Source organism: Myotis nattereri (assembly GCF_964212035.1).
Source record: "Myotis nattereri genome assembly, chromosome: 2".
Taxonomy (NCBI): Eukaryota; Metazoa; Chordata; class Mammalia; order Chiroptera; family Vespertilionidae; genus Myotis; species Myotis nattereri.
In genome coordinates this window covers 100,295,703-101,449,135 of record NC_138076.1, presented here as the reverse complement: position 1 = coordinate 101,449,135, position 1,153,433 = coordinate 100,295,703, and the positions used below count along the sequence as shown (strand labels likewise).

The following is a 1,153,433-nucleotide window of genomic DNA, read 5'->3' as shown; positions in this document are numbered from 1 at the left end:
GAATTAACGTTTATACAGCTCAGAACTTGTGTATAAAGCTTTGAAATGAGGAGAATACTGTTTATGTTTACAACTGAGGCTTAATTGGCCATGCGTTTTTTGACTGAAACCGTGTATATGCTGAAGGTTCTAGTATTTACCGCTAAGCAAAATCTCAAAATGTGGTAAAACTCTTAAAATACACAATTATCTTTCAAGGAAATGAATATGAACGTGTAACTAACTGTTGAAATACAAGAAAATAGATTCTAATCACATTTAATGCCGAGTTCAATTACCTAGATTACAGGTAGAAAGCTGTGAAATGACGCGAATTCGGATAATATTAACAAGTACGGCTATTTTAAGTGCCGTTTTCACTAAGATGTGATTTCTCGGTCCAAGAATTTATATATATAGAGCTCATAACTAGTTTATAAAGCTTTTAAATGAGGCGATTACTGTTTATGTTTACAACTGAGGCTTAATTGGCCACACGTGTTTTGACTGAAACCGTGTATATCCTGAAGGTTCTAGTATTTAGTGCTAAGCACAATCTCAAAATGGCGTAAATCTCTTAAAATAAACAATTATCTTTCCAGGAAAATAATATGAACTCTTAACTAACATTTGAAATAGAAGTCAATAGATTCTAACCACATTTAATGCCGAGTTCAATTACTGAGATTACAGGTAGAAAGCTCTGAAATGACTCGAATTCTGGTAATATTAACGAGTCCGGCTATTTTAAGTGGCGTTTTCACTGAAATGTGATTTCAAACATTAAGAATTCCCGTTTATACAGCTCAGAACTAGTGTATAAAGCTTTGAAATGAGGAGAATACTGTTTATGTTTACAACTGAGGCTTAATTGGCCACACGTGTTTTGACTGAAACCGTGTATATCCTGAAGGTTCTAGTATTTAGTGCTAAGCAAACTCTCAAAATGGCGTAAAACTCTTAAAATACACAATTATCTTTCCAGGAAATGAATATCAACGTGTAACTAACTGTTGAAGTACAAGTAAATAGATTCTAACCACATTTAATGCCGAGTTCAATTACCTAGATTACAGGTAGAAAGCTCTGAAATGACGCGAATTCTGATAATATTAACAAGTCTGGCTATTTTAAGTGCCGTTTTCACTAAAATGTGATTTCTCGGTCTAAGAATTTATGTATATAGACCTCATAACTAGTTTATAAAGCTTTTAAATGAGGAGATTACTGTTTATGTTTACAACTGAGGCTTAATTGGCCACGCGTTTTTTGACTGAAACCGGGTATATATCCTGAATGTTCTAGTATTTACTACTAAGCAAACTCTCAAAATGTGGTAAAACTCTTAAAATACACACTTATCTTTCCAAGAAAGGAATATGAACGTTTAACTCACAGTTTAAATACAAGTAAATAGATTCTAACTACATTTAATGCCGAGTATAATTACTGACATTACAGGTAGAGAGCACTGAAATGACGAAAATTCTGATAATATTAACAATTCCGGCTATTTACAGTGGCGGATTCCCTAAAATGTGATTTCAAACATTAAGAGTTCCTGTTTATAGAGCTCACAACTTGAATAGAAAGCTTTGAAATAAGGAGAATACTGTTTATGTTTAAGACTGAGGTTTAATTGGCGTGGTGTCTTTTGACTGAAACAGTTTATATCCTGTAGGTTCTAGTGTATACTTCAAAGGAAAGAGTCAAAATGTGTTAAAACTCTTAAAATAAACAATTATCTTTCCAGGAAAATAATATGAACTATTAACTAACAGTTGAAATAGAAGGAAATAGATTCTAACCACATTTAATGCCGAGTTCAATTACTGAGATTACAGGTAGAAAACTCTGAAATGACTCGAATTCTGGTAATATTAACGAGTCCGGCTATTTTAAGTGGCGTTTTCACTGAAATGTGATTTCAAACATTAAGAATTCCCGTTTATACAGCTCAGAACTAGTGTATAAAGCTATGAAATGAGGAGAATACTGTTTATGTTTACAACTGAGGCTTAATTGGCCATGCGTTTTTTGACTGAAACCGTGTATATGCTGAAGGTTCTAGTATTTACCGCTAAGCAAAATCTCAAAATGTGGTAAAACTCTTAAAATACACAATTATCTTTCAAGGAAATGAATATGAACGTGTAACTAACTGTTGAAATACAAGTAAATAGATTCTAATCACATTTAATGCCGAGTTCAATTACCTAGATTACAGGTAGAAAGCTCTGAAATGACGCGAATTCGGATAATATTAACAAGTCCGGGTATTTTAAGTGGCGTTTTAACTAAAATGCGATTTCAAACATTAAGAATTCCTGTTTATACAGCTCAGAACTAGTGTATAAAGCTTTGAAATGAAGAGAATACTGTTTATGTTTAAAATTGAGACTGTATTGGCATGGCGTCTTTTTTTGAAACAGTTTCTATCCTGAAGGTTCTTGTATATACTTCTAAGGAAACTTCAATAGGTGTTAAAACTCTTAAAATACACAATTATCTTTCCAGGAAATGAATATGAACGTTTAACTCACAGTTTAAATACAAGTAAATAGATTCTAACTACATTTAATGCCGAGTTCATTTACTGACATTACAGGTAGAGAGCACTGAAATGACGAAAATTCTGATAATATTAACAATTCCGGCTATTGAAAGTGGCGGATTCCCTAAAATGTGATTTCAAACATTAAGAGTTCCTGTTTATAGAGCTCACAACTTGTATAGAAAGCTTTGAAATAAGGAGAATACTGTTTATGTTTAAGACTGAGGTTTAATTGGCGTGGTGTCTTTTGACTGAAACAGTTTATATCCTGTAGGTTCTAGTGTATACTTCAAAGGAAAGAGTCAAAATGTGTTAAAACTCTTCAAATAAACAATTATCTTTCCAGGAAAATAATATGAACTATTAACTGACAGTTGAAATAGAAGGAAATAGATTCTAACCACATTTAATGCCGAGTTCAATTACCTAGATTACAGGTAGAAAGCTCTGAAATGACGCGAATTCTGATAATATTAACAAGTCCGGCTATTTTAAGTGGCGTTTTCACTGAAATGTGATTTCAAACATTAAGAATTCCCGTTTATACAGCTCAGAACTAGTGTATAAAGCTTTGAAATGAGGAGAATACTGTTTATGTTTACAACTGAGGCTTAATTGGCCACACGTGTTTTGACTGAAACCATGTATATCCTGAAGGTTCTAGTATTTAGTGGTAAGCAAACTCTCAAAATGGCGTAAAACTCTTAAAATACACAATTATCTTTCCAGGAAATGAATATCAACGTGTAACTAACTGTTGAAGCACAAGTAAATAGATTCTAACCACATTTAATGCCGAGTTCAATTACCTAGATTACAGGTAGAAAGCTCTGAAATGACGCGAATTCTGATAATATTAACAAGTCCGGCTATTTTAAGTGCCGTTTTCACTAAAATGTGATTTCTCGGTCTAAGAATTTATGCATATACCTCATAACTAGTTTATAAAGCTTTTAAATGAGGAGATTACTGTTTATGTTTACAACTGAGGCTTAATTGGCCACGCATTTTTTGACTGAAACCGGCTATATCCTGAATGTTCTAGTATTTACTACTAAGCAAACTCTCAAAATGTGGTAAAACTCTTAAAATACACACTTATCTTTCCAGGAAATGAATATGAACGTTTAACTCACAGTTTAAATACAAGTAAATAGATTCTAACTACATTTAATGCCGAGTATAATTACTGACATTACAGGTAGAGAGCACTGAAATGACGAAAATTCTGATAATATTAACAATTCCGGCTATTGAAAGTGGCGGATTCCCTAAAATGTGATTTCAAACATTAAGAGTTCCTGTTTATAGAGCTCACAACTTGTATAGAAAGCTTTGAAATAAGGAGAATACTGTTTATGTTTAAGACTGAGGTTTAATTGGCGTGGTGTCTTTTGACTGAAACAGTTTATATCCTGTAGGTTCTAGTGTATACTTCAAAGGAAAGAGTCAAAATGTGTTAAAACTCTTCAAATAAACAATTATCTTTCCAGGAAAATAATATGAACTATTAACTAACAGTTGAAATAGAAGTAAATAGATTCTAACCACATTTAATCCCGAGTTCAATTACTGAGATTACAGGTAGAGAGCACTGAAATGACTCGAATTCTGGTAATATTAACGAGTCCGGCTATTTTAAGTGGCGTTTTCACTGAAATGTGATTTCAAACATTAAGAATTCCCGTTTATACAGCTCAGAACTAGTGTATAAAGCTTTGAAATGAGGAGAATACTGTTTATGTTTACAACTGAGGCTTAATTGGCCACACGTGTTTTGACTATAACCATGTATATCCTGAAGGTTCTAGTATTTAGTGGTAAGCAAACTCTCAAAATGGCGTAAAACTCTTAAAATACACACTTAAATTTCCAGGAAATGAATATGAACGTTTAACTCACAGTTTAAATACAAGTAAATAGATTCTAACTACATTTAATGCCGAGTATAATTACTGACATTACAGGTAGAGAGCACTGAAATGACGAAAATTCTGATAATATTAACAATTCCGGCTATTTAAAGTGGCGGATTCCCTAAAATGTGATTTCAAACATTAAGAGTTCCTGTTTATAGAGCTCACAACTTGTATAGAAAGCTTTGAAATAAGGAGAATACTGTTTATGTTTAAGACTGAGGTTTAATTGGCGTGGTGTCTTTTGACTGAAACAGTTTATATCCTGTAGGTTCTAGTGTATACTTCAAAGGAAAGAGTCAAAATGTGTTAAAACTCTTAAAATAAACAATTATCTTTCCAGGAAAATAATATGAACTATTAACTAACATTTGAAATAGAAGTCAATAGATTCTAACCACATTTAATGCCGAGTTCAATTACTGAGATTACAGGTAGAAAGCTCTGAAATGACTCGAATTCTGGTAATATTAACGAGTCCGGCTATTAAGTGGCGTTTTCACTGAAATGTGTTTTCAAACATTAAGAATTCCCGTTTATACAGCTCAGAACTAGTGTATAAAGCTTTGAAATGAGGAGAATACTGTTTATGTTTACAACTGAGGCTTAATTGGCCACACGTGTTTTGACTGAAACCGTGTATATCCTGAAGGTTCTAGTATTTAGTGCTAAGCAAACTCTCAAAATGGCGTAAAACTCTTAAAATACACAATTATCTTTCCAGGAAATGAATATCAACGTGTAACTAACTGTTGAAGTACAAGTAAATAGATTCTAACCACATTTAATGCCGAGTTCAATTACCTAGATTACAGGTAGAAAGCTCTGAAATGACGCGAATTCTGATAATATTAACAAGTCCGGCTATTTTAAGTGCCGTTTTCACTAAAATGTGATTTCTCGGTCTAAGAATTTATGTATATAGACCTCATAACTAGTTTATAAAGCTTTTAAATGAGGAGATTACTGTTTATGTTTACAACTGAGGCTTAATTGGCCACGCGTTTTTTGACTGAAACCGGGTATATATCCTGAATGTTCTAGTATTTACTACTAAGCAAACTCTCAAAATGTGGTAAAACTCTTAAAATACACACTTATCTTTCCAAGAAAGGAATATGAACGTTTAACTCACAGTTTAAATACAAGTAAATAGATTCTAACTACATTTAATGCCGAGTATAATTACTGACATTACAGGTAGAGAGCACTGAAATGACGAAAATTCTGATTATATTAACAATTCCGGCTATTTAAAGTGGCGGATTCCCTAAAATGTGATTTCAAACATTAAGAGTTCCTGTTTATAGAGCTCACAACTTGTACATAAAGCTTTGAAATAAGGAGAATACTGTTTATGTTTACAACTGAGGCTTAATTGGCGTGGTGTCTTTTGACTGAAACAGTTTATATCCTGTAGGTTCTAGTGTATACTTCAAAGGAAAGAGTCAAAATGTGTTAAAACTCTTAAAATAAACAATTATCTTTCCAGGAAAATAATATGAACTATTAACTAACAGTTGAAATAGAAGGAAATAGATTCTAACCACATTTAATGCCGAGTTCAATTACTGAGATTACAGGTAGAAAACTCTGAAATGACTCGAATTCTGGTAATATTAACGAGTCCGGCTATTTTAAGTGGCGTTTTCACTGAAATGTGATTTCAAACATTAAGAATTCCCGTTTATACAGCTCAGAACTAGTGTATAAAGCTATGAAATGAGGAGAATACTGTTTATGTTTACAACTGAGGCTTAATTGGCCATGCGTTTTTTGACTGAAACCGTGTATATGCTGAAGGTTCTAGTATTTACCGCTAAGCAAAATCTCAAAATGGCGTAAAACTCTTAAAATACACAATTATCTTTCCAGGAAATGAATATCAACGTGTAACTAACTGTTGAAGTACAAGTAAATAGATTCTAACCACATTTAATGCCGAGTTCAATTACCTAGATTACAGGTAGAAAGCTCTGAAATGACGCGAATTCTGATAATATTAACAAGTCCGGCTATTTTAAGTGCCGTTTTCACTAAAATGTGATTTCTCGGTCTAAGAATTTATGTATATAGACCTCATAACTAGTTTATAAAGCTTTTAAATGAGGAGATTACTGTTTATGTTTACAAATGAGGCTTAATTGGCCACGCGTTTTTTGACTGAAACGGGCTATTTCCTGAATGTTCTAGTATTTACTACTAAGCAAACTCTCAAAATGTGGTAAAACTCTTAAAATACACACTTATCTTTCCAGGAAATGAATATGAACGTTTAACTCACATTTTAAATACAAGTAAATAGATTCTAACTACATTTAATGCCGAGTATAATTACTGACATTACAGGTAGAGAGCACTGAAATGACGAACATTCTGATAATATTAACAATTCCGGCTATTTAAAGTGGCGGATTCCCTAAAATGTGATTTCAAACATTAAGAGTTCCTGTTTATAGAGCTCACAACTTGTATAGAAAGCTTTGAAATAAGGAGAATACTGTTTATGTTTAAGACTGAGGTATAATTGGCGTGGTGTCTTTTGACTGAAACAGTTTATATCCTGTAGGTTCTAGTGTATACTTCAAAGGAAAGAGTCAAAATGTGTTAAAACTCTTAAAATAAACAATTATCTTTCCAGGAAAATAATATGAACTATTAACTAACATTTGAAATAGAAGTAAATAGATTCTAACCACATTTAATGCCGAGTTCAATTACTGAGATTACAGGTAGAAAGCACTGAAATGACTCGAATTCTGGTAATATTAACGAGTCTGGCTATTTTAAGTGGCGTTTTCACTGAAATGTGATTTCAAACATTAAGAATTAACGTTTATACAGCTCAGAACTTGTGTATAAAGCTTTGAAATGAGGAGAATACTGTTTATGTTTACAACTGAGGCTTAATTGGCCATGCGTTTTTTGACTGAAACCGTGTATATGCTGAAGGTTCTAGTATTTACCGCTAAGCAAAATCTCAAAATGTGGTAAAACTCTTAAAATACACAATTATCTTTCAAGGAAATGAATATGAACGTGTAACTAACTGTTGAAATACAAGAAAATAGATTCTAATCACATTTAATGCCGAGTTCAATTACCTAGATTACAGGTAGAAAGCTGTGAAATGACGCGAATTCGGATAATATTAACAAGTACGGCTATTTTAAGTGCCGTTTTCACTAAGATGTGATTTCTCGGTCCAAGAATTTATATATATAGAGCTCATAACTAGTTTATAAAGCTTTTAAATGAGGCGATTACTGTTTATGTTTACAACTGAGGCTTAATTGGCCACACGTGTTTTGACTGAAACCGTGTATATCCTGAAGGTTCTAGTATTTAGTGCTAAGCACAATCTCAAAATGGCGTAAATCTCTTAAAATAAACAATTATCTTTCCAGGAAAATAATATGAACTCTTAACTAACATTTGAAATAGAAGTCAATAGATTCTAACCACATTTAATGCCGAGTTCAATTACTGAGATTACAGGTAGAAAGCTCTGAAATGACTCGAATTCTGGTAATATTAACGAGTCCGGCTATTTTAAGTGGCGTTTTCACTGAAATGTGATTTCAAACATTAAGAATTCCCGTTTATACAGCTCAGAACTAGTGTATAAAGCTTTGAAATGAGGAGAATACTGTTTATGTTTACAACTGAGGCTTAATTGGCCACACGTGTTTTGACTGAAACCGTGTATATCCTGAAGGTTCTAGTATTTAGTGCTAAGCAAACTCTCAAAATGGCGTAAAACTCTTAAAATACACAATTATCTTTCCAGGAAATGAATATCAACGTGTAACTAACTGTTGAAGTACAAGTAAATAGATTCTAACCACATTTAATGCCGAGTTCAATTACCTAGATTACAGGTAGAAAGCTCTGAAATGACGCGAATTCGGATAATATTAACAAGTCCGGGTATTTTAAGTGGCGTTTTAACTAAAATGCGATTTCAAACATTAAGAATTCCTGTTTATACAGCTCAGAACTAGTGTATAAAGCTTTGAAATGAAGAGAATACTGTTTATGTTTAAAATTGAGACTGTATTGGCATGGCGTCTTTTTTTGAAACAGTTTCTATCCTGAAGGTTCTTGTATATACTTCTAAGGAAACTTCAATAGGTGTTAAAACTCTTAAAATACACAATTATCTTTCCAGGAAATGAATATGAACGTTTAACTCACAGTTTAAATACAAGTAAATAGATTCTAACTACATTTAATGCCGAGTTCATTTACTGACATTACAGGTAGAGAGCACTGAAATGACGAAAATTCTGATAATATTAACAATTCCGGCTATTGAAAGTGGCGGATTCCCTAAAATGTGATTTCAAACATTAAGAGTTCCTGTTTATAGAGCTCACAACTTGTATAGAAAGCTTTGAAATAAGGAGAATACTGTTTATGTTTAAGACTGAGGTTTAATTGGCGTGGTGTCTTTTGACTGAAACAGTTTATATCCTGTAGGTTCTAGTGTATACTTCAAAGGAAAGAGTCAAAATGTGTTAAAACTCTTCAAATAAACAATTATCTTTCCAGGAAAATAATATGAACTATTAACTGACAGTTGAAATAGAAGGAAATAGATTCTAACCACATTTAATGCCGAGTTCAATTACCTAGATTACAGGTAGAAAGCTCTGAAATGACGCGAATTCTGATAATATTAACAAGTCCGGCTATTTTAAGTGGCGTTTTCACTGAAATGTGATTTCAAACATTAAGAATTCCCGTTTATACAGCTCAGAACTAGTGTATAAAGCTTTGAAATGAGGAGAATACTGTTTATGTTTACAACTGAGGCTTAATTGGCCACACGTGTTTTGACTGAAACCATGTATATCCTGAAGGTTCTAGTATTTAGTGGTAAGCAAACTCTCAAAATGGCGTAAAACTCTTAAAATACACAATTATCTTTCCAGGAAATGAATATCAACGTGTAACTAACTGTTGAAGCACAAGTAAATAGATTCTAACCACATTTAATGCCGAGTTCAATTACCTAGATTACAGGTAGAAAGCTCTGAAATGACGCGAATTCTGATAATATTAACAAGTCCGGCTATTTTAAGTGCCGTTTTCACTAAAATGTGATTTCTCGGTCTAAGAATTTATGCATATACCTCATAACTAGTTTATAAAGCTTTTAAATGAGGAGATTACTGTTTATGTTTACAACTGAGGCTTAATTGGCCACGCATTTTTTGACTGAAACCGGCTATATCCTGAATGTTCTAGTATTTACTACTAAGCAAACTCTCAAAATGTGGTAAAACTCTTAAAATACACACTTATCTTTCCAGGAAATGAATATGAACGTTTAACTCACAGTTTAAATACAAGTAAATAGATTCTAACTACATTTAATGCCGAGTATAATTACTGACATTACAGGTAGAGAGCACTGAAATGACGAAAATTCTGATAATATTAACAATTCCGGCTATTGAAAGTGGCGGATTCCCTAAAATGTGATTTCAAACATTAAGAGTTCCTGTTTATAGAGCTCACAACTTGTATAGAAAGCTTTGAAATAAGGAGAATACTGTTTATGTTTAAGACTGAGGTTTAATTGGCGTGGTGTCTTTTGACTGAAACAGTTTATATCCTGTAGGTTCTAGTGTATACTTCAAAGGAAACAGTCAAAATGTGTTAAAACTCTTCAAATAAACAATTATCTTTCCAGGAAAATAATATGAACTATTAACTAACAGTTGAAATAGAAGTAAATAGATTCTAACCACATTTAATCCCGAGTTCAATTACTGAGATTACAGGTAGAGAGCACTGAAATGACTCGAATTCTGGTAATATTAACGAGTCCGGCTATTTTAAGTGGCGTTCTCACTGAAATGTGATTTCAAACATTAAGAATTCCCGTTTATACAGCTCAGAACTAGTGTATAAAGCTTTGAAATGAGGAGAATACTGTTTATGTTTACAACTGAGGCTTAATTGGCCACACGTGTTTTGACTATAACCATGTATATCCTGAAGGTTCTAGTATTTAGTGGTAAGCAAACTCTCAAAATGGCGTAAAACTCTTAAAATACACACTTAAATTTCCAGGAAATGAATATGAACGTTTAACTCACAGTTTAAATACAAGTAAATAGATTCTAACTACATTTAATGCCGAGTATAATTACTGACATTACAGGTAGAGAGCACTGAAATGACGAAAATTCTGATAATATTAACAATTCCGGCTATTTAAAGTGGCGGATTCCCTAAAATGTGATTTCAAACATTAAGAGTTCCTGTTTATAGAGCTCACAACTTGTATAGAAAGCTTTGAAATAAGGAGAATACTGTTTATGTTTAAGACTGAGGTTTAATTGGCGTGGTGTCTTTTGACTGAAACAGTTTATATCCTGTAGGTTCTAGTGTATACTTCAAAGGAAAGAGTCAAAATGTGTTAAAACTCTTCAAATAAACAATTATCTTTCCAGGAAAATAATATGAACTATTAACTAACATTTGAAATAGAAGTCAATAGATTCTAACCACATTTAATGCCGAGTTCAATTACTGAGATTACAGGTAGAAAGCTCTGAAATGACTCGAATTCTGGTAATATTAACGAGTCCGGCTATTAAGTGGCGTTTTCACTGAAATGTGATTTCAAACATTAAGAATTCCCGTTTATACAGCTCAGAACTAGTGTATAAAGCTTTGAAATGAGGAGAATACTGTTTATGTTTACAACTGAGGCTTAATTGGCCACACGTGTTTTGACTGAAACCGTGTATATCCTGAAGGTTCTAGTATTTAGTGCTAAGCAAACTCTCAAAATGGCGTAAAACTCTTAAAATACACAATTATCTTTCCAGGAAATGAATATCAACGTGTAACTAACTGTTGAAGTACAAGTAAATAGATTCTAACCACATTTAATGCCGAGTTCAATTACCTAGATTACAGGTAGAAAGCTCTGAAATGACGCGAATTCTGATAATATTAACAAGTCCGGCTATTTTAAGTGCCGTTTTCACTAAAATGTGATTTCTCGGTCTAAGAATTTATGTATATAGACCTCATAACTAGTTTATAAAGCTTTTAAATTAGGAGATTACTGTTTATGTTTACAACTGAGGCTTAATTGGCCACGCGTTTTTTGACTGAAACCGGGTATATATCCTGAATGTTCTAGTATTTACTACTAAGCAAACTCTCAAAATGTGGTAAAACTCTTAAAATACACACTTATCTTTCCAAGAAAGGAATATGAACGTTTAACTCACAGTTTAAATACAAGTAAATAGATTCTAACTACATTTAATGCCGAGTATAATTACTGACATTACAGGTAGAGAGCACTGAAATGACGAAAATTCTGATTATATTAACAATTCCGGCTATTTAAAGTGGCGGATTCCCTAAAATGTGATTTCAAACATTAAGAGTTCCTGTTTATAGAGCTCACAACTTGAATAGAAAGCTTTGAAATAAGGAGAATACTGTTTATGTTTACAACTGAGGCTTAATTGGCGTGGTGTCTTTTGACTGAAACAGTTTATATCCTGTAGGTTCTAGTGTATACTTCAAAGGAAAGAGTCAAAATGTGTTAAAACTCTTAAAATAAACAATTATCTTTCCAGGAAAATAATATGAACTATTAACTAACAGTTGAAATAGAAGGAAATAGATTCTAACCACATTTAATGCCGAGTTCAATTACTGAGATTACAGGTAGAAAACTCTGAAATGACTCGAATTCTGGTAATATTAACGAGTCCGGCTATTTTAAGTGGCGTTTTCACTGAAATGTGATTTCAAACATTAAGAATTCCCGTTTATACAGCTCAGAACTAGTGTATAAAGCTATGAAATGAGGAGAATACTGTTTATGTTTACAACTGAGGCTTAATTGGCCATGCGTTTTTTGACTGAAACCGTGTATATGCTGAAGGTTCTAGTATTTACCGCTAAGCAAAATCTCAAAATGTGGTAAAACTCTTAAAATACACAATTATCTTTCAAGGAAATGAATATGAACGTGTAACTAACTGTTGAAATACAAGAAAATAGATTCTAATCACATTTAATGCCGAGTTCAATTACCTAGATTACAGGTAGAAAGCTGTGAAATGACGCGAATTCGGATAATATTAACAAGTCCGGCTATTTTAAGTGCCGTTTTCACTAAGATGTGATTTCTCGGTCCAAGAATTTATATATATAGAGCTCATAACTAGTTTATAAAGCTTTTAAATGAGGCGATTACTGTTTATGTTTACAACTGAGGCTTAATTGGCCACACGTGTTTTGACTGAAACCGTGTATATCCTGAAGGTTCTAGTATTTAGTGCTAAGCACAATCTCAAAATGGCGTAAATCTCTTAAAATAAACAATTATCTTTCCAGGAAAATAATATGAACTCTTAACTAACAGTTGAAATAGAAGTAAATAGATTCTAACCACATTTAATGCCGAGTTCAATTACTGAGATTACAGGTGGAAAGCTCTGAAATGACTCGAATTCTGGTAATATTAACGAGTCCGGCTATTTTAAGTGGCGTTTTCACTGAAATGTGATTTCAAACATTAAGAATTAACGTTTATACAGCTCAGAACTAGTGTATAAAGCTTTGAAATGAGGAGAATACTATTTATGTTTACAACTGAGGCTTAATTGGCCACACGTGTTTTGACTGAAACCATGTATATCCTGAAGGTACTAGTATTTAGTGGTAAGCAAACTCTCAAAATGGCGTAAAACTCTTAAAATACACAATTATCTTTCCAGGAAATGAATATCAACGTGTAACTAACTGTTGAAGTACAAGTAAATAGATTCTAACCACATTTAATGCCGAGTTCAATTACCTAGATTACAGGTAGAAAGCTCTGAAATGACGCGAATTCTGATAATATTAACAAGTCCGGCTATTTTAAGTGCCGTTTTCACTAAAATGTGATTTCTCGGTCTAAGAATTTATGTATATAGACCTCATAACTAGTTTATAAAGCTTTTAAATGAGGAGATTACTGTTTATGTTTACAACTGAGGCTTAATTGGCCACGCGTTTTTTGACTGAAACCGGCTATATCCTGAATGTTCTAGTATTTACTACTAAGCAAACTCTCAAAATGTGGTAAAACTCTTAAAATACACACTTATCTTTCCAGGAAATGAATATGAACGTTTAACTCACAGTTTAAATACAAGTAAATAGACTCTAACTACATTTAATGCCGAGTATAATTACTGACATTACAGGTAGAGAGCACTGAAATGATGAAAATTCTGATAATATTAACAATTCCGGCTATTTAAAGTGGCGGATTCCCTAAAATGTGATTTCAAACATTAAGAGTTCCTGTTTATAGAGCTCACAACTTGTATAGAAAGCTTTGAAATAAGGAGAATACTGTTTATGTTTAAGACTGAGGTTTAATTGGCGTGGTGTCTTTTGACTGAAACAGTTTATATCCTGTAGGTTCTAGTGTATACTTCAAAGGAAACAGTCAAAATGTGTTAAAACTCTTCAAATAAACAATTATCTTTCCAGGAAAATAATATGAACTATTAACTAACAGTTGAAATAGAAGTAAATAGATTCTCACCACATTTAATGCCGAGTTCAATTACTGAGATTACAGGTAGAAAACTCTGAAATGACTCGAATTCTGGTAATATTAACGAGTCCGGCTATTTTAAGTGGCGTTTTCACTGAAATGTGATTTCAAACATTAAGAATTCCCGTTTATACAGCTCAGAACTAGTGTATAAAGCTATGAAATGAGGAGAATACTGTTTATGTTTACAACTGAGGCTTAATTGGCCATGCGTTTTTTGACTGAAACCGTGTATATGCTGAAGGTTCTAGTATTTACCGCTAAGCAAAATCTCAAAATGTGGTAAAACTCTTAAAATACACAATTATCTTTCAAGGAAATGAATATGAACGTGTAAATAACTGTTGAAATACAAGTAAATAGATTCTAATCACATTTATTGCCGAGTTCAATTACCTTGATTACAGGTAGAAAGCTGTGAAATGACGCGAATTCGGATAATATTAACAAGTCCGGCTATTTTAAGTGCCGTTTTCACTAAGATGTGATTTCTCGGTCCAAGAATTTATATATATAGAGCTCATAACTAGTTTATAAAGCTTTTAAATGAGGCGATTACTGTTTATGTTTACAACTGAGGCTTAATTGGCCACACGTGTTTTGACTGAAACCGTGTATATCCTGAAGGTTCTAGTATTTAGTGCTAAGCACAATCTGAAAATGGCGTAAATCTCTTAAAATAAACAATTATCTTTCCAGGAAAATAATATGAACTCTTAACTAACAGTTGAAATAGAAGTAAATAGATTCTAACCACATTTAATGCCGAGTTCAATTACTGAGATTACAGGTGGAAAGCTCTGAAATGACTCGAATTCTGGTAATATTAACGAGTCCGGCTATTTTAAGTGGCGTTTTCACTGAAATGTGATTTCAAACATTAAGAATTAACGTTTATACAGCTCAGAACTAGTGTATAAAGCTTTGAAATGAGGAGAATACTGTTTATGTTTACAACTGAGGCTTAATTGGCCACGCGTTTTTTGACTGAAACCGGGTATATATCCTGAATGTTCTAGTATTTACTACTAAGCAAACTCTCAAAATGTGGTAAAACTCTTAAAATACACACTTATCTTTCCAGGAAAGGAATATGAACGTTTAACTCACAGTTTAAATACAAGTAAATAGATTCTAACTACATTTAATGCCTTGTATAATTACTGACATTACAGGTAGAGAGCACTGAAATGACGAAAATTCTGATTATATTAACAATTCCGGCTATTGAAAGTGGCGGATTCCCTAAAATGTGATTTCAAACATTAAGAGTTCCTGTTTATAGAGCTCACAACTTGAATAGAAAGCTTTGAAATGAGGAGAATACTGTTTATGTTTACAACTGAGGCTTAATTGGCCACACGTGTTTTGACTGAAACCGTGTATATCCTGAAGGTTCTAGTATTTAGTGGTAAGCAAACTCTCAAAATGGCGTAAAACTCTTAAAATACACAATTATCTTTCCAGGAAATGAATATCAACGTGTAACTAACTGTTGAAGCACAAGTAAATAGATTCTAACCACTTTTAATGCCGAGTTCAATTACCTAGATTACAGGTAGAAAGCTCTGAAATGACGCGAATTCTGATAATATTAACAAGTCCGGCTATTTTAAGTGCCGTTTTCACTAAAATGTGATTTCTCGGTCAAAGAATTTATGTATATAGACCTCATAACTAGTTTATAAAGCTTTTAAATGAGGAGATTACTGTTTATGTTTACAACTGAGGCTTAATTGGCCACGCGTTTTTTGACTGAAACCGGCTATATCCTGAATGTTCTAGTATTTACTACTAAGCAAACTCTCAAAATGTGGTAAAACTCTTAAAATACACACTTATCTTTCCAGGAAATGAATATGAACGTTTAACTCACAGTTTAAATACAAGTAAATAGATTCTAACTACATTTAATGCCGAGTATAATTACTGACATTACAGGTAGAGAGCACTGAAATGACGAACATTCTGATAATATTAACAATTCCGGCTATTTAAAGTGGCGGATTCCCTAAAATGTGATTTCAAACATTAAGAGTTCCTGTTTATAGAGCTCACAACTTGAATAGAAAGCTTTGAAATAAGGAGAATACTGTTTATGTTTAAGACTGAGGTTTAATTGGCGTGGTGTCTTTTGACTGAAACAGTTTATATCCTGTAGGTTCTAGTGTATACTTCAAAGGAAAGAGTCAAAATGTGTTAAAACTCTTAAAATAAACAATTATCTTTCCAGGAAAATAATATGAACTATTAACTAACATTTGAAATAGAAGTAAATAGATTCTAACCACATTTAATGCCGAGTTCAATTACTGAGATTACAGGTAGAGAGCACTGAAATGACTCGAATTCTGGTAATATTAACGAGTCTGGCTATTTTAAGTGGCGTTTTCACTGAAATGTGATTTCAAACATTAAGAATTAACGTTTATACAGCTCAGGACTTGTGTATAAAGCTTTGAAATGAGGAGAATACTGTTTATGTTTACAACTGAGGCTTAATTGGCCATGCGTTTTTTGACTGAAACCGTGTATATGCTGAAGGTTCTAGTATTTACCGCTAAGCAAAATCTCAAAATGTGGTAAAACTCTTAAAATACACAATTATCTTTCAAGGAAATGAATATGAACGTGTAACTAACTGTTGAAATACAAGAAAATAGATTCTAATCACATTTAATGCCGAGTTCAATTACCTAGATTACAGGTAGAAAGCTGTGAAATGACGCGAATTCGGATAATATTAACAAGTCCAGCTATTTTAAGTGCCGTTTTCACTAAGATGTGATTTCTCGGTCCAAGAATTTATATATATAGAGCTCATAACTAGTTTATAAAGCTTTTAAATGAGGCGATTACTGTTTATGTTTACAACTGAGGCTTAATTGGCCACACGTGTTTTGACTGAAACCGTGTATATCCTGAAGGTTCTAGTATTTAGTGCTAAGCACAATCTCAAAATGGCGTAAATCTCTTAAAATAAACAATTATCTTTCCAGGAAAATAATATGAACTCTTAACTAACAGTTGAAATAGAAGTAAATAGATTCTAACCACATTTAATGCCGAGTTCAATTACTGAGATTACAGGTGGAAAGCTCTGAAATGACTCGAATTCTGGTAATATTAACGAGTCCGGCTATTTTAAGTGGCGTTTTCAATGAAATGTGATTTCAAACATTAAGAATTAACGTTTATACAGCTCAGAACTAGTGTATAAAGCTTTGAAATGAGGAGAATACTATTTATGTTTACAACTGAGGCTTAATTGGCCACACGTGTTTTGACTGAAACCATGTATATCCTGAAGGTACTAGTATTTAGTGGTAAGCAAACTCTCAAAATGGCGTAAAACTCTTAAAATACACAATTATCTTTCCAGGAAATGAATATCAACGTGTAACTAACTGTTGAAGTACAAGTAAATAGATTCTAACCACATTTAATGCCGAGTTCAATTACCTAGATTACAGGTAGAAAGCTCTGAAATGACGCGAATTCTGATAATATTAACAAGTCCGGCTATTTTAAGTGCCGTTTTCACTAAAATGTGATTTCTCGGTCTAAGAATTTATGTATATAGACCTCATAACTAGTTTATAAAGCTTTTAAATGAGGACATTACTGTATATGTTTACAACTGAGGCTTAATTGGCCACGCGTTTTTTGACTGAAACCGGCTATATCCTGAATGTTCTAGTATTTACTACTAAGCAAACTCTCAAAATGTGGTAAAACTCTTAAAATACACACTTATCTTTCCAGGAAATGAATATGAACGTTTAACTCACAGTTTAAATACAAGTAAATAGATTCTAACTACATTTAATGCCGAGTATAATTACTGACATTACAGGTAGAGAGCACTGAAATGACGAACATTCTGATAATATTAACAATTCCGGCTATTTAAAGTGGCGGATTCCCTAAAATGTGATTTCAAACATTAAGAGTTCCTGTTTATAGAGCTCACAACTTGAATAGAAAGCTTTGAAATAAGGAGAATACTGTTTATGTTTAAGACTGAGGTTTAATTGGCGTGGTGTCTTTTGACTGAAACAGTTTATATCCTGTAGGTTCTAGTGTATACTTCAAAGGAAAGAGTCAAAATGTGTTAAAACTCTTAAAATAAACAATTATCTTTCCAGGAAAATAATATGAACTATTAACTAACATTTGAAATAGAAGTAAATAGATTCTAACCACATTTAATGCCGAGTTCAATTACTGAGATTACAGGTAGAGAGCACTGAAATGACTCGAATTCTGGTAATATTAACGAGTCTGGCTATTTTAAGTGGCGTTTTCACTGAAATGTGATTTCAAACATTAAGAATTAACGTTTATACAGCTCAGAACTTGTGTATAAAGCTTTGAAATGAGGAGAATACTGTTTATGTTTACAACTGAGGCTTAATTGGCCATGCGTTTTTTGACTGAAACCGTGTATATGCTGAAGGTTCTAGTATTTACCGCTAAGCAAAATCTCAAAATGTGGTAAAACTCTTAAAATACACAATTATCTTTCAAGGAAATGAATATGAACGTGTAACTAACTGTTGAAATACAAGAAAATAGATTCTAATCACATTTAATGCCGAGTTCAATTACCTAGATTACAGGTAGAAAGCTGTGAAATGACGCGAATTCGGATAATATTAACAAGTCCGGCTATTTTAAGTGCCGTTTTCACTAAGATGTGATTTCTCGGTCCAAGAATTTATATATATAGAGCTCATAACTAGTTTATAAAGCTTTTAAATGAGGCGATTACTGTTTATGTTTACAACTGAGGCTTAATTGGCCACACGTGTTTTGACTGAAACCGTGTATATCCTGAAGGTTCTAGTATTTAGTGCTAAGCACAATCTCAAAATGGCGTAAATCTCTTAAAATAAACAATTATCTTTCCAGGAAAATAATATGAACTCTTAACTAACAGTTGAAATAGAAGTAAATAGATTCTAACCACATTTAATGCCGAGTTCAATTACTGAGATTACAGGTGGAAAGCTCTGAAATGACTCGAATTCTGGTAATATTAACGAGTCCGGCTATTTTAAGTGGCGTTTTCACTGAAATGTGATTTCAAACATTAAGAATTAACGTTTATACAGCTCAGAACTAGTGTATAAAGCTTTGAAATGAGGAGAATACTATTTATGTTTACAACTGAGGCTTAATTGGCCACACGTGTTTTGACTGAAACCATGTATATCCTGAAGGTACTAGTATTTAGTGGTAAGCAAACTCTCAAAATGGCGTAAAACTCTTAAAATACACAATTATCTTTCCAGGAAATGAATATCAACGTGTAACTAACTGTTGAAGTACAAGTAAATAGATTCTAACCACATTTAATGCCGAGTTCAATTACCTAGATTACAGGTAGAAAGCTCTGAAATGACGCGAATTCTGATAATATTAACAAGTCCGGCTATTTTAAGTGCTGTTTTCACTAAAATGTGATTTCTCGGTCTAAGAATTTATGTATATAGACCTCATAACTAGTTTATAAAGCTTTTAAATGAGGAGATTACTGTTTATGTTTACAACTGAGGCTTAATTGGCCACGCGTTTTTTGACTGAAACCGGCTATATCCTGAATGTTCTAGTATTTACTACTAAGCAAACTCTCAAAATGTGGTAAAACTCTTAAAATACACACTTATCTTTCCAGGAAATGAATATGAACGTTTAACTCACAGTTTAAATACAAGTAAATAGACTCTAACTACATTTAATGCCGAGTATAATTACTGACATTACAGGTAGAGAGCACTGAAATGATGAACATTCTGATAATATTAACAATTCCGGCTATTTAAAGTGGCGGATTCCCTAAAATGTGATTTCAAACATTAAGAGTTCCTGTTTATAGAGCTCACAACTTGTATAGAAAGCTTTGAAATAAGGAGAATACTGTTTATGTTTAAGACTGAGGTTTAATTGGCGTGGTGTCTTTTGACTGAAACAGTTTATATCCTGTAGGTTCTAGTGTATACTTCAAAGGAAAGAGTCAAAATGTGTTAAAACTCTTCAAATAAACAATTATCTTTCCAGGAAAATAATATGAACTATTAACTAACATTTGAAATAGAAGTAAATAGATTCTAACCACATTTAATGCCGAGTTCAATTACTGAGATTACAGGTAGAGAGCACTGAAATGACTCGAATTCTGGTAATATTAACGAGTCTGGCTATTTTAAGTGGCGTTTTCACTGAAATGTGATTTCAAACATTAAGAATTAACGTTTATACAGCTCAGAACTTGTGTATAAAGCTTTGAAATGAGGAGAATACTGTTTATGTTTACAACTGAGGCTTAATTGGCCATGCGTTTTTTGACTGAAACCGTGTATATGCTGAAGGTTCTAGTATTTACCGCTAAGCAAAATCTCAAAATGTGGTAAAACTCTTAAAATACACAATTATCTTTCAAGGAAATGAATATGAACGTGTAACTAACTGTTGAAATACAAGAAAATAGATTCTAATCACATTTAATGCCGAGTTCAATTACCTAGATTACAGGTAGAAAGCTGTGAAATGACGCGAATTCGGATAATATTAACAAGTCCGGCTATTTTAAGTGCCGTTTTCACTAAGATGTGATTTCTCGGTCCAAGAATTTATATATATAGAGCTCATAACTAGTTTATAAAGCTTTTAAATGAGGCGATTACTGTTTATGTTTACAACTGAGGCTTAATTGGCCACACGTGTTTTGACTGAAACCGTGTATATCCTGAAGGTTCTAGTATTTAGTGCTAAGCACAATCTCAAAATGGCGTAAATCTCTTAAAATAAACAATTATCTTTCCAGGAAAATAATATGAACTCTTAACTAACAGTTGAAATAGAAGTAAATAGATTCTAACCACATTTAATGCCGAGTTCAATTACTGAGATTACAGGTGGAAAGCTCTGAAATGACTCGAATTCTGGTAATATTAACGAGTCCGGCTATTTTAAGTGGCGTTTTCACTGAAATGTGATTTCAAACATTAAGAATTAACGTTTATACAGCTCAGAACTAGTGTATAAAGCTTTGAAATGAGGAGAATACTATTTATGTTTACAACTGAGGCTTAATTGGCCACACGTGTTTTGACTGAAACCATGTATATCCTGAAGGTACTAGTATTTAGTGGTAAGCAAACTCTCAAAATGGCGTAAAACTCTTAAAATACACAATTATCTTTCCAGGAAATGAATATCAACGTGTAACTAACTGTTGAAGTACAAGTAAATAGATTCTAACCACATTTAATGCCGAGTTCAATTACCTAGATTACAGGTAGAAAGCTCTGAAATGACGCGAATTCTGATAATATTAACAAGTCCGGCTATTTTAAGTGCCGTTTTCACTAAAATGTGATTTCTCGGTCTAAGAATTTATGTATATAGACCTCATAACTAGTTTATAAAGCTTTTAAATGAGGAGATTACTGTTTATGTTTACAACTGAGGCTTAATTGGCCACACGTTTTTTGACTGAAACCGGCTATATCCTGAATGTTCTAGTATTTACTACTAAGCAAACTCTCAAAATGTGGTAAAACTCTTAAAATACACACTTATCTTTCCAGGAAATGAATATGAACGTTTAACTCACAGTTTAAATACAAGTAAATAGACTCTAACTACATTTAATGCCAAGTATAATTACTGACATTACAGGTAGAGAGCACTGAAATGATGAACATTCTGATAATATTAACAATTCCGGCTATTTAAAGTGGCGGATTCCCTAAAATGTGATTTCAAACATTAAGAGTTCCTGTTTATAGAGCTCACAACTTGTATAGAAAGCTTTGAAATAAGGAGAATACTGTTTATGTTTAAGACTGAGGTTTAATTGGCGTGGTGTCTTTTGACTGAAACAGTTTATATCCTGTAGGTTCTAGTGTATACTTCAAAGGAAACAGTCAAAATGTGTTAAAACTCTTCAAATAAACAATTATCTTTCCAGGAAAATAATATGAACTATTAACTAACAGTTGAAATAGAAGTAAATAGATTCTCACCACATTTAATGCCGAGTTCAATTACTGAGATTACAGGTAGAAAACTCTGAAATGACTCGAATTCTGGTAATATTAACGAGTCCGGCTATTTTAAGTGGCGTTTTCACTGAAATGTGATTTCAAACATTAAGAATTCCCGTTTATACAGCTCAGAACTAGTGTATAAAGCTATGAAATGAGGAGAATACTGTTTATGTTTACAACTGAGGCTTAATTGGCCATGCGATTTTTGACTGAAACCGTGTATATGCTGAAGGTTCTAGTATTTACCGCTAAGCAAAATCTCAAAATGTGGTAAAACTCTTAAAATACACAATTATCTTTTCAGGAAATGAATATCAACGTGTAACTAACTGTTGAAGTACAAGTAAATAGATTCTAACCACATTTAATGCCGAGTTCAATTACCTAGATTACAGGTAGAAAGCTCTGAAATGACGCGAATTCTGATAATATTAACAAGTCCGGCTATTTTAAGTGCCGTTTTCACTAAAATGTGATTTCTCGGTCTAAGAATTTATGTATATAGACCTCATAACTAGTTTATAAAGCTTTTAAATGAGGCGATTACTGTTTATGTTTACAACTGAGGCTTAATTGGCCACACGTGTTTTGACTGAAACCGTGTATATCCTGAAGGTTCTAGTATTTAGTGCTAAGCACAATCTCAAAATGGCGTAAATCTCTTAAAATAAACAATTATCTTTCCAGGAAAATAATATGAACTCTTAACTAACAGTTGAAATAGAAGTAAATAGATTCTAACCACATTTAATGCCGAGTTCAATTACTGAGATTACAGGTGGAAAGCTCTGAAATGACTCGAATTCTGGTAATATTAACGAGTCCGGCTATTTTAAGTGGCGTTTTCACTGAAATGTGATTTCAAACATTAAGAATTAACGTTTATACAGCTCAGAACTAGTGTATAAAGCTTTGAAATGAGGAGAATACTATTTATGTTTACAACTGAGGCTTAATTGGCCACACGTGTTTTGACTGAAACCATGTATATCCTGAAGGTACTAGTATTTAGTGGTAAGCAAACTCTCAAAATGGCGTAAAACTCTTAAAATACACAATTATCTTTCCAGGAAATGAATATCAACGTGTAACTAACTGTTGAAGTACAAGTAAATAGATTCTAACCACATTTAATGCCGAGTTCAATTACCTAGATTACAGGTAGAAAGCTCTGAAATGACGCGAATTCTGATAATATTAACAAGTCCGGCTATTTTAAGTGCTGTTTTCACTAAAATGTGATTTCTCGGTCTAAGAATTTATGTATATAGACCTCATAACTAGTTTATAAAGCTTTTAAATGAGGAGATTACTGTTTATGTTTACAACTGAGGCTTAATTGGCCACGCGTTTTTTGACTGAAACCGGCTATATCCTGAATGTTCTAGTATTTACTACTAAGCAAACTCTCAAAATGTGGTAAAACTCTTAAAATACACACTTATCTTTCCAGGAAATGAATATGAACGTTTAACTCACAGTTTAAATACAAGTAAATAGACTCTAACTACATTTAATGCCGAGTATAATTACTGACATTACAGGTAGAGAGCACTGAAATGATGAACATTCTGATAATATTAACAATTCCGGCTATTTAAAGTGGCGGATTCCCTAAAATGTGATTTCAAACATTAAGAGTTCCTGTTTATAGAGCTCACAACTTGTATAGAAAGCTTTGAAATAAGGAGAATACTGTTTATGTTTAAGACTGAGGTTTAATTGGCGTGGTGTCTTTTGACTGAAACAGTTTATATCCTGTAGGTTCTAGTGTATACTTCAAAGGAAAGAGTCAAAATGTGTTAAAACTCTTCAAATAAACAATTATCTTTCCAGGAAAATAATATGAACTATTAACTAACATTTGAAATAGAAGTAAATAGATTCTAACCACATTTAATGCCGAGTTCAATTACTGAGATTACAGGTAGAGAGCACTGAAATGACTCGAATTCTGGTAATATTAACGAGTCTGGCTATTTTAAGTGGCGTTTTCACTGAAATGTGATTTCAAACATTAAGAATTAACGTTTATACAGCTCAGAACTTGTGTATAAAGCTTTGAAATGAGGAGAATACTGTTTATGTTTACAACTGAGGCTTAATTGGCCATGCGTTTTTTGACTGAAACCGTGTATATGCTGAAGGTTCTAGTATTTACCGCTAAGCAAAATCTCAAAATGTGGTAAAACTCTTAAAATACACAATTATCTTTCAAGGAAATGAATATGAACGTGTAACTAACTGTTGAAATACAAGAAAATAGATTCTAATCACATTTAATGCCGAGTTCAATTACCTAGATTACAGGTAGAAAGCTGTGAAATGACGCGAATTCGGATAATATTAACAAGTCCGGCTATTTTAAGTGCCGTTTTCACTAAGATGTGATTTCTCGGTCCAAGAATTTATATATATAGAGCTCATAACTAGTTTATAAAGCTTTTAAATGAGGCGATTACTGTTTATGTTTACAACTGAGGCTTAATTGGCCACACGTGTTTTGACTGAAACCGTGTATATCCTGAAGGTTCTAGTATTTAGTGCTAAGCACAATCTCAAAATGGCGTAAATCTCTTAAAATAAACAATTATCTTTCCAGGAAAATAATATGAACTCTTAACTAACAGTTGAAATAGAAGTAAATAGATTCTAACCACATTTAATGCCGAGTTCAATTACTGAGATTACAGGTGGAAAGCTCTGAAATGACTCGAATTCTGGTAATATTAACGAGTCCGGCTATTTTAAGTGGCGTTTTCACTGAAATGTGATTTCAAACATTAAGAATTAACGTTTATACAGCTCAGAACTAGTGTATAAAGCTTTGAAATGAGGAGAATACTATTTATGTTTACAACTGAGGCTTAATTGGCCACACGTGTTTTGACTGAAACCATGTATATCCTGAAGGTACTAGTATTTAGTGGTAAGCAAACTCTCAAAATGGCGTAAAACTCTTAAAATACACAATTATCTTTCCAGGAAATGAATATCAACGTGTAACTAACTGTTGAAGTACAAGTAAATAGATTCTAACCACATTTAATGCCGAGTTCAATTACCTAGATTACAGGTAGAAAGCTCTGAAATGACGCGAATTCTGATAATATTAACAAGTCCGGCTATTTTAAGTGCCGTTTTCACTAAAATGTGATTTCTCGGTCTAAGAATTTATGTATATAGACCTCATAACTAGTTTATAAAGCTTTTAAATGAGGAGATTACTGTTTATGTTTACAACTGAGGCTTAATTGGCCACACGTTTTTTGACTGAAACCGGCTATATCCTGAATGTTCTAGTATTTACTACTAAGCAAACTCTCAAAATGTGGTAAAACTCTTAAAATACACACTTATCTTTCCAGGAAATGAATATGAACGTTTAACTCACAGTTTAAATACAAGTAAATAGACTCTAACTACATTTAATGCCAAGTATAATTACTGACATTACAGGTAGAGAGCACTGAAATGATGAACATTCTGATAATATTAACAATTCCGGCTATTTAAAGTGGCGGATTCCCTAAAATGTGATTTCAAACATTAAGAGTTCCTGTTTATAGAGCTCACAACTTGTATAGAAAGCTTTGAAATAAGGAGAATACTGTTTATGTTTAAGACTGAGGTTTAATTGGCGTGGTGTCTTTTGACTGAAACAGTTTATATCCTGTAGGTTCTAGTGTATACTTCAAAGGAAACAGTCAAAATGTGTTAAAACTCTTCAAATAAACAATTATCTTTCCAGGAAAATAATATGAACTATTAACTAACAGTTGAAATAGAAGTAAATAGATTCTCACCACATTTAATGCCGAGTTCAATTACTGAGATTACAGGTAGAAAACTCTGAAATGACTCGAATTCTGGTAATATTAACGAGTCCGGCTATTTTAAGTGGCGTTTTCACTGAAATGTGATTTCAAACATTAAGAATTCCCGTTTATACAGCTCAGAACTAGTGTATAAAGCTATGAAATGAGGAGAATACTGTTTATGTTTACAACTGAGGCTTAATTGGCCATGCGATTTTTGACTGAAACCGTGTATATGCTGAAGGTTCTAGTATTTACCGCTAAGCAAAATCTCAAAATGTGGTAAAACTCTTAAAATACACAATTATCTTTTCAGGAAATGAATATCAACGTGTAACTAACTGTTGAAGTACAAGTAAATAGATTCTAACCACATTTAATGCCGAGTTCAATTACCTAGATTACAGGTAGAAAGCTCTGAAATGACGCGAATTCTGATAATATTAACAAGTCCGGCTATTTTAAGTGCCGTTTTCACTAAAATGTGATTTCTCGGTCTAAGAATTTATGTATATAGACCTCATAACTAGTTTATAAAGCTTTTAAATGAGGAGATTACTGTATATGTTTACAACTGAGGCTTAATTGGCCACGCGTTTTTTGACTGAAACCGGCTATATCCTGAATGTTCTAGTATTTACTGCTAAGCAAACTCTCAAAATGTGGTAAAACTCTTAAAATACACACTTATCTTTCCAGGAAATGAATATGAACGTTTAACTCACAGTTTAAATACAAGTAAATAGATTCTAACTACATTTAATGCCGAGTATAATTACTGACATTACAGGTAGAGAGCACTGAAATGACGAAAATTCTGATAATATTAACAATTCCGGCTATTTACAGTGGCGGATTCCCTAAAATGTGATTTCAAACATTAAGAGTTCCTATTTATAGAGCTCACAACTTGAATAGAAAGCTTTGAAATAAGGAGAATACTGTTTATGTTTAAGACTGAGGTTTAATTGGCGTGGTGTCTTTTGACTGAAACAGTTTATATCCTGTAGGTTCTAGTGTATACTTCAAAGGAAAGAGTCAAAATGTGTTAAAACTCTTCAAATAAACAATTATCTTTCCAGGAAAATGATATGAACTATTAACTAACAGTTGAAATAGAAGTAAATAGATTCTCACCACATTTAATGCCGAGTTCAATTACTGAGATTACAGGTAGAAAACTCTGAAATGACTCGAATTCTGGTAATATTAACGAGTCCGGCTATTTTAAGTGGCGTTTTCACTGAAATGTGATTTCAAACATTAAGAATTCCCGTTTATACAGCTCAGAACTAGTGTATAAAGCTATGAAATGAGGAGAATACTGTTTATGTTTACAAATGAGGCTTAATTGGCCATGCGTTTTTTGACTGAAACCGTGTATATGCTGAAGGTTCTAGTATTTACCGCTAAGCAAAATCTCAAAATGTGGTAAAACTCTTAAAATACACAATTATCTTTCAAGGAAATGAATATGAACGTGTAACTAACTGTTGAAATACAAGTAAATAGATTCTAATCACATTTATTGCCGAGTTCAATTACCTTGATTACAGGTAGAAAGCTGTGAAATGACGCGAATTCGGATAATATTAACAAGTACGGCTATTTTAAGTACCGTTTTCACTAAGATGTGATTTCTCGGTCCAAGAATTTATATATATAGAGCTCATAACTAGTTTATAAATCTTTTAAATGAGGCGATTACTGTTTATGTTTACAACTGAGGCTTAATTGGCCACACGTGTTTTGACTGAAACCGTGTATATCCTGAAGGTTCTAGTATTTAGTGCTAAGCACAATCTCAAAATGGCGTAAATCTCTTAAAATAAACAATTATCTTTCCAGGAAAATAATATGAACTCTTAACTAACAGTTGAAATAGAAGTAAATAGATTCTAACCACATTTAATGCCGAGTTCAATTACTGAGATTACAGGTAGAAAGCTCTGAAATGACTCGAATTCTGGTAATATTAACGAGTCCGGCTATTTTAAGTGGCGTTTTCACTGAAATGTGATTTCAAACATTAAGAATTAACGTTTATACAGCTCAGAACTAGTGTATAAAGCTTTGAAATGAGGAGAATACTGTTTATGTTTACAACTGAGGCTTAATTGGCCACGCGTTTTTTGACTGAAACCGGGTATATATCCTGAATGTTCTAGTATTTACTACTAAGCAAACTCTCAAAATGTGGTAAAACTCTTAAAATACACACTTATCTTTCCAGGAAAGGAATATGAACGTTTAACTCACAGTTTAAATACAAGTAAATAGATTCTAACTACATTTAATGCCTTGTATAATTACTGACATTACAGGTAGAGAGCACTGAAATGACGAAAATTCTGATTATATTAACAATTCCGGCTATTGAAAGTGGCGGATTCCCTAAAATGTGATTTCAAACATTAAGAGTTCCTGTTTATAGAGCTCACAACTTGAATAGAAAGCTTTGAAATAAGGAGAATACTGTTTATGTTTAAGACTGAGGTTTAATTGGCGTGGTGTCTTTTGACTGAAACAGTTTATATCCTGTAGGTTCTAGTGTATACTTCAAAGGAAAGAGTCAAAATGTGTTAAAACTCTTCAAATAAACAATTATCTTTCCAGGAAAATAATATGAACTATTAACTAACAGTTGAAATAGAAGGAAATAGATTCTAACCACATTTAATGCCGAGTTCAATTACCTAGATTACAGGTAGAAAGCTCTGAAATGACGCGAATTCTGATAATATTAACAAGTCCGGCTATTTTAAGTGGCGTTTTCACTGAAATGTGATTTCAAACATTAAGAATTCCCGTTTATACAGCTCAGAACTAGTGTATAAAGCTTTGAAATGAGGAGAATACTGTTTATGTTTACAACTGAGGCTTAATTGGCCACACGTGTTTTGACTGAAACCATGTATATCCTGAAGGTTCTAGTATTTAGTGGTAAGCAAACTCTCAAAATGGCGTAAAACTCTTAAAATACACAATTATCTTTCCAGGAAATGAATATCAACGTGTAACTAACTGTTGAAGCACAAGTAAGTAGATTCTAACCACTTTTAATGCCGAGTTCAATTACCTAGATTACAGGTAGAAAGCTCTGAAATGACGCGAATTCTGATAATATTAACAAGTCCGGCTATTTTAAGTGCCGTTTTCACTAAAATGTGATTTCTCGGTCAAAGAATTTATGTATATAGACCTCATAACTAGTTTATAAAGCTTTTAAATGAGGAGATTACTGTTTATGTTTACAAATGAGGCTTAATTGGCCACGCGTTTTTTGACTGAAACCGGCTATTTCCTGAATGTTCTAGTATTTACTACTAAGCAAACTCTCAAAATGTGGTAAAACTCTTAAAATACACACTTATCTTTCCAGGAAATGAATATGAACGTTTAACTCACAGTTTAAATACAAGTAAATAGATTCTAACTACATTTAATGCCGAGTATAATTACTGACATTACAGGTAGAGAGCACTGAAATGACGAACATTCTGATAATATTAACAATTCCGGCTATTTAAAGTGGCGGATTCCCTAAAATGTGATTTCAAACATTAAGAGTTCCTGTTTATAGAGCTCACAACTTGAATAGAAAGCTTTGAAATAAGGAGAATACTGTTTATGTTTAAGACTGAGGTTTAATTGGCGTGGTGTCTTTTGACTGAAACAGTTTATATCCTGTAGGTTCTAGTGTATACTTCAAAGGAAAGAGTCAAAATGTGTTAAAACTCTTAAAATAAACAATTATCTTTCCAGGAAAATAATATGAACTATTAACTAACATTTGAAATAGAAGTAAATAGATTCTAACCACATTTAATGCCGAGTTCAATTACTGAGATTACAGGTAGAGAGCACTGAAATGACTCGAATTCTGGTAATATTAACGAGTCTGGCTATTTTAAGTGGCGTTTTCACTGAAATGTGATTTCAAACATTAAGAATTAACGTTTATACAGCTCAGAACTTGTGTATAAAGCTTTGAAATGAGGAGAATACTGTTTATGTTTACAACTGAGGCTTAATTGGCCATGCGTTTTTTGACTGAAACCGTGTATATGCTGAAGGTTCTAGTATTTACCGCTAAGCAAAATCTCAAAATGTGGTAAAACTCTTAAAATACACAATTATCTTTCAAGGAAATGAATATGAACGTGTAACTAACTGTTGAAATACAAGAAAATAGATTCTAATCACATTTAATGCCGAGTTCAATTACCTAGATTACAGGTAGAAAGCTGTGAAATGACGCGAATTCGGATAATATTAACAAGTCCGGCTATTTTAAGTGCCGTTTTCACTAAGATGTGATTTCTCGGTCCAAGAATTTATATATATAGAGCTCATAACTAGTTTATAAAGCTTTTAAATGAGGCGATTACTGTTTATGTTTACAACTGAGGCTTAATTGGCCACACGTGTTTTGACTGAAACCGTGTATATCCTGAAGGTTCTAGTATTTAGTGCTAAGCACAATCTCAAAATGGCGTAAATCTCTTAAAATAAACAATTATCTTTCCAGGAAAATAATATGAACTCTTAACTAACAGTTGAAATAGAAGTAAATAGATTCTAACCACATTTAATGCCGAGTTCAATTACTGAGATTACAGGTGGAAAGCTCTGAAATGACTCGAATACTGGTAATATTAACGAGTCCGGCTATTTTAAGTGGCGTTTTCACTGAAATGTGATTTCAAACATTAAGAATTAACGTTTATACAGCTCAGAACTAGTGTATAAAGCTTTGAAATGAGGAGAATACTATTTATGTTTACAACTGAGGCTTAATTGGCCACACGTGTTTTGACTGAAACCATGTATATCCTGAAGGTACTAGTATTTAGTGGTAAGCAAACTCTCAAAATGGCGTAAAACTCTTAAAATACACAATTATCTTTCCAGGAAATGAATATCAACGTGTAACTAACTGTTGAAGTACAAGTAAATAGATTCTAACCACATTTAATGCCGAGTTCAATTACCTAGATTACAGGTAGAAAGCTCTGAAATGACGCGAATTCTGATAATATTAACAAGTCCAGCTATTTTAAGTGCCGTTTTCACTAAAATGTGATTTCTCGGTCTAAGAATTTATGTATATAGACCTCATAACTAGTTTATAAAGCTTTTAAATGAGGAGATTACTGTTTATGTTTACAACTGAGGCTTAATTGGCCACGCGTGTTTTGACTGAAACCGTGTATATCCTGAAGGTTCTAGTATTTAGTGCTAAGCAAACTCTCAAAATGGCGTAAAACTCTTAAAATACACACTTATCTTTCCAGGAAATGAATATCAACGTGTAACTAACTGTTGAAATACAAGTAAATAGATTCTAACCACATTTTATGCCAAGTTCAATTACCTAGAGTACAGGTAGAAAGCTCTGAAATGTCGCGAATTCTGATAATATTAACAAGTCTGGCTATTTTAAGTGCCGTTTTCACTAAAAGGTGATTTCTCGGTATAAGAATTTATGTATATAGACCTCATAACTAGTTTATAAAGCTTTTAAATGAGGAGATTACTGTTTATGTTTACAACTGAGGCTTAATTGGCCACGCGTTTTTTGACTGAAACCGGGTATATCCTGAATGTTCTAGTATTTACTGCTAAGCAAACTCTCAAAATGTGGTAAAACTCTTAAAATACACACTTATCTTTCCAGGAAATGAATATGAACGTTTAACTCACAGTTTAAATACAAGTAAATAGATTCTAACTACATTTAATGCCGAGTATAATTACTGACATTATAGGTAGAGAGCATTGAAATGACGAAAATTCTGATAATATTAACAATTCCGGCTATTTACAGTGGCGGATTCCCTAAAATGTGATTTCAAACATTAAGAGTTCCTGTTTATAGAGCTCACAACTTGAATAGAAAGCTTTGAAATAAGGAGAATACTGTTTATGTTTAAGACTGAGGTTTAATTGGCGGGGTGTCTTTTGACTGAAACAGTTTATATCCTGTAGGTTCTAGTGTATACTTCAAAGGAAAGAGTCAAAATGTGTTAAAACTCTTCAAATAAACAATTATCTTTCCAGGAAAATGATATGAACTATTAACTAACAGTTGAAATAGAAGTAAATAGATTCTCACCACATTTAATGCCGAGTTCAATTACTGAGATTACAGGTAGAAAACTCTGAAATGACTCGAATTCTGGTAATATTAACGAGTCCGGCTATTTTAAGTGGCGTTTTCACTGAAATGTGATTTCAAACATTAAGAATTCCCGTTTATACAGCTCAGAACTAGTGTATAAAGCTATGAAATGAGGAGAATACTGTTTATGTTTACAAATGAGGCTTAATTGGCCATGCGTTTTTTGACTGAAACCGTGTATATGCTGAAGGTTCTAGTATTTACCGCTAAGCAAAATCTCAAAATGTGGTAAAACTCTTAAAATACACAATTATCTTTCAAGGAAATGAATATGAACGTGTAACTAACTGTTGAAATACAAGTAAATAGATTCTAATCACATTTATTGCCGAGTTCAATTACCTTGATTACAGGTAGAAAGCTGTGAAATGACGCGAATTCGGATAATATTAACAAGTACGGCTATTTTAAGTACCGTTTTCACTAAGATGTGATTTCTCGGTCCAAGAATTTATATATATAGAGCTCATAACTAGTTTATAAAGCTTTTAAATGAGGCGATTACTGTTTATGTTTACAACTGAGGCTTAATTGGCCACACGTGTTTTGACTGAAACCGTGTATATCCTGAAGGTTCTAGTATTTAGTGCTAAGCACAATCTCAAAATGGCGTAAATCTCTTAAAATAAACAATTATCTTTCCAGGAAAATAATATGAACTCTTAACTAACAGTTGAAATAGAAGTAAATAGATTCTAACCACATTTAATGCCGAGTTCAATTACTGAGATTACAGGTAGAAAGCTCTGAAATGACTCGAATTCTGGTAATATTAACGAGTCCGGCTATTTTAAGTGGCGTTTTCACTGAAATGTGATTTCAAACATTAAGAATTAACGTTTATACAGCTCAGAACTAGTGTATAAAGCTTTGAAATGAGGAGAATACTGTTTATGTTTACAACTGAGGCTTAATTGGCCACGCGTTTTTTGACTGAAACCGGGTATATATCCTGAATGTTCTAGTATTTACTACTAAGCAAACTCTCAAAATGTGGTAAAACTCTTAAAATACACACTTATCTTTCCAGGAAAGGAATATGAACGTTTAACTCACAGTTTAAATACAAGTAAATAGATTCTAACTACATTTAATGCCTTGTATAATTACTGACATTACAGGTAGAGAGCACTGAAATGACGAAAATTCTGATTATATTAACAATTCCGGCTATTGAAAGTGGCGGATTCCCTAAAATGTGATTTCAAACATTAAGAGTTCCTGTTTATAGAGCTCACAACTTGAATAGAAAGCTTTGAAATAAGGAGAATACTGTTTATGTTTAAGACTGAGGTTTAATTGGCGTGGTGTCTTTTGACTGAAACAGTTTATATCCTGTAGGTTCTAGTGTATACTTCAAAGGAAAGAGTCAAAATGTGTTAAAACTCTTCAAATAAACAATTATCTTTCCAGGAAAATAATATGAACTATTAACTAACAGTTGAAATAGAAGGAAATAGATTCTAACCACATTTAATGCCGAGTTCAATTACCTAGATTACAGGTAGAAAGCTCTGAAATGACGCGAATTCTGATAATATTAACAAGTCCGGCTATTTTAAGTGGCGTTTTCACTGAAATGTGATTTCAAACATTAAGAATTCCCGTTTATACAGCTCAGAACTAGTGTATAAAGCTTTGAAATGAGGAGAATACTGTTTATGTTTACAACTGAGGCTTAATTGGCCACACGTGTTTTGACTGAAACCATGTATATCCTGAAGGTTCTAGTATTTAGTGGTAAGCAAACTCTCAAAATGGCGTAAAACTCTTAAAATACACAATTATCTTTCCAGGAAATGAATATCAACGTGTAACTAACTGTTGAAGCACAAGTAAATAGATTCTAACCACTTTTAATGCCGAGTTCAATTACCTAGATTACAGGTAGAAAGCTCTGAAATGACGCGAATTCTGATAATATTAACAAGTCCGGCTATTTTAAGTGCCGTTTTCACTAAAATGTGATTTCTCGGTCAAAGAATTTATGTATATAGACCTCATAACTAGTTTATAAAGCTTTTAAATGAGGAGATTACTGTTTATGTTTACAAATGAGGCTTAATTGGCCACGCGTTTTTTGACTGAAACCGGCTATTTCCTGAATGTTCTAGTATTTACTACTAAGCAAACTCTCAAAATGTGGTTAAACTCTTAAAATACACACTTATCTTTCCAGGAAATGAATATGAACGTTTAACTCACAGTTTAAATACAAGTAAATAGATTCTAACTACATTTAATGCCGAGTATAATTACTGACATTACAGGTAGAGAGCACTGAAATGACGAACATTCTGATAATATTAACAATTCCGGCTATTTAAAGTGTCGGATTCCCTAAAATGTGATTTCAAACATTAAGAGTTCCTGTTTATAGAGCTCACAACTTTAATAGAAAGCTTTGAAATAAGGAGAATACTGTTTATGTTTAAGACTGAGGTTTAATTGGCGTGGTGTCTTTTGACTGAAACAGTTTATATCCTGTAGGTTCTAGTGTATACTTCAAAGGAAAGAGTCAAAATGTGTTAAAACTCTTAAAATAAACAATTATCTTTCCAGGAAAATAATATGAACTATTAACTAACATTTGAAATAGAAGTAAATAGATTCTAACCACATTTAATGCCGAGTTCAATTACTGAGATTACAGGTAGAGAGCACTGAAATGACTCGAATTCTGGTAATATTAACGAGTCTGGCTATTTTAAGTGGCGTTTTCACTGAAATGTGATTTCAAACATTAAGAATTAACGTTTATACAGCTCAGGACTTGTGTATAAAGCTTTGAAATGAGGAGAATACTGTTTATGTTTACAACTGAGGCTTAATTGGCCATGCGTTTTTTGACTGAAACCGTGTATATGCTGAAGGTTCTAGTATTTACCGCTAAGCAAAATCTCAAAATGTGGTAAAACTCTTAAAATACACAATTATCTTTCAAGGAAATGAATATGAACGTGTAACTAACTGTTGAAATACAAGAAAATAGATTCTAATCACATTTAATGCCGAGTTCAATTACCTAGATTACAGGTAGAAAGCTGTGAAATGACGCGAATTCGGATAATATTAACAAGTCCAGCTATTTTAAGTGCCGTTTTCACTAAGATGTGATTTCTCGGTCCAAGAATTTATATATATAGAGCTCATAACTAGTTTATAAAGCTTTTAAATGAGGCGATTACTGTTTATGTTTACAACTGAGGCTTAATTGGCCACACGTGTTTTGACTGAAACCGTGTATATCCTGAAGGTTCTAGTATTTAGTGCTAAGCACAATCTCAAAATGGCGTAAATCTCTTAAAATAAACAATTATCTTTCCAGGAAAATAATATGAACTCTTAACTAACAGTTGAAATAGAAGTAAATAGATTCTAACCACATTTAATGCCGAGTTCAATTACTGAGATTACAGGTGGAAAGCTCTGAAATGACTCGAATTCTGGTAATATTAACGAGTCCGGCTATTTTAAGTGGCGTTTTCACTGAAATGTGATTTCAAACATTAAGAATTAACGTTTATACAGCTCAGAACTAGTGTATAAAGCTTTGAAATGAGGAGAATACTATTTATGTTTACAACTGAGGCTTAATTGGCCACACGTGTTTTGACTGAAACCATGTATATCCTGAAGGTACTAGTATTTAGTGGTAAGCAAACTCTCAAAATGGCGTAAAACTCTTAAAATACACAATTATCTTTCCAGGAAATGAATATCAACGTGTAACTAACTGTTGAAGTACAAGTAAATAGATTCTAACCACATTTAATGCCGAGTTCAATTACCTAGATTACAGGTAGAAAGCTCTGAAATGACGCGAATTCTGATAATATTAACAAGTCCGGCTATTTTAAGTGCCATTTTCACTAAAATGTGATTTCTCGGTCTAAGAATTTATGTATATAGACCTCATAACTAGTTTATAAAGCTTTTAAATGAGGAGATTACTGTTTATGTTTACAACTGAGGCTTAATTGGCCACGCGTTTTTTGACTGAAACCGGCTATATCCTGAATGTTCTAGTATTTACTACTAAGCAAACTCTCAAAATGTGGTAAAACTCTTAAAATACACACTTATCTTTCCAGGAAATGAATATGAACGTTTAACTCACAGTTTAAATACAAGTAAATAGATTCTAACTACATTTAATGCCGAGTATAATTACTGACATTACAGGTAGAGAGCACTGAAATGACGAACATTCTGATAATATTAACAATTCCGGCTATTTAAAGTGGCGGATTCCCTAAAATGTGATTTCAAACATTAAGAGTTCCTGTTTATAGAGCTCACAACTTGAATAGAAAGCTTTGAAATAAGGAGAATACTGTTTATGTTTAAGACTGAGGTTTAATTGGCGTGGTGTCTTTTGACTGAAACAGTTTATATCCTGTAGGTTCTAGTGTATACTTCAAAGGAAAGAGTCAAAATGTGTTAAAACTCTTAAAATAAACAATTATCTTTCCAGGAAAATAATATGAACTATTAACTAACATTTGAAATAGAAGTAAATAGATTCTAACCACATTTAATGCCGAGTTCAATTACTGAGATTACAGGTAGAGAGCACTGAAATGACTCGAATTCTGGTAATATTAACGAGTCTGGCTATTTTAAGTGGCGTTTTCACTGAAATGTGATTTCAAACATTAAGAATTAACGTTTATACAGCTCAGAACTTGTGTATAAAGCTTTGAAATGAGGAGAATACTGTTTATGTTTACAACTGAGGCTTAATTGGCCATGCGTTTTTTGACTGAAACCGTGTATATGCTGAAGGTTCTAGTATTTACCGCTAAGCAAAATCTCAAAATGTGGTAAAACTCTTAAAATACACAATTATCTTTCAAGGAAATGAATATGAACGTGTAACTAACTGTTGAAATACAAGAAAATAGATTCTAATCACATTTAATGCCGAGTTCAATTACCTAGATTACAGGTAGAAAGCTGTGAAATGACGCGAATTCGGATAATATTAACAAGTCCGGCTATTTTAAGTGCCGTTTTCACTAAGATGTGATTTCTCGGTCCAAGAATTTATATATATAGAGCTCATAACTAGTTTATAAAGCTTTTAAATGAGGCGATTACTGTTTATGTTTACAACTGAGGCTTAATTGGCCACACGTGTTTTGACTGAAACCGTGTATATCCTGAAGGTTCTAGTATTTAGTGCTAAGCACAATCTCAAAATGGCGTAAATCTCTTAAAATAAACAATTATCTTTCCAGGAAAATAATATGAACTCTTAACTAACAGTTGAAATAGAAGTAAATAGATTCTAACCACATTTAATGCCGAGTTCAATTACTGAGATTACAGGTGGAAAGCTCTGAAATGACTCGAATTCTGGTAATATTAACGAGTCCGGCTATTTTAAGTGGCGTTTTCACTGAAATGTGATTTCAAACATTAAGAATTAACGTTTATACAGCTCAGAACTAGTGTATAAAGCTTTGAAATGAGGAGAATACTATTTATGTTTACAACTGAGGCTTAATTGGCCACACGTGTTTTGACTGAAACCATGTATATCCTGAAGGTACTAGTATTTAGTGGTAAGCAAACTCTCAAAATGGCGTAAAACTCTTAAAATACACAATTATCTTTCCAGGAAATGAATATCAACGTGTAACTAACTGTTGAAGTACAAGTAAATAGATTCTAACCACATTTAATGCCGAGTTCAATTACCTAGATTACAGGTAGAAAGCTCTGAAATGACGCGAATTCTGATAATATTAACAAGTCCGGCTATTTTAAGTGCCGTTTTCACTAAAATGTGATTTCTCGGTCTAAGAATTTATGTATATAGACCTCATAACTAGTTTATAAAGCTTTTAAATGAGGAGATTACTGTTTATGTTTACAACTGAGGCTTAATTGGCCACGCGTTTTTTGACTGAAACCGGCTATATCCTGAATGTTCTAGTATTTACTACTAAGCAAACTCTCAAAATGTGGTAAAACTCTTAAAATACACACTTATCTTTCCAGGAAATGAATATGAACGTTTAACTCACAGTTTAAATACAAGTAAATAGATTCTAACTACATTTAATGCCGAGTATAATTACTGACATTACAGGTAGAGAGCACTGAAATGACGAACATTCTGATAATATTAACAATTCCGGCTATTTAAAGTGGCGGATTCCCTAAAATGTGATTTCAAACATTAAGAGTTCCTGTTTATAGAGCTCACAACTTGAATAGAAAGCTTTGAAATAAGGAGAATACTGTTTATGTTTAAGACTGAGGTTTAATTGGCGTGGTGTCTTTTGACTGAAACAGTTTATATCCTGTAGGTTCTAGTGTATACTTCAAAGGAAAGAGTCAAAATGTGTTAAAACTCTTAAAATAAACAATTATCTTTCCAGGAAAATAATATGAACTATTAACTAACATTTGAAATAGAAGTAAATAGATTCTAACCACATTTAATGCCGAGTTCAATTACTGAGATTACAGGTAGAGAGCACTGAAATGACTCGAATTCTGGTAATATTAACGAGTCTGGCTATTTTAAGTGGCGTTTTCACTGAAATGTGATTTCAAACATTAAGAATTAACGTTTATACAGCTCAGAACTTGTGTATAAAGCTTTGAAATGAGGAGAATACTGTTTATGTTTACAACTGAGGCTTAATTGGCCATGCGTTTTTTGACTGAAACCGTGTATATGCTGAAGGTTCTAGTATTTACCGCTAAGCAAAATCTCAAAATGTGGTAAAACTCTTAAAATACACAATTATCTTTCAAGGAAATGAATATGAACGTGTAACTAACTGTTGAAATACAAGAAAATAGATTCTAATCACATTTAATGCCGAGTTCAATTACCTAGATTACAGGTAGAAAGCTGTGAAATGACGCGAATTCGGATAATATTAACAAGTCCGGCTATTTTAAGTGCCGTTTTCACTAAGATGTGATTTCTCGGTCCAAGAATTTATATATATAGAGCTCATAACTAGTTTATAAAGCTTTTAAATGAGGCGATTACTGTTTATGTTTACAACTGAGGCTTAATTGGCCACACGTGTTTTGACTGAAACCGTGTATATCCTGAAGGTTCTAGTATTTAGTGCTAAGCACAATCTCAAAATGGCGTAAATCTCTTAAAATAAACAATTATCTTTCCAGGAAAATAATATGAACTCTTAACTAACAGTTGAAATAGAAGTAAATAGATTCTAACCACATTTAATGCCGAGTTCAATTACTGAGATTACAGGTGGAAAGCTCTGAAATGACTCGAATTCTGGTAATATTAACGAGTCCGGCTATTTTAAGTGGCGTTTTCACTGAAATGTGATTTCAAACATTAAGAATTAACGTTTATACAGCTCAGAACTAGTGTATAAAGCTTTGAAATGAGGAGAATACTATTTATGTTTACAACTGAGGCTTAATTGGCCACACGTGTTTTGACTGAAACCATGTATATCCTGAAGGTACTAGTATTTAGTGGTAAGCAAACTCTCAAAATGGCGTAAAACTCTTAAAATACACAATTATCTTTCCAGGAAATGAATATCAACGTGTAACTAACTGTTGAAGTACAAGTAAATAGATTCTAACCACATTTAATGCCGAGTTCAATTACCTAGATTACAGGTAGAAAGCTCTGAAATGACGCGAATTCTGATAATATTAACAAGTCCGGCTATTTTAAGTGCCGTTTTCACTAAAATGTGATTTCTCGGTCTAAGAATTTATGTATATAGACCTCATAACTAGTTTATAAAGCTTTTAAATGAGGAGATTACTGTTTATGTTTACAACTGAGGCTTAATTGGCCACGCGTTTTTTGACTGAAACCGGCTATATCCTGAATGTTCTAGTATTTACTACTAAGCAAACTCTCAAAATGTGGTAAAACTCTTAAAATACACACTTATCTTTCCAGGAAATGAATATGAACGTTTAACTCACAGTTTAAATACAAGTAAATAGATTCTAACTACATTTAATGCCGAGTATAATTACTGACATTACAGGTAGAGAGCACTGAAATGACGAACATTCTGATAATATTAACAATTCCGGCTATTTAAAGTGGCGGATTCCCTAAAATGTGATTTCAAACATTAAGAGTTCCTGTTTATAGAGCTCACAACTTGAATAGAAAGCTTTGAAATAAGGAGAATACTGTTTATGTTTAAGACTGAGGTTTAATTGGCGTGGTGTCTTTTGACTGAAACAGTTTATATCCTGTAGGTTCTAGTGTATACTTCAAAGGAAAGAGTCAAAATGTGTTAAAACTCTTCAAATAAACAATTATCTTTCCAGGAAAATAATATGAACTATTAACTAACATTTGAAATAGAAGTAAATAGATTCTAACCACATTTAATGCCGAGTTCAATTACTGAGATTACAGGTAGAGAGCACTGAAATGACTCGAATTCTGGTAATATTAACGAGTCTGGCTATTTTAAGTGGCGTTTTCACTGAAATGTGATTTCAAACATTAAGAATTAACGTTTATACAGCTCAGAACTTGTGTATAAAGCTTTGAAATGAGGAGAATACTGTTTATGTTTACAACTGAGGCTTAATTGGCCATGCGTTTTTTGACTGAAACCGTGTATATGCTGAAGGTTCTAGTATTTACCGCTAAGCAAAATCTCAAAATGTGGTAAAACTCTTAAAATACACAATTATCTTTCAAGGAAATGAATATGAACGTGTAACTAACTGTTGAAATACAAGAAAATAGATTCTAATCACATTTAATGCCGAGTTCAATTACCTAGATTACAGGTAGAAAGCTGTGAAATGACGCGAATTCGGATAATATTAACAAGTCCGGCTATTTTAAGTGCCGTTTTCACTAAGATGTGATTTCTCGGTCCAAGAATTTATATATATAGAGCTCATAACTAGTTTATAAAGCTTTTAAATGAGGCGATTACTGTTTATGTTTACAACTGAGGCTTAATTGGCCACACGTGTTTTGACTGAAACCGTGTATATCCTGAAGGTTCTAGTATTTAGTGCTAAGCACAATCTCAAAATGGCGTAAATCTCTTAAAATAAACAATTATCTTTCCAGGAAAATAATATGAACTCTTAACTAACAGTTGAAATAGAAGTAAATAGATTCTAACCACATTTAATGCCGAGTTCAATTACTGAGATTACAGGTGGAAAGCTCTGAAATGACTCGAATTCTGGTAATATTAACGAGTCCGGCTATTTTAAGTGGCGTTTTCACTGAAATGTGATTTCAAACATTAAGAATTAACGTTTATACAGCTCAGAACTAGTGTATAAAGCTTTGAAATGAGGAGAATACTATTTATGTTTACAACTGAGGCTTAATTGGCCACACGTGTTTTGACTGAAACCATGTATATCCTGAAGGTACTAGTATTTAGTGGTAAGCAAACTCTCAAAATGGCGTAAAACTCTTAAAATACACAATTATCTTTCCAGGAAATGAATATCAACGTGTAACTAACTGTTGAAGTACAAGTAAATAGATTCTAACCACATTTAATGCCGAGTTCAATTACCTAGATTACAGGTAGAAAGCTCTGAAATGACGCGAATTCTGATAATATTAACAAGTCCGGCTATTTTAAGTGCTGTTTTCACTAAAATGTGATTTCTCGGTCTAAGAATTTATGTATATAGACCTCATAACTAGTTTATAAAGCTTTTAAATGAGGAGATTACTGTTTATGTTTACAACTGAGGCTTAATTGGCCACGCGTTTTTTGACTGAAACCGGCTATATCCTGAATGTTCTAGTATTTACTACTAAGCAAACTCTCAAAATGTGGTAAAACTCTTAAAATACACACTTATCTTTCCAGGAAATGAATATGAACGTTTAACTCACAGTTTAAATACAAGTAAATAGACTCTAACTACATTTAATGCCGAGTATAATTACTGACATTACAGGTAGAGAGCACTGAAATGATGAACATTCTGATAATATTAACAATTCCGGCTATTTAAAGTGGCGGATTCCCTAAAATGTGATTTCAAACATTAAGAGTTCCTGTTTATAGAGCTCACAACTTGTATAGAAAGCTTTGAAATAAGGAGAATACTGTTTATGTTTAAGACTGAGGTTTAATTGGCGTGGTGTCTTTTGACTGAAACAGTTTATATCCTGTAGGTTCTAGTGTATACTTCAAAGGAAAGAGTCAAAATGTGTTAAAACTCTTCAAATAAACAATTATCTTTCCAGGAAAATAATATGAACTATTAACTAACATTTGAAATAGAAGTAAATAGATTCTAACCACATTTAATGCCGAGTTCAATTACTGAGATTACAGGTAGAGAGCACTGAAATGACTCGAATTCTGGTAATATTAACGAGTCTGGCTATTTTAAGTGGCGTTTTCACTGAAATGTGATTTCAAACATTAAGAATTAACGTTTATACAGCTCAGAACTTGTGTATAAAGCTTTGAAATGAGGAGAATACTGTTTATGTTTACAACTGAGGCTTAATTGGCCATGCGTTTTTTGACTGAAACCGTGTATATGCTGAAGGTTCTAGTATTTACCGCTAAGCAAAATCTCAAAATGTGGTAAAACTCTTAAAATACACAATTATCTTTCAAGGAAATGAATATGAACGTGTAACTAACTGTTGAAATACAAGAAAATAGATTCTAATCACATTTAATGCCGAGTTCAATTACCTAGATTACAGGTAGAAAGCTGTGAAATGACGCGAATTCGGATAATATTAACAAGTCCGGCTATTTTAAGTGCCGTTTTCACTAAGATGTGATTTCTCGGTCCAAGAATTTATATATATAGAGCTCATAACTAGTTTATAAAGCTTTTAAATGAGGCGATTACTGTTTATGTTTACAACTGAGGCTTAATTGGCCACACGTGTTTTGACTGAAACCGTGTATATCCTGAAGGTTCTAGTATTTAGTGCTAAGCACAATCTCAAAATGGCGTAAATCTCTTAAAATAAACAATTATCTTTCCAGGAAAATAATATGAACTCTTAACTAACAGTTGAAATAGAAGTAAATAGATTCTAACCACATTTAATGCCGAGTTCAATTACTGAGATTACAGGTGGAAAGCTCTGAAATGACTCGAATTCTGGTAATATTAACGAGTCCGGCTATTTTAAGTGGCGTTTTCACTGAAATGTGATTTCAAACATTAAGAATTAACGTTTATACAGCTCAGAACTAGTGTATAAAGCTTTGAAATGAGGAGAATACTATTTATGTTTACAACTGAGGCTTAATTGGCCACACGTGTTTTGACTGAAACCATGTATATCCTGAAGGTACTAGTATTTAGTGGTAAGCAAACTCTCAAAATGGCGTAAAACTCTTAAAATACACAATTATCTTTCCAGGAAATGAATATCAACGTGTAACTAACTGTTGAAGTACAAGTAAATAGATTCTAACCACATTTAATGCCGAGTTCAATTACCTAGATTACAGGTAGAAAGCTCTGAAATGACGCGAATTCTGATAATATTAACAAGTCCGGCTATTTTAAGTGCTGTTTTCACTAAAATGTGATTTCTCGGTCTAAGAATTTATGTATATAGACCTCATAACTAGTTTATAAAGCTTTTAAATGAGGAGATTACTGTTTATGTTTACAACTGAGGCTTAATTGGCCACGCGTTTTTTGACTGAAACCGGCTATATCCTGAATGTTCTAGTATTTACTACTAAGCAAACTCTCAAAATGTGGTAAAACTCTTAAAATACACACTTATCTTTCCAGGAAATGAATATGAACGTTTAACTCACAGTTTAAATACAAGTAAATAGACTCTAACTACATTTAATGCCGAGTATAATTACTGACATTACAGGTAGAGAGCACTGAAATGATGAACATTCTGATAATATTAACAATTCCGGCTATTTAAAGTGGCGGATTCCCTAAAATGTGATTTCAAACATTAAGAGTTCCTGTTTATAGAGCTCACAACTTGTATAGAAAGCTTTGAAATAAGGAGAATACTGTTTATGTTTAAGACTGAGGTTTAATTGGCGTGGTGTCTTTTGACTGAAACAGTTTATATCCTGTAGGTTCTAGTGTATACTTCAAAGGAAAGAGTCAAAATGTGTTAAAACTCTTCAAATAAACAATTATCTTTCCAGGAAAATAATATGAACTATTAACTAACATTTGAAATAGAAGTAAATAGATTCTAACCACATTTAATGCCGAGTTCAATTACTGAGATTACAGGTAGAGAGCACTGAAATGACTCGAATTCTGGTAATATTAACGAGTCTGGCTATTTTAAGTGGCGTTTTCACTGAAATGTGATTTCAAACATTAAGAATTAACGTTTATACAGCTCAGAACTTGTGTATAAAGCTTTGAAATGAGGAGAATACTGTTTATGTTTACAACTGAGGCTTAATTGGCCATGCGTTTTTTGACTGAAACCGTGTATATGCTGAAGGTTCTAGTATTTACCGCTAAGCAAAATCTCAAAATGTGGTAAAACTCTTAAAATACACAATTATCTTTCAAGGAAATGAATATGAACGTGTAACTAACTGTTGAAATACAAGAAAATAGATTCTAATCACATTTAATGCCGAGTTCAATTACCTAGATTACAGGTAGAAAGCTGTGAAATGACGCGAATTCGGATAATATTAACAAGTCCGGCTATTTTAAGTGCCGTTTTCACTAAGATGTGATTTCTCGGTCCAAGAATTTATATATATAGAGCTCATAACTAGTTTATAAAGCTTTTAAATGAGGCGATTACTGTTTATGTTTACAACTGAGGCTTAATTGGCCACACGTGTTTTGACTGAAACCGTGTATATCCTGAAGGTTCTAGTATTTAGTGCTAAGCACAATCTCAAAATGGCGTAAATCTCTTAAAATAAACAATTATCTTTCCAGGAAAATAATATGAACTCTTAACTAACAGTTGAAATAGAAGTAAATAGATTCTAACCACATTTAATGCCGAGTTCAATTACTGAGATTACAGGTGGAAAGCTCTGAAATGACTCGAATTCTGGTAATATTAACGAGTCCGGCTATTTTAAGTGGCGTTTTCACTGAAATGTGATTTCAAACATTAAGAATTAACGTTTATACAGCTCAGAACTAGTGTATAAAGCTTTGAAATGAGGAGAATACTATTTATGTTTACAACTGAGGCTTAATTGGCCACACGTGTTTTGACTGAAACCATGTATATCCTGAAGGTACTAGTATTTAGTGGTAAGCAAACTCTCAAAATGGCGTAAAACTCTTAAAATACACAATTATCTTTCCAGGAAATGAATATCAACGTGTAACTAACTGTTGAAGTACAAGTAAATAGATTCTAACCACATTTAATGCCGAGTTCAATTACCTAGATTACAGGTAGAAAGCTCTGAAATGACGCGAATTCTGATAATATTAACAAGTCCGGCTATTTTAAGTGCCGTTTTCACTAAAATGTGATTTCTCGGTCTAAGAATTTATGTATATAGACCTCATAACTAGTTTATAAAGCTTTTAAATGAGGAGATTACTGTTTATGTTTACAACTGAGGCTTAATTGGCCACACGTTTTTTGACTGAAACCGGCTATATCCTGAATGTTCTAGTATTTACTACTAAGCAAACTCTCAAAATGTGGTAAAACTCTTAAAATACACACTTATCTTTCCAGGAAATGAATATGAACGTTTAACTCACAGTTTAAATACAAGTAAATAGACTCTAACTACATTTAATGCCAAGTATAATTACTGACATTACAGGTAGAGAGCACTGAAATGATGAACATTCTGATAATATTAACAATTCCGGCTATTTAAAGTGGCGGATTCCCTAAAATGTGATTTCAAACATTAAGAGTTCCTGTTTATAGAGCTCACAACTTGTATAGAAAGCTTTGAAATAAGGAGAATACTGTTTATGTTTAAGACTGAGGTTTAATTGGCGTGGTGTCTTTTGACTGAAACAGTTTATATCCTGTAGGTTCTAGTGTATACTTCAAAGGAAACAGTCAAAATGTGTTAAAACTCTTCAAATAAACAATTATCTTTCCAGGAAAATAATATGAACTATTAACTAACAGTTGAAATAGAAGTAAATAGATTCTCACCACATTTAATGCCGAGTTCAATTACTGAGATTACAGGTAGAAAACTCTGAAATGACTCGAATTCTGGTAATATTAACGAGTCCGGCTATTTTAAGTGGCGTTTTCACTGAAATGTGATTTCAAACATTAAGAATTCCCGTTTATACAGCTCAGAACTAGTGTATAAAGCTATGAAATGAGGAGAATACTGTTTATGTTTACAACTGAGGCTTAATTGGCCATGCGATTTTTGACTGAAACCGTGTATATGCTGAAGGTTCTAGTATTTACCGCTAAGCAAAATCTCAAAATGTGGTAAAACTCTTAAAATACACAATTATCTTTTCAGGAAATGAATATCAACGTGTAACTAACTGTTGAAGTACAAGTAAATAGATTCTAACCACATTTAATGCCGAGTTCAATTACCTAGATTACAGGTAGAAAGCTCTGAAATGACGCGAATTCTGATAATATTAACAAGTCCGGCTATTTTAAGTGCCGTTTTCACTAAAATGTGATTTCTCGGTCTAAGAATTTATGTATATAGACCTCATAACTAGTTTATAAAGCTTTTAAATGAGGAGATTACTGTATATGTTTACAACTGAGGCTTAATTGGCCACGCGTTTTTTGACTGAAACCGGCTATATCCTGAATGTTCTAGTATTTACTGCTAAGCAAACTCTCAAAATGTGGTAAAACTCTTAAAATACACACTTATCTTTCCAGGAAATGAATATGAACGTTTAACTCACAGTTTAAATACAAGTAAATAGATTCTAACTACATTTAATGCCGAGTATAATTACTGACATTACAGGTAGAGAGCACTGAAATGACGAAAATTCTGATAATATTAACAATTCCGGCTATTTACAGTGGCGGATTCCCTAAAATGTGATTTCAAACATTAAGAGTTCCTGTTTATAGAGCTCACAACTTGAATAGAAAGCTTTGAAATAAGGAGAATACTGTTTATGTTTAAGACTGAGGTTTAATTGGCGTGGTGTCTTTTGACTGAAACAGTTTATATCCTGTAGGTTCTAGTGTATACTTCAAAGGAAAGAGTCAAAATGTGTTAAAACTCTTCAAATAAACAATTATCTTTCCAGGAAAATGATATGAACTATTAACTAACAGTTGAAATAGAAGTAAATAGATTCTCACCACATTTAATGCCGAGTTCAATTACTGAGATTACAGGTAGAAAACTCTGAAATGACTCGAATTCTGGTAATATTAACGAGTCCGGCTATTTTAAGTGGCGTTTTCACTGAAATGTGATTTCAAACATTAAGAATTCCCGTTTATACAGCTCAGAACTAGTGTATAAAGCTATGAAATGAGGAGAATACTGTTTATGTTTACAAATGAGGCTTAATTGGCCATGCGTTTTTTGACTGAAACCGTGTATATGCTGAAGGTTCTAGTATTTACCGCTAAGCAAAATCTCAAAATGTGGTAAAACTCTTAAAATACACAATTATCTTTCAAGGAAATGAATATGAACGTGTAACTAACTGTTGAAATACAAGTAAATAGATTCTAATCACATTTATTGCCGAGTTCAATTACCTTGATTACAGGTAGAAAGCTGTGAAATGACGCGAATTCGGATAATATTAACAAGTACGGCTATTTTAAGTACCGTTTTCACTAAGATGTGATTTCTCGGTCCAAGAATTTATATATATAGAGCTCATAACTAGTTTATAAATCTTTTAAATGAGGCGATTACTGTTTATGTTTACAACTGAGGCTTAATTGGCCACACGTGTTTTGACTGAAACCGTGTATATCCTGAAGGTTCTAGTATTTAGTGCTAAGCACAATCTCAAAATGGCGTAAATCTCTTAAAATAAACAATTATCTTTCCAGGAAAATAATATGAACTCTTAACTAACAGTTGAAATAGAAGTAAATAGATTCTAACCACATTTAATGCCGAGTTCAATTACTGAGATTACAGGTAGAAAGCTCTGAAATGACTCGAATTCTGGTAATATTAACGAGTCCGGCTATTTTAAGTGGCGTTTTCACTGAAATGTGATTTCAAACATTAAGAATTAACGTTTATACAGCTCAGAACTAGTGTATAAAGCTTTGAAATGAGGAGAATACTGTTTATGTTTACAACTGAGGCTTAATTGGCCACGCGTTTTTTGACTGAAACCGGGTATATATCCTGAATGTTCTAGTATTTACTACTAAGCAAACTCTCAAAATGTGGTAAAACTCTTAAAATACACACTTATCTTTCCAGGAAAGGAATATGAACGTTTAACTCACAGTTTAAATACAAGTAAATAGATTCTAACTACATTTAATGCCTTGTATAATTACTGACATTACAGGTAGAGAGCACTGAAATGACGAAAATTCTGATTATATTAACAATTCCGGCTATTGAAAGTGGCGGATTCCCTAAAATGTGATTTCAAACATTAAGAGTTCCTGTTTATAGAGCTCACAACTTGAATAGAAAGCTTTGAAATAAGGAGAATACTGTTTATGTTTAAGACTGAGGTTTAATTGGCGTGGTGTCTTTTGACTGAAACAGTTTATATCCTGTAGGTTCTAGTGTATACTTCAAAGGAAAGAGTCAAAATGTGTTAAAACTCTTCAAATAAACAATTATCTTTCCAGGAAAATAATATGAACTATTAACTAACAGTTGAAATAGAAGGAAATAGATTCTAACCACATTTAATGCCGAGTTCAATTACCTAGATTACAGGTAGAAAGCTCTGAAATGACGCGAATTCTGATAATATTAACAAGTCCGGCTATTTTAAGTGGCGTTTTCACTGAAATGTGATTTCAAACATTAAGAATTCCCGTTTATACAGCTCAGAACTAGTGTATAAAGCTTTGAAATGAGGAGAATACTGTTTATGTTTACAACTGAGGCTTAATTGGCCACACGTGTTTTGACTGAAACCATGTATATCCTGAAGGTTCTAGTATTTAGTGGTAAGCAAACTCTCAAAATGGCGTAAAACTCTTAAAATACACAATTATCTTTCCAGGAAATGAATATCAACGTGTAACTAACTGTTGAAGCACAAGTAAGTAGATTCTAACCACTTTTAATGCCGAGTTCAATTACCTAGATTACAGGTAGAAAGCTCTGAAATGACGCGAATTCTGATAATATTAACAAGTCCGGCTATTTTAAGTGCCGTTTTCACTAAAATGTGATTTCTCGGTCAAAGAATTTATGTATATAGACCTCATAACTAGTTTATAAAGCTTTTAAATGAGGAGATTACTGTTTATGTTTACAAATGAGGCTTAATTGGCCACGCGTTTTTTGACTGAAACCGGCTATTTCCTGAATGTTCTAGTATTTACTACTAAGCAAACTCTCAAAATGTGGTAAAACTCTTAAAATACACACTTATCTTTCCAGGAAATGAATATGAACGTTTAACTCACAGTTTAAATACAAGTAAATAGATTCTAACTACATTTAATGCCGAGTATAATTACTGACATTACAGGTAGAGAGCACTGAAATGACGAACATTCTGATAATATTAACAATTCCGGCTATTTACAGTGGCGGATTCCCTAAAATGTGATTTCAAACATTAAGAGTTCCTGTTTATAGAGCTCACAACTTGAATAGAAAGCTTTGAAATAAGGAGAATACTGTTTATGTTTAAGACTGAGGTTTAATTGGCGTGGTGTCTTTTGACTGAAACAGTTTATATCCTGTAGGTTCTAGTGTATACTTCAAAGGAAAGAGTCAAAATGTGTTAAAACTCTTCAAATAAACAATTATCTTTCCAGGAAAATGATATGAACTATTAACTAACAGTTGAAATAGAAGTAAATAGATTCTCACCACATTTAATGCCGAGTTCAATTACTGAGATTACAGGTAGAAAACTCTGAAATGACTCGAATTCTGGTAATATTAACGAGTCCGGCTATTTTAAGTGGCGTTTTCACTGAAATGTGATTTCAAACATTAAGAATTCCCGTTTATACAGCTCAGAACTAGTGTATAAAGCTATGAAATGAGGAGAATACTGTTTATGTTTACAAATGAGGCTTAATTGGCCATGCGTTTTTTGACTGAAACCGTGTATATGCTGAAGGTTCTAGTATTTACCGCTAAGCAAAATCTCAAAATGTGGTAAAACTCTTAAAATACACAATTATCTTTCAAGGAAATGAATATGAACGTGTAACTAACTGTTGAAATACAAGTAAATAGATTCTAATCACATTTATTGCCGAGTTCAATTACCTTGATTACAGGTAGAAAGCTGTGAAATGACGCGAATTCGGATAATATTAACAAGTACGGCTATTTTAAGTACCGTTTTCACTAAGATGTGATTTCTCGGTCCAAGAATTTATATATATAGAGCTCATAACTAGTTTATAAATCTTTTAAATGAGGCGATTACTGTTTATGTTTACAACTGAGGCTTAATTGGCCACACGTGTTTTGACTGAAACCGTGTATATCCTGAAGGTTCTAGTATTTAGTGCTAAGCACAATCTCAAAATGGCGTAAATCTCTTAAAATAAACAATTATCTTTCCAGGAAAATAATATGAACTCTTAACTAACAGTTGAAATAGAAGTAAATAGATTCTAACCACATTTAATGCCGAGTTCAATTACTGAGATTACAGGTAGAAAGCTCTGAAATGACTCGAATTCTGGTAATATTAACGAGTCCGGCTATTTTAAGTGGCGTTTTCACTGAAATGTGATTTCAAACATTAAGAATTAACGTTTATACAGCTCAGAACTAGTGTATAAAGCTTTGAAATGAGGAGAATACTGTTTATGTTTACAACTGAGGCTTAATTGGCCACGCGTTTTTTGACTGAAACCGGGTATATATCCTGAATGTTCTAGTATTTACTACTAAGCAAACTCTCAAAATGTGGTAAAACTCTTAAAATACACACTTATCTTTCCAGGAAAGGAATATGAACGTTTAACTCACAGTTTAAATACAAGTAAATAGATTCTAACTACATTTAATGCCTTGTATAATTACTGACATTACAGGTAGAGAGCACTGAAATGACGAAAATTCTGATTATATTAACAATTCCGGCTATTGAAAGTGGCGGATTCCCTAAAATGTGATTTCAAACATTAAGAGTTCCTGTTTATAGAGCTCACAACTTGAATAGAAAGCTTTGAAATAAGGAGAATACTGTTTATGTTTAAGACTGAGGTTTAATTGGCGTGGTGTCTTTTGACTGAAACAGTTTATATCCTGTAGGTTCTAGTGTATACTTCAAAGGAAAGAGTCAAAATGTGTTAAAACTCTTCAAATAAACAATTATCTTTCCAGGAAAATAATATGAACTATTAACTAACAGTTGAAATAGAAGGAAATAGATTCTAACCACATTTAATGCCGAGTTCAATTACCTAGATTACAGGTAGAAAGCTCTGAAATGACGCGAATTCTGATAATATTAACAAGTCCGGCTATTTTAAGTGGCGTTTTCACTGAAATGTGATTTCAAACATTAAGAATTCCCGTTTATACAGCTCAGAACTAGTGTATAAAGCTTTGAAATGAGGAGAATACTGTTTATGTTTACAACTGAGGCTTAATTGGCCACACGTGTTTTGACTGAAACCATGTATATCCTGAAGGTTCTAGTATTTAGTGGTAAGCAAACTCTCAAAATGGCGTAAAACTCTTAAAATACACAATTATCTTTCCAGGAAATGAATATCAACGTGTAACTAACTGTTGAAGCACAAGTAAGTAGATTCTAACCACTTTTAATGCCGAGTTCAATTACCTAGATTACAGGTAGAAAGCTCTGAAATGACGCGAATTCTGATAATATTAACAAGTCCGGCTATTTTAAGTGCCGTTTTCACTAAAATGTGATTTCTCGGTCAAAGAATTTATGTATATAGACCTCATAACTAGTTTATAAAGCTTTTAAATGAGGAGATTACTGTTTATGTTTACAAATGAGGCTTAATTGGCCACGCGTTTTTTGACTGAAACCGGCTATTTCCTGAATGTTCTAGTATTTACTACTAAGCAAACTCTCAAAATGTGGTAAAACTCTTAAAATACACACTTATCTTTCCAGGAAATGAATATGAACGTTTAACTCACAGTTTAAATACAAGTAAATAGATTCTAACTACATTTAATGCCGAGTATAATTACTGACATTACAGGTAGAGAGCACTGAAATGACGAACATTCTGATAATATTAACAATTCCGGCTATTTAAAGTGGCGGATTCCCTAAAATGTGATTTCAAACATTAAGAGTTCCTGTTTATAGAGCTCACAACTTGAATAGAAAGCTTTGAAATAAGGAGAATACTGTTTATGTTTAAGACTGAGGTTTAATTGGCGTGGTGTCTTTTGACTGAAACAGTTTATATCCTGTAGGTTCTAGTGTATACTTCAAAGGAAAGAGTCAAAATGTGTTAAAACTCTTCAAATAAACAATTATCTTTCCAGGAAAATAATATGAACTATTAACTAACATTTGAAATAGAAGTAAATAGATTCTAACCACATTTAATGCCGAGTTCAATTACTGAGATTACAGGTAGAGAGCACTGAAATGACTCGAATTCTGGTAATATTAACGAGTCTGGCTATTTTAAGTGGCGTTTTCACTGAAATGTGATTTCAAACATTAAGAATTAACGTTTATACAGCTCAGAACTTGTGTATAAAGCTTTGAAATGAGGAGAATACTGTTTATGTTTACAACTGAGGCTTAATTGGCCATGCGTTTTTTGACTGAAACCGTGTATATGCTGAAGGTTCTAGTATTTACCGCTAAGCAAAATCTCAAAATGTGGTAAAACTCTTAAAATACACAATTATCTTTCAAGGAAATGAATATGAACGTGTAACTAACTGTTGAAATACAAGAAAATAGATTCTAATCACATTTAATGCCGAGTTCAATTACCTAGATTACAGGTAGAAAGCTGTGAAATGACGCGAATTCGGATAATATTAACAAGTCCGGCTATTTTAAGTGCCGTTTTCACTAAGATGTGATTTCTCGGTCCAAGAATTTATATATATAGAGCTCATAACTAGTTTATAAAGCTTTTAAATGAGGCGATTACTGTTTATGTTTACAACTGAGGCTTAATTGGCCACACGTGTTTTGACTGAAACCGTGTATATCCTGAAGGTTCTAGTATTTAGTGCTAAGCACAATCTCAAAATGGCGTAAATCTCTTAAAATAAACAATTATCTTTCCAGGAAAATAATATGAACTCTTAACTAACAGTTGAAATAGAAGTAAATAGATTCTAACCACATTTAATGCCGAGTTCAATTACTGAGATTACAGGTGGAAAGCTCTGAAATGACTCGAATACTGGTAATATTAACGAGTCCGGCTATTTTAAGTGGCGTTTTCACTGAAATGTGATTTCAAACATTAAGAATTAACGTTTATACAGCTCAGAACTAGTGTATAAAGCTTTGAAATGAGGAGAATACTATTTATGTTTACAACTGAGGCTTAATTGGCCACACGTGTTTTGACTGAAACCATGTATATCCTGAAGGTACTAGTATTTAGTGGTAAGCAAACTCTCAAAATGGCGTAAAACTCTTAAAATACTCAATTATCTTTCCAGGAAATGAATATCAACGTGTAACTAACTGTTGAAGTACAAGTAAATAGATTCTAACCACATTTAATGCCGAGTTCAATTACCTAGATTACAGGTAGAAAGCTCTGAAATGACGCGAATTCTGATAATATTAACAAGTCCAGCTATTTTAAGTGCCGTTTTCACTAAAATGTGATTTCTCGGTCTAAGAATTTATGTATATAGACCTCATAACTAGTTTATAAAGCTTTTAAATGAGGAGATTACTGTTTATGTTTACAACTGAGGCTTAATTGGCCACGCGTGTTTTGACTGAAACCGTGTATATCCTTAAGGTTCTAGTATTTAGTGCTAAGCAAACTCTCAAAATGGCGTAAAACTCTTAAAATACACACTTATCTTTCCAGGAAATGAATATCAACGTGTAACTAACTGTTGAAATACAAGTAAATAGATTCTAACCACATTTTATGCCAAGTTCAATTACCTAGAGTACAGGTAGAAAGCTCTGAAATGTCGCGAATTCTGATAATATTAACAAGTCTGGCTATTTTAAGTGCCGTTTTCACTAAAAGGTGATTTCTCGGTATAAGAATTTATGTATATAGACCTCATAACTAGTTTATAAAGCTTTTAAATGAGGAGATTACTGTTTATGTTTACAACTGAGGCTTAATTGGCCACGCGTTTTTTGACTGAAACCGGGTATATCCTGAATGTTCTAGTATTTACTGCTAAGCAAACTCTCAAAATGTGGTAAAACTCTTAAAATACACACTTATCTTTCCAGGAAATGAATATGAACGTTTAACTCACAGTTTAAATACAAGTAAATAGATTCTAACTACATTTAATGCCGAGTATAATTACTGACATTATAGGTAGAGAGCATTGAAATGACGAAAATTCTGATAATATTAACAATTCCGGCTATTTACAGTGGCGGATTCCCTAAAATGTGATTTCAAACATTAAGAGTTCCTGTTTATAGAGCTCACAACTTGAATAGAAAGCTTTGAAATAAGGAGAATACTGTTTATGTTTAAGACTGAGGTTTAATTGGCGTGGTGTCTTTTGACTGAAACAGTTTATATCCTGTAGGTTCTAGTGTATACTTCAAAGGAAAGAGTCAAAATGTGTTAAAACTCTTAAAATAAACAATTATCTTTCCAGGAAAATAATATGAACTATTAACTAACATTTGAAATAGAAGTAAATAGATTCTAACCACATTTAATGCCGAGTTCAATTACTGAGATTACAGGTAGAGAGCACTGAAATGACTCGAATTCTGGTAATATTAACGAGTCTGGCTATTTTAAGTGGCGTTTTCACTGAAATGTGATTTCAAACATTAAGAATTAACGTTTATACAGCTCAGAACTTGTGTATAAAGCTTTGAAATGAGGAGAATACTGTTTATGTTTACAACTGAGGCTTAATTGGCCATGCGTTTTTTGACTGAAACCGTGTATATGCTGAAGGTTCTAGTATTTACCGCTAAGCAAAATCTCAAAATGTGGTAAAACTCTTAAAATACACAATTATCTTTCAAGGAAATGAATATGAACGTGTAACTAACTGTTGAAATACAAGAAAATAGATTCTAATCACATTTAATGCCGAGTTCAATTACCTAGATTACAGGTAGAAAGCTGTGAAATGACGCGAATTCGGATAATATTAACAAGTCCGGCTATTTTAAGTGCCGTTTTCACTAAGATGTGATTTCTCGGTCCAAGAATTTATATATATAGAGCTCATAACTAGTTTATAAAGCTTTTAAATGAGGCGATTACTGTTTATGTTTACAACTGAGGCTTAATTGGCCACACGTGTTTTGACTGAAACCGTGTATATCCTGAAGGTTCTAGTATTTAGTGCTAAGCACAATCTCAAAATGGCGTAAATCTCTTAAAATAAACAATTATCTTTCCAGGAAAATAATATGAACTCTTAACTAACAGTTGAAATAGAAGTAAATAGATTCTAACCACATTTAATGCCGAGTTCAATTACTGAGATTACAGGTGGAAAGCTCTGAAATGACTCGAATACTGGTAATATTAACGAGTCCGGCTATTTTAAGTGGCGTTTTCACTGAAATGTGATTTCAAACATTAAGAATTAACGTTTATACAGCTCAGAACTAGTGTATAAAGCTTTGAAATGAGGAGAATACTATTTATGTTTACAACTGAGGCTTAATTGGCCACACGTGTTTTGACTGAAACCATGTATATCCTGAAGGTACTAGTATTTAGTGGTAAGCAAACTCTCAAAATGGCGTAAAACTCTTAAAATACTCAATTATCTTTCCAGGAAATGAATATCAACGTGTAACTAACTGTTGAAGTACAAGTAAATAGATTCTAACCACATTTAATGCCGAGTTCAATTACCTAGATTACAGGTAGAAAGCTCTGAAATGACGCGAATTCTGATAATATTAACAAGTCCAGCTATTTTAAGTGCCGTTTTCACTAAAATGTGATTTCTCGGTCTAAGAATTTATGTATATAGACCTCATAACTAGTTTATAAAGCTTTTAAATGAGGAGATTACTGTTTATGTTTACAACTGAGGCTTAATTGGCCACGCGTGTTTTGACTGAAACCGTGTATATCCTGAAGGTTCTAGTATTTAGTGCTAAGCAAACTCTCAAAATGGCGTAAAACTCTTAAAATACACACTTATCTTTCCAGGAAATGAATATCAACGTGTAACTAACTGTTGAAATACAAGTAAATAGATTCTAACCACATTTTATGCCAAGTTCAATTACCTAGAGTACAGGTAGAAAGCTCTGAAATGTCGCGAATTCTGATAATATTAACAAGTCTGGCTATTTTAAGTGCCGTTTTCACTAAAAGGTGATTTCTCGGTATAAGAATTTATGTATATAGACCTCATAACTAGTTTATAAAGCTTTTAAATGAGGAGATTACTGTTTATGTTTACAACTGAGGCTTAATTGGCCACGCGTTTTTTGACTGAAACCGGGTATATCCTGAATGTTCTAGTATTTACTGCTAAGCAAACTCTCAAAATGTGGTAAAACTCTTAAAATACACACTTATCTTTCCAGGAAATGAATATGAACGTTTAACTCACAGTTTAAATACAAGTAAATAGATTCTAACTACATTTAATGCCGAGTATAATTACTGACATTATAGGTAGAGAGCATTGAAATGACGAAAATTCTGATAATATTAACAATTCCGGCTATTTACAGTGGCGGATTCCCTAAAATGTGATTTCAAACATTAAGAGTTCCTGTTTATAGAGCTCACAACTTGAATAGAAAGCTTTGAAATAAGGAGAATACTGTTTATGTTTAAGACTGAGGTTTAATTGGCGGGGTGTCTTTTGACTGAAACAGTTTATATCCTGTAGGTTCTAGTGTATACTTCAAAGGAAAGAGTCAAAATGTGTTAAAACTCTTCAAATAAACAATTATCTTTCCAGGAAAATGATATGAACTATTAACTAACAGTTGAAATAGAAGTAAATAGATTCTCACCACATTTAATGCCGAGTTCAATTACTGAGATTACAGGTAGAAAACTCTGAAATGACTCGAATTCTGGTAATATTAACGAGTCCGGCTATTTTAAGTGGCGTTTTCACTGAAATGTGATTTCAAACATTAAGAATTCCCGTTTATACAGCTCAGAACTAGTGTATAAAGCTATGAAATGAGGAGAATACTGTTTATGTTTACAAATGAGGCTTAATTGGCCATGCGTTTTTTGACTGAAACCGTGTATATGCTGAAGGTTCTAGTATTTACCGCTAAGCAAAATCTCAAAATGTGGTAAAACTCTTAAAATACACAATTATCTTTCAAGGAAATGAATATGAACGTGTAACTAACTGTTGAAATACAAGTAAATAGATTCTAATCACATTTATTGCCGAGTTCAATTACCTTGATTACAGGTAGAAAGCTGTGAAATGACGCGAATTCGGATAATATTAACAAGTACGGCTATTTTAAGTACCGTTTTCACTAAGATGTGATTTCTCGGTCCAAGAATTTATATATATAGAGCTCATAACTAGTTTATAAAGCTTTTAAATGAGGCGATTACTGTTTATGTTTACAACTGAGGCTTAATTGGCCACACGTGTTTTGACTGAAACCGTGTATATCCTGAAGGTTCTAGTATTTAGTGCTAAGCACAATCTCAAAATGGCGTAAATCTCTTAAAATAAACAATTATCTTTCCAGGAAAATAATATGAACTCTTAACTAACAGTTGAAATAGAAGTAAATAGATTCTAACCACATTTAATGCCGAGTTCAATTACTGAGATTACAGGTAGAAAGCTCTGAAATGACTCGAATTCTGGTAATATTAACGAGTCCGGCTATTTTAAGTGGCGTTTTCACTGAAATGTGATTTCAAACATTAAGAATTAACGTTTATACAGCTCAGAACTAGTGTATAAAGCTTTGAAATGAGGAGAATACTGTTTATGTTTACAACTGAGGCTTAATTGGCCACGCGTTTTTTGACTGAAACCGGGTATATATCCTGAATGTTCTAGTATTTACTACTAAGCAAACTCTCAAAATGTGGTAAAACTCTTAAAATACACACTTATCTTTCCAGGAAAGGAATATGAACGTTTAACTCACAGTTTAAATACAAGTAAATAGATTCTAACTACATTTAATGCCTTGTATAATTACTGACATTACAGGTAGAGAGCACTGAAATGACGAAAATTCTGATTATATTAACAATTCCGGCTATTGAAAGTGGCGGATTCCCTAAAATGCGATTTCAAACATTAAGAGTTCCTGTTTATAGAGCTCACAACTTGAATAGAAAGCTTTGAAATAAGGAGAATACTGTTTATGTTTAAGACTGAGGTTTAATTGGCGTGGTGTCTTTTGACTGAAACAGTTTATATCCTGTAGGTTCTAGTGTATACTTCAAAGGAAAGAGTCAAAATGTGTTAAAACTCTTCAAATAAACAATTATCTTTCCAGGAAAATAATATGAACTATTAACTAACAGTTGAAATAGAAGGAAATAGATTCTAACCACATTTAATGCCGAGTTCAATTACCTAGATTACAGGTAGAAAGCTCTGAAATGACGCGAATTCTGATAATATTAACAAGTCCGGCTATTTTAAGTGGCGTTTTCACTGAAATGTGATTTCAAACATTAAGAATTCCCGTTTATACAGCTCAGAACTAGTGTATAAAGCTTTGAAATGAGGAGAATACTGTTTATGTTTACAACTGAGGCTTAATTGGCCACACGTGTTTTGACTGAAACCATGTATATCCTGAAGGTTCTAGTATTTAGTGGTAAGCAAACTCTCAAAATGGCGTAAAACTCTTAAAATACACAATTATCTTTCCAGGAAATGAATATCAACGTGTAACTAACTGTTGAAGCACAAGTAAATAGATTCTAACCACTTTTAATGCCGAGTTCAATTACCTAGATTACAGGTAGAAAGCTCTGAAATGACGCGAATTCTGATAATATTAACAAGTCCGGCTATTTTAAGTGCCGTTTTCACTAAAATGTGATTTCTCGGTCAAAGAATTTATGTATATAGACCTCATAACTAGTTTATAAAGCTTTTAAATGAGGAGATTACTGTTTATGTTTACAAATGAGGCTTAATTGGCCACGCGTTTTTTGACTGAAACCGGCTATTTCCTGAATGTTCTAGTATTTACTACTAAGCAAACTCTCAAAATGTGGTTAAACTCTTAAAATACACACTTATCTTTCCAGGAAATGAATATGAACGTTTAACTCACAGTTTAAATACAAGTAAATAGATTCTAACTACATTTAATGCCGAGTATAATTACTGACATTACAGGTAGAGAGCACTGAAATGACGAACATTCTGATAATATTAACAATTCCGGCTATTTAAAGTGGCGGATTCCCTAAAATGTGATTTCAAACATTAAGAGTTCCTGTTTATAGAGCTCACAACTTGAATAGAAAGCTTTGAAATAAGGAGAATACTGTTTATGTTTAAGACTGAGGTTTAATTGGCGTGGTGTCTTTTGACTGAAACAGTTTATATCCTGTAGGTTCTAGTGTATACTTCAAAGGAAAGAGTCAAAATGTGTTAAAACTCTTAAAATAAACAATTATCTTTCCAGGAAAATAATATGAACTATTAACTAACATTTGAAATAGAAGTAAATAGATTCTAACCACATTTAATGCCGAGTTCAATTACTGAGATTACAGGTAGAGAGCACTGAAATGACTCGAATTCTGGTAATATTAACGAGTCTGGCTATTTTAAGTGGCGTTTTCACTGAAATGTGATTTCAAACATTAAGAATTAACGTTTATACAGCTCAGAACTTGTGTATAAAGCTTTGAAATGAGGAGAATACTGTTTATGTTTACAACTGAGGCTTAATTGGCCATGCGTTTTTTGACTGAAACCGTGTATATGCTGAAGGTTCTAGTATTTACCGCTAAGCAAAATCTCAAAATGTGGTAAAACTCTTAAAATACACAATTATCTTTCAAGGAAATGAATATGAACGTGTAACTAACTGTTGAAATACAAGAAAATAGATTCTAATCACATTTAATGCCGAGTTCAATTACCTAGATTACAGGTAGAAAGCTGTGAAATGACGCGAATTCGGATAATATTAACAAGTCCGGCTATTTTAAGTGCCGTTTTCACTAAGATGTGATTTCTCGGTCCAAGAATTTATATATATAGAGCTCATAACTAGTTTATAAAGCTTTTAAATGAGGCGATTACTGTTTATGTTTACAACTGAGGCTTAATTGGCCACACGTGTTTTGACTGAAACCGTGTATATCCTGAAGGTTCTAGTATTTAGTGCTAAGCACAATCTCAAAATGGCGTAAATCTCTTAAAATAAACAATTATCTTTCCAGGAAAATAATATGAACTCTTAACTAACAGTTGAAATAGAAGTAAATAGATTCTAACCACATTTAATGCCGAGTTCAATTACTGAGATTACAGGTGGAAAGCTCTGAAATGACTCGAATTCTGGTAATATTAACGAGTCCGGCTATTTTAAGTGGCGTTTTCACTGAAATGTGATTTCAAACATTAAGAATTCCCGTTTATACAGCTTGGAACTAGTGTATAAAGCTATGAAATGAGGAGAATACTGTTTATGTTTACAACTGAGGCTTAATTGGCCATGCGTTTTTTGACTGAAACCATGTATATCCTGAAGGTACTAGTATTTAGTGGTAAGCAAACTCTCAAAATGGCGTAAAACTCTTAAAATACACAATTATCTTTCCAGGAAATGAATATCAACGTGTAACTAACTGTTGAAGTACAAGTAAATAGATTCTAACCACATTTAATGCCGAGTTCAATTACCTAGATTACAGGTAGAAAGCTCTGAAATGACGCGAATTCTGATAATATTAACAAGTCCAGCTATTTTAAGTGCCGTTTTCACTAAAATGTGATTTCTCGGTCTAAGAATTTATGTATATAGACCTCATAACTAGTTTATAAAGCTTTTAAATGAGGAGATTACTGTTTATGTTTACAACTGAGGCTTAATTGGCCACGCGTGTTTTGACTGAAACCGTGTATATCCTGAAGGTTCTAGTATTTAGTGCTAAGCAAACTCTCAAAATGGCGTAAAACTCTTAAAATACACACTTATCTTTCCAGGAAATGAATATCAACGTGTAACTAACTGTTGAAATACAAGTAAATAGATTCTAACCACATTTTATGCCAAGTTCAATTACCTAGAGTACAGGTAGAAAGCTCTGAAATGTCGCGAATTCTGATAATATTAACAAGTCTGGCTATTTTAAGTGCCGTTTTCACTAAAAGGTGATTTCTCGGTATAAGAATTTATGTATATAGACCTCATAACTAGTTTATAAAGCTTTTAAATGAGGAGATTACTGTTTATGTTTACAACTGAGGCTTAATTGGCCACGCGTTTTTTGACTGAAACCGGGTATATCCTGAATGTTCTAGTATTTACTGCTAAGCAAACTCTCAAAATGTGGTAAAACTCTTAAAATACACACTTATCTTTCCAGGAAATGAATATGAACGTTTAACTCACAGTTTAAATACAAGTAAATAGATTCTAACTACATTTAATGCCGAGTATAATTACTGACATTACAGGTAGAGAGCACTGAAATGACGAAAATTCTGATAATATTAACAAGTCCGGCTATTTACAGTGGCGGATTCCCTAAAATGTGATTTCAAACATTAAGAGTTCCTGTTTATAGAGCTCACAACTTGAATAGAAAGCTTTGAAATAAGGAGAATACTGTTTATGTTTAAGACTGAGGTTTAATTGGCGGGGTGTCTTTTGACTGAAACAGTTTATATCCTGTAGGTTCTAGTGTATACTTCAAAGGAAAGAGTCAAAATGTGTTAAAACTCTTCAAATAAACAATTATCTTTCCAGGAAAATGATATGAACTATTAACTAACAGTTGAAATAGAAGTAAATAGATTCTCACCACATTTAATGCCGAGTTCAATTACTGAGATTACAGGTAGAAAACTCTGAAATGACTCGAATTCTGGTAATATTAACGAGTCTGGCTATTTTAAGTGGCGTTTTCACTGAAATGTGATTTCAAACATTAAGAATTAACGTTTATACAGCTCAGAACTTGTGTATAAAGCTTTGAAATGAGGAGAATACTGTTTATGTTTACAACTGAGGCTTAATTGGCCATGCGTTTTTTGACTGAAACCGTGTATATGCTGAAGGTTCTAGTATTTACCGCTAAGCAAAATCTCAAAATGTGGTAAAACTCTTAAAATACACAATTATCTTTCAAGGAAATGAATATGAACGTGTAACTAACTGTTGAAATACAAGAAAATAGATTCTAATCACATTTAATGCCGAGTTCAATTACCTAGATTACAGGTAGAAAGCTGTGAAATGACGCGAATTCGGATAATATTAACAAGTCCGGCTATTTTAAGTGCCGTTTTCACTAAGATGTGATTTCTCGGTCCAAGAATTTATATATATAGAGCTCATAACTAGTTTATAAAGCTTTTAAATGAGGCGATTACTGTTTATGTTTACAACTGAGGCTTAATTGGCCACACGTGTTTTGACTGAAACCGTGTATATCCTGAAGGTTCTAGTATTTAGTGCTAAGCACAATCTCAAAATGGCGTAAATCTCTTAAAATAAACAATTATCTTTCCAGGAAAATAATATGAACTCTTAACTAACAGTTGAAATAGAAGTAAATAGATTCTAACCACATTTAATGCCGAGTTCAATTACTGAGATTACAGGTGGAAAGCTCTGAAATGACTCGAATTCTGGTAATATTAACGAGTCCGGCTATTTTAAGTGGCGTTTTCACTGAAATGTGATTTCAAACATTAAGAATTCCCGTTTATACAGCTTGGAACTAGTGTATAAAGCTATGAAATGAGGAGAATACTGTTTATGTTTACAACTGAGGCTTAATTGGCCATGCGTTTTTTGACTGAAACCATGTATATCCTGAAGGTACTAGTATTTAGTGGTAAGCAAACTCTCAAAATGGCGTAAAACTCTTAAAATACACAATTATCTTTCCAGGAAATGAATATCAACGTGTAACTAACTGTTGAAGTACAAGTAAATAGATTCTAACCACATTTAATGCCGAGTTCAATTACCTAGATTACAGGTAGAAAGCTCTGAAATGACGCGAATTCTGATAATATTAACAAGTCCAGCTATTTTAAGTGCCGTTTTCACTAAAATGTGATTTCTCGGTCTAAGAATTTATGTATATAGACCTCATAACTAGTTTATAAAGCTTTTAAATGAGGAGATTACTGTTTATGTTTACAACTGAGGCTTAATTGGCCACGCGTGTTTTGACTGAAACCGTGTATATCCTGAAGGTTCTAGTATTTAGTGCTAAGCAAACTCTCAAAATGGCGTAAAACTCTTAAAATACACACTTATCTTTCCAGGAAATGAATATCAACGTGTAACTAACTGTTGAAATACAAGTAAATAGATTCTAACCACATTTTATGCCAAGTTCAATTACCTAGAGTACAGGTAGAAAGCTCTGAAATGTCGCGAATTCTGATAATATTAACAAGTCTGGCTATTTTAAGTGCCGTTTTCACTAAAAGGTGATTTCTCGGTATAAGAATTTATGTATATAGACCTCATAACTAGTTTATAAAGCTTTTAAATGAGGAGATTACTGTTTATGTTTACAACTGAGGCTTAATTGGCCACGCGTTTTTTGACTGAAACCGGGTATATCCTGAATGTTCTAGTATTTACTGCTAAGCAAACTCTCAAAATGTGGTAAAACTCTTAAAATACACACTTATCTTTCCAGGAAATGAATATGAACGTTTAACTCACAGTTTAAATACAAGTAAATAGATTCTAACTACATTTAATGCCGAGTATAATTACTGACATTACAGGTAGAGAGCACTGAAATGACGAAAATTCTGATAATATTAACAAGTCCGGCTATTTACAGTGGCGGATTCCCTAAAATGTGATTTCAAACATTAAGAGTTCCTGTTTATAGAGCTCACAACTTGAATAGAAAGCTTTGAAATAAGGAGAATACTGTTTATGTTTAAGACTGAGGTTTAATTGGCGGGGTGTCTTTTGACTGAAACAGTTTATATCCTGTAGGTTCTAGTGTATACTTCAAAGGAAAGAGTCAAAATGTGTTAAAACTCTTCAAATAAACAATTATCTTTCCAGGAAAATGATATGAACTATTAACTAACAGTTGAAATAGAAGTAAATAGATTCTCACCACATTTAATGCCGAGTTCAATTACTGAGATTACAGGTAGAAAACTCTGAAATGACTCGAATTCTGGTAATATTAACGAGTCCGGCTATTTTAAGTGGCGTTTTCACTGAAATGTGATTTCAAACATTAAGAATTCCCGTTTATACAGCTCAGAACTAGTGTATAAAGCTATGAAATGAGGAGAATACTGTTTATGTTTACAAATGAGGCTTAATTGGCCATGCGTTTTTTGACTGAAACCGTGTATATGCTGAAGGTTCTAGTATTTACCGCTAAGCAAAATCTCAAAATGTGGTAAAACTCTTAAAATACACAATTATCTTTCAAGGAAATGAATATGAACGTGTAACTAACTGTTGAAATACAAGTAAATAGATTCTAATCACATTTATTGCCGAGTTCAATTACCTTGATTACAGGTAGAAAGCTGTGAAATGACGCGAATTCGGATAATATTAACAAGTACGGCTATTTTAAGTACCGTTTTCACTAAGATGTGATTTCTCGGTCCAAGAATTTATATATATAGAGCTCATAACTAGTTTATAAAGCTTTTAAATGAGGCGATTACTGTTTATGTTTACAACTGAGGCTTAATTGGCCACACGTGTTTTGACTGAAACCGTGTATATCCTGAAGGTTCTAGTATTTAGTGCTAAGCACAATCTCAAAATGGCGTAAATCTCTTAAAATAAACAATTATCTTTCCAGGAAAATAATATGAACTCTTAACTAACAGTTGAAATAGAAGTAAATAGATTCTAACCACATTTAATGCCGAGTTCAATTACTGAGATTACAGGTAGAAAGCTCTGAAATGACTCGAATTCTGGTAATATTAACGAGTCCGGCTATTTTAAGTGGCGTTTTCACTGAAATGTGATTTCAAACATTAAGAATTAACGTTTATACAGCTCAGAACTAGTGTATAAAGCTTTGAAATGAGGAGAATACTGTTTATGTTTACAACTGAGGCTTAATTGGCCACGCGTTTTTTGACTGAAACCGGGTATATATCCTGAATGTTCTAGTATTTACTACTAAGCAAACTCTCAAAATGTGGTAAAACTCTTAAAATACACACTTATCTTTCCAGGAAAGGAATATGAACGTTTAACTCACAGTTTAAATACAAGTAAATAGATTCTAACTACATTTAATGCCTTGTATAATTACTGACATTACAGGTAGAGAGCACTGAAATGACGAAAATTCTGATTATATTAACAATTCCGGCTATTGAAAGTGGCGGATTCCCTAAAATGTGATTTCAAACATTAAGAGTTCCTGTTTATAGAGCTCACAACTTGAATAGAAAGCTTTGAAATAAGGAGAATACTGTTTATGTTTAAGACTGAGGTTTAATTGGCGTGGTGTCTTTTGACTGAAACAGTTTATATCCTGTAGGTTCTAGTGTATACTTCAAAGGAAAGAGTCAAAATGTGTTAAAACTCTTCAAATAAACAATTATCTTTCCAGGAAAATAATATGAACTATTAACTAACAGTTGAAATAGAAGGAAATAGATTCTAACCACATTTAATGCCGAGTTCAATTACCTAGATTACAGGTAGAAAGCTCTGAAATGACGCGAATTCTGATAATATTAACAAGTCCGGCTATTTTAAGTGGCGTTTTCACTGAAATGTGATTTCAAACATTAAGAATTCCCGTTTATACAGCTCACAACTAGTGTATAAAGCTTTGAAATGAGGAGAATACTGTTTATGTTTACAACTGAGGCTTAATTGGCCACACGTGTTTTGACTGAAACCATGTATATCCTGAAGGTTCTAGTATTTAGTGGTAAGCAAACTCTCAAAATGGCGTAAAACTCTTAAAATACACAATTATCTTTCCAGGAAATGAATATCAACGTGTAACTAACTGTTGAAGCACAAGTAAATAGATTCTAACCACTTTTAATGCCGAGTTCAATTACCTAGATTACAGGTAGAAAGCTCTGAAATGACGCGAATTCTGATAATATTAACAAGTCCGGCTATTTTAAGTGCCGTTTTCACTAAAATGTGATTTCTCGGTCAAAGAATTTATGTATATAGACCTCATAACTAGTTTATAAAGCTTTTAAATGAGGAGATTACTGTTTATGTTTACAAATGAGGCTTAATTGGCCACGCGTTTTTTGACTGAAACCGGCTATTTCCTGAATGTTCTAGTATTTACTACTAAGCAAACTCTCAAAATGTGGTAAAACTCTTAAAATACACACTTATCTTTCCAGGAAATGAATATGAACGTTTAACTCACAGTTTAAATACAAGTAAATAGATTCTAACTACATTTAATGCCGAGTATAATTACTGACATTACAGGTAGAGAGCACTGAAATGACGAACATTCTGATAATATTAACAATTCCGGCTATTTAAAGTGGCGGATTCCCTAAAATGTGATTTCAAACATTAAGAGTTCCTGTTTATAGAGCTCACAACTTGAATAGAAAGCTTTGAAATAAGGAGAATACTGTTTATGTTTAAGACTGAGGTTTAATTGGCGTGGTGTCTTTTGACTGAAACAGTTTATATCCTGTAGGTTCTAGTGTATACTTCAAAGGAAAGAGTCAAAATGTGTTAAAACTCTTAAAATAAACAATTATCTTTCCAGGAAAATAATATGAACTATTAACTAACATTTGAAATAGAAGTAAATAGATTCTAACCACATTTAATGCCGAGTTCAATTACTGAGATTACAGGTAGAGAGCACTGAAATGACTCGAATTCTGGTAATATTAACGAGTCTGGCTATTTTAAGTGGCGTTTTCACTGAAATGTGATTTCAAACATTAAGAATTAACGTTTATACAGCTCAGAACTTGTGTATAAAGCTTTGAAATGAGGAGAATACTGTTTATGTTTACAACTGAGGCTTAATTGGCCATGCGTTTTTTGACTGAAACCGTGTATATGCTGAAGGTTCTAGTATTTACCGCTAAGCAAAATCTCAAAATGTGGTAAAACTCTTAAAATACACAATTATCTTTCAAGGAAATGAATATGAACGTGTAACTAACTGTTGAAATACAAGAAAATAGATTCTAATCACATTTAATGCCGAGTTCAATTACCTAGATTACAGGTAGAAAGCTGTGAAATGACGCGAATTCGGATAATATTAACAAGTCCGGCTATTTTAAGTGCCGTTTTCACTAAGATGTGATTTCTCGGTCCAAGAATTTATATATATAGAGCTCATAACTAGTTTATAAAGCTTTTAAATGAGGCGATTACTGTTTATGTTTACAACTGAGGCTTAATTGGCCACACGTGTTTTGACTGAAACCGTGTATATCCTGAAGGTTCTAGTATTTAGTGCTAAGCACAATCTCAAAATGGCGTAAATCTCTTAAAATAAACAATTATCTTTCCAGGAAAATAATATGAACTCTTAACTAACAGTTGAAATAGAAGTAAATAGATTCTAACCACATTTAATGCCGAGTTCAATTACTGAGATTACAGGTGGAAAGCTCTGAAATGACTCGAATTCTGGTAATATTAACGAGTCCGGCTATTTTAAGTGGCGTTTTCACTGAAATGTGATTTCAAACATTAAGAATTAACGTTTATACAGCTCAGAACTAGTGTATAAAGCTTTGAAATGAGGAGAATACTATTTATGTTTACAACTGAGGCTTAATTGGCCACACGTGTTTTGACTGAAACCATGTATATCCTGAAGGTACTAGTATTTAGTGGTAAGCAAACTCTCAAAATGGCGTAAAACTCTTAAAATACACAATTATCTTTCCAGGAAATGAATATCAACGTGTAACTAACTGTTGAAGTACAAGTAAATAGATTCTAACCACATTTAATGCCGAGTTCAATTACCTAGATTACAGGTAGAAAGCTCTGAAATGACGCGAATTCTGATAATATTAACAAGTCCAGCTATTTTAAGTGCCGTTTTCACTAAAATGTGATTTCTCGGTCTAAGAATTTATGTATATAGACCTCATAACTAGTTTATAAAGCTTTTAAATGAGGAGATTACTGTTTATGTTTACAACTGAGGCTTAATTGGCCACGCGTGTTTTGACTGAAACCGTGTATATCCTGAATGTTCTAGTATTTAGTGCTAAGCAAACTCTCAAAATGGCGTAAAACTCTTAAAATACACACTTATCTTTCCAGGAAATGAATATCAACGTGTAACTAACTGTTGAAATACAAGTAAATAGATTCTAACCACATTTTATGCCAAGTTCAATTACCTAGAGTACAGGTAGAAAGCTCTGAAATGTCGCGAATTCTGATAATATTAACAAGTCTGGCTATTTTAAGTGCCGTTTTCACTAAAAGGTGATTTCTCGGTATAAGAATTTATGTATATAGACCTCATAACTAGTTTATAAAGCTTTTAAATGAGGAGATTACTGTTTATGTTTACAACTGAGGCTTAATTGGCCGCGCGTTTTTTGACTGAAACCGGGTATATCCTGAATGTTCTAGTATTTACTGCTAAGCAAACTCTCAAAATGTGGTAAAACTCTTAAAATACACACTTATCTTTCCAGGAAATGAATATGAACGTTAAACTCACAGTTTAAATACAAGTAAATAGATTCTAACTACATTTAATGCCGAGTATAATTACTGACATTACAGGTAGAGAGCACTGAAATGACGAAAATTCTGATAATATTAACAAGTCCGGCTATTTAAAGTGGCGGATTCCCTAAAATGTGATTTCAAACATTAAGAGTTCCTGTTTATAGAGCTCACAACTTGTATATAAAGCTTTGAAATAAGGAGAATACTGTTTATGTTTAAGACTGAGGTTTAATTGGCGTGGTGTCTTTTGACTGAAACAGTTTATATCCTGAAGGTTCTAGTGTATACTTCAAAGGAAACAGTCAAAATGTGTTAAAACTCTTAAAATAAACAATTATCTTTCCAGGAAATGAATATGGACCTGTAACAAACAGTTGAAACACAACTAAATAGATTCGAACCACTTTTTATGCCGAGTTCAATTAGAGAGATTACAGGTAGAGAGCTCTTAAATGATGAGAACTCTGAAAATATTAACAAGTCCGGGTATTTAAAGTGCCCTTTTCACTAAAATGTGATTTCACGGTCTAAGAATTTATATATATAGAGCTCATAACTAGTTTATAAAGCTTTGAAATGAGGAGATTACTGTTTATGTTTACAACTGAGGCTTAATTGGCCACGCGTGTTTTGACTGAAACCGTGTATATCCTGAAGGTTCTAGTATTTAGTGCTAAGCAAACTCTCAAAATGGCGTAAAACTCTTAAAATACACACTTATCTTTCCAGGAAATGAATATCAACGTGTAACTAACTGTTGAAATACAAGTAAATAGATTCTAACCACATTTAATGCCGAGTTCAATTACCTAGATTACAGGTAGAAAGCTCTGAAATGACGCGAATTCGGATAATATTAACAAGTCCGGCTATTTTAAGTGCCGTTTTCACTAAAAGGTGATTTCTCAGTCTAAGAATTTATGTATATAGACCTCATAACTAGTTTATAAAGCTTTTAAATGAGGAGATTACTGTTTATGTTTACAACTGAGGCTTAATTGGCCACGCGTTTTTTGACTGAAACCGGGTATATCCTGAATGTTCTAGTATTTACTGCTAAGCAAACTCTCAAAATGTGGTAAAACTCTTAAAATACACACTTATCTTTCCAGGAAATGAATATGAACGTTTAACTCACAGTTTAAATACAAGTAAATAGATTCTAACTACATTTAATGCCGAGTTCAATTACTGACATTACAGGTAGAGAGCACTGAAATGACGAAAATTCTGATAATATTAACAAGTCCGGGTATTTAAAGTGGCGGATTCCCTAAAATGTGATTTCAAACATTAAGGGTTCCTGTTTATAGAGCTCACAACTTGTATATAAAGCTTTGAAATAAGGAGAATACTGTTTATGTTTAAGACTGAGGTTTAATTGGCGTGGTGTCTTTTGACTGAAACAGTTTATATCCTGTAGGTTCTAGTGTATACTTCAAAGGAAAGAGTCAAAATGTGTTAAAACTCTTAAAATAAACAATTATCTTTCCAGGAAAATAATATGAACTATTAACTAACAGTTGAAATAGAAGTAAATAGATTCTAACCACATTTAATGCCGAGTTCAATTACTGAGATTACAGGTAGAGAGCTCTGAAATGACTCGAATTCTGGTAATATTAACGAGTCCGGCTATTTTAAGTGGCGTTTTCACTGAAATGTGATTTCAAACATTAAGAATTCCCGTTTATACAGCTCAGAACTAGTGTATAAAGCTTTGAAATGAGGAGAATACTGTTCATGTTTACAACTGAGGCTTAATTGGCCATGCGTTTTTTGACTGAAATCGTGTATATGCTGAAGGTTCTATTATTTACCGCTAAGCAAAATCTCAAAATGTGGTAAAACTCTTAAATTACACAATTATCTTTCTAGGAAATGAATATGAACGTGTAACTAACTGTTGAAATACAAGTAAATAGATTCTAATCACATTTAATGCCGAGTTCAATTACCTAGATTACACTTAGAAAGCTCTGAAATGACGCGAATTCGTATAATATTAACAAGTCCGGCTAATTTAAGTGGCGTTTTAACTAAAATGTTATGTCAAACATTAAGAATTCCTGTTTATAGAGCTTAGAACTTGTGTATGAACCATTTAAATGAGGCAAATACTGTTTATGTTTACAATTGAGACTGTATTGGCATGGCATCTTTTGTTGAAACAGTTTCTGTCCTCAAGATTCTTGTATATACTTCTAAGGAAATTTCAATAGGTGTTAAAACTCTTAAAATACACAATTATCTTTCAAGGAAATGAATATGAACGTTTAACTAACAGTTGAAATACAAGTAAATAGATTCTAACTACATTTAATGCCGAGTTCAATTACTGACATTACAGGTAGAGAGCACTGAAATGACGAAAATTCTGATAATATTAACAGGTCCGGCTATTTACAGTGGCGGATTCCCTAAAATGTGATTTCAAACATTAAGAGTTCCTGTTTATAGAGCTCACAACTTGTATATAAAGCTTTGAAATAAGGAGAATACTGTTTATGTTTACACCTGAGGCTTAATTGGCGTGGCCTCCTTTGACTGAAACAGTTTATATCCTGAAGGTTCTAGTGTATACTTCAAAGGAAACAGTCAAAATGTGTTAAAACTCTTAAAATAAACAATTATCTTTCCAGGAAATGAATATGGACCTGTAACAAACAGTTGAAACACAAGTAAATAGATTCGAACCACTTTTTATGCCGAGTTCAATTAGAGAGATTACAGGTAGAGAGCTCTGAAATGATGAGAATTCTGAAAATATTAACAAGTCCGGGTATTTAAAGTGCCGTTTTCACTAAAATGTGATTTCACGGTCTAAGAATTTATATATAGAGAGCTCATAACTAGTTTATAATTCTTTGAAATGAGGAGATTACTGTTTATGTTTACAACTGAGGCTTAATTGGCCACGCGTGTTTTTACTGAAACCGTGTATATCCTGAAGGTTCTAGTATTTAGTGCTAAGCTAACTCTCAAAATGGCGTAAAACTCTTAAAATACACACTTATCTTTCCAGGAAATGAATATCAACGTGTAACTAACTGTTGAAATACAAGTAAATAGATTCTAACCACATTTAATGCCGAGTTCAATTACCTAGAGTACAGGTAGAAAGCTCTGAAATGTCGCGAATTCTGATAATATTAACAAGTCCGGCTATTTTAAGTGCCGTTTTCACAAAAAGGTGATTTCTCGGTCTAAGAATTTATGTATATAGACCTCATAACTAGTTTATAACGCTTTTAAATGAGGAGATTACTGTTTATGTTTACAACTGAGGCTTAATTGGCCACGCGTTTTTTGACTGAAACCGGGTATATCCTTAATGTTCTAGTATTTACTGCTAAGCAAACTCTCAAAATGTGGTAAAACTCTTAAAACACACTTATCTTTCCAGGAAACGAATATGTACCTGTAACAAACAGTTGAAACACAAGTAAATAGATTCGAACCACTTTTTATGCCGAGTTCAATTAGAGAGATTACAGGCAGAGAGCTCTGAAATGATGAGAATTCTGAAAATATTAACAAGTCCGGGTATTTAAAGTGCCGTTTTCACTAAAGTGTGATTTCAAACATTAAGATTTCTGTTTATAGAGCTCAGAATTTGTGAATAAAGCTTTGAAATGAGGAGAATACTGTTCATGTTTACAACTGAGGCTTAATTGGCCCCACGTTTTTTAGTGAAACCGTGTATATCCTGAAGGTTCTATTATTTACTTCTAAGGAAACTCTCAAAATGTTTTAAAACTCTTAAAATACACAATGATCTTTCCAGGAAACGAATATGAACCTGTAACTAACAGTTGAAATACAAGTAAATAGATTCTAACCACATTTAATGCCGAGTTCCATTACCGAGATTACAGGTAGAAAGCTCTGAAATGACGAAAATTCTGATAATATTAACAAGTCCGGCTACTTTATGTGGCGTTTTCACTAAAATGTGATTTCAAACATTAATAATTTCTGTTTATAGAGCTCAGAACTTGTGTAAAAAGCTTCGAAATTAAGAGACTGCTGTTCATGTTAACAACTGAGGCTTAATTGGCCCCACGTTTTTTGACTGAAACCGTGTATATCCTTAAGGTTCTAGTATTTACTTCTAAGGAAACTCTCAAAATGTGGTAAAACTCTTAAAAAACACAATGATCTTTCCAGGAAACCAATATGAACCTGTAACTAACAGTTGAAATACTAGAAAATAGATTCGAACAACATTTAATTCCGAGTTCAATTACCGAGATTACAGGTAGAAAGCTCAGCAATGACCAAAATTCTGATGATATTATGAAGTCTGGCAATTTTAAGTGGCGTTTTCACTAAAATGTGATTTCAAACCTTAATAATTCCTTTTGATACAGCTCAGAACTTGTGTATAAGGCTTTGAAATGAGGAGAATACTGTTCATGTTTACAACTGAGGCTTAAGTGGCCATGCGTTTTTTGAATGAAAACACGTATATCCTGTAGGTTCTAGTATTTACTTCTAAGGAAACTCTCAAAATGTGGTAAAACTCTTAAAATACAGAATTATCTTTACAGGTAACGAATATGATCCTGTAACTAACAGTTGAAATACAAGTAAATATCTTCTAACCACATTTAATGCCGAGTTCAATTACCGAGATTACAGGTAGAAAGCTCTGAAATGAGGAAAATTCTGATAATATTAACGAGTCCGGCTATTTTATATGGCGTTTTCACTAAAATGTGATTTCAAACATTAAGATTTCTGTTTATAGAGCTCAGAATTTTGAATAAAGCTTTGAAATGAGGAGAATACTGTTCATGTTTACAACTGAGGCTTAATTGGCCCCACTTTTTTTGACTGAAACAGTGTTTATTCTGAAGTTGAATATTTACTTCTAAGGAAACTCTCAAAATGTGGAAAAACTCTTAAAAGACACAATGATCTTTCCAGGAAACGAATATGTACCTGTAACTAAAAGTTGAAATTCATGTGAATAGATTCTAACAACATTTAATGTCGATTTCAATTACCGAGATTACAGGAATAGAGCTCTGAAATGAGGAGAATTTAGATAATATTAAGGTGTCCGGATATTTTATGTGGCGTTTTCACTAAAATGTGATTTCAAACATTAAGATTTCTGTTTATAGAGCTCAGAATTTGTGAATAAAGCTTTGAAATGAGGAGAATACTGTTCATGTTTACAACTGAGGCTTAATTGGCCCCACGTTTTTTAGTGAAACCCTGTATATCCTGAAGGTTCTAGTATTTACTTCTAAGGAAACTCTCAAAATGTGGTACAGCTCTTAAAATACACAATGATCTTTCCAGGAAACGAATATGAACCTGTAACTAACAGTTGAAATACAAGTAAATAGTTTCTAACCACATTTAATGCTGAGTTCAATTACTGAGATTACAGGTAGAAAGCTCTGAAATGACGAGAATTGTAATAATATTAACAAGTCCGGCTATTTTATGTCGCGTTTTCACTAAAATGTGATTTCATAATTTAAGATTTCTGTTAATAGAGCTCAGAATTTGTATATAAAGCTTTGAAATTAGGAGAATACTGTTCATGTTCACAACTGAGGCTTAATTGGCCACGCGTTTTTTGACTGAAATCGTGTATATCCTGTAGGTTCTAGTATTTACTTCTAAGGAAACTCTCAAAATGTGTTAAAACTCTTAAAATACAGAAATATCTTTCCAGGAAAGGAATTTGAACCTGTAACTAACAGTTGAAATACAAGTAAATAGATTCTAACCACATTTAATGCCGAGTTCCATTACCGAGATTACAGGTAGAAAGCTCTGAAATGACGAAAATTCTGCTAATATTAATGAGTCCGGCTATTTTAAGTGACGTTTTCACTAAAATGTGATTTCAAACATTAAGATTTCTGTTTATAGAGCTCAGAATTCGTGTATAAAGCTTTGAAATGAGGAGAATAATGTTCATGTTTACAACTGAGGCTTAATTGGCCACGCGTTTTTTGACTGATACCGTGTATATCCTGTAGGTTCTAGTATTTACTTCTAAGGAAACTCTCAAAATGTGGTAAAACTCTTAAAATACACAATGATCTTTCCAGGAAAAGAATATGTACCTGTAACTAAAAGTTGAAATACATGTAAATAGATTCTAACCACATTTAATGCCGATTTCAATTACCGAGATTACAGGAAGAGAGCTCTGAAATGAGGAGAATTTAGATAATCTTAAGGAGTCCGGATATTTTATGTGGCGTTTTCACTAAAATGTGATTTCAAACACTAAGATTTCTGTTTATAGAGCTCAGAATTTGTGAATAAAGCTTTGAAATGAGGAGAATACTGTTCATGTTTACAACTGAGGCTTAATTGGCCCCACGTTTTTTGACTGAAACCGTGTATATCCTGAAGGTTAGTATTTACTTCTAAGGAAACTCTCAAAATGTGGTAAAACTCTTAAAATACACAATGATCTTTCCAGGAAACGAATATGAACCTGTAACTAACAGTTGAAATACAAGTAAATAGATTCTAACCACATTTAATGCCGAGTTCCATTACCGAGATTACAGGTAGAAAGCTCTGAAATGACGAAAATTCTGATAATATTAACAAGTCCGGCTACTTTATGTGGCGTTTTCACTAAAATGTGATTTCAAACATTAATAATTTCTGTTTATAGAGCTCAGAACTTGTGTAAAAAGCTTCGAAATGAAGAGACTGCTGTTCATGTTTACAACTGAGGCTTAATTGGCCCCACGTTTTTTGACTGAAACCGTGTATATCCTTAAGGTTCTAGTATTTACTTCTAAGGAAACTCTCAAAATGTGGTAAAACTCTTAAAAAACACAATGATCTTTCCAGGAAACGAATATGAACCTGTAACTAACAGTTGAAATACTAGAAAATAGATTCGAACAACATTTAATGCCGAGTTCAATTACCGAGATTACAGGTAGAAAGCTCAGCAATGACCAAAATTCTGATGATATTATGAAGTCTGGCAATTTTAAGTGGCGTTTTCACTAAAATGTGATTTCAAACCTTAATAATTCCTTTTGATACAGCTCAGAACTTGTGTATAAGGCTTTGAAATGAGGAGAATACTGTTCATGTTTACAACTGAGGCTTAAGTGGCCATGCGTTTTTTGACTGAAAACACGTATATCCTGTAGGTTCTAGTATTTATTTCTAAGGAAACTCTCAAAATGTGGTAAAACTCTTAAAATACAGAATTATCTTTACAGGTAACGAATATGATCCTGTAACTAACAGTTGAAATACAAGTAAATATCTTCTAACCACATTTAATGCCGAGTTCAATTACCGAGATTACAGGTAGAAAGCTCTGAAATGAGGAAAATTCTGATAATATTAACGAGTCCGGCTATTTTATGTGGCGTTTTCACTAAAATGTGATTTCATAATTTAAGATTACTGTTAATAGAGCTCAGAATTTGTGTATAAAGCTTTGAAATGAGGAGAATACTGTTCATGTTTACAACTGAGGCTTAATTGGCTCCACTTTTTTTGACTGAAACCGTGTATATTCTGAAGGTTAGTATTTACTTCTAAGGAAACTCTCAAAATGTGGTAAAACTCTTAAAATACACAATGATCTTTCCAGGAAACGAATATGTACCTGTAACTAAAAGTTGAAATACATGTGAATAGATTCTAAAAACATTTAATGTCGATTTCAATTACCGAGATTACAGGAATAGAGCTCTGAAATGAGGAGAATTTAGATAATATTAAGGTGTCCGGATATTTTATGTGGCGTTTTCACTAAAATGTGATTTCAAACATTAAGATTTCTGTTTATAGAGCTCAGAATTTGTGAATAAAGCTTTGAAATGAGGAGAATACTGTTCATGTTTACAACTGAGGCTTAATTGGCCCCACGTTTTTTGGTGAAACCGTGTATATCCTGAAGGTTCTAGTATTTACTTCTATGGAAATGAATATGAACCTGTAAATAGCAGTTGAAATACAAGTAAATAGATTCTAACCACATTTAATGCTGAGTTCAATTACTGAGATTACAGGTAGAAAGCTCTGAAATGACGAGAATTGTAATAATATTAACAAGTCCGGCTGTTCATGTTTACAACTGAGGCTTAATTGGCCCCACGTTTTTTGACTGAAACCGTGTATATCCTGAAGGTTAGTATTTACTTCTAAGGAAACTCTCAAAATGTGGTAAAACTCTTAAAATGCACAATGATCTTTCCAGGAAACGAATATGAACCTGTAACTAACAGTTGAAATACAAGTAAATAGATTCTAACCACATTTAATGCCGAGTTCCATTACCGAGATTACAGGTAGAAAGCTCTGAAATGAAGAAAATTCTGATAATATTAACAAGTCCGGCTACTTTATGTGGCGTTTTCACTAAAATGTGATTTCAAACATTAATAATTTCTGTTTATAGAGCTCAGAACTTGTGTAAAAAGCTTCGAAATGAAGAGACTGCTGTTCATGTTTACAACTGAGGCTTTATTGGCCCCACGTTTTTTGACTGAAACCGTGTATATCCTTAAGGTTCTAGTATTTACTTCTAAGGAAACTCTCAAAATGTGGTAAAACTCTTAAAAAACACAATGATCTTTCCAGGAAACGAATATGAACCTGTAACTAACAGTTGAAATACTAGAAAATAGATTCGAACAACATTTAATGCCGAGTTCAATTACCGAGATTACAGGTAGAAAGCTCAGCAATGACCAAAATTCTGATGATATTATGAAGTCTGGCAATTTTAAGTGGCGTTTTCACTAAAATGTGATTTCAAACCTTAATAATTCCTTTTGATACAGCTCAGAACTTGTGTATAAGGCTTTGAAATGAGGAGAATACTGTTCATGTTTACAACTGAGGCTTAAGTGGCAATGCGTTTTTTGACTGAAACCACGTATATCCTGTAGGTTCTAGTATTTACTTCTAAGGAAACTCTCAAAATGTGGTAAAACTCTTAAAATACAGAATTATCTTTACAGGTAACGAATATGATCCTGTAACTAACAGTTGAAATACAAGTAAATATCTTCTAACCACATTTAATGCCGAGTTCAATTACCGAGATTACAGGTAGAAAGCTCTGAAATGAGGAAAATTCTGATAATATTAACGAGTCCGGCTATTTTAGGTGGCGTTTTCACTAAAATGTGATTTCAAACATTAAGATTTCTGTTTATAGAGCTCAGAATTTTTGAATAAAGCTTTGAAATGAGGAGAATACTGTTCATGTTTACAACTGAGGCTTAATTGGCCCCACTTTTTTTGACTGAAACCGTGTATATTCTGAAGGTTAGTATTTACTTCTAAGGAAACTCTCAAAATGTGGTAAAACTCTTAAAATACACAATGATCTTTCCAGGAAACGAATATGTACCTGTAACTAAAAGTTGAAATACATGTGAATAGATTCTAACAACATTTAATGTCGATTTCAATTACCGAGATTACAAGGATAGAGCTCTGAAATGAGGAGAATTTAGATAATATTAAGGTGTCCGGATATTTTATGTGGCGTTTTCACTAAAATGTGATTTCAAACATTAAGATTTCTGTTTATAGAGCTCAGAATTTGTGAATAAAGCTTTGAAATGAGGAGAATACTGTTCATGTTTACAACTGAGGCTTAATTGGCCCCACGTTTTTTAGTGAAACCCTGTATATCCTGAAGGTTCTAGTATTTACTTCTAAGGAAACTCTCAAAATGTGGTACAGCTCTTAAAATACACAATGATCTTCCCAGGAAACGAATATGAACCTGTAAATAACAGTTGAAATACAAGTAAATAGATTCTAACCACATTTAATGCTGAGTTCAATTACTGAGATTACAGGTAGAAAGCTCTGAAATGACGAGAATTGTAATAATATTAACAAGTCCGGCTATTTTATGTCGCGTTTTCACTAAAATGTGATTTCATAATTTAAGATTTCTGTTAATAGAGCTCAGAATTTGTGTATAAAGCTTTGAAATTAGGAGAATACTGTTTATGTTCACAACTGAGGCTTAATTGGCCACGCGTTTTTTGACTAAAATCGTGTATATCCTGTAGGTTCTAGTATTTACTTCTAAGGAAACTCTCAAAATGTGTTAAAACTCTTAAAATACAGAAATATCTTTCCAGGAAAGGAATTTGAACCTTAACTAACAGTTGAAATACAAGTAAATAGATTCTAACCACATTTAATGCCGAGTTCCATTACCGAGATTATAGGTAGAAAGCTCTGAAATGATGAAAATTCTGCTAATATTAATGAGTCCGGCTATTTTAAGTGACGTTTTCACTAAAATGTGATTTCAAACATTAAGATTTCTGTTTATAGAGCTCAGAATTTGTGTATAAAGCTTTGAAATGAGGAGAATAATGATCATGTTTACAACTGAGGCTTAATTGGCCACGCGTGTTTTGACTGATTCCGTGTATATCCTGTAGGTTCTAGTATTTACTCCTAAAGAAATTCTCAAAATGTGTTAAAACTCTTAAAATACACAATGATCTTTGCAGGAAACGAATATGTACCTGTAACAAAAAGTTGAAATACATGTAAATAGATTCTAACCACATTTAATGCCAATTTCAATTACCGAGATAACAGGAAGAGAGCTCTGAAATGTGGAGAATTTAGATAATCTTAAGGAGTCCGGATATTTAAGTGGCGTTTTCACTAAAATGTGATTTCAAACACTAAGATTTCTGTTTATGGAGCTCAAATTTATGAATAAAGCTTTGAAATGAGGAGAATACTGTTCATGTTTACAACTGAGGCTTAATTGGCCCCACGTTTTTTGACTGAAACCGTGTATATCCTGAAGGTTAGTATTTACTTCTAAGGAAACTCTCAAAATGTGGTAAAACTCTTAAAATACACAATGATCTTTCCAGGAAACGAATATGAACCTGTAACTAACAGGTGAAATACGAGTAAAGAGATTCTAACCACATTTAATGCCGAGTTCCATTACCGAGATTACAGGTAGAAAGCTCTGAAATAACGAAAATTCTGATAATATTAACAAGTCCGGCTACTTTATGTGGCGTTTTCACTAAAATGTGATTTCAAACCTTAATAATTCCTTTTGATACAGCTCAGAACTTGTGTATAAGGCTTTGAAATGAGGAGAATACTGTTCATGTTTACAACTGAGGCTTAAGTGGCCATGCGTTTTTTGACTGAAACCACGAATATCCTGTAGGTTCTAGTATTTACTTCTAAGGAAACTCTCAAAATGTGGTAAAACTCTTAAAATACAGAATTATTTTTACAGGTAACGGATATGATCCTGTAACTAACAGTTGAAATACAAGTAAATATCTTCTAACCACATTTAATGCCGAGTTCAATTACCGAGATTACAGGTAGAAAGCTCTGAAATAAGGAAAATTCTGATAATATTAACGAGTCCGGCTATTTTATGTGGCGTTTTTACTAAAATGTGATTTCATAATTTAAGATTACTGTTAATAGAGCTCAGAATTTGTGTATAAAGCTTTGAAATGAGGAGAATACTGTTCATGTTTACAACTGAGGCTTAATTGGTCCCACTTTTTTTGACTGAAACCGTGTATATTCTGAAGGTTAGTATTTACTTCTAAGGAAACTCTCAAAATGTGGTAAAACTCTTAAAATACAGAATTATCTTTACAGGTAACGAATATGATCCTGTAACTAACAGTTGAAATACAAGTAAATATCTTCTAACCACATTTAATGCCGAGTTCAATTACCGAGATTACAGGTAGAAAGCTCTGAAATGAGGAAAATTCTGATAATATTAACGAGTCCGGCTATTTTATGTGGCGTTTTCACTAAAATGTGATTTCATAATTTAAGATTACTGTTAATAGAGCTCAGAATTTGTGTATAAAGCTTTGAAATGAGGAGAATACTGTTCATGTTTACAACTGAGGCTTAATTGGCTCCACTTTTTTTGACTGAAACCGTGTATATTCTGAAGGTTAGTATTTACTTCTAAGGAAACTCTCAAAATGTGGTAAAACTCTTAAAATACACAATGATCTTTCCAGGAAACGAATATGTACCTGTAACTAAAAGTTGAAATACATGTGAATAGATTCTAACAACATTTAATGTCGATTTCAATTACCGAGATTACAGGAATAGAGCTCTGAAATGAGGAGAATTTAGATAATAGTAAGGTGTCCGGATATTTTATGTGGCGTTTTCACTAAAATGTGATTTCAAACATTAAGATTTCTGTTTATAGAGCTCAGAATTTGTGAATAAAGCTTTGAAATGAGGAGAATACTGTTCATGTTTACAACTGAGGCTTAATTGGCCCCACGTTTTTTGGTGAAACCGTGTATATCCTGAAGGTTCTAGTATTTACTTCTATGGAAACGAATATGAACCTGTAAATAACAGTTGAAATACAAGTAAATAGATTCTAACCACATTTAATGCTGAGTTCAATTACTGAGATTACAGGTAGAAAGCTGTGAAATGACGAGAATTGTAATAATATTAACAAGTCCGGCTGTTCATGTTTACAACTGAGGCTTAATTGGCCCCACGTTTTTTGACTGAAACCGTGTATATCCTGAAGGTTAGTATTTACTTCTAAGGAAACTCTCAAAATGTGGTAAAACTCTTAAAATACACAATGATCTTTCCAGGAAACGAATATGAACCTGTAACTAACAGTTGAAATACAAGTAAATAGATTCTAACCACATTTAATGCAGAGTTCCATTACCGAGATTACAGGTAGAAAGCTCTGAAATGACCAAAATTCTGATGATATTATCAAGTCTGGCAATTTTTAGTGGCGTTTTCACTAAAATGTGATTTCAAACATTAATAATTCCTTTTTATACAGCTCAGAACTTGTGTATAAGGCTTTGAAATGAGGAGAATACTGTTCATGTTTACAACTGAGGCTTAAGTGGCCATGCGTTTTTTGACTGAAACCACGAATATCCTGTAGGTTCAAGTATTTACTTCTAAGGAAACTCTCAAAATGTGGTAAAACTCTTAAAATACAGAATTATCTTTACAGGTAACGAATATGATCCTGTAACTAACAGTTGAAATACAAGTAAATATCTTCTAACCACATTTAATGCCGAGTTCAATTACCGAGATTACAGGTAGAAAGCTCTGAAATGAGCAAAATTCTGATAATATTAACGAGTCCAGCTATTTTATGTGGCGTTTTCACTAAAATGTGATTTCAAACATTAAGATTTCTGTTTATAGAGCTCAGAATTTTTGAATAAAGCTTTGAAATGAGGAAAATACTGTTCATGTTCACAACTGAGGCTTAATTGGCCACTCGTTTTTTTTACTGAAATAGTGTATATCCTGTAGGTTCTAGTATTTACTTCTAAGGAAACTCTCAAAATGTGGTAAAACTCTTAAAATACAGAAATATCTTTCCAGGAAACGAATATGAACCTGTAACTAACAGTTGAAATACAGGTAAATAGATTCTAACCACATTTAATGCTGAGTTCAATTACCGAGATTACAGGTAGAAAGCTCTGAAATGATGAAAATTCTGCTAATATTAACGAGTCCGGCTATTTTAAGTGACGTTTTCACTAAAATGTGATTTCAAACATTAAGATTTCTGTTTATAGAGCTCAGAATTTGTGTATAAAGCTTTGAAATGAGGAGAATACTGTTCATGTTCACAACTGAGGCTTAATTGGCCACGCCTTTTTTGACTGAAACCGTGTATATCCTGTAGATTCTAGTATTTACTATTAAGGAAACTCTCAAAATTGGTAAAACTCTTAAAACACACAATGATCTTTCCAGGAAACGAATATGAACCTGTAACTAACAGTTGAAATACAAGTGAATAGATTCTAACCACATTTAATGCCGAGTTCCATTACCGAGATTACAGTTAGAAAGCTCTGAAATGACCAAAATTCTGATGATATTATCAAGTCTGGCAATTTTTAGTGGCGTTTTCACTAAAATGTGATTTCAAACATTAATAATTCCTTTTTATACAGCTCAGAACTTGTGTATAAGGCTTTGAAATGAGGAGAATACTGTTCATGTTTACAACTGAGGCTTAAGTGGCCATGCGTTTTTTGACTGAAACCACGTACAACCTGTAGGTTCTAGTATTTACTTCTAAGGAAACTCTCAAAATGTGGTAAAACTCTTAAAATACAGAATTATCTTTACAGGTAACGAATATGATCCTGTAACTAACAGTTGAAATACAAGTAAATATCTTCTAACCACATTTAATGCCGAGTTCAATTACCGAGATTACAGGTAGAAAGCTCTGAAATGAGCAAAATTCTGATAATATTAACGAGTCCAGCTATTTTATGTGGCGTTTTCACTAAAATGTGATTTCAAACATTAAGATTTCTGTTTATAGAGCTCAGAATTTGTGAATAAAGCTTTGAAATGAGGAGAATACCGTTCATGTTTACAACTGAGGCTTAATTGGCCCCACGTTTTTTAGTGAAACCGTGTATATCCTGAAGGTTCTAGTATTTACTTCTAAGGAAACTCTCAAAATGTGGTACAGCTCTTAAAATACACAATGATCTTTCCAGGAAACGAATATGAACCTGTAACTAACAGTTGAAATACAAGTAAATAGATTCTAACCACATTTAATGCTGAGTTCAATTACTGAGATTACAGGTAGAAAGCTCTGAAATGACGAGAATTGTAATAATATTAACAAGTCCGGCTATTTTATGTCGCGTTTTCACAAAAATGTGATTTCATAATTTAAGATTTCTGTTAATAGAGCTCAGAATTTGTGTATAAAGCTTTGAAATTAGGAGAATACTGTTCATGTTCACAACTGAGGCTTAATTGGCCACGCGTTTTTTGACTGAAATCGTGTATATCCGGTAGGTTCTAGTATTTACTTCTAAGGAAACTCTCAAAATGTGGTAAAACTCTTAAAATACAGAAATATCTTTCCAGGAAAGGAATTTGAACCTGTAACTAACAGTTGAAATACAAGTAAATAGATTCTAACCACATTTAATGCCGAATTCCATTACCGAGATTACAGGTAGAAAGCTCTGAAATGACGAAAATTCTGCTAATATTAATGAGTCCGGCTATTTTAAGTGACGTTTTCACTAAAATGTGATTTCAAACATTAAGATTTCTGTTTATAGAGCTCAGAATTTGTGTATAAAACTTTGAAATGAGGAGAATAATGTTCATGTTTACAACTGTGGCTTAATTGGCCACGCGTTTTTTGACTGATACCGTGTATATCCTGTAGGTTCTAGTATTTACTTCTAAGGAAACTCTCAAAATGTGGTAAAACTCTTAAAATACACAATGATCTTTCCAGGAAACGAATATGTACCTGTAACTAAAAGTTGAAATACATGTAAATAGATTCTAACCACATTTAATGCCGATTTCAATTACCGAGATTACAGAAAGAGATCTCTGAAATGAGGAGAATTTAGATAATCTTAAGAAGTCCGGATATTTCATGTGGCGTTTTCACTAAAATGTGATTTCAAACACTAAGATTTCTGTTTATAGAGCTCAGAATTTGTGAATAAAGCTTTGAAATGAGGAGAATACTGTTCATGTTTACAACTGAGGCTTAATTGACCGCACGTTTTTTGACTGAAACCGTGAATATCCTGAAGGTTAGTATTTACTTCTAAGGAAACTCTCAAAATGTGGTAAAACTCTTAAAATACACAATGATCTTTCCAGGAAACGAATATGAACCTGTAACTAACAGTTGAAATACAAGTGAATATCTTCTAACCACATTTAATGCCGAGTTCAATTACCGAGATTACAGGTACAAAGCTCTGAAATGAGGAAAATTCTGATAATATTAAAGAGTCCGACTATTTTATGTGGCGTTTTCACTAAAATGTGATTTCAAACATTAAGATTTCTATTTATAGAGCTCAGAATTTGTGTATAAAGCTTTGAAATGAGGAGAATAATGTTCATGTTTACAACTGAGGCTTAATTGGCCACGCGTTTTTTGACTGATACCGTGTATATCCAGTAGGTTCTAGTATTTACTTCTAAGGAAACTCTCAAAATGTGGTAAAACTCTTAAAATACACAATGATCTTTCCAGGAAACGAATATGCACCTGTAACTAAAAGTTGAAATACATGTAAATAGATTCTAACCACATTTAATGCCGATTTCAATTACCGAGATTACAGGAAGAGAGCTCTGAAATGAGGAGAATTTAGATAATCTTAAGGTGTCCGGATATTTTATGTGGCGTTTTCACTAAAATGTGATTTCAAACACTAAGATCTCTGTTTATAGAGTTCAGAATTTGTGAATAAAGCTTTGAAATGAGGAGAATACTGTTCATGTTTACAACTGAGGCTTAATTGGCCCCACGTTTTTTGACTGAAACCGTGTATATCCTGAAGGTTAGTATTTACTTCTAAGGAAACTCTCAAAATGTGGTAAAACTCTTAAAATACACAATGATCTTTCCAGGAAACGAATATGAACCTGTAACTAACAGTTGAAATACAAGTAAATAGATTCTAACCACATTTAATGCCGAGTTCCATTACCGAGATTACAGGTAGAAAGCTCTGAAATGACCAAAATTCTGATGATATTATCAAGTCTGGCAATTTTTAGTGGCGTTTTCACTAAAATGTGATTTCAAACATTAATAATTCCTTTTTATACAGCTCAGAACTTGTGTATAAGGCTTTGAAATGAGGAGAATACTGTTCATGTTTACAACTGAGGCTTAAGTGGCCATGCGTTTTTTGACTGAAACCACGAATATCCTGTAGGTTCAAGTATTTACTTCTAAGGAAACTCTCAAAATGTGGTAAAACTCTTAAAATACAGAATTATCTTTACAGGTAACGAATATGATCCTGTAACTAACAGTTGAAATACAAGTAAATATCTTCTAACCACATTTAATGCCGAGTTCAATTACCGAGATTACAGGTAGAAAGCTCTGAAATGAGCAAAATTCTGATAATATTAACGAGTCCAGCTATTTTATGTGGCGTTTTCACTAAAATGTGATTTCAAACATTAAGATTTCTGTTTATAGAGCTCAGAATTTTTGAATAAAGCTTTGAAATGAGGAAAATACTGTTCATGTTCACAACTGAGGCTTAATTGGCCACTCGTTTTTTTTACTGAAATAGTGTATATCCTGTAGGTTCTAGTATTTACTTCTAAGGAAACTCTCAAAATGTGGTAAAACTCTTAAAATACAGAAATATCTTTCCAGGAAACGAATATGAACCTGTAACTAACAGTTGAAATACAGGTAAATAGATTCTAACCACATTTAATGCTGAGTTCAATTACCGAGATTACAGGTAGAAAGCTCTGAAATGACGAAAGTTCTGCTAATATTAACGAGTCCGGCTATTTTAAGTGACGTTTTCACTAAAATGTGATTTCAAACATTAAGATTTCTGTTTATAGAGCTCAGAATTTGTGTATAAAGCTTTGAAATGAGGAGAATACTGTTCATGTTCACAACTGAGGCTTAATTGGCCACGCCTTTTTTGACTGAAACCGTGTATATCCTGTAGATTCTAGTATTTACTATTAAGGAAACTCTCAAAATTGGTAAAACTCTTAAAACACACAATGATCTTTCCAGGAAACGAATATGAACCTGTAACTAACAGTTGAAATACAAGTGAATAGATTCTAACCACATTTAATGCCGAGTTCCATTACCGAGATTACAGGTAGAAAGCTCTGAAATGACCAAAATTCTGATGATATTATCAAGTCTGGCAATTTTTAGTGGCGTTTTCACTAAAATGTGATTTCAAACATTAATAATTCCTTTTTATACAGCTCAGAACTTGTGTATAAGGCTTTGAAATGAGGAGAATACTGTTCATGTTTACAACTGAGGCTTAAGTGGCCATGCGTTTTTTGACTGAAACCAAGATTATCCTGTAGGTTCAAGTATTTACTTCTAAGGAAACTCTCAAAATGTGGTAAAACTCTTAAAATACAGAATTATCTTTACAGGTAACGAATATGATCCTGTAACTAACAGTTGAAATACAAGTAAATATCTTCTAACCACATTTAATGCCGAGTTCAATTACCGAGATTACAGGTAGAAAGCTCTGAAATGAGCAAAATTCTGATAACATTAACGAGTCCAGCTATTTTATGTGGCGTTTTCACTAAAATGTGATTTCAAACATTAAGATTTCTGTTTATAGAGCTCAGAATTTTTGAATAAAGCTTTGAAATGAGGAAAATACTGTTCATGTTCACAACTGAGGCTTAATTGGCCACGCGTTTTTTGACTGAAATCGTGTATATCCTGTAGGTTCTAGTATTTACTTCTAAGGAAACTCTCAAAAAGTGGTAAAACTCTTAAAATACAGAAATATCTTTCCAGGAAACGAATATGAACCTGTAACTAAGAGTTGAAATACAGGTAAATAGATTATAACCACATTTAATGCTGAGTTCAATTACCGAGATTACAGGTAGAAAGCTCTGAAATGACGAAAATTCTGCTAATATTAACGAGTCCGGCTATTTTAAGTGACGTTTTCACTAAAATGTGATTTCAAACATTAAGATTTCTGTTTATAGAGCTCAGAATTTGTGTATAAAGTTTTGAAATGAGGAGAATACTGTTCATGTTCACAACTGAGGCTTAATTGGCCACGCCTTTTTTGACTGAAACCGTGTATATCCTGTAGATTCTAGTATTTACTTCTAAGGAAACTCTCAAAATTGGTAAAACTCTTAAAATACACAATGATCTTTCCAGGAAACGAATATGAACCTGTAACTAACAGTTGAAATACAAGTAAATAGATTCTAACCACATTTATTGCCGAGTTCCATTACCGAGATTACAGGTAGAAAGCTCTGAAATGACCAAAATTCTGATGATATTATCAAGTCTGGCAATTTTTAGTGGCGTTTTCACTAAATTGTGATTTCAAACATTAATAATTCCTTTTTATACAGCTCAGAACTTGTGTATAAGGCTTTGAAATGAGGAGAATACTGTTCATGTTTACAACTGAGGCTTAAGTGGCCATGCGTTTTTTGACTGAAACCACGTACAACCTGTAGGTTCTAGTATTTACTTCTAAGGAAACTCTCAAAATGTGGTAAAACTCTTAAAATACAGAATTATCTTTACAGGTAACGAATATGATCCTGTAACTAACAGTTGAAATACAAGTAAATATCTTCTAACCACATTTAATGCCGAGTTCAATTACCGAGATTACAGGTAGAAAGCTCTGAAATGAGCAAAATTCTGATAATATTAACGAGTCCAGCTATTTTATGTGGCGTTTTCACTAAAATGTGATTTCAAACATTAAGATTTCTGTTTATAGAGCTCAGAATTTTTGAATAAAGCTTTGAAATGAGGAGAATACTGTTCATGTTCACAACTGAGGCTTAATTGGCCACGCGTTTTTTGACTGAAATCGTGTATATCCTGTAGGTTCTAGTATTTACTTCTAAGGAAACTCTCAAAATGTGGTAAAACTCTTAAAATACACAATGATCTTTCCAGGAAACGAATATGTACCTGTAACTAAAAGTTGAAATACATGTAAATAGATTCTAACCACATTTAATGCCGATTTCAATTACCGAGATTACAGGAAGAGAGGTCAGAAATGAGGAGAATTTAGATAATATTAAGGAGTCAAGATATTTTATGTGGCATTGTCACTAAAATGTGATTTCAAACACTAAGATTTCTGTTTATACAGCTCAGAATTTGTGAATAAAGCTTTGAAATGAGGAGAATACTGTTCATGTTTACAACTGAGGCTTAATTGGCCCCACGTTTTTTGACTGAAACCGTGTATATCCTGAAGGTTAGTATTTACTTCTAAGGAAACTCTCAAAATGTGGTAAAACTCTTAAAATACACAATGATCTTTCCAGGAAACGAATTTGAACCTGTAACTAACAGTTGAAATACAATTAAATATCTTCTAACCACATTTAATGCCGAGTTCCATTACCGAGATTACAGGTAGAAAGCTCTGAAATGACCAAAATTCTGATGATATTATCAAGTCTGGCAATTTTTAGTGGCGTTTTCACTAAAATGTGATTTCAAACATTAATAATTCCTTTTTATACAGCTCAGAACTTGTGTATAAGGCTTTGAAATGAGGAGAATACTGTTCATGTTTACAACTGAGGCTTAAGTGGCCATGCGTTTTTTGACTGAAACCACGAATATCCTGTAGGTTCAAGTATTTACTTCTAAGGAAACTCTCAAAATGTGGTAAAACTCTTAAAATACAGAATTATCTTTACAGGTAACGAATATGATCCTGTAACTAACAGTTGAAATACAAGTAAATATCTTCTAACCACATTTAATGCCGAGTTCAATTACCGAGATTACAGGTAGAAAGCTCTGAAATGAGCAAAATTCTGATAACATTAACGAGTCCAGCTATTTTATGTGGCGTTTTCACTAAAATGTGATTTCAAACATTAAGATTTCTGTTTATAGAGCTCAGAATTTTTGAATAAAGCTTTGAAATGAGGAAAATACTGTTCATGTTCACAACTGAGGCTTAATTGGCCACGCGTTTTTTGACTGAAATCGTGTATATCCTGTAGGTTCTAGTATTTACTTCTAAGGAAACTCTCAAAAAGTGGTAAAACTCTTAAAATACAGAAATATCTTTCCAGGAAACGAATATGAACCTGTAACTAAGAGTTGAAATACAGGTAAATAGATTATAACCACATTTAATGCTGAGTTCAATTACCGAGATTACAGGTAGAAAGCTCTGAAATGACGAAAATTCTGCTAATATTAACGAGTCCGGCTATTTTAAGTGACGTTTTCACTAAAATGTGATTTCAAACATTAAGATTTCTGTTTATAGAGCTCAGAATTTGTGTATAAAGTTTTGAAATGAGGAGAATACTGTTCATGTTCACAACTGAGGCTTAATTGGCCACGCCTTTTTTGACTGAAACCGTGTATATCCTGTAGATTCTAGTATTTACTTCTAAGGAAACTCTCAAAATTGGTAAAACTCTTAAAATACACAATGATCTTTCCAGGAAACGAATATGAACCTGTAACTAACAGTTGAAATACAAGTAAATAGATTCTAACCACATTTATTGCCGAGTTCCATTACCGAGATTACAGGTAGAAAGCTCTGAAATGACCAAAATTCTGATGATATTATCAAGTCTGGCAATTTTTAGTGGCGTTTTCACTAAATTGTGATTTCAAACATTAATAATTCCTTTTTATACAGCTCAGAACTTGTGTATAAGGCTTTGAAATGAGGAGAATACTGTTCATGTTTACAACTGAGGCTTAAGTGGCCATGCGTTTTTTGACTGAAACCACGTACAACCTGTAGGTTCTAGTATTTACTTCTAAGGAAACTCTCAAAATGTGGTAAAACTCTTAAAATACAGAATTATCTTTACAGGTAACGAATATGATCCTGTAACTAACAGTTGAAATACAAGTAAATATCTTCTAACCACATTTAATGCCGAGTTCAATTACCGAGATTACAGGTAGAAAGCTCTGAAATGAGCAAAATTCTGATAATATTAACGAGTCCAGCTATTTTATGTGGCGTTTTCACTAAAATGTGATTTCAAACATTAAGATTTCTGTTTATAGAGCTCAGAATTTTTGAATAAAGCTTTGAAATGAGGAGAATACTGTTCATGTTCACAACTGAGGCTTAATTGGCCACGCGTTTTTTGACTGAAATCGTGTATATCCTGTAGGTTCTAGTATTTACTTCTAAGGAAACTCTCAAAATGTGGTAAAACTCTTAAAATACACAATGATCTTTCCAGGAAACGAATATGTACCTGTAACTAAAAGTTGAAATACATGTAAATAGATTCTAACCACATTTAATGCCGATTTCAATTACCGAGATTACAGGAAGAGAGGTCAGAAATGAGGAGAATTTAGATAATATTAAGGAGTCAAGATATTTTATGTGGCATTGTCACTAAAATGTGATTTCAAACACTAAGATTTCTGTTTATACAGCTCAGAATTTGTGAATAAAGCTTTGAAATGAGGAGAATACTGTTCATGTTTACAACTGAGGCTTAATTGGCCCCACGTTTTTTGACTGAAACCGTGTATATCCTGAAGGTTAGTATTTACTTCTAAGGAAACTCTCAAAATGTGGTAAAACTCTTAAAATACACAATGATCTTTCCAGGAAACGAATTTGAACCTGTAACTAACAGTTGAAATACAATTAAATATCTTCTAACCACATTTAATGCCGAGTTCCATTACCGAGATTACAGGTAGAAAGCTCTGAAATGACCAAAATTCTGATGATATTATCAAGTCTGGCAATTTTTAGTGGCTTTTTCACTAAAATGTGATTTCAAACATTAATAATTCCTTTTTATACAGCTCAGAACTTGTGTATAAGGCTTTGAAATGAGGAGAATACTGTTCATGTTTAAAACTGAGGCTTAAGTGGCCATGCGTTTTTTGACTGAAACCACGAATATCCTGTAGGTTCAAGTATTGATTTCTAAGGAAACTCTCAAAATGTGGTAAAACTCTTAAAATACAGAATTATCTTTCCAGGTAACGAATATGATCCTGTAACTAACAGTTGAAATACAAGTAAATATCTTCTAAACACATTTAATGCCGAGTTCAGTTACTGAGATTACAGGTAGAAAGCTCTGAAATGAGCAAAATTCTGATAATATTAACGAGTCCAGCTATTTTATGTGGCGTTGTCACTAAAATGTGATTTCAAACATTAAGATTTCTGTTTATAGAGCTCAGAATTTTTGAATAAAGCTTTGAAATGAGGAGAATACTGTTCATGTTCGCAACTGAGGCTTAATTGGCCACTCGTTTTTTTTTACTGAAATAGTGTATATCCTGTAGGTTCTAGTATTTACTTCAAAGGAAACTCTCAAAATGTGGTAAAACTCTTAAAATACAGAAATATCTTTCCAGGAAACGAATATGTACCTGTAACTAACAGTTGAAATACAGGTAAATAGATTCTAACCACATTTAATGTTGAGTTCAATTACCGAGATTACAGGTAGAAAGCTCTGAAATGACGAAAATTCTGCTAATATTAACGAGTCCGGCTATTTTAAGTGACGTTTTCACTAAAATGTGATTTCAAACATTAAGATTTCTGTTTATAGAGCTCAGAATTTGTGTATAAACCTTTGAAATTATGAGAATACTGTTCATGTTCACAACTGAGGCTTAATTGGCCATGCGTTTTTTGACTGAAACCGTGTATATCCTGTAGATTCTAGTATTTACTTCTAAGGAAACTCTCAAAATTGGTAAAACTCTTAAAATACACAATGATCTTTCCAGGAAACGAATATGAACCTGTAACTAACAGTTGAAATACAAGTAAATAGATTCTAACCACATTTAATGCCGAGTTCCATTACCGAGATTACAGGTAGAAAGATCTGAAATGACCAAAATTCTGATGATATTATCAAGTCTGGCAATTTTTAGTGGCATTTTCACTAAAATGTGATTTCAAACATTAATAATTCCTTTTTATACAGCTCAGAACTTGTGTATAAGGCTTTGAAATGAGGAGAATACTGTTCATGTTTACAACTGAGGCTTAAGTGGCCATGCGTTTTTTGACTGAAACCACGTATATCCTGTAGGTTCTAGTATGTACTTCTAAGGAAACTCTCAAAATGTGGTAAAACTCTTAATATACACAATGATCTTTCCAGGAAACGAATATGAACCTGTAACTAAAAGTTGAAATACATGTAAATAGATTCTAACCACATTTAATGCCGATTTCAATTACCGAGATTACAGGAAGAGAGCTCTGAAATGAGGAGAATTTAGATAATCTTAAGGAGTCCGGATATTTTATGTGGCGTTGTCACTAAAATGTGATTTCAAACACTAAGATTTCTGTTTATAGAGCTCAGAATTTGTGAATAAAGCTTTGAAATGAGGAGAATACTGTTCATGTTTACAACTGAGGCTTAATTGGCCCCACGTTTTTTGACTGAAACCGTGTATATCCTGAAGGTTAGTATTTACTTCTAAGGAAACTCTCAAAATGTGGTAAAACTCTTAAAATACAGAAATATCTTTCCAGGAAAGGAATTTGAACCTGTAACTAACAGTTGAAATACAAGTAAATAGATTCTAACCACATTTAATGCCGAGTTCCATTACCGAGATTACAGGTAGAAAGCTCTGAAATGACGAAAATTCTGCTAATATTAATGAGTCCGGCTATTTTAAGTGACGTTTTCACTAAAATGTGATTTCAAACATTAAGATTTCTGTTTATAGAGCTCAGAATTTGTGTATAAAGCTTTGAAATGAGGAGAATAATGTTCATGTTTACAACTGAGGCTTAATTGGCCACGCGTTTTTTGTCTGAATTCGTGTATATCCTGTAGGTTCTAGTATTTACTTCTAAGGAAACTCTCAAAATGTGGTAAAACTCTTAAAATACACAATGATCTTTCCAGGAAACGAATATGTACCTGTAACTAAAAGTTGAAATACATGTAAATAGATTCTAACCACATTTAATGCCGATTTCAATTACCGAGATTACAGGAAGAGAGCTCTGAAATGAGGAGAATTTAGATAATCTTAAGGAGTCCGGATATTTCATGTGGCGTTTTCACAAAAATGTGATTTCAAACACTAAGATTTCTGTTTATAGAGCTCAGAATTTGTGAATAAAGCTTTGAAATGAGGAGAATACTGTTCATGTTTACAACTGAGGCTTAATTGGCTCCACGTTTTTTGACTGAAACCGTGAATATGCTGAAGGTTATTTTTACTTCTAAGGAAACTCTCAAAATGTGGTAAAACTCTTAAAATACACAATGATCTTTCCAGGAAACGAATAAGAACCTGTATCTAACAGTTGAAATACAAGTAAATATCTTCTAACCACATTTAATGCCGAGTTCAATTACCGAGATTACAGGTAGAAAGCTCTGAAATGAGGAAAATTCTGATAATATTAATGATTCCGGTTATTTTATGTGGCGTTTTCACTAAAATGTGATTTCAAACATTAAGATTTCTGTTTATAGAGCTCAGAATTTGTGTATTAAGCTTTGAAATGAGGAGAATAATGTTCATGTTTACAACTGAGGCTTAATTGGCCACGCGTTTTTTGACTGATACCGTGTATATCCTGTAGGTTCTAGTATTTACTTCTAAGGAAACTCTCAAAATGTGGTAAAACTCTTAAAATACACAATGATCTTTCCAGGAAACGAATATGTACCTGTAACTAAAAGTTGAAATCCATGTTAATAGATTCTAACCACATTTACTGCCGATTTCAATTACCGAGATTACAGGAAGAGAGCTCTGAAATGAGGAGCATTTAGATAATCTTAAGGAGTCCGGATATTTTATGTGGCGTTTTCACTAAAATGTGATTTCAAACACTAAGATTTCTGTTTATAGAGTTCAGAATTTGTGAATAAAGCTTTGAAATGAGGAGAATACTGTTCATGTTTACAACTGAGGCTTAATTGGCCCCACGTTTTTTGACTGAAACCGTGTATATCCTGAAGGTTAGTATTTACTTCTAAGGAAACTCTCAAAATGTGGTAAAACTCTTAAAATACACAATGATCTTTCCAGGAAACGAATATGAACCTGTAACTAACAGTTGAAATACAAGTAAATAGATTCTAACCACATTTAATGCCGCGTTCCATTACCGAGATTACAGGTAGAAAGCTCTGAAATGACCAAAATTCTGATAATATTAACGAGTCCAGCTATTTTATGTGGCGTTTTCACTAAAATGTGATTTCAAACATTAATAATTCCTTTTTATACAGCTCAGAACTTGTGTATAAGGCTTTGAAATGAGGGGAATACTGTTCATGTTTACAACTGAGGCTTAAGTGGCCATGCGTTTTTTGACTGAAACCACGAATATCCTGTAGGTTCAAGTATTTACTTCTAAGGAAACTCTCAAAATGTGGTAAAACTCTTAAAATACAGAATTATCTTTACAGGTAACGAATATGATCCTGTAACTAACAGTTGAAATACAAGTAAATATCTTCTAACCACATTTAATGCCGAGTTCAATTACCGAGATTACAGGTAGAAAGCTCTGAAATGAGCAAAATTCTGATAATATTAACGAGTCCAGCTATTTTATGTGGCGTTTTCACTAAAATGTGATTTCACACATTAAGATTTCTGTTTATAGAGATCAGAACTTTTGAATAAAGCTTTGAAATGAGGAGAATACTGTTCATGTTCACAACTGAGGCTTAATTGGCCACTCGTTTTTTTTACTGAAATAGTGTATATCCTGTACGTTCTAGTATTTACTTCTAAGGAAACTCTCAAAATGTGGTAAAACTCTTAAAATACAGAAATATCTTTCCAGGAAACGAATATGAACCTGTACCTAACAGTTGAAATACAGGTAAATAGATTCTAACCACATTTAATGCTGAGTTCAATTACCGAGATTACAGGTAGAATGCTCTGAAATGACGAAAATTCTGCTAATATTAACGAGTCCGGCTATTTTAAGTGACGTTTTCACTAAAATGTGATTTCAAACATTAAGATTTCTGTTTATAGAGCTCAGAATTAGTGTATAAAGCGTTGAAATGAGGAGAATACTGTTCATGTTCACAACTGAGGCTTAATTGGCCACGCGTTTTTTGACTGAAACCGTGTATATCCTGTAGATTCTAGTATTTACTTCTAAGGAAACTCTCAAAATTGGTAAAACTCTTAAAATACACAATGATCTTTCCAGGAAACGAATATGAACCTGTAACTAAAAGTTGAAATACAAGTAAATAGATTCTAACCACATTTAATGCCGAGTTCCATTACCGAGATTACAGGAAGAGAGCTCTGAAATGCGGAGAATTTAGATAATATTAAGGAGTCCGGATATTTTATGTGGCGTTTTCACTAAAATGTGATTTCAAACACTAAGATTTCTGTTTATAGAGCTCAGAATTTGTGAATAAAGCTTTGAAATGAGGAGAATACTGTTCATGTTTACAACTGAGGCTTAATTGGCCCCACGTTTTTTGACTGAAACCGTGTATATCCTGAAGGTTAGTATTTACTTCTAAGGAAACTCTCAAAATGTGGTAAAACTCTTAAAATACACAATGATCTTTCCAGGAAACGAATATGAACCTGTAACTAACAGTTGAAATACAAGTAAATACATTCTAACCACATTTAATGCCGAGTTCCATTACCGAGATTACAGGTAGAAAGCTCTGAAATGACCAAAATTCTGATGATATTATCAAGTCTGGCAATTTTTAGTGGCGTTTTCACTAAAATGTGATTTCAAACATTAATAATTCCTTTTTATACAGCTCAGAACTTGTGTATAAGGCTTTGAAATGAGGAGAATACTGTTCATGTTTACAACTGAGGCTTAAGTGGCCATGCGTTTTTTGACTGAAACCACGAATATCCTGTAGGTTCTAGTATTTACTTCTAAGGAAACTCTCAAAATGTGGTAAAACTCTAAAAAATACAGAATTATCTTTACAGGTAACGAATATGATCCTGTAACTAACAGTTGAAATACAAGTAAATATCTTCTAACCACATTTAATGCCGCGTTCAATTACCGAGATTACAGCTAGAAAGCTCTGAAATGAGCAAAATTCTGATAATATTAACGAGTCCGGCTATTTTATGTGGCGTTTTCACTAAAATGTGATTTCAAACATTAAGATTTCTGTTTATAGAGCTCAGAATTTTTGAATAAAGCTTTGAAATGAGGAGAACACTGTTCATGTTAACAACTGAGGCTTATTTGGCCACTCGTTTTTTTACTGAAATAGTGTATATCCTGTAGGTTCTAGTATTTACTTCTAAGGAAACTCTCAAAATGTGGTAAAACTCTTAAAATACAGAAATATCTTTCCAGGAAATGAATATGAACCTGTAACTAACAGTGGAAATACAAGTAAATACATTCTAACCACATTTAATGCTGAGTTCAATTACCGAGATTACAGGTAGAAAGCTCTGAAATGACGAAAATTCTGCTAATATTAACGAGTCCGGCTATTTTAAGTGACGTTTTCACTAAAATGTGATTTCAAACATTAAGATTTCTGTTTATAGAGCTCAGAATTTGTGTATAAAGCTTTGAAATGAGGAGAATACTGTTCATGTTCACAACTGAGGTTTAATTGGCCACGCGTTTTTTGACTGAAACCGTGTATATCCTGTAGATTCTAGTATTTACTTCTAAGGAAACTCTCAAAATTGGTAAAACTCTTAAAATACACAATGATCTTTCCAGGAAACGAATATGAACCTGTAACTAACAGTTGAAATACAAGTAAATAGATTCTAACCACATTTAATGCCGAATTCCGTTACCGAGATTACAGGTAGAAAGCTCTGAAATGACCAAAATTCTGATGATATTATCAAGTCTGGCAATTTTATGTGGCGTTTTCACTAAAATGTGATTTCAAACATTAAGATTTCTGTTTATAGAGCTCAGAATTTGTGAATAAAGCTTTGAAATGAGGAGAATACTGTTCATGTTTACAACTGAGGCTTAATTGGCCCCACGTTTTTTAGTGAAACCGTGTATATCCTGTAGGTTCTAGTATTTACTTCTAAGGAAAATCTCAAAATGTGGTACAGCTCTTAAAATACACAATGATCGTTCCAGGAAACGAATATGAACCTGTAAATAACAGTTGAAATACAAGTAAATAGTTTCTAACCACATTTAATACTGAGTTCAATTACTGAGATTACAGGTAGAAAGCTCTGAAATGACGAGAATTGTAATAATATTAACAAGTCCGGCTATTTTATGTCGCGTTTTCACTAAAATGTGATTTCATAATTTAAGATTTCTGTTAATAGAGCTCAGAATTTGTGTATAAAGCTTTGAAATTAGGAGAATACTGTTCATGTTCACAACTGAGGCTTAATTGGCCATGCGTTTTTTGACTGAAATCGTGTATATCCTGTAGGTTCTAGTTTTTACTTCTAAGGAAACCCTCAAAATGTGGTAAAACTCTTAAAATACAGAAATATCTTTGCAGGAAAGGAATTTGAACCTGTAACTAACAGTTAAAATACAAGTAAATAGATTCTAACCACATTTAATGCAGAGTTCCATTACCGAGATTACAGGTAGAACGCTCTGAAATGACGAAAATTCTGCTAATATTAATGAGTCCGGCTATTTTAAGTGACGTTTTCACTAAAATGTGATTTCAAACATTAAGATTTCTGTTTATAGAGCTCAGAATTTGTGTATAAAGCTTTGAAATGAGGAGAATAATGTTCATGTTTACAACTGAGGCTTAATTGGCCACGCGTTTTTTGACTGATACCGTGTATATCCTGTAGGTTCTAGTACTTACTTCTAAGGAAACTCTCAAAATGTGGTAAAACTCTTAAAATACACAATGATCTTTCCAGGAAACGAATATATACCTGTAACTAAAAGTTGAAATACATGTAAATAGATTCTAACCACATTTAATGCCTATTTCATTTACCGAGATTACAGGAAGAGAGCTCTGAAATGAGGAGAATTTAGATAATCTTAAGGAGTCCGGATATTTTATGTGGCGTTTTCAATAAAATGTGATTTCAAACACTAAGATTTCTGTTTATAGAGCTCAGAATTTGTGAATAAAGCTTTGAAATGAGGAGAATACTGTTCATGTTTACAACTGAGGCTTAATTGGCCCCACGTTTTTTAACTGAAACGGTGTATATCCTGAAGGTTAGTATTTACTTCTAAGGAAACTCTCAAAATGTGGTAAAACTCTTAAAATACACAATGATCTTTCCAGGAAACGAATATGTACCTGTAACTAACAGTTGAAATACAAGTAAATAGATTCTAACCACATTTAATGCCGAGTTCCATTACCGAGATTACAGGTAGAAAGCTCTGAAATGACCAAAATTCTGATAATATTAACGAGTCCAGCTATTTTATGTGGCGTTTTCACTAAAATGTGATTTCAAACATTAAGATTTCTGTTTATAGAGCTCAGAATTTTTGAATAAAGCTTTGAAATGAGGAGAATACTGTTCATGTTCACAACTGAGGCTTAATTGGCCACTCGTTTTTTTTTTACTGAAATAGTGTATATCCTGTAGGTTCTAGTATTTACTTCAAAGGAAACTCTCAAAATGTGGTAAAACTCTTAAAATACAGAAATATCTTTCCAGGAAACGAATATGAACCTGTAACTAACAGTTGAAATACAGGTAAATAGATTCTAACCACATTTAATGTTGAGTTCAATTACCGAGATTACAGGTAGAAAGCTCTGAAATGACGAAAATTCTGCTAATATTAACGAGTCCGGCTATTTTAAGTGACGTTTTCACTAAAATGTGATTTCAAACATTAAGATTTCTGTTTATAGAGATCAGAATTTGTGTATAAAGCTTTGAAATGAGGAGAATACTGTTCATGTTCACAATGAGGCTTAATTGGCCACGCGTTTTTTGACTGAAACCGTGTATATCCTGTAGATTCTAGTATTTACTTCTAAGGAAACTCTCAAAATTGGTAAAACTCTTAAAATACACAATGATCTTTCCAGGAAACGAATATGAACCTGTAACTAACAGTTGAAATACAAGTAAATAGATTCTAACCACATTTAATGCCGAGTTCCATTACCGAGATTACATGTAGAAAGCTCTGAAATGACCAAAATTCTGATGATATTATCAAGTCTGGTAATTTTTAGTGGCGTTTTCACTAAAATGTGATTTCAAACATTAATAATTCCTTTTTATACAGCTCAGAACTTGTGTATAAGGCTTTGAAATGAGGAGAATACTGTTCATGTTTACAACTGAGGCTTAAGTGGCCATGCGTTTTTTGACTGAAACCACGTATATCCTGTAGGTTCTAGTATTTACTTCTAAGGAAACTCTCAAAATGTGGTAAAACTCTTAATATACACAATGATCTTTCCAGGAAACGAATATGTACCTGTAACTAAAAGTTGAAATACATGTAAATAGATTCTAACCACATTTAATGCCGATTTCAATTACCGAGATTACAGGAAGAGAGCTCTGAAATGAGGAGAATTTAGATAATCTTAAGGAGTCCGGATATTTTATGTGGCGTTTTCACTAAAATATGATTTCAAACACTAAGATTTCTGTTTATAGAGCTCAGAATTTGTGAATAAAGCTTTGAAATGAGGAGAATACTGTTCATGTTTACAACTGAGGCTTAATTGGCCCCACGTTTTTTGACTGAAACCGTGTATATCCTGAAGGTTAGTATTTACTTCTAAGGAAACTCTCAAAATGTGGTAAAACTCTTAAAATACAGAAATATCTTTCCAGGAAAGGAATTTGAACCTGTAACTAACAGTTGAAATACAAGTAAATAGATTCTAACCACATTTAATGCCGAGTTCCATTACCGAGATTACAGGTAGAAAGCTCTGAAATGACGAAAATTCTGCTAATATTAATGAGTCCGGCTATTTTAAGTGACGTTTTCACTAAAATGTGATTTCAAACATTAAGATTTCTGTTTATAGAGCTCAGAATTTGTGTATAAAGCTTTGAAATGAGGAGAAAAATGTTCATGTTTACAACTGAGGCTTAATTGGCCACGCGTTTTTTGACTGATACCGTGTATATCCTGTAGGTTCTAGTATTTACTTCTAAGGAAACTCTCAAAATGTGGTAAAACTCTTAAAATACACAACGATCTTTCCAGGAAACGAATATGTACCTGTAACTAAAAGTTGAAATACATGTAAATAGATTCTAACCACATTTAATGCCGATTTCAATTACCGAGATTACAGGAAGAGAGCTCTGAAATGAGGAGAATTTAGATAATATTAAGGAGTCCGGATATTTTATGTGGCGTTTTCACAAAAATGTGATTTCAAACACTAAAATTTCTGTTTATAGAGTTCAGAATTTGTGAATAAAGCTTTGAAATGAGGAGAATACTGTTCATGTTTACAACTGAGGCTTAATTGGCCCCACGTTTTTTGACTGAAACCGTGTATATCCTGAAGGTTAGTATTTACTTCTAAGGAAACTCTCAAAATGTGGTAAAACTCTTAAAATACACAATTATCTTTCCAGGAAACGAATATGAACCTGTAACTAACAGTTGAAATACAAGTAAATAGATTCTAACCACATTTAATGCCGAGTTCCATTACCGAGATTACAGGTAGAAAGCTCTGAAATCACAAAAAATTCTGATGATATTATCAAGTCTGGCAATTTTTAGTGGCGTTTTCACTAAAATGTGATTTCAAACATTAATAATTCCTTTTTATACAGCTCAGAAATTGTGTATAAGGCTTTGAAATGAGGAGAATACTGTTCATGTTTACAACTGAGGCTTAAGTGGCCATGCGTTTTTTGACTGAAGCCACGAATATCCTGTAGGTTCAAGTATTTACTTCTAAGGAAACTCTCAAAATGTGGTAAAACTCTTAAAATACAGAATTATCTTTACAGGTAACGAATATGATCCTGTAGCTAACAGTTGAAATACAAGTAAATATCTTCTAACCACATTTAATGCCGAGTTCAATTACCGAGATTACAGGTAGAAAGCTCTGAAATGATCAAAATTCTGATAATATTAACGAGTCCAGCTATTTTATGTGGCGTTTTCACTAAAATGTGATTTCACACATTAAGATTTCTGTTTATAGAGATCAGAATTTTTGAATAAAGCTTTGAAATGAGGAGAATACTGTTCATGTTCACAACTGAGGCTTAATTGGCCACTCGTTTTTTTTACTGAAATAGTGTATATCCTGTAGGTTCTAGTATTTACTTCTAAGGAAACTCTCAAAATGTGGTAAAACTCTTAAAATACAGAAATATCTTTCCAGGAATCGAATATGAACCTGGAACTAACAGTTGAAATACAGGTAAATAGATTCTAACCACATTTAATGCTGAGTTCAATTACCGAGATTACAGGTAGAATGCTCTGAAATGACGAAAATTCTGCTAATATTAACGAGTCCGGCTATTTTAAGTGACGTTTTCACTAAAATGTGATTTCAAACATTAAGATTTCTGTTTATAGAGCTCAGAATTAGTGTATAAAGCTTTGAAATGAGGAGAATACTGTTCATGTTCACAACTGAGGCTTAATTGGCCACGCGTTTTTTGACTGAAACCGTGTATATCCTGTAGATTCTAGTATTTACTTCTAAGGAAACTCTCAAAATTGGTAAAACTCTTAAAATACACAATGATCTTTCCAGGAAACGAATATGAACCTGTAACTAAAAGTTGAAATACAAGTAAATAGATTCTAACCACATTTAATGCCGATTTCAATTACCGAGATTACAGGAAGAGAGCTCTGAAATGAGGAGAATTTAGATAATATTAAGGAGTCCGGATATTTTATGTGGCGTTTTCACAAAAATGTGATTTCAAACACTAAAATTTCTGTTTATAGAGTTCAGAATTTGTGAATAAAGCTTTGAAATGAGGAGAATACTGTTCATGTTTACAACTGAGGCTTAATTGGCCCCACGTTTTTTGACTGAAACCGTGTATATCCTGAAGGTTAGTATTTACTTCTAAGGAAACTCTCAAAATGTGGTAAAACTCTTAAAATACACAATTATCTTTCCAGGAAACGAATATGAACCTGTAACTAACAGTTGAAATACAAGTAAATAGATTCTAACCACATTTAATGCCGAGTTCCATTACCGAGATTACAGGTAGAAAGCTCTGAAATCACAAAAAATTCTGATGATATTATCAAGTCTGGCAATTTTTAGTGGCGTTTTCACTAAAATGTGATTTCAAACATTAATAATTCCTTTTTATACAGCTCAGAAATTGTGTATAAGGCTTTGAAATGAGGAGAATACTGTTCATGTTTACAACTGAGGCTTAAGTGGCCATGCGTTTTTTGACTGAAGCCACGAATATCCTGTAGGTTCAAGTATTTACTTCTAAGGAAACTCTCAAAATGTGGTAAAACTCTTAAAATACAGAATTATCTTTACAGGTAACGAATATGATCCTGTAGCTAACAGTTGAAATACAAGTAAATATCTTCTAACCACATTTAATGCCGAGTTCAATTACCGAGATTACAGGTAGAAAGCTCTGAAATGATCAAAATTCTGATAATATTAACGAGTCCAGCTATTTTATGTGGCGTTTTCACTAAAATGTGATTTCACACATTAAGATTTCTGTTTATAGAGATCAGAATTTTTGAATAAAGCTTTGAAATGAGGAGAATACTGTTCATGTTCACAACTGAGGCTTAATTGGCCACTCGTTTTTTTTACTGAAATAGTGTATATCCTGTAGGTTCTAGTATTTACTTCTAAGGAAACTCTCAAAATGTGGTAAAACTCTTAAAATACAGAAATATCTTTCCAGGAATCGAATATGAACCTGGAACTAACAGTTGAAATACAGGTAAATAGATTCTAACCACATTTAATGCTGAGTTCAATTACCGAGATTACAGGTAGAATGCTCTGAAATGACGAAAATTCTGCTAATATTAACGAGTCCGGCTATTTTAAGTGACGTTTTCACTAAAATGTGATTTCAAACATTAAGATTTCTGTTTATAGAGCTCAGAATTAGTGTATAAAGCTTTGAAATGAGGAGAATACTGTTCATGTTCACAACTGAGGCTTAATTGGCCACGCGTTTTTTGACTGAAACCGTGTATATCCTGTAGATTCTAGTATTTACTTCTAAGGAAACTCTCAAAATTGGTAAAACTCTTAAAATACACAATGATCTTTCCAGGAAACGAATATGAACCTGTAACTAAAAGTTGAAATACAAGTAAATAGATTCTAACCACATTTAATGCCGAGTTCCATTACCGAGATTACAGGAAGAGAGCTCTGAAATGCGGAGAATTTAGATAATATTAAGGAGTCCGGATATTTTATGTGGCGTTTTCACTAAAATGTGATTTCAAACACTAAGATTTCTGTTTATAGAGCTCAGAATTTGTGAATAAAGCTTTGAAATGAGGAGAATACTGTTCATGTTTACAACTGAGGCTTAATTGGCCCCACGTTTTTTGACTGAAACCGTGTATATCCTGAAGGTTAGTATTTACTTCTAAGGAAACTCTCAAAATGTGGTAAAACTCTTAAAATACACAATGATCTTTCCAGGAAACGAATATGAACCTGTAACTAACAGTTGAAATACAAGTAAATAGATTCTAACCACATTTAATGCCGAGTTCCATTACCGAGATTACAGGTAGAAAGGTCTGAAATGACCAAAATTCTGATGATATTATCAAGTCTGGCAATTTTTAGTGGCGTTTTCACTAAAATGTGATTTCAAACATTAATAATTCCTTTTTATACAGCTCAGAACTTGTGTATAAGGCTTTGAAATGAGGAGAATACTGTTCATGTTTACAACTGAGGCTTAAGTGGCCATGCGTTTTTTGACTGAAACCACGAATATCCTGTAGGTTCTAGTATTTACTTCTAAGGAAACTCTCAAAATGTGGTAAAACTCTTAAAATACAGAATTATCTTTACAGGTAACGAATATGATCCTGTAACTAACAGTTGAAATACAAGTAAATATCTTCTAACCACATTTAATGCCGAGTTCAATTACCGAGATTACAGGTAGAAAGCTCTGAAATGAGCAAAATTCTGATAATATTAACGAGTCCGGCTATTTTATGTGGCGTTTTCACTAAAATGTGATTTCAAACATTAAGATTTCTGTTTATAGAGCTCAGAATTTTTGAATAAAGCTTTGAAATGAGGAGAACACTGTTCATGTTAACAACTGAGGCTTATTTGGCCACTCGTTTTTTTACTGAAATAGTGTATATCCTGTAGGTTCTAGTATTTACTTCTAAGGAAACTCTCAAAATGTGGTAAAACTCTTAAAATACAGAAATATCTTTACAGGAAATGAATATGAACCTGTAACTAACAGTGGAAATACAAGTAAATAGATTCTAACCACATTTAATGCTGAGTTCAATTACCGAGATTACAGGTAGAAAGCTCTGAAATGACGAAAATTCTGCTAATATTAACGAGTCCGGCTATTTTAAGTGACGTTTTCACTAAAATGTGATTTCAAACATTAAGATTTCTGTTTATAGAGCTCAGAATTTGTGTATAAAGCTTTGAAATGAGGAGAATACTGTTCATGTTCACAACTGAGGTTTAATTGGCCACGCGTTTTTTGACTGAAACCGTGTATATCCTGTAGATTCTAGTATTTACTTCTAAGGAAACTCTCAAAATTGGTAAAACTCTTAAAATACACAATGATCTTTCCAGGAAACGAATATGAACCTGTAACTAACAGTTGAAATACAAGTAAATAGATTCTAACCACATTTAATGCCGAATTCCATTACCGAGATTACAGGTAGAAAGCTCTGAAATGACCAAAATTCTGATGATATTATCAAGTCTGGCAATTTTATGTGGCGTTTTCACTAAAATGTGATTTCAAACATTAAGATTTCTGTTTATAGAGCTCAGAATTTGTGAATAAAGCTTTGAAATGAGGAGAATACTGTTCATGTTTACAACTGAGGCTTAATTGGCCCCACGTTTTTTAGTGAAACCGTGTATATCCTGTAGGTTCTAGTATTTACTTCTAAGGAAACTCTCAAAATGTGGTACAGCTCTTAAAATACACAATGATCGTTCCAGGAAACGAATATGAACCTGTAAATAACAGTTGAAATACAAGTAAATAGTTTCTAACCACATTTAATACTGAGTTCAATTACTGAGATTACAGGTAGAAAGCTCTGAAATGATGAGAATTGTAATAATATTAACAAGTCCGGCTATTTTATGTCGCGTTTTCACTAAAATGTGATTTCATAATTTAAGATTTCTGTTAATAGAGCTCAGAATTTGTGTATAAAGCTTTGAAATTAGGAGAATACTGTTCATGTTCACAACTGAGGCTTAATTGGCCACGCGTTTTTTGACTGAAATCGTGTATATCCTGTAGGTTCTAGTTTTTACTTCTAAGGAAACCCTCAAAATGTGGTAAAACTCTTAAAATACAGAAATATCTTTCCAGGAAAGGAATTTGAACCTGTAACTAACAGTTGAAATACAAGTAAATAGATTCTAACCACATTTAATGCAGAGTTCCATTACCGAGATTACAGGTAGAACGCTCTGAAATGACGAAAATTCTGCTAATATTAATGAGTCCGGCTATTTTAAGTGACGTTTTCACTAAAATGTGATTTCAAACATTAAGATTTCTGTTTATAGAGCTCAGAATTTGTGTATAAAGCTTTGAAATGAGGAGAATAATGTTCATGTTTACAACTGAGGCTTAATTGGCCACGCGTTTTTTGACTGATACCGTGTATATCCTGTAGGTTCTAGTATTTACTTCTAAGGAAACTCTCAAAATGTGGTACAACTCTTAAAATACACAATGATCTTTCCAGGAAACGAATATATACCTGTAACTAAAAGTTGAAATACATGTAAATAGATTCTAACCACATTTAATGCCTATTTCATTTACCGAGATTACAGGAAGAGAGCTCTGAAATGAGGAGAATTTAGATAATCTTAAGGAGTCCGGATATTTTATGTGGCGTTTTCAATAAAATGTGATTTCAAACACTAAGATTTCTGTTTATAGAGCTCAGAATTTGTGAATAAAGCTTTGAAATGAGGAGAATACTGTTCATGTTTACAACTGAGCCTTAATTGGCCCCACGTTTTTTAACTGAAACCGTGTATATCCTGAAGGTTAGTATTTACTTCTAAGGAAACTCTCAAAATGTGGTAAAACTCTTAAAATACACAATGATCTTTCCAGGAAACGAATATGTACCTGTAACTAACAGTTGAAATACAAGTAAATAGATTCTAACCACATTTAATGCCGAGTTCCATTACCGAGATTACAGGTAGAAAGCTCTGAAATGACCAAAATTCTGATAATATTAACGAGTCCAGCTATTTTATGTGGCGTTTTCACTAAAATGTGATTTCAAACATTAAGATTTCTGTTTATAGAGCTCAGAATTTTTGAATAAAGCTTTGAAATGAGGAGAATACTGTTCATGTTCACAACTGAGGCTTAATTGGCCACTCGTTTTTTTTTTACTGAAATAGTGTATATCCTGTAGGTTCTAGTATTTACTTCTAAGGAAACTCTCAAAATGTGCTAAAACTCTTAAAATACAGAAATATCTTTCCAGGAAACGAATATGAACCTGGAACTAACAGTTGAAATACAGGTAAATAGATTCTAACCACATTTAATGTTGAGTTCAATTACCGAGATTACAGGTAGAAAGCTCTGAAATGACGAAAATTCTGCTAATATTAACGAGTCCGGCTATTTTAAGTGACGTTTTCACTAAAATGTGATTTCAAACATTAAGATTTCTGTTTATAGAGCTCAGAATTTGTGTATAAAGCTTTGAAATGAGGAGAATACTGTTCATGTTCACAATGAGGCTTAATTGGCCACGCGTTTTTTGACTGAAACCGTGTATATCCTGTAGATTCTAGTATTTACTTCTAAGGAAACTCTCAAAATTGGTAAAACTCTTAAAATACACAATGATCTTTCCAGGAAACGAATATGAACCTGTAACTAACAGTTGAAATACAAGTAAATAGATTCTAACCACATTTAATGCCGAGTTCCATTACCGAGATTACATGTAGAAAGCTCTGAAATGACCAAAATTCTGATGATATTATCAAGTCTGGCAATTTTTAGTGGCGTTTTCACTAAAATGTGATTTCAAACATTAATAATTCCTTTTTATACAGCTCAGAACTTGTGTATAAGGCTTTGAAATGAGGAGAATACTGTTCATGTTTACAACTGAGGCTTAAGTGGCCATGCGTTTTTTGACTGAAACCACGTATATCCTGTAGGTTCTAGTATTTACTTCTAAGGAAACTCTCAAAATGTGGTAAAACTCTTAATATACACAATGATCTTTCCAGGAAACGAATATGTACCTGTAACTAAAAGTTGAAATACATGTAAATAGATTCTAACCACATTTAATGCCGATTTCAATTACCGAGATTACAGGAAGAGAGCTCTGAAATGAGGAGAATTTAGATAATCTTAAGGAGTCCTGATATTTTATGTGGCGTTTTCACTAAAATATGATTTCAAACACTAAGATTTCTGTTTATAGAGCTCAGAATTTGTGAATAAAGCTTTGAAATGCGGAGAATACTGTTCATGTTTACAACTGAGGCTTAATTGGCCCCACGTTTTTTGACTGAAACCGTGTATATCCTGAAGGTTAGTATTTACTTCTAAGGAAACTCTCAAAATGTGGTAAAACTCTTAAAATACAGAAATATCTTTCCAGGAAAGGAATTTGAACCTGTAACTAACAGTTGAAATACAAGTAAATAGATTCTAACCACATTTAATGCCGAGTTCCATTACCGAGATTACAGGTAGAAAGCTCTGAAATGACGAAAATTCTGCTAATATTAATGAGTCCGGCTATTTTAAGTGACGTTTTCACTAAAATGTGATTTCAAACATTAAGATTTCTGTTTATAGAGCTCAGAATTTGTGTATAAAGCTTTGAAATGAGGAGAATAATGTTCATGTTTACAACTGAGGCTTAATTGGCCACGCGTTTTTTGACTGATACCGTGTATATCCTGTAGGTTCTAGTATTTACTTCTAAGGAAACTCTCAAAATGTGGTAAAACTCTTAAAATACACAACGATCTTTCCAGGAAACGAATTTGTACCTGTAACTAAAAGTTGAAATACATGTAAATAGATTCTAACCACATTTAATGCCGATTTCAATTACCGAGATTACAGGAAGAGAGCTCTGAAATGAGGAGAATTTAGATAATATTAAGGAGTCCGGATATTTTATGTGGAGTTTTCACTAAAATGTGATTTCAAACACTAAGATTTCTGTTTATAGAGTTCAGAATTTGTGAATAAAGCTTTGAAATGAGGAGAATACTGTTCATGTTTACAACTGAGGCTTAATTGGCCCCACGTTTTTTGACTGAAACCGTGTATATCCTGAAGGTTAGTATTTACTTCTAAGGAAACTCTCAAAATGTGGTAAAACTCTTAAAATACACAATTATCTTTCCAGGAAACGAATATGAACCTGTAACTAACAGTTGAAATACAAGTAAATAGATTCTAACCACATTTAATGCCGAGTTCCATTACCGAGATTACAGGTAGAAAGCTCTGAAATCACAAAAAATTCTGATGATATTATCAAGTCTGGCAATTGTTAGTGGCGTTTTCACTAAAATGTGATTTCAAACATTAATAATTCCTTTTTGTACAGCTCAGAAGTTGTGTATAAGGCTTTGAAATGAGGAGAATACTGTTAATGTTTACAACTGAGGCTTAAGTGGCCATGCGTTTTTTGACTGAAGCCACGAATATCCTGTAGGTTCAAGTATTTACTTCTAAGGAAACTCTCAAAATGTGGTAAAACTCTTAAAATACAGAATTATCTTTACAGGTAACGAATATGATCCTGTAACTAACAGTTGAAATACAAGTAAATATCTTCTAACCACATTTAATGCCGAGTTCAATTACCGAGATTACAGGTAGAAAGCTCTGAAATGAGCAAAATTCTGATAATATTAACGAGTCCAGCTATTTTATGTGGCGTTTTCACTAAAATGTGATTTCACACATTAAGGTTTCTGTTTATAGAGATCAGAATTTGTGAATAAAGCTTTGAAATGAGGAGAATACTGTTCATGTTTACAACTGAGGCTTAATTGGCCCCACGTTTTTTAACTGAAACCGTGTATATCCTGAAGGTTAGTATTTACTTCTAAGGAAACTCTCAAAATGTGGTAAAACTCTTAAAATACACAATGATCTTTCCAGGAAACGAATATGTACCTGTAACTAACAGTTGAAATACAAGTAAATAGATTCTAACCACATTTAATGCCGAGTTCCATTACCGAGATTACAGGTAGAAAGCTCTGAAATGACCAAAATTCTGATAATATTAACGAGTCCAGCTATTTTAAGTGACGTTTTCACTAAAATGTGATTTCAAACATTAAGATTTCTGTTTATAGAGCTCAGAATTTTTGAATAAAGCTTTGAAATGAGGAGAATACTGTTCATGTTCACAACTGAGGCTTAATTGGCCACTCGTTTTTTTTTTACTGAAATAGTGTATATCCTGTAGGTTCTAGTATTTACTTCAAAGGAAACTCTCAAAAAGTGGTAAAACTCTTAAAATACAGAAATATCTTTCCAGGAAACGAATATGAACCTGGAACTAACAGTTGAAATACAGGTAAATAGATTCTAACCACATTTAATGTTGAGTTCAATTACCGAGATTACAGGTAGAAAGCTCTGAAATGACGAAAATTCTGCTAATATTAACGAGTCCGGCTATTTTAAGTGACGTTTTCACTAAAATGTGATTTCAAACATTAAGATTTCTGTTTATAGAGCTCAGAATTTGTGTATAAAGCTTTGAAATGAGGAGAATACTGTTCATGTTCACAATGAGGCTTAATTGGCCACGCGTTTTTTGACTGAAACCGTGTATATCCTGTAGATTCTAGTATTTACTTCTAAGGAAACTCTCAAAATTGGTAAAACTCTTAAAATACACAATGATCTTTCCAGGAAACGAATATGAACCTGTAACTAACAGTTGAAATACAAGTAAATAGATTCTAACCACATTTAATGCCGAGTTCCATTACCGAGATTACATGTAGAAAGCTCTGAAATGACCAAAATTCTGATGATATTATCAAGTCTGGCAATTTTTAGTGGCGTTTTCACTAAAATGTGATTTCAAACATTAATAATTCCTTTTTATACAGCTCAGAACTTGTGTATAAGGCTTTGAAATGAGGAGAATACTGTTCATGTTTACAACTGAGGCTTAAGTGGCCATGCGTTTTTTGACTGAAACCACGTATATCCTGTAGGTTCTAGTATTTACTTCTAAGGAAACTCTCAAAATGTGGTAAAACTCTTAATATACACAATGATCTTTCCAGGAAACGAATATGTACCTGTAACTAAAAGTTGAAATACATGTAAATAGATTCTAACCACATTTAATGCCGATTTCAATTACCGAGATTACAGGAAGAGAGCTCTGAAATGAGGAGAATTTAGATAATCTTAAGGAGTCCGGATATTTTATGTGGCGTTTTCACTAAAATATGATTTCAAACACTAAGATTTCTGTTTATAGAGCTCAGAATTTGTGAATAAAGCTTTGAAATGAGGAGAATACTGTTCATGTTTACAACTGAGGCTTAATTGGCCCCACGTTTTTTGACTGAAACCGTGTATATCCTGAAGGTTAGTATTTACTTCTAAGGAAACTCTCAAAATGTGGTAAAACTCTTAAAATACAGAAATATCTTTCCAGGAAAGGAATTTGAACCTGTAACTAACAGTTGAAATACAAGTAAATAGATTCTAACCACATTTAATGCCGAGTTCCATTACCGAGATTACAGGTAGAAAGCTCTGAAATGACGAAAATTCTGCTAATATTAATGAGTCCGGCTATTTTAAGTGACGTTTTCACTAAAATGTGATTTCAAACATTAAGATTTCTGTTTATAGAGCTCAGAATTTGTGTATAAAGCTTTGAAATGAGGAGAATAATGTTCATGTTTACAACTGAGGCTTAATTGGCCACGCGTTTTTTGACTGATACCGTGTATATCCTGTAGGTTCTAGTATTTACTTCTAAGGAAACTCTCAAAATGTGGTAAAACTCTTAAAATACACAACGATCTTTCCAGGAAACGAATTTGTACCTGTAACTAAAAGTTGAAATACATGTAAATAGATTCTAACCACATTTAATGCCGATTTCAATTACCGAGATTACAGGAAGAGAGCTCTGAAATGAGGAGAATTTAGATAATATTAAGGAGTCCGGATATTTTATGTGGAGTTTTCACTAAAATGTGATTTCACACACTAAAATTTCTGTTTATAGAGTTCAGAATTTGTGAATAAAGCTTTGAAATGAGGAGAATACTGTTCATGTTTACAACTGAGGCTTAATTGGACCCACGTTTTTTGACTGAAACCGTGTATATCCTGAAGGTTAGTATTTACTTCTAAGGAAACTCTCAAAATGTGGTAAAACTCTTAAAATACACAATTATCTTTCCAGGAAACGAATATGAACCTGTAACTAACAGTTGAAATACAAGTAAATAGATTCTAACCACATTTAATGCCGAGTTCCATTACCGAGATTACAGGTAGAAAGCTCTGAAATCACAAAAAATTCTGATGATATTATCAAGTCTGGCAATTGTTAGTGGCGTTTTCACTAAAATGTGATTTCAAACATTAATAATTCCTTTTTGTACAGCTCAGAAGTTGTGTATAAGGCTTTGAAATGAGGAGAATACTGTTAATGTTTACAACTGAGGCTTAAGTGGCCATGCGTTTTTTGACTGAAGCCACGAATATCCTGTAGGTTCAAGTATTTACTTCTAAGGAAACTCTCAAAATGTGGTAAAACTCTTAAAATACAGAATTATCTTTACAGGTAACGAATATGATCCTGTAACTAACAGTTGAAATACAAGTAAATATCTTCTAACCACATTTAATGCCGAGTTCAATTACCGAGATTACAGGTAGAAAGCTCTGAAATGAGCAAAATTCTGATAATATTAACGAGTCCAGCTATTTTATGTGGCGTTTTCACTAAAATGTGATTTCACACATTAAGGTTTCTGTTTATAGAGATCAGAATTTTTGAATAAAGCTTTGAAATGAGGAGAATACTGTTCATGTTCACAACTGAGGCTTAATTGGCCACTCGTTTTTTTTACTGAAATAGTGTATATCCTGTAGGTTCTAGTATTTACTTCTAAGGAAACTCTCAAAATGTGGTAAAACTCTTAAAATACAGAAATATCTTTCCAGGAAACGAATATGATCCTGTAACTAACAGTTGAAATACAAGTAAATAGATTCTAACCACATTTAATGCCGAGTTCCATTACCGAGATTACAGGAAGAGAGCTCTGAAATGCGGAGAATTTAGATAATATTAAGGAGTCCGGATATTTTATGTGGCGTTTTCACTAAAATGTGATTTCAAACATTAAGATTTCTGTTTATAGAGCTCAGAATTTGTGAATAAAGCTTTGAAATGAGGAGAATACTGTTCATGTTTACAACTGAGGCTTAATTGGCCCCACGTTTTTGACTGAAACCGTGTATATCCTGAAGGTTAGTATTTACTTCTAAGGAAACTCTCAAAATGTGGTAAAACTCTTAAAATACACAATGATCTTTCCAGGAAACGAATATGAACCTGTAACTAACAGTTGAAATACAAGTAAATAGATTCTAACCACATTTAATGCCGAGTTCCATTACCGAGATTACAGGTAGAAAGCTCTGAAATGACCAAAATTCTGATGATATTATCAAGTCTGGCAATTTTTAGTGGCATTTTCACTAAAATGTGATTTCAAACATTAATAATTCCTTTTTATACAGCTCAGAACTTGTGTATAAGGCTTTGAAATGAGGAGAACACTGTTCATGTTTACAACTGAGGCTTAAGTGGCCATGCGTTTTTTGACTGAAACCACGAATATCCTGTAGGTTCTAGTATTTACTTCTAAGAAAACTCTCAAAATGTGGTAAAACTCTTAAAATACAGAATTATCTTTCCAGGTAACGAATATGATCCTGTAACTAACAGTTGAAATACAAGTAAATATCTTCTAACCACATTTAATGCCGAGTTCCATTACCGAGATTACAGGTAGAAAGCTCTGAAATGACGAAAATTCTGCTAATATTAACGAATCCAGCTATTTTAAGTGGCGTTTTCACTAAAATGTGATTTCAAACATTAAGATTTCTGTTTATAGAGCTCAGAATGTTTGAATAAAGCTTTGAAATGAGGAGAACACTGTTCATGTTCACAACTGAGGCTTATTTGGCCACTCGTATTTTTACTGAAATAGTGTATATCCTGTAGGTTCTAGTATTTACTTCTAAGGAAACTCTCAAAATGTGGTAAAACTCTTAAAATAGAGAAATATCTTTCCAGGAAATGAATATGAACCTGTAAATAACAGTGGAAATACAAGTAAATAGATTCTAACCACATTTAATGCTGAGTTCAATTACCGAGATTACAGGTAGAAAGCTCTGAAATGACGAAATTCTGCTAATATTAACGAGTCCGGCTAGTTTAAGTGACGTTTTCACTAAAATGTGATTTCAAACATTAAGATTTCTGTTTATAGAGTTCAGAATTTGTGTATAAAGCTTTGAAATGAGGAGAATACTGTTCATGTTCACAACTGAGGTTTAATTGGCCACGCGTTTTTTGACTGAAACCGTGTATATCCTGTAGATTCCAGTATTTACTTCTAAGGAAACTCTCAAAATTGGTAAAACTCTTAAAATACACAATGATCTTTCCAGGAAACGAATATGAACCTGTAACTAACAGTTGAAATACAAGTAAATAGATTCTAACCACATTTAATGCCGAATTCCATTACCGAGATTACAGGTAGAAAGCTCTGAAATGACCAAAATTCTGATGATATTATCAAGTCTGGCAATTTTATGTGTCGTTTTCACTAAAATGTGATTTCAAACATTAAGATTTCTGTTTATAGAGCTCAGAATTTGTGAATAAAGCTTTGAAATGAGGAGAATACTGTTCATGTTTACAACTGAGGCTTAATTGGCCCCACGTTTTTTAGTGAAACCGTGTATATCCTGTAGGTTCTAGTATTTACTTCTAAGGAAACTCTCAAAATGTGGTACAGCTCTTAAAATACACAATGATCGTTCCAGGAAACGAATATGAACCTGTAAATAACAGTTGAAATACAAGTAAATAGTTTCTAACCACATTTAATACTGAGTTCAATTACTGAGATTACAGGTATAAAAGCTCTGAAATGACGAGAATTGTAATAATATTAACAAGTCCGGCTATTTTATGTCGCGTTTTCACTAAAATGTGATTTCATAATTTAAGATTTCTGTTAATAGAGCTCAGAATTTGTGTATAAAGCTTTGAAATTAGGAGAATACTGTTCATGTTCACAACTGAGGCTTAATTGGCCACGCGTTTTTTGACTGAAATCGTGTATATCCTGTAGGTTCTAGTATTTACTTCTAAGGAAACCCTCAAAATGTGGTAAAACTCTTAAAATACAGAAATATCTTTCCAGGAAAGGAATTTGAACCTGTAACTAACAGTTGAAATACAAGTAAATAGATTCTAACCACATTTAATGCCGAGTTCCATTACCGAGATTACAGGTAGAAAGCTCTGAAATGACGAAAATTCTGCTAATATTAATGAGTCCGGCTATTTTAAGTGACGTTTTCACTAAAATGTGATTTCAAACATTAAGATTTCTGTTTATAGAGCTCAGAATTTGTGTATAAAGCTTTGAAATGAGGAGAATAATGTTCATGTTTACAACTGAGGCTTAATTGGCCATGCGTTTTTTGACTGAAACCACGATTATCCTGTAGGTTCAAGTATTTACTTCTAAGGAAACTCTCAAAATGTGTTAAAACTCTTAAAATACACATTGATCTTTCCAGGAAACGAATATGTACCTGTAACTAAAAGTTGAAATACATGTGAATAGATTCTAACAACATTTAATGTCGATTTCAATTACCGAGATTACAGGAATAGAGCTCTGAAAGGAGGAGAATTTAGATAATATTAAGGTGTCCGGATATTTTATGTGGCGATTTCACTAAAATGTGATTTCAAACATTAAGATTTCTGTTTATAGAGCTCAGAATTTGTGAATAAAGCTATGAAATGAGGAGAATACTGTTCATGTTTACAACTGAGGCTTAATTGGCCCCACGTTTTTTAGTGAAACCGTGTATATCCTGAAGGTTCTAGTATTTACTTCTAAGGAAACTCTCAAAATGTGGTACAGCTCTTAAAATACACAATTATCTTTCCAGGAAACGAATATGAACCTGTAAATAACAGTTGAAATACAAGTAAATAGATTCTAACGACATTTAATGCTGAGTTCAATTACTGAGATTACAGGTAGAAAGCTCTGAAATGACGAGAATTGTAATAATATTAACAAGTCCGGCTATTTTATGACGCGTTTTCACTAAAATGTGATTTCATTATTTAAGATTTCTGTTAATAGAGCTCAGAATTTGTGTATAAAGCTTTGAAATTAGGAGAATACTGTTCATGTTCACAACTGAGGCTTAATTGGCCACGCGTTTTTTGACAGAAATCGTGTATATCCTGTAGGTTCTAGTATTTACTTCTAAGGAAACTCTCAAAATGTGGTAAAACTCTTAAAATACAGAAATATCTTTCCAGGAAACGAATATGAACCTGTAACTAACAGTGGAAATACAGGTAAATAGATTCTAACCACATTTAATGCTGAGTTCAATTACCGAGATTACTGGTAGAAAGCTCTGAAATGAGGAGAATTTAGATAATATTAAGGAGTCCGGATATTTTATGTGGCGTTTTCACTAAAATGTGATTTCAAACACAAAGATTTCTGTTTATAGAGCTCAGAATTTGTGAATAAAGCTTTGAAATGAGGAGAATACTGTTCATGTTTACAACTGAGGCTTAATTGGCCCCACGTTTTTTGACTGAAACCGTGTATATCCTGAAGGTTAGTATTTACTTCTAAGGAAACTCTCAAAATGTGGTAGAACTCTTAAAATACACAATGATCTTTCCAGGAAACGAATATGAACCTGTAACTAACAGTTGAAATACAAGTAAATAGATTCTAACCACATTTAATGCCGAGTTCCATTACCGAGATTACAGGTAGAAAGCTCTGAAATGACCAATATTCTGATGATATTATCAAGTCTGGCAATTTTTAGTGGCGTTTTCACTAAAATGTGATTTTAAACATTAATAATTCCTTTTTATACAGCTCAGAACTTGTGTATAAGGCTTTGAAATGAGGAGAATACTGTTCATGTTTAAAATTGAGGCTTAAGTGGCCATGCGTTTTTTGACTGAAACCACGAATATCCTGTAGGTTCAAGTATTTACTTCTAAGGAAACTCTCAAAATGTGGTAAAACTCTTAAAATACAGAATTATCTTTACAGGTAACGAATATGATCCTTTAACTAACAGTTGAAATACAAGTAAATATCTTCTAACCACATTTAATGCCGAGTTCAATTACCGAGATTACAGGTAGAAAGCTCTGAAATGAGGAGAATTTAGATAATATTAAGGAGTCCGGCTATTTTATGTGGCGTTTTCACTAAAATGTGATTTCAAACACTAAGATTTCTGTTTATAGAGCTCAGAATTTGTGAATAAAGCTTTGAAATGAGGAGAATACTGTTCATGTTTACAACTGAGGCTTAATTGGCCCCACGTTTTTTGACTGAAACCGTGTATATCCTGAAGGTTAGTATTTACTTCTAAGGAAACTCTCAAAATGTGGTAAAACTCTTAAAATACACAATGATCTTTCCAGGAAACGAATATGAACCTGTAACTAACAGTTGAAATACAAGTAAATAGATTCTAACCACATTTAATGCCGAGTTCCATTAACGAGATTACAGGCAGAAAGCTCTGAAATGACCAAAATTCTGATGATATTATCAAGTCTGGCAATTTTTAGTGGCGTTTTCACTAAAATGTGGTTTCAAACATTAATAATTCCTTTTTATACAGCTCAGAACTTGTGTATAAGGCTTTGAAATGAGGAGAATACTGTTCATGTTTACAACTGAGGCTTAAGTGGCCATGCGTTTTTTGACTGAAACCACGAATATCTTGTAGGTTCAAGTATTTACTTCTAAGGAAACTCTCAAAATGTGGTAAAACTCTTAAAATACAGAATTATCTTTACAGGTAACGAATTTGATCCTTTAACTAACAGTTGAAATACAAGTAAATATCTTCTAACCACATTTAATGCCGAGTTCAATTACCGAGATTACAGGTAGAAAGCTCTGAAATGAGGAGAATTTAGATAATATTAAGGAGTCCGGATATTTTATGTGGCGTTTTCACTAAAATGTGATTTCAAACACTAAGATTTCTGTTTATAGAGCTCAGAATTTGTGAATAAAGCTTTGAAATTAGGAGAATACTGTTCATGTTTACAACTGAGGCTTAATTGGCCCCACGTTTTTTGACTGAAACCGTGTATATCCTGAAGGTTAGTATTTACTTCTAAGGAAACTCTCAAAATGTGGTAAAACTCTTAAAATACACAATGATCTTTCCAGGAAACGTATATGAACCTGTAACTAACAGTTGAAATACAAGTAAATAGATTCTAACCACATTTAATGCCGAGTTCCATTACCGAGATTACAGGCAGAAAGCTCTGAAATGACCAAAATTCTGATGATATTATCAAGTCTGGCAATTTTTAGTGGCGTTTTCACTAAAATGTGATTTCAAACATTAATAATTCCTTTTTATACAGCTCAGAACTTGTGTATAAGGCTTTGAAATGAGGAGAATACTGTTCATGTTTACAACTGAGGCTTAAGTGGCCATGCATTTTTTGACTGAAACCACGAATATCCTGTAGGTTCAAGTATTTACTTCTCAGGAAACTCTCAAAATGTGGTAAAACTCTTAAAATACAGAATTATCTTTACCGGTAACGAATAGGATCCTGTAACTAACAGTTGAAATACAAGTAAATATCTTCTAACCACATTTAATGCCGAGTTCAATTACCGAGATTACAGGTAGAAAGCTCTGAAATGAGGAAAATTCTGATAATATTATCGAGTCCGGCTATTTTATGTGGCGTTTTCACTAAAAAGTGATTTCAAACATTAAGATTTCTGTTTATAGAGCTCAGAATTTTTGAATAAAGCTTTGAAATGAGGAGAATACTGTTCATGTTCACAACTGAGGCTTAATTGGCCACGCGTTTTTTGACTGAAATCGTGTATATCCTGTAGATTCTAGTATTTACTTCTAAGGAAACTCTCAAAATTGGTAAAACTCTAAAAATACACAATGATCTTTCCAGGAAACGAATATGAACCTGTAACTAACAGTTGAAATACAAGTAAATAGATTCTAACCACATTTATTGCCGAGTTCCATTACCGAGATTACAGGTAGAAAGCTCTGAAATGATCAAAATTCTGATGATATTATCAAGTCTGGCAATTTTTAGTGGCGTTTTCACTAAAATGTGATTTCAAACATTAGTAATTCCTTTTTATACAGCTCTGAACTTGTGTATAAGGCTTTGAAATGAGGAGAATACTGTTCATGTTTACAACTGAGGCTTAAGTGGCCATGCGTTTTTTGACTGAATCCACGTATATCCTGTAGGTTTTGGTATTTACTTCTAAGGAAACTCTCAAAAATGTGGTAAAACTCTTAAAATACAGAATTATCTTTACCGGTAACGAATATGATCCTGTAACTAATAGTTGAAATACAAGTAAATATCTTCTAACCACATTTAATGCCGAGTTCAATTACCGAGAAACAGGTAGAAAGCTCTGAAATGAGGAAAATTCTGATAATATTAACGAGTCCGGCTATTTTATGTGGCGTTTTCACTAAAATGTGATTTCAAACATTAAGATTTCTGTTTATAGAGGTCAGAATTTTTGAATAAAGCTTTGAAATGAGGAGAATACTGTTCATGTTCACAACTGAGGCTTAATTGCCCACGCGTTTTTTGACTGAAATCGTGTATATCCTGTAGGTTCTAGTATTTACTTCTAAGGAAACCCTCAAAATGTGGTAAAACTCTTAAAATACACAATGATCTTTCCAGGAAACGAATATGTACCTGTAACTAAAAGTTGAAATACATGTAAATAGATTCTAACCACATTTAATGCCGATTTCAATTACCGAGATTACAGGAAGAGAGCTCTGAAATGAGGAGAATTTAGATAATATTAAGGAGTCCGGATATTTTATGTGGCGTTTTCACTAAAATGTGATTTCAAACACTAAGATTTCTGTTTATAAGGCTCAGAAATTGTGAATAAAGCTTTGAAATGAGGAGAATACTGTTCATGTTTACAACTGAGGCTTAATTGGCCCCACGTTTTTTGACTGAAACCGTGTATATCCTGAAGGTTAGTTTTTACTTCTAAGGAAACTCTCAAAATGTGGTAAAACTCTTAAAATACACAATGATCTTTCCAGGAAATGAATATGAACCTGTAACTAACAGTTGAAATACAAGTAAATAGATTCTAACCACATTTAATGCCGAGTTCCATTACCGAGATTACAGGTAGAAAGCTCTGAAATGACCAAAATTCTGATGATATTATCAAGTCTGGCAATTTTTTGTGGCCTTTTCACTAAAATGTGATTTCAAACATTAATAATTCCTTTTTATACAGATCAGAACTTGTGTATAAGGCTTTGAAATGAGGAGAATACTGTTCATGTTTACAACTGAGGATTAAGTGGCCATGCTTTTTTTGACTGAAACCACGAATATCCTTTAGGTTCTAGTATTTACTTCTAAGGAAACTCTCAAAATGTGATAAAACTCTTAAAATACAGAATTATCTTTACAGTAACGAATATGATCCTGTAACTAACAGTTGAAATACAAGTAAATATCCTCTAACCACATTTAATGCCGAGTTCAATTACCGAGATTACAGGTAGAAAGCTCTGAAATGAGGAAAATTCTGATAATATTAATGAGTCCGGCTATTTTATGTGGCGTTTTCACTAAAATGTGATTTCAAACATTAAGATTTCTGTTTATAGAGCTCAGAATTTTGAATAAAGCTTTGAAATTAGGAGAATACTGTTCATGTTTACAACTGAGGCTTAATTGGCCCCACTTTTTTTGACTGAAACCGTGTATATTCTGATGGTTAGTATTTACTTCTAAGGAAACTCTCAAAATGTGGTAAAACTCTTAAAATACACAATGATCTTTCCAGGAAACGAATATATACCTGTAACTAAAAGTTGAAATACATGTGAATAGATTCTAACAACATTTAATGTCGATTTCAATTACCGAGATTACAGGAATAGAGCTCTGAAAGGAGGAGAATTTAGATAATATGAAGGTGTCCGGATATTTTATGTGGCGATTTCACTAAAATGTGATTTCAAACATTAAGATTTCTGTTTATAGAGCTCAGAATTTGTTAATAAAGCTTTGAAATGAGGAGAATACTGTTCATGTTTACAACTGAGGCTTAATTGGCCCCACGTTTTTTAGTGAAACCGTGTATATCCTGAAGGTTCTAGTATTTACTTCTAAGGAAACTCTCAAAATGTAGTACAGCTCTTAAAATACACAATGATCTTTCCAGGAAACGAATATGAACCTGTAAATAACAGTTGAAATCCAAGTAAATAGATTCTAACCACATTTAATGCTGAGTTCAATTACTGAGATTACAGGTAGAAAGCTCTGAAATTACGAGAATTGTAATAATATTAACAAGTCCGGCTATTTTATGACGCGTTTTCACTAAAATGTGATTTCATAATTTAAGATTTCTGTTAATAGAGCTCAGAATTTGTGTATAAAGCTTTGAAATTAGGAGAATACTGTTCATGTTCACAACTGAGGCTTAATTGGCCACGCGTTTTTTGACTGAAACCACGAATATCCTGTAGGTTCTAGTATTTACTTCTAAGGAAACTCTCAAAATGTGGTAAAACTCTTAAAATACAGAAATATCTTTCCAGGAAACGAATATGAACCTGTAACTAACAGTGGAAATACAAGTAAATAGATTCTAACCACATTTAATGCTGAGTTCAATTACCGAGATTACAGGTAGAAAGCTCTGAAATGACGAAAATTCCGCTAATATTAACGAGTCCGGCTATTTTAAGTGACGTTTTCACTAAAATGTGATTTCAAACACTAAGATTTCTGTTTATAGAGCTCAGAATTTGTGAATAAAGCTTTGAAATGAGGAGAATACTGTTCATGTTTACAACTGAGGCTTAATTGGCCCCACGTTTTTTGACTGAAACCGTGTATATCCTGAAGGTTAGTATTTACTTCTAAGGAAACTCTCAAAATGTGGTAAAACTCTTAAAATACACAATGATCTTTCCAGGAAACGAATATGAACCTGTAACTAACAGTTGAAATACAAGTAAATAGATTCTAACCACATTTAATGCCGAGTTCCATTACCGAGATTACAGGTAGAAAGCTCTGAAATGACCAAAATTCTGATGATATTATCAAGTCTGGCAATTTTTAGTGGCGTTTTCACTAAAATGTGATTTCAAACATTAATAATTCCTTTTTATACAGCTCAGAACTTGTGTATAAGGCTTTGAAATGAGGAAAATACTGTTCATGTTTACAACTGAGGCTTAAGTGGCCATGCGTTTTTTGACTGAAACCACGAATATCCTGTAGGTTCAAGTATTTACTTCTAAGGAAACTCTCAAAATGTGGTAAAACTATTAAAATACAGAATTATCTTTACAGGTAACGAATATGATCCTTTAACTAACAGTTGAAATACAAGTAAATATCTTCTAACCACATTTAATGCCGAGTTCAATTACCGAGATTACAGGTAGAAAGCTATGAAATGAGGAGAATTTAGATAATATTAAGGAGTCCGGATATTTTATGTGGCGTTTTCACTAAAATGTGATTTCAAACACTAAGATTTCTGTTTATAGAGCTCAGAATTTGTGAATAAAGCTTTGAAATGAGGAGAATACTGTTCACGTTTACAACTGAAGCTTAATTGGCCCCACGTTTTTTGACTGAAACCGTGTATATCCTGAAGGTTAGTATTTACTTCTAAGGAAACTCTCAAAATGTGGTAAAACTCTTAAAATACAGAATGATCTTTCCAGGAAACGAATATGAACCTGTAACTAACAGTTGAAATATAAGTAAATATCCTCTAACCACATTTAATGCCGAGTTCAATTACCGAGATTACAGGTAGAAAGCTCTGAAATGAGGAAAATTCTGATAATATTAACGAGTCCGGCTATTTTATGTGGCGTTTTCACTAAAATGTGATTTCAAACATTAAGATTTCTGTTTATAGAGCTCAGAATTTTGAATAAAGCTTTGAAATGAGTAGAATACTGTTCATGTTTACAACTGAGGCTTAATTGGCCCCACTTTTTTTGACTGAAACCGTGTATATTCTGAAGGTTAGTATTTACTTCTAAGGAAACTCTCAAAATGTGGTAAAACTCTTAAAATACACAATGATCTTTCCAGGAAACGAATATGTACCTGTAACTAAAAGTTGAAATACATGTGAATAGATTCTAACAACATTTAATGTCGATTTCAATTACCGAGATTACAGGAATAGAGCTCTGAAAGGAGGATAATTTAGATAATATTAAGGTGTCCGGATATTTTATGTGGCGATTTCACTAAAATGTGATTTCAAACATTAAGATTTCTGTTTATAGAGCTCAGAATTTGTTAATAAAGCTTTGAAATGAGGAGAATACTGTTCATGTTTACAACTGAGGCTTAATTGGCCCCACGTTTTTTAGTGAAACCGTGTATATCCTGAAGGTTCTAGTATTTACTTCTAAGGAAACTCTCAAAATGTGGTAAAACTCTTAAAATACACAATGATCTTTCCAGGAAACGAATATGAACCTGTAAATAACAGTTGAAATACAAGTAAATAGATTCTAACCACATTTAATGCTGAGTTCAATTACTGAGATTACAGGTAGAAAGCTCTGAAATGACGAGAATTGTAATAATATTAACAAGTCCGGCTATTTTATGACGCGTTTTCACTAAAATGTGATTTCATAATTTAAGATTTCTGTTAATAGAGCTCAGAATTTGTGTATAAAGCTTTGAAATTAGGAGAATACTGTTCATGTTCACAACTGAGGCTTAATTGGCCACGCGTTTTTTGACTGAAACCACGAATATCCTGTAGGTTCTAGTATTTACTTCTAAGGAAACTCTCAAAATGTGGTAAAACTCTTAAAATACAGAAATATCTTTCCAGGAAACGAATATGAACCTGTAACTAACAGTGGAAATACAAGTAAATAGATTCTAACCACATTTAATGCTGAGTTCAATTACCGAGATTACAGGTAGAAAGCTCTGAAATGACGAAAATTCCGCTAATATTAACGAGTCCGGCTATTTTAAGTGACGTTTTCACTAAAATGTGATTTCAAACACTAAGATTTCTGTTTATAGAGCTCAGAATTTGTGAATAAAGCTTTGAAATGAGGAGAATACTGTTCATGTTTACAACTGAGGCTTAATTGGCCCCACGTTTTTTGACTGAAACCGTGTATATCCTGAAGGTTAGTATTTACTTCTAAGGAAACTCTCAAAATTGGTAAAACTCTTAAAATACACAATGATCTTTCCAGGAAACGAATATGAACCTGTAACTAACAGTTGAAATACAAGTAAATAGATTCTAACCACATTTAATGCCGAGTTCCATTACCGAGATTACAGGTAGAAAGCTCTGAAATGACCAAAATTCTGATGATATTATCAAGTCTGGCAATTTTTAGTGGCGTTTTCACTAAAATGTGATTTCAAACATTAATAATTCCTTTTTATACAGCTCAGAACTTGTGTATAAGGCTTTGAAATGAGGAGAATACTGTTCATGTTTACAACTGAGGATTAAGTGGCCATGCTTTTTTTGACTGAAACCACGAATATCCTTTAGGTTCTAGTATTTACTTCTAAGGAAACTCTCAAAATGTGATAAAACTCTTAAAATACAGAATTATCTTTACAGGTAACGAATATGATCCTGTAACTAACAGTTGAAATACAAGTAAATATCCTCTAACCACATTTAATGCCGAGTTCAATTACCGAGATTACAGGTAGAAAGCTCTGAAATGAGGAAAATTCTGATAATATTAATGAGTCCGGCTATTTTATGTGGCGTTTTCACTAAAATGTGATTTCAAACACTAAGATTTCTGTTTATAGAGCTCAGAATTTGTGAATAAAGCTTTGAAATGAGGAGAATACTGTTCATGTTTACAACTGAGGCTTAATTGGCCCCACGTTTTTTGACTGAAACCGTGTATATCCTGAAGGTTAGTATTTACTTCTAAGGAAACTCTCAAAATGTGGTAAAACTCTTAAAATACACAATGATCTTTCCAGGAAACGAATATGAACCTGTAACTAACAGTTGAAATACAAGTAAATAGATTCTAACCACATTTAATGCCGAGTTCCATTACCGAGATTACAGGTAGAAAGCTCTGAAATGACCAAAATTCTGATGATATTATCAAGTCTGGCAATTTTTAGTGGCGTTTTCACTAAAATGTGATTTCAAACATTAATAATTCCTTTTTATACAGCTCAGAACTTGTGTATAAGGCTTTGAAATGAGGAAAATACTGTTCATGTTTACAACTGAGGCTTAAGTGGCCATGCGTTTTTTGACTGAAACCACGAATATCCTGTAGGTTCAAGTATTTACTTCTAAGGAAACTCTCAAAATGTGGTAAAACTATTAAAATACAGAATTATCTTTACAGGTAACGAATATGATCCTTTAACTAACAGTTGAAATACAAGTAAATATCTTCTAACCACATTTAATGCCGAGTTCAATTACCGAGATTACAGGTAGAAAGCTATGAAATGAGGAGAATTTAGATAATATTAAGGAGTCCGGATATTTTATGTGGCGTTTTCACTAAAATGTGATTTCAAACACTAAGATTTCTGTTTATAGAGCTCAGAATTTGTGAATAAAGCTTTGAAATGAGGAGAATACTGTTCACGTTTACAACTGAAGCTTAATTGGCCCCACGTTTTTTGACTGAAACCGTGTATATCCTGAAGGTTAGTATTTACTTCTAAGGAAACTCTCAAAATGTGGTAAAACTCTTAAAATACAGAATGATCTTTCCAGGAAACGAATATGAACCTGTAACTAACAGTTGAAATATAAGTAAATATCCTCTAACCACATTTAATGCCGAGTTCAATTACCGAGATTACAGGTAGAAAGCTCTGAAATGAGGAAAATTCTGATAATATTAACGAGTCCGGCTATTTTATGTGGCGTTTTCACTAAAATGTGATTTCAAACATTAAGATTTCTGTTTATAGAGCTCAGAATTTTGAATAAAGCTTTGAAATGAGTAGAATACTGTTCATGTTTACAACTGAGGCTTAATTGGCCCCACTTTTTTTGACTGAAACCGTGTATATTCTGAAGGTTAGTATTTACTTCTAAGGAAACTCTCAAAATGTGGTAAAACTCTTAAAATACACAATGATCTTTCCAGGAAACGAATATGTACCTGTAACTAAAAGTTGAAATACATGTGAATAGATTCTAACAACATTTAATGTCGATTTCAATTACCGAGATTACAGGAATAGAGCTCTGAAAGGAGGATAATTTAGATAATATTAAGGTGTCCGGATATTTTATGTGGCGATTTCACTAAAATGTGATTTCAAACATTAAGATTTCTGTTTATAGAGCTCAGAATTTGTTAATAAACCTTTGAAATGAGGAGAATACTGTTCATGTTTACAACTGAGGCTTAATTGGCCCCACGTTTTTTAGTGAAACCGTGTATATCCTGAAGGTTCTAGTATTTACTTCTAAGGAAACTCTCAAAATGTGGTAAAACTCTTAAAATACACAATGATCTTTCCAGGAAACGAATATGAACCTGTAAATAACAGTTGAAATACAAGTAAATAGATTCTAACCACATTTAATGCTGAGTTCAATTACTGAGATTACAGGTAGAAAGCTCTGAAATGACGAGAATTGTAATAATATTAACAAGTCCGGCTATTTTATGACGCGTTTTCACTAAAATGTGATTTCATAATTTAAGATTTCTGTTAATAGAGCTCAGAATTTGTGTATAAAGCTTTGAAATTAGGAGAATACTGTTCATGTTCACAACTGAGGCTTAATTGGCCACGCGTTTTTTGACTGAAACCACGAATATCCTGTAGGTTCTAGTATTTACTTCTAAGGAAACTCTCAAAATGTGGTAAAACTCTTAAAATACAGAAATATCTTTCCAGGAAACGAATATGAACCTGTAACTAACAGTGGAAATACAAGTAAATAGATTCTAACCACATTTAATGCTGAGTTCAATTACCGAGATTACAGGTAGAAAGCTCTGAAATGACGAAAATTCCGCTAATATTAACGAGTCCGGCTATTTTAAGTGACGTTTTCACTAAAATGTGATTTCAAACACTAAGATTTCTGTTTATAGAGCTCAGAATTTGTGAATAAAGCTTTGAAATGAGGAGAATACTGTTCATGTTTACAACTGAGGCTTAATTGGCCCCACGTTTTTTGACTGAAACCGTGTATATCCTGAAGGTTAGTATTTACTTCTAAGGAAACTCTCAAAATTGGTAAAACTCTTAAAATACACAATGATCTTTCCAGGAAACGAATATGAACCTGTAACTAACAGTTGAAATACAAGTAAATAGATTCTAACCACATTTAATGCCGAGTTCCATTACCGAGATTACAGGTAGAAAGCTCTGAAATGACCAAAATTCTGATGATATTATCAAGTCTGGCAATTTTTAGTGGCGTTTTCACTAAAATGTGATTTCAAACATTAATAATTCCTTTTTATACAGCTCAGAACTTGTGTATAAGGCTTTGAAATGAGGAGAATACTGTTCATGTTTACAACTGAGGCTTAAGTGGCCATGCGTTTTTTGACTGAAACCACGAATATCCTGTAGGTTCAAGTATTTACTTCTAAGGAAACTCTCAAAATGTGGTAAAACTCTTAAAATACAGAATTATCTTTACAGGTAACGAATATGATCCTTTAACTAACAGTTGAAATACAAGTAAATATCTTCTAACCACATTTAATTCCGAGTTCAATTACCGAGATTACAGGTAGAAAGCTCTGAAATGAGCAAAATTCTGATAATATTAACGAGTCCAGCTATTTTATGTGGCGTTTTCACTAAAATGTGATTTCAAACATTAAGATTTCTGTTTATAGAGCTCAGAATTTTTGAATAAAGCTGTGAAATGAGGAGAATACTGTTCATGTTCACAACTGAGGCTTAATTGGCCACTCGTTTTTTTTTACTGAAATAGTGTATATCCTGTAGGTTCTAGTATTTACTTCTAAGGAAACTCTCAAAATGTGGTAAAACTCTTAAAATACAGAAATATCTTTCCAGGAAACGAATATGAACCTGTAACTAACAGTTGAAATACAGGTAAATAGATTCTAACCACATTTAATGCTGAGTTCAATTACCGAGATTACAGGTAGAAAGCTCTGAAATGACGAAAATTCTGCTAATATTAACGAGTCCGGCTATTTTAAGTGACGTTTTCACTAAAATGTGATTTCAAACATTAAGATTTCTGTTTATAGAGCTCAGAATTTGTGTATAAAGCTTTGAAATGAGGAGAATACTGTTCATGTTCACAACTGAGGCTTAATTGGCCCCACGTTTTTTGACTGAAACCGTGTATATCCTGTAGATTCTAGTATTTACTTCTAAGGAAACTCTCAAAATGGGTAAAACTCTTAAAATACACAATGATCTTTCCAGGAAATGAATATGAACCTGTAACTAACAGTTGAAATACAAGTAAATAGATTCTAACCACATTTAATGCCGAGTTCCATTACCGAGATTACAGGTAGAAAGCTCTGAAATGACCAAAATTCTGATGATATTATCAAGTCTGGCAATTTTTAGTGGCGTTTTCACTAAAATGTGATTTCAAACATTAATAATTCCTTTTTATACAGCTCAGAACTTGTGTATAAGGCTTTGAAATGAGGAGAATACTGTTCATGTTTACAACTGAGGCTTAAGTGGCCATGCGTTTTTTGACTGAAACCACGATTATCCTGTAGGTTCATGTATTTACTTCTAAGGAAACTCTCAAAATGTGGTAAAACTCTTAAAATACAGAATTATCTTTACAGGTAACGAATATGATCCTGTAACTAACAGTTGAAATACAAGTAAATATCTTCTAACCACATTTAATGCCGAGTTCCATTACCGAGATTACAGGTAGAAAGCTCTGAAATGAGGAAAATTCTGATAATATTAACGTGTCCGGCTATTTTATGTGGCGTTTTCACTAAAATGTGATTTCAATCATTAAGATTTCTGTTTATAGAGTTCAGAATTTTTGAATAAATCTTTGAAATGAGGAGAATACTGTTCATGTTCACAACTGAGGCTTAATTGGCCACGCGTTTTTTGACTGAAATCGTGTATATCCTGTAGGTTCTAGTATTTACTTCTAAGGAAACTCTCAAAATGTGGTAAAACTCTTAAAATACACAATGATCTTTCCAGGAAACGAATATGTACCTGTAACTAAAAGTTGAAATACATGTAAATAGATTCTAACCACATTTAATGCCGATTTCAATTACCGAGATTACAGGAAGAGAGTTCTGAAATGAGGAGAATTTAGATAATATTAAGGAGTCAGGATATTTTATGTGGCGTTGTCACTAAAATGTGATTTCAAACACTAAGATTTCTGTTTATAGAGCTCAGAATTTGTGAATAAAGCTTTGAAATGAGGAGAATACTGTTCATGTTTACAACTGAGGCTTAATTGGCCCCACGTTTTTTGACTGAAACCGTGTATATCCTGAAGGTTAGTATTTACTTCTAAGGAAACTCTCAAAATGTGGTAAAACTCTTAAAATACACAATGATCTTTCCAGGAAACGAATATGAACCTGTAACTAACAGTTGAAATACAAGTAAATAGATTCTAACCACATTTAATGCCGAGTTCCATTACCGAGATTACAGGTAGAAAGCTCTGAAATGACCAAAAATCTGATGATATTATCAAGTCTGGCAATTTTTGTGGCGTTTTCACTAAAATGTGATTTCAAACATTAATAATTCCTTTTTATACAGCTCAGAACTTGTGTATAAGGCTTTGAAATGAGGAGAATACTGTTCATGTTTACAACTGAGGCTTAAGTGGCCATGCGTTTTTTGACTGAAACCACGAATATCCTGTAGATTCAAGTATTTACTTCTAAGGAAACTCTCAAAATGTGGTAAAACTTTTAAAATACAGAATTATCTTTACAGGTAACGAATATAATCCTGTAACTAACAGTTGAAATACAAGTAAATATCTTCTAACCACATTTAATGCCGAGTTCAATTACCGAGATTACAGGTAGAAAGCTCAGAAATGAGCAAAATTCTGATAATATTAACGAGTCCAGCTATTTTATGTGGCGTTTTCACTAAAATGTGATTTCAAACATTAAGATTTCTGTTTATAGAGCTCAGAATTTTTGAATAAAGCTGTGAAATGAGGAGAATACTGTTCATGTTCACGACTGAGGCTTAATTGGCCACTCGTTTTTTTTTACTGAAATAGTGTATATCCTGTAGGTTCTAGTATTTACTTCTAAGGAAACTCTCAAAATGTGGTAAAACTCTTAAAATACAGAAATATCTTTCCAGGAAACGAATATGAACCTGTAACTAACAGTTGAAATACAGGTAAATAGATTCTAACCACATTTAATGCTGAGTTCAATTACCGAGATTACAGGTAGAAAGCTCTGAAATGATGAAAATTCTGCTAATATTAACGAGTCCGGCTATTTTAAGTGACGTTTTCACTAAAATGTGATTTCAAACATTAAGATTTCTGTTTATAGAGCTCAGAATTTGTGTATAAAGCTTTGAAATGAGGAGAATACTGTTCATGTTCACAACTGAGGCTTAATTGGCCACGCGTTTTTTGACTGAAACCGTGTATATCCTGTAGATTCTAGTATTTACTTCTAAGGAAACTCTCAAAATGGGTAAAACTCTTAAAATACACAATGATCTTTCCAGGAAACGAATATGAACCTGTAACTAACAGTTGAAATACAAGTAAATAGATTCTAACCACATTTAATGCCGAGTTCCATTACCGAGATTCCAGGTAGAAAGCTCTGAAATGACCAAAATTCTGATGATATTATCAAGTCTGGCAATTTTTAGTGGCGTTTTCACTAAAATGTGATTTCAAACATTAATAATTCCTTTTTTTACAGCTCAGAACTTGTGTATAAGGCTTTGAAATGAGGAGAATACTGTTCATGTTTACAACTGAGGCTTAAGTGGCCATGCGTTTTTTGACTGAAACCACGATTATCCTGTAGGTTCAAGTATTTACTTCTAAGGAAACTCTCAAAATGTGGTAAAACTCTTAAAATACAGAATTATCTTTACAGGTAACGAATATGATCCTGTAACTAACAGTTGAAATACAAGTAAATATCTTCTAACCACATTTAATGCCGAGTTCAATTACCGAGATTACAGGTAGAAAGCTCTGAAATGAGGAAAATTCTGATAATATTAAGGAGTCCGGCTATTTTATGTGGCGTTTTCACTAAAATGTGATTTCAATCATTAAGATTTCTGTTTATAGAGTTCAGAATTTTTGAATAAAGCTTTGAAATGAGGAGAATACTGTTCATGTTCACAACTGAGGCTTAATTGGCCACGCGTTTTTTGACTGAAATCGTGTATATCCTGTAGGTTCTAGTATTTACTTCTAAGGAAACTCTCAAAATGTGGTAAAACTCTTAAAATACACAATGATCTTTCCAGGAAACGAATATGTACCTGTAACTAAAAGTTGAAATACATGTAAATAGATTCTAACCACATTTAATGCCGATTTCAATTACCGAGATTACAGGAAGAGAGGTCTGAAATGAGGAGAATTTAGATAATATTAAGGAGTCAGGATATTTTATGTGGCGTTGTCACTAAAATGTGATTTCAAACACTAAGATTTCTGTTTATAGAGCTCAGAATTTGTGAATAAAGCTTTGAAATGAGGAGAATACTGTTCATGTTTACAACTGAGGCTTAATTGCCCCCACGTTTTTTGACTGAAACCGTGTATATCCTGAAGGTTAGTATTTACTTCTAAGGAAACTCTCAAAATGTGGTAAAACTCTTAAAATACACAATGATCTTTTCATGAAACGAATATGAACCTGTAACTAACAGTTGAAATACAAGTAAATAGATTCTAACCACATTTAATGCCGAGTTCCATTACCGAGATTACAGGTAGAAAGCTCTGAAATGACCAAAAATCTGATGATATTATCAAGTCTGGCAATTTTTAGTGGCGTTTTCACTAAAATGTGATTTCAAACATTAATAATTCCTTTTTATACAGCTCAGAACTTGTGTATAAGGCTTTGAAATGAGGAGAATACTGTTCATGTTTACCACTGAGGCTTAAGTGGCCATGCGTTTTTTGACTGAAACCACGAATATCCTGTAGGTTCAAGTATTTACTTCTAAGGAAACTCTCAAAATGTGGTAAAACTCTTAAAATACAGAATTATCTTTACAGGTAACGAATATGATCCTGTAACTAACAGTTGAAATACAAGTAAATATCTTCTAACCACATTTAATGCCGAGTTCAATTACCGAGATTACAGGTAGAAAGCTTAGAAATGAGCAAAATTCTGATAATATTAACGAGTCCAGCTATTTTATGTGGCGTTTTCACTAAAATGTGATTTCAAACATTAAGATTTCTGTTTATAGAGCTCAGAATTTTTGAATAAAGCTGTGAAATGAGGAGAATACTGTTCATGTTCACAACTGAGGCTTAATTGGCCACTCGTTTTTTTTTACTGAAATAGTGTATATCCTGTAGGTTCTAGTATTTACTTCTAAGGAAACTCTCAAAATGTGGTAAAACTCTTAAAATACAGAAATATCTTTCCAGGAAACGAATATGAACCTGTAACTAACAGTTGAAATACAGGTAAATAGATTCTAACCACATTTAATGCTGAGTTCAATTACCGAGATTACAGGTAGAAAGCTCTGAAATGATGAAAATTCTGCTAATATTAACGAGTCCGGCTATTTTAAGTGACGTTTTCACTAAAATGTGATTTCAAACATTAAGATTTCTGTTTATAGAGCTCAGAATTTGTGTATAAAGCTTTGAAATGAGGAGAATACTGTTCATGTTCACAACTGAGGCGTAATTGGCCACGCGTTTTTTGACTGAAACCGTGTATATCCTGTAGATTCTAGTATTTAATTCTAAGGAAACTCTCAAAATGGGTAAAACTCTTAAAATACACAATGATCTTTCCAGGAAACGAATATGAACCTGTAACTAACAGTTGAAATACAAGTAAATAGATTCTAACCACATTTAATGCCGAGTTCCATTACCGAGATTACAGGTAGAAAGCTCTGAAATGACCAAAATTCTGATGATATTATCAAGTCTGGCAATTTTTAGTGGCGTTTTCACTAAAATGTGATTTCAAACATTAATAATTCCTTTTTATACAGCTCAGAACTTGTGTATAAGGCTTTGAAATGAGGAGAATACTGTTCATGTTTACAACTGAGGCTTAAGTGGCCATGCGTTTTTTGACTGAAACCACGATTATCCTGTAGGTTCAAGTATTTACTTCTAAGGAAACTCTCAAAATGTGGTAAAACTCTTAAAATACAGAATTATCTTTACCGGTAACGAATATGATGCAGTAACTTACAGTTGAAATACAAGTAAATATCTTCTAACCACATTTAATGCCGAGTTCCATTACTGAGATTACAGGTAGAAAGCTCTGAAATGACTCGAATTCTGGTAATATTAACGAGTCCGGCTATTTTAAGTGGCGTTTTCACTGAAATGTGATTTCAAACATTAAGAATTAACGTTTATACAGCTCAGAACTAGTGTATAAAGCTTTGAAATGAGGAGAATACTGTTTATGTTTACAACTGAGGCTTAATTGGCCACACGTGTTTTGACTGAAACCGTGTATATCCTGAAGGTTCTAGTATTTAGTGCTAAGCAAACTCTCAAAATGGCGTAAAACTCTTAAAATACACAATTATCTTTCCAGGAAATGAATATCAACGTGTAACTAACTGTTGAAGTACAAGTAAATAGATTCTAACCACATTTAATGCCGAGTTCAATTACTGAGATTACAGGTAGAAAACTCTGAAATGACTCGAATTCTGGTAATATTAACGAGTCCGGCTATTTTAAGTGGCGTTTTCACTGAAATGTGATTTCAAACATTAAGAATTCCCGTTTATACAGCTCAGAACTAGTGTATAAAGCTATGAAATGAGGAGAATACTGTTTATGTTTACAACTGAGGCTTAATTGGCCATGCGTTTTTTGACTGAAACCGTGTATATGCTGAAGGTTCTAGTATTTACCGCTAAGCAAAATCTCAAAATGTGGTAAAACTCTTAAAATACACAATTATCTTTCAAGGAAATGAATATGAACGTGTAACTAACTGTTGAAATACAAGTAAATAGATTCTAATCACATTTATTGCCGAGTTCAATTACCTAGATTACAGGTAGAAAGCTCTGAAATGACGCGAATTCTGATAATATTAACAAGTCCGGCTATTTTAAGTGCCGTTTTCACTAAAATGTGATTTCTTGGTCTAAGAATTTATGTATATAGACCTCATAACTAGTTTATAAAGCTTTTAAATGAGGAGATTACTGTTTATGTTTACAACTGAGGGTTAATTGGCCACACGTGTTTTGACTGAAACCGTGTATATCCTGAAGGTTCTAGTATTTAGTGCTAAGCAAAATCTCAAAATGGCGTAAATCTCTTAAAATAAACAATTATCTTTACAGGAAAATAATATGAACTCTTAACTAACAGTTGAAATAGAAGTAAATAGATTCTAACCACATTTAATGCCGAGTTCAATTACTGAGATTACAGGTAGAAAGCTCTGAAATGACTCGAATTCTGGTAATATTAACGAGTCCGGCTATTTTAAGTGGCGTTTTCACTGAAATGTGATTTCAAACATTAAGAATTAACGTTTATACAGCTCAGAACTAGTGTATAAAGCTTTGAAATGAGGAGAATACTGTTTATGTTTACAACTGAGGCTTAATTGGCCACACGTGTTTTGACTGAAACCATGTATATCCTGAAGGTTCTAGTATTTAGTGCTAAGCAAACTCTCAAAATGGCGTAAAACTCTTAAAATACACAATTATCTTTCCAGGAAATGAATATCAACGTGTAACTAACTGTTGAAGTACAAGTAAATAGATTCTAACCACATTTAATGCCGAGTTCAATTACCTAGATTACAGGTAGAAAGCTCTGAAATGACGCGAATTCTGATAATATTAACAAGTCCGGCTATTTTAAGTGCCGTTTTCACTAAAATGTGATTTCTCGGTCTAAGAATTTATGTATATAGACCTCATAACTAGTTTATAAAGCTTTTAAATGAGGAGATTACTGTTTATGTTTACAACTGAGGCTTAATTGGCCACGCGTTTTTTGACTGAAACCGGCTATATCCTGAATGTTCTAGTATTTACTACTAAGCAAACTCTCAAAATGTGGTAAAACTCTTAAAATACACACTTATCTTTCCAGGAAATGAATATGAACGTTTAACTCACAGTTTAAATACAAGTAAATAGATTCTAACTACATTTAATGCCGAGTATAATTACTGACATTACAGGTAGAGAGCACTGAAATGACGAAAATTCTGATAATATTAACAATTCCGGCTATTTACAGTGGCGGATTCCCTAAAATGTGATTTCAGACATTAAGAGTTCCTGTTTATAGAGCTCACAACTTGAATAGAAAGCTTTGAAATAAGGAGAATACTGTTTATGTTTAAGACTGAGGTTTAATTGGCGTGGTGTCTTTTGACTGAAACAGTCTATATCCTGTAGGTTCTAGTGTATACTTCAAAGGAAAGAGTCAAAATGTGTTAAAACTCTTCAAATAAACAATTATCTTTCCAGGAAAATAATATGAACTATTAACTAACAGTTGAAATAGAAGGAAATAGATTCTAACCACATTTAATGCCGAGTTCAATTACTGAGATTACAGGTAGAAAACTCTGAAATGACTCGAATTCTGGTAATATTAACGAGTCCGGCTATTTTAAGTGGCGTTTTCACTGAAATGTGATTTCAAACATTAAGAATTCCCGTTTATACAGCTCAGAACTAGTGTATAAAGCTATGAAATGAGGAGAATACTGTTTATGTTTACAACTGAGGCTTAATTGGCCATGCGTTTTTTGACTGAAACCGTGTATATGCTGAAGGTTCTAGTATTTACCGCTAAGCAAAATCTCAAAATGTGGTAAAACTCTTAAAATACACAATTATCTTTCAAGGAAATGAATATGAACGTGTAACTAACTGTTGAAATACAAGTAAATAGATTCTAATCACATTTATTGCCGAGTTCAATTACCTAGATTACAGGTAGAAAGCTGTGAAATGACGCGAATTCGGATAATATTAACAAGTACGGCTATTTTAAGTGCCGTTTTCACTAAGATGTGATTTCTCGGTCCAAGAATTTATATATATAGAGCTCATAACTAGTTTATAAAGCTTTTAAATGAGGCGATTACTGTTTATGTTTACAACTGAGGTTTAATTGGCCACACGTGTTTTGACTGAAACCGTGTATATCCTGAAGGTTCTAGTATTTAGTGCTTAGCAAAATCTCAAAATGGCGTAAATCTCTTAAAATAAACAATTATCTTTCCAGGAAAATAATATGAACTCTTAACTAACAGTTGAAATAGAAGTAAATAGATTCTAACCACATTTAATGCCGAGTTCAATTACTGAGATTACAGGTAGAAAGCTCTGAAATGACTCGAATTCTGGTAATATTAACGAGTCCGGCTATTTTAAGTGGCGTTTTCACTGAAATGTGCTTTCAAACATTAAGAATTAACGTTTATACAGCTCAGAACTAGTGTATAAAGCTTTGAAATGAGGAGAATACTGTTTATGTTTACAACTGAGGCTTAATTGGCCACACGTGTTTTGACTGAAACCGTGTATATCCTGAAGGTTCTAGTATTTAGTGCTAAGCAAACTCTCAAAATGGCGTAAAACTCTTAAAATACACAATTATCTTTCCAGGAAATGAATATCAACGTGTAACTAACTGTTGAAGTACAAGAAAATAGATTCTAACCACATTTAATGCCGAGTTCAATTACTGAGATTACAGGTAGAAAACTCTGAAATGACTCGAATTCTGGTAATATTAACGAGTCCGGCTATTTTAAGTGGCGTTTTCACTGAAATGTGATTTCAAATATTAAGAATTCCCGTTTATACAGCTCAGAACTAGTGTATAAAGCTATGAAATGAGGAGAATACTGTTTATGTTTACAACTGAGGCTTAATTGGCCATGCGTTTTTTGACTGAAACCGTGTATATGCTGAAGGTTCTAGTATTTACCGCTAAGCAAAATCTCAAAATGTGGTAAAACTCTTAAAATACACAATTATCTTTCAAGGAAATGAATATGAACGTGTAACTAACTGTTGAAATACAAGTAAATAGATTCTAATCACATTTATTGCCGAGTTCAATTACCTAGATTACAGGTAGAAAGCTGTGAAATGACGCGAATTCTGATAATATTAACAAGTCCGGCTATTTTAAGTGCCGTTTTCACTAAGATGTGATTTCTCGGTCCAAGAATTTATATATATAGAGCTCATAACTAGTTTATAAAGCTTTTAAATGAGGCGATTACTGTTTATGTTTACAACTGAGGCTTAATTGGCCACACGTGTTTTGACTGAAACCGTGTATATCCTGAAGGTTCTAGTATTTAATGCTAAGCACAATCTCAAAATGGCGTAAATCTCTTAAAATAAACAATTATCTTTCCAGGAAAATGATATGTACTCTTAACTAACAGTTGAAATAGAAGGAAATAGATTCTAACCACATTTAATGCCGAGTTCAATTACTGAGATTACAGGTAGAAAGCTCTGAAATGACTCGAATTCTGGTAATATTAACGAGTCCGGCTATTTTAAGTGGCGTTTTCACTGAAATGTGATTTCAAACATTAAGAATTCCCGTTTATACAGCTCAGAACTAGTGTATAAAGCTTTGAAATGAGGAGAATACTGTTTATGTTTACAACTGAGGCTTAATTGGCCACACGTGTTTTGACTGAAACCATGTATATCCTGAAGGTTCTAGTATTTAGTGCTAAGCAAACTCTCAAAATGGCGTAAAACTCTTAAAATACACAATTATCTTTCCAGGAAATGAATATCAACGTGTAACTAACTGTTGAAGCACAAGTAAATAGATTCTAACCACATTTAATGCCGAGTTCAATTACCTAGATTACAGGTAGAAAGCTCTGAAATGACGCGAATTCTGATAATATTAACAAGTCCGGCTATTTTAAGTGCCGTTTTCACTAAAATGTGATTTCACGGTCTAAGAATTTATGTATATACCTCATAACTAGTTTATAAAGCTTTTAAATGAGGAGATTACTGTTTATGTTTACAACTGAGGCTTAATTGGCCACGCATTTTTTGACTGAAACCGGCTATATCCTGAATGTTCTAGTATTTACTACTAAGCAAACTCTCAAAATGTGGTAAAACTCTTAAAATACACACTTATCTTTCCAGGAAATGAATATGAACGTTTAACTCACAGTTTAAATACAAGTAAATAGATTCTAACTACATTTAATGCCGAGTATAATTACTGACATTACAGGTAGAGAGCACTGAAATGACGAAAATTCTGATTATATTAACAATTCCGGCTATTGAAAGTGGCGGATTCCCTAAAATGTGATTTCAAACATTAAGAGTTCCTGTTTATAGAGCTCACAACTTGTATAGAAAGCTTTGAAATAAGGAGAATACTGTTTATGTTTAAGACTGAGGTTTAATTGGCGTGGTGTCTTTTGACTGAAACAGTTTATATCCTGTAGGTTCTAGTGTATACTTCAAAGGAAACAGTCAAAATGTGTTAAAACTCTTCAAATAAACAATTATCTTTCCAGGAAAATAATATGAACTATTAACTAACAGTTGAAATAGAAGTAAATAGATTCTCACCACATTTAATGCCGAGTTCAATTACTGAGATTACAGGTAGAGAGCACTGAAATGACTCGAATTCTGGTAATATTAACGAGTCCGGCTATTTTAAGTGGCGTTTTCACTGAAATGTGATTTCAAACATTAAGAATTCCCGTTTATACAGCTCAGAACTAGTGTATAAAGCTTTGAAATGAGGAGAATACTGTTTATGTTTACAACTGAGGCTTAATTGGCCACACGTGTTTTGACTGAAACCATGTATATCCTGAAGGTTCTAGTATTTAGTGCTAAGCAAACTCTCAAAATGGCGTAAAACTCTTAAAATACACAATTATCTTTCCAGGAAATGAATATCAACGTGTAACTAACTGTTGAAGTACAAGTAAATAGATTCTAACCACATTTAAAGCCGAGTTCAATTACCTAGATTACAGGTAGAAAGCTCTGAAATGACGCGAATTCTGATAATATTAACAAGTCCGGCTATTTTAAGTGCCGTTTTCACTAAAATGTGATTTCTCGGTCTAAGAATTTATGTATATAGACCTCATAACTAGTTTATAAAGCTTTTAAATGAGGAGATTACTGTTTATGTTTACAACTGAGGCTTAATTGGCCACGCGTTTTTTGACTGAAACCGGGTATATCCTGAATGTTCTAGTATTTACTACTAAGCAAACTCTCAAAATGTGGTAAAACTCTTAAAATACACACTTATCTTTCCAGGAAATGAATATGAACGTTTAACTCACAGTTTAAATACAAGTAAATAGACTCTAACTACATTTAATGCCAAGTATAATTACTGACATTACAGGTAGAGAGCACTGAAATGACGAAAATTCTGATTATATTAACAATTCCGGCTATTTAAAGTGGCGGATTCCCTAAAATGTGATTTCAAACATTAAGAGTTCCTGTTTATAGAGCTCACAACTTGTATAGAAAGCTTTGAAATAAGGAGAATACTGTTTATGTTTAAGACTGAGGTTTAATTGGCGTGTTGTCTTTTGACTGAAACAGTTTATATCCTGTAGGTTCTAGTGTATACTTCAAAGGAAACAGGCAAAATGTGTTAAAACTCTTCAAATAAACAATTATCTTTCCAGGAAAATAATATGAACTATTAACTAACAGTTGAAATAGAAGTAAATAGATTCTCACCACATTTAATGCCAAGTTCAATTACTGAGATTACAGGTAGAAAACTCTGAAATGACTCGAATTCTGGTAATATTAACGAGTCCGGCTATTTTAAGTGGCGTTTTCACTGAATTGTGATTTCAAACATTAAGAATTCCCGTTTATACAGCTCAGAACTAGTGTATAAAGCTATGAAATGAGGAGAATACTGTTTATGTTTACAACTGAGGCTTAATTGGCCATGCGTTTTTTGACTGAAACCGTGTATATGCTGAAGGTTCTAGTATTTACCGCTAAGCAAAATCTCAAAATGTGGTAAAACTCTTAAAATACACAATTATCTTTCAAGGAAATGAATATGAACGTGTAACTAACTGTTGAAATACAAGTAAATAGATTCTAATCACATTTATTGCCGAGTTCAATTACCTAGATTACAGGTAGAAAGCTGTGAAATGACGCGAATTCGGATAATATTAACAAGTACGGCTATTTTAAGTGCCGTTTTCACTAAGATGTGATTTCTCGGTCCAAGAATTTATATATATAGAGCTCATAACTAGTTTATAAAGCTTTTAAATGAGGCGATTACTGTTTATGTTTACAACTGAGGCTTAATTGGCCACACGTGTTTTGACTGAAACCGTGTATATCCTGAAGGTTCTAGTATTTAGTGCTAAGCACAATCTCAAAATGGCGTAAATCTCTTAAAATAAACAATTATCTTTCCAGGAAAATAATATGAACTCTTAACTAACAGTTGAAATAGAAGTAAATAGATTCTAACCACATTTAATGCCGAGTTCCATTACTGAGATTACAGGTAGAAAGCTTTGAAATGACTCGAATTCTGGTAATATTAACGAGTCCGGCTATTTTAAGTGGCGTTTTCACTGAAATGTGATTTCAAACATTAAGAATTCCCGTTTATACAGCTCAGAACTAGTGTATAAAGCTTTGAAATGAGGAGAATACTGTTTATGTTTACAACTGAGGCTTAATTGGCCACACGTGTTTTGACTGAAACCGTGTATATCCTGAAGGTTCTAGTATTTAGTGCTAAGCAAACTCTCAAAATGGCGTAAAACTCTTAAAATACACAATTATCTTTCCAGGAAATGAATATCAACGTGTAACTAACTGTTGAAGTACAAGTAAATAGATTCTAACCACATTTAATGCCGAGTTCAATTACCTAGATTACAGGTAGAAAGCTCTGAAATGACGCGAATTCTGATAATATTAACAAGTCCGGCTATTTTAAGTGCCGTTTTCACTAAAATGTGATTTCTCGGTCTAAGAATTTATGTATATAGACCTCATAACTAGTTTATAAAGCTTTTAAATGAGGAGATTACTGTTTATGTTTACAACTGAGGCTTAATTGGCCACGCGTTTTTTGACTGAAACCGGGTATATATCCTGAATGTTCTAGTATTTACTACTAAGCAAACTCTCAAAATGTGGTAAAACTCTTAAAATACACACTTATCTTTCCAAGAAAGGAATATGAACGTTTAACTCACAGTTTAAATACAAGTAAATAGATTCTAACTACATTTAATGCCGAGTATAATTACTAACATTACAGGTAGAGAGCACTGAAATGACGAAAATTCTGATTATATTAACAATTCCGGCTATTTAAAGTGGCGGATTCCCTAAAATGTGATTTCAAACATTAAGAGTTCCTGTTTATAGAGCTCACAACTTGTATAGAAAGCTTTGAAATAAGGAGAATACTGTTTATGTTTAAGACTGAGGTTTAATTGGCGTGGTGTCTTTTGACTGAAACAGTTTATATCCTGTAGGTTCTAGTGTATACTTCAAAGGAAACAGTCAAAATGTGTTAAAACTCTTCAAATAAACAATTATCTTTCCAGGAAAATAATATGAACTATTAACTAACAGTTGAAATAGAAGTAAATAGATTCTCACCACATTTAATGCCGAGTTCAATTACTGAGATTACAGGTAGAAAACTCTGAAATGACTCGAATTCTGGTAATATTAACGAGTCCGGCTATTTTAAGTGGCGTTTTCACTGAATTGTGATTTCAAACATTAAGAATTCCCGTTTATACAGCTCAGAACTAATGTATAAAGCTATGAAATGAGGAGAATACTGTTTATGTTTACAACTGAGGCTTAATTGGCCATGCGTTTTTTGACTGAAACCGTGTATATGCTGAAGGTTCTAGTATTTACCGCTAAGCAAAATCTCAAAATGTGGTAAAACTCTTAAAATACACAATTATCTTTCAAGGAAATGAATATGAACGTGTAACTAACTGTTGAAATACAAGTAAATAGATTCTAATCACATTTATTGCCGAGTTCAATTACCTAGATTACAGGTAGAAAGCTGTGAAATGACGCGAATTCGGATAATATTAACAAGTACGGCTATTTTAAGTGCCGTTTTCACTAAGATGTGATTTCTCGGTCCAAGAATTTATATATATAGAGCTCATAACTAGTTTATAAAGCTTTTAAATGAGGCGATTACTGTTTATGTTTACAACTGAGGCTTAATTGGCCACACGTGTTTTGACTGAAACCGTGTATATCCTGAAGGTTCTAGTATTTAGTGCTAAGCACAATCTCAAAATGGCGTAAATCTCTTAAAATAAACAATTATCTTTCCAGGAAAATAATATGAACTCTTAACTAACAGTTGAAATAGAAGTAAATAGATTCTAACCACATTTAATGCCGAGTTCAATTACTGAGATTACAGGTAGAAAGCTCTGAAATGACTCGAATTCTGGTAATATTAACGAGTCCGGCTATTTTAAGTGGCGTTTTCACTGAAATGTGATTTCAAACATTAAGAATTAACGTTTATACAGCTCAGAACTAGTGTATAAAGCTTTGAAATGAGGAGAATACTGTTTATGTTTACAACTGAGGCTTAATTGGCCACACGTGTTTTGACTGAAACCATGTATATCCTGAAGGTTCTAGTATTTAGTGCTAAGCAAACTCTCAAAATGGCGTAAAACTCTTAAAATACACAATTATCTTTCCAGGAAATGAATATCAACGTGTAACTAACTGTTGAAGTACAAGTAAATAGATTCTAACCACATTTAATACCGAGTTCAATTACCTAGATTACAGGTAGAAAGCTCTGAAATGACGCGAATTCTGATAATACTAACAAGTCCGGCTATTTTAAGTGCCGTTTTCACTAAAATGTGATTTCTCGGTCTAAGAATTTATGTATATAGACCTCATAACTAGTTTATAAAGCTTTGAAATGAGGAGAATACTGTTTATGTTTACAACTGAGGCTTAATTGGCCACACGTGTTTTGACTGAAACCATGTATATCCTGAAGGTTCTAGTATTTAGTGCTAAGCAAACTCTCAAAATGGCGTAAAACTCTTAAAATACACAATTATCTTTCCAGGAAATGAATATCAACGTGTAACTAACTGTTGAAGTACAAGTAAATAGATTCTAACCACATTTAATGCCGAGTTCAATTACCTAGATTACAGGTAGAAAGCTCTGAAATGACGCGAATTCTGATAATACTAACAAGTCCGGCTATTTTAAGTGCCGTTTTCACTAAAATGTGATTTCTCGGTCTAAGAATTTATGTATATAGACCTCATAACTAGTTTATACAGCTTTTAAATGAGGAGATTACTGTTTATGTTTACAACTGAGGCTTAATTGGCCACGCGTTTTTTGACTGAAACCGGCTATATCCTGAATGTTCTAGTATTTACTACTAAGCAAACTCTCAAAATGTGGTAAAACTCTTAAAATACACACTTATCTTTCCAGGAAATGAATATGAACGTTTAACTCACAGTTTAAATACAAGTAAATAGATTCTAACTACATTTAATGCCGAGTATAATTACTGACATTACAGGTAGAAAGCACTGAAATGACGAAAATTCTGATAATATTAACAATTCCGGCTATTTACAGTGGCGGATTCCCTAAAATGTGATTTCAGACATTAAGAGTTCCTGTTTATAGAGCTCACAACTTGAATAGAAAGCTTTGAAATAAGGAGAATACTGTTTATGTTTAAGACTGAGGTTTAATTGGCGTGGTGTCTTTTGACTGAAACAGTCTATATCCTGTAGGTTCTAGTGTATACTTCAAAGGAAAGAGTCAAAATGTGTTAAAACTCTTCAAATAAACAATTATCTTTCCAGGAAAATAATATGAACTATTAACTAACAGTTGAAATAGAAGGAAATAGATTCTAACCACATTTAATGCCGAGTTCAATTACTGAGATTACAGGTAGAAAACTCTGAAATGACTCGAATTCTGGTAATATTAACGAGTCCGGCTATTTTAAGTGGCGTTTTCACTGAAATGTGATTTCAAACATTAAGAATTCCCGTTTATACAGCTCAGAACTAGTGTATAAAGCTATGAAATGAGGAGAATACTGTTTATGTTTACAACTGAGGCTTAATTGGCCATGCGTTTTTTGACTGAATCCGTGTATATGCTGAAGGTTCTAGTATTTACCGCTAAGCAAAATCTCAAAATGTGGTAAAACTCTTAAAATACACAATTATCTTTCAAGGAAATGAATATGAACGTGTAACTAACTGTTGAAATACAAGTAAATAGATTCTAATCACATTTATTGCCGAGTTCAATTACCTAGATTACAGGTAGAAAGCTGTGAAATGACGCGAATTCGGATAATATTAACAAGTACGGCTATTTTAAGTACCGTTTTCACTAAGATGTGATTTCTCAGTCCAAGAATTTATATATATAGAGCTCATAACTAGTTTATAAAGCTTTTAAATGAGGCGATTACTGTTTATGTTTACAACTGAGGCTTAATTGGCCACACGTGTTTTGACTGAAACCGTGTATATCCTGAAGGTTCTAGTATTTAGTGCTAAGCAAAATCTCAAAATGGCGTAAATCTCTTAAAATAAACAATTATCTTTCCAGGAAAATAATATGAACTCTTAACTAACAGTTGAAATAGAAGTAAATAGATTCTAACCACATTTAATGCCGAGTTCAATTACTGAGATTACAGGTAGAAAGCTCTGAAATGACTCGAATTCTGGTAATATTAACGAGTCCGGCTATTTTAAGTGGCGTTTTCACTGAAATGTGATTTCAAACATTAAGAATTAACGTTTATACAGCTCAGAACTAGTGTATAAAGCTTTGAAATGAGGAGAATACTGTTTATGTTTACAACTGAGGCTTAATTGGCCACACGTGTTTTGACTGAAACCGTGTATATCCTGAAGGTTCTAGTATTTAGTGCTAAGCAAACTCTCAAAATGGCGTAAAACTCTTAAAATACACAATTATCTTTCCAGAAATGAATATCAACGTGTAACTAACTGTTGAAGTACAAGTAAATAGATTCTAACCACATTTAATGCCGAGTTCAATTACTGAGATTACAGGTAGAAAACTCTGAAATGACTCGAATTCTGGTAATATTAACGAGTCCGGCTATTTTAAGTGGCGTTTTCACTGAAATGTGATTTCAAACATTAAGAATTCCCGTTTATACAGCTCAGAACTAGTGTATAAAGCTAAGAAATGAGGAGAATACTGTTTATGTTTACAACTGAGGCTTAATTGGCCATGCGTTTTTTGACTGAAACCGTGTATATGCTGAAGGTTCTAGTATTTACCGCTAAGCAAAATCTCAAAATGTGGTAAAACTCTTAAAATACACAATTATCTTTCAAGGAAATGAATATGAACGTGTAACTAACTGTTGAAATACAAGTAAATAGATTCTAATCACATTTATTGCCGAGTTCAATTACCTAGATTACAGGTAGAAAGCTGTGAAATGACGCGAATTCGGATAATATTAACAAGTCCGGCTATTTTAAGTGCCGTTTTCACTAAGATGTGATTTCTCGGTCCAAGAATTTATATATATAGAGCTCATAACTAGTTTATAAAGCTTTTAAATGAGGCGATTACTGTTTATGTTTACAACTGAGGCTTAATTGGCCACACGTGTTTTGACTGAAACCGTGTATATCCTGAAGGTTCTAGTATTTAATGCTAAGCACAATCTCAAAATGGCGTAAATCTCTTAAAATAAACAATTATCTTTCCAGGAAAATAATATGAACTCTTAACTAACAGTTGAAATAGAAGGAAATAGATTCTAACCACATTTAATGCCGAGTTCAATTACTGAGATTACAGGTAGAAAGCTCTGAAATGACTCGAATTCTGGTAATATTAACGAGTCCGGCTATTTTAAGTGGCGTTTTCACTGAAATGTGATTTCAAACATTAAGAATTCCCGTTTATACAGCTCAGAACTAGTGTATAAAGCTTTGAAATGAGGAGAATACTGTTTATGTTTACAACTGAGGCTTAATTGGCCACACGTGTTTTGACTGAAACCATGTATATCCTGAAGGTTCTAGTATTTAGTGCTAAGCAAACTCTCAAAATGGCGTAAAACTCTTAAAATACACAATTATCTTTCCAGGAAATGAATATCAACGTGTAACTAACTGTTGAAGAACAAGTAAATAGATTCTAACCACATTTAATGCCGAGTTCAATTACCTAGATTACAGGTAGAAAGCTCTGAAATGACGCGAATTCTGATAATATTAACAAGTCCGGCTATTTTAAGTGCCGTTTTCACTAAAATGTGATTTCTCGGTCTAAGAATTTATGTATATACCTCATAACTAGTTTATAAAGCTTTTAAATGAGGAGATTACTGTTTATGTTTACAACTGAGGCTTAATTGGCCACGCATTTTTTGACTGAAACCGGCTATATCCTGAATGTTCTAGTATTTACTACTAAGCAAACTCTCAAAATGTGGTAAAACTCTTAAAATACACACTTATCTTTCCAGGAAATGAATATGAACGTTTAACTCTCAGTTTAAATACAAGTAAATAGATTCTAACTACATTTAATGCCGAGTATAATTACTGACATTACAGGTAGAGAGCACTGAAATGACGAAAATTCTGATTATATTAACAATTCCGGCTATTGAAAGTGGCGGATTCCCTAAAATGTGATTTCAAACATTAAGAGTTCCTGTTTATAGAGCTCACAACTTGTATAGAAAGCTTTGAAATAAGGAGAATACTGTTTATGTTTAAGACTGAGGTTTAATTGGCGTGGTGTCTTTTGACTGAAACAGTTTATATCCTGTAGGTTCTAGTGTATACTTCAAAGGAAACAGTCAAAATGTGTTAAAACTCTTCAAATAAACAATTATCTTTCCAGGAAAATAATATGAACTATTAACTAACAGTTGAAATAGAAGTAAATAGATTCTCACCACATTTAATGCCGAGTTCAATTACTGAGATTACAGGTAGAAAACTCTGAAATGACTCGAATTCTGGTAATATTAACGAGTCCGGCTATTTTAAGTGGCGTTTTCACTGAATTGTGATTTCAAACATTAAGAATTCCCGTTTATACAGCTCAGAACTAATGTATAAAGCTATGAAATGAGGAGAATACTGTTTATGTTTACAACTGAGGCTTAATTGGCCATGCGTTTTTTGACTGAAACCGTGTATATGCTGAAGGTTCTAGTATTTACCGCTAAGCAAAATCTCAAAATGTGGTAAAACTCTTAAAATACACAATTATCTTTCAAGGAAATGAATATGAACGTGTAACTAACTGTTGAAATACAAGTAAATAGATTCTAATCACATTTATTGCCGAGTTCAATTACCTAGATTACAGGTAGAAAGCTGTGAAATGACGCGAATTCGGATAATATTAACAAGTACGGCTATTTTAAGTGCCGTTTTCACTAAGATGTGATTTCTCGGTCCAAGAATTTATATATATAGAGCTCATAACTAGTTTATAAAGCTTTTAAATGAGGCGATTACTGTTTATGTTTACAACTGAGGCTTAATTGGCCACACGTGTTTTGACTGAAACCGTGTATATCCTGAAGGTTCTAGTATTTAGTGCTAAGCACAATCTCAAAATGGCGTAAATCTCTTAAAATAAACAATTATCTTTCCAGGAAAATAATATGAACTCTTAACTAACAGTTGAAATAGAAGTAAATAGATTCTAACCACATTTAATGCCGAGTTCAATTACTGAGATTACAGGTAGAAAGCTCTGAAATGACTCGAATTCTGGTAATATTAACGAGTCCGGCTATTTTAAGTGGCGTTTTCACTGAAATGTGATTTCAAACATTAAGAATTAACGTTTATACAGCTCAGAACTAGTGTATAAAGCTTTGAAATGAGGAGAATACTGTTTATGTTTACAACTGAGGCTTAATTGGCCACACGTGTTTTGACTGAAACCATGTATATCCTGAAGGTTCTAGTATTTAGTGCTAAGCAAACTCTCAAAATGGCGTAAAACTCTTAAAATACACAATTATCTTTCCAGGAAATGAATATCAACGTGTAACTAACTGTTGAAGTACAAGTAAATAGATTCTAACCACATTTAATACCGAGTTCAATTACCTAGATTACAGGTAGAAAGCTCTGAAATGACGCGAATTCTGATAATACTAACAAGTCCGGCTATTTTAAGTGCCGTTTTCACTAAAATGTGATTTCTCGGTCTAAGAATTTATGTATATAGACCTCATAACTAGTTTATAAAGCTTTGAAATGAGGAGAATACTGTTTATGTTTACAACTGAGGCTTAATTGGCCACACGTGTTTTGACTGAAACCATGTATATCCTGAAGGTTCTAGTATTTAGTGCTAAGCAAACTCTCAAAATGGCGTAAAACTCTTAAAATACACAATTATCTTTCCAGGAAATGAATATCAACGTGTAACTAACTGTTGAAGTACAAGTAAATAGATTCTAACCACATTTAATGCCGAGTTCAATTACCTAGATTACAGGTAGAAAGCTCTGAAATGACGCGAATTCTGATAATACTAACAAGTCCGGCTATTTTAAGTGCCGTTTTCACTAAAATGTGATTTCTCGGTCTAAGAATTTATGTATATAGACCTCATAACTAGTTTATACAGCTTTTAAATGAGGAGATTACTGTTTATGTTTACAACTGAGGCTTAATTGGCCACGCGTTTTTTGACTGAAACCGGCTATATCCTGAATGTTCTAGTATTTACTACTAAGCAAACTCTCAAAATGTGGTAAAACTCTTAAAATACACACTTATCTTTCCAGGAAATGAATATGAACGTTTAACTCACAGTTTAAATACAAGTAAATAGATTCTAACTACATTTAATGCCGAGTATAATTACTGACATTACAGGTAGAAAGCACTGAAATGACGAAAATTCTGATAATATTAACAATTCCGGCTATTTACAGTGGCGGATTCCCTAAAATGTGATTTCAGACATTAAGAGTTCCTGTTTATAGAGCTCACAACTTGAATAGAAAGCTTTGAAATAAGGAGAATACTGTTTATGTTTAAGACTGAGGTTTAATTGGCGTGGTGTCTTTTGACTGAAACAGTCTATATCCTGTAGGTTCTAGTGTATACTTCAAAGGAAAGAGTCAAAATGTGTTAAAACTCTTCAAATAAACAATTATCTTTCCAGGAAAATAATATGAACTATTAACTAACAGTTGAAATAGAAGGAAATAGATTCTAACCACATTTAATGCCGAGTTCAATTACTGAGATTACAGGTAGAAAACTCTGAAATGACTCGAATTCTGGTAATATTAACGAGTCCGGCTATTTTAAGTGGCGTTTTCACTGAAATGTGATTTCAAACATTAAGAATTCCCGTTTATACAGCTCAGAACTAGTGTATAAAGCTATGAAATGAGGAGAATACTGTTTATGTTTACAACTGAGGCTTAATTGGCCATGCGTTTTTTGACTGAATCCGTGTATATGCTGAAGGTTCTAGTATTTACCGCTAAGCAAAATCTCAAAATGTGGTAAAACTCTTAAAATACACAATTATCTTTCAAGGAAATGAATATGAACGTGTAACTAACTGTTGAAATACAAGTAAATAGATTCTAATCACATTTATTGCCGAGTTCAATTACCTAGATTACAGGTAGAAAGCTGTGAAATGACGCGAATTCGGATAATATTAACAAGTACGGCTATTTTAAGTACCGTTTTCACTAAGATGTGATTTCTCAGTCCAAGAATTTATATATATAGAGCTCATAACTAGTTTATAAAGCTTTTAAATGAGGCGATTACTGTTTATGTTTACAACTGAGGCTTAATTGGCCACACGTGTTTTGACTGAAACCGTGTATATCCTGAAGGTTCTAGTATTTAGTGCTAAGCAAAATCTCAAAATGGCGTAAATCTCTTAAAATAAACAATTATCTTTCCAGGAAAATAATATGAACTCTTAACTAACAGTTGAAATAGAAGTAAATAGATTCTAACCACATTTAATGCCGAGTTCAATTACTGAGATTACAGGTAGAAAGCTCTGAAATGACTCGAATTCTGGTAATATTAACGAGTCCGGCTATTTTAAGTGGCGTTTTCACTGAAATGTGATTTCAAACATTAAGAATTAACGTTTATACAGCTCAGAACTAGTGTATAAAGCTTTGAAATGAGGAGAATACTGTTTATGTTTACAACTGAGGCTTAATTGGCCACACGTGTTTTGACTGAAACCGTGTATATCCTGAAGGTTCTAGTATTTAGTGCTAAGCAAACTCTCAAAATGGCGTAAAACTCTTAAAATACACAATTATCTTTCCAGAAATGAATATCAACGTGTAACTAACTGTTGAAGTACAAGTAAATAGATTCTAACCACATTTAATGCCGAGTTCAATTACTGAGATTACAGGTAGAAAACTCTGAAATGACTCGAATTCTGGTAATATTAACGAGTCCGGCTATTTTAAGTGGCGTTTTCACTGAAATGTGATTTCAAACATTAAGAATTCCCGTTTATACAGCTCAGAACTAGTGTATAAAGCTAAGAAATGAGGAGAATACTGTTTATGTTTACAACTGAGGCTTAATTGGCCATGCGTTTTTTGACTGAAACCGTGTATATGCTGAAGGTTCTAGTATTTACCGCTAAGCAAAATCTCAAAATGTGGTAAAACTCTTAAAATACACAATTATCTTTCAAGGAAATGAATATGAACGTGTAACTAACTGTTGAAATACAAGTAAATAGATTCTAATCACATTTATTGCCGAGTTCAATTACCTAGATTACAGGTAGAAAGCTGTGAAATGACGCGAATTCGGATAATATTAACAAGTCCGGCTATTTTAAGTGCCGTTTTCACTAAGATGTGATTTCTCGGTCCAAGAATTTATATATATAGAGCTCATAACTAGTTTATAAAGCTTTTAAATGAGGCGATTACTGTTTATGTTTACAACTGAGGCTTAATTGGCCACACGTGTTTTGACTGAAACCGTGTATATCCTGAAGGTTCTAGTATTTAATGCTAAGCACAATCTCAAAATGGCGTAAATCTCTTAAAATAAACAATTATCTTTCCAGGAAAATAATATGAACTCTTAACTAACAGTTGAAATAGAAGGAAATAGATTCTAACCACATTTAATGCCGAGTTCAATTACTGAGATTACAGGTAGAAAGCTCTGAAATGACTCGAATTCTGGTAATATTAACGAGTCCGGCTATTTTAAGTGGCGTTTTCACTGAAATGTGATTTCAAACATTAAGAATTCCCGTTTATACAGCTCAGAACTAGTGTATAAAGCTTTGAAATGAGGAGAATACTGTTTATGTTTACAACTGAGGCTTAATTGGCCACACGTGTTTTGACTGAAACCATGTATATCCTGAAGGTTCTAGTATTTAGTGCTAAGCAAACTCTCAAAATGGCGTAAAACTCTTAAAATACACAATTATCTTTCCAGGAAATGAATATCAACGTGTAACTAACTGTTGAAGCACAAGTAAATAGATTCTAACCACATTTAATGCCGAGTTCAATTACCTAGATTACAGGTAGAAAGCTCTGAAATGACGCGAATTCTGATAATATTAACAAGTCCGGCTATTTTAAGTGCCGTTTTCACTAAAATGTGATTTCTCGGTCTAAGAATTTATGTATATACCTCATAACTAGTTTATAAAGCTTTTAAATGAGGAGATTACTGTTTATGTTTACAACTGAGGCTTAATTGGCCACGCATTTTTTGACTGAAACCGGCTATATCCTGAATGTTCTAGTATTTACTACTAAGCAAACTCTCAAAATGTGGTAAAACTCTTAAAATACACACTTATCTTTCCAGGAAATGAATATGAACGTTTAACTCTCAGTTTAAATACAAGTAAATAGATTCTAACTACATTTAATGCCGAGTATAATTACTGACATTACAGGTAGAGAGCACTGAAATGACGAAAATTCTGATTATATTAACAATTCCGGCTATTGAAAGTGGCGGATTCCCTAAAATGTGATTTCAAACATTAAGAGTTCCTGTTTATAGAGCTCACAACTTGTATAGAAAGCTTTGAAATAAGGAGAATACTGTTTATGTTTAAGACTGAGGTTTAATTGGCGTGGTGTCTTTTGACTGAAACAGTTTATATCCTGTAGGTTCTAGTGTATACTTCAAAGGAAAGAGTCAAAATGTGTTAAAACTCTTCAAATAAACAATTATCTTTCCAGGAAAATAATATGAACTATTAACTAACAGTTGAAATAGAAGTAAATAGATTCTAACCACATTTAATGCCGAGTTCAATTACTGAGATTACAGGTAGAGAGCACTGAAATGACTCGAATTCTGGTAATATTAACGAGTCCGGCTATTTTAAGTGGCGTTTTCACTGAAATGTGATTTCAAACATTAAGAATTCCCGTTTATACAGCTCAGAACTAGTGTATAAAGCTTTGAAATGAGGAGAATACTGTTTATGTTTACAACTGAGGCTTAATTGGCCACACGTGTTTTGACTGAAACCATGTATATCCTGAAGGTTCTAGTATTTAGTGCTAAGCAAACTCTCAAAATGGCGTAAAACTCTTAAAATACACAATTATCTTTCCAGGAAATGAATATCAACGTGTAACTAACTGTTGAAGTACAAGTAAATAGATTCTAACCACATTTAATGCCGAGTTCAATTACCTAGATTACAGGTAGAAAGCTCTGAAATGACGCGAATTCTGATAATATTAACAAGTCCGGCTATTTTAAGTGCCGTTTTCACTAAAATGTGATTTCTCGGTCTAAGAATTTATGTATATAGACCTCATAACTAGTTTATAAAGCTTTTAAAAGAGGAGATTACTGTTTATGTTTACAACTGAGGCTTAATTGGCCACGCGTTTTTTGACTGAAACCGGCTATATCCTGAATGTTCTAGTATTTACTACTAAGCAAACTCTCAAAATGTGGTAAAACTCTTAAAATACACACTTATCTTTCCAGGAAATGAATATGAACGTTTAACTCACAGTTTAAATACAAGTAAATAGACTCTAACTACATTTAATGCCGAGTATAATTACTGACATTACAGGTAGAGAGCACTGAAATGACGAAAATTCTGATTATATTAACAATTCCGGCTATTTAAAGTGGCGGATTCCCTAAAATGTGATTTCAAACATTAAGAGTTCCTGTTTATAGAGCTCACAACTTGTATAGAAAGCTTTGAAATAAGGAGAATACTGTTTATGTTTAAGACTGAGGTTTAATTGGCGTGGTGTCTTTTGACTGAAACAGTTTATATCCTGTAGGTTCTAGTGTATACTTCAAAGGAAACAGTCAAAATGTGTTAAAACTCTTCAAATAAACAATTATCTTTCCAGGAAAATAATATGAACTATTAAGTAACAGTTGAAATAGAAGTAAATAGATTCTCACCACATTTAATGCCGAGTTCAATTACTGAGATTACAGGTAGAAAACTCTGAAATGACTCGAATTCTGGTAATATTAACGAGTCCGGCTATTTTAAGTGGCGTTTTCACTGAATTGTGATTTCAAACATTAAGAATTCCCGTTTATACAGCTCAGAACTAGTGTATAAAGCTATGAAATGAGGAGAATACTGTTTATGTTTACAACTGAGGCTTAATTGGCCATGCGTTTTTTGACTGAAACCGTGTATATGCTGAAGGTTCTAGTATTTACCGCTAAGCAAAATCTCAAAATGTGGTAAAACTCTTAAAATACACAATTATCTTTCAAGGAAATGAATATGAACGTGTAACTAACTGTTGAAATACAAGTAAATAGATTCTAATCACATTTATTGCCGAGTTCAATTACCTAGATTACAGGTAGAAAGCTGTGAAATGACGCGAATTCGGATAATATTAACAAGTACGGCTATTTTAAGTGCCGTTTTCACTAAGATGTGATTTCTCGGTCCAAGAATTTATATATATAGAGCTCATAACTAGTTTATAAAGCTTTTAAATGAGGCGATTACTGTTTATGTTTACAACTGAGGCTTAATTGGCCACACGTGTTTTGACTGAAACCGTGTATATCCTGAAGGTTCTAGTATTTAGTGCTAAGCACAATCTCAAAATGGCGTAAATCTCTTAAAATAAACAATTATCTTTCCAGGAAAATAATATGAACTCTTAACTAACAGTTGAAATAGAAGTAAATAGATTCTAACCACATTTAATGCCGAGTTCCATTACTGAGATTACAGGTAGAAAGCTCTGAAATGACTCGAATTCTGGTAATATTAACGAGTCCGGCTATTTTAAGTGGCGTTTTCACTGAAATGTGATTTCAAACATTAAGAATTCCCGTTTATACAGCTCAGAACTAGTGTATAAAGCTTTGAAATGAGGAGAATACTGTTTATGTTTACAACTGAGGCTTAATTGGCCACACGTGTTTTGACTGAAACCGTGTATATCCTGAAGGTTCTAGTATTTAGTGCTAAGCAAACTCTCAAAATGGCGTAAAACTCTTAAAATACACAATTATCTTTCCAGGAAATGAATATCAACGTGTAACTAACTGTTGAAGTACAAGTAAATAGATTCTAACCACATTTAATGCCGAGTTCAATTACCTAGATTACAGGTAGAAAGCTCTGAAATGACGCGAATTCTGATAATATTAACAAGTCCGGCTATTTTAAGTGCCGTTTTCACTAAAATGTGATTTCTCGGTATAAGAATTTATGTATATAGACCTCATAACTAGTTTATAAAGCTTTTAAATGAGGAGATTACTGTTTATGTTTACAACTGAGGCTTAATTGGCCACGCGTTTTTTGACTGAAACCGGGTATATATCCTGAATGTTCTAGTATTTACTACTAAGCAAACTCTCAAAATGTGGTAAAACTCTTAAAATACACACTTATCTTTCCAAGAAAGGAATATGAACGTTTAACTCACAGTTTAAATACAAGTAAATAGATTCTAACTACATTTAATGCCGAGTATAATTACTGACATTACAGGTAGAGAGCACTGAAATGACGAAAATTCTGATTATATTAACAATTCCGGCTATTGAAAGTGGCGGATTCCCTAAAATGTGATTTCAAACATTAAGAGTTCCTGTTTATAGAGCTCACAACTTGTATAGAAAGCTTTGAAATAAGGAGAATACTGTTTATGTTTAAGACTGAGGTTTAATTGGGGTGGTGTCTTTTGACTGAAACAGTTTATATCCTGTAGGTTCTAGTGTATACTTCAAAGGAAACAGTCAAAATGTGTTAAAACTCTTCAAATAAACAATTATCTTTCCAGGAAAATAATATGAACTATTAACTAACAGTTGAAATAGAAGTAAATAGATTCTAACCACATTTAATGCCGAGTTCAATTACTGAGATTACAGGTAGAGAGCACTGAAATGACTCGAATTCTGGTAATATTAACGAGTCCGGCTATTTTAAGTGGCGTTTTCACTGAAATGTGATTTCAAACATTAAGAATTCCCGTTTATACAGCTCAGAACTAGTGTATAAAGCTTTGAAATGAGGAGAATACTGTTTATGTTTACAACTGAGGCTTAATTGGCCACACGTGTTTTGACTGAAACCATGTATATCCTGAAGGTTCTAGTATTTAGTGCTAAGCAAACTCTCAAAATGGCGTAAAACTCTTAAAATACACAATTATCTTTCCAGGAAATGAATATCAACGTGTAACTAACTGTTGAAGTACAAGTAAATAGATTCTAACCACATTTAATGCCGAGTTCAATTACCTAGATTACAGGTAGAAAGCTCTGAAATGACGCGAATTCTGATAATATTAACAAGTCCGGCTATTTTAAGTGCCGTTTTCACTAAAATGTGATTTCTCGGTCTAAGAATTTATGTATATAGACCTCATAACTAGTTTATAAAGCTTTTAAATGAGGAGATTACTGTTTATGTTTACAACTGAGGCTTAATTGGCCACGCGTTTTTTGACTGAAACCGGCTATATCCTGAATGTTCTAGTATTTACTACTAAGCAAACTCTCAAAATGTGGTAAAACTCTTAAAATACACACTTATCTTTCCAGGAAATGAATATGAACGTTTAACTCACAGTTTAAATACAAGTAAATAGACTCTAACTACATTTAATGCCGAGTATAATTACTGACATTACAGGTAGAGAGCACTGAAATGACGAAAATTCTGATTATATTAACAATTCCGGCTATTTAAAGTGGCGGATTCCCTAAAATGTGATTTCAAACATTAAGAGTTCCTGTTTATAGAGCTCACAACTTGAATAGAAAGCTTTGAAATAAGGAGAATACTGTTTATGTTTAAGACTGAGGTTTAATTGGCGTGGTGTCTTTTGACTGAAACAGTTTATATCCTGTAGGTTCTAGTGTATACTTCAAAGGAAACAGTCAAAATGTGTTAAAACTCTTCAAATAAACAATTATCTTTCCAGGAAAATAATATGAACTCTTAACTAACAGTTGACATAGAAGTAAATAGATTCTCACCACATTTAATGCCGAGTTCAATTACTGAGATTACAGGTAGAGAGCACTGAAATGACTCGAATTCTGGTAATATTAACGAGTCCGGCTATTTTAAGTGGCGTTTTCACTGAAATGTGATTTCAAACATTAAGAATTCCCGTTTATACAGCTCAGAACTAGTGTATAAAGCTATGAAATGAGGAGAATACTGTTTATGTTTACAACTGAGGCTTAATTGGCCATGCGTTTTTTGACTGAAACCGTGTATATGCTGAAGGTTCTAGTATTTACCGCTAAGCAAAATCTCAAAATGTGGTAAAACTCTTAAAATACACAATTATCTTTCAAGGAAATGAATATGAACGTGTAACTAACTGTTGAAATACAAGTAAATAGATTCTAATCACATTTATTGCCGAGTTCAATTACCTAGATTACAGGTAGAAAGCTGTGAAATGACGCGAATTCGGATAATATTAACAAGTACGGCTATTTTAAGTACCGTTTTCACTAAGATGTGATTTCTCAGTCGAAGAATTTATATATATAGAGCTCATAACTAGTTTATAAAGCTTTTAAATGAGGCGATTACTGTTTATGTTTACAACTGAGGCTTAATTGGCCACACGTGTTTTGACTGAAACCGTGTATATCCTGAAGGTTCTAGTATTTAGTGCTAAGCAAAATCTCAAAATGGCGTAAATCTCTTAAAATAAACAATTATCTTTCCAGGAAAATAATATGAACTCTTAACTAACAGTTGAAATAGAAGTAAATAGATTCTAACCACATTTAATGCTGAGTTCAATTACTGAGATTACAGGTAGAAAGCTCTGAAATGACTCGAATTCTGGTAATATTAACGAGTCCGGCTATTTTAATTGGCGTTTTCACTGAAATGTGATTTCAAACATTAAGAATTAACGTTTATACAGCTCAGAACTAGTGTATAAAGCTTTGAAATGAGGAGAATACTGTTTATGTTTACAACTGAGGCTTAATTGGCCACACGTGTTTTGACTGAAACCGTGTATATCCTAAAGGTTCTAGTATTTAGTGCTAAGCAAACTCTCAAAATGGCGTAAAACTCTTAAAATACACAATTATCTTTCCAGGAAATGAATATCAACGTGTAACTAACTGTTGAAGTACAAGTAAATAGATGCTAACCACATTTAATGCCGAGTTCAATTACTGAGATTACAGGTAGAAAACTCTGAAATGACTCGAATTCTGGTAATATTAACGAGTCCGGCTATTTTAAGTGGCGTTTTCACTGAAATGTGATTTCAAACATTAAGAATTCCCGTTTATACAGCTCAGAACTAGTGTATAAAGCTATGAAATGAGGAGAATACTGTTTATGTTTACAACTGAGGCTTAATTGGCCATGCGTTTTTTGACTGAAACCGTGTATATGCTGAAGGTTCTAGTATTTACCGCTAAGCAAAATCTCAAAATGTGGTAAAACTCTTAAAATACACAATTATCTTTCAAGGAAATGAATATGAACGTGTAACTAACTGTTGAAATACAAGTAAATAGATTCTAATCACATTTATTGCCGAGTTCAATTACCTAGATTACAGGTAGAAAGCTGTGAAATGACGCGAATTCGGATAATATTAACAAGTCCGGCTATTTTAAGTGCCGTTTTCACTAAGATGTGATTTCTCGGTCCAAGAATTTATATATATAGAGCTCATAACTAGTTTATAAAGCTTTTAAATGAGGCGATTACTGTTTATGTTTACAACTGAGGCTTAATTGGCCACACGTGTTTTGACTGAAACCGTGTATATCCTGAAGGTTCTAGTATTTAATGCTAAGCACAATCTCAAAATGGCGTAAATCTCTTAAAATAAACAATTATCTTTCCAGGAAAATAATATGAACTCTTAACTAACAGTTGAAATAGAAGGAAATAGATTCTAACCACATTTAATGCCGAGTTCAATTACTGAGATTACAGGTAGAAAGCTCTGAAATGACTCGAATTCTGGTAATATTAATGAGTCCGGCTATTTTAAGTGGCGTTTTCACTGAAATGTGATTTCAAACATTAAGAATTCCCGTTTATACAGCTCAGAACTAGTGTATAAAGCTTTGAAATGAGGAGAATACTGTTTATGTTTACAACTGAGGCTTAATTGGCCACACGTGTTTTGACTGAAACCATGTATATCCTGAAGGTTCTAGTATTTAGTGGTAAGCAAACTCTCAAAATGGCGTAAAACTCTTAAAATACACAATTATCTTTCCAGGAAATGAATATCAACGTGTAACTAACTGTTGAAGCACAAGTAAATAGATTCTAACCACATTTAATGCCGAGTTCAATTACCTAGATTACAGGTAGAAAGCTCTGAAATGACGCGAATTCTGATAATATTAACAAGTCCGGCTATTTTAAGTGCCGTTTTCACTAAAATGTGATTTCTCGGTCTAAGAATTTATGTATATACCTCATAACTAGTTTATAAAGCTTTTAAATGAGGAGATTACTGTTTATGTTTACAACTGAGGCTTAATTGGCCACGCATTTTTTGACTGAAACCGGCTATATCCTGAATGTTCTAGTATTTACTACTAAGCAAACTCTCAAAATGTGGTAAAACTCTTAAAATACACACTTATCTTTCCAGGAAATGAATATGAACGTTTAACTCACAGTTTAAATACAAGTAAATAGATTCTAACTACATTTAATGCCGAGTATAATTACTGACATTACAGGTAGAGAGCACTGAAATGACGAAAATTCTGATTATATTAACAATTCCGGCTATTGAAAGTGGCGGATTCCCTAAAATGTGATTTCAAACATTAAGAGTTCCTGTTTATAGAGCTCACAACTTGTATAGAAAGCTTTGAAATAAGGAGAATACTGTTTATGTTTAAGACTGAGGTTTAATTGGCGTGGTGTCTTTTGACTGAAACAGTTTATATCCTGTAGGTTCTAGTGTATACTTCAAAGGAAACAGTCAAAATGTGTTAAAACTCTTCAAATAAACAATTATCTTTCCAGGAAAATAATATGAACTATTAACTAACAGTTGAAATAGAAGTAAATAGATTCTAACCACATTTAATGCCGAGTTCAATTACTGAGATTACAGGTAGAGAGCACTGAAATGACTCGAATTCTGGTAATATTAACGAGTCCGGCTATTTTAAGTGGCGTTTTCACTGAAATGTGATTTCAAACATTAAGAATTCCCGTTTATACAGCTCAGAACTAGTGTATAAAGCTTTGAAATGAGGAGAATACTGTTTATGTTTACAACTGAGGCTTAATTGGCCACACGTGTTTTGACTGAAACCATGTATATCCTGAAGGTTCTAGTATTTAGTGCTAAGCAAACTCTCAAAATGGCGTAAAACTCTTAAAATACACAATTATCTTTCCAGGAAATGAATATCAACGTGTAACTAACTGTTGAAGTACAAGTAAATAGATTCTAACCACATTTAATGCCGAGTTCAATTACCTAGATTACAGGTAGAAAGCTCTGAAATGACGCGAATTCTGATAATATTAACAAGTCCGGCTATTTTAAGTGCCGTTTTCACTAAAATGTGATTTCTCGGTCTAAGAATTTATGTATATAGACCTCATAACTAGTTTATAAAGCTTTTAAATGAGGAGATTACTGTTTATGTTTACAACTGAGGCTTAATTGGCCACGCGTTTTTTGACTGAAACCGGGTATATCCTGAATGTTCTAGTATTTACTACTAAGCAAACTCTCAAAATGTGGTAAAACTCTTAAAATACACACTTATCTTTCCAGGAAATGAATATGAACGTTTAACTCACAGTTTAAATACAAGTAAATAGACTCTAACTACATTTAATGCCGAGTATAATTACTGACATTACAGGTAGAGAGCACTGAAATGACGAAAATTCTGATTATATTAACAATTCCGGCTATTTAAAGTGGCGGATTCCCTAAAATGTGATTTCAAACATTAAGAGTTCCTGTTTATAGAGCTCACAACTTGTATAGAAAGCTTTGAAATAAGGAGAATACTGTTTATGTTTAAGACTGAGGTTTAATTGGCGTGGTGTCTTTTGACTGAAACAGTTTATATCCTGTAGGTTCTAGTGTATACTTCAAAGGAAACAGTCAAAATGTGTTAAAACTCTTCAAATAAACAATTATCTTTCCAGGAAAATAATATGAACTATTAACTAACAGTTGAAATAGAAGTAAATAGATTCTCACCACATTTAATGCCGAGTTCAATTACTGAGATTACAGGTAGAAAACTCTGAAATGACTCGAATTCTGGTAATATTAACGAGTCCGGCTATTTTAAGTGGCGTTTTCACTGAATTGTGATTTCAAACATTAAGAATTCCCGTTTATACAGCTCAGAACTAGTGTATAAAGCTATGAAATGAGGAGAATACTGTTTATGTTTACAACTGAGGCTTAATTGGCCATGCGTTTTTTGACTGAAACCGTGTATATGCTGAAGGTTCTAGTATTTACCGCTAAGCAAAATCTCAAAATGTGGTAAAACTCTTAAAATACACAATTATCTTTCAAGGAAATGAATATGAACGTGTAACTAACTGTTGAAATACAAGTAAATAGATTCTAATCACATTTATTGCCGAGTTCAATTACCTAGATTACAGGTAGAAAGCTGTGAAATGACGCGAATTCGGATAATATTAACAAGTACGGCTATTTTAAGTGCCGTTTTCACTAAGATGTGATTTCTCGGTCCAAGAATTTATATATATAGAGCTCATAACTAGTTTATAAAGCTTTTAAATGAGGCGATTACTGTTTATGTTTACAACTGAGGCTTAATTGGCCACACGTGTTTTGACTGAAACCGTGTATATCCTGAAGGTTCTAGTATTTAGTGCTAAGCAAACTCTCAAAATGGCGTAAAACTCTTAAAATACACAATTATCTTTCCAGGAAATGAATATCAACGTGTAACTAACTGTTGAAGTACAAGTAAATAGATTCTAACCACATTTAATGCCGAGTTCAATTACCTAGATTACAGGTAGAAAGCTCTGAAATGACGCGAATTCTGATAATATTAACAAGTCCGGCTATTTTAAGTGCCGTTTTCACTAAAATGTGATTTCTCGGTCTAAGAATTTATGTATATAGACCTCATAACTAGTTTATAAAGCTTTTAAATGAGGAGATTACTGTTTATGTTTACAACTGAGGCTTAATTGGCCACGCGTTTTTTGACTGAAACCGGGTATATATCCTGAATGTTCTAGTATTTACTACTAAGCAAACTCTCAAAATGTGATAAAACTCTTAAAATACACACTTATCTTTCCAAGAAAGGAATATGAACGTTTAACTCACAGTTTAAATACAAGTAAATAGATTCTAACTACATTTAATGCCGAGTATAATTACTGACATTACAGGTAGAGAGCACTGAAATGACGAAAATTCTGATTATATTAACAATTCCGGCTATTGAAAGTGGCGGATTCCCTAAAATGTGATTTCAAACATTAAGAGTTCCTGTTTATAGAGCTCACAACTTGTATAGAAAGCTTTGAAATAAGGAGAATACTGTTTATGTTTAAGACTGAGGTTTAATTGGCGTGGTGTCTTTTGACTGAAACAGTTTATATCCTGTAGGTTCTAGTGTATACTTCAAAGGAAACAGTCAAAATGTGTTAAAACTCTTCAAATAAACAATTATCTTTCCAGGAAAATAATATGAACTATTAACTAACAGTTGAAATAGAAGTAAATAGATTCTAACCACATTTAATGCCGAGTTCAATTACTGAGATTACAGGTAGAGAGCACTGAAATGACTCGAATTCTGGTAATATTAACGAGTCCGGCTATTTTAAGTGGCGTTTTCACTGAAATGTGATTTCAAACATTAAGAATTCCCGTTTATACAGCTCAGAACTAGTGTATAAAGCTTTGAAATGAGGAGAATACTGTTTATGTTTACAACTGAGGCTTAATTGGCCACACGTGTTTTGACTGAAACCATGTATATCCTGAAGGTTCTAGTATTTAGTGCTAAGCAAACTCTCAAAATGGCGTAAAACTCTTAAAATACACAATTATCTTTCCAGGAAATGAATATCAACGTGTAACTAACTGTTGAAGTACAAGTAAATAGATTCTAACCACATTTAATGCCGAGTTCAATTACCTAGATTACAGGTAGAAAGCTCTGAAATGACGCGAATTCTGATAATATTAACAAGTCCGGCTATTTTAAGTGCCGTTTTCACTAAAATGTGATTTCTCGGTCTAAGAATTTATGTATATAGACCTCATAACTAGTTTATAAAGCTTTTAAATGAGGAGATTACTGTTTATGTTTACAACTGAGGCTTAATTGGCCACGCGTTTTTTGACTGAAACCGGCTATATCCTGAATGTTCTAGTATTTACTACTAAGCAAACTCTCAAAATGTGGTAAAACTCTTAAAATACACACTTATCTTTCCAGGAAATGAATATGAACGTTTAACTCACAGTTTAAATACAAGTAAATAGACTCTAACTACATTTAATGCCGAGTATAATTACTGACATTACAGGTAGAGAGCACTGAAATGACGAAAATTCTGATTATATTAACAATTCCGGCTATTTAAAGTGGCGGATTCCCTAAAATGTGATTTCAAACATTAAGAGTTCCTGTTTATAGAGCTCACAACTTGTATAGAAAGCTTTGAAATAAGGAGAATACTGTTTATGTTTAAGACTGAGGTTTAATTGGCGTGGTGTCTTTTGACTGAAACAGTTTATATCCTGTAGGTTCTAGTGTATACTTCAAAGGAAACAGTCAAAATGTGTTAAAACTCTTCAAATAAACAATTATCTTTCCAGGAAAATAATATGAACTCTTAACTAACAGTTGACATAGAAGTAAATAGATTCTCACCACATTTAATGCCGAGTTCAATTACTGAGATTACAGGTAGAGAGCACTGAAATGACTCGAATTCTGGTAATATTAACGAGTCCGGCTATTTTAAGTGGCGTTTTCACTGAAATGTGATTTCAAACATTAAGAATTCCCGTTTATACAGCTCAGAACTAGTGTATAAAGCTATGAAATGAGGAGAATACTGTTTATGTTTACAACTGAGGCTTAATTGGCCATGCGTTTTTTGACTGAAACCGTGTATATGCTGAAGGTTCTAGTATTTACCGCTAAGCAAAATCTCAAAATGTGGTAAAACTCTTAAAATACACAATTATCTTTCAAGGAAATGAATATGAACGTGTAACTAACTGTTGAAATACAAGTAAATAGATTCTAATCACATTTATTGCCGAGTTCAATTACCTAGATTACAGGTAGAAAGCTGTGAAATGACGCGAATTCGGATAATATTAACAAGTACGGCTATTTTAAGTACCGTTTTCACTAAGATGTGATTTCTCAGTCCAAGAATTTATATATATAGAGCTCATAACTAGTTTATAAAGCTTTTAAATGAGGCGATTACTGTTTATGTTTACAACTGAGGCTTAATTGGCCACACGTGTTTTGACTGAAACCGTGTATATCCTGAAGGTTCTAGTATTTAGTGCTAAGCAAAATCTCAAAATGGCGTAAATCTCTTAAAATAAACAATTATCTTTCCAGGAAAATAATATGAACTCTTAACTAACAGTTGAAATAGAAGTAAATAGATTCTAACCACATTTAATGCTGAGTTCAATTACTGAGATTACAGGTAGAAAGCTCTGAAATGACTCGAATTCTGGTAATATTAACGAGTCCGGCTATTTTAAGTGGCGTTTTCACTGAAATGTGATTTCAAACATTAAGAATTAACGTTTATACAGCTCAGAACTAGTGTATAAAGCTTTGAAATGAGGAGAATACTGTTTATGTTTACAACTGAGGCTTAATTGGCCACACGTGTTTTGACTGAAACCGTGTATATCCTGAAGGTTCTAGTATTTAGTGCTAAGCAAACTCTCAAAATGGCGTAAAACTCTTAAAATACACAATTATCTTTCCAGGAAATGAATATCAACGTGTAACTAACTGTTGAAGTACAAGTAAATAGATTCTAACCACATTTAATGCCGAGTTCAATTACTGAGATTACAGGTAGAAAACTCTGAAATGACTCGAATTCTGGTAATATTAACGAGTCCGGCTATTTTAAGTGGCGTTTTCACTGAAATGTGATTTCAAACATTAAGAATTCCCGTTTATACAGCTCAGAACTAGTGTATAAAGCTATGAAATGAGGAGAATACTGTTTATGTTTACAACTGAGGCTTAATTGGCCATGCGTTTTTTGACTGAAACCGTGTATATGCTGAAGGTTCTAGTATTTACCGCTAAGCAAAATCTCAAAATGTGGTAAAACTCTTAAAATACACAATTATCTTTCAAGGAAATGAATATGAACGTGTAACTAACTGTTGAAATACAAGTAAATAGATTCTAATCACATTTATTGCCGAGTTCAATTACCTAGATTACAGGTAGAAAGCTGTGAAATGACGCGAATTCGGATAATATTAACAAGTCCGGCTATTTTAAGTGCCGTTTTCACTAAGATGTGATTTCTCGGTCCAAGAATTTATATATATAGAGCTCATAACTAGTTTATAAAGCTTTTAAATGAGGCGATTACTGTTTATGTTTACAACTGAGGCTTAATTGGCCACACGTGTTTTGACTGAAACCGTGTATATCCTGAAGGTTCTAGTAGTTAGTGCTTAGCAAAATCTCAAAATGGCGTAAATCTCTTAAAATAAACAATTATCTTTCCAGGAAAATAATATGAACTCTTAACTAACAGTTGAAATAGAAGGAAATAGATTCTAACCACATTTAATGCCGAGTTCAATTACTGAGATTACAGGTAGAAAGCTCTGAAATGACTCGAATTCTGGTAATATTAACGAGTCCGGCTATTTTAAGTGGCGTTTTCACTGAAATGTGATTTCAAACATTAAGAATTCCCGTTTATACAGCTCAGAACTAGTGTATAAAGCTTTGAAATGAGGAGAATACTGTTTATGTTTACAACTGAGGCTTAATTGGCCACACGTGTTTTGACTGAAACCATGTATATCCTGAAGGTTCTAGTATTTAGTGCTAAGCAAACTCTCAAAATGGCGTAAAACTCTTAAAATACACAATTATCTTTCCAGGAAATGAATATCAACGTGTAACTAACTGTTGAAGCACAAGTAAATAGATTCTAACCACATTTAATGCCGAGTTCAATTACCTAGATTACAGGTAGAAAGCTCTGAAATGACGCGAATTCTGATAATATTAACAAGTCCGGCTATTTTAAGTGCCGTTTTCACTAAAATGTGATTTCTCGGTCTAAGAATTTATGTATATACCTCATAACTAGTTTATAAAGCTTTTAAATGAGGAGATTACTGTTTATGTTTACAACTGAGGCTTAATTGGCCACGCATTTTTTGACTGAAACCGGCTATATCCTGAATGTTCTAGTATTTACTACTAAGCAAACTCTCAAAATGTGGTAAAACTCTTAAAATACACACTTATCTTTCCAGGAAATGAATATGAACGTTTAACTCACAGTTTAAATACAAGTAAATAGATTCTAACTACATTTAATGCCGAGTATAATTACTGACATTACAGGTAGAGAGCACTGAAATGACGAAAATTCTGATTATATTAACAATTCCGGCTATTGAAAGTGGCGGATTCCCTAAAATGTGATTTCAAACATTAAGAGTTCCTGTTTATAGAGCTCACAACTTGTATAGAAAGCTTTGAAATAAGGAGAATACTGTTTATGTTTAAGACTGAGGTTTAATTGGCGTGGTGTCTTTTGACTGAAACAGTTTATATCCTGTAGGTTCTAGTGTATACTTCAAAGGAAACAGTCAAAATGTGTTAAAACTCTTCAAATAAACAATTATCTTTCCAGGAAAATAATATGAACTATTAACTAACAGTTGAAATAGAAGTAAATAGATTCTAACCACATTTAATGCCGAGTTCAATTACTGAGATTACAGGTAGAGAGCACTGAAATGACTCGAATTCTGGTAATATTAACGAGTCCGGCTATTTTAAGTGGCGTTTTCACTGAAATGTGATTTCAAACATTAAGAATTCCCGTTTATACAGCTCAGAACTAGTGTATAAAGCTTTGAAATGAGGAGAATACTGTTTATGTTTACAACTGAGGCTTAATTGGCCACACGTGTTTTGACTGAAACCATGTATATCCTGAAGGTTCTAGTATTTAGTGCTAAGCAAACTCTCAAAATGGCGTAAAACTCTTAAAATACACAATTATCTTTCCAGGAAATGAATATCAACGTGTAACTAACTGTTGAAGTACAAGTAAATAGATTCTAACCACATTTAATGCCGAGTTCAATTACCTAGATTACAGGTAGAAAGCTCTGAAATGACGCGAATTCTGATAATATTAACAAGTCCGGCTATTTTAAGTGCCGTTTTCACTAAAATGTGATTTCTCGGTCTAAGAATTTATGTATATAGACCTCATAACTAGTTTATAAAGCTTTTAAATGAGGAGATTACTGTTTATGTTTACAACTGAGGCTTAATTGGCCACGCGTTTTTTGACTGAAACCGGGTATATCCTGAATGTTCTAGTATTTACTACTAAGCAAACTCTCAAAATGTGGTAAAACTCTTAAAATACACACTTATCTTTCCAGGAAATGAATATGAACGTTTAACTCACAGTTTAAATACAAGTAAATAGACTCTAACTACATTTAATGCCGAGTATAATTACTGACATTACAGGTAGAGAGCACTGAAATGACGAAAATTCTGATTATATTAACAATTCCGGCTATTTAAAGTGGCGGATTCCCTAAAATGTGATTTCAAACATTAAGAGTTCCTGTTTATAGAGCTCACAACTTGTATAGAAAGCTTTGAAATAAGGAGAATACTGTTTATGTTTAAGACTGAGGTTTAATTGGCGTGGTGTCTTTTGACTGAAACAGTTTATATCCTGTAGGTTCTAGTGTATACTTCAAAGGAAACAGTCAAAATGTGTTAAAACTCTTCAAATAAACAATTATCTTTCCAGGAAAATAATATGAACTATTAACCAGCAGTTGAAATAGAAGTAAATAGATTCTCACCACATTTAATGCCGAGTTCAATTACTGAGATTACAGGTAGAAAACTCTGAAATGACTCGAATTCTGGTAATATTAACGAGTCCGGCTATTTTAAGTGGCGTTTTCACTGAATTGTGATTTCAAACATTAAGAATTCCCGTTTATACAGCTCAGAACTAGTGTATAAAGCTATGAAATGAGGAGAATACTGTTTATGTTTACAACTGAGGCTTAATTGGCCATGCGTTTTTTGACTGAAACCGTGTATATGCTGAAGGTTCTAGTATTTACCGCTAAGCAAAATCTCAAAATGTGGTAAAACTCTTAAAATACACAATTATCTTTCAAGGAAATGAATATGAACGTGTAACTAACTGTTGAAATACAAGTAAATAGATTCTAATCACATTTATTGCCGAGTTCAATTACCTAGATTACAGGTAGAAAGCTGTGAAATGACGCGAATTCGGATAATATTAACAAGTACGTCTATTTTAAGTGCCGTTTTCACTAAGATGTGATTTCTCGGTCCAAGAATTTATATATATAGAGCTCATAACTAGTTTATAAAGCTTTTAAATGAGGCGATTACTGTTTATGTTTACAACTGAGGCTTAATTGGCCACACGTGTTTTGACTGAAACCGTGTATATCCTGAAGGTTCTAGTATTTAGTGCTAAGCAAACTCTCAAAATGGCGTAAAACTCTTAAAATACACAATTATCTTTCCAGGAAATGAATATCAACGTGTAACTAACTGTTGAAGTACAAGTAAATAGATTCTAACCACATTTAATGCCGAGTTCAATTACCTAGATTACAGGTAGAAAGCTCTGAAATGACGCGAATTCTGATAATATTAACAAGTCCGGCTATTTTAAGTGCCGTTTTCACTAAAATGTGATTTCTCGGTCTAAGAATTTATGTATATAGACCTCATAACTAGTTTATAAAGCTTTTAAATTAGGAGATTACTGTTTATGTTTACAACTGAGGCTTAATTGGCCACGCGTTTTTTGACTGAAACCGGGTATATATCCTGAATGTTCTAGTATTTACTACTAAGCAAACTCTCAAAATGTGGTAAAACTCTTAAAATACACACTTATCTTTCCAAGAAAGGAATATGAACGTTTAACTCACAGTTTAAATACAAGTAAATAGATTCTAACTACATTTAATGCCGAGTATAATTACTGACATTACAGGTAGAGAGCACTGAAATGACGAAAATTCTGATTATATTAACAATTCCGGCTATTGAAAGTGGCGGATTCCCTAAAATGTGATTTCAAACATTAAGAGTTCCTGTTTATAGAGCTCACAACTTGTATAGAAAGCTTTGAAATAAGGAGAATACTGTTTATGTTTAAGACTGAGGTTTAATTGGCGTGGTGTCTTTTGACTGAAACAGTTTATATCCTGTAGGTTCTAGTGCATACTTCAAAGGAAACAGTCAAAATGTGTTAAAACTCTTCAAATAAACAATTATCTTTCCAGGAAAATAATATGAACTATTAACTAACAGTTGAAATAGAAGTAAATCTAACCACATTTAATGCCGAGTTCAATTACTGAGATTACAGGTAGAGAGCACTGAAATGACTCGAATTCTGGTAATATTAACGAGTCCGGCTATTTTAAGTGGCGTTTTCACTGAAATGTGATTTCAAACATTAAGAATTCCCGTTTATACAGCTCAGAACTAGTGTATAAAGCTTTGAAATGAGGAGAATACTGTTTATGTTTACAACTGAGGCTTAATTGTCCACACGTGTTTTGACTGAAACCATGTATATCCTGAAGGTTCTAGTATTTAGTGCTAAGCAAACTCTCAAAATGGCGTAAAACTCTTAAAATACACAATTATCTTTCCAGGAAATGAATATCAACGTGTAACTAACTGTTGAAGTACAAGTAAATAGATTCTAACCACATTTAATGCCGAGTTCAATTACCTAGATTACAGGTAGAAAGCTCTGAAATGACGCGAATTCTGATAATATTAACAAGTCCGGCTATTTTAAGTGCCGTTTTCACTAAAATGTGATTTCTCGGTCTAAGAATTTATGTATATAGACCTCATAACTAGTTTATAAAGCTTTTAAATGAGGAGATTACTGTTTATGTTTACAACTGAGGCTTAATTGGCCACGCGTTTTTTGACTGAAACCGGGTATATCCTGAATGTTCTAGTATTTACTACTAAGCAAACTCTCAAAATGTGGTAAAACTCTTAAAATACACACTTATCTTTCCAGGAAATGAATATGAACGTTTAACTCACAGTTTAAATACAAGTAAATAGACTCTAACTACATTTAATGCCGAGTATAATTACTGACATTACAGGTAGAGAGCACTGAAATGACGAAAATTCTGATTATATTAACAATTCCGGCTATTTAAAGTGGCGGATTCCCTAAAATGTGATTTCAAACATTAAGAGTTCCTGTTTATAGAGCTCACAACTTGTATAGAAAGCTTTGAAATAAGGAGAATACTGTTTATGTTTAAGACTGAGGTTTAATTGGCGTGGTGTCTTTTGACTGAAACAGTTTATATCCTGTAGGTTCTAGTGTATACTTCAAAGGAAACAGTCAAAATGTGTTAAAACTCTTCAAATAAACAATTATCTTTCCAGGAAAATAATATGAACTCTTAACTAACAGTTGAAATAGAAGTAAATAGATTCTCACCACATTTAATGCCGAGTTCAATTACTGAGATTACAGGTAGAAAACTCTGAAATGACTCGAATTCTGGTAATATTAACGAGTCCGGCTATTTTAAGTGGCGTTTTCACTGAAATGTGATTTCAAACATTAAGAATTCCCGTTTATACAGCTCAGAACTAGTGTATAAAGCTATGAAATGAGGAGAATACTGTTTATGTTTACAACTGAGGCTTAATTGGCCATGCGTTTTTTGACTGAAACCGTGTATATGCTGAAGGTTCTAGTATTTACCGCTAAGCAAAATCTCAAAATGTGGTAAAACTCTTAAAATACACAATTATCTTTCAAGGAAATGAATATGAACGTGTAACTAACTGTTGAAATACAAGTAAATAGATTCTAATCACATTTATTGCCGAGTTCAATTACCTAGATTACAGGTAGAAAGCTGTGAAATGACGCGAATTCGGATAATATTAACAAGTCCGGCTATTTTAAGTGCCGTTTTCACTAAGATGTGATTTCTCGGTCCAAGAATTTATATATATAGAGCTCATAACTAGTTTATAAAGCTTTTAAATGCGGCGATTACTGTTTATGTTTACAACTGAGGCTGAATTGGCCACACGTGTTTTGACTGAAACCGTGTATATCCTGAAGGTTCTAGTATTTAGTGCTAAGCACAATCTCAAAATGGCGTAAATCTCTTAAAATAAACAATTATCTTTCCAGGAAAATAATATGAACTCTTAACTAACAGTTGAAATAGAAGTAAATAGATTCTAACCACATTTAATGCCGAGTTCAATTACTTAGATTACAGGTAGAAAGCTCTGAAATGACTCGAATTCTGGTAATATTAACGAGTCCGGCTATTTTAAGTGGCGTTTTCACTGAAATGTGATTTCAAACATTAAGAATTAACGTTTATACAGCTCAGAACTAGTGTATAAAGCTTTGAAATGAGGAGAATACTGTTAATGTTTACAACTGAGGCTTAATTGGCCACGCGTTTTTTGACTGAAACCGGGTATATCCTGAATGTTCTAGTATTTACTACTAAGCAAACTCTCAAAATGTGGTAAAACTCTTAAAATACACACTTATCTTTCCAGGAAATGAATATGAACGTTTAACTCACAGTTTAAATACAAGTAAATAGACTCCAACTACATTTAATGCCGAGTATAATTACTGACATTACAGGTAGAGAGCACTGAAATGATGAAAATTCTGATAATATTAACAATTCCGGCTATTTAAAGTGGCGGATTCCCTAAAATGTGATTTCAAACATTAAGAGTTCCTGTTTATAGAGCTCACAACTTGTATAGAAAGCTTTGAAATAAGGAGAATACTGTTTATGTTTAAGACTGAGGTTTAATTGGCGTGGTGTCTTTTGACTGAAACAGTTTATATCCTGTAGGTTCTAGTGTATACTTCAAAGGAAAGAGTCAAAATGTGTTAAAACTCTTCAAATAAACAATTATCTTTCCAGGAAAATAATATGAACTATTAACTAACAGTTGAAATAGAAGTAAATAGATTCTCACCACATTTAATGCCGAGTTCAATTACTGAGATTACAGGTAGAAAACTCTGAAATGACTCGAATTCTGGTAATATTAACGAGTCCGGCTATTTTAAGTGGCGTTTTCACTGAAATGTGATTTCAAACATTAAGAATTCCCGTTTATACAGCTCAGAACTAGTGTATAAAGCTATGAAATGAGGAGAATACTGTTTATGTTTACAACTGAGGCTTAATTGGCCATGCGTTTTTTGACTGAAACCGTGTATATGCTGAAGGTTCTAGTATTTTCCGCTAAGCAAAATCTCAAAATGTGGTAAAACTCTTAAAATACACAATTATCTTTCAAGGAAATGAAAATGAACGTGTAACTAACTGTTGAAATACAAGTAAATAGATTCTAATCACATTTAATGCCGAGTTCAATTACCTAGATTACAGGTAGAAAGCTCTGAAATGACGCGAATTCGGATAATATTAACAAGTCCGGGTATTTTAAGTGGCGTTTTAACTAAAATGCGATTTCAAACATTAAGAATTCCTGTTTATACAGCTCAGAACTAGTGTATAAAGCTTTGAAATGAAGAGAATAGTGTTTATGTTTAAAATTGAGACTGTATTGGCATGGCGTCTTTTTTTGAAACAGTTTCTATCCTGAAGGTTCTTGTATATACTTCTAAGGAAACTTCAATAGGTGTTAAAACTCTTAAAATACACAATTATCTTTCCAGGAAATGAATATGAACGTTTAACTCACAGTTTAAATTCAAGTAAATAGATTCTAACTACATTTAATGCCGAGTTCATTTACTGACATTACAGGTAGAGAGCACTGAAATGACGAAAATTCTGATAATATTAACAAGTCCGGCTATTTTAAGTGGCGTTTTCACTGAAATGTGATTTCAAACATTAAGAATCCCCGTTTATACAGCTCAGAACTAGTGTATAAAGCTTTGAAATGAGGAGAATACTGTTTATGTTTACAACTGAGGCTTAATTGGCCACACGTGTTTTGACTGAAACCATGTATATCCTGAAGGTTCTAGTATTTAGTGCTAAGCAAACTCTCAAAATGGCGTAAAACTCTTAAAATACACAATTATCTTTCCAGGAAATGAATATCAACGTGTAACTAACTGTTGAAGTACAAGTAAATAGATTCTAACCACATTTAATGCCGAGTTCAATTACCTAGATTACAGGTAGAAAGCTCTGAAATGACGCGAATTCTGATAATATTAACAAGTCCGGCTATTTTAAGTGCCGTTTTCACTAAAATGTGATTTCTCGGTCTAAGAATTTATGTATATAGACCTCATAACTAGTTTATAAAGCTTTTAAATGAGGAGATTACTGTTTATGTTTACAACTGAGGCTTAATTGGCCACGCGTTTTTTGACTGAAACCGGGTATATCCTGAATGTTCTAGTATTTACTACTAAGCAAACTCTCAAAATTTGGTAAAACTCTTAAAATACACACTTATCTTTCCAGGAAATGAATATGAACGTTTAACTCACAGTTTAAATACAAGTAAATAGATTCTAACTACATTTAATGCCGAGTATAATTACTGACATTACAGGTAGAGAGCACTGAAATGACGAAAATTCTGATAATATTAACAATTCCGGCTATTTAAAGTGGCGGATTCCCTAAAATGTGATTTCAAACATTAAGAGTTCCTGTTTATAGAGCTCACAACTTGAATAGAAAGCTTTGAAATAAGGAGAATACTGTTTATGTTTAAGACTGAGGTTTAATTGGCGTGGTGTCTTTTGACTGAAACAGTTTATATCCTGTAGGTTCTAGTGTATACTTCAAAGGAAACAGTCAAAATGTGTTAAAACTCTTCAAATAAACAATTATCTTTCCAGGAAAATAATATGAACTATTAACTAACAGTTGATATAGAAGGAAATAGATTCTCACCACATTTAATGCCGAGTTCAATTACTGAGATTACAGGTAGAAAACTCTGAAATGACTCGAATTCTGGTAATATTAACAAGTCCGGCTATTTTAAGTGGCGTTTTCACTGAAATGTGATTTCAAACATTAAGAATTCCCGTTTATACAGCTCAGAACTAGTGTATAAAGCTATGAAATGAGGAGAATACTGTTTATGTTTACAACTGAGGCTTAATTGGCCATGCGTTTTTTGACTGAAACCGTGTATATGCTGAAGGTTCTAGTATTTACCGCTAAGCAAAATCTCAAAATGTGGTAAAACTCTTAAAATACACAATTATCTTTCAAGGAAATGAATATGAACGTGTAACTAACTGTTGAAATACAAGTAAATAGATTCTAATCACATTTATTGCCGAGTTCAATTACCTAGATTACAGGTAGAAAGCTGTGAAATGACGCGAATTCGGATAATATTAACAAGTCCGGCTATTATAAGTGCCGTTTTCACTAAGATGTGATTTCTAGGTCCAAGAATTTATATATATAGAGCTCATAACTAGTTTATAAAGCTTTTAAATGAGGCGATTACTGTTTATGTTTACAACTGAGGCTTAATTGGCCACACGTGTTTTGACTGAAACCGTGTATATCCTGAAGGTTCTAGTATTTAGTGCTAAGCAAAATCTCAAAATGGCGTAAATCTCTTAAAATAAACAATTATCTTTCCAGGAAAATAATATGAACTCTTAACTAACAGTTGAAATAGAAGTAAATAGATTCTAACCACATTTAATGCCGAGTTCAATTACTGAGATTATAGGTAGAAAGCTCTGAAATGACTCGAATTCTGGTAATATTAACGAGTCCGGCTATTTTAAGTGGCGTTTTCACTGAAATGTGATTTCAAACATTAAGAATTCCCGTTTATACAGCTCAGAACTAGTGTATAAAGCTTTGAAATGAGGAGAATACTGTTTATGTTTACAACTGAGGCTTAATTGGCCACACGTGTTTTGACTGAAACCATGTATATCCTGAAGGTTCTAGTATTTAGTGCTAAGCAAACTCAAAATGGCGTAAAACTCTTAAAATACACAATTATCTTTCCAGGAAATGAATATCAACGTGTAACTAACTGTTGAGGCACAAGTAAATAGATTCTAACCACATTTAATGCCGAGTTCAATTACCTAGATTACAGGTAGAAAGCTCTGAAATGACGCGAATTCTGATAATATTAACAAGTCCGGCTATTTTAAGTGCCGTTTTCACTAAAATGTGATTTCTCGGTCTAAGAATTTATGTATATACCTCATAACTAGTTCATAAAGCTTTTAAATGAGGAGATTACTGTTTATGTTTACAACTGAGGATTAATTGGCCACGCATTTTTTGACTGAAACCGGCTATATCCTGAATGTTCTAGTATTTACTACTAAGCAAACTCTCAAAATGTGGTAAAACTCTTAAAATACACACTTATCTTTCCAGGAAATGAATATGAACGTTTAACTCACAGTTTAAATACAAGTAAATAGATTCTAACTACATTTAATGCCGAGTATAATTACTGACATTACAGGTAGAGAGCACTGAAATGACGAAAATTCTTAATATTAACAATTCCGGCTATTGAAAGTGGCGGATTCCCTAAAATGTGATTTCAAACATTAAGAGTTCCTGTTTATAGAGCTCACAACTTGTATAGAAAGCTTTGAAATAAGGAGAATACTGTTTATGTTTAAGACTGAGGTTTAATTGGCGTGGTGTCTTTTGACTGAAACAGTTTATATCCTGTAGGTTCTAGTGTATACTTCAAAGGAAAGTCAAAATGTGTTAAAACTCTTCAAATAAACAATTATCTTTCCAGGAAAATAATATGAACTATTAACTAACAGTTGAAATAGAAGTAAATAGATTCTAACCACATTTAATGCCGAGTTCAATTACTGAGATTACAGGTAGAGAGCACTGAAATGACTCGAATTCTGGTAATATTAACGAGTCCGGCTATTTTAAGTGGCGTTTTCACTGAAATGTGATTTCAAACATTAAGAATTCCCGTTTATACAGCTCAGAACTAGTGTATAAAGCTATGAAATGAGGAGAATACTGTTTATGTTTACAACTGAGGCTTAATTGGCCATGCGTTTTTTGACTGAAACCGTGTATATGCTGAAGGTTCTAGTATTTACCGCTAAGCAAAATCTCAAAATGTGGTAAAACTCTTAAAATACACAATTATCTTTCAAGGAAATGAATATGAACGTGTAACTAACTGTTGAAATACAAGTAAATAGATTCTAATCACATTTATTGCCGAGTTCAATTACCTAGATTACAGGTAGAAAGCTGTGAAATGACGCGAATTCGGATAATATTAACAAGTCCGGGTATTTTAAGTGGCGTTTTAACTAAAATGCGATTTCAAACATTAAGAATTCCTGTTTATACAGCTCAGAACTAGTGTATAAAGCTTTGAAATGAAGAGAATACTGTTTATGTTTAAAATTGAGACTGTATTGGCATGGCGTCTTTTTTTGAAACAGTTTCTATCCTGAAGGTTCTTGTATATACTTCTAAGGAAACTTCAATAGGTGTTAAAACTCTTAAAATACACAATTATCTTTCCAGGAAATGAATATGAACGTTTAACTCACAGTTTAAATACAAGTAAATAGATTCTAACTACATTTAATGCCGAGTTCATTTACTGACATTACAGGTAGAGAGCACTGAAATGACGAAAATTCTGATAATATTAACAAGTCCGGCTATTTTAAGTGGCGTTTTCACTGAAATGTGATTTCAAACATTAAGAATCCCCGTTTATACAGCTCAGAACTAGTGTATAAAGCTTTGAAATGAGGAGAATACTGTTTATGTTTACAACTGAGGCTTAATTGGCCACACGTGTTTTGACTGAAACCATGTATATCCTGAAGGTTCTAGTATTTAGTGCTAAGCAAACTCTCAAAATGGCGTAAAACTCTTAAAATACACAATTATCTTTCCAGGAAATGAATATCAACGTGTAACTAACTGTTGAAGTACAAGTAAATAGATTCTAACCACATTTAATGCCGAGTTCAATTACCTAGATTACAGGTAGAAAGCTCTGAAATGACGCGAATTCTGATAATATTAACAAGTCCGGCTATTTTAAGTGCCGTTTTCACTAAAATGTGATTTCTCGGTCTAAGAATTTATGTATATAGACCTCATAACTAGTTTATAAAGCTTTTAAATGAGGAGATTACTGTTTATGTTTACAACTGAGGCTTAATTGGCCACGCGTTTTTTGACTGAAACCGGGTATATCCTGAATGTTCTAGTATTTACTACTAAGCAAACTCTCAAAATTTGGTAAAACTCTTAAAATACACACTTATCTTTCCAGGAAATGAATATGAACGTTTAACTCACAGTTTAAATACAAGTAAGTAGACTCTAACTACATTTAATGCCGAGTATAATTACTGACATTACAGGTAGAGTGCACTGAAATGACGAAAATTCTGATTATATTAACAATTCCGGCTATTTAAAGTGGCGGATTCCCTAAAATGTGATTTCAAACATTAAGAGTTCCTGTTTATAGAGCTCACAACTTGTATAGAAAGCTTTGAAATAAGGAGAATACTGTTTATGTTTAAGACTGAGGTTTAATTGGCGTGGTGTCTTTTGACTGAAACAGTTTATATCCTGTAGGTTCTAGTGTATACTTCAAAGGAAAGAGTCAAAATGTGTTAAAACTCTTCAAATAAACAATTATCTTTCCAGGAAAATAATATGAACTATTAACTAACAGTTGAAATAGAAGTAAATAGATTCTCACCACATTTAATGCCGAGTTCAATTACTGAGATTACAGGTAGAAAACTCTGAAATGACTCGAATTCTGGTAATATTAACGAGTCCGGCTATTTTAAGTGGCGTTTTCACTGAAATGTGATTTCAAACATTAAGAATTCCCGTTTATACAGCTTGGAACTATTGTATAAAGCTATGAAATGAGGAGAATACTGTTTATGTTTACAACTGAGGCTTAATTGGCCATGCGTTTTTTGACTGAAACCGTGTATATGCTGAAGGTTCTAGTATTTACCGCTAAGCAAAATCTCAAAATGTGGTAAAACTCTTAAAATACACAATTATCTTTCAAGGAAATGAAAATGAACGTGTAACTAACTGTTGAAATACAAGTAAATAGATTCTAATCACATTTACTGCCGAGTTCAATTACCTAGATTACAGGTAGAAAGCTGTGAAATGACGCGAATTCGGATAATATTAACAAGTCCGGCTATTTTAAGTGCCGTTTTCACTAAGATGTGATTTCTCGGTCCAAGAATTTATATATATAGAGCTCATAACTAGTTTATAAAGCTTTTAAATGAGGCGATTACTGTTTATGTTTACAACTGAGGCTTAATTGGCCACACGTGTTTTGATTGAAACCGTGTATATCCTGAAGGTTCTAGTATTTAGTGCTAAGCAAAATCTCAAAATGGCGTAAATCTCTTAAAATAAACAATTATCTTTCCAGGAAAATAATATGAACTCTTAACTAACAGTTGAAATAGAAGTAAATAGATTCTAACCACATTTAATGCCGAGTTCAATTACTGAGATTACAGGTAGAAAGCTCTGAAATGACTCGAATTCTGGTAATATTAACGAGTCCGGCTATTTTAAGTGGCGTTTTCACTGAAATGTGATTTCAAACATTAAGAATTCCCGTTTATACAGCTCAGAACTAGTGTATAAAGCTTTGAAATGAGGAGAATACTGTTTATGTTTACAACTGAGGCTTAATTGGCCACGCGTTTTTTGACTGAAACCGGGTATATCCTGAATGTTCTAGTATTTACTACTAAGCAAACTCTCAAAATGTGGTAAAACTCTTAAAATACACACTTATCTTTCCAGGAAATGAATATGAACGTTTAACTCACAGTTTAAATACAAGTAAATAGACTCTAACTACATTTAATGCCGAGTATAATTACTGACATTACAGGTAGAGAGCACTGAAATGATGAAAATTCTGATTATATTAACAATTCCGGCTATTTAAAGTGGCGGATTCCCTAAAATGTGATTTCAAACATTAAGAGTTCCTGTTTATAGAGCTCACAACTTGTATAGAAAGCTTTGAAATAAGGAGAATACTGTTTATGTTTAAGACTGAGGTTTAATTGGCGTGGTGTCTTTTGACTGAAACAGTTTATATCCTGTAGGTTCTAGTGTATACTTCAAAGGAAACAGTCAAAATGTGTTAAAACTCTTCAAATAAACAATTATCTTTCCAGGAAAATAATATGAACTATTAACTAACAGTTGAAATAGAAGTAAATAGATTCTAACCACATTTAATGCCGAGTTCAATTACTGAGATTACAGGTAGAGAGCACTGAAATGACTCGAATTCTGGTAATATTAACGAGTCCGGCTATTTTAAGTGGCGTTTTCACTGAAATGTGATTTCAAACATTAAGAATTCCCGTTTATACAGCTCAGAACTAGTGTATAAAGCTTTGAAATGAGGAGAATACTGTTTATGTTTACAACTGAGGCTTAATTGGCCACACGTGTTTTGACTGAAACCATGTATATCCTGAAGGTTCTAGTATTTAGTGCTAAGCAAACTCTCAAAATGGCGTAAAACTCTTAAAATACACAATTATCTTTCCAGGAAATGAATATCAACGTGTAACTAACTGTTGAAGTACAAGTAAATAGATTCTAACCACATTTAATGCCGAGTTCAATTACCTAGATTACAGGTAGAAAGCTCTGAAATGACGCGAATTCTGATAATATTAACAAGTCCGGCTATTTTAAGTGCCGTTTTCACTAAAATGTGATTTCTCGGTCTAAGAATTTATGTATATAGACCTCATAACTAGTTTATAAAGCTTTTAAATGAGGAGATTACTGTTTATGTTTACAACTGAGGCTTAATTGGCCACGCGTTTTTTGACTGAAACCGGCTATATCCTGAATGTTCTAGTATTTACTACTAAGCAAACTCTCAAAATGTGGTAAAACTCTTAAAATACACACTTATCTTTCCAGGAAATGAATATGAACGTTTAACTCACAGTTTAAATACAAGTAAATAGACTCTAACTACATTTAATGCCGAGTATAATTACTGACATTACAGGTAGAGAGCACTGAAATGACGAAAATTCTGATTATATTAACAATTCCGGCTATTTAAAGTGGCGGATTCCCTAAAATGTGATTTCAAACATTAAGAGTTCCTGTTTATAGAGCTCACAACTTGTATAGAAAGCTTTGAAATAAGGAGAATACTGTTTATGTTTAAGACTGAGGTTTAATTGGCGTGGTGTCTTTTGACTGAAACAGTTTATATCCTGTAGGTTCTAGTGTATACTTCAAAGGAAACAGTCAAAATGTGTTAAAACTCTTCAAATAAACAATTATCTTTCCAGGAAAATAATATGAACTATTAACTAACAGTTGAAATAGAAGTAAATAGATTCTCACCACATTTAATGCCGAGTTCAATTACTGAGATTACAGGTAGAAAACTCTGAAATGACTCGAATTCTGGTAATATTAACGAGTCCGGCTATTTTAAGTGGCGTTTTCACTGAAATGTGATTTCAAACATTAAGAATTCCCGTTTATACAGCTCAGAACTAGTGTATAAAGCTATGAAATGAGGAGAATACTGTTTATGTTTACAACTGAGGCTTAATTGGCCATGCGTTTTTTGACTGAAACCGTGTATATGCTGAAGGTTCTAGTATTTACCGCTAAGCAAAATCTCAAAATGTGGTAAAACTCTTAAAATACACAATTATCTTTCAAGGAAATGAATATGAACGTGTAACTAACTGTTGAAATACAAGTAAATAGATTCTAATCACATTTATTGCCGAGTTCAATTACCTAGATTACAGGTAGAAAGCTGTGAAATGACGCGAATTCGGATAATATTAACAAGTACGGCTATTTTAAGTGCCGTTTTCACTAAGATGTGATTTCTCGGTCCAAGAATTTATATATATAGAGCTCATAACTAGTTTATAAAGCTTTTAAATGAGGCGATTACTGTTTATGTTTACAACTGAGGCTTAATTGGCCACACGTGTTTTGACTGAAACCGTGTATATCCTGAAGGTTCTAGTATTTAGTGCTAAGCACAATCTCAAAATGGCGTAAATCTCTTAAAATAAACAATTATCTTTCCAGGAAAATAATATGAACTCTTAACTAACAGTTGAAATAGAAGTAAATAGATTCTAACCACATTTAATGCCGAGTTCAATTACTGAGATTACAGGTAGAAAGCTCTGAAATGACTCGAATTCTGGTAATATTAACGAGTCCGGCTATTTTAAGTGGCGTTTTCACTGAAATGTGATTTCAAACATTAAGAATTCCCGTTTATACAGCTCAGAACTAGTGTATAAAGCTTTGAAATGAGGAGAATACTGTTTATGTTTACAACTGAGGCTTAATTGGCCACACGTGTTTTGACTGAAACCGTGTATATCCTGAAGGTTCTAGTATTTAGTGCTAAGCAAACTCTCAAAATGGCGTAAAACTCTTAAAATACAAAATTATCTTTCCAGGAAATGAATATCAACGTGTAACTAACTGTTGAAGTACAAGTAAATAGATTCTAACCACATTTAATGCCGAGTTCAATTACTGAGATTACAGGTAGAAAGCTCTGAAATGACTCGAATTCTGGTAATATTAACGAGTCCGGCTATTTTAAGTGGCGTTTTCACTGAAATGTGATTTCAAACATTAAGAATTCCCGTTTATACAGCTCAGAACTAGTGTATAAAGCTTTGAAATGAGGAGAATACTGTTTATGTTTACAACTGAGGCTTAATTGGCCACGCGTTTTTTGACTGAAACCGGGTATATCCTGAATGTTCTAGTATTTACTACTAAGCAAACTCTCAAAATGTGGTAAAACTCTTAAAATACACACTTATCTTTCCAGGAAATGAATATGAACGTTTAACTCACAGTTTAAATACAAGTAAATAGACTCTAACTACATTTAATGCCGAGTATAATTACTGACATTACAGGTAGAGAGCACTGAAATGATGAAAATTCTGATTATATTAACAATTCCGGCTATTTAAAGTGGCGGATTCCCTAAAATGTGATTTCAAACATTAAGAGTTCCTGTTTATAGAGCTCACAACTTGTATAGAAAGCTTTGAAATAAGGAGAATACTGTTTATGTTTAAGACTGAGGTTTAATTGGCGTGGTGTCTTTTGACTGAAACAGTTTATATCCTGTAGGTTCTAGTGTATACTTCAAAGGAAACAGTCAAAATGTGTTAAAACTCTTCAAATAAACAATTATCTTTCCAGGAAAATAATATGAACTATTAACTAACAGTTGAAATAGAAGTAAATAGATTCTAACCACATTTAATGCCGAGTTCAATTACTGAGATTACAGGTAGAGAGCACTGAAATGACTCGAATTCTGGTAATATTAACGAGTCCGGCTATTTTAAGTGGCGTTTTCACTGAAATGTGATTTCAAACATTAAGAATTCCCGTTTATACAGCTCAGAACTAGTGTATAAAGCTTTGAAATGAGGAGAATACTGTTTATGTTTACAACTGAGGCTTAATTGGCCACACGTGTTTTGACTGAAACCATGTATATCCTGAAGGTTCTAGTATTTAGTGCTAAGCAAACTCTCAAAATGGCGTAAAACTCTTAAAATACACAATTATCTTTCCAGGAAATGAATATCAACGTGTAACTAACTGTTGAAGTACAAGTAAATAGATTCTAACCACATTTAATGCCGAGTTCAATTACCTAGATTACAGGTAGAAAGCTCTGAAATGACGCGAATTCTGATAATATTAACAAGTCCGGCTATTTTAAGTGCCGTTTTCACTAAAATGTGATTTCTCGGTCTAAGAATTTATGTATATAGACCTCATAACTAGTTTATAAAGCTTTTAAATGAGGAGATTACTGTTTATGTTTACAACTGAGGCTTAATTGGCCACGCGTTTTTTGACTGAAACCGGCTATATCCTGAATGTTCTAGTATTTACTACTAAGCAAACTCTCAAAATGTGGTAAAACTCTTAAAATACACACTTATCTTTCCAGGAAATGAATATGAACGTTTAACTCACAGTTTAAATACAAGTAAATAGACTCTAACTACATTTAATGCCGAGTATAATTACTGACATTACAGGTAGAGAGCACTGAAATGACGAAAATTCTGATTATATTAACAATTCCGGCTATTTAAAGTGGCGGATTCCCTAAAATGTGATTTCAAACATTAAGAGTTCCTGTTTATAGAGCTCACAACTTGTATAGAAAGCTTTGAAATAAGGAGAATACTGTTTATGTTTAAGACTGAGGTTTAATTGGCGTGGTGTCTTTTGACTGAAACAGTTTATATCCTGTAGGTTCTAGTGTATACTTCAAAGGAAACAGTCAAAATGTGTTAAAACTCTTCAAATAAACAATTATCTTTCCAGGAAAATAATATGAACTATTAACTAACAGTTGAAATAGAAGTAAATAGATTCTCACCACATTTAATGCCGAGTTCAATTACTGAGATTACAGGTAGAAAACTCTGAAATGACTCGAATTCTGGTAATATTAACGAGTCCGGCTATTTTAAGTGGCGTTTTCACTGAAATGTGATTTCAAACATTAAGAATTCCCGTTTATACAGCTCAGAACTAGTGTATAAAGCTATGAAATGAGGAGAATACTGTTTATGTTTACAACTGAGGCTTAATTGGCCATGCGTTTTTTGACTGAAACCGTGTATATGCTGAAGGTTCTAGTATTTACCGCTAAGCAAAATCTCAAAATGTGGTAAAACTCTTAAAATACACAATTATCTTTCAAGGAAATGAATATGAACGTGTAACTAACTGTTGAAATACAAGTAAATAGATTCTAATCACATTTATTGCCGAGTTCAATTACCTAGATTACAGGTAGAAAGCTGTGAAATGACGCGAATTCGGATAATATTAACAAGTACGGCTATTTTAAGTGCCGTTTTCACTAAGATGTGATTTCTCGGTCCAAGAATTTATATATATAGAGCTCATAACTAGTTTATAAAGCTTTTAAATGAGGCGATTACTGTTTATGTTTACAACTGAGGCTTAATTGGCCACACGTGTTTTGACTGAAACCGTGTATATCCTGAAGGTTCTAGTATTTAGTGCTAAGCACAATCTCAAAATGGCGTAAATCTCTTAAAATAAACAATTATCTTTCCAGGAAAATAATATGAACTCTTAACTAACAGTTGAAATAGAAGTAAATAGATTCTAACCACATTTAATGCCGAGTTCAATTACTGAGATTACAGGTAGAAAGCTCTGAAATGACTCGAATTCTGGTAATATTAACGAGTCCGGCTATTTTAAGTGGCGTTTTCACTGAAATGTGATTTCAAACATTAAGAATTCCCGTTTATACAGCTCAGAACTAGTGTATAAAGCTTTGAAATGAGGAGAATACTGTTTATGTTTACAACTGAGGCTTAATTGGCCACACGTGTTTTGACTGAAACCGTGTATATCCTGAAGGTTCTAGTATTTAGTGCTAAGCAAACTCTCAAAATGGCGTAAAACTCTTAAAATACAAAATTATCTTTCCAGGAAATGAATATCAACGTGTAACTAACTGTTGAAGTACAAGTAAATAGATTCTAACCACATTTAATGCCGAGTTCAATTACCTAGATTACAGGTAGAAAGCTCTGAAATGACGCGAATTCTGATAATATTAACAAGTCCGGCTATTTTAAGTGCCGTTTTCACTAAAATGTGATTTCTCGGTCTAAGAATTTATGTATATAGACCTCATAACTACTTTATAAAGCTTTTAAATGAGGAGATTACTGTTTATGTTTACAACTGAGGCTTAATTGGCCATGCGTTTTTTGACTGAAACCGGGTATATCCTGAATGTTCTAGTATTTACTACTAAGCAAACTCTCAAAATTTGGTAAAACTCTTAAAATACACACTTATCTTTCCAGGAAATGAATATGAACGTTTAACTCACAGTTTAAATACAAGTAAATAGACTCTAACTACATTTAATGCCGAGTATAATTACTGACATTACAGGTAGAGAGCACTGAAATGACGAAAATTCTGATTATATTAACAATTCCGGCTATTTAAAGTGGCGGATTCCCTAAAATGTGATTTAAAACATTAAGAGTTCCTGTTTATAGAGCTCACAACTTGTATAGAAAGCTTTGAAATAAGGAGAATACTGTTTATGTTTAAGACTGAGGTTTAATTGGCGTGGTGTCTTTTGACTGAAACAGTTTATATCCTGTAGGTTCTAGTGTATACTTCAAAGGAAACAGTCAAAATGTGTTAAAACTCTTCAAATAAACAATTATCTTTCCAGGAAAATAATATGAACTCTTAACTAACAGTTGAAATAGAAGTAAATAGATTCTAACCACATTTAATGCCGAGTTCAATTACTGAGATTACAGGTAGAAAACTCTGAAATGACTCGAATTCTGGTAATATTAACGAGTCCGGCTATTTTAAGTGGCATTTTCACTGAAATGTGATTTCAAACATTAAGAATTCCCGTTTATACAGCTCAGAACTAGTGTATAAAGCTTTGAAATGAGGAGAATACTGTTTATGTTTACAACTGAGGCTTAATTGGCCATGCGTTTTTTGACTGAAACCGTGTATATGCTGAAGGTTCTAGTATTTACCGCTAAGCAAAATCTCAAAATGTGGTAAAACTCTTAAAATACACAATTATCTTTCAAGGAAATGAAAATGAACGTGTAACTAACTGTTGAAATACAAGTAAATAGATTCTAATCACATTTAATGCCGAGTTCAATTACCTAGATTACAGGTAGAAAGCTCTGAAATGACGCGAATTCGGATAATATTAACAAGTCCGGGTATTTTAAGTGGCGTTTTAACTAAAATGCGATTTCAAACATTAAGAATTCCTGTTTATACAGCTCAGAACTAGTGTATAAAGCTTTGAAATGAAGAGAATACTGTTTATGTTTAAAATTGAGACTGTATTGGCATGGCGTCTTTTTTTGAAACAGTTTCTATCCTGAAGGTTCTTGTATATACTTCTAAGGAAACTTCAATAGGTGTTAAAACTCTTAAAATACACAATTATCTTTCCAGGAAATGAATATGAACGTTTAACTCACAGTTTAAATACAAGTAAATAGATTCTAACTACATTTAATGCCGAGTTCATTTACTGACATTACAGGTAGAGAGCACTGAAATGACGAAAATTCTGATAATATTAACAAGTCCGGCTATTTTAAGTGGCGTTTTCACTGAAATGTGATTTCAAACATTAAGAATCCCCGTTTATACAGCTCAGAACTAGTGTATAAAGCTTTGAAATGAGGAGAATACTGTTTATGTTTACAACTGAGGCTTAATTGGCCACACGTGTTTTGACTGAAACCATGTATATCCTGAAGGTTCTAGTATTTAGTGCTAAGCAAACTCTCAAAATGGCGTAAAACTCTTAAAATACACAATTATCTTTCCAGGAAATGAATATCAACGTGTAACTAACTGTTGAAGTACAAGTAAATAGATTCTAACCACATTTAATGCCGAGTTCAATTACCTAGATTACAGGTAGAAAGCTCGAAATGACGCGAATTCTGATAATATTAACAAGTCCGGCTATTTTAAGTGCCGTTTTCACTAAAATGTGATTTCTCGGTCTAAGAATTTATGTATATAGACCTCATAACTAGTTTATAAAGCTTTTAAATGAGGAGATTACTGTTTATGTTTACAACTGAGGCTTAATTGGCCACGCGTTTTTTGACTGAAACCGGGTATATCCTGAATGTTCTAGTATTTACTACTAAGCAAACTCTCAAAATTTGGTAAAACTCTTAAAATACACACTTATCTTTCCAGGAAATGAATATGAACGTTTAACTCACAGTTTAAATACAAGTAAGTAGACTCTAACTACATTTAATGCCGAGTATAATTACTGACATTACAGGTAGAGAGCACTGAAATGACGAAAATTCTGATTATATTAACAATTCCGGCTATTTAAAGTGGCGGATTCCCTAAAATGTGATTTCAAACATTAAGAGTTCCTGTTTATAGAGCTCACAACTTGTATAGAAAGCTTTGAAATAAGGAGAATACTGTTTATGTTTAAGACTGAGGTTTAATTGGCGTGGTGTCTTTTGACTGAAACAGTTTATATCCTGTAGGTTCTAGTGTATACTTCAAAGGAAACAGTCAAAATGTGTTAAAACTCTTCAAATAAACAATTATCTTTCCAGGAAAATAATATGAACTATTAACTAACAGTTGAAATAGAAGTAAATAGATTCTCACCACATTTAATGCCGAGTTCAATTACTGAGATTACAGGTAGAAAACTCTGAAATGACTCGAATTCTGGTAATATTAACGAGTCCGGCTATTTTAAGTGGCGTTTTCACTGAAATGTGATTTCAAACATTAAGAATTCCCGTTTATACAGCTTGGAACTAGTGTATAAAGCTATGAAATGAGGAGAATACTGTTTATGTTTACAACTGAGGCTTAATTGGCCATGCGTTTTTTGACTGAAACCGTGTATATGCTGAAGGTTCTAGTATTTACCGCTAAGCAAAATCTCAAAATGTGGTAAAACTCTTAAAATACACAATTATCTTTCAAGGAAATGAAAATGAACGTGTAACTAACTGTTGAAATACAAGTAAATAGATTCTAATCACATTTACTGCCGAGTTCAATTACCTAGATTACAGGTAGAAAGCTGTGAAATGACGCGAATTCGGATAATATTAAAAAGTCCGGCTATTTTAAGTGCCGTTTTCACTAAGATGTGATTTCTCGGTCCAAGAATTGATATATATAGAGCTCATAACTAGTTTATAAAGCTTTTAAATGCGGCGATTACTGTTTATGTTTACAACTGAGGCTTAATTGGCCACACGTGTTTTGACTGAAACCGTGTATATCCTGAAGGTTCTAGTATTTAGTGCTAAGCAAAATCTCAAAATGGCGTAAATCTCTTAAAATAAACAATTATCTTTCCAGGAAAATAATATGAACTCTTAACTAACAGTTGAAACAGAAGTAAATAGATTCTAACCACATTTAATGCCGAGTTCAATTACTTAGATTACAGGTAGAAAGCTCTGAAATGACTCGAATTCTGGTAATATTAACGAGTCCGGCTATTTTAAGTGGCGTTTTCACTGAAATGTGATTTCAAACATTAAGAATTCCCGTTTATACAGCTCAGAACTAGTGTATAAAGCTTTGAAATGAGGAGAATACTGTTTATGTTTACAACTGAGGCTTAATTGGCCACGCGTTTTTTGACTGAAACCGGGTATATCCTGAATGTTCTAGTATTTACTACTAAGCAAACTCTCAAAATGTGGTAAAACTCTTAAAATACACACTTATCTTTCCAGGAAATGAATATGAACGTTTAACTCACAGTTTAAATACAAGTAAATAGACTCTAACTACATTTAATGCCGAGTATAATTACTGACATTACAGGTAGAGAGCACTGAAATGACGAAAATTCTGATTATATTAACAATTCCGGCTATTGAAAGTGGCGGATTCCCTAAAATGTGATTTCAAACATTAAGAGTTCCTGTTTATAGAGCTCACAACTTGTATAGAAAGCTTTGAAATAAGGAGAATACTGTTTATGTTTAAGACTGAGGTTTAATTGGCGTGGTGTCTTTTGACTGAAACAGTTTATATCCTGTAGGTTCTAGTGTATACTTCAAAGGAAACAGTCAAAATGTGTTAAAACTCTTCAAATAAACAATTATCTTTCCAGGAAAATAATATGAACTATTAACTAACAGTTGAAATAGAAGGAAATAGATTCTAACCACATTTAATGCCGAGTTCAATTACTGAGATTACAGGTAGAAAACTCTGAAATGACTCGAATTCTGGTAATATTAACGAGTCCGGCTATTTTAAGTGGCGTTTTCACTGAAATGTGATTTCAAACATTAAGAATTCCCGTTTATACAGCTCAGAACTAGTGTATAAAGCTATGAAATGAGGAGAATACTGTTTATGTTTACAACTGAGGCTTAATTGGCCATGCGTTTTTTGACTGAAACCGTGTATATGCTGAAGGTTCTAGTATTTACCGCTAAGCAAAATCTCAAAATGTGGTAAAACTCTTAAAATACACAATTATCTTTCAAGGAAATGAATATGAACGTGTAACTAACTGTTGAAATACAAGTAAATAGATTCTAATCACATTTATTGCCGAGTTCAATTACCTAGATTACAGGTAGAAAGCTGTGAAAAGACGCGAATTCGGATAATATTAACAAGTACGGCTATTTTAAGTGCCGTTTTCACTAAGATGTGATTTCTCGGTCCAAGAATTTATATATATAGAGCTCATAACTAGTTTATAAAGCTTTTAAATGAGGCGATTACTGTTTATGTTTACAACTGAGGCTTAATTGGCCACACGTGTTTTGACTTAAACCGTGTATATCCTGAAGGTTCTAGTATTTAGTGCTAAGCACAATCTCAAAATGGCGTAAATCTCTTAAAATAAACAATTATCTTTCCAGGAAAATAATATGAACTCTTAACTAACAGTTGAAATAGAAGTAAATAGATTCTAACCACATTTAATGCCGAGTTCAATTACTGAGATTACAGGTAGAAAGCTCTGAAATGACTCGAATTCTGGTAATATTAACGAGTCCGGCTATTTTAAGTGGCGTTTTCACTGAAATGTGATTTCAAACATTAAGAATTCCCGTTTATACAGCTCAGAACTAGTGTATAAAGCTTTGAAATGAGGAGAATACTGTTTATGTTTACAACTGAGGCTTAATTGGCCACACGTGTTTTGACTGAAACCGTGTATATCCTGAAGGTTCTAGTATTTAGTGCTAAGCAAACTCTCAAAATGGCGTAAAACTCTTAAAATACACAATTATCTTTCCAGGAAATGAATATCAACGTGTAACTAACTGTTGAAGTACAAGTAAATAGATTCTAACCACATTTAATGCCGAGTTCAATTACCTAGATTACAGGTAGAAAGCTCTGAAATGACGCGAATTCTGATAATATTAACAAGTCCGGCTATTTTAAGTGCCGTTTTCACTAAAATGTGATTTCTCGGTCTAAGAATTTATGTATATAGACCTCATAACTAGTTTATAAAGCTTTTAAATGAGGAGATTACTGTTTATGTTTACAACTGAGGCTTAATTGGCCACGCGTTTTTTGACTGAAACCGGCTATATCCTGAATGTTCTAGTATTTACTACTAAGCAAACTCTCAAAATGTGGTAAAACTCTTAAAATACACACTTATCTTTCCAGGAAATGAATATGAACGTTTAACTCACAGTTTAAATACAAGTAAATAGACTCTAACTACATTTAATGCCGAGTATAATTACTGACATTACAGGTAGAGAGCACTGAAATGACGAAAATTCTGATTATATTAACAATTCCGGCTATTTAAAGTGGCGGATTCCCTAAAATGTGATTTAAAACATTAAGAGTTCCTGTTTATAGAGCTCACAACTTGTATAGAAAGCTTTGAAATAAGGAGAATACTGTTTATGTTTAAGACTGAGGTTTAATTGGCGTGGTGTCTTTTGACTGAAACAGTTTATATCCTGTAGGTTCTAGTGTATACTTCAAAGGAAACAGTCAAAATGTGTTAAAACTCTTCAAATAAACAATTATCTTTCCAGGAAAATAATATGAACTCTTAACTAACAGTTGAAATAGAAGTAAATAGATTCTCACCACATTTAATGCCGAGTTCAATTACTGAGATTACAGGTAGAAAACTCTGAAATGATTCGAATTCTGGTAATATTAACGAGTCCGGCTATTTTAAGTGGCGTTTTCACAGAAATGTGATTTCAAACATTAAGAATTCCCGTTTATACAGCTTGGAACTAGTGTATAAAGCTATGAAATGAGGAGAATACTGTTTATGTTTACAACTGAGGCTTAATTGGCCATGCGTTTTTTGACTGAAACCGTGTATATGCTGAAGGTTCTAGTATTTACCGCTAAGCAAAATCTCAAAATGTGGTAAAACTCTTAAAATACACAATTATCTTTCAAGGAAATGAAAATGAACATGTAACTAACTGTTGAAATACAAGTAAATAGATTCTAATCACATTTATTGCCGAGTTCAATTACCTAGATTACAGGTAGAAAGCTGTGAAATGACGCGAATTCGGATAATATTAACAAGTACGGCTATTTTAAGTGCCGTTTTCACTAAGATGTGATTTCTCGGTCCAAGAATTTATATATATAGAGCTCATAACTAGTTTATAAAGCTTTTAAATGAGGCGATTACTGTTTATGTTTACAACTGAGGCTTAATTGGCCACATGTGTTTTGATTGAAACCGTGTATATCCTGAAGGTTCTAGTATTTAGTGCTAAGCACAATCTCAAAATGGCGTAAATCTCTTAAAATAAACAATTATCTTTCCAGGAAAATAATATGAACTCTTAACTAACAGTTGAAATAGAAGTAAATAGATTCTAACCACATTTAATGCCGAGTTCAATTACTGAGATTACAGGTAGAAAGCTCTGAAATGACTCGAATTCTGGTAATATTAACGAGTCCGGCTATTTTAAGTGGCGTTTTCACTGAAATGTGATTTCAAACATTAAGAATTCCCGTTTATACAGCTCAGAACTAGTGTATAAAGCTTTGAAATGAGGAGAATACTGTTTATGTTTACAACTGAGGCTTAATTGGCCACACGTGTTTTGACTGAAACCGTGTATATCCTGAAGGTTCTAGTATTTAGTGCTAAGCAAACTCTCAAAATGGCGTAAAACTCTTAAAATACACAATTATCTTTCCAGGAAATGAATATCAACGTGTAAATAACTGTTGAAGTACAAGTAAATAGATTCTAACCACATTTAATGCCGAGTTCAATTACCTAGATTACAGGTAGAAAGCTCTGAAATGACGCGAATTCTGATAATATTAACAAGTCCGGCTATTTTAAGTGCCGTTTTCACTAAAATGTGATTTCTCGGTCTAAGAATTTATGTATATAGACCTCATAACTAGTTTATAAAGCTTTTAAATGAGGAGATTACTGTTAATGTTTACAACTGAGGATTAATTGGCCACGCGTTTTTTGACTGAAACCGGGTATATATCCTGAATGTTCTAGTATTTACTACTAAGCAAACTCTTAAAATGTGGTAAAACTCTTAAAATACACACTTATCTTTCCAAGAAAGGAATATGAACGTTTAACTCACAGTTTAAATACAAGTAAATAGATTCTAACTACATTTAATGCCGAGTATAATTACTGACATTACAGGTAGAGAGCACTGAAATGACGAAAATTCTGATAATATTAACAATTCCGGCTATTTAAAGTGGCGGATTCCCTAAAATGTGATTTCAAACATTAAGAGTTCCTGTTTATAGAGCTCACAACTTGAATAGAAAGCTTTGAAATAAGGAGAATACTGTTTATGTTTAAGACTGAGGTTTAATTGGCGTGGTGTCTTTTGACTGAAACAGTTTATATCCTGTAGGTTCTAGTGTATACTTCAAAGGAAACAGTGAAAATGTGTTAAAACTCTTCAAATAAACAATTATCTTTCCAGGAAAATAATATGAACTATTAACTAACAGTTGAAATAGAAGTAAATAGATTCTCACCACATTTAATGCCGAGTTCAATTACTGAGATTACAGGTAGAAAACTCTGAAATGACTCGAATTCTGGTAATATTAACAAGTCCGGCTATTTTAAGTGGCGTTTTCACTGAAATGTGATTTCAAACATTAAGAATTCCCGTTTATACAGCTCAGAACTAGTGTATAAAGCTATGAAATGAGGAGAATACTGTTTATGTTTACAACTGAGGCTTAATTGGCCATGCGTTTTTTGACTGAAACCGTGTATATGCTGAAGGTTCTAGTATTTACCGCTAAGCAAAATCTCAAAATGTGGTAAAACTCTTAAAATACACAATTATCTTTCAAGGAAATGAAAATGAACGTGTAACTAACTGTTGAAATACAAGTAAATAGATTCTAATCACATTTATTGCCGAGTTCAATTACCTAGATTACAGGTAGAAAGCTGTGAAATGACGCGAATTCGGATAATATTAACAAGTACGGCTATTTTAAGTACCGTTTTCACTAAGATGTGATTTCTCGGTCCAAGAATTTATATATATAGAGCTCATAACTAGTTTATAAAGCTTTTAAATGAGGCGATTACTGTTTATGTTTACAACTGAGGCTTAATTGGCCACACGTGTTTTGATTGAAACCGTGTATATCCTGAAGGTTCTAGTATTTAGTGCTAAGCAAAATCTCAAAATGGCGTAAATCTCTTAAAATAAACAATTATCTTTCCAGGAAAATAATATGAACTCTTAACTAACAGTTGAAATAGAAGTAAATAGATTCTAACCACATTTAATGCCGAGTTCAATTACTGAGATTACAGGTAGAAAGCTCTGAAATGACTCGAATTCTGGTAATATTAACGAGTCCGGCTATTTTAAGTGGCGTTTTCACTGAAATGTGATTTCAAACATTAAGAATTCCCGTTTATACAGCTCAGAACTAGTGTATAAAGCTTTGAAATGAGGAGAATACTGTTTATGTTTACAACTGAGGCTTAATTGGCCACGCGTTTTTTGACTGAAACCGGCTATATCCTGAATGTTCTAGTATTTACTACTAAGCAAACTCTCAAAATGTGGTAAAACTCTTAAAATACACACTTATCTTTCCAGGAAATGAATATGAACGTTTAACTCACAGTTTAAATACAAGTAAATAGACTCTAACTACATTTAATGCCGAGTATAATTACTGACATTACAGGTAGAGAGCACTGAAATGATGAAAATTCTGATAATATTAACAATTCCGGCTATTTAAAGTGGCGGATTCCCTAAAATGTGATTTCAAACATTAAGAGTTCCTGTTTATAGAGCTCACAACTTGTATAGAAAGCTTTGAAATAAGGAGAATACTGTTTATGTTTAAGACTGAGGTTTAATTGGCGTGGTGTCTTTTGACTGAAACAGTTTATATCCTGTAGGTTCTAGTGTATACTTCAAAGGAAACAGTCAAAATGTGTTAAAACTCTTCAAATAAACAATTATCTTTCCAGGAAAATAATATGAACTATTAACTAACAGTTGAAATAGAAGTAAATAGATTCTAACCACATTTAATGCCGAGTTCAATTACTGAGATTACAGGTAGAGAGCACTGAAATGACTCGAATTCTGGTAATATTAACGAGTCCGGCTATTTTAAGTGGCGTTTTCACTGAAATGTGATTTCAAACATTAAGAATTCCCGTTTATACAGCTCAGAACTAGTGTATAAAGCTTTGAAATGAGGAGAATACTGTTTATGTTTACAACTGAGGCTTAATTGGCCACACGTGTTTTGACTGAAACCATGTATATCCTGAAGGTTCTAGTATTTAGTGCTAAGCAAACTCTCAAAATGGCGTAAAACTCTTAAAATACACAATTATCTTTCCAGGAAATGAATATCAACGTGTAACTAACTGTTGAAGTACAAGTAAATAGATTCTAACCACATTTAATGCCGAGTTCAATTACCTAGATTACAGGTAGAAAGCTCTGAAATGACGCGAATTCTGATAATATTAACAAGTCCGGCTATTTTAAGTGCCGTTTTCACTAAAATGTGATTTCTTGGTCTAAGAATTTATGTATATAGACCTCATAACTAGTTTATAAAGCTTTTAAATGAGGAGATTACTGTTTATGTTTACAACTGAGGCTTAATTGGCCACGCGTTTTTTGACTGAAACCGGCTATATCCTGAATGTTCTAGTATTTACTACTAAGCAAACTCTCAAAATGTGGTAAAACTCTTAAAATACACACTTATCTTTCCAGGAAATGAATATGAACGTTTAACTCACAGTTTAAATACAAGTAAATAGACTCTAACTACATTTAATGCCGAGTATAATTACTGACATTACAGGTAGAGAGCACTGAAATGACGAAAATTCTGATTATATTAACAATTCCGGCTATTTAAAGTGGCGGATTCCCTAAAATGTGATTTCAAACATTAAGAGTTCCTGTTTATAGAGCTCACAACTTGTATAGAAAGCTTTGAAATAAGGAGAATACTGTTTATGTTTAAGACTGAGGTTTAATTGGCGTGGTGTCTTTTGACTGAAACAGTTTATATCCTGTAGGTTCTAGTGTATACTTCAAAGGAAACAGTCAAAATGTGTTAAAACTCTTCAAATAAACAATTATCTTTCCAGGAAAATAATATGAACTATTAACTAACAGTTGAAATAGAAGTAAATAGATTCTCACCACATTTAATGCCGAGTTCAATTACTGAGATTACAGGTAGAAAACTCTGAAATGACTCGAATTCTGGTAATATTAACGAGTCCGGCTATTTTAAGTGGCGTTTTCACTGAAATGTGATTTCAAACATTAAGAATTCCCGTTTATACAGCTCAGAACTAGTGTATAAAGCTATGAAATGAGGAGAATACTGTTTATGTTTACAACTGAGGCTTAATTGGCCATGCGTTTTTTGACTGAAACCGTGTATATGCTGAAGGTTCTAGTATTTACCGCTAAGCAAAATCTCAAAATGTGGTTAAACTCTTAAAATACACAATTATCTTTCAAGGAAATGAATATGAACGTGTAACTAACTGTTGAAATACAAGTAAATAGATTCTAATCACATTTATTGCCGAGTTCAATTACCTAGATTACAGGTAGAAAGCTGTGAAATGACGCGAATTCGGATAATATTAACAAGTACGGCTATTTTAAGTGCCGTTTTCACTAAAATGTGATTTCTCGGTCTAAGAATTTATGTATATAGACCTCATAACTAGTTTATAAAGCTTTTAAATGAGGAGATTACTGTTTATGTTTACAACTGAGGCTTAATTGGCCACGCGTTTTTTGACTGAAACCGGGTATATCCTGAATGTTCTAGTATTTACTACTAAGCAAACTCTCAAAATGTGGTAAAACTCTTAAAATACACACTTATCTTTCCAGGAAATGAATATGAACGTTTAACTCACAGTTTAAATACAAGTAAATAGACTCTAACTACATTTAATGCCGAGTATAATTACTGACATTACAGGTAGAGAGCACTGAAATGACGAAAATTCTGATTATATTAACAATTCCGGCTATTTAAAGTGGCGGATTCCCTAAAATGTGATTTCAAACATTAAGAGTTCCTGTTTATAGAGCTCACAACTTGTATAGAAAGCTTTGAAATAAGGAGAATACTGTTTATGTTTAAGACTGAGGTTTAACTGGCGTGGTGTCTTTTGAGTGAAACAGTTTATATCCTGTAGGTTCTAGTGTATACTTCAAAGGAAACAGTCAAAATGTGTTAAAACTCTTCAAATAAACAATTATCTTTCCAGGAAAATAATATGAACTATTAACTAACAGTTGAAATAGAAGTAAATAGATTCTCACCACATTTAATGCCGAGTTCAATTACTGAGATTACAGGTAGAAAACTCTGAAATGACTCGAATTCTGGTAATATTAACGAGTCCGGCTATTTTAAGTGGCGTTTTCACTGAAATGTGATTTCAAACATTAAGAATTCCCGTTTATACAGCTCGGAACTAGTGTATAAAGCTATGAAATGAGGAGAATACTGTTTATGTTTACAACTGAGGCTTAATTGGCCATGCGTTTTTTGACTGAAACCGTGTATATGCTGAAGGTTCTAGTATTTACTGCTAAGCAAAATCTCAAAATGTGGTAAAACTCTTAAAATACACAATTATCTTTCAAGGAAATGAATATGAACGTGTAACTAACTGTTGAAATACAAGTAAATAGATTCTAACCACATTTAATGCCGAGTTCAATTACTGAGATTACAGGTAGAGAGCACTGAAATGACTCGAATTCTGGTAATATTAACGAGTCCGGCTATTTTAAGTGGCGTTTTCACTGAAATATGATTTCAAACATTAAGAATTCCCGTTTATACAGCTCAGAACTAGTGTATAAAGCTATGAAATGAGGAGAATACTGTTTATGTTTACAACTGAGGCTTAATTGGCCATGCGTTTTTTGACTGAAACCGTGTATATGCTGAAGGTTCTAGTATTTACCGCTAAGCAAAATCTCAAAATGTGGTAAAACTCTTAAAATACACAATTATCTTTCAAGGAAATGATTATGAACGTGTAACTAACTGTTGAAATACAAGTAAATAGATTCTAATCACATTTATTGCCGAGTTCAATTACCTTGATTACAGGTAGAAAGCTGTGAAATGACGCGAATTCGGATAATATTAACAAGTCCGGCTATTTTAAGTGCCGTTTTCACTAAGATGTGATTTCTCGGTCCAAGAATTTATATATATAGAGCTCATAACTAGTTTATAAAGCTTTTAAATGCGGCGATTACTGTTTATGTTTACAACTGAGGCTTAATTGGCCACACGTGTTTTGACTGAAACCGTGTATATCCTGAAGGTTCTAGTATTTAGTGCTAAGCACAATCTCAAAATGGCGTAAATCTCTTAAAATAAACAATTATCTTTCCAGGAAAATAATATGAACTCTTAACTAACAGTTGAAATAGAAGTAAATAGATTCTAACCACATTTAATGCCGAGTTCAATTACTTAGATTACAGGTAGAAAGCTCTGAAATGACTCGAATTCTGGTAATATTAACGAGTACGGCTATTTTAAGTGGCGTTTTCACTGAAATGTGATTTCAAACATTAAGAATTAACGTTTATACAGCTCAGAACTAGTGTATAAAGCTTTGAAATGAGGAGAATACTGTTTATGTTTACAACTGAGGCTTAATTGGCCACGCGTTTTTTGACTGAAACCGGGTATATCCTGAATGTTCTAGTATTTACTACTAAGCAAACTCTCAAAATGTGGTAAAACTCTTAAAATACACACTTATCTTTCCAGGAAATGAATATGAACGTTTAACTCACAGTTTAAATACAAGTAAATAGACTCCAACTACATTTAATGCCGAGTATAATTACTGACATTACAGGTAGAGAGCACTGAAATGATGAAAATTCTGATAATATTAACAATTCCGGCTATTTAAAGTGGCGGATTCCCTAAAATGTGATTTCAAACATTAAGAGTTCCTGTTTATAGAGCTCACAACTTGTATAGAAAGCTTTGAAATAAGGAGAATACTGTTTATGTTTAAGACTGAGGTTTAATTGGCGTGGTGTCTTTTGACTGAAACAGTTTATATCCTGTAGGTTCTAGTGTATACTTCAAAGGAAACAGTCAAAATGTGTTAAAACTCTTCAAATAAACAATTATCTTTCCAGGAAAATAATATGAACTATTAACTAACAGTTGAAATAGAAGTAAATAGATTCTCACCACATTTAATGCCGAGTTCAATTACTGAGATTACAGGTAGAAAACTCTGAAATGACTCGAATTCTGGTAATATTAACGAGTCCGGCTATTTTAAGTGGCGTTTCCACTGAAATGTGATTTCAAACATTAAGAATTCCCGTTTATACAGCTCAGAACTAGTGTATAAAGCTATGAAATGAGGAGAATACTGTTTATGTTTACAACTGAGGCTTAATTGGCCATGCGTTTTTTGACTGAAACCGTGTATATGCTGAAGGTTCTAGTATTTAGTGCTAAGCAAACTCTCAAAATGGCGTAAAACTCTTAAAATACACAATTATCTTTCCAGGAAATGAATATCAACGTGTAACTAACTGTTGAAGTACAAGTAAATAGATTCTAACCACATTTAATGCCGAGTTCAATTACCTAGATTACAGGTAGAAAGCTCTGAAATGACGCGAATTCTGATAATATTAACAAGTCCGGCTATTTTAAGTGCCGTTTTCACTAAAATGTGATTTCTCGGTCTAAGAATTTATGTATATAGACCTCATAACTAGTTTATAAAGCTTTTAAATGAGGAGATTACTGTTTATGTTTACAACTGAGGCTTAATTGGCCACGCGTTTTTTGACTGAAACCGGGTATATCCTGAATGTTCTAGTATTTACTACTAAGCAAACTCTCAAAATGTGGTAAAACTCTTAAAATACACACTTATCTTTCCAGGAAATGAATATGAACGTTTAACTCACAGTTTAAATACAAGTAAATAGACTCTAACTACATTTAATGCCGTGTATAATTACTGACATTACAGGTAGAGAGCACTGAAATGACGAAAATTCTGATTATATTAACAATTCCGGCTATTTAAAGTGGCGGATTCCCTAAAATGTGATTTCAAACATTAAGAGTTCCTGTTTATAGAGCTCACAACTTGTATAGAAAGCTTTGAAATAAGGAGAATACTGTTTATGTTTAAGACTGAGGTTTAATTGGCGTGGTGTCTTTTGACTGAAACAGTTTATATCCTGTAGGTTCTAGTGTATACTTCAAAGGAAACAGTCAAAATGTGTTAAAACTCTTCAAATAAACAATTATCTTTCCAGGAAAATAATATGAACTATTAACTAACAGTTGAAATAGAAGTAAATAGATTCTCACCACATTTAATGCCGAGTTCAATTACTGAGATTACAGGTAGAAAACTCTGAAATGACTCGAATTCTGGTAATATTAACGAGTCTGGCTATTTTAAGTGGCGTTTTCACTGAAATGTGATTTCAAACATTAAGAATTCCCGTTTATACAGCTTGGAACTAGTGTATAAAGCTATGAAATGAGGAGAATACTGTTTATGTTTACAACTGAGGCTTAATTGGCCATGCGTTTTTTGACTGAAACCGTGTATATGCTGAAGGTTCTAGTATTTACCACTAAGCAAAATCTCAAAATGTGGTAAAACTCTTAAAATACACAATTATCTTTCAAGGAAATGAAAATGAACGTGTAACTAACTGTTGAAATACAAGTAAATAGATTCTAATCACATTTATTGCCGAGTTCAATTACCTAGATTACAGGTAGAAAGCTGTGAAATGACGCGAATTCGGATAATATTAACAAGTACGGCTATTTTAAGTGCCGTTTTCACTAAGATGTGATTTCTCGGTCCAAGAATTTATATATAGAGAGCTCATAACTAGTTTATAAAGCTTTTAAATGAGGCGATTACTGTTTATGTTTACAACTGAGGCTTAATTGGCCACACGTGTTTTGATTGAAACCGTGTATATCCTGAAGGTTCTAGTATTTAGTGCTAAGCACAATCTCAAAATGGCGTAAATCTCTTAAAATAAACAATTATCTTTCCAGGAAAATAATATGAACTCTTAACTAACAGTTGAAATAGAAGTAAATAGATTCTAACCACATTTAATGCCGAGTTCAATTACTGAGATTACAGGTAGAGAGCACTGAAATGACTCGAATTCTGGTAATATTAACGAGTCCGGCTATTTTAAGTGGCGTTTTCACTGAAATGTGATTTCAAACATTAAGAATTCCCGTTTATACAGCTCGGAACTAGTGTATAAAGCTATGAAATGAGGAGAATACTGTTTATGTTTACAACTGAGGCTTAATTGGCCATGCGTTTTTTGACTGAAACCGTGTATATGCTGAAGGTTCTAGTATTTACCGCTAAGCAAAATCTCAAAATGTGGTAAAACTCTTAAAATACACAATTATCTTTCAAGGAAATGATTATGAACGTGTAACTAACTGTTGAAATACAAGTAAATAGATTCTAATCACATTTATTGCCGAGTTCAATTACCTTGATTACAGGTAGAAAGCTGTGAAATGACGCGAATTCGGATAATATTAACAAGTCCGGCTATTTTAAGTGCCGTTTTCACTAAGATGTGATTTCTAGGTCCAAGAATTAATATATATAGAGCTCATAACTAGTTTATAAAGCTTTTAAATGAGGCGATTACTGTTTATGTTTACAACTGAGGCTTAATTGGCCACACGTGTTTTGACTGAAACCGTGTATATCCTGAAGGTTCTAGTATTTAGTGCCAAGCAAAATCTCAAAATGGCGTAAATCTCTTAAAATAAACAATTATCTTTCCAGGAAAATAATATGAACTCTTAACTAACAGTTGAAATAGAAGTAAATAGATTCTAACCACATTTAATGCCGAGTTCAATTACTGAGATTACAGGTAGAAAGCTCTGAAATGACTCGAATTCTGGTAATATTAACGAGTCCGGCTATTTTAAGTGGCGTTTTCACTGAAATGTGATTTCAAACATTAAGAATTCCCGTTTATACAGCTCAGAACTAGTGTATAAAGCTTTGAAATGAGGAGAATACTGTTTATGTTTACAACTGAGGCTTAATTGGCCACACGTGTTTTGACTGAAACCATGTATATCCTGAAGGTTCTAGTATTTAGTGGTAAGCAAACTCTCAAAATGGCGTAAAACTCTTAAAATACACAATTATCTTTCCAGGAAATGAATATCAACGTGTAACTAACTGTTGAGGCACAAGTAAATAGATTCTAACCACATTTAATGCCGAGTTCAATTACCTAGATTACAGGTAGAAAGCTCTGAAATGACGCGAATTCTGATAATATTAACAAGTCCGGCTATTTTAAGTGCCGTTTTCACTAAAATGTGATTTCTCGGTCTAAGAATTTATGTATATACCTCATAACTAGTTCATAAAGCTTTTAAATGAGGAGATTACTGTTTATGTTTACAACTGAGGCTTAATTGGCCACGCATTTTTTGACTGAAACCGGCTATATCCTGAATGTTCTAGTATTTACTACTAAGCAAACTCTCAAAATGTGGTAAAACTCTTAAAATACACACTTATCTTTCCAGGAAATGAATATGAACGTTTAACTCACAGTTTAAATACAAGTAAATAGATTCTAACTACATTTAATGCCGAGTATAATTACTGACATTACAGGTAGAGAGCACTGAAATGACGAAAATTCTTAATATTAACAATTCCGGCTATTGAAAGTGGCGGATTCCCTAAAATGTGATTTAAAACATTAAGAGTTCCTGTTTATAGAGCTCACAACTTGTATAGAAAGCTTTGAAATAAGGAGAATACTGTTTATGTTTAAGACTGAGGTTTAATTGGCGTGGTGTCTTTTGACTGAAACAGTTTATATCCTGTAGGTTCTAGTGTATACTTCAAAGGAAACAGTCAAAATGTGTTAAAACCCTTCAAATAAACAATTATCTTTCCAGGAAAATAATATGAACTATTAACTAACAGTTGAAATAGAAGTAAATAGATTCTAACCACATTTAATGCCGAGTTCAATTACTGAGATTACAGGTAGAGAGCACTGAAATGACTCGAATTCTGGTAATATTAACGAGTCCGGCTATTTTAAGTGGCGTTTTCACTGAAATGTGATTTCAAACATTAAGAATTCCCGTTTATACAGCTCAGAACTAGTGTATAAAGCTATGAAATGAGGAGAATACTGTTTATGTTTACAACTGAGGCTTAATTGGCCATGCGTTTTTTGACTGAAACCGTGTATATGCTGAAGGTTCTAGTATTTACCGCTAAGCAAAATCTCAAAATGTGGTAAAACTCTTAAAATACACAATTATCTTTCAAGGAAATGAATATGAACGTGTAACTAACTGTTGAAATACAAGTAAATAGATTCTAATCACATTTATTGCCGAGTTCAATTACCTAGATTACAGGTAGAAAGCTGTGAAATGACGCGAATTCGGATAATATTAACAAGTCCGGCTATTTTAAGTGCCGTTTTCACTAAGATGTGATTTCTCGGTCCAAGAATTTATATATATAGAGCTCATAACTAGTTTATAAAGCTTTTAAATGCGGCGATTACTGTTTATGTTTACAACTGAGGCTTAATTGGCCACACGTGTTTTGACTGAAACCGTGTATATCCTGAAGGTTCTAGTATTTAGTGCTAAGCACCATCTCAAAATGGCGTAAATCTCTTAAAATAAACAATTATCTTTCCAGGAAAATAATATGAACTCTTAACTAACAGTTGAAACAGAAGTAAATAGATTCTAACCACATTTAATGCCGAGTTCAATTACTTAGATTACAGGTAGAAAGCTCTGAAATGACTCGAATTCTGGTAATATTAACGAGTCCGGCTATTTTAAGTGGCGTTTTCACTGAAATGTGATTTCAAACATTAAGAATTAACGTTTATACAGCTCAGAACTAGTGTATAAAGCTTTGAAATGAGGAGAATACTGTTTATGTTTACAACTGAGGCTTAATTGGCCACGCGTTTTTTGACTGAAACCGGGTATATCCTGAATGTTCTAGTATTTACTACTAAGCAAACTCTCAAAATGTGGTAAAACTCTTAAAATACACACTTATCTTTCCAGGAAATGAATATGAACGTTTAACTCACAGTTTAAATACAAGTAAATAGACTCTAACTACATTTAATGCCGAGTATAATTACTGACATTACAGGTAGAGAGCACTGAAATGATGAAAATTCTGATAATATTAACAATTCCGGCTATTTAAAGTGGCGGATTCCCTAAAATGTGATTTCAAACATTAAGAGTTCCTGTTTATAGAGCTCACAACTTGTATAGAAAGCTTTGAAATAAGGAGAATACTGTTTATGTTTAAGACTGAGGTTTAATTGGCGTGGTGTCTTTTGACTGAAACAGTTTATATCCTGTAGGTTCTAGTGTATACTTCAAAGGAAACAGTCAAAATGTGTTAAAACTCTTCAAATAAACAATTATCTTTCCAGGAAAATAATATGAACTATTAACTAACAGTTGAAATAGAAGGAAATAGATTCTAACCACATTTAATGCCGAGTTCAATTACTGAGATTACAGGTAGAGAGCACTGAAATGACACGAATTCTGGTAATATTAACGAGTCCGGCTATTTTAAGTGGCGTTTTCACTGAAATGTGATTTCAAACATTAAGAATTCCCGTTTATACAGCTCAGAACTAGTGTATAAAGCTTTGAAATGAGGAGAATACTGTTTATGTTTACAACTGAGGCTTAATTGGCCACACGTGTTTTGACTGAAACCATGTATATCCTGAAGGTTCTAGTATTTAGTGGTAAGCAAACTCTCAAAATGGCGTAAAACTCTTAAAATACACACTTAAATTTCCAGGAAATGAATATGAACGTTTAACTCACAGTTTAAATACAAGTAAATAGATTCTAACTACATTTAATGCCGAGTATAATTACTGACATTACAGGTAGAGAGCACTGAAATGACGTACATTCTGATAATATTAACAATTCCGGCTATTTAAAGTGGCGGATTCCCTAAAATGTGATTTCAAACATTAAGAGTTCCTGTTTATAGAGCTCACAACTTGTATAGAAAGCTTTGAAATAAGGAGAATACTGTTTATGTTTAAGACTGAGGTTTAATTGGCGTGGTGTCTTTTGACTGAAACAGTTTATATCCTGTAGGTTCTAGTGTATACTTCAAAGGAAAGAGTCAAAATGTGTTAAAACTCTTAAAATAAACAATTATCTTTCCAGGAAAATAATATGAACTATTAACTAACATTTGAAATAGAAGTCAATAGATTCTAACCACATTTAATGCCGAGTTCAATTACTGAGATTACAGGTAGAAAGCTCTGAAATGACTCGAATTCTGGTAATATTAACGAGTCCGGCTATTTTAAGTGGCGTTTTCACTGAAATGTGATTTCAAACATTAAGAATTCCCGTTTATACAGCTCAGAACTAGTGTATAAAGCTTTGAAATGAGGAGAATACTGTTTATGTTTACAACTGAGGCTTAATTGGCCACACGTGTTTTGACTGAAACCGTGTATATCCTGAAGGTTCTAGTATTTAGTGCTAAGCAAACTCTCAAAATGGCGTAAAACTCTTAAAATACACAATTATCTTTCCAGGAAATGAATATCAACGTGTAACTAACTGTTGAAGTACAAGTCAATAGATTCTAACCACATTTAATGCCGAGTTCAATTACCTAGATTACAGGTAGAAAGCTCTGAAATGACGGGAATTCTGATAATATTAAGAAGTCCGGCTATTTTAAGTGCCGTTTTCACTAAAATGTGATTTCTCGGTCTAAGAATTTATGTATATAGACCTCATAACTAGTTTATAAAGCTTTTAAATGAGGAGATTACTGTTTATGTTTACAACTGAGGCTTAATTGGCCACGCGTTTTTTGACTGAAACCGGGTATATATCCTGAATGTTCTAGTATTTACTACTAAGCAAACTCTCAAAATGTGGTAAAACTCTTAAAATACACACTTATCTTTCCAAGAAAGGAATATGAACGTTTAACTCACAGTTTAAATACAAGTAAATAGATTCTAACTACATTTAATGCCGAGTATAATTACTGACATTACAGGTAGAGAGCACTGAAATGACGAAAATTCTGATTATATTAACAATTCCGGCTATTTAAAGTGGCGGATTCCCTAAAATGTGATTTCAAACATTAAGAGTTCCTGTTTATAGAGCTCACAACTTGTATAGAAAGCTTTGAAATAAGGAGAATACTGTTTATGTTTACAACTGAGGCTTAATTGGCGTGGTGTCTTTTGACTGAAACAGTTTATATCCTGTAGGTTCTAGTGTATACTTCAAAGGAAAGAGTCAAAATGTGTTAAAACTCTTCAAATAAACAATTATCTTTCCAGGAAAATAATATGAACTATTAACTAACAGTTGAAATAGAAGGAAATAGATTCTAACCACATTTAATGCCGAGTTCAATTACTGAGATTACAGGTAGAAAACTCTGAAATGACTCGAATTCTGGTAATATTAACGAGTCCGGCTATTTTAAGTGGCGTTTTCACTGAAATGTGATTTCAAACATTAAGAATTCCCGTTTATACAGCTCAGAACTAGTGTATAAAGCTATGAAATGAGGAGAATACTGTTTATGTTTACAACTGAGGCTTAATTGGCCATGCGTTTTTTGACTGAAACCGTGTATATGCTGAAGGTTCTAGTATTTACCGCTAAGCAAAATCTCAAAATGGCGTAAAACTCTTAAAATACACAATTATCTTTCCAGGAAATGAATATCAACGTGTAACTAACTGTTGAAGTACAAGTAAATAGATTCTAACCACATTTAATGCCGAGTTCAATTACCTAGATTACAGGTAGAAAGCTCTGAAATGACGCGAATTCTGATAATATTAACAAGTCCGGCTATTTTAAGTGCCGTTTTCACTAAGATGTGATTTCTCGGTCCAAGAATTTATATATATAGAGCTCATAACTAGTTTATAAAGCTTTTAAATGAGGCGATTACTGTTTATGTTTACAAATGAGGCTTAATTGGCCACGCGTTTTTTGACTGAAACGGGCTATTTCCTGAATGTTCTAGTATTTACTACTAAGCAAACTCTCAAAATGTGGTAAAACTCTTAAAATACACACTTATCTTTCCAGGAAATGAATATGAACGTTTAACTCACATTTTAAATACAAGTAAATAGATTCTAACTACATTTAATGCCGAGTATAATTACTGACATTACAGGTAGAGAGCACTGAAATGAGGAACATTCTGATAATATTAACAATTCCGGCTATTTAAAGTGGCGGATTCCCTAAAATGTGATTTCAAACATTAAGAGTTCCTGTTTATAGAGCTCACAACTTGTATAGAAAGCTTTGAAATAAGGAGAATACTATTTATGTTTAAGACTGAGGTTTAATTGGCGTGGTGTCTTTTGACTGAAACAGTTTATATCCTGTAGGTTCTAGTGTATACTTCAAAGGAAAGAGTCAAAATGTGTTAAAACTCTTAAAATAAACAATTATCTTTCCAGGAAAATAATATGAACTATTAACTAACATTTGAAATAGAAGTAAATAGATTCTAACCACATTTAATGCCGAGTTCAATTACTGAGATTACAGGTAGAGAGCACTGAAATGACTCGAATGCTGGTAATATTAACGAGTCTGGCTATTTTAAGTGGCGTTTTCACTGAAATGTGATTTCAAACATTAAGAATTAACGTTTATACAGCTCAGAACTTGTGCATAAAGCTTTGAAATGAGGAGAATACTGTTTATGTTTACAACTGAGGCTTAATTGGCCATGCGTTTTTTGACTGAAACCGTGTATATGCTGAAGGTTCTAGTATTTACCGCTAAGCAAAATCTCAAAATGTGGTAAAACTCTTAAAATACACAATTATCTTTCAAGGAAATGAATATGAACGTGTAACTAACTGTTGAAATACAAGAAAATAGATTCTAATCACATTTAATGCCGAGTTCAATTACCTAGATTACAGGTAGAAAGCTGTGAAATTACGCGAATTCGGATAATATTAACAAGTCCGGCTATTTTAAGTGCCGTTTTCACTAAGATGTGATTTCTCGGTCCAAGAATTTATATATATAGAGCTCATAACTAGTTTATAAAGCTTTTAAATGAGGCGATTACTGTTTATGTTTACAACTGAGGCTTAATTGGCCACACGTGTTTTGACTGAAACCGTGTATATCCTGAAGGTTCTAGTATTTAGTGCTAAGCACAATCTCAAAATGGCGTAAATCTCTTAAAATAAACAATTATCTTTCCAGGAAAATAATATGAACTCTTAACTAACATTTGAAATAGAAGTCAATAGATTCTAACCACATTTAATGCCGAGTTCAATTACTGAGATTACAGGTAGAAAGCTCTGAAATGACTCGAATTCTGGTAATATTAACGAGTCCGGCTATTTTAAGTGGCGTTTTCACTGAAATGTGATTTCAAACATTAAGAATTCCCGTTTATACAGCTCAGAACTAGTGTATAAAGCTTTGAAATGAGGAGAATACTGTTTATGTTTACAACTGAGGCTTAATTGGCCACACGTGTTTTGACTGAAACCGTGTATATCCTGAAGGTTCTAGTATTTAGTGCTAAGCAAACTGTCAAAATGGCGTAAAACTCTTAAAATACACAATTATCTTTCCAGGAAATGAATATCAACGTGTAACTAACTGTTGAAGTACAAGTAAATAGATTCTAACCACATTTAATGCCGAGTTCAATTACCTAGATTACAGGTAGAAAGCTCTGAAATGACGCGAATTCTGATAATATTAACAAGTCCGGCTATTTTAAGTGCCGTTTTCACTAAAATGTGATTTCTCAGTCTAAGAATTTATGTATATAGACCTCATAACTAGTTTATAAAGCTTTTAAATGAGGAGATTACTGTTTATGTTTACAACTGAGGCTTAATTGGCCACGCGTTTTTTGACTGAAACCGGGTATATATCCTGAATGTTCTAGTATTTACTACTAAGCAAACTCTCAAAATGTGGTAAAACTCTTAAAATACACACTTATCTTTCCAAGAAAGGAATATGAACGTTTAACTCACAGTTTAAATACAAGTAAATAGATTCTAACTACATTTAATGCCGAGTATAATTACTGACATTACAGGTAGAGAGCACTGAAATGACGAAAATTCTGATTATATTAACAATTCCGGCTATTTAAAGTGGCGGATTCCCTAAAATGTGATTTCAAACATTAAGAGTTCCTGTTTATAGAGCTCACAACTTGAATAGAAAGCTTTGAAATAAGGAGAATACTGTTTATGTTTAAGACTGAGGTTTAATTGGCGTGGTGTCTTTTGACTGAAACAGTTTATATCCTGTAGGTTCTAGTGTATACTTCAAAGGAAAGAGTCAAAATGTGTTAAAACTCTTAAAATAAACAATTATCTTTCCAGGAAAATAATATGAACTATTAACTAACAGTTGAAATAGAAGGAAATAGATTCTAACCACATTTAATGCCGAGTTCAATTACTGAGATTACAGGTAGAAAACTCTGAAATGACTCGAATTCTGGTAATATTAACGAGTCCGGCTATTTTAAGTGGCGTTTTCACTGAAATGTGATTTCAAACATTAAGAATTCCCGTTTATACAGCTCAGAACTAGTGTATAAAGCTATGAAATGAGGAGAATACTGTTTATGTTTACAACTGAGGCTTAATTGGCCATGCGTTTTTTGACTGAAACCGTGTATATGCTGAAGGTTCTAGTATTTACCGCTAAGCAAAATCTCAAAATGTGGTTAAACTCTTAAAATACACAATTATCTTTCAAGGAAATGAATATGAACGTGTAACTAACTGTTGAAATACAAGTAAATAGATTCTAATCACATTTAATGCCGAGTTCAATTACCTAGATTACAGGTAGAAAGCTCTGAAATGACGCGAATTCGGATAATATTAACAAGTCCGGGTATTTTAAGTGGCGTTTTAACTAAAATGCGATTTCAAACATTAAGAATACCTGTTTATACAGCTCAGAACTAGTGTATAAAGCTTTGAAATGAAGAGAATACTGTTTATGTTTAAAATTGAGACTGTATTGGCATGGCGTCTTTTTTTGAAACAGTTTCTATCCTGAAGGTTCTTGTATATACTTCTAAGGAAACTTCAATAGGTGTTAAAACTCTTAAAATACACAATTATCTTTCCAGGAAATGAATATGAACGTTTAACTCACAGTTTAAATTCAAGTAAATAGATTCTAACTACATTTAATGCCGAGTTCATTTACTGACATTACAGGTAGAGAGCACTGAAATGACGAAAATTCTGATAATATTAACAATTCCGGCTATTGAAAGTGGCGGATTCCCTAAAATGTGATTTCAAACATTAAGAGTTCCTGTTTATAGAGCTCACAACTTGTATAGAAAGCTTTGAAATAAGGAGAATACTGTTTATGTTTAAGACTGAGGTTTAATTGGCGTGGTGTCTTTTGAATGAAACAGTTTATATCCTGTAAGTTCTAGTGTATACTTCAAAGGAAACAGTCAAAATGTGTTAAAACTCTTCAAATAAACAATTATCTTTCCAGGAAAATAATATGAACTATTAACTAACAGTTGAAATAGAAGTAAATAGATTCTAACCACATTTAATGCCGAGTTCAATTACTGAGATTACAGGTAGAGAGCACTGAAATGACTCGAATTCTGGTAATATTAACGAGTCCGGCTATTTTAAGTGGCGTTTTCACTGAAATGTGATTTCAAACATTAAGAATTCCCGTTTATACAGCTCAGAACTAGTGTATAAAGCTATGAAATGAGGAGAATACTGTTTATGTTTACAACTGAGGCTTAATTGGCCATGCGTTTTTTGACTGAAACCGTGTATATGCTGAAGGTTCTAGTATTTACCGCTAAGCAAACTCTCAAAATGGCGTAAAACTCTTAAAATACACAATTATCTTTCCAGGAAATGAATATCAACGTGTAACTAACTGTTGAAGTACAAGTAAATAGATTCTAACCACATTTAATGCCGAGTTCAATTACCTAGATTACAGGTAGAAAGCTCTGAAATGACGCGAATTCTGATAATATTAACAAGTCCGGCTATTTTAAGTGCCGTTTTCACTAAAATGTGATTTCTCGGTCTAAGAATTTATGTATATAGACCTCATAACTAGTTTATAAAGCTTTTAAATGAGGAGATTACTGTTTATGTTTACAAATGAGGCTTAATTGGCCACGCGTTTTTTGACTGAAACGGGCTATTTCCTGAATGTTCTAGTATTTACTACTAAGCAAACTCTCAAAATGTGGTAAAACTCTTAAAATACACACTTATCTTTCCAGGAAATGAATATGAACGTTTAACTCACATTTTAAATACAAGTAAATAGATTCTAACTACATTTAATGCCGAGTATAATTACTGACATTACAGGTAGAGAGCACTGAAATGACGAACATTCTGATAATATTAACAATTCCGGCTATTTAAAGTGGCGGATTCCCTAAAATGTGATTTCAAACATTAAGAGTTCCTGTTTATAGAGCTCACAACTTGTATAGAAAGCTTTGAAATAAGGAGAATACTGTTTATGTTTAAGACTGAGGTTTAATTGGCGTGGTGTCTTTTGACTGAAACAGTTTATATCCTGTAGGTTCTAGTGTATACTTCAAAGGAAAGAGTCAAAATGTGTTAAAACTCTTAAAATAAAAAATTATCTTTCCAGGAAAATAATATGAACTATTAACTAACATTTGAAATAGAAGTAAATAGATTCTAACCACATTTAATGCCGAGTTCAATTACTGAGATTACAGGTAGAGAGCACTGAAATGACTCGAATTCTGGTAATATTAACGAGTCTGGCTATTTTAAGTGGCGTTTTCACTGAAATGTGATTTCAAACATTAAGAATTAACGTTTATACAGCTCAGAACTTGTGTATAAAGCTTTGAAATGAGGAGAATACTGTTTATGTTTACAACTGAGGCTTAATTGGCCATGCGTTTTTTGACTGAAACCGTGTATATGCTGAAGGTTCTAGTATTTACCGCTAAGCAAAATCTCAAAATGTGGTAAAACTCTTAAAATACACAATTATCTTTCAAGGAAATGAATATGAACGTGTAACTACCTGTTGAAATACAAGAAAATAGATTCTAATCACATTTAATGCCGAGTTCAATTACCTAGATTACAGGTAGAAAGCTGTGAAATGACGCTAATTCGGATAATATTAACAAGTACGGCTATTTTAAGTGCCGTTTTCACTAAGATGTGATTTCTCGGTCCAAGAATTTATATATATAGAGCTCATAACTAGTTTATAAAGCTTTTAAATGAGGCGATTACTGTTTATGTTTACAACTGAGGCTTAATTGGCCACACGTGTTTTGACTGAAACCGTGTATATCCTGAAGGTTCTGGTATTTAGTGCTAAGCACAATCTCAAAATGGCGTAAATCTCTTAAAATAAACAATTATCTTTCCAGGAAAATAATATGAACTCTTAACTAACATTTGAAATAGAAGTCAATAGATTCTAACCACATTTAATGCCGAGTTCAATTACTGAGATTACAGGTAGAAAGCTCTGAAATGACTCGAATTCTGGTAATATTAACGAGTCCGGCTATTTTAAGTGGCGTTTTCACTGAAATGTGATTTCAAACATTAAGAATTCCCGTTTATACAGCTCAGAACTAGTGTATAAAGCTTTGAAATGAGGAGAATACTGTTTATGTTTACAACTGAGGCTTAATTGGCCACACGTGTTTTGACTGAAACCATGTATATCCTGAAGGTTCTAGTATTTCGTGGTAAGCAAACTCTCAAAATGGCGTAAAACTCTTAAAATACACAATTATCTTTCCAGGAAATGAATATCAACGTGTAACTAACTGTTGAGGCACAAGTAAATAGATTCTAACCACATTTAATGCCGAGTTCAATTACCTAGATTACAGGTAGAAAGCTCTGAAATGACGCGAATTCTGATAATATTAACAAGTCCGGCTATTTTAAGTGCCGTTTTCACTAAAATGTGATTTCTCGGTCTAAGAATTTATGTATATACCTCATAACTAGTTCATAAAGCTTTTAAATGAGGAGATTACTGTTTATGTTTACAACTGAGGCTTAATTGGCCACGCATTTTTTGACTGAAACCGGCTATATCCTGAATGTTCTAGTATTTACTACTAAGCAAACTCTCAAAATGTGGTAAAACTCTTAAAATACACACTTATCTTTCCAGGAAATGAATATGAACGTTTAACTCACAGTTTAAATACAAGTAAATAGATTCTAACTACATTTAATGCCGAGTATAATTACTGACATTACAGGTAGAGAGCACTGAAATGACGAAAATTCTGATAATATTAACAATTCCGGCTATTGAAAGTGGCGGATTCCCTAAAATGTGATTTCAAACATTAAGAGTTCCTGTTTATAGAGCTCACAACTTGTATAGAAAGCTTTGAAATAAGGAGAATACTGTTTATGTTTAAGACTGAGGTTTAATTGGCGTGGTGTCTTTTGACTGAAACAGTTTATATCCTGTAGGTTCTAGTGTATACTTCAAAGGAAACAGTCAAAATGTGTTAAAACTCTTCAAATAAACAATTATCTTTCCAGGAAAATAATATGAACTCTTAACTAACAGTTGAAATAGAAGTAAATAGATTCTAACCACATTTAATGCCGAGTTCAATTACTGAGATTACAGGTAGAGAGCACTGAAATGACTCGAATTCTGGTAATATTAACGAGTCCGGCTATGTTAAGTGGCGTTTTCACTGAAATGTGATTTCAAACATTAAGAATTCCCGTTTATACAGCTCAGAACTAGTGTATAAAGCTATGAAATGAGGAGAATACTGTTTATGTTTACAACTGAGGCTTAATTGGCCATGCGTTTTTTGACTGAAACCGTGTATATGCTGAAGGTTCTAGTATTTACCGCTAAGCAAAATCTCAAAATGTGGTAAAACTCTTAAAATACACAATTATCTTTCAAGGAAATGAATATGAACGTGTAACTAACTGTTGAAATACAAGTAAATAGATTCTAATCACATTTATTGCCGAGTTCAATTACCTAGATTACAGGTAGAAAGCTGTGAAATGACGCGAATTCGGATAATATTAACAAGTACGGCTATTTTAAGTGCCGTTTTCACTAAGATGTGATTTCTGGGTCCAAGAATTTATATATATAGAGCTCATAACTAGTTTATAAAGCTTTTAAATGAGGCGATTACTGTTTATGTTTACAACTGAGGCTTAATTGGCCACACGTGTTTTGATTGAAACCGTGTATATCCTGAAGGTTCTAGTATTTAGTGCTAAGCACAATCTCAAAATGGCGTAAATCTCTTAAAATAAACAATTATCTTTCCAGGAAAATAATATGAACTCTTAACTAACAGTTGAAATAGAAGTAAATAGATTCTAACCACATTTAATGCCGAGTTCAATTACTGAGATTACAGGTAGAAAGCTCTGAAATGACTCGAATTCTGGTAATATTAACAAGTCCGGCTATTTTAAGTGGCGTTTTCACTGAAATGTGATTTCAAACATTAAGAATTCCCGTTTATACAGCTCAGAACTAGTGTATAAAGCTATGAAATGAGGAGAATACTGTTTATGTTTACAACTGAGGCTTAATTGGCCATGCGTTTTTTGACTGAAACCGTGTATATGCTGAAGGTTCTAGTATTTACCGCTAAGCAAAATCTCAAAATGTGGTAAAACTCTTAAAATACACAATTATCTTTCAAGGAAATGAATATGAACGTGTAACTAACTGTTGAAATACAAGTAAATAGATTCTAATCACATTTATTGCCGAGTTCAATTACCTAGATTACAGGTAGAAAGCTGTGAAATGACGCGAATTCGGATAATATTAACAAGTCCGGCTATTATAAGTGCCGTTTTCACTAAGATGTGATTTCTAGGTCCAAGAATTAATATATATAGAGCTCATAACTAGTTTATAAAGCTTTTAAATGAGGCGATTACTGTTTATGTTTACAACTGAGGCTTAATTGGCCACACGTGTTTTGACTGAAACCGTGTATATCCTGAAGGTTCTAGTATTTAGTGCTAAGAAAAATCTCAAAATGGCGTAAATCTCTTAAAATAAACAATTATCTTTCCAGGAAAATAATATGAACTCTTAACTAACAGTTGAAATAGAAGTAAATAGATTCTAACCACATTTAATGCCGAGTTCAATTACTGAGATTACAGGTAGAAAGCTCTGAAATGACTCGAATTCTGGTAATATTAACGAGTCCGGCTATTTTAAGTGGCGTTTTCACTGAAATGTGATTTCAAACATTAAGAATTCCCGTTTATACAGCTCAGAACTAGTGTATAAAGCTTTGAAATGAGGAGAATACTGTTTATGTTTACAACTGAGGCTTAATTGGCCACACGTGTTTTGACTGAAACCATGTATATCCTGAAGGTTCTAGTATTTAGTGGTAAGCAAACTCTCAAAATGGCGTAAAACTCTTAAAATACACAATTATCTTTCCAGGAAATGAATATCAACGTGTAACTAACTGTTGAGGCACAAGTAAATAGATTCTAACCACATTTAATGCCGAGTTCAATTACCTAGATTACAGGTAGAAAGCTCTGAAATGACGCGAATTCTGATAATATTAACAAGTCCGGCTATTTTAAGTGCCGTTTTCACTAAAATGTGATTTCTCGGTCTAAGAATTTATGTATATACCTCATAACTAGTTCATAAAGCTTTTAAATGAGGAGATTACTGTTTATGTTTACAACTGAGGCTTAATTGGCCACGCATTTTTTGACTGAAACCGGCTATATCCTGAATGTTCTAGTATTTACTACTAAGCAAACTCTCAAAATGTGGTACAACTCTTAAAATACACACTTATCTTTCCAGGAAATGAATATGAACGTTTAACTCACAGTTTAAATACAAGTAAATAGATTCTAACTACATTTAATGCCGAGTATAATTACTGACATTACAGGTAGAGAGCACTGAAATGACGAAAATTCTGATAATATTAACAATTCCGGCTATTGAAAGTGGCGGATTCCCTAAAATGTGATTTAAAACATTAAGAGTTCCTGTTTATAGAGCTCACAACTTGTATAGAAAGCTTTGAAATAAGGAGAATACTGTTTATGTTTAAGACTGAGGTTTAATTGGCGTGGTGTCTTTTGACTGAAACAGTTTATATCCTGTAGGTTCTAGTGTATACTTCAAAGGAAACAGTCAAAATGTGTTAAAACTCTTCAAATAAACAATTATCTTTCCAGGAAAATAATATGAACTCTTAACTAACAGTTGAAATAGAAGTAAATAGATTCTAACCACATTTAATGCCGAGTTCAATTACTGAGATTACAGGTAGAGAGCACTGAAATGACTCGAATTCTGGTAATATTAACGAGTCCGGCTATTTTAAGTGGCGTTTTCACTGAAATGTGATTTCAAACATTAAGAATTCCCGTTTATACAGCTCAGAACTAGTGTATAAAGCTATGAAATGAGGAGAATACTGTTTATGTTTACAACTGAGGCTTAATTGGCCATGCGTTTTTTGACTGAAACCGTGTATATGCTGAAGGTTCTAGTATTTACCGCTAAGCAAAATCTCAAAATGTGGTAAAACTCTTAAAATACACAATTATCTTTCAAGGAAATGAATATGAACGTGTAACTAACTGTTGAAATACAAGTAAATAGATTCTAATCACATTTATTGCCGAGTTCAATTACCTAGATTACAGGTAGAAAGCTGTGAAATGACGCGAATTCGGATAATATTAACAAGTCCGGCTATTTTAAGTGCCGTTTTCACTAAGATGTGATTTCTCGGTCCAAGAATTTATATATATAGAGCTCATAACTAGTTTATAAAGCTTTTAAATGCGGCGATTACTGTTTATGTTTACAACTGAGGCTTAATTGGCCACATGTGTTTTGACTGAAACCGTGTATATCCTGAAGGTTCTAGTATTTAGTGCTAAGCACAATCTCAAAATGGCGTAAATCTCTTAAAATAAACAATTATCTTTCCAGGAAAATAATATGAACTCTTAACTAACAGTTGAAACAGAAGTAAATAGATTCTAACTACATTTAATGCCGAGTTCAATTACTTAGATTACAGGTAGAAAGCTCTGAAATGACTCGAATTCTGGTAATATTAACGAGTCCGGCTATTTTAAGTGGCGTTTTCACTGAAATGTGATTTCAAACATTAAGAATTAACGTTTATACAGCTCAGAACTAGTGTATAAAGCTTTGAAATGAGGAGAATACTGTTTATGTTTACAACTGAGGCTTAATTGGCCACGCGTTTTTTGACTGAAACCGGGTATATCCTGAATGTTCTAGTATTTACTACTAAGCAAACTCTCAAAATGTGGTAAAACTCTTAAAATACACACTTATCTTTCCAGGAAATGAATATGAACGTTTAACTCACAGTTTAAATACAAGTAAATAGACTCTAACTACATTTAATGCCGAGTATAATTACTGACATTACAGGTAGAGAGCACTGAAATGATGAAAATTCTGATAATATTAACAATTCCGGCTATTTAAAGTGGCGGATTCCCTAAAATGTGATTTCAAACATTAAGAGTTCCTGTTTATAGAGCTCACAACTTGTATAGAAAGCTTTGAAATAAGGAGAATACTGTTTATGTTTAAGACTGAGGTTTAATTGGCGTGGTGTCTTTTGACTGAAACAGTTTATATCCTGTAGGTTCTAGTGTATACTTCAAAGGAAACAGTCAAAATGTGTTAAAACTCTTCAAATAAACAATTATCTTTCCAGGAAAATAATATGAACTATTAACTAACAGTTGAAATAGAAGGATATAGATTCTAACCACATTTAATGCCGAGTTCAATTACTGAGATTACAGGTAGAGAGCACTGAAATGACTCGAATTCTGGTAATATTAACGAGTCCGGCTATTTTAAGTGGCGTTTTCACTGAAATGTGATTTCAAACATTAAGAATTCCCGTTTATACAGCTCAGAACTAGTGTATAAAGCTTTGAAATGAGGAGAATACTGTTTATGTTTACAACTGAGGCTTAATTGGCCACACGTGTTTTGACTGAAACCATGTATATCCTGAAGGTTCTAGTATTTAGTGGTAAGCAAACTCTCAAAATGGCGTAAAACTCTTAAAATACACACTTAAATTTCCAGGAAATGAATATGAACGTTTAACTCACAGTTTAAATACAAGTAAATAGATTCTAACTACATTTAATGCCGAGTATAATTACTGACATTACAGGTAGAGAGCACTGAAATGACGTACATTCTGATAATATTAACAATTCCGGCTATTTAAAGTGGCGGATTCCCTAAAATGTGATTTCAAACATTAAGAGTTCCTGTTTATAGAGCTCACAACTTGTATAGAAAGCTTTGAAATAAGGAGAATACTGTTTATGTTTAAGACTGAGGTTTAATTGGCGTGGTGTCTTTTGACTGAAACAGTTTATATCCTGTAGGTTCTAGTGTATACTTCAAAGGAAAGAGTCAAAATGTGTTAAAACTCTTAAAATAAACAATTATCTTTCCAGGAAAATAATATGAACTATTAACTAACATTTGAAATAGAAGTCAATAGATTCTAACCACATTTAATGCCGAGTTCAATTACTGAGATTACAGGTAGAAAGCTCTGAAATGACTCGAATTCTGGTAATATTAACGAGTCCGGCTATTTTAAGTGGCGTTTTCACTGAAATGTGATTTCAAACATTAAGAATTCCCGTTTATACAGCTCAGAACGAGTGTATAAAGCTTTGAAATGAGGAGAATACTGTTTATGTTTACAACTGAGGCTTAATTGGCCACACGTGTTTTGACTGAAACCGTGTATATCCTGAAGGTTCTAGTATTTAGTGCTAAGCAAACTCTCAAAATGGCGTAAAACTCTTAAAATACACAATTATCTTTCCAGGAAATGAATATCAACGTGTAACTAACTGTTGAAGTACAAGTAAATAGATTCTAACCACATTTAATGCCGAGTTCAATTACCTAGATTACAGGTAGAAAGCTCTGAAATGACGCGAATTCTGATAATATTAACAAGTCCGGCTATTTTAAGTGCCGTTTTCACTAAAATGTGATTTCTCGGTCTAAGAATTTATGTATATAGACCTCATAACTAGTTTATAAAGCTTTTAAATGAGGAGATTACTGTTTATGTTTACAACTGAGGCTTAATTGGCCACGCGTTTTTTGACTGAAACCGGGTATATATCCTGAATGTTCTAGTATTTACTACTAAGCAAACTCTCAAAATGTGGTAAAACTCTTAAAATACACACTTATCTTTCCAAGAAAGGAATATGAACGTTTAACTCACAGTTTAAATACAAGTAAATAGATTCTAACTACATTTAATGCCGAGTATAATTACTGACATTACAGGTAGAGAGCACTGAAATGACGAAAATTCTGATTATATTAACAATTCCGGCTATTTAAAGTGGCGGATTCCCTAAAATGTGATTTCAAACATTAAGAGTTCCTGTTTATAGAGCTCACAACTTGTACATAAAGCTTTGAAATAAGGAGAATACTGTTTATGTTTACAACTGAGGCTTAATTGGCGTGGTGTCTTTTGACTGAAACAGTTTATATCCTGTAGGTTCTAGTGTATACTTCAAAGGAAAGAGTCAAAATGTGTTAAAACTCTTAAAATAAACAATTATCTTTCCAGGAAAATAATATGAACTATTAACTAACATTTGAAATAGAAGTAAATAGATTCTAACCACATTTAATGCCGAGTTCAATTACTGAGATTACAGGTAGAGAGCACTGAAATGACTCGAATTCTGGTAATATTAACGAGTCTGGCTATTTTAAGTGGCGTTTTCACTGAAATGTGATTTCAAACATTAAGAATTAACGTTTATACAGCTCAGAACTTGTGTATAAAGCTTTGAAATGAGGAGAATACTGTTTATGTTTACAACTGAGGCTTAATTGGCCATGCGTTTTTTGACTGAAACCGTGTATATGCTGAAGGTTCTAGTATTTACCGCTAAGCAAAATCTCAAAATGTGGTAAAACTCTTAAAATACACAATTATCTTTCAAGGAAATGAATATGAACGTGTAACTAACTGTTGAAATACAAGTAAATAGATTCTAATCACATTTATTGCCGAGTTCAATTACCTAGATTACAGGTAGAAAGCTGTGAAATGACGCGAATTCGGATAATATTAACAAGTCCGGCTATTTTAAGTGCCGTTTTCACTAAGATGTGATTTCTCGGTCCAAGAATTTATATATATAGAGCTCATAACTAGTTTATAAAGCTTTTAAATGCGGCGATTACTGTTTATGTTTACAACTGAGGCTTAATTGGCCACACGTGTTTTGACTGAAACCGTGTATATCCTGAAGGTTCTAGTATTTAGTGCTAAGCACAATCTCAAAATGGCGTAAATCTCTTAAAATAAACAATTATCTTTCCAGGAAAATAATATGAACTCTTAACTAACAGTTGAAATAGAAGTAAATAGATTCTAACCACATTTAATGCCGAGTTCAATTACTGAGATTACAGGTAGAAAGCTCTGAAATGACTCGAATTCTGGTAATATTAACAAGTCCGGCTATTTTAAGTGGCGTTTTCACTGAAATGTGATTTCAAACATTAAGAATTCCCGTTTATACAGCTCAGAACTAGTGTATAAAGCTATGAAATGAGGAGAATACTGTTTATGTTTACAACTGAGGCTTAATTGGCCATGCGTTTTTTGACTGAAACCGTGTATATGCTGAAGGTTCTAGTATTTACCGCTAAGCAAAATCTCAAAATGTGGTAAAACTCTTAAAATACACAATTATCTTTCAAGGAAATGAATATGAACGTGTAACTAACTGTTGAAATACAAGTAAATAGATTCTAATCACATTTATTGCCGAGTTCAATTACCTAGATTACAGGTAGAAAGCTGTGAAATGACGCGAATTCGGATAATATTAACAAGTCCGGCTATTATAAGTGCCGTTTTCACTAAGATGTGATTTCTAGGTCCAAGAATTAATATATATAGAGCTCATAACTAGTTTATAAAGCTTTTAAATGAGGCGATTACTGTTTATGTTTACAACTGAGGCTTAATTGGCCACACGTGTTTTGACTGAAACCGTGTATATCCTGAAGGTTCTAGTATTTAGTGCTAAGCAAAATCTCAAAATGGCGTAAATCTCTTAAAATAAACAATTATCTTTCCAGGAAAATAATATGAACTCTTAACTAACAGTTGAAATAGAAGTAAATAGATTCTAACCACATTTAATGCCGAGTTCAATTACTGAGATTACAGGTAGAAAGCTCTGAAATGACTCGAATTCTGGTAATATTAACGAGTCCGGCTATTTTAAGTGGCGTTTTCACTGAAATGTGATTTCAAACATTAAGAATTCCCGTTTATACAGCTCAGAACTAGTGTATAAAGCTTTGAAATGAGGAGAATACTGTTTATGTTTACAACTGAGGCTTAATTGGCCACACGTGTTTTGACTGAAACCATGTATATCCTGAAGGTTCTAGTATTTAGTGGTAAGCAAACTCTCAAAATGGCGTAAAACTCTTAAAATACACAATTATCTTTCCAGGAAATGAATATCAACGTGTAACTAACTGTTGAGGCACAAGTAAATAGATTCTAACCACATTTAATGCCGAGTTCAATTACCTAGATTACAGGTAGAAAGCTCTGAAATGACGCGAATTCTAATAATATTAACAAGTCCGGCTATTTTAAGTGCCGTTTTCACTAAAATGTGATTTCTCGGTCTAAGAATTTATGTATATACCTCATAACTAGTTCATAAAGCTTTTAAATGAGGAGATTACTGTTTATGTTTACAACTGAGGCTTAATTGGCCACGCATTTTTTGACTGAAACCGGCTATATCCTGAATGTTCTAGTATTTACTACTAAGCAAACTCTCAAAATGTGGTACAACTCTTAAAATACACACTTATCTTTCCAGGAAATGAATATGAACGTTTAACTCACAGTTTAAATACAAGTAAATAGATTCTAACTACATTTAATGCCGAGTATAATTACTGACATTACAGGTAGAGAGCACTGAAATGACGAAAATTCTGATAATATTAACAATTCCGGCTATTGAAAGTGGCGGATTCCCTAAAATGTGATTTAAAACATTAAGAGTTCCTGTTTATAGAGCTCACAACTTGTATAGAAAGCTTTGAAATAAGGAGAATACTGTTTATGTTTAAGACTGAGGTTTAATTGGCGTGGTGTCTTTTGACTGAAACAGTTTATATCCTGTAGGTTCTAGTGTATACTTCAAAGGAAACAGTCAAAATGTGTTAAAACTCTTCAAATAAACAATTATCTTTCCAGGAAAATAATATGAACTATTAACTAACAGTTGAAATAGAAGTAAATAGATTCTAACCACATTTAATGCCGAGTTCAATTACTGAGATTACAGGTAGAGAGCACTGAAATGACTCGAATTCTGGTAATATTAACGAGTCCGGCTATTTTAAGTGGCGTTTTCACTGAAATATGATTTCAAACATTAAGAATTCCCGTTTATACAGCTCAGAACTAGTGTATAAAGCTATGAAATGAGGAGAATACTGTTTATGTTTACAACTGAGGCTTAATTGGCCATGCGTTTTTTGACTGAAACCGTGTATATGCTGAAGGTTCTAGTATTTACCGCTAAGCAAAATCTCAAAATGTGGTAAAACTCTTAAAATACACAATTATCTTTCAAGGAAATGAATATGAACGTGTAACTAACTGTTGAAATACAAGTAAATAGATTCTAATCACATTTATTGCCGAGTTCAATTACCTAGATTACAGGTAGAAAGCTGTGAAATGACGCGAATTCGGATAATATTAACAAGTCCGGCTATTTTAAGTGCCGTTTTCACTAAGATGTGATTTCTCGGTCCAAGAATTTATATATATAGAGCTCATAACTAGTTTATAAAGCTTTTAAATGCGGCGATTACTGTTTATGTTTACAACTGAGGCTTAATTGGCCACACGTGTTTTGACTGAAACCGTGTATATCCTGAAGGTTCTAGTATTTAGTGCTAAGCAAAATCTCAAAATGGCGTAAATCTCTTAAAATAAACAATTATCTTTCCAGGAAAATAATATGAACTCTTAACTAACAGTTGAAACAGAAGTAAATAGATTCTAACCACATTTAATGCCGAGTTCAATTACTTAGATTACAGGTAGAAAGCTCTGAAATGACTCGAATTCTGGTAATATTAACGAGTCCGGCTATTTTAAGTGGCGTTTTCACTGAAATGTGATTTCAAACATTAAGAATTAACGTTTATACAGCTCAGAACTAGTGTATAAAGCTTTGAAATGAGGAGAATACTGTTTATGTTTACAACTGAGGCTTAATTGGCCACGCGTTTTTTGACTGAAACCGGGTATATCCTGAATGTTCTAGTATTTACTACTAAGCAAACTCTCAAAATGTGGTAAAACTCTTAAAATACACACTTATCTTTCCAGGAAATGAATATGAACGTTTAACTCACAGTTTAAATACAAGTAAATAGACTCTAACTACATTTAATGCCGAGTATAATTACTGACATTACAGGTAGAGAGCACTGAAATGATGAAAATTCTGATAATATTAACAATTCCGGCTATTTAAAGTGGCGGATTCCCTAAAATGTGATTTCAAACATTAAGAGTTCCTGTTTATAGAGCTCACAACTTGTATAGAAAGCTTTGAAATAAGGAGAATACTGTTTATGTTTAAGACTGAGGTTTAATTGGCGTGGTGTCTTTTGACTGAAACAGTTTATATCCTGTAGGTTCTAGTGTATACTTCAAAGGAAACAGTCAAAATGTGTTAAAACTCTTCAAATAAACAATTATCTTTCCAGGAAAATAATATGAACTATTAACTAACAGTTGAAATAGAAGGAAATAGATTCTAACCACATTTAATGCCGAGTTCAATTACTGAGATTACAGGTAGAGAGCACTGAAATGACTCGAATTCTGGTAATATTAACGAGTCCGGCTATTTTAAGTGGCGTTTTCACTGAAATGTGATTTCAAACATTAAGAATTCCCGTTTATACAGCTCAGAACTAGTGTATAAAGCTTTGAAATGAGGAGAATACTGTTTATGTTTACAACTGAGGCTTAATTGGCCACACGTGTTTTGACTGAAACCATGTATATCCTGAAGGTTCTAGTATTTAGTGGTAAGCAAACTCTCAAAATGGCGTAAAACTCTTAAAATACACACTTAAATTTCCAGGAAATGAATATGAACGTTTAACTCACAGTTTAAATACAAGTAAATAGATTCTAACTACATTTAATGCCGAGTATAATTACTGACATTACAGGTAGAGAGCACTGAAATGACGTACATTCTGATAATATTAACAATTCCGGCTATTTAAAGTGGCGGATTCCCTAAAATGTGATTTCAAACATTAAGAGTTCCTGTTTATAGAGCTCACAACTTGTATAGAAAGCTTTGAAATAAGGAGAATACTGTTTATGTTTAAGACTGAGGTTTAATTGGCGTGGTGTCTTTTGACTGAAACAGTTTATATCCTGTAGGTTCTAGTGTATACTTCAAAGGAAAGAGTCAAAATGTGTTAAAACTCTTAAAATAAACAATTATCTTTCCAGGAAAATAATATGAACTATTAACTAACATTTGAAATAGAAGTCAATAGATTCTAACCACATTTAATGCCGAGTTCAATTACTGAGATTACAGGTAGAAAGCTCTGAAATGACTCGAATTCTGGTAATATTAACGAGTCCGGCTATTTTAAGTGGCGTTTTCACTGAAATGTGATTTCAAACATTAAGAATTCCCGTTTATACAGCTCAGAACGAGTGTATAAAGCTTTGAAATGAGGAGAATACTGTTTATGTTTACAACTGAGGCTTAATTGGCCACACGTGTTTTGACTGAAACCGTGTATATCCTGAAGGTTCTAGTATTTAGTGCTAAGCAAACTCTCAAAATGGCGTAAAACTCTTAAAATACACAATTATCTTTCCAGGAAATGAATATCAACGTGTAACTAACTGTTGAAGTACAAGTAAATAGATTCTAACCACATTTAATGCCGAGTTCAATTACCTAGATTACAGGTAGAAAGCTCTGAAATGACGCGAATTCTGATAATATTAACAAGTCCGGCTATTTTAAGTGCCGTTTTCACTAAAATGTGATTTCTCGGTCTAAGAATTTATGTATATAGACCTCATAACTAGTTTATAAAGCTTTTAAATGAGGAGATTACTGTTTATGTTTACAACTGAGGCTTAATTGGCCACGCGTTTTTTGACTGAAACCGGGTATATATCCTGAATGTTCTAGTATTTACTACTAAGCAAACTCTCAAAATGTGGTAAAACTCTTAAAATACACACTTATCTTTCCAAGAAAGGAATATGAACGTTTAACTCACAGTTTAAATACAAGTAAATAGATTCTAACTACATTTAATGCCGAGTATAATTACTGACATTACAGGTAGAGAGCACTGAAATGACGAAAATTCTGATTATATTAACAATTCCGGCTATTTAAAGTGGCGGATTCCCTAAAATGTGATTTCAAACATTAAGAGTTCCTGTTTATAGAGCTCACAACTTGTACATAAAGCTTTGAAATAAGGAGAATACTGTTTATGTTTACAACTGAGGCTTAATTGGCGTGGTGTCTTTTGACTGAAACAGTTTATATCCTGTAGGTTCTAGTGTATACTTCAAAGGAAAGAGTCAAAATGTGTTAAAACTCTTAAAATAAACAATTATCTTTCCAGGAAAATAATATGAACTATTAACTAACAGTTGAAATAGAAGGAAATAGATTCTAACCACATTTAATGCCGAGTTCAATTACTGAGATTACAGGTAGAAAACTCTGAAATGACTCGAATTCTGGTAATATTAACGAGTCCGGCTATTTTAAGTGGCGTTTTCACTGAAATGTGATTTCAAACATTAAGAATTCCCGTTTATACAGCTCAGAACGAGTGTATAAAGCTATGAAATGAGGAGAATACTGTTTATGTTTACAACTGAGGCTTAATTGGCCATGCGTTTTTTGACTGAAACCGTGTATATGCTGAAGGTTCTAGTATTTACCGCTAAGCAAAATCTCAAAATGGCGTAAAACTCTTAAAATACACAATTATCTTTCCAGGAAATGAATATCAACGTGTAACTAACTGTTGAAGTACAAGTAAATAGATTCTAACCACATTTAATGCCGAGTTCAATTACCTAGATTACAGGTAGAAAGCTCTGAAATGACGCGAATTCTGATAATATTAACAAGTCCGGCTATTTTAAGTGCCGTTTTCACTAAAATGTGATTTCTCGGTCTAAGAATTTATGTATATAGACCTCATAACTAGTTTATAAAGCTTTTAAATGAGGAGATTACTGTTTATGTTTACAAATGAGGCTTAATTGGCCACGCGTTTTTTGACTGAAACGGGCTATTTCCTGAATGTTCTAGTATTTACTACTAAGCAAACTCTCAAAATGTGGTAAAACTCTTAAAATACACACTTATCTTTCCAGGAAATGAATATGAACGTTTAACTCACATTTTAAATACAAGTAAATAGATTCTAACTACATTTAATGCCGAGTATAATTACTGACATTACAGGTAGAGAGCACTGAAATGACGAACATTCTGATAATATTAACAATTCCGGCTATTTAAAGTGGCGGATTCCCTAAAATGTGATTTCAAACATTAAGAGTTCCTGTTTATAGAGCTCACAACTTGTATAGAAAGCTTTGAAATAAGGAGAATACTGTTTATGTTTAAGACTGAGGTATAATTGGCGTGGTGTCTTTTGACTGAAACAGTTTATATCCTGTAGGTTCTAGTGTATACTTCAAAGGAAAGAGTCAAAATGTGTTAAAACTCTTAAAATAAACAATTATCTTTCCAGGAAAATAATATGAACTATTAACTAACATTTGAAATAGAAGTAAATAGATTCTAACCACATTTAATGCCGAGTTCAATTACTGAGATTACAGGTAGAGAGCACTGAAATGACTCGAATTCTGGTAATATTAACGAGTCTGGCTATTTTAAGTGGCGTTTTCACTGAAATGTGATTTCAAACATTAAGAATTAACGTTTATACAGCTCAGAACTTGTGTATAAAGCTTTGAAATGAGGAGAATACTGTTTATGTTTACAACTGAGGCTTAATTGGCCATGCGTTTTTTGACTGAAACCGTGTATATGCTGAAGGTTCTAGTATTTACCGCTAAGCAAAATCTCAAAATGTGGTAAAACTCTTAAAATACACAATTATCTTTCAAGGAAATGAATATGAACGTGTAACTAACTGTTGAAATACAAGTAAATAGATTCTAATCACATTTATTGCCGAGTTCAATTACCTAGATTACAGGTAGAAAGCTGTGAAATGACGCGAATTCGGATAATATTAACAAGTCCGGCTATTTTAAGTGCCGTTTTCACTAAGATGTGATTTCTCGGTCCAAGAATTTATATATATAGAGCTCATAACTAGTTTATAAAGCTTTTAAATGCGGCGATTACTGTTTATGTTTACAACTGAGGCTTAATTGGCCACACGTGTTTTGACTGAAACCGTGTATATCCTGAAGGTTCTAGTATTTAGTGCTAAGCACAATCTCAAAATGGCGTAAATCTCTTAAAATAAACAATTATCTTTCCAGGAAAATAATATGAACTCTTAACTAACAGTTGAAACAGAAGTAAATAGATTCTAACCACATTTAATGCCGAGTTCAATTACTGAGATTACAGGTAGAAAGCTCTGAAATGACTCGAATTCTGGTAATATTAACGAGTCCGGCTATTTTAAGTGGCGTTTTCACTGAAATGTGATTTCAAACATTAAGAATTAACGTTTATACAGCTCAGAACTAGTGTATAAAGCTTTGAAATGAGGAGAATACTGTTTATGTTTACAACTGAGGCTTAATTGGCCACGCGTTTTTTGACTGAAACCGGCTATATCCTGAATGTTCTAGTATTTACTACTAAGCAAACTCTCAAAATGTGGTAAAACTCTTAAAATACACACTTATCTTTCCAGGAAATGAATATGAACGTTTAACTCACAGTTTAAATACAAGTAAATAGACTCTAACTACATTTAATGCCGAGTATAATTACTGACATTACAGGTAGAGAGCACTGAAATGATGAAAATTCTGATAATATTAACAATTCCGGCTATTGAAAGTGGCGGATTCCCTAAAATGTGATTTCAAACATTAAGAGTTCCTGTTTATAGAGCTCACAACTTGTATAGAAAGCTTTGAAATAAGGAGAATACTGTTTATGTTTAAGACTGAGGTTTAATTGGCGTGGTGTCTTTTGACTGAAACAGTTTATATCCTGTAGGTTCTAGTGTATACTTCAAAGGAAACAGTCAAAATGTGTTAAAACTCTTCAAATAAACAATTATCTTTCCAGGAAAATAATATGAACTATTAACTAACAGTTGAAATAGAAGGAAATAGATTCTAACCACATTTAATGCCGAGTTCAATTACTGAGATTACAGGTAGAGAGCACTGAAATGACTCGAATTCTGGTAATATTAACGAGTCCGGCTATTTTAAGTGGCGTTTTCACTGAAATGTGATTTCAAACATTAAGAATTCCCGTTTATACAGCTCAGAACTAGTGTATAAAGCTTTGAAATGAGGAGAATACTGTTTATGTTTACAACTGAGGCTTAATTGGCCACACGTGTTTTGACTGAAACCATGTATATCCTGAAGGTTCTAGTATTTAGTGGTAAGCAAACTCTCAAAATGGCGTAAAACTCTTAAAATACACACTTAAATTTCCAGGAAATGAATATGAACGTTTAACTCACAGTTTAAATACAAGTAAATAGATTCTAACTACATTTAATGCCGAGTATAATTACTGACATTACAGGTAGAGAGCACTGAAATGACGTACATTCTGATAATATTAACAATTCCGGCTATTTAAAGTGGCGGATTCCCTAAAATGTGATTTCAAACATTAAGAGTTCCTGTTTATAGAGCTCACAACTTGTATAGAAAGCTTTGAAATAAGGAGAATACTGTTTATGTTTAAGACTGAGGTTTAATTGGCGTGGTGTCTTTTGACTGAAACAGTTTATATCCTGTAGGTTCTAGTGTACACTTCAAAGGAAAGAGTCAAAATGTGTTAAAACTCTTAAAATAAACAATTATCTTTCCAGGAAAATAATATGAACTATTAACTAACATTTGAAATAGAAGTCAATAGATTCTAACCACATTTAATGCCGAGTTCAATTACTGAGATTACAGGTAGAAAGCTCTGAAATGACTCGAATTCTGGTAATATTAACGAGTCCGGCTATTTTAAGTGGCGTTTTCACTGAAATGTGATTTCAAACATTAAGAATTCCCGTTTATACAGCTCAGAACGAGTGTATAAAGCTTTGAAATGAGGAGAATACTGTTTATGTTTACAACTGAGGCTTAATTGGCCACACGTGTTTTGACTGAAACCGTGTATATCCTGAAGGTTCTAGTATTTAGTGCTAAGCAAACTCTCAAAATGGCGTAAAACTCTTAAAATACACAATTATCTTTCCAGGAAATGAATATCAACGTGTAACTAACTGTTGAAGTACAAGTAAATAGATTCTAACCACATTTAATGCCGAGTTCAATTACCTAGATTACAGGTAGAAAGCTCTGAAATGACGCGAATTCTGATAATATTAACAAGTCCGGCTATTTTAAGTGCCGTTTTCACTAAAATGTGATTTCTCGGTCTAAGAATTTATGTATATAGACCTCATAACTAGTTTATAAAGCTTTTAAATGAGGAGATTACTGTTTATGTTTACAACTGAGGCTTAATTGGCCACGCGTTTTTTGACTGAAACCGGGTATATATCCTGAATGTTCTAGTATTTACTACTAAGCAAACTCTCAAAATGTGGTAAAACTCTTAAAATACACACTTATCTTTCCAAGAAAGGAATATGAACGTTTAACTCACAGTTTAAATACAAGTAAATAGATTCTAACTACATTTAATGCCGAGTATAATTACTGACATTACAGGTAGAGAGCACTGAAATGACGAAAATTCTGATTATATTAACAATTCCGGCTATTTAAAGTGGCGGATTCCCTAAAATGTGATTTCAAACATTAAGAGTTCCTGTTTATAGAGCTCACAACTTGTACATAAAGCTTTGAAATAAGGAGAATACTGTTTATGTTTACAACTGAGGCTTAATTGGCGTGGTGTCTTTTGACTGAAACAGTTTATATCCTGTAGGTTCTAGTGTATACTTCAAAGGAAAGAGTCAAAATGTGTTAAAACTCTTAAAATAAACAATTATCTTTCCAGGAAAATAATATGAACTATTAACTAACAGTTGAAATAGAAGGAAATAGATTCTAACCACATTTAATGCCGAGTTCAATTACTGAGATTACAGGTAGAAAACTCTGAAATGACTCGAATTCTGGTAATATTAACGAGTCCGGCTATTTTAAGTGGCGTTTTCACTGAAATGTGATTTCAAACATTAAGAATTAACGTTTATACAGCTCAGAACTAGTGTATAAAGCTTTGAAATGAGGAGAATACTGTTTATGTTTACAACTGAGGCTTAATTGGCCACACGTGTTTTGACTGAAACCATGTATATCCTGAAGGTTCTAGTATTTAGTGCTAAGCAAACTCTCAAAATGGCGTAGAACTCTTAAAATACACAATTATCTTTCCAGGAAATGAATATCAACGTGTAACTAACTGTTGAAGTACAAGTAAATAGATTCTAACCACATTTAATGCCGAGTTCAATTACCTAGATTACAGGTAGAAAGCTCTGAAATGACGCGAATTCTGATAATATTAACAAGTCCGGCTATTTTAAGTGCCGTTTTCACTAAAATGTGATTTCTCGGTCTAAGAATTTATGTATATAGACCTCATAACTAGTTTATAAAGCTTTTAAATGAGGAGATTACTGTTTATGTTTACAAATGAGGCTTAATTGGCCACGCGTTTTTTGACTGAAACGGGCTATTTCCTGAATGTTCTAGTATTTACTACTAAGCAAACTCTCAAAATGTGGTAAAACTCTTAAAATACACACTTATCTTTCCAGGAAATGAATATGAACGTTTAACTCACATTTTAAATACAAGTAAATAGATTCTAACTACATTTAATGCCGAGTATAATTACTGACATTACAGGTAGAGAGCACTGAAATGACGAACATTCTGATAATATTAACAATTCCGGCTATTTAAAGTGGCGGATTCCCTAAAATGTGATTTCAAACATTAAGAGTTCCTGTTTATAGAGCTCACAACTTGTATAGAAAGCTTTGAAATAAGGAGAATACTGTTTATGTTTAAGACTGAGGTATAATTGTCGTGGTGTCTTTTGACTGAAACAGTTTATATCCTGTAGGTTCTAGTGTATACTTCAAAGGAAAGAGTCAAAATGTGTTAAAACTCTTAAAATAAACAATTATCTTTCCAGGAAAATAATATGAACTATTAACTAACATTTGAAATAGAAGTAAATAGATTCTAACCACATTTAATGCCGAGTTCAATTACTGAGATTACAGGTAGAGAGCACTGAAATGACTCGAATTCTGGTAATATTAACGAGTCTGGCTATTTTAAGTGGCGTTTTCACTGAAATGTGATTTCAAACATTAAGAATTAACGTTTATACAGCTCAGAACTTGTGTATAAAGCTTTGAAATGAGGAGAATACTGTTTATGTTTACAACTGAGGCTTAATTGGCCATGCGTTTTTTGACTGAAACCGTGTATATGCTGAAGGTTCTAGTATTTACCGCTAAGCAAAATCTCAAAATGTGGTAAAACTCTTAAAATACACAATTATCTTTCAAGGAAATGAATATGAACGTGTAACTAACTGTTGAAATACAAGAAAATAGATTCTAATCACATTTAATGCCGAGTTCAATTACCTAGATTACAGGTAGAAAGCTGTGAAATGACGCGAATTCGGATAATATTAACAAGTACGGCTATTTTAAGTGCCGTTTTCACTAAGATGTGATTTCTCGGTCCAAGAATTTATATATATAGAGCTCATAACTAGTTTATAAAGCTTTTAAATGAGGCGATTACTGTTTATGTTTACAACTGAGGCTTAATTGGCCACACGTGTTTTGACTGAAACCGTGTATATCCTGAAGGTTCTAGTATTTAGTGCTAAGCACAATCTCAAAATGGCGTAAATCTCTTAAAATAAACAATTATCTTTCCAGGAAAATAATATGAACTCTTAACTAACATTTGAAATAGAAGTCAATAGATTCTAACCACATTTAATGCCGAGTTCAATTACTGAGATTACAGGTAGAAAGCTCTGAAATGACTCGAATTCTGGTAATATTAACGAGTCCGGCTATTTTAAGTGGCGTTTTCACTGAAATGTGATTTCAAACATTAAGAATTCCCGTTTATACAGCTCAGAACTAGTGTATAAAGCTTTGAAATGAGGAGAATACTGTTTATGTTTACAACTGAGGCTTAATTGGCCACACGTGTTTTGACTGAAACCGTGTATATCCTGAAGGTTCTAGTATTTAGTGCTAAGCAAACTCTCAAAATGGCGTAAAACTCTTAAAATACACAATTATCTTTCCAGGAAATGAATATCAACGTGTAACTAACTGTTGAAGTACAAGTAAATAGATTCTAACCACATTTAATGCCGAGTTCAATTACCTAGATTACAGGTAGAAAGCTCTGAAATGACGCGAATTCTGATAATATTAACAAGTCCGGCTATTTTAAGTGCCGTTTTCACTAAAATGTGATTTCTCGGTCTAAGAATTTATGTATATAGACCTCATAACTAGTTTATAAAGCTTTTAAATGAGGAGATTACTGTTTATGTTTACAACTGAGGCTTAATTGGCCACGCGTTTTTTGACTGAAACCGGGTATATATCCTGAATGTTCTAGTATTTACTACTAAGCAAACTCTCAAAATGTGGTAAAACTCTTAAAATACACACTTATCTTTCCAAGAAAGGAATATGAACGTTTAACTCACAGTTTAAATACAAGTAAATAGATTCTAACTACATTTAATGCCGAGTATAATTACTGACATTACAGGTAGAGAGCACTGAAATGACGAAAATTCTGATAATATTAACAATTCCGGCTATTTACAGTGGCGGATTCCCTAAAATGTGATTTCAAACATTAAGAGTTCCTGTTTATAGAGCTCACAACTTGAATAGAAAGCTTTGAAATAAGGAGAATACTGTTTATGTTTAAGACTGAGGTTTAATTGGCGTGGTGTCTTTTGACTGAAACAGTTTATATCCTGTAGGTTCTAGTGTATACTTCAAAGGAAAGAGTCAAAATGTGTTAAAACTCTTAAAATAAACAATTATCTTTCCAGGAAAATAATATGAACTATTAACTAACAGTTGAAATAGAAGGAAATAGATTCTAACCACATTTAATGCCGAGTTCAATTACTGAGATTACAGGTAGAAAACTCTGAAATGACTCGAATTCTGGTAATATTAACGAGTCCGGCTATTTTAAGTGGCGTTTTCACTGAAATGTGATTTCAAACATTAAGAATTCCCGTTTATACAGCTCAGAACTAGTGTATAAAGCTATGAAATGAGGAGAATACTGTTTATGTTTACAACTGAGGCTTAATTGGCCATGCGTTTTTTGACTGAAACCGTGTATATGCTGAAGGTTCTAGTATTTACCGCTAAGCAAAATCTCAAAATGTGGTAAAACTCTTAAAATACACAATTATCTTTCAAGGAAATGAATATGAACGTGTAACTAACTGTTGAAATACAAGTAAATAGATTCTAATCACATTTAATGCCGAGTTCAATTACCTAGATTACAGGTAGAAAGCTCTGAAATGACGCGAATTCGGATAATATTAACAAGTCCGGGTATTTTAAGTGGCGTTTTAACTAAAATGCGATTTCAAACATTAAGAATTCCTGTTTATACAGCTCAGAACTAGTGTATAAAGCTTTGAAATGAAGAGAATACTGTTTATGTTTAAAATTGAGACTGTATTGGCATGGCGTCTTTTTTTGAAACAGTTTCTATCCTGAAGGTTCTTGTATATACTTCTAAGGAAACTTCAATAGGTGTTAAAACTCTTAAAATACACAATTATCTTTCCAGGAAATGAATATGAACGTTTAACTCACAGTTTAAATACAAGTAAATAGATTCTAACTACATTTAATGCCGAGTATAATTACTGACATTACAGGTAGAGAGCACTGAAATGACGAAAATTCTGATAATATTAACAATTCCGGCTATTTAAAGTGGCGGATTCCCTAAAATGTGATTTCAAACATTAAGAGTTCCTGTTTATAGAGCTCACAACTTGTATAGAAAGCTTTGAAATAAGGAGAATACTGTTTATGTTTAAGACTGAGGTTTAATTGGCGTGGTGTCTTTTGACTGAAACAGTTTATATCCTGTAGGTTCTAGTGTATACTTCAAAGGAAAGAGTCAAAATGTGTTAAAACTCTTCAAATAAACAATTATCTTTCCAGGAAAATAATATGAACTATTAACTAACATTTGAAATAGAAGTCAATAGATTCTAACCACATTTAATGCCGAGTTCAATTACTGAGATTACAGGTAGAAAGCTCTGAAATGACTCGAATTCTGGTAATATTAACGAGTCCGGCTATTAAGTGGCGTTTTCACTGAAATGTGATTTCAAACATTAAGAATTCCCGTTTATACAGCTCAGAACTAGTGTATAAAGCTTTGAAATGAGGAGAATACTGTTTATGTTTACAACTGAGGCTTAATTGGCCACACGTGTTTTGACTGAAACCGTGTATATCCTGAAGGTTCTAGTATTTAGTGCTAAGCAAACTCTCAAAATGGCGTAAAACTCTTAAAATACACAATTATCTTTCCAGGAAATGAATATCAACGTGTAACTAACTGTTGAAGTACAAGTAAATAGATTCTAACCACATTTAATGCCGAGTTCAATTACCTAGATTACAGGTAGAAAGCTCTGAAATGACGCGAATTCTGATAATATTAACAAGTCCGGCTATTTTAAGTGCCGTTTTCACTAAAATGTGATTTCTCGGTCTAAGAATTTATGTATATAGACCTCATAACTAGTTTATAAAGCTTTTAAATGAGGAGATTACTGTTTATGTTTACAACTGAGGCTTAATTGGCCACGCGTTTTTTGACTGAAACCGGGTATATATCCTGAATGTTCTAGTATTTACTACTAAGCAAACTCTCAAAATGTGGTAAAACTCTTAAAATACACACTTATCTTTCCAAGAAAGGAATATGAACGTTTAACTCACAGTTTAAATACAAGTAAATAGATTCTAACTACATTTAATGCCGAGTATAATTACTGACATTACAGGTAGAGAGCACTGAAATGACGAAAATTCTGATTATATTAACAATTCCGGCTATTTAAAGTGGCGGATTCCCTAAAATGTGATTTCAAACATTAAGAGTTCCTGTTTATAGAGCTCACAACTTGTACATAAAGCTTTGAAATAAGGAGAATACTGTTTATGTTTACAACTGAGGCTTAATTGGCGTGGTGTCTTTTGACTGAAACAGTTTATATCCTGTAGGTTCTAGTGTATACTTCAAAGGAAAGAGTCAAAATGTGTTAAAACTCTTAAAATAAACAATTATCTTTCCAGGAAAATAATATGAACTATTAACTAACAGTTGAAATAGAAGGAAATAGATTCTAACCACATTTAATGCCGAGTTCAATTACTGAGATTACAGGTAGAAAACTCTGAAATGACTCGAATTCTGGTAATATTAACGAGTCCGGCTATTTTAAGTGGAGTTTTCACTGAAATGTGATTTCAAACATTAAGAATTCCCGTTTATACAGCTCAGAACTAGTGTATAAAGCTATGAAATGAGGAGAATACTGTTTATGTTTACAACTGAGGCTTAATTGGCCATGCGTTTTTTGACTGAAACCGTGTATATGCTGAAGGTTCTAGTATTTACCGCTAAGCAAAATCTCAAAATGTGGTAAAACTCTTAAAATACACAATTATCTTTCAAGGAAATGAATATGAACGTGTAACTAACTGTTGAAATACAAGAAAATAGATTCTAATCACATTTAATGCCGAGTTCAATTACCTAGATTACAGGTAGAAAGCTGTGAAATTACGCGAATTCGGATAATATTAACAAGTCCGGCTATTTTAAGTGCCGTTTTCACTAAGATGTGATTTCTCGGCCCAAGAATTTATATATATAGAGCTCATAACTAGTTTATAAAGCTTTTAAATGAGGCGATTACTGTTTATGTTTACAACTGAGGCTTAATTGGCCACACGTGTTTTGACTGAAACCGTGTATATCCTGAAGGTTCTAGTATTTAGTGCTAAGCACAATCTCAAAATGGCGTAAATCTCTTAAAATAAACAATTATCTTTCCAGGAAAATAATATGAACTCTTAACTAACAGTTGAAATAGAAGTAAATAGATTCTAACCACATTTAATGCCGAGTTCAATTACTGAGATTACAGGTGGAAAGCTCTGAAATGACTCGAATTCTGGTAATATTAACGAGTCCGGCTATTTTAAGTGGCGTTTTCACTGAAATGTGATTTCAAACATTAAGAATTAACGTTTATACAGCTCAGAACTAGTGTATAAAGCTTTGAAATGAGGAGAATACTATTTATGTTTACAACTGAGGCTTAATTGGCCACACGTGTTTTGACTGAAACCATGTATATCCTGAAGGTACTAGTATTTAGTGGTAAGCAAACTCTCAAAATGGCGTAAAACTCTTAAAATACACAATTATCTTTCCAGGAAATGAATATCAACGTGTAACTAACTGTTGAAGTACAAGTAAATAGATTCTAACCACATTTAATGCCGAGTTCAATTACCTAGATTACAGGTAGAAAGCTCTGAAATGACGCGAATTCTGATAATATTAACAAGTCCGGCTATTTTAAGTGCCGTTTTCACTAAAATGTGATTTCTCGGTCTAAGAATTTATGTATATAGACCTCATAACTAGTTTATAAAGCTTTTAAATGAGGAGATTACTGTTTATGTTTACAACTGAGGCTTAATTGGCCACGCGTTTTTTGACTGAAACCGGCTATATCCTGAATGTTCTAGTATTTACTACTAAGCAAACTCTCAAAATGTGGTAAAACTCTTAAAATACACACTTATCTTTCCAGGAAATGAATATGAACGTTTAACTCACAGTTTAAATACAAGTAAATAGACTCTAACTACATTTAATGCCGAGTATAATTACTGACATTACAGGTAGAGAGCACTGAAATGATGAAAATTCTGATAATATTAACAATTCCGGCTATTTAAAGTGGCGGATTCCCTAAAATGTGATTTCAAACATTAAGAGTTCCTGTTTATAGAGCTCACAACTTGTATAGAAAGCTTTGAAATAAGGAGAATACTGTTTATGTTTAAGACTGAGGTTTAATTGGCGTGGTGTCTTTTGACTGAAACAGTTTATATCCTGTAGGTTCTAGTGTATACTTCAAAGGAAACAGTCAAAATGTGTTAAAACTCTTCAAATAAACAATTATCTTTCCAGGAAAATAATATGAACTATTAACTAACAGTTGAAATAGAAGTAAATAGATTCTCACCACATTTAATGCCGAGTTCAATTACTGAGATTACAGGTAGAAAACTCTGAAATGACTCGAATTCTGGTAATATTAACGAGTCCGGCTATTTTAAGTGGCGTTTTCACTGAAATGTGATTTCAAACATTAAGAATTCCCGTTTATACAGCTCAGAACTAGTGTATAAAGCTATGAAATGAGGAGAATACTGTTTATGTTTACAACTGAGGCTTAATTGGCCATGCGTTTTTTGACTGAAACCGTGTATATGCTGAAGGTTCTAGTATTTACCGCTAAGCAAAATCTCAAAATGTGGTAAAACTCTTAAAATACACAATTATCTTTCAAGGAAATGAATATGAACGTGTAACTAACTGTTGAAATACAAGTAAATAGATTCTAATCACATTTATTGCCGAGTTCAATTACCTTGATTACAGGTAGAAAGCTGTGAAATGACGCGAATTCGGATAATATTAACAAGTCCGGCTATTTTAAGTGCCGTTTTCACTAAGATGTGATTTCTCGGTCCAAGAATTTATATATATAGAGCTCATAACTAGTTTATAAAGCTTTTAAATGAGGCGATTACTGTTTATGTTTACAACTGAGGCTTAATTGGCCACACGTGTTTTGACTGAAACCGTGTATATCCTGAAGGTTCTAGTATTTAGTGCTAAGCACAATCTCAAAATGGCGTAAATCTCTTAAAATAAACAATTATCTTTCCAGGAAAATAATATGAACTCTTAACTAACAGTTGAAATAGAAGTAAATAGATTCTAACCACATTTAATGCCGAGTTCAATTACTGAGATTACAGGTGGAAAGCTCTGAAATGACTCGAATTCTGGTAATATTAACGAGTCCGGCTATTTTAAGTGGCGTTTTCACTGAAATGTGATTTCAAACATTAAGAATTAACGTTTATACAGCTCAGAACTAGTGTATAAAGCTTTGAAATGAGGAGAATACTGTTTATGTTTACAACTGAGGCTTAATTGGCCACGCGTTTTTTGACTGAAACCGGGTATATATCCTGAATGTTCTAGTATTTACTACTAAGCAAACTCTCAAAATGTGGTAAAACTCTTAAAATACACACTTATCTTTCCAGGAAAGGAATATGAACGTTTAACTCACAGTTTAAATACAAGTAAATAGATTCTAACTACATTTAATGCCTTGTATAATTACTGACATTACAGGTAGAGAGCACTGAAATGACGAAAATTCTGATTATATTAACAATTCCGGCTATTGAAAGTGGCGGATTCCCTAAAATGTGATTTCAAACATTAAGAGTTCCTGTTTATAGAGCTCACAACTTGAATAGAAAGCTTTGAAATGAGGAGAATACTGTTTATGTTTACAACTGAGGCTTAATTGGCCACACGTGTTTTGACTGAAACCGTGTATATCCTGAAGGTTCTAGTATTTAGTGGTAAGCAAACTCTCAAAATGGCGTAAAACTCTTAAAATACACAATTATCTTTCCAGGAAATGAATATCAACGTGTAACTAACTGTTGAAGCACAAGTAAATAGATTCTAACCACTTTTAATGCCGAGTTCAATTACCTAGATTACAGGTAGAAAGCTCTGAAATGACGCGAATTCTGATAATATTAACAAGTCCGGCTATTTTAAGTGCCGTTTTCACTAAAATGTGATTTCTCGGTCAAAGAATTTATGTATATAGACCTCATAACTAGTTTATAAAGCTTTTAAATGAGGAGATTACTGTTTATGTTTACAACTGAGGCTTAATTGGCCACGCGTTTTTTGACTGAAACCGGCTATATCCTGAATGTTCTAGTATTTACTACTAAGCAAACTCTCAAAATGTGGTAAAACTCTTAAAATACACACTTATCTTTCCAGGAAATGAATATGAACGTTTAACTCACAGTTTAAATACAAGTAAATAGATTCTAACTACATTTAATGCCGAGTATAATTACTGACATTACAGGTAGAGAGCACTGAAATGACGAACATTCTGATAATATTAACAATTCCGGCTATTTAAAGTGGCGGATTCCCTAAAATGTGATTTCAAACATTAAGAGTTCCTGTTTATAGAGCTCACAACTTGAATAGAAAGCTTTGAAATAAGGAGAATACTGTTTATGTTTAAGACTGAGGTTTAATTGGCGTGGTGTCTTTTGACTGAAACAGTTTATATCCTGTAGGTTCTAGTGTATACTTCAAAGGAAAGAGTCAAAATGTGTTAAAACTCTTAAAATAAACAATTATCTTTCCAGGAAAATAATATGAACTATTAACTAACATTTGAAATAGAAGTAAATAGATTCTAACCACATTTAATGCCGAGTTCAATTACTGAGATTACAGGTAGAGAGCACTGAAATGACTCGAATTCTGGTAATATTAACGAGTCTGGCTATTTTAAGTGGCGTTTTCACTGAAATGTGATTTCAAACATTAAGAATTAACGTTTATACAGCTCAGGACTTGTGTATAAAGCTTTGAAATGAGGAGAATACTGTTTATGTTTACAACTGAGGCTTAATTGGCCATGCGTTTTTTGACTGAAACCGTGTATATGCTGAAGGTTCTAGTATTTACCGCTAAGCAAAATCTCAAAATGTGGTAAAACTCTTAAAATACACAATTATCTTTCAAGGAAATGAATATGAACGTGTAACTAACTGTTGAAATACAAGAAAATAGATTCTAATCACATTTAATGCCGAGTTCAATTACCTAGATTACAGGTAGAAAGCTGTGAAATGACGCGAATTCGGATAATATTAACAAGTCCAGCTATTTTAAGTGCCGTTTTCACTAAGATGTGATTTCTCGGTCCAAGAATTTATATATATAGAGCTCATAACTAGTTTATAAAGCTTTTAAATGAGGCGAATACTGTTTATGTTTACAACTGAGGCTTAATTGGCCACACGTGTTTTGACTGAAACCGTGTATATCCTGAAGGTTCTAGTATTTAGTGCTAAGCACAATCTCAAAATGGCGTAAATCTCTTAAAATAAACAATTATCTTTCCAGGAAAATAATATGAACTCTTAACTAACAGTTGAAATAGAAGTAAATAGATTCTAACCACATTTAATGCCGAGTTCAATTACTGAGATTACAGGTGGAAAGCTCTGAAATGACTCGAATTCTGGTAATATTAACGAGTCCGGCTATTTTAAGTGGCGTTTTCACTGAAATGTGATTTCAAACATTAAGAATTAACGTTTATACAGCTCAGAACTAGTGTATAAAGCTTTGAAATGAGGAGAATACTATTTATGTTTACAACTGAGGCTTAATTGGCCACACGTGTTTTGACTGAAACCATGTATATCCTGAAGGTACTAGTATTTAGTGGTAAGCAAACTCTCAAAATGGCGTAAAACTCTTAAAATACACAATTATCTTTCCAGGAAATGAATATCAACGTGTAACTAACTGTTGAAGTACAAGTAAATAGATTCTAACCACATTTAATGCCGAGTTCAATTACCTAGATTACAGGTAGAAAGCTCTGAAATGACGCGAATTCTGATAATATTAACAAGTCCGGCTATTTTAAGTGCCGTTTTCACTAAAATGTGATTTCTCGGTCTAAGAATTTATGTATATAGACCTCATAACTAGTTTATAAAGCTTTTAAATGAGGACATTACTGTATATGTTTACAACTGAGGCTTAATTGGCCACGCGTTTTTTGACTGAAACCGGCTATATCCTGAATGTTCTAGTATTTACTACTAAGCAAACTCTCAAAATGTGGTAAAACTCTTAAAATACACACTTATCTTTCCAGGAAATGAATATGAACGTTTAACTCACAGTTTAAATACAAGTAAATAGATTCTAACTACATTTAATGCCGAGTATAATTACTGACATTACAGGTAGAGAGCACTGAAATGACGAACATTCTGATAATATTAACAATTCCGGCTATTTAAAGTGGCGGATTCCCTAAAATGTGATTTCAAACATTAAGAGTTCCTGTTTATAGAGCTCACAACTTGTATAGAAAGCTTTGAAATAAGGAGAATACTGTTTATGTTTAAGACTGAGGTTTAATTGGCGTGGTGTCTTTTGACTGAAACAGTTTATATCCTGTAGGTTCTAGTGTATACTTCAAAGGAAAGAGTCAAAATGTGTTAAAACTCTTCAAATAAACAATTATCTTTCCAGGAAAATAATATGAACTATTAACTAACATTTGAAATAGAAGTAAATAGATTCTAACCACATTTAATGCCGAGTTCAATTACTGAGATTACAGGTAGAGAGCACTGAAATGACTCGAATTCTGGTAATATTAACGAGTCTGGCTATTTTAAGTGGCGTTTTCACTGAAATGTGATTTCAAACATTAAGAATTAACGTTTATACAGCTCAGAACTTGTGTATAAAGCTTTGAAATGAGGAGAATACTGTTTATGTTTACAACTGAGGCTTAATTGGCCATGCGTTTTTTGACTGAAACCGTGTATATGCTGAAGGTTCTAGTATTTACCGCTAAGCAAAATCTCAAAATGTGGTAAAACTCTTAAAATACACAATTATCTTTCAAGGAAATGAATATGAACGTGTAACTAACTGTTGAAATACAAGAAAATAGATTCTAATCACATTTAATGCCGAGTTCAATTACCTAGATTACAGGTAGAAAGCTGTGAAATGACGCGAATTCGGATAATATTAACAAGTCCGGCTATTTTAAGTGCCGTTTTCACTAAGATGTGATTTCTCGGTCCAAGAATTTATATATATAGAGCTCATAACTAGTTTATAAAGCTTTTAAATGAGGCGATTACTGTTTATGTTTACAACTGAGGCTTAATTGGCCACACGTGTTTTGACTGAAACCGTGTATATCCTGAAGGTTCTAGTATTTAGTGCTAAGCACAATCTCAAAATGGCGTAAATCTCTTAAAATAAACAATTATCTTTCCAGGAAAATAATATGAACTCTTAACTAACAGTTGAAATAGAAGTAAATAGATTCTAACCACATTTAATGCCGAGTTCAATTACTGAGATTACAGGTGGAAAGCTCTGAAATGACTCGAATTCTGGTAATATTAACGAGTCCGGCTATTTTAAGTGGCGTTTTCACTGAAATGTGATTTCAAACATTAAGAATTAACGTTTATACAGCTCAGAACTAGTGTATAAAGCTTTGAAATGAGGAGAATACTATTTATGTTTACAACTGAGGCTTAATTGGCCACACGTGTTTTGACTGAAACCATGTATATCCTGAAGGTACTAGTATTTAGTGGTAAGCAAACTCTCAAAATGGCGTAAAACTCTTAAAATACACAATTATCTTTCCAGGAAATGAATATCAACGTGTAACTAACTGTTGAAGTACAAGTAAATAGATTCTAACCACATTTAATGCCGAGTTCAATTACCTAGATTACAGGTAGAAAGCTCTGAAATGACGCGAATTCTGATAATATTAACAAGTCCGGCTATTTTAAGTGCCGTTTTCACTAAAATGTGATTTCTCGGTCTAAGAATTTATGTATATAGACCTCATAACTAGTTTATAAAGCTTTTAAATGAGGAGATTACTGTTTATGTTTACCACTGAGGCTTAATTGGCCACGCGTTTTTTGACTGAAACCGGCTATATCCTGAATGTTCTAGTATTTACTACTAAGCAAACTCTCAAAATGTGGTAAAACTCTTAAAATACACACTTATCTTTCCAGGAAATGAATATGAACGTTTAACTCACAGTTTAAATACAAGTAAATAGATTCTAACTACATTTAATGCCGAGTATAATTACTGACATTACAGGTAGAGAGCACTGAAATGACGAACATTCTGATAATATTAACAATTCCGGCTATTTAAAGTGGCGGATTCCCTAAAATGTGATTTCAAACATTAAGAGTTCCTGTTTATAGAGCTCACAACTTGTATAGAAAGCTTTGAAATAAGGAGAATACTGTTTATGTTTAAGACTGAGGTTTAATTGGCGTGGTGTCTTTTGACTGAAACAGTTTATATCCTGTAGGTTCTAGTGTATACTTCAAAGGAAAGAGTCAAAATGTGTTAAAACTCTTCAAATAAACAATTATCTTTCCAGGAAAATAATATGAACTATTAACTAACATTTGAAATAGAAGTAAATAGATTCTAACCACATTTAATGCCGAGTTCAATTACTGAGATTACAGGTAGAGAGCACTGAAATGACTCGAATTCTGGTAATATTAACGAGTCTGGCTATTTTAAGTGGCGTTTTCACTGAAATGTGATTTCAAACATTAAGAATTAACGTTTATACAGCTCAGAACTAGTGTATAAAGCTTTGAAATGAGGAGAATACTATTTATGTTTACAACTGAGGCTTAATTGGCCACACGTGTTTTGACTGAAACCATGTATATCCTGAAGGTACTAGTATTTAGTGGTAAGCAAACTCTCAAAATGGCGTAAAACTCTTAAAATACACAATTATCTTTCCAGGAAATGAATATCAACGTGTAACTAACTGTTGAAGTACAAGTAAATAGATTCTAACCACATTTAATGCCGAGTTCAATTACCTAGATTACAGGTAGAAAGCTCTGAAATGACGCGAATTCTGATAATATTAACAAGTCCGGCTATTTTAAGTGCCGTTTTCACTAAAATGTGATTTCTCGGTCTAAGAATTTATGTATATAGACCTCATAACTAGTTCATAAAGCTTTTAAATGAGGAGATTACTGTTTATGTTTACAACTGAGGCTTAATTGGCCACACGTTTTTTGACTGAAACCGGCTATATCCTGAATGTTCTAGTATTTACTACTAAGCAAACTCTCAAAATGTGGTAAAACTCTTAAAATACACACTTATCTTTCCAGGAAATGAATATGAACGTTTAACTCACAGTTTAAATACAAGTAAATAGACTCTAACTACATTTAATGCCAAGTATAATTACTGACATTACAGGTAGAGAGCACTGAAATGACGAAAATTCTGATAATATTAACAATTCCGGCTATTTACAGTGGCGGATTCCCTAAAATGTGATTTCAAACATTAAGAGTTCCTGTTTATAGAGCTCACAACTTGAATAGAAAGCTTTGAAATAAGGAGAATACTGTTTATGTTTAAGACTGAGGTTTAATTGGCGTGGTGTCTTTTGACTGAAACAGTTTATATCCTGTAGGTTCTAGTGTATACTTCAAAGGAAAGAGTCAAAATGTGTTAAAACTCTTCAAATAAACAATTATCTTTCCAGGAAAATGATATGAACTATTAACTAACAGTTGAAATAGAAGTAAATAGATTCTCACCACATTTAATGCCGAGTTCAATTACTGAGATTACAGGTAGAAAACTCTGAAATGACTCGAATTCTGGTAATATTAACGAGTCCGGCTATTTTAAGTGGCGTTTTCACTGAAATGTGATTTCAAACATTAAGAATTCCCGTTTATACAGCTCAGAACTAGTGTATAAAGCTATGAAATGAGGAGAATACTGTTTATGTTTACAAATGAGGCTTAATTGGCCATGCGTTTTTTGACTGAAACCGTGTATATGCTGAAGGTTCTAGTATTTACCGCTAAGCAAAATCTCAAAATGTGGTAAAACTCTTAAAATACACAATTATCTTTCAAGGAAATGAATATGAACGTGTAACTAACTGTTGAAATACAAGTAAATAGATTCTAATCACATTTATTGCCGAGTTCAATTACCTTGATTACAGGTAGAAAGCTGTGAAATGACGCGAATTCGGATAATATTAACAAGTACGGCTATTTTAAGTACCGTTTTCACTAAGATGTGATTTCTCGGTCCAAGAATTTATATATATAGAGCTCATAACTAGTTTATAAATCTTTTAAATGAGGCGATTACTGTTTATGTTTACAACTGAGGCTTAATTGGCCACACGTGTTTTGACTGAAACCGTGTATATCCTGAAGGTTCTAGTATTTAGTGCTAAGCACAATCTCAAAATGGCGTAAATCTCTTAAAATAAACAATTATCTTTCCAGGAAAATAATGTGAACTCTTAACTAACAGTTGAAATAGAAGTAAATAGATTCTAACCACATTTAATGCCGAGTTCAATTACTGAGATTACAGGTAGAAAGCTCTGAAATGACTCGAATTCTGGTAATATTAACGAGTCCGGCTATTTTAAGTGGCGTTTTCACTGAAATGTGATTTCAAACATTAAGAATTAACGTTTATACAGCTCAGAACTAGTGTATAAAGCTTTGAAATGAGGAGAATACTGTTTATGTTTACAACTGAGGCTTAATTGGCCACGCGTTTTTTGACTGAAACCGGGTATATATCCTGAATGTTCTAGTATTTACTACTAAGCAAACTCTCAAAATGTGGTAAAACTCTTAAAATACACACTTATCTTTCCAGGAAATGAATATGAACGTTTAACTCACAGTTTAAATACAAGTAAATAGATTCTAACTACATTTAATGCCTTGTATAATTACTGACATTACAGGTAGAGAGCACTGAAATGACGAAAATTCTGATTATATTAACAATTCCGGCTATTGAAAGTGGCGGATTCCCTAAAATGTGATTTCAAACATTAAGAGTTCCTGTTTATAGAGCTCACAACTTGAATAGAAAGCTTTGAAATAAGGAGAATACTGTTTATGTTTAAGACTGAGGTTTAATTGGCGTGGTGTCTTTTGACTGAAACAGTTTATATCCTGTAGGTTCTAGTGTATACTTCAAAGGAAAGAGTCAAAATGTGTTAAAACTCTTCAAATAAACAATTATCTTTCCAGGAAAATAATATGAACTATTAACTAACAGTTGAAATAGAAGGAAATAGATTCTAACCACATTTAATGCCGAGTTCAATTACCTAGATTACAGGTAGAAAGCTCTGAAATGACGCGAATTCTGATAATATTAACAAGTCCGGCTATTTTAAGTGGCGTTTTCACTGAAATGTGATTTCAAACATTAAGAATTCCCGTTTATACAGCTCAGAACTAGTGTATAAAGCTTTGAAATGAGGAGAATACTGTTTATGTTTACAACTGAGGCTTAATTGGCCACACGTGTTTTGACTGAAACCATGTATATCCTGAAGGTTCTAGTATTTAGTGGTAAGCAAACTCTCAAAATGGCGTAAAACTCTTAAAATACACAATTATCTTTCCAGGAAATGAATATCAACGTGTAACTAACTGTTGAAGCACAAGTAAATAGATTCTAACCACTTTTAATGCCGAGTTCAATTACCTAGATTACAGGTAGAAAGCTCTGAAATGACGCGAATTCTGATAATATTAACAAGTCCGGCTATTTTAAGTGCCGTTTTCACTAAAATGTGATTTCTCGGTCAAAGAATTTATGTATATAGACCTCATAACTAGTTTATAAAGCTTTTAAATGAGGAGATTACTGTTTATGTTTACAAATGAGGCTTAATTGGCCACGCGTTTTTTGACTGAAACCGGCTATTTCCTGAATGTTCTAGTATTTACTACTAAGCAAACTCTCAAAATGTGGTAAAACTCTTAAAATACACACTTATCTTTCCAGGAAATGAATATGAACGTTTAACTCACAGTTTAAATACAAGTAAATAGATTCTAACTACATTTAATGCCGAGTATAATTACTGACATTACAGGTAGAGAGCACTGAAATGACGAAAATTCTGATAATATTAACAATTCCGGCTATTGAAAGTGGCGGATTCCCTAAAATGTGATTTCAAACATTAAGAGTTCCTGTTTATAGAGCTCACAACTTGAATAGAAAGCTTTGAAATAAGGAGAATACTGTTTATGTTTAAGACTGAGGTTTAATTGGCGTGGTGTCTTTTGACTGAAACAGTTTATATCCTGTAGGTTCTAGTGTATACTTCAAAGGAAAGAGTCAAAATGTGTTAAAACTCTTAAAATAAACAATTATCTTTCCAGGAAAATAATATGAACTATTAACTAACATTTGAAATAGAAGTAAATAGATTCTAACCACATTTAATGCCGAGTTCAATTACTGAGATTACAGGTAGAGAGCACTGAAATGACTCGAATTCTGGTAATATTAACGAGTCTGGCTATTTTAAGTGGCGTTTTCACTGAAATGTGATTTCAAACATTAAGAATTAACGTTTATACAGCTCAGAACTTGTGTATAAAGCTTTGAAATGAGGAGAATACTGTTTATGTTTACAACTGAGGCTTAATTGGCCATGCGTTTTTTGACTGAAACCGTGTATATGCTGAAGGTTCTAGTATTTACCGCTAAGCAAAATCTCAAAATGTGGTAAAACTCTTAAAATACACAATTATCTTTCAAGGAAATGAATATGAACGTGTAACTAACTGTTGAAATACAAGAAAATAGATTCTAATCACATTTAATGCCGAGTTCAATTACCTAGATTACAGGTAGAAAGCTGTGAAATGACGCGAATTCGGTTAATATTAACAAGTCCGGCTATTTTAAGTGCCGTTTTCACTAAGATGTGATTTCTCGGTCCAAGAATTTATATATATAGAGCTCATAACTAGTTTATAAAGCTTTTAAATGAGGCGATTACTGTTTATGTTTACAACTGAGGCTTAATTGGCCACACGTGTTTTGACTGAAACCGTGTATATCCTGAAGGTTCTAGTATTTAGTGCTAAGCACAATCTCAAAATGGCGTAAATCTCTTAAAATAAACAATTATCTTTCCAGGAAAATAATATGAACTCTTAACTAACAGTTGAAATAGAAGTAAATAGATTCTAACCACATTTAATGCCGAGTTCAATTACTGAGATTACAGGTGGAAAGCTCTGAAATGACTCGAATTCTGGTAATATTAACGAGTCCGGCTATTTTAAGTGGCGTTTTCACTGAAATGTGATTTCAAACATTAAGAATTAACGTTTATACAGCTCAGAACTAGTGTATAAAGCTTTGAAATGAGGAGAATACTATTTATGTTTACAACTGAGGCTTAATTGGCCACACGTGTTTTGACTGAAACCATGTATATCCTGAAGGTACTAGTATTTAGTGGTAAGCAAACTCTCAAAATGGCGTAAAACTCTTAAAATACACAATTATCTTTCCAGGAAATGAATATCAACGTGTAACTAACTGTTGAAGTACAAGTAAATAGATTCTAACCACATTTAATGCCGAGTTCAATTACCTAGATTACAGGTAGAAAGCTCTGAAATGACGCGAATTCTGATAATATTAACAAGTCCAGCTATTTTAAGTGCCGTTTTCACTAAAATGTGATTTCTCGGTCTAAGAATTTATGTATATAGACCTCATAACTAGTTTATAAAGCTTTTAAATGAGGAGATTACTGTTTATGTTTACAACTGAGGCTTAATTGGCCACGCGTGTTTTGACTGAAACCGTGTATATCCTGAAGGTTCTAGTATTTAGTGCTAAGCAAACTCTCAAAATGGCGTAAAACTCTTAAAATACACACTTATCTTTCCAGGAAATGAATATCAACGTGTAACTAACTGTTGAAATACAAGTAAATAGATTCTAACCACATTTTATGCCAAGTTCAATTACCTAGAGTACAGGTAGAAAGCTCTGAAATGTCGCGAATTCTGATAATATTAACAAGTCTGGCTATTTTAAGTGCCGTTTTCACTAAAAGGTGATTTCTCGGTATAAGAATTTATGTATATAGACCTCATAACTAGTTTATAAAGCTTTTAAATGAGGAGATTACTGTTTATGTTTACAACTGAGGCTTAATTGGCCACGCGTTTTTTGACTGAAACCGGGTATATCCTGAATGTTCTAGTATTTACTGCTAAGCAAACTCTCAAAATGTGGTAAAACTCTTAAAATACACACTTATCTTTCCAGGAAATGAATATGAACGTTTAACTCACAGTTTAAATACAAGTAAATAGATTCTAACTACATTTAATGCCGAGTATAATTACTGACATTACAGGTAGAGAGCATTGAAATGACGAAAATTCTGATAATATTAACAAGTCCGGCTATTTACAGTGGCGGATTCCCTAAAATGTGATTTCAAACATTAAGAGTTCCTGTTTATAGAGCTCACAACTTGAATAGAAAGCTTTGAAATAAGGAGAATACTGTTTATGTTTAAGACTGAGGTTTAATTGGCGGGGTGTCTTTTGACTGAAACAGTTTATATCCTGTAGGTTCTAGTGTATACTTCAAAGGAAAGAGTCAAAATGTGTTAAAACTCTTCAAATAAACAATTATCTTTCCAGGAAAATGATATGAACTATTAACTAACAGTTGAAATAGAAGTAAATAGATTCTCACCACATTTAATGCCGAGTTCAATTACTGAGATTACAGGTAGAAAACTCTGAAATGACTCGAATTCTGGTAATATTAACGAGTCCGGCTATTTTAAGTGGCGTTTTCACTGAAATGTGATTTCAAACATTAAGAATTCCCGTTTATACAGCTCAGAACTAGTGTATAAAGCTATGAAATGAGGAGAATACTGTTTATGTTTACAAATGAGGCTTAATTGGCCATGCGTTTTTTGACTGAAACCGTGTATATGCTGAAGGTTCTAGTATTTACCGCTAAGCAAAATCTCAAAATGTGGTAAAACTCTTAAAATACACAATTATCTTTCAAGGAAATGAATATGAACGTGTAACTAACTGTTGAAATACAAGTAAATAGATTCTAATCACATTTATTGCCGAGTTCAATTACCTTGATTACAGGTAGAAAGCTGTGAAATGACGCGAATTCGGATAATATTAACAAGTACGGCTATTTTAAGTACCGTTTTCACTAAGATGTGATTTCTCGGTCCAAGAATTTATATATATAGAGCTCATAACTAGTTTATAAAGCTTTTAAATGAGGCGATTACTGTTTATGTTTACAACTGAGGCTTAATTGGCCACACGTGTTTTGACTGAAACCGTGTATATCCTGAAGGTTCTAGTATTTAGTGCTAAGCACAATCTCAAAATGGCGTAAATCTCTTAAAATAAACAATTATCTTTCCAGGAAAATAATATGAACTCTTAACTAACAGTTGAAATAGAAGTAAATAGATTCTAACCACATTTAATGCCGAGTTCAATTACTGAGATTACAGGTAGAAAGCTCTGAAATGACTCGAATTCTGGTAATATTAACGAGTCCGGCTATTTTAAGTGGCGTTTTCACTGAAATGTGATTTCAAACATTAAGAATTAACGTTTATACAGCTCAGAACTAGTGTATAAAGCTTTGAAATGAGGAGAATACTGTTTATGTTTACAACTGAGGCTTAATTGGCCACGCGTTTTTTGACTGAAACCGGGTATATATCCTGAATGTTCTAGTATTTACTACTAAGCAAACTCTCAAAATGTGGTAAAACTCTTAAAATACACACTTATCTTTCCAGGAAAGGAATATGAACGTTTAACTCACAGTTTAAATACAAGTAAATAGATTCTAACTACATTTAATGCCTTGTATAATTACTGACATTACAGGTAGAGAGCACTGAAATGACGAAAATTCTGATTATATTAACAATTCCGGCTATTGAAAGTGGCGGATTCCCTAAAATGTGATTTCAAACATTAAGAGTTCCTGTTTATAGAGCTCACAACTTGAATAGAAAGCTTTGAAATAAGGAGAATACTGTTTATGTTTAAGACTGAGGTTTAATTGGCGTGGTGTCTTTTGACTGAAACAGTTTATATCCTGTAGGTTCTAGTGTATACTTCAAAGGAAAGAGTCAAAATGTGTTAAAACTCTTCAAATAAACAATTATCTTTCCAGGAAAATAATATGAACTATTAACTAACAGTTGAAATAGAAGGAAATAGATTCTAACCACATTTAATGCCGAGTTCAATTACCTAGATTACAGGTAGAAAGCTCTGAAATGACGCGAATTCTGATAATATTAACAAGTCCGGCTATTTTAAGTGGCGTTTTCACTGAAATGTGATTTCAAACATTAAGAATTCCCGTTTATACAGCTCAGAACTAGTGTATAAAGCTTTGAAATGAGGAGAATACTGTTTATGTTTACAACTGAGGCTTAATTGGCCACACGTGTTTTGACTGAAACCATGTATATCCTGAAGGTTCTAGTATTTAGTGGTAAGCAAACTCTCAAAATGGCGTAAAACTCTTAAAATACACAATTATCTTTCCAGGAAATGAATATCAACGTGTAACTAACTGTTGAAGCACAAGTAAATAGATTCTAACCACTTTTAATGCCGAGTTCAATTACCTAGATTACAGGTAGAAAGCTCTGAAATGACGCGAATTCTGATAATATTAACAAGTCCGGCTATTTTAAGTGCCGTTTTCACTAAAATGTGATTTCTCGGTCAAAGAATTTATGTATATAGACCTCATAAGTAGTTTATAAAGCTTTTAAATGAGGAGATTACTGTTTATGTTTACAAATGAGGCTTAATTGGCCACGCGTTTTTTGACTGAAACCGGCTATTTCCTGAATGTTCTAGTATTTACTACTAAGCAAACTCTCAAAATGTGGTAAAACTCTTAAAATACACACTTATCTTTCCAGGAAATGAATATGAACGTTTAACTCACAGTTTAAATACAAGTAAATAGATTCTAACTACATTTAATGCCGAGTATAATTACTGACATTACAGGTAGAGAGCACTGAAATGACGAACATTCTGATAATATTAACAATTCCGGCTATTTAAAGTGGCGGATTCCCTAAAATGTGATTTCAAACATTAAGAGTTCCTGTTTATAGAGCTCACAACTTGAATAGAAAGCTTTGAAATAAGGAGAATACTGTTTATGTTTAAGACTGAGGTTTAATTGGCGTGGTGTCTTTTGACTGAAACAGTTTATATCCTGTAGGTTCTAGTGTATACTTCAAAGGAAAGAGTCAAAATGTGTTAAAACTCTTAAAATAAACAATTATCTTTCCAGGAAAATAATATGAACTATTAACTAACATTTGAAATAGAAGTAAATAGATTCTAACCACATTTAATGCCGAGTTCAATTACTGAGATTACAGGTAGAGAGCACTGAAATGACTCGAATTCTGGTAATATTAACGAGTCTGGCTATTTTAAGTGGCGTTTTCACTGAAATGTGATTTCAAACATTAAGAATTAACGTTTATACAGCTCAGAACTTGTGTATAAAGCTTTGAAATGAGGAGAATACTGTTTATGTTTACAACTGAGGCTTAATTGGCCATGCGTTTTTTGACTGAAACCGTGTATATGCTGAAGGTTCTAGTATTTACCGCTAAGCAAAATCTCAAAATGTGGTAAAACTCTTAAAATACACAATTATCTTTCAAGGAAATGAATATGAACGTGTAACTAACTGTTGAAATACAAGAAAATAGATTCTAATCACATTTAATGCCGAGTTCAATTACCTAGATTACAGGTAGAAAGCTGTGAAATGACGCGAATTCGGATAATATTAACAAGTCCGGCTATTTTAAGTGCCGTTTTCACTAAGATGTGATTTCTCGGTCCAAGAATTTATATATATAGAGCTCATAACTAGTTTATAAAGCTTTTAAATGAGGCGATTACTGTTTATGTTTACAACTGAGGCTTAATTGGCCACACGTGTTTTGACTGAAACCGTGTATATCCTGAAGGTTCTAGTATTTAGTGCTAAGCACAATCTCAAAATGGCGTAAATCTCTTAAAATAAACAATTATCTTTCCAGGAAAATAATATGAACTCTTAACTAACAGTTGAAATAGAAGTAAATAGATTCTAACCACATTTAATGCCGAGTTCAATTACTGAGATTACAGGTGGAAAGCTCTGAAATGACTCGAATTCTGGTAATATTAACGAGTCCGGCTATTTTAAGTGGCGTTTTCACTGAAATGTGATTTCAAACATTAAGAATTCCCGTTTATACAGCTTGGAACTAGTGTATAAAGCTATGAAATGAGGAGAATACTGTTTATGTTTACAACTGAGGCTTAATTGGCCATGCGTTTTTTGACTGAAACCATGTATATCCTGAAGGTACTAGTATTTAGTGGTAAGCAAACTCTCAAAATGGCGTAAAACTCTTAAAATACACAATTATCTTTCCAGGAAATGAATATCAACGTGTAACTAACTGTTTAAGTACAAGTAAATAGATTCTAACCACATTTAATGCCGAGTTCAATTACCTAGATTACAGGTAGAAAGCTCTGAAATGACGCGAATTCTGATAATATTAACAAGTCCAGCTATTTTAAGTGCCGTTTTCACTAAAATGTGATTTCTCGGTCTAAGAATTTATGTATATAGACCTCATAACTAGTTTATAAAGCTTTTAAATGAGGAGATTACTGTTTATGTTTACAACTGAGGCTTAATTGGCCACGCGTGTTTTGACTGAAACCGTGTATATCCTGAAGGTTCTAGTATTTAGTGCTAAGCAAACTCTCAAAATGGCGTAAAACTCTTAAAATACACACTTATCTTTCCAGGAAATGAATATCAACGTGTAACTAACTGTTGAAATACAAGTAAATAGATTCTAACCACATTTTATGCCAAGTTCAATTACCTAGAGTACAGGTAGAAAGCTCTGAAATGTCGCGAATTCTGATAATATTAACAAGTCTGGCTATTTTAAGTGCCGTTTTCACTAAAAGGTGATTTCTCGGTATAAGAATTTATGTATATAGACCTCATAACTAGTTTATAAAGCTTTTAAATGAGGAGATTACTGTTTATGTTTACAACTGAGGCTTAATTGGCCACGCGTTTTTTGACTGAAACCGGGTATATCCTGAATGTTCTAGTATTTACTGCTAAGCAAACTCTCAAAATGTGGTAAAACTCTTAAAATACACACTTATCTTTCCAGGAAATGAATATGAACGTTTAACTCACAGTTTAAATACAAGTAAATAGATTCTAACTACATTTAATGCCGAGTATAATTACTGACATTACAGGTAGAGAGCACTGAAATGACGAAAATTCTGATAATATTAACAAGTCCGGCTATTTACAGTGGCGGATTCCCTAAAATGTGATTTCAAACATTAAGAGTTCCTGTTTATAGAGCTCACAACTTGAATAGAAAGCTTTGAAATAAGGAGAATACTGTTTATGTTTAAGACTGAGGTTTAATTGGCGGGGTGTCTTTTGACTGAAACAGTTTATATCCTGTAGGTTCTAGTGTATACTTCAAAGGAAAGAGTCAAAATGTGTTAAAACTCTTCAAATAAACAATTATCTTTCCAGGAAAATGATATGAACTATTAACTAACAGTTGAAATAGAAGTAAATAGATTCTCACCACATTTAATGCCGAGTTCAATTACTGAGATTACAGGTAGAAAACTCTGAAATGACTCGAATTCTGGTAATATTAACGAGTCCGGCTATTTTAAGTGGCGTTTTCACTGAAATGTGATTTCAAACATTAAGAATTCCCGTTTATACAGCTCAGAACTAGTGTATAAAGCTATGAAATGAGGAGAATACTGTTTATGTTTACAAATGAGGCTTAATTGGCCATGCGTTTTTTGACTGAAACCGTGTATATGCTGAAGGTTCTAGTATTTACCGCTAAGCAAAATCTCAAAATGTGGTAAAACTCTTAAAATACACAATTATCTTTCAAGGAAATGAATATGAACGTGTAACTAACTGTTGAAATACAAGTAAATAGATTCTAATCACATTTATTGCCGAGTTCAATTACCTTGATTACAGGTAGAAAGCTGTGAAATGACGCGAATTCGGATAATACTAACAAGTACGGCTATTTTAAGTACCGTTTTCACTAAGATGTGATTTCTCGGTCCAAGAATTTATATATATAGAGCTCATAACTAGTTTATAAAGCTTTTAAATGAGGCGATTACTGTTTATGTTTACAACTGAGGCTTAATTGGCCACACGTGTTTTGACTGAAACCGTGTATATCCTGAAGGTTCTAGTATTTAGTGCTAAGCACAATCTCAAAATGGCGTAAATCTCTTAAAATAAACAATTATCTTTCCAGGAAAATAATATGAACTCTTAACTAACAGTTGAAATAGAAGTAAATAGATTCTAACCACATTTAATGCCGAGTTCAATTACTGAGATTACAGGTAGAAAGCTCTGAAATGACTCGAATTCTGGTAATATTAACGAGTCCGGCTATTTTAAGTGGCGTTTTCACTGAAATGTGATTTCAAACATTAAGAATTAACGTTTATACAGCTCAGAACTAGTGTATAAAGCTTTGAAATGAGGAGAATACTGTTTATGTTTACAACTGAGGCTTAATTGGCCACGCGTTTTTTGACTGAAACCGGGTATATATCCTGAATGTTCTAGTATTTACTACTAAGCAAACTCTCAAAATGTGGTAAAACTCTTAAAATACACACTTATCTTTCCAGGAAAGGAATATGAACGTTTAACTCACAGTTTAAATACAAGTAAATAGATTCTAACTACATTTAATGCCTTGTATAATTACTGACATTACAGGTAGAGAGCACTGAAATGACGAAAATTCTGATTATATTAACAATTCCGGCTATTGAAAGTGGCGGATTCCCTAAAATGTGATTTCAAACATTAAGAGTTCCTGTTTATAGAGCTCACAACTTGAATAGAAAGCTTTGAAATAAGGAGAATACTGTTTATGTTTAAGACTGAGGTTTAATTGGCGTGGTGTCTTTTGACTGAAACAGTTTATATCCTGTAGGTTCTAGTGTATACTTCAAAGGAAAGAGTCAAAATGTGTTAAAACTCTTCAAATAAACAATTATCTTTCCAGGAAAATAATATGAACTATTAACTAACAGTTGAAATAGAAGGAAATAGATTCTAACCACATTTAATGCCGAGTTCAATTACCTAGATTACAGGTAGAAAGCTCTGAAATGACGCGAATTCTGATAATATTAACAAGTCCGGCTATTTTAAGTGGCGTTTTCACTGAAATGTGATTTCAAACATTAAGAATTCCCGTTTATACAGCTCAGAACTAGTGTATAAAGCTTTGAAATGAGGAGAATACTGTTTATGTTTACAACTGAGGCTTAATTGGCCACACGTGTTTTGACTGAAACCATGTATATCCTGAAGGTTCTAGTATTTAGTGGTAAGCAAACTCTCAAAATGGCGTAAAACTCTTAAAATACACAATTATCTTTCCAGGAAATGAATATCAACGTGTAACTAACTGTTGAAGCACAAGTAAATAGATTCTAACCACTTTTAATGCCGAGTTCAATTACCTAGATTACAGGTAGAAAGCTCTGAAATGACGCGAATTCTGATAATATTAACAAGTCCGGCTATTTTAAGTGCCGTTTTCACTAAAATGTGATTTCTCGGTCAAAGAATTTATGTATATAGACCTCATAACTAGTTTATAAAGCTTTTAAATGAGGAGATTACTGTTTATGTTTACAAATGAGGCTTAATTGGCCACGCGTTTTTTGACTGAAACCGGCTATTTCCTGAATGTTCTAGTATTTACTACTAAGCAAACTCTCAAAATGTGGTTAAACTCTTAAAATACACACTTATCTTTCCAGGAAATGAATATGAACGTTTAACTCACAGTTTAAATACAAGTAAATAGATTCTAACTACATTTAATGCCGAGTATAATTACTGACATTACAGGTAGAGAGCACTGAAATGACGAAAATTCTGATAATATTAACAAGTCCGGCTATTTACAGTGGCGGATTCCCTAAAATGTGATTTCAAACATTAAGAGTTCCTGTTTATAGAGCTCACAACTTGAATAGAAAGCTTTGAAATAAGGAGAATACTGTTTATGTTTAAGACTGAGGTTTAATTGGCGGGGTGTCTTTTGACTGAAACAGTTTATATCCTGTAGGTTCTAGTGTATACTTCAAAGGAAAGAGTCAAAATGTGTTAAAACTCTTCAAATAAACAATTATCTTTCCAGGAAAATGATATGAACTATTAACTAACAGTTGAAATAGAAGTAAATAGATTCTCACCACATTTAATGCCGAGTTCAATTACTGAGATTACAGGTAGAAAACTCTGAAATGACTCGAATTCTGGTAATATTAACGAGTCTGGCTATTTTAAGTGGCGTTTTCACTGAAATGTGATTTCAAACATTAAGAATTAACGTTTATACAGCTCAGAACTTGTGTATAAAGCTTTGAAATGAGGAGAATACTGTTTATGTTTACAACTGAGGCTTAATTGGCCATGCGTTTTTTGACTGAAACCGTGTATATGCTGAAGGTTCTAGTATTTACCGCTAAGCAAAATCTCAAAATGTGGTAAAACTCTTAAAATACACAATTATCTTTCAAGGAAATGAATATGAACGTGTAACTAACTGTTGAAATACAAGAAAATAGATTCTAATCACATTTAATGCCGAGTTCAATTACCTAGATTACAGGTAGAAAGCTGTGAAATGACGCGAATTCGGATAATATTAACAAGTCCGGCTATTTTAAGTGCCGTTTTCACTAAGATGTGATTTCTCGGTCCAAGAATTTATATATATAGAGCTCATAACTAGTTTATAAAGCTTTTAAATGAGGCGATTACTGTTTATGTTTACAACTGAGGCTTAATTGGCCACACGTGTTTTGACTGAAACCGTGTATATCCTGAAGGTTCTAGTATTTAGTGCTAAGCACAATCTCAAAATGGCGTAAATCTCTTAAAATAAACAATTATCTTTCCAGGAAAATAATATGAACTCTTAACTAACAGTTGAAATAGAAGTAAATAGATTCTAACCACATTTAATGCCGAGTTCAATTACTGAGATTACAGGTGGAAAGCTCTGAAATGACTCGAATTCTGGTAATATTAACGAGTCCGGCTATTTTAAGTGGCGTTTTCACTGAAATGTGATTTCAAACATTAAGAATTAACGTTTATACAGCTCAGAACTAGTGTATAAAGCTTTGAAATGAGGAGAATACTATTTATGTTTACAACTGAGGCTTAATTGGCCACACGTGTTTTGACTGAAACCATGTATATCCTGAAGGTACTAGTATTTAGTGGTAAGCAAACTCTCAAAATGGCGTAAAACTCTTAAAATACACAATTATCTTTCCAGGAAATGAATATCAACGTGTAACTAACTGTTGAAGTACAAGTAAATAGATTCTAACCACATTTAATGCCGAGTTCAATTACCTAGATTACAGGTAGAAAGCTCTGAAATGACGCGAATTCTGATAATATTAACAAGTCCAGCTATTTTAAGTGCCGTTTTCACTAAAATGTGATTTCTCGGTCTAAGAATTTATGTATATAGACCTCATAACTAGTTTATAAAGCTTTTAAATGAGGAGATTACTGTTTATGTTTACAACTGAGGCTTAATTGGCCACGCGTTTTTTGACTGAAACCGGGTATATCCTGAATGTTCTAGTATTTACTGCTAAGCAAACTCTCAAAATGTGGTAAAACTCTTAAAATACACACTTATCTTTCCAGGAAATGAATATGAACGTTAAACTCACAGTTTAAATACAAGTAAATAGATTCTAACTACATTTAATGCCGAGTATAATTACTGACATTACAGGTAGAGAGCACTGAAATGACGAAAATTCTGATAATATTAACAAGTCCGGCTATTTAAAGTGGCGGATTCCCTAAAATGTGATTTCAAACATTAAGAGTTCCTGTTTATAGAGCTCACAACTTGTATATAAAGCTTTGAAATAAGGAGAATACTGTTTATGTTTAAGACTGAGGTTTAATTGGCGTGGTGTCTTTTGACTGAAACAGTTTATATCCTGAAGGTTCTAGTGTATACTTCAAAGGAAACAGTCAAAATGTGTTAAAACTCTTAAAATAAACAATTATCTTTCCAGGAAATGAATATGGACCTGTAACAAACAGTTGAAACACAACTAAATAGATTCGAACCACTTTTTATGCCGAGTTCAATTAGAGAGATTACAGGTAGAGAGCTCTTAAATGATGAGAACTCTGAAAATATTAACAAGTCCGGGTATTTAAAGTGCCCTTTTCACTAAAATGTGATTTCACGGTCTAAGAATTTATATATATAGAGCTCATAACTAGTTTATAAAGCTTTGAAATGAGGAGATTACTGTTTATGTTTACAACTGAGGCTTAATTGGCCACGCGTGTTTTGACTGAAACCGTGTATATCCTGAAGGTTCTAGTATTTAGTGCTAAGCAAACTCTCAAAATGGCGTAAAACTCTTAAAATACACACTTATCTTTCCAGGAAATGAATATCAACGTGTAACTAACTGTTTAAGTACAAGTAAATAGATTCTAACCACATTTAATGCCGAGTTCAATTACCTAGATTACAGGTAGAAAGCTCTGAAATGACGCGAATTCTGATAATATTAACAAGTCCAGCTATTTTAAGTGCCGTTTTCACTAAAATGTGATTTCTCGGTCTAAGAATTTATGTATATAGACCTCATAACTAGTTTATAAAGCTTTTAAATGAGGAGATTACTGTTTATGTTTACAACTGAGGCTTAATTGGCCACGCGTGTTTTGACTGAAACCGTGTATATCCTGAAGGTTCTAGTATTTAGTGCTAAGCAAACTCTCAAAATGGCGTAAAACTCTTAAAATACACACTTATCTTTCCAGGAAATGAATATCAACGTGTAACTAACTGTTGAAATACAAGTAAATAGATTCTAACCACATTTTATGCCAAGTTCAATTACCTAGAGTACAGGTAGAAAGCTCTGAAATGTCGCGAATTCTGATAATATTAACAAGTCTGGCTATTTTAAGTGCCGTTTTCACTAAAAGGTGATTTCTCGGTATAAGAATTTATGTATATAGACCTCATAACTAGTTTATAAAGCTTTTAAATGAGGAGATTACTGTTTATGTTTACAACTGAGGCTTAATTGGCCACGCGTTTTTTGACTGAAACCGGGTATATCCTGAATGTTCTAGTATTTACTGCTAAGCAAACTCTCAAAATGTGGTAAAACTCTTAAAATACACACTTATCTTTCCAGGAAATGAATATGAACGTTTAACTCACAGTTTAAATACAAGTAAATAGATTCTAACTACATTTAATGCCGAGTATAATTACTGACATTACAGGTAGAGAGCACTGAAATGACGAAAATTCTGATAATATTAACAAGTCCGGCTATTTACAGTGGCGGATTCCCTAAAATGTGATTTCAAACATTAAGAGTTCCTGTTTATAGAGCTCACAACTTGAATAGAAAGCTTTGAAATAAGGAGAATACTGTTTATGTTTAAGACTGAGGTTTAATTGGCGGGGTGTCTTTTGACTGAAACAGTTTATATCCTGTAGGTTCTAGTGTATACTTCAAAGGAAAGAGTCAAAATGTGTTAAAACTCTTCAAATAAACAATTATCTTTCCAGGAAAATGATATGAACTATTAACTAACAGTTGAAATAGAAGTAAATAGATTCTCACCACATTTAATGCCGAGTTCAATTACTGAGATTACAGGTAGAAAACTCTGAAATGACTCGAATTCTGGTAATATTAACGAGTCCGGCTATTTTAAGTGGCGTTTTCACTGAAATGTGATTTCAAACATTAAGAATTCCCGTTTATACAGCTCAGAACTAGTGTATAAAGCTATGAAATGAGGAGAATACTGTTTATGTTTACAAATGAGGCTTAATTGGCCATGCGTTTTTTGACTGAAACCGTGTATATGCTGAAGGTTCTAGTATTTACCGCTAAGCAAAATCTCAAAATGTGGTAAAACTCTTAAAATACACAATTATCTTTCAAGGAAATGAATATGAACGTGTAACTAACTGTTGAAATACAAGTAAATAGATTCTAATCACATTTATTGCCGAGTTCAATTACCTTGATTACAGGTAGAAAGCTGTGAAATGACGCGAATTCGGATAATACTAACAAGTACGGCTATTTTAAGTACCGTTTTCACTAAGATGTGATTTCTCGGTCCAAGAATTTATATATATAGAGCTCATAACTAGTTTATAAAGCTTTTAAATGAGGCGATTACTGTTTATGTTTACAACTGAGGCTTAATTGGCCACACGTGTTTTGACTGAAACCGTGTATATCCTGAAGGTTCTAGTATTTAGTGCTAAGCACAATCTCAAAATGGCGTAAATCTCTTAAAATAAACAATTATCTTTCCAGGAAAATAATATGAACTCTTAACTAACAGTTGAAATAGAAGTAAATAGATTCTAACCACATTTAATGCCGAGTTCAATTACTGAGATTACAGGTAGAAAGCTCTGAAATGACTCGAATTCTGGTAATATTAACGAGTCCGGCTATTTTAAGTGGCGTTTTCACTGAAATGTGATTTCAAACATTAAGAATTAACGTTTATACAGCTCAGAACTAGTGTATAAAGCTTTGAAATGAGGAGAATACTGTTTATGTTTACAACTGAGGCTTAATTGGCCACGCGTTTTTTGACTGAAACCGGGTATATATCCTGAATGTTCTAGTATTTACTACTAAGCAAACTCTCAAAATGTGGTAAAACTCTTAAAATACACACTTATCTTTCCAGGAAAGGAATATGAACGTTTAACTCACAGTTTAAATACAAGTAAATAGATTCTAACTACATTTAATGCCTTGTATAATTACTGACATTACAGGTAGAGAGCACTGAAATGACGAAAATTCTGATTATATTAACAATTCCGGCTATTGAAAGTGGCGGATTCCCTAAAATGTGATTTCAAACATTAAGAGTTCCTGTTTATAGAGCTCACAACTTGAATAGAAAGCTTTGAAATAAGGAGAATACTGTTTATGTTTAAGACTGAGGTTTAATTGGCGTGGTGTCTTTTGACTGAAACAGTTTATATCCTGTAGGTTCTAGTGTATACTTCAAAGGAAAGAGTCAAAATGTGTTAAAACTCTTCAAATAAACAATTATCTTTCCAGGAAAATAATATGAACTATTAACTAACAGTTGAAATAGAAGGAAATAGATTCTAACCACATTTAATGCCGAGTTCAATTACCTAGATTACAGGTAGAAAGCTCTGAAATGACGCGAATTCTGATAATATTAACAAGTCCGGCTATTTTAAGTGGCGTTTTCACTGAAATGTGATTTCAAACATTAAGAATTCCCGTTTATACAGCTCAGAACTAGTGTATAAAGCTTTGAAATGAGGAGAATACTGTTTATGTTTACAACTGAGGCTTAATTGGCCACACGTGTTTTGACTGAAACCATGTATATCCTGAAGGTTCTAGTATTTAGTGGTAAGCAAACTCTCAAAATGGCGTAAAACTCTTAAAATACACAATTATCTTTCCAGGAAATGAATATCAACGTGTAACTAACTGTTGAAGCACAAGTAAATAGATTCTAACCACTTTTAATGCCGAGTTCAATTACCTAGATTACAGGTAGAAAGCTCTGAAATGACGCGAATTCTGATAATATTAACAAGTCCGGCTATTTTAAGTGCCGTTTTCACTAAAATGTGATTTCTCGGTCAAAGAATTTATGTATATAGACCTCATAACTAGTTTATAAAGCTTTTAAATGAGGAGATTACTGTTTATGTTTACAAATGAGGCTTAATTGGCCACGCGTTTTTTGACTGAAACCGGCTATTTCCTGAATGTTCTAGTATTTACTACTAAGCAAACTCTCAAAATGTGGTAAAACTCTTAAAATACACACTTATCTTTCCAGGAAATGAATATGAACGTTTAACTCACAGTTTAAATACAAGTAAATAGATTCTAACTACATTTAATGCCGAGTATAATTACTGACATTACAGGTAGAGAGCACTGAAATGACGAAAATTCTGATAATATTAACAAGTCCGGCTATTTACAGTGGCGGATTCCCTAAAATGTGATTTCAAACATTAAGAGTTCCTGTTTATAGAGCTCACAACTTGAATAGAAAGCTTTGAAATAAGGAGAATACTGTTTATGTTTAAGACTGAGGTTTAATTGGCGGGGTGTCTTTTGACTGAAACAGTTTATATCCTGTAGGTTCTAGTGTATACTTCAAAGGAAAGAGTCAAAATGTGTTAAAACTCTTCAAATAAACAATTATCTTTCCAGGAAAATGATATGAACTATTAACTAACAGTTGAAATAGAAGTAAATAGATTCTCACCACATTTAATGCCGAGTTCAATTACTGAGATTACAGGTAGAAAACTCTGAAATGACTCGAATTCTGGTAATATTAACGAGTCTGGCTATTTTAAGTGGCGTTTTCACTGAAATGTGATTTCAAACATTAAGAATTAACGTTTATACAGCTCAGAACTTGTGTATAAAGCTTTGAAATGAGGAGAATACTGTTTATGTTTACAACTGAGGCTTAATTGGCCATGCGTTTTTTGACTGAAACCGTGTATATGCTGAAGGTTCTAGTATTTACCGCTAAGCAAAATCTCAAAATGTGGTAAAACTCTTAAAATACACAATTATCTTTCAAGGAAATGAATATGAACGTGTAACTAACTGTTGAAATACAAGAAAATAGATTCTAATCACATTTAATGCCGAGTTCAATTACCTAGATTACAGGTAGAAAGCTGTGAAATGACGCGAATTCGGATAATATTAACAAGTCCGGCTATTTTAAGTGCCGTTTTCACTAAGATGTGATTTCTCGGTCCAAGAATTTATATATATAGAGCTCATAACTAGTTTATAAAGCTTTTAAATGAGGCGATTACTGTTTATGTTTACAACTGAGGCTTAATTGGCCACACGTGTTTTGACTGAAACCGTGTATATCCTGAAGGTTCTAGTATTTAGTGCTAAGCACAATCTCAAAATGGCGTAAATCTCTTAAAATAAACAATTATCTTTCCAGGAAAATAATATGAACTCTTAACTAACAGTTGAAATAGAAGTAAATAGATTCTAACCACATTTAATGCCGAGTTCAATTACTGAGATTACAGGTGGAAAGCTCTGAAATGACTCGAATTCTGGTAATATTAACGAGTCCGGCTATTTTAAGTGGCGTTTTCACTGAAATGTGATTTCAAACATTAAGAATTAACGTTTATACAGCTCAGAACTAGTGTATAAAGCTTTGAAATGAGGAGAATACTATTTATGTTTACAACTGAGGCTTAATTGGCCACACGTGTTTTGACTGAAACCATGTATATCCTGAAGGTACTAGTATTTAGTGGTAAGCAAACTCTCAAAATGGCGTAAAACTCTTAAAATACACAATTATCTTTCCAGGAAATGAATATCAACGTGTAACTAACTGTTGAAGTACAAGTAAATAGATTCTAACCACATTTAATGCCGAGTTCAATTACCTAGATTACAGGTAGAAAGCTCTGAAATGACGCGAATTCTGATAATATTAACAAGTCCAGCTATTTTAAGTGCCGTTTTCACTAAAATGTGATTTCTCGGTCTAAGAATTTATGTATATAGACCTCATAACTAGTTTATAAAGCTTTTAAATGAGGAGATTACTGTTTATGTTTACAACTGAGGCTTAATTGGCCACGCGTTTTTTGACTGAAACCGGGTATATCCTGAATGTTCTAGTATTTACTGCTAAGCAAACTCTCAAAATGTGGTAAAACTCTTAAAATACACACTTATCTTTCCAGGAAATGAATATGAACGTTTAACTAACAGTTGAAATACAAGTAAATAGATTCTAACTACATTTAATGCCGAGTTCAATTACTGACATTACAGGTAGAGAGCACTGAAATGACGAAAATTCTGATAATATTAACAGGTCCGGCTATTTACAGTGGCGGATTCCCTAAAATGTGATTTCAAACATTAAGAGTTCCTGTTTATAGAGCTCACAACTTGTATATAAAGCTTTGAAATAAGGAGAATACTGTTTATGTTTACACCTGAGGCTTAATTGGCGTGGCCTCCTTTGACTGAAACAGTTTATATCCTGAAGGTTCTAGTGTATACTTCAAAGGAAACAGTCAAAATGTGTTAAAACTCTTAAAATAAACAATTATCTTTCCAGGAAATGAATATGGACCTGTAACAAACAGTTGAAACACAAGTAAATAGATTCGAACCACTTTTTATGCCGAGTTCAATTAGAGAGATTACAGGTAGAGAGCTCTGAAATGATGAGAATTCTGAAAATATTAACAAGTCCGGGTATTTAAAGTGCCGTTTTCACTAAAATGTGATTTCACGGTCTAAGAATTTATATATAGAGAGCTCATAACTAGTTTATAATTCTTTGAAATGAGGAGATTACTGTTTATGTTTACAACTGAGGCTTAATTGGCCACGCGTGTTTTGACTGAAACCGTGTATATCCTGAAGGTTCTAGTATTTAGTGCTAAGCAAACTCTCAAAATGGCGTAAAACTCTTAAAATACACACTTATCTTTCCAGGAAATGAATATCAACGTGTAACTAACTGTTGAAATACAAGTAAATAGATTCTAACCACATTTAATGCCGAGTTCAATTACCTAGAGTACAGGTAGAAAGCTCTGAAATGTCGCGAATTCTGATAATATTAACAAGTCCGGCTATTTTAAGTGCCGTTTTCACAAAAAGGTGATTTCTCGGTCTAAGAATTTATGTATATAGACCTCATAACTAGTTTATAAAGCTTTTAAATGAGGACATTACTGTTTATGTTTACAACTGAGGCTTAATTGGCCACGCGTTTTTTGACTGAAACCGGGTATATCCTTAATGTTCTAGTATTTACTGCTAAGCAAACTCTCAAAATGTGGTAAAACTCTTAAAACACACTTATCTTTCCAGGAAACGAATATGTACCTGTAACAAACAGTTGAAACACAAGTAAATAGATTCGAACCACTTTTTATGCCGAGTTCAATTAGAGAGATTACAGGCAGAGAGCTCTGAAATGATGAGAATTCTGAAAATATTAACAAGTCCGGGTATTTAAAGTGCCGTTTTCACTAAAGTGTGATTTCAAACATTAAGATTTCTGTTTATAGAGCTCAGAATTTGTGAATAAAGCTTTGAAATGAGGAGAATACTGTTCATGTTTACAACTGAGGCTTAATTGGCCCCACGTTTTTTAGTGAAACCGTGTATATCCTGAAGGTTCTATTATTTACTTCTAAGGAAACTCTCAAAATGTTTTAAAACTCTTAAAATACACAATGATCTTTCCAGGAAACGAATATGAACCTGTAACTAACAGTTGAAATACAAGTAAATAGATTCTAACCACATTTAATGCCGAGTTCCATTACCGAGATTACAGGTAGAAAGCTCTGAAATGACGAAAATTCTGATAATATTAACAAGTCCGGCTACTTTATGTGGCGTTTTCACTAAAATGTGATTTCAAACATTAATAATTTCTGTTTATAGAGCTCAGAACTTGTGTAAAAAGCTTCGAAATTAAGAGACTGCTGTTCATGTTAACAACTGAGGCTTAATTGGCCCCACGTTTTTTGACTGAAACCGTGTATATCCTTAAGGTTCTAGTATTTACTTCTAAGGAAACTCTCAAAATGTGGTAAAACTCTTAAAAAACACAATGATCTTTCCAGGAAACCAATATGAACCTGTAACTAACAGTTGAAATACTAGAAAATAGATTCGAACAACATTTAATTCCGAGTTCAATTACCGAGATTACAGGTAGAAAGCTCAGCAATGACCAAAATTCTGATGATATTATGAAGTCTGGCAATTTTAAGTGGCGTTTTCACTAAAATGTGATTTCAAACCTTAATAATTCCTTTTGATACAGCTCAGAACTTGTGTATAAGGCTTTGAAATGAGGAGAATACTGTTCATGTTTACAACTGAGGCTTAAGTGGCCATGCGTTTTTTGAATGAAAACACGTATATCCTGTAGGTTCTAGTATTTACTTCTAAGGAAACTCTCAAAATGTGGTAAAACTCTTAAAATACAGAATTATCTTTACAGGTAACGAATATGATCCTGTAACTAACAGTTGAAATACAAGTAAATATCTTCTAACCACATTTAATGCCGAGTTCAATTACCGAGATTACAGGTAGAAAGCTCTGAAATGAGGAAAATTCTGATAATATTAACGAGTCCGGCTATTTTATATGGCGTTTTCACTAAAATGTGATTTCAAACATTAAGATTTCTGTTTATAGAGCTCAGAATTTTGAATAAAGCTTTGAAATGAGGAGAATACTGTTCATGTTTACAACTGAGGCTTAATTGGCCCCACTTTTTTTGACTGAAACAGTGTTTATTCTGAAGTTGAATATTTACTTCTAAGGAAACTCTCAAAATGTGGAAAAACTCTTAAAAGACACAATGATCTTTCCAGGAAACGAATATGTACCTGTAACTAAAAGTTGAAATTCATGTGAATAGATTCTAACAACATTTAATGTCGATTTCAATTACCGAGATTACAGGAATAGAGCTCTGAAATGAGGAGAATTTAGATAATATTAAGGTGTCCGGATATTTTATGTGGCGTTTTCACTAAAATGTGATTTCAAACATTAAGATTTCTGTTTATAGAGCTCAGAATTTGTGAATAAAGCTTTGAAATGAGGAGAATACTGTTCATGTTTACAACTGAGGCTTAATTGGCCCCACGTTTTTTAGTGAAACCCTGTATATCCTGAAGGTTCTAGTATTTACTTCTAAGGAAACTCTCAAAATGTGGTACAGCTCTTAAAATACACAATGATCTTTCCAGGAAACGAATATGAACCTGTAACTAACAGTTGAAATACAAGTAAATAGTTTCTAACCACATTTAATGCTGAGTTCAATTACTGAGATTACAGGTAGAAAGCTCTGAAATGACGAGAATTGTAATAATATTAACAAGTCCGGCTATTTTATGTCGCGTTTTCACTAAAATGTGATTTCATAATTTAAGATTTCTGTTAATAGAGCTCAGAATTTGTATATAAAGCTTTGAAATTAGGAGAATACTGTTCATGTTCACAACTGAGGCTTAATTGGCCACGCGTTTTTTGACTGAAATCGTGTATATCCTGTAGGTTCTAGTATTTACTTCTAAGGAAACTCTCAAAATGTGTTAAAACTCTTAAAATACAGAAATATCTTTCCAGGAAAGGAATTTGAACCTGTAACTAACAGTTGAAATACAAGTAAATAGATTCTAACCACATTTAATGCCGAGTTCCATTACCGAGATTACAGGTAGAAAGCTCTGAAATGACGAAAATTCTGCTAATATTAATGAGTCCGGCTATTTTAAGTGACGTTTTCACTAAAATGTGATTTCAAACATTAAGATTTCTGTTTATAGAGCTCAGAATTTGTGTATAAAGCTTTGAAATGAGGAGAATAATGTTCATGTTTACAACTGAGGCTTAATTGGCCACGCGTTTTTTGACTGATACCGTGTATATCCTGTAGGTTCTAGTATTTACTTCTAAGGAAACTCTCAAAATGTGGTAAAACTCTTAAAATACACAATGATCTTTCCAGGAAAAGAATATGTACCTGTAACTAAAAGTTGAAATACATGTAAATAGATTCTAACCACATTTAATGCCGATTTCAATTACCGAGATTACAGGAAGAGAGCTCTGAAATGAGGAGAATTTAGATAATCTTAAGGAGTCCGGATATTTTATGTGGCGTTTTCACTAAAATGTGATTTCAAACACTAAGATTTCTGTTTATAGAGCTCAGAATTTGTGAATAAAGCTTTGAAATGAGGAGAATACTGTTCATGTTTACAACTGAGGCTTAATTGGCCCCACGTTTTTTGACTGAAACCGTGTATATCCTGAAGGTTAGTATTTACTTCTAAGGAAACTCTCAAAATGTGGTAAAACTCTTAAAATACACAATGATCTTTCCAGGAAACGAATATGAACCTGTAACTAACAGTTGAAATACAAGTAATTAGATTCTAACCACATTTAATGCCGAGTTCCATTACCGAGATTACAGGTAGAAAGCTCTGAAATGACGAAAATTCTGATAATATTAACAAGTCCGGCTACTTTATGTGGCGTTTTCACTAAAATGTGATTTCAAACATTAATAATTTCTGTTTATAGAGCTCAGAACTTGTGTAAAAAGCTTCGAAATGAAGAGACTGCTGTTCATGTTTACAACTGAGGCTTAATTGGCCCCACGTTTCTTGACTGAAACCGTGTATATTCCTTAAGGTTCTAGTATTTACTTCTAAGGAAACTCTCAAAATGTGGTAAAACTCTTAAAAAACACAATGATCTTTCCAGGAAACGAATATGAACCTGTAACTAACAGTTGAAATACTAGAAAATAGATTCGAACAACATTTAATGCCGAGTTCAATTACCGAGATTACAGGTAGAAAGCTCAGCAATGACCAAAATTCTGATGATATTATGAAGTCTGGCAATTTTAAGTGGCGTTTTCACTAAAATGTGATTTCAAACCTTAATAATTCCTTTTGATACAGCTCAGAACTTGTGTATAAGGCTTTGAAATGAGGAGAATACTGTTCATGTTTACAACTGAGGCTTAAGTGGCCATGCGTTTTTTGACTGAAAACACGTATATCCTGTAGGTTCTAGTATTTATTTCTAAGGAAACTCTCAAAATGTGGTAAAACTCTTAAAATACAGAATTATCTTTACAGGTAACGAATATGATCCTGTAACTAACAGTTGAAATACAAGTAAATATCTTCTAACCACATTTAATGCCGAGTTCAATTACCGAGATTACAGGTAGAAAGCTCTGAAATGAGGAAAATTCTGATAATATTAACGAGTCCGGCTATTTTATGTGGCGTTTTCACTAAAATGTGATTTCATAATTTAAGATTACTGTTAATAGAGCTCAGAATTTGTGTATAAAGCTTTGAAATGAGGAGAATACTGTTCATGTTTACAACTGAGGCTTAATTGGCTCCACTTTTTTTGACTGAAACCGTGTATATTCTGAAGGTTAGTATTTACTTCTAAGGAAACTCTCAAAATGTGGTAAAACTCTTAAAATACACAATGATCTTTCCAGGAAACCAATATGAACCTGTAACTAACAGTTGAAATACTAGAAAATAGATTCGAACAACATTTAATTCCGAGTTCAATTACCGAGATTACAGGTAGAAAGCTCAGCAATGACCAAAATTCTGATGATATTATGAAGTCTGGCAATTTTAAGTGGCGTTTTCACTAAAATGTGATTTCAAACCTTAATAATTCCTTTTGATACAGCTCAGAACTTGTGTATAAGGCTTTGAAATGAGGAGAATACTGTTCATGTTTACAACTGAGGCTTAAGTGGCCATGCGTTTTTTGAATGAAAACACGTATATCCTGTAGGTTCTAGTATTTACTTCTAAGGAAACTCTCAAAATGTGGTAAAACTCTTAAAATACAGAATTATCTTTACAGGTAACGAATATGATCCTGTAACTAACAGTTGAAATACAAGTAAATATCTTCTAACCACATTTAATGCCGAGTTCAATTACCGAGATTACAGGTAGAAAGCTCTGAAATGAGGAAAATTCTGATAATATTAACGAGTCCGGCTATTTTATATGGCGTTTTCACTAAAATGTGATTTCAAACATTAAGATTTCTGTTTATAGAGCTCAGAATTTTGAATAAAGCTTTGAAATGAGGAGAATACTGTTCATGTTTACAACTGAGGCTTAATTGGCCCCACTTTTTTTGACTGAAACAGTGTTTATTCTGAAGTTGAATATTTACTTCTAAGGAAACTCTCAAAATGTGGAAAAACTCTTAAAAGACACAATGATCTTTCCAGGAAACGAATATGTACCTGTAACTAAAAGTTGAAATTCATGTGAATAGATTCTAACAACATTTAATGTCGATTTCAATTACCGAGATTACAGGAATAGAGCTCTGAAATGAGGAGAATTTAGATAATATTAAGGTGTCCGGATATTTTATGTGGCGTTTTCACTAAAATGTGATTTCAAACATTAAGATTTCTGTTTATAGAGCTCAGAATTTGTGAATAAAGCTTTGAAATGAGGAGAATACTGTTCATGTTTACAACTGAGGCTTAATTGGCCCCACGTTTTTTAGTGAAACCCTGTATATCCTGAAGGTTCTAGTATTTACTTCTAAGGAAACTCTCAAAATGTGGTACAGCTCTTAAAATACACAATGATCTTTCCAGGAAACGAATATGAACCTGTAACTAACAGTTGAAATACAAGTAAATAGTTTCTAACCACATTTAATGCTGAGTTCAATTACTGAGATTACAGGTAGAAAGCTCTGAAATGACGAGAATTGTAATAATATTAACAAGTCCGGCTATTTTATGTCGCGTTTTCACTAAAATGTGATTTCATAATTTAAGATTTCTGTTAATAGAGCTCAGAATTTGTATATAAAGCTTTGAAATTAGGAGAATACTGTTCATGTTCACAACTGAGGCTTAATTGGCCACGCGTTTTTTGACTGAAATCGTGTATATCCTGTAGGTTCTAGTATTTACTTCTAAGGAAACTCTCAAAATGTGTTAAAACTCTTAAAATACAGAAATATCTTTCCAGGAAAGGAATTTGAACCTGTAACTAACAGTTGAAATACAAGTAAATAGATTCTAACCACATTTAATGCCGAGTTCCATTACCGAGATTACAGGTAGAAAGCTCTGAAATGACGAAAATTCTGCTAATATTAATGAGTCCGGCTATTTTAAGTGACGTTTTCACTAAAATGTGATTTCAAACATTAAGATTTCTGTTTATAGAGCTCAGAATTTGTGTATAAAGCTTTGAAATGAGGAGAATAATGTTCATGTTTACAACTGAGGCTTAATTGGCCACGCGTTTTTTGACTGATACCGTGTATATCCTGTAGGTTCTAGTATTTACTTCTAAGGAAACTCTCAAAATGTGGTAAAACTCTTAAAATACACAATGATCTTTCCAGGAAAAGAATATGTACCTGTAACTAAAAGTTGAAATACATGTAAATAGATTCTAACCACATTTAATGCCGATTTCAATTACCGAGATTACAGGAAGAGAGCTCTGAAATGAGGAGAATTTAGATAATCTTAAGGAGTCCGGATATTTTATGTGGCGTTTTCACTAAAATGTGATTTCAAACACTAAGATTTCTGTTTATAGAGCTCAGAATTTGTGAATAAAGCTTTGAAATGAGGAGAATACTGTTCATGTTTACAACTGAGGCTTAATTGGCCCCACGTTTTTTGACTGAAACCGTGTATATCCTGAAGGTTAGTATTTACTTCTAAGGAAACTCTCAAAATGTGGTAAAACTCTTAAAATACACAATGATCTTTCCAGGAAACGAATATGAACCTGTAACTAACAGTTGAAATACAAGTAATTAGATTCTAACCACATTTAATGCCGAGTTCCATTACCGAGATTACAGGTAGAAAGCTCTGAAATGACGAAAATTCTGATAATATTAACAAGTCCGGCTACTTTATGTGGCGTTTTCACTAAAATGTGATTTCAAACATTAAGATTTCTGTTTATAGAGCTCAGAATTTGTGTATAAAGCTTTGAAATGAGGAGAATAATGTTCATGTTTACAACTGAGGCTTAATTGGCCACGCGTTTTTTGACTGATACCGTGTATATCCTGTAGGTTCTAGTATTTACTTCTAAGGAAACTCTCAAAATGTGGTAAAACTCTTAAAATACACAATGATCTTTCCAGGAAAAGAATATGTACCTGTAACTAAAAGTTGAAATACATGTAAATAGATTCTAACCACATTTAATGCCGATTTCAATTACCGAGATTACAGGAAGAGAGCTCTGAAATGAGGAGAATTTAGATAATCTTAAGGAGTCCGGATATTTTATGTGGCGTTTTCACTAAAATGTGATTTCAAACACTAAGATTTCTGTTTATAGAGCTCAGAATTTGTGAATAAAGCTTTGAAATGAGGAGAATACTGTTCATGTTTACAACTGAGGCTTAATTGGCCCCACGTTTTTTGACTGAAACCGTGTATATCCTGAAGGTTAGTATTTACTTCTAAGGAAACTCTCAAAATGTGGTAAAACTCTTAAAATACACAATGATCTTTCCAGGAAACGAATATGAACCTGTAACTAACAGTTGAAATACAAGTAATTAGATTCTAACCACATTTAATGCCGAGTTCCATTACCGAGATTACAGGTAGAAAGCTCTGAAATGACGAAAATTCTGATAATATTAACAAGTCCGGCTACTTTATGTGGCGTTTTCACTAAAATGTGATTTCAAACATTAATAATTTCTGTTTATAGAGCTCAGAACTTGTGTAAAAAGCTTCGAAATGAAGAGACTGCTGTTCATGTTTACAACTGAGGCTTAATTGGCCCCACGTTTCTTGACTGAAACCGTGTATATCCTTAAGGTTCTAGTATTTACTTCTAAGGAAACTCTCAAAATGTGGTAAAACTCTTAAAAAACACAATGATCTTTCCAGGAAACGAATATGAACCTGTAACTAACAGTTGAAATACTAGAAAATAGATTCGAACAACATTTAATGCCGAGTTCAATTACCGAGATTACAGGTAGAAAGCTCAGCAATGACCAAAATTCTGATGATATTATGAAGTCTGGCAATTTTAAGTGGCGTTTTCACTAAAATGTGATTTCAAACCTTAATAATTCCTTTTGATACAGCTCAGAACTTGTGTATAAGGCTTTGAAATGAGGAGAATACTGTTCATGTTTACAACTGAGGCTTAAGTGGCCATGCGTTTTTTGACTGAAAACACGTATATCCTGTAGGTTCTAGTATTTATTTCTAAGGAAACTCTCAAAATGTGGTAAAACTCTTAAAATACAGAATTATCTTTACAGGTAACGAATATGATCCTGTAACTAACAGTTGAAATACAAGTAAATATCTTCTAACCACATTTAATGCCGAGTTCAATTACCGAGATTACAGGTAGAAAGCTCTGAAATGAGGAAAATTCTGATAATATTAACGAGTCCGGCTATTTTATGTGGCGTTTTCACTAAAATGTGATTTCATAATTTAAGATTACTGTTAATAGAGCTCAGAATTTGTGTATAAAGCTTTGAAATGAGGAGAATACTGTTCATGTTTACAACTGAGGCTTAATTGGCTCCACTTTTTTTGACTGAAACCGTGTATATTCTGAAGGTTAGTATTTACTTCTAAGGAAACTCTCAAAATGTGGTAAAACTCTTAAAATACACAATGATCTTTCCAGGAAACCAATATGAACCTGTAACTAACAGTTGAAATACTAGAAAATAGATTCGAACAACATTTAATTCCGAGTTCAATTACCGAGATTACAGGTAGAAAGCTCAGCAATGACCAAAATTCTGATGATATTATGAAGTCTGGCAATTTTAAGTGGCGTTTTCACTAAAATGTGATTTCAAACCTTAATAATTCCTTTTGATACAGCTCAGAACTTGTGTATAAGGCTTTGAAATGAGGAGAATACTGTTCATGTTTACAACTGAGGCTTAAGTGGCCATGCGTTTTTTGAATGAAAACACGTATATCCTGTAGGTTCTAGTATTTACTTCTAAGGAAACTCTCAAAATGTGGTAAAACTCTTAAAATACAGAATTATCTTTACAGGTAACGAATATGATCCTGTAACTAACAGTTGAAATACAAGTAAATATCTTCTAACCACATTTAATGCCGAGTTCAATTACCGAGATTACAGGTAGAAAGCTCTGAAATGAGGAAAATTCTGATAATATTAACGAGTCCGGCTATTTTATATGGCGTTTTCACTAAAATGTGATTTCAAACATTAAGATTTCTGTTTATAGAGCTCAGAATTTTGAATAAAGCTTTGAAATGAGGAGAATACTGTTCATGTTTACAACTGAGGCTTAATTGGCCCCACTTTTTTTGACTGAAACAGTGTTTATTCTGAAGTTGAATATTTACTTCTAAGGAAACTCTCAAAATGTGGAAAAACTCTTAAAAGACACAATGATCTTTCCAGGAAACGAATATGTACCTGTAACTAAAAGTTGAAATTCATGTGAATAGATTCTAACAACATTTAATGTCGATTTCAATTACCGAGATTACAGGAATAGAGCTCTGAAATGAGGAGAATTTAGATAATATTAAGGTGTCCGGATATTTTATGTGGCGTTTTCACTAAAATGTGATTTCAAACATTAAGATTTCTGTTTATAGAGCTCAGAATTTGTGAATAAAGCTTTGAAATGAGGAGAATACTGTTCATGTTTACAACTGAGGCTTAATTGGCCCCACGTTTTTTAGTGAAACCCTGTATATCCTGAAGGTTCTAGTATTTACTTCTAAGGAAACTCTCAAAATGTGGTACAGCTCTTAAAATACACAATGATCTTTCCAGGAAACGAATATGAACCTGTAACTAACAGTTGAAATACAAGTAAATAGTTTCTAACCACATTTAATGCTGAGTTCAATTACTGAGATTACAGGTAGAAAGCTCTGAAATGACGAGAATTGTAATAATATTAACAAGTCCGGCTATTTTATGTCGCGTTTTCACTAAAATGTGATTTCAAACACTAAGATTTCTGTTTATAGAGCTCAGAATTTGTATATAAAGCTTTGAAATTAGGAGAATACTGTTCATGTTCACAACTGAGGCTTAATTGGCCACGCGTTTTTTGACTGAAATCGTGTATATCCTGTAGGTTCTAGTATTTACTTCTAAGGAAACTCTCAAAATGTGTTAAAACTCTTAAAATACAGAAATATCTTTCCAGGAATGGAATTTGAACCTGTAACTAACAGTTGAAATACAAGTAAATAGATTCTAACCACATTTAATGCCGAGTTCCATTACCGAGATTACAGGTAGAAAGCTCTGAAATGACGAAAATTCTGCTAATATTAATGAGTCCGGCTATTTTAAGTGACGTTTTCACTAAAATGTGATTTCAAACATTAAGATTTCTGTTTATAGAGCTCAGAATTTGTGTATAAAGCTTTGAAATGAGGAGAATAATGTTCATGTTTACAACTGAGGCTTAATTGGCCACGCGTTTTTTGACTGATACCGTGTATATCCTGTAGGTTCTAGTATTTACTTCTAAGGAAACTCTCAAAATGTGGTAAAACTCTTAAAATACACAATGATCTTTCCAGGAAAAGAATATGTACCTGTAACTAAAAGTTGAAATACATGTAAATAGATTCTAACCACATTTAATGCCGATTTCAATTACCGAGATTACAGGAAGAGAGCTCTGAAATGAGGAGAATTTAGATAATCTTAAGGAGTCCGGATATTTTATGTGGCGTTTTCACTAAAATGTGATTTCAAACACTAAGATTTCTGTTTATAGAGCTCAGAATTTGTGAATAAAGCTTTGAAATGAGGAGAATACTGTTCATGTTTACAACTGAGGCTTAATTGGCCCCACGTTTTTTGACTGAAACCGTGTATATCCTGAAGGTTAGTATTTACTTCTAAGGAAACTCTCAAAATGTGGTAAAACTCTTAAAATACACAATGATCTTTCCAGGAAACGAATATGAACCTGTAACTAACAGTTGAAATACAAGTAATTAGATTCTAACCACATTTAATGCCGAGTTCCATTACCGAGATTACAGGTAGAAAGCTCTGAAATGACGAAAATTCTGATAATATTAACAAGTCCGGCTACTTTATGTGGCGTTTTCACTAAAATGTGATTTCAAACATTAATAATTTCTGTTTATAGAGCTCAGAACTTGTGTAAAAAGCTTCGAAATGAAGAGACTGCTGTTCATGTTTACAATTGAGGCTTAATTGGCCCCACGTTTTTTGACTGAAACCGTGTATATCCTTAAGGTTCTAGTATTTACTTCTAAGGAAACTCTCAAAATGTGGTAAAACTCTTAAAAAACACAATGATCTTTCCAGGAAACGAATATGAACCTGTAACTAACAGTTGAAATACTAGAAAATAGATTCGAACAACATTTAATGCCGAGTTCAATTACCGAGATTACAGGTAGAAAGCTCAGCAATGACCAAAATTCTGATGATATTATGAAGTCTGGCAATTTTAAGTGGCGTTTTCACTAAAATGTGATTTCAAACCTTAATAATTCCTTTTGATACAGCTCAGAACTTGTGTATAAGGCTTTGAAATGAGGAGAATACTGTTCATGTTTACAACTGAGGCTTAAGTGGCCATGCGTTTTTTGACTGAAAACACGTATATCCTGTAGGTTCTAGTATTTATTTCTAAGGAAACTCTCAAAATGTGGTAAAACTCTTAAAATACAGAATTATCTTTACAGGTAACGAATATGATCCTGTAACTAACAGTTGAAATACAAGTAAATATCTTCTAACCACATTTAATGCCGAGTTCAATTACCGAGATTACAGGTAGAAAGCTCTGAAATGAGGAAAATTCTGATAATATTAACGAGTCCGGCTATTTTATGTGGCGTTTTCACTAAAATGTGATTTCATAATTTAAGATTACTGTTAATAGAGCTCAGAATTTGTGTATAAAGCTTTGAAATGAGGAGAATACTGTTCATGTTTACAACTGAGGCTTAATTGGCTCCACTTTTTTTGACTGAAACCGTGTATATTCTGAAGGTTAGTATTTACTTCTAAGGAAACTCTCAAAATGTGGTAAAACTCTTAAAATACACAATGATCTTTCCAGGAAACGAATATGTACCTGTAACTAAAAGTTGAAATACATGTGAATAGATTCTAAAAACATTTAATGTCGATTTCAATTACCGAGATTACAGGAATAGAGCTCTGAAATGAGGAGAATTTAGATAATATTAAGGTGTCCGGATATTTTATGTGGCGTTTTCACTAAAATGTGATTTCAAACATTAAGATTTCTGTTTATAGAGCTCAGAATTTGTGAATAAAGCTTTGAAATGAGGAGAATACTGTTCATGTTTACAACTGAGGCTTAATTGGCCCCACGTTTTTTGGTGAAACCGTGTATATCCTGAAGGTTCTAGTATTTACTTCTATGGAAATGAATATGAACCTGTAAATAGCAGTTGAAATACAAGTAAATAGATTCTAACCACATTTAATGCTGAGTTCAATTACTGAGATTACAGGTAGAAAGCTCTGAAATGACGAGAATTGTAATAATATTAACAAGTCCGGCTGTTCATGTTTACAACTGAGGCTTAATTGGCCCCACGTTTTTTGACTGAAACCGTGTATATCCTGAAGGTTAGTATTTACTTCTAAGGAAACTCTCAAAATGTGATAAAACTCTTAAAATGCACAATGATCTTTCCAGGAAACGAATATGAACCTGTAACTAACAGTTGAAATACAAGTAAATAGATTCTAACCACATTTAATGCCGAGTTCCATTACCGAGATTACAGGTAGAAAGCTCTGAAATGAAAAAATTCTGATAATATTAACAAGTCCGGCTACTTTATGTGGCGTTTTCACTAAAATGTGATTTCAAACATTAATAATTTCTGTTTATAGAGCTCAGAACTTGTGTAAAAAGCTTCGAAATGAAGAGACTGCTGTTCATGTTTACAACTGAGGCTTTATTGGCCCCACGTTTTTTGACTGAAACCGTGTATATCCTTAAGGTTCTAGTATTTACTTCTAAGGAAACTCTCAAAATGTGGTAAAACTCTTAAAAAACACAATGATCTTTCCAGGAAACGAATATGAACCTGTAACTAACAGTTGAAATACTAGAAAATAGATTCGAACAACATTTAATGCCGAGTTCAATTACCGAGATTACAGGTAGAAAGCTCAGCAATGACCAAAATTCTGATGATATTATGAAGTCTGGCAATTTTAAGTGGCGTTTTCACTAAAATGTGATTTCAAACCTTAATAATTCCTTTTGATACAGCTCAGAACTTGTGTATAAGGCTTTGAAATGAGGAGAATACTGTTCATGTTTACAACTGAGGCTTAAGTGGCAATGCGTTTTTTGACTGAAACCACGTATATCCTGTAGGTTCTAGTATTTACTTCTAAGGAAACTCTCAAAATGTGGTAAAACTCTTAAAATACAGAATTATCTTTACAGGTAACGAATATGATCCTGTAACTAACAGTTGAAATACAAGTAAATATCTTCTAACCACATTTAATGCCGAGTTCAATTACCGAGATTACAGGTAGAAAGCTCTGAAATGAGGAAAATTCTGATAATATTAACGAGTCCGGCTATTTTAGGTGGCGTTTTCACTAAAATGTGATTTCAAACATTAAGATTTCTGTTTATAGAGCTCAGAATTTTTGAATAAAGCTTTGAAATGAGGAGAATACTGTTCATGTTTACAACTGAGGCTTAATTGGCCCCACTTTTTTTGACTGAAACCGTGTATATTCTGAAGGTTAGTATTTACTTCTAAGGAAACTCTCAAAATGTGGTAAAACTCTTAAAATACACAATGATCTTTCCAGGAAACGAATATGTACCTGTAACTAAAAGTTGAAATACATGTGAATAGATTCTAACAACATTTAATGTCGATTTCAATTACCGAGATTACAAGGATAGAGCTCTGAAATGAGGAGAATTTAGATAATATTAAGGTGTCCGGATATATTATGTGGCGTTTTCACTAAAATGTGATTTCAAACATTAAGATTTCTGTTTATAGAGCTCAGAATTTGTGAATAAAGCTTTGAAATGAGGAGAATACTGTTCATGTTTACAACTGAGGCTTAATTGGCCCCACGTTTTTTAGTGAAACCCTGTATATCCTGAAGGTTCTAGTATTTACTTCTAAGGAAACTCTCAAAATGTGGTACAGCTCTTAAAATACACAATGATCTTCCCAGGAAACGAATATGAACCTGTAAATAACAGTTGAAATACAAGTAAATAGATTCTAACCACATTTAATGCTGAGTTCAATTACTGAGATTACAGGTAGAAAGCTCTGAAATGACGAGAATTGTAATAATATTAACAAGTCCGGCTATTTTATGTCGCGTTTTCACTAAAATGTGATTTCATAATTTAAGATTTCTGTTAATAGAGCTCAGAATTTGTGTATAAAGCTTTGAAATTAGGAGAATACTGTTTATGTTCACAACTGAGGCTTAATTGGCCACGCGTTTTTTGACTAAAATCGTGTATATCCTGTAGGTTCTAGTATTTACTTCTAAGGAAACTCTCAAAATGTGTTAAAACTCTTAAAATACAGAAATATCTTTCCAGGAAAGGAATTTGAACCTTAACTAACAGTTGAAATACAAGTAAATAGATTCTAACCACATTTAATGCCGAGTTCCATTACCGAGATTATAGGTAGAAAGCTCTGAAATGATGAAAATTCTGCTAATATTAATGAGTCCGGCTATTTTAAGTGACGTTTTCACTAAAATGTGATTTCAAACATTAAGATTTCTGTTTATAGAGCTCAGAATTTGTGTATAAAGCTTTGAAATGAGGAGAATAATGTTCATGTTTACAACTGAGGCTTAATTGGCCACGCGTGTTTTGACTGATTCCGTGTATATCCTGTAGGTTCTAGTATTTACTCCTAAAGAAATTCTCAAAATGTGTTAAAACTCTTAAAATACACAATGATCTTTGCAGGAAACGAATATGTACCTGTAACAAAAAGTTGAAATACATGTAAATAGATTCTAACCACATTTAATGCCAATTTCAATTACCGAGATAACAGGAAGAGAGCTCTGAAATGTGGAGAATTTAGATAATCTTAAGGAGTCCGGATATTTAAGTGGCGTTTTCACTAAAATGTGATTTCAAACACTAAGATTTCTGTATATGGAGCTCAAATTTATGAATAAAGCTTTGAAATGAGGAGAATACTGTTCATGTTTACAACTGAGGCTTAATTGGCCCCACGTTTTTTGACTGAAACCGTGTATATCCTGAAGGTTAGTATTTACTTCTAAGGAAACTCTCAAAATGTGGTAAAACTCTTAAAATACACAATGATCTTTCCAGGAAACGAATATGAACCTGTAACTAACAGGTGAAATACGAGTAAAGAGATTCTAACCACATTTAATGCCGAGTTCCATTACCGAGATTACAGGTAGAAAGCTCTGAAATAACGAAAATTCTGATAATATTAACAAGTCCGGCTACTTTATGTGGCGTTTTCACTAAAATGTGATTTCAAACCTTAATAATTCCTTTTGATACAGCTCAGAACTTGTGTATAAGGCTTTGAAATGAGGAGAATACTGTTCATGTTTACAACTGAGGCTTAAGTGGCCATGCGTTTTTTGACTGAAACCACGAATATCCTGTAGGTTCTAGTATTTACTTCTAAGGAAACTCTCAAAATGTGGTAAAACTCTTAAAATACAGAATTATCTTTACAGGTAACGGATATGATCCTGTAACTAACAGTTGAAATACAAGTAAATATCTTCTAACCACATTTAATGCCGAGTTCAATTACCGAGATTACAGGTAGAAAGCTCTGAAATAAGGAAAATTCTGATAATATTAACGAGTCCGGCTATTTTATGTGGCGTTTTTACTAAAATGTGATTTCATAATTTAAGATTACTGTTAATAGAGCTCAGAATTTGTGTATAAAGCTTTGAAATGAGGAGAATACTGTTCATGTTTACAACTGAGGATTAATTGGTCCCACTTTTTTTGACTGAAACCGTGTATATTCTGAAGGTTAGTATTTACTTCTAAGGAAACTCTCAAAATGTGGTAAAACTCTTAAAATACAGAATTATCTTTACAGGTAACGAATATGATCCTGTAACTAACAGTTGAAATACAAGTAAATATCTTCTAACCACATTTAATGCCGAGTTCAATTACCGAGATTACAGGTAGAAAGCTCTGAAATGAGGAAAATTCTGATAATATTAACGAGTCCGGCTATTTTATGTGGCGTTTTCACTAAAATGTGATTTCATAATTTAAGATTACTGTTAATAGAGCTCAGAATTTGTGTATAAAGCTTTGAAATGAGGAGAATTCTGTTCATGTTTACAACTGAGGCTTAATTGGCTCCACTTTTTTTGACTGAAACCGTGTATATTCTGAAGGTTAGTATTTACTTCTAAGGAAACTCTCAAAATGTGGTAAAACTCTTAAAATACACAATGATCTTTCCAGGAAACGAATATGTACCTGTAACTAAAAGTTGAAATACATGTGAATAGATTCTAACAACATTTAATGTCGATTTCAATTACCGAGATTACAGGAATAGAGCTCTGAAATGAGGAGAATTTAGATAATAGTAAGGTGTCCGGATATTTTATGTGGCGTTTTCACTAAAATGTGATTTCAAACATTAAGATTTCTGTTTATAGAGCTCAGAATTTGTGAATAAAGCTTTGAAATGAGGAGAATACTGTTCATGTTTACAACTGAGGCTTAATTGGCCCCACGTTTTTTGGTGAAACCGTGTATATCCTGAAGGTTCTAGTATTTACTTCTATGGAAACGAATATGAACCTGTAAATAACAGTTGAAATACAAGTAAATAGATTCTAACCACATTTAATGCTGAGTTCAATTACTGAGATTACAGGTAGAAAGCTGTGAAATGACGAGAATTGTAATAATATTAACAAGTCCGGCTGTTCATGTTTACAACTGAGGCTTAATTGGCCCCACGTTTTTTGACTGAAACCGTGTATATCCTGAAGGTTAGTATTTACTTCTAAGGAAACTCTCAAAATGTGGTAAAACTCTTAAAATACACAATGATCTTTCCAGGAAACGAATATGAACCTGTAACTAACAGTTGAAATACAAGTAAATAGATTCTAACCACATTTAATGCAGAGTTCCATTACCGAGATTACAGGTAGAAAGCTCTGAAATGACCAAAATTCTGATGATATTATCAAGTCTGGCAATTTTTAGTGGCGTTTTCACTAAAATGTGATTTCAAACATTAATAATTCCTTTTTATACAGCTCAGAACTTGTGTATAAGGCTTTGAAATGAGGAGAATACTGTTCATGTTTACAACTGAGGCTTAAGTGGCCATGCGTTTTTTGACTGAAACCACGAATATCCTGTAGGTTCAAGTATTTACTTCTAAGGAAACTCTCAAAATGTGGTAAAACTCTTAAAATACAGAATTATCTTTACAGGTAACGAATATGATCCTGTAACTAACAGTTGAAATACAAGTAAATATCTTCTAACCACATTTAATGCCGAGTTCAATTACCGAGATTACAGGTAGAAAGCTCTGAAATGAGCAAAATTCTGATAATATTAACGAGTCCAGCTATTTTATGTGGCGTTTTCACTAAAATGTGATTTCAAACATTAAGATTTCTGTTTATAGAGCTCAGAATTTTTGAATAAAGCTTTGAAATGAGGAAAATACTGTTCATGTTCACAACTGAGGCTTAATTGGCCACTCGTTTTTTTTACTGAAATAGTGTATATCCTGTAGGTTCTAGTATTTACTTCTAAGGAAACTCTCAAAATGTGGTAAAACTCTTAAAATACAGAAATATCTTTCCAGGAAACGAATATGAACCTGTAACTAACAGTTGAAATACAGGTAAATAGATTCTAACCACATTTAATGCTGAGTTCAATTACCGAGATTACAGGTAGAAAGCTCTGAAATGATGAAAATTCTGCTAATATTAACGAGTCCGGCTATTTTAAGTGACGTTTTCACTAAAATGTGATTTCAAACATTAAGATTTCTGTTTATAGAGCTCAGAATTTGTGTATAAAGCTTTGAAATGAGGAGAATACTGTTCATGTTCACAACTGAGGCTTAATTGGCCACGCCTTTTTTGACTGAAACCGTGTATATCCTGTAGATTCTAGTATTTACTATTAAGGAAACTCTCAAAATTGGTAAAACTCTTAAAACACACAATGATCTTTCCAGGAAACGAATATGAACCTGTAACTAACAGTTGAAATACAAGTGAATAGATTCTAACCACATTTAATGCCGAGTTCCATTACCGAGATTACAGTTAGAAAGCTCTGAAATGACCAAAATTCTGATGATATTATCAAGTCTGGCAATTTTTAGTGGCGTTTTCACTAAAATGTGATTTCAAACATTAATAATTCCTTTTTATACAGCTCAGAACTTGTGTATAAGGCTTTGAAATGAGGAGAATACTGTTCATGTTTACAACTGAGGCTTAAGTGGCCATGCGTTTTTTGACTGAAACCACGTACAACCTGTAGGTTCTAGTATTTACTTCTAAGGAAACTCTCAAAATGTGGTAAAACTCTTAAAATACAGAATTATCTTTACAGGTAACGAATATGATCCTGTAACTAACAGTTGAAATACAAGTAAATATCTTCTAACCACATTTAATGCCGAGTTCAATTACCGAGATTACAGGTAGAAAGCTCTGAAATGAGCAAAATTCTGATAATATTAACGAGTCCAGCTATTTTATGTGGCGTTTTCACTAAAATGTGATTTCAAACATTAAGATTTCTGTTTATAGAGCTCAGAATTTGTGAATAAAGCTTTGAAATGAGGAGAATACCGTTCATGTTTACAACTGAGGCTTAATTGGCCCCACGTTTTTTAGTGAAACCGTGTATATCCTGAAGGTTCTAGTATTTACTTCTAAGGAAACTCTCAAAATGTGGTACAGCTCTTAAAATACACAATGATCTTTCCAGGAAACGAATATGAACCTGTAACTAACAGTTGAAATACAAGTAAATAGATTCTAACCACATTTAATGCTGAGTTCAATTACTGAGATTACAGGTAGAAAGCTCTGAAATGACGAGAATTGTAATAATATTAACAAGTCCGGCTATTTTATGTCGCGTTTTCACTAAAATGTGATTTCATAATTTAAGATTTCTGTTAATAGAGCTCAGAATTTGTGTATAAAGCTTTGAAATTAGGAGAATACTGTTCATGTTCACAACTGAGGCTTAATTGGCCACGCGTTTTTTGACTGAAATCGTGTATATCCGGTAGGTTCTAGTATTTACTTCTAAGGAAACTCTCAAAATGTGGTAAAACTCTTAAAATACAGAAATATCTTTCCAGGAAAGGAATTTGAACCTGTAACTAACAGTTGAAATACAAGTAAATAGATTCTAACCACATTTAATGCCGAGTTCCATTACCGAGATTACAGGTAGAAAGCTCTGAAATGACGAAAATTCTGCTAATATTAATGAGTCCGGCTATTTTAAGTGACGTTTTCACTAAAATGTGATTTCAAACATTAAGATTTCTGTTTATAGAGCTCAGAATTTGTGTATAAAACTTTGAAATGAGGAGAATAATGTTCATGTTTACAACTGTGGCTTAATTGGCCAAGCGTTTTTTGACTGATACCGTGTATATCCTGTAGGTTCTAGTATTTACTTCTAAGGAAACTCTCAAAATGTGCTAAAACTCTTAAAATACACAATGATCTTTCCAGGAAACGAATATGTACCTGTAACTAAAAGTTGAAATACATGTAAATAGATTCTAACCACATTTAATGCCGATTTCAATTACCGAGATTACAGAAAGAGATCTCTGAAATGAGGAGAATTTAGATAATCTTAAGAAGTCCGGATATTTCATGTGGCGTTTTCACTAAAATGTGATTTCAAACACTAAGATTTCTGTTTATAGAGCTCAGAATTTGTGAATAAAGCTTTGAAATGAGGAGAATACTGTTCATGTTTACAACTGAGGCTTAATTGACCGCACGTTTTTTGACTGAAACCGTGAATATCCTGAAGGTTAGTATTTACTTCTAAGGAAACTCTCAAAATGTGGTAAAACTCTTAAAATACACAATGATCTTTCCAGGAAACGAATATGAACCTGTAACTAACAGTTGAAATACAAGTGAATATCTTCTTACCACATTTAATGCCGAGTTCAATTACCGAGATTACAGGTACAAAGCTCTGAAATGAGGAAAATTCTGATAATATTAAAGAGTCCGACTATTTTATGTGGCGTTTTCACTAAAATGTGATTTCAAACATTAAGATTTCTATTTATAGAGCTCAGAATTTGTGTATAAAGCTTTGAAATGAGGAGAATAATGTTCATGTTTACAACTGAGGCTTAATTGGCCACGCGTTTTTTGACTGATACCGTGTATATCCAGTAGGTTCTAGTATTTACTTCTAAGGAAACTCTCAAAATGTGGTAAAACTCTTAAAATACACAATGATCTTTCCAGGAAACGAATATGCACCTGTAACTAAAAGTTGAAATACATGTAAATAGATTCTAACCACATTTAATGCCGATTTCAATTACCGAGATTACAGGAAGAGAGCTCTGAAATGAGGAGAATTTAGATAATCTTAAGGTGTCCTGATATTTTATGTGGCGTTTTCACTAAAATGTGATTTCAAACACTAAGATCTCTGTTTATAGAGTTCAGAATTTGTGAATAAAGCTTTGAAATGAGGAGAATACTGTTCATGTTTACAACTGAGGCTTAATTGGCCCCACGTTTTTTGACTGAAACCGTGTATATCCTGAAGGTTAGTATTTACTTCTAAGGAAACTCTCAAAATGTGGTAAAACTCTTAAAATACACAATGATCTTTCCAGGAAACGAATATGAACCTGTAACTAACAGTTGAAATACAAGTAAATAGATTCTAACCACATTTAATGCCGAGTTCCATTACCGAGATTACAGGTAGAAAGCTCTGAAATGACCAAAATTCTGATGATATTATCAAGTCTGGCAATTTTTAGTGGCGTTTTCACTAAAATGTGATTTCAAACATTAATAATTCCTTTTTATACAGCTCAGAACTTGTGTATAAGGCTTTGAAATGAGGAGAATACTGTTCATGTTTACAACTGAGGCTTAAGTGGCCATGCGTTTTTTGACTGAAACCACGAATATCCTGTAGGTTCAAGTATTTACTTCTAAGGAAACTCTCAAAATGTGGTAAAACTCTTAAAATACAGAATTATCTTTACAGGTAACGAATATGATCCTGTAACTAACAGTTGAAATACAAGTAAATATCTTCTAACCACATTTAATGCCGAGTTCAATTACCGAGATTACAGGTAGAAAGCTCTGAAATGAGCAAAATTCTGATAATATTAACGAGTCCAGCTATTTTATGTGGCGTTTTCACTAAAATGTGATTTCAAACATTAAGATTTCTGTTTATAGAGCTCAGAATTTTTGAATAAAGCTTTGAAATGAGGAAAATACTGTTCATGTTCACAACTGAGGCTTAATTGGCCACTCGTTTTTTTTACTGAAATAGTGTATATCCTGTAGGTTCTAGTATTTACTTCTAAGGAAACTCTCAAAATGTGGTAAAACTCTTAAAATACAGAAATATCTTTCCAGGAAACGAATATGAACCTGTAACTAACAGTTGAAATACAGGTAAATAGATTCTAACCACATTTAATGCTGAGTTCAATTACCGAGATTACAGGTAGAAAGCTCTGAAATGACGAAAGTTCTGCTAATATTAACGAGTCCGGCTATTTTAAGTGACGTTTTCACTAAAATGTGATTTCAAACATTAAGATTTCTGTTTATAGAGCTCAGAATTTGTGTATAAAGCTTTGAAATGAGGAGAATACTGTTCATGTTCACAACTGAGGCTTAATTGGCCACGCCTTTTTTGACTGAAACCGTGTATATCCTGTAGATTCTAGTATTTACTATTAAGGAAACTCTCAAAATTGGTAAAACTCTTAAAACACACAATGATCTTTCCAGGAAACGAATATGAACCTGTAACTAACAGTTGAAATACAAGTGAATAGATTCTAACCACATTTAATGCCGAGTTCCATTACCGAGATTACAGGTAGAAAGCTCTGAAATGACCAAAATTCTGATGATATTATCAAGTCTGGCAATTTTTAGTGGCGTTTTCACTAAAATGTGATTTCAAACATTAATAATTCCTTTTTATACAGCTCAGAACTTGTGTATAAGGCTTTGAAATGAGGAGAATACTGTTCATGTTTACAACTGAGGCTTAAGTGGCCATGCGTTTTTTGACTGAAACCAAGATTATCCTGTAGGTTCAAGTATTTACTTCTAAGGAAACTCTCAAAATGTGGTAAAACTCTTAAAATACAGAATTATCTTTACAGGTAACGAATATGATCCTGTAACTAACAGTTGAAATACAAGTAAATATCTTCTAACCACATTTAATGCCGAGTTCAATTACCGAGATTACAGGTAGAAAGCTCTGAAATGAGCAAAATTCTGATAACATTAACGAGTCCAGCTATTTTATGTGGCGTTTTCACTAAAATGTGATTTCAAACATTAAGATTTCTGTTTATAGAGCTCAGAATTTTTGAATAAAGCTTTGAAATGAGGAAAATACTGTTCATGTTCACAACTGAGGCTTAATTGGCCACGAGTTTTTTGACTGAAATCGTGTATATCCTGTAGGTTCTAGTATTTACTTCTAAGGAAACTCTCAAAAAGTGGTAAAACTCTTAAAATACAGAAATATCTTTCCAGGAAACGAATATGAACCTGTAACTAAGAGTTGAAATACAGGTAAATAGATTATAACCACATTTAATGCTGAGTTCAATTACCGAGATTACAGGTAGAAAGCTCTGAAATGACGAAAATTCTGCTAATATTAACGAGTCCGGCTATTTTAAGTGACGTTTTCACTAAAATGTGATTTCAAACATTAAGATTTCTGTTTATAGAGCTCAGAATTTGTGTATAAAGTTTTGAAATGAGGAGAATACTGTTCATGTTCACAACTGAGGCTTAATTGGCCACGCCTTTTTTGACTGAAACCGTGTATATCCTGTAGATTCTAGTATTTACTTCTAAGGAAACTCTCAAAATTGGTAAAACTCTTAAAATACACAATGATCTTTCCAGGAAACGAATATGAACCTGTAACTAACAGTTGAAATACAAGTAAATAGATTCTAACCACATTTATTGCCGAGTTCCATTACCGAGATTACAGGTAGAAAGCTCTGAAATGACCAAAATTCTGATGATATTATCAAGTCTGGCAATTTTTAGTGGCGTTTTCACTAAATTGTGATTTCAAACATTAATAATTCCTTTTTATACAGCTCAGAACTTGTGTATAAGGCTTTGAAATGAGGAGAATACTGTTCATGTTTACAACTGAGGCTTAAGTGGCCATGCGTTTTTTGACTGAAACCACGTACAACCTGTAGGTTCTAGTATTTACTTCTAAGGAAACTCTCAAAATGTGGTAAAACTCTTAAAATACAGAATTATCTTTACAGGTAACGAATATGATCCTGTAACTAACAGTTGAAATACAAGTAAATATCTTCTAACCACATTTAATGCCGAGTTCAATTACCGAGATTACAGGTAGAAAGCTCTGAAATGAGCAAAATTCTGATAATATTAACGAGTCCAGCTATTTTATGTGGCGTTTTCACTAAAATGTGATTTCAAACATTAAGATTTCTGTTTATAGAGCTCAGAATTTTTGAATAAAGCTTTGAAATGAGGAGAATACTGTTCATGTTCACAACTGAGGCTTAATTGGCCACGCGTTTTTTGACTGAAATCGTGTATATCCTGTAGGTTCTAGTATTTACTTCTAAGGAAACTCTCAAAATGTGGTAAAACTCTTAAAATACACAATGATCTTTCCAGGAAACGAATATGTACCTGTAACTAAAAGTTGAAATACATGTAAATAGATTCTAACCACATTTAATGCCGATTTCAATTACCGAGATTACAGGAAGAGAGGTCAGAAATGAGGAGAATTTAGATAATATTAAGGAGTCAAGATATTTTATGTGGCATTGTCACTAAAATGTGATTTCAAACACTAAGATTTCTGTTTATACAGCTCAGAATTTGTAAATAAAGCTTTGAAATGAGGAGAATACTGTTCATGTTTACAACTGAGGCTTAATTGGCCCCACGTTTTTTGACTGAAACCGTGTATATCCTGAAGGTTAGTATTTACTTCTAAGGAAACTCTCAAAATGTGGTAAAACTCTTAAAATACACAATGATCTTTCCAGGAAACGAATTTGAACCTGTAACTAACAGTTGAAATACAATTAAATATCTTCTAACCACATTTAATGCCGAGTTCCATTACCGAGATTACAGGTAGAAAGCTCTGAAATGACCAAAATTCTGATGATATTATCAAGTCTGGCAATTTTTAGTGGCGTTTTCACTAAAATGTGATTTCAAACATTAATAATTCCTTTTTATACAGCTCAGAACTTGTGTATAAGGCTTTGAAATGAGGAGAATACTGTTCATGTTTACAACTGAGGCTTAAGTGGCCATGCGTTTTTTGACTGAAACCACGAATATCCTGTAGGTTCAAGTATTTACTTCTAAGGAAACTCTCAAAATGTGGTAAAACTCTTAAAATACAGAATTATCTTTACAGGTAACGAATATGATCCTGTAACTAACAGTTGAAATACAAGTAAATATCTTCTAACCACATTTAATGCCGAGTTCAATTACCGAGATTACAGGTAGAAAGCTCTGAAATGAGCAAAATTCTGATAACATTAACGAGTCCAGCTATTTTATGTGGCGTTTTCACTAAAATGTGATTTCAAACATTAAGATTTCTGTTTATAGAGCTCAGAATTTTTGAATAAAGCTTTGAAATGAGGAAAATACTGTTCATGTTCACAACTGAGGCTTAATTGGCCACGCGTTTTTTGACTGAAATCGTGTATATCCTGTAGGTTCTAGTATTTACTTCTAAGGAAACTCTCAAAAAGTGGTAAAACTCTTAAAATACAGAAATATCTTTCCAGGAAACGAATATGAACCTGTAACTAAGAGTTGAAATACAGGTAAATAGATTATAACCACATTTAATGCTGAGTTCAATTACCGAGATTACAGGTAGAAAGCTCTGAAATGACGAAAATTCTGCTAATATTAACGAGTCCGGCTATTTTAAGTGACGTTTTCACTAAAATGTGATTTCAAACATTAAGATTTCTGTTTATAGAGCTCAGAATTTGTGTATAAAGTTTTGAAATGAGGAGAATACTGTTCATGTTCACAACTGAGGCTTAATTGGCCACACCTTTTTTGACTGAAACCGTGTATATCCTGTAGATTCTAGTATTTACTTCTAAGGAAACTCTCAAAATTGGTAAAACTCTTAAAATACACAATGATCTTTCCAGGAAACGAATATGAACCTGTAACTAACAGTTGAAATACAAGTAAATAGATTCTAACCACATTTATTGCCGAGTTCCATTACCGAGATTACAGGTAGAAAGCTCTGAAATGACCAAAATTCTGATGATATTATCAAGTCTGGCAATTTTTAGTGGCGTTTTCACTAAATTGTGATTTCAAACATTAATAATTCCTTTTTATACAGCTCAGAACTTGTGTATAAGGCTTTGAAATGAGGAGAATACTGTTCATGTTTACAACTGAGGCTTAAGTGGCCATGCGTTTTTTGACTGAAACCACGTACAACCTGTAGGTTCTAGTATTTACTTCTAAGGAAACTCTCAAAATGTGGTAAAACTCTTAAAATACAGAATTATCTTTACAGGTAACGAATATGATCCTGTAACTAACAGTTGAAATACAAGTAAATATCTTCTAACCACATTTAATGCCGAGTTCAATTACCGAGATTACAGGTAGAAAGCTCTGAAATGAGCAAAATTCTGATAATATTAACGAGTCCAGCTATTTTATGTGGCGTTTTCACTAAAATGTGATTTCAAACATTAAGATTTCTGTTTATAGAGCTCAGAATTTTTGAATAAAGCTTTGAAATGAGGAGAATACTGTTCATGTTCACAACTGAGGCTTAATTGGCCACGCGTTTTTTGACTGAAATCGTGTATATCCTGTAGGTTCTAGTATTTACTTCTAAGGAAACTCTCAAAATGTGGTAAAACTCTTAAAATACACAATGATCTTTCCAGGAAACGAATATGTACCTGTAACTAAAAGTTGAAATACATGTAAATAGATTCTAACCACATTTAATGCCGATTTCAATTACCGAGATTACAGGAAGAGAGGTCAGAAATGAGGAGAATTTAGATAATATTAAGGAGTCAAGATATTTTATGTGGCATTGTCACTAAAATGTGATTTCAAACACTAAGATTTCTGTTTATACAGCTCAGAATTTGTGAATAAAGCTTTGAAATGAGGAGAATACTGTTCATGTTTACAACTGAGGCTTAATTGGCCCCACGTTTTTTGACTGAAACCGTGTATATCCTGAAGGTTAGTATTTACTTCTAAGGAAACTCTCAAAATGTGGTAAAACTCTTAAAATACACAATGATCTTTCCAGGAAACGAATTTGAACCTGTAACTAACAGTTGAAATACAATTAAATATCTTCTAACCACATTTAATGCCGAGTTCCATTACCGAGATTACAGGTAGAAAGCTCTGAAATGACCAAAATTCTGATGATATTATCAAGTCTGGCAATTTTTAGTGGCTTTTTCACTAAAATGTGATTTCAAACATTAATAATTCCTTTTTATACAGCTCAGAACTTGTGTATAAGGCTTTGAAATGAGGAGAATACTGTTCATGTTTAAAACTGAGGCTTAAGTGGCCATGCGTTTTTTGACTGAAACCACGAATATCCTGTAGGTTCAAGTATTGATTTCTAAGGAAACTCTCAAAATGTGGTAAAACTCTTAAAATACAGAATTATCTTTCCAGGTAACGAATATGATCCTGTAACTAACAGTTGAAATACAAGTAAATATCTTCTAAACACATTTAATGCCGAGTTCAGTTACTGAGATTACAGGTAGAAAGCTCTGAAATGAGCAAAATTCTGATAATATTAACGAGTCCAGCTATTTTATGTGGCGTTGTCACTAAAATGTGATTTCAAACATTAAGATTTCTGTTTATAGAGCTCAGAATTTTTGAATAAAGCTTTGAAATGAGGAGAATACTGTTCATGTTCGCAACTGAGGCTTAATTGGCCACTCGTTTTTTTTTACTGAAATAGTGTATATCCTGTAGGTTCTAGTATTTACTTCAAAGGAAACTCTCAAAATGTGGTAAAACTCTTAAAATACAGAAATATCTTTCCAGGAAACGAATATATACCTGTAACTAACAGTTGAAATACAGGTAAATAGATTCTAACCACATTTAATGTTGAGTTCAATTACCGAGATTACAGGTAGAAAGCTCTGAAATGACGAAAATTCTGCTAATATTAACGAGTCCGGCTATTTTAAGTGACGTTTTCACTAAAATGTGATTTCAAACATTAAGATTTCTGTTTATAGAGCTCAGAATTTGTGTATAAAGCTTTGAAATTATGAGAATACTGTTCATGTTCACAACTGAGGCTTAATTGGCCATGCGTTTTTTGACTGAAACCGTGTATATCCTGTAGATTCTAGTATTTACTTCTAAGGAAACTCTCAAAATTGGTAAAACTCTTAAAATACACAATGATCTTTCCAGGAAACGAATATGAACCTGTAACTAACAGTTGAAATACAAGTAAATAGATTCTAACCACATTTAATGCCGAGTTCCATTACCGAGATTACAGGTAGAAAGCTCTGAAATGACCAAAATTCTGATGATATTATCAAGTCTGGCAATTTTTAGTGGCGTTTTCACTAAAATGTGATTTCAAACATTAATAATTCCTTTTTATACAGCTCAGAACTTGTGTATAAGGCTTTGAAATGAGGAGAATACTGTTCATGTTTACAACTGAGGCTTAAGTGGCCATGCGTTTTTTGACTGAAACCACGTATATCCTGTAGGTTCTAGTATGTACTTCTAAGGAAACTCTCAAAATGTGGTAAAACTCTTAATATACACAATGATCTTTCCAGGAAACGAATATGAACCTGTAACTAAAAGTTGAAATACATGTAAATAGATTCTAACCACATTTAATGCCGATTTCAATTACCGAGATTACAGGAAGAGAGCTCTGAAATGAGGAGAATTTAGATAATCTTAAGGAGTCCGGATATTTTATGTGGCGTTTTCACTAAAATGTGATTTCAAACACTAAGATTTCTGTTTATAGAGCTCAGAATTTGTGAATAAAGCTTTGAAATGAGGAGAATACTGTTCATGTTTACAACTGAGGCTTAATTGGCCCCACGTTTTTTGACTGAAACCGTGTATATCCTGAAGGTTAGTATTTACTTCTAAGGAAACTCTCAAAATGTGGTAAAACTCTTAAAATACAGAAATATCTTTCCAGGAAAGGAATTTGAACCTGTAACTAACAGTTGAAATACAAGTAAATAGATTCTAACCACATTTAATGCCGAGTTCCATTACCGAGATTACAGGTAGAAAGCTCTGAAATGACGAAAATTCTGCTAATATTAATGAGTCCGGCTATTTTAAGTGACGTTTTCACTAAAATGTGATTTCAAACATTAAGATTTCTGTTTATAGAGCTCAGAATTTGTGTATAAAGCTTTGAAATGAGGAGAATAATGTTCATGTTTACAACTGAGGCTTAATTGGCCACGCGTTTTTTGTCTGAATTCGTGTATATCCTGTAGGTTCTAGTATTTACTTCTAAGGAAACTCTCAAAATGTGGTAAAACTCTTAAAATACACAATGATCTTTCCAGGAAACGAATATGTACCTGTAACTAAAAGTTGAAATACATGTAAATAGATTCTAACCAGATTTAATGCCGATTTCAATTACCGAGATTACAGGAAGAGAGCTCTGAAATGAGGAGAATTTAGATAATCTTAAGGAGTCCGGATATTTCATGTGGCGTTTTCACAAAAATGTGATTTCAAACACTAAGATTTCTGTTTATAGAGCTCAGAATTTGTGAATAAAGCTTTGAAATGAGGAGAATACTGTTCATGTTTACAACTGAGGCTTAATTGGCTCCACGTTTTTTGACTGAAACCGTGAATATGCTGAAGGTTATTTTTACTTCTAAGGAAACTCTCAAAATGTGGTAAAACTCTTAAAATACACAATGATCTTTCCAGGAAACGAATAAGAACCTGTATCTAACAGTTGAAATACAAGTAAATATCTTCTAACCACATTTAATGCCGAGTTCAATTACCGAGATTACAGGTAGAAAGCTCTGAAATGAGGAAAATTCTGATAATATTAATGATTCCGGTTATTTTATGTGGCGTTTTCACTAAAATGTGATTTCAAACATTAAGATTTCTGTTTATAGAGCTCAGAATTTGTGTATTAAGCTTTGAAATGAGGAGAATAATGTTCATGTTTACAACTGAGGCTTAATTGGCCACGCGTTTTTTGACTGATACCGTGTATATCCTGTAGGTTCTAGTATTTACTTCTAAGGAAACTCTCAAAATGTGGTAAAACTCTTAAAATACACAATGATCTTTCCAGGAAACGAATATGTACCTGTAACTAAAAGTTGAAATCCATGTTAATAGATTCTAACCACATTTACTGCCGATTTCAATTACCGAGATTACAGGAAGAGAGCTCTGAAATGAGGAGCATTTAGATAATCTTAAGGAGTCCGGATATTTTATGTGGCGTTTTCACTAAAATGTGATTTCAAACACTAAGATTTCTGTTTATAGAGTTCAGAATTTGTGAATAAAGCTTTGAAATGAGGAGAATACTGTTCATGTTTACAACTGAGGCTTAATTGGCCCCACGTTTTTTGACTGAAACCGTGTATATCCTGAAGGTTAGTATTTACTTCTAAGGAAACTCTCAAAATGTGGTAAAACTCTTAAAATACACAATGATCTTTCCAGGAAACGAATATGAACCTGTAACTAACAGTTGAAATACAAGTAAATAGATTCTAACCACATGTAATGCCGCGTTCCATTACCGAGATTACAGGTAGAAAGCTCTGAAATGACCAAAATTCTGATAATATTAACGAGTCCAGCTATTTTATGTGGCGTTTTCACTAAAATGTGATTTCAAACATTAATAATTCCTTTTTATACAGCTCAGAACTTGTGTATAAGGCTTTGAAATGAGGGGAATACTGTTCATGTTTACAACTGAGGCTTAAGTGGCCATGCGTTTTTTGACTGAAACCACGAATATCCTGTAGGTTCAAGTATTTACTTCTAAGGAAACTCTCAAAATGTGGTAAAACTCTTAAAATACAGAATTATCTTTACAGGTAACGAATATGATCCTGTAACTAACAGTTGAAATACAAGTAAATATCTTCTAACCACATTTAATGCCGAGTTCAATTACCGAGATTACAGGTAGAAAGCTCTGAAATGAGCAAAATTCTGATAATATTAACGAGTCCAGCTATTTTATGTGGCGTTTTCACTAAAATGTGATTTCACACATTAAGATTTCTGTTTATAGAGATCAGAACTTTTGAATAAAGCTTTGAAATGAGGAGAATACTGTTCATGTTCACAACTGAGGCTTAATTGGCCCCACGTTTTTTGACTGAAACCGTGTATATCCTGAAGGTTAGTATTTACTTCTAAGGAAACTCTCAAAATGTGGTAAAACTCTTAAAATACACAATGATCTTTCCAGGAAACGAATATGAACCTGTAACTAACAGTTGAAATACAAGTAAATACATTCTAACCACATTTAATGCTGAGTTCAATTACCGAGATTACAGGTAGAATGCTCTGAAATGACGAAAATTCTGCTAATATTAACGAGTCCGGCTATTTTAAGTGACGTTTTCACTAAAATGTGATTTCAAACATTAAGATTTCTGTTTATAGAGCTCAGAATTAGTGTATAAAGCGTTGAAATGAGGAGAATACTGTTCATGTTCACAACTGAGGCTTAATTGGCCACGCGTTTTTTGACTGAAACCGTGTATATCCTGTAGATTCTAGTATTTACTTCTAAGGAAACTCTCAAAATTGGTAAAACTCTTAAAATACACAATGATCTTTCCAGGAAACGAATATGAACCTGTAACTAAAAGTTGAAATACAAGTAAATAGATTCTAACCACATTTAATGCCGAGTTCCATTACCGAGATTACAGGAAGAGAGCTCTGAAATGCGGAGAATTTAGATAATATTAAGGAGTCCGGATATTTTATGTGGCGTTTTCACTAAAATGTGATTTCAAACACTAAGATTTCTGTTTATAGAGCTCAGAATTTGTGAATAAAGCTTTGAAATGAGGAGAATACTGTTCATGTTTACAACTGAGGCTTAATTGGCCCCACGTTTTTTGACTGAAACCGTGTATATCCTGAAGGTTAGTATTTACTTCTAAGGAAACTCTCAAAATGTGGTAAAACTCTTAAAATACACAATGATCTTTCCAGGAAACGAATATGAACCTGTAACTAACAGTTGAAATACAAGTAAATACATTCTAACCACATTTAATGCCGAGTTCCATTACCGAGATTACAGGTAGAAAGCTCTGAAATGACCAAAATTCTGATGATATTATCAAGTCTGGCAATTTTTAGTGGCGTTTTCACTAAAATGTGATTTCAAACATTAATAATTCCTTTTTATACAGCTCAGAACTTGTGTATAAGGCTTTGAAATGAGGAGAATACTGTTCATGTTTACAACTGAGGCTTAAGTGGCCATGCGTTTTTTGACTGAAACCACGAATATCCTGTAGGTTCTAGTATTTACTTCTAAGGAAACTCTCAAAATGTGGTAAAACTCTAAAAAATACAGAATTATCTTTACAGGTAACGAATATGATCCTGTAACTAACAGTTGAAATACAAGTAAATATCTTCTAACCACATTTAATGCCGAGTTCAATTACCGAGATTACAGCTAGAAAGCTCTGAAATGAGCAAAATTCTGATAATATTAACGAGTCCGGCTATTTTATGTGGCGTTTTCACTAAAATGTGATTTCAAACATTAAGATTTCTGTTTATAGAGCTCAGAATTTTTGAATAAAGCTTTGAAATGAGGAGAACACTGTTCATGTTAACAACTGAGGCTTATTTGGCCACTCGTTTTTTTACTGAAATAGTGTATATCCTGTAGGTTCTAGTATTTACTTCTAAGGAAACTCTCAAAATGTGGTAAAACTCTTAAAATACAGAAATATCTTTCCAGGAAATGAATATGAACCTGTAACTAACAGTGGAAATACAAGTAAATACATTCTAACCACATTTAATGCTGAGTTCAATTACCGAGATTACAGGTAGAAAGCTCTGAAATGACGAAAATTCTGCTAATATTAACGAGTCCGGCTATTTTAAGTGACGTTTTCACTAAAATGTGATTTCAAACATTAAGATTTCTGTTTATAGAGCTCAGAATTTGTGTATAAAGCTTTGAAATGAGGAGAATACTGTTCATGTTCACAACTGAGGTTTAATTGGCCACGCGTTTTTTGACTGAAACCGTGTATATCCTGTAGATTCTAGTATTTACTTCTAAGGAAACTCTCAAAATTGGTAAAACTCTTAAAATACACAATGATCTTTCCAGGAAACGAATATGAACCTGTAACTAACAGTTGAAATACAAGTAAATAGATTCTAACCACATTTAATGCCGAATTCCATTACCGAGATTACAGGTAGAAAGCTCTGAAATGACCAAAATTCTGATGATATTATCAAGTCTGGCAATTTTATGTGGCGTTTTCACTAAAATGTGATTTCAAACATTAAGATTTCTGTTTATAGAGCTCAGAATTTGTGAATAAAGCTTTGAAATGAGGAGAATACTGTTCATGTTTACAACTGAGGCTTAATTGGCCCCACGTTTTTTAGTGAAACCGTGTATATCCTGTAGGTTCTAGTATTTACTTCTAAGGAAAATCTCAAAATGTGGTACAGCTCTTAAAATACACAATGATCGTTCCAGGAAACGAATATGAACCTGTAAATAACAGTTGAAATACAAGTAAATAGTTTCTAACCACATTTAATACTGAGTTCAATTACTGAGATTACAGGTAGAAAGCTCTGAAATGACGAGAATTGTAATAATATTAACAAGTCCGGCTATTTTATGTCGCGTTTTCACTAAAATGTGATTTCATAATTTAAGATTTCTGTTAATAGAGCTCAGAATTTGTGTATAAAGCTTTGAAATTAGGAGAATACTGTTCATGTTCACAACTGAGGCTTAATTGGCCATGCGTTTTTTGACTGAAATCGTGTATATCCTGTAGGTTCTAGTTTTTACTTCTAAGGAAACCCTCAAAATGTGGTAAAACTCTTAAAATACAGAAATATCTTTGCAGGAAAGGAATTTGAACCTGTAACTAACAGTTAAAATACAAGTAAATAGATTCTAACCACATTTAATGCAGAGTTCCATTACCGAGATTACAGGTAGAACGCTCTGAAATGAAGAAAATTCTGCTAATATTAATGAGTCCGGCTATTTTAAGTGACGTTTTCACTAAAATGTGATTTCAAACATTAAGATTTCTGTTTATAGAGCTCAGAATTTGTGTATAAAGCTTTGAAATGAGGAGAATAATGTTCATGTTTACAACTGAGGCTTAATTGGCCACGCGTTTTTTGACTGATACCGTGTATATCCTGTAGGTTCTAGTATTTACTTCTAAGGAAACTCTCAAAATGTGGTAAAACTCTTAAAATACACAATGATCTTTCCAGGAAACGAATATATACCTGTAACTAAAAGTTGAAATACATGTAAATAGATTCTAACCACATTTAATGCCTATTTCATTTACCGAGATTACAGGAAGAGAGCTCTGAAATGAGGAGAATTTAGATAATCTTAAGGAGTCCGGATATTTTATGTGGCGTTTTCAATAAAATGTGATTTCAAACACTAAGATTTCTGTTTATAGAGCTCAGAATTTGTGAATAAAGCTTTGAAATGAGGAGAATACTGTTCATGTTTACAACTGAGGCTTAATTGGCCCCACGTTTTTTAACTGAAACGGTGTATATCCTGAAGGTTAGTATTTACTTCTAAGGAAACTCTCAAAATGTGGTAAAACTCTTAAAATACACAATGATCTTTCCAGGAAACGAATATGAACCTGTAACTAACAGGTGAAATACAAGTAAATAGATTCTAACCACATTTAATGCCGAGTTCCATTACCGAGATTACAGGTAGAAAGCTCTGAAATGACCAAAATTCTGATGATATTATCAAGTCTGGCAATTTTTAGTGGCGTTTTCACTAAAATGTGATTTCAAACATTAATAATTCCTTTTTATACAGCTCAGAACTTGTGTATAAGGCTTTGAAATGAGGAGAATACTGTTCATGTTTACAACTGAGGCTTAAGTGGCCATGCGTTTTTTGACTGAAACCACGAATATCCTGTAGGTTCAAGTATTTACTTCTAAGGAAACTCTCAAAATGTGGTAAAACTCTTAAAATACAGAATTATCTTTACAGGTAACGAATATGATCCTGTAACTAACAGTTGAAATACAAGTAAATATCTTCTAACCACATTTAATGCCGAGTTCAATTACCGAGATTACAGGTAGAAAGCTCTGAAATGAGCAAAATTCTGATAATATTAACGAGTCCAGCTATTTTATGTGGCGTTTTCACTAAAATGTGATTTCAAACATTAAGATTTCTGTTTATAGAGCTCAGAATTTTTGAATAAAGCTTTGAAATGAGGAAAATACTGTTCATGTTCACAACTGAGGCTTAATTGGCCACTCGTTTTTTTTACTGAAATAGTGTATATCCTGTAGGTTCTAGTATTTACTTCTAAGGAAACTCTCAAAATGTGGTAAAACTCTTAAAATACAGAAATATCTTTCCAGGAAACGAATATGAACCTGTAACTAACAGTTGAAATACAGGTAAATAGATTCTAACCACATTTAATGCTGAGTTCAATTACCGAGATTACAGGTAGAAAGCTCTGAAATGACGAAAGTTCTGCTAATATTAACGAGTCCGGCTATTTTAAGTGACGTTTTCACTAAAATGTGATTTCAAACATTAAGATTTCTGTTTATAGAGCTCAGAATTTGTGTATAAAGCTTTGAAATGAGGAGAATACTGTTCATGTTCACAACTGAGGCTTAATTGGCCACGCCTTTTTTGACTGAAACCGTGTATATCCTGTAGATTCTAGTATTTACTATTAAGGAAACTCTCAAAATTGGTAAAACTCTTAAAACACACAATGATCTTTCCAGGAAACGAATATGAACCTGTAACTAACAGTTGAAATACAAGTGAATAGATTCTAACCACATTTAATGCCGAGTTCCATTACCGAGATTACAGGTAGAAAGCTCTGAAATGACCAAAATTCTGATGATATTATCAAGTCTGGCAATTTTTAGTGGCGTTTTCACTAAAATGTGATTTCAAACATTAATAATTCCTTTTTATACAGCTCAGAACTTGTGTATAAGGCTTTGAAATGAGGAGAATACTGTTCATGTTTACAACTGAGGCTTAAGTGGCCATGCGTTTTTTGACTGAAACCAAGATTATCCTGTAGGTTCAAGTATTTACTTCTAAGGAAACTCTCAAAATGTGGTAAAACTCTTAAAATACAGAATTATCTTTACAGGTAACGAATATGATCCTGTAACTAACAGTTGAAATACAAGTAAATATCTTCTAACCACATTTAATGCCGAGTTCAATTACCGAGATTACAGGTAGAAAGCTCTGAAATGAGCAAAATTCTGATAACATTAACGAGTCCAGCTATTTTATGTGGCGTTTTCACTAAAATGTGATTTCAAACATTAAGATTTCTGTTTATAGAGCTCAGAATTTTTGAATAAAGCTTTGAAATGAGGAAAATACTGTTCATGTTCACAACTGAGGCTTAATTGGCCACGAGTTTTTTGACTGAAATCGTGTATATCCTGTAGGTTCTAGTATTTACTTCTAAGGAAACTCTCAAAAAGTGGTAAAACTCTTAAAATACAGAAATATCTTTCCAGGAAACGAATATGAACCTGTAACTAAGAGTTGAAATACAGGTAAATAGATTATAACCACATTTAATGCTGAGTTCAATTACCGAGATTACAGGTAGAAAGCTCTGAAATGACGAAAATTCTGCTAATATTAACGAGTCCGGCTATTTTAAGTGACGTTTTCACTAAAATGTGATTTCAAACATTAAGATTTCTGTTTATAGAGCTCAGAATTTGTGTATAAAGTTTTGAAATGAGGAGAATACTGTTCATGTTCACAACTGAGGCTTAATTGGCCACGCCTTTTTTGACTGAAACCATGTATATCCTGTAGATTCTAGTATTTACTTCTAAGGAAACTCTCAAAATTGGTAAAACTCTTAAAATACACAATGATCTTTCCAGGAAACGAATATGAACCTGTAACTAACAGTTGAAATACAAGTAAATAGATTCTAACCACATTTATTGCCGAGTTCCATTACCGAGATTACAGGTAGAAAGCTCTGAAATGACCAAAATTCTGATGATATTATCAAGTCTGGCAATTTTTAGTGGCGTTTTCACTAAATTGTGATTTCAAACATTAATAATTCCTTTTTATACAGCTCAGAACTTGTGTATAAGGCTTTGAAATGAGGAGAATACTGTTCATGTTTACAACTGAGGCTTAAGTGGCCATGCGTTTTTTGACTGAAACCACGTACAACCTGTAGGTTCTAGTATTTACTTCTAAGGAAACTCTCAAAATGTGGTAAAACTCTTAAAATACAGAATTATCTTTACAGGTAACGAATATGATCCTGTAACTAACAGTTGAAATACAAGTAAATATCTTCTAACCACATTTAATGCCGAGTTCAATTACCGAGATTACAGGTAGAAAGCTCTGAAATGAGCAAAATTCTGATAATATTAACGAGTCCAGCTATTTTATGTGGCGTTTTCACTAAAATGTGATTTCAAACATTAAGATTTCTGTTTATAGAGCTCAGAATTTTTGAATAAAGCTTTGAAATGAGGAGAATACTGTTCATGTTCACAACTGAGGCTTAATTGGCCACGCGTTTTTTGACTGAAATCGTGTATATCCTGTAGGTTCTAGTATTTACTTCTAAGGAAACTCTCAAAATGTGGTAAAACTCTTAAAATACACAATGATCTTTCCAGGAAACGAATATGTACCTGTAACTAAAAGTTGAAATACATGTAAATAGATTCTAACCACATTTAATGCCGATTTCAATTACCGAGATTACAGGAAGAGAGGTCAGAAATGAGGAGAATTTAGATAATATTAAGGAGTCAAGATATTTTATGTGGCATTGTCACTAAAATGTGATTTCAAACACTAAGATTTCTGTTTATACAGCTCAGAATTTGTAAATAAAGCTTTGAAATGAGGAGAATACTGTTCATGTTTACAACTGAGGCTTAATTGGCCCCACGTTTTTTGACTGAAACCGTGTATATCCTGAAGGTTAGTATTTACTTCTAAGGAAACTCTCAAAATGTGGTAAAACTCTTAAAATACACAATGATCTTTCCAGGAAACGAATTTGAACCTGTAACTAACAGTTGAAATACAATTAAATATCTTCTAACCACATTTAATGCCGAGTTCCATTACCGAGATTACAGGTAGAAAGCTCTGAAATGACCAAAATTCTGATGATATTATCAAGTCTGGCAATTTTTAGTGGCGTTTTCACTAAAATGTGATTTCAAACATTAATAATTCCTTTTTATACAGCTCAGAACTTGTGTATAAGGCTTTGAAATGAGGAGAATACTGTTCATGTTTACAACTGAGGCTTAAGTGGCCATGCGTTTTTTGACTGAAACCACGAATATCCTGTAGGTTCAAGTATTTACTTCTAAGGAAACTCTCAAAATGTGGTAAAACTCTTAAAATACAGAATTATCTTTACAGGTAACGAATATGATCCTGTAACTAACAGTTGAAATACAAGTAAATATCTTCTAACCACATTTAATGCCGAGTTCAATTACCGAGATTACAGGTAGAAAGCTCTGAAATGAGCAAAATTCTGATAACATTAACGAGTCCAGCTATTTTATGTGGCGTTTTCACTAAAATGTGATTTCAAACATTAAGATTTCTGTTTATAGAGCTCAGAATTTTTGAATAAAGCTTTGAAATGAGGAAAATACTGTTCATGTTCACAACTGAGGCTTAATTGGCCACGCGTTTTTTGACTGAAATCGTGTATATCCTGTAGGTTCTAGTATTTACTTCTAAGGAAACTCTCAAAAAGTGGTAAAACTCTTAAAATACAGAAATATCTTTCCAGGAAACGAATATGAACCTGTAACTAAGAGTTGAAATACAGGTAAATAGATTATAACCACATTTAATGCTGAGTTCAATTACCGAGATTACAGGTAGAAAGCTCTGAAATGACGAAAATTCTGCTAATATTAACGAGTCCGGCTATTTTAAGTGACGTTTTCACTAAAATGTGATTTCAAACATTAAGATTTCTGTTTATAGAGCTCAGAATTTGTGTATAAAGTTTTGAAATGAGGAGAATACTGTTCATGTTCACAACTGAGGCTTAATTGGCCACACCTTTTTTGACTGAAACCGTGTATATCCTGTAGATTCTAGTATTTACTTCTAAGGAAACTCTCAAAATTGGTAAAACTCTTAAAATACACAATGATCTTTCCAGGAAACGAATATGAACCTGTAACTAACAGTTGAAATACAAGTAAATAGATTCTAACCACATTTATTGCCGAGTTCCATTACCGAGATTACAGGTAGAAAGCTCTGAAATGACCAAAATTCTGATGATATTATCAAGTCTGGCAATTTTTAGTGGCGTTTTCACTAAATTGTGATTTCAAACATTAATAATTCCTTTTTATACAGCTCAGAACTTGTGTATAAGGCTTTGAAATGAGGAGAATACTGTTCATGTTTACAACTGAGGCTTAAGTGGCCATGCGTTTTTTGACTGAAACCACGTACAACCTGTAGGTTCTAGTATTTACTTCTAAGGAAACTCTCAAAATGTGGTAAAACTCTTAAAATACAGAATTATCTTTACAGGTAACGAATATGATCCTGTAACTAACAGTTGAAATACAAGTAAATATCTTCTAACCACATTTAATGCCGAGTTCAATTACCGAGATTACAGGTAGAAAGCTCTGAAATGAGCAAAATTCTGATAATATTAACGAGTCCAGCTATTTTATGTGGCGTTTTCACTAAAATGTGATTTCAAACATTAAGATTTCTGTTTATAGAGCTCAGAATTTTTGAATAAAGCTTTGAAATGAGGAGAATACTGTTCATGTTCACAACTGAGGCTTAATTGGCCACGCGTTTTTTGACTGAAATCGTGTATATCCTGTAGGTTCTAGTATTTACTTCTAAGGAAACTCTCAAAATGTGGTAAAACTCTTAAAATACACAATGATCTTTCCAGGAAACGAATATGTACCTGTAACTAAAAGTTGAAATACATGTAAATAGATTCTAACCACATTTAATGCCGATTTCAATTACCGAGATTACAGGAAGAGAGGTCAGAAATGAGGAGAATTTAGATAATATTAAGGAGTCAAGATATTTTATGTGGCATTGTCACTAAAATGTGATTTCAAACACTAAGATTTCTGTTTATACAGCTCAGAATTTGTGAATAAAGCTTTGAAATGAGGAGAATACTGTTCATGTTTACAACTGAGGCTTAATTGGCCCCACGTTTTTTGACTGAAACCGTGTATATCCTGAAGGTTAGTATTTACTTCTAAGGAAACTCTCAAAATGTGGTAAAACTCTTAAAATACACAATGATCTTTCCAGGAAACGAATTTGAACCTGTAACTAACAGTTGAAATACAATTAAATATCTTCTAACCACATTTAATGCCGAGTTCCATTACCGAGATTACAGGTAGAAAGCTCTGAAATGACCAAAATTCTGATGATATTATCAAGTCTGGCAATTTTTAGTGGCTTTTTCACTAAAATGTGATTTCAAACATTAATAATTCCTTTTTATACAGCTCAGAACTTGTGTATAAGGCTTTGAAATGAGGAGAATACTGTTCATGTTTAAAACTGAGGCTTAAGTGGCCATGCGTTTTTTGACTGAAACCACGAATATCCTGTAGGTTCAAGTATTGATTTCTAAGGAAACTCTCAAAATGTGGTAAAACTCTTAAAATACAGAATTATCTTTCCAGGTAACGAATATGATCCTGTAACTAACAGTTGAAATACAAGTAAATATCTTCTAAACACATTTAATGCCGAGTTCAGTTACTGAGATTACAGGTAGAAAGCTCTGAAATGAGCAAAATTCTGATAATATTAACGAGTCCAGCTATTTTATGTGGCGTTGTCACTAAAATGTGATTTCAAACATTAAGATTTCTGTTTATAGAGCTCAGAATTTTTGAATAAAGCTTTGAAATGAGGAGAATACTGTTCATGTTCGCAACTGAGGCTTAATTGGCCACTCGTTTTTTTTTACTGAAATAGTGTATATCCTGTAGGTTCTAGTATTTACTTCAAAGGAAACTCTCAAAATGTGGTAAAACTCTTAAAATACAGAAATATCTTTCCAGGAAACGAATATATACCTGTAACTAACAGTTGAAATACAGGTAAATAGATTCTAACCACATTTAATGTTGAGTTCAATTACCGAGATTACAGGTAGAAAGCTCTGAAATGACGAAAATTCTGCTAATATTAACGAGTCCGGCTATTTTAAGTGACGTTTTCACTAAAATGTGATTTCAAACATTAAGATTTCTGTTTATAGAGCTCAGAATTTGTGTATAAAGCTTTGAAATTATGAGAATACTGTTCATGTTCACAACTGAGGCTTAATTGGCCATGCGTTTTTTGACTGAAACCGTGTATATCCTGTAGATTCTAGTATTTACTTCTAAGGAAACTCTCAAAATTGGTAAAACTCTTAAAATACACAATGATCTTTCCAGGAAACGAATATGAACCTGTAACTAACAGTTGAAATACAAGTAAATAGATTCTAACCACATTTAATGCCGAGTTCCATTACCGAGATTACAGGTAGAAAGCTCTGAAATGACCAAAATTCTGATGATATTATCAAGTCTGGCAATTTTTAGTGGCGTTTTCACTAAAATGTGATTTCAAACATTAATAATTCCTTTTTATACAGCTCAGAACTTGTGTATAAGGCTTTGAAATGAGGAGAATACTGTTCATGTTTACAACTGAGGCTTAAGTGGCCATGCGTTTTTTGACTGAAACCACGTATATCCTGTAGGTTCTAGTATGTACTTCTAAGGAAACTCTCAAAATGTGGTAAAACTCTTAATATACACAATGATCTTTCCAGGAAACGAATATGAACCTGTAACTAAAAGTTGAAATACATGTAAATAGATTCTAACCACATTTAATGCCGATTTCAATTACCGAGATTACAGGAAGAGAGCTCTGAAATGAGGAGAATTTAGATAATCTTAAGGAGTCCGGATATTTTATGTGGCGTTTTCACTAAAATGTGATTTCAAACACTAAGATTTCTGTTTATAGAGCTCAGAATTTGTGAATAAAGCTTTGAAATGAGGAGAATACTGTTCATGTTTACAACTGAGGCTTAATTGGCCCCACGTTTTTTGACTGAAACCGTGTATATCCTGAAGGTTAGTATTTACTTCTAAGGAAACTCTCAAAATGTGGTAAAACTCTTAAAATACAGAAATATCTTTCCAGGAAAGGAATTTGAACCTGTAACTAACAGTTGAAATACAAGTAAATAGATTCTAACCACATTTAATGCCGAGTTCCATTACCGAGATTACAGGTAGAAAGCTCTGAAATGACGAAAATTCTGCTAATATTAATGAGTCCGGCTATTTTAAGTGACGTTTTCACTAAAATGTGATTTCAAACATTAAGATTTCTGTTTATAGAGCTCAGAATTTGTGTATAAAGCTTTGAAATGAGGAGAATAATGTTCATGTTTACAACTGAGGCTTAATTGGCCACGCGTTTTTTGTCTGAATTCGTGTATATCCTGTAGGTTCTAGTATTTACTTCTAAGGAAACTCTCAAAATGTGGTAAAACTCTTAAAATACACAATGATCTTTCCAGGAAACGAATATGTACCTGTAACTAAAAGTTGAAATACATGTAAATAGATTCTAACCAGATTTAATGCCGATTTCAATTACCGAGATTACAGGAAGAGAGCTCTGAAATGAGGAGAATTTAGATAATCTTAAGGAGTCCGGATATTTCATGTGGCGTTTTCACAAAAATGTGATTTCAAACACTAAGATTTCTGTTTATAGAGCTCAGAATTTGTGAATAAAGCTTTGAAATGAGGAGAATACTGTTCATGTTTACAACTGAGGCTTAATTGGCTCCACGTTTTTTGACTGAAACCGTGAATATGCTGAAGGTTATTTTTACTTCTAAGGAAACTCTCAAAATGTGGTAAAACTCTTAAAATACACAATGATCTTTCCAGGAAACGAATAAGAACCTGTATCTAACAGTTGAAATACAAGTAAATATCTTCTAACCACATTTAATGCCGAGTTCAATTACCGAGATTACAGGTAGAAAGCTCTGAAATGAGGAAAATTCTGATAATATTAATGATTCCGGTTATTTTATGTGGCGTTTTCACTAAAATGTGATTTCAAACATTAAGATTTCTGTTTATAGAGCTCAGAATTTGTGTATTAAGCTTTGAAATGAGGAGAATAATGTTCATGTTTACAACTGAGGCTTAATTGGCCACGCGTTTTTTGACTGATACCGTGTATATCCTGTAGGTTCTAGTATTTACTTCTAAGGAAACTCTCAAAATGTGGTAAAACTCTTAAAATACACAATGATCTTTCCAGGAAACGAATATGTACCTGTAACTAAAAGTTGAAATCCATGTTAATAGATTCTAACCACATTTACTGCCGATTTCAATTACCGAGATTACAGGAAGAGAGCTCTGAAATGAGGAGCATTTAGATAATCTTAAGGAGTCCGGATATTTTATGTGGCGTTTTCACTAAAATGTGATTTCAAACACTAAGATTTCTGTTTATAGAGTTCAGAATTTGTGAATAAAGCTTTGAAATGAGGAGAATACTGTTCATGTTTACAACTGAGGCTTAATTGGCCCCACGTTTTTTGACTGAAACCGTGTATATCCTGAAGGTTAGTATTTACTTCTAAGGAAACTCTCAAAATGTGGTAAAACTCTTAAAATACACAATGATCTTTCCAGGAAACGAATATGAACCTGTAACTAACAGTTGAAATACAAGTAAATAGATTCTAACCACATGTAATGCCGCGTTCCATTACCGAGATTACAGGTAGAAAGCTCTGAAATGACCAAAATTCTGATAATATTAACGAGTCCAGCTATTTTATGTGGCGTTTTCACTAAAATGTGATTTCAAACATTAATAATTCCTTTTTATACAGCTCAGAACTTGTGTATAAGGCTTTGAAATGAGGGGAATACTGTTCATGTTTACAACTGAGGCTTAAGTGGCCATGCGTTTTTTGACTGAAACCACGAATATCCTGTAGGTTCAAGTATTTACTTCTAAGGAAACTCTCAAAATGTGGTAAAACTCTTAAAATACAGAATTATCTTTACAGGTAACGAATATGATCCTGTAACTAACAGTTGAAATACAAGTAAATATCTTCTAACCACATTTAATGCCGAGTTCAATTACCGAGATTACAGGTAGAAAGCTCTGAAATGAGCAAAATTCTGATAATATTAACGAGTCCAGCTATTTTATGTGGCGTTTTCACTAAAATGTGATTTCACACATTAAGATTTCTGTTTATAGAGATCAGAACTTTTGAATAAAGCTTTGAAATGAGGAGAATACTGTTCATGTTCACAACTGAGGCTTAATTGGCCCCACGTTTTTTGACTGAAACCGTGTATATCCTGAAGGTTAGTATTTACTTCTAAGGAAACTCTCAAAATGTGGTAAAACTCTTAAAATACACAATGATCTTTCCAGGAAACGAATATGAACCTGTAACTAACAGTTGAAATACAAGTAAATACATTCTAACCACATTTAATGCTGAGTTCAATTACCGAGATTACAGGTAGAATGCTCTGAAATGACGAAAATTCTGCTAATATTAACGAGTCCGGCTATTTTAAGTGACGTTTTCACTAAAATGTGATTTCAAACATTAAGATTTCTGTTTATAGAGCTCAGAATTAGTGTATAAAGCGTTGAAATGGGGAGAATACTGTTCATGTTCACAACTGAGGCTTAATTGGCCACGCGTTTTTTGACTGAAACCGTGTATATCCTGTAGATTCTAGTATTTACTTCTAAGGAAACTCTCAAAATTGGTAAAACTCTTAAAATACACAATGATCTTTCCAGGAAACGAATATGAACCTGTAACTAAAAGTTGAAATACAAGTAAATAGATTCTAACCACATTTAATGCCGAGTTCCATTACCGAGATTACAGGAAGAGAGCTCTGAAATGCGGAGAATTTAGATAATATTAAGGAGTCCGGATATTTTATGTGGCGTTTTCACTAAAATGTGATTTCAAACACTAAGATTTCTGTTTATAGAGCTCAGAATTTGTGAATAAAGCTTTGAAATGAGGAGAATACTGTTCATGTTTACAACTGAGGCTTAATTGGCCCCACGTTTTTTGACTGAAACCGTGTATATCCTGAAGGTTAGTATTTACTTCTAAGGAAACTCTCAAAATGTGGTAAAACTCTTAAAATACACAATGATCTTTCCAGGAAACGAATATGAACCTGTAACTAACAGTTGAAATACAAGTAAATACATTCTAACCACATTTAATGCCGAGTTCCATTACCGAGATTACAGGTAGAAAGCTCTGAAATGACCAAAATTCTGATGATATTATCAAGTCTGGCAATTTTTAGTGGCGTTTTCACTAAAATGTGATTTCAAACATTAATAATTCCTTTTTATACAGCTCAGAACTTGTGTATAAGGCTTTGAAATGAGGAGAATACTGTTCATGTTTACAACTGAGGCTTAAGTGGCCATGCGTTTTTTGACTGAAACCACGAATATCCTGTAGGTTCTAGTATTTACTTCTAAGGAAACTCTCAAAATGTGGTAAAACTCTAAAAAATACAGAATTATCTTTACAGGTAACGAATATGATCCTGTAACTAACAGTTGAAATACAAGTAAATATCTTCTAACCACATTTAATGCCGAGTTCAATTACCGAGATTACAGCTAGAAAGCTCTGAAATGAGCAAAATTCTGATAATATTAACGAGTCCGGCTATTTTATGTGGCGTTTTCACTAAAATGTGATTTCAAACATTAAGATTTCTGTTTATAGAGCTCAGAATTTTTGAATAAAGCTTTGAAATGAGGAGAACACTGTTCATGTTAACAACTGAGGCTTATTTGGCCACTCGTTTTTTTACTGAAATAGTGTATATCCTGTAGGTTCTAGTATTTACTTCTAAGGAAACTCTCAAAATGTGGTAAAACTCTTAAAATACAGAAATATCTTTCCAGGAAATGAATATGAACCTGTAACTAACAGTGGAAATACAAGTAAATACATTCTAACCACATTTAATGCTGAGTTCAATTACCGAGATTACAGGTAGAAAGCTCTGAAATGACGAAAATTCTGCTAATATTAACGAGTCCGGCTATTTTAAGTGACGTTTTCACTAAAATGTGATTTCAAACATTAAGATTTCTGTTTATAGAGCTCAGAATTTGTGTATAAAGCTTTGAAATGAGGAGAATACTGTTCATGTTCACAACTGAGGTTTAATTGGCCACGCGTTTTTTGACTGAAACCGTGTATATCCTGTAGATTCTAGTATTTACTTCTAAGGAAACTCTCAAAATTGGTAAAACTCTTAAAATACACAATGATCTTTCCAGGAAACGAATATGAACCTGTAACTAACAGTTGAAATACAAGTAAATAGATTCTAACCACATTTAATGCCGAATTCCATTACCGAGATTACAGGTAGAAAGCTCTGAAATGACCAAAATTCTGATGATATTATCAAGTCTGGCAATTTTATGTGGCGTTTTCACTAAAATGTGATTTCAAACATTAAGATTTCTGTTTATAGAGCTCAGAATTTGTGAATAAAGCTTTGAAATGAGGAGAATACTGTTCATGTTTACAACTGAGGCTTAATTGGCCCCACGTTTTTTAGTGAAACCGTGTATATCCTGTAGGTTCTAGTATTTACTTCTAAGGAAAATCTCAAAATGTGGTACAGCTCTTAAAATACACAATGATCGTTCCAGGAAACGAATATGAACCTGTAAATAACAGTTGAAATACAAGTAAATAGTTTCTAACCACATTTAATACTGAGTTCAATTACTGAGATTACAGGTAGAAAGCTCTGAAATGACGAGAATTGTAATAATATTAACAAGTCCGGCTATTTTATGTCGCGTTTTCACTAAAATGTGATTTCATAATTTAAGATTTCTGTTAATAGAGCTCAGAATTTGTGTATAAAGCTTTGAAATTAGGAGAATACTGTTCATGTTCACAACTGAGGCTTAATTGGCCATGCGTTTTTTGACTGAAATCGTGTATATCCTGTAGGTTCTAGTTTTTACTTCTAAGGAAACCCTCAAAATGTGGTAAAACTCTTAAAATACAGAAATATCTTTGCAGGAAAGGAATTTGAACCTGTAACTAACAGTTAAAATACAAGTAAATAGATTCTAACCACATTTAATGCAGAGTTCCATTACCGAGATTACAGGTAGAACGCTCTGAAATGAAGAAAATTCTGCTAATATTAATGAGTCCGGCTATTTTAAGTGACGTTTTCACTAAAATGTGATTTCAAACATTAAGATTTCTGTTTATAGAGCTCAGAATTTGTGTATAAAGCTTTGAAATGAGGAGAATAATGTTCATGTTTACAACTGAGGCTTAATTGGCCACGCGTTTTTTGACTGATACCGTGTATATCCTGTAGGTTCTAGTATTTACTTCTAAGGAAACTCTCAAAATGTGGTAAAACTCTTAAAATACACAATGATCTTTCCAGGAAACGAATATATACCTGTAACTAAAAGTTGAAATACATGTAAATAGATTCTAACCACATTTAATGCCTATTTCATTTACCGAGATTACAGGAAGAGAGCTCTGAAATGAGGAGAATTTAGATAATCTTAAGGAGTCCGGATATTTTATGTGGCGTTTTCAATAAAATGTGATTTCAAACACTAAGATTTCTGTTTATAGAGCTCAGAATTTGTGAATAAAGCTTTGAAATGAGGAGAATACTGTTCATGTTTACAACTGAGGCTTAATTGGCCCCACGTTTTTTAACTGAAACGGTGTATATCCTGAAGGTTAGTATTTACTTCTAAGGAAACTCTCAAAATGTGGTAAAACTCTTAAAATACACAATGATCTTTCCAGGAAACGAATATGTACCTGTAACTAACAGTTGAAATACAAGTAAATAGATTCTAACCACATTTAATGCCGAGTTCCATTACCGAGATTACAGGTAGAAAGCTCTGAAATGACCAAAATTCTGATAATATTAACGAGTCCAGCTATTTTATGTGGCGTTTTCACTAAAATGTGATTTCAAACATTAAGATTTCTGTTTATAGAGCTCAGAATTTTTGAATAAAGCTTTGAAATGAGGAGAATACTGTTCATGTTCACAACTGAGGCTTAATTGGCCACTCGTTTTTTTTTTACTGAAATAGTGTATATCCTGTAGGTTCTAGTATTTACTTCAAAGGAAACTCTCAAAATGTGGTAAAACTCTTAAAATACAGAAATATCTTTCCAGGAAACGAATATGAACCTGTAACTAACAGTTGAAATACAGGTAAATAGATTCTAACCACATTTAATGTTGAGTTCAATTACCGAGATTACAGGTAGAAAGCTCTGAAATGACGAAAATTCTGCTAATATTAACGAGTCCGGCTATTTTAAGTGACGTTTTCACTAAAATGTGATTTCAAACATTAAGATTTCTGTTTATAGAGCTCAGAATTTGTGTATAAAGCTTTGAAATGAGGAGAATACTGTTCATGTTCACAATGAGGCTTAATTGGCCACGCGTTTTTTGACTGAAACCGTGTATATCCTGTAGATTCTAGTATTTACTTCTAAGGAAACTCTCAAAATTGGTAAAACTCTTAAAATACACAATGATCTTTCCAGGAAACGAATATGAACCTGTAACTAACAGTTGAAATACAAGTAAATAGATTCTAACCACATTTAATGCCGAGTTCCATTACCGAGATTACATGTAGAAAGCTCTGAAATGACCAAAATTCTGATGATATTATCAAGTCTGGCAATTTTTAGTGGCGTTTTCACTAAAATGTGATTTCAAACATTAATAATTCCTTTTTATACAGCTCAGAACTTGTGTATAAGGCTTTGAAATGAGGAGAATACTGTTCATGTTTACAACTGAGGCTTAAGTGGCCATGCGTTTTTTGACTGAAACCACGTATATCCTGTAGGTTCTAGTATTTACTTCTAAGGAAACTCTCAAAATGTGGTAAAACTCTTAATATACACAATGATCTTTCCAGGAAACGAATATGTACCTGTAACTAAAAGTTGAAATACATGTAAATAGATTCTAACCACATTTAATGCCGATTTCAATTACCGAGATTACAGGAAGAGAGCTCTGAAATGAGGAGAATTTAGATAATCTTAAGGAGTCCGGATATTTTATGTGGCGTTTTCACTAAAATATGATTTCAAACACTAAGATTTCTGTTTATAGAGCTCAGAATTTGTGAATAAAGCTTTGAAATGAGGAGAATACTGTTCATGTTTACAACTGAGGCTTAATTGGCCCCACGTTTTTTGACTGAAACCGTGTATATCCTGAAGGTTAGTATTTACTTCTAAGGAAACTCTCAAAATGTGGTAAAACTCTTAAAATACAGAAATATCTTTCCAGGAAAGGAATTTGAACCTGTAACTAACAGTTGAAATACAAGTAAATAGATTCTAACCACATTTAATGCCGAGTTCCATTACCGAGATTACAGGTAGAAAGCTCTGAAATGACGAAAATTCTGCTAATATTAATGAGTCCGGCTATTTTAAGTGACGTTTTCACTAAAATGTGATTTCAAACATTAAGATTTCTGTTTATAGAGCTCAGAATTTGTGTATAAAGCTTTGAAATGAGGAGAAAAATGTTCATGTTTACAACTGAGGCTTAATTGGCCACGCGTTTTTTGACTGATACCGTGTATATCCTGTAGGTTCTAGTATTTACTTCTAAGGAAACTCTCAAAATGTGGTAAAACTCTTAAAATACACAACGATCTTTCCAGGAAACGAATATGTACCTGTAACTAAAAGTTGAAATACATGTAAATAGATTCTAACCACATTTAATGCCGATTTCAATTACCGAGATTACAGGAAGAGAGCTCTGAAATGAGGAGAATTTAGATAATATTAAGGAGTCCGGATATTTTATGTGGCGTTTTCACTAAAATGTGATTTCAAACACTAAAATTTCTGTTTATAGAGTTCAGAATTTGTGAATAAAGCTTTGAAATGAGGAGAATACTGTTCATGTTTACAACTGAGGCTTAATTGGCCCCACGTTTTTTGACTGAAACCGTGTATATCCTGAAGGTTAGTATTTACTTCTAAGGAAACTCTCAAAATGTGGTAAAACTCTTAAAATACACAATTATCTTTCCAGGAAACGAATATGAACCTGTAACTAACAGTTGAAATACAAGTAAATAGATTCTAACCACATTTAATGCCGAGTTCCATTACCGAGATTACAGGTAGAAAGCTCTGAAATCACAAAAAATTCTGATGATATTATCAAGTCTGGCAATTTTTAGTGGCGTTTTCACTAAAATGTGATTTCAAACATTAATAATTCCTTTTTATACAGCTCAGAAATTGTGTATAAGGCTTTGAAATGAGGAGAATACTGTTCATGTTTACAACTGAGGCTTAAGTGGCCATGCGTTTTTTGACTGAAGCCACGAATATCCTGTAGGTTCAAGTATTTACTTCTAAGGAAACTCTCAAAATGTGGTAAAACTCTTAAAATACAGAATTATCTTTACAGGTAACGAATATGATCCTGTAGCTAACAGTTGAAATACAAGTAAATATCTTCTAACCACATTTAATGCCGAGTTCAATTACCGAGATTACAGGTAGAAAGCTCTGAAATGATCAAAATTCTGATAATATTAACGAGTCCAGCTATTTTATGTGGCGTTTTCACTAAAATGTGATTTCACACATTAAGATTTCTGTTTATAGAGATCAGAATTTTTGAATAAAGCTTTGAAATGAGGAGAATACTGTTCATGTTCACAACTGAGGCTTAATTGGCCACTCGTTTTTTTTACTGAAATAGTGTATATCCTGTAGGTTCTAGTATTTACTTCTAAGGAAACTCTCAAAATGTGGTAAAACTCTTAAAATACAGAAATATCTTTCCAGGAATCGAATATGAACCTGGAACTAACAGTTGAAATACAGGTAAATAGATTCTAACCACATTTAATGCTGAGTTCAATTACCGAGATTACAGGTAGAATGCTCTGAAATGACGAAAATTCTGCTAATATTAACGAGTCCGGCTATTTTAAGTGACGTTTTCACTAAAATGTGATTTCAAACATTAAGATTTCTGTTTATAGAGCTCAGAATTAGTGTATAAAGCTTTGAAATGAGGAGAATACTGTTCATGTTCACAACTGAGGCTTAATTGGCCACGCGTTTTTTGACTGAAACCGTGTATATCCTGTAGATTCTAGTATTTACTTCTAAGGAAACTCTCAAAATTGGTAAAACTCTTAAAATACACAATGATCTTTCCAGGAAACGAATATGAACCTGTAACTAAAAGTTGAAATACAAGTAAATAGATTCTAACCACATTTAATGCCGAGTTCCATTACCGAGATTACAGGAAGAGAGCTCTGAAATGCGGAGAATTTAGATAATATTAAGGAGTCCGGATATTTTATGTGGCGTTTTCACTAAAATGTGATTTCAAACACTAAGATTTCTGTTTATAGAGCTCAGAATTTGTGAATAAAGCTTTGAAATGAGGAGAATACTGTTCATGTTTACAACTGAGGCTTAATTGGCCCCACGTTTTTTGACTGAAACCGTGTATATCCTGAAGGTTAGTATTTACTTCTAAGGAAACTCTCAAAATGTGGTAAAACTCTTAAAATACACAATGATCTTTCCAGGAAACGAATATGAACCTGTAACTAACAGTTGAAATACAAGTAAATAGATTCTAACCACATTTAATGCCGAGTTCCATTACCGAGATTACAGGTAGAAAGGTCTGAAATGACCAAAATTCTGATGATATTATCAAGTCTGGCAATTTTTAGTGGCGTTTTCACTAAAATGTGATTTCAAACATTAATAATTCCTTTTTATACAGCTCAGAACTTGTGTATAAGGCTTTGAAATGAGGAGAATACTGTTCATGTTTACAACTGAGGCTTAAGTGGCCATGCGTTTTTTGACTGAAACCACGAATATCCTGTAGGTTCTAGTATTTACTTCTAAGGAAACTCTCAAAATGTGGTAAAACTCTTAAAATACAGAATTATCTTTACAGGTAACGAATATGATCCTGTAACTAACAGTTGAAATACAAGTAAATATCTTCTAACCACATTTAATGCCGAGTTCAATTACCGAGATTACAGGTAGAAAGCTCTGAAATGAGCAAAATTCTGATAATATTAACGAGTCCGGCTATTTTATGTGGCGTTTTCACTAAAATGTGATTTCAAACATTAAGATTTCTGTTTATAGAGCTCAGAATTTTTGAATAAAGCTTTGAAATGAGGAGAACACTGTTCATGTTAACAACTGAGGCTTATTTGGCCACTCGTTTTTTTACTGAAATAGTGTATATCCTGTAGGTTCTAGTATTTACTTCTAAGGAAACTCTCAAAATGTGGTAAAACTCTTAAAATACAGAAATATCTTTACAGGAAATGAATATGAACCTGTAACTAACAGTGGAAATACAAGTAAATAGATTCTAACCACATTTAATGCTGAGTTCAATTACCGAGATTACAGGTAGAAAGCTCTGAAATGACGAAAATTCTGCTAATATTAACGAGTCCGGCTATTTTAAGTGACGTTTTCACTAAAATGTGATTTCAAACATTAAGATTTCTGTTTATAGAGCTCAGAATTTGTGTATAAAGCTTTGAAATGAGGAGAATACTGTTCATGTTCACAACTGAGGTTTAATTGGCCACGCGTTTTTTGACTGAAACCGTGTATATCCTGTAGATTCTAGTATTTACTTCTAAGGAAACTCTCAAAATTGGTAAAACTCTTAAAATACACAATGATCTTTCCAGGAAACGAATATGAACCTGTAACTAACAGTTGAAATACAAGTAAATAGATTCTAACCACATTTAATGCCGAATTCCATTACCGAGATTACAGGTAGAAAGCTCTGAAATGACCAAAATTCTGATGATATTATCAAGTCTGGCAATTTTATGTGGCGTTTTCACTAAAATGTGATTTCAAACATTAAGATTTCTGTTTATAGAGCTCAGAATTTGTGAATAAAGCTTTGAAATGAGGAGAATACTGTTCATGTTTACAACTGAGGCTTAATTGGCCCCACGTTTTTTAGTGAAACCGTGTATATCCTGTAGGTTCTAGTATTTACTTCTAAGGAAACTCTCAAAATGTGGTACAGCTCTTAAAATACACAATGATCGTTCCAGGAAACGAATATGAACCTGTAAATAACAGTTGAAATACAAGTAAATAGTTTCTAACCACATTTAATACTGAGTTCAATTACTGAGATTACAGGTAGAAAGCTCTGAAATGACGAGAATTGTAATAATATTAACAAGTCCGGCTATTTTATGTCGCGTTTTCACTAAAATGTGATTTCATAATTTAAGATTTCTGTTAATAGAGCTCAGAATTTGTGTATAAAGCTTTGAAATTAGGAGAATACTGTTCATGTTCACAACTGAGGCTTAATTGGCCACGCGTTTTTTGACTGAAATCGTGTATATCCTGTAGGTTCTAGTTTTTACTTCTAAGGAAACCCTCAAAATGTGGTAAAACTCTTAAAATACAGAAATATCTTTCCAGGAAAGGAATTTGAACCTGTAACTAACAGTTGAAATACAAGTAAATAGATTCTAACCACATTTAATGCAGAGTTCCATTACCGAGATTACAGGTAGAACGCTCTGAAATGACGAAAATTCTGCTAATATTAATGAGTCCGGCTATTTTAAGTGACGTTTTCACTAAAATGTGATTTCAAACATTAAGATTTCTGTTTATAGAGCTCAGAATTTGTGTATAAAGCTTTGAAATGAGGAGAATAATGTTCATGTTTACAACTGAGGCTTAATTGGCCACGCGTTTTTTGACTGATACCGTGTATATCCTGTAGGTTCTAGTATTTACTTCTAAGGAAACTCTCAAAATGTGGTACAACTCTTAAAATACACAATGATCTTTCCAGGAAACGAATATATACCTGTAACTAAAAGTTGAAATACATGTAAATAGATTCTAACCACATTTAATGCCTATTTCATTTACCGAGATTACAGGAAGAGAGCTCTGAAATGAGGAGAATTTAGATAATCTTAAGGAGTCCGGATATTTTATGTGGCGTTTTCAATAAAATGTGATTTCAAACACTAAGATTTCTGTTTATAGAGCTCAGAATTTGTGAATAAAGCTTTGAAATGAGGAGAATACTGTTCATGTTTACAACTGAGGCTTAATTGGCCCCACGTTTTTTAACTGAAACCGTGTATATCCTGAAGGTTAGTATTTACTTCTAAGGAAACTCTCAAAATGTGGTAAAACTCTTAAAATACACAATTATCTTTCCAGGAAACGAATATGAACCTGTAACTAACAGTTGAAATACAAGTAAATAGATTCTAACCACATTTAATGCCGAGTTCCATTACCGAGATTACAGGTAGAAAGCTCTGAAATCACAAAAAATTCTGATGATATTATCAAGTCTGGCAATTTTTAGTGGCGTTTTCACTAAAATGTGATTTCAAACATTAATAATTCCTTTTTATACAGCTCAGAAATTGTGTATAAGGCTTTGAAATGAGGAGAATACTGTTCATGTTTACAACTGAGGCTTAAGTGGCCATGCGTTTTTTGACTGAAGCCACGAATATCCTGTAGGTTCAAGTATTTACTTCTAAGGAAACTCTCAAAATGTGGTAAAACTCTTAAAATACAGAATTATCTTTACAGGTAACGAATATGATCCTGTAGCTAACAGTTGAAATACAAGTAAATATCTTCTAACCACATTTAATGCCGAGTTCAATTACCGAGATTACAGGTAGAAAGCTCTGAAATGATCAAAATTCTGATAATATTAACGAGTCCAGCTATTTTATGTGGCGTTTTCACTAAAATGTGATTTCACACATTAAGATTTCTGTTTATAGAGATCAGAATTTTTGAATAAAGCTTTGAAATGAGGAGAATACTGTTCATGTTCACAACTGAGGCTTAATTGGCCACTCGTTTTTTTTACTGAAATAGTGTATATCCTGTAGGTTCTAGTATTTACTTCTAAGGAAACTCTCAAAATGTGGTAAAACTCTTAAAATACAGAAATATCTTTCCAGGAATCGAATATGAACCTGGAACTAACAGTTGAAATACAGGTAAATAGATTCTAACCACATTTAATGCTGAGTTCAATTACCGAGATTACAGGTAGAATGCTCTGAAATGACGAAAATTCTGCTAATATTAACGAGTCCGGCTATTTTAAGTGACGTTTTCACTAAAATGTGATTTCAAACATTAAGATTTCTGTTTATAGAGCTCAGAATTAGTGTATAAAGCTTTGAAATGAGGAGAATACTGTTCATGTTCACAACTGAGGCTTAATTGGCCACGCGTTTTTTGACTGAAACCGTGTATATCCTGTAGATTCTAGTATTTACTTCTAAGGAAACTCTCAAAATTGGTAAAACTCTTAAAATACACAATGATCTTTCCAGGAAACGAATATGAACCTGTAACTAAAAGTTGAAATACAAGTAAATAGATTCTAACCACATTTAATGCCGAGTTCCATTACCGAGATTACAGGAAGAGAGCTCTGAAATGCGGAGAATTTAGATAATATTAAGGAGTCCGGATATTTTATGTGGCGTTTTCACTAAAATGTGATTTCAAACACTAAGATTTCTGTTTATAGAGCTCAGAATTTGTGAATAAAGCTTTGAAATGAGGAGAATACTGTTCATGTTTACAACTGAGGCTTAATTGGCCCCACGTTTTTTGACTGAAACCGTGTATATCCTGAAGGTTAGTATTTACTTCTAAGGAAACTCTCAAAATGTGGTAAAACTCTTAAAATACACAATGATCTTTCCAGGAAACGAATATGAACCTGTAACTAACAGTTGAAATACAAGTAAATAGATTCTAACCACATTTAATGCCGAGTTCCATTACCGAGATTACAGGTAGAAAGGTCTGAAATGACCAAAATTCTGATGATATTATCAAGTCTGGCAATTTTTAGTGGCGTTTTCACTAAAATGTGATTTCAAACATTAATAATTCCTTTTTATACAGCTCAGAACTTGTGTATAAGGCTTTGAAATGAGGAGAATACTGTTCATGTTTACAACTGAGGCTTAAGTGGCCATGCGTTTTTTGACTGAAACCACGAATATCCTGTAGGTTCTAGTATTTACTTCTAAGGAAACTCTCAAAATGTGGTAAAACTCTTAAAATACAGAATTATCTTTACAGGTAACGAATATGATCCTGTAACTAACAGTTGAAATACAAGTAAATATCTTCTAACCACATTTAATGCCGAGTTCAATTACCGAGATTACAGGTAGAAAGCTCTGAAATGAGCAAAATTCTGATAATATTAACGAGTCCGGCTATTTTATGTGGCGTTTTCACTAAAATGTGATTTCAAACATTAAGATTTCTGTTTATAGAGCTCAGAATTTTTGAATAAAGCTTTGAAATGAGGAGAACACTGTTCATGTTAACAACTGAGGCTTATTTGGCCACTCGTTTTTTTACTGAAATAGTGTATATCCTGTAGGTTCTAGTATTTACTTCTAAGGAAACTCTCAAAATGTGGTAAAACTCTTAAAATACAGAAATATCTTTACAGGAAATGAATATGAACCTGTAACTAACAGTGGAAATACAAGTAAATAGATTCTAACCACATTTAATGCTGAGTTCAATTACCGAGATTACAGGTAGAAAGCTCTGAAATGACGAAAATTCTGCTAATATTAACGAGTCCGGCTATTTTAAGTGACGTTTTCACTAAAATGTGATTTCAAACATTAAGATTTCTGTTTATAGAGCTCAGAATTTGTGTATAAAGCTTTGAAATGAGGAGAATACTGTTCATGTTCACAACTGAGGTTTAATTGGCCACGCGTTTTTTGACTGAAACCGTGTATATCCTGTAGATTCTAGTATTTACTTCTAAGGAAACTCTCAAAATTGGTAAAACTCTTAAAATACACAATGATCTTTCCAGGAAACGAATATGAACCTGTAACTAACAGTTGAAATACAAGTAAATAGATTCTAACCACATTTAATGCCGAATTCCATTACCGAGATTACAGGTAGAAAGCTCTGAAATGACCAAAATTCTGATGATATTATCAAGTCTGGCAATTTTATGTGGCGTTTTCACTAAAATGTGATTTCAAACATTAAGATTTCTGTTTATAGAGCTCAGAATTTGTGAATAAAGCTTTGAAATGAGGAGAATACTGTTCATGTTTACAACTGAGGCTTAATTGGCCCCACGTTTTTTAGTGAAACCGTGTATATCCTGTAGGTTCTAGTATTTACTTCTAAGGAAACTCTCAAAATGTGGTACAGCTCTTAAAATACACAATGATCGTTCCAGGAAACGAATATGAACCTGTAAATAACAGTTGAAATACAAGTAAATAGTTTCTAACCACATTTAATACTGAGTTCAATTACTGAGATTACAGGTAGAAAGCTCTGAAATGACGAGAATTGTAATAATATTAACAAGTCCGGCTATTTTATGTCGCGTTTTCACTAAAATGTGATTTCATAATTTAAGATTTCTGTTAATAGAGCTCAGAATTTGTGTATAAAGCTTTGAAATTAGGAGAATACTGTTCATGTTCACAACTGAGGCTTAATTGGCCACGCGTTTTTTGACTGAAATCGTGTATATCCTGTAGGTTCTAGTTTTTACTTCTAAGGAAACCCTCAAAATGTGGTAAAACTCTTAAAATACAGAAATATCTTTCCAGGAAAGGAATTTGAACCTGTAACTAACAGTTGAAATACAAGTAAATAGATTCTAACCACATTTAATGCAGAGTTCCATTACCGAGATTACAGGTAGAACGCTCTGAAATGACGAAAATTCTGCTAATATTAATGAGTCCGGCTATTTTAAGTGACGTTTTCACTAAAATGTGATTTCAAACATTAAGATTTCTGTTTATAGAGCTCAGAATTTGTGTATAAAGCTTTGAAATGAGGAGAATAATGTTCATGTTTACAACTGAGGCTTAATTGGCCACGCGTTTTTTGACTGATACCGTGTATATCCTGTAGGTTCTAGTATTTACTTCTAAGGAAACTCTCAAAATGTGGTACAACTCTTAAAATACACAATGATCTTTCCAGGAAACGAATATATACCTGTAACTAAAAGTTGAAATACATGTAAATAGATTCTAACCACATTTAATGCCTATTTCATTTACCGAGATTACAGGAAGAGAGCTCTGAAATGAGGAGAATTTAGATAATCTTAAGGAGTCCGGATATTTTATGTGGCGTTTTCAATAAAATGTGATTTCAAACACTAAGATTTCTGTTTATAGAGCTCAGAATTTGTGAATAAAGCTTTGAAATGAGGAGAATACTGTTCATGTTTACAACTGAGGCTTAATTGGCCCCACGTTTTTTAACTGAAACCGTGTATATCCTGAAGGTTAGTATTTACTTCTAAGGAAACTCTCAAAATGTGGTAAAACTCTTAAAATACACAATGATCTTTCCAGGAAACGAATATGTACCTGTAACTAACAGTTGAAATACAAGTAAATAGATTCTAACCACATTTAATGCCGAGTTCCATTACCGAGATTACAGGTAGAAAGCTCTGAAATGACCAAAATTCTGATAATATTAACGAGTCCAGCTATTTTATGTGGCGTTTTCACTAAAATGTGATTTCAAACATTAAGATTTCTGTTTATAGAGCTCAGAATTTTTGAATAAAGCTTTGAAATGAGGAGAATACTGTTCATGTTCACAACTGAGGCTTAATTGGCCACTCGTTTTTTTTTTACTGAAATAGTGTATATCCTGTAGGTTCTAGTATTTACTTCAAAGGAAACTCTCAAAATGTGGTAAAACTCTTAAAATACAGAAATATCTTTCCAGGAAACGAATATGAACCTGGAACTAACAGTTGAAATACAGGTAAATAGATTCTAACCACATTTAATGTTGAGTTCAATTACCGAGATTACAGGTAGAAAGCTCTGAAATGACGAAAATTCTGCTAATATTAACGAGTCCGGCTATTTTAAGTGACGTTTTCACTAAAATGTGATTTCAAACATTAAGATTTCTGTTTATAGAGCTCAGAATTTGTGTATAAAGCTTTGAAATGAGGAGAATACTGTTCATGTTCACAATGAGGCTTAATTGGCCACGCGTTTTTTGACTGAAACCGTGTATATCCTGTAGATTCTAGTATTTACTTCTAAGGAAACTCTCAAAATTGGTAAAACTCTTAAAATACACAATGATCTTTCCAGGAAACGAATATGAACCTGTAACTAACAGTTGAAATACAAGTAAATAGATTCTAACCACATTTAATGCCGAGTTCCATTACCGAGATTACATGTAGAAAGCTCTGAAATGACCAAAATTCTGATGATATTATCAAGTCTGGCAATTTTTAGTGGCGTTTTCACTAAAATGTGATTTCAAACATTAATAATTCCTTTTTATACAGCTCAGAACTTGTGTATAAGGCTTTGAAATGAGGAGAATACTGTTCATGTTTACAACTGAGGCTTAAGTGGCCATGCGTTTTTTGACTGAAACCACGTATATCCTGTAGGTTCTAGTATTTACTTCTAAGGAAACTCTCAAAATGTGGTAAAACTCTTAATATACACAATGATCTTTCCAGGAAACGAATATGTACCTGTAACTAAAAGTTGAAATACATGTAAATAGATTCTAACCACATTTAATGCCGATTTCAATTACCGAGATTACAGGAAGAGAGCTCTGAAATGAGGAGAATTTAGGTAATCTTAAGGAGTCCGGATATTTTATGTGGCGTTTTCACTAAAATATGATTTCAAACACTAAGATTTCTGTTTATAGAGCTCAGAATTTGTGAATAAAGCTTTGAAATGAGGAGAATACTGTTCATGTTTACAACTGAGGCTTAATTGGCCCCACGTTTTTTGACTGAAACCGTGTATATCCTGAAGGTTAGTATTTACTTCTAAGGAAACTCTCAAAATGTGGTAAAACTCTTAAAATACAGAAATATCTTTCCAGGAAAGGAATTTGAACCTGTAACTAACAGTTGAAATACAAGTAAATAGATTCTAACCACATTTAATGCCGAGTTCCATTACCGAGATTACAGGTAGAAAGCTCTGAAATGACGAAAATTCTGCTAATATTAATGAGTCCGGCTATTTTAAGTGACGTTTTCACTAAAATGTGATTTCAAACATTAAGATTTCTGTTTATAGAGCTCAGAATTTGTGTATAAAGCTTTGAAATGAGGAGAATAATGTTCATGTTTACAACTGAGGCTTAATTGGCCACGCGTTTTTTGACTGATACCGTGTATATCCTGTAGGTTCTAGTATTTACTTCTAAGGAAACTCTCAAAATGTGGTAAAACTCTTAAAATACACAACGATCTTTCCAGGAAACGAATTTGTACCTGTAACTAAAAGTTGAAATACATGTAAATAGATTCTAACCACATTTAATGCCGATTTCAATTACCGAGATTACAGGAAGAGAGCTCTGAAATGAGGAGAATTTAGATAATATTAAGGAGTCCGGATATTTTATGTGGAGTTTTCACTAAAATGTGATTTCACACACTAAAATTTCTGTTTATAGAGTTCAGAATTTGTGAATAAAGCTTTGAAATGAGGAGAATACTGTTCATGTTTACAACTGAGGCTTAATTGGCCCCACGTTTTTTGACTGAAACCGTGTATATCCTGAAGGTTAGTATTTACTTCTAAGGAAACTCTCAAAATGTGGTAAAACTCTTAAAATACACAATTATCTTTCCAGGAAACGAATATGAACCTGTAACTAACAGTTGAAATACAAGTAAATAGATTCTAACCACATTTAATGCCGAGTTCCATTACCGAGATTACAGGTAGAAAGCTCTGAAATCACAAAAAATTCTGATGATATTATCAAGTCTGGCAATTGTTAGTGGCGTTTTCACTAAAATGTGATTTCAAACATTAATAATTCCTTTTTGTACAGCTCAGAAGTTGTGTATAAGGCTTTGAAATGAGGAGAATACTGTTAATGTTTACAACTGAGGCTTAAGTGGCCATGCGTTTTTTGACTGAAGCCACGAATATCCTGTAGGTTCAAGTATTTACTTCTAAGGAAACTCTCAAAATGTGGTAAAACTCTTAAAATACAGAATTATCTTTACAGGTAACGAATATGATCCTGTAACTAAAAGTTGAAATACAAGTAAATATCTTCTAACCACATTTAATGCCGAGTTCAATTACCGAGATTACAGGTAGAAAGCTCTGAAATGAGCAAAATTCTGATAATATTAACGAGTCCAGCTATTTTATGTGGCGTTTTCACTAAAATGTGATTTCACACATTAAGGTTTCTGTTTATAGAGATCAGAATTTTTGAATAAAGCTTTGAAATGAGGAGAATACTGTTCATGTTCACAACTGAGGCTTAATTGGCCACTCGTTTTTTTTACTGAAATAGTGTATATCCTGTAGGTTCTAGTATTTACTTCTAAGGAAACTCTCAAAATGTGGTAAAACTCTTAAAATACAGAAATATCTTTCCAGGAAACGAAAATGAACCTGTAAGTAACAGTTGAAATACAAGTAAATAGATTCTAACCACATTTAATGCCGAGTTCCATTACCGAGATTACAGGAAGAGAGCTCTGAAATGCGGAGAATTTAGATAATATTAAGGAGTCCGGATATTTTATGTGGCGTTTTCACTAAAATGTGATTTCAAACATTAAGATTTCTGTTTATAGAGCTCAGAATTTGTGAATAAAGCTTTGAAATGAGGAGAATACTGTTCATGTTTACAACTGAGGCTTAATTGGCCCCACGTTTTTGACTGAAACCGTGTATATCCTGAAGGTTAGTATTTACTTCTAAGGAAACTCTCAAAATGTGGTAAAACTCTTAAAATACACAATGATCTTTCCAGGAAACGAATATGAACCTGTAACTAACAGTTGAAATACAAGTAAATAGATTCTAACCACATTTAATGCCGAGTTCCATTACCGAGATTACAGGTAGAAAGCTCTGAAATGACCAAAATTCTGATGATATTATCAAGTCTGGCAATTTTTAGTGGCATTTTCACTAAAATGTGATTTCAAACATTAATAATTCCTTTTTATACAGCTCAGAACTTGTGTATAAGGCTTTGAAATGAGGAGAACACTGTTCATGTTTACAACTGAGGCTTAAGTGGCCATGCGTTTTTTGACTGAAACCACGAATATCCTGTAGGTTCTAGTATTTACTTCTAAGAAAACTCTCAAAATGTGGTAAAACTCTTAAAATACAGAATTATCTTTCCAGGTAACGAATATGATCCTGTAACTAACAGTTGAAATACAAGTAAATATCTTCTAACCACATTTAATGCCGAGTTCCATTACCGAGATTACAGGTAGAAAGCTCTGAAATGACGAAAATTCTGCTAATATTAACGAATCCGGCTATTTTAAGTGGCGTTTTCACTAAAATGTGATTTCAAACATTAAGATTTCTGTTTATAGAGCTCAGAATGTTTGAATAAAGCTTTGAAATGAGGAGAACACTGTTCATGTTCACAACTGAGGCTTATTTGGCCACTCGTATTTTTACTGAAATAGTGTATATCCTGTAGGTTCTAGTATTTACTTCTAAGGAAACTCTCAAAATGTGGTAAAACTCTTAAAATAGAGAAATATCTTTCCAGGAAATGAATATGAACCTGTAAATAACAGTGGAAATACAAGTAAATAGATTCTAACCACATTTAATGCTGAGTTCAATTACCGAGATTACAGGTAGAAAGCTCTGAAATGACGAAATTCTGCTAATATTAACGAGTCCGGCTAGTTTAAGTGACGTTTTCACTAAAATGTGATTTCAAACATTAAGATTTCTGTTTATAGAGTTCAGAATTTGTGTATAAAGCTTTGAAATGAGGAGAATACTGTTCATGTTCACAACTGAGGTTTAATTGGCCACGCGTTTTTTGACTGAAACCGTGTATATCCTGTAGATTCTAGTATTTACTTCTAAGGAAACTCTCAAAATTGGTAAAACTCTTAAAATACACAATGATCTTTCCAGGAAACGAATATGAACCTGTAACTAACAGTTGAAATACAAGTAAATAGATTCTAACCACATTTAATGCCGAATTCCATTACCGAGATTACAGGTAGAAAGCTCTGAAATGACCAAAATTCTGATGATATTATCAAGTCTGGCAATTTTATGTGTCGTTTTCACTAAAATGTGATTTCAAACATTAAGATTTCTGTTTATAGAGCTCAGAATTTGTGAATAAAGCTTTGAAATGAGGAGAATACTGTTCATGTTTACAACTGAGGCTTAATTGGCCCCACGTTTTTTAGTGAAACCGTGTATATCCTGTAGGTTCTAGTATTTACTTCTAAGGAAACTCTCAAAATGTGGTACAGCTCTTAAAATACACAATGATCGTTCCAGGAAACGAATATGAACCTGTAAATAACAGTTGAAATACAAGTAAATAGTTTCAAACCACATTTAATACTGAGTTCAATTACTGAGATTACAGGTAGAAAGCTCTGAAATGACGAGAATTGTAATAATATTAACAAGTCCGGCTATTTTATGCCGCGTTTTCACTAAAATGTGATTTCATAATTTAAGATTTCTGTTAATAGAGCTAAGAATTTGTGTATAAAGCTTTGAAATTAGGAGAATACTGTTCATGTTCACAACTGAGGCTTAATTGGCCACGCGTTTTTTGACTGAAATCGTGTATATCCTGTAGGTTCTAGTATTTACTTCTAAGGAAACCCTCAAAATGTGGTAAAACTCTTAAAATACAGAAATATCTTTCCAGGAAAGGAATTTGAACCTGTAACTAACAGTTGAAATACAAGTAAATAGATTCTAACCACATTTAATGCCGAGTTCCATTACCGAGATTACAGGTAGAAAGCTCTGAAATGACGAAAATTCTGCTAATATTAATGAGTCCGGCTATTTTAAGTGACGTTTTCACTAAAATGTGATTTCAAACATTAAGATTTCTGTTTATAGAGCTCAGAATTTGTGTATAAAGCTTTGAAATGAGGAGAATAATGTTCATGTTTACAACTGAGGCTTAATTGGCCACGCGTTTTTTGACTGATACCGTGTATATCCTGTAGGTTCTAGTATTTACTTCTAAGGAAACTCTCAAAATGTGGTAAAACTCTTAAAATACACAATGATCTTTCCAGGAAACGAATATGTACCTGTAACTAAAAGTTGAAATACATGTAAATAGATTCTAACCACATTTAATGCCTATTTCATTTACCGAGATTACAGGAAGAGAGCTCTGAAATGAGGAGAATTTAGATAATCTTAAGGAGTCCGGATATTTTATGTGGCGTTTTCACTAAAATGTGATTTCAAACACTAAGATTTCTGTTTATAGAGCTCAGAATTTGTGAATAAAGCTTTGAAATGAGGAGAATACTGTTCACGTTTACAACTGAGGCTTAATTGGCCCCACGTTTTTTGACTGAAACCGTGTATATCCTGAAGGTTAGTATTTACTTCTAAGGAAACTCTCAAAATGTGGTAAAACTCTTAAAATACACAATGATCTTTCCAGGAAACGAATATGAACCTGTAACTAACAGTTGAAATACAAGTAAATAGATTCTAACCACATTTAATGCCGAGTTCCATTACCGAGATTACAGGTAGAAAGCTCTGAAATGACCAAAATTCTGATGATATTATCCAGTCTGGCAATTTTTAGTGGCCTTTTCACTAAAATGTGATTTCAAACATTAATAATTCCTTTTTATACAGCTCAGAACTTGTGTATAAGGCTTTGAAATGAGGAGAATACTGTTCATGTTTACAACTGAGGATTAAGTGGCCATGCGTTTTTTGACTGAAACCACGAATATCCTTTAGGTTCTACTATTTACTTCTAAGGAAACTCTCAAAATGTGATAAAACTCTTAAATTACAGAATTATCTTTACAGGTAACGAATATGATCCTATAACTAACAGTTGAAATACAAGTAAATATCCTCTAACCACATTTAATGCCGAGTTCAATTACCGAGATTACAGGTAGAAAGCTCTGAAATGAGGAAAATTCTGATAATATTATCGAGTCCGGCTATTTTATGTGGCGTTTTCACTAAAATGTGATTTCAAACATTAAGATTTCTGTTTATAGAGCTCAGAATTTTGAATAAAGCTTTGAAATGAGGAAAATACTGTTCATGTTTACAACTGAGGCTTAATTGGCCCCACTTTTTTTGACTGAAACCGTGTATATTCTGAAGGTTAGTATTTACTTCTAAGGAAACTCTCAAAATGTGGTAAAACTCTTAAAATACACAGTGATCTTTCCAGGAAACGAATATGTACCTGTAACTAAAAGTTGAAATACATGTGAATAGATTCTAACAACATTTAGTGTCAATTTCAATTACCGAGATTACAGGAATAGAGCTCTGAAGTGAGGAGAATTTAGATTATATTAAGGTGTCCGGATATTTTATGTGGCGATTTCACTAAAATGTGATTTCAAACATTTAGATTTCTGTTTATAGAGCTCAGAATTTGTGAATAAAGCTTTGAAATGAGGAGAATACTGTTCATGTTTACAACTGAGGCTTAATTGGCCCCACGTTTTTTAGTGAAACCGTGTATATCCTGAAGGTTCTAGTATTTACTTCTAAGGAAACTCTCAAAATGTGGTACAGCTCTTAAAATACACAATGATCTTTCCAGGAAACGAATATGAACCTGTAAATAACAGTTGAAATACAAGTAAATAGATTCTAACCACATTTAATGCTGAGTTCAATTACTGAGATTACAGGTAGAAAGCTCTGAAATGACGAGAATTGTAATAATATTAACAAGTCCGGCTATTTTATGACGCGTTTTCACTAAAATGTGATTTCATAATTTAAGATTTCTGTTAATAGAGCTCAGAATTTGTGTATAAAGCTTTGAAATTAGGAGAATACTGTTCATGTTCACAACTGAGGCTTAATTGGCCACGCGTTTTTTGACTGAAATCGTGTATATCATGTAGGTTCTAGTATTTACTTCTAAGAAAACTCTCAAAATGTGGTAAAACTCTTAAAATACAGAAATATCTTTCCAGGAAAGAATTTGAACCTGTAACTAACAGTTGAAATACAAGTAAATAGATTCTAACCACATTTAATGCCGAGTTCCATTACCGAGATTACAGGTAGAAAGCTCTGAAATGACGAAAATTCTGCTAATATTAATGAGTCCGGCTATTTTAAGTGACGTTTTCACTAAAATGTGATTTCAAACATTAAGATTTCTGTTTATAGAGGTCAGAATTTGTGTATAAAGCTTTGAAATGAGGAGAATACTGTTCATGTTTACAACTGAGGCTTAATTGGCCCCACGTTTTTTGACTGAAACCGTGTATATCCTGAAGGTTAGTATTTACTTCTAAGGAAACTCTCAAAATGTGGTAAAACTCTTAAAATACACAATGATCTTTCCAGGAAACGAATATGATCCTTTAACTAACAGTTGAAATACAAGTAAATATCTTCTAACCACATTTAATGCCGAGTTCAATTACCGAGATTACAGGTATAAAGCTCTGAAATGAGCAAAATTCTGATAATATTAACGAGTCCAGCTATTTTTGACTGAAACCGTGTATATCCTGAAGGTTAGTATTTACTTCTAAGGAAACTCTCAAAATGTGGTAAAACTCTTAAAATACACAATGATCTTTCCAGGAAACGTATATGAACCTGTAACTAACAGTTGAAATACAAGTAAATAGATTCTAACCACATTTAATGCCGCGTTCCATTACCGAGATTACAGGCAGAAAGCTCTGAAATGACCAAAATTCTGATGATATTATCAAGTCTGGCAATTTTTAGTGGCGTTTTCACTAAAATGTGATTTCAAACATTAATAATTCCTTTTTATACAGCTCAGAACTTGTGTATAAGGCTTTGAAATGAGGAGAATACTGTTCATGTTTACAACTGAGGCTTAAGTGGCCATGCATTTTTTGACTGAAACCACGAATATCCTGTAGGTTCAAGTATTTACTTCTAAGGAAACTCTCAAAATGTGGTAAAACTCTTAAAATACAGAATTATCTTTACCGGTAACGAATATGATCCTGTAACTAACAGTTGAAATACAAGTAAATATCTTCTAACCACATTTAATGCCGAGTTCAATTACCGAGATTACAGGTAGAAAGCTCTGAAATGAGGAAAATTCTGATAATATTAACGAGTCCGGCTATTTTATGTGGCGTTTTCACTAAAAAGTGATTTCAAACATTAAGATTTCTGTTTATAGAGCTCAGAATTTTTGAATAAAGCTTTGAAATGAGGAGAATACTTTTTATGTTCACAACTGAGGCTTAATTGGCCACGCGTTTTTTGACTGAAATCGTGTATATCCTGTAGATTCTAGTATTTACTTCTAAGGAAACTCTCAAAATTGGTAAAACTCTTAAAATACACAATGATCTTTCCAGGAAACGAATATGAACCTGGAACTAACAGTTGAAATACAAGTAAATAGATTCTAACCACATTTATTGCCGAGTTCCATTACCGAGATTACAGGTAGAAAGCTATGAAATGACCAAAATTCTGATGATATTATCAAGTCTGGCAATTTTTAGTGGCGTTTTCACTAAAATGTGATTTCAAACATTAGTAATTCCTTTTTATACAGCTCTGAACTTGTGTATAAGGCTTTGAAATGAGGAGAATACTGTTCATGTTTACAACTGAGGCTTAAGTGGCCATGCGTTTTTTGACTGAAACCACGTATATCCTGTAGGTTTTGGTATTGACTTCTAAGGAAACTCTCAAAATGTGGTAAAACTCTTAAAATACAGAATTATCTTTACCGGTAACGAATATGATCCTGTAACTAATAGTTGAAATACAAGTAAATATCTTCTAACCACATTTAATGCCGAGTTCAATTACCGAGAAACAGGTAGAAAGCTCTGAAATGAGGAAAATTCTGATAATATTAATGAGTCCGGCTATTTTATGTGGCGTTTTCACTAAAATGTGATTTCAAACATTAAGATTTCTGTTTATAGAGCTCAGAATTTTTGAATAAAGCTTTGAAATGAGGAGAATACTGTTCATGTTCACAACTGAGGCTTAATTGCCCACGCGTTTTTTGACTGAAATCGTGTATATCCTGTAGGTTCTAGTATTTACTTCTAAGGAAACTCTCAAAATGTGGTAAAACTCTTAAAATACACAATGATCTTTCCAGGAAACGAATATGTACCTGTAACTAAAAGTTGAAATACATGTAAATAGATTCTAACCACATTTAATGCCGATTTCAATTACCGAGATTACAGGAAGAGAGCTCTGAAATGAGGAGAAATTAGATAATATTAAGGAGTCCGGATATTTTATGTGGCGTTTTCACTAAAATGTGATTTCAAACACTAAGATTTCTGTTTATAGAGCTCAGAAATTGTGAATAAAGCTTTGAAATGAGGAGAATACTGTTCATGTTTACAACTGAGGCTTAATTGGCCCCACGTTTCTTGACTGAAACCGTGTATATCCTGAAGGTTAGTTTTTACTTCTAAGGAAACTCTCAAAATGTGGTAAAACTCTTAAAATACACAATGATCTTTCCAGGAAACGAATATGAACCTGTAACTAACAGTTGAAATACAAGTAAATAGATTCTAACCACATTTAATGCCGAGTTCCATTACCGAGATTACAGGTAGAAAGCTCTGAAATGACCAAAATTCTGATGATATTATCAAGTCTGGCAATTTTTAGTGGCCTTTTCACTAAAATGTGATTTCAAACATTAATAATTCCTTTTTATACAGCTCAGAACTTGTGTATAAGGCCTTGAAATGAGGAGAATTCTGTTCATGTTTACAACTAGGATTAAGTGGCCATGCGTTTTTTGACTGAAACCATGAATATCCTTTAGGTTCTAATATTAACTTCTAAGGAAACTCTCAAAATGTGATAAAACTCTTAAAATACAGAATTATCTTTACAGGTAACGGATATGATCCTGTAACTAACAGTTTAAATACAAGTAAATATCCTCTAACCACATTTAATGCCGAGTTCAATTACCGAGATTACAGGTAGAAAGCTCTGAAATGAGGAAAATTCTGATAATATTAACGAGTCCGGCTATTTTATGTGGCGTTTTCACTAAAATGTGATTTCAAACATTAAGATTTCTGTTTATAGAGCTCAGAATTTTGAGTAAAGCTTTGAAATGAGGAGAATACTGTTCATGTTTACAACTGAGGCTTAATTGGCCCCACTTTTTTTGACTGAATCCGTGTATATTCTGAAGGTTAGTATTTACTTCTAAGGAAACTCTCAAAATGTGGTAAAACTCTTAAAATACACAATGATCTTTCCAAGAAACGAATATGTACCTGTAACTAAAAGTTGAAATACATGTGAATAGATTCTAACAACATTTAATGTCGATTTCAATTACCGAGATTACAGGAATAGAGCTCTGAAAGGAGGAGAATTTAGATAATATTAAGGTGTCCGGATATTTTATGTGGCGATTTCACTAAAATGTGATTTCAAACATTAAGATTTCTGTTTATAGAGCTCAGAATTTGTGAATAAAGCTTTGAAATGAGGAGAATACTGTTCATGTTTACAACTGAGGCTTAATTGGCCCCACGTTTTTTAGTGAAACCGTGTATATCCTGAAGGTTCTAGTATTTACTTCTAAGGAAACTCTCAAAATGTGGTACAGCTCTTAAAATACACAATTATCTTTCCAGGAAACGAATATGAACCTGTAAATAACAGTTGAAATACAAGTAAATAGATTCTAACGACATTTAATGCTGAGTTCAATTACTGAGATTACAGGTAGAAAGCTCTGAAATGACGAGAATTGTAATAATATTAACAAGTCCGGCTATTTTATGACGCGTTTTCACTAAAATGTGATTTCATTATTTAAGATTTCTGTTAATAGAGCTCAGAATTTGTGTATAAAGCTTTGAAATTAGGAGAATACTGTTCATGTTCACAACTGAGGCTTAATTGGCCACGCGTTTTTTGACAGAAATCGTGTATATCCTGTAGGTTCTAGTATTTACTTCTAAGGAAACTCTCAAAATGTGGTAAAACTCTTAAAATACAGAAATATCTTTCCAGGAAACGAATATGAACCTGTAACTAACAGTGGAAATACAGGTAAATAGATTCTAACCACATTTAATGCTGAGTTCAATTACCGAGATTACAGGTAGAAAGCTCTGAAATGAGGAGAATTTAGATAATATTAAGGAGTCCGGATATTTTATGTGGCGTTTTCACTAAAATGTGATTTCAAACACAAAGATTTCTGTTTATAGAGCTCAGAATTTGTGAATAAAGCTTTGAAATGAGGAGAATACTGTTCATGTTTACAACTGAGGCTTAATTGGCCCCACGTTTTTTGACTGAAACCGTGTATATCCTGAAGGTTAGTATTTACTTCTAAGGAAACTCTCAAAATGTGGTAGAACTCTTAAAATACACAATGATCTTTCCAGGAAACGAATATGAACCTGTAACTAACAGTTGAAATACAAGTAAATAGATTCTAACCACATTTAATGCCGAGTTCCATTACCGAGATTACAGGTAGAAAGCTCTGAAATGACCAATATTCTGATGATATTATCAAGTCTGGCAATTTTTAGTGGCGTTTTCACTAAAATGTGATTTTAAACATTAATAATTCCTTTTTATACAGCTCAGAACTTGTGTATAAGGCTTTGAAATGAGGAGAATACTGTTCATGTTTAAAATTGAGGCTTAAGTGGCCATGCGTTTTTTGACTGAAACCACGAATATCCTGTAGGTTCAAGTATTTACTTCTAAGGAAACTCTCAAAATGTGGTAAAACTCTTAAAATACAGAATTATCTTTACAGGTAACGAATATGATCCTTTAACTAACAGTTGAAATACAAGTAAATATCTTCTAACCACATTTAATGCCGAGTTCAATTACCGAGATTACAGGTAGAAAGCTCTGAAATGAGGAGAATTTAGATAATATTAAGGAGTCCGGCTATTTTATGTGGCGTTTTCACTAAAATGTGATTTCAAACACTAAGATTTCTGTTTATAGAGCTCAGAATTTGTGAATAAAGCTTTGAAATGAGGAGAATACTGTTCATGTTTACAACTGAGGCTTAATTGGCCCCACGTTTTTTGACTGAAACCGTGTATATCCTGAAGGTTAGTATTTACTTCTAAGGAAACTCTCAAAATGTGGTAAAACTCTTAAAATACACAATGATCATTCCAGGAAACGAATATGAACCTGTAACTAACAGTTGAAATACAAGTAAATAGATTCTAACCACATTTAATGCCGAGTTCCATTAACGAGATTACAGGCAGAAAGCTCTGAAATGACCAAAATTCTGATGATATTATCAAGTCTGGCAATTTTTAGTGGCGTTTTCAATAAAATGTGGTTTCAAACATTAATAATTCCTTTTTATACAGCTCAGAACTTGTGTATAAGGCTTTGAAATGAGGAGAATACTGTTCATGTTTACAACTGAGGCTTAAGTGGCCATGCGTTTTTTGACTGAAACCACGAATATCTTGTAGGTTCAAGTATTTACTTCTAAGGAAACTCTCAAAATGTGGTAAAACTCTTAAAATACAGAATTATCTTTACAGGTAACGAATTTGATCCTTTAACTAACAGTTGAAATACAAGTAAATATCTTCTAACCACATTTAATGCCGAGTTCAATTACCGAGATTACAGGTAGAAAGCTCTGAAATGAGGAGAATTTAGATAATATTAAGGAGTCCGGATATTTTATGTGGCGTTTTCACTAAAATGTGATTTCAAACACTAAGATTTCTGTTTATAGAGCTCAGAATTTTTGAATAAAGCTTTGAAATGAGGAGAATACTCTTCATGTTCACAACTGAGGCTTAATTGGCCACGCGTTTTTTGACTGAAATCGTGTATATCCTGTAGATTCTAGTATTTACTTCTAAGGAAACTCTCAAAATTGGTAAAACTCTAAAAATACACAATGATCTTTCCAGGAAACGAATATGAACCTGTAACTAACAGTTGAAATACAAGTAAATAGATTCTAACCACATTTATTGCCGAGTTCCATTACCGAGATTACAGGTAGAAAGCTCTGAAATGATCAAAATTCTGATGATATTATCAAGTCTGGCAATTTTTAGTGGCGTTTTCACTAAAATGTGATTTCAAACATTAGTAATTCCTTTTTATACAGCTCTGAACTTGTGTATAAGGCTTTGAAATGAGGAGAATACTGTTCATGTTTACAACTGAGGCTTAAGTGGCCATGCGTTTTTTGACTGAATCCACGTATATCCTGTAGGTTTTGGTATTTACTTCTAAGGAAACTCTCAAAAATGTGGTAAAACTCTTAAAATACAGAATTATCTTTACCGGTAACGAATATGATCCTGTAACTAATAGTTGAAATACAAGTAAATATCTTCTAACCACATTTAATGCCGAGTTCAATTACCGAGAAACAGGTAGAAAGCTCTGAAATGAGGAAAATTCTGATAATATTAACGAGTCCGGCTATTTTATGTGGCGTTTTCACTAAAATGTGATTTCAACCATTATGATTTCTGTTTATAGAGGTCAGAATTTTTGAATAAAGCTTTGAAATGAGGAGAATACTGTTCATGTTCACAACTGAGGCTTAATTGCCCACGCGTTTTTTGACTGAAATCGTGTATATCCTGTAGGTTCTAGTATTTACTTCTAAGGAAACTCTCAAAATGTGGTAAAACTCTTAAAATACACAATGATCTTTCCAGGAAACGAATATGTACCTGTAACTAAAAGTTGAAATACATGTAAATAGATTCTAACCACATTTAATGCCGATTTCAATTACCGAGATTACAGGAAGAGAGCTCTGAAATGAGGAGAATTTAGATAATATTAAGGAGTCCGGATATTTTATGTGGCGTTTTCACTAAAATGTGATTTCAAACACTAAGATTTCTGTTTATAGAGCTCAGAAATTGTGAATAAAGCTTTGAAATGAGGAGAATACTGTTCATGTTTACAACTGAGGCTTAATTGGCCCCACGTTTTTTGACTGAAACCGTGTATATCCTGAAGGTTAGTTTTTACTTCTAAGGAAACTCTCAAAATGTGGTAAAACTCTTAAAATACACAATGATCTTTCCAGGAAACGAATATGAACCTGTAACTAACAGTTGAAATGCAAGTAAATAGATTCTAACCACATTTAATGCCGAGTTCCATTACCGAGATTACAGGTAGAAAGCTCTGAAATGACCAAAATTCTGATGATATTATCAAGTCTGGCAATTTTTAGTGGCCTTTTCACTAAAATGTGATTTCAAACATTAATAATTCCTTTTTATACAGCTCAGAACTTGTGTATAAGGCTTTGAAATGAGGAGAATACTGTTCACGTTTACAACTGAGGCTTAAGTGGCCATGCGTTTTTTGACTGAAACCACGAATATCCTGTAGGTTCAAGTATTTACTTCTAAGGAAACTCTCAAAATGTGGTAAAACTCTTAAAATACAGAATTATCTTTACAGGTAACGAATATGATCCTTTAACTAACAGTTGAAATACAAGTAAATATCTTCTAACCACATTGAATTCCGAGTTCAATTACCGAGATTACAGGTAGAAAGCTCTGAAATGAGCAAAATTCTGATAATATTAACGAGTCCAGCTATTTTATGTGGCGTTTTCACTAAAATGTGATTTCAAACATTAAGATTTCTGTTTATAGAGCTCAGAATTTTTGAATAAAGCTTTGAAATGAGGAGAATACTGTTCATGTTCACAACTGAGGCTTAATTGGCCACTCGTTTTTTTTTTACTGAAATAGTGTATATCCTGTAGGTTCTAGTATTTACTTCTAAGGAAACTCTCAAAATGTGGTAAAACTCTTAAAATACAGAAATATCTTTCCAGGAAACGAATATGAACCTGTAACTAACAGTTGAAATACAGGTAAATAGATTCTAACCACATTTAATGCTGAGTTCAATTACCGAGATTACAGGTAGAAAGCTCTGAAATGACGAAAATTCTGCTAATATTAACGAGTCCGGCTATTTTAAGTGACGTTTTCACTAAAATGTGATTTCAAACATTAAGATTTCTGTTTATAGAGCTCAGAATTTGTGTATAAAGCTTTGAAATGAGGAGAATACTGTTCATATTCACAACTGAGGCTTAATTGGCCCCACGTTTTTTGACTGAAACCGTGTATATCCTGTAGATTCTAGTATTTACTTCTAAGGAAACTCTCAAAATTGGTAAAACTCTTAAAATACACAATGATCTTTCCAGGAAACGAATATGAACCTGTAACTAACAGTTGAAATACAAGTAAATAGATTCTAACCACATTTAATGCCGAGTTCCATTACCGAGATTACAGGTAGAAAGCTCTGAAATGACCAAAATTCTGATGATATTATCAAGTCTGGCAATTTTTAGTGGCGTTTTCACTAAAATGTGATTTCAAACATTAATAATTCCTTTTTATACAGCTCAGAACTTGTGTATAAGGCTTTGAAATGAGGAGAATACTGTTCATGTTCACAACTGAGGCTTAATTGGCCACTCGTTTTTTGACTGAAACCACGATTATCCTCTAGGTTCAAGTATTTACTTCTAAGGAAACTCTCAAAATGTGTTAAAACTCTTAAAATACACAATGATCTTTCCAGGAAACGAATATGTACCTGTAACTAAAAGTTGAAATACATGTAAATAGATTCTAACCACATTTAATGCCTATTTCAATTACCGAGATTACAAGAAGAGAGCTCTGAAATGAGGAGAATTAGGTAATATTAAGGAGTCCGGATATTTTATGTGGCGTTTTCACTAAAATGTGATTTCAAACACTAAGATTTCTGTTTATAGAGCTCAGAATTTGTGAATAAAGCTTTGAAATGAGGAGAATACTGTTCATGTTTACAACTGAGGCTTAATTGGCCCCACGTTTTTTGACTGAAACCGTGTATATCCTGAAGGTTAGTATTTACTTCTAAGGAAACTCTCAAAATGTGGTAAAACTCTTAAAATACACAATGATCTTTCCAGGAAACGAATATGAACCTGTAACTAACAGTTGAAATATAAGTAAATAGATTCTAACCACATTTAATGCCGAGTTCCATTACCGAGATTACAGGCAGAAAGCTCTGAAATGACCAAAATTCTGATGATACTATCAAGTCTGGCAATTTTTAGTGGCGTTTTCACTAAAATGTGATTTCAAACATTAATAATTCCTTTTTATACAGCTCAGAACTTGTGTATAAGGCTTTGAAATGAGGAGAATACTGTTCATGTTTACAACTGAGGCTTAAGTGGCCATGCATTTTTTGACTGAAACCACGAATATCCTGTAGGTTCAAGTATTTACTTCTAAGGAAACTCTCAAAATGTGGTAAAACTCTTAAAATACAGAATTATCTTTACCGGTAACGAATATGATCCTGTAACTAACAGTTGAAATACAAGTAAATATCTTCTAACCACATTTAATGCCGAGTTCAATTACCGAGATTACAGGTAGAAAGCTCTGAAATGAGGAAAATTCTGATAATATTAACGAGTCCGGCTATTTTATGTGGCGTTTTCACTAAAAAGTGATTTCAAACATTAAGATTTCTGTTTATAGAGCTCAGAATTTTTGAATAAAGCTTTGAAATGAGGAGAATACTGTTCATGTTCACAACTGAGGCTTAATTGGCCACGCGTTTTTTGACTGAAATCGTGTATATCCTGTAGATTCTAGTATTTACTTCTAAGGAAACTCTCAGAATTGGTAAAACTCTTAAAATACACAATGATCTTTCCAGGAAACGAATATGAACCTGTAACTAACAGTTGAAATACAAGTAAATAGATTCTAACCACATTTATTGCCGAGTTCCATTACCGAGATTACAGGCAGAAAGCTCTGAAATGACCAAAATTCTGATGATATTATCAAGTCTGGCAATTTTTAGTGGCGTTTTCACTAAAATGTGATTTCAAACATTAGTAATTCCTTTTTATACAGCTCTGAACTTGTGTATAAGGCTTTGAAATGAGGAGAATACTGTTCATGTTTACAACTGAGGCTTAAGTGGCCATGCGTTTTTTGACTGAAACCACGTATATCCTGTAGGTTTTGGTATTTACTTCTAAGGAAACTCTCAAAATGTGGTAAAACTCTTAAAATACAGAATTATCTTTACCGGTAACGAATATGATCCTGTAACTAATAGTTGAAATACAAGTAAATATCTTCTAACCACATTTAATGCCGAGTTCAATTACCGAGAAACAGGTAGAAAGCTCTGAAATGAGGAAAATTCTGATAATATTAACGAGTCCGGCTATTTTATGTGGCGTTTTCACTAAAATGTGATTTCAAACATTAAGATTTCTGTTTATAGAGGTCAGAATTTTTGAATAAAGCTTTGAAATGAGGAGAATACTGTTCATGTTCACAACTGAGGCTTAATTGCCCACGCGTTTTTTGACTGAAATCGTGTATATCCTGTAGGTTCTAGTATTTACTTCTAAGGAAACCCTCAAAATGTGGTAAAACTCTTAAAATACACAATGATCTTTCCAGGAAACGAATATGTACCTGTAACTAAAAGTTGAAATACATGTAAATAGATTCTAACCACATTTAATGCCGATTTCAATTACCGAGATTACAGGAAGAGAGCTCTGAAATGAGGAGAATTTAGATAATATTAAGGAGTCCGGATATTTTATGTGGCGTTTTCACTAAAATGTGATTTCAAACACTAAGATTTCTGTTTATAAGGCTCAGAAATTGTGAATAAAGCTTTGAAATGAGGAGAATACTGTTCATGTTTACAACTGAGGCTTAATTGGCCCCACGTTTTTTGACTGAAACCGTGTATATCCTGAAGGTTAGTTTTTACTTCTAAGGAAACTCTCAAAATGTGGTAAAACTCTTAAAATACACAATGATCTTTCCAGGAAATGAATATGAACCTGTAACTAACAGTTGAAATACAAGTAAATAGATTCTAACCACATTTAATGCCGAGTTCCATTACCGAGATTACAGGTAGAAAGCTCTGAAATGACCAAAATTCTGATGATATTATCAAGTCTGGCAATTTTTTGTGGCCTTTTCACTAAAATGTGATTTCAAACATTAATAATTCCTTTTTATACAGATCAGAACTTGTGTATAAGGCTTTGAAATGAGGAGAATACTGTTCATGTTTACAACTGAGGATTAAGTGGCCATGCTTTTTTTGACTGAAACCACGAATATCCTTTAGGTTCTAGTATTTACTTCTAAGGAAACTCTCAAATTGTGATAAAACTCTTAAAATACAGAATTATCTTTACAGGTAACGAATATGATCCTGTAACTAACAGTTGAAATACAAGTAAATATCCTCTAACCACATTTAATGCCGAGTTCAATTACCGAGATTACAGGTAGAAAGCTCTGAAATGAGGAAAATTCTGATAATATTAATGAGTCCGGCTATTTTATGTGGCGTTTTCACTAAAATGTGATTTCAAACATTAAGATTTCTGTTTATAGAGCTCAGAATTTTGAATAAAGCTTTGAAATTAGGAGAATACTGTTCATGTTTACAACTGAGGCTTAATTGGCCCCACTTTTTTTGACTGAAACCGTGTATATTCTGATGGTTAGTATTTACTTCTAAGGAAACTCTCAAAATGTGGTAAAACTCTTAAAATACACAATGATCTTTCCAGGAAACGAATATATACCTGTAACTAAAAGTTGAAATACATGTGAATAGATTCTAACAACATTTAATGTCGATTTCAATTACCGAGATTACAGGAATAGAGCTCTGAAAGGAGGAGAATTTAGATAATATGAAGGTGTCCGGATATTTTATGTGGCGATTTCACTAAAATGTGATTTCAAACATTAAGATTTCTGTTTATAGAGCTCAGAATTTGTTAATAAAGCTTTGAAATGAGGAGAATACTGTTCATGTTTACAACTGAGGCTTAATTGGCCCCACGTTTTTTAGTGAAACCGTGTATATCCTGAAGGTTCTAGTATTTACTTCTAAGGAAACTCTCAAAATGTAGTACAGCTCTTAAAATACACAATGATCTTTCCAGGAAACGAATATGAACCTGTAAATAACAGTTGAAATACAAGTAAATAGATTCTAACGACATTTAATGCTGAGTTCAATTACTGAGATTACAGGTAGAAAGCTCTGAAATGACGAGAATTGTAATAATATTAACAAGTCCGGCTATTTTATGACGCGTTTTCACTAAAATGTGATTTCATAATTTAAGATTTCTGTTAATAGAGCTCAGAATTTGTGTATAAAGCTTTGAAATTAGGAGAATACTGTTCATGTTCACAACTGAGGCTTAATTGGCCACGCGTTTTTTGACTGAAACCACGAATATCCTGTAGGTTCTAGTATTTACTTCTAAGGAAACTCTCAAAATGTGGTAAAACTCTTAAAATACAGAAATATCTTTCCAGGAAACGAATATGAACCTGTAACTAACAGTGGAAATACAAGTAAATAGATTCTAACCACATTTAATGCTGAGTTCAATTACCGAGATTACAGGTAGAAAGCTCTGAAATGACGAAAATTCCGCTAATATTAACGAGTCCGGCTATTTTAAGTGACGTTTTCACTAAAATGTGATTTCAAACACTAAGATTTCTGTTTATAGAGCTCAGAATTTGTGAATAAAGCTTTGAAATGAGGAGAATACTGTTCATGTTTACAACTGAGGCTTAATTGGCCCCACGTTTTTTGACTGAAACCGTGTATATCCTGAAGGTTAGTATTTACTTCTAAGGAAACTCTCAAAATGTGGTAAAACTCTTAAAATACACAATGATCTTTCCAGGAAACGAATATGAACCTGTAACTAACAGTTGAAATACAAGTAAATAGATTCTAACCACATTTAATGCCGAGTTCCATTACCGAGATTACAGGTAGAAAGCTCTGAAATGACCAAAATTCTGATGATATTATCAAGTCTGGCAATTTTTATTGGCGTTTTCACTAAAATGTGATTTCAAACATTAATAATTCCTTTTTATACAGCTCAGAACTTGTGTATAAGGCTTTGAAATGAGGAAAATACTGTTCATGTTTACAACTGAGGCTTAAGTGGCCATGCGTTTTTTGACTGAAACCACGAATATCCTGTAGTTTCAAGTATTTACTTCTAAGGAAACTCTCAAAATGTGGTAAAACTATTAAAATACAGAATTATCTTTACAGGTAACGAATATGATCCTTTAACTAACAGTTGAAATACAAGTAAATATCTTCTAACCACATTTAATGCCGAGTTCAATTACCGAGATTACAGGTAGAAAGCTATGAAATGAGGAGAATTTAGATAATATTAAGGAGTCCGGATATTTTATGTGGCGTTTTCACTAAAATGTGATTTCAAACACTAAGATTTCTGTTTATAGAGCTCAGAATTTGTGAATAAAGCTTTGAAATGAGGAGAATACTGTTCACGTTTACAACTGAAGCTTAATTGGCCCCACGTTTTTTGACTGAAACCGTGTATATCCTGAAGGTTAGTATTTACTTCTAAGGAAACTCTCAAAATGTGGTAAAACTCTTAAAATACAGAATGATCTTTCCAGGAAACGAATATGAACCTGTAACTAACAGTTGAAATATAAGTAAATATCCTCTAACCACATTTAATGCCGAGTTCAATTACCGAGATTACAGGTAGAAAGCTCTGAAATGAGGAAAATTCTGATAATATTAACGAGTCCGGCTATTTTATGTGGCGTTTTCACTAAAATGTGATTTCAAACATTAAGATTTCTGTTTATAGAGCTCAGAATTTTGAATAAAGCTTTGAAATGAGTAGAATACTGTTCATGTTTACAACTGAGGCTTAATTGGCCCCACTTTTTTTGACTGAAACCGTGTATATTCTGAAGGTTAGTATTTACTTCTAAGGAAACTCTCAAAATGTGGTAAAACTCTTAAAATACACAATGATCTTTCCAGGAAACGAATATGTACCTGTAACTAAAAGTTGAAATACATGTGAATAGATTCTAACAACATTTAATGTCGATTTCAATTACCGAGATTACAGGAATAGAGCTCTGAAAGGAGGATAATTTAGATAATATTAAGGTGTCCGGATATTTTATGTGGCGATTTCACTAAAATGTGATTTCAAACATTAAGATTTCTGTTTATAGAGCTCAGAATTTGTTAATAAAGCTTTGAAATGAGGAGAATACTGTTCATGTTTACAACTGAGGCTTAATTGGCCCCACGTTTTTTAGTGAAACCGTGTATATCCTGAAGGTTCTAGTATTTACTTCTAAGGAAACTCTCAAAATGTGGTAAAACTCTTAAAATACACAATGATCTTTCCAGGAAACGAATATGAACCTGTAAATAACAGTTGAAATACAAGTAAATAGATTCTAACCACATTTAATGCTGAGTTCAATTACTGAGATTACAGGTAGAAAGCTCTGAAATGACGAGAATTGTAATAATATTAACAAGTCCGGCTATTTTATGACGCGTTTTCACTAAAATGTGCTTTCATAATTTAAGATTTCTGTTAATAGAGCTCAGAATTTGTGTATAAAGCTTTGAAATTAGGAGAATACTGTTCATATTCACAACTGAGGCTTAATTGGCCACGCGTTTTTTGACTGAAACCACGAATATCCTGTAGGTTCTAGTATTTACTTCTAAGGAAACTCTCAAAATGTGGTAAAACTCTTAAAATACAGAAATATCTTTCCAGGAAACGAATATGAACCTGTAACTAACAGTGGAAATACAAGTAAATAGATTCTAACCACATTTAATGCTGAGTTCAATTACCGAGATTACAGGTAGAAAGCTCTGAAATGACGAAAATTCCGCTAATATTAACGAGTCCGGCTATTTTAAGTGACGTTTTCACTAAAATGTGATTTCAAACACTAAGATTTCTGTTTATAGAGCTCAGAATTTGTGAATAAAGCTTTGAAATGAGGAGAATACTGTTCATGTTTACAACTGAGGCTTAATTGGCCCCACGTTTTTTGACTGAAACCGTGTATATCCTGAAGGTTAGTATTTACTTCTAAGGAAACTCTCAAAATTGGTAAAACTCTTAAAATACACAATGATCTTTCCAGGAAACGAATATGAACCTGTAACTAACAGTTGAAATACAAGTAAATAGATTCTAACCACATTTAATGCCGAGTTCCATTACCGAGATTACAGGTAGAAAGCTCTGAAATGACCAAAATTCTGATGATATTATCAAGTCTGGCAATTTTTAGTGGCGTTTTCACTAAAATGTGATTTCAAACATTAATAATTCCTTTTTATACAGCTCAGAACTTGTGTATAAGGCTTTGAAATGAGGAGAATACTGTTCATGTTTACAACTGAGGATTAAGTGGCCATGCTTTTTTTGACTGAAACCACGAATATCCTTTAGGTTCTAGTATTTACTTCTAAGGAAACTCTCAAAATGTGATAAAACTCTTAAAATACAGAATTATCTTTACAGGTAACGAATATGATCCTGTAACTAACAGTTGAAATACAAGTAAATATCCTCTAACCACATTTAATGCCGAGTTCAATTACCGAGATTACAGGTAGAAAGCTCTGAAATGAGGAAAATTCTGATAATATTAATGAGTCCGGCTATTTTATGTGGCGTTTTCACTAAAATGTGATTTCAAACATTAAGATTTCTGTTTATAGAGCTCAGAATTTTGAATAAAGCTTTGAAATTAGGAGAATACTGTTCATGTTTACAACTGAGGCTTAATTGGCCCCACTTTTTTTGACTGAAACCGTGTATATTCTGATGGTTAGTATTTACTTCTAAGGAAACTCTCAAAATGTGGTAAAACTCTTAAAATACACAATGATCTTTCCAGGAAACGAATATATACCTGTAACTAAAAGTTGAAATACATGTGAATAGATTCTAACAACATTTAATGTCGATTTCAATTACCGAGATTACAGGAATAGAGCTCTGAAAGGAGGAGAATTTAGATAATATGAAGGTGTCCGGATATTTTATGTGGCGATTTCACTAAAATGTGATTTCAAACATTAAGATTTCTGTTTATAGAGCTCAGAATTTGTTAATAAAGCTTTGAAATGAGGAGAATACTGTTCATGTTTACAACTGAGGCTTAATTGGCCCCACGTTTTTTAGTGAAACCGTGTATATCCTGAAGGTTCTAGTATTTACTTCTAAGGAAACTCTCAAAATGTAGTACAGCTCTTAAAATACACAATGATCTTTCCAGGAAACGAATATGAACCTGTAAATAACAGTTGAAATACAAGTAAATAGATTCTAACCACATTTAATGCTGAGTTCAATTACTGAGATTACAGGTAGAAAGCTCTGAAATGACGAGAATTGTAATAATATTAACAAGTCCGGCTATTTTATGACGCGTTTTCACTAAAATGTGCTTTCATAATTTAAGATTTCTGTTAATAGAGCTCAGAATTTGTGTATAAAGCTTTGAAATTAGGAGAATACTGTTCATGTTCACAACTGAGGCTTAATTGGCCACGCGTTTTTTGACTGAAACCACGAATATCCTGTAGGTTCTAGTATTTACTTCTAAGGAAACTCTCAAAATGTGGTAAAACTCTTAAAATACAGAAATATCTTTCCAGGAAACGAATATGAACCTGTAACTAACAGTGGAAATACAAGTAAATAGATTCTAACCACATTTAATGCTGAGTTCAATTACCGAGATTACAGGTAGAAAGCTCTGAAATGACGAAAATTCCGCTAATATTAACGAGTCCGGCTATTTTAAGTGACGTTTTCACTAAAATGTGATTTCAAACACTAAGATTTCTGTTTATAGAGCTCAGAATTTGTGAATAAAGCTTTGAAATGAGGAGAATACTGTTCATGTTTACAACTGAGGCTTAATTGGCCCCACGTTTTTTGACTGAAACCGTGTATATCCTGAAGGTTAGTATTTACTTCTAAGGAAACTCTCAAAATGTGGTAAAACTCTTAAAATACACAATGATCTTTCCAGGAAACGAATATGAACCTGTAACTAACAGTTGAAATACAAGTAAATAGATTCTAACCACATTTAATGCCGAGTTCCATTACCGAGATTACAGGTAGAAAGCTCTGAAATGACCAAAATTCTGATGATATTATCAAGTCTGGCAATTTTTAGTGGCGTTTTCACTAAAATGTGATTTCAAACATTAATAATTCCTTTTTATACAGCTCAGAACTTGTGTATAAGGCTTTGAAATGAGGAAAATACTGTTCATGTTTACAACTGAGGCTTAAGTGGCCATGCGTTTTTTGACTGAAACCACGAATATCCTGTAGGTTCAAGTATTTACTTCTAAGGAAACTCTCAAAATGTGGTAAAACTATTAAAATACAGAATTATCTTTACAGGTAACGAATATGATCCTTTAACTAACAGTTGAAATACAAGTAAATATCTTCTAACCACATTTAATGCCGAGTTCAATTACCGAGATTACAGGTAGAAAGCTATGAAATGAGGAGAATTTAGATAATATTAAGGAGTCCGGATATTTTATGTGGCGTTTTCACTAAAATGTGATTTCAAACACTAAGATTTCTGTTTATAGAGCTCAGAATTTGTGAATAAAGCTTTGAAATGAGGAGAATACTGTTCACGTTTACAACTGAAGCTTAATTGGCCCCACGTTTTTTGACTGAAACCGTGTATATCCTGAAGGTTAGTATTTACTTCTAAGGAAACTCTCAAAATGTGGTAAAACTCTTAAAATACAGAATGATCTTTCCAGGAAACGAATATGAACCTGTAACTAACAGTTGAAATATAAGTAAATATCCTCTAACCACATTTAATGCCGAGTTCAATTACCGAGATTACAGGTAGAAAGCTCTGAAATGAGGAAAATTCTGATAATATTAACGAGTCCGGCTATTTTATGTGGCGTTTTCACTAAAATGTGATTTCAAACATTAAGATTTCTGTTTATAGAGCTCAGAATTTTGAATAAAGCTTTGAAATGAGTAGAATACTGTTCATGTTTACAACTGAGGCTTAATTGGCCCCACTTTTTTTGACTGAAACCGTGTATATTCTGAAGGTTAGTATTTACTTCTAAGGAAACTCTCAAAATGTGGTAAAACTCTTAAAATACACAATGATCTTTCCAGGAAACGAATATGTACCTGTAACTAAAAGTTGAAATACATGTGAATAGATTCTAACAACATTTAATGTCGATTTCCATTACCGAGATTACAGGAATAGAGCTCTGAAAGGAGGATAATTTAGATAATATTAAGGTGTCCGGATATTTTATGTGGCGATTTCACTAAAATGTGATTTCAAACATTAAGATTTCTGTTTATAGAGCTCAGAATTTGTTAATAAACCTTTGAAATGAGGAGAATACTGTTCATGTTTACAACTGAGGCTTAATTGGCCCCACGTTTTTTAGTGAAACCGTGTATATCCTGAAGGTTCTAGTATTTACTTCTAAGGAAACTCTCAAAATGTGGTAAAACTCTTAAAATACACAATGATCTTTCCAGGAAACGAATATGAACCTGTAAATAACAGTTGAAATACAAGTAAATAGATTCTAACCACATTTAATGCTGAGTTCAATTACTGAGATTACAGGTAGAAAGCTCTGAAATGACGAGAATTGTAATAATATTAACAAGTCCGGCTATTTTATGACGCGTTTTCACTAAAATGTGATTTCATAATTTAAGATTTCTGTTAATAGAGCTCAGAATTTGTGTATAAAGCTTTGAAATTAGGAGAATACTGTTCATGTTCACAACTGAGGCTTAATTGGCCACGCGTTTTTTGACTGAAACCACGAATATCCTGTAGGTTCTAGTATTTACTTCTAAGGAAACTCTCAAAATGTGGTAAAACTCTTAAAATACAGAAATATCTTTCCAGGAAACGAATATGAACCTGTAACTAACAGTGGAAATACAAGTAAATAGATTCTAACCACATTTAATGCTGAGTTCAATTACCGAGATTACAGGTAGAAAGCTCTGAAATGACGAAAATTCCGCTAATATTAACGAGTCCGGCTATTTTAAGTGACGTTTTCACTAAAATGTGATTTCAAACACTAAGATTTCTGTTTATAGAGCTCAGAATTTGTGAATAAAGCTTTGAAATGAGGAGAATACTGTTCATGTTTACAACTGAGGCTTAATTGGCCCCACGTTTTTTGACTGAAACCGTGTATATCCTGAAGGTTAGTATTTACTTCTAAGGAAACTCTCAAAATTGGTAAAACTCTTAAAATACACAATGATCTTTCCAGGAAACGAATATGAACCTGTAACTAACAGTTGAAATACAAGTAAATAGATTCTAACCACATTTAATGCCGAGTTCCATTACCGAGATTACAGGTAGAAAGCTCTGAAATGACCAAAATTCTGATGATATTATCAAGTCTGGCAATTTTTAGTGGCGTTTTCACTAAAATGTGATTTCAAACATTAATAATTCCTTTTTATACAGCTCAGAACTTGTGTATAAGGCTTTGAAATGAGGAGAATACTGTTCATGTTTACAACTGAGGCTTAAGTGGCCATGCGTTTTTTGACTGAAACCACGAATATCCTGTAGGTTCAAGTATTTACTTCTAAGGAAACTCTCAAAATGTGGTAAAACTCTTAAAATACAGAATTATCTTTACAGGTAACGAATATGATCCTTTAACTAACAGTTGAAATACAAGTAAATATCTTCTAACCACATTTAATTCCGAGTTCAATTACCGAGATTACAGGTAGAAAGCTCTGAAATGAGCAAAATTCTGATAATATTAACGAGTCCAGCTATTTTATGTGGCGTTTTCACTAAAATGTGATTTCAAACATTAAGATTTCTGTTTATAGAGCTCAGAATTTTTGAATAAAGCTGTGAAATGAGGAGAATACTGTTCATGTTCACAACTGAGGCTTAATTGGCCACTCGTTTTTTTTTACTGAAATAGTGTATATCCTGTAGGTTCTAGTATTTACTTCTAAGGAAACTCTCAAAATGTGGTAAAACTCTTAAAATACAGAAATATCTTTCCAGGAAACGAATATGAACCTGTAACTAACAGTTGAAATACAGGTAAATAGATTCTAACCACATTTAATGCTGAGTTCAATTACCGAGATTACAGGTAGAAAGCTCTGAAATGACGAAAATTCTGCTAATATTAACGAGTCCGGCTATTTTAAGTGACGTTTTCACTAAAATGTGATTTCAAACATTAAGATTTCTGTTTATAGAGCTCAGAATTTGTGTATAAAGCTTTGAAATGAGGAGAATACTGTTCATGTTCACAACTGAGGCTTAATTGGCCCCACGTTTTTTGACTGAAACCGTGTATATCCTGTAGATTCTAGTATTTACTTCTAAGGAAACTCTCAAAATGGGTAAAACTCTTAAAATACACAATGATCTTTCCAGGAAACGAATATGAACCTGTAACTAACAGTTGAAATACAAGTAAATAGATTCTAACCACATTTAATGCCGAGTTCCATTACCGAGATTACAGGTAGAAAGCTCTGAAATGACCAAAATTCTGATGATATTATCAAGTCTGGCAATTTTTAGTGGCGTTTTCACTAAAATGTGATTTCAAACATTAATAATTCCTTTTTTTACAGCTCAGAACTTGTGTATAAGGCTTTGAAATGAGGAGAATACTGTACATGTTTACAACTGAGGCTTAAGTGGCCATGCGTTTTTTGACTGAAACCACGATTATCCTGTAGGTTCAAGTATTTACTTCTAAGGAAACTCTCAAAATGTGGTAAAACTCTTAAAATACAGAATTATCTTTACAGGTAACGAATATGATCCTGTAACTAACAGTTGAAATACAAGTAAATATCTTCTAACCACATTTAATGCCGAGTTCAATTACCGAGATTACAGGTAGAAAGCTCTGAAATGAGGAAAATTCTGATAATATTAACGAGTCCGGCTATTTTATGTGGCGTTTTCACTAAAATGTGATTTCAATCATTAAGATTTCTGTTTATAGAGTTCAGAATTTTTGAATAAAGCTTTGAAATGAGGAGAATACTGTTCATGTTCACAACTGAGGCTTAATTGGCCACGCGTTTTTTGACTGAAATCGTGTATATCCTGTAGGTTCTAGTATTTACTTCTAAGGAAACTCTCAAAATGTGGTAAAACTCTTAAAATACACAATGATCTTTCCAGGAAACGAATATGTACCTGTAACTAAAAGTTGAAATACATGTAAATAGATTCTAACCACATTTAATGCCGATTTCAATTACCGAGATTACAGGAAGAGAGGTCTGAAATGAGGAGAATTTAGATAATATTAAGGAGTCAGGATATTTTATGTGGCGTTGTCACTAAAATGTGATTTCAAACACTAAGATTTCTGTTTATAGAGCTCAGAATTTGTGAATAAAGCTTTGAAATGAGGAGAATACTGTTCATGTTTACAACTGAGGCTTAATTGCCCCCACGTTTTTTGACTGAAACCGTGTATATCCTGAAGGTTAGTATTTACTTCTAAGGAAACTCTCAAAATGTGGTAAAACTCTTAAAATACACAATGATCTTTCCATGAAACGAATATGAACCTGTAACTAACAGTTGAAATACAAGTAAATAGATTCTAACCACATTTAATGCCGAGTTCCATTACCGAGATTACAGGTAGAAAGCTCTGAAATGACCAAAAATCTGATGATATTATCAAGTCTGGCAATTTTTAGTGGCGTTTTCACTAAAATGTGATTTCAAACATTAATAATTCCTTTTTATACAGCTCAGAACTTGTGTATAAGGCTTTGAAATGAGGAGAATACTGTTCATGTTTACCACTGAGGCTTAAGTGGCCATGCGTTTTTTGACTGAAACCACGAATATCCTGTAGGTTCAAGTATTTACTTCTAAGGAAACTCTCAAAATGTGGTAAAACTCTTAAAATACAGAATTATCTTTACAGGTAACGAATATGATCCTGTAACTAACAGTTGAAATACAAGTAAATATCTTCTAACCACATTTAATGCCGAGTTCAATTACCGAGATTACAGGTAGAAAGCTTAGAAATGAGCAAAATTCTGATAATATTAACGAGTCCAGCTATTTTATGTGGCGTTTTCACTAAAATGTGATTTCAAACATTAAGATTTCTGTTTATAGAGCTCAGAATTTTTGAATAAAGCTGTGAAATGAGGAGAATACTGTTCATGTTCACAACTGAGGCTTAATTGGCCACTCGTTTTTTTTTACTGAAATAGTGTATATCCTGTAGGTTCTAGTATTTACTTCTAAGGAAACTCTCAAAATGTGGTAAAACTCTTAAAATACAGAAATATCTTTCCAGGAAACGAATATGAACCTGTAACTAACAGTTGAAATACAGGTAAATAGATTCTAACCACATTTAATGCTGAGTTCAATTACCGAGATTACAGGTAGAAAGCTCTGAAATGATGAAAATTCTGCTAATATTAACGAGTCCGGCTATTTTAAGTGACGTTTTCACTAAAATGTGATTTCAAACATTAAGATTTCTGTTTATAGAGCTCAGAATTTGTGTATAAAGCTTTGAAATGAGGAGAATACTGTTCATGTTCACAACTGAGGCGTAATTGGCCACGCGTTTTTTGACTGAAACCGTGTATATCCTGTAGATTCTAGTATTCACTTCTAAGGAAACTATCAAAATGGGTAAAACTCTTAAAATACACAATGATCTTTCCAGGAAACGAATATGAACCTGTAACTAACAGTTGAAATACAAGTAAATAGATTCTAACCACATTTAATGCCGAGTTCCATTACCGAGATTACAGGTAGAAAGCTCTGAAATGACCAAAATTCTGATGATATTATCAAGTCTGGCAATTTTTAGTGGCCTTTTCACTAAAATGTGATTTCAAACATTAATAATTCCTTTTTATACAGCTCAGAACTTGTGTATAAGGCTTTGAAATGAGGAGAATACTGTTCATGTTTACAACTGAGGCTTAAGTGGCCATGCGTTTTTTGACTGAAACCACGATTATCCTGTAGGTTCAAGTATTTACTTCTAAGGAAACTCTCAAAATGTGGTAAAACTCTTAAAATACAGAATTATCTTTACCGGTAACGAATATGATGCAGTAACTAACAGTTGAAATACAAGTAAATATCTTCTAACCAAATTTAATGCCGAGTTCCATTACCGAGATTACAGGTAGAAAGCCCTGAAATGAGGAAAATTCTGATAATATTAACGAGTCCGGCTATTTTATGTGGCGTTTTCACTAAAATGTGATTTCAAACATTAAGATTTCTGTTTATAGAGTTCAGAATTTTTGAATAAAGCTTTGAAATGAAGAGAATACTGTTCATGTTCACAACTGAGGCTTAATTGGCCACGCGTTTTTTGACTGAAATCGTGTATATCCTGTAGGTTCTAGTATTTACTTCTAAGGAAACTCTCAAAATGTGGTAAAACTCTTAAAATACACAATGATCTTTCCAGGAAACGAATATGTACCTGTAACTAAAAGTTGAAATACATGTAAATAGAGTCTAACCACATTTAATGCCGATTTCAATTACCGAGATTACAGGAAGAGAGCTCTGAAATGAGGAGAATTTAGATAATATTAAGGAGTCCGGATATTTTATGTGGCGTTTTCACTAAAATGTGATTTCAAACACTAAGATTTCTGTTTATAGAGCTCAGAATTTGTGAATAAAGCTTTGAAATGAGGAGAATACTGTTCATGTTTACAACTGAGGCTTAATTGCCCCCACGTTTTTTGACTGAAACCGTGTATATCTGAAGGTTAGTATTTACTTCTAAGGAAACTCTCAAAATTGGTAAAACTCTTAAAATACACAATGATCTTTCCAGGAAACGAATATGAACCTGTAACTAACACTTGAAATACAAGTAAATAGATTCTTACCACATTTAATGCCGAGTTCCATTACCGAGATTACAGGTAGAAAGCTCTGAAATGACCAAAATTCTGATGATATTATCAAGTCTGGCAATTTTTAGTGACGTTTTCACTAAAATGTGATTTCAAACATTAATAATTCCTTTTTATACAGCTCAGAACTTGTGTATAAGGCTTTGAAATGAGGAGAATACTGTTCATGTTTACAACTGAGGCTTAAGTGGCCATGCGTTTTTTGACTGAAACCACGATTATCCTGTAGGTTCAAGTATTTACTTCTAAGGAAACTCTCAAAATGTGTTAAAACTCTTAAAATACACATTGATCTTTCCAGGAAACGAATATGTACCTGTAACTAAAAGTTGAAATACATGTAAATAGATTCTAACCACATTTAATGCCGATTTCAATTACCGAGATTACAAGAATAGAGCTCTGAAATGAGGAGAATTTAGATAATATTAAGGAGTCCGGATATTTTATGTGGCGTTTTCACTAAAATGTGATTTCAAACACTAAGATTTCTGTTTATAGAGCTCAGAATTTGTGAATAAAGCTTTGAAATGAGGAGAATACTGGACATGTTTACAACTGAGGCTTAATTGGCCCCACGTTTTTTGACTGAAACCGTGTATATCCTGAAGGTTAGTATTTACTTCTAAGGAAACTCTCAAAATGTGGTAAAACTCTTAAAATACACAATGATCTTTCCAGGAAACGAATATGAACCTGTAAGTAACAGTTGAAATACAAGTAAATAGATTCTAACCACATTTAATGCCGAGTTCCATTACCGAGATTACAGGTAGAAAGCTCTGAAATGACCAAAATTCTGATGATATTATCAAGTCTGGCAATTTTTAGTGGCGTTTTCACTAAAATGTGATTTCTAACATTAATAATTCCTTTTTATACAGCTCAGAACTTGTGTATAAGGCTTTGAAATGAGGAGAATACTGTTCATGTTTACAACTGAGGCATAAGTGGCCATGCGTTTTTTGACTGAAACCACAAATATCCTGTAGGTTCAAGTATTTACTTCTAAAGAAACTCTCAAAATGTGGTAAAACTCTTAAAATACACAATGTTCTTTCCAGGAAACGAATATGTACCTGTAACTAAAAGTTGAAATACATGTAAATAGATTCTAACCACATTTAATGCCGAGTTTAATTACCGAGATTACAGGAAGAGAGCTCTGAAATGAGGAGAATTTAGATAATATTAAGGAGTCCGGATATTTTATGTGGCGTTTTCACTAAAATGTGATTTCAAACACTAAGATTTCTGTTTATAGAGCTCAGAATTTGTGAATAAAGCTTTGAAATGAGGAGAATACTGTTCATGTTTACAACTGAGGCTTAATTGGCCCCACGTTTTTTGACTGAAACCGTGTATATCCTGAAGGTTAGTATTTACTTCTAAGGAAACTCTCAAAATGTGGTAAAACTCTTAAAATACACAATGATCTTTCCAGGAAACGAATATGAACCTGTAACTAACAGTTGAAATACAAGTAAATAGATTCTAACCACATTTAATGCCGAGTTCCATTACCGAGATTACAGGCAGAAAGCTCTGAAATGACCAAAATTCTGATGATATTATCAAGTCTGGCAATTTTTAGTGGCGTTTTCACTAAAATGTGATTTCAAACATTAATAATTCCTTTTTATACAGCTCAGAACTTGTGTATAAGGCTTTGAAATGAGGAGAATACTGTTCATGTTTACAACTGAGGCTTAAGTGGCCATGCGTTTTTTGACTGAAACCACGATTATCCTGTAGGTTCAAGTATTTACTTCTAAGGAAACTCTCAAAATGTGTTAAAACTCTTAAAATACACATTGATCTTTCCAGGAAACGAATATGTACCTGTAACTAAAAGTTGAAATACATGTAAATAGATTCTAACCACATTTAATGCCGATTTCAATTACCGAGATTACAAGAATAGAGCTCTGAAATGAGGAGAATTTAGATAATATTAAGGAGTCCGGATATTTTATGTGGCGTTTTCACTAAAATGTGATTTCAAACACTAAGATTTCTGTTTATAGAGCTCAGAATTTGTGAATAAAGCTTTGAAATGAGGAGAATACTGGACATGTTTACAACTGAGGCTTAATTGGCCCCACGTTTTTTGACTGAAACCGTGTATATCCTGAAGGTTAGTATTTACTTCTAAGGAAACTCTCAAAATGTGGTAAAACTCTTAAAATACACAATGATCTTTCCAGGAAACGAATATGAACCTGTAAGTAACAGTTGAAATACAAGTAAATAGATTCTAACCACATTTAATGCCGAGTTCCATTACCGAGATTACAGGTAGAAAGCTCTGAAATGACCAAAATTCTGATGATATTATCAAGTCTGGCAATTTTTAGTGGCGTTTTCACTAAAATGTGATTTCTAACATTAATAATTCCTTTTTATACAGCTCAGAACTTGTGTATAAGGCTTTGAAATGAGGAGAATACTGTTCATGTTTACAACTGAGGCATAAGTGGCCATGCGTTTTTTGACTGAAACCACAAATATCCTGTAGGTTCAAGTATTTACTTCTAAAGAAACTCTCAAAATGTGGTAAAACTCTTAAAATACACAATGTTCTTTCCAGGAAACGAATATGTACCTGTAACTAAAAGTTGAAATACATGTAAATAGATTCTAACCACATTTAATGCCGAGTTTAATTACCGAGATTACAGGAAGAGAGCTCTGAAATGAGGAGAATTTAGATAATATTAAGGAGTCCGGATATTTTATGTGGCGTTTTCACTAAAATGTGATTTCAAACACTAAGATTTCTGTTTATAGAGCTCAGAATTTGTGAATAAAGCTTTGAAATGAGGAGAATACTGTTCATGTTTACAACTGAGGCTTAATTGGCCCCACGTTTTTGACTGAAACCGTGTATATCCTGAAGGTTAGTATTTACTTCTAAGGAAACTCTCAAAATGTGGTAAAACTCTTAAAATACACAATGATCTTTCCAGGAAACAAATATGAACCTGTAACTAACAGTTGAAATACAAGTAAATAGATTCTAACCACATTTAATGCCGAGTTCCATTACCGAGATTACAGGCAGAAAGCTCTGAAATGACCAAAATTCTGATGATATTATCAAGTCTGGCAATTTTTAGTGGCGTTTTCACTAAAATGTGATTTCAAACATTAATAATTCCTTTTTATACAGCTCAGAACTTGTGTATAAGGCTTTGAAATGAGGAGAATACTGTTCATGTTTACAACTGAGGCTTAAGTGGCCATGCATTTTTTGACTGAAACCACGAATATCCTGTAGGTTCAAGTATTTACTTCTAAGGAAACTCTCAAAATGTGGTAAAACTCTTAAAATACAGAATTATCTTTACCAGTTACGAATATGATCCTGTAACTAACAGTTGAAATACAAGTAAATATCTTCTAACCACATTTAATGCCGAGTTCAATTACCGAGATTACAGGTAGAAAGCTCTGAAATGAGGAAAATTCTGATAATATTAATGAGTCCGGCTATTTTATGTGGCGTTTTCACTAAAAAGTGATTTCAAACATTAAGATTTCTGTTTATAGAGCTCAGAATTTTTGAATAAAGCTTTGAAATGAGGAGAATACTGTTCATGTTCACAACTGAGGCTTAATTGGCCACGCGTTTTTTGACTGAAATCGTGTATATCCTGTAGATTCTAGTATTTACTTCTAAGGAAACTTTCAAAATTGGTAAAACTCTTAAAATACACAATGATCTTTCCAGGAAACGAATATGAACCTGTAACTAACAGTTGAAATACATGTAAATAGATTCTGACCATATTTAATGCCGATTTCAATTACCGAGATTACAGGAAGAGAGCTCTGAAATGAGGAGAATTTAGATAATATTAAGGAGTCCGGATATTTTATGTGGCGTTTTCACTAAAATGTGATTTCAAACACTAAGATTTCTGTTTATAGAGCTCAGAAATTGTGAATAAAGCTTTGAAATGAGGAGAATACTGTTCATGTTTACAACTGAGGCTTAATTGGCCCCACGTTTTTTGACTGAAACCGTGTATATCCTGAAGGTTAGTATTTACTTCTAAGGAAACTCTCAAAATGTGGTAAAACTCTTAAAATACACAATGATCTTTCCAGGAAACGAATATGAACCTGTAAGTAACAGTTGAAATACAAGTAAATAGATTCTAACCACATTTAATGCCGAGTTCCATTACCGAGATTACAGGTAGAAAGCTCTGAAATGACCAAAATTCTGATGATATTATCAAGTCTGGCAATTTTTAGTGGCGTTTTCACTAAAATGTGATTTCTAACATTAATAATTCCTTTTTATACAGCTCAGAACTTGTGTATAAGGCTTTGAAATGAGGAGAATACTGTTCATGTTTACAACTGAGGCATAAGTGGCCATGCGTTTTTTGACTGAAACCACAAATATCCTGTAGGTTCAAGTATTTACTTCTAAAGAAACTCTCAAAATGTGGTAAAACTCTTAAAATACACAATGTTCTTTCCAGGAAACGAATATGTACCTGTAACTAAAAGTTGAAATACATGTAAATAGATTCTAACCACATTTAATGCCAAGTTTAATTACCGAGATTACAGGAAGAGAGCTCTGAAATGAGGAGAATTTAGATAATATTAAGGAGTCCGGATATTTTATGTGGCGTTTTCACTAAAATGTGATTTCAAACACTAAGATTTCTGTTTATAGAGCTCAGAATTTGTGAATAAAGCTTTGAAATGAGGAGAATACTGTTCATGTTTACAACTGAGGCTTAATTGGCCCCACGTTTTTGACTGAAACCGTGTATATCCTGAAGGTTAGTATTTACTTCTAAGGAAACTCTCAAAATGTGGTAAAACTCTTAAAATACACAATGATCTTTCCAGGAAACAAATATGAACCTGTAACTAACAGTTGAAATACAAGTAAATAGATTCTAACCACATTTAATGCCGAGTTCCATTACCGAGATTACAGGCAGAAAGCTCTGAAATGACCAAAATTCTGATGATATTATCAAGTCTGGCAATTTTTAGTGGCGTTTTCACTAAAATGTGATTTCAAACATTAATAATTCCTTTTTATACAGCTCAGAACTTGTGTATAAGGCTTTGAAATGAGGAGAATACTGTTCATGTTTACAACTGAGGCTTAAGTGGCCATGCATTTTTTGACTGAAACCACGAATATCCTGTAGGTTCAAGTATTTACTTCTAAGGAAACTCTCAAAATGTGGTAAAACTCTTAAAATACAGAATTATCTTTACCAGTTACGAATATGATCCTGTAACTAACAGTTGAAATACAAGTAAATATCTTCTAACCACATTTAATGCCGAGTTCAATTACCGAGATTACAGGTAGAAAGCTCTGAAATGAGGAAAATTCTGATAATATTAATGAGTCCGGCTATTTTATGTGGCGTTTTCACTAAAAAGTGATTTCAAACATTAAGATTTCTGTTTATAGAGCTCAGAATTTTTGAATAAAGCTTTGAAATGAGGAGAATACTGTTCATGTTCACAACTGAGGCTTAATTGGCCACGCGTTTTTTGACTGAAATCGTGTATATCCTGTAGATTCTAGTATTTACTTCTAAGGAAACTTTCAAAATTGGTAAAACTCTTAAAATACACAATGATCTTTCCAGGAAACGAATATGAACCTGTAACTAACAGTTGAAATACATGTAAATAGATTCTGACCATATTTAATGCCGATTTCAATTACCGAGATTACAGGAAGAGAGCTCTGAAATGAGGAGAATTTAGATAATATTAAGGAGTCCGGATATTTTATGTGGCGTTTTCACTAAAATGTGATTTCAAACACTAAGATTTCTGTTTATAGAGCTCAGAAATTGTGAATAAAGCTTTGAAATGAGGAGAATACTGTTCATGTTTACAACTGAGGCTTAATTGGCCCCACGTTTTTTGACTGAAACCGTGTATATCCTGAAAGTTAGTTTTTACTTCTAAGGACACTCTCAAAATGTGGTAAAACTCTTAAAATACACAATGATCTTTCCAGGAAACGAATATGAACCTGTAACTAACAGTTGAAATACAAGTAAATAGATTCTAACCACATTTAATGCCAAGTTCCATTACCGAGATTACAGGTAGAAAGCTCTGAAATGACCAAAATTCTGATGATATTACCAAGTCTGGCAATTTTTAGTGGCGTTTTCACTAAAATGTGATTTCAAACATTAATAATTCCTTTTTATACAGCTCAGAACTTGTGTATAAGGCTTTGAAATGAGGAGAATACTGTTCATGTTTACAACTGAGGCTTAAGTGGTCATGCGTTTTTTGACTGAAACCACGAATATCCTGTAGGTTCTAGTATTTACTTCTAAGGAAACTCTCAAAATGTGGTAAAACTCTTAAAATACAGAATTATCTTTACAGGTAACGAATATGATCCTGTAACTAACAGTTGAAATACAAGTAAATATCTTCTAACCACATTTAATGCCGAGTTCAATTACCGAGATTACAGGTAGAAAGCTCTGAAGTGAGCAAAATTCTGATAATATTAACGAGTCCGGCAATTTTATGTGGCGTTTTCACTAAAATGTGATTTCAAACATTAAGATTTCTGTTTATAGAGCTCAGAATTTTTGAATAAAGCTTTGAAATGAGGAGAATACTGTTCATGTTCACAACTGAGGCTTAATTGGCCACTCGTTTTTTTACTGAAATAGTGTATATCTGAAGGTTAGTATTTACTTCTAAGGAAACTCTCAAAATTGGTAAAACTCTTAAAATACACAATGATCTTTCCAGGAAACGAATATGAACCTGTAACTAACACTTGAAATACAAGTAAATAGATTCTAACCACATTTAATGCCGAGTTCCATTACCGAGATTACAGGTAGAAAGCTCTGAAATGACCAAAATTCTGATGATATTATCAAGTCTGGCAATTTTTAGTGACGTTTTCACTAAAATGTGATTTCAAACATTAATAATTCCTTTTTATACAGCTCAGAACTTGTGTATAAGGCTTTGAAATGAGGAGAATACTGTTCATGTTTACAACTGAGGCTTAAGTGGCCATGCGTTTTTTGACTGAAAGCACGATTATCCTGTAGGTTCAAGTATTTACTTCTAAGGAAACTCTCAAAATGTGTTAAAACTCTTAAAATACACATTGATCTTTCCAGGAAACGAATATGTACCTGTAACTAAAAGTTGAAATACATGTAAATAGATTCTAACCACATTTAATGCCGATTTCAATTACCGAGATTACAAGAATAGAGCTCTGAAATGAGGAGAATTTAGATAATATTAAGGAGTCCGGATATTTTATGTGGCGTTTTCACTAAAATGTGATTTCAAACACTAAGATTTCTGTTTATAGAGCTCAGAATTTGTGAATAAAGCTTTGAAATGAGGAGAATACTGGACATGTTTACAACTGAGGCTTAATTGGCCCCACGTTTTTTGACTGAAACCGTGTATATCCTGAAGGTTAGTATTTACTTCTAAGGAAACTCTCAAAATGTGGTAAAACTCTTAAAATACACAATGATCTTTCCAGGAAACGAATATGAACCTGTAAGTAACAGTTGAAATACAAGTAAATAGATTCTAACCACATTTAATGCCGAGTTCCATTACCGAGATTACAGGTAGAAAGCTCTGAAATGACCAAAATTCTGATGATATTATCAAGTCTGGCAATTTTTAGTGGCGTTTTCACTAAAATGTGATTTCTAACATTAATAATTCCTTTTTATACAGCTCAGAACTTGTGTATAAGGCTTTGAAATGAGGAGAATACTGTTCATGTTTACAACTGAGGCATAAGTGGCCATGCGTTTTTTGACTGAAACCACAAATATCCTGTAGGTTCAAGTATTTACTTCTAAAGAAACTCTCAAAATGTGGTAAAACTCTTAAAATACAGAATGTTCTTTCCAGGAAAGGAATATGTACCTGTAACTAAAAGTTGAAATACATGTAAATAGATTCTAACCACATTTAATGCCGAGTTTAATTACCGAGATTACAGGAAGAGAGCTCTGAAATGAGGAGAATTTAGATAATATTAAGGAGTCCGGATATTTTATGTGGCGTTTTCACTAAAATGTGATTTCAAACACTAAGATTTCTGTTTATAGAGCTCAGAATTTGTGAATAAAGCTTTGAAATGAGGAGAATACTGTTCATGTTTACAACTGAGGCTTAATTGGCCCCACGTTTTTTGACTGAAACCGTGTATATCCTGAAGGTTAGTATTTACTTCTAAGGAAACTCTCAAAATGTGGTAAAACTCTTAAAATACACAATGATCTTTCCAGGAAACGAATATGAACCTGTAACTAACAGTTGAAATACAAGTAAATAGATTCTAACCACATTTAATGCCGAGTTCCATTACCGAGATTACAGGCAGAAAGCTCTGAAATGACCAAAATTCTGATGATATTATCAAGTCTGGCAATTTTATGTGGCGTTTTCACTAAAATGTGATTTCAAACATTAATAATTCCTTTTTATACAGCTCAGAACTTGTGTATAAGGCTTTGAAATGAGGAGAATACTGTTCATGTTTACAACTGAGGCTTAAGTGGCCATGCGTTTTTTGACTGAAACCACGATTATCCTGTAGGTTCAAGTATTTACTTCTAAGGAAACTCTCAAAATGTGTTAAAACTCTTAAAATACACATTGATCTTTCCAGGAAACGAATATGTACCTGTAACTAAAAGTTGAAATACATGTAAATAGATTCTAACCACATTTAATGCCGATTTCAATTACCGAGATTACAAGAATAGAGCTCTGAAATGAGGAGAATTTAGATAATATTAAGGAGTCCGGATATTTTATGTGGCGTTTTCACTAAAATTTGATTTCAAACACTAAGATTTCTGTTTATAGAGCTCAGAATTTGTGAATAAAGCTTTGAAATGAGGAGAATACTGGACATGTTTACAACTGAGGCTTAATTGGCCCCACGTTTTTTGACTGAAACCGTGTATATCCTGAAGGTTAGTATTTACTTCTAAGGAAACTCTCAAAATGTGGTAAAACTCTTAAAATACACAATGATCTTTCCAGGAAACGAATATGAACCTGTAAGTAACAGTTGAAATACAAGTAAATAGATTCTAACCACATTTAATGCCGAGTTCCATTACCGAGATTACAGGTAGAAAGCTCTGAAATGACCAAAATTCTGATGATATTATCAAGTCTGGCAATTTTTAGTGGCGTTTTCACTAAAATGTGATTTCTAACATTAATAATTCCTTTTTATACAGCTCAGAACTTGTGTATAAGGCTTTGAAATGAGGAGAATACTGTTCATGTTTACAACTGAGGCCTAAGTGGCCATGCGTTTTTTGACTGAAACCACAAATATCCTGTAGGTTCAAGTATTTACTTCTAAAGAAACTCTCAAAATGTGGTAAAACTCTTAAAATACACAATGTTCTTTCCAGGAAACGAATATGTACCTGTAACTAAAAGTTGAAATACATGTAAATAGATTCTAACCACATTTAATGCCGAGTTTAATTACCGAGATTACAGGAAGAGAGCTCTGAAATGAGGAGAATTTAGATAATATTAAGGAGTCCGGATATTTTATGTGGCGTTTTCACTAAAATGTGATTTCAAACACTAAGATTTCTGTTTATAGAGCTCAGAATTTGTGAATAAAGCTTTGAAATGAGGAGAATACTGTTCATGTTTACAACTGAGGCTTAATTGGCCCCACGTTTTTTGACTGAAACCGTGTATATCCTGAAGGTTAGTATTTACTTCTAAGGAAACTCTCAAAATGTGGTAAAACTCTTAAAATACACAATGATCTTTCCAGGAAACGAATATGAACCTGTAACTAACAGTTGAAATACAAGTAAATAGATTCTAACCACATTTAATGCCGAGTTCCATTACCGAGATTACAGGCAGAAAGCTCTGAAATGACCAAAATTCTGATGATATTATCAAGTCTGGCAATTTTTAGTGGCGTTTTCACTAAAATGTGATTTCAAACATTAATAATTCCTTTTTATACAGCTCAGAACTTGTGTATAAGGCTTTGAAATGAGGAGAATACTGTTCATGTTTACAACTGAGGCTTAAGTGGCCATGCATTTTTTGACTGAAACCACGAATATCCTGTAGGTTCAAGTATTTACTTCTAAGGAAACTCTCAAAATGTGGTAAAACTCTTAAAATACAGAATTATCTTTACCAGTAACGAATATGATCCTGTAACTAACAGTTGAAATACAAGTAAATATCTTCTAACCACATTTAATGCCGAGTTCAATTACCGAGATTACAGGTAGAAAGCTCTGAAATGAGGAAAATTCTGATAATATTAATGAGTCCGGCTATTTTATGTGGCGTTTTCACTAAAAAGTGATTTCAAACATTAAGATTTCTGTTTATAGAGCTCAGAATTTTTGAATAAAGCTTTGAAATGAGGAGAATACTGTTCATGTTCACAACTGAGGCTTAATTGGCCACGCGTTTTTTGACTGAAATCGTGTATATCCTGTAGATTCTAGTATTTACTTCTAAGGAAACTTTCAAAATTGGTAAAACTCTTAAAATACACAATGATCTTTCCAGGAAACGAATATGAACCTGTAACTAACAGTTGAAATACATGTAAATAGATTCTGACCATATTTAATGCCGATTTCAATTACCGAGATTACAGGAAGAGAGCTCTGAAATGAGGAGAATTTAGATAATATTAAGGAGTCCGGATATTTTATGTGGCGTTTTCACTAAAATGTGATTTCAAACACTAAGATTTCTGTTTATAGAGCTCAGAAATTGTGAATAAAGCTTTGAAATGAGGAGAATACTGTTCATGTTTACAACTGAGGCTTAATTGGCCCCACGTTTTTTGACTGAAACCGTGTACATCCTGAAGGTTAGTTTTTACTTCTAAGGACACTCTCAAAATGTGGTAAAACTCTTAAAATACACAATGATCTTTCCAGGAAACGAATATGAACCTGTAACTAACAGTTGAAATACAAGTAAATAGATTCTAACCACATTTAATGCCAAGTTCCATTACCGAGATTACAGGTAGAAAGCTCTGAAATGACCAAAATTCTGATGATATTACCAAGTCTGGCAATTTTTAGTGGCGTTTTCACTAAAATGTGATTTCAAACATTAATAATTCCTTTTTATACAGCTCAGAACTTGTGTATAAGGCTTTGAAATGAGGAGAATACTGTTCATGTTTACAACTGAGGCTTAAGTGGTCATGCGTTTTTTGACTGAAACCACGAATATCCTGTAGGTTCTAGTATTTACTTCTAAGGAAACTCTCAAAATGTGGTAAAACTCTTAAAATACAGAATTATCTTTACAGGTAACGAATATGATCCTGTAACTAACAGTTGAAATACAAGTAAATATCTTCTAACCACATTTAATGCCGAGTTCAATTACCGAGATTACAGGTAGAAAGCTCTGAAGTGAGCAAAATTCTGATAATATTAACGAGTCCGGCTATTTTATGTGGCGTTTTCACTAAAATGTGATTTCAAACATTAAGATTTCTGTTTATAGAGCTCAGAATTTTTGAATAAAGCTTTGAAATGAGGAGAATACTGTTCATGTTCACAACTGAGGCTTAATTGGCCACTCGTTTTTTTACTGAAATAGTGTATATCTGAAGGTTAGTATTTACTTCTAAGGAAACTCTCAAAATTGGTAAAACTCTTAAAATACACAATGATCTTTCCAGGAAACGAATATGAACCTGTAACTAACACTTGAAATACAAGTAAATAGATTCTAACCACATTTAATGCCGAGTTCCATTACCGAGATTACAGGTAGAAAGCTCTGAAATGACCAAAATTCTGATGATATTATCAAGTCTGGCAATTTTTAGTGACGTTTTCACTAAAATGTGATTTCAAACATTAATAATTCCTTTTTATACAGCTCAGAACTTGTGTATAAGGCTTTGAAATGAGGAGAATACTGTTCATGTTTACAACTGAGGCTTAAGTGGCCATGCGTTTTTTGACTGAAAGCACGATTATCCTGTAGGTTCAAGTATTTACTTCTAAGGAAACTCTCAAAATGTGTTAAAACTCTTAAAATACACATTGATCTTTCCAGGAAACGAATATGTACCTGTAACTAAAAGTTGAAATACATGTAAATAGATTCTAACCACATTTAATGCCGATTTCAATTACCGAGATTACAAGAATAGAGCTCTGAAATGAGGAGAATTTAGATAATATTAAGGAGTCCGGATATTTTATGTGGCGTTTTCACTAAAATGTGATTTCAAACACTAAGATTTCTGTTTATAGAGCTCAGAATTTGTGAATAAAGCTTTGAAATGAGGAGAATACTGGACATGTTTACAACTGAGGCTTAATTGGCCCCACGTTTTTTGACTGAAACCGTGTATATCCTGAAGGTTAGTATTTACTTCTAAGGAAACTCTCAAAATGTGGTAAAACTCTTAAAATACACAATGATCTTTCCAGGAAACGAATATGAACCTGTAAGTAACAGTTGAAATACAAGTAAATAGATTCTAACCACATTTAATGCCGAGTTCCATTACCGAGATTACAGGTAGAAAGCTCTGAAATGACCAAAATTCTGATGATATTATCAAGTCTGGCAATTTTTAGTGGCGTTTTCACTAAAATGTGATTTCTAACATTAATAATTCCTTTTTATACAGCTCAGAACTTGTGTATAAGGCTTTGAAATGAGGAGAATACTGTTCATGTTTACAACTGAGGCATAAGTGGCCATGCGTTTTTTGACTGAAACCACAAATATCCTGTAGGTTCAAGTATTTACTTCTAAAGAAACTCTCAAAATGTGGTAAAACTCTTAAAATACACAATGTTCTTTCCAGGAAACGAATATGTACCTGTAACTAAAAGTTGAAATACATGTAAATAGATTCTAACCACATTTAATGCCGAGTTTAATTACCGAGATTACAAGAATAGAGCTCTGAAATGAGGAGAATTTAGATAATATTAAGGAGTCCGGATATTTTATGTGGCGTTTTCACTAAAATGTGATTTCAAACACTAAGATTTCTGTTTATAGAGCTCAGAATTTGTGAATAAAGCTTTGAAATGAGGAGAATACTGTTCATGTTTACAACTGAGGCTTAATTGGCCCCACGTTTTTTGACTGAAACCGTGTATATCCTGAAGGTTAGTATTTACTTCTAAGGAAACTCTCAAAATGTGGTAAAACTCTTAAAATACACAATGATCTTTCCAGGAAACGAATATGAACCTGTAACTAACAGTTGAAATACAAGTAAATAGATTCTAACCACATTTAATGCCGAGTTCCATTACCGAGATTACAGGCAGAAAGCTCTGAAATGACCAAAATTCTGATGATATTATCAAGTCTGGCAATTTTATGTGGCGTTTTCACTAAAATGTGATTTCAAACATTAATAATTCCTTTTTATACAGCTCAGAACTTGTGTATAAGGCTTTGAAATGAGGAGAATACTGTTCATGTTTACAACTGAGGCTTAAGTGGCCATGCGTTTTTTGACTGAAACCACGATTATCCTGTAGGTTCAAGTATTTACTTCTAAGGAAACTCTCAAAATGTGTTAAAACTCTTAAAATACACATTGATCTTTCCAGGAAACGAATATGTACCTGTAACTAAAAGTTGAAATACATGTAAATAGATTCTAACCACATTTAATGCCGATTTCAATTACCGAGATTACAAGAATAGAGCTCTGAAATGAGGAGAATTTAGATCATATTAAGGAGTCCGGATATTTTATGTGGCGTTTTCACTAAAATTTGATTTCAAACACTAAGATTTCTGTTTATAGAGCTCAGAATTTGTGAATAAAGCTTTGAAATGAGGAGAATACTGGACATGTTTACAACTGAGGCTTAATTGGCCCCACGTTTTTTGACTGAAACCGTGTATATCCTGAAGGTTAGTATTTACTTCTAAGGAAACTCTCAAAATGTGGTAAAACTCTTAAAATACACAATGATCTTTCCAGGAAACGAATATGAACCTGTAAGTAACAGTTGAAATACAAGTAAATAGATTCTAACCACATTTAATGCCGAGTTCCATTACCGAGATTACAGGTAGAAAGCTCTGAAATGACCAAAATTCTGATGATATTATCAAGTCTGGCAATTTTTAGTGGCGTTTTCACTAAAATGTGATTTCTAACATTAATAATTCCTTTTTATACAGCTCAGAACTTGTGTATAAGGCTTTGAAATGAGGAGAATACTGTTCATGTTTACAACTGAGGCCTAAGTGGCCATGCGTTTTTTGACTGAAACCACAAATATCCTGTAGGTTCAAGTATTTACTTCTAAAGAAACTCTCAAAATGTGGTAAAACTCTTAAAATACACAATGTTCTTTCCAGGAAACGAATATGTACCTGTAACTAAAAGTTGAAATACATGTAAATAGATTCTAACCACATTTAATGCCGAGTTTAATTACCGAGATTACAGGAAGAGAGCTCTGAAATGAGGAGAATTTAGATAATATTAAGGAGTCCGGATATTTTATGTGGCGTTTTCACTAAAATGTGATTTCAAACACTAAGATTTCTGTTTATAGAGCTCAGAATTTGTGAATAAAGCTTTGAAATGAGGAGAATACTGTTCATGTTTACAACTGAGGCTTAATTGGCCCCACGTTTTTTGACTGAAACCGTGTATATCCTGAAGGTTAGTATTTACTTCTAAGGAAACTCTCAAAATGTGGTAAAACTCTTAAAATACACAATGATCTTTCCAGGAAACGAATATGAACCTGTAACTAACAGTTGAAATACAAGTAAATAGATTCTAACCACATTTAATGCCGAGTTCCATTACCGAGATTACAGGCAGAAAGCTCTGAAATGACCAAAATTCTGATGATATTATCAAGTCTGGCAATTTTTAGTGGCGTTTTCACTAAAATGTGATTTCAAACATTAATAATTCCTTTTTATACAGCTCAGAACTTGTGTATAAGGCTTTGAAATGAGGAGAATACTGTTCATGTTTACAACTGAGGCTTAAGTGGCCATGCATTTTTTGACTGAAACCACGAATATCCTGTAGGTTCAAGTATTTACTTCTAAGGAAACTCTCAAAATGTGGTAAAACTCTTAAAATACAGAATTATCTTTACCAGTAACGAATATGATCCTGTAACTAACAGTTGAAATACAAGTAAATATCTTCTAACCACATTTAATGCCGAGTTCAATTACCGAGATTACAGGTAGAAAGCTCTGAAATGAGGAAAATTCTGATAATATTAATGAGTCCGGCTATTTTATGTGGCGTTTTCACTAAAAAGTGATTTCAAACATTAAGATTTCTGTTTATAGAGCTCAGAATTTTTGAATAAAGCTTTGAAATGAGGAGAATACTGTTCATGTTCACAACTGAGGCTTAATTGGCCACGCGTTTTTTGACTGAAATCGTGTATATCCTGTAGATTCTAGTATTTACTTCTAAGGAAACTTTCAAAATTGGTAAAACTCTTAAAATACACAATGATCTTTCCAGGAAACGAATATGAACCTGTAACTAACAGTTGAAATACATGTAAATAGATTCTGACCATATTTAATGCCGATTTCAATTACCGAGATTACAGGAAGAGAGCTCTGAAATGAGGAGAATTTAGATAATATTAAGGAGTCCGGATATTTTATGTGGCGTTTTCACTAAAATGTGATTTCAAACACTAAGATTTCTGTTTATAGAGCTCAGAAATTGTGAATAAAGCTTTGAAATGAGGAGAATACTGTTCATGTTTACAACTGAGGCTTAATTGGCCCCACGTTTTTTGACTGAAACCGTGTACATCCTGAAGGTTAGTTTTTACTTCTAAGGACACTCTCAAAATGTGGTAAAACTCTTAAAATACACAATGATCTTTCCAGGAAACGAATATGAACCTGTAACTAACAGTTGAAATACAAGTAAATAGATTCTAACCACATTTAATGCCAAGTTCCATTACCGAGATTACAGGTAGAAAGCTCTGAAATGACCAAAATTCTGATGATATTACCAAGTCTGGCAATTTTTAGTGGCGTTTTCACTAAAATGTGATTTCAAACATTAATAATTCCTTTTTATACAGCTCAGAACTTGTGTATAAGGCTTTGAAATGAGGAGAATACTGTTCATGTTTACAACTGAGGCTTAAGTGGTCATGCGTTTTTTGACTGAAACCACGAATATCCTGTAGGTTCTAGTATTTACTTCTAAGGAAACTCTCAAAATGTGGTAAAACTCTTAAAATACAGAATTATCTTTACAGGTAACGAATATGATCCTGTAACTAACAGTTGAAATACAAGTAAATATCTTCTAACCACATTTAATGCCGAGTTCAATTACCGAGATTACAGGTAGAAAGCTCTGAAGTGAGCAAAATTCTGATAATATTAACGAGTCCGGCTATTTTATGTGGCGTTTTCACTAAAATGTGATTTCAAACATTAAGATTTCTGTTTATAGAGCTCAGAATTTTTGAATAAAGCTTTGAAATGAGGAGAATACTGTTCATGTTCACAACTGAGGCTTAATTGGCCACTCGTTTTTTTACTGAAATAGTGTATATCTGAAGGTTAGTATTTACTTCTAAGGAAACTCTCAAAATTGGTAAAACTCTTAAAATACACAATGATCTTTCCAGGAAACGAATATGAACCTGTAACTAACACTTGAAATACAAGTAAATAGATTCTAACCACATTTAATGCCGAGTTCCATTACCGAGATTACAGGTAGAAAGCTCTGAAATGACCAAAATTCTGATGATATTATCAAGTCTGGCAATTTTTAGTGACGTTTTCACTAAAATGTGATTTCAAACATTAATAATTCCTTTTTATACAGCTCAGAACTTGTGTATAAGGCTTTGAAATGAGGAGAATACTGTTCATGTTTACAACTGAGGCTTAAGTGGCCATGCGTTTTTTGACTGAAAGCACGATTATCCTGTAGGTTCAAGTATTTACTTCTAAGGAAACTCTCAAAATGTGTTAAAACTCTTAAAATACACATTGATCTTTCCAGGAAACGAATATGTACCTGTAACTAAAAGTTGAAATACATGTAAATAGATTCTAACCACATTTAATGCCGATTTCAATTACCGAGATTACAAGAATAGAGCTCTGAAATGAGGAGAATTTAGATAATATTAAGGAGTCCGGATATTTTATGTGGCGTTTTCACTAAAATGTGATTTCAAACACTAAGATTTCTGTTTATAGAGCTCAGAATTTGTGAATAAAGCTTTGAAATGAGGAGAATACTGGACATGTTTACAACTGAGGCTTAATTGGCCCCACGTTTTTTGACTGAAACCGTGTATATCCTGAAGGTTAGTATTTACTTCTAAGGAAACTCTCAAAATGTGGTAAAACTCTTAAAATACACAATGATCTTTCCAGGAAACGAATATGAACCTGTAAGTAACAGTTGAAATACAAGTAAATAGATTCTAACCACATTTAATGCCGAGTTCCATTACCGAGATTACAGGTAGAAAGCTCTGAAATGACCAAAATTCTGATGATATTATCAAGTCTGGCAATTTTTAGTGGCGTTTTCACTAAAATGTGATTTCTAACATTAATAATTCCTTTTTATACAGCTCAGAACTTGTGTATAAGGCTTTGAAATGAGGAGAATACTGTTCATGTTTACAACTGAGGCATAAGTGGCCATGCGTTTTTTGACTGAAACCACAAATATCCTGTAGGTTCAAGTATTTACTTCTAAAGAAACTCTCAAAATGTGGTAAAACTCTTAAAATACACAATGTTCTTTCCAGGAAACGAATATGTACCTGTAACTAAAAGTTGAAATACATGTAAATAGATTCTAACCACATTTAATGCCGAGTTTAATTACCGAGATTACAAGAATAGAGCTCTGAAATGAGGAGAATTTAGATAATATTAAGGAGTCCGGATATTTTATGTGGCGTTTTCACTAAAATGTGATTTCAAACACTAAGATTTCTGTTTATAGAGCTCAGAATTTGTGAATAAAGCTTTGAAATGAGGAGAATACTGTTCATGTTTACAACTGAGGCTTAATTGGCCCCACGTTTTTTGACTGAAACCGTGTATATCCTGAAGGTTAGTATTTACTTCTAAGGAAACTCTCAAAATGTGGTAAAACTCTTAAAATACACAATGATCTTTCCAGGAAACGAATATGAACCTGTAACTAACAGTTGAAATACAAGTAAATAGATTCTAACCACATTTAATGCCGAGTTCCATTACCGAGATTACAGGCAGAAAGCTCTGAAATGACCAAAATTCTGATGATATTATCAAGTCTGGCAATTTTTAGTGGCGTTTTCACTAAAATGTGATTTCAAACATTAATAATTCCTTTTTATACAGCTCAGAACTTGTGTATAAGGCTTTGAAATGAGGAGAATACTGTTCATGTTTACAACTGAGGCTTAAGTGGCCATGCGTTTTTTGACTGAAACCACGATTATCCTGTAGGTTCAAGTATTTACTTCTAAGGAAACTCTCAAAATGTGTTAAAACTCTTAAAATACACATTGATCTTTCCAGGAAACGAATATGTACCTGTAACTAAAAGTTGAAATACATGTAAATAGATTCTAACCACATTTAATGCCGATTTCAATTACCGAGATTACAAGAATAGAGCTCTGAAATGAGGAGAATTTAGATCATATTAAGGAGTCCGGATATTTTATGTGGCGTTTTCACTAAAATGTGATTTCAAACACTAAGATTTCTGTTTATAGAGCTCAGAATTTGTGAATAAAGCTTTGAAATGAGGAGAATACTGGACATGTTTACAACTGAGGCTTAATTGGCCCCACGTTTTTTGACTGAAACCGTGTATATCCTGAAGGTTAGTATTTACTTCTAAGGAAACTCTCAAAATGTGGTAAAACTCTTAAAATACACAATGATCTTTCCAGGAAACGAATATGAACCTGTAAGTAACAGTTGAAATACAAGTAAATAGATTCTAACCACATTTAATGCCGAGTTCCATTACCGAGATTACAGGTAGAAAGCTCTGAAATGATCAAAATTCTGATGATATTATCAAGTCTGGCAATTTTTAGTGGCGTTTTCACTAAAATGTGATTTCTAACATTAATAATTCCTTTTTATACAGCTCAGAACTTGTGTATAAGGCTTTGAAATGAGGAGAATACTGTTCATGTTTACAACTGAGGCCTAAGTGGCCATGCGTTTTTTGACTGAAACCACAAATATCCTGTAGGTTCAAGTATTTACTTCTAAAGAAACTCTCAAAATGTGGTAAAACTCTTAAAATACACAATGTTCTTTCCAGGAAAGGAATATGTACCTGTAACTAAAAGTTGAAATACATGTAAATAGATTCTAACCACATTTAATGCCGAGTTTAATTACCGAGATTACAGGAAGAGAGCTCTGAAATGAGGAGAATTTAGATAATATTAAGGAGTCCGGATATTTTATGTGGCGTTTTCACTAAAATGTGATTTCAAACACTAAGATTTCTGTTTATAGAGCTCAGAATTTGTGAATAAAGCTTTGAAATGAGGAGAATACTGTTCATGTTTACAACTGAGGCTTAATTGGCCCCACGTTTTTTGACTGAAACCGTGTATATCCTGAAGGTTAGTATTTACTTCTAAGGAAACTCTCAAAATGTGGTAAAACTCTTAAAATACACAATGATCTTTCCAGGAAACGAATATGAACCTGTAACTAACAGTTGAAATACAAGTAAATAGATTCTAACCACATTTAATGCCGAGTTCCATTACCGAGATTACAGGCAGAAAGCTCTGAAATGACCAAAATTCTGATGATATTATCAAGTCTGGCAATTTTTAGTGGCGTTTTCACTAAAATGTGATTTCAAACATTAATAATTCCTTTTTATACAGCTCAGAACTTGTGTATAAGGCTTTGAAATGAGGAGAATACTGTTCATGTTTACAACTGAGGCTTAAGTGGCCATGCATTTTTTGACTGAAACCACGAATATCCTGTAGGTTCAAGTATTTACTTCTAAGGAAACTCTCAAAATGTGGTAAAACTCTTAAAATACAGAATTATCTTTACCAGTAACGAATATGATCCTGTAACTAACAGTTGAAATACAAGTAAATATCTTCTAACCACATTTAATGCCGAGTTCAATTACCGAGATTACAGGTAGAAAGCTCTGAAATGAGGAAAATTCTGATAATATTAATGAGTCCGGCTATTTTATGTGGCGTTTTCACTAAAAAGTGATTTCAAACATTAAGATTTCTGTTTATAGAGCTCAGAATTTTTGAATAAAGCTTTGAAATGAGGAGAATACTGTTCATGTTCACAACTGAGGCTTAATTGGCCACGCGTTTTTTGACTGAAATCGTGTATATCCTGTAGATTCTAGTATTTACTTCTAAGGAAACTTTCAAAATGTGGTAAAACTCTTAAAATACACAATGATCTTTCCAGGAAACGAATATGAACCTGTAACTAACAGTTGAAATACATGTAAATAGATTCTGACCATATTTAATGCCGATTTCAATTACCGAGATTACAGGAAGAGAGCTCTGAAATGAGGAGAATTTAGATAATATTAAGGAGTCCGGATATTTTATGTGGCGTTTTCACTAAAATGTGATTTCAAACACTAAGATTTCTGTTTATAGAGCTCAGAAATTGTGAATAAAGCTTTGAAATGAGGAGAATACTGTTCATGTTTACAACTGAGGCTTAATTGGCCCCACGTTTTTTGACTGAAACCGTGTATATCCTGAAGGTTAGTTTTTACTTCTAAGGACACTCTCAAAATGTGGTAAAACTCTTAAAATACACAATGATCTTTCCAGGAAACGAATATGAACCTGTAACTAACAGTTGAAATACAAGTAAATAGATTCTAACCACATTTAATGCCAAGTTCCATTACCGAGATTACAGGTAGAAAGCTCTGAAATGACCAAAATTCTGATGATATTACCAAGTCTGGCAATTTTTAGTGGCGTTTTCACTAAAATGTGATTTCAAACATTAATAATTCCTTTTTATACAGCTCAGAACTTGTGTATAAGGCTTTGAAATGAGGAGAATACTGTTCATGTTTACAACTGAGGCTTAAGTGGTCATGCGTTTTTTGACTGAAACCACGAATATCCTGTAGGTTCTAGTATTTACTTCTAAGGAAACTCTCAAAATGTGGTAAAACTCTTAAAATACAGAATTATCTTTACAGGTAACGAATATGATCCTGTAACTAACAGTTGAAATACAAGTAAATATCTTCTAACCACATTTAATGCCGAGTTCAATTACCGAGATTACAGGTAGAAAGCTCTGAAGTGAGCAAAATTCTGATAATATTAACGAGTCCGGCTATTTTATGTGGCGTTTTCACTAAAATGTGATTTCAAACATTAAGATTTCTGTTTATAGAGCTCAGAATTTTTGAATAAAGCTTTGAAATGAGGAGAATACTGTTCATGTTCACAACTGAGGCTTAATTGGCCACTCGTTTTTTTACTGAAATAGTGTATATCCTGTAGGTTCTAGTATTTACTTCTAAGGAAACTCTCAAAATGTGGTAAAACTCTTAAAATACAGAATTATCTTTCCAGGAAACGAACATGAACCTGTAACTAACAGTGGAAATACAAGTAAATAGATTCTAACCACATTTAATGCTGAGTTCAATTACCGAGATTACAGGTAGAAAGCTCTGAAATGACGAAAATTCTGCTACTATTAACGAGTCCGGCTATTTTAAGTGAAGTTTTCACTAAAATGTGATTTCAAACATTAAGATTTCTGTTTATAGAGCTCAGAATTTGTGTATAAAGCTTTGAAATGAGGAGAATACAGTTCATGTTCACAACTGAGGCTTAATTGGCCACGCGTTTTTTGACTGAAACCGTGTATATCCTGTAGATTCTAGTATTTACTTCTAAGGAAACTCTCAAAATTGGTAAAACTCTTAAAATACACAATGATCTTTCCAGGAAACGAATATGAACCTGTAACTAACAGTTGAAATACAAGTAAATAGATTCTAACCACATTTAATGCCGAGTTCCATTACCGAGATTACAGGTAGAAAGCTCTGAAATGACCAAAATTCTGATGATATTATCAAGTCTGGCAATTTTTAGTGGCGTTTTCACTAAAATGTGATTTCAAACATTAATAATTCCTTTTTATACAGCTCAGAACTTGTGTATAAGGCTTTGAAATGAGGAGAATACTGTTCATGTTTACAACTGAGGCTTAAGTGGCCATGCGTTTTTTGACTGAAACCACGTATATCCTGTAGGTTCTAGTATTTACTTCTAAGGAAACTCTCAAAATGTGGTAAAACTCTTAAAATACAGAATTATCTTTACCGGTAACGAATATGATCCAGTAACTAACAGTTGAAATACAAGTAAATATCTTCTAACCACATTTAATGCCGAGTTCAATTACCGAGATTACAGGTAGAAAGCTCTGAAATGAGCAAAATTCTGATAATATTAACGAGTCTGGCTATTTTATGTGGCGTTTTCACTAAAATGTGATTTCAAACACTAAGATTTCTGTTTATAGAGCTCAGAATTTGTGAATAAAGCTTTGAAATGAGGAGAATACTGTTCATGTTTACAACTGAGGCTTAATTGGCCCCACGTTTTTTGACTGAAACCGTGTATATCCTGAAGGTTAGTATTTACTTCTAAGGAAACTCTCAAAATGTGGTAAAACTCTTAAAATACACAATGATCTTTCCAGGAAACGAATATGAACCTGTAACTAACAGTTGAAATACAAGTAAATAGATTCTAACCACATTTAATGCCGAGTTCCATTACCGAGATTACAGGCAGAAAGCTCTGAAATGACCAAAATTCTGATGATATTATCAAGTCTGGCAATTTTTAGTGGCGTTTTCACTAAAATGTGATTTCAAACATTAATAATTCCTTTTTATACAGCTCAGAACTTGTGTATAAGGCTTTGAAATGAGGAGAATACTGTTCATGTTTACAACTGAGGCTTAAGTGGCCATGCATTTTTTGACTGAAACCACGAATATCCTGTAGGTTCAAGTATTTACTTCTAAGGAAACTCTCAAAATGTGGTAAAACTCTTAAAATACAGAATTATCTTTACCAGTAACGAATATGATCCTGTAACTAACAGTTGAAATACAAGTAAATATCTTCTAACCACATTTAATGCCGAGTTCAATTACCGAGATTACAGGTAGAAAGCTCTGAAATGAGGAAAATTCTGATAATATTAATGAGTCCGGCTATTTTATGTGGCGTTTTCACTAAAAAGTGATTTCAAACATTAAGATTTCTGTTTATAGAGCTCAGAATTTTTGAATAAAGCTTTGAAATGAGGAGAATACTGTTCATGTTCACAACTGAGGCTTAATTGGCCACGCGTTTTTTGACTGAAATCGTGTATATCCTGTAGATTCTAGTATTTACTTCTAAGGAAACTTTCAAAATGTGGTAAAACTCTTAAAATACACAATGATCTTTCCAGGAAACGAATATGAACCTGTAACTAACAGTTGAAATACATGTAAATAGATTCTGACCATATTTAATGCCGATTTCAATTACCGAGATTACAGGAAGAGAGCTCTGAAATGAGGAGAATTTAGATAATATTAAGGAGTCCGGATATTTTATGTGGCGTTTTCACTAAAATGTGATTTCAAACACTAAGATTTCTGTTTATAGAGCTCAGAAATTGTGAATAAAGCTTTGAAATGAGGAGAATACTGTTCATGTTTACAACTGAGGCTTAATTGGCCCCACGTTTTTTGACTGAAACCGTGTATATCCTGAAGGTTAGTTTTTACTTCTAAGGACACTCTCAAAATGTGGTAAAACTCTTAAAATACACAATGATCTTTCCAGGAAACGAATATGAACCTGTAACTAACAGTTGAAATACAAGTAAATAGATTCTAACCACATTTAATGCCAAGTTCCATTACCGAGATTACAGGTAGAAAGCTCTGAAATGACCAAAATTCTGATGATATTACCAAGTCTGGCAATTTTTAGTGGCGTTTTCACTAAAATGTGATTTCAAACATTAATAATTCCTTTTTATACAGCTCAGAACTTGTGTATAAGGCTTTGAAATGAGGAGAATACTGTTCATGTTTACAACTGAGGCTTAAGTGGCCATGCATTTTTTGACTGAAACCACGAATATCCTGTAGGTTCAAGTATTTACTTCTAAGGAAACTCTCAAAATGTGGTAAAACTCTTAAAATACAGAATTATCTTTACCAGTAACGAATATGATCCTGTAACTAACAGTTGAAATACAAGTAAATATCTTCTAACCACATTTAATGCCGAGTTCAATTACCGAGATTACAGGTAGAAAGCTCTGAAATGAGGAAAATTCTGATAATATTAATGAGTCCGGCTATTTTATGTGGCGTTTTCACTAAAAAGTGACTTCAAACATTAAGATTTCTGTTTATAGAGCTCAGAATTTTTGAATAAAGCTTTGAAATGAGGAGAATACTGTTCATGTTCACAACTGAGGCTTAATTGGCCACGCGTTTTTTGACTGAAATCGTGTATATCCTGTAGATTCTAGTATTTACTTCTAAGGAAACTTTCAAAATGTGGTAAAACTCTTAAAATACACAATGATCTTTCCAGGAAACGAATATGAACCTGTAACTAACAGTTGAAATACATGTAAATAGATTCTGACCATATTTAATGCCGATTTCAATTACCGAGATTACAGGAAGAGAGCTCTGAAATGAGGAGAATTTAGATAATATTAAGGAGTCCGGATATTTTATGTGGCGTTTTCACTAAAATGTGATTTCAAACACTAAGATTTCTGTTTATAGAGCTCAGAAATTGTGAATAAAGCTTTGAAATGAGGAGAATACTGTTCATGTTTACAACTGAGGCTTAATTGGCCCCACGTTTTTTGACTGAAACCGTGTATATCCTGAAGGTTAGTTTTTACTTCTAAGGACACTCTCAAAATGTGGTAAAACTCTTAAAATACACAATGATCTTTCCAGGAAACGAATATGAACCTGTAACTAACAGTTGAAATACAAGTAAATAGATTCTAACCACATTTAATGCCAAGTTCCATTACCGAGATTACAGGTAGAAAGCTCTGAAATGACCAAAATTCTGATGATATTACCAAGTCTGGCAATTTTTAGTGGCGTTTTCACTAAAATGTGATTTCAAACATTAATAATTCCTTTTTATACAGCTCAGAACTTGTGTATAAGGCTTTGAAATGAGGAGAATACTGTTCATGTTTACAACTGAGGCTTAAGTGGTCATGCGTTTTTTGACTGAAACCACGAATATCCTGTAGGTTCTAGTATTTACTTCTAAGGAAACTCTCAAAATGTGGTAAAACTCTTAAAATACAGAATTATCTTTACAGGTAACGAATATGATCCTGTAACTAACAGTTGAAATACAAGTAAATATCTTCTAACCACATTTAATGCCGAGTTCAATTACCGAGATTACAGGTAGAAAGCTCTGAAGTGAGCAAAATTCTGATAATATTAACGAGTCCGGCTATTTTATGTGGCGTTTTCACTAAAATGTGATTTCAAACATTAAGATTTCTGTTTATAGAGCTCAGAATTTTTGAATAAAGCTTTGAAATGAGGAGAATACTGTTCATGTTCACAACTGAGGCTTAATTGGCCACTCGTTTTTTTACTGAAATAGTGTATATCCTGTAGGTTCTAGTATTTACTTCTAAGGAAACTCTCAAAATGTGGTAAAACTCTTAAAATACAGAATTATCTTTCCAGGAAACGAACATGAACCTGTAACTAACAGTGGAAATACAAGTAAATAGATTCTAACCACATTTAATGCTGAGTTCAATTACCGAGATTACAGGTAGAAAGCTCTGAAATGACGAAAATTCTGCTACTATTAACGAGTCCGGCTATTTTAAGTGAAGTTTTCACTAAAATGTGATTTCAAACATTAAGATTTCTGTTTATAGAGCTCAGAATTTGTGTATAAAGCTTTGAAATGAGGAGAATACAGTTCATGTTCACAACTGAGGCTTAATTGGCCACGCGTTTTTTGACTGAAACCGTGTATATCCTGTAGATTCTAGTATTTACTTCTAAGGAAACTCTCAAAATTGGTAAAACTCTTAAAATACACAATGATCTTTCCAGGAAACGAATATGAACCTGTAACTAACAGTTGAAATACAAGTAAATAGATTCTAACCACATTTAATGCCGAGTTCCATTACCGAGATTACAGGTAGAAAGCTCTGAAATGACCAAAATTCTGATGATATTATCAAGTCTGGCAATTTTTAGTGGCGTTTTCACTAAAATGTGATTTCAAACATTAATAATTCCTTTTTATACAGCTCAGAACTTGTGTATAAGGCTTTGAAATGAGGAGAATACTGTTCATGTTTACAACTGAGGCTTAAGTGGCCATGCGTTTTTTGACTGAAACCACGTATATCCTGTAGGTTCTAGTATTTACTTCTAAGGAAACTCTCAAAATGTGGTAAAACTCTTAAAATACAGAATTATCTTTACCGGTAACGAATATGATCCAGTAACTAACAGTTGAAATACAAGTAAATATCTTCTAACCACATTTAATGCCGAGTTCAATTACCGAGATTACAGGTAGAAAGCTTAGAAATGAGCAAAATTCTGATAATATTAACGAGTCTGGCTATTTTATGTGGCGTTTTCACTAAAATGTGATTTCAAACACTAAGATTTCTGTTTATAGAGCTCAGAATTTGTGAATAAAGCTTTGAAATGAGGAGAATACTGGTCATGTTTACAACTGAGGCTTAATTGGCCCCACGTTTTTTGACTGAAACCGTGTATATCCTGAAGGTTAGTATTTACTTCTAAGGAAACTCTCAAAATGTGGTAAAACTCTTAAAATACACAATGATCTTTCCAGGAAACGAAAATGAACCTGTAAGTAACAGTTGAAATACAAGTAAATAGATTCTAACCACATTTAATGCCGAGTTCCATTACCGAGATTACAGGTAGAAAGCTCTGAAATGAGGAAAATTCTGATAATATTAACGAGTCCGGCTATTTTATGTGGCGTTTTCACTAAAATGTGATTTCAATCATTAAGATTTCTGTTTATAGAGTTCAGAATTTTTGAATAAAGCTTTGAAATGAGGAGAATACTGTTCATGTTCACAACTGAGGCTTAATTGGCCACGCGTTTTTTGACTGAAATCGTGTATATCCTGTAGGTTCTAGTATTTACTTCTAAGGAAACTCTCAAAATGTGGTAAAACTCTTAAAATACACAATGATCTTTCCAGGAAACGAATATGTACCTGTAACTAAAAGTTGAAATACATGTAAATAGATTCTAACCACATTTAATGCCGTTTTCAATTACCGAGATTACAGGAAGAGAGGTCTGAAATGAGGAGAATTTAGATAATATTAAGGAGTCAGGATATTTTATGTGGCGTTGTCACTAAAATGTGATTTCAAACACTAAGATTTCTGTTTATAGAGCTCAGAATTTGTGAATAAAGCTTTGAAATGAGGAGAATACTGTTCATGTTTACAACTGAGGCTTAATTGCCCCCACGTTTTTTGACTGAAACCGTGTATATCCTGAAGGTTAGTATTTACTTCTAAGGAAACTCTCAAAATGTGGTAAAACTCTTAAAATACACAATGTTCTTTCCATGAAACGAATATGAACCTGTAACTAACAGTTGAAATACAAGTAAATAGATTCTAACCACATTTAATGCCGAGTTCCATTACCGAGATTACAGGTAGAAAGCTCTGAAATGACCAAAAATCTGATGATATTATCAAGTCTGGCAATTTTTAGTGGCGTTTTCACTAAAATGTGATTTCAAACATTAATAATTCCTTTTTATACAGCTCAGAACTTGTGTATAAGGCTTTGAAATGAGGAGAATACTGTTCATGTTTACCACTGAGGCTTAAGTGGCCATGCGTTTTTTGACTGAAACCACGAATATCCTGTAGGTTCAAGTATTTACTTCTAAGGAAACTCTCAAAATGTGGTAAAACTCTTAAAATACAGAATTATCTTTACAGGTAACGAATATGATCCTGTAACTAACAGTTGAAATACAAGTAAATATCTTCTAACCACATTTAATGCCGAGTTCAATTACCGAGATTACAGGTAGAAAGCTTAGAAATGAGCAAAATTCTGATAATATTAACGAGTCCAGCTATTTTATGTGGCGTTTTCACTAAAATGTGATTTCAAACATTAAGATTTCTGTTTATAGAGCTCAGAATTTTTGAATAAAGCTGTGAAATGAGGAGAATACTGTTCATGTTCACAACTGAGGCTTAATTGGCCACTCGTTTTTTTTTACTGAAATAGTGTATATCCTGTAGGTTCTAGTATTTACTTCTAAGGAAACTCTCAAAATGTGGTAAAACTCTTAAAATACAGAAATATCTTTCCAGGAAACGAATATGAACCTGTAACTAACAGTTGAAATACAGGTAAATAGATTCTAACCACATTTAATGCTGAGTTCAATTACCGAGATTACAGGTAGAAAGCTCTGAAATGATGAAAATTCTGCTAATATTAACGAGTCCGGCTATTTTAAGTGACGTTTTCACTAAAATGTGATTTCAAACATTAAGATTTCTGTTTATAGAGCTCAGAATTTGTGTATAAAGCTTTGAAATGAGGAGAATACTGTTCATGTTCACAACTGAGGCGTAATTGGCCACGCGTTTTTTGACTGAAACCGTGTATATCCTGTAGATTCTAGTATTTACTTCTAAGGAAACTATCAAAATGGGTTAAACTCTTAAAATACACAATGATCTTTCCAGGAAACGAATATGAACCTGTAACTAACAGTTGAAATACAAGTAAATAGATTCTAACCACATTTAATGCCGAGTTCCATTACCGAGATTACAGGTAGAAAGCTCTGAAATGACCAAAATTCTGATGATATTATCAAGTCTGGCAATTTTTAGTGGCGTTTTCACTAAAATGTGATTTCAAACATTAATAATTCCTTTTTATACAGCTCAGAACTTGTGTATAAGGCTTTGAAATGAGGAGAATACTGTTCATGTTTACAACTGAGGCTTAAGTGGCCATGCGTTTTTTGACTGAAACCACGATTATCCTGTAGGTTCAAGTATTTACTTCTAAGGAAACTCTCAAAATGTGGTAAAACTCTTAAAATACAGAATTATCTTTACCGGTAACGAATATGATGCAGTAACTAACAGTTGAAATACAAGTAAATATCTTCTAACCACATTTAATGCCGAGTTCCATTACCGAGATTACAGGTAGAAAGCCCTGAAATGAGGAAAATTCTGATAATATTAACGAGTCCGGCTATTTTATGTGGCGTTTTCACTAAAATGTGATTTCAAACATTAAGATTTCTGTTTATAGAGTTCAGAATTTTTGAATAAAGCTTTGAAATGAAGAGAATACTGTTCATGTTCACAACTGAGGCTTAATTGGCCACGCGTTTTTTGACTGAAATCGTGTATATCCTGTAGGTTCTAGTATTTACTTCTAAGGAAACTCTCAAAATGTGGTAAAACTCTTAAAATACACAATGATCTTTCCAGGAAACGAATATGTACCTGTAACTAAAAGTTGAAATACATGTAAATAGATTCTAACCACATTTAATGCCGATTTCAATTACCGAGATTACAGGAAGAGAGCTCTGAAATGAGGAGAATTTAGATAATATTAAGGAGTCCGGATATTTTATGTGGCGTTTTCACTAAAATGTGATTTCAAACACTAAGATTTCTGTTTATAGAGCTCAGAATTTGTGAATAAAGCTTTGAAATGAGGAGAATACTGTTCATGTTTACAACTGAGGCTTAATTGCCCCCACGTTTTTTGACTGAAACCGTGTATATCTGATGGTTAGTATTTACTTCTAAGGAAACTCTCAAAATTGGTAAAACTCTTAAAATACACAATGATCTTTCCAGGAAACGAATATGAACCTGTAACTAACACTTGAAATACAAGTAAATAGATTCTAACCACATTTAATGCCGAGTTCCATTACCGAGATTACAGGTAGAAAGCTCTGAAATGACCAAAATTCTGATGATATTATCAAGTCTGGCAATTTTTAGTGACGTTTTCACTAAAATGTGATTTCAAACATTAATAATTCCTTTTTATACAGCTCAGAACTTGTGTATAAGGCTTTGAAATGAGGAGAATACTGTTCATGTTTACAACTGAGGCTTAAGTGGCCATGCGTTTTTTGACTGAAACCACGATTATCCTGTAGGTTCAAGTATTTACTTCTAAGGAAACTCTCAAAATGTGTTAAAACTCTTAAAATACACATTGATCTTTCCAGGAAACGAATATGTACCTGTAACTAAAAGTTGAAATACATGTAAATAGATTCTAACCACATTTAATGCCGATTTCAATTACCGAGATTACAAGAATAGAGCTCTGAAATGAGGAGAATTTAGATAATATTAAGGAGTCCGGATATTTTATGTGGCGTTTTCACTAAAATGTGATTTCAAACACTAAGATTTCTGTTTATAGAGCTCAGAATTTGTGAATAAAGCTTTGAAATGAGGAGAATACTGGACATGTTTACAACTGAGGCTTAATTGGCCCCACGTTTTTTGACTGAAACCGTGTATATCCTGAAGGTTAGTATTTACTTCTAAGGAAACTCTCAAAATGTGGTAAAACTCTTAAAATACACAATGATCTTTCCAGGAAACGAATATGAACCTGTAAGTAACAGTTGAAATACAAGTAAATAGATTCTAACCACATTTAATGCCGAGTTCCATTACCGAGATTACAGGTAGAAAGCTCTGAAATGACCAAAATTCTGATGATATTATCAAGTCTGGCAATTTTTAGTGGCGTTTTCACTAAAATGTGATTTCTAACATTAATAATTCCTTTTTATACAGCTCAGAACTTGTGTATAAGGCTTTGAAATGAGGAGAATACTGTTCATGTTTACAACTGAGGCATAAGTGGCCATGCGTTTTTTGACTGAAACCACAAATATCCTGTAGGTTCAAGTATTTACTTCTAAAGAAACTCTCAAAATGTGGTAAAACTCTTAAAATACACAATGTTCTTTCCAGGAAACGAATATGTACCTGTAACTAAAAGTTGAAATACATGTAAATAGATTCTAACCACATTTAATGCCGAGTTTAATTACCGAGATTACAGGAAGAGAGCTCTGAAATGAGGAGAATTTAGATAATATTAAGGAGTCCGGATATTTTATGTGGCGTTTTCACTAAAATGTGATTTCAAACACTAAGATTTCTGTTTATAGAGCTCAGAATTTGTGAATAAAGCTTTGAAATGAGGAGAATACTGTTCATGTTTACAACTGAGGCTTAATTGGCCCCACGTTTTTTGACTGAAACCGTGTATACCCTGAAGGTTAGTATTTACTTCTAAGGAAACTCTCAAAATGTGGTAAAACTCTTAAAATACACAATGATCTTTCCAGGAAACGAATATGAACCTGTAACTAACAGTTGAAATACAAGTAAATAGATTCTAACCACATTTAATGCCGAGTTCCATTACCGAGATTACAGGCAGAAAGCTCTGAAATGACCAAAATTCTGATGATATTATCAAGTCTGGCAATTTTTAGTGGCGTTTTCACTAAAATGTGATTTCAAACATTAATAATTCCTTTTTATACAGCTCAGAACTTGTGTATAAGGCTTTGAAATGAGGAGAATACTGTTCATGTTTACAACTGAGGCTTAAGTGGCCATGCGTTTTTTGACTGAAACCACGATTATCCTGTAGGTTCAAGTATTTACTTCTAAGGAAACTCTCAAAATGTGTTAAAACTCTTAAAATACACATTGATCTTTCCAGGAAACGAATATGTACCTGTAACTAAAAGTTGAAATACATGTAAATAGATTCTAACCACATTTAATGCCGATTTCAATTACCGAGATTACAAGAATAGAGCTCTGAAATGAGGAGAATTTAGATAATATTAAGGAGTCCGGATATTTTATGTGGCGTTTTCACTAAAATGTGATTTCAAACACTAAGATTTCTGTTTATAGAGCTCAGAATTTGTGAATAAAGCTTTGAAATGAGGAGAATACTGGACATGTTTACAACTGAGGCTTAATTGGCCCCACGTTTTTTGACTGAAACCGTGTATATCCTGAAGGTTAGTATTTACTTGTAAGGAAACTCTCAAAATGTGGTAAAACTCTTAAAATACACAATGATCTTTCCAGGAAACGAATATGAACCTGTAAGTAACAGTTGAAATACAAGTAAATAGATTCTAACCACATTTAATGCCGAGTTCCATTACCGAGATTACAGGTAGAAAGCTCTGAAATGACCAAAATTCTGATGATATTATCAAGTCTGGCAATTTTTAGTGGCGTTTTCACTAAAATGTGATTTCTAACATTAATAATTCCTTTTTATACAGCTCAGAACTTGTGTATAAGGCTTTGAAATGAGGAGAATACTGTTCATGTTTACAACTGAGGCATAAGTGGCCATGCGTTTTTTGACTGAAACCACAAATATCCTGTAGGTTCAAGTATTTACTTCTAAAGAAACTCTCAAAATGTGGTAAAACTCTTAAAATACACAATGTTCTTTCCAGGAAACGAATATGTACCTGTAACTAAAAGTTGAAATACATGTAAATAGATTCTAACCACATTTAATGCCGAGTTTAATTACCGAGATTACAGGAAGAGAGCTCTGAAATGAGGAGAATTTAGATAATATTAAGGAGTCCGGATATTTTATGTGGCGTTTTCACTAAAATGTGATTTCAAACACTAAGATTTCTGTTTATAGAGCTCAGAATTTGTGAATAAAGCTTTGAAATGAGGAGAATACTGTTCATGTTTACAACTGAGGCTTAATTGGCCCCACGTTTTTGACTGAAACCGTGTATATCCTGAAGGTTAGTATTTACTTCTAAGGAAACTCTCAAAATGTGGTAAAACTCTTAAAATACACAATGATCTTTCCAGGAAACAAATATGAACCTGTAACTAACAGTTGAAATACAAGTAAATAGATTCTAACCACATTTAATGCCGAGTTCCATTACCGAGATTACAGGCAGAAAGCTCTGAAATGACCAAAATTCTGATGATATTATCAAGTCTGGCAATTTTTAGTGGCGTTTTCACTAAAATGTGATTTCAAACATTAATAATTCCTTTTTATACAGCTCAGAACTTGTGTATAAGGCTTTGAAATGAGGAGAATACTGTTCATGTTTACAACTGAGGCTTAAGTGGCCATGCATTTTTTGACTGAAACCACGAATATCCTGTAGGTTCAAGTATTTACTTCTAAGGAAACTCTCAAAATGTGGTAAAACTCTTAAAATACAGAATTATCTTTACCAGTAACGAATATGATCCTGTAACTAACAGTTGAAATACAAGTAAATATCTTCTAACCACATTTAATGCCGAGTTCAATTACCGAGATTACAGGTAGAAAGCTCTGAAATGAGGAAAATTCTGATAATATTAATGAGTCCGGCTATTTTATGTGGCGTTTTCACTAAAAAGTGATTTCAAACATTAAGATTTCTGTTTATAGAGCTCAGAATTTTTGAATAAAGCTTTGAAATGAGGAGAATACTGTTCATGTTCACAACTGAGGCTTAATTGGCCACGCGTTTTTTGACTGAAATCGTGTATATCCTGTAGATTCTAGTATTTACTTCTAAGGAAACTTTCAAAATTGGTAAAACTCTTAAAATACACAATGATCTTTCCAGGAAACGAATATGAACCTGTAACTAACAGTTGAAATACATGTAAATAGATTATGACCATATTTAATGCCGATTTCAATTACCGAGATTACAGGAAGAGAGCTCTGAAATGAGGAGAATTTAGATAATATTAAGGAGTCCGGATATTTTATGTGGCGTTTTCACTAAAATGTGATTTCAAACACTAAGATTTCTGTTTATAGAGCTCAGAAATTGTGAATAAAGCTTTGAAATGAGGAGAATACTGTTCATGTTTACAACTGAGGCTTAATTGGCCCCACGTTTTTTGACTGAAACCGTGTATATCCTGAAGGTTAGTTTTTACTTCTAAGGACACTCTCAAAATGTGGTAAAACTCTTAAAATACACAATGATCTTTCCAGGAAACGAATATGAACCTGTAACTAACAGTTGAAATACAAGTAAATAGATTCTAACCACATTTAATGCCAAGTTCCATTACCGAGATTACAGGTAGAAAGCTCTGAAATGACCAAAATTCTGATGATATTACCAAGTCTGGCAATTTTTAGTGGCGTTTTCACTAAAATGTGATTTCAAACATTAATAATTCCTTTTTATACAGCTCAGAACTTGTGTATAAGGCTTTGAAATGAGGAGAATACTGTTCATGTTTACAACTGAGGCTTAAGTGGTCATGCGTTTTTTGACTGAAACCACGAATATCCTGTAGGTTCTAGTATTTACTTCTAAGGAAACTCTCAAAATGTGGTAAAACTCTTAAAATACAGAATTATCTTTACAGGTAACGAATATGATCCTGTAACTAACAGTTGAAATACAAGTAAATATCTTCTAACCACATTTAATGCCGAGTTCAATTACCGAGATTACAGGTAGAAAGCTCTGAAGTGAGCAAAATTCTGATAATATTAACGAGTCCGGCTATTTTATGTGGCGTTTTCACTAAAATGTGATTTCAAACATTAAGATTTCTGTTTATAGAGCTCAGAATTTTTGAATAAAGCTTTGAAATGAGGAGAATACTGTTCATGTTCACAACTGAGGCTTAATTGGCCACGCGTTTTTTGACTGAAATCGTGTATATCCTGTAGATTCTAGTATTTACTTCTAAGGAAACTTTCAAAATTGGTAAAACTCTTAAAATACACAATGATCTTTCCAGGAAACGAATATGAACCTGTAACTAACAGTTGAAATACATGTAAATAGATTCTGACCATATTTAATGCCGATTTCAATTACCGAGATTACAGGAAGAGAGCTCTGAAATGAGGAGAATTTAGATAATATTAAGGAGTCCGGATATTTTATGTGGCGTTTTCACTAAAATGTGATTTCAAACACTAAGATTTCTGTTTATAGAGCTCAGAAATTGTGAATAAAGCTTTGAAATGAGGAGAATACTGTTCATGTTTACAACTGAGGCTTAATTGGCCCCACGTTTTTTGACTGAAACCGTGTATATCCTGAAGGTTAGTTTTTACTTCTAAGGACACTCTCAAAATGTGGTAAAACTCTTAAAATACACAATGATCTTTCCAGGAAACGAATATGAACCTGTAACTAACAGTTGAAATACAAGTAAATAGATTCTAACCACATTTAATGCCAAGTTCCATTACCGAGATTACAGGTAGAAAGCTCTGAAATGACCAAAATTCTGATGATATTACCAAGTCTGGCAATTTTTAGTGGCGTTTTCACTAAAATGTGATTTCAAACATTAATAATTCCTTTTTATACAGCTCAGAACTTGTGTATAAGGCTTTGAAATGAGGAGAATACTGTTCATGTTTACAACTGAGGCTTAAGTGGTCATGCGTTTTTTGACTGAAACCACGAATATCCTGTAGGTTCTAGTATTTACTTCTAAGGAAACTCTCAAAATGTGGTAAAACTCTTAAAATACAGAATTATCTTTACAGGTAACGAATATGATCCTGTAACTAACAGTTGAAATACAAGTAAATATCTTCTAACCACATTTAATGCCGAGTTCAATTACCGAGATTACAGGTAGAAAGCTCTGAAGTGAGCAAAATTCTGATAATATTAACGAGTCCGGCTATTTTATGTGGCGTTTTCACTAAAATGTGATTTCAAACATTAAGATTTCTGTTTATAGAGCTCAGAATTTTTGAATAAAGCTTTGAAATGAGGAGAATACTGTTCATGTTCACAACTGAGGCTTAATTGGCCACTCGTTTTTTTACTGAAATAGTGTATATCTGAAGGTTAGTATTTACTTCTAAGGAAACTCTCAAAATTGGTAAAACTCTTAAAATACACAATGATCTTTCCAGGAAACGAATATGAACCTGTAACTAACACTTGAAATACAAGTAAATAGATTCTAACCACATTTAATGCCGAGTTCCATTACCGAGATTACAGGTAGAAAGCTCTGAAATGACCAAAATTCTGATGATATTATCAAGTCTGGCAATTTTTAGTGACGTTTTCACTAAAATGTGATTTCAAACATTAATAATTCCTTTTTATACAGCTCAGAACTTGTGTATAAGGCTTTGAAATGAGGAGAATACTGTTCATGTTTACAACTGAGGCTTAAGTGGCCATGCGTTTTTTGACTGAAACCACGATTATCCTGTAGGTTCAAGTATTTACTTCTAAGGAAACTCTCAAAATGTGTTAAAACTCTTAAAATACACATTGATCTTTCCAGGAAACGAATATGTACCTGTAACTAAAAGTTGAAATACATGTAAATAGATTCTAACCACATTTAATGCCGATTTCAATTACCGAGATTACAAGAAGAGAGCTCTGAAATGAGGAGAATTTAGATCATATTAAGGAGTCCGGATATTTTATGTGGCGTTTTCACTAAAATGTGATTTCAAACACTAAGATTTCTGTTTATAGAGCTCAGAATTTGTGAATAAAGCTTTGAAATGAGGAGAATACTGGACATGTTTACAACTGAGGCTTAATTGGCCCCACGTTTTTTGACTGAAACCGTGTATATCCTGAAGGTTAGTATTTACTTCTAAGGAAACTCTCAAAATGTGGTAAAACTCTTAAAATACACAATGATCTTTCCAGGAAACGAATATGAACCTGTAAGTAACAGTTGAAATACAAGTAAATAGATTCTAACCACATTTAATGCCGAGTTCCATTACCGAGATTACAGGTAGAAAGCTCTGAAATGACCAAAATTCTGATGATATTATCAAGTCTGGCAATTTTTAGTGGCGTTTTCACTAAAATGTGATTTCTAACATTAATAATTCCTTTTTATACAGCTCAGAACTTGTGTATAAGGCTTTGAAATGAGGAGAATACTGTTCATGTTTACAACTGAGGCTTAAGTGGCCATGCGTTTTTTGACTGAAACCACAAATATCCTGTAGGTTCAAGTATTTACTTCTAAAGAAACTCTCAAAATGTGGTAAAACTCTTAAAATACACAATGTTCTTTCCAGGAAAGGAATATGTACCTGTAACTAAAAGTTGAAATACATGTAAATAGATTCTAACCACATTTAATGCCGAGTTTAATTACCGAGATTACAGGAAGAGAGCTCTGAAATGAGGAGAATTTAGATAATATTAAGGAGTCCGGATATTTTATGTGGCGTTTTCACTAAAATGTGATTTCAAACACTAAGATTTCTGTTTATAGAGCTCAGAATTTGTGAATAAAGCTTTGAAATGAGGAGAATACTGTTCATGTTTACAACTGAGGCTTAATTGGCCCCACGTTTTTTGACTGAAACCGTGTATATCCTGAAGGTTAGTATTTACTTCTAAGGAAACTCTCAAAATGTGGTAAAACTCTTAAAATACACAATGATCTTTCCAGGAAACGAATATGAACCTGTAACTAACAGTTGAAATACAAGTAAATAGATTCTAACCACATTTAATGCCGAGTTCCATTACCGAGATTACAGGCAGAAAGCTCTGAAATGACCAAAATTCTGATGATATTATCAAGTCTGGCAATTTTTAGTGGCGTTTTCACTAAAATGTGATTTCAAACATTAATAATTCCTTTTTATACAGCTCAGAACTTGTGTATAAGGCTTTGAAATGAGGAGAATACTGTTCATGTTTACAACTGAGGCTTAAGTGGCCATGCATTTTTTGACTGAAACCACGAATATCCTGTAGGTTCAAGTATTTACTTCTAAGGAAACTCTCAAAATGTGGTAAAACTCTTAAAATACAGAATTATCTTTACCAGTAACGAATATGATCCTGTAACTAACAGTTGAAATACAAGTAAATATCTTCTAACCACATTTAATGCCGAGTTCAATTACCGAGATTACAGGTAGAAAGCTCTGAAATGAGGAAAATTCTGATAATATTAATGAGTCCGGCTATTTTATGTGGCGTTTTCACTAAAAAGTGATTTCAAACATTAAGATTTCTGTTTATAGAGCTCAGAATTTTTGAATAAAGCTTTGAAATGAGGAGAATACTGTTCATGTTCACAACTGAGGCTTAATTGGCCACGCGTTTTTTGACTGAAATCGTGTATATCCTGTAGATTCTAGTATTTACTTCTAAGGAAACTTTCAAAATTGGTAAAACTCTTAAAATACACAATGATCTTTCCAGGAAACGAATATGAACCTGTAACTAACAGTTGAAATACATGTAAATAGATTCTAACCATATTTAATGCCGATTTCAATTACCGAGATTACAGGAAGAGAGCTCTGAAATGAGGAGAATTTAGATAATATTAAGGAGTCCGGATATTTTATGTGGCGTTTTCACTAAAATGTGATTTCAAACACTAAGATTTCTGTTTATAGAGCTCAGAAATTGTGAATAAAGCTTTGAAATGAGGAGAATACTGTTCATGTTTACAACTGAGGCTTAATTGGCCCCACGTTTTTTGACTGAAACCGTGTATATCCTGAAGGTTAGTTTTTACTTCTAAGGACACTCTCATAATGTGGTAAAACTCTTAAAATACACTATGATCTTTCCAGGAAACGAATATGAACCTGTAACTAACAGTTGAAATACAAGTAAATAGATTCTAACCACATTTAATGCCAAGTTCCATTACCGAGATTACAGGTAGAAAGCTCTGAAATGACCAAAATTCTGATGATATTACCAAGTCTGGCAATTTTTAGTGGCGTTTTCACTAAAATGTGATTTCAAACATTAATAATTCCTTTTTATACAGCTCAGAACTTGTGTATAAGGCTTTGAAATGAGGAGAATACTGTTCATGTTTACAACTGAGGCTTAAGTGGTCATGCGTTTTTTGACTGAAACCACGAATATCCTGTAGGTTCTAGTATTTACTTCTAAGGAAACTCTCAAAATGTGGTAAAACTCTTAAAATACAGAATTATCTTTACAGGTAACGAATATGATCCTGTAACTAACAGTTGAAATACAAGTAAATATCTTCTAACCACATTTAATGCCGAGTTCAATTACCGAGATTACAGGTAGAAAGCTCTGAAGTGAGCAAAATTCTGATAATATTAACGAGTCCGGCTATTTTATGTGGCGTTTTCACTAAAATGTGATTTCAAACATTAAGATTTCTGTTTATAGAGCTCAGAATTTTTGAATAAAGCTTTGAAATGAGGAGAATACTGTTCATGTTCACAACTGAGGCTTAATTGGCCACTCGTTTTTTTACTGAAATAGTGTATATCCTGTAGGTTCTAGTATTTACTTCTAAGGAAACTCTCAAAATGTGGTAAAACTCTTAAAATACAGAATTATCTTTCCAGGAAACGAACATGAACCTGTAACTAACAGTGGAAATACAAGTAAATAGATTCTAACCACATTTAATGCTGAGTTCAATTACCGAGATTACAGGTAGAAAGCTCTGAAATGACGAAAATTCTGCTACTATTAACGAGTCCGGCTATTTTAAGTGAAGTTTTCACTAAAATGTGATTTCAAACATTAAGATTTCTGTTTATAGAGCTCAGAATTTGTGTATAAAGCTTTGAAATGAGGAGAATACAGTTCATGTTCACAACTGAGGCTTAATTGGCCACGCGTTTTTTGACTGAAACCGTGTATATCCTGTAGATTCTAGTATTTACTTCTAAGGAAACTCTCAAAATTGGTAAAACTCTTAAAATACACAATGATCTTTCCAGGAAACGAATATGAACCTGTAACTAACAGTTGAAATACAAGTAAATAGATTCTAACCACATTTAATGCCGAGTTCCATTACCGAGATTACAGGTAGAAAGCTCTGAAATGACCAAAATTCTGATGATATTATCAAGTCTGGCAATTTTTAGTGGCGTTTTCACTAAAATGTGATTTCAAACATTAATAATTCCTTTTTATACAGCTCAGAACTTGTGTATAAGGCTTTGAAATGAGGAGAATACTGTTCATGTTTACAACTGAGGCTTAAGTGGCCATGCGTTTTTTGACTGAAACCACGTATATCCTGTAGGTTCTAGTATTTACTTCTAAGGAAACTCTCAAAATGTGGTAAAACTCTTAAAATACAGAATTATCTTTACCGGTAACGAATATGATCCAGTAACTAACAGTTGAAATACAAGTAAATATCTTCTAACCACATTTAATGCCGAGTTCAATTACCGAGATTACAGGTAGAAAGCTCTGAAATGAGCAAAATTCTGATAATATTAACGAGTCTGGCTATTTTATGTGGCGTTTTCACTAAAATGTGATTTCAAACACTAAGATTTCTGTTTATAGAGCTCAGAATTTGTGAATAAAGCTTTGAAATGAGGAGAATACTGGTCATGTTTACAACTGAGGCTTAATTGGCCCCACGTTTTTTGACTGAAACCGTGTATATCCTGAAGGTTAGTATTTACTTCTAAGGAAACTCTCAAAATGTGGTAAAACTCTTAAAATACACAATGATCTTTCCAGGAAACGAAAATGAACCTGTAAGTAACAGTTGAAATACAAGTAAATAGATTCTAACCACATTTAATGCCGAGTTCCATTACCGAGATTACAGGTAGAAAGCTCTGAAATGACCAAAATTCTGATGATATTATCAAGTCTGGCAATTTTTAGTGGCGTTTTCACTAAAATGTGATTTCAAACATTAATAATTCCTTTTTATACAGCTCAGAACTTGTGTATAAGGCTTTGAAATGAGGAGAATACTGTTCATGTTTACAACTGAGGCTTAAGTGGCCATGCGTTTTTTGACTGAAACCACGATTATCCTGTAGGTTCAAGTATTTACTTCTAAGGAAACTCTCAAAATGTGGTAAAACTCTTAAAATACACAATGATCTTTCCAGGAAACGAATATGTACCTGTAACTAAAAGTTGAAATACATGTAAATAGATTCTAACCACATTTAATGCCGATTTCAATTACCGAGATTACAGGAAGAGAGCTCTGAAATGAGGAGAATTTAGATAATATTAAGGAGTCCGGATATTTTATGTGGCCTTTTCACTAAAATGTGATTTCAAACACTAAGATTTCTGTTTATAGAGCTCAGAATTTGTGAATAAAGCTTTGAAATGAGGAGAATACTGTTCATGTTTACAACTGAGGCTTAATTGGCCCCACGTTTTTTGACTGAAACCGTGTATATCCTGAAGGTTAGTATTTACTTCTAAGGAAACTCTCAAAATGTGGTAAAACTCTTAAAATACACAACGATCTTTCCAGGAAACGAATATGAACCTGTAACTAACAGTTGAAATACAAGTAAATAGATTCTAACCACATTTAATGCCGAGTTCCATTACCGAGATTACAGGCAGAAAGCTCTGAAATGACCAAAATTCTGATGATATTATCAAGTCTGGCAATTTTTAGTGGCGTTTTCACTAAAATGTGATTTCAAACATTAATAATTCCTTTTTATACAGATCAGAACTTGTGTATAAGGCTTTGAAATGAGGAGAATACTGTTCATGTTTACAACTGAGGCTTAAGTGGCCATGCATTTTTTGACTGAAACCACGAATATCCTGTAGGTTCAAGTATTTACTTCTAAGGAAACTCTCAAAATGTGGTAAAACTCTTAAAATACAGAATTATCTTTACCAGTAACGAATATGATCCTGTAACTAACAGTTGAAATACAAGTAAATATCTTCTAACCACATTTAATGCTGAGTTCAATTACCGAGATTACAGGTAGAAAGCTCTGAAATGAGGAAAATTCTGATAATATTAACGAGTCCGGCTATTTTAAGTGACGTTTTCACTAAAATGTGATTTCAAACATTAAGATTTCTGTTTATAGAGCTCAGAATTTGTGTATAAAGCTTTGAAATGAGGAGAATACAGTTCATGTTCACAACTGAGGCTTAATTGGCCACGCGTTTTTTGACTGAAACCGTGTATATCCTGTAGATTCTAGTATTTACTTCTAAGGAAACTCTCAAAATTGGTAAAACTCTTAAAATACAGAAATATCTTTCCAGGAAACGAATATGAACCTGTAACTAACAGTTGAAATACAAGTAAATAGATTCTAACCACATTTAATGCCGAGTTCCATTACCGAGATTACAGGTAGAAAGCTCTGAAATGACCAAAATTCTGATGATATTATCAAGTCTGGCAATTTTTAGTGGCGTTTTCACTAAAATGTGTTTTCAAACATTAATAATTCCTTTTTATACAGCTCAGAACTTGTGTATAAGGCTTTGAAATGAGGAGAATACTGTTCATGTTTACAACTGAGGCTTAAGTGGCCATGCGTTTTTTGACTGAAACCACGAATATCCTGTAGGTTCAAGTATTTACTTCTAAGGAAACTCTCAAAATGTGGTAAAACTCTTAAAATACAGAATTATCTTTACCAGTAACGAATATGATCCTGTAACTAACAGTTGAAATACAAGTAAATATCTTCTAACCACATTTAATGCCGAGTTACATTACCGAGATTACAGGTAGAAAGCTCTGAAATGAGGAAAATTCTGATAATATTAACGAGTCCGGCTATTTTATGTGGCGTTTTCACTAAAATGTGAATTCAAACATTAAGATTTCTGTTTATAGAGGTCAGAGTTTTTGAATAAAGCTTTGAAATGAAGAGAATACTGTTCATGTTCACAACTGAGGCTTAATTGGCCACGCGTTTTTTGACTGAAATCGTGTATATCCTGTAGGTTCTAGTATTTACTTCTAAGGAAACTCTCAAAATGTGGTAAAACTCTTAAAATACACAATGATCTTTCCAGGAAACGAATATGTACCTGTAACTAAAAGTTGAAATACATGTAAATAGAGTCTAACCACATTTAATGCCGATTTCAATTACCGAGATTACAGGAAGAGAGCTCTGAAATGAGGAGAATTTAGATAATATTAAGGAGTCCGGATATTTTATGTGGCGTTTTCACTAAAATGTGATTTCAAACACTAAGATTTCTGTTTATAGAGCTCAGAATTTGTGAATAAAGCTTTGAAATGAGGAGAATACTGTTCATGTTTACAACTGAGGCTTAATTGGCCCCACGTTTTTTGACTGAAACCGTGTATATCCTGAAGGTTAGTATTTACTTCTAAGGAAACTCTCAAAATGTGGTAAAACTCTTAAAATACACAATGATCTTTCCAGGAAACGAATATGAACCTGTAACTAACAGTTGAAATACAAGTAAATAGATTCTAACCACATTTAATGCCGAGTTCCATTACCGAGATTACAGGCAGAAAGCTCTGAAATGACCAAAATTCTGATGATATTATCAAGTCTGGCAATTTTTAGTGGCGTTTTCACTAAAATGTGATTTCAAACATTAATAATTCCTTTTTATACAGATCAGAACTTGTGTATAAGGCTTTGAAATGAGGAGAATACTGTTCATGTTTACAACTGAGGCTTAAGTGGCCATGCATTTTTTGACTGAAACCACGAATATCCTGTAGGTTCTAGTATTTACTTCTAAGGAAACTCTCAAAATGTGGTAAAACTCTTAAAATACAGAATTATCTTTACCAGTAACGAATATGATCCTGTAACTAACAGTTGAAATACAAGTAAATATCTTCTAACCACATTTAATGCTGAGTTCAATTACCGAGATTACAGGTAGAAAGCTCTGAAATGAGGAAAATTCTGATAATATTAACGAGTCCGGCTATTTTAAGTGACGTTTTCACTAAAATGTGATTTCAAACATTAAGATTTCTGTTTATAGAGCTCAGAATTTGTGTATAAAGCTTTGAAATGAGGAGAATACAGTTCATGTTCACAACTGAGGCTTAATTGGCCACGCGTTTTTTGACTGAAACCGTGTATATCCTGTAGATTCTAGTATTTACTTCTAAGGAAACTCTCAAAATTGGTAAAACTCTTAAAATACAGAAATATCTTTCCAGGAAACGAATATGAACCTGTAACTAACAGTTGAAATACAAGTAAATAGATTCTAACCACATTTAATGCCGAGTTCCATTACCGAGATTACAGGTAGAAAGCTCTGAAATGACCAAAATTCTGATGATATTATCAAGTCTGGCAATTTTTAGTGGCGTTTTCACTAAAATGTGTTTTCAAACATTAATAATTCCTTTTTATACAGCTCAGAACTTGTGTATAAGGCTTTGAAATGAGGAGAATACTGTTCATGTTTACAACTGAGGCTTAAGTGGCCATGCGTTTTTTGACTGAAACCACGAATATCCTGTAGGTTCAAGTATTTACTTCTAAGGAAACTCTCAAAATGTGGTAAAACTCTTAAAATACAGAATTATCTTTACCAGTAACGAATATGATCCTGTAACTAACAGTTGAAATACAAGTAAATATCTTCTAACCACATTTAATGCCGAGTTACATTACCGAGATTACAGGTAGAAAGCTCTGAAATGAGGAAAATTCTGATAATATTAACGAGTCCGGCTATTTTATGTGGCGTTTTCACTAAAAAGTGAATTCAAACATTAAGATTTCTGTTTATAGAGGTCAGAGTTTTTGAATAAAGCTTTGAAATGAAGAGAATACTGTTCATGTTCACAACTGAGGCTTAATTGGCCACGCGTTTTTTGACTGAAATCGTGTATATCCTGTAGGTTCTAGTATTTACTTCTAAGGAAACTCTCAAAATGTGGTAAAACTCTTAAAATACACAATGATCTTTCCAGGAAACGAATATGTACCTGTAACTAAAAGTTGAAATACATGTAAATAGATTCTAACCACATTTAATGCCGATTTCAATTACCGAGATTACAGGAAGAGAGCTCTGAAATGAGGAGAATTTAGATAATATTAAGGAGTCCGGATATTTTATGTGGCGTTTTCACTAAAATGTGATTTCAAACACTAAGATTTCTGTTTATAGAGCTCAGAATTTGTGAATAAAGCTTTGAAATGAGGAGAATACTGTTCATGTTTACAACTGAGGCTTAATTGCCCCCACGTTTTTTGACTGAAACCGTGTATATCCTGAAGGTTAGTATTTACTTCTAAGGAAACTCTCAAAATTGGTAAAACTCTTAAAATACACAATGATCTTTCCAGGAAACGAATATGAACCTGTAACTAACAGTTGAAATACAAGTAAATAGATTCTAACCACATTTAATGCCGAGTTCCATTACCGAGATTACAGGTAGAAAGCTCTGAAATGACCAAAATTCTGATGATATTATCAAGTCTGGCAATTTTTAGTGGCGTTTTCACTAAAATGTGATTTAAAACATTAATAATTCCTTTTTATACAGCTCAGAACTTGTGTATAAGGCTTTGAAATGAGGAGAATACTGTTCATGTTTACAACTGAGGCTTAAGTGGTCATGCGTTTTTTGACTGAAACCACGAATATCCTGTAGGTTCTAGTATTTACTTCTAAGGAAACTCTCAAAATGTGGTAAAACTCTTAAAATACAGAATTATCTTTACAGGTAACGAATATGATCCTGTAACTAACAGTTGAAATACAAGTAAATATCTTCTAACCACATTTAATGCCGAGTTCAATTACCGAGATTACAGGTAGAAAGCTCTGAAGTGAGCAAAATTCTGATAATATTAACGAGTCCGGCTATTTTATGTGGCGTTTTCACTAAAATGTGATTTCAAACACTAAGATTTCTGTTTATAGAGCTCAGAATTTGTGAATAAAGCTTTGAAATGAGGAGAATACAGTTCATGTTCACAACTGAGGCTTAATTGGCCACGCGTTTTTTGACTGAAACCGTGTATATCCTGTAGATTCTAGTATTTACTTCTAAGGAAACTCTCAAAATTGGTAAAACTCTTAAAATACACAATGATCTTTCCAGGAAACGAATATGAACCTGTAACTAACAGTTGAAATACAAGTAAATAGATTCTAACCACATTTAATGCCGAGTTCCATTACCGAGATTACAGGTAGAAAGCTCTGAAATGACCAAAATTCTGATGATATTATCAAGTCTGGCAATTTTTAGTGGCGTTTTCACTAAAATGTGATTTCAAACATTAATAATTCCTTTTTATACAGCTCAGAACTTGTGTATAAGGCTTTGAAATGAGGAGAATACTGTTCATGTTTACAACTGAGGCTTAAGTGGCCATGCGTTTTTTGACTGAAACCACGTATATCCTGTAGGTTCTAGTATTTACTTCTAAGGAAACTCTCAAAATGTGGTAAAACTCTTAAAATACAGAATTATCTTTACCGGTAACGAATATGATCCAGTAACTAACAGTTGAAATACAAGTAAATATCTTCTAACCACATTTAATGCCGAGTTCAATTACCGAGATTACAGGTAGAAAGCTCTGAAATGAGCAAAATTCTGATAATATTAACGAGTCTGGCTATTTTATGTGGCGTTTTCACTAAAATGTGATTTCAAACACTAAGATTTCTGTTTATAGAGCTCAGAATTTGTGAATAAAGCTTTGAAATGAGGAGAATACTGGTCATGTTTACAACTGAGGCTTAATTGGCCCCACGTTTTTTGACTGAAACCGTGTATATCCTGAAGGTTAGTATTTACTTCTAAGGAAACTCTCAAAATGTGGTAAAACTCTTAAAATACACAATGATCTTTCCAGGAAACGAAAATGAACCTGTAAGTAACAGTTGAAATACAAGTAAATAGATTCTAACCACATTTAATGCCGAGTTCCATTACCGAGATTACAGGTAGAAAGCTCTGAAATGACCAAAATTCTGATGATATTATCAAGTCTGGCAATTTTTAGTGGCGTTTTCACTAAAATGTGATTTCAAACATTAATAATTCCTTTTTATACAGCTCAGAACTTGTGTATAAGGCTTTGAAATGAGGAGAATACTGTTCATGTTTACAACTGAGGCTTAAGTGGCCATGCGTTTTTTGACTGAAACCACGAATATCCTGTAGGTTCAAGTATTTACTTCTAAGGAAACTCTCAAAATGTGGTAAAACTCTTAAAATACACAATGATCTTTCCAGGAAACGAATATGTACCTGTAACTAAAAGTTGAAATACATGTAAATAGATTCTAACCACATTTAATGCCGATTTCAATTACCGAGATTACAGGAAGAGAGCTCTGAAATGAGGAGAATTTAGATAATATTAAGGAGTCCGGATATTTTATGTGGCGTTTTCACTAAAATGTGATTTCAAACACTAAGATTTCTGTTTATAGAGCTCAGAATTTGTGAATAAAGCTTTGAAATGAGGAGAATACTGTTCATGTTTACAACTGAGGCTTAATTGGCCCCACGTTTTTTGACTGAAACCGTGTATATCCTGAAGGTTAGTATTTACTTCTAAGGAAACTCTCAAAATGTGGTAAAACTCTTAAAATACACAATGATCTTTCCAGGAAACGAATATGAACCTGTAACTAACAGTTGAAATACAAGTAAATAGATTCTAACCACATTTAATGCCGAGTTCCATTACCGAGATTACAGGCAGAAAGCTCTGAAATGACCAAAATTCTGATGATATTATCAAGTCTGGCAATTTTTAGTGGCGTTTTCACTAAAATGTGATTTCAAACATTAATAATTCCTTTTTATACAGATCAGAACTTGTGTATAAGGCTTTGAAATGAGGAGAATACTGTTCATGTTTACAACTGAGGCTTAAGTGGCCATGCATTTTTTGACTGAAACCACGAATATCCTGTAGGTTCAAGTATTTACTTCTAAGGAAACTCTCAAAATGTGGTAAAACTCTTAAAATACAGAATTATCTTTACCAGTAACGAATATGATCCTGTAACTAACAGTTGAAATACAAGTAAATATCTTCTAACCACATTTAATGCTGAGTTCAATTACCGAGATTACAGGTAGAAAGCTCTGAAATGAGGAAAATTCTGATAATATTAACGAGTCCGGCTATTTTAAGTGACGTTTTCACTAAAATGTGATTTCAAACATTATGATTTCTGTTTATAGAGCTCAGAATTTGTGTATAAAGCTTTGAAATGAGGAGAATACAGTTCATGTTCACAACTGAGGCTTAATTGGCCACGCGTTTTTTGACTGAAACCGTGTATATCCTGTAGATTCTAGTATTTACTTCTAAGGAAACTCTCAAAATTGGTAAAACTCTTAAAATACAGAAATATCTTTCCAGGAAACGAATATGAACCTGTAACTAACAGTTGAAATACAAGTAAATAGATTCTAACCACATTTAATGCCGAGTTCCATTACCGAGATTACAGGTAGAAAGCTCTGAAATGACCAAAATTCTGATGATATTATCAAGTCTGGCAATTTTTAGTGGCGTTTTCACTAAAATGTGATTTCAAACATTAATAATTCCTTTTTATACAGCTCAGAACTTGTGTATAAGGCTTTGAAATGAGGAGAATACTGTTCATGTTTACAACTGAGGCTTAAGTGGCCATGCGTTTTTTGACTGAAACCACGAATATCCTGTAGGTTCAAGTATTTACTTCTAAGGAAACTCTCAAAATGTGGTAAAACTCTTAAAATACAGAATTATCTTTACCAGTAACGAATATGATCCTGTAACTAACAGTTGAAATACAAGTAAATATCTTCTAACCACATTTAATGCCGAGTTCCATTACCGAGATTACAGGTAGAAAGCTCTGAAATGAGGAAAATTCTGATAATATTAACGAGTCCGGCTATTTTATGTGGCGTTTTCACTAAAATGTGATTTCAAACATTAAGATTTCTGTTTATAGAGGTCAGAATTTTTGAATAAAGCTTTGAAATGAAGAGAATACTGTTCATGTTCACAACTGAGGCTTAATTGGCCACGCGTTTTTTGACTGAAATCGTGTATATCCTGTAGGTTCTAGTATTTACTTCTAAGGAAACTCTCAAAATGTGGTAAACCTCTTAAAATACACAATGATCTTTCCAGGAAACGAATATGTACCTGTAACTAAAAGTTGAAATACATGTAAATAGATTCTAACCACATTTAATGCCAATTTCAATTACCGAGATTACAGGAAGAGAGCTCTGAAATGAGGAGAATTTAGATAATATTAAGGAGTCCGGATATTTTATGTGGCGTTTTCACTAAAATGTGATTTCAAACACTAAGATTTCTGTTTATAGAGCTCAGAATTTGTGAATAAAGCTTTGAAATGAGGAGAATACTGTTCATGTTTACAACTGAGGCTTAATTGCCCCCACGTTTTTTGACTGAAACCGTGTATATCCTGAAGGTTAGTATTTACTTCTAAGGAAACTCTCAAAATTGGTAAAACTCTTAAAATACACAATGATCTTTCCAGGAAACGAATATGAACCTGTAACTAACAGTTGAAATACAAGTAAATAGATTCTAACCACATTTAATGCCGAGTTCCATTACCGAGATTACAGGCAGAAAGCTCTGAAATGACCAAAATTCTGATGATATTATCAAGTCTGGCAATTTTTAGTGGCGTTTTCACTAAAATGTGATTTCAAACATTAATAATTCCTTTTTATACAGATCAGAACTTGTGTATAAGGCTTTGAAATGAGGAGAATACTGTTCATGTTTACAACTGAGGCTTAAGTGGCCATGCATTTTTTGACTGAAACCACGAATATCCTGTAGGTTCAAGTATTTACTTCTAAGGAAACTCTCAAAATGTGGTAAAACTCTTAAAATACAGAATTATCTTTACCAGTAACGAATATGATCCTGTAACTAACAGTTGAAATACAAGTAAATATCTTCTAACCACATTTAATGCTGAGTTCAATTACCGAGATTACAGGTAGAAAGCTCTGAAATGAGGAAAATTCTGATAATATTAATGAGTCCGGCTATTTTAAGTGACGTTTTCACTAAAATGTGATTTCAAACATTATGATTTCTGTTTATAGAGCTCAGAATTTGTGTATAAAGCTTTGAAATGAGGAGAATACAGTTCATGTTCACAACTGAGGCTTAATTGGCCACGCGTTTTTTGACTGAAACCGTGTATATCCTGTAGATTCTAGTATTTACTTCTAAGGAAACTCTCAAAATTGGTAAAACTCTTAAAATACAGAAATATCTTTCCAGGAAACGAATATGAACCTGTAACTAACAGTTGAAATACAAGTAAATAGATTCTAACCACATTTAATGCCGAGTTCCATTACCGAGATTACAGGTAGAAAGCTCTGAAATGACCAAAATTCTGATGATATTATCAAGTCTGGCAATTTTTAGTGGGGTTTTCACTAAAATGTGATTTCAAACATTAATAATTCCTTTTTATACAGCTCAGAACTTGTGTATAAGGCTTTGAAATGAGGAGAATACTGTTCATGTTTACAACTGAGGCTTAAGTGGCCATGCGTTTTTTGACTGAAACCACGAATATCCTGTAGGTTCAAGTATTTACTTCTAAGGAAACTCTCAAAATGTGGTAAAACTCTTAAAATACAGAATTATCTTTACCAGTAACGAATATGATCCTGTAACTAACAGTTGAAATACAAGTAAATATCTTCTAACCACATTTAATGCCGAGTTCCATTACCGAGATTACAGGTAGAAAGCTCTGAAATGAGGAAAATTCTGATAATATTAACGAGTCCGGCTATTTTATGTGGCGTTTTCACTAAAATGTGATTTCAAACATTAAGATTTCTGTTTATAGAGGTCAGAATTTTTGAATAAAGCTTTGAAATGAAGAGAATACTGTTCATGTTCACAACTGAGGCTTAATTGGCCACGCGTTTTTTGACTGAAATCGTGTATATCCTGTAGGTTCTAGTATTTACTTCTAAGGAAACTCTCAAAATGTGGTAAACCTCTTAAAATACACAATGATCTTTCCAGGAAACGAATATGTACCTGTAACTAAAAGTTGAAATACATGTAAATAGATTCTAACCACATTTAATGCCGATTTCAATTACCGAGATTACAGGAAGAGAGCTCTGAAATGAGGAGAATTTAGATAATATTAAGGAGTCCGGATATTTTATGTGGCGTTTTCACTAAAATGTGATTTCAAACACTAAGATTTCTGTTTATAGAGCTCAGAATTTGTGAATAAAGCTTTGAAATGAGGAGAATACTGTTCATGTTTACAACTGAGGCTTAATTGCCCCCACGTTTTTTGACTGAAACCGTGTATATCCTGAAGGTTAGTATATACTTCTAAGGAAACTCTCAAAATTGGTAAAACTCTTAAAATAAACAATGATCTTTCCAGGAAACGAATATGAACCTGTAACTAACAGTTGAAATACAAGTAAATAGATTCTAACCACATTTAATGCCGAGTTCCATTACCGAGATTACAGGTAGAAAGCTCTGAAATGACCAAAATTCTGATGATATTATCAAGTCTGGCAATTTTTAGTGGCGTTTTCACTAAAATGTGATTTAAAACATTAATAATTCCTTTTTATACAGCTCAGAACTTGTGTATAAGGCTTTGAAATGAGGAGAATACTGTTCATGTTTACAACTGAGGCTTAAGTGGCCATGCGTTTTTTGACTGAAACCACGAATATCCTGTAGGTTCTAGTATTTACTTCTAAGGAAACTCTCAAAATGTGGTAAAACTCTTAAAATACAGAATTATCTTTACAGGTAACGAATATGATCCAGTAACTAACAGTTGAAATACAAGTAAATATCTTCTAACCACATTTAATGCCGAGTTCCATTACCGAGATTACAGGTAGAAAGCTCTGAAATGACCAAAATTCTGATGATATTATCAAGTCTGGCAATTTTATGTGGCGTTTTCACTAAAATGTGATTTCAAACATTAAGATTTCTGTTTATAGAGTTCAGAATTTTTGAATAAAGCTTTGAAATGAAGAGAATACTGTTCATGTTCACAACTGAGGCTTAATTGGCCACGCGTTTTTTGACTGAAATCGTGTATATCCTGTAGGTTCTAGTATTTACTTCTAAGGAAACTCTCAAAATGTGGTAAAACTCTTAAAATACACAATGATCTTTCCAGGAAACGAATATGTACCTGTAACTAAAAGTTGAAATACATGTAAATAGATTCTAACCACATTTAATGCCGATTTCAATTACCGAGATTACAGGAAGAGAGCTCTGAAATGAGGAGAATTTAGATAATATTAAGGAGTCCGGATATTTTATGTGGCGTTTTCACTAAAATGTGATTTCAAACACTAAGATTTCTGTTTATAGAGCTCAGAATTTGTGAATAAAGCTTTGAAATGAGGAGAATACTGTTCATGTTTACAACTGAGGCTTAATTGGCCCCACGTTTTTTGACTGAAACCGTGTATATCCTGAAGGTTAGTATTTACTTCTAAGGAAACTCTCAAAATTGGTAAAACTCTTAAAATACACAATGATCTTTCCAGGAAACGAATATGAACCTGTAACTAACAGTTGAAATACAAGTAAATAGATTCTAACCACATTTAATGCCGAGTTCCATTACCGAGATTACAGGTAGAAAGCTCTGAAATGACCAAAATTCTGATGATATTATCAAGTCTGGCAATTTTTAGTGGCGTTTTCACTAAAATGAGATTTCAAACATTAATAATTCCTTTTTATACAGCTCAGAACTTGTGTATAAGGCTTTGAAATGAGGAGAATACTGTTCATGTTTACAACTGAGGCTTAAGTGGCCATGCGTTTTTTGACTGAAACCACGTATATCCTGTAGGTTCTAGTATTTACTTCTAAGGAAACTCTCAAAATGTGGTAAAACTCTTAAAATACAGAATTATCTTTACCGGTAACGAATATGATCCTGTAACTAACAGTTGAAATACAAGTAAATATCTTCTAACCACATTTAATGCCGAGTTCCATTACCGAGATTACAGGTAGAAAGCTCTGAAATGAGGAAAATTCTGATAATATTAACGAGTCCGGCTATTTTATGTGGCGTTTTCACTAAAATGTGATTTCAAACATTAAGATTTCTGTTTATAGAGTTCAGAATTTTTGAATAAAGCTTTGAAATGAGGAGAATACTGTTCATGTTCACAACTGAGGCTTAATTAGCCACGCGTTTTTTGACTGAAATCGTGTATATCCTGTAGGTTCTAGTATTTACTTCTAAGGAAACTCTCAAAATGTGGTAAAACTCTTAAAATACACAATGATCTTTCCAGGAAACGAATATGTACCTGTAACTAAAAGTTGAAATACATGTAAATAGATTCTAACCACATTTAATGCCAATTTCAATTACCGAGATTACAGGAAGAGAGCTCTGAAATGAGGAGAATTTAGATAATATTAAGGAGTCCGGATATTTTATGTGGCGTTTTCACTAAAATGTGATTTCAAACACTAAGATTTCTGTTTATAGAGCTCAGAATTTGTGAATAAAGCTTTGAAATGAGGAGAATACTGTTCATATTTACAACTGAGGCTTAATTGGCCCCACGTTTTTTGACTGAAACCGTGTATATCCTGAAGGTTAGTATTTACTTCTAAGGAAACTCGCAAAATTGGTAAAACTCTTAAAATACAGAATTATCTTTACAGGTAACGAATATGATCCTGTAACTAACAGTTGAAATACAAGTAAATATCTTCTAACCACATTTAATGCCGAGTTCAATTACCGAGATTACAGGTAGAAAGCTCTGAAATGAGCAAAATTCTGATAATATTAACGAGTCCGGCTATTTTATGTGGCGTTTTCACTAAAATGTGATTTCAAACATTAAGATTTCTGTTTATAGAGCTCAGAATTTTTGAATAAAGCTTTGAAATGAGGAGAATACTGTTCATGTTCACAACTGAGGCTTAATTGGGCACTCGTTTTTTTACTGAAATAGTGTATATCCTATAGATTCTAGTATTTACTTCTAAGGAAACTCTCAAAATGTGGTAAAACTCTTAAAATACAAAATTATCTTTCCAGGAAACGAATATGAACCTGTAACTAACAGTTGAAATACAAGTAAATAGATTCTAACCACATTTAATGCTGAGTTCAATTACCGAGATTACAGGTAGAAACCTCTGAAATGACGAAAATTCTGCTACTATTAACGAGTCCGGCTATTTTAAGTGACGTTTTCACTAAAATGTGATTTCAAACATTAAGATTTCTGTTTATAGAGCTCAGAATTTGTGTATAAAGCTTTGAAATGAGGAGAATATAGTTCATGTTCACAACTGAGGCTTAATTGGCCACGCGTTTTTTGCTTGAAACCGTGTATATCCTGTAGATTCTAGTATTTACTTCTAAGGAAACTCTCAAAATGTGGTAAAACTCTTAAAATACAGAATTATCTTTCCAGGAAACGAATATGAACCTGTAACTAACAGTGGAAATACAAGTAAATAGATTCTAACCACATTTAATGCTGAGTTCAATTACCGAGATTACAGGTAGAAAGCTCTGAAATGACCAAAATTCTGATGATATTATCAAGTCTGGCAATTTTTAGTGGCGTTTTCACTAAAATGTGATTTCAAACATTAATAATTCCTTTTTATACAGCTCAGAACTTGTGTATAAGGCTTTGAAATGAGGAGAATACTGTTCATGTTTACAACTGAGGCTTAAGTGGCCATGCGTTTTTTGACTGAAACCACGTATATCCTGTAGGTTCTAATATTTACTTCTAAGGAAACTCTCAAAATGTGGTAAAACTCTTAAAATACAAAATTATCTTTACCGGTAACGAATATGATCCTGTAACTAACAGTTGAAATACAAGTAAATATCTTCTAACCACATTTAATGCCGAGTTCAATTACCGAGATTACAGGTAGAAAGCTCTGAAATGAGGAAAATTCTGATAGTATTAACGAGTCCGGCTATTTTATGTGGCGTTTTCACTAAACTGTGATTTCAAACATTAAGATTTCTGTTTATAGAGTTCAGAATTTTTGAATAAAGCTTTGAAATGAGGAGAATACTGTTCATGTTCACAACTGAGGCTTAATTGGCCACGCGTTTTTTGACTGAAATCGTGTATATCCTGTAGGTTCTAGTATTTACTTCTAAGGAAATTCTCAAAATGTGGTAAAAATCTTAAAATACACAATGATCTTTCCAGGAAACGAATATGAACCTGTAACTAACAGTTGAAATACAAGTAAATAGATTCTAACCACATTTAATGCCGAGTTCCATTACCGAGATTACAGGTAGAAAGCTCTGAAATGACCAAAATTCTGATGATATTATCAAGTCTGGCAATTTTTAGTGGCGTTTTCACTAAAATGTGATTTCAAACATTAATAATTCCTTTTTATACAGCTCAGAACTTGTGTATAAGGCTTTGAAATGAGGAGAATACTGTTCATGTTTACAACTGAGGCTTAAGTGGTCATGCGTTTTTTGACTGAAACCACGAATATCCTGTAGGTTCTAGTATTTACTTCTAAGGAAACTCTCAAAATGTGGTAAAACTCTTAAAATACAGAATTATCTTTACAGGTAACGAATATGATCCAGTAACTAACAGTTGAAATACAAGTAAATATCTTCTAACCACATTTAATGCCGAGTTCCATTACCGAGATTACAGGTAGAAAGCTCTGAAATGACCAAAATTCTGATGATATTATCAAGTCTGGCAATTTTATGTGGCGTTTTCACTAAAATGTGATTTCAAACATTAAGATTTCTGTTTATAGAGTTCAGAATTTTTGAATAAAGCTTTGAAATGAAGAGAATACTGTTCATGTTCACAACTGAGGCTTAATTGGCCACGCGTTTTTTGACTGAAATCGTGTATATCCTGTAGGTTCTAGTATTTACTTCTAAGGAAACTCTCAAAATGTGGTAAAACTCTTAAAATACACAATGATCTTTCCAGGAAACGAATATGTACCTGTAACTAAAAGTTGAAATACATGTAAATAGATTCTAACCACATTTAATGCCGATTTCAATTACCGAGATTACAGGAAGAGAGCTCTGAAATGAGGAGAATTTAGATAATATTAAGGAGTCCGGATATTTTATGTGGCGTTTTCACTAAAATGTGATTTCAAACACTAAGATTTCTGTTTATAGAGCTCAGAATTTGTGAATAAAGCTTTGAAATGAGGAGAATACTGTTCATGTTTACAACTGAGGCTTAATTGGCCCCACGTTTTTTGACTGAAACCGTGTATATCCTGAAGGTTAGTATTTACTTCTAAGGAAACTCTCAAAATTGGTAAAACTCTTAAAATACACAATGATCTTTCCAGGAAACGAATATGAACCTGTAAGTAACAGTTGAAATACAAGTAAATAGATTCTAACCACATTTAATGCCGAGTTCCATTACCGAGATTACAGGTAGAAAGCTCTGAAATGACCAAAATTCTGATGATATTATCAAGTCTGGCAATTTTTAGTGGCGTTTTCACTAAAATGAGATTTCAAACATTAATAATTCCTTTTTATACAGCTCAGAACTTGTGTATAAGGCTTTGAAATGAGGAGAATACTGTTCATGTTTACAACTGAGGCTTAAGTGGCCATGCGTTTTTTGACTGAAACCACGTATATCCTGTAGGTTCTAGTATTTACTTCTAAGGAAACTCTCAAAATGTGGTAAAACTCTTAAAATACAGAATTATCTTTACCGGTAACGAATATGATCCTGTAACTAACAGTTGAAATACAAGTAAATATCTTCTAACCACATTTAATGCCGAGTTCCATTACCGAGATTACAGGTAGAAAGCTCTGAAATGAGGAAAATTCTGATAATATTAACGAGTCCGGCTATTTTATGTGGCGTTTTCACTAAAATGTGATTTCAAACATTAAGATTTCTGTTTATAGAGTTCAGAATTTTTGAATAAAGCTTTGAAATGAGGAGAATACTGTTCATGTTCACAACTGAGGCTTAATTAGCCACGCGTTTTTTGACTGAAATCGTGTATATCCTGTAGGTTCTAGTATTTACTTCTAAGGAAACTCTCAAAATGTGGTAAAACTCTTAAAATACACAATGATCTTTCCAGGAAACGAATATGTACCTGTAACTAAAAGTTGAAATACATGTAAATAGATTCTAACCACATTTAATGCCAATTTCAATTACCGAGATTACAGGAAGAGAGCTCTGAAATGAGGAGAATTTAGATAATATTAAGGAGTCCGGATATTTTATGTGGCGTTTTCACTAAAATGTGATTTCAAACACTAAGATTTCTGTTTATAGAGCTCAGAATTTGTGAATAAAGCTTTGAAATGAGGAGAATACTGTTCATATTTACAACTGAGGCTTAATTGGCCCCACGTTTTTTGACTGAAACCGTGTATATCCTGAAGGTTAGTATTTACTTCTAAGGAAACTCGCAAAATTGGTAAAACTCTTAAAATACAGAATTATCTTTACAGGTAACGAATATGATCCTGTAACTAACAGTTGAAATACAAGTAAATATCTTCTAACCACATTTAATGCCGAGTTCAATTACCGAGATTACAGGTAGAAAGCTCTGAAATGAGCAAAATTCTGATAATATTAACGAGTCCGGCTATTTTATGTGGCGTTTTCACTAAAATGTGATTTCAAACATTAAGATTTCTGTTTATAGAGCTCAGAATTTTTGAATAAAGCTTTGAAATGAGGAGAATACTGTTCATGTTCACAACTGAGGCTTAATTGGGCACTCGTTTTTTTACTGAAATAGTGTATATCCTATAGATTCTAGTATTTACTTCTAAGGAAACTCTCAAAATGTGGTAAAACTCTTAAAATACAAAATTATCTTTCCAGGAAACGAATATGAACCTGTAACTAACAGTTGAAATACAAGTAAATAGATTCTAACCACATTTAATGCTGAGTTCAATTACCGAGATTACAGGTAGAAACCTCTGAAATGACGAAAATTCTGCTACTATTAACGAGTCCGGCTATTTTAAGTGACGTTTTCACTAAAATGTGATTTCAAACATTAAGATTTCTGTTTATAGAGCTCAGAATTTGTGTATAAAGCTTTGAAATGAGGAGAATATAGTTCATGTTCACAACTGAGGCTTAATTGGCCACGCGTTTTTTGCTTGAAACCGTGTATATCCTGTAGATTCTAGTATTTACTTCTAAGGAAACTCTCAAAATGTGGTAAAACTCTTAAAATACAGAATTATCTTTCCAGGAAACGAATATGAACCTGTAACTAACAGTGGAAATACAAGTAAATAGATTCTAACCACATTTAATGCTGAGTTCAATTACCGAGATTACAGGTAGAAAGCTCTGAAATGACCAAAATTCTGATGATATTATCAAGTCTGGCAATTTTTAGTGGCGTTTTCACTAAAATGTGATTTCAAACATTAATAATTCCTTTTTATACAGCTCAGAACTTGTGTATAAGGCTTTGAAATGAGGAGAATACTGTTCATGTTTACAACTGAGGCTTAAGTGGCCATGCGTTTTTTGACTGAAACCACGTATATCCTGTAGGTTCTAATATTTACTTCTAAGGAAACTCTCAAAATGTGGTAAAACTCTTAAAATACAAAATTATCTTTACCGGTAACGAATATGATCCTGTAACTAACAGTTGAAATACAAGTAAATATCTTCTAACCACATTTAATGCCGAGTTCAATTACCGAGATTACAGGTAGAAAGCTCTGAAATGAGGAAAATTCTGATAGTATTAACGAGTCCGGCTATTTTATGTGGCGTTTTCACTAAACTGTGATTTCAAACATTAAGATTTCTGTTTATAGAGTTCAGAATTTTTGAATAAAGCTTTGAAATGAGGAGAATACTGTTCATGTTCACAACTGAGGCTTAATTGGCCACGCGTTTTTTGACTGAAATCGTGTATATCCTGTAGGTTCTAGTATTTACTTCTAAGGAAATTCTCAAAATGTGGTAAAAATCTTAAAATACACAATGATCTTTCCAGGAAACGAATATGAACCTGTAACTAACAGTTGAAATACAAGTAAATAGATTCTAACCACATTTAATGCCGAGTTCCATTACCGAGATTACAGGAAGAAAGCTCTGAAATGACCAAAATTCTGATGATATTATCAAGTCTGGCAATTTTTAGTGGCGTTTTCACTAAAATGTGATTTCAAACATTAATAATTCCTTTTTATACAGCTCAGAACTTGTGTATAAGGCTTTGAAATGAGGAGAATACTGTTCATGTTTACAACTGAGGCTTAAGTGGCCATGCGTTTTTTGACTGAAACCACGAATATCCTGTAGGTTCTAGTATTTACTTCTAAGGAAACTCTCAAAATGTGGTAAAACTCTTAAAATACAGAATTATCTTTACAGGTAACGAATATGATCCTGTAACTAACAGTTGAAATACAAGTAAATATCTTCTAACCACATTTAATGCCGAGTTCAATTACTGAGATGACAGGTAGAAAGCTCTGAAATGAGGAAAATTCTGATAATATTAACGAGTCCGGCTATTTTATGTGGCGTTTTCACTAAAATGTGATTTCAAACATTAAGATTTCTGTTTATAGAGCTCAGAATTTTTGAATAAAGCTTTGAAATGAGGAGAATACTGTTCATGTTCACAACTGAGGCTTAATTGGCCACGCGTTTTTTGACTGAAATCGTGTATATCCTGTAGGTTCTAGTATTTACTTCTAAGGAAACTCTCAAAATGTGGTAAAACTCTTAAAATACAGAAATATCTTTCCAGGAAACGAATATGAACCTGTAACTAACAGTTGAAATACAAGTAAAAAGATTCTAACCACATTTAATGCTGAGTTCAATTACTGAGATTACAGGAAGAGAGCTCTGAAATGAGGAGAATTTAGATAATATTAAGGAGTCCGGATATTTTATGTGGCGTTTTCACTAAAATGTGATTTCAAACACTAAGATTTCTGTTTATATAGCTCAGAATTTGTGAATAAAGCTTTGAAATGAGGAGAATACTGTTCATGTTTACAACTGAGGCTTAATTGGCCCCACGTTTTTTGAATGAAACCGTGTATATCCTGAAGGTTCTAGTATTTACTTCTAAGGAAAGTCTCAAAATGTGGTAAAACTCTTAAAATACACAATGATCTTTCCAGGAAACAAATATGAACCTGTAACTAACAGTTGAAATACAAGTAAATAGATTCTAACCACATTTAATGCCGAGTTCCATTACCGAGATTACAGGTAGAAAGCTCTGAAATGACTAAAATTCTGATAATATTAACAAGTCCGGCTACTTTATGTGGTGTTTTCACTAAAATGTGATTTCAAACATTAATAATTCCTGTTTATACACCTCAGAACTTGTGTAAAAAGCTTCGAAATGAAGAGACTGCTGTTCATGTTTACAACTGAGGCTTAATTGGCCCCACGTTTTTTGACTGAAACCGTGTATATCCTGAAGGTTCTAGTATTTACTTCTAAGGAAACTCTCAAAATGTGGTAAAACTCTTAAAAAACACAATAATCTTTCCAGGAAACGAATATGAACCTGTAACTAACAGTTGAAATACTAGAAAATAGATTCGAAAAACCTTTAATGCCGAGTTCAATACCGAGATTACAGGTAGAAAGCTCTGAAATGAGGAAAATTCTGATAATATTAATGAGTCCGGCTATTTTATGTGGCGTTTTCACTAAAATGTGATTTCAAACATTAAGATTTCTGTTTATAGAGCTCAGAATTTTTGATTAAAGCTTTGAAATGAGGATAATACTGTTCATGTTCACAACTGAGGCTCAATTGGACACGCGTTTTTTGACTGAAATCGTGTATATCCTGTAGGTTCTAGTATTTACTTCTAAGGAAACTCTCAAAATGTGGTAAAACTCTTAAAATACAGAAATATCTTTCCAGGAAACGAATATGAACCTGTAAATAACAGTTGAAATGCAAGCAAATAGATTCTAACCACATTTAATGCTGAGATCAATTACCGAGATTTCAGGTAGAAAGCTCTGAAATGACGAGAATTGTAATAATATTAACAAGTCCGGCTATTTTAAGTGGAGTTTTCTCAAAAATGTGATTTCATAATTTCAGATTCCTGTTAATAGAGCTCAGAATTTGTGTATAAAACTTTGAAATGAGGAGAATACTGTTCATGTTTACAACTGAGGCTAAATTGGCCACGCGTTTTTTGACTGAAATCGTGTATATCCTGAAGGTTAGAATTTACTTCTAAGGAAACTCTCAAAATGTGGTAAAACTCTTAAAATACACAATGATCTTTCCAGGAAACAAATATGAACCTGTAACTAACAGTTGAAATACAAGTAAATAGATTCTAACCACATTTAATGCCGAGTTCCATTACCGAGATTACAGGTAGAAAGCTCTGAAATGACGAAAATTCTGATAATTTTAACAAGTCCGGCTACTTTATGTGGCGTTTTCACTAAAATGTGATTTCAAACATTAATAATTCCTGTTTATACAGCTCATAACTTGTTTATAAGACTTTGAAATGAGGAGAATACTGTTCATGTTTACAACTGAGGCTTAAGTGGCCATGCGTTTTTTGACTGAAACCACGTATATCCTGCAGGTTCTAGTATTTACTTCTAAGGAAACTCTCAAAATGTGGTAAAACTCTTAAAATACAGAAATATCTTTCCAGGAAACGAATATGAACCTGTAACTAACAGTTGAAATACAAGTAAATAGATTCTAACCACATTTAATGCCGAGTTCCATTACTGAGATTACAGGTAGAAAGCTCTGAAATGACGAAAATTCTGCTAATATTAATGAGTCCGGCTATTTTAAGTGACGTTTTCACTAAAATGTGATTTCAAACATTAAGATTTCTGTTTACAGAGCTCAGAATTTGTGTATAAAGCTTTGAAATGAGGAGAATAATGTTCATGTTTACAACTGAGGCTTAATTGGCCTCGCGTTTTTTGACTGATACCGTGTATATTCTAATAGTTAGTATTTACTTCTAAGGAAACTCTCAAAATGTAGTAAAACTCTTAAAATACACAATGATCTTTCCAGGAAACGAATATGTACCTGTAACTAAAAGTTGAAATATATGTGAATAGATTCTAACAACATTTAATGTCGATTTCAATTACCGAGATTACAGGAAGAGAGCTCTGAAATGAGGAGAATTTAGATAATATTAGGGTGTCCGGATATTTTATGTGGCGTTTTCCTAAAATGTGATTTCAAACATTAAGATTTCTGTTTATAGAGCTCAGAATTTGTGAATAAAGCTTTGAAATGAGGAGAATACTGTTCATGTTTACAACTGAGGCTTAAGTGGCCCTCCGTTTTTTGACTGAAACCACGAATATCCTGTAGATTCTAGTATTTACTTCTAAGGAAACTCTCAAAATGTGGTAAAACACTTAAAATACAGAATTATCTTTAAAGGTAACGAATATGATCCTGTAACTAACAGTTGAAATACAAGTAAATATCTTCTAACCACATTTAATGCCGAGTTCAATTACCGAGATTACAGGTAGAAAGCTCTGAAATAAGGAAAATTCTGATAATATTAACGAGTCCGGCTATTTTATGTGGCGTTTTCACTAAAATGTGATTTCAAACATTAAGATTTCTGTTTACAGAGCTCAGAATTTGTGTATAAAGCTTTGAAATGAGGAGAATAATGTTCATGTTTACAACTGAGGCTTAATTGGCCTCGCGTTTTTTTACTGATACCGTGTATATTCTAATAGTTAGTATTTACTTCTTAGGAAACTCTCAAAATGTAGTAAAACTCTTAAAATACACAATGATCTTTCCAGGAAACGAATATGTACCTGTAACTAAAAGTTGAAATATATGTGAATAGATTTTAACAACATTTAATGTCGATTTCAATTACCGAGATTACAGGAAGAGAGCTCTGAAATGAGGAGAATTTAGATAATATTAGGGTGTCCGGATATTTTATGTGGCGTTTTCTAAAATGTGATTTCAAACATTAAGATTTCTGTTTATAGAGCTCAGAATTTGTGAATAAAGCTTTGAAATGAGGAGAATACTGTACATGTTTACAACTGAGGCTTAAGTGGCCCTCCGTTTTTTGACTGAAACCACGAATATCCTGTAGGTTCTAGTATTTACTTCTAAGGAAACTCTCAAAATGTGGTAAAACACTTAAAATACAGAATTATCTTTAAAGGTAACGAATATGATCCTGTAACTAACAGTTGAAATACAAGTAAATATCTTCTAACCACATTTAATGCCGAGTTCAATTACCGAGATTACAGGTAGAAAGCTCTGAAATAAGGAAAATTCTGATAATATTAACGAGTCCGGATATTTTATGTGGCGTTTTCACTAAAATGTGATTTCAAACATTAAGATTTCTGTTTACAGAGCTCAGAATTTGTGTATAAAGCTTTGAAATGAGGAGAATAATGTTCATGTTTACAACTGAGGCTTAATTGTCCTCTCGTTTTTTGACTGATACCGTGTATATTCTAATAGTTAGTATTTACTTCTAAGGAAACTCTCAAAATGTAGTAAAACTCTTAAAATACACAATGATCTTTCCAGGAAACGAATATGTACCTGTAACTAAAAGTTGAAATACATGTGAATAGATTCTAACAACATTTAATGTCGATTTCAATTACCGAGATTACAGGAAGAGAGCTCTGAAATGAGGAGAATTTAGATAATATTAGGGTGTCCGGATATTTTATGTGGCGTTTTCCTAAAATGTGATTTCAAACATTAAGATTTCTGTTTATAGAGCTCAGAATTTGTGAATAAAGCTTGGAAATGAGGAGAATACTGTACATGTTTACAACTGAGGCTTAAGTGGCCCTCCGTTTTTTGACTGAAACCACGAATATCCTGTAGGTTCTAGTATTTACTTCTAAGGAAACTCTCAAAATGTGGTAAAACTCTTAAAATACACAATGATCTTTCCAGGAAACGAATATGAACCTGTAAGTAACAGTTGAAATACAAGTAAATAGATTCTAACCACATTTAATGCCGAGTTCAATTACCGAGATTACAGGTAGAAAGCTCTGAAATGAGGAAAATTCTGATAATATTAACGAGTCCGGCTATTTTATGTGGCGTTTTCACTAAAATGTGATTTCAAACATAAAGATCTCCGTTTATAGAGCTCAGAATTTTTGAATAAAGCTTTGAAATGAGGATAATACTGTTCATGTTTACATCTGAGGCTTAATTGGCCACGCGTTTTTTGACTGAAACCGTGTATATCCTGAAGGTTAGTATTTACTTCTAAGGAAACTCTCAAAATGTGGTAAAACTCTTAAAATACACAATGATCTTTCCAGGAAACGAATATGAACCTGTAACTAACAGTTGAAATACAAGTAAATAGATTCTAACCACATTAAATGCTGAGTTCAATTACTGATATAACAGGTACAAAGCTCTGAAATGTCGAAAATTCTGCTAATATTAAAGAGTCCGGCTATTTTAAGTGATGTTTTCACTAAAATGTGATTTCAAACATTAAGATTTCTGTTTATAGAGCTCAGAATTTTGAATAAAGCTTTGAAATGAGGAGAATACTGTTCATGTTTACACCTGAGGCTTAATTGGCCCCACTTTTTTTGACTGAAACCGTGTATATCCTGAAGGTTAGTATTTACTTCTAAGGAAACTCTCAAAATGTGTTAAAACTCTTAAAATACAAAATGATCTTTCCAGGAAACAAATATGAACCTGTAACTAACAGTTGAAATACAAGTAAATAGATTATAACCACATTTAATGCTGAGTTCAATTACCGAGATTACAGGAAGAGAGCTCTGAAATAAGGAGAATTTACATAATATTAAGGAGTCCGGATATTTTATGTGGCGTTTTCACTAAATTGTGATTTCACACACTAAGATTTCTGTTTATAGAGCTCAGAATTTGTGAATAAAGCTTTGAAATGAGGAGAATACTGTTCATGTTCACAACAGAGGCTTAATGGCCACGCGTTTTTTGACTGAAATCATGTATATCCTGTAGGTTCTTGTATTTACTTCTAAGGAAACTATCAAAATGTGGTAAAACTCTTAAAATACACAATGATCTTTCCAGGAAACGAATATGAACCTGTAACTAACAGTTGAAATACAAGTAAATAGATTCTAACCACATTTAATGCTGAGTTCAATTACAGAGATTACAGGAAGAGAGCTCTGAAATGAAGAGAATTTAGATCATATTAAGGAGTCCGGATATTATATGTGGCGATTTCACTAAAATGTGATTTCAAACACTAAGATTTCTGTTTATAGAGCTCAGAATTTGTGAATAAAGCTTTAAAATGAGGAGAATTCTGTTCATGTTTACAACTGAGGCTTAATTGGCCCCACGTTTTTTGACTGAAACCGTGTATATCCTGAAGGTTCTAGTATTTACTTCTAAGGAAAGTCTCAAAATGTGGTAAAACTCTTAAAATACACAATGATCTTTCCAGGAAACGAATATAAACCTGTAAATAACAGTTGAAATACAAGTAAATAGATTCTAACCACATTTTATGCTGAGTTCAATTACTGAGATTACAGGTAGAAAGCTCTGAAATGACGAGAATTGTAACAATATTAACAAGTCCGGCTATTTTATGTGGCGTTTTCACTAAAATGTGATTTCAAACATTAATATTCCTTTTTATACAGCTCAGAACTTGTGTAAAAAGCTTCGAAATGAAGAGACTGCTGTTCATGTTTACAACTGAGGCTTAATTGGCCCCACGTTTTTTGACTGAAACCGTGTATATCCTGAAGGTTCTAGTATTTACTTCTAAGGAAACTCTCAAAATGTGGTAAAACTCTTAAAATACACAATGATCTTTCCAGGAAACGAATATGTACCTGTAACTAAAAGTTGAAATACATGTGAATAGATTCTAACAACATTTAATGTCGATTTCAATTACCGAGATTACAGGAAGAGAGCTCTGAAATGAGGAGAATTTAGATAATATTAGGGTGTCCGGATATTTTATGTGGCGTTTTCACTAAAAGGTGATTTCAAACATTAAGATTTCTGTTTATAGAGCTCAGAATTTGTGAATAAAGCTTTGAAATGAGGAGAATAATGTTCATGTTTACAACTGAGCCTTAAGTGGCCCTCCGTTTTTTGACTGAAACCACGAATATCCTGTAGGTTCTAGTATTTACTTCTAAGGAAACTCTCAAAATGTGGTAAAACACTTAAAATACAGAATTATCTTTAAAGGTAACGAATATGATCCTGTAACCAACAACTGAAATACAAGTAAATATCTTCTAACCACATTTAATGCCGAGTTCAATTACCGAGATTACAGGTAGAAAGCTCTGAAATGAGGAAAATTCTGATAATATTAACGAGTCCGGCTATTTTATGTGGCGTTTTCACTAAAATGTGATTTCAAACATTAAGATTTCTGTTTATAGAGCTCAGAATTTTTGAATAAAGCTTTGAAATGAGGAGAATACTGTTCATGTTTACAACTGAGGCTTAATTGGCCACGCGTTTTTTGACTGAAACCGTGTATATCCTGAAGGTTAGTATTTACTTCTAAGGAAACTCTCAAAATGTGGTAAAACTCTTAAAATACACAATGATCTTTCCAGGAAACAAATATGAACCTGTAACTAACAGTTGAAATACAAGTAAATAGATTCTAACCACATTTAATGCCGAGTTCCATTACCGAGATTACAGGTAGAAAGCTCTGAAATGACGAAAATTCTGATATTAACAAGTCCGGCTACTTTATGTGGCGTTTTCACTAAAATGTGATTTCAAACATTAATAATTCCTGTTTATACAGCTCAGAACTTGTGTATAAGGCTTTGAAATCAGGACAATACTGTTCATGTTTACAATTGAGGCTTAAGTGGCCTTGCGTTTTGTGACTGAAACCACGTATATCCTGTAGGTTCTAGTATTTACTTCTAAGGAAACTCTCAAAATGTGGTAAAACTCTTAAAATACAGAAATATCTTTCCAGGAAACGAATATGAACCTGTAACTAACAGTTGAAATACAAGTACATAGATTCTAACCACATTTAATGCTGAGTTCAATTACTGAGATAACTGGTACAAAGCTCTGAAATGAGGAAAATTCTGTTAATATTAAAGAGTCCGGGTATTTTAAGTGAAGTTTTCACTAAAATGTGATTTCAAACATTAAGATTTCTGTTTATGGAGCTCAGAATTTTTGAATAAAGCTTTGAAATGAGGAGAATTCTGTTCATGTTTACAACTGAGGCTTAATTGGCCACGCGTTTTTTGACTGAAACTGTGTATATCCTGAAGGTTAGTATTTACTTCTAAGGAAACTCTCAAAATGTGGTTCAACTCTTAAAATACACAATGATCTTTCCAGGAAACGAATATGATCCTGTAAATAACAGTAGAAAAACAAGTAAATAGATTCTAACCACATTTAATGCTGAGTTCAATTACTGAGATTATAGTTAGAAAGCTCTGAAATGACGAGAATTGTAATAATATTAACAAGTCCGGCTATTTTATGTGGTGATTTCACTAAAATGTGATTTCATTATTTAAGATTTCTGTTAATAGAGCTCAGAATTTGTGTATAAAGATTTGAAATTAGAAGAATACTGTACATGTTTACAACTGAGGCTTAATTAGCCACACGTTTTTTGACATAACCCTTGTATATCCTGTAGGTTCTATTATTTATTTCTAAGGAAACTCTCAAAATATGGTAAAACTCTTAAAATACAGAAATATCTTTCCAGGAAACGAATATGAACCTGTAACTAAAAGTTGAAATACAAGTAAATAGATTCTAACCACATTTAATGCCTATTTCAATTACCGAGATTACAGGAAGAGAGCTCTGAAATGAGGAGAATTTAGATAATATTAAGGAGTCAGGATATTTTATGTGGCGTTTTCACTAAAATGTGATTTCAAACAATATTTTCTGTTTATAGAGCTCAGAACTTGTGTAAAAAGCTTCGAAATGAAGAGAATGCTGTTCATGTTTACAACTGAGGCTTAATTGGCCCCACGTTTTTTGACTGAAACCGTGTATATCCTGTAGGTTCTAGTATTTACTTCTAAGGAAACTCTCAAAATGTGGTAAAACTCTTAAAATACACAATTATCTTTCCAGGAAACGAATATGTACCTGTAACTAAAAGTTGAAATACATGTAAATAGATTCTAACCACATTTAATGCCTATTTCAATTACCGAGATTACAGGAAGAGAGCTCTGAAATGAGGAGAATTTAGATAATATTAAGGAGTCAGGATATTTTATGTGGCGTTTTCACTAAAATGTGATTTCAAACACTAAGATTTATGTTTATAGAGCTCAGAATTTGTGAATAAAGCTTTGAAATGAGGAGAATACTGTTCATGTTTACAACTGAGGCTTAATTGGCACCAAGTTTTTTGACTGAAACCGTGTATATCCTGAAGGTTCTAGTATTTACTTCTAACGAAACTCTCAAAATGTGGTAAAACTCTTAAAAAACACAATGATCTTTCCAGGAAACGAATATGAACCTGTAACTAACAGATGAAATACTAGAAAATAGATTCGAACAACATTTAATGCCGAGTTCCATTACCGAGATTACAGGTAGAAAGCCCTGAAATGACCAAAATTCTGATGTTATTATCAAGTCTGGCAATTTTAAGTGGCGTTTTCACTAAAATGTGATTTCAAACATTAATTATTCCTTTTTATACAGCTCAGAACTTGTGTATAAGGCTTTGAAATTAGGAGAATACTGTTCACGTTTAGAACTGAGGCTTAAGTGGCCATGCGTTTTTTGACTGAAACCACGGATATCCTGTAGGTTCTAGTAATTACTTCTAAGGAAACTCTCAAAATGTGGTAAAACTCTTAAAATACAGAATTATCTTTAAAGGTAACGAATATGATCCTGTAACTAACAGTTGAAATACAAGTAAATATTTTCTAACCACATTTAATGCCGAGTTCAATTACCGAGATTACAGGTAGAAAGCTCTGAAATGACGAAAATTCTGATAATATTAACGAGCCCGGCTATTTTATGTGGCGTTTTCACTAAAATGTGATTTCAAACAGTAAGATTTCTGTTTATAGAGCTCAGAATTTTTGAATAAAGCTTTGAAATGCGGAGAATACTGTTTATGTTCACAACTGAGGCTTAATTGGTCACACGTTTTTTGACTGAAACCGTGTATATCCTGTAGGTTCTAGTATTTACTTCTATGGAAATTCTCAAAATGTGGTAAAACTCTTAAAATACAGAAATATCTTTCCAGGAAACGAATATGAACCTGTAACTAACAGTTGAAATACAAGTAAATAGATTCTAACCACATTTATTGCTGAGTTCAATTACTGAGATTACAGGTAGAAAGCTCTGAAATGACGAGAATTGTAATAATATTAACAAGTCCGGCTATTTTATGTGGCGTATTCTCTTAAATGTGATTTCATAATTTAAGATTACTGTTAAAGGAGCACAGAATTTGTGTGTAAAGCTTTGAAATGAGGAGAGTACTGTTCATGTTTACAACTGAGGCTTTATTGGCCACGCGTTTTTTGACTGAAACCGTGTATAACCTGAAGGTTAGTATTTACTTCTAAGGAAACTCTCAAAATGTGGTAAAACTCTTAAAATACACAATTATCTTTCAAAGAAAAGAATATGAACCTGTAACTAACAGTTGACATAAAACTAAATAGATTCTAACCACATTTAATGCCAAGTTCCGTTATCGAGATTACAGGTAGAAAGCTCTGAAATGACGAAAATTCTGATAATATTAACAAGTCCGGCTACTTTCTGTGGCGTTTTCACTAAAATGTGATTTCAAACATTAATAATACCTGTTTATACAGCTCAGAACTTGTGTGAAAAGCTTCGAAATGAAGAGACTGCTGTTCATGTTCACAACTGAGGCTTAATTGGCCCCACGTTTTTTGACTGAAACCGTGTATATCCTGAAGGTTCTAGTATTTACTTCTAAGGAAACTCTCAAAATGTGGTACAACTCTTAAAATACACAATGATCTTTCCAGGAAATGAATATGAACCTGTAAATAACAGTTGAAATACTAGTAAATAGATTCTAACCACATTTAATGCTGAGTTCAATTACTGAGATTACAGGTAGAAAGCTCTGAAATGACGAGAATTGTAATAATATTAACAAGTCCGGCTATTTTATGTGGCGTTTTCACTAAAATGTGATTTCAAACAATAATTTCTGTTTATAGAGCTCAGAACTTGTGTAAAAATCTTCGAAATGAAGAGAATGCTGTTCATGTTTATAACTGAGGCTTAATTGGCCCCACGTTTTTTGACTGAAACCGTGTATATCCAAAGGTTCTAGTATTTACTTCTAAGGAAACTCTCAAAATGTGGTAAAACTCTTAAAATACAGAATTAGTTTTAAAGGTAACGAACATGATCCTGTAACTAACAGTTGATATACAAGTAAATATCTTCTAACCACATTTAATGCCGAGTTCAATTACCGAGATTACAGGTAGAAAGCTCTGAAATGAGGCAAATTCGGAAAATATTAAAGATTCCGGCTATTTTATGTGGCATTTTCACTAAAATGTGATTTCAAACATTAAGATTTCTGATTATAGAGCTCAGAATTTTTGAATAAAGCTTTGAAATGAGGAGAATACTGTTCATGTTCACAACTGAGGCTTAATTGGCCACGCATTTTTTGACTGAAATCGTGTATATCCTGTAGGTTCTAGTATTTACTTCTAAGGAAACTCTCAAAATGTGGTAAAACTCTTAACATACAGAAATATCTTTCCAGGAAACGAATATGAACCTGTAACTAACAGTTGAAATACAAGTAAATAGATTCTAACCACATTTAATGCTGAGTTCAATTACCGAGATTACAGGTAGAAAGTTCTGAAATGACGAAAATTCTGCTAATATTAATGAGTTCGGCTATTTTAAGTCACGTTTTCACTAAAATGTGATTTCAAACACTAAGATTTATGTTTATAGAGCTCAGAATTTGTGCATAAAGCTTTGAAATGAGGAGAATACTGTTCATGTTTACAACTGAGGCTTAATTGGCCCCAAGTTTTTTGACTGAAACCGTGTATATACTGAAGGTTCTAGTATTTACTTCTAAGGAAACTCTCAAAATGTGGTAAAACTCTTGAAATACACAATGATCTTTCCAGGAAACGAATATGAACCTGTAAATAACAGTTGAAATACAAGTAAATAGATTCTAACCACATTTAATGCTGAGTTCAATTACTGAGATTACAGGTAGAAAGCTCTGAAATGACGAAAATTCTGATAATATTAACAAGTCCGGCTACTTTATGTGGCGTTTTCACTAAAATGTGATTTCAAACATTAATAATTCCTGTTTATACAGCTCAGAACTTGTGTAAAAAGCTTCGAAATGAAGAGACTGCTGTTCATGTTTACAACTGAGGCTTAATTGGCCATGCGTTTTTTGACTGAAACCCTGTATATCCTGAAGGTTCTAGTATTTACTTCTAAGGAAACTCTCAAAATGTGGTAAAACTCTTAAAAAACACAATGATCTTTCCAGGAAACGAATATGAACCTGTAACTAACAGTTGAAATACTAGAAAATAGATTCGAACAACATTTAATGCCGAGTTCAATTACCGAGATTACAGGTAGAAAGCTATGAAGTGACCAAAATTCTGATGATATTATCAAGTCTGGCAATTTTAAGTGGCGTTTTCACTAAAATGTGATTTCAAACATTAATAATTCCTTTTTATACAGCTCAGAACTTGTGTATAAGGCTTTGAAATGAGAAGAATACTGTTCATGTTTACAACTGAGGCTTAAGTGGCCATGCGTTTTTTGACTGAAACTACTTATATCCTGTAGGTTCTAGTATTTACTTCTAAGGAAACTCTCAAAATATGGTAAAACTCTTAAAATACAGAATTACCTTTAAAGGTAACGAATATGATCCTGTAACTAACAGTTGAAATACAAGTAAATATCTTCTAACCACATTTAATGCCGAGTTCAATTACCGAGATTACAGGTAGAAAGCTCTGAAATGAGGAAAATTCTGATAATATTAACGAGTCCGGATATTTTATGTGGCGTTTTCACTAAAATGTGATTTCAAACATTAAGAATTCTGTTTATAGAGCTCAGAATTTTGAAGAAAGCTTTGAAATGATTAGAATACTGTTCATGTTTACAACTGAGGCTTAATTGGCTCCACTTTTTTTTACTGAAACCGTGTATATTCTGAAGGTTAGTATTTACTTCTAAGGAAACTCTCAAAATGTGGTAAAACTCTTAAAATACACAATGATCTTTCCAGGAAACGAATATGTACCTGTAACTAAAAGTTGAAATACATGTGAATAGATTCTAACAACATTTAATGTTGATTTCAATTACCGAGATTACATGTAGAAAGCTCTGAAATGAGGAAAATTCGGAAAATATTAAAGAGTCCGGCTATTTTATGTGGCGTTTTCACTAAAATGTGATTTCATAATTTAAGATTTCTGTTTATAGAGCTCAGAGTTTTTGAATAAAGCTTTGAAATGAGGAGAATACTGTTCATGTTCACAACTGAGGCTTAATTGGCCACGCGTTTTTTGACTGAAATCGTGTATATCCTGAAGGTTCTAGTATTTACTTCTAAGGGAACTCTCAAAATGTGGTAAAACTCTTAAAAAACACAATGATCTTTCCAGGAAACGAATATGAACCTGTAACTAACAGTTGAAATACTAGAAAATAGATTCGAACATCATTTAATGCCGCGTTCAATTACCGAGATTACAGGTAGAAAGCTCTGAAGTGACCAAAATTCTGATGATATTATCAAGTCTGGCAATTTTAAGTGGCGTTTTCACTAAAATGTGATTTGAAACATTAATAATTCCTTTTTATACAGCTCAGAACTTGTGTATAAAGCTTTGAAATGAGGAGAAAACTTTTCATGTTTACAACTGAAGCTTAAGAGGCCATGCGTTTTTTGAATGAAACCGTGTATACACTGTAGGTTCTAGTATTTACTTCTAAGGAAACTCTCAAAATGTGGTAAAACTCTTAAATACACAATGATCTTTCCAGGAAACGAATATGTACCTGTAACTAACAGTTGAAATACAAGTAAATAGATTCTAACCACATTTAATGGGGGTTTCAATTACCGAGATTACAGGAAGAAGGCTCCGAAATGAGAATAATTCAAATTATATTAACGAGTCTGGCAATTATAAGTGGCGTTTTCACTAAAATGTGATTTCAAATATTAATAATTCCCTTTTATACAGCTCAGAACGTGTGTATAAAGCTTTGAAATGAGGAGAATACTGTTCATGTTTACAACTGAGGGTTAATTGGCCAAGCGTTTTTTGACTGAAACCGTGTATATTCTGAAGGTTCTAGTATTTACTTCTAAGGAAAATCTCAAAATGTGGTAAAACTCTTAAAATACACAATGATCTTTAAAGGTAACGAATATGAACCTGTAACTAAAAGTTGAAATCCAAGTAATTAGATTCTAACCACATTTAATGCCGAGTTGCATTACCAAGATTACAAGTAGAAAGCTCTGAAATGACGAAAATTCTGATAATATTAACAAGTCCGGCTACTTTATGTGGCGTTTTCACTAAAATGTCATTTCAAACATTAATAATTCCTGTTTATACAGCTCAGAACTTGTGTATAAGGCTTTGAAATGAGGAGAATACTGTTCATGTTTACAACTGAGGCTTAATTGGCCCCACTTTTTTTGACTGAAACCGTGTATATCCTCAAGGATCTAGTATTTGCTTCTAATGAAAGTCTCAAAATGTGGTAAAACTCTTAAAGTACACAATGATCTTTCCATGAAACGAAAATGAACCTGTAACTAACCGTTGAAATACAAGTAAATAGATTCTAACCACATTTAATGGGGGTTTCAATTACCGAGATTACAGGAAGAGAGGTCCGAAATGAGAGGAATTCAGCTAATATTAACGAGTCCGGCAATTTTATGTGAAGTTTTCACTGAAATGTGATTTCAAACATTAATAATTCCCGTTTATACAGCTCAGAACTTGTGTATAATGCTTTGAAATGAGGAGACTACTGCTCTTGTTTACAACTGAGGCTTAATTGGCCCCACGTTTTTTGACTGAATCCGTGTATATTCTGAAGGTTCTAGTATTTACTTCTAAGGAAACTCTCAAAATGTGGTAAAACTCTTAAAATACACAATGATCTTTCCAGGAAACGAATATGAACCTGTAACTAACAGTTGAAATACTAGAAAATAGATTCGAACAACATTTAATTCCGAGTTCAATTACCGAGATTACAGGTAGAAAGCTCTGAAATGACCAAAATTCTGATAATATTATCAAGTCTGGCAATTTTAAGTGGCGTTTTCACTTAAATTTGATTTCAAACATTTATAATTCCCGTTTATACAGCTCAAAACTTGTGTATAATGCTTTGAAATGAGAATACTGTTCATGTTTACAACTGAGGCTTAATTGGCCCCACGTTTTTTGACTGAATCCGTGTATATTCTGAAGGTTCTAGTATTTACTTCTAAGGAAACTCTCAAAATGTGGTAAAACTCTTAAAATACACAATTATCTTTCCAGGAAACAAATATTAACCTGTAAATAACAGTTGAAATACAAGTAAATAGATTCTAACCACATTTAATGCTGAGTTCAATTACTGAGATTACAGGTAGAAAGCTCTGAAATGACGAAAATTCTGATAATATTAACGAGTCCGGCTATTTTATGTGTCGTTTTCACTAAAATGTGATTTCAAACATTAAGATTTCTGTTTATAGATCTCAGAATTTTTGAATAAAGCTTTGAAATGAGGAGAATACTGTTCATGTTCATAGCTGAGGCTTAATTGGCCAAGCGCTTTTTGACTGAAACCGTGTATATCCTGAAGGTTAGTATTTACTTCTAAGGAAACTCTCAAAATGTGGTAAAACTCTTAAAATACACAATGATCTTTCCAGGAAAGGAATATGAACCTGTAACTAACAGTTGAAATACAAGTAAATAGATTATAACCACATTTAATGCCGAGTTCCATTACCGAGATTACAGGTTGAAATCTCTGAAATGATGAAAATTCTGATAATATTAACAAGTCCGGCTACTTTATGTGGCGTTTTCACTAAATTGTGATTTCAAACATTAATAATTCCTGTTTATACAGCTCAGAACTTGTGTAAAAAGCTTCGAAATGAAGAGACTGCTGTTCATGTTTACAACTGAGGCTTAATTGGCCCCACGTTTTTTGACTGAAAACGTGTATATCCTGAAGGTTCTAGTATTTACTTCTAAGGCAACTCTCAAAATGTGGTAAAACTCTTAAAAAACACAATGATCTTTCCAGGAAATGAATATGAACCTTTAACTAACAGTTGAAATCCTAGAAAATAGATTCGAACAACATTTAATGCCGAATTTAATTACCAAGATTACAGGTAGAAATCTCTAAAATGACCAAAATTCTGATAATATTATCAAGTCTGGCAATTTTAAGTGGCGTTTTAACTAAAATGTGATTTTAAACATTAATAATTCCCGTTTATACAGCTCAGAACTTGTGTATAAGGCTTTGAAATGAGGAGAATACTTTTCATGTTTACAACTGAGGCTTAATTGGCCCCACTTTTTTTGACTGAAACCGTGTATATCCTTAAGGATCTAGTATTTGATTCTAATGAAAGTCTCAAAATGTGGTAAAACTCTTAAAATACACAATGATCTTTCCAGGAAACGAATATGAACCTTTAACTAACAGTTGAAATCCTAGAAAATAGATTCGAACAACATTTAATGCCGAATTTAATTACCAAGATTACAGGTGGAAATCTCTAAAATGACCAAAATTCTGATAATATTATCAAGTCTGGCAATTTTAAGTGGCGTTTTAACTAAAATGTGATTTTAAACATTAATAATTCCCGTTTATACAGCTCAGAACTTGTGTATAAAGCTATGAAATTAGGAGAATACTGTTCATGTTTACAACTGAGGTTCAATTGGCCCCACGTTTTTTGACTGAATCCGTGTATATTCTGAAGGTTCTAGTATTTACTTCTAAGGAAACTCTCAAAATGTGGTAAAACTCTTAAAATACACAATGATCTTTCCAGGAAATGAATATGAACCTGTAAATAACAGTTGAAATACAAGTAAATAGATTCTAACCACATTTAATCCTGAGTTCAATTACTGAGATTACAGGTAGAAATCTCTGAAATGACGAAAATTCTGATAATATTAACGAGTCCGGCTATTTTATGTGGCGTTTTCACAAAAATGTGATTTCAAACATTAAGATTTCTTTTTATAGAGCTCAGAATTTTTGAATAAAGCTTTGAAATGAGGAGAATACTGGTCATGTTCACAACTGAGGGTTAATTGTGAAGCGTTTTTTGACTGAAACCGTGTATATCCTGAAGGTTAGTATTTACTTCTAAGGAAACTCTCAAAATGTGGTAAAACTCTTAAAATACAGACTGATCTTTCCAGGAATCGAATATGAACCTGTAACTAACAGTTGAAATACAAGTAAATAGATTCTAACCACATTTAATGATGATTTCAATTACCGAGATTACAGGAAGAGAGCTCTGAAATAAGGAGAATTCAGATAATTTTAATGAATCCAACTATTTTTTGTGGCGTTTTCACTAAAATGTGATTTCAAGCATTAATAATTCCCGTTTAAACAGCTCAGAACTTGTGTATAAAGCTTTGAAATGAGGAGAAGACTGTTCATGTTCACAACTGAGGCTTAATTGGCCAAGCGCTTTTTGACTGAAACCGTGTATAACCTGAAGGTTAGTATTTACTTATAAGGAAACTCTCAAAATGTGGTAAAACTCTTAAAATACACAATGATCTTTCCAGGAAACGAATATGAAACTGTAACTAACAGTTGAAATCCTAGAAAATAGATTCGAACAACATTTAATTCCGAGTTCAATTACCGAGATTACAGGTAGAAAGCTCTGAAATGACCAAAATTCTGATAATATTATCAAGTCGAGCTATTTTATGTGGCGTTTTCACTAAAATGTGATTTCAAACATTAATAATTCCCGTTTATACAGCTCAGAATTCTGTATAATGCTTTCAAATGAGGAGAATACTCTTTATGTTTACAACTGAGGCTTAATTGGCCACGCGTTTTTTGACTGAAACCGTGTATATCCTGAAGGTTCTAGCATTTACTTCTAAGGAAACTCTCAAAATGTGGTAAAACTCTTAAAATACAAAATTATCTTTCCAGGAAACGAATAGGAACCTGTAAATAAGAGTTGAAAGAAAAGTAAATAGATTCTATCCATAATTTAATGCTGAGTTCAATTACTGAGATTACAGATAGAAAGCTCTGAAATGACGAGAATTGTAATAATATGAAAAAGTCCGGCTATTTTATGTGGCGTTTTAAATAAAATGTGATTTCATAATTTAAGATTTCTGTTTATAGAGCTCAGAGCTTGTGTATAAGCTTTGAAATGAGGAGAATACTGTTCATGTTCACAACTGAGGCTTAATTGGCCAAGCGCTTTTTGACTGAAACCGTGTATATCCTGAAGGTTAGTATTTACTTATAAGGAAACTCTCAAAATGTGGTAAAACTCTTAAAATACACACTGATCTTTCCAGGAATCGAATATGAACCTGTAACTAACAGTTGAAATACAAGTAAATAGATTCTAACCACATGTAATGCCGATTTCAATTACCGAGATTACAGGAAGAGAGCTCTGAAATAAGGAGAATTCAGATAATATTAACGAATCCGGGTATTTTTGTGGCGTTTTCACTAAAATGTGATTTCAAGCATTAATAATTCCCGTTTAAACAGCTAAGAACTTGTGTATAAAGCTTTGAAATGAGGAGAATACTGTTCATGTTTACAACTGAGGCTTAATTGGCCCCACGTTTTTTGAATGAAACTGTGTATATCCTGAAGGTTCTAGTATTTACTTCTAAGGAAACTCTCAAAATGTGGTAAAACTCTTAAAATACACAATGATCTTTCCAGGAAACGAATATGAACCTGTAACTAACAGTTGAAATACTAGAAAATAGATTCGAACAAAATTTAATGCCCAGTTTAATTACCGAGATTACAGGTAGAAAGCTCTAAAATGACCAAAATTCTAATAATATTATCAAGTCTGGCAATTGTAAGTGGCGTTTTAACTAAAATGTGATTTCAAACATTAATAATTCCCGTTTATACAGCTCAGAACTTGTGTATAAAGCTATGAAATGAGGAGAATACTATTCATATTTACAACTGAGGCTCAATTGGCACCACGTTTTTTGACTGAATCCGTGTATATTCTGAAGGTTCTAGTATTTACTTCTAAGGAAACTCTCAAAATGTGGTAAAACTCTTAAAATACACAATTATCTTTCCAGGAAATGAATATGAACCTGTAAATAACAGTTGAAATACAAGTAAATAGATTCTAACCACATTTAATGCTGAGTTCAATTACTGAGATTACAGGTAGAAAGCTCTGAAATGACGAAAATTCTGATAATATTAACGAGCCCGGCTATTTTATGTGGCGTTTTCACTAAAATGTGATTTCAAACATTAAGATTTCTGTTTATAGAGCTCAGAATTTTGAGTAAAGCTTTGAAATGAGGAGAATACTGTTCATGTTCACAACTGAGGCTTAATTGGCCAAGCGCTTTTTGACTGAAACCGTGTATATCCTGAAGGTTAGTATTTACTTATAAGGAAACTCTCAAAATGTGGTAAAACTCTTCAAATACACAATGATCTTTCCAGGAAACGAATATGAACCTGTAACTAACAGTTGAAATCCTAGAAAATAGATTCGAACAACATTTAATGCCGAGTTCAATTACCGAGATACATGTAGAAAGCTCTGAAATGACCAAAATTCTGATAATATTATCAAGTCGAGCTATTTTATGTGGCGTTTTCACTAAAATGTGATTTCAAACATTAATAATTCCCGTTTATACAGCTCAGAATTCTGTATAATGCTTTCAAATGAGGAGAATACTCTTTATGTTTACAACTGAGGCTTAATTGGCCACGCGTTTTTTGACTGAAACCGTGTATATCCTGAAGGTTCTAGCATTTACTTCTAAGGAAACTCTCAAAATGTGGTAAAACTCTTAAAATACACGATTATCTTTCCAGGAAATGAATATGAACCTGTAAATAACAGTTGAAATACAAGTAAATAGATTCTATCCACATTTAATGCTGAGTTCAATTACTGAGATTACATGTAGAAAGCTCTGAAATGACGAGAATTGTAATAATATGAACAAGTCCGGCTATTTTATGTGGCGTTTTAAATAAAATGTGATTTCATAATTTAAGATTTCTGTTTATAGAGCTCAGAGCTTGTGTATAAAGCTCTGAAATGAGGAGAATACTGTTCATGTTTACAACTGAGGCTTAATTGGCCGCACGTTTTTTGACTGAAACGGTGTATATCCTGAAAGTTCTAGTATTTACTTCTAAGGAAACTCTCAAAATGTGGTAAAACTCTTAAAATACACAATGATCTTTCCAGGAAACGAATATGAACCTGTAACTAACAGTTGAAATACTAGAAAATAGATTCGAACAACATTTAATGCCAAGTTCAATTACCGAGATTACAGGTAGAAAGCTCTGAAATGAACAAAATTCTGATAATATTATCAAGTCTGGCAATTTTAAGTGGCGTTTTCACTAAAATGTGATTTCAAACATTTATAATTCCCGTTTATACAGCTCAGAACTTGTGTATAATGCTTTGAAATGAGAATACTGTTCATGTTTACAACTGAGGCTTAATTGGCCCCACGTTTTTTGACTGAATCCGTGTATATTCTGAAGGTTCTAGTATTTACTTCTAAGGAAACTCTCAAAATGTGGTAAAACTCTTAAAATACACAATTATCTTTCCAGGAAACAAATATGAACCTGTAAATAACAGTTGAAATACAAGTAAATAGATTCTAACCACATTTAATGCTGAGTTCAATTACTGAGATTACAGGTAGAAAGCTCTGACATGACGAAAATTCTGATAATATTAACGAGTCCGGCTATTTTATGTCGCGTTTTCACTAAAATGTGATTTCAAACATTAAGATTTCTGTTTATAGAGATAAGAATTTTTGAATAAAGCTTTGAAATGAGGAGAATACTGGTCATGTTCACAACTGAGGGTTTATTGTGAAGCGTTTTTTGACTGAAACCGTGTATATGCTGAAGGTTAGAATTTACTTCTAAGGAAACTTTCAAAATGTGGTAAAACTCTTAAAATACAGACTGATCTTTCCACTAATCGAATATGAACCTGTAACTAACAGTTGAAATACAAGTAAATAGATTCTATCCACATTTAATGCCGATTTCAATTACCGAGATTGCAGGAAGAGAGCTCTGAAATAAGGAGAATTCAGATAATATTAATAAATCCGACTATTTTTTGTGGCGTTTTCACTAAAATGTGATTTCAAGCATTAATAATTCCCGTTTAAACAGCTCAGAACTTGTGTATAAAGCTTTGAAATGAGGAGAATACTGTTCATCTTTACAACTGAGGCTTAATTGGCCCCACGTTTTTTGACTGAATCCGTGTATATTCTGAAGTTTCTAGTATTTACTTCTAAGGAAACTCTCAACATGTGGTAAAACTCTTAAAATACACAAATATCTTTCCAGGAAATGAATATGAACCTGTAAATAACAGTTGAAATACAAGTAAATTGATTCTAACCACATTTAATGCTGAGTTCAATTACTGAGATTACAGGTAGAAAGCTCTGAAATGACGAAAATTCTGATAATATTAACGAGCCCGGCTATTTTATGTGGCGTTTTCACTAAAATGTGATTTCAAACAGTAAGATTTCTGTTTATAGATCTCAGAATTTTTCTAATAAAGCTTTGAAATGAGGAGATTACTGTTCATGTTCACAACTGAGGCTTAATTGGCCAAGCGCTTTTTGACTGAAACCGTGTATATCCTGAAGGTTATTATTTACTTATAAGGAAATTCTCAAAATGTGGTAAAACTCTTAAAATACACAATTATCTTTCCAGGAAATGAATATGAACCTGTAAATAAGAGTTGAAATACAAGTAAATAGATTCTAACCACATTTAATCCTGAGTTCAATTACTGAGATTACAGGTAGAAAGCTCTGAAATGACGAAAATTCTGATAATATTAACGAGTCCGGCTATTTTATGTGGCGTTTTCACTAAAATGTGATTTCAAACATTAAGATTTCTGTTTATAGAGCTCAGAATTTTTGGATAAAGCTTTGAAATGAGGACAATACTGTTCATGTTCACAACTGAGGATTAATTGTGAAGCGTTTTTTGACTGAAACCGTGTATATCCTGAAGGTTAGTATTTACTTCTAAGGAAACGCTCAAAATGTGGTAAAACTCTTAAAATACACACTGATCTTTCCAGGAATTGCATATGAACCTGTAACTAATAGTTGAAATACAAGTAAATAGATTCTAACAACATTTAATGCCGAGTTCAATTACCGAGATTACAGGAAGAGAGCTCTGAAATAAGGAGAATTCAGATAATATTAATGAATCCGACTATTTTTTGTGGCGTTTTCACTAAAATGTGATTTCAAGCATTAATAATTCCCGTTTAAACAGCTAAGAACTTGTGTATAAAGCTTTGAAATGAGGAGAATACTGTTCATGTTTACAACTGAGGCTTAATTGGCCCCACGTTTTTTGACTGAAACTGTGTATATCCTGACGGTTCTAGTATTTACTTCTAAGGAAACTCTCAAAATGTGGTAAAACTCTTAAAATACACAATGATCTTTCCAGGAAACGAATATGAACCTGTAACTAACAGTTGAAATACTAGAAAATAGATTCGAACAAAATTTAATGCCCAGTTTAATTACCGAGATTAAAGGTAAAAGCTCTAAAATGACCAAAATTCTAATAATATTATCAAGTCTGGCATTGTAAGTGGCGTTTTAACTAAAATGTGATTTCAAACATTAATAATTCCCGTTTATACAGCTCAGAACTTGTGTATAAAGCTATGAAATGAGGAGAATACTATTCATATTTACAACTGAGGCTCAATTGGCACCACGTTTTTTGACTGAATCCGTGTATATTCTGAAGGTTCTAGTATTTACTTCTAAGGAAACTCTCAAAATGTGGTAAAACTCTTAAAATACACAATTATCTTTCCAGGAAATGAATATGAACCTGTAAATAACAGTTGAAATACAAGTAAATAGATTCTAACCACATTTAATGCTGAGTTCAATTACTGAGATTACAGGTAGAAAGCTCTGAAATGACGAAAATTCTGATAATATTAACGAGCCCGGCTATTTTATGTGGCGTTTTCACTAAAATGTGATTTCAAACATTAAGATTTCTGTTTATAGAGCTCAGAATTTTGAGTAAAGCTTTGAAATGAGGAGAATACTGTTCATGTTCACAACTGAGGCTTAATTGGCCAAGCGCTTTTTGACTGAAACCGTGTATATCCTGAAGGTTAGTATTTACTTATAAGGAAACTCTCAAAATGTGGTAAAACTCTTCAAATACACAATGATCTTTCCAGGAAACGAATATGAACCTGTAACTAACAGTTGAAATCCTAGAAAATAGATTCGAACAACATTTAATGCCGAGTTCAATTACCGAGATACATGTAGAAAGCTCTGAAATGACCAAAATTCTGATAATATTATCAAGTCGAGCTATTTTATGTGGCGTTTTCACTAAAATGTGATTTCAAACATTAATAATTCCCGTTTATACAGCTCAGAATTCTGTATAATGCTTTCAAATGAGGAGAATACTCTTTATGTTTACAACTGAGGCTTAATTGGCCACGCGTTTTTTGACTGAAACCGTGTATATCCTGAAGGTTCTAGCATTTACTTCTAAGGAAACTCTCAAAATGTGGTAAAACTCTTAAAATACACGATTATCTTTCCAGGAAATGAATATGAACCTGTAAATAACAGTTGAAATACAAGTAAATAGATTCTATCCACATTTAATGCTGAGTTCAATTACTGAGATTACATGTAGAAAGCTCTGAAATGACGAGAATTGTAATAATATGAACAAGTCCGGCTATTTTATGTGGCGTTTTAAATAAAATGTGATTTCATAATTTAAGATTTCTGTTTATAGAGCTCAGAGCTTGTGTATAAAGCTCTGAAATGAGGAGAATACTGTTCATGTTTACAACTGAGGCTTAATTGGCCGCACGTTTTTTGACTGAAACGGTGTATATCCTGAAAGTTCTAGTATTTACTTCTAAGGAAACTCTCAAAATGTGGTAAAACTCTTAAAATACACAATGATCTTTCCAGGAAACGAATATGAACCTGTAACTAACAGTTGAAATACTAGAAAATAGATTCGAACAACATTTAATGCCAAGTTCAATTACCGAGATTACAGGTAGAAAGCTCTGAAATGAACATAATTCTGATAATATTATCAAGTCTGGCAATTTTAAGTGGCGTTTTCACTAAAATGTGATTTCAAACATTTATAATTCCCGTTTATACAGCTCAGAACTTGTGTATAATGCTTTGAAAAGAGAATACTGCTCATGTTTACAACTGAGGCTTAATTGGCCCCACGTTTTTTGACTGAATCCGTGTATATTCTGAAGGTTCTAGTATTTACTTCTAAGGAAACTCTCAAAATGTGGTAAAACTCTTAAAATACACAATTATCTTTCCAGGAAACAAATATGAACCTGTAAATAACAGTTGAAATACAAGTAAATAGATTCTAACCACATTTAATGCTGAGTTCAATTACTGAGATTACAGGTAGAAAGCTCTGACATGACGAAAATTCTGATAATATTAACGAGTCCGGCTATTTTATGTCGCGTTTTCACTAAAATGTGATTTCAAACATTAAGATTTCTGTTTATAGAGATAAGAATTTTTGAATAAAGCTTTGAAATGAGGAGAATACTGGTCATGTTCACAACTGAGGGTTTATTGTGAAGCGTTTTTTGACTGAAACCGTGTATATGCTGAAGGTTAGAATTTACTTCTAAGGAAACTTTCAAAATGTGGTAAAACTCTTAAAATACACACTATTCTTTCCAGGAATCGAATATGACCTGTAACTAACAGTTGAAATACAAGTAATTAGATTCTAACCACATTTAATGCCGATTTCAATTACCGAGATTACAGGAAGAGAGCTCTGAAATAAGGAGAATTCAGATAATATTAATGAATCCGACTATTTTTTGTGGCGTTTTCACTAAAATGTGATTTCAAGCATTAATAATTCCCGTTTAAACAGCTCAGAACTTGTGTATAAAGCTTTGAAATGAGGAGAATACTGTTCATCTTTACAACTGAGGCTTAATTGGCCCCACGTTTTTTGACTGAATCCGTGTATATTCTGAAGGTTCTAGTCTTTACTTCTAAGGAAACTCTCAAAATGTGGTAAAACTCTTAAAATACACAAATATCTTTCCAGGAAATGAATATGAACCTGTAAATAACAGTTGAAATACAAGTAAATTGATTCTAACCACATTTAATGCTGAGTTCAATTACTGAGATTACAGGTAGAAAGCTCTGACATGACGAAAATTCTGATAATATTAACGAGTCCGGCTATTTTATGTCGCGTTTTCACTAAAATATGATTTCAAACATTAAGATTTGTGTTTATAGAGATAAGAATTTTTGAATAAAGCTTTGAAATGAGGAGAATACTGGTCATGTTCACAACTGAGGGTTTATTGTGAAGCGTTTTTTGACTGAAACCGTGTATATGCTGAAGGTTAGTATTTACTTCTAAGGAAACTTTCAAAATGTGGTAAAACTCTTAAAATACAGACTGATCTTTCCACTAATCGAATATGAACCTGTAACTAACAGTTGAAATACAAGTAAATAGATTCTAACCACATTTAATGCCGATTTCAATTACCGAGATTACAGGAAGAGAGCTCTGAAATAAGGAGAATTCAGATAATATTAATAAATCCGACTATTTTTTGTGGCGTTTTCACTAAAATGTGATTTCAAGCATTAATAATTCCCGTTTAAACAGCTCAGAACTTGTGTATAAAGCTTTGAAATGAGGAGAATACTGTTCATCTTTACAACTGAGGCTTAATTGGCCCCACGTTTTTTGACTGAATCCGTGTATATTCTGAAGTTTCTAGTATTTACTTCTAAGGAAACTCTCAACATGTGGTAAAACTCTTAAAATACACAAATATCTTTCCAGGAAATGAATATGAACCTGTAAATAACAGTTGAAATACAAGTAAATTGATTCTAACCACATTTAATGCTGAGTTCAATTACTGAGATTACAGGTAGAAAGCTCTGAAATGACGAAAATTCTGATAATATTAACGAGCCCGGCTATTTTATGTGGCGTTTTCACTAAAATGTGATTTCAAACAGTAAGATTTCTGTTTATAGATCTCAGAATTTTTCTAATAAAGCTTTGAAATGAGGAGATTACTGTTCATATTCACAACTGAGGCTTAATTGGCCAAGCGCTTTTTGACTGAAACCGTGTATATCCTGAAGGTTATTATTTACTTATAAGGAAACTCTCAAAATGTGGTAAAACTCTTAAAATACACAATTATCTTTCCAGGAAATGAATATGAACCTGTAAATAAGAGTTGAAATACAAGTAAATAGATTCTAACCACATTTAATCCTGAGTTCAATTACTGAGATTACAGGTAGAAAGCTCTGAAATGACGAAAATTCTGATAATATTAACGAGTCCGGCTATTTTATGTGGCGTTTTCACTAAAATGTGATTTCAAACATTAAATTTTCTGTTTATAGAGCTCAGAATTTTTGGATAAAGCTTTGAAATGAGGAGAATACTGTTCATGTTCACAACTGAGGATTAATTGTGAAGCGTTTTTTGACTGAAACCGTGTATATCCTGAATGTTAGTATTTACTTCTAAGGAAACGCTCAAAATGTGGTAAAACTCTTAAAATACACACTGATCTTTCCAGGAATTGCATATGAACCTGTAACTAACAGTTGAAATACAAGTAAATAGATTCTAACAACATTTAATGCCGAGTTCAATTACCGAGATTACAGGAAGAGAGCTCTGAAATAAGGAGAATTCAGATAATATTAATGAATCCGACTATTTTTTGTGGCGTTTTCACTAAAATGTGATTTCAAGCATGAATAATTCCCGTTTAAACAGCTAAGAACTTGTGTATAAAGCTTTGAAATGAGGAGAATACTGTTCATGTTTACAACTGAGGCTTAATTGGCCCCACGTTTTTTGACTGAAACTGTGTATATCCTGAAGGTTCTAGTATTTACTTCTAAGGAAACTCTCAAAATGTGGTAAAACTCTTAAAATACACAATGATCTTTCCAGGAAACGAATATGAACCTGTAACTAACAGTTGAAATACTAGAAAATAGATTCGAACAAAATTTAATGCCCAGTTTAATTACCGAGATTAAAGGTAAAAGCTCTAAAATGACCAAAATTCTAATAATATTATCAAGTCTGGCATTGTAAGTGGCGTTTTAACTAAAATGTGCTTTCAAACATTAATAATTCCCGTTTATACAGCTCAGAACTTGTGTATAAAGCTATGAAATGAGGAGAATACTATTCATGTTTACAACTGAGGCTCAATTGGCACCATGTTTTTTGACTGAAACCGTGTATATCCTGAAGGTTAGTATTTACTTCTAAGGAAACTCTCAAAATGTGGTAAAACTCTGAAAATACACACTGATCTTTCCAGGAATCGAATATGACCTGTAACTAACAGTTGAAATACAAGTAATTAGATTCTAACCACATTTAATGCCGAGTTCAATTACCGAGATTACAGGAAGACAGCTCTGAAATAAAGAGAATTCAGATAAGATTAATGAATCCGACTATTTTTTGTGGCGTTTTCACTAAAATGTGATTTCAAACATTAAGATTTCTTTTTATAGAGCTCATAATTTTTGAATAAAGCTTTGAAATGAGGAGAATACTGGTCATGTTCACAACTGAGGGTTAATTGTGAAGCGTTTTTTGACTGAAACCCTGTATATGCTGAAGGTTAGTATTTACTTCTAAGGAAACTCTCAAAATGTGGTAAAACTCTTAAAATACAGACTGATCTTTCCAGGAATCGAATATGAACCTGTAACTAACAGTTGAAATACAAGTAAATAGATTCTAACCACATTTAATGCCGATTTCAATTACCGAGATTACAGGAAGAGAGCTCTGAAATAAGGAAAATTCAGATAATATTAATGAATCCGACTATTTTTTGTGGCGTTTTCACTAAAATGTGATTTCAAGCATTAATAATTCCCGTTTAAACAGCTCAGAACTTGTGTATAAAGCTTTCAAATGAGGAGAATACTGTTCATCTTTACAACTGAGGCTTAATTGGCCCCACGTTTTTTGACAGAATCCGTGTATATTCTGAAGGTTCTAGTATTTACTTCTAAGGAAACTCTCAAAATGTGGTAAAACTCTTAAAATACACAAATATCTTTCCAGGCAATGAATATGAACCTGTAAATAACAGTTGAAATACAAGTAAATTGATTCTAACCACATTTAATGCTGAGTTCAATTACTGAGATTACAGGTAGAAAGCTCTGAAATGACGAAAATTCTGATAATATTATCGAGCCCGGCTATTTTATGTGGCGTTTTCACTAAAATGTGATTTCAAACAGTAAGATTTCTGTTTATAGATCTCAGAATTTTTCTAATAAAGCTTTGAAATGAGGAGAATACTGTTCATATTCACAACTGAGGCTTAATTGGCCAAGCGCTTTTTGACTGAAACCGTGTATATCCTGAAGGTTATTATTTACTTATAAGGAAACTCTCAAAATGTGGTAAAACTCTTAAAATACACAATTATCTTTCCAGGAAATGAATATGAACCTGTAAATAAGAGTTGAAATACAAGTAAATAGATTCTAACCACATTTAATCCTGAGTTCAATTACTGAGATTACAGGTAGAAAGCTCTGAAATGACGAAAATTCTGATAATATTAACGAGTCCGGCTATTTTATGTGGCGTTTTCACTAAAATGTGATTTCAAACATTAAATTTTCTGTTTATAGAGCTCAGAATTTTTGGATAAAGCTTTGAAATGAGGAGAATACTGTTCATGTTCACAACTGAGGATTAATTGTGAAGCGTTTTTTGACTGAAACCGTGTATATCCTGAATGTTAGTATTTACTTCTAAGGAAACGCTCAAAATGTGGTAAAACTCTTAAAATACACACTGATCTTTCCAGGAATTGCATATGAACCTGTAACTAACAGTTGAAATACAAGTAAATAGATTCTAACAACATTTAATGCCGAGTTCAATTACCGAGATTACAGGAAGAGAGCTCTGAAATAAGGAGAATTCAGATAATATTAATGAATCCGACTATTTTTTGTGGCGTTTTCACTAAAATGTGATTTCAAGCATGAATAATTCCCGTTTAAACAGCTAAGAACTTGTGTATAAAGCTTTGAAATGAGGAGAATACTGTTCATGTTTACAACTGAGGCTTAATTGGCCACACGTTTTTTGACTGAAACTGTGTATATCCTGAAGGTTCTAGTATTTACTTCTAAGGAAACTCTCAAAATGTGGTAAAACTCTTAAAATACACAATGATCTTTCCAGGAAACGAATATGAACCTGTAACTAACAGTTGAAATACTAGAAAATAGATTCGAACAAAATTTAATGCCCAGTTTAATTACCGAGATTAAAGGTAAAAGCTCTAAAATGACCAAAATTCTAATAATATTATCAAGTCTGGCATTGTAAGTGGCGTTTTAACTAAAATGTGATTTCAAACATTAATAATTCCCGTTTATACAGCTCAGAACTTGTGTATAAAGCTATGAAATGAGGAGAATACTATTCATGTTTACAACTGAGGCTCAATTGGCACCATGTTTTTTGACTGAAACCGTGTATATCCTGAAGGTTAGTATTTACTTCTAAGGAAACTCTCAAAATGTGGTAAAACTCTGAAAATACACACTGATCTTTCCAGGAATCGAATATGACCTGTAACTAACAGTTGAAATACAAGTAATTAGATTCTAACCACATTTAATGCCGAGTTCAATTACCGAGATTACAGGAAGACAGCTCTGAAATAAAGAGAATTCAGATAAGATTAATGAATCCGACTATTTTTTGTGGCGTTTTCACTAAAATGTGATTTCAAACATTAAGATTTCTTTTTATAGAGCTCATAATTTTTGAATAAAGCTTTGAAATGAGGAGAATACTGGTCATGTTCACAACTGAGGGTTAATTGTGAAGCGTTTTTTGACTGAAACCCTGTATATGCTGAAGGTTAGTATTTACTTCTAAGGAAACTCTCAAAATGTGGTAAAACTCTTAAAATACAGACTGATCTTTCCAGGAATCGAATATGAACCTGTAACTAACAGTTGAAATACAAGTAAATAGATTCTAACCACATTTAATGCCGATTTCAATTACCGAGATTACAGGAAGAGAGCTCTGAAATAAGGAAAATTCAGATAATATTAATGAATCCGACTATTTTTTGTGGCGTTTTCACTAAAATGTGATTTCAAGCATTAATAATTCCCGTTTAAACAGCTCAGAACTTGTGTATAAAGCTTTCAAATGAGGAGAATACTGTTCATCTTTACAACTGAGGCTTAATTGGCCCCACGTTTTTTGACAGAATCCGTGTATATTCTGAAGGTTCTAGTATTTACTTCTAAGGAAACTCTCAAAATGTGGTAAAACTCTTAAAATACACAAATATCTTTCCAGGCAATGAATATGAACCTGTAAATAACAGTTGAAATACAAGTAAATTGATTCTAACCACATTTAATGCTGAGTTCAATTACTGAGATTACAGGTAGAAAGCTCTGAAATGACGAAAATTCTGATAATATTATCGAGCCCGGCTATTTTATGTGGCGTTTTCACTAAAATGTGATTTCAAACAGTAAGATTTCTGTTTATAGATCTCAGAATTTTTCTAATAAAGCTTTGAAATGAGGAGAATACTGTTCATATTCACAACTGAGGCTTAATTGGCCAAGCGCTTTTTGACTGAAACCGTGTATATCCTGAAGGTTATTATTTACTTATAAGGAAACTCTCAAAATGTGGTAAAACTCTTAAAATACACAATTATCTTTCCAGGAAATGAATATGAACCTGTAAATAAGAGTTGAAATACAAGTAAATAGATTCTAACCACATTTAATCCTGAGTTCAATTACTGAGATTACAGGTAGAAAGCTCTGAAATGACGAAAATTCTGATAATATTAACGAGTCCGGCTATTTTATGTGGCGTTTTCACTAAAATGTGATTTCAAACATTAAGATTTCTGTTTATAGAGCTCAGAATTTTTGGATAAAGCTTTGAAATGAGGAGAATACTGTTCATGTTCACAAGTGAGGATTAATTGTGAAGCGTTTTTTGACTGAAACCGTGTATATCCTGAAGGTTAGTATTTACTTCTAAGGAAACTCTCAAAATGTGGTAAAACTCTTAAAATACACACTATTCTTTCCAGGAATCAAATTTGACCTGTAACTAACAGTTGAAATACAAGTAATTAGATTCTAACCACATTTAATGCCGATTTCAATTACCGAGATTACAGGAAGAGAGCTCTGAAATAAGGAGAATTCAGATAATATTAATGAATCCGACTATTTTTTGGGGCGTTTTCACTAAAATGTGATTTCAAGCATTAATAATTCCCGTTTAAACAGCTCAGAACTTGTGTATAAAGCTTTGAAATGAGGAGAATACTGTTCATCTTTACAACTGAGGCTTAATTGGCCCCACGTTTTTTGACTGAATCCGTGTATATTCTGAAGGTTCTAGTATTTACTTCTAAGGAAACTCTCAAAATGTGGTAAAACTCTTAAAATACACAAATATCTTTCCAGGAAATGAATATGAACCTGTAAATAACAGTTGAAATACAAGTAAATTGATTCTAACCACATTTAATGCTGAGTTCAATTACTGAGATTACAGGTAGAAAGCTCTGAAATGACGAAAATTCTGATAATATTAACGAGCCCGGCTATTTTATGTGGCGTTTTCACTAAAATGTGATTTCAAACAGTAAGATTTCTGTTTATAGATCTCAGAATTTTTCTAATAAAGCTTTGAAATGAGGAGATTACTGTTCATATTCACAACTGAGGCTTAATTGGCCAAGCGCTTTTTGACTGAAACCGTGTATATCCTGAAGGTTATTATTTACTTATAAGGAAACTCTCAAAATTGTGGTAAAACTCTTAAAATACACAATTATCTTTCCAGGAAATGAATATGAACCTGTAAATAACAGTTGAAATACAAGTAAATAGATTCTAACCACATTTAATCCTGAGTTCAATTACTGAGATTACAGGTAGAAAGCTCTGAAATGACGAAAATTCTGATAATATTAACGAGTCCGGCTATTTTATGTGGCGTTTTCACTAAAATGTGATTTCAAACATTAAGATTTCTGTTTATAGAGCTCAGAATTTTTGGATAAAGCTTTGAAATGAGGAGAATACTGTTCATGTTCACAACTGAGGATTAATTGGCCAAGCGCTTTTTGACTGAAACCGTGTATATCCTGAAGGTTAGTATTTACTTCTAAGGAAACTCTCAAAATGTGGTAAAACTCTTAAAATACACAATGATCTTTCCAGGAAAGGAATATGAACCTGTAACTAACAGTTGAAATACAAGTAATTAGATTCTAACCACATTTAATGCCGAGTTCAATTACCGAGATTACAGGAAGACAGCTCTGAAATAAAGAGAATTCAGATAAGATTAATGAATCCGACTATTTTTTGTGGCGTTTTCACTAAAATGTGATTTCAAACATTAAGATTTCTTTTTATAGAGCTCATAATTTTTGAATAAAGCTTTGAAATGAGGAGAATACTGGTCATGTTCACAACTGAGGGTTAATTGTGAAGCGTTTTTTGACTGAAACCCTGTATATGCTGAAGGTTAGTATTTACTTCTAAGGAAACTCTCAAAATGTGGTAAAACTCTTAAAATACAGACTGATCTTTCCAGGAATCGAATATGAACCTGTAACTAACAGTTGAAATACAAGTAAATAGATTCTAACCACATTTAATGCCGATTTCAATTACCGAGATTACAGGAAGAGAGCTCTGAAATAAGGAAAATTCAGATAATATTAATGAATCCGACTATTTTTTGTGGCGTTTTCACTAAAATGTGATTTCAAGCATTAATAATTCCCGTTTAAACAGCTCAGAACTTGTGTATAAAGCTTTCAAATGAGGAGAATACTGTTCATCTTTACAACTGAGGCTTAATTGGCCCCACGTTTTTTGACAGAATCCGTGTATATTCTGAAGGTTCTAGTATTTACTTCTAAGGAAACTCTCAAAATGTGGTAAAACTCTTAAAATACACAAATATCTTTCCAGGCAATGAATATGAACCTGTAAATAACAGTTGAAATACAAGTAAATTGATTCTAACCACATTTAATGCTGAGTTCAATTACTGAGATTACAGGTAGAAAGCTCTGAAATGACGAAAATTCTGATAATATTAACGAGCCCGGCTATTTTATGTGGCGTTTTCACTAAAATGTGATTTCAAACAGTAAGATTTCTGTTTATAGATCTCAGAATTTTTCTAATAAAGCTTTGAAATGAGGAGAATACTGTTCATATTCACAACTGAGGCTTAATTGGCCAAGCGCTTTTTGACTGAAACCGTGTATATCCTGAAGGTTATTATTTACTTATAAGGAAACTCTCAAAATGTGGTAAAACTCTTAAAATACACAATTATCTTTCCAGGAAATGAATATGAACCTGTAAATAAGAGTTGAAATACAAGTAAATAGATTCTAACCACATTTAATCCTGAGTTCAATTACTGAGATTACAGGTAGAAAGCTCTGAAATGACGAAAATTCTGATAATATTAACGAGTCCGGCTATTTTATGTGGCGTTTTCACTAAAATGTGATTTCAAACATTAAGATTTCTGTTTATAGAGCTCAGAATTTTTGGATAAAGCTTTGAAATGAGGAGAATACTGTTCATGTTCACAAGTGAGGATTAATTGTGAAGCGTTTTTTGACTGAAACCGTGTATATCCTGAAGGTTAGTATTTACTTCTAAGGAAACTCTCAAAATGTGGTAAAACTCTTAAAATACAGACTGATCTTTCCAGGAATCGAATATGAACCTGTAACTAACAGTTGAAATACAAGTAAATAGATTCTAACCACATTTAATGCCGATTTCAATTACCGAGATTACAGGAAGAGAGCTCTGAAATAAGGAAAATTCAGATAATATTAATGAATCCGACTATTTTTTGTGGCGTTTTCACTAAAATGTGATTTCAAGCATTAATAATTCCCGTTTAAACAGCTCAGAACTTGTGTATAAAGCTTTCAAATGAGGAGAATACTGTTCATCTTTACAACTGAGGCTTAATTGGCCCCACGTTTTTTGACAGAATCCGTGTATATTCTGAAGGTTCTAGTATTTACTTCTAAGGAAACTCTCAAAATGTGGTAAAACTCTTAAAATACACAAATATCTTTCCAGGCAATGAATATGAACCTGTAAATAACAGTTGAAATACAAGTAAATTGATTCTAACCACATTTAATGCTGAGTTCAATTACTGAGATTACAGGTAGAAAGCTCTGAAATGACGAAAATTCTGATAATATTAACGAGCCCGGCTATTTTATGTGGCGTTTTCACTAAAATGTGATTTCAAACAGTAAGATTTCTGTTTATAGATCTCAGAATTTTTCTAATAAAGCTTTGAAATGAGGAGAATACTGTTCATATTCACAACTGAGGCTTAATTGGCCAAGCGCTTTTTGACTGAAACCGTGTATATCCTGAAGGTTATTATTTACTTATAAGGAAACTCTCAAAATGTGGTAAAACTCTTAAAATACACAATTATCTTTCCAGGAAATGAATATGAACCTGTAAATAAGAGTTGAAATACAAGTAAATAGATTCTAACCACATTTAATCCTGAGTTCAATTACTGAGATTACAGGTAGAAAGCTCTGAAATGACGAAAATTCTGATAATATTAACGAGTCCGGCTATTTTATGTGGCGTTTTCACTAAAATGTGATTTCAAACATTAAGATTTCTGTTTATAGAGCTCAGAATTTTTGGATAAAGCTTTGAAATGAGGAGAATACTGTTCATGTTCACAAGTGAGGATTAATTGTGAAGCGTTTTTTGACTGAAACCGTGTATATCCTGAAGGTTAGTATTTACTTCTAAGGAAACTCTCAAAATGTGGTAAAACTCTTAAAATACACACTATTCTTTCCAGGAATCAAATTTGACCTGTAACTAACAGTTGAAATACAAGTAATTAGATTCTAACCACATTTAATGCCGATTTCAATTACCGAGATTACAGGAAGAGAGCTCTGAAATAAGGAGAATTCAGATAATATTAATGAATCCGACTATTTTTTGGGGCGTTTTCACTAAAATGTGATTTCAAGCATTAATAATTCCCGTTTAAACAGCTCAGAACTTGTGTATAAAGCTTTGAAATGAGGAGAATACTGTTCATCTTTACAACTGAGGCTTAATTGGCCCCACGTTTTTTGACTGAATCCGTGTATATTCTGAAGGTTCTAGTATTTACTTCTAAGGAAACTCTCAAAATGTGGTAAAACTCTTAAAATACACAAATATCTTTCCAGGAAATGAATATGAACCTGTAAATAACAGTTGAAATACAAGTAAATTGATTCTAACCACATTTAATGCTGAGTTCAATTACTGAGATTACAGGTAGAAAGCTCTGAAATGACGAAAATTCTGATAATATTAACGAGCCCGGCTATTTTATGTGGCGTTTTCACTAAAATGTGATTTCAAACAGTAAGATTTCTGTTTATAGATCTCAGAATTTTTCTAATAAAGCTTTGAAATGAGGAGATTACTGTTCATATTCACAACTGAGGCTTAATTGGCCAAGCACTTTTTGACTGAAACCGTGTATATCCTGAAGGTTATTATTTACTTATAAGGAAACTCTCAAAATTGTGGTAAAACTCTTAAAATACACAATTATCTTTCCAGGAAATGAATATGAACCTGTAAATAACAGTTGAAATACAAGTAAATAGATTCTAACCACATTTAATCCTGAGTTCAATTACTGAGATTACAGGTAGAAAGCTCTGAAATGACGAAAATTCTGATAATATTAACGAGTCCGGCTATTTTATGTGGCGTTTTCACTAAAATGTGATTTCAAACATTAAGATTTCTGTTTATAGAGCTCATAATTTTTGGATAAAGCTTTGAAATGAGGAGAATACTGTTCATGTTCACAACTGAGGATTAATTGGCCAAGCGCTTTTTGACTGAAACCGTGTATATCCTGAAGGTTAGTATTTACTTCTAAGGAAACTCTCAAAATGTGGTAAAACTCTTAAAATACACAATGATCTTTCCAGGAAAGGAATATGAACCTGTAACTAACAGTTGAAATACAAGTAAATAGATTATAACCACATTTAATGCCGAGTTCCATTACCGAGATTACAGGTTGAAAGCTCTGAAATGATGAAAATTCTGATAATATTAACAAGTCCGGCTACTTTATGTGGCGTTTTCACTAAATTGTGATTTCAAACATTAATAATTCCTGTTTATACAGCTCAGAACTTGTGTAAAAAGCTTCGAAATGAAGAGACTGCTGTTCATGTTTACAACTGAGGCTTAATTGGCCCCACGTTTTTTGACTGAAAACGTGTATATCCTGAAGGTTCTAGTATTTACTTCTAAGGCAACTCTCAAAATGTGGTAAAACTCTTAAAAAACACAATGATCTTTCCAGGAAACGAATATGAACCTGTAACTAACAGTTGAAATACTAGAAAATAGATTTGAACATCATTTAATGCCAAGTTCAATTACCGAGATTACAGGTAGAAAGCTCTGAAGTGACCAAAATTCTGATGATATTATCAAGTCTGGCAATTTTAAGTGGCGTTTTCACTAAAATGTGATTTGAAACATTAATAATTCCTTTTTATACAGCTCAGAACTTGTGTATAAAGCTTTGAAATGAGGAGAAAACTTTTCATGTTTACAACTGAGGCTTAAGTGGCCATGCGTTTTTTGAATGAAACCGTGTATACACTGTAGGTTCTAGTATTTACTTCTAAGGAAACTCTCAAAATGTGGTAAAACTCTTAAAATACACAATGATCTTTCCAGGAAACGAATATGTACCTGTAACTAACAGTTGAAATACAAGTAAATAGATTCTAACCACATTTAATGGGGGTTTCAATTACCGAGATTTCAGGAAGAAGGCTCCGAAATGAGAAGAATTCAAATAATATTAACGAGTCTGGCAATTTTAAGTGGCGTTTTCACTAAAATGTGATTTCAAACATTTATAATTCCCGTTTATACAGCTCAGAACTTGTGTATAATGCTTTGAAATGAGAATACTGTTCATGTTTACAACTGAGGCTTAATTGGCCCCACGTTTTTTGACTGAATCCGTGTATATTCTGAAGGTTCTAGTATTTACTTCTAAGGAAACTCTCAAAATGTGGTAAAACTCTTAAAATACACAATTGTCTTTCCAGGAAACAAATATGAACCTGTAAATAACAGTTGAAATACAAGTAAATAGATTCTAACCACATTTAATGCTGAGTTCAATTACTGAGATTACAGGTAGAAAGCTCTGACATGACGAAAATTCTGGTAATATTAACGAGTCCGGCTATTTTATGTCGCGTTTTCACTAAAATGTGATTTCAAACATTAAGATTTCTGTTTATAGAGATAAGAATTTTTGAATAAAGCTTTGAAATGAGGAGAATACTGGTCATGTTCACAACTGAGGGTTTATTGTGAAGCGTTTTTTGACTGAAACCCTGTATATGCTGAAGGTTAGTATTTACTTCTAAGGAAACTCTCAAAATGTGGTAAAACTCTTAAAATACAGACTGATCTTTCCAGGAATCGAATATGAACCTGTAACTAACAGTTGAAATACAAGTAAATAGATTCTAACCACATTTAATGCCGATTTCAATTACCGAGATTACAGGAAGAGAGCTCTGAAATAAGGAAAATTCAGATAATATTAATGAATCCGACTATTTTTTGTGGCGTTTTCACTAAAATGTGATTTCAAGCATTAATAATTCCCGTTTAAACAGCTCAGAACTTGTGTATAAAGCTTTCAAATGAGGAGAATACTGTTCATCTTTACAACTGAGGCTTAATTGGCCCCACGTTTTTTGACAGAATCCGTGTATATTCTGAAGGTTCTAGTATTTACTTCTAAGGAAACTCTCAAAATGTGGTAAAACTCTTAAAATACACAAATATCTTTCCAGGCAATGAATATGAACCTGTAAATAACAGTTGAAATACAAGTAAATTGATTCTAACCACATTTAATGCTGAGTTCAATTACTGAGATTACAGGTAGAAAGCTCTGAAATGACGAAAATTCTGATAATATTAACGAGCCCGGCTATTTTATGTGGCGTTTTCACTAAAATGTGATTTCAAACAGTAAGATTTCTGTTTATAGATCTCAGAATTTTTCTAATAAAGCTTTGAAATGAGGAGAATACTGTTCATATTCACAACTGAGGCTTAATTGGCCAAGCGCTTTTTGACTGAAACCGTGTATATCCTGAAGGTTATTATTTACTTATAAGGAAACTCTCAAAATGTGGTAAAACTCTTAAAATACACAATTATCTTTCCAGGAAATGAATATGAACCTGTAAATAAGAGTTGAAATACAAGTAAATAGATTCTAACCACATTTAATCCTGAGTTCAATTACTGAGATTACAGGTAGAAAGCTCTGAAATGACGAAAATTCTGATAATATTAACGAGTCCGGCTATTTTATGTGGCGTTTTCACTAAAATGTGATTTCAAACATTAAGATTTCTGTTTATAGAGCTCAGAATTTTTGGATAAAGCTTTGAAATGAGGAGAATACTGTTCATGTTCACAAGTGAGGATTAATTGTGAAGCGTTTTTTGACTGAAACCGTGTATATCCTGAAGGTTAGTATTTACTTCTAAGGAAACTCTCAAAATGTGGTAAAACTCTTAAAATACACACTATTCTTTCCAGGAATCAAATTTGACCTGTAACTAACAGTTGAAATACAAGTAATTAGATTCTAACCACATTTAATGCCGATTTCAATTACCGAGATTACAGGAAGAGAGCTCTGAAATAAGGAGAATTCAGATAATATTAATGAATCCGACTATTTTTTGGGGCGTTTTCACTAAAATGTGATTTCAAGCATTAATAATTCCCGTTTAAACAGCTCAGAACTTGTGTATAAAGCTTTGAAATGAGGAGAATACTGTTCATCTTTACAACTGAGGCTTAATTGGCCCCACGTTTTTTGACTGAATCCGTGTATATTCTGAAGGTTCTAGTATTTACTTCTAAGGAAACTCTCAAAATGTGGTAAAACTCTTAAAATACACAAATATCTTTCCAGGAAATGAATATGAACCTGTAAATAACAGTTGAAATACAAGTAAATTGATTCTAACCACATTTAATGCTGAGTTCAATTACTGAGATTACAGGTAGAAAGCTCTGAAATGACGAAAATTCTGATAATATTAACGAGCCCGGCTATTTTATGTGGCGTTTTCACTAAAATGTGATTTCAAACAGTAAGATTTCTGTTTATAGATCTCAGAATTTTTCTAATAAAGCTTTGAAATGAGGAGATTACTGTTCATATTCACAACTGAGGCTTAATTGGCCAAGCGCTTTTTGACTGAAACCGTGTATATCCTGAAGGTTATTATTTACTTATAAGGAAACTCTCAAAATTGTGGTAAAACTCTTAAAATACACAATTATCTTTCCAGGAAATGAATATGAACCTGTAAATAACAGTTGAAATACAAGTAAATAGATTCTAACCACATTTAATCCTGAGTTCAATTACTGAGATTACAGGTAGAAAGCTCTGAAATGACGAAAATTCTGATAATATTAACGAGTCCGGCTATTTTATGTGGCGTTTTCACTAAAATGTGATTTCAAACATTAAGATTTCTGTTTATAGAGCTCAGAATTTTTGGATAAAGCTTTGAAATGAGGAGAATACTGTTCATGTTCACAACTGAGGATTAATTGGCCAAGCGCTTTTTGACTGAAACCGTGTATATCCTGAAGGTTAGTATTTACTTCTAAGGAAACTCTCAAAATGTGGTAAAACTCTTAAAATACACAATGATCTTTCCAGGAAAGGAATATGAACCTGTAACTAACAGTTGAAATACAAGTAAATAGATTCTAACCACATTTAATGCCGAGTTCCATTACCGAGATTACAGGTTGAAAGCTCTGAAATGATGAAAATTCTGATAATATTAACAAGTCCGGCTACTTTATGTGGCGTTTTCACTAAATTGTGATTTCAAACATTAATAATTCCTGTTTATACAGCTCAGAACTTGTGTAAAAAGCTTCGAAATGAAGAGACTGCTGTTCATGTTTACAACTGAGGCTTAATTGGCCCCACGTTTTTTGACTGAAAACGTGTATATCCTGAAGGTTCTAGTATTTACTTCTAAGGCAACTCTCAAAATGTGGTAAAACTCTTAAAAAACACAATGATCTTTCCAGGAAACGAATATGAACCTGTAACTAACAGTTGAAATACTAGAAAATAGATTTGAACATCATTTAATGCCAAGTTCAATTACCGAGATTACAGGTAGAAAGCTCTGAAGTGACCAAAATTCTGATGATATTATCAAGTCTGGCAATTTTAATGGCGTTTTCACTAAAATGTGATTTGAAACATTAATAATTCCTTTTTATACAGCTCAGAACTTGTGTATAAAGCTTTGAAATGAGGAGAAAACTTTTCATGTTTACAACTGAGGCTTAAGTGGCCATGCGTTTTTTGAATGAAACCGTGTATACACTGTAGGTTCTAGTATTTACTTCTAAGGAAACTCTCAAAATGTGGTAAAACTCTTAAAATACACAATGATCTTTCCAGGAAACGAATATGTACCTGTAACTAACAGTTGAAATACAAGTAAATAGATTCTAACCACATTTAATGGGGGTTTCAATTACCGAGATTACAGGAAGAAGGCTCCGAAATGAGAAGAATTCAAATAATATTAACGAGTCTGGCAATTTTAAGTGGCGTTTTCACTAAAATGTGATTTCAAACATTTATAATTCCCGTTTATACAGCTCAGAACTTGTGTATAATGCTTTGAAATGAGAATACTGTTCATGTTTACAACTGAGGCTTAATTGGCCCCACGTTTTTTGACTGAATCCGTGTATATTCTGAAGGTTCTAGTATTTACTTCTAAGGAAACTCTCAAAATGTGGTAAAACTCTTAAAATACACAATTATCTTTCCAGGAAACAAATATGAACCTGTAAATAACAGTTGAAATACAAGTAAATAGATTCTAACCACATTTAATGCTGAGTTCAATTACTGAGATTACAGGTAGAAAGCTCTGACATGACGAAAATTCTGATAATATTAACGAGTCCGGCTATTTTATGTCGCGTTTTCAATAAAATGTGATTTCAAACATTAAGATTTCTGTTTATAGAGATAAGAATTTTTGAATAAAGCTTTGAAATGAGGAGAATAATGGTCATGTTCACAACTGAGGGTTTATTGTGAAGCGTTTTTTGACTGAAACCGTGTATATGCTGAAGGTTAGTATTTACTTCTAAGGAAACTTTCAAAATGTGGTAAAACTCTGAAAATACAGACTGATCTTTCCACTAATCGAATATGAACCTGTAACTAACAGTTGAAATACAAGTAAATAGATTCTAACCACATTTAATGCCGATTTCAATTACCGAGATTACAGGAAGAGAGCTCTGAAATAAGGAGAATTCAGATAATATTAATAAATCCGACTATTTTTTGTGGCGTTTTCACTAAAATGTGATTTCAAGCATTAATAATTCCCGTTTAAACAGCTCAGAACTTGTGTATAAAGCTTTGAAATGAGGAGAATACTGTTCATCTTTACAACTGAGGCTTAATTGGCCCCACGTTTTTTGACTGAATCCGTGTATATTCTGAAGGTTCTAGTATTTACTTCTAAGGAAACTCTCAACATGTGGTAAAACTCTTAAAATACACAAATATCTTTCCAGGAAATGAATATGAACCTGTAAATAACAGTTGAAATACAAGTAAATTGATTCTAACCACATTTAATGCTGAGTTCAATTACTGAGATTACAGGTAGAAAGCTCTGAAATGACGAAAATTCTCATAATATTAACGAGCCCGGCTATTTTATGTGGCGTTTTCACTAAAATGTGATTTCAAACAGTAAGATTTCTGTTTATAGATCTCAGAATTTTTCTAATAAAGCTTTGAAATGAGGAGATTACTGTTCATATTCACAACTGAGGCTTAATTGGCCAAGCGCTTTTTGACTGAAACCGTGTATATCCTGAAGGTTATTATTTACTTATAAGGAAACTCTCAAAATGTGGTAAAACTCTTAAAATACACAATTATCTTTCCAGGAAATGAATATGAACCTGTAAATAAGAGTTGAAATACAAGTAAATAGATTCTAACCACATTTAATCCTGAGTTCAATTACTGAGATTACAGGTAGAAAGCTCTGAAATGACGAAAATTCTGATAATATTAACGAGTCCGGCTATTTTATGTGGCGTTTTCACTAAAATGTGATTTCAAACATTAAGATTTCTGTTTATAGAGCTCAGAATTTTTGGATAAAGCTTTGAAATGAGGAGAATACTGTTCATGTTCACAACTGAGGATTAATTGTGAAGCGTTTTTTGACTGAAACCGTGTATATCCTGAAGGTTAGTATTTACTTCTAAGGAAACGCTCAAAATGTGGTAAAACTCTTAAAATACACACTGATCTTTCCAGGAATTGCATATGAACCTGTAACTAACAGTTGAAATACAAGTAAATAGATTCTAACAACATTTAATGCCGAGTTCAATTACCGAGATTACAGGAAGAGAGCTCTGAAATAAGGAGAATTCAGATAATATTAATGAATCCGACTATTTTTTGTGGCGTTTTCACTAAAATGTGATTTCAAGCATTAATAATTCCCGTTTAAACAGCTAAGAACTTGTGTATAAAGCTTTGAAATGAGGAGAATACTGTTCATGTTTACAACTGAGGCTTAATTGGCCCCACGTTTTTTGACTGAAACTGTGTATATCCTGAAGGTTCTAGTATTTACTTCTAAGGAAACTCTCAAAATGTGGTAAAACTCTTAAAATACACAATGATCTTTCCAGGAAACGAATATGAACCTGTAACTAACAGTTGAAATACTAGAAAATAGATTCGAACAAAATTTAATGCCCAGTTTAATTACCGAGATTAAAGGTAAAAGCTCTAAAATGACCAAAATTCTAATAATATTATCAAGTCTGGCATTGTAAGTGGCGTTTTAACTAAAATGTGATTTCAAACATTAATAATTCCCGTTTATACAGCTCAGAACTTGTGTATAAAGCTATGAAATGAGGAGAATACTATTCATGTTTACAACTGAGGCTCAATTGGCACCATGTTTTTTGACTGAAACCGTGTATATCCTGAAGGTTAGTATTTACTTCTAAGGAAACTCTCAAAATGTGGTAAAACTCTGAAAATACACACTGATCTTTCCAGGAATCGAATATGACCTGTAACTAACAGTTGAAATACAAGTAATTAGATTCTAACCACATTTAATGCCGAGTTCAATTACCGAGATTACAGGAAGAGAGCTCTGAAATAAAGAGAATTCAGATAATATTAATGAATCCGACTATTTTTTGTGGCGTTTTCACTAAAATGTGATTTCAAACATTAAGATTTCTTTTTATAGAGCTCATAATTTTTGAATAAAGCTTTGAAATGAGGAGAATATTGGTCATGTTCACAACTGAGGGTTAATTGTGAAGCGTTTTTTGACTGAAACCGTGTATATCCTGAAGGTTAGTATTTACTTCTAAGGAAACTCTCAAAATGTGGTAAAACTCTTAAAATACAGACTGATCTTTCCACTAATCGAATATGAACCTGTAACTAACAGTTGAAATACAAGTAAATAGATTCTAACCACATTTAATGCCGATTTCAATTACCGAGATTACAGGAAGAGAGCTCTGAAATAAGGAGAATTCAGATAATATTAATAAATCCGACTATTTTTTTGTGGCGTTTTCACTAAAAAGTGATTTCAAGCATTAATAATTCCCGTTTAAACAGCTCAGAACTTGTGTATAAAGCTTTGAAATGACAGAATACTGTTCATCTTTACAACTGAGGCTTAATTGGCCCCACGTTTTTTGACTGAATCCGTGTATATTCTGAAGTTTCTAGTATTTACTTCTAAGGAAACTCTCAACATGTGGTAAAACTCTTAAAATACACAAATATCTTTCCAGGAAATGAATATGAACCTGTAAATAACAGTTGAAATACAAGTAAATTGATTCTAACCACATTTAATGCTGAGTTCAATTACTGAGATTACAGGTAGAAAGCTCTGAAATGTCGAAAATTCTGATAATATTAACGAGCCCGGCTATTTTATGTGGCGTTTTCACTAAAATGTGATTTCAAACAGTAAGATTTCTGTTTATAGATCTCAGAATTTTTCTAATAAAGCTTTGAAATGAGGAGATTACTGTTCATATTCACAACTGAGGCTTAATTGGCCAAGCGCTTTTTGACTGAAACCGTGTATATCCTGAAGGTTATTATTTACTTATAAGGAAACTCTCAAAATGTGGTAAAACTCTTAAAATACACAATTATCTTTCCAGGAAATGAATATGAACCTGTAAATAAGAGTTGAAATACAAGTAAATAGATTCTAACCACATTTAATCCTGAGTTCAATTACTGAGATTACAGGTAGAAAGCTCTGAAATGACGAAAATTCTGATAATATTAACGAGTCCGGCTATTTTATGTGGCGTTTTCACTAAAATGTGATTTCAAACATTAAGATTTCTGTTTATAGAGCTCAGAATTTTTGGATAAAGCTTTGAAATGAGGAGAATACTGTTCATGTTCACAACTGAGGATTAATTGTGAAGCGTTTTTTGACTGAAACCGTGTATATCCTGAAGGTTAGTATTTACTTCTAAGGAAACTCTCAAAATGTGGTAAAACTCTTAAAATACACACTGATCTTTCCAGGAATCGCATATGAACCTGTAACTAACAGTTGAAATACAAGTAAATAGATTCTAACAACATTTAATGCCGATTTCAATTACCGAGATTACAGGAAGAGAGCTCTGAAATAAGGAGAATTCAGATAATATTAATGAATCCGACTATTTTTTGTGGCGTTTTCACTAAAATGTGATTTCAAGCATTAATAATTCCCGTTTAAACAGCTCAGAACTTCTGTATAAAGCTTTCAAATGAGGAGAATACTGTTCATCTTTACAACTGAGGCTTAATTGGCCCCACGTTTTTTGACTGAATCCGTGTATATTCTGAAGGTTCTAGTATTTACTTCTAAGGAAACTCTCAAAATGTGGTAAAACTCTTAAAATACACAAATATCTTTCCAGGCAATGAATATGAACCTGTAAATAACAGTTGAAATACAAGTAAATTGATTCTAACCACATTTAATGCTGAGTTCAATTACTGAGATTACAGGTAGAAAGCTCTGAAATGACGAAAATTCTGATAATATTAACGAGCCCGGCTATTTTATGTGGCGTTTTCACTAAAATATGATTTCAAACAGTAAGATTTCTGTTTATAGATCTCAGAATTTTTCTAATAAAGCTTTGAAATGAGGAGAATACTGTTCATATTCACAACTGAGGCTTAATTGCCCAAGCGCTTTTTGACTGAAACCATGTATATCCTGAAGGTTATTATTTACTTATAAGGAAACTCTCAAAATGTGGTAAAACTCTTAAAATACACAATTATCTTTCCAGGAAATGAATATGAACCTGTAAATAAGAGTTGAAATACAAGTAAATAGATTCTAACCACATTTAATCCTGAGTTCAATTACTGAGATTACAGGTAGAAAGCTCTGAAATGACGAAAATTCTGATAATATTAACGAGTCCGGCTATTTTATGTGGCGTTTTCACTAAACTGTGATTTCAAACATTAAGATTTCTGTTTATAGAGCTCAGAATTTTTGGATAAAGCTTTGAAATGAGGAGAATACTGTTCATGTTCACAACTGAGGATTAATTGTGAAGCGTTTTTTGACTGAAACCGTGTATATCCTGAAGGTTAGTATTTACTTCTAAGGAAACTCTCAAAATGTGGTAAAACTCTTAAAATACACACTGATCTTTCCAGGAATCGCATATGAACCTGTAACTAACAGTTGAAATACAAGTAAATAGATTCTAACAACATTTAATGCCGATTTCAATTACCGAGATTACAGGAAGAGAGCTCTGAAATAAGGAGAATTCAGATAATATTAATGAATCCGACTATTTTTTGTGGCGTTTTCACTAAAATGTGATTTCAAGCATTAATAATTCCCGTTTAAACAGCTCAGAACTTGTGTATAAAACTTTGAAATGAGGAGAATTCTGTTCATCTTTACAACTGAGGCTTAATTGGCCCCACGTTTTTTGACTGAATCCGTGTATATTCTGAAGGTTCTAGTATTTACTTCTAAGGAAACTCTCAAAATGTGGTAAAACTCTTCAAATACACAAATATCTTTCCAGGAAATGAATATGAACCTGTAAATAACAGTTGAAATACAAGTAAATTGATTCTAACCACATTTAATGCTGAGTTCAATTACTGAGATTACAGGTAGAAAGCTCTGAAATGTGGAAAATTCTGATAATATTAACGAGCCCGGCTATTTTATGTGGCGTTTTCACTAAAATGTGATTTCAAACAGTAAGATTTCTGTTTATAGATCTCAGAATTTTTCTAATAAAGCTTTGAAATGAGGAGATTACTGTTCATATTCACAACTGAGGCTTAATTGGCCAAGCGCTTTTTGACTGAAACCGTGTATATCCTGAAGGTTATTATTTACTTATAAGGAAACTCTCAAAATGTGGTAAAACTCTTAAAATACACAATTATCTTTCCAGGAAATGAATATGAACCTGTAAATAAGAGTTGAAATACAAGTAAATAGATTCTAACCACATTTAATCCTGAGTTCAATTACTGAGATTACAGGTAGAAAGCTCTGAAATGACGAAAATTCTGATAATATTAACGAGTCCAGCTATTTTATGTGGCATTTTCACTAAAATGTGATTTCAAACATTAAGATTTCTGTTTATAGAGCTCAGAATTTTTGGATAAAGCTTTGAAATGAGGAGAATACTGTTCATGTTCACAACTGAGGATTAATTGGCCAAGCGCTTTTTGACTGAAACCGTGTATATCCTGAAGGTTAGTATTTACTTCTAAGGAAACTCTCAAAATGTGGTAAAACTCTTAAAATACACAATGATCTTTCCAGGAAAGGAATATGAACCTGTAACTAACAGTTGAAATACAAGTAAATAGATTATAACCACATTTAATGCCGAGTTCCATTACCGAGATTACAGGTTGAAAGCTCTGAAATGATGAAAATTCTGATAATATTAACAAGTCCGGCTACTTTATGTGGCGTTTTCACTAAATTGTGATTTCAAACATTAATAATTCCTGTTTATACAGCTCAGAACTTGTGTAAAAAGCTTCGAAATGAAGAGACTGCTGTTCATGTTTACAACTGAGGCTTAATTGGCCCCACGTTTTTTGACTGAAAACGTGTATATCCTGAAGGTTCTAGTATTTACTTCTAAGGCAACTCTCAAAATGTGGTAAAACTCTTAAAAAACACAATGATCTTTCCAGGAAACGAATATGAACCTGTAACTAACAGTTGAAATACTAGAAAATAGATTCGAACATCATTTAATGCCAAGTTCAATTACCGAGATTACAGGTAGAAAGCTCTGAAGTGACCAAAATTCTGATGATATTATCAAGTCTGGCAATTTTAAGTGGCGTTTTCACTAAAATGTGATTTGAAACATTAATAATTCCTTTTTATACAGCTCAGAACTTGTGTATAAAGCTTTGAAATGAGGAGAAAACTTTTCATGTTTACAACTGAGGCTTAAGTGGCCATGCGTTTTTTGAATGAAACCGTGTATACACTGTAGGTTCTAGTATTTACTTCTAAGGAAACTCTCAAAATGTGGTAAAACTCTTAAAATACACAATGATCTTTCCAGGAAACGAATATGTACCTGTAACTAACAGTTGAAATACAAGTAAATAGATTCTAACCACATTTAATGGGGGTTTCAATTACCGAGATTACAGGAAGAAGGCTCCGAAATGAGAAGAATTCAAATAATATTAACGAGTCTGGCAATTTTAAGTGGCGTTTTCACTAAAATGTGATTTCAAACATTAATAATTCCCTTTTATACAGCTCAGAACGTGTGTATAAAGCTTTGAAATGAGGAGAATACTGTTCATGTTTACAACTGAGGCTTAATTGGCCAAGCGTTTTTTGACTGAAACCGTGTATATTCTGAAGGTTCTAGTATTTACTTCTAAGGAAACTCTCAAAATGTGGTAAAACTCTTAAAATACACAATTATCTTTAAAGGTAACGAATATGAACCTGTAACTAAAAGTTGAAATCCAAGTAATTAGATTCTAACCACATTTAATGCCGAGTTCCATTACCGAGATTACAGGTAGAAAGCTCTGAAATGACGAAAATTCTGATAATATTAACAAGTCCGGCTACTTTATGTGGCGTTTTCACTAAAATATGATTTCAAACATTAATAATTCCTGTTTATACAGCTCAGAACTTGTGTATAAGGCTTTGAAATGAGGAGAATACTGTTCATGTTTACAACTGAGGCTTTATTGGCCCCACTTTTTTTGACTGAAACCGTGTATATCCTCAAGGATCTAGTATTTGCTTCTAATGAAAGTCTCAAAATGTGGTAAAACTCTTAAAATACACAATGATCTTTCCAGGAAACGAATATGAACCTTTAACTAACAGTTGAAATCCTAGAAAATAGATTCGAACAACATTTAATGCCGAATTTAATTACCAAGATTACAGGTAGAAATCTCTAAAATGACCAAAATTCTGATAATATTATCAAGTCTGGCAATTTAAGTGGCGTTTTAACTAAAATGTGATTTTAAACATTAATAATTCCCGTTTATACAGCTCAGAACTTGTGTAAAAAGCTTCGAAATGAGGAGACTGCTGTTCATGTTTCAACTGAGGCTTAATTGGCCCCACGTTTTTTGACTGAAAACGTGTATATCCTGAAGGTTCTAGTATTTACTTCTAAGGCAACTCTCAAAATGTGGTAAAACTCTTAAAAAACACAATGATCTTTCCAGGAAACGAATATGAACCTGTAACTAACAGTTGAAATACTAGAAAATAGATTCGAACATCATTTAATGCCAAGTTCAATTACCGAGATTACAGGTAGAAAGCTCTGAAGTGACCAAAATTCTGATGATATTATCAAGTCTGGCAATTTTAAGTGGCGTTTTCACTAAAATGTGATTTGAAACATTAATAATTCCTTTTTATACAGCTCAGAACTTGTGTATAAAGCTTTGAAATGAGGAGAAAACTTTTCATGTTTACAACTGAGGCTTAAGTGGCCATGCGTTTTTTGAATGAAACCGTGTATACACTGTAGGTTCTAGTATTTACTTCTAAGGAAACTCTCAAAATGTGGTAAAACTCTTAAAATACACAATGATCTTTCCAGGAAACGAATATGTACCTGTAACTAACAGTTGAAATACAAGTAAATAGATTCTAACCACATTTAATGGGGGTTTCAATTACCGAGATTACAGGAAGAAGGCTCCGAAATGAGAAGAATTCAAATAATATTAACGAGTCTGGCAATTTTAAGTGGCGTTTTCACTAAAATGTGATTTCAAACATTAATAATTCCCTTTTATACAGCTCAGAACGTGTGTATAAAGCTTTGAAATGAGGAGAATACTGTTCATGTTTACAACTGAGGCTTAATTGGCCAAGCGTTTTTTGACTGAAACCGTGTATATTCTGAAGGTTCTAGTATTTACTTCTAAGGAAACTCTCAAAATGTGGTAAAACTCTTAAAATACACAATTATCTTTAAAGGTAACGAATATGAACCTGTAACTAAAAGTTGAAATCCAAGTAATTAGATTCTAACCACATTTAATGCCGAGTTCCATTACCGAGATTACAGGTAGAAAGCTCTGAAATGACGAAAATTCTGATAATATTAACAAGTCCAGCTACTTTATGTGGCGTTTTCACTAAAATATGATTTCAAACATTAATAATTCCTGTTTATACAGCTCAGAACTTGTGTATAAGGCTTTGAAATGAGGAGAATACTGTTCATGTTTACAACTGAGGCTTAATTGGCCCCACTTTTTTTGACTGAAACCGTGTATATCCTCAAGGATCTAGTATTTGCTTCTAATGAAAGTCTCAAAATGTGGTAAAACTCTTAAAATACACAATGATCTTTCCAGGAAACGAATATGAACCTTTAACTAACAGTTGAAATCCTAGAAAATAGATTCGAACAACATTTAATGCCGAATTTAATTACCAAGATTACAGGTAGAAATCTCTAAAATGACCAAAATTCTGATAATATTATCAAGTCTGGCAATTTTAAGTGGCGTTTTAACTAAAATGTGATTTTAAACATTAATAATTCCCGTTTATACAGCTCAGAACTTGTGTATAAAGCTTTGAAATGAGGAGAATACTGTTCATGTTTACAACTGAGGTTCAATTGGCCCCACGTTTTTTGACTGAATCCCTGTATATTCTGAAGGTTCTAGTATTTACTTCCAAGGAAACTCTCAAAATGTGGTAAAACTCTTAAAATACACAATGATCTTTCCAGGAAATGAATATGAACCTGTAAATAACAGTTGAAATACAAGTAAATAGATTCTAACCACATTTAATCCTGAGTTCAATTACTGAGATTACAGGTAGAAATCTCTGAAATGACGAAAATTCTGATAATATTAACGAGTCCGGCTATTTTATGTGGCGTTTTCACAAAAATGTGATTTCAAACATTAAGATTTCTTTTTATAGAGCTCAGAATTTTTGAATAAAGCTTTGAAATGAGGAGAATACTGGTCATGTTCACAACTGAGGGTTAATTGTGAAGCGTTTTTTGACTGAAACCGTGTATATCCTGAAGGTTAGTATTTACTTCTAAGGAAACTCTCAAAATGTGGTAAAACTCTTAAAATACAGACTGATCTTTCCAGGAATCGAATATGAACCTGTAACTAACAGTTGAAATACAAGTAAATAGATTCTAACCACATTTAATGCCGATTTCAATTACCGAGATTACAGGAAGAGAGCTCTGAAATAAGGAGAATTCAGATAATTTTAATGAATCCAACTATTTTTTGTGGCGTTTTCACTAAAATGTGATTTCAAGCATTAATAATTCCCATTTAAACAGCTCAGAACTTGTGTATAAAGCTTTGAAATGAGGAGAAGACTGTTCATCTTTACAACTGAGGCTTAATTGGCACCACGTTTTTTGACTGAATCCGTGTATATGCTGAAGTTTCTAGTATTTACTTCTAAGGAAACCTTCAAAATGTGGTAAAACTCTTAAAATACACAATTATCTTTCCAGGAAATGAATATGAACCTGTAAATAACAGTTGAAATACAAGTAAATAGATTCTAACCATATTTAATGCTGAGTTCAATTACTGAGATTACAGGTAGAAAGCTCTGAAATGATGAAAATTCTGATAATATTAACGAGTCCGGATATTTTATGTGGCGTTTTCACTAAAATGTGATTTCAAACATTAATAATTCCCGTTTATACAGCTCAGAATTCTGTATAATGCTTTCAAATGAGGAGAATACTCTTTATGTTTACAACTGAGGCTTAATTGGCCACGCGTTTTTTGACTGATACCGTGTATATCCTGAAGGTTCTAGCATTTACTTCTTAGGAAACTCTCAAAATGTGGTAAAACTCTTAAAATACACGATTATCTTTCCAGGAAATGAATATGAACCTGTAAATAAGAGTTGAAATACAAGTAAATAGATTCTATCCACATTTAATGCTGAGTTCAATTACTGAGATTACATGTAGAAAGCTCTGAAATGACGAGAATTGTAATAATATGAACAAGTCCGGCTATTTTATGTGGCGTTTTAAATAAAATGTGATTTCATAATTTAAGATTTCTGTTTATAGAGCTCAGAGCTGGTGTATAAAGCTTTGAAATGAGCAGAATACTGTTCATGTTTACAACTGAGGCTTAATTGGCCGCACGTTTTTTGACTGAAACGGTGTATATCCTGAAAGTTCTAGTATTTACTTCTAAGGAAACTCTCAAAATGTGGTAAAACTCTTAAAATACACAATGATCTTTCCAGGAAACGAATATGAACCTGTAACTAACAGTTGAAATACTAGAAAATAGATTCGAACAACATTTAATGCCAAGTTCAATTACCGAGATTACAGGTAGAAAGCTCTGAAATGAACAAAATTCTGATAATATAATCAAGTCTGGCAATTTTAAGTGGCGTTTTCACTAAAATGTGATTTCAAACATTTATAATTCCCGTTTATACAGCTCAGAACTTGTGTATAATGCTTTGAAATGAGAATACTGTTCATGTTTACAACTGAGGCTTAATTGGCCCCACGTTTTTTGACTGAATCCGTGTATATTCTGAAGGTTCTAGTATTTACTTCTAAGGAAACTCTCAAAATGTGGTAAAACTCTTAAAATACACAATTATCTTTCCAGGAAACAAATATGAACCTGTAAATAACAGTTGAAATACAAGTAAATAGATTCTAACCACATTTAATGCTGAGTTCAATTACTGAGATTACAGGTAGAAAGCTCTGACATGACGAAAATTCTGATAATATTAACGAGTCCGGCTATTTTATGTGGCGTTTTCACTAAAATGTGATTTCAAACATTAAGATTTCTGTTTATAGAGATCAGAATTTTTGAATAAAGCTTTGAAATGAGGAGTATACTATTCATGTTCACAACTGAGGCTTAATTGGCCAAGCGCTTTTTGACTGAAACGGTGTATATCCTGAAGGTTAGTATTTACTTATAAGGAAACTCTCAAAATGTGGTAAAACTCTTAAAATACACAATGATCTTTCCAGGAAACGAATATGAAACTGTAACTAACAGTTGAAATCCTAGAAAATAGATTCGAACAACATTTAATGCCGAGTTCCATTACCGAGATTACAGGTAGAAAGCTCTGAAATGACCAAAATTCTGATAATATTATCAAGTCGAGCTATTTTATGTGGCGTTTTCACTAAAATGTGATTTCAAACATTAATAATTCCCGTTTATACAGCTCAGAATTCTGTATAATGCTTTCAAATGAGGAGAATACTCTTTATGTTTACAACTGAGGCTTAATTGGCCACGCGTTTTTTGACTGAAACCGTGTATATCCTGAAGGTTCTAGCATTTACTTCTAAGGAAACTCTCAAAATGTGGTAAAACTCTTAAAATACAAAATTATCTTTCCAGGAAACGAATAGGAACCTGTAAATAACAGTTGAAAGAAAAGTAAATAGATTCTATCCATAATTTAATGCTGAGTTCAATTACTGAGATTACAGATAGAAAGCTCTGAAATGACGAGAATTGTAATAATATGAACAAGTCCGGCTATTTTATGTGGCGTTTTAAATAAAATGTGATTTCATAATTTAAGATTTCTGTTTATAGAGCTCACAGCTTGTGTATAAAGCTTTGAAATGAGGAGAATACTGTTCATGTTCACAACTGAGGCTTAATTGGCCAAGCGCTTTTTGACTGAAACCGTGTATATCCTGAAGGTTAGTATTTACTTATAAGGAAACTCTCAAAATGTGGTAAAACTCTTAAAATACACACTGATCTTTCCAGGAATCGAATATGAACCTGTAACTAACAGTTGAAATACAAGTAAATAGATTCTAACCATATGTAATGCCGATTTCAATTACCGAGATTACAGGAAGAGAGCTCTGAAATAAGGAGAATTCAGATAATATTAACGAATCCGGGTATTTTTTGTGGCGTTTTCACTAAAATGTGATTTCATGCATTAATAATTCCCGTTTAAACAGCTAAGAACTTGTGTATAAAGCTTTGAAATGAGGAGAATACTGTTCATGTTTACAACTGAGGCTTAATTGGCCAAGCGCTTTTTGACTGAAACCGTGTATATCCTGAAGGTTATTATTTACTTATAAGGAAACTCTCAAAATGTGGTAAAACTCTTAAAATACACAATTATCTTTCCAGGAAATGAATATGAACCTGTAAATAAGAGTTGAAATACAAGTAAATAGATTCTAACCACATTTAATCCTGAGTTCAATTACTGAGATTACAGGTAGAAAGCTCTGAAATGACGAAAATTCTGATAATATTAACGAGTCCAGCTATTTTATGTGGCGTTTTCACTAAAATGTGATTTCAAACATTAAGATTTCTGTTTATAGAGCTCAGAATTTTTGGATAAAGCTTTGAAATGAGGAGAATACTGTTCATGTTCACAACTGAGGATTAATTGGCCAAGCGCTTTTTGACTGAAACCGTGTATATCCTGAAGGTTAGTATTTACTTCTAAGGAAACTCTCAAAATGTGGTAAAACTCTTAAAATACACAATGATCTTTCCAGGAAAGGAATATGAACCTGTAACTAACAGTTGAAATACAAGTAAATAGATTATAACCACATTTAATGCCGAGTTCCATTACCGAGATTACAGGTTGAAAGCTCTGAAATGATGAAAATTCTGATAATATTAACAAGTCCGGCTACTTTATGTGGCGTTTTCACTAAATTGTGATTTCAAACATTAATAATTCCTGTTTATACAGCTCAGAACTTGTGTAAAAAGCTTCGAAATGAAGAGACTGCTGTTCATGTTTACAACTGAGGCTTAATTGGCCCCACGTTTTTTGACTGAAAACGTGTATATCCTGAAGGTTCTAGTATTTACTTCTAAGGCAACTCTCAAAATGTGGTAAAACTCTTAAAAAACACAATGATCTTTCCAGGAAACGAATATGAACCTGTAACTAACAGTTGAAATACTAGAAAATAGATTCGAACATCATTTAATGCCAAGTTCAATTACCGAGATTACAGGTAGAAAGCTCTGAAGTGACCAAAATTCTGATGATATTATCAAGTCTGGCAATTTTAAGTGGCGTTTTCACTAAAATGTGATTTGAAACATTAATAATTCCTTTTTATACAGCTCAGAACTTGTGTATAAAGCTTTGAAATGAGGAGAAAACTTTTCATGTTTACAACTGAGGCTTAAGTGGCCATGCGTTTTTTGAATGAAACCGTGTATACACTGTAGGTTCTAGTATTTACTTCTAAGGAAACTCTCAAAATGTGGTAAAACTCTTAAAATACACAATGATCTTTCCAGGAAACGAATATGTACCTGTAACTAACAGTTGAAATACAAGTAAATAGATTCTAACCACATTTAATGGGGGTTTCAATTACCGAGATTACAGGAAGAAGGCTCCGAAATGAGAAGAATTCAAATAATATTAACGAGTCTGGCAATTTTAAGTGGCGTTTTCACTAAAATGTGATTTCAAACATTAATAATTCCCTTTTATACAGCTCAGAACGTGTGTATAAAGCTTTGAAATGAGGAGAATACTGTTCATGTTTACAACTGAGGCTTAATTGGCCAAGCGTTTTTTGACTGAAACCGTGTATATTCTGAAGGTTCTAGTATTTACTTCTAAGGAAACTCTCAAAATGTGGTAAAACTCTTAAAATACACAATTATCTTTAAAGGTAACGAATATGAACCTGTAACTAAAAGTTGAAATCCAAGTAATTAGATTCTAACCACATTTAATGCCGAGTTCCATTACCGAGATTACAGGTAGAAAGCTCTGAAATGACGAAAATTCTGATAATATTAACAAGTCCGGCTACTTTATGTGGCGTTTTCACTAAAATATGATTTCAAACATTAATAATTCCTGTTTATACAGCTCAGAACTTGTGTATAAGGCTTTGAAATGAGGAGAATACTGTTCATGTTTACAACTGAGGCTTTATTGGCCCCACTTTTTTTGACTGAAACCGTGTATATCCTCAAGGATCTAGTATTTGCTTCTAATGAAAGTCTCAAAATGTGGTAAAACTCTTAAAATACACAATGATCTTTCCAGGAAACGAATATGAACCTTTAACTAACAGTTGAAATCCTAGAAAATAGATTCGAACAACATTTAATGCCGAATTTAATTACCAAGATTACAGGTAGAAATCTCTAAAATGACCAAAATTCTGATAATATTATCAAGTCTGGCAATTTAAGTGGCGTTTTAACTAAAATGTGATTTTAAACATTAATAATTCCCGTTTATACAGCTCAGAACTTGTGTAAAAAGCTTCGAAATGAGGAGACTGCTGTTCATGTTTCAACTGAGGCTTAATTGGCCCCACGTTTTTTGACTGAAAACGTGTATATCCTGAAGGTTCTAGTATTTACTTCTAAGGCAACTCTCAAAATGTGGTAAAACTCTTAAAAAACACAATGATCTTTCCAGGAAACGAATATGAACCTGTAACTAACAGTTGAAATACTAGAAAATAGATTCGAACATCATTTAATGCCAAGTTCAATTACCGAGATTACAGGTAGAAAGCTCTGAAGTGACCAAAATTCTGATGATATTATCAAGTCTGGCAATTTTAAGTGGCGTTTTCACTAAAATGTGATTTGAAACATTAATAATTCCTTTTTATACAGCTCAGAACTTGTGTATAAAGCTTTGAAATGAGGAGAAAACTTTTCATGTTTACAACTGAGGCTTAAGTGGCCATGCGTTTTTTGAATGAAACCGTGTATACACTGTAGGTTCTAGTATTTACTTCTAAGGAAACTCTCAAAATGTGGTAAAACTCTTAAAATACACAATGATCTTTCCAGGAAACGAATATGTACCTGTAACTAACAGTTGAAATACAAGTAAATAGATTCTAACCACATTTAATGGGGGTTTCAATTACCGAGATTACAGGAAGAAGGCTCCGAAATGAGAAGAATTCAAATAATATTAACGAGTCTGGCAATTTTAAGTGGCGTTTTCACTAAAATGTGATTTCAAACATTAATAATTCCCTTTTATACAGCTCAGAACGTGTGTATAAAGCTTTGAAATGAGGAGAATACTGTTCATGTTTACAACTGAGGCTTAATTGGCCAAGCGTTTTTTGACTGAAACCGTGTATATTCTGAAGGTTCTAGTATTTACTTCTAAGGAAACTCTCAAAATGTGGTAAAACTCTTAAAATACACAATTATCTTTAAAGGTAACGAATATGAACCTGTAACTAAAAGTTGAAATCCAAGTAATTAGATTCTAACCACATTTAATGCCGAGTTCCATTACCGAGATTACAGGTAGAAAGCTCTGAAATGACGAAAATTCTGATAATATTAACAAGTCCAGCTACTTTATGTGGCGTTTTCACTAAAATATGATTTCAAACATTAATAATTCCTGTTTATACAGCTCAGAACTTGTGTATAAGGCTTTGAAATGAGGAGAATACTGTTCATGTTTACAACTGAGGCTTAATTGGCCCCACTTTTTTTGACTGAAACCGTGTATATCCTCAAGGATCTAGTATTTGCTTCTAATGAAAGTCTCAAAATGTGGTAAAACTCTTAAAATACACAATGATCTTTCCAGGAAACGAATATGAACCTTTAACTAACAGTTGAAATCCTAGAAAATAGATTCGAACAACATTTAATGCCGAATTTAATTACCAAGATTACAGGTAGAAATCTCTAAAATGACCAAAATTCTGATAATATTATCAAGTCTGGCAATTTTAAGTGGCGTTTTAACTAAAATGTGATTTTAAACATTAATAATTCCCGTTTATACAGCTCAGAACTTGTGTATAAAGCTTTGAAATGAGGAGAATACTGTTCATGTTTACAACTGAGGTTCAATTGGCCCCACGTTTTTTGACTGAATCCCTGTATATTCTGAAGGTTCTAGTATTTACTTCCAAGGAAACTCTCAAAATGTGGTAAAACTCTTAAAATACACAATGATCTTTCCAGGAAATGAATATGAACCTGTAAATAACAGTTGAAATACAAGTAAATAGATTCTAACCACATTTAATCCTGAGTTCAATTACTGAGATTACAGGTAGAAATCTCTGAAATGACGAAAATTCTGATAATATTAACGAGTCCGGCTATTTTATGTGGCGTTTTCACAAAAATGTGATTTCAAACATTAAGATTTCTTTTTATAGAGCTCAGAATTTTTGAATAAAGCTTTGAAATGAGGAGAATACTGGTCATGTTCACAACTGAGGGTTAATTGTGAAGCGTTTTTTGACTGAAACCGTGTATATCCTGAAGGTTAGTATTTACTTCTAAGGAAACTCTCAAAATGTGGTAAAACTCTTAAAATACAGACTGATCTTTCCAGGAATCGAATATGAACCTGTAACTAACAGTTGAAATACAAGTAAATAGATTCTAACCACATTTAATGCCGATTTCAATTACCGAGATTACAGGAAGAGAGCTCTGAAATAAGGAGAATTCAGATAATTTTAATGAATCCAACTATTTTTTGTGGCGTTTTCACTAAAATGTGATTTCAAGCATTAATAATTCCCATTTAAACAGCTCAGAACTTGTGTATAAAGCTTTGAAATGAGGAGAAGACTGTTCATCTTTACAACTGAGGCTTAATTGGCACCACGTTTTTTGACTGAATCCGTGTATATGCTGAAGTTTCTAGTATTTACTTCTAAGGAAACCTTCAAAATGTGGTAAAACTCTTAAAATACACAATTATCTTTCCAGGAAATGAATATGAACCTGTAAATAACAGTTGAAATACAAGTAAATAGATTCTAACCATATTTAATGCTGAGTTCAATTACTGAGATTACAGGTAGAAAGCTCTGAAATGATGAAAATTCTGATAATATTAACGAGTCCGGATATTTTATGTGGCGTTTTCACTAAAATGTGATTTCAAAAATTAAGATTTCTGTTTATAGAGCTCAGAATTTTTGAATAAAGCTTTGAAATGAGGAGAATACTGTTCATGTTCAAAACTGAGGCTTAATTGGCCAAGCGCTTTTTGACTGAAACCGTGTATATCCTGAAGGTTAGTATTTACTTCTAAGGAAACTCTCAAAATGTGGTAAAACTCTTCAAATACACAATGATCTTTCCAGGAAACGAATATGAACCTGTAACTAACAGTTGAAATCCTAGAAAATAGATTCGAACAACATTTAATGCCGAGTTCAATTACCGAGATTACATGTAGAAAGCTCTGAAATGAACAAAATTCTGATAATATTATCAAGTCGAGCTATTTTATGTGGCGTTTTCACTAAAATGTGATTTCAAACATTAATAATTCCCGTTTATACAGCTCAGAATTCTGTATAATGCTTTCAAATGAGGAGAATACTCTTTATGTTTACAACTGAGGCTTAATTGGCCACGCGTTTTTTGACTGAAACCGTGTATATCCTGAAGGTTCTAGCATTTACTTCTTAGGAAACTCTCAAAATGTGGTAAAACTCTTAAAATACACGATTATCTTTCCAGGAAATGAATATGAACCTGTAAATAAGAGTTGAAATACAAGTAAATAGATTCTATCCACATTTAATGCTGAGTTCAATTACTGAGATTACATGTAGAAAGCTCTGAAATGACGAGAATTGTAATAATATGAACAAGTCCGGCTATTTTATGTGGCGTTTTAAATAAAATGTGATTTCATAATTTAAGATTTCTGTTTATAGAGCTCAGAGCTGGTGTATAAAGCTTTGAAATGAGCAGAATACTGTTCATGTTTACAACTGAGGCTTAATTGGCCGCACGTTTTTTGACTGAAACGGTGTATATCCTGAAAGTTCTAGTATTTACTTCTAAGGAAACTCTCAAAATGTGGTAAAACTCTTAAAATACACAATGATCTTTCCAGGAAACGAATATGAACCTGTAACTAACAGTTGAAATACTAGAAAATAGATTCGAACAACATTTAATGCCAAGTTCAATTACCGAGATTACAGGTAGAAAGCTCTGAAATGAACAAAATTCTGATAATATAATCAAGTCTGGCAATTTTAAGTGGCGTTTTCACTAAAATGTGATTTCAAACATTTATAATTCCCGTTTATACAGCTCAGAACTTGTGTATAATGCTTTGAAATGAGAATACTGTTCATGTTTACAACTGAGGCTTAATTGGCCCCACGTTTTTTGACTGAATCCGTGTATATTCTGAAGGTTCTAGTATTTACTTCTAAGGAAACTCTCAAAATGTGGTAAAACTCTTAAAATACACAATTATCTTTCCAGGAAACAAATATGAACCTGTAAATAACAGTTGAAATACAAGTAAATAGATTCTAACCACATTTAATGCTGAGTTCAATTACTGAGATTACAGGTAGAAAGCTCTGACATGACGAAAATTCTGATAATATTAACGAGTCTGGCTATTTTATGTGGCGTTTTCACTAAAATGTGATTTCAAACATTAAGATTTCTGTTTATAGAGATCAGAATTTTTGAATAAAGCTTTGAAATGAGGAGTATACTATTCATGTTCACAACTGAGGCTTAATTGGCCAAGCGCTTTTTGACTGAAACGGTGTATATCCTGAAGGTTAGTATTTACTTATAAGGAAACTCTCAAAATGTGGTAAAACTCTTAAAATACACAATGATCTTTCCAGGAAACGAATATGAAACTGTAACTAACAGTTGAAATCCTAGAAAATAGATTCGAACAACATTTAATGCCGAGTTCCATTACCGAGATTACAGGTAGAAAGCTCTGAAATGACCAAAATTCTGATAATATTATCAAGTCGAGCTATTTTATGTGGCGTTTTCACTAAAATGTGATTTCAAACATTAATAATTCCCGTTTATACAGCTCAGAATTCTGTATAATGCTTTCAAATGAGGAGAATACTCTTTATGTTTACAACTGAGGCTTAATTGGCCACGCGTTTTTTGACTGAAACCGTGTATATCCTGAAGGTTCTAGCATTTACTTCTAAGGAAACTCTCAAAATGTGGTAAAACTCTTAAAATACAAAATTATCTTTCCAGGAAACGAATAGGAACCTGTAAATAACAGTTGAAAGAAAAGTAAATAGATTCTATCCATAATTTAATGCTGAGTTCAATTACTGAGATTACAGATAGAAAGCTCTGAAATGACGAGAATTGTAATAATATGAACAAGTCCGGCTATTTTATGTGGCGTTTTAAATAAAATGTGATTTCATAATTTAAGATTTCTGTTTATAGAGCTCACAGCTTGTGTATAAAGCTTTGAAATGAGGAGAATACTGTTCATGTTCACAACTGAGGCTTAATTGGCCAAGCGCTTTTTGACTGAAACCGTGTATATCCTGAAGGTTAGTATTTACTTATAAGGAAACTCTCAAAATGTGGTAAAACTCTTAAAATACACACTGATCTTTCCAGGAATCGAATATGAACCTGTAACTAACAGTTGAAATACAAGTAAATAGATTCTAACCACATGTAATGCCGATTTCAATTACCGAGATTACAGGAAGAGAGCTCTGAAATAAGGAGAATTCAGATAATATTAACGAATCCGGGTATTTTTTGTGGCGTTTCCACTAAAATGTGATTTCAAGCATTAATAATTCCCGTTTAAACAGCTAAGAACTTGTGTATAAAGCTTTGAAATGAGGAGAATACTGTTCATGTTTACAACTGAGGCTTAATTGGCCCCACGTTTTATGACTGAAACTGTGTATATCCTGAAGGTTCTAGTATTTACTTCTAAGGAAACTCTCAAAATGTGGTAAAACTCTTAAAATACACAATGATCTTCCAGGAAACGAATATGAACCTGTAACTAACAGTTGAAATACTAGGAAATAGATTCGAACAAAATTTAATGCCCAGTTTAATTACCGAGATTACAGGTAGAAAGCTCTAAAATGACCAAAATTCTAATAATATTATCAAGTCTGGCAATTGTAAGTGGCGTTTTAACTAAAATGTGATTTCAAACATTAATAATTCCCGTTTATACAGCTCAGAACTTGTGTATAAAGCTATGAAATGAGGAGAATACTATTCATGTTTACAACTGAGGCTCAATTGGCACCACGTTTTTTGACTGAATCCGTGTATATTCTGAAGGTTCTAGTATTTACTTCTAAGGAAACTCTCAAAATGTGGTAAAACTCTTAAAATACACAATTATCTTTCCAGGAAATGAATATGAACCTGTAAATAACAGTTGAAATACAAGTAAATAGATTCTAACCACATTTAATCCTGAGTTCAATTACTGAGATTACAGGTAGAAAGCTCTGAAATGACGAAAATTCTGATAATATTAACGAGTCCGGCTATTTTATGTGGCGTTTTCACTAAAATGTGATTTCAAACATTAAGATTTCTGTTTATAGTGCTCAGAATTTTTGAATAAAGCTTTGAAATGAGGAGAATACTGTTCATGATCACAACTGTGGCTTAATTGGCCAAGCGCTTTTTGACTGAAACCGTGTATATCCTGAAGGTTAGTATTTACTTATAAGGAAACTCTCAAAATGTGGTAAAACTCTTCAAATACACAATGATCTTTCCAGGAAACGAATATGAACCTGTAGCTAACAGTTGAAATCCTAGAAAATAGATTCGAACAATATTTAATGCCGAGTTCAATTACCGAGATTACATGTAGAAAGCTCTGAAATGACCAAAATTCTGATAATATTATCAAGTCGAGCTATTTTATGTGGCGTTTTCACTAAAATGTGATTTCAAACATTAATAATTCCCGTTTATACAGCTCAGAATTCTGTATAATGCTTTCAAATGAGGAGAATACTCTTTATGTTTACAACTGAGGCTTAATTGGCCACGCGTTTTTTGACTGAAACCGTGTATATCCTGAAGGTTCTAGCATTTACTTCTAAGGAAACTCTCAAAATGTGGTAAAACTCTTAAAATACAAAATTATCTTTCCAGGAAACGAATAACAACCTGTAAATAACAGTTGAAAAAAAAGTAAATAGATTCTATCCACATTTAATGCAGAGTTCAATTACTGAGATTACAGGTAGAAAGCTCTGAAATGACGAGAATTGTAATAATATGAACAAGTCCGGCTGTTTTATGTGGCGTTTTAAATAAAATGTGATTTCATAATTTAAGATTTCTGTTTATAGAGCTCAGAGCTTGTGTATAAAGCTTTGAAATGAGGAGAATACTGTTCATGTTTACAACTGAGGCTTAATTGGCCGCACGTTTTTTGACTGAAACGGTGTATATCCTGAAAGTTCTAATATTTACTTCTAAGGAAACTCTCAAAATGTGGTAAAACTCTTAAAATACACAATGATCTTTCCAGGAAACGAATATGAACCTGTAACTAACAGTTGAAATACTAGAAAATAGATTCGAACAACATTTAATGCCAAGTTCAATTACCGAGATTACAGGTAGAAAGCTCTGAAATGAACAAAATTCTGATAATATTATCAAGTCTGGCAATTTTAAGTGGCGTTTTCACTAAAATGTGATTTCAAACATTTATAATTCCCGTTTATACAGCTCAGAACTTGTGTATAATGCTTTGAAATGAGAATACTGTTCATGTTTACAACTGAGGCTTAATTGGCCCCAAGTTTTTTGACTGAATCCGTGTATATTCTGAAGGTTCTAGTATTTACTTCTAAGGAAACTCTCAAAATGTGGTAAAACTCTTAAAATACACAATTATCTTTCCAGGAAACAAATATGAACCTGTAAATAACAGTTGAAATACAAGTAAATAGATTCTAACCACATTTAATGCTGAGTTCAATTACTGAGATTACAGGTAGAAAGCTCTGACATGACGAAAATTCTGATAATATTAACGAGTCCGGCTATTTTATGTGGCGTTTTCACTAAAATGTGATTTCAAACATTAAGATTCCTATTTATAGAGATCAGAATTTTTGAATAAAGCTTTGAAATGAGGAGAATACTGTTCATGTTCACAACTGAGGCTTAATTGGCCAAGCGCTTTTTGACTGAAACCGTGTATATCCTGAAGGTTAGTATTTACTTATAAGGAAACTCTCAAAATGTGGTAAAACTCTTAAAATACACAATGATCTTTCCAGGAAACGAATATGAAACTGTAACTAACAGTTGAAATCCTAGAAAATAGATTCGAACAACATTTAATGCCGAGTTCCATTACCGAGATTACAGGTAGAAAGCTCTGAAATGACCAAAATTCTGATAATATTATCAAGTCGAGCTATTTTATGTGGCGTTTTCACTAAAATGTGATTTCAAACATTAATAATTCCCGTTTATACAGCTCAGAATTCTGTATAATGCTTTCAAATGAGGAGAATACTCTTTATGTTTACAACTGAGGCTTAATTGGCCACGCGTTTTTTGACTGAAACCGTGTATATCCTGAAGGTTCTAGCATTTACTTCTAAGGAAACTCTCAAAATGTGGTAAAACTCTTAAAATACAAAATTATCTTTCCAGGAAACGAATAGGAACCTGTAAATAACAGTTGAAAGAAAAGTAAATAGATTCTATCCACATTTAATGCTGAGTTCAATTACTGAGATTACAGGTAGAAAGCTCTGAAATGACGAGAATTGTAATAATATGAACAAGTCCGGCTATTTTATGTGGCGTTTTAAATAAAATGTGATTTCATAATTTAAGATTTCTGTTTATAGAGCTCAGAGCTTGTGTATAAAGCTTTGAAATGAGGAGAATACTGTTCATGTTCACAACTGAGGCTTAATTGGCCAAGCGCTTTTTGACTGAAACCGTGTATATCCTGAAGGTTAGTATTTACTTATAAGGAAACTCTCAAAATGTGGTAAAACTCTTAAAATACACACTGATCTTTCCAGGAATCGAATATGAACCTGTAACTAACAGTTGAAATACAAGTAAATAGATTCTAACCACATGTAATGCCGATTTCAATTACCGAGATTACAGGAAGAGAGCTCTGAAATAAGGAGAATTCAGATAATATTAACGAATCCGGGTATTTTTTGTGGCGTTTCCACTAAAATGTGATTTCAAGCATTAATAATTCCCGTTTAAACAGCTAAGAACTTGTGTATAAAGCTTTGAAATGAGGAGAATACTGTTCATGTTTACAACTGAGGCTTAATTGGCCCCACGTTTTTTGACTGAAACTGTGTATATCCTGAAGGTTCTAGTATTTACTTCTAAGGAAACTCTCAAAATGTGGTAAAACTCTTAAAATACACAATGATCTTTCCAGGAAACGAATATGAACCTGTAACTAACAGTTGAAATACTAGAAAATAGATTCGAACAAAATTTAATGCCCAGTTTAATTACCGAGATTACAGGTAGAAAGCTCTAAAATGACCAAAATTCTAGTAATATTATCAAGTCTGGCAATTGTAAGTGGCGTTTTAACTAAAATGTGATTTCAAACATTAATAATTCCCGTTTATACAGCTCAGAACTTGTGTATAAAGCTATGAAATGAGGAGAATACTATTCATGTTTACAACTGAGGCTCAATTGGCACCACGTTTTTTGACTGAATCCGTGTATATTCTGAAGATTCTAGTATTTACTTCTAAGGAAACACTCAAAATGTGGTAAAACTCTTAAAATACACAGTTATCTTTCCAGGAAATGAATATGAACCTGTAAATAACAGTTGAAATACAAGTAAATAGATTCTAACCACATTTAATCCTGAGTTCAATTACTGAGATTACAGGTAGAAAGCTCTGAAATGACGGAAATTCTGATAATATTAACGAGTCCGGCTATTTTATGTGGCGTTTTCACTAAAATGTGATTTCAAACATTAAGATTTCTGTTTATAGTGCTCAGAATTTTTGAATAAAGCTTTGAAATGAGGAGAATACTGGTCATGTTCACAACTGAGGCTTAATTGTGAAGCGTTTTTTGACTGAAACCGTGTATATCCTGAAGGTTAGTATTTACTTCTAAGGAAACTCTCAAAATGTGGTAAAACTCTGAAAATACACACTGATCTTTCCAGGAATCGAATATGACCTGTAACTAACAGTTGAAATACAAGTAATTAGATTCTAACCACATTTAATGCCGAGTTCAATTACCGAGATTACAGGAAGAGAGCTCTGAAATAAAGAGAATTCAGATAATATTAATGAATCCGACTATTTTTTGTGGCGTTTTCACTAAAATGTAATTGCAAACATTAAGATTTCTTTTTATAGAGCTCATAATTTTTAAATAAAGCTTTGAAATGAGGAGAATACTGGTCATGTTCACAACTGAGGGTTAATTGTGAAGCGTTTTTTGACTGAAACCGTGTATATGCTGAAGGTTAGTATTTACTTCTAAGGAAACTCTCAAAATGTGGTAAAACTCTTAAAATACAGACTGATCTTTCCACTAATCGAATATGAACCTGTAACTAACAGTTGAAATACAAGTAAATAGATTCTAACCACATTTAATGCCGATTTCAATTACCGAGATTACAGGAAGAGAGCTCTGAAATAAGGAGAATTCAGATAATATTAATAAATCCGACTATTTTTTGTGGCGTTTTCACTAAAATGTGATTTCAAGCATTAATAATTCCCGTTTAAACAGCTCAGAACTTGTGTATAAAGCTTTGAAATGAGGAGAATACTGTTCATCTTTACAACTGAGGCTTAATTGGCCCCACGTTTTTTGACTGAATCCGTGTATATTCTGAAGTTTCTAGTATTTACTTCTAAGGAAACTCTCAACATGTGGTAAAACTCTTAAAATACACAAATATCTTTCCAGGAAATGAATATGAACCTGTAAATAACAGTTGAAATACAAGTAAATTAATTCTAACCACATTTAATGCTGAGTTCAATTACTGAGATTACAGGTAGAAAGCTCTGAAATGACGAAAATTCTGATAATATTAACGAGCCCGGCTATTTTATGTGGCGTTTTCACTAAAATGTGATTTCAAACAGTAAGGTTTCTGTTTATAGATCTCAGAATTTTTCTAATAAAGCTTTGAAATGAGGAGAATACTGTTCATATTCACAACTGAGGCTTAATTGGCCAAGCGCTTTTTGACTGAAACTGTGTATATCCTGAAGGTTCTAGTATTTACTTCTAAGGAAACTCTCAAAATGTGGTAAAACTCTTAAAATACACAATGATCTTTCCAGGAAACGAATATGAACCTGTAACTAACAGTTGAAATACTAGAAAATAGATTCGAACAAAATTTAATGCCCAGTTTAATTACCAAGATTAAAGGTAAAAGCTCTAAAATGACCAAAATTCTAATAATATTATCAAGTCTGGCATTGTAAGTGGCGTTTTAACTAAAATGTGATTTCAAACATTAATAATTCCCGTTTATACAGCTCAGAACTTGTGTATAAAGCTATGAAATGAGGAGAATACTATTCATGTTTACAACTGAGGCTCAATTGGCACCACGTTTTTTGACTGAATCCGTGTATATTCAGAAGGTTCTAGTATTTACTTCTAAGGAAACTCTCAAAATGTGGTAAAACTCTGAAAATACACACTGATCTTTCCAGGAATCGAATATGACCTGTAACTAACAGTTGAAATACAAGTAATTAGATTCTAACCACATTTAATGCCGAGTTCAATTACCGAGATTACAGGAAGACAGCTCTGAAATAAAGAGAATTCAGATAATATTAATGAATCCGACTATTTTTTGTGGCGTTTTCACTAAAATGTAATTTCAAACATTAAGATTTCTTTTTATAGAGCTCATAATTTTTGAATAAAGCTTTGAAATGAGGAGAATACTGGTCATGTTCACAACTGAGGGTTAATTGTGAAGCGTTTTTTGACTGAAACCCTGTATATGCTGAAGGTTAGTATTTACTTCTAAGGAAACTCTCAAAATGTGGTAAAACTCTTAAAATACAGACTGATCTTTCCAGGAATCGAATATGAACCTGTAACTAACAGTTGAAATACAAGTAAATAGATTCTAACCACATTTAATGCCGATTTCAATTACCGAGATTACAGGAAGAAAGCTCTGAAATAAGGAGAATTCAGATAATATTAATGAATCCGACTATTTTTTGTGGCGTTTTCACTAAAATGTGATTTCAAGCATTAATAATTCCCGTTTAAACAGCTCAGAACTTGGGTATAAAGCTTTGAAATGAGGAGAATACCGTTCATGTTTACAACTGAGGCTTAATTGGCAACGCGTTTTTTGACTGAAACCGTGTATATCCTGAAGGTTCTAGTATTTACGTCTAAGGAAACTCTCAAAATGTGGTAAAACTCTTAAAATACACCATGATCTTTCCATGAAACGAAAATGAACCTGTAACTAACAGTTGAAATACATGGAAATAGATTCGAACAACATTTAATGCCGAGTTCAATTACCGAGATTACAGGTAGAAAGCTCTGAAATGACCAAAATTCTGATAATATTAACGAGTCCGGCTATTTTACGTGGCGTTTTCACTAAACTGTGATTTCAAACATTAAGATTTCTGTTTATAGAGCTCAGATTTTTTGAATAAAGCTTTGAAATGAAGAGAATACTGGTCATGTTCACAACTGAGGATTAATTGTCAAGCTTTTTTGACTGAAACCGTGTATATCCTGAAGGTTAGTATTTACTTCTAAGGAAACTCGCAAAATCTGGTAAAACTCTTAAAATACACGCTGATCTTTCCAGGAATCGAAAATGAACCTGTAACTAACAGTTGAAATACAAGTAAATAGATTCTAACCACATTTAATGCCGATTTCAATTACCGAGATTACAGGAAGAGAGCTCTGAAATAAGGAGAATTCAGATAATATTAACGAATCCGGCTATTTTTTGTGGCGTTTTCACTAAAATGTGATTTCAAGCATTAATAATTCCCGTTTAAACAGCTCATAACTTGTGTATAAAGCTTTGAAATGACGAGAATACTGTTCATGTTTACAACTGAGGCTTAATTGGCCCCACGTTTTTTGAATGAAACTGTGTATATCCTGAAGGTTCTAGTGTTTACTTCTAAGGAAACTCCCAAAATGTGGTAAAACTCTTAAAATACACAATGATCTTTCCAGGAAACGAATATGAACCTGTAACTAACAGTTGAAATACTAGAAAATAGATTCGAACAACATTTAATGCCGAGTTTAATTACCGAGATTACAGGTAGAAAGTTCTAAAATGACCAAAATTCTGATAATATTATCAAGTCTGGCAATTTAAAGTGGAGTTTTCACTAAACTGTTATTTCAAACATTAATAATTCCCGTTTTTACAGCTCAGATCTTGTGTATAAAGCTTTGAAATGAGGAGAATACTGTTCATGTTTACAACTGAGGCTTAATTGGCCCCACGTTTTTTGATTGAATCCGTGTATATTCTGAAGGTTCTAGTATTTACTTCTAAGGAAACTCTCAAAATGTGGTAAAACTCTTAAAATACACAATTATCTTTCCAGGAAATGAATATGAACCTGTAACTAACAGTTGAAATACAAGTAAATAGATTCTAACCACATTTAAAGCTGAGTTCAATTACTGAGATTACAGGTAGAAAGCTCTGAAATGACGAAAATTCTGATAATATTAACAAGTCCGGCTATTTTATGTGGCGTTTTCACTAAAATGTGATTTCAAACATTAAGATTTCTGTTTATAGAGCTCAGAATTTTTGAATAAAGCTTTGAAATGAGAAGAATACTGGTCATGTTCACAACTGAGGCTTAATTGGCCCCAAGTTTTTTGACTGAAACCGTGTATACCCTGAAGGTTCTAGTATTCACTTCTAAGGAAAGTCTCAAAATGTGGTAAAACTCTTAAAATACACAATGATCTTTCCAGGAATCAAATATGAACCTGTAACTAACAGTTCAAGTACAAGTAAATAGATTGTAACCACATTTAAAGCCGATTTCAATTACCGAGATTACAGGAAGAGAGCTCTGAAATGAGGAGAATTCAGATACTATTAACGAGTCCGGGTATTTTATGGGGCGTTTTCACTAAAATGTGATTTCCAATATTAATAATTCCTGTTTATACAGCTCAGAACTTGCGTATAAAGCTTCGAAATCAGAAGAATACTGTACAAATTTACAACTGAGGCTTAATTGGCAACGCGTTTTTTGACTGAAACCGTGTATATCCTGAAGGTTCTAGTATTTACGTCTAAGGAAACTCTCAAAATGTGGTAAAACTCTTAAAATACACCATGATCTTTCCAGGAAACGAATATGAACCTGTAACTAACAGTTTAAATACAAGTAAATAGAATGGAACCACATTTAATGGCGAGTACAATTACCGAGATTACAGGAAAATAGCTCTGAAATGACGAAAATTCTGATAATATTAACATGTCCGGCTATTTTAAGTGGTGTTTTCACTAAAATGCGATTTCAAACATTAATAATTCCTGTTTATAGAGCTCAGAACTTGGGTATAAAGCTTTGAAATGAGGAGAATACCGTTCATGTTTACAACTGAGGCTTAATTGGCAACGCGTTTTTTGACTGAAACCGTGTATATCCTGAAGGTTCTAGTATTTACGTCTAAGGAAACTCTCAAAATGTGGTAAAACTCTTAAAATACACCATGATCTTTCCATGAAACGAAAATGAACCTGTAACTAACAGTTGAAATACATGGAAATAGATTCGAACAACATTTAATGCCGAGTTCAATTACCGAGATTACAGGTAGAAAGCTCTGAAATGACCAAAATTCTGATAATATTAACGAGTCCGGCTATTTTACGTGGCGTTTTCACTAAACTGTGATTTCAAACATTAAGATTTCTGTTTATAGAGCTCAGAATTTTTGAATAAAGCTTTGAAATGAAGAGAATACTGGTCATGTTCACAACTGAGGATTAATTGTCAAGCTTTTTTGACTGAAACCGTGTATATCCTGAAGGTTAGTATTTACTTCTAAGGAAACTCTCAAAATCTGGTAAAACTCTTAAAATACACGCTGATCTTTCCAGGAATCGAAAATGAACCTGTAACTAACAGTTGAAATACAAGTAAATAGATTCTAACCACATTTAATGCCGATTTCAATTACCGAGATTACAGGAAGAGAGCTCTGAAATAAGGAGAATTCAGATAATATTAACGAATCCGGCTATTTTTTGTGGCGTTTTCACTAAAATGTGATTTCAAGCATTAATAATTCCCGTTTAAACAGCTCAGAACTTGTGTATAAAGCTTTGAAATGACGAGAATACTGTTCATGTTTACAACTGAGGCTTAATTGGCCCCACGTTTTTTGAATGAAACTGTGTATATCCTGAAGGTTCTAGTGTTTACTTCTAAGGAAACTCCCAAAATGTGGTAAAACTCTTAAAATACACAATGATCTTTCCAGGAAACGAATATGAACCTGTAACTAACAGTTGAAATACTAGAAAATAGATTCGAACAACATTTAATGCCGAGTTTAATTACCGAGATTACAGGTAGAAAGTTCTAAAATGACCAAAATTCTGATAATATTATCAAGTCTGGCATTTTAAAGTGGCGTTTTCACTAAACTGTGATTTCAAACATTAATAATTCCCGTTTTTACAGCTCATATCTTGTGTATAAAGCTTTGAAATGAGGAGAATACTGTTCATGTTTACAACTGAGGCTTAATTGGCCCCACGTTTTTTGATTGAATCCGTGTATATTCTGAAGGTTCTAGTATTTACTTCTAAGGAAACTCTCAAAATGTGGTAAAACTCTTAAAATACACAATTATCTTTCCAGGAAATGAATAGGAACCTGTAACTAACAGTTGAAATACAAGTAAATAGATTCTAACCACATTTAAAGCTGAGTTCAATTACTGAGATTACAGGTAGAAAGCTCTGAAATGACGAAAATTCTGATAATATTAACAAGTCCGGCTATTTTATGTGGCGTTTTCACTAAAATGTGATTTCAAACATTAAGATTTCTGTTTATAGAGCTCAGAATTTTTGAATAAAGCTTTGAAATGAGAAGAATACTGGTCATGTTCACAACTGAGGCTTAATTGGCCCCAAGTTTTTTGACTGAAACCGTGTATACCCTGAAGGTTCTAGTATTCACTTCTAAGGAAAGTCTCAAAATGTGGTAAAACTCTTAAAATACACAATGATCTTTCCAGGAAACGAATATGAACCTGTAACTAACAGTTCAAGTACAAGTAAATAGATTGTAACCACATTTAAAGCCGATTTCAATTACCGAGATTACAGGAAGAGAGCTCTGAAATGAGGAGAATTCAGATACTATTAACGAGTCCGGGTATTTTATGGGGCGTTTTCACTAAAATGTGATTTCCAATATTAATAATTCCTGTTTATACAGCTCAGAACTTGCGTATAAAGCTTCGAAATCAGAAGAATACTGTACAAATTTACAACTGAGGCTTAATTGGCAACGCGTTTTTTGACTGAAACCGTGTATATCCTGAAGGTTCTAGTATTTACGTCTAAGGAAACTCTCAAAATGTGGTAAAACTCTTAAAATACACCATGACCTTTCCATGAAACGAAAATGAACCTGTAACTAACAGTTGAAATACATGGAAATAGATTCGAACAACATTTAATGCCGAGTTCAATTACCGAGATTACAGGTAGAAAGCTCTGAAATGACCAAAATTCTGATAATATTAACGAGTCCGGCTATTTTACGTGGCGTTTTCACTAAACTGTGATTTCAAACATTAAGATTTCTGTTTATAGAGCTCAGAATTTTTGAATAAAGCTTTGAAATAAAGAGAATACTGGTCATGTTCACAACTGAGGCTTAATTGTCAAGCTTTTTTGACTGAAACCGTGTATATCCTGAAGGTTAGTATTTACTTCTAAGGAAACTCTCAAAATCTGGTAAAACTCTTAAAATACACGCTGATCTTTCCAGGAATCGAAAATGAACCTGTAACTAACAGTTGAAATACAAGTAAATAGATTCTAACCACATTTAATGCCGATTTCAATTACCGAGATTACAGGAAGAGAGCTCTGAAATAAGGAGAATTCAGATAATATTAACGAATCCGGCTATTTTTTGTTGCGTTTTCACTAAAATGTGATTTCAAGCATTAATAATTCCCGTTTAAACAGCTCAGAACTTGTGTATAAAGCTTTGAAATGACGAGAATACTGTTCATGTTTACAACTGAGGCTTAATTGGCCCCACGTTTTTTGAATGAAACTGTGTATATCCTGAAGGTTCTAGTGTTTACTTCTAAGGAAACTCTCAAAATGTGGTAAAACTCTTAAAATACACAATGATCTTTCCAGGAAACGAATATGAACCTGTAACTAACAGTTGAAATACTAGAAAATAGATTCGAACAACATTTAATGCCGAGTTTAATTACCGAGATTACAGGTAGAAAGTTCTAAAATGACCAAAATTCTGATAATATTATCAAGTCTGGCAATTTAAGTGGCGTTTTCACTAAACTGTGATTTCAAACATTAATAATTCCCGTTTATACAGCTCAGATCTTGTGTATAAAGCTTTGAAATGAGGAGAATACTGTTCATGTTTACAACTGAGGCTTAATTGGCCCCACGTTTTTTGATTGAATCCGTGTATATTCTGAAGGTTCTAGTATTTACTTCTAAGGAAACTCTCAAAATGTGGTAAAACTCTTAAAATACACAATTATCTTTCCAGGAAATGAATATGAACCTGTAACTAACAGTTGAAATACAAGTAAATAGATTCTAACCACATTTAAAGCTGAGTTCAATTACTGAGATTACAGGTAGAAAGCTCTGAAATGACGAAAATTCTGATAATATTAACAAGTCCGGCTATTTTATGTGGCGTTTTCACTAAAATGTGATTTCAAACATTAAGATTTCGGTTTATAGAGCTCAGAATTTTTGAATAAAGCTTTGAAATGAGAAGAATACTGGTCATGTTCACAACTGAGGCTTAATTGGCCCCAAGTTTTTTGACTGAAACCGTGTATACCCTGAAGGTTCTAGTATTCACTTCTAAGGAAAGTCTCAAAATGTGGTAAAACTCTTAACATACACAATGATCTTTCCAGGAAACGAATATGAACCTGTACCTAACAGTTCAAGTACAAGTAAATAGATTGTAACCACATTTAAAGCCGATTTCAATTACCGAGATTACAGGAAGAGAGCTCTGAAATGAGGAGAATTCAGATACTATTAACGAGTCCGGGTATTTTATGGGGCGTTTTCACTAAAATGTGATTTCCAATATTAATAATTCCTGTTTATACAGCTCAGAACTTGCGTATAAAGCTTCGAAATCAGAAGAATACTGTTCAAATTTACAACTGAGGCTTAATTGGCCACGCGTTTTTTGACTGAAACTGTGTTTATCCTGAAGGTTATAGTATTTACTTCTAAGGAAACTCTCAAAATGTGGTAAAACTCTTAAAATACACCATGATATTTCCAGGAAACGAATATGAACCTGTAACTAACAGTTGAACTACAAGAAAATAGATTCGAACAACATTTAATGCCGAGTTCAATTACAGAGATAACAGGTAGAAAGCTCTGAAATGACGAAAGTTCTGATAATATTAACAAGTCCGGCTATTTTATGTGGCGTTTTCACTAAAATGTTATTTCAAACATTAATAATTCCTGTTTATACAGCTCAGAACTTGTGTATAAGACTTTGAAATGAGGAGAATATTATTCATGTTTCCGACTGAGGCTTAATTGCCCCCACGTTTTTCAACTGAAACCATGTATACTCTGAAGGTTCTAGTACAGGGGTTGGCAAACTTTTTGACTCAAGCACCACAATGGGTTCTTAAACAGGACCGGAGGGCCGGAACAAAAGCATGGATTGAGTGTTTGTGTGAACTAATATAAATTCAAAGGAAACATCATTACATAAAAGGGTACGGTCTTTTTTTTTTTTTTAGTTTTATACATTTCAAACATTCCAGATCGGGCCAGCGGGTGGTAGATTGCCCACCCCTGTTATTTACTTCTAAGGAAACTCTCAAAATGTGGTAAAACTCTCAAAATACACAATGATCTTTCCAGGAAACGAATATGTACCTGTAACTAACAGTTGAAATACATGTAAATAGATTCTAACCACATTGAATGCCGATTTCAATTACCGAGATTACAGGAAGAGAGCTCTGAAATGAGGAGAATTCAGATAATATTAAAGATTCTGGCTATTTTATGAGGCATTTTCACTAAAATGTGATTTCAAACATTAAGATTTCTGTTTATAGAGCTCAGAACTTGTGTATAAAGCTTTGAAATGAGGAGAATACTGTATATGTTTAGAACTGAGGCTTAATTGGCCCCACGTTTTTTGACTGAAACCGTGTATATCCTGAATGTTCTAGTATTTACTTCTAAGGAAACTCTCAAAATGTGGTAAAACTCTTAAAATACACAATGATCTTTCCAGGAAACGAATATGAACCTGTAACTAACAGTTTAAATACAAGTAAATAGAATGGAACCACATTTAATGGCGAGTACAATTACCGAGATTACAGGAAAATAGCTCTGAAATGACGAAAATTCTGATAATATTAACGTGTCCGGCTATTTTAAGTGGTGTTTTCACTAAAATGCGATTTCAAACATTAATAATTCCTGTTTATAGAGCTCAGAACTTGGGTATAAAGCTTTGAAATGAGGAGAATACCGTTCATGTTTACAACTGAGGCTTAATTGGCAACGCGTTTTTTGACTGAAACCGTGTATATCCTGAAGGTTCTAGTATTTACGTCTAAGGAAACTCTCAAAATGTGGTAAAACTCTTAAAATACACCATGATCTTTACATGAAACGAAAATGAACCTGTAACTAACAGTTGAAATACATGGAAATAGATTCGAACAACATTTAATGCCGAGTTCAATTACCGAGATTACAGGTAGAAAGCTCTGAAATGACCAAAATTCTGATAATATTAACGAGTCCGGCTATTTTACGTGGCGTTTTCACTAAACTGTGATTTCAAACATTAAGATTTCTGTTTATAGATCTCAGAATTTTTGAATAAAGCTTTGAAATAAAGAGAATACTGGTCATGTTCACAACTGAGGCTTAATTGTCAAGCTTTTTTGACTGAAACCGTGTATATCCTGAAGGTTAGTATTTACTTCTAAGGAAACTCTCAAAATCTGGTAAAACTCTTAAAATACACGCTGATCTTTCCAGGAATCGAAAATGAACCTGTAACTAACAGTTGAAATACAAGTAAATAGATTCTAACCACATTTAATGCCGATTTCAATTACCGAGATTACAGGAAGAGAGCTCTGAAATAAGGAGAATTCAGATAATATTAACGAATCCGGCTATTTTTTGTGGCGTTTTCACTAAAATGTGATTTCAAGCATTAATAATTCCCGTTTAAACAGCTCAGAACTTGTGTATAAAGCTTTGAAATGACGAGAATACTGTTCATGTTTACAACTGAGGCTTAATTGGCCCCACGTTTTTTGAATGAAACTGTGTATATCCTGAAGGTTCTAGTGTTTACTTCTAAGGAAACTCTCAAAATGTGGTAAAACTCTTAAAATACACAATGATCTTTCCAGGAAACGAATATGAACCTGTAACTAACAGTTGAAATATTAGAAAATAGATTCGAACAACATTTAATGCCGAGTTTAATTACCGAGATTACAGGTAGAAAGTTCTAAAATGACCAAATTTCTGATAATATTATCAAGTCTGGCAATTTAAAGTGGCGTTTTCACTAAACTGTGATTTCAAACATTAATAATTCCCGTTTATACAGCTCAGATCTTGTGTATAAAGCTTTGAAATGAGGAGAATACTGTTCATGTTTACAACTGAGGCTTAATTGGCCCCACGTTTTTTGATTGAATCCGTGTATATTCTGAAGGTTCTAGTATTTACTTCTAAGGAAACTCTCAAAATGTGGTAAAACTCTTAAAATACACAATTATCTTTCCAGGAAATGAATATGAACCTGTAACTAACAGTTGAAATACAAGTAAATAGATTCTAACCACATTTAAAGCTGAGTTCAATTACTGAGATTACGGGTAGAAAGCTCTGAAATGACGAAAATTCTGATAATATTAACAAGTCCGGCTATTTTATGTGGCGTTTTCACTAAAATGTGATTTCAAACATTAAGATTTCGGTTTATAGAGCTCAGAATTTTTGAATAAAGCTTTGAAATGAGAAGAATACTGGTCATGTTCACAACTGAGGCTTAATTGGCCCCAAGTTTTTTGACTGAAACCGTGTATACCCTGAAGGTTCTAGTATTCACTTCTAAGGAAAGTCTCAAAATGTGGTAAAACTCTTAACATACACAATGATCTTTCCAGGAAACGAATATGAACCTGTAACTAACAGTTCAAGTACAAGTAAATAGATTGTAACCACATTTAAAGCCGATTTCAATTACCGAGATTACAGGAAGAGAGCTCTGAAATGAGGAGAATTCAGATACTATTAACGAGTCCGGGTATTTTATGGGGCGTTTTCACTAAAATGTGATTTCCAATATTAATAATTCCTGTTTATACAGCTCAGAACTTGCGTATAAAGCTTCGAAATCAGAAGAATACTGTTCAAATTTACAACTGAGGCTTAATTGGCCACGCGTTTTTTGACTGAAACTGTGTTTATCCTGAAGGTTATAGTATTTACTTCTAAGGAAACTCTCAAAATGTGGTAAAACTCTTAAAATACACCATGATCTTTCCAGGAAACAAATATGAACCTGTAACTAACAGTTGAACTACAAGAAAATAGATTCGAACAACATTTAATGCCGAGTTCAATTACAGAGATAACAGGTAGAAAGCTCTGAAATGACGAAAGTTCTGATAATATTAACAAGTCCGGCTATTTTATGTGGCGTTTTCACTAAAATGTTATTTCAAACATTAATAATTCCTGTTTATACAGCTCAGAACTTGTGTATAAGACTTTGAAATGAGGAGAATATTATTCATGTTTCCGACTGAGGCTTAATTGCCCCCACGTTTTTCAACTGAAACCATGTATACTCTGAAGGTTCTAGTACAGGGGTGGGCAAACTTTTTGACTCAAGGACCACAATGGGTTCTTAAACAGGACCGGAGGGCCGGAACAAAAGCATGGATTGAGTGTTTGTGTGAACTAATATAAATTCAAAGGAAACATCATTACATAAAAGGGTACGGTCTTTTTTTTTTTTTTAGTTTTATACATTTCAAACATTCCAGATCCGGCCAGCGGGTGGTAGATTGCCCACCCCTGTTATTTACTTCTAAGGAAACTCTCAAAATGTGGTAAAACTCTCAAAATACACAATGATCTTTCCAGGAAACGAATATGTACCTGTAACTAACAGTTGAAATACATGTAAATAGATTCTAACCACATTGAATGCCGATTTCAATTACCGAGATTACAGGAAGAGAGCTCTGAAATGAGGAGAATTCAGATAATATTAAAGATTCTGGCTATTTTATGAGGCATTTTCACTAAAATGTGATTTCAAACATTAAGATTTCTGTTTATAGAGCTCAGAACTTGTGTATAAAGCTTTGAAATGAGGAGAATACTGTATATGTTTAGAACTGAGGCTTAATTGGCCCCACGTTTTTTGACTGAAACCGTGTATATCCTGAATGTTCTAGTATTTACTTCTAAGGAAACTCTCAAAATGTGGTAAAACTCTTAAAATACACAATGATCTTTCCAGGAAACGAATATGAACCTGTAACTAACAGTTTAAATACAAGTAAATAGAATGGAACCACATTTAATGGCGAGTACAATTACCGAGATTACAGGAAAATAGCTCTGAAATGACGAAAATTCTGATAATATTAACATGTCCGGCTATTTTAAGTGGTGTTTTCACTAAAATGCGATTTCAAACATTAATAATTCCTGTTTATAGAGCTCAGAACTTGGGTATAAAGCTTTGAAATGAGGAGAATACCGTTCATGTTTACAACTGAGGCTTAATTGGCAACGCGTTTTTTGACTGAAACCGTGTATATCCTGAAGGTTCTAGTATTTACGTCTAAGGAAACTCTCAAAATGTGGTAAAACTCTTAAAATACACCATGATCTTTCCATGAAACGAAAATGAACCTGTAACTAACAGTTGAAATACATGGAAATAGATTCGAACAACATTTAATGCCGAGTTCAATTACCGAGATTACAGGTAGAAAGCTCTGAAATGACCAAAATTCTGATAATATTAACGAGTCCGGCTATTTTACGTGGCGTTTTCACTAAACTGTGATTTCAAACATTAAGATTTCTGTTTATAGAGCTCAGAATTTTTGAATAAAGCTTTGAAATAAAGAGAATACTGGTCATGTTCACAACTGAGGCTTAATTGTCAAGCTTTTTTGACTGAAACCGTGTATATCCTGAAGGTTAGTATTTACTTCTAAGGAAACTCTCAAAATCTGGTAAAACTCTTAAAATACACGCTGATCTTTCCAGGAATCGAAAATGAACCTGTAACTAACAGTTGAAATACAAGTAAATAGATTCTAACCACATTTAATGCCGATTTCAATTACCGAGATTACAGGAAGAGAGCTCTGAAATAAGGAGAATTCAGATAATATTAACGAATCCGGCTATTTTTTGTGGCGTTTTCACTAAAATGTGATTTCAAGCATTAATAATTCCCGTTTAAACAGCTCAGAACTTGTGTATAAAGCTTTGAAATGACGAGAATACTGTTCATGTTTACAACTGAGGCTTAATTGGCCCCACGTTTTTTGAATGAAACTGTGTATATCCTGAAGGTTCTAGTGTTTACTTCTAAGGAAACTCTCAAAATGTGGTAAAACTCTTAAAATACACAATGATCTTTCCAGGAAACGAATATGAACCTGTAACTAACAGTTGAAATACTAGAAAATAGATTCGAACAACATTTAATGCCGAGTTTAATTACCGAGATTACAGGTAGAAAGTTCTAAAATGACCAAAATTCTGATAATATTATCAAGTCTGGCAATTTAAAGTGGCGTTTTCACTAAACTGTGATTTCAAACATTAATAATTCCCGTTTATACAGCTCAGATCTTGTGTATAAAGCTTTGAAATGAGGAGAATACTGTTCATGTTTACAACTGAGGCTTAATTGGCCCCACGTTTTTTGATTGAATCCGTGTATATTCTGAAGGTTCTAGTATTTACTTCTAAGGAAACTCTCAAAATGTGGTAAAACTCTTAAAATACACAATTATCTTTCCAGGAAATGAATATGAACCTGTAACTAACAGTTGAAATACAAGTAAATAGATTCTAACCACATTTAAAGCTGAGTTCAATTACTGAGATTACAGGTAGAAAGCTCTGAAATGACGAAAATTCTGATAATATTAACAAGTCCGGCTATTTTATGTGGCGTTTTCACTAAAATGTGATTTCAAACATTAAGATTTCGGTTTATAGAGCTCAGAATTTTTGAATAAAGCTTTGAAATGAGAAGAATACTGGTCATGTTCACAACTGAGGCTTAATTGGCCCCAAGTTTTTTGACTGAAACCGTGTATACCCTGAAGGTTCTAGTATTCACTTCTAAGGAAAGTCTCAAAATGTGGTAAAACTCTTAAAATACACAATGATCTTTCCAGGAAACGAATATGAACCTGTAACTAACAGTTCAAGTACAAGTAAATAGATTGTAACCACATTTAAAGCCGATTTCAATTACCGAGATTACAGGAAGAGAGCTCTGAAATGAGGAGAATTCAGATACTATTAACGAGTCTGGGTATTTTATGGGGCGTTTTCATAAAATGTGATTTCCAATATTAATAATTCCTGTTTATACAGCTCAGAACTTGCGTATAAAGCTTCGAAATCAGAAGAATACTGTTCAAATTTACAACTGAGGCTTAATTGGCCACGCGTTTTTTGACTGAAACTGTGTTTATCCTGAAGGTTATAGTATTTACTTCTAAGGAAACTCTCAAAATGTGGTAAAACTCTTAAAATACACCATGATCTTTCCAGGAAACGAATATGAACCTGTAACTAACAGTTGAACTACAAGAAAATAGATTCGAACAACATTTAATGCCAAGTTCAATTACAGAGATAACAGGTAGAAAGCTCTGAAATGACGAAAGTTCTGATAATATTAACAAGTCCGGCTATTTTATGTGGCGTTTTCACTAAAATGTTATTTCAAACATTAATAATTCCTGTTTATACAGCTCAGAACTTGTGTATAAGACTTTGAAATGAGGAGAATATTATTCATGTTTCCGACTGAGGCTTAATTGCCCCCACGTTTTTCAACTGAAACCATGTATACTCTGAAGGTTCTAGTACAGGGGTGGGCAAACTTTTTGACTCAAGGACCACAATGGGTTCTTAAACAGGACCGGAGGGCCGGAACAAAAGCATGGATTGAGTGTTTGTGTGAACTAATATAAATTCAAAGGAAACATCATTACATAAAAGGGTACGGTCTTTTTTTTTTTTTTAGTTTTATACATTTCAAACATTCCAGATCCGGCCAGCGGGTGGTAGATTGCCCACCCCTGTTATTTACTTCTAAGGAAACTCTCAAAATGTGGTAAAACTCTCAAAATACACAATGATCTTTCCAGGAAACGAATATGTACCTGTAACTAACAGTTGAAATACATGTAAATAGATTCTAACCACATTGAATGCCGATTTCAATTACCGAGATTACAGGAAGAGAGCTCTGAAATGAGGAGAATTCAGATAATATTAAAGATTCTGGCTATTTTATGAGGCATTTTCACTAAAATGTGATTTCAAACATTAAGATTTCTGTTTATAGAGCTCAGAACTTGTGTATAAAGCTTTGAAATGAGGAGAATACTGTATATGTTTAGAACTGAGGCTTAATTGGCCCCACGTTTTTTGACTGAAACCGTGTATATCCTGAATGTTCTAGTATTTACTTCTAAGGAAACTCTCAAAATGTGGTAAAACTCTTAAAATACACAATGATCTTTCCAGGAAACGAATATGAACCTGTAACTAACAGTTTAAATACAAGTAAATAGAATGGAACCACATTTAATGGCGAGTACAATTACCGAGATTACAGGAAAATAGCTCTGAAATGACGAAAATTCTGATAATATTAACATGTCCGGCTATTTTAAGTGGTGTTTTCACTAAAATGCGATTTCAAACATTAATAATTCCTGTTTATAGAGCTCAGAACTTGGGTATAAAGCTTTGAAATGAGGAGAATACCGTTCATGTTTACAACTGAGGCTTAATTGGCAACGCGTTTTTTGACTGAAACCGTGTATATCCTGAAGGTTCTAGTATTTACGTCTAAGGAAACTCTCAAAATGTGGTAAAACTCTTAAAATACACCATGATCTTTCCATGAAACGAAAATGAACCTGTAACTAACAGTTGAAATACATGGAAATAGATTCGAACAACATTTAATGCCGAGTTCAATTACCGAGATTACAGGTAGAAAGCTCTGAAATGACCAAAATTCTGATAATATTAACGAGTCCGGCTATTTTACGTGGCGTTTTCACTAAACTGTGATTTCAAACATTAAGATTTCTGTTTATAGAGCTCAGAATTTTTGAATAAAGCTTTGAAATAAAGAGAATACTGGTCATGTTCACAACTGAGGCTTAATTGTCAAGCTTTTTTGACTGAAACCGTGTATATCCTGAAGGTTAGTATTTACTTCTAAGGAAACTCTCAAAATCTGGTAAAACTCTTAAAATACACGCTGATCTTTCCAGGAATCGAAAATGAACCTGTAACTAACAGTTGAAATACAAGTAAATAGATTCTAACCACATTTAATGCCGATTTCAATTACCGAGATTACAGGAAGAGAGCTCTGAAATAAGGAGAATTCAGATAATATTAACGAATCCGGCTATTTTTTGTGGCGTTTTCACTAAAATGTGATTTCAAGCATTAATAATTCCCGTTTAAACAGCTCAGAACTTGTGTATAAAGCTTTGAAATGACGAGAATACTGTTCATGTTTACAACTGAGGCTTAATTGGCCCCACGTTTTTTGAATGAAACTGTGTATATCCTGAAGGTTCTAGTGTTTACTTCTAAGGAAACTCTCAAAATGTGGTAAAACTCTTAAAATACACAATGATCTTTCCAGGAAACGAATATGAACCTGTAACTAACAGTTGAAATACTAGAAAATAGATTCGAACAACATTTAATGCCGAGTTTAATTACCGAGATTACAGGTAGAAAGTTCTAAAATGACCAAAATTCTGATAATATTATCAAGTCTGGCAATTTAAAGTGGCGTTTTCACTAAACTGTGATTTCAAACATTAATAATTCCCGTTTATACAGCTCAGATCTTGTGTATAAAGCTTTGAAATGAGGAGAATACTGTTCATGTTTACAACTGAGGCTTAATTGGCCCCACGTTTTTTGATTGAATCCGTGTATATTCTGAAGGTTCTAGTATTTACTTCTAAGGAAACTCTCAAAATGTGGTAAAACTCTTAAAATACACAATTATCTTTCCAGGAAATGAATATGAACCTGTAACTAACAGTTGAAATACAAGTAAATAGATTCTAACCACATTTAAAGCTGAGTTCAATTACTGAGATTACAGGTAGAAAGCTCTGAAATGACGAAAATTCTGATAATATTAACAAGTCCGGCTATTTTATGTGGCGTTTTCACTAAAATGTGATTTCAAACATTAAGATTTCGGTTTATAGAGCTCAGAATTTTTGAATAAAGCTTTGAAATGAGAAGAATACTGGTCATGTTCACAACTGAGGCTTAATTGGCCCCAAGTTTTTTGACTGAAACCGTGTATACCCTGAAGGTTCTAGTATTCACTTCTAAGGAAAGTCTCAAAATGTGGTAAAACTCTTAAAATACACAATGATCTTTCCAGGAAACGAATATGTACCTGTAACTAACAGTTCAAGTACAAGTAAATAGATTGTAACCACATTTAAAGCCGATTTCAATTACCGAGATTACAGGAAGAGAGCTCTGAAATGAGGAGAATTCAGATACTATTAACGAGTCCGGGTATTTTATGGGGCGTTTTCACTAAAATGTGATTTCCAATATTAATAATTCCTGTTTATACAGCTCAGAACTTGCGTATAAAGCTTCGAAATCAGAAGAATACTGTTCAAATTTACAACTGAGGCTTAATTGGCCACGCGTTTTTTGACTGAAACTGTGTTTATCCTGAAGGTTATAGTATTTACTTCTAAGGAAACTCTCAAAATGTGGTAAAACTCTTAAAATACACCATGATCTTTCCAGGAAACGAATATGAACCTGTAACTAACAGTTGAACTACAAGAAAATAGATTCGAACAACATTTAATGCCGAGTTCAATTACAGAGATAACAGGTAGAAAGCTCTGAAATGACGAAAGTTCTGATAATATTAACAAGTCCGGCTATTTTATGTGGCGTTTTCACTAAAATGTTATTTCAAACATTAATAATTCCTGTTTATACAGCTCAGAACTTGTGTATAAGACTTTGAAATGAGGAGAATATTATTCATGTTTCCGACTGAGGCTTAATTGCCCCCACGTTTTTCAACTGAAACCATGTATACTCTGAAGGTTCTAGTACAGGGGTGGGCAAACTTTTTGACTCAAGGACCACAATGGGTTCTTAAACAGGACCGGAGGGCCGGAACAAAAGCATGGATTGAGTGTTTGTGTGAACTAATATAAATTCAAAGGAAACATCATTACATAAAAGGGTACGGTCTTTTTTTTTTTTTTAGTTTTATACATTTCAAACATTCCAGATCCGGCCAGCGGGTGGTAGATTGCCCACCCCTGTTATTTACTTCTAAGGAAACTCTCAAAATGTGGTAAAACTCTCAAAATACACAATGATCTTTCCAGGAAACGAATATGTACCTGTAACTAACAGTTGAAATACATGTAAATAGATTCTAACCACATTGAATGCCGATTTCAATTACCGAGATTACAGGAAGAGAGCTCTGAAATGAGGAGAATTCAGATAATATTAAAGATTCTGGCTATTTTATGAGGCATTTTCACTAAAATGTGATTTCAAACATTAAGATTTCTGTTTATAGAGCTCAGAACTTGTGTATAAAGCTTTGAAATGAGGAGAATACTGTATATGTTTAGAACTGAGGCTTAATTGGCCCCACGTTTTTTGACTGAAACCGTGTATATCCTGAATGTTCTAGTATTTACTTCTAAGGAAACTCTCAAAATGTGGTAAAACTCTTAAAATACACAATGATCTTTCCAGGAAACGAATATGAACCTGTAACTAACAGTTTAAATACAAGTAAATAGAATGGAACCACATTTAATGGCGAGTACAATTACCGAGATTACAGGAAAATAGCTCTGAAATGACGAAAATTCTGATAATATTAACATGTCCGGCTATTTTAAGTGGTGTTTTCACTAAAATGCGATTTCAAACATTAATAATTCCTGTTTATAGAGCTCAGAACTTGGGTATAAAGCTTTGAAATGAGGAGAATACCGTTCATGTTTACAACTGAGGCTTAATTGGCAACGCGTTTTTTGACTGAAACCGTGTATATCCTGAAGGTTCTAGTATTTACGTCTAAGGAAACTCTCAAAATGTGGTAAAACTCTTAAAATACACCATGATCTTTCCATGAAACGAAAATGAACCTGTAACTAACAGTTGAAATACATGGAAATAGATTCGAACAACATTTAATGCCGAGTTCAATTACCGAGATTACAGGTAGAAAGCTCTGAAATGACCAAAATTCTGATAATATTAACGAGTCCGGCTATTTTACGTGGCGTTTTCACTAAACTGTGATTTCAAACATTAAGATTTCTGTTTATAGAGCTCAGAATTTTTGAATAAAGCTTTGAAATAAAGAGAATACTGGTCATGTTCACAACTGAGGCTTAATTGTCAAGCTTTTTTGACTGAAACCGTGTATATCCTGAAGGTTAGTATTTACTTCTAAGGAAACTCTCAAAATGTGGTAAAACTCTTAAAATACACGCTGATCTTTCCAGGAATTGAAAATGAACCTGTAACTAACAGTTGAAATACAAGTAAATAGATTCTAACCACATTAAATGCCAATTTCAATTACCGAGATTACAGGAAGAGAGCTCTGAAATAAGGAGAATTTAGATAATATTAACGAATCCGGCTATTTTTTGTGGCGTTTTCACTAAAATGTGATTTCAAGCATTAATAATTCCCGTTTAAACAGCTCAGAACTTGTGTATAAAGCTTTGAAATGACGAGAATACTGTTCATGTTTACAACTGAGGCTTAATTGGCCCCACGTTTTTTGAATGAAACTGTGTATATCCTGAAGGTTCTAGTGTTTACTTCTAAGGAAACTCTCAAAATGTGGTAAAACTCTTAAAATACACAATGATCTTTCCAGGAAACGAATATGAACCTGTAACTAACAGTTGAAATACTAGAAAATAGATTCGAACAACATTTAATGCCGAATTTAATTACCGAGATTACAGGTAGAAAGTTCTAAAATGACCAAAATTCTGATAATATTATCAAGTCTGGCAATTTAAAGTGGCGTTTTCACTAAACTGTGATTTCAAACATTAATAATTCCCGTTTATACAGCTCAGATCTTGTGTATAAAGCTTTGAAATGAGGAGAATACTGTTCATGTTTACAACTGAGGCTTAATTGGCCCCACGTTTTTTGATTGAATCCGTGTATATTCTGAAGGTTCTAGTATTTACTTCTAAGGAAACTCTCAAAATGTGGTAAAACTCTTAAAATACACAATTATCTTTCCAGGAAATGAATATGAACCTGTAACTAACAGTTGAAATACAAGTAAATAGATTCTAACCACATTTAAAGCTGAGTTCAATTACTGAGATTACAGGTAGAAAGCTCTGAAATGACGAAAATTCTGATAATATTAACAAGTCCGGCTATTTTATGTGGCGTTTTCACTAAAATGTGATTTCAAACATTAAGATTTCGGTTTATAGAGCTCAGAATTTTTGAATAAAGCTTTGAAATGAGAAGAATACTGGTCATGTTCACAACTGAGGCTTAATTGGCCCCAAGTTTTTTGACTGAAACCGTGTATACCCTGAAGGTTCTAGTATTCACTTCTAAGGAAAGTCTCAAAATGTGGTAAAACTCTTAACATACACAATGATCTTTCCAGGAAACGAATATGAACCTGTAACTAACAGTTCAAGTACAAGTAAATAGATTGTAACCACATTTAAAGCCGATTTCAATTACCGAGATTACAGGAAGAGAGCTCTGAAATGAGGAGAATTCAGATACTATTAAGGAGTCCGGGTATTTTATGGGGCGTCTTCACTAAAATGTGATTTCCAATATTAATAATTCCTGTTTATACAGCTCAGAACTTGCGTATAAAGCTTCGAAATCAGAAGAATACTGTTCAAATTTACAACTGAGGCTTAATTGGCCACGCGTTTTTTGACTGAAACTGTGTTTATCCTGAAGGTTATAGTATTTACTTCTAAGGAAACTCTCAAAATGTGGTAAAACTCTTAAAATACACCATGATCTTTCCAGGAAACGAATATGAACCTGTAACTAACAGTTGAACTACAAGAAAATAGATTCGAACAACATTTAATGCCGAGTTCAATTACAGAGATAACAGGTAGAAAGCTCTGAAATGACGAAAGTTCTGATAATATTAACAAGTCCGGCTATTTTATGTGGCGTTTTCACTAAAATGTTATTTCAAACATTAATAATTCCTGTTTATACAGCTCAGAACTTGTGTATAAGACTTTGAAATGAGGAGAATATTATTCATGTTTCCGACTGAGGCTTAATTGCCCCCACGTTTTTCAACTGAAACCATGTATACTCTGAAGGTTCTAGTACAGGGGTGGGCAAACTTTTTGACTCAAGGACCACAATGGGTTCTTAAACAGGACCGGAGGGCCGGAACAAAAGCATGGATTGAGTGTTTGTGTGAACTAATATAAATTCAAAGGAAACATCATTACATAAAAGGGTACGGTCTTTTTTTTTTTTTTAGTTTTATACATTTCAAACATTCCAGATCCGGCCAGCGGGTGGTAGATTGCCCACCCCTGTTATTTACTTCTAAGGAAACTCTCAAAATGTGGTAAAACTCTCAAAATACACAATGATCTTTCCAGGAAACGAATATGTACCTGTAACTAACAGTTGAAATACATGTAAATAGATTCTAACCACATTGAATGCCGATTTCAATTACCGAGATTACAGGAAGAGAGCTCTGAAATGAGGAGAATTCAGATAATATTAAAGATTCTGGCTATTTTATGAGGCATTTTCACTAAAATGTGATTTCAAACATTAAGATTTCTGTTTATAGAGCTCAGAACTTGTGTATAAAGCTTTGAAATGAGGAGAATACTGTATATGTTTAGAACTGAGGCTTAATTGGCCCCACGTTTTTTGACTGAAACCGTGTATATCCTGAATGTTCTAGTATTTACTTCTAAGGAAACTCTCAAAATGTGGTAAAACTCTTAAAATACACAATGATCTTTCCAGGAAACGAATATGAACCTGTAACTAACAGTTTAAATACAAGTAAATAGAATGGAACCACATTTAATGGCGAGTACAATTACCGAGATTACAGGAAAATAGCTCTGAAATGACGAAAATTCTGATAATATTAACATGTCCGGCTATTTTAAGTGGTGTTTTCACTAAAATGCGATTTCAAACATTAATAATTCCTGTTTATAGAGCTCAGAACTTGGGTATAAAGCTTTGAAATGAGGAGAATACCGTTCATGTTTACAACTGAGGCTTAATTGGCAACGCGTTTTTTGACTGAAACCGTGTATATCCTGAAGGTTCTAGTATTTACGTCTAAGGAAACTCTCAAAATGTGGTAAAACTCTTAAAATACACCATGATCTTTCCATGAAACGAAAATGAACCTGTAACTAACAGTTGAAATACATGGAAATAGATTCGAACAACATTTAATGCCGAGTTCAATTACCGAGATTACAGGTAGAAAGCTCTGAAATGACCAAAATTCTGATAATATTAACGAGTCCGGCTATTTTACGTGGCGTTTTCACTAAACTGTGATTTCAAACATTAAGATTTCTGTTTGTAGAGCTCAGAATTTTTGAATAAAGCTTTGAAATAAAGAGAATACTGGTCATGTTCACAACTGAGGCTTAATTGTCAAGCTTTTTTGACTGAAACCGTGTATATCCTGAAGGTTAGTATTTACTTCTAAGGAAACTCTCAAAATCTGGTAAAACTCTTAAAATACACGCTGATCTTTCCAGGAATCGAAAATGAACCTGTAACTAACAGTTGAAATACAAGTAAATAGATTCTAACCACATTTAATGCCGATTTCAATTACCGAGATTACAGGAAGAGAGCCCTGAAATAAGGAGAATTCAGATAATATTAACGAATCCGGCTATTTTTTGTGGCGTTTTCACTAAAATGTGATTTCAAGCATTAATAATTCCCGTTTAAACAGCTCAGAACTTGTGTATAAAGCTTTGAAATGACGAGAATACTGTTCATGTTTACAACTGAGGCTTAATTGGCCCCACGTTTTTTGAATGAAACTGTGTATATCCTGAAGGTTCTAGTGTTTACTTCTAAGGAAACTCTCAAAATGTGGTAAAACTCTTAAAATACACAATGATCTTTCCAGGAAACGAATATGAACCTGTAACTAACAGTTGAAATACTAGAAAATAGATTCGAACAACATTTAATGCCGAGTTTAATTACCGAGATTACAGGTAGAAAGTTCTAAAATGACCAAAATTCTGATAATATTATCAAGTCTGGCAATTTAAAGTGGCGTTTTCACTTAACTGTGATTTCAAACATTAATAATTCCCGTTTATACAGCTCAGATCTTGTGTATAAAGCTTTGAAATGAGGAGAATACTGTTCATGTTTACAACTGAGGCTTAATTGGCCCCACGTTTTTTGATTGAATCCGTGTATATTCTGAAGGTTCTAGCATTTACTTCTAAGGAAACTCTCAAAATGTGGTAAAACTCTTAAAATACACAATTATCTTTCCAGGAAATGAATATGAACCTGTAACTAACAGTTGAAATACAAGTAAATAGATTCTAACCACATTTAAAGCTGAGTTCAATTACTGAGATTACAGGTAGAAAGCTCTGAAATGACGAAAATTCTGATAATATTAACAAGTCCGGCTATTTTATGTGGCGTTTTCACTAAAATGTGATTTCAAACATTAAGATTTCGGTTTATAGAGCTCAGAATTTTTGAATAAAGCTTTGAAATGAGAAGAATACTGGTCATGTTCACAACTGAGGCTTAATTGGCCCCAAGTTTTTTGACTGAAACCGTGTATACCCTGAAGGTTCTAGTATTCACTTCTAAGGAAAGTCTCAAAATGTGGTAAAACTCTTAAAATACACAATGATCTTTCCAGGAAACGAATATGAACCTGTAACTAACAGTTCAAGTACAAGTAAATAGATTGTAACCACATTTAAAGCCGATTTCAATTACCGAGATTACAGGAAGAGAGCTCTGAAATGAGGAGAATTCAGATACTATTAACTAGTCCGGGTATTTTATGGGGCGTTTTCACTAAAATGTGATTTCCAATATTAATAATTCCTGTTTATACAGCTCAGAACTTGCGTATAAAGCTTCGAAATCAGAAGAATACTGTTCAAATTTACAACTGAGGCTTAATTGGCCACGCGTTTTTTGACTGAAACTGTGTATATCCTGAAGGTTATAGTATTTACTTCTAAGGAAACTCTCAAAATGTGGTAAAACTCTTAAAATACACCATGATCTTTCCAGGAAACGAATATGAACCTGTAACTAACAGTTGAACTACAAGAAAATAGATTCGAACAACATTTAATGCCGAGTTCAATTACAGAGATAACAGGTAGAAAGCTCTGAAATGACGAAAGTTCTGATAATATTAACAAGTCCGGCTATTTTATGTGGCGTTTTCACTAAAATGTTATTTCAAACATTAATAATTCCTGTTTATACAGCTCAGAACTTGTGTATAAGACTTTGAAATGAGGAGAATATTATTCATGTTTCCGACTGAGGCTTAATTGCCCCCACGTTTTTCAACTGAAACCATGTATACTCTGAAGGTTCTAGTACAGGGGTGGGCAAACTTTTTGACTCAAGGACCACAATGGGTTCTTAAACAGGACCGGAGGGCCGGAACAAAAGCATGGATTGAGTGTTTGTGTGAACTAATATAAATTCAAAGGAAACATCATTACATAAAAGGGTACGGTCTTTTTTTTTTTTTTAGTTTTATACATTTCAAACATTCCAGATCCGGCCAGCGGGTGGTAGCTTGCCCACCCCTGTTATTTACTTCTAAGGAAACTCTCAAAATGTGGTAAAACTCTCAAAATACACAATGATCTTTCCAGGAAATGAATATGTACCTGTAACTAACAGTTGAAATACATGTAAATAGATTCTAACCACATTGAATGCCAATTTCAATTACCGAGATTACAGGAAGAGAGCTCTGAAATGAGGAGAATTCAGATAATATTAAAGATTCTGGCTATTTTATGAGGCATTTTCACTAAAATGTGATTTCAAACATTAAGATTTCTGTTTATAGAGTTCAGAATTTTTGAATAAAGCTTTGAAATAAAGAGAATACTGGTCATGTTCACAACTGAGGCTTAATTGTCAAGCTTTTTTGACTGAAACCGTGTATATCCTGAAGGTTAGTATTTACTTCTAAGGAAACTCTCAAAATGTGGTAAAACTCTTAAAATACACGCTGATCTTTCCAGGAAGAGAAAATGAACCTGTAACTAACAGTTGAAATACAAGTAAATAGATTCTAACCACATTTAATGCCGATTTCAATTACCGAGATTACAGGAAGAGAGCTCTGAAATGAGGAAAATTCAGATAATATTAAAGATTCTGGCTATTTTATGAGGCATTTTCACTAAAATGTGATTTCAAACATTAAGATTTCTGTTTATAGAGCTCAGAACTTGTGTATAAAGCTTTGAAATGAGGAGAATACTGTATATGTTTAGAACTGAGGCTTAATTGGCCCCACGTTTTTTGACTGAAACCGTGTATATCCTGAATGTTCTAGTATTTACTTCTAAGGAAACTCTCAAAATGTGGTAAAACTCTTAAAATACACAATGATCTTTCCAGGAAACGAATATGAACCTGTAACTAACAGTTTAAATACAAGTAAATAGAATGGAACCACATTTAATGGCGAGTACAATTACCGAGATTACAGGAAAATAGCTCTGAAATGACGAAAATTCTGATAATATTAACATGTCCGGCTATTTTAAGTGGTGTTTTCACTAAAATGCGATTTCAAACATTAATAATTCCCGTTTATACAGCTCAGATCTTGTGTATAAAGCTTTGAAATGAGGAGAATACTGTTCATGTTTACAACTGAGGCTTAATTGGCCCCACGTTTTTTGATTGAATCCGTGTATATTCTGAAGGTTCTAGCATTTACTTCTAAGGAAACTCTCAAAATGTGGTAAAACTCTTAAAATACACAATTATCTTTCCAGGAAATGAATATGAACCTGTAACTAACAGTTGAAATACAAGTAAATAGATTCTAACCACATTTAAAGCTGAGTTCAATTACTGAGATTACAGGTAGAAAGCTCTGAAATGACGAAAATTCTGATAATATTAACAAGTCCGGCTATTTTATGTGGCGTTTTCACTAAAATGTGATTTCAAACATTAAGATTTCTGTTTATAGAGCTCAGAATTTTTGAATAAAGCTTTGAAATGAGAAGAATACTGGTCATGTTCACAACTGAGGCTTAATTGGCCCCAAGTTTTTTGACTGAAACCGTGTATACCCTGAAGGTTCTAGTATTCACTTCTAAGGAAAGTCTCAAAATGTGGTAAAACTCTTAAAATACACAATGATCTTTCCAGGAAACGAATATGAACCTGTAACTAACAGTTCAAGTACAAGTAAATAGATTGTAACCACATTTAAAGCCGATTTCAATTACCGAGATTACAGGAAGAGAGCTCTGAAATGAGGAGAATTCAGATACTATTAACGAGTCCGGGTATTTTATGGGGCGTTTTCACTAAAATGTGATTTCCAATATTAATAATTCCTGTTTATACAGCTCAGAACTTGCGTATAAAGCTTCGAAATCAGAAGAATACTGTTCAAATTTACAACTGAGGCTTAATTGGCCACGCGTTTTTTGACTGAAACTGTGTATATCCTGAAGGTTATAGTATTTACTTCTAAGGAAACTCTCAAAATGTGGTAAAACTCTTAAAATACACCATGATCTTTCCAGGAAACGAATATGAACCTGTAACTAACAGTTGAACTACAAGAAAATAGATTCGAACAACATTTAATGCCGAGTTCAATTACAGAGATAACAGGTAGAAAGCTCTGAAATGACGAAAGTTCTGATAATATTAACAAGTCCGGCTATTTTATGTGGCGTTTTCACTAAAATGTTATTTCAAACATTAATAATTCCTGTTTATACAGCTCAGAACTTGTGTATAAGACTTTGAAATGAGGAGAATATTATTCATGTTTCCGACTGAGGCTTAATTGCCCCCACGTTTTTCAACTGAAACCATGTATACTCTGAAGGTTCTAGTACAGGGGTGGGCAAACTTTTTGACTCAAGGACCACAATGGGTTCTTAAACAGGACCGGAGGGCCGGAACAAAAGCATGGATTGAGTGTTTGTGTGAACTAATATAAATTCAAAGGAAACATCATTACATAAAAGGGTACGGTCTTTTTTTTTTTTTTAGTTTTATACATTTCAAACATTCCAGATCCGGCCAGCGGGTGGTAGCTTGCCCACCCCTGTTATTTACTTCTAAGGAAACTCTCAAAATGTGGTAAAACTCTCAAAATACACAATGATCTTTCCAGGAAATGAATATGTACCTGTAACTAACAGTTGAAATACATGTAAATAGATTCTAACCACATTGAATGCCAATTTCAATTACCGAGATTACAGGAAGAGAGCTCTGAAATGAGAAGAATTCAGATAATATTAAAGATTCTGGCTATTTTATGAGGCATTTTCACTAAAATGTGATTTCAAACATTAAGATTTCTGTTTATAGAGCTCAGAATTTGTGTATAAAGCTTTGAAATGAGGAGAATACTGTATATGTTTAGAACTGAGGCTTAATTGGCCCCACGTTTTTTGACTGAAACCGTGTATATCCTGAATGTTCTAGTATTTACTTCTAAGGAAACTCTCAAAATGTGGTAAAACTCTTAAAATACACAATGATCTTTCCAGGAAACGAATATGAACCTGTAACTAACAGTTTAAATACAAGTAAATAGAATGGAACCACATTTAATGGCGAGTACAATTACCGAGATTACAGGAAAATAGCTCAGAAATGACGAAAGTTCTGATAATATTAACATGTCCGGCTATTTTAAGTGGTGTTTTCACTAAAATGCGATTTCAAACATTAATAATTCCTGTTTATAGAGCTCAGAACTTGGGTATAAAGCTTTGAAATGAGGAGAATACCGTTCATGTTTACAACTGAGGCTTAATTGGCAACGCGTTTTTTGACTGAAACCGTGTATATCCTGAAGGTTCTAGTATTTACGTCTAAGGAAACTCTAAAAATGTGGTAAAACTCTTAAAATACACCATGATCTTTCCATGAAACGAAAATGAACCTGTAACTAACAGTTGAAATACATGGAAATAGATTCGAACAACATTTAATGCCGAGTTCAATTACCGAGATTACAGGTAGAAAGCTCTGAAATGACCAAAATTCTGATAATATTAACGAGTCCGGCTATTTTACGTGGCGTTTTCACTAAACTGTGATTTCAAACATTAAGATTTCTGTTTATAGAGCTCAGAATTTTTGAATAAAGCTTTGAAATGAAGAGAATACTGGTCATGTTCACAACTGAGGCTTAATTGTCAAGCTTTTTTGACTGAAACCGTGTATATCCTGAAGGTTAGTATTTACTTCTAAGGAAACTCTCAAAATGTGGTAAAACTCTTAAAATACACGCTGATCTTTCCAGGAATCGAAAATGAACCTGTAACTAACAATTGAAATACAAGTAAATAGATTCTAACCACATTTAATGCCGATTTCAATTACCGAGATTACAGGAAGAGAGCTCTGAAATAAGGAGAATTCAGATAATATTAACGAATCCGGCTATTTTTTGTGGCGTTTTCACTAAAATGTGATTTCAAGCATTAATAATTCCCGTTTAAACAGCTCAGAACTTGTGTATAAAGCTTTGAAATGACGAGAATACTGTTCATGTTTACAACTGAGGCTTAATTGGCCCCACGTTTTTTGATTGAATCCGTGTATATTCTGAAGGTTCTAGTATTTACTTCTAAGGAAACTCTCAAAATGTGGTAAAACTCTTAAAATACACAATTATCTTTCCAGGAAATGAATATGAACCTGTAACTAACAGTTGAAATACAAGTAAATAGATTCTAACCACATTTAAAGCTGAGTTCAATTACTGAGATTACAGGTAGAAAGCTCTGAAATGACGAAAATTCTGATAATATTAACAAGTCCGGCTATTTTATGTGGCGTTTTCACTAAAATGTGATTTCAAACATTAAGATTTCGGTTTATAGAGCTCAGAATTTTTGAATAAAGCTTTGAAATGAGAAGAATACTGGTCATGTTCACAACTGAGGCTTAATTGGCCCCAAGTTTTTTGACTGAAACCGTGTATACCCTGAAGGTTCTAGTATTCACTTCTAAGGAAAGTCTCAAAATGTGGTAAAACTCTTAAAATACACAATGATCTTTCCAGGAAACGAATATGAACCTGTAACTAACAGTTCAAGTACAAGTAAATAGATTGTAACCACATTTAAAGCCGATTTCAATTACCGAGATTACAGGAAGAGAGCTCTGAAATGAGGAGAATTCAGATACTATGAACGAGTCCGGCTATTTTATGGGGCCTTTTCACTAAAATGTGATTTCCAATATTAATAATTCCTGTTTATACAGCTCAGAACTTGCGTATAAAGCTTCGAAATCAGAAGAATACTGTTCAAATTTACAACTGAGGCTTAATTGGCCACGCGTTTTTTGACTGAAACTGTGTATATCCTGAAGGTTATAGTATTTACTTCTAAGGAAACTCTCAAAATGTGGTAAAACTCTTAAAATACACCATGATCTTTCCAGGAAACGAATATGAACCTGTAACTAACAGTTGAACTACAAGAAAATAGATTCGAACAACATTTAATGCCGAGTTCAATTACAGAGATAACAGGTAGAAAGCTCTGAAATGACGAAAGTTCTGATAATATTAACAAGTCCGGCTATTTTATGTGGCGTTTTCACTAAAATGTTATTTCAAACATTAATAATTCCTGTTTATACAGCTCAGAACTTGTGTATAAGACTTTGAAATGAGGAGAATATTATTCATGTTTCCGACTGAGGCTTAATTGCCCCCACGTTTTTCAACTGAAACCATGTATACTCTGAAGGTTCTAGTACAGGGGTGGGCAAACTTTTTGACTCAAGGACCACAATGGGTTCTTAAACAGGACCGGAGGGCCGGAACAAAAGCATGGATTGAGTGTTTGTGTGAACTAATATAAATTCAAAGGAAACATCATTACATAAAAGGGTACGGTCTTTTTTTTTTTTTTAGTTTTATACATTTCAAACATTCCAGATCCGGCCAGCGGGTGGTAGCTTGCCCACCCCTGTTATTTACTTCTAAGGAAACTCTCAAAATGTGGTAAAACTCTCAAAATACACAATGATCTTTCCAGGAAATGAATATGTACCTGTAACTAACAGTTGAAATACATGTAAATAGATTCTAACCACATTGAATGCCAATTTCAATTACCGAGATTACAGGAAGAGAGCTCTGAAATGAGGAGAATTCAGATAATATTAAAGATTCTGGCTATTTTATGAGGCATTTTCACTAAAATGTGATTTCAAACATTAAGATTTCTGTTTATAGAGTTCAGAATTTTTGAATAAAGCTTTGAAATAAAGAGAATACTGGTCATGTTCACAACTGAGGCTTAATTGTCAAGCTTTTTTGACTGAAACCGTGTATATCCTGAAGGTTAGTATTTACTTCTAAGGAAACTCTCAAAATGTGGTAAAACTCTTAAAATACACGCTGATCTTTCCAGGAATCGAAAATGAACCTGTAACTAACAGTTGAAATACAAGTAAATAGATTCTAACCACATTTAATGCCGATTTCAATTACCGAGATTACAGGAAGAGAGCCCTGAAATAAGGAGAATTCAGATAATATTAACGAATCCGGCTATTTTTTGTGGCGTTTTCACTAAAATGTGATTTCAAGCATTAATAATTCCCGTTTAAACAGCTCAGAACTTGTGTATAAAGCTTTGAAATGACGAGAATACTGTTCATGTTTACAACTGAGGCTTAATTGGCCCCACGTTTTTTGAATGAAACTGTGTATATCCTGAAGGTTCTAGTGTTTACTTCTAAGGAAACTCTCAAAATGTGGTAAAACTCTTAAAATACACAATGATCTTTCCAGGAAACGAATATGAACCTGTAACTAACAGTTGAAATACTAGAAAATAGATTCGAACAACATTTAATGCCGAGTTTAATTACCGAGATTACAGGTAGAAAGTTCTAAAATGACCAAAATTCTGATAATATTATCAAGTCTGGCAATTTAAAGTGGCGTTTTCACTTAACTGTGATTTCAAACATTAATAATTCCCGTTTAAACAGCTCAGAACTTGTGTATAAAGCTTTGAAATGACGAGAATACTGTTCATGTTTACAACTGAGGCTTAATTGGCCCCACGTTTTTTGAATGAAACTGTGTATATCCTGAAGGTTCTAGTGTTTACTTCTAAGGAAACTCTCAAAATGTGGTAAAACTCTTAAAATACACAATGATCTTTCCAGGAAACGAATATGAACCTGTAACTAACAGTTTAAATACAAGTAAATAGAATGGAACCACATTTAATGGCGAGTACAATTACCGAGATTACAGGAAAATAGCTCAGAAATGACGAAAGTTCTGATAATATTAACATGTCCGGCTATTTTAAGTGGTGTTTTCACTAAAATGCGATTTCAAACATTAATAATTACTGTTTATAGAGCTCAGAACTTGGGTATAAAGCTTTGAAATGAGGAGAATACCGTTCATGTTTACAACTGAGGCTTAATTGGCAACGCGTTTTTTGACTGAAACCGTGTATATCCTGAAGGTTCTAGTATTTACGTCTAAGGAAACTCTAAAAATGTGGTAAAACTCTTAAAATACACCATGATCTTTCCATGAAACGAAAATGAACCTGTAACTAACAGTTGAAATACATGGAAATAGATTCGAACAACATTTAATGCCGAGTTCAATTACCGAGATTACAGGTAGAAAGCTCTGAAATGACCAAAATTCTGATAATATTAACGAGTCCGGCTATTTTACGTGGCGTTTTCACTAAACTGTGATTTCAAACATTAAGATTTCTGTTTATAGAGCTCAGAATTTTTGAATAAAGCTTTGAAATGAAGAGAATACTGGTCATGTTCACAACTGAGGCTTAATTGTCAAGCTTTTTTGACTGAAACCGTGTATATCCTGAAGGTTAGTATTTACTTCTAAGGAAACTCTCAAAATGTGGTAAAACTCTTAAAATACACGCTGATCTTTCCAGGAATCGAAAATGAACCTGTAACTAACAATTGAAATACAAGTAAATAGATTCTAACCACATTTAATGCCGATTTCAATTACCGAGATTACAGGAAGAGAGCTCTGAAATAAGGAGAATTCAGATAATATTAACGAATCCGGCTATTTTTTGTGGCGTTTTCACTAAAATGTGATTTCAAGCATTAATAATTCCCGTTTAAACAGCTCAGAACTTGTGTATAAAGCTTTGAAATGACGAGAATACTGTTCATGTTTACAACTGAGGCTTAATTGGCCCCACGTTTTTTGATTGAATCCGTGTATATTCTGAAGGTTCTAGTATTTACTTCTAAGGAAACTCTCAAAATGTGGTAAAACTCTTAAAATACACAATTATCTTTCCAGGAAATGAATATGAACCTGTAACTAACAGTTGAAATACAAGTAAATAGATTCTAACCACATTTAAAGCTGAGTTCAATTACTGAGATTACAGGTAGAAAGCTCTGAAATGACGAAAATTCTGATAATATTAACAAGTTCGGCTATTTTATGTGGCGTTTTCAATAAATGTGATTTCAAACATTAAGATTTCGGTTTATAGAGCTCAGAATTTTTGAATAAAGCTTTGAAATGAGAAGAATACTGGTCATGTTCACAACTGAGGCTTAATTGGCCCCAAGTTTTTTGACTGAAACCGTGTATACCCTGAAGGTTCTAGTATTCACTTCTAAGGAAAGTCTCAAAATGTGGTAAAACTCTTAAAATACACAATGATCTTTCCAGGAAACGAATATGAACCTGTAACTAACAGTTCAAGTACAAGTAAATAGATTGTAACCACATTTAAAGCCCATTTCAATTACCGAGATTACAGGAAGAGAGCTCTGAAATGAGGAGAATTCAGATACTATGAACGAGTCCGGCTATTTTATGGGGCCTTTTCACTAAAATGTGATTTCCAATATTAATAATTCCTGTTTATACAGCTCAGAACTTGCGTATAAAGCTTCGAAATCAGAAGAATACTGTTCAAATTTACAACTGAGGCTTAATTGGCCACGCGTTTTTTGACTGAAACTGTGTATATCCTGAAGGTTATAGTATTTACTTCTAAGGAAACTCTCAAAATGTGGTAAAACTCTTAAAATACACCATGATCTTTCCAGGAAACGAATATGAACCTGTAACTAACAGTTGAACTACAAGAAAATAGATTCGAACAACATTTAATGCCGAGTTCAATTACAGAGATAACAGGTAGAAAGCTCTGAAATGACGAAAGTTCTGATAATATTAACAAGTCCGGCTATTTTATGTGGCGTTTTCACTAAAATGTTATTTCAAAAATTAATAATTCCTGTTTATACAGCTCAGAACTTGTGTATAAGACTTTGAAATGAGGAGAATATTATTCATGTTTCCGACTGAGGCTTAATTGCCCCCACGTTTTTCAACTGAAACCATGTATACTCTGAAGGTTCTAGTACAGGGGTGGGCAAACTTTTTGACTCAAGGACCACAATGGGTTCTTAAACAGGACCGGAGGGCCGGAACAAAAGCATGGATTGAGTGTTTGTGTGAACTAATATAAATTCAAAGGAAACATCATTACATAAAAGGGTACGGTCTTTTTTTTTTTTTTAGTTTTATACATTTCAAACATTCCAGATCCGGCCAGCGGGTGGTAGCTTGCCCACCCCTGTTATTTACTTCTAAGGAAACTCTCAAAATGTGGTAAAACTCTCAAAATACACAATGATCTTTCCAGGAAATGAATATGTACCTGTAACTAACAGTTGAAATACATGTAAATAGATTCTAACCACATTGAATGCCAATTTCAATTACCGAGATTACAGGAAGAGAGCTCTGAAATGAGGAGAATTCAGATAATATTAAAGATTCTGGCTATTTTATGAGGCATTTTCACTAAAATGTGATTTCAAACATTAAGATTTCTGTTTATAGAGTTCAGAATTTTTGAATAAAGCTTTGAAATAAAGAGAATACTGGTCATGTTCACAACTGAGGCTTAATTGTCAAGCTTTTTTGACTGAAACCGTGTATATCCTGAAGGTTAGTATTTACTTCTAAGGAAACTCTCAAAATGTGGTAAAACTCTTAAAATACACGCTGATCTTTCCAGGAATCGAAAATGAACCTGTAACTAACAGTTGAAATACAAGTAAATAGATTCTAACCACATTTAATGCCGATTTCAATTACCGAGATTACAGGAAGAGAGCCCTGAAATAAGGAGAATTCAGATAATATTAACGAATCCGGCTATTTTTTGTGGCGTTTTCACTAAAATGTGATTTCAAGCATTAATAATTCCCGTTTAAACAGCTCAGAACTTGTGTATAAAGCTTTGAAATGACGAGAATACTGTTCATGTTTACAACTGAGGCTTAATTGGCCCCACGTTTTTTGAATGAAACTGTGTATATCCTGAAGGTTCTAGTGTTTACTTCTAAGGAAACTCTCAAAATGTGGTAAAACTCTTAAAATACACAATGATCTTTCCAGGAAACGAATATGAACCTGTAACTAACAGTTGAAATACTAGAAAATAGATTCGAACAACATTTAATGCCGAGTTTAATTACCGAGATTACAGGTAGAAAGTTCTAAAATGACCAAAATTCTGATAATATTATCAAGTCTGGCAATTTAAAGTGGCGTTTTCACTAAACTGTGATTTCAAACATTAATAATTCCCGTTTATACAGCTCAGATCTTGTGTATAAAGCTTTGAAATGAGGAGAATACTGTTCATGTTTACAACTGAGGCTTAATTGGCCCCACGTTTTTTGATTGAATCCGTGTATATTCTGAAGGTTCTAGTATTTACTTCTAAGGAAACTCTCAAAATGTGGTAAAACTCTTAAAATACACAATTATCTTTCCAGGAAATGAATATGAACCTGTAACTAACAGTTGAAATACAAGTAAATAGATTCTAACCACATTTAAAGCTGAGTTCAATTACTGAGATTACAGGTAGAAAGCTCTGAAATGACGAAAATTGTGATAATATTAACAAGTCCGGCTATTTTATGTGGCGTTTTCACTAAAATGTGATTTCAAACATTATAGAGCTCAGAATTTTTGAATAAAGCTTTGAAATGAGAAGAATACTGGTCATGTTCACAACTGAGGCTTAATTGGCCCCAAGTTTTTTGACTGAAACCGTGTATACCCTGAAGGTTCTAGTATTCACTTCTAAGGACAGTCTCAAAATGTGGTAAAACTCTTAAAATACACAATGATCTTTCCAGGAAACGAATATGAACCTGTACCTAACAGTTCAAGTACAAGTAAATAGATTGTAACCACATTTAAAGCCGATTTCAATTACCGAGATTACAGGAAGAGAGCTCTGAAATGAGGAGAATTCAGATACTATTAACGAGTCCGGGTATTTTATGGGGCGTTTTCACTAAAATGTGATTTCCAATATTAATAATTCCTGTTTATACAGCTCAGAACTTGCGTATAAAGCTTCGAAATCAGAAGAATACTGTTCAAATTTACAACTGAGGCTTAATTGGTCACGCGTTTTTTGACTGAAATTGTGTATATCCTGAAGGTTATAGTATTTACTTCTAAGGAAACTCTCAAAATGTGGTAAAACTCTTAAAATACACCATGATCTTTCCAGGAAACGAATATGAACCTGTAACTAACAGTTGAACTACAAGAAAATAGATTCGAACAACATTTAATGCCGAGTTCAATTACAGAGATAACAGGTAGAAAGCTCTGAAATGACGAAAGTTCTGATAATATTAACAAGTCCGGCTATTTTATGTGGCGTTTTCACTAAAATGTTATTTCAAACATTAATAATTCCTGTTTATACAGCTCAGAACTTGTGTATAAGACTTTGAAATGAGGAGAATATTATTCATGTTTCCGACTGAGGCTTAATTGCCCCCACGTTTTTCAACTGAAACCATGTATACTCTGAAGGTTCTAGTACAGGGGTGGGCAAACTTTTTGACTCAAGGACCACAATGGGTTCTTAAACAGGACCGGAGGGCCGGAACAAAAGCATGGATTGAGTGTTTGTGTGAACTAATATAAATTCAAAGAAAACATCATTACATAAAAGGGTACGGTCTTTTTTTTTTTTTTAGTTTTATACATTTCAAACATTCCAGATCCGGCCAGCGGGTGGTAGATTGCCCACCCCTGTTATTTACTTCTAAGGAAACTCTCAAAATGTGGTAAAACTCTCAAAATACACAATGATCTTTCCAGGAAACGAATATGTACCTGTAACTAACAGTTGAAATACATGTAAATAGATTCTAACCACATTTAATGCCGATTTCAATTACCGAGATTACAGGAAGAGAGCTCTGAAATGAGGAGAATTCAGATAATATTAAAGATTCTGGCTATTTTATGAGGCATTTTCACTAAAATGTGATTTCAAACATTAAGATTTCTGTTTATAGAGCTCAGAATTTGTGTATAAAGCTTTGAAATGAGGAGAATACTGTATATGTTTAGAACTGAGGCTTAATTGGCCCCACGTTTTTTGACTGAAACCGTGTATATCCTGAATGTTCTAGTATTTACTTCTAAGGAAACTCTCAACATGTGGTAAAACTCTTAAAATACACAATGATCTTTCCAGGAAACGAATATGAACCTGTAACTAACAGTTTAAATACAAGTAAATAGAATGGAACCACATTTAATGGCGAGTACAATTACCGAGATTACAGGAAAATAGCTCTGAAATGACGAAAATTCTGATAATATTAACATGTCCGGCTATTTTAAGTGGTGTTTTCACTAAAATGCGATTTCAAACATTAATAATTACTGTTTATAGAGCTCAGAACTTGGGTATAAAGCTTTGAAATGAGGAGAATACCGTTCATGTTTACAACTGAGGCTTAATTGGCAACGCGTTTTTTGACTGAAACCGTGTATATCCTGAAGGTTCTAGTATTTACATCTAAGGAAACTCTCAAAATGTGGTAAAACTCTTAAAATACACCATGATCTTTCCATGAAACGAAAATGAACCTGTAACTAACAGTTGAAATACATGTAAATAGATTCTAAGCACATTTAATGCCGATTTCAATTACCGAGTTTACAGGAAAAGAGCTCCGAAATGAGGTGAATTCAGATAATATGTACGAGTCCGGCTATTTTTTGTGGCGTTTTCACTAAAATGTGATTTCAAACATTAATAATTCCCGTTTATACAGCTCAGAATTGTGTATAATGCTTTCAAGTGAGGAGAATACGCTTTATGTTTACAACTGAGGCTTAATTGGCCACGCGTTTTTTGACTGAAACCGTGTATATCCTGAAGGTTCTAGCATTTACTTCTAAGGAAACTCTCAAAATGTGGTAAAACTCTTAAAATACACAATGATCTTTCCAGGAAACGAATATGAACCTATCACTAACAGTTGAAATACTAGTAAATAGATTCGAACAACATTTAATGCCGAGTTCAATTACCGAGATTACAGGTAGAAAGCTATGAAATGACGAAAATTCTGATAATATTAACGAGTCCGGCTATTTTATGTGGCGTTTTCACTAAAATGTGATTTCAAACATTAAGATTTCTGTTTATAGTTCTCAGAATTTTTGAATAAAGCTTTGAATTGAGGAGAATACTGTTCATGTTCACAACTGAGGCTTAATTGGCCAAGCACTTTTTGACTGAAACCGTGTATATCCTGAAGGTTAGTGTTTACTTCGAAGGAAAGTCTCAAAATGTGGTAAAACTCTTAAAATACACAATGATCTTTCCAGGAAACGGATATGAACCTGTAACTAACAGTTCAAGTACAAGTAAATAGATTGTAACCACATTTAAAGCCAATTTCAATTACCGAGATTACAGCTAGAAAGCTCTGAAATGAGGACAATTCACATAATATTAACAAGTCCGGCTATTTTAAGTGGTGTTTTCATAAAATGCGATTTCAAACATTAATAATTACTGTTTATAGAGCTCAGAACTTGGGTATAAAGCTTTGAAATGAGGAGAATACCGTTCATGTTTACAACTGAGGCTTCATTGGCCACGCGTTTTTTGACTGAAACCGTGTATGTCCTGAAGGTGCTATTATTTACGTCTAAGGAAACTCTCAAAATGTGGTAAAACTCTTAAAATACACAATTATCTTTTCAGGAAATTAATATGAACCTGTAACTAACAGTTGAAATACAAGTAAATAGATTCTAACCAAATTTAATGCCGAGTTCAATTACCGAGATTACAGGAAGAGAGCTTTGAAATGCGAATTCAGATAATATTAACATGACCGGCTACTTTTTGTGGTGTTTACACTAAAATGTGATTTCAAACATAAAGATTTCTGTTTATACAGCTCAGAACTTGTGTATAAGTCTTTGAAATGAGAAGAATACTGTTCATATTTACAACTGAGCCTCATTTGTCCACGCGTTTTTTGACTGAAAACCTGTGTATCCTGAAGCTTCTAGTATTTACTTATAAGGAAACTCTCAAAATGTGGTAAAACTCTTCAAATACACATTGATCTTTCCAGGAAACGAATATGAACCTGTACCTAACAGTTGAAATACAAGTAAATAGATTTTAACCACATTTAATGGCGTGTTCAATTACCGAGATTACTGGTAGAAAGCTCTGAAATGACGCGAATTCTTATAATATTAACAAGTCCGGATATTTTGAGTGGCATTTTCACTAAAATGTGATTTCAAACATTAAGAGTCCCGATTTATAGAGCTCAGAACTTGTGTATAAAGCTTTCAAATGAGGAGAAACTGTTTATATTTACAACTGAGGCTTAATTGGCCACGCATTTTTTGACTGAAACCGTGTATATCCTGAAGGTCTAGTATTTACTTCTAAGGAAACTCTCAAAATGCAGTAGAACTCTTAAAATACACAATTACCTTTTCAGGAAACGAATATGAACCTGTACCTAACAGTTGAAATACAAGTAAATAGATTCTAACCACATTTAATGGCGAGTTCAGTTACCTAGATTACAGTTAGAAAGCTCTGAAATGAGGACAATTCACATAATATTAACAAGTCCGGCTATTTTAAGTGGCTTTTTCACTAAAATGTGATTTCAAACATTAATAATTCCTGTTTATACACTCAGAGCTTGTGTATAAAGTTTTTAAATGAGGAGAATACGGTTTATGTTTACAACTGAGGCTTAATTGGCCCCACGTTTTTTGACTGAAACCGTGTATATCCTGAAGGTTCTAGTATTTACTTGTAAGGAAACTCTCAAAATGTGGTAAAACTCTTAAAATACACATTGATCTTTCCAGGAAACGAATATGAACCTGTACCTAACAGTTGAAATACAAGTAAATACATTTTAACCACATTTAATGGTGAGTTCAATTACCAAGATTACAGGTAGAAAGCTCTGAAATGACGCGAATTCTTATAATATTAACAAGTCAGGATATTTTGAGTGGCATTTTCACTAAAATGTGATTTCAAACATTAAGAGTCTCGATTTATAGAGCTCAGAACTTGTGTATAAAGCTTTGAAATGAGGAGAAACTGTTTATATTTACAACTAAGGCTTAATTGGCCACGCATTTTTTGACTGATACCGTGTATATCCTGAAGGTCTAGTATTTACTTCTAAGGAAACTCTCAAAATGCAGTAGACCTCTTAAAATACACAATTATCTTTTCAGGAAACGAATATGAACCTGTACCTAACAGTTGAAATACAAGTAAATAGATTCTAACCACATTTAATGCCGAGTTCAATTACCGAGATTACAAGAAGTGGGCTTTGAAATGAGGAGAATTCAGAAAATATTAACAAGTCCGGCTATTTTATGTGGCGTTTTCACTAAAATGTGATTTCAAACATTAAGATTTCTGTTTATAGAGCTCAGAATTTTTGAATAAAGCTTTGAAATGAGGAGAATACTGGTCATGTTCACAACTGAGGCTTAATTGTGAAGTGTTTTTTGACTGAAACCGTGTATATCCTGAATGTTCTAGTATTTACTTCTAAGGAAACTCTCAAAATGTGGTAAAACTCTTAAAATACACCATGATCTTTCCAGGAAACGAATATGAACCTGTAACTAACAGTTTAAATACAAGTAAATAGAATGGAACCACATTTAATGGCGAGTACAATTACCGAGATTACAGGAAAATAGCTCTGAAATCACGAAAATTCTGATAATATGAACATGTCCGGCTATTTTAAGTGGTGTTTTCACTAAAATGCGATTTCAAACATTAATAATTCCTGTTTATAGAGCTCAGAACTTGGGTATAAAGCTTTGAAATGAGGAGAATACCGTTCATGTTTACAACTGAGGCTTAATTGGCAACGCGTTTTTTGACTGAAACCGTGTATATCCTGAAGGTTCTAGTATTTACGTCTAAGGAAACTCTCAAAATGTGGTAAAACTCTTAAAATACACCATGATCTTTCCATGAAACGAAAATGAACCTGTAACTAACAGTTGAAATACATGTAAATAGATTCGAACAACATTTAATGCCGAGTTCAATTACCGAGATTACAGGTAGAAAGCTCTGAAATGACGAAAATTCTGATAATATTAACGAGTCCGGCTATTTTACGTGGCGTTTTCACTAACCTGTGATTTCAAACATTAAGATTTCTGTTTATAGAGCTCAGAATTTTTGAATAAAGCTTTGAAATGAAGAGAATACTGGTCATGTTCACAACTGAGGCTTAATTGTCAAGCTTTTTTGACTGAAACCGTGTATATCCTGAAGGTTAGTATTTACTTCTAAGGAAACTCTCAAAATGTGGTAAAACTCTTAAAATACACGCTGATCTTTCCAGGAATCGAAAATGAACCTGTAACTAACAGTTGAAATACAAGTAAATAGATTCTAACCACATTTAATGCCGATTTCAATTACCGAGATTACAGGAAGAGAGCTCTGAAATAAGGAGAATTCAGATAATATTAACGAATCCGGCTATTTTTTGTGGCGTATTCACTAAAATGTGATTTCAAGCATTAATAATTCCCGTTTAAACAGCTCAGAACTTGTGTATAAAGCTTTGAAATGACGAGAATACTGTTCATGTTTACAACTGAGGCTTAATTGGCCCCACGTTTTTTGAATGAAACTGTGTATATCCTGAAGGTTCTAGTGTTTACTTCTAAGGAAACTCTCAAAATGTGGTAAAACTCTTAAAATACACAATGATCTTTCCAGGAAACGAATATGAACCTGTAACTAACAGTTGAAATACTAGAAAATAGATTCGAACAACATTTAATGCCGAGTTTAATTACCGAGTTTACAGGTAGAAAGTTCTAAAATGACCAAAATTCTGATAATATTATCAAGTCTGGCAATTTAAAGTGGCGTTTTCACTAAACTGTGATTTCAAACATTAATAATTCCCGTTTATACAGCTCAGATCTTGTGTATAAAGCTTTGAAATGAGGAGAATACTGTTCATGTTTACAACTGAGGCTTAATTGGCCCCACGTTTTTTGATTGAATCCGTGTATATTCTGAAGGTTCTAGTATTTACTTCTAAGGAAACTCTCAAAATGTGGTAAAACTCTTAAAATACACAATTATCTTTCCAGGAAATGAATATGAACCTGTAACTAACAGTTCAAGTACAAGTAAATAGATTGTAACCACATTTAAAGCCGATTTCAATTACCGAGATTACAGTAAGAGAGCTCTGAAATGAGGAGAATTCAGATACTATTAACGAGTCCGGGTATTTTATGGGGCGTTTTCACTAAAATGTGATTTCCAATATTAATAATTCCTGTTTATACAGCTCAGAACTTGCGTATAAAGCTTCGAAATCAGAAGAATACTGTTCAAATTTTCAACTGAGGCTTAATTGGCCACGCGTTTTTTGACTGAAACTGTGTATATCCTGAAGGTTCTAGCATTTACTTCTAAGGAAACTCTCAAAATGTGGTAAAACTCTTAAAATACACAATGATCTTTCCAGGAAAGGAATTTGAACCTATCACTAACAGTTGAAATACTAGTAAATAGATTCGAACAACATTTAATGCCGAGTTCAATTACCGAGATAACAGGTAGAAAGCTATGAAATGACGAAAATTCTGATAATATTAACGAGTCCGGCTATTTTATGTGGCGTTTTCACTAAAATGTGATTTCAAACATTAAGATTTCTGTTTATAGTTCTCAGAATTTTTGAATAAAGCTTTGAATTGAGGAGAATACTGTTCATGTTCACAACTGAGGCTTAATTGGCCAAGCGCTTTTTGACTGAAACCGTGTATATCCTGAAGGTTAGTATTTACTTCGAAGGAAAGTCTCAAAATGTGGTAAAACTCTTAAAATACACAATGATCTTTCCAGGAAACGGATATGAACCTCTAACTAACAGTTCAAGTAAAAGTAAATAGATTGTAACCACATTTAAAGCCAATTTCAATTACCGAGATTACAGCTAGAAAGCTCTGAAATGTGGACAATTCACATAATATTAACAAGTCCGGCTATTTAATGCGGCGTTTTCACTAAAATGTGATTTCAAACATTAACAATTCCTGTTTATACAGCTCAGAAGTTGTGTATAAAGCTTTGAAATGAGGAGAATACTGTTCATGTTTACAACTCAGGCTTAATTGGCCACGCGTTTTTTGGCTGAAACAGTGTATATCCTGAAGGTTCTAGTATTTACTTCTAAGGAAACTCTCAAAATGTGGTAAAACTCTTAAAATACACAATTATCTTTCCAGGAAATGAATATGAACCTGTACCTAACAGTTGAAATACAAGTAAATAGATTCTAACCACATTTAAGGCCAAGTTCAATTACCGAGATTACAAGGAGAGTGCTCTGAAATGACGAGAATTCACATCATATTAAAGTTTCCAGCTATTTTATGTGGTGTTTTAACTAAAATGTGATTTCTAACATTAAGATTTCTGTTTATAGAGCTCAGAACTTGTGTATAAAGCTTTGAAATTAGGAGAATACTGTTTATATTTACAACTGAGGGTCAATTGGCCACGCGTTTTTTGTCTGAAACCGTGTATATCCTGAAGGTTCTAGTACTTACTTCTAAGGAAACTCTCAAAATGTCGTAAAACTCTTACAATACACAATGATCTTTCCAGGAAATGAATATGAACCTGTAACTATTAGTTGACATATAACTAAATAGATTCGAATCACATTTTATGACGAGTTCAATTACCGAGATTACAGGTAGAAAGCTCTGAAATGCCGAAAATTCTGAAAATATTAACATGTCCGGCTATTTTAAGTGGTGTTTTCATAAAATGCGATTTCAAACATTAATAATTCCTGTTTATAGAGCTCAGAACTTGGGTATAAAGCTTTGAAATGAGGAGAACACCGTTCATGTTTACAACTGAGGCTTCATTCGCCACGCGTTTTTTGACTGAAACCGTGTATATCCTGAATGTTCTAGTATTTACTTCTAAGGAAACTCTCAAAATGTGGTAAAACTCTTAAAATACACAATTATCTTTCCAGGAAACGAATATGAACCTGGAACTAACAGTTGAAATACAAGTAAATAGATTCTAACCACATTTAATGGCGAGTTCAGTTACCGAGATTACAGGTAGAAAGCTCTGAAATGATGAAATTTCAGATAATATTAACTTGTCTGGCTATGTTAAGTGGTGTTTTCACTAAAATGTGATTTCAAACATTAATAATTCCTGTTTATAGAGCTGAGAACATGGGTATAAAGCTTTGAAATTAGGAGAATACTTTTCATGTTTACAACTGAGGTTTCATTGGCCACGCGTTTTTTGACTGAAACCGTGTATGTCCTGAAGGTGCTAGTATTTACGTCTAAGGAAACTCTCAAAATGTGGTAAAACTCTTAAAATACACAATTATCTTTTCAGGAAATTAATATGAACCTGTAACTAACAGTTGAAATACAAGTAAATAGATTCTAACCAAATTTAATGCCAGGTTCAATTACCGAGATTACAGGAAGAGAGCTTTGAAATGCGAATTCAGATAATATTAACAAGACCGGCTACTTTTTGTGGTGTTTACACTAAAATGTGATTTCAAACATAAAGATTTCTGTTTATACAGCTCAGAACTTGTGTATAAGTCTTTGAAATGAGAAGAATACTGTTCATATTTACAACTGAGGCTCATTTGTCCACGCGTTTTTTGACTGAAAACCTGTGTATCCTGAAGCTTCTAGTATTTACTTATAAGGAAACTCTCAAAATGTGGTAAAACTCTTAAAATACACATTGATCTTTCCAGGAAACGAATATGAACCTGTACCTAACAGTTGAAATACAAGTAAATAGATTTTAACCACATTTAATGGCGAGTTCAATTACCGAGATTACAGGTAGAAAGCTCTGAAATGACGCGAATTCTTATAATATTGACAAGTCCGGATATTTTGAGTGGCATTTTCACTAAAATGTGATTTCAAACATTAAGAGTCCCCATTTATAGAGCTCAGAACTTGTGTATAAAGCTTTCAAATGAGGAGAAACTGTTTATATTTACAACTGAGGCTTAATTGGCCACGCATTTTTTGACTGAAACCGTGTATATCCTGAAGGTCTAGTATTTACTTCTAAGGAAACTCTCAAAATGCAGTAGAACTCTTAAAATACACAATTATCTTTTCAGGAAACGAATATGAACCTGTACCTAACAGTTGAAATACAAGTAAATAGATTCTAACCACATTTAATGGCGAGTTCAGTTACCGAGATTACAGTTAGAAAGCTCTGAAATGAGGACAATTCACATAATATTAACAAGTCCGGCTATTTTAAGTGGCTTTTTCACTAAAATGTGATTTCAAACATTAATAATTCCTGTTTATACACTCAGAGCTTGAGTATAAAGTTTTTAAATGAGGAGAATACGGTTTATGTTTACAACTGAGGCTTAATTGGCCCCACGTTTTTTGACTGAAACCGTGTATATCCTGAAGGTTCTAGTATTTACTTGTAAGGAAACTCTCAAAATGTGGTAAAACTCTTAAAATACACATTGATCTTTCCAGGAAACGAATATGATCCTGTACCTAACAGTTGAAATACAAGTAAATACATTTTAACCACATTTAATGGTGAGTTCAATTACCAAGATTACAGGTAGAAAGCTCTGAAATGACGCGAATTCTTATAATATTAACAAGTCCGGATATTTTGAGTGGCATTTTCACTAAAATGTGATTTCAAACATTAAGAGTCACGATTTATAGAGCTCAGAACTTGTGTATAAAGCTTTCAAATGAGGAAAAACTGTTTATATTTACAACTGAGGCTTAATGGGCCACGCACTTTTTGACTGAAACCGTGTATATCCTGAAGGTCTAGTATTTACTTCTAAGGAAACTCTCAAAATGCAGTAGACCTCTTAAAATACACAATAATCTTTTCAGGAAACGAATATGAACCTGTACCTAACAGTTGAAATACAAGTAAATAGATTCTAACCACATTTAATGCCGAGTTCAATTACCGAGATTACAGGAAAAAAGCTCTGAAATAAGGAGAATTCAGATAATATTAATGAATCCGACTATTTTTTGTGGCGTTTTCACTAAAATGTGATTTCAAGCAGTAATAATTCCCGTTTAAACAGCTCAGAACTTGTGTATAAAGCTTTGAAATGAGAAGAATTCTGTTCATGTTTACAACTGAGGCTTAATTGGCCCCACGTTTTTTGACTAAAACCGTGTATATCCTGAAGGTTCTAGTATTTACTTCTAAGGAAACTCTCAAAATGTGGTAAAACTCTTACAATACAAAATGATCTTTCCAGGAATCGAATATGAACCTGTAACTAACAGTTGAAATACAAGTAAATAGATTCGAACCACATTTAATGCAGAGTTCCGTTACTGAGATTACAGGTAGAAAGCTCTGAAATGACGCAAATTTTGATAATATTAATATGTCTGGCTATTTTAAGTGGTGTTTTCACTAAAATGTGATTTCAAACATTAATAATTCCTGTTTATAGAGCTCAGAACTTGGGTATAAAACTTTGAAATGAGGAGAATACTGTTCATGTTTACAACTGAGGCATAATTGGCCCCACGTTTTTTGACTGAAACCTTGTATATCCTGAAGGTTCTAGTATTTACTCCTAAGGAAAGTCTCAAAATGTGGTAAAACTCTTAAAATACACAAGGATCTTTCCATGAAACAAAAATGAACCTGTAACTAACAGTTGAAATACAAGTAAATAGATTCTAACCACATTTAATGCCGATTTCAATTACCGAGTTTACAGGAAGAGAGCTCCGAAATGAGGAGAATTCAGATAATATTAACGAGTCCGGCTATTTTATGTGGCGTTTTCACTAAAATGTGATTTCAAACATTAATAATTCCTGTTTATACAGCTCATAACTTGTGTATAAAGCTTCGAAATGAAGAGATTGCTGTTCATGTTTACTACTGAGGCTTAATTGGCACCACGTTTTTTGACTGAAACTGGGTATAACCTGAAGCTTCTAGTATTTACTTCTAAGGACACTCTCAAAATGTGATAAAACTCTTAAAATACACAATGATCTTTCCAGGAAACGAAGATGAACCTGTTACTAACAGTTGAAATCCTAGAAAATAGATTCGAACAACATTTAATGCCGAGTTCAATTACCGAGATTACAGGTAGAAATCTCTGAAATGAATAAAATTCTGATAATATTAACGAGTCCGGCTATTTTATGCGGCGTTTTCACTAAAATGTGATTTCGAACATTAAGATTTCTGTTTATAGAGCTTAGAATTTTTGAATAAAGCTTTGAAATGAGGAGAATACTGGTCATGTTCACAACTGAGGCTTAATTGTCAAGCGTTTTTTGACTGAAACCGTGTATATCCTGAAGGTTACTATTTACTTCTAAGGAAACTCTCAAAATGTGGTAAAACTCTTAAAATACACACTGTTCTTTCCAGGAATCGAATTTGAACCTGTAACTAACAGTTGAAATACAAGTAAATAGATTCTAACCACATTTAATGCCGATTTCAATTACCGAGATTACAGGAAGAGAGTTCTGAAATAAGTAGAATTCAGATAATGTTAACGAATCCGGCTATTTTTTGTATCGTTTTCACTAAAATGTGATTTCAAGCATTAATAATTCCCGTTTAAACAGCTCAGAACTTGTGTATAAAGCTTTGAAATGAGGAGAATTCTGTTCATGTTTACAACTGATTCTTAATTGGCCCCACGTTTTTTGACTAAAACCGTGTATATCCTGAAGGTTCTAGTATTTACTTCTAAGGAAACTCTCAAAATGTGGTAAAACTCTTAGAATACAAAATGATCCTTCCAGGAATCAAATATGAACCTGTAACTAACAGTTGAAATACAAGTAAATACAATTCGAACCACATTTAATGCAGAGTTCCATTACTGAGATTACAGGTAGAAAGCTCTGAAATGACGTAAATTTTGATAATATTAATATGTCTGGCTATTTTAAGTGGTGTTTTCACTAAAATGTGATTTCAAACATTAATAATTCCTGTTTATAGAGCTCAGAACTTGGGTATAAAACTTTGAAATGAGGAGAATACTGTTCATGTTTACAACTGAGGCATAATTGGCCCCACGTTTTTTGACTGAAACCTTGTATATCCTGAAGGTTCTAGTATTTACTTCTAAGGAAAGTCTCAAAATGTGGTAAAACTCTTAAAATACACAAGGATCTTTCCATGAAACGAAAATGAACCTGTAACTAACAGTTGAAATACAAGTAAATAGATTCTAACCACATTTAATGCCGAGTTCAATTACCGAGATTACAGGTAGAAAGGTCTGAAATGACGAAAATTCGGATAATATTAACATGTCCGGCTATTTTAAGTGGTGTTTTCAGTAAAATGTGATTTCAAACATTAATAATTCCTGTTTATAGAGCTCAGAACTTGGGAATAAAACTTTGAAATGACTAGAATACTGTTCATGTTTACTACTGAGGCATAATTGGACCCACGTTTTTTGACTGAAACCGTGTATATCCTGAAGGTTCTAGTATTTACTTCTAAGGAAAGTCTCAAAATGTGGTAAAACTCTTACAATACACAATGATCTTTCTGGGAAATGAAAATGAACCTGTAACTAACAGTTGAAATACAAGTAAATGGATTCTAACTACATTTAATGCCGATTTCAATTACCGAGTTGACAGGAAGAGAGCTCCGAAATGAGGAGAATTCAGATAATATTAATGAGTCCGGCTATTTTATGTGGCGTTTTCACTAAAATGTGATTTCAAACATTAATAATTCCTGTTTATACAGCTCAGAACTTTTGTATAAAGCTTCGAAATGAGGAGAATGCTGTTCATGTTTACAACTGAGGCTTAATTGGCACCACGTTTTTTGACTGAAACTGGGTATATCCTGAAGGTTCTAGTATTTACTTCTAAGAAAACTCTCAAAATGTGGTAAAACTCTTAAAATACACAATGATATTTCCAGGAAACGAATATGAACCTGTTACTAACAGTTGAAATCCCAGAATATAGATTCCAACAACATTTAATGCCGAGTTCAATTACCGAGATTACAGGTAGAAAGCTCTGAAATGACCAAAATTCTGATAATATTAACAAGTCCGGCTATTTTATGTGGCGTTTTCACTAAAATGTGATTTCAAACATTAATAATTCCTTTTTATACAGCTCAGAATTGTGTATAATACTTTGAAATGAGGAGAATACTGTTTATGTTTACAACTGAGGCTTAATTGGCAACGCGTTTTTTGACTGAAACCGTGTATATAATGAAGGTTCTAGTGTTTACTCCTAAGCAAACTCTCAAAATGTGGTAAAACTCTTACAATACACAATGATCTTTCCAGGAAATGAATATGAACCTGTAACTATTAGTTGAAATATAAGTAAATAGATTCGAACCACATTTAATGGCGAGTTCAATTACCGAGATTACAGGTAGAAAGCTCTGAAATGACGAAAATTCTGATAATAGTAACATGTCCGGCTATTTTAAGTGGTATTTTTACTACAATGCGATTTCAAACATTAATAATTCTTGTTTATAGAGCTAAGAACTTGGGTATAAAGCTTTAAAATGAGGAGAATACCGTTCATGTTTACAACTGAGGCTTAATTGGCCACGCGTTTTTTGCCTGAAACCGTGTATATCCTGAAGGTTCTAGTATTTACGTCTAAGGAAACTCTCAAAATGTGGTAAAACTCTTAAAATACACCATGATCTTTCCAGGAAAGAATATGAACCTGTAACTAACAGTTGAAATATAAGTAAATAGATTCTAACCACATTTAATGCCGATTTCAATTACCGAGATTACAGGTAGAAAGCTCTGAAATGACGAAAATTCTGATAATATTAACAAGTCCGGCTATTTTATGTGGCGTTTTCACTAAAATGTAATTTCAAATATTAATAATTCCAGTTTATACAGCTCAGAACTTGTGTATAAGGCTTTGAAATGAGGAGAATGCTCTTCATGTTTACAACTGAGGCTTAATTGGCCCCACGTTTTTTGACTGAAACCGTGTATATCATCACGTTTCTAGTATTTACTTTTAAGGAAATTCTCAAAATGTGGTAAAACTCTTAAAATACACAATGGTCTTTCCAGGAAACGAATATGAAACTGTAACTAACAGTTTAAATACAAGTAAATAGAATTGAACCACATTTAATGCCGAGTTCAATTACCGAGATTACAGGAAAATAGCTCTGAAATGAGGAAAATTCTGATAATATTAACAAGTCCGGCTATTTTAAGTGGCTTTTTCACTAAAATGTGATTTCAAACATTAATAATTCCCGTTTATACAGCTCCGAACTTGTGTATAAAGTTTTTAAATGAGGAGAATACTGTTTATGTTTACAACTGAGGCTTAATTGGCCCCACGTTTTTTGACTGAAACCGTGTATATCCTGAAGGTTCTAGTATTTACTTCTAAGGAAACTCTCAAAATGTGGTAAAACTCTTAAAATACACAATGATCTTTCCAGGAAACGAATATGAACCTGTACCTAACAGTTGAAAAAGAAGTAAATAGATTCTAACAACATTTAATACCGAGTTCAATTACTGAGATTACAGGTAGAAAGCTGTGAAATGACGCGAGTTCTTATAATATTAACAAGTCCGGATATTTTGAGTGGCATTTTCACTAAAATGTGATTTCAAGCATTAAGAGTTCCGATTTATAGAGCTCAGAACTTGTGTATAAAGCTTTGAAATGAGGAGAAACTGTTTATATTTACAACTGAGGCTTAATTGGCCACGCTTATTTTGACTGAAACCATGTATATCCTGAAGGTTCTATTATTAACTTCTAAGAAAACTCTAAAAATGTGGTAAAAATCTTAAAATACACAATTATCTTTCCAGGAAATGAATATGAACCTGTAACTGACAGTTGTAATAAAAGTAAATACATTCTAACTACATTGAATGCCGAGTTCAATTACCCAGATTACAGGAATAGAGCTCTGAAATGAGGACAATTCAGATAATATTAACAAGTCCGGCTATTTATTGAGGCGTTTTCACTAAAATGTGATTTTAAACTTTATAATTTCTGTTTATACAGCTCAGAACTTGTGTTTAAAGCTATGAAATGAGGAGAATACTGTTTATGTTTACAACTGAGGCTCAATTGGCCACGCGTTTTTTGACTGAAACCGTGTATATCCTGAAGGTTCTAGTATTTACTTCTAAGGAAACTCTCAAAATGTGATAATACTCTTAAAATACACAATTATCTTACCAGGAAACGAATATGAACCTTTACCAAACAGTTGAAATACCAGTCAATAGATTCTAACCACATTTAATGGGGAGTTTAATTACCGAGATTACAGGTAGAAAGCTCTGAAATGACGCGAATTCTTATAATATTAACAAGTCTGGATATTTTGAGTGGCATTTTTACTAAAATGTGATTTCAAACATTAAGAGTTCCGATTTACAGAGCTCAGAACTTGTGTATAAAGCTTTGAAATGAGGATAAACTGTTTATATTTACAACTGAGGATTAATTGGCCAAGCGTTTTTTGACTGAAACCGTGTATATCCTGAAGGTTCTAGTATTTACTTCTAAGGAAACTCTCAAAATGCAGTAGACCTCTTAAAATACACAATTTTCTTTCCAGGAAACGAATATGAACCTGTACCTAACAGTTGAAATACAAGTAAATAGATTCTAACCACATTTAATGGCGAGGTCAGTTACCGAGATTACAGTTAGAAAGCTCTGAAATGACGCGAATTCTTATAATATTAACAAGTCCGGATATTTTGAGTGGCATTTTCACTAAAATGTGACTTCAAACATTAAGAGTCCTGATTTATAGAGCTCAGAACTTGTGTATAAAGCTTTCAAATGAGGAGAAACTGTTTATATTTAAAACTAAGGCTTAATTGGCCACGGGTTTTTTTGACTGAAACCGTGTTTATCCTGAAGGTTCTAGTATTTACTTATAAGGAAACTCTCAAAATGTGGTAAAAATCTTAAAATACACAATTATCTTTCCAGGAAACGAATATGAACCTGTACCTAACAGTTGAAATACAAGTAAATAGATTCTAACCACATTTAATGGCGAGTTCAATTACCGAGATTACAGGTAGAAAGCTCTGAAATGAGGAGAATTCAGATAATATTAACAGGACCGTCTACTTTATGTGGTGTTTACACTAAAATGTGATTTCAAACATAAAGATTTCTGTTTGTACAGCTCAGAACTTGTGTATAAGTCTTTGAAATGAGAAGAATACTGTTTATATTTACAACTGAGGCTCAATTGGCCACTGGTTTTTTGACTGAAACCGTGTATATCCTGAAGCCTCTAGTATTTACTTATAACGAAACTCTCAAAATGTGGTAAAACTCTTAAAATACACAATTATCTTTCCAGAAAATGAATATGGAGCTGTAACTTACAGTTGAAATCAAAGAAAATAGATTTTAACCACATTTAATACCGAGTTCAACTACCGAGATTACAGGAAGAAAGCTCTGAAATGATGAGTATTGTGATAATATTAACAGGTCGGGGTATTTTAAGTGGCGTTTTCACTAAAATGTGATTTCAAACATTAATAATTTCTGTTTATACACCTCAGAACTTGTGTTTAAAGCTTTCAAATGAGGAGAATACTGTTTATGTTTACAACTGAGGCTTAATTGGCCACGCGTTTTTTGACTGAAACCGTGTATATACTGAAGGTTCTAGTATTTACTTCTAAGGAAACTCTCAAAATGTGGTAAAACTCTTAAAATACACAATTATCTTTCCAGGAAATGCACATGAACCTGTAACTAAGAATACTGTTTATGTTTACAATTTAGGTTGTATTGGAGTGTTGTTTTTTGACTGAAACAGTTTATATCCTGAAGGTTCTAGTATATACTTATAAGGAAACTGACAAAATGTGGAAAAATTATTAAAATACACAATTATATTACCAGGAAATGAATATGAACGTGTAACAAACAGTTGAAATACAAGTAAATAGATTCTAACCACATTTAATGCCGAGTTCAATTAACGAGATTACAAGTAGAAAGCTGCGAAATGACACGAAATCTTATAATATTAATAAATCCGGATATTTTGAGTGGCATTTTCACTAAAATGTGATTTCAAACATTAAGAGTTCCGATTTATAGATCTCAGAACTTCTGTATAAAGCTTTGAAATGAGGAGAAACTGTTTATATTTACAACTGAGGCTTAATTGGCCAAGTGTTCTTTGACTGAAACCGTGTATAACCTTAAGGTTCTAGTATTTACTTCTAAGGAAACCCACAAAATGTGGTAAAACTCTTAAAATACAAAATGATCTTTCCATGAAACGAATATGAACCAGTAACTAACAGTTGAAATACAAGTAAATAGATTCTAACCACATTTAATTCCGAGTTCGATTACGGAGATTACAGGAAGAGAGCTCTGAAATGCCGAGAATTCAGATAATATTAACAAGTCCGGCTATTTTAATTGGCGTTTGCACTAAAATGTGATTTCAAACATTAAGATTTCTGTTTATAGAGCTCAGAACTTGTGTATAAAGCTATGAAATGAGGAGATTACTGTTTATATTTACAACTGAGGCTCAATTGACCACAAGTTTCTTTGACTGAAACCGTGTATATCCTGAAGGTTATAGTATTTACTTCTAAGGAAACTGACAAAATGTGATAAAACTCTTAGAATTCACAATTATCATTCCAGGAAACGAATATGATCCTGTAACTAACAGTTGAAATTCAAGTAAATAGATTCTAACCACATTAAATTCCAAGTTCAATTACCAAGATTACAGGAAAAGAGCTCTGAAATGAGGAGAATTCAGATAATATTAACAAGTCCGGCTGTTTTATGTGGCGTTTTCACTAAAACGTTATTTCAAACATTAAGATTTCTGTTTATAGAGCTCAGAACTTATGTATAAAATTTTGACATGAGGAGAATACTGTTTATATTTACAACTGAGGCTCAATTGGCCAGGCGATTTTTGACTAAAACCGTGTATATACTGAAGAGTCTAGTATTTACTTCTAAGGAAACTCTCAAATGTGGTAAAACTCTTAAAATACACAATTATCTTACCAGAAAACTAATATGAACCTGTAACTATCAGTTGAAATACAAGTATATAGATTCTAACCACATTTAATGCCGACTTCAATTCCCGAGATTACAGGAAGAGAGCTCTAAAATGATGAGAATTCAGATAATATTAAAAAGTCAGGCTATTTTATGTGGCGTTTTCACTAAAATGTGATTTCATACATTAATATTTCCGTTTATACAGCTCAGAACTTGTGTATAAAGCTTTGAAATGAGGACAATACTGTTTATGTTTACAACTGAGGCTCAATAGGCCAAGCGTTTTTTTATCAAAACCGTGTATACCCTGAAGGTTCTAGTATTTACTTCTAAGAAAACACTCAAAATGTGGTAAAACTCTTAAAATACACAATTATCTTTCCAGGAAATGAATATGAACCTGTACCTAACAGTTGAAATACAAGTAAATAGATTCTAACTACATTTAATGGTGAGTTCAATTACGGAGATAACAGAAAGAGAGCTGTGAAATGACACGAATTCAGATAATAGTAACAAGTCTGGGTATTTTATGTGGCATTTTCACTAAAATGTGATTTCAAACATTAAGCGTTCCGATTTATAGAGTTCAGAACTTGTGTATAAAGCTTTGAAATGAGGAGAATACTGTTTATATTTACAACTGAGGCTCAACAGGCCACGAGTTTTTTGACTGAAACCGTGTATATCCTGAAGGTTATAGTATTTACTTCTAAGGAAACTCACAAAATGTGATAAAACTCTTAAAATACACAATTATCTTTCCTAGAAACGAATATGAACCTGTACCTAAGGGTTGAAATACAAGTAAATTGATTCTAACCACATTTAATGGCGAGTTCAATTACCGAGATTACAGGTAGAAAGTTCTGAAATGCCGCGAATTCTGATAATATTAACCAGTCCGGCTATTTTAAGTGGCGTTTGCACTAAATTGGATTTCAGACATTAGGAGTTCCGGTTTATAGAGCTATGAACTTTTGTATAAAGCCTTGAAATGAGGAGAATACTGTTTATATTTACAACTGAGGCTCAATTGACCACAAGTTTTTTTGACTGAAACCGTGTATATCCTGAAGCTTCTAGTATTTACCTCCAAGGAAACCCTCAAAATGTGCTACAACTCTTAAAATACACAATTATCTTTCCAGGAAACGAATATGAACCTGTAACTAACAGTTGAAATATAAGTAAATAGATTCTAACCACATTTAATGGAGAGTTCAATTACCAAGATTACAGGTAGACCGTTCTGAAATGACGCGAATTCTGATAATATTAACCAGTCCGGCTATTTTAAGTGGCGTTTTCACTAAAATGTGATTTCAAACATTAAGACTTCCGGTTTATAGAGCTCAGAACTTCTGTATAAAGCTTTGAAATGAGGAGAATACTGTGTATATTTACAACTGAGGCTCAATTGGCCACCGGTTTTTTGACGGAAACTGTGTATATCCTGAAGGTTCTAGTATTTACTTCTAAGGAAACTCTCAAAATGTGCTAAAACTCTTAAAATACACAATTATCTTTCCAGGAAATGAATATGAACCTGTAACTAACAGTTGAAATACAAGTAAATAGATTCTAACCACATTTAATGCCGAGTTCAATTACCGAGATTACCGGAAGAGAGCTCTAAAATCATGAGAATTCAGATAATATTTACAAGTCCGGCTATTTTAAGTGGACTTTCACTAAAATGTGATTTAAAACATTAAGAGTTCCGGTTTATAGAGCTCAGAACTTGTGTATAAAACTTTGACATGAGGAGAATACTGTTTATATTTACAACTGAGGCTGAATTGGCCTCGCGATTTTAGACTGAAACCGTGTATATACTGAAGGTTCTAGTATTTACTTCTAAGGAAACTCTCAAAATGTGGTAAAACTCTTAAAATACACAATTATCTTTCCAGGAAATGAACATGAACCTGTAACTAAGAATACTGTTTATGTTTACAATTTAGGCTGTATTGGAGTGTTGTTTTTTGACTGAAACAGTTTATATCCTGAAGGTTCTAGTATATACTTCTAAGGAAACTGTCAAAATGTGGAAAAATTATTAAAATACACAATTATATTACCAGGAAATGAATATGAACGTGTAACAAACAGTTGAAATACAAGTAAATAGAATCTAACTACATTTAATGCCGAATTCAATTACAGAGATTACAGGTAGAAAGCTCAGAAATGATTAGAATTCGGATTATAGTAACCACTACGGCTATGTTAGATGGCATTTTCACAAAAATGTGCTTTTGAACATTAAGAATTCCTGCTTATAGAGCTCAGAACTTGTGTACATAGCTTTTAATTGAGGAGAATACTGTTTATGTTGACAATTGAGGCTGAATTGGAGTGGCGTTTTTAGACTGAAACAGTTTATATCCTGAAGGTTCTAGTATATACTTCTAAGGAAACTGTCAAAATGCGGTAAAACTCTTAAAATACACAATTACATTTCCTGGAAATCAATATGAACGTGTAACAAACTGTTGAAATAGAAGTATATAGAATCTTACTACATTTACTGCCGAGTTCAATTACCGAGATTACAGGTAGAAAGCTCTGAAATGACGGGAATTCTGATAATATTAACAAGTCCGACTATTTTGAGTGGCATTTTCACTAAAATGTGCTTTCAAATATTAAGAATTCCTGTTTTTAGAGCTCAGAATTTGTGTATGAAGCATTTAAATGAGTAGAATACTGTTTATTTTGCCAAATGAGGCTGATTTGGCATGTCGATTTTTGACTGAAACAGTTTATATCCTGAAGAATCTATTATATTCTTCTAAGGAAACTGTCAAAATGTGGTAAAACTCAAAAAATACACAATTGTATTCCCAGGAAATGAATATGAACGTGTAACAAACTGTTGAAATACCAGTAAATAGAATCTAACTGCATAAAGACCGAGTTCAATTACCGATATTATAGGTAGAAAGCTCTGAAATGACCAGAATACTGGTAATATTAACAACTCCCTGAATTTTAAGTGGCGTTTTCACAAAAATGTGCTTTCAAACATTAAGAATTTCTTTTTATAGAGCTCAGAACTTGCGTATAAACTCTTAAATGCAGAGAATACTGTATGTTTACAATTGAGGATGAATTGGCGTGGAGTTTTTAGGCTCAAACAGTTTATATCCTGAAGGTTCTAGTATATACTTCCAAGGTTACTGTCAAAATGTGGAAAAACTCTTAAAATACACAATTATATGTCCAGGAAATGAATATGAACGTGTAACAAACAGTTGAAATACAAGTAAATAGAATCTAACTACATTTAGTGCAGAGTTCAAATACCGAGATTACAGGTAGAAAGCTCTGAAATGACGAGAATGCTGATAATAGTAACCACTCCTGCTTTTAGGTGGCGTTTTCACAAAAATGTGCTTTTAAGCATTAAGAATTCCTGTTTATAGAGCTCAGAACTTGTGTATAAAGCTTTTAAATGAGGAGAATACTGTTTATGTTTACAATTGAGGCTTAATTGGCATGCCGATTTTTGACTGAAATAGTTTATATCCTGAAGGATCTAGTATATACTTGTAAGAAAACAGCCAAAATGTGGTAAAACTCTTAAAATACACAATTACATTTCCAGGAAATGAATATGAATGTAAAAAACTGTTGAAATAGAAGTAAATAGAATCTTACTACATTTAATGCTGAGTTCAATTATTGAGAATACAGGTTGAAAGCTCTGAAATGACAAGAATTCTGATACTATTAATAACTCCGGCTATTTTAGGTGGTGTTTTCACAAAAATGTCCCTTAAAACATTAAGAATTCCCGTTTATAGAGCTCAGAATTTGTGTGTATAGCTTTTAAATGAGGAGAATACTGTGTTTTTTTTACAATTGAGGCTGAATTGGAGTGGCGATTTTTGACTGAAACAATTTATATCCTGAAGGATCTACTATATACTTGTAAGAAAACAGCCAAAATGTGGTAAAACTGTTAAAATACACAATTACATTTCCAGGAAATCAATATGAATGTGTATCAAACTATTGAAATACAAGTAAATAGAATCTAACTACATTTATTGCCGAGTTCAATTACCGAGATTACAGGTAGAAATCTCTGAAATGACGGGAATGCTGATAATAGTAAGCACTCCTGCTATTTTAGGTGGCGTTTTCACAAAAATGTGATTTCAAACATTAAGAATTCCTGTTTATAGAGCTCAGAACTTTTGTATGAAGCTTTGAAATGAGGAGAATACTGTATGTTTACAATTGATGCTGAATTGGAGTGGCGATTTTTGACTGAACCAGTTTATACCTGACGGATCTAGTATATACTTCTAAAGAAACTCCCTAAATGTGGTAAAACTCTTAAAATACACAATTATATTTCCTGGAAATGAATATGAACATGTAAAAAACTATTGAAATAGAAGTAAATAGAATGTTACTCCATTTAATGCCCAGTTCATTTACCGAGTTTACAGGTAGAAAGCTCTGAAATGACAATAATTCTGATAATAATAACAATTCCGGCTATTTTAAGTGAAGTTTTCACAAAAATTTGATTTCAAACATTAAGAATTCCTGTTTATAGAGCTCAGAACTTGTGTATAAAGCTTTGAAATCAGGAGAATACTGTTTATATTTACAATTGAGGCTAAATTGGCCTGGCCTTTTTTGACTGAAACAGTTTATATTCTGAAGTAACTAGTATATACTTCTAAGGAAACTGTCAAAATGTGGTAAAACTGTTAAAATACACAATTATATTCCCAGCAGATCCATATGAATGGGTGTGAAACAGTTGAAATAGAAGTAAATAGAATCATACTGCATTTAATTCCGAGTTCATTTACCGAGATTACATGTAGAAAGCTCTGAAATGACGACAATTCTGATAATAATAACAACAACGGCTATTTTAGGTGGCGTTTTCACAAAAATGTGCTTTCAAACTTTAAGAATTCCTGTTTATAGAGCTCAGAACTTGTGTATGAAGCTTTTAAATGAGGAGAATGCTGTATGTTTACAATTGATGCTGAATTGGAGTGGCGATTTTTGACTGAAACAGTTTATATCCTGAAGGATCTAGTATATACTTCTAAGGAAACTGTCAAAATGTGGTAAAACTCTTAAAATACACAATTATATTTCCAGGAAATGAATATGAACGTGTAACAAACAGCTGAAACACAAGTAAATAGAATCTAACTACATTTAATGCCGACCTCAATTACTGAGATTACAGGTAGAAAGCTCTGAAATGACGAGAATTTTGATAATATTAACCACTCGGGCTATTTTAGGTGGCATTTCACAAAAAAAGGGCTTTCAAACATTAAGAATTCCTGTTTATAGAGCTCAGAACTTGTTTATAAAGCTTTAAATGAGGAGAATACTGTTCATGTTTACAATTGAGGCTGAATTGGATTGGCGTTTTTTGACTGAAACAGTTTATATCCTGAAGGTTCTAGGATATACTTCAAAGGAAACTGTCAAAATTTGGTAAATCTTTTAAAATACATAATTATCTTTCCAGGAAATGAATATGATCGTGTAACAAAGAGTTGAAATAGAAGTAAATAGAATCTAACTACATTCAATGCCGAGTTCAATTACCGAGATTACAGGTAGAAAGCTCAGAAATGAGAATTCTGATAATATTAAAAATTCTGGCTATTTTAAGTGACGTTTTCACAAAAATTTGATTTCAAACATTAAGAATTCCTGTTTATAGAGCTCATAACTTGTTTATGAAGCTTTTAAATGAGGAGAATACTGTTTATGTTTACAATTTATTCTAAATTGGCATGGCCTTTTTTGACTGAAACAGTTTATATTCTGAAGGAACTAGTATATACTTCTAAAGAAACTGTCAAAATGTGGTAAAACTCTTAAAATACACAATTATATTCCCGGGAAATGTATATGAATGGGTGCGAAACAGTTGAAATAGAAGTAAATAGAATCATACGTCATTTAATTCTGAGTTCAGTTTCCGGGAATACAGGTAGAGCGGTCTGAAATGACGAGAATTCTCAAAATAGTAACAACTCTGGCTATTTAAGGTGGCATTTTCACAAAAATGTACATTCAAACATTAAGAATTCCTTTTTATAGAGCTCAGAATTTCAGGTCTGGTCCTCTCTGGTTTGGTCCTGGGCACCCTGCAGTGCCACACAGCTACTGACTGCTAGCATGGCAAGGCCTCTTCACCGTCTCCATCTCTGAACTGTCTCTCCTGTCTTTGTGGCTGGAGGAATCTGGTCAGTTTCTCTTGGTATCCCTTGTTTCAGGAATCCACATGGTCTTGGAGTTGTTTTCTGAAAATATACAAACATATTCTTGTTCAAAGTTTAATAAAGAAATTTTTACTTGGAGGATCCTTTTTATATTTGCCCAATTGATTTTCCTTTGGCTTATTTTGGCACCACATATGTTTTTCATGGGTGTCTTGCTGTTCGCATTACAAAGGAAGAAACAAAAATTTTTCTAGATGTAATTTAGTTACAGGATATTTTTCCTTACATGGTATTCTTCCACTATCCTCCTTTTTTGATTTAATTAGGAGGCTTATGGAAAATTTTTTAATGAAGTCTAGATAACTTTAAATTTTTATTTTTTCTGCACAAAAATATGACTGCTTTAGGTTCATAGCATGTTAAGCAATTTTACCATGAAATGAAAATTTTGGTTAATACTCTGAATCATTACTAATTTCAAGTTAGCCAAATTTAATTAATTTGAAAACTTGACAACTATTTTACTGTCAAATTTAATATTCTAACAATAATCTTAATTTACGCTGTAAATATTAATTGAATGGATCATTTTACATCCTTGAGGAGGCCTGAGCATTCCTGTTGTTAGGCTAGATTTAGACATAGGGTCTGTTAGCCAAGCCTCTATTTATCTGGATACTGATTTCAGCTGGACCAAGTCTCTTTTGTTATTTGGTTCCCGATCTGGGCTGGGCATGGGAAGCGCAGCATCCATGGGGGCAGGAGACCTCCCTCAAAAGAGGCGAGTGTTCAAGCCCCTGCACAATTCGGGGGGGGGGGGGTGAGGATCTGTGCCCCACCTCTGTTGAACCCTAATTTTTCTCCTACTGGCCCCCGGCTGTGCCTGTCTTAGGTCGCCCCACCCTGTGGGTTCTTACCCGTCATTGACTACCAGCCATCTCTGGGCCAAGTAGGGTGATGAGAGGTTCAGTTCTGTCTCCTTGGTAGCCTATGTCCCTCTGGCCTCCATGCCCAGCAACTGCCTTTGGATCCCCTCGCCTGCTGGCAGGGCCCCGGCATTGACCATAGGGAACCCAGGTTTCTTCTCCAGAGAGGGCCCAGCTTACACCATTGGGCAAGAGACAGATTCATGGTACCAGATTTTCATGAATCCAGCTTGAACGGAGAGCTCAGACAACAGCTGCAGACAATTGGAATCCTCTTGGCAAAAAAAAAGTCAAGAGAGGTCAGTAAAGAATGCTTAAGTGCCTTCCCAGGAGGGAATAAATCCTTTAGTGTCCTTAAAACATTCAAAGAATTAATTTGTAAGTTTGGGGTAAATGCACAATATACTGTTGTAAAGCATCAAAAATTATTAATAACACTTGTAGAATAATACCATGTAAGAATATTCTTTGTTCTAGGTCATGACAACTTAATTTTAAACTGGCTGTCTCAAGGTTTGGAATGAGGAACCTAGTTAGCAAAAAAAAAAAAAAAAAAAAAAAAAAAGCAATTTACAGAAGCAGAGACAGCATGCTATCCAAATTACAGTTTAGGGTAAACACATTATCTAGAGTCCTTGGGTAACCTCGGTTAAACTTAGGCATGTTATCTAAATTACAGTTTTGGGTTTCCAGAACACTGAGTTGACACGCTAACTGGAGCCCTCTGACCTTGGGATAGCTGTGCTGTCCTTTCCAGGTAAAGGAAAAATGTGCCTTCTAAGACATGAAACTTATAGTTTTTACCTGAATTAATTGTTACAATACTTCACTTTACCATGCCCCAGGTGATCTCTGGGCTGTTGGTTGTCTGGTTTGTCTTCCTCCTGCTGGATTACACTTGGAGAACTTTAACTTAAAAAAGAAAAATCTTTCTCTTTTACACAAGTAACTTGCAGGGTTACTTCTTGGATGTTGACTGATAGTGCCGCAAGGCCATGTATTTCAAGTCAAAGTCATTAAACATTTATGGTGGTTGTATTTATTTTCAGATTTGGTATTTTAACAGCAAATCATTAGATTATCCTATAAATATTAGTGCAAGATATTTCAAAATATTAAAATTTCTCCTTTTTATGAAATTTAAGATAATATTTTTAAATAGCATTCCCTTTTGGCTTATTTGCATATACAGAGGGATCATGGGAAGCCTTCAGTAACTTTTTAGAAGAATTTTACTTTACTAGGATTCAGTTGCTTACAAAGATTAGTAAATTTAGTAACGTTTTATTCTGATACACGAGATGCAAACGCTGCTTCGCCTCCAGCCTAATTTAAAATGCAGCGGTGAGGAGCTTTTGTTAGTTTAAATAAAGACATTGCTACTAATAAATCAATTTTTTCTTTTATTTGGCAGAAATTCCTTATGCAACCAAGCATATTATATTTTAAAATATTGTACTTGGGAAAAACTGTCAAATACATATCTAATTAAAACATTTTCACCAAAACCGGTTTGGCTCAGTGGATAGAGCGTCGGCCTGCGGACTGAAAGGTCCCAGGTTCGATTCCAGTCAAGGGCATGTAACTGGGTTGCGGGCATATCCCCAGTAGATGTGCAGGAGGCAGCTGATCGATGTTTCTCTCTCATCGATGTTTCTAACTCTCTATCTCTCTCCCTTCCTCTCTGTAAAAAATCAATAAAATATATTTAAAAAAAAAACAACCATTTTCAACACTTAAAAACAGTTCTCAACATAATAGGATCTAGTCTTGACCATGGAATCAATTACTCTTAATTTGTTTATGATATATGCATAACTGTGGTTCTACTGAGAATTTAAGATATCTTTTAAAAATGTCTCTATTTACAAACCTTTTAAGAAATACGAGCTCTATTGTCAGCCCTTATAAAGCCAACTGCTCAAAACATTGGTCTATCATACCACTGAAATTATATTAAGACCGTGATTGCTAATTTGTCAAGCATTAAAAAATATCTTCTTAAAAATAGTATTAAATAAATCCGAGAGGCAAGCACACTTTCTGCCCCATCCGCATTTCTGCAGTAAAACTCGCCTTAAAACTCCACCCCTGATATCCCATCCTGCCACAGTGAGCAGACATTCCTTTTGTGATTGGCTAAGTCAGAGGGAGGGGCCTTTGCTGTTTCAAGATGGCTGGTGGCCCCCAGGGGAGTGGCAGGCCATGCGGCCAACATGGCAGCTGCCAAGTCATGCAGCTCAAAGTGGTGGCTGTCTACACTGTTCTTTGACAGAGCAGATTATTTCCTTATTCTCACAATAAACAAGGGAAGAGCAAACCAAAACCCCTAAAAGATAGATGGCCAACATTATATTGCAGTCAAGCAGAAATCTTACTAGCTGTTTATACCCTTTATAATGATCTTAAGAATATCAATCAAATTTAAACTGGTTTTTGTATTAAATTTTCAGTTGAGATCATAAAATTAATCCTCTTTTTTATTTTATTTTTTTTAATTTATTGCTTAAAGTATTACAAAGGGTATTACATATGTGTCCATTATATCCCCCCGCCCTAGACAGTCCCCTAGCCTCCCCTATCCCCCAGTGTCTTATGTCCATTGGTTATGCTTATAAGCATGCATACAAGTCCTTTAGTTGATCTCTTACCCCCCTACCTCCTGACCCCCAACCCTCCCCGGCCTTCCCACTGCAGTTTGACAATCTGTTTAAGGCAGCTCTGCCTCTGTATCTATTATTGTTCAAAAGTTTATAATGGTCTCTATTATCCATGAATGAGTGAGATCATGTGGTATTTTTCCTTCATTGACTGGCTTATTTCACTTAGCATAATGCTCTCCAGTTCCATCCATGACGTTGCAAATGGTAAGAGTTCCTTCCTTTTTAGAGCAGCATAGTATTCCATCGTGTAGATGTACCACAGTTTTCTAATCCATTCATCTACTGATGGGCACTTAGGCTCTTTCCAGATCTTAGCTATGGTGAATTGTGCTGCTATGAACATAGGGGTGCATATATCCTTTCTGATTGGTGTTTCTGGTTTCTTGGGATATATTCCTAGAAGTGGGATCACAGGGTCAAATGGGAGTTCCATTTTCAGTTTTTTAAGGAAACTCCATACTGTCTTCCATAGTGGCTGCACCAGTCTGCATTCCCACCAGCAGTGCACAAGTGTTCCTTTTTCTCCACATCCTCTCCAGCACTTGTCGTTTGTTGATTTGTTGATGATAGCCAGTCTGACAGGTGTGAGATGGTACCTCATTGTTGTTTTGATTTGCATCTCTCGGATGATTAGTGACTTTGAGCATGTTTTCATATGTCTCTTGGCTTTGTGAATGTCCTCTTTTGAAAGGTGTCTATTTAGGTCCTTTGCCCATTTTTTGATTGGATTGTTTATCTTCCTTTTGTTGAGTTGTATGAGTTCCCTATAAATTTTGGAGATTAGGTCCTTATCAGATATGACATTGGCAAATATGTTTTCCCACACAGTGGGTTTTCTCGTTGTTTTGTTGATGGCTTCTTTTGCTGTGCAGAAGCTTTTTATTTTGATGTGTCCTATTTGTTCATTTTCTCTTTAGTTTCAAGTGCCCTAGGAGCTGTATCAGTGAAGAAATTGCTTCGGCATAATTCTGAGATTTTGTTGCCTTTGGATTCTTCTAGATTTTTTATGGTTTCCTGTCGTACATTTAAGTCCTTTATCCATTTTGAGTTTATTTTTGTGTATGGTGTAAGTTGGTGGTCTAGTTTCATTTTCTTGCATATATCTGTCCAATTTTCCCAACACCATTTATTGAAGAGACTATCTTGGCTCCATTGTATGTTCTTGCCTCCTTTGTCAAATATTAATTGAGCATATTGGTTCGGGCCGATTTCTGGGCTCTCTATTCTATTCCATTGATCTATACGTCTGTTCTTGTGCCAGTACCAGTCCTTTGCCCATTTTTTGATTGGATTGTTTATCTTTCTTTTGTTAGGTTTTATTGTTGTGGCAGAATGCACAGGAGAACGATCAGCTAGCAATTTGAGGGAGGAAAGTTTAACCTTTACTTTGCAGATCTGCTAGTCCATGGGAATTCCAGATCCAAAGCCACAACTGAACTCGTGGGGAGGCTCTTACCTATATATCTCCAAAGACAGAGAAACAGCAATCAGACTATTAATCCCCAGAGGGAAAGTACGGGAGGGTGGGGGTAAGGGGAAGAGATCAACCAAGGACTTGTATGCATGCATATAAGCCAAACCAGTGGACATGGACAACAGGGGGATGAGAGCATGAGTTGGGGGTGGGGGGAGGATGGGGGTTAATGAGGGGGAATGAGGACATATTTGTAATTCCTTAACTAATAAAGAATTAAAATATTACAAAAAAAGCCTACAGTATCCAGAGGGAAGGAAATAATAAAGATCAGAGCAGAAATAAATGACATAGAGACCAAAAAAACAATACAAAAGATCAATGAAACCAAGAGCTGGTTCTTTGAAAGGATTAACAAGATTGATGAACCTTTTGCCAGGCTCACCAAGAAACAACGAGAGAGGACCCAAATAAACAAAATCAGAAATGAAAGAGGTGAAGTAACAACTGACCCTACAGTTATACAAAGTATTGTCAAAAAATACTACGAACTACTCTACTCCCACAAACTGGACAACCTCGACAAAATGGACACATTCCTAGAAAAATACAAGCTTCCAAAACTCAACCAGGAAGAATAAAAAAACCTGAATAGGCCAATAACTACTGATGAAATTGAAACAGTAATCAAAAAGCTTCCAGCAAACAAAAGCCCTGGACCAGATGGCTTCACAGGGGAGTTTTACCAAACATTCAAAAAAGAACTAAAGTCAATACTTCTCAGACTATTCCAAAATATTCAAGAGGAAGGCACACTTCCAAGCTCTTTCTATGAAGCCAGCATTACCCTAATCCCAAAACCAGATAAAGACACCACAAAGAAAGAGAATTACAGGCCAATATCCCTGATGAACAGAGATGCTAAAATCCTCAACAAAATTCCAGCAAACTGGATCCAGCATTACATTAGAAAGATCATACACCATGACCAAGCAGGATTTATTCCAGGAATGCAAGGCTGGTACAATATCTGTAAATCAATAAACGTGATATATCACATAAACAAATTGAGAGATAAAAATCACATAATCATATCGATTGATGCAGAAAAGGCATTTGACGAAGTCCAACACCCTTTTCTGATAAAAACGCTCAGCACAGTGGGAATAGAGGGATCATACCTCAACATAATAAAAACCTTATACGACAAACCTACAGCCAACATCAAACTCAATGGGCAAAAACTAAAACCATTTCCCTTAAGGACAGGAACAAGACAGGGATGCCCACTTTGACCACTACTGTTCGACATAGTACTCGAAGTGTTAGACAAGAAGAAGAAATAAAAGGCATCTAAAATGGAAAAGAAGAATTAAACTTGTCATTATTTGCAGATGACATGATATTGTATTTAGAAAACCCTAAAGACTCCATCAAAAAATTATTAGACCTAATAAATGAATTTGGTAATGTAGCAGAATACAAAATTAATGCCAAGAAATCTATGGCATTTTTATATGCCAATAGTGAACTTACAGAAAGAGAAATTTAAAAAAAAAACAAATCCATTTACCATTGCACCAAAAAATTTAAGATACCTAGGAATAAACGTAACTAAGGAGTTAAAAGACCTCTGCCCAGAAAACTATAGGACATTGAAAAAAAGATAGAGGAAGCCTAAAACAGATGGAAGAACATACGCTGTTCATGGATTGGTAGAATCAACATCATCAAAATGACCATACTACCCAAAGCAATCTATATAGTCAATGTACTCCCCATTAAAATACCAACAGCATATTTCACAGATCTAGAAAGAACTCTCCAAAAATTAATCTGGAATTTAAAAAAAAAAAAAAACCTGAATAGCTGCTGCGATCCTGAGAAAGAAAAACAAAGTAGGAGGGATCTCAAATTGTATTACAAAGCCACTGTTCTCAAAACTGCCTGGTACTGTCATAAGAACAGACATATAGACCAATGGAATAGAAAAGAGAACCCAGAAATCTACCCAAACCACTATGCTCAATTAATATTTGACTAAGGAGGCAAGAACATACAATGGAGTCAAGGCAGTCTCTTCCATAAATGGTGCTGGGAAATTTGGTCAGACACATGCAAAAAAATGAAACTAGACCACCAACTTACAACAGTCACAAAAATAAACTCAGAATGGATAAAGGACTTAATCGTAAGACAGGAAACCATAAAAATATTAGAGAAATCCACAGGTAGCAAAATCTCAGATATATGCCGAAGGAATTTCTTCACTGACACAGCCCCTAGGCCTAGCGCAATGGAAACTAAAGGAAAATAAACAAATGGGACTACATCAAAATAAAAAGCTTTTGCACAGCAAAAGAAACCATCAACAAAACAACAAGAAAGCCCACTCCATGGGAGAACATATTTGCCAATGTTATCACCGATAAGGGTTTAATCTCCAACATTTATAGGGAACTCATACAACTTAACAAAAGGAAGATAAACAACCCAATCAAAAAATGGGCAATGGACCTAAATAGATACTTTTCAAAAGAGGACATAAGGAAGGCCAAGAGACATATGAAAAAATGCTCAAAGTCACTAATCATCTGAGAGTTGCAAATCAAAACGATGGTGAGATACCACCTCACACCTGTCAGAATGGCTATCATCAACAAATCAACAAATGACATGCTGGTGAGGATGTGGAAAAAAAGGAACCCTCCTGCACTGCTGGTGGGAATGCAGACTGGTGCAGCCACTGTGGAGAACAGTATGGAGTTTCCTCAAAAAACTACAAATGGAACTCCCATTTGACCCAGTGATCCCACTTCTAGTAATATATCCCAAGAAACCAGAAACACCAATCAGAACGGATGTATTCATCCCTATGTTCATAGCAGCAGAATTTATAATAGCTAAGATTTGGAATCAGCCTAAGTGCCCATCAGCAGATGAGTGGATAAAAGGCTGTGGTGCCTGGATGGTTTGGCTCACTGGATAGAGCTTCAGCCTGGGGACTGAAGGATCCCAGGTTCGATTCTGGTCAAGGGCGTGTACCTTGGTTGCGGGCACACCCCCACTAGGGGATGTGCAGGAGGCGTTTGATCGATGCTTCTCTCTCATTGATGTTTCTAACTCTCTATCCCTCTCCCTTTCTCTCTGTAAAAAAATCAATAAAGTATATTTTTTAAAATGCTGTGGCACATCTACACAATGGAATACTATGCTGTTGTAAAAAGGAAGGAATTCCTACCGTTTGCATCAGCATCGATAGAGCTGGAGAGCATTATGCTAAGTGAAATAAGTCAGTCAGAGAAAGATAAACATCATATGCTCTCACTCATTTGTGGATTTTAATGAACAACATAAACCAATTAACAAAAACAGATGTAGAGACAGAGAAGCATTGATCAGATGCTCAAAATTCAGAGGGAAGATAGGGGAGGGTGGGGATGAGGGGGAGAGATCAACCAAAGGACTTGTATGCATGCATATAAGCATAAGCGATGGATGTGGACAACAGGGGGTGAGGGTGAGGGCAGGATTGGGGGGATGAGGGGACATTGGGAGGATAAGGACACATTTGTAATATCTTAATCAATAAAGGAAAAAAATAAATAAATAAATAAATAAAATAAAGTCACTATATTGTTCTTAGGGGGGAAAAAAAAACACCCAAAAAAGCAAGCAAGCAAACAAAAAAACTATGATATATGTGGATAGGAGTTTAAATTTGTGCCACCTCTTTGGCAACATTCATTAAGCTTTTAAATGTACATCATTTTAATTCCACAATTTCATATCTAGAAATTCCTGGTAAATTCAAGACTTCCCCCTTGTTTAGAGGTAACGTAAGAGCCATAAAGAGAGCCATTGTCTTTTCTTCCCCCTATCAGAACACAATCAGCCTCACCACTATAAGCTGAAACTAATCCCCAAAGAGGCTGTAATGAGAAATTATTGCCCAATTTCCCCTAAAAGGCCACAGGGACTAACCAGTCCCATCACTATTTTCATGCCTGTTTAATTCAGTTGCTGCCAGAAGTCTAAGCTTCTCCTGTCAATCTTCCACCATTTATAGCTGTTGACATCTTCTACTCAGTCTCTCACCCCACTCTCAACCCAGACTCTTCTTCTGGAATTCAGTCATGATCAGCAAAGTCCTTTAAGCCATGCTCCTGTCTGGGCCCACTCCTCCACTCCCATCCTGGGTCTCATCCCCACTTAACTACTCAAGGACATTTCTCTAGCAATTGTCTCCTTTCCTCTTGAATATTGAATAGTCCCTTTATACAGGACAGAGACCATATCACAATAAACTTTAATATCTCCCATTAAAAACAAACAGCTCTTTCCAGTTACCATTTCATTTCTCAATTCTCCTTTAGAGTAAATCTCCTTGGAAGAGTTGTTATATGTTTGCCTTCTTGCTTACCTCCCATTCTCGCTGGCAAGCATTTTTACTGAAATATAGCTAACCTACTGGAAGATGCACAAGTAATAGGTATATAACTCACAATAAATTATCACAAATACCATGTGCCAACACCCAGGTCAAGAAATAGAACACTGTCTATACCCCAGAAACTTTGTTTCCACTTCTACTTACTTCAATGCCTTCTCCCCTAAAATAACTACTATCACTACTTTTAGTACAACACATTATTTTGCTTGTTTTTTAAAAAAATTGCTCTAGAATAATACATATGTATTTTTTGTGCACATTTTCTTTTGCCCAATATTATGTTTGTTAGATATGTTCAAGTTGTGGTGTATAGCAGGGACTAGATCACATAGGGACTAATAGGAACTAAGGATTTTTTTTTTTTCTGAGTAAAATAAGGCCCTTGGAAAATTTTAACAGAGGAAGATATGCTTTTTGCACCAAAAGGCTTATTTTGGCTGCTACCTTGAGAATAAACTCTGGGTTGGAATATGTGGATGAACATGCAGGCAAAGACAATGGCTAGAAAGCTCTTGCAACAATCCAATCACACTATTAAGTTCTCCAGCATTAAAAAGAAAAGGCATTTTAGGTCAATCTCTCAGTAAAGCTAAACAAAGCAATAAATCAAGCTCAGTGTTGGACCTGCAGTAATTAGGCCAACTATCACAATTGAGGCCCAGAAAGTAACAACTTCACAACAAAAATAGCCGTTAGAAGCAAGTATAATTTTAAAAATTTAAATAGAATACTTTATGGCTGAAAATAAATAGAAGCTTCAAAATTTTGAAACTTTGGGTCTTATAAGTACTAGTTCATCAAACAGAAAAAACGTATGCTAGGCTAGAAAACCAAACCAATTTCAGCTTGAAGGGGAAAGATAAAATGGTGATGACTCATCAAAAGTTGGTTGATAGGAAGTGTTAAATTTATGGATTATCTGGATATACATATTGGAGAGAGAGTAACATACTATCCAGCTGTAAGGTTTTGCATTATATTTACTTTTATCCTTGTTTGTTTGTTTTTAAACACATTACAAATATTTTTTTCCTTTATAACAAGTGTTTTTAAATGACTCAGTAAAAACTAAGGTTTACATATAGTTTGATTTCATCTATTTTTTTTTTCTTGGTCCTGAGACTTCTCAACTTTTGAAATGGAAGTATTAACATTTTTACTCAGATCCAAATATTTGGTTTTGTGTTAATTTTCCTAGCACTCTGAGCAGGAAATGAGACTAGATCTTGGTGGACTTAAATCTAGGAATATGATGGACATCTACCTTACATCACACACAAAAATCAATTCAAACCCTAACTGGTTTGGCTCAGTGGATAGAGCATCGGCCTGTGGACTGAAAGGTCCCAGGTTCGATTCCTGTCAAGGGCATGTACCTTGGTTGCGGGCACATCCCCAGTGGGGGGTGTGCAGGAGGCAGCTGATCAATGTTTCTCTCTCATCGATGTTTCTAACTCTCTATCCCTCTCCCTTTCTCTCTATAAAAAATCAATAAAATATATTTTTAAAAAAATCAATTCAAAATGGACTAAGATTTGACCCTAAGACCTGAAACCATAAAAATCCTAGAAGAAAACATAGGAAGTAAGGTCCTTGCAATCAATCTTGGTATTGATTTTTTTTTTAATCTGATACATACAGCAAAGGCCTAAAAAGCAAAAATAAATAAATGGTTCATCAAATTTAAAAGCTTTACACAGCAAAGAAAACCATCAACAAAATAAAAAGGCAACACATGAGAAAACATTTGCAAGCCACATATATGATAAGGGGCTAAAATCCAAAATGTACAAGGAACTGATACAACACAACAGCAAAAAAAAAAAAAACCCACACAAATAACCTAATTAATTATGCTAAGCAAAATAAGCCAGTCAGAGAAAGAAAAGTAATATATGATCTCACTTATATGTGGAATCTAATGAACAAAATAAATGGACAAAATAGATACAGAGACATGGAAGCATGAAAACAGACTGATGAATCTCAGAGGGAAGTGGGGGGTGGATAGGTGGGAAGAAATTAACCAAATAACTTATAATGCATACATGTATAGGCCATGGACACAGACAATAGTGTGGTAGGCCTGGGGGTGGTGGGGTGGAGGGGGTCAATGGGGGATAAAGGGGGGGATATCTGTAATACTCTCAATAATAAAGATAAATTTTCAACAATGGGCAAAGAATATGAATTGATATTTTCCAAAGAAGTCATACAAATGGCTAAGAATTACATGAAAATGGGTTCAATATCACTACTTATCAAGGAAAAGCAAATAAAAACTATAATGAACTTTCACCTCACACCTATTATCCTATATAATAAAGAGGTAATATGCAAATTGACTGTCACACCATAACAAATGGCTGTGCCCACAGTGGAGGCAGGGATCCTGTAACACAAGATGGCTGTGCCCACAGCAGAGGCCGAGTTCCCACAATGAGCCTTAATGAGCAATCAGCAGGGACCTGAGGCTATGTGGTGGTGGGCTGGGGAAGGAGACCTAAGGTTGCACCCCCTACCTGCTAGGGCTTGACAGGGTACCTCAGGCCACACCCTCCCCCATGCTGGTGCCAGGCTGGGGGACCTCAGGCAGCACCCCCTGCCTGGCAGGGCTTGATGAGGGACCTGAGGCCATGCCCCCCACCCAGTGGGGCTTGATGGGGACCTCAAGGCATGCCCCCTGTTCCAGCCCAGGCTGGGGGACCTGAGGCTGTGCCCACCCACCTGGCAGGGTTTGATGGGGGACCTCAAGCAGTGCCCCCCGGCCCAGGCCAGGTGACCTGAGGCTGCACCCCTCACCCAACGGGGCTTGATGGGGCTGGGGCCAGTCGGGTCTGGATATAGCCCAATGGGGGTGGTCTGGGTCTCACACGATTTCGAGGCACACGTGGGTGGGTGGGGACTTGACTCTAGTTCCCATGGCGCACCCCAGACTCTGACAGGAGGAAGATTTTTATATACATTTTACTAATTTTCTTTCATCTCTGACACTTTAATTATAAAGGGCAAATAGCAATATTAAAATATTTCATCTAATTAATTCCCGTTTAATATGCAAGAATTTCATGCACTGGGTCACTAGTAATGGTCATAAAAAAGTAAAGAAATAAAGACTAGTGAGGATGTGGAGAAAAGGGAACCTTTATGCACGCTTGGTGGAAATGTAAAATGGTTCAGCCACAATGGAAAACATCAATAAACATCAATATGGAGGCTCATCAATAAATTCAAAATATAACTAACATATGATTCAACAATTCCACTTTTGGGAATATATCAAAAGAAAGCAAACCATTATCTCAGAGAGATTTCTGCACTCCCAAGTTCATTGCAACTTTATTCACTATGGCCAAGATATAGAAACAACTGAAGTGTCTGTCCACATATGAATGAATTAAAAAAAAGTGATATGTGGCCCTGGCCAGTTTAGCTCAGTGGATAGAGCGTCGGCCTTCAGACTGAAGGGTCCTGGGTTCAGTTCCGATCAAGGGCTTGTACCTTGGTTGTGGGCACATCCCCAGTAGGGAGTGTGCAGGAGGCAGCTGATCAATGTTTCTCTCTCATCGATGTTTCTAACTCTCTATCCCTCTCCCTTCCTCTCTGTAAAAAATCAATAAAAGATATATTTACAAAAGTGATATGTGTAGATATTTAGATATATGTAGGAGTGGATAAAGGTAGGTTTATTGATGACAATAAAGGATTCTGTGCCAAAGTCTGCTTCAGTATAGCAAGTAGACTACAAGAATGTGTTAATAATTAAAGCTGGCAATTTGTCCTGTGCCACTGTAACATTCTTTTGAGTTAATAAAGCTATTGTAATAATCATAACCTGCCTGTCTTTTTCCATAGGAACAACTGTAAACCTGCTTTTGCCCACCCCTGTATATGTGAATTATCCTATCTAATAATAGACAAACATGGTAATTAACCGTACCTCTGACACACTTCCCATTGGCTAATCAGGGCAATATGCAAATTAACTGCCAAGCAAGATGGCGGCTGGCAGCCAGGCAGCTGAAGTGAACAAGAGGCTTGCTTGCTCCAGTGATGGAGGAAGCCAAGGTTCCCTGCCTGCTGCTGCTGGCCTCTGAGCAACTATGTTGCAATTATAGAAGCTAAACAAGCTCAAGAAACCTGCTTTCAGCCAGCTGGGCCTCAGAGCTGGAGTTGCAATAGTGTTTCAATTATAGAAGCCAAACAAACCCAGATACCTGCTTTCAGCAGCCGAGGTCTCAGAGCTGGAGCTGAGCCTCAGAGCTAAGGCTGGCTCTCAGTTCCAGTGACAGCCATAGAAGGTAAATAAATCCCAGAATAAAAAAAAAGAAAAAAAAGGAGAGGTTGGGAGCTACAGTTGCCCGCCAGCCTGAAAACGACCCTCAGCCCCTCACCCAGACTGGCCAGGCACCCCAGTGGGGACCCCCACCCTGAAGGGGGTGTGACCAGCTGCAAACAGCCATCATCCCCTCATCCAGGCTGGCCAGGCACCCAAGCGGGACCCCCACCCTGATCCGGGACACCCTTCAGGGCAAATCAGCCAGCCCCCACCCGTGCACCAGGCCTCTATCCTATATAGTAAAAGGGTAATATGAAAACTGACCCTAATAGCAGATGTCCACCTCTTCCCTGCCCCGCCTGGCTTCTCAGATCACTGATCACCAGTGATAGGAGAACACCCAGATGCAGGGCCAGAGGCCGGGCTGCGTCACTGCCTGGGGAGCATGATCCGGTCCCTGGGGGGCGATGCAGCCAGGCCCAAGAAGGAGACCCAGAAGGAGACCCAGGGGCCTCCCAAGAGGAGAGTCTCCGTGGTCAGAGGGCGCGGTGTCGGGACAGGAATAAAGACGGAAGTGATTCAGATGCCTGGCTGAGGCATTAGACCAGCCAGCAGGGCCTTTCAGCCAGGACTGGGGTGGGGGTGGGGTGAGGGAGGTGAGTAGGAAATAGAGAACTACAACTCCCAGGAGGCTTAGTAGCCGGGGCCTGGGTGCCTGGCCATGAAATCAGATAAGGCCTGTTGTTTTGCAAGCCACTTTAACCTAGAGGATTGCAAGGTTGGAAGTTCTGCACCTGGAGCCAGGGAGAAATGGAGCTGGAGCAGAGAGAGGGGTCCATGGCAGCTGTGGGCTTTGAGGAGTTCTCAGCACCTTCCGGCTGGGAGCTGGCGCTGCCTCCGCTGTTCGGTGGTCACATCCTGGAGAGCGAGCTTGAGACCGAAGTGGAGTTCGTGTCTGGGTGCCTGGGCAGCTCCAACCTCCAGGAACAAAATGAAGAGGAGGAGGCAGCCTGAGGCCGGTGGCGGCAGCACCAACGGGAACTCAATCGCAGGAAGTACCAGGCACTGGTCGTGCTGCAGGGAGATCAAGCAAGTGAAGGAGCGGATCCTGAACATGCTCCATCAGATACAGAGGATAACATGGAGACTCCAGCAGGAGCGGAGGTTCCTCATGAGGGTGCTGTACTCCTACAGCGATGACTACCGGGCCAGCCAGTTCACCATCTTACTGGAGGACGAGGGCAGCCAGGGCACAGACGTCCGTACCCCAGGCAAGGCTGAGAACGAGCCTCCTGAGAAAGAGGGGCTGTACCTGCTCAGGAGGACGCCAGCGCCCACAGAAGCCAGCAGCCCGGCCCCTGGCGAGGGGCCCAGCAGTTGGAAGAGGCGGCGAGTGCCATAGGTAGGGCACCGGGTAGGAGTCCCGCTGACTCCGGAGCTGGCCCCCGTGCAGATAAAGATGGAGGAAGACTTTGGCTTCTAAGCGGTGGAGGCTCTGGACTTAACTTGGGTTTCTCAGGGGCCAGACAAGCTGCTGCCCTATCCCACCCTAGCCAGGTCCCCCTTTGACTAACCCCCCAATAAACGGACCCAATGCTCTCCTCGGCAAAAAAAAAAAAAAAAAAAAAAAGCTTATAGAGGCATGTTTATAGGATCAAATAGTATAAATATAGATGTAACAGGACAATAAAAAGAGAACCGGGCTATGATGATCACCTGAATGCTGCCTCTGTGTCATTCCTTCTTTGCCGACTCCGTCCACACCTTTGGGAACCCCTGGACCTGCTGGGGCAGGACCCCAACATTCCTCTTCTTATAAGGACTTCAGTGAGATGGGTTAAGGGTCCCACTGGAACTGCCTCAATTTAATGTAATCCCCTCTTTAAAGATCTTATCTCCATATATAGGTACATTCTGAGGTTCTGGGGATTAGGATTTTAACATACATTTTGTTGATTACCCAAATCAGCCCTTAACAACCAGCATGTTTCAGAAAGTAGATTCCTACAGGGTTATTTACCAAACATTCAGAAGTATTTTTAAAAGAGCTAAGCCCCTCGCCCACCGTGCGGGCCCCTCCCAGCGAAGAATGAAGGCCTGGGTTCCAGGCGCCGGAGGAAAACTGGTGCCAGCAGCCAGGGGAAGGGGCCCCCAAGGGGTCCCAGATTGCGAGAGGGCACATGCCAGGCTGAGGGACCCCCCCGCCGAATGCACAAATTTTTGTGCACCAGGCCTCTAGTGTATGTGTGTGTGTGTATATATATATATCTACACTAATAAAAGAGAAAAATGGTAATTGGCATACGACGCTACCCTGTTCATTGGCTAATCAGGGCTATATGCAAATTAACTGCCAACTAAGATTGGCAGTTAACTGCCAACAAGATGGCGGCTAATTTGCATATGTAGGCACAATGCAGGGAGGCGAAAGGGAAAGCAGGAAGAAGCCCCCTGCCACTGACAGTGATCGGAAACCCAGGGGGGAGCTAAGAGCTTTTGCCCTGCCCCCCAGCCACGATCAGAGAATCAGGTGCCTTTTCTGCCCTGGCCAGTGATAGCAGGAAGTAGGGGTGGAGCCAGCGATGGGAGCTGGTCAAGGTAGAAGCTGGCAGTCCCAGGAGCTAGGGGTCCCTTGCCTGGGCCTAAAGCGAAGCCCATGATCGCGGGGCTGCTGCAGCTGCGGGTCCCTGCTGCCTGGGCTGGACGCCTCAGCCAGAGGCATCCTGCAGGGGTAGGGGGGGAGCCTGCGTGATCGCGGCGCCCCCCGCTGCCACTGCAGGTCCCTGCTGCCCCGGCCGGACACCTAGGCCAGAGGCGTTAGGCCTGGGCAGGGGCAGAGCCTGCAACCGTGGGGAGCTGGGGGTCCCCTGCCTAGGCCTGACACCTCTGCTGGAGGCCTCAGGCCTGGTCAAGGGGCCGATCCGGTGATTGGTGATCGGAGGGTGATGAGGGTCAACTCCTCTGGCCGAGGCATCAGGCCTGGGTGGGGGCTGGGGTTCCCCTGCCCAGGCCTGATGCCTGGGCCAGAGGCATCAGGCCTGGGTGGGGGGCAGAGCCGGGGATTGGGGAGATATGATGGTCCCCTTACCCAGGCCTGAAGCCTGGGTCAGAGGCGTCAGGCTTGGGCGGGGGGTGGAGCAAGCGATCAGGGGGAGATGGGGGTCCCCTGCCCAGGCATGATTCCTGGGCCACAGGCCTCAGGCTTGGGCGGGGGCCAGAGCCAGTGATCGGGGGGAGATGAGGGTCCCCTGTCAAAGCCTGACACCTCTGGCGGAGGCGTCAGGCCTGGGCAAGGGGCCGATCCTGCGATTGGAGGGTGTTGAGGGTCAATGCCTGAGGGCTCCCAGTATGTGAGAGGGGGCAGGCTGGGCTGAGGGACACTCCCCCACACACACACCCAGTGCACGAATTTCGTGCACCGGGCCCCTAGTATATATATATATATATATATATATATATATATATATATATATACACACACATATATATACACACACATATATATATATATATATATATATATATATATATATATAAATAAATAATTTAAAAAGAAAAAAATTCTGCTCTTTGAAACAGCATCGATGAAACTGGAGGGCAAAGTGAAATAAGCCAGACAGAAATGGACAAATACTGCATGGTATCACATATGTGGAATCTTAAAAAAAAAAATTTACAATCTTATAGAAACAGACTAGAAAAGTGGTGGCCATGGACTGCGGGATGGGGTAAATGGGGAGAGGTTGGTAAGAGGATAAAATCTTTCAGTTATAAGATGAATAAGGTCTGAGGTTATAATGTAGCATTGTTATTATAATTGATTGCACTGTATTGTATAATTAAAATTTGCTAAGAGAGTAGAACTTAGATGTTTAACCAAATTGTCAGACACACCTAAACTGAAGTGCACCATCCATCATTTATTAGTGGGTGACTATGAACAGGTTACCTTACCCCTCTGTGCCTTCGTTTCTTCATCTGTGGAATGAGGAGTTAATAGAACTAGCCTCTCCAGGTTGCGGTGAAAATAAATGAGGATGATTCTGGCACACTAACCATTCCTTATGTTGTAACTGCTGTTATTATTGTTGTCAATGATGATGTCATTGATCCCAAGAGAGACCAGTGGAGACAAATAAGTTTTGTGCCTACAAATCCTACTGGGGAAGCAGCTGCCTCTGCTTCTTTATGGAACTGCTTTGTTAGACTTCCTGCCTTTGGCCCTGATCAATAATTTTGATGATAGCTGCTGCTCCTGTGTGAGGCAAGGCAGGCGAGGGAAATGATAAGAGAGGTGAGTGATCGCTCAAAAAGCAATGGCAGGTCTATAAACCCAGCGCTCCATGGATGTAGGAAATGCTAGCATTAAATTGTCTCTTTTCATCTGAAGTCACTAATAAAATTTTAAGCTTTGCAAAGACAGAGAGGTGTCCTCCATTTCTTCTGAGTCCCAGCACACTGCTGTCCTTAGGAAGCTAAGTCAGCAGCCCTCAATCTTTTTTCTGTGATTCACATAATGACTGCCATTCACATGAGCGTTGACTCTCATGGGGCTGCTTAAGATTCTGTAACATTCCCAACACAGGAGCTAGCTATAATTCCACCCTATTCTCTCTAGAAAGTAAGAGAGAGCTGTATTAATATAGGAATACATTTTAGTTTGTTCCAATTCACATTTCAAAAAAATTATTTGCAAGCTTATATTTATTGTTAGTAATAAGTTAATTTAACACTTGCCACTGATAATTTTCACCATGTAAGCAAGTAACTCTCATGGGTGACATGATTAAACAGAGAATCTGGGAGCTACAAGGAGATAGGATGAAGAGAGCATGGGGATACTTATCTGTGTTTCCCAGCAACTGTTACAGGGTTTTTCTTTTCAGCTTAACCCTCTTGCAGGACCAGAACATCTCTCACCAAAAGGGTTTTGAGGTTTCTTTCTTTCTCCTTAGCAGATCAGAACCTGCATAGAAAATAAGAATTAATTCCTCAGGTGAGAGCAATGTTTCTCAATGGCTGGTGCCAAGATAAAAGGATAATCCTAATATTTTTATGATAACAACTTCTGAAAATAATATTTGGTAAATATTTCCTGCATAATGGGAATATGAAGATGCAGAATAATCATGAAAGAAGGAGGGAGCTTTATCAGGAGAAGATGGCCAAGGGTGTTGGGGGCCAAGTAACCTACTGTGTGAAGACACTGGGTTAAAGAGAGGACTATGGATTAAAGCGGAACAAAAGCTCAAGTCTTGATTACTTGTTCCTCTATCATTCTTCTTTCCTCTTAGTAAGTGACAAATCCATTCCTCACCAACCAGAAAATTCTGTCACCCTTGACTCCTTTCTTTCTCTACATTTGATTGATGAGAAATCCTCTTTGTTCAAGTTTCAGAAAGTAACTAGAACCTGAACACTTCCCCCAGCTCCACTGTACCCATCCTGGTCCATGCCACCAGTATTTTCCAGCTGGATTATTGCAACAGCCTCCTAGCTAGTGTCCCTGCTCCTACCCTTGCCTCTCAATAATCTGTGTTGTGTGTGTGTTTTTCCTCACACAGTAGCCAGAGTGATCTTTTAAATATTTAAATCAGATATCATTCCTTTGCAAACCTGCAATGGCCTTTCATTTCATTCAGTGACAACCAAAGGCTTTATCATCAGTCTGAGACCTTGTTTGACTTTGATTCTTGCAACCTTTCCCATACCATCTCTGGCAAGTCCCTTCCTCACTCTGCTCCAATCTCTGTGATCACCTGGGTGTTCTTAAATAGCCTACCTCAGGGACTTTGCATTTGTAGTTCTTTCTGTATAAGTATTTTCTTCCAGAAATTTGCTTAGTTAACTTATTTCACTCAGGTCACTGCTTAAAGGCTTCATTACCGATGCGGCCGTTCCCTTCTTTATGGGCACCTTGATCATAGGCACCTGCTTCAGCAGTCAATCCCTGTAAGCAAAAGAACAATGCTGAGCTCTGCAAATTGTCTAAAGGTTTTCTTTTTAAGGATCTAAAGCGGAAAGCCTATGTCTTAGATTAGTTAAGGTCAAATTTCTGTTCATCATATCATATTCAGCACATTGTTGCTTTTCCATTATAAACTTCTTATTCACATGTTTTAAAGAATGGTAATTTGGGAAATTTTGGAACTTAAATCCATTTTTTAACATGGGTTATAACTATTGTTTTTCACACTGGCACTTAGTTCACACTCTTCCTTCCAGAGACCCTAACTTAATTAAATTAAAGTACCCAGAGAAGCACAGATGAAGCCAATTGTATTGATGAGAAGGAATATAACAAATTAATAAACTGAATTATGTGGAGTCTAAGATATTCATGAAGGGCTTTTCTCCCCACTTCTTCAAAACATAGGTAGATGTAGATGTAATGTTATGTGGAGTCAGGAAAGTCCTAACTCATTTTGACAAATAAAACCCTCCAAGCTATTTATTTATAAGTCGTTGGGTATTTTGTAGTCACCTAATTCAATCATATGGTGAAAATTATGCCTGGGTGTGAATACTCCATGGAAATCTGCATCCCCATATTGTGTTCACACAGACCTTTGCATCTCAAGGGAGGTGAGCAGCTGCTGTGGAGTCTGATGAGCCCTATTCTGAGTGAAAAGGAGGCCTGAAAAGGCCCTGGTGCATTTGATTGGAGGGAGAGCACGGAGGTGATTTCCATTTGGGGAGCTTGGGGGAAAGTGCAGCACACAGTCATTACAGTGCACCCCATCAGTGGCCAGGTGCCCAGGCTGTTGATTTCTCACCAGCCTGCTCTTGCCTGCCCTGGGGAGACTCTATCATGACCTTTTCCCTTGGCCTGACAGCTGGGTGCCTAGTCCCCTCTCCCGCCACGCCCCCATGCTTCTGCTTTCACTCCTAGGTGGCCAGTGATTAATAATCAGCTCCATCATACACATGAAAGGTGCATGACCGAGGTTTACAAGCAGCTTGTGAGCCAATGCTTGGAAATTCCCTTCTCAGTCTGTTTTGCAACTAGAAACTGAAGCTTTCTAGAAATTAAAGTAATATGTTCAACTCTTTCCCCTGGGACTGCAGAGTGTGTTATATAGTTCAGCAAATCACTGCTTCCAGGAAGTGTTTTCTGTTTCTGTCACCTGGATGTAGTGTTATTCTCTCAGTTTCTTTTGTTTTCCTGAGGGATTCAATGACAGAAGTACAAAAGTAGGGCTGATTATAACCAAACTGGGAGATCTCTACACTAGTTACCACTAACACAATAAATTTCTGGGTCAGTAATTCTCAGCTTCCTCAATTATAAAATAAAGCATTTAAGCTCTGGCATGGTAGCTCAGTTGGTTAGAGCATTTTCTTGAAATGCCAGGATTGCTGCTTCCATCCCAGGTCAGGGCACATATAAGAATAAATTAATGGAAAACTAAGATGGCGGCATAGGTAAAACCTGGGAAATTGCTGCCTCCCACAACAACTTCAAAAACACAATGAAAAGACAAAACGGACATCATCCAAAACTACAGGAAGGCTGGCTGAGTGTAAATTTTACAACTAGAAGAAAAGAGAAAAGCACACTGAGACTCAGAGGAGCTGTGGAAGTAAAGTGCAAAGGTACAGAGTCTCGAGCGCGCGTGGAAAGGGGCTGGTACCTGAGGACGCAGCTGTCTTTTTGAATCAGGAGGGAGTCATAAGCTCCCGACTGCTCTGAACTCTGGTTCCAGGAAGTCTCTGGGGACCCAGGACTCATAAGGGGAGAAACTGGACTGTCTGGCAGCAGGCAGAACTCTGAACTTGAGGGCGGCTTTCCCTCAGAAGTGCTTGCAGCAACTATTGGGACACTGAGACACCCGGCCCCTTAGGGCAGGGCTGAGGATCAGCCATAGCTGCTTGCTCTGCCCTTTGATTCCCTGAAACCCTGCCCCACCCAGGCTGCAGCAGAGGCTTTTGCATATGAATTCCAGGGCCCTTTGCAACCTGAAAATTACCTAACAAATTGCAGCTGGGCCAGACAGACCCAGAACTTCCAAGAGAAGGCCCAAGGCCCCACAGCAGCTTGCATTGCTTCACAGCTGGGCCTCATCAGGGCACCTCCAAACTCCAAAAAAGGAAGGGGAATCTGCAGTTCTCTTCATAGCTCCTGCTGGGTAACCTCAGGCAGAGGCTAAATTAGAACCTCCATAGATCCAATAGCCAGTGTACCCAGTGGTCAGAGGGGGACCATCTGGATTACAACTCCTCAGATCCATAAGGGACACATTCAGGGCGCAGACTCAGTGAGCACCAAAGCCTCACTGAAGCAAGTCCTGCCCCAGAAGGGTGTCTTCAGCACAGAAGTTCTCCCACTGCAGACACAGCTGATTCTCACTGCCAATTGGCCTGGAGGTCAATTCCTCCCAGTGATCCTACAACAATAAAAGCATAACTACAACAAGACTGTGCACAAAGACCACAAGGGGGTGCACCAAGAGTGTCCACCTGAGGTAACTGGGGAGGGTGAGCCACTGGGCCCTTCAGGACACCTAGCACACAAAACCACTCTACCAACACAGAGAAGCATAAAAAATGCGGAGACAAAGGAACAGGTCACAAATGACAGAAATAGAGGAAAGCAAACGACTAGATATAGAGTTCAAAACCACGTTTATAAGGTTTTTCAAGAATTTTATGGAAACCGCCGATAAATTTAGTAAGACCCTGGAGGATATGAAAAAAGACCAACTAGAAATTAAGCATACACTGACTGAAATAAAGAATAATATACAGAGATCCAACAGCAGACAAGAGGATCCCAAGAATCAAGTCAAAGATTTGAAATATAAAGAAAAAAAAATACCCAACCGAAAAAGAAAAAAGAAAAAAGATTCCAAAAATATGAAGATAGTGTAAGGAGCCTCTGGGACAACTTCAAGCGTACCAACATCAGAATTATAGGGGTACCAGAAGAAGAGAGAGTGCAAGATATTGAAAACCTATTTGAAGAAATAATGACAGAAAACTTCCCCTACCTGGTCAAAGAAATAGACTTACAAGTCCAGGAAGCACAGAGAACCCCAAACAAAAGGAACCAAAGAGGACCACACCAAGACACATCATAATTAAAATGCCAAGAGCAAAAGACAAAGAGAGAAACTTAAAAGCAGCAAGAGAAAGAAAGTCAGTTACCTACAAGGGAGTACCCATCCGACTGTCAGCTGATTTCTCAACAGAAACCATGCAGGCCAGAAGAGAGTGGCAAGAAATATTCAAAGTGATGAATAGCAAGAATCTACAACCAAGATTACTTTATCCAGCAAAGCTATCATTCAGAATAGAAGGTCAGATAAAGAGCTTCACAGATAAGGAAAAGCTAAAGGAGTTCATCACCACCAAACGAGCATTATATGAAATGCTCAAAAGTATTCTTTAAGAAGAGGAAGAAGAAAAAGGAACTCTTACCATTTGCCACAGCATGGATGGAACTGGAGAGCAGATAAATACCACATGACCTCACTCATTTGTGGAATACAATGAACAACATAAACTGATGAACAAGGACTGATTCAGAGACGGAGAGGCACTGATTGGACTGTCGGGCCTTGGAGGGAAGGTAGGGGAGGGTGGGGGTAAGAGAGAAAGATCAACCAAAGGACTTATATGCAAGCATATAGGCCTAACCAATGGCACGTACGTCGGGGGTGGAGGGGGTGGGGGGGTGAGGGCATGAGCAGGGGGGTGGGTGGGTAGGGGGCAACTTGGGGATAAGGACACATATGTAATATCCTAATCAATAAAAAATATATTTTAAAAAAAGAATACATTAATGAATGCATAAATAAATGGAACAACAAATAGATGTTTCTGGAGTGAAGATTGGAGGATGGTGGCAGGCTGGTGTGGGGGTGTATGTGCATGTGAGAGAGTGTGTGTATAGACAAGTGTGCATAGGAGTGTGTGAGAGTGTTCTGTGTGGGGACTCGGGCAATGGTTCAGGTTCCCTGCTCCCACTGCAGCCACTGCCCCTGGGGCCCAGTGCTTCTTCCCCAGGTTTTGAGTGCACATCATTGGATCTGCGGAGTCTTCCTGAGGAGGAGATCACTAAGGTCACAGCAACTCAGCACCCAGACTCACCACCACAGCTGCTGCTCTCTGGGCCCAGACAGGCAGTGTGATCCAGCAGAAGTTGTGGTCCCAGAGCTGCTGTGCTGGCCACAGAGGTACAGTTGCCTCCCCAGCCCTGGGCATCACTGGAATTGCAGCCTGGACAGAAAATGAGTAAACTGTGGCTAGGCCACAGAGAGGGGAGCACTGGGAACAGAGGGAAGTGGCCAGAACAGCTCTGGTTGCTGGGATGTGTTGAGAGCACCGAGGCAGGAGTCCCTGATGAGCGCACCACCATCATTCCACCTAGGAAGTTAGCCCCATCTGAATCAGTAGGAAGGAGCCATATAGGGGAGCTCAGGCCTATCAAGGGTGTCTGGCAGGCACGCCCGCCAATGATCATGAGGGACTCTTTACTTTCTAGTGGATTTTTTCATGGAGAGCTGCATGGAGACTGAACAGTGGGGCCTGGGAAGAAGGTCTGACTACTTTGAGAGCAGGGGAGGCCCACTTCCACAACACATAGAATGGCTGCTTTTGCCTTGCCCTGCAGATACCTGAGGCAAGGGAAAAAAGCTATGGACTAGAAAATCAGTGCCCCTGTGGCTGGGTCTGACAGCCTGAGGGATTTGGATATTTGGCCTGGTCAGAACCTGGGAGGCCAGCAGCACTGACAGATTGGAGTGCCAGCGGGTTGATTTGTTTTTATTTTTTAGTGTTTTAATACCCTCTGCTTAAGGTGGCTGTGAGGGGGTGCCAGCAAGCCAAGCAGAGCTGAGGCATTGGAAGGAGAGGAAGTGCCCACCCCCACCCACAAACTACAGGATCTACCCCCAACCTGAGTCTGTTTAAACCATACAGGCAAAGACTAGTATTCCCTCTACAGAGCCAGATTCCCTAGGGAAAGGGAAAGCAGCTCAGAACAGGGACATTCAAGGAATGATACCTGAAGCTGAACCAGAATCTGGGCTACAGAGGCCCTGCTCATGGGATTTCTTTGGACTCTGCCTTGCTGGGCTTCGGTTAGGTTGTCCAGGGACAGGCAGGTACAGTGACACAAGTGACCTACACCAGGGAACCTCCCAGGACTGACATACCAGAGGGCCAGATACAACCTCAGAGCAAAATCCAGCAAATTGCACAAACAGCAGATGCAAAGGTTTTTTCTTTTTTCTTCCTTTTCTTTCTTCTCTTTTTTCTTCCATATCTCAGATTTCTCTCTCTCCTTTTATTCTATTTATTTTTTCTGTTGCTGGCTTTTTTTCTTTTTCCTTTGTTTTCCCCTAATTTTTTTGGTCTCATGTCTTGTAGTATTTTTTCTTCTTTCCTTTCCCCTTTTCAGCCTTTCTTGTTGTTGGTGGTGATTTTGTTGTGGTTTTGTTTAGGTGTGCGTGTGTGGAGGTGTTGTTGTTTTGGTTCAGTCTTGTTTTGTCTTGTTTTGTTCTGCCGGCACCTGAATAAGGGTTGGTATGATGTAGTTAGGGTTGAGACCTAAAGTACAACAAAATCAAGACCTAAAATACAACAAAATGGCCCACGTAACCCACAAATTGACATTATTACCCAGCTCAGAAGATCAAAAAGATTATACCACTAGATCCCACAAGAAGGCCACTTCTTTAAGACTAGGAGGCATAACAGACTTATCCAATACAAAAAAACAAACACAAAGAAACAACAAAAATGGGAAAACAAAGAAAGAGATTCCAAATGAAAGAACAGGAGGAATCTCCAGAAAGCGAGCTAAATGAATTGGAGACAAGCAATTTATCAGAATCAGAGTGTAAAATAATGGTTTTTACAATGCTCAGCAGCATGAATAAGAACATATAAAGGATGAAAGATCAACCAGTCACAAATAAGAATGACATAGCCAAAATAAAGAATACACTGGAAGGAATCAACAATAAGTTAGAAGAAGCCTAGGATCAAATAAGCAAAATAGAAGACAAGGCAGTAAAATTCACTCATTCAGAGCAGAAAAAAAAAAAAATACTTCAAATGCAAGAGGGCAGGTTAAGGGAACTGTGGGACAACATGAAATGGAACAACATCTGTATCATAAAGGGTACCAGAGGGAGGAGAAAGTGAGCAAGGGATAGAGAACCTGTTGGAAGAAATACTAGCATAAAACTTCCCTAACCCGGTGAAGGAAAAAGTCACACAAGTTCAGGAGGCATAGAGAGTCCCAGTCAAGATGACCCCAAAGAGAAGCACAGCAAGCCACATAATTAAAACAGGAGACGTTAAAGAGAAAGAGAGAATCTTAATGGCAGCAAGATAGAGACAGTCAGATACCTAAAGGGAGATCCCATAAGGCGGATAGTTGATTTCTCAATAGAAACACTACAGGCCAGAAGGGACTGGCATGAAGTATTCAAAGCAATGAAAAACAAGGAACTGAAACTAAGACTACTCTATCCAGCAAGACTATCATTCAAAATTGAAGGTGAAATAAGAGCTTCACAGACAAAAAAAAAAAAAAAAAAAAAAAAAAAGGCTGAAGGAGTTTATTACTAACAAACCAGCATTGCAAGAAATGATGTTAAAAAGACTGCTGTAAGAAGAGAGAGAGAGAGAGAGAGAGAGAGAGAGAGAGAGAGAGAGAAGAACATAGGCATAAAGAAGAATAAAATGGCAAAAATTAAGTATCTATCAACAATAATCTTAAATGTAAATGGAGTAAATTCTCCAATGAAAAGACATAGGGTAGCTGAATGGATAAGAAAACATGACCCATATGGTCTTTTTTCTTCTAGTAGTCACTTTTTTTTTTATTTTTAGTGGTAGTGGGGGGGAGGGTGTTGTTTTGTTGGTTTTTTTTTTTTTTTTTTTTTTTAGTCTTTTTGGTTGTGACTGTTATTTTCATTATTGTTTTGTTTTTTAGTGTTGTTTTTGGTTTGGTCTGTTATTGCCTTGTTTTGTGCTGTCAGCAACTGCATAACAGTTGGCATGACATGGTGAAGGGGTTGAGACTCGCAGTCAAAAAGCATAAGGGCTGAGCCCACCCACATATGGGACAACAGCAATCAAGACCCAAATTCAACAGAAGATCCCACATAACCCACACAAGGTATTTCCCAACCCAGAAAATTAAGGAGACTACATGACTGGGTCCCACAACAAGTCCACCCCACCAAGACTGGGAAATACAGTAGTATTAGCCGATGCACAAACACAAGCCAAAGAAACAGCAAAAAACGGGGAAACAAAGAAAAAGGCCCCAAATGAAAGAATAGGAAGAATCTTCATAAAGAGAGCTAAATGAAATTGAGGAAAGCAATTTATGAGATATAGATGTCAAAGTAATGGTTACAAGGATGCCCAAACAACTAAGTGAGAACTACAAGCAACTTAATGAGAACTAGAAGGAACCTGGTAGGTACTACATTGACATGAAAACAGCTACAGAAACCATGAATAAGAACCAATCAGAAATGAAAAATGACAAAACTGACATAAAAATTACCCTAGAGCTCTGGCAGGTGGGGCTCAGTGGTAGAGTGTTTGTCTGCACACTAAAGAGTCAAGGTTTGATTCTCAATTGAGTTGAAGGTTAGATACCCAGCCAAGTGGATCACAACAAATTGATGTGTCTCTTTCACATCAATGTTTCCCCACCCTATCTCTCTTCATCACTCTCTTTCACGCTCTCTGAAAATCAATGGAAAAAAAAATATCCTCAAGTAATGATTAACAAAAAATAAAAATAATACCCGGGCAGGAATTGACAGTAGATTAGAAGAAGCTGAGGATTGAATCTGTGAATTAGAAGACAAGGTAGAAAAAAAATCAATTAGAGCAGCAAAGAGAAAAAAAAAAACTTAAAAAGCATGAGGACAGTATAAAGGAAGTGTGGGACAAAATGAAATGGAGCAATATTCATATTACAGAGGTGGCAGAGAGAAAAGACAGTAAGGGAAAGAGAACCCATTTAAAGAAATATTGACAGAAAACTTCCCTAACCTGATGAAGGAAAAAGTCACACAAGTTCAAGAAGCACAGAGAGTCCTGATATAAATGAAAACAAAGAGAACCACAGCAAGACACATCATAATTAAAATGGGAAACATTAAAGACAAAGAAAGAATTTGAAGGGCAGCAAAAGAGAGTAAGTTACCAACAGGCAGCTCCAATAAAGCTGTCAGCTGATTTCTCAACAGAAAAGCTACAGGCCAGAAGGGAATGGCATGAGTTATTCAAAGTAATGAAAAGTAAGGATCTGAAACCATGTTCAGCAAGGCTATCATTCAAAATAGATGGTGAAATAAAGAGTTTCCCAGGCAAAAAAAAAAAAAAAAAAAGGCTAAAGGAGTTAATCACCACCAAACCAGCACTGCAAGACATTCTAAAGGGACTGTTATAATGAGAAGAAGAAATATATAGAGAAAATAGGTATAGAGAATTAAAATGGTAATAAATAAGCACCTATCAATAACATTAAATATAAAATAGGTTAAAAGCTCCAATTTAAATACATACAGTAGATCAATGGATAAGAAAACATAACCCATATAAGTGCTGTCTAAAAGAGACCCAACTCAGAACAAAATATTCAAAGAGGATGAAAATTAAGGGATGGGAAAAAGATTTCCATGCAAATAGAAATACAAAAAAGAGCAGGGGTTGCAAAACTCATGTCTGAAAACTCATGTCTGACTTCAAAATGAAGGTCATCACAAGAGACAATAAAGGACAATAAATAATACTAAAGGGATCAATCCCACAAAAGGGTATAACCCTGATAAACATATATACACCTAATATTGGAGCAGATAATATGTAAAAAAATCTTCTGGAGGACATTAAGGGAAAGATCAACAGCAATACAATCCAAATAAGGGATTTTAACACCCCACTGGCATCATTGGATAGATCTTCCTCACAAAAAATCATTACAAAAATAGCAATCCTAAGTAACACACTAGAACAGATGGAATTAATTGATATTTACAGAACATTTCAGCTAAAAGCTGCTGAATATATACTCTTCTCAAGTGCACAAGGGACATTCTCAATGATAAGACAACATGTTAGGACACAAACAAATCTCGGTAAGTTAAAGAAGATGGAAATTATATCAAGCATCTTTTTGGATCATAATGGCATAAAATTAGAAATAACTACAATAAAAACACTCATAAGCATTCAAACACATGGAGGCTAAAGAGCATGCCATAAAACAATGAATGGGTTACCAATGAGATCAAAAAAGAAATAAAAAACTTCCTGGAAACAATTGAAAATGAACACATAACAACACAAAAGTTATGGGACACAGTGAAAAGCAGTCTTGACAGGGAAGTTCATAGCACTTACAGGCCTACGTCAAAAAAACAAGAAAATCTTTTTAATAAATTATTCAACCCTACAACTTAAAGAATTAGAAAGACATGGAGAAAAGCCCAGAGTAAGTAGAAGGAAGGAGATAATAATGATCAGAGTGAAAATAAATGACTTAGAGACAAAAATAAAAAACCCATACAAAAAAAATCAAAGAAACCAAGAACTGGTTCTTTGAAAAGATAAAAAAGATTAATGAACCTTTAGCCAGACTCATCAAGAAACAAAGAGAGAGGACCCAAATAAATAAAATAAGAAAAGAAAGGGATGAAGTAACTTCTGACACCACAAAAATACAAAGGGTTGTAAGAAAATACAATAAGTTGGGCAACCTTGGAGAAATGGACAAATTCCTAGAAATGTACAATCTTCCAAAACTCCACCAGGAAGATTCAAAAGTAGACAAAGAGACCAATCATAACTTATGAAATTGAAGTAATAATCAATAAAATCTCAGCAAACAAAAGCCCAGGCCCAGACAGCTTCACAGGCAATTTTTACCAAACATTCACAGAAGAGAGAATACTATCCTCTTCAAACTATTGACAAAATCAAGAGGAGGGAAGACTTCCAAGCAATTTTTACAAGGCCAGAATATTCTCAATTTTAAAACCAGGTAAAGACACTACAAAGGAAGAGAATTACAGGCCAATATTACCTGATGAACATAGTGCTAAAATCCTCAACAAAATATTAGCAAATTGAATTCAGCAATATATTAAAATGATCATACAACATAACCAAGTGGGACTTATTCCAGGGATGCAAGGCTGGTACAATATTCTGAAATCAATTATTGTGATATATCACATAAACAAATTGGAGGAAAAAATTACATGATCATATTAATAGATGCAGCAAAAGCATTCAACAAAATCTAACAATGATTGTTGATAAAATCTCTCAGCAAAGTGGGAATAGAAGGATCATACCTCGACATAATAAAACTACATCCACCATACTCGTGGGCAAAAAATAAAAGCATTTTTCCTAGGAATAGGAACAAGGCAGGGATGTCCACTTTCACCATTCTTATTTCACAGAGTACTACAAGTCCTACCTACATCAATCAAACAAGAAGAAAAAATAAAAGGCATCCAAATTGTAAAGAAAAATGTAAAACTGTCATTATTTGCAGATGACATGATATCTTGCATAGAAAACCCTGAAGACTCCACCACAATAATACTAGGTTTAATAAATGAATTCATGAAAGTAGCAGGACAAAAAATTAATAATCAGAAATCAATGGCATTTTTGTACACCAATAATGAACTTTCCGAAATAGAAATAAGAAAACGATACCATTTACTATTGTAAAAAAATTAAGATACATGGAAATAAACTAAACCTGTAATTGGAAAACAACAAGATGTCAAAAAAAGAGATAAAGGAGGATGTAAACAAGTGGAAGGATATACCTTGTTCATAGATTGTAAGAATTAACATCATTAAAGTGTCTATCCTACTCAAAGCAAGCTATAAATTTAATGCAATCCCTATAAAATTCCAACAGTATATTTCACAGGACAAATACTCCAAAAATTTACATGGAACTAAAAAGACCCCAAATAGCCACAGCAATCTTAGGAAAGAAGAACAAAGTTGGAGGGATCACAATACCGGATATCAAGTTATACTACAAAGTCATTATAATTAAAATAGCCTGGCACTGTCACAGGAACAGGCATACAGATCAATGGAACAGAACAGAGAACCGAGAAGTTGACCCAAGTCATTATGCTCAATTAATATTTGACAAAGGAGGCAAGAACATACAATGGAGTAAAGAAAGTCTCTTATATAGATGGTGTTGTAAAAAATGGACAGGTAAATACAAAAATATGAAACTAGACCACCAACTTACACCATATAAAAGAATAAACTCAAAAAGATAATAGACTTAAATGTAAGCCATGAAACAATAAAAATCCTAGTGGAATATGTAGACAACAAGATCTCAGACATCTCACATAGCAGAATTTCCACTGATACCAAACCTAGGGCAAGAGAAACAAAGGAAAAAAATAAACAAATAAATAAGATTACATTAAAATAGAAAGCTTCTGCACAACAAAAGAAACCCTCAACAAAATGAAAAGGGAGCCCATTGTATTGGAGAGCATATTCACCATGACACATCTGATAAGGGGTTAATTTCCAAAGTATATAAAAAACTCATACAACTCTACAAAAGGAAGAAAAACAATCCAATTGAAAATGGACAGAGACCTAAATAGATACTTCTCCAAAGTGGACATACAGAAGGCCAAGAGACATATGAAAAAATGCTCAAAGCCACTGACCATTAGAGAGATGCAAATTAAAATGACAATGAGGTATCACCTCACACCTGTCAGAATGGCTATCATCAATAAATCAACAAAAGACAACTGTTGGTGAGGATGTGGAGAAAAGGCAACCCTAGTACACTGCTAGTGGGAATGCAGACTGGTGCAGCCACTGTGGAAAACAGTATGGAATTTTCTCAAAAAATGGATCTCCCATTTAACCCAGTGATCTCACATCTAGGAATATATCCCAATAACTCGAAATGCCAATCAGAATGAATATATGCACTCCTATGTACATAGCTGCGCAATTTATAATAGCAAAGATTTGGAGACAGCCCAAGTGCCCATCAGCAGATGAGTGGATTAAAAAGCTGTGATACATTTACACAATGGAATACTATGGAGCAGTAAAATAGAAGAAATTCTTACCATTTACAACAGCATGGATGGACCTGGAGAGTTTTATGCTAGGCAAAATAAGTCAGTCAGAGAAAGACAGGTATCACATGATCTCACTCATATGTGGAATCTAAAAGACAAAATAAACTGATGAATAAAATAGATCCGTAGACTTACTGGTGCAGACTGATGAATTTTAGAGGGAAGGAGGGGATAGGGAGAGAAGAACTGGGAACTTATATGCATACATGCTTAGCCCATGGACACAGACAATAGTGTGGCGAAGACTTGGGAGGGGTGGATGCAGGAGGAGGGGGTCAATGTGAAAGAAAAAAAACAACAACAAAAAAAACCAACAAAATAACCCTCAAAGGGGACATCTGTAATACTTTCAACAATAAAGATAAAATTTTTAAAAATGGGCAGGGGACCTGTATAGACACTTCCCTAAAGAGGATATGAAAATTGACAAGAGACATATGAAAAAATACTCCAAGTCACTAATTATCAGAGAGATGAAAATTAAAACTACAACATGTATCACCTCCCACCTGACAGAATGGCTGCCATCAAAAGTCAATAAACAGCAAGTGCTGGCAATGTTGTGGAGAACAGGGAATGCTGATACATTGCTGGTGGGAATATTGGTGTAGCTTCCTCAAAAATTAAAAGTGGGCCCTGCCGGTGCTGTTCAGTGGTTGAGCATTGACCCATGAAGAAGGAGGTCATGGTTCCATTTCTGGCCAGGGCATATGCCTTGGTTTCCAGCTTGATCCAAAATAGGGGCTGTACAGGAGACAGCTGATGGATGATTCTCTTTCATCATTCATTGATGTTTCTATCTCTCTCCATCTCCCTTTCTCTCTCTGAAATAAATAAAAACATTAAAAACTTACAAATACAACTGCTATTTGACCCAGTGTTCCCACTTATGGGAATATATCTTAGGAATCACAAAACAGCAGTCTGAAAGAATATATGCATCCCTATGTTCATAGCAGTGCTATTTACAATAGCTAAGATCTGCAAATGGCTGGCCCAAGTACGTATCAGTAGATGAGTGGATTAAAAAATGCTGTGGTGAATTTACACATGGAATATCATGTGGCTGTTGAAAAGAAGGATCTCTTGCCCTTTGCAATGGCATGGATGGACCTGGAGACTATTATGCTAAAAGAAATAAGCCTGTCAGAGAAAGACAAATATCACATTATCTCACTTATATGTAGAATGTAATGAACAAAATAAACTGGCAAGCAAAATAGATCTAGAGGCATGGATGCATGGGACAGAGTGACAGATTTTAGAGGGGAGGGGAATGTCTGGGATGGGAAGAGATTAACCAAAGAACTTATATGCATATACTGTAAGCATTGCCCAAAGACACAGACAATAGTGTGGTGAAGGCTTGGGATGCAGTGAGGGCTGGGTAGAGGGGAAATGTTGGGGAGGGGGATATAGAGGCCATCGGTAATAATGTCAACAATAAAAAATAAACTTACTCAAAAAAAGATGTGGTACATTTACACAATGTAATACTATACAGCTATACAAAAGCATGGAGGGACTTAGAGACTATTATGCTAAGTGAAATAAGCCAATCCGAGAAAGACAAATATCACATGGTCTCACTTATATGTGGAATGTAATGAACAAAATAAATTACCAAACAAAATGGGTGTAGAAACACAGAAGCATGGAACAGACTGAGGAATCTCAGAGGGAAGAAGGGAGAAGGGGCAGGCAGAGGTTAACTAAAAAACTCATATGCATATATGCATAACTCATGGACACAGGCAATAGTTCAGTGAAGGCCTGGGGTGGGGCAGGAGCCTGGTAGAGCGGTAATGGGGGGAAAATAGGGAACATCTATAATACTTTCAACAATAAAAATACATTTTTAAAAATAGATGTTTCTCTTTTTCTCTAAAAATCAATTAATAATTTTTTAAAAAATAAAATATAATATAACATCTAAATAAGTTGTTTAAATTTGAGTTGCTTTTTGAACATCCAGCAGACTTCAAAAATTGAGGCAGCTTCAGTCTAAAATGAGTAGTAATTCCATCTGCTATTTCCACAATAGTGATCAATTTTCCCCCACATCAATTTTGGTAAAATTTTTGCCATCTTTTGTCTGTTCGTTTTGATTTATTGAAGTATAATTGACAAATAAAACATTTATTATTTTAAAGAAACTTCTTATTGTTGATAGAATTATAGATATCTCCTCTTTTTGCCCTTTTTACCCCCATTCTTCCAACCCTACTTCTCCCCCCACCCCCACCATATTTCACTATCCTATTGCCCATGTCATGGGCTATGCCTCTAAGTATATAAACTCTTTGGTTTATCTCTTCTCATCCCCCACAACCCCACATCGAGGTATGTCAGTCTGTTCCATGCCTCCATGCTTCAGGTCTTATTTTGTTGGTCTATTCATTCTGCTCATTAGATCCCACAAATAAGTGAGATCATGTTGTATTTGTCTTTCTCAGATTGGCTTATTTCCCCAGGTCCATCCATGCTGTCCCAAAGGGTAAGAGTTCCCTCTTTTTTATAGCTGCATAGTAAATGTTGTGTAAATGTCCCACAGCTTTTTTATCCATTCATCTACTGATGGGCACTTAGGCTGTTTCCAGATCTCAGCTACTGTAAATAACACTGCTATAAACATAGGGGTGCGTATATTCTTCGATTGGTGTTTTGGGGGTTTTTAGGATATATTCCCAGAAGTTGCATCTCTAGGTCAGATGGAAGTTCCATTCTTAATTTTTTCCATACTGTTTTCCACAGTGGCTGCACCAATCTGCATTTCCACCAGCAGTGAACTAGTACTCCCTTTTCTCCACATCCTCACCAGCATTTGTTGTTTGTTGACTTTTTGATGATAGCCATTCTGACAAGTGTGAGATGATATCTCATTGTGTTTTTAATTTGCATTTCTCTAATGATTAGTGACTTTGAGCATTTTTTCATGTCTCTTGGTCATTTATATATCCTCTTTGAAGAAATGTCTATTTAGTTCTTCCCATTTAAAAAATATATTTTTATTGATTTCAGAAAGGAGGGAAGAGGAAGAGAGAGATAGAAACATCAATAATGAGAGAAAAAATCATTGATAGGCTGCCTCCTGCATGTCCCCAACTGGGGATCGGGCTTGCAATCCAGGCATTTGCCCTGACCGGGAATTGAACCAGTGACCTCTTGGTTCATAGGTCGATGCTCAACCACTGACCCATGCAGGCCGGACTGCTTTTTTTTTTTTTTTTTATTGGATTGTTTGTCTTCCTTTTGTTGAGTTGTATGAGTACTTTATATATTTTGGATATTAACAGCAAATATGTTCTCCTATACATTGGGTTCCCTTTTCATTTTGATGGTGATTTCTTTTGCTGTGCAGAAGCTTTATTTTGATGTAGTCCCCTTTGTTTATTTTCTCCTTAGTTTCCTTTGCCCTAGGACAGTGGTTCTCAACCTTGGCTGCACATTAGAATCACCTGGGAATCTTTTTAAAATCCTGATATCTGGGCTTCATCCTCCAGAAATTCTGTTTCTTTGATATGGGTGGGGCCACAACATTAGCAATGAATCTTTTTAAAATCCTGATTTCTGGGCCTCATCCTCCGGAAATTCTGTTTCTTTGTTACTAACGTTGTGGCCCCACCCCACAACAAAGAAACAGAATTTCCGGAGGATGAGGCCCAGAAATCAGGATTTTAAAAAGATTCCCAGGTGATTCTAATGTGCAGCCATGGTTGAGAAACACTGCTCTAGGAGATGTATCTGACAAAATATTAGCAAATCAGATCCAGCAATATATTAAAAAGGTCATATACCACTCAAGTGGGATTTATTCTGGGGATGCAAGGCTGGTTCGATATTCGCAAATCAACAAATGTGATACATGACATAAATAAATTGAAAGATAAAAACCACATGCTCAGAGAAGAAGACTGACAAGCAATGATAGCGAGCATAGCTATAAACAGTGGATGGAGTGCACAAGGAGCCTTGTTCCTGTAGAAGGTTGCTGGCCACTTCAGTCAAGGGATTTCAGCTGTCCTCAAGTCGGGGGTTTGGTTGTCCTTGTTGATCTGGCTAGCGGGCGGCGTATGCCATATACGCCAGGTCCCTTGAAACATATGCTGTGCAGATGTTTCTTCCTTGCAGCGACTGTGTCAAGCAGCAAGGATGGACCGGCTTCTGGCAGGGCGGGGAGACAGATCTCCACAGCTGCAGCGCCCTCGCTGCTACGGACCTTGGGCACACCCTTCCCCTCTCCTGCCTCTCTCCTCCTCTGAACATCAGACGTCCTGAGAGGCTAACACAGGAGTCCAGGTAAAGCCGTTCCCTGCCTGGGGCCTCGTACCATCTGCAGAGGCAGCAGCCTGCTGCTCTGCGAGGGCAGAGACGGTGTCTGTCTCCATCCTGACTGTGCTCCTCGTGCCCAGAGCAGAGCCTGGCATGTATGTGGGCTCAGTGTTGAGTGTGAGGAAAGCACTGCCCGTGGGTCAATGCCAAGGGGACAGCCTTGGGGGCGATCATGACCCAGATGCTGCACCCCACTGTGACCCCTCCACCCGGGATCATCCGGTGACCCCACCACTGTGACCCCTCCACCTGGGATCGTCGCGATGACCCACACCTGGCTCAGCAGTGGATGTCAGAATCTGTGGGGAGACCTGGGCACATTTCTATTTCACCTTCAAATTATGAAGGAACAATTTCTTTAATACAATCAGTTTGATGTCAAAACCTTATTTTTAATTACAAAGGCATTCCAGAAAGCGCTGATTAAAAAACTGGTGCTTATAAGATTAATTTGACTGTAAATGAGCAGATACATTTCTATTAAATGTTGGTAAAAGTTTACATAAATGAAAGAAAAGGAAAGAAAGACCTGGAGCGGCGGGGAGGGGCGGGGGGGGGGGGGGGGGAGGCGGGGAGAGGGCAGCCTCACGCTCTCACTGAGGGCAGCAGCCAGAGGGGCTGTGGTGCAGGAGCCAGGATGTGGGCTGCAGCCTGCCAATGAGGGTGAGAGGGGCTGCAGCTGCCTGAGGCCAGTGTGGGAGGCCCCTCCCCCTCCCAGGGCCCAGGCTCAGCTTGAGGAGAGAGGCCGAGCACTGACATGGGTTTTGATCCAGCTCAAGCCAGCGAGCTTTCTTCCTTCCCTCCCTCTCTGCACTCACGAAGCTCTGTGACCACAGGGCTATTTGTGTGCGCGACCAGGACTGAAAAAGCCACTGGTGGTGTAGACGAAAGGGGCCACATGCTAACCTGACAGCTCAGGGGAGGCCTGCATGGGGGGCTTGCAAACTCAGACCTAAAGTAACCGCAAAGGATGGTCTGAAATAAAACAAACAAACAAACAAATAAAAAACCCCACATGCTCATATCAATAGATGCAGAAAAAGCATTCAACAAAGTCCAGCACAATTTTTTGATAAAAACTCTCAGTAAAGTAGGAAGAGAGGGATCATACTTCAACATAATAAAGGCCATACATGACAAATCTACAGCGAACACCATACTCAATGGGCAAATACTAAAAGCATTTCCCTTAAGAACAGGAAAAAGACAAGAATGTCTGCTTTCACCACTCTTATTCAAGGTTGTACTGGAAGTCCTAGCCACAGCAATCAGACAAGAAGAAGAAATAAAAGGCATCCAAATTGGAAAGGAAGAAGTAAAATTCTCATTATTTGCAGATGACATGATATTGTACATAGAAAACCCTAAATACTCCACCAGGAAATTACTAGAATTAATAAATCAATTTGGCAAAGTAGCAGGATACAAAATCAACATCCAGAAATTGATGACATTTTTATACACCAATAATGAACTCTCAGAAAGAGAAACTAAAAACCAATCCCATTTACCATGGCAACAACAACAAAAAATAAGATACCTGGGAAAAAACTGAACCAAGGAGGAAAAAGACCTGTACTTGGAAAACTATAGGACATTGAAAAAAAGAAATAGAGTAAGATACAAACAAATGGAAATGTATACCATGTTCATGGATTGGAAGAATTACCATCATTAACATGTCTATACTACCCAAAGCAATCTATAGATTCAATGCAATCCCTATTAAAATTCCCCAAATGCACACTTTACAGAGCTAGAACAAACACTCCAGAAATTTATTTGGCACCATAAAAGACCCCAAATAGCTGCAGCAATCTGGAGAAAGAAGAATGAAGTAGGAGAGATCACAATGCCAGATATCAAACTATACTACAAAGCCATTGTAACCAAAACAACCTGGTACTGGCACAAGAACAGGCATATAGACCAATAGATCAGAACAGAGACCCCCAAAATTGCCCCATGGCATTATGGTTAATTAATATTTGACAAAGGAGACAAGAACATACAATGGAGTAAAGACAGCCTCTTCAACAAATGGGATTGCGAAAACTGGACAGACACATGCAAAAAGATGAAACTAGACCACCAACTTACACCATACACAAGAATAAACTCAAGATGGATCAAAAAATTAAATGTAAGGCATCCTATATAATAAAAGGCTAATATGTAAATTGTCCCCTCAACCGGGAGTTCAACCAGGGGTCGGGGCCAGCCGGCCAACCACCTATGGCCCCTCCTCCTGGCTGGCTCCACCCATGATCAACCCCCATCCCAATCCCAACTGCCCATATCCCCTCTCCACAGCCAGCCCAGCCCAATCGGCCCCTATTGGGGAGGGCTGGCCAGACACTACCCATGCACGAATTCATGCACCAGGCCTCTAGTGAAACCATAAATATCTTAGAGGAGAACATAGGCAGTAAAATCTCAGACATCTCCCATAGCAATATGTTTATTGATACATCTCCTAGGGCAAAGGAAACTAAGGAGAAAATAAACAAGTGGGAGTATATCATAATATATTTAAAGTATACAACATGATGATTTGATATATATGTACATTCTGAATGTCTTCCCACAATCAAATGAACACATCACCTAACATACTTACTTCACTTTGTGTGGCAGAGAACACTTTTCTACTATCATAACAAATTTCAGTTATAAAATACAGTGTTTTAAACTATAGTTACCATGTTATATATTTGATCCTCAGATTTATTCTTATTCATCTTAAAACTGAAAGTTTGTTTTCTTTTACCAACCTTTCTCTATTTTCCCCCACCATCTACCCCTGCACAGAGCCTCTACTCTCTGTTTCTAGAGTTTGACCTTTTTTTCTTTTTTTAATTTGATTCCACATGTGATACCATGAAGTATTTGTATTTTTCTGTCTGGTTTATTTCACTTTCTATAATGTCTCCAGCTTTATCCATGTTATTGAGAATGGCAGGACACCCCCCCCCCCCGCCCCACCCCCCGGAAAAAAAAAGGAATAAAATTCTATTATATACCTCTCTTTATTCATTTATCTGCCAACAGACACTTAGGTTGTTTCCATATCTTGGCTAGCACAAATAATACTGTAAATAGCATGGAAGTATAGTTGTTTCTTCAACAGAATAGTTTCATTTCATTTCTATGTATACCCAGAAGTGGGATTGCTGGATCTTATGGTAGTTCTATTTTTTATTTTTGAGGAGCCTCCACACTGTTTTTCATAGTGCCTAAAACAGTTTATATTTTTCACCAACAGTGTACAAGAGTTCCCTTTTCCCCATATCTTTGCCAGCATTTGCTATCTCATTTTAATAACAGATATCTTAACAAATGTGAGGTGATATCTCATTGTGGTGTTGATTTGCTTTTCCATGATGATTAGTGATACTGAGAATCTTTTCATATACCTACTAGGGCCCGGTGCATGAAATTCGTGCACTCGGGCAGGGGGGAGGGGTGTCCCTCAGCCCAGCCTGCACCCTCTCCAATCTGGAACCCCTTGGGGGATGTCCAACTGCTAGTTTAGGCCCAATTGGGTCTAATTCAAGGTTGTACTGGAAGTCCCGATTGGGCCTAAAACAGCAGTTGGACATCCCTCTCATAATCCGGGACTGCTGGCTCCCAACCACTCGTCTGCCTGCCTGCCTGATTTGCCCCTAACCGCTTCTGCCTGCCAGCCTGATCACCCCCTAATCACTCCTCTTCAGGCCTGATTGCCCCCGACTGCCCTCTCCTGCTGCCCTGATTGCCCACAACTACCCTCCCCTGCCAGCCAACTTGTGGTGGCCATTTTTGAGCACATGGGGGAAGCCATCTTGTGTGAGGGTGTGATGTCAATTTGCATGTTAACTCTTTATTAGATGGGATTGGCCACTAATATATTCTTTGGAAAATGTCTATTCAGATTATTTGTCCATTTTAAAAATGGGTTATTTATTTATATTGAGTTGTATGAATTCCTCATATATTTTGGAGATTAACCCTTATCAGCTATGTGGTTTGCAAATATTTTCTCATATTCCATAGGCTACCTTTTCATTTTGTTGATGCTTTCCTTTGCTATACGGAAAAGCATATTAGTTTGACATAGTCCCACTTGAGTTTTTTGGCTTTTTTAAAAAAATATTTATTGTTCAGATTATTACAGTTGTTCCTCTTTTTTCCTCCCATAGCTCCCCTCAACCAGATTCCCACCCCACCCTCTGCTCTTACCCCCTGCCACTGTCCTCATCCATAGGTGTATGATTTTTGTCCAGTCTCTTCCTGCACCCCCCAAAATCCTTTCCCCCCTGAGAATTGTCAGTCCACTCCCTTTCTATGCCCCTGATTCTATTATATTCACCAGTTTATTCTGTTCATCAGATTTTTTATTCACTTGATTTTTAGATTCACTTGTTAATAGATATGTATTTGTTGTTCATAATTTTTATCTTTACCTTTTTCTTCTTCTTCTTCATCTTCTTCTTCTTCTTAAAGAATACCTTTCAGCATTTCATATAATATTGGTTTGGTGGTGATGAACTCTTTTAGCTGTTCTTATCTGTGAAGCTCTTTATCTGACCTTCAATTCCAAATGATAGCTTTGCTGGGTAAAGTAATCTTGGTGGTAGGTTCTTGCTATTCATCACTTTAAATATTTCTTGCCACTCCCTTCTGGCCTGCATAGTTTCTGTTGAGAAAACAGCTGAACAGTCATATGGGTACTCCCTTGTAGGTAACTAACTGTTTTTCTCTTACTGCTTTTAAGATTCTCTCTTTGTCTTTTGCTCTTGGCATTTTAATTATGATGTGTCTTGGTGTGGTCCTCTTAGGATCGCTTTTATTTTGGGTTCTCTGTGCTTCCTGGACTTGTAAGTCAATTTCTTTCACCAGGTAGGGGAGGTTTTCTGTCACTACTTCTTCAAATAGGTTTTCAATATCTTGCTCTCTCTCTTCTTCTGCATCCCCATAATTCAGATGTTGGTATGCTTGAAGTTGTCCCAGAGGCTCCTTACACTATCTCCATATTTTTGGAGTCTTTTTTCTTTTTCCTTTTCTGGTTGGGTGTTTTTTTGCTTCTTCGTATTTCAAATCTTTGACTTGATTCTTGTGATCCTCTAGTCTGCTGTTGGATCTCTGTATATTATTCTTTATTTCAGTCAGTGTATGCTTAATTTCCAGTTGGTCCTTTTTCATATTCTCCAGGGTCTCACTAGATTTATGGAGGGTCTCACTAAATTTATCGACGGTTTCTAGAAAATTCTTGAAAAACCTTATAACCATGGTTTTGAACTCTATATCCAGTAGTTTGCTTTCCTCCGTTTCTGTCATTTGTAACCTGTTTCTTTGTCTCCACATTTTGGCTGCTTCCCTGTGTTGATAGAGTGCCTTTTTGTGCTAGGTGCCCTACAGGGCCCAGTGGCTCAGTTTCCCCAATTACCTGAGGTGGACACTCTTCGTGCACCCCTTTGTAGGCTTTGTGCACAGTCTTGTTGTAGTTAAGCTTTGATTGTTGTTGGTATCACTGGGAGGAATTGACCTCCAGGCCAATTGGCTGTAAGAATCAGCTGTGTGTATGATGGAAGAACTTCTTTTCTGGAGACACCCTTATGGGGCAAGACTTGCTTCTGTGGGGCTTTGGTGCTCACTGAGTCTGCCCCCCGAGTGTGTCCCTTATGGATCTGAGGAGTTGTAATCTGGATGGTCCCACTATGACACTGGATACACTGGCTCTTGGATCTCTAAGGACGTGCTAATTTAGCCTTTGCCTGAGGCTATCCAGGAGGAGCTATGGGGAGATCTGCAGATTCCTGTTCTTTGTTTGGGATTTGGAGGTGCCCAGATGAGGGCCAGTTGTGAAGAAATGCAACCTGCTGTGGGGCCTTGGGCCTTTTTTTGGATGTGCTGGGTCTCTCTGACCCAGCTGCAGTTTGTTAGGTAATTTTAGATTGCAAAGAACCAGGCCATTCATATGCAAAAGCATCTGCATGCAGCTTGGGTGGGGGGGGGGTCTCAGGGAATCAACAGGGTGGAGCAAACAGCTATGGCTGATCCTCCACCCTGCCCTAAGAGGCCCCAGGTCTCAGTGTCCCGCAGTAATCGCTGCAAGCACCTCTGAGAGAAAGCCACCCTTGAGTTCTGCCTGCTGTCAGACAGTCCAGTTTCTCCCAGTATGAGTCTGTGTCCCCAGAGACTCGCCCAGAACTGGAGTTCAGAGCCATCAGGAGCTTGTATTTCCCTCTGGATTGAAAAAGACAACCGCATCCTCAGTTGCCAGCCCTTTCTGAGTGTGCCTCCATACCTCTGCACTTTACTTCCGCACCTCCTCTGAGTCTCAGTGTGCTTTTCTCTTTCCTTCTAGTTGTAGAACTTCCACTCAGCCAGCCTTCCTGTGGTTCTGGATGATGTCCGTTTTATCTTTTAGTTGTATTTTTGAAGTGGTTGTGTGAGGCAGCAATTTCAGGTGTTTAACTATGCTGCCATCTTGGTTTCCCTCCCATAATTTCATTTTTACCTGCCATTGACAGTGGTATGGTAGATTGAATCGAGTTTTTTGCTTTGTTGCCTTTATTTTTGATATAAAAAACATTGCCAAGACTGCTATCAAGGAGCTTACTCCATCTGTTTTCTCCTAGGTGGTTCACAGTTTTGGGTCTTAAGTTTAAGTCTTTAGTGCATTTTGAGTTGATTTTTGCATATCATGTAAGATATGCATCCAGTTTATTTTGCATGTGGACATCCAGTTTTCCCAGCACCATTTGAAGAGACTACCCTTTCATCATAGTATATTCTTGGCATCTTTGTTGAAAATTAATTTATCTTATATGCATGGGTTTATTTCTGGGCTCTTTGTTGTGTCCTATTTAATCTATATATCTGTTTTTATGCTAGTATCATCTTGTTTTGATTATTATTCATGTAATACAGCTTGAGATCAGGAAGTATGATGCCCCCAGCTTTGTTTTTCTTTCTCCAGATTGCTCTGGCAATTCTGGATCTTTTGCATTTCTGTACAAATTTTAAGATTGTCCTATTTCTGTGAAAAATGCCATTTGAATTTTGATAGAGATTACACTGAATCTGCAGATCACTTCATTCATTTATTTATTTTTTATAAATATTTATTGTTGAAAGTATTACATATGTCCCCTTTTTTCTCCACTGCCCTCTCTACCTATCTCCCCCAAACCTTCTCCACACTATTGTCTGTGTCCATGGGATATGCACATATGCACATATGTTCATTGATTGATCTCTCACTCCCTCCACTCTCCCCTGACTTCCCTCCAAGGTTTGACAGTCTGTTTGATGTTTCTGTGTCTCTGGGCCTATTTTTCTTCATCAGTTTATGTTGTTCATTATATTCACATATGAGTGAGATCATGTGATACTTATCTTTCTTGACTGGCTTTTTTCGCTTAGCATACTAGTAATGCTCTCTAGTTCCTTCCAAATTAAAACAACAATAAAGTACCACCTCACATTTGTCAGAATGGCTTCCATTAACAAATCAATAAATGACATGTGAGGTGGTACCTTATTGTTGTTTTAATTTGGATGGTTAGTGAGTTTAAGCATTTTTTTATATGCCTTTTGGCCTTCTGTATGTCCATTTTGGAGAAGTGTCTATTTAGGTCCTTTGCCCATTTTTAAATTGGATTGTTTATCTTTCCTTTGTTAAGTTGTATGAGCTCCCTGTAAATTTTAGAGGTTAACCACTTATCAGATAAATCATTGGCTAATATGTTCTCCCATGTTATTTTGTTTGATGGTTTCTTTTGCTGTACAGAAGCTTGTTATTTTTATGTAGTCCCATTTTTTTTAATTTTCTCATTAGTTTCCATTGTCCTAGGAGATATAGCCATAATGATATTGCTATGAGCGATGTCTGAGATTTTGCTGTCAATGGCTTCTTCTAGAATTTTTATAGTTTCACATATTACATTTAAGTATTTTATCCAATTTGAGTTTATTTTTTATATGGTGTAATTTAGTGGTCTAATTTCAATTTTTTTGCATATATCTGCCCAATTTTCCCAACACCATTTATTAAAGAGATTGTCTTGACTCCATTGTATGCTCTTGCCTCCTTTGTCAAATATTAATGGAGTATAATGGCATGGGTCAATTTATGGGTTCTCTGTTCTGTTCCATTGGTCTATATGCCTATTCTTATGCCAGTACCAGGCTCTTTTGAGTACAGTGGCTTTGTAGTATAATTTGATATCAGGTATTATAATCCCTCCAACTTCGTTCTTCTTTCTCAAGATTGCTGCAGCTATTCGGGGCCTTTTTGATTCCATATACATTTTTTGAATATTTGATCTAGGTCTGTGAAATAAGCCATTGATAATTTGATATGGATTGCATTGAATCTATAGATTGCTTTAGGTAGTATGGCCATTTAAATGATGTTGATTGTACCAACCCATGAACACGGTATATTCTTCCACTTGTGTGTATCTTCCTCTTCCACTATTCTTTTTTTTTTTTTTTTTTAATGTCCTGTAGTGTTACGAGTACAAGTCTGTTACCTCCTTGGTTAAGTTTATTCCTAAGTATCTAAACTTTTTTTCTGCAATGGTTAATGGGGTCGTTTCTTTGGTTTTCCTTTCTGAGAGTTCATTATTGTTGTGTAAAAATGCCATAGATTTCTAGGTATTAATTTTATATTCTGCTATGTTGCTAAATTCATTTATTAAATCTAGTAGTTTTTTGGTGAATTCTTTAGAGTTTTCTTTGTACAGTATCATGTTGTCTGTGAAAGTGACAGTTTTACTTCCTCCTTTCCAATTCAAATACCTGCTATTTCTTCTTATCTGATCACTATGGCTAGCAACCTAGTACTATGTGGAACAGGAGTGGTGAAAATGGACATGTTGTTTTGTTCCTGTTCTTATAGGTTTTAGCTTTTGTCCATTAAGTCTGATGTTGGCTGTAGGTTTGTCATATAAGGCTTTTATTATGTTGAGGTATGATTTCTCTATTCTCACTTTGTTGAAAGTTTTTATCAAAAAATGTTATTTGATTTTGTTGAATGATTTTGCTGCATCTATTGAAATGATCCTGGGGTTTTTATTTTTCAATTTGTTTATGTGATATATCACTTTATTGATTTGTGGATATTGTACCAGCCTTACATGCCTGGAATAAATCCCACTTGGCCATGATGTATGATTTTTCTAATGTATTGTTGGATCTGATTTGCTCGAATGTTGCTGAGAATTATTGCACCCTGTGTTCATCAGGGATATTGGTCTGTAATTCTCTTTCTGTCTAGTATCTTTATCTGGTTTTGGGATTAGGGTAATGCTGGACCCATAGAAAGAGCTTGGAAGTGTTCCTTCTTTCTGAAATTTTTCAAATAGTTTGAGGAAGGTAGGTGTTAGTTCTTTGAATGTTTGATAAAACTCCATTGTGAAGCTGCCCGAACCAAGGCTTTTGTTTGCTGAGAGGTTTTTTTTAATGTTTTTATTATTATTACAGTTTTGATTCCTTGGATAGTTATTGGTCTATTCAGGTTTTATAATTCTTCCTGATTGAGTTTTAGAAGATTGTATTTTTCTAGGAATATGTGCATTTGGTCAAGATTTTCTAATTTATTTGAGTAGAGTTGTTAATAGTATTTTTACGATTCTTTGTATCTCTGTGGGGTCAGTTGTTACTTCTCTATTGTTTGTGTTCTTGTTTATTTGGGTCCTCTCACTTTGTTTCTTGGTGAGTCTTGCAAGAGGTTCATCAATCTTGTTTATCCTATCAAAGAACCAGCTCTTGGATTTATTGATTTTTTGTATTGTTTTTGTTTTTGGTCTCTATGTCATTTATTTCTGCTCTGAGCTTTATTATTTCCTTCCTTCTACTTCTGGGTTTTTATTGTTGCTCCCTTTCTCATTCTTTAAGTTGTAGGGTTAGATAATTTACTACATGTTTTTGTGGTTTTTTGAGGTAAGCCTGTAGTGCTATGAACTTCCCTCTCAGGATTGCTTTCACTGTGGCCCATAGATTTGGGGTTGATGTGCTTTCATTGTTATTTGTTTCCAGGATGTTTTTTTCTTCTTTGGTCTATTTTGTTACCCATTTGTTGTTTAATAGCATGTTATTTAGCCTCCATATGTTTGATTGTTTATGATTGTTTTTATTGTAGTTGATTTCTAATTTCATGCCTTTGTGATCTGAGAAGATGCTTGATATTATTTCTATCTTCTTGAATTTGTAGAGACTTAGCCTATGTCCTAACATGTGGTCTAGCTTTGAAAATGTCCCATGTGCACTTGAGAAGAATGGATATTCTGTACCTCTGGGATGAAATGTTCTGAAGATGTCAATAAGTTCCATCTGACTTAGTGAGTCATTTAAGATTGTTGTTTCCCTGTTGATTTTTTGTCTAGAGGATTTATTTAGTGATCTCAGTGGTGTGTTTAAGTCCCCTACTATGATTGTATTGTTGATCTCTCCCTTGATATCTTCCAGGAGTTTGGGTTTTTTTTAATATATATTTGGGTGCTTCTGCATTGGGTGCATATATGTTTATCAAGGTTATATCCTCTTGTCGCATCGATCCCTTTAATATTATAAAGTGGCCTTCTTTATCTCCTGTTATGGCCTTCACTTTGAGGTCTATTTTGTCCAATATAAGTATTGCTACCCCAGATTTCTTTTTCATTTCCATTTGCATGAAAGATATTTTTCCATCCCTTCACTTTCAGTCTGTGTGAGTCTATTGTTCTGAGGTGGGTCTCTTGTAGATACATATATATGGGTCATGTCTTTTTATCCATTCAGCCATTCAATGTCTTTTAATTGGAGCATTTAGTCCATTTACATTTAAAGTTATTATTGAAAGGTACTTGTTTGTAATCATTTCTATTTTTGTGCCTGTGCTCTTTCTTACCTTTTTCTTTTTTTCTTTTTACAGCATTCCCTTTAGCATTTCTTGCATTCCTGGTTTGGGAGTGATAAACTCCCTTAGCCATTTTTTTGTCTGTGAAGCTCCTGATTTCCCCTTCAATTTTTTAAAAAATATATATTTTATTGATTTTTTACAGAGAGAAAGGGAGAGGGATAGGGAGTTAGAAACATCAATGAGAGAGAAACATCAATCAGCTGACTCCTGCACACTCCCTATTGGGTATGTACCCACAACCAAGGTACATGCCCTTGACTGGAATTGAACCTGGGACCCTCCAGTCCTCAGGCCGATGCTCTATCCACTGAGCCAAACCAGTTAGGGCTCCCCTTCAATTTTGATTGCTAGTCTTGCTAGATAGAGTATTCTTGGATTTAGTCCTTTGCTTTGCAACACTTTGTATACCTCCTTCCATTCCCTTCTAGCTTGATGTGTTTCCGTTGGGAAACCATTTGATAATCTGATGGAGGATCCTTTGTAGATAACTCTGTCTCTCTCTTGCAGCCTTTATGATTCTCTCTTTGTCATGAACATTTGCCATTGTAATTATGACATGTCTTGGTGTGGGTCTTTTGGGATTCTTCTTGCTTGGGACTCTCTGTACTTGTGTCACTTTTTTCTTCCCCATATCTGGGAAGTTTTCTGTCATTATTTCTTCAAATAGATTTTCTAATCCTTGCTGCTCTTTTTGTCCTTCTGGAAGCCCAATTATGCATATCTTACTTCCTTTCATGTTTTCCCAAAGCTCCCTTAGGCTCTCCTCCTGCTTTTAAATTTTTTTCTCCAGTCGCTGTTCAGATTGAGCTTGTTTCTCTACCTTATCTTCTTTTTTTATATTTATCTTATTTTATTTTATTTTTTAATTAAATCTTTATTGTTCAGATTATTACATTTGTTCCTCTTTTTCCCCCCATAACTCCCCTCCTCCCAGTTCTCGCCCCACCCTCTGCCCTCACTCCCCATCCACTGTCCTCATCCATAGGTGCACGATTTTTGTCCAGTCTCTTCCCGCATCTCCCACACCCCTTTCCCCCCCAAGAATAGTCAGTCCATTCCCTTTCTATGTCCCTGATTCTATTATAATCACCAGTTCATTCTGTTCATCAGATTATTTATTCATTTGATTCTTAGATTCACTTGTTGATAGATGCATATTTGTTGTTCATAATTTGTATCTTTACCTTTTTCTTCCTCTTCCTCTTCTTAAAGGAAACCTTTCAGCATTTCATATAATACTGGTTTGGTGGTGATGAACTCCTTTAGCTTTTCCTTATCTGTGAAGCTCTTTATCTGACCTTCAATTCCGAATGATAGCTTTGCTGGATAAAGTAATCTTGGTTGTAGGTTCTTGGCATTCATCACTTCGAATATTTCTTGCCATTCCCTTCTGGCCTGCAAAGTTTCTGTTGAGAAATCAGCTGACAGTCGTATGGGTATTCCCTTGTAGGTAACTGAGTTTCTTTCTCTTGATGCTTTTAAGATTTTCTCTTTGTCTTTTGCTCTTGGCATTTTAATGATGATGTGTCTTGGTGTGGTCCTCTTTGGTTTCCTTTTGTTTGGGGTTCTCTGTGCTTTTTGGACCTGTAAGTCTATTTCTTTCACCAGGTGGGGGAAGTTTTCTGTCATTATTTCTTCAAATAGGTTTTCAATATCTCGCTCTCTCTCATCTTCTGGCACCCCTATAATTCTGATGTTGGTACGCTTGAAGCTGTCCCAGAGGCTCCTTACACTATCTTCGTATCTTCAGATTCTTTTTTCATTTTTCTTTTCTGGTTGGGTGTTTTTTGCTTCTTCACACTTCAATTCTTTGACTTGATTCTTGCGCTCCTCTGGTCTGCTGTTGGGTGTCTGTATAATATTCTTTATTTCAGTCAGTGTATGCTTAATTTCTAGTTGGTTCTTTATCACAACATCGAGGGTCTCATTAGATTTCTTGAGGACCTCACTACATTTATCAGCAGTTTTTAGAAAATTATTGAAAGACTTTAAAAGTGTGGTTTTGAGCTCTATATCTTCTATTTCTGACATCTGGGTCCTGTTTCTTTGTCTCCGCATTTTTTTATGCTTTCTTGGTGCAACCCCTAGTGGTCTTTATGTGCAGTCTTGTTGTAGTTAAGCCTAGATTGTTGTAGGTAATACTGGCGGGGATTTGACCTCCAGGCCAACTGGCTGTGAGAATGAGAATCTCTACCTTATCGTCTAACTCACTAATTTGGTCCTCTGCTTCTTCTAATCTTTTTAAACCTTCCATGGTGTTTTTTATTATAGCTATATCACTTTTCATTTCTTCCTGATTCTTGCATAGGTTGTTGATTTTCTCATCCATCCAGGGAATGAATTGTATAACCATTACTCTGAATTCTTTTTCTGTCCTGTTGCATGCTTCAATTTCACTAATTTCCTTTCTTGGTGACTCCTCATTTTCTTTCCTCTGTGGATTGTTTCATCTCCCCATTCTGACTATCAACAGAAGGTTCAATATCACGTCGCGTGGGCCTGGGCCATGTGCAGTGGGAGCTTCGCACCACTCTATTGTCACTGAAGAGCTCCTACACTAAGATGTGTGGCTGCTGTGGGTTGGTGGGGACCAGGCTCGCCCAGAGTCAGTGTTACCAGTGCTCAGTGTGGCCTCATGTGCGCACCTAGAATCAGGAACCCTGCCTGCACCACACTGAAACAGAGACCTCCCTGGCATGTGTCAAAAATCAGAGCCCCCTACTATGTGCCAGGAGTTAGAGTTCCACAAGAATCCAGTATCTGAGTTTCTGTTGCTTTGAGCAGCCTCACGGTGAGAATCAGGGTCCCTGTGTGCACATGCACCAAGAATTGGAGTCACTGGCTCTTAGTGTGAATGAACTGGGAGTCATGGATCCTAGGCACAAGTGATAAATAAACAGAGTTGAGTCACTGGTGCTTTGTGCTGCCTCCCGCCCGGAGAATTGGCATCCCGGTCAGCTTGGGGGACTGGGTTGCACAGTAGCACTGTTTTGGCAGGAGGTCTGTTCCTGTGCTACAGAAAGCAGACTTCAGTGTGCGCTTGCCCAGAATTGAAGTCAGGTGGCACTGCCACCCTGCATAGGCTTTGGATTTGGTCACCCAATTTGGTCCCCGCGTTGCGGGGAACAGACTCCCAGTGTCAGCGTGCTCCCAGGCTCAAATTCCTGTAGAGGTGAGTCTATCAGTTACTGCAGTGAGGGGGATGGGCTCTGTTACTCACAGAGATCTGCCTCGGGGATGTCTGGATTCTTGGTGTCTGTGGGTCTGCAGCTATGGTTGTAGGTCTCTGTCTCCAGTGGCTGCAGGGTCCTAGTTTGCATCTGAGACCAGACTGGGTGGTGCTGAGGCCAGGATCCTTGTCTCAAGCAGCTCTGTTTCTCAAGATGGCATGGTCTCTGTGCCTGCACTGGCCACCCAGGAGTGTCCGCGTTGGGAGTGGGGCTCTGTCATCTAAGACTGCCCGGTTTGGAGGCCCCTTAGAAGACTTGCAGAATCTAACTGTCCCTAGCTCATACACACACACACCACACATGTCCACACATTCCTCTATCCTAAATGGTTTTTTTCTTAATTTCTCTTTCTGATAGTTATTACTGTATAGTAATGTAACTGTTTTTTTTATATTGATTTTGTATCCTAAAGTTTACTGATTTTTTTTTTTTTTACTTCTAACAGTTTTATGTTGGAGTCTGTAGGTTTTTCTATCATTTCATCTGGAAATAGAGACCATTTTACATCTATTTAGTTACCTTGAACCTTTCCCAAGTGAGCTCCCGCAGGTCATGTGCTTTGTCTTGATTTTCACTCTGGCTGTATCTCCTGTTCTTGGTACTTAATCAGCCCAGGGCCCAGGGAAATAGTGCTTAGGGATGGGGTCTAAACCTTAGCACTATTCTAAACCTTAGCCTTTTCCTCTGTAAAATGGGATTAATACGAATTTTACAAGGAACAAATACTGTAATATATGACAAAGGATTATGTAGACTTTAAAGCATTATAAAATGGTTTTTATTTTTGTTTGTGTGTGTGTATGAGTTGTTAATTTGCTTTAATGTGATGGAGTGTGGTGACTAGGAGCACAACCTTTTAGAGTCAGACTTTTGTTTAAAGCCAGGCTTCACTATTTACTGACTTTGCTACCATGAACAAGTGAGTTTAAGTGCCTTTTACCCAAGATTCATCAAATATAAAATGTAGATAACAATATCTATATTTTAGAATTATTAAAATATTAAGTAAGATCATGTTTGTTAAGCACTTAATGTAGTTTTTGATGTATCATAATAAACAGTGGGGCTTTTCTTATTTTGATGGTTATTTTGCTTTCGTTATAAGAACACTAGAGGCCTGATGCATGAAACTCATGCAAGATTGGTCTTCCTTCCCCTGATTGCTGGCACCAGCTTCCCTCTGGCACCCAGGACCTGGGCTTCCCTTGCAGCCCCAGTTTTGTCTGGAAGGTCATCTGGAAGGATGCCTGGTCCAATTAGCATATTATGCTTTTATTATTATAGACTTGGGGCCCAGTGCATGAATTTGTGCACTTTGAAAGAAACTGTGGGCCGCGAGACTGCGGTGGGCACAGGGGTGAGTCTCGACCCATCCTACGGGCTGCCGTCTGGCCCCTCCCACAGTGGCCTCCAGTCCCCTGTCTGCAGTCAGCCTTGCTCCCGCTGCCACTGCCACTCCCACACACTGACAGCACCAGCCCCGCTCGCACCCGCTGATGGCATGGAGCAATTGGGGACTGGCGCCAGCAGCAGGTGCGAGCAGGACCAGTGCCATCAGCGGGTGCGAGTGGTGGCTGCCAGCCCCAATTTCCCATCAGGAGCAGGGAGAGGTGGAGAAGCCCTGAGGGGCGACTGGGGCTGGCAGCTGCCACTCACACCCACTGATGGAGCCAAGAGATTGGGGCCGGCGCTGGGCACCAGTAGCAAGTGTGAGTGGGGCCAGCACCAGCAGCAGGTGTGAGTGCCAGGTGGGACCGTGGCATGCGGGAACAAAGAATTTTCAGTAACTACCAGAGGCTTGCCTCAATGAGAGCAATCAGCACCCTGCCTTGGTCTGGCACCCCCGCTCACCTGCTCCACCATCTCACCACGGCCGCCATGTTCTGCGCCCTGCTGCCTGCTGCCAAGGCCTGCCATGTTCTGCACGTGCTTCCTGGTGCTTAGTGCATGCCATAGTGACCAGTTGTTTGGTTGTTCGGTTGTTCAGTTGTTGAGCAGTTCAGTCTTTTCTCATATTAGGGATATATATACATCTGATCCAGAGGATGTTGTTGTCCTCAAAAATTGGCTATTTAGACTTTTAATTTATCTGCTTTGTTATTCACATTAGAATTTTTATCTTTAGTAATAAATGGATATAAAATTATCTTACTTTAGTGTTTAGAACTATTTTTAATAGTTTGAAAATTCATAAAAACCTAGAATACCAACTTCTTATATCAGCAGCTGAAAATATTTCATTTGAACATTAATTCTTGAATTCAACCAAGAATTTCCCAGGAAAATCATGGAAGAATCAGTCCCCAGAGACTATTCCAAAGCTTTTCTTGTGGCACAACAGACAAAGTATTTTGAGAAAACTTAAGAGCTTTCGCAGATAAAACAAAAGGCTTCCAAATAGTCTCCTGATATGATTGTCACGGTCATTCAGAGGACTATTTGGGAGATATAGCCCTGCATTAGAGTGGGAACTCCAGGAGATACCATCATGGCTGTGTCTTTTATGTCCACACGTGGCCCTTCTGAAAACAATGCGATTTCTGAACATAGAAAACTATTTCTTCTGTGATAGAAAAGTAACTATAGTTACTTTTGCTCATGCATCCATAATCAGCTGTTAGGTTGCTGGGAACTGGCTGCTCTTGCATCATCTCAACTGGGAAAATCATTCTCTGCAATATGTGGCTTCTTTTATTAGGCAGGGTTGTTTCATGACAGTTCCAGGAAGCTAGAGATCAAGTGGAAGAGTGCACTTACTCTTGAGGTCTTGGTTTCAAAGTGACATGATGCTTCTTCTGCTGCATTCTGTTGGTAAAATAGAAAGGAAATCCTGCTTAGATAGAAGAAAAGAGGAAATAGCTCCACATCTTGATGAGAGTACCTGCAAAATCACATTGCAAAGAGAGAAATAATTGATCACAGCCATTTTTGAAATCCACCATGTATGTTATAACTGGTAAATAAGCTGTAGTAATTTATTTCCCTTCTTACAGTATGTAAGAATTTCTGTTTCCTTACATTCTTGCCAACATCTGAAAAAAACATAGTCAATTTTTAAATCAATCTAATAATAAAAGGTACTGGTATCACATTGAGTTTTAATTTTTATGTCCTTATTGTTGCTGTGGTTTAACATGTTTATACATTTAATAGAAATTTGTATTTCTTCTAAAAATTTCCAGCTTATATCCTGCTAATTTTTAAATAGGAATGTTTGATTTTGGTTGTTTAAAAAGCCCAGCACCCAGCACTAGAACCAGCCTGCCTTGCTTCATAGCTTGGCCTCACCTGAGCACTTCCAAGCCCAATACAAATAGCAGCCATCTGCAGATTACTCGGTAGCTTCTACTGGGTGGCCCCAGGCAGTGGCTGACTGCACCTTCCAGGAGACCCCAGAGCCAGTGCACGCAATGGACAGCTTCAGACCCACCAGATTACAACTCTACACATCCACAAGTGATACACTCAACGGGAACATTCAGTGAGTACCAAAGCCCCACTGAAGCAAGTGCTGTTCCATAGGGCTGTCTCGCTCTCTTTTTTTTTTTAAGTTTACAATCTAGTAAAAAAAAATTAATGCAGTAATGTAAAAGCATACCCAAACCCTACAAACCAACTAGTCTAGTTTTGTTCGTGAGACACTGGAAGAAAATACATTTTTCCTCAGGCCCAACATAAGCCTTTATTTCATAAGCCTTCCCTATATAGAACCGAATATTAAGCTTAATGCAAGTTTTGAAGTTGCTGGGGGAGGAGAGAGAAACCCTCCTACTTTTCTGTAAAAGAATGCTATTTTCTGGCAGACACATAGTACACAGACCTCCAAGAAGCATATTTAAATATTTATTCACAGACCCATTGTGTTAAATATTTATTTATGAACTGTCCAGAGACAGTTTTGGTCTTCCTCAGACTCTTGAAAATTTTAAATGATTCGGACAGCTCTTGTGAAGATCAAGTTTTCAAATTCTTCACCAAGGGCATCCTTAGGTCACTTGTGCTCCCAAGTAGTATTCACGTAGCAGCAGTCTATGCTTCATGCATCCATCTTTCTCCTGCCCAGTCCACGATACTCGTTCGACTTCTGCGGGTTTTGCACCTGGACCCGGCGTCAGGCCCTAAACCTTAACTGGCTCTTCTATGCTGACTGATTCCCCGCGTGACATGGGTGGGCTTACGTGAGGCCATTCCCTTTCACAAAAGCTCTTCGCTTATATTAAAAACTCCCGGTATCCAGTCCATGACAAATAAACTCAAATGCACTCCAACCCATCTCCCCATTTCCCGGCGGGGGGATGCAGAACAAGGTCCGCTTTGGGGCTTCCTGGGGTGCAACGTGGTTGAAGTCAGGTCCAGGCACTGCTGTCCACTAATTGGGGGCCTGGACCCGGCCGGGCCGCTGGGGGCGCGACAGCGGCCTCAGGGACCCAGCTGGACCCTGCTGCGGCCGGCAGAGGCCACGCAGCCACACACACCCCACACACACTGAACCCCCGCCTTGCAGGAGTCGCAGGCGCAGCCTAGCACCACCTAGAGCGCAGAGACCAGAAAGCGGGGTGTCTCTTGCACCGTAGCTCTTCCCCTGTAGTTGTACCTGGTCCTTACAGCCAATTGATCTGGAGGTCAATCCTCCCAGTGACACCAACAGCAATGAAGGCTCAACTATAATAAAATTGTTAACACAGCCTATACAGGGTTGCACCTAGAGTACTCAGATCAGGTGACTGAGGAGGCTGAGCCACTGGTCCCTACAGGACACCTACTACACAAGGCCACTCTACCAATTCCAGGAGACATAGCAGTTCTACCAAATATATAAAAACAAACACAAGGAAGCAGACAAAGAAACATGTCACAGATGAAAGAATGGAAGAAATCTCCAGAAAGAGAAATGAATAAAATGGAAGCAAGCAAAATACTGGATACAGAGTTCAAAACAATGGTTATAAGGTTGCTCAAGTATTTTAATGAGAGCTTCAAAGGACTCAAAGAGAGTCTAGAACAGCCGATCCGGCCCGTTTGAAATGAATAAAACTAAAAAAAAAGACCGTACCCTTTTATGTCATGATGTTTATTTTGAATTTATATTAGTTCACACAAACACTCCATACATGCTTTTGTTCCAGCCCTCCGGTCCAGCTTAAGAACCCATTGTGGCCCTCGAGTCAAAAAGTTTGCCCACCCCTGGTCTAGAACAACACCTAAGTGAAGGAAATAGTGGGGCAACATTTTCAAGAAACTTAAGGAAGTGTGAGCCAAGGATTTTTTTTTCAGCTTGCTGCGATATTCTTCAAGTATCAAGACTATGTATAAAAAACAAGAACAGTTTCTAACATGCAACAACTCAAAGAATACTGTACACACAAGTATTTTCTGAGAGATCTACTAAAGGTGAGCTTATCCAACCAACATATAACTCAGGAAACTTGGCAAAAGATGATGAGGATTTAATATATTCAAGTGTAACGCTGATAGTATAAAAGCAGAGGTGGAGACATTGGTGTGGGGAACCGATATAGGGTTGAGCCTCGGACTGACCTGCTGGCAAAGTCACAAACAAGTCCCAGCTTAGAGGGCTCAGTCCTCTTAGCATAATTAGGCTTGACCTTATAACACTCCCTGGATCTTATCTGGGAGGCTAATGGGCTGAGGGAAGTGCCAGAAGTGTAACTATGGTCAAAATAGGTGAAACTCACAAGAACTGTGTAACTATAGTGACCACTGCCTTGTTTACCTCTGACTATAAAAAAGGTTGGTACAGCCTGAGCACCGGTGGAAGTCCTTCCTCTTGAGTTTGACTTACCCACCTGGACCCCCCAATATTCCCAAATTATCTCTTGTCTTTTCTCTTTCATTTGTGTGCGGCTCCTCTTCCAGATCCTGAACCCTGAACCACATGGGACGTGGAGGGAAACATTTACAACATATTGGTAAAGATTAATAGCAAAAGCAATATGTCCCACAGATTAGAAAGAACGTAGCTGAAAATGAGAAGAAAGAGAAAATAATAAAATCATTGACTTGCTTTCAGTTTGGTATGAAATGGTAACATTTTAAACTGACAGGCAAAACAGTAAAAAGTTAAATAAGGAAAAGGGAGCAATGACAGTATAAATGATAAAAATTTATCATTTTTAATGACAGTATAAATGATAAAATATGGAATACCCACTAGAACAAAAATATAATTCTTCTTAAACACCAAAACAAATATTTTAAAGAACAATAGAGACACACCAACTAAAGAAAATAGCAAAGTAAATATAAAATAATACACATAAAATAATATGACAGATTTGAGATGAAACAAATTAGTTTTATGACTAAATGTGAGTGGGTTTAACTAACCTATTAAAGAAAATCAATTTTCAAATTGGTCCCTAAATCAAAATTCAACTCTGTTACTTACAAAAAAAACATAGCTAAAGCACCTTTGTTTCAAGCCAGAAATATGTGTCAATGAATGTTGTGGGCAGAGAATATTTGTAATTCTATCTTATGGCTATAGTGTTCCCACCTTGCACAGTGCTTGGTACATTGAAAACATTAAAAAATTATTGGATAAATGGATGAATGAATGAAAACTTGGTAGTTTATAAAATACTCATCACCTCAAAATAGCATCAAAGTCAAGGATATAATCTTAGATATAAAAATGTGAATTTTAATTATTACTGGACCTCTAGATATTTACTTACTGTAGAGAACAGATTAATTTCTGTAATTTCCCAAGTACATTGAGAGAGTCATTTGCCATCAACTGTCAACCTGGAGAAAGAGTCTGGGCAGTGAGCTGTTGGAGCTTGCTGTGACCATGTTCCTGTTGAAAGTTTCTATCAACAACTGAGAAGAAGATGTTGATGCAGTGGTAATAATCATCAGACTGACAGGAAGCTGGAGGGATCACTCTTATATAAGGTGACAATGTGTCCAAAAGGATTTCACTCAATAGGTTAGAAGGTTGGATCAAATAACAATACACAATTAAATAAGGAAAATAGAAAGTACTGGACTTAGGTCCCCCAATATAATTAGACAATATGAACAGAATGAGGGACCAGAATGATCAAAACATGTGAAACACTTACAGTAAGTGTCAGTAATTAGGGGCAATTATGAAACAATGTGGAAAATGCCATAAAGAGCATTTACCATATGGAAAGAAATACAAAGGAAAGTTAGAATGATGTTCCTCATAATTGTGGTGGGCACTAAATATGCTTGGTACTCCAACCCAGGAGTACTGCATGCCCATGGATCCAGAGGAGGACTGAAGAGAGATTATGAATGGGATTGAATAAATTTCCCCTCCTAGAGGGAAAACAACAACAACAACAACAGGAAGTCCATCTATTCCTGCTTATGCCCTTTATTCTGTAATTCTCTTTGAATCTAAATGATTAAGCATATTTTCTATGAAGAAGTCAAAGGTACCTGAAAAGAGATACATGATCAACTAAAAATTATTCTTCTTTAGATTAGATTGTCCATCAACTTTGTGTCAGAGAGTGAAGTGCAAAAATTCTCATAAAAATTTTAGCTTAGGGTAGACACATTTGATGGTTTCCATCACTATAGGAAGCAGTGTTCACAACAGAGTTGTCTTCTCTCTGTTATGAAATAATACATTCATTGATTAAAAGACTGCATTTTCATAAAGAGATTAAACTTCACACCAGAATTTGATAATGCTTTATGAGCATATTGCCATAGAATTGAAAAGCTGACTTGAATTTTAAAACATCAGGAAAATTTAAAAATTGTGTCAGGTTCTACATTTATTAACTGTGTGACTATGGGCAAATGAAGTAAGCTTCCTGTGCCTAAGGTCCTTCATTTGTTAGATGAAGATAATAATGCCTACCTTGCATTGTTCTTGTGGGAATAAAATAAGAAAATATATAAAAGTCCCCAGTGCAGCAGAAAGCTAGCACAGTTAATAAGAGCCACTGACAAAACTGTGACCAAGCCAATTGTCATCTTGCAAGATGGAGAGCTGTGGCTGCTTGGAATTGGAGTCCATGGCTTAATAGCATTAGCTTTGCGAAGTTTGAATGACATCTAACTTCGGTTTTCATGAGAAAAGTATGCATTAATTCCAGTCACTTCTTTAATCAATATCCTGTGATGTAAAGGAAGTGACATCAGTTTTTAAAAATTACTTGAATTAAAATTTCCAGGTAATTTTCATTTTAAGTAAGAATCATTATTGAATAGTACTTAGATTTGCTAAAGGCTACCCTGGAAGTATCTTTGGCATTTCTGTAGTTACTAGTGTCAGGTCACTGAATACTATTTTAAAACATCAGCTTATTGTCCTGCCTAAATGATATGATCATGTGCAATGTGCCCATCTACTTAATTATTACTTACCTAATTATTAGGTGTTCTGAAGGGTTAATGATGTCCAACTATCTGAAATCAAACTCAAGGTGTTTCTTTGAATATACTAACTGCATGTCCCAGGTAGAAGAGCTAGGAGAGAGTAAAATATGGTTGAGTTACTTAAAGTGCTTAAAGTACTTAAAGTGATAGAATATCCACAGGGGTTAGAAGATGGAATTTATTTTCTGGGTTAGCATTTGGCAGAAATTGCTTAGCATTTGTCACTGAAATGGTAAACAGAAGCTCTGATTTCTGTTCTCAAGAAAATACACTTGACTCCATACGTTCTCTACTAGTATACTTACCCCTTGGCATTCATTTTGCATCAGAACTTTGCATTTAGTTTATTTGGTAAGTTCATTGTACTCTCATCCCTGGGCTAGTCAATAGTTCAAAAATAAACATTGCAGCACTTGTTAAATATGTAACATTCAGCTCAAGCTGTGTTTATAACAAATGACTATTATTTAGTATTTACATATTACTTTGAAAGTATTTCAGAATAGTTCTTATTCATAATAAGTAGTCAAATACATAGCTGGGCTCAATGGTTAAAAGAAAAATAAAATTCTGATTTTCTATCGAAAGGTGCAAGCTCAGGAAGAGAGAGAAATATTGATGTATTTTTGTATTGAAAAACAAGGCATTGGAACAAATACAAGTCTCAAAAGACATGATCAAAAGTTAATAGATTAACTGGACCAAAATTCAGCCTGCCCCTTGAAGTAGGCTAAGGTTCACAGAAGTCTACCACCTGCTCTCACTCCCTGGACTTTTGTGCAAAAAAAATGGAGAAAGCCTGGTCTCTGAGAACATTTCTGCCTCCAGTAAAGAGCAAAGGCTTGTGTGAGCTCATGGGGCTTTCCAGGTCTGACCACCAGCCATGAGGGATATCAGAGTGAAACCTGTCTCTTTAGTTAGCAAGGGTCTATTGTAACATATTTGGCTCTAAGCAGGGGTCATTTGAATTTCAAGGGTGACTCAAGTCCTGAGGCCCAGTGGAGATGAAGGGTGGGATCCATGGGTAGATCTGCCCCTTCCCTATTAGGGGGATCGAGGGTGACACTACAGTGCATAGGTTAGGAAGGTCTGGGTTGGTCCTCTCAGGAGGTACTGCATGAATGTATCTTGGCTTTCATAATCTTGACAAAGGTGTCAAACTATGAAGTCACATCAGAGCTTGTGTGCGGTGGTGGGAGGAACTGTTTATGACTGAGCCACACCTCACCTCTCAGCCTTGCACTTTGCCTGGCTCAGACCTAGCCCCATCAATGGTCTCTTGGGTCCACCACCTGATCCATTCCTATCTCCAGACAACCACTGCTGGGGACTGGGGAGGTTTAGGGATTTGCTCAAGCCAGATGCACATAGGTAGCTGCGTCCTCAGCGGGTATAGGAAGGGCTCCAGACGCAGCCTTGGCGGGTGCTCCCCTCCAAGAAGGGCGGGGCGCGGGGCGCGCACGCGGAGGAGAAGGAGAGAGCGGGAGGGCCTGTGAGCGCAAGAGCTACATGAAAAGGGAGCGCGCCCGCTGCCACCTCCCTCCTCCGGAGAGAAGCCGTAGTGAGGCTGTGCGAAGCACCGCATTTCAGAGGACCGGCCAAGGCGCATCCCTGCACCATCAGCTGAAGCTCAGACGCCCGCGCTCCCTCAACTGCTGCAAGCTAGCCCGGAGCCCGCCACTGCCCCGCAGCCCGACCGCGCCCAGCCCGGAGAGGACAGCACCAGGAGGCGGCCCTGCTCAAGGCCACAGAGACCCCCGGCAGCGTCTCTCAGCAGACGGGTATGTGGTTTGTTGGCGTTGGGGAAGGGAGCTGCGGGGAGGGCCGCCGCGGGGCTCCTGAGATTGCGGGGAGCTGAGGTCAGGGCGGACGCCTGGCTTGGTCGGCCGCCGCCCGGTCCGCTGTTCCTAGAAAGGCGCTTCCAGTCTTGCAGCCCGGCCCGGTCGGGGCGGTGTGTGCGGGCTGCCCCCAGGCTGCTGGCACCTGCCTCTTTTGTCTGGTGCCACCGGGCTAAAAACGGGGAGTCGGTCGAGAATGCCCTCACCGCCGCCTCAGCTTTCGCTGTGTTGTTAGTGGAGAAGGCGAGACAAGGCGGAGGAGCTGGGCTAGGTGTTTGTCATTGTCATAACTCGCCACGAATGAAGAGCAAGTCTGCGCCTAGAAGGAGTGACCGGGCCAGGCCTCTTATTGTGTGCTCTCCTGCCGCCCCGGGAGGGTGGTGTGTGCTGGAAGATAGAGCGATCTGTGCTGCAGTGTGGGTGTTGCAAGCACATTTGCAGGGCCTCAAGTTCTTTCGGGGACAGTGAGGCTGCTTATATACAAATTAGTACCTGCAGTGCTAAAAGCACGCGGAGAGGAATCGGCAATTTCCTCCTAAGGGGAAGCACAAGCACAGCCCCGCATTGCCCCACAAAATGCATTGCCCATGGACATGGACAATAGGGTGGTGACGGGGGGGGGGGGGGTGAGTAGGGGTTGGGCGGAGGCGGGTAAAGGTGTGTGTGTGTGTGTGGCGGGGGGGGGGGGTAGAATGGGAGACATCTGTAACACTGTCAACAATAAAAAATAATAATTAAAAAAAAGAGGCTGGCCCTAACTGGTTTGGCTCAGTGGATACAACGTCTGCCTGCGGACTCAAGGGTCCCAGGTTCGGTTCCGGTCAGTGGCATGTGCCTTGGTTGCAGGCACATACCCAGTAGGGAGTGTGCAGGAGGCGGCTGATCAATGTTTCTCTCTCATCGATGTTTCTAGCTCTCTATCCCTTCCCTTCCTCTCAGTAAAAAAATCAATAAAATATATATATATATATATATATATTTTTTTTTAAAAAAAGGCTGCATTTGCAAACCAGTTGTGCTAGGAATCCCTGCTGGATTTGGCAAGGAGATGCTGGTAGGAGATGGAGCAGGTGAAAGGTTTCATTCAAACCGGCTCCTTCTCTCCACACCTGTGAATGCATGTCCACATTATGGTGCACACTGCAGACTGTTCCCAGAATACATTTTATGAATGTTCCCAGAATACGTTTTATGAATGTTCCCAAATAAATCACCTTTGAAAGGAAAAGGAAAGTAAGCCAGCGTTTTAACTATGAAATGTCAATGGATGTGGGCTGGGAGGGATTTTAAGAGACGTTATATATAGGAACATTATGAAGGATCCACATGCATCCTGTGATGTTTTCATCCAGGGTGGTGCCTGCATTCTGAAGGTGTGTGTGGCCTCTAATTCTAGCCTGTCCATCCACCTGCATTTTAATCCACTGGCAGGAATATGCCTTGAGACTTCCAGGTGCAGCATCAATTTAGATGTGGTAGTATTTATGACAAATTATGTCTTGGTGTGTGTGTGTGTGTGTGTGTGTGTGTGTGCGCGCGCGCGCGCGCGCGCGCGCGCGCTGGATGAGGGGGAATCTTGGAAACAGAAACTTATGAGCTCATCTAGAGGATGAACACAGGTTCCTCAGAATGGTGAGAAGTCCCACAGAATAATGGAGGATGCTGATTTGTTGGCCTGGAAAAGTTTATAGGAAAATCTGGATAAGATCCATGATCCCCTTCTTCCCCACCCACATCTGTGATCTTTGTGGCTAAGGCAGTGTAGATACTTTCTTGGCACCACAAATGTGTGGCTTAGGCCTTAGCTACCTATGGTCTGCAAACACGTGGCTGTGTGCTTTAGCCAGCTCCCTGTGCAGAAAGTGGGAGTTTGTAGAGGCCCAGGGAATCTTCTTGGTTCAAATATATGACTAAGTCCATGGAGAGCTGAGCCAGCCATGGCAAGGGAAACACACCTATTTTGATGCCTATTGGTACCTGTAATCTTGAAAATGATTTCAGTTTGAGTGTGGCTTTTCTTTGTCACCAACATCAGTACCTACTTTTGGGCAGCCTCAGTGAAGGACAGTAGAAGATTTGTATGGTCTCTGCCCTGATTGAACGTGTAGTTCAGTTTGAGGATATGTGCAAATAAAACAAAATCAACTTTTTTTTTCTATTTATTTACCTTTTTTTTTCATTTGCTGTGGTATTCTTGGCTTTAAAAGCCTGTTCCTTTAAGGAATTCCAGTAATTGCTACAATTTTTGGTCTTTGCAAATTGCGACTTAACAAGAGCCCTTTAAAACTAGAATTGCACTCTCTGGTAGTACATCTGTGCCATCCTTTGCTAGGGTCCTACTTGTTTTTTTTTGGGTTCATATAGATTTGGGGGAAATCTTAGGGTTGGAGGGATGATCACTGGCTTTAAAAAGAAACAAAATATTCAAAAGCCAATCTGACCTTTATGATTTACAAAGTTTGATGAGTTTAGTGAATTGGCATGAGTACTGGCAGTATATCATCTTCCCAACCTCATTTTAGAAAAGAAAGAACGCCTTTTAAAAGCAAATTTATTTTAAAAAGTAGGAGTATTTATGATACCATGGGCAAAATATTGGTTCTGCTATTAAAGTAATAGCTGCCGGAAGGATGGGATAATTGTTTTGTAAGGATATAACTTCAAAATCAATGAAACCAATTCATATCTACCTATATATGCTATAACTTTTCCTGGAAAATACAAATGAAGAGGCATGAGGTAGTTTTCATATTTGGAAGAAAAAATTACAATCCAGATTTATTTATTTATTTTTATTTTTTAAAAATATATTTTATTGATTTTCCACAGAGAGGAAGGGAGAGGGATAGAGAGTTAGAAACATCGATAAGCCGCCTCCTGCACATCTCCTACTGGGATGTGCCCGCAACCAAGGTACATGCCCTTGACTGGAATCGAACCTGGGACCCTTCAGTCCACAGGCTGACGCTCTATCCACTGAGCCAAACCAGTTTTGGCTACACTCCAGATTTAAATCACACTCCACTGCCTCCTCCTCCACCCAGTTGGGGTCAGCAATAGACTAATGAGCAGGTGAAGGAAGACATTAGAGGCCTGCTGATCACTGTCTCCTCTTCAGAGGTCTTCAGCAGTTAAGTAACCTGCCCAAGGTCACAAAGCTAGTTAGGAGTGAGGGCTTAAAAAAGTCCCTACTTTACATGCCTGAAGGATCTAAGATCAGGGGGTCTAGGCCTCTAGGACAAGAGAGTATGGGGCAGCAAGGAATGAGTGTCAGTTTCAGAGTCATTCAGAGAAAACCTGGGTTTAAATCACAATTCCCTCAATTATGACTTTGGGACCCTGGGTATATCCCATATTCACCCTCAGTTACAATATTACCTACCTCATTGGATCATCATGAGATTTAGAAGAGAATATTTAGCATATTACACAACTGATTGCTGAGTAATAGTGTCGGGCACATAGTAGACATTTAATAAATATTACCTTTTCCCACTTCATTTCAGAAGGCACATGCTTTTGACCATAAATTTTTAGCCAATGGATCAGAGGTCATGGAAAGGCCAGGGAGGCTTGGCAGATATTTTGGTTAGTTTGTACTGACCTTGGGAAAGGGGGCATCATCCCTGTGGTGGGATTTCGGGAGCACTCATAGGTTGTTGCCCTAAATTTTCCATTTCCTGTATATTGTATTTCAACATTCCTGAAATTTTGTCTTTAGAACTTCTTTTGTTTGAATTTGGAGGTTTTTTTCCCCCTTTTCTAGATTGACCTGATAAAACATGGATCCCCCAAAGGGGCAACACCAAAAGCCTTTATCAACTAAACCCTTAGCAAGGATGAACTGATTCCAGCGGCTTGCTGATAACAAAGGCTCTACAGAAAGTAAAATGGGGACCATAGAGTGCAAGCATACCTTTCAGAAGGTCATGAGTGGAAATCAGGAGGACTCACCAGGAGCCTTCCTTACCAGAAGGCAGAGATTCTATTCCCACTAGTTCTTTCTTTGACAGAGTCAGGAACAGAAATACAAATACTAATACTTATCACATACTAGTTACTATCTTAAGTGCTTCATGATTAATATTAACTCTGAAGTAGGCACAATTATCATTTCCATACTTGGTTAAGGAAATTGAGGTTTGAAGATGTTGACCAATTTGCATAGCTAGTACCGAGTCAATTCTGGATCCACATCTTGATTGCCTCAAAGACAGAGAGAGCCTGAGTGGAAGGAAAAGCAAAGCCCTATGATCCTTTCTTCTTGTTGTTGTTTTCGTTGATCTTCTCTCCCTAAGACCTCCTTTTTCTTGTTTTTTAATCCAATTTTTCTGAAGCATTAAATGTAAGTAAATGAGTTATGGTGAATTCAGGTTTTAAAATAATTTCTATTGAATATGTGAGTATGTTGGAAAATCTTAAGTTGGTAAAATTTACAGATTGATTCCATTTGCTCTCCATCTGGCCTTCAAGACCATAAACACTAAGTAATGTAGACAATCTGATTATGTAATGCTGCCCACTGTCTTTTTCTCCTGGCCCACCACCTCTCTTTAGCTCAGTGGTTCCCAACCTTTTTTATAGCCATGCCCCATCTAAGCATCTCTAAAATCCTGATGCTCCCCCACTCCCCCGTAACATATAATTGTTATTATTCAAAATGTGAACTCCTATTCACATGGAGGAAGCCTGAAAGCCCATTGGTCTAAAAATCTTCCAAAAACATGGCATCCATGAAAGAGAAAAATAAAAGAACGAAAGAATGGTTGAAGTGCTGAGGAATAAATCACTAAGAAATTGTGAAAAAAAAATAGTAATATGAAACGACATGAAAAAATAGCAAATAAAGTTTCAAAACATAGTAGAGAACTGAAATGCATAAATATGTCACTATATATTTATAAACTGTATATGAGACCCCTAGAACCACAAGAAATGCAAAAAATTCACTGTTAATGACTCATTCTCAAATTGCTCCCCTTAAAAATCAAATTCCCCCCCCCCCTTGTGGGGTGAGTGCCCCAGTTTGGGAACCACTGCTTTAGCTGAATGGTGGTGTAAAAGCTGACTTCCTGCCTGCCATCAGGATTAGCATACTGCCCTGCAGGCAGCCTGGAGCTTCGGAGTCAGGCAAACCTGGGTCAGTGTTCTTGGTTCAAGCATTTCTCATCTGGCTTGCATTGGTAAATTTAGGAGAATTTTTTCCTCTGTTTTGGTTTCTTCATCCGTAGATAGGAATCATAATACTTTGAAAGGTTTGCTGTGACTATTGGCAATAATAGCTGTTCAAAGCCTGATATGTTGTTAGGTGGTCAGTACAGAGTGAAAGATCAGACGGAGGCCTAAAACCAGGACTACAGGCTTTATTAGAGGAGAAGCACCTGCCGGGCTGCCTCACAAGGGGAAGACAGCAGCACGTGCAGCACGTGCAGGGGTGGGCACGCCTTTTGAGGGGCAGAATGGGAAGGGGTGGGGGGCTTAGTGTACTCGGTGCACACTGATTGGTGGCTTACTGCATTGTCCATATAGGACAAGGGCTTAGGGTATTTGGCAGGTGTTAATTGGTGGTCCACTGTATAGTCCATATAAGGTACCTGGTTAGTCACTCAGGTATTTCTGGGCTGCAGGTTACGTCATACCCCGCCCACCAGTTGGGGGAAGGGAGGATCTATCACAGAGGAGCTGTTTCTAATAAAACTAAAGTTGATTAATAAGCTATTCACACTGGGCCTGCCTCTTCTTTTTCTTTGCCGTCTTCTTTCTCTCCCAACTTGATAATTCATTGTTGAGTGTTTCCTTCCACGTCCCGCGTGGAGTAGGGTTCGGTACCTGAAAGAGGAGCCGCACAACAAATGAGAGAAAAAGACACGAGATAATTTTGCAATATTGGAGGTCCAGGGGGGCAAGTCCAACTCAAGGAGAGGGACTTCCACCCATGCTTAGGCTGCTTCAATCTTTTATTGATCCGGAGTAGCCCTTAGGCAGGCGACCCGCCATTAACAGGCAGACTAGCCCATCAGCAAGGATTTACATAATAATAAATGGGGGGGAGTAGTTTCAGCTACCACTGTCTGGACAAACAGAGGTGGTGCCTAGCTCCGAGCTTTGCTAGAGCTTCAAAGGCACCCAGCCTTTGGGGGGGGGGGGTTCCGGAGCGTTCTCTGTCTATGCTTATCAGATAGTGAAGGCAATAAACAGTTTCCCACAATTCACATGAAATATATCATCATTTCTAGCACTGTTTCCACAGCTGCTCTCAAGTTGAGTCTCTCAAATCATGATCTTAAATAACATAAGTATGTGTCTCTGTTTTTGTTGCTGTGCCTCATAGATTCAACGTGAACTGCGTCATGTCCTTTGGCAGAGACATGGAGCTGGAGCACTTTGATGAGCGGGATAAGGCTCAGAGATACAGCAGAGGGTCACGGGTGAACGGGCTGCCCAGTCCCACACATAGTGCCCACTGCAGCTTTTACAGAACCCGCACGCTGCAGACGCTCAGCTCCGAGAAGAAGGCCAAGAAAGTTCGTTTCTATCGAAATGGAGATCGGTACTTTAAAGGGATTGTGTATGCCATCTCCCCAGACCGGTTCCGATCTTTTGATGCCCTGCTGGCTGATTTGACCCGAACTCTGTCGGATAATGTGAATTTGCCCCAGGGAGTGAGAACAATCTACACCATTGATGGGCTCAAGAAGATTTCCAGCCTGGACCAACTGGTGGAAGGTGAGCATTATGAGATAGCTCCCCAGTGACCTTGAAGAACAGTTCTCACATTTCCACATTGCTCGAGCCAGCTCCCACTTGATCTTTAAGAGCAGCATTCTGCCTTGTGGTGCTGATTCTTATTGTTTCACACATTTGTGAGTTCATATTGCTGTACTTACCATAGTGTAAAAAGAAAAGAAAAAAAACCTAATGGTATTAGGTCAGCTAGCTCATGGTAATGAGCTAAGGGAATAAGTGTCTTAATTCTTCAGCATACTATATATTTTTTTCTCACATCTATGGTACATTAATTTTAAGAGTCCATGTTTATATCTTTAATCATATAGCTCATCTTCATTTCAAGATAAAAATTGAGCTCTTGCTATCACATCAGAAAGTGCTTGAACTAAAAATAATGAATTGATCATGAAATTTTAGAGTTGAAAGGAATCTTAAATAGGTACCAAACCCATTAATTTTATCATGGGAGACTGAGGTCCAGAACATTCAAGTGACATGTCTGTTGTTAAATACTAGTTAGTGGTGATGTTGGACCAAAAATTAGTTTTTCTGGCAATTCTTTTCAATATGATGCTTCCTTTTAAGTTTTAAAGGCTTGTTATCTTTCTGTGGTGTTTGAGGATATAAAGGAATTGATCTTTCACGTTTATTTTTTAAGTACAATTTAGGTTAACAGTAATTATCTGTTTAGATGTGAAACTAGGATTCTGGGTCCACTGGTGAGGCTTGGTGTCTTGTGCAAGCAGAGTGTTTCCTATTTTGAGCTACTCACTCCCAGCCTGTTAAAATTTCACCTTAGAAATTTTAAGCAAAGGAAAATGGCTTAGAAAGAAATAACTGGCATTAAATTCAAGCTAAGGTGTAAAACAAGATAGCTGATCCTCTTTGGAGAGTAGGTTTTTCTAAGATTGAGGTCTCAAGGTCCTGGTGAAGTAATACACGGCACAAAAGAATGTGGAAAGGAAGTTTGAAGGTTGGAAGTGCTTGATTTCACCTTTACTCCAGATATATTTGCCCAGGCTCTGTTGTCTTATTGGATCCCAGAGGAATCCCTTGCAAGTACTGATCTCTCTCTCTGGTGCAGATAACAGGAAGCATCTTTTTCATCCTTGCCTACCTCCCTTCCCCGCCTACCTCCCTTCCCCCTCATGCAGTTTTGGATTGCTCTGCCCTGACCCCACACAGGCAAGCCCTCTTGTCCTCCTTTGGAGGCAGAGTTTGTATGTGATTCAAGGATGGGGGCTTCTGTGTCTTTCTCCCATTTTCCTTCCTTTTATCCCTTGGCAGTCATGCCAGTGCAGTCACAGTATGAGTGGACTTGCGAGGGTGTGGAGGAGCCTGGCTCTGGTGTGTTTATTTTGTGGGAATTCATATCTCTTTTTGATAATTTGTCATCCTGCCAAGATGCCTGTAGACTTGGCCTTTTTCTTTCTATTCAGATGTTGGAACTTCCAGTAAATTAAAGGGGAAGAATGAACATGAAATCTTTCTGTATCAGTGTTGTCTTTTTCATGACCTTGGAAAATACAAAGATAAAGAAAGCATTTGATGAGATATTCCAAGGGATATGGATAAAGATCAAATGCAAAGTCAGGTGCATGGCTTGTCACCAGACTATCCCTTTGAGGGCTGATGGTATTGTAGGGAAAATATGCCAAGATCTCAAAGCACATAAGCACATGCTAAGAAAGCCAGGACTGATTTCTCACTCTGTTCTAGAATCACATGTGCAATATCTCTGATGGGAGGGGCACTTCAATCAGACCCTCCCTTTCCCCACCCCCAAGACTCATCTTTTTTGAGAAGTGGCCAGATATTCCCAGGATTCCTATCTATTAAGAAGAGGGTGTGAGAGATGGGAAATGACAACAGTACTTTATACTCAGGGGCCAACAAAGTCATGGCTTGCTTCCCACAACTCTGGCCGTTTTTTAACACAAAAGAATGCCTGCTCTGAGAGACTGCTGTCCTGACTGAAAATAATAATGATAACTCACCATTATTGAGCATGTGTCTTGCATACATGAACATGCTTAATTCTCAGTGATTATAGGAGGTGCTGTTATCACCCTAATGTTAAGATATGAAAAGTGAGGCACAGTGTGATTAAGTGATCTGCTCAAAGTCACACAGCAAGAAATGGTAGGGTTAGAGTTTCAACCCAGGAAAGCTGGTGCCAGAGCTTGAGCTCATAACCACTACTAATAGGATACTGAATGAGGTAGTCATAATGGCTTTTAAATAAAATTTTATTGTATTAGCTTCTTCTTGAAAACAAATGTTTTAAACCTTGACTTCATTTCAGGAATGACAGATACTGTTCTGAGAAACACTTTAATATTTTCATTTGCCTCCAGATATTTTTCTTTCCAATCAATGTGAAGTAACTGCAGATGGAATATTCTGATGTTAAATAAATTTCTTTTGAAAAAAATACCTTTTATCTGATTGAATGGATGCTAACTTTAGTACAGTATGTTCATATATTGGCTGCATTTTCAAACAAATTCAGTTTAAATAATTTTTTTTTCTCTTGTAAAACATTGACAATTAACAGACAGCTGCACTTAGTGTTAAAATAGCTGGAAATTAATTTAGATTTTCCTCTTTACCAATTACATTTTTGCTTAGCCTGTTAAACTGCAAATAGTTACTTCATATTCATCATTAGGTTCATATATCTTACTTTACATACTAATTTTGTGTAAACCTCAATGCATGTTATTAGCTTCTTATTTCCCCTTCCAAATATGATGACGTTTGAGTTTTAAATTAAATCTGTTTAATAGGTGTAGTGACAAATGTATTTAACTTGTAATTTTTCTAAAGTTTATTCTTTCTCACTTATCTCAAACAAAAATTCTGAATTACAATGACACGTGAGGTTCTTTGTCTATAACAGTTTTGTGGTCACTTTTACTGTTTTATTATTATTATACATAGATTATTATGCCTAAATTTGTTTCATTGTATTGAGAGAGCTGTTATTTACCTGAAGTATGCATGTGAGAGTGTGTATATGTGTTTGTATGATTGTATGTGTGTCTATCTATGCATATATGTGTACATATACACATGCACACACATACTCCTAAGAGTAAACAGTGGATGACATTCATAGTTGTTTGCTTTCTAAATGGACTTATATGTTTTAAAAAACATGGTGCTCAATAAGGAAAACTGAATTGCATGCCTATTTCTGCAAGTGATTAACCTTGAAACTTAGCCACATTTCCCCAATATTGCCTTTCTTTCCTCAATTTTGACACTATTTATACTCCACTGTAAGTATGTAAATATTGTGAAGCAAGGCCGTTTGTCTAGTGACTTTGTTTATTGTGTTTTTTGCCATGCAGATTTACAAAATTTTATATAATCATATGTGTTGGAGTTTTTATTTATGGCTTGATTTTTCATGCCTCTTGGGTCCTCTGTATGCTGAGATTAGAAAATTGTTTCCCTCATTTTTTCTAGTGTTTTTATGTTTTCATTTAAAGATTATTTATTAATTGACTGATTTTAGAGAGAGGAAGAGAGAGAGAGAGAGAGATTTGTTGTTCCACTTATTTGTACATCTATTGGTTGATTCTTATATGTGCCTTGACCAAGGATTGAACCCACAACCTCGGCATATCGGGACAATGCTCTAACCAACTGAGCTACCAGACCAGAGCTTTTATGCTTTTATTTTTTAAAAATATTCTAATGGAAGTCATATTAGTAAAACATCTGAGGTAGAGATTTAATTATTTTTTCTAGGCTACCTGCCTCATTTTTTATTTTAATTTTGAAATTAATTTGGAGTAATAGAAGTGTCACAAAGAGAGGAAGTTCCCATATGCCTTTCACCCAGCTTCCCATAATGGAACATCTTACACAACCATGGTATAATTATCAAAATTAAAAATTAACTTTGGAACAATGCTAGTAACTAAACTACAGGCTTTATGTAGCTTTCATCAGTTTTTCCATTATTGCCCTTTTTTTAGGGTTCCAGAATCACACATTGTAAGTAAGACACATGTATCCTTCATCTCCTCCAAGAGTGACAATTATTCAGTCTTTCCTTGTCTTTAATGACTTAAAGTTTTGAAGAGTACTCGTCAGTTACTTTGTAGAATGTCCCTCAATTTGGGTTTATCTGATGACTAAGTTGAAGTTATGAGTTTGTAGCAAGAATTCCACAGAAGTGATGCTGTGACCTTTTCAGTGCATCAATTTCCAGGGTACATGATATTGCTGTGTCTCATTAATGGTAAGATTAACCACGATCAGTTGGTTAGGGTGGTATCTGCCAGTTATCTTCACTCTGAAATTACTATTTTCCCCTTTATAATAGATAAATATTGTGAGGAGAAACTTTGAAGCTATGTAAATATCTTGTTTCCTTCAACTTTTGCCCACTTTGGCATTTATTGGTAGATTTTTGCCTGTAGCAGTTATTATTGTGGTGTTTCAATGTGACTTTCTGATTCCCTCTTTTCTTGGGTCATCTACTAATAATGTCATCAAGTCTCATTATTTTAATCATTCTTTTAAGGCCAATTACTTCCAAATCAGACCTTTCTTCTGCATACTAAACATCTGGATATATTTAACGGGTACTCTAATCCTTAACCCTTTAAAAGTTAACATGATGAATGTGAACTCATTCTTTTCCATTATCTAGGATTTATTCCTCTTCTCGGGTTCTGAATCTCATTAAATGGGGTCACCATCTAACTTAACATCACTCTTGACTTTTCCTTCCATGCCTCCCTCAAATCTAAGCTGTCATCAAATTCTTTTGATTCTGCTTAAGACATTTCTTCAATTTGTTCAATCCTCTCCACCACCATTATTATAGTTTTCAAGTCCTTATTACTATTTTAACAATCTTACTTATATATATATATATATATATATATATATATATATATATATATATATAATTATTATTATTATTATTGATTTCAGAGAGGAAGGGAGAGGGAGAGAGAGAAACATCAGTGATGAATCAGGATCATTGATTGGCGGCCTCCTGCATGCCTCACATTGGGAATTGCAACCCGGGCATATGCCCTGACCATAATCGAACCATGACCTCCTGGTTCATAGGTCAACACTGAACTACTGAGCCATGCTGGTTGGGCAGTGTTACTTTTTTTGAGTGAATAAGTGATACTGTTTTTTTCTACAGTGCCCAATGTAGAAAATTTTGAAAGATGAAAAAAAGTAAAGAAAGAAATAACTCCTCATATTCCTACTATTGGACTCTTGTTGTCTCTCCCCTATTGTATTAGAGTAGGCTCATAAGGTAGTTTTTCTTTTCTTTATAGTATCTGTATTTAACTCTGCTCTTCCATTCCCATTACAGCCTCTCTTAGATCAGGCCCTTTAGGACATACATGTCCCAAACAGCAATCTTCAAACAAGTTTTCCTGCCTATAAACCAAGCCATAGACAAACCACTTTATGGCATATCTTTGCTTCATAATGGCTTTTCTGCTTACATATAAAATAGACAACACCCTCAATTTTTAATGTGCTTCTCAGTGAATCCTCTCCTGCCCGTTCCTCCTATCTTGGCCTTATCTCCTATTACTTGCTAATACACTCTGAACTGAGCTCAGCCTCAGTTGCTCTTTTTCCTTGTTCTTTCCCAGTTTGGAATTCCCTCTCCATAAGGAGGGTGAGATGGGTGCCCTCTGGAGGGTGCATGGCCTCATAGTTAAGTCAGGCTCTGGAGTAAGACCACCTACATTTGATATGATTTCAGTCTTCCAGAATTTGGGGAGACTTTGTTTGTGACCCAATATGTGGTCTATTTTTGAAAATGTCCCATGAGCCCTTGAGAAGAATGTATATTCCGTGGCTTTGGGGTGAAGTGTTCTGAAGATGTAAATTAAGTCCATCTGATCTAGTGAATCATTTAGGATTGCTGTTTCTTTGCTGATTGTTTGTCTAGAGGATTTATCTAGTGATGTCAGTGGTGTATTAAAGTCCCCTACTATGATTGTATTGTTGTCGATCTCTCCTTTGATATCTTCCAGGAGTTTTTAACTGTATTTGGGTGCTCCTGCATTGGGTGCATATATGTTTATCAGGGTTATATACTCTTGTTGTATTGATCCCTTTAGTATTATGAAGTGGCCTTCCTTATCTCTTGTTATGGCCTTCACTTTGAGGTCCATTTTGTCCGATATAAGTATTGCTACCCCAGCTTTTTTTTCATTTCCATTTGCCTGAAAGGTATTTTTCCATCCCTTCACTTTCTGTCTGTGTGAGTCCCTTCTTCTGAGGTGGGTCTCTTGTAGACAGCAAATATATGGGTCATGTTTTTTTATCCATTCAGCCACTCGATGTCTTTTGATTGGACCATTTAGTCTGTTTATGTTTAAAGTTATTATTGAAAGGTACTTGTTTGTAGCCATTTCTTTTTGTGTGTGGCTGTTTTCTTTCTGAGCTTTTTATTTCTTCTTTTTATACCAGTCCCTTTAGCATTTCTTGCATTGCTGGCTTGGTGGTGATAAACTCCCTTAGCCTTTTTTTGTCTGTGAAGCTTCTTATTTCCCCTTCAATTTTGAATGATAGCCTTGCTGGATAGAGTATTCTTGGATTCAGTCCTTTGCTTTGCATCACTTTGTAAATTTCTGTCCATTCTTTTCTGGTCTGATGTGTTTCTGTTGAGAAATCATTTGATAAGCTAATGAGAGGTCCCTTATATGTAACTTTCCATCTCTCTCTTGCAGCCTTTAAGATTCTCTCTTTGTCCTGAACATTTGCCATGGTAATTATGATGTATGTATCTTAGTGTGGGTCTTTTCAGGTTCACCTTGTTTGGGACTGTCTGTGCTTGTGTGATTTTTTTCTTCCCCACCTCTGGGAAGTTTTCTGATATTATTTCTTCCAATAGGTGTTCTAACCCTTGTTCCTCTTTCTGTTGTTTTGGCACCCCTATTATTCGTATGTTGCTTCGTTTCATGTTGTCCCATAGCTCCCTTAGGCTCTCCTCTCTTTTAATTTTTTTCTCCAATTGCTGTTCAGTTTGGGTGTGTTTTGTTTCCCTGTCTTCTAATTCGCTAATTCCGTCCTCCGCTTCTCCTAGTCTACTGTTGTAACTTTCAATGGTGTTTTTTATTGCAGCTATATCACTCTTCATTTCTTCTTGGTTCTTACATAATTTATTGATTTTTTTTCATTTGTTTCTTCTTGCTTCTTGCATAAGTTGTTGATTTTTTCCTCCATCCAGTTTATGCACTCTAAGACCCTTAATCTGAATTCTTTTTCTGTCATGTTGCATGCCTCTGTATCACTTAGCTGCTTTTCTGGCGAGTCTTCCTTTTCTTTCCTTTGGGGGTTTCTTTGTCTACCCATGTTTGATCGTACCGCCATATCTAGATGTTGAGTCTTTCAGTGGCTGCTCCTTGGTGGCAGTGGCTCCTCGGGTGGTTGTGGTAGCAGCTGCTCCTCAGTTGGTAGCAGTTCCTCTGGTAGGTGCTGGTAGTTTCTTTTCTCAGATAATGTATGTCCGTCAGTCCTCACCATAGAGTTGTGTCCTTTCCTCACAGTACAGAATCAAATCCAGGACCCTTCAGTCTGCAGACCGATGCTCTATCCACTGAGCCAAAGCAGCTAGGGTTCTATCCCGCATGAATTCTCTTGTCCCGCGGACCCAAGATGGCGACGTCTACATTTGAATCCTGACTCCACCTTAGCTAGCCTTGTGACCTTGACCATGCTGTCTAACTCTTTGTCTTTCATTTTTCCTAGTGATAAGTGTTGTGTTTATTCTTAGCTCATAGGATTGTGGTGAGGATTAGAATAGGATCTGCTACATGGCAGACATTAAGATAACCTGTTCTACCAATGGCAAAGATCTTCATTCTCATCACCTCAGCCTTGCCTTAATCTTGCTGACCTCTCAAACCCAGAGCTCTTCCATGAGAACATCATCATTTGCTGTCTCTACTTCCTCAACTTCCAATCATACTTCAAGTCCTTGATTAGCACCATTACATTGTAATGTACTTATTTACTTTATATCAAAGTCTCTAGAAGTCAGGGAGCCATTGAAGTCCTCACTGCCTAACATGGTGTTTGAAGCTACTCAATAAATATCATTGGAAGAAAAAGGAAAGCGAGAATAGATGGATAAATTAATGAATGAAAGCAATCTGGCATCACTATCCAATTGGGCCATATGTGGCCCCCTAAAAGCCAGGGCAGTGATCTCTTAGGCATCCTTATCTTCACTTGTTCTTCCTGGAGCATTGAATGCTGATGTCTGGATTTATCCCAGCCACATACTTTCCACCCCTTGATTTCCATGGCTCTAGGCACCTGATTCCTCTCAGTTCCCTTCAGTAGCTCCTCCATCTCAGGCACTCTTTAAAAACTGGAGTTACCCTGGATTTCCTCTTGTCTATCTGGGTGTGGTCTCACTGGGCATTTTCTTTAATCCCTGTAGCTGTGGCTGCCACATTCATCTCCCTCCCAAACTCCAAACCTATATTTCCACTGCTTGCTAGAAATCTCCAGCTGGTTGGCTCCTAGGATCTTCAAATTCAATATGTGCACAACCACATTAATTTCCTTCCTTACCATCTAATCTGAACTTCTTCCCTTTCTTATTTGGTCTATTGTGGTATATGGGAAGTTGGCCAAAATAGAATTTTCAGTGTCATCTTTTCAATGTTGTAGACTCACATTCCCTTGGGCCCCACATCCAGTTAATTGCCAATTCTGGCTCATTCTGTCTACTAAGTACTTCTTTTTTTTTTTTCTTTTTTTTTTTTAAATATATTTTATTGATTTTTTACAGAGAGGAAGGGAGAGAGATAGAGAGCTAGAAACATCGATGAGAGAGAAACATCGATCAGCTGCCTCCTGCACACCTCCCACCAGGGATGTGCCTGCAACCCAGGTACATGCCCTTGTCCGGAATCGAAACTGGGACCCTTCAGTACGCAGGCCGACGCTCTATCCACTGAGCCAAACCGGTTTCGGCTACTAAGTACTTCTTATAGCATCCACTCGTCTCTGTCTCTCGTGCAGGTATATAAAGTTCTCCATCTCTTTGTCTTCCATTGACTTCTGTCTTCCATTGAGTCATTTCTCCACATTGCAGCCAATGTGATCTTTCTAATACATGGTTGTGATGCATATAAATTTGACCTTACTGCCTACTGCCTGTCTGTCTGTCCATGGAATTATTTTTATTTCATTTTTTGAGAAAGATATATTAATATCTCACCATCCCATTATTGTACTGTGCAATAGAACCTATTATTATTATTATTATTATTATTATTATTATTATTTAAATCTGGAATGCTTTCTTTTTTCTTTCCTGCCAATGAAAATCTTATCCTTGCTTCACTTTCCAGGCCAGCATGAATTCTATTTCCCCTTTATTGATTGATCAGTGGGGAGTGGGAAGTGATTTTTTTCTCCATTGAATTAAAATTGCATGGACCACTTATTTAGCAATTATCATTTATTGCTTTGTAGTGGAATCTTTTATATAACACATCTTGCCTCTAAGCTCTTTGAAGACAAACTCATGACTTAGAATTCTTTTCACTTCCCAGAGTGACTAATTTAGGTCTTGTACCTATTATTGAGGATTTAAGAGGTTGTTTTAAATTTTTATGTTTCATGGCCAATGTTGCATATACTTGTTTCAGCTTTGTTATTTATTGTTCTGTTATTTGTTTGGAGAAATTTTTAGCCAAGAAAATGAACATTTTCATGGCTTCCAATACAGTTTACCATGGTGCTTTCCAAAAGGGTTGTTATCAATTTGTAATGTCTCTAATGGTGTTTTATATTTATATTTTTGTCCTTTGTCGTATATCTTAGTACCTTGTATTTTAGTAAACTACATTTGCACATTAACCTATTGTTGTATTATAGGTCCTCAATATGTTTCCCTCTTTTTGTTTTAGTTTCCTTAATTTTTAATTTTATCAGGTTTAAATTTCAAATAATTGAACCTCCCCATTTTTCCTTTTATGTTCTTTTTCTGTTTCTTTGAATGGAGAAGTCAACATTTTCGACAGGTCTGACAAACAGATTTAAATTTTATTTTCTATAATCTTATTTTTATATACTATTCCATTATGAAAGACTTCGAGGAAACAAAGACCCATAAGTGCCTTTGGGAATCTTTTTCCTTGCTTTTAGTAGCACTCTCAAAATCATGTTCTTAAACCATTGCCTTCCAGGTAGATTATGAAATGTTACTGTGTATATCTGATATAGTCTCATAATATATAATACCCAGAAGGCACTTTATGATATTTTATTCTACAGATAGTGTCTTTCATATAATTTAACTCAGTTCAGTTTCAGAGGGTTCAATATATATTTGAGCTTTTCCAGATTTTACTGTAACTCACAATAGTAAACTTTAATTTGCAGAGTTTTCAATGAGAAGTTTTATACAATGGAAAAATAAAATATATTATGGATATCCCTCACTTAAGATACTGTTGAACATGCCACATATAGAACTTAAAGGAATCTAGAGGTGGTAGAAGCCAGCTTTAGTAATGTGAAGCATACTATACAGATTAGGTCATCTTCATTCAGACTGAGGTCAAGTGATAACACAGCTGCAATTTACAAGTCACAACTCTTAGCTATTGAAAACACTCCAGCAATAATAGGAAACAGGGCAATGTTCTGTGGCATCTTGTGAAGGAGCACATTCCTGGTTGACTCACCATAGTCCAGGTCAATCAAGGAGCTGGTACCGTATTAACAGAAATTTTCTTTCCTTTATTTTTTTTCAGTTGGAAATCCTGTAATTTCATAATGGGAGTCTATGGCCAAGTAGAATTACCTTTGCAGATTTTTAAATAATAAACTTTGTTAGGTAGGAAATTTTATTTTCATATTTTGAAGACTAATGATAAATATAATAATTTAAAAAAAGTATATGTGATTTTTAAAAAACAAAACACAGACTCTTCTTTACCTTAAAAATTATCTATTATGCTTACACAGAAAGTATTCCGTTCTCCAAAGTCCTGAAAAATACTTAACCCTTTCCGGGGGTTGCCAGGAATATTATGCTCTGATATTTTAGGAGATGGTATCAGAATACAACTTCATGCTTTATTTCCTCACATTTTGTTGTTGTTGTTAACTGTCATTTCTTTACCTTTGCCTTTGCTTAAAAGCAAATATTAGTTTTCTGTTTTTTGTAAATGCCACAACAATTCAGACAGGTGCTGCTTCTGTAGTTCCTGATATTTGTTGGGATATCTTGGACACACTCGGAGTTTTAAATTTCAATTTGAGAATCAGTTTTAACACAAAGACTTTCACTTGACTAAACTGGAACAAAACTGGCAGTATCATAACCAACTAGCAAGTCATTATGTGTAGTAATTGCCAGCTCCATCTCTAAATAGGTTTTTATACCATTTCATTTAAACTATCTAAGATCTTGCTATATTTTTTGCCCTTATTTAACCTCACCTATCCTATATAATAAAAGGGTAATATGCAAATTGACCCTAACAGCAGAACAACTGGGAATGACTGGTCACTATGACACACACTGACCACCAGGGGGAAGATGCTCAATGCAGGAGATGCCCCCTGGTGGTCAGTGCGCTCCCACAGGGGGAGCTTTGCTCAGCCACAAGCCAGGCTGATGGCTGCCAGCACAGCGGTGGTGGTGGGAGCCTCTCCTGTCTCCTCAGCAGCGCTAGGGATGTCCGACTGCAGCTTAGGCCTGCTTCCCACCAGCAAGTGGACATCCCCCAAGGGCTCCTGGTCTGCCAGAGGGATGTCTGACTGCCAGCTTAGGTGTTCCCCCAGGGAGTGGGCCTCAGCCAGCAGGTGGACATCCCCTGAGGGGTCCCAGACTGCGAGAGGGCACAAGCTGGGCTGAGGGACCACCCCCCACCCCCGAGTGCACAAAGTTTTGTGCACCAGGCCTCTAGTAGTAAATAATCCAAAATTTTTAAAGCAAAATTCGAGCCATAAAATTTCAATGTTTTGGGGCTTCCCCAACACACATCCAAGCAATTATCTGTGACACCAGCTGGATGTCCTACAATTCAACTCAATTCTGACACTTTCTTTTCTGTAATAGCATTAGATACCACAAGTTAAGGGCTCAGTTCTATAAGACTGTCCCTACCCCACCCCACCCCCTCAGATGTCAGTTATAAGTACAAATTGTCATATGTACTTCTAATGGATTGGCCAGTAGTTAGGAGGTCCTATGACCCCCTCCTTTGGTTCTATTAATCTGCTAGAGTGGCTTACAGAACTTAGGGAAATATTTTACATACTGATTTACCAGTTTATTTTAAAAGTATGTAACTCAGGAACAACCAGATGGAAGAGTTTCATAGGGCAAGGTATGGGGAAAGGGCTTGGAGCTTATATGCTCTCTCTGAGCATGATACTCTCACTGCATTTCCACATGTCCACCAAGCAGAAGCTTTTCAAACCCTGTCCTTTGGGTTTTTATGGAGGCCTTAATAAATATTTAATAAAAATGTAATAGATAGGCATGATTGATTAACTCATTGGCCATTGGTGATTAATTCAACCTCTACCTCCTTTTCCCTGTCCCAGGTCAGTGGGGTGGGAATGAAAGTTCCAGTCCTCTAATTGCATGGTTGGTTCCGCTGGCATACAGTCCACATCCTAAGGTGCTTCCAAAAGTCACTTCATTAACAAAAACTCAGGTGTGGTAGAGAGGAGTTTGTTTTGAATATTTAGACACCTTTATTGCTCTTACCACTTAGCAAATTCTAAGAATTTCTCTGTGCCAGAAATGTTATGAAGACCAAATATATGTATTTCTACTTTTAAATCACAATATGAAGGCTATTTTGCTCAAATATATCTTGGGTTAGATAGGTTAACTTTCATTTTGTTGTTGTAGTATGAATTGCACCATAAAATTTTGGGATGGCTTTGAGTACATAAAAAGAAGTATGTAATAATATGTTTTATAATATCAGTTATAAGTTTTTATAAGTAATTATAAGTTTTACTTGTTTTGTTATTTTTCAATGACCATTGATATACATACCTCATGTTAAGAGTTGAATAGAATCTATTGATGATTTTCTATTCAAGAGTATAACATATCTCTTAACTCACGGCCCCAATAAGAAAGAAGTTAAATACTGGATATCCAGAGCTATTGGACCAAATCAAAACTATGTATTCTTCCCATTCAAGTAACTACAATTTGTTAATATACAATTATCAGAGATATTATAACATTTTTAAAAAGCTTTTTTTTTTTACAAAAATCATAATTTAACTGAGTTTAAATAGAGGTAGGGACTATAGGGGCAGGGAGAAGTTCAGAATTATAATTAAACTAGAGGCCTGGTGCGCAAAATTTGTGCACGGGGGCAGGGGGAGAATGTCCCTCAGCCCAGCCTGCACCCTCTCCCATCTGGGACCCCTTGAGGGATGTCTGACTTCCTGTTTAGGCCTGATCCCAGCGGGCCTAAATGGGCAGTTAGACATCCCTCTCACAATCCAGGACTGCTGGCTCCCAACCACTTGCCTGCCTGCCTGCCTGATTGCCCCTAACTGCTTCTGTCTGCCAGCCTGATCACCCCCTAACCACTCCCCTGCCAGCCTGATTGCCCCTAACTGCCCTCTCCTGCTGGCCTTGTCACCCCTAACTGCCCTCCCTTGCCAGCCTGGTTGCCCCCAACTGCCCTCCCCTGCAGGCCCAGTCACCCCGATCTTCCCTCCCTTGCCAGCCTGGTAGCCCCTAACTACCCTCCGCTGCTGGCCCAATTGCCCCTAACTGTCCTCCCCTGCTGGCCTGGTTCCCCCCAACTGCCCTCCCCTGAAGGCCTGTTCACCCCAACTGCCCTCCCATGCAGGGCTGGTCCTTCTCAACTGCCCTCCCCTGTAGGGTTGGTTCCCCCCAACTGCCTTCCCCTGCAGGCCTAGTCCCGTACAACTGTCCTCCCCTGCAGGCCTGGTCCCCCCTAACTGCCTTCTCCTGCTGGCCTGATTGCCCACTGCTGCCCTCCCCTGCTGGCTATCTTGTGTTCACATGGGGGTGGCCATCTTTGACCACATGGGGGTGGCCATCTTGTGTGTTGGAGTGATGGTCAATTTGCATATTACTCTTTTATTAGATAGGATAAATATATCTAACATTTGGGGTTAAATATGTTTTTTTTTTGTATTGTCTAAAGTTTTACATATGTCTCCTTTTCCCCCAATTGACCTCCCTCCCCAGCCATTCCCAACCTGGGCAAACCCCACCACCACAGTGTCTGTGTCCATTGGTTATACTAATATGCATGCATACAAGTCCTTTGGTTGCTCACTAACCACCCCCCTCCCCTGCCATTTGTCTCTGGATCTATAGTTCATCAAATTATGTTGATCATTCTGCAGGGAGAGGGAGGGCAGGAGAATCAGGTTTAAAAGGCAGAGGGATATGCAAGCTGGGCCTGGAAGAGGGAGCAGGAGTTTGAGGATTGCCAGATGTGAATGAAAGAAAAAAGAACCACAAGTAAAAAGGCTGTGTGATCCAAGACATCTATTTCATATAAAGTCTAACCATCAATTCTCTGGGGAGAAGGAAGATGGCGGCGATATAGGCAGACGCGTCCCAGGTCGTCTCCCGGAGCAAATGGAGTAAGCAGCTGAAACTAATAACACCCACCCCAAATTGGCGAAACTACTCAGCTGGTGAGACGGTCTGCAGCTGGGAAGGGCGGAGCTCCCCTGGAAAGGTAAAAAACCAGGGATCTGGGCAGGAAAGTTTGCCAGACCTCTGAGCCCAGAGGGATAGAGGCAGACCGCGCGGCAGACAGCTGCGTCCCTTGGGACAGGCACAGCCTCTGACTGGGGAAAGGAGATCCGCGGGATTCCTGGCGCCGCTGGGGGATTTGAAAGCTGGGTTCTGTGATCACGGAGGACTGAGCCTAAAGGGGGCAGCCTGAAGAGCTGACCAGAGCACACAGTGCCGGTAGTAGAAGAGCTTGTAAGAAAGTCAGCCTTCCCCGTTTCCGCGGCCGGCATTTGCTTATTTATTTTCACTGAATCCTGTTCATAAGTCATCTCGGATACAGACACTCACCTGTGCTGAAGGGAGGGAGAAGGTGCGGACGAGTGGAATCTGGGGAGAGACTGAGGAGAGAGGGGGGGCCGAGAGAGGTGGCAGCGAATTGAGTGCTGAGACACCCCTGGGCCCAGGATCGGGGCAGCCATTCTCTCTGGAGGGTGGGAATCCCCTACCTAGCCCCCAGGCAAGGAGCAGAGCCACACCCAGATTCCACTCTGAATGAGATCAAGGATTAAAATAATCTGATCAGTCCCTGGGAGTTAACAGGATCTGGCCTATAGAGGGATTTTCAATCCCAGCGATAGAGAAGCCATATAGCCTCAGAGGCCAACCCCAGAACACTGCCACCCAGAGGCTGAGCCACAAACTGATTCTTTGCTAAACACAAAATAAGGCAGTCTGAGAAACAAATACGGCCTGCTTTAAAATAAGGACTGTGGTTTACAACACAGAGGAAAAGGGTATCGCAGGGAAATTCAACACTCTCCTGAATACCTGGCAGGACTAAGGTGAGCCAGACTGACGAGTAGAAGAACCGGAAGACCTTCACTACTGCAATTTTTTTTTTTCACCTTTTAACTAAGAAACCAATTTTTTCTTCTTCTTTTTCCATCACCAGATTTTACCCTTTTAATTACTACCTTCTTATTTTTAACCAGTATTATTACTGCTACCATTTTACCATTTTTTAAAGTGCCATTTTATTTTCTCTTTATTTTATTTTGGGATTAGTGTTCTCCATTCTATTTTCATCATTCCTTTAGCAACAATTTTCCCTACCTCAATTTCACCTCTGTGCTAAAACCCTCTCCCTCACTTTTACCCTTTGGTTGTCCTGTTTCTCTTATCCTATTCCTGCTTTAGATTTTCCCTATTCCTTCTGTTTACCTCCTGTCAAAATTTCACCCTACTTATATATCCTATTTACAATCCACTGCTCTAAATCTTTATACACATACCCCTTATCTTTCTTCACTATCCAAATTTTTTTTTCTATTTTTCTTCTTTTATCTTTCTATTGGTTTGTTGCTGTTTGCTTGATTGTTGAGTATATTGTTTTTTTGTTGTTGTTGCTTGTTTTTTTGTGTGTGTCTGTGTGTGTGTGTGTGTGTGTGTGTGTGTGTGTGTTTTAAGACTTGTTGTGAGGCTGTTTTGCTTTTTCTTTTTATTTTTTTCTGCTGGTTTTTCCCCTCCCTCCACCCATCCCCTCCGGTTATTTTTGTGCTTCTGTTTTCCCTTGCCTCTGTTGGTATTATTGGTTGTTTTTAGTTTGCATTCATCTCCAGGGAGATGTTGCTGGAATTTGTTGGGATTAGTGGCGGTTCTATAGGAGTTTTCTCCTCATATTAATAGTCTCTTCCCCTCTTCCACTTCATTCTCTCTTTTGGCTATTTTTTTCTTTTCTTTTCTTTTCTCTCTTTTATTTTCCCTCCTCCTTTTTCCCAATTTCATTTTTGCACTCCTTTTTTTTTTAGTCCCTACTTTTCTTTTCTTTTTTCTCTTTTATCTTTTTCTCTTTTTCCTTCCTTATCCCCTAATTCTCTTAATTCGGGTGGTCACCTTTATTTGGGGTTATCAATATCGTGAATATATTTGTGTTTAGTGCCTGGTACGTGGTGCTTTTTTGTGTTGTATTTTGTGCCTTCAAATCAACGCAGCAGATCCAAGAAACAGCAGCCTCCTGAGCACCACACCCTCTATCTGAGGAACAGCAGCTGTACATGAAACCTCCCCCCACCAGCCAAAAGAGCCACCACAGCTGTGAACAGCACCCACCAGAGGAGCTGCTGACAACTGAGGAGCAGCTACTACCGCAACAGCCCGAAGAGCAACCACAGCCCAAGGAGTCACTGCCACCCAGGGAGCAGCCACTGAATGACTCAACGTCTAGATATGTCAGTGAGATCAAACATGGGTAGACAAAGAAACCCCAAAAGGAAAGAAAAAGAGGACTCGCCAGGAGCAGCTAAATGATACAGAGGCATGCAACATGACAGTAAAAGAATTCAGAATAAGGGTCGTAGAGTGCATAAACCGGACGGAGGAAAAAGTCAACAACTTATGCAAGAAGCTAGAAGAAACAGATGAAAAAGTCAACTACCTATGCAAGAAGCAAGAAGAAACAGATGAAAAAATCAATAACATATGGAAGAAGCTAGAAGAAACAGATGAAAAAATCAACCACTTAAGTAAGACCCAAGAAGAAATGAAGAGTGATATAGCTGCAATAAAAAAAAAAACATTGAAAGTATCAATAGTAGACTAGGAGAAGCGGAGGACCGAATTAGTGAATTCGAAGACAAGGAAGCAAAACACACCCAAACTGTACTGCAATTGGAGAAAAAAATTAAAACACAGGAGGAGATCCTAAGGAAGCTTTGGGACAACATGAAATGAAACAACATATGAATAATAAGGGTGCCAGAACAACAGAAAGATGAACACGGATTGGAAAACCTACTCAAAGAAATAATATCAGAAAACATCCCTGAGGTGGGGAAGAAAAAAGTCACACAAGTACAGAGAGTCCCAAACAAGGTGAACCCGAAAAGACCCACACCAAGACACATCATACTTACCATGGCAAATGTTCAGGACAAAGAGAGAATCTTACAGGCTGCAAGAGAGAGACGGAAAGTTACATAGAAGGGATCTCCCATTAGATTATCAAATGATTTCTCAACAGAAACACATCAAGCCAGAAAAGAATGGACAGAAATTTACAAAGTGATGCAAAGCAAAGGACTGAATCCAAGAATACTTTATCCAGCAAGGTTATCATTCAAAATTGAAGGGGAAATAAGAAGCTTCACAGACAAAAAAAGGCTAAGGGAGTTTATCACCAGCAAGCCGGCAATGCAAGGAATGCTAAAGGGACTGGTGTAAAAAGAAGAACTAAAAAGCACAGAAAGAAAACAGCCACACAAAATAAATAGAAATGGCTACAAACAAGTACCTTTGAATAATAACTTTAAACGTAAATGGACTGAATGGTCCAATCAAAAGACATCGAGTGGCTGTATGGATAAAAAAAACATGACCCATATATTTGCTGTCTACAAGAGACCCACCTCATTAGAAGGAACTCACACAGACTGAAAGTGAAGGGATGGAAAAATATCTTTCAGGCAAATGGAAATGAATAAAAAGCTGGATAACAATACTTATATCGGACAAAATAGACCTCAAAGTGAAGGCCATAACAAGAGATAAGGAAGGCCACTTCATAATACTAAAGGGATCAATACAACAAGAGGATATAACCCTGATAAACGTATATGCACCCAATGCAGGAGCACCCACATACATAAGAAAACTCCTGGAAGATATCAAAGGAGAGACCAACAACAATACAATCATAGTAGGGGACTTTAATACACCACTGACAGCACTGGATAAATCCGCTAGACAAAAACTCAGCAAAGAAACAGCAATCCTAAATGACTCAATAGATCAGATGGACTTAATTGGCATCTTCAGAACACTTCACCCCATAGCCACAAAATGCACGTTCACCTCAGGTGCTCATGGGACATCTTCAAAAATAAACCACATATTGGGTCACAAACAAAGTCTCCCCAAATTCAAGAAGATTAAAATCATAAAAAGCATCTTCTCAGATCACGATGGCATAATATTAGAAATAAACTACAGTAAAAACAACCCCAAATACTCAAACACTTGGAAGCTGAATAGCACGTTATTAAATATTGATGGGGTTAACAATGAGATCAAAGAAGAAATCAAAAACATCCTGCAAACTAATGACAATGAAAACACTACAATCAAAAACCTATGGGAAACAATGAAAGCAGTCCTGAGAGGGAAGTTTACAGCTCTACAGGCCTATTTCAAAAACAAGAAAAAATGGTAGTAAATCATCTAACTCTACAACTCAAAGAATTAGAAAGACAGGAACAAGAAAACCCCAGAGTGAGTAGAAGGAAGGAGATAATAAAGATTAGAGCAGAAATAAATGACATAGAGACCAAAAAAACAAAATACAGAAAATCAATGAAACCAAGAGCTGGTTCTTTGAAAGGATAAACAAAATTGACAAACCTCTAGCCAGACTCACCAAGAAGCAAAGTGAGAGGACCCAAATAAACAAAATCAGAAACGATAAAGGCGAAATAACAACAGACCCCACAGAAATACAAACGATTGTTAAAAGATACTATGGACAGCTCTACTCCAACAAACTAGACAACCTGGAGGAAATGGACAAATTCCTAGAAAAATACAACATTCCAAAACTCAATCAGGAAGAATCCAAAAATCTCAATAGGCCAATAACTATGGAAGAAATTGAAGCAGTCATCAAAAAGCTTCCAGCAAACAAAAGCCCAGGACCAGATGGCTTCACGAGGGAGTTTTACTAAACATTCAAGGAAGAAATAAAACCTATCCTCCTCAGACTACTACAAAAAATCCAAGAGGAAGGAACACTTCCAAGCTCGTTCTATGAAGCCAGCATCACCCTAATACCAAAACCAGGTAAAGAAAACACAATGAAAGAGAATTACAGGCCAATATCCCTCATGAACATAGATGCCAAAATCCTCAACAAAATCTTAGCAAATCGGATCCAGCAGTACATCAGAAAGATCATACACTATGACCAAGTAGGATTTATCCCAGGGATGCAAGGATGGTACAATATGCGAAAATCAATAAATGTTATACATCACATAAACAAATTGAAAGAAAAAACACACATGGTCATATCAATTGATGCAGAAAAAACATTTGACAAATACCAACACCCATTTTTGATAAAAACTCTCATCAAGGCGGGAGTAGAAGGATCATACCTCAACATAATAAAAGCCATATATGACAGGCCCACAGCCAACATCATACTCAATGGACAAAAACTAACACCATTTCCCCTAAGAACAGGAACAAGACAGGGATGCCCACTCTCACCACTCTGTTCAACATAGTACTGGAAGTATTAGCCATCGCAATTAGGCAAGAAGAAGAAATAAAAGGCATCCAAATTGGAAAAGAGGAAGTAAAACTGTCCTTATTTGCAGACGACATGATATTATACATACAAAACCCTAGAGACTCCATCAAAAAGCTACTAGACTTAATACATGAATTTGGCAATGTAGCAGGATACAAAATTAACCCCAAGAAATCTGAGGCATTTCTATACACCAATATTGAACTTTCAGAAAGAGAGATTATAAAAACAATTCCATTCACCATCGCACCAAAAAAATTAAGCTACCTAGGAATAAACTTAACTAAAGAGGTAAAAGACCTCTACTCAGAAAACTACAGGACATTGAAAAAAGAGATAGAGGAAGACATAAACAGATGGAAGAACATACCGTGTTCATGGATTGGTAGAATCAACATCATTAAAATGTCCATACTACCCAAAGCAATCTATAAATTCAATGCACTTCCCATTAAAATACCAACGGCATACTTCACAGATCTAGAACGAACTCTCCAAAAATTCATCTGGAAAAAGAAAAGATCCCAAATAGCTGCAGCTATCCTGAAAAAGAACAAAGTAGGTGGGATCTCAATACCAGATATCAAGATGTACTACAAAGCCACTGTTCTCAAAACTGCTTGGTACTGGCACAAGAACAGGCATATAGATCAATGGAATAGAATAGAGAGCCTAGAAATCGGCCCGAACCAATATGCTGAATTAATATTTGACAAAGGAGGCAAGAACATACAATGGAGCCAAGATAGTCTCTTCAATAAATGGTGTTGGGAAAATTGGACAGATATATGCAAGAAAATGAAACTGGATCACCAACTTACACCATACACAAAAAAAACTCAAAATGGATAAAGGACTTAAATGTACGACAGGAAACCATAAAAATTCTAGAAGAAACCAAATGTAACAAAATCTCAGACATATGCCAAAGCAATTTCTTCACTGATACAGCTCCTAGGGCACTTGAAACTAAAGAAAAAATGAACAAATGGGACTACATCAAAATAAAAAGCTTCTGCACAGCAAAAGAAACCATCAACAAAACAAGGAGAAAAGCCACTGTGTGGGAAAACATGTTTGCCAATATCATATCTGATAAGGGCCTAATCTCCAAAATTTATATGGAACTCATATAACTTAACAAAAGGAAGATAAACAATCCAATCAAAAAATGGGCAAAGGACCTAAATAGACACCTTTCAAAAGAGGACATTCTGAAAGCCAACAGACATATGAAAACATGCTCAAAGTCATCAATCATTCGAGAGATGCAAATCAAAACAACAATGAGGTACCATCTCACACCTGTCAGATTGGCTATCATCAACAAATCAGTAAACGACAAGCGCTGGAGAGGATGTGGAGAAGAAGGAACACTCATGCACTGCTGCTGGGAATGTAGACTGGTGCAGCCACTATGGAAGACAGTATGGAGTTTCCTCAAAAAACTAAAAATGGAACTCCCATTTGACCCTGTGATCCCACTTCTAGGAATATATGCCAAGAAACCAGAAACAATAATCAGAAAGGATATATGCACCCATATGTTTATAGCAGCACAATTCACCATAGCTAGAATCTGGAAAGAGCCTAAGTGCCCATCAGTAGATGAATGGATTAGAAAACTGTGGTACATCTACACGATGGAATACTATGCTGCTGTAAAAAAGAAGGAACTCTTACCATTTGCAAGGGCATGGATGGAACTGGAAAGCATTATGCTAAGTGAAATAAGCCAGTCAATGAAGGAAAAATACCACATGATTTCACTCATTCATGGATAATAGAAACCATTATAAACTTTTGAACAATAATAGATACAGAGGCAGAGCAGCCTCAAACAGATTGTCAAACTGTAGTGGGAAGGCCGGGGAGGGGTGGGGGGCCGGATGGAGGGGTGTAAGAGATCAACCAAAGGACCTGTATGCATGCATATAAGCATAACCAATGGACATAAGACACTGGGGAGTAGGGGAGGCCAGGGGATTGTCAAGGGCTGGGGAAAGAAAGGGACACATATGTAATACCCTTTGTAAGACTGTAAGCAATAAAATAAAATTAAAAAAAAATTATGTTGATCACTAGGGGCCCGGTGCACGAAATTCGTGTACTGGGTGTGTGTGTGGGGGGAGATTGTCCCTCAGCCCAGCCTGCCCCCTCTTACATACTGGGAGCCCTCAGACGTTGACCCCCATCACCCTCCGATCGCCTGATCGGCCCCTTGCCCAGGCCTGACGCCTCCGCCAGAGGTGTCAGGCTTTGACAGGGGACCCTCATCTCCCCCCGATCACTGGCTCTGGCCCCCGCCCAAGCCTGAGGCCTGTGGCCCAGGAATCATGCCTGGGCAGGGGACCCCCATCTCCCCCTGATCGCTTGCTCCACCCCCCGCCCAAGCCTGACGCCTCTGACCCAGGCTTCAGGCCTGGGCAAGGGGACCATCATATCTCCCCAATCCCCGGCTCTGCCCCCACCCAGGCCTGATGCCTCAGCCAGAGGAGTTGACCCTCATCACCCTCCGATCACCAATCACCAGATCGGCCCCTTGACCAGGCCTGAGGCGATCTGGCAGAGGTGTCAGGCCTGGGCAGGGTACCCTCAGCTACCCTCGGTTGTAGGCTCCACCCCTGCCCAGGCCTAACGCCTTTGGCCTAGGCGTCTGGCCCAGGCAGCGGTGACCTGCAATGGCAGCGGGGGGGCGCCGCGATCGTGGGCTTCGCTTTAGGCCCAGGCAAGGGACCCCTAGCTCCTGGGACTGCCAGCTTCTACCTTGACCAGCTCCCATCACTGGCTCCACCCCTACTTCCTGCTATCACTGGCCAGGGCGGCAAAGGCGCCTGATTCTCCGATCATGGCCTTTGCCCTGCCCCCCAGCTCTTAGCTCCCCCCTGGGTTTCAGATCACTGTCAGTGGCAGGGGGCTTCTTCCTGCTTTCCCTTTCGCCTCCCTGCATTGTGCCTACATATGCAAATTAGCCACCATCTTGTTGGCAGTTAACTGCCAATCTTAGTTGGCAGTTAATTTGCATATAGCCCTGATTAGCCAATGAAAATGGTATCGCCGTATGCCAATTACCATTTTTCTCTTTTATTAGTGTAGATTATATCCCACATATGAGTGAGATCATGTGATATTTATCTTTCTCCAACTGGCTTTTTTTTTCTTAGTATAATGCTCTCCAGTTCCATCCATGCTGTTGCAAATAGTAAAAGTTCCTTCTTTTTTATAGTGGCATAGTATTCCATTGTGTCGATGTACCACAGGTTTTTAATCCACTCATCTGCTGATGGGCACTTAGGCTGTTTCCAAATCTTACCTACTACAAATTGTGCTGCTATGAACATAGGGGTTCATATATCCTTCGTGATTGGTGTTTCTGGTTTCTTGGGATATAATCCTAGAAGTGGGATTACTGAATCAAATGGGAGTTCATTTTTAACTTTTTGAGGAAACTCCATACTGTCTTCCACAGTGGCTGCACCAGTCTGCACCAGTCCACCAGCAGTGCAAGAGGGTTCCTTTTTCTTCACATCCTCGCCAGCACTTGTCATTTGTTGATTTGTTGATGATAGCTATTCTGACAGTTGTGAGATGGTATCTCATTTTTGTTTTGATTTGCATATTTGCATCTCTCAGATGATTAGTGACTTTAAGAATGTTTTCACGTGTCTCTGGGCTTTCTGTATGTCCTCTTTCAAAAAGTATCTATTTAGATCCTTTGCCCTTTTTTGTTTGGATCATTTATCTTCCTTTTGTTAAGTTGTATCAGTTCTCTGTAAATTTTGGAGATTAAACCCTTATTGGAAATATCATTGGCAAATATGTTCTTACATGCAGTGGGCTTTCTTGTTGTTTTGTTGATGGTTTCTTTTGCTTGCAGAAGCTTTTTATTTTGATGTAGTCACATTTGTTTATTTTCTCCTTAGTCTCCATTGCCCTAGGAGCTGTGTCTGTAAAGATATTGCTTCGACATATGTCTGCTATTTTGCTGCCTATGGAGTCTTATAGGATTTTTATGGTTTCCCATCTTACATTTAAGTCCTTTAGTCATTTTGAGTTTGTTTTTGTGTATGGTGTAAGTTGGTGATCTAGTTTCATTTTTTTGCATGTCTGACCAAATTTCCCAGCACCATTTATTGAAGAGACTGTCTTGACTCCATTGTATGCTCTTGCCTCCTTTGTCAAATATAAATATGTTTAATGTAAATATATTTGCACTATTAAATGGAAGCTTATTAAAGTAAGGAAACCTATCTTGACTTTTCCTGAATTTCTGAATAATGTAGTAGATTTTAAATGACAAAACTGCATGGTGTGTGATGTTGGGTTTGCAGCTCAGCTCCTTCCTTTCCCTTTAGCTGTCACGTTCCTCCTTGCACAATATCATTCTTTATTGGAGTCTCACACCCTTCTCCAAGGTTTCATTCCAGTCTTTAAATTTGATAAACCAGGGAGAGGTTCCTCAAAGTGACAGAATAAGTTAAGTACAAATTTCATCTCATTGTTCTTACTTGAAACAAACCAGTTTTGCTTTTAAGAATTTTCAGTATGCTTTATCTAAGAAGATGTGAAAAATAAGTGTTTTTTCCTCTTTCAACAAACCCATTCCATATTGTTATTTGAGTACTTTAAAATTCTTCCTTTTTCTAATTATTTTCTTTTTTAAAGTTAAAAAGTTTCCTTTGTTGAGGTGTAAACCACTCCATGCTTTTGTTTTAATTAGTACCTTAACAAATAGTATATAAACTTAACAAATAATTAGACAATTGTGTATCTCTGAATAGCACAGAATTCTGACAGACCAGTTTCACCAAAGTCTTCTCGGGGAATGTTTAAAGTATTGTCACAATAAGGTGGAGCCAAAGTGATTTTACTGGTAACTACGTAGCTAGAAACAATGAACACCTTATAATATAAAACCTGCTTACTGATTTCTAGTAATTTCGTTTTTTAATTTTCCTTTCAGGCTTACTGCAGCCTCAGATGTTTTTCATTTGTGTAGCAATTTTGTATTTGAGATCACTTTGACCTTTACTATCTTATTTGATCTTTATTAAAACCTGGTGAAATAAAAGTGAGCACTGCGATAGCCTTCACTGATAGAAAAATAAACTACTCTCAAGAAGACTAGGGGACTTGCCCACAGTCACATTTGTGGAGAGGCCAAGTATTGAGCCCAGACTTCCAGTTCTCTCTTCCCTCTGTTACATGCACACTGTCTCTCCACAGAGCCTTCAGAAACACACAGTTCTTGCAGTCCCTGAATGTTTTTTTTTTTAAATATGTTTTTATTGAAGAAGGGAGAGAGAGAAAAACATTGATGTGAAAGAAATATTGATTGATTGTCTCCCACATGAGATCTGACCAGGGATGGACACCAAAACTTGGGCATGTGCCCTGACCCAGCATGGAACTAGTGACTTTTTGGTGCATGGGATGATGTTCAACCAACTGAGCCACAAAGATCAGGGAGCCCATGTATATGTTTTTGATATCTGCATAAATAGTGAGAACAGCATAGTTGGGACCAGTCATGATCTGGTAGGTGGATGGAAAGGCAGATTGCTAAATTGGTAATATTTGTACCACTCCATAATGTGTAAACACACATTGGAGTATATTTTATAAACATTTGCAAAGTAAATATCTGATAACCTGTATAACTGTACTTTTCTATTTCTGAAACCCTAGTTCAGTTCTTTTTATGTGAATACTTATCCTGTCTCCTTGGATGCTTGCACTATTAATTTAAACATGGGAAAAGGCTTTAGATAAAAGTAAATGGACTGTGTAGGATTAATCCTAGGTCACTTTACCTGCAATTATGAATGTTTTTTTTTTTCATTTTTAACTACTTTCAGTTACAAAGACATATTAACACAGAAAAAAGCCATTATAAACTCTTTAATTTCAAAATGCTTTGACTAAATTTATGAAATATGTATATTTAAGGTCAATCATTTTATAATTTGTCATTGCTTGGAATGTGTATTAGGTTTTTTTGTGAGTGATCCACATCTACTTAATAGTCTGAGTAATGTTCTCTTTGAATAATTCTCTACTAAGGAGTATTTTTTAATAAAAAATATTTATTTTCTTTTTAGCTTTATCAGGGTATAATTGACAAATAAAATTATAAAATATTTAAATTGCACATTTTAAAAGGATTCCTCCTATTTTATCACTTCACATATTTTATCCTTTTTTTGTGTGAGAACATTTAAGTCCTATTCTCTTAGAATGAACTCTCTTTTATATTACACAGTATTATCAACTATAGTCACCATACCATTAGTTCCTCCATTCTTATTCATCTTATATATTTGTTTTAGATTGAGTTTATGAAGCTGCAGTTTGTAAGTTGACCATTCTCAAAACCTTTTATTTATAAACAGTTGTGAATTGGCTTCCTATTGTGTGTGGATCATTATGCTTGCTCTGTGTAGGTGGGAGAAGAGGGAGAATGATTATTCTGCTTGCTTTTGGAATTCTACTTGATTTTACAAAATGTTTAGCAAACATTCCCATCAAATTTATAAGTTACATAGCTATGTAAAAAACATATTTTTATTGATTTCAGAGAGGAAGGGAGAAGGACAGAGAGTTAGAAACATCAATGGTGAGAGAGAATCATTGATTGTATGCCTTCTACACACTCTATTGGGGATCAAGCCTGCAACCCAGGCGTGTGCCCTTGACCAGAATTGAACCCAGCACCCTTCAGTCTGCAGGCTGAAGCTCTATTCACTGAGCCAAATAGGCTAGGGCAATTACATAGCTATTTTAAGAAGTGGGGTTTTTTTTGTTTTGTTTTTTACCCAATTTTAGATTTTACATTATTTCAGGTGGCAAATATAGGTACCTCTGATTTTGAAGTTTTTTGCAAACATAAATATTTCTAAATTTCAAAGAATACTTCCTATTATGAATAATAATATTTCTATCACCAATCTGAAGATGAAGAAAGGGAGGAATGGTGATGTTTCCCCCTCAGGATACCAGTCTGTTGCTGACAGAGCCAAATTATAAGTAAAAAAATCTTTCTTTTTCACTAACTATTAATCATGCTTGCATTGTTTAAAAAGTCATGAGTAGCCCTAGCCAGTTTGGCTCACTGGATAGAGCGTCAGCCTGAGGACTGAGGGGGTCTCAGGTTCGATTCCGGTCAAGGGCATGTACCTTGGTTGCCAGCACATCCTCAGTAGGGGGTGTGCAGGAGGCAGCTGCTTGATGCTTCTCTCTCATCGATGTTTCTAACTCTCTATCCCTCTCCCTTCCTCTCTGTAAAAAATTAATAAAATATATATTTTAAAAAAAGTCATGAGTAGCTCTCATCCCTAAGTAGAAAAGGAAAAAAAATGAACAACTATGAAAAAGGGAGTGAGTTTACCTTAGAGTAAATTTAAATGTATTTCTCTCTTCCTTAGGAGAGAGTTATGTGTGTGGCTCAATAGAGCCTTTCAAGAAACTGGAGTACACCAAGAACGTGAACCCAAACTGGTCTGTGAATGTCAAAACCACCTCAGCATCCCGGGCAGTGTCATCACTGGCTACTGCCAAAGGGAGCCCTTCAGAGGTGCGGGAGAATAAGGATTTCATTCGGCCCAAACTTGTCACCATCATCAGAAGTGGGGTGAAGCCACGGAAAGCTGTCCGGATTCTGCTGAACAAGAAAACTGCTCATTCCTTTGAGCAGGTTCTCACTGATATAACTGATGCCATCAAGCTGGACTCAGGAGTGGTGAAACGCCTGTACACCCTGGATGGTAAACAGGTAAGAGAAGTATTGTGATATGACCTTGACTGTATAGGCAAGAACCAGGGATGTGAGGAATTTATGTGGGATGTGGTGAAAATCTGAAACATACATTTACTGACGTTTAGAGAGTTGGGTCATTTAATCAACAAATACATAGGTGCTGGTCTCAAACCAGTCCAAGGATAGTGTTAAGACAGGATTAACCATAGGACTAAAGTAAAAATGCCCATTTCTCTAGCTTAAATGATTACTCAGAGATTTCTACTTTTTCAGTTATGAATTGCTTAACATAATGGTGCTTTTTAGCCATCTACTTTCAGTTTTGTCATATAGTAATCTCTTATAGCCTTGAGCATGTCTGAGATTTGGAGATAAGCTCTGACCAATAGAGAAAAGATCTAAATTCTATCTTTGGCCTACATAATATTTTATAAAATTTACTGTATTAGTAATGTTTACTAGTGAGAGATTTATTTAAATTTTATAGATTTTTGAGTGCATATCTAAGGAATAAAGTATTTCCATCTGATGGCATATTTCTAGAACATTATACATCTTGTTTTGAAAACACAATTTGAGAATTAAAATGAAGGGAGTCTTTTCAGCTATGGAATACACATCAGTTGACTTGGATGAGTGGATTTTTTTAATATTTTGTTTTATTGCTTAAAGTATTACAAAGAGTATTACATATGTCTCCTTCCCCCGCCCCCCCCCCCCTTGACATTCCCCCGGCCTCCCCTACACCCCAGTGTCTTGTGTCCATTGGTTATGCTTATACTCATGCATACTAGTCCTTCGGTTGATCTCTTACCCACCCCCTTCAGCCCCCCAACCCTCCCCGGCCTTCCTGCTGTAGTTTGACAGTCTGTTCGATGCTGCTCTGTCTCTGTATCTATTTTTGTTCATCAGTTTATAATGGTCTCTATAATCCATAAATGAGTGAGATCATGTGGTATTTTTCTTTCATTGACTGGCTTATTTCACTTAGCATAATGCTCTTCAGTTCCATCCATGCTGTTGCAAGTGGTAAGAATTCCTTCTTTTTTACAGCAGCATAATATTCCATTTTGTAGATGTACCACAGTTTTCTAATTCATTCATCTGCTGATGGGCACTTAGGCTGTTTCCAGATCTTCGCTATGGTAAATTGTGTTGCTACGAACACAGGGATGCATATATGCTTTCTGATTGGTGTTTCTGGTTTCTTGGGATATATTCCTAGAAGTGGGATCACTGGGTCAAATGGGAGTTCCATTTTTAACGTTTTGAGGAAACTCCATACTGTCTTCCATAGTGGCTGCACCAGTCTGCATTCCTGGGAATGCAGTGCATGAGTGTTCCCTTTTCTCTGCATCCTCTACAGCACTTGTCCTTTGTTGATTTGTTCATTATAGCCATTCTGACAGGTGTAAGATGATACCTCATTGTTGTTTTGATTTGTATCACTCAGATGATTAGTGACTTTGAGCATGTTTTCATATGTCTCTTGGCTTTCTGAATGTCCTCTTTTGAAAAGTGTCTATTTAGGTCCTTTGCCCACTTTTTGATTGGATTGTTTATCTTCCTTTTGTTAAGTTGTATGAGTTCCATATAAATGTTGGTAATTAAACCCTTATCGGTGATAACATTGGCAAATATGTTCTCCCATGCAGTGGGCTTTCTTGTTGTTTTGTTGATGGTTTCTTTTGCTGTGCAGAAGCTTTTTATTTTCATGTAGTCCCATTTGTTTATTTTCTCTTTAGTTTCCAATGCCCTAGGAGCAGTATCATTGAAGAAATTGCTTCGGCATATGTCTGAGATTTTGTTGCCTTTGGATTCCTCTAGTATTTTTATGGTTTCCCGTCTTACATTTAAGTCATTTATCCATTTTGAGTTTATTTTTGTGAATGGTGTAAGTTGATGGTCTAGTTTCATTTTTTTTTGCATGTATCTGTCCAATTTTCCCAACACCATTTATTGAAGAGACTGTCTTGACTCCATTATATGTTCATGCCAGATGAGTGGATATTTTAGTGTGAGGTGGTCAGATGAATTTAAAGAAAGTCTTATGTGGACTTTTGTAAAGGTTTGACAGACCCTGATGGTGTGCTGAATAAAAAAACACTGACATAGGTACAGTGAGATTCACTAGTCTATGAGAGTTTACCAGTATCTTTTTGGTTAAGGTCATAAGTTTAAGGATACTATTTTTGCTTTTTAATGTGGATCTGTCCAAATGATTTTTAAAAATTATTTTGAAGGATAATTTGAATCATTTGTATATAAAGTATTAAAAATAAAAACTAGATGCATATATTAAAAGGTTGATCTTATTAAATAGAATGATATAAGTTCTTGAAGGGTAACACATTCAAACTATGAATAGAAATAGATGCAAATACTAGAAAGAATGTTAGTTGTGAAAGAATTCTTCCCCTAGGTATCCATTCAAATGCTCTAAATTATAAAATTCATTAGGAAAAAAGAAATAACTGCCAGTTATTCATTTATACTCACCAATCTTCTGCTTGTCTCCTAAAACTTCCCCCAAGTTTCTTGTGGATAAGGATTCTGTGGAATGCAACTCCCCAGTTTCTAGTTCTAAGAGGGTAATAGCCTGAATGTCACCAATATATCAGTAATCAAAAAGTCCACTACTGCCTGGTCAGTTAGAGCAACAATAAAATGGTAAGGTTTCGTATTAAACATTTAAGGTTCCCTCTATAATGTGTGACTCAACTATTTTGTAGTTCTGCATTTTTGTGTATTGAATTTTCTCAGAACGGGAGTTTAACTGTTTTCATAAAAAGTAAAATTTACAGCAAAGATTACATATTGATAAATCCTCTCCCTCCCTATTCACTTCAGAATTTTGTAGGTTTCAAATTGCTACACACTGATTTTAAGAGTCAGCTTTAGCTATTTTAGTAAACTCTTACATTAACTGATGATTTGTGTGTTTAAGAATGAGTTTCTAAAATAGATATTTTGATGTTCTTAATAGTTTTATTCTTTTTAGGAATTTATATGTAGTTTATGGCTGGTTTTGCTATGGTTTAATAATCCAATGTAATGGGGGGAAAAAATCAAGGTTTAATGTTAAAATACTAAGATTCAAACTTTGATTCAGCCGCAGATTATTTATGTTTTTAGCAAATGACCCTAATTGAGCCTATTTATACTCATCAGTAAAATACGGCTAAAATGATCACCTCCATTTCATAGGATCCTTGAGGGATCAACTATGATAATACATACAAAAGCAATTTTGAACTATAATAATAATATGATAGCTTTATTGAACATTATTCTATCTTTTAATATGTTTTTATTGATTTTTAGAGAGAGAGGAATGGAGACGGAAAAAGATAAATGATGTGAGAGAAAAACATTCATCGGTTGCCTCCTGTACACACTCTGACCAGGGACTGAACCTGCAACCTGGGCATGTGCCCTGACCTGGAATTGAACTGGCAACCTTGTGGTTCAGGGGATGATGCTCACCCAATTGAGACACACTGGCCAGGGCTTGAGCATTATTCTAAATGCTTTCTATGTGTTAGCATGTCTAATCTTCACAGCTTGATTTTTATCCCTACTTAACAGAACAAGATACTAAGGCACAGAATTTGTAAAAAACAACAACAAAAATACACATGCTAAAAAAAACTAACATGTCTAAGACCACATAGATATAAATGGCAGAGTTGGCATTTGAACCAATCTCTCTTCAGAGCTTGTGCTCATAACCACTGTACATAGCAGATTATATTAAAGAGCCAAACAGAAGTAAAAGTATTAAGAAGACTTTTCAAGTGGATAATGTGTCCAAAAAAATCATCTGAAAGACTTTCTCTATTTTTCTCCTGCAGTCGTTCTACTGACAGTTGTATTCAACTATTATTGTTATTATTTTACATTTATCTTTATTGTTGAAAGTATTACAGATGTTCTCCTTTTTTTCCCATTGTCCTCCCTCAAGCCTTCACCACACTATTGTGTCCATGGGTTATGCATCTCCTATATAATAAAATAAAAACATTCAAATTAACCATCCCTCTGCTATGCTCAAGCCACACCCACCAGCCACGCCCACCAGTCAATTAAGAGTGAGTATGCAAATTAACCCAACTAAGATGGTGGTGGCCATGGAGCTGGAGTGAGCAGGAGGCTTGGGTTGCCCCTGGCGATGGAGGAAGCCAAGCTTCCCGCCTGCCCTGGGCTCTGCTAAAGGCTACAAAGTTTCAATTATAGAAGATAAATAAATCCCAGAAAAAAGAAAAAGAAAATAAAGAGAGGCTGGGAGCTTGGGTCGCCGGGGGGCATGGCCAGCCTGAAAATGGCCATCAGCCCCTCACCAAGACTGGCCAGGCACACCAGCGGGACTTCCCCATCCTGAAGGGGCTGCGGCCAGCCTGAAAACAGCCATCAGCCCCTCACCCAGGCTGGCCAGGCACCCCAGCAGGGATCTTCACCTGAAGCGGGTGTGGCCAGCCTGAAAACAGCCCTCAGCTCCTCACCCAGGCTGGCCACACCCCCATTTGGTGAGGATCCCCACTTGGGGGCTAGGCCAACCTGCAAACAGCCATCAGCCCCTCACCCAGGCTGCCCAGACACCCCAGGGGGGACCCCCCACCCTGATCCGGGACACCCTTCAGGGCAAACCAGCCGGCCCCCATCCGTGCACCAGGCCTCTATCTACACTAATAAAAGAGAAACATGCAAATTGGTGTCACTCTGCTACGCCCACCAGCCAATCGGATGAGTATGCATGTGCAGAGCGAAGCCTGAAGGCTCTGTCTGGACTGAAGACTGAAGACTTAAGAATACTGAAGCCAAGCCTTGCTGTGACTGGACCAAAGGCCTGGGTCCCGGGTGCCGGAGGAAAACCGGTGCTGGCAGCCAGGGGAAGGAAGACTTATTGCGTGAATCTTCATGCAGTGGGATTCTAGTAAACATATAAATTCTTTAGTTAATCTCCCTTCACCCTCCTCCCCCAACCATGCCTTACCTCTGAGATTTCAACTGGTTTTTTATTTTTTTTAGTTGAGCATTCAATTTGCTATTGTGGTGAAGTTTCCTCCATTGTGACATGTTCTCTTTCTGATCATTCGTGTATATGAATATGAAGCAAGAATAGTGGAAGGCTGCAGAGGAATTCGATGATAAAGTGGAAAGAATATAAAACATTTTGCCTGGGTTCCCAGGAGGAACAAAGATGCTTCCTCATGTACCCCAGGAGTCTTTAGAATTGTTTCTGTTCAGAAGAGAAAATCTGCCTCCAGAGCAGTTAGGATTCATTGACATCCATGCAGAAACCAAGGCCTGATAATTCTCTTAGAAAAAACCCAGGGCTTCCTGTGTCATGATGCTCTGCCATAGGAAGGATGATACACGCTGCTGCCACCACCTTACTGTGCCCATTGTGGCATAGGGGTCCATATGCCACAATGGGCATAGGACATCACCTTTAAGATTGCTTGTTCTGTCTCTTTCTTTTTTTTAATAGTGTAACTGAATCCTTGTATCAACTCCATAAATGACATGGGAAATCCAGTGCTCAATAGTTTTTAAAGGCAAACTTTTTTTTTTGGATTGAGAAAATAAAATTGTTTTTTTAAAAATCAATAGCTTCAGTGCTTTGTGTAAATGAGTAGAGAGGAAGCTATGCAAGGTTTTCATATTATCTTCATGCAGCCTATAGATGTATCCATCAGTGATGCTAGGGTTCTTGGCAATGGCACTGTGAGAGCCGTGCCTGCTGGTAATATGTTATGCCGAGATGGCACTGAAGGGTACAGACCCCATGCCATTCTCACTCATTCCTGCTCCATTCAGCCTCTTGGGTTTGTTTTAAGCCCTAATCTAATAGTTAATTACATAGCACTGTTTTGTGTTTTGTGGCTGAGTTAAGGAACCCTTGTATTGGAAATGCTGCACCACTTTAGAAGACATTTTGCAGGGAATTGCAGTTTCTGCAAAGGACCCTGGTGACTCATGAGCGGCCTATTTGTGAGGAAATTCTAATAATTTCAACTCCATTTTCTTATTAGGCCATTGAAGCTTCAATGAAAGGTTGCTGCCCCTTTACCCCCTCCTCACATCCTTCAGGGAACTTCTGCTTACCATGTGATCAGGAACTTTTGCTGGCCTGGTTGGGAGATCAAATAAATACTTGGTGTGTCTTGATTTTAGTGATGTATTGCTTATCTGGGCCTTGACTAAGGGCCCCCAAAGAAGGAAAGAGGTCATTTTCCAGCTGAAGGTTACAATTCCATCCCCTTTCTCCACAGCTGAGGGGAGGCTTTGTAGGGTGTGATAATCATTCCCTCTTGTCACATCCAGGCAATGGATGTTGGGATTGTCTATGGGTCATTCACTCACTCTGCCAGGCAGCTACTCTCAGAGATCATTTGGAGTGTGACTATTTTTTTAAGTGATTAAAATAATCTCAAAAGATATAAGATTTACAGCAAAGATATACCTGCATATCTGCTAACTTCCTTTTTGGGAACAACTAATATGGCTACCTTGAGCTGTTAAGTCCTCTAAATCTGTGATTCCTGAATCCTTGCTTAGAAACATAAAACACAGCAGGTCTTCAAACAACTAGTGCCTAAGTAGGCAACTTATACTGTGAAGATCAAAGAAAAGGCACTTCCCAAAGATTCCCCCTTCTTCACTGAAATATAGTAAGAGTTCAAAATAGTATCGAGCCAGGCTGGCGTGGCTCAGTGGCTAAACATTGACTTGTGAACTAGGAGGTAACGGTTTGATTCCAGGTCAGAGCATATCCCCTGGTTGCGGCTCAATCCCCAGTGTGAGGCGTGCAAGAGGCAGCCGATCAATGATTCTCTCTCATCATTGATGTTTCTCTTGCTCTCTCCTTCTCCCTTCTTCTCTGAAATTAATAAAAATATATTTAAAACATATGTATCAAAATAAAATTGGAATCATATATCAGTATTGATAAACTAGGTTGCTCTTCAAGTGGAAAATGCATGCACATTCTCATCTTATCTACTCATCAACATTGAAGATCTGTACAAAATAACATCATACTTTAGTAGCAGAGGAAAAACTCACTCAAGGCTGATATATTTTTATCTTATAGGCATTTCACATGTCATGAACTTTGTAAAACCCACCACTGCTAACATCCTAGACTGAGCAAACAATCTATTGCCTTCCTAATATGGAAAACACTGGGAATCACTCAGCCAAAGTAAAGATACCCATAAACTGATTTAGCTGGTAAACTGTGAAAACAGGCATCATAGATACTATCTTAGTCCATTCGGGCTGCTATAGCAGATACAACAGACTGGGTGGCATATGTATAACAGAAATTTACTTGTCACAGTTCTGGACTCTAGAAGTGCAATATCAAGGTGCTAGCAGATTTGGCCTGGTGAGAATCCACTTTCTGGTTCATAGAAAGCCACTTTTTTGTAGTATTTTCTCATGGCAGGAAAGGCTAGGGAGCTCTGGGGCATTTTTTTGTAGGGGTACTAATCCTGTTCACTCACATGACCTAATCACCCCTCAAAAGCCCTGTCTCCTATGTTGGGAATTATGTTTCAATATATGAATTTTTGGAGACACAAACATTCAGCCCATAGCAGCTGCCAAGTAAAGGAAGTCCCAGTAGTTTTCAATAAATTAATTTTTTACTATGCCTTCTCTCTATGTTTTGATTATTAAATCCCTTTTCCCTTTTATAAACATAAAGCTCAAAAGATGCTTGTAAATGGGTCATAATTGCACTTATTTATTTTAGGTAGCTAGTATATGAGTTTGGTCATGATGATCAATAGGAATCTATCAATCAGATTTCACAAAATGATCTTTGCTTTTCCTTTGGTTTTTACTACCTAATTCTAATCTGAAGTAAAAATAATTTGGCTCACATTTGAGTTTAGAGAGTTCAGGATATTTCTTCTGCTTACAAGTTAAAACAGTGGTACAAATTACTGCTATAGCTGGTGTTGGCTATGGCAATTAATGAGCATAGAAAATGTGAAAAACAGAGGTTTCCAAATGAAAAGGAAGGAATTTAGGATGTGATATGATTTGGTTGGACTGGAAAAGGAGATTTTCTGTAGCAGTTGGTAGTAGTGGCTATTTTAACAATAAAATAGTTTTAATTAACATTGTTGCTTTAAGTATATTTAAACCCTTTATTCTTGGTATACAGATATTTTTAGTGTTATGATTTGGTATATTATCTATGTTGTTAGTGAATGTGACACCTTTTAGTTTTGTTTGCAGTTGATGTAAAAAAAACACACACACAGTTGATACAAATAATTTAGCTTACATTTTAAAATGCCAAATTAAAAAGTCCTACAAAAGCTTAGAGCATATGTTAAACTATTCTCAAGATTTGCTAGAGCTCTAAATTTATGGAAAATCTTATTTGTTTTCAAAGAAAAAGGAGCTGAAGAATAATTATGATACTTTGCTTAGGGAATTAACGTGTCCAGAATAGAATGTCCCATTTTCTATTACATACCTTTGGTTGATTTTCATGACTTATAAGAAATACCTGTCCTTATGTAGATATTAATTCCCTCAAATTGGGAAGAGTTAAGTCTTTTTCTAACAGTCTGAGCTTCTCTGACAAAGCAATAAATTATGGGCACCTACAGTGATTTATATTTTTAAGGCTCAGATTAGTTTCAGCAAAAGTGAATTTTATGTAAATTGAATTTTAATTTATTTTAAAATGAATTCTACAGTGTCCCACTGTAGAACTGAAGATGTGTTCTCCAAAGCACCCCCACTATATGCTTCAGGCAGTTTGGCCACTTTTATAAGACTGAGGGCTTTGGGATCAACTTCTTGTGGTGACTTCTGCTTTTGCAAAGGCTGAGAGCCCCAATTTGGCCTGTAAGCCTCCTCTTCCCTCAGGGAGCATGTTGGAGTGAGTAAAAGAACTTGAACTTTCAAGCCAGTTGGGCCTGTGCTCAGATTTCAGTCTGAACAATCTAGCTGGATTGAGTTTGTCATTCAGGCCTGGAAACTTAAGTTAGTTCCCCCCTTAACTGATTATTGAAGTTTCAAAATCCTATATATTGACTATGTTTAGATATGCTGTAATTTTAGCATAGATATATGTATAGCATAATGTAGAGGGAAAACACTAGATTTTATAGACTAGGTTCAAACATAGATTTAAGATTGATAGACTTAAGTTGAAGTCTGTCCTCTACCCCTAGCCATAGTGTAGTCCATTCTCCCATTGGGAAGAGTTAATTCTTGGTTACGTCTCAGTTTTCTCATCTGTATAATAAGAATAATGATAATGCCTGCTTTATAAGTTGTCATGATGATTTAATGAAACAATCCATGTGACAAACTCATACATCTCATTGCATCATCACCACAGCTCTGCAAAGCCAGGACCTTGTCATTTCTCAAGACTCAGCTCAAGGGTGGCCTCATCTATGAAATAATTTCTGACTTCCCCATGTGGAATTGACAGTTCCATCTCCTAGGGCTCTGCTAACTGTCCATTGTAGGTAGCTCCATAATTCTTGATTATGCTGCCTGTTGACTATTGGCATGCCTGTCTCTCTAATCAGAATTCATAGGATAAGGCTGGGACAGTGTTCTATTTGCTTCTGTATCTCTAGGACCTGACCTGGTAAATGTTTGTTTAATTGAATGTCTAAATGACTGGATGATTGACTAGTTTTCCATGGGCTACACCTTTAGTACAGTGCTTGCAAAGTACTAACAGGCCCTGGCCATTTAGGAGCTGACTGATCACCCTGGTGGTACTCTCTGCCATGGTATGTGAGGTGCTCATCATAGTATTTCTTTTCTAGCTTAGACTCCTGCTTCATTAATGACTCTAGGATCACTTAAAACACACACACCAAAAACACATCAAACTTTAGAGCATTTTCTTTGTAGAAAGAACTTGTATCCTACAGGGAAACAATAGACAGTCTGTTAGAAAATATTCACCATCTGAGTCAAGAGAATTGCTTTAAATCTTCCTGGCATTGTTTTAGCCATCCTGCTAATTAATATACTCGCTGAATTTAAAAACTGGTGAGAGGTCAATAAGAGATTCGCATGAATAGCGTTTGGCCCAATGATTTGAGATACACAAACCTGCAGTGTCTGGGAGTTTGTGCTGCTAGAGTACAACATATTACAGCAGACTTTTCTGATAAGTTTAAATCCTTGAAATTAAATTAAATGAAAGAGGAAGGTTCAGAAATTAAATGGAACTTAAAAAATCCAATTTTAAATCTGAACCATGTTGTAAACAACATTCCATAGAAAGAAAAGGACAAATGGAAGATTTTGGTTTTAATTAGCTTTTTTCATTGTAAGATTAATACATGATCATTGTAAAGAATTTTGAAGCAAATGAGTAAATATTAAGATAAATTAAATTGATTTATAGTATCATTGACAAGATGGCTCTTGTTAATATTTTCACTTATTTTCTTTGCTTTTTTCTTTATAAATTTATATCTTACTCTGTATACAATTTAATTTCTTGCTTATAATTTCATAAGATACTATGTACATTCATGTGAGAAATGTCTTAAAATTATTAAGCCATCTCCTCTTTAACTTGTTTTATTGCCCAGATTAAGATCCTCGGAAGGTAAGTTGTCCAGTTTGCTTTCCTCTCTAGTAATTATTCTGCATAATTTCTCTTATGTGCTCTTACTTATGGCTGGAGCATGATTTTTGAGATGTTGTTCAATGTAACCAGTTATTGGAAGCTAAACGTATCTCAGAATTTAAAACCCTCTTGGAAAAAAGTATAGACATATTTCAAAAAGTGTCTGATGAAATAAGTCTAGCATTACTCATAAATACTAGGTAACGTAGGCTTTTTTGGTCAAAAAGAGCCTAATTACGATTGCCCATTAGGAGTTTCTCTTTGAGGGAAAAAACACAAGATAATTCTCTTTCCATGCTTAGTCACTTCTGCTTTGTGTTATAACAATTTGTGCACTTATGTAAGACCAAAACATCTTGGAGAAAGAAGACAATACTTTATTGACTTTGATATTCTTTTTAAAATGGAATTTATTGATATGTGTATCTACACTAATAAAAGAGAAAAATGGTAATTGGCGTACGGCGATACCGTTTTCATTGGCTAATCAGGGCTATATGCAAATTAACTGCCAACTAAGATTGGCAGTTAACTGCCAACTAAGATTGGCAGTTAACTGCCAACAAGATAGCGGCTAATTTGCATATGTAGGCACAATGCAGGGAGGCGAAAGGGAAAGTAGGAAGAAGCCCCCTGCCAATGACAGTGATCTGAAACCCAGGGGGGAGCTAAGAGCTGGGGGGCAGGGCAAAGGCGGCCCTGGGGCCGCCTTTGCCCTGCCCCCCCAGCCATGATAGGAGAATCAGGCGCCATTGCCACCCTGGCCAGTGATAGCAGGAAGTAGGGGTGGAGCCAGCGATGGGAGGTGGGCATGGTCAAAGCTGGCAGTCCCAGGAGCTAGGGGTCCCTTGCCTGGGCCTAAAGTGAAGCCCACGATCGCGGCGCCCCCCGCTGCCACTGCAGGTCCCCGCTGCCAGGACCGGATGCCTAGGCCAGAGGCGTTAGGCCTGGGCAGGGGCGGAGCCTGCAACCGTGGGGAGCTGGGGGTCCCCTGCCCAGACCTGACACCTCTGCCGGAGGCCTCAGGCCTGGTCAAGGGGCTGATCCGGTGATTGGTGATCGGAGGGTGATGAGGGTCAACTCCTCTGGCCGAGGCATCAGGCCTGGGTGGGGGGCGGAGCTGGGGATTGGGGGGATATGGGGGTCCCCTTTCCCAGGCCTGAAGCCTGGGTCAGAGGCGTCAGGCTTGGGCGGGGGGTGGAGCAAGCGATCAGAGGGAGATGGGGGTCCCCTGCCCAGGCATGATTCCTGGGCCACAGGCCTCAGGCCTGGGCGGGTGCCAGAGCCAGTGATCGGGGGGAGATGAGGGTCCCCTGTCAAAGCCTGACACCTCTGGCGTAGGTGTCAGGCCTGGGCAAGGGGCCGATCAGGCGATCAGAGGGTGATGGGGGTCAACGCCTGAGGGCTCCCACTATGTGAGAGGGGGCAGGCTGGGCTGAGGGACACTCCCCCCCCCCCACTCCCAGTGCACGAATTTTGTGCACCGGGCCCCTAGTATTTATATAAAACATTTTAAAATATTGAAATATTGAAAACAAAAATGACATTAAAAATGGTAATGTATATCGCAGGTACATGAACGCTTCTCATAGCTATTGCTACTCCTTAATTATCCTGATTTTCCCTCTAGAAAACCTGCTTAACTGATATTTTGCTTTATTTCATGACTTCTGTATTCTTGACTGCCCTTATTAGATGTTTAGTATTTATTAAGTGACATTTATTCATTTAACTTGTGGTTCAGATTCTGATCAGTAGAACCAGAGAATGATAGGGCTAGGAGTGTCCTTTGGATAAATATTTCCAATCTCTCTTTTTCTATATTTGGAATACCATGAACTAAACATACTTTGGCAGGTAGTAAAATAAAATCAATATTTTATTTTTAAAATATCTCATAGGAAGAAAATAATTCAAAGCAAGCATTATCTTTTTTAAAAAGTAGATTTTTATTTTTGATGCTTTTTCAGAGTAATAGTTTGGGAGCTGGTAATTAGTTATACGACAGAAAAAAGTCATAAGATGTTCTACTATATGCTCAGGTATATGCTCTACCCATTTTCTTAAAAACTTTGCTACCAAGAGTAGTTTGAGGGCAGCAGTAGTAATGCCACCAGTGCAATTGTAGAAATACAGACCCTCAAGCCCCCCTAGACCACTAAATTAGAATCTGCATTTTTTTTTTTTTTTTTTAAAGTTTTTTTGTTGTTGTTGTTGTTTTTAATATATTTTATTGATTTTTTACAGAGAGGAAGGGAGAGAGACAGAGAGTTAGAAACATCGATGAGAGAGAAACATCGATAAGCTGCCTCCTGCACATCTCCCACTGGGGAGGTGCCCGCAACCCAGGTACATGCCCTTGACCGGAATCGAACCTGGGACCCTTCAGTCCGCAGGCCGACGCTCTATCCACTGAGCCAAACCGGTTTTGGCTAGAATCTGCATTTTAACAAGATCTTCATGTGATTCATATTTACATTGAAGTTGGGGAATCGCTGTTTAGGTGACTGAACACTGTGAATAGATCATAAAAAATCCAAAGACCTAAAGATGGTAAAGCTGTGGCTGTTACATGGTAGATGGAATTAACATTAATTTTAGCTAATGTAGCAGTTTCAATGTCAATATTAACATCAGATGGTAAGATATGATTGCCGTCAACAATATTCTGGAAAACAGTCAGTTCATTAGTATGAAATGTATGCCCTCTGTAGTCTAACCTCAGTGGGCTGCCTGTAAGAGTGGAGGATGGAGAATTTCCTGCATGGAGAATAAATGAAAGTTAAGATGCAGAGAATGAACTGTGGAAATGCTGACCTGATGAAGAGATTAAGTATATGATTTCCGCAATAGGCTGAACAGATTTAATCTTTTCCTCATGTTCTGGATAGCTTTCATGGGGATGACTGAAAGTAATTTAAACTCTTTTGTGAGTTGATTTGAGATATCCAACACTGTCAGGGAGAGCCCTTATGCAAGAGAAAATTCACAGCATGGAGGAACATAGCATAGTTTTTAATATATCCAGGAAATGGAGGGGTAATTTTGAAAATAATTTCCAGCTAGCATGCCTAGAGATTTAGTGGCAAAGAGTCTTAAATCCTTGGCTGTTGAGAACAATAATGGATAAGGTAAACTGCTGTGAAGTAATCAGAATTGGGGTGGTTTACTTACAGTGCAGCCTAGGAGAATAAGAGACGCAGGAGATGTCGCATATTTAATTCAACAGCAGCTGGCAGTGACTCCACTCCACTTAGGCAGTTGTGGCCTTGCAAACAACCACACAATGCCCAGTGACCCCACCAACAGGGACTTTTTAAATGAGAAGGTCAACTCTATCTCTGAGGTTAAATCTCCAAATTGGGGAGAAATAATAAGTTCTAAAAATAAGTGGGGTTTCTATATGGAGAAGCAATAAAAGGTTCATTTCTGTCATTGGTTGATGCAATGATCCTTGAGAAAATAAAATTACATATTTCTCAGGACTTTTCTGGGATTGGTGTCCTGTGAAAAGATTTGTACAGATATGTTGGCCATTTTGTTTCTTAATAACATCATTGTTTTCTTCTATAGCAAAAATTCCTTTATCTACATTTCATGTCACATTGGTAGATTCAGCCAATGTGTATTTAAAAAAAAACACACAAAAAACACAACCATTTGTTGAACTCTTGTTGTCAGTGGCAACAGTTATTAACCTTATAGGAAAAGAGAAGATCTCAGAAAATCATATGATGATGCCTCTGGGATACTTTTAGGGGAGGAAATCTAATCTCACACATTATTATTATTGTGCAGTGCCCATTGATTATAGTGGTCATAGAAACAAAGGCCTACAAGGTCTGTGAAAGTGAACAGACTATTCTCAGAGTCATCTTTAATTTTGCCAAATTGGTTCAAGTTTCCTCTGGGTTCTACTAAGATAGTCTTGTTTTAACATTTCCAGTGTTTTTAATATTGAGAATGTATATATTCTTGTTATTTGTTAGATTAGTAGACATCTACTGAGCATCAGCTCTGTGCCAGGTGTTGGGTAGTTAGAAGACTTGGACCAGTTCCTCCCAAGGGTCATAAGGGGAATCAAAATCCTTTATGGATTTCCTGAATTCACTAGTAGAGAACTTATATTTTCATGTTCAGATGTCTAGGAGATGATTGAAAAGTTCATTTTATTTATGTCCTTGCATTGTTTGCAGATGTGACTGTCAAAACACTCTTAAGCAATATTACCTTCATATTTTAAATAATTAAAATACATGTTCTATTTTATAGTTTAATTAATAACACTTCAGCACATTTAAAATCAGAGTAATGGTAAAAGCCTACTTTTGTGTACCAAGTTGCTAGTAAACAGCCTTAAATTTGAATTAGTCCCTGTCCTCAAAGTGCATGGCATAATTTAGAAGCTTTGTTGTTTTTTGTTTGTTTGTTTTTATATATTTTCATTGATTTCAGATAGGAAGGAAGAGGGAGAGAGAGATAGAAACATCAATGATGAGAGAGAATCACTGACCGGCTGCCTCTTGCACACCACCTACTAGGAATCAAGCCTGCAATCCGGACATGTGCCCTGACTGGGAACTGAACCATGACCTCCTTTATGGGTTGACATGAAAATACTGAGCCACACTGGCCAGGCTAGAAGCTTTGATAATATTAACTATACTAGCCCTCAAATTTATTAGCCTACACTAGCCCAATGAGGTGTGCTATCTGTCAGATCTGTAAAATTATGATTCATTTTCTTGCATCAGTCAAAGTGAAAGGAAAGTTATTTTCAAGACTTTTCAAGATTATAAAAAGTATGAGAGAGAACCAAGATGGCGGTGTAGGTAAATGCCTGTACTCATCACCTCCAACAACCACATAAAAATTGCAACTAACACACTTAATAACCATCATTCAGAACCACCTGAAAGCTGGCCGAATGGAAGTCCTCCAACTAGAGAAGTAAAGAGGAAAGCACATTGAAACTGGTAGAAGGGGCAGAGGTGCAGAATAGGCTGTATCAGTACCCATTTGTGCTGGTTTTTTTTTTTAATTGGGAGGGAGAACATCCCTGCAGAGGCCTCCTGTGAGGAGCAAGGGGCCCCAGCCCTGCACCAGCCCCCAACCCATGGTTCAGACTTGGGAAGAGAAGTCCCCATAACTATGGGCTATAAAAACCAGTGGAGATGCCGAAACCGGTTTGGCTCAGTGGATAGAGTGTTGGCCTGCAGACTGGAAGGTCCCAGGTTGGATTCCAGTCAAGGGCATGTACCTGGATTGCGGGCACATCCCCAGTAGGAGATGTGCAGGAGGCAGCTGATTGATGTTTCTCTCTCATCCATGTTTCTAACTATCTCTCTCCCTTTCTCTCTGTAAAAAATCAATAAAATATATTTTTTAAAAAAAGAAAAGAAAAAATGAAAACCAATGGAAATTATGGCTCAGTGATACAGAGGCTGCTGGAGACCCAGGTGTTCCTTTTAAAGGGCTAAACTAAACCATGCAGGAACTAAACTTACAAGGTCCTGCTTTCTCTGATCTCTAGTGCCAGGGCGAGGCTCTGGGGGACCCAGACACATATGAGGAGGAATAGGATTGTCTGGAATTGGGGCAGGAAATTGGGGGCAGCTTTCTCCCAGATGGAGGTGCTCACAGGGTTCATTGTTCCTGTGCTGGGACCTCCCTGATGGCAGGGCTGGCTGGCAGGCAGCCATATTTGTTTGCTCCGCCCTGGGGATTCCCTGAGAGCCTTCCCCATCCAATATGCAGCCCCACCCAACCTGTTTGCAGCAGCTTTTGCATATGAATGGCCTATCCTTGCCCAGGCTTTACACTTTGTTAAAATCTCTCAAACAAGCTGGAACTGGGTCATCATGCCCCAAACCTGTCAGTACAAGGTCCAAGACCCTGCACTAGCATGAGCCTGCCTTGCATCACAGTTGGGCCTCGCCTGGGCACCTCCAAGCCCAATACACATAACTCCTGCTGGATGGCCCCAGGCAGTGGCTGACTTTGCACCTCCCTGGAGGCCCTAGAGCCAGTGCACCTGGTGGACAGCACCAGACCATACCAGATTACAATTCTACATATCCACAAGCAACACACTTAAGGGGCAGACTCAGTGAGCATCAAAGCCCCACTAGAGCAAGTACTGCTCCATAGGGGTGTTTCCTTCACAGCAGCTCTCCAAGTGTAGCCACAGCTGGTTCTCACAGCCAATTGACCTTGAGATCAATTCCTCCCAGTGAGCAATCAGGGCTCAACTAGAAGACTACATAGTCCACACAGGGACACACCCAGGGGAGGCTGAGACACTGGACCCTACAGGACAGTTACTACACGAGGCCTCTCTACCAATTCCAGGAGAGAGAGCAGCTCTACCAAATACATAGAAACAAACACAGGAAGCAACCAAAATGAGGAGACTAAGAAACATCACAGATGAAAGAAATGGAAGAAAGCAAAATTTTGGATATAGAGTTCAAAATCATGGTTATACGGTTATTCAAGGATCTTTATGAGACTTTCAAGAATCTTAGTGAGAATTTCAAAGACATGAAAAGGGGCCAGCCAGAAATTAAGCATACACTCACTGAAATAAAGAATAATTTACAGGAATTCAACAGTAGAGTAGAGGAATCTGAGAATAAACTCAACAATGCAGAATATGAGGAAGCAAAACCCACCCAATTAGGAGAGCAAAAAGAAAAAAGAATCCAAAAATATGAGGACAAAGTTAAGGTGTACCAACATTCGCATCATGGGGTGCCAGAAAGAGAAGAGAGAAAGATATTAAAAACCTATTTGAATAAATAATGACAGAAAACTTCCCCTACCTGGTGAAAGAAACAGACAAGTCCAAGAAGCACAGAGAGTCCCAAATAAGAGGAACCCAAAGAGGACCACACAAAGACACATTATAATAACATGCCAAGGGTTAAAGACAATGAGAAAATCTTAAAAGCAGCAAGAGAAAAGCAGTTAGCTATCTACAAGGGAACACCTATATGATTATCAGCTGATTTCTTAACAGAAACTTTTCAGGCCAGAAGGGAGTGGCAGGAAATATTCAAAGTGATGAATAGCAAGGACCTGCAAATAAGATTACTCTACCCAGCAAAGCTCTCATTGAGAATTCAAGGTCAGATTAAGAGCATCACAAACAAGAAAAAGCTAAAGGAGTTTATCACCACCAAACCAGTATTACATGGAATGTTGAAGGGCATTCTTTAAGCAGAAGCACAAGCAGGAGCAGGAGGAGGAGGAGAAGAGGGAGAAATAAAAAATATGAACAATAAAATGGAAACAAATACATATCTATCAACAATTGAATCTAAAAATCAAAATAAACAACTCCAATGAACAAAATAAACTGATGAACAAAATAGAATCAGAGGCATGGAATCATGGAACAGACTGATGAGTCTCAGAGGAAAGTGGTGATGGAGGGCAGGAAAAGACTAACCAAAGATCTTACCTATGGACACAGACAGTAGGGGGATGAAGGCCTGGAGTGGGTTGGGAATCGAGTGGAGGGGCAATGGGGGGGGGGGGAAGTGGAGGCATCTTAAATACTCTTAACAATAAATATTTTTAAAATAAATAGATAAATAATAAATAAATAAGTTAATTAAAAAGTATGGAAGCATGACTTTGGGGATTTTTACCTTATACATACATACATTTTGAGACACAAGAGAATGAAGGGAAGACCAAGAGGAAATTATATGTTTTGATGGTTAGCAACTCTAATAACACTGTTTTCAAGTTGTTAAAATTATTTTTTGGGAGGGAGAAATAATTACCCTATGTATTTAAATTACTGCATATCTCTATGTCTTATGCTTTTCTCATCTGGAACATACTTACTGTAAATGATCCCATTGTAAATGGGTTCTGTTCCTCTGACTTTTCTTATGTCCTATTTGCCTTATAATTTGATTTACCACCAGCTGAGGAAAGTATATCAGACCAGTTAGTTCTGATATGGAGCATCAGCTTTGTGCCAGCAGATGAGCAATAACACATTGTGTAATGAATCAAAAGTTGCAAGATCTTTTCTGTTACAAAAGCTGGAAGCAGTTGGCATGGACATTGCTGAGCAATTGGTTATACAGGAAAATAAAGGACTGGAGTGGTTCCTGGATATAAACTCTGTAGAAAAGAAAAACAAAATCATCTTTTACATTGAGCCCAACCCTGGGATAATAACATCAGCAAGAATGAAACAGCAGCTAGCATGTCTTACCTGCTTATGTACAAGTATCAGATACTGATGAAAGATTTCCCTTTTACCATTTCAACAGTTTTATGCCACAGATACTATTTTCATCTCTATTTACAGATGCAGAAACAAGGGAAAAGTAATTGGCCCACCCAAGTATGTTTGATGAAGGTGGACTGACATTCTTAACCATAATGCCACACTTGATTTTATGCGTTTTGAAAATGATTTGAGTAAAGAAAATTTACTTGCATCTTTTTTAGTAAGAATATTTTGAGTCATTGTGATGTTTTATCTACTTTACCCACTAGAGTTTAAAAATACTTCTGAAATTATCAAATTCTGGTGACTTGTCAATACTAAAGTTTGAGTGGGTTACCAAAAGAGTAGTAAATGTTAAGAAAGCTACTGAAATGTCTTGATTCAATTTCTTTGTTTTTTTTTGCTATTTTGGTTTTTAGTTATAAAATTAATTCATTTAAACTAATTTTAAAAAGATCACCTGATTTTTTAAAATTATCATAACAATTTTCATTCTAGCAGTGGAAAAAGAACATACTTAATGTAACCCTTAACCCAGAAATACAACCATTTTAGAGAAAAGGAATACTCTTGCATTTTAAAACATGTTAGCTTTAAATTTTTTAAAAATATATACTCTTGATTTTTTGCACAGAGGAAGGAAGAGGGATAGAGAGTTAGAAACATCGATGAGAGCGAAACATCGATCAGCTGCCTCTTGCACACCCCCTACTGGTGATGTGCCCACAACCAAAGTATATGCCCTTGACTGGAATCAAACCTGGGACCCTTCAGTCCGCAGGTCGATGCTCTATCCACTGAGCCAAACCGGTTAGAGCTAACCTTAAATTTTTAAATAAATGTTTATAGCTTTAATAAAGTATAGTTTACATACTATAACATTTACTCATTTTAAGTGTCCTATTCAATGATTTCAATAAATGTGCAGAGTTGTGCAGCTATCACCACAACCCAGCATTAAGACACTTTCACTACAAGGTACCTTCATGTCTATTTACAGTCATTCCCCACAACTGCTCTCAGCTTGGCAATAACTGATCTGCTTTTGAATTGCATTAATTATTTTATTTTTTAAATTTATCTTTATTGTTGAAAGTATTACAGAATTGCATTAACTTTTAAGTGTTGCTCACAACTTTCTGTGTACATTTATGGACAAGAGTCTTTTCTATGTCTAAAGTCATATGTATAATTACTAAGTATCTCATTCTTTAACCTTTACTGTGATCGTCATCCTCTCCTGCTCAGTGTGAATATCACTGGGTTTCACTGAAGTTTCATAAGTAATTTAGAGCAGAGAATGTTATGCAGCCAGTTTTAGCGCAGTGAACATATTACTATCTTTGCACTCTTTGCACATATGGTATTTCTGAATTCATTCCAAACTTAGGCAACAAAGAGGAAAAACATTTACTGTTCATGCAGAATGGAATAATAACTGTTGTCCTCTAATGCCCTAGGGCTGCTCATCAGATGCCTGTCACTCCTGCTTTCTCCATGCTCCATTTGGGGACACTTTTTCTTTATAGTCCAAAATATTATTTTTTTAAAATCTTTACTGTTGAAAATATTGCATATTTCCCCCTCTGTACCCCCATTGACCCTTCTAACATGCCCCTGCCCCAGACCCTCACCACCCTATTGTCTGCGCCCTTGGATTATGCATATATGCATACAAGTTCTTTGGTTGATCTCTTCTCTTCCACCCACCAACCCTCCAGTCTATTCCATGCTTCTATGACTCTGGATCTATTTTGTTGATCAATTTAGTTTGCTCATTAGATTTCCATATGAGTGAGATCATGTGAGACCTGTCTTTCTCTGATTGGCTTATTTCTCCTAGCCTAGTACTCTCCATGCTATCTCAAAGGGTAAAAGATTCTTCTTTTTTAAAGCTGCATAGTATTCCATGGTGTAAATGTACCACAGCTTTTTTTTATCCACTCATCTACTGATGAGTACTTGGGCTGTTTCTAGATCTTAGCTATGAACAGAGGGGTACATACATTCTTTCTGATGTGTTTCGGTGTTCTTAGGATATATTCCTAGAATTGGGATCACGGGTCAAATGGCAGTTCCATATGTAATTTTTGAGGAAAATCCATAGTGTTTCCCATAATGGCTGTACCAGTCTGCATTCCCACCAGCAGTGTGCTAGAGTTCCCTTTCTCCACATCTTGCCAGCACTTGTCTTTGTTGGTTTGTTGAAGGTAGCCATTCTGAGAGGTGTGAGGTGATACCTCATTGTCATTTTAATTTGCATCTCCCTGATAATAACTGACTTTGAGCATTTTTTCATGTCTCTTGACCATCTGTATGTCCCCTTTAGAGAACTGTCTATTTATGCCATTTGTCCATTTTTTAATTGGGTTGTTTGTCTTCCTTTTCTTAAGTTGTAGGAGTTCCCTATATTTTTTAGATATTAATGCTTTATCAGTTCTAACATTGTCAAATATGTTCTGCCATAAGTGGGCCCTTTTTCATTTTGTTGATGGTTTCTTTTGCTGTGAAGAAGCTTTTTATTTTGATGTAGTCCCATTTGTTTAGTTTCCTTTACCCTAAGAGATCTATTGGTAAACATATTGTTATGAGAGATGTCTGAGATTTTTCTGCCTACAGTTTCTTCTAGGATTTTTATGGATTCCCTGTCTACATTTAATTCTTTTATTCATTTTGAGTTTATTCTTGTGTATGATGTAAATTGGTGGTCTAGTTTCACTTTTTTTGCATGTGTCTATCCAATTTTCCCAACACCATTTATTGAAGAGACTGTTTTGACTCCTTTTTGATAAATACTAATTGAGTATAATGGCTTGGGTTAATTTCTGAGGACCCTGTTCTGTTCCATTGATGTGTATGTCTGTTCTTATGCCAGTAGCAGACTGTTTTGATTATAGTGGTTTTGTTGATGGTTTCTTTTGCTGTGCAGAAGCTTTTTATTTTGATTTAGTCCCATTTGTTTATTTTCTCCTTAGTTTCCATTGCCCTAGGAGCTGTATCGGTAAAGATATTGCTACAATATATTAGTATGTCTGATATTTTGCTGCCTATGGAGTCTTCTAAGATTTTTATGGTTTCCCATCTTACATTTAAGTCCTTTAACCATTTTGAGTTTATTTTTGTATATAGTGTAAGTTGGTGATCTAGTTTCATTTTTTTTGCAAGTATCTGACCAATTTTCCCAGCACCATCTATTGAAGAGACTGTCTTGACTCCATTGTATGCTCTTGCCTCCTTTGTCAAATATTAATTGAGCATAATGGCTTGGGTCGACTTCTGGGTTCTCTGTTATTTTCCATTGGTCTATATGTCTGTTCTTGTGCTAGTACCAGGCAGTTTTGAGAACAGTGGCTTTGTAATATAGCCTGATATCTGGTATTGTGATCCCTCCAACTTTGTTCCTCTTTCTCAAGATTGGTGTGGCTATTTGGAGTCTTTTTTTTTTTTATTCCAGATGAATTTTTGTAGAGTTTGTTCTAGGTCTGTGAAATATGCCGTTGGTATTTTAATGGATATTGCATTGAATCTATAAATTGCTTTGGGTAGTATGGACATTTTAATGATGTTGATTCTACCAATCCATGAACACGGTATGTTCTTCCATTTGTTTATGTCTTCCTCTATCTCTTTTTTCAATGTCCTGAAGTTTTCCGAGTACATGTCTTTTGCCTCCTTAGTTAAGTTTATTCCTAGGTATCTTAATTTTTTTGGTGCAGTGGTAAACGGGATTGTTTTTTTTTAGTTTCTCTTTCTGTTAGTTCATTATTCTAATATATAAAAAGCCAGGGGCCATCATGACCTAAATGACAGGATGGACAACTGAACAGCAGGCTCCATTGATCAGGGGATGTCTAACGGGGGAACCAGGGTCCCTCAGGCTCTGATGAATCCGTGGCAGCAGCCACTGGTGAGCGGGCAGGCGGAAGGCAGACTGCTTGGTCCTTCCTCCTGGCCCTCAGACTCCAATCAATCAGTGGTGGAGGCAGGGTGGAACTGGGGACTGGCTCCCTTAGTAGTCTTGCAGGTTCAATCTCCAGAGGACAGGCCAGGCACCAATGGACCATCACTGCCGGCACAATCCCGACAGCACTGCAGGCCTCCTGGAACTCAGCCTCAGGCACTGCGGCTGCTTCTTCTCCCTAGACACTCCACAAGGATGAAAGGATACTGCCAGTAGCACCAGGGGTGACCAGCTGTGACGGCTCTCCCCATGTTTCCTCCAGGTCACTTGAGCCAGGCCCCTGCCCTCCTTGGTCCAAAAGAATCGTGAGCACTGCACACAGAAGGAATGTAGTAAAAAAACAAAAACTGATGACCAAGAGAATGCTGCAGTCAATGTCTGGAGTCCAGCTCAGGAGAATGAAGAGAAGGGAGAATTATATAAGTTCGCCGATGCCAAGATATTTCTGAGTCACTGCCTGGCGTGTGACAGTTGTGTGACCGCAGAGGAAGGAGTCCAAGTTTCTCAACAGAACACCAAGGACTTCTTCCATGTTCTGAACCTTAATAAGAAAAGTGATACCTCACAGGACAAGGTGCTGGCAGTGTCCGTGTGTCCTCAATCTCTGCCTTATTTTGCTGTCACTGATGCATCCAGAAGGCTCTGCAGCTTCCTCAAAAGCCTTGAGGCGCACTGTCTTTGATATGAAGATAGCTGCAGACTCAGCATCCTGGAGAGTCAGAAGGAATTTGTGCATCGGTACTGCCAGCACCGTGAGGAAGAGCCCTGGCTACCCATGCTGACCTCCACCTGTCCCGGCTGGGTCCGATATGCAGAGCGCGTGCTGGATCATCCCATCACCCCCCCCCCCCCCGGCAACTTCTGTACAGCCAAGTCTCCCCAGCAGATCATGAGCTCTCTGGTGAAAGATTACTTCACCAGATGGCAGAATCTGTCCCCAGACAAGATTTTCCACATCATTGTGGCCCATGTTATGACAAGAAACTGGAGGCCCTTTGAGAAGATGTTCCCACAGCTTTGCTTGTTCCCAGGGTGCTTACTGTGTGTTAACCTCAGGTGAAATTGTCCAGATAATGGAGCAAAGTGACCTTGCCTCGAACAATGCCGCCCTGGACACTCTGGAGACATGAAGGAAAAGGTGAGGCTCCACAAGGATGCCAGCTCTGACAGGTACCTGGCACACATCTTCAGGCATATGGCCAAGGAGCTGTTCAACAAAGACGTGGGGGTGCTCACCTACTGCACCCTGAGGAACAAAGAATTCCAGGAGGTCACCCTTGAAAGGGACGTAGAGGCTTTGCTACGCTTTAAGTCTGCTTACGGCTTTCAGAACATCCAAAAGTGGTCCTGAAGCTGTAGAGGGGCAAGTTCCCCTGCCACTTCATGGAGGTCCTGGCCTACGCCAGGGATGCCTAAGCTGCAGGGGTCAGGCCCAGGTGAGGACGGGCATACAGACATGACACTGCTGCGGCAGATGGAAGGCATCTACGCTGCCATTCCGGTGTGGCCAGGGGAGACCAGCCCCCATGTGCAGGAGCTGTACCAGGAGTGGCTGGGGGCGACTCCCCCCAGGCCCAGGGACCCTGCACACTTCCTAGCAGGGCCCAGGGCCCAGGGCAACCTGCTAGGACATCAAGTGGTAACAGTCCAGCAGACGTCCGGTTTGCAGGCTGCCTGAGGAGGGATGTCAGACATGTGAAGGAAAGGCTTAGCATCTCTGTCATCACTTTGGTTTTCAGAATTCCCTGCTCCCCATCTGTTGGCTCCCTCCCTCTGAGGGGTGCTGTCAACATCACATGGGTATAACTGGAATATTGTATCTTGAGAGGATTGCCCCAATGTACATATCCTTTTATCTGATGATGAAGATATCCCAAAGAACAAGAATGGAGACAGACTACTGTCCTTTAGACTTAATAAAACCCCAGAAGTGTCCTGTGAAGAGCTGAGATTTGGTTCTGTCCACGCACCTCAGAGAGATTGGATGAGGAAATATCCTGGCTTGGCCCTTACTTTACCCATTTATATTACTCTTGAAGGTGTCTTTGACACAATGTGAATGAACTGCCACTTTTTGGAATAGGGGCTCATATGAAAGTCTGCATTCCCACCTTTTCTTGAAACAGATCTGTGTTCTGCAGCTATGGCCATCGTCGTAAGATCAGGCCCTGTCGCTGGGAATCAGGGGGCACTGGAGTGGAGGTCCACCCCATCCCCCGTGCCCTTTTACATTCAGGGATTGAGCTGAACTCACTTTGGGGGAGGCATGGCAAGGGTGACAGGTGTCACAGATGGAAGGATGGAGAATGGAGAGGCAGGCACCCTGCTCAGTCCCTCCCTGGGTGGGGTCAGGCAGATGAAGGCTGGCCAGCCTGCCCCACAATTTGGTGAGATAGCGTCCTCTGTGTCCACCTCTCACCCAGTGGGCCTGGCAACTCCCCTCAGCTCCGGGCAGCCCTCTGCATTCCATGACAGCATGCTCTGCCCTCACATGCTGCTCTCCCTAAATGAGAAGGAAGAGAGCAGTTGGCCCACAGACAACTACACAGAAAGATAAGGTTCACATCTGGTGAGCACAGTGGCGGTGGCAGGAGCCTCTCATGCCTCTGTGGCAATGCTAAGGAGCAGTGTGCTGAGTGGTAAAAAGCAGCGAGCAGGTGGGCTGTACGGAGCGAGGGTCCCATGGGGAACGGGCCTAAGCCGGCAGGCAGACATCCCCTGAGGGGTCCTGGACTGCGAGAGGATGCAGGCTGGGCTGAGTGAATGAATTTTGTGCACCAGGCCTCTAGTTGGTGTATAAAAAAAGCCATAGATTTCTGGGTGTTAATATTGCTACATTGCCAAATTCATTTATTAAGTCTAATAGTTTATTGGTGGAATCTTTAAGGTTTTCTATGTACAGTATCATGTCATCTGTGAATAATGACAGTTTTATTTCTTCTTTTCCAGTTTGGATGCCTTTTATTTCTTCTTCGTGTCTGATCGCTGTGGCTAGCACTTCCAGTTCTATGTCGAGTAGGAGTGGTGAGAGTGGGCATCCCTGTCTTGTTCCTGCTCTTAGGGGAAATGGTTTTAGTTTTTGCCCATTGAGTATGATGTTGGCTGTAGGTTTGTCATACAGGCCTTTTATTATGTTGAGGTATTCTTCCTCTATTCCCAATTTGCTAAGAGTTTTTATCAAGAAAGGGTTTTGGATTTTGTCAGATGCTTTTTCTTCATCGATTGATATGGTTATGTGATTTTTGTCTCTCAATTTGTGTATGTGATGTATCACATTTATTGATTTGCAGATATTGTACCATCCTTGCATCCCTGGAATAAATCCCACTTGGTCACGGTGTACATCTTTCTAATGTAATGTTGGATCCAATTTGCTAGAATTTTGTTGAGGACTTTACATTCTATGCTCATCAGGGATATTGGCCTGTAGTTCTCTTTCTTTGTAGTGTCCTTGTCTGTGTCTGGTTTTGTTATTAGGGTAATGCTGGCTTCATGGAAAGAGATTGGAAGTGTTCCTTCCTCTTGAATCTCCTGAATTTTTTGGAATAGTCTATGAGGAGTATAGGTTTTAGTGTTTCTCTGAATGTTTGGTAGAACTCCCCTTTAAATCTGTCTGGACAGGGCTTTTGTTTGATGGAAGATTTTTGATTACTGTTTCAGTTTCATCATAGTTATTGGCCTATTCAGGTTTTTTATTTTTTTAGTTTTCCTGATTGAGTTTTGGAAGCTTGTATATTTCTAAGAATATGTCCATTTGTAGGTTGTCCAGTTTGTTGGAGTAGAGTTGTTTGTAGTATTTTTTTTTTTTTTTTTTTTTTACTATCCTTGTATTTCTGTGGGGTCTGTTGTTGCTTCACCTCTTTCATTTCTGATTTTGCTTACTTGGGTCCTCTCTTTTGTTTCTTGGTGAGCCTGGCTAGAGGTTCATCAATCTTGTTTATCCTTTCAAGGAACCAGCTCTTGGTTTTATTGATCTTTTGTATTTTTTTTTTGTCTCTATGTCATTTGTTTCCACTCTGATCTTTATTATTTCCTTCCTTCTGCTTACTCCAGGCTTTTCTTGTTGCTATCTTTCTAATTCTTTAAATTGTAGGGTTAGATAATTTATTACCAGTTATTCTTGTTTTTTTGAGGTAGGCCTGTAGAGCTATGAATTTCCCTCTCAGGACTGCTTTCACTGTGTCCCATAGATTTTGGATTGTTGTGTTTTCATTGTCATTCATTTCCAGGATGTTTTTAATTTCTTCTTTGTTCTCTTTGGTAACCCAATTATTGTTTAATAGCATGCTGTTTAGCCTTCAAGTGTTTGATTTTTTTAATTGCTTTTATTATAGTTGATTTCAAAGTTTATGCCATTGTGATCTGAGAGGATGTTTGATATGATTTCTATCTTCTTGAATTTGAAGAGACTTTTCCTGTATCCCAATATGTGGTTTATCTTTTAAAATGTCCCATGTGCACTTGAGAAGAATGTATATTTTGTAACTTTGGGGTGAAATGTTCTGAAGATGTCTATTAATTCTATCTGATCTAGTGAGTCATTTAGAATTGATGTGCCTTTGCTGGTTTTTTGTTTAGAGGATTTATCCAGTGGTGTCAGTGGGGTATTAAAGTCCCGTACTATGACTGTATTTCTGTTGATCTCTCCCTTGATATCTTCCAGTAGTTCTTTTTATGTATCTGGGTGCTCCTGTATTTGGTGCATATATGTTTACCAGAGTTATATCCTCTTGTTGAATTTCTCCCTTTAGTATTATGAAGTGGCCTTCCTTATCTCTAGTTATGGCCTTCACTTTGAGGTTTATTTTGTCAGATATATGTATTGCTACCCCAGCTTTTTTTTTTTTTTTTTTTCATTTCCATTCACCTGAAAATTTTTTTCCATCCCTTTACTACCAGTCTGTGTGAGTCCTTTGTTCTCAGGTGGGTCTCTTATAGGCAGAAGATATATGGGTCATGTTTTCTTATCCATTCAGCTACCCTATGTCTTTGGATTGGAGCATTCAATCCATTCACGTTTAAGGCTATTATTGGTAGGAACTTGTTTGTCACCATTTTTATTTTTTATGTCTGTGTTCCTTCTTCCCTTCTTATTTCTTCTTTTTACAACAGTCCCCTTAGTGTTTCTTGCATTTGTAGTTTGGTGGTAATAAACTCCCTTTGGCCTTTTTTGTTTATGAAGCTCCTTATTTCACCTTCAATTTTGAATGATATTTTTGCTGGATATAGTATTCTTGGATTCAGTCCCTTGCTTTGCATGACTTTGTATATTTCATTCCATTCCCTTCTGGCCTGATGTGTTTCTGTTGAGAAATCAGTTGATAGTCTAATGGGAGATCTCTTATAGGTAACTTTCTGTCCCTCTCTGGCTGCCTTTAAGATTCTTACTTTGTCATTGGTGTTTGCCAATTTAATTATGATGAGTCTTGGTGTCAGTCTTTTTTGGGTTCATCTTGTTTGAGACTCTGTGTGCTTCTTGAACTCTTGTGAGTTTTTTCTTCCCAATATTAGGAAGTGTTCTGTCATTATTTCTTCAAACAGGTTCTCTATTCCTTGCTCCACTTCCTCTCCTTCTGGAACCCTGTTATGCAGATGTTGTTTCATTTCATGTTGTTCCAAAGCTCCCTTAGGCTCTCCTCCTGTTTTTTAAGTTTTTTGTTTTTTGAGTTGCTGCTCTGCTTGGGTGTTTTTTTCCTACCTTGTCTTCTAGCTCACTGATGTGTACCTCAGCTTCTTCTAGTCTACTGTTGATGCTTTGTATTGTGTTCTTTATTGCAGCTATGTCATTCTTCATTTCTCCTTGGTTCTTCATTTCCTCTTGATTCTTACACATATTGTTGAATTTGTCTTCCATCCTTTTCAGCACCCTTATGGCCATTGCTCTGAATTCTTTCTCTAGCGAATTGCTTGCCGCTATTTTGTTTACTTCCTTTTCTGGTGATCCCTCCTTTTCTCTCATATGGGGGCTGTTTCTTTGTCTTCACATTTTTGCTCCTCTCAGAGTGTCTGGTTATGTGGCTCACTCTCTACCACATTGACCAAAAGGCACAAAATACAACTCAAGAAGACACAACACAGAGGGAACAAATCACAAATATATTAATGACACCAATGACCCCAATAAAGATGACCGTCAGAGAAAAGAGAATTAGGGGAGAGAAAAGAGTGCAAAAATGATATTGAGAAAAGGAAAAAAAAAGTAAGATAGAAAAGAAGAAGAGGAAAAAAGAAGGGGAAAATATATATGGGGAGAAATCTCCACAAAACAAACAAATTAACCACAAAATGCAAACAACAAACACCCAGAAAAAAAGGGAGGAACTGAATCTGAAGAGGCAGAGCTGATTTCCAGAAGGTAAGTTAAAGTAATTTAATGAATGGGGGAATGGCCATGGTTCAGTATAGAGGAGGTAGAAAGAGAATGACTGGATAAGAAGAAAAGTGAAAAACAAAACCATAAAAAATAAAAACTATAAAGTTTTAATAAATATTTTATTAATAAGTAAAAAATAAATAAATGATGAAAAAGGTTCCCCTTTCTTTAACCTATCTATACATATATTCATCTATTTTTGCAAAAGGAGAATAGAGGGAAAATAGGTTTGTGTTTGGTGACTGAAACTATTTAAGTAATTAGGAGAAGAAGAGAGCAAGTGAAGAGATGAAAAACAAAAGTGTAAAAAATTGTCTAGTGAAGAAAGAGAAAAGAGAAGGGTGCATGGACTTGGAGCAGGGGAGAGGAAATTAGATATACAAGTAAGCCAACAGAGACTGCTATAACAGTAACATGTCAGTAAAGCAGATAAAGAAGTTCAATTTTTAACAATGTGTAAAAAGAAAGGAGAGAGAAAAACTAAAGCAGGAATAGGAGAAGAGAAACAGGATGAAAAACGGAGAAGTAAGGAAGAAAAGTTTGGCAAAAAAGAAAAAAAAATGAGATAAAATAAAATAACGATACAAAAAAAAAAAATAGAATGAAGAATACTAATCCCAAAATAATAAAGGTTAAAAGATAAAATTAGCCCTAACCGGTTTGGCTCAGTGGGTAGAGCGTCAACCTGTGGACTGAAAGGTCTCAGGTTCGATTCCGATCAAGGGCATGTACCGTGGTTGCGGGCACATCCCCAGTAGGGAGTGTGCAGGAAGCAGCTGATCGATGTTTCTAACTCTCTATCCCTCTCCCTTCCTCTCTGTAAAAAATCAATAAAATATATTTTAAAAAATTAAAGAAAATTTTTTTTCCCTTTTCTTTAATTAAAATATAAAAAATAAAAAATTGAAGTAGTGAAGTGTCATTCACGACAACTGAGTTTTAATGTCCCGTGGGCACTGGTTTAAAACCCCTCTCTATTGCTTTGTCTGCCACTTCTCAATTTCCTGTTAGGTAGTCAGCACCGTGTTGAAGTTCCCAGCAAACCACCACTCCTCTGTGTCTGTCTCCACAGCCTTGGTTTCAGGCAGGTGGGACCAATATGCCCACTTTGTTTGTCTGCCTGCTTTCAGTTGTATTTACCCAAGCATTTATTTCTGACACAGGCTCTAGGTGGGGGTATTGCTGTATTAGTTTCCGGGACCAAATGGCCCCTCAACCCAGTCCCCGAGGGCACCCTTGGGGTATTCAGATTGTTTCCCTGCAGAGCTTGAGTCTGGGTGCAGCTGTGCTGGTTGCCCTGTGGGTGCTGCTAGGAGGGGTTACCTCTTCAGGAGAAAAATGGCTGTTTAGGTTTGGAGGGACCGGAGTGTCCCAGAGCTGGAGTCCTGGTTGCCTCTCCCTGCTTTGCTCCCCAGCCTCCACAAAATCACCTCCACCTGCATTGCAGCCTCGGTGAGTGATTGTAATTGAAAGATCCTATCTACTGGTTTAGCAAGTAAAAGCAAGGAAAATATAAAGACAGAGCAACTACACCGCTGTGCATCTCTCTTTCCCCTGGCATTGTGTGGCCAGTGGAGAACTTCAGGCTGCCTTTCTGGGCACAATCTCCCATGGCTGTGGACTTACATCTAGAGTCTCCTGCTGCCAGCAGCCCTGTGGACCCCCTTCCACAGTCGAGTGTTATACGTGTCCCCACGGGATGTGGACTTAGTATAGCGCAGTTTCCTTCTGACCCTCTAGTCCCGGTTGTGTGCGTCTCTCTCTCCAGCCCAGTTCCCTGATCCTACTGTTCTCCAGGCATCCTCTGTCCTTTCCAGCCACGGATTGTCTCACCAGCTGGGTTTAATTCACCAATTGTGGGTGGATGTTATTCAATTTACTTGCTTCTTCATCTCCTTCATGAGAAGGCGCAGGACATGTCTGCCTATTTGGCTGCCATTTTGTCTCCCCCCCCAGAACTTTATAGGTGCCCGTGGCCAGGGAGGCTGGAGTCTCGGTGTTTATGGGTTCCCACCTGAGGCAGCAGGTCCCTGGCTGGTGTGGCTATAAGTTCCCGGGTGATGTCCGAGGTCTCCCTTGGTGGAGGTGAGGCTGGGATACCATTCACAGCCGCTCTCCCCTTCAAGATGGCACAGTCTCCTTGGCAGAACCAGCCTCCCCAGGAGAGACTGCAGCAGGAACAAAGACCACTTGGCTAGTGGAGCCTGGTCCGCCAGCCCCCAAAAGTCCTGTGGAATATAACTGTCCCTCACCCACAGACACATATGCCCACATGTCCACATAATCCCCTTTTGCTCCCTCACTCACACTCTCTACCTCACTGCCGTCCTGTTGTCTGCCATCTTGGATTCCTCATCTAGTGCTTCTATATACAGGGAGACAAACCTATGGTCCTTCTCTATACTGCTTCCTTTTATCTTTTCCTTTCTCCTTTTTTTGAGCTTTTTTCCCCCTTAATTTGAGCTTTTGATTTGTGAGAGATAATTTTACATTTCTTCTTATCTAATTTTTTTCACTTATAGGAAATTATATTCCTGACTTTTAATTGTGCTTTCTTCTACAATAGGTATTCTCCAGGATTCTTCATTTTGTCCTGGGCAATACATTTTCAAACTAGTGAAGTGTTTCCCAACTGATGGTTCTGGAATCCATGCATGAGTTCCAGTAATGACATTTTTAAAATATGTTTTAGAAACTACGGTTATATTACAGTTCTGAAGCACTGTTATTATTTATGTCCCTTATTCAATAAGGCTTAATTATCAATCTACACTAATAAAAGATAAACATGCAAATTGACAGAACCTTCACTACACCTTAAGACACGCCCATCAGCCAATCAGAGTGACTGTATGCAAATTATCCCAACCAAGATGGCAGCCAGCAGCCACAGAGCTGGAGCAAGCAGGAGGCTTGGTTGCCCCAGTGATGGAGAAAGCCAAGCTTCCCGCCTGCCAAGGCTGACTCTGAGCTCCACTCAAGGCACCAAAGTTTCAATTATAGAAGATAAATAAACCCCAGATACCTGCTTTCAGTTGGCCGTGGCCACAGAGCTGGAGAGAGCAGAAGGCTTGGGTTGCCCCTGGTGATGGAGGAAGCCAAGCTTCCTGCCAGCCCTGGCCAGCTCTGAGCTCCTCTCAAGGCTACAAAGTTTCAATTATAGAAGGTAAATAAATCCCAGAATTAAAAAAAAAAGAAAGAAAAAAAAGGAGAGGCTGGGAGCTTCTGTTGCTGGGGGGCATGTCCAGCCTTAAAAAGGCCCTCAGCCCCTTACCCAGACTGGCCAGGAACTCCAGTGGAGACCCCCCACCCTAAAGGGGGTGTGGCCAGCCTGAAAACAGCCATCAGCCCCTCACCCAGGCTGGCCAAACCTCCATGGGGTGAGGGTCCACACTGGGGGGGGGGGACTTGACCAGCCTGCAAACAGCCATCAACCCCTCACCCAGGCTGGCCAGGCACCCCAGTGGGGACTCCCACCCTGAAGGGGGTGTGACCAGCCTGAAAACACCCATCAGCCCCTCACCCAGGCTGGCAAAGCACCCCAGCGGGACCCCCAGCCTGATTCGGACACCCTTCAGGGCAAACCAGCTGGCACCTACCTGTGCACCAGGCCTTTATCCTATATAATAAAAAGGTAATATGCAAATTGACCCTAACAGCAGAACAACTGGGAATGACTAGTCACTATGACACACAATGACCACCAGGGGACAGATGCTCAATGCAGGAGCTGTCCCCTGTTGATCAGTGAGCTCCCACATAGGGAACTCTGCTCAGCCACAAGCCAGGTTGATGGCTGCCAGCACAGCGGTGGTGGTGGGAGCCTCTCCCGCCTCCTCAGCAGCACTAAGGATGTCCAACTGGTAAGTGGACATCCCCCGAGGGCTGTCGGGCTGCCAGAGGGATGTCTGACTGCCAGCTTGGGCCCGATCCCCCAGGAAGCAGGCCTAAACCAGTAGGTGGACATCCTCCAAGGTGTCCCAGACTGTAAGAGGTCATAGGCCGGGCTGAGGGACCTCCCCGAGTGCACAAATTTTTGTACACCAGGCCTCTAGTGATGTTAATACTACCTTTCTACCTAAAGCCACTCTTTTCCTTGAATTTTTTTATTTTCAAGATCTCTTGTATTCAGTTCATGCTAATTTTTGTGGCCTGGACTATTGATGAATCTGCATGGAATATTTCGAAGACAGAATTTATAGAATTTAATATTTGATTGGATGTGGGGAAGGAGACAGAAAACTGAAAAAAATGAAAAGTAAAGAAAAGGCATCTCAGATGAATGAGCATATGTGGAACTAGTGCACTATGTGGAAAGTGGTGATATTAAAAAGTAAACAATATAATATAACAACTGCTGACATGTATTCAGTAATTTTCTTTGTGCTAGGAGCTATGTTAAGCACTTCATATGCACTATAAAATTGTATCCTAACACCAGCCTTATATGGTAAGTTCCATATTTTCTCTTTTACAGATAAGGAAATGTAGAGGGATTATATATGTTCATTATAAATGTAAATAATTCAGAAGCCAGAACTCTTACATATTATTGCTTTCTAGTGGGAAACTGAAGCAGGTTTGGAGTTGTACATAGTCAACAGGATTCATACTGCTAAATAATTAAACAAAATACAGACTGACTGTAGAGTATTGGCAAGTAGGAAAGATAGTGGGATGGTGAAAGGACATTCTAGACCAGGGGTGGGCAAACGTTTTGACTGGAGGGCCACAATGGGTTCTTAAACTGGACCGGAGGGCCGGAACAAAAGCATGGATGGAGTGTTTGTGTGAACTAATATAAATTCAAAGTAAACATCATTACATAAAAGGGTACGGTCTTTTTTTTTTTTAGTTTTATTCATTTCAAACGGGCCGGATCCGGCCCGCGGGCCGTAGTTTGCCCACGGCTGTTCTAGACTAAAGGATCAGCATGGAATAGTGACCTTGGGTAAGAAAGCATGTGGATTGGTCTAAAATGACAATAGGTATATATGAGAGGGGTAGTGTCCAGGACATAGGAAATAGAAAGATGGAAAAATATGGAAAAGTAGGTGGAAAATGATGCCAGTGGTAGGGGGAATGGATAGATATTGGTGAGAGTGGAAGGGAGGATACACGTTATTAAGATATAGCAATCTTCTTAATGTCAACTTTGACTACTTTATCATAAGAATCATATCACCCTGGAAGTGGTGGCTACTTTCTTTTTCTCATATATTGACATATATATATATTACACACACACACACACACACACACACACACACACACACACACACACACACCCCTCTGGGGTACTCTGGTTGAAAGAAATTTTCTAGACTAACTTTATAAACATATAGAGAAGCAAACATGTTTTTCTGAAAGTTGGGTTGTCATTTTCTATTTTTATGGCCAAATCTAGATTGAAAGTTGAATGTCAGGCAGTTGTTACATACTAAGACATTATGTGCCAGTGCACTAGGCACTGAGAATACAAACCTGAGTAAAGCATACCTCCTGTCCTGAAACACTCATAGTACAGGACAGGAGACAGAAGATTCAACAAATGATTTCAATGCCATGTGCTAAGTACTGTGACAGCAAAATAAAAAGAGGGACTGGCTACTGGTGTGGGGTGGAGTAGAGCCTGGAAAGTAAAGCCAATAAGATCATTATTGAGCTCTGCTGCTGTTTTGCTAAGTTGCTCACCAGAAATCTGAGCATCATTCTGTCATCTTTCTTTTCCGTGCAATGACCCCTTATCCAGTGAATCCCTCTGTGACTCAACCAATCAGCCTCAGAGTTGCTTTGGGAATCCAGTTCCCCTTCTCTGTGGGTGTGCTCCATATCCTGAACTAGAGCAGACATTCCTCAGCTGGTCCCTTTGTTTTCGTTCTCTTTGCCCTTAAACCCATCCTCCATGCTGCCTCCAGAGGACTCTAAGACACAGAACTAATTAGGTTACCATCCCTCATTTCATCCCAGCATGGCATATAAAACCCTCCAAGATGTGGACCCTTCTCCCTTTTCATTCTCAATTCTTGCCTTCATTTCCCCTAGGGTGTGCCTAAATCCCAGTTCTTCAATGGCTGTTTCTAATCCCAAGTGTCTTTGTGGCTCTATTCTCTCTGCCTGAAATGCCCCCACCCTCACCCCAAGCCGTCTTCTTGAGGACTCTTCTTCCAAGACTTGATTCCCTGGAGTATTTAGACAACTGCCTTGTAAATAGAGGAACAGGCAGCTCATAGGCCCAACATCTCACTCAGTGAGACTTTTTATCCTGAAAACCTTGAATGTCCAGACCTGAAGACAACTATTTTCTTTTTTGTCTTTATTCTTCATCAGACCAATGAATGCTAAATATTTTTCCTTATCATAGCAGTAAACCTACACCTGTATGTCACCCCCTTTTGAAGTAAAGCTTGCCTTATAGTTCATTGTAGGGTATCTCACAGCTTATTAGGTAAAGTGAATTAAATTTTAAAAATAGTAATAGGTTGTCAACATGATGCTCATCTCCACAAAGCACATAGCACATTAGGGATTGTAGTCATTGAAAACACACAATCTGAGTTATGAACACTTGTTAATTCTCTCAAGTTGATGTCAGTAATGATTAGTCATGAGCAGAGTACAAAGCTTTGGCTCCCTCATGCTGCCAAGTGGAGATCAAAGTGTCATCCATCTTTACCACTAGCTATTGTCAGAGTCACTCATATTCCAAACAAAACAAGATTTTGTTTTGTATTTGAAATGTTGAAGAGAAAAAAAATCTAATTGGGCTAGATGTTATTAGAGGCAAGAGTCAGTGCCTCAGAAACAAAAAAGAAGTTAGAAGCATTAAATTTCGAGAACATCCTGTTGTATGTTTCTTTGTACAGGGAAAAGAAAGAAAAAAGCAGGTGTTTTTGCCAGAGAATTGAGGTAGAAAGAGGAAAGTGATGGGAAACTGGAAACAAACAGGAACATTTGAGAAATGGACAAGCTAGTATCCATTCAATGAGGGCATAGGAAACCACATATACAAATTGACTTGGAACAAGATTTTGTTTCCAAAAGTAATTAGAGTTATGTTAACTGCATAAAGCACACCAGGGAACACCTGTGTTTCTATGTAGCTGAAACATTGGCCCATTTCTCTTGGGTCACCCAACTATTTATAATGTAGAGGTTTTCTGGTCAAGCAGGGACAAGTTTACTTATCTATTCATCAATATATGAGATTACACAGAAGAGGAGTATTTTGAAATAGGCCAGAAATTAGACCTATTGAAGATATTAGAAAAATATATTAAAACCTACTCCTGAATCATATTAATGATTCTGGTAAAAGCTATTTTAAACTAATGTCAGACTTTTTAAATTCCAAACTTGCATAAACAAGTAGCACCAATTTGGGTAAGTAGATTGATAATGTTTTTTAATACAAAATGCAGTTTATTTCTTCTACTGGTTATTTATTTATTTATTTTTTAATATTTTTTATTGATTAAGATATTACATATGTGTACCCTCTACCCCCCCACCCCCCCGCTCACCCCCTCACCCCCCCGTTGTCTGTGTCCATTGGTTAGGCCTATATGCTTGCATATAAGTCCTTTGGTTGATCTTTCCCCCTTGCCCCCACCCTCCCCTACCTTCCCTCCAAGGCCCGACAGTCCAATCAAAGCCTCTCCGTCTCTGGATCAGTCCTTGTTCATCAGTTTATGTTGTTCATTATATTCCACAAATAAGTGAGATCTTGTGGTATTTATCCGCTCTCCAGTTCCATCCATGCTGTGGCAAATGGTAAGAGTTCCTTTTTCTTCTTCCTCTTCTTAAAGAATACCTTTCAGCATTTCATATAATGCTGGTTTGGTGGTGATGAACTCCTTTAGCTTTTCCTTATCTGTGAAGCTCTTTATCTGACCTTCTATTCTGAATGATAGCTTTGCTGGATAAAGTAATCTTGGTTGCAGGTTCTTGCTATTCATCTCTTTGAATATTTCTTGCCACTCTCTTCTGGCCTGCATGGTTTCTGTTGAGAAATCAGCTGACAGTCGGATGGGTACTCCCTTGTAGGTAACTGACTGTCTTTCTCTTGCTGCTTTTAAGATTCTCTCTTTATCTTTTGCTCTTGGCATTTTAATTATGATGTGTCTTGGTGTGGTCCTCTTTGGATTCCTTTTGTTTGGGGTTCTCTGCGCTTCCTGGACTTGTAAGTCCATTTCTTTCACCAGGTGGGGGAAGTTTTCTGTCATTATTTCTTCAAAAAGGTTTTCAATATCTTGCCCTCTCTCTCCTTCTGGTACCCCTATAATTCTGATGTTGGTACGCTTGAAGTTGTCCCAGAGGTTCCTTACACTATCTTCATATTTTTTGAATCTCTTTTCTTTTTTCTTTTTCGGTTGGGTATTTTTTGTTTCTTTGTATTTCAAATCTTTGACTTGATTCTTGGGATCCTCTTGTCTGCTGTTGGATCTCTGTAAATTATTCTTTATTTCAGTCAGTGTATGCTTAATTTCTAGTTGGTCCTTTTTCATGTCCTCCATGGTCTCACTATACTCCTTGAGGGATTCATTAAATTTATCGGCGATTTCCATAAAATTCTTGACAAACCTTATAAACGTGGACTTGAACTCTATATCCAGTCGTCTGCCCTCCTCCGTTTCTGCCAATTGTGACCTGTTTCTTCGTCTCCGCATTTTGGCTGCTTCCCTGTGTTGATAGAGTGGCCCTGCGCGCCAGGTGTCCTGTAGGGCCCAGTGGCTCAGCCTCCCCAGTTACCTGGGGTGGACACTCTTGGTGCACTCCTGGTGCCTTGGTTGTTGTAGGATCACTGGGAGGAATTGACCTCCAGGCCAATTGGCTGTGGGAAGCAGCTGTGTCTGAAGTGGGAGAATGGTCCCCCTCTGACCACTGGGTACGGTGGCTCCTGGATCTAAGGAGGTGCTAATTCAGCCCCTGCCTGAGGCCACACAGCCAGAGCCATGAAGAGGCTCAGCTGTGAAGCAATGCAAGCCACTGCGGGGCCTTGGGCCTTCTCTTGAAAGTTCCGGGTCTGCCTGGCTGGGCTGTAGTTAGGTACATTCACATGCAAAAGCCTCTGCTGCAGCCTGGGTGGGGCAGGGTCTCAGGGAGTCAAAAGGGCGGAGGAAGAAGCTATGGCTGATTCTCCGCGCCCGGAGTCGCGCGTCTCAGTGTCCCGGTAACGGCTGCAAGCACCTCTGAGGGAAATCCGCCCTCAAGTTCGCCCGCTGCCGCCTGACAGACCAGCCTCTCCCCGTATGAGTCCTGGGTCCCCAGAGACTTCCCGGAACCGGAGTTCAGAGCAGTCGGGAGCTTGTGATTCAAAAAGACAGCCGCGTCCTCAGGTGCTACCCCCTTTCCGCGGGCGCGAGCCGCCGCCGTACCTCTGCACTCAGCCTCCGCAGCTCCTCTGGCTCTCAGCGTGCTTTTCTTTTCTTCTAGTTGTAGAAATTACACTCAGCCAGCCTTCCTGTTGTTCTGGACGATGTTTGCTCCGTCCTTTGGGGTATTTTTCAATTGTTGTGTGAGGCGACTATTTCCCGGTGTTTATCTATGCCGCCATCTTAGTTTCTCCTCTTCTACTGGTTATTGATATTTTATGTATTTTTAAAAAAGTATTCAGCCTGACCAGTTTGGCTCAGTGGGTAGAGCATCGGCCTGTGGACTGAAGGGTCCTGGGTTCGATTCCAGTCAAGGGCATGTACCTTGGTTGCGTGCGGGCACATCTCTAATAGGGGGTGTGCAGGAGGCAGCTGTTTCTCTCATCAATGTTTCTAACTCTCTATCCTTTTCCCTTCCTCTCTGTAAAAAATCAATAAAATATATATTTTAAAAAGTATTCATAAAAATGTAGAATCCATGGGGACATTTTGAAATAGAGATTAGAGGTGAGAGGGAATAGAATGTGCTGAGGACATGATTGCTCTAGTAAGCTAGGCTAAGACTAATAAGCATTCTCAAGTTATTATAAGCTAAGATTTAAATGGAAATGTACTTGTCATGGGGCTTATTAGCAATAGAATAAAGTTTTGGTGTTGTTTTTTATACATTTTTATTGATTTCAGAGAGGAAGGGAAAGGGAGAGAGAGATAAAAACATCAGTGATGAGAGAGAATAATTAATCGGCTGCCTCCTGCATACCCCACAGTAGGGACCGAGCCTGGAACCCCGGCATATGCCCTTGACCGGAATTGAACTTGGTAACTTCACTCTGCAGGCTGATGCTCTATCCACTGAGCCAAACCAGCTAAGGTATAGAATAAAATTTTTAGGTTTGTCAAGAGCTACAGATCTTTTTTTCTTGCACTAATGTTAAGGTTCTGCTTCCTCAGAATCTCCAGGTGCCTCTGGGAACTCTTGCCTGTCCCTCAGACTCACCTGGCAGGTTCTCCTCCTCTCAGTTCATCTTCTGGGACACAGTCTGCCCTGCCTTCTTGCAGGGCACATTTTGCCATCTTACATTTTGCCTTCCAGTGCTAGTTCTTCTCTAATATGGAAAAGAGTCAGTCCTTTTATTCCCCCCTTCAGGGGGCTGCTCCTAAAATTCGGAGCCAAGTGCCTCAGGCAGTTCCCACTCACCTGCCCACAATGGAGCTGTCCTTCATCTGGTATGCTCATTCCTCCCTGGACGTAGGCCTGAAACCTCAGACCCTCATCTCTAAGTAAAAGGAAGTTTCCTAAAAGCAAACACTGTCGGCAGAGCTGCGCCCCATCTAAAACACCGTTTAGTTACTGTGCAGGGCAGCTCATGCGTCCTAATAATGAATTCCCATTCCTGAGCAGATCATTTACTTTACTTCTCAATAACCACAGGGTCCTTAAAGTGTTTTCCACCATATGTCCGTGATCAGTCTGCAAAGGTGTATTGGTGTCTTTAATTCTGAAGAAATGGGAAAACCATGTGTAACTTCACCATTTTCCCACATCACATTACAAATATATATATTGTTCAGACCCAGCCAAAGCATTCTTTCCACATGGCACCCTGGTACTACCCAAGAACCACCCTAAAATTTTTGCTGAAAACAAGAACCACAGATTTTTGTGTTTTTTCTCACTGGTCTCTGACCACCTTCACTGTCCTCTCCTGGTTTCCCAGGGGAGCTTTGTCATCATCCCAAACGGAGCTGGGAGAAGGGTGTGTTCTCAGCACTATAGGTGTTTCTGGTATTAAGGATCCAGTTTATCCTTGCCTATCCCAAACCAAGACACTCCTATGTTGGAGAAGAGTAAGGAGGAGAGAAGCATCAATTTTGGCCTCCAGAAAGCTTCTCAGTTGGAAAAAGGAATCAATATCCTTAGAGAACCTCCTGTGTGCAGCAGTCCATGCGGCCTTGCCTTCCAGTTACATCTTTACATGTCTGTATTTGTCCTTAGGCTCCAAATGTCTTACAGTCAGAGGATGGTCTTTCTTTCCATGTTTCTGTGCCCACCAATGATTGCCTCTAGAAGATGCTCAGAAATTGGTTATCAACTGAATGCCTAAAACCATCACCAGCTCTGTTAATTGCATCATGGGCTAAGGGATCAGAGTTCCTTTACCAGGGATTATTTTCCTTGTAGGGACACCTTTACTGGAAGATCAATTCCCTGTTTTGTGACAAATTTAGACAGACATGCACATAGTTCCTATCACTCAGAGTGTCTTAAAAGCTGTCAAGGAAACAATTCATTTCCAGCTTGAAGTGGGAGGCATCAAGGTCATCTTCTGTAGACTTCTCTGGGGACTGATAATTTCTCCTCATGTGCTTTATCCCAGGGGATCCAGGTTGTACAGAGTGGACTCAAGAGGGCTGGTGCAAGTAGTATTTTAAGTCACAGGAACAGATCCTGACAATAACTTGGTCTGTTGATGAAACTAATTAAATAATGCTAATAACTGGCAAATAGTGATAGCAGATGGCGAAAGTTACCCTGGCTGCAGAGTTGAATGGGAAAGAAGAAAACAGGGAAGAGGATCTAACTATAGCTGATGAAGGATGATCATTATATATCTCATGTGGATAATAATAGTAATTTTAATTAAAAGTGTTGAACCTGAGTGGCATAAGATTTGGTTTGTGATGAGATTTTTCTTTACCTATTTCTTCACAAAATTAATATATTTTATTCCTTGGTAACTATTTGAGGATAAACAATGTGCACATGAAATAGTCTATGTTGAGTTCTTGTCTGTCTATTCAAAGTTACCAAAACACCACGAAAATAGGACTCCAAAGAAAGAATGAAGGGACATCTTCAGGAGTTAGTGCCGTAGCACTCTTGAGATGCCCATTGTGCTGCCCTCACATGGACCTTTTTGATGCTTCTGTAGCAGCAGCCAACTTACCCTGCTTACTGGCAGATTGTAGCTTTCTTGGTTTACCTCAACTGTAATTTCATTTGGTAACATTTAGGATATTGGTAGTTGCTTCCTCAGTTACAAAGAAGAATGTGCAATAACTTAGGGGCTTGATTTCTGGTTGACAGTTGGTAGGATAAATTATGGCAAACCTGAGCAGTCATGGGTTGAAGCTTTAAAGTTTATTTTTTGAATTTTATCTCTTTGGGGTCAGTTGTACAGATCTGGCTTCTGACCTTTGTTTACCATTAGTAAGTTTCACCTTTACTGAAGCATTTTCAGAATATGTGCAGTATGGTTTTTTTTCATAGTGAAAAAACTCTTTCTATCCATTATATAAATTATGGAAAAAGGTTTAGAAAACACCAAAACAAATTGACAAGAGATGTTACCTCTGAGAAAGAAAATGGGATTGAAGTCTATAAACGGTTCATTTGCTTTATATAGTACTAGAGGCCCAGTGCACAAAAATTTGTGCACTCGAGGGGGTCCCTCAGCCCGGTCTGTGCCCTCTCACAGTCTGGGACCCCTTGGGGGATGACCACCTGCTGGCTTAGGCCTGCTCCCTGGGGAATTGGGCCTAAGCTGGCAGTCAGACATCCCTCTGGCAGCCTGGCAGCCCTCAGGGGATGTCCACTTGCCAGCAAAGAGCAGGCCTAAGCTGCAGTTGGACAACCTTAGCGCTGCTGAGGAGGCGGGAGAGGCTCCCACCACCACCACTGTACTGGCAGCCATCAGCCTGTCTTGTGGCTGAGCAGAGCTCCCCCTGTGGGAGCACACTGAACACCAGGGGGCAGCTCCTGCATTGAGCATCTGCCCCTGGTGGTCAGTATGTGTCATAGTGACCAGTCATTCCTAGTCATTCTGCTGTTAGGGTCAATTTGCATATTACCCTTTTATTATATAGTTGTGCCTGGCCAGCTTGGGTGAGTGGCTGATGGCTATTTGCAGGCTGGTCACAGCCCCTTCAGGGTGGGGGGTCCTGTTGGGATGCCTGGCCAGCCTGGGTGAGGGGCTGTTGGCTGTTTGCAGGCTGGCCACAACCCCCAGCCACCCATGCTCCAGTGGAGGCTGGCTAGAAGCAGGTATCTGGGATCTATTTGTCTTCAATAATTGAAACTTTCTTGCCATGAGTAGAGGCTACAACTGGCTCAGGGCAGTCGGGAAGCTTGGCTTCCACCATAGCCCAGGCAACCAAGCCTCCTGCTTGCTCCAGGTCCGTGGCTGCCGGTCGCCATCTTGGTTGGGTTAATTTGCATATAGTCGCTCTGATTGGCTGATGGGTGTGGCTTAGGGCATAGTGAAGGTATGGTCAATTAGCATCTTTGTCTTTTATTAGTGTAGATTCCTTGTTTTTACAATATAAATGTATTTTTAGTGTAAAGGTAAAATGTAAAAGTGTCCAAAGACAACTTTTAGAGCACATAGGCTTTTGTTTCAAATTTCTCCTCCAGGGGGGAAAAAAAAGAGTCAGTGTTTTTATTTATATAATTGTGAGATAAAAATCATTATTTAAAAATATTGATAAAAATAATACTTTGGGGGACTTTCCAAAATGGCGACCAGCAGGAAGGTAGGGAGGGAGAGAGTGTGAGAGTGCAAGGAAGTATTAGAGGAGAGTGTGGACGTGTGTGGTGTGTGTGTATGAGTTAGAGACAGTTAGATTCTGCAGATCTTCTAAGGGGCTGCTAAACCGGGCAGTCTTAGGTGGCGGAGTCCCGCTCCCTGCGCGGACATTCCTGGATGGCCAGCACAAGCACGGCAACCACGCCATCTTGGGAAACAAAGCTGCTTGAGACTAGGATCCTGGCCTTGGCACCACCCAGTCTGATCTCAGATGCTTACCAGGACCCTGCAGCCACTGGGGACAGAGACCTGTGACCACAGCTACAGACCTGCGGACACCAAAAGTTCAGAAATCCCCGCGGCAAATCTGTGAGTAACAGAGCCCATACCCCCTTCCCACAGGCTTGCTTGCAGAGCCAGAGTAACTAACTGATAGACCCACCCCTTGCCAGGGCCTCAGCGCTCCAGGAACTTTAGCCTGGAAGTGCGCAAGCACCTTGGAACTGATCCCACTTAGGGCCGGGTTCAGGAGTTCTGGGCTGGGAGCAATCGCACGAACCCCAGGAACTGATCCTACATGCACTGCCGGCTTCTGAGCCCTGGGCTGGGAGCAATCGCACGAACACCGGGAATTTGTCCCGCGAATCACAGGGCCAGGGACCCTGATTCTCTGGGCAGGAGGCAGCACCAAGTACCAGTGACTTGACTGTGTTTCTTATCACCTGCGCCTGAGATCCTGATTTCCTGTGCATTCATACTAAGAGCCAGTGACTCCAATTCCTGGTGCAAGGGCACACAGGAAACCCGATTCTCAAGGCAAGGTCGCGCGAAGCAACAGAGACTCTGATACTGGATTCTTGGGGAACTCTGACTCCTGGCGCACGCTAGGGGGCTCCCGTTTTCAACACGCTTCGGGGGGGGGGGTCTCTGTTTCAGCACGGTGTAGGCAGGGTCCCTGATTCTAAGGGCACGTACGAGGCCACATTGAGCGCTGACAACACTGACTCTGAGTGAGCCTGGTTCCCACCAACCCACAACAACCACACATCTTAGTGTCAGAGCTCTTCAGTGACACTAGGGTGGTGGGAGGCTCCCACTGCACACGGCCCAGGCCCACGCAACTCGATGTTTGAACCATCAGGAGATAATCAGAATGAAGAGACGAAACAACACCCAGAGGAAAGACAATGAGGAGTTGCCAAGAAAGGAAATTAATGAAGTTGAAGCATGAAACATGACAGAAAAAGAATTCAGAATAATGGTTGTACAATTCATTCACCGGATGGATGAGAAAATCAACAACCTATACAAGAATCAGAAAGAAATGAAAAGTGATATAGCTACAATCAAACACACCATGGAAAGTTTCAACAGCAGACTAGAAGAAGCAGAGGACCGAATTAGTGAATTAGAAGATAAGGCAGAGAAACAAGCTCAATCTGAACAGCAACTGGAGAAAAGAATTAAAAAGCAGGAGGAGAGCCTAAGGGAGCTTCGGGACAACATGATATGAAGTAACATATGCATAATAGGGCTGCAAGAAGGACGAAGAGCAGCAAGGATGAGAAAATCTATTTGAAGAATTAATGTCAGAAAACTTCCCAGATATGGGGAAGAAAAAAGTTACACAAGTACAGAGAGTCCCAAGCAAGATGAACCCCAAAAGACCCACACCAAGACACGTCATAATAACGATGGCAAATGTACAAGGCAAAGAGAGAACCTTAAAGGCTGCAAGAGAGAAACAGAGAGTTACCTACAAAGGATCCCCCATCAGATTATCAAATGATTTCTCAACAGAAACACATCAGGCCAGAAAAGAATGGACAGAAATTTACAAAGTGATGCAAAGCAAAGGACTGAATCCAAGAATACTCTATCCAACAAGGCTATCATTCAAAATTGAAGGGGAAATAAGAAGCTTCACAGACAAAAAAAGGCTAAGGGAGTTTATCACCACCAAGCCAGCAATGCAAGAAATGCTAAAGGGACCGGTGTAAAAAGAAGAACTAAAAAGCCCAGAAAGAAAACAGCCACAAAAAAAAAAATAGAAATGGCTACAAACAAGTACCTTTCAATAATAACTTTTAATGTAAATGGACTAAATGGTCCAATCAAAAGACATCGAGTGGCTGAATGGATAAAAAAACATGACCCATATATTTGCTGTCTACAAGAGACCCACGTCATTAGAAAGAACTCACACAGACTGAAAGTGAAGGGATGGAAACATATCTTTCAGGCAAATGGAAATGAAAAAAAAGCTGGGGTAGCAATACTTATATCAGACAAAATAGACCTCAAAGTGAAGGCCATAACAAGAGATAATGAAGGCCACTTCATAATACTAAAGGGATCAATACAACAAGAGGATATAACCCTGATAAACATATATGCACCCAATGCAGGAGCACCCACATACATAAGAAAACTCCTGGAAGATATCAAAGGAGAGATCGACAACAATACAATCATAGTAGGGGACTTTAATACACCACTGACATCACTGGATAAATCCGCTAGACAAAAACTCAGCAAAGAAACAGCAATCCTAAATGACTCACTAGATCAGATGGACTTAATTGACATCCTCAGAACACTTCACCCCAAAGCCACAAAATATACGTTCTCCTCAAGTGCTCATGGGACATCTTCAAAAATAGACCACATATTGGGTCACAAACAAAGTCTCCCCAAATTCAAGAAGATTGAAATCATACCAAGCCTCTTCTCAGACCACAAGGCCATAATATTAGAAATAAACTACAATAAAAACAACTCAAAATACTCAAACACTTGGAAGCTGAATAGCACGTTATTAAATATTGATTGGGTTACCAATGAGATCAAAGAAGAAATTAAAAACATCCTGGAAACTAATGACAATGAAAACACAACAATCCAAACCTTTTGGACGCAATGAAAGCAGTCCTGAGAGGGACGTTTATAGCTCTACAGGCCTATCTCAACAAACAAGAAAAAATGGTAGTAAATCATCTAAATTTACAGCTCAAAGAATTAGAAAGAAAGCAACAAGAAAAGCCCAGAGTCAGCAGAAGGAAGGAGATAATAAAGATTAGAGCAGAAATAAATGACATAGAGACCAAAAAAACGATACAGAAAATCAATGAAACAAACAGCTGGTTCTTTGAAAGGATAAACAAGATTGACAAACCTCTAGCCAGGCTCACCAAGAAGCAAAGAGAAAGGACCCAAATCAACAAAATCAGAAATGATAGAGGTGAAATAGCAACAGATCCCATAGAAATACAAATGATTGTTAAAAAATACTATGGACAACTCTACTCCAACAAACTAGACAACCTGGAGGAAATGGACATATTCCTAGAAAAATACAACATTCCAAAACTTAATCAGGAAGAATCTAAAAATCTCAGTAGGCCAATAACTATGGAAGAAATTGAAGCAGTCATCAAAAAGCTTCCAGCAAACAAAAGCCCAGGACCAGACGGCTTCACAGGGGAGTCTTACCAAACATTCAAGGTAGAACTAAAACCTATCCTCCTCAGACTACTACAAAAAATCCAAGAGGAAGGAGCACTTCCAAGCTCATTCTATGAAGCCAGCATCACCCTAATACCAAAACCAGGTAAAGAAAACACAATGAAAGAGAATTACAGGCCAATATCCCTCATGAACATAGATGCCAAAATCCTCAACAAAATCTTAGCAAATCGAATCCAGCAGTACATCAGAAAGATCATACACTACGACCAAGTAGGATTTATCCCAGGGATGCAAGGATGGTACAATATCCGCAAATCAATAAACATGATACATCACATAAACAAATTGAAAGAAAAAAACCACATAGTCATATCAATTGATGCAGAAAAAGCATTTGACAAAATTGAACACCCATTTTTGATAAAAACTCTCAGCAAGGTGGGAATTAAAGGATCATACCTCAACATAATAAAAGCCATATATGACAGGCCCACAGCCAACATCATACTCAATGGACAAAAACTAACACCATTTGCCCTAAGAACAGGAACAAGACAGGGATGCCCACTCTCACCACTCCAGTTTGACATAGTACTGGAAGTATTAGCCATTGCAATTAGACAAGAAGAAGAAATAAAAGGCATCCAAATTGGAAAAGAAGAAGTAAAACTGTCCTTATTTGCAGATGACATGATATTATACTTAAAAAACCCTAAAGACTCCATCAATAAACTATTAGACTTAATAAAAGAATTTGGCAATGTAGCAGGATACAAAATTAATGCCAAGAAATCTATGGCATTTCTATACTCCAATAGTGAATGTGCAGAAAGAGAGACCAGAAAAGCAATCCCTTTTACCATCGCACCAAAAAAATTAAGCTACCTAGGAATAAACTTAACTAAAGAGGTAAAAGACCTCTTTTCAGAAAACTACAGGACGTTGAAAAAAGAGATAGAGGAAGACATAAAGAGATGGAAGAACATACCATGTTCTTGGATTGGTAGAATCAGTATCATTAAAATGTCCCTACTGCCCAAAGCAATCTATAAATTCAACGCACTTCCCATTAAAATACCAATGGCATATTTCACAGACCTAGAACGTACTCTCCAAAAATTCATCTGGAATAAAAAACGACCCCGAATAGCTGCAGCGATCCTGAGAAAGAACAAAGTAGGTAGGATGTTAATACCAGATATTAAGATGTATTACAAAGCCACTGTTCTCAAAACTGCTTGGTACTGGCACAAGAACAGACATATTGATCAATGGAATAGAATAGAGAGCCCAGAAATCAGCCCCAACCAATACGCTCAATTAATATTTGACAAAGGAGGCAAGAACATACAATGGAGCCAAGATAGTCTCTTCAATAAATGGTGTTGGGAAAATTGGACAGATATATGCAAGAAAAGAAACTAGACCACCAACTTACACCATACACAAAAATAAACTCAAAATGTATAAAGGACTTAAATGTATGACAGTAATCCATAAAAATTCTAGAAGTATCCAAAAGCAACAAAATCTCAGACATATGCAGAAGCAATTTCTTCACTGATACAGCTCCTAGGGCACTTGAAACTAAAGAGAAAATGAACAATTGGGACTTCTGCACAGCAAAAGAAACCATCAACAAAACAAGGAGAAAAGCCACTGCGTGGGAAAACATGTTTGCCAATATCATATCTGATAAGGGCCTAATCTCCAAAATTTATATGGAACTCATATAACTTAACAAAAGGAAGATAAACAATCCAATCAAAAAATGGGCAAAGGACCTAAATAGACACCTTTCAAAAGAGGATATTCAGAAAGCCAAGAGACCTTTGAAAACATGCTCAAAGTCACTAATCATCTGAGAGATGCAAATCAAAACAACAATGAGGTACCATCTCACACCTGTCAGACTGGCTATCATCAACAAATCAACAAACGACAAGTGCTGGAGAGGATGTGGAGAAGAAGGAACACTTGTGCACTGCTGGTGGGAATGCAGACTGGTGCAGCCACTATGGAAGACAGTATGGAGTTTCCTCAAAAAACTACAAATGGAACTCCCATTTGACCCTGTAATCCCACTTCTAGGAATATATCCCAAGAAACCAGAAACAACAATCAGAAAGGATATATGCACGCCTATGTTCATAGCAGCACCATTCACCATAGCTAAGATCTTTAAACCGCCTAAGTGACCATCTGTAGATGAATGGATTAGAAAACTGTGGTACATCTACACGATGGAATACTATGCTGCTGTAAAAAAGAAGGAACTGTTACCATTTGCAACAGCATGGATGGAACTGGAGAGAATTATGCTAAGTGAAATAAGCCAGTCAGTGAAGGAAAAATACCACATGATCTCACTCATTCATGGATAATAGAGACCATTATAAACTTATGAACAAAAATAGATACAGAGGCAGAGCTGCCTCGAACAGACTGTCAAACTACAGCAGGAAGGCCGGGGAGGGTGGGAGGGCAAGAGGGGGGTGGGTAAGAGATCAACCAAAGGACTTGTATATAAGCATAACCAATGGACATAAGACACTGGGGAGTAGGGGAGGCCAGGGGATTATCAAGGTCCGGGGTGGGGGGGGGGGGAAGGAGACATATGTGATACTCTTTGTAATACTTTAAGCAATAAAAATAAATAAATAAATAAATAAAAGTAATACTTTGGGAGTTATCAGGCATATTTATAGTATCTACGTTTATCTCAAAGTGGGATCTTAAAGAAAGCATCAGTTATTACTAATTTATCTTTGACAATTGCTTTTTTCAGCAGATACAAATAAATTTGAAGGGTAGTTTTGTTTTCAATGTCGCAAAATGTAAAGGGAGCCCATTGTAGGGGAGAACATATTTGGCAACTGATACAACTGATAAAGGGTTAATATCCAGGATATTTAAAGAACTCATACAACATAACAAAAGGAAGACAAACAATCTAATTAAAAAATGGGCAAAGGATCTAAATAGACACTTCTCCAAAGGGGACATACAGATGCCCAAGAGACATATGAAAAAAATGCTCAAAATCACTGATCATTAGAGAGATGCAAATTAAAATGACAACAAGGTATCACCTCACACCTGTCAGAATGACTACCATCAACAAATCAACAAATGACAAGTGCTGGAAAGGATGTGGAGAAAAGGGAATCTTAGTACACTGACAAATTGTTATCAGAGAAAAGTGTGGATTTCTTTCTTCATTGCTAGTGGGAATGGGGTTCTTGGGGTACTTCTGGAATAAGCATTTCTGGAGGCCCACATGGGAGGATGAGATATGATAGAAAACTTTATGTTTGTGGAATTAACATCTCTTGGTTTCTAAAATCCCATTTCACTTAATCCAGTCCTGGAAATTGTGCAGTTGGGGCTTCAGTAGAGCTGGAAGCAAAGCCAGCATCCAAAATTTCTGTTCCATTGTGGAGCTGGGTCCAGTATATCATTAAGCAAGTTGTGGTCCATTAGTCCATTGTGTAGGATCCACATGGCCATGAGCCATGTGGGCATATGCAGGAGCTTGAGAGCCTTCTAGGCCAGGAGTCAACCAAGTGGAACCAGGAGCTCAAGAGAGCAAGAGCACAAGAAGAACAAACTCCTTTGTTTAGGAGATTAAATATCTCAACTCTTCCTGTGTTCTCAGTGGCCATGCCTACTATGTCCAGAAACCTGTTCCCAGGTGTGACTGAAAAACAAGTACCTTTCCTATGCCTCCCAGACTTTACTGGGCACGCATGTATTCTCTCATGTCTAGTCCTTTCCCTCAGCAATCAGTGGGGAATGGGCCTGTGGCTACCTGGAGAATGTCAAACTACAGCTTCCTGACAAAGCTGCACAAAAGGCATGCCTATACTATTTGGCCTTCCTTTGCTTCTTTCTAGTTATTCATAACTAGGTTAATTACAATGGTATCAAAATGACATGTCCAAGTAATTGCCAAAAGAGTAGTGCTGGAGATAAGATTATCTAGAGGAGGCAGATTGCAAGCCTCTCCACCCTCATTAGCTAATGTTTATCCAGTGCATGCTGTTGATAGGATGCTACAAGTTCTCTTCAAATCACTTTGGACTGATAGTATCCTTGTTCTTTGCTCCCGTTTACTAAAGCAAATGGAATGTTAAAGGAAAGTAAAGTTTTTCTTCATAGAATACCTATATCAATCAGTTTCTCTGCTTAATATCTGTAATCTTTCTACTTAGGTTGAGTAAGTGTTAATTTTCTTGGAAGAAGTGAGAGGTCATATTCAAGCAATAGGTTAATGCAATCCTTTGTAAAAATTGTGAGACGTGTGTGCGCGCGCGCGTGTGTGTGTGTGTGTGTGTGTGTGTGTGTGTGTGTGTGTGTTGGGGTGAGTGGATGAAGTAGAGATGGTGGTTCCCAGTTCTTTCTTCCCAGACACAGGTTAGAATTCTAAAACAATGTAACTTTCCAAGAATTCCATTTTTTAAAAGTGAGTACTTGCCTTTTAATGCCACACTTTTCTGCATATTATTTTTAAATTAGAGTTATTTATATCTGCATTTTAAAGCCACCTATTAGTCCTCTATTCTATTGAACTGTGGTGGTCTTTATAAGTAGCTTTCAGCATTCTTAATTTTTAAAAATGTGACCGACATTTTTTGTTCTTCATTAAATCTTTTTATAGTCTGGCCAAAATTATATCTTCAAAACTCATGTTATTTTTGCAAGCCTTTATGATATTAATGAAGTGTTAGAAAAAGGAATAATTTGAGAGAAAAAATATCCTTGAGACAAATTGAGCTCTTAACTTCGTTATGTTAATAATTATTTAATTATGATACTTTTTCTCTTAAAAGGTGTTTTCATTTTAACCATTTAATTAATGTTACACTAAATTTTATATGCATTGAAATGCTTATTTTCTGGTATATGTGTTGCAAAACTTTTATCAAACACCTAAGTCTGTAATTATTTAAAACAGAGTGACATTTTGCACCAGGTAGATCTTTGTTGAAATGGACTGTCCTGTGCATTGTAGGATGTGTGGTGGAATTCATGACCTCTACCCACTAGACTGTAGTAGAACCACTACTCCACCCCAGTTATGGCAATCAAAAATTTCTCCAGTCATTATCAAATACTCTCTGGGGGAGACAAAATCATCCCTGGTGAAGAAGCATTGATTCAGTCTATTCTTTTTCCTCTAATAACTAAAAGGGACTCCTTAGCTTAGAAAAAAGGGGTGGAAGTAAAAGCCCTGTGTGGGCAAAAATATCTGTGAAAATCTCACTAGAAACCCTGTATTATGGACCAATGTCTGTTAAGTAAAACTCAAAATTAGAAGTCAGGTTAAATATTGAAATAATGCAAGAATCAATAAATTGTTTATTTCTATATTGAATATTTCTGGACCAAGATTGATACAGAGTGAAGTATTATATGGAGTACTATCTGGAAAATACTAGTAGTTAAATTTCAGACCACTATATGAAACTCATATAACAGGCTCAAAATGTTCATGACCTTGATAACAATTTGCTGAGTATTCTATATAATAAAAGGCTAATATGCAAATCGACTGAAGAGTGGAACAACCAGTCAGGGGGTAGCTCCTACATTAAGTGTCTGCGCCCTGGTGGTAAGTGAGCATTATAGTGACTGGTTGTCATCCCCTCAGGGGTCCTGGACTGCGAGAGGGCACAGGTAGGGCTGAGGGAACACCCCACCCCACAGTGCATGAATGTCGTGCACCGGGCCTTCAGTTTATAATAAATATCCTAGACCTACGTCCATTTCACTACATTGTCCAGTTTTTTGGAATTTAGTTGTTCATAGTATTTTTGTACGATCCTTTTTATTTCTGTGCAATCAGTTATTACTTTTCCTCTTTTATTTCTGATTTTGTTTATTTGGGTCCTCTATCTTTGTTTCTTGGTGAGCTTGGTTAGAGGTTCATCAATCTTGTTTATCTTTTCAGAGAACCAGCTTTTGGTTTTATTGATTTTTGTATTATATTTTTGGGTCTCTATGTCATTTATTTTTTCTTTGAGCTTTATTATTTCCTTCCTTCTACTTCCTCTGGTCTTTTTTTGTTCCTCTCTTTCTAATATTTTAAGTTATATGGTTAGGCAACTTATTATAAGTTTTTCTTGTTTATTGAGGCCTGTAGTGCTACGAACTTCCCTCTCAGGATAGCTTTCTCTGTGTCTGATAGAGTTTGGGTTGTTTTGTTTTCATTGTCATTTGTTTCCAGGATGTTTTTTACTTCTTCTTTAATCTCCTTGGTAACCCAATTATTGTTTAATAGCATGCTATTTAGCCTCCATGTGTTTGATTATTTTTGAGTCTTTTTATTGTAGTTGACTCTAATTTCATTATATTATTATCTGAGAAGATGCCCAATATGATTTCAATTTCTTGAATTTGTAGACTTAGCCTATGTCCTAACATGTGTTCTAACTTTGAAAATGTCCCATGTGCACTTGAGAAGAATGTATATTCTGTAGCTTTGTTCTGAAGATGTCAATTAGTTCCATCTGATCTAGTGAGTCATTTAAGATTTCTGTTTCATTGTTGACTTTTTTTCTAGAAGATTTATCCAGTGATGTCAATGGGGTATTAAAGTCTCCTACTATAATTATACTGCTGTAGATCTCTCTCTTGATATTGTCCAGAAGTTTTTGTTGTTTTTATTTTTTCATGTATTTGTAAGCTCCTGTATTGGGTACATATGTGTTTACCAAAGTTATATCCTCTTGTTGTATCGATCCCTTTAGCATTATGAAGTGGCCTACCCTATCTCTTATGATGGCCTTCAGTTTGAGGTCTGTTTTGTCAGATATAAGTATGGCTATCCCAAATTTTTAGTTTCCTTTTGCCTGAAAAATTTTCCCCCCATATTTCCACTTTCAGTCTGTGTGTGTCCTTTGTTCTGAGGTGGGTCTCTTGTAGACAGCATATATATGGGTCATGTTTTCTTATCCATTCAGCCACCCTATGTCTTTTGATTGGAACATTTAATCCATTTACATTTAAGGTTATTACGGACAGGCACTTATTTGTTTTCATTTTTATGCCTGTGTTTCTCCCACTCTTTCTATTTCTTCTTCTTACAACAGTCCCTTTAGGATTTTTTTCTTGCATTGCTGGTTGGATGATAATAAACTCTTTTTTTTTTTCCTAAGAAACTACTGATTTTACCTTTAATTTTGTTTTTTTTAAAATATATTTTATTGATTTATTACAGAGAGGAAGGGAGAGAGATAGAGAGTTAGAAACATCGATGAGAGAGAAACATCGATCAGCTGCCTCCTGCACATCTCCTACTGGGGATGTGCCCGCAACCCAGGTACATGCCCTTGACCAGAATCGAACCTAGGACCTTTCAGTCTGCAAGCCGACGCTCTATCCACTGAGCCAAACCGGTTTCGGCTTTACCTTTAATTTTGAATGATAGTCTTGCTGGATAGAGTAGTCTTGGATTCAGTCCCTTGCTTTTCATAACTTTGTATACTTCATGCCACTCCCTTCTGGCCTGATGTGTTCCTGTTGAGAAATCAGCTGATATTCTAATGAGAAATCCCTTGTAGGTAACTTTCTCTCTCTCTCTCTCTCTCTCTCTCTCTCTCTCTCTCTCTCTCTCTCTCTCTCCTCTCCCTCTCAGCCCTTATAATTTTTCCTTTGTCTTTAACATTTGCCATTTTAATTATTATGTGTCTCAGTGTGGGTATTTTTGGGTTCATCTTGTTTTGGACTCTTTGCATCCTGGACTTGTGTGACATTTTTCTTCCCCAGATTAGGGAAGTTTTCTGTCATTATTTCTTCAGACAGGTTTTCTATTCCTTACTCAGCTTCTTCTCCTTCTGGCACCTTGATTATGGGGATGTTGCTTTGTTTTATATTGTCCCAAATCTCCCTTAAACTTTCCTCCTGCTTTTAATTCCCGCCCCCCCCCCCCCAATTGCTGCTCTGACTGGGTGTTTTTTCTAACCTGTCTTCTAACTCGCTGATTTGGTCTTCAGCTTCTTCTAGTTTACTATTGTAACCTTTCAGTGTGTTCTTTATTGCAGCTATGTCATTCTTCACTTTTTCTTGATTCTTATCCATGTTGGTGAATTTCTCATTCAACTCCTTATAGTTCTCATTGAGTGCTTGTAATTCTCAGTCAGATGTTTGAGTATCTTTATAACCATTGCTTTGAATTCTTTATCTGACAAATTACTTGCCTCATTTCATTTAGTTTCCTTTTAGTTTCATTTAGGAACTAAAGAGAGCCCAAAACAAAATGAACCCAAAAAGACCCACACTGAGACACATAACAATTAAAATGGCAAATGTTAAAGACAAAGGAAAAATCATAAGGGCTGAGAGAGGGAGAAGGGGGGGGCGGGGGAGAAAGTTACCTACAAGGGATCTCCCATTAGAATATCAGCTGATTTCTCAACAGGAACACATCAGGCCAGAAGGGAGTGGCATGAAGTATACAAAGTTATGAAAAGCAAGGGACTGAACCCAATTTCCTTTGGGAATTGTTTCTTTGTCTCCCCAATTTTGCTGTCTCTTTGTATTTGTTTCTATGTAATGTGAGTTGCTGTCTCTTTCTGATTTTGGGCAACCTGATTGAGGACTGAGAGGTTGGCCTCTCAGTCCTCAATCAGGTTGCCCAAAATCAGAAAGTCCAGTCATGGTCCAGTTGTCAAGGACTCTTTATCTCAGGGGCTATGTCTACCTTGAGTCTCATGCCTTTATTGTCTCTGTTATGATTTCCTCATGGATCTGTTCCCTCAGCTGTCAGCTGCAGATGCTTGGGATCAGTGGGAGTGCACATACAGTTCCTCTTTTGTGCAACTCCCTGTCCGATCCCAGAGCCCACTGGCATGCAACTCACTTCGTGCGGGTGGTGTGGTGTGTGAGGTCCTTTTGGCGTGCACTCACTGTCCATGGTCTAGAAGCCTGGGCAGTGTGGCATGAGAGGACCCTCTAGCATGCACTTACCATGTGTGGTCCAAGACCTTTGTGGGGTGGTGTGTGAGGTCCCTCTGGCTTGCTCTCACTGCGCATGGTCTGTGAGCCCACAGGGTGCCATGTGTCTCATGCAAGAGCATACCCAGGGTCCCTTGTAAGTTATGGCTGGTGAGTGGGTTTGGGGTGGTGTCCAAGGCCAGTCTGGGTGTTGGGGTGGCTGTTCTCCTTGCCCCTACTGCTTGTCCCTTCAAGATAGCATTGTGTCTGTGCCAGAGCTGTGCTCAGCCTGGGAAGTGCCTATGGCAGTAGCACTCCATAGGAAGTGTCTATGGAGAGCCTGACCCACCAGTCCCTGAGACCCCTGTGAGATCTCTCTCTCTCTCTCTCTCTCTCTCTCTCTCTCTCTCTCTCACACACACACACACACACACACACACACACACACACATCCACACCACACATCCACACACTCCCCTCTTATTCCTTTACTCATTCACACTCTCTTCCTCATTGCTGTCCTGTTGGCCACCATGTTGGGATCCTGTAGTATATTTTTTAATTGAGAAATTATTGACTCAAAACATTGTCCTAGTTTTAGGTTTACAGCATAATGATTTGATAAATGTATATATTGCAAAATGATTAACACAGTAAGTTTAGTTAACATCATTATCACACATAGTTACAATTTTTTTTCTTGTGAGAACTTTTATGATCTCTCATAATACATAATACAGTGTCATTAACTGTAGTCATCATGCTGTACATTACATCCCCAGGACTTAATTTTATAACTGCAAGTTTTATCTTTTGACTCCCTTCATACCCCTCTCCCCCATTAATGATCTCTTAACTGATTTCTTTTTGTATATCTCTAGACACTGATGGAGCATCCTTTCAATGCTTAGAAGAATTTGTTTAAAATTGTGGCAGTTTTAAACTAATATTCCTGATGGTGTTATTGGTACTGTGTACTCCATTTCTTAAAACTTAGATTGTCTTCACAACTTCTTTTTTCTACTTATCCTGCCTGTTAAATTCCTAAGGCTTTCTAGAGCCTCATGAACAGCTTCTTTTCATTTTTATTATCACTATCAGTGAATTTAGTCTTGAGCTGCTGCATAACCTCTATTTGCACATGCCTGTCATACCCGTTCCTCTATCAAGGACCTATTGCTATTATCTATTGGGGTTACTGGCTGGGACCTAGGTTCTTCTCATTGCTGCAAAGATTTTTAAGGTCAACGAAATTGAAAATAAAGCAAAATGAGATTTATTGAAGATGCACTCCAGTTGAGAGAGACAATGGCCCTGAACTCCTTGGGTTATATGGTTTAAATGAGAGATTTTCTGGGTGGAGACTTTCATTTGCATTCAGGGCTGATTGACAGAAAAGGCTTATATAACTATATTTCTTCTGCACATGCCCTTACCCATAATGCATACAGAAAAACCCATGGGTGTGTGTGTCAAATCCTATATAATAAAAGAGTAACATGCAAATTGACCTAGTGGTGGAATGGCCAGTCACTATGATGTGCATTGACCACCAGGGGGCAGACGCTCAGTGCAGGAGCTGCCCCTTGGTGGTCAGTGCACTCCCACATGGGGAGCACTGCTCAGCCAGAAGCCAGGCTTACGGCTGGCGAGCCCAGCGACGGTGGAAGCCTCTTCCACATCCGCTGCAGTTAGGCAGTAAGGAACAAGGGGTCCTGGACTGCAAGAGGGCACGGGCTGGGCTGAGGGACTTTCCTTCACCCCCATTGCACAAATCTCGTGCACCGGGCCTCTAGTTTTATTATTATTAGTCCAGGACTGTAATGTTAATGTAAGAAACATATAAACCTATAAAGTATTTTTGTGAGTTTACTTGAGCTAAACTGTTGACAATTTCTGGGAAGCAGAATCTCAACAAATTAAGATAATGCTCTGGAGAATGGCAGTTTTTCATCTTGTTTTATAAATTACAGTCAAAGGAGGAGGCATAAGTGGGTTTTATGAAATTCATTGGTAGTATATTAGGGAGGTGGGAGAAAGCAAATCGGGGAGACCTCTAGGATTGGATAAAAAGTAAAAGGATAGCCCTAGCTGGTTTGGCTCAGTGGATAGAGCGTTGGCCTGCAGACTGAAGGGTTCTGGGTTCAATTCCGGTCAAGGACGCATGCTCTATCCCCAGTACATGCAGGAGGCAACCAATCAGCGATTTTCTCTCCTTATTGATGTTTCTATCTCTCTCTCTCCCTCTCCCTTCCTCTCTGAAAATCAATAAAAATATATTTAAAATAATATATAAAAAATAAAAGGATAGATGCTTCTTTTACATAAGTGGGTACAGGATAGTTAACAGTCAACAATTAACACTATAACAATAACAATGAGGGAGTTTGCAGTCTCCACCTTGGTACATTGGTTGTGCCCTGACGGGTCTAGAAAAAGGGAAGTTACAAGTTACCCTGACATTCCAAAGAGTATGTTATCATAGATGCAAAAAGACAATAGGCTCAGTTATGATAGAAGTTGATCTTTGTCAAGGAAGATAGGGGTGTAGGACATGACTACCCACTATAAACTGCTTTTTAATTTAAAGTTATAATTTCAGACCATCCTTTGTGGTTACTTTTGGCCTCTGAGTATGCAAGGCCACCACACAGGCCTTCCCTGATTTAAGTTAGCATGTGGCTCTTTTTTGTCCACACTAATAAGGTCGCTTGAGGTCATGTTGTTTTCCTCTGAGCTTATACCAAGAACTGTCTGGTTCTTGACCTGCCGGCTGGTAGTCTGCTGGCTGCTGGACAATCCATAGAGAGGTGGTCTGAAATTAATGTCAGTCTGACCCCTGTTCAGGACCCCACCCCAACCCCTCATGTTTAACTTCCTACCAAACATTACAACTTCGAGAGTAACATTCTAGGATTTTCTACAACCACCCTCACTTGGCCTCATCTCTAGCCATGTAGCACATAGGCTTTTCTGCTCCAACAAAACTCACAGGCCCTTTATGTCATGTGTTTTGATGACACGTCCTGTTCCTTTATTTAGTTTCTCTCACTGATTGAAGTGCCCCTTTTCTCAAAATTAGTGTTCATGATGCCCTCTATTTTCGTCTTCTCCAAACAGCCTTCTCTTGTGGAGTGGGTCTCATTCTATAGGAAAGATCCCTTCAATTGCCACAGCCAATGATTTAATCAATCATGCCTATGTAAAGATGTCTCAATGAAAATTCCAAAAGACAGGATCCTGATAGCTTCTGGTGGTCAGTGACACAGGGAGACTTGGGAGAGTGATGCCCCTGGAGAGGTAATTGAGCTTCCCATCTTTTTCCACAAACTTCATAATATGCACCTCTTCCATTTCCCTGTTCCTTTTATAACGAAGTGATGATCTAGTAAGTAAAATGCTTCTCTGAGCTCTGTGAGCCACTCTAGCATGTTAATTTAAAATGAGGAGGGGGTCATGGGAACCTCTGATTTGTAGCCAGTCATTCAGAAATATAGGTAACAGCATTATGGTTTCAACTGGTATCTGAAAAACCATGTAGGACTGAACCTTTAATCTGTGGAATCTGATGCTATTACCACCTGGCAGAGAGTGTTAGAATTGGGTTGAATTCTTGGGCACCCTGCTGATGTTTGAGAATTATTTGCTGGTGTGGAGAACACCCCTCCTCGCCCAACCACATATTGGAATTGGGTCCAGGAACCTTATTTAACCACTGTTAATAATAATTTGATAAAATATCATGGTATTCTTGAGATTGAGATGAAAGATTACTGGGAGATTTCTACCTGGTTAAAGAGCTCTAGCCAACAGTTCATTACTTGAAGGGCTTCACCCCAGGCCAAGATCCTGTGAGCATTGTTTAGAGCCACAACTTGGTGTGGGTAGTAAGAAGACATAGGTGGTATGCTTTATTGTGTTAGTCAGGTTGGGCTGCTATAATAAAATACTACTAACTAGGTAGCTTAAATAGTGAGTATTTTCTGAAGGCTGGAAAGTCCAAGATCAAGGATCCAGAAGATTTGGTGTCTGGTAAGAGCCCACTTCCCAATTTGCAAGCAGCTGCCGAGAGAGGGAGAGAGAGAGAGAGAGAGAGAGAGAGAGAGAGAGAGAGAGAGAGAGAGAGAGAGAGAGAAGAGAGAGAGAGAGAGAGAGAGAGAGAGAGAGAGAGAGAGAGAGATCTAGTGTTTCTCCTTTAAGGGGACTTGTCTCATCATGGCAAGTCAACCCTCACGACCTCTTCTAAACCCAGTTATTTCTCAATGGCTTCACCTTCAAATATCATCACATTTGGATTAGGGCTTCAACATATGAATTTTGGGGAGACACATTCAGTCCATAGTATTTATCTTACTAATGTACTGGTTAGTGAGAGAATCAGATGATTATGACACTAAAATGATGTGTCAGAGCTCAAAATTTCATATTAATATTTGTGACATTGCAAGTTCTCCATTTATGTCCCCAATATCAGTTATATAAGTATTGGCTAGGGCAGTAGCTTGCCATGATTAATTAATGGAAAAATAACATAAATTTTGTTAAACAAAATGAACCGATGATGTCTTAGGACATGCTAAGGTAAACACAGACCCAGACTGGGGACACATGCAGGTGTGTGGCCTCAAGTGGGTGACAGGTTCACTGCTTCCTCCAAGTAATCTGTCTGTGTTTGCATTGTCAACTGAATTTGCCCTTCCTTTTCCTTTTTTCTATTGTACTTTGTTCATGCCTTTAGCATAGAAATTTTCTTTCTATCATTTTTCCCATATTTACATGTCTTTTGCTTTAATAGACTTTTAGCTGCCTGTGGACTGTCATTTCATCTCCATTCTTTCCAATGCCAGGAGTGTGGTTGGTGGTTAATGCCTTCTTAGTAGTATTGAATTGTCTCAGTGACTCATTTCCAGGAGAATGTTGGCAAGCCAGTGTGCATCCAAAGAGGGGCAAGCAGATTGCTGAGAATTCTTGAATGTAAATTACATTAAAAGTAGTTCATGATCTGGGATTGTTTAAGCTGGAAAATAATTATATTTATATAATATACATTATAATTTGGGGAACAAAGAGCATGAGATAAAGAAAGGAGATAAAGAAAGCATAGTACTTAAGAATTAATAGGAATGTGACCTTGGGCAAGTCTGGGTGTGTCTGTTTGTAAAATGTGGCAGAACAAAGTGAGTTGAAACACAGTTAGCACTTGGAGAGGTGCTGGTACCAAGCGTTCAGTAAGTGGTACCACTTTCTCTACTTCTCTTCCCAATTTTCCCCCTTTTCTTCTTTATCTCCACTTCTTCCTTCTCTCCAGTTCTCTGTAGAAGTGTTATTATTACTATTTTATAGACAAGAAAGATAAGGTTAGAAGGGTTAAGTGATTTGTTTGAGGTTTTTTTTTTATTTTATGAAGATGTAAAAGAAGGAACAAAAATCTAGATGTTGGTCCATTCTTTCTTGGACAGGATAACCATTTTCAAACACTTTAAAGAGTACAATGTATAAGATGGAGGTATCTTGAAGTATGTTGATTCAGAGGTCAGAGCCAGGACTAATGAGTAGACATTACCCATTTGAAGTATAGAACACAGGTGCAATCTGAACTTCTGTTCATGCAGAAGCTGGGAAAACAGAATGATAGCCCACAGGGCTGGACAGGGGATTTCCCCACTGGGAGAGAGAATTGTACTAAGTGCCTCTAAGTCCCTTCTAAATTTAAACTTCCATTATTCTTGGGTCTTTCTCCTTTCCTAGCATCTGGAATGGCACTGTGCAGATCACAAGGACTCAACAAATCATTAAATTATATGTAATTTCACTACTGATACAAGAACTGGGGTCTTTTTACATTCTGCCAAGGAGAGCCAGGTTTGAAAAGTTGTCTTCTGTTAAAATATTAGTATGCAGAAGAAGAATTCTCAGGACTACATGATCCAAATGGCACATAATAGCAGAGATAGAAACAGAACTCAAGTACAATCAGAGCTTTTTCAAGATGTCAACAAATGACTACTTGCTTTAATTCTCATTGTTTTTGACAATTGAACTATTAGCAATTTTCAGGAACTGGTTTTACTCAATAAGGAAGACTAGGGGAAGTAAAGATGGTGTTGAAAAATAGGGTATATGACAGTTGTGAATGTACCCAAAACTACTACTGTAAATTCTACCTATTCCAAAGAGACAAGAGAAATATGACATCTACTACATTATTAATGTACTGAATTTGTAAACTTATCTCTCTTAGCATTTATTTGCATAAATTGTTAAACATAATTTTCTCTTTGTTAAACATTTTGTTTTTCCATACAACAATTCCTATTCACTCTATATATTCTTAAGAAAAAGAAACTAGTCATGGATTTTTTTTAAAAAAAAATGTGATGAGGATAAGAAATACAAGATATATTGCAAGGATGGGGGTCAATAAAACTACAGGTGCATTTATTAAGTGTCTACATACACTGTGCTATGGCTATTATTCATGCAATATAATTTAATTTTTATTAATTCTGTACACATTATGGATAAGGATTTGAAGTACATTGGTTAAGTAACTCACTCATTGCACTGCAGTAAACAAGTGGTGATCTATCTTAAGAGGCAAACAATAGAAATTTTTCATAGAAATGATTCAGTTACTTGCCTTTATAAAATTATTTGGGAGCTCTAAGTTATAAGATAGTTGGTGGCTTATGAAATGTATTTGATTTCCCAATATAGTCAAAGGAGCTTATATGTAATAACTATTTTTATTGGTTTCATTGTCATTCATATTTTTCCCTCATTCTCTGCTGCCATCTATTTTCTTCTATATGAGAAAACTTTGTTATTCAGGAAGCCATAGTGATAGAGTATAAGGACTAATGGAAATGAAACTGGAAGGTATATCTACTTTTTTTACACAGAAATGAAGTCAATTGCATTCTGCTTATAATCTGGAGGCAGAATTTATATTTTGCAGAGGATTCTAAAATGTCCATCAGCTTCAAGAACAATATATTTAAAAAATTAATTGTTGATGCTATTCCTCATTTGAATCCTAAAAATATATTTGCTACTATTTTTCAGAAAGATGCAGAGGACAGGGGGTGATATGGTATACTTAAAATTAGTTTTTATCTTTAAAAATTTAAAAATAAAATATTTATATAAATTTACTGGCAGGATTTCAGTAGCAATGATGACAACAGAGTTACTTCTGTGTCTAAGATTGCCTTTACAGTTTCTTTGTTTCATAGTTATATAAATTGGGCTTCCTGGTTTCTTTGGAAACCCAATCATCAACACTGGTTGCTAAGGAGCAGCCTTTGCTGCACAAAGCATAGGAACTGCGAGTCTGCTACTGAGTGACTTCATTCTTGGCAGTGACAGGCAGTGGGAATCTAAGCCCTTGTTCAAGTGAAGTCTCTTTCTTGATTTTGACTGAAGGATTCCGATGGATTTTCCTGACCTTTATTATCTAACTACTGCCCTGGTGCACAGATTCGTGCACACTGAAAGGAAATTAATTAGAAGGTGGCCGGCAGGCAGGACTGGGTGAGACCAGCCAGACATGCCCTGGAGCCAACTTCCCGCAGTCCCTTCCTGGCTGGCTGCACCTGGGGCAGCGCTGCAGCTCAAAGGGTGTCTGCAGAGTGAGCATGGTCCCTCTACCAGGTGGCCTTCCCTGGCCAGGCCTGCAGGGATCGGGCCAAAACAGACTCTCTGACATCCCCCGAGGGGTCCTGGATTATGAGAGGGTCGTTCTTGGGTGATGCACCCCAGAATTGGGCCTCCTCCTCCTCTGGTTCCGGGGTGCGTCACCCGAGAACCGCTGCTGCCAAATCACTGCAGCTTGGTAGCTTCTGCATGAGTGTCTGCCCCCTGGTGGTCAGTACACATCATACCTACCGGCTTAGCCTTTTATATATATAGATAGTTACGCTTAGGTATAGGCCCTTATAGGAACTGACAATTTTGTAGTGTTTCAGAGCATCTAAATTCTTATCTGTTATTTCATCAATCACTTGATGTCAATGACTTATTAAACAAAGAGAATCTATCATTGCAATTACAAGATACTAAATAAGCTGTATTATCTTCTTTGTTAAATTTAGCAGTGGACAGTCACAGAAGGATGCAAAAGTGTGGTAGCATGACACTAATGTCAGATTGTGTCTAATCTACATTTGCTAATGTTCCGTTGGAAGTACTAGTGATTATAGCACATGAATTTGTACCACAACGAAATAATCATTAAAAATATAATCCTCAGCCAGCTGGTGTGGTTCAGTGGATTGATAGTTGTCCTGTGCACCAAGAAGTCACTAGTTTGATTCCTGGTTAGGGCATATGCCCAGGTTGTGGGCTCGATCCGCAGGAAGCAGCCAATCAGTGTTTCTCTCACAATGTTTCTCTTTCCCTCTACCTTCCTCTCTCTCTAAAATTCAATGAATATATATATATATATATATATATATATATATATATATATATATTCCTTAAACCAGTGGTTCTCAACCTGTGGTTTGCGACACCTTTGGGGGTCGAATGACCCTTTCACAGGGTTTGCCTAAGACCAGGGGTCCTCAAACTACAGCCTGCAGGCCACATGCAGCCCGCTGAAAACATTTGTTTCTTTACTTCAAAATAAGATATGTGCAGTGTGCATAGGAATTTGTTCATAGTTGTTTTTTTTTAAACTATAGTCCAGCCCTCCAACAGTCTGAGGGACAGTAAACTGGCCCCCTGTTTAAAAAGTTTGAGGACCCCTGCCTAAGACCATCGGAAAACACATATATAATTACATGTTGGTTTTGTGATTAATCATTATGCTTTAATTATGTTCAATTGGTAACAATGAAATTGGGGGTCACCACAACATGAGGAACTATGTTAAAGGGTTGTGGCATTAGGAAGGTTGAGAACCACTGCCTTAAACTGTAACCAAGCTTTTCTGTATTGACAGGCAACAGATATTATATTTCTTATAGAAATACTCTAGAGGCCCGGCGCACAAATATTTGTGCACTCGGGGAGTCTCTCAGCCTGGCCTGTGCCCTCTTGCAGTCTGGGACCCCTTGGGGGATGACCACCTGCTGGTTTAGGCCTGCTCCCTGGGGAATTGGGTCTAAGCTGGTAGTCACACATCACTCTGGCAGCCCGGCAGCCCTCGGAGGATGTCCACTTGCCAGCAGGGAGCAGACCTGAGCTGCAGTCAGACATCCTTAGCGCTGCTGAGGAGGCAGGAGAGGCTCCCACCACCACCGCTGTACTGGCAGCCATCAGCCTAACTTGTGGTTGAGCAGAGCTCTCTGCTGTGAGAGCGACTGACCACCAGGGGGCAGCTCCTGCATTGAGCATCTGCCCCCTGGTGGTCAGTGTGTGTCATAGTGACCAGTCATTTCCAGTCTTTCTGCTGTTAGGGTCAGTTTGGATATTACCCTTTTACTATATAGGATAGAGGCCTGGTGCACAGGTGGGGGCCAGCTAGTTTGTCCTGAAGGGTGATCCTGATCAGGGTGAGGGTCCTGCTGGGGTGCCTGGCCAGCCTGGATGACGGGCTGATGGCTGGTTGCAGCTGGTCACACCCCCTTCTGGGTGGTGGTCCCCACTGGGGTGCCAGGCCAGTCTGGGTGAGGGGCTGAGGGCCGTTTTCAGGCTGGCGGGCAACTGAAGCTCCCAGGCTCTCCTTTTTTTCTGTTGTTTTTTTTTGTTTGTTTGTTTGTTTTTGTTTTGTTTTGTTTTATTCTGGGATTTATTTACCTTCTATAGCTGTCACTGGAGCTGAGAGCTGGCTCCAGCTCTGAGGCTGTGGCTGGCTGAAAGCAGGTATCTGGGTTTGTTTAGCTTCTATAATTGAAACTCTGTTGCCATCACTGGCGCTCTAAGCTCTGAGCCCACTGGCGGCTGAAAGCAGGTTTTTGGGTTTGTTTAGCTTCTATAATTGCAACATTGTTGCATCTGGAGCTCAGAGCTGGGCTGTGGCAGTCAGGGAACTTTGGCTTCCTCAGTCACTGGAGCAAGCAAGCCTCGTGTTCACTTCAGCTGCCTGCCTGGTTGTCGGCTGCCATCTTGGTTGGCAGTTAATTTGCGTATCACCCTGATTAGCCAATGGGAAGGGTAGCAAAGTTACGGTTAATTACCATGTTTGTCTATTATTAGATAGGATTCTTAGTTTAGCTTATACAGATTTTTGACCATTATTTTCTAAGCTGTTTGAGGCATAGTAATTCAGGTACAGATCTGTTTATGTGGTCCACATGACTGTATTTCATGTGTGTGTGTAGCACATGTTTGTCAGTGATGAACAATTCTTTGAGCCAGAGGTAGCAAGGTCCTTATTTTCAATGTAGGTGCTAAGGACAAGTGCAAGTTCCATTTCCATAGCTCAGGAGTGGGCCAACTGGAGTCATTCTCCTCAGCTGTCAGGACTGGGGGGTTAATTTGGGTTATAGAGGGTTGGTGGTTGTAGTGATGGAATTAAATCCTGGCTGAGCACCATTTACCCTTTTTGCTTGGTCTTGGATTATAGCATTTTGTAAAATTATCTTATTATATTAATTACCTATTGGAGATCTTAAAATACAGGCAGTTAATTGTTATAGGTCCAAATAATTGAAACTATTGCTCTTCTTTAAACAGGTTAATTACTCTTTTGAACCTCAGATTTATTATGTATAGAACTGGGTAAATAATATTTCATATGGTTGTTGTAGAACTGAGATAACATATGTGAAATATTAAGTATCTTGGCCATAATAAAACCTTAAAAATAATGTCTGTTTTCCAAAGACAGCAAATCTACAAAGATATAGTAGATTAATGGTTGTCTGGGGCTGGAAGTAAAAGCATAGAGTACTTGTAAACTGTCATGAGGAATCTTTCTGAGGTGATGAAAGTTTTAAAACTGGATTGTGGTGGTATTTGCACATAGGGTTTGTGTGTGTGTGTGTGTGTGTGTGTGTGTGTGTGTGTGTGTGTGTAGTGACTGAAGTCATTGTACACTTAAAATGGGTGAATTTTATGATTAAAAATCATTGAACTGTACATTTAAAATGAGTGAATTTTATATGTAAATTATACCTAAATAAAGCTGTTTAAAGAAGTAGTAGTTACAAGTAATAGCAGACATTTCCTTTTCTCATCAAATTATAGTTGCTTAATTTGAAATTATTTTATTATAATTTAAATGGAGATGGCATGTTCATTAATTTCTGAATGAATTTTAATGTGCAGATGTAAAAATGAATAGGAGCATATTTGTATTTCTCCAAATATGTTAATCCTGTAACAAGAATGATGAATACATTTAAGTTCACCTAATACTTATTAAGTTTTAAAGTAAATCGCCTTGATAGGGCAAAATATTTTCTGATGTGAATACATTAAGAGGTGTGTGTGAGAATGATATCCTCATAGAGTTGGAAATCTTCACTGTTCCATAATTGAAACATTGTTTCTCATGGGCTGTCTTTGATGTACTAGTAATATTTTAGAGGATGCTGTTTAAACCAGGCTAATCCCAGAATACATATAATGATGAGCATGAATTATAATGAAACCTTATTATATGTATATATTATGATACAAGAGAATATAATTACTCTTTGTGAATATCTTATACAATTTCCAATTACATAGGAACCTTGAATTTTAATGACTGTGAGGGTAGAAAAATAATATGTTTTTATAATTAACTTAGACCAAACTCTTTTAAGGAAGTTAGATCTGCAAGTTGTGGAGTATGTCACTGTGATTATGCTTTAGAGACTCATTTTTATCTGACTGTGCTATATCTATTTAGTCAATTCACTCATTTCATTGAGCACCTAGTTTATATGGGCAATTTTCTAGATGTGGGGGGTAGAGCCTTGAAGAAGATAGGAGTTCAGTTTTACATGTGCTAAGTTTGAGATCTCTGTTTGTCACACATATGGAGATGTCTAATAGGCAGTTGATTCAAGCCTAGGGTTAGGAGAGATATCTTGGCTGTATATATAAATTAGAAAGATATTACTATATAGATACTATTTAAAGTCATGAAATTGAATGAGCTAACCAAGGAAATTAGTGTCATTAGAGAAGAGAATTCTAAGAATCAACCTTAATTTTAGAATACTCCTAAATAAAGAGATTAGGGAAAAGGTAAGTCCTTAGAGGGCCCAGGAATGACTGTTTAGATGGGGAAAGTCAGCCATGTGGGGCATCGTGGAAGGCAGGCCCAGGCAGTGACAACTGGCTTGCTGCTCATGGCTAAGGCAAAAAGAGCCTTCAGATCTGACAATTGACGATTGTCCAGCTCAGTGGTGATCTTGATAAGAACAGTTTTGTGGAGCCCTAACCAGTTTGGCTCAGTGGATAGAGCATTGGCCTATAGACTGAAAGGTCCCAGGTTTGATTCCGGTCGGGGGCATGTACCTTGGTTGTGGGGACATCCCCAGTAGGAGGTGTGCAAGAGGCAGCTAATTGATGTTTCTCTCTCATCGATGTTTCTAACTCTCTATCCCTCTCCCTTCCTCTCTGCAAAAAATCAATAATATATATATATTTTTTAAAAAGAACGAGTTTGTGGAAAGATGGGGTTAAAGCCTGATGTAGGTGGTGGCTTCAGGAAAAAATGACAGGAATTAAATTAGAATAAACATAGACAACTCTTTAGGGAAGCAATGGCGATAACAAGGATGTCTTTAATCAGATATTTGAATTTATAAATATTGAGCATTTGGTCTGTATGGACTGATTTAAATTTTACTTTGTGATGCCTACCTTGAAAACACATAATCATTAGTGTTTTTTGAGTTTTTAATTGTAGTTCTTACAATAAAATTTAAGTTATCCTGTTGTATGTGGAATAATTAATGTAAATATTTCCTCACACCAAAAAAACACTATGCCTTGTGCTTCAGACCATGAAATTCATGTCATTTACATTGGAATCTGAGTCTCTGTTCTGCTCCTTCTCAGCTGTGTGAGCTGGGACTAAGGTTTGGTTTCCTCATTTGTAAAATTGAGATGGCAGCAATTCTTACCTTGTAGAGTTATTGTGAGACTTCAATGAAATAACACACTTAAAGTGCTAGGGTAGCACTAACACCTGTATAAACTTCCCAATAAAGCTCAGTTATTGTTATAGTTACTAATTTATATTTTCATACGAAAATCGCATAATGTAATAAAAATAATATGGGGTTTGAAATTGGCGATAGTTGGGTTTCTAGTCAATTCCATCATTCACTATTGGTGCATGGTACTCATCATTGCTGAATTTATTTCTTTACATCTGAAATAATATTAATAATAATAATACATATTCTTAATTTTTTAAATATATTTTATTGATTTTTTACAGAGAGGAAGGGAGAGGGATAGAGAGTTAGAAGCATCGATGAGAGAGAAACATCGATCAGCTGCCTCCTGCACACTCCCCACTGGAGATGTGCCCACAACCAAAGTACATGCCCTTGACCAGAATCAAACCTGGGACCCTTGAGTCCACAGGCCAACGCTCTATACACTGAGCGAAACCAGCCAGGGCAATTCTTAAATTCTTTATTGTTTAAAGTATTACATATGTCTCCTCCCCCACCCCCATTGACCTCTCCATGGCCGTTCCCACCCCCCAGCACATGCCCTCATGCCCCTACTGTCTGTGTCCATGGGTTATGCTTATATGCATGTATACAAGCCCTTTGGTTGGTCTCTTCCCCTCTCTTGTCCTGCCTTCCCTCTGAGGTTAGATTGTCTGTTTGATGCTTCTATGTCTCTGGATCTATTTTTTTTCATCACTTTATGTTGTTCATTATATTCCACAAATGAGTGAGATCATGTGATATTTATCTTTCTCCAACTGGCTTATTTCCTTTAGTATAATGCTCTCCAGATCCATCCATGATGTTGCAAATGGTAAGAGCTTCTTTTTTATAGCAGCGTAGTATTCCACTGTGTAGATGTACAACAGCTTTTTAATCCACTGATCTGCTGATGGACACTTAGGCTGTTTCCCAATCTTAGCTATTACAAATTGTGCTGCTGTGAACATAGGGGTGCATAAGTACTTTCTGGTTGGTGTTGCTGATTTCTTGGGATATAGTCCTAGAAGTAGGACTACTGGGTCAAATGGGAATTCCATTTTTAATTTTCTGAGGAAACTCCATACTGTTTTCCACAGTGGCTAAACTAGCCTGCATTCCCACCAGCAGTGCATGAGGGTTACTTTTCCCATATATCCTCACCAGCACTTGTCGTTTGCTGATTTGTTGATGATAGACTTTCTGACAGGTGTGAGATGGTACCTCATTGTTGTTTTGATTTGCATCTCTCAGATGATCAGTGACTGCGCATGTTTTCATATGACTCTTGGCCTTCTGTATGTCTTCTTTTGAAAAGTGTCTATTTAGGTCCTTTTGCCCATTTTTTGATTGGATTGTTCATCATCCTTTCATTAAGTTGTATGAGTTCCTTATAAATGTTGGAGATTAAACCCTTATTGGAAATAACATTAGGAAATATGTTTTCCCATGCAGTGGACTCTCTTACTGATTTGTTGATGGTTTCTTTTGCTGTGCAGAAGCTTTTTATTTTGATACGGTCCCATTTGTTTATTTTCTCTTTAGTTTCCATTGTCCTAGGAGCTATATCAGTAAAGATATTGCTATGACATATGTCGGCTCTTTTGCTGCCTACGGATTCTTCTAACATGGTTTCCCATCTTATGTTTAAGTCCTTTATCCATTTTAAGTTTATTTTTGTGTATGGTGTAATTTGGTGTCTAGTTTCATTTTTTTGCATGTATCTGTCTAATTTTCCCAAAACTATTTATTGAAGAAACTGTCTTGACTCCATTGTATGCTTTTGTCTCCTTTGTCAAATATTAATTGAGCATAATGTCTTGGGTCGATTTTTGGGTTCTCTATTCTGTTCCATTAGTCTATATGTCTATTCTTGTGCTAGTACCAGGCAGTTTTGAGAACAGTGGCTTTGTAATATAGCCTGATATCTGGTATTGTGATCCCTCCAACTTTGTCCTTCTTCCTCAAGATTGCTGTGGCTATTCGGGGTCTTTTTTTATTCCAGATGAATTTTTGGAGAGTTTGTTCTAGGACTGTGAAATATGCTGTTGGTATTTTAATGGGGATTGCATTGTATCTATAGATTGCTTTGGGTAGCATGGACATTTTAATGATGTTGGTTCTACCAATCCATGAACATGGTATATTCTTCCACTTTTTTATGTTTTCCTCTATGTCTTTTTTTTTGTTCTTCAACATCCTGTAGATTTCCAAGTACAGGTCTTTTACCTCCTTTATTTAAGTTTATTCCTTGGTATATTAATTTTTGGGGGGTTGTAATGGTAAATGGGATTGTGTTTATAGTTTCTCTTTCTGTGAGTTCATTATTGACATATAAAAAAGCCATAGATTTTTTGGTGAATTGTTTCTTTTTAGAAATTAGCTGACATTTTAATAGATACTCCCTTGTAGTTAACTTACTGTCTTTTTCCTGTTGCTTTAAGAATTTCTATTTGACTTTAATGTTTGTAATTTTGATTATGATGTGTATTGGACTGGGTCTCTTTTGGTTTATCTTGATTGGAATTTTTGTGCTTCCTGAACTTGTGTTACTTTTTCCTTTGTAAGCTTAGAGAAGTTTTCTGTCATTATTTCTTTAAACAGTTTTTCTAATCCTTGTTCACTTTCTTCTCCTTCTTTTCCTCCAATGATGCAGATTTTGTTACATTTCATGGTGTCCCCAAATTCTCTTAAACTATCCTCCTGCTTTTTTTTTTATTATTTTTCTTTTTGAAGCTCTAATTTCTTGTTTATGCTATCTTGTCTTCCAACTCACTGATTCGATCTTCTGCCCATTTAGTCTACTTTTTATTCTTTCCAGTGTATTCTTAATGTCAGATATGTTATTCTTCAGTTCCAACTGATTCTTATTTATGGTTTCTATATCTTGTTTTATGCTGTTGTAGTTCCAACTAAGTTTCTTTTAAATTCTCACTGAGTTCCTGGATCATCCTTAAAACCATTACTTTGACTCAGTATCTAATAAATTGCTTGCCTCTCTGTAATTTCCTTTCTGGAGTTCCCTTCTCTTCTTTCATTTGGGGTTTGTTTCTTTGTTTCCCCTTTTTTTCTGTCCCTTTGTATTTTTTTCTATGTATCAGATCAAATTCCTATGCCTCCCAGTCTTTGTGAATTGATCTTATGTAATAAGTGCTTTGTGGGACCCAGTGGTGCATCCTCTTAGATCTTCTGAACTGGGTGTTCTAGGAATGTCCCCACTATGAGGTATTTGGGCTCTCCTGTTGTAATTGGGTCTTGAATATTGTCCATTTTATGGGAGGAATCTCCTCTCAGTGTGGCTGGTTGTGAGACTCTTCATGAACCATGTCATACAAGCTGTTGGGTAGATGCTGACAGAACAAAACAAAACACAATAAACATAACAAGGACCAAAATCATTTACAATACCCCTACAACAACAACAAAAGTAATCACAAAAGAAGAGAGAATTAGGAAGGAGAAAAGGGAACATGAATAGACAAAAAGAAAAAGTAGGGAAAAAAGGGGGGAGAAAAATATGAAAAAGCATAGATGAAAGAAAGAAAATAAGAACTAAAAACTAGGAAAGAAAAGTATCCTATCTAATAAAAGAGAAACATGGTAATTGGCGTGTGACCACTACCCTTCCCATTGGCTAATCAGTGAGATATACAAATTAACTGCCAGCCAAGATGGCGGCCATCAGCCAGGCAGCTTGAAACTAACATGAGGCTTGCTTGCTTCAGTGACGGAGGACTCAAACATTCCCCGACTGCCGCTGCAGGCCACTGAGCTTGCAGTTTAAGAAACATTGTAACAAACATAGAAGCTAAACAAAACCACAGAAACCTGCTTTCAGCGAGCCCGAGATCTCAGAGCTGGAGTTGATACAGAGTTTCGATTATAGAACTGAAACAAACCAGATACCTTCTTTCAGCAGCAGAGGCCTCAGAGCTGGAGCCAGAGCTAAAGCTGGCCCAGAATAAAAAGAAAAAAAAGAGAAAAAGGAGAAGTTGAGAGCTTCAGTCCCAGCCTAAAAACAGCCCTCAGCCCCTCACCCAGACCAGCCAGGCACCCCAGTGGGGATCCCCATCCTGAAGGGTGTGTGACCAGCTGCAAACAGCCATCATCCCCTCACCCAGGCTGGCCAGGCACCCCAGTGGAGACCCCCACCCTGATCCAGGACACCCTTCAGGGCAAACCAGCCGGCCCCCACCCATGCACCAGGCCTCTATGCTATATAGTAAAAGGGTAATATGCCTCCCAGCACCAGGATCAGCTGAGCCGCGAGGCCTCCCGGCACCAGGATCAGTGTGACAGGGGGCAGTGCCCAAACCCCTGACTGCCCTGCGGCTCTGTGTGTGACAGGGGGCAGGGCCACAACCTCCCTATCGGCCCTGCTCTGTTCCTGACAGGGGAAGGTGCCCCAACCCCCTGATTGGCCCTGCTCTGTGCCTGATAGGGGGAACTCTCCAACACCCTGTTTGGCCCTGCTCTGTGCATGACAGGGGGGAGCTCCCCAACCCCCTAATCGACCCTGCTCTGTGCGTGACAGAGTACGGAGCCCCAACCCCACTGATGGACCCTGCTCTGTGCGTGACAGGGGGCAGCGCCCCAACCCCCTGATTGGCCCTGCTCTGTGCATGACAGGGGGTGGCTCCGCAACCTCCCCATCGACCCTGCCTTGAGTGTGACGGGGGCAGTGCCCCAACCCCCCAATCAGCCTTACCCTGAGTGTGACTAAGGGTGGCATCACAACCTCCTGATCCACCCTGCTCTGTGCATGACAGGGGGTGGTGCCCCAACTCCCCAATCGGCCCTGCTCTGAGCCCGACCAGGGGCTGCACCTAGGGATTGGGCCTGCCCTCTGTCACCCGGAGCAGGCCTAAGCCAGCAGGTCGTTATCTCCCAAGGGGTCCCAGACTGCAAGAGGGCACAGGCCGGGCTGAGGGGCCCCCTCTCCCCCACAAGTGCACAAATTTTTGTGCACCGGGCCTCTAGTTATAAAATAATAACAAAATAAGTATGAAAAGTAAAATAGAGAACGAAAGCAAATAGACAAAAGTAAGAAAAAGAAAAATGAAGAGAATGAAGAAGGAAGAAAAAATATGGTAAGAAAAAGGTAGGGAAAATTAGATTTATGAAAGAAAGAAAGAGCTTAAAATAATTACAGATCAATAGAGCAGAAAGATAAAGATGATAAAAATAGAAAGATTTCCAAAATGGAATTGGAGGAAGTAGAAGGAAGCTACACTGACATGTTCCCAGGACTGACCTGGAATTACAACTAAATTTCAGAAAAATAATCCTGAATAATCAACTGAAGTCAAGCTGGAGAAACCCTGATAATCAAGGAAGGAATATGGAGACACAAAGAGACTGCTAGGAAGTGAGGAGGTGTGAAAGGGGGCTAGGAAAATCAGACTTTGGTGCACATCTTTGTCCTTTTCAAAGGCACCCAGCCACAGTGGAAGGAGCCACAAGCTGTGTATTGCTGGTAGCTGCAATCAGAGTACTCAGGGCCAGTCACAAACAGCATCTGCATTGTCCTGCACTAGAAATTGGGAATCATATCAAATCTACCTGTTACATAGACACATGCCCCAAAAGGCAGTCAAAATGGGGAGACAAAAAAACAAGCCCCAAATGAAAGAACAAAAGGATTCTCAAGAAGAAGAGCTAACTGAAATGAAGATAATATATCAGATATAGAGTTCAGAATAATGAATGCAAGGATGCTCAACAACATGAAAAAAAACACAGTAATCATGGAAAAAGTCCGATTGGAAATAAAGAATGGCAGAACACTTTTAAAAAACACATTGGAAGGAACACATGGCAGATTAGGGGAAGCAGAAGCTGAGATTAGGGTCAGTGAATTAGAAGACAGGATAGAGAAAAATCACTCAATCAGAAAACCAAAACAAATAAACAAAAATACAATAAGAAAAGGACAGCTTAAGGGAGCCCTGGGACAAAATGCAATGTATCAACATTTGCATCATAGGAGTACCAGAAGATAATGAAAGTGAGCAAGGGATAGGAATGTGTTTGAAGAAATAATGGCAGAAAACTTCCCTAATCTGGTGAAGTCACACAAGTTCAGGAGGCACAGAGAGTCCCAAGCAAGAAGAACCCAAACAGGCCCTTGCCAAGACACATCATAATTAAAATACCAAAAATTACAGGCAAAGAGAGAATCTTAAAGGCAGCAAGAGAAAAGCAAACTGTTATTTACAAAGGAGCTCCATAAGGCTGTCAGCTGATTTCTCATAAACTTAACAGGCCAGAAGTTAATGGCATGAATTATTCAAAGTAATGAAAAGCAAGGATCTTAATCCAAGATTACTGAGCAAGGCTATCATTCAAAAATAGATTGGGAAATAAAAGAGTTTTCCAAATAAAAATATAGGTAAAGAAGTTTATCACCACAGAATCAGCACTGCAAGAAATGATAAAAGGGTTGCTATAATGAGAAGAAGAAACAGAGAGAAAGAGAAACATAGGCATAAGGAATTTAAATGACAGTAAGTGAGTACCTATCAATAATAACCTTAAATCTAAATGGATGAAATGATCCAAACAAAATACATAGGTTAGTTGAATGGATATGAAAACATGACCCAAATATAGGCTGTCTTTAAGAGACCCACCTCAGAACAAAAGACTCACATAGGATGAGAATGTTTTCCTGAGCTGTAGTTTGTGGATGGGGCCAGTGCCTCTCAGAAAAAAAATGGCTGTTTCGATTTGGGGGTGTGTGACCAAATGCAGGTCTCCCCTCAATGCTTCCTACCTCAGCCTCTCCTTAAGCACCTCGAGAGTCCCAAGCAAGAAGAACCACATCAACCTCGAGTTCACATCACCCTCTCTCCACTGAATCCTCAGGTGAGTAGCTGCAAATGAAAATCCTGTGTGTTCTGTTTTATTGTTTGTTTAAATATAACAACACAACAACCAGAAACCCCACAAAAAACCCTTGGGGCTTTATCTCCAATCAACACCAGACTCCCTGGCAGCCAGAAACCCTACAGCTGAATATTATGTGGGCCTCTGTTCTCTGCTCTGGTGCTCCAGGCTGTGGAGCTCAGCCTCATTTCTGAGCCTCATCTTCTCAGTAAAAAGGACCTCCCACAGCCAGGAAATCCCTCCACACTCTCAGCGGCTTGCTGCCCATGGAAGCTGGACCATCAGCCCCTCCAGTGACTTCACCCTTCCTACCAGGTGTTTTCTGTCCTTCCTTGATATAAGTTTCCTCCTTAGCTGAACCTCAGTTGGTAATTCAGTGTGAATGTTCCTCAATTCAGTTTTATTTCCAGTCTGGCCCTGGGAGGAGATGCAGGAAATTCTGCCTATTCAGCCATCACCTTCTACCTTCTACAAGAGGATTATGTTTTAAAAGAATTTAGATCCCTGAAGCTGTTTTTCTTCATTTTAATACAGTTCAAAATAATATTTTTCCAAGCATTATTTTCTGAACTCTACTTTACAACAAAACTTTGTGCTTGGTTTCTTTCTCCATCAGTGCTCAATTCTGAAAGTACCTCAGCTTCTTCTTCAGACAAATTTGAAAGTAATACTAAGTATCTCATGTGATTATTATGAAGTTTAAATTGCTATGGTGTAATGTGAAAACTGTGTACACTGAAAGGTACTTTAGCCTACCTAAAGTGACAGTATCTTGTTAAATGTTAGGCTCTATTGCTTTTGTCTGACTGCAATATTTGATTGTATTATACTGCCCCAAAGTAATATTATATTATTAAATGTAAGTCAGATAAAGGTTATACTTTTATCTAATTGTTATACGTGGTAATAGTAACATACAATTTATTATTTTTTCTTTTTGCCTGGCTTATCTTTACAATATTCTGGAGTTTTCTGTGCATCGAAACTAGTTTAGTGGTTTTGAAGGACCATGCACTTCATAGTATTCATCACTCACTCTCTTGGATAGAGGGTTTGAAATGCTATGTTTTGAAAATAGTGAAATGAATTATGGATTCCCCCCCCCAACTCTGCATTTTTTAAAAAGCATTCCAGAAAGTTATTGTGGGGAGCACATTTGATTTAAGTTGTGTCTTAGGATCTCTCATAAAATTTTTTTACCTTTCTTTGTTAATTAAGTTAAGTAGTTATTAAATATTGGAGATTTCTGTGTAAAAAAATTGTGAAAATTTTTGAAAAAGACTACATCCTACCAAGATTCAGATGCAGAGAAAGATTAAGACCAGAATAAAAAACAAAACAAAAAACAAAACAAAACTAAGCATGTAATTTTTGGCCCACAAAAACTGTATTATAAGAGTTTTACGTAGAAGTCATTCCAAGCTGAGTTTAAGATTTATTCAGAGAAGCTTATATTCACTGAATACCAAGCAGTTCTTTTTATTGTGGCTTTGTTGAAAGAGTTTAGGATTGATTTATATGACTCCTTATATATAACCTGAGACCAAGACAGTGTAGCCAGCCAAACTGATGTGTAGTGTCAAAAGCATTAGAACTAGGCACAGAGAAACATCTTTCTCCAGTGTGAAACTAGCCAAATGGGTCATCTACTGCCAAAATGATAGGAACAGTATGTTTTTACAGACCTATTAAATTTAGCTGTTTTTATAACCATAAATCTTTTTTTAAAAATATATTTTTAATTGATTTTTGCAGAGAGGAAGGGAGAGGGATAGAGAGCTAGAAACATCGATGAGAGAGAAACATCGATCAGCTGCCTCCTGCACACCCCCCACTGGGGATGTGACCGCAACCAAGGTACCGGAATCGAACCTGGGACCCTTCAGTCGGCAGGCCGATGCTCTATCCACTGAGCCAAACAGGTTAGGGCTATAACCATAAATCTTAAAGAATGACAATATAAAATGCTGGAATTCAAAGATAGTATTGTGGATTTTATATTTTTAAATTTTTTTTATTTTCACCATTGCAATTTGTTTTTGTTATTTCTTAGCATTGAAACACATTCTTTATGATATGCTTGGTTTCTTAATTCAGCAATCTCCTCCCCACAGTTGTTTATTTTTTATTGAATTTATCAGGGAGACATTGGTTCACAAAACCATATAGAATTCAAGTGTACACCTCAATAAAACATAATCTGCACACTGTATCGGGTGCCCATCACCCCAAGCAAAGTCTCTTTTTATCCCTATTTCCTGCCCTTTGCCTACCTCCACCTACCCCTAACCCCTTTCCCTCTGGCTACCATCACACTGTTGTCCTTGCCTATGTGCTATATATATTTGTTATGTGGCTAATCCCTTTACCTTCTTTCATCCAGTCCCCACATACCCCTCCCCTCTGACAGCTGTCAATCTGTTCCATATCTCCATGCTTTGTTTCTATTATGTTTGTCAGTTTATTTCTTTCATTAAATTCACCATCTAAGTGAGATAATATGGTATTTGTCTTTCTCTGACTGGCTTATTTCACTTAGCATAATAATCTCCAGGTCCATCAATGTAGTTGCAAAAGGTAAAATCTTTTTTTTTTTTTTTAATAGCTGCATGGTATTCCATGGTGTAAATGTATGGCAAATTTTTTATCCACTCATCTACTCATGGGCACTTGGGCTGCTTCCAAATCTTGGTTATTGTAAATAATGCTGCAAAGAATATAGGGGTGCATATATTCTTTTGGGTTAATGTTTGGCATTTCTTTAGATGTATTCCTAGAATTGGTTGGAATCACTGGGTAATAAGGCAGTTTCATTTTAATTCTTTGAGGTAACACCATGCTGTTTTCCACAGTGGCTGCACCAACCTGCATTCTAACCAGCAGTGCACAAGGGTTCCTTTTTCTCCACATCCTAACCAGCTCTTGATGTTTGTTGATTTACTGATGGTAGCCATTCTGGCAGGTGTAAGGTAGTACCTTATTTTAGTTTTAATTTGCATCTTTCTGATAATTAGTGGCATTGAACATCCTTTCATATGTCTATTGGCTATTTGTAGGTACTCTTGGAGGTCATTTTTTAAAAAATATGTGTTTATTATTAATTTCAGAGAGAGGAAGGGAAAGGGAGAGAGATAGAAACACTGATGAGAAATAAATATCCATCGGCTGCCTCCTACTGGGGATCAAGCCTGCAAATTGGGCATGTGCCCTGACCAGGAACTGAACTGGCAACCTCCTGCTGCATGGATGATGCTCAACCAAGTGAGCCACACTAGCCGAGCCCTTTGCCCATTTTTAATTGGATTGTTTGTCTTCTGGTGTTGAGTTGTATAAGTACTTTATATATTTGGAAATTAACTCAGCAGATGTATTATTGGCAAATATATTCTCCCATACAGTGGGTTTCCTTTTCATTTTGATGTTGTTGTTTTTTGCTGTGCAGAAGCTTTTTAGTTTGATGTGGTCCCATTTGTTTACCTTTTCCTTTGTTTCTCTTGCCCTAGGCAATGTATTAGTAAAAATTCTGCTGTGTGAGATGTCTGAGATTTTGCTGTATATGTATTCTTCTAGGATTTTTATGGTTTCACAATTTACATTTAAGTCTTTTATCCATTTTGAGTTTATTCTTGCATATGGTGTATACTTTGGTGGTCAAGTTTCATTTTTTTTGCATATACTTGTCCAATTTTCTCAACACTATTTATTGAAAAGACTGTCTTTACATCAATGTATGTCCTTGCCTTCTTTGTCAAATATTAATTGACCACAAATTAGTGGGTTTATTTCTGGGCTCTCTATTCTGTTCCATTGATTGATATGCCTGTTCTTATGCCAATACCGTGCTGTTTTGATTACTATAGACTTATAGTATAATTTGATATCAGTAAGTGTGATACCTCCAACTGTGTTCTTCTTTTTGAAAATTGCTGAGGTTTTTTAGGGTCTTTTGTGGTTCCATATACATTTTTGGAATATATGTTCTACATCTATGAGATATGGTATTGGTAGTTCAATAAGAATTGCGTTGAATCTATAGATTTCTTTGGATAATATGAACATGATATATGTTTCTATTTATTTGTATCTTTCTCAGTTTCTTTCTTCAGTATCTTATAAATTTTTGAGTACAGGTATTTCACCTCCTTGGTTAAATTTATTCATAGGGATTTTGTTTTTTTTTCTGTTGCAATAATAAATGGGATAGTTTTCTTAATTCCTCTTTCTGAAAGTTCATTATTGGTGTATAATATACCACCAATTTTTGAATATTAATTTTGTATCCTGCTACTTTGCAGAATTCATTTATTAGATTTAGTAGATTTTTGATGGAGTCTTTCAGGTTTCCTGTGTACAATATCATGTCATCTGCAAATAATGACAATTTTGCTTCCTCCTTTCCAATTTGTATGCCTTTTATTTTTTCTTCTTTATCTGATTATTGTGGCTAGTATTTTATGTGCTTATTGAATAAGTGTGCTGAAAGCAGATATCCTGTCTTATTCCTGATCTTAAAGGGAAAAAAACAAACAAAAACTTCTCGATTTTGTCAATTGAGTGTAATGTTGACTGTGGGTTTGTTATATATGACCTTTATTATATTGAGAATGCTGATTTTTCTGCATCTATTGATATGATCATGTGATTTTTGTCCTTTATTTTGTTTATACGATATATCATGTTTATTGATTTATGATATTGTACCAACCATGCATCCCCTGAATAAATCACAGTGGATCATGGTGTATAACCTTTGTAATATGTTGCTGGATCTCACTAGCTAATATTTTGTTGAGGATTTTAGCATCTATGTTCATCAGAGATATTGTCTTATAATTTTCTTTCTTTGTGGTTTCTTTGTCTGGTTTTGGAATTAGGATAATATTGGCTTGAGGGCTTGGAAGTCTTCCCTTCTCTTGAATTATTTGGAATCGTTTGAGTAGGATAGGTGTTAGTTCTTTTAATGTTTAGTTAAATTTACTGTGGAGAGGGGCTACAGCCTTTGGAGAGGTTCAAGCCTCGGACTGATGAGAGGGCACGGTCCTTTTGTGGCAAAGCCACATGCAAGTCTCTGCTTTGAGGGCAAAGCCCTCCCAGCACAATTATAGCCAATTGTATGTAAGCTTGACCTATGGTCCGACCTTGTAGTCCTAGGTAGCTGAGGGATGTGAGCTGCAGGAGGTGCAGCAAGTGCTGCCAAAACAAAGCTTGATAGAGTTCAGAGAATTGCAACAACAGGAAAGAAGTAGATTTGAAACTCCCAAGAACATTGTAAACATCTTGACCACTCCCTTGTTTTGCTTTGTGTGATCTGACTATAAAATAAAGATTCAGCTTGCATGCTGTGTCCTCATCCAGGCTCAGTGATCCATCTGGCCCCAACTATATTCTCTTGTTTGTTTTCTTTAATCCTTCACCGCCTCTCCTCAGGTTCACCACTGGCCGTGCTGGACGCTGTTCAATTTACCTCTGTAGCCATCCAGTCCAGGACTGTTGTTTGCTGGGAATTTTTTGCTTAATGCTTCAATTTCATTAATTGTAGTCAGTCTATTCAGGTTTCCTGAATCTTCCTGGTAGAGTTTTGGAAGATTTTATGTTCCTAGGAATTTTTCCATTTCCCCCAGGTTGTCCAAGTATTGTATTTTCTTACAACTCTTGTATTTCTGTGGTGTAAGAAATTACTTCACCTCTTTCATTTATTATGTTATTTATTTGGTTCCTCTATCTTTGCTTCTTAATGAGTCTTGCAAGTGGTTCATCAATCTTATTTATCTTTTCAAAGAACTAGCTCTTGGTTTCATTGACATTTTTATTGGTTTTAGTTTCTATGTCCTTTATTTCTATTATGACCATTATTTCCTTCCTTCTACTTACTCTGGGCTTTGTTTGTTGTTCTTTTTCTAGTTCTTTTAGATGCAGAGTTAGATTGTTTGAGTTTTACTTACTTTTTGAGGTAAGCCTGTAATGCTATTAATTTTCTTCTCAGGACTGGGTTTGCTGTGACCCATAGATCCTGGGTTATTATGTGTTCATTTTCATTTCTCTCCAGGTAATTTTTTATTTCTCCTTTGATCGCATTGTTAACCCAATCATTATTTCATAACATGCTAATTAGCCTCCATGTGTTTGAATGTTTTTGAGTGTTTTTATTGTAATCAACTTCTAGTTTCATGCCATTGTGATCCAAGATGATGCTTGATGTGATTTCAATCCTCTTGAACTTGTAGAGATGTATTTTGTGTCCTAACATGTGGTCTATCTTTGAGAATATTCCATGCACACTTGAGAAAAATGTTTATTCTGCAGCTTTGGGGTAAAATCTTCTGTAAGTGTTAATTCAATCCATCTGATCTAGTGTGTATTTAAGGTCTCCGTTCCTTTGTTGAATTTTTGTCTTGAAGATCTATCCAGTGATGTCAGTGGGATGGTAAAGTCCCAAACTATGACTATATTTCTGTCATTCTCTCTTTTAATGTCTTCCAAGAGCTTTTTAAAAAATATATTTAGGTGCTCCTATATTGGGTGCATATAACTTTATCAGGGTTATATCCTTTTGTTTTATTGTTCCTTTAGTATTATGAAGTGGACATTTTTGTATTTTGTTTTAGCTTTTGCATTGAAGTCTCTTTTGTGAGCTGTAAGTATTGCTACTTCTGCTTTTTTTTTTTTTCAATTCCACTTGCATGGATTATTTATTCCATACCTCCACTTTCATCCTGTGTAAGTTTTTCATTCTGAGGTGGGTCTCTTGAAAACAGCATATATCATGGTTATGGTTTTTTGTTTTTGTTTTTGTTTTTTCCCATTCAATTACTCTATATCCTTTTTATTGGAGCATTTAATTCATTTTATTTGTTATTATTGATAGGTACTTATTTACTGCCATTTTTATTCTTTATGCCTATGTTTCTTTCTCTATATAATTCATATTATAACAGCAGTCCCTTTAACATTTCTTGCAATGCTGGTTTGGTGGTAATATACTCCTTTAGCCTTTTTTTTTTTTTTTTTTTTTTTTTTTTGTCTGGGAAGCTCTTTAATTTACCATCTATTTTGAATGATATCCTTGCTACATAGAGAAGTGTTGCTTTCAGATCCTTACTTTTCATTACTTTTGCCATTCTTTTCTGGCCTGTAGTGTTTCTGCTGAGAAATCAGCTGACAGCCTTAGGGGAGCTCCCTTGAAGTTCACTGACTGTCTCTCTCTTTCAGCTCTTCAGATTCTCTTTGTCCCTTATGGAAGCTACTTGTAAAGTAACTAATTGCTTTCCTATTGCTGCTTATATAACATTTTCTCCTTATCTTTAAGGTTTGTCATTTTAATTATGTTATGTTTTGATGTGGGTATTTTGGGGTTCATTTTGATTGGGACTCTGTTCCTACTGAACTCATGTGACTTTTGCCTTAAACAGGCTAGATTATATTTTAGCCATTATATTTTTAAAAATGTTCTCTCTCTCTCTCTTTCTCTTTCTTAACCTCTTGGTACCTCTATGATGCAGAAGTTGTTATGTTTGATGTTGTCCACAGATCCCTTACACTTTCCTCATTTTTAAAAGTCTCTTATCTTCTCAAGTGGTCAGAGTGACTCAGTTGTTTGAGCATCATTCTGTGCACCAGAAGGTTGCCAGTTCAATTCCAGGTCAGGGCACATACCGAAGGCAAATCATTACGGTTTCTCTTTGAAATAAGTCTCTCTCTCTCTCTCTCTCTCTCTCTCTCTCTCTCTCTCTCTCTCTCTCCTCTCTCTTTCTCTTTCTCTCTCTCTTCCCTTTGGTGATAAATAAATAAATAAATAAATAAATAAATAAATAAATAAATTCTCTTTTCTTTTTGATGCTCTGTTTATGTGCTTACTGCTTTCTTATCCTCTAAATTGCTGTTTCGATCCCCTGGCTAACCTGCTATTGATTTCTTCTAGTCTATTTTTCATTTCAGATATTGTATTCTTCACTTCTGAATAGGTTTTTTATGTGATTTTTAAAAATATTCTTTTAATGCTTGCTATGTCTTTGTTTAAGTTGTCACTGAGATCACCTATTCTTCCCCTAAGGCCCTTGTAAATTCTTATAATCATTGTTTTAAACTCTGCATCTTATATTTTAATTGCTTTCAGTTTATGTAATTCTTTTCCTGGGGATTTCTCTTGTTCTTTCATTTAGGGTATATTTTCTTTGTCTCCCCATTTTCTCTCTGTGTATTAGATAATTCTGCTATGATTTCTAAACTTGTTATGATGGCTTTGTAATGAAAGTGTTTTCTTGAGCTTAATGGCACAGTCTTCCAGATATCTGAGCTCCATGTTCCCAGAATGTTTCTTGTTGGTTAGGTGCATCCTCCAGTTGTAGTTGAGTCTTGAATGATGTTGGACCTTTTGTGGGTGTAATTAACCCATAAGACTGGTTGAGTATAAGGGTAAGCCTTGATCACTGTGTATGAGATGCTGTGCAGGGGCTGCCTGCCAAGGTGGAATTGTTCCCAGCAGAGTCTGGTGCTTGCTGGAATCCTCCTTTGGGTGTGCTGCTTGTGTGGCTAGTGGGTTTGAGCCCTGGTGTGGTCTGAAGCCCACCACCAGTTCTGTTGGTTCTGGGTTTACTAAACCAGGGTTCAGGTATAGGGTGATGTGAAATGTTGTGTGTAACTGGCCTTGGGCTACCTGTCTGGAGCTACCACACTGCTCATTGTGGCTGTGTCTGCTGGGACTGGGTATGTATGTGTGGGGAGGGCACCTGTATATAAGGGTCAATTTCCTCCAGTTTAGAGCTGGGGGGCATATCTGTAAAAGGAATGAGTCTCCCTGAGGTCCACTTCTACCTGTCAGTTACTACACCTCCCGCTTGGTCTTCCTCCAGAGCCTTCCAAAGAAAGACTGTAAAATGGGCCTAAAGCTGGCTATGAACCACAGCTCCTTCCACAGGTTGTGAGCTTGGCAGAGTCAGACAACCAGGGTCATGAGGATAGGGCTAGTGGGTCCTCTAATAGGGGAACTTGTGGTCAGCCACTCCATGAGGGGAACATGTCCCCTATTCCAGAACCAAACCATTCAGTCTCTGCCAGTATCTTCAATTCTAGTTCTCCCAGGAATGGCACACAGCAGGTTCAGGTTGGGTGCAGCCAACCATCCCCTCTTCAGGAGCAAGCTCAGCCACCCCAGGCACAAGGGGAGCAGATGAAAAAGTCTCCTAGCCCTGGCCAGGTTGCTCAGTTGGTTGGAATCTCTCCTGAGCACCAAAATTATTGTGGGTTCGATTCCAAGTCAGGGCACATACCTGGGTAGTGTGTTTGATCTCCATTCAGGGCGTGTACAGGAAGCAACCAATTGATGTTTCTTTCTCACATTGATATTTCTCTCTCTCCCTTCCTCTCTCTCCAAAGTCAATAAAAACATAACCTCAGGTGAGTCTCCCATTCGGTATGATGTCAGCCCAGCCTGCAGGAAGAGGCTAAGAACTTTTTCCCAGTCTCAGACAATAGCCAACAATTAAATAACTATTTAAATTATATTATAAAATGGAAAATATTAACAGTAATAGTAAAGGTCTGAAGTGTTTTATTATTTCCTCTTTGTACCAAATGCTGTATTTATACAAGAAAAAACACAATAAAAAATGTACGTCCCAGATATCACAATAACAACTACATCACTTTTAATTTGAACAGCATTTTATAATTTGCCAAGAGTTACCATATATACTGTGTCAGCTACACCTCAAATAACCTCATGAAGTGTGTTAAACACTTACACTTCTGTAAGACCAGGCCCCTTCTGAAGGTTAGAAAGGTTGGGTCATTTCCACAGTAATGCAAGTGAGTAGGAGAGAGGTCTGAGGTCAGCCTAGGGCTTTCCCACCCAGGTTATAGTTCTTCCCATGAGGGCCTTCTGGTCCAGACTGCACCTGAGATATGAGAGTCCATGGCTATAGCTGCCTTGTTAGTCACTGGAAAAAAAACCCCACTACTTTCCCAGGCTGTAAAATGAGTCTAAAGAACACCACTCAACATGGCCCAAATTTTAAAAGGATGTATCAAATTATCCAGATGAATCTTTGCCTAATTGTCTTAAGTGTTACAGATAGGTTCTTAGAAACTGAAGGGTCTTGAGTCTCCACATCAGTCATTGAAAAGTTGTCTTCCCAAATCATTCTTTTTTTCCTGTTTTCCTTTTACCCTTATATAAGAAGAACAATACAAATTCCACATCATAGAAATGCTAACCAACTTTGCTGAATGCTTAACACATAATACCTGTTTAATCATCACAGCAACCCTAAGATATGTGGTGCTACAAAAGGTGTTGTCACATTTTATAGATGAATAAACATAGAGGTTAAGAAACATAGTAAGTGAATGGTGAAGCTGGGCTCTAAACATAGGCCATTTCTATGGGAAGTCTTAGGCATTACATGACACAAGTTGCTGAGAAATATTTCATTAACTTGTCATCATCTGTGTATTGTGTTTGGCTATTACATACTTACAATTTATCTAAAGTCAACATTTCCAGAGAAAGAATTGAGTGTTTGGAGAACATTTCAGGTGTTGTTAAGGCAGCTGTATGAATCATTAGTACCACTGCCTAATAAGGTTAGGAAATTAAAGAGAAGGTAATGAACTCAAAGTAATGGCATTGCAATCTGTTTTTTTACCTGAGAATATACTTCTGATGACAGGAGATAGGCAGCATTATTATGTAATAAATATGAAGATTTAACAGAATTTTCATGTTTCATTACTTTCATTGTTGTCTTTTTTATATTTTATTGATTTTTTTACAGAGAGGAAGGGAGAAGGATAGAGAATTAGAAACATCGATAAGAGAGAAACATCGATCAGCTGCCTCCTGTACACTCCCTACTGGGTATGTGCCCGTAACCAAGGTACATGCCCTTGACCAGAATCGAACCTGGGACCCTTGAGTCTGCAGGCTAAGGCTCTATCCATTGAACCAAACTGGTTAGGGCTGTTGTTGTTTTTTAAATATGTCTTTATTTATTTTAGAGAGTGAGGGAGAGGGATATGGAGAGAGAAACATTGATTGGCTGCCTCCTGCATGACCCTCAACGGGGATCTAGCCTGCAATTGGGCATGTGCCTTGACCAGGAATTGAACGGGTTGATGCTCAACCACTGAGCCACACTGGCTAGGCACTTTCATTATTTTTGTGCAATAGACTCTATTATTCCTTGTAAAGAGAAAAGATGAAGTTACCCCTTTTTTTCATTGTTTCCTACCTTCTTATAAACTAAAGTTTAGAGGACCTTTGTCTTATCTGCAACTAAGTGGCATTAGTGTTGAGCAAGTTTACAATTAACAATTTGCTGTACATAATCCTTTCTGGCCATTTGTTCTACTGCAATATACTTAATGGTGCTTAAAGCTTTGTAGGTTTTTTAATTACTGGGCACCTCAATTTACTTTATTTGTGAAATCCAGTGGATGCCTGTATCAGTCTTGTACATAGCAGGAACACAGTTCATGGATAGTATTCATCAAATCCTGTAGGACTCTTCCCAATGTCCTCTGACCTTTTCTGTGAGAGCTGTTTTGCATACCTTTATTGCTTTTCATTTTATGTGATTATACAGATTAAATATAGCTGTCAACATGTCAAAACCTACCCTGTAAGTCATGCTTTAAAGTGTAATCATCTGTTTCATGGATTTAGGAAACTATTTGTAGATTTCTTGTAACAGCACCAACTCATCATTTCATTTATTCATGCAGTAATTTATTGCCTGTGGTTTTTTTAAAAAAAATTTTTATTGTTTAAAGTATTACAAATAGTAGTACATATGTCTCCTTTTTTCCCCACTGACCTCCCCCTGGCCTTTCTTACACCTTAGTACATGCCGACCCCCCCCCCCCCCGCAGGGTCTTGTGTCCATTGGTTATGTTTATTATTGCCTGTGTTTTATGTGCCAAGGTGAGCATCAGCAATTGAGCATTTGTTAATGAATAAACCTATAACTTGAAAGTTTAAAAAAATGGTTGAATTCCTAACTAGATTCTCTGAAATATACACAGATATTATTGTCCAATATGTAAACAGTTCTATTCAGCTCTTTTCATGTTTTTTTCCCCAAAAGGGATACCAACTGCCCTCCCTCTTAAAGTGAAAAGGAACAAATTCCCTTATACTGACTTTTCCCCTAATTTCCATCTATCAAAGGGTGGGCACTCTGAAATTTGGACACCTGTACTATTCTTAGGCCTTCTTACCCCTTTCCCCAGTGTCTGATGTCAAACCTTCTTCAAAAACAAGTCTCAGGGCATTGAAGTTGCTGGGAAACAGAGTAACTGAGCATATTTTTCTTTCATATAGTTTGAAATAGTCAGAGTCTAACTATTTATAGTTAGACTATAAATGATTCAGTGATATGACTAAAGTTATTTGAACTTCATTCAAAGAAGATACGAATCCTCTCTGGTTTTTCCTTCCTTTACTCTTTGTAATATCCCTAGGATGTCTGGGTTCATTGAACTTGAGAAGGTGTCATGAGCCTTCCAAGATATCTAGGAGTCAAATCCAAAGGCACTTTGCATTATCCAGATGACATTGGAGGACCTTTCTATTACAAGTTAATAATTTTTATCATTAGCTTAGGTGATGATAATCATGATCATTATCAAAATCACGTTGTTGCCACATGCACGTGGTGCTGTATTGGCTAGAAGAAAAATTAAACAAACATGGGTCCTGTTCTTATGCGGTCACTGGCAACATTGTTAAAAACAAGCAACCAAAGGACATCAGATGTAGACATCAGAAAACAAGTCCATGAAGACCTTGCATGACCTATGGTCATCTGAGGAAATATACTCATTAAATTTTAAGGTAACAATTGAGTGAGTGTTATTGATCTTTTGACATTAAGAGATGTCGTAGTTATCTGAACATATTATGAAATTGGAATATCAAATTTGAATGGTGGTTTGTATCTTCAACATTTATTTAAATAAATCAAGTCTAGTCCCAAAGAAGTTTCCACATTGATTCCTGTCTGTGGTCAGTTCTTTTCTCTGTTGCTTTCTAATCTGCACCATCAGAGTTTGCATTTGCCATTAATTGTTATCCACATCCTCATCCTCATAGTTATTATTTGGATGTCTTTGTGTGTCAGGCAGGCACTTTACATAATTATCTCTAATGTTCACAGAAGCTTTGGTGCAAGTTGTTATTTCCATTTTAAGAATCAACCAACAGGTTTGACTTTGAAAGGGGCATATTAAGTAATAGTTGAGATTCACCTCTCTGGACCCAGCACCCATGTCACTCTCACTCCAGCACAGATTGGACTTCCTCATACTCCCCTGTATTGTTCTCCACTTGTTTTGTGTTTGGTTGTGAACCTTGGTTGTTCCATTGGGAGTTTAAAGATGATCTATTTATTCAGTCATTTAGCAGCAATTTATTGGGCACTGTTTTCAGCATTGTCAACACAGAAATGACCAAAACAGAAAGTCCCTGGCCCCATAGTGGTTGTGCACATTCCAGTGGATACCAGGCAACATGCAGTTAGCCATAGGAAGGCTTGGGCAAGGGCACATGATTAAGGGTTGTCTAAATCTTTTTATATACATCACTGATGAATGAAGTTCAAAAACATTTCTATAGTCTCTGAGCCTCCCAGAATTAAGTTCAGTGTTTCTTAAACATAAAATCACTATATAAATACATGTGGGTAGAAGAACTGGAGTGTTCACTGACAAGAATGACATTTTAAAATGATAGGGAACTCAACTGAAGTGTGATTCACAATCTCGACTGGAACAAAATTGTACCTGACAGAAGCATTCCAAATTTAGATGGAGTTCTCAGAAGGCTGCTTAATTGATGAAAAGTCTGAAAAATAGGACATTTGGGTTGCCAAGGCATTGTGGGGACTTAAATGGTATTTTATGAAAGATGACACATTGGTGGTGAATACTGAAATTTACTATGATTTAGTGTCAGAAAATCTCTGGCTGCTAGAGGCAGATTTTGAATAGATGCTAGGCTACTGTATTAAATATTTTCTCATTTGGAATATTTAATTGTTGGACTCTTTGTAAAGCACTAAACTGAGCCAAATTATATTCATACATTGTCCCTTCACCTAAAAGAGTGTTGTAGTATTTAAATTAGAAACCATTTCTGCCAGTTTTTCCAGATATAATATTATTTTTATTAATCCTACAGATTAATATACCCTACTAGAATTATTTGTGAGTTGCTCTTTAGGTGAAAAGATAGACAGAAGTAAGAGAGAAAAAAAAAGAATCTAAGTAGAAATTTGCAGAGTCAGGACTTGAAAATGTTTTGGTTATAGTTTTAGTGCTCTCCCAGTCATCAAAAGTGAGTCCATGTTTATGGTGTAAACAACTACTATCTAATTTCAGAAAATAGAGTAAGCATTTGTCTTTAGGTGGCTCTTTACTTATAATAAAAAATGTGTAACAGGGTACATCTTTTTTAATGTGTAGGGACTTATTTCAAGGATGGATAATGTATCTGGCTATTGATGAAAAGAAATTTCAGTTTAAGAAATTAAGGAAAGGACTAGTTAGTTTTTCATTGCTTTGAATTTGCTGTTGTTGTGAGCTGATGACCTCAGTTTTAATAATTTTATCCAGCCTCATTGCTTTACTCCCCTCCATCAACACCATAGCCATTACCAGCCCCACACACTTTTTCAAGGTCTTCTGAAAGATTTCTTATCTGAGATCTTGGTTGTGTTATAATCAATCCCATATGCTTCCTCTCCCGTGTGGCCTTGTACAGTTTTCCACTTGTCATTCCTAAGCAAGTGTTGCATTCACCACAACTGACATAATTATTGCCTCCTGCTCTAGACTATGGACCATTTCTGCCAGTTCCTACAGTCACTGCATCCTGGTGTTTGGGAGGACCTAGAATACATGCTATATGTATCTTCCTACCTGCATTCTTGGTTGTCTGAGTTTAGGCTACAGCTACTTAGTTCTTGGTTGACATCTTATTTTTATCAGTTTACTAGAGACCTGGTGCACAAAATTTGTGCACTTGTGGTGGGGGAGGTCCCTCAACCCAGCCTGTTTGGGAGCCCTTGGGGGATGTCCGACTGCCAGCTTAGGCCCACTCCCCACAGTGAGTGGTCTTAAGCCGGCAGTCGGACATCCTTAGCGCTGGCGCGGAGGTGGGAGAGGCTCCCGCCAACGCTGCTGCATTTGCCAGCTGTGAGCGCAGCTCAGGGCTTCTGGCTGAGTGTCACTCCCCTGTGGGAGTGCACTGACCACCAGGGGGCAGCTCCTGTGTTGAGCTTCTGCCCCCTGGTGGTCAGTGCACATCATTGCGACCGGTTGTTCCGCTGTTTGGTCAATTTGCATATTAGCCTTTTATTATATAGGATGTTACTATTTTTTTTTGGGGGGGGGAATGTTTCTTGCAATCTAGTTTTTAAACATATCTTTTAAATTATATGATTATTAACTGTTTGTTATTTTGTTTCATGCACTGAGTGCAAACTTAAGTATAAGTTTGAAGGATATTTAGAAATCTGTGTCAATCAACTTTCTTTGTCTCCCTCTTCTCTCTCCCCACCCTTCACACACACACTACAGTAGCATATAATTAAAAATTAATGATTACATATTTATCAGCCAAGTAAAATATGGAGTGTTCATGTTTGATGAACATCGTATCATCGTGATGTCTATATTTGCATAGTCAAGGAGGGCTCAGTGGTGAATTGTTCTGATTATGAGACTGATAGAACAGGAAAAGTGTACTTTCTGGTCATTATGCCACTGAAAGTAGGAAGATGGTATTTAAAAGGCAAAAAATCAACTATGGCAATGACAGATAAACCTGGCACAGAGTGAATAATAAATGGCTGAATGAATGCTTATTAATCACCAGAAACACATGTTAATGTATATATACTGCATGTGAATTGAATTTTGATATTCTACCTCTAGAGATAATTTTTAAATTTTTAAGTCCTTTTAATTATGGAAAACATTATGTACTATTTGTGGAGTACTTCTTCAGGTCATTCCATGTTCTGAAAATCAGAAGGTCTCAAACAGTACAAGCAATATAGTTTTCCCCATATTCCAACTACATGCAGTCCATCTATTTAACCACTAACAATAGTGAGTGGAGTTAAGGATTTTACTGGTAAACCTGTCAGAACTCCCTTTCATTTCTTCTCCCCTCTTCTGTTGTCCAAGCTCTCTATATTCTAGAGTAAATCCCTCAAATAAAGATGAGTGGGGATCTTTTGTATTTAGATTTGTTGTCCCTGCAGCTGACAGTTGGCAGCTGGCCACTGGGATCTAGTGGAGAAAACAGTTTGCTGGAGGGATGAAGACCTTGATTTTATTTCCCAGCCTACTGTGTTGACTTGTGGACTGCTTTTGGCTTCTTGGAAGAAAGGTATTATTTAATGCCAATTTCTAACATTAAGCTTTCTCTGTGCAATGATAAAGTGTATGCTTCTGTTGCCATGTGTAAGGGAAACAGATGAGAGAGTGGAGCAGTGCTATAAGGAATAGGAAGAAGAGAGGGGTCCCAGTTTTCAATCTTCATATGACTTAAAGGATATTTCTATACACATAACTCCAAGCATACAATGGCATCATCCTGGGGTATAGCCCCTACTTGTATGGTATTTGGTTTCACATTAGCAAGAAGCAGTATGGCCATACCACCATGACGGATTGAGTCTTATGATGGGTTTTGCAAAATGTGATTTTCCATCTAATTTGGATTGATTGTTCCAATACTTCTAAATCCAAAGGGTTATCTTCCTATGAAGCAGAATTCTGGGTGTGGAAAACTTTTTAGAAAAGTAATGGAATCAGTCAAATATTTCCTTTATTTTAATGGTTGCTAATTAAGAAATCTAATAGATTTCCTAATCATTAATAACCTATTCCTGAGAAAAATAAGGGACATTGGACCTCATTCCTGAACTTCTCAGGGAATTCCAGCCCTATATCTTTGATTGACCAAATTAAATTTTGGCCTGGAAGTCTCATTCAACATAAGCAAAATTAAGTGCTCAATCAAGTTCTCTCAGTGGCCTTCCCTATCAATGAAGTCTTTATACTTCTATTCCTCGAGTCCTTGAAACGATTCTTCTTTTGCTCCAAATTTCCACATAAGTATCAAACTCTTGATCTAATTTTATATTTTCCTTAAGTCTTTCCTGAATGTCATAATGCCATTTTAAGCATTTCTCATACTTGTAGCCCTCTAATATCCTCACCTTATTCGCAGCCTGTGTCTAGAATTGATTCACCCTTCCTCAATTAATGCTTCACTCCAGATAAATTTTAGATGTTAACTTCACTTTGCTCAATTTGCCTTCTGATTGTATCACCCTCTCCACCATGAGTTTTGATATTGATCTTTGGTCATCTTCTACTAAAATTCATTTTTCTACTTCTTTTGTTAGTCCTCACCCTAGGGTATTTTTTCCATTGCCTTTTAGAGAGAGAAGGAGGGAATATGGGAGGGAGGGAGAGAGGGAGGGAGTGAGAGAGAGAGAGAGAGAGAGAGAGAGAGAGAGAGAGAGAGAGAGAGAGAAGAGACACGTCGATTGGTTGCCTGCTGCATGTGCCCCTACTGGGGCCAGCGATCAAACCTGCATCTTGCCCTTGACTGGAATAGAACCTGTGACTTTTAGGTGCATGGGTCAGGGCTGTAACCACTGAGAACACTGCCCAGAGCTAAAATTTATTCTTGCTTCTCACCCAATTCTGCCCTTGATTACTCTGGGGAAAATTTCCTCTCTCAGTCTTCCAGGCTGAACTTGTCCTGCCTTAGACATTTATGGTCAGTGTTACAAGGAGTTTGACCCTGTTCACTGAATGGGAACTGGACTCTCTTCCTCTCCACAGAGATACCTCTACCCCATGTGAGTTTGTCTGTTTTCCACTCTTTTTCAAAAGCCTGTTTTAAATTTCATCTATTCCATTTAATTTCTCAGTATCACCAGCCCACAAATTTCTTCTCTCCCTGAATGCTTTCTAGAGCACTTATGAACTGTCCTATTCTCTTGATATTTACTGCTATTGTTTTGGATATGTCTAGGCACAAGAATAAAATAAAGTGATTATATATAGCTTGTCTTATCTCCCCCTACCCCAAATCTGTAAGTATTTGGATGGCAGGAGCCATATTATGCATCTTCACATTCTATACTGCCTTTATCATAGGACTGTACATTTAACAGGCAGATATTTATGACTGGCTAACTCTCTGAACCCTTCTCAAAGCCAAGTGGTCATAGGAAGAAAGATAAGCTCAGCCTGAATGCAGAGCCTTGAAATCCCACTTCCTCTTATTCTTTATTCTGCAAACTACGAGCCCATGCTAGCTTTAGTTCATTCCATGAATTTAATATCCTTAATCTAGTCCTCATCTGAATGCTGCATGGGCTAAAAGTACAAATAATTTTGCACAGGTGCCTTGGAGTGAAGATTTAAATCTCTTTAAAGCAGAAAATATCTCAGCTCATGTTCCCTATCCCAGAGGCTTTACAATGGAATTTGTATTCCTTACTTACCAGTCTTATTGAATAATTGGTGTCTGCCTTAAATATTGTTTATTCCAAATGTGTATTATATACATACATTTAATCATGTAATTGCTAATATTGTCAGGATTTAGAGCTCTTCATCTGGTGGGCAATGGAGAGCTCACATTCTACTTTGGAGCTCCTTTAATCTTGCCTATATCTGCAGTTCTTTTAAAAATCAGTTTTATTGATTTTTTTTTTTTTAGAGAGAGAGAGAGGAAGGAAGAGTGAGAGATAGAAACCTTGACCGGTAGCCTCCTGTACACACCCCAACCAGGGATCAAACCTGCAACCTGGGTGTGTGCCCTTATTGGGAATCGAACTGGCAACCTATTGGTGCGCGGGAGGATGCTCAAACAACTAACCACACTGGCCAAAGCTGTTTGTAAGTTTTTAGAAAAGGAAAGTAGAGATTGTGGTGAAATTACTCATTTGAAAAAATAAGTCCCTTTAAAGGATAGGTAAAGGGGTGGGAAGAGTCGTGTTGCTCTCCGTGTTTCTGATTTATGATACTACAAGACAAGTCAGATGTATTTGGTAAACACATCACTGATTGTAGTTTACAGAGTGGTAATTATGATGATGATCATGATGATGATGTTAATGATGATGATGATGATAAAAGAAAACAAGAAAGAACTACTTTAAAACAATATTAAAATTGTAAATATTTACCATATTTCATCTGTGTATATTTGTCTGTGTGTGTGTGTGTATGCCTTCCCAGGAGTGAGTACATAGAAGTGGGTCTACAGTAGTATATACACACTTATGCACATATTTATTACCTGTTTAACATTTAATTTTAAAAAGTTTATATCTTCTTATATTTTTAATATTTCTTATTTTAAAAATTTCTCCAATAAATAGAACTATTTAAAAATAGAAATAACAGGAGAAAGCTGCCTTAGGGTACTGAGCGATGCCAGACAGTCCCGCTTCTCCCATATGAGTCTGGATCCCTAGAGACTCGCCCAGAACTGGAGCTCAGAGCCTGAGACTCCCTCCCGATTGAAAACAACAACCATGCCCTCAGCCGCCAGCCCACTCCTCAAGCACTCCGCACCTTAGTATTTTACTTCAGCACTGCGCCTCCTCTGAGTTTCATGTCTGGTATGTTGTGCCTTGTGTTGTATTATGTGCCCTTAAATCAACGCAGCAGATCCAAGCAACAGCAGTCTCCTGATCACCACACCTTCTGAGGATCAGCAGCTGTACGTGAAGCCTCTCCCCACCAGCCAGAAGAACCACCAAAGCTGTGAACAGCATCCACCAGAGGAGCTGCTGCCAACTGAGGAGCAGCTGCTACCGCAACCGCCCGAGGAGCAACCACAGCCCAAGGAACCACTGCCACCCAGGGAGCAGACACTGAACGACTCAACATCTAGATCTGTCAGTGAGATCAAACATGGGTAGACAAAGAAACCCCCAAAGGAAAGAAAAGGAGGACTCGCCAGAAAAGCAGCTAAGTGATACAGAGGTATGCAACATGACAGAAAAGGAATTCAGAATAAGGGTCCTAGAGTGCATAAACCGGATGGAGGAAAAAATCAACAACATATACAAGAAGCAAGAATAAACAGATGAAAAAATCAACTACTTATGCAAGAAGCAAGAAGAAACAGATGAAAAAATCAACAACTTAAGTAAGACCCAAGAAGAAATGAAGAGCGATATAGCTGCAATAAAAAACACCATTGAAAGTATCAACAGTAGACTAGGAGAAGCAGAGGACTGAATTAGTGAATTAGAAGACAAGGAAGCAAAACACACCCAAACTGTACTGCAATTGGAGAAAAAAATTAAAAGACAGGAGGAGAGCCTAAGGGAGCTTTGGGACAACATGAAACGAAACAACATACGAATAATAGGAGTGCCAGAACAACAGAAAGAGGAACAAGGATTAGAAAACCTATTCGAAGAAATAATATCAGAAAACTTCCCTGCGGTGGGGAAGAAAAAAGTCACACAAGAACAGAGAGTCCCAAACAAGGTGAACCTGAAAAGACCCACACCAAAACACATCATAATTACCATGGCAAATGTTCAGGACAAAGAGAGAATCTTACAGGCTGCAAGAGAGAGACGGAAAGTTACATACAAGGGATCTTCCATTAGATTATCAAATGATTTCTCAACAGAAACTCATCAAGCCAGAAAAGAATGGATGGCCGAAACCGGTTTGACTCACTGGGTAGAGCATCGGCCTGCAGACTGAAAGGACCCGGGTTCGATTCCGGTCAAGGGCATGTACCTGGGTTGCAGGCACATCCCCAGTGGGGGATGTGCAGAAGGCAGCTGATTGATGATGTTTCTAACTCTCTATCTCTCTTCCTTCCTCTCTGTGAAAAATCAATAAAATATATATATAAGAAAAAAAGAAAAGAAAAGAATGGATGGAAATTTACAAAGTGATGCAAAGCAAAGGACTGAATCCAAAAATACTCTATCCAACCAGGCTATCATTCAGAATTGAAGGGGAAATAAGAAGCTTCACAGACAAATAGAAATAACAGATCTCTTACCTGACCATAATCCTAGTGTGCTTTGGCAAACTATAAAGAGGTTAGAATACCATTAGGTATTATACAGTTGATACGAATGGATAAAATATGACATGGATTTATGACAGTGTGGTGTCTGAATTTGTTATAGCTAATATAAGTGGGAAAATAAATCTAGCACCCAGTATATTGATGTTCTTTAGGAACTCATGAAAAGAACCACTGAGAAAATTATGAGTTGCCCCCCGCCCCCTATTATTCAGTTCCAATGGGATAGAAAAACTTAAAATTTATTGAGAAGAATTAGACACAGTTCACACCTCACTTCATTGAAAGAAAGGGAGTCAGCTGATTAGAAACAACCAGCATAGAACACATAATTTTTTCCTGCTGGTTTCTAATTGGGTCCAGTGGGTGGGACACAACTAAAATTTAAAGATCATAAAAGTAGCAGTGGAGGGTAGAGAAGCAAAGTCCATGATATCTCAATTCTGAAATAAAGTTTCAAAGCCTCCTTGGCTAATGCATCAATTTTAGTACTGTATGTCAGAACCCAAATTATTATTTTTCCATTTATCCTTGAATCCATTTCTGCTAATAACTAGTCTCCTGGCCATACTAGCTCAAAGCATTCCATTCTTCTCCTTTTCTGTGCCTTTCATGTGAACCTAGTGGCCAGTTTTGTGAAATCTGTCTCATCATATTTCATATCTGTATTTCTCAAGCCCTCCCATATTCCCATGGTTCTGGCCCTTGTTACTCCTTACAGAGATAAGGAGCCTCTCACTTGGTCCCCACACATGATATACAGGGAGTATAGTGTGGCAGTAAGAATACTGGGGCTACAATCAGATTTCTGGGTTTATATTCCCACCCCACTACTTGTTAGTAAGGGTGAAACCTCAATAAAACAATTTCTCTTAGTTTTAGTGTCTTCAGCTCTTAAATATACATAAAAATAGAAGTTACCTTATTCGTGTTCAGGTCTTGGCTCATATTTACCTCTTTAGGAAGGTTTCCACTGACTACCCTTTGTAAAATAGCATCCCACCGTGCTGTCACTTTGCTTTGTTTTTCTTAATGACCACCTAACATTTTATCAACTCTTTGGTTGGTTGGTTGTCTCTCTGTATTCCTATCTAGAATGTGAGTTCCACACAGGAATCTTGCTTGTGATTTTGTTCATGGTTGCATCTCAATGACTGAAGATAGTAGGTACTCAATAATTACATATTCAATGAATGAATAAATAAACTAGTACAGTTTATTGTGAGCATTAAGTGATATTCTCTATCAAAGTGCCTGTCCAGAAAGTATATGTTTTCAATCCCCCATTACCATTTTCTTCTCTAATTGATCTCTAGTCACCCCAGATAATTTAATTTTACCAAACATTGCTTTGCTTAAAACAAATCACTGACTTCCTATTGCCCTTTCCCAAGTTGAATGAAAGTTCTCAGCTCCGTGTTTGGCTCTCAATATAATAAAAATCCAGCTATGCTGTGAAGGTTGAGATTTTATCCTACTTACAACCTAACATGTTTGCCTGCTGGCTGAAGACACAAGTCTTCCAGGTCAGAGGCAGGGACATTATTTCTCCCAGCACACTGGAAAGGTAGAATTGCCACCCCAACTCTACTTTTCTATATTTATGTCCCATGAATCTTATACTTATCCCATATCCCACCAGCAGGCAACACATGAAATTTTTCTTTATATCATGTGGTTTCCTTGGTCTGTGCCTCAGTGTATGTTTTTCCTTCTAAGCTCTTCTAGTCTCATCTTTAAGATCCATCTTTTCCCCTAGATATTTGCAGAGCCTACCCATTTCCTTCATTAAGGTCTGATCAGTGCTAAGACCCGTATCAGTTAGGCCTTTCTCTTACCTAAGATAGAAGCTTGTCCCACCCCACAACACTACCCTCTTTATCATTATCACTTATTATCACTCTGTGACATGTATTTACATGTTTATGTTCTACCTTTCACTTTTAGAATCTAAGGTCCTTGAAGGAAAGATTTTTGAATGTTTGGTAGTCTTCTCTAACCTCAGAGCCCCAACTAAGACCTGGCACATAGTAGGTGATAAATAATTATTGGTGATTCTGTGAGTTAGTTTGTATTTCACTTTTTTCATGACTCCTTCCAGGTTTCCTAAGTAGAATGTGATCTCTCTATCTGCTAAACCTTAACTCTACTTTACTTGTTCTCCATTAGACTGATTTTGTTGAGAACAAAGCCTTTCTCGTATTGTCATAGCTTCTTAGGACCTTCCACAGTCTCTTTAATATCGTATAAACTCCATAAATGTACCTCATATTTTCACTATAAGGATAGAGACCAAGTAGGCTGAAATATAGTAATCCTTAGGATGCTGGTTTACGCACCTATGCATCTTGGATAATTGCAGTTCACTTTACCAGAATTTAAAGGAAAAAACTGATGCCATTTGGTAGAAGCTAAGGAAAAAGAGGTTTCAACTAAATAAAATGAAAAACCAATAGAATTTTCCAAAGGTAGGGACTGCCTCAAAGGTGGTAAGAACGCCATCCTCAAAGAGCTCAATCACAGAACTCAAGCCAGGGTAACCTACTTAGCAGAAGGTTTGCAGCAGATTCAAATACAGAACTAAGTTGGGGAGTGTGGTTGTGGTTCAAAGAGGTTCCTTCCACAACTTAGATCCTATGGCTACTCTATGAATATATACCCTGATTTATACCACCATCACATAAACATATGGAGCAGCACATTCTGAACCTGGAGGTACAGTTTCCTTTCCATCCATTGGGCTGGGCTTTTGATTATTTTGTCTTTCAAATCACACAATATTTTTCATATATCTCTTATACTTCTCTCCTTTTATTTTCATACTAGAGGCTCGGTGCACAAAAAATTTGTGCACTGGCAGGGCGGGGGGTGTCCCTCAGCCCCACTTGTGCCCTCTCACATTCTGGGAACCCTCGGGAGATAACGACCTGCTGGCTTAGGCCCACTCCCAGGTGGCAGAGGGCAGACCTAGTCCCTACGTGCAGCCTCTGGCCGGGCTCAGAGCAGGGCCGACTGGGGAGTTGGGGCACCTTCCCCTGTCATGCACAGAGCAGTGTGGATCTGGAGGTTGCGATGCCACCCCCAGTCACTCTCAGGGCAGGGCTGATTGGGGGGTTGGGGTGCCGCCCCCTGTCACACTCAAGGCAGGGTCGATGGGGAGATTGTGGTGCCTGTCATGCACAGAGCAGGGCCGATCAGGGGGTTGGGGCACTGCCCCCTGTCACGCACAGAGCAGGGCACATGAGGGGGGGTTGGGGCTCCGTACCCTGTCACACACAGAGCAGGGCCGATCAGGGGGTTGGGGAGCTACCCCATGTCATGCAGAGTAAGGCCGATAGGGGAGTTGGGGCACCGCCCCCTGTCACACACAGAGCAGGGTAGATCAGGGGGTTGGGGAACTCCCCCTTGTCACACTCAGGGCAGGGCCGATGGGGAGGTTGCGGCTTCACCCTGTCACACACAGACCAGGGCGCATGGGAGGATTAGGGCGCCGCACCCTGACACACACAGAGCAGGGCCAATCAGGGGGTTGGGGCGCCTTCCCCTGTCATACTGCTCCAGGGGCCAGGAGGCCTCACTGCTCCGCTGATCCCAGTGCTGGGAGGCCTCGTGGCTCCGCTTGACACCAGGGCAATGAGGCCCCGCGGCTCCCCTGATCCTGGGGCGTGAGGCCTCGCGGCTCTGCTGATCCCAGTGCTGGGAGGCATATTACCCTTTTACTATATAGGATAGAGGCCTGGTGCATGGGTGGGGGCTGACTGGTTTGCCCTGAACGGTGTCCCGAATCAGGGTGGGGGGCCCGCTTGGGTGCCTGGCCAGCCTGGATGACAGACTGATGGCTGTTTGCAGCTGGTCGCACCCCCTTCAGGGTGAGGGTCCCCACTGGGGTGCCTGGCCAGTCTGGGTGAGGGGCCGAGGACCGTTTTCAGGCTAGTGGGTGACTGAAGCTCCCAATCTCTCCTTTTTTTCTTTTTTTTTTTCTTAATTCTGGGACTTATTTACCTTCTATGGCTGTCACTGGAGCTGAGAGCTGGCTTTAGCTCTGAGGCTCATCTCCAGCTCTGAGACCTCGGCTGCTGAAAGCAAGTATCTGGTTTGTTTGGGTTCTGTAATTGTAACACTGTTGTGGTCCTGCTCGCTCCAGCTCTGACGGCTGAAAGCAGGTTTCTGGGGTTTTTTTAGGTTCTATAATTGCAACATAGTTGCTTAGAGTGCAAGCTCAGAGCCCAGCAGCGGCAGGCGAGGAACCTTGACTTCCTCCTTCACTGGAGCAAGCAAGCCTCCTGTTCACTTCAGCTGCCTGGCTGCCGGCCACCATCTTGGTTGGCAATTAATTTGCATATCGCCCTGATTAGCCAATGGGAAGTTTGTCGGAGGTATGGTTAATTACCATGTTTGTCTATTATTAGATAGGACTAGAGGCCCAATGCACAAAGATTCGTGTAAGAATAGGCCTTCCTTCCCCCAGCTGCTGGCACCGGCTTCCCTCCGACACCCAGAACCTGGGCTGCTTCGCTCCTGCCACTGCCAGGCACCTGGGACCCAGGCTGGTTTGCTCTGGCGCCCTCCAGGCACCTGAGAACAGGGCTTCTTTTCTCTGGCCTCTGCCACCACTCACCAGGACCTGGCTACTTTGCTCCTGCTGCTGTCAGGCACCCAGAACCCAGGCTGTTTTGCTCCAGCCTCTGCTGCCACCCACTGGACTGGGCTGAGGTGATCAATGCCACCTCATGGCGACTGGTTGGTTGGTCATTTTGATCATGATGCCACTTGGCCTTTTATTTTGATGATTTGTTTATATGTTTGACTTTTTAGAAACTGTGTGCTGCTTAAGGGTAAAAACAATGTCTTATTTAACTTCCTGTTCCCGGTATCTTGCCTAGAGTCTCAGTTGGAGGTTATTGGATTTTCATAGAATAAATGAACACATAATCTGAGGTTGGACTTTTCTACATCATTGACACTCAGATTTTGTTTTTCAATCTGGACTTGCTGAGCAACTCAGAAATATTGCTTTTATTTCCCAAATGATATCCCCACTTATTCAAAAACAAATTCATCCTTGCATCTCCGTAGGATGTTGAGGATGTTTTGTTGCTGCTTATAGCAATGCATTTTGAAGAGAACAGTCCTATTGTTAAAGCAAGCAAGGAAGTTAAAAAAAAAGGAAGCATCTGAAAAGACTATGAATGACTGTAGAATATTTAAAAAAACTAAGTAGAAGATCCACTGGCTATCTTTAAAGTGATAGTAATGAGCAAGTGGAATTGAATTCCAAATCACCTAGCAGGCTCAGGCTTCTGAGAGTGTCAACTTTTAATTCTAAGAAGATAATGGAACTTCACTAAAGGTCTTTTATCTCTTGCATAGGATAGGGACTCTTTTTGAACCTTTTGAGGTTCTTCTTTTTTCTTTACACCACCCCCCTGTCCCAGCCTTCCTTCTGAAGTTTGACAGTCTGTTCAATGCTTCTCTGTCTCTGGATCTATTTTTGTTCATCAGTTCATGTTGTTCATTATGTTCCACAAATGAGTAAGATCATGTGACAGTTGTCTTCCTCTGACTGGCTTATTTCACTTAGCATAATGCTCTCCAGTTACATCCATGCTGTTGTGAATGATAAGAGTTCTTTCTTTTTTACAGCAACATAATATTCCATTGTGTAGATGTGCCACAGATTTTTAATCCACTCATCTGCTGATGGGCACTTAGGCTGTTTCCAAACCTTCACTATTGTAAATTGTGCTGCTATGAACATAGGGGTGCATATATCCTTTCTAACTGGTGTTTCTGCTTTCTTGGGATATATTCATAGAAGTGGGATTACTGGGTCAAATGGAAGTTGCATTTTTAATTTTTTGAGTAAACGCCATACTGTTTTCCTCAGTAGCTGCACCAGTCTGCTTTCCCACCAGCAGTGCAAGAGGGTTCCTTTTTCTCCACATCCTCTCCAGCACTTGTCGTTTGTTGATTTGCTGATGATAGCCATTCTGACAGGTGTGAGATGGCACCTCATTGTCATTTTGATTTGCATCTCTCGGATGATTAGTGACTTCAAACATGTTTTCATATGTCTTTTGGCCTTCTGTATGTCCTCTTTCATAAAGTATCTATTTAGGTCCTCTGACCATTTTTGATTGGATTGTTTATCTTCCTTTTGTTAAGTTGTATGAGTTCCCTATTAAATTTGGAGATTAAACCCTTATTGGAGATAACGTTGGCAAATAAGTTCTCCCATGCAGTGGGATTTCTTGTTGTTTTGTTGATGATTTCTTTTGCTGTGCAGAAGCTTTTTATTTTGGGGTAGTCTCATTTGTTTATATTCTCCTTAGTTTCCATTGCCCTAGAAGCTGCACCAGTAAAGATATTGCTATGAGAAATGTCTGCTATTTTGCTACCTATGTTTTCTTCTAATATTTTTATGGTTTCCCATCTTATGTTTAAGTCCTTTATCCATTTTGAGTTTAGTTTTTGTATGGTGTGAGTTGGTGGTCTAGTTCCATTTTTTGCATGTATCTGTCCAATTTTCCCAACATCATTTATTGAAGAGACTGTCTTGACTCCACTTTATGCCCGTGTGAGGTTCTTTTTTTTTATTAATCAGTAAACACAGACTTCTTAATGGCTATTATAATAAGGAAAGTATTGAAATTCAGAAAGTCACTATTGAGTAAAAATTGGGGCATTGTACTTTTCTAGTCTAAGAAGGTGAAGGTGAACAGTGCCCCAGTGTTCATTCTCAATATTTGGTTTTGCACTACTATAAAGCAAGCTAGCTTGCTTCTGTTTAAATTTGGGTAATTTCAGAGGAAAATTCAGTACCATATATTAGATGAGATTCAATGAATGAGTGAACAGAATGAACTGAAGAGATAATTTCAAAAAACTGTCATGATTATTAACAAATTGGTAGTGCACATGAGATTGAGGATGAAGATAAGTAGACTATGACCTAAACTTTGAAGAATCGAGTGAGACAAATGTATATATATGCGGTTAAAGAAAATAACTTCCTTGTTCACACAGGTATAATTTTTTGCTACCTGAAGATATAATTATGGTTGAGTAGTGAGGTGATATGAGTTAGTTACTCAAGTGGGATGCTTGTTGAGGTTTGACAGTTGAGGAATTATTGGTGCTCTCATTCTGATGTGTTGATGTACCATAGATTCTCTGGAGACCTTGATAACCAGACAGACAAAAATGAATCCTTAAAGATTATATTAATGTGAGCTGGAAGGATTAGTGTCTAAGGATGGGATACTATCTTTGCCCTGTTTTCTATATTTCTTAAATATGTATCTATTTTATAATAAACTAGAGGCCTGGTGCATGAAATTCATGCACTGAGGGGGTGTCCCTCAGCCCAGCCTGCACCCTCTTCAATCTGGGAACCCTTGGGGGATGTCTGACTGCTGGTTTAGGCCCGAACACTGTGAGATCGGGCCTAAACCGGCAGTCAGACATTCCTGTCACAATCCAGGACTGCTGGCTCCCAACCGCTTCCCTGCCTGCCTGCCTGATTGCCCCTAACCACTTCTGCCTGCCAGCCTGATCACCCCCTAACCACTCCCCTGCCAACCCAATTGCCCCAAACTGCCCTCCCCTGCCAGCCTGGTCACCCCCAACTGCCCTCCCCTGCAGGCCTGATCCCTCCCAACTGCCCTACCCTTCAGGCCTGGTCCTCCCCAACTGCCCTTCCCTGCTGGTCTGGTTGCCCCTAACGGCCCTCCCCTGCTGGCCAGATCACCCAAAACTGCCCTCCCCAGCCTGCCATCTTGTGGTGGCCATCTTTTGACCACATGGAGGTGGCCATCTTTGACCTCATGGGGGCAGCCATCTTGTGCGAGAGCATGATGGTCACTTTGCATATTATCTCTTTACTAGAGGCCCAATGCACAAAAATTTGTGCACTCAGAGGTAGGGCGTCCCTCAGCCCGGCCTGTGCCTTCTCGCAGTCTGGGACCCCTCCGGGGTGAGCACTTGCTGGCATGGGCCTGCTCCCCAGGGGTTTGGGCCTAAGACGGCAATCAGACATCCGTCTGGCAGCCCGGCAGCCCTCAGGGGATGTCCACTTGCCAGCAGGGAGCAGACCTAAGCTGCAGTCAGACATCCTTAGCGCTGCTGAGGAGGCAAGAGAGGCTCCCACCACCACTGCTGTACTGGCAGCCATCAGCCTGGCTTGTGGCTGAGCAGAGCTTTCCCCTGTGTGAGCACACTGACCACCAGAGGGCAGCTCATGCATTGAGCATCTGCCCCCTGGTGGTCAGTGTGTGTCATAGTGACCAGTCATTCCCAGTCTTTCTGCTGTTAGGGTCAGTTTGCATATTACCCTTTTACTATATAGGATAGAGGCCTGGTGCACGGGTGGGGGCCAGCTGGTTTGCCCTGAAGGATGTCCTGGATCAGGGTGGGGGTCTCACTTGGGTGCCTGACCAGCCTGGATGATGGGTTGATGGCTGTTTGCAGCTGGTCACACCCCCTTCGGCGTAGGGTCCCCACTGGGGTGCCTGGCCAGCCTGGGTTAGGGGCTGAGGGCTGTTTTCAGGCTGGCGGGTGACTGAAGCTCCCAACCTATCCTTTCTTTCTTTCTTTTTTTTTTAATTATGGGATTTATTTACCTTCTATGGCTGTCACTGGAGCTGAGAGCCGGCTTTAGCTCTGAGGCTCAGGACCAGGTCTGAGACCTCGGCTGCTGAAAGCAGTTATCTGGGGTTTGTTTGGCTTCTATAATTGAAACATTGTTGTTGTCCTGCTTGCTCCAGCTCTGAGGCTGTGGGTGGCTGGAAGTAGGTATCTGAGGTTTGTTTAGCTTCTATAATTGAAACATTATTGCTTCTGGAGCTCAGAGCTGGACCACTGCAGGTGGAGAACCTTGACTTCCTCCATCACTGGAGCAAGCAAGCCTCATGTTCACTTCAGCTCCGTGTCTGCCGGCCACCATCTTTGTTGGCAGTTAATTTGCATATCCTGCTGATTAGCCAATGGGAAGCGTAGCAGAGGTATGGATAGGACTAGAAGCCTGGTGCATGAAATTTGTGCACGGGTGGTCCCTAGGCCTGTCTGGCAAACAGTGCTGGCCAGGGCCTACATTCCATTGGCTGCTGGCTTTCAGCCAGGTCCTTTCTTCCCCTGGTTGCTGGCTGGGGCCTTCCTTCAATCCACGCTGCCCCCTGGTCATCAGCACACATTTTAGCAAGTGGTCAAACTCCCAGTCAGTCGAACTCCTGAGGGGACAATTTGCATATTAGCCTTTCCTTGTATAGGATAATATGAGAGGAAACAGGTTGTACTTTCCATTAAACAAATTTAGTGTTTTGGGGGCGTTAGATATGTTTCTGCCTTTGTAGCATCATCCCAGGCTGCCCAAAGTATTCTTGTTTAATGACCTGTGAAAAGTCATGGAGTTCACAGAGGCCAATTCTGGAGGTTTAACTTTTTAGATGTTTTTTTTTATATATATATGATCCCACTGGCACTCCTCCTGTCAGGGCCAGCCTGACAGGGTTGAGCCAGGCTGAGGCAGGGAGGTGGGAATTGAGAAAAGAAAGAAAGACAGGAAAGCGGGGTCAGGAGGACCCCAGTTCTCTTGATGAACTGAAGCGAGTTTATTAGCTATACAATCCTATTTATACACAACACACTGAATAGGAGGTCTGTCAAGAGGAATGTATTCTTTGCTCCTCTTAATCTCTAAGGGAGAGACACAGCAGAAGGACAAGTTCTCAGTACAGCATATCTCAGTAAATAGTTACAGACTTCTTGGTAAGCTATGAAAGGCTGTTCTCATTCTACAAATGTTACTCCCATTCTACTGATAATCGCCATCCACACAAGTCTGGGAAAGCTGTGTGGGTAAGGGTCCCAGCCTTGCTAGCCCCTGCAGGTGCAAGGACCTTGTCAGCTTACATCTGGCCCCCAACATCCTCCCTTTGACTAACTCTTGCCTGGTTCACAGGTTAACTGTCTTCCAGCATCATTGAATCCTCAGGGCCTGACCTGGCTCCTGACAGGCAAGAGACACTCAGTAAATGTAGAATTGAACTGAATTGGATTAATCACAAGGGACAGTGGTCAAGATGGTGAACACCAGTGCAAATCATATCATGTGAAGGAAAACTAAAACCTCATGGATAATGGAGGAAGGGATTAATTTAATCCTTGGATACAGAGGGAAAGCCTATTTAAAAAATAAATGAAACAATGTGGTCTACCCCTCACATGTCAAGACTGCCTGAATGGGTAGATTTTATAGCAGATAAAAGAAATGGCATTGGTATTCTTAAAGGTTTCAAACCAAATTATGATTTTGTTATCTTCTGAGTTTTGTTAGAAGCAACGTTAAAATTAAAATCAATTTTTCCTGATTCTCACTGTTGCTTTTAATTTCTGCTACATTATTGTTGCTGTTCAAGTTCACTAAGAATTTTATATCAGCGAACATCAGATTTGTATGCTATGCCAATGTTGAGACTTCTATTCACTGATGTGCTTATTTAACTAATGTCTGCTTGATGTGCTTATTTAACTAATGTCTGCTCTCAAGTAGCTTTTCAGTATTTTAAGATATTTGAGGTTGACTAAGAAATCCTAATTTTCTCTCCTGAATAGATTTAATTATTTAAAAGTTATTATTAAAGAGTCATCTACTAATGAGCCAAAAGATTCTAATGATAACACCAGATATGTGGTAAATTTTTAATCCTATATAATAGAAGCCCAGTGACCTAACGGTGGAACAACCAGAACAACCAGGTGACCAGTTGCTATGACACGCACTGACCACCAGGGGGTAGACACTCAACACAGGAGCTGCCCCCTGGTGGTCAGTGTGCTCCCACAGTGGGAGTGCTGCTCAGCTGACTGGGATGAGCGGTGGTCCCACAGTGGGAGCAGCCACTCAGAGGGCAGGTCCACAGCCACTTGGCTAACCAGGATGAGCAGCGGTGCTCCCATAGTGGAGCAGCTGCCCAGCTGACTGGGATGAGTGGTGCTCCCAAAGTGGGCCGATCCCTGCAGGACACAACCCCTACCAGTGCACGAATCCCATGCACCGGGCCTCTAGTTAATTATAAAATGAAAGTTTAACAGTGCTGTAAACACAGTACTCAGCAATTATGTATTGGAGTTAGCTTATACCAAGCAGCTTGCTAGAGCTGATTATTAAAACTTCAAGAAATTTCTGTGGCAGTTGTTAAACAGCAGCTTTGAAATTGGCCATAGATTTCATAGTGGGAATATTTACACCGTGGAAATAAGCGGTGGCTACAAATCAACTCCCCAGACTCTTTCCCTGTACCCCCACCCAGAAAGCCAGTTGAAAAATGTTTATCAACTCTCCACTGGATGTAGGTCCTATTTTTATTAAATTATTTTTAAATTGAGCATAATATGTTAGAGCATTTATTTTTTATGTTATGAAAGTTCTACCATTATTGCCACTTTTGCTATCTTTCCATAACCAATTTATTTTTTATTTAATTTTTTAATTTATTGATTAAGGTATTACATATGTGTCCTTATCCCCCTCATCCCCCCCCCCCCACTTATGCCCTCACCCCCTGGTGTCTGTGTCCATTGGTTAGGCTTATATGCATGCATACAAGTTCTTTGGGTGACCTCTACTCCTTACCCCAACTCTCCCCTACCTTCCCCCTGAGATTTGATGGTCTGATCATTGCTTCTCTGTCTTTGGATCTGTTTTTGTTCATCAGTTTATGTTGTTCATTATATTCCATAAATGAGTGAGATCATGCAATATTTATCTTTCTCTGACTAGCTTATTTTGCTTAGCATACCAATTTCTAACCAGTTTCTTAAGGTTAATGATTATACATTAAAAAATACTTTTTATCAACCACAAATATGATTTTAGAGAAAATTAAATAAATTATAAAACTGAATAATTTATCATATTTTTGGGGTGTCAGTTTTAACTTAGGATGACATTGTAAAGAGATGAAATCGGATACACAAAAAAGAATAAAAAGGGGTAATAGATCATTAAGGTAAGAGAGCATGAATTTTCATTTAAGTTTTAAATGTAATTGGCAAAGAATTCTGTGACATCACATGGGACAGCCTGACAACTGGCTGGGTTAGAGAAGTTCGAGCATGAGAAAGTAGAATGATCAGAGAATTGGGAAGTTTATTTTAGAAAATAATATTTTAATGGAAGAGACCTAGCAACAACCAGATTCTCAGAGTGCATTAAATGTCTCCTGAAAGTTTGCTAGATGCTTTCAGATATTCACCTGCTCTTTCAGGTCATTAGGGTTTGGCAGATCTTAGAATGTAATCAGAATATGCTCATGTTTCTTAAGTAACAACACTTGCCTGAAATGGTCAGGCACAATACAAAACAATCTAAAATACTACAGTCTCTTCAACCCAGCATCTTACAATCAGTCCAGACAACAATGGCTTTTTTTTTCTGCAGTGTTTTGTTACATTTTCTTGGGCTTACCATTGTCTTTGGAAAGTGGTGTACAGGAGGATAAGACTGAAAGTGCATAGAAGTTATGAGATAGAGTTTAAAGGAAGAGGGAGGAAGAGGGTAGGTACAGAATGGGGTAAGAGGAGGAGATAGAGTAAATAACTATGAGTAGAAAATTATATATGAAACCTCTCCTGGCCCTCTTCCACTTTCATCCCCACAACCCAACTGAATAGATTTATAAAGCCAGGGCTGTTTCCAGAGCCAAAGGAGGCAGGGAATCAAGTCCTAAGAACTCCGAAGTGATTGTCTGTAAGTGCTATGATTCCTGGCTTACAAATGCTGAAAAGTAAGTCATAAACTTGAACACCATGAGTGCTCTTGAGCATTATAGACAAGGAAAGAAAGACGTTGACTTTCTTGAGAGCTCACAACACAGCTCATTACTAATAAAGCTGAGATTAAAGTATCTTATTTTCGAATTTAGTGCTGTTTCCAGTATCTTATGCTTGTACATCACTGAATTTAATTTACAGTCTCATTTTTTTCTATAAATACCCTGGAAATTATTATTAAAATGGAGTCCTGTTGTACAAATTTGTGCACAGATGGGGTCCCTTCACCTGGCTGGCAATCGGGCCCAATCTGGGCTGTCTTGCCCAGTCCTGATCAGAGCCTATCAGGGTGGCCAGGTAAGGGAAGAGACTGTGGTAGGTTGGCCAGCTGGTAGAGGGACCCATGGGAAGTTGGCCGGTCAATCGGCTGTGGGGAAGGACTGCAAAGGGTTGGCCAACCAGGGGGAGGGAACTCAGGAGGTTGGCCAACCATGGGAGGTTGGCTGTGGGAGTGCACCGACCACCAGTGGGCAGCTCCTATGGTGAGTATCTGCCCCCTGGTGGTCAATGTGCATTATAGCAACCTGTCGTTTGGTCATTTGGTTGCTTAGGCTTTTATATATATAGATTGAGTGAGACATTGTTTTGGGGTAAGAACCTCACTACTGTGAGAAAAACACAAGACTGAAAAATAGAGTCTATTACCACAGGGGAATATTCTGAGATCAGAAAGTCAAAATGTAATCTACATTCCAAATATATGCAAAGGAAAATATAAACATAAGTACTCCATGTAAAGTAAAATAATACTTTTTTCAAGTATTATTAAGATATAATAATTGTTGATTCCCTAAGCAATATATAAAAATACTAGAGGCCCAGTGCATGAAAATTCATACACTGAAGGGGGAGGGGGTCCCTCAGCCCAGCCTGCCCCCTCTCACAGTCTGGGCGCCCTCAGGGGCTGGAGGCGACCCAGCGATCAGGGAAAGGCAATGGCCCTATCACACCGCCGCTGCTGCCACTGTTGGCAGCGCAAGCCTTGGCTGACCCTGCCTGCGCCTCAGGCTGGCCCTGGGCAGCTGGGCAGCCACCATTCGAGGCTTGCCTGCACCTCGGGCCAGCGCTGGGCGGCTGGGGGACTGAGGGGACTGGGAGACTCCGGAGGCAGGCGTGCACAGTGGCCCGGCCTGCCACATGCCTGCTGCCCCAATGGGGCTGAGGGGACTGGGCGTCGCCATCTTGTGGCTATGGGCACCACCATCTTTGAGGGCATGACAGTCAATTAGCATATTCCTTCCTTATTGGTTGTGGGCTCTGCCATCTTTGAGGGAGGGGAAGTCAATTAGCATATTCCCTCTTTATTAGATAGGATACTATTTTTAGTTGTTTATTTATTGTGCTAACATGTAAAATATTCTCAAGAATTTTACCAATAAAAGCATTTCCCTGGTTAAAGGTTTCCAGTTTTAGCCCATATCCAGTGCTAAATCTATAGAATGGCTCCTCCTAGGCTACCATGGAACATTTAGCCAGAGAAAGGCATGAGCTTAGCAATGGGGCATGGAGTTGAGTTGCTCATTCAGAAATATCCATGGATCTGGCAGCCTCTCCATGGGTGGATGCCCTGTCTTCTCATTTGACAGCTGATTCCCATGCATGTGAACCTGGATCTTGTTTTAATCACTATACAGCCACTACTGGATTTTTTGTCATCTTTTGAATGGTGTCTATATATAAATTTTGAAGATTAGGCCCTTATATCTCTCTCTATCTCTCTCTTTCTAGATATATATAAAGAGCCACTGTTAATAACACCCAAAATGACCAAAGGCTTGACCGAACGCCAGGCTGCATGTGCCGCAGGCTCTGGTGGGTGGGGACTGGTGAGCAGGCTGAACTGCTGTCCTGGGTTCTGGCCACCTGTGGTGGAAGTCCGTCCTGAGTCCTGGAGCAGTGGTGAGGCGAGGGCAATTTTGCTGAGCTTGGCGTGGTGGGAGGAGCCTCTCGGAGCAGTGGTGGGGTGGGGGGGATTTTGCGGAGCATGGTGGGGCGGGAAGAGCCTGTCGGAGCAGTGGCAGGGCAGGGGGAATTTCACGGAGCATGGCAGGGCAGGAGGAGCCTCTCGGAGCAGTGGAGTGGCAGGGGGAGCCTCACAGGCTGTCGAGGAGCCATGAGCATCGCAGAGCATCCCGGGATGGGGAACTTCACATAGTATTGCAGGGTGGCAGAGGCCATGTGACAGAGGCCAGAGGCCAGGCTAGGCCTAGGGACCCTACCCTCGCATGATTTTGGGCACGCTGGGCCCTCTAGTTGGATATAACATTGGCAAATATGTTCTCCCATGCAGTGGGCTTTCTTGTTGTTTTGTTGATTGTTTCTTTTGCTGTGCAGAAGCTTTTTATTTTGATACGGTCCCATTTGTTTATTTTCTCCTTAGTTTCCATTGCCCTAGGAGCTGTATCAGTAAAGATATTGCTATGACATATGTCTGATATTTTGCTGACTATGCATTCTTCTAAGATTAAATGGTTTCCCCTTTTATGTTTAAATATTTTGTACATTTTGATTTTATTTTTGTGTATGGTGTAAGTTGGTATTCTAGTTTCATTTTTTTTTTCAGGTATCTGTCCAATTTTCTCAACACCATTTATTGAAGAGACTGTCTTGATTTCATTGTATGCTCTTGCCTCCTTCGTCAAATATTAATTGAGCATAATGCCTTAAGTCAATTTCTAGGTTCTCTGTTCTGTTCCTTTAGTCTACATGTCTGTTCTTGTGCCAGTACCAGGCACTTTTGAGATCAGTGGCTTTGTAATATAGATTGATATCTGGTATTGTGATCCCTCCAACTTTGTTCTTCTTTCTCAGGATTGCTGTAGCTATTCGGGGTCTTATTTTATTCCAGATGAATTTTTGTAGAGTTTGTTTTAGGTCTGTGAAATATGCCATTGGTATTTTAATGGGAATTGTATTGAATCTATAGATTGCTCTAAGTAGTATGGACATTTTAATGATGTTGATTAACCAATCCATGACCACGGTGTGTTCTTCAATTTGTTTATGTCTTCCTTTATTACTTTTTTTCAATGTCCTGTAGCTTTCTGAGTACAGGTATTTTACCTCCTTTATTTAAGTTTATTCCTAGGTATCATAATTGTTTTTGGTGCAATGATTTTTTAATTTTTATTTTTGGTTCTCTTTCTGTGAGTTCATTATTGCTGTATATGAAAGTCATAGATTTCTGGGTGTTAATTTTGTATCCTGGTACATTGCTGAATTCATTTATTAAGTCCAGTAGTTTTTTGGTGGAGACTTTAGGGTTTTCTATGTACAATATCCTGCCATCTGCGAATAATTACAGTTTTACTTCTTTTTCAATTTGGATGCCTTTTATATCTTCTTCTTGTTTGATGGCTTTGGCTAGCACTTCCAGTCTTATGGTGAACAGGAGTGACGAGAGTGGGCATCCCTGTCTTGTTCCTGTTCTTAGGGGAAATGGTTTTAGGTTTTACCCATTGAGCATGATGTTGGCTGTAGGTTTGTCATATATGGCTTTTATTATGTTGAGGTATGATTCCTCTATTCCCATCTTGCTGATAGTTTTCTTCAAGAAAGGTTGTTGGATTTTGTTAAATGCTTTTTCTGCATCAATTGATATTGATATGACTATATGGTTTTTATCTCTCAATTTGTTTATGTGATGTATCATGTTTATTGATTTGCAGATATTGTACCATCCTTGCATCCCCAGAATAAATCCTACTTGGTCATGGTGTATGATTTTTCTAATGTAATGCTGGGTCCAATTTGCTAGGATTTTGTTGAGGATTTTAGCATCTATGCTCATTAGGGATATTAGCCTGTAATTCTTTTTCTTTGTAGTGTCTTTATTTGGAATTGTTATTAGGGTAATGCTGGCTTCATAGAAAGAGCTTGGAAGTATTCCTTCCTCTTGAATTTTTTGGAATAGTCTGAAGAGGATTGGTTTTAGTTCTCTTTTGAATATTTGGTAAAACTCCCCTGAGAAGCCATCTGGTCCAGTGCTTTTGTTTGCTGAAATTTTTTGATTACTGCTTCAATTTCCTCAATAGTTATCAGCCTATTTTTTTTATTCTTCCTGTATGAGTTTTGGAAGATCGTATTTTTCTAGGAATATGTCCATTTCTTCTAGGTTGACCAATTTGTTGGAATAGTGATATTCATAGTATTTTTTTTTCTTTTTTCTTTTTTTTACAATCCTTTGTATTTCTGTGGGGTCTGTTGTTACCCTACCTCTTTCATTTCTGATTTTGTTTATTTGGGTCCTCTCTCTTTGCTTCTAGGTGAGCTTGGCTAGAGGCTCATCAATCTTGTTTATCCTTTCAAAGAACCAGCTCTTGGTTTGATTGATCTTTTCCATTGTTTTTTGTTTGTTTGTTTTTTGTCTCAATGTCATTTATTTCCGCTCTGATCTTTATTATTTTCTTCCTTCTGCTTACTCCAGGCTTTTCTTATTGCTCTCTTTCTAATTCTTTAAGTTGTAGAGTTAGATAATTTACTGTAAGCTTTTCCTTTTTTTTTTTTTTGGTAGACCTGTACCGCTATGAACTTCCCTCTCAGAATTGCTTTGACTGTGTCCCATAGAGTTGTGATTGTTGTGTTTTCATTGTCATTTGTTTCCAGTATATTTTTTATTTCTTCTTTGATCTCTTTGGTAACCCAACAATCATTGTTTAATAGCATGCTATTTAGCCTCCAAGTGTTTGAATTTTTGTGATTGTTTTTATTGGAGTTTATTTTTAATATTATGCCATTGTGACCTGAGAAGATACTTGATATTATTTCAGTCTTCTTGAATTTGGTGGGACTTTGCCAGTGTCCATATATGTGGTATGTCTTTGAAAATCTCTCATGTGCTCTTGAGAAGAATGTATATTCTGTAACTTTGGGGTCAAATATTATTGCTGGGGTCCAACCCCAGCAGGTCCAGGGGTCCCCAAAGGTGTGGACGGAGTCGATGAAGAAGGAATGACACGGAGACAGCGTTCAGTTGATCAGCAGCCTAGCCAGGATCTCTAGCCAGGATCTCCAGCCAAGTTCTGTTCAGGATCTCCAGCGAAGTTCTGGCTAGGATCTCCATCCAGGTTCTGTGTCCATGTTCTCTTGCTAGGTTCTCCAGCCAGGTTCCCCAGGTTCCCCAGCCGGGTTCGGTCACCAGATTCTGTAGCCAGGTTCTTCAGCCAGGTTCTGGCTAGGTTCTCCAACCAAGTTCTATAGCCAGGTCCTGTCCAGGATCTTTTGCCAGGTTCAGTCACCAGGTTCTAGTCAGGTTCTCTTGCCAATTTCTGTAGTCAGGTTCAGTCCAGGATCTTTTGCCATGTTCTCTCGCTAGGTTCTGTCTCTAGGTTCTGAGGCCAGTTTCTGTCCAGGATCTTTTGCCATGTTCTCTCACTAGGTTCTGTCTAGGTTCTGTGGCCAGTTTCTGTCCAGGATCTTTTGCCATGTTCTTTCCAGCGAAGTTCTTCTGTGTCTAGGTTCTGTGTCTAGGTTCTGTGTCTAGGTTCTGTGTCCTGTTGTCTTGTTACATCTGTATTTATTTATACCAGTTGATTCCAATCCTATCAATCTCTATTCCAAAGGTTAGGGCATTTCTTATCTCCATTCCAGGGAGTAAAGATTATGTAGCTTAAGCATGATTGTTCGTAGTTAAAGTGATTAATTACCCGCCTGGCACTTAGTTAAGGGGTTTTATTCCCTCCCTAACTTCAGGGGAAAATCCCTACCTGGGGAAACAACCTTTCTCAGAGAGGTGACCTTGGTTAAAACACATAGTGCCAAGAAGGTGAGCAAACATATTAAGAACAGTATGCCATATATGCCAGGTCCCTTGAAACAGCAAGGATGGACTGGCTTCTGGCATATTATGAAGATGTCGATAAGTCTATCTTATCCAGTGAGTCGTTTAGGCTTGTTGTATCTTTGCTGATTTTTTGTCTAGATGATTTATCCTGTGATGTCAATGGGGTATTCAAGTCCCCTACTATGATTGTATTGCTGTTGATTTCTCCCTTGATATCTTCCGGAAGTTGGTTTTTTGGGGGTTTTTTTTTGGGGGGGGAGGGGTTTGAGTGCTACTGCAATGGATGTGTATATGTTTAACAGAGTTATATCCTCTTGTGCTATGGATCCCTTTAGTATTATGAAGTGGCCTTCCTTGTCTCTTGTATGTCCTTCCCTTTGAGGTCCATTTTGTCAGATATAAGTATTGCTACCCAGCTTTATTATAAATTTCCATTTGCCTGAAAAATATTTTTCCATCCCTTCACTTTCTGTCTGTGTGAGACCCTTGTTCTGAGGTGTGTCTCTTGTAGACAGCATATATATAGGTCATGTTTTCTTATCCATTCAACCACTCTATGTCTTTTGATTGGACCATTTAATGCATGCATGTTTAAAGTTATTATTGATAGGTACTTGTTTGTAGCCATTTGCGTTCTTTATGCCTGTGTTCCTTCTTCCCTTTCTATTTTTCCTTTTTACAACAGTCCCTTTAGCATTTCTCGCATTGCTGGCTTGGAAGTGATAAATTCCCTTAGCCCTTTTTTGTCTCCAAAGCTCCTGATTTCTCCTTCAATTTTGAATGATAGTCTTGCTGGGTATAGTATTCTTGGATTAAGTCCCTTGCTTTGTATCACGTTGTATACTTCATTCCATTCCCTTCTGGCCTGATGTGTTTCTGTTGAGAATTCATTTGATAGTCTAATGGGAGATAATTTGTATGTAACTCTTTGTCTCTCTCTTGCAGCCTGTAAGATTCTCTCTTTGTTATTAATGCTTGCCATTGTAGTTATGACATGCCTGTGGCGAGGATGGCTGGAGTCTTGGTGTCTGTGGGTCTGCAGCTGTGGTAGCAGGTCTTTGGCCAGAGTGGCTGTAGGGTAACGGTTTGCATCTGAGGCCAATCTGGGTTATGGTGAGGCTGGGCTCCAAGTGACAGTAGCTCTGCCCTTTAAGATGGCATAGTTTCTGTGCCATCACTGGCCACCTGGGTGTGTTTGCAGTGGTAGCGCGGGTTCACTGTCTAAGAGAGCCCTGTATGCCAGCTCCCAAAAGTCCTGCAGGATCTTACTGTCCCTCACTTACACACACACAAACCACACACATCCACATACTCCCCCTTTTCTCCTCCACCCTCTCACACTCTCCCTTACTGCTGTCCTTTTGGCTGCCATCTTGCTCCCTCCTTGACCTCATATATTGTTTTGTGAAAATTTTCATTTATTGAAAAATTTTCTTAAAAATTTAATTAACTTGAAAGGAATGGGGAAATCCAGTTCTGAGGCTTGGATTTCTCTGTAACAGATTTGATGCAGCTGCTTCAAAATTAAGTAGGATATCACTTAAATTTCTTTGTTATCTCCTATCTTTCAAGTGCTGTATACTGACAGCCATCAGAATTTTTGAGCAAAGGGTTAATAAAATTTTATACTACTGATTTACTTGTTGTCTTTTGTGAGGGTGTGATTTATGGATCTGGGCATTGTTACAAAGTCATGGAAGTATTTTAAGGAATATGCTAGATTTAGCACTGTCTGTTAAAGTACAGGCATAAAATTATCACTGTTCAGGCACTCTTTGGCTGAGCATGTTATAAATTTGCATTAATTTAGATACTTTTTGAATGATTAGATAACCATAAAAATTTGTCAGCAATGTGCATTGTGACATTCAAGTTAGTCACATGTTTCTAACATGTTTCTAAATATTAGGCCAGAAAAATAAGTTTGGTATTGCAAGCTTCTTAGGCAAAGTGGGAAATCTCTATTAATTTGATTGATATTTTATTTCTTTAAAAATTTTTCTAAAACATTTATATATATATATATATATATATATATATATATATATATATATATGTTGAAGTATTTAGGGGGAAATGTATACCGATGCCTGCAATTCACTTTGAAATGCATAAAAAAGATGTATTTTTGATGGATAGAGCAGTGGGTAGATGGATAGGTATTCATGAGACCAGTAAATGTCAATGGCAGAATCTGGGTGTTGACTATACGGCTCTTCACTATAAAAATTCTTTCAACTTTACTCAGAGTGTTAGAAAATTTTCACAATACAATTTTGGAAAAAAATTATTAATACACCTACTCAATTTCAGAAATATATTGTTCCTGCCTGAAGCCGGAATAATTTTACTATAAGGAATATATTAATTCTTATTTGTAACAAAGTGACAAATATATGTACTTAGAAATCAAATAGTTCTAAAAGATTGATTATAAAAGAGAGGATTTGCTGTCCCACTTTTCCATGCAAGTTATGTTCACCAGACTTTGATTTTCTCAAAAACTATTTTGTGTGTTTACCTCCATATTTCTTTAAAAACATGCTATTCTTCTATTTCTTGATTTGTCATTTTGATATTATTTTTAACTTTTTTGACATGTGAGGATTTATTTTTCTTATATTTTCCTTAGTTTATCTTCTCACACTGAGTCATTCATATCACAAATGTTCATTAAGTAAATGGCTAGCATTTACATTTTATTTCTGAGTCAGGTAGTATATTGTTATTGTTTCATTGGTTACACAATTGACTGTTTTTGCTTTGACTTTTAAATTTTTTTTATTATTTGCTTAATTTTCTATGTACCTATCAAAATGTTTCTGAGATATTTTAAAAAGTAATCAAATGATTTTTCATATGCTTAGATGAATCAGAGTATCTTATAATTACGCTGGAGGCCCAGGGCATGGGTAGGGTCCCTAGGCCTAGCCTGTGATCAGGGCCATCTTCCGCCCACTCGCCAGTCCCCAGTCCCACCCTGTCACAACCCACCCTGGTTCCCTGTGGTTCCCCGTTTGCCATCCAATGATCAGAGCCTGTGGCCCAGAGGGAGAGACCAAGAGATCTGCTTCTGCCCACTCGAAAGTCCCCAGTCCCACCCACCCGCCACCCACCCCGGTTCCCCATGGTTCCCTGTTTGCCATGATCGGAGTCTGCGGGCCGGGGAGAGGTCTGCCTTCTGCCTGCTGGCCAGTCCTCAGTCCTGCCCTGCCGCCACCCACCCTGGTTCCCCGTGATTTCCCATTGGCCATCCAGGGATTGGAGCCTGTGGTCTGGGGAGGGACCGAAAGGTCATCAATGCACCTCATAGCGACTGGTCGATCGGTCCTTATGGTCACTATACTGTTATGGTCACTGGCCTTTTATTATATAGGACTAGAGGTCCAGCGTGCAAAATCGTATGAGACCCAGAGTCCCTCCCGCTGCCACCATGGGACCCATCAATGCACATTCTGGTGACCAGTCATTTGGTTGTTCCGGCATTATGGCGTTACAGCCACTGGCTTTTTATAATATAGATTCTTTTGGAAACTCCTATTTTATTATTCAATAGATGGTGTTGAAATATTGGCCTTTTAAATGACCATTATTTGCTTTATCATTTTCTTTTGACCCTCCCCTTGACATTTAAAAAAATTATTTATTTATTGTTGACAGCATTAAAGCTGTCCTCCATGTTCACCTCATTGGACCCCACCACCCAGACCCCGCCCCACCCAAGGTCTCTAACACATGATTGCCTGGGTCCGTGGGTTATGCATTTATGCATATATGTTCTTTGGTTAATCTCTTCCTGTCTCCTCCATCTGCCATCTCTCTGAGATCATTCTGTTCCATACATCCATGTTTCTGGACCTACGATATTCATCAGTTTATTTTATTTATTGATTTCAAATATTAGTGAGATCATGACATATTTGTCTTTCTGTACATGGCTTATTTTGTTTGGCATAATAATCTCCAGGTCCATGCATGCTGTTGCAAAGGGTAACAGTTCTTTCTTTTTTACAGATTCATAGTATTCCATGGTGTATTCCACTGGGTCAAATGGCAGTTCCATATTTAATTTTTTAAGGAAACTCCATACTTTTTTTCACAATGGCTGCACCAGTCTGCATTTCTACCAGCAATGTATTAGGTTTCCATGTTCTCCACATCCTTGCCAGCACTTGCCATTTGTTGATTTGTTAATGGTAGCCATTCTGACTGGTGTGAGGTGATACCTCATTGAAATTTTAATTCACATCATCTGATGATCAGTGACATTGAGCATTTTTTCATGTCTCTTGGCAGTCTTTGCACTTTGTTTCTTTATTTTTTTTATTTCAAGAAAAACTATTTAAAATATAATAATGTTATATGCAATAAACATTAATACTTCAAGAAAAATGATTTTAAATATGATAATGTTACATGCAATAAGGACCAATTATTCAAGAAAAATTATCTTATATATATTACATGCAATAAACATTAATATTTCAAGAGTAAAAGGACTTTAAGTATGATAATAATACCAAAACTGTACTAACATAGTTGGTATCACAAAAGTTGTAGGAAATATTAAAAATCTGCAAATAACAGTATTAATTCTATTATATTCTAGTATATTTTCCCCCCTCTGGCCCTATTTTTTATCATCAGTTTATGTTGTTCATTATATTCCACAAATAAGTGAGATCATATGATATTTATCTTTCTCTGACTGGCTTATTTCACTTAGCATTCTGCTCTCCAGTTCCATCCATGCTGTTGCAAATGGTAAGAGTTTCTTCTTTTTTATAGCAGCATAGTATACCATTGTGTAGATGTACCACAGTTTTCTAATCTACTCATCTGCTGATGAGCACTTAGACTATTTCCAAGTCTTAGTTATTGTAAATTGTGCTGCTATGAACATAGGGGCACATATATCCTTTCTGATGGGTGTTTCTGATTTCTTGAGATATAATACTAGAAGTGGGATCACAGGGTCAAATGGGAGGTCTGGGTACTCACTCCCTTCCCCTGGCTGCCTGCTGCCGCCAGCCACTAGGGACCCTACCATTGCACGAATTTCATGCACTGGGCCTCTAGTGTTCTATAAATGTTTATTAAATCCATCGGATCCAGTGTGTCCTTTAGAGTATCTGTTTCCTTGTTACGTTTTTGTCTGGAAGATCTGTCCAGGGAAATCAGAGGGATGTTAAAGTCCTGTACTATAACTGTATTGTTGTCAATCTCTCTGTTAAAGTCCTCTAGAAGTCTTTTTTTATATATATTTAGCTGCACCTATATTGGGTGCATAAATGTTTACCAGGGTTATATCCTCTTGGTGGATCGATCCCTTTAGTCTTATGTAATGACTTGTTTTCGCTTGTGATGGTCTTAATTTTAAAGTCTCTTTTGTTGGATATGAGTATTGTTTCTCCAGCATTTTTTTTTCTTTTCTATTTGCATGAAAAATTTTTCTATCCCTTCACCGTCATCCTGTGTGTTTCTTTTGGTTTAAGGTGGGTCTCTTGTAGACAGCATATAGTTGGGTCATGTTTTTGTATTCATTCAGCTACCATACATGCCTTTTGATTGGAGCATTTAATCCATTTACATTTAGAGTTATTACTGAGAGGTACTTATTTATAGCCACTTTAATTCTGTATGGCTAGGTTTCTCTCTCTGTTTCTTCTTCTCAGCAATCCCTTACAGTAATCCCTTTAGCATTTCTTGTAATGCTGGCTTGGTGGTGATGAACTCCTTTAGCCTTTTTTTTTTTTTTTTTTTGGTCTGGGAAGCTCTTTATTTGACCATCTATTTTGAATGATAGCCTTGTGGATATAGTAATCTTTGTCTGAGATCCTTACTTTCCATTACCTTGAATAGTTTATGCCATTGCCTTCTGGCCTGTAGAGTTTCTGATGAGAAATCTGGTGTCAGCCTTATGGGAACTCCTTTGCAAGTAACAGTTTTCTTTTCTCTTGCTGCCTTTAAGATTCTTTATCTTTAATTTTTGGCATTTTAATTATGATGTATCTGGGTGTGGGTCTGTTTGGTTTCTTCTTGTTTGGGGTTCTCTGTGCCTCCTGAACTTGTGTGAATTTTCCCTTTACCAAGTTAGGGAAGTTTCCTACCATTACTTCTTCAAACACCTTCTCTATTCCTTTCTCCCTTTCTGAATCTTCTGGCACACTTACTATTCTAATATTGTTACGTTTCACATTGTCCCACAGCTCCCTTAAGCTGTCCTGTTTTTTTATTTGTTTTTTCTTTTTGGTTCTATAATTGAGTGATTTTTTTTTCTCAACCTTGTCTTCTAATTTACTGATTAGATCCTCAGCTTCCCCTAATATGCTGTGTATTCCTTCCAATGTGTTTTTTATTTGTATTATGTCAATCTGTATCTCAGACTGTTCTTTTTTCATGGTTACTATATCTTTTTTCATACTGTTGAGCATTTTTACCATCATTACTCTGAACTCTGTTTCAGATAAATTGTTTATTTCTGCTTCATTTATCTCTTCTTCTGGAGAATTCTCTAGTTCTTTCATTTGGGAGTTGTTTCTTTTTTTTCTTATTTTGGTTGTATTTGGGTTTGTTACTATGTATTAGGTCACGCCTCTCAATCTCTAGTGCAGGAGAATGGTAAAGGCTGTTTCTGACCAGTTGAATGAGACAAAATCTCAAAGCCTCTAGAGGCCACCTCTGTCTACAGATTAAGGATTCTGACTTTAGAAAAACCAAGATGGCGGCATAGGTTAACGCCGGAGATTGCTGCCTCGAACAACCACTTCAAAAAACAACTAAAAGATGGAACGGACATCATCCAGAACCACAGGAAGGCGGGCTGAGTGGAAATTCTACAACTAGGAGGAAAGAGAATATCATACCCAGACTCAGAGGAGGCGCAGTGCTGAAGTGAAATACTAAGGTGCGGAGTGTGCACGGAGCAGGCTGGTGGCGGAGGGCACAGTTGTTGTTTTCAATTGGGAGGGAGTTTCAGACTCTGAGCTATAGATCTGGGCGAGTCTCTAGGGACCCAGACTCAAACGGGAGAAGCGGGACTGTCTGGCTTCAGTCGGAACTCGAAGGCAGCTTTCTCTCCTAGGTTTGCAGCAGTTGCTGGGACTCTGTGAGGCAGAGCCACTAGGGACGGAACTGAGAGCAGCCATAACTGCTTGCTCTGCCCGCCCTGTAGATCCCCGGGAACCCGCCCTGCCCAAGCACTTCGCAGAGCCATTTGCCGGATAGCCTCAGGCAAATGCTAGATTAGCACTGCCCTAGAGATCCAGCAAAGAAGCTCTCCCACTGCAGACACAGCAGACTCTCATAGCCAGTTAGCCTGGAGGTCAAATCACCCCCGGTATTGCCAAGAAAAATCAAGGCTTAACTACAACAAGACTGTGCACAAAGACCACTAGGGGGTGCACCAAGAAAAGATAAAAAAATGCGGAGACAAAGAAACAGGACGCAAATGTCAGAAATGGAAGATATAGAGCTCAAAACCACACTTTTAAGGTCTCTCAAGAACTGTGTAGAAGCCGCTGATAAATGTAGTGAGATACTCAAGAAATCTAATGAGACCCTCGATGTTGTGATAAAGAACCAACTAGAAATTAAGCATACACTGACTGAAATAAAGAATATTATACAGACACCCAACAGCAGACCAGAGGAGCTCAAGAATCAAGTCAAAGATTCAAAATGCGAAGAAGCAAAAAACACCCAACTGGAAAAGCAAAATGAAAAAAGAATCCGAAAATACGAAGATAGTGTAAGGAGCCTCTGGGACAGCTTCAAGCGTACCAACATCAGAATTATAGGGGTGCCAGAAGATGAGAGAGAGCAAGATATTGAAAACCTATTTGAAGAAATAATGACAGAAAACTTCCCCCACCTGGTGAAAGAAATAGACTTACAGGTCCAGGAAGCGCAGAGAACCCCAAACAAAAGGAATCCAAAGAGGACCACACCAAGACACATCATAATTAAAAAGCCAAGAGCAAAAGACAAAGGGAGCATCTTAAAAGCAGCAAGAGAAAGAAACTCAGTTACCTACAAGGGAATACCCTTATGACTGTCAGCTGATTTCTCAACAGAAACTTTGCAGGCCAGAAGGGAATGGCAAGAAATATTCAAAGTGATGAATACCAAGAACCTACAACCAAGATTATTTTATCCAGCAAAGCTATCATTCAGAATAGAAGGTCAGATAAAGAGCTTCACAGATAAGGAAAAGCTAAAGGAGTTCATCACCACCAAACCAGTATTATATGAAATGCTGAAAGGTATCCTTTAAGAAGAGGAAGAAGAAGAAAAAGGTAAATATACAAATTATGAACAACAAACATGCATCTATCAACAAGTGAATCTAAGAATCAAGTGAATAAATAATCTGGTGATCATAATAGAATCAGGGACATAGAAAGGGAATGGACTGACTATTCTTGGGGGGGAAAGGGGTGTGGGAGATGCGGGAAGAGACTGGACAAAAATCATGCACCTATGGATGAGGACAGTGGGTGGGGAGTGAGGGCGGTGGGTGTGGCGGCAACTGGGAGGAGGGGAGTTATGGGGGGGGAAAAAGAGGAACAAATGTAATAATCTGAACAATAAAGATTTAATTACAAAAAAAAAGTATTCCAACTTTAATTGCCCCCAGGCAACCATCCTCAGGTGTGGTGAGAGTTTTTTCAACAGGGTGGGGCAGTTGCTTCTGCCTGGAGGGTAATTGTTACTTATAATGTCTTAAATGGCCTCAGGGAAAGGTGTTTTCCAATAGGGTGTGTCAACTGTCTTCCCACCCATCCTTCCCAGCAAGGCAGATGTCTATGTGGGAAAGATGTCCTCTGTTGTGTGAGGGAATGACTCAGCCAAAGAAACTTGGGGTGTCTGCCTTCTGAGCTCTATCCCCCAAGTTCCTGGTTCTGGGTTCTGCTCTCACAGCTCCAGTCCACTTTACCCTCCCTCTGCCAGAGCACAAGGTTTGTGGCTCCACAGGGAATTTTTGTGTGTTGGCCATTTAAGAGTGTGCCCAAATTTCACTCCCTGGCAGACAGCACCCCACTGGTTTTCACAGCTAGATGTTATGTGGGTACCCTCCTCAGTTTTCGTGCTCTCTGCTGGAGAGCCCAGATTAGGGATTAGATTCCAGAGTTCTCAGGGCTCTCCCCCTACCCCCACAGCTGAGATATCTCTCTGGGACTTCAGTTGCTGTCTGTGGGTGCCCAGCCTGCCCTTTCATGCCTCTGCCCCTCCTACCAGTCTCTATGTGGTCTCCACCTTCATTTCTTGGGTATCTGGGTTCTCTCCTGTGAGTTTTCTGTTGATTATTTAGGAAGCCATATGTCAGTTGTAATTCCAGCTTGTTCCTGGGAGCATGTCTATGCAGCATCCTCCTACTCTGCTGCGATTTTTAATCCTGTGTATGCACTTTGGACAATTGTCTATTTAGGTCCTTTGCACATTTTTTAATTAAATTGTTTGTCTTCCTTTTGTAAAGTTCTGTGAGTTCCTTATATACTTTGGATATTAACCCCTTATCAGATTTATCATTGCAAAATATGTTCTCCCATTCATCAGGCCCTCTTTTCATTTTATTGACGGATTATTTGCTCTGCAGAAGCTTTTTATTTTGATGTAGTCCCATTTGTTTATTTTCTCCTTAGTTTCCATCATCCTAGGGTGAGCCACATGCGACTCTTTGGCCCCTTGACTGTGGCTCTTCCACAAAATACCACGTGCAGGCGTGCATGTACAGTGCAATTGAAACTTCGTGGCCCATGCATAGAAGTTGGTATTTTGTGGAAGAGCCACACACAAGGGGCCAAAAAGCCACATGTGGCTCGCAAGTCGCTCTTTGCTGACTGCTGTCCTAGCGGATGTATTGGTAAATATATTGCTATGAGAGATGTCTGAGATTTTACTGCCCATGGTTTCTTTTAGGATCCTTATGGTTTCAAAACTTACATTTAAGTCTATCCATTTTGAGCTTATTCTTGTGTATCATATAAGTTGGTGGTCTAGTTTCCTTTTTTGCATGTATCTGTCCAATTTTCCCAAGACCATTTATTGAAGATACTGCCTTGAATCCATTGTATGTTCTTGACTCTTTTGTCAAATATTGATTGACCATAATGGCTTGGATAGATTTCTGGGATTTCTGTTCTGTTCCATTGACCACTATGCCTATTCTTGTGCCAGTATCAGGCTGTTTTGATTACAGTGGCTTTGTAGTATAACTTGATATCCAGTATTGTGATACTCCAACTTTGTTCCTCTTTCTCAAGAATGGATGTGGTTATTCGGGGCCTTTTTTGGTTCCATATAAACTTTTGGAATATTTGTTCTGGATCTGTGAAATATGCTGTTGGTATTTTAATAGGCATTGCATTGAATCTGTGGATTTCTTTGTTTAGTATGGACATTTTAATTATGTTAATTCTACCAATCCATGAACACAGTATATTCTTCTATTTGTTTATATCTTTCTCTATTTATTTTTGCAACATCCTATAGTTTTTCGAGTTAAGTCTTTTACCTCCTTGGTTAAGTTTATTCCTAGTATCTTGATTGTTCTGTTGCAATGGTAAATGAGAATGTTTGTTTACTTCCTCTTTCTGAGAATTTATTAGTGGTGTATAAAAATGCCATGGATTTCTGGGTATTAATTTGTATCCTTCTGTAATGCTGAATTCATTTATTAAAGTTAATCATTTTTTGAGCCGTTGGAGTCCTTAGGGTTTTTTATGCATAATATCATGTCATCTGCAAATAATAAGAGTTTTACTTCCTCCTTTTCAATTTGGATGCCTTTTGTTTTTTCTTCTTTTCTGATAATAGTAGCTATGACTTCTAGTACTATGTTGTATGAGAGTGGTGAAAGGTTCCTCCCTGTCTTGTTCCTATTTTTTTTTAATTTAAAATACTAGAGACCAGGTGTACAAAAATTTGTGCACTCGGGGGGGGAGGAGGGGGTCCCTCAGCCTGGCCTGTGCCCTCTCGCAGTCTGGGACCCCTCAGGAGATAACGACCTGCTGGCTTAGGCCTGCTCCCGGGTGACAGAGGGCAGGCCCAATCCCTAGGTGCAGCCCCTGGTCGGGCTCAGAGCAGGGCCAATTGGGGAGTTGGGGCGCCTTCCCCTGTCATGCACAGAGCAGGGCAGATTGGGAGGTTGCGATGCCACCCTCAGTCACGCTCAGGGTAGGGCCGATTGGGGGGTTGGGGGGGGTTGGGGCCCCGCCCCCTGTCACACTCAAGGCAGGGTCGATGGGGATGTTGCGGTGCCACCCCCTATCATGCACAGAGCAGGGCACATCAGGGGGGTTGGGGTGCTGCCCCCTGTCATGCACAGAGCAGGGCCCATCAGGGGGGTTGGGGCTCCATACCCTGTCACACTCAAGGCAGGGTCGATGGGGAGGTTGTGGTGCCACCCCCTGTCATGCACAGAGCAGGGCCAATAAGGGGGTTGGGGCGCTGCCCCCTATCATGCACAGAGCAGGGCCCATCGGGGGGTTGGGGCTCCATACCCTGTCATGCACAGAGAAGGGTCAATCAGGGGGTTGGGGAGCTCCCCCCTGTCATGCACAGAGCAGGGCCTATCAGGGGGTTGAGGAGCTCCCCCCTGTCACTCACAGAGTAGAGCTGATAGGGGAGTTGGGGCACTGCCCCCTGTCACACTCAGGGGCAGGGCGATCAGGGGGTTTGGGCACTGCCCCCTGTCATGCTGAGCTCGGTGCTGGGAGGCCTTGTGGCTCTGCTGATCCTGGTGCTGGGAGGCATATTACCCTTTTACTATATAGGATAGAGGCCTGGTGCATGGGTGGGGCTGGCTGGTTTGCCTTGAAGGGTGTCCTGGATCAGGGTGGGGGTCCCCACTGGGGTGCCTGGCCAGTCTGGGTGAGGGGATGATGACTGTTTGCAGCTGGTCACACACCCTTCAGGGTGAGGGTCCCCACTGGGGTGCCTGGCCAGTCTGGGTGAGGGGCCGAGGGCTGTTTTCAGGGCGACTGAAGTTCCCAACTGCTCCTTTTTTTCTTTTTCTTTTTTATTATTCTGGGCCAGCTTTAGCTCTGGCTCCAGCTCTGAGGCCTCTGTTGCTGAAATTAGGTATCTGGTTTGTTTGTGTTCTATAATCGAAACAATGTATAACTCCAGCTCGGAGATCCCATTCTCACTGAAAGCAGGTTTCTGGAGTTTTGTTTAGCTTCTATATTTGTTACACTGTTTACTAAACTGCAAGCTCAGAGGCCGGCAAGGCAGGTGGGGAACGTTGGAGTCCTCCATCACTGAAGCAAGCAAGCCTCATGTTAGTTTCAAGCTGCCTGGCTGCTGGCCGCCATCTTGGCTGGCAGTTAATTTGCATATCACCCTGATTAGCCAATGGGAAGGGTAGCGGTCGTACGCTAATTACCATGTTTCTCTTTTATTAGGTAGGATATTTTCTTTGATTTTTCACAGAGAGGAAGGGAGAGTGATAGAGAGTTAGAAACAGCGATGAGAGAGAAACATCCATAAGCTGCCTCCTGTACACTCCCCACTGGGTATGTGCCTGCAACCAATGTACATGCCCTTGGCCGGAATTGAACCCGGTACCCCTGAGTCCGCAGGCCGGCGCTCTATCCATTGAGCCAAACCGGTCAGGGCTTGTTCCTATTTTTAAGAGAAATGGTTTCAGTTTTTGCTCATTGAATATGATGTTGGCTGTAGGTTGGTCAGACATGGACTTTATTATGTTAAGATATGATCCCTCTCTTCTCACTTTGAGAGTTTTTATCAAAATTATGTCAAAAACTATTTCTATCTATTTGATAATGTGACTTTTGTATTTCAATTTGTTTATGTGATGTATAACGTTTATTGATTTGCTAATATTGTACCAGGAAATAATAAAGATCAGAATGGAAATAGATGACTTAGAGACTAAAAAATAATACCAAAGATCAATGAACCAGATTTTCATCCCTGGAATAAATCCCACTTGGTCATTGTGTATGGTCTTTTTAATATATTCTTGGACCCGATTTGCTAATATTTTGTTGAAGATATTAGCATCTATGTTCATCAGGGATATTGGCCTGTAATTCACCTTCTTTGTAGTGTCTATCTGGTTTTGCAATTAGAATAATGCTGGCCTCATAGAAAGAGCTTGGAAGTGTTTACTCCTCTTGGATTTTTTTGTAGTATTTTGAGGAGGATAGGTGTTCTTTGAAAGTTTGGTAAAACCCCTGTGAAGCTATCCAGATCTGGGCTTTTGTTTGCTGGGGATTTTATTTTATTATTATTACTGCTTCAATTTCATCAGTTGTTATTGGTCTATGCAGGTTTTCTGATTCTTCCTCATTGAGTTTTGGAAGATTGTATTTTTTAGGCATTTATCCATTTCATCCACTTTGGCCAGCTTGTTGGCATATAGTTGTTCATAGTATTTTCTTTTACAATTCTCTGTATTTCCATTATGTCAGCTGTTATTTTTCCTTTTTCATTTAGGAGTTTGTTTATCTGGGTCCTCTCTATTTCTTAATGAGTATGACTAACTGATCATCAATCTTGTTTATCATTTCATAGAAATTGCTCTTGGTTTCATTGATCTTTTGTATTATTTTTTAGTCTCTAAGTCATTTATTTCCACTCTGATCTTTTATTATTTCCTTCCTTATACTTACTCTGGGCTTTTCTTATTGTTCTCTTTCTAATTTTTTAGTTGTAGGAATAGACTGTTTATTTGAACTTTTTCTTGTTTGTTGAGGTTGGCCTATAGAGCTATGAAGTTTCCTCTCAGGACTGCATTCACTGTATCCCATACATTTGGGTTTATTGTATGTTCATTTACATTTATTTCCAGGAAGTTTTTGATTTCTTCCTTGACCTTGTTATTAATCCATTTATTGTTTAATTATATACTAATTAGCCTTTATGTGTTTGAAATATTTTATTTGTTTTATTGTAGTTGATTTCTGGTTTCATGTTATTCTAACCTACATAGATGTTTAGTAAGATTTCAGTCTTTCTGAATATGTTCAGACTTATATTATGTCCTAACATATGGTCTATCTTTGAGAATGTTTCATGACCAAAGAGAATTTGAGAAGAATGTAAATTTTGCTGTTTTGCGATGAAATTTTCTGTAAATATCAATTAAATCCATCTGATCTACTGTGGCATTTAAGTCACTGTTCCCTTGTTGATTTTTTGTCTAGTAAAGTGGTTCTCAACCTTCCTAATTTCACGACCCTTTAATACAGTTCATCATGTTGTGGTGACCCCCAACCATAAAATTATTTTTGTTGCTACTTCAAAACTGTAATTTTTCTACTTTTATGAATCGTAATGTAAATATCTGATATGCAGGATGTATTTTCACTATGTTCACAAATTGAACATAATTAAAACATAGTGATTAATCACAAAAACAATATGTAATTATATATGTGTTTTCCGATGGTCTTAGGCAACCCCTGTGAAAGGGTTTTTCAACCCCCAAAGGGATCGCGACCCACAGGTTGAGAACCGCTGGTCTAGAAGATCCATCCGGTGTTGTCAGTGGTTTGTTGAAGTCCATTATTATGACTTTATTGCTGCAATCTTCCCCTTAATGTGCACCAAGAGTTTTTTTTATAAATATTTAGATGCTCTAAAACTGGGTTATTATATGCTTACAAGGGTTACATTTTCTTGTTGGATCATTCCCTTTAGTATTATGTATTGATATTCTGTGTGTCTTTTATGGCCTTTTTTGAAGAGTATTTTCTCAGATATGAGTATTGCTCCTCCAGCTTTTTGTTTGTTTGTTTGTTTCCTTTTGCATGAAAAATTTTTTCCGTACCTTCACTTTCAATATGTGTGAATGTTTTGTTCTGAGATATTTCTTCTGGGAAGCATATATATGGATCATATTTTCTTATCTATTCAGCTACCCTACCTATTTTGATTGGAGCATTTAATCTACTTACACTTAAGGTTATTAGTTAGAGGTACTTATATATTGCCATTTTTTCTTTATACCTATATTGTTCTCTCACTCAATTTCTTCTTTACTTTAAACCAGTCCCCTTGTAATTTCTTGCAATGCTGGTTTGATATAATGAACTCCTCTAAGCCTTTCTTGTCTGAGAAGCTCTTTATTTCCCCTTCAAATTTTAAATGATAGCCTTGCTGTATAAAGTGGTCTTGGATTCACATCCTGGTTTTTCATGATTTTCAATGCTTCATTGCAGTCCCTTGGCCTGTAATGTTTCTGTTGTGGAATCAGCTGACAATCTTATGAGAAATGCTTTGTAAGTAACAGTCTGTCTACCTCTTTCTTCTTTAAGATTCTTTGTCTTTAATGTTTTTCATTTTAATTATGATATGTCTTGCTGTGGGGTCTCTGTGATTGCAACTCTCTGTGTTTCCTGAACTTGTATGACTTTTCCTTCACCAGGTTGGGATGTTTTCTGTCATTATTTCTTTAAACAAGTTTTGTATTCCTTGCTATCTTTCTTCTCCTTCTGGTATCCCTATATTGTGGATGTTGTTACATTTCATGTTGTTCCAAAGTTCCCTTAAACTGTCCTCTTGCTTTTTAATTATTTTTCTTTCTGCTGCTCTAATTGGGTGTTTCTTTTCTATCTTGTCTTTCAAATCACTGATTTCATCCTGTTCTTATTCAATCTACTGTTCATTCCTTGATATCAGAGATAGTATTCTTCATTTTCAACTGGTTCTTGTTCATAGTTTCTATTTTCCTTTTCATGCTGTTATATTTCCCACTACATTCCTTGTAAATTTCACTGATATCCTGGAGCATCCTATAACCATTACTTTTATATATATATATATATATATATATATATATATATATATATATATATGATAAATTGCTTGCCTTCATTTCATTTAACTCTTGGAGCTTCCTCGTTTTTTCATTTGGGGATTGTTTCTTTGTCTCCCCATTTTTGTTGTCCCTTCATGTTTGCTTTGGTGTATTAGATAGAACTGCTATGCATTCCTGTCTTCTTGGAAGGACCTTATAAAGTAGGTGTCCTGTGGACCCAAGGTGGAGTCTCTTAGATTTCTTGAGCAGGATGCTCTAGGAATGTCTCTTGTATGGGTTAATTGGGCTCTTCTACTGTAGTTTGGCCTTGATAGCTGTTGTTCCATTTGTATCCTTTAACTGACTGACTGTGAGGCTCAATTCCAACCATGTCATGTGAACTGTTGTGCAGGTGCTGACAGGACAAAAGTAAATAAGAGACCAAACAGAAACATACAAAAGAACCATACAACAATAACAAAACAAAGCACAAAAGAGAATTAGGAAAGAGAAAAGAGAATAAGAATAATAAAAAAAGGAAAAGAATAGAAGGGAAAATATGATATAAAAGGGAGGAGAAAAGAATATGAAAGGAATGAAGGGAGAGAATAAAATAATAATAATAAAGAATAGGAAATGGAAGGTGGTATAAAAGAAAAGAGGAAGGAAAGAATTATGAATAGATGAAAAGAGAAGAAAGAAAGACAAAAAAATAAAAGAAGGAAAAAAGAAGAGAGAGGAGAAGGAAAAAATAGAGTTAGAAAAGGAAAGAGAAAAATATGAGATATGAAAGAAAAAAGGGAGAAAAATATAATAACAAAACTCCCTTTGGATCCTGCTTTTATATTAACTGAGGCTGACTTTTTTTTAGAAGCTGACTTTTATATGCCATTTCTGGGCCTCTTGGAAGGTAGTTTAGTGCTAGCCACTCTCAGAATGTGTCCACATTTGGTTCTAGCAACTGGTTTGAAGCTTCAAGCAATCTATAATTTGTGGCTGCCTCCACAGACTTGGCTGCATGGAAGGGTCCAAAGTATACTGTTGGACTAGCTTATTAAGCAGCATAGGGCCCATGGGTGGGTCAGCAAATGTCTCAGGCACCTCAGGGTCCTGCTCCACCTGCCTCCTCCTGCTGGCCAGCTGCCTGATTTAGTCACTGAAAAGGCTGTTTCTGAAATTGCTTTTGTCCAAATCAGGAGGATGAGACCTCTGGGTATCCAGTGAGGAGGAAGTGCTATTCAGATGTCAGGGAAGATGGTGGGTGTTGGGTGTGTTCCCCCAATCCAGAGCATGCCTCTAAGTCTGTCCCAGAATATTTCTCTGACCTCTGCAGGGAGGAGCTCCTGTATACAGTCAGGTGGGGTCTGCTGGAGGCTTGGAGATTCTATTAGCTCTCTCATGAAGGGGAAACACCATTGAAAGTGGGAAGATTGCCCCATCTCAAATCAAGTCACTGATGTGGCCCTGAGACTGTACAGACCCACTGACTTGGTTCTGCTGATTCCTCCTCAGCAGAGATTAAGATGCAGAGTAGGGTGAGTAGGATTCCTGGGGGGTAGTAAAGGTATATACCTGAGGTTGGGACTTTTTCTTTTCCCCAAGCTGTTGCTGCTATGGGCAGGGAGATAACTGAGCTCAGGTCTCTTGCCTGCCATTTCTCCTAATGCCTTCCACCCCAGATTCTCTGCAGGCGACTTCAGTCTGCAGTACCCTCCCTCCACCCATGCCTAGGGTGAGTGGCTGTAAACAAAAATCCTATACTCTGGGTTTTTATTTGTTTTTGTTTTTAAATTGATTTATATCTGACAGTCTGCCTTTTTCCATGGCAGATATAAGCCCTGCTGCCTTACACTGCTGGATATTTTGTGGGTTGCTGTTGTGCGCTCTGGTGATCTGGGCTGGGGAGCTCAGCATGGGGTACCCACCTCTCTGCTCTCAGGAAACCCCCCAACCCCAGCTGAAATATCCCTTTTCACCCTTGGCCTGCTGTCAGTGGCTGCTGGGCCTACCCCTCTTGCCACCCCATCTTTTTTATCAGTCTCAAGGTGGTTTCTGCCCTTCCTTGTTAAAAGTTCCCTCTTCAGGTAGTCTTCAGTTGGTAATTGAGAATAAATGTTCCCCAATTTTGTTTTATTTTCTGGGAGGAGGTGCAAGTAAGATCTGCCTACTCTGCTGGCATGTGGGAAAAAAACACACACAGTCTTCTTGAATTTTAACCTATCTATAATGAAATGGATATAAAAGAAACTTAACCACCTAAATATTAAAAGTGGTGATGTTACTCTATCTGACTTTTAAATTGACCAAAGATTTAATTGAGTTAACAAACATATGCTTTTATGGAAGAAAATGAATAAATCAATAATTGAACGTTAAAATACATTACATTTGTTGGAAGTTTTCTCACTAGAATGTAGAGAAAAAGCTAATGAAAATGTAATAGAATGACTAAAAACTTTCTTTTGATTTCATTTAAAATGAATGACTTTGAGTTTCATTATGGTCCTCTTTGTCTATTCAAGATGCAGAATAATTAGGCACAACTTATATAAGTGGCCCCATTAGATTCCTACTCAAGTGTTTTAATGATGGAATTCACCAAAAGCCTCTGGCTTGGAAGTGTTGTCCTTAACATTTAGTTGTGTTTTATGTCCTTGTGACTATTTGTGCCCTTTGGTAAGCCCTGAATACAACATTGTTATTTGAACATTCTCTCTGTTCAGTGTTTTAGAGAAGTGCAGAGAGTCACCCAATTGTCAGTTCTTGTCAAAGGTAAGTGGATCCAGAGAAGCAGTGGATAGTCCTTTGGATGGGAGGTAGAGTGTCATCTCTAAAGGTGGATAATTGTAATTTTCTAAGAGTAGGTGGTGATTAGAAATCTGGGACTAGCTTCTCAGCCAAGTTAATAAGCAAATTTCTCTTACTTAAATGAGGTTATAATGAAAAAGAAAATAAATATTAAAATTGTGTAATTTTACCCATACTTTATTTTGTGAGACATAGATAGACAGATGTAATTTCACATCCATGTTTGAGAAATTTGGGGTATTCTTAGATACTAGAGGCCCAGTGCACAAAATTCAAGCAGGGGTGTGTGTGTCCCTCAGCCCAGCCTGCACACTCCAATCTGGGACCCCTCGGGGGATGTTTGACTGCTTGTTTAGGTCCAATCCCTAAACCAGTAGTCAGACATCCCTCTCACAATCCAGGACTGCTGGCTCCTCACTACTCGCTTGCCTCCCAGCCTGATCACCCGCTAACACTCCCCTGCCAGCCTGATTGACACCTAACTGCTCCCTTGCTAGCCCAATCACCCCCAACTTCCATCCCCTGCTGGCCCAGTCCCCCAGCTGCCCTCCCCTGCAGGCCTGGTAGCCCCCAACTACCCTCCCCTATTGGCCTTCTTGTGACATCGTGGGGGTGGCCATCTTGTGGCAGCCATCTTGTGATGATGTGGGGGTGGCCATCTTGTGATGATGTGGGGGGTGGCCATCTTGTGATGACATGTGGGCAGCCATCTTGTGATGACATTGGCGGCCAACTTGTGATGACACTAGGGTGTGAGGGTTAAGATGACATGGGGGCGGCCGTCTTGTGATTATGCGAGGGCATGAAGGTCAATTTGCATATTACCTCTTTATTATATAGGATGGCTTGTGACACAGTCACATAATAACCTATATAATAAAAGGGTAATATGCAAATTGATCTTAACAGTAGAATGCCTGGGAATGACTGGTCACTATGACACACACTGACCACCAGGAAGCAGACACTCAATGCAGGAGCTACCCCCTGGTGGTCAGTGTGCTCCCACAAGGGGAGCTCTGCTCAGCCACAAGCCAGGCTGCCAGCTGACAGGACAGCAGTGGTGGCGGGAGCCTCTCTTGACTGCTCAGCAGCGCTAAGGATGTCCAACTGCAGCTTAGGCCTGCTCCCTGCTGGCAAGTGGAGATCCCCCAAGGGCTCCCGGGCTGCGAGAGGGATGTCTGACTGCCAGCTTAGGCCCGATCCCCCGGGGAGCGGACCTATGCCAGCAGGTGGACATCCTCTGAGGGGTCCCAGACTGCGAGAGGGCACAGGACGGGCTGAGGGACCCCCCGAGTGCACAAATTTTTGTGCACTGGGCCTCTAGTGTCCAATAAGTATGTAAAACTGGACAAAATGTCAAATGTGGCATCATGTCTAACCCATGCTTCTGTTGCATATCACCATTCCTTTTGGGAGTGAAGAACAAAGTTACTGAAGCAAAGCTATGACTTACACTTTGTTCATTGTCCCTATCAGTTTGAATTGTTCTAGTCATGGAAAGGGCAGAATAGCCAATACATTGTTTCTCTAATTTTTATTTTTAAAAATGAGGAAAGATGAAGAGATAACATAATTAAAATCTTTATAGGTGGAGTCATCTCTGAGAGAGTGCATTATATTATATTCTTATATTCTTTTTAATACACAATTGTTAAAGATACACTGTATCTTACTAGAAGCTAGAACAGTGATGTCGAACCTATGACACGCGTGTCAGAGGTGACATGCAAACTCACTTTTTTGGTTGATTTTTCTTTGTTAAATGCATTTAAATATATAAAATAAATATCAAATATATAAGTCTTTGTTTTACTATGGTTGCAAATATCAAAAAATTTCTATATGTGACATGGCACCAGAGTTAAGTTAGGGTTTTTCAAAATGCTGACACGCCGAGCTCAAAAGGTCCACCATCACTGAGCTAGAATATGAAGTATTTTAACATGCAAATTTATATAAATTTCATTATAGTGAAAGGGTTTAGGCATAGTTGTGTGTGTGTGTGTTAAGCACCATATTAAAAATTCAATATCCATAGAAATTAAGTATAGTGTTCAAAATACTTGGGAAGCTAGAATAAAATATAGTTCTACTTTAAATATTCTGGCATCTATAATAAAATTAGCCTTCTTTTTAAAGTACAATGGATGTGACAAAACAATACAAAGAATTTTCAAATGTCTGAAACAACCTCAATGAAGGGGGTGGCGAAAAAAGGTGCTGACCTAAGGGACTTTTGCAAATGAGTGGAGTCTGGAAGATTGAAAAAGGACTGTACATTAACACTGTCCTATAGTTGATAAAGTTGTTTTCAGGAGGGGGTATGGATTAGCAATTCTGATACAGCTATTACATATATACTAGAATTGAACAATTATGTAAATGGATGGCAAATGATGAGAGCCAGGTTTTTCACTGTTGAGGTGGAATTTTATAGATAAGCAAGGGAGGATACTAAATACGGATTAGAGTTGGAGACACCATTATAACTCATGTGGAGCTTAATATAGACACAAGTAGTCACATATAGAAATGTTTATAGATATGTGTATATACATGAATTAGTATACACCTATATATTTCCTTGCTCTAGCATCTGAAAAGGCCTAGAAGCAACAACACCCCAGCAGTAAAGACTACCATATATCTAGTGCTCAGATCTTGTTTTTAATATCATTCTCCAATAAATGGAACCAAGGATCCTTGGAGAAATGGCTGATTCCAAGTTTGGAACAGGAAATAACACAAGATAACTTTAGAGCATCTTGTAGTGCCAGAAAGTAAGGAAGTCCTCAAACACAACAAAAAGCAAAACAAACAAACCCACAATGATGGAGATAAGTCAATGGAACACAAGAGCTGACTGAAGGAGCTCCCAATGGCCATGTTGGAACAATTTGAGCCACACATTAAATAAAGTAGTATTGGATTATAACCTAAAGTATAAAATAAATATTGATGAGTCCATACTGATATAAATTATTGATTGAATAAATAGGGAAGAAAAGAGAAATCTTTCATGCAAAATAATGTAAAAAACAATTATGTAGATATTCTGCCCTTAAGGAAATGGAGCATAACTCCCTACTCCTGAAGTGTGGGCTGCTCATAGTGACTTCCTTCTAAAGAGGACAACATGGGAAGGTGAATAAAAGATTAACTTTACTGTTAAGATATCTGGCAAACACTACTTCAGCAAGGTGATCAAGGTCAACATCAATAGTGACAAATCATGTTGATCGTATGCACTTGATATAATGTGGTAAGAATGATACTTTACCTGTGTGGTCTCCCTGCCCAAAAACCCATAGCCCCAGTTTAATTATGAGAAAAACATCAGATAAATCCCAATTGAGGGAGAGTCTACAAATATCTGTCCAATACGCCTCAAAACTGTCAAGGTCATAAAAAACAAGGAAAGTCTAATAAACTACCATTGCCAAGAGAAGCATACAGTAAGGAGATATGACAACTAAATATAATGTGTCATGGGTGAGGTCTTGGGAGACAAAAAGTAGATAAGGTAAAAATGTAGGAAATCGGGAGAGTATTATGCTAAGTGAAATAAGCCAGTCAGAGAAGAACAAGTACCATATGATTTCACTCATATGTGGAATTCAATGAACAAACTGAACTAACAAGCAAAATGGAGATAGAGTCATAGAGAGCAAGCAGACAGCTCTGGTAGGAGGGGTGCTGGAGCGGGTAGAGGGACTGAGCAAAAAAGAAAAAAAAGACAAAGAACTCATGGACACGGATAACAGTGTGGTGATTGTGGGAAAGAGGAGGGTAGAGATGGTAGAAGGTATGGGGGGATAAGTGGTGATGGGAAAAATAAAATAAAATAAAATAAAGAAAAAAACTAAGGAAATCTGACTAAAGTATATGGACTTTAGTGTAAAATATTGGCTTGGAGCTCCAGTGGCCCAATTGGTTAGCGTGCGGTACTTATAAAATATTGGCTCAATCATTGTAATATTAATGCAATACATAATACTAATACTAATAGAATATATTAATAATAGGGAACTGGTAGTGAGTTATATAGGAACTGCATTGTATCTTTAAATTATTTTCTGTATATATAAAACTGTTCTAAAAATGATCCTTTTTTTAAAAGGTAGGTGACTGGTCATTAATAGCAAAAATCAACTAATAAACAACGGATGTATATGCTTAGTTTATATGCTTAGTTTCTTATTTTATCGTTTAAAATAAGAAAAAGATGTTAAAGTATATTGGAGAAATCTCATCTAGAAAATTTCATAGATTGCAATAGATGGAAATCCCTTCTATATATTCAGTTTTCCTAAGATACTATTGGTACAATAAATGAAGTAATTTAAATAGTGTCAATTTGCAATACCAAGGGGGCTAGAGTATTATGAAATTAACTTCGGTACCTAATAAGATAAAGTTAAAGAAGAATTACAATGTTATATAAATGTCTGCTACTTAGGAGACCCATCTCAATTTTAAATTTAGGGCAAATAATATATGATTTATTAGATACTGGGTTTAGAGGCATTTTGCAGCAAATGCTTTACTTTATATAGCAATGTATTTATGGCTCAGTCAAACCTTTAGGGTTATGTGATAAAATTAGGCCTTTGTTTAGTGGAGTCAAAGATTATTTTTTGGCATGGTAGCTTGTTTTAAAGCTAGAAGGGCAGTACATGTGTATATACAGTGTGTGTACATGCCTACATGCGAACCTTAACTATGCAACACTGCAAACCGAGAAAAATGACTTAAATTTAAATTAAAAAGGAATTTTTAAAACACACTGTTTTAGCTTTAGAAGAAAGCAGTGCTGAAAAAAATCACTGATGTTTGCACATTTTGAATTTCACTCACCAATTGCTTTTTATACCAGAAGCCAGCTGCTGCCTTTTGAAAGAGTGCGACTTTTTAACCAGAATTACCTGCTGCTCAGTATAGCTCTAATGGCAGAAGAAAATTTATCATATTATGTCATTTGATTTTCACAGATTTTGTTCAGAAAAGCTGGCAATGGGTTGGAATTTCACACTTCAGAAATACGTGTCTGGCCAAGGGTTATTTCTGGAGTTTTCTTTTAAAGACTTATCTGTTTTTTAGATTATCTGTGTTCCTAAATCAAATTTCTTAGCCATTCCTTACCTGAATTGAGATATTTATATCTTTTTAAACTAAGACACTTTTAAAGTTAAAAGCTTCATTTTCTAGAATATCAAAAGATCAGAGTTAGTTGAATATCTGAAAGGGTTCTCTGTTGGTAGGCTTCTTGACTAATGACTGCTACATGATCTAAGTCACCTTCTTTCTTCATGGAACATGGTGATGTGAATCATAAAATATTAGACAGGAATTCTGCCCACAGGGGATTCCTTTCTAAAACAGGTGACTGAGGTGCTTGGCTCTGGAGTCAGAAAAACTTCAAGTCAGGAACCGGCCTGACTATATGAACTTAGGCATGTTCTATTTCAACTGTCTACAGCTCAGTATAGGATGAAAGGAAGAATAGTGTCTAACTCACAGAGCTCTTTTTTTTATTGATGAGATAGTTTGTACTGTGCTTTCAGAGCACGTAGTAAAATTAACTAAATGTCAGCTGTTTTCATCAGCATACTGTCATTTATGAAAAACATGCCAGGACCTACCTGAATAGTGCCATTAAGTATAAGGCCTCTAAAAGATCAGTTGGGCCTCATTTACTGAGGAGGCATACCAAAAAAGCCTCTGAGATTATGTGTTTATTAAATAAAAAAGAATGCATTTGCCAAACAGTGCCAGTGCTTCTTTGGATCTTCACTTAAGAGAAAGCTTTGTCCCATAGACTCTCAGTATTCTATTTCTTACTTCTCTTCCCCAACCAGAAAAAGGCTCTAGAGCTCTTGCCACTGTGTTTGGATTTTGGGAGTCTATGGTTTATGCCTGGGAGACCCTTATTCCTTTAAGTACTTAGCAAAATTTTGGAAAACTCAACCATCCCGTGGCCCTGGAACCAGCCTCGGAGGCAGGGGTGGACCCATGGCACACTGCCCACCTCCTTAGCACTTGCTCCTTCAGGCATGGAGGCCCCTCTTCATCTCTGGGCCCAGCTGAGCAAGGTGACTATGAATAAGCCACTAAGGTTTTCTGGCTTCCTCCTCTATAAGATGAGAAAACTGCAAAAGGTGAGGTGGATGGTCACATGCCTCTCCATCATTCTCTCAGATTCAATAAATTGTTAGACATACTAAGTAAAAATGACAGTCAATTGCCCCTAAGAGGCTTGCTTTCTCCATGAAAGCTCACTTGCTCTGCCACCTCAGGCTTTAGGTTGCTCTCTCTTAAAACTCTTAATGTATCTATCAGTATGATTATGATACACAATTTTGTAGTTTCAGTGTATATTTCAGTTCTTAAGTCCTTTCATGAGTATAAACTGTATTTCCTCAGCAACACTGAAAGCTCTTTAAAGAAGGGATTTTACCTCCCTAAGGAGCCTTACCAAAAATGACATTCAGAATGAGCTTATAATTAGAATACAATCTATATATATAAAAAGCCAGCAACCATAACTGCCATAACGACTATAATGACCGGTCGCTATGATGCCTACTGTGGCCAGCGAACTGGCCCAGTCAGGGGGTGGGGCTGGCTGGCCAACCTCACAGCCCCTCCCTGCTGCCTGCCCATTCCTGATCAGACTCTCCCACCCTGAACAAGAGCGGGCCTATGGCCAAACGTGCCCTTCCTTCCCCCAGGCCAGCCCTGTCCCTGATCAGTCAGCCCCACCACAATAGGCCCGCAGCCCCTCCCCTCAGCTGGCCCACCCCTGACCACCCCTCCATCCCAATAGGGGGAGGGGCTGGCTCGACAACCTCCTGCAGCCCCTTCTTCCACCTGGCCCTGCTCCAGATTGGCCCCCCCACCACATCAGGGCCAGGTCCAGCTGGCCAACCACCCATGGCCCCTCCCCCAGGCTGCTGGCCCCCTGATTGGCACCCTTACTCCATTCGGGGTGGGACCAGCTGGCCCACCACCCACAGCCCCCTCCCCTTGGCCGGCACAGCCCCCAATTGTCCCCTCACCCCCATTGGGGCGGCCCCTTCCCCCAGCTGGCCAACCTCCCACCATCTCTTCCTCCCAACAGGTCCAGCCCCAATTTGTCCTGATTGGGGCCAGGCCAGCCGGACCCCGCCTGTGCATGAATTTGTGCACTGGGCCTCTAGTAACTTATAATTTATATGTATATAATTTATACTTATAATTATCTCTGTAGAACATAGCATTTAACATATATGAAATCTGATAGATTGACATGTAAATGCAATATGATTCTATACACATACATACAAAACATGCTTTTTTTTGTTCTAAAGCACGTAAAAACACAAGGAGTCATTGTTATTAAAATCTACAGCAGATGGTACCACTGGCTGGTGTTTCTCAGTGGTTAGAGCATCCTCAAAGGGTCCTGGTTAAATTCCTGGTCAAGGGCACATACCTGGGTTGCAGATTCACTCCAGGCCCCGGGTAGAATCTGGGGTGTGTGTAGGAGGATACCAGTCAATGTGTCTCTCTCACATCGATGTTTCTCTCTCTGTATCTCCTCCCACTCCCTCCCTCCTTTCCAAAAGCAATGGAAAAAATAACCTCAAGTGAGGATTAACAACAACAAAAAAAATCTGTAGCAGATGGTAGTATGGTGTTATGTAGAAAATCAAGGTATTATTAGGTTTGTCATTCAAATATTTCAAGAAACAACATATCATAGCCATGGAAATACTATGTACTTGGATAATATTATCTTTAATAAGAGTGTCAGCATGTGTCCAAGGAGATTGATGATCCATGTTCTCTCTATACCACTTTTATGTGGTGCTTAACTCAAATTGTCCTAAAATCCATATTGAGTATAATTGAACACTTCTAGGAATAAAAATGATACATTAAAATAGTCAGTGGCATAAATAACAACCTGATTTCCTTTTGCAACAAAATGATAAAAGTACAGAGTGAGTATTAAACAATTGGATTCAAGCTTTAAATTATTTGGAGCCCCTAATACTACTAGTCATATCAATGAAAAATACTGAGAGACACAAAACAGGATATTTAAAAATAAACTACTTATCAAGTGTTTCCTGTGTGGTTACAGTGTGGGTAACATGAGTTAGGCTACTGGGTACACCTTTGGATGCTCGGCAGCAGTGTGCATGTGTTCCTTCTCAGGCTCACTGGCTCAGGGTTTTCAAGATGGTGGCAGAGTAGGTAGCCAGAGCTACCATCTGTTACAGATTTTAATAACATCCTCCCAGAACCACTCTGAAAACAGAACTAAAATGAGGAACATTCACTCTGTATTAACAACTGAAGTCTAGCTGAAGAGGAGACTTTTAACAAGGAAGGGCAGAAACCACCTTAAAACTGGTAGGAAGATAGAGTCACAAGAGGGCCTGGCCCGGCTCCCTGGGAAGCAGGCTGAAGATGAGGAGGAATATCTCTGTTGTGAGGGGGTGTTCCCTGAGAAGAACAAGGCCCATACCCCATACTGAACTCCCCAGCCTGGAGCACCAAAGCCAATAACAGCAGCCCACATACAATCTTATCTAATAAAGAGGGAATATGCAAATTGCCCATCACACCGCAACGGTCAAGATGGCTGCGCCCACAGTGGAGGCAGGGATTCCATAACACAAGATGGCTGTGCGCACAGCAAAGGCCAAGTTCCCATAACAAGCCTTATCAAGCAACAGCAGGGACCTGATGGCGAACCTCAGGCCGCGCCCCCCCCCGCCTGGCCAGAGGACCCAACGCCACGCTCCCCTCCATGTGGGACTTGAAGGGGGACCTCAGGTTGCACCCCAGTCCGGCAGGGCTTGATGGGGGACCTCAGGCCACACACCATGTCCAGCGGGGGACCTCCGGCCACGCCACCCACCCTGGCATTGGCCAGGGGACCTGAGGGTGTGCTGGGGGACCTTAGGCTGCACTCCCTGCCTGGCATGCACCAGGGGACCTGAGGCTGTGACCCCCGCCTGGTGCCAAGCCGGGGTACATGAGGATGCACCCCTTTCCTGGCAGGGCTTGACTGGGGACCTGAGACTGCGTCCCCAACCCTGCAAGGCTTGACAGGGGCCCTGAGGCTGTGCCCCCTGCCTGGCAGGGCTTGACAAAGGTGGGGTTGGCTGGGTCTGGATCTCGCCCAGTGCGGGTGGGGCTAGCTGGTTCTGGGTCTTGCATGATTTTGAGGTGCTGCGGGTGGGTGGGGATTTGACTCTGGGTCCTGCAGTGTGCCCCAGACTCTGACAGGAGAAAAATTTTCATATACATTTTACTATTTTTTTTCATCTCTGGCACTTTTATTATAGAGAAAGGGCAAATAGCAATATTAAAATATTTCCTCTAATTAATCTCCTTTTACTGTGCATGAATTTTGTGCACTGGGCCACTAATCTAGCCATAAAAGGCAATGGGGTTTCTATCCACCAGGGTGAGGAAGAGCCTATTGGAGATAAAGCTAATTAAAAAACAAACAAACAAACAAAAACACAGCACAGCTTTTTTGTTTGCAGCTGCTTACCTAAGGCTTCAGTGGAGGGAGTGTGGTGCAGATTGAAGTTGTCTGAGAAGAGGGTGGGGGAGGGAGGCATTGGGGAAGACATGGAAAAATGGAGGCTTGGAGACCTGTTATCAATCACCCCTTCTCCCCCTAGTATACATTTTAGCATACATTTTAGTATACATTTTCCTTAGAGGCGTAAGTCTCTCCCAGCAGCAACAGCCACGGAAAAGGCAAATACCCTGCTCTCAGAGTTTCAGCTCACCCCACCATCAGGAATTCCACTTCCCCATCCTCAAGAATCCTGCCTACTGAACCCTACATCTCTATCCCTACTGGGGAGGCAGCAGCAGAGGCCAAGCTAGGGTCTGGAGAGTCTCAAGGGGTGTCAGTGACTGGCTTTGGGGTGGGGCCATCACCCCATTATCACAGGAACCTGTGTGGTGCTTGCCCCTCAATAAGAGCTGATAGAAACTCCTGGCCTTCAGCAGACTCCACCAAACTGTACACGAGGGGCTCCTCTCTACCAAGGTCAGAGAAATATTCTGGGGAAGACCCAGACATTTTCTCCGGATGGGGGAACACACCCAACACTTATAGTTTTTCCTGAAATGTGAACAACAGCTCCCTCTCGTGGGATACCTATAGATCTCATCCTCCTGATTTCAGAGACAGCCTTTTCAGTGACCAAGTAAGGCAGCTGGCTGGTGGGCACAGACAGGTGGAGGAGGACACAGGAGTGCCTTGTGATGTTTGCTGACCCACCCCTGGACCCTATGCTTCAAACAAGCTAGCCTTAGAACACACCTTGGACCTTCCTGCATGCGGCCAAACCCTATGGAATCAGCCACAAACTGTGGATAGTTTGAAGCTTGAACAGGTTGCTGAGAAGTAAATGTGGACAGCTTCTGGCAGTGGTTAGTGCCAAAGTAACTTCCAGAAGATCCAGAAATGGCACACAAAACAGTCAACCTTAATTAACATAAGAGCAGGATTTTAAGGGAGCTCATAGGAAGTACTAAACTCTGCCAAGATGAACTCTATTTAGCTTTCTTCTTTTTTTGCACTATTTTTTTATTGCTTTGTTATTGTTTTTGTCTCTTTTTTCTTTCATATCTCTTTTCTTATTCTATTTTTTGTCTTTTTTATTCTTAAACTAATCCTTTTCATATTTTTTCTTTTCTATTTTCTTTTATACTGGTTTACTTTTCCAAATATATTTTTAATTAATTTCAGAGAGGAAGGGAGAGGGAGAGAGAGATAGAAACATCAATGATGAGAGAGAATCACAGATCAGCTGCTTATTGCATGCCTCATACTGGGGATTGAGCCTGCAAATCAGGCAAGTGCCTTGGCCTAGAATTGAACCATGACCTCCTGGTTCATGGGCAGATGCTGAACCATGGAGCCACACTGGCCAGGCTCCTTTCCTATTTTTATTTTTATTTTTTTTTCTTCTCTCCCTTCTTTCCTTGCATATTCTTTTTTTCTTCCTCTTCTTTTCTTCTTGTATGTTTCTTTTTTTTATTATTTTTGTTCTCTTTTCTAGTTTTCTTTTATTTTGTGTTTATTATTGTTGCAGGAATCTTTTATATGTTTTTGTTCTGTTTCTTATTTTATTTTGTTCTGTCAGCACCTCCACCACAATTTGCATGTTGTGTTCAGGATTTAGCCTCAGAGTCAGACAGACTTTGGGGAGATACCAAGCACTAAAAGGACAACAGAAATCAAGACCCAATTACAGGAGGAGAGCCCCAGTAACATACACAAATGACATTCCTGGAGCATCCAACTCAGGAAATTCAAGAGGCTGCACCACAGGGTCTCACAGGACACTTACTACATAACACCATCACATGAAGACTGGCAGGCATAGCAGTTTTATCTAATACATAGAAACAAACACAAAGGGAAAGCAAAAATAAGAAGATAAACAACCCCAAAATGAAAGAAAAGGATAACGCTCCAAAAAAGGAGCCAAGTGAAATGGAGGCAAGCAATTTATCAGATGTAGTGTTCAAAGTAATGGTTAAACACATGCTCTTAGTGAGAACTTTAAGAAACTTAGTGGAGATTACAATATAATGAAAACAGGAAAAAGAAACCATGAACAAGAACCAGTCAGAAATGAAGAATACTATATCTCATATCAAGGATTCACTGGAAGGAATGAATAGTAAATGGAATGAAGCAAATGATTGAATCAGTGATTTGGAAAACAAGGTAGAAAAGAAACATCTAACTAGAGCAGCAAAAATAATTAAAAAGCAGGAGAATACTTTAAGGGACCTTTGGGACAATATGAAGCATAACAACATTTGCATCATAGGGGAATGAAAAGGAGAAAAAAGTGATATATATAGAATATGTTTGGAGATAACAGAAAATGTTCTGAACAGTGTGAAGGAAAAAGTTACACAAATTCATGAAGCACAGAGAGTCCCAATCAAGATGAACCCAAAGAGACCCACATCAAGAAATATAATTAAAATGTTAGAGACAAAGAATCTAAAAAGCAGCAAGAGAGAGAGAGACAGTTACCTACAAGTGAGTTCCCATTAGACTGTCAGCTTATTTCTCAATGGAAGCACTACAGACCAGAAGCAATTGGCATGAAGTATTAAAAGTAATGAAAAGCAAGTATCTGGATCCAAGAGTACTCTATCCAGCAAGGCTATCATTTAAAATTGAAGGTGAAATAAAGAGCTTCCCGGACAGAAAAAGCCTAAAGGTATACACCACCACCGAACCAGCATTGCAAGAAATGTTAAAGGGACTACTGTAAGAAGAAGAAATTGAGAGAGAAGAGAACATAGGTATAAAGAAAAAATGCTAACAAATAAGTACCTCTCAACAATAACCTTAAATATAAATACTAAATGCTTCAATCAATATACATAGGATAGCTAAATGGATAAGAAAACATAATCCACAGATATGCTGTCTAGAAGAGACCCACCTCAGAACATATGATTTATACAGGATGACAGTGAAGAGATGAAAAAAATATTCCATGTAAATGGAAACAAAAAATGCTGGGTAGCAATACTTTCATCTGACAAAAAAGACTTCAAAACAAAGGCTATATAAGAGACAAAAAAAAGTCATGACAGGATACTGAAGAAAATGATTCACCAAGAAAATATAACCATTGTAAACATATACACACCCAACATAGTATCACCTATATATATTTAAAAATCTCTTAGTGGACTTTAAGGGAGAGCTCAATAGCAATACAATCATAGTAGGGCACTTTAACACCCCACTGACATCACTGGGTAGATCTTCCAGAAAATAAATTTATAAGAACACAGTGACCTTAGAGAACACACTAGCTCAGATGAATTTAATTGATATTACAGACCATTTAATCTCACAGCAGCAGACTATGCATTCTTTTCACATATACAAGGAACAGTCTCAAAGATAGAACACATGTTAAGATGCAGAATTAGTCTTAAGGAATTAAAGAAGATTGAAATCATATCAAATATCTTGGATCACAATGGCCTGAAACTAGAAATCAACTATACTAAAAAACTTAAAAACATTCAAATATGTGGAGGCTAATTAGTATGTTATTAAACAATGAATGGATTGCCAACAAGATCAAGGAAGAAATCAAAACATCCTATAAACAAACGTAAATGAACACACCACAACTCCAAATCTATGGGATACAGTGAAAGCAGTCCTAAGAGGAAAGTTCATAGCACTGTAGGCCTACTTCAAGAAATAAGAAAAAAAAATCTCTAATAAAGTATCTAACCCTACAACTAAAAGCATTAAAAAACAAAAAACAAGAAAAGCCTAGAGTAAGTAGAAGGGAGGAAATAATAAAGATCAGAACAGAAATAAATTACATAGAGACTATAAAAACAATACAAAAGGTCAATGAAACCACATGCTGGTTCTTTGCAAGATAAACAAGATTGATGAATCCTTAGCCAGATTTATCAAGAAACAAGGAGGAAAAAAACACACATATAAATAAGATCAGAAATGAAAGAGGCAAAGTAACAACTGATGTTACAGAAATTTAAAAAGGAATTGCATGAAATTATGAACAAATAAATATATGCCACCAAACCAGGCAAGGTGGGCAAAATGGACAAAGGCCTAGAAACATACAATCTCCCAAAACTCAATCAAGAAGAATCAGAAAACCTGAATAAGCATATAATAACTAATGAAATTGAAGCAATAACAACAGCAACAAAGTTCCAACAAACCAATGTGCTGGACCACATTGACTTAACAGGTGAGTTCTAACAAACATTCAAAGAAGAAATAACACTTATGCTCCTCAAACTATTCTAAAAAATGCAAGAGGAGGGGAGACTTCCAAACCCTTTGTACAAGGCCTGTATTGCCTTAATTCCAAAACCACATAAAGACACTACAAAGAAAGAGAATTATAGGCCAATATCTCTGATGAATTTAGATGCTAAAATCCTCAACAAAATATTAACAAATTGGATACAGCAATACATTAAAAGTAGTTGGATTTATTCCAGGGATGCAAGGCTGGTACCATATTTGCAAATCAATAAATGTGATAAATTACATTGAAAAAATGAAGGATGAAATCACATTATCATATCAATAAATGCATAAAAAGCATTTGATAAAATCCAGCACCCATTAATGGTAAAAAGTGTAAGCAAAATGGAAATAGAGGGAAAACACCATAACATAAAAAGGGGGCGTATGTGACAAACCTATAGCCAATATCATGCTCAATGGGCAAAACTGAAAGCATTTCCGTTAAGATCAGGAACAAGACAGGGATGTCCTCTTTCACCATTCTTATTCAACATAGTACTGGAAGTTCTAGCCACAGCAATAAGACAAGAAGAAAAAATAAAAGGCATATATCCCTAGCTGGTTTGGCTCAATGGATAGAGTGACAACCTGTGGACTCCTGGGTTCAATTCCAGCCAAGGGCACATGCTTGGGTTGTGGGCTCGATCCCCAGTGTGGGGTGTGCAGGAGGCAGCTGATCAATAATTCTCTCTCATCATTGATGTTTCTACCTCTATCTCCCTTCCTCTCTGAAATCAAAAATATACATATGTATATTATTACATATTAATTATATATTAAGAGAGTTGCAAATTAAAACTATTATGAGGTGTCACCTCATACTGCCTGAATGGCTATCATCAGTAATCAAAAAACAACAAGTGCTGGTGAGCATATGGAGAAAAGGGAACCCTATTACACTGCTGGTGGGAATGTAGAGTTGTGCAGCCACTGTGAAAAAAAGTATTGAATTTCCTTAAAAAAATTAAAAATGGAAGTGCCATTTGACCCAGTTATCCTACTTCTGGGAATATATCCTAAGAATCTTGAAATACCAATCAGAAAAAATATATGCACCCCTGTGTTCATCGCAATGTTATTCACAATAGTTATCACCTGGAAACAGCCCAAGTGCCCATCAGTAGATGAGTGGATAAAAAATATGTGGTACATTTATATAGTGGAATACTATGTATAATAATAAAAGCATAATATGCTAATTAGACTGGACAGCGAATGGCCTTCCTAATGTCATTCCAGACATCCTTCTGGATGAAGCTGTGGTGGTGGGGGCGAAGGCAGAGGCGGTTAGGGGCGATCAGGCAGGCAGGCGAGCAGTTAGGGGTGATGAGGCAGGCAGGCAGAGTGCTTAGGGGCGATGAGGCCGGCAGCCAGAGTGTTTAGGGGTGATCAGGTAGGCAGGCAGGTGAGTGGTTAGGAGCCAGCGGTCCTGGATTGCAAGAGAGATCCTGGATTATGAGAGGGTGCAGGCTGGGCTGAGGGATGCCCTCCCACACAATGCACAAGTTTTGTGCACTGGGCCTCTAGTCCTATCTAGTAAAAGAGTAATATGCAAATTAACCATTACTTCGTGACAAAGATGGCAGCGCCCATAGCCACAAGATGGCGGTGCCCAGTCCTCTCAGCCCCGCTGGAGTCCCTCAGTCCCTGGGAGGGCGGCCGCTAAGAGCAGGCAGTGTGAGCAGCCTGGCAGAATGCTGCCCAGAGGCCCTCCTGACCCTTTATAAAAAACAAAAACAAATTCACTCCCCACAGAGTGATTCCCCCACCACACACACACATGCAGCCTCAGGGTCTTAGCCTTGGAAGCGCCTTCACCCCCATGGAGTGATCCCCTCCCAGTGGCAGCCTCAGGGTCTCAGCCTCCGAAGCGCCCATGCCCCCATGGAACAATCCCCTCCCAGCGGCAGCCTTGGGGTCTCAGCCTACCTTGAACATCCCCACAGAGTGATTCCCCCCCCACACACACACACCTATAGCCTCAGGGTCTCAGCCTCAGAAGTGCCCGTGATGTGACCGGGGCGAGTGATCCTGCCCCACTGGCAACCTCAGGGAGTCCACCTCGGAACTTCCCTTGCCCCCAGCCTAGTGATTGGAGGTGGGGGCGGGTCGGGTATCTGGACAGCGCTGCCCAGCAAACATCTCCCATTGGGTAGAAACTTCTGACTGGGTTAAGGAGGTAAATGGGTTTTGTTTCAAATTTTTACAAACCGCAAAGGAAATGTCTGAGGTAGGGTTTCACATCGGAAGTAACTTACAACTAATTTCTGAAGGCAAACTGCGACATTGCAGTTACATTACTGCAGAGTACCCTGTGGTCTGGAGGTTGGGCTCTGCAGCGGCAGTGGCGGGTGCTCCCTGCCTGGTTCCTAAGCACCTCAGGCAGGCTTGAGCCCACCCAGGAAGGCCTTTTCCCCTACAGTTTTCACCAAGGCAGGGTGGTTTTGTAGACATGAATAAGAAGTGCCCACGCACAAATCCTGAAGATGCTGGGCTGGCAGAAATGACAAACCGGGAAAAGAGCAAAACCAGAAACACCACCGATCCCAACATGGATCATCTTTTTCTTCAGATGATGGTGTGTTTCCATCTTCGTCTTCTGGAAGCGAGACAGATTCAAGTACTGATGATTCTACCAACGGAAAAGTTAAGAGAAAGAGAGGACAGAAAAGGAATAAAAGGAAAAAATAAAGAAAGGACAAAAGATGAAACATCAAGAAAAAGAAAGAGAAAGAAAAAAAGGAGAAAACAACCACATGATATCACTTTTCCAAGATCTCATGAAATTCCTGTTTAAAGAGTTTATTTTATGACACTTTTAGTTTGGGTTTACATTTTTACTGGTTTGTCAAGACCACAGCAGGTACACTGTCCAATATGTTTTTAAAAAAATATATGTTATTGATTTTTTACAGAGAGGAAGGGAGAGGGATAGAGAGCTAGAAACATCAATCAGCTGCCTCCTGCACACTCTCTACTGGGTATGTGCCTGCAACCAAGATACATGCCCTTGACAGAATCAAACCTGGGACCTTTGAATCCTCAGGCCGATGCTCCATCCACTGAGCCAAACTGGTTAGGGTTGTCCAATATGTTAAAGAAAAAACCCTATCTAATAAAGAGAGAATATGAAGGGGAGGGCAGGTGGGGCGACCAGGCTGGCAGGAGAGCAATTAGGTGTCAATCAGGCTGTCAGGGGAAGTGGTTAGGGGCCAGTCAGGCAGGCAGGCAGGTGAACAGTTGGGAGCCAGCAGTCCTGGATTGTGAGAGGGATTTCTGACTGCCGGTTTAGGCCAGATCCCATTGGGCCTATAAAAAAGAAGGAGACAGCATGGGTGGACCTGAGTAAAATAAGCCAGTTAGAGAAAGACCAATATCACATTATCTCACTTATATGAGGAATTTAATGAACAAAATAAACTGATGAATAAAATATGTCCAGAGGCATGTATTCATGGAACCAAAAGACAGAAGTCAGAGGGAATAGGTGGTGGAGGAGACTGGAAGGGATTAACCAAAGAACATGTATGCATACATGCATAACCCTTTGAGACAGAAAATAGGGTGGGGAAGGATTAGGGTGGGGTGGGGCTGGGTAGAGGGGGATAACGGGTTGAAAATGGGGGATGGCTACAATACTGTCAACAATAAATAAATAAAGTGAAGAGAAAGTTAGACTTCTGCTTGAAGGTCTTTTCAGGTCTGTCTTGAATCACCAAGACAGACTTGAAAAGATGACTCACAATATGACTATAAACATTGTCAAATACATGTTTTAGAAAAGTGAGAGGGGCTGAGATATGGGGACATGTGGGTAGAAAGAGAGAGAGAAAAGTAGAGAAGGACAGAAAACAAGGGAGAAGGAGAGGGAAAGGAGCAAAGATAGACAGATGTATGGGGAAAGAGCAAAAAGAGACAGTAATGGACAGAGGCAAAGATGGGGCAGCTTGCTTTGTTGGGCAGAATGGTTGAAGATGGTAGGGTCTTGCTCTGCCCTTTAAATTTTGGTTGATATTTCTGTGGTCAAAAAGAGGAGGTTTCAGCAAAAGATGAAAATGCAATGATTTTATGCCCAGCAAAATATAATAATAATAATAATAATAATAATAATTATATATATATATATATATATATATATATATATATATATATATATATATGCTGCAGGTGAGATGTTTCTCACATGTCTGGGCTTTTTGCTTTTATAACTGGCTCATTCTCTGTCTCCCTCTTCATAACCTTGTAGGTTACTATCTAAAACCTTTTATATTAAAAATTAAGTGGCAGTAGTGTGTTGGAACTCACTCTCCTGGCTTGTGGTAAATACATAGAGAATTTTTTTTGAGGTGGTTGTTAACTGTTGGTAGCTTGAAATCAGCCATGGTGGGAGTATTTACACTTTGGTCATTGACAAAAGAGAGCTTCCCCTACCAAGCCAGTTTACCAACATACCAGTGAGATAGGACTTGGCTGGATAAAATTGCATGAAACTAATTTTGTTTTCTTGCTCATTCTTATGTGTGATTGATGTCCTGACTTACATCTTTGACAATGAAGGACAGAATTGATCATTGGGCCAATTTTACAATTTAAAACAACATGCAAATCCAAGGCCCAAACTTACCTGCATTTAGTATTAAAATTAAATCCCTACTTCCAAGAGATCATCTCAAGGAAAACAACATAAATTGAGGAGAACTGACTTCTTTTATTTTAGAAATAAAAACAGAGGTACAGAAGTATATTGTACAAGGATTATTAATATTTATGTGGTGTAGTACCTTGGTTGTAGTAATGGTATCACAGGTGTATGCATGTCCACATTCACCAAGATGTATACATTAAAATTGTGCAACTTTTTGTATATCAATCATACCTCAATAAAGCTAAAAAGAGACCTTTTCAAACTAAATCAAACTCAAAATGCAAATTTTAATAGGCAGTAAGTTAAACATTCTGATTTAATTATTGTTGATTTTATTTTGGGTGAAAACAATCAAGATATTTCTGTTATCTTTGTTTCCAGTTGTTTCTTTTCAGTGTTACAATTGCATTAATATACATGGTACTTCTTTTTATTCTAGAGTTTAATTTGTTTTAAATTTTTTATATTCATGACTTCAGTGACAAAATTTTGAATTGGATTTAAACTAAGTCTCTTGTTCACTGGTGGTCATTCCTGGACCAAAACCATCACTTTCTGATTCTGCTTTTTCCATGATGTCTCACAAAGATTTAAAAGATCATCAGTTGCACATTTATTTATTAAGCTTATATTATCTTCAGGAGATGTTCAAATTACTTTATATTTTGAACACTAATAGTTATTGGGTGCCAACTCTAACAGGCTCTGGCTGGCACTCTATGTACTTGGTTTTTCTAAAACTTCTTGGCAGTGCCATTAGAGTAGACCTTATTTCTTCTACTGTCACCTCACCTCCACCAAAAACTTACTTGCTCAGAGTCACACCAATAATATGTGGCTTACTAAGTGGTCTAAAGTGTTTTATTCCAAAGATTAAAGTATTTACATTATACCAGGCTAGCCCCCATTTTAATCTTCCTATTACCTTGTAAAGAATGCAGAGTAGGTAGTATCACTGCTTTGCAGATTGTTTTTTTGAAAGGCTTAGAGGCAGTAATTTAACATCAGATGGTTAGAAAGGTCTTCTGACATTTCTTCTAGAGCTCCTCCTCAGATGGACAAAATTATGAGAGCAATAACAAAATTAAAATGAGGTTATTATATCTAACTTTATGTGAAACTTTACCAAGACATTATTTCAATCTCATAAAAGCTTCTTCTGGATTACATATACACTGTGTACATATGTCTTAAGTGGCTCACATTTCAAAAGTGAGAGCAAAGGCTGAAAAGGAACACTTCCATTGCTGTTTGTGCCTGCTTCCATCCAGAATATGCTTGGTGCAATGTGTTGTATCCATCCACCTTGCTGTTTATGGGAAATCCCCAGTTCTCACCATCCATGCTCTGCTGTTACTGGGCCCCAACTACTGCCCTAGGAAAAAGTTGCTGCTTCATTTTTGTTTCTTGGGGTTCTTTTGTTACAAGGAATTCTTCCTAGCAACTTGAAAATCATTTTCTGTCACCCAAGGAACCTTTAGTCACTCAGGTTTACACCTTGTTTTTGCAATCAAGGATAAGTAAAAAAGTGGAGAAGAGATAAAATGAAAAAGACATCAAAAGAGTGTTTGCTGAGAGTGTATGGCCCAGAGGGGCAGAACTGAGAGAGGCCCACCCCTCTCTCCTTTCTGGTGTGCTTCAGGGGATCACTGGAAAAAGGGTCTGTCCCTCCCTGGGAGCGTGACTAGGCCAAGTTGAAGTCCATTTGGCTTATATCCTTCCAAACTGCCCAGCCAATAGAGGGTTTTGGTGAGAAGAGCAGTTATGAGAGCCACACTGTATGTCTAGTATGTACTTCAAATTTACTACTGATTATAAAAGCAGTAGTAGATGTTTAGACTTAAAAGAGCTGGTATTTAGAATCATAGTACCTAATTTCCAGTTGACAACCCACTGTGGAATTCGAAACCTCCAGAGCAGATTAATTAGTGATTTTAGTGGTTTTAAAGAGGGCTGCCCCTACAGGCTTGCCCCTTTCTTTTGTTCTCTACCACGATTGCCTATTATTTCTGGCTGTACATGCAACCCAATCCTCAGCTTTCAATCTCTCAGATCTAACAGGTGGGCCCAGCAGGGAGCAAAGGGGCTGTTCTCACTGCGCAGAAGACATGTGCAAAGCTGTTCCTCACACCAGGAAGGATGACAGCCACAAATTTTAGCAACAACAAGATTGCAGGGGAAACCCAAAGACCATGCTATGTGGTTTCACACTATCCAGTTGACAGCACCTGCCATTAAATGATCATCTACTTATGTCACCATAAACAACACAATTTCATATTACTTTTATTTGAGATACAGGCAGTATCCCAATTATCTCAAAGAACCTGATTTTAAGACACAACCATAGCAAACGGGGAAGCATAGGAGAGTCAGATTGAGAAAGAGCTATTCGGGAGCACTCTTCTATTTGGGGCCACTATATTTTGGTTATAAGTTCATCTTCATTGTATATTGGAAACCAAGAGAGGGGGAAAAGAGTTGCTAAATAAAATTTGCATTTCAAATAATGTTTTTAGGCATTCATGTGTTTAGTGATAGCTGTGTTTAATTTCCTTATTGGGGAAATACTGCTTGAGCTTCTCCTTCATGCCAGGCATTGTCATGTGTTTACACAAATTGTTAACATTCCTGTTATCCCCACATAACCTGGGGGACAAAAATAATTAGCCTAGTTTTATAGATGTGGTTCAGAAAGGATAAGCAACTTGCCCAAGATAACACAGCTAGCACTCCATTAAACTAAGGCATTGGCCCAGATCTATAAATATAGAGGCAGGGATGTTTTCATTGAGTTTTGGTGCTTGGAAATGAAATACATGCAGATGAGGGTTCCCTATTCAAAATCTTACCAATGTTGACTGAAGCAGAGTGTGAATCAATTGCCAGAATTTTCATAATTTAGCATCTCATCCAGATTAAAAGAATGTATTTGTCTGAACCATACTGTCACACTATACGAGTTCCAATTCAAATATTTAAAAGGTATTAGGTACCCAAAAGTCTTTTTCCTGTTTCTTTCAAACAAACTGGATTAAGTTAGTACTTAATGCCGGGGTCCAACCCCAGCAGGTCCAGGGGTTCCCAAAGGCGTAGACGGAGTCGGCAAAGAAGGAAGGACACGGAGACAGTGTTCAGTTGATCAGCAGCCTAGCCAGGATCTCCAGCCAGGATCTCCAGCCAAGTTCTGGTCTGGATCTCCAGAGAGGTTCTGCTGTTTATTGTCTTGTTACATCCGTATTTATACCAGTTGATTTTAATCCTGTCAATTTCTATTACAAAGGTTAGGGCGTTTCTTATCTCCATAACAGGGAGTAAAGATTATGTAGCTTAAGCATGATTGTTTGTAGTTAAAGTGATTAACTACCTGCCTGGCACTTAGTTAAGGAGTTTCATCCCCTCCCTACCTTCAGGGAAAAATCCCTACCTGGGGAAACAACCTTTCTCGGAGAGGTGACCTTGGTTAAAACACACAGCGCTAAGGGGAGCAAACATATTAAGAACAGTATGCTATATACGCCAGGTCCCTTGAAACATATGCTGTGTAGATGTTTCTATCCTGCAGCGACTGTGTCAAGCAGCAAGGATGGACCGGCTTCCGGCAACTTAACCATCAGGGAACTGGTATCTTACTTTGTTTGCATTTAGGGGAGGTACCTGTCTAGAAGTAAATATTCAACTCCAATGCTACCCTTTTCATCAGAAAAAAGCTTCCCTTTTACCACTCCAAAGCTTTTTTCATTCCTCTGCCTTTGAGTTTCTGCTGGAACACAAGTGACAATGGCTGACTTCCTTTCTCTAAAAAATCCAGAATAAGTTGTCTTTCTTTTCTCATTTGATTGATTTTCATGTAGTTCCACACCAGACTCTGCAGCCATGACATCAGCAATTGTTTGGGGAAAACAGACATCATTGAATAGCACACAAATAAATGCATTGCTATTATTGTAACTGGTGTTATGAAGAAAACATTCATGAGCCAAGGGAACAGCATGTGTATAGGCTGAAAACCTCAAGGCAAACAAAAGGAGTAGTGATCACTGTGGGTAAAGCTGGGTGAGCAGGCAGCTGCGTAGGTAGCTGGAGAAGTCACAAAGGTCTGGCAGTAGGGGCCCTGTGAAGGAGCAAAGGGAAACCATTGAGCATTTAAGCCCAAAGTGATGGCGTTAAAGCAGTATTTCAGAAGATCAACCGGGAGTCTCCAGGAGGACTTTCTGGAGAATCATAACCAAGTACCTGTTTTAAACTGAACAACATTTCATCATTCAGTGTGATTTTAGAAATGTCAAATCTGAATTCATTATAAATAGCTACTAAGCTTTTTTTCAATAGTCAGTAGGTAAGTTCACAAGAAAAACAAATTATATCATAATAATTTAAGAAAACTTGGAAAATTGAAAAGTCTTTAAAAAGCATCAACTTAACTAACTTAAATATCAAATATGAACACATATCACCACAACCATCAATAGAAAATAGGTCGTTAATTGCCCCAGCCAATGAATTAGGTAAAGAGATATATATGTCACATTTAGAAATTTGTGACACTTTAAATACTTAACTCACCTGCTGTATGTGGACCCCAGAGCTACAGTCATTATCTTGGAGGGTTAGCAGTTGACACATTCATCACAATAGGCACTTGTTGAAGCAATAACATTTATTTACTTATCCAAAGCTCCATAATATTTCCCATGTCATGTTTAGCAATATATGTCCAATTTCATTGAATTTAATGTTATCACACAAAAGAATGCTGGTGTGAAAGCCTCAATATGTGAAAATAATTAGGTACCTCAGATATTAGCCACATTATTTTGGCTAGTATTTGAAATTGGACAAGCAATAAAAACAATTTAAAGTTTTAAAATTTGATTTGATTTTGCAGTCCCAAGAATAGGTAGGTCTCTATATAGATATACCTTATTTGTGTTCAATGAAGGAAGCTAAAATATTTTCTAATATTATGTTAATACTAGTGACCTGGTGCACGGATTTGTGCACATTGAAAGGAAATTAATTAGAAGAAATATTTTAATATCGCTATTCGCCCTTTCTCTATAATAGCAGTGTCAACCAAATTCACGATTGACAATGACAGATCAAAACACACGCACATGATTGGTGCCAGCGAGAACTTTGTATGTATCGCACATGTGCAAGTCAACTTAGCGTTTTATATATATAAAATAAACTTGCTTAATTAGACCTGCTTTCTGATTTAGCTAAACTTTTTCCAGCCCAGTGAAGCACCTCAGGTAATTGTTAGCAACACAACAGTAAATATCAACACGAAGCAGATTATTATTATAGATCACTCAGGGAGAACAAAGGGTAAAATATTTAACTGTAGCAGTGTTTGACTATATTCTGTGCAGTGAGAAAACCTGAAGTCATTTTGAAGTTCCACCATTTCTTACTTCTTTTTAGTTAGGTCAAGTTTCTAAACTTTCCAAATCTCTGTTTTCTGCTAATGAAAAGAAAATAGGATTCTATCGAGTCTATCTACCTACCCCAGGACTTCTGTGAGGGTCAAATGAGATGAGGCATGTGAAAACGCATCACAGGCATGTGGTGAAACTGTAAAATGTTTGCACCTAGTTATAAAGCAAGTCATGTTCCTGGGCTGAAGAAACTCCAAGGAGGCTAGTCACTAGGGAGAGGAAGTGGGGGCGTTGCTAAGTGACATCATTACCTGGCTCCCACACTGATCATTTCCAGGCTGGGCTAGGCTGTGGGCCACATTTTGTGCCATGGGGTCTTGGCAGCTTTGGCTGCGATTTGGTGGGGTGTCGCTCTGGGGTGATGGCAAGGCCTGTGTCCCACTTGGGGGAAGTCAAGTGTTGGTTTGTGGGTGCCAGGTCGTGGTGCTGTTTCTTTTTAAATGGCCATTGCTTGTCATGGCAGCTCCTATGTTGAGCATCTGCCCCTGGTGGTCAGTGTGCATCATACTTACTGGTTGAATGGTTGGATGGACACTTAGCCTTTTATATATAGACTAGAGGCCCGGTGCACAAAAATTTGTGCACTCGGGGGGGAGGGGGGTGCCTCAGCCTGGCCTGTGCCCTCTCACAGTCTGGGACCCCTCCAGAGATAACGACCTACTGGCTTAGGCCTGCTCCCGGGTAGCAGAGGGCAGGCCCCATCCCTAGATGCAGCCTCTGGTCGGGCTCAGAGCAGGGCTGATTGGAGAGTTGGGGCGCCGCCCCCTGTCATGCACAGAGCAGGGCGGATCGGGAGGTTGCGATGCCACCCTCAATCACACTCAGGGTAGGGCCGATTGGGGGGTTGGGGCACTGCCCCCTGTCACACACAGAGCAGGGTGGATCAGGAGGTTGGGGCGCCGAACCCTGTCACACACAGAGCCGCAGGGCGATCAGGGGATTGAGGAGCTCCCCCCTACCAGGCACAGAGCAGGGCGGATCAGGGGGTTGGGGCACCGCACCCTGTCACACACAGAGCCGCAGGGCGATCAGGGGGTTGGGGAGCTCCCCCCTATCAGGCACAGAGCAGGGCTGATCAGGGGTTTGGGGTGCCTTCCCCTGTCACGAACAGAGCAGGGCAGATTGGGAGGTTGTGGCCCCGCCCCCTGTCACACACAGAGCCTCAGGGTGATCAGGGTGATCGCTGCCCCCTGTCATGCTGATCCTGGTGCTGGGAGGCCTCTCGGCTCTGCTGATCCCGGTGAGGGTAGGCATATTACCCTTTTACTATATAGGATAGTGGTGCACAGTTGGGTGCCGGCTGGTTTGCCCTGAAGGGTGTCCTGGATCAGGGTGGGGGTCCCCACTGGGGTGCCTGGCCAGCCTGGGTGAGGGGATGATGGCTGTTTGCAGCTGGTCACACACCCTTCAGGGTGGGGGTCCCCACTGGGGTGCCTGGCCAGTCTGGGTGAGGGGCTGAGGGCTGTTTTCAGGCTGGCGGGTGACTGAAGCTCCCAACTGCTCCTTTTTTTTTCTTTCTTTTTTTATTCTGGGCCAGCTTTAGCTCTGAGGCTTGGCTCCAGCTCTTAGGCCTCGGCTGCTGAAAGCAGGTATCTGGTTTGTTTGGGTTCTATAATCGAAACACTGTTTCAACTCCAGCTCTGAGATCACAGCTGGCTGAAAGCAGGTTTCTGGGGTTTTGTTTAGCTTCTATATTTGTAACAACGTTTCAAACTGCAAGCTCAGAGGCCAGCAAGGCAGGCGGGGAACGTTGGAGTCCTCCTTCACTGAAGCAAGCAAGCCTCATGTTCGCTTCAAGCTGCCTGGCTGCCGGCCGCATTCTTGGCTGGAAGTTAGTTTGCATATTGCCCTGATTAACCAATGGGAAGGGTAGCGGAGGTATGGCTAATTACCATGTTTCACTTTTATTAGATAGGATACTATAAGCTAATATATTATTTCTAAAAAGTCAATTATCTTAGTTCATTATAATTATAGCTGAAAAATGTTGACTAAAGATATCACTGCTCCACATGAATTTTGAGCAGTTTTATTTCCAAGGAAACTGGTTAATTGTCAGCAAATGACGTTCCCAAAGCAGTGCAAAAAACTTTGCCAAAAGTACTAGTAATTGAATCTCATTATAAAGTGGAAATTGAAGTGTTTTTCTTTTTTAAAAAAATCTTTATTGTGGAGAGTATTACAGATGTCCCACTTTTTTCTCCCCATTATCTCCTTCCACCCAGTTCCTGCCCTGACCCAGGCTTTCACCACCCTACTGTCTGTGTCCATATATAATGCATATATGCATATAAGTACTTTGGTTAATCTCTCCCTGCCCACCCTTCCCTCTGAGATCCATCAATCTGTTCCATGTTTCTGTGCCTTTGGTTCTATTTTATTCATCACTTTATTTTGTTCATTAGATTCCTCATTCATTTATTTTGATTTTTAGATTCAATTGTTGAAAGATGTTTTTATTGCTCATATTATTTATCTCTTCTCCTCCTCCTTCTCCTCTTTTCTCTTCCTGTTCTCCCTCTCTTCCTACCCCCCTCCTCCTCCTCCTCCTCCTCCTCCTCCTCCTCCTCCTTCTCCTCCCCCTTCTCCTTCTCCTTCTCCTTCTCCTTCTCCTTCTCCTTCTCCTTCTCCTTCTCCTTCTCCTTCTCCTTCAGAATACCCTTCAAAACTTCATGTAATACTATTTTGGTGGTGATGAACTCTTTTACGTTTTTCTTATCTGTGATTCTCTTTATCTGACCTTCAATTCTAAATGAAATCTTTGCTGGGTAGAGTAATCTTGGTTGTAGGTCCTTGCTATTCATCACTTTGAATATTTATTGCCACTCCCTTCTGGCATATAAAGTTTCTGTGGAGAAATCAGCTGATAGTCATATGGGCCCTCCTTTGTAGGTAACTAATTGCTTTTCTCTTGCTGCTTTTAAGGTTCTCTTTTTGTCTTTAAACCTTGGCATTTTTATTATGATGTGTCTTGATACAGGCCTCTTTTGGTTCCTCTTGTTTGGGACTCTGGGCTTTCTGGACTTATATACCTATATTTTTCACCAGGAAGGGGAAGTTTTCTGTCATTATGTATTCAAATAGGTTTTCAATATCTTTCTCTCTCTCTCTCTCCTCCTTCTGGCACCCCCGATAACACAAATATTGGTATGCTTGAAGTTGTCTCAGGGGTTCCTTACACTATGTTCATATTTTTGGATTCTTTTTTCTTTTTGTTCTTCTGATTGGGTGTTTTTTGCTGCCTCATATTCCAAATCATTGATATTATTCTCAGCATCCTCTACTGTGAGTCCCTGTAAATTATTCTTTATTTCAGTAAGTGTATGCTTAATTTCTTCCTGGTCCTTTTTCATGTCGTTGACATTCTCAGTAAGTTCCTTGAAATTCTCATTAAGTCCATTCAAGTTCTCATCAAGGTCCTTGAGCAACCTTATAACCATTGTTTTGAATTCTGTATCTAGTAGTTTGTTTATTTCCATCTCATTTAGTTCTTTGTTTGGAGATTTCTTCTGTTCTTTCATTTGTGACGTGTTTCTTTGTCTTTGCATTTTGGCTGCTTCCCTGTGTTTGTTTCTATGTATTAGGTAGAGCTGCTCTATCTCCTGGAATTGGAAGAGTGGTCTTGTGTAGTAGATGTCCTGTAGGGCTCAGTGACTCAGCCTCCCCAGTCACCTGAGCTGTGCACTCTAGATGTGCCCCTGTGTGGGCTGTGTTAACTGTCTTATTATATTTGAGTTTTGATTGCTATTGGCATCACTGTGAGAAGTTGTCCTCCAGGCCAATTGGCTGTGAGGACCAGCTGTGACTACAGTGGAAGAGCTGCTGTGTAGGAAGAGTTGCTGTGCCGTGGAAGAGCTGCTGTGCAGGACTTGCTTCACTGGGGCTTTGGTGTTCACTGAGTCTGCCCCTTGAGTGTGTCGCTTGTGAAAGTGTTGATTTGTAATCTGGCATGGTCTGAAGCTGTCCACTGGGTGCACTGGCTCTGGGGACCCCTGGGAAGTATAAAGTCAGCCACCTAGGGACACCTGGCAGGAGATACAGAGCAATCTGCAAATGGCTTCTACTTGTGTTGCATTTGGAAATGCCCAGGAGGGGCCAACTTGTGAAGCAAGGTAGGCTGCTGCTAGTGCCATGTCATGCTGACACCAGCTGCTGCTTGTTTGAAAGACTTTAGGAAAGTCTGAAGCCTGAGCAAGGACAGGCAATTCATATGGAAAAGCCATTACAAATAGATTGAATGAGGCTGCAAATTGGATGGGGCTGAGTCTTAGAGAATCACCAGAGTGGAGCAAACAGTGTGAGCCAGGTTGATGGAAACTCAGATATGGCTGCCTGTCAGCTCTGCAATGAGAGAGGTCTCAGCATAGGAACAATGACTCCTGTGAGCATCATTATCTAGGAGAAAGCTGCCCTCTAGTTCTTGTTCCGATGCCAGATAATCAAGTTTCTCCCCATACGTCCTTGGATCCCCCAACCTGCTTCCACAGTGCTGGAGTTCAGAGGGACCCTGTAAATTTGTGTGCTGGCCCTTTAAGAGGAACTGCCTGGGAATCCAGCAGTCTCCACGTTCCTTAGGCACAATCCCTGCAGGTTTTTACAGCCCATGGTTATGGGGACTTCTCTTCCCAACTGTGCAACCAAGAGCTGGAGATGTGTTGTGGGGCTGGGACCCCTTGCTCTTCATGAGGGACCTCTGCAGCCAACGTATCCCTCACAATTGAAAAACACCACACTGAGTGCAGGACCAGCCCATCTGTGCCTCCATCCCTCCTACCAGTCTCAATTTGCTTTCTTTTTCTTACTTCTCTAATTGTAGGACTTCCATTCAGCCAGATTTTAGGCAGTTTTGAATGATTGTTGTTCTGTATTTTAGTTGTAATTTTGATATGGCTGTGGGTGTCGGCAAGTACTGGCATTTACTTATGCCACCATCTTGGTTCTCTCTTTTTATTTTTTTATTTAAAAAAAAAATTAATGGTGGTATTATTGCAAGTGTCCCCCTCTTCCTCTCCATTGCCCATCTCCATCCACCCCATCAACCCCTTCCATTAGCCTTCACCAAACTGTTGTCCATGTCCATGAGGTATGCATATATGTTCTTTAGCCAATCCCTCAACTTCTTTATATAGTCACCCATTCCCCCTCCCCTGGGGAACTGGCCAGTCTGTTCCATGTATTCATGCTTCTGGATTCATCTTGTCTATCAGTTTATTTTGTTCATTAGATTCCATATATTAATGAGATCATATAGTATTTGTCTCTTCTGTAACTGGATTATTTGGCTTCCCATAATACTCTCCAGGTCAATTCATGCTGTTTCAAAGAGTAAGAAAACTACCTTTTTACAGCCATGTAGTATTCCATTGTGTAAATGCACTGCAGCTTTTTTTATCCACTGAGCTACTGATTGGCAGTTGGACTGTTTCCAGATCTTAGCTATTGTAAATAACGCTGCTATGAACATTGGGGTGCATCTATTTTTCTGATTGGTGTTTCAGAATTCTTACAGTATGTTCCCAGAAGTGGAGATCACTGTGTCAAAAGACAGTTCCATCGTTAAATTTTTGAGGACACTTAATGCTGATTTCCAGAGTGGCTCCACCAGCAGTGTACTAGTGTTCCTTTTTCTCCAATCTTTGCCAGCACTTGTGTTTTGTTGATGGTAGCCATTCTGACAAGTGTGAGGTGATACATCATTGGAGTTTTAGTTTGCATCTCTCTGATGATTAGTGACTTTGAACATTTTCTTCATGTTTCTTGGCCATCTGTTTGTCCACTTTGGAGAAGTTCTAGGTGCTTTGACTATTTTAAATTGGATTATTTGTCCTCCTTTTGTTAAGTTGTATGAGTTCCTCATATTTTTTTATATTAACCTCTTATCAGATGTATCATTGGCAAATATATTCTCCCATATAGTGGCCTCTGTTTTCATTTGGTTGATGGTTTCTTTTGCTGTGCAGAAGCTTTGTATTTTGATGTAGTCTTATTTGTTAATTTTCTTCTTTGTTTCCCTTGGTCTAGGAGATGTATCCATAAACATATTGCTATGAGAGATGTCTGAGATTTTGTTGCCTATATTTTTAATAGGATTTTTATGGTTTCACAATCTACATTTAATTCTTTTATTCATTTTGAGTTTATTTTTGTGTATGGTGTAAGTTGGTGGTCTAGTGTCATGTTCTTGCATGTACCTACCCAATTTTCCTTACACCATTTATTGAAGAGACTGTCTTGACTCCATTGTATGCTCTTGCCTCTTTTGTCAAATATTAATTGAGCGTAATGGCTTGGGTCAATTTCTGGGTTCTCTGTTCTGTTGCATTTATCTATATGCCTGTTCTTGTGCCAGCTCCAGGCTGATATGATTACAGTGGCTTTGTAGTATAACTTGATATCTGGTATTGTGATCCCTTGAACTTTGTTCTTCTTTCTCAAGATTTCTTCAACCATTCAGGGTCTTTTTGGTTCCATATGAATTTTTGGAGTATTTTTTCTAGATCTGTGAAATGTGCCATTCGTATTTTAACAAGGATTGCATTGAATCTATAGATGCTTTGGTTAATGTGGACATTTTAATGATGTTGATTCTACCAATGCATGAATATGGTATATTATTTGATTTGTTTATATCATCTTCTATCTCTTTTTTCAACATCCTGTGGTTTTCTGAGTACAGGTATTTTACCTCCTTGGTTATGTTTATTCCTAAGTCTCTTAATGTTTTTGTTGCAATGGTAAATGGGACTATTTTTGTTTCTCTTCCTCAGAGATCATTATTGTTGAGTAAAAATTCCATCAATTTCTGAGTGTTAATTTTGTAACCTGCTACATTGTCAAATTCATTTATTAAATGTAGTTGGTTTTTGTGGAGTCTTTATGGTTTCCAAGTACAATATTATGTCATCTACAAATAATGATTGTTTTACTTCCTCCTTTCCAATTTGGATGCCTTTTATACTTTCTGCTGTCTCATCGTGTGGCTGAGACTTCCAGTACTATGTTGAATAAGAGTGGTGAAAGCTGACATCCTGGTCTTATTCCTGTTCTTAGGGGGAATGTTTGAGTTTTTGCACATTGAGTATGATGTTGGCTGTAGGTTTGTCATATATGGCCTTTATTATGCTGAGGTATGATCCCTCTATTCCCACTTTTCTGAGCGTTTTTATAAAAAATAATAGGTGTTGGATTTTGTCAAGTGCTTTTTTGCATGAATTGATATGATCATGCAGGTTTTGTCTTTTAATTTGTTTATGTGACATATCACATTTATTGATTTACAAATGTACTAGACTTCCATCCCTGGTGTATGATCATGGTGTTTGATCTTTTGGTCATGGTGTGTGATCTTTTTAGTATATTGCTGTATCCAATTTTTAAATATTTTTTGAGGATTATATCATATATGTATATCAGGAATGTTGGCTTGTATTTCTCTTTCTTTGTATTGTCTTTATCTGGTTTTGGGAGTAGGATAATGCTGGCCTTATTAGAAGAGCTTGGAATTGATCCTTTCTCTGGGTGTTCTTGGAATCATTTAAAGAGGATAGGTGTTAGGGGTTTTTTTTTTAATGTTTTTAAATCTCCCTGTGAAGTCATCCAGATCCAGGATTGTGTTGGCTAGTTTTATTTTATTTTATTACTGCTTCAATTTCATCAGTTGTTATTGGCCTGTTCAGATTTTCTAGTACTTCTGATTCATATTTGAAAGATTGTATTTTCTAGGAATTTTTCCATTTAGTCCAGGTAGTTCTGCTTGTTGACATATAGTGGTTCATAGTATTTTCTCACAACCCTTTGTATTTCTGTGGTGTCAGTTGTTACCTTACCTCTTTCATTTCTGATTTTATTTATTTGGGTCCTCTCTCTTTGTTTCTTTAGGACTCTGGCTAATGGTTCATCAATTTTGTTTATCTTTACCAATATCCAGTCTTGGATTCATTGATCTTTTTTATTGTTTCTTTTAGTCTTCATGTGATTTATTTCTGATCTTTATTATTTTATGTCTTCTACTTACTTTGGTCTTTTATTGTTGTTCTCTTTATAATTACTTTATTTGTAGTGTTAGTTTATTAGAGCTTTTATGTTTGTTTTCTTGAGGTACACCTGTAATGTTATGAACTGCTTTTGCTGTGTCCCACAGATTTGAGTTGCTGTGTGTTCTTTTTCATTTGTTTCCAGGAAGTTTTTTATTTCTTCTTTGATTTAATTGTTAACCCACTCATTGTTTAATAACATACTATTTAGCTCCCATGTGTTTGAATATTTCTGAGTGTTTTTATTGTGGTTGATTTCTAGTTTCATGCCATTGTGATACAAGATGATTTCTTACTTGATATGTTTTCAATTCTCTAGAACTTTTAGAGACATATTTTGTGTCTTATCATGTGGTCTATCTTTTAGAAGGTCCTGAGTACACTCGAGAAGAATATATATTCTGCAGCTTTGAGGGAAATGTTCTGTAAATATCTGTTAAATCCATCTGATCATCTGTGTCACTTAAGGTCTCTGTTCCCTTATTGAATTTTTGCTGGAAGATCTATCCAGTGATGGCAGATGTTTCTGGTTATTCCTCCTTTTTTTTTTTTTTTTTAATTTGGGGGTTGTTTATTTGTCTCCCCATTTTAATTGTCTCTTTGTGTTTGTATTTTTGTATTAAGTATATTTGCTGTGACTCCCAGTCTTGTGGGGTGGGCTTTGTAGTGAACTAGAGGCCCAGTGCACAAAATTCATGTAGTGGGAGGGGTTTCCTCAGCCCGGCCTGCACCCTCTCGCAGTCTGGAACCTCTCAGGGAAAGTCCGCCTTGGGGATGGGGCCTAAGCTGGCAGTCAGACATCCCTCTTGCAGTCCGGGGTTCTTGCAGTCCATGACCCTTTGCTCCTTACTGCCTGCCTGTAGTGGAGGTGGGAGAGGCTCCTGCCACTGTGCTCACAAGCCATGAGCCCAGCTTCTAGCTGAGCGGCACTCCCCCTGTGGCAGCGTACTGACCACCAGGGGACAGCTCCTGCATTGAGCGTCTGCCCCTGGTAGTCAGTGTGCATCATAGCAACCTGTCCTTCCACCAGTCGTTCCACTGGTCATTCAATTTACATATTAGGGTTTTATTATATAGGATGTCCTGTAGGACCTAGAGGTGTATTTTACTTGTACTTCTGAGCTATATGCTCTATGTGTGTCCCTTTTTTGGTTTATTTGGACTTTTCTGTTGTGATTTGGTCTATACTGTTGTTGTCCTGTTCAGGGGAGGACTCTCCTTTCAGACTGGCTAATAGTAAGGCTTAGCCTCTACCACATCTTGTGAGCTGTTGTATAGGTGTTGACAGGATAAAATAAAACAAAACTGGCAGGACACAACCTGGAACATACAAAATATCCTAAAAACCACAATGAAAACAACCCAAGAGAAAAGAGAATAAAGAAAGAGAAGAGAGAATACAAATACTAAGGCAAAAGAAAATAAAGAAAAGAATATCATCACTAATAGTAAAATAATAATAATAATAATAATAATAATAATAATAATAATAAAGCTACTGGGAGATAAAATGGGCAGACAAAACATTTTGAAAGTAAGAAAGGGAGACCGAAAGATAAGAGTAGAGAGTAGTAATAGGACAATGGTAAAAGACAAGAAGACAGAGAAAGAAAAAATGTAGTGGTATCAAGAAAAGAGAAAAAGGTAAAGCAAAAGAAAGAATGAAAAAGAAAAAAAAGGGGAAAAAGAGAAAAAAAAAACCACACGGATAGAGTAAGGAACGAGGCCAATAAGAGATATGGAAGAAACAAGAGACAAAAGCAATAACCTTAATAATAATAATAATGATAATAATAATAATGATAATAATAATAAAGCAATAAAGCAGAGAATATCATTAAATTATTGAAAATAGAACAAAAAACAACAAAAACAAGCAAAGCAAAACAAAACACCCCCCCCCCCCCAAAAGAAAGAAAAACAAACAAACAAAAAACCAGAACAACAACAACAAACTCCAGCCAAGTGAAGTTTGGGCAGTTTATGATGTCTGAGGTTCACTGTTTTACATGCTTATTTCAGGCCTCCTTAGACATACTTTTGTGTCAGCTAATGTCAGGAGCTGACCAGGTTTGGCTCTCAGTGTCCTTTTGTAACTGGCTGGTCTGAAGTTCTCTCTGGACCACCTCCAACTGTCAGCTATTCTGCCTCCCCCATGTGGTTGTCTGGACTTTCTCTATTGTCTTCCAAGGAGAGTCTTTAGGGCAGATGCAGGCTAGTGTAACTAGGACTAGTGGGCCCTTTGCTTAGAGATTTCGCCATCAGGCACTCACTGAGAGAAATTAATCTTTGCTTTAAAGTCAACTCTGCAGTCTCTACCATATCCTCCAACTCTAGTTCTCCCTAAAATGGCCTGATGAAGGTTCAAATTAGATAGGTGTTGACAGGGTACTGCCTTTTCTGTATGAGCAGGTTAACCTGGCCTGGGCTCAGTGGAATTGATCAAAAGAGACTCCTGTGAGGACATTGCCTACCACCTGGTCCCAAATAATAGTCCCTGAGAGTCTTACTCTTGGAAAGTCCTCTTCTGAGCTGCTCTCCTTTCCCCCACTGAACTGTGCCCAGTGGGAGTATCTGGAGCTTCAGAGAGCTGATCCAAGCTTTTTCCAGTTGGTGGCAATGCTCCTAACCTGCAGGAGAGGTAAATGTGCTCCACCTCTCCTTTCCCATTTCTGGCTGATTGAACTCACAGGGTGCTCAGGTTAGCCTCTCCACGTTGAAGGCACAAAGCCCAGCTCTTGTTGGTCTGTATCCCCAATATAAGCCTTCCCTGTGGATGCCTTCAGTTGTTGTCCAAAAATTAAATATATACATATATATATATATATATATATATATATATATATATATATATATAGAGAGAGAGAGAGAGAGAGAGAGAGAGAGAAATGAACCAGAAGAAAACCTGCTTTGTAAGGACCTGGAGTCCTTGCATCTCCAGTCCAAGCAGGAGAGATTACAAAGTCAGCCACTCAGGTCTCCCACACAGTTGATCTCAGTGTAGCTGGGGCCAAGATTCCCCATTCTGCTGGAAATTCCAGCTCTCCCATTTCAGATCACAAATCCTGCTGTTCCCTGTAGGCAGCTCCAGTTTCTCTCTGGCCACCAGAGGACACTCTTTCCCTTCCCCATGCCCCAGTTTAGATGCTTTCTGGGGCTCTGTACAATGCCATACAGGAAATCAGAAGTTCCCTTTAAGTCACTGCTGGGTGCAGCCCATAGGCCCCATATAGCCTTTCTAGCAGTCAGTGCCTGTAGTGTATCTTTCCTATTGGATTTGTTGCAATTTAGTGTGTTCTTTCACTGGTAAGGTATGGACCCTACCTCACAGGCAAACTGTTCCCCTGGATCCTTTGCCCAATACTGCTCTCCTTTCTGTCTCCACTACTGAGGGTTTGAGATCCACGCATTTGGATGCCAGGCTATTCTCTCAAAGGGAGAGAGCTTTATAGCCACTCTCCCTCTGGCCTCACAGCAGAGCACCAGCTCCTGGGAGCTTCCTCTTTCCATAACTCCTCCTCTCTTACCAATCTCTGCATTGCTTCTTCAGTGCCCCTTGGTCAAAATATGTCTAATAAGCTATGATTCTCTTGTTTTTCCAAGCTGACTGCTTTGTATTTTAGCTATAAATCCAGTCTGTGGCTGGGAGAAAGGACACTCAGTCTCCTGTTAGAGTGCAGCCATCTTTGCTCTCTTAGGCCATGGCTGTCAGTGACAAATTCTCTCAATTTTTATTTATCTCTTTGTGGGTTTTTAGCGGATAGCTTTGCTGGATAGAGAATTCTTAGTTGACAGTTTTTTCCAGCACTTTGAATATGTCTTCCCACTGCCTTCTAGTCTCAATTGTTTCTGATGAGAAGTCAGATGTTGATCTTAAATAATATTTAAAAGGTCACTCTTCTCTTGCTCCTTAAGACTCTCTGTGTTAGACTTTTGACATGTGTTAGACTTTTAGATGTGTCTGGATATTGAATGGATTTTATACTAGTTGGGGTTTATTGAGTTTCAAGTTTTTAAACAATCAACTTTGGAAAGTTTTAAGCCATATTTCTTCAAATATTATTTCTGCCTCATGTCTCTCTTTGCTCCTTTTCAGATTCCTATTAAGTGTATGTTGGTATGCTTGCTGTGTCCCACAGGTCACTGAGACTCTCTAAATTTTTCTTCATTCTTTTTCCTTTCTATTTCTCAGACTAGATAATCTTAGTTGACCTGGGGAGAAATAGATGGAAATAGGACAGGAAAAATACCATGAAGCATTTTATCAGTTCATATGATAACTAAAAGAACACAACCTATGAAGGTAAAAAAAGCAGCTTAAGTAAAATTTTTGGAGGGAAAACGACAGAAAGAAATTAAATTTGAGAGTATTTTTGAGTATGTTAATCATGGAAAAAATGCAGCTTCTTTTGATGGATTTTTTAGAAAAAAATTTTTAAATGCAAACAAAAAGAAAAATTATTTAAAATTGCATACAAATTTGATAAGAAGAGACCATACAGACCTCAAGACACATTTAAAGTACACAAACAAGCAATATTCTATAGCACATCCATTTGGATGTGTGCTATTTGCATTTTTAGTGAAAGGAAATGAATTCAATAAAGGGCCATAGGGAAAGTGCTATCTAATCTAATAATAGACAAGCATGGTAATTGACCATACCTTCGCTACACTTCCTATTGGCTAATCGGGGTGATATGCAAATTAACTGCCAATTAAGATAGCGGTTAACCGCCAGCAAAGATGGCAGCTAATTTGCATACTGCAGGCAGGGTAGGACAGCGCAAGCTGCCATTCAGGCCCTGTGTGTGATTGGGGGGGTGGGCGGGGGCTGGGTTGAAGGCAAGCGGTGCTGATTGCCTGGCCGGAGCCCTTGCGCACCCACCGGAGACAGAGGGCCCACTCCTGTGTGCGACCCGGGGTCGGGCGGGGGGATCAGCGGCATCGCTTGCCTTAGCATGAGCCCTGCCCGCCCGCCAGAAAGGCGAAGGCGAAGCTGGAGTGCTGGAGCCACCCGGGCTCTCCCCACCATCCACGCTTCATGAATTGCAAGTTTCTGCGGAGGCGGTGGCTGCAGGATGCAGAGCGGGAGACAAGGGAGTGGGCCAAGCGTGGCTCGGGCGTGGGCGGTGGGGAGGAGGAGGCACCTAAGAAGTCCCCAGCTGCCAGCACTGGGAGCTGGAAACTTTGTGCTGGGGCACTCCGGGCGGGGCTGGTGGCAGAGGGGAGCTGGGACTCTGGCCACTGCTGCCGCCGCCCCCCAGCTGGCTCTGGGCACTTGATGCGCTGGCTACTGCTGCTGCTTTGGTTGCTGGAAGCTCCGCTGCTGCTTGGGGTCCAGGCGCAGGAGGCTGACCAGGGGCCTGGCCAGGTCAGCAGCCCCCGCTGCCACCTCAGCAGCAACAGAGCGGGGAGCAATACAATCGTGAGAGGAGCCTGAGCCCCACCCACCCACCAGGGACATGGGGCCCTCTAAGAGAGAGAGAGAGAGAGAGAGAGAGAGAGAGAGAGAGAGAGAGAGAGAGAGAAAAGAGAGAGAGCGGAGGAATTTGGCACCCCACATCCCTCCCTCATTGACCACTGTGATTCCAAGCCAGCCAGGGAGGGCTGCCTTCAGGCCGCAGCTCCAGGTCCCTCACCCCCACCCCAGGCCCGAGAGCACAGTGCTGGCCAGGGGCACCTGGGAGTTCTGGGAATGCAGCACAAGGGGCTGGCACGAGGTCCAGCAGGCGGGGGGCTGTGTTTACACTGCCAAGTTCCCCACTTCTGTCCTGGCCCGCATCCCTCCTCCTTCCCCTTAGAGGCCCAGCTCTTGCCTACATGCTTGCTGGGCAGGCCCAACTGCACCAGGGAGTGAGCCATGGCAATCAGGATGGCCACTTCCTGGGATGGGATGGCCAGACCATGGGGATTCATGAGGGCGATGAGGCCCGTGGGGCATTCGCAGCCCTCGGGTGGCGGGGGTGGCTGGTCAAGCCGAGTCTGGCTTCAGTGGGGCCAGTGGGAGCCCGAGGCCACCCCAACCCCCACAGGTCCTGGGTAGACTGTGGCTCAGTGAAGAGCAGTATTTCCATGCATGGTGCCCAGGGGCGGCTGTGAGCTGCTGCAACCCCACCCCACACTTCAGGGAGGGGGAGAAGGCTCTCAGACACCAGTACCCTAGGCTGCACCCCCTGGCCTATGCCTCAGCCTGCCAGGTTGACAGGGTCCAGAGCCAGTAAGCTGTTCCCTTCTCCCACTGGTAGAACAGGGAGGAGAGCGCTGGGTGAAGGGAGGGGACCTCAGCTGGGATTCTCCTGGTGTGGGGAAGGGGCCCAGCCTGGGCCAGGTGGGGAGCTTAGGAAGTCTGGCTAAGCAGGCGCTGGTTCATACCAACTCTTACTCTGCCATCTTCCTCCAGCTCTTCAAGCTAGCCCCCCTGCCCCACCTGTCCGGGGGAACGGGCTCTGGTTGACCTCCCTGAGCTCAGACTGTGGACCCAGAGACCTCAAGGAAGAGTGTCTGGCCAGGCCTGGGCAGGGGCCAGTACAGAACTACCAGGGCAGAGTTGCTTTGGTGTTTTGGTGAAGTTTCCAACTGACCCAAGGAGGAAACCCGAGAGGGGAAAGGCCGGGAGGCATGAATTGCCAGCACTTTAGCCACTTGAAAACAGCTCCACTTGGAATGTGAGGCGGTTGTATGTTCAGCTGAGAAGTGAGGGGGCTGAACTGCACTGTCGCTGGGCTCCTGTCAGTCCGAGGCCCCAGCGTCCACCACGACAAGGAAAGAACAGAGCGAGGGGCCCGGAGGAAGGGAGGACAATTGAAGAAAACTGTGTCTAGACTTTCCCCAGCCCTCTCCTATCTGCTGCCTACAAGAGCCCCAGGCCCGGCCACAGTTCTGTCTCCACCTTTTAGTCCCCTATTCTCCAGCCACAGAGGAAAGAAATAAGGAAGGAGTCTGTGCTGCCTTCAGAAAGTATCTATATACTTGATCGGCCAGTTGCCTTCCGCAGAGGGAGGTCAGACTGCGGCTTAGGCCCGCTCCCCACAGGGACATCAGTAGGACATCCTGTGAGGGCTCCCAGACTGTTAGAGGGGTTGGCTGGGTTGAGGGATGCCCTCGGAGTGCACAAATTTTGCACCGGGCCTCTAGTCAACAATATTCTAAGTACTAAGCTGAACTTGGAAAACATTGCTCAAATTCACTTGTAATTTATATGACAGCAAATTAACCATGAATAAAAAAAGAAACATTTTGATGGAAAAAGATAAAACTTATTAAAGTTTTGTACAATATTTTATAATTGTTGATAGCTTATTTTTTTCTTTAAAAGTCATATTTTCTCATATGTGAAAATAGTCCATGAAAGTATTTGTAGTAAATTAGCATATTTGAAATCAAAATTTAAATGATCTTGTTGTGTATAAATGCAAATTATAAATATTGATTCATGAAATTTGTTCAATTGAGCAACCATGAATAAAAATCTATAATAATAAAGAGGTAATATGCTAATTAGACCAGACAGCCGAACGACCTTCCCGACATCCTTTCTGAGGAAGCCATGGTGGCGGGGGCCGAGGCAGAGGCAGTTAGAGGCGATCAGGCAGGCAGGTGAGCAGTTAGGGGTTATCAGGCAGGCAGGTGAGTGGTTAGGAGCAACCAGGCAGGCAAGCAGAGGAGTTTAGGGGTGATTGGGCAGGCAGGTGAGCAATTAGGGGTGATCAGGCAGGTAGGCTAGCAGTTAGAGGCAAGCAGGCAGAGTGGTTAGGGGTGATTATCCAGGCAGGTGAGTGGTTAGGGGTGATCAGGCAGGCAGGCAAGTGGTTAGAGGCGATCAGACAGGCAGTTGAGCAGTTAGGGGCAATCAGGCAGGCAGGCGGAATGGTTAGGGGCAATCAGGCAGGCAGGCAAGTGGTTAGGAGCGATCGGGCAGGAAGGCGAGTGGTTAAGAGTAATGAGGCATGCAGGCAGAGGAGGTTAGGGGTGATGAGGCAGGTAGGCAAGTCATTAGGGGCGATCAGACAGGCAGGCAGATGAGCGGTTAGGAGCCAGAGATCCTGGACTGCTGCAGGGATCTGGCATAAACCAGTCAGACATCCCCCAAGGATTGCGAGAGGGTGCAGGCCAGGCTGAGGGACCCCCACTCCATGCACAAATTTCATGCACCGGGCCTCTAGTTATTACATAAGTCAACTCTAGTTGGTTTTGCCCAGTGGTGAGAATGTCGACTGTGGACCCAAAAGGTCACGGGTTTGATTCCCAGTCAAGGGCATATACCTGGCTTGCAAGTTTGATCCCAGGCCACAGTCGCGGCAACCCATTATTGTTTCTCACATTGATGTTTCTCCCTCTCTTCCACTCTCCCTCACCGCTCCCTTCCACTCTCTCTAAGAATCAATGGGAAAAAAAATTCTCACATGATGATTAACAACAAAGCAATACTAATAATTACATAATTCGTTGACATACTCAATTCAAGATGACTAAAATATAATCTTTACAGTCATAGGAAATATTTTAAACTGACTTCTTAAGAATGCTTAAAATAATAGTTAAAGTTATAAACTTTACAAGAAAATGAATTAAACTTAAAATCATGAATCAAATTTATTCCATTAAGAAAGATTTTATATATATATATTTAATTAAAGGAAAATAATACAGAATCAACAGAAAGATTATGTACAACATGTGATTTACATGTGGGGGACATGTGTGTGCACAATCCATAGGGCATACATGACAATTAGTTCTGATTTTATAATCATAATCATATAGTGTAGGCACATCAATGGAATGGGAGAGTTGCTCTAAAACATTAGAGTCCTTGTTCAAATATAAGAGATTCTCCTGTTGAATAACAAACTTTCAAAATTTTTGAGTGGCAGGAGACATGGTAAAGGTTATCTGGCAATGGCAAAAGTAATGACCAAAGACAAATTGTGTACTTCCATTATCAGTGGCAAATACAATAAAAATTGCTAATATCCTACAGTTGAGCTAGTATACCTGGGAAACTGAATCTTTTAGTAACAAATGGCTCCCATAAATAAAAATGGTGCTAGCAAGGGTTAATGTTTAAAGTCTTTTCTATGACAAAAATTTTTATCTGTGTGTATAAATAGATGATGGGTGCTTTGAGTGGTGCAGTATAAGAAATAAAATGCAGCAGCTTTTTAAACAGAAAGCAGAAAGCCGAGTAAACAGTAAATTTTGGTGCCTGGCATAATAGGTAAGGAGTTCTAGGAATCCTATTTTGTATTTAGTGAAACATTCCCATAAATAGACCACACCAATGACCAGTTTCAGAGATTTAAAATAATTAAATATCTGGCATCAAATGACAGTGAATGGCAGTTAAGTTTTTAATGATTCTGGAGTCATATTTTGCTCATATAATACTCCAGAGTAGTCACTACAACATTAGTTACTCAGTTATATGTTTTTATAGATGGTGCATAAAATTCTGCATGGGTAAGGTCCGTAGGCCTAGCCAGCGATTAAGGCCGATCTGGGGGGCGACTGGTGGGGTGATTGGGGGTCCCCGCTGGCAGCCACCTTGGAGGCGACCAGTGGGGCAATCAGCGGGCCCTCACTGGCACCCACCTTGGGTGGCCTGAGGCCTGTGGGCTGATGGCAGCTCCTGCATTGAGCATCTGCCCCCTGGTGGTCAGTGTGCATCATAGCGACTGGTCGTTCTGCCATTGGTCAATTTGCATATTAGGCTTTTATTATATAAGATTGGTTTTTGAGAATGCTTGATATCAAACTCTATACTGCACTGGATTTCATTTAATTCCAAACTTTGTGGACTTTCCTGATTGTGTTATAGTCAATTTTCATCAGTCAGAGTGACAATTGATATATACTAGAGGCCGATGCACAAAAATTCATGCAAGAGTAGGGCCTCCTTCCCCTGGTTGTTGGCACCGGCTTCCCTCCAGCACCCAGGACCGGGGTTTCCCTCCAGCCACCAGCAGGCACCTGGGATCCGGGCTTCCCTTGTCTGGATGCCAGCAGGCACCTGGGACCCAGGCGGCTTCGCTCTGGCTCTGGCTTCGTCCGGAAGAACATCTGGTCTAATTAGCATATTACCCTTTTATTATTATAGATTGATTTCAGAGAAGAAGGGAGAGGGAGAGAGGTATAGGAACATCAATGATGAGAGAGAATCATTGATTGGCTGCCTCCTGCACACCGCACACTGAGGATCAGCAGGGCTAGGCAAACTTTTTGACTCGAGGGCCACAATGGGTTCTTAAACTGGACCGGAGGGCCGGAACAAAAGCATGGATGGAGTGTTTGTGTGAACTAATATAAATTCAAAGTAAACATCATTGCATAAAAGGGTACGGTCTTTTTTTTTTTTTAGTTTTATTCATTTCAAACGGGCCGGATCCGGCCCGCGGGCCGTAGTTTGCCCACGGCTGATCAAGCGCAACCCAGGCATATGGCATGACCTGGAATCGAACTGTGACTCCCTGGTTCATAGGTTGATGCCCAACCCCTGAGCCATGCCAGCCTGGCCAGGGGTGTTTTTATTTAGAATTTCTCTGTCTAATGTGATAACCACTATCCACATGTGGCTGTTGAACCAGACATCAAAGGCTTCAGACAGAAGAAAAGGAAATAAAATGTTTTAATAATGTTTATATTGATTATGTGTTATAATTATAAAAATGTAAATATATTGGATTAAATAAAATACATGATCAAAACTGATTTCATCAATTTCTGTTTACTTTTTAAATGTGGCTACTAGAAAATTTACAATCACATATGTAACTTTCATTGTTTCTGTTGAATAGGTCTGATTTATAGGATAAATAAAATATATTCAGGTTTTTGGGGGAACTGTGAGAAAACACATGAACTTGCCTTCTTAATGCCAGGCATTTCCACTGGCAGGCGTCTTTGGTGAGACAAATGATAAGGAAGAGGAGGTCCTGATAAAAGAAAGTTACTAGTTTGCTAATTACTGGTCATGTCTTTCTTTTCTACTGTAATGTGTTCACTGAGCCTGATTTGCTTTGTTTATAATCACTCTGTTGGGAAAACTGCTTGATAGAGGAGAGAATGGAATAACTGGGTTCATTAGGGCTACTTTTAAAGATGGCCTTTTAACTCTTTAATCATTACTAGTTAACTCATATGAATCAGGGAAGCATGATGGCAAAAGAGGAATACTGAAGGTTAGCATTAAAATATGGCAAAATCAAATACAAAATGTGCTACATTTTAATTTACTAGAGGTTTAATTTAGTTTCAGCATCTATGAGGCTGGGAGTATATTTATGAAATAGTAGTTCAACCAGATAAGTAAGTTAGCCATTTTAATATGAATTTTACCCATAATTGATCTGGTTGTTTATATTAGTATCTGTTGGCAAGGCATCTGAAAGAAGTAAATTGCTCATGCTCTAGTCCAATGGTTGCTATTCAGAGAGTACCAAAATAAATATATGAAAAGTGTTTAGTGTCCTGACTACTGAATGATTTGCTGGTTAACTGAACATTTTGATTTCCAAACCCATTTATTCTTAAATTTTCAGATGTGACAGAATTTTCAGTGTGACAGAATTTATATGTTCTTGAGAGACAGACTTCTAATCAACTGATATTTTTCATCTCTAGTCTGAATATATATAATGAAGGCCTGAGTTAGTTCATGAGAAAGATGGAAAAGGTAGCTGGATTTGTAAAAAAACAGAAACACTTAGAAATTTAGTCAGCCACTTTGGGGAATGTTGAGCTATGGGTGAGTGAGAGAAAGGAGTAAATGCCAGATAAGTCCCAGACTGGTAGCATGAGTGAAACTGTGGGTGCTGGTGCTTTCTACAGTGAGAGCTGCTTTCAGGGCAGCAGGGTTAGGAAAGATCTGTGACAAGTTCAGTGTTAGCCATATGTAGAGCATCTATATATACAAAAGCCCAGCGACCAGAATGGTGGAACGATCAGAATGACGAGTGGCTATGACATGCACTGCAGCAGCCAACCAGCCTGATTTGGGCCCTGATCGGCCCCCAACATCCCAATCCAGGGCGGCGCTGGTCAGCCAAATGCCTGTGGCTCTTCCCCCTGGCCAACCCTGCCCCCAGTTGCGCCCCCTACCCTGATTGAGGGCAGGGTGGGTCAGTCAACTGCCTGCAGCCCCTCCCCAATGCTGGCCCGGCCGATGGGCCCCATCAGGGTGGGCCAGACGGACCTCACCTGTGCATGAATTTTTGCACCAGGCCTCTAGTAAAGTCATCGAAGCCCTGGTTTGGAAGAATACTTAAAGTTCATCAAGTCCAGTGGTCGGCAAACTGCGGCTTGCGAGCCACATGTGGCTCTTTGGCCCCTTGAATGTGGCTCTTTCACAAAATACCACGCATGGGCACGCACGTACAGTGTGATTGAAACTTCGTGGTCCATGTGCAGAAGTCGGTATTTTGTGGAAGAGCCACACTCAAGGGGCCAAAGAGCCTCATGTGGCTTGCAAGCCGCAGTTTGATGACCACCGATCCAGTCCAATAACTTAGGGCCATATGAGTAGTTTAACATAATAAATATTAAATGCTTTCTGTTTCCAAAGCTCTATGCTAGGCATTGAAAGTCACCATTTGGAAAAAAATTTTAAAAATTTAAGGGTTTCATTCAGTAAAGTGCTGTTTATTAAAGCTTCATTGTACAGCAACTTTGAATGACTCCTCTTTCCTTTCTGAGACTTGTCAGTAAGCAAGGAGTCTTTCATGGGGAATTATTAACCCTCCAGCTAAACCAGAAAACTTCAGAAAACACAGGCTTCAAATGCACTGCAGATGAGAGGTGGCACTTCACACTCCCAAAGAGATTTGGAAGATGTTAGCATAATTAATTTTCATTAATGTATTGAGTATCTATTATATGCCAAGGGCTGTGGTGAATGAAACAGACATAATCAATGTCCCATAGATCAGCAGACACAATCAAATAAACTGTATGCATGTAAGAGAGAGAGAGAGAGAAAGAGAGAGAGAGAGAGAGAGAGAGAGAGAGAGAGAGAGAGAGAGAGAGAGAGAGAGAATATGAATAAATGAGAATGAAGAGTGAATAATTGGACATTAGATTGTGGTAAGAAGAAGTGATGTTTTGAGGTAAGATCTTTCATTAAGGATGAAAGGGAATTATGTGTGGAACATTCTTCTGTTGGTAATTGTAAAGGGATAAGGGTGAAAATATATGAGTTTTATGTAAAATTGCCTTTCTGGTGAGTCTGCAGTTTAAATTGGAACACCTTTGTTTTTAAAAGAATCTAAATGTGCTATTATAATGAAAAATTTGATTATTTTCTCAATAATACTTGTTCTTATTGGAAGACTATTTTTTCTGCAGGATAGTAAAAAGATTAAGAATTATGATCAATTTATACATGATTTATGTGTTGCCCCCCCCCCCAACAATTCTGAGAGATTGCATGGGCTTTGATAACTTTCGTTTAGATAAATCTACTGAAAATAGTAATCAGGATTGGCCTTTTATCTATATTAGATTCATTACTTATTTACAGGGTAATAACTTAATACTCTAGTTTGCTGGCATTTCAGGTGTGACAAAATAAGGTAAACAGCTTATCAGCTGTAATTTAAAATTGTAAATGCAGCAAAATAGTTGCTCTCTGGAATATCAACTCTGATCAAGTCTTTGGAATGGCAAAAATTAAACCTGTTCATTCTTTTAAAGTTGTATTTTGTTTATGCAAACTTAAGTTCTCTACGAAATATTAGGGAGACAGTTGTTGTTAAAAATAGTATCCTGTTAGTAATAAGGTGATTGAAAATGATCAAAATTGCAAGTAGGAGTAATTGGAAATATTTTTAGTTCATTAACAGAAACCTAAATATACTTGGCGATTTTTACAAAATAGTAATTGTATTAATTAGTCATGAGAGATTACCTTTATAGTTTAGATTGGATGATTTTATAAATGACACTTAAAATAATCATTCTTAACTTCTTGGAAGTCAAAGACAAACAAATACCGTGAATATGACACAGTTAATTATTTTATTACATTTTTTTTTCACATGGCAAAAGTCATTGGATATACATGCTATTTAGAACAAATTTGTTTCATTAGTTCTTTGAATGTAGTCTTGTTTATTGTTTTGTTTCAATGGTGTGTTTTTGTTTATTTTTTCTTTCTCTAAGAGTTTCTTTCCCCATGAATAGTATGGATTTGGAAAGCACTCTAAAGGAAATATTATTTTAGAGAATAGGGTATATTTGATACCTTTCCAATATAGAATATATTCCAGGTCCCTTTATGTAGCTCATCTGCCTTTGTTTGCTGCTCTTCTTTAAGACTATTTAGATCCTTCCAATATGGAATGTTCATGTCTACTTACAACCCATGGCATTCTGAGGAGGATTCATTACAGGAATATTGCTGGGATTTTGCTGTGAACATAGAGGACAAAGATTTTGCAAGTTCATGATCTGATGTTTCTCCCTTTAAGTGTTTGTTAGTACAGCCTGGGAGCTCACAAGTAATACTCAAGAACACTCAAACTGAACTTGCTGTCTGAATTAATAAAATTTCCCTAACCTTTATTGATAAGAAGGCACACATGGCATTCACATGAATTTGATATTTATGATTTTAGGTGTTTGAGCCTGTTCCCAAGGGTCCATGATATATAGTAATTTGAAATTTCTTCATGATGCAACTGGAGTGGTGAGCAGTCAGTCCATGATTTTTCCAGTCTCATACCCAACACACAGTTGACAAATGGGACTTTCTGGATATCAGGCATCATTCTGTCCTCAGGCATTCTTACTTTCCCTAAGTGGGAAAAACTTGATTTCCTTGTGCTAACTCTTCATCAAGTGTGATAAAAATCACTATGAGATCTGGAAAGAGTTATGTTATGAATCTAAGCATAGGAAACAGCAATTCAGACATTTCCATATTTACAAATATTTAAATTAAAAAGGTACTGAAACATGTTCTTTTAAATATACACAATCTTAACAGATTCTCATAATATTATCATTATTCTATTTTACAGATTGAGAAATGTAAGCTAAGAGACTTTAAATTACTTGACTGGGGTCAGTTAGCTTTGTGCACCAGACCCAGGTTTCCTGGCTACAAATCCCTACTCTTTTATCTTCCACAATTGTTCCTGACCCAGGTCACATCAGATAGAAGGTTCTTTGCTCAAGAGGTTGCAAGTCAATTTCTCTGACAATGAAACAAAGTAATTTTTTCTTCTCTAAAGCATCTACCTTTAGGCTTTCCTTTGTCCTCTTCTGGGGGAACCTGACCTCCTGTGTCTCTTTCAACTGGAAAGCTGTAAATTGGTTTTTGCACAACAGGCAAAAAGTTTCACCAGAGGGCCATGAATTGTAAAATATATACAAATGTAAACATATATACAAATTAGGTAATGTCTTGGTACTCTGTGTCATGTTTCTTGTTTTATTTGATAGATTTTCACATGTAGATCTGGCTTTGTGATCGTTTTGTATCCTAGTTTAAACTAGAAATTACCATAGAATTTGTCTAAACTGTGTTCCTCTACCTTGCCATTCATGCCTGCCCCCTACCCCTCACCTTTACTGGACTCCTTGGAAAATGTGCCTGCCTTTGAGCTTTCTTCTGTTTTCTTTACCAGTGTTTTTTCTAAAAGTTTCTGTGCAATCCAAACTTCATTTTCCTCCTCCAGCAACACAAGTGTGCTGCTGTGCTATAGATTCTGTCTGCACTTTGCTGGAACTTAGCCTGGGGCAGTTACAGCTTTTGCCATTGAATAGCGTATTTTCTTGCATCCTTTTATATGGTTTTCAAAAGGTACCTACAAAGTGTTAGCAGATATCCTTATAAAAAGCACTTTGCCATCTTTTTAGAGTTTTATTATTTTGTCTTTGATCTTTAAAAAGAAGTTAATAATAGTTTGACACATGCTTTTGTGATGCAAGATTATGTATTGAATTTTCCTTGTATGTGATCATCATTATCTCACAGTTTCCTGGCCTCTGAAATAAAAGGGATAATGTGTGATAACTGTTTTTTGTAACTTCTTTTCTCTTTGCACATACATTTATATTTGTTATTCTTTACATTCAGAATAGACCTTTTTTATCAGAGTATTCAGTTACCCTTCCACATACTTAGTCCTAGCCAATATCTAAAAAAAATTTACAAATATATATATATATATATATATATATATATATATATATATATATATTGATTTCAGAGAGGAAGGGGGAGGGAAAGAGAGAGAGAAACATCAATGATGAGAGAGAATAATTGATTGGCTGCCTCCTGCACGTCCACTACTGGGGATCAAGCCTGCAACCCAGGCATGTGCCCTTGATGGAATCAAACCTGGAACCTTTCAGTTCGCAGGCTGATGCTCTATCCACTGAGCCAAACCAGCTAGGGCCAGGCCAATATTTTTAAATTATAATCATCTATTAAAATCAGCTGACATTCAAACTTCTTGCTTAAGGTTTTATGACACATTTGAAAGTTACCTTATTTATAATATCTAAGTAAATGTAACTTTTGAAATTTATATTCTGTTTATCTACTGCATCACATATATTGGTATTTCACTTAAGCTCCATTGAGTTTTCTTGGTCTCTTTTTGATACTTCTATGCTGGTTTTCAATATTCCAGTGCCACAGTTTTCTATGTTGGTAAAGACATTAATACTTAACAGAGTTGTTGTGACTTTTAAATTAGGAAAAGTAAACCAGCACCTGGTATATAGTGTTAAGCCCAGATTTCAAGACCCCCCAAAGATCCATCAGGGAGCACCAAATCTGATGCAAAAGCAGAGAGTCTTTTATACAAGCTCGCTTGGTCCCCCCCTTGCTTCCATTACTGGATGCAAGAGAGAGCCCCGAATTCCAAGAGAACAAAGAATTTATAGGGCTTGGGGTCGGGGCAGGGTGCAGCTAGGGTCTGGTTACACAAAGACAGGGGGGGTGGCCAGCATACTTTTGGCCTTGGGCTAGTTTCCCCCGCTTTCCCATTGGCCGAGATAAGGGCAGGCTGAGTAACTGATACACCCTGCGGCTTTTTCTTGGAAGAGGGGTTAAGGATACAGCCGTCAGTCCTGCTCTGTCCTTTCAATAGTAGACTATAAATGGTAGCTATTATTACTATCTTAAAATTTACAAGTGATTTTGTTCTTTCTGACAGTACTCTATGTTCTCTTTAAGAAAACATGAAATTTATTTGTTTTATTGGCATATCTCTTTTTCATCTCCTATTTGTCCTCCTCCCCACACTTTATCCCTTCATTTATTCAACAAATATTTATTGAGCCGCTTCTATGAGCCAGGGCCTGTTTGAGGCTCTGGAGATTCAGCCATGAACAATAAAAGCTCCTGCTTTCATAGAGCTGATTTTCAAGAACAGTGTGTGCAACTTTTTTGTCTGTAATTTTAAAAAAGTATATTTGTTCAATGCACTATATTGTTAGGTACTCTGTGGAAACCCAAAGATAATGGAATAATTTCATGGCCATATGTTGAATTTTTATAACCAGTTCAGAAAATAGTTTTGCTTTTTAAAAGATCAGGTAACTCTGACTCACTTGCAGTATTCATGGAAGGACTCATATTAAGACAGAACATCAAAAAAATATTTGTTTTGTTATTGTTTATTACATGATTTTTCACAGTTAAACCTTGTTTTTTCTTTTGCTTTTTTTTAGAACCATTAATATCATTTAAAACTTTATTAAGTGATAATTGGGAACTAATACTGCTTTTAGAACAAACAAAACTTTATAGTAAAATTAACAAATCCATTAAATTTGATTACATATTTTAATAAGAGATCTTTGATTTTTAATTGCAAAAGCAACATGTACTAATTATTAGAAAAAATAGAAACATTAGAAAATGCAGATAATTAAATTTTGAAAATAATGTCTACTTACATAAATTCTCTATTATATATTTCAAACTTTTCAGTGAATCCATTTATCTTTTTTAAAAAAATGGAATCATAGTTTGCATATTGTTTTTTAAGTTTTCACTTCTCAATGTGTTGTACAGTTTTTCATGCTAACGACCAATATTCTTCAATAATTTTGATAGGTTTTATATTTTTTGTAGGATTCTAATTCAGTTTAGTTTGTTAATACCCTATTGTTACCTATTTACAGTTTTTATATTCTTATAAGCAATCTTGCCATGATTTTTAGTCTTATAAGAAGCATTTTGTATATCCTCAGATATTTCTTTCTGATAAATTATTAGTAGTTAAATTGAATAAACTTTTATGGTTTTTGTTAAAATTACTTTCCACAGAGATTTTTAAAATTTACATTTTCCAACAATGTATGAGACTATGTTTTTCCAAATTCTTAATAATTTGGAATATGGCAAATATATATTTACACACAGAGAATTAGAAATGCAGTCCTCATCATACTCTCTCTAGTCCTGTGATCTTTCTTCATAGCAGTCTGTGACAGAATGACAGTTTTCAAGGTCATTTTCTCCTCCCTGGTCTCCAAGGTCAAGCATCTGGAACAGTCATAGTTTGGAAAATGTAGCTCATACTTGCTAAAGTCACAAGATTGATTGGAATCAGTTTGGCAGCAGAATGTTCTTTTAATAGTTTATACAGCTGTTTTTTTCAAATATCAGATGAGATTGGACTGTTGAGAAAAGCTGGGCAGATGGCTTTGAAGAGGACACAGGGCTAGCCTGGAAGTGCTCCCTGAACCAGAGAGAGGGTGAAGGAGCAGAGGCCAGAGAAGGGGTCTGTCATGGTGAAGCTTCCTATACCCCTCAGTGTGCAGCTAAAGCTTTCCTTAGAGTTTGATTTGTTCCTTTTTGGTTTCTTACGAATTGTGGATGTTTGAGAATTTAAAATTTATTTGTTTAATTTTCCATAGAATTTAAAACAATAATAATGCAAGCATGTACTTAGTTGCCATTAACATGGTAGATGATAGGATGATGTAGTGTTGAGAGAAGCAGCAATGCTAGAAGAACACATATGGGTGCACACACCCACATTTGCAAATGAGCCAAAATATGGCATTTTCTACTTGGCCTCAATATTTATTTTGTGATTCTTGATCTTTTAGCAAGTATAATTTTTCCTGTGTGCCCTAATATAAAACTACACTTGAATTTTTCTTATTTGTTTATGTTAGGGTCTCCAAAGGAGGAATGCACGAGGCTGAAAGGGGTAAAGAATTATAAATTTGTTACATCTGCTAGCAGAAGGGCTGAGACCAAAATGGCATTGGCAGGGCAGAGTAGGGGGAGCAGGATATTCACGTATCTTGTAAAGGTCGATAAACTGGTCCACTGGAAACTGGCTGAGGCGGTTTACTGGAAACTGAAGGCCATCAATCATTAAACCTATAATGACAATGACAGGAAAATTGCTGGGAGAGTCAAGAGCCCCAAGCGGGGCATAATGGAGTGCAAGAATGTGCCTAACAGTTTATTGCTTAAAATGCTTCACTAGAAAAACAAATTTTAATGTAGCATTAGCATCTCAATAAGTTTTCAGATCTCAAAAAAAGATTGCAATCTCTTCAAAAGAATATGTTGATACTTAACTTGGATGAATAAGCTCAGTTCTATGGATCATTTTAATGTATGTCAAACTCGTTTTATTCTCTAGCACATATTATACTAGCAAATATTTGACTTACATTGGATGATACAAAATTAAAATGAAAAACAATTTAAAAAATTTAAAAGTTGTCAGTGTCTTTGTCTGTATTATACTTGTTTTGGAAAAAAATTGTCACCTCACTTGCTAAAGAAAGGACAGATCTTGAAAAGACCAAAAAGCCTATGCTTACATATTTTGGTTCTTGGCTAAACTAAGTCTTGAGTTGGCCAGTGCCAAGAATAAAAATTGGATATTTTTCTTCATACATTATACCTGGCCTCGTGAGTAGAGCTATTGTCTTTAAAGCGTGTTTTTTCCCCTCCAATCTCATCATACTTCTAAAAGGAGATAAGGTGGATAATCAAAGCTAAACAGTTCTTTGTACAACAACAAAAAGGCAAGAGTGCATCCAAGCTTCATCTAGCTAATATGAAAAGAAACCAAATAAGCTTCCAATTAGCCTGACCTGTGCAATAATATGCTTTCTTTCCTAGTTAATGAAGAGGGATTCAGTAAGATCTAGATCATGAGTTCTGACCTTTCATCTTCCATGAGAAAAAAGTTTAGCCTAAATTAACAAAAGTGAAAGCTTTGTTTAGCAAGTCTCCAGAGTGATAAGTCTTATATTTTTTATCTTTTCTCAAACAAGTCCTGTGGCTCATAATTTGGCATTTGTAGAGTACACACATAGCATATGCCATGCCACACATCTTTTCCAATTAAAGCCCAGAGTCAATAAGATGTCTTCTAGCAAACAAGGAATGTGTCATTAGTGTTCCATGCTGAAGAAGGCACAGAGTCTTAGAATGTCAGACATGGAGAACACCTGAGAGGCCACCTGGTCCTAGCGCTTTATTTTACAGATGAGGAGACTGAGGCCCAGGGAAGTGAAATGACTTGCACAAGATCCCATAAACCAAGAAGGTCCTGGAATCTGATCTTATTCATAAAACAGCCAGTTATTTTCACTAAAGTCTATTGCTTTGATGATGCTAAATTATTGTCTGTTCACAAAGGTAATGCTATTCTTTACTATTAAATATTTCAACAATTTTTTACTGGGACACAGATATCAATTATATATTCCTTTACTTTTATAGCAATGTATAGGGTACATATTTAATATATTGAAAATATGGATTATGTGAATAAACTTCATATTTGTGCATTCAATTAACTAACATGTATTGAATGTCAATTGTGTGTTGGCAATATCAAATCAAATAATAGAGGAAAAACATATCCAGGGATTTCTTTTTTCTTTTCTTTTTTTACAAAAAATATGGTTAACATCATATGGTTATTCTAGGTGACTTCCTTTTATTTACATCATATGGTTGTTCTAGGTGACTTCCTTTTATTTATGATGTGTAAATTCCTCAATATATTTCAAATAACCTTTCAAATACTTTGAAGTTAGGTAACTTCCAATACTTTTATTAATGGTATATGATGGTATATAAATGGAATATAATGCTAATTTATGTAATGATATTTAAAAATGAGTTCTTTTTAAGATATAAAAATATGGCACCCTGCTCTTAATGCAGCTTTGAAAATGAGAGTTCTCACTGATCAAACAGCCATCAGGTTATAGAGCTTGTCTCATGAAGTGCCTGGTAGCTGCCAATGTATGGCTTAGTCAGACCCAGCCAGCCTGGAGGCCTGGCTTCCTCCAGCCTTACCTTAGGACTGCCATCAACTGGGACATGTTGGAGCCTTTTTTAGGAGTTTGGGATCCAAAGAAAGATTACTCGCTTCTGCCTTCAAGATGATACTCTAGGGTTCTCAGCAAAAATAAAAATGACAGAGAGTAAGTGCCCAATGACGGCTATTGGAAGAGAAAGTCATCACTAGAAGGTGGTGGAGGGGTCATTAATATGGTGTATTGGAGCATGTGGTGTTTAAGATTCATCTTGAGGATTAAATGGAAGAGAATAGGGAGGGCCAGACCCTTAGAATGGAGGGATAGTGGTGAAGGATAGGAGTCAAGTGGGAAAGACATTGCTTGAGGCTAAAAATCACCTAGTTTCCTTCCCACTTTTGCCACATCAAATACAGATGACCTTGACGGGTTTGAACTGCACAAGTCCACTGATATGAAAATTTTTTTCAATAAACACTACAGCTATTTTCTCTCTCTTACAGTTTTCTTAACTTTTTCTTTTCTCTAGATTACTTTATTATAATAATAAAATATATAGTAAATATAACATACAAAATATGTGTTGAATGTTTCTATTATCAGTAAAACTTCCAGTCAGTAGTAGGCTGTTAGTAGTTAAGTTTTTGGGTAATTAAAAGTTATATGTGGATTTTCAGCTGAATAGGATGTCCGTGTCCCTAACCCCCACATTGTTCAAGGGTCAAATGTAATTAGCTACTCTTCTCAGCATCACTGTCCCAGACACAAAGCTTTGCTCCTGAGCATTTAAGAAATTTGGGGGTAGATTGGGAGATTTCAGCAATTATTATTTTTGTGTCTCACTGGTTCTGTAAACAACAGTCCAAGCTTAAGTCTGAATGGAGTCCCCAGATTCCCAAGCATCATCATTCCAGACCACCTACCAAGAAGTCTTCTTTTACCTATTTCCTCACAGAAGAGTTTGCTACAAGGGCATAATAAGACATTTAGGTATCAATAACAAGGAGAAAAGATTAATTTGTTTTAATATACTGGTTTCAAATTTCAGCCTTATAATGACTCTCTGTTTATGACCAAAAAAACAAAACAAAAAACAAACAAACAAAAAAAAAACCCACACAAAAAAAAACAAATCTGGAAAGAAGGAAAGTCAGAGGCCTGAGGATAAAGGTTTTGTCTTCCTGACAGCAGAAAGGAGGCCTTGCTCGGTCAGGTGGAAGAGGCAGGTTTGTGCTGGACCTGAGATTAAAGGGGAGTGTTTTTCTATTTCAAATGTATTTGAAAGGAGAGAGACAAAAAGTTGAGGTCACCAATACCACCACTGATTTTCATCTCAAGATAGAGCGTTGGCAACTTTTGGGAAACTTATGAGATTTGGGTTCAGCCCACCATAGCTTTGGGCCATAACAAGCCTCCCAGTTAGGCTGAGTAAATGTAATATCCTTGTACACGTTTAATTTTGATACCAGAAATTTATTAGGGGAATTTAAAAGCATGCCTGAAAAATCAAAATCTTTATCACCATTAAGATCAGTACTCATCTTGTACGCATATATTTTGGATTTCCTACCTAGAAACCAGTATATGTTCAATACATTTTAGTAGCAAAACCTTTAATAACTCCAACTGTGTTTACTTCAGCTGTTTCTGCCCTGCACATTTTCACTCCATCTAGAAGTATTTTTAAAAAGGTAAGGATACTTTTTATTTTAAAGCAAAACCATAACACCATATCTTACATAAAAGTTTAATAGTAATCTTTCAATCATGCACGGTACCTTTGATAAAAACTTTAATGATTTTTTTAAACCTTTATGAGAGATTTTCTTCTAAAGCAAGCTTGATATGTTATTCACACAACAATCAATCATTGAGTACAGGCTCTGTTGGACCCTGTTCTGTATATCTGGGTGTGGGGAGAAAACCTTCACTGTATAGTCACAGAGTCATGATGGAGGACACTAAATTTATTACACCTAATTTGATTTTTTTTAAAAGCCCCACAAGATACTTAACATAAGAAAAATATACTTATGTTCATGTTTGTTTAGCAGCAATTTACTAAATGTCTACCATGTGCATGGCACCAAGCCAGTTTCTGTGGAGGAAAAATGATAACCTAAAGGATAAAGGAAAGTGGGAAATATTTTGTTGGTCACTCAGGAAAGGAAGAGAGAGAAGGAGGTGAAATACCCCTTTCTTGATCCTCAAATGTTCAGTAAAATCTCTAATTATCACAAAATGCTTGGTGAGAAACTAGTAGAGTAGCAAACACAATTCCCTGCAAGCTTCAAGAATGCCAAGTAGAAGCCTAGGGGAAGATATGAAGCAAGGAGCACTTTAAATTGTCACCTGTCACCTAGTTGGGAATTGGGTTCAGGCAAATTAAACTAGATCATTGACATAAGGCTCTTAACTGATGAGAGTGAAGGAGAAAATGGTACCAAAGAAAGCCAGATTTTCAAAGGTTGAGAAGGAGGACGTGAGTGAGTGGAATACAAGGGCTTGGTGATAAAACCAAAGTGAGCTTGAGGGGCAAGACAGGTTGAGGAAGAGTTCTTCTGGGGATAAGAGAAATGTAAGTAAGTTCACTGTCTGAGGAAGAATAAGAAAAGAGAAAGGACTCCTGAGGAGTAAAAAGATACATATAGGGCACACATTAAAGAAGGTGAGGGACATGTCACCTTCTAAAATCATAAGGAAAGAGAATAAGATAAATAGAAATTCAAGGAAACTTTAGAAGGAGAAAAGGCAAGTTTGTGAAGATTAAGCTGAATTTTTACAATGGTATGGTAGGTAGATAACAGCTGCTGAAAGCGATTCATTGTCAACCAGAAGTGAAGAACATGGGGTTCTTCTCAGGTGAGGATTTTTTAAAAAGTGAAACATTTTAAATTTTATGAAATTGTAGCAGTCTTAGGAAAAAACTGACTAAAAATGTCCTTAAGATCATGTAGAAAAAATATAATATAACTAGAGGCCCGGTTAGTTACAGGTAAGGTCCCTAGGTGAGGTCTCTAGGCCTGACCGGTGACCAGGGCTGATTGGGGCCTTACTTCATTTTTCACCATCCCCTGGTGGTCAGCACATGCAATTTGTTTCATGGATCGAATTTTGGCTTTTTCAGTAAAAACTTTTTCCAACCCCAAATTCTAAGAATTTATCTAGAGCTAAAGATTATGAAAAAGGGCTAAGTAGATGAGGGATTCTCTGACTGCTACATAAAATATGATTAAAGTAGATGTTCATGGGGTCCAGACAGAAGCCATGATGAAGTCATAATAAGGATGAAGGACCAGTGGGCAGACTTAAGAAGATGGTGGGTGGAATTATGGAAACTTATGGTCAGAGAGGATCTCAGAATTTGGTATCTAAGAAGTATTGTGATTCTGAGTGGATGAAATGAGTGAAAGAAGAGGACATGTGGAGGTGGAAGACCCATCCATGTGGATGTGAGGTGGCCTGCAGTCCTGTTAGGTGATGAGTGGAGAGGAGGGCCAGCTACTTACTAAAGGGCCCCTTTTTTAAGATGTTAAAATCAGTCTGCTCAAAAGCATTCCACTTTAATAATTATTTATCAAAGTGTTTGGTATTTTATGATGGTAGGAGTATATCCTATATAATAAAAGGCTAATATGCAAATTGTCCCCTTGGGAGTTCAACTGACTGGGAGTTCGACTGCTTGCTATGACATGTGCTGACCACCAGGGGGTGGTGCAAAATGAAGTAAGGCCCCAATCAGCCCTGGTGGCCGGTCAGGCCTAGAGACCTCACCTAGGGACCTTACCTGTAACTAACCGGGCCTCTAGTTATATTATATTTTTTCTACATGATCTTAAGGACATTTTTAGTCAGTTTTTTCCTAAGACTGCTACAATTTCATAAAATTTAAAATGTTTCACTTTTTAAAAAATCCTCACCTGAGAATATTTTTCCATTGATTTTTAAAAAATATTTGTTTTATTGATTTCAGAGAGAGAAACATCAGTGATGAGAGAGAATCATTGACCCACTGCCTCCTGCATGCTCCTTACTGGAGATCAAGCCTGCAATCTGGGCATGTGTCCTGATTGGGAATCTAACCGTGACCTCCTGGCCCATGGGTCGACATTCAATCACTGAACAACACCAGCCGGGCATTTCCATTGTTTTTTAGAGAGAGTGGAAGGGAAGGAGGAGGAAGAAAGAGAGAGAGAAGCATCAATGTGAGAGAGACACATCGACTGGTTGCCTCTGGCACAATCCCTGAATCCAGGCGGTGAGCAAACCCGAAACCCAGGTACATGTCCTTGACTGGGAATTGAATTTCTAACCCTTTGGTCCACTGGCCAATGCTCTAACCACTGAAAACACTGGGCAGGGCTTACTTATTTTTTCAACCTTAGGGCACTTCACAAAAATGCTCAAAAAGAGGATCAGTAACTGAAGTCACTGAGGAAGGTGAAGGTGAGAGGTCAGTGTGTAAAAATAATTTAAGTAATGCTACCAAAGCAATGGTCTAAGTCACTGACTAGAACAAGAGAAATTGTTAACCATACTTAGCAGGAAAATAGGCTGGTTGTATTTTGGATAAATTTTCATTAATAAAGCTTGAAGGCAAAAAGGTTAAACTTCAGAATGCACCAAGCTAACCAGAATACCTCAGATCAGTGCATTTGATATTTTAGGTATTTCTGCATAATGAAACACAGCAATTGACAGAAGTGTACTTTGTTTTTATTTTGTTTTGTTTGTTCTGCCGTTTAAAATTCCCATTAAAAGACTATTTCATTGCAAGTCTTGTGACTTATAACCTTATTTGAAACTTTCTGGATGAAAAAGGATGTTTTCAATTATAAACCAATCATTTCCAATCTAGTTAAAGAACCTAAAGACCAACACCACCTCATGACCATTGGCATTAAAAGCTATTGATAGATGTAACCATATGATTGGCTATTGAACTGTTTTCTTTGTCAGAATGAAATCAGTCTTTGAAATTAGAGCATGTTTGCTCTATTCACTCTGGAAAAAGCCAAGAACGTAAAAATGCCCTTTGCCCCCAAAACAAGTTTTCAACCTTCTGCTCTATCATGATTTTCTCCCTCTTAAAATGAGAGATGAGAGAACGGATTAGAGATATCATATCTGCTAGATTTGGATTGCATTGGGGCCTGTCTTCATCGATAATTTTTTTCATATTTCTTTATTATTAAAAGGAACTTGATTGAAACAATGTGTTTCATAATCAGTAGAGAGGATCAGGAGATGATCTAAAATAGGCTATCTTTAGCTTTACATTTGTATGTGGATGAGATTCATCTTGGAATTAATTTCAAATCACAGATGTGGCCCCAGGAGAGAGAAGCCACTCTGAAAACTGACTAGCTTTTATCATCCTACCTTTTACTAAAAGCTTCAGTATCCTTTCCTGGCTCAGAGAAGACTATTTCCCTTCATGCTTAAGGGGCTTTAAAGGACTTAACTGCATACAACATATAATAGCACAGGAATCAGAGTAGGTTTTCTTTTTTAAAGGTCTGAGTAAATAGCTATATAACTTTGTGGCCAAGAAAGTGAATGTTAACTATCAGAATTAAATGTGCAATCATAAAATTATGTTATTCATATAGCTCAGAGATTTTCAATAGGGTACTGCAAGAATTTTAAAAACAGATTGAACGCGGGGACACCATTTCTGGCCAGTCTGTGCCAGCCGAGCGTGCCCACCAGCAACCATGTCTAAGGTACCCACAGTTGGCATTGATCTTGGCATCACCTACTCTTGTGTGGGTGTATTCCAGCATGGAAAAGTGGAAATAATTGCCAATGATCAGGGAAACCGAACCACCCTGAGTTATGTTGCCTTTACTGATACTGAACGATTGATCAGTGATGCTGCAAAGAATCAAGTAGCAATGAATCCTACCAACACAGTCTTTGATGCCAAGCGCTTGATTGGACATAGATTTGGTGATGCTGTTGTCCGGTCTGACAAGAAGCATTGGCCTTTCATGGTGGTGAATGATGCTGGCAGGCCCAAGGTCCAAGTAGAATACAAGGGAGAGACAAAAAGCTTTTATCCAGAAGAGGTGTCATCCATGGTTTTGACAAAGATGAAGGAAATCACAGAAGCCTACCTTGGGAAGACTGTTACCAATGCTGTTGTCACAGTACCTGCTTACTGCAATGACTCTCAGCATCAGGCCACCAAAGATGCTGGAACTATTGCTGGTCTCAATGTACTTAGAATCATCAATGAGCCAATTGCTGCTGCTATTGCTTACACTTTAGACAAAAAGGTTGGAGCTGAAAGAAATGTGCTGATCTTTGACTTGGGAGGTGGCACTTCCGATGTGTCAATCCTTACAATTGAAGATGGAATTTTTGAGGTCAAATCTATAGCTGGGACACCCACTTAGGTGGAGAAGACTTCAACAACCGAATGGTCAACCATTTCATTGCATAGTTCAAACACAAACATAAGAAGGATATCAGTGAGAACAAGAGGGCTGTCTGTCACCTTCATACTGGTTGTGAATGTACTAAGCATACTCTCTCTTCCAGCACCCAGGCCAGTATTGAGATTTATTCACTCTATGAAGGAATCAACTTCTATACCTCTATCATCCATGCCTGATTTGAAGAATTGAATGCTGACTTTTCTGTGGCACCCTGGACCCTGTAGAGAAAGCCCTTTGGGATGCCAAGCTTGACAAGTCCCAGATCCATGATATTGTCCTAGTGGGTGGCTCTACTCGTATCTCCAAGATTCAGAAAATCCTACAGGACTTCTTCAATGGAAAAGGGTTGAATAAGAGCATCAACCCTGAAGAGGCTGTCACTTATGGTGCCGCTGTCCAGGCAGTCGTTCTCTCTGGAGACAGATCTGAAAATGTCCAAGATCTGCTGCTGCTGGATGGATGTCACACCTGTTTCCCTTGGTATTGAGATGGCTGGCGGCGTCATGACTGTCCTGATCAAGCACACCACCACCCTCCCCACCAAGCAGATGCAGACCTTCACCACCTACTCTGACAACCAGCCTGGGGTGCTCATCCAGGTTTATGAAGGTGACTGTGCCATGACCAAGGATAACAACCTGCTTGACAAGTTTGAACTCACAGGCATACCCTCTGCACCTTGTGGTGTTCCTCAGATTGAAGTTACTTTTGATATTGATGCCAATGGCATCCTCAATGTCTCTGCTGTGGATAAGAGGACTGAGAAAGAGAACAAGATTACCATCACTAATGACAAGAGTCATCAGAGCAAGGAAGACGTTAAGCACATGGTCCAAGAAGCTGAGAAGCACAAAGCCAAAGATGAGAAACAGTAGGACAAGGTGTCTTCCAAGAATTCACTTGAATCCTATGCATTCAACATGAAAGCAACTATTGAAGAGGAAAAATTTCAAGGCAAGATCAATGATGAGGACAAACAGAAGATTCTTGACAAGAGCAATTAAATCATCAACAGGCTTGGTAAGAACCACACTTCAGAAAAGGAAGAATTTGAACATCAGCAGAAAGAGTTGGAAAAAGTCTGCAACCCCATCATTACCAAACTGTACCAGAGTGCAGGAGGCATGCCAGGAGGAATGCCTGGGGACTTTCCTGGTGGCGAGCTCCTCCATATGATGGTGCCTCCTCTGGGCCCACCATTGAAGAAGTTGATTAAGCCAGCTTTGAACATAGATCTAGCATTGTACCACACAAAATATTGAAGGACCCAAATTTGTAGCAAATTCCATGGCAGTTTTAAAAGTTGAGCTGCTATATAGTCAATAACTGGGCATTCTTGATACTTGAATGTGGACTGTGCACAGGGAAAGGAAATATAATGCACTTTATAACTGTATTGTAAAGTGGAAAATGCAGTATCTTAAATAAACCTATTTAAAATTGGCACAAAAGAGAATTTTAAAAACATGCAATACCTTATATGCATAACCCATGGCACAGACAATAGGGTAGTGAAGGCCTGGGGCAGGGGACAGGGGTGGGCTGGAGAGGATCAATGGGGGAAAAAGTGGACATATGTAATACTTTCAATAATAAAGATTTAAAAAGTACAATAAAGAGGAATGAACACACACACACACACACACACACAACACAACACACAAACCAAACCAAACCAAACAAAAACATGCAATACCTGACTACTTAGTCAGAGGCACTGACCTCTTTTCCCTTAGATTGTCCAATTTAAAAAAGTGACAACAATAGCCAACACAACAATAGCCACACAGTGTGAATAAATCAAAATTATACCTATTTTTTGTCAGAATTATTTTATGCTTGTCATGAGATGGAAAAGATTGAAAATCACTGATGTAGATGAAAGCAAGATGTGTACAGAGGATGTAGAGTAGATAACTGTTCAGATAATTGCTGTATTAGTCAGGGTTTTCTAGAGATGGGTAAACATAGAAGGAGATTTATTTTAAAGACTAGTCTCAGTTGATTATGAAGGCTGTTAAGTTTAAAATCTTCAGGATGGGTCAGCAGACTGGAGACCCAGGGAAGAGCCAGTGCAGCACTTGAAGTCTGAAGGCTGTCTGCTGGCAGAATTCTCTCTTGCTCAGGAGGAGGTCAGTCTTTTGTTCTGTTGAGGTCTCTAGCTGATTGGATGAGGCCCACTGGCATTATGGAGGGCAATCGGTTTTACTCAAAGTTACCAATTTAAATGTTAATCTCATCCAAAAACACACTCACAGAAACTTACAGAACAGTGTTTGACTATATATGTGCCCCAGGACCCAGCCACATTGACACATAAAATTATCAATTACAAGTGGGAATGAGTGGCATTGCAAATGTGCTATTTGCAATACTGGCACAACAGAGTGAATTCCAAGGAAGAGAAGTCTTTATCTGTTTCTCATACTTTGAGAACTGATGACTTTACTTAAAATTAAAGTAGCTCAAACATACTGTTACTCTTAAGAAAAGTCTAATTTAGAAGATATTTTAGGCAACCTATTTTAATTTGATTGCTCAGGTTTGAAACATTTCTGCTAAGTTTGTATTTACAATATCAGCAAAACAAAGACTTATGGAAATATAGTCTCCTATACCTGTATTAATTCATATTCTTCCATGTTGTCTATCACAGCTTGCCACTTAAAAATAAGCAATCTTCTATTATTTGATTACCTTGGATTTAGTAAGAAAAGCCTTTGTATTCTGTCTGTTTGAGGAAGAGGGAAAATAATCATTGATGAACTTGAAGAGTCTTCCAGATTGTTTCTTAACATTTGAATTGGCCTAAGTAAAGATAAAGGAATATATATCTTTTTCATTCTGATTTTACTAGTAGAGTTACAAAATTGGTTTCCTTCTATTTGTTCCCTGAATTCTTTTAATCCCTTTTATTGTATCTTGGTGTGTGTCTCATTAAAAAGATTGTTCCGTATTAACCAAGACATTGAAAATGTATAACATTAGATTTAGCAATAATATAAATAATATAACATTTCATTTAAACATTAAACACATTCTCCATTGAATTTTTTTAGACACAGGTACGTATATTTTATCTTTCCAATATTATATTGGACAAATGGAAATATTGGTGATTTGATGTAAAAAGTAAAACCCTAATAATAGTTTTGTTTATTTTCTTGATCGTATTCTACTGAAGCAGAAGTTTAAAAAGAAAAGGAAGAAACCCTATAACTAACAAGTTAACTCTGAAAACACTTGGGAATAAATTGCTCAGAGCATATGCTATTTGATGAAAATTCACAAATTACTCTTCATAGCTTTCTGAATTTGTGGCATCTCTCTCTCTCTCTCTCTCTCTCTCTCTCTCTCTCTCTCTCTCTCTCTCTCTCTTTTCTCTGTCGTGTGTTTTCAAATTAAATGAACTACAGTAACAACCTGTATGCTTTTGAATGGATCTGAATGATGAGCCATTTCTTACTGCCCTGGTCTGTGCTGATTTATGTCAGTTGCCCTTAAATGCATTGTGGTATTTGGGCAGTTGATAAATAACAATGTCATCACAGGGCCATCACAACTGCTGAATGATGCAATTGCTTGAAAAATTTAAAGCCCATAAAAGCTTTAGGTCAGGTTCAGAAGTTCATGTACAGTGCCAGATATTTGAGGACTGAATCAGGGCCTTAAGTCTGCCAAAATAATGCCTCATTTTTTAAACCTGATCTTGGGCAAAAGCTGCTGGAAGCCTCTCATTTATCTAAGCCAACCATTGACAATGAAGCTTAAAGGAACATAAAATGTATTTTCTAAAGGAACAGGCAATTTTGCCAGTTGGCTGCCTTCATTTATTTTTAGTGTAATTATTAGGGGCAAGCAGTCTTGCAAAATTGGTACCTTACAGTCTGTCTTCTTGTGAGCTGATACAAGGATGTTCTATTAGTTAAGAATATGTGGCTTGAGGTCAATTGAGCTTTATTCTTTCAAGATTTGTCTTGTGGGACAGAATATGATTGATGATTCTTTGGTGTGGGAAACTTACAGAAAGAAAGCAGCTTCAGAAGAACCACTTCCCTGCTTTCACGCTTGCATTTTACCTGATTAAGTCACTTGACGCTTCCCACAAACAACTGTCAAAGCACAGGAGCAGCTTGAGCAAAGGCATCAGAGAAGCAGGTGCAAATGGTGGTTAGGTGAACACTAACAAGCAAATTTTTGGCCTCATGTGTAATGTAAGACAGCAATTGGAAACAAGACCTGAAAAACAGCATGAGGGCCAGACTGAGAAAGATCTTGAATGCCCTAATTTGCACTTAATCCATTAAACAATAAGAAAATGTTGAGGGTTTTAAAGCAGCAAATCCATGTGTATAATTGATTAAAGATTAGAGATCACAGACAGGGTATGTTATATTAGTGCAGAAATTGTCATTTAGGATTTTATTTGACATTTTTGTGACCCTGCAGCAGAAGATGCACAGAGGGACCCTCCAGGCAGAGCAGAGAGCAGGGGCCAAAGAGCCAAATGTGATTGATGTTCAAGGGCACTGAAGAGTGACCCCTCTGTTCCAGTTGTGTTTCAAAGTCCCAGAACATATGAGGCTTTCTGCAGGAGGCTGGCAGCATTCTCAGCTTTGGCAAGTGTAAAAAGTGCCTTCTGTCTTGATTAGAAGAGGTCCATTTATTTTCTACCTGTTGCCAAATTCTTCCTGCTGTCTTTCAGTAGGTTGCTGAAGTTTAAGCCCCTTTGCTACCCAGAAGTGTTCTCTGGCCTTAATGTATTGACACAGCTGCTGAGCTCTGGAAAATCTTGGGCTGCCTTTAGAAGCCATGCAGCCCTAACACTCTCAGGACGGGATACGGGAAGGACTGAGTCAAATATGAATCCCGGTGATTGTGACGCCCCAATGCTTCAAAATATAAGTAATGAATAAATACCATACTTTTAAGTGCAGTATTACTTACACTCAAATATTAGGTTCTTAATATTTTGTGGCTCTGGCCAGATAACACACCTCAGTTGGTTGGAGTATTGTCCTGATGCACCAAGGTTTCGGGTTCGATCCCCAGTCAGGGCACATACAAAAATCAACCAATGAATGCATAAATATGTGAAAAAACAATTGGTGTTTTTCTTCCTTCCTTTCTCTCCCTCTCCCTCTCTCTCTCTCCCTCTCTCTCTCTCAAATCAATCAAAAAATTGTAATTTGGTACTTAGTATTAATACATATTTTACTCTGATAGTGACTTTTATGTCCCTGGGGGACAATTAATGCATGGTTTTAAGAGAAAGAGATTGGTGGGAACTAGGACCTGGGACCATGAATGTATTTTCCTGTGCTTATGGTCTCTTTACACATGTACTGCCTTTGGAAAAAATTTTCATATTTTTACTAGAGGCCCAGTGCACGAAATTTGTGCACTGGTAGGGTCCCTAGTGCCTGCCAGCTGCCAGCTGGGTACTCCCACCCTTCCCCTGGCCACCTTCCTGCCACAGCCACTGGCCAGGGCCTCCCTCCATTCCCCCAGCTGGCCCCGCCCGCACCCCCTGGTCGACTCCCAGAAGAACTCCAGTCAAGGGGACAATTTGCATACTACACTTTTATTATATAGGTTTAGACATATGTAGCAGAAGTAATTAAGCCTGACCACCCCTGAGGTGTGCCTTCTTTAAGGAAAAAAAAATATATGGTATTTATTCATATGGCATTCCCTTTTCCTGGTTCAATGATCATATCTGGCACCTATCAACTCAGTTTATCACATACAAGTTATTTTTAAAGATTAAAGATTATTTTCTTCAAAGGTGAAAAATGTTTACAAGTCTCTTTAAGGTTATCTTTTGAAACTCCAAAGTGTGTATCTTTTATAAAAATTAAAGTCACCTAAACTTTTGTGTGCACAGGTATTATAGGGAGTGGGGTGGGGGGGTGGGGGTTCTGCTCAAATGAGAACAGCTCTCAGACATGCTGATGGGGGTCTTCTGGAGTGTCCTGGGCTGAAACCATTTCCTTACTCCTAATCTATAGAATGAATGAGCTGTGGGTTAAAGCTAATGTTTCAAGGTAAAATCAGAAGCCCACTGCAACATGAATAATGTTTCTTTATCATCTCCATGGAAACTACTATTTATCAAGAAACACCAGTACTTCAGAAGACAGGGAGGAGTAAGTAGTTTCTGTAACTTTGGGGTCAGCTGTGAAAAACAGACTTTTGAACCACAGGTTGAGACAGAATGAGTAATGAGAAAGCCATCTGTGTGCTGTGAAAAAGCCCTGTTAGGCCATTCTTTTGGATTTTCATAAATGGCAAAATAAATATCAAGCTGTAAGATGTGATTCAAACAAGGAGTTAATACTTTTCCCCAAAACAACTATGCCTTGCATCTGGGTGGGCCACTTAGTGAATGAGTGCTCAGATATCTTCCAGGTGGATTTCCTGGGATGTCAGGGGGAGAGTTGGCACCAGTTTTAGGAATGCTGAGAGCAGCTGCCTGTACAGCCTTGGGACAAAATGATCCCCAACCTCATGCATGAATCACAGCATTGCCTACAGTTGTCCCCACTGTGGGCACTGATGTCAGCATGCTATTCTCATGCTGCATCTCAGCGAGCTCTGGAAAATCTTGACCTGCCTTTAAAAGCCATGCAGCCCTAGCTGCTGAGTCCTGAGGACCATGGTGCCCCAGTTACTGATAGATGAAGGGAGGAAATACAGGTGTCGACTGAGTTGGGAGATGCCAGGAGAAAGAGGAGAAGTGGTGAGAAAGGGCAAGGAAAACCCAAAAGTAGGGCCCAGAAGTAGGTCCCGTGGGAGGCTAGACCTGCCATCACTAGCACAGCATGCAGCCAAGCTGCCCCTACCCCTCAGGATGGGGAGGCTCCTTGGACCTAGTGAAAAAGAAGTGGGAAACAGTGAGGCGATTATGTGAGAAAAGCTCTAGAAAAGTTCAGAATGAGTGATATATTAGAAAAGTAATTCTTCACCCTGTAAGCTTTTGGCCTTCAAAGCATATATTATGATTGAGTCACCTAAAATTGGAGGGAAATAGAACAAGTTTTATAGACATGGGTTCTATCTTGGCTTCCCAGTAATGGTCTCAGCACTCAGGGCGGGTTAAGTATCTTTTCTCTCAGCCTCTGTAAAAAGTCTGGGCAGCATCGAACTCAGGGTCATTTTAAATATGAAATGAGACCATGTATATGAAACGATTAAGTATCTTACTGGTATGGGTAAAAAGAAAAAGCATTTCTGTAGGCCAACACGGTCTGCAAAAATGGGGTGGCAGGGATAAAACCTCATGTTGCTGCAGGAATTCATCGCAGAGGGAAGGAGGTGTGTGCCACTCTGGCAGGCTGTTCAGTGACTCACCAGAATCCTTCTGGGGCCCTAACCCAGCTGCCTGGGGAGGGGCAGGCATCTGGAGCTTGTGTCTTCTATGGTGTGTGAGAGGTTGCTGGTTAGCCATCTGCATTGTATATCGTCACCACCTTCACCGAGAAGTCACCACCAATATTCATTTTGAGTCCCTCTCCAGCTCTAACCTGGCACATTTCCCATCCTTCTCTGCTTGTGTATTCAGAGCACAAGGAAGGACAAGTAATCTTAACATTTTTATTCACAAAATAGCATTAAAAATTGAGCTTTTGTGAAAATATTAAACTTTCTCAGTGCAAACATAATTGACTTTTTAAAAATTATTATCCAGACTTCCTGAGGTAACAAGTTATCTTCCTCCTTGTTCCTCCTGACTCTGTAGGTTTCCCTTCCATGACCACATGTCCTGAGCTTGATGCATGTCAAACACCCTATAGGCTTGTTTACATACTGACAAATCAAGGGGTAGTTCTACTTACAAAGGCAGCCTGTTACTCAGGGAAGCATCTTAGGTCTGACATCAAGGGGATCCCATTAGTGTCTGTAAATCTCTACCCTCCCCCACCTCAGTCATTTGCTTAGAGAAGTATGGTAGATGCACAAAGCTGCCAATAATTCCCACAAGAAACCATCTCAAGAAGCCTGTCTTAGCTGAATTATGAAAACTGCTGCTTTGTGAAAGAGGTGATCAATTCTATATCATCAGTGTGTGCTTTTGATTTTAGCTGGCTATTCAGATCTGATTGAAAGTATTTATACAAACCAATTTATAGCAATGAAAGCAAATATACATCCATGAAAAGGTGTAATGGGTAAAATTGTGCTAGGATTTAAGGGGTCACTTGCTGAGCTGACTTCAGGACTAAATCCCCAATATTCTGCCCCTTCTGGCCCTCTTCTGCAGGAATAATGTACTTCATCCATTTCTAAGTGCAGTTAAAACTTATGAATTCTTTTTTTTAAGTTTTTTCTTTTTCATTAAATTATTGGGGTGACATTGGTTAATAAAATTATGTAGGTTTCAAATGTACAAATTTGTGATACATTATATGTATATTGCATTGAATATTTTTAAAGTTTGTCTTTATTGTTGAAAGTATTACAGATGTCCCGTTCCTTCCTCATTGACCCACCTCAACCCTGCACCCAGCTCCCCAGCCCAGGCCTTCACGGCACCATTGTCTGTGTCCATGGGTTATGCATATGTGCATATAACTTCTTTGGTTAATTTCTTCTCATCCCCACCCATTCCCTCTGAGATCCCATATTCTGTTCCATGCTTCTATGTCTCTGGGTCTATTTTTTTCATCAGATTATTTTGTTCATTAGATTCCACATATAAATGAGATCATGTGATACTTATCTTTCTCTGACTGGCTTATTTCACATAACATAATAGTCTCAAGGTCCCTCCATCCTGTCTCAAAGGGTAAGAAATCCTTTTTTCACATCTGCATAGTATTCCATGGTATAAATGTACCAGAACTTTTTTATCCACTCATCTACTGATGGGCACTTGGGTAGTTTCCAGATCTTAGCCATTGTAAGTAGCACTGTTATGAACATAGGGGTGCATGTATTCTGTCTAATTGGTGTTCTGGGTTTTTTAGGATATATTCCTAGAAGTGGGATTATTGGGTCAAATGGTTGTTTCATTTTTAATTTTTTATGAAACTCCATACTGTTTTCCATAGTGGCTCCACCATACTGCATTCTCACCAGCAGTGTATTAGGGTTCCCTTTTCTCCACATCCTCATTAACGCTTGTCCTTTGTTGATTTGTTGGTGGTAGCCATTCTGACAGGTGTGAGGTGATACTTCATTATCATTTTAATTTGCATCTTGATGATTAGTGACTTAGAGCATTTTTTCATATTTCTCTTGGCCATCAGCCTGTCCTCTTTGAAGAAGTGTCTATTTAGATCCTTTGCCAATTTTTTAATTGGGTTGTTTGTCTTTCTTTTGTTAAATTGTATGAGTTCTTTACATATTTTGGAAATTAAATTCTTATTAGATGTATCATTGGCAAATATATTCTCCCATACAGTGGGCTCCCTTTTTATTTTGTTGATGGTTGCTTTGGCTGTACAGAAGCTTTGTATTTTGATGTAGTCACATTTGTTTATTTTCTCTTTTCTTTCTCTTGCCCTAGGACAGTGGTCGGCAAACTTATTAGTTAACAGAGCCAAATATCAACAGTACAATGATTGAAATTTCTTTTGAGAGCCAAATTTTTTAAACTTAAACTATATAGGTAGGTACATTGTTATTAACTTAATTAGGGAACTCCTAAGGCTTAGGAAGAGCCACACTCAAAGGGCCAAAGAGCCACATGTGGCTCGCGAGCCGTAGTTTGCTGACCACAGCCCTAGGAGATGTATCTGCAAACATATTGCTAGGAGAGATGTCTGAGATTTTGCTGCCTATGGATTCTTCTTGTATTTGGGGGGTTTCACAATTGACATTTAAGTCTTTTATCCATTTTGAGTTTATTTTTGTGTATGGTGTAAGTTGATGGGCTAGTTTCATTTTTCTTTTTTTTGTATGTACCTGTTCAATTTTCCCAAGACCATTTATTGAAGAGATTGTCTTTACTCCATTGTATGCTCTTGCCTCCTTTATCAAATATTAATTGAACATAATGGCTTGGATAGATTTCTGGGATCTATATTCTGTTCCATTGATCTATATGCCTGTCCTTGTGCCAGTACCAGGCTGATTTTATTACAATGGCTTTGTATTATAACTTGATATCTGGTATTGTGATCCCTTGAGCTTTGTTCTTCTTTCTCAAAATTGCTGTGGCTATTTGGCATTTTGTTCCATGTAAATTTTTGGAGTATTTGTTTGAGATCTGTGAACTATACCATTGCTATTTTAGTAGGTATTGCATTGAATTTATATATTGCTTTGGGTAGTATAGACATTTTGATGATTAATTTATTCCAATCCATGAACACAGTATATTCTTCCATTATTTTGTATCTTCCTCTATTAGTTTTTTAATGTCATGTAGTTTTCTGAATACAGGTCTTTTGCCTCCTTGGTGAAGTTTATTCCAAGGTACTTATTTTCTTTGTTGCAATGGTAAATGGGATTGTGTTTTTAGTTTCTCTTTCTGAGAATTCATTATCCTATATAATAAAAGGCTAATATGCAAATCAATTGAAAGGTGGAACAACTACACTGACTACAAGGGGGCAGATGCTCAACACAGGAGCTGCCCCCTGGTGGTCAGTGTGCTCCCACAGGGGGGAGCACCACTCAGCCAGAAGCCCTGAGCTGGGCTCATGGCTGGCGAGCACAGCGGCGGTGGTGGGAGCCTTTCCTATCTCCGTGGCAGTGCTAAGGATGTCCAACTGCCAGCTTAGGCCCATTCTCCATGGGGAGTGGGCCTAAGCCATCAGTTGGACATACCCCAAGGGGTCCCAGACTGTGAGAGGGTGCAGGCTGGGCTGAGGGAACCCCCTGAGTGCATGAATTTTGTGCACCAGGCCTCTAGTTGTTGTATAAAAATGCCTTTGATTTCTAGATGTTCATTTTGCACCCTGCTACTTTGCTGAATTCATTTATTAAATCCAGTAGTTTCTGGTGGAGTCTTTAGCATTTTCTATGTATAATATAATGTCATCTGCAAATAATGGCAGTTTTGCTTCCCCCTTTTCAGTTTGGATGCCTATTATTTTTACTTTCATTTTTAAAGCTTTATTGTTAAAAGTATTATATATGTCTCCCTTCCCTCCTCCCTTGTTGTCTCACTCCATCCCAATCTGGTCCTCTCCCCAGGCCTTCCCAACACTATTTATTGTCCATGAGTTATGCATATCATATAAATTATTTGTTTAATCTCTTCCCATTCCCCCACCCCTTCTGAAATAAATCAGTCTGTTGCATGGCTCAATGTCTCTGGATCTGTTTTATTCATCAGTTTATTTTCTTCATTAAATTGCCATGAGTGAGATCATGTGATACTTGTCTTTCTCTGACTGGCTATTGCACTTAGTATAAAAATCTCCAGGTCCATCCATGAAGTTGCAAAGGGTAAGAACTCCTTCTTTTTTTATAACCACGCTATTTAGGCCTCTGGGATTGGGCCTAAACTGGCAGTCAGACATCCCCTTTGCAATCTGGGACTGCTGGCTCCAAACCGCTCACCTGCTTGCCTGCCTGATGACCCCTAACCCCTCTGCCTGCCAGCCTGATCACCCTTACCTTGGCCCCCAGCTGGCCTGATTGCTCCTACCGTGATCCCTTGCTGGTCTGATCACTCCTAACTGCCTCTGCCTTGGCCCCCAGTCTGGCCTCCCTATGCAGGAGTCTATCTGGCAGATCAGGGGAAGGCACCACCCCCATTACCTCACTGCTGCTGCCACTGCTGGCCTGAGTCTCAGCCCTTTGCAGCCACCCATGGCTGCCTGAGCCTTTGCTCTTGTAGCCGATGTGGCTTTGTCTGGAACAACATCCACTCTAATTAGCATACTACCCTTTTATTAGTATAGATTTGGGGACCATTACAACCACGCAGAACTTAAAGAAAACACATGGCCCTGGCTGGTTTGGCTTAATGGAGAGAGCATCTGCCTGTGGACTGAAGGGTCCCAGGTTTGATTCTGGTCAGGAGTACATGCCTGGGTTGTGGGCTCACTCCCCAGCAGGGGGCTTGTGGGAGGCAGCTGATTAGTGATTCTTATCATTGATGTTTCTATCTCTCTCTCCTTCTCCCTTTCCCTCTAAAATCAATAAAAAAATATTTAAAAATAAAGAAAACACATGATCTTCATTTTGGGCTTTGTCATTTTACAATATCCTTTTTGCAGTATTTTGACTTCCCTCAACTTTCCTTTACCCACTCTTAAAATGCAATCTATTTTGGGTAAGATGATCAGGAAAGTGATTCTAGTAGGTAGAAATTTTTTTGGAGAGGATGGGAACATGAAAATATTTAAAAATTGAGCATGGTGATGGTTGTACCACTCTGAATTTACTTTAAAAAAACAGTTCATTGTTCACTTTAGGTGACATGTACAGAATATGAATTAGATCTCAACAAAGCTGTTTTTTTGTTTCTTTTTAAATAAAGACCAGTCTTATAATCAATTGCAGATGTTTTCAGAGGCCCCCCAGGATTTTCTTACTGCATCTGAAACCACGGCTGCGACTCCCAGTTGCCTCTAGTCCTGGTGGATTTGGATGGTGTGGTTTGCAAAGGAGAAGGTGGCAAGAGGCTTGTGGAATTTCTGCAACCCCATTCCTGCAGTCTCCTCATAGGGCACCAGGCCCATTTCCACTGTGCCAGCTCTCGGTTTCCTTTAACCTGTTGGGCAAAAGAATCCTGCATGCTCTGGCCAGAAAGTGCATTCTCTCCTTAGGTGGCCCAAATGCTTTCTTTAAAGTAGTTTTATGGATTCAAAAGAATAAACAGAGATGTGGAAAGCTTTTGTCAAATTCCTTTTATATGATTCTTCCAGTTTAATGGGAAGTGAGATGTGGCTCTGAATTCATCCCAAAAGATGTCTTTGGGCAAAAGCACCCAGAATGGCACAACTCCTGCAGGATTCCCCACACACTTCACTGTCAGGACTCAGGGGGGCTTGAGGGTGAGCGAGGTGGCGGTGCCAGCACAGGACCTGGGAGACGGTAGTGCTTTCTACACTGCCCAGGCCCACATGGACTGCAGCTGCACCCGCCAAGGTAGGCAGGGTGTTTCTGCTGTTTTGTTTTGGTCTGGCCTCCACCTCATCTGCCACGGACCTGTGCCTGCACTGACTGTGAACAGTTTGATGGTCCTACTTTTTGGTAGATGGTGGACGCACTCCCACCTCCTGGAGACTGGCAGTTGAACACTGATGGTTTCTGAGTTGCTCACAGGAGAGTGCAGCCCTAGGTCCAGAACAGACTTGGGTGTCCTCGGCTAGGAGGCCTCCCCAGGCTAGGGGCCACTGGCGGTTTAAAGGCTGCCCATGCCCCTGATCATGGTGGGGGTCCCTTCTGGGGCACTGGCCAGCCTGGGCTAGGGGCCACCAGTGGTTTGAAAGCTGGCCACTCCCCTGATCCAGGCAGGGGTCCCCACATGGTGACCGTTTGTTCTGCTCCCTCAGCTCCCTAGCCTGCTGTTCGGTCCTCCATCCAGTTGTTTTGGTCGTTATGACTCCTGGCTTTTTATATATTAGGACTAGAGGCCCAGTGCACAAAAATTTGCCTGCCTGATGCAACTGATGCCCTGTGCCCTCTCCCAGTCTGGGACCTCTCAGGGGATGTCCACCTGCTGGCTTAGGACTGCTCCAGGGGGCTCAGGCCTAAGCTGGCAGTCAGACATCCCTCTGGCAGCTCAGGAGCCCTCAGGGGATGTCCACTTGCCAGCGGGGAGCAGGTCTAAGCTGCAGTCGGATATCCTTAGCGCTGTTGAGGAGGCAGGAGAGGCTCCCGCCACCACCGCTGTGCTGGCAGCCGTCAGCCTCGCTTGTAGCTGAGCAGAACTCCCCATGTGGGAACACACTGACCACCAGGGGGCAGCTCCTGCATTGAACGTCTGCGCCCTGGTGGTCAGTGTGTGTCATAGTGACCAGTCATTCCCAGGCATTCTGCTGTTAGGGTCAATTTGCATATTATCCTTTTATTATATAGGATAGAGGCCTGGTGCATGGGTGGGGGCCAGCTGGTTTGCCCTGAAGGGTGTCCCAGATCAGGGTGGGGGTCCCCTCTAGGGTGCCTGGTCACCTGGGTGAGGGGCTGATGGCTGTTTTCAACCTGGCCACACCCCCTGGAGACCCAAGCTCCCAGCTTCTCCTTTTTTTTCTGGGCTTCATTTATCCTCTATAATTGAAACTTTGTAGCCTTGAGCAGATCCCAGGTCAGGCTGGAAGCCTGGGTTGCCCCTGGTAACTCAGGCTCCCAGCACCTCCTTGAGCGGAGGTCACGGCTGGCTGGAAGCAGGTATTGAGATTTATTTATCTAACTTCTATAATTGAAACTTTGTAGCCTTGAGCGGAGCTGAGGGCCAGCCAGGACAGGTGGGAAGCTTGGCTTCCTCCATTGCCTGGGCAACCCAAGCCTGCTTGTTCCAGCTCCGTGGCCGCTGCCATCTTAGTTGGGTTAATTTGCATACTCGCTCCTGATTAGGCTGGTGGGAATGGCTTGTGAGTGTAGTGGAGTGGCGGAGTGATGGAGTGATGATTAATTTGCATCTTTCTCTTTTATTAGTGTAGACTAGTGGCCTGGTGCACGAAATTCGTGCACATTGAAAGGGAATTAATTAGAGGAAATATTTTAATATTGCTATTTGCCCTTTCTCTATAATAAAAGTGTGAGAGATAAAAGGAAATGAGTATAATGTATATGAAAATAATACATAATTTTATTAATAAATAAACAGTAATAAAATGATATAACAACAAACTCATGATGTAAAAACAACACTGATGCAAATAATGACTGATAAAGTGATTAAACTTATTCTAATATCTCCCTGTGATGAGGAAGCTGGGGTGACAGATCACACTGTCCCCGGAAGCCTGGGTCAAGCACTGGAGGGCTGGTTGGGAGCGTGACTGGTGGTGAATTGCAGCCAGCCGGGATCTCCCCCAGGAGGGCCAGTTGGGGGCGTGACTTCTGGCCACCACTGTGGTTGCCCCACCAGCCCCAATTCCCGGCGGGAGAGCCTGTTGGGGGCTGACAGCAGGCAGACCACAGCAGCCGCCCCGCCAGCCCCGGTCTGCCGGCGGAAAAGCGGGTCGGGAGCGTCCACCCCGCAAGCCTTGGTCTGCCAGTGAAAGCAGGTCGGGGGGGGTCCACCTGCAGTCACGCCCCCAACCCGCTCGGGTTGGGGGCGTGACTGCAGGCGGATGCCACAGCTGACCCGCAAGCCCCGATCTGCCGGCGGGAAAGCGGGTCGGAGGCATCTGCCCCGCAAACCTCAGTCTGCCGGTGAAAGCGGGTTGGGGGCGTCCGCCCTGCAAGCCCCAGTCTGCCGGCGGGAAAGCGGGTCGAGGGCGTCCGCCCTGCCAGCCCTGTTCTGCCTGTGGGGAGTGGGTTGGGGACGTGACTGTGGGCGGACGCCGCAGCCACCCCGCCAGCCCCAGTCTGCCGGCGGGAGAGCCGGTTGGGGTCTTGGCCAGTGGGGGACAGCTGAGGTCACACCCCGCCAGCCCTGGGTTGGGTCGCCCGCTATCCAGGTCACAGATAGCAGGCCTGGATGGCAGAGGGGCAGGCAGGATGGCGCTATCCCATCCTGCCTGCAGTATACAAATGAGCTGCCATCTTTGTTGGCTGTTAACCGCCATCTTAGTTGTCAGTTAATTTGCATATCACCCTGATTAGCCAATGGGAAGGGTAGCGGTCATACGCTAATTACCATGTTTCTCTTTTATTAGATAGGTTAGTGTTCTATGGTATAAATGTACCACAGATTTTTTATCCTCTTATCTACTTATGGGCACTTGGGCTGTTTCCAGATCTTAGCTAGCTAGCTATACATATGCTTAATATGTTAATATGCAAATTGCCCCCTCAGAAGTTTGGGAGAGTGGAAATTCGATCGCTTGCTTTGACATGTTCTGACCACAAGGGGGTGGCGTGGAATGAAGGAATGCCCTGGCCAGCAGCTGGGGAAGGGAAGCCTTGGCTGGCAGCTAGAAGGCCTCGATTGGCCCTGATTGCTGGTCAGGTTAAGGGACTGTACCTGTGCAGGAATTTCATGCACCGAGCCTCTAGTTGTAAATAATGCTGCTATGAACATAGGGGTGCATATATTTTTTCTGACTGGTGTTTCAGGTTTCTTAGGCTATACCCCTCGTAGTAAGATCACTGGGTCAATTGCAGTTCCATATTTATAATTTTAATACATATTTTTTATTGAATTCAGAGAGGTAGGGAGAGGGAGAGAGAGATAAAAACATCGATCATAAGAGAGAATCACCCACTGGCTCCTCCTGCACACCCCCTAGTGGGAATTGATCCCGCAACCTGAGCATATGCCCTGACCAGGATCGAACCCTGACCTTCTTGTTCACAGGACAATGTCCGCCACTGAACCACACTAGCCGTCTATTATGAACTTTGGAAATAATCCTAGAAGCTCTAATAAAACATATATTGCTCAGGTGGCACGAATTTTTAAGGGAACTTCACATTGTTTTCCATAGTAGTTGTACCAGTCTGCATTCCCACCAGCAATATACTAGGGTTCCCTTTCTCCACATCCTACCCAGCACTCGTCTGTTGATTTATTGATGGTAGTCATTCTGGCAGGTGTGGGATGGTACCTTACTGTACTTTTGATTTGCATCTCTCTGATAATTAGTGATGTTGAACATTTCTTCATGTATCTTGGCCTTTTGTATGTTCTCTTTGTCTATATAGGTTATCTGCCCATTTTTAAAAAAATACACCTTACTGATTTTTTTAGAGAGAGGAAGGGAGAGGGATAGAGAGTTAGAAATACTGAGCAGCTGCCTCCTGCACACTCCCTACTGGGGATGTGCCTGCAACCAAGGTACATGCCCTTGACTGGAATCAAACCTAGGACCCTTGAGTCCGCAGGCTGATGCTCTATCCACTGAGCCAAACCAGTTAGGGCATCTGCCCATTTTAAATTGGATTTTTGTCTTCCTTTTGTTGAGTTATATGAGTACTTTATATATTTTGGAGATTATCAGATGTATCATTGGCAAAAATGTTCTCCCATGCAGTAGGTTACCTTTTCAATATGATGCTGGTTTGTTTTGCTGTGCAGAAGCTTTTTAGTTTGATGTAGTACCATTTGTTGTTCTTTTTTTCCTTTGTTTATTTTGCCATAGGAGATGTATCTGTGAAAATTCTGCTATGCAAGTGTCTGATATTTTGATGCCTATATTTTCTTCTAGGATTTTTATGGTTTCAGGACTTACATTTAAGTATTTTATCTATTTTTATTTTATTCTTGTATATGGTGTAAGTTGGTAGTCTAGTTTCATTCTTTTGCATGTACCTGTCCAATTATCCCTACACTATTTATTGAAGAAACGGTCTTTACTCCATTTTATGTTATTGCCTCCTTTATCAAATATCAATTAAGCATAATTATTTGGGTCAATTCCTAGGTTCTCTGTCCTGATCCATTGATCTACATGCCTGTTCTTGCCCCAATACCAGACTGTTTTGATTACAGTGTCTTTGTAGTATAATTTGATATCTGGTATTGTGATCCCTCCAATGTTGTTCTTCTTTCACAGGATTAATGTGGTTATTTGGGGTCTTTTTTTGGTTCTATATGAATTTTTGGATTATTTGTCCTTGATCTGTGAAATATGCCATTGGTATTTTAATAGAGATTGCATTGAATCTATATTGCTTTGGGTAATATGGCCATTTTAATGATTTAATTCCACTATGAACACCATATAGTTTTCCACTTGTTTATATTTTCTTCTACATTTTTTTCAATTTCCTCTAGTTATCTGAGTACAGGTCTTTTACCTCCTTGGTTAGGTTTATTCCTCAGAATCTTAATTTCTTTGTTGCAATGGTAAATAGGATTTTTGTCTGTTTCACTTTCTGAGCAATCATTATCCCATATAATAAAAGGGTAATATGCAAATTGATTGAACAATAGAATGACTGGTTGCTATGACAATCACTAACCACCAAGGGCAGATGCTTAATGAAGGAGCTGCCCCCTGGTGGTCAGTGTGCTCCCACAGGGGGAGCACCATTTAGCCACAAGCCAGGTTGATGGCTGGCGAGCACAGCGGTGGTGGTGGGATGTCTGACTATGGCTTAGGACTGCTCCCCGAGGAGCGGGCCTAAGCCATCAGTTGAACATACCCTGAGGGCTCCCAACTGCTAAAGGTTGCAGGCCGGGCTGAGGGAACCCTCCCCTCCCAGTGCACGAATGTTTTGAACTGGGCCTCTAGTTAGTGTATAAAATTGCCATCAATTCCGGGTGTTAATTTTGTAACCTGTTATATTGCCAAATTCATTTATGAAATCTAGTAGTTTTTGTTGGAGACTTAAGGGTTTTCTATGACGTGACACTATCATGTCATCTGCAAATAATGATAATTTTACTTTCTCCTTTCCAATGTGGATGCCTTCTAATTTTTCTTCTTGTCTGATCACTGTGGTTAGGACTTGCAGTACTATGTTGAACACGAGGGTTAAAAGTGGGCATCCCTGTCTGTTCCTGTTCTTAAAGGAAACATTTTTGGCTTTTGCCATTGAGTATGATGTTGGCTCTTGGTTTTGCATTTTTGGCCTCTATTATGTTATGATATTATCCTGCTAGTCTCACTTTTGCTGAGAGTTTTTAGCAAAAATGTTTGCTGAATTTTGTCAAATGCTTTTTCTGCATCTATTGATATAATCATATGATTTTTATTTTTAAGTTTGCTTATGTGATGTAGCACATTTATTGGTTTGTTACTATTGTACCAGCCTTGCATCACTGGGATAAATCCAACTTGGTCATTGTGAATATTCTTTTTAATATATCGCTGGGTCAAATTTGTTAATATTTTTTTGAGGATTTTGGCATCTATGTCTGTCAGGGTTATTGCCTTATAATTCGTTTTCTTTGTAGTGTCTTTATATGGTTTTGGAATAAGGATAATGCTGGCCTTGTAAAAAGAGCTTGGAAGCATTCCTTTGTCTTAGATTTTTTCTAAAAGTTTGAGGAGAATAGGTGTTCTTCTTTGACTATTTGGTAAAACTGCCATGAAGTCATCCAGTCCAGGACTTCTCTTTGCTGGGAGTTTTTGTTTTCTGTTTGTTTGTTTTTTATTACTGCTTCAATTTCATTAGTTGTTTTTTATGTATTCAGATTTTCTGATTCTTCCTGATTCAGTTTTGGAAAATTGTATGTTTGAGGAATTTGTCCATTTCTCCCAGGTTGTCAAATTAGTTGGCATATAGTTGTTTGTAATGTTTTTTAAAATACTTTGTATTTCTGTGGTGTCAGTTTTTACTTCACCTCTTTTATTTCTGATTTTAGTTACTTGTAGCCTCTCTCTGTCTGTGTTTTTTGTTTGTTTGTTTGTTTGTTTTTTATGAGTCTGGCTACTGATTCATTAATCTTGTTTATAGTTTCAAAGAACCAGCTCTTGTTTCTTTTGTATTATTTTTTTAGTCTCTATTGCAGTTATTTCTGGCTGATCTTTATTATTTTCTTCCTTCTACTTACTCTGGGATTTTCTTGTTTTTCCTTTTTTAATTCTTTTACTTGTAGGGTTAGATAGTTTATTAGAGGTTTTTCTCATTTCTTGAAGTAGGCTGCTGTGTTATGAATTTCCCTCTCAGGATTGCTTTTGCCATGTCCCATAGATATTGGGTTGTTATTTGTTAAGTTTCTTTTATTTCCAGGAATTTTTAATTTCTTCTTTGATCTCATTGGTAACTTATTCATTGTTTAATAACATGCTATTTAGCCTCCATGTGTTTGAATGGTTTTTAGTGTTTTTATTATAGTTGATTTCTAGTTTTATGCCATTGTAATCCAAGAAGATGCTTGATATGATTTCAGTCCTCTTGAACTGGTAGAGACTTGTTTTGTGTCCTCACATGTGTTCTATCTTTGAGAATGTTCCATGCACACTTGAGAAAAAATGTATATTCTGCAGCTTTAGGGTGAAGTGTTCTATAAATCTCCATTAAGTTCATTTGATTTAGTGTGTCATTTAGAGTAACTATTTCCTTTTTGATGTTTGTCTGGAACATCTATCCAGTGAAGTCAGTGTGGTTTTGACATCCCCTACTATTACTGCATTGTTGTTGATCTCTCCCTTAATATCCTCCAGAAATTTTTTTTATATGGTTAGATGCTCCTATATTGAGTCCATATGTGTTTACCAGGTTTATATACTCTTGTTACACCAATCCCTTTAGCATTATGTAGTGATCTTCATTGTCCTTTGTTGTGGCCTTCATTTTGAAGTTGGTTGTGTCATATATGAGTATTGCTATCCCAACTTTGTTTCCATTTGCGTGGATATTTTTTCCCCATCTCTTCAGTTTAATCCTTTGTGAGTTTTTTGTTCTGATGTGGGTCTCTTGCAGACAGCATATATATGGGTCATGTTTTCTTATCCATTCTATTATCCGATATCTTCTCATTGGAACATAAAACTGTTGACATTTAAGGTTAATATTGATATATACTTATTTATTGCCATTTTTATTCTTTATTCTTATGTTTATCTCTATGTCTATTTGTTCTTATTATTACAGCAGTTCCTTTAACATTTCTTGAAATGATGGTTTGGTGGTGATAAACTCCTTTAGCCTTTTTATTCTCTGGAAAGCTCTATTTCACCATCTATTTTTAATGGTAACATTGCTGGATAGAATAATCTTGGTTTCCTTGGCCTTGAATACTTCATGCCATTCCCTTCTGGTATGTAGAGTTTCAGATGAAAAATCTGACAGCCTTATAGGAACTCCTTTGTAGGTAACAAATTGCTTTTCTCTTGTTGCCTTTATGATTATCTCTTTGTCTTTAATTTTTGGTATTTTAATTATGATGTGTCTGGGTGTTGGCCTGTTTAGGTTCTTCTTGCTTGGGTTCTCTGTGCCTTCTGAACTTATGTGACTTTTTCCTTCACCAGGTTAGGGAAGTTTTCTGCCATTATTTCTTCAAATAGGTTCTCTATACCTTGCTCACTTTCTTCATCTTCTAGCACTCCTATAAGGCAGACATTGCTTCATTTCATGTCCCACAGCTCCTTTAAATTGTCTCCTGTTTTAATTTTTTTTTTTCTTTTTGGTTCTCTGAGTGATTTTTTTCTATACTGTCTTCTAACTTGCTGATCTGATAATTGGCTTCCTCTAATGTGTTCTTTATTTCTTCCAGTATATTCTTTATTTCCACTGTGTTATTCTTCATTTCCAACTGGTCATTTTTCATAGTTTCTATATCTTTTTTCATGCCGTTGATCATCTTTATAATTATTACTCTGAATACTGTTTCTGAAATTTCTTATCTCCATTTCAGTTAACTTTATTTTGGAGAATTCTCTTGTTCTTTCATTTGAGCTCCCCCCCCCCCTCTCCCATTTTGGCTGCCTCTTTGGATTTGTTTCTATGTATTATTAGATCTGTTATGACTCCCATTATTTTTTGGACAGTCTCTGGTGCAGGCCTACTATGTCAGACACTATTTGTAACTGGCGTTATTTGGAGTTATCAGCAATCCACAGCTTGTGCCTCCCTCTGCTATGGCTGGGTGCATTTGTAAAGGACCAGGATGTGCACCAAGGTCTGCTTTTCCTAGCTCCAGGTTCAGCAGCAGATAGGGAAAACATTCAAAGCACCCTAAGGTATGATTGTGCCTGCAGGCTGATTGTTATTCTAAGTCACTTAATGAACCACAAACTTTAGACCACAGTAGGGTGTAAACTCCACAGGGTGGGGTCAGAGATTTTATAATGGGTTTGGCAATTGTCTCCCCAGCAGGCTAACACTGCCTGGATGCCTAAGGGCTGCCTGAGGAAAATATCCTCTGTAGTATGGGGAAATAACTCATCACTGGGATCCATGCAGCTGTCTTCTCAGCAATATCCCCAGGGCCACCAATCCAGGATTCTCCTTACATAGATCTAGTCCACTCTGCTCTCCTTCTGCTGGAACCCAAGATGAGTGGCTGCACAGAAATTTTGTGCACTGGCCCTTTAAGAGAGTTCCTGCATTTCCTAACATCGCTCAATGGCAGACAAAAACACTGCTGCCTTTCACATTCAGGTATTACATGGGCACTGTTCCCAGTTCTGGTGTTCTCAGATGGGGAGTCAGGTTTGAGGTTTATATCCCAGACTTAGCAGGGGTAAACCCCCCACAGCTGAGATAGCCCTTTGGAATTTCAGCTGCTGCCTGTGGGAGCCTGACCAGCTCTCTTGCACCTCTGGATCTCCTACCAGTCTCTATACAGTTGCTCTTTATGTCCTTAATCACAAGGTTTCTCTAAAGCCAGTCTTCAGTTGGTTATTCAGGATGATTTTTCTATATTTTATTTATAATTCTAAGTTGGTTCTTTGAGAATGAGAGTGTAGCTTCCACTTAATCCACCACCATCTTGGAATCTTACACCTTGTTAATTCTTGATTATCTTCTTCAACTTTCTTCTTATAAGAATTTGAGTTTTTTACTTCTCCCTAAATCTTGGGATAAAGAGGCATAGTAATACTTCTGTGCTGAGTACATGAATTCTTTCCTGACATAACATATATTTCTTGCATTATAATAAATTTCTATTTGTTACAAGTATAAATTTAGAGTGAATCTTTAATATTCTGCTAATTATCTTTACCACCAGAGAGGAGGAAGATTCCAGAAAGAGTAGAGGGCCTGAGGAGGCAAACATCATAGCTTCTCCCTAAGCCCAAAGGGTCTAAGGCTGCCAAGGCTGTCCCCTTGCAGTAACCAAAAGAAGGAAATATGGGGAAACCACTTATCAGTGCTGGCTGGTACCTGGAGAGCTGTCAGTTACCTGGAGTCACTTATCTGCCTTTCTAATTGCAAAATAAATAGCCCCTGCAGCCTGCTTTTTTTTTTCTTTTTTTTTCATAACCTTATCTACTTTTCTGGTAGCTGCTTTTGAATTTTATTTTACTTTTTATTTTATAAACACTGTCTCTTCTCTCCGTATATATTTTAAGTGTCCCATTTTTTTTAAAGCAGAGAACAGGGAACAATATATTTTCTAAAGGAACTGCCAATGCCACACTTGCTATTGTTAACCTCCATGCCCTAAAAATCCCAAAGGATGCCAAATCTTCTTTGCAGGAGGCATTGTTTCCAGTGAGAAACAGTTTATTGGCTTTCTATACCTCTGTTAGAGTCATGGTGAAAAAAGAGGATATGAAGGGGAAGTCAGCTGGCAGCACATTCTTTCTGAATCCGTATTTGGAAAGATTTCCAGATTTCCCTAATTGCTGTTTTTATTCATAGAACTTCTATTTCAAGGACACATGCTCACATGTGGATTGACAGGCACTAGCCCCAGTAATGGCTGCATGGTCTGTAGTGCCTACAAAGGCTTGTTTCCATGGTGATAGAAGGCTCTGAGGAGACAGGATTATGGGACTGCTGGGACAAGGGCACTGACACACAAAGGCCCTTCTCGTGTGTGTGTGTGTGTGTGTGTGTGTGTGTGTGTGTGTGTGGTGTGTTGGGGTATGTAGAGTGTCAAGATTGGAAGGGGCTTGGTAGGTGGGAAATGAGGGTAAAAGTGTTAACTGGCAGAAAAGCCTGGGGAAATGAAGAAAAGGTAAGTACCTTGGTTATAAATTAACATGGAAGGAGCAAAAAGAGAGAAGGCAAATATTATAGGCATGCCCAGTCTGGGTAATGTAGGGAAAGTAGTTGTTAGTCACATTTGAAACATGTCATTAGCCAGAGTAGGAGTGGCTACTGCAAGCATGGGAAAATTTGAGATGCATAAGCTCCTAAACAAATGAGTTCTCTCTCTCTCTCTCATGTGTTGGGCTCCTGCCTCTCTTGTTGAAAGGGGCATGTACTCCTGCACTCACCTATATGGCTCACAGACTCCACACAATGGACTAATGGACTGCGACTAGCCTGATGCTAAACTGGACCCAGCTTCACTATGGAATGGAAACTTTGGACACTGGCTTTGCTCTAGCTCCGCTGAATCCAATGGTGCACCTCTTAGAAGACTGGTTCAAGGGAAATAGAACTTTAGAAGCCAAGGGATGTAACTCCATGAAATAAAAATCACTCGTCCTCCCATACAAGTCTTAGGAAATTCTTTTTTTTCAAGGTATCATAAAGACCTGAACCCCAGCACTCAGTGGGAAGAGGGATTCCTCACTTCCATTGGTGGACACCCCACTTCCACCAAAAACAATACCTGGATGAGAATTCTAGAAAATTGAAGAAGGAAGCAAATTTAAATGTAAAAAGGAAAAGGGGAAATGAAGAATTTCTCTTTCTTCAGAGCATTCTCCTCTTTTTTGAAAGGTTTATGGTGGCAGAATTATTCCACATAAAGATGGAGAGGAGATTCAAGTTTAGCCAGCAGAAGCAGATGGTGGAATGGTTTGAGTCAGTGTAAGTGGCACTCCAACATTGCTGGCTTACTGTTCTGGCCCCACAGTGAGTCAGGGAGAGAAGAGGAACTGACATCCCCTGCCATGGCAGGGTTTGTGGGACACATGAAGCCACTACTTCCCCACCCTATCACGTGAGGCAGGTGATAGCTTCATCTAGTCTTACAGAAGGCACTGCTGTTTATCAGAGACTTTGGAAAGATATCCAAAGAATTCCATTCTATTATCATTTACTTCTTGAACATGGACTGAAAGCTTTGCCCTCAGCCAAAAGGCAGTCACCCACTCTAGGGGTCTGGAATTATTCTGCTTGTCTCTGGTCCTAAAACATCAATGATTTTTTTTAAAAAAATGATTAACCACCTATTGTGTGCCAGCAGTTTTCACATGCTAATCAGCACCATTGGTGCTAAGGGGTATCTGTCCCATTTTGCAGTTGAGAATATGAGGTTCAAAGAGGCTGAGTGCTTTGCCCATAGTCAAGGATGCAAGTCAAGTCCAGATTTCCAGATTGCAGCTCCATGCTGCTTCCTTTATTTGCTGTCCCTCTTTTCTGCAAATTCTTAACTTCCTGATGGAAGGATTCAGGCTCTGAATCTGCACTGAACTATCCTCTGGTCATGAGTATGGCAGTGGAAGGACTGAGAGGCCTAGCATGCACTGACCATGCTCGGTTCCTTTGAAGGTACTTTCCAGAGGTTAACTCTCAACCAACCCTAGAAAAGAAGCTTGATACACAAGCAGACAAAAAAGCCATTCACCTAATGAGTAGATTCTTGAAACCAAGCTTTCCCAAATCATGTGTGTATCTCCCCCAAGTATGTGATTTGTGATTCAGTTTTAGAGTTTAATAAAATCATATTGTGAATCTGAAAACTGATGGAAAAGCATTCATTTATTGTGTTAGTTGTAGTACTTTTTATTTGGATTTCTTAATATTCACATTGTGCTCTCATTGTGGGCCCATTCAGGGTTGAGAAATTAGTGGTACCCCATCAATTCTGACTTAACCAAATTAAAATTTACTTAAATTGGTTGCCCTCACACAGGTGGTTGGCCAGATTCCTGATCCCTTCTTTTCTTTTGTGCAAAATCTACAGGGTGCTGGGACTCTACCTCAAGGCTTCTCCATTCTGATGCAGCATCCTGCCAGGTAGTACAGTGGAACCTGGAGGCAGGAAATGATTTCAATCTTAAATGTGTGATGAATTTCTATAACCATTAAGTACTCCTGAAATGTTTTATAATTAGGACTTTTTCATAGAATTTTGCCTTTGAGAGAGTTGTAAAAATTACACAGCCATGAGATGGCTACTATAAAAAACCAAAAGCCATCTCACACACATGAGGATGGCTACTAAAAATAAAACAAAACAAAACAAAAACCAACAAATAACAAATGTTGGTGAAAATATGAATAAATTGGAACTCTTCTTCACTGTTAGTGGGAAGGTAAAGTGGTGCAACCACTATGGAAAACTGTATAGCAATATGCAAAAAATTAAACATAAGTTTACCATTTGATTCAGCAATTCTACTTCTGGGTGTATTCCCCAAAATATTTAAAGCAGGGTCTCAAAGAGATATTTGCACACCCATGTTCATAGCAGCATTATTCACAATAGCCAAAAGGTGGAAGCAACTCAAGTGTCCATCAACAAATGAATGAACAAAGAAAATGTAATATATACATACAATGGAATATTATTCAGCTTTAAAAAGAAAGGAAATTCTTACATATGCTGCAACATGGAACCTTGAGGACATTATGCTAAGTGAAATAAGTCAGTTACAAAATGAAAAATACTGTTTTTCCACTCATAAGAGGTACCTAGAGTAGTCAAATCCCTATAGCCATAAAGTAGAATAGTGATTACCAGGTCTGTCTGGAGGGGGAGATTGGGAAGAAGTTGTTTTTTGGGGTACAGAATTTCAGTTTTGCAAGATGAAAAGAGTTCTGGGGATGGATGGTAGTGACAGTTGCACAACAGTGTGAACTGTACATCCACTTGAAAAAGGTTAAGATGGTAAATGTTATGTGTATTTTACCAGAAATTTAAAAAATACATGAAGGGGTTTCTCCTATTAGTCCCAAGTATATGAGATTTCATTATATTTCCAGTAGCAAACTTAAGGTTGTGATGTAGTTTATCCAGCATGACAAAAGAACCAGTGTTTTCTGATCCAGCTGGCTTGATGCCAGAGTTACTCAGAGAATCTTTCATGTCTCCTGGAGGAGGGACTGACCAACTGCATGTGGTTGTCTCTGTGGAGACAAAGGTCATTTTCAGCCCTACTGCAAGGGAACACATTGTAAAAACTCACTGTTCTCCAGCTGTTAAGATTTGAATGAGGTAAGTGACCATAACTGGCCTTTCACCACCAGGATTTGTTTTCAGTCAAACATTATAATTTGACTGAGTAGCCAGCTCAGCATCTTTTGAAATGAAAAAGAAAACCCAAATAACTCAAAATGCTGAGTCAGTACTTTGGCATTGGGAGTGGAAAGCAGTGAGAAATGGGTAGGCTTTTAGGAATCTGACAGGAAAGGAAATATTTGGGAACAATAACACTTATGGATTGACTGTTACCTGCCAGGCAAGGACAGTGGCTATTTACAAGCTTTGTGCCCCTCATTCACTTGCACATTCTCTTTCTGATTGTTTTAGTTCTGAATCTCCTACTGTCCTTTGTCTTCCAGGAAGCCTCAATGATTAGCTTTACATGTCCTGGGTCATAGGCTATATTATCTGGCATTTAACAGTCACTGGACAGCACTTGCACTTAGTTTCCAACTTTGGATTGCTTCTTTTTCATGGGTGAGTTCTGTCTTCTAGCTGGACTTTAGTCCTCCTAGACAAAGATTGGTCTTCCCCTCTTTGTGGCTTCATTGCTTAGCAGAGATTGGGCATTGGGGACAGCTTGATAAATTACTAAATTCTGGAGAAGTCAGAATCCTCATTATTTTTTAATATATTTTATTCATTTTTTACAGAGAGGAAGGGAGAGGGATAGAGAATGAGAAATATCGATGAGAGAGAAATATCATAAGAGAGAAACATCAATCAGTTGCCTCCTGCACACCCCCTACTGGGGATGTGCCCGAAACCAAGGTACATGCCCTTGACTGAACTCCAACCTAGGACCCTTCAGTCCACAGGCCGATGCTCTATCCACTAAGCCAAACCGGTTAGGGCCAGAATCCTCATTTGAAAAACAAATAGCTATAACTTCTATTCAAGGAAGACAGTGTTATAAGGCTTGGGTAAAACATATATGTAAAGCATTTAGCATTCAATAAATGGTAGTTATTACTCTCTTTACTAGTATTACATGTCATAGGTATGCATGGTGTTTTGGAGTTAACCTTATAATCCTTTTATAATCCTTTTAAAAAATAATTCTATTAGGCTGATAATTCATGGCATTCTCTTTTTGTAATATTTTTGCATGAGATGGGGACATTTAAAGAAAAAAAGATGTTGAAATCTGACATAATCTCACAGTCCAAGAGTGTTGGACTTTCCTGGAGTTCTGGTGACACCATGTGGAAAAATATGTTATTACATGTTGACTGTTTTAAAGAGTTCAAATTCTATCGCATTGTTAAAATGGTAAATTATTCTGCTATGTATAAATTCTGAGTTCCCCCCACTTCCCCCCCCCCCACACACACTTAATTATAATATTGTTTTAAGGACTAAAGTTAAAGAATGGAAAGCTTCTCTGGCCAGTCTGCTCAGTGGATAGAACACCAGCCCATGGACTGAAGGGTACCCAGTTCGATTCTGGTCGAGGACATGTACTGGTTGCAGCTTGATCTCCAGCTCTGGTCTGGGCATATATGAGAGGCAACTAATCAATGTGTCTCTCTCACATTGATGTTTCTCTCTGTGTCTCTCCCTTTCCACTCTCTCTAAAAATCAATGGAAGAATATCCTCTGGTGAGGATTAACAATGACAAAAGAATGGAAAGCTGATTCTAAACTAGTGCATGTAAACTTATTGAATAGAGAAAAAGAACATTGAATTTCACAGAATATGATCAATTCTTTTTAAGTGGGGAAGTGTTTTCTTTATATTATGTCAATACCATGACATATTTGAAAGCGACACCAATTTACAATGACTCAGTTGTAACCAGCCAGTAAAATTTAATTCAGAATTTCTATCATTCTACTTTGTGTTACCTACCCCAGTCTGTAATGGGGTTGGCATTTAAATGCTCACAGAATTGTTGCCAATGCAACTGGACCATGGTGGAGAGTAGGATAGTCTTGTTCCTAGAGTTGTTTCCAAACTCTTTTTGCCCATCTTGACTTTCCTCATGGGAAATAAATAAATACTTCTTCACTATTTTCTACATTGCTGGGAGTGGAGTTACTCCTTGAGCCTGGAACTGTACTCATGGGTTTATTATTACCTTAGTTACAAAAATGGGAGTTTTCTAAACTCGAACATTTGTTCTTCTCAGCCTTTCTCTCCTTGTCACTGCCAACACCCGTCTCTGGCTTGTCAACCTCATAGGTATTTCCTCACTCTTATTGTTCAAGGTATCCTGAGGAATAAGAGACATAGATAATTAGAACACACCTGGTTATTGGTAGTAAATACATTTATATACTTTAGTCAGCAAATATTTTAGTTAGGGCAATTTATGAACAATATGCTCTAGTCATAAGGGCTTTACAACATTCATCCATCTGTCAAAGTGTAGTTCATCAGAAAGAAGTCCTTGTACTCATGAGAACTTTGCATGTTCTCAAGTAACTTATTTGGGGTGGTCTGTGTGGCTCACATACTTTTCCTCCTGCCAGTACCATGAAGGACTACAGAAATGGTGCAGGGAAATGTGCTTTCATCTGCTCACACACTTCCAAGGGGGAGCAAAATCAACCATCCTTTCTGAAGAACATAGTTTTGCATCCAGTTTACTGATACATGCAGTAACATATATTTGGAACAGCTAAGGCAATTTAAATTCATATATATTTATGAGATACAGCATCCTATTTTTGTCATTTTTTTAACATCTGGAGATTGTGAGTTTCACAAATGAAGCTCTTTGAGTAGTATTGATGCAATTCCTTAAACAGTGATGTCCAGATCTATTAAGGCTTAAACTCTCCAGGTTCCTCCTAAGGCTTTGCTAATTATTTTAGGACATTGTACTGCTGATTATTAATATCCTGTTCTGCTTGGTGGAGTTGACTGAAAGAGTCATTTACTACACTTTCCAACAAAGCCTCATTTAAAAACTATGAGAAGTTGAAGTGCTGGGACAACCTTTCTAATTATCTCACAGAATTTTGCCTCAAGCTCCTGGCTAAAGGATTATCCATAACAGTGTACAGAAGTGTCTGAAGTTGTGAGGGAATGGAGGTGAGCTGTGTGCCAGCCTTGGCAAGCTTCTGGGTTGGAGACAGGTCTGAGGGCTTTCCATGGAATCCTTTCATACCCAGCCAGGCTTCTCCTGTCATCCTCAGACTGACTAGAGTTAGTCAGGGCAGAGTTCCTCCCTTCCCATCCCCTGACTCCAGACCTACTTCCTATGCTGCTCTGAAAAAGAAACTTTTCCATGTCTCATCTTTTAGAGACCTAGCTTAGAACCTCTAGGGAACAATTATCTTAATTGGATGAACAATTCATGCCATAGGATGCTAAGGGGTTTGCTGGAAGACTGTCTCAACTCTGTGTCATGGACAAGGCAGTGTCCAGATAAGGCACAGGTGCTGCTCTGGTTGGGGAAACTCTGGCTGGAGAGTGTGGTTCCTCACGTGTTGCAGGAAGGTGCACTTGCATTTGAGGCTGCTGGTCCATTGTAAAAGTTTCCAAATCACATCAAGTAAACAGCCTCTGACTTTACAAGTGGACAGATTACCCACTAGACTAGAGAGCAAGCATGTCAAACTCGCGGCCCACAATGAATATTTTTGCAGCCCAGCCCATATATCTGTATGTAAGAAATGTGTATTTTTGTTGTTGCTTTTTAAAATGTTTTTTATTGATTAAGGTATTACATATGTGTCCTTATCCCTTCATTACTCCCCCAACCCCCCCACTCATGCCCTCATCCCCCTGTTGTCTGTGTCCATTGGTTAGGTTTATATGCATGCATACAAGTCCTTTGGTTGATCTCTCCCCCTTACCCCCACCCTCCCCTACCTTCCCTCTGAGGTTTGATGGTCTGATTGATGCTCCTCTGACTCTGGATCTGTTTTTGTTCATCAGTTTTAATAAAAATTTTGTAACTTAATTTTTACAATATTCAGTTATATATAACTAGAGGCCTGATGCACGAAATTCATGCAAGGGGCTCAGCCCCTGCAGTCACAGTGGCCTTCTGCCTTGGCCTCCGCTGCCTCGTCTTCATCCCGAAGGTCATCTGAAAGGACAATCAGTCTAATTAGCATATTATGCTTTTATTATTATAGATTATTAATAATGAACAACTACATTCGCTAATGACTGATTACTATAATTGTGTTGCATTCATTTCTCTTACGCATAGGTGCACCATTTCTTTCCACTAATACTAGCAGTGAATATTTTATTTAACTTTTTTTCAATCTGTGATTTCTTTATTGATTAAGGTATTACATATGTGACCTCATTACTCCTATAAGCCCACCACACTCATGCCTTCGCCCCCCTGTTGTCTGTGTCCATTGGTTGGGCTTATATGCATGCATACAGGTCCTTTGGTTGATCTCTCCCCCTTACCCCCACCCTCCCCTACTTTCCCTCTGAGGTTTGACAGCCTTATCACTGCTTCTCTGTCTCTGGATCTATCACTTTTCATCATCCTATGTTGTTCACTATATTCCACAAATGAGTGAGATCATGTGGTATTTATCTTTCTCTGACTGGCTTATTTCACTTAGCATAATGCTCTCCAGTTCCATCCATGCTGTTGCAAATGGTAAGAGTTCCTTCTTTTTTACTGCAGCATAGTATTCCATTGTGTAGATGTACCACTGTTTTTTAATCCACTCATCTGCTGATGGGAACTTAGGCTGTTTCCTAATCTTAGCTATGGTGAATTGTGCTGCTATGAATATAGGGGTGCATATATCTTTTCTGATTGGTGTTTCTAGCTTATTGGGATATATTCCTAGAAGTGGGATCACTGGGTCAAATGGGAGTTCCATTTTTAGTTTTTTGAGGAAACTCCATACTGTTCTCCACAGTGGCTGCACCAGTCTGCATTCCCACCAGCAGTGCAAAAGGGTTCCTTTTTCTCCACATTTGTTGTTTGTTGATTTGCTGATGATCCCCATTCTGACAGGTGTGAGATGATACCGCATTGTCATTTTGATTTTCATCTCTCGTATAATTAGTGACTTTGAGCATGTTTTCATATGTCTTTCGGCCTTCTGTATGTCCTCTTTCAAAAAGTGTCTATTTAGGTCTGTTGCCCATTTTTTGAGTGGATTTTTTATCTTCCTTTTGTTAAGTTGTATGAGTTCCCTGTAAATGCTGGAAATTAAACCCTTATTGGTGATAACATTAGCAAATATGTTCTCCATGCAGTGGGCTTTCTTGTTATTTTGTTGATGGTTTCCTTTGCTGTGCAAAAGCTTTTTATTTTGATATAGTCCCATTTGTTTATTTTCTCTTTGGTTTCTATTACCCTAGGAGCAGTATCAGTGAAGAAATTCCTTCAGCATATGTCTGCAATTTCACTGCCTATGGATTCCTGTAATATTTTTATGGTTTCCAATCTTACATATAAGTCCTTTATCTATTTTGAGTTTATGTTTGTGTATGGTGTAATTTGGTGGTCTAGTTTTATCTTTTTGCATGTATCTGTCCAATTTTCTCAACACCATTTATTGAAGAGTCTTGACTCCATTGTGTCCTCTTGCCTCCTTTGTTGAATATCAATTGGGCATAGTGGTTTGGGTTGATTTCTGGGTTTTCTATTCTATTCCATTGATCTATATGTCTGTTCTTAAGCTAGTACCAAGCTGTTTTAAGAACAGTGTCTTTGTAATACAGTTTGATATCTGGTATTGAGATCCTACCTACTTTGTTCTTCTTACTCAGGATTGCTGCAGGTATTCGAGGTCTTTTTTTATTCCAGATGAATTTTTGGAACGTTCGTTCTAGATCTGTGAAATATGCAGTTGGTATCTTAATAGGAATTGCATTGAATCTATAGATTGCTTTGGGTAGTGTGGGCATTTTGATGATGTTGATTCTACCAATCCATGAACACGGTATGTTCTTCCATCTGTTTATGTCTTCCTCTACCTCTTTTTTCAGTGTCCTGTAGTTTCCGCATATAGGTCTTTTACCTCCTTAGTTAAGTTTATTCCTAGGTATCTTAATTTTTTTTGGTGTGATGGTAATGGGATTGCATTTTTTAGTCTCTCTTTCTGTAAGTTCACTATTGGTGTGAAGAAATGCCATAGATTTCTTGGCATTAATTTTGTATCCTGCTACATGGCCAAATTTGTTTATTAAGTCTAATAATTTTTTGATGGAGTCTAGGGTTTTCTATGTACAGTTTCATGTCATCTGCAAATAAGGACAATTTTACTTCTTCTTTTCCAATTTGGATGCCTTTTATTTCTTCTTCTTGTCTAATTGCAATGGCTAGTACTTCCAGTACTATGTCAAACAGGATTGGTGACAGTGGGCATCCCTGTCTTGTTCCTGTTCTTAGGGGAAATGGTTTTAGTTTTTACCCATTGATTATGATGTTGGCTGTGGGTTTGTCATATATGGCTTTTATTATGTTGAGGTGTGACCCTTCTATTCCCGCCTTGCTGCGAGTTTTTATCAAGAAAGGGTGTTGGATTTTGTCAAATGCTTTTTCTGCATCAATTGATATAACTATGTGATTTTTATCTTTCAATTTGTTTATGTGATGTATCACATTTATTGATTTGCGTATATTGCACCATCCTTGCATCCCTGGGATAAATCCTACTTGGTCATGGTGTATGATCTTTCTGATGTATTGCTGGATCCGATTTGCTAGATTTTTTTTGAGTATTTTGGCATCTATGTTCATGAGGGATATTGGCCTGTAATTCTCTTTCATTGTGTTGTCTTTCCCTGGTTTTGGTATTAGGGTGATGCTGGCTTCATAGAAAGAGCTTGGAAGTGTTCCTTCCTCTTGAATTTTTTGGAATAGTCTGAGGAGGATAGGTTTTAGTTCTTTCTTGAATGTTTGGTAAAACTCCCCTGTGAAGCTGCCTGGCCCCAGGCTTTTGTTTGCTGGAAGATTTTTGATTACTGCTTCAATTTCTTTTATAGTTATTGGCCTATTGAGATTTTTAGAATCTTCCTGATTGAGTTTTGGAAGGTTGTATTTTTCTAGGAATATGTCCATTTCCTCCTGGTTGTCTAGTTTGTTGGGGTAGAGTTGTTCATAGTATTTTTTAACAATCCTTTGAATTTCTGTGGTATCTGTTGTTATTTTGCCTCTTTCATTTGTGATTTTGTTTATTTGGGTCCTCTCTCTTTGCTTCTTGGTGAGTGTGGCTAAGGGTTTATCAATCTTATTTATCCTTTCAAAGAACCAGCTCTTGGTTTCATTGATCTTTTGTATTTTTTTTGTGTGATTTTTTGGGTTTTTGTGTGTGTGTGGTTTTTTTTTGTTTGTTTTTTTTTTGTCTCTATGTCATTTATTTCTGCTCTGATCTTTATTACTCCTTTCTGCTCACTCTGGGCTTTTCTTGTTGCTCTCTTTCTAATTCTTTGAGTTGTACATTCAGATGATTTACTATAATTTTTTCTTGTTTTTTTGAGGTAGGCCAGTAGAGGTATAAACATCCCTCTCAGGACTGCATTCATTGTGTCCCATAAATTTTGGATTGTTGTGTTTTTATTGTCATTAGTTTCCAGGATGTTTTTAATTTCTTCTTTGATCTCATTGGTAACCCAATCATTATTTAATAGCATGCTATGCAGCTTCCAAGTGTTTGAGTTTTTTTTGGATTGTTTTTATTGTAGTTTATTTCTAATATTATGCCATTGTGGTCTGAGAAGATGCCTTGGTATGATTTCAATCTTCTTGAATTTGGGTAGACTTTGCTTGTGATCCAATACGTGGTCTATATTTGAAAATGTCCCATGTGCACTTGAGAAGAACGTATATTCTGTGGCTTTGGGGTGAAATGGTCTGAAGATGTCAATTAAATCCATCTGATCTAGTGAGTCATTTAGGATTGCTGTTTCTTTGCTGATTTTTTGTCTAGAGGATTTATCCAATGATATCATTGGTGTGTTTAAGTCCCCATACTATGATTGTATTGTTGTCAATCTCTCCCTTGATGTCTTCCAGGAGTTTTTTTAAGTGTTTGGGTGCTCCTGCATTGGGCGCATATATGTTTATCAAGGTTATATCCTCTTGTTGTATCGATCCCTTTAGTATTATGAAGTGGCCTTCCCTATCTCTTGTTATGGCCTTCACTTTGGGTCTATTTTGTCAGATATAAATATTGCTACCCCAGCTATTTTTCATTTCCATTTGCCTGAAAGATATTTTTTCATCCCTTCACTTTCAGTCTGTTTGAGTCCCTTGTTCTGAGGTGGGTCTCTTGTATAGAGCATATATACATGGGTCATGTCTTTTTATCCACTCAGCCACCCCATGTCTTTTGATTGGAGCATTTAGTCCATTTACATTTAAAGTTATTATTGAAAGTACTTGTTTGTAGTCATTTCAGCAGCAAATATTTTAGCAGCCGATTGCCATGTTATTAGTCTTGTACTGACTTGTTTGTTGTGCGCAACAGGAAATATTTCGCTTTCGGAGAACAGGAAAAATAGGTTTATTTGCATTATACTTATTAATTCGTGCAGTTATTCAGTTTCTGGTAAGTTAATGTTCAAGAAAAAAATATTAATTTTTATTAAAATGTTCTCTATTATTTTATGTTAATGATTACTCATTTATTTCAGCCCTTTGTATCCAACATGTCTCTATTGAAATAAACCTATGTTTCTATGAAAATTGAAGCTTTTATTTTTATTTTATTTAATTTTTTTTTGTGGCCCACATAAACTTAAACCTTGTTTATTTGGCCCATGTTAGCCTTTGAGTTTGACATACTTGAACTAGAGAGTTGGTACAAGACTCTGAGAGTAGTTGATCCAAATGGCATTAGACATCAGGTTTTCCTGGAGCCCTTGTGTGAAGTCCATAATGTGACATCATATGATTGAGGATGGATCAGTGGAGGCATCAAGAGAAGAAAACACAAGCAAATCTATAATACATGAAGTCAAGATTTCAAAAAACAAACTCATAGTGTCCTCTTGCTCAGGTGATACAGACCCCCCCCCCCAACCCTTGCTTTTCAGTTTTAAATACATTTTAAGAGACAGTATCAAAACTCTGTTAGAAAACAGGGTAGGGGTACCCAGTTGAGGAGGTGTAATGGCTTCACCTTTGAGGCTGCTGACAAAGTAGGCACCCTAGCAATCCTTCATATACTAAATGGAGCACAACTTGTCCAGAACGCTGGAATGGACCTCTTGATGTTGTCTACCTGTACCTCTGGACCCTTGTGTTCCTGGTGGGGAACACTGTGAGGAGCTGGATGGCATAATCCAGCTCAGTCTTCAGTCCCATGCAGGTCAGAGTCCTTCTTCCTAGTCTCAGTCACCTTAGTTCTCCACTGTGGCACATAGGTCTTCTTCCTTCATTCTCAGTTAAGCTTAAAGTTCAGTTGTTTTTACATTCTGGACATCTTTTGAATCTGCCTTCTTATTTCTGTCTTCCTCACTATAGTATTCCCTATTATTTCTTTCCCAATCTGTTTCAGTGGTTCCCCAGGATCCCCCCTTTTTTTAAAATATATTTTATTGATTTTTTACAGAGAGGAAGGGAGAGGGATAGAGAGTTAGAAACATCGATGAACAAGAAACATCAATCAGCTGCCTCCTGCATGCCCCCCACTGGGGATGTGCCTGCAGCCAAGGTACATCCCCTGGACTGGAATTGAACCTGGGACCTTGAGTCCTCAGCCCGACGCTCTATCCACTGAGCCAAACCAGTTAGGGCAGGATCCCTTTTTAAAATGCTACCTGCTACAGGTCAATTCTCTGTATTTGGTAATGTGCAGTGATCCCACCATATCAAGGAAGAATGCCTCTGTGGGCTTTCAATTTTCTTTGTAATCTGAATCCCTCCTCATTATGGTTTTGGAATTTCATTAAGAAACTAGAAGCCCGGTACACAAAAATTTGTGCACTCTGAGGGGCGGGGGTCCCTCAGCCTGGCCTGTGCCCTCTCGCAGTCTGGGACCCCTTGGGGGATGACCACCTGCTTGCTTAGGCCCACTTCCCAGTGGATTGGGCCTAAGCTGGCAATCAGACATCCCTCTGGCAGCCCGGAAGCTGTCGGGGATGTCCACTTGCCAGCGGGAAGCAGGCCTATGCTGCAGTCTGACATCCTTAGTGCTGCTGAGGAGGCAGGAGAGGCTCCCACCACCAGCACTGTACTGGCAGCCATCAGCCTGGCTTGTGGCTGAGCAGAGCTCCCCCTGTGGGAGCTCACTGACCACCAGGGGGCAACTCCTGCATTGAGCATCTGCCCCCTGGTGGTCAGTGTGTGTCATAATCCCCAGTCATTCCCAGTCTTTCTGCTGTAAGGGTTAGTTTGCATATTACCCTTTTATTATATAGGATAGAGGCCTGGTGCACAGGTGGGGGTCGGCTGGTTTGCCCTTCAGGGTGGGGGTCCCCACTGGGGTGCCTGGCCAGCCTGCATGAGGGGCTGATAGCTGTGTGCAGGTTAGTCAAGCCACCCCCCCAGTGGGGAACCTCACCCCATGGAGGTTTGGCCAGCCTGGGTCAGGGGCTGATGGCTGTTTTCAGGCTGGCTACACCCCTTTAGGGTGGGGGTCCCAACTGGGTGCTTGGCCAGTCTGGGTGAGGGGCTGAGGGCCATTTTCAGGCTGGCCAAGCCTCCCCGGTGGCAGAAGTTCCCAGCCTCTCCTTTTTTTTCTTTCTTTTTCTGGAATTTATTTACTTTCTATAATTAAAACTCTGTAACCTGGAGTGGAGCTCAGAGCCGGCCAGGGCTTGGCTTCCTCCATCGCCAGGGGCAACCCAAGGCTCCAGCTCCATGGCCACAGCCAGCTGAAAGCATGTATCTGGGGTTTATTTACCTTCTATATTTGAAACTTTGTTGCCTGAGTGGAGCTCAGAACTGGCCAAGGTGTGTGGGAGGGAAAGCCTCCTGCTCACTCCAGCTCCGTGGCCATGGCCTGCTGAAAGCAGGTATCTGGGGTTTATTTACCTTTTATAATTGAAACTTTGTTGCTTTCAGTGTAGTTTAGAGCTGGGCCGTGGCAGGCGGGGAACCTTGGCTTCCTCCATCACTGGAGCAAGCAAGCCTCCTGCTCACTGCAGCTCCGTGGCTGCCGGCTGCCATCTTTGTTGGTGGTTAATTTGCATATCTTGCTGATTAGCCAATGGGAAGGGTAGCGAAGGTATGGTCAATTACCATGTTTGTCTATTATTAGGTAAGATATTTATTGAGTTACTATGTATGGAGCTCTCGGAATAGAGAATTTCTTTCCTTCCTTCCCTCCCTTCCTCCCTGTCTCTTTATTACTACTATTACTACTACTACTACTACTACTACTACTACTACTACTACTATACACACACACACAAGCACACACACACACACGCACACACATGTGAGCTGAGCACTTAGTAGGCAGTCCATACCATATGTCCAGTGGTTGATAGATTTGCATAATTGAGAACCCACATGGGGGAAGAATTTGTGAAAATGTTTTGGGAGGCACATAAGTTCAGAAGAAAAAGAAAGAGGATAGGAATGTGGTAAGATGGTGGACAAGATTGGATTGGCTTAGAAGTTGTGCTGGTGCTGAAACAAATGGAGAGCAAGGTGTAGAAATAACTGACAGTGGGAAGAAGATAGACATCCAAATCTGTAGCCAGCAGTCCATGGACTAGAGCTTTAATTATTTGGTTGGAACAGAAGTACCTTGGAGTGCAGTCAGGGAAGACCTGGGAGGATGTGGTCTAGACATAGAAAGGAAATCAAAGGTATAACTATTATTAGTTGTTAGAAGACAGGAGCAGTTTGTACCTTGATCCCTAACCTGGTACCAAAGGAAAACATAGTACAAAGATGGGATTTCATCCCAGGGTTGTCTTGGCAACTCCAGAGCTCAGCCTGGGGTCCCCAGGAAAGGGCCTCTATTATGGATATTCTCAAAGCACATGTCATCTCCTGTCTCATCTCTCATGGGAGTTTCATCAGCTCTGAGCCTCCCCTTCAGGAACATGCCATTCAGCCTACAATCAGAAAATGTGGTTGCTGACAATAGAGATCCCATTTAGGGTCCAGGAACCCCTTGTGTCTTCTTTCTCAGCTTTACAGCCATAGTGCAGTCAGTTGTACAGTCTGGCTGTCTCATTGCCAAAAAGTATTCAAGAAATAATGGACCGCTGATATAGCGTGAAAAATTGTGAAAGAGTGGAAATTGTATACTTCAGTTGGTTGTTTGAGCTACATGATGCTGAACAGCTGGATTTGATTTATTTTTCTTTTTAAAATTCAACTGAGTATATTCCTGGGCCATTTGCTCTTCTTTATCCAGCATGTAGCTTGTTTTTCCATTATTCCAAGAGCCCTTATTTTGTCATGCCACTTCCATGGCCTCAGAAGTTCTGTGCTGCCTAGTCTCATCTCTGCCCTGGGTATAGACTGAAGTCTGTCAGTCAGTAATATTTATGTTACTGACATGAGGCTACCCTTTTGTGTCCCTACTGTACCAATTCCTCCCTAGCCAAAATATATATGAAATGAACTATTTCTATTCGCTTGGTTTTGTTTGTTTGTTTGTTTAGAAGCAGGGTTGCCTAGGAAAATTCCATCTTTCAAAAAATACAAATACTTTTAGAAGCCTAATACATAAATGCAAAGTGAATGGTCTCAAATGTGGGGAGGTGGATCATGTGCTCTCAGCAACAGATTTCTGTCTCAGGTGATGGGTAGAAAAAAATAATTACAAGGAAGATTAGTAAAACCTAGGAAAGCTGAACAGTTTTCTAAAAATGAGGGACTTGGTCCCATAAAGGAAAGGAGAAAGGGGCCTCTAGGTGGTCAGTAAGGTCTCAAACAGCATCACAATTTTGCTCATTTTGTAACATGTGTGTTTGGTGGAGACAGGCCCTTTACAGCAAAAAGGAAACCAGGTGAGGAGATGGGACACCTCTGGGTAGCATGCTGTATTAGTCACCTAGGACTGCCGCAATAAATAACCATAAACTTCGCTTAAAACAACAGAAAATATGCTCACAGATTTGGAGGCCAGAAGCCTGAAATCAGGGTGTCGACAGGGCCACACTTCCTCCAAAGGCTCTGGAACAGAATTCTTCTTGCCTCTTCCAGATTCTGGTGATGCCAGTTGGTTTGTGGTCTCATTGCTCCAGTCTCTACCTCCTTCATATGGCCTTCCTCTCTGTCTGTCCCCTCTTCTGTCTCTTGTTAAGACACTTGTCACTGGATTTAGGGTCCTCCCAGTTAACCCAGGACTATATTATCTTGAGATCTTTAATGTTTTCCAAATAGTGTCACATTTGCAGTGCTGGAGGTTAGGATTTGAACATATTTTTGTGTGTGGCGAGGTGCAGTTCAATCTATTACAAGCACCAATGGAATCATTACTTCAGACACTCAGATTACACCTCCTGATGGTTGATTTCAAAACTATGCTCATTGTAAATATAGAAGTGAAAATTCCTTGAGGCACTGTTTGCCTGTTACATTGTGGGGTGATTTTTCCAGTTTTACTTTCTTCTAACTTGTAGCATTTTACTCCAGAGACAGGGAGATTAAACTAGAGGTTTTGGTTTGTTCTAAACTGGAGTGGCATGTTGTGACTTCTTGTTTGTCTGGCTGGTTAGGTTTGTAAGTGGGAGAAAGAACTTCCAGAACTATAAGGGCTTGTACTGTTCTGAGAAATATTTTGTTTTTGCAATGTACCTGCAAAGGCAATTGGTACAGAAATCCTCTGAGCTTGATCTAGATAAGGTGGGTTTATTTTCCCTTCTTGATTTGCTCTTTTGTTTTTGCTTTCTCTTAGGAAGATTGAGAACCTATAACCTAATGAAAGAATGTTCATTTCAATTTTATGAATCAGAAACTTGATGTGGCAGTATCCAAGTTGCAATTCCATTTGTGAGAGAAGAATTTCAGCTGTTCCCTTATAATTGAGTTTCAGGGACGTTCCATTAGATCAAACAGGCATGTTGGCCATAACATAATGCTATCATTTTATTTTCAATGTGGCAGCTGTTAATGCTGATTTGACTTTCTGCCAAATACTATCGGCAGTCATAAATTCAAATAGGAGCAGCCTCATGTGTTAGGAAAGGGAAGCAAATGGAATTCTATTGGAGGAGGTACAGGGCTCAGAGCCCCAAGTCCCTGCTGGATGCCACTGCTCCTTGCTCCATGGAACATGTCCCCACTATCTTCCCTGGAAACTGACACTTTCCATAGTAGTGGGAACAACTCTTGGGAAACTGTGGGAGGCATTCATCAAATTTATTGCCTAATGGCTTTAAAAAGCATGCTTCAATTTTAAGATTTAAATAGAAATATTTCTTTCCCTAATATATTTTTTAAAATCCCACAAAACCTTAACAATTGTGTCATATGCTTTTATTGGGATTTATTCCTCAGCTTTGACTATGTTCTGGAATTGCTGTTGAGGTCAAAGTTTTATATTCTTTGGAGTTTTATTGTCCATACCTTACAAAATGTTCTATAGGCACCCAAATTTCAAATGGCTTGGTATTGCTCCAGTTATATCATTCAGACCTGTGGAAGTAATAGTATCTGTTTTCCTTATTTGTTGGACTTATTATTTTTAGTCTTTATTGTTGAAAATATTACATATGCCTCCTCCAGCCCACCCCCATCCCCCACCCCAGGCCTTCACCACCCTATTGTTTTAGTCCACGGGTTATGCATATATGCATACAAGTCCTTCTGTTGATCTCTTATGCCCTTCCCCACCCTACCCTGCCTTCCTTCTGAAGATTGATGAACTATTCAGTGTTTCAAGAAACCAAGATGGCAGCATAGGTAAACACCGGAAATTGCTGCCTCGCACAACCACTTCAAAAATACAACTAAAAGACAAAACGGACATCATCCAGAACCACAGGAAGGCTGGCCGAGTGGAAATTCTACAACTAGAAGGAAAGAGAAAAGCACACTGAGACTCAGAGGAGGTGTGGTGTGGAAGTAAAGTGCAGAGGTACGGAGGCGCAAGCGGAAAGTGCTGGCAACTGAGAACGGGGCTGTCTTTTTCAATTGGGAGGGACACACAAGCTCCCAACTGCTCTGAATGCCAGTTCTGAGAGTCTCTGGGGACCCAGACTCATACGGGGAGAAACTGGACTGTCTGGCATTGGGCGGAACTTGAGGATGGCTTTCTCTCAGAGGTGCTTGCAGCAATTACCATGGAACAGTGAGAACTGGGACCTCGTAAGGCAGGACTGAGGATCAGCCATAGCTGTTTGCTCCACCCAGTTGATTCCCTGAGACCCCGCCCCACCCAAGCTGTGCACACAGGCTTTTGCATATGAATGGCCTGGCCCTTTGCAATCTAAAATTACCTAACTAACTGCAGCTGGGTCAGAGAGACCCAGAACATCCAAAAGAAGGCCCAAGGCCCCACAGCAGCTTGCATCACTTTACAGCTGAGCCTCCTCTGGGCATCTCCAAACCCCAAACAAGGAAAAGGAATATGCAGATCTCTCCGTAGCTCCTGCTGGGTAGCCTCAGGCAGAGGCTAAATTAGCACCTCCTTAGAGATCCAAGAGCCAGAGCCAGTGTACCCAATGATCAGAGTGGGACCATCCAGATTACAACGTTTCAGATCCATAAGTGACACACTCAGGGGGCAGACTCAGTGAGCACCAAAGCTCCACTGAAGCAAGTCTTACCCCAGAAGTTGTCTCCAGCACAGAAGTTCTCCCACTGCAGACAGAGCTGATTCTCACAGCCAATTGGCCTGGAGGTCAATTCCTCCCAGTGATACCTACAACAATCAAGGCTTAACTACAACAAGATTGTGCACAAAGCCCACAAAGGGGTGCACCAAGAGTGTCCACCTCAGGTAATTGGGGAGGCTGAGATACTGGGCCTATCTGACACCTAGCACAGAAAGCCACTCTATCAACACAATGCAGCATAAAAAATGTGGAGACAAAGAAGCAGGTCACAAATGACAGAAATGGAGGAAAGCAAACAACTGGATATAGAGTTCAAAACCACAGTTATAAGGTTTTTCAAGAATTTCTTAGAAACCGCTGATAAATTTAGCGAGACCCTCGAGGATATGAAAAAGGACGAACTAGAAATTAAGTATACACTGACTGAAATAAAAAATATTATACAGAGACCCAACAGCAGACTAGAGGATCCCAAGAATCAAGTCAAAGATTTGAAATACGAAGAAGCAAAACACGCCCAACCGGAAGAACAAAAAGAAAAAAGAATCCAAAAATATGAAGATAGAGTAAGGAGCCTCTGGGACAACGTCAAGTGTACCAACATCCAAATTATAGGGGTGCCAGAAGAAGAGAGAGAGCAATATATTGAAAACCTATTTGAAGAAATAATGACAGAAAACTTACCCTACCTAGTGAAAGAAATAGAACTTACAAGTCCAGGATGCTCAGAGAACCCCAAACAAAAGGAATCCAAAGAGGACCACACCAAGACACATCATAATTAAAATGCCAAGAGCAAAAGATAAAAGAGAGAATCTTAAAAGCAGCAAGAGAAAAGCAGTTAGTTACCTACAAGGGAGTACCCATACGACTGTCAGCTGATTTCTCAATAGAAACTATGCAGGCCAGAAGGGAGTGGCAAGAAATATTCAAAGTGATGAATAGGAAGAACCTACAACCAAGATTACTTTACCCAGCAAAGCTATCATTCAGAATTGAAGATCAGATAAAGAGCTTCACAGATAAGAAAAAGCTAAAGGAGTTCATCACCACCAAACCAGTATTATATGAAATGCTGAAAGGTATCCTTTAAGAAGAGGAAGAAGAAGAAAAAGGTAAAAATAAAAATTATGAACAACAAATACATATCTATCAACAAGTGAATCTAAAAATCAAGTGGATAAATAATTTGATGAACAGAATAAACTGGTGAATATAATAGAATCAGGGGCATAGAAAGGGAGTGGACTGACAATTCTCAGGGGGGAAGGGGTGTGGGGGGTGAGGGAAGAGACTAGATAAAAATCATACACCTATGGATGAGGACAGTGGGGGGGCGGTAAGGGCAGAGGGTGGGGTGGGAACCAGGTGGAGGGAAGCTATGGGGGAAATAAGAGCAATAAATGTAATAATCTGAACAATAAAAATTTAATTTAAAAAAAAACTATTCAATGTTTCTACATCTCTGGATCTATTTTTGTTCATCAGTTCATGTCAGAGGTCTTCAAACTTTTTAAACAGGGGGCCAGTTCACTGTCCCTCAGACATTCCACACATGTGCACTGCGGGCCCGGGACGAGTCGGTTGCTAAGCAGGACAGGCAGCGGTGGCAAAAACACCTGGCAGGCCAGATAAATGTTTTCGGCGGGCTGCATGTGGCCCGTGGGCCGTAGTTTGAGGACCCCTGGTTTATGTTGTTCATTATATTCCACAAATGAGTGAAATCATGTGATATTTTTCTTTCTCCAACTGGCTTATTTTGCTTAGCATAATGCTCTCCAGGTCTATCCATGCTGTTGCAAATGGTAAGAGTTCCTTCTTTTTTACAGCAGAATAGTATTCCATGTGTAGATGTACCATGGTTTTTTAATCCACTGATCTGCTGATGGGCATTTCGGCTATTTCCAAATCTTAGCTATTTAAATTGTGTTGCTATGAACATAGGTTGCATATATTATTTCTGATTTCTTAGGATATAATCCTAGAAGTGGGAACACTGGGTCAAATGGGAGTTCCATTTTCAATTTTTTGAGGAAACTCTATACAGTTTTCTGCAGTGATTGCACCAGTAGGCATTCTCACCAGCAGTGCACAAGGGTTCCTTTTACTCCACATCCTCACCAACACTTGTTGTTTGTTGATTTATTGATGATCCCCATTCTGACAGGTGTGAGATGATACCGTATTGTCATTTTGATTTGTATCTCTCAGATGATTAGTGACTTTGAGCATGTTTTCATATCTCTCTTGGCCTTCCTTATGTCCTCTTTTGAAAAGTGTCTATTTAGATCCTTTGCCTACTTTTTGATTGGATTGTTTATTTACCTTTTGTTAAGTTGTATGTGTTCCCCATAAATTTTGGATATTAGGCCCTTATTGGATACTAGTGGCCTGATGCACAGATTCATGCACATTAAAAGGAAATTAATTAGAAGAAAGATCCATGTGGTAATTACACTACTGCAAAAAATTACATGTCAAAATAGTATGTATAATATAGTATTATAAAATTAAAATACAAAATATTTTAATATTGCTATTTGCTTTTTCTCTGTAATAGAAGTGTCAGAGATGAAAGAAAATTAGTAAAATGTATATGAAAATGATATATATATATATATATATTCATTAATAAATAAACAATATTCTGTTGATGATGTCACTTTCTTTCAGCTTCAGAGGTGTGTTGTGCCCATAGCTGGTCTTCAGATACATTCTGGCATTGTGTGCAATTGTCACCAGTGAGACCTTTATCTGTATCATGCATGCACAAGTCAATGTTTATTTTTAAATTGCCAGTGCGAGTCATAGGTACCAGCTGGTCGGTTGGTCTTACTGTCAGATGAATGTATGGTTGGTAACTTAGCCTTTTATATATATATACTAGAGGCCCGGTGCACAAAAATTTGTGCACTCGGGAGGGGAGGGGGTGGTCCTCAGCCAGGCCTGTGCCCTCTCACAGTATGGGACCCCTAAGGGGATGACCACCGGCTGACTTAGGCCCACTCTCCGGGGGATTGGGCCTAAGATGGCAATCAGACATCCTTCTGGCAGCCCGGCAGCCCTCGGGGGATGTCCACTTGCCAGCAGGGAGCAGGCCTAAACTACAGTCGGACATCCTTAGTGCTGCTGAGGAAGCAGGAGAGGCTCCCACTACCACTGCCGTACTGGCAGCCATCAGCCTGGCTTGTGGCTGAGCAGTGCTCCTCCCCTGTGAGAGTGCCCTAACCACCAGAGGGCAGCTCCTGCATTGAGCGTCTGCCCCCTGGTGATCAGTGTGTGTCATAGTGACCAGTCATTCCCAGTCCTTCTGCTGTTAGGGTCAGTTTGCATATTACCCTTTTACTATATACGATAGAGGCCTGGTGCATGGGTGGGGGCTGGCTGGTTTGCCCTGAAGGGTGTCCTGGATCAGGGTGGGGGTCCCGCTTGGGTGCCTGGCCAGCCTGGATGAGGGGATGATGGCTGTTTGCAGCTGGTCACACCCCCTTCGGCGTAGGGTCCCCACTGGGGTGCCTGGCCAGCCTGGGTTAGGGGCTGAGGGCTGTTTTCAGGCTGGCGGGTGACTGAAGCTCCCAACCTACCCTTTCTTTCTTTCTTTTTTTTATTATGGGATTTATTTACCTTCTATGGCTGTCACTGGAGCTGAGAGCCGGCTTTAGCTCTGAGGCTCAGGTCCAGCTCTGAGACCTCGGCTGCTGAAAGCAGGTATCTGGGTTTGTTTGGCTTCTATAATTGAATCACTGTTGCAGATCCAGCTCTGAGGCCTGGCTGGCTGAAAGCAGGTTTGTGGGGTTTGTTTAGCTTCTATAATTGCAACATTGTTTCTTATAAGCAGCTCAGAGGCCGGCAGCGGCAGGCGGGGAACCTTGGCTTCCTCCATCACTGGAGCAAGCAAGCCTCCTGTTTGCCTCAGCTGCCTGGCTGTCGGCCGCCATCTTGGTTGGCAGTTAATTTGAATATCACCCTGAGTAGCCAATGGGAAGCGTGTCGGAGGTATGGTTAATTACCATGTTTGTCTATTATTAGATAGGACTAGAGGCCTGATGCACAAAGATTCATATAAGAATAGGCCTTCCTTCCCCTGGCTGCCTGCACCACCTTCGTTCCAGCCAGAGCCACCTTTCTGCCTTCCCCCCCACCTCATCCCAGCCGCTTAGTGCCTGTGTATCCAAATTAACCTGCCATCTTTGAGTTAATTTGCATACTCACGCCTGATTGGCTAATGGGTGTCACAAAGGTAAGGTCAATTTGCATCTTTCTCTTTTATTAGTGTAGATAGGTAACATTAGCAAATATGTTCTCCCAGGCAGTGGGATTTCTTGTTGTTTTGTTGATGATTTTATTTGCTGTGCAGAAGCTTTTTATTTTGATATAGTCCCATTTGTTTATTTTCTCCTTAGCTTCCATTGCCCTAGGTCCTAGGAGCTGTGTCGGTAAAGAATTGCTATGACATATCTCTGTTATTTTGCTGCCTATGGATTCTTGTAAGATTTTTATGGTTTCCCATCTTATGTTTAAGTCCTTTATCCTTTTTGTGCTTATTTTTGTGTATGGTTTAAGTTGGTGTTCTAGTTTCATTTTTTTGAATGCATCTGACCAATATTCCCAACACTGTCTTGAGTCCAGGGTACGCTCTTGCCTCTTTTGTCAAATATTAATTGAGCATAATGGCTTGGGTCAATTTTTGGATACTCTGCTCTGTTCCATTGGTCTGTATGTCTGTTCTTGTGCCAGTACCAGGCAGTTTTGAGAACAGTGGCTTTGTAGTATAGCTTAATATCTGGTATTGAGATCCCCCAACTTTGTTTTTCTTTCTCAAGATTGCTGCGGCTATTTGTGGTATTTTTTTATTCCAGACGAATTTTTGGAGAGTTTGTTTTAGGTCTGTAAAATAGGCTGTTGATATTTTAATGGGAATTGCATTGAATCTATAGATTGCTTTGGGTAGTGTGGACATTTTAATGATGTTGATTCTACCAATCCATGACCATGGTATATTCCTCCATCTGTTTATGTCTTCCTCTATCTCTTTTTTCAATATCCAGTAGTACAGGTCTTTTACCTCCTTAGTTAAGTTTCTTTCTACGTATCTTACTTTTTTTGTTGCAATAGTAAATGGAATTTTTTGTTTGTTTGTTTGTATCTCTTTCTGTGAGTTCATTATTGGTGTATAAAAAAAAATCCATAGGTTTCTGGGTGTTAATTTTGCATCCTGCTACATTGCTGAATTCATTTATTAAATATAGTAGTTTTTTTGATGGAGTCTTTAGGGTTTTTTACATGCAATATCATGTCATCTCCAAATAATGACAGTTTTACTTCTTCTTTGCCAATTTGGATGCCTTTTATTTCTTCTTCTTGTCTGATCACTGTGGCTAGAACTTCTGGTACTATTTTGAACAGATGTGTGAGAGTGGGCATCCTTTCTTATTCCTGTTCTTAGGGGAAATGGTTTTAGTTTTTGCCCACTGAGTCTGATGTTGACTGTAGATTTGTCATATAAGACTTTTATTATTTTGAGGTATGATCCCTTTATTCTTACTTTGCTGAGTTTTTATCAAGAAAGGGTGTTGGATTTTGTCAAAAGATTTTTCTGCATCAATTGATAAGATTATGCAATTTTTATCTCTCAATTTGTTTATATGATGTATCATGTTTATTGATTTGTGGATATTGTACCATCCTTGCATCACCAGAATAAATCCCACTTGGTCATGGTGTATGACCACTCTAATGTAATGCTGAGTCCAATTTGCTAGGATTTTCTTGAAGATCTTAGCATCTATGTTCTTCAGAGATATTGCCCTGTAATTCTCTTAATTTGTAGTGTCTTTATATGCTTTTGGGATTATGGTAATTCTGGCTTCATAGAAACAGTTTGGAAGTGTTCCTTCCTCTTGAAATTCTTGGAATAGTCTGAGGAGGATAGATTTTAATTCTTCTTTGAATATTTGATAAAACTGCCATGTGAAGCCATCTGGTCCAGGCCTTTTGTTTGCTTGAAGTTTTATGATTATTGCTTCAATTTCCTCTATAGTTATCAGCCTATTCAGATTTTTTTTTATTTTTCTTGATTTAGTTTTGGGAGGTCGTATTTTTCTCAGAATAAGTCAATTTCTTCTATAGTTGACCAGTTTGTTGGAATAGAGTTGTTCAAAGTATTTTTTTTACAATTCTTTGTATTTCTCTGTTGTATGTTGTTATTTCACCTCTTTCATTTTTTATTTTATTTATTTGGGTCCTCTTTCTTTGCTTCTTGGTGAGCCTGGCTATAGGTCCATCAGACTTGTTTATCCTTTCAAAGAACCCACTCTTGATTGTATTGATCTTTTGTATTGTTTTTTTTGTCTCTGTCATTTATTTCCACTCTGATCTTTATTATTATTTCCTTCCTTCTGCTTACTCTGGGCTTTTCCTGTTGCTCTCTTTCTAATTCTTTAAATTGTAGGTTTAGATAATTTATTACCAGTTTTTCCTTTTTTGGAAGGTGACCTGTAATGTTTCCCTCTCAGGAATATTTTCACCTTGTCCCATAGATTTTGGATTGCTGTGTTTTCATTGTCATTTGTTTACAGGCTTCTTTTTATTTCTTCTTTGATCTCTTTGGTAACAAAATCATTCCTTAATAACATGCTATTTAGCCTCCAAGTTTTGAATATTTATTATTGTTTTTATTGTAGAGGCCCGGTGCACAAAAATTTGTGCACTCGGGGGGGGGGAGGGGAGGGCCCCTCAGCCCGGCCTGTGCCCTCTCGCAGTCTGGGACCCCTTGGGAGATAACGGCCTGCTGGCTTAGGCCTGCTCCTGGGTGGCAGAGGGGAGGCCCAATCCCTAGGTGCATCCCCTGGTCAGGCTCAGAGCAGGGCCGATTGGGGAGTTGGGGCACCAGCCCCTGTCATGAACAAAGCAGGGTGGACTGGGAGGTTGCGATGCCACCCTCAGTCACGCTCAGGGTAGGGCCGATCGGGGGCTTGGGACACCGACCCTTTCACACTCAAGGCAGGGTCGATGAGGAGGTTGTGGTGCCACCCGCTGTCACGAACAGAGCAGGGCCAATCAAGGGGTTGGGAAGCTCCCCCTGTCACTCACAGAATAGGGCTGATAAGGGGTTAGGGCACCACCCCCTCTAACACACAGAGCAGGGTGGATCAGGGGGTTGGGGCACCACACCCTGTCAAACTCAGGGCAGGGCAGATGGGGTGGTTATGGCTCTACCACGTCACACACAAAGCAGGGCCCGCGGGGGGCAGTTGGGGCACCGCCCTCTATCACCCACACAGCAGGGCCGATCAAGGGGTTAGGGCGCTCCCACTGTCACACTCAGGACAGGGCCGATGGGGAGGTTATGGCTCTACCCCATCACACACAGAGTAGGGCCCATGGGGGGTGGGGGAGGTTGGGGCACCGCACCCTGTCACACACAGAGCAGGGCCGATCAGGGGGTTGTGGCACCACACCCTGTCACGCACACAGCCACAGGGCGATCAGGGGGTTGGGGCATCTTCCCCTGTCACTAACAGAGCAGGGCAGATAGGGAGGTAATGTCCCCACCCCCTGTCACACACTGAGCCTTAGGGCGATCAGGGGGCTTGGGCTCTGCCCCCTTCAAATAGGTTTTATAATCCTTGCTCCTCTTCTTGTCATTCTAGCCCAGGGGTGGGCAAACTTTTTGACTCGAGGGCCACAGTGGGTTCTTAAACTGGACCAGAGGGCCAGAACAAAAGCATGGATGGAGTGTTTGTGTGAACTAATATAAATTCAAAGTAAACATCATTACATAAAAGGGTACAGTCTTTTTTTTTTTTTTAGTTTTATTCATTTCAAATGGGCCGGATCCAGCCCGCGGGCCGTAGTTTGCCCACGGCTGTTCTAGCCCCTCTATTATATCTATGTTACTTTGTTTCATGTTGTCCCAAAGCGCCTTTAGGTTCTCCTGCTTTCTAATTTTTTTCTCAAATTGCTGTTGAGATTGTGTGTGTTTTTCTGCCCTATCTTTTAACTCACTAATTCAGTCCTCTGCTTCTTCTAGTGTACTGTTGGAATCTTACATCATGTTTTTTATTGTAGCTATATCATTTTTATTTACTTTTGATTTTTACATAAATTGTTGAATTTCTCATCTATCTGGTTTACAAACTCTGAACCTTATTCTGAATTCTCTTTTCTGACATATTTCATGCCTCTATTTCATTTAGTTCTTTTCTGGCGATGCCTCTTTTTCTTTCCTTGGGGGGTTGTTTCTTTATCTCCCCATTTTTGCTGCCTCTTTCTGGCCCTGGACTCCTGCTTGGGTTTGAGAGGTTGAAGACCCTATCAAGGCAATGGTCTGGAAATCATTAGCCTAGAGGCTGGGTTTGCTTTGAGTCTCATGCCTTTATCATCTCTGTTCTGAGTTGTATCCCCTTCTCCAATGGACCTGGTTCTTTAGTTGTCTGCTTCAGATGCTCAGGGTGGTGGGAGCATGTGCACAGTTCCTCTGATGTGTGAATCCCTGTGAGGACCCATAGCCCTCTTGCAAGCAATTACTGTGCATCCCCAGAACCCAGGGCATGTTGGGGCACAGTCCTGTGGCCCCTGGCTTGGCACAATGGCTTACTTTGGGTCACCCCAGCAGTGCTTTCCTATGGCCTGGAGTGAGGCATGTGCTGGGTTGCTCTTGGTAGCACAGTCAGAGCTACCCTGTGGCCTAAGTGGGGCATACACTGGGTTATTAGTAGGTTTCCCTGGCAGCAAGATCCTGGCCTGGAGTGGAGTAGGCATGGGTTGCTTTGGGTCACACAGTCCTGCTTTCTTGTAGCCTAGAGTGGGATATGCATTTGGTTGCTCCAGTTCACCTTTCCTCAGTGTGGAGCAGGGCAGTTGCCCTGGGTAGCGCTGTCTGCGCTCCCCTGTCACCCAGGGTGAGGTGTGCATTTGGTTGCTCCAGATGGCCCCAGCAGTACTGTCCTGGGGGCAGGATGGAGGGGGTGTAGATTGCTCTGGGTCACACACTCAGAGATCCCCTGTGGCCTGGACTGGGGCATGCTCTGGGTTGCTTCAGGTTGCCCGGGCAGCTGGTCCCTGGGCTGGGGGTGGATTGGGCACCGAGTGGCTCTGAGTCAGGCTGTTAGCATGGTTCTGGGGCCCAGGGTGGGGGTGGGGCACAGGGTTTCCCCTTCTCTTGCACTCACTTCAGGGTCTTGGAACCATATCCTAGGACCCTGGGTCCTAACAGGCTGGTGAGGAGGCCTGGTGTGAGAACTCACTCTGGTGGCACACCCTCCCTGCAGACATCTTGGAGCCTGCCAAGAGGTACTGCACCACTCACTGCCGGGGCATGTCAGTGGTTCCACATGGGTTATGGCTAGCAAGCAGTGTTCTCTATTCATCCTCTGCCTTCCTTATTGAAAATTGTATCCTCAGCTGTGTCTAATTTGTTAATTCAGGGTGGATGTTCTCTGATTTAGTTGCTTTTATGGCTGGCCTAGGAGGAGGTGTATGACACTGCTGCCTATTTGGCCACCATTGTCTATTTCAGCTCTTTTTAAAAAAACAAAAAACAAAAAAAAAACAAAAAAACTTCAATGTTTTATGAGGGGGTCCTATGGTGGTAATGGTGGTGGCAGCAAGGATAGTGATGGAGTGGCAATAGCAGTGATGCTAATGGTTGTATCAGTGGTGGTGATAGTGGTAACAATCATTTTTGAGATAGCTTTATGGTAATGTCATTGTTTAAAAAAATAATTTATTTGAGAAGACTAATTTAAATTGTATACAAATCTCTTTTAATATGAAACTATAAATTTCAACATATAGATTACAAATAGAAATTTTTAAAGCAACCTACTCCATACTTTAATGTCAAATCATATTTACAAATATTCTAGACAGAAGCATATTTCCATGGCTTTGGTAATATCATGTTTTTACGTGCAACCTCAAGTGACAAGTCAGTGCATGAGAACATAAAAGGCAAAGTTATTGCCTTTATGTTTTTATCTTGAAAATATATATTATTTCCTTGGATTGTGATTTTCTTGCAAAACTTTAAAAAATGCGGGTTTACTGAAAGGTTCATGGGAGGAATTAATGCAATGATTGATTCCTTGGGGCCTGGCACATAGTAGGCTTTTACACTGGTCTTAGGCTCCTTGAAAACATCAGAATGGAGATTCATAGCACCAGGATGGTCCTGTTGTGCATGTTAAGAGTTACTAAGAGTTAACAAATCTGAGTGAGACCAATTAGTTGCTTTAAAAACATTTTGAACTCTTGACCCAGATAAACTATATCTGCAGGTGTCTCCTTGCATCGACTTTATGGGTTGAGTTTGTTTCTCTGGATTTGAAGCCCAACCTTTGAGATGCACGATTGCTAATTTTACGCACAAGCCAAGAAATAACCCACTGCAGTGCTGTACCCTAGCTTTTTAGTAACTCTTTTGCTCTGTTCTAAGTTTAGTTTGCTTCAAACCTGTTCTATCTGTGGTGTTTTCTAGGTTGATGAATGTTAGAGGGGCCTCTCAGAATGTCACTTATTTATCTTTCATTTTGGAATTCATGAGTAATGACCCTGACACAAGGACAGAAAATATAAATTTATAAATGAATAAATTTTTCTTAATCATTTTTGAAGGCATAGTTATTTTAGGAAGCTTTATGTGGATGTTTCTGAATCCAGGCCAGAGGAGCCTTTTGTATGGTTTATATGGTATTGTGGATATTTTTAAAATTGGGGGATATTTAATTTAACAATTCTTATTTTAAAAAAATAAAATAATAAAGTAGCACCGGAGGGCACAGTGCCTGGTACTGCTCACTTTAGACATGACTTTTATTGCCCAGTTTGCCATGGTCACTACTAATAGTTATTTTCCCATCTATATTTCTGCCTGGCACCAGCTAGCCATGCATTTGTGACACCCACTGTGGACAACTACAACACTTGGCACTGGTAATGAGAGCTTGAAGTGTGTCTCAGAGTTATGTGAAGGTAGCATTATATCCAACATCACTTTTCAAACATTAAACAGATAACTATGTATTATCTCTCAGCACCTTATTTTCTCATTGGGGCTTTCCTTTCCTGGTGTGTTCTTAAAGGCTCTGGAGTCAAGGGCTTGATACGTCCCAAAATAGTTTTATTTCTACTTTTTCCAAAGACCATAGTCAGTGTTTCTGCCTAATTGGAAATGAAGCCACAATCTCAGCTACTTATTTACATGGATATTTTATTTTATTTTTTTTATGTATTTTATTGATTTTTTACAGAGAGGAAGGGAGAGAGATAGAGAGTCAGAAACATCGATGAGAGAGAAACATCGACCAGCCGCCTCCTGCACATCTCCTACTGGGGATGTGCCCCCAACCCAGGTACATGCCCTTGACCGGAATCGAACCTGGGAACTTTCAGTCTGCAGGCCGACGCTCTATCCACTGAGCCAAACCGGTTTCGGCTACATGGATATTTTAGAAGGTCCCCTAAGCAATAGCATATATTATTAACTCTTTTTTTTTTCACTTTGAAAACAATGGCTTTAATAAGGGTAGTCCAATAAGCCAGTTCTTGGGTTTGCCTACCCTTCATCTTGAACACCCATTGTGTATCTTGGTCCACAAGGGCAGCTATAACAAAATACTGTAGACTGGGTGGATTATAAACAATAGAAATTTATTTTTCATGTTCTAGAGCCTGGGAAGTCCAAAAACAAGGCACCTGCAAATTCACTGTCTGAGCCTGCTTCCTAGATGGCCATTTTTTTGCCATAACCTCACATAGCCGAAGGGCAAAAGAACTTCTCAAGCTTCTTTTATGAGGACACTAATTCCATGACCTAATCACCTCCCACAGGCCCTGCTTTCCAGTACTATTGCACTGAAGATTAGGATTTCAATATATCAATTTGGGGGACTCAGCCATTCAGATCATAGCACCCACATTTGCTTCTGAGCTCAGATCACAGATTATTTGTATACTTTCCAAAAAGATGACTGTGTGATAGTTTCCACTTTCTTGGACTATTATTTAATTGCTGAAGTGAGTGGAGTAAGCTATTTTAGATATGTGGTAAACAACAGTAGCTATGTCTTACTTGGTGAAACCAAGCACAGGAATGGGATCAAGGTTGTGTTAAATTGGTAAGAGATCAGAATTATTGGAGGCCTCTGAAGTAAACTCTACTTTTTCTATGTATTCGAAGGGTTTTCAGTATCCTATGCTTAAATAATAGCCCCTGATTTCTCAGAATGATGCCTGACCCAGTGACATACTGTGCCTCACTAATGCCAGTTCTAGAAGTAGCTGCCGCTTATCTTTTTGTGTACCCTCTGTGGCCATGCATGGTGCTGAGCACTTTACATTAACTCACTGAATTCTCAAGGAAGTCTACAAATAAGCATTGGTAACCCAATTTACATATAAGAAATCTGAGGTTTGAAGATATTATATAGCTGTCCAAGGTCACACACCTATTAAGTGGCAGACCCAAGGTGTTGTTCAGTATTTGGTACTAGAAGGATGCTTTACACCTGAAGAAGAAAGAGAAGGAGAAGGAGAAGGAGAAGGAGAAGGAGAAGGAGAAAGAAGGGGAAGGGGAAGGGGAAGGGGAAGAGGAAGGGGAAGGGGAAGGGGAAGGAAGGAGAAAGAAAAGAAAGAAGGGGAAAGAAAAAGGGTTAGGGGAAAGAAAGAAGGGGAAGGGGAAAGAAAGAAGGGGAAGGAGATAGATGGGGAAGGGGAAGGGGTAGGGGAAGAGGAAGGGGAAAGAAGGAGAAGGAGAAGGAGAAGGAGGAGGAGAAATAATGTTAGTATTAAAAAAAAATCATCCTGAATAACCCACTGCATACTAGCTGAAGAGAAATTTTATAATCAAGGATTTACAGAAGAAGCCACATCGAGACTGGTAGGAAGGATGGAGACATGAAATGGACTGGCTTTGCTCCCATAGCTGGCAGCTGAAGTTCCTGTGAAGAAGTGTTGGATCTAAACCCCAGACTAGAGTACAGAGCTGTGAGAAGGTGCCAACATAACATCTGGCTATGAAAAGCATTGGGGCTTCTGTCTGTCAGGGAAAATAGGTACCCACTAGAGACACAGGTGCCTTCTTAAATGCCCAACACACAAAATATCCTTTGCAGTCACTCACCCTGGGTTTCAGTGGAGGGAGAGCAGAGCAGACTAGACTCATGTGAGGAGAGGCTGGGTTTGTGGTTATGGGTAGAAGGCTGAAGTTACAGCCACCAAGACCTCTGTGATGAGTAATTCCCCCCCCCCACCAGAGACACTATCTTTTTTGGGTAGAGCACTCACCTCTCTGTGGTATCAGCTCCACTCTCTGGACTCCCTTTTGCCTCACTCTGTGGAGCTTATTCCCTGCTGAAGAGTCAGCTTCCTTGGCCAGGATGTAGATGTCTGGGCAAACTCAGGGGATGACTGAGTTGAGTGGCTTTGGGGTGGAGACCATAGCCCCAACTTTTCCTTGAAACTGACCTACGCTTTCCCTTCAAAGGAGATCACCTAGAACCATCCTGCAGGCTTTTGGCACACCCACCATCTGAGCTCCAGAGGCCAGAAACTCCTCGTGACTGCACTAGACTCCTAGTGAAATCAACATCAATTGGCTGCCTCCTGCATGGCCCCTACTGGGGATTGAGCCTGAAACCTGGGCATATGCCCTAACCAGGAATTGAACCGGTGACCTCTTGTTGCATGGGTCAATTTGAGCCACATCAACCAGGCTAAAGGGTCTTCTTTAAGAAGAAGGAAGGAAAAAAACAAACAGAGGAACATAGTTAAAAGAGTAAAGTGGCAGTAAATACTTATCTATCAATAATCACTTTAAATTTAAATGACTAAAATGCTCAAATCAAAAGACATAGGCTAGCTAAATAGATAAGAAAACAAGACCCACATATATGCTCTCTACAAAAGACCCACCTAGAATGAGAGTGTAATACACACAGACTAAAAGTAAAGGGATGGAAAAAGATATTTCATGCAAGTGGAAATGCATAAAAGATGTGGTAGCAATACTTATATCTGATGAAATAGACTTTAAAACAAAGACTATAGTAAGAGACAAAGAAGGACACTACATAATGATAAAGGGAGAAATTTAACAAGGGGATATAACCTTTGTGAACATTTATGTATCCAACATAGGACTACCTAAATATATAAAGCAAATCTTGATGGACATAAAGAGATTGACAGCAATACAGTCAGAGTAAGGGATTTCAACACTGCATTGACATCAATGGATAGATCTTTCAGACAAGAAAGCAGCAGCCTTAAATATGATCAAATGGATTTATTGATATCTTCAGAGCATTTCACCCCAAAGTAACAGCATATACATTCTTTTCAAGTACATATGGAAATTTTCTAGGCTAGACAATCTCTTAAGAAACAAAACAAATTTCAACAAATTTAAGAAGATTGAAATCATATCAACTATCTTCTCTGGCCATAATGGCATGAAACTAGAAATCAATCACAAGAAAAAAACTGAAAAACACACAGTGAGACCAGAGAAAATATCAAAGGTACTTTGAAACAAATGAAAATGAGAACACAACAACCCCAAATCTATGGGACAGAGCAAAGGCAGTCGTAAGAGGGAAATTCATAGTATTACAGGCCTATCTCAAGAAACAAGAAAAAGCTCAAATAAACATCAACCTCACACTTAAAGGAGCTTTAAAAGAAATAGCAAAAGATGCCCAAAGTGATTAGAAGGAAGGAAATATAAAGATCAGAGCAGAAATAAATAAAATTGGATACATAAGAGCAATACAAAAGATCAATGGAACCAAGGGCTGGTTCTTTGAAAAGATAAACAAGATTGACACAGCTTTAAGGAAACTCATCAAGAAAAAAAGAGAGAGTACCCAAATAAATAAAATCATAAATGAAAGAGAAATAACAACTGACACCAAAGAAATACAAAAGATTGTAAGAAAATATTATGAACAATTATATGCAAACAAAATGGATATCTGGAAGAAATGGATAAATTCCTGGAAACATTAACATTTCAAAACTAAATCAGGTAGAATCAGAAAATCTGAATAGACTAATTACAACTAGTGAAATTGAAGCAGTAACCAAAACACTCCCAACAAACAAAAGCCCAGGACCGGATGGCTTCACAGGTGAATTTTACCAAAGATTCAAAGAAGAACTAACACCTATTCTTCTCAAACTATCCTAAATAATTCAAGGGGAGGGAAGATTCCTGAGCTCAATTTACCTGGCCAGAATTATCCTAAATCCAAAACCAGATAAAGAAAAATTTTCCGCTAATATCGCTAATGAAAATAGATGCTAAAGTCTTCAGCAAAATATTAGCAAACCCAATCCAGTGATACATTTAAAAGATAATACGCCATGATCAAGTAGTATTTGTTGAAGAAAGAAATTGAGAAAGATATAAATAGTGGAAGCATACACGATGTTCATGAATAGAAATAATTAACACCGTTAAAATGTCCATACTATCCAAAGCAGTCTATAGATTCAATGCAATTCCTATCAAAATTCCAATGGTGTATTTCACAGAACTAGAATAAATATTCCAAAACTGTATATGGAAACACAAAAAAACCCTGACTAGCAACAGCAATCTTGAGAAAGAAGAACAAAATTGGAGGAATCACTCCACCTGTTATCAAACTATACCACAAGGCCATAGTAATAAAAATAGCATAATAGAGGCATAAAAACAGACTTATAGATCAATGGAACAGAATAGAGAGTCCTTTATAATCAGTTAATATTTGACAAAGAAGGCTAAAACATAAAATGGGGTAACAATAGTCTATTCAATAAATAGTGTTGGGAAAAGTGGACAGACACTTGCAAAACTATGAAACTAGAGACCATCAACAAGAATAAACTCAAAATGGATAAATGTACACTACATACAAGAATAAACTAAAAGTAGATAAAAGACTTAAGTGTTAGACTCAAAATCATGAAAATCCTAGAAATAAATCTAGGCAATAAAATCTTGGACTTTGTAGCAATATTTTTTCTGATAAATAGCCTTCAGCAAGGGAAGGAAAAAAAATAAACAAATGGTTCATCTCAAACTAAAAGTTCTTTGCACAGCGAAGGAAACCACCCACAAAATGGAAAGAAAACCCACTGAGTGGGAGAACATATTTGCCAATGATACATCTGATAAGAGGTTAATATCTAAAATTTATAAAGGACTTACACAACTCATTACCAAAAAAACCCCAAGCAATTCAATTTTAAAAAAAAATGGTTAAAGGACCTGAATAAACAGCTTTCCAAAGGGGACATACAGATGGCCAATTGATATATGAAAAGATGCTCAACATTAGTAGTTATCAGAGAAAGACAACTTAAAACCACAATGAGATATCACCTTACACCTTTCAGAATGGCCATCATCAATAAATTAAGAAATCATCAATATATTAAGAAACAACAAGTGTTCGTGAGGAGAAAAAGGAGTGGAGAAAAGGGAACCCTCATGTACTGTTGGTGGGAATACAGTTGCTGCAGCCTCTGTGGAGAGGAGTACAGAGTTACCAAAAAAATAAAATAAAATAAAATAAAATAAAAACTGTAACTTCCCGCCCTGCCTGCATGGCTCAGTGGTTGACTGTCGACCTATGAACCAGGAGGTCATGGTTCCATTCCCAGTCACTGCATATGCCTGGATTGTGGGCTCGATCCCCAGTAGGGGGCATGCAGGAGGCATCCTATCATTCTCTCTCATGATTGATGTTTCTATCTCTCTCTCTCCCTTCCTCTCTGAAATAAATAAAATATATATTTAAAAAATAAAATATAATAAAAAAAGAATGACAGCTTTTTTAAAAGACTTTTTTAAATTTTATCAGAAATGTCTATCTAGAAAAAGGGTTGTAAATGTTATCATTTGCATAAGTTTATCATCAGTGAAATAAAAGGTAATAAAGGAATGTTGGGTAATGAATTTTTATGACAACATAATATCCTATCTAATAAAAGAGAAACATGGTAATTAGCATACATCCGCTACCCTTCCCATTGGCTAATCAGCAAGATATGCAAATTAACTGCCAGCCAAGATGGCGGCCAGCAGTCCAGCAGCTTGAAGCTAACATGAGGCTTGCTTGCTTCAGTGATGGAGGAAACCGACATTCCCCGCCTGCCTTGCCGGCCTCTAAGCTTGCAGTTTGAAACATAGTTACAAATATAGAAGCTAAACAAAACCCCAGAAACCTGCTTTCAGCCAGCCAGGATCTCAGAGCTGGAGTTGATACAGTGTTTTGACTATAGAACCCAAACAAACCAGATACCTACTTTCAGCAGCAGTGGCCTCAGAGCTGGAGCCAGAGCTAAAGCTGGCCCAGAATAAAAGAAAAAAGAAAAAAAGGAGCAGTTGGGAGCTTCAGTCACCCGCCAGCCTGAAAACAGCCCTCAGCCCCTCACCCAGACTGGCCAGGCACCCCAGTGGGGACCCCCACCCTGAAGGGTGTGTGACCAGCTGCAAAAAGCCATCACCCCCTCACCCAGGCTGGCCAGGCACCCCAGTGGGGACCCCCACCCTGATCCAAGACACCCTTCAGGGCAAACCAGCCAGCCCCCACCCATGCACCAGGCCTCTATCTTATATAGTAAAAGGGTAATATGCCTCCCAGCACTGGGATCAGCGGAGCCACGAGGCCTCCTGGCACCGGGATCAGTGTGACAGGAGGCAGCACCCAAACCCCCTGATCACCCTGCAGCTCTGTGTGTGACAGGGGGCGGGGTCACAACCTCCCTGTCCGCCCTGTTCTGTTCGTGACAGGGGAAGGCACCCCAACCCCCTGATCAGCCCTGCTCTGTGCCTGATAGGGGGGAGCTCCCAAACCCCTGATCACCCTGCGGCTCTGTGTGTGACAGAGTGCGGCACCACAACCCCCTGATTGGCCCTGCTCTGTGTGTGACAGGGTACGGCGCCCCAACCTCCCCGCCCCCCATGGGCCCTGCTCTGTGTGTGATGGGGAAGAGCCATAACCTCCCCATTGGCCCTGCCCTGAGTGTGAGAGTGGCGGCGCCCCAACCCCCTGATTGGCCCTGCTCTGTGGATGATAGAGGGCGGTGCCCCAACCCCCAATCCAGAGCGGGGGTTGCTCTGTGCGTAAAAGGGCGGAGCTCCCCAACCCCCTGATGGGCCCTGCTCTGTGCGTGACAGGGGGCAGCGCCCCAACCCCCTGATTGGCCCCGCTCTGTGCATGACAGAGGGTGGCACCGCAACCTCCCCATCGACCCTGCCTTGAGTGTGACAGGGGGCGGTACCCCAACCCCCCAATCGGCCCTACCCTGAGCGTGACTAAGGGTGACATCGCAACCTCCTGATCTGCCCTGCTCTGTGCATGACAGGGGCTGGCACCCTACTCCCCAATCGGCCCTGCTCTGAGCCCAACCAGGGGCTGCACCTAGGGATTGGGCCTGCCCTCTGCCACCCGGGAGCAGGCCTAAGCCAGCGGGTCATTATCTCCCGAGGGGTCCCAAACTGCGAGAGGGCACAGGCCGGGCTGAGGGATCCCCCATCCCCAGTGCATGAATGTCATGCACTGGGCCTCTGGTGTTAATGTATTTTAGAACCAGGAATGTATGGGATTATGTGCTCATAGAACAGAAAAATTATTGACATATTATCTATTGGCATAACAATGCTCAATGCTGAGTGGAGAAAAGAAACCAAGTATGGAATGAAATTGGAAGAGAAACCTCAAAATGAAGTTTGGCAGTATGAGGTAACCTATGTGTGCCAAGTTTTTACTGAAAACTAATTATAATGGTCTCATTACAAATTGTGCAGAAAGAAGAAAGTTGATTTCTGGTGCCTTAAAAACACAGGTGACTGGATTTTTTTAAACCAGTGGTTCTCAACCTTGGCTGCACATTAGAATCACCTGGGAAACTTTTTAAAATCCTGATTTCTGGGTCTCATCCTCTGAAAATTCTGTTTCTTTGTTATGGGGTGGGGCCACAGCATTAGTAACAAAGAAACAGAATTTCCAGAGGATGAGGCTCAGAAATCAGGATTTTAAAAAGATTCCCAGGGGATTCTAATGTGCATCCAAGGTTGAGAGCCACTGTTTTAAACAAAGATACAATCATTTCTTCTTGGTAAAAAGTATCTCGTTAATGTGTGGATAACAGAACATTTAAGCCTTTTTTATTTTAATGAGAAATTATAAATAAAGATTTTTAAAAGAAAATTAAAACTGAAAAGATATGTCATACTCGAGAATTCCAGTATTCCAATAAGTGGACTGAATTTCATGGCTTTTATTTTTGCAATTGTTTGTTTAAAAAGATAATAGTAAAACATTTTATTATCTAAACATCTTGAGAGACACCTGATGAAGTAAGTCATAATGGCTGTGGCTCCGAACAAAAGAGGACCTGACTGAAAAGATATCCCGTGTTTTGTTGGTAGAGGGCGCTCTTGTAAAGAAAATATTGGCCTGTGGGCACTGCTGAAATCTTGCCCAGCTCCCTGACATCAGCATCACCATGGAGATCTCATTACAATGAGAGGGAATGGATTCCACAGTCCTGCTTCAGAAATAGCAGATGCTATTATTGCTTTTGTTTGAATCTCTGCCCTTGCAGAGCAACGCAAACCGGAAGCTCAGAGGAGAGGAAGTCCATATTTGTCTCTGTGTTTTTATTTCTTCCTGTAAGCAACTTAGTCTCCCAGGAGGAGTGTGTGTAATGACAAGTTAAATGGAAAATATGTAAATTCAGATTTCAAGTAAGGAGAGTCAGAACACTGAATATGGTGTGTTTTGTTTTGGCTTTGAGTCAAAGAATTAAATTTTCATTAAAAAATTTATTAGACATTTTTTACTATAAACTATTACAATGGTTTCATTAACTGACATTTATAATACACAAACATAAGTTTCTATGTATTTGAATAGACTTGTTTTTCTGCAGCTTAATAACTAAGTATCTGAATTTAAGTTCTAACTGGCTTGGTTTCAAATTCCTACTGACCTCTGTTTATTCTGGGTAAATTTTTTAATCTGTAAAATAGGGATAGTAATTACATCAAACTATTGCCAAATAGAGTCTGTCTTCTTCATAGAAGAGAGGATTAGATGTAGTGATGTATATTACTATTTTTATTGCTATATCACATCATAAGAATTTTCATCTTTTCTTTATATCTTCATCATATAATTATTGTGGTAAAACATATGAGAACTAATACAGAAATTATCACTAACAGAAATTAAGTAACATAAGTATTACAATGATTATGGAAAATCTAGGTTCAGAACCCAGGTATTTTGATCTCCTTTCAAGGGCTTTTTTCATCACATCTAGCAATTCTAATCAACCATGTTTTTTGAGATACAGTGGGTATGGCATTATGCTAAGCACTATCAGAGATAAACTCTGATGCAGTAAATGGGATGTTTTTATATGGAGTTAGATTTCCTATAATAATCATAGCAGCAGTTAGAATTGAAAATTGATAGATTATTAAGCATTGCAGGCCATAAACTGATTACCTCATTTATGAAATACATATAATATGTATACATTTTTTTCTAATGTAGGAGCATTTTGACAGAAGACAGTTTTCTTAGAGGAATAAAAATCTCTGGGTTCCAAAAAAACCAAAAGTTGGTGACAAATCCCAAGAGGCCCTGAGTAAAGACAATGGTTCATAGGACTCTATATACCTGCGGGAGCAGGTGAACCTACTTCCAAATGATTTTCACAGCATCCTTTTGGTGGAAGCCTAATAAAAATCAGAAGCATGACCAGCTTCATGTTAGTAACTTCTACCAGCTTTGCACCAATTCCTTGATACTAATCCAAAGTATGTTTTTCACCAAAATAATATCCTATCTAATAAAAGAGAAACATGGTAATTAGCGTACGACCGCTACCCTTCCCATTGGCTAATCAGGGTGATATGCAAATTAACTGCCATCCAAGATGGCAGCCAGCAGCCAGGCAGTTTGAAACTAACATGAGGCTTGCTTGCTTCAGTGATGGAGGAAACCAACGTTCCCCCACCTGACTTGCCGGCCTCTGAGCCTGCAGTTTGAAACATTGTAACAAATATGGAAGCTAAACAAAACCCCAGAAACCTGCTTTCAGCCAGCCAGGATCTCAGAGCTGGAGTTACACATTGTTTCGATTATAGAACCGAAACAAACCAGATACCTGCTTTCAGGAGTGGAGGCCTAAGAGCTGGAGCCTCGGAGCTAAAGCTGGACCAGAATAAAAAAAAAAATAAAGAAAGGAGTGGTTGGGAGCTTCCGTCACCTGCCAGCCTGAAAACAGCCCTCATACCCTCACCCAGGTTGGCGAGACACCCGAATGGGGACCCCCACCCTGAAGGGTGTGTGACCAGCTGCAAACAGCCATCATCCCCTCACCCAGGCAGGCCAGGCACCCCAGTGGGGACCCCCACCCTGATCCAGGACACCCTTTAGGGCAAACCAGCTGGCCTCCACACATGCACCAGGCCTCTATCCTATATAGTAAAAGGGTAATATGCCTGCCAGCACTGGGATCAGCGGAGCTGCGAGGCCTCCCGGCACTGGGATCAGCATGACAGGGGGCAGCGCCCAAACCCTCTGATCGCCCTGCCGCTCTGTGTGTGACAGGGGGCGGGGCCACAACCTCCCTATCCACCCTGCTCTGTTTGTGACAGGGGAAGGCACCCCACCCCCTGATCAGCCCTGCTCTGTGCCTAATAGGGGAGAGCTCCCCAACCCCCTGATCGCCCTGCAGCTCTGTGTGTGACAGGGTGCGGCCCCCCAACCCCCTGATCGACCTTGCTCTGTGCATGTCAGGGGGCATCACCCCAACCCTCGGATTGGCCCTGCTCTGTGCATGACAGGGGGTGGTGCCGCAACCTCCCCATCGACCCTGCCTTGAGTGTGACAGGGGGCGGTGCCCCAAGCCCCCAATTGGTCCTACCCTGAGCTTGACTGAGGGTGGCATCGCAACCTCCCAATCTGCCCTGCTCTGGGGCGGCGCCCCAACTCCCCAATCGGCCCTGCTCTGAGCCCGACCAGGGGCTGCACCTAGGGATTGGGCCTGTCCTCTGCCACCAGGAAGCAGGCCTAAGCCATCAGGTCGTTATCTCCCAAGGGGTCCCAGACTGTGAGAGGGCGCAGGCCGGGCTGAGGGACCCCCCCCCTTCCCCCTGATTGCACAAATTTTTGTGCACTGGGCCTCTAGTATACTAATAAAATCCCTCTTCCCAAAGTGAGAAGGGGCACCCATAGACTACTTTCTCTCCACATCTACTTAGGAAAGAAGCCTTTGGTACAGTGCCTAGGAACTACATACTATGTTTTTTAAATTTTTTGATTATAGAGGCATACCTCATTTTATTGTGCTTCATGGGGGTTGTGTTTTTTACAAATTGAAGGCAAGACCCTCCACCAGCAATAAGTTGTAACTCGCTTTATTGCTGTGGTCTAGAACTGAATCCGCAATATCTCCAAGGTGTGCCTGTGTTAGGTATGCATTTGATTTATATTGATTTTGAAGTAAAAATACATTTGGGCTAATAAAAAATAGCTAAAATTTATTGAGGACTTATTATCTTCTGACTCCTGGTCTTAACTCATCTAATCTTTAAAACAGTTGATATGATACACTGAGGAACAAATTAACATCTAGGCGGTCAAATTGGCTTAATTAAGAACCTAGGCTTTGGCAACAAGGCTGTGCTCTTGTGAAATGGTGCCAGATAAGATGTCTCTGTTTTGTGTAAGAACCATACCCAATAGGAGACACTGTTTCTGCCTGTACTAAATTTAGGATCTTTTTTTAAAAAAATATGACATGTTTCAAGATAGCTGACTGGGGCTTCCTGACACCAATTCAGTGGTGGTGGCAGAGAAAGGGCTGCAACTCATCCAACTGCCTTCAAGCTTATGACAAAACCACTGGAAGCTAATACATAGTACTCTGCTGAATTACTAATTCACAGCAGTATGATAGGAATTCTTTGGAGTGTGAGTCTGTACACATACACACTAGAAAAAAATAGGTTAAGGATAAGGGCAGTTGTATTTTCAAGGCCTAGCACAGTGGCTGGAAAATAATAGGTGTTCAATAAACATTTATTGAATGGTCACTAAGGGTTCACAGCAAAGGTGAGTCACTTTGTATTAGAGTGGATAGAGAAGATAAGGCTTGAATCTTCAAGTGAGCTTTGAGTTAGAGCAAGAATTTCAATAGGCAAAGAGTTAGGTAGGAGAGGACACCTACTGGGGAAAAAAAAAAAAAACATACCAAAAACCACACTAGTAGGAAAGAACAGCCTTTTTTTCTGAAAAGAATAAGTCAAGAAGATAAGTTGGAGTTCTCTCTTTTCTCAAACTTGATATCTGTGTCTTTGCAAATTTTGATGGATGCTTCCAACATGTGTGCAGAGATTTAATAAAAGAATAGGTCAACTGTCACTATCTCCTTGTAGCAAGAGGCATGTTTGTGTTTTTTACTTGGATGTTTATATTGATTTTATAGAGAGGGGAAAGGAGAGGGAGAGTGAGAGAAAGGGAACATTGATGGGCTGCCTCCTGCATGATCCCTACTGTGGATTGAGCCTGAAAGCTGGGCATGTGCCCTGACCTGGAATCAAACCAGCAACCTCTCGGTGCATGGGACAATGCTCAACCAACTGAGCCACACTGGCCAGGGAAGAGCATGTTTTTTCTTTATCCATAAATGGAACTTTTTTGAAAGCTGGTTATCATATTTAATTCTGAGAATCTAAAATTTAAAAGGAATAACACTGCATAGATAAGTAAAAATCAGATCATTATTCAAAACACTGTTTTACATTTCTCTACCTTTTCTAATCCTTTGATATCAGAAAGTACAGTAATGCCTAAGGCAGTGGTTCTCAACCTTCCTAATGCCGCAACCCTTTAATACAGTTCCTCATGTTGTGGTGACCCCCAACCATAAAATTATTTTCATTGTTATTCCATAACTGTAATTTTGCTACTGTTATGATTCATAATGTAAATATCTGATATGCAGGATGTATTTTCATTGTCCGCGACCCACAGGTTGAGAACCGCTGGTAAGGGAAAATTCACAAATTATAATTGGCCTAGAACAGTGATTTTAAACCTTTTTCATCTCATGGCACACATAAACTAATTACTAAAATTCTGCAGTACACCAAAAAATGTATATCTTTTGCCAATCTGATACACAATAATAGGTATAATATTTTAATCTTCACCCGAGGATATGTTTTTTTTTTTTTTTAAAATATCTTTATTGTTGAGAGTATCGCAGATATTCCCTCCTTTGACCTCCCCCACTTGACCTCTTCCACTCAGATCCCACGCCACCCCAGGCCTTCACCCTATTGTCTGTGTCCATGTGTAATGGACATAAGCATATAAGTTCTTTAGTTAATCTCTTCCTGACTCCTTCTCCACTTCCCTCTGAGATTAATCAGTCTGTTCCATGTTTCCATATCTTGGGTTTTATTTTATTCATCAGGGTATTTTTTTGTTCATTAGATTCCTTGTTCATTTATTTTGATATTCAATTGTTGATAGATATGTATTCATTGCCATTTTATTGTTCATAATTTTTATCTTTTTTTATCTTTTTCTTTTTAAAGAATACCCTTCAACATTTCATATAATACTGGTTAGATAGATAGTGATGAACTCCATTAGCTTTTGCTTGTCTGTGAAGCTCTTTATTTGACTTAAATTCTAAATGATAGTTTTGCTGGATAGAGTAATCTTGGTTATATGTCCTTGCTTTTAATCACTTTCAATATTTCTTGCCACTCTCTTCTGGCCTGCAAAGTTTCTGTTGAGAAATCAGCTGCCAGCTGTATGGGTGCTCCCTTGTAGCTAACTAACTGCTTTTCTCGTGCTGCTTTTAATATTCTCTCTTTGTCTTTAACCTTTGGCATTTTAATTATGATGTGTCTTGGTGCAGGCCTCTTTGGGTTCCTCTTGTTGGGGACTCTCTGGGTTTCTTGGACTTGTATGTCTATTTCTTTCACCAGGTAGGGGAAGTTTTCTGTCATTATTTCTTCAAATAGGGTTTCAATATCTTGCTCTCTTTCTTCTCCTTCCTGCTCCCCCATGATGCAAATGCTGGTACACTTGAAGTTGTCCCGAGGCTCCTTACACTATGGTCATATTTTTGAATTCTATTTTATTTTTGCTCTTCTGATTGGGTGTTTTTTGGCTTCCTCATATTCCAAATTACTGATTTGATTCTTGGCATCCTCTACTCCACTGTTGATTCCCTGTAAACTGTTCTTCATTTCAGTTAGTGTATTCTTCATTTCTGACTAGTCCTTTTTCATGTCTTTGATGTTCTCACTAATTTTCTTGAAATTGTCACAAAGTACCTTAACATTCTCACTAAGTTCCTTGAAGCTCTCATTAAGATCCTTGAGCATCCTTATAACCATAGTTTTGAACTCTATAGGAAGCACTTTGTTTGCTTCCATTTCATTTAGGTTTTTTGTGTGTGTGTGTGTTTTGTTTGTTTGTTTTTAGATTTCATCTGTCTTTCATTTGTGACATGTTTCTTTGTCTCTGCATTTTGACTGCTTCCCTGTGTTTGTTTCTATGTATTAGGTAGAGCTGATATGTCTCCTGAAATTGGTAGAGTGGCTTTGTGTGGTAAGTGTCCTGTAGGGTCCAGTGACTCAACCTCCCCAGTCACCTGAGCTTGGCACTCTAGCTGCACCCCTGTATGGGCTGTGTGCACTGTCCTGTTGTAGTTGAGCCTTGATTGCTGTTGTTGTCACTGGGAGGAATTGACCTCCATGCCAACTGGCTGTGAGGACCAGTTGCCACTACAGTGGAAGAGTTGCTGTGCAGAAGACACCCCTATGGAGCAGGACTTGCTTCAGTGGGGCTTTGGTGCTCACTGAGTCCACCCCTTGAGTGTGTTGTTCATGGATACAGTAGAGTTGTAATCTAGTGTGGTCTGAAGCTGTCCATCAGGTGTATTGGCTCTAGGGCCTCTTGGGAGGTGCAAAGTCAGCCACTGCCTGTGGTCTGCCTGGGGCCACCTGGCATGAGCTACAGAGCACGCTACAGATGACTGCAACCTATGTTGGGCTTAGAGATGCCCAAGAGAGTCCAAGCTGTGAATCTTGGCAAGCTGCTGCTAGTGCCAGGCCTGGGGCCACTTATAGAGAGATAGGAGACACATGTGTCTAGCTGCTGCTTGTTTGAAAGATTTTAGGAAAGTCTGAAGCCTGAGCCAGAACAGGCCATTCCATTCATATGTAAAAGACACTGCAAACAACTTGGGTAAAGCTGAAAATTGGGGGGATGGGATCTTAGGGAATCACTAAGGTGGGAAGAACTGTGTGGGCCAGGTTGATGGGGACTCAGTCATCTCTGTAGTGGGGAAGTCCCAGCCTTTTTGCCTAGGAGAAAGTTGCTCCAAAGTCCTTGCCCTGATACCAGAAAATTTAGTTCCTTCCCACATGTTCCTGGATTCTTTCAAGCTGCTGACACAGTGCTGGAGCCCAGAAGGAGTGAGTCCAAGTAGGTCCATATGCTGGATATTTAAGAGAAACTTCCTGGGACTCCAGTAGTCTCTGTGTCACTCAGCCACAATCACCACTGGTTTTTATAGCTCAAAGTTACGGGAACTTCTCTTCCTGGCTCAGAAACAGTGGGTTGAGGGGTCTGGTGTGGGGCTGGGACCCTTTCCTCCTCCCTGGAAGCCTCCTTAACTAAGATATCCCTCCTGATTAAAAACACACCACAAGTGGGTGTCAGACCAGCCATTCCACACCTCCACCCTTCCTTCCAGTCTCAATGTGCTTCTTTACTTCTCTAGTTTCAGGATTTCCATTCAGCCAGATTTTTGGCGGTTCTGCATGATAGTTGTTTTGTATTTTACTTGTAATTTTGATGTGGTTGTGGGAGAATCCGAGTACCAGCATTAACCTATGCTGACATCTTGGTTCCCCCACTGAGGATATGTTAATTATTGATTTTAGAGAGAAAGGGGGAGAGAAAAGGAGAGAAACATCAATGTGAGAGAGAAACATCTATCAGTTGCCTCCAATATGTGCCCCAACCAGGGACTGAACTCACAACCTACCAAGGTATGTGCCTTGACCAGGAATCAAACCCTAAACCTTTGGTGTACAGAACGATGCTCTAACCAACTGAGCAACACGGCCAGAGCAAAATAGGTATAATTTTTATTCATTCACATGATGGCTATTGTGTTGGCTATTGTCATTTTTCTTTTGACAATCTAAGGGAAAAGAAGTCAGTGCCCTGACTAAATAGTCAGGTATTGCATGTTTTAAAAATCCTTGCAGCACACCAGTGTGCTGGAGAAAATGGTTGTAAGTGCTTCTCTGTGATTCTTTTTTGTTACACTATAGCTACCTTTAGTGTAAAGTGAATACAGTATAGCTACTTTTAGATCAATGACAGAGTGAGTATAGATAACTGAAGTGCACAGATTATTCTAAATCCTTCTTTATTGTAAGCTTGTGTTGAAGGCGCTTCTGCTATCAAGTCTTTTACCAAGGCTTCTAACAAGAAGGAGTTTTATAAATTTGAATTTCATCTACTGACCATATCCACCTTCTCTAGTGGGAGGTTGTGAGCAGAGAAATTGCTAAATGATACCAGAGCAGAGAACACAGAAAACATCACAGTTTCTGATAGTTCAACAAATTCTTTGATTTCAGTCACTGAACATTGAGAGGTAAATGAATACATGTTGCTTGAGACTGAAATGACTTTTCCTTATTGTTTTGTACTGGGTGATGACAGTTACTTTTCCTTAGCAATCACCACATTTCTTTTATGTTCTTGGAATCCTGGATTTGGAAGCAACATCAGAAGTTCATTATGTTTCATTTCCCACTTTCCTACAGAATTATAACTAAACTGTCCAAGCTGGATGGTTGTCTATTCTGTTCTTTGTTTGGAGGATGGTCATTGGTACATGTTGGAAAGCAGTTGGCTGACAACCTGCTTATGCGAGTTATAGTCTTGATAATACAGGGTGGGGCAAAAGTAGGCTTACAACTATTTGTATGGAAAATAATCCTATATAATAAAAGGCTAATACGCAAATAGACCGAATGGTGGAACGACTAGTTGCTATGATGTGCACTGACCACCAGGGGGTAGATGCTCAATGCAGGAGCTGAACCATGGTGGTCAGTGCACTCCCACAGGGGGGAGCACCTCTCAGCCAGAAGCTGGGCTCATGGCTGGCGAGCGCAGTGGTGGTGGCGGGAGCCTCTCCCACCTCCACAGCAGTGCTAAGGATGTCCGTCTGCTGGTTTAGGCAGTTGGACATCCTCCGAGGGCTCCCAGACTGCAAGAGGGCGCAGGCCAGGCTGAGCCCCCCCCCCCCCAAGTGCATGAATTTTGTGCACCAGGCCTCTAGTATAATCTGTAATAATAAAAGTGTAATATGCTAATTAGACAGGACATCCTTCCAGACGTCCTTCCAGATGACCTTCCAGACGAAGCTGGGGTTGCGAGGGAAGCCCGGATCCCGGGTGCTGGAGGGAAGCCTTGGTCCCAGGTGCCAGAGGGAAGCCGGTGCCAGCAGCCGGGGGAAGGAAGGCCTACTCTTACATGAATTTTATGCATCAGGCCTCAGTAATAATAATACAAGAATAAACTCTGTTTTGTGTACTCACAACTAAAAATCTACTTTTTGTTATTGGTAATCCTTACCCGAGGATATTTTTCCACTGATTTTTAGAGAGAGTGGAAAGGACTCTCTCTAACATCGATGTGAGAGAGAAACATTGATCTGAGACATCAATTGGTTGCCACCCACATACTCTCTGACCAGGGCTAGGGATCGAGCCGGCAAATGAGGTACGTGCCCTTGACAAGAATTGAACCTGGGACAGTTTAGTCTCTTGGCCAACATTCTATCCACTTAGCCAAACTGGCTAGGGCTGTAAATCTACTTTTGATCCACCCTGTATTATTTGCTCTTTTAGCAGTAGCATAGAACATACACACATATTTGAATGTAATCTGCTTAGCAATCTGATGTTCTAAAATGCAAGTGATGAGAATACATAGAAAGAAAGGACAATTTCCTTTTGAAAACAATACTTTTCATCTATCAGAAATTTGTCATCAAATGTTTGGCACATAGCCTGGCACAGAGTAGGCCCATTATAAATGTTTGCATTAGTAAAAACAACACAAAAAAACAAACAGCTAGAGAAATAATGCTGCCTATGAGGAGAGTGGGTAACTGTTCTTTGTTTTGTGTATTCCTAGAGTTCTTTTCACCTATGGTTGCTGTATGAGAAAAGAGTTCTGGAATCAAATAATTTTGGAAAATACTGAATCTTTCTATCTCCTTTTTGGAGTTGTGATGTACATTAGCACATTAAGTGTTTTCAGAAGTCACCTGTCTATATCTGATAAACTCAGTATTTCCCAAGTCTATTTGCACAGAAACTATTAACAACCCACACTTTAGGAAATATGCTCTTTAGGGTTAATTGTTCACAGTTTTTTGCCTGAGGGAATGACTATGTCTTACTCATTTCCTATGTACATTCTATATGATAACTAGTATATATAGGGACAATACAGATTTATGCAGATAGAATGAAAATGGCCTGTATGAGGTTGGATAAGATGACACCAACACTGACCAAGAAAGCTGGGTAGGGGAGCTGTGTCTTGAATGTAAAGATGAACAGGGTCATGGTTGGAATCAGAATGAAAGAGAGTGGTAAAATAGACAGTAGGTTCTGAATGCAAAGAACATGTTTTTAACCTGAGCTTCTGACACTGCTATTGAAGACCCTCAGTCCATCTTCCTTGATAATTACAATGTTCCTCTTAAGTCACCTTTGTTGTCAAGCCTTACAGACAGAGTAAGCACTGACGACCAAGGTAGTACCTCATTCATACTTAATGCTTATTATCAAACTGTTATAGAAATTTCATTCTTAAAACTACAGCTAAGTGATTATTTGGAAATAAGAGATTAATTGGAAAAACTATCTGGAACCTACACATATTTGCATTTAGGGACTTTAAATAATGTTTTGTTCTCCCACCTTACTATTGTAAGTCTTATAGCTCCTGGATGTGTCAGGGTAGTGTCACCAAGGATTGACAAAGAGTGGAACCCCAGAGAGACCCTGCAAATGAAACTACAAACAAGGAAGGACCTAATAGTAAACACAGGCCAAAAACTCTAACACCCCAGGAAGGTTTGACTATGGTTCTCAGATATCCAAGGGAAATGCTATTAGAAAGTCTGTTTCCTACAGTCTGAATGTGTGCCTCTAATTGGCTGCTTTAGGATTTGCTCCAAATGGTCACAGGAAATTGAAATGAGATAGAAATCAGCAGTGTTTACAGTGCCTTGTGTTGGCATTATACACATTGTGAACAAAATAGTACATCGTATATCCAAAGACAGAGATCAATATGCTTGAAATTATTCATTTTGACCACATTTACTTGAAAAATGGCATTTAGCTCTCAAAGTTATTGAAGAATTGTAGGTTGAATAACTATAAAAAGGTTGTTTGAAAACTTGCTTTTTAGATGACTATGAGAAGTTAGATAACATGAGCATTTTAAATTTGAGCATAGCTTGAGTAATGGGCATATAGTTATCTTCGTCTGTATATCTAAATCTCAGTAATAACTGTCTTTTTTCTATTATTTTTCTATTATTATGAAGGTTTACATTTTTGTCTCAACTAGATGTAGAAGGGGTCTAAAGGATATATTTATATTCATGTTATGATACAGCTATTTTTCTTCTGTTGTCACCCCAGTGAACATCATGTACATATTATGGCATCAGTTACTAAAAAACATATTTGTTGCTGAAATCATATGCTGACTTTTATTGCTATCAAGGAATATTATATTCAGAAGGAAAAAAGGGTGCTCCTTTTCCACATGTTGCTGCATTCTCTCTATTATAAAAATAAAGGGATATTACCTCTGAGCCTATTGATACATCAAGTAATAAATGTGACAGTTAATAGTTCTATTTTCCTTACCCCATCTTCCTGCACAACTGCAACATAACATGTTTCTTACTAGTAACAGATGCTGGAGACCTTCCTTTGAAATTCCTGTGGAGAAGCTGCCCTGTTGATTGCATTAGACAGGAAGTGGTTTCATGCAGATGTTGACTTGCTGGTGCATTGTAGTAATTGCTGTTCTGCTGACCCCTTGCTGAGTGCAATGCTTTTCTCTTGTAGGTGATGTGCCTTCAGGACTTTTTTGGTGACGATGACATTTTTATTGCATGTGGACCAGAGAAGTTCCGTTACCAGGATGATTTCTTGCTAGATGAAAGTGGTAAGGAAAAAAAAAGTTCAAAACCAGGGGAAATTTGAGGCAGCTTTCCAAAATGAGCTGCACCAGGCCAAGATCATGTCAACTCTAAAGCTACCAAATCAGTTTCAGATCCTCATCCAGTATGTCTTTTCCATACCTTGAATTTCTTTGATTTTTTTTATATAGAAAACAGATGAAATGATAATTGGAAAGGTTACATAATTTAGAAGGGTCAATGATGAATGGCTAACTTATAACCACTTAATAACTAAAATGATGTTCTATAAAAATCATGGTGTGGATTTCTACATTTTAACTGTATATTTTCCTCAAAATTTATATTTGAGATATTTATAATCATAAAATTATTGAGTATGTTTCTAGGCTCGTCTTTCAGGTGACTTCCTTTAGTTCCTAACTAGGAAAGTGACTTGGTGCCCCCCTTTTTATTAACATTTCAGAAGTTTATGTCATCACCATCTGCGAGGGTTAAAAAAAAAAAAGAGTAGTGTGGCTTACTTCCATTAAAAATGAAATGTAAAAAAGGGACCGTTGATAAACAGGGAAAGACACATCTTAGGAAATGAATATCAAAGGTTGTGACTCAAGAATGATGTTTTTTTTAATATTATAAATCATCTCAGAACCTTAACAGCATCATGGGAAAAGTTATTAAAGAGGCCTTTCCATGATAATCTTACCTCTAATTTAATTAGGGAAATGTTACATACTTATTGACAATTCAAATTCTAGCTAGTTGGAAATGATTTTTGAAGTGAATGAATGTTTTGCCTAGATAAATTCAATTAAACAAATTAGTAAGCTTTTAGCAAAATGGACGGGAAATACATGAGCACCAACATAATATGATGAGTGATGTAATATTTCTGCTCTAACACTGCTGATGTGTATTCACATAGAGTATCTATATTATATGCATATATACATATCAGTTACATGCATTTAAACATACTGTAATTATTTCATCATTTAAAAGTGATGTAGAATGTGTAGGGAGGGATAATAATAACAAAGGTTACCTCTTTATTGTGAAAATTTCAAAATGCCCAATAAATGTATATATAGATGTGTCATTTGAAAGATTGAAGTTATTTTGGTTCAAATTTTTTAGCTGGAAGAGTGGTTTGATACCTCTTTTCTTATAAATAAGTTTTCTTTGCTAAATATGTTCTGTCATCTCTAATAGGCATGCCCTTTGGGGGCAAAGATTTAGGGAGAGACCTCTACCCATCCCAACCCTTCTTTAGGCAGCTTTGCCACTGTATGGAACAAATGAATGTTAGGGGTTAGGCAGAAGAGCTGACAGCATAGTTTTGAAAAAAAATAAACTGTCTTGACTTTCAATTTAAAGAAAATAGATGCTTCTAATAGAATGGTCTGAGAGACCAGATGCATTCTGAAATGAAAGTTTCATTTGTTGATTTGATATAGAAAACAACCTATCAGACTGGAACTGGAATACAGCTGTTTCACATCAGCAGAGTTGGCCTGGGGTTCCCAAGTCCCCAGTCTCTTTCTACCCCATGTTAGAATCCTTTCTCATTAAAAAGGATTCACACAGATCTCTCCCTATCTCTATTTGTGTATCTATGTCTGTCTGACTGTCTGTCTATCTATCTATCTATCTATCTATCTATCTATCTATCTATCTATCTATCATCTATTCGTCTATATATCTATCTACATATCTATCTAAGTATTTGTCTATCTCTCTATCGGCACAGCAATGCACATCAGGACAACTTGCCCATAATTTGTGGTTTGGCCCTTTGCAGGCCCACTTCAAACTGTTTGAGAGAGAAAGTGAGAACTTCACATCCTTTCTCCTGATGAATATACCCTATTTCTTGATGTGAAATATATTTGCTGAGTAACTGTGTTCTCCCACATCCTAAAAGAAGCATGTGGATTGGGGAGGGGGAGAGAATCTAAATTAAAATTTTATTTTCTTGGATGAACTTAACCCTGAAACTAAAATCACATGTTGACAACTGCAATTTCCCTGTTGCTTGTACGCCATGTTTTAATGCTAATATATTAAAATTTGAATCTTCTAGAAAGTGCTCTGAGCATAATTTAGCATAGCTTATATGTACTTGCTAAATGGCATTTGCACATTGAGGCTTCATTTGGCCTGTTCCGAGTAGCTTCCTGTACCGCTGCTGATACGGACATCTTAAGAATTAATACTTACCCAGTACTGTGCTTGATTTAATGGTTCCAAGAAGTGGCCTTTTGCTGCAAGGCAGTACTTTTATTTTATCTTTCAAAATTAACCCGGCTCCCAGTGTGTTCAGGATTAGCAACAATACATCCCCCTAATTACTGCTGGAAAAGTTCCTGGAAGTGGCTCTTAAGGTCTAACCAGTGAGAAGTTTACCATTAGATACTTGTATTTCATGGGGCTATACTAGAGCCAGAGCAATATTAGAAACTGTAAGGAGCCTCCTTCCTCCCCTAAGTTTTCACCTGGAAAAAAACAAAAACAAAACAAAACAAAACAAAAAACAAACAACCCACAAAAACACCTTCCTGTTTCCAGCTCAAAATATAACTGTTTTAGCGATATCATCATCAATGAGTGGAGTCTCAGCACCTTCAAAAATGGTGGATACAATTCTATATAGAAAGACAGATAGGCCAACAGATCCTTCTCCAGCATGGCTTGCTAATTTAGAATGATGAAATATCATCCAGGAAAATGCCAAATTGGAGACAAGAAGCTTAACCTGGTTTTGCCTATATATTGATGATAAGTTGACAAATTTTTTATTTGTTGCCATTAAAAAGTGGTAAGATTTTGTTGAGAAATGCCTGCCTCACACCTGGGAGGGACAATTAACTCCTTGGTGATGAGTCTGTCACAGGATGTCAACTTTTGTCGACCCAACCCCCAGCCTCAACACTGATGTCCCCAAATTTGCTTGGCCAATTTCTTCACCCACTCACGTCAACCCTACCAGGCCTAAATATCTGTCATCCTCTTTTGTTTTAACTAATTTATTAGTGCTCTTGATTCTGATGTTAATAGGCATGGCTTTAAATATACATATTTTTGCTTAAATTTTTAAGTTTCCTAGGGCTGATATAACAAAGTTCCACAAACTGGGGGCTTAAAACAATAGAAATTGATTCTAGGACAATTCTGGAGGCCAAAAGTTAAAAATCAAAGTATGGGAAACACTATGCTCCCACAGGCTCTGGTTTCCGGTGGTTGCCAGCAATCCTTGGCATCCCTGGGTTTGTCCCAGCATCACTCTGATCTCTGCCTCCATTTTCACATGGCCTCTCTCTGTGTACAAAATTGCTTCTTCTTATAAGGACACCGGTTATTGAATTAGGGTCCACCCTAATCCAGCCTGACCTCATTATAACATGATGACATCTACAAAGACCCTATTTCTAAGTAAGGTCACATGTATAGGCCTCAACATAACTTTGGGAAAGACATAATTTATTCCACCACAAATGTTGTTTGAACTTGTCGTAAGTAAACACATTTCTATTTGTTTGCTTTGACCTGTCTTTAGATTTGCACAGCTATAGCTATATATTCATTAGTAGAATACATAAACAACAGATCTGTGACAAGGTTGCCTCTCATCTGACCTTTTATAGGTAGTATCACCTGATGGATCAGAGGAATGAATGCTGTGGGCGATCTGAGCCCCTTTGACTAAGATGAAAATATATGGTCTGAATGCTACAGGTGGTTGTATTTTTAATTGAGCTGCCTTGTCCAAAAGGTACTGATTTCCAGGTCTTTGTCAAATGTGCTGGAGGAGACCTCTGTTAGAATTGGCTCTTAATGTCTCTGAAGGGAGGGGTTGTTTGTTTGATGAGAGTCGTAGCACAGGGTTCTGGTTTGGGTTCTGTATCATTCAGTATTGTTAGAAATGCCCACTCGAAAAGTTGATGGTGTGTGGATGAAGTCATATGGGAGGGAAGCTAATGCGGCAGAAGACAAGATGAGAATTCACAAGGATTTTTATAGGAGGTAGTTTCTAAGAAGATAAAACTGAATTGGTACAAACAAAAAGTAATGCTCTGAGGATTTTTATTTTTTAAAAAAGCCAGTTCTACAAGCTTGGTTAACATCAATGTAGTTTTAACAGTAGCACATATGAAAATTAACTTTAGTTCACTGCAGGCTTATTGTGGCTCATTTACTGTATGTAATATAAGTATATTATCCTATATAATAAAAGGCTAATATGCAAATTGACTGAATGGCAGAATGACACACTGACTACCAGGGGACAGATGCTCAATGCAGAAACTGCCCCCTGGTGGTCAGTGCACTCCCACAGGGGGAGTACCGCTCAGCCAGAAACCGGGCTCATGGCTGGCAAGCACAGCAGCAGTGGTGGGAGCCTCTCCCGCCTCCAAGGCAGCGCTACAGATGTTCAAATGCTGGCTTAGGCCCACTCCCCATGGGGACATCCCCTGAGGGCTCCTGGACTGCGAGAAGGTGCAGGCTGGGCTGAGGGACCCTCCCTCCCCCAGCCAGTGCATGAATTTCGTGAATGTCAATAAAAATTCACAAAACTGGTATAGAAGTATAGAAGAAATTTAAATAATTGAACTCTCACATGATGTTTTTTTGTAAGTTTGTGACATTTATGCTTCTGAAATTATGAAAGTTTAAAACTGCTCTAAGACTTTTTGGCTACTCTATGTGTCCACGTGTGTGTGTCCACGTGTGTGTGTGTGTGTGTGCATGTGTGTGTGCATAGTGTCTCTGCAGAATGCCAATCCAGTTTCTCTCTGCACCAGATAGACCCATCTGAGTACAGGTTCTTCCTGGTTATGTGATTCTAGAAGAAACATTTCCTCGGCTGCTCTGATGGACCCCCATGGAGTTGGGTCCCCAGAATCTGCTTGGTAAACGTCTCTAGAAATCTTTCATTCTGACCACTTTCCAGAGACTCATGTCCTGAAAGAGATGAGACAAGTGACCTCAGCCATCACTCACCACAGGATCCTAATTGCTCTCCCCAATTCTGGGTGAAAGGAAAACAGGGTTAGAAGCTGAAACAGTAGAAACAGTATTGTAATAAGGTTAGAAGACACAGGTCTGGTCCAAGCTCTATGTCCTACTTGCTGTGTGGTCTCTAAATCTCCACACCTGCTTTCTATTCTGTAAAACACCATTTTTTTCCTGAATTGTAATGGACCTCAAATAAGATAATAAATGTAAAAGCACGTTCAAAACTGTGTTCCTTATTACTTAGTGACTGATGTTAGTGAGTGACACCTCGGCTGAAATATATCTCCTAGTGGATTGCAGCTGCACTCCATCACGTAGATTCATTTGCAAGGCTTAATTGGAGGCAGATGCCACCAAGATTTGCTTTTGGTACTCTTGAGAACAAAAAAGTGATTATCTGTTGCTTTCTTCTCACTCTCACTTTTATTCCTGTGGTGGAGTGAAGAGGAATTTAGGACCTTTGAAGATATTCACCCTGCTCTGGAGGGAATCTCTGGAAGATTAACCAAATCACATTTAGAACCATTCAGACTTCTACAACTGACAATGTTCAGGAGTCCCAGCCCTTATGTCCTTGTTAATTTGGGTCCAAGGGATTTTTAAAATATATATATATATATACATTTTATTGATTTCAGAGAAAAAAGGGAGAGGGAGAGAGAGATAGAAACATCAATGATGAGAGAATCATTGATTGGCTGCCTCCTGCATACTCCACACTGGGGATTGAGCCTGCAACCCAGGCATGTGTCCTGACCTGGAATCGAACCATGACTGTCTGGTTCATAGGTCAACACTCAACCACTGAGAAACACCAGCCACCAGGTCCAAGGGATTTTTGACAGCCACACTGATCTGTCCTGGAGCAATTGATGCTAGGAAACCACAGTTCACTGGGAACACTGGAAAGATGTTCAGAATCTGGGTAAAGACCAGGCTTCCTCACAAAGTCGTTTTTGAGCACTACTAACAAAATTCATTCTTTTATACATCCATTTATTATTCAACTACAGGCCAGGTGCACAAAAATTTGTGCACTCGGGGGAAAGGGGGGGGTCCCTCAGCCCGGCCTGTGCCCTCTCGCAGTCTGGGACAACTCGGGAGATAATGCCCTGCTGGCTTAGGCCTGCTCCCGGGGGGCAGAGGGCAGACCCAATTCCTAGGTACAGCCCCTGGTCGGGCTCAGAGCAGGGCCGATTGGGGAGTTGGGGCGCCGCCACCTGTCATGCACAGAGCAGGGCGGATTGGGAGGTTGCGATGCCACCCTCAGCCACGCTCAGGGTAGGGCCAATTTGGGAGTTGGGGCACCGCCACTGTCACACTCAGGGCAGGGCCGATGGGGAGGTTATGGCTCTAACCCATCACACACAGAGCAGCGCCCTTAGGGTGGGGGTTGGAGCGCCTCCCTCTATCACCCACAGAGCAGGACCGATCAGGGGGTTGGGGCACCACACCCTGTCACACACAGAGCCGCAGGGCGATCAGCGGGTTGGGTAGCTCTGCCCTATCAGGCACAGAGCAGGGCTTATCAGGGGGTAGGGGCACCTTCCCCTGTCACAAACAGAGCAGGGCGGATAGGGAGGTAGTGGCCCCGCCCCCTGTCACACACAGATCCGCAGGGCGAACAGGGGGTTTGGGCGCTGCCCCCTGTCATGTTGATCCCGGTGCTGGAAGGTCTCGTGGCTCCGCTGATCCCAGTGCTGGGAGGCATATTACCCTTTTACTATATAGGATAGAGGCCTGGTACACGGGTGGGTGTTGGCTGGTTTGCCCTGAAGGGTGTCCTGGATCAGGGTGGGGGTCCGCACTGGGGTGCCTGGCCAGCCTGGGTGAGGGGATGATGGCTGTTTGCAGCTGGTCACCCACCCTTCAGGGTGAGGGTCCCCACTGGGGTGCCTGGCCAGTCTGGGTGAGGGGCTGAGGGTTGTTTTCAGGCTGGCGGGTGACTGAAGCTCCCAACCGCTCCTTTTTTCTTTTTCTTTTCTTTTTATTCTGGGCCAGCTTTAGCTTTGAGGCTTGGCTCCAGCTCTTAGGCCTCTGCTGCTGAAAGCAGGTTTCTGGCCTTTGTTTACCTTCTGTATTTGAAACAATGTTGCGATCCTGCTGGCTGAAGCCCTGCTGACTAAAGCAGGTTTCTGGGGTTTTGTTTAGCTTCTATATTTGTAACATAGTTGCTTAGAATTGCAGCTCAGATGCCTGCAGTGGCAGGCAGGGAAGTTGGAGTCCTCCGTCACTGAAGCAAGCAAGCCTCATGTTAGTTTCAAGCTGCCTGGTTGCCAGCTGCCATCTTGGCTGGCAGTTAATTTGCATATCACCCTGATGAGCCAATGGGAAGGGTAGCGGTCATGTGCTAATTACCATGTTTCTCTTTTATTAGATAGGACTAGAGACCCGGTGCACAAAAATTTGTGCACTTGGGGGAAAGGGAGGGTCCCTCAGCCTGGCCTGTGCCCTCTCGCAGTCTGGGACCCCTCAGGAGATAATGCCCTGCTGGCTTAGGCCTACTCCCGGGTGGCAGAGGGCAGGCCCAATTCCTAGGTGCAGCCCCTGGTCAGGCTCAGAGCAGGGCCGATTGGAGAGTTGGGGCATCACCCCCTGTCATGCACAGAGCAGGGCGGATTGGGAGGTTGCAATGCCACCCTCAGTCACGCTCAGGGTAGGGCCGATTTGGGGGTTGGGGCACCGCCCCCTTTCAAATTCAAGGCAGGGTCGATGGGGAGGTTGTGGTGCCACCCCGTTACACACAGAGCAGGGCCAATCTGGGGGTTGGGGCGCTGCCCCCTGTCACACACAGAGCAGGGCCCATCAGGGAGGTTGGGGCTCCTAACCCTGTCACGCACAGAGCAGGGTCGATCCTGGGGTTGCGGAGGTCCACCCTGTCAAGCACAGAGCATGGTCGATCAGGGGGTTCGGGACCTCCCCCCTGTCACGCACAGAGCAGGACCCATCAGGGGGTTGAGGAGCTCGCTGTTGTCACTCACAGAGTAGGGCCGATAGGAGAGTTGGGGCACCGCCCCCTGTCACACAGAAAGCAGGGCAGATCAGGGGGTTGGGGCGCCGCCACTGTCACACTCAGGGCAAGGCTAATGGGGAGGTTATGACTCTACCCCATCACACACAGAGCAGGACCCGTGGGGGGGAGGGGTTGGGGTGCCGCCCTCTATCACCCACAGAGCAGGGCCGATCAGGGGGTTGGGGAGTTCCCCCGTATCAGGCACAGAGCAGGGCTGATCAGGAGGTTGGGGCGCCTTCCCCTGTCACGAAAAGAGCAGGGCGGATAGGGAGGTTGTGGCCCCGCCCCCTGTCACACACAGAGCTGCAGGGCGATCAGGGGGTTTGGGCGCTGCCCCTGTCACGCTGATCCCGGTGCTGGGAGGCCTCGTGGCTCCGCCGATCCCGGTGCTGGGAAGCCTTGTGGCTCCACTGATCCTGGTGCTGGGAGGCATATTACCCTTTTACTATATAGGATAGAGGCCTGGTGCATGGGTGGGGCTGGCTGGTTTGCCCTGAAGGGTATCCTGGATCAGGTTGGGGGTCCCCACTGGGGTGCCTGGCCAGCCTGGGTTAGGGGATGATGGCTGTTTGCAGCTGGTCACACACCCTTCAGGGTGGGGTTCCCCACTGGGGTGCCTCGCCAACCTGGGTGAGGGTATGATGGCTGTTTGCAGCTGGTCAGACACCCTTCAGGGTGGGGGTCCCCACTGGGGTGCCTGGCCTGTCTGGGTGAGGGGCTGAGGGCTGAAGCTCCCAACTGCTCTTTTTTTTCTTCTTTTTCTTTTTATCCTGGGCCAGCTTTAGCTCTGGCTCTAGCTCTGAGGCCTCTGCTGCTGAAAGCAGGTATCTGGTTTGTTTCGGTTCTATAATCGAAACAATGTATAACTCCAGCTCTGAAATCCCAGCTAGCTGAAAGCAGGTTTCTGGGGTTTTGTTTAGCTTCTATCTTTGTTTCAGTGTTTCAAACTGCAAGCTCAGAGGCCGGCAAGGTAGGCGGGGAACGTTAGTTTCCTCCATCACTGAAGCAAGCAAGCCTCATGTTAGTTTCCAGCTGCCTGGCTGCTGGCTGCCATCTTGGCTGGCCGTTATTTTGCATATCACCCTGATTAGCCAATGGTAAGGGTAGTGGTAGTATGCTAATTACCATGTTTCTCTTTTATTAGATAGGATAAGCTAAGCTAACTTTCCATGAGCCAGGCAATGTGCTGGACACAAATAATTGTAACAGTAATGTTTACATGAAATGTGACTTTTAATATTGTTTATGTTTAAAGATGTCAAAGGACAGTATGTGTGGACCTAGATGGTATTATGCTAAGTGAAATAAGTCAATAAGAGAAAGATAAATATCATATGATTTTACTTATATATAGAATTTAAAGAACAAAATAATCAAACAAAAAAATTAAAACAGACTCATAGATACAGAGAATGGGGGTTTGAGCAGAAAAGGTGAAGGGATCAAGAACTACAAATTTGTAGTTAAATTGATAGTCACAAAATAGTCACAGGGATGTAAACTACAGCATAGGGAATATAGTCAATACTGGTGCAATTACTATGTACAGTGTCAGGTGGCTACTTGAAATATCGGGGGGAACACATTGTAAAATATATGGTTGTTTAACCACTATGCTGTACACATGAAACTAATACAAAATAATGTTGATTGTAAACTGTAATTGGAAAATAAATAATTTTAGAGTTAAAACCAAAATAAATAAATAAATAAATAAAGATGCCAAGTGATCTTATATACTGAATTTGGAATCAGAATGCAAAAATGTTTCATTTTTGCTCTTGTGTATTTTATCTCTTTGGAAAAAATATTCCGGTAAAATGTCTAATGAATCACAAGAGACTGGAAATTCTTTATAGATTTGAAATTTTAACTGGATTATATGACCAGTTTAAATTGAATTTATGTGCAGATTTCTTTAAAATGTGTGGTAGTTTATGCTGAAAAATTTTGTTTCAATATGTTAATTCTAGAAATGTACAGTTCTTATAAAAAACACATTAGAGCTGTCTTATTGAATAATTGCAAGTTTCTGTGACATTTCAGTGTTGTACAGAAAATCTGGTATAATCAGTCCTTATTGCATTGATTATGGAATGAAGCCTGATGTTTGAAATAGAGGGTTTTGTTTCAAATAGAGAAAACACTGGTAATGTGCTTTGCTCTTATTAGCAAGTTCTCATTTGCCTCTTAGGAGTGGAAAAACCACAGGGGTTCTGGAGACTTTCTCCATCTTAGCTACATTTTAGCTCATGCATAAATATAAAATTTCCCAGAACACACAGTGATATTTTTAGTTTTAGTCCACTGCCAAGCTATGGAGACATATAGAATATTGCACTTTGGAGACAGAATCTAACTCAAGGACAAGCTAGTTCCTTTGCTACATAGATGATTTTCTACTTTGGAAATCATGATATTATATAACATATGTAATCTTTTCTTTATACTTTCTCTTCTGGTCCTCATGAGTTTCTTTTTATTGTATTCAGTATCAGTGACCCCTGAATTACTGATATAGACAAATCCTACAAAATATAACATTGAAAATGAATCCTGTACATTAAGAGTCTTGGAGATCATCAGCTCACCCTCCCTTCCAATACACAAGTCCTCCCCACAGCATTGCAACCATTGTTTTTTTATCTTCAACTAGAGCCTCCTATTTCTGGAAGCTTACAACTTATTAGAAGGTCAATTCCACTGCACACTAGTGCTAATTTTTAATAAGTTCTTTTTTATATTGAGCCCTAATTAATCTCTCTCTAGCTTGTACACAGTGGTCCCAATTCTTCCCTCCAGAATAATAAATACCACCTACTGCCTTCAATCTTAGAAGATGAACTTTCCCCTAGTCCTTGGGATGATCAAAGTCATTCACTATAAACTATTTTATTTTTCTTTCCCTCTAGACCAGGGGTGGGGAATGTCCAGCCTAAGGGAAGTATAAGGCTGACAAAACCATTTAGTCTGGCCCTGCCAAGGTATTATTGTAACTCATCTTCTCCTCCCTTTTGTTCTCTCACCTTTCAAGAAAGGAGAGTCTTTTCCTTCATAAAAGCAATGAGAGTGTTTTCGATTTTGTGTTCACTCTTCTTTGTGACTTGCCTCATCAGCTCTCCGTTCCTATCATTTTTGTGGATTCGTTGTTTTATCCTATCTTTATTGCCTCTTTCTCCTCAACCTGTGGCCATGTCTACATTTCTCTTATCCTAAAAGAGCCTTCAGTCATCTCTATCATCTTATCAAACTGCAATGCCTTTTCTGTCTCTGCAAACAGCTTTTTATTTTTTATTTAAATTATTTATTGTTGAACGTATTATATATGTCTCTTTTTTCCCCCATTACCAACAGTTTTTTAAAAAAGTTACAGTCCTAGAGGCTCACTTCTTATATCTTTGGGTAAATGATACTTTGAAAACCCAAGAATTATGAGGGGTTTTTCATGTAAACAATATCTTCCACTATCCTTTTAAATTTATACAGTGGCAGAGGTTCTTCTTTTGCCAAAGGATACTTGGACAATCTCAAGACTTTTCTTCTCCCTCCTAAGAGAGTAAAAAGTATTATGGACTTTTCAAAGCTACAAATCACCATGTTAATTCATAACTGAAAATATCCAGTCCTAGGCAATATCATTCAAAATTGAAGTTCTTTTTCCATACCTATCTAAGGCTCGATGTAGTAAAAGGAAAATGGTCAGGTCGATACCTTCTCTCTTTTTCACTCACCTCCTCCCTGTGGTTTTTTATCCTTTCAGGATTAGAATAGGTAAAGTAGGAGTTGAGTGGATGATGAGGAATGGGGAGGTAGAAGGTCCATACCTGACTGTACTGTTGTAAGATGGCTTTAGGCTCTCTTGGACAGCAGATGTTACATAAAGCCAGCTTCTCTTATGGGTGTTTTCATAGTTCTTCAGGGACTCTCACTGGGAACTTTCCAATATTCTGTTTTTGATGCCATCAATTCTGTTTCTTCCAGCTTTGGATGTTCCTCTTTCTATTTGTTTTCAAAATCTCTCTGTTGGCTTCAGATGGTCTTCTTGGGGATAATTTAAATTAGATTCATGCCAACTCCATCAGATTAATCAAAGCACTCATATGTCCTTTATACCAGCCCATGCACTCAATGCACCCAAGTTGCCTTCATGCTGCTGCCAGAGTTTTGAGGATGAGAGCCAAACAAACACCAGTCGCCTGTATCCCTCTACCCATACACAACAATGACTAAGCTCTTCAAATCTCCTAGTGAAGCACCAACTGAACCAAAAGGAAGCAACTCCCATCTTTTAGAATAAGGGAATTCACAGCGCAGCTCTCTCTAAAGAAAACCTTACCAATCTTCTTTCTCTGTAATAACGTAAGCCTTTTATACCTTTGAGGTGGGTAAGAAAACTAAGGCATGTAATTTTTTGCTTATATCTACTTTGAAATTTACATCTCACAATTCACTTTAGTATCTAATTTACATCCCATTGGAGTTTGGGTAAAAATATCAATTTGAAATCCTATTACATTTGCCTTCTACTCCTACCACATATAAAATAGTTCAATTAAACAAATATAATCTTCCAATTACTATATCCAATATTTTCATTTTTTCCCTTCTTCCACCTCAACTTTTTTGTAGCATTTGACATTTTTTAAAATACATTTTATTGATTTCTTACAGAGAGGAAGAGAGAGGGATAGAGAATTAGAAACATCGATGAGAGAGAAACATTGATCAGCTGCCTCCTCACACTCCCTACTGGGGATGTGCCTGCAACCAAGGTACCTGCCCTTGACCTGAATCGAACTGGGACCCTTGAGTCCGTAGGCTGATGCTCTATCCACTGAGCCAAACCGGTTAGGGCACATTTGACATTTTTGATGATTCCGTCCTTGAAATTCTCTCCCCTTTGTTCTTCATGGTGTTTTGCTGTCCTGGTCTTAGGCCCACCTCCTTGACTGTTCCTGATTTTTTTTTTCAGTTGTGTTCTTGTTCCATATAGGCCTTAATAATTGTTCCCTAAGATTCATTCCCCAATCTTTTTTTTCTACTTAATTACTCTATTCCTAGCCAAGTTTATCTACCTTAATGGTTTCAGCAATGATAGTGATGGTAGACAGTGATGGTGACAAATGGCAACCAGATGGTATGCAATAAGCAAAGCCTTTGGAGTATGTATAATTTTCCCAATTTTACAATTAAGGAAATTAAGGCTTTGATGATAAATTTGTCCAAGACCACACAGCTAGTTAGTGTTGAAGGCAGAGTTCAAAGCCAAGTTTGTTTATATTTGACAACACACTCAGTCTCTAAGTATACCTCCTCTTAAATATGTATCTCTAACGCTGACTCTTCTCATGAACTCCAGAACCATATTTCCAACTTTCTATTATGAACTTTCTTACGATTATTTCACAGCACCTGAAATGTAACACATCCCACAGCTGAACTCGTCTTCTTATTCATTTATTTATTTTTATTAAATTTATTGGGGTGACATTGGTCAACATGAACATATAGGTTTCAGGTGTGTATTTCTATGTTACAATATCTGTATATTGCACCATGTGCCCACCACACAAAGTCAAATCTTCTCCTGTCACCATATATTAGAACTCCCTTTCCCCCCCACCTCTTTCTCTCTGGCAATCACCACACTGCTGCTTGTGTTCATAAGTTTCAGTTTTATATTACACAGATGAGTGAAATTATATGGTTCTTACCTTTTTATGACTGACTTATTTCACTTGGCATAATGGTCTCAAGATCCATCCATGTTGTTGCAAATGGCGCTATTTCATCCTTCATATGTATATGTATGGCTTCTTCTTTATACAGTCATCCATCACAGGACACTTTGGTTGTTTCCATGTCTTGGCCACAGTGAATAATGCTGCAATAAACATAGGGTGCATATATCACTGTGAATACATGATTTTGAGTTATTTGGGTATATACTCAGGAGAGGGATTGCTGGGTGATATGGTAGGTCTATTCTTATTTTTTTGAGGAATCACCAGACTGCTTTCCATAATGATTGTACCAGTCTGCATTCCCACTAGCAGTGAATTAGGGTTTCCTTTTACCCACAAAATGTCCAAAATTTGTTGTTTGTCTTGTTAATAATGGCCACTCTAATAGGTTTGAGATTGCAGCTCATTGTAGTTTTTTAAAAATATATGTATTGATTTTAGAGAGAGAGGGAGAGGGATAGAGATATAGAAACATCATGAGAGAAAAACATTGATTGGCTGCCTCCTACTGGGGATCCAGCCCACAACACGGCATGTGCACTGACTGGCAATTAAATGGTGACCTCCTGGTTCATGGATGGATACTCAACCACTGAGCCACACTGTCCAGGCTAATTGTAGTTTTTATTTGCATTTCCCTAATTGCCAGTGAACATCATTTCATATATCTATTGACTAGTTGTAGATCTTGGGAGAGGTGTCTATTCAGGTTCTCTGCCCACTTTTTGATTCGAGTATGTGTTTGTTTGGTGTTGACTTTTATGCGTTCTTTATATATTTTGAAAATTAAACCTTTGTCAGAGCTACTGTTTGCAAATATCCTCTTCCATCTGGTTAGCTGCCTCTTTGTTCTGTTGTCAGTTTCTTTTGCTGTGCAGAAGCTTTTTAGTTTTATATAGTCCCTATCATTTATTTTTGCCTTTAATTCCCTTGCCTTTGGGGTCAAGTTCAAAAAATTTTCTCTATGACAAGGTCCATATATTTGATACCTATATTTTCTTCTATGTAACTTATTGTTTCAGATCTTATATTTAGATCTTTGATCCATTTTGAATAAATTTTTGTACATGGGGACAAACTCTAATCCAGTTTAATTAATTTGTGTGTGGCTTTCCAGTTTTCCCAGCACCATTTATTGAAGAGATAATCTTTTCTTTTAATTTAAATTCTTTATTGTTTAAAGTATTACATAAGTCTTCCTTCCACCCCAGCACATGCCCTCCAGCACCCCCATACTGTCTGTGTCTATTGGTTATGCTCATATTCATGCATACAAGTCCCTTGGTTGGTCTCTAACACCCCCACCCCCTCCCTACCTTCCCTTTTAGGTTGGACCTTCTATTTGATGCTTCTGACTTTATGTTTGTTCATCAGTTTATGTTGTTCATTATATTGAGTGAGATCATGTGACATTTATCTTTCTCATACTGGCTTATTTAGCTTAGCATAATACTCTCCAGGTCCATCCATGCTGTTGCAAATGGTAAGAATTCCTTCTTTTTTATCGCAGCATAGTATTCCATTGTGTAGATGTATCACAGTTTTCTAATCCACTTAATCTGCTGATGAGCACTTAGGCTGGTTCCAAATCTTAGCTATGTTAAATTGTGCTGTTATGAACATACCAGTGCAATATATTATCTGATTGATGTTTCTGATTACTTGGGATATATTTCTAGAAGTGGGATTACTGGGTCAAATGGGAGTTCCATCTTTAATTTTTTGAGGAAACTCTATACTGTTTTTCACAGTGGCTGCACCAGTCTCCATTCCCACCAACAGTGCACGAGGGTTTCGTTTACTCCACATCCTCCCCAGCACTTATCCTTTGTTGATTTGTTGATGATAGCCATTCTGATAGGTGTGAGATGGTACCTCATAGTTGTTTTGATTTGCATCTTTTGGATGATTAGTGACTTTGAGCATGTTTTCATATGTCTCTTGGCCTTCTGTATGTCCTCTTTCAAAAAGTGTCTATTTAGGTCTTTGCCCATTTTTTGATTGGATTGTTTATCTTCCTTTTATTAAGTTGTATGAGTTCCCTATAAATTTTGGAGATTAAACCGTTATCAGAGATAACATTGGTAAATATGTTCTCCTATGCAGTGGGATTTCTTGTTGTTTTGTTGATGGTTTCTTTTGCTGTGCAGAAGCTTTTTATTTTGATGTAGCCCCATTTGTTTATTTTCTCCTTAGTTTCCATTGTCCTAGGAGCTGTGTTGGTAAAGATATTGCTACGTCTGATATTTTGTTGCCTATGGATTCTTGTAAGATTTTTATGATTTCTCATCTTATGTTTAAATCCTTTATCTATTTTGAATTTATTTTTGTGTATGGTGTAAGTTGGTGGTCTAGTTTCATTTTTTAGCATGTATCTGTCCAATTTTTGCAACATCATTTATTGAAGAGTCTGTCTTGACTCCATTGTATGCTCTTGCTTCCTTTGTCAAATATAATTGAGCATAATGGCTTGGGTTGATTTGTGGGTTTTCTGTTTTGTTCCATTGGTCTATATGTCTGTTCTTCAGCCTGTACCAGGCAGTTTTGAGCAAAGTGGCTTTGTAATATAGCTTGATATCTGGTATTTGATCCCTCCAACTTTGTTCTTCTTTTTCACAATTGCTGGGGCTATTCAGAGTCTTTTTTTAGTCCATATGAAATTTTGGAGAGTTTGTTCTAGGTCTGTGAAATATACCATTGGTATTTTAATGGGGATTGCATTGAATCTATAGATTGCTTTAGGTAGTATGGACATTTTAATTATGTTAATTCTACCAATCCATGAACATAGTATATTCTTCAATTTTTTTATGTCTTCTTCTATCTCTTTTTTCAATGTCCTGTAGTTTTCTGACTACAGGTCTTTTACTTCCTCATTTAAGTTTATTCCTAGATACCTTAATTTTTTTTGGTGCAATGGTAAATGGGATTGTTTTATTAGTTTCTCTTTCTGTGTGTTCATTATTGGTGTATTAAATAGCCATAGATTTCTGGATGTTTGTTTTGTATCCTGCCATATTGCCAAATTTATTTATTAAGTCTAGTAGTTTTGTTTTTTTTGTTTTTTTATGGAGTCTTTAGTGTTTTTTATGTACAATATCATGTCATCTGTGAATAATGACAGTTTTACTTGTTGTTGTTGTTTTCCATTTTGGATGCCTTTTATTTACTTTTATTTTCAGATTGCTATGGCTAGCACTTCCAATACTATGTCAAACAGAATTGGTGAAAGTGGGAATCCCTGTCTTGTTCCTGTTCTTAGGGAAAATGGTTTTAGTTTTTGCCCATTGAGTATGATGTTGACTGTAGGTTTGCTATATAAGGCTTTTATTATGTTGAGATGTGTTCCCTCTATTCCCACTTTGCTGGGAGATTTTATCAAGATAGGGTGTTGGATTTTGTCAAATGCTTTTTCTGCACCAATTGATATGATTATGTGATTTTTGTCTCTCAGTTTGTTTATGTGATGTATCACATTTTTTGGTTTGCAGATATTGTACCAGACTTGCATCCCAAGAATAAATCCCACTTGGTCATGGTGTATAATCTTTTTAATGTAATGCTGAATCTGACTTGCTAAATTTTGTTGAGGATTTTATCATCTTTGTTCATCTGGGGTATTGGTCTGTAATTCTCTTTCTTTGCAATGTCTTTATCTGGTTTGGGGATTAGGATAATGCTAGCTTTATAAAAAGAACTTGGGAGTGTGCCTTCCTCTTGAATTTTTTTGAATAGCCTAAGAAAGATAGGTTTTAGTTTTTTCAATGTTTGCTAAAAATCCCCTCTGAAGACATTCGGACCAGGGCTTTTGTTTGCTGGAATTTTTTTGATTACTGTTTCAATTTCATCAGTGGTTATTGGCCTATTCAGGTCTTTTGATAGTTCTGATTTAGTTTTGGAAGATTTTATTTTTCTAGGAATATGTCCATTTCATCTAGATTGTCATATATATATTCCTTTGTATGTCTGTGGTGTTGGTGGTTACTTCACCTTTTTCTCTTTCATTTCTAATTTTTTTTATTTGGGTACTCTCTGTTTCTTGGTGAACCTGACTAGAGGTTCATCCATCTTATTTATCTTTTAAAAGAACCAGCTCTTTTTCTTTTTTATTGATCTTTTGTATTGTTTTTTTGTTTTGTTTTGTTTTGTTGTTTTTGTGTCCCTATTTCATTTATTCCCACTCTGATCTTTTTTATTTCGTTTTTTCTGCTTACTCTGAGCTTTTCTTGTTGCACTCTTTCTAATTCTTTAAGTTGTAGGGTTAGATAATTTATTACCATTTTTTTCTTGTTTGTTTGCTTGCTTTTTTTGGGGGGGTGGGGGTTGGCCTGTAGAGCTATGAACTTTCTTCTCAGAACTGCTTTTACTGTGTCCCATAGATTTTGGATTGATGTGTTTTCAATGTTATTTGTTTCCAGGATGCTTTTTATTTCTTCTTTGATCTCTTTGGTAACCCATCATTGTTTAATAGCATGCTATTTATCCTCCAAGTGTTTGATTTTTTTATTGTAGTTGATTTCTAATTTTATGCCATTGTGATCTTAGAAGATGCTTGTTATGATTTCTATCCTATGGAGTTTGGAGAGACTTTGCCTGTGTCCTAATATGTGGTCTCTCTTTGAAAATGTCCCATGTGCACTTGAAAAGAATGTGTGTTCTATAGCTTTGGAGTGAAATGTTCTGGAGATGTCAAATAATTCCACCTGATCTAGTGAATCATTTAGGTTTGCTGTTTCTTTGCTGATTTTTTTTGTTTAGAGGATTTATTCAGTGGTGTCTATGAGTTATTAAAGTCCCCTACTATGATTGTATTGCTGTCAATCTCTCCCTTGATATCTTCCAGAAGTTTTTTTTTTAATGTATTTGGATGTTCTTATATTGGGTGCATATATGTTTACCAGAATTATATCCTCTTGTTGAATTGCTCCCTTCAGTATTCTGAAATGGCCCTCCTTATCTTTGTTATGGCCTTCACTTTGAGGCCTATTTTGTCATATATACCCCACTTTTTCTTTTTCATTTCCATTTTCCTGAATATTTTTCCCATCCCTTCACTATCAGTCTGTGTGAGTTCTTTGTTCTGAGGTGGGTCTCAGACAGCAAATATATAGGCAAATATATAGGTCTCAGACAGCAAATATATATTTTCTTATCTATTCAGCTACCCTATGTCTTTTAAGTGGAGCATTTAATCCATTTAAATTGAAGGTATTATGTATAGGTACTTGTTTGTTGCCATTTTTATTCTTTATGGCTGTCTTCCTTCTTTTCTTTCTATTTATTCTTTTTAGCCATCCCTTTAGCATTTCTTGAATTGCTGGCTTGGTGGTAATAAAGTCTCTTACTCTTTTTTTTTGTCTTTGAATCTCCTGATTTCACCTTCAATTGGAATGATAGCCTTGCTGGCTATAGTATTCTGGGAGTCAGTCTCTTGCTTTGCATCACTTTGTACATTTCATTCCATACCCTTCTGGCCTGATGTGTTTCTGTTGAGAAATCAGCTGACAGTCTAATGGGAGATAACTTATAAGGCACTTCTTGTCTCTCTTCTGCAGCTTTTAAGAGTCTTTCTTTGTCGTTGATGTTTGCCAATTTAATTATGATGTGTCTTGGTGTCAGTCTTTTTGGGTTCATCTTATTTGGGAGTCTGTGTGCTTCTTGGACTTTTGTGACTTTTTTTCTTCCCCAAACTGGGAAGTTTTCTGTCATTATTTCTTCAAACAGGTTCTCTATTTCTTTCTCCACTTCCTCTCCTTCTGGCACTCCTATTTTGCGGATGTTGTTTTGTGTTGTCCCAGAGCTCCCTTAAACTCTCCTCCTACTTTTTATTTATTTTTTTCCCAGTTTTGGCTCTTCTTGGCTGTTTTTTTCTACCTTGTCTTCTAACTTGCTGATGGGGTCTTCAGTTTCTTCTAGTCTACTGTTGAAACTCTCCATTGTTTACTTTATTGTAGCTATGTCCTTCTTCATTTCTCCTGATTTTCTTTATTTTCTCTTGATTCTTACACATGTTGTTGAACTTGTCTTCTATTCGTTTCAGTGTCCGCATAGCCATTGCTCTGAATTCTTTCTCTGACAAATTGCTTGCCTCCATTTCATTTATTTACTTTCTGATGATTCCTCCTTTCTTTCTTATGGGGTTTGTTTCCTTGTCTCCCCATTTTTGCTATTTCTTTGTTATTGTTTCTATGTATTAGGTCAAACTGCTATTCCACCCAGATTTTTTGAGTTTGTCTTATATAGTATATGTTTTGTGGGACCCATGGTGCAATCCCTGCGGTCTCCTGGGCTGGGTATTCTAGGGAAGCCCCCTACTTGGGATATTTGCATATTGATGTTGTTGTCCCATTCATGGATGGAGTCTCCTCTCAAGGTGTCTGGTTATGTGACTCACTCTCTACCATGATGACCAAACAAACAACACAAAATACAACTCAACAAGACATCAGACAAAGGGAACAAAATCTGAATGTACTCATGACACCAATGACCACAATAAAAGTGACCACCAGAGCAAAGAGAATTAGGAGAGAGGAAAGAGAGAAAATATGATATTGAGGAAAGAAAAAAAAAAGGTAAGAGAGAAAGAAAAAGAAGAAAAGAAAAAGTAGAAAAGAAAAAGAATATGGGGAGAAAACAATGCATATCAAACAGATATACCAAAAAGTGCAAAAAAAAAAAAAAAACACCCAGAAAAAGGGGGGTACAGAATCTGTAGAGGCAGAGCGTCTATATAGAATGTAAGGTTAAGAAATTGTATGAATAGGGGAAGAACCACAGTTCAGTATAGAGGAGGTAGAAAGAGAATGAGTGGATAAGAAGAAAAGAAAAAGAAAATAATAATAATAAAAAATAAAAATATAAAATATATATATATATAAATTTATCTTTCATTTATTCATCCAGTTTTGGAAAAGGAGAATAGAGGAGAGAGCCTGTAGGCTTGAGTTTATTGAATGAGACTAATTAAACAATTGGGTGAAGAAGAGAGCAAGAAAGGAGAGGAAAAACAAGAATAAAAAAAAATTCACTAGTGAAGAAAGCGAAAGGAGAAGAGTGAATGAACTTGGAGTAGGGGAGAGGAAATTGGACATATGAGTAAGCCAACAGAGACTACAATAGTAATAACACATCAATAAAGAGATAAATAAGATCAATTTTTAACAAAGGGTAAAAAGAAAGGAAAGAAAAAAACTAAAGCAGGGACAGGAGAGGGGAAAACAGGATGAAAGAGGGAGAAGAGGGGAAGAAAAGGGTGTAAAATAAAGTAACAATAAAAAATAGAATGAAGAAAAAATAATACAAAAAAAAACAAATAGAAAAAATAAAGAAAAAAATTTTAAATAAAAGATAAAAAAGTGAAGTGTCATTAACTTCAGCCAAGTTTTTATGCCCCATGGGGGCTGGTTAAGACCCCACTCTTCTGTTCTGTTTGCCACTTCTCAGTTTCCTGTTAGGTAGTCAGAAATGTGTTGAAGTTCCAACCAATCCACTGCTCCTCTCTTTGTGTCTATCTCCACTGCCTTGGCTGCAAACAGGCAGGACCAATCTTCCAGCTTTGCAGGTCTGCCTTCTGTCAATCTTAGTCTCTCTAGTGTCTGTTTCTGACAAGGGCTTTAGTTGTGGGGAGTGGTGTATCTCTTTCTGGGACTGAACACCCCTTTTTAACCCAGTCCCTGAGGGCTTTTAGGGCTATTTAGAGTCTGTTTCCTTTGCATAGATTGGGGTGTAGTCTGGTGCTTGAGGCTGCTAGGAGGAGTTGGCTCTTCAGGAGAAAAATGGCTGCTTAAATCCGGAGGGTCAGGAATGAATCAGTGCCAGATTTCTGGTCACCTCTCTCCTCCACAGCCTCTCCCCAGACTCTACAAATCCACACCACTACCTGCACTGCAGCCATGGATTAGTGTTTGTATTTGAAAGGTTTTATGTACTGGGTTTAGTGAATAAAAGCAAAGACAAAAGAGAGGCAAAACAACCGTCCATCTTTATTTTCCTCGTCCCCCAGCACTGTGAGATTTGGGCAGCTCTTCAGGCTGCTCTTCTGGAATCAGCCTCTTGCAGCTGTGAGCTTAGATCTAGATTCCCCAGCCACAGCAGCCCTGTGGATTTCCCTTCCACAGTTGGATGTTATGCCTGTCCCCAAGGGATGTAGACTGAGTACAGCGCAGCTTCCTTCTTACTCTCTGGTCCCGGTGGTTCTGCGTCTCTCTCTCTCCAGCCCAGATCCCAATCCTACCATTCTCCAGGTGTCCTCTGCCCTTTCTGGCTGTGAATTGTCTCACCAGCTGTGTCTACTTCGCCAATTCCAGATGGATGTTATTTGATTTAGGTGCTCTTTCTATCTGCTCTGGGATAAAGCTCACTACAAGTCTGCCTACTTGGCTGCCACTTTTCCCAATATTCTGAAGAGACTATCCTTTCTCCACTGTCTATTTCTGGCCCCTTTGTCAAAAATTATCTGTCCATATACATATAGTTTTATAGCTGGGCTGGCTCTCTATTCTGTTTCATTTATCTGTTTCATGTGTATCTGTTTCTCTGCCAATACCATGCTGTTTTGATTATTGTAGCTCTGTAGTATAATTTGAAGTCAGGTAGCATGATTTTTCCAGTTTTGTTCATTTTCTCAGGATTGCTTTGGTTATTCCTCGTCTTTTATGGTTCCATACAAATCTGATGATTTCTCATTTTGTCTTTTTAAAAAATGACATTGGGATTTTGTTGGGGATTGCATTAAATCTGTATATTGTTTTGGGTAATATGATCATTTTAACTATGTTGATTCCTACAATCCATGAGCATGAGATATTTTTCCTTTTTGTTGTGTCTCTTTCAATCTCTTTTAATAATGCTGCATAATTTTCAGTGTATAGATCTTTCATGTGCTTTGGTAAGATTATTTCTAGGTATTTTATTCTTTTGGTTGCAATTGCAAAATAAATGGTTGTTTTTTTGTTTGTTTGTTTTTGGTTTTTTTTCCATTTCTTTTTCTGAAGTTTTGTTAGTATACAGGAAGGCAACAGATTTTTGACCATTGATTTTGTATACTAAAACTTGACTGTATTTGTTTATTGTTTCTAATAGTTTTTTGGTGGAATCTTTAGGGTTTTTTACATACAGAATCATGTCATCCACAAAAAAACTGACAGTTTTACTTCTTCCTTCCCTATTTGGATGCTTTTTATGGCTTTCTCTTGCTTTATTGCTCAGGCTAGGACTTCCAGCACTGTGTTGATTAAGAGTGGTGAATGTGGACATCCTTGTCTTGTTCCTGATCTTAGAAGAAAAGCTTTCAGTTTCTCACCATTGAGTATGGTATGAGCTGAAGGCTTATCATATATGGACTTTATACTGTTGAGGTACAATCATAAATGGATGTTGTATCTTATCAAATGCTTTTTCTGTATCCATTTTCAAGATCATATGATTTTTATCCTATCTTTTGTTAGTGTGGTGTATTACATTGATTGATTTGCCTATGTTAAGTCATTCTTAAGCCCCTGTAATGAATTCAACTTGATCGTGATGTATTATTATTTTTGTATTGTTATTTTGATGTACTGTTGTATTTGATTTGCTGGTATTTTGTTTAGGAATTTTGCATGTGTATTCATCAGAGATATTGGTCTGTAGTTTTCTTTTTGTGTGTGTAATCTTTGCCAGGTTTTGGTGTCAGGGTTATATTGGCCTCATAAAATGTGTTAGGAATTATTGCCTCTTCTTCAATTTTTTGGGAGAATTTGAGGACAGGTTTTAAATCTTCTTTGAACATTTGGTAGAATTCACTGGTGAAGCCATCTGGTCCTGGACTTTTGTTTTATGGGAGGTTTTTGATGGTTGTTTCAATTTCCTCACTGCTGATTGGTTTATTTAGATTTTCCAATTCTTCATATTTAGTCTAGGAAGATTACATATTTCTAGGAAATTATCCATTTCTTCTAAGTTATTGAATTTGGTGGCAGATAGTCTTTCATAATATTCTCATATGATCCTTTGTATATCTGTGATCTCTTTGGTGACTTCTCTCTCATTTCTGATTTTGTTTATATGGGTCTTTTCCATTTTTTCCTTAGTGAGTCTAGCCAGGGGTTTGTCAATTTTATTAATCTTTTCAAAGAACCAGTTCTTTGTTTTATTGTTTTGTTGTTGTTGTTGTTTTGAATAATCTTTTTGTTCTCTATTTCATTCAATTCTGCTCTAATTTTTATTATTTCCACTCTTTTCCTGACTTTGCGTTGCTTTTATTCTTCCTCTTCTAGTTCTTTAAGATGTGATGTTAGGTGTTTACTTGGGATTTATTTTGTTTCTTGAGATAGGTCTGAAATGTTATAAACTTCCCTCTTATTACTGGTTTCACTGCATTCCCAAAGTTTTGATATGTTGTATTGTCATTCTCCTTTGTCTCCTATATAACATTTTTTAAATATAATTCTCACCCGAGGATATTTTTCCATTGATATTTAGAGAGAGTGGAAGGGAGAAGGAGAGACAAAGAGAAACACTGATGTTAGAGAGACACATTGATTGGTTGCCTCCCACACGACAGGAACCTGCAATGGAGGTACGTGCCCTTGATCCAAATCAAACTCAGGACCCTTCAGTTCGCAGGCTGACGCTCTTTCCACTGAGCCAAACCAGGGCTCTATATAACTTTTAAAAAAATATATTTTTATTGATTTCAAAGAGGAAGGGAGAGGAAGAGAAAGCTAGAAACATCAATGATGAGAGAGAATCATTGATCAGCTGCCCCCCTGCACATCCCCTACTGGGTATTGAGCCTGCAACCCAGGCATGTGCCCTTGACCAGAATCAAACCTGAGACCCTTCAGTCCACAGGCCAATGCTCTATCCACTGAGGCAAACCAGTTAGGGTGGCTCTATATAACTTTTGGTGTCATCTTTTTTTAAAAATATATTTTATTGATTTTTTTTTTTAACAGAGAGGAAGGGAGAGGGATAGAGTTAGAAACATCGATGGGAGAGAAACATCTATCAGCTGCCCCCTGCACACCTCCTACTGGGGATGTACCCTCAACCAAGGTACATGCCCTTGACTGGAATCGAACCTGGGACCTTTTAGTCTGCAGGCCAATGCTCTATCCACTGAGCCAAACCAGTTAGGGCTTGATGCCATCTTTTATTTCTTCTTTGACCCAGTCATTTTTTTTTTTTTAGCAGTATGTTGTTTAATCTCCACATATTTGTGGATTTCTTTACTTCCTTTTTGCAGTTTTCTAATTTCAAGGCAGCATAGTCAGACAATATTCTTGGTATAAATTCAATTTTTTAAAATGGTTGATCCTAGTTTTGTTACCCAACATATGGTCTATTCTTGAGAATGTTCCATGTGCACAGGAGAAGAATGTATAATCTAATGTTCTGGGACGAAAGATTCTATACATGTCAATAATGCCCATTTGATCTAGTGTATCATGTAAGGCCGATATTTCTTTATTGATTTACTATTTGATTCATCTGTCTAGGGATGTCAATGGATTACTAATGTCCCCAACTATGTTTGTGTTTTGATGTGCTTCTCTCTTTAGTTCTGTAACTATTTTATATATTTTGGTGCTCCTTGCTTGGGTGCATATATTTTAAGAAGTGTTATGTTTTCTTGATGTAGTGTCCCCTTTACATTATAAAGTGTCCATCTTTTCCCCTTTGTTGTCTTGAAATCTATTTTGTCAGATATACTAGTAAGTATGGCTACATCTGCTTTTCTGTGGATGTTATTTGCTTGGAGAATCATTTTCCACACTTTTACTTTAAATTTACCTTTGTCTTTGCAGTTTAGAGTGTCTCTTGTAGGCAGCATATGACTGGGTTTTTGTGTTTTGTTTTTTTTATCCATTCTGCTACTCCATGCCTCGTTATTCATGAATTCAGGCCATTTACATTTAGAGTAGTTATTGATGTGTGAGGATTTCCTATAGCCATTTTATGTTTTTTTTCTTGGTAATTCTATGCCTCCATTGGTTTGTTTCCTTTGTGTTTCTGTCTGTTGTTTTTGTTTGGTGGTATTCCATACTTTTTTCCTCTGTGTCCTCTTTTTCAAAGCTATGCATCCAGGTTTGGGGATTTTTGTGAGTGGTTACCATTAGGTTCATAAAAATTAAACTTGCACATATACCATAGTTTTTCTTTCTTTTGAGTGCTTCTTATCTTCATCCTCCTTTGCCAGTTCAGACCTTTCCCCCTCCCTTTTTAAGGTTTTGTTGTCATAAATTATCCCTGTTTATACTCTAAGTTTTTTGTTGATCTTACTTGTAGTGTTGTGACTTTATTTTCTTTATTACAGGTAGAAAAACTCCTTTGAGTATTTCCTACATAATTGAGGTTATCTGGTGATAAAATTCCTCCTCTTCTTTATGTCTGGGGATGTATTTATTTCTCCATATTTAAAGAACAATTTTACTGCATATATTATTTGTGGCTGACAATTTCTTTTTTTCAGACATTTGAATATTTGGTTCCACTCTCTTTTGTCTTATAGAGTTTCTGCTGAGAGATCAGTTGAAATTCTGATGGGTTTTCCTTTGTAGGTCACTTCCTTCTTTTCCCTGGCAATTTGAGATTTTTTTCTCTGTCATTAATTTTTGACATTTTTAATACCAAGTGCCTTAGAAAGGACCTCTTTGGATTGAGGTAACTTGGTATTCCATTTCCTTCTTGGATTTATGGATCTAGCTCTTCCCATAGGTTTGGGAAGTTCTCATCAGTTAATTGTTTAAATGAGCTCTCTATTCCCTGTTTCCTCTCTTGCTCTTCTGAAATAACTATTATTCTAATATTGCTTTTTCTGATGGAGTCCGATAGTTCTTAGAGGGCTCACTCAGTTTCTCTATGCACAGGTTTCTTCTTCCCTCTACATCTTTTCTAGATTTCTAACTTTGATATAACTAATTCTTTTCTTTATCTGGTTGGCTCTGTTTTCTATGCTCAATAGTTTGCTCTTTTTAAAAAAATATTTTTTATTGATTTCAGAGGGGAAGGGAGAGGGAGAGAGAGAGATAGAAACATCAATGATGACAAAGAATCATTGATTGGCTGCCTCCTGCACACCCCCATTGGGGATCAATCCCGCAACCTGGGCATGTCCCCTTGACCAGAATCAAATCAGGGACCCTTCAGTCTGCAGGCCTATGCTTTATCCACTGAGCAAAACCAGCTAGGGAAAGTAGTTTACTCTTGCATGCTTCATTTCTAGATTTTCAGATTGGTTCTTTTTTAAAAGTTTCAACCTCTTTGGTAAAGTATTTGTTTTATTCATTGATTTGTTTTCTGAGTGCATTGAGTTTCCTGTGTATATTTTCTCACATCTCATTGAATGTTTTCAGAACTGCAATCTTTAAATCTCTGTCATTATAACACATATTTCCATGTGCTGCAGCTTGCTTTCTGGGGATTTTTAATTTTCTTTCTCATCATTACTCATTACTGTGGTTTTCATGGTATTGGCTATTCTCCTTTGCTACTGATTTTTCTCCCTATAACTATGGCTGATAGAAGCTTTGTCTGGAGAGGTCTTTCTACTATTTTCCAGTAGATGGCTCTGAGTTGCAAGTTTGTTTTTTTTTTTAAATCTCTGTGATCTCCCAGTCTTTAACCTCCAAAATTTCTTTAAGACAATACAGCAGTGCTAGTTGAGTGTGGGCTTCGCCTTCACTGTAATGGTAACCCTTGACCTCCTTGGGGTCCCGCCCCAAACATCTGACCTGGGAATCAGTCACAGAGGGAAACTGCAACAGCTCTTGGTTTATAGATAATATGCTCCTGGAACGGACTCCAAGCGAGTTCTGGTGTTCCAAGCTATGGCAGGACTCTGGGGTTTTGTTTCTTTGAAACATCACTGCCTGGCCCACGATGGAGAGGTGAATGGGAGAACCCGGTGCTCTGTCAGGCATCTGCTGACTCAGACTCTGTTTGCTCCCTCACCACTCACCCTACTGGGCTGTCCCCCTGCCACACTCTATTCCTTCTGGCTGAAGGAAGCACCTGCTAACTCTGGCTTTTTCCCCTCTCTAGGCCAAGCCTTGAGCTCCAGCTGCAGTGCTGCATCTGCGGGCTGTCTATGCTTTCCACCCTTCCTGTCTCCCCAGTTATTCTTGGTTGTCCACATTTAGATGTTTCAATTTGCAGATCTCTTGGGCATGCATCTGTGTTGAGCGGGATTTCTTTGTTGAATTATAGTTAAAATTTCAGGAGGAGAGGACAAGGTGTGCTCTCATACTACCATTCCTCTGATGTCATTCCTCGTTGTCTTTTGGTCAATCCCATCTCTCCATTGTGCTTCCTGTGTTAGTTCATGGAATCAGCATTCTCCCTGACACCAACTTTACAAAACATGAAGTTGTATTTTACTTGCACTTCACCTTCATTGTTCCTTAGCAATATCCACCCCCCCACCCCCCTGCTCTCCCAGCTTGTCAATGCCACTGCCATTATCTTAAATGAGTTCCTCATGATCACTTGCTCAGACTTTTTTAATGGCTCTTTAAGTTGCTTTCCTGGTGTCAGTCTTTTATTTTTCCACTCTGGGTCTGCACAGAGATTGAGAATCTTAAATTAATTTGACCAGCCCCTCCACTCTCCAGAGACTATTTGATAATCTGTTTAAGGGCAGTCAAAAGTCAGCTCTGTTGTACCTTTGCAGCTGTTATCATTGCTTTATTCCTCCTCTGCACTCCAGCCACAGTATTATTTTCTGGTCTCCCCAAAGCCATTTATTTTCATATCTCCATCTTTCCTCACACTGTCCCATCAATCTGGAGTGCTCCTTCTTTCCCCCATCACCACCCAACCAAGTCTCTCTTGCCCTTTTAGTTTTAATTCTAAAGTTGCCTTCCTTGTACTGCCTTCCTTCATCTACTTGGTTTCAATCAATCACTGATTTTTAAATAAATATGTTTCTCATATAATTCTCAGAAAAAAACTCTGTGGTATTGTTTTACAAATAAAGAATTCTGAGTTAGCCGTGACCAGTTTGGCTCAGTGGATAGAGCGTCGGCCCAAGACTGAAAGGTCCCTGGTTCGATTCTGGTCAAGGGCATGTATCTTGGTTGCGGGCACATCCCCAGTTGGGGGTATGCAGGAGACAGCTGATCGATGTTTCTCTCTCATCAATGTTTCTAACTGTCTATCCCTCTCCCTTCCTTTCTGTAAAATATCAATAAAATATATTTTTAAAAAAATAATTCTGAGTTAAGAGAAGTTTAAAAACTGCTCAAGGTCACATACCCAGTGGGCCACAGAGCTGGGATGAAAACCAGAGAGCCCAGACTCCTTGTTTTCATCTTACTTAATTATAAGTGCCCTGAGGTTGGTCCTATATATTATTAATCTCTATATCTCACAGCTCCTAGCACAGTGCTTTGAGTGTAGTAAGGACCTTGAAATGTTATCTAAATCAGTAGATGCAGGTAGAATATACTCCACTTGTCAACTCTTCAGATGCTTGAGGCCCGAGGCTTGATATTTCCCAGAAGATGATTTTCCAGGTTTTTTAGACAAAGTTCCTGCAACTGTTTCTCTTAAGACCAATCTACTATCCTGGTTACATTTCTCAAGATATTTTGTGGTCAACAATATCCTCCTTAAATAAACCAGAACTAAACACAGTTCTTTTTGGGGGTTTCAAATAGCACAGGAAATATAAACTTATTTAATAGAGACAACAAACTTGTTCAAATGCAGCCTAAAAGTGATTGTGGTTTCTTTAAGCAGTTGCCATGCAATGCAGGCCCATGGTTAACTTCTGACCAGATGAACATTCTAGAGCCTTCTGGTGATATATCAAGCCAGGCTCTGCTTCTTAATTGCATGTTTAAAACCTCCATCCAGTACTTTAGTTGTATTCACACCAGGATAATCTTATTAATTTTAGTCATTAATTCTGGTCATGTAAGAGCCTTAAGCATCCAAATTGTGCCTGAGGATAAATAATGGCAGATGATGGAATTGAAATAAGGTATTTTTGATTTCCAGACCTTTGCTTTTCCCAAGGAATGTAAGCTTCCAGGGATATGTTTAGCCAAAGGCCAGTAGTGTAGCTGCCTGAAAGCTCTCAGGAAGAAAAAAGAAAAAGAAATTAAAAGCTACAACATATGTTTTCTCGTGGGTGGAAATGGCAGGACAGTCCAAGGCCCGATGTCCACCTTTGGCTGGTTCATTCCCCTCCTATAGCTGAGTAACAGTCCCACAGGAAAGGACAACAGGTTTTCTTGTCTACTCCCCTGACTTGCACTGCTCTTGAATACAGGAGAGAACAGGGAAGACTTTCCTCTTAATGTGGTTCTTCAGGGCATGTGCACTTAGGAAAATTACTGTAGAAAAAAATACTTACTGTGAAAGTAATTCTAGAATCTAGTTTCAAAATTGGGCAATAATTTGATATGTATGTAGTTGTCATTATAGATATGTATTACAAGTGTTCTGAGTAAATAAAATATAATAAGATACTGATATTAAATGACTCTTTGCTGACTAAAGCTAGATTTTACCTGTAAATGGATGGGAAATAAATGATAATGCTTTTAGTCTAACCTGGCCTGTGTGGCTCAATTGGTTAGAGTATCAGCCCCTGCACAGACATGTTACTGATTTAAGTGGGGTTCTTGGGCTATCTCTGGATGAAGAATTTCTGAAAGCTCCCACAGTAGGATGAGGTATCTTAGAAGGCTTTATTTCTGTGGAATTAAATCCCTGAGCTTCCAAAGTCCCATTTGCCTTTGCCCAGTCATAAAAAAAAGTGTAGCTGAGGCTGGCTTTAGCAGAGCTAAAATCAGAGCCAGTGTCCAGAGTTTCCATTCCATGCCTGCAAAGTCCAATCCATCATCAGGCTGGCTTAATTTGTGTTTCCCACTGCAGCTCATCAGTCCACTGCATGTGGGGTCCTCAGAACCACATGGCTATAGAGGAAACACAGGAGAATGCAAGGAAGTGGGACCACCAGAGCCCCATGAGCCAAGAACCAAGTGAGAGAACTCCTTTGTTTAGGAGATTATGTATTCCCAAATTTCCACATGCTTGCAGTGGCCATGGCCACTGTGGCCAACGATTTCTGTTTCCAGGTGTCACTGACAGGAAAGTACTTTCCCTATGTCACCCCAACATCATTGAGCATGTGTCTATCTTCCCTGTGTTATATCTATTCCCCCAATGTTTTTCAGGAAATAGGCCAGTGGTTCTCTGGGAAGTGCAAAGTCACAGCTTCCTGATGAAGCTGACTAAATGACATGTCTATAATGCCTGGCTTCCCTGTTTGCTCCTTTCCTACTGTTAATAACTAGAGGCTTCTTGCACAAAGAGATTCATGCAATAGGCCTTCCCTTACCCTGGCTGCCAGCACCAGTTTTCCTCCAGCACCCGGGACACAAGCCTTTGCTGCTCGGGCCGGAGCCTTCAGTCTTTGCTGCTCTGGCCAAAGCCTTCAGTCTTTGCTCTGCCGATTTGTGCCTATGTATGCAAATTAACCGCCATCTTTGTTTGGTTAATTTGCATACTCTCCTAATTGGCTGGTGAGTGTAGCAGAGGGATGGTCAATTTACATGTTTGTCTATTATTAGGTAAGACTAGCTACTTACGATGGTATCAGTCCCCCCTTTGGAGAAATGAAGCCTATAATCTTACAAGGGTAAATGGGTAAAGGTCTGTATCTTCTTGTAACTATTTCATGCTATAAAGGGGTGTCATCCTGGTTATTCCAAGGCTCCAAGGTTCTCCCCTATTTGACAGAGAAAAGAGGAGCAAAATGGAAGGGGAGTCTTCATGCAGGGAAGAGGGATTCTGCAAAGTCTAGGTAAGTCTGGTGTCCCTGGGAAGCAGCATAGGTGATGTCCAGAGGATGACACATTGGACAAGCTGCCATCCTTGTTGTACTCTAGAAATGACAAGTTGACATGAAGGCTAAAAGGTATAATTTAAAAGTGAGGGGACTTATAACAGCTAAAGGTTTGATGAGAGGTAAAAATCCTTCTGATAAAGGAAATACCAACTTTGTAGTTTCGTAGTTTACATTGGAGAATTGGCTACCGTTTAGGCAGGCATGTCATACCTGTCTGAAACCCTTCTCTTCACAATATTTAACTGAAATTAAGCTAAGGGAAATATTCTAAGATTTACCCCATGAGAAACTTTGGGTCTTTTCTGCCTGAAGCATTTGGGCAGAAAAGAGAAAGCAATTTTAAGCAAAGCCAATAGACCATCCATACTTCATTTACTCAATCATAAGACCAAACCATTGAGTCTCATATCAGGAGAGGGTGGTATAGATGGCTTCTAAAGTGAGGTTTATATTGTGTAAATAAGCAAGCAGGTAAATAAGAACATAGGTACACATTCTACAAAAACAGAAGAACACAAAGCACAAAGATTAATGTACATAACAAATCATGAACCAGTTAGAAGACTTCCAGATGCCATGCTTTTGCTGGAATGAAACCAAGCAGTGATAATCTGATAGATTTCTTGCAGTTAGAACATCTCTGGTGATATTATCAGGTGCTGAGGTCTATATGGCATACACAGACACATCCTTAAAAACAAAAGTTTGAAGACAGTTCACTGTAATGCTGTCCAATATCCATAATTGGACATTGTGGTTTTCAATTAAGCACAGTTTTTCTCCCTAAAATTGCCCTTATTTTTAAAGAGACTGTATTAAGTCCAGTGTAATTTGGTCTGATTATTTGCAGAAACACAAGAATAGTAACTGATTAAATAGATTATACAGGCTTTTTTCACATTTGCTTTGCTGAAATTTTTCATAATGAATCTTTAGATTGAGCTACATTCACCCCACAAAGAAGCCAAGCCATAGTTGCCACCAGGCTTTGCCTGCAATACCTGTAGGTTTGGATCAAGTCCTCAAGTCCTTGAGGTTCCTAAAGATGTCTTGAGGTTCCTTTTTTGCCATCTGTCAGGAAACAAGCCTTCATTCCTTACCTGAAAAGACTTTCATGATCTATGTGACCAAACAAGGTATAAGGCCATTTTTGTAGTGGGTTTCATTGGCTTTGGAAGTCATTCTTAATTTTTAAGACTTTCTGGTGATAGCTTGAGTCCAGGCATGTCTCTCTTAGACATGGCATTCCAGTCAAATATGTTGTTAATAAGACCACACAGTTTAATCTGGTCTTATTGAATTTATGCAAAGAACCATATTTCCATGTCTCACTCATTAAGAGTGGCCACATTCTGGAGAGAAAAGGTAGGGAGAAAAAACTAAATGTAAGCAATTAGCCCTTCCAAGATTGGCAAACACATTTTATAACTTCTGGAAACATAGATTCTTTTTTGTCAAACATACTTATACTTTAAGAGACATACTTCCATGGACACAGGTATCATATAGCAAAAATTAATGATTTAGCAAATCACAAGTGAAATAAGTTAAATTGATTGGCTCAAATAACTTAGGCTCAATAAGATCTATTTCAGAATCTGCATTGCAGCAAATGGCTCAGATAAGAGTTCTTTTAGAGACTAGTTATTAGCACTTTAAAGACAGACAGTCCTTTCTCTGACAAATCCAGAATAAATTTCTTGCCAGAGTATGCATTTTCAAGGCATGGAGATTGTATTATTTGTTGACTCCAGGGAGAATATATATATATATATACCTTTCATCCTCTGAATTAGAGGGAAAGTTGAGGTAGGCATGAATGTATTCTATGTTCTCTAGTTTCCTATCACAGACCAGAATTTGGAGTGGCTTGTGACCCCTTACCAGTCACGGCATTTGCCCACAGCCTGAAGCCTCTTCCCATACCTAGGACAGAGACCCTTTCTGAAATAGTAATACAATTGTCCAGGTGTGGGGTCTTTAACTCAGCAGGAGAGATTGTGATGTCCTCTGATCTTACTGGAGGTCCCTCCCCCCTCCTCCCTGCCCTTAGGTCTGTTTACACAAGGGATGTCTATTGTCTCCACTGTCTGAGGTAGAAAAATACTATTTTTTTTTAACTTGTCTCTAATAGCTGGGCTAGCAATCTGTTGCTATCGTTTATATTTCTAACAGCCAAGTTCATTAAGAGGCTTGGAAGCATGAAGCAGCTTCCCACCCCTAAGAGAGGGGGTAGTATTCCCTGTTAATCTGGCTGGACAGAGATTTAATACCCAGGCCCTGTGGTTAAATTCCATTTGTAGTCAATTTCCAAGATTGGGTAACAGAAATCTTTCATTTCTGTGAGTATTTATACATTGGAGGCTTTTTTTCCTACTGGGTAGTTATATCTGTAGATGAAGCATTAATGACTTTGGAAGTAGCAATGTTTGCATGGGCCATAAATGTATAGCAGTTACATTTGTAATGGAAACACAGTATCAGTAGCAAGTATCAAGTGAAAAGAGCTGCAGCTTTTTAGTCCCATTGCCTTAACAATGAGCAGCAGCCAGGGAAACTCATCCTGAGACCCAGCAGATAACCAGCACCCCTCAGTGCAGGGAAACTCGCCCTGGACCCAGCAGATAATTCCACCCCCCAGTGCAGAGCCCTGAGGTCTGATCCATACTGGAAAGCCTGCGGGGCTGGGGGGTAGGGGGGGGGGAAGGATTGTGCCTGCATGGCTGCTGAAGGAGAAATTATCACAGGGAGAGGAGATAGGGGGACAGAACTGTATGCCCACAGCTCCCCCCCCAACCCCCCCCCCGCCCCCCCCCCCCCCCCCCCCCGCTCCCTGGGGCACCACAGCCTGAGACTCTTCCTGCATACTGCAGGGATGGGGATGAAGCAGCTGGGCACATTGCAAACTTTTGGGCTGTAAGCCATGCCCTAAATCCCCTCCAGGGCCTGGGGATAAGCACCACTGCTATGTGGGTCAGGAATCCATGGTGATTAAGCTGCCTAAATGGAGGTGAGAATCTGCCAAAAGAGAGTGAATCTGTGTGCCCAGGCCACTTCTAAGAGCCTGGCTGAGTGTGCAGCCACTGTGAATAGGTAAAGGAGTTTGGGGTGCATCCAAAGCCTCCTATGCCAGGTACAGAATTCACAAAACTGGCATCCAGTGAGCACACACTTTTCTTTCACCCTGTAGGGGCCCATAGCCCCACCTTCTGTGGCAGTGGTGCTAAGGAAGTGCTAGCACCAGCCCCACTGTTTGCCTGGCAGTTGTGGCTGCACCCTTGGCCACAGCCCTAGCCAGGGTCATAGCTGGATGCCCCACTCCCATGAAATCAGTCCTTGGTCTGTGTCATTGTCCAAGGTGGTGGACGGCAGAAAAAGGAACCAAGCTACCCATAAAGAAAGAGAGATGGAGGGAGGGAGGGAGGGAGGGAGGGAGGGAGGGAGGGAGAGAGAGAGAGAGAGAGAGAGAGAGAGAGAGAGAGAGAGAAGACCAAGTTATTCTTCTCCTACTGTTTTTCCCTCTGAGTGCACATGTGGGCACTGTGACTGAGCTTTCTGACAGTTTCAGGGACACAATTTCCATGTGTCTTTAGTACTCCCGGTGTCTGTCCCTTCTGGGTTGCCATCTGTTATTGGTGGAAGTAGTGTTGTTGGGTTAGAACTGTGATATTGTAGAAGGCTTTATTCCTGTGGAATTAAATCCCTGAGTTTCCAAAATCCCATTTCCCTTTGTCCCACCAAATAGCTGAAATATGGCTGGGACTTTAATAGAGCAATGTCCAGAGTTTCCATTCCATGCCTGCACAGTCCAATCCAGCATCAGGTTGGCTTAATTTGTATTTCCCACTGCAGTCCATCAGTCCATTGCATGTGGGGTCTGTATGTCCACATGGCTATGGAAAAACACAGGAGAATGCAAGGAAGTAGGACCGAAGAGCCTCATGAGCCAAGAGCCAAGTGAGAGAACTCCTTTGTTTAGGAGATTATGTATTCCCAAATTTTCACATGCTTGCAGTGGCCATGGCCACTGTGGCCAATGATCTTTGTTCCCAGGTGTCACTGACAGGAAAGTACTTTCCCTATGTCACCCCAACATCATTGGGCATGTGTCTATCTTCCCTTTGTTGTATCCCTTCCCCCAATGTTTTGCAGTGAATAGGCCACTGATTCCCTGGGGAATGCAAAGTTGAAGCTTCCTGGTGAAGCTGCCTAAATGCATGCATGTAGTGTCTGGCTTCCCCCTTTGTTCCTTTCCTATTATTAACTAGAGGCCCTTTACACAAAAATTTGTGCACTGGGGGCGGGAGTGGGGGGGTCCCTCAACCCAGCCCGCTCCCTCTCACAGTCTGGAAGCCCTCAGGGGATGTCCTACTGATGGCTCCCTCTCTGGGAGGAGACTGGGTCAGTCAGGGGAGGACACCACCTCCATCACCCCGCTGCTGCTGCTACTGCTGACTGCTGAGGCTGCCTGCCTTCCTCAGCCCTCACAGTCGCTGTAGCTTTGTCTGGAAGGACATCGGAAGATGTCTGGTCTATCCGGTCTAATTAGCATATTACCTTTTTATTAGTATAAATAACTAGCTAGTCACAACGGTATCAGAAGGGTCACATATTCAATTCCCTGCCTGAGCTTGTGAAGGAGGCAACAGATCAATGTTTCTCTCTCTTTCCCTCTCCCTTCCTCTGTCTCTAGAATCAATGAAAAACATATCCTTTGCTAAGGATTAAAGGAAACAAAAGTGATTGTGTGATTGATTTATCTTCATGCTTCAATAGGCAGAATCACTGTGAAATCATGAGTCTCACTTTCCTTGGAGACCATAAGCAGAACTGAAGAAGAGTTTCTCTATATTCATATAATTCTTAATCAAGTAATCAGAACAAAGGCAAGGAAAAGCAGCAGCTTTGTCAAGCAATGCCAGCAATGGAATTGTGTGAATCCATACCTATAAGTATAGAGGAGTGAATTGAGTAAGGGCTAGTCATTGTCAGAAGGTCATTTCTATCAAAGACAAAATCAATCTCTTCATTTAGTTTAGTTGTTAAAGCACACTAGGTCCAGCTGATTCATTTATTCTCTTTTGTTCACTTGTGGTGCTTCCCACCAATATGACAGCTGGAACATCTCCCTGCCAACAACTGAGAACTGAGGCTATAAAGATTTTTAGTTTATTAGCTCTGGAGGAAACAAAATTTCTTCTTTTATAGCTCTGCCCCTCAACCTTAGTGTCATCTTAAGTAAATTTATGTTGTAATATTTTTTTGTTGTTGTTCAGTGAGAATGCCATTAGAAGTCAGAAGATTAATTTACACTATGATTAGTATTCAATACCTATGGAAAAATGAGTACTGTTCCCCTGCCCCCCTCAGGTGAGATATAAAATGTTACCATATGCAATGGGCTTTCCAAATATGAAAATGAAGATTCCTAATGCACTAAGTAAAGGGTTTTCAGGCAATTAATGTAAATTCAATTTATTATATTATAGGATAGGAGCCTGATCTTATAATATGTGTGTGTATATGCATACACTCAAATTGTCTAATATTTTAGTGAATTTCTACTATGTGCCAGGCACTGCTCTGCGCACTGGGCACATAACAGTGAGCTAAGAAGTGAAACTTTCTTGCCCACATGAAGCTTATATTCTAGGTGTGGAGGATTTTTAATAAGAAAAATCATAAGAAAATTATACAGTGCATCAAAGAATACATAGTTTGAAGAAGAATAAAGTAGGGAAGTGAAGAAAGGAAGTGGACAGGGAAGGATGTGTAGGCTGTGAGTGGGGTGCAATTGGACATAATGTTTTGGAGAAGACTTCAGTAAGAAGGTGACATCTGAGCAAAGACTTGAAGGAGGTGATGGAACCAGCCATGAAGATCTCATGGGAAGAAAGCTCCAGATGAAGGGAGCAGTTAGTCCAAAGAGTGTGAAGCAGGCATATGCCTGATGGACCTACACATAGAACTCTGTGGTGGCAGGTGAGCTGCAAGAGTGCTCTGCCATTATGAAACTGACTACCTAGAGTTAGCACAGATATCAGAGGTTAAGCATACAATTCCCAGCATGACCACTCTAATTGCAGACACCAGTAACCAATTCAGGGGTCCTCAGGTCACCCACACTTCTGATCAACTTGCTACAAAGTCAGGGGTTCCCACAATCCCCCTAGGTTCAGTAATTTGGTAGAACAACTACTCAGGAAAGTGCAATACTTAAGATTACAATTCTATTTTAAATTACACAAATCTGGACCAGCCCAATGAAGAGGCACACAGGGTGAGGTCTGAGAGGGCCCTGAGTCTGTGCTCTTTCCTTGTGGAACAGGACACATCATGGTCGCGGCACACTGATGGTGTTCACCAACCAGGAAGTTCCAATGAACTCAATATACAGAGCTTTTATCAGAGTTTCATTGTATAGAACTGACCACATGACTGAACTCAGTTTGTAGCTCCCCTACTGCCAAGAAGTCAGCCTTAAAGCATCACCCTCAAATCACATTTTTGGTCTTTTTGGCATGACCAGCCTCCATCTTGAGTCATCTCATCAACATAAACTCAGATGTGACTCAAGGGGCCTTCCACAAATGACATGGATACTCCTATCACTTGGGAAATTGTAAGGATTTCAAACCTCCCTGCCAAGAACCCAGGAAGAAGACCAGACACATTTTTTTTTTTTTATCATACAACACGAGCCCTATCAAGAGCTGGGGATGTGTCTATGTTAATTCTGTAACAATAACAATGCCAACCACTTGTAATAAGGAGAAAACAAGCAGAGTAACAAAAACATGACTCATCAAAGATGGGATCTTTGCAGATAAAGACAAAGTAATTAGCTCTCACATCAAGAGATCAGGCTGACACGCCTATCTCAAGTTTGATTTCTGTGTAAGAGTCATAGAAATACTTTAATAATTATGTAGACAGTCAGCTATTAGTGAGCTGTGCTAATTGAGAAGGACTTGTGACATGAATCATCTGAAAATGTGTAAATGCAAAAATCCCTTTTATCTGCTTGTTGAGTGCACTTTACATTTCACACTACATATATTTCTTTCAAATAGATCATTTGTGAACAGAATTACTTTTGATCAAGATGATTTCTAACTGTTAGAATTGAAAGAACTTTAGGGAATTTCTAGTTTGTTTCTTCCATTTCATATGCCAGACAACCAAACTCTGGGGGAAGGGAGGGTTAGGTTGCTTGCCCAGGATCAGACAATATGCTGGTATTAGAGCTGAGGCTTAAAGACAGGCTGCTGGTGTATAGTCCAATATGTGAAGTTACGTAAGTCAGTCAGTCAGCCAGTGCATCAGCATCAGCCCAAAATGCACCCTCAGAAGAGCACTAACTTGGAAGGTAAGATTCATGGATAAGACCATTTCCCGCCCTTATCACCTATATGAACCTGTATAACCTCTCTGAGCCAGTGTCTTCTGGTAAAATGGAGATAAAAGTAGTTCCAATCACAAAACATTGCCATGAGGATTAAATGTAATGATGTGGGTGAAATCATGTTGCAAAGCTGTAATATAACAGACAAATGTTACATTTGATATTATTACTATTATTTGGGGCTTAGAAATCCTCATCTCTTGATTAAAGTGGAACCGATTTTAGATCTTTATTTGGAATCTTGTAACATTTATCTAGACAATACTGTATGTTAGTGAATATGGGAGATACTAATTTATGATAAAAAGTTTTGCCATGACTTACAGAAAGAGGCCATTCATGCTAGGCTGCAGATTAACTCAAATCAGAGAGCAGTATCAGGGCCGCGTGGCAACCCAAAGAGAAAGGCTCAGAAGTTCAAAGCCTCTGATGATGCTCTGTGTGGATTAAGACTCCTGAGGACCCTTGACATTAAGATTAAATCTGCAGATATTTATTCCCTCTGGCCAATTGTTATTGTGTGTCAGTTTCTTTACTAGTTTTACATACAAACTGAAAGGTTAGGTAAAGCATACAGTTCTGGAGGTTTCAAGCATGGAGACACATAGAATAAGCAGTATAGCTTGAGGTTCATGTGTAGTTCTATTTGCTATAGTGTTTGTTTTGCTCATATACATAAACTGTCAGAAAATAGATTAGAATCATGAGAACTATCCAAAACAACAACAAAAATACATAGAAAAATAAATATTGGCTTAAAGATAAAATGAATATGCTGTTAATAAAAATGCATTAAAATGGAAATATGCAATTTAAAACATTAAAATGGAGTAATTTTTTTAACCTATTTTTGTAGCCTAAGAAAAGTGTTCTACCAAACTGACTGATACCATTATTTTAAAAATACCTGTAGGATGTTCCTCGTTATTTGTACTGATCTTTAGGCTAGTTAATAAATGGCATCATTTCTGCAACTTTGCTTTAATATGATGAAAGCATTAGCATATTTTATATAGTCTTTTAAATGTGCTGCAGATAATTATATAATTTCTCATCTTTGGGTTGTAGCCATCAGCAGGGCTCTGTTTGAATTATTTAGAGTGATGATAATTATCTTGCTTAACTATCTCTTCTCTAGCAGTTTGCAAAGGAAGCTTGGCCCAGGATGTCTATGACAGGGCCACCTTGGAAGAATTCTAGCTGATCACCTTCCTGGCCACTCCCCTGTCCAGTATATTTCCACAGAGAAGAGGAGGAGAGTCAGTCTATGTATAGTACATAACAAATCTATGAAATTGCCAATTAGAGTAGGGAAACTTTGATTATAAAATTATTTGCTCACTTTTGGATTTTGATGGTGAATTATTAGCAAGCAACTGCTCAAGTGTAGTGGGTGGTTCTAAAAAATATTGTCTAAATTAGGGGCCAGCACCTTTTTCTGTAAAGAGCCAGATAATAAATATTTCAGGCTTAACAAATCATACAATTTTTGTTGCAACCTCTCATCTCTACTGTTATAGTGTGAAAGCAGGCACAGACAATATGCAAACATGTGAGCATAGCTGAGTTCCAATAAACCTCTATCTATATATATAAAGAGCCAGGGGCTGTCACATCCGAAACAAACGAACGGATGACTGAACAGGCTGAGTGGGGCAACAAGGTTAGCAGGGGAGTTAGTGAAGGACAACCAAACTATTGAGCAGCAGGCTGCATAGGGCGAACAAGCCGGCAGGGGGGTTATTGAGGGATGACCAAACAGCTGAGCAGCAGGCTGCGTGGGGCAACCAGGCCGGCGGGGGTGGGGGGGAGGGGTGGGGGGCAGTGAGGGGTGACCAGGCCAGCAGGGGGCTCAGTTGGAGGCAACCAGGCCAGCAGGAGGTGCAGTAAGGGGTGACTAGGCTGGCGGGGAGGCTGTTAGGGGCGACCAGGCTGGTGGGGGGGGGTGGTTGGGGGTGACCAGGCTGGCAGGGGGGGCAGTTTGGGGCGATCAGGTCAGCAGGCAGAGGTGGTTAGGGGCGATCAGGCAGACAGGCAGGTGAGCAGTTAAGAGCCAGCGGTCCTGGATTGTGAAAGGGATGTCCCCCGAGGGGTCCTGGATTGGAGAGGGTGCAGGCTAGGCTGAGGGGACCACCCTCCCCCATGCGCAAGTTTCATGCACTAGGCCTCTAGTTTATAAGAATAAGCTTTGGACTGAATTTGGCTTGCAGGCTGTAGTTTGCTAAACTCTAGTCTGAAGCATTGATTTTGAGTCTTTTGTGGAATATGCTCCTTCATGAGAACTTAATGAGAGATACTCCATAAAAATAAACATTTTCATGCATAGGTGTATACATGAACACACAATTCATACACACAAGCCATCATGGATCCAGTCAAGAACTCTTTTTTTTTTTTTTCTGCTCCTTTGTTCAAGAACTCTTGGTCTAAGTGGAGTGTTCCTGACACAGAGTCTTTGTAAGGCTCAAGGCTTTACTCAGACTCTACATTTTATATGGAGGCAGAATTCTTGCACTAGGGGCAGTGTCACACATCAAATGGTTTCAAGGAGATGAAGCCCTGGACATGAAAACACAGAGGAGAAACATGGGGAATGGAGGCAGTTCACTCTTGACGTTTAAGTAAACAGTGGTTGACTTGGGTACAGGCTTGTTATTTTAAATATGGATGCAACACCCACATCTTTATGACCCCTCCTGGACTGTTCTGGATCACACTGTCTCCTCTTTTTGAGTAGACATCTACATCTAATTCCTACATTTGTTCTGCTTTTTATTTTTCTCTCATTGCCCCGCAGGTGTTAGGGTCAAGATTCCCCAAATTTATTGTGGTAAACTTGAAGGCAAGAACATAATATTTTATATATACTTTTAGCTCCCCAGTGAACCTCATTATTATCTTGGCTCCTCGCCTCCCCTGCCTCAGGCTCCTCTCTACACCCAGCTTCCCAGAGTTGGTGTAGAGAGCCACTTCTGTAGGTGAGTCATGTACACTTGCCCATGTGGGTTCACTCTGCTCCTCCTTCCACTCTTTAAGAGCCACGGCAGTGTCACCACTTCTGTGGAATCTCCAGGAATATCCCCAACCCCAAGGTGGAACTCATGGCTGACTCTTGTGTTACTATGACACTTTGTTCTTCAAGTGTGAGAGCTGATAATATTGGATTACAATTGTTTGCATCCCTATTGGTCCACTTTAGGAGGCTGTGAGCAGTAACACAGCCCAGGCACTGTTGGTAGAATAAATGGCTTGACAGAAAAATGTTGGATATTCAGTAGGCAAGAACTTTATTGGGTGAGGGTAACTATAAGATGAAAGGGAAAATTAAAAACACACACACACAAAAAAAACACACAACAACACAAAACCTTTAAGAGAAGGGAATTGATGTTTCACATATATTTAATTTGTCAGATTGTCCCATCAACATTTCTCTCTCTCTCTCTCTCTCTCTCTCTCTCTCTCTCTCTATATATATATATATATATATATATATATATATATATATATATATACTTAGTGGTAATTATAAAGAAAAAAAATGTGCTTAACCCAGTAGCATGGAAGTGAGGCCGAACTGCCCCTGGGGCAATACTGCACTCTTTTCCATAGATACTCCCCACATAAGGGCTCCAATGTCCTGCCCATGTGGTGATGCAGTCCCTTATAGACCAAACTGGTACAGCTCCCTGTATGAGATAGGAGGTAAGATTTAGGAGTCAGTATTCTAGAAGTAATGATGATGGGGTGGTGGTTGTGTGCAATTCCCATGGGAAGTGGCACAAACTCTGGCAAGATGACTACTAGGGTTAGGAACTGAACCCAGGACCAGCTAGAATGACGTTCTAGCATGAAAATTACCTGACTACCACCAGGACAAATGTATTCAAAGTCCTAAGAGCTTACTTCCCTTCTATTACCTAATGCCAGTGTTGTAACCAGGTAGGCTTGAGTGTTTATTTTCATACTGTCATCTTTCTCTCTGGTCAAAAGTTAGTGGTAGAATAGTGCAGTGGCTAAGTGCATGGGGTCTGGATTGCCTGGTTTAAATCTTAGCTCTAACCCACACTGGCTTTGAGATTTCATTGTTTAGTACCTCAGCTTTTCCTCTGTAAGTTGCAGCCAACAATAGTTTATACCTCTTAGGTTTATTAAATAAATAGACTGTATAGAGAATAGTGCCAAGTCAAAGTAATACTCAATAAATGTTTCATTATTATTAATGTATATATATGTATATATAAAACATCTCTTTCTTAGCAGGACACTACGAAAGTAAGTGGAGTGGGCAGAGGGTGTACTCCAGCTGTAACCACCTGGCTATTTAATCTAGGAGGAGTTGAACCCTAGACACACTGAAACCTTTCTGAACATGAAGCAGTAGTAAACACCCTAGGTCTCCTTTGCCCTTCAAGAGCATTCTTCCTAGAATTGGCTCATGTATGGCACAGGTATGGGAGACTTATATCTAACACATTGATGCCTGCAATCCAGCCATTGCAACATATAGAAATATATAGCATTGAAATATTGTTGCTACCACTCCTACTAATAATAAAATAGCTGTTGTCCTTTATTGACTGAAAATTTGCTAGGCAGGATGCATTTATTTATCTGAGATATTTCTAACTTTCTCAAGAAGAATAGGAATGAGGAGTCAAGGGTCAGAGAAAAAATGAAAACCTCCCCAAGATTGCAAAGTTAGTATATGGCAGAACTGGAACATGAATCCAGATCTGCCTGCTCCCCTACCCCCAACACATTATCTTTGCATTGAGGCCATATCTTATTGGGACCAATTATAGCTCTCAGTGATTTAGGAATTGCTCAAAATATTGCATGGATCTAATTCATATAAATGTTTAGCCTCTATTTAATTACTGTTGGTGGTGATTGTTCTTTTTGTTTCTGATGATAAAAGAGAACACAAAGACCTCCTGAAAGTATACTTCACTATCCTTTTCCAAAACACAATTAAAGACTGTGCTTTCTGGTGGCAGGCTATGACTCACTGGTGAATCAGGGGCTGAGCAAGCCTGTGCCCTTTATGTTCAGTGCCACCAGCTTTATCATTCCTACTGTAGCCTCTCTGCCCCCACCACCCCTGCTCCACGCCTCCCTCATAAGCCTCCCAACTCCCAGAGAATGGATTGTCTCTTCCTTCATGTTGTTTCTCAGGCCCAGGGCAGTTCACCAAGTCCTAGTCTCCTTCCAGGTGACTCAGATGCACTTCAAACAGCTCCAGGGAGGGAACTGTGGTGAAATAGTGAAGCTGGGGGCATCTTGGATTGGGATACAGAGCCCGGTTAGGAGTCTGGGGTCTTTTTGGAACCAGACTAGTGTGAGCTCCCATAGGTCACTTGAGACACTGGTTTCTCAAGTCTTTGTTGTTTTTCCTCATCTGTTCACACCTTTTTTTTTTTTTTTTTTTTAATCTGGATGTAGAACTTTGGAGATCTTCCAAGCTGCCTTCTCTTCTTGAGCTCTTTTCCAGTTTTTCACTGATTAATTTACTGGCTGATTGACTTAGTGATTTTCCTTATGTTCCTGATTCATGGCAGTTACTCCAGTTCTTTCAGGTGCCCATGTAGAAACCAAGTCATTTTCAGGAACAAGGGAAAGGTGACCAGGCTTTCTATTTCCAGGTATACGGTTTTCAAGCCCTGCTTCTGTGCTTCTCTTTGGACCTCTGCTTCTTCAGTTCGAAAGCAAACAGTGCACTAAGACAAGTTTTGAGGTGCCCTGAGATGACAATGGGATTTGGGCCCCTTGAGTCTGTGTAACTTTGGGGAAATATCTAACAGCTCAGCGCCTGTTTCATCATAGGGTTTTTGTGAGGATTTAAAAAGATAACACATGCCAGGTGTTTGTCATAGTGCTTACTTGACCTGGATTGATGCCTACTATATGTCAATTTTTTCGATCTCCCTCCATTCTCTTCCAATGTTAAAATTCCAAGCTGTATTAATAATAATGGAAATCATGCAGCTTTATGTTCTTTACAACTTGCAACGTGCTTTTTATGTGTGCTATTTTCTGCAGCTCTCATGACAACCTTGTATTTATATAGAGGTGTTTGGTTACATTGTATAGCCTGTGAAATAAATTCAGAACCCAGATCTGACTTTGAGTCAATGAATATTTATTGATCATCTGCTGCTTGCTCACCTCTGAGCTTGATGTTGTGCAGTGTTGGAGGATGTGATCCTCTTCCAATGAGATCATGGTTGATGGGGTGGGGGGTGATAGGCAGAAGATACCTGAAACAAGCTGTCATCACACCAAATATTTATTGGACACCAACTGTGTGCAAGGTTGTGAAATTACAGTACCTATTTACTTTTTAAAGTGTGATTCATTTTTTTAAGTCACTTTTTTGTTTGCTTTCGAACTGAAGAAGCAGAGGTCCAAAGAGAAGCACAGAAGCAGGGCTTGAAAACCGTATACCTGAAAATAGAAAGCCTGGTCACCTTTCCTTTGTTCCTGAAAATGACTTGGTTTCTACATGGGCACCTGAAAGAACTGGAGTAACTTAAGTTAATTATCTTAAGAGAAACAGAGTTTGAAAGTGAGGCTTGAAAGTGAGACTTGATTCAGTGCAAGTCATATTTTGGAAAAACAAACAAAAAAACCTAGCCGTGTATTTCAAGATCAGGGCAGGGTTTCTAGCCTTGAAAATTTCTTTGTTGGACAGAGTTCATCTTCACAAACAAGGACATATAGCACATTCAGGATGGTGAGCACAGTATTCCTCTATTCATTTTTACCTCTGAATCAATATATTAAATTCCAAAAATCAGTTTCTAGTCCAGACATCTGGGTCTATCATTGATAACATTTTCTCACAGCTCCTGAGGTGACAACTTTATCTCTGCTTTGTCTTCTGGTCTTCTCTCTACTTCACCAGCCCCTTCCCACAGTCATCATCAGCTTTATCCATGTATCTTCCCAAATGTCTCCAAATCTTTGTTTTATACTCTGAATCTCTGCAAGAGCCTCTTAAGTGATCTTCATTCCTCTCTTCATTCATTCAACAAACATTTATTGAGCACTCATTTTGGCCAGGCACTGTTCTAGGTGCTGCTACCATCCTATATAATAAAAGGATAATATGCAAATTGACCAAACAGTGGAACGACTGGTCGCTATGATACTCACTGACCACCAGGGGGGAAGATGCTCAATGCAGGAGCTGCCCTCTGGTGGTCAGTGCGCTCCCACAGGAGAGCACAGCTCAACCAGAAGCCCTGAGCTGGGCTCACAGCTGGTGAGCGCAGTGGCAGTGCTAAGGATATCCAAATGTGGCTTGGGACATCACCTGAGGGCTCCTGGACTGCTAAAGGGCAAAGGCCAGCTAAGGGGACCCTCTCCACCTCCCCCACCCCCCATCCACAAATGTTATGCACTAGGCCTCTAGTGTTATATAAAACAGACTAGTCTTGCCTGGTAGAACTTAAAGTCTAGTGTGAAGTACAGTCATTAAATGAGTAATTATAGGTATGATCTGCATTATGACAAAGAAAGCATGGGGGCTGTGAAACCATGAATGTGGACCTAATATTTGGGCATAGGAAAGGCTTCTCTGAGAATGTGGAATTTAAGCTGAAGCCTTAAGGATTAATAAGTATCTGCCAGGCCACCAAGGCAGTTACCTCAGTTGTGAAGTGGAGTTGTGGTGGGTGTGGGTGGGGTGACAGAAGCTGTTCAGGTACAGAGAAAGCATGGTTCAATACCAGAATTAAGTAACTGCAAGAAATCCAACAAGGTTGGAGTGGAGGGAGGAAGAGAAAAAGCATCAGGAAATGAGATTTGGGCCAGGCTATAGTGAGTCTTCCAAAACCATTTTTAAAGATTTGGGACATCCTGGGAACAATAAGAACCAGGGTGTGACATGATTCAATTTAATTTTTTAAAAGATATCTTTGCAAACAGAGTTCAGAATAGAATGCAGAATGACCAGTTAGATAACAACTAGGATAGTCACTGTAAAGGTGTTGGTCACCTGTTTGGAGTTGTTGGCAGTGGAGAAAGGGAACAGTAAAAAAATTTAAAAAAACATGTAAAAGAAGAGGTGAGCAGTCATGGTGAGTGGGGAAGAAATGGGTTCAGGGAAACTGGTAGCTTCTTTGCTTGAGGTCTCTTAGGATAGTGGTGCTATTCACTGCTACAGGCACAAGCATGTCAAAATCAAAGGCTAACATGGGCCAAATAAACAAGGTTTAAGTTTATGTGTGCTGCAAAAAAACCCCCAAATTTCAATTTTCATAGAAACATAGCTTTATTTTGATAGAACACAAAGGGTTGCAATAAATGAATAATAGTTAACATAAAATAATAGAACATTTTAATAAAAATTAACATTTTTTCTTGAACATTAACTTACTAGACACTGAATAACTGCACAAATTAATAAGCGTAACACACATAAACCTATTTTTCTTGTTCTCCAAAAGTGAAATATTTCTGGTTGCATACACCAAACAAGTCAGTACAAGACTAATGACATGGCAACTGTCTGCTAAAATATTTGCTGCTGGTATTAGTGGAGAGAAATGGTGCACCTGTGCGTAAGGCACGTAAGGGAAATGAATGCAACACAATTATAGTAATCGGTCATTAGCGAACGTTGTAGTTCATTATTAATAATATAATCTAATAAAAGAGAAATATGCAAATTGACCGTACCTCCACTATGCCCAAGCCACGCCCACCAGCCAATCAGAGTGACTATATGCTAATTAACCCAACCAAGATGGCGGCCAGCAGCCACAGAGCTGGAGCAAGCAGGCAGCTTGGTTACCCTGGCGATGGAGGAAGCCAAGCTTCCTGCCTGCCTTGGCCAGCTGTGCCTCCACTCAAGGCAACAAAGTTTCAATTACAGAAGATAAATAAATCCCAGATACCTGCTTCCAGCCAGCCTCCACTGGGAGCTCGGGTGGCTGGGGACTGAAGCCAGCCTGCAAACAGCCATCAGCCCCTCACCCAGGATGGCCACACACTCATGGGGTGAGGGTCCCTGCTGGGGGGCTTGGCCAGCTTGCAAACAGCCATCAGCCAGGCACCTCAGCAGGACCCCCCATGCTGAAGGGGGTGTGGCAAGCCTGCAAACAGCCAACAGCCCCTCACCCAGGCTGTCCAGGCACACCAGCAGGGACCCCCACCCTGAAGGGGCTGTAGTCAGCCTGCAAACAGCCATCAGCCTCTCACCCAGGCTGGTCAGGCACCCCAACAGGGACCCCCGCCCTGAAGGGGCTGTGGCCAGCCTGCAAACAGCCATCAGCCCCTCACCCAGGCTGGCCAGGCACCCCAGCAGGACCCTCACCCTGATCCAGGCCACCCTTCAGGGCAAACCAGCCAGCCCCCACCTATGCACCGGGCCTCTATCCTATATAATAAAAGGCTAATATGCAAATCAACTGACCGGTGGAACAACCAGTCACTATGATGCACACTGACCACCAGGGGGCAGATGCTCAATGCAGGAGCTGCCCCCTGATGGTCAGTGCGATCCCACAGGGGGAGCACCACTCAGCCAGAAGCCGGGCTCATGGCTGGTGAGCACAGCAATGGTGGCAGGAGCCTCTCCCGTCTCCACAGCAGCGCTAAGGATATCCAACTAATGGGGAGTAGGCCTAAGCCATCAGTCGGACATCCCCAGAGGGCTCCTGGACTGCGAGAGGATGCAGGCTGGGCTGAGGGACCCCCCCCCCCAAGTGCATGAATTTCATGCACCAGGCCTCTAGTCCTATATAATAAAAGGATAATATGCAAATTGACCCTGACAGCTGAATGACTGGGAATGACTGGTCACTATGACACACACTGACCACCAGGTGGCAGATGCTCAATGGAGGAGCTGCCCCCTGGTAGTCATTGTGCTCCCATAGGGGGAACTCTGCTCAGCCACAAGCCAGGCTGATGGCTGCCAGTACAATGGTGGTGATGGGAGCCTCTCCTGCCTCCTCAGCAGTGCTAAGGATGTCCGACTACAGCTTAGGCCTGCTCCCTGCTGGCAAGTGGACATCCCCCGAGGGCTCCCAAGCTGCCAGAGGGATGTCTGACTGCCAGCTTAGGCCCCATCTTCTGGGGAGCGGGCCTAAGCCAGCAGGTGGACATTCCCCGAGGGGTTCCAGACTGTGAGAGAGCACAGGCCGGGTTGAGGGAATGCCTCCCCGCAAGTGCACAAATTTTTGTGTACCGGGCCTCTAGTTATGTATAACAGGATATTGTAAAAATTAAGTTACAACTTTTTTATTAAAATGTTTCTTATATACCATTATATTGGTTCAGCTGCAAAAAATATTTGTTGTGGGCCACATGTGGCCCATGGGCTGCGAGTTTGACATGCATGATGTAGGAGAGACAGGTAGGAGGAAGATATGCTCAGCTCTTTGGGAAGAGATGCCTCAGATCAGGTGTTCTTCCACCTATCACTCCCCACTCTGGTTCCTTCTATGCATGCCTGGTTCCTTCAGTGGCCCTCTAACTCAATTTTAACCACATTTTCCCACTTTTAGAAAGTGTTCAATTAACCTATTTTCTTTAAGCTTTTGTTCTTGCTATTCATTTTGGAACACACTACCTAACATTTCCGTTATTTATTTATTTTTTTAATGTTTCCTTCCTCTCTGATAATGAGTTTATCTTATCTGCCAGGCTCTGTGCCTAGTTCTTTACATGGATGAATTTATATAATTCTCACAAGCATCCTCTGAGAGTGTTATTGTCAGCATCCCCATTTTATAGAGCAGAAGTATCTGGTCAGAGAAGGTAAACTATTCATTGGAGGAGCCAACATGCAAGCCCAGCCTGCTTAACTTGAGAATTCATCTTCTTAACCATTATGCTTTAGTGTCTTCTGGAAGAAGAGGAAAAATGGAGGGGTCCATATGAGTGCCAGGAAGAGACAGTGATTTTCAAATGGATTCAGAATCCGTAAGGTTCCAGGAAGAGCCTCAGAGCCCACAGCCAAGAAAGCAAGCACCTCCTTCAGCCAGAGGGCATCTGGCTAAACATTCTGGCTCTAAGGAAGATTCCAAAGAAACAATATCCTCTTAAAAATACTCTTTGAAACTACTGGATTCAAGGATTTTCGTTGTTTTTCTTGTCGAAGGTGCCATAGAACTGCTAGGCACTGCCATAGATACCATAAGCCTAGAGAAGTCTTCCTGAGACAAAGGAAGGGCTATTTATTATTCCTAAAGAAATGAATTTGCTAGCTCTAGATTAGGGGGGAAAGAACTTTTTAAAAACTTAAATCAGCAGCAAACTTGTTTACTTGTTTTTGAAACTCCTGGGGATGAAAATTTCTTTCTGTTTTTTTCAACAAATTATGTCAACTTATTAAATTGGAGAACTTACATTGTTATCGACTTTGCCATTTTCAGAATGCTCTCATAAAGTTATTTATTTGAACCTTACAGCTACCTGGGAGGTAGGTAAAGACCAGCCTTTGGTACCTGTTTTACCATGCCAGTAAAAGGCTGAGTGATATGCTCAAGGTTGCTGCCTATCTCATTCACTGTTCGATGTCCATTGCACAACATGTAGTAGCTGCTCAATTACAGTTGAACTAATTGAATGACTGAACATAGATAGTAAGTGGTAGAGTTGCAATTCAAGCCCTTTAAATTGGGACTAGTTTTATTATCCCACGCTGCCTAAAATATGGCAGGAGTTCATCCATGGCAAGTCACCACTGTAACCAAGTATGAATGCAACATTGGAAATCTATTAACTTCTTGTTGTTTTTAACTATCAATTTAATATTTAGACTACACTCTTCTGTCACATAAGCTTGAAAAATCTCCCCCACAGTTCGTAACTCTCTCACATTTCAGGATTGCATCTATGTGATCTCCTACGTATTAGCTATTATTGCTAATTATATAACAATGATATGTTCCTTTGGTTACAATCTTTGATGCAATTTATAGAGCAAATTGTATCTTGGTTTTTGTGAAGGAGTGTAATTGTTCCAAATCTATTCAATGCATTTTTAGAAAGAAAAAGAAAAATGTTATATATGAGTTATATGAGGATATAGAATAGGTCCATTCCTTTTTGCTTGTCACTTGAAATGATCACATCTTAGCATGCCTATTAAGAATGAGCATAAAATTTGACTGTAAGAACATTTACAGAAGAGAATAAAGATCTATGACAGGGTTCGGATATGGTTTCTATTTGTTTTCTGGTCTGTCCGGTTTAAAGGGGCGTGAGCCAGCAGGCTCCAGAAGGCTCTCTACATTTACCTCAACTTCTGGAAATCTCAAATTCTGAAATGAGTGTCAAGCCAATTGTTCAGAGTCCAGCCAGCTAGAGAACTTCCCACAGGAAATACTATACTAATCTCTGCTGAAAATATTCCCAGGATAACTAATTACTTTAACAATGCCACTTTGCTGTGGTAATTGAAATGTGTAGGTGGAAGGTCATGCAAATTAATTTGGGATTCAAATTAAGTCTCCAGATTATAAACTTTCATTTCTTTGTTTTTGGTTTGCATTTAATTTGAATGATGAGAAAACAATTGGAAGCATGAAAACAAGGCTTGGCTTGCTTTCTCTTTGCTTTCCTCCTCCTAGCAGCTTAGCCTTCCACCTTCTAAAGTCCTGCAGGTGTTCTGGTTAGAGATAGGACAGGTTGTTTGAAATCTTCCACAGGTAGGGCACTGGGCGTGAAGTATCTCCTGTGAAGCACCATTTGAGGCAGGATAGTAAGAGGCCGCAGTAACACGCTGACCACAGGAAACATGAGCTGAGGGCCACAACCACACAAAGGAAACCAAGCAAAACCCATGCCTCAATCCAAGTGTAACTGCTTTAGTTATATGAAATCCAATCATTATGATTTATTTTTAATTTATTTTATTTTTTAATTGAATTTATTGGGGTGACATTGGTTTGCAAATCCACACAGGTTTCAGGTGTATAACATCATCTGCACACTGAAATGTATACCCATTGCCGCAAGCAAATTCTCATTCCATCCCCATTTCCCGCCCCACCCCCTGCTTTTGCCAACTCCACCTACCCCCACCCCCTTTCTCTCTGGTTATCATCACACTGTTGTCTGTGTCTATGTGCTATATATATATTTTTTTTCTTAATCCCTTCACCTTCTTTAATCCAATCCCCCAAGCCCCCTCCCCTTTGACAGCTATCAGTCTGTTCCATGTATCTATGCCTCTGTTTCTATTTTGCTTATCAGTTTATTTTGTTCATCAGATTCCACATGTGAGATAATATATTATTTGTCTTTCTCTGACTGACTTATTTCACTTAGTATAAATTGATTTTATAATTGAGCTATTATGGAAAGGATATCTAGAAGGACAGAGAGAAAAATATGAAAGCATAATTGAAAAAGAGATTAAAGAAATAGAAGAAAAAGAGGAGGGCAGGATTAGAGGATGACGGCTAAAAGTTATGGGGCATCACTCTGTGCTATTTGTTCAAGGCGGGCTGGGCATCTCACAGGCAGAGGAAGGCAGAAGGAAACCAGGACTCAAGGATAGAGAGACAAGCTTAGCCAGTGGGAAATGGGGGGGTCTGAGAGGAGCAGAGAGCTGCCTGGAGAACCTGAGTCAGTTCCTGGAAGTTCCAACTCTTTATCTATTGTGTGTAGCAGGGCTCTGGGTAGTAGAGTTACTGGAGATCAGAGAACTCTTTCAAGTGCTCATTAGCTCTTTCTATGCTGGAAAAAAAGTTGATAGATTTTTGTTAAAATGCAAAGGTTATGCATAGTGTGTGTCTTATGGATGTTTTGTTTGTTTTAGCCCATGGGAGTCTTGGGGGGTTGTTCCCTGTGTTATCAGAGAAAAGTGTGGATGAACTTTCTCAATTGCTAGTGGGAGTAGGGTTCTTGGGGAACCACTGGAATAAGCATTTCCAGAGGCCCCCATGGGAGGATGAGATGTGGTAGAAAGCTTTATTTTCATTGAATTACATCCTTGGGTTTCCAAAATCTCATTTACCTTAATCCAGTCCTAGAAAATGTGCAGCTGGGGATTCAGTAGAGCTAGAAGCAAAGCTAGCATCCACAGTTTCCTTTCCATGGTGGAGTTGCAGCATCAGGCTAGTTGCAGTCCATTAGTCCATTGTGTGGGGTACACATGGCCGTGAGCCATGTGAGCCACTGCTGGAGCATGAGAACCCTTGAAAGCCAAGGAGCCAAGAGAGCAAACTTTTTTTTGTTTAGGAGATTAAATATCTCAAATCTTCCTGTGCTTGCAGTGGCCATGCCTACTCTGGCCAATGACATATTCCCAGGTGTGACTGACAAACATGTACCTTCCCTATTTCACCCAGACTGGGCATGGATCTATTTTCCCCACTAATGATTTGTGGGGAATAGACTGGTGGTTAAACTGCAGCTTCCTGGCAGTGCTGCACAAATGACTATAATATCTGGCCATCCATTTGCTCCTTTCTTGTTAATAACTGGTTAATTACAATGGTATCATTCGTCCCTGAGAACAAAGGAACCTCTTGTAATATTACAAAAGAGAAATGGACTAAGGTCTCTGCCTTCTGTAGCTGCTTCCTGATATCAGAGGAGAGTAGATCTGCCTATTCCAAGGCTTGAAGGTGCTCCCTATCTGACAGAGGAAGGCAGAAGTAAAAAGGAAAACAAGTCTGTCTGTAGGGAAGAGGTATTCTGCAAAGTCCAGGTCAATCTGGGTCCCTGGGAGGTGAGATGGGCAATGTCCAGGAAGATGACAGGTTGGCAAGCTGGCATCCTTATTGTATTCTAAAAATGACAAACTTTTCAAGAAGGTTAAAAGACATAATTCAAAAGTGAGGAGACAGAACAAGTAAAGGTCTAGTGAGAGGTAAAAACCCAAGGGAAAGATTTATTTATATTGTTCCCAATTAGGTTGGAGGAATGGCTTACCTAGAGGCAGGTGTGCCACACCTGTCTGAAGTCCTTATATCCACTATACTTAATCTAAATTAAGCTGAGGGAAATACTCTAAGATTTTTCTCATGAGAAACTGTGGGCGTTTTCTTTCTGACCCATTTGCTTGAAAGCCGATAGACCACCCATGTTTCATTGACTCAACCATAAGTCCAAACCCGTTTGAGTCTTATTTCACGAGACTGTGATGCAGATGGCTTCAAGAGTGAGGCCTATATTGTGTGAGCATTCAACCAGGTAAACAAGTACATAGGCATACATTTTATGAAAACAGAAGTAAACAAAGCACAAAGGTTAATGCACACAGCAAATCATAAGATTTCCAAATGCAAGATTTTTGCTGGAAATCATGTAGTGAAAATCTGATAGATTGACTGTCTGCAGTTAGAATATCTCTGGTAATGTTATTAGGTGCTGAGGTCTATATGGCATACACAGACACAGCCTTAAAAACAAAACTCTGAAGATAGTTAACTACATTGGAGTTCAATACCTACAATTGGGCATTGTGGTTTCCATTAAAACACTTTTTTTTTTCCTCCTTAAGAGTACCCTCATGTTCAAAGACACTGTATTAAGTCCAGTTTTAGTTTTGCTTGATTGTTTGCATAAACACAACAAGAGTAGCAAGTGATCAAATTGATCCTACAGGCTTTCTCAATTTGCTTTGCTGCTGAATTTCATTCACAAGGAATCTTCAGATTGAGATTTAGTGAGCAGTGAGCCTCTCAGGGTGGAGAAGCCAAAGCCACAGTTGCCATCAGGCTATGCCTGTAATACCTGTATGTTTAGGTCATTTCTCAAATTCTTGAGGTTTCCAAGGTGTTTTGAGCTTTCTTTCTTGCCATCTTTCAGGGAAGCAACCTTTGTTCCTTCCCTGTAAAGACTGCCATGAACCACGTGACCAAGCAAGGTATTAGTCCATTTCTTCAAGTGGCTTTTGATTGGCTTTGAGAGTCAATCTCAATTCCTTAAGGTTTTCTGGTGGCATCCAGAGTCCAGGTATGGCATTCCAGTCAAAGTTTTGATTAATAAGACCACATAGTTTGGAACTGGTCTTATTGGATTTATGCAAATAAATGTATTGCCATTAAGAATTGCCAAATTTTGGAGGGATAAGGTAGGGAGAAAAAGCTAAAAGTGAGCAATTAGCATTTCCTAGATTGGCAAACACATTCCATAACTTTTAGCAACATAGGCTTCTTTGCTGGAAAACACACTGACATTTTAAGAGACATGTTTCCATGGAAACAGGTATACAGTAAAATTCACTTAGCAAATCACAGGTAAACCGAATTAAACTGATTGGCTTAGAATGCCTAGTCTCAGATAAGATTTATTTAGCAGAATCTGCATTCCAACAGATGGTTCAAACAAGATTTCTTAGAGACCAGGTATTAATTAGCATTTCAAAGGCAGAAAGGTCCTTTTGACAAACCCAGAATAAAATTCCATGCCAGAGTGGGCACTCTTGAGGAATGAAAATTGTATTGTTATTGACTTGGGGGAAAGAAAAATTCTCCTCCTGGGAGAAGGAGATTGGATAGCTGAGGAAAAGTATGAGCATCCTCACTTTTCCTGTCCTATCACCAGGGCAGGAACCCCCACTCCCAGTCTCTGCCTTCCTGAGCTGAGACAGAGACCTTCTCAAAATGGTAGTACAGTTTTTCCCAGGTGTGGAGGTTTACCGACATCAGTGTTGATCAGGCACCTTTCAGTTGGGTTTATTTAACTCCACTTGGGTGATTCTGTGGCCTCAGACCTCACTGGAGGCCTTCACTCCTGTGTCTGTCTATACAAGGGAGGTCTATTGTCTCTACTCTCTGAGGTTGAAACTGTAGTCTTTTTAACTGGCTCCTAATAGTTGGGCTAGTAACTGTCGTCTCATATTTTTTCTAACAGCCTCAGTCCCTTAGGAGGCTTGGTAGAGTAGACAGCTTCTCTTAAGGAAGAGATGAGCATTCCCTGTTAATTTGACTGAATAGAATTTAATGTCCCATGGTCTGGTTTTAGATTCTATTTCTGGCTAGTTCCCAAAATCGGGTAACAAAAATCTGTTATTTCTCTCAGGATCTGTACTTTCAAAGTTTTTCTCTATTGGCTATGTCTGTGGAAGAAGCATTAGTTGACAGGCAGTAACATTTGTACAAATAATGTCCCAAGCTTGATGTTGCGAAAGTGGCTTCAATAGCAACCTCTGCCCTTAAGAAAAATGGCCACTAAAGCCAAATAGCAGCCTTGAGCCTCCTGCTCCTCAGCAAGGAGCTGGGAGTATGGGGCCATTGCAGAGAGCAGAATTGGCTTGCCAGGGGCGGGCCTCTGCAGCAGCATTTTCTCTGCTGGCCAGGAAATTCATCTTCAGTGGAACTTCTAATCAGCATCCTCTGGGCCTCCCCAGCACACAGCCAGGAGGTCTAGGGTGAGTGCCCTAAGCTTGTCAGGACAGAGACAGAGAGGAGCCAGGAAGCAGAGGGAATCAAAAGTCTGAGGTAGCCCTTGGCCTGGTGCTGCATTGGGATGTCGGCACCCAAGTCCCAAGTTAGGGGTGAGGAATTGCTGGCAGGGGGGTTCAAAGAAACGTGGGGGGGGGGGCGGTTTGGTGGGGAGCTGTCCTTAAGTTCCCCTTTAAAATGCCTGCAAAATATTTCCCTGGCCCTCCCCTCCCAGCTTAGGCTTTTGGATTCTGTGCACTTTTACTGTGATATCACCAGTTGTTCTTGGAATGTAGTGTAGGCTTCCCTGTAAGTATCAGTTTACTAACTAAGACCTGAAAGTCCTTTTGGCCGTCAAAAGACACTCCATCCCTCAGAGCCTGAAGGTCAGATTTGGAACATTGAACTGTGACTCCCATCCTTAAAATCAAATTCCCTGGATTTGCTTGCTTGGTCCATTGTTTTAAAATACTTAGTCTCCCTTGCAAATGTTTATGTCACACATAGATCTGAGGGTTGGATTTAGCTTTGAATAAAAGCTACCCTCACTGTTCATTTGGTTGTGGCCTAGGAAGGTCAGTGATAAAACATAAATAAAACAATAATTAAAACATTTCCATGAATGCATAGGTTCCTTTCCTTTGAATTGCTCCTTACACTTTAAAAAAATTTAAACTTTCAGAATTTATTTCTTTGAATGGCTAATCCTAGGAGTCAAAAGTAGAGAGTAATGACTAGGAATGTGCTGCCTTTGTGACTGATATAATTAAAAATGTTGTGGTTTAAAGGAACCTCCTCGTTGCAACATTTACTGTACAAGTTACTTCCTTCAGTATGGTTTTTATTGTTGACCTAAAACCATTGAAATTCTGTGACTTTGGAGAAAAAAAAAAGATCTTTTTATTGTTTTCAGTCAGCAAAATAATGATATGTTCTAAGGTTTAATGAATTGATTGCTTTAAATTTCTAATATGATACTATTGTACTCGGGATTAACTTATTTTTATGTTTTTTCATTCACTGAATAGAGCACTTAACTTTCTCATGGGAAATTTTGGGTATAATTAGTAGAGATTCCAAAGCATAATGCCACAGTAAGTGTTTCTTTTAACTACTAATTTTCTACTTATGTGATAGGCAGTTAGACAGACATGATCAGAACAAAGGGCAATGGGTCAGGTACAGAAAATAACCAGCGCAGAAAGTCCCAGGGACCTAGCAATGGACAAAACTAGGAGAAGAAGGATCTTGCTCCCAGGGTGACCTTTTCTCCCCTAGCATATTGCTGGTCATGCAGTTTAAACCCCCTGACCTTTCCTCCCTGGCATGTTGCTAATTATGCAGATTAGATCCCCTTAGAGAAGGAATGAACAAGGTGGCCACAGAATAGCCCATAAGCATTTAGCCCCTAAGAGAAGGAGGTTCTAACCCACATCAAATATATCCAGGCCTCAGTTGTGCTTCAGCTCCAGGTCCAGAAAAGCAGCAAAATCAGACAAATGATGCTGTGGCTGTCTCAGGACCAGCTGCATTGACTTCCTGCCCTGGTGCTGACCATTCAGTAGAGATCACAACTCTGAAAGGACACACCTGTAAAGCTGATGAGTTTATTTTGTTGAGATCCTCTTCTAAAATCCTCACCTTTCAAAGCATTAGGATGGAGAACCCAGGGCACTCTCCCTCCAGAGGAGCATGCCCATGCCTTTTCCCTCTCTCATTCCTCTCCTCTACTACGCACATTACCTACTGAGCCCATTTCTTCTACTACTCCTTCTTCTACTTTTATGACTTTCTAAATAAACTTTCTCTTATAGGTTGAGTCTTGGATCTGAATTCTTTCCTACCCAGAACCAATGTTGTTGAACCAAGGTCCTGTCTGACACCACCAATCTAGCACCTGGTGCCATTTTCATCCTTGCTGCTGCCAGCACTTAGTGCCTCCTAAAACAATTTCTGCGATCATTGGTGCTCTTCAGTTATCTTATTTTCATCTCTTAAGTAATCTCCATCCAATTCACATTTGTTTGAATTATGAGATTTTACTGTTTTCCAAGGACTAAACTGGTTGCTGTAAATATAGTGATGAATAAGCTATGATCCTTGCCCTCAGTGAATTACTTTTTGCTTTTCTTTTGTGAGATGATTCATAATTAACTCAGAGGTAGGCAGTCTCAGAAAATATTAAGTTAATACATTCATTAACAATAATTTTGTTAATATATCTTTCTGTTCTCTAAAATTTTCTTCCTTTTTCTTATACTAACATTACTAACTTGGAATAGAAAATAATCCAGACTAGGACAAAGTTCAAGCCAGCATAGTCTTTTATTGTGCTTTCTTTCTGTAACTTTACTCTCCTACTAACATGAGGCTTAACTTTTTAAACATTTCTGACGTTTTCACATGTCCCATACCACAGTGTTTTCTAGGTAAAACCTCTTAGCAACGATTTATAACAAGAAATATTTATCCTGTTTTCTACTTCGATAGTGAGGAGAGTCTGGGATGTCACAATTTTAAATAAAATTGAAAAGTAGTGGTTTAGTGGGAAAATTAAAACTATGATAGCCCAGAATATATGTATAACTCCATTAAAAATAATTTATTTGAGAAGATAAATATGATAATGGAGGGGAGAGGGCCTCATCCCAACCAGGAGCTCATGGAGTGGAATTCTTGTGATATACCAAGAAAAAGAATTTTCTGAGACTCACACAGGGGGATGAGATATGGTAGAAAGCTTTATTTTCATGTAATTAGATTCCTGAGTTTCCAAAGTCCCATTTCCCTTTGTCCTGCCATAAAAGAAGTGTAGCTAGGGCTGCAGTAGAGCTAAAGTCAGAACCAGTGTCTTCTTTCCATGTCTGCACAGTTCAATCTAGCATCAGGCTGGCTTAATTTGTGTTTCCCTGCTGTAGTCCATCAGTCCATTGCATGTGAGGTCCACAGGGTCACGTGGCTATGGAGGAAACATGGGCAGTAGCAAAACAGGAGAGCCTCATGAGCCAAGAGAAACCAAGAGTGGTGAGCAACAAGAGAGATAATTTCTTTGTTTAGGGAATTATGTATTTCACAGGCTTGTAATGGCCATGCCCATTCTGGCCAACCATCTCTGTCACCAGGTTTGACTGACAAACACCTTCCCTAGTCACCCCAACTTTACTGGGTATGTGTCTATCTTCCCTTTTTTGGATCCCTTCCTGGAATGTTTTGAGGGGGAATAGGCCAGTGGTTCCCAGGAGAGTGCAAAATTGCAGCTTCCTGGTGAATCTGCCCAATGACATGCCTATAATGTCTGGCCTTCCCTTGCACCTTTCCTATTACTAATAACTAGCTAATTACAATGGTATCATTTAGGAAGAAAAGTGAAAAAATATTTTAAAATCCCTTACCAAACAAAAGTATAAAAGAAGTGCCAAGTGATAAAGTGTTAGAGCATTCATGGTTAGACAGTTTCAGGAAAATGTTCATTAAGATGTAAAGACAAGAAGAAATAATTTAACATATGAATACTGTATACTAAGGGAAATATTTTTATACTAGAGGCCTGGTACACGAAATCCGTGCATGGGGGTCGGGGGGGTCCCTCAGCCCAGCCTGCACCCTCTGCAAACCGGGACCTCTCAGGGGATGTCTGACTGCTGGTTTAGGCCTGATCCCACAACCAGCAGTCAGACATCCCTCTTGCAACCTGGGACCACTGGCTCCTAAACGCTCGCCTACCTACCTGCCTGATCACCCCTAACCACCTCTGCCTTCCAAACTGATCACCCTCTAACTGCTCCCCTGACAGCCTGATTGCCTCTAACTGCCTCTGCCTGCCAGCCTGATCTCCCCCTAACTGCTCTCCCATGTCGGCCTGATTGCCCCCAACTGCTTTACCCTGCTGGCCTGATCACGCCTAACTGCATCTGCTTCAGCCCCCACCACAGGAGGGTGCTGCCACAGTGGCCCCAGAAGGTCAGCACAATGTTAGTTTGCTCTGTAGATCGGACCAAGAGAGACTAATGAGAGTGGAAAGGGATTGTTCCTTCAAGGAATAATCTGTTTTAAGGAAGGGTTGTCAACCTTTCTTATTTCCAGTATGGAAGGAAAGAGGAGAAAGAAGGAAAGAAATATTTAAATTACTTTAGGAGTACTCTCTCATTTCTATTAGACACAAAATTGATACTTCCCTTTCAAATGGTTACTGACTAGACAAAAATATTGCATATACTCAGGCTGAGTGTTATCTCTGTGTGTTTTTTCCCCAAATTCTTTTTTCTTCTCTCTTTTATTCATCTTCTATAAAGTGTCAGACCACAGGTTGATTTTTAAAAGATGTAACAGTGTTTCCTCAATCTTTGCAGAGTAATACAGAATTTTATTATTTATTGGCTATTGATGCATTTCTTTTTATTACTGCAGACTTCAATAGCATGAATTTTCACCTGAAAATAGGTTGCAGACAGGTAAGAGAGTCACAGGTAGCCTGTCCTATTTTGTCGCCATGGAGAGCCATGCTTTGTTAGAGGAACTTGGGAAAGGGGACTGGGTGCCAGGTCCTTTTCTTTTTTTTGTACATTAAAATAGCTGGAGTTATATGATATTGAAAATGTGTGTAGTATAGTGTGACACAATACTGACATAGAGTGCTCATGACAACTCAGGAGCCCTAGTCTCTGCTTGCTGAAATATGCAAACTTCTGGAAATATGTTTCCTTTATTTCTATTGTTTTGTAGAAAAACATAACTTTTTTATTGCAAAGCTTTATGGTTTCTTGTTCAAGAAAATCTGTTCATCTCAATACTATCTCCCTGCACAAAATTGTAAGGAAAAAACAACATTTTTTCCTTAATCAACAATAGTTAATTGTTTACAGGATGCCCCCACAACTTATACCACCACAGAAAGGCCAAATTGAGGCACCTCATTGTCTAATCTAGTTAAAATTAGCATAATACATCTTCCTTTCCTTTGTCTTTAATCCAAGATTTTCTCCTCCTTGATTTGAATAACAAAATGGCCTGTTCTCTTTGGATAATAGAAAAATTTTCATCTTTTGTTGAGAAATGACAAGTGGTATTGGCAGAGATGTCCTATTTTCTATGCCTTATTAAAAATGTCTTAGCTCTTTTATAGTAATACCTGTAAAACATTTTTATTTCCTTCCATAATTTACATTCTGTATTATCCATCTCCTACTAATTCAAACCTTATCAGGAAAGACAAAAAGCAAGCTTACCCAACCATTATTCCTTCTTAAGTTGTATTCTTATGTCAGTGCAAACTTATTTTAAGACTAGAGGCCCAGTGCACAAAAATTTGTGCACTCGGGGGTGTTCCTCAGCCCGGCCTGTGCTCTCTCACAGTCTGGGACCACTCAGGGGATGTCCACCACTGTGCTGGCAGCCATCAGCCTGGCTGTGGCTGAGCAGAGCACCCCCTGTGGGAGTGCACTTACCACCAGGGGGCAGCTCCTGCATTGAGCATCTGCCACCTGGTGGTCAGTGTGTGTCATAGTGACCAGTCATTCCCAGTCATTCTGCTGTTTGGGTCAATTTGTATATTACCCTTTTATTATATAGCATAGAGGCCTGGTGCATAGGTGGGGGCCTGCTGGTTTGCCTTGAAGGGTGTCCCGGATCAGGGTGGGGGTGCCTGGCCAGCCTGGATGAGGGGCTGAGGGCTGTTTTCAGGCTAGCCATGCTCCCAGCCTCTCCTTTTTTTCTTTTTCTTTTTTTCTGGGATTAATTTATCTTCTATAATTGAAACTTTGTAACCTTGAGCATAGCCCAGGGCCGGCCAGAGCAGGCGGGAAGCTTGGCTTCCTCCATTGCTGGGAGAAACCCAAGCCTCCTGCTCACTTCAGCTCCATGGCCATCGCCATCTTAGTTGGGTTAATTTGCATACTCGCTCCTGATTGGCTGGTTGGTGTGGCTTGTGGGCATGTCTTAACTGTAGCGGAGAGACAGTTAATTTGTATGTTTCTCTTTTATTATATAGGATTCTAAGATCAAAAGCTAATTTTTAAGGTGGTGAATCTGTTTAGACTAAAGTTTCAATGTGGCCTATAGAGAAAAATTTAATGATCTTAGAGGTGTTATTATCTACACTAATAAAAGAGAAAAATGGTAATTGGCATACGGCGATACCGTTTTCATTGGCTAATCAGGGCTATATGCAAATTAACTGCCAACTAAGATTGGCAGTTAACTGCCAACAAGATGGCGGCTAATTTGCATATGTAGGCACAATGCAGGGAGGCGAAAGGGAAAGCAGGAAGAAGCCCCCTGCCACTGACAGTGATCTGAAACCCAGGGGGGAGCTAAGAGCTAGGGGGCAGCCATGATCGGATAATCAGGCGCCTTTGCCGCCCTGGCCAGTGATAGCAGGAAGTAGGGGTGGAGCCAGCGATGGGAGCTGGTCAAGGTCGAAGCTGGCAGTCCCAGGAGCTAGGGGTCCCTTGCCTGGGCCTAAAGCGAAGCCCACAATCGCGGCGCCCCCCGCTGCCACTGCAGGTCCCCGCTGCCTGGGCCGGACGCCTAGGCCAGAGGCATTAGGCCTGGGCAGGGGTGGAGCCTGCAACCGTGGGGAGCTGGGGGTCCCCTGCCCAGGCCTGACACCTCTGCCGGAGGCCTCAGGCCTGGTCAAGGGGCCAATCCGGTGATTGGTGATGGGAGGGTGATGAGGGTCAACTCCTCTGGCTGAGGCATCAGACCTGGGTGGGGGGCAGAGCCGGGGATTGGGGGGATAAGATGGTCCCCTTGCCCAGGCCTGAAGCCTGGGTCAGAGGCGTCAGGCTTGGGCGGGGGGTGGAGCAAGCGATCAGAGGGAGATGGGGGTCCCCTGCCCAGGCATGATTCCTGGGCCAGAGGCCTCAGGCCTGGGCGGGGGGCCAGAGCCAGTGATCGGGGGGAGATGGGGGTCCCCTGTCCAAGCCTGACACCTCTGGCGGAGGCATCAGGCCTGGGCAAGGGGCTGATCAGGCGATCGGAGGGTGATGGGGGTCAACGCCTGAGGGCTCCCAGTATGTGAGAGGGGGCAGGCTGGGCTGAAGGACACTCTCCCCCCCACACACACCCAGTGCACGAATTTCGTGCACCAGGCCCCTAGTTAAACATAAAAGATAATTTATATACTATACCTATTATCAATTCTTTTTTTTTTAATTTTTTTTTTATATGTATTTTATTGAGTTTTTACAGAGAGGAAGGGAGAGAGATAGAGAGTTAGAAACATCGATGAGAGAGAAACATCGATCAGCTCCCTCCTGCACATCTCCTACTGGGGATGTGCCTGCAACCCAGGTACATGCTCTTGACCGGAATCGAACCTGGGACCTTTCAGTCCGCAGGCTGACGCTCTATCCACTGAGCCAAACCGGTTCGGCCTATTATCAATTCTTAAAGCTTCTACCAATAAATAGGTAATATCCAAAATGTTGGTCTTGATCTATTCTTTTGATAATAAAAAAGATGGTTTTCCATGGAAATGACATTAAAGATGATGGTGAGAGTCCTAGACTAGCTCACAAAAGACTATATTACTTTCATTGAAACTGACGTCCAGGCTTCCCTGATCCCTGGCCTGGTGAGAGTGTGGGACAAAAGCCTTGTTGGTATCTACAAAACCTCCAACCCACCCTGGTTTAGGTCTCTGTGACTTCTCCCCTTGACCATCTTCACGCTGCCAAATCAATTTGTCCTACAACCCAAACCCATAATTATGCCACCATCTTTCTAAAATGAAACAAAACACAACAAAACCCACAAAAATAAAAAAAAAATAAAAAAAACTTCAATAAATTCCCAGAGACAATTGAATTGAGACTGGACTTCAGTGTCCTGCACAGCGGCTTTCAACCCACATTTCTAGACTCTATCAATAGTTTCCTCCCTCAACTAGCACATGCCCTGTGTTTATACCCACTTTATCAGGCATAATTCAAGGTTTCATTCTCTCCCTTCATTTCTGCCCTTCAGAATCCAGGAACAAATCCAACATCTGTGAAGTCTTTCCAAACATTCAAGTCAGAAGTAATCATTTGCTCTTTAGAAATCTCAGAGCTCTTTAAATACATTTTTCATGCATTGCCTTTTCCCCCAGTTTTTTATTCATTCAACAAGTAGCACAGACTTTGCTGTAGTTCTGTTGTTCCTTAATTTTAAATAGTGGATATTTAAGCAATTAATACAGTGAACTTAGAAAATATCTACTTCCTAAATATATCCCAGAGAGCTTATTTCTTTATGAATCCCACTTATAAAGACGAAGACAGAGGAATGAGTGCTGTGTGATTGCAATGCAAATTCTATTTCCCTCTCTGGATCCTTAGGTCATTAAGATGGGGTCTAGTCACTGGGCCTAGAAACTAGCAATGATGTCATTTGAGGGGGGAAAAGGACAATGAAACAGTCTGTATCTGTTTCAAGTTTTGTATGTTTTGGGTTTTTTTAAGTTTTTTTTGTTACTCTTCAACTAAGGATATATTTTCCATTGATTGTAGAGAGAGTGGAAGGGAGGGGGAGAGAGAGAGAGAGAGAGAGAGAGAGAGAGAGAGAGAAACATGGATTAGAGAGAGATAAATCAATGGTTCCTTCCTACACATGCCCTGACTGGCCGGGGTTGGAATCTGAAACCCGGGTACATGCCCTTGACCTGAATCAAACCCACAACCCTTCAGTGCATGGGCTGATGCTCTATCCACTGAGAGACACTGCGTGGGGCACAGTTGCTTCAATTTTTGAATAAAAAAGACTCTGTGGTAGGGGGTTAAACCTCATCTATATAGTGCTGTAAATGATACCTTGCAGGGATCTACAATGGGAATTAGACCTTCTGACTGGGATAGGTACCAGTTAGTAAATCCCATCTCTGACAGGCTTAAAGCCCCCAGAGTAGATTTGAGCCAGAAGTCACATATTGTAACTTGATTTCTCTGAAAAGCTCTTCACTTTGTCATTCTCTGTGTGCCAAATATTTACCTCCTGGGCATGAGATTGCTACCCAGAGCTGTTAGGGCTACACATTTTCCTGTGGAGGAAAGGAGAGGGGAAACCTCCACTTTCCCCAACATTGGAACAAAATGCATGAGCTTCTCTCTGATTGTACCAAATTATATCGCATATCTACCTCTAACTGCCAGAAGACTGTGATTGGCTTCTGCCACTCAGACTTGTCTCTGAAGCAGGAAGTGGTATTGATTCTACCCAAATAGCATGGGTATTGTTGTGGCGAACACAGTGTCCACCCAGGGCCAAGTTGGAGGGTTGGACTTATGGGGAGACATTGACTAACCAGAGGGCAACACGAGGTCATTATGCTTGTAAGTTGGGGAGAAGAGACAGGGAGTAAGCAAGGGTTTTTTGTTTTAATATTTTTATTGATTTTTAGACAAAGAGGAAGGAAGAGGAAGAGAGAAAAACATCAATCTGAGTATGAAACATCAATTGGCTGTCTCCTGCTTGCCTTCTATCAGAAATCGAGCCCACAACCCAGACATGTGCCCTGACCAGGAAATGAACCCATGACCTTTCAATGCACAGGATGATGCCCAACCAACTGAGCCACACCAGCCAGGGTGGCAAAGCAAGGGGTTCCATTGTCTTTCTGCGGCCTATCATTGAGTATTGCTATGTCTAGGTGTTGCAAGGTAAACAACACAGACCAGGTCAATGGGGAAGACAAACAAAAAATTACGTAAATGCCCATCTGGCATGGCTCAGTGGCTCACGGTTCGATTCCTGGTCAGGGCACATGCTGGGGTTATCGGCTCAACCCCCAGTGTGGGGCGGCAGGAGGCAGCTGAACAATGATTATTTCTCATCATTGATGTTTCTATCTCTCTTTCCCTCTCCCTTCCTCTCTGAGATCAATAAAAATATATTTAAAAGAAATTAAGTAAATAAGATAATTTCAGATTGTGACAAGTGCTATGAAGAAAATGGGAGAATGACTTTCAGAGATGAATGTAAGGTATTTTAGAAAGCATGACTATACTTCAGAAAGTAAAAGAGGATGGGGGGGGGGGCTGCCCCTTTGCAGTTTTGCTGAAGACCATAGCTGACTTGCTGTCCAAGGGATGATGTCAGCTCCAGAGCAGAGGTGTCCTGACCAATCTGGAAAGTCACTTCCCCAAATTCAGCCAGCTCTTGACAATCCCTGTTAAGCCATATCAACCTCCTTGGCTGTTCCAGTGTCTCCCCTTCTTTCTGAAACACAGAAAGGAAGGAGGCAGAAGTAGTAGGGGAGCTGAAACCATAAGCCCTTGTCCAGCTAGCACCCACCTCCTTCCCATCTCCTTTTTCTCTGATAATCAAGTCCAATGTTCAACAGAGGTCCCCATTGAGCAAGGCCTTTAGAAGAGTTCCCGACTAAAAATGCTGCTTACTGAAATTTCCTTACTACTGGAAATGTCTTATGATAATTTGAGCTGCTTGAAATGCTGTGTCAGTATTATTTGGGTAGAATAACCAATTAAATCAAATCAAACTGAACTAGTATGTATTAAATATTTCCTGTGCGAAAAAACCAAGATGGCGGCATAGGTAAACACCGGAAATTGCTGCCTTCCACAACAACTTCAAAAATACAACTAAAAGACAAAACGGACATCATCCAGAACCACAGGAAGGCTGGCTGGGTGGAAATTCTACAACTAGAAGGAAAGAGAAAAGCACACTGAGACTCAGAGGAGGTGTAGAAGTAAAGTGCAGAGGTACGGAGGCGCACGTGGCAAGGGCTGGCAACTGAGGACAAGGCTGTCTTTTTGAATCGGGAGGGAGTCACAAGCCCCTGACTGCTCTGAACTCCAGTTCTGGGTGAGTCTCTGGGGACCTAGACTCATATGGGGAGAAACTGAACTGTCTGGCAGTTGGCAGAACTCGGAACTCGAGGGTGGCTTTCTCTCAAAGGTGCTTGCAGCGATTACCAGGACACTGAGACACAGGGCCCCTTAGGGCAGGGCTGAGGATCAGCCATAGCTGCTTGCTCCGCCCTGTTGATTCCCTGAGACCCCGCCCCACCCAAGCTGCACACAGAGGCTTTTGCATATGAATGCCCTGGCCCTTTGTAATCTGAAAATTACTTAACAAACTGCAGTTGGGCCAGACAGACCCAGAACTTCCAAGAGAAAGCCCAAGGCCCCACAGCAGCTTGCATTGCTTCACAGATGGGCCTCATTTGGTCACCTCCAAACCCCAAACAAGGAAGGGGAATCTGCAGAACTCTTCGTAGCTCCTGCTGGGTAGCCTCAGGCAGAGGCTAAATTAGCACCTCCTTAGATCCAAGAGCCAGTGTACCCAGTGGTCATAGTGGGGCCATCCAGATTACAACTCCTCAGATCCATAAGGGACACACTCAGGGGGCAGACTCAGTGAGCACCAAAGCTCCACTGAAGCAAGTCTTGCCCCATAATGGTGTCTTCAGCACAGAAGTTCTCCCATCATAGACACAGCTGATTCTCCCAGCCAATTGGCCTGGAGGTCAATTCCTCCCAGTGAAACCTACAACAATCAAGGCTTAACTACAACAAGACTGTGCACAAAGCCCACAAAGGGGTTGCACCAAGAGTGTCCACCTCAGGTAATTGGAGAGGCTGAGCCACTGGGCCCTATAGGACACCTAGCACACAAAGCCACTCTACCAACACAGGGAAGCATAAAAAATGTGGAGACAAAGAAGCAGGTCACAAATGGCAGAAAGGGAGGAAAGCAAACGACTGGATATAGAGTTCAAAACCACACTTTTAAGGTTTTTCAAGAACTTTCTAGAAACCGCCGATAAATTTAGTAAGACCCTCAAAAAGACTGGTGAGACCGCTGATAAATGTAGTGAGATACTCAAGAAATCTAGTGAAACCCTCGAGGTTATGAAAAAGGACCAACTAGAAATTAAGCATACACTGACTGACATAAAGGATATTATGCAGAGTTCCAACAGCAGACTAGAGGATCACAAGAATCAAGTCAAAGATTTGAAATATGAAGAAGCAAAAAACACCCAACCGGAAAAGCAAAATGAAAAAATAATCCAAAAAGACGAAGATAGTGTAAGGAGCCTCTGGGACAGCTTCAAGCATACCAACATCAGAATTATAGGCGTGCCAGAAGAAGAGAGAGAGAAAGATATTGAAAACCTATTTGAAGAAATAATGACAGAAAACTTACCCTACCTGGTGAAAGAAATAGACTTACAAGTCCAGGAAGCGCAGAGAACCCCAAACAAAAGGAATCCAAAGAGGACTACACCAAGACACATCATCATTAAAATGCCAAGAGCAAAAGACAAAGAGAGAATCCTAAAAGCAGCAAGAGAAAGACAGTCAGTTACCTACAAGGGAGTACCCATACTACTGTCAGCTGATTTCTCAACAAAAACTTTGTAGGCCAGGAGGGAGTGGCAAGAAATATTCAAAGTGATGAATGCCAAGAACCTACAACCAAGATTACTTTATCCAGCAAAGCTATCATTCAGAATTGAAGGTCAGATAAAGAGCTTCACAGATAAGAAAAAGCTAAAGGAGTTCATCACCACAAACCAGTATTATATGAAATGCTGAAAGGTATCCTTTAAGAAGAGGAAGAAGAAGAAAAAGGTAAAGATACAAATTATGAACAACAAATACACATCTATCAATAAGTGAATCTAAAAATCAAGTGAATAAATAATCTGATGACAGAATAAACTGTGATTATAATAGAATTAGGGGCATAGAAAGGGAGTGGACTGACTATTCTGGGGGGGGGAGGGGTGTGGGGGATGCGGGAAGAGACTGGTCAAAAATCGTGCACCTATGAATGAGGACAGTGGGGGGGGTGAGGGTGGAGGGGGGGGGGGGATCCGGGTGGAGGGGAGCTATGGGGGGGGGGAGAGGAACAATTGTAATAATCTGAACAATAAAGATTTAATTAAAAAAATATTTCCTGTGCATAAAGAAAATCTAAATTCTTGTTTATTGTTATAAAAAACAAATAATGAATATTATCCCTCAAAGTATTATACAAAAGGCAAATGGTTTTATTATGTTCAGTTTCTTTTGCCAACACCCACACTTAGGCTTTTGTTACCTTTCTCCTGAACATGTAGCTTCCTCACTATTTTCTACACAAATGCTCCCTCAAAAAATAATTGTTCTGTATACTAAAGCTAGGCATTGATCATCTCATTCCTCAATTTCCAAGCCTTCTGTGACAGTCATTGTTCCTTTCTTGGCGGTGATTCTCCCTTTATTTTTAGTCTCTTATCCCAACATCTTCCTTCACAGGTATGGTGAACAGCTGGTAAAGCCTGAGGAGAAATGTTGACTCAGGGTCTAATAGGAGAGGGCTGAGAATAATTAGAGATACTTTGTTTTGCCTCATTACCATCCTCACTGCCAGCCCACCTCCACCATCTTTTCTATTCTGTCATTTCCTATTTATGTCTCCGCTGTTTTATCTTTGTTTTCACTTCCCTATTTAAACCATAATATGGAACTGAAATACATTTTTATAATCTGCTATGTTTACTGTTCATGTCCTCTGTTTTTTATTTTATAAGCAGGAGAGAACATTTCCTTATTTCTTGTTTCTTTCTCATTCTCTTAACATCTACCTCAACAAAATAATAAAACACACTTTGTTGAGTTTTTCCTTTTGCTGGGTTTAATTTTTTCTTGTGGCTGGAGAATTCTTATCAAATAAAAATTTCCCTATTCTTGTTTAAAATGGTGAACTTGGCTAGTGCATTTATATTATAATTACATTAACAGAAATTTTCATTTTTGCACATCTTTCCACATTCTATAAAGCAATAGTTCTCAAAGGGAGGCAGTTCTGCCACTCAACTGACATTTGGCAATGTGTGGAGGCGTTTTTGCTTGTCACAATTAGGATAAGAGGTATTGCTACTGGCACTTAGTGGGTAGAGGTCAGAGTTGCTGCTACATATCCTATAATGCAGAGGACAGCCCCCACAATAAAGAAACACCTGGCCCAACATATCAATAGTGCCAAGGTAAAAAAAAAAACAAAACAAACAAAAAAAAACAAACACAAAAGCAAACAAACAAACAAAGAAAAACTGCGATAAATTAGGGTAAGTCTCTACAGTGTTCCTACAGAAAACTCGATGAATAATTTCTATAAAATGTTTATTTATCTGAACTTAAAATCTCCTAAAGCTAAAAATATTGGCTTATGCTTTCTCCTATACCCACACTTCTTTAGTCATATATTGTACTACACAAAATATCTAGATATATTCATTGCTAGTATTCAGTGATTTCTTCTTTCTTACTTATTTTAGCATTACTTCATTTTAATTCTTGTGACATATTTTTCCATGATGTTGTGTTCTCGTTAATGAATAAAAAATAATAAATGTATTTAATATAATTCATTATAGAATAGGTATGATTTCAGAGAGAGCTAGGGGGATTTTTGATGATTTTTAAAATTTATATTTACAAAAATACCTATTAATGTTCTCAGGAATATGATTACAAAATTTGCTAGATATTGATTCCAATGTTCATTTTTCCAAAATTCTCAACAGATCTAAGATAAATTTCATGTAGAAATATCCTGTGTTATAGAACAGTGAGTATATCTTTTACCAGTCGTTACCTTTTGTCCTTATTTATAATTTTTTAAAATTATTACTTTAAATGTTCATTTGTTTCCTTCCTCACCTTGTCATTTTTTATAAGCTTCCAACATTTTTAAGTTATGGGCAAATGACCATACTAGAGGAGTGATAAATTGTGAAGACAAACTATACCTTAACAGAGTTCAATGGGGTAGCTAAAATATGCACAAGTTGATTCCATACATATGCAATGATTTACATATTTATCAGTGTGCTGCCTGGTAATTAGGCATGTAGTATCCAGTTCAAAGAAATTATTGTAATTAGAATTCCTTCTCTTTTTTTTGCTACTGTAAAATTTTAATATCTATATACTACATATTATATGTATATTCACACAAAAAACACATACACACATATATAAAACTCTTATTTAAATTATGTAGGAGAATTGAAAGACTAATTTATTCTTTTCTTTTTCTAATTTTTATTTATTATTATTATTTATTGTTTAAAATATTACATATGTCTCCCTTTTCCCCCATTGACCTCCTCCCTTCCACCCCTACCCCCAGCACATGGTCTCACCCCCCTAGTGTCTGTGTCCATTGGTTATGCTTATAGGCATGCATACAAGTTCTTTGGTTGATCTCTTACCACCACCACCACCACCACCACCACCTTCCCACTGAAGTTTGACAGTCTGTTTGATGCTTCTCTGACTCTGGATCTACTTTTGTTCATCAGTTTATGTTGTTCATTATATTCCATAAATGAGTGAGATCATGTGATATTTATCTTTCTCTGATTGACTTATTTTGCCTAGCATAATGGTCTCCAGGTCCATCCATGATGTTGCAAATGGTAAGAGTACATTAGAGCATTAAAGTCTCTTAAGATATGTCCCGGCTGGTACCAGGCAAGGCTATTAAGCTATGGTTTTGACTCCTCCAAGGCTATTATTTACCTTTGGCTAAAATCCACACTGTAATGTGTTGTTACAGAGCATTTACATTAAAGTAAAGTGATGTAATTCCAGGGATCAGAATAACAAAACTATAGGAGAGAAGGTTAGAGAATCTCCTTTTACCCTGCCCCCTACCCTAATCAAGAGAATCTGAAAAGGGGAAGAGGGCAGATGAGAATAAACAAAAAGGGAAAAGGATCTACAAAGATGAGCCCACTGAAAATGTGATTCTTAATGAAGCCTTTTCCTAGCAGCTACAGAGATGCTAAGGACAATCCAGTGACAGACCACAGTAATTTATTTTGCACTCAGCTCTACTCAAAACTCAACCACAATCTCAAATTTTAACTTTTTTAGTGGCTTTATTGAGATATGCTTTACAAACCATAAAATTTATGCATTTAAAATGTGTGTATGACTCAATGGTTTTCATTATATTCACAGAATTGTGCAATTTCACTGCGATAAAGTTTAGAAATTTTTTTATCAACCCCAAAATAAACGCATACCCATTAGCGGTCCCACAGTTCATTTGTATTCAAACAGAAAGAGAAAAATCCTATATGTATTTCTAAACTTAGATTTATAATGCAGTCATTTTGTTTTACCAAAGTAATGTTATAATTTGGGATAAAACTACTGTGATTGTTATAGCTCTTACACGGAAATGATAACTTTAAAGTTTGAAAGTTTAAAATAGAATCCAGGGAAGAATAACCAAATGGCAGCATAGGTAAATGCAGTACTCACTGCTTCCCACAACTACATCAAAATTACAACTAAAATACAGAGCAACCATCATTCAGAGCCACCTGAAATCTGGCTGAATGGAAGTCCTACAACTAGAGAAATAAAAAAGAAAGCACATTGAGACTAGTAGGAGGGATGGAAAGATAGAATGGGTTGGTCTGACACTCACATACTAGTATACTGATTTTTTAGTCAGGAGGGGTATCTCCAGGGCCTCCCATGAGAAGCAGGAGGTCCCAGTGGCACACCAGCCCCCCCACAGCCCAGGGTTCCATAGCTGAGAAGAGAAGTTTCCATGACTTTGGGCTGTAAAAACCAGCAGAGATTGTGGCTGAGTGACACAGAGGCTGCTGGAGTTCCCAGTGTTCCTCTTAAAGGGCTGGTGTGCAAACTTACACAGTCCTGTTTCCTCTGAGCTCCAGTTCCGGGCAGTGGCATTGTGAGAATCCAGGGATATATGGGAACTGCACTGTCTAGCATAAGAGCAGGAACTCTGGGACACTTTCTTCCAGACAGGGGTGATCACAGGGGTCATTGTGCTGGGACCTCCCCCATTGCAGAGCTGACTAGCAGCCATATCTGAGTTTCCATCAGCATGGCTCACACTGTTTGCTCTACCCTGGTGATTCCCTGAGACCCTACCCCATCCAATTTGCAGATGCTTTCCCATATGAATGGCCTGTACTGGCTCAGGTTTCAGACTTTGTGAAATCTCTTAAACAAGCAGCAGCTGGTGTCAGCATGCCCCAAACCTATCAAAAGGCCCAAGACCCAGCACTAGCACCAACCTGCCTTGCTTCACAGTTGGATCTTGCCTGAGCACTTCCTAGCCTAATTCAAGTAGTAACCATATCTCTCTGTAGCTTCTGCTGGGTGACCCCAGACAGTGGTTGACTTTGCACCTCCCAAGAGGCCCCAGAGCCAGTGCACCCAGTGGACAGTTTCAGATCCTATCATATTATAACTCTACACATCCACAAGTGACACACTCAAGAACAGACTCATTGAGCAGCAAAGCCCTATTGAAACAAGTCCTGCTGCATAGGGTGACTCCCGCACAGCAGGTATTCCATTGTAGATGCAGATCATCCTCTTAGCCAATTGGCCTAGAGGCCAATTCCTCCCAGTGACAACATCAATCAAGGCTTAACTATAAGACTGTGCACACAGCCTACACACAGGGGCATACTTAGACTTGGGAGCCTGAGCCACTGGGACCTATAGGACACTTATTACACAAAGCCACTCTACCAATTCCAGGAGACATAGCAGCTCTATCTAATACAAAGAAAGAAACACAGGTAAAGAGCCAAAATGGGAGACAAAGAAACATGTTACAAATGAAAGAAATGAAAGCAAGCAAATTACTGGATACAGAGTTTAAAACAATGCTTATAAGGTTATTCAAGGGTCTTAATGAGAGTTTCAAGGGACTTAATGAGAGATTTAAGGTATTTAGTAATATTTTCAAGGATCTTAGTGAGAATGACAAAGGCATAAAAAAAGACCAATCAGAAATTAAGAATACACTAACTTATTAAAGAAAAATTTACAGGGATTTAACAATAGGGTAGAGGATTCTGAGAATCAAATCAATGATTTGGAATATGAGGAAACAAAAAAACAACAACCACCTGATCAGAAGATCAAAAAGAAAAAAAAAAGAATAAAAAAATAAAGATAATGAAAGGGGCATCTGGGACAACTTCTAGCATGCCAGCATTTGCATTATGGGGGTACCATAAAGAGAAGAGAGAGAGTAAGATACTGAAAACCTATTTGAAGAAATAATGACAGAAAACTTCCCCTGCCTGGTGAAAGAAATAGACATACAAGTCCAGGAAGCACAGACAGTCCCAAACAAGAGGACCCCAAAAAGATCTGCACTAAGACATCATAATTAAAATGCCAAAGGTGAAGGACAAAGAGAGAATCTTAAAAGCAGCAAGAGAAAAGCAGTTAGTTACTTACAAGAGAGCACCCATTCGACTGTAAGCTGATTTCTCAACAGAAAATTGCAGGCCAGAAGGGAGTGGCAAGAAATATTCAAAGTGATGAATAGCAAGGGCCTACAACCAAGATTACTCTACCCAGCAAAGCTATCATTGAGAATTTAAGGTCAGATAAAGAACTTCACAAACGAGAAAAACTAAAAGGGTTTATTACCACAAAACCAGAATTACATGAAATGTTAAAGAGTATTCTTAAAGAAGAGGAGGGAGAAGGAGAAAGGAGGAGAAGAAGGAGGAGGAGGAGGAGGAGGAGGAGGAGGAGGAGGAAGAGGAGAAAAATATGAACAATAAAATTTCAATAAATATATATCTGTCAACAATTGAATCTAAAAATCAAAATGAATGAACAAGAAATCTAATAAACAAAATAAACTGATGAATAAAATAGAATCAGAGGCATAGGAACATGGAACAGACTGATGAATTTCAGAGGAAAATGGGGTGGGGGTGGGAAGAGATTAAACAAAGATTTTATATGCATATATGCTTTACCTATGGACACAGACAATAGGGTGGTGAAGTCCTGGGGTAGAGTGGGAACCAGATGGAGGGGGGCAAAAGGAGGGACATCTGTAATACTCTCAACAATAAAATTTTTTAAAAAAATAAAATAAAATAGAATCCAGTTTAGCTCTTTGTAAACATTGTTATGATTTTTAAAAATGTTTATAAAATTTAACATTTTGTGCTACTTCCTTAAGACATGACTCAACTATACAGTCATGTGCATTATTGGTCATTTCCAGAACCTACAATGTCACCCACCTAATGAGAACATTCCTTGAAAACACTTTGTAGCCTTTTGTTTAAACATCATATTGGATGGGTTTCTTATAATAATTAATTCCCAGAACATATAAAAGAAAATGTTTGCCAATCAGAATGCAAAACAGTTAATTCTGAATGGCAAAACATAAAATTTAAAGTCAGGAGAAAAAAATAAATATACACTGTTTGTAAAACATATGTCCTAAAAACTGTTAAATTTCATAATATACAAAGAATATTTACCATCCAATAAAGAAAAGTATAAATGACAGAGAAATGGATGAACAAAATGGACAAGCAGTTCATGAGAAAGTCCCAATTACTTATAAATATATGGGAAAAAAAGTGTTCAATTCTCTAGTAACAAAATATATATTAACATAACAGTGAAATACCATTTTCACTGAACAGGCAAAGAAAGTGTTATGAAAACATGAAAAAATACATTCTCGTACAAAGTTGATAAGAATAGGAATACTGTCAAATGGCACCAATGTGTAAAAATTTTAAAGGCACATCTGCCTTTGGTCATTGATCCATCAACTGTGTCTCTAGAAATGTTTTGTACAAGTGTACAAAAGTATATTATAAAGCTTATTGCAGTTTATTTGTCATAAAATAAAAACTAAAAGCTATCAATTGAGATCTGGCTAAATAAATTATGATATATCCATTTAATGGAATACTATACTGTCACTAATAAGAACTAGGTCAGCCCTAACTGGTTTGGCTCACTGGATAGAGCATCGGTCTGCAGACTGAAAGGTCCCAGGTTCGATTCCGGTCAAGGGCACATCCCCAGTAGGAGGTGTGCAGGAGGCAGCTGATCTATGTTTCTCTCTCATTGATGTTTCTAACTCTACCCCTCTCCCTTCCTCTGCAACAAATCAATAAAATATATTTTTTAAAAAAATAACTAGGTCAACTTATATGGGCCAATATGATAAGTTGTCCATTATGAATTGTTAGGCAGGAAAAAAAAAATCCAGGTGTCAACATTATGTATTCCTAGAGGCCCGGTGCATAAAATTCATGCATGGGAGGGGGTGTCTCTCAACACGGCCTGCACCCTCTCCAATTTGGGACCCCTGGCTCCTAACAGCTCACAGGCCTGCCTGCCTGATTGCCCCTAACTGCTTCTGCCTGCCAGCCTGATGTTCCTAGCTACTCTCCCCTAACCCTAACCCTAACCCTAACCCTAACCCTAACCACTCCCCTGCTGGCCTGATCGCTCCCAACTGCCCTCCCCTGCTGGCCCAATCACCCCCAACTGTCCTCCCCTGCTGGCTCGGTTTCCCCCAACTGTCCTCCCCTGCTGTGACCTACCTCCTCCACGCAAAGTGGCGGATACACTGGGACCGGCCTCCTCTGTGCCTCGTGAAGCCACGGGACCCCCAGGCCTCACAGCGAAGAGCGGCCACTGGGCCCTGCCTCCACTGTGCACTCAGCCATCTTGTGGTGGCCATCTTGTGGCAACATCATGCGAGGGCATCGCATGAGGGCGTGACGCCATTAGGCTTTTATTATATAGGACTAGAGGCCCGGTGTACGAATTTCCTGCACAGGGGGTGGGAGTTCCTCAGCCTGGCCTGGATCCTCTCCAATCTGGGATCCCTCTCGCAATCCGGAACCACTGGCACCTAACTGCTCACTTGCCCACCTGCCTGATACCCCTAACCGCTCCCCTGCCAGCCTGATGTTCCTAACTACTCTCCCCTGCCAGTGTGATCCCCCTAACTGCTCTCCCCTCCTGGCCTGATCACCCTAACTGCCTATCTGCTCTCCCCTCCTGGCCTGATACCTTTAACTGCCTATTTGCTCTCCATTCCCCTCTGTGCCCTTCTGACCCCTGGCACAGGCATGCTGAGAGCTCTCCGCCACGGCCCCACCCCCACCCCCATCCTGATTGGTCGTTGTGTGACTGTGTCCCAGCCAATTTGCTTATTCCTCTATTATTAGTATAGATATTCAATTTTAATACAAAAGAATGCATACATACATACATAATATGCATACATATATTCATATTTGTGCGTGTTTGGGTAAGCACTAACATTTTATGAAATACCAAAGAAATCATCAGTGCTTACCTTTGGGGTGCTGAACTGAGAGTCAAAGGAAGTGGAAGAGAGACATTTTTAAATTTATGTCCTTCTTTAATATTTAAATTCATTCTAAAAATTTTTAATTTTATAAAATTTAGGAACATTTTTCCCATTTAAAAAGAAACATTTATATAATACAGAAAATTGGAAATGCAGAAAAAATTATATGCAATCTTTTGACCTAGAGAAAAAAATTGCTGTTAAAACTTATTAAAAAATATCTCTTTAAAACATTTATTTGCATAACTGTCCACACTATACTCTGTTTTATAATGTACTTTTCTCACTCATAAACATTCCATATTATTAAATACTAGAGGCCCAGTACACGCAATTTGTGCAATGGGGGGTGTCCCTCAACCCAGCCTGCACCCTCTCCAATCTGGGACTCCTTGGGGGATGTCCGACTGCCAGTTTAGGCCCGATCCCTGTGGGCAGTCAGATACCCCTCTCACAATCCAGGACTGCTGGCTCCCAACTATTCACCTGCTTGCCAGCCTGATCACCCCCTAACCCAGCCGTGGGCAAACTATGGCCCGCGGGCCTGATCTGGCCCGTTTGAAATGAATAAAACTATTGAAATAAAAGACCGTACCCTTTTATGTAATGATGTTTACTTTGAATTTATATTAGTTCACACAAACACTCAATCCATGCTTTTGTTCTGGCCCTCCAGTCCAGTTTAAGAACCCATTGTGGCCCTCGAGTCAAAAAGTTTGCCCTCCCCTGCCCTAACCACTTCCCTGGCAGCCTAATCAATGCCTAACTGCTCTCCTGCCAGCCTGATTGCCCCCAACTACCTTCCCCTGATGGCTCGGTTGCTCCCAACTGCCCTCCTCTGCTGGTCCAATTGCCTACAGCTGCCTTCCCCTGCCAGCCATCTTGTGGCGGCCATCTTGTGATGACATGGGCATGGCCATCTTGTGACCACATGGGGGTGGCCATCTTGTGACCACATGGAAGCAGTCATCTTATGACCACATGGGGACAGCCATCTTGTGACCACATGGGGGCAGCCATCTTATGCGAGGTCATGATGGTCAATTGGCATATTATCTATTATATAGGACTAGAGGCCCAGTGCATGAATTCGTGCACAAGTGGGGTTCCTCTGGGTGGCCTGCAGGGATCAGGCCAAAACCCACAGTCCAATGCCACCTGCAGCTCCTCCCTGCTGCTCCTGCTCATCCCAGCCCCACTGTGCCTGCCATGGACTAGTGCCCAATCAGTCCCGATCGGGAGAGGCTCATGTTGCCACAGCAGTGCTCTCCAGCCATGAGCCCTGCATCTGGTGCCCTCCCAAGGGGAGTGGCCTGTGGGATCGACATCCCCTGAGGGGTCCTGGATTGCGAGAGGGTGCAGGCCAGGCTGAGGGACCCCACCGGTGCACGATCGGGCCGGGGAGGGACCATGGGAGGACTCCAGGATGTGTCTGGCCCATCTCGCTCAATCCCCATCAGCCAGACCCCAGCAGCAAGCTAACCTACTGGTCAGAGTATCTTCCCCCTGGTGGTCAGTGCATGTCATAGTGACTGGTTGACCAGTTGACTTCTGCCATATGGTGGTTGGTGAACATAATAGTGAGCAGTTGAGCAGCCTTAGCATATCATTAGCATATTACGCTTTGATTGGTTGTTCGGTTGTTCTGCTGTTCGGTCTATTTGCAGATTACCCTTTTATTATATAGGATTTTTTATAGCACATTAAAAATATTTTTTCTTTATTGTTGAGAGTATTACAGATATCCACTTTTCCCCCCATCCTCACCTGGTTTCTGTCCTCCCCCAGACTTTCACCACCTTATTGTCTGTGTCCATGGGCTATACATATATGTATATATGTTCTTTGGTTAATCTCTTCCTGCCCTCCCTCCCCCTTCCCTCTGAGATTCCTCAGTCTGTTCCTTGTGTCCATGTTTCTGGTTCTATTTTATTTGTCACTTTACTTTGTTCATTAGATTCCCCATATAAGTGAGATCATGTGATTGATATCTGTCTTTCTCTTATTCGTTATTACAGTACTTTTAAATAAATGTATAATTATTAATTGCATGGCTATAATAGGCTGTTAGTGCATTTTGTCTTCATTTCCCTTCATAAATTGAAAGGGAAAGGCTTGAGAGAAAGCAATAATCAAAATAAAACTGTTATAAAAATAAAACTGTTATAGATGAGAATTAGATGGTGAATCAGGGAATCAAAAGCCAAGTTTCTTCTTAAGAAATAATATTATCACCTAGTATTAAAAAAATGATGAGGGAATGAATCTGAATTATACAATATCTTCCATTATATACCTAGCAAAATTAACAAAATGTAACATAAGTAATTTTAAAAATCAAGAAATCATAAACTCTTTTCAGACAAAAAGGAACAAATTTAGTAAATAAACTTTGAAAAGTGTTTGCAAAAGAAAAACAGGAAATTCTAGTGTGGCACAGCATGGCATAGCTCTTAACCCTCAATTTGAAATGATCTATTGCTTTAATTTAACTTTTTTGCACTGTTTGAATTTTTTTTATGGGTGTGTCAATGTAATAAGCATTCAAACCTGTGAAGAATTTCTCTGAGTTTATTTGAGCCAAACAGTCGATAATTGCTGGGAAGCAAAATCTCAATGGATTTAGATGATGCTCTAGAGCAGTGGTTCTCAACCTTCCTAATGCCGCGACCCTTTAATATAGTTCCTCATGTTGTGGTGACCTCCGATTTCATTGTTACAAATTGAACATAATTAAAGCATAGTGATTAATCACAAAAACAATATGTAATTATATATGTGTTTTCCGATGGTCTTAGGCAATCCCTGTGAAAGGGTTGTTTGACCCCCAAAGGGGTCGCGACCCACAGGTTGAGAACCGCTGCTCTAGAGAATTACAGTGTTGCACCTTATTTTATACATTACAATCAAATGAGGAGACATGAAATCCATTGGTTCTAGCATAGGGAGACTGGAGAAAGCAGTGTGGGGGAACCTCTGGGATTAGATAAAAAAATAAAATGATAAAAAAATGATAGACACATACTTCTTTTACGTAGGTGGGTACAGGATTGTTACAGTCAACAATTAACTCAATAACAATGAGGGGGTTTGTGGTGTCCACAGAACAGTGCCTGTGCTTTGAAGGATATGGAAAAAAGAAAATTACTGTAACATTCCAAAGATTTGTTATCTTAGATGCAAAAAGACAATAGACAGGCTCAGTTAGGATACAGATTGACCTTAGTCAGGGAAAATGCCAGCCTAGGACATTGACTACCCACCATAAATTGCTTTTGGTTAAAAACTTTTAATTTTAGACCATTCTTTGTGGTTATTTTAGGCCTCTGAGTTTATAAGGCCGCCATGCAGGTCTTCTCTCAGCTAGTCAGGTTAGCATGTGGCCACTCTTCGCCCACAGATATATGTCATTTTTGTAAAAATAAATCTATTATAAAGCATTGTGATAGATTAATTTGAAAGAAAAAGTGGAAATTATGCAGTAAATGTTTTGCGAGTATAAACATGTTTTTTAAGTGGGGCCCAATAGACCTCACTAGAATTCTATAGTTGCTAAAACACCATTGTGTTCAATGTCTTCTCTCTTAGCTTAAATGACGTCTTGGGTTTCTTTAATGGTTATCAGGTACATGATGTTCCAGGAAGGATGAGGAGAACAAGATTAGTTGTCTGTTTTTTAACAAGAATCCTATCTAATAAAAGGGTAATACGCAAATTAACCATCACTCTGACACCAAGGTGGCGGCCCCCAGTCCCCTCAGGCCCGCTGGAGTCCCCAGTCCTTTCAGCCGACTGATTACTATGGCAAGTGGACTGAGAAGGTTTTCAGCCAAGTGCGAGAAGCAAAAGTGAGAAGCCTTGGTGGGATCAAGGGAGAACCAGCGGGCTCAGGGCAGCTGCCACCCAGGGAGGCCCTCGGAGTTTGGTTCTGAAACCACAGGGACCCTCCAACGGGGGCTGGGGAGGAAGCACCGCTGCCGCCCACCCAGCACCAGGTCCCTGGTTAAGGAAGCAAGTTCAAGTCGTAGCCACAAGGCCTGGTGGGGCTCTCTCACCCCGGGCCATCCTAGCGGGGCCAGCGAGCACCTCTGGGATCATTGTCTGCCCCTGGGCCGCCTGCGGACACTGGTGGGGAGGGTGTGGGTTGAACATTTTAATGAAAATGGGACGCCTGCACCCCTGTCCCACAGTGCCCGGATCCCAGCGAGGAGAGGGCGGCGGGATTTGGGGTGCAGCCTCAGGACCCCGTTAGGAGGCACCAGGGCTCAGGAGGGGCTGGGAGTAACCTGCAGGCATGCTATGAGGAAGAGGTGCTGAAGCGCCAAGACACCGAGGACCGGCTGCTGGGGGCGCACAAAGGTGCAGACGAGGCGGCTCTTGCCGGCACTGAGCTCGAAAAGCGCATGACAGCCTGATGGACGAAATCGCCTTTCTGAAGAAGGTGCATGAAGAGGAGCTCGCCCAGCTGCAGGCACAGATCCAGTATGCTCAGATCTCTGTGAAGACGGACGTGTTTTCCAAGCCCGACCTCTCTGCGGAGCTCAAGGACATCCGCGCCCTGTACGAGAAGCTGGCTGCCAAGAACTTGCAGAATGCCGAAGAATGGTTCAAGAGCCGCTTCACCGTGCTGACCAACAGAGCTGCCAAGAACATCAAAGCGCTGGCGCAGCCAAGGATGAGGTATCAGAGAGCCGCCGCCTGTTCAAGGCCAAGACCCTGAAGATGGAAGCATGCCGGGACATGAACGAAGCGCTGGAAAAGCAGCTGCAAGAGCTGGAGGATAAGCAGAACGCCAATAGTGCTATGCAAGATACAATCAACAAAATAGAAAATGAGTTGAGAACTGCAAAGGGTGAAATGGCACAATATTTAAAAGAATACCAGGACCTCCTCAATGTGAAGATGGCTTTGGACATTGACATTGCAGCTTACAGAAACTCTTGGAAGGTGAGGAGACCGGCTCAGTTTCACCAGCGTGGGAAGCATAGTCAGCAGCTACTCTCAGTTTCACTAGCGTGGGAAGCATAGCCAGCGGCTTCTCCCAGAGTTCCCAGGTCTTTGGCCCATCTGCCTACGGTGGTTTACAGACCAGGTCCTACTTGATGTCAGCTCGCTCCTTCCCTTCTTAATACACCAGCCATGTCCAGGAGGAGCAGATTGAAGTGGAGGAGACCATTGAAGCTGCAAAAGCCGAGGAAGCTAAGGATGAACCCTCCTCTGAAGGAGAAGCTGAAGAGGAGGAGAAGGAGAAGGAAGAGGCTGAGGAAGAGGAAGGAGAGGTAGAGAAAGAAGGTGTCAAGGAAGAATTTGAGGACACAAAGGAGGAAGAAGGAGGTGAAGGTGAAGGAGAAGATGCCCAAGAAGCTGAAAATGAGAAGAAAGAGGAAGGTGCTGGGGAGGAGCAAGCAATCAAGAAGAAAGATTGAGCCCCCCTTTCCTTAATTATTTCAGGAATAATCCTCCTGAAACCAGGTCAACCCTGTCACCAACCAAGCAGTTGAGTTCCCGATACTATATGAATGAAGAAGTCAATATATGTAACATTCTGAGGTGACTCAGGTTGGACATTAAATGTTGTGCTATGACTTTTCTCCTTATGCAGAGTATCTGTTTGCTTGCAGAGTGGCTTTTTGGCTTGCTGCCAGCCTGTGCATGGTCCATGCTTATGAGTTCAGGATCTATGGCAATGTGAATAATTCAAATGTTTACAATAAAAAACACATGAATACATAAATTCACTAATGTTAATGTTAAACTTCATGGAAAAAAAATAGTTCTTTGAATCATTGGTGGTTAGAAATTAAAGACCTCAAATTATGTACAATAAACAGTAAAAAAAGTTACACTGATGAAAAAAAAAATACATCAGGGGCCAGGAAATGTTCAAAGAACTGGGGAACCATTCCCAAATAAGGAAGGGAAGTCACAGGGTGTATATTATTGCTATGAATACAGTATTTCCTACTACTTACAACATATACAATGTAATGTATTAAATGCCTTCCTATCCCATGAAGCACGTATTCTCATAGAGTAATACTGGTAGATATGTTATAGTTATGGCAGTATGTCATACTATCCTATCTAATAAAAGAGAAACATGGTAATTGGCGTACGACTGCTACCCTTCCTATTGGCTAATCAGTGAGATATGCAAATTAACTGCCAGCCAAGATGGCGGCCGGCAGCCAGGCAGCTTAAAGCGAACATGAATGAAGCTTGCTTGGTTCAGTGACAGCGGACTCCAACATTCCCCGTCTGCCTTGCCGGCCTCTGAGCTGGCAGTTTGAAACATTGTAACAAATATACAAGCTAAACAAAACCCCAGAAATGTGCTTTCAGCGAACCGGTATCTCAGAGCTGGAGTTATACATTGTTTCGATTATAGAACACAAACAAACCAGATACCTGCTTTCAGCAGCAGAGGCCTCAGAGCTGGAGATAAGCCTCAGAGCTAAAGCTGGCCCAGAATAAAAAAAAAAAAGAAAAAAAGGAGCGGTTGGGAGCTTCAGTCACCTGACAGCCTGAAAACAGCCCTCAGCCCCTCACCCAGACTGGCCAGGCACCCCATTGGGGACCCCACCCTGAAGGGTGTGTGACCAGCTGCAAACAGCCATCATCCCCTCACCCAGGCTGGCCAGGCACCCCAGTGGGGACCCCCACCCTAATCCAGGACACCCTTCAGGGCAAACCAGCCGGTCCCCACCCGTGCACCAGGCCTCTATGCTATATAGTAAAAGGGTAATATGCCTCCCAGCACTGGTATCAGGGTGACAGGGGACAGCGCCCAAACCCCCTGATCGGCCCTGCTCTGTGTGTGACAGGGTGCGGTGCCCCAACCCCACCCCCGCCCCCCCACAGGCCCTGCTCTGTGTGTGACGGGGTAGAGCCATAACCTCCCCATCGACCCTGCCTTGAGTGTGACAGGGGCGGTGCCCCAACCCCCCAATTGGCCCTACCCTGAGCGTGACTGAGGGTGGCATCACAACCTCCCGATCCACCCTGCTCTGTGCATGAAAGGGGGTGGTGCCCCAACTCCCCAATCGGCCCTGCTCTGAGCCTGACCAGGGGCTGCACCTAGGGATTGGGCCTGCCCTCTGCCACCCGGGAGCAGGCCTAAGCCAGCAGGGCGTTATCTCCCAAGGGGTCCTAGACTGCGAGAGGGCACAGGCTGGGCTGAGGGACCCCCCCCCCCCGAGTGCACAAATTTTTGTGCACCGGGCCTCTAGTCTATATATACTAATAAAAGGGTAATATGCTAATTAGACAGTGAAACCTTCTGGACAAAGCCATGGTGGCAGGGCCAAGGCAGAGTTGGTTAGGGGTGATCAGGCCAGGAGGGGAGGGCAGTTGGGAGTGATCAGGCTGGCGGTGTCGGGCAGTTGGGGATAAGCAGGTCAGCAGAGCGGACCAGTTTGGGGTGAGCAGGCCGGCAGCGGGTGAAGTTGAAGGTGAGCAGGTTGGCAGGCAGAGTGGTTAGAGGCAATCAATCAGGCAGTCAGGTGAGCGGTTAGGAGCCAGCAGTCCCGGATTGAGAGAGGGGGTTGTCTGACTGCCGGTTTACTGGCAGTCAGACATCCCCCGAGGCGTCCCAGATTGGAGAGGGTGCAGGCTGGGCTGAGGGGCACCCCTCCACCCCCCTGTGCATGAATTTAATGCACTGGACTACTAGTATATTTATAAAAAAAATTTAAATGCATTTCTGCTAATATGTTTGGAAAGGAAAAAAATCTCTGTGTAATTGAATGTCTTTAAACATGGTTTGTCACTTTCCTCTTTGTTTTGGAAATAGTGGGCCAAATTGATTATAAAAATACAAGTTTATCTTAGCTTAACATTGCAATTTCTTGGTAAATATTTGAAGATGACAAGTGTAGCCACAAAAAGCAAGTAATCTACTGAAATCATTTAGTGAATTACTTTACCAGGGATAGCTACTTTGTGGATTGCAGTAATGACTTGTTTGTTTGATGGCAGAGGACCAAATGGAAATCGAATATCATTATTTCAGGCAGCTTCCCCACAAGTCAACCATAACATCTCCCTTCTAGCTGGATCCTTTCATTGAAAGACCACAATCACTCCCAAATCCTGTATACTGTCATATTAGATGGCTGCCTTCATATGACTCCAATATTTATTAGCTTTGAAATACTTTAACCCAGGGACTTACATAAATACTGCATAGGGAATTCATTTTAAGCTACATTTGACCCCTTGTTTTAAAGGTGATCTTCAAACAGGGTTAAGGGAAATAAATCAAGTTTTCAACCCACTGTTTGCTTTTTCCTAATAAAAAGGAAACACAAAGAGGCTTTAAATGCTTCTAACCTTTTTCTTCTTTTCTGCACTTAGGAACAAATGATTAATTACATCCACCCAGAGATGTAATTTAATGTCTGCCATTTGGACTAGAAAGGAAAATAGATGAATGGCTCATGAAGAGAATACTTTAAAACTAAACTATACAACCAATTATTTTATTAGGCAGTTGATGTGAAGGATATTTCTCATTAAAAGGAAAGTCAAGTAAGAAGGAAACATGAGAAATAGGATAATAAATATTATACTTTTTGGCAAACATGAGGAAAGGAAATCTTAAGTTTTCAGAGTAAGATATAAAGAATTGCCCACAAATATCAACTCACCTTAAAATGTCTCCCTTACATTTCATGACTGTGCAAGAACTTAGAAAGCTGAATTTGTACAGAAATTTGTTTGCCCAGCTGGTGTAGCTCATTGGTTGAGTGTTGACTTATGAACCAGGCGGTCATGGTTTGATTCCCAATCAGGGCATATGCTTGGGTTGCAAGCTTGATCCCCAGTAGGGGGTGTGCAGGAGGCAGCAATAGATGATTTTCTCTCATCATTAATGTTTCTTTCTCTCTCTCTCTCTCCCTTCCTGTCTGAAATCAATAATAATATATTTTTAAAAAAGAAATTGTTTGATCCAGGAGATCTTTGTCATTCATAATTTCACATTCCCTATATATGTGGACATACTCTAAAACAGCAGTGGGCAAACTACGGCCCGCGGGCCAGATCCGGCCCGTTTGAAATGAATAAAACTAAAAAAAAAAAAAAAAAAAAAGACCGTACCCTTTTATGTAATGATGTTTACTTTGAATTTATATTAGTTCACACAAACATTCTATCCATGCTTTTGTTCTGGCCCTCTGGTCCAGTTTAAGAACCCATTGTGGCCCTCAAGTCAAAAAGTTTGCCCACCCCTGCTCTAAAAGCTTCTATTTGTAATGATACTAGAGGCCCAGTTCACAAAATTTGTGCATAGGTGGGGTCCCTAGGTCTGGTTGGCAATCAGGACCTATTGGGGCCGTCTCGCCCAGTCCCAATTGGGGGCAGGGCCAGCTAGGGGTAGGGGACATGAGAGGTTGGCCGGCTAGCCCTGCCCCTGATCAATCAGGGTGGGGGGCGGCCGATCAGGGCCCTGATTGGGCTGGTTGGCCACCGCAGTGCTGGTTGTTCTGGTCATTTCATCATTCTGGTCACTTGGCTTTTATATATATATAAATAATTCTTCCCTTAACAAATAATATTGGTATAAGACACACATGATCAATTTATGCTCTTGAGATCAGTTCCTAGATAATAATCTTCCTCAGGTTTTCAGAGATTAAGAAACTTGGAATTTTGTTTTAAAAATGATAATACTGGCCTGTCCCCAAATTTGTATTTCTTTATTATTCTTCCTCACACAGTCTTTCCTCCTAAAAATTGACTTATTTGAAGCAAAGTGAAGGGGCGGGGGGGGGGGGGGGGGGTGTTGAGAAGGCTAATACAGCATCGTTGGCCCTAAACAAATAGCCAAATATTTATCCAACAAAATGTTTTTTTGGGTAACAACAAAGGACTGCAATACTAGAGGCCCGGTGCACAAAATTTGGGACTGGGAGAGACGGCCCCATTAGGCCCTGATCGCCAACCAGACCTAGGGACCCCACCCATGCACAAATTTTGTGCACCAGGCCTCTACTATTGGGGGTATGTGGTCTAATCCCAAGAACCACATGCAAGTTCAGAAAAACAAAGGGGAGGAACTTTCTTTTATGGACTTGGGAAGGAACTGTTCCAAATGAAGTATTCATTGGAGAAAACTGAGAGTTTGAACTAAAGTGATTTGCATTGGCTGAGTTACTGCAGTCTGCCATTGACAAAGCTGTTACTGGGCAAGGAGAAATCTTTCTTCCTCTCCCTGAGGTAGTAAAGTAGTATCACTTCCTGTCTGAGATGCAAGGTGTTGTCTCTTCCTGTTGGGGTCAGTAGTGTGCTCTGAGTGACACCTGAATTAGAGTTCTCTATTTTAGCTTCCTGAATCCATTTTATTCATTCAGTCATTCTTTCATTCATTCACTTATTTAATTAAATTTATTGTGGTGACATTGGTTAATAAAATTACATAGGTTTCAAGTATACAATTCTACAATACATCATTTGTATACTGTTTTGTGTGTTTATTACCCCAAGTCAAGTCTCTTTCCATCACCATTCATTGTCCCCTTTACCCTCGTCTACTTCCCCCCATCTCCTTTCCCTCTGGTAATCACCATACTGTTGGCTGTGTCTGAGTTTTACTTTGTTTTTCTTTGCTTAATTCCTTTGCCATCTCACCCAATTCCCAATCCCCTCCCCTGTGACAATTGTCAGTCTGTTCTCTTTATCCCTGAGTCTGTCTCAACTTTGTTGATTTATTTTGTTCATTAGATCCCACATATAAGTGAAATCACATGGTCTTTCTCTGACTGGCTTATTTCACTTAGAAAAATAGTCTCCAGGTCCATTCATGCTGTCACAAAAGGTAAGATTTTCCTCTCTTTTACGGCTGAGTAGTATTCCATTGTAAAAATGTACCACAGCTTTTTTATCCACTTATCTGCTGATAGACATGTGGGTTACTTCCAAATCTTGGCTATTGTAAATAACGCTGCTATGAACTTAGGGGTGCATATCCGACTCCATTTCAAATGAGGTTTTTGCTTATTCATTTTCATAGCTACCTTTATGATTTATGAGCAGCTTAGATCATGCAGTCAGAAATCCAGTGACCACAACAAGTTACAGAAATAAAGGCAAATATTTTGTCTGGTTTTCTTTTGACTATTTTGCCCTGAACTCAAATACCTATCTGAGCTACTTAAGAGTGCCCATCCAGCAACAGCTGGGACATTCACCAGGAATGCTCGTTTCAAATTGTTTCAGTCATTTACAAGTTTTGCCTCATCTTCTTGCCCACTCGAAGTCACCTGTGACACTTAAGAAACCTATAATTTCCCTCAAGCCTTTGACATGTGGCATCACTAGCTGTGTTTGACAAGTCTGTCACATAAGTGTTTGCAAACTGCAGATAGCAGGATTTAACTACTGAGATGAGCACTAATTTTGTCAAAATATATGCAACTCAAAACATTTCTTTTCAATTTCATTGCAAAATAATGTTTAGAAAAGTCGCCATCCAGCTGAAAGCATAATTGCCTTCTCAGCAAAGATTGCAGGAGGACTGACATCGGAGTGACCCAGGATCCTATCTAATAAAGAGGGAATAGGCAAATTGAACATCACGCCATAACAAGATGGCTGCACCCACAGCGGAGGCTGAGTTCCCGTAACAAGCCTTAATGAGCAATCAGCAGGGACCTGAGGCTGCTTGGCGCTGGGCCGGGGCAGGGGAACTGAGGCTGAGCCCCCCACCTGGCAGAGCTTGACAGAGGACCACAGGCTGTGCCCCCTTCCTCAGCACCGGGCCAGGGGACCTGAGGCTATACCCCACGCCCTGGCACTGAGCTGTGGGACCTGAGGCCATGCCCCCTGGCTGGCAGGGCTTGATTGGGGACCTCAGGCCACGTCTGTTGCTCTAGCGCCAGGTTGGGGACCTGAGGCCGCAGCCCCCGCCCCAGCACCAGGCTGGGGGACCTGAGGCTGTGCCCCCCACAATGGGGGGTTTGACGGGGGACCTCAAGGTGAACCACCCACCCCGACCTGGGCCGGGGGACCTGAGGTTGTGGCCCCCCCCACCCCGCCGGGGCTTGACGGGAGCCTCAAGGTGTGCCCCCTGCCCTGGCCTGGGCAGGGGGACCTCAGGCCACACCCCCCGCCCTGGCGGGGCTTGATTGGGGTGGGGTCTGGATCTAGCCCATTGGGGGTGGGGCCAGCCGGGTCTGGTCTTGTGGATTTCAAGGTGCACGTGGGTGGGCGAGGACTTGACTCTGGTTCCCAGGGCATGCCCCAGACTCTGACAGGAGGAAGATTTTCATATACATTTTACTAATTTTCTTTAGTCTCTGACACTTCTATTATAGAAAGAGGGCAAATAGCAATATTAAAATATTTCCTCTAATTAATTCCCTTTTAATGTGCATGAATTTCATGCACTGGGTCACTAGTAACTTCATAATGTATTACTAATTCTGGAAAGTTTAATGTCTAGAAATGTATCTCTTACTTAAATCAAATGTGAAACTTTGTGTCTGGGTTATAATTTTTTTTACCCTAATAATATTTAAATGAAATAACCTCACTTGTGCTTTTCTGTGTTGCAGTGGAACAGTCTCCAAAACTATTGACAGACTATAAAAACAGTCCTAATGTGAGAATTTTGGGGTTCATGTCCTGAGTTATTTTGAAAAAGGAAATAATTTATTTCATCTCTGTTTCATGTGTTCTCTCATGCTGCAGAAAACTCATTTATATGCAGCACTTAATTTTCCAGTGTATCACCCTGATAGTACTCTCCAGGATGCTTTTATCAAAGAAGGATTGATGTATGGCACCAATGGGGGACTTTTGCTAACATCTTTTGTTTCTTCAGGACAGGTACTTGCATTATATCCAAGTCATTATGTAAACTATTGCAGTAAAACATGATTGGCTGCCATACTTTTGAGATCTCTGTGGAAGGCAATAAAACCTTTCTTTAGAATCTCATTCCTCCTTTATTATCTAGCAGCTATCCCTATGTGTAAAGGAACTTCCACTACAATTTTAATTCCTCCTTTAGGTGGTGTTATTATTTCATATACCAGTACATAACACATTTTACTGTCTCCATAATAATTATTTAAGATGGAAAAAAATCATAAAATATTTCCAAAGTTTTGTTTATTCAGACCATAGAATCATTACATTTTCATTTAAGGCTCTGATTATTTTATTTTATTTTATTAAAATATATTTTTATTGATTTCAGAGAGGAAGGGAGAGGGAAAGAGAAATAGGAACATCAATGATGAGAGAGAACCATCGATTGGCTGCCTCCTGAACACCCCCCACCGGGGACTGAGCCCGCAACCTGGGCATGTGCCCTTAACCGAAATCGCAACCGGGACGCCCCAGTTCACAGGCCAATGGTCTATCCACTGAGCAAAACTGGATAGGGCAAGGCTCTGATTATTTTAATTTTGAGGTTATGGGGTGAAAAACCAGCAGTCTACATTGTATATAAAAATATGAATTGGAAGGCAGGAAATGTTTAACTTAATTCCTGATTTCCCTTTTTTCTTTCTTTTGCTCTGGCATACACACACAATGGTGTGAAACAGGTGAGTTTTATTAACCCCTGTGATTGTTTCTATTCCTTAAAGGTAAAACCTCTAAATTAAATTTTATCCCATTGAGACTTTGCTCAGAAGTAGGTTCATATAATTATTCTTAAGTAACACTTTATCCCTTTGTTGCCCATGGAAATCAGATTCTTCCACAGGATCAGAGGAAAGCATTCCAAGGAAATACACAATCAATTGAGAGATTATGGTGTAGTAAGATTTATTCCAATGGAAGCTGCCCCCTGAGCCCCAATTTTGTCAGTTCCACCATAGAAATGTCCAATCGTGTTTTCATCAAGGCCAAAACAAAGGCCAGTGTCCAGAGTTTCTACTTCATTCTAAAGCAGCGGTTCTCAACCTGTGGGTCGCGACCCCTTTGGGGGTTGAACGACCCATCACAGGGGTCGCCTAAGACCATCAGAAAACACATATATAATTACATATTTTTTGTGATTAATCACTATGCTTTATGTTCAGTTTGTAACAATGAAAATACATCCTGCATATCAGATATTTACATTACGATTCATAACAGTAGCAAAATTACAGTTATGAAGTAGCAACGAAAATAATTTTATGGTTGGGGGTCACCACAACATGAGGAACTGTATTAAAGGGTCGCGGCATTAGGAAGGTTGAGAACCACTGTACTAAAGCTTAGTCCTTTGGAGCCCATGTGGTTTGCTGTGGGCCTCCATGGCTGGCTGCTAGACCCCCGTGGCTGCCACAGAGAGAGCATGAAAAGGAAGAGGATGAACAGGGGTCACAGAGTGAGAGTGCATGAAGGAATGGGGGAGAGGGAGAGGGAAAGGGAGAGGGAGAGGGAGAGGGAGAGGGAGAGGGAGAGGGAGAGGGAGAGGGACAGGAAGGTCTTCTTTGTTCTTCTATGACCAGATACCTTTTCAAAATACCCAATCAACTCTCCAAGCTTTTGCAGGTCCACTCCAACCTATCCATTGTTTCCCCAGGCCCACTGACTGATCTCTGTGGTCAAGCACCTCCCTCTGCACCATTTTGACTTCTGTTGCATATGTACTTACCTCCCCCTACTCCCTTACATCAGTACCTGAGGGCAGGAAGTGTTCCTGGAGATATTTCCTGTCTAGTCTAGGGGTTAAGTCCCCTCTGCAGCAGTCTTCCAGAGTGTGTGTGAAGCTTTAGATTCCTGGTGAGGCAAACAGGCTCAGTGTCCGATTCAGCTCCCCATCCCATTAGGCTCACAATGTCCGATTCCCTTTGCTTTCTTCCTTTAATATCTAGTTATCTACAGTAACACCTTTATAACCATGTAACTTCAGCTTGTCATTTATCATGACATTCTGATTACTTTCTTCTGCACTGGAGTCTGAATGTTTATTCCTGGTCTTATTGTTAGGACTTTTCCCCACTTAGTTCCCTATCAAATTATTATTTTTTCCTCCGTGAGATGAAAGTGCAGGCTCAAAGATAACTTTGTTTGGAGAATTATCTTCCAAAGTTGTGCCTTTATCTCAAGACAAGAAAGCAGTGACCACAAAGTCTCATTTACCCACTGTGGACTCGGTTCCTTTCTCAGGATGAGGCTCAGCTGACTTGATTTCCAACACAGGTACCCCCTCCTGGTGAACAATCCCTGTTTCCAATCAGGCTTCATGTCCACTTCACAGAACAGCTGGATAAGGGCATGTAACTTTCTGAAAATTTCTTTTGTACATGATCCCCTTCCTCCAACAAGAACCTGGTTTTTCTGCTTTAACTGACCAGGTGATGAGCTGGCCCACCTTGGGCAATGCCATTTTTAACTGTACCGTGGATGATTTTTTTTTTTTTTTTTGAGCTGTGTGCCTTCCAGTAAAACAGTTCTCCTAAACCTCTCTAATTATAAGAACCACCAAGGTACTTATGTAACTATATATATTACCAGACCCACAGCATCAAAACACTAGACAAGCATTAGGGAAATTGAATGTTTAACAATAACACTCAAGTGAATCTTATGATCAGAAGAGTCTAGAAACACTACCATAAAATATTTCTCTCTAAATCAGATGCCAGACTATCCTATATAATAGAGGTAATATGCAAATTGATCATCACATCCTTGTACAAGATGGCCACCCCCATGTGGGCACAAGATTACTGCCATAAGATGGCCGGCAGGGGAGGGCAGTTTGAGGTGACCGAGCTGGCAGGGGAGGGAAGTTGGGGGGGGGCAGGCCTGCAGGGGAGTGCAGTTGGGGGTGACTGGGCCAGTAGGGGAGGGCAGTTGGGGGAGATTGGGCTGGCAGGGGAGCAGTTAGGTGTCGATCAGGCTGGCAGGGGAGTGGTTAGGGGGTGATCAGTCTGGCAGGTAGAAGTGGTCAGGGGCAATCAGGCAGGCAGGCGAGCGGTTGGGAGCCAGCACTCCCGGATTGTGAGGGGGATGTCCGACTAGGCACATCCCCCAAGGGGTCCTAGATTGGAGAGGGTGAAGGCTGGGCTGAGGTACACCCCCCCTCCCCATGCACAAATTTCATGCACCAGGCCTCTAGTGTTACATAATCCTTTTTAGAGTGACTAGTTTCTTTTTATTTACCTGCTATTACCCTGTTTCTTAAATTATCCTTTGAATGTGAGAATCATAATTAGGTGAGGTGCTTGTCTGAGATGCAGATGCCAGGCCTATGGAAGTAGACTCTTTGAGCCAAGGAATCTGCATTTTTCACATGCTCGTTTAGATAAAATCACTGATCTAACAATGTCCCTTCATTGTTCTAGAGCAGGCGTGGGCAAACTACGGCCCGTGGGCCGGATCCGGCCCGTTTGAAATGAATAAAACTAAAAAAAAAAAAGACCGTACCCTTTTATGTAATGATGTTTACTTTGAATTTATATTAGTTCACACAAACACTCCATCCATGCTTTTGTTCTGGCCCTCTGGTCCAGTTTAAGAACCCATTGTGGCCCTCGAGTCAAAAAGTTTGCCCAGCCCTGTTCTAGAGCATTTCTTCCATTCTACAGCTTTAATGTGACTATAAACCAGGAATGTTGGTTAAATTCACATTCTGATTTAGTATGTCCATCTGGGTGGGGCCTGCAGTTCTGCAGGTGATGCTAAGGCTGCTGGTCTGTAAACCATATCAGCATAGGGTGCTACCAAATTTCCAGAGCAAAATGGCCCAAACTATTGGACATCACAGAACCTGTAGTTTTCTTTTAATGGGAGAAGAGTGGACCCCATTGTCATCTAAACTCTGACTAGTCATAATCGCATTAATGGGACACAGGAAAGTTCAGAACAAAACATTCCTGTTTCTGAAGGACACACTCAGCCTTCTCAACTGTCATGATTGTGTGCTTGCTGCCCAGAAACTCACACCTTCACCTTTCCTAGTGAGCCCTCTTCCAGACCACCTGAGCCCGAACCACCAATTCCTGGACTAGACCCGCTGGACCAAAGATGTTCACTTATCCTTGTTTCCACATAAGTGGGATAAAGTCAGGCATAAATAGCCTTAATAAGGAGAGCATTGTCAATTTTTATTTCAGTTCACATTTCTATGCTCTTTTTTTATTGGTTTCTTTATTTCCTTTTGTTTTCTCTAGGAGAAATCCATACCCATTTTCTAGGTTTCAGTTCTTGGGTAATTTTTTATTTCTTACCTAATCTTTCAGATCCTTTCCATCTTGTAGCTAATGAAAACCATGTGGTCATGTGTTGTTAATAAATGTGAACTCTCATTCTTCCAAAGTTTGCTTTCAGGTGGATCTCAGCATGATAGTTTGTTATTTTTGAATATTTGAGTTGGGACCAAATCTAAGTAGTACAGTTATTTGTTGCTTTTTTTAAAGAGTGATTGTCTTGCTAATTTATCTCCTCATACTGTTAGTTTAATCCTTTATTCCAAATTCTACATTGCACAATTATTTCAAACTCTGGGGCTCTGGATTTCCTTCAGTAATTTTCTTAACTGTATATCATAGAATGGCAAAAGGTTTCTGGTCTGTAGGCCCACATCATCAGTATCACATGGGGATTTTTTAATGCCCTAGTCCCTACTTCCAGTAATTTTTAAAGAGCAGGAGCCCTGGCCAGGAAGCTCAGTTGACTAGAGCACCATCCTGATACTCCAAGGTTGTATGTTTGATCCCTGGTCAGGACACATACAAGAAGCAACCAATGAGTAAGTGGAACAACAAGTCAATGTTTCTCTCTCTCTTTCTCTCTCTCTCTCTCTCAAATCAATCAATAAAAATAAAAATTAGAAAATAAAAAGAAGACCATAGGCTTTGGTAAACTCTTGGTCTCTCTTGCCTTCAACATATGAAGCATTGTGCAGACCACTCAGCAGGACTCAGAAGTACACCTGACAAGTATCATGTAAGCTGGGATTGTCCTGTCCACTTCCAACTCCATCCATTTCATCCTTAAGCTTTGTAGACTCTATCTACACATCATATCCTAAGTCATTCTCTCCTGTCAATATCTGCTCCTCTTTCTTCTTTCATTTGAAGTTATTATTTTAGTTTCTTACATGAGCTAAGTATCCTCCTGCTCTGGGCATTAGAAGATGAATTTTCCTGTATAAGGAGCAATTCCTTCCCACCTACTACCACTTCACCTGTTTAACTTCTGCTCATACTTCCCTGCTCAGCTTAAATTCATTCACTTTGGAAATATTTGCCAAAATCCCCAATGTTTAGTTGCTAGGATACTGTAATAAATAAATCAGAAGACAGGGCACTTGCTCTCATAGAGTGTATACTCTAGTTGAGGAAATGAGTCTTAAAAAATAAAAACAAGAACAAGAGTTAATTTTATAAGTGCTTTGCTCAAAATTAAAAGGATAATGTGACAGTGAGTGGCTGAATGACTGAAATCTCTATATTGTTGGTCACAGAAGATCTCTTGGAGTAGAGGACATTGAAATGATCTCTGAACATAAGAAGGAGCAAGCCATGGGTAGATTAGAGGAAAGAAAGATACAGGGGCAAGGTTAAGTCAAGATTGGGAAAACCAAGTGAGAGGTTTAGATTTTGTCTAAGCAAGATGGAAAGTTATGGAAGGGGTTTAAGCCAAGTCCTTGGATATGATATGATTTATGAGTCTAAAAGACTCTGGCTGCTGTGTGGATGAAAGATTTCAGAATGGTGAACCTAGGTGATAAAGGGTGATGCTTGGACAAGGGTGGAGGTAACAGATATTGAACTGTGACCCTGAACACCTTAATATAAGACTTCTGGCCTCTAGAATTGTGGGTGAATAAATTTGGTCATTTTAAGTCACCAAGTTTGTAGTTATTTGTTTTGGCAATCACAGGAAATTAATATACCACTTTGGAAAAAAAGAGAGAGAAAGAAATAAAAATTTAGATGATGTGCACTGTCATGCCTATGATTCCCCGCACTGAGCATAGGCCCAAAATGTGACACTGGGGATGTTGTCATAACTCTAGTTGATAAAGATAAACCTATTTCCTACAGCATGTTAGGTGTGCCTTGGTTGTTGGCATGGGAATGCAGGAGGTGGGCTAACTATGTGGCTGGTTAGGGTTAATATTTTATTTTCTCTGGTTGGTCCTAAGTTAAAAATAGGGACAAAAATTATGGACATTGTCAATTATTAATCAAGTCTTGACCATTTGAGGCTGATTGTTATAGGGGTTATTGTTTAGCTTCCTGGAGAGTTACTAGAGATAATAGTCTGGTTTCTAGAAAGTCTTTCCTAGAGCAGGCTGGATTCCTGGCTGGTCATTTGTAGAAAAGGTGTTGGCTTTGGGGAAGCTTGGGAAGCTTGTTGCACTATAGGACAGAGTTCTATTTTTCTACATGGTTCGGCCATTGTCCATTTGTATATTCAGTCTGTTGGCCTGGTCGGACTTTGGTGAGGACTGTGAAGGCATCATCTTTGGGCTGGATGATGTGGTACACACATGCACTTATCAACAGTGACACAATTAAGAGAAAGGCCCTCAGCATGATTTGTTCAAACCTCCCACTGAAGACACAAAGGTTTTTGATGAGAAGATGTTCAGAGCCAACCAAAGGGAGTTTCACCATTTTATTAACTGCTTCGCTTTAGAAAAGTTGAAGATTGTCGGTGAAGTTGCCTCAGCCGATGAAGTGGTAGCAGATCCTGAGCAAACAGCTAAGGACAATCACAGCAGGAAAAAAAAGGCTCCCCTCAGGGATAAGTTTTAATTCTGGGGAGGTTAGGCTTTTATGTGGAAAACAAGCTTACCAACTACAATTATATTTTAGACTGTCAGAAAGACAAGATATTGACTTCAATGCAGCTAAAGGATACATGATTGCATTATTTTGAAGCAGTGCCACCAGGCTTAATAAATAGGGTTGTAAACTCCCAGTCTCAATTGGTAAGAACAGAAATATCCTGCCTGGTTACTTGCATTCTATTAAACCAGTGGTCGGCAAACTCATTAGTCAACAGAGCCAAATATCAACAGTACTTCTTCAAAATAGACTCGCCCAGGCCGAAAACCGACTTCTGCGCATGGGCCACAAAGTTTCAATTGCACTGTATGCACGCCCTCATGTGGTATTTCATGGAAGAGCCACACTCAAGGGGCCAAAGAGCCGCATGTGGCTCGCGAGCCTCAGTTTGCCAACCACGGACCTATTGTGTTGGCTAGTCTTATTGCAGAGGTCAAGTGGTACCTGATTACAGACAATGTTCCTGGCCTTTTTGCAACACTCAGATTTGCACAGCATAACTTGAAAGTCCTCTTTCTTTATACCAGTGATGGCGAACCTTTTGAGCTTGGCGTGTCAGCATTTTGAAAAACCCTAACTTAACTCTGGTGCCATGTCACATGTAGAAATTTTTTGATATTTGCAACCATAGTAAAACAAAGATTTATATTTTTGATATTTATTTTATATATTTAAGTGCCATTTAACAAAGAAAAATCAACCAAAGAAATGAGTTCGCATGTCACCTCTGACACGCGTGTCATAGGTTTGCCATCACTGCTCTACACCATGCCCTCATGCCCTCCTCCATCCTGCAGATTCTCAACTCAGAAATCACCAGAATTTCAAGGCCTCATGTTCCCATGTTCTCAGAGTTGGGTAAAACAATGAATGTTAATCTGCTTTTAACAGGCATTTGGATGACCTTCAACATTGCCAGTCACAGCATCCACATTGCAATGGATGGTTAAACATCAAACTATCAATTCATATTGGCCAAACCTACAGAAAGAATGTTCAAAATGCATTGGTGATGGCTCATTAACACCCTCAAGGAAGAATTTAACAATTGAACCAGGCCAGTTTGGCTCAGGTGGTTGAGCACTGTCCCGTGTACATGCCTGGGTTTCAGGCTTGAACCCCAGTAGGGAGCATGCAGGGAGCAGACAATCAATGTTTCTCTCTCATAGATATTTCTACCTCTCTATCTCCCTTACTCTCTCTGAAGTCAATAAAAACATATAAAAAAAGAATTAATTGAGGACCCTCTGGAAACATTGAGGGTGTAACAAAGAGATCCAGTGTGATTCTCAATCAGGGGCAACATGTCTCCCTGGGGACTTTGGCAATGTGTGGAGACATTTTTGGTCATCACATTAAGGGGGTGCTACTGGCATCTAGTGGGTAGAGAGAGACCAGGGGTATAACTAGCAACTGGCATTAATCAAAGCAATTAACATGTGGGAAGACGGAAAGACCAAAATCAGTTTCAGGAAATGAAGATCTTGTAGAACAAGACACAAAGCATCTTTTCTTGCCCAGTGTCTAGAGGCCTTCCTATTTTTCTCCTTTCTCTCAGGACTGAAACTCTGAGACTACACCAGGGAACCTGGGCATATAGATGTGAACAAAACCAAGTCCATCTCTGTGTCCCAACCTCACTGTCCTTATGGAGCATATCTAAGTTTTCTAGTTGATGATTGCCTGTTTTCCTTAAAATGTAGCCATAAATATTTTTTATAGTGATGGCTGGGATGTCATGACAACCAAGATAAATATAAAACTGATGATAATATTGAATATAAACAATCATGGTATGGCCCCTGGTGCTACTGTGTTCTTTGTCCCTTTATCTTGTCAATTATTAGTATCTACACTAATAAAAGAGAAACATGGTAATTGGCGTACGACCACTACCCTTTTCATTGGCTAATCAGCGAGATATGCAAATTAACTGTCAGCCAAGATGGCGGCCAGCAGCCAGGCAGCTTGAAACTAACATGAGGCTTGCTTGCCTCAGGGACGGAGGACTCCAACGTTCCCCGCCCGCCGCTGCAGGCCTCTGAGCGGGCAGTTTAAGAAACTCTGTTACAAATACTGCCGGACCTCAGCCAGCAGATTTGCAACATTGTAAGCAAAGGCCAGAAACCTACTTTCAGCCGCGCGGAGGCCTAAGAGCTGGAGCCAAGCCTCAAGGTAAAGCTGGCCCAGAATAAAAAAAAAAAAAAAAAAAAAGGAAAAAAGGAGCCTTTGGGAACTTCAGTCACTCCCAGCCTGAAAACAGCCCTCAGTCCCCTCACCAAGACTGGCCAGGCACCCCAGTGGGGACCCCCACCCTGAAGGGTGTGTGACCAGCTGCAAACAGCCATCATCCCCTCACCCAGACTGGCCAGGCACCCCAGTGGGGACCCCCACCCTGATCCAGGACACCCTTCAGGGCAAACCAGCCAGCCCCACCCATGAACCAGGCCTCTATCCTATATAGTAAAAGGGTAATATGCCTCCCAGCACCGGGATCAGTGGAGCCAAGAGGCCTCCCGGCACTGGGATCAGCATGACAGGGGGCAGCGCCCAAACCCCCTGATCGCCCTGTGGCTCTGTGTGTGACAGGGGATGGGGCCACAACCTCCCTATCCACCCTGCTCTTTTCGTGACAGGGGAAGGTGCCCCAACCCCCTGATCAGCCCTGCTCTGTGCCTGATAGGGGGGAGCTCCCCAACCCCCCCCCCACCATGGTCCCTGCTCTGTGTGTGACGGGGTAGAGCCATAACCTCCCCATCGGCCCTGCCCTGAGTGTGAGAGTGGCGGCGCCCCAACCCCCTGATCGGCCCTGCTCTGTGGGTGATAGAGGGCGGTGCCCCAACCCCCTGATTGGCCCTGCTCTGTGAGTGACAGGGGGTGGCGCCACTAACTCCCCATTGACCCTGCCTTGAGTGTGACAGGGGAGGGTGCCCCAACCCCCCAATCGGCCATACCCTGAGTGTAACTGAGGGTGGCATCGCAACCTCCTGATCCGCCCTGCTTTGTGCATGACAAGGGGCGGCGCCCCAACTCCTCAATCAGCCCTGCTCTGAGCCCGACCAGGGGCTGCACCTAGGGATTGGGCCTGCCCTCTGCCACCCGGGAGCAGGCCTAAGCCAGCAGGTCGTTATCTCCCGAGGGGTCCCAGATTGCGAGAGGGCACAGGCTGGGCTGAGGGACCCTCCCTCCCCCCCGAGTGCACAAATTTTTGTGCACCGGGCCTCTAGTTTGAGTTATAAAAGACAAAGTACTATAACAATAGTCTATTAGTAGAAAATAATCTGTCCAGAATTGCTGGGTCATCTATTCTGCTCTGACCCAATCTTCCTGTAAGCAAATTACTGTATAATAAATTGTTATATTCTGCAGAGTTGCCTGCTTCATTTGTTGGTCTTAAGATACCTTCTTGTTATAGTGGTCGTTACACCTTTGCCCCACCATCAGGCACTGGGTTACCAGGCAATCTCCTAGAGCAAAGCCACCTAACTACACTGGACCCCTATAACTCTTAACTGTTAATGTAGGGGGAACTTAACATTTAATTGACTATTAGGAAAAAGGGAAGTACTTGGAGAAGAAAATCAGTCATGCTATTAAAACAGTAGATCTGAGGGGTGACCATTGCGAGGTTAGTGCAGAAAATCCCAGTGCTATAAAGACATCTGAAAATGTTATGTAAAGGTTTAACTTTGCTCCTCCAGAGCTGTTTGTGCTAGTTTCACAGTGAGCAGCATGCCAAGTGGGAACACGTGCACCATCTGGAGCACTCAGCTTGGTGTTCTGAAAGTTGTGGTGGGACAGTCTTGGTGCTGTGTTTAGACACATGTGGCTATATTTTTAGAAAGTTTTTAAAAAATCTCAGTTTCTGGGACTTTACTCTTTGCTAAGCCCTCCAAAGGATGCATTTGCTTTCAGTCAGTCTACTAAATACTTCATTTTATTTTAAAACTACTAGAGGCCTGTTGCACAAAGAGAATCGTGCAATAGGCCTTCCTTCCCCTGGCTGCCAGCATCAGTTTTCCTATGGCACCCGGGACCCAGGACTTCACTCTGGCTGCAGTGGAGAAGCCAAGCCTCTTCAGTCTTCAGTCATCTTCAGTCGTCTTCAGTCTTCACTCCGTGCCTACATATGCAAATTAACCACCATCTTTGTTGGGTTAATTTGCATAGTCATCCTGATTGGCTGCTGGGCAAAGCAGAGTGACACCAATTTCCATGTTTCTCTTTTATTAGTGTAGATGGTTTAGAGTTTTTGAGCTGACTGCTTTTATTCAGACACGCTGCATGTGCAACTTAGGGAAGTGACACTGATTTTATTTTATTTTATTTATTTATTTATTTATTTATTTATTTATTTATTTTCTGTGTGAATATCCATTTTCTTTTTTTTTAAATTTATTGCTTAAAGTATTACAAAGGGTATTACATATGTGTCCATTTTATCCCCCCGCCCTAGACAGTCCCCTAGCCTCCCCTATCCCCCAATGTCTTATGTCCACTGGTTATGCTTATATGCATGCATACAAGTCCTTTAGTTGATCTCTTACCCCCCTACCTCCTGCCCCCCAACCCTCCCCGCCTTCCCGCTGCAGTTTGACAATCTGTTTGAGGCAGCTCTGCCTCTGTATCTATTATTGTTCAAAAGTTTATAATAGTCTCTATTATCCATGAATGAGTGAGATCATGTGGTATTTTTCCTTCATTGATTGGATTATTTCACTTAGCATAATGCTCTCCAGTTCCATCCATGATGTTGCAAATGGTAAGAGTTCCTTCCTTTTTAGAGCAGCATAGTATTCCATCGTGTAGATGTACCACAGTTTTCTAATCCATTCATCTACTGATGGGCACTTAGGCTGTTTCAAGATCTTAGCTATGGTGAATTGTGCTGCTATGAACATAGGGGTGCATATACACTTTCTGATTGGTGTTTCTGGTTTCTTGGGATATATTCCTAGAAGTGGGATCACAGGGTCAAATGGGAGTTCCATTTTCAGTTTTTTAAGGAAACTCCATACTGTCTTCCATAGTGGCTGCACCAGTCTGCATTCCCACCAGCACTGCACAAGTGTTCCTTTTTCTCCACATCCTCTCCAGCACCTGTCGTTTGTTGATTTGTTGATGATAGCCAGTCGAACAGGTGTGAGATGGTACCTCATTGTTGTTTTGATTTGCATCTCTCGGATGATTAGTGACTTTGAGCATGTTTTCATATGTCTCTTGGCTTTCTGAATGTCCTCTTTTGAAAGGTGTCTATTTAGGTCCTTTGCCCATTTTTTGATGGGATTGTTTATCTTCCTTTTGTTGAGTTGTATGAGTTCCCTATAAATTTTGGAGATTAGGCCCTTATCAGATATGACATTGGCAAATATGTTTTCCCACACAGTGGGTTTTTTCGTTGTTTTGTTGATGGTTTCTTTTGCTGTGCAGAAGCTTTTTATTTTGATGTAGTCCCATTTGTTCATTTTCTCTTTAGTTTCAAGTGCCCTAGGAGCTGTATCAGTGAAGAAATTGCTTCGGCATATGTCTGAGATTTTGTTGCCTTTGGATTCTTCTAGAATTTTTATGGTTTCCTGTCGTACATTTAAGTCCTTTATCCATTTTGAGTTTATTTTTGTGTATGGTGTAAGTTGGTGGTCTAGTTTCATTTTCTTGCATATATCTGTCCAATTTTCCCAACACCATTTATTGAAGAGACTATCTTGGCTCCATTGTATGTTCTTGCCTCCTTTGTCAAATATTAATTGAGCATATTGGTTTGGGCCGATTTCTGGGCTCTCTATTCTATTCCATTGATCTATATGCCTATTCTTGTGCCAGTACCAGGCAGTTTTGAGAACAGTGGCTTTGTAATACAACTTGATATCTGGTATTGAGATCCCACCTACTTTGGTCTTTTTCAGGATTGCTGTAGCTATTCGGGGTCTTTTTTTATTCCAGATGAATTTTTGGAGAGTTCGTTCTAGATCTCTGAAGTATGCCATTGGTATTTTAATGGGAAGTGCGTTGAATTTATAGATTGCTTTGGGTAGTATGGACATTTTATAGATGTTGATTCTACCAATCCATGAACATGGTATGTTCTTCCATCTGTTTATGTCTTCCTCTATCTCTTTTTTCAACGTCCTGTAGTTTTCTGAGTAGAGGTATTTTACCTCTTTAGTTAAGTTTATTCCTAGGTAGCTTAATTTTTTTGGTGCGATGGTAAACGGGATTGTTTTTATAATCTCTCTTTCTGAAAGTTCACTATTGGTGTATAGAAATGCCTCAGATTTCTTGGGGTTAATTTTGTATCCTGCTACATTGCCAAATTCATGTATTAAGTCTAGTAGCTTTTTGATGGAGTCTCTAGGGTTTTGTATGTATAATATCCTGTCGTCTGCAAATAAGGACAGTTTTACTTCCTCTTTTCCAATTTGGATGCCTTTTATTTCTTCTTCTTGCCGAATTGCAATGGCTAACACTTCCAGTACTATGTTGAACAGGAGTGGTGAGAGGGGGCATCCCTGTCTTGTTCCTGTTCTTAGGGGAAATGGTGTTAGTTTTTGTCCATTGAGTATGATGTTGGCTGTGGGCCTGTCATATATGGCTTTTATTATGTTGAGGTATGATCCTTCTACTCCCACCTTGCTGAGAGCTTTTATCAAAAATGGGTGTTGAATTTTGTCAAATGCTTTTTCTGCATCAATTGATATGACCATGTGGTTTTTTTCTTTCAATTTGTTTATGTGATGTATTACGTTTATTGATTTGCGGATATTGTACCATCCTTGCATCCCTGGGATAAATCCTACTTGGTCATGGTGTATGATCTTTCTGATGTACTGCTGGATCCGATTTGCTAAGATTTTGTTGAGGATTTTGGCATCTATGTTCATGAGGGATATTGGCCTGTAATTCTCTTTCATTGTGTTGTCTTTACCTGGTTTTGGTATTAGGGTGATGCTGGCTTCATAGAATGAGCTTGGAAGTGTTCCTTCCTCTTGAATTTTTTGTAGTAGTCTGAGGAGGATAGGTTTTAGTTCTTCCTTGAATGTTTGGTAAAACTCCCCTGTGAAGCCGTCTGGTCCTGGGCTTTTGTTTGATGGAAGCTTTTTGATGACTGCTTCAATTTCTTCCATAGTTATTGGCCTGTTGAGATTTTTAGATTCTTCCTGATTGAGTTTTGGAATGTTGTATTTTTCTAGGAATTTGTCCATTTCCTCCAGGTTGTCTAGTTTGTTGGAGTAGAGCTGTCCATAGTATTTTTTAACAATCATTTGTATTTCTGTGGGGTCTGTTGTTATTTCGCCTCTATCGTTTCTGATTTTGTTTATTTGGGTCCTCTCTCTTTGCTTCTTGGTGAATCTGGCTAGAGGTTTGTCAATCTTGTTTATCCTTTCAAAGAACCAGCTCTTGGTTTCATTGATTTTCTGTATTGTTTTTTTGGTCTCTATGTCATTTATTTCTGCTCTAATCTTTATTATCTCCTTCCTTCTGCTCACTCTGGGGTTTTCTTGTTGCTCTCTTTCTAATTCTTTGAGTTGTAGAGTTAGCTGATTTACTACCATTTTTTCTTGTTTTTTGAGATAGGCCTGTAGAGCTATAAACTTCCCTCTCAGGACTGCTTTCATTGTGTCCCATAGGTTTTGGATTGTTGTGTTTTCATTGTCATTAGTTTTCAGGATGTTTTGAATTTCTTCTTTGATTTCATTGGTAACCCAATCAATATTTAATAGCATGCTATTCAGTTTCCAGGTGTTTGAGTATTTTGGGTTGTTTTTATGGTAGTTTATTTCTAATATTATGCCATCGTGGTCTGTGAAGACGCTTTTTATGATTTCAATCTTCTTGAATTTTGGGATACTTTGCTTGTGACCCAATATATGGTCTATTTTTGAATATGTGTCATGAGCACTTGAGTAGAATGTATATTCCGTGGCACTGGGGTGAAGTATTCTGAAGATGTCTATTAAGTCCATCTGATCTAGTGAGTCATTTAGGATTGCTGTATCTTTGCTGATTGTTTGTCTAGAGGACTTATCCAGTGCTGTCAGTGTTGTATTAAAGTCCCCTACTATGATTGTATTGTTGTTGATCTCTCCTTTGATATCTTCCAGGAGTTTTTTTATGAATTTGGGTGCTCCTGCATTGGGTGCATATATGTTTACCAGGGTTATATCTTCTTGTTGTATTGATCCCTTTAGTATTATGAAGTGGCCTTCCTTATCTCTTGTTATGGCCTTCACTTTGAGGTCTATTTTGTCCGATATAAGTATTGCTACCCCAGCTTTCTTTTCCTTTCCATTTGCCTGAAAGATATTTTTCCATCCTTTCACTTTCAGTCTGTGTGAGTCCCTTCTAATGAGGTGGGTTTCTTGTAGACAGCAGATGTATGGGTCATGTTTTTTTATCCATTCAGCCACTCGATGTCTTTTGGTTGGAGCATTTAGTCCGTTTACATTTAAAGTTATTATTGAAAGGTACTTGTTTGTAGCCATTTCTTTTTTTTGTGTGGCTGTTTTCTTTCTGAGCTTTTTATTATTTTTATACCAGTCCCTTTAGCATTCCTTGCATTGCTGGCTTGGTGGTGATAAATTCCCTTAGCCTTTTTTTGTCTGTGAAGCTTCTTATTTCCCCTTCAAGTTTGAATGATAGCCTTGCTGGATAGAGTATTCTTGGATTCAGTCCTTTGCTTTGCATCACTTTGTAAATTTCTGTCCATTCTTTTCTGGCCTGATGTGTTTCTGTTGAGAAATCATTTGACAATCTAATTGGAGATCCCTTGTATGTAACTTTCTGTCTCTCTCTTGCAGCCTGTAAGATTCTCTCTTTGTCCGGAACATTTGCCATGGTAATTATGATGTGTCTTGTTGTGGGTCTTTTCGGGTTCACCTTGTTTGGGACTCTCTGGGCTTGTGTGACTTTTTTCTTCCCCACCTCAGGGAAGTTTTCTGATATTATTTCTTCTAATAGGTTTTCTAATCCTTGTTCATCCTTCTGTTGTTCTGGTACCCCTATTATTCGTATGTTGTTTCGTTTCATGTTGTCCCAAAGCTCCCTTAGGCTCTCCTCCTGTCTTTTAATTTTTTTCTCCAATTGCAGTACATTTTGGGTGTGTTTTGCTTCCTTGTCTTCTAATTCACTAATTCGGTCCTCCGCTTCTCCTAGTCTACTGTTGATACTTTCAATGGAGTTTTTCATTGCAGCTATATCACTCTTCATTTCTTCTTGGGTCTTACTTAAGTTGTTGATTTTTTCATCTGTTTCTACTAGCTTCTTCCATATGTTATCGATTTTTTCATCTGTTTCTTCTTGCTTCTTGCAGAGGTTGTCGATTTTTTCCTCCATCTGGTTTATGCACTCTAGGACCCTTATTCTGAATTCTTTTTCTGTCATGTTGCATGCCTCTGTATTACTTAGCTGCTTTTCTGGAGAGTCCTCCTTCTCTTTTCTTCGGGGGTTTCTTTGTCTACCCATGTTTGATCTCACTGACATATCTAGACGTTGAGTCGTTCAGTGGTTGCTCCCTTGGTGGCAGTGACTCCTTGGTCTGTGGTTGCTCTTCGGGCGGTTGTGGTAGCAGCTGCTCTTCAGTTGGCAGCAGCTCCTCTGGTGGGTGCTGTTCACAGCTGTGGTGGCTCTTCTGGCTGGTGGGGCGAGGTTTCACGTACAGCTGCTGTTCCTCAGCAGAGGTTGTTGGTTTTCAGGAGGTTGCTGTTGCTTGGATCTGCTGCGTTGATTTAAAGGCACAAAATACAACACAACAAGGCACCACGTACCAGGCACTAAACACAAATATATTCACGATATTAATAATCCGAAATAAAGGTGACCACCTGAATTAAGAGAATTAGGGGATAAGGAAGAAGGAAGAGAAAAAGATAAAAGAGAAAAAAGAAAAGAAAAGTAGGGACCAAAAAAAAAGGAGTGCAAAAATGAAATTGGGAAAAAGGAGGGGGGAAAGTAAAAGCGAGAAAAGAAAAGAAAAGAAAAAAAAAAGAGCGCAAAGAGAGAATGAAGTGGAAGAGGGGAGGAGACTTATTTTATATGAGGAGACTACTCCTATAGAACAGCCTTTAATCCCAACAAATTCCAGCAACAGCTCCCTGGGGATGAATGCAAACTAGAAACAACCAATAATATAACGATGAAAATAGAATGGAGAACACTAATCCCAAAATAAAATAAAGAGAAAATAAAATGGCACTTTAAAAAAAAATGGTAAAATGTTAGCAGTAATAATACTGGTTAAAAATAAGGAGGTAGTAATTAAAAGGGTAAAATCAGGTGATGGAAAAAAGAAGAAAGAAAAAAAAAGAAAAGAAAAAAAAAGAAAAAAAAATTGGTTTCTTAGTTAAAAGGTGAAAAAAGGGAAAAAAAAATTGCAGTAGTGAAGGTCCTTCGGTTCTTCTATTCTTCAGTGTGGCTCGCCTTAGACCTGCCAGGTATTCAGGAGAGTGTTGAGTTTCCCTGCAATACACTGTTCCTCTGTGTTGTAAACCACAGTCCTTATTTTAAAGCAATCGCGTGTTTCCCAGACTGCCTTATTTTGTGTTTAGCAAAGAGTCAGTTTGTGGGTCAGCCTCTGGGTGGCAGTGTTCTGGGGTTGGCCTCTGAGGCTATAGGGCCTCTCTGTCCAGTGGAAGTTCACTTCCCAGAGCTGGCTGCGTAATAGTTAGTTACCGGTGCTGTGTTGTTGCTGGGATTGAAAATCCCTCTATAGGCCTGACCCTGTTAACTCCCAGGGACTGATCAGGTTATTTTAATCCTTGATCTCCTACAGGGTGGAATCTGGGTGTGGCTGTGCTCCTTGCCTGGGGACTGGGGGGAGGAGTCTCACTCTCCGGAGAGAATGGCTGCCCCAGTCCTGGGCTCAGGGGTGTCTCAGCACTCAATTCGCTGCCACCTCTCCCGGCCCCCCTTCTCTCTTCTGTCTCTCCCCAGATTCCACTCCTCCGCACACTCTCCCTCTCTTCAACACAGGTGAGTGTCTGTATCCGAAATGTCTCATGAACAGGATTCAGTGAAAACAAACAAACAAACGCCGGCCGCGGAAACGGGAAAGGCTTGGTTTCTGTAAGCTTCTTCTCTTACCGGGACTGCATGGTCTGATCAGCTCTTCAGGCTGCCCCCTTTAGGCTCAGTCCTCTGTGATCACAGAACCCAGCTCTCAATTCCCCCAGCGGCGCCAGGAATCCCGCGCCTGTCAGGATTCTCCTTTCCCCTGTCAGGGGCTGTGCCTGTCCCAAGGGACGCGGCTGTCTGCCACGCGGTCTCCCTCCGACTCTCTGGGCTCAGAGGTCTGGCAAACTTTCCTGCCCAAATCCCTGTTTTTTTTTACCTTTCCAGGGGAGTTCTGCTCTTCCCGGCTGCAAACTGTCTCACCAGCTGAGCAATTTCGCCAATTCGGGGTGGATGTTACTAGTTTCAGCTGCTCACTCCATTTGCTCCGGGACACGACCTGGGACACGTCTGCCTATACCGCCGCCATCTTCCTGAATATGACACTGATTTTAAACCTCACAGCCAATAGGAATGATAATTTCACTGTGGTGTCAAGAGTGACTTTTGATCCAGGTGGCACAGACATGAGAGGACTGACCTCAGTCCTTACTGGAGCATGCAGCTGGGGAGATGCAGACTGACCCTCCCTGCAAGGAGCCTACATTTGGGTTTCCCTTTAATGCTGCCATGAAGTGTGGAAATCACTATGTTTCTATAGGAAGTAAAATCTAGTCATCACTCATACTAGGAATGCTCTGTTTAGCTCACCCACACTGACAAGTGGAGGCTAATCAGGATGTTTGAAGCTTTAAAACCATAAGACAGTAGGTGATGACACCCGACAACTACTCAAGGGGAAGCTGAACAGACACTTAAGGAAACAGGAAAAGAGGATATTCATGAATCAAGGCGAGAGTTGATTTGGTAACCATCGATAACCTTGATATTCTCAGAGGGTTCCTTCCAAGTCAGAGTATGTAAGAGCCACTTGGAGAGGGAGAGAGCCAGAATTACAAGTTTTCTCTTTTGGCTATTGACCTTGTGCCATATGTGGAAAGTCTTTAACACTGAATGTGCTTTCTGAATGTTTTCTTTTTTTTTGCATATAGCCACAGAGAATAGGGTTCCCTTTGGAGGCTTTGTACCTTTGTCAAGGTAAGAGAAAGCTTGTCTTTCAAATCAGGTTAGGGAAGAAGCCACAGAACATCTACTGTTTATAATGGATTCTTCTAGATGAACTTGCCATCTCCTTAACAGTTCAGAACAACTGAATTTAGAGTAGAGATTAGTTGAGAGGCCTCTTCTGCCTGAGAATGTTTTTATTCTGACTGGGTTTAAAAAGAGTTTAAAGGAGAAAACATTCTTTGCTTAAAGAATATTCCCTAGCCAGCAAGCAGTGTGTCACTAAGGCTATCTAGACACTTATGGGAGTTCACCTGTGCCTTGTTCAAGATTCTCCAAAGGTACAAGTGGGCCCTTTTGAATGCATGAATGTTCCTGTTGTGTGAGCTCAGGTGAGCTGTTGGTGCCTGCGTGGAATTCTTTAATCATTTCTATTTGTTAGCACCATTCATAACACTTCAGCCTCCCTACCAGCTATTCTTGAGTGGAGGAAATCTACATAAGTGAAAGTTCTCATGCCTCTGGGAACCAGTCTCCTGTCTATACATCTGCATCCGGGTTATCTCTCTAAATCTGTATATTGAAGAACACCAGTGTCTAAAGTTTGGGTCCTTGATGAAGGTTGGAACTACTTTAAGTTCTTTCTTACCAAAACCAAAGAACATTTGTAAAGCTGATCTTATAGACCATATGGAGAATGATACTTCTGCTCTTACACAACTGAGAATATAGGGACTTTCTGAATCAGAGATCAAACCAAATCTTGCTTGTTTGGTATGGGAGAATCAGTCACCAGAGACCTAATTAATATGTTTGATCTGATTTTCTATACTTTTGGTAGGCTGCAATCTTTAATAGCAAGAGAAATTACTATCCTGCAGCTCCCTCCAAGTGGCTTACCTCACAGTCCTTCAATATCCTCTTTCTTAAGGAGTATTTACATTGTCCAGTGTCTCTGAAACCAAAGGAAATGCAGCCCTTTTAGAGAGCACAGGTGTACTAAAGTATCAGAATGCAGAATGGAGTGGTTATCCCCCAAAGGCAAATACCCTCATAAGAGAGGGAGAATGGAGGTGACTGCTTTCTTCCTTGCTGGGAGGTTGTGAAAATGTGCTTTGTGAGAACACATAAAGTTTTCTACTTTACTGGCCATTTATAGACTACTAGAGGCCCGGTGCACAAAAATTTGTGCACTGGAGGGGGAGGTCCCTCAGCCCAGCTTGCCCCCTATCACATACTGGGAGCCCTCAGGGGATGTCCTACTCCCTGCTCCCTGCACCCCTTGGGGAGCGGGCCTAAGCCACAGTCTGGCCTCCCTTTGTGGGAGGTGACAGGGCTGATCAGGGGAAGGCACCAGCCCCATCATCCCGCTGCTGCAGCCACTGCCAGTCACTGCAGCCACCAAGGTGTTTTCATCAACATGGACTCCAGTCCCTTTACCATGAAAAAAGGACAACTTTCTTTACTCATTTTCAAGATGTGTCTTTCATAGGATATGACATTTCTTTCTTTCTTTTTTTTATCCTCACCTGAGGATATGTTTCCATTGATTTTTAGAGAATGTGGAAGAGAAAGGGAAAGACAGAGAGAAACATCGAAGTGAGAGGAACACTTTGATTAGTTGCCTCCTGCATGAGCCCTGATCTGGGCCCAGGCCAGGGAGGAGCCTGCAACCTAGGTACATGCCCTTAGTCAGAACTGAACCCAGACCCAGCAGTGGGCAGGCCAAGGCATTATCCACTGAGCAAAACCAGCTAGGACAGGATATGACATTTCTTAATCCTCCAGCAGCAGACCTTCCTTTTTTTCTCTAGGAGTGTGGTAAAAAACCCTAGATCACCTATTTGGTTACTAAGAATATTACCAGTGACATACAGGGAGCTAAGCTAATGAGCAGTCAGAAAAGGTGTTTCTTCTGTAGTTCACACCAATTGCCAGCTTGACCCCTGCCCAGGCCTAATGCCTCTGGCCAATTCATTAGCCCTGGGCAGGGGACCCCCCAGCTCCCACCATCACCTGCTCCACCCCACTACCAGCGATCTCTTGCACCGCCCCTGCCCAGGCCTAACACCTCTGGCCGAGGCATTAGGCCTGGGCAGGGGACCCCCAGCTCCCCACAATTGCCAACTTGGCCCCTGCTCCCTGCAATTGATGGCTCCACCCCTGCCCAGGCCTAATGCCATGGGCAGGGGACCCCCAGCTCCCATGATTGCAGGCTCCGCTCCTGCTCCCCACCATCACTGGCTCCCCCTCTGCTCCCCACCATCCCAGCTCCTCCCATGCCCAGGCCTAATGCTTCTGACCGAGGCATCAGGCCTGGGCAGGGGACCTCTCAGATCTGATTGCAAGCTCTGATAGCCGATAGCCGCTGGGCACTTACGTATGCAAATTAACCGCCATCTTTGTTGACGGTTAATTTGCATATCATGCTGATTAGCCAATGGGGGCATAGTGAGGGTACGGTCAATTACCATGTTTGTCTATTATTAGATAGGATTAGTCACCATGTTTCTAAAATGTGGTTTTAAGCTCACAAAGATTTTGGCATTTTCTAAAGTAATTCAGCATTTGTCCTTTACTGCATTAGAAAATACCATTCCCACTTAAATTAATTTAAATAGTTAAAATCTAAACTTTAATGGAAAGATGATTGGAGTCTTTTGTTTTCTTTTCTAATTTATGGCTTGGTGCTGCACTTTTCTTCAATTGTTTTTATTTTAATCCTGGGGATGGGGAATGGGGGGAACAGTTTCTATAATTGTTTTATTTCTGATTCTATTATGCAACCTTTCAGAATTATTCTAATCCCCAATTTAACTCATGAAGTTTCACTCTTATCTTGAAGGCAAGTGGTATAAGATCTGTAATTTTTAAAATATATTTTTATTGATTTCAGAGAGGAAGAGAGAGTGAGAGAGAGATAGAAACATCAATGATGAGAGAGAATCATTGATCGGCTGCTTTCTGCACACCCCACATTGGGGATAGAGCCTGCAATCTGGGCATGTGCTCTAATCAGGAATTGAACCATCACCTCCTGGTTCATAGGTCAATATTCAACCACTGAGCCATGCCAGCTGGGCTAAATATGTTTTATTGATTTTCTTAGAGAGAGAGGAAGGGAGAGATAGAAACATCAATGAGAGAGAAACATTGATCGGCTGCCTCCTGAAAACCCCCTAACGGGGTCAAGCGTGCAACCCTGGCATATGTGCTAACCAGGAATCCAACCAGAGATCTCTAGGTGCATAGGATGATGCTAAACCATCCAAGCCATACCAGTGAGGCAAGATTTGTATTATTTTTAATTATCTTTCAGACTCCATGATCCCTCAAGCTATACTCTACTATAACTTCACTTTTGAGAGTTCATTGTTTCTTTTTTTCTGATGCAATAGACATCTTGATAAAATTGTAGCATTAGTATTTTACAAATTTAATTTAATGTTGATAAGATAACTGGTTATTTGTCATCTTTCTCACTATTCACCCACTTGTCTGTTTTCCCATGACATTGGACATTGACAGAAACTTTTCAGACTTTAGTCACAATGGAACAGCTTGCTTATGCCACAATATCAGATACTGGGAGGGTAAGAGAGTCACCAATCCAAGAGACCTAGGGTCTGATGCCAGTTATTTGTTCTTTATGAAACTTAGTTTCCTCATCAGTAAAATGAGACTTTGGATTAGTTCAGTGAATAGCAAGAGTTCACACAAATAGTTACAGGATCAATAGTAATTCATGCCAATATTTATTGAGCAGCTATTACATGTTCGTTTTGTCTTTTTAATATGCCATTGGAGCATGAATTGAGAAAGCAGACCGGTAAATGAGTAATTTTCATAGATTAATAATACCTTGAGAACTAAATTCAAGAGTAGCAAGAGAAGCTATAAAAGAATGGCTTGAGCCCACAAGTTTTTTTCAGTTCTTCAAAAATCAAATGAAATGCTTACATTTGCTCTAAGACTGACTAAATAACCAAAATACCTAGTTTCTTTCTGGTAGCTGGAAAAATTTAAACTTCGTTTGGCAAGATTGGTTCTATTATGCTAATCCAGAGCCCTGGTTGGTAGCTGGAGCCATAAATAACAATTTCAGCACCTGTGGCATGTGACATTCCTGTATATGCCCTGACTGAGGATCAAACCCACAACCTTGGCACATGGGATGATGCTCTAATCAACTGAACTATCCAGCCAGGCTAAAATTAACTTTTAAATTCATGTTGTAGCTCATAGATGGGTGTTATTACCAATGTACACCATCTGATAACTTTCTATTTTAACTATGCATTCTTGCTAACTAGATTCTGAGATTTTAAAATCACTATTTTAAATTTATGTGACTAAACATTCATGACCTGTGGAAAAAAGTCTTGGTCATTCTGCCCTCATTAGAATCCTAAATTTGATTTATAATAAGAAAACATATTATCAGTTAAAGGAATTTGTTTCACAAACCAACATTTTCAAATGTGAAGTCTATGAAATAAAAAGCAAAAGAGAGCCCTTAGTGGTTAAAAGACTCCATGCTCCACTACCAGGTGGTAAGTGTTTTCAGTTCCAAAACTTTGTCTGTTCCTCATGTGTCTGCAGTGCTCAGTGCTTGCCACATAGTGGGCACTTGGTACAAATTTAATTGGAAGCACGCCAATGGACCAGAAACATTACAGCAATCCTATATGGTTGCTAATGCCCTTCAAAAGGCTAGGACAACTCCAGAACGTGTTGTGTGGACAAACCCCTGAGTTAATTGGATGCCCTCTTCACATGTTTTGTGAATTAAAACCTCTGCAGACACACCCTTGGGCACTATCACCTCTGTGAGTGGTCCATGTGGTTTTGATCTTTTCTTCTGGTGTAATATTTCTTGCGTATCTCTACCTTTTAATTTTTGCTATGTCCATTTGTGTAGATTTTTTTTTCCTTTTTCTTTTTTAAAGCAATTGAAATCTCTTGCAGAGGCACATGGGCAGGCCAAAACAGCCAACATCGGTCCTAAGAAACTATTGTGGAGGTCTGGGCATGCTCGGTAATGCCCTGATTCATTTTCCCCTCTGCTTTTGGATATAAAGCCACAAATGTTATAACTTAAGGCAGAATTTTATCCTCCTCCTCCCTCTCCTTTTTCTTCTCCCTTTCCTCCTTCTCCTTCTCCTCTTCCTTCTTTTTAAATCTGTTCTCTTCTTTTTGCCCCTAAGAGTTCAATTTACAAGGTTGTTCAAGAAACATTCTCCTATTTATAGTCCTGCAACTTTTATATTTCATGTACACATATATTCCTTCTTTACTAAATGCTTTGAACTACTTTGTTGGTTTGAGGAAATAGGCAAATATCTTATATAATAAAAGAGAAACATGCACATCAACCATCCCTCTGCTATGCTCAAGCCATGCCTACAAACCACACCCACCAGCCAATCAGGACTGAGTATGCAAATTAACCCAACTAAGATGGCGGTGGCCATGGAGCTGTAGCAAGCAGGAGGCTTGGGTTGCCCCTGGTGATAGAGGAAGCCAAGCTTCCCACCTGCCCTAGCTGGCCCTGGGCTCTGTTCAAGGCTACAAAGTTTCAATTATAGAATATAAATAAATCCCCCTACCCCCCAAAAAAGAAAAAAATTGAGAGGCTAGGAGCTTCGGTCACCAGGGGGCATGGCCAGTCTGAAAATGGCCATCAGCCCCTTACCCAGGCTGGCCAGGCACCCTAAAAGGACTCCCCCACCCTGAAGGGGTTTGGTCAGCCTGCAAACAGCCATCAGACCCTCATACAGGCTGGCAAGGTACCCCAGTGGGGACCCCCACCCTGAAGGGGATGTGGCCAGCCTGAAAACAGCCCTCAGCCCTCATCCAGGCTGGCCAGGCACCACAGTGGGACCCCCACCCTGATCTGGGACACCCTTCAGGGCAAACCAGCCAGCCCCCACCCATGTACCAGGCCTCTATCCTATATAATAAAAAGGTAATATGCAAATTGACCCTAACAGCAGAGCAACTGGGAATGACTGGTCATTATGACACACACTGACCACCAGAGGGCAGACGCTCAATGCAGGAGCTGCCCCCTGGTGGTCAGTGCACTCCCAAAGTGGGAGCTCTGCTCAGCCAGAAGCCAGGCTGATGGATGCCAGCACAGCGGTGGTGGCAGGAGCCTCTCCTACCTCCTCAGCAGTGCTAAGGATGTCTGACTGCAGCTTAGGCCTGCTCCCCACTGGCAAGTGGACATCCCTCGAGGGCTCCCAGGCTGCCAGAGGAATGTCTGACTGCCAGCTTAGGCCCAATCTCCCGGGGAGTGGGCCTAAGCCAGCAGGTGGACATCCCCCGAGGGGTCCCAGACTGCGAGAGGGCACAGGCTGCACTGAGGGACTTCCCCCGCACCCCTGAGTGCACAAAATTTTGTGCACTGGGCCTCTAGTGTTTATATAAAACCATCCAGAATATAAAAGGGAAAGAACATGTTTTGAGCTTAGAAAATTGGAATTGCATAGATAGGGAAGATAATTTTCAGTTAAAGTCAGGCATCAGAATTAGATCTGGAATTATTATGAATCCTTTGTTACTAAAGTATAAAATGGTTTAAAATGCATAATGCAAAAGTTAATAGATTAGACTATAATTTTAAACTACTGTACTTTAAAAGAAAACCAAAGAGCTTATATGCATATATGAATAACCCATGGACACAGACAATAGGGTGGTGAAGGCCTGAGGTTTAGGGAAGGTGGTGAGGTGGAGAGGATCAATGGGAAACAAAAAGGGATATCTGAAATACTTTCAACAATAAAGATAAATTGAAAACAAAGAAATGCATAAACTATATAAAAAACTACATTTAAAAAGTTACCATATTTCAGCAACTGCCTATAAAGATAAATATTTATGGTGTGATAGACAAAGGTATATAGAATGCATCCTTACAAACCAATAAGAAAAAGACCATCCCAATTGCAAATGGCCAAAAGAAGGATAAGCATTTGGGGGAGATATACAACTTTATTGGCAATCAAACCAATTCATGTATAAAGCAATTAAATTCAATATTTGTTTTGAAATTAGCAGAGTTTTTAAAAAGATAAGTGAAGGGTCAGACAAATGACCATTCTTATATTTTAATGAAAGTACAGTTTGGGTCAGCCTGCTTGGAGGGGAATTTGTCAAAAGCTTTTAAAAGCACTTGTCTTTAGATCTACCAATCCCACTTAATAATTTATTCAGAAAATATTTTGAGCAACTATGATGCACCTCATGGTTTCTAGTTATTATAAATTAAATTTCAAATACGAAGGACTAAATCTATCCTAAGGAAATAATCATATAACAGCATATTCATTTTACAAAGATGTTATTAATAATAGTAAAATATTGAATGTGAGTTAAATGTCCAACATGAGGAATTTAGCTAAGCAAATTATGGTACATCCATGCAGTGAAATGCACTGTAACCATTACAAGGAAAAGTGAAAGTGCTCACAATATATTGTGGTGTGAAAAGGGCTAGTAACAGATGGGTATGTGCAGAATAATCCCACTATATAAATGAGGAGAAAAAAATGCTAGATTTGTATACCACTCTCCAAATAAAAAGTATCACTCAATGGGTGGGTTTTTAAATATTCTTTATATTTTCTATCCACAGTGAACATTGATTATCATTACAAGAATACAAATATTTTTATTTATTAAAAATGGTTCCTCAAGAATAAGATATGTGAATTTGAACATCATAATTGGTCACATTTACTAAGAGGTAAATAAAAAGCTCTTTACTAATTAAAATGTTTAGTGTTGGACTTAATGAACACAAACACCAAGGATTTAAATCTAATAAAACCAAAGTTGTTTCTCAGCCTCAGGCCAAAAGCCATTTTGCAGACACCATCTTGCAGAGACTCATATGGTGCTCTTATAAACAGGGTAAAGTCACCTCTCCTCTGATTTTACCTCTTCTGAGAAAATTCTGTCATTTCCCACACATGGTGAAGACCCACAGCCATTCCTGCAAGGATTCACAAGAAAGTAAACTTGGCATAGGTGGCATCTTTTCTAATGGTGAAATAATCCATCACTTCCTATCTAGGTTTAAGAGGTTGACCTTTGTCTATCATTTTTCTTTGAAGAAATTATACTTTAACCCAAAAGAGAGACATATACATAAATAACTCAAAGATGGGTGAAGAGAAACCCAACAAAATCACTTCTTTACCAGCCTATTACTCTTAATGTATCCAAAATATTATTGCAAAGAAGGTTAACTACTAGAATTGGGGAATTACTTACTTTATAAAAATTTTTATTGATTAATCTTATAGAAAAGAGGAAGGGAGATTATCTGTATATATAAAAGCCTAAGCGACAGGCCAATAGGCTGACCAGCTGACCGACTGACTGGCCACACACTGACCACCAGGGGGCAGACACTCAATGCAGGTGGGGAAACCACAGACATGGAAACATGCAACAGATTGATGAATCTCAGAGGGAAGGGGGTTGGAGGAGGGTGTGAAGAAATTAATCAGCCGAAACTGGTTTGGCTCAGTGGATAGAGCATCGGCCTGCGGACTCAAGGGTCCCGGGTTCGATTCTGGTCAAGGGCATGTACCTGGGTTGCAGGCACATCCCCAGTGGGGGATGTGCAGGAGGCAGCTGATCGATGTTTCTCTCTCATCGATGTTTCTAACTCTCTATCTCTCTCCCTTCCTCTCTGTAAAAAATCAATAAAATATATTAAAAAAAAAGAAAAAAGAAATTAATCAAAGATCTTATATGCATACTAGAGACCTGGTGCATGGATTCTGCACTGGCGAGGTCCCTTGGCCTGGCATGCGCCTCTAGCAATCCGGGACCGCTCAGGGGAAGTCGGAGAGTTGATTTCGGCCGGATCCCCACAGACCAGGCTGAGGGACCCCACCAGTGCATGAATGAGAGAGAAAAAGAAAGAGAGAGAAAGAGGGAGAGGGAGAGAGAGAGAGAGAGAGAGAGAGAGAGAGAGAGAGAGAGAGAGAGATTTGTTGTTCCACTTATTTATTCATTTTGGTTGCTTCTTGTATGTGCCCTGACAAGAGATCCAACCCTGATTCTAACCAACTGAGCTCTTCTCAGCTTGGCCAGGGTATTGTTTATTTTGATGTGGAAGACACCCACTGTCCCTTTTCTTCTCTTTTTCTTGATTTATTTGCTATAGATGAGCATTGGGCTGACAAGAAATAGGTGTGACTGAGGATGGTCATATATTTATATTTCCAGTTTGTTGTGCATTTTAAATGGTGTTTGCCATGATCCTATAATGATATGTGGTTGTTCTTTCCCCAGAATGTCGAGTTGTGAAGTCCACTTCTTACACCAAAATAGCTTCGTCATCCCGCAGGAGCACCAACAAGAGCCCAGGACCTTCCAGGCGCAGCAAGTCGCCAGCATCAACCAGCTCAGGTAAAGCAACAAAGGAGACTTTGAAGAAAGTGCCTTGTTTATGACCCATAACAAGCAGAGGGTGTGTGAATTCCAGAGTGTGAGGGTTTAAGATAGTGTAAATTCCAGTTTATAATTTTAGAACATGTCAGAGTGGTAGAGCAGATTTTACTGGGTCTAACATGTTGGCTGTAAGACAAAACATTTATCTTGCGAACACTAACTTAGGTGAAATCAGAAAACCCAGATTTGCCCACAAATAGAAGTGTACTACTGACTTGCATAATTTCTATCACAAAAATTAATTTTTCAGGCTAAAGGCCACTAACTCTATAAGTCTCTGTTAAAGCATTTATTCCACTTGGGACTGGCTTAAGAAGAGTTTCAAATTTGTATTTGCTAAATTTTAGTTTACCATTGGCCCCAGTGAGGCTATGGAGCTAATGGCAGTGGGAATGAGAGCCTGGTGCAGTGATAGCTGCTGTAACTTGGCCTGTGTCCTGTCTCGTAGGTTCTAGTACTGGTATTGGAGCAAGAAGTGTACTCATAAGATGACTATGTCAGTGCTGCCTTTTCTTTCCTTGGTCTTAAAACTGATATGAGTAAGTTAGGTTGTTTTTGTTTCTGTCTTTGTGACCTTTTTTTAAAACTCAGGTGTAAGATCTATTTCATTATTAATTATTTATTAAAGATATAAACTGTGGAAGGGAATTATTAAATGATACATATATGAAAGTGATTGTCACCTGATTTCATAAAGATGGTGAAGTTCTTAGGAACATAGGCCGTTGGGGCCTATTCAGAGGCTTTCTTGTACTCAATAGCATGGGCCCAGAGGGATGTGAATAGTTCTCTAGGCTGGGGCTACAAGGCCTGCCTCTGGCACCACTCACCAGCTGTTGTACTACTATGTAAGTTATAACCTCCATATTTAAAAATGGAGGTGCTATAATCTGTTTTTTCTAATAGTAAGTAAAACTGAAATCTCCAAAGTAAGTCTTGGAAGCAGGAACTCTCAGTAAGCTGGATAGTTAGAGCACCAAGCCCAACTTGGTTCTCTAGGAGTCACCTTCTTCTTAGGGCTTTACTGATTCCCTAGATATTCTCCAAAGACCTTGTTGTTCTTCGACACTCAAAGAGTAGCAACAATGTTCTACCACTGTTCCCTTCACATAGCATGATCTACATTCTAATCAGCCAGGGAATAAGTCTCAAAACATGGCTGGCACTTGAGATGCAGCTTGTTTAACCCTCCTAGTTTAAGAGTGGGCTGAGAATTCCTCCCTTAGTATGACAGAGCTCACCAAGATTGGATGAACACTGAAATGAGACTTTGCTAAAGGTTAAGGTAGTGAGACTCAATGTTTAGAGCATGAATGTCACTTGGTAACTTGGTAAAGTTTATCATCCTGATCCCTGCTCCCTTTTAGAAAATATTCCAGATTATTCAAATCATATAATCTATAAGCCTTTAGTTAGAGAAACAGTTGTTAAGGAAGTGGTTCCCAAAGTGTGGTTCCCTGGACCAGTAGTATCATCATCACCTGACTTGTTGAAAAAGCAAGTCTTAAGCCCCTTCCCAGATCCACTGAATCAAAAACTTTGGAGTTGGAGCCCAGCAACCTGGGTTTTCCAAGCCCTCCAGGTGATGCTGATGCCTACTGTGTTATAGATACAAAAGGGAAGTAGAGGAACTCATTTGACTCTGAGTAATCTGGGGTGAAAATAGAGCTTGCTTATCTTCATTTATTGGCATGACAGACATGACTTTCTTTTCTACCTCCCTGTTTGCTTCTGAGTGGCAATGCTCATCTGTAACCCTTGCAACCCAAGGGTTGCAGACCTGTAGATACCTTGAAGTATAAATCCGAAGTGTTGGTCAAGATAACAATGAGCAAATGGCCAACCTTCAGAGCAGGGACAATTTCTGTCTGAAGATTATCCCTCCCTTGAAAAACTGTTACTGGGGAAAGTCTCTCCCTTCAAGAGAGACACCATCCTCACACAGAAATGTGGACAACCATAAAATGACAATAATGCTGGAATTGCTACATGTAAAACTCCCCTAGGAGACCTTAGCTTGTTCATTAACCAACTGACAGGTTAAAACTGTGCTCTTTGGAGGATATTTAGCCTTGATCAAAGAATATTCCTCATTTTCTCTGAAACCTAAACTGTAGGATGAATTCCCATGGGGCAAAAAGAGAGAAAAAATCATGGGTCCAGTCAGCCTGTTGCCCCTAGATCTTGGATATTTAGTACAATCACAAAAGGATGTGAAGGAGCAAGAAGCTCCACATTAACTGACACATTATCAATACTACTAAAAAACATCAATAGTAAAAAGCAGAATTAGTTCCTAATCCAAACTAACTCTGACATTGACAAATTTTATGGAACCTTTATTTTCCTTTTTGTCTTAGAATATACCATGAATTTTAAAATATCAGGTATAGTTAGGGTGAAACATCTACTAATGAGTGTTTAAGCCAAATTCTTATTGCTTTTACAATATAAATATTTCTAGAAACTCAGTATAGCTATTAATTTTTATCATTGTTTTGAACAGGTTTTGTTTTTAAGAGCTATATGCAGTTCCTAGGTTTGGGTGGAAGTCTCTTTTCTCTTTTTCATTTTGTCCCCATAAGTCAAGGAAGGTAGGAGGATGCTCAGATTACTGTGCACATGTCAGAGAATGGAATCCTGAGACCTGAAATACCTACTGTCTGTTGCTAAGGTTGCCACCACAGATGCAAGAAAAGTGACCCTGCACTTTCAGTCTATCTGTGGCAGCCAATATTGAATAAGGGAATACAGGAGGAAAACTTGGAGACAGAATTTTTACAACTCAAGTTTTACTTTGTGAATAGTAGAGAGCCTGTTTTACTTAAAAAAAAATCTAAAATTTGAGTTAAAATAAAAAGAATCATTAATCTTTAAAAGATTAAAAATGAATTCATTAAAAATGAATACAGAAAATTATTTCACTTTGAAATTAACTGGTCACTGTTCAGTATCTCTAAGATTATATAAATCTCATAAATATGATACATTTAATTATAATCTTATAAATATAGATGAATGTATCATTTACCAAAGTAATTTCAGAAACTCAAAAAAGCAGATAAGCAAATGTATTAAATGTATTTGTATTTGTTATTGCCAACATTTGGTACTATTATTGCTTTTATAAATTTAAAATGGTAGGTTACATTACCTTCGATTGCTTCAAACAAGCATTTATGTTTTCTATTGTTTTCTCAAAACCATCTTTTCAACTAGGGTTGAACTTAACTAACCTAGTTGATTTGATCAGCATTAACTTGAAATTTGTGGTAGGGCCATGCCAGGTAATCATCCCCATAAAGAAATGAAATCCAAATTCATTCTAAAATCAATGTGTTCTTGAAAAATTAACACTTCATTCAAGGTTTCTTTAACTGCTAGATCAAAATTAATCCAATGTCACTGTTCATGTTTTGTTTAATGTGAGTCTTTTTATGCATATAAATTTTTACACTTGCATTTTGTTCTAAAAGATATGCCAGCCAATCATTTCCTGGTTATATAACTGCTTATAATATGTATTGACTGCCTCTTAATTCTGACTTGCTACCAAATCTTACTACCTTGCTCTAATTTAGAGAGGGTTTATAGAACAGCAGTTTCCGGTCACAAATACATGGATTATGCCAGTGACCCCAAGACCACTTTCTTTCCTTGGGACTTAAGCCCAGGGTTTAGGAATCCAGTGTTATTTACATTTATTTTTTTTATTTTTTTATTGGTTAAGTTATTACATAAGTGTTCTTATCCCCACGTTATCCCCTATCCCCCCCACGCATGCCCTCACCCCCCTGTTGTCTGTGTCCATTGGTTAGGCCTATATGCTTGCATATAAATCCTTTGGTTGATCTTTCCCCCTTGCCCCCACCCTCTCCTACCTTCTCTCTGAGGTTTGACGGTCTTATTGATGTTTTTCTGGGCCAGTGTAGCTGCTTGATGCCAGGGGGAGCCCCTGCCTCGGCTCTCCACTGAGCTAGTCTAGGACTCCTATCTGCACTCAGGTATGGCTCTTATAACAAGTGGAAAGGAGCAGTGACCTATCTCTATTTTGATTGCATCAACATTTTAAAAAATAGACTGTTCAGTGTTTTTCATAAGTCATAAACACTGGAATGTGAATAATTTTACTTTTATACCAGTTACATTTTAATCATTGATGTTGCCCCAAACCTTAATCACCACTATGGAACCTGACTTTTTAACAACAACAAATCTTTGGTTTTCCTCCTAATCTATTAACTTAAAGTTTAAAATAATTTCTACTTCTGTTTTTCAATTTCTACTTCTAGTATCATCTTTCTACATTATACTAAGAGTAGAGGATAGTATAAAGTTAAAATTTGCTTCAATTTTCATGCCATGCTACTGTTCATGATAATATTGTTACCAATGAAACATCATAGTTTGTATGCATTGTTATCTTTGATCTTTTTTGATTCTCCCAATGATCGCCTAACAACAAACAACATGACACAATTATTTATTATTTATTGTATAATAAGGAGGAAACAGAGGCAGGGCTGGGGAAACTGGTTGGTCCAGAGTTACAGAGTTGGTAATGGCAGCTCAGGGCTGGGACCTGGGGCTTCCAGTGTTCCAGACACAGCAGGCTGGCAATGTTTAATAACTTTTCTTCACCTCTGCTTATTAAAGTTTTGATCCTCAGGAAATAAGTAATACAGTACCTGGTTTAAGATTGCAATTTATAGCATCATAACACTTTGCAACGGAAGCCTAAGTATTAGTCCTGGACATCAGCATTTCAGGAAGTAAAATGATTCACCCCAACTTCATGATTTATGTCAATGGTTGACAGAAAGTTACCTTTGTAAGTCAATATTAGAATAAGAATGAGAATCTTCTATAAATTTTATCTTTGTCCCATATCTATTCCTCTTCTTGGGACTAAAAGCAGTTAGAGGTGTTTTATTTTATTTTATTATTTTGTTTAAGGATATTTTTTAAGTTTTCACCTTTTTTATTTTATTATTATTATTTTGGTTGATTTTTTAGAGAGAGAGGAAGGGAGAGAGAGAGAAACATCAATGTGAGAGCAATACATTGATCTGCTGCCTCCCTCACACCCCCTACTGAGGATCAAGCCCAAAACCAGGAATCCAACCAGCTGCTTTTCGTTGCCCAGTAAGATGCCCAGCAAAATGAGCCACACCAGCCAGGGATAAAGGTGATTTATTAATGTAAGGAGTTCATTTCCACATTCAGAAATATCAAGCACAGGCTTGCTAATGTTAAACGCTAACAATGCAGAGATGAAAGATACAGCCTCTACTCTCAAGTAACATAGAAGTCAACCCTCTAAATAATTGATAGATTACATAATTCACATACCTGTTGAATTATTATTAGTCTCCATAGGAGAGAGAGTGTAAAGTAGGCAATTAGCACAAGAAAAAAAGAAGAAAGAAAGAAAAGCCAGAAGCCTAATAACACACAAGAATAATAAGCCCCCAGACATTGAATGTGGTATCACTAAGAAAGGGGAAAGTTGTTTTAGTTGCTTCTTAAGAGAAACAAGAATATATAAGAACATCATAAAGTGTTTAATATGGACTGAATCTTTATTTATGTGTTTTTTTCTTTGGAACATAGATGTCTCATAAAATGTGTAATTTAAAAGTGAAATTCTTTTAAACAAATTATTTTATTTGTACAAGCAATTTATAATTCAATATCTCTAAAGTGAGTGTAATATGCACTAATTTGATTTAAATAAGAATAGATAAAGTTTAGTTTGCTTTATACTCTGTTCTTAATATTAAAAGTATAAGAAAACCACACTTAACTATCTTGAATTTTCATTGCTGCAGTCCTCCTTAAAACATACAGATTTCAGAATTTTGACCTCTTTTTGGATCACATAGAACAACTTTGGGTTTTTTGTTTGTTTGTTTTAGAGTTTTTATTCCCACTTAGATAGATGGCCAACTTTTTCTCATGGAATGGCACCCTCTATTTAGAATCTTTCTCTGTAGAATCCATGGCAAACATAACTGAGCTTTATTTCTATCAATTCAAGCATGAGATTATGGACTTTCTTGCCTTCCAGAAGCTTACAGTTCAAGGTAGAAACACTCGTGGCAACGGTTGTTCACTCATTCAATATGCATTGACAACCCACCATGGACTAGCAATGCTGGGTGCTGGAGATGCAAGGGTGAACATTTACAGAGGAAAAAGCTGGGTGCCGTAGTTAATGAACTTCTACCATGATTGAAGCACCATCCCAACTTCTCCAGGCTTAAATGTACTTGTATATGACTCTGAAAATCCTGAAGCCTTTGTATTTAAAACACTCAAACACTACTTTTTTTACATAAAAAATATTTTATACAACATATGCAGATAGCACAAGAATCAAAGTTGGAGAAACAAAGATAATTTTAATCAGTTAACTCATTCAATTTGTCAACTCTTTAACTTTTTCAAACACTATCAAAGGCAGATTGTTAAATATTAATTTTTAGCTCAGTCTTTTCCTTTTGTATAGATATTTCAGTCTTATACATTTTATGGAGGATTTTTTCTGCTCTGGGGTTCCAAGGAAATGATAGAAAATAAAATGCACCAAGAAAGTCAAGAGGGCTAATGATTCATGACTTGTGTTTTTAGAATTTTTTACTGAACATAAAACTCAATCCTCCTTCCATTCTCTTTTCATGAACTCATCAACTCCTCTTAATGCTCACCCTCAGCAGTTGAGTATCTCCAAAGATATTCTTCAAAACCTTGAACCATTATTTTGACCCACTGTCTATATGGGGGCAGCAGCCTACCCCAACTACTTTTATAAACTCTTTACTGTTAATGCCTCATGTTATTAAAGAAATATTTCCTAAATGTCTATTGTATTTCAGTCATATATTGGTTCTCAAAGATACAAAGACAATTTATACCATAGCTCTTGATTTCAAGTTGGGAAGCAAACATCTATATCATTTATAATAAATAATTTTGTGTTATGACAACCCAGAGGAAGAAGGGGTTAAATCTCATTAGTGAGGTAAGAGAAAGCTTCCAAGAGAAAAGGACTTATAAACTGGAATCTGAAGGGTCTTGTGAGAATATGAAGAGCCGGGAGGGCATACCACCTGATAACACAATGTGAATTAAGGCACAAAGGCATGAAGTTATATTTAAGGAATAGTTGCTGGTTCAATATAAATAAATGCTAGAATAGGAAAGGGTTGAAGATGTTGATAACTCAGATGTGGTCAGAAGACATATTTTTGTGTAGATATTGGCAGAGGTGTGAAAAAGAATTTTTAGCAAGACCATGATTTGATTTTTATTTGAATTTTAGAAACTGATGCAGTGGAAGAGAGGATGGCTCAAAGGTCTGGGAGACTCCATGAGGCCACTGCAGTCATTCTGGAAATAAATTGATAGGACAGAATTTAAGTAGCAATGTTGGGAATTGGGGAGGTGTCTAAAGGGAAATGAAACCAGAAATTTAAGTGGATATGAGGCTAGAGGAAGAGAGAGGAATCAGAGATCAGAAGCAGATCTGTCAACTGAGGAGGAGAGGTAGGGAATGTGTTCCATTTAAGACATATGGAGTGACATCTATTTGTGCATGGCCGCCGACAAGACAGCAGGGAGGAAGATAGTGTGATAGAGTAAAAGAGTGAAAGGGGCATGTGTGGACATGTGTGGTGTGTGTGTGTGTGAGTAAGGGGCAGTTAGATCTCACAGGAGTCCTGGGGACTGGCAGATAGGACTCTCCTAGACAGGGAGCCCCCACTGCCACTGTAGGCACTCCCAAGGTGGCTTGACTTTGGCTTGGAACCCATGCCATCTTGTAGAGGGGAGCAACAGAGGCCAGGAGTGCTGCCACACCAATATCCAGACTGACCTCAGACATCACATTGGGACCTCTGCAGGGAGCCGCTTGCCAGCCATAACCCGTGTGTAACCACTACCATGCCCCGGCAGTGAGCAGCACAGTACCGCAACTGGGGTCCTAGACATCTACAGTAAGTGCATGTCAGACAGACTTCCTGAGCTGTGCCTCCTCACTGGAGCCCAAACCCAGCGCTTCAGGACCCTGCACTGTGAGTGTAAGCCAGGGGTATCCCCCACCCCGCTCCATCCCTGGTCCCAGTACAGAGCCACAACCAAGTGTGTACTACACCCTGAACCAGACAGAGCCCTCGTCTGGCATTTGCCCTGCCCTGGCACAGGCAGCTGCAGCCTGGTGGGCACTGCATCCCCAGCAGAGACAGAATTGCCCGGTGTGCGCTCTGGACCCAGCCCAAACAGAGCTTCTGGCTAGTGCATGTCCAACTCCCAGCACAGACAGAGCAGTCAACCAGCACACACCCTATCCCCAGCCCAGGTCAGAGCTGCTGGTGCAACCTGGTGTGCCTAGCCACAGGTCACAGGACCACACTGCAAGTGCACTGCCAGAAGGATCTAGGGCACCATTCTGCCTTGGGTGCTGCGGCCACACAGTGAACTGCATGCCAGAGGGCTCTGGGGACTCACAGGGAGTCACACACCAGGGGAACTGGGCACATGCCCTCACCAACCCTGAGAAATGGACAACTGAGTGACCAGAACCATGGGAGAAGGGGGTACAACTCAGAGCAGAGACAATAAAGGTGTGAAACTCAAGGCAGACCCAGCCCCCAGGCTAGCGAATCCCTAACCACTGGACTGCTAAGGGCTTCAACCCCTCTTACCCCAAGCAGAAAGCCCAGGGCCATAAATAGACACCAAAAATGGGGTACAAAGAAAAAAAAAAGTAAAGAAGGAATTGCCAGAAAAGGAACTAAATAAAGTGGAGGCAATCAATATGTCAGAGAAAGAATTCAGAGTAAGGGTCATACAGTTCCTAAAACAGCTGGATGAAAAAATCAACAACATATGTAAGAATCAAGAGGAAATGAAGAATGATATAGCTACAATAAGGAACACAATGGAGGGTTTCAATACTAGACTAGAAGAAGCAGAGGACCAAATCAATGAGTTAGAAGAGGGTTATAAAAAATACCCAATCAGAACAGCAATTGGAGAAAAGATATTAGAAAGCAGGAGGAGAGCTTAAGGGAGCTTTGAGACAACATGAAATGAAGCAACATCCATAAAATAGGTGTGCCAGAAGGACAAGAAGAGGAGAAAGGATTAGAAAATCTATTTGAAGAAATAATGACAGAAAACTTCTTGGATTTGGGGAAGAAAAAGTCACACAAGCACAGAGTCCCAAACAAGATGAACCCTAAAAGATCCACACCAAGACACATCGCAATTACAATGACAAACATTAATGACAAAGAGAGAATCTTAAGGGCTTCAAGAGAGAGACAGAACATTACCTACAAGGTATCACCCATTAGATTATCAAATGACTTCTCAACAGAAACACATCAGACCAGAGGGAATAGAATGATATATAAAAAGTGATGCAAAGCAAGGGACTCTATCCAGTAAGGCTATCATTTAAAATTGAAGGGACAATCAGGAGCTTCGCAGACAAAAACAGACTAAGGGAGTGTAAAACTACCAAGCCAGTGATGCAAGAAATGCTAAAGGGATTGTGGTAAAAAGAAGAAATAGAAAGGGAAAAAAGAACACAGACATAAAGAATAAAAATGCTACAAACAAGTACTTATCAATAATAACCTTAAACATAAATGGATTAAATGCTCCAATCAAAAGACATTGGGTGGCTGAACTGATAAGAAACCATGATCCATATATCTGCTGTCTACAAGAGACCCACCTCAGAACACAGGACTCACACAGACAAAAAGTGAAAGGCTGGAAATTAATAAAAAACTGTGAGAGCAATACTTATATCTGACAAAATAGGCCTCAAAGTGAAGGCCATAACTAGAGATAAGTAAGGCCACTTCATAATACTAAAGGGATTGATACAACAGGATATAACTCTGGTAAACATATATGCACCCAACACAGGAGCAACCAAATACATAAAACAAAACAAAAAACAAAGAAAAAAAAACTTCTGGAAGATATCAAGGGAGAGATAGACAGCAATACAATCATAATAAGGCTCTATAATACCCCATTGACATCACTGGATAAATCTTCTAGGCAAAAAATCAACAAAGAAACAGCAATCCTAAATGACTCACTAGGTCAGATGGAACTAATTGACATCTTCAGAATATTTCACTCCAAAGCTACAGAATAGACATTCTTCTCAATTGCTCACAAGACATTTTCAAAGGTAGACCACATATTGGGACACAGGCAAAGTTTCTTCAAATTCACGAAGACTGAAATGGTATAAAATTAGAAAACAACTACAATAAAAACAATTAAAAAATCAAATACTTGGAAGCTAAATAGCATGCTATTAAACAATGATTGGGTTACTGAAGAGTTAAAGAAGAAATAAAAACAGCCTGGAAAAAAAATGACAATGAAAACATAACAATGCAAAATCTATGCGACACAGTGAAAGCAGTCCTGAGAGATAAGTTCATAGCACTACAGACTTACCTAAAAAAACAAACAAACAACAGAAAAACTGTAAATAAACTATCTAACCCTATAATTTAAAGAATTAGAAAGAAAAGTCCAGAGTAAGCAGAAGGAAGGAAATAATAAAGATCAGAGTGGAAATAAATGACATGGAGACCAAAAAAACAGTACAAAAGGTCAATAAAACCAAGAGCTGGTTCTTTGAAAGAATAAACAAGATTGATGAACCTCTAGTCAGAATCACCAAGAAGTAAAGAGAGAGGACCCAAACAAACAAAATCAGATATGAAAGAGGGGAAGTAACAACTGACCCCACAGAAACACAATGGATCGTGAAATAATGCTATGAAAAACTCTAGTCCAACAAACTGGACAACCTAAACAAAATGAACATATTTACACAAAAAATACAATCTTCCAAAACTAAATCAGGAAAAATAAAAAAAATCTGAATAAGCCAATAACTATGGAGGAAATTGAAGCAGTGATCAAAAACTTCCAGCAAACCAAAGGTCTGGACCTATGGCTTCATAAGGGAGTTTTACCAAACATTCAAAGAACTAAAACCTATCCTCCTCAGACAAATCCAAAAAATTCAAGAGGAAGGAACACTTCCAAGCTCCTTCTATGAAACCACCATTGCGCTAATCCTAAAACCAGATAAAGACACTACAAAGGGGAGAACCAAGATGGCGGCATAGGTTAATGCCGGAGTTTGCTGCTTTGAACAACTACTTCAAAAGTGAAACTAAAAGACGGAACGGACATCATCCAGAACCACTGGAACGCTGGCTGAGTGGAAGTCCTACAACTAGGAGGAAAGAGAAACGCATACGAACACTCAGAGGAGGCGCAGTGCTGAAGTCAAATTCTGAGGTGCAGAGTGCCCGGAGCAGGCTGGCGGCGGAGGGTGCGGTTGGCGTTTTCAATCAGGAGGGAGTCGCAGACTCTGAGCTCCAGATACAGGCGAGTCTTTAGGGACCCAGACTCAAACGGGAGAAGCGGGACTGCCTGGCTTCGGTCAGAGCGAGTGCAGCTTTCTCTCCGAGCTTTGCAGCGGGTGCTGGGACTCAGAGAGGCAGAGCCCCTGGGGACAGGACTGAGAGCCGCCATAACTGCTCTCTCAGGCCCACCCTGTTGAACCTGTGCAAACGGCCCCGCCCAAGCCCTGCACAGAGGCATTTGCCAGATAGCCTCAGGCAAACGCCAGATTAGCACCTCCCTAGCGGACAGAAGTTCTCTCACTGCAGACACAGCTGATTCTCATAGCCACTTGGCCTGGAGGTCAAACCCTCCCTGGAATTAGCTACAACAATCAAGATTTAACTATAAGACCACGAACAAAGACCACTAGGGGGTGCATCAAGGAAGCATAACAAAATGCGGAGACAAAGAAACAGGACAAAATTGTCAATGGAAGATATAGAGTTCAGAACCACACTTTTAAGGTCTCTCAAGAACTGTTTAGAAGCCGCCGATAAACTTAATGAGATCTACAAGAAAACTAATGAGACCCTCGATGTTATATTGGGGAACCAACTAGAAATTAAGCATACACTGACTGAAATAAAGAATATTATACAGACTCCCGACAGCAGAACAGAGGAGCGCAAGAATCAAGTCAATGATTTGAAATGCGAGGAAGCAAAAAACACCCAAACGGAAAAGCAAAATGAAAAAAGAATCCAAAAATGCGAGGATAGTGTAAGGAGCCTCTGGGACAGCTTCAAGCGTACCAACATCAGAATTATAGGGGTGCCAGAAGATGAGAGAGACCAAGATATTGAAAACCTATTTGAAGAAATAATGACAGAAAACTTCCCTCACCTGGTGAAAGAAATGGACTTACAGGTCCAAGAAGCGCGGAGAACCCCAAACAAAAGGAATCCAAAGAGGACCACACCAAGACACATCATAATTAAAATGCCAAGAGCAAAAGATAAAGAGAGAATCTTAAAAACAGCAAGAGAAAGAAACTCAGTTACCTACAAGGGAATACCCATACGACTGTCAGCTGATTTCTCAACAGAAACTTTGCAGGCCAGAAGGGAGTGGCAAGAAATATTCAAAGTGATGAATACCAAGAACCTACAACCAAGATTACTTTATCCAGCAAAGCTATCATTCAGAATTGAAGGTCAGATAAAGAGCTTCACAGATAAGGAAAAGCTAAAGGAGTTCATCACCACCAAACCAGGATTATATGAAATGCTGAAAGGTATCCTTTAAGAAGAGGAAGAGGAAGAAAAAGGTAAAGATACAAATTATGAACAACAAATATGCATCTATCAACAAGAGAATCTAAGAATCAAGTGAATAAATAATCTGATGAACAGAATGAACTGTTGATTATAATAGAATCAGGGACATAGAAAGGGAATGGACTGACTATTCTTGGAGGGGAAAGGGGTGTGGGAGATGCGGGAAGAGACTGGACAAAAATAATGCACCTATGGATGAGGACAGTGGGTGGGGAGTGAGGGCGGAGGGTGGGGCGGGAACTGGGAGGAGGGGAGATATGGTGGGGAAAAAAGAGGAACAAATGTAATAATCTGAACAATAAAGATTTAATTAAAAAAAAAAGACACTACAAAGGAAGAGAATTAAAGGCTAATATCCCTGATGAATATGGTGACTAAAAATCTCAACAAATTCTAGCAAATTAGATCCAGCATTACCTTAGAAAGATCATACTAGTACACCATGATGAAGTGGGATTTATTCCGGGGATACAAGGCTAGTACAATATGAGAAAATCAATAAATGTGATACATCACATAAACAAATTGAGAGACAAAAATCACATAATCATATCAATCAATGCAAAAAAAGCATTTGACAAAATTCAACACCCTTTCTTGATAAAAACTCTCAGCAAAGTGGGAATAGAGGGATCATACCTCAACATAATAAAAGCCTTATATGACAAACCTACAGCCAACATCATACTCAATGGGCAAAAACTAAAACCATTTCCCCTAAGAACAGGACCAAGCCAGGGATGCCCACTTTCACCACTCCTGTTTGACATAGTACTGGAAGTGCTAGCCATAGGGATCAGACAAGAAATAAAATGTATCTGAATTGGAAAAGAAATAAAACAGTCATTATTCGCAGATGACAGGATATTGTACATAGAAAACCCTAAAGTCTCCACCAAAAAAACTAATTGATTTAATAAATGAATTTGGCAAAGTAACAGGATACAAAATTAACACCAGAAATCTATGGCCTTTTTATACACCAAAAATGAACTCACAGAAAGAGAAACCAAAAAATAATCCCATTCACCATTGCACCAAAAACATTAAGATACCTAGGAATAAAGTTGACTAGGGATATAAAAGTCCTGTACTCTGAAAACTACAGGACATTGAAAAAAGAGATAGAGGAAGACATAAACAAGTGGGAGGATATACCATGTTCATGGATTAGTAGAATCATCATCATCAAAATGTACATACCACCTAGAACAATCTATAGATTTAATGCAATCCCTATTAAATTAACAATGCCTAGAACAGACACTCCAAAAGTATATATATAATAAAAAATGACCCTGAATAAGGACAGAAATCTTGAGAAAATAAAAAAGATCAAAGTCGGAGGGATCACAATAACAGACACCCAGTTATACTACAAAGCCACTGTTCTCAAAACAGCATGGTTACTGGTGCGAGAACAGACGCATGGACCAATTGAAGAGGATAGAGAATCAGGCAGTCACCCCAAACCAGTACACTCAATTGATATTTGACAAAGGAGGCAAGAGCATAAATACAGTCAAGATAGTCTCTTCAATAAATAGTGTTGGGAAAATTGGACAGGTACATGCCAAAAAAAATGAAAGTAGACCACCAACTTACACCATACACAAAAATAAATTCAAAATGGATAAAGGAATTAAATGTAAGAAGGGAAACCATTTAATCTTAGAAGAATCCATAGGCAGCAAAATATCAGACAAATGTCGTAGCAATATCTTTACTGATACAGCTCCTAGGGCAATGGAAACTAAGGAGAAAATAAACAAATGGGACTATATCAAAATAAAACCTTCTTCACAGCAAAAGAAACCATCAACAAAACAACAAGAAAGCCCACTGCATGGGAGAACATATTTACCAATGCTATCTCAGATAAGGGTTTAATCTCCAAAATTTACAGAGAAATCATACAACTTAACAAAAGGAAGATAAACAATCCAATCAAAAAATGGGCAAAGGACCTAAATAGACACTTTTTGAAAGAGGACATATAGAAGGTGACGAGACATATAAAAACGTGTTCAATGTCACTAATCATCCTAGAGATGCAAATCAAAATGACAATGAGGTACCATTTTACACCTGTCAGAATGGCTATCATCAACAAATTGACAAATGACAAGTGCTGACGAGGATGTGGAGAAAAAGGAACCTTTTTGCATTGCTGGTGGGAATGCAGACTGGTGCAGCCACTCTGGAAAACAGTACGGATTTCCTCAAAAAATTAAAAAATGAAACTTCCATTTAACCCAGTAATCGCACTTCTAGGAATATATCCCAAGAAATCAGAAATATCCACGGGAAAGGACATATTCACCGCTATGTTCATAGCAGCACAATTTTTAATAGCTAAGGTTTGGAAACAGCCTAAGTGCCCATCAGCAGATGACTGGATTAAAAAACTGTGGCACATCTACACAATGGAATACTATGCTGCTGTAACAAAGTGAGAACTCTTATGATTCACAACAGCATGGATGGACATGGAGAGCATTATGCTAAGTGAAATAAGCCAGTCAGAGAAAGATAAATATCACATGACCTCACTTATTTGTAGAATATAATGAACAACATAAACTGATGAACAAAAAAAGATCCAGAGTCCGAGAAGCATTGAACAAACTGTCAAACTTCAGAAGGCAGGGGATGGGGGGAAGTTAATAGATCATGCATGCATATAAGCATAACCAATGGACACAGACACTAGGGGTTTTGGGTATGTGCTGGGGGTGGAGGTGGCCGGGGAGAGGTCAATGGGGGGAAATGGAGACATATAATACTGTAATATTTTAAACAATAAATAATTTAATACAAAAATAAATAAAACGTTGAATTTTAAGCTATTTATTAAAAATAAATAAATAAATAAATAAATAAATAAATAAATAACTGTGGTACATCTACACAATGGAATACTATGCTGCTGTAAAAATGTAAGAACTCTTACAATTTGCAACAGCATCGATGGAACTGGAGAGCATTATGCTAAGCAAAATAAGTCAGTCAGAAAAAGATGAATATCACATGATATCATTCATTTATGAAATATAATGAACAACATAAACTGATGAACAAAAAAAGATCCAGAGACAGAGATGCATTGATCAGACCGTCAAACCTCAGAGGGAAGGTAGGGGAGGCTGGGGGTAAGGGAGAGAGATCAACCAAAGGATTTGTATGCATGCATATAAGCCTAACCAATGGACACAGACACCAGGGGGGTGGGGCATGAGTGGGGGGGGGGCAATGGGAGGATAAGGACACATATGTAATACCTTAATCAATAAAGAAAAAAAGAAATATAAAAGTAGTGTTATGGTTTCTTAATATAGTGTCCCCTTTATCATTATAAAGTGTCCATCTTTTTTTCTTGTTATCTTCATTGTCTTGAAATCTATTCTGTCAGGTATAAATATGGCTACACCTGTTTTTCTGTGGATGTTATTTGCTTGGAGAATAATTTGCCACCTTTTTATTTTGAATCTACTTTTGTCTTTGCAGCTTAGATGTATCATATAGGTGGGGGTTTTTCTTTTCCACTCTGGTATGCTGTGCCTCTTTATTGGTGAATTCAGGCCATTTAAATTAAGGGTAATTATTGATGCATGAGGATTTCTTATAGCCATTTTTTTTATTTATTTTTTCCTTGTAGATCTGTGCCTCCATTGGTTCTTTTCCTTTGTGTTTCTGTCTGTTGTTTTTGTCTGGTGGTATACCATACTTCTTTCCTCTTTTTTAAAGCTATGTGTCCATGTTTGGGGCTTATTGTGGTTACCATTAGGTTTATATAAAATAAACTTGCACATATACCATAGTTTTTTTTTTTCTTTAGAGTGTTTCTTATCTTCATCCTCCTTTGCCAGTTCAGACATTTCCACTCTCCACTTTTAGGTTTTTGTTGTTACAAATTATCCCTGTTTATGCTGTAAGTTTTTGTTGATCTTACTTGTGTAGTGCTGTGACTTTATTATCTTTGTTTTATTTTTTTATTTTTTAAAGTATATTTTATTGACTTTTTACAGAAAGGAAGGGAGAAGGATAGAGAGTTAGAAACATCGATGAGAGAGAAACATCGATCAGCTGCCTCCTGCACACCCCTTACTGGGGATGTGCCTGTAACCAAGGTACATGCCCCTGACCAGAATTGAACCTGGGACCTGTCAGTCCTCAGGCCAATGCTCTATCCACTGAGACAAACTGGTTAGGGCTATTATCTTTGTTTTAGGTAGAATGACACCTGTGAGCATTTCCTGCAATGGAAGTTTTTTTGGTGATAAAATTCCTCAGCTTCTGTATGTCTGGGGATATCTTTATTCTCCTCCATCTTTAAAGGATAATTTTACTGGATATATTATTCATGCTGGTAATGTCTTTCTTTCAGATGTTTGAATATTTGGTTCCACTCTCTTTTGGCTTGTAGAGTTTCTGCTGAGAGGTCAGTTGAAATTCTGATGGGTTTTCCTTTGTAGGTCACATTCTTCTTTTCCCTGGCTGCTTTGAGAATTTTTTCTCTGTCATTAATTTTTGACATTTTTAATACCAAGTGCCTTGGACAGGGCCTCTTTGGATTGAGGTGACTAGGTGTTCTGTTTCCTTCTTGAATTCATGGATCTAGTTCTTCCCATAGGTTTGGGACATTCTCCTTCACTATTTGTTTGAATGGGCTCTTTTCCTTATTCCCTCTCTTGCTCTTCTGGAATAACTATTATTCTAATATAGCTTTTTCTGATGGAGTCAGATAGTTCTCATAAGGCGCATTCATTTTATCTATGCTGAGGTCTCTCTCTTCCCTCTGCATCATTTCTGGATTCCTATCATTGATATCACTAATTCTTTCCTCCATCTGGTTCGCTCTGTTTTCTATGCTCAATAGTTTACTGTTAATCTCCTTAATTGCATGCTTCATTTCCAGATTTTCATATTGGTTCTTTTTAAAAGTTTCAGTCTCTTTGGTAAAATACTTATTTTGTTCATTGATTTGTTTTCTGAGTGCATTGAGTTGCCTGTGTATGTTTTCTCACATCTCATTGAGTATTTTCAGAACTGCAATCTTGAAATCTCTGTCATTTATATCATATATTTCCATGCATTCCTGCCTATTTTCTGGGGATTTTTCATTTTCTTTTGGATCATTCTCACTACTGTGGTTATTCATGGTATTTGCTATTCTCCTTTGCCTAGGCATTTGTATTTGTATATTAGTGACTCAAAGCAGCTTCCTCTGAAAAGGTCTTTCTACTATTTTATAGTAGATGGCACTGAATTATAGTATGTTTTACCTCTGTGATCTCCCAGTCTTTACCTTCAGTGTTCCCATAAGTACAGCCTTGATTCTTGGGGGTGCAGTTTGTTTTGCCCTCATGATAATGGTGACCCCTGAATTCTGTGGAGTCTGCCCAAGCACCCAACTTGGGGATCAGTCACAGAGGGAAACCGGTTTTACTGCAATAGCTCTTGGTTACAGGTAATATGCTCCTCAACCCAACTCCAAGGCCAAGGGGAGTCGAGTTTTGGGAGTCCAACTGGTTGCAGGGCTCTGTGGTCATGTTTTTTTGTCTGAAACACCAGTGCCCCAACTGACAGTAGAGAGCTGCAGGGCAGAACCCTGTGCTCTATCAGGCCTCTGCTGGCTCAGTCACTGTTTGCTCAGCTCACTGCTCATCCTGCTGGACTACTCCCTGCAGCTTTCTGTCCTCCCAGCTGAAAAAGTACCTTCTACTATTGGCTTCCTCCCCTTTCCAGTCCAAGCCTCAAGCTTCCAGCTGCAGGGCTGTGTCTGTTGACCATCTGTGCTTTCCTCTCTCTTTGTCTCTCCTTTTGTTCATGGTTGCCCATCTGTAGATGTTTCAGTGCCAGAGCCTTTCAGGCATGCCTCTGTGTTGAGCAAGGAATTTTTGCTGAATTATAGTTGATGAACTTGTTGAAATTTCAGGAGGAGAGGCCAGGGCCTCTCTCACTGCCATTCATCTGAACACTCCACTTATCACTTTATACCTCAGTTTCATCATCTGTAAAATGATACTACCTGTCTCACAAAGTTATTGTGAGAGTGAAATGAGATCACATATATGCATATATATTTGTGTATCTGTATGTATGTGTGTTTATATACACATGCATGTATGTATATATACATATATATATATATATGTATATATACATATATATACACTAGAGGCCCGGTGCACAAAAATTTGTGCACTCGGGGGGGAGGGAGGGTCCCTCAGCCCGACCTGTGCCCTCTCGCAGTCTGGGACGCCTCAGGAGATAACGACCTGCTAGCTTAGGCCTGCTCCCGGGTGGCAGAGGGCAGGCCCAATCCCTAGGTGCAGCCCCTGGTCGGGCTCAGAGCAGGGCTGATTGGGGGGTTAGGGCACTGCCCCCTGTTATGCACAGAGCAGGGCGGATCAGGAGGTTGCAATGCCACCCTCAGTCACGCTCAGGGTAGGGTCGATTGGGGGTTTGGGGCACCACCCCCTGTCACACTCAAGGCAGGGTCGATGGGGATGTTCTGGCGTCACCCCCTGTCACGCACAGAGCAGGGCCAATGAGGGGGTTGGGGAGCTGCCCCCTGTCACGCACAGACCAGGGCCCATCAGGGGGGTTGGGGCTCTGTACCCTGTCACGCACAGAGCAGGGTCGATCAGGGGGTTGGGGAGCTCCCCCCTGCCACTCACATAGTAGGGCCGATAGGGGAGTTGGGGCACCGCCCCCTGTCACACACAGAACAGGGCCCGTGGGGGGGTGGGGGGGGCGCCACCCTCTATCACCCACAGAGCAGGGCCAATCAGTGGGTTGGTGTGCAGCCACTATCACACTCAGGGCAGGGCCGATGGGGATATTATGGCTCTACCCCGTCACACACAGAGCAGGGCCCTTGGGTGGGGGGGTTGGGGCGCCGCACCCTGTCACACACAGAGCAGGGCCGATCAGGGGGTTGGGGCGCCGCACCCTGTCACACACAGAGCCGCAGGGCGATCAGGGAGTTGTGGAGCTCTCCCCTATCAGGCACAGAGCAGGGCAGATAGGGAGGTTGTGGCCCCGCCCCCTGTCACACACAGAGCCACAGGGCGATCAGGGGGTTTGGGCGCTGCCCCCTGTCACGCTGATCCCAGTGACAGGAGGCCTCTCGGCTCCGCTGATCCCGGTGCTGGGAGGCATATTACCCTTTTACTATATAGCATAGAGGCCTGGTGCATGGGTGGGGCTGGCTGGTTTGCCGTGAAGGGTGTCCTGGATCAGGTTGGGGGTCTCCACTGGGGTGCCTGGCCAGCCTGGGTGAGGGGATGCTGGCTGTTTGCAGCTGGTCACACACCCTTCAGGGTGGGGGTCCCTACTGGGGTGCATGGCCAGTCTGGGTGAGGGGCTGAGGGCTGTTTTCAGGCTGGGGGTGAATGAAGCTCCCAACCCCTCCTTTTTTTCTTTTTTCTTTTTTATTCTGGGCCAGCTTTAGCTCTGAGGCTGCTGAAAGCAGGTATCTGGTTTGTTTGGATTCTATAATTGAAACACTGTGTCAACTCCAGCTCTGAGATCCTGGCTGGCTGAAAGCAGGTTTCTGGGGTTTTGTTTAGCTTCTATATTTGTAACAATGTTTCAAACTGCAAGCTCAGAGGCCAGCAAGGCAGGCGGGGAACGTTGGAGTCCTCCGTCACTGAAGCAAGCAAGCCTCATGTTAGCTTCAAGCTGCCTGCCTGCCGGCCGCCATCTTGGCTGGCAGTTAATTTGCATATCTCGCTGATTTGCCAATGGGAAGGGTAGTGTACGTACAGCTAATTACCATGTTTCTCTTTTATTAGATAGGATATATAACATTTAAATTATATATATGTATATAAATTAAATGTTCCATTGAAAATAAGTTCTTCAATAAACTGAAGTGAAAGTTTTTTATTGTTTTCTTTTTCTTTTTTAAACAATGTATTCCTAAGGCTGATTTCCTAAGAATCCAGTCCCCCTTCCCTAATTGGCTTGATAAGATTAGCGTCTCAAAATTTTAATATGTCAATACTATGTTTGCTTCCCCATTTGCTCATTTTTTTTCCCCAATCTGTTTAGCCTTTTGGTACAACAAAAAGGCATAAAGTGGAGAAGCGGGCAAAGAAAATATTACGTTCATAAAACATGTTTTTCCATCAACTCCTAGGGATATTTTGCTTACTGGTTTATTAGTTGCCCACAGCTCTTTAGTTCTTGCCTGTTTAGGAGCCCTTCCCATAGAGGCCACTGGCTGGGAAGTCCAGTGCAAAGAGGCCTGAGCATCAAGCTCCGTCAGGATGGACTGTAGAAAGCAAGCAAATTAAAGCATGCTCAGTGCTCTCTACTTTAAGCTGCCAAAAAAACTGAAAAAGAAGTTGTATTTTTTAAATCAACAAATGCATTTCAAAGACAAAACAAATTAGTGCAATGTAGGCTATATGACATTTTTTAAAGGTCTTTGGAGAAGACAAACAACCTCCCACTTTCATGGACCCAAAGATTTTGTGCAAACATTGTGTATGAGAAATCAATAAACATCATACCACTAAATTTTTAAGGATATACTTAGTACTGGGTAGTCAACAGGCTTTAGAAGAATTGCTGTCATTTTGATTTTCAGATGAGTCACTGGGTCTCTTGCTTCCCCGGAGGCACTTTATTATGATTCAGTGCAAAGTACTGAAAAAGGGCTCCAGCTTCCGGCCTTCAGGGAGTTAGTGGTGTCTGGGAGGGTGTTGCAGTGGCTCCGAGTTGGCATGAGGCTTAATTTACACCTTTGATACAGCCTGAGACAGAACCTGCACCTCCCACTGCTGCTTGGAAGACGTCAGCCTTATGCAGAAAAGGCATCTGCTGATGAATCCTGCATCTCATTCCATCTGCTCTGGGAGCAGCAGCCTTAGCCATTCTTAACTAATCCAACTGCCTCACATTTCTGTGGGTACTTGGCTTAGTGCTGAGAAGGGACTTTGCCTCTTACTATTGTCAGGTCAAACAGTAAGACTGTGTCCATGTTAGAACTCATAGAAGGTAAGTTAAATGCATCATTGCTCTTTCTTTTAGAAAATGTTTGTTATGCATTCTTAAGAATGTGTGTGTCTCATTGCTACTTCTACTTCCCTGCCTGTGGATGTGAAACATGTAAAAATGTTGTCCTTATATATCTTTGTAAAGTAATATTTTTAAGTGTTTTGTAATGTTACTTAGAGAAAAATAATTTTTAACTTGAGCTCTGTGGCTTTGGTTCTGTTTAGTGATAATGTTGCATGAAAGTCTTAATAATCAGGTAAAATTCCAGTGATTTAAATCTATTAGAAATCAGCTTTTATTTTTCAACAGTGGTAAGGACAATCAGTGAGGAGTTCTCAAGTGTCTGTGCCAATTACTTTATCTTGTTTAAAAGCAGGTCCTTCAAGTGTTTAGATGAGGGAGATGTGCAGGGCAGAAATGGATGCAGGAACTTCTAGAAGTGAATTGTTAACTATAAAAATATAGTGATTTAGTTTAACAAGTACTGTGAATATCACCTGAGAGCTGTGCTAATATTTACTCCTACTGGAAGCTAACGAATTAAGGATGAATCCCATTGAAAATGCCCCAGGGCTTTAATCACATTCCCCAAATCTCTATCTGCACAGTCAAAGACATCATTAATAAATTCATCAGGAAAGGTGTGAAAAAACATTTAAAAAATTTTATGTAACCTACTGCTGAAGCTTTTTCTCAGGACCACAGATAAAAAGGTATCTGGAATTTTTGCAAATGTTCCTCTGTAATTATTTCTCAGAGAAGTTTATTTTGTCATGAAACTTTTTTAACATGCCATTTTCCCATCTGTGATTCTTTGTACTTCTAGTTAATGGGACCCCTGGTAGTCAGCTCTCCACTCCACGGTCTGGCAAGTCACCAAGTCCATCACCCACCAGCCCAGGAAGCCTGCGGAAGCAGAGGGTAAGGAAATAAGCAAGCTCCTTGCTTCAAATCTGTATGCACCTTGGTGCAGAATAGCACAGGTGCCAGCAAATAGCTCTCTCATAATAGCTCTCTTGTCTCTAAGTAATAACCAGGCAGAGATAGAACAGGAGGCGAGCAATGGCGGGTTAGTTGTTATGGCTATAGTTTCTCTTAGGTAGAACTCAGGGCTTTTACTTTCTCTATGAACCTGTTTAAACCTTATCTCTGAGAAGAATAAACAGTTGCTGCTTCACTTTTTAATTCCTTACTTTTTTGTCCTGAATTACAAAGGCCTTACCTGCACTGACTTGTAAGCTTCCTGAGTTTAACAAGCTTTATTAGACATCATCATGGATCATCAGCCTTCCATTGGATGGAGAAGGAAAAGTGCCATTGTTGGAGGGGTGGCCCATTGTCAGGAGTTGCTTTATAGCATAGAATGGTGTTCCAGAGTGGATTAGGGTCAATGGAAAAGGACATGGGTCCATATGAGACATGCTTTTGTTTGTGAAACTCACATGGAACACCTTGTTTTTCATCACTACCTGACTTTAATTTTTAGCTTCCTGTGTAATGATGGAGAAGATGACCAAGTTTGGAGATCAAAATTAAAAAGTTACTGAAAACAGTGTTTGCTTCTCCATGCTAAGGAAGGGGAATTGAAGAACTACTGTTTTTATCCCTTTACAACCTGTAATGTTTATCCTTTCCAGAAAAACTAAGGCAAGACTAAAAGGAGTGAGAAGGGGAGGAGGGGGAAGATACAGTGGAGGAAATGGAAGGCCTTTCATTGTTTGATTTCACAAGCAAGGTGGGAAGAACTACAGGCGCTTAGGAGGTTTTATGATGGTGCTCACTGAATATTTTAATAAGCAAAGGCTTCTTGGAGTCTTTGGACATCAAATACTAGACTCTTGAATTTGGCTTCTTTTATTAAGTGTTTTAAAATGAGACTTCCAAGTTCCATAAGTTTAAACTGTAACCAACATGGAAGCTCCTCTGTTCAAGCTTCCTCCCAGGTTGTGTTCACACAGCACTGTCTAAAGTGGGGGCTGTGGAATCAGTCCCTAGTCCCTTTGGAGCCTGTCTCACCATTTTCAGGTTGTATTGTCATTCTCCACTGATGCCCTTGGCATCGGGTTTGGCTTATTTGGATTATTTGATGAGGCCCGGAGTTTGGCACCAGCTCCTTCACTAAGTAGCTGTGTTATCTTAGATTAGTCTGCTATCCTTTCTGGGTTTTGGAAAAATGAAAGAAAATAAAGAGGCTCTTTCCAGATAGAAAACCCAATAATTTTATTTCAGTTCTGTTCAAGTGTTTTCAGTATGGTTTTCTTCTTGGCCACAGTCTAATTTGGCATTTTAAAGTACGGTAGTTATTAGTAAACTACTAAAAAGAATTGGCCAAATTAATTTAATCTGCTAAATGTCTGTGTTTGAGTGGAGGGAGTAGTAGGGTGATTGTGTGTGTGTGTGTGTGTGTGTAAATATTACCTAGCTAGGTCCCCATTTGTAGGAACAACCACTGGATATAGCACAGAAAGGGCCCTCTTTCATAGAATATTCTCCCTTTTGAAGTATATACTTTGAAGAGTATACCTGGTATAGAAATTCATCTTTATCCTTTGAATTTATTAAACTCAGATTTAGGATTTTGTTCATGCTTAGTGATTGAGATTAAATTAAAATGGTTAAGAAACCCTGTCATCTCTGATTTTCTCTCCTGGATGCTTATTGGGTATATAAAGCTCCTTGCTTAACCCTTTGTTTGAAGAATGAGGCTGGAATTTACTTCTGTTCTCTATATTTTCTATTTCACTATTATTTTGTCCAACTGAGGCAGAAAATTTCCATGTAGTTGCTAGCAGCTGTGTGGCCAACAGTTTATATAATTAACATTGTCATGTGGGAACTGATTGTAAGGGTTGGTTGTCTTATACATTCTTCATTTTGTCATTTAAATTAACAATGCAAGCATCATACCTGAGAGGGGAAAACAATACCACTTGTTTTAGAAAGATACAGGGTTTATCATCATCTGAAAACATTTATTACACACATGTTATGTGTGGAGAACTGGATGAATCAGAGATGGCTCAGTTTCCAGGCTTTTGAATTCAGGCCATAAATGAACATTCTCCATTCATGTACCGTGTCAGTGGATGGGCACATTTCCAGCTGCTCTAGCAAGAGAAGCTTTCATCTGGGTGTGTAGTCAACTACATCAAATAACCTCTCCAGATTAAAATGGGCCTCTAATATCACTAAAAACTGATCCTGTTTCAAATTTGGTTAATGTTCTTCTCAAATGTTTGGCTGTACTCATATGCAGGAAATACTGAAATAAGTGAAAGATGGCAAGTGCTAAAAGAAGATATTTCAATGAATAAATTAACTTTTTTATTGCAAACTGGAAAGCAGTAGCTACTTCTATTTTCCCTCTCTGTTACCTAGCAACGTGGCCAGGAAAACTTGGCTGTCCCCCTAAACACACACATAGACACACACTCACACTTCCTACCTGAACATAAATTTTTGTGTTTTAAAGAAATAGTGAGATGTTTGACTAATTTCTTCACAAACAAGAAAATCATATTTTCATTCATATTAATTATGATAATCCAATCAGTTTTTTAACTTCCCTTAAAATCATATTTTTATGTTATCTCTCTTGGTTTTAGAATAGTTATATACAACAAGAGTCTGCATGCCAGATATTTTTCTTTATAAAAGTACTGTTAGTAAGGTACCAAGCAACCTCTCTGTTTTTACAAAATAGTTATTTAAATTGCTGTCTAGAAGCATTTGACTGGTCACAGATGAACATCTTGGAGGATCTTTTCCATCCATGAACTTTCTTGGGTCCCATTTTTTAATCAGAAAGAAATGTGCTATGTGGGTTGAATGAAGCTACCCACTATCCTCCCACATTGCTGACTTTTTGTAGGTTATCTGATCATTCAGATGATGTGCGGAGTGGGTGGTACAAAATAGGAAAGAAGCCAGGATTCTTAGACACTGCAGATCTGAGCTGGTTGCCTGGCTACTAATAGAGAGAGATCTCTTGGCAATAAGGGTGAAGGGGAGAAAAAGAGAGGTGCTAGGTGAGTGGTTGCGGAACTGGGGAAGAATATTAGAAAGGGGTGTGAGTCAAGTTTGAATTCTTTCTTTCTTTCAAACATAAAATTTGAAAAGGCACTGTTTATTAGGTTTATGTGATGTGCAAATACAACACTTAGGTTGCTGCTCTGGGACTTGAATTTGCTGAATGGCAGCTGGGGCTTCTAATAAATTATTTTGTGAAGTAAGCATATTCCTCTTCTACCCCAAATGGGAAGGAGGTGTTCAAGGATTGTCTAGATACATATAAGCAGGCATGGCATTGACAGACCTCAGGGGCTGTAAAACTTAACTGGACACAAAGGAGGTAAAAGTTCTTGAGGAGATCAAATCAATAAGGCAAAATAAGGACTATTTTGTCTATTTAGATGGTTTCTCAATTATTTTTCCTCTTATATGAATTTGGTCACTAATAGGTCTAATGACATTAGACACTACTTGTGCTCATTCAGTGCTGCTCCACTCCTGGGAGCCATAGAGCACCTATGAGGGCCGAGTAAACAATTTATACTGCCCTTCCTCTTACAAGACCTCTACCGGCCCCTCTCTTCAGATGAGTTGGATTCAGTGGGAGACTCGGTGTAAAAGAGACAATGGTGCAATGTATATGGTTTGTGATTAGGTGAAGCTTAAACATTTTCTAAGCAAAAGTCTAACAGTAAAATACACAAAAAAATTTTTGCATACTTTGAAATTGCGAAGCCCAAATTATATAAAAGTAAATATACAGGCATTTTATATTTATGATGTTAATCCTGGAGTTTTTCTTTCTATGTCTCCTACATTATTTGATTGGGGGATCTTGAACACAACTCAGTTGCTGAGGTTTTATGCAAGGCCTGGCTCCAGATGAATTTCAAATATGGACCCAATATTGAGTATAAGAATATGTTAATGATGCCGCAATACAGAGTTATAATTTCTGTATCTGGGGTTTTCATTTTAATCACAGTAGACATGTAGATACAATTTTTCTGTATTTTTGGTCAAGCAGATTAAAATGACAATAAAACACATTTTTCCTTAAAATTAAATTCTTTTTAAAATTTGGATTGATAATATTTAAAGGTACTTTTATAGCAAAATAATAAAAATATACAGGTAGATTTTTTTTCCTTTCTAGTCAGTAGAGAAAGCTACTTGTCATTTTGTGGATTAATATAATTGAGGAAAAATACCCATATCAAGGATACATCTCATGAAGATTTTAACATTAAACATTAGACAATTTCCTTATTTTTCTTGAGCAAATTTAAACTTTTTAAATTATTTTTTATTTCAAACAGTTTAAAAATAGCTGAAGCTAAACACTAACATGAAGAACTATAAATTATGTAATTCCTCTCACAACTATATATGTAATTTTTCAAATGTGTAAAGTCTGTAGCTAGGGAACTTTTTTTTTACACACAGAACTAAAAAAATAATTGTATCTAGACTTCTTCGAAAAAATCAATTTGAAAAGCTAAATTCTTTTAGATGGTACTGTATAAAGAAGGCCCCAAATATCTAAATCTCCATTCCAATAAATACTAAATCTTGGTAGTGTTTTGGAAATTTTCATATGCAAAACTCCTTTTGTGTTAAACCAAATAAGTCTATGATTATAACCCATTGTTAACATTAACCTATTCTGTTCTTCTGGTCTTCTCTTTAAAAATTATGGTCAGCTTTTCTTAAACATAAAATAATTATTTTACAATCTGAATGTCAAATTAATTTAATGTGTATGGTCTATTGTATTTAAGCCATATCCTACTGATCATCTAGTTTTGCTAACCACTAACAATTTAAGACTTGTGAAGCATGGTTTTCATACTATACAGGCTTGACATATCTCAGTAGGTGATAAATTAAAAATGTATGATGTCATTTGGAGGCTTTTACTGGCGTTTTCAAATTTTACTTGAAAATGGATTTTAAAACAAAATGTTTGATTCAAGATGGAGAGAAATTCAGTTGTCATATACTATTTAAAATGTTAGCAATTTAACTCCTTGATAAATTACTCAACTATTAAATTTTACCATCTGGCTTATAGTTACATATGTTACCATTTCACTTTCCAAGTGAATAAAATACTTCAAGCAAAAGAAGATTAAAAAAAAGTCCAGGCAATCTAACAGCATTTGAAAACTTAGCCTTAATAATAATTAGTGCCTCATTATCCTGTCTGTTGGAGAGAAAGACACTTCTCTGGCAGGTTATTCGAGAACCGCAAACTGAACCATTCCATCTTGAAAGAGCAGTTCATGATAATACCTGTTCCAGACTTCATGTTTTAAAACTGTTTCCAATAGAAACGAACAAAGACTCCTGCTGAGATCAAAAGGCTGCTTTGTTTTATCTGAAATAGTAAACATCTGGGAAGTTGCATATGCTGGTGTCTGTTCTAGTTATGTCTTTGTAAAATGCATTACTTAATGCCGTTGAGTCTTAATACATAAAAGATTGGTATGTATTTGACTGAACTGTCCAAAATGCAAAGAAAGCAGTGGAACAGTTAACTAAATGTGGTGGGATTAGATGGTCCAGAACAAAAATAAATTCCAATAATTTTAACTTCCCTACACTGTCAATCTTATGGAGAACTACTGCTCAGAGAGGTCCAATAAATGGTATTTATTCTGTATAAGTGGCAGATTTTACCAACTGATATGAAGTCTATGATTTTCTTTAGACACAGAAAAAAAAAAAAACACCCTGAACTTGTACTAATTGATGATATCATGGCCAACTTTCCATTCAAGCAGTTTAAAACGGAAATGCTATTCCATGGCATTTAATCTTTTCAACATATGTCTTTTATTAAAGGACTGTTCAGGGGCAACGTTTATCATTTACTTTTTGAAACTGAAGTCCCTCAGAGATTGAAACAGCACACCATTTATAGACTTTGAGATATCTTTCTATGCAGAGTGTACATTAGACTACAGCAGAAATAGATAAAAATATTCTTAGCAATAAACCAGAAGTTTTCAGTTCATTAGTGGAACCAAACTGATGATTTATAGGCAGTTAAGATTTATTTTCATATGGAATTATTTTTAAAAAATATAGACACTGAATTTTAAAATTGTTCTACTAAGCAGGAAAGAACTCCAGCAGAAACATGCATTTTTGTCCTTATTGGTAAACCTTAAATGTGCTGAAGGCACTGTGCTCTAGTTAAAAGTTTGATAGTTGTAGTTTGTACTCACTATTTTTCTTAAACATCATTGAAAATGATATAATAAATATTTCCCTGCTTTCATCATTTTAGAAATGCAAAACCCAATCATATATCAAGTGTGAAGTTCAGTGTGAATTCAAAGGACTGCTTTTGAAAGCCATGTGGTTAGTTTCTTCTTTGTCTTGCTTAATCAGTTAAGTGGAGGGAGGGGAGTGGTAAGCCACAATGTCTATACTGTCATAGGCTTCTAAAAAGTGTCAGGTCCACCCATCTGTACACATACCTGTATTTATATATTGGCTCTATTGGCTCATCTAAATATTAAAAAAATCAAATGAGATTTTCTAAAAATATTTTGAACCACCATTATGAACTATATGTCCTCCCTATGTTACCCAGGAATGGTATTTTTTGCATCCACTGTAGATCTATACATGATTGGGCTCTTTAAAAAAAACTTAAAACATGAAGTTTAAAAACCACATTTCTTAATATAAATGAGTGAAAATATAGAATAATATTATTGAAAAATAATTCCATATATTTTAGCCATTGGACTGTTAAATTTTTCATAGTGGCCATATATCTATACATGTATGTGTGTGCTAATGTAAATGCACAGAGCTCAGTGTTTATGTGGATGTGCTTATATAAGTATTTGTGTATGTATATAGGCCATAAGTAGTATAGTATTTGTGACACAGCCTTCTAAGTTACTGGCTCTTGTGGAATTATATATAAAACCTTCATGTCATACATTGTTACATATGGCATATTATGGCATGTTTAAGTTCAAAAGTAGTTTGCTAAACTTGTATGGCAAAACAGTTCTAAATAGTCAGATGTACTAATTTTTTTTAAAATTGAAATCCAGATACACACAAAAATAATTGAAATTTAGAAAAATCCAATTTGTGTTAAATGTTAAATATAAGCACACATTAATATTTATATGGTTATGTCTTGATATTCAATTATTAAAATGAATACTATCGTAGACATTTCTCTAATGTGTACATATTGATGACATGTAATTATTGCCAATCAATATTCACTAAAAATGAAATATTGTTTTATAGGTCTGTGAGTAGTTGAGTACTATATTGAAACAGAAATAGAAGAGAGTCCAAACTGTATTTAATTTGAAGTAAGTTTAATAACAAACTCAGATTACCTAGAAGGCAATTTTTTATGTTCTTTCAAAACACTAAACTGTTGACATATTTTCAGTAGTAACCTTACTATACTTAGAAAAAAAAAAAAAACACCAACTTGCTATATGTGTGTATACTAGTATATCTATATAAATATATACACATGTAAAAATGTTAATTGAATGAATTTACTATTATATGCATACATTTACCTACTTATACATATTTGTACTAGCCTTACTAGCATTTCTAATTGTGCATGTCTGTGACAACTGTATTTGACTGAAATATCCCATAGAAGAATAGTGTGAAAATTAGAGATGTATTTAATTCAGTATACCAATTGCTTGATGCATTTGTTACACTGTCAGCTAAAAAAAAATTGTAATTTTGTTTGTATAATACATGTGGAAAAGATAGGAAATATGAAGCCCTAATTAAAATTTTTAAGGGTGCATGATAAAGAGTGTCCTTAAAATGTGGTTCATTTTAGTAAAGATGATGAATAAATTCCAAGATAGTATACATGATGCATGTAATATATGAGTGTTTATATTATATATGACCACAAAAAGTCTTTGAAGCCAGGGTAGTAGATATCTGAAATGTCATAGGCAAAGTACTATGGAAGTCACAATTTTTGTGATCTGTTTTTTGAGTTCATATTCATCAACAACAAGGAACTGAATTTATTTCTTCTAAGGAAATTTTACTTCAAAATACACCATGAATGTTGTAAATTTGGGTAGAATTTTTATAAAATGGTTGACATACTTTCTGCTTACAGTTTGACTTGTTTGGATATTTATTATCTTAAAAAGAACATTTGCTGTTAAAATGTTTTTAAAACTGAGGCCATCGGGAGAGTTTGATAGAGCTACGTAATGAAATGTTTCATTGAACTACCCAATTTTGAAAGTTTAATCACTTTGTGCTGTGGCTTCCTTGTGAAATGTTGTTCCTGTGTTTCACACTGGATCATGTTATTCCTCTCAAAGTTAAATTTGTGACATCACCTTAGAGTAACTATACAATAAACAAGAAAAAATACCTAATGTTGTTCAGTGAGTTTCTTTCAGAAAATTTGATAAGTAGACATTGAAATTGAAATAATGGTGTGGGGGAATGGTTACATTCATAATCAGATTTGTGATGTTCTTGTAATATAATTAGCATCAGCAAGTGATAATTGAGATATTGCAGAATGGCATCATATAACATCTGAAGTGTACAATACTGACAATAACAAAAAAAGAAGAAGACTATCTGATGAAGAATTTTATTTTAGTTGGTTAAATTTAAGTCATTAGTACACGTTCCTCTCTGAGTTGCCTTAAAGGTGAATTTGCCAGACATTGGCAACTGGTTGAAAAAGAGAAATTAACTACATTTTTGAAGTATATTAGCTGTCTGCTGGGCTTGAAAGTATTTATCCAAGGTCATCTAATTTGCAGGGGGAAAAATGTGCATGTGTATGTATGTACATGTGCATATGCAAGTTATTTTAAAAGCACTGAATAAATAAATATATAAAATAAATAAGTACATAAGAATATCAATGATAATAATAATAATAAAATATTGGATTACCCAACTTAAATTTAGAACAAAAGTCCATAATATGTGTCATTCATAATATGGTGTAAGGGAGAAAATAAAATTCTACTAATCTAGTTAGAAAAAATATTTTACATTAAAATGATTATAGAAGTTCAGAATTCTGGTTTTAAATCTAATATTTTTATCAGGGTCATTTTAACCTTAAAATTACAGTTTACTTTAATTGGTTCTCTTTATTATTTCCTTGATAACCTAAATGCAATCAATGCCCAAAACAATAATGATACCACTGGAAGGAATGTTCACAAGTTTATAATTCCCAATTGTGTAATACAGTTTAAAATAAAAGGTAGCAGATGCCTGGAAGAGTAGTGCACTCCCTTCATCACAGGTTGGAAATCCCATTTAAGGAGGAAATTATGGAGGAAATCATTTTACTTACTGAGAGGAGATAAACTAGATTATTTCTTAGCCCCCTTCCAAACTATTATCAAATTAAGAGGAGACTTTGTTGTCCACCCCTACTACCACTACCATGACAGTCTCTTCAAGACAATTGGTTCAGATTTTGAATTTACAGATCTTGGCCTGATAATAGAAGTGAAGATTGACTTACTGAAACAACAAAGTTGCCGAAACCGGTTTGGCTCAGTGGATAGAGCATCGGCCTGCGGACTGAAAGGTCCCAGGTTGGATTCCGGTAAAGGGCATGTACCTTGGTTGCGGGCACTTCCCCAGTAGGGGGTGTGCAGGAGGCGGCTGATCGATGTTTCTCTCTCATCGATGTTTCTGACTCTCTATCTCTCTCCCTTCCTCTCTGTAAAAAATCAATAAAAATATAAAAAAAAAAGAAACAACAAAGTTGTAACTAAATATATTTAGTTTTGAAATATTGGCTCCAAGGATTTCACTAAAACAGGTTTAATGCCAATATTCCCATTTTAATTTTAATTTTCTCTAAGTAACCTAATTTCATAAATAACAGTTCTCCAGTCTTTTAAAACTTTGAGGAAATCTTTATGATAACATTTTACATTTTTCAGTATTTCTTCTTAATTTTATACATGATTGCCTATATCATAAACTTTATTTAGGCTAAACACACCATGAAGAATACAGACAAAGGGATTTGGAAAAAGGAGGTCCCTTTGTGCCTTGTTTCAAATAATGAATCCTATTAGTTATTGCAGATTGATGTCATCAACTTATTGTTCTATACCAACTTGAAAAGTTAATGTATGGTTTTTCTATATGCACATAGAATTCCATGGATTTTAAGCTTCTACATGAAGATTATAATTTTATTTTGTTATATGAGGTAATCTTTAGAGATTTTGTAGACCTTGAATCAAGAAAAAATCACCAAGGCAATTGCTTGAATCTGTTAAACATTTTTTAGTTGTGTTTCTCTTATAAAGTTCATCCAGTTGATTTCAAAATTATTTTTTTACTAGTGGCCCGGTGCACGAAATTCATGTACTTGGGGCGGGGGGCATTCCCCAGCCTGGTCTGTGCCCTCTCACACTGTGGGAGCCCCGTGATCAATCCCCGCAAAGAGATAGGCCCTTCCCACCCATCTAGGGCTCCTCGATGGATTGCCCTTAAAGAGGTAGGCCGGAGCCGACGGGACCTGCCTCCACGCTGCACACACAGCATCAAGTCCCTGCCCACCCATGCGTGCGTTGCTGTGCACGCAGCCTCCTAGTGATGGATTGTTACTGCGTGAGGGCATCATGGCGTGAGGTCATCACGGTGTGAGGATGTGATGACCATATAGGTTTTTATTAGTATAGATAACTTTTTAAATTAATATTTACTAAGTAACAAATGTATACCAATGATTTTCAACCAGTAAGCCACAAGAATTTTTAAAACAAGCAATACCTGGCTGCTTAGTCAGGGGCACTGCCCTCTTTTCCTTTAGATTGTCAAATAAAAAAAAAATGACAGCAGCCAACACAATAGCCATCCAATATGAATGAATCAAAATTGCACTTTTTTTTCAGATTGGCAAAAAATATATATATTTTTGGTATGCCGTAGGATTTTAGTAGTTAGTTTATGTGTGGTATGAGATGAAAAAGGTTGAAAATCACTGTTGTATACCAAGACAAAATTCAAAGTGGAAATAATACAATTATCCATGGAAAGCTAAAGCTATCTGGTGACATTTTCTACATTGATTAGATCAATTGGATCAATTAGGTATTTTTGAAATCTTTATTCAGCATGGACCCAAGATGAGTGACACCATTCAAACAAATGGCAGGAGAATTACACAATTTTTATTTAGAATGAATTGCTTTTTACTACATATTTATCAGCTACATCTTGGTAAAATGTGGTTAGAGTTATTATGTCAGTTTTCTCACTTCAAAAAGTGTGATATATTCTCCATCTGTTATATGATCTCAAGTTAAATAGCTACATTTAGGATGTGTTCTTACTTAGGGTAGTGCTTTCATGAAGGTGTGCCATAAAAGCATCCAGGTGCCAGCAGCCTGTCCATCTGGTTCCCATTAGATATGCTTGGAGGTGATGACATTTTAAATGTCACAGTATCTCATAGAGCAGCTAATTGCATTGAATTCTAAAGTAACTGTATGTTTTGTACTGTATATCCAAATGTGTTGGAATTAACAAGCTGATTGAAGCAAACAAAATCGTATCATCACGTATACTATAAAATCCTTTGTCTGCTCAGAAAAATCAAACAAGTAAATTAATTTCATTTATAAGTATGCAAAAATAAAAGCTGACTTTTTAGTTTCTGTTGGTCATAAATAAAGGTTGATTAATTTCACTGGGTAAATTCTAAAGAACAAGAGTGTAAACATCTTTCCTTTGCTGGTTTTTAAAATCCTTCAATTAGATTTATGAACAATAATCAAAATGTTCCAATACTAAGTTAGTATATTTAAGAATTAATCACAAGAATACACAGAGCCATGCTCATTAAAAATTACTTCAAATGGGAGAGAGAGCAAAAATGCTAGGTGACAAAAATCAGAATCCAAAAATGAATAGGCTGTAAAGATTAGGAATGTAATATAGATGACATTTAACATGAATAAATGAGAAGTCTTAGACTTGATTCGAAACACCAAATACAGAACAGGGAGACCTGACACAACTGTGAGCTCATTGTAAGGCTAGCAAATTATGCGAAATAAGCCAGTCAATGAAAGAAAAATACCACATGATCTCACTCATTTATGGATTATAGAGACCATTATAAACTGATGAACAAAAATAGATACAGAGGCAGAGCAGCCTTGAACAGACTGTCAAACTACAGCAGGAAGGCCGGGGAGGGTTGGGGGGCAGGAGGGGGAGAGTAAGAGATCAACCGAAGGACTTGTATGAATGCATTAGGCATAACCAATGGACATAAGACACTGGGGGGTAGGGGAGCCAGGGGAATGTCAAGGGTGGGGGCATATGTAATATGGTTTGTAATACTTTAAGCAATAAAACAAAATTTAAAGAAAAGTCAATTGACTTTAAAGTATATTAATATTATACTCACCAAGAAGAAAGCTGCATCTTTCTCTACTCCGTGATGGTCAGGTTATACCTAAATTTATTTTGACCACCAGCTTTAACAAGATATATTGACAACTGGAGTGTGTCCACAGGAGGGAGAAGGGATCACAGAGTCCTGTCACATGATGAACAACAAAAATCCCTGGGAATATTCAAATTGAAAAAGAGAAAACAAGAAAGGGCCAGTAGCCTTTTCCAAATTCTTGAAATGCTGTCATAGAGAAATGGATTAAGACTGTACTGGGTGGCTTCAGAGGTGAGAGCTAAGACCAATAAATTAAAAATGTAGAGGAACATCATTTCAACATAACCTAAGGAAGAACTTTCTTTGTCTCATATTAACCATTAAGGGGCTGCCTCAGGAAGTAATGTGTTCAATGCTGGTGGTTTCTAGACAGAAGCCATTTGACTATATAGTTAGAATTTTTGTAGTGGAAATTTGGTTTCTGGGTGAAAGTAGGATGGGAATAGGTAACGTTTAAGATTCATTCCAATCCCTGTAATTCTTTGAATCCATGAATGGTCATGGTCTTTAAAAAGTATATAATGTTAACTACCTTACTCATTTGGGGAAAAGAAAAAAATAACATCATTAGAAATCTAATACATTTATTTTACTCTATTTGTGCATAATAAGTAAAGTGAGGACTTTCAATTTTCAGAGTACACTATTTATAATTAAATACATTTTTTTTGCTTAAAACTGTCATTGATCTGTCAACATTAGACTGCATGAAATGTAAAATGACTTGGGGTACATTTTCAAAAACACAAACCTAAAGTTCAAAATAAGCAGCGTTAGTGACTTTGAATATTTTTTTCATGTGTCTCTTGACCATCTGTATGTCCTCTTTGGATTTTTGTCTATTTAAGTCCTCTGCCCATTATTTAATTGGATTGTTTATCTTCCTTTTGGTAAGTTGTGTGAATTCTTTATATATTTTGGAATTTAACCCCTTATTAGCTGTATCATTGGCTAATATAGGGAGCTCCCTTTTCATTTTGTTGATAGTTTCTTTGCTGTTCAGAAGCTTTTTATTTAGAAATAGTCCCATTTGTTTAATTTTTCCTTTCTTTTCCTGCCCCTAGGAGATCTATCAGCAAACATATTGCTGTCTGAGATTTTGCTGCCTATGGTTTCTTCTAGGATTTTTATGGTTTCATGACTTCCATTTAAATCTTTCATCCATTTTGAGGGTTTTTTTAAAAAAAATCTTTATTGTTGAAAGTATTACATAGGTCCTCCTTTTCCCCCCATTAAGTTCTTCCAGCCAGCTCCCATCCCCACCCCCAAGCCCTCACAACTGCATTGTCTGTGTCCACAGGTTATACATTTATGCATACAAGTTCATTGATTGATCTCTTTCCACCCACCCTCCCCCACCTTCCCTATGAGGTTCAACAGTCTGTTCATGCTTCTATGTCTCTGGGTCTATTTTTGACCATCAGTTTACTTGGTTCATTAGATTCCACATATGAATGAGATCATGTGATACTTATCTTTTTCTGACTGGCTTATTTGGCTCATCATAATGCTCTCTAGGTCCATCCATGTTGTTGCAAATGGTAAGAGTTCTTTTGTTTTTATTTCCACGTACTATTCCATTGTGTAAATGTACCAGTCTTTTATACACTCATCTACTGATGGGCACATAGGCTATTCCCAAATCTTAGTTATTGTAAATTACAGTGCTATGAACATAGGGGTGCATATATTCTTTCTGATGAGTGTTTCGGGGTTCTTAGCATATATTACTAGAAGTGGGATCACTGGGTCAAATGGGAGTTGAATTTTTAATTTTTTGAGGAAACTCCATACTGTTTTCCACAGTGGCTGCACTAGTCTGCATTCCCACCAGCAGTATATTAGAGTTCCCTTTTCTCCACAACCTCACCAACACTTGTCTTTTGTTGATTTGTTGATGATAGCCATTCTGATAAGTGTGAGGTAATATCTCATGGTCATTTTGATCTGCATCTCTTGGATGATTAGTGACTGAACATTTTTTCATTATGTCTCTTGGCTTCCTGTATGTTCACTTTGGAAAAGTTTCTATTTAGGTCATTTGCCCATATTCTAATTGGATTGTTTGTCTTCCTTTTGTTAAGTTGTATGAGTTCCCTATATATTTTGGAAATTAACCCCTTATTGGATGTATCATTGGAAAATATGTTCGCCCATGTAGTGGGCTCCCTTGTTATTTTGTTGATGGCTTCTTTTGCAGTGCAGAAGCTTTTTATTTTAATGTAGTCCCATTTATTTATTTTCTCCTTAGTTGCCATCATTCTAGGGGATGTATTGGTAAACACATTGCTACGAGAGATGTCTGAGCTTTTGGTGCCTATAGTTTCTTCTAAGATTTTTATGGTTTCTCATCTTGCATTTAAGCCTTTTATCCATTTTGAGTTTATTCTTTTGTATGGTATAAGTTGGTGGTCTAGTTTCATTTTTTTGCATGTACCTGTCCAATTTTCCCAGCACCACTTATTAAAGAGACTGACTCCACTCCAATATATTCTCTTGCCTGTTTTGTCAAATACTAATTGAGCATAGTGGCTTGGGTGGATTTCTGGGTTCTCTATTCTGTTTCATTGACCTATATGCCTGTTCTTGTGACTGTTTTGAGCATAGCGGCTTTGCAGTATAACTTGATATCTGGTATTGTGATTCCTTCAATTTGTTCTTCTTTCACAAGATTGCTGCAGCTGTTCAGGGTCTCTTTTGGTTTTATATAAATTTTTGGAGTGTTTGTTCTAGGTCTGTGAAAAATGCCGTTGGTATTTTAATAGGGATTGCATTGAATCTGTAGATTGCTTTGGGTAGTATGGACATTTTAATGATGTTGATTCTACCAATCCATGGACATGATATATTCTTCCACTTGTTTATATCTTCCTCTATGTCTTTTTTCAAGGTCCTGTAATTTTCGGAGTACAGGTCTTTTATCTCCTTGGTTAAGTTTATTGCTAAGTATCTTAATTTTTTGTTGCAATGGTAAATGGGATTGCTTTTCATTTTAGTTTCTCTTTCTGAGAGTTCACTATTGGTGCATAAAAATGCTATGGATTTTTGAGTGTTAATTTTGTATCCTGCTATGTTTCTGAATTTATTTATTAAATCTAGTAGTTTTGATGTAGTCTTTAGAGTTTTCTTTGTACAATATCATGTCATCTGTGAATAAAGAGACTTTTACTTCTTCTTTTCCATTTTGGGTGCCTTTTATTTCTTCTTCTTGTCTGATTGCTATGGCCAAGACTTCTAGTTCTATGTTGAGAAAGAGTGGTGAAAGTGGTCATCCCTGTATTATTCTTGTTCTTAAGGGAAATAGTTTTAGTTTTTGTCCATTGAGTATGATGTGGGCTGTAGGTTTGTCATGCATGGCCTTTATTATGTTGAGGTATGATCTCTCTATTCCCACTTTGCTGAGAATTTTTATCAAAAAAGGTTGTTGGATTTTGTCGAATGCTTTTTCTGTTTCAATTGTTATGATCATGTGATTTTTGTCTTGCAATATGTTTATGTGCTGTATCACATTTATTTATTTGTGAATATTGTACCAGCCTTGCATCCCCAGAATAAATCCCAGTTGGTCATGCATGATGTATGATCTTTTTAATGTATTGCTAGATCAAATTTGCTAAAATTTTGTTGAGGATTTTAGCATCTATGCTCATCAGGGATATTGGCCTGTTATTTGTCATATCTTTATCTGGTTTTGGATTAGGTAATTCTGGGCTCATAAAAAGAGAATGGAAGTGTTCTTTCCTCTTGAATTTTTTGAAATAGTTTGAGGAGAATAGGTGTTGGTGCTTCTTTGAATATTTGGTAGAACTCCCCTGTGAACTGAGTACATAAATTAAGGGACATCTTTGGTAGGAAACACACTACTAGCCTATTAATTCTGGTGCTTGATGAAAGAATGTGTCTTTGTATTCTAAAATTTAAAACACAATATGACAAGACAGCACCTGCCACCCCAAATTACAATGTGTCTCCATTAATAAACACCATTTGTGATGCTGCTGGAAGAAATTCAAGAAATATGAAAGCCCAGAAGAAGAAGAGGTTTACATTTTAGAAATGATCCTACAGCTTTTCTGCTCAGAAGACCATTATGTCTTCAGCAAAGGCAATGACACAGAGGATAAATGATCTCACTTTTGTGGAAAACACACATCTTCCCTTCAAATGTTGTAATTTTAATGTTTATTTTTTCTAGACAACTACATAATAAATCTTTCTTGTTTCCATCTCATATTCCAGTATTATAAATATGACGTTTTCACAAATAGACATTCATAAAAGTCAGCAAAGCATTGCTTAGAAATTCATGCATTTACAATACCTGCGACTGGTTGTGACTACATAGTGTCGCACCAAGAAAAACTCTGTTTCAAAGTTATAATCTGAATCCCTTTTTATAGCCTGACACAGTACAAATGTATGCTGCTGGTCACAAAGAGAGGCTAGATGAGAAAGGATGGAAAAATATCTCAGGTAACCAGGCTGATTATGAGGGAATTCTAATGATATTGGAAAATAAAGGGCACACCACACAAACTATGTGACATTCAAAGGTTTACTAGAGTAACCATAAAACTTCTTGAATGTCCTATAAGGAAGCAGGAGCATTTACTGCTGTGAATTTAGCTTTTTAAAAAAGTGTAACTTTTATCCCAATTGTACTCATCCAATGGAACTTGTTCATCTTAGGTGCATCCTGGATATGTTCATGGCAGTTGACTCAAATGGCCCTTCGGGGATTTAAGTAGCATTTCACCAATTACATTAATCTTTGGTGAAAATGAAAATATTTGCATTTTCTATGCAAGATACTGTAGTTCTTGGTGAAATTATATAAAACTTCTATTCCTTCCTACCCTGTTAAGACTGGTTTGAATGGGGGGAGGTTGAAGGGAGACAGGTAAGCAGAAGAAAACTAGGTCAACTTTGCTTCTCACCACATCTTCATTATTAATTCAACTACAGATGCTCTTTCCCTCCTCTCTGTTCCACAAACAGCCAGCACCATGAGCCAATGCCACCCCCTCACGGCCTCCTGCTCCCCTCAGGCCAACCAAGTGAATAAACCCAGGGAAACAGAAGGAAGGTCTTTTAGGACAAGCTGCATTCACTATCTAGAAGTAGCATTGAAATGTGCAAATTGTTTTCTCAAGGAATAGATGCAGAGAGGAAACCTTCATTGTTAAAATTCTGCCCCATTGCTGATCATAGTATTAAATATGGTATTGTTGCATCCTTTAAGCTTTCTACTGTAGTTGTTACCCTGTCTGCTCTCATAGATCTTGGGTCAAAATACACCAAAAATACAATAAATCACCAGGCATAGCTGTTTATTCCTGTCTATGCCTCATACTTATTGTGTAACATTTAACATATTGATAACCTGCTAAGTGCTTGTGTCTTCATCTCAAAGTGCAATTAACAAGTCCACCCTTTTACCTTTCTCCAAGGATGTGGTAAGGCTGAATACTTTTTCTAAGCTATTTCATAAAACAAATTGAAGAGAAAAAATTTCTGAGATAAGAGTAAGAAAATACTCAATGAAATCAGAATGGTGATGTATTTGAGGCTTGTATGCAGATAGACTGTGGAAAAGTAAGGTGAAATGCCTCAAATTTGCCAAATTGAAACAGTAAGTTAAAGAATGTTAATTCTTAATAAAAGGAATAAAAAGCCATGAAACATCCAATTTGATGATGATTAGCCTAACAGAGTCTATTATTGGTTAACAGGGAAGGGAGGAGATGTAGTCCTAGTTGAATAGTCTGAAGTCTTCCCTTTCTGAATGTTCAGACTGAGTCCTCCATAGGAGTGAGTGCAGCTACTTCCAGGGACTCTGGGCTGGGTGCAGGCCCTGGGGACCGGGCACAGCCCTTGGGCACTCTGCACTCTGACTGCAGCTTTCCTTCTGTGTCTGTTCCCTGGCAGAGCTCTCAGCATGGCGGTTCCTCTACTTCACTTGCGTCGACCAAAGTATGCAGCTCGATGGATGAGAATGATGGATCTGGAGAAGGTGGTGAGCTTGGGACTTGGTGTCTGAGGAAAAGGCTCAGCTTGGACAGGGGGCAGAGGATAGGTTGGCTAAATTTACTCCAGAAACTGTAACTTCTCAAGCAGAATAAAATGGGCAAGCCTGAAGCAGCTCCTAAGGGTCAATAGCAAGGGGATAGAATTGAGTATGACTCCCACTTGGGATCATATCTACTCTGTGGGAACAGGAAGAGGGAATCAATCTAATTTGGAATGTTTCATGTCCTCTGAGTCTGTAAGTATCCTAAGAAGGCCAGCTTTGGAAATAAATGGGGGTAATTTCTGCTTTTGTTTTTCTGAATTCTTTTCAATTTTAGTATACTCTCTCTTTGTTAAAAATTAATATTTATTGTTGAAAGTATTACAGATATCCCCTTTTAGATCCCATTGACCCCCTCAACCCACCACTCTCCCCCCAACCAGATCTACTATACTATTGTCTATGTCCATGGGCTATGCATATATGCATAATAAGTTATTTGGTTAACCTCTTTCCACCCCTAACCCTGGCCCCTCTTCTCTTTAAGATTCATCAGTCTGTTCCATGTTTCCATGCCTCTGGATCTATTTTGTTTGTCAGGTCATGGTGTTCATTAGATTCCACAGCCCCTGGGGACTAGGCACTCTGCACTCACTTATCATATAAGTGAGATTGGATGATACTTGCCTTCCTTTGACTGGCTTATTTCACTTAACATAATATTCTTCAGGTCCCTCCATTTTGTCTCAAAGGGTAAGAGATCCTTCTTTTTTTACAGTATACTCTCTTGATTGACTGTTATAGCCCTGCTTACAAAAAGAATTAATTGATGATAATTGCAAAAATACTCTTCGTGCCTTGACCTAATTCACTTTAGAATTTTTCTGTGATGTGGTCAAGTGACCTGAATCCAGAACTGACCTTTTCACTAATTCACTGGATTGTTTTAGGTAAGCTTTTTTAACTCTCCATATCTTAGTTCCTCCTCTGTAAAATAAAGATTATAATACACTCCTTCCTTGGGTTAACAGGCTCAAATCAATTATGGGAAGGTATTCAGAAAAGTATGAAACTGATATGATCAAATTACTGTTAAAGAATAAACCCCCTTTATTTGTTTATTTGTATTTTTATTTATTTGTTACATGTATATATTTTTTATTATTTTTTTTTTTACTGGGAATGTATTCTAAGAATCCTGAAATGCCAATCAGAAAGAATATATGCACTCTTTTTTTAAAAATGTATTTTATTGATTTTTTACAGAGAGGAAGGGAGAGAGATAGAGAGTTAGAAACATCGATGAGAGAGAAAGATCGATCAGCTGCCTCCTGCACATCTCCTACTGGGGATGTGTCTGCAACCAAAGTACATGCCCTTGACTGGAATCAAACCTGGGATCCTTCAGTCCACAGGCTGATGCTCCATCCACTGAGCCAAACCTGTTTCAGCAGTAAGAATATATGCACTCTTATGTTCATAACAACAGTGTTTACAATATCTAAGATCTGGAAACAGCCCAAGTGCCCATCATGAGTGGATTAAAAAAGCTGTTGTACATTTACACAATGGAATACTATGCAACTGTAAAAGAGAAGGATCTAATACTCTTTGAGACAGCATGGAGGGACCTGGAGAGTATTATGCTAAGTGAAATAACCTGGTAAGAGAAAGACAAGTATCACATAATCTCACTTATATGTGAAATCTAATGAACAAAATAAACTGATGAATAAAATAGAACCAGAGGCATTGAAACATGGAACAGACTGACAAATCTCAGGGGGAAGGAAATTAGGGGGAGGGAGAGCAGGAAGAAATTAACCAAAGAACTTATATACATATAAGCATTGTCCATGGACACAGATAATAGGGTAGTGAAGGTCTGGGGTGGGACAGGAGCCAGGTGGAGGGAGGCTAAAGGAGGAAAATAAGGGATATCTCTAATATTATAAACAATAAAAATAAACTTAAAAATAAAATAAAATTCATGAACTCTTATTTGTTTTAAATTATATTACTTAATTTTCCCAAAAGAGTACCTTTGGGCAGTAGCGGGTGGGGGCACTTTAATTATATTAAGTGAGATAGCAGGTTTACACAAGAATTATTTCTCAACTACCATGAATATCAGACTTTTTTCCCCAGAAGTATGAAATTTAGCCATTCAGAAGTCTCTTTTGTTCCAATGTGTTATATTTACTTAAAGGTCCTTGACTAAGCCTTTGGCAAAGTCTTCTTAGCCAAAAGACTAACAGATACATTTTACCAATAGTCAGGGGGAAAATATTCTAAACTTTGTGCTCCAGATGGGTGCCTAAGTGATGCTCCCACTAAGGGAAGGACAGAAGTACCTTGGATTCCCCATCCTACAGCCAAGGATATTTACTTTTATTACTCGTGTAGTAAAGAGCCTTAAAACCATGTCATCTGAGGGATGTTTTGTAAATTAAGATACTTTGTAGTGGATTTGAAACTTCTCCAACCATCTCCTCTAATTCCTATGGAGTAGATTAAAAACAAAACAAAGCAAAGCAAAACAAAAACAAACAAACAAACAAACACCAACACTCAGGCTGAGTCTTTTAAACAAAGACAAAATTGTTGACTTCTTTGTGGGTGATATGATAGGTGTGAGGGGTTTAACTGGCTCTGGCTTTCACTTTATTCTAGAAGCCACTGTGATAGCTTCTAGTGGATTGAGTAAAATGTCACTTATAAAGAGGTGAAGAGACTGCAGAAATAAATGTGTAGGATAGAAGTAGTAGAAGCACATGTCCTCCATTTGTACAACATTCTCCAGAAATTCCATCCACCCTAGAATCCAGGGTAGTGCAGATTGAGTTTACCACAAAACCAGAATCAAGGTCTAATAATTTTGAGTTTCCATTTGGTGTTCCCTAACATTACAGATTAAGTGAGTACATAAAACTCAAGAAAGCCCATTTACCACCTAATGTTTTAATTTTATTTTAAGAAGAAATGTTTAGCCTCAGTTTAAATAGGAGCACATTTAGAAAGCACACTAGGCTTCCATCACATTTTGTATTCAGGTTGCCTGAGGGGAGCTTGGATTTATAACTTTAAAGCATGTAAATTTTAGAGCCCAATTATAAAAGACTTTTTACACCCCTAAGATGTTAAAGGTTATCCAACATATTTATGTGACCTAAGTGTGGCTTATTTAGTTTTATGGCCTTAGATATTTAAAGCATTATTAGGCATTTGTAAAATATTTCAAAATACATTTTAAGAGGGAAAATGTGTTGTGTTAGTGGCACTAATATAATTGAAACTACAAAACTTTTCTGTTCACAGATGTAATAGGTATTGCGATTTTAATTCAACATCTGCTATGCAGGTTGCTGGTGAGAACTATGTCTAAAATCTGCTCACTGATATGGTGGAGGGGTGGCAACAGGGCTGAGTTCATATGGAATTTTACGGAGATCTCCACTTCAGGATGTAGTAATGATAAGTGTGCACATAGAAGACATTTTCATGTACAATGTCAGGCAGCCCAGAGTCCCTTATGAACTAACTGCATTTTCCTCTTCAGCCATACTTAGAAAGGTAATTTCTCTGCACACAGTGGGTATGCAGTCAATGCTATTGATCAAATTGACATAAAATAAAAAGAGTAAAATTTCCTCTTCAGGAGCCCAACTGCAGCAGAAAGCATAAGTTGCTCTTACATATGTGAGAGTGGACCTCATACATTTATGTTTCCTTTTTGTTTACCATTTGTAAACTTAGTAAAGCTGTTGACTATACAATGTCAGCAGAGGGGGCTACCCTCACAGTCCAAAAAATGACCTATTGATTCTGAATCAGTTTCAGTCTATTAGATGATACTTCTAAATGTCTCCTTTGTGCAACATCTGTGTTCTCTTTTCTACCAATAAAAACATACTAATGATTCTTTCAGAAGTGTCGGAGGAAGGCTTCCAGATTCCAGCCACAATAACGGAACGATATAAAGTTGGAAGGACAATAGGAGATGGAAACTTTGCTGTTGTCAAGGAATGTGTAGAAAGGTGAGGAAGAGATCATTTGCATCCAACTTTAAAGGAAACATTTGGCATTGTATTTTCCAAAATTGTGCTTTTATTTGCAGTCTGTAGCACATATGGACTTGGTTAATGCTTCAATTTCAGATGTAAAAAAAAAAAAAAATTAAAGAAAGAAAGCCCATCTAACAACAGATTTGAGAAGTGTAGTGATTCCTGGAGATAATCTATAAATTAAGGACTTTTATTTTTCTTTTTAATATACTCAGCAAAACTTTGCCAGGTTTTTCAGGTAAGTCCTGAAAATATATTAAATATATATACATATTGAATAGTTTTTCTACACTTTTTTAAATCCTCACCTGAGGATATGCCTTATTGACTTTTTAGAGAGATAGGAAGGGAGAAAATTCAAGAGAGAGAAAGAAACATCAACGTGAGAGAGAAATATCCATCAGTTGCCTCCTGTACATACCCCTAAAGGAAATCGAACCCACAACCTTTTGGTATATGGGATGACACTCCAACCAACTGAGCCACCTGGCCAAGGTTACACTTTTTTTTTTGAAACATTTTATAGAGGTCAGTTGTTCTTCTAAGTATATTGTACAATCATAAAATTAAATATAATAACCTTGTAAAGCTTTAAAATATATATGTACTGATCCCAGCAAAATGGTATTTAGTGAATTAAAATGTTTTATTGCGAATGAGCCAGGTACTCTTGTGAGCAAAGGGAAAAGTTTAGGGTGAAAGATTTATCTGTGGGATCTCAATACCTAATCAAGGACAGTAGTTGGTGGCTACTAGATGGGGAAGTGACAACTAATAAAGCTATAGCCCAATCAAGGTGGCCTCAAACTCTAAGCTCAGCATGAGATTGGAATTTCTTGCTTACTTGAAGCCAGCAGCTTCTTTTCAGAGCTGGGTGAGTTGAGTGTCGAAATGTCAGGGGGAATTGCCTTATTCCTAGAGACAGCAAGTCCGCTGGCTTCCTTGGGGCTCACCTGGGTGTGCAGGCTTCCCCTGTTAGTCATCTCTCCCCCTCCCACCTCCCCCGCCCCTTGGGGCTGGTCACCCAACTAGTTCTTCAGCACTGTGTGAGAACAATGCTCGTTCATGCTACACTCCCTTTCAGAGAGAAGGCCTTGGACTAGAAGCTTTAGCCTATAAGAGCCAGAACTTGGTCTTCTTCCATGGACTCTGACTTAGAAGCTCATTAAAGCTGAAAGTCTCCGCAGGGCCTCATACACCAGGAGCATCCTTAATTTGAGTAATAGCCACTGATTTTATCTGTGAAACCTTTGCTATTCTTTGGAAAATGCTTCTTTGACTAAGGCAGTGGTGCCCTCATGAAGCTACCCTCCAACAGTGGATCTTAAACTTTGCTCCACTCTACATACCAACTGGGCCAAGATTTTTCCAACAGTTACAGCACACACTAGAGCAGCCACTCTTTGTGAGGGAGGACATGAATAATAATTAGTAGCTTAGAAAATCCCTGAGTTGCTACTGCAAGGTCACTTTTTCTCCTTTTTTTTCTTTCATTCCCCCATCCTCAACATAAAGCCATTGTTGGGTTTCTGCCAAATATAGAAAATGTCCCATTACTTTCCTGGGCCCCACACATTAAAAAAAAAAAACAGGAGTAACCACTGTTTATTGAACAAAAACCATGTACAAGGCCCTTAACTTATGATATTTCATTTAATTATCATAATTTCACAGTATCAGTATTGTTTCTATTTTATACAAAGAAAGCCTGGAGAAGTTATATGCCCAAGATCACTTATCTAGTAAGTACTTAGCAATGCATAAATCTGAACCCAGCTCTGAAACCCGTACTTTTGACCACTCTACTCCACTGCTTCCATCCAGGGGGCTCCCACAAGAATATGGTTTAGCTGAGCCAAAGTCATACATACTACATTTGTCCTATGCAAAAAGGACAGAAATCAAATCTGGTGAGCCATTTGTAAGGTAATGGGTGGATGTGCGTTGCTTAATAATTTCATGTATACTTTTACTAATTATAAAATTCTTATTTCCACTGTAGCAGAAAATCCCATTGTTAGTAGATTGCCATACCCTTCAACTATGGAGTGTCTGGTTATTTGCCAGGGTTCATCATTTGTTGTGGCCATGTGTTTTTTGTCCTAGCTGGTACATGGATCAGGATGGCATCTTAGTTTAACAGTACTGGTCTTCCCACAGTAGAAATTTCTCATTTTTCCATCTAGAATTCATTTATTTCTTTTTAGTTTGAATTGTTTATTTTGCATAAGTTCACATCTTGGGTCTCATTGTGTGAACCTTCAAAGTTTAAACACCAGATTACCCAAAAAAGTGTTAGTATTCCTCTCCAGTGAATGAGGACATGTAGCATGTGCCCTCTCTCCCCAGATGTACCATGAAACATTTCTAAAAATACTTCCCAGAGGTCTAAGAAAATAAAAGCAAGCTAAGGCACAGATTGCTTGCGGGTACATTCTGCCATATTGTATTAACAAGAACCAGTATGTCTCTCTTCTGTTAAAAATATGTGGTCACAGGGAAGATTTTCCTACAACAATGGATGCAATAACAGTGCCACACTGTCCTTTATTTCCACAATCCCATGCCAGCATGTCTTTTGATAGTGCCTGCCAGGTCCACCTAGGTTTCTGCCTATTCTCTAGTAGCAGTTTCTCCAAGTGGCCGCAGGACATGCTAAAAGAGTTGGTAGATTGAGAGGTGCTTTATTCTGAAGCTGTTTTCTGAAACATTTTGAAGCCCCAGAGAAAAGTCAAAGAGCTGAAAAGCACTACAAGAGGTCAGAGCATAGGTAGAGGGCTCACAATGAGGTGTCCTCACCTCTGGCTCTCCTGGCCCTGTGTGGACTAATTACCACACAAGTGATGCAGTCATGAGCAGTGATGGTGTCTCAGGTGGTTCTTGGGCCTCTTCCTCACCTGCACTGCATGGATTTTAGTAATGTAGGCCTCAGAACTCTATTAAAATTCTAGCTGCTCATGATTCCTTCTCTTTCCTCTTCACCTATAAGCCTGAAGAACTGCACAACAAAACTATTGGCTTTAGAATGAATGTGGCAGGCTCAAACCCACCCAAAAGAACTGAGACTGGAGTTTCACCAAAATGGGTTGCATCCACCTCAAAAATCTTCAGAATGCTCAAGAACTCAAGAACTATATACCTATAATTTGAAGGCATTTCCTGATGAAGTGGGATGGATTGGGAAAATGAGTCAGGGTGAAGAAACTTATAGTGTTCTTCTTTCTTTCCTGAGGATGCTCTGGCACCCATGTTCACATTCAAAATAAAACTCCACTCTGGAGATTTTAGATCCGGGATGCCTCAGCTCTCTGATCTTGACAGCAACCCCCCACCTCCCACCCCCCCACACACACTTATTAAGGAGACTGAGATGTAGCTTCATTATGTTTACCTGATAAACAAAGTGTGATGTTTACTAACCCTCTTTGCTAATGGGTCTCCCTGTCATTGTCCTCACTGCCACCATCCTCTGGAGTTTTCACAACTTGATTAACATATCTGGAGCTATTAATTCAGGCCTGTGCTGGGCAATTCTAGGCTCCAAAGAGAGACAAGACAGCCCCTCTCCAGGAGAACCTGCCCAAAAAACAAAAACTTACTATGCAATTCAATAAATGCTGGGGTAGAAAAATGATTAAGAAGCTATTATTAGTTTTCCACATATTTTTAAAAACTTTCAAAACACAGCAAACAACAACAAAAAACACATTAGAACAGGGCAGGCCCATCCTTGTCAGCCCATTCTCCTTTCTTAAGCATTCTTCTGCCCTCTGGGTGAGGAAGGGGGATGGGAGTAGACTGGCTGGAGTTGAGAATCACTAAGTTAAACAAGACAGCTTTCTCCAAGCCATTTTTTAGCACAAACATTAAAAATTAGATTTAGTTCAAGTTGGCAAAATTTGGAAATTTCATTCCAGTAGTTCAGGCTCTAACCTTGGGTCAAACTAAATAGGAAGGGGACCTTTAAATTGAGTTTCCACAGACCCGGAGGAAAACAAAGTCTGTGCTGAGGCAGGTGCTGCTTTTGCTGTGGCATTCAAGGGTTCTATAATTCCAGAAAATGTCAAGCATATAATTTCAGGAACAAGCAAGAAAATGGCCTGCATTTTCATCAGAAATGCGGGTATTTAGTATTTTCAATATACCAAACTATAGACTCAATGGGGACAAGCACCAGGTCTCACTCATCTCTGTAGCCACCAAAGCATCATGCTTATAATTGCTTGCTGAATAATTACATAGGGACATCCTCAGAGTTTAGTACAGGGGTCCTCAAACTTTTTAAACAGGGGGCCAGTTCACTGTCCCTCAGACCATTGGAGAACCGGACTATAGTTTTTTAAAAAAAAAACTATGAACAAATTCCTATGCACACTGCACATATCTTATTTTGAAGTAAAAAAACAAAATGGGAACAAATACAATATTTGTATTTGCATGTGGCCCACAGGCCATAGTTTGAGGACCCCTGGTTTAGTATATGTGGGAAGGCAGATACTTTATTTAAAGTTTTATGTCTTTACAAGTGTTTTCACTTACCAACTTAAAGCAAGCAGTTAAATTTTTATGGTATACATTTAGTCCTAACACCTTTTTTAGACTCATTTTCCAGTCTCAGGTGCTCTCCTCTAAAAATGTACTTTCAGTAATAAGGATTTTACTATGACTTTATAGTTCTTCCCTCAAGGAATCAAGAGAAAAATTTGAAGCTCATTGTCTGATATAAAATACTAGAAGCCCAGTGCATGAGATTCATGCACTCGCAGGGTCCCTCAGCACAGCCTGCGGCCTCTCGGAGTCCAGGAGCCCTCGAGGGATGTCCAACTGAAGTTGGCAGTTGGACATCCTTAGTGCTGCCACCGAGGAGGTGGGAGGGGCTCCTGCTACTGCCGCTGCGCTTGCCAGCCATGAGCCTGGCTTCTGGCTGAGCAGTGCTCCCCCTGTGGGAGCGCTCTAACCACTAGGGGGCAGCTCCTGTATTGAGCGTCTGCCCCCTGGTGGTCAGTGGGCATCATAGCGACCGGTCGTTCTGCTGTTCAGTTGATTTGCGTATTAGACTTTTATTACATAGGATGGGTAAATCTAATTGAGTGTTTAATCCTATTGTGTGAGATTCTGTGTAGTGAACCCATAAGGTCCTTTTTCCTATTTAACCCTGGGACCACTATATCCTAGGCTTGTACACATTTCCCACACAGCTGTAGGCTCAGACATAACTGAAGTGCTTGGAGTCCTGGGAGGGAATACACCAGCTTCCTCCCTGGGGGATCCTGCTCTTTGCATTTCTGGCGATAGAAGAGATTCAGTCTTCCTGGATCCCATACCAGCCCTTTGCTTTGAGAACTTTAATGTTGCTCATTCCAGGAAAATAGAGGATGAAATGGCAAAAATAGTGAAATCCCCCCTCCTGACCAGCACTGTTCTGTCCATCCATCCACTTTGTAGAGGCACTGAATGGTAATGGAAGTGTCAGTTCCAGCCTCCCTCTCTTGGACTGCTGGCTTTTATGAAAACAGTCAGTTCCAAGAGTTCAGACTTGCCTACCACCAAATGGAACCTTTTAAACCAGATAAGAAATTCCTCATGGATTCTAATCTCAGATTTGTGTTATCATATTTTTTTAGTGACTCATGAAAAGCAGAATCCAGCAGTACTTCAGCTTTTAGTTTTCCTCTTGATTCAGTTTTCTTAAATTTGCAAACAAAGTCTCCAGAAGCATTGTAAGAGGAGGCTACCTAAAGGGCCCCTGATTCTCCTATGATGTGAGGAATCCCTTTGTATGTGAATCATTTATCTTTCTCATTTATTGTTTGATCACACATTTGAAATTTCTAACAATAAATCTTTCATTTTCCCTCTTACCAACTGAGGTGCTTTTTCTCCACCCCCTACACCATAACCTTTCTGATGTTCTGGTGTTTGTTTGGGGACATTGAACACCTAAGCCCAGCATTTAGCCAAGGCCAGCTCATGCTTTCTCCATATGGCCCTTCTGTACAGCTGTGGGCCTGAAGAATCAACAAAGATTGACTCAACATCGACTTTGGGCCTCTTAATCCTTTTATTCATGAGGCTGAAGCAATTTGATTTCCTCTGAACACCCGCATCTCTGCAGAAAAGTCTCCCTGAGGAAGAGGGGTTTAGCTTCTCACATCTGAACTGAAAAGCCCTCTAGTGGAGAAAATGGGCTTCAGAGTGATTATTTTATTCTGGTTTTATTCACCAGATATAATTACAACAATTTGGTCAATATTTATTGTTTTCTGTAAGTCAGCATTATGCAGGGGACTGGAAGTGGAGTGGAAGTAGCATTTTTAGAAGCAAATGACGAGATTGGTTTCTAAAATGCCCTTGAAACACATTTTTAATGTCTGGCCTCTTAATCTGGTTATAGAAAAACACTCTCTTGCTCTAACCGTATAACTGGGAACCCTCCTCTCCTCCCTCCCCCTCCATCTTTCATTTTTTGTAATGGAGATTTTAAAACCCTATTTTAAAAGTTTGTTCTTTATCAATCTCACTCACTGTATTCATTTGGATTCCTAAAATTGGCTTTTATCTGACTAGGAAAGGCTAGGCTGTCTTGGTTTCCCACCAGAAATGAAATGGCATTGCTTGTGAAGTAGTGGTTTATTATGGATTATTAAATATGCATTGTGTCCTTTGACAATAAATATGTGTTGTTTTGCACTACAGTATCTTAGAAATGTTAATACAAGTTAGGAAGCTATTTAAAGGTATGGCTAAACCCTCCCTCCCAATCCCATCATGGAACCGGGGCAGTATTGGTTGGGATATATGTGAAGCAGAAACCCCAAAAGCTCAGAGTCCTGCTTTTAACACTGCAGTGTAGCTTTGGGAAAGTGAGTTGAACTTGGACTCCATTTTATTTCTGGGAAATGAGACATCCATAAAAGGCCCAGAAGGTTACAGAAAGCTCAGATAACAGTTGTATCCCTTTCTACACCTTGAACATGTTATCCATGAATTCTCTAGCAAACCTTATAGGCTTGTACCTTGAACCAAAGTCTAAAGAGTGTGAACTTCTTCTTTATAGAGTTTTCAGTGTGATCATATGAGCCATACTTCATAGAAAGATAATCTCAAGGGAAACTGAAAAGAGGAAAGGCAGAAACTCACATCTGTTTTACATTCTAATCACATCACTTCAGAGGGCTGGGCAGGAGCAGGAGTTATGCAAGCCAGTAGTGATAGTAGTGGTTTCATTACAGGTATGGCCACATGAACAGCTCACAATGTTTCTATGCTAGCATATTTGTTGTCTTTATGCTCAATCCCTGAAAGTTTAAATATTTCTTTTAAATCTCAGAGGGAAGGTAAGGATAAGTGTGTGGTTGGGAAAAGAACTTATATGCATATATGCTTAACCCATGGTCACAGACAATATGTGTGCGGGCTAGAAGGGGTCAATGGGGGGGAGGGGAGGGGCTCGGGAATTTATAATACTTTCAACAATAAAGATAAAATTTTAAAAAGTAAAATAAAAAAGGAAAAGATTCATTCACAAAATATTTATACCATGATTCAAGGTGGATGGGATAAGATATAAATCCTTAACAAGATGATTTAATATATCTGAAATTAAGGTTTTTTTTTTTAAAAAAATCTCTCTCTTTGCAGGTCAACTGCTAGGGAGTATGCTCTGAAAATTATCAAGAAAAGCAAATGTCGAGGCAAAGTATGTATAAAGTTTATTCTTATGAAAATACAGGTATTCAGGGGATAGAAAGGAACAAAGCTCAGCTCCTAAATAAACATAAATTCACCCCCATTTGTTGCATTTTGGTGGAATAGAAAGTTATATACTAATTAGATTATAACTTTATTTTATAAATAGTCCTGGAATAAAAGTTAGGTAAAATGGTTTGATGTTATTTTTGTTTCTTATCTTTATTTGCTTATTTGTTTACTTTTTCCCATTACTTTTGTGATCTTAATTTTCTTTCTTTCCTTCTACATGAACTTATAGTTATTGTGATGGGTTCTGAAATTACAAGCATCATCTAAAAACCTTCAATATCTTTTGACAATTCTAGGCTATCTGAGTATCAGAATCTAAGATATACTCATTATATTTGACCAAAATACATGTCCCTTGAACTTCACATAGTAGAGTTTTTCTCATGTTGAGTTAGCTTCTCCTATGTTTGGATGTGAGTATTAAGATCACTTCTCCTTTGGACAGGAGCACATGATCCAGAGCGAGGTGTCTATCTTAAGAAGAGTGAAGCATCCCAATATTGTTCTTCTGATTGAAGAGATGGATGTGCCAACTGAACTGTATCTTGTTATGGAATTGGTAAAGGTGTGTATTTTGGGAAAAGAAATAAACCTGTTCAAGCAATCACACTTTTCTCTATCATACAGTTCTTTATTTCCTCTCATCAATATTCAGCCTCTCATTTCAATACATTAGCATCATGGTTAAGATTATTAATTAGAATTATACCAGAAAAGTTCAAATCCCAGCCTTTACCTAAATAGTTCCCTGACCTTGGGATACCTCTCTATGTTTCAGTTCCCTTATATGGAAAATAGTAGTACTTACCTAGGAGTGATATTGTGGGGATAAGAGGATGGCTCCCACAAGTTTGTGTGACACAGAAAGTATTAGATACCAATATGATCATTGTTGTTATTGTTATACTAGAAATTGTTCACTTTTCATGAATTACATCCAAATGTGTTACCTATTTCTATAAAAACAAGCTTTAAGCTTTAGTCACCAACATAATGGAAAAATAGCACAGTCCTAACAATAATGTGAATAGTCTACCACCTTTCAGTGAACGTTACCATCTCATCCTGTCACATAACTATATTTTTATTCTATTAAATCATAGGATATAGAAATGGCTAAATGTTGATAATGATTGCATGTAAATGAAAGATGACTTGCCTATTTCCTCTACTTCCATATGTGAAATTTTTAGTAATTAGACTAAATATTGAATGTTTAGTTTTCATGTAGTTATATTTTTTCTCAAGTTGTATTTTTCTCAAGTCTTTTGTATTGTGTTAACCTAATTGGTGGTGTAAGTAATTTCTACTTTAGTTGTGAAGTGTCGTAAATTAGTCATACCACCTTCTGCATCAAATGTGTGTACCATCAGAGAGAGCCTAGAATCACACACTGAGCTGGTAGCAGAGATCAGCACTGTGGTATATGGGATTTTCTTTTGTAAAGATTTAAGACAAATAAAGCATTTAATAAACTAACCTGTTAGTATATAAGAAAATGTTCATTCTAGAACCTTTAAATTTTCATTGTTCAAAGTTGCTTTACTTTAGATATATTGGTATTTTTTTCAACTTAATAGTTATTTATATTTATAGATGGAGCCTATTTTTTCTATTTCAGGTTAGGACTTGTTTCTTACAGAGGGCTTGTTTGCATTAACACAAGATTTTTGTCACATTTGAGGCTGAGGGAGATAAAAATATTAAATGGTTATTCCAACAACTAAAGGTTGATTTCATTTAGCCAGAAGATTTTTGTATTGGCACTGTATAGCCAAATAAAGTTTGGTGGTTACCAACATTGGAAATTATACTTTTTTGAGCACCAGGGATAGTATTTTTATAATGATGTTACTTCTGAGATAAAAAAAAAAAAAACTTCAAATAATTCCTGTTGCCCCCCTGTGTGCTATTAAAAATTGATCAGCCTGACACTCTCAGGGGCCCCTGTGATCAGCACTGGTGGAGCGTGTGGTGGTGGAGGGTGGCCCAAGTTTGGGGGCTCAAAAGCTCCAAAAAATGTTACTGCATTGCTTCCTGCTCTTCCTCGACCCCAGGACCTTGCTTCTCCCTCTAGGAGTCTAAGGAACCCTTCTGGCCTCCAGCTACTATCTGTCCATCAGGTCCGCATGGGTCCCTGATAACAGCTTCCTGGTCTTCTTTCCCTGTCCACCCAGGGCTTGAGCTTGAGTAGAGGAGGGGATATTTAATTTTATTAACTTCCCTTTCCTCATCCCTGCTTTTCAACCTTCATATCAGTTCCCAGGCTGGACGATTTGGGCAAGACTCATGACTACCTCCATTGCAATTCTATTTTCTGATGCAAGTTTTAGCTAAGGGATTTAGAAGCTTTTTGAGGAGAGGCAGGCTGGCAAAAAGTATAGCAGTATAATAAAAAACCATCAACTTTCCTGGGAAGGAGGGATTCTAAACTTTCTTTTATCCCCAATTTCTACCTCCATAGACTATCCAGGATTTAGCGTCAATGAGAGATATGGAATGGTCGACATGATTGAAACTACATACCATTTCAACCCCCAATAAATTATTTCTCACACTTTTTTTCCAGCACTTAATTTAGGAGCAAATTTCACTCTACCTTTTTAACTGCCAAGCTCCTTTCCCCTTTGTTCAGTGGAGTTCCTTTTGTCAGTTTCCATCCTCTCTTCATGTCTTTGGTTCTATTTGATGAACCCTGATGGGAGCAGGATTTGGGTCCCCAGGAGGAGAGCCTTGGGTATCATCTATTTTTCTAGTAATCCTTTGCCTTCTGTCATTTATCAGTCTTTGTCCTGTGCTTTGATGGTCCAGGTTAATTTACATTCCTGGGGCAAAGGGAAGTTGTGTTGTGTTGTGGAAATAAAAAGTTTTATTTGCAAAAAAATACACAAAAACTCATTGACCTAGTTTTAGGCAACTATAACTAAGTTAAATTTGAAGATGAGACATAAAAGAGGCAAAGACTTAAGAGCTTAGAACACATTTTATGGGGAAACTTGTTATGTCAATTATATAGTCTGGTGACTATAACTAGGGAGGTCCTTGTGTCCTTAACAGACTTTGTGACCTTTCCCTTGGTGTCCAAGACAGCCTGACAAAGCCAGAGCGTGTCTGTAGAGTACCATTAGGTAAGACCCTTACATTTGACCTGACCCAGAACTTCTGTGAGGTCAGGTCTGGAAGTTAAGGCCAATCCCAGGCTTGACCCCTGAGAAATTTCACTGGGGCCATGCTTTTAAGAGTCCAGTGGTGTGCTAAAGAGTGATGTGGATATAAGAAAAACCAGGTCTGAATTGCAGAATACAGTGAAATAACTATTATTAAAAGTCAAATTCAGCCCTTGCTGGCTACGGCTCAGTTGGTTGGAGCACTGTCCTATATATCAAAGGTCACAGGCTCCATTCCCAGTCAAAACATGATGTTTCTCTCTCTCTCTCTCTCTCTCTCTCTCTCTCTCTCTCTCTCTCCTCTCCTCTCCTTATTTCCCCTCTCCCTCTCTCTCTCCTTAACTCTTTCTCTAAAATCAATAAAAAAGCATATCCTTCGGTGAGGATTAAAAAAAAATTAAATTAAATTCCCTAATTATTAACAACAGGACTTTACACCATTGCCTGTAGCAGTGTGCATGAGCAAACTGCTTATGTGCACAGAGGAAGGCAAGCCTGTGGGGGAAGGTGGCCCTGTGGCCAGGCCCTAAGAATTCAACAGGAGTTAAAAAGACAAAGGGAAGCCGGCCTCATGGCTCAGTGGTTGAGCTTCAAAGTATGAACCAGGAGGTCATGGTTGGATTCCTGATTGAGGCACATATCAGGGTTGTGGGCTCAATCCCCAGTGGGGGCCATGCAGGAGAGCACTAATCAATAACTCTCTCTCATTGTTGATGTTTCTGTCTCTTTCTCCCTCTCCCTTTCTCTCTCTGAAATCAATAAAAAATATAATTATAAAAGAAAAAAAAAGGACAAAGGGAGTACAGGGGACATTCCAGGAAGGGAGTTCTAATGAGGACAGTTTTGGAGTACAGAGTGATCTGGGCTTGTTTTGGTGACCAGGGATCATGAATATCTCTAGGTGACAGGAGATGAGTTTAGATAAGTTAGAATGAAGGTCGGGGCAGTACATGGAGAGTTATGAGAAAGGAATGCTGATTCCTTGAAGAGAGAAAGAAAATCCATATCAATAATCATCTGTGAAGGTGGCAGTCAGTGCACAGGGTTCTTTGGGTACAGAGCCCATGGAGGCAGTGCAGGTTACCTGGCCACATCACAACAACCCAGGGATGAAAAACATTCATTCAGAAGGATGTGAACCAGGCATGCCTTAAAGGAAGGGTTGGTTAGCTTTATTGACTGCTTTGTTGAGGATGAAGAGGAAATGAGATTATAGGATGCCTGGAGCCTGGATAATTAAGAAAAGAGTGGAGTGATTGTGGGCCACCATATACAGCCTCACACATAGACAGCAGTGGAAACTCCACCTCCTGGAGTGGCATGGAAACAACTTGCAAACCCATTCATAGCAGGCTTGCCTTGAGAGAAACGAAAAGTCCAGAAAGAAAGTGTTCATTTTGAAAAAAAAAAAAATGCATGTGTTTCAACACTTTGGGTACTTTTGAGGCTGACTGAACAGTGACAGCCTCTTGAGTAGAGATTGTACAGGGCAACAACATAAGGCCAGGTCGTACAGAGAGATTTGAAAACTGTTAGGCTATGAGTGCTATATCCTGCTTTTGCTATTTAAAAACAAAAATTAAGTTCCAACCATGCCAGGTAACAGATGAGCACAGTTGGAGACTATGCTCAGCTGTTTGGTGCATTGTATGACACAAGAAGGATGAACTAATAAATCAGTTCCACATTTTCTGACCCGGTTCAAATAAATGGAACTAAAATTGGAGCCTAAAATCATTGTTTTACCAAATAACAATAAATTAACAGGGAACAAGGGAAACAAAAGTTCAGGTGAGTAATGGTCTTAGCAAACTTTCTTTGAAATTTCTCCACCCTCTTTCTTTCTCATTTTTGGGATGACAGTTTCTGGTCCTTTTCTCTGTTTCTTACAAAAAAGGACACCATTAAAAAAGAAAACACAACTACCACCCCAAGAGAGCTAAATCTAGAGTGAAAGGAATTATGTATGTGTGAGTGTGTAATTTTCACAGGGTAGAGGGTGTGGTTTGCAGTATTACCTGTTTCTCATTTGGGGTGGTAGGATTATGAATTTGAACTTCTGCTGGGAGTTGGTATAAGGCAAGTACCACACACCACAAGGACACCCAGATGTCACAAAGCCTCCGCCCTGGAGACCCTGCATTGCCCCTCCATGCTGGCTGAGGCCCATGAAAAGGTTGCAATTCCACAGGGGTGGGCAAGAGTCCTCACCCTGCTTCTTACTCTGAGCTCTGGAGGAAATGGCTTTTGCAATGGAAAGAGAAATCACCATAAAGTCTCTGGGCCTTTGAAAGGAAAGTGGCAGGGAAAGCCCTGGGAACCCAAAGGTCCTGCCTGCGTACACCGTGCTCTTTATAATGTATCAGTCCTTCTTCAGGGCAGCTCCATTGGACCATCTGCTAATGTGCTGCTCTGCCTGCTGCTCTCTTCTCAGGGAGGAGACCTCTTTGATGCCATTACTTCCACGAACAAATACACTGAGCGAGACGCCAGTGGGATGCTGTACAACCTGGCCAGTGCCATCAAATACCTGCATAGCCTGAACATCGTCCACCGTGATATCAAGCCCGAGAACCTGCTGGTAAGAGAAATGCAATTTCAGGGCATCTTGAGTTTCAAGCACTTTTTGTTTTCTATTTTCTTTTCTCTCTTAAAAAAAATACCTTAAAGGCTAGTATTCAGCTGGTCTTCAGTAACTATTGGGAAACTAATCTTTTATGTTGATCTATAGTGATTAATGTGCCATTAGGAGCACTCATATTTGCAAATGGAAACCTGAGGCAGGAGGATGGGAACAGAACTCAGGGAGTCTAGGGACGTGGGCTAGTCTAGGATAGTGAGAGGAACATTTACATTTATATAATTTATCTACAGCACTTTTATGTTAGAAAGATTTATTTGGAAAAAAAGGAAGCACTTTAGTCTCCCAGATTTACATTCCAATTATACAAGGGTGGGCAAAAGTAGGCTTACAATTGTTCGTATAGGAAATAATACAGCCTGCCAGCATGCTTCAGTGGTTGAGCATTGACCTATGAACCAGGAGGTCACAGTTTGATTCCCAGGAAGGGCACATGTCCAGGTTTCAGGCTCAATCCCTGGTGTGGGATGTGCAGGAGGCAGCCAATCAGTGATTCTCTCTCATCATTGATGTTTTTATTTCTCTTTCTCCCTCCTCCTTTCTCTCTGAAATCAATAGTAATACAATAATTAAGTCCGTGTTTCACATACAAACAACTGTAAACCTACTTTTGCTCACCCCTGTATGGTCTAAAAGCTAACGGAATAAATCATCTGAGTTTTTAAAAACACGAGCCCCTCAGCATAAAAGTAATCATGATAAAGACTGATTTAAAAAATCAGAGACATTCTAACCACCCTTACAACTATTTGGTTTGTTTTTCATGAACCACCCTACCCCCAACATCTCTGGGAAGATAGAGTTCCCCATGCAAGCAAATGAGCACTCTTTCAGGGTCTGTTGTTAAGGGAAAGTGTTGGAAAGAATTGAGAAGACAGACTGGACATCAGAGAGCTGCCTCTGGTGAATATGGGAATAACAAAATTTGTGGGCTATTCAGGCTGGAATTTTAATGAATCCATTCAATCATCCCCTCCCCCAAGAGGGTAGTTCTTCCTCTACTTCCATTATCCAACCCTGAGAGTCAAAGTATTATGTGACTGCTAGAGGCCCGGTGTACAAAATTAGTGCACGGGTGGTGGGGTTTGTCCCCTCAGCCCAGCCTGCACCCTCTCCAAACCGGAACCCTTTAGGGGATGCCCGACTGATGGTTTAGGCCTGATCCTGGGGATTGGGCCTAAACGGGCAGTCAGACATCCCTCTCACAATCCTGGACTGCTGGTTCCTAATTGCTCACCTGCCTGCCTGCCTGGTTGCCCCTAAATGCCACCCTCTGCCAGGCTGATTGTTCCTCATTCCCTCTGCATGCTGGCCTGATCACCCCCAACTGTCCCCTTCTGTCAGCCTAATAACCCCCAGCTTCTCCCCCTGCTGGCCTGGTTGTCCCCAACTCCCCCCCCCCCCCTGCTGGCCTGGTTGCCCCATGCAGCCTGTTGTTCAGTTGTTTGGTCATCCCTCACTCACCCCCTGCCAGCCTGGTCGTAGGCAGCCATCTTGTGAGGGCATGAGGGTTAATTTGCATATTACCTCTTTATTATATAGGATTAACTTGCCTATTTCTTCAGAAATCTGGAAATTGAGGATTCTCTTTCTAAAACAGTGCTTCTCCAAGGGTGGTCTAAAGACCCCTACATCAGAATTACTCCCAGGTGCCTGTTAAAAATGCACATTTTTGTCCTGGTCGGTTTGGCTCAGTGGTTAGTTGGCTTGCAGACCTAAGGGTCTGAGGTTAAATTCCCTATCAAGGGCACATACCTTGGTTGCAGGTTCAACCCCCGACCCCTGGTCAGGGGTGCGAGTAGGAGGCAACCAAACAATGTGTCTCTCTCATGTCAATCTCTCTCTCTCTCTCTCTCTCTCTCTCTCTCTCTCTCTCTCTCTCTCTCTTTATCTCTCTCTTTCTCTCCCTCTCTATCCCTCTTCCCCACTCCCTTCCACTCTCAAGTGAGGATTAAAAACAAACAAACAAACAAAAAAACAAATAAAGAAAAAATCTGAGCCTTCTTGCAACCCTACCAAATCAGAATATGGTTACTGGTAACAGGGTGCAGATGTGCCTTGCAGCAGGCTCTGCCGGATGATTAATATCAACAAAATTTAAAAGCAGATGAGCACCCCAACACTTGCTATACAATAAAGTCTGATAAGATCTGTTGTGATTGAGAACTATCTATGTGTACATCTTGTGCTAAGGGCTTTATATTCATTATTTCATTGAATTCTCTCAAGAACCATATGGGGGTAAATTCTATTACTATCCCATTTCACAGGTAAGGAAGCTGAGTGCTTAGGAGTTCAAAGACTGCCCAAGACCATAACAACTCATAAGTGGAGTGCCAGTATCTTAACCTGGTTCTGCCCCTTTCTAAAGCCCAAGCTTTAACTGCTAGACTACATAAATCTAGGAATGGACAGAGTGGTTTATGTCAGGCTAGCTATGTGCTCGGTTTTGTGTCAGGGAAGATGGGCATATGCCTTTATGGAGGTGACATCCAATTAGGAAAAATTCAAGAAATAAATACACAAGCCAGTAGTTCATTGCAATTATGGTAGCAATCTTGTAGCCACTGACTAATAAAGGCAACTGAGATCAAATGATGTAGATCTGACTTAATTGCACCTCAGATTCCACATGGCTGCAGTGGCTTAAACATTCGCCTCTGCATAACTGCCTCTGTAAACTGCAGCAACTTTCTTCCCATCTGCATTAATTATTCCTGAATTATGTGGGATGGTCCCAAGGGAATAGACTTAAAACTGGGCCTTTGTTTAAAAACTTCTCTAAGCTCTGAAAAGTCAGTGATTGAAAATTAAAGCTTCAATTCCCTTCCCCCTTTTGCAGGTCAATTTTGCTTTTCACCAGAGTGTTATCTGTTTCTTAAATGCTAAAAATGATTATATAGAAGTGTTCTTTTACTAAAATTAAAATTTACAGAAGAGTTGTTAAATATTGTGCTCATTTCAATATATTTCAAATTACTCAGAAAGGAAAAAGGTTCTCTCTGTTTTTGTTTCCTAATTTAAGAATGTAAAATATATATGTACATGTGTGCATGTATACCAGGTATACATATATATACACACACTCACACCATTGTAGTAATTCAGAATCTAGGTTTAAAATACATATGTATGAGAAACTAAAGCAATTCTGCTTCTACACAATAATAATTTCTTACTATAGGAGAGTGTTAAGGGTTGGTGAGGTTTGCAGTGATAAATCTATTATGGGATAAAATAGATAGAAATATAGAATAAGTTTAGCAAAATTAGGATAACATCACTAATTGCACTTGAGACTTCTATTAATTTCACATTTGTTTACCTTTATGTGGAAAAGAGAGACCCATCATGGGAGGCACACATTCACATACTCAGGATTTATAGTCAGATGGAAAAAAGTTCAAAACCAATTGCATCACTCTTCCTCTGGCTTGTCTGATGACCTTGAACAAGTTACTTAACTCCTTTGAGCTCCCTTCAAGGAGATTTTATTAAAATAAAGAGATAACACATAACTAACTATAAGTTCCCTTTCTTTTTATTCTCCTTTTATTTCTAATAAAAGTAAATTACCCTTAACATAAAATTTTAACAATAAAATTGTATAGTGTAAACATTGTATTTTATCTTTATTGACATTGTTTTAAAAATTTCATTATTTACCAAGCATGGATTTGCTATTTCATGGCAAAATGTAGAGCTAAAGACTATTTTTGAAAAATGCTATAATAACTTTAATGTAAAGATTTTAAATCCATTTTCTTATTACAGGGAAATTTACCAAAAAGTAAAAAGATCTCACTGCATACTTTTTTTTTAATTTTATTTTTGCATACTTTTCATTGCTGTTTTATTCAGAGACCTAAAAAAACTTCCAAATTTTTAGACTACAAACAAGATTTTTGCTAGTTAAGTGCTTGTTATAACTAGCAAATTGTTATTTATAAATGTTAATTCAGTTATAGATTTCATTTTATGTAGTATCATTGTATAGACAGAAATTTAGAAATTTTATTTTTGATTCTTATAGAACAATTTAACACATTGTTTGCGGGTAGTTTTTATCGCGCGCTAACAGGTGGCATGGGCCATTTTTGCTAATTTTTTGTGCAAATGGCAACATTCAGTAAAATTACGATAACTTTAGTTTTACATATTTTTTTCAATGAAAGTTTTTGTGATTTACTATAAAATGTATACTGAATTATTTTTCTTAGAATCGCACTGAATGCGTGGTGAGGCAGAGAATTGTGTGAAGGGATGACTCTACGTAGTTGAATAGATTACCGTTATACCTGGAAGTACATACATAATTCACCATTGTATGTGTTAGAGACCCACATTTTGTCCTTTGGAATTTGTATATCTGCATGTTGGCATCCCTTTAGAGCAATAAAAAGTATAAAAATAAACGTATTTATACGTTACCCGCATTCTACCACTAGTCTATAAAAAACATATTAATACGTGTCCCGCGCTCTACTACCAGTCAACATAAAACGTATAAATACGTTTCCCGCATAAAATGTGTTAAAAATGTTGTAGCTTGGCCTTAAGAATCTATTGTGCTCATAGAAATGATTTGTTCAAGTCTAAGTATTTGGTCAGCTCAAATCATTTTAATGAGAACATATGATTTGATTTGTAGTTTCCAGCCACATTTTTTAAAAATATATTTTATTGATTTCAGAGAGGAAGAAAGAGAGAGAGAGAGAGAGAGAGAGAGAGAGAGAGAGAGAGAGAGAAACATCAGTGATGAGAGAGAATCATTGATTGGCTGCTTCCTGCACACTCCCCACTGGGGATGGAGCCCCCAACTTTGGCATGTGCCCTTGACTGGAATTGAATCCAGGACCCTTCAGTCTGTAGGCCAACGCTCTATCCATTGAGCCAAACCAGCTAGGGCATTTCCAGCCACATCACAGGAGAAAATTGGTAACTGAAGCAATCTACACTAATAAAAGACAAACATGCTAATTGACCATACCTTCTCTATTCCCTAAGCCACGCCCACCAGCCAATCAGAGCGACTATATGCAAATTAACTCAACCAAGATGGCAGCCGGCAGCCACAGAGCTGGAACAAGCAGGAGGCGTGGTTGCCCGGGCAATGGAGGAAGCCAAGCTTCCCACCTGCCCTGAGCCGGCTATGGCCTCTGCTCATGGTAACAAAGCTTCAATTATAGAAGACAAATAAATCCCAGATACCTGCTTCCAGCCAGTCTCCACTGGGAGCGTGGGGGTCTGGGGGCGGTGGCCAGCCTGCAAACAGCCATCAGCCCCTCACCCAGGATGGCCACACCCTCATGGGGTGAGGGTCCCCGCCTGGGGGCTCGGCCAGCCTGCAAACAGCCATCAGCCATTCACCTATGCTGGCCACACCCTCATGGGGAGAGGGTCCTTGCTTGGGGGCTAGGACAGCCTGCAAACAGCCATCAGCCCCTCACCCAGGCTGGCCAGGCACATGAGCAGGGACCCCCACTCTGAAGGGGCTGTGGCCAGCCTGCAAACAGCCATCAGCCACTCACCAGGCTGGCCAGGCGCCCCAGTGGGGATACCCACACTGAAGGTGCTGTGGCCAGCCTGCAAACAGCCATCAGCCTCTCACCCAGGCTGGCCAGGCATCCCAGGGGGAACCCCTACCCTGAAGGGGCTGTGGCCAACCTGCAAACAGCCATCAGCCCCTCACCCAGGCTGGTCAGGCACTCCTATATAATAAGAGGGTAATATACAAATTGACCCTAACAGCAGAAGGACTGGGAATGACTGGTCACTATGACACACACTGACCACCAGGGGGCAGACACTCAATGCAGGAGCTCCCCCTTGGTGGTCAGTGCACTCCCACAGGGGGAGCTCTGCTCAGCCACAAGCCAGGCTGATGGCTGCCAGTACAGCGGTGGTGGTGGGAGACTCTCCCGCCTCCTCAGCAGTGCTAAGGATGTCCGACTACAGCTTAGGCCTGCTCCCCGCTGGCAAGTGGACATCCCCTGAGGGCTGCCGGGCTGCCAGAGGGATGTCTGACTGCCAGCTTAGGCCCAATCCCCCAGGGAGCGGGCTTAAGCCAGCAGGTGGTCATCCCCCGAGGGGTCCCAGACTGTGAGAGGGTACAGGCTGGGCTGAGGGACCCCCCAAGTGCTCAAATTTTTTTGCACGGGCCGCTAGTATCAATATATTCAACAATTTTATCGTTGAGCATTATTAAGGGTTTTTTTTGTTATCCTTACCTAAGGACATGCTCATTGTTGAGAGAGGGAGAGGGAGAGAGAGACTGCCCCTGCATACACCCTGACCAGGGATGGAACCCACAACCTAGGTATGCACCCTGACCTGGAATCGAACCTGCAGACTTTTGGTGTACAGGATGGCACCCCAACTAACTGAGCCTCTTGGCCAGGGCACTAAGTTTTTTAATACATTTTTTTTTTATGTCAAAGATTGTATGTGGTTCATTTTGAATTGTCAAGCCTGATGCTCAATAATTGTATGGATGAGTAACGAGTGGATGAGAGAGTGGATGAGATTAGACAAGAGAGTGAATCAGGGATACTTCTTTCAGAATAGAGAACAGACCCAACATGACACATCCAAGTCATTTCTCAACTCATCTTACACTGAACACTCACATTGGCTTCCATCTAAACCTCACTGAGGGGGAAGAGAAAGAGCATTATTTCTCCAGCTTCACTTAAGCATGGGATCATGGTGTGTGTATGTGTGTTCGTGTGTGTGTGTGTGTGCGTGTGTGTGTGCGTGCAATGGTAATTTATGGCTATAAGGAATCTTTTGCTTCTTTCAAAACAAACAATAAAGAAATAAACTATCTTACTAATATCAACTGCCTTAATTTTACATGAGTCACCACTAGATGGCAAGCTTGTAGCCTTGGCAGCAAAAATCATCAGTTGCAGCTTGTATTTCTCCCTGGGAGCTGGGGGTAAGGAGTCTTTTTCAAATGTATATGCAGATACCACTTCCTCAGGAAAATTAAAGTCTTTACTGTCAAAAATATAACTTATATAACTAGTTTTTGTTAGGTTCCAGAAATACACAGTGATTTTCTTGAAATCTAAAAGTTTATGTTCAGAAGCCTTGTCTTGGTCAGAAATTTTCTTTTAAAAATTCTATGCCTGCTCCTAGTTGCTCATCAAAAATAGCATGCATAGTTCAAGACCCTCATTTTTACTAAATTGATTGTACTCTGTTTTCCACAAGTGATGACCATAGCTTGTGCTCCAGCTCTTAATTTCCAGTTCAAGCCAATGTTGCGCTCACAAAACAGCCAATTTCCTTCTGCATTAATCCCATCTCATAATCCCAAAATAAATCCATTTTGGAATAGGATAGCTAACTACACTGGTAAAAAGGCAAGTGCCACAACTGTGTCTAGAGGCCATATACAAAAACATAGTTGAGTAGATTTGTAGTCAGTCCACTATACTATGAACTTGAGTCACCAGAGTTGATTAATGGATTAGGTATTACTCAAAAGAAGGGGGTCATGGGTATCACAGGAGTCTGTCACTAGCCCTGCCCTAATCAGCATTACCAGTGATCTGAAGTGAAGGTGTAATGTATATTACATCAAATGACCGTATTAAGATCCAAAAATATATTTATTTCTGTAAATGTCCAAAATCAGCAAGATAAAATTTAACAAGAAATAAACATAAACCTGTATGGACTAATAGCTTAAGTGTAGTTGTTTTAATTATCATTGCAGAAAAACAGTAGTGATAAAACTTGACCTGAAGTCAAAGGTTAGTGGTTGAACATAAGTTCTGTGTGAATCTCAGTGTGACATGGCTACTAAAGATATTAATGTGCCCTTACACTCTTTTCACCAAAAGAGTGTCGCCATCAAGAGATTCCACTGCCTGCTCACACCATATTACCTCTCTGGTGAGGGAACTGAACACATCAAATCAGGGGCCTGGAGTTTAGCCCAGAAAAGGGATGGAGAAAGTAGAGGATGGTGATGCTCATCAAATACATGAAAGACTGCCAAATGGAAGATGGGAAACTTTTTTGTGCTATATTTGAGAGCACTGACCTCAAGCTAAAGAGAAGACATTCATGGGTGAGAGATTTGAGGTTGAAGTAAGGAAAACTTTCTAACAAGTACACTGCTTAAAAATTAATTGTCCTTTATTACAGGTAGCTTACAGTCATTGGAAATGTCAAAGCAGAAATTGAATGATCATTTTTCCTAAGTATTTAGAAAAAAATTCTGCTATCTGAATGTGGTTAGAAGTTGAGGAAATAAAGAAGAAACAATATTTCTCCAAAAATTATTTAGTACAATAATGTGTAAGTTACTTTGCTCAACATATACTGAAGGCCCTTCTTCAAGGCTCTATAATTCCATCAGGGAGAAGACAAGAAGTATAAGTGTAGTGTATTGCCTTGGCTGGTCTGCATCCATCTGTTCCACTAATCATTCCTTCTTTCATTAAGGACTTAATATCATTTATTTCATGTTATTCACTTTTTTGGTATATAGTACTATGATTTTTTTCTTTATTTTATTTCTTTCATCACCATTTATTCCCCCGTACCCTTTTCTACCTCCACCCATCCACCTCCCCCCTGAAGTCACTAAACTGTTGTTCCTGTCCATGAATTCTTTCTCTTTTGTTTTCTTTTTGCTCAATCCCACCTAACACTCCACCACCACCACCACTAGAGCTGTCTGCCTGTTCTGTATCTATGAGTCTGTCTATATTTTTCTTGGTAGTTCAGTTTGTTCATTAAATTCAACATATGAGTAAGATCATGTGGTATTTGTCTTTCTCTGACTGACTTATTTCACTTAACATAATGTTCTCCAGGTTCACCCATGCTATTTGCAAAGGGTAAAATTTTCTTCCTTTTAAGGCTGAGTAGTATTCTATTGTGTAAATGTACCACAGCTTTTTTATACGCCCATCTAATGATGGATACTTGGGCTGCTTCTAAATCTTGGTGCAATGAGCATAGGGATGCATAAACTCTTTCAAATTAATGTTTTGGGTTTCTTTGGATATTTTTCCAGAAGTGGAATCCCAGGGTCATAGGCAGTTCCATTTTTAATTTTTTCAGATAACTCCATACTGCTTTCCACAGTGGCTGCACCAATGTATATTCCCACCAACAGTGCACAAGGCTTCCCTTTTCTCCACATCCTTGCCAACACTTGTTTTTTGTATTTACTGATGATAGCCACTCTGACAGTGTGAGGCAATATCTCATTGTGGTTTTAAGTTGCATTTCTCTGATGACTATTGCTAAATTGAGCATCTTTTCTTATATCAATTGACCATCTGTATGTCATCTTTGGAGAAGTGTCTATTCAGTTTCTTTGCCCATTTTTAAATCGGATTGTTTGTTTGTTTTTTTGGGGTTGAGTTGCTTAACTTCTTTATAAATTTTGGAGATATCCCTTTTCCAGAGGTGTCATTGGGGAATATGTCCTTCCATTTAGTGGGTTGTCTTTTCATTTTGTTGATAGTTTCCTTTGCTGGGCAAAATCTTTTTAGTTTGATGTGGTCCCATTTGTTTATTTTTTCTTTTGTTCCCCTTACCCAAGAAGAAATATCAGAGAAAATATTGCTAAGAAAAATGTCTGTTAATTTACCGCCTATGCTCTCTTTTAGGATTTTTATGGTTTTGAGTCAACATTAAAGACTTTAATCCATTTTTATTTTTATGTGCAGTATAAGAAGGTGGTTTAGTTTCATTTTGCATGTATCTGTCTAATTTTCACAACACTATTTGTTGAATAGACTATCTTTAACCCATTGTATGTTTTTTGCTTTATTTATTGACTATAAAAACATGGGTTTATTTCTCTGATCTCTGTTCTGTTCCATTAATCTATATGTCTGTTTTTAGGCCAGTATCATGCTCTTTTGATTACTATGGCCTTGTAGTATAGTTTGATATTAAGTAGCATGATTCCTCCAACTTTTTTCTTCTTTCTCAAGATCACTGTTGCTATTCGGGGTCTTTTGTGATTCCATATAAATTTTGGTATATTTGTTCTAGTTCTGTGAAATACTCCATTGGCATCTTGATAGAAATTTTGTTGAATTTGTAGATTTCTTTGGGTAGAATGGACATTTTATTGATGTTATTTTTTTTCTACCCATGAATGTGGTATATGCTTCCACTTATTTATATCTTCATCAATTTCTTTCTTCAGTATTTTATAATTTCCTGAGTATAGGACTTTTACATTCCTGGTTAGCTCTATTCCTAGGTATTTTATTCTAATTTTTGAAGCAATTTTGAATGGGAATATTTTCTTAGTTTTTCTTTCTGATAGTTCATTATTGGTGTATAAAAATGCAACTGATTTCTGGATATTTATTTTGTATTCTGCTAGTCTCCTGAATTCATTTATCAGTTCTAGTAGGTTTTTGATGGAATATTTAGGGTTCTCTATATACAGTATTATATCATCTGCAAATAATGACAGTTTTACTTCTTCCTTTACAATTTGGATGTCTCTTATTTCTTCTTATCTGATTGCTGTGGCTAGGCCTTCCAGTGCTATGTTGAATAAGAGTGGTGAATGCTGACATCCCTGTCTCATTCCCAATATTAAGGAGAACACTTGTATTTTTGCTTACTGAATATGATGTTGACTATGGGTTTTTCATATATGGACTTTATTATGTAGAGGTATGTTCCCTCTATTCCCACTTTGCTGAGAGTGATCATGAATAGGTGCTGAATTTTATCAAATGCTTTTTCTGCATCTATTGATATTATAATGTGGTTTTTATCTTTTGTTTTATTTATGGAATGCATAACATTTATTATTTTGCAGATATTGAACCAACTTGTGTCCACAGAATAAATCCCACTTGATCATGGTGTATGATCTTTTTTTTTTTCTTTATTGATTAAGGTATTACATATGTGTCCTTATCCCCCCATTCCCCCTCCCTACCTTCCCACTCATGCCCTCACCCCCCTGGTGTCTGTGTCCATTGGTTAGGCTCATATGCATGCATATAAGTCCTTTGGTTGATCTCTTCCCCTTACCCCCACCCTCCCCTACCTTCCCTCTGAGGTTTTAAGGTCTGATAGATGCTTCTCTGTCTCTGGATCTGTTTTTGTTCATCAATTTATGTTGTTCATTATATTCCACAAATAAGTGAGATCATGTGATATTTATCTTTCTCTGACTGGCTTATTTTGCTTAGCATAATGCTATCCAGTTCCATCCATGCTGTTGCAAATGGTAAGAATTCCTTCTTTTTTACTGCAGTGTAGTATTCCATTGTATAGATGTACTTTTTAATGTATTGTTGGATTCAGTTTCCTAATATTTTGTTGAGAGTTTTAGTATCTATGTTCATCAGGGATATTGGCTTATAATTTATCTTTCTTTGTTATGTCTTTATCTGGTTTTGGAATTAGAATAATATCTGGCCTCATAAAATGAGCTTGGGAATCTTCCCTCTTCTTGAATTTTTTGGAATAGTTTGAGAAGGATAGGTGTTAGTTCTTCCTTGAGTGTTAGGTGAAATTCACCTGTAAAGCCATTGGGTCCAGGGTTTTTTGTTGTTGTTGTTGGGAGGTTTTTAAAATTACTGCTTCAATTTCACTAGTTGCAATCTATCTATTCAGATTCTCTCATTCTTCCTGATTGAGTTTTGGAAAATTGTATGTTTCTAGGAATGTATCCACTTTGTCCAGATTTACAAATTTGTTAGTATATAGTTGTTTGTAATATTTTTTTTATATTCCTTTACATTTCTTTGGTGTCAGTTGTTACTTCGCTTTCATTTCTGACTTTATTTGGGTCCTCTCTCTTTTTTTCTTGATGAGTCTGGTCAAATGTTTGTCAATCTTATTTATCTTTTCAATGCTCACTGATCTTTTGTATTACTTTATTAAACTCTTATTTATTTCTGCTCTGATTTTTATTATTTTCTTTCTACTCACTCTGGACTTCGTTTGTTATTGCTTTCAAGTTCCCTTAACTGTAAAGTTAGATGTTTATTTGAGCTCTTTCTTGTTTCTTGAGATAGACCTGTAATGCTATTAATTTCCCTCTTAAGATTGCTTTCCCTGTGTCCCAGGGATTTGGGGTTATTGTTTCTTATTTTCATTTGTTTCAAAGTATCTTTCGATTTCTTCCTTGATCTTATTAACCCATTCATTTAGTAAGATGCTATTTAGCCTCCATGTCTTTGTGTGTTTTTCAGTCTTCTTCTTGTGATTGATTTTAAGTTTCATAGCATTATGGTCAGAGAAGATTCTGGATATGATTTCAATCTTTTTTATATGATTTCAATCTTCTTAAATTTATTGGGACTTGTTTTGTGTCCTAGCATGTGATCTATACTAGAAAACATTCCATGGGTGCTTGAACACAATGTATATGCTTCTGCTTTGGGATTGAATGCTCTAAGATATCAATTTAATCCTTTTGATCTAGTGTGTCATTTAAAGCTGCTACTTATTGATTTTCTGTCTGGAAGAGCTATCTATCCATTGATATCAATTGGGTGTTAAAATCCCCTACTGTAACTGTATTACTGTCAATCTCTCCCTTATATCCATCAAGATATGCTTGGCATATTTAGATGATCTTGTGTTGTGTACATAAATGTTTATAAGAGTTATGGCTTCTGTTGGGTTGCTTCCTTTATTATTATGTAATGTCTTTCTTTGTCTCTTACTATATTCTTTGTTTTAAAATCTATTTTGTCAGATATAAGTATTGCTACTCCAGCCCTTTCTCCTTTCCATTTGCATGAAATATCTTTTTCCATACGTTCATTTTTACTCTGTGTGCATCTTTCATTGTGAGGTGGGTCTCTTAAGACAGCATATACATGGGTCTTGTTTTCTTTTTTTAAATATGTTTTTATTGACTTTAGAGAGAGAGGAAGGGAAAGGGAGAGAGAGAGAGACATCAATTAGCCGCCTCTCCAGGCCCCCACAGGGAACCTAGCCCACAACCCCAGGGAATGTGTTCCAACCGGGAATTGAACCAGTGACCTCTCAGTGTATGGGACATCACTCTACCAATTGAGTCACACTGGCCACGGTGGGTCTTGTTTTCTTATCCATTCAGCTACCTTATGTCTTTGATTGGAGAATTTAAGTTGCTTACATTTAAAATGATTATTGACACGTATTTATTTCCATTTTATTTTTGAAACAATGTTCTTCTGTTTTGTTTCCTTCCTCTTCTCCTCCTTCATTTTCTTTTCTTTTCTTTTTTTTTTTTTCTGTTAATCCTCACCCGCGGATATTTTTCCATTGATTTTCAGAGAGTGGAAGGAAGTGGGAGAGACAGAGAGAGAAACAGTGACATCTCACATATGTTGGTTGCTTTCCACTTGCTGGTATCAAGCCTTCAAAAGACTTTGCATCTCTGACCGAAATCAAACCCAGGACCCTTTAGTCTGAGAGCCGATGCTCTATCCTCTGAGCCAAACTGGCTAAGGCTTCTTCTTTTTCTTAAAGCAAGCCCTTTAATATTTCTTGTAAAACTGGTTGGTGGTAACAAATTCCTATATCTTTTTCTTCACTGGGAAGTTCTTTATTTCTTTTTTTTTTAACCAGTTAACTGCCATGCAACCAAAATGGAAGCCAATAAAAGATGTCACCTTCTTCTTCTTGTAAGGTGCTTGGTTTGAATATTTCTTCATCTGATGCCATTTATGGGGATTGAATTTTATTTGCCCAATATGATATATTACAATGATAAATTCAATAGTAAAATAATGATGATTTTCAATTCTATGGAAATATCAAAAAAGTGAGTGTGAAAAAAAAATAAATGATTGACATGAAAAGCCTCAAAAACACTAAATTTTGTTGATGCTCCAAAGATGAAATCTGTAAAAAAATAATTAAGAATGCACACCATGTTTACCATTTTAGGCGTGAAATTCATGATAACACAAGCAAATATCAAGTGTCACAATGAAGAAAAAAATCTCAAGTGTTGCAGTGTTTATCTCTTGTGTGTCTGAATGGCTGCCCTATATATCGATATTGGAATTTCTTCCATATGCCCTGGAATATTTACAAATTTAAGTTACCATAATTTTCTTTACAGACTCAGAGATGTCACTAACAAGTCTGATTTTAAAATTGGGCAACCGGAGTTGATATGTGAGGTTTGTGGCTATAGATGTGCATGGCGTGTGGGGAAGGTCCACCACTTGTATCTATAGACTCTTATGGCATACAAAGGGTTAAAGGATAGCTTTACTGGGTAAAGTAGATTTGGTTGTAGGTCTTCACTTTTCATCACTTTGAATATTTCATGCCAATCCCCTCTGGCTCTAAATGTTTCTTTTGAGAAGTCAGCCTTATGGGAGCACCCTTGTAGGTAACTGACTGCCTTTCTCTTATGGCATTTAAGACTATCTCTTTGTCTTTAACTTCTGCCATTTTAATAATGATGTGTTATGTTGTGGCCTCTTTGAATTCATCTTATTTTTCACTCTCTGCTCTTCTTGGACTTGTATGTCTTTTTCCTTCACTAATTTAGGGAAGTTTTCAGTAATTATTTCTTCAAATATGTTCTTGATATTTTGCTCTCTCTTTTCTCCTTCTGGTACCCTTATGGCACAGATGTTATTATGCTTCATGTTGTCCCAAAGGTACCTTAAACTAGTCTCATTTTTTAAAGTTATTTTTTTCTTTTTGCTACTCTGATTGGATGTGTTTTTTCTACCTTGTCTTCCAAATTGCTGATTTGATCCCCTGCTTCATGAGCTTACTGTTATTCCTTCCTGTGTGTTCTTTATTTCAGATAAGGCATTCTTCATTTCTGACTGGTCCTTTTTCATGGCTTCTATGTCATTTTTCATACTGTTGAGCAACCTTATAATCATTACTCTGAACTCTATATCTGATAAATCGCTTACCTTCATCTCACTTAGCTGTTTTTCTGAAGAATTCTCTTGTTCCTTCATTTGTGGCCTGTTTCTTTGTCTTGCCATTTTGGCTGCCTTTTTGTTTTGTATGTGTTAGGTAGATCTGTATGACTCCCAATCTTGGTAGGATGGCCTTATAGAGTAGGTGATCTGTGGGACCCAGTGGCACAATCTCCCTGATCACTAGAGCTGGGTACTCTAGGAAGTCCCTTGTATGCATTATATAGGCCTGTCTGTTGTAATTGAATCTTGATTTGCTATTGGCCCATTTGTGCATTGGATCAACCCTCAGGCTGGCTGAGAGTGAGGCTCAACCCCCAACACAGCATGCAGGCTGTTGTGCAGGTGCTAATCACACAAAGTGAAATTTGCCTCAGCAGGGTTTGATGCCTGCAGAGATCTCCTTGTGAATATGCTGCTAGTGAAGCTCATTGAATCCTGCTTTGTTGCTGTCTGAAGCTGGCCACGGTGTCTATTGGTTCGGGGACCCTTCAGAGGGACTCTGGTGCAGGCCAATGTCACACGTTGTCTGTAACTGACTCTGGGAAACCTGATTAACGCTGCCAGTGGTCCTCAGCTTTGGCTCACTCTGCTGGGCCTGGATGCATGTGGAAAATACCAAGGTGTGCACCAAAGTCTGTTTTTATTAGTGCCAGGTGCTGGGGCAGGTCAGCAAAAGTCTCCAAACACTCAGATATCTGCCTCTGCCTGCAGGCTCTCTGTTAGGCTCATTCACTTAAAAAGCCTCAAGAGTAGGGTGAGAGGGACTCAAATGAGTGGTGCCATTGCTTCTCCCCAGTCTGATGCTTCATGAATGGGAATGCTCTGCTTGAGAAGGATGGCTTCTACTAGTACACTATGGGGAAATGACTCATCTTGGTATCCTTGCAGCTGACCTCTCAGCTCCCTCTACAGAGCCACTGACTCCAGAATCTACTCACACAGCTCTGGTCTGCTCTACCCCCAATTCTGCTGGAGCCAAGGGTGTGTGACTGCAAATGAAATTTTGTGTGTTGGCCCTTTAAAAGGGTGCCTTCATTTTAGCCATTTCTCCTTGGCAGACAGAAACCCTGTTGCTTTTCACAGCCGGATGTTATACGGGCACTTTTCCCAGTTCTGTTGCTCTAGCCTAGGGAGCTCAGTTTAGTGTTTAGATCCCAGACTCCTCAGGGGAATCCCTGAAATACTTCAGAAATTCAGCTGCCACCCATGGGAGCCCAGCCTGCCCTCTCATGCCTCTGCACTTCCTACCAGGCTCAATGTGGCCTCCTCTGTAAGTCTCTCCAGCTGCCCTTTAGTTGATTATTCAGGATGATTTTTCTGTACTTTTGTTGTAGTTCCAGGGTCCTGGAGGGAGGTGAGTGTAGCTTTCACCTAATCTACCACCATCTTCCAACTCTCAACACTTCAAATTGTTGATGAAAGAAACATTCAAATCTATGAGCTAAGACATGGCTCCTCCATCTCCCCAGTGACAGTGGCGGGTGCAACCCACCTGCCTGTTTGCTTTGAGCCACCTCTGATTCATTTCATTTTAAAATGTCATGGCCTTATTGGACTAGCAATGATTAATAATATACAGTGTGGGCAAAGTCATAAGGATATCAATCATATCATATGTATTGGTATAAGAGTAACTTGCCGAACCAGTTTGGCTCAGTGGATAAAGCGTCAGCCTGCGGACTGAAGGGTCCCAGGTTCGATTCCGGTCAAGGGGATGTACCTTGGTTGTGGGCACATCCCCAGTGAGGGGTATGCAGGAGGCAGCTGATCGATCTCTCTCATCGATGTTTCTAACTCTCTGTCCCTCTCCCTTCTTCTCTGTGAAAAATCAATAAAATATTTTTTTTTAAAAAAGAGTAACTTGATATAGTCTTTCTGAAAGGTAATTTGGTAATATATAACCAAAGCATTAAATAATATGTGAACTGTAATTCTACTACTAGAAATGCAACTTAAAGAAAAATCACTATATATATATATATAATTTACCTCAGTATTTTCAATATTGAAAAAATATATAGAAACAACTTATATTAGGCACTGATCAGTAAAATAAAGGCATGATATGGAGACAGGAGGACATACTAGTTAGATCATGGACTCAGACATACTTGAGCTTAAGTTATGGCTCTGCCAATTGTTAGCTGAATAACATTGGATTGGGCAATTACTTAACATCTCAGAGCCTATTTTTCATATGTAAAATATCAGTAAGATTACTTAATAGGGTTCTTGTGAAAATCAAATGGAACAATGAATGTGAAGTTCTTAACGGGATGGCTGGCATATCCCGTGTATTCACTAAATGGCAGTGGGGTTAGTTGTTGGTATTATTATTGTGGTGCATCCATATAATGGAATATCCAGCAGCCACTAAAAGTCATGATGTTGACATGTACTTATTCACTTGGGAAACTCCAGGATATATTATCCACTGAAAACAGAAGAGCAAGAAAGAGAAAGAAAACTCTGGAAGTCCATACTTAATAATGTTAAGAATAGTTATTTCTAGGTATCAAGATTATGGGTGTAATTCCTTTTCTCTATAGTTTTCAGTCTTTTTAGTTTTCCTACAATGCTATATTGGATATTACTTGTGTGACAAAAATGTAATATATTTTTTTTAATTGCAGTAACATTGACTCCCCAAGTTTTAACAAAATCCTAGTATTATACAATTGCTAACAGAATTCAGAATGTGCAGAATGTGCATGTTTTATGTATCTCATTGCACCTGCATATAACTCTTTTTTAGGTAGTTTCATGACTATTTTAAAGTGAGGGTGAGAATCAGGTTTCTTGAAGTTTCCATTCATTTCTCCATCTTCCCAGAAATCTCTGAAAAACTATTTAATATTACCATACCTCTTCTGACTTACTTCTTTCTAACTTCTATAAAACTTTTATTATTTCATTTAAACTTTAGATTTCATAAAGATTTTACATATGGATTTTACAAGTGGGTATTTAATGGGTTTGGTGTTTTTAATAATTTATTTTTTTTTCCAGGAAGTTTAATTCTAATGTATGTGGACCATAAAGTAATTTTGCAAAATTATTTCCTTATAAATGTTTTTACTTCTTAAAGATTTAAATTTAATCAATTTTCTTTAGAATCATAACGGCCATATACTATGGCCAGAGGAAAATCAATGTCTTTTTAAAGGAGTACCATATTTGTTAAAAAGTAAATTGACATTTTTTATGGCTTTGTCAATTTCATACCACTTTTCTTCAATTTTACTTGGTGAAATAATTTTTAGTATTTATTGAGCTTGTCTGTGAAAAATAGTTTAGTGGCTACTAGTGATTCATTAGCCATCATTTCAACAGGTTTATCCTTGAATTCACAGCAACATGGAGAATTACGTTTGTTCTGACACATTTGTTACATTAGTCACCTTTCAGTTTTCTATTATGGAAATTACAGAAACTATTTGACTAGGTTCAGCTTATCTGTGAATTTTCATATGATTTTATGACCACTGGCTGCATTTTATGACTTATATTAACTTAGAAAACAGTGTGAAGTTTCCTCAAAAATTAAAAATGGAACTGCCAGAGAGCCCACTTCTAGAAATATAGCCTAAGAAGCCTGAAACACCAATTAGAAGGAATATATGCACCCCTTTATTCATAGCACCATTATTTACAATAGTGAAGATCTGGAAACAGCCCAAGTTCCCATCAGTAGATGAATGGATAAGAAAAACAGGTACATTTACACAATGGAATACTATGCAACAGTAAATAAAAAAGGATCTCATACTCTTTGAGACAGTGTGATAGGATCTGGAGAGTATTATGATAAGTGAAATAAGCCAGTCAGAGAAAGACAAGTGTCACATGATCTCACTCATGTGTGGAATCTAATGAACACAATAAACTGGCAAACAAAATAGACCCAGAAACATTGAAGTATACATACAACAGACTGACACATTTCAGAGGGAAGTGGCAAGGTGGGGTGGGGCAGGAGACTGGAAGAGATTAACCATAGAACTTAAATGCGTAAATGCATACCCCATGGACATGGACAATAGTGCAGTGAAGGCCTGGGGAGGTGGGGATTAGGGTGGAAAGGATCAATGTGGGGACAAAAGGGGACATCTGTAATACTTTCAACACTAAAGATAATTTTTTTAAAAAAGAGACCATTTGACCATGTTCAGATTTTCTGTGAACTTTCATATTTTATGGCCACTGGCTCCATTTTATGACTTATATTACTTTTTTACTTTTTCAAATAACTTTTCCAAATAGTGTCAGTTTCTAATTCATGGGAAATCAGACATATGCCCAAATATCTACTGTTCAGAAAGTTACAGCTCCTGGAAAACCCCACATAAATGAAAAAGAAACAAAAATAAAACTCTTCTTTAAAGAAGAAAAATCTTGTGTAAAATATCAGTATGCCAAGAACCTAATATCTGACCTTTCACTATAGTCTTAGTAGAAGATGCCTTCAGCTTGTAAATGGAACCTTTTTCTTAATTGTTGCCATTTAGCACATTTAGTCTGTCAAATAATGGGATGTCTTGATAGCTATATAAAAAGCCCTAGAGAGCAAATTCTCTGACTGTAGCCATTTACAATGATCACAAGAGTAGCTTACAAAATACTGACAGTCTGTATGGTAATAGGCTGCATATGGCAGTCCACAATTATGTGTAGCTGCATTCAATTAGTGTTGTACAACTACACAGTTTTATTGCTTCATTTAAACAGTGAAAGCACTACATGCTGGATAATTTGCACTAATCCTCATCTCTTTAATAGCCCCTTGGTGTTTAAAATGTAGGAGAACATCTATAGTATTTAAAGGCCTGGGATGAACATTAAATTATATATCATGTTGTGAATACTCTTTGATTGACAGTTAATATACTTCCACTTCACGAGTGAGTCATATTTTATGAAGGCTTCAAAATACAGTTATAGCAAAAGTTCTTATACTAGAACCCCACTTGCTGAAACAGGCTGTCCAAACCTATGCTTGCAGCCTTTGATGTCCTTTCTGGAAGATGGTCAGGATGAGGAGGCATGAAGAACAAAGTTAGAATCTATTTGGAGAGTGGTATAAGCCAAGGTCTCAGCATTTTAAATATGAACTTCTTAGAAGCTTTGCTGATTCCTAACTTTTAATTAAAAATGTAGTTTAAAGTGAATTTATAGCTTCCATTTGGGAAAATACTTCCTGGAGATGCTTTTGTGAGCGTGTGTGTGTGTGTGTGTGTGTGTGTGTGTGTGTGTGTGTACATACATGTTTGAAATAGATGTATTTAGCAATCTGTAATTTTAATAGAGTTTTAGTTTTTAAATGGCCTCACTCATGCCCCTCTGTAATTGGCTTAGGAAGAGACAAAGGTGAGCATAGGCGCTAATGGTGAGTCCCAGTTGTGAGCTGGGCTCCTTATGCCACTTAGAAGAGGCACTCTCCCATTGGAGGTGCAGTAACCTAGAATATATTCTTCTAAATCCTTCTCTCAAGGTGTTGACAGAGCAGAGCAATCTTGTTTCCTGCCCTGCCTTACAGTAAGTAACTTAAACAGGATTCTAACCTAGATGCCTGGACACTTATTGACCTGCAAAAATATTTTTTCCTAAATAATTTCCAATGTACTTGCATCTACAAATGTTTTCAATTAAATGCATTAGGCCTTCATTTCTAAGCTCTTACTTCCCTTATAAGCTCCACTGTAACCTCTTTATGTTCATAAAAGTTCTACTATTCAGTTTCCAAAACAAACAAAAAAAGATGAACATTGTAAAGGTGATTAAAGAGAGGAAAAAAGAACATCATTTAATTCTAGGTATTGCATTAAAATTGTATTGTTTACTTAAGAAGTATTGTTACTTTAGGTAATCCTCATTTTTTATTTTAGGTAAGTTTTTAATGTTTTATATCTTAGTTATTGAAACTTTGAATTTTATTGCTCAGCTATATTAATATAATTGGCATATTGCTCTATGTAAGATAGAATTCCTATCAAAATGTAGATGTTCAAAAATAAAACCTAACCTTGCTTCATATAAGAGAATTACATGGTAACTTAGCCAAATGGCTCAGTTGGCTGGAGCATCATCCTGTACACCAAAAGGTTGCAGGTTTGATTCCCGGTCAGGGCACATATCTAGGTGGCAGGTTCGATCCCTGGTCAGGGAGCATGCAGGAGGCAACTGATCAATGTTTCTTGCATTAATATTTCTTTTTCTGTGTCTCTCTTTCCCTTTCTTTCTCTCTCAAAATCAATAAAAACATATCCTTGGATGAGGATTAAAAATAATAATAAAGAGAATTACATAATCATATTCAGAACTAAAATGTAACTTATGACTAGATCTGCCAACATCTGCTTTCGTCCAACTTTTGAATCAAGTTAGGTGATTGTAGATAGTATGTTTAGAAAAAAACACAAGATTCCTGTGTAAATGGTGGTGTGAAAATTGAAATCTGACCTAACAGAACATCAAAGCAAGAGATTACTTTGCCTTTTAGAAATGTTATTGTTAACAAAATGGAATTAAGGAAGTAAAAAATGTGTCTCTTTCTGGGAAATAAACCTAATGATCTACTTGATGTTTTCATAATAGATTTCTTTTCATGAAAAACATTTGCTTATCACTGGATAGCAAGAATGGCTAACATGCTAAGACTACAATTTAGGGATTTTTTTTTTTTTCTTAAGAGCATTCATTCAGTCTGCGGATGATATTGTACTTTGCAGCTCTGATAGCTTAAAGTTCATAACTCAAACTTGTTTGTGCTGACCAGGGATGGACAGCTGCTTCGTCAAAGTAAGGAAGGATAGTCCATCCCTGATAACAACTGGGCAAAGCCACATCTGTTAAGTACATACAGTTGTCCTTATCCTAACAACCCAAGTGCTGGTGAAGCCTCTGGGCACCTGCACAAGGGCAGCTTCCATTTGACCATAGTCATGCCCTTAGGGAGAGAACTCCATGTTCCGAGTGTGGAGTGTGGAGAAAAAATAAAATAATATTTTTCTGCCCAGAAAAGATGCAGTATCTCCAGAGAGGAGGATCTGATTATCTGACTCTGCCAAAACAGATACAAATGATTATTGCTGATCATGTAGCTTAGCGAGCCAAACATCTGCACTTTCTGCTGCAGTGACATGAAAAGTTAATCTACTTTTTCCAAAAGGCAGACATGATGTGGGAATGATAACAGCACTTCTGATGTGTGGAGATGTGCCTTGCTGTTGGAGAGGTTCAAACTACTAGAGCAAGTACACGTGATCATAGAGCGATAACAGAAGAACATGTAGACCTCAACTCACTGGAAGAATTATTTTGATATACAAGGAAAACTTCTCCATGTCCTTGAAGCATCTCCTGCCTTTGCTGGGAATATTAGTCTTTTACTATTGTTTTCTTTATCTTATTGACTTCAATGTGGGCACTGAATCAGAATTCTGAATACCTTTTGATGTTTTCTTTGAAATAATAGACATTGTCTGGGAGCCTTTTTAAAATATATTTTTATTGATTTCAGAGAGGAAGGGAGAAGTTGAGAGACATAGAAACATCAATGATGGGAGAGAATCATTGATTGGCTGTCTCCTGCACACCCTATACTGTGGATTGAGCCTGCAACCCGGGCATGTGCTCTGACTGGGAATCAAACCCGGAACCCTTCAGTCCTCAGGCCGACACTCTGTCCACTGAGCCAAACCAACCAGGGCTGGCAGACATTTTAGAGCAGATCCATTTGGTTTGATCCTGGGCTAGAACTAAATCAGTGTAAATACTTGCCTATGGTCACATGCACCTTTCTCTTAATTTGTGGGATGAAAATCTGGAGACTTTTACTGCCTTAGTAAGGAAACCTGGGCAGAATGCTGACTCCACACTTGATAAATCTTTCCAAATTGCCACAGGTGAAATGAAATATTAATATCCCTTTCAGTTACTTACTTTAAAAAATAAAGTATTTTAATACACATGTAGAACTTTCTGTTCAATTACTAAAGAATTGCATTTTTAAAGCTTCTTACATTTAAAGAAAGGTAATTATTTTCAGAAATTGGAGATACTTCACTAGAGACGTTCTATATTTCATTGTATTATGCAAATCAGCTTTAATTGTAGAAACATCGGATTCAGATAAGCAAACAAAAACCAAAAAAGTCAACTCCCATAATTTTACTACCCAGATTCAGACACACCATGGTCTCTCATTTTCCTTTGCCCTTATTTTTCTTTAATAGACATTTAATGCAAACCAATCTGAAATCTGTTATCCTCACTTCCAGACATAGTTCATTTCAATAAATTTACGTCACTGTTTTGTTGGCCATAGTTTATTTAACCTCAGTTTTCTCTTCTATAAAATAAGCAATAATACTTATTTTATTGTACAAATGTGTCACAATTTATTTAACAGATTTCCATTTGCTGGTTATTCATCATGTTTCTAATTTGGCAGTAATCTAAAGAAAGATATCCTCATATGTATATCCTTGCATAATTATCTGAAGTTTTTATCATAATTACATTCAATTTAAACCACAATGCTCCTCGTTTCTTCAGGGAAGAGATTCTGAGCTATTGGTTAAGGGGATTTCACTTTTTACTTTCATGTTAGGTGTATGAACACCAAGATGGCAGCAAATCACTGAAGCTGGGTGACTTTGGACTGGCTACCATTGTGGATGGTCCCCTGTACACAGTCTGTGGCACTCCAACATATGTGGCTCCAGAAATCATTGCAGAGACTGGGTAAGTGCTTCCTGTGGGATATGCTTGCCAAAGAACTAGTCTGCTTCAAGAATAGGAGAAACAGTACTGCTCTGTCCCATCCAGATAAGTAGCTATCAGATTTCTTCACTCTTTTTTACTTGAAAGTAGGAGCCATTTTCTCTTTTTTCCCAATCAAATTGCCAATTACTGTAACTTGTTTAAGGCTTTCATTTGGCCTTTGTTAAAGATAGAACAGCAGTTGTTAACCCCAGAGTAAAAAAAATGTTTGGAGTAACAGAAAAACATACAGTGTTGATAATTAACTTACTTTTGGAGATAAAAGAAGCAAACACTGCTGTGTGGTGTGCCATGATTACAATCTCCTTTCATTATTTCATTCAGCTGGCCTTATTCTTCAGCCTTGGTTCCATTTTGGCTCTCTTGGCACCATTGATTATCTGTGAGGTACAAACACTCTTAGGTATCACAGGGTCACTGGGAATTTGCTGGTTTCTATGTGCAGCAGTATAAAGAAGAGTGAAAATTTCTAGAAAGGGGGTTGGCCTAATACTTACCAAGGACCTATTCTTTGTCAGGAACTAAGCTCTTTTACTTAATTCTTACTCTTCCAGTAGATGGTATTATTCCTGATTGGCAGATGAATAAATTCAGGCTTGGATAATTGAATATAGTGTAAGTTCATGACTAGATAGTAGTGAGTCAGCATTTAACTTAGGTCTGGTAAGTAAAATGCTTTTTTTTTAATAAAGATCCCTATTTCTCACCAGCATCATAGGCAAGGTTTTGCAGCACTATACTAGTATGTAAACAGAAGTATTAGGAAAGAGTGGGGCAGTAAGGGAATATAACCCTACTTTTTTTTTTTCCTATCAGCAGCACAAAACCACAGCTAATGGAGTAGGATATATCCACTGTGATTAGTTAGGGATAGTTTTTCTGCTTGTACCATAAACCAGAAAGGCAGAAATACAAAACAGGAATTTCAATAGGGAAACCCCTAAGGTGAGATGTGAGGTAATGAGGACTTTTCTATTAATCAAATTTGAGTGAGTTGGAAGAACACATCTGTAGCCATGCCTGACCTCCCTCACAGGGTGCTATTTTAGGCATTGCTCTGTTTCTACTGTTAGTATTTTGAGACTTGCTGGAGGGAGTGGTATGGGATAGAGGGAGGATTTGGTAGGTCTCTTGAAGACCTTGGTTAGAGCCCAACTCTGCCATTGCCAGTGTGTGATTTTGAGCAAACCTATTTACCCCTCTGAACCCCAGTTTTCTCTTCTATAAAATAAGCAATAATACTTATTTTGTAAAACAGATTTGTTGGGAAAACAAAAGATAACTTGTGTCAGTGCTTTATAAATTGGAAAACATCCTATAAGTATTTATTATTTCAGAGAGTTAGATAGTCTTAAGGCTCCACCAATCATTTAAAATCCACCAGTATTTTAAAATTGATATGACTCCCAGTCAAGCCATCTACAAATTCAATGCAATTCCTATCAAGATACCAAAGGCATATTTCACAGAACTAGAAAAAATATTCCAAAATTTATATGGAATTACAAAAGACCCCAAATAGCAACCTTGATCTTCAGAAAGAAGAACAAAGTTGGAGGAATCACACTACCTTATGTCAACTATACTACAAGGCCATAGTATCAAAACAGCATGGTACTAACATAAAACACAGACATGTAGATCAAGGGAACAGAATAGAGAACCCAGAAATAAATTTATGCCTTTATAGTCAATTAATATTTGACAAAGGAGGCAAAACATACAATGGAGTAAAGATAATATATTTAATAAATGGTGTTGGGAAAAATTGGACGGATATGTGCCAAAAAATGAAACTAGGCCACCTTCTTACTAGTATACTATACACAAGAATAAACTCAAAATGGATTAAAGGCTTAAATGTTAGCTTCCCCAAACCATAAAAATCCTAGAAGAAAACAGGCAGTAAATTCCCAGACACTTCTTGGAGCAATATTTTTCCCTTTTCAGGCAAGAAAAACAAAAGAAAAAATAAACAAATGAGACTACACCAAACTAAAGAGTTTTTGCACAGCATAGGAAATCATCAACAAAATGAAAGGACAACCCACTGAATGGGAGGACATATTCACCAATGATACATCTGATAAGGGGTTGCTATCCAAAATATATCAATTATTTATACAACTCAACAAAAGAAAGACAAACAACGCAATTTAAAAAATGGGCAAAAGACCTGAATAGACACTTCTCCAAAGAGGACATACAGATAACCATGTGAAAAGATATTCAATGTCATTAATCATCAGAGAAATGCAAATTAAAACCATAATGAGATATCACCTCACACTGTCAGAATGGCTATCATCAATAAATCAACAAACAAGTGTTGGTGCTGATGTAGAGAAAAGGGAACCCTTGTGCACTGTTAGTGTGAATACAGATTGGTGCAGCCACTGTAGAAAGCAGTATGGACTTACCTCAGAAAATTAAAAATAAGACTGCCTATGACCCTGAGTTTTCACTTCTAGGAATATATCCAAAGAAACCTGAAATATTATTTTGAAAGAATATATGTACCTCTATGCTCATTGCAGCATTATTTACAACTAGAGGCCTGGTGCACAAAATTCATGCACTGGGGGTCCCTCAGCCTCTCCTGTGCCCTCTTTCTCCTTACCACCTGCCTGCTTGCTGCTCCCTACTGTTCAGCTCGCTGCTCCTTAGTGCTGCCATGGAGGCTCCTGCTACTGCCACTGTGCTCACCAGCCGTGAGCCTGGCTTCTGGCTGAGCGGTGCTCCCCCTGTGGGAGCGCACTGACCACCAGGGAGCAGCTCCTGCATTGAGTGTCTGCCCCTTGGTGGTCAGTTCATAGTGACCAGTCATTCCACTGTTTGGTTGATTTGCATATTAGTGCTTGATTATATAGGATAAGATATTGAATGTGAACTGTAAATGAAAAATAAAATTTGAAAAAGAACCAAATAAAATTTCAAATCTAAAAATTTTTAAATATATATATATATATATATATATATATATATATTTAATTCTCACTTGAGGATGTTTTTAAAATTGATTTTTAGAGAGAGAAACATCCATGTGACAGAAGAATACCAGCAGGTTGCCTCTGCACCTGCTAACCCACTGGGATCTAACCTAAACCTAAGTATGTGTCCTAACCTAGAATCCAATAGGAAATCCTTTGGTGTACAGGTTGAGATTCCAACCAATTGAGCCACCTGGCCAGGGCAGATCTGAAAAAAAAAATTTTAAATGACCTCCAGGCCCTGGTTGGTGTGGATCAGTAGTTAGAATGTCCTCCCATGCACCAAAGGATCATGGGTTAGATTCCAGGTGAGGGCACATACACAGGTTGTGGGTTCCATCCCTGTCGGATTGCTTGGGCAACTGATGGATGTTTCTCGTTCTCTTCCCCTCTCCTTTCCTCTCTCTCTAGAATCAATGAAAAAAACATATCCTTAGAGGAGGACTTAAAAAGAAAAAAAATGCTGGTTTGGTTCAGTGGATAGTGCTTCTGCAGGCGGACTGGGTTGCAGGCTCAATCTGGGACCCTGGTCGGAGATTTAGCAAGAAGCAACCAATTGATGTCTCTCACATTAGTTTCTGTCTTTCTCCCTCCCTTCCATTCTCTGTAAAAAAAAAAAAAAAAAATCAGTGCAAAAATGTCCACAGGTGAGGATTAACCAAAACAAACAAACAAACGCCCATCCCCAGTGTGATTATTGAAGGAGCATATGAAGTATTTGTTGAATGAACAGGAAAGGATGGGACTTCGCTTTCTAACTATGTTAGCAACTCTGCAAGCCAGAGGGTTTATTTTTTATTTTAATTTTTATTGATTGATTATTTTAGAGAGAGGAAGGAAGCGAGAGAAACATCAATGTGTTGTTCCACTTATTGTGCTCTCTTTGGTTGCTTCTTGTCTGTGCCCTGACCAGGGATCCAACCCGCAGCCTTGATGTATCAGGAGGAGGTTCTAACCCATTGCCCTGTGTGCTGCCTGTCAGGGCCCCTCAACAAAACCCCTCTGACATGCCTTGGCCCCTGCTGTGGGTCGGAGCTCCTCTGCCACAACAAAGGTTTGGGTTCCATACTATCAGGGCACCTACTTAGGTTTTGGGTTTGATCCCTGGTCGGGGCTGACTGCTGCTCAGGAAGTGACCGAGGACAGTTGAGGTCCGTGTGCTTTAGTCATTAGGCAGGGAGCTGGGGTTTCATTGCCGACCTGGCGGACTCCGATCCCCACTACCCTGGTCCTCCATCGAGGACGACTTCAGCTATGGCAGCTGCGACTTCAACTATGGCAGCTGTGTGGCCTCCACCAGTGTACACATCTGCATGGGTAGGTCTCCCTCCCGCAGCTCGCCAGGCCCTGCTGCTGCACAGTCGCCAGGGAGGCGGATTTCGGGGTTCCCAGGGAGAGCGCCCTCCTGGCCAGACTCCCAGGGAGAATGGGGTCCTGAAGGAAAAGGACTTCGGTCTGCCTCCCTTTGGGGCTCCCGGCTGGAGCAGAGCGCCAGTCCTGCACAGGGCTCAGAGGCTCAGAGGTTGAGAGTCACTCAGAGAGGCCTTCTAGCTAGGTGCTGAGAAAATGAAACTGGAGCCCTTCCTCCTTGAATCCTGTCCTCGTTGGTGTAGAAAGGGATAGATGAAAGCCTCAGCAGCCTTACTGGCACATCTTTAAATGAAGATGTTACTTATTTTTGGTGAAAATAAGTTTATTGTGCAATCAATATTGTGTAATCAATGTGATTACACAATAACCTGCATTGAGCTATCTGCTGAGATGTTTGTGCTTTAGGTCATGTGAACACATTTTATTTTATTTGATACAGCCTCAATGCCCCAGCCTCCAGTGGCACGCAGCCATACCCACCCAGACTAATTTGCATATTACCCTTTTATTAGATAGAAGACTAGTGCAGTGGTCAGCAAATTGTGGCTCACGAGCCACATGCGGCTCTTTGGCCCCTTGAGTGTGGCTCTTCCACAAAATACCGGTTTCTGCACATGGGCCATGAAGTTTCAATCATACTCTACATGTGCGCCCGCACATGGTATTTTGTGGAAGAGCCACACTCAAGGGGCCAAAGAGCCGCATGTGGCTCGCGAGCTGCAGTTTGCCGATCATTGGACTAATGGCCCGTTGTATGAAGATTCGCACAATAGGCCTTCCTTTCCCTGGCTGCTGTCACTGGTTTTCCTCCGGCACCTGGGACCCAGGCCTTTGGTCCAGCCGCAGCAGCTAGGCTTGACTTATCTGATCTGGCTGCTCCCAGCCCCTCCTTTTTTTTTCTTTTTCCAGTTCCTCCAGCAGAGGCCAGGTCTGGCTGGAAGCCTGGGTTGCCCCTTGTGACCCAGGTTCTCAGCCACTCCTTGAGTGGAGTCCAGGGCCAGCGGGAAGTTTGGCTTCTTCCGTTGTCGGGAGGAACTCAAGCATCCTGCTTGCTCCAGCTCCGTGGCCGCTGCCATCTTCAGTCATCGTCAGTCTTCAATCTGCACCTACGTATGCAAATTAACCGCCATCTTTGTTGGGTTAATTTGCATAGTTGCTCTGATTGGGTGGTGGGTGTAGCTGAGTGGCGGAGTTATGGAGTGATGGTTAATTTGCATGTTTCTCTTTTATTAGATAGACTAGAGGCCTGGTGCAATAGAGCCCAGCCTGTGCCCTCTCATGGTCTGGGACCCCTCAGGGGATGACCACCTGCTGGCTTAGGCCCGTTCCCCAGGGGATTGGGCCTAAGATGGCAATCAGACATCCCTCTGGCAGCCCGGCAGCCCTCAGGGGATGTCCACTTGCCAGCGGGGAGCAGACCTAAACTGCAGTCGGACATCCTTAGCACTGCTGAGGAGGCGGGAGAGGCTCCCACCACCACTGCTGTACTGGCAGCCATCAGCCTGGCTTGTGACTGAGCAGGGCTCCTCCATGTGGGAGCTCACTGACCACCAGAGGGAAGCTCCTGCATTGAGTGTCTGCCCCCTGGTGGTCAGTGTGTGTCATAGTGACCAGTCATTCCCAGTCCTTCGGCTGTTAGGGTCAGTTTGCATATTACCCTTTTACTATATAGGATAGAGGCCTGGTGCACAGGTGGGGGCCAGCTGGTTTGCCCTGAAGGGTGTCCCGGATCAGGGTGGGGGTCCCGCTTGGGTGCCTGGCCAGCCTGGATGAGGGGATGATGGCTGTTTGCAGCTGGTCACACCCCCTTCGGCGTAGGGTCCCCACTGGGGTGCCTGGCCAGCCTGGGTTAGGGGCTGAGGGCCGTTTTCAGGCTGGCGGGTGACTGAAGCTCCCAACCTCTGTTTTGTTTTGTTTTTTTAACTCTGGGATTTATTTACCTTCTATGGCTGTCACTGGAACTGAGAGCCGGCTTTAGCTCTGAGGCTCAGCTCCAGCTCTGAGACCTCGGCTGCTGAAAGCAGGTATCTGGGTTTGTTTGGCTTCTATAATTGAAACACTGTTGGAACTCCAGCTCTGAGGCCTGGCTGGCTGAAAGCAGGTTTCTGGGGTTTGTTTAGCTTCTATAAGTGCAGCATTGTTTCTTAGACTACAGTTCAGAGGCTGGCAGCGGCAGGCGGGGAACCTTGGCTTCCTCCATCACTGGAGCAAGCAAGCCTCCTGTTCACTTCAGCCTCCTGGCTGTCGGCCACCATCTTGGTTGGCAGTTAATTTGCATATCTCGCTGATAAGCCAATGGGAAGGGTAGCAAAGTTACAGTTAATTACCATGTTTGTCTATTATTAGATAGGATAGCCAAGATTTGGGAGCAGCCTAAGTGTCTTTTAATACTAATAGATGAGTGGATAAAAAAGCTGTGGTACATTTACACAATGGAATACTACTCCGCCATAAAAAGGAAGAAAATTTTACCTTTTGTAACAGCATGGATAGATCTGGGGAGCATCATGTTGAGTGAAATAAGTCAGTCAGAGAAAGACAAGTACCATAAGATTTCATTCTTATGTGGAATTTAATGACAAACTGAACTACCAAGCAAAATAGAAACAGACTCATAGATAGAGACCAGGCAGACAGCTCTGGTGGTGGATGGTGTTGGTGGTAGGGGTAGGGTGGAAGAATTGAGCAAAAAAGAAAAAGAGAGACATAGAGAGAACTCAACAGTGTGGTGATTGCTGGAGGAGAGAGGAGTAGAGGTGGAAGAGGGTGTAGAGGGGATAAATGGTGATGGCAAAACAAAACAAAACAAAATACAGATGTCCCAAAAGGGTTGCTTTAGACTGGCAAGTAACTCAAGCCAATTTGTTTTGCTCCATGTGAGCAAATCCACTAAATATTTGCTAGGGGAAAGATGAAATCTAATTTTTAGGAAGAGGCTTGGTTATCATCCATGAGTTTTATTTATACAGGTCTCTATAAAGTGTCTCTATCCAAATATATATCTTGATGAGTATTAGCATATTGTTTGAAATAGGACTCGGAAGATGATTAAAGTAGTAGATGCTGTCAGTGCTCTATCTGTAAACCCTTAAGACCACCTATTTCATAACTTCTACCTGACAGTACCTGCAGCTCTTTTCTTAGGGGCTCCCTTGGGCTGCTGGAGCCTTCCCTGAATGAGTAGGAAAAAGGCTACAGTGACAAGGAATTAATATCCACCCCAGCAGTGATACCAATTACTATTGGGAATGAGTATATAGATACCCCAGCCTCCTCACCCTCCTATTGGAAAACTCTGAGGTTCCTGTTCTTCCACAGTCTCTCAGAGCTCCTAGGGAGATTCAGCCCCAGTTGCCCTCATTAGTAGCTGATTTGATAACTTCCCTTCCCTTCTCTGTCTCATTTCCCCACTCCTTAGCTGGTGTTTCCTGGGATCACCTCCCAAATAAATTACCTGTGCTTGAACATAAAAGTAAAATTGATATGACTATAATAAACCTTTTTGCTGAAACCCTTCACTAACTGATATCTGGATAGGAACCTAGCCATGCATTACGTTGATTTATATTCATGTACCTTAGATAATCTCTTTTTTATTATTCTTTTCTTGAATTCTGTTTACTTGGTGGGTTTTAATTTAGTGTTTGTTGTTGGGTTTTTGTTTTGTCTGGTTCAGTTTTTTTGGTTTAAAATAGGAGAATCACCTATTTTGCCATGCCCCACAATTTTGTCCTGGTCTGACTTTGTAATTCTGATGTCACTTACTTTTTCAGATATGGCCTCAAGGTAGACATCTGGGCAGCTGGTGTAATCACGTATATCCTGCTATGTGGCTTCCCTCCGTTTCGTGGGTATGGGCAGCAATCTTTTATCAGCACCAACAAAGCATTTCCCTATTCTCAGAAAGATCTGATCAGCCTGCAGCACAAAAAGACAATAATAAGAATTTGACTTATAACGTCTATTATTTTTTCATGTTGTGCATGCTAATTTACATGCCTTCCATATATCTTCTTCATATAATTTAGAAACTCATTTTATTGCAATTTACCAAAACTGTTCCATATTAACATTTTGAATTGCTTAAAACTCATTTTACACATTTAAGGGGAAAGGAAGGGCTTCAATGCTTAAGAATATCCTGAGTTGACATTTTAGTCCTATTTTTCTCTCACTGTTGTCGTTTATCTAAACAGAAGTGGTGATGACCAGGAGGTGCTTTTTGACCAGATTTTGATGGGACAAGTGGACTTTCCTTCTCCATACTGGGATAATGTTTCTGATTCTGCGAAGGTAGGTTTCTAGTGCTTTCCTCATCCTTATAGCCTGTGTGTCTTAATGGAATTGTTGATTCTGATTCATTATGTCCAAAAAGACTAAATGATATTGTAAATATGAGTTCTGAACAAATTTTATTTGTAATTGCTAGTTTTTCTAAGATTCAAAGTCATCAACTCATCTGTTTATAACCATCTCAACTTCTCAAGTGCCTCTGTTTCCCTGGCTTCATCTCTCCCTGCGATCATTCCCTTTACCCTGCTATAGGCTCTTGTCATGCCCTACCCACCCCAGGCTTCAGCCCACCTTAGATTTCTGTGCAGCTGTTTGTTTCAACTCTTTTAGGTCTTGACTTAATTTTATCTTCTCAGAGAATCTTTTCCAGAAGCACCCTGTTTTGAGGTGCAGTTCTAAAACCCTACCTGACTCATCTTATTTTCCTTGTCTGCTTTATTTGTCTCCATAGCACCTACACCCTTATGTCTATCTTGTATACCATCTAACTACCTTTCTACATAGATATATATAGGTGCATATGTTTTATTTGTATAATTTATTTTCCCACTAGAATGCAAATTCCATGAAGACAAGGATGTTTTTATTTTGTTCATTGCTCTATCATTAGTGCCTAGTCACCAGTACATAACTGGTACTCAATATACATAAATGAATGAGTGAATGAATGAAACAGTTAATCAAAGTAAAGAAGCTCAACATGGGTTGAAATGATTAAGAAATACATCATGAGGATGCTACACTTTAACTTGGATCTTGAAAGACAACCAGAATTTAGAGGAAATGGGGAACAAGGAATATGGTTTTCTTCAATTAAAACTAAAAGATCAACCTCTAAGAAAGCTAAAAATCTTTCGCTGAGGCATTAGTAGACTTTGAGATAAAAAAAAAACACGGAAAACCAAGATGGCGGCATAGGTAAACAGCAGAGTTTGCTGCATCGAACAACCACTTCAAAAATACAACTAAAAGACAGAATGGACATCATCCAGAACCACAGGAAGGCTGTCTGAGTGGAAATTCTACAACTAGAAAGAAAGAGAAAAGCATACCGAGACTCAGAGGAGGCACAGTGCGGAAGTAAAATACTAAGGTACAGAGGCACACATGGAGTGGGCTGGCGGCTGAGGGTGCGGTTGTCATTTTCAATCGGGAGGGAGTCTCAGGCTCTGAGCTCCAGTTCCAGGCGAGTCTCTGGGGACCCAGACTCATATGGGAGAAGCAGGACTGTCTGGCATCAGTCGGAACTCGAGGGCAGCTTTCTCTCGGAGGGGCTTGCAGCAATTGCTGAGAGACTGAGAAGCTGGGCCTCTGAGAGCAGCCATAACTGTTAGCCCTGCCCTGTTGATCCCGTAGGACCCGCCCTGCCCAAGCCCTGCAGGGAGGCTTTTGCTGGATAGCTTCAGGCAGAGGCTAGATTAGCACCTCCCTAGAGATCCAGGAGTCATTGTGCCTAGAGGTCAGAGTGGGACCATCCAGTTTGCAGCTCCTTGGATCCATAAAGGACACACTCAGGGGGCAGACTCAGTGAGCACCAAAGCCCCATTGAAGTAAGTCTTGCCCCAGAGGTGTGTCTCCAGCACAGAAGTTCTCCCACTGCAGACACAGCTGATTCTCACAGCCAATTGGCCTGGAGGTCAATTCCTCCCAGTGATACCTACAACAATCAAGGCTTAACTACAACAAGACTGTGCACAAAGACCACAAGGGGGTGCACCAAGAGTGTCCTCCTCAGGTAATTGGGGAGGCTGAACTACTGGGCCCTAGAGGACACTTAGCACAGAAAACCACTTTATCAACACAGGGAAGCATAAAAAATGTAGAGACAAAGAAAAAGGACACAAGTGACAGAAATGGAGGAAAGCAAACTACTGGATATAGAGTTCAAAACCACACTTTTAAGGTTTTTCAAGAATTTTCTAGAAACTGCCGATAAACTTAATGAGACCTACAAGAAATCTAATGAGACCCTTGATGTTGTGATAAAGGACCAACTAGAAATTAAGCACACACTGACTGAAATAAAGAATATTATACAGACTCCCAACAGCAGACTAGAGGATCGCAAGAATCAAGTCAACGATTTGAAATACAAGAAGCAAAAAACACCCAACCCGAAAAACAAAATGAAAAAAGAATCCAAAAAGACGAAAATAGTATAAGGAGCCTCTGGGACAGCTTCAAGCGTACCAACATCAGAATTATAGGGGTGCCAGAAGATGAGAGAGAGCAAGATATTGAAAACCTATTTGAAGAAATAATGACAGAAAACTTCCCTCACCTGGTGAAAGAAATAGACTTACAAGTCCAGGAAGCACAGAGAACCCCAAACAAAAGGAATCCAAAGAGGACCACACCAAGACACATCATAATTAAAATGCCAAGAGCAAAAGACAAAGAGAGAATCTTAAAATCAGCAACAGAAAGAAAGTCAGTTACCTACAGGGGAGTACCCATATGACTGTCAGCTGACTTCTCAACAGAAACTTTGCAAGCCAGAAGGGAGTGGCAAGAAATATTCAAAGTGATGAATGCCAAGAATCTACAACCAAGATTACTTTATCCAGCAAAGCTATCATTCAGAATTGAAGGTCAGATAAAGAGCTTCACAGATAAGAAAAAGCTAAAGGAGTTCATCACCACCAAACCAGTATTATATGAAATGCTGAAAGGTATCCTTTAAGAAGAGGAAGAAGAAGAAAAAGGTACAGATACAAATTATGAACAACAAATACACATCTATCAACAAGTGAATCTGAAAATCAAGTGAATAATCTGATGAACAGAATGAACTGGTGATTGTAATAGAATCAGGGGCATAGAAAGCGAGTGGACTGACTATTCTTGCGTGGGAAAGGGGTGAGGGAGATGCGGGAAGAGACTGGACAAAAATCGTGCACCTATGGATGAGGACAGTGGATGGGGAGTGATGGAGGAGGGTGGGATGGGAACTGGGTGGAGGGGAGTTATGGGGGGGAAAAAAAGAGGAACAAATGTAATAATCTGAACAATAAAGATTTAATTAATAAAAAAAAATCAGGAAAAGAAATAAATAAACAAGGGGATTTTAACCTTGGGGGAAAAAAAAGATAAAAAACACAACAAAATATTTTAGTTGATCTCTTAAACTTATATCTCTAGGCACTGGCTTAAATTTTTGAAAATTTGATCTTAAAAAGTAATTATCTTTTGATTATTCAATCTATATAACTTTTCTTTTGCTGTGTTCTGAGTATGAATTCAATTTAAAATATTATTCCTTAGGCCTGGCCACTTTCCATAGAAAAAATTATGTATATTGGGCCCAAGTTTCTTATATTATCCAACTGTGTAAGAATCTACCTCTAGACCTAAAGAAATTAGGGGAATTGAGAAAAGTGCCAGAAGAAAAGTGAAAACATGTGGGAAAAATCTGCTGAGGTGGGCATGGAGATGATTTCACCTGTGAACAGGCTTTTTAAAAACCTCTCCAACTCTTTCCATAACATGCCATCACTCCTTAAACATAAGAGCTGGAAGTCACTGACAGATAGGACTATTTCTTACACCCCCATGGCACCTGCCAAAGAGCATCACAGAAAATAGTTGCTTTAATAAGTCTTGGCCCAGATTAGGAAGTGAAGGTAGATCTTTGGCAAGATTAATTATCCCCACCCTGGCCAGTTTGGCTCAGTGATTAGAGCATAGGCCCAAAGACCAAAGGTCTCAGAGTTGATTACCAGTGGTTAAGGGCATGTACCATAGTTGCAGGCCCGGTTGCAGTGCAAAGGGGAGGCAACCAATTGATGTGTCTCTCTCACATTAATGTTTCTTTCTCCCTCCATCCCCCTCCCCTCCATTCTCTCTCTCAAAAGAAAAAAAAAAAAAAATCAATGGAAAAAATATCCTTGGGTGAGAATTTTAAAAAATAATAATAAATTATCCCCATCATGGAATGATACTCAGAGCCTATGAATGTAAGCAATGAGGAAATATGTATATAACCATGTTATTACATGGGAACTTCTAATTCAAAGTTGACAAATGTATGACAGACTCATCATTATAACCCAAGCTGTGCTTTTCTGGTCCAGATAAATTTGAACTTAAGGGGAAATTTTATTTATTTCAGAACCAATGAATCATTTACTGCTTAATAGGTCTATTTTATTTGTGTTGATTGATCTGGAAATTTTTGAAGCAATTTTTCTTAGAATTCTTTGGCTACTAAATATAGTTTTTGTTTTAACAACTAGCTGTTGGCAATTCTGTATGTCTTTTCTTATAACTTTCTTTCATACTTAAATATGCCATCCTGAAGTTGAGGGAAAAAACACATTTTTACGTTCAGCTGCCAAAAGAAAATTTAGTTAGTGTTTTTAAAATTTGATTTTTATATTAAATTAATTTAGAAAATTATTTTTAAAGTGAAAAATCCTAGAAAAATAAATGAATTTTAATTCTTTAACATGTGTATTTGTTTTTTCTACTAAAAATACTTTCATTAAATTGATTTTAATATTAATTTCACTTTATTTTTTCCATCCACCATAAGCTATGTTTTTATAATTCCAAATATTCACCTTTCCTTTAACTTCTAACAATATTAAGTAACTGTGGGTAAGTTGAGTTGATATATTAGTACAGTGTGTCCCAAAAAGATGTATACACACTTTAACAGCTGACAGCTTAATTTTGAAAATGAAATGTATTTTAATAAACACTGACTTTATAATTATTCAAAGTGTGTGTATACATTTTTTGGGACACCATATATTTAAGATTTAGAGCTTTTCTAAATAAAATAGAACTTCTGCATTTGAAAACACCCAGTGGGATAAAGGGAAAAAAGACTTACGGCTATTATCTTTGACCTTAAAAGTTAGACAAATAGAATTGAATGTTCCTTTTTACAGGAGCTTATCACCATGATGCTGTTGGTCAATGTTGATCAGCGATTTTCAGCCATGCAGGTCCTTGAGCATCCCTGGGTAAATGTAAGTGACTTCCTCTTTTCCATATATTTACAATTGCAGATTTCCTAATAATGTCACCTTCTTATTAAAATGTGTTTGTTACTTCCCCTAAAATATGCCATAGTAGTTGCAGGATTGCACACTTGTTCCACGAGGACCATGACATACCCACACTAATACGCACGCTCATGGTCCCTTACACAAAGTATTTTCTCTGATTCAGATGACACTGCCTTCTACTGGGGAGGGACACGTGATCACTATCCCCCACCCCACAATCTACATTCTGTGGCCCATATTAGGTCTGAATACATCAATAAAATGGAGCAGATTTTCTTTTTTTTTCTTTTTTTAAATATATTTTATTGATTTTTCACAGAGAGGAAGGGAGAGAGATAGAGAGTTAGAAACATCGATGAGAGAGGAACATCGATCAGCTGCCTCCTGCACATCTCCCACTGGGGGATGTGCCCGCAACCCAGGTACATGCCCTTGACCGGAATCGAACCTGGGACCTTTCAGTCTGCAAGCCGACGCTCTAGCCACTGAGCCAAACCGATTTCGGCAAGATTTTCTGAGTTAGTGCTACTTTTGTATCATTTCTGCCAAAAATACAAGTGACCAAATGGTTTCTACATACACCTTGGAGTCCTCCAAGCACTTCTCAAACTTGCCTCTGCTCACAATTTATCTGGGGATCTCATTAAAATGCAGATTCTGTCATAGTAGATGTGAGGCTCTGAATTTCTAAAAGCCCCCAGATGCTGCTGCCATTATATGAGTACCAGGGTCTAATGATATTTCTTTAGCTATGAAGGAATTTTTCAGTGCAGAGTCATTAGTGTTTGACCCCATGAGTGACTGAACAGCTTTGTTTTGAATAATTATAATTAATACTTATTGTGTGCCTAACTTAGAGTCTGCCCAGAATTATTTTAAGTACCTTACATACATGAAGTGATTATGTTCTTCCCGATGACTGTATAACCTAGATATAGATCCCAACTGACATATGGAAGTCCATAATAAGGTTGAATAGTTCTTACTGTCAGAATAGAAGACATACAGAATTGGATGTAGATATGGACATGGACAACTTGTCTATACAGGGGCAATTATAAAACTGCTAACTTTTGATATAAATTTTGCTATCTTCCCTATAGCTTTGAATGATTTGGCTATAAGTCAAAGGCAACAAAATATTCTACTTCTCTGAATTATCACCTTGGTAATTAGTTAAGTAATATTTTCCAAAATAACTAATTTTTTGTGATAAGGTATGATTGAAAGCATAGGGTTGAGACAGATTACATCTGAGATGACATGACATTGAGATCTTGTTCCTGGCCTGCCACTCGATGGCCATTGGACTAAGTTCCGGAACTTTACACATCTGAACCTGATTCCTCACACCCCACTGGAAGGTTATAAGTATATGACAGGAGAATGTATGTGAATATGAGCATGTATAGATAGATATACAGCTAAGGATTGTTTTAAATATTTTTATATTACAGAGCTTCTGCATTGGTATACCATTAAGTAAAGATATTCATTCCCTCAGCCCTTGGAATAGTTAGGCAGGCAACCAGAGTCCAGAGTGGTCACCTCCAGCCTCATAAACTTTGCATTTACTCCAGGGCCCTAAATGAAATTTATCCTTTTCCATGAAGTTGGAAGAGTTAGGAAGCATCCCATGTAAACCTTGTAATAAGCCTACAACATAGGCAGGATGGGTATTATTGTACCCACTTTACAGATGAGAAGATTGAGGTTATGGTAGGAGACTTGTCCAAAGTAGCTAAGTTTGTAATTGAGTTAATATTTGCAGCCAGGTACCCACACTCCAAGCCCATTTGCTTTAAACTCTTATGCACCACACTACACCTACCCTCCTTTTGTTGTATATGAAAGCACTGTGAATATTACAAAATACTTCCTATGTACATAGTCATCATTATGTTTGTTCATACAAGTTAGCAACCTATTCAAAGTAACTTACCTAGGTGCCATGCTTAGATGTACAGGGTGGAAGAGGCACAGACAGGCTCTCTCAATGGTAACAGCTGGTTCTGATTTATATGTATGCTATTTAAAAACCCACGGTCCACAAGTAGTCCAATTGCCCTAGAAAGACTAACACTTTCACCAGAGAATAAACCAGGGTCCTCAAACTACAGCCCGCGGGCCACATGCAAATATAAATATTGTATTTGTTCCCGTTTTTTTTTTTTTTTTTTTTTTTTACTTCAAAATAAGATATGTGCAGTGTGCATAGGAACGTGTTCATAGTTTTTTTTTTTTTTTAAACTATAGTCCGGCCCTCCAACGGTCTGAGGGACAATGAACTGGCCCCCTGTTTAAAAAGTTTTAGGACCCCTGGAATAAACCGAAAAGCTGAATTTGAAATGTGGCCTTTGCAAGCTTATAAAGAACCCATGGAGGAAAGAGATTCATAGATTGATTTTAGATTTTTAAGCATATTATTATCAGAGGATCACTGCCTATCAGGCCTGCTCTCCAGGAGTTCTGTCTGATAAAACCAGATAGTCACAGGGCAATGGGGGAAGGGCTATCCCCACCAGTCTCTGCTGAGGGTGCCATGGAAGGCTTCCTGGAGGAGGAGTCAGAGCTCCATCCTGGAGGAATCTGGTAAAGAAACATCCTGTGGAACCAGATCCAGCAGGATGTGAATATTCCTCTATAGTAATAAAAGGGTAATATGCTAATTAGACTGGACATCTTCTGGACAAAGCCACAGTGGCAGGGACTGAGGCAGAGGCAGTTAGGGGTGATCAGGCCAGCAGGCAGTGGTGGTTAAGGGTGATCAAGCAGAAGAGCCGTTAGGAGCCAGCAGTCCCAGATTGTGAGAGGGATGTTCCCTGAGGGGTCCCAGATTGGAGAGGGTACAGGCTGGGCTGAGGGACACCCCCCATGCACAAATTTCATGCACCAGACCTCTAGTATATAATAAAAGGCTAATATGCAAATTGGCCAAATGGCAAACGACCTGTCACTATGATGCGCACTGACCACCAGGGAACAGATGCTCAATGCAGGAGCTTCCCCTTGGTGGTCAGTGTGCTCCCATAGGGGGAGTGCCACTCAGCCAGAAGCTGGACTCATGGCTGGCGAGACCAGCGGCAGAGGCAGGAGCCTCTCCCACCTCTGCAGCAGTGCTAAGGATGTCCGACTGATGGCTTAGGCCTGCTTCTCACTGGGAGCGGGCCTAAGCCATCAGTCGGACATCCCCTGAGGGCTCCTGACTGTGAGAAGGCACAGGCCAGGCTGAAGGCCCCCCTCCAAGTGCATCAGTTTCTTGCACTGGGTCTCCAGTCTATATATATAAAGAGCCAGGGTCCATAAGGACCTAAGGCTCGACCAAACACCGGAAGTCAGTGCTGGGTTGCTGTGGTGACCCAGCACTGACTGTAGTTGGTACTGGCGCAGTGACCCAGCACTGACTGCCAAGGGGGCTGCGGATCAGGCCCGGAGAGAAGCCTGCAGACAGCGAGGCAGGGTCTGATCCACAGCTTCTGTGACAGCTGTTGATCAGCTGTTGCCTCTCTCTTTCTCTCTGGGCTTCCCCAGCAGCCACACCTCTGTTTCTCTCCAGGCCTCTAAGGGGGCTAATCAGCCCGACTCTTTGACCAGGCCCGAAGATAGGCCCAGAGACGCTCACTGGCATAGAAACCAACCAATCAGAACCTAATCTGGGTGAACTGTGAAAGCAGAACCTAAGGTGGGGGCTGAGGAGGGGTTTTAAAATGACTGTTTTGGCAGTATAGTGCATATGGCTGGCTATCAGTCCAGATATAGAGATTATGTATTTTTGTCTGCCAAGAGCAGCTCCTCCTGCTGAAAAAGGCTTTTCCCCCCATTTAAGCAATCCTATCCTATATAATCTAACTATACTAATAAAAGGGTAATATGCTAATTAGACCAGGTCAACTGGCTATCTTCCAGATGTCCGACTTCCTTCCAGACAAAGCCATGGTGGTGGGGGCCAAGGCAGAGGCCATTAAGGGTGATCAGGCCGGCAGGGGAGGGTAGTTGGGTGTGAGATCAGGCAGTCAGGGGATGGCACTTGGGGGCAACCAGGCTGGCAGGGGAGGGCCATTGGGGGCAAGATCAGGCCAGCAGGGGAGGGCAGTTGGGGGCAATTGGGCCAGCAGGGGAACAGTTAGGCATCGATCAGGCCAGTAGGGGAGTGGTTTGGGGGTGATCAGGCTGGCAGGCAGAAGCAGTTAGGGGCAATCAGGCAGGCAGGCAGGTGAGCGGTTGGGAGCCAGCAGTCCCAGATTGTGAGAGGGATGTCTGACTGCTGGTTTAGTCCCTATCCCTGTGGACATCTTCCGAGGGGTCCCAGATTGGAGAGGGTGTAGCCTGGGCTGAGGGATGCCTCCCCAGTACACAAATTTCGTGCATCAGGCCTCTAGTATACTATAAGATAACTTGGTGACTGTGAGCAAATTTTTCCCTTTATTTGAGGGGACTGGAATGCTCTTAAAAACACATAATTCCTTACTTTGATTCCAAACCATATGACCCTACATCAATAAATCCCAATAGTGGGGTAAAGAAAAAAAAAAGATTCTGGCTATTATCCTTGGAAAACTAAGTTGCTCATTCTTATTCCTAGGCAGTATATACATGTCTTAGCAGGAACTTCTACCTTCTCAACCTGTGCTGTACACATTTTCACACATGGTCCCACTTTGCTGACAATCAGGATCCACAGCTCCCTCTGGAACTTGGACTTCTGTTGTCATTTCAGTTTTCCCTGTTAGATTCCCTCAAAACATTTACTAAAAGCAAGGATAACATTTAAGGAACTATCTAGAAGACTGACAACTAAAAACATACCCTTTGTATAATTCCTATCTTATCCCATGCTATTTTCTGATACTCTACAGTGGTTCTCAACCATCCTAATGCTGCGACCCTTTAATACAGCCCCTCATGTTGTGGTGACCCCCAATTTCATTGTTACAAATTGAACATAATTAAAGCATAGTGATTAATCACAAAAACAATATGTAATTATATATGTGTTTTCCGATGGTCTTAGGCAACCCCTGTGAAAGGGTCGCGACCCACAGGTTGAGAACCACTGTTCTAGGATGAAGGTCCATCTCAATGTGTTAATTCTATGAACTATGTTTCACCTCCAATTATTTTACTAACTAGAGGACCAGTGCACAAAATTCATGCATGGGGGGGTGTATCCCTCAGCCCAGCCTGCACCCTCTCCAATCTGGAACCCCTTGAGGGATGTCCAGTGGGATTGGGCCTAAACGGGCAGTTGGACATCCCTCTCATAATCCAGGACTGCTGGCTCCCAACTGCTCACCAGCCTTCCTGCCTGATTGCCCTTAACTGCTTCTGCCTGCCAGCCTGATCACCCCTAACTACACCCCTGCCAGCCTGATTGACGTCTAACTGCTCCCTTGCTGGCCCGATTGTCCCTAACTTCCCTCTCCTGCCAGCCTGGTAGCCCCTAACTGCCCTCCCCTGCCAGTCCATCACCCCCAACTGCCCTCTTCTGAAGGCCTAGTCACCCCTAACTGTCCTCCCCTGCAGGCCTTGTCCTCCCCAATTGCCCTCCACTACAGGCTTGGTCACCCCCAACTGTCCTCCCTTGCTGGCCTGGTTGCCCCTAAATGCCCTCCCCTGCAGGCCTGGTTGCCCCTAACTGTCCTCCCCTGCAGGCCTTGCCCCCCACAATTGCCTTCCCCTGCAGGCCTGGTCACCCCAAATTGCCCTCCCTTGCTGGCCTGGTTGCCCCTAACTGCCCTCCCCTGCAGGCCTGGCCACTCCAACTTCCTTCCCCTGCAGGCCTGGTCACCCGCAACTGCCCTCCCCTGCTGGCCTGATCACCCACAACTGCCCTCCCCTGCTGGCCATATTGTGTCCACATAGGGGTGGTCATCTTGTATGTTGGAGTGATGGTCAATTTGCATATCACCTCTTTATTATATAGGATTTTACTAATGAGGAAACTGAAGCTCAAAGAAGTCTCTAGCATTAAGCTCAGTGGAGTCTCTAACATAAGGTCTGATACCTGGGTTTTGTACCCAGAGATTTTTATTTAACTGGTCTGCACTGGCGTTTGGGTATTGGGAATTTTAGAAGTTTCCAGGTGATTTCCTAGTGGAAAGGACTGATTTAAATAAGTCAAGGGTAGTTATTTAACCAATTTAAAACTTCCTATCACCTTCCTGGCCTTTCCATTTACTTCCTTTATTTCACCTACCTACTCTTTTGAAAAGATACCACCAAGCTAAAATATATTAAAAGAATGAAGAAAGTGAGGGGAAAAGAACAAAAACAAAACAACAGCCTGAATAATCTACCATGATGTCTCATGCTAATAAAAATCAGCCCTACACACAAAAATATATACTGTAAACATTCATCTCATGGTGCTGGCAGCATTTGTCAGAAAGTAAGAGAACTCTAGAGATGCTGTAATCGTATATAATAAAGAGGTAATATGCAAATGGTCATTACACCATGATGCATAACGACCGATCAGCAGGAGGGCAGGGCAGTGAGCTACATGGGGCAGAGAGCTACGAGCAGTGGTGGACAGGGCGGCCAGCTGAGGCAAGCAGCAGTGAGCTACTCATACACAGATTCATGCACAGGGCCACTATTAATAAGTAAAACCACTTATCCATATTCATAAATTGTGAATGATGACTTGGAATTCCACTTTCCATTTGGGCATCTTATCCTCTCCTTTCTCCAAGGTAGATCTTAATTTACTTCATATTTTCTCCCCAAGTGCAGTGTGAATTGTATACATAGAGGATGTCTAGGACTCAGCTGAAGGGAGTCAAAAGTCCTGGGGTACCCTCAGTGGTTAAGTGTCAACCTATGAACCAGGAGGTCACGGTTCGATTCCTGGTCAGGGCACATGCCATGGTTGCAAGCTCGATCCCCAATGTGGAGCATGCAGTAGGCAGCTGATCAATGATTCTCTCTTATCACTGATGTTTCTGTCTCTCTCTCCCTCTCCCTTTTTCTCTGAAATCAATAAAAATATATATTTTTTAAAAAGTCCTGGGGTACTGTGCAGTGGGGGATGATTAGCATGAGTCAAGGGGCCACACACTGGGATGTGAAACATAGCTGCTATTGAAGAGTGCTCTAGGGCACTTGGGATTGTTTAAAACTAACTTGGAATATTCTGGGGGTAAAATGCTCATAAATTTACAGATATTAATAATAGGGTCTGCAATGAATAGACTGAAAACTGGATCCATGATCCAAAAACAAAACTCCATGAGGGAGGAGGATTTTCTGAAGCATGACCCCTGGAATGGTCTCCCTAAGGAGGGAAATTCACTGAACCGAGTGACTTCATGTCCAGGCCTCCACCTCCTCCCCATCATCTGCTGGAGAAATGGAGACCAGGTCTCCTACAGACAGCTGTGAGAGTTCATTTTCCATTTTGCAAACTAATTTTGTTCTTGTCAGTTGCAATGCTCTGTCAAGTGGTGGATGGGAATTTCTAAATCAAAAACCACTAACCTCAAACCACAACCAGCCTCTGTCAAACAAGAAACTACTCCCAGAAACTACATACCAAAACGTATGGTAATAATACTATGACTATTTGTAACATACTTCCAGGTTTGTCACGTTTAGAAAATTCATAGCACATTTTTGGCACATAATCTATTCAGAATAATGGTGATAAAGATGTATATAAAAATGTATGTTTTTAATGGCCCTATTTATTTTATTGATGTAAGACAGTAAATTAACTAAATCTCCATCATCAATCCATATGCCTCAGGTACAGATTAGGTCCCAACAAAACCATCTGTTTATATCTTTTAATTCAATTATGCTCAAAGCCTTCAAAATCGATAAGAAACTACAGACTTTTTAGTTACTGTGGGGTGTGTGTGTGTGTGTGTGTGTGTGTGTGTGTGTTACCTTCTCTAGCTGAGATACCTTATTTCATTGGGAACAAATTCTGAACGGTTTTAAGATTTTTGAAGTCAAAAGCATCTTTTGAGGGTTTTTTCACTACTTTCATTACATTGCTTCAGCATGAATTAATAACCAAACATAAATTGAAAACTTCACTAGAATTTAAAGCTGGAGGCCTGAGCCCCTAGGATATAATATGTAAAAGAGTCGCTAAGCACAAATAGTGTGGTGAAGGCTTGGGAGAGGTGGGTGCGGGGAGGAGGTGGTCAATGGGGAAAAAAGCAAAAAACAAAAACAAAGGAGACATCTGTAATACTTTCAACAACAAAAAATAAAATTTAAAAATATTAATTATTAGTTAATTAATTAGAAGAGTTGCTAGGAGTCTTTACAGAAGATTAGGACCAGTGCAGGGCCAGGAAATGATAAGGAAGTCCATTGTGAGAGTGATGAGAGCTGGCAGGGAAAAGAACTCAGGTAAAGGGAAATTTCTGGCAAGGATGCCCAATGGTGGGGAAGTGAGGAGGCAGGACTGAGCATCAAGGTAAATCTTCCTCAGTAAATTACATAGGGACTGCTGCTATGAAATCCCAGCTGTTTTGTTTTTTTTTTCCTCTGTATGTGTACCCAGGATATTAAACACAACCTGTGCCAATCACAGACCCACACTGACCCAATGCTACTTTATGTCATCCATTGTTAGCTGGGGCTTCTAGCACAGCCTGCTCCACATGGGATTTGAGAGCCCCCACCTTAACAGGTTGCATTGCCTTATCTCAGATAAGTCTCTCCTTGATAGAAGCTTCTAACTGCAATCCAAAGGGCCTCCTGAAGTGCTCAGTATCACTTTAACTGACCTTCATTCAAAGGCTTCCCAGGCTCCATTCAGGCCTGTCCAAATACAGTATTCCATTTTTTTCAGCTCCTAATCTAACTCTCCCACCCTCTCACTATAGTGCCACTTTTATCATGGAAAAGAAGTCATTGAGTTCCTCCATTTAACACTTAGGGAGCCCTTTTGTAGCAGATATCATGCTAATGAATGCACAGAAGTTCTAGACCTAGCTGTGTGACCTTGAGCAAATAACCTTGCTGAGCCTCAGTTTGCTTATCTTTGAAATGGGACTGATAAGGCATATTGTAGAGGATAATCTGAGGATTAAGGAGATCATAGATGTAAATCATTAGCACACACCACAAAGCAATTAACACTTGTGTCATCTTCCTCTTTCTGCTTCTCTTTTAACTTGCCTCCCCTCCACCTCAAAACAGGCCTCACTCTTTCTCTCCTTAATTCATCTTGCACCAAAGACAAAGAGAAACCTACACTTCCCCAAGGCAGACTGCTTCGTTTCCCCCTCCATCCTGTGCCTTTTCCTGTCTTCCAACTCTTCCTTGCCACTAGCTTCTGACCCTGAAACTTCAAATACCCTCAAGGGTTTTTTTGTTTGTTTGTTTTTGTCTTAAAGAGAAAAAACTTTCCTTCCATCTGCTCCTTAAAAAATATATATATTTTATTGATTTTTTACAGAGAGGAAGGGAAAGGGATAGAGAGTGATAAACATCGATTAGCTGCCTCCTGCACACCTCCTACTGGGGATGTGACCGCAGTCAAGGTACATGCCCTTGACCAGAATCGAACCTGGGACCCTTCAGTCCACAGGCCGACGCTCTACCCACTGAGCCAAACCAATCAGGGCCCATCTGCTTCTTTATAGTCTAAAGCACATACAAATAACTGCCTGACATAGCCTGAAACTCTCCCAAGAGGTGACTGGAATTACATCTGTAATCTTGGGGGTGGGGCAGAACCCCAAACCTTGCCAGATATGTGAGACTAATATCTGTAAAACCTTCAGTAAAGGTACATCATTTCATCCTTTGTCAAATGTTTAAATATTCCTAACATTCTAACTTAGATCCCAAGGGCCTGCTGTTTCATCCACCATTTAAAAAAAGTATTTGCATACACCATTGAATTTGTCCTTGTGTTTAACACTTTGATTGGCATAATCCTAATCTTTGCGATTATCGCAGGACTTCTCTCCCACTAGGAGAGTTGGGAACTGGAAACTGTACTGTAAAACATCTGAGTAAAGGGCCATAGTCCTCCACACTTGCTACCCCCCTTACTAAAAAACTTTGCTTTATTCCTAAATAAGACTCCAGTCTTTGGATCTTTTTGGTATTCATTTGTGTCCTATCTTCTGTTCTTTCTCCTTTGTTTGCCATTACTCTCCCACATAAACTCTTAACCAGAGATAAACTGGTTGACTCATTGTTTGGCAAACATGCCCTGTGGCTTCCCACTCACATGCATCTGTACACCAAACCTCATGTTCCCTTCTCTCTACTTGTCAATATGTTCCCCATCATTTAGGACCAGGTCCAGTCCCATAATCCTCATGAAGCCTATGCTGACTGCTCACAAAGGAAAATATGCCCTGTCTCCTCTGAACTCTTTCCATGTTTCTAGCTAAGCCATAAGGCTATACTGCCTGGAACAGCTCCGTCTCATCTTGTTAACCTGTTTTATTATTTGACAAAGTGTGTCCATACTGTGTCTCCCGAGTAGTTTGCAAGGTTCTCTGGTGGTCAGAGACTGTTCCCCGCTCCCATCCCTAACACAGCAGGCACTTCATATGTCCCTGTTTCTCTTCCCTCCCCAAGTGTCATTTCACTGCTGCCTTAACTGACTTTCATTCCATTTCTATTTCTTTCCACAATACAGACTTTTAAAATTTTTTTGAATTCACTCTGCATCATTGCCAAACTTCCTTCCTCTAGATTTGGTTTCAGATGTGAGTCAATAAGCATAATAATTGTTTCTTCTTCTAGCCATTAATAAACCAATGCAAGAATATCATAAATTGAGAATCCACTGTGTGTAGAGCACTGAGCCAAGAGCCTCTGTTAAAGATTACAGAAAATGTGGAAGGCATGGTACAAAAGAACAAGAGTTCACCATATATATATATATATATATATATATATATATATATATATGGTGAGTGTATACATATATTTGTGTGTGTGTGTATATATATATAATAATATGTGTGTGTTATACTTACAAAATCACCTAGCATCAAAAATAATATATAAGTAGGGAGGCAAATATATAGAATAAATGAGCATTAGAAGTTTACAGAAGAACCATTAGAATAAGTTGTGTTTAATAGGGGAAAGTGTTTTGGAACAGGTAATTTGGACCCAAGTTTTGAAGAAGAAGAGCAATGACAGGGTACATGAGAGCAAAGCCCATGCCTATTTTTGCTCACCCTCATTTTCCCACCACTTACTCTAGTGCCTGGTCCACTGTCAACATGTTGTTAATATTTGCTGAATAAATAAATAGCCAAATGCTAAAAGAAGGAGTAGATCCCATGTGGAGAGTCCATGTTGTGCAAAAGAGTAAGCATGTCACGTTTGGAAAGATGGAGAGGAAGGGGAGAAGGAAAATGCTGAATGGCACTGAAGTCCTGCCAGGATCTTTGGTTTTAAGAGACAGTAACAAACACTTTATTATACATCCATTCATTTATTTTGCAAGTATTTACTAAGCATCTACAATGTGCCAAAGCACTATGTTAAGACCTGAGGGTTCCACAGTGAACAAAACACAGTCTCTGGTCTCCAAAGATTGTGCAGCCTTTTGATCATAATCTAGTAAGTGATGGCACATACTTATGACTTGGGTTATTGTTATTCTAACAGTATTGCTAACAAGGAGAGCAATCTGTGAAGCCTCCATCACAGACAGCTTTGGCAGAGAGCAGAAGCCTTAGTTAAAATGAGCTCCAAAGTGAAGTATGTCATAACAGATGATTTGAATGCTGCAAGGAGGATTTAAAACTTAAGGGAGAACTTTCTGCCTGGAAGGTTGTCTGGGTTTATAGAATGGCTGATTGAGTAGCTTGCAGGAGCCCAAGTGTGTCAGTCTTCTTGGGTATGGGTCTGAATGATGGGATAAGAGGGTAAAATTCTTGGATCAGAAAATAAAAATGTTTACATTGATGTTTTGTTATTGTTGTTGTCCAGATTAACTTGCTCTTTGACATATGTCTCTGGAGCTATGATTGAAATTATTTTATTAGAAACAATAGCAATAACAATTTTTATTTAGGGAACTCTGAGGGACAGATGACACACCAAATTAATTTTAGGGCAGATGTGGAAATGCATGAGACCTTAGAGCTGTACTTCTAACAACAGTGTTTAATGAGAAGACATTGACCAGTTTATTTCTGAAATCTTATGAATGTTAAGATCACTGCCTGTTACTAGGAGATCTTGGCCTCATATTCCTCATATCTCATTTTTTTCTTTTTCTCCTTCCTTTATTTCTTTCCCACCCTCCCGGCCCAGGATGACGGCCTCCCAGAAAATGAACATCAGCTGTCAGTAGCTGGAAAGATAAAGAAGCATTTCAACACAGGCCCCAAGCCGAATAGCACAGCAGCTGGAGTTTCTGTCATAGCAGTAAGCATCTGAAATATCCACCTATAACTTGTTTTAAAGCAATCCACCTAGGAGACAAGCATTATTCAGGAGATTCCACCCAGAGACAGCAGAATGGGTCATTTCTTTAGACAGCTCGACCGTTTAAAGCACTGAGGGAGCTTGGGGCTAAAATACATCACGTGTTTTTGCTGATGATTTCCCAGGTCGTCACATCATTATCCAACACCTCCAGGGTGTCTTGCAGTTTATATTAATTTCATGATTTATTTTTTAAAGCAGAAAACCTCCCCCACACTGGATTATGTGCCAATGCAAACTTTTGAGCTCTGAGGAAAGGAGTTCATTATATTCTTTTGCCAGGACCTTGGAGGGAAGGCAAGCTGAGAAACACGACATTGCAGAGAGAATTGGAACAGTATGATTCTTTGTACGAGACCTAAATGAAAGCCAAAACAGAGCAGAAAGGTTACACAGTAAGATTTTCAGGGAAATTGAATCGCTGTGAACACACAAAGAAATTACAATGTCTTGCTCCTTAGAAATTTCATTTTTAAAGTTGAAAGTCTTTTAACATTTAACATTTTATTGATGTAGCTACACAGATTTTTTTTTCCTGTTCTATACATGCAGACACACACTACATGCAATTTGAGAGCAGCTCTAGGCAAAGATTAAATTGGGTAGAAAAATAATGAAACCTCATACTTCCTGGTGTCATATTCTAGAGGCTATTCAAGTCCCAGATTACTTGTTTTTAATAATTTCATTTTTTTAACAGCATATTCAATGTGAAATCACTTAAACTGTTTTTCTTTTTAAACAAAGACATGAGACACTATGTTGTCCAATGGTAAAAAGTATTTATGCTACTAAATAGTACTTCATGCTCAACAGCAATACTAAATATTTAACTATGATTACAGCATTTTTGTTTTTATTTTTTATTGTGCTGGAGTTCCAGATAAAACTAAACATATGTAACTGATATATTTGATATAACCAACCCCAAATCTGGGTTACTAAATATTTGATAGGAGCTTTCAGATTTTGCAGATGGCATGAATACATGCATATACTTTCTGTACGGCATGCATTTCATGTTTTTTTATTGAACCCTTTTGTGAGTAACTGGTTCATGAGTACACTTGACAGTATGTATACCTGAATTTCAGTGCTGCTAAGGTCTAAAATTGCAATCCATTCTTCTTGCCCTCTGTCTTTAGTACTTCTAAGGAAATTCAATATAGAAGTACGTTGTCTTCCATGTCTTCCTAGATTGTCCGCATTCTTTATTATCAGCATTTTCTATCGCAATTTTTTAAAGTAATAATCTCCTGGTGGTTCTCAACTAAACCAGACACTCTATACTCTGTTTTCATCATTCATTCAAGTTATACGTCTATACCGAAACTTTTGATTCCACAATTTTATTTTGCAATGGACTGCCAGCACGCTTGTCCATGAAAAGGACTGTTTTTCTGCTCCTGTTGAGAGCTTACAGCTGCTAGAGAGGGTGCTTTCTCTACCACTCTAATTTTTTCCTGTTTTTATTTTTCATTTTAATTTGTCTTTGGTTAAATTTGACTGGGTTGCTCCATAATTGTTTGTGCATGGTATTCTGGGAATCTTATAATGACTAAGGACAGGAACTTCAGAACAATTTTCCAATGGACAATGACAGATATGAGGGGAAATCCTACTTTAATCAAACCCTGGATAAATTCCAAAACCTAAAACTTTATCTAAGTAGATTTCAAAAAAACTCCAGTTAGCATTTGAAGATCAGATGCTAAATAATTTTTCCCTAAATATCATAATTGGACCATTTTGAATGCAATTTAATATCAGTTTCTCAGATCATCACTAACATATTTCATGGAAACTGTACAAACTGGTAATAGACTTATAAATTATAAAATGGGCTTTGTGTTGCTGAGTTACCCATTAGTTGCATGCTTAATCTTCTTTATCCACTACAAATTTTTAAAAAAATAATTACCAACTTAACTAAGACACAAAATAATTAATGCTTTGGAGAAGTATCTGATAAAGTACCTTGTCAACTCTAAAGCACAATTTACATGCTGACTATTGGAATTAATATTTCAAGCATGAAAGAGAATATCACTAAATTTCAGAGCTGTTTCTGGAGAAACTGCCTTACCATCATATATGCACTTTCTCCAGGATGCTTTCCCCTCATAAATGTCCAAACTCTCCATGAGAACCTGGGGTGGGAGGGAAGGATGAGAGAGTCACCAATCCCAGAGCAAGGCTGAGAATTAGAAACTGGACAGTTTGGCTGCCTTTGTTATTATCTTTCAGAATGGTACTGGTTAAGTCCATTTACACTCTATAACAGTGTTCCCATTCTTAAAGTGCAAAAGAGGAGTCTCAGAGGACTACCACAAGAAAAAGAAACCTTGGAATTAAGTAATATTCCAACTCAAACTAAAGTATAACTGCAAAGGAACAATATTCTGTAGAAGGAATAGCCTTCATAAAAACCATTTGACAATTAATGATGTAATATAATTATTAATTCACCCACATGATTGAAATTTCTGTAAAGAATATAACACTGTAATGACTTCTATTTGATGTATATAGAAAAAAACTGATTTCATCATAAATTTTATTCAGACAGAATTTTTTTCCCATGAGCATGCATACTTCTCCCTGGAGGCTATCAAGTACTGTATTTTATTTCTTCTTCTTCTTTTCTTTGTACTTTATTTTAAACATCTTCTATTCTAGGACTGAATTTTTTACACTCTTTCAAATTTTTAAAAATACTATTTAGGATGTAGTATCAATCAGCTTTTGTTTTTTTCTTTTTTTCAGGAAATCAACAATTAAATCATTAGTCTTTAACTGGTATTTCTCTTTCTCTAGAAACCTAACTACCTGCTGGAGATTAATGTTGCTTACAAAAGAATTTGTTACATTTTTTCTTTCTCAGAGGAAAGAAAGAACCAACTATCATAACAGACTCTAGATACAGGTGTAATGTGTTACATGAGCATAGTTTAATATGCACTCGTGGTTCTGAATCTTAGTGTTTTTTGCTGGTGGTGTCATTTTTTCTTCTCTGCTTCCCACCCGCTACCTTATTGAGGCTGAAGAAAGGACAAATGACAACTTTATATTAAGGTTGCAAGAGGCCCTTGAATAGGCTAGAAAATTAACTATCAGCTGGAGGCTCACAAGGATCATACAGTCCTAAAAGAAAAAAGGTGTTCTTACATTTAGGTCAGGCAATGTGATTAGGTGGAAACCCACTGCTGTCCTTAAAAGTGCAACATTCTACTTCTCAGAAAGACTCCATTTTCCCTCTGCTACCTTTGCCAGTAGTTGGGAAATTAAAAACAAACAAATAATCAAAAAAAAAAAAAACCAACAGAACAGAAACAAGGAAACAAAAGGTTATTAAAATGCAATTTATAGACATAAAATGGAATTAGAGATGACATTTTAACGGTGGACTTCCTGATAGCTAAGGGAGGGGAAGGAAGCATTATTAGATTTGCTCAGCTTGATGAAGAACCAATGACTAAGATGTCAGTTTCAATTTATTTTTCCTCATTTAATCCTGTTTATTATTTTAACCAATAATTTCCAAAATGCTTTAAAGTTCTCTTGCATTTTTATCATGCAAATAGAGCATTTCCGACTAATACAAAAAATCCATACTAATCAGGGTGAAAATAATTGTGATACTGGGCTAGAGACGTGGTGTTAGTGACACTTGGCCTGTAGATGGCAATAGAGAACTAGGTACTAAGTGGCCATCTTCCCAGGCCTTCATCCTCTAGCAAAAGCACTAACAGTGCTTCGACTTTTTTTTCTAAAGAAAATGAAATGTACATTGTTTAAAAGATTAAAATCTCACATTGCTGTCCCGTGTACACTGGGAGAGCCTGGTTTATAATCAGAATACCAAGTCCTCTGAGGAGTGTTTATTTTAAATGCCTCCTGCTCAGCATCTACTTGAAATGCCTTTTGTGAATTTAGAGGTAGAAGCAGTCCTCAGCATCTCAGCGTTGCAGCATCGCCCTGCAGCATGACCACGCTTGAAAGCACTCATGAGCCTCCTGATAAAGAATGGGTGCAGCTTGTCCAGTCCTTGTCCAGTCGAGGGCAGATTGGGGAGTGGAGTGGTTACACAGCATGATTACTGTTTTTCAAATTTGGGACTGAATCTTTTATTCCTAGATAGCCAAAGGCTAAAATCCTATTCCAGGATGAACAACTTAGAGAACTTGTCCTGTCTCCTATTTATTGCACCTTTTGTTAATCATAAGTACTTAACTGTAATATGCATTTTTAATATGCAATGAAAACTATTTTTTATTTTCTATTTTTCATAGAGAAAATTTACTGCTTTACACTATATATTTTTAGTTCAGAAATGTAATTGATTTTTAAAAAAAGATTGTTTACTGATTTTTAAAGAGAGAAGGACAGAGAGAGAGAAACATCAATGTGAGAGCAGTCGGCTGCCTCCTGCACCCTTCTCTACCAGGATCTGGCCGAAATCCGGGCATGTGCCCTGACAGGGAATCAAACTGGAAACCTTTCAGTGCATGGGAAGATACTAAACCGACTGAGCCTCCCAGCCAGGGCTAGAACTGTAATTGATTTTTTTAAGCTTAGCTCTGATTTTGAAGATTAACTCTTAAAGGAGGAAAACCAATTTGCTGTAATTATGGGGATTCAAAACCTGATTCTCTTAATCTTTTATTTCATATTTATGAAGCCCTCAAATTTAAGCCTAAAGGGGTAAGATTTTTGGGGTTCCAATCTGCTTTCTCAGAGGTGGCTAAAGATGATGTCAGTATTTTATTTAATTGTAAAGCATTTTCCATTCTATAGAATATGAAAAGGTATTTATATTTTTTGAAATTGAGAGGACATTGTTAAATGTGCATTCAAAACCTGTTTGAGAAATTAGATTTTTTTCTAGCAAATGGCCTTTGAGTATTCATGAGAGATTAGTGTCTTTTCTTGTCTTTTTATTTTCAATGTGCAGACTTAGCATATTAGCTAGTCACCCCACAGAAGATGCATTATAATTATATTTCCATGTATAGTCAATGAAGAACAGCTTGGTCTGGAGTCTTAATTCTTTAGCACAATGTCGATCCACTGAGTTGCCCCATTTCTCTCTGCTCAGCTGGACCACGGGTTTACCATCAAGAGATCAGGGTCTTTGGACTACTACCAACAACCAGGAATGTATTGGATAAGGTATGAGATGGTGCAGCTCAACAGTCAGTGTTTCCATGGCAACGTGCTGGCAGTCTCCATTAACCAGTTCCTTCAGTGGATAAACATGCTTTTGATTTGTTATCCAGTCCATATGCTGCTTTATAGTTTCATTTTATTCTTGATTGAGATGCCACACCCCCTCATTCCTTTTTTTCACCCATTATTCACACTGACATTTGCCAGCTTTCTTTCCATTGCACATGCTCAGTATGAATTTCCCTTACAGTTAAAAGGACAGTATATTTAGTGTAAATGACAAAGCATTTTCCTGATGTTGCCAATTAAAGAATGACTTCTAGTGCTGTTCTGTCCCTTAACAAATGGAGCAACAATAGTGCCTTAGTGTATGTTCTATAGAAGTATATACTGTCATTTTAAAGTCATCAAGCCCTACCTTGAAATTACTAGATGAACAAAACAATGCATTTACGCTTTAGTAGTAGAAGCTCCTCTCAATAACAATGAGCTATAGAATGCATTGTGTGTGTTGATGAGCTTGTGTTTTCAAATTCTCCACCTTTTTGTTTTCTTTTGTTTTCATTTTATTGTTACCTCTCTCCCTCTGGAAACCCTTTTATGTACTAGCTATTGCATGAATTTATTTTTCAATATTCTGCAACTGTCAGATTACTTAGCTGGCTTATCTGCTCAAGCAAAAAGGACTATGGGAGGTATCGATTTTTTTTTAATGGGGTTAAGAATTCTATCCAATCATTTTTCTATTCCAGCCAACTGCCCTGGCATTTCCTTCAAGGAACATTGTGTGTGTGTCTCTTTAAGTTATCCACAGGCAGGATGGTTTTTGATGATGTGAGAAATGAACTCTGAGAAGCCCTAGGGAACTTTTCTCCATCTTAACATTTCTGAAATGATCTCTAAGTAAAGCTCCACATCTTAGCATTTGTTAAGAAAAATTCCATTTGGTTTGGCACTTGTTTCTCCCAAATGATGGAGCCTAGCTCAGTAATGTGGTAGCTTCCTGATGTCATTTCATGGATTAGCTTACTAAATTGTAAAGGAAGGAAGGAAAAAAGGAAGGAAGGAAGGAAGGAAGGAAGGAAGGAAGGAAGGAAGGAAGGAAGAAAGGAAGGGAGGGAGGGAAGGAGGGAGGGAGGAAGGAAGGAAGGAAGGAAGGGAGGGAAGGAGGAAGGAATGTGTGCTCCACACACATATACATGGTGGGGCAAAAGTAGGTTTACAGTTTTTTATATGAAAATAATACAATAATTAATAAATAATAATACAAGAATAAACTCTCTCTCCTGTACTCACAACTGTAAACCTACTTTGCCCCACCCTGTATATACCCTTCTAACTGAAAATTATTGCTCCCAGATTTTTTCTATAATTAGACACTCAAAACAAAGGATTTAAGGAAGTAGAAAAGGTCACACTTTGACAAACCATCCAAATATACTATAATCATGATAATTTCAAGTCTGTTTAAAGCAAAAAAATACCCAAACTCCAACAAAATATTTCAGTCTGTTTTACATTAAAGGGTTGTTTGTATCTTCTAGACAGATATGCATGCAGGAACTGCACATCAACCATTTCATTTACCTGAGTAAAATAGCTTTATAAATGAAGAAAGAGCTCTGTTTTATTTTAACCTTCCCTTCTTTGGGGGAGCGGGGAGGGGAGGGGGGGAATGGGAGGGCATGGAAATGTTTGGTTAATAATTTGTCCTAATTTGTCCTTGGGAAGATTCTTCTTTTTTACTTTTTATGTGAAGATGATCCATCCATCTTTTACATTTTAATGGAAGATAATATATATTCAGAAGAGCGCATATATCATGAATGAACATCTCAACAAATTGCACATGCCCTTATAAGCAGCACCCAGACCAGGCACAGAATATTTCTAGCACCGCCAAACCCCTCTCTGCCTCCAGGGCCCTTCCAGGAAGGTCACATAGCTCCAAGGGTAAACACTGACCTGGACTCTATCTGCATTAATTAGCTTTGCCTGGTTTTGTCCTTTATATAAATTGAATCACATCATGCTCCATCCTTTTTTTATTGTATGCCCCCTAACCTCAGGCATATTAACCAAAAATATATGAGTAAAGTTGATATACAATTAAAAATAGGCATAAAATATGTCTGTTTTCAGTTGTGCACATTTGTAGAATAAAAATTACACATATAAGTTAATCTAATTTAAAAAAACCTTTAGAAAACTATATCACTAAATTTGTGGGATTAAGGATGGGAGCAAAATGCCAAGTAAACACAATAATTAATAAATGTAGCCAGTATAAAAAGGCCATTTGACTAAAATCTTGGTGATGGTCCCTATCAGCAGACAAATGACACATCCCTGAATAATGGGCAGGAGCAGATGGGAGATAATGTCTTTTATCTTTCACCCATAAACTACTCTGTTTTCCAGCTGGGGGCAGTAACAACAATGTTGATAGTTAATGCTGTATGAAACAGCACACCCAGTATGTAAAGCTAAATTGGAGAAATGGTGCTAAAATCTCATTGGCATATATACTTAACTAGGAAGTTTTATAATGTCATTTAACCCTGGAACAAACTCACTCCCCTCACTGATTGCAAGTGCTTGCTTTTTATCTCCACAGAAGTGGAAGTATTTGTCGAACCAAACAACAGCAGCAGCCAACTCTCTTACATAAACAATCATTACCGGGGAACATCTTCATTCCCAATCCTTATGTTTACAACTGCTATCGCTGTTTTCACTACTCTGAGCACAGCACTTGGAAGTACCCCTTACTTTTTGTAAAGCTGCTCACATCAGGGCATAGGCTGGAGAAAGAACCTCTTCCTGGTGCCCAGAATTGTCTGTCCCTCTTAATAAACTTTTTGGTGATAGCAGAGAAAAGGTGGGCATGCATTTTCTTCTTTCTCACTTTCATCCTCCTGCCCTTTAACAGAGAGCTGCTTCCTAGTTGTAGCCAGGGGAGCAGCATCCTGCTTGGCTGCTTTTTCAAGAAGTCCTTGCGCTTGTCAGCCAGAGTCTGGGGGGACACTCTTCCAAGAATGAGCTTCCTGGGACATTCCAGTCCCTCATGGCCCTGCTACAAGCCACTGGAAAACATTTTTACCTTGTTACAGTTTCTCCTCCTGAAAATGTGTCCTTACCCAAAGAGGATATGGTCACACACATTTCTGCCTTTCTTGAGTGAAGCTGTCTCTGTGGCAGGTACTATGGCTGACAACACAAGGAAAAGAATTCTTCCATATTTGCAGGCAGAACAAAGCAACAATCAGAATGGAGTAGCCCAATTAAATAAAGCAAATACCAAAACAAGACAAGCTAAAAATGCTAAATGAGATAAAATGAGGTGAACTAGGACAAAAGGGTATTTGAGTTCCCAGGCATGACCTGACTCCAGTGTGCATATTGGATTGGAGCATCATCCTGAAACAGTGAGTAATGAGGCAGAGCGGTGGAAGCGTGCACAGTCTTTGCAAGGCTATTAAATGCTGTCATGCTCAGTTGTTAAAAGAAATGGGGACAGTTAAATGCATCTTGCTCAGCACAGGTTTAAAAAAAGGTTCCTGTGAAGGCAGAGAGGAACTGCAGCCTGGTGTGAGAAGGGCTCCTCAGGGAACCTCAGCCAACAGCCAGAGATACACAGCAAGCTGCAATACCTTGCAGGTTGTTTTGTGGAAAGCTGCCTTGGCCTTGCTCTGCCCATTGGGAAAGTACTCCCTACTGAGTGCCAGAGCCCTGCAGGAAGGAGGGCAGGTGCTACTGTTCTCAAAAGGGACTGATCACCCTCCCCTGCGCTGTAACAGAAAGTTTAACACAGAAAAGGCATAGATTTAAACTTAAAAACCACCCGAACTGTGATTACAAAGGAAAGTATCAAGAAACTATAAGGGGGTTGGTAGCTATACCTTGATGCTAAAAAGTGAATTATTAGACCAACAGGCTCAGAAGATGGGCATATCTAGTATTATAGTTCTACAAATGGTCATTGAAGGAAAAAGAGGAATAGTGAAACGGGTTGCTCACTGTTTGATATTTTATTGGTAGTGCAGAGCATGTAGAGTTTGCTACTTTGCTGTCCAGAAGCCCTGGTTTTGAATCCAGCCTGTCCTGCTTACTGCAGTGTGACTGTGGCTAAGTTACATATTCTTTCTCTGATTTTCAGTTTCCCCATAGGTAGAAATGAGAAGACTATTATTAACCTTCAGAATCTGTGGTGAGGATTAAGTGAGATACCTATACAAAAGTGCCTTCATAGGCCCGGGGGGCGGAGGGGGCGGGGGGGGCGCTCAGGAAAGATGGCTTTTCAGGGTTTCCCTTACTTCCAAGAAAAAATTATACACACTTGAGACAGATTTTCTTGAGAAAAATGTATCTCTCTCCAGATCAAAGCAATTGTTATTAAAATAGAACCATGAACTGTTTTGCTGCTCTGATTGGGGTAAACTGCTAATATTAGTCATAAGTATTTGTGGCATTACATTTTACTTAAAAGAGGCTACAGCCAAAACTCCTGATGAAGTTTAAGTTTACAATGTTATCCTCTAAGGCAGGAATTGGCAAACTATAGCCAATCAGCCAAATCTGGTTCATTGCCTATCTTTGTAAATAAAGTTTTATTGGAACACAGCCATACACATTTATTTCTAAATTGTATATGGCTGCTTTTGCTCTATGCAGCAGAGTTAAGGTAGTGTCAAATAACCATATGGCCTGCAAATCCTAAAATATTAATTATTTGGCCTTTCCAGAAGTTCTTCAAATCTTGTTCTAGGGGGGAAATGTTTCCAAATTAAAAGGCACCACCGGTTAAGCTTATTAAAATCTGTATCTCCACCACCTCATGGAATGCCTGACACATAGTAGAGCCTTCACAAATATGTGTTAAATTATTTAATAAATAATTCAACTTTCCAATGAAGGAGAAGTTGATATAGAGGATAAATGTGTTTTTGAAGAGTTTGGAATAAATTAAAGTTTGGACAATGAAATTACATGAGATGCTCTAGAATATCATCTCATTTATAGCAATCTGAGGGTAAGTCTTTTAGCAAAGCAAAATATTGTTTTTGTAATGAAAGGAGTTACCCCCTAACTGACCTGTTTAGTAAGTTCTGAAGTTTATGGATTTATTTTAAGATAAACTACATCTGTGGTTCTTCTCTAGTTTACTAGGATGATGAAGGAAAAACAGCATGGCAGCTCAATTTAGCTTTGACTATGAGAAAATCAGGAGCTGCATGACAGAGGAAACACATGATCTGTGTCTTATAGGGCAATGATTTTTAAACCTCTAATGACAGGCCATTGTAGAGGCAGGCCAATTTGGGAATCTATAAAAAAACACACAACCAAATCAATAGCAGGAGACTACTATAAGAAATGGTGAAGAATTGTGGGGGCAGCTCTGCCCAGGGAACTAATGATTCACTTTAAGAGAGTTGCACCTAAAAGTTAGCTTAGCAGGCCACTGGTTTTCATTCCCCAAGGCTTCCTTTTGCCATTGTAATGGTCACCTTCACTTTAGGGAAATACCATGTCATATATCTAGATACTTGCACTTCCTGGTGAGACCCCAAAAGTCTATTGAATCAAACCAAAATAATCTAAATAACCCTGTCTGTAAGCCAAATAAAATGAGGAGGGTGGATATTTCAATCGATTTGTCAGTTTAATTTTACTAGCAAGCCAAACATTCCTGAAGTGTTAAACAAGTCATAACTCAGTCCCTGCAGAGTGAGGGTGAGTGAGAGAAAGGACTCTGAGATAAATGCTGCAGCCTCACCTGTTCCACCTCCCAGGGAGCATGAATAATGGATGGGCTAAAAGGCAGCATGCACAAAATTGTTCTTTTATTAATGAAACTAGAGGCCCAGTGCACAAAAATTTGTGCACTCGAGGGGGAGGGGAGTCCCTCAGCACGGCCTGTGCCCTCTTGCAGTCTGGGACCCCTCGGGAGATAATGACCTGCTGGCTTAGGCCTGCTCCCGGGTGGCAGAGGGCAGGCCTAATTCCTAGGTGCAGCCCCTGGTCAGGCTCAGAGCAGGGCTGATTGGGGGGTTGGGGCGCTGCCCCCTGTCATACACAGACCAGGGCAGATTGGGAGGTTGCGATGCCACCCTCAGTCAGGCTCAGAGTAGGGCCGATTGGGGAGCTGGGGCACCGCCCCCTGTCACACTCAAGGCAGGGTTGATGGAGAGGTTGTGGCGCCACCCCCTGTCACACACAGAGCAGGGCCAATCAGGGGGTTGGGGCGCCGCCACTCTCACACTCAGGGAAGGGCTGATAGGGAGGTTATGGCTCTACCCCGTCACACACAGAACAGGGCCCGTGGGATGGGGGGGTTGGGGCACCGCACCCTGTCACACACAGAGCCGCAGTGTGATCAAGGGGTTGGGGAGCTCCCCCCTTTCAGGCACAGAGCAGGGCCGATCAGGGGGTTAGGGCGCCTTCCCCTGTCAGGAACAGAGCAGGGCAGATAGGGAGGTTGTGGCCCCGCCCTCTGTCACACACAGAGCTGCAAGGTGATCAGGGGGTTTGGGCGCTGCCCCCTGTCATGCTGATACTGGTGCTGGGAGGCATATTACCCTTTTACTATATAGAATAGAGGCCTGGTGCATGGGTGGGGCTGGCTGGTTTGCCCTGAAGGGTGTCCTGGATCAGGGTGGGGGTCCCCACTGGGGTGCCTGGCCAGCCTGGATGAGGGGATGATGGCTGTTTGCAGGCTGAGGCTGAAGCTCCCAACTGCTCCTTTTTTTCTTTTTCTTTTTTTTTTATTCTGGGCCAGCTTTAGCTCTGAGGCTCCAGCTCTTAGGCCTCCGCTCCTGAAAGCAGGTATCTGGTTTGTTTCGGTTCTATAATCGAAACTCTGTATCAACTCCAGCTCTGAGATCCCGGCTCGCTGAAAGCTGGTTTCTGGGGTTTTGTTTAGCTTCTATATATGTTACAATGTTTCTTAAACTGCCGGCTCAGAGGCTGGCAAGGCAGGCGGGGAAGTTGCAGTCCTCCGTCACTGAAGCAAGCAAGCCTCATGTTCAGTTTAAGCTGCCTGGCTGCCGGCCGCCATCTTGGCTGGCAGTTAATTTGCATATCACCCTGATTAGCCAACGGGAAGGGTAGTGGTCGTATGCTAATTACCATGTTTCTCTTTTATTAGATAGGATGATTAGTAATAAATTAAGAAAAGCAAAAAGGAAAAGCTGTCAATGTGTGCCATGAAAAATGCAGTTATTTAAATTCAATCATAACCACCAGGACAGAAAACATTGCCTCACAACTTCAATTAAGTGCATTCTTTGCCAGTCCTGCACATGGTGCAGAACGGAAGTGTTTTTGATCCATAGACTGGAAGGCCTATTTTTTGCTAAAAGAAAAGCATCACCCATTACAGTAGACTGATGGTGATATTAAGCTTATTCCTAGTATTTTATAGGTGAAAGTTTCCCTAGAGAACTATAGCTCCCTTCACGTGGACTGGGAAATTGGTGTTCTGGTTAGGAAACATGTCCATGGTCATGTTAGCTGAGTTAGGATAAAAACTTCGTTCTTCTGACTTCCCCCTATTGCTGTTTCCAAAGAGGATTAAGCTAAGGCTACCAGACAAGACAAGCATTACAGAGTGATGAGCAGCACAGACCAGCAAAAACAAAGCTAATGCTCCAGTTCACATTTGCAGTTCGTTCCTGACCTTCCTCTCCCATGCTCTATTTTTCCTTTAACATTGCATAGATATTCCAGATGGCTAATGTCTTATGCATTTGTGTTGATTTCCAAATTTAATGTTATAAGTAAGAACTTAAAATATCTGAGTACCATGTGTCATAGTCATTTCATTGTAACAAAGGAGGCCACTGACCCGATTCAATAGATGTATCTATTGGTAGAAAAAATGTTCTTGGTATTAGGCAAACACTGTCTTTCATTTATGCATGCCTAGTCTTATGGCAGGAACCAAAATATAATAGACATTATTCTATCTAAGATTTCCAACTACTGTACTATGTACACAGCTACTGGAGTTTCTAAGGTTATGACATTATTTTACCATTCCTTAGTTTTCACACTTGATCTAGGGGCCTTTAAAGAGACTGTGATAACTAAAGATTTACAGTCTGAGGTAGAGATACACAGTGTTTCTTCTGTGTAGGACAGGTTTATATGAGTCTATATCATTTCATTTGGTCAACTATTTATTCTGTTTACCAGGATCCCCAGTTCACTCTTATTTAGCCATGCCCATTACACAGTATAGCAGTCATTAATAGGTACCTATTTCAAGCAACTAGATTAGAGCATCATATTTGGTTATTACTGGTCAACTCCAGAATCTCAAGAGATTTCTTGCTCACCTCTAACCTCTGATAATTAACCCCCAAACTGTGATAATATGGACTTCAGATTATCTTTGAACTCTTAATGAAGTGGTACATTTCTGAGGAAACTTTTGGAAAGTCTATTCATGTTGGTTCCAACAAAGCTATAAACCATGAGGAAAATAACTGATAAATTAATAAACCTGTTAGGAAATATTAAGTTTTAAGGGCATATCAAGGCAATACCTAAGGACAAATTTACCTTTCAAAGACAAGCATTAGGGAGGAGAGACCCTATTTGCTTGATATCTGGGAATTTTCTGTGGTTGATAAAGAGGAAAGCAGCCTTTGAGAAATGTTAGAAAGGGCTCAGAATTTATATTTGTGATGCAACACTTCAGAGAAAATTTTACATTTCAAATGCTTTTATGGGGGAAAATTATATTTAAAAATTATGTAATAGCATATTGCTCTATTTTCTTGCTGAATTCATCTGTCCTGAACTACATATGGGGGCTACAGAATTCAGTTGTAGAAATTTGACCTTCACATAATTTTATAGCCACAATTAAAATTCTAAAGATTTCATATATTACAGTGCTTACTGTGATAAATAACTGGACTTTAATAAGTGGCTGTGAGTAAATAAATATATAAGAGAATATTAACTTTATCTATTGTAAGCATTTGATCATATCTGAAATATAAATTGTATTCTTAAATATTGACTCATAATACATTTAACTTCTTACTCTTGTTGTTTTAGGTCCTTTTTTGTTATTTAGAAAGTACATAATTATCTAAAATAATTTAATTCTGTATTAATTAAGAAATATTTAATAAGTCCCTAAAAATGTGTGTCACAGTCTGCTAGGCATTCTGAAAATGCAAGAGTTTCAGATTCTACCACAGAGGAGCTTGCGTGTTATTTGGGGAATAAGCACAGAAAAGATAATAAGGGTCCTGTGCTCAATAAGTGACCAGAATGTGGTCAAGAATGATTGCCTGAGGGATTTGGAAAGCAAAAGGGTAATGTAGGAGGTGAATTTTATTAAATCTTGGGAAATAGATAAATTTGAGTAGGCAGGAAGGAGGAATAGTATTTTCAGGTTGGTGAACATCTTGAACCAAAATGTAGAAGTGAGTGTGATTAAAGTACATTCACAGATATACCCGGTAGGACTGTTTTGATTGCAAATAAGGAAAACCCAAACCAAAATGGCTTAAGCAAAAACAAAATGTATTATTTTATAAAATCTGGAAGGTCCAAAGGTTGGCTTTAATGATGGATAGACTCAGCACTCAGTGAGGGTTTGGTTTATTTTCATCTCTCCACTCTACATCCCGGTGTTGGCTTTAGTTTGGAGCTTCATGTAGTACCAGGATGTGGGAAGCAGCTCCAGTCCTACTATCCTCCCCAAGTTGGGATTTATTATAAATATGAAGTCCCAGCAAAAGTCTCCTTATGTCCTGTTAGCTGGATTGGGTGCCTATCCTGCCAATCATGGGTACTGAGGAATGCAGTAAGCTCAAGTTTGCTCCTGAGTCACCAACCCACCTGGCCCCATCTCAGAGATGGGGGTAGGATCACCTTCACGGGAACCACAGAGTATGGTAGTGAAGGAAGTCCAAAAAGAAACTGAGGAACGGTTAACCCTAGACAGAGTAAATGATGCTGTGCAAGAAAATCAAATGAGTAACAGTGAGTATGCTGATGTTATGGGATCATTTTGAATAATAAAAGGAACTAGACACTGGAAATTTTTATTGTAGGCATGTTGTGAATGCTAGGACAAAGAAATGGACTTTATGAGGAATTCTAAATAAATCAGACTTAAGGGTAATTGACCTGTCAGCTGTGTGTCAGATGGACTGGGGGTTCAGTGCTTAGGAGGCAAATGCTGTGACCTCTGTTGCCCTTTCCTATATTTCAAAAGCACAGACTTGTAGAGTATCTGCTGTGTGCCATGGACTGTGGAGAGCACAGAGAGGATGCCCAAGACTTGATCTTGCCCTCCAGAGCATCTACAATATAACCAAAAAGACAGTGAATTAGAGTTAATTATGATCTAGACAGGCTGCACAATGATAACAGTACCAGGTTTCAAGGGAACACATGGAAGGAAGAAGTAATTAAAACCAACCATAGTCCATGGAGCTGGAAGCAGAGTGAGTATGCCTGTGGACAATGAAATCTTCTAGAGCATCTTTGAGAGCAAGTCAGTTGGGAGCCCTAAACATTAATTATGTGGCTTTTGAGAATATTGCAAGGGCTTTGGGAAGTAGGAAACTAACTGCCTCTCTGTCATCAGACTCAGGGCTCCCTAAGAGTTTACAGGTCCAAGATGGAATTGTATGTACAGTGCATCCTTGCATGCAGACCTTGGCCTGGAAAGGCAAAGCATTGGACAAAGAATGTTTTATAAATTCTCTTTCAATTCTTTAAGTCTATAAATCCAATAGAAACAGCCATCATATCCTTATTCCATGACATGTGATCATAACATATTTTCCAAAAAATAATTGGTAAACTGGCTTGTATGCTACCTGAAAGTACAGAGGCATTTAAACACTAGGTGTCACCTACAAATATGAGCAATTATAAAGCTGCTAACTACAGAAATTGCTAGGAGTGGGGAGAACTGGCCACTTAAAAGGAACAGGGCAAGGGTTCTCTATGCCAAGGGACAAATAAGGAAGAGAATAGGATTGCCCATATAAAGATGTAGAGAAATGAAAATAAAACAGGGGAAAGGGACTATCCAAGCATGGACTCAACACTGTCACCAACTTCTGCATAAACAACATTATGGTATTTGTAAAGAAATAACCTATTTCAGTGGCTGAAGCCAAGAGTGTGACTTGATGTAACTGAGTAAATTATGGGGAGATGAGTTAAATATGGAGAAGGTGCCAGTGAGAGTGGGGAAGGGGAGTACTCTGATATAAGTTCTAATAATTGTATTGACCTGCAGTTACTTAATTTTAAAACAATATATTATACCAAATTGTAAAGAAAGGAAGAAAGGAAGGAAGGAAGGAAGGAAGGAAGGAAGGAAGGAAGGAAGGAAGGAGGGAAGGAAGGAAGGAAAGACACAACCCTTCCATTTCTGGCCATCTTAGCTATGTAGAAAGCATTTGCACATCTATCTTTACCTATAGCAACTCTGGGAGGGTGGGAAGGGATTAGGTCTGCTCCTCATTTAACTGAGAACAGAGTGAATGATTCACACAGCCAGCAGTGGACAGAGCAGGACTCATAATCCCTGCCTATAGCCTAGTATGCACTTCTTCCCCACACCCGAAAGCCTCCATTCACTAGTCAGTATTAAGTCCAATACCAAGGACTTTTTTCTTTCTCAAGAAGGTAGAAATAGAAATATTTTTTTATGAGCATGAGAAGGGCTTATATTACTCTTGGATTAACTACAGAATGGTTTTTATGTAAGTCAGACTAAAGACATGTCTGTTTTTTGCAAACATCTCTGCACAAACAGATATTTTTAGTTTGCTTTGAAAGCAAAATACCATGTGCTGTGACTTTACAGTGTTTTAAATAAAGTTAGGAATCTGAGTTTATGATGCTAAAAATAACAAAATCAGTGGGAATAAAATTTGACTAGTAGAAGAATGAAGCATAGACATTTCAACAAACCAGTTATTGAATAATTGTATTAACAATCTAGTGAAATGAGAAGTAAATTACTAAACTTTATCTTCCTCATTGAGTCTATAAAACTGTTATTCAGTTTGTGGACAGTTTTAAAGCAGCACAGCTCAACCTAATGAAGTCATTTACTCTATCGGTTCTACACGCTGCCTCTTTTTCCCTCTTTATTAGTTCATTTCAGAACTTTGATTGCCCTACTTTAGATCTAAGATTGCTCTAATGCTATACTACAGTTGTAAGAGAGGCATAGTTTTCACTTTGTTCTCAGAACCAGGCCAGCTATAAATTTATCTCCATTCTTTGAAGAAGCTAATAGTAAATTTTCAAGAGGAAAAAATAATGGTATATATCCCTGTAGAGGATAAGTAATCTCTTAAAAGCAGAATAACCTCCAGGCTACATCCTTTTAAAGAGGGACTTTCAAACAAGGATGCCTTCAAGCTTTTATATGTATTCTATATTTTTCATCAGGTTTTGTACCTGCTCTTCTGCTCTCTGTGTAAGGTTTTTCTGTAATGACCCCGTTCCTCCCACACCCATTAAATCTGTAATGAAGTCATGCCTTCCGTTCCCAGTTCTGATGTTATAATAGCTTCCAGAGTTGCAGCTGGATCGCACAGCCTGGCGATCATCTGAGGTTCCTCAGGAAAATGAGGATTGGAGACCAGGAGCTGGAATACCTACAGAACTGAATCTCAGTTTCATAAATCACCACGTACTATGATGAAAATGAACTTTGTAAAGAAAAATCCTTGGAAAGTTTCCATTTGGTTTAATTGCACTCAAAGCAATTTTCAATTTCAGACATTGGTTTCATTAAAATTAAAACAATTCTTCCCAGAGATTCGGCTGTACTCCCTCGTCAGCAGATAATAAGATAATTTAGAAGGAGAAGGTGCTAAAATAATAGAATGAGCTTGTGGCTCTGTTTCCATGTCTGACAACTTCATCACTTTTTATCTTTATTATACAGTTGCCTTGAGCTGAGTGATGATGAATGAGGCACGCCTGGCATCCTCTCATGTTAGACACACAGGCCTGGGATGCCCATTTACCAGGGGTCTCTGGGTGGCCAGGGTGCCACCAGAGGTCATGGTTGCAGAGTTAGGGGAAGTCTGGGGCGGGCTGGAGAAGAATTGAACCCACAACATCATCCATCCTGCCTGTGCCTGCTGATGTCATGATCAGGTGCTCCTAGCAGCTACAACTTGGGGTGCAGAGAGCTCCCCAACAGTGGTAATTGTTGTCAACAAAAAGTAAGCCATAATGGATAGGTTACTTTGGCCAGTATATTTTTCTAACCTCAGAATTTCAGAATTTCTTGTGCCCTTTCCTTCAGCCTAATTGTCCTCTTTCTCATTTTATGCCCCTGCTAGACCACCGCTCTTGATAAGGAGAGGCAGGTTTTCCGACGAAGATGCAACCAGGATGTGAGGAGCCGATACAAGGCACAGCCAGCTCCGCCTGAACTCAACTCGGAATCCGAAGACTATTCCCCAAGCTCATCAGAGACTGTTCGCTCCCCAAACTCGCCCTTTTAATAAGACCCTTTTACTCAAAGTCCTAGCTAACCCTTTGAGACTCTGATTTTTTCCCCAAATTATGTAAAACAGTTTCATCTGATCTATCTAGCACTTAGAAACAGAAAGTGTGTTTTCTGGTACCTTTGTAGTAATTTCCCTTTGCTGAATAAGATATGTTGTTTGTAAAGATGGCAACTTGCTGCTAATAGGATCCTCAAAGGGTTAAGTCTACTTTGCAACTTTTTAAAATTTAAAAGCAATGAATATTTTCATCAATCAAACTAGGATCTGCAGTGTGTAATAAGCACATGTTAACCCTCTGAGTGCATGGTTTTTGGAGACCCCTTGGGGAATTTCCCAGACCTTTGGATTTATAGACACATTTCTTGATTTTGCTGCAGATCTAGGGGTGTTTTTAGATGCCACAATATCCAGAAAAGAAAGGCACCTAGAATGATATCTTGCTTTTCCTTTTCTATAGGTTTAGATCATGGCCGTTTTATAACTTAGGCATAAACACCCCTCTTTCTTCTTCACAGTCCTATTAAGAAAGAGACTTTTCTCATTAGAGGTATGACTTTCAGCTGCTATGAGTTCTGCATCCCAAGTGGAGGAAATTGGTCCTGTGGCAAACAGCCTGACCCACAAAAGAGATGGTACCCCCCCTCCCCCAAAATTATCTCCATATGAAGATGTGCTGATATCACTCCAGAAATGCTGCTTCCACATCAGCTGCTGCTAGTGCCACCGCAGACCCTTGGGAAGGCACACACATACCTTGTCTTGTGCTTGGTGAGGGAGGGTCTGCCTGCTCAGTATGAGCCATCTACAGGACAAAAAAAACCAAAAAACCAAACAAAACAAAAAAACTGGTAGAAAAGAGCAATAAATTGCCAGGTGCTCTATAGGACTGGAATTTCAAACAGAAAGAGGAAACAAGATCCTGGTCTTTTTTCTCACCTGCTTTTCCATGCACTGCTGTCTTCAGTGTGAAATCCATAGAATATCAAATCCATACACAGGAGTGCTGGAGCACAGGGGACTAGAGGCAAAGTGTTTTGCAAGGTGGCCAAGGAGAAAGCACAGTCAGAAAACAATCTAGAATATTTTTAAAATGGGTTTTAAGGAAATAAAACACTGATAAGATAATTTCCTGTGTACCTTTAGGTTTCCTACATATGATCTCCCAGGAAGAACAGGATAGGAGAACTGGAAGATACCACTGAGGATGAAACTTCCATTCCCTAAGGTGCCCTTTTTACACACCGCTGTCTTTAGCTATCTAGAGGGGCATGTTATTTTTCTCTCTATGGGTCAAGTCCTGTCTGACACCTGAATTGTCACTCCTGTGACAAAACCTTGATCCCTAGCCCTGTATCTCCATTGAGTTTCTTCTGGGATGTGTCACATTTCAGAATGGGAGTCTCCTGTGCTTTACTGTGATGCTTAGAGAAAAGGCTAGCCATGGTGTCTTGGAGGCAGGGACCCAACTCAAATGTCCTCCTAAGGTTTGCTCAGTTTTGAGATGCAGGAGACAACCAAAGAGTGAGGTCTCATAAAATTTGCATATGTAAAGCTGAACAGCACTTACTGTCTCTGTTTTGAATATATTTCAATATCTGAAGGTCTTTGACATTTCTTTATTTTCAAATACACATTTGTCTTCAATTGCTGCTTTTACTCTTTAACTCATAAACTATGCCCTATGTTAATATAGAGTATAAGGTCCTACCATGTCATGATTTTTACAAGGTAGTTCCCTCAATATTTTGCTCTTCTACATTTAGGTTTATTTCTTTTGTCTGTGTTGTCCTGACATGTAAGCAGTAGATTATTTATTAAAAGTTGTCCCCTTTTTAGAGAGTCCTGAAATGATATCATACAATATCACAGAGTAGCACAATTCAGTCAAGGTTGGGGTGAGGGCAGAATACCAGGAAAGGTGTTGGTGTGTAGAAAGATTCCACATCAGTGAAGTACCCAGAACTGTTCAGAAATACTGCTTTGTCTAGAACTATAAAGCAAAGCACTATTCTAAGTAACACTGGAGTAGCCATATAACTTGGCCTCAACTCTAAATGTGTGACTATGAAGAATCTTATGAGCAGAGACCTACCTACAAAAGATTTCACTTTCCTTTCTTTCTCTGAATTACTGCTTTTCCCGTGGACATTACGTGTATTGGTACAGCATTTAGTGTACAGAACTTATAGTGCATGGCTCAGCCTTTTTCCATCCAAGTCTTGGGAGACTGTGGACCATGTGAAGCTGGGGAGTGTTTCGCAACCACTTCAGAGAGCAGCTCGGAAGAATATAGGGCCCATTCAGCATGGAGAGCCCAACGCATTGCTGTCGAATTTGTGATTTATGCTGAGTAAACAGTGTATGTGATATGTCAAGTAGAAATGTTTAGTAATCAGATGGAATGCAATCTTTTCAGCATCAAGCTGTCAAGATCCTGAATATCAGAAGTGTATGCAAAGGGTTAACAGACAAGCACAAGGCATGCTGATTACATTGGTATATTCAGACTGCTTTGCTTTTTTAGCCAATGCTTTCTAATTTTTTTTTTCATGACATTCTTGGGATAGTTCAAGTTTGAATTCATTAAGTGATAGTGTTCTTTAAGTAATTTCTATAACCAAATTGATCTTTTTTTTCACTTCATCATCAAATAAATATGTACCATTATGGGAGTGTACTTCTGTAATTATCATTTTAATCATTGCCATAAGTGTTTCCATATTTTTTCTAAGTATTTAATATAGCTCTTATGGTGTTAGTATGGTGATGGGGACTGTCTTTTCTTTATTAATACATAATCAACCATATAGTATTTTCAAGAAAATTTTAAGATTCAACTTTTCAGTTCATTAGTAGACTAGTTGAGAAAGAACACTTCCATTACTTGCATTGTGTAAATCATATCTGTAGATGATAACTGTTCATATTGATGAATACTTTTTTGCAACATTGTAGCAGAAATCACTTTATTCTTCACAATCAATGAATATGTGGTTTTCTCCAAATCGTTAGAAGGAAAAGTAAGATTTCAGTCATTAAAAATGTTTTTACAGTAGCCCTCATCTAACTTACACATGGTGCATATTAAAATAAGCAGAGAAAAAAATGCAAATAAACTACTGAAAATGCTTGGTGTTTTGTATTCCATGAGACCTCATGCAAGTGTTCAGTACCCCCCTGGGTTGTGGCTAACAGCCTGGTCAGATATTGTTGGAAGAAAGCAATATATCCATGAAGAAAAGCTAAAATTGCA

The 1,153,433-nt window shown here is 37.0% G+C and overlaps 1 protein-coding gene and 3 pseudogenes across 12 annotated transcripts; all 4 read left to right on the top strand.

Moving 5' to 3' along the window:
• Positions 1–601,973: 601,973 nt before the first annotated feature.
• On the top strand, positions 601,974–1,152,847 carry DCLK1 (doublecortin like kinase 1; the record flags this gene model as incomplete). Of its 9 annotated transcripts, none has more annotated exons than XM_081083039.1 (18): positions 601,974–602,292; positions 608,681–609,075; positions 636,536–636,882; positions 903,883–903,982; positions 1,022,658–1,022,774; positions 1,045,389–1,045,483; positions 1,063,992–1,064,079; positions 1,068,002–1,068,110; positions 1,075,779–1,075,836; positions 1,076,344–1,076,463; positions 1,081,500–1,081,646; positions 1,105,218–1,105,351; positions 1,113,525–1,113,602; positions 1,113,948–1,114,044; positions 1,118,940–1,119,020; positions 1,131,315–1,131,428; positions 1,136,587–1,136,660; positions 1,150,010–1,152,847. In XM_081083039.1, exons 1-18 carry the CDS (start codon positions 602,021–602,023, stop codon positions 1,150,065–1,150,067), a joined length of 2,484 nt encoding a protein of 827 aa, XP_080939165.1. In that variant the 5' UTR covers positions 601,974–602,020. The 9 variants fall into 9 exon arrangements, 8 of the variants coding, with proteins under 8 accessions (XP_080939165.1, XP_080939164.1, XP_080939163.1 ...); XM_081083038.1 differs by lacking the exon at positions 1,150,010–1,152,847 and adding an exon at positions 1,149,209–1,149,345; XM_081083037.1 differs by lacking the exon at positions 1,136,587–1,136,660.
• Positions 659,602–661,393, top strand: LOC308511943 (nuclear prelamin A recognition factor-like; annotated as a pseudogene). Its single transcript has 2 exons — positions 659,602–659,661; positions 660,017–661,393. The product of its transcript is annotated as a nuclear prelamin A recognition factor-like (transcript).
• On the top strand, positions 829,573–831,514 carry LOC308513185 (heat shock cognate 71 kDa protein-like; annotated as a pseudogene). The gene has a single exon. The product of its transcript is annotated as a heat shock cognate 71 kDa protein-like (transcript).
• Positions 984,832–986,912, top strand: LOC308511932 (neurofilament light polypeptide-like; annotated as a pseudogene). Its single transcript has 3 exons — positions 984,832–984,857; positions 985,075–985,111; positions 985,677–986,912. The product of its transcript is annotated as a neurofilament light polypeptide-like (transcript).
• Positions 1,152,848–1,153,433: the final 586 nt, after the last annotated feature.